The 1,060,182-nt window shown below is 41.0% G+C and overlaps 2 protein-coding genes, 2 non-coding genes and 1 pseudogene across 10 annotated transcripts; 2 read left to right on the top strand and 3 right to left on the bottom strand.

The window, feature by feature from the left end:
- The first annotated feature begins 153,148 nt into the window (after positions 1 to 153,148).
- Positions 153,149 to 746,241, top strand: LOC126162871 (pumilio homolog 2). 6 transcript variants are annotated; one of them, XM_049919652.1, is made up of 22 exons: positions 153,149 to 153,405; positions 153,611 to 153,710; positions 190,841 to 190,996; positions 214,070 to 214,207; positions 394,367 to 394,481; positions 438,450 to 438,640; positions 451,351 to 451,493; positions 455,034 to 455,063; positions 479,428 to 479,737; positions 673,087 to 673,183; positions 674,118 to 674,204; positions 681,335 to 681,495; positions 692,189 to 692,327; positions 697,351 to 697,479; positions 702,921 to 703,037; positions 710,069 to 710,188; positions 721,742 to 722,063; positions 727,987 to 728,236; positions 728,519 to 728,746; positions 729,163 to 729,325; positions 737,826 to 737,994; positions 740,077 to 746,241. In XM_049919652.1, exons 2-22 carry the CDS (start codon positions 153,624 to 153,626, stop codon positions 740,342 to 740,344), a joined length of 3,420 nt encoding a protein of 1,139 aa, XP_049775609.1. In that variant the 5' UTR covers positions 153,149 to 153,405; positions 153,611 to 153,623; the 3' UTR covers positions 740,345 to 746,241. The 6 variants fall into 6 exon arrangements, with proteins under 6 accessions (XP_049775609.1, XP_049775608.1, XP_049775610.1 ...); XM_049919651.1 differs by having other exon boundaries at positions 692,186 to 692,327; XM_049919653.1 differs by lacking the exon at positions 702,921 to 703,037 and having other exon boundaries at positions 692,186 to 692,327.
- LOC126163829 (5S ribosomal RNA) lies at positions 207,153 to 207,264 on the bottom strand (annotated as a pseudogene).
- Positions 746,242 to 774,033: 27,792 nt separating the features above from the next.
- On the bottom strand, positions 774,034 to 774,108 carry Trnal-caa (transfer RNA leucine (anticodon CAA)). The gene has a single exon. It is a non-coding gene; the product is annotated as a tRNA-Leu (tRNA).
- A 235,474-nt stretch (positions 774,109 to 1,009,582) lies between these two features.
- On the bottom strand, positions 1,009,583 to 1,012,804 carry LOC126162870 (elongation factor 1-alpha). 2 transcript variants are annotated; one of them, XM_049919650.1, is made up of 9 exons: positions 1,012,666 to 1,012,804; positions 1,011,837 to 1,012,015; positions 1,011,567 to 1,011,746; positions 1,011,323 to 1,011,490; positions 1,010,964 to 1,011,224; positions 1,010,589 to 1,010,864; positions 1,010,370 to 1,010,490; positions 1,010,117 to 1,010,283; positions 1,009,583 to 1,010,033 (listed from the first exon to the last, which is right to left on the bottom strand). In XM_049919650.1, the coding sequence occupies exons 2-9, from the start codon at positions 1,011,978 to 1,011,980 to the stop codon at positions 1,009,962 to 1,009,964; spliced, it is 1,389 nt and encodes a 462-aa protein (XP_049775607.1). In that variant the 5' UTR covers positions 1,011,981 to 1,012,015; positions 1,012,666 to 1,012,804; the 3' UTR covers positions 1,009,583 to 1,009,961. The 2 variants fall into 2 exon arrangements, with proteins under 2 accessions (XP_049775607.1, XP_049775606.1); XM_049919649.1 differs by having other exon boundaries at positions 1,012,613 to 1,012,723.
- A 33,910-nt stretch (positions 1,012,805 to 1,046,714) lies between these two features.
- Trnas-cga (transfer RNA serine (anticodon CGA)) lies at positions 1,046,715 to 1,046,789 on the top strand. The gene has a single exon. It is a non-coding gene; the product is annotated as a tRNA-Ser (tRNA).
- The last annotated feature ends 13,393 nt before the right edge of the window (positions 1,046,790 to 1,060,182 follow it).

The raw sequence follows: 1,060,182 nt of genomic DNA, 5'->3' as shown, positions 1-1,060,182 counted from the left end.
CATCAATGTGTTTCTTCCAATTTAATCTCTCATCAATGGACACACCTAAAAATTTGGAATATTCTACCTTAGCTATATGCTTCTGATTAAGGTCTATATTTATTAATGGCGTCATACCATTCACTGTACGGAACTGTATGTAATGTGTCTTATCAAAATTCAGTGAGAGTCCGTTTACAAGGAACCACTTAGTAATTTTCTGAAAGACAGTATTGACAATTTCATCAGTTAATTCTTGTTTGTCAGGTGTGATTACTATACTTGTATCATCAGCAAAGAGAACTAACTTTGCCTCTTCATGAATATAGAATGGCAAGTCATTAAAAGAACAACAAAGGACCCAAGACTGACCCTTGTGGAACCCCATTCTTGATAGTTCCCCAGTTTGAGGAATGTGCTAATCTTTGCATATTATGAGAACTACTTATTTCAACTTTCTGCACTCTTCCAGTTAGGTACGAATTAAACCATTTGTGCACTGTCCCACTCATGCCACAATACTTGAGCTTGTCTAGCAGAATTTCATGATTTACACAATCAAAAGCCTTTGAGAGATCACAAAAAATCCCAATGGGTGGTGTTCGGTTATTCAGATCATTCAAAATTTGATTGGTGAAAGCATATATGGCATTTTCTGTTGAAAAACCTTTCTGGAAACCAAATTGACATTTTGTTAGTACTTCATTGTTACAGATATGTGAAGCTACTCTTGAATACATTACTTTCTCAAAATTTTTGGATAAAGCTGTTAGAAGGGAGATTGGACGGTAATTGTTGACATCAGATCTATCCCCCTTTTTATGCAAAGGTATAACAATAGCATATTTCAGTCTATCAGGGAAAATGCCCTGTTCCAGAGAGCTATTACACAGGTGGCTGAGAATCTTACTTATCTGTTGAGAGCAAGCTTTTCGTATTTTGCTGGAAATGCCATCAATTCCATGTGAGTTTTTGCTTTTAAGCAAGTTTATTATTTTCCTAATTTCAGAGGGAGAAGTGGGTGATATTTCAATTGTATCAAATTGCATAGGTATGGCCTCTTCCATTAACAGCCTAGCATCTTCTAATGAACACCTGGATCCTACTATATCCACAACATTTAGAAAATGATTATTAAAAATATTTTGAACTTCTGACTTTTTGTTCGTAAAGTTTTCATTCAATTTGATGGTAATACTGTCTTCCTGTGCTCTTGGTTGAACTGTTTCTCTTTTAATAATATTCCAAATTGTTTTAATTTTAGTATCAGAGTTGCTGATTTCAGACATGATACACATACTTCTGGATTTTTTAATAACTTTTCTTAATATAACACAGTAGTTTTTATAATGTTTGATAGTTTCTGGGTCACTACTCTTTCTTGCTGTCAGATACAGTTCCCTTTTCCGGTTACAAGATATTTTTATACCCTTAGTAAGCCATGGTTTGTTACAAGGTTTCTTACGAGTATATTTAACTATTTTCTTGGGGAAGCAGTTTTCAAATGCATTTACAAAAATGTCATGAAATAAATTATATTTTAAATTGGCATCAGGTTCATGGTACACCTCATCCCAGTCTAACTGCTCTAGGCTTTCCCTGAAATTTGCAATTGTTAAATCGTTGACTGAACGTACTACTTTGGAGGACTGTTTAGTATTGCTGAATGGAGCTATGTCATATACTGTAACTAGCTGTGCACCATGATCAGAGAGACCATTCTCAACAGGCTGAGCATTTATCTGGTTAAACTTATCTTGGTCTATAAAGAAGTTATCTATCAGTGAGCTGCTATCCTTTACCACCCGAGTAGGAAAATCAATAACGGGTGTCAAATTGAAAGAACCGAGTAATACTTCAAGGTCATTTTTCCTATTACCCTCTTTCAGAGAATCTACATTGAAGTCCCCACAAATAATAATTTGCTTCCCCCTGTCTGACAGATAGCACAAAAAGGAGTCCAAATTTTTCAGAAACAGATGAAAGTTTCCTGATGGGGACCTATATACAGTTACAATTATAAATGTGCCTTTATTTAATTTAAGCTCACAGGCACATGCTTCTATATATTTCTCTACACAAAACTTTTTTGTTTCTATACTTTTTGCACAATGATAACTTTTGACATATATGGCAACTCCTCCTTTCTCCATATTTTCTCTCATTACATGTGCAGAGAGCTTATATCCACTTACATTTACCTTATCCATATCAGTAACAATGTGATGCTCAGACAGCCATAGTATATCTATTTCATCCTCAGCTTCTAAATCTTCTAAACAAACCAGAAGCTCATCTATTTTATTCTTTAAACTCCCAATATTTTGATGAAATATACTTACATTATTTTTAATTATACTTTTATGAGAACCTTTCCTTATTCTAACATTTGCAGTACTCTCCTGTCTGAGTTTCTCATTGTGCTTAGGCCTAGTTGCTATACCAGTGGTCACATGGTGTTCAGAGAGGCAGATTATGTCAACTGCGTTGGGTGACTTTAATTCATCAATGCAATTACCTAGGACTGAGATACAACTTGGTGGAGACAAAATTTCTGGTGATTGGTGAAAATTTATTATTGACAGCTGTGATTGGTGATCCAATGTGCTAGAATTGTGCTGTTTAATTTCTTTCCTAAACTGAAGATTTGTTTCAATCCTGACCTCTCGTAGAACTTGACATCTTTCTGTCTTACCTATCCTAAAAAAGGTGCTGCTCCAACACCTGTAACCACTGGTATTTTACCATTCATGGCAGTGCCTCCCCCCCTTAAATTTCCTGCTATTACCCCAGCCAGTTTCCCCTTCCCTTTCCTGTTGAGATGTAGGCCGTGCCTGGTATAGTCCCACCTACTGAGAGAATCAACAGGAACCACACCAATATGAGCCCCCGCACTCGAACCAAGCAGCCGTTCCAACTCCAAATTAACTCTCCCAACAGGAGAGTACAAATGAGGCCGGTCATGGCGTCTCAGGACAGATACAAATTCAACATTGGTGTGTCTCGATGCCGATGCAATCATTACCAGGTCACACTCTATACTGTACCCAGGATCTCTGTCGATGCTGTTCCCTGGCCCTCCCACAATAACCACGGTGTCTTCCCTGGTAAATCCTTTACAGAGTGAACCTAAATCCTCTGTCACCTGATCCAGACTAGCACTTGGTTTGAAAAAATTTGCGACCTGGTATTCTGGTCCTAATTCCTCCTGCAGAAGTTGGCCTACACCTCTGGCATGAGAACTGCCTAACAACAAAACTTTCTTCCTTTTCGATGGCTTTCCTACATTCTTTTTCAATTTCCTATTGAAAGTTTGTTGTGTCCTGTCTACACCTACCTCTGCTTGAGGCTCATCAGTTTCTAACTGAAGCAACAGGTCAAACTTATTTTTGACATTCACCACAAAACTGTCAGACTTAGTTCTAGGCCTGTTCCTTCTGCTACCTGTTGCCACTTCCCACCTCTCTTTGCCCTTCTCCCTCCTTAACCTGTCCAGATCTTCCCTAGCCTGATCTAGCTCAGCCTGAAGGGCAGCAATTTTCCCCTCCTGTTCCACTATCTTCCTATCTCTGCTGCAAATCCTACATAACCACTGATGAGCCTGATCCACTTTCCCGACACCCACGCCACTGCAGTCCCCCCAGTGAAAAAAACTACTGCATCCATCACACCAAACCCCGGAACTAACAATTCTACGGCAAGTCAGGCACTTCTCACTCATGGCAAAAATAATACTTTAGCTAGAATAAATCAATTAAATTACCAAAAATCAAAAAAGACGTTACAAGAATTAAGCCTATTCACAAATGTATATAAGCAAGTTTCTGATTTAAAATTCCGCTGTTTATTTGAGATCTGTATTAAAACAATGAAGGTATACGCTATTTATTTTATATTTCGCTCGATGGAATGAAAAAAAGGACAATTAAACGAGCTACTTTAACTTTGATTCTCTAAAAACGTTACGAGAATTAGGCCTATAAACAAATGTATATAAGCAAGTTTCTGATATAAAGTTACGCTGTTTTTCTGAAATCTGTATTAAAACAATGAAGTTATACGCTATTTACGGTAGTTTACTTATTTGTTACCGAGAAATTAGTTAAATTACCGTGAAACAAGAAACAAACACGTTTACAAAATTTAAGCCTAAGCGCGACTTCGCGAAGTTACGATCTTTTCGTGTTTTCTGAAAAAATACGCAAAGAAAACTCAAACCTTTAACGGCAAGACTAAATGATACACTAATGCATGTATTTAATTTGTTGTCGGCGTTAAACTAAATTATATTCCTGTCTAAATCACTTAACTTTCTGGAAATGGTTTCTGGCGTCACTTACTCGGCGGCCATCTTGGACTCAAATGTTTGACATTCCGTCTAACGCTGTAAAACACTCATATGGAGATTTGAACTGGCTGCTTCTGTGCCATAGATCAGTGCCAGAGTCATCTGAACCGTCAACACAGACCTGCTTCTGGTTTTGCTATATGTGAAGACCGCCTTAAACTGACTTCCCTTGTTTAATCTTCTTCCTCAATTTGATTCTCAGGTATCACATCAGCTTCCTCTATTCTCGACTTCCTCAGTTTCAGTTTCCATCTCTGTTTCAGCACTATCAACATCACGCTTGGGTACATTACTGTATCATTTTGACTACTTTCCTTTATTTAGGTCCATAAACCTCTAAAAATACTACGCCTCTACTACTTATTATCTTCTTATTAACAGGATTATAAAATCTGTAGCCTTTTGAACCCTCACAGTAGCCAACAAAACTATATTTTTCAGATTTTGCATCCCATTTTCCTCTTAATGGATTTGGAATCAGAACCGTGGCTTCAAATCCAAAGACTATTAAGTGCGTTAGATCTGGTTTCTTCCCAGTCCATATTTCATAAGGTGTCTTGTGTCTCACAGCTTTGCTAGGTGATCTTTAATTAAATACACTGCTGTTGACACGGCCTCTGCCCAAAAACACTTTGGCAGCTCAGCATCGCTTAACATACTTCTTGCCTTTTCTACAATAGTTCTGTTGGCTCATTCTGCAACTCCGTTATGAGAAGGACTGTAGTGTACAGTAATCTGATGCCTAATACCCATTCCATTCAACTTTTCCTTAAACTGTCTGTTTACATATTCTGATCCATTGTTTGATCTAATAACTTTAATTTTCTTCCCAGTCTGTCTTCCGACTATTTTGCAATAAACAACAAATGCATCATTCACTTGATCCTAACTATTTATAAAATAAACATACATGTATCTAGAAAAATCATCTATGAATGTAAGGAAATAGAAGCTTCCTCTTTAGGATTTATTCTCCATAGGTCCACAGAGATCTGAGTGTATGAGTTGCAAGACTTTGGTGGATCTGCTCTGACTCGATTTAAATGGCAATCTAGCCTGCTTCCCTTGCAAACACACCTCACATTGGACATTATTCATCCTATAATTTTCCATCCCAGTTGCCACATTCTTCAGTAAAGTCATACATTTCCTATTCAAATGTCCAAGTCTCCTATGCCACAAGAAACCTTTTGGAGCATAAACAGAGTAATTTCGTTCTTTGGTAGTATTTTGAATTGTATTCACTTTGTACAGGGTGTTTCAAAAATGACCGGTATATTTGAAACGGCAATAAAAACTAAACGAGCAGTGATAGAAATACACCGTTTGTTGCAATATGCTTGGGACAACAGTACATTTTCAGGCGGACAAACTTTCGAAATGACAGTAGCTACAATTTTCAACAACAGATGGCGCTGCAAGTGATGTGAAAGATATAGAAGACAACGCAGTCAGTGGGTGCGCCATTCTGTATGTCGTCTTTCTGCTGTAAGCGTGTGCTGTTCACAACGTGCAAGTGTGCTGTGGACAACATTGTTTATTCCTTAGAACAGAGGATTTTTCTGGTGTTGGAATTCCACCGCCTAGAACACAGTGTTGTTGCAACAAGACGAAGTTTTCAACGGAGGTTTAATGTAACCAAAGGACCGAAAAGCGATACAATAAAGGATCTGTTTGAAAAATTTCAACGGACTGGGAACGTGACGGATGAACGTGCTGGAAAGGTAGGGCGACCGCGTACGGCAACCACAGAGGGCAACGCGCAGCTAGTGCAGCAGGTGATCCAACAGCGGCCTCAGGTTTCCGTTCGCCGTGTTGCAGCTGCGGTCCAAATGACGCCAACGTCCACGTATCGTCTCATGCGCCAGAGTTTACACCTCTATCCATACAAAATTCAAACGCGGCAACCCCTCAGTGCCGCTACCATTGCTGCACGAGAGACATTCGCTAACGATATAGTGCACAGGATTGATGATGGCGATATGCATGTGGGCAGCATTTGGTTTACTGACGAAGCTTATTTTTACCTGGACAGCTTCGTCAATAAACAGAACTGGTGCATATGGGGAACCGAAAAGCCCCATGTTGCAGTCCCATCGTCCCTGCATCCTCAAAAAGTACTGGTCTGGGCCGCCATTTCTTCCAAAGGAATCATTGGCCCATTTTTCAGATCCGAAACGATTACTGCATCACGCTATCTGGACATTCTTCGTGAATTTGTGGCAGTACAAACTGCCTTAGACGACACTGCGAACACCTTGTGGTTTATGCAAGATGGTGCCCGGCCACATCGCACGGCCGACGTCTTTAATTTCTTGAATGAATATTTCAATGATCGTGTGATTGCTTTGGGCTATCCGAAACATACAGGAGGCGGCGTGGATTGGCCTCCCTATTCGCCAGACATGAACCCCTGTGACTTCTTTCTGTGGGGACACTTGAAAGACCAGGTGTACCGCCAGAATCCAGAAACAATTGAACAGCTGAAGCAGTACATTTCGTCTGCATGTGAAGCCATTCCGCCAGACACGTTGTCAAAGGTTTCGGGTAATTTCATTCAGAGACTACGCCATATTATTGCTACGCATGGTGGATATGTGGAAAATATCGTACTATAGAGTTTCCCAGACCGCAGCGCCATCTGTTGTTGAAAATTGTAACTACTGTAATTTCGAAAGTTTGTCTGCCTGAAAATGTACTGTTGTCCCAAGCATATTGCAACAAACGGTGTATTTCTATCGCTGCTCGTTTAGTTTTTATTACCGTTTCAAATATACCGGTAATTTTTGAAACACCCTGTAAATACCTCTTACATTACTTCCAGTAGCTACAGTATGATCACAAGAGTCTATCACTTTGGCTCCCTCTATATCTAAGATAACTTTATTACCCTTCTTTACTATTTCGCTTACTGACAACAAATTAGTTGCAATATTCTTTACGTAATTTACATCAGTGTAGTCTTTCTCTCAGGACTACTAGAATTAACATGCTTCTTTTCTTTTATACTTAACTTTTCCTTACATTGTGAAGCAATATGTCCAGTTTTCTCGCATCTGAAATATCTTATTGGCTTCTTCTTCTTGTACTTAGAGTATAAAGCGGACGCTGTTACTTTTTCTGAAGCATTAGAATCTGGTTCATTCTTCACATACTGTATAATCCTTACTTTAACACTATCCACTGTAATGGGTATTCCCAAACTTTCCAAACCCATAATCATTGGCGAATATTTCTCTGGTAGTCTACCTAACGATAATGTTCTAATCCATTCATGTCCAATTTAAAAACCAATATTCCTCAGACGATTGGAGATTGAAATTATTTTATTCACATATTCATCCACGCTTTTACACCTATTCAATCTTGTGGTTATAGGCTCATGAAGTAATCCTACTTTTCTGGTTGAAATACCATCTTCAAATGCGTTTTTCAGTTTGTCCCATGGCTCTTTTGCTGACACAGCCTTTTCTGTGTGAACATAATTCAGTGAATCAATCAGAAGGATTAGTTTTGATTACGCCTTCTGATCCTTAATCACAAAACTTGATTCCGTAGGTTACAATTTACCGTTTGTGGTGCCCCTTAAGTCGTCCAAGTGCAGAGATGCCTCAACGGCAAATTTCCAGGTCGCGTAATTTTCGCCCCCTACAAGCCACTCTATTTGCGGTATCTGTGTTGTACTCATTTTACAGTTATTTTTCTTCTTCATATAGCGTACACAATCCAACTTTATACGAACTTCCGCGAACTTTTTGCGCAAATACACGTCACCTTAAAGCTTATTATTTCGCTTTAATCCAGTAGCTGGGCCCATAACCTGTTGTAGTTTAGGAGCAGATTAACGCAGCTAAGTGACAAGTAACAACTAATTAAGGGACAAAATAAACTTTTGCTTTATTTGCACAACACATATTAATGCATTTGGCTATGCAAGTATATTATGTTGCCCATCAACACGTCTTGCCGCAGTGGATACACCAGTTACCGTAAGAGCACCGAAGTTAAGGCTGTTGGGCGTGGCTGGCACTTGGATGGGTGACCATCCAGCTGCCATGCGCTGTTGCCATTTTTAGGGGTACACTCAGCCTCGTGATGACAATTGAGGGGCTACTCGACCGAATACTATCATAACGACCAGGAGAGCGGTGTGTTGACCCCACGCCCTTCCTATCTGCATCATCCTTGGAGGATGACATGGCGGTCGGATGGTCCCAGTAGGCCACTCGTGGCCTGACGATGGAGTGCTATCAACAATCACAGAACATGTGTATTCCACAGAGTCTAATGCACTCTGTGCATCATATCTTGTGCACCACTATGCGTGATGGAAAATGTTTGTTCACATATCCCCAACAGTTATCTGTCTCTAGAAAAAGCGTATGGAGTATCAGAACATGCAGATCGCTAGACTTCGTGCAAAACTGTTACAGGAAAAGGAAAGTGCCTATCATTTTAAATACAGACAGCAACGGAAACTTTATCAGAAGGATCAAGTGAAGAATAAACAAATTTTGAAGACTATAGGATCCCAATATTTAAAAGAAGATGCCCCTGACTTCTTGTTATGCCAAATTGGCATGCCATCTGCAAAATGGAAAGACAAAAATAAGCTGTTTGCTTTAAATTTATTATATTACAGCACTCAGGCATACAGGTTTTGTCAGAATACTTTATGCTTCCATCAGTGCATACATTACAGAGGTATGTAGAAGGCGTGCAAATAAAATGTGAGGTAAGTGACAATATGTTCTACCTTTTGAAGCAGAAGGTACAGCATTTCTCCAATACTGGATGAAAAGTCTCTAATGGCAAATTTAACATACAACATCACTTCTGACAGTGAGACCTCAAAGCCAATAACACAATATATTTTCCCTCTATTTGACAGTTGCTAGTCCCACTTACAATAATATAAAGATGAAGGTCGTACTTGTGGCAACAGGTGACAATGACTAAAACACAGTAGGCCTATTGAACGACAAATTGAGCGTCAATCCCTTCTGCAAGTAGAGGTACATGTCTGTGCTTCTTATGTGTGAATCTGTGTGTTTATATTCCATTGATATCAACGTGATAAGCTGCAGTTCTATCCAATGTCACAAGTGTTTCTTCACGAATGTGTTGTAACTTGCCACTGGTTTCATGATTTTTATCCCTACTTGCGCTTAGTTTAGGATTATTTTTAGAAACATCTATGTCTTCTGATATTACACACAGTCTTGGAGGCAAAAAACTAATTCAAACGTAGGAAAGGGACGCAAAACAAATATTATGCTTATGACGCGTCTGAAGTTCTCCTTTCTCGGCGCTTGGAGCACTAGTGTCATTCCAGCTGTCAGACAGTAACAACTTTTACAGCAGTGAGTGTCGCGACTGTTATGTTAGACTGTGTAGGAGGGATCATAGCCTGCTGCACATGTTCTCAACACCAAACCAGGCAAGTCACGTGATTTTTGGACGACACTTCTTATCTATAATTTGCGGCAATAGCGAAGCTGAAATATTACACTTATTTGTCTTGTTTTTTTATACGTTTCTGCATAGTAACAATTATGGTGCAGTATTGTCATTGCTACGGAAGCAGAGAGAAGTATGTCAAAGGAGGACGAGAATTTATGTACAAGTGTATTATGGTACATGTCATATCGACATCACGCACTTTATATGTCGAAAAATAGCGAGACACTGTGTTATAAAGGCTTGTACTGTAGAGATAATTAGGCCATGGCCGTGTTTTTATGAGACAAATGCTACGTAAATTTGCAAGTGGGTTTGGGTAATCTGTCAGTTAGTGTGTACATAGTGTTGCTATGGTGCAGATAAAATGTATACATGACAGTCTCATTAATTTCCTCCAATCTGTGGTGGTTCTCAAACCATTGTATCTATCTAAGCATGTCTGTATGAGACTGTTTCCTATATAGTGTTATAGTAACGCAATTAATTAGAACAGATTCGACTATATGAACCAGTGCACTAGAAAACCTAAAAAAGATATTTTATTGGTTGCCTGTTCTTTTCTTACTCCAAAATACTAGCGTTGACCATGTATTTTTTATTTATTTGTGCATAGTGTATGGTTTTATGTTTCTGATGAGATGGCGAAAAAATGTTATAGATATTTTACTTGTCAGTAAAAAGCAGGAAGGTAGGCTATGTAAAACTGAAAATAATAATGGACAATCTAAAACAGAAATTCGACAATATCAGTAAGGAAAGTAGAAAATGTCGAAAATATTGTTGGCTGTCAATTCTTATCCCATTAAGGAAAAAAGTAAATGAAGTGGAATCTGAGCTATGGTACTATGGCAAAAATGTAAATGCATGTACGAAGTTTCATAGTATTTCTGAAGGTGATCTGTACATAGCAGTGAAGTGATAACCTCAAAATAAGCCAAGCGCTATACAGTCTAAAAAGTGCCATCCCAAAATAACGTGACTTGAACTGAAGGAGATTTATTAAACAAATTCACGTTTTGTGGATTTGGATGCTTACTCCATTAATATTTGTACTGTGTAATTTCCACAAGAAGGTTAATATAAGGGGAGATGGCATTACCTACCGCTCCATACAAGCATTGGCTGAAGCCAGGAGGGGGTAGGAGGGTGCCAGAGCAACATGTTTTTGTGTCCAAAATAAGTTTCTCCCTTGAAATTCTCTGTGAAAGTTGCCCTCCTTACTTAAAGCCACTGAATTGACAGTTATGCCTGAGAATTTACTTAAATATGGCACACTTTCATGGACAAATACTCCTGATCAGAGAGTTGAGAATGTATCAGTTGATGCAGAAATTCATTCGTTAAGCATACCTACATAGCAGCAAAACAGCAGATCGTTTTGATTCAACTCTCATTATTAGTTGCATTTGTTCACAGAAGATATTGCCAATCATTTTACTACACATACCTACCAAAATGAACGATTTCCATATTGTCATCACAGGAAAGGCGCTTTTAGTCAACTCAAAACATGGTATGAAAATTGTTTCAGGTTAGACCATTTATGTATACTCACTAGAACGAAAATTGTTCACTTAATTACAGGAAAAGCCTCACATAATATTATCTTCACGAAATATGTAGGTCAGTTTCAATGCTGTCTATTTCGTTTTTCATTTTTGCATATTCTAGAATAGATATCTCTAATGATTTTTAAGTAACCATTATACTCAACAGTGGAGATTTATTCAGTTATCACGTCTGTCAAAGGAATATTCAACAATGGCTATCGCAATTCAATGATAGTGTTATTTACAGCTCCAGTACTCTGTCTCTCAAATTCTTTATTTATCAAAATTATTAAAAAACATAGTTTAGTGTAATTCCTTAAATAGTGAAACCAAAATGTAAATTTTTAAATGTAATAGATTTTGTCTTCCTGTATAACTAAAAAGTCAGAATGTTTAATTTATGAACCAGTTCAATACCTCACTCCACAATTTCTATAGATGATATTCTTAAAGAAAAAGAAGTGATGAAGATTTACTCAAAGTGGATGAAAATGAATACTTTTTTGTACAAAACGTATTACTTGGCTACATCACTGTTTTCAGTGAATAATTTAGAGATCTGCAAACAATTTAGAGTCACTTTTTACATTTTAGAAGCATAAGATGAAAATAGTTCAGGGAACACATTCACTACTACATCCATAAAAAATTAAATGGAAATGTTTGCTCTAAATCTACAATTTCTTATTTAGTGAAACAAAAGCTATTATGCTCTTTTAATTGCCTATTGTAGAGTTCCTGTGAAAAATCATTTTAAAACACCAGGGCTGTAAGAAACGCTATTACAGATGTAGTACTTGATCTTCCTCTTATGTTTGCACTAATAATAATAATGAAAAAAGGTAAAAAGTAATAATGGAAGTGCACTGGATGAAGTCACAAAGTGTATGTCAATATGTTTAAGAAAGAAGTTGATACATCACATTAGTCCCATACTAGAAAACATGGTAGACGCCTCATTATATTATTCAGATTAGTATTTCGTTTCTTGAGGTGACAGTTTTTTTTTGCTGAAGAAGCTTTATTTTCTTACGGTACTGCTTATTTTCTTTACACACTGCATTCAATTTGCTCTTCATATGAGAAATAGGGTCACCATGTGGGGTGTCTGTATTGAATGGACAGATTCAAGAAATTTCAAAAGTATCAACACATGTTACAAGATTTTTAATTCCATAAATTACCATTTCTGGAACAGTGGTGCCCATTCTCTTCTCTGTACTTCATAGATTGTCTGGTTGTTGAAATTAAAAGAGACCAATCTTCGAGTTTGTCAATCCCTTTGCTTCATAGATCACTAAGTATTCTGCATACACCCTCCCCTTCGCCCACACCATCCAATGATCACTACTGCCACTGTAATAACATAAAATAAAAACTGCATCCCATCTACCACCCTCCCTTATCACAAATCTTATACATGGGTAGCAGATAAGGTGTAAGGCAGGCTCAAGTGGTTCTACAACATAAATTTATTCAGCCACAGACGTCCACAGGAAAAAATGTATTGTTTCATAGCCACTGAAAACATGCTCTCTTGAGAACTTATTGACTGTTCATTCACTTGTTCATCATGTTTTACTGATAGGATGATCTCCTGTGATGGTTTCTGCAAAACGTCTCTGTTTTGGAACCTGCAACATTACATTTGCTGGAGTATACAGCATGTAATCAGTAGGCTATGCTCGAGTTCTATTGCCTGAAAATGTAATAATTTTGGCATTTAGTAGTGTTACGTTATTTATAAGGCTAATGGCAGATATCAGTGTGATAACAAAAATAGTACACTGTCAGTCTGGAGGACTATCAATATCTATAGCGACTGGTTGGCAGTTGTATAGTTATTATAAATCGCTTTTTGTAACCTATAACATAGCAATAACACACAGAACTGTTTTGTACAGCCATTTTAAGCAGTAAATCTCAGACTAGAACCATCCAATACAGCTGACAGTATGTTAGTAGAAATTTGAACTGGCACACAGTTTTCTGTGTATATATATATATATATATATATATATATATATATATACGAAGCACAAAAGCTTCCTAACAGAATAATTGGAACAGAGCACAGCAATAATGTGCACAAAAAAAGAAAATAAATTTGCAGGCTATGTTATAGATTTTAAGTAAGTGGTCACTTCTTGGTCACAATGTTCACTCAATAGGTTATTTCAAACATAAACAAAGAAGTAAAATAAACATCACACACGAATACCACATGGAACCACACTGTCAGGAAATTGTCATATAGATATGTACCATCACTTAAAAATTACAATCATGCATCAAACATCTAGTGCAACTTACACTTTGCAGGTATGAGGGAAAATGAGAAAATGCATGGCCAGCACGGACTCTTCAAGTATTTGCTGCACTAAATAATTGCTGCACTAAATAAGAATAAAAAGCGTTGTTATTAAGCTATTTTTAAACGTGTACAGGCATTGTAAATATAATATAAGTGTTGTTAAATTAGTGGAAGTGTTAGTGAAGTACAAAATAAGATTGAACGGGGTAAGAAGCGTATTTTTCTTCTCGCGCATGTAGCACGAATCCTAGGCCTAATGTCACACACGCGAATCGTAAGTAAGCAGTGAATTAAACTTGTAGGTGAACGTTTCCAATTGGTATAAATATAATATAAGTGTTGTTACATTAGTGAAGTGTTAGAGAAGATTAAACGGGGTAAGAAGTTTATTTTCCTTCTGGCGCCTATAGCACGGATTTTAGGCTTAATTTCACGCGCGTATCGTAAGTAAACGGTGACTTAAACTTATATGTAATCACCAGTTTTTTTGTTAATATCTGCCTGAATAGTTTCTAGGGTCCTTTGTTTACGTTTTCGTCACTACTTAAATCAGTTTATACGAATTCTGTTTTGTCCATGAGTGAGAAGTGTGTGGCATGCCATAGGATCGTTAGTTCCAGGGTATGGTGTGATGGGCGCTGTAGTTTCTTTCATTGGGGCGAATGTGGTGGCGTGGGAAATGGGGACATAAATGAGGCTCGCCAGTGGTATTGTAGGATCTGCAGTAGAGACAGGAAAATACTGGAACAGGAAGGGAAAATTGCAGCTCTTCAAGCTGACCTAGACAAGGCAAGGGAGGATCTGGACAGGTTAAAGAGGGAGAAGGGTGAACAGAGGTGGGAAGTGGCAGCAGGTAATAGGGGAACAGGCAAAGGTGAGCATCAGGCAAGATTTGTCATAAATCTTGAAAACAGATTTGACCTGTTGCCTCAGTCAGAATCGGACGAGCCTCATGTAGCTGAAGCTGTAGAAAGGGCACAACAAGCTTTCAAGTACTTGAAAAAGGTAGGGAAATTTGTAAGGAGAAACAATGTTCTGTTGTTAGGTAGTTCCCATGGTGGAGGTGTTGGTCAACTACTGCAGGAAAATCTAGGTCAAGAGTTCCAGGTCACAAACTTGTTCAAGCCTAGTGCAGATCTGAGTCAGGTAACAGAGGATGTAAGTTCTTTGTGCAAGGATTTCACAAACGAGGATGCCGTGGTTATAGTGGGTGGTCTGGGAAATAGTATTGACAGAGACTCTGAATATTCCATAGAGAGTGACATGGTGAAGACAGCATCAGCAACGAAGCATACGAGTGTGGGATTTGTGTCTGTGTTGAGACACCATGATCGGCCTCATTTGAACTCTTCCATAGGGAGGGTGAACTTGGAGTTGGAATGGCTGCTTAGGACAGATATAGGGTCCTATATTGCTTTGATCCCTGTAGATGCTATCTATAGGTGGGACTACACTAGGCATGGCCTTCACCTCAATAGGAAAGGAAAGGGAAAACTGTCTGGGTTGATTGCAGAAAACTTAAGGGGGGACACTGTCACAAGTGGTAAAATACCAGTGGTCACAGGTGTCAGAGGGATGCCTTTTTTAAGATAGGGAAGGGGGAAAAAACGAGTTTTAAGAGAGATTGTCAGACACACTCAGTTTGAGAAAACAGATGAACAGGAGTCAGATTTTAGCATACAGCCTCCATTTAAACAATATTTAACAGAAAGTAATCAGAAACAGCCAGTTCATCTTCGCCAAAGCAGCTATAATCCCATTAGTATGCAGTATCAGTTATCTTTATTACAACAGAACATTCCAGGACTCAGAAATAAAGTTGATGAACTACTCATTTGTATCGATGAAATGAATTCATCTAACCAAGTCGACATCATCTGCCTCTCTGAACATCAAGTGACCACTGGTATAGATATGTTAGACATTTCAGGATTTACGCTAGCTTCCTACTTCTGCAGAGTAGATAAGGATGGAGGAGGAGTTGCCACATTTATTAAAAACTGCCATGAATTCAGGAACATTAACATTAATAAATTCTGTTTAGAGCAGCATCTAGAAGCACATGTAACAGAAGTAGAGTTCCATAACAGATCCTATATAATAGTAACTATTTACTTAGCAACTGCAGGAAATTATAATCTATTCATAAATCATCTATAAGCTCTTTTGGGTTATTTGACAGGAAGAAACAAAGAAATTTTGATTGCTGGTGACTTTAATACAGATTTTCTAATCCAATCTTCCAGTAAACATTCACTGCAGCTGGTATGTTGTCTTTCAATCTAACTCACACTGTAAACTTTCCAACTAGGATCACTAAATCCTCAAGGACAGGCACTGATAACATTTTATAGACAAATCAAAGGAACAAAATCATATCATAAAACCTGTTATAAATGGACTATCAGATCATGACATGCAGCTCCTTGTTTTAGATGTAAATTCTAAGCATATTATCAAGACTGCTAAATCTGAGTACAGGAGAGCAGTCAATCAACCAAAAATTGAGTGTTTTAGAAAACTGCTCAAAGATATGAACTGAAAAGATGTTATAATGCTCATGACATGAATGAAAAATATAACACATTCATGAACAATGTGAGTACCATGTTTGAAAACTGTTTTCCTCTAAAAGTTACTCAAATTAAACAGAAGTCTATAATAAAACCACGGATTCCACAAGGAATAAAGATTTCCTGTAAGACAAAAAGGAAAATGTATCTGTCTACCAAGAATAGCTCCAATGCTGATGATTTAGCAAAGTACAAAGCTAATTTAGCTAATTACCAGAAAGGAACAGGAGCAAATAGCACTAAGGGTAGATGACACATTAGTAACCGATGGGCATAGTGTGGCGAATCTATTTAACAAGAACTTTATATCCTTTACTGATAGAATGGGACTGTCAGGATCAGTAAATAATGCACTTGAATATCTGAAACTAGCCTTTATAAATAGCTTCAGGTACATGAATATGTCACTCCACCAAAAGAAATAACATCGGTAATAAAATCTTTAAAAACAAAGCATTCTAGTAGTTATGATGAAATATCAACAAAGTTAATTAAGGCATGTTCTTGTGAGTTTAGTACAATTCTAAGTTACTTGTGTAACCAGTCAATTATAACTGGGACATTTCCTGACTGGCTAAAATATGCAGATGTTAAGCCTCTATTCAAGAAAGGGGATAAAGAGATACCATCAAATTACAAACCGATTTCACTTTTGCCAGCATTCTCAAAAATTTTAGAAAAAGTAATGTACAGGTAGCTGCTCAACCATCTGACCACAAATAACATACTATCAAGAACACAGTTTGGATTTCTGAAGGGTTCTGATATCGAGAAGGCTATTTACACTGACAGTAAAAATGTACTTAATTCATTAAATAACAAATTACAAGCAGCAGGTATTTTCTGTGATTTGTCCAAGGCATTTGATTGTGTGAACCACAACATCCTTTTAAATAAATTAGAATTCTATGGTATCATGGGCAGTGCTGCAAAATGGTTCAAGTCATACCTTGCTAACAGGAACCAAAGGGTGTCAGTGCAAGGGACTAGTGAATTAAGTCATCAGTCATCATCAGAATGGGAAGAAATTACATGTGGTATCCCACAAGGATCCATCTTAGGGCCATTGCTTTTTCTTGTGTACATTAATGATCTCTCATCAGTTACAGTGCCAGAAGCAGAGTTCGTTTTGTTTGCAGATGACACAAGTATGTCGAGTGTAGCTCTAGAAAGATCTGCTAATGATATTTTCATGGATATTAATAAATGGTTTAAAGCCAACTCACTGACATTAAACTTCAAAAAGACTCACTATATGCAATTCAGGACCTGTAAGAGGTTTCCACCCAGCATATGCATAAAGTATGAAGAAGAGCAGATGGAAGAGGTTGACAGTCTTAAATTAATAGGATTACAACTTGATAATAAAATTAGTTGGGAGGAGCACACCACAGAACTGCAGAAACGACTTAACAAATCTGTATTTGCAATTCGAGTGTTAGCAGACATAGGTGACATAAAAATGAAAAAGTTTGCATACTTTGCCTACTTTCATTCCATAATGTCATATGGTATAATATTTTGGGGTAACACTTCAAGTCAAACAAAAGTTTTCAGAGTCCAAAAGCGTGTAATACATATTATTTGTGGAGTAAATTCACGGATGTCCTGTGGAAACCTCTTCAAAGAACTGGGTATACTAACTACTGCCTCTCAGTATATTTACTCCTTAATGGAATTTGTCCTAAATAATATATCTCTCTTTTCCAAAAACAGCTCAGTTCATACATACAGTACCAGGAACAAAAATGATCTGCACACAGACTTAAAAGCACTGACTTTAGTTCAAAAATGGGTCCACTACTCAGGAACACTCATCTTCAATAATTTGCCAGTAAACATAAAAAATTTAGTTACAAATAAAGATCAGTTTTAAAGGAGCCTGAAAGATTTACTAGTGGCCAACTCCTTCTACTCCACTGACGAATTTTTTAATCGAAACAAATGATGTATTGTATATATTCATACTATTAGTATTGTTATTTCAGCTTAAAAGAAAGACATGTTCTACATCCACGAGGATCTCCTCAGCATGGATCTATGGAACGAAAAATTAATCTAATCTAATCTAATCTGTAATCTAATCTAGAGCGCCGTCTCTGAGGCGAACATGTTAGTGATGTCTGGTCAATGTCAGCTTCTTGGGAATACTCTGAACGTATTCTATTATACTATGTTGGTTCCCAGTCATTTTCTCAAAGTGCCTTGATCCACAAACTTTTCCTTGCAGTGCCTTTTGGGAAACTATTTATCGTAAACATAAAAGTTTGAAGGCAATGAGTGAAACCACTGAAGCACACATCTCCATAGATTTTAACCTCTTTGCGTTTCCATCAAGGACCATGGAGGTAGAATAAGGGGAGATGGCGCTACAGACTTACGCTGTACGTTGTTTTGAAGCCAGCGGGCGAGGCCTGCCGCCATCTTGGATCCCCCAAAACATTAGCAGACGAGTGTTTACAATTGCTTCTTGTTCGTTATTTCTGTCGTATGCACGCGATATTCGTGTTGTATAGAAAATGTTAACACTCTTTGAGTGAACAACAAAGCATAAGGAACGCAACTTCAAACGTTTTTCTGGTCTTAAATGCGCATTCGATACAGTAATACGACACGAAAATATGACGCTTCTGGCCTCAGTACTGTAATTCCTTTTTGTTTATACACTTCGAATACCGAGAAGAGAAGTATGTGCTATGAAGCGTCCTTTCGTAATCCATTTCTACTCACTTTCATTGTGTTTGTGTCGATAATTGATAAAGCCAGAACTCCAAAAGCAATGACTAATAGTTTAGAGGCACCGATTTGTATTCGTTGTATTTTCAAGTCAAATGCAAATTTTAAATGTTCCAGTTTGCAAGAAACTTACCTCGTTTCTTTTGGGGTCCCATAGATGTATGCAGGGATGATATAAACAAGCCAGCTGTCATGTCAACAAACTGAAAGATTCGTTAAATTACAAAGGAAAAGAACTGAGTTTAAGATTGTCAGGCCCATTGTAGTTTACACATCTGCTTTGTTTTTAACTTGTACCTACCAAATGACATTCAGTGTGGCAAATAACAGCAATTTACATGGTAACACGACAACACAGTGATGAATGTAATGATCTAAGCCTGGTCTTAGATAGGGAACTTTGTTTTAACAAATATGTAACGTGTTAAGTACTTATAATTTAACCACTGTAACAGGCTTTCTGCACATTTTACTGAAGATTTAATTAACTAAATGTAGTTACATTACTTTTAAATTAAATTCTTGCATTTTAAAACATTAGTCCCCATTTCCAGGATATTTCTTGCCAGACTTCTCGGTTACTTGGGAATAACCAAACAATGAAAACAAAGTGTATTGCTCACTTCCAGAGAGCTCTTCGCGTTGGATTGATACGAAATCTAAAGTCAAATCACAGAAATAAGACCATACCGTAAAACTTTACAGTGCATCAGACTCTCAAGTATATATAAGAAAATAGCGCTTAAATAAGCCCATTTACGAATGAAATGTGACTTGTTTAAAGAACTGCTAATGTTTTGGGGGATCCAAGATGGCGGCAGGCCTCGCCCACTGGCTTCAAAACAACGTACAGCGTAAGTCTGTAGCGCCATCTCCCCTTATTCTACCGTCATGGTCCTTGATGGACACGCAAAGCGGTTAAAATCTATGGAGATGTGTGCTTCAGTGGTTTCACTCATTGCCTTCAAACTTTCATGTTTACGATAAATCAGAACGATTAGTACACCTGTAAGCGACGCAAGTCGGCATTTTTTATCAGAACACTTCACGACTACACGGAATCAAACCACCATAAGCGAATGTTTTGGGGTAGCTAACATGGCGGATCTTCACTTGGGTCGGCTTCAAGTTTGTGACGTCTTGACAACTCCTGTTATTTTTACCTCAATGTCAAGGACGCACATTCCAATTTCATTTATCTTTGGTTGGTAACCAATACTTTTGTAGTAAGTGTATACTTCAACTGTGAAAAAAGTAGGGAACAAATTAATTTCTTTTGAAATAACCATTTAAAGGAGAATCTCTGCAATGTATAGCGGAGATAACGGTGAGGTAGGTCAGTATGCCTGAAAACCTGAAAACTTCAGCAAATATTGCCATCGCAGTTCATGGCATATCAGAAGATCTCCATATTGAGACGCAAGATTTAATAACATCTCGCAAAAGACAAATACATTACCAGATACATAATCGGCATCTAAGGCTTTTACAACTTAGGTACATCAAGTTCACCTAAAGCCAGCAAGAACCAAGATTTGGAGCATTGAAGACTTTTAACAACTTAGTTACATTGAGATCACCTAAGGATAGCAAGAACCAAGATTTGGACCACCTGATGGAGTTTGTACTTGATCAAAATTGGATTCCTGACGAGAAAAAGAAAATGGCTCCATTAGAACAAGCATTGGATGTAGAGGAATTTTCGATACGAGTCGATGGTTTTTAGCAGTGCCACAGGAACATGCGACAAACACCGTAAATAATATTGCGATTATAAGATGATGTTGATGGCGATTTTTTCGAATGGGTTAAGGTACTGATCAGTCTTTCACCACAATGAGCCCTTTTAATATCACATTCGTTAGCTTCCCCAATTCACAACCAAACTGTCACATTCCAACCTAACCTATACTAAGCTACAGATCAGTCTGTCACCAGAATGCGGTTTTCTTTCTTTTCCTTTCTTTTTTTCAAACTCGTTGACTTCGCCAACTAATAACAAAACTATTCATATATGCACCCAAAGCTGGCATGACACCGTCTATTAACATTGCGTCACTGACCAAAAGCAGACGACTCATATCTAACATCCCTCTTGATCCCAAGACCCTTCCAGTCTCTCAAGTAGGAGCAATAAGAGTCATGATAAGATTAATCAGTTTATCAGAAACACAAAACAAACAGTCATGGAAAATCTCCAGGTAAACGTTGAGGATAACTCTATGCAAATAGATAACAGCATGTAATGGTTCATACAGATGTTACTCCTATTCCAAAAATTTCCAGCAATATATCTCTGGAGAATTGCAGACGTTTTCAGAGTCATCCTAATTTTTATGAACTTACTGACACCTGGCCACTTGTGGTCTATATAGAAAGTTGGAAAAAACGTAGATCGTTTGCACCCTATGGGTTTAGAGAAATTTTTACATCTCTCCCTACCAGAAATCTCTTCTGTTGACGCCACACGGGATTAGCCAAGTGGTCTCAGGCGCTGCAGTCATGGACTGTGCGGCTGGTCCCGGCGGAGGTTGAGTCCTCCCTCGGCATGAGTGTGTGTGTTTGTCCTTAGGATAATTTAGGTTAAGTAGTGTGTTAGCTTAGGGACTGATGACCTTAGCAGTTAAGTCCCATAAGATTTCACACACATCATGGATCTTCTGTTGATGAAAATAAAGTAAAAATAGCACTAAAATCTTCTGATAAGCCAATTTTTTAGTTGATAGCAAAGTAATAAGAACAAAAATTTACAATCCTACACATCCTTGTTTATTATTTATAAGGTGGAAATAATCAGAAAATCCAACACAGTCATTCAAGAAACAAAGATTTTAGACATTGTACAAGTTGTTTTTCCAGTGATTGGTGTTTGCATATTTACCAATAAATATGGTTCAGATCAAGTAGTGAAATTACAGACCTGCATATTAACTTTTGATTGACAAAGCTTACTGGAGTCAGCATCAGTACATGTAACAAGATGCCTTGTTGACCAATGTATTGCATCTGTCTGTCTGTTCTATAACTGTCTTTGATATGGACACATTAGCAAACAATATTGTTCACAGTTGAGATGTGTCAAGTCTAATGAACTACATCAAGAAGAAGCCTGCTCTTCTCCCAGTGTTCTATGAGCTTACTGTGGGGGCCATTGTATATCTAAAGGTAGGTCATGTCCATAAAACCAAGTAAGATGATGAGCTCAAGAACTCATCGCACATAATAAAATAGATGTCAAAGCTGCACTGAGTGATGATTACTCACCTACATATACATCCGTCACTGGGAAAGATCGGCTATTTTTGGCTATATCGGGTATTTCTCTTTCACCAGCTACAGCATTCTGGATGTCCAACATTCTTTTCCCACCACACCCAGAATCAAAAATGCTGGATTCTCAAAATGGCTATAGAATGACCTTTGACAGTTGGATACAGCACAACAGAGTAACAAAACTCATGAGGCTCTGAGGAATCAGACAGAAATTTCAAAATGTAATGAGATCCAGGAGTGGCCAAATACAGAACATGCTCTGTCACACTGAACATTCTGTTATTAGTATACATTGAAATCCATATTACCCTAGCTTCCAGAATTTAACAGCACATCAAGTATCTAATCATCGAACTACTCCTAATTCTACAGAAATGACTGAGGCAATAACAAATGTTATTGATATGCTAATAAAAAACAAGATATAATAGCAACATGAATGAAAATGATATCAGCCAATTAATAACAAACATATTCAAACCTCATTCACTTTAAATTATGAAACCTTTGAAAGTGCTACAATGGAACACAAGGTCAATAAACTCTAACAGAGAAGGCTTACAAAGTGAATTATATATTAATCAGATTGATTTAGTCGCTCCATGTGAAACATGATTCAAGTCATGATGTCCTGTTGGAATAATAAACTGCACTGTCATAAGCAAAAACTGTCTAGATGGGAAGGGAGGTGTCATCATTTTAATAATAAATACTATTCCCCACACTATGGTCTCTTCTTCATTCTGCCGACATTCTGCTATTGATATTACACTCTGCTCACTGTGTTTTATTGATATTTCAAAGTGGCATGTCCAAACAGATTCCATGGGTTCCAATCATTTGCCAATAGAGTTTCATATAAACATAGAGTTAGATACTATGCACTTACATTATACTAACAGCATATGGAAAATGAAAGAAGCTAACTGGAACACTTATAGGTGCACAATTAAATGGTCTATTGAAAACTTACACAGTGACGTATGGAAGCTACACGACTATTAAGCATTAACTGACTCTATAGAAACATTAGCTTGAGTCATTATTCAACAGACAAAAGCTATCATGGTCATGAAACAACGTTCCTCTTCTTGGTGGGATCTAGCATATTCACAGAATCTGGCAAAATGCAGACTATAGCTCTGTGACATTATCACCAGTATCTAACTATAGAGAATTTTTTGGAAGTACAAAGAATTATTGTGCAAGTTACAGACTTCTAAAAAAGACTAAAAAGGAAAATTGGATCAAATTCTGCTCTTCACTCCATAGGACGACTATTAAGGCGAATATATAGAATAAGGCTAAGGCCTTTCGTCACAACAGACTGGCCTCACTAATAACCCCTGCTAAGGCATGGTTAGGAAACGATATCACTGTACTTATTCCTCCTTCAGATCCTTACTTGAATTTCCTACCTCCAGATGAAATAGATCTCAACCATATAATATTTTGTCCTTTCTCCTTAGATCAACTGAGTAAAGACAGTAAATCTTCAAGAGACACATATCCAGGTATAGATCATATTCATACTGGATGTTAGAGAACTTGCACGCTGTCAGCAAAGAATTGCTTCTGAATATTTACAATTGTTACTGGATGACACAGAATCTACCACTATCCTGGAAGACGCAAATAGTTTTACTAATATTAAAAACAGGAAAATACCCTAATTTGTACTGATAGCATTATCATCATGTGTCACAAAAACTCTGAAGCGCTTATCTGAAAGGAGACTAGAATAGTGGATGGAAAGCTTTCAGTTAATGGTCAATAGTCAATGCGGATTCAGAAAAGGGAAGGAAACCAAAGACAATTTGTACACACTCACTACTGATATAAAAACTGCATTATGAGAGAAACAAACCGTGCTTTCAGTGCTTCACGATGTGAAAGGAGCAAATGTCCATGTACATATTCCCCTTCTCTTAGATAAATTAGGGGAGCTTGGTGTACAAGGTAGACTGATATACAGCATTAGCACACCGATCTCTCAAAGAAAAATTAACTTAAATTCAAAGGAATTATACATGGTCCCTTTCTAGGTTTACCACTAGGAGCAGTTGTAAGTCCCTTAGTATATACACTTTTTGCACACAATTTAGAAAATTCAATTCATCTACCTTCCAATATTTTACAATGTGTGGATGATATATGTACATATTCCACCACAGACTCCTATTTTCAAGCTAAATCGAATCAGCTCACGTCTATAACTCACACAGATAAGTGGATGTCTATTAAAGGCCTCCTGATCTCCATAGAGAAATCGGTGATCATCCTATTTTCTAAATTGACTGATGTTAAGGGAGATGACGAAGTTCTGTTTGGGAGCTACACCTTCAAGATTCAATCTCAGCTTAGATTCCCAGGTATGATTCTTTATTCCAAGCTAAGCTGGGCACATCATATTCAAACTTTGATTATTAAATGTGAAGAATGTTTGAATGTAATTCATTCACTCACCCATGTCTGGTAGAGTGCACATCAGAGTCTAGTTCTCAATATGTACTGAGGCATTGATAGATCCTGCCTCGATTATGGCTGTGTACTAGTATGTACCACACTGCAGTGCAGGTACTCTTTAAAGGCACATTTGCATGTTGAGATTTTCTTAGCAGAAAACGTAACAATAAGTAATGAAAAAATAATTTGAACCATAGATGTAGTCTACAGATGTATAAATATTGTATGCAGCCGCTGGAAACATTTGAAGATTTTTGATCGTTATATTATTGGCGAAAGAGGAAGAGTCACCTTTTGTTTTCTAGATCTTGTCCAGATTGGACATATGTGGCTCACCGCCATTAATACTACATTATTTCATTATTTCATTCACGAGTTGCAACCAAACAGCACTAGTAATTGCATGACGTAAGTGTACTTTTAATTGTGTTTTTATTTCAGAATACATCGTAATTACTTCATCATGAATGTTTTATTTTGTGTCTTTAGTCATTATAAGATTGTTGGGTGACTTGGCATGGCAAAAAGTTCCGTACTTTTAAGCAAAAAGTCGTCCAGCTCGATCCACCATCGTCTTCGGGTGCTGTTTCATGATGAAGTCCTCTTTAGAGAAAACACAGAGAGAAGAAACATGGTTGAAATACATGACATACCTTTAACGAAAATGCCATGCTCAACAGCCGAGAGTTTGTATAATTTTTTAAACATTCATTACTATAATTGACTGTATGGTCTCGATCCAGTTAGGAATGAGCCAAAATAAATTAATTAAAACTCCTTGCTAAATTGGACACTCTACAATACAGAGCTATTCATACCTGCCTTGGAGCTACACCTACAAACGTACTCTCAGTGGAACCAGGGAAGATGCTACTTGACATTCAACGACAAATTCTTGCTGATAAATTTTCTATTCAAGGCATGGTGTATATGGGCAGTTCAGTCTGCAGAAATAAGGACAGCATTCATTGTATTAGATTAGCTTCTAACAGATCTAGTTTCAATGTATGGCACCCTATCTCTTCAGGCATCAGATGTTCCAATCTACTACCAGTATTCAAGCATGGTCTAGATATACTCAGTTCTCAAGTACCAGTATATTATTTTGAATGAATCGCTTGGGAAAATACATTTAACAAACTTGACACTCACTCCTATGTTACAGAAAAGTGACCACACTTCACTTACCTTTACACTGACGGATCAAGAAGTTCTCTAAAGGAATATACTGGATGCATTTATATTAGTCAGCACCATCAAGTACAGAAGATGGCCAAATTACCCAAAACAGCTTCTTCATTCATAGCATTTTAGAGGTCCTTAATTTTATATTTTCGAGTTCATTCTCTTGGATTTTAGTTATGTGAACTCCCCAGAGTGTCCTTAAAACATCAAGTATCACTGTTGGAATAAATAAACTGACAGATATATCTCAATGTGATTAAGGGAATTAATCACTGTTAATCTTCTGTGGGTATATCTCAATTGGGTATAAAATACAGTGATAAAGTGTGCATCTTAACTGAACAAGTAATGTCAACATGCAATATTCTTGAATATAAAACACTGTACACAAATTATACGCATGATGTCAGGGCATCTTGCTCTATTCCAATGGCAAGAAAAGTGGAATGAATGTAAACAACAGAAAGGTAGTTATTGAACCATGCTACAGTCTGAAATCTTCTCCATACTGTTGTTCAGAGGGCTCAGGTAATCCATTTCATGACATCAACCACAAACCGTCTTCAATCCAACCATGCTTTCTTCCCACTTCATTTCTATCAAATTAACATTCACCATTCTCCTGCATATGAGTACATCTCTGAGGCAATCGTTCGAGTAAATCACTTCCTGTTTTCTTGTGTGAAACTTGAAAACGAATACAAGGATTTTATTAAAGTGATACAGTCATTGGATTATCAACTTCAACTAGCAACTACTCCTCTATTATCCTGTAAATACATTAATCTATATAAAATAATGATAATTTCATCAAGAAGTTGTAGGTTGAATTGAAATTTACTTCAACTATATCTTATGACATGCTCAATGTTGCAATATTTTTTGATAAAAATTATATATTTGATGGCTATATAAAAAGGGTTCTATCAAGGGCAAATAAATAATTTAAAAATTCTAACTTCTTGGTTTATATATATATATTGATAGAACCCTTTATATATATATATATATATACCATATGGTAGAAGTATTTCTACCAAGGTTTGTATCTGTGATGGTTTCTCATTCTGATCATAGATATCATGGCAGTACTATACCTCCATTGACAATATTATTTCTTTTATGTTGTTTGTTTAATTGACCACAGTATTACACCATTTAGCTATTCCTCAGTAATAACAGATATATTACAAGAAGAAGAATCGTTTCTCTAGATATAAATTAAACTTTAATGCCCATCATTGAGTAGTGCCAACCTTTAAATCTTGATATTTCTGGAACATAAAAATTCGATGTTGTAAGTTATTTTAATAATAATAATAATTTTTATTCAACATCAAATAATGTAGTGGATCATATTATTTTTTTCTTTTTTTCTTCGTTCTTTTCTTTTTATACATGTAAACCATAAGTAACCAACAGTAAAGTAACATGTTATTTTGTACCAGTTATAATGTTGCGATACAAAAAAAGGGGAGAAAAATACTCTCTTCAATTGAATAATTTCTGTATCTTCACCTGTTTGTTGCTATAAGTGGTAGCAGACACACATATGACTAGCTCTGCCATGCCAGTATTGTTTAAAAATGTGTATTCCAATTGTACATTAAAAAGTGATATAAAGGTTATTATGAAGACTAAGTTTATTTATGTATAGTTATGACAATAACACCCGTTTGTTCATCATTTCTCCTTTGCCAAGAATCCTGCATCAACAGGATCGAAGCAGACATGATGAACTTGTATGAGCTGTAGAAGGGTGATCTGGTAACAGCATTGTCATAATCAGCTCTATGCTTAGTGGATCTAATGAGAAGAAGTACATAAATTTAAATGATGAATGTTGATCTTAAATGTATTGACTTTTAAGGTCTGTTGACCTTAGTGCCAGTTAAAGTTCACCCAGGATATGTGTATCTACCAACTTATTTGAGTTATTGTTTCCAGTAAAGTTTTTTTAATTTTTCAAACAGTTTCCATTATATTGTTTTGCTCCCACCCCCGATGTTCTGCCACTACTCAATGGCATCCGTTTAAAGGACAGTGCTGAGCGGAATATGAACAAACCTTTCAATTCTCCTGAAAATAAAATTTTTTGAGGTAAATGGTTCATTTTATTGTCACAAGAAACTAGTGAGACTTAGGTTGTATTTGTTACATGTCCGTGAAATTTGGTACAAGAAAAACATAGAAGGAGTAAGTTAAAATTGCATTCTGCCTACAAACGAGAGGCGCCAGGAATGCTGATTTCAGCAGTGAAGGCAGAAAGCTGCTATGCCCAATGCTTGTCACGGTCTCTCTTGCATTAGATAAGCTTTTAACCTTCCAATTAATATACTTTACGGAAAGTGCATTTCTAAAGAAAAGACGAAATTTTGTATAAAGCCAGCGTTAAAGTGCGAGATAACTCATCAAGTTCTGTAAGACTGTATCAGAGAATAATTAGGTTCATTAGTGAATATGCAGGTATATCTAATTTAATTGAAAAGTACCAATACAGTCAAAATTTCATTTTTGAAATTTTTTTCATAATTTTGTTAAACACTATTCACACTGGAGTCAAAGGAAATGGCCATGTTGAAAACTCATTACAAAATGCAATATGTCAGAAATCCGAGCTTGGCAATAGTTGAAAGTAATGTGCCAAATGGCGATGGTTACCAAAACAACGAGTAGACATGCCATTATGAAAAAATGATGACACTGGTACTACAACTAATCCTGTTGTCACTTTTATGACACGCGATGAGACGATTTCCCTGTTCTTATAGAGAAATATTTTTTTTCAAATAATGAAACTGAAATCTGCTACAGCGAAACTTTGTCTATTTGCTCACGACGTCGCGAACGCCAGAACAGGAAACGGTTTGTAAAAGCAATGTAAATACTAGTGAGACTCACAATTTGACACAACTCATGGAACTAATAACACAATAGTTAACAAAACAACATTAATTTTAGCGAAGTGTAACACAATACCTTAAGGGGTAACACAACAGTTTACAAAACAACATGAATTTCAGCAAATTGTAGCAAAGCAACTGAAAGGTACAGTTTATACACCAAAATCAGGATTTTAACGATTTCAAGAATAGTATTAGTCAACAGTCCAGTGAGGTGAGCAATACTATATGCACTGAATTATCAGACGAACTACCTGGGAAGTTGACAGAACCAGGTAAAAAACTAAAACAATAAATAATTACAGACATATTCCTTAATACAAATATGTTAACAAGAATAATATCATTCATAGACGACAAACAGGAACAAGTTGCATTTGAGTTACAAAACCTTAGTTTAGCATATTCTCAAAATCGAGAGACGCAATTCGAAGTGGATGCATCGGTAAAAAATGTGACGACGCAGTCAGCGAGCAGCAAGTTGTACGCAATAACTTAACTACAGAAATACACAAGTTGAGTCTAAGAGTAGCCCAGATAAGCTTATAGTAAGAATTTGCCAAAGAACATAGATATAAGTTATGTGGGGTTGTAAAGGAAACAACTGAAAAAGCTGAAGCTGGGATACTGGATAGGAGCAGCATCCTTGCTGAAAAGATAGTGTCAGAGTGCAACATTTATGCAGATACCACAGAAAAAGCTCTAAAAGAGAAGGAAAGTCAACTTTTATGTAAAATAGATTCAGGTTTAAACGAAGTAGAGGAAAGGTTACGAGGCAGTGTTGCTAAAGCTACTAACACTCCAAAACAACATTTGACAGAAACCAAACCCATGCATTTAGAGAAGTTAGATACTTCTACTGGTTACACAAAGTACGGGGCTAGCCCGACGAAGGAAAATAGTGAAGGTTGTAGAATGCAGCACCACTTGCTGGCAGCTGCAACTGTTGCGCAAGTGCAGTTGCCATGCGCTATGCCACAAGCGAACATAAACTCACCGCTCACGGACAGCGCAGCATGTTTGTTAACATTACTTGCAGGTGACTGGTTACTTAGGCATCGACAATTTCCAATACTTACCTCTGAAGGGAAAAGAACACACACATTTCAAAATGTTTTACCTCGTATCTGGACCAAAGCCCAGAAAATTAGATTTGTTGCTGGATATACGTAGTGTGCGTTCTGCTATGAGCTACGGACGTGGCGGAATGTTGCCGCTACTATGAACAGTTTGAGAGAGCCTTTCTGGATAAATATTGGTCTGAGGCCATACAAGAGGGGCTCAGACGTGCAGTATTCAACACAGCTCCGTTAAACAGGAAACATAGAACCTTAAGGGACTATGTCGAAAAATATTTGAGTAAAACCAGATACTGGACGAACCTAGTATCTGAAGTAGACGTGCTTAAAATTTTAAAGAGCTGTCTTCCCGCCCACATTAGGGAAAATCTCATTACCATTCCAGAGTACGACCCCAAATACTTTCTATCTCTGTTGTTGTTGTTGTGGTCTTCACTCCAGAGACTGCTATGATACAAATCTCCAAGCTACTCTATCCTGTGCAAGGTTCTTCATTTCTCAGTACCTACTGCAACCTACATCCTACTGAATCTGTTTAGTGTATTCATCTATTGGTCTCCCTCCACGATTTTTACCCTCCATGCTGCCCTCCAATACTAAATTGGTGATCCTTTGTTGCCTCAGAATATTCCCTACCAACCGATCCCTTCTTCTAGTCAAGTTGTGCCACAAATTTCTCTTCTCTCCAATTCTATTCAGTAAACCCTCATTAGTCATGTGATCTACCAATCTAATATTGAGCATTCTTCTGTAGCACCATATTTGGAAAGCTTCTATTCTCTTCTTGTCTAAACTGTTTATCGTCCACGTTTCACTTCTATACATGTTACACTCCATACAAATACTTTCAGAAACGACTTCCTGACACTTAAACCTATACTCGATGTTAACAAATTTCTCTTCTTCGGAAACGCTTTCCTTGCCATTGCCAGTCTACATTTTATATCCTCTCTACTTCGACCATCATCAGTTATTTTGCTCCCCAAATAGCAAAACTCATTGACTACTTTAAGCGTCTCATTTCCTAATGTAATTCCCGCAGCATCACCCGATTTAATTCGACTACATTCCATTATCCTCGTTTCGCTTTTGTTGATGTTCATCTTATATCCTCCTTTCAAGACACTGTCCATTCCGTTCAACTGCTCTTCCAGGTCCTTTGCTGTCTCTGACAGAATTACGTCATCGGCAAACCTCAATGTTTTTCTTTCTTCTCCATGGATTTTAATTCCTATTCCGAATTTTTCTTTTATTGCCTTTACTGCTTCCTCAGTATACAGATTGAATAACATCGGGGAGAGGCTACAACCCTGTGTCACTCCCTTCCCAACCACTGCTTCCCTTTCATGCCCCTCGACTCTTGTAACTGCCATCTGGTTTCTGCACAAATTGTAAATAGCCTTTCGTTCACTGTACTTTACCCCTGCCACTTTCAGTATTTGAAATAGAGTATTCCAGCCAACATTGTGTCCGCAGCTCGTGGTCGTGCGGTAGCGTTCTCGCTTCCCGCTCCCGGGTTCCCGGGTTCGATTCCCAGTGGGGTCAGGGATTTTGTATGCCTCGTGATGACTGGGTGTTGTGTGATGTCCTTAGGTTAGTTAGGTTTAAGTAGTTGTAAGATCAAGGGGACTGATGACCATAGATGTTAAGTCCCATAGTGCTCAGAGTTATAGTGCTCAGAGCCAACATTGTCAAAAGCTTTCTCTAAGTCTACAAATACTAGAAACTTAGGTTTGGCTTCCCGTAATCTATTTTATAAGATAAGTCGCAAGGTCAGCATTGCCTCACATGTTCCAACATTTCTACGGAATCCAAACTGATCTTCCCCGCGGTCGGCTTCTACCAGTTTTTCCATTCATCTGTAAAGAATTCGTGATAGTATTTTTCAGATGTGGCTTATTAAACTGACAGTTCGGTAGTTTTCACATCTGTCAACACCTGCTTTCTTTGGGATTGGAATTATTATATTCTTCTTGAAGTCTGAGGGTATTTCTCCTGTCTCATACATCTTTCTCACTAGATGGTACAGTTATGTTAACCTGGCTCCCCCAAGGCTGTCAGTAGTCTAATGGACTGCTGTCTACCCCCGGGGCCTTGTTTCAACTGAGGTCTTTTAGTGCTCTGTCAAACTCTTCAAGCAGTATCATATCTCCTATTTCATCGTCATCTACATTCTCTTCCATTTCTATAATATTATCCTCAAGAACATCGCCCTTACATAGACCCTCTAAATACTCCTTACACCTTTCTGCTTTTCCTTCTTGGCTTAGAACTGGGTTTCCATCTGAGCTCTTGATATTCATGCAAGTGGTTCTCTTTTCTCCAAAGGTCTCTTTAATTTTCCTGTAGGCCGTATCTGTCTTACACCTAGTGCTATGCCCCTCTACATCCTTGCATTTGTCCTCTAGCCATCCCTGATAAGCCATTTTGCACTTCCTGTCGATATCATTTTTGAGACGTTTGTATTCCTTTTTGCCTGCTTCATTTCCTGCATTTTTGTATTTTCTCCTTTCATCAATTAAATTCAGTATCTATTCTGTTATCCAAGGATTTCTATTAGCCCTCGTCTTTTTACCTACTTGATCCTCTGCTACCTTCACTATTTCATCTCTCAAAGCTTCTTCTTCTACTGTACTTTTTTCCCCCATTCTTGTCAATCGTTCCCTAATGCTCTCCCTGAAGCTCTCTACAACCTCTGGTTCTTTCAGTTCATCCAGGTCCCATCTCTTCAAATTCCCACCTTTTTGCAGTTCCTTCAGTGTTAATCTACAGTTCATAACCAATAGATGGTGGTCAGAGTCAACATCTGTCCCTGGAAGTGTCTTATAATTTAAAACCTGGTTCCTGAATCTCTGTCTTACCATTATATAATCTATCTGAGACCTTCCAATATCTTCAGGCTTCTTCCATGTATACAACCTTCTTGCATGATTCTTGAAACAAGTATTAACTATGATTAAGTTATGCTCTGTGCAAAATTCTACCAGGTAGCTTCCTCTTTCATTCCTTGCTCCCATTCCATATTCACCTACTACGTTTCCTACTCTTCCTTTTCCTACTATCGAATTCCAGTCACCCATGACTATTAAATTTTCGTCTCCCTTCGCTATCTGAATAACTTCTTTTATCTCGTCTTATATTCCATCAGTCTCTTTGTCATCTGTGGAGCTAGTTGGCATATAAACTTATACTACTGTGGTAGTCGTAGGCTTCGTATCTATCTTGGCCACAATAATGCATTCACTATGCCGTTTGTAGTAGCTTACCCACATTCCTATTTTCCTGTTCATTATTAAACCTACTCCTGCATTGCCCCTATTTAATTTTGTAGTTATAACGCTGCATTTATCTAACCAGAAGTGTTGTTCCTCCCACCACCAAACTTCACTAATTCCCACTATATCGAACTTTAACCTATCCATTTCCCTTTTCAAATTTTCTTCCCTACCTGACGATTAAGGGAGCTGACATTCTACGCTCCGATCCATGGAACACCAGTTTTCTTTCTCCTGATAACTACATCCTCCTGAGTAGTCCCCGCCTGGAGATCCGAATGGGGGACTATTTTACCTCCGAAATATTTTACCCAAGAGGATGCCATCATCATTTAAACATACAGTAAAGCTGCATGCCCTCGGGAAAAATTATGGCCGTATTTTCTCCTTGCTTTCAGCTGTTCACAGTACCAGCACAGCCAGCCGTTTTGGTTAGTGTTACAAGGCCCGATCAGTCAATCATCCAGACTGTTGCCCCTGCAACTACTGAAAAGGCTGCTGCCCCTCTTCAGGAACCACACGTTTGTCTTGCCTCTCAACAGATAACCCTCTGTTGTGGTTGCACCTACGGTACGGCTATGTGTAACACTGAGGCACACAAGCCTTCCTATCAATGTCAAGGTCCATGGTTAATGGGGGGGGGGACTTTCTATCTCTACTGGACTCAATAAATTTCATATAAGAAGAGAGACCAGTGCAAACCAAGCCTGTTAATATGCAGATAGTGGCACAAAGATTTACAGACCAATAAGTGAACAACGGAGTCGTAGTATGACATGGATGGGAACCTTGCCCCACACAGACCTATGGTAGTGGTGATCACAATGGCAATGGAGACAGCAGTAAATTCAAAGGCGGGTGTAAAATAAATGGGCAAAAATTTACCAAAGACAATTACAACTGGCGGGTAGCGTATGGCCAGCCCTTACAATATGTACAGACACAATCTACCAGCAATAACCAGCCAATCGCTTGGAAATGCAAAATAAAAAACAGATAGCCAAATAACTCACAGACAGGGATTCGGACAGTAAAATAACGCACTTATGCCGAATAACTTTCAGAAGCAAAGAGAATGTCAGTCGAGAGCCTCCCAGGACACTAACAGGCGTATCAAACACCAACAGTCCATATATAGTAGAATTTACGCCTAACCCAGAGACTGATGACATCGCAACGCCATGAAATTTGAACCAGTCATGGTAGGCTCCTGTTCTGTGACCTTGGAGGAGAGTGGGGGCACAAGCTTGATCGACACTTGTTTTATTAGATACGACCAAAGCAGGAACACCTCTAAGTTGTATACTTGTATAATAATATTAGACTTAGGATGCTGGAAGATCACATTCCAGAATTTATGTTGTTAGTTGATAAGGAAATTTTTTTTTGTGTTTTTTATTATATGTGAAATGTGGAAATAATGAGTAGATGCAATAGGGAAGAATTTTACTTTTGTGTGTCTAGAGACGAAGATACTCTATATACAATGCTTCACCTTGCACATGGACCAGTTGTAAACAAATAAACAAACTTGTGAGATGCACGGTAAAGCGCAAGTATCAGAGCGACACAGTGGATGTGCATTGGGGAGCAAGCTAGTCAATGAACTGCAAGCACGTGTGGGCCAGACAGACAGAGCTGGGAATGTTGTAGCTCCCAAAACAAACAAACACTATGATCTACAGCCTGCAATAGCATTTGTGAAGCTTATTGCGTAAAGAGGGACATAGATAGTTAAGGGAGAGTCTATGCAACAGTTACGACTATCTACACAATACACACATACAAAGTAAGGTAAGCAATTATATACATGGAAAGGGTTCCTAAACTACGAGATATTTACTGAAGTTACGCTACTATAAACATGGTATCTATATAATTACAAATTTAAGTATTGAAACTAGACACACTAATTATATTTGATGGACCAGAAATCTTTTGCTGTAGGTAAACAAGCGTGTACAATGAAAGTGGCAAACAGAATAAGCGGTCGCACCAAGCCTATAATACACTTTATCTTAAGGTAAGCAGAGATGCACACATGACATTAAATAAGTTTTGTGATAGCACGACTGCACACTGAAGTGAATGAATACATGGTTTAATATATGAGAAAGGTATTAGCAGCCATTGAGCCGCTATACACTTATCTAAGAAGATTTAGTTTTAAGTTTTCCTTCCACAAAACGATGTATCGACACATCCTAAAGGGAAGAAAGATAAATGTTGTAGATTGTTAGGTATCATATAAAAATAAGAAAGGACCACACTGCAAGATAAATATAGTTATTAGTTTATGGTATGTATGAATGTGATAGTGAGAAAGCATGTGAAGATGAAAACAGTTGCAGTACATCACATATCACAATGCTGAACTAAGGCTGAGCACTACCAAATAATCAAGGGATCAAAACCAAACTATCATGCGTGTCAACTACCCATGAATGTGCCAAGCAGGTGATTTACATTTAAATTTTTATGCATGCTTGTTACTCTTGTAAACACTGTGTTACGCTCATTGTACATAAGATGTTGTATTGATGATACTACTCTGTATACCTCAGCAAATGAAATTGTTATCTTTATACAATGAACACAACAAGGAAATATTGAGCTGCACTTTTAAACACTGAATAAATATTTGATACGATTGATATTGTCAGATATGAGTTGTGTTGATGACCAACAAACAATGTTGTGAATATTTTTAGTATGGTGCAGCAGAGTCAGCAACTGTAAAATGTAATTATATTAAATTTCAGCCTCCAGTTGCATGAGCAAAGAAACTTTACCTAGACTTCAGCTATAATAATGTAGCCTTCTTCAGAAATAACACAATATGAAATTAAATTAAATCATGCCAGACTGGCCTTGTCAAACTTAAAATGCTAGTAGTACAGTACACAGTCATCAGGCTGCGTCACTTCTAATAATGTTTTGCTGAAAGGTCACACCAAAGAGCCAGACAGATGAGCCATGGGCGCTGAGTCATAACTGGGAGCCTTGGGCAGCAAGGCAGCGAGCTCAGCTGGTGGTCATGCACATGTGTGGATTAATACAGACTTTAACAGTAAATGTTAACTGAGATTATTGTGGAAATTAGTTTATTACAATAGTTTGGACTATTAATGGCATTAAAACCATAAGTCACTGAAGTTACCATTCCACAAAAGGCAAAAGACATATAAAAGGTGTACTGTACATAAGTATGAATAAATATTAATTAATAATATTACTTGTTACCACAGCTAGAAATGTTACTGGCAAAGAAATCATAATAACTGAGGTTTTTTTATTTATTTTATTTATTTATTTATCCATCTTTAAGCATTTAAATGCAATCGATGTCGTCATGAGTAATGTACAATTTACATATTAAGAAATATAACTATTGTGAGGTATCACACAAAGCTAAAGTATACATTTTAAAAGAACATACATAATAGAGGAATACATTTGATACGTAAAGATATCCCACACAACTAAAGTGTGCATTTTAAATAATGTGCATAATAAAAGGATACATTTCATACATAAGGATTTCTCCACATGTTTAACAGTTAAATGTGGAACTACAGAGACGAAAAAGGCTTAGGAAGAGGTAGAAACAGAGTTGCAAGTTGTTTCGCAAGTCAGGTCCATTTTTGAAGAGTTTTCAAATTCTTTAACACTGTAAAAATCTTTGTCTTTCAGCCATTTTTAGTCTTACTTTTAAATATATTAAGAGAGACACAATGTGCCTGCACAGGTAATGTGTTGAAAGGCCTTATTCCCATGTATTCATAACTGTCTTGTGTTTTCTTGAGTCGAGTTGTTGGTATGTCTATCTTAAATGTTTGATGAGTGTTATGATTATGAACGGACTGCGTAAGGTTGTAAAGTTTTCTTTAATGTACAAAAGGCAGCTGTATATAAAAAGAGAAGGGACTGTCATTATCTGTAATTCTTTGAAGTATGACCTACATGATATGTTATTTTTGGTAATCCCAGAGATGCTCCTGATGGCTTTCTTCTGCCAAATAAAAATTTTCCTGGACCTTGGAGAATTACCCCACAGAAGAGTACCATAGCTAATATGACAATGAAAGAATGCATAATAGGAATTAATCAGCAGGGTTTCAGAAACACAGGCGCGTAATTTTTTCAGTAGATAGATAACTCGCGAAAGCTTTCGAGATATGTTGTCTATGTGACTCTCCCAGGTTAATTTCGTATCTAAGTGTATGCCAAGAAGTTTGGTAGAAGTGTACTCAATATCAGCACTGGATAAGCTCAAGGATATATTTAGAGTCTTTTCATAGTTAATAGCTAACTCATTGGCTTCAAACCACATATTGGATAATCTGAGAAAATCTTTACTTTGCTCCTTCAGTTTATTTATGTCCTTCCCTGAATTGATGAAAGTTGTATCATCTGCATAAAGCACAGATTTGCATGGCATATTGCTGGACAAGTCATTTATAAATATTATAAACAGTGATGGTTACAATTCTATGAGAGACAAATGACATTATATAGCGTGAAGGAAGCTTTTAATAAGACAAGGCCATTATTTAAGGTTAATAGTGTCTGAAAAGTGTGGAATTTAGCTAAGAATTAACGCCTGTGAATGATAATAAGGACAATTGTCTCATACAGGTTAGTGGTTAGATATACAGTATTTAAACAGCAATTAATACATAAGAAAACCAGTAGGCTGTATGTCATAGCCAGCTACTGACAGAGGAAGAAGACCACATAAAGTAATGGATTTATCGAATATTAGGTGCGCGCAACACTACAAAACATGAAGACAGTATAGCCAGTGGAGTTATATGCAAACTTTATGACGAGTATGTGAAATGCGTATGTAAGCATAACGATAAGAGGGTAATGGCATCAGGCGACATAGAAAGTCCTGCATCATCATGATAGACGAAGCCAAGGCTGAAATCTTTCGAAGAAGCTCTTATTTTTCAACTGCAATTGGTCATTAAGCAAGTTGTCTTTATCGTAAAGAAGGTGTTCGAAAATTTGCATTTCTTCAAGTGTATCTAGCGTGCATCCTTTAGCTTCTTGGTTTAAGAGCTCTGTGTTTATAAGTGGGTTGGGGGAATGGGCCATTTGGATTAGATGTTCTGCAAATGTCGAGCCACAGGTACCATCTCCACTTCTTGTGGGTAAATGCTCTTTGTATCTAGCCAATAAATCTCTACCTGTCTGACCTATGTAATAACTAGGGCAATCGCAACAGGTAATTCTGTAAACACCTGATCATGAGAATTTATCGTTATTGTTACTTAGAGAGTGGATTAAGTTCTTTTAAGGTTATTGTTAGTGTTACAGGCGACTTTAAAGCCCTGACTCTCTAAGATGCACCCTATTTTGTAAGATGCTTTGCCTATAAGCGGGATAGAAATGAAATATAAACAGGACACAAATGAATGTCCTTTGGAACAAAGTTAAGACCAGAAACGAGACGTAACTGATCACATAAATGTCTTTCCATGGAATTTCCTCAACCCTGTGGTGTGTAGATCCTTCCTGGACAATGCTAGAGAGGTGAGGACATGCACAGTTATCTGAGCGGCGTGTAGTATCTATTGTAGCAACTATCTCTTACTTCTTTAATTTTTTGGAATTAATAAATATGCTCCTACAAGATGTCACTGTGAATTGAAATGAAATGTATGTCAATTTATACCATGAAGGATAACACAATCTATTACTGTATGAATGTTGTATAAAGAACATATAACCAAACGAGAGTAAAAACTGTACTCAAATAATTGGAAATGAACAATGTAATGGAATTGTAATTAAAAAAAATGTACTAAAACAAAACGACAAACAGACTATAATGTATATAAGCGACGATAATGGCATGTCAGCAAATGAATAGGATAAGAGTATTTTGTAATCCTATTTGGATTTTTTCCTTATGTGTATAGTATGTGAAAAGTACACTACAGAATCTCTCTGGGGGCACCACCTTCATGAAGCACTGTCCATGCAGGTGGAGAGGCTTGCATACCCGCTTGAAGCTGAGGGCTATGCCGAAGGTGGAGGACCTACTGCCGGAAAGGCCTCAGCTGATGGATCAGACTAAGAGTGGCCCACAACATCCGCTCTTCCCTATCCACTTCTAGTCCTACCCAACTCCCTGACCCAACCCAAGGTGTGATGCAATCTGTGCCAAGGGGTGCATGGAACATGGGAGGATGTGTGGCAAACAGTGCCTCGGGGATAACGGGCGACCTCCCTGAGTAAGTAGCCTTACACTGTGCAGGGTATTCGTAGTGTGGACCTTGTAGATCCCCATATCTCATGGGACTAACATAGACACGAATAAAGAAAACAAAGAAAACCAAACTGAGGGGCAAATTGAACCCTCAGATATCCAAACATCGGGGTCAGTACCGATGGAAGGCATTCTCACTACTGAAACAGGGTCTAGACCTGAGCCAGAAGTGGGAACTGTAACTGAGAAGTTAGAACAGATTAAGATCAAAGGCTTGTCTGGGGACCAGAGGAGGAAACTACTCCAGGAACAGAGGAAAAAGGAAGGGAAAGAATGACTTCCTAAAGACAAGTGGAGAATTAAAAGGACTTGAACCTAGGACCCCCAGGAAGAAACTGTCTTAGGTTGAAGGGGATATGCAGACCTCTATTACATCAAAGACAGGTAGCAAGCGGATAAGGGAGGAATCAAAGACTCCCTCCTCCCTAAATAATCGACTCCAGAAAAAAACAGGGCAAGAAATAGGGAAACAGACCTATAGTACTGCAGTCTCGGTTTTTAGGATGGGAGTTATCCTGGAAGGCTATCCACTGGTGGCCAGCACCTCGCATCAGGAGGAATTGGTACAGATGGCCCTCTTTGAAAAGATAGGGGGGGGGGGGTGGGGATGCTGGCCCAAGACCCAACTCCCAGAGGATCTATCTAGATCGTGGTGCCCTCATTTTTGACTGTGAGGGAATGCTCACGGTGGAATGGCTCAAGGACAAGGTGCCCGTGCTATCCCCATGGGAATACGCGAAGCTGCTAGTTAAGATGGCAGCAGAGCTTCTTAAGACCGCAAAGATATCAATAGTGGTACCAAAGGCCCTTCAGGAAGTCTCTCCTAAGACTCTGTTTGGGAAAATAGGTGCCCAGAACCCAAAAGTCTCGACAGAAGATTGAAGAGTGACCAAATTCCATCTGGGTCAGGTGACTTGAACTGTTGGAATGTTCCCACCGCCCATTGGATTTTATTAACGTTCACACACTCTTTGGCCGATTCCCAGTCCTCTCTTCGAGTGCCTGAGAACCATTGTCTCTCTGGGATCACATTCTGGCCTGTGTTGTCTGGCAGAGCATATTGAGGAAAGTGAGTTTTGAGGAGTAGTTCCGGCGTTTCATGTGCTGTCTTTGTATATTCCCCATCCTCCTTCCTCAACGTACCTCCTGGATTGGTTGGTACTCTAGTGAGAATATTGTGAAGTCTGGCTTGTGCAGCCGTACTCTCCACTTCCTCACAGAACGCCTTCCAGGATGCCTTCTTTGCTTGTCAGGTTGCAAAATTGTAGTTGACAAGGGCCTCACGATATTTAGCCCATTGTCCTTTACATCTCACAATATTAAACAGTCTCTGTACCTGTTTCCTTTGCATTTCCAAGTTGTTATTCCACAAAGGCACACTCCTATTTGTGCACTTTTGATGACTGTGCAATTGTCCTGATATGAGGTCACTATGGCAGAAGTAACAGCCTCTGCTACTTCCTCCAATTCTACTGGATTCCTTATCAAGGTTTTAATTTCCGACAAGCCTAAATCAAGGTCCCTCCTATATGTCGCCCAGTCTGTTTTCCTGGGATTCCTATAGTCATGGTCCATCTGATTCCCATTTCAACCTTGAATTTAATATACATGTGGTCCGATGAGGAAGGCTCCAACACCACATGCCATTGTTTGACATAGCTGCCCATCATCATGGAACCAAAGGTTACGTCAATTGCATCTTCCCTTCTGCTATTCCTGAATGTAGGTTCATTGCCCCTATTGGGGACCTCCAATTTGTTAGCTAAAAGAAATTCAAGAAAGTACTCACCTCTACCATTGGTGTCCTTGCTGCCCTACACTAGATTGTGGGTATTGGCGTCGCATTCCATCAACAGTTCGTCACCTTGCCAATGGCAAGTCTCTACCAGTCTCCTCACCTCCATGGGAGGAGGAGAGCTGTCTTCGTAAGGAAGGTATGCTGAGGCCAAGATAATTTCCCTCATGATACCTTCCTCACATTGCTGCATTTTAATGGTCACTAAGTCCCTGGAGCAGAAATCCATCATCGACATGAAAGAAATTCCATTTCTTACATAGATGCATGTTCTGGAGTTTCTTAGATTTCTAGCGTAAATCAGCTTACCTCCAGTGCCACTGAGGCCCGGTACACCCCCTTTATATAAACAGGGTTCTTGTATCAAGGCCACGTCCACTTCTTGCCTCCCCAGGCAGTGCCTCAGGGCAGCAGAGGCCACTTTACTATGCTGCAGATTAATCTGCAGCACCTCCAATCTCCGTCTTGCTGCCATCTTTGAGGTCTTTGAGAACCCTGACGGTGACCTGCGAGAACCCTCAAAACAATTTCAGGTCCTGCTCCTGTGTTGCCTTCAGGGACTTCTCTCCGACCTCCACTACACCTTTGGGTCACGGTGGAGGTAGCAGCTCGGTCACACAGACTTAAAACTGGCAAAAACAGTGTTTCATTTGGATATCCACTATCACATACTAAGATAGTGAGTGAGGTAAATATACGAATGGCTGGGTAACTGCCTGCTGACTTTATAATAACTCCCAACTGCTTCGACATGCCTTACAAGAAAGCAGGGAGCAGTGTGGAAAAACAGTTCGACACCGTACGGGGTTCATAGTTTCGTTCACTGATGGGTCGCAAATAGACCAAGGCATTGGGTCAGGGGTGTACGGGGTTCAGCCAAGACTGGAGGGCATAATCTCTCCAGGAAAACTCCATATTCCAAGCTGAAATTACTGCAATCAGGGCATATGTGGAGGAGAATATGTGTAGGTGCTACAAGGATCGTAGCATCTACATCTATTCAGACAGCCAGGCAGCCCTGAAATCATTGGCAGCTCCTGCAACAAGATCTAAGATTGTTGCAGAATGCCACAGGGCTCTGGTGGAGCTAGGGGGAAGCAATAGGGTAAACCTAGTGTGGGTCCCTGGCCACTCAGGGATCTGTGGCAACGAATAAGCCGACAGATTGGCTAGGATGGGGGCAACAACTCCATTTATTGGACCGGACCTGTCCTGACAACCACCAAGAATATGATCAAATTAGAACTACGGAACTGGCTTAGGAAACAGCACGTGGGATATTTGACCAAGGTCCATAAACAAAAACATGGTAAGGTAATGATGCCCAAGCCATGTTTTAAAAGAGGCTCTGTAATCCTGGGATTGAACAGGAAAGAGATCAACCTCATGACTGTACTGATGATTGGCCATGAGAATTTCAAAAAACACCTACACACAATGAGTATAACGGAAGAGGACCCTAAATGTAGGATCGGTGATGAGCGTGAAGAAACTGCATCACACCTAATCTTCGAATGCATGGCATTGGAAAGTAAAAGATACAGAATCTTCGGGACAACTAGACCTGAGGAAATTGTGTCTAACACTGGTAGAAGAACTCCTTGCACTATTTAAGGGCACTGGTTGGCTTTACTAGATATACAGGGAGCGATAATAAACTTCGTTTTGGTGTGGGCATTGGCGGGTTAGACCTATGGTGTTTTAGCTTTCCTGTTAAAATCAAATCAAATCAAATCGATCACTGCAGAAACTTTATGTAATGCAACTGTAACAAAGACGCTCAAAAACCAGGCTGCAAAGTATTAAGTGTACATGTGTTGAAACAATATGTGGGTGTACACGTGGTAAACTAAAAATGGCAATAGTTCGTGTAACATGAACTTTCTGTACGCGACAACGTCGTAAAAACATGAATTTTCTGTGCTCAACAATGTCGTAAAAGCGGCAAGAAACTTACCTTGTCGACGGATGTCGGATGCACAGGTGGTGTCCCCACTGAATAAGTGAGAGCGACGAAGTGAAATAAATTCCTTGGGCTGATGATATGGAAACCGGTTGTCACAACATCGAAGATTTCACGAAGTATCACGCCACTGAACACGAGCTGCACGAATTTGTGCAGTGAAAGCTACTGTAAACGCACATCGACATTGGCGTTGTACGGAACATGTGAGTGCCAGCTGGGACGATAACGGACATAGCTCAGCACGCACATGCTTTGCAAGCTAAACACTGTGCAGACACTGACTGACAGCAATAGGAGTATGAAGTTACAGCAAGCACTTTGTTAGGAAAGATATCTTATGTATGTATGTGTTAACCTCTAGAGACCTGAAATCAGAGTTATACAGTAAATCACTGATTGTAAAATATTCATGAATAATTTTTTATATTTACACACTTTCAGGCCATGTATCATATATGATACATCGGATTGTTCACAAGACAATCTGCCAAACAGTGAAGAAGTAAATGTTACTTTATTTTTGCTTATTTGCATCACATACATTCCTCCTCACGCACGAAAATGCACAGAATTGTTAAAAAATTTTCATTAAATGTTCTCATAGAAATATAAATTGCTAAAAATAGAATAAATAAATAATTACAAAAACTTTTTACAAATTTTTAAAGATGTTGAAGGATATTCTTATGAAGTATGAAACTTTTTGAAACAGTTTCTATCTGAAGTAAAGCACAAAAACACCATACATTTAGAACATCTCACATTCATTAGCTTTGTACAACCCATTCCTCTGCATCTTTATCTGTTCTTTTCTTTGGTACCCATTTCTGGCATGTGGAAAGCACATTTGTATATTTTGGCCTTTGGGGGTATTGGCTGAATCAATCTTCTCTTCTTTTCATTGCCCTCTTTCTTTTCTTCGCTTTCCTCTTCATCACCTTTCTTTTCATATCTATCTGGGCTGTTTGTGATTCTTTCAGTTGTGATGAACGTCTGATTTTCAGCAATATTTATCTTGAAGGAGAAATATGATATTTGTTTCCTTTGCCATTTCTCTTCAACTGCTGCATTGAATGTATGATCCAGCAACAGAAAAATCAAAGTAATGGTGCAGTACCCTTGTTGTCCACTTCTTCATTCTACCTCTCATGGATTATTTTCTAATGACCTGTCCATAAGATCCATACCACCCATGTGAAAGTTATACATCTTTACAGCAAAAGGACGAGGAATCTCTATGTACTGACCTTGCTGCTTGCTCCACCTTCGACAAGTTTCCACAAGATTTACGCCACACTGTGTAGAAACCAAATGAATGGCATGATTATTGTGGTGTTATATGATTGCAATTGCATCATCTATCTCCATTTGGTCGAAACTACCTCTTCCCACAATTCTGAGAAGTCCATCTTTTTCAAGCCAATGCTTTTTGGTAACCTGGAGGTCATCATTGTTCCATACCCTCTAAATGCTCTGTGATTGACGAGAGAACTCAGAAGAGGCAAAGAAGTGAAATATCGCTCCATGAAAATCGGTGTCTGCACATACAAAATGTAAGGGGAGTCCACTTGATGAAACCATTACCAAGTTTTTCAGGCCCACAGGCTGAGATTTTCCTTTGACATTGTTTCATGCGGACTTGCTGCTGGAATGGCACCATTTGTTGGTTGATAGAAACCATTTTTGAATGAAGATGTTGCAGAGACGCTTTTCTAATCATTGACTACATGGGTCTTATTTTCCAGCATCTGTCATTGCTTTTTCAGTCACTGAAAGCATTGTCAACAACAGCCTTGAGAGATGCTCAAAGGCAGTAGAAACGATCTCTGCTGATGGTTTCTGCAACCATTGGATATCTAGTATGTTGTTCCCAACACATCCTAATAAGTGAAATCACAATACTTGCAGCCCAATATTTCTTGATCTCATCTGGGGTGGTGTAGACAGATTTTCCATCTGATGAAACATGCTTCATGTTTTTTCTGCCATATTCCTGAAGAAATCTTCATTTAAATACTTATTAAAGTATTCAGATGGTTTCCTAATTCCTTTACTGACAGATTCTACATCAGAACTAGATGATGTTGACATTGTGGCAGTTGAGATACTGGGCGAAAATCTAAAATAGGAAGAACAATGTTGCTGAAAAATATTGTTTTACAATAATTAACATTCATGCCTATTAAAACTACTAAAAACATTATGTATTTTGTTCTGAGGTACCAGCTTTGAATCTCTAGATGATGGAGTTTCACGAGCTTGTGTTGGCACTACTGAACTTTCACTTTCTGAGACTTCATCTTCTTCAGATGCTGTTAGTTGTGATCCCTAAATGTGAACTTCAGCATCATCACCATCATTATCATCATTGTCATCAATTTCAATGTCAGAGCAATTAGCATCAAAGACCTCATCCACAAGATAAGTTATTTCTGAACCAGACAGAGACCTGTCAATAATATTTAGATTTTCAGTTTTAAATCATGTTCATGAAGTTTTATTTGTATAGAAGGCATTAGAAATACTATTATTAAATTTGTGAAATGAGCACTAAAAATAATAAAATAACGTTGAAACAACGAATGGAAAATATAAAATGCAGCCAACCGCCATTTACTCACAGGCATATGAAACATAGTCAGAGACCCAATGTATCAGATACGATACATTTACTAAAATACGATTTATCCGAAGTAAAATCGTCTTTAATGTCACTTTCTTTGATAGGATTATTTTTGGAGAGATGTTAACAATATTTTAGTACGGTACTGCTTTAGAAGCAAATAAACGATGAATTAACAATACTAACCTTTCTTTCTTGAAGCTGTGCTTACTCATCCAAAACACATTTGTTAATGACTGCTCCTGACACCTAATGGTCATTCTGAGAACTACGAGTAGGCTGCCTGCATGTTCTGCAAATTGTATTGATTACGATACAGTCAGTGCTTTTACAAGAAATAGCACACATTATGTAGGAACGTCATTTGAACAGATGAATCATATATTATACAAGGGATTGCTAGAGGTTAAAAGAAGCTGACATGCCCACATAAATTGATAACCATACGGGATAACTTCAGTGGCTTAAAATAAAGACCATGCCCATACCGGGGTTATCAAATCTCAAAAAGAGAAATAAGCTCAGACACTGTGCACTTCCGTATGACTTCAGTGCACAATGGGGGCAATTGTGATGGATCATATTACTTTTTCTTTTCTTCCTTCATTCTTTTCTTTTTATACATGTAAGCCATATATAACCAATGGTTAAGTAGCAAGTTATTTTGTGCCAGCGATAATATTGTGATACAAAAAAGAAGAAGAGAGAAGAGATACACTCTTAATTTGATTAATTTCCGTATCTTAACCTGTTTGTTCCTGTAAGTGATACCACTCAGACATATGACTAGCTCCGCTGTGCCAGTATTGTTCAAAAATGTGTATTCCAACTGTACATTAAAAAGTGTTATAAAAGTTATTAGGAAGACCAAGTTTATTTATATAGCTACGACAATAACACCCGTTTGTTCATCATTTCTCCCATGCCGAGAATCCTGCACCAAGAGGATTCAAGCAGACAAGAAGAATTTCTGTGAGTAGCAGAGGGGCGATCTGGTAACAGCACTGCATAATCAGTTCTAGGCACATTGGAACTAATGAGAAGAAGTAGGTAAATTTAAATGATGAATGTTGATCTTAAATGTATTGACATTGAAGGTGTGTTGATATTAGCACAAGTTAATGTTCATCCAGGATATGTGTACCTTCCAATTTATTTCAGTTATTTCAGTTACGTTTTTTAATTATTCAAACAGCAGTTATTTCCATTATACTATTTTGCCTGCCCCCTATACATGCCACTATTCAATAATCAGATACAATCCTTAGAAGTAATACAATTTCAGGACATCATACAATTATACAGACTATTCTTCTGAATATGTGAGTTTATAAGTTACAAAGTAAGGATTTGTTTGTATTAATAAATTTTACATTTTGATGCATTTTACATTTGGTAATATACAAAGAAACATGTTACAAACATTGTTGTTGTCAACGTTAGATCAGTTGTGAATTACTTAAAACTATGAGCTGTACACACACTCACAAAGCACTTTTCATAAAGATAAAGTAATCATCAAGGGAATAAAAAGGGTTTGTAATTAGAGTTCGTTTTAACAGGTATTTTAATTTGTTAGTAGAGAGGGTTGTGAGACTTTTTGGTAGGGCATTGGCTAGCTTCAGCCCAGCATGAAGTGCATTTCTCTCATACAAAGCTGTTCTGTGGGTATTTATATGGTATCTGAATTTTTGTTTTGTGTCATGGTGGTGCAGATCACAGTTCAAATTTAGATTTATTGTTTCCACAAGCAATATAACTTTCAATATGCTTACACCTATAATGGTAACCATGCCTAATTTTGGAAACAGGTTCTGACATTATTCTCTAGGCATAGCACTGCAAATAATTCTGATAACCTTTTTCTGTAGTATTAATAATGTGCTTAGGTTAACTTGAGTTTCGCACCCCATATCTCTACAGCGTAGTTTAAATTTGATGAGAATACTGTATGATAAGCAGTTTTTAGCACACACATATCCATACAATATTTGCTAATTAAGTTTGTGGCAAATACATTTTTTGATAGCTTATGGGCTAATGAAACTCCATGCATGTCACATTTGAGGTTGTCCTGGATTGTAATTCTCAAGAAGTTCATCCATTTTTCCTTTTTAACAATGTCATTTTCTATGGGTATTTTCATGCCAGATTCTATTTGTTTCCTTGTGTTAAATTCCATTATTGCAATCTTTGAAGCCTTACATGTAGATGGCTTTCAGTGAAATACTTGACTATTTCCTTAGTTACACTGTTGCATAGCACCTCCAAACTGTCAAAAGCTTTGTGTTGTCTGCATACATTAATTTTTTACAGTTAGGAGAACAATACTGTATATCATTAACGTAAATCAAGAAAAAATGGGGTCCCAAGACAGAACCTTGAGGCACTCCATATCCGATATCAGTAATTTTGGATATGAAGTTTGTTTTAAACAAGACAAATTGTTTTCTATTGCTGGCATATCATTTTATTAACTCGTAGCCAGTTCCTCTAACACTCAGGCTCCACAGTTTGTCAAGTAATAAGGTGATGTTGAGAAAGTCGAAAGCGTTTTTCTAGACTCCTTGTTCTCTATGGAAGTTATAATTTCGTCTATCAATTGTGCTGTAGCTACTGAAGTTGTCTTTGATTTTCAAATATTAAGTTATGTTGACTCAGGAATGTCATTAGTCTAGTATAAATAACTTTCTCAAATACCTAAGAAATGCAAGTAAGATTGAGATGGGGCAGTAGTTTTCGATTTTATATTTATCACCTTTCTTGTAAATTGTGGTTATTTGTGCTACCTTTAGACTGTCTGGGAAACTACATGATGCAATTACATCATTTACTGCTGTGGCCATGGCATCAGATACTTTGTCTATGCACTTTTTCAGTGTGTTGATAAACAATCCATCATAGCCTGCTGATTTTGTATTTTTAATGGCCTTACTATATTTCTTATTTCCTTGGTATTAGTTGGGGCCAAGTATATGCTTTGATTTGAATGCCTTTTTATCTATACTCAACACTGTTGAAATGATCATTGACAGATTTTCCAACACAAGAAAAATACTCATTAAAAACATTTGCTATCTGATATTGGCATTTTTGATATGCCCTTTATTGTTTATAGTAAGATCACTAGTTGATTTGTCCTTACAATTCCTAAGGCTGTTAATTACGTTCCAAACAGCTAATCAATGTTAGTAGAGTTTCTTAACATTGTGGCTACATATTCACTTTTAGTTGGATGCGTATAACACATAATTAAGTGGCATTGGTTGCAGTGCTTTATTACTGATGACAGTCTGCCCCAATAGCTGAGTGGTCAGCATGACAGATTGCCGTCCTATGGGACTGGATTCGATTCTCGGCTGGGTCGGATATTTTCTCCGCTCAGGGACTGGGTGTTGTGTTGTCTTCATCATCATTTCATCCCCATCCAGCGCGCAGGTCACCAAATGTGGCGTTGAATGTAATAAGAACTGCACCAAGGCAGCCGAACCTGCCTCGCAAAGGGCCTCCCGGCCAATGACGCCAAACGCTCATTTCCATTTTCCATTATTGATGACAGATGTTAGAAACCTCTTTCTTGTACCGCCACGTAGAAAAATTCTGTCAGAAGTATGTCCCATGAACGATGTGTAAGAATGAAAGAGAAAGGAAACCTCTTTATTATTCTAAAAACACCGATTACTCACAGTTGTGAATAAAAGTGGAAGTGCAGAAAGAGAGAGAATGCTGAAATTTAGTTAACGTAGTGTATGGAAAAATAAATGTAATTATATGTTACCTATGTATGGTATTAGTCCAAGGAAGCCACTTTATAGAAAGTCTTGAATGTGTGAAAGTCATGTAAGTGTCTTCACAATACAGGGTGTTACAAAAAGGTACGGCCAAACTTTCAGGAAACATTCCTCACACACAAATACAGAAAAGATGTTATGTGGACATGTGTCTGGAAACGCTTAATTTCCATGTTAGAGCTCATTTTAGTTTCGTCAGTATGTACTGTACTTCCTCGATTCACCGCCAGTTGGCCCAATTGGAGGAAGGTAATGTTGACTTCGGTGCTTGTGTTGACATGCGACTCATTGCTCTACAGTACTGGCATCAAGCTCATCAGTACGTAACATCAACAGGATAGTGTTCATCACGAACGTGGTTTTGCAGTCACTGCAATGTTTACAAATGCGGAGTTGGCAGATGCCCATTTGATGTATGGATTAGCACGGGGCAATAGCCGTGGCGCGGTACGTTTGTATCGAGACAGATTTCCAGAACGAAGGTGTCCCGAAGGAAGACGTACGAAGCAATTGATCGGCGTTTTAGGGAGCACGGAACATTCCAGCCTATGACTCTCGACTGGGGAAGAACTAGAACGACGAGGACACCTGCAATGGACGAAGCAATTCTTCGTGCAGTTGACGATAACCCTAATGTCAGCGTCAGAGAAGTAGCTGCTGTACAAGGTAACGTTGACCACGTCACTGTATGGAGAGTGCTACGGGAGAACCAGTTGTTTCCGTGCTATGTACAGCATGTGCAAGCACTATCAGCAGCTGATTGGCCTCCACGGGTACACTTCTGCGAATGGTTCATCCAGTAATGTTTCAATCCTCATTTCAGTGCAAATGTTCTCTTTACGGATGAGGCTTCATTCCAACGTGATCAAATTGTACATTTTCACAATCAACATGTGTGGGCTGACGAGAATCCCCACGCAATTGTGCAATCACGTCATCAATACAGATTTTCTGTGAACGTTTGGGCAGGCATTGCTGGTGATGCCTTAATTGAGCCCCATGTTCTTCCACCTACGCTCAATGGAGCACTTTATCATGATTTCATACGGGATAGTCTACCTGTGCTGCTAGAATATGTGCCTTTACAAGTACGACCCAACATGTGGTTCGTGCACGATGGAACTCCTGCACATTTCAGTCGAAGTGTTCGTACGCTTCTCAACAACAGATTCGGTGACCGATGGATTGGTAGAGGCGGACCAATTCCATGGCGTCCACGCTCTCCTGACCTCAACCCTCTTGACTTTCATTTATGGGGGCATTTGAAACCTCTTGTCTACGCAACCCCGGTACCAAATGTAGAGACTCTTTGTGCTCGTATTGTGGACGGCTGTGATACAATACGCCATTCTCCAGGGCTGCATCAGCGAATCTGGGATTCCATGCGACGGAGGTTGGATGCATGTATCCTCGCTAACGGAGGACGTTTTGAACATTTCCTGTAACAAAGTGTTTGAAGTCACGCTGGTACGTTCTGTTGCTGTGTGTTTCCATTCCATGATTAATGTGATTTGAAGAGAAGTAATAAAATGAGCTCTAACATGGAAAGTAAGCGTTTCCAGACACATGTCCACGTAACATATTTTCTTTCTTTGTGTGTGAGGAATGTTTCCTGAAAGTTTGGCCGTACCTTTTTGTAACACCCTGTATATGTGTTAAACGTAATTCTGCATTCCTTCATTTAACATTATGAAAAATAATTCTGTATTATTTTATTTCCTCTCCCTCCACGTGAAAATAATAATACGAGGGTAGGAACTTCAATAGTGGCAACTATTTATGTATTTACAGCTCGTACAAAATAGATAGGTGTTTCAGAGTTTTAGTGACCTTCAAAGTAATCACCAGCATTGTGTATAACCCGTTGCCAGCGATGTGGAAGTCGTATTATACTCTTAGCAGTGCCAATTGTGTTGACAGTTCGAGTTGCACGGTCTATTACCTGACGAATTTGTAGCAGTTCTGAAGCAAATGCCGTGAAGTGTTTCCTTCAGTTTAGAAATCGAATTGAACTCACGAGGGGTTAAGTCAGGGGAGTTCCGTAGGTTGTATAGCACTTGGTAGCCCCATCAGTCAAACAAATCAGTAACAGCTTGCACTGTACATGCTTGAGTATTGTCCTGCAAATTGATGGTCAGGTCCTGCAGAAAGTGCCATCACTTCTGTCTCTAAGCTGGTCTTAGGTTATGTTCCAAAAGTGAACAGCCCCACAAACCAAACATCATCTTCATCTAGCCTGTATCAGTAATAATATCTCAGCTCAATAACGGTGAGATAACAGCTTCCATTAAAAAGTGAAATTAATTTTTACTGAAACAATTAAAAACATTTCACCATAAAAATCAGGTCAGAACAGGGTATTATCATGATGATCATTGCCACAATACAGCTATGTAGGTGGTTTTATCATCTCTCTACATAGCACTGTTTGTGCCGTGCATTATTTATACTATTTTTTAACAAGCTATGCGTATAGTATATCTGGGAGCATATTTGTGTGGGGAAGCCAACTTCAGTAATGAAGTATTTTAATTTGTTTCTGCCTCTGTAGCGCATTACATCGCCACCGGCATATAAAACTAGCCATTCATGCAAATGTGCGAAAACCACCACAGAAAATTATCGACACAATTAAAGGAGACAGGGATAATGTAATTGGTGCCTAATGTTGGACAGATGATATATGTATTAAGTAGCTAATGTATGTTGCGGGCCGAGGAACGTAAAATATTTAAGCAAAATAGAATAAGAAGTGAATGAGTCATTGCAAGAAATCTAGATAAGGGTACCATTGCGTGTTCCTAGATTTTTTCATGTCATTTCTTACGGTGAAGAATCTAGAATCTTACATGCACCAGGATCGCAGTATTGTATGACTTGTGAGTAACGTGTGGCGTTAAACTGAAGTACGACCCACCATAGTATATAGTATCGCTCATAGTCGTATTAGGGTTTGTTAAATAATAGGCTACATTTTCCTATAGGATAGTCGATATAAAAGAATAGTATTACTTTCCATCAGAATGAATCAGGCTATCACTCATGAACGAGTGAGAAGTGAAGCAGAAATTTCTCTGACACAGAGCCTTGAGACAACATTTACGAACTACAAGACGAAGGCAAGGAGTTAGGAGACCCTTCCTTCCAGGACATTAATCTAGAAATTTAGAAACTGAGCCAGTTCGAACCAGGACAAGCGAATCTGAGAATTTTATGTTGGAAGTGAGCAATCTGCAAAACATGGCATCCACTTCCACAGAGATGAGAGTAGAGGCCAGTTTAACTAATACAATGCTGACTACAATGCCTAGTAATGATTTTTTGTGTGGAATTCTTCTGCACATCTGAAGCTAAAGAAAAGTAACAATTGCATCAGTTAACTTTTAAAGAAAAAGAACGTTAGTATTGGTTAGCCCTAAAAGAAAAAGACATGAGGATCAGTTAGCCCCTAAAGACAAGGAATGTGATGAAGTGCTGTTGTTGAAAGTAAGTAAGCAACAGGAGACTTATAACAAGAACGTGAGGAGAGGTTACAATAGAGGGAAAAATTGAGAACTGGAAATCTCATCTGTCAAACAAACGAAGTTTTGATACGGCAAGATGAAGGTATAGTCAAGAAAATCGTTGAGAAGCTCGGTACAAAGTGAAATAGTGAAATAATTCAGATAAAGGACGCTTATAAAAAGCTATGGAATCCAAGAAGTTGATGACTGATGTGCAGAAATGTCAGACATCACAGGATGGCCTGAACTCAAAGGTACAGGAGGCGACTACTAATTGTAAGTTAGACTCATTCACTCTGAGACAGACGGAGCAAGTGGAGGAGTATATGAAAGCTCAGACAGAGAATATTGAAGGCGAGGTGGTTAAAAGGATGGAAAAGAAGCACAAAGAAATAAAGGAATATGTAACTGCTGAAATTCAAACAGTCGTCGAAAGGATGACAATGGAAACAGCATATGGTAAAGGGACTCTGCTTCTGAATTAAGATCAGAATTAATTCACATTTGTCAGAACTTAGGCATTTACCTTCCACAATGAAAGGCGGTGATTAAGTCAAGGATTGCATGGAGAAAAATGGAACTATTGTGCATGACAGTCAGTGAAGTGTGGTGCCAGACAGGTCAAGATATGGTAACGAGTGCTGCTACAAGTCAGCCTCTATACCTGAACCTAGCAGCCACAGTCTTGTTCGTGAGAATACAGCTACAGCTGTTGAGCCTATGCGAATTTGTCAAGCATCAAACTACAAGAAGAAGTTAATTCACCCTATGATATTTATAAAAATTTTAAATATGTTCTGCCGAAAACTTGGCCATAACATTAAAAAAGTAGTTTGTCACATCACACATTGTTGGTGACGCTGCTCTGTGGTCTATAGAAGAAGCAGACTGCTGTCATACACTAGAGCAATTTGCAGAACTGTTTCTGGCCAAGTACTGGATTACATGCATTCAGGAGAGGCTGCACAAACAAGTTTGTAGTCCAGAAATGTACAACCCAAAGCAGCATAGTATGTGTTGTATCGTGCCTATTCATCGAATATGGGGTGCGTAGGGAGCCTGCCTTGTCAGATTGTTAGACAAACAATTCAAGCAAATTGTATGAAATGAATCACTGACAATATTTAACTTTGAGAAATACATAGATGTGTCGCAAGCAAAGGATGTCTGACAATTAAGAAGTATCTGCAGTATATACATTTCGTAATACAAGTGATGTAATACAGTGGATGCTTCTATCTGGGTCGCTGGTCTTAACGCTTGTGTCGAACTTGTAGAACTCGCCGCGACCAGTCAGGTGCAGTGCTTATGTTCTCTTCGCATAGAAGGTGCGTTGTCGTCCTAGAGAGGGGTCCGTCCACGTGCAAATGGCTGACGTCTTCTTCACAGCCCTCTCTGTTCTAACGTTCCCGACCGGGTTTCCGGCGCTTGACTTTACGCCAGAACAGTATACATCGTTACATTGGACGTTATATTGGTAAAACCTGTTACTAGGACGAGCCAATAACCAGACGATATGTAATGCGAATACTTAAACCTAAACTGCCTGTTTCAGTTAGTGAAAATTGATAAACATACCTGATACTTACTTAAGGAATTTGTGGCAACAGTGGATTCCATTGACTACATTCATGAGGATATAAAACGAAATCATGGAAATAGTGACAGTTACAATCTGCAGCACAGGAGAAATAGCAAAAATAATCACAATGAAAATGGAAACAGCAGTAGTAGGAGAGACGAGTACTGGCATAATAATGGAAATGGTGGTTATAAACAACTACATGGCAACAATGCCTACCAAACTCCAAACCAAATCAGTATGACAACAATGTGCAGAAAGGAAATAAGAAGCACTGTGAAGACGCTGTTGGCGGTCCTAATGAGGGCTTACAACAACCAAAAGCAAGTATATATATCTGACAGATGGCAAACCCAACAGGCAGGGCAGTTGAGTCCGAATTGGGGTTCACCTACCACACAAAATCAGCTCCTAAGTAACCAAGATCGAGTTAACTTGCAAGGGCAAGATAGCCACGAAAATTCAGCCTAATCAGGATCAAAAAGTAAGAATAGTGGAGGTCATAGATGAGAGCCGAGTTGGCCTGTATGCACAGTTCAACTAAAACCGATGACACCTTGCCTTCCAGTAGTGGTCCAGGATCAGAGCACAGGCACCTCATTATATGACACAGGCATGCTAAGATAAACGCAATGAAGTATGTGCTGAGCAGAGTTCATGTCAGAAAACTGGCAAATATGTAGTACATGCTGCAGTTCATGCAAGGATACGAGGCATTCCACTTATCATGGTAATTGTTCCTGGAGTATGATCAGAGTGATGAGCTATGCTTATTATAAAGAACTGTGGCAGGTATACAAAAAACTTTTTTCCAGTTAAAGGATGTAGAGTAGTTAGTGCTATTGGTGTCAGATAGCAGGTAGGTAAGCCTGAATGTGGAATGGTAGTTGTAGCTAGACACATGGGGTCATCCATTTCAGAAATCGTCAGGAATTCAATATTCCGTGATCCACAGTGTGAAGAGTGTGCTGAGAACACCAGATTTCAGGCATTACTCCTCACCACAGACAACGCAGGTGGCCGATGGCCCTCATTTTACATAAACACTGCCGTTCTCGTTCATTGAATTGCCAGTGCTAATGGACAAGCAACAGTGCGTTATATAGCCACAGCAATCAATGTAGGACATACAAAGAACATATCCGTTGGAGCAGTGCAGCGAATTTAGCATCAGTGGGTTATAGCAACAGATGCCCAACATGAGTGTTGTTGCTCATGAACATGTCGGTTGCACCCCAGACGACTGAAAATCGTGGCCTGGTCAGATTATAACGGTACAGCCTCCATTAGGACTCATTTGAAATGTCCGGTACCACCTTTTTTATATGCATACAGATATTTATCAGACAATTCAGTGCTTCCTAAGGCCTTGTATATATATCATTCTGTCCTAATTGATAAAAATCTTGATATTCATTGCGAAGGTGTGTGGAATGTTCTAAAAGGATGTGCATTGTCATAATTATCGGTGGACTGTTGTCATTGATAAAATTATGTACATACACTAAATTAAGCAACTAATCAAGAAATTGAAGTAATAAGTCCTTAGAAATAAATAACTAGAGACTGCAGAGAAGTTAGCATGAAAAATCAATGCTTCTAATTAACAAAATTGCAATCTAAAAGTCCAGTAAGCCTAGATCTCACTATCTTGAGAAACAGCTTAAAAGTTATTACCAAGCGATGTATTTTCATTTGTTATTTATTTTTATGTCTTCCTCTGTAATTAATATTCTTTTTAATTACATTTCTAATTAACTCTCCAATTGTTTACACTCACAGTTTTCCAATTTCCAGAATTTGAGGCCTTATTTGTGCATTCTATGTGTTTAATCAGATAAAGCACGAGCTCTGTAATACCATTACATGTTACTAACCAAATCCAAACGGTAATTAATTACAGAACTAAAAATAATAGGAGAGACATTATTATAATTAAAGTTCAGAATGATTTTCTTTATAAAAAACTAAAGATATTACTATAAACGATTGTCTGAATATTGTATTTTATACTTTATTCAGCTGTAACATCATTTTCTTTACGTTTTGTAAATTTTAATTGTAACATCAAAATTGTACAAAATTGATAATGCTTTATTTTGGAAGCTATTCTTAAAATTCTATATGAAGGGATGCAGCGATGCTGCGATGGGTCAGTTTTGAAGTTACTTTTGGAAGTTAAAGAGTGAAGTCTGCCCATGTTTTGTTTACATAACGAGTGTGCAGTTCGGATGTCAATTAATGTGAATAAATTTTGTGAAGCATGAAAATTTCCCATTCATTCATCAGTGGACCAGACAGAAGAAACTTAAGTAACATTCAATATGAATCGTTACAAGATGAGCCCCGATTTCAGTCAGTAAGAGCTGATGGTAGTAGTAGGGCAAAGTTCTTACAAACCCACTCTAATTGTTGTCAAGTATATTCAAGATGGCGGTCATGAATGTGGTAACGTCACAGTGACATCATGGCGGGAAGTTCAAATTTTGGCGAGAAAATAGGTCAATTGGGTTACTTCCACTAGCCTCAGCCCCACTCCCCTCTCCCCCCCCCTAAACTTCCCCACCTGGAAATTGGCAGGAAAAGGACTCAGTCTCTGCTAGGTTGCTGGATGGGCTGAACATAAGTCTTTATTTTGTATGCATTGTTTATTTAAACAAACCCAGTGTGTTCACCATGAAGTCTGGAGTCAAAATGGATCTGAGCACTATGGGACTTAACATCTATGGTCATCAGTCCCCTAGAACTTAGAACTACTTAAACCTAACTAACCTAAGGACATCACACAACACCCAGTTATCACGAGGCAGAGAAAATCCCTGACCCCACCGGGAATCGAACCCGGGAACCCGGGGGCCGGAAGCGAGAACACTACCGCGCGACCACGAGCTGCGGACTAGTCTAGAGTCCAACTCACCTAGTTCACAATACCAGCACCAGAGTGCACTGTTGGCCCTCCCTCTCTTCCCTCCAATGATGTAATCTAAATTCATGGTCTAGGGAAAAATGGCAGGAAAAGGACTCAATCTCTGTCTAGCTACTGGATTGGGAGGATGGATTTAATTGTTTACAGTGTTCAATGGATGAGATGTCTTTCCAGGAAACGAAGGACTGTAATGGGCATATTAGCTGAAACTTTGCTGTAACTTTGCATCTGAGGACAGTGTTGATAGCAATGATATTTGGTGAAGGCTAATACGCTTCATCGAATAATGAAGATGCAGTGGTATAGGGCAAAGTCACACTTCGCATTTCATGCTAATACTGTGTGTGCTGTAACTGTAGATCATTCGATATAAGTCCAGTCAGTCTTCCGAAGGCCAAGAGGCAAGATGTTCACCCCACGGTCTCCACAACCCACTGCATGAGACGCCATGTGCCAGGCTCCCTGACCCAAAAGTCTCTGCGTATGCTAGAAGAGGACATATGGCAACTGAAGGGCAGCCGCACGTGCTAAGCAGGAAATACCCACGGCCTTCCTTCTTCCTATCCCTGGCGCACGGACACATTATATCGTTGAACACGAACTGCTTCAGGAGATATTACATCTGTTGTTTAAGCAATGTGTGGAATGTTGTCACATACATAACTTGAAGATGTTACAAGAACTAAATGTACCATTGCACAAAGAGAGAGAGAGAGAGAGCTTTGCAGATGACACAAGAATATTTAATCAATTTGCGGTGTTATTACAAGTTTCATTCTGAGGAATGCCACCACCATCACACTTGAACACAGACCCTAAAAAGATCGCGGCCCACTTGTGAAACCACCCCCGAAACACTGTTGTGGGAAATACCTCTGTTCTTGAGCATGGACTGCTTCAGCAGTTTCTAAATCGAACTGAATATGTCTGTAAATACACTTTCAAAAAAAGGTCGCTGCACAGTATGCGTCAATTGTGCGATGTGTACCGCCACATTCGAACATGAACTCAAAAAGATCACTGCACACTAGTGGAAACCTCCCTACGACGCTTCACATGCTTTTGTTGGAAGCAGATTCCGAAACCGATATCAGCTGCAATATCTGATTTTACGTGTCAAATTACGAAACAATTGTCTCTGTAACTCTAAACAGGACACTCTCCACTTGTAAGTTTTAGCTGCTTGTTTGATGGCACTGACAGAGAGAGAAAAATTTCCGAGTACTACGATTGCTGTAGTGCTCATCACTTTTCTGAAATGGTGAGTGGGTTTAGTTTCGTGTTTGCTGGTGCTGGCGTCAGGTATGTAATTTCCCTCACTTCTAGAAGGACACATGGGTGTCTAAGCACAGGCGAGAAATCAGAACAATCACACAAACAGAATTCGAAGCGTTGTCTGACGGACGAGAAAAGTTGCTGGAATTTCCGATGAATTTTCGATGTCCTAGAGCTGCTGGTCTGGAGATGCTCTAAAGTTACAATGGAGGGTGATAGAAGGCATCCCGCACGTCCGAGCCAGAGGAGGATGGTCTGCTTCGACTTGTCTCTGAACACTGTCACAAACAAGACATCACATGATCTCAGACATCACAGAACTTTCCGTAGATACGTTGCCCCCGTCTTGTTCGAACCATTCTGTTGCGGCTACTATGCATGGCACAAAAAAGTCTTGTGACTCTCTGATGTCTTGGAACTTCTTTCGAATAGAGCATTCTGTTTGGTTCTTTCTGAATTTACCCACCAAATTGTTGCTGCTGCTAGTATGGAAGCACTGTCCGCCATATTCCGCAAATGGACAAATTACGGGACTTTCAGTGGCAAAACTACTTTTTTGAGATCGAAACAAAACATACAAAAGCCATATTGCACTGACAGTTAAACCCTGAAAAAGTGGTCTACAAATCGTGAAATACGGAAACTACCACCAAAGACATCCTCAATTACACTGCTCTGCTATTGTTGAGGAAAGCTTGAATTTTTCAGCGTGAAACCGATCCCCCACTGGACTATATCACCATATACAATATCGATGTAGCAAACACACAATTCGTATCCTTCACCAGACAGAATCGTCACTTCTGCATCCTGCATATAGCTACCGACCATCAGACACTCGAACATAAACCACGCACAAGATATTTCCTGTGAGGCTGGTTGGTCATTGATCACAGCCAACGGTCATGAGTCAATTGCATGTGCACATGCTTGCCTGATACACGACCATGGCGCCCTCAGCAGACCGTAGTCACTTTCCGAACCTGCATGCAAAGGCTTGGCTGGTTCCCTCTGGCACAAAGGTGTTACTGTTACCGGCCCCGGCCTCCTTGATTGCCTGCTGCCATGCTTTCTATGGCCATCTCCAGACTCTGGGGTTACAAGAAGATATGTATTTTCACTTGGTTTGTCAGAATATCAGATCATTTACGCGATAGTTCACGATATCAAGCCCACAGCAGTTAGCTACCGATCGCTTCCACAGTATAATTCAAAAGATAAACGTGGAAACTATATTTCTAGACATTCCAAACTTCAGCGAGATGCTGGGAGTTGGGACTTGCTCTAAACCACTGAGTAACTGAAAACTTGAAGATCTTTACGTGAAAACTTGAAAATAGAATAAACTAGTTGTTCCGCTCATATTCTTTTAACGAATACCGATGTCAATGATATTAACAGATTCCAAATCATCCTTCTGCTTTACAAAGTCAACTAAGGTGTTTTTCAGCCTGCCCAGTTAGCCGTGCGGTCTAATGCACTGCTTTCCAGGCAAGGAGGCATGCCGCTTCCCGGCACGAATCGGCCCGGCGGATTAGTGTCGAGTCCGGTGTGCCAGCCAGTCTATCGATGGTTTTTAAGTCGGTTTTCCATCTTCCTCGGCGAACGTGGCTGGTTCCCCTTATTCCGCCTCAGTTACACTATATCGGCGATTGATGGCACCACGCAAACATTTGGGTAACACTTATCTGGTGTGATACGTTCCCCCGGGGAAAGGGGGTGGGGGGGTTCGGTGTGAGGCCGCGGTGGGGTAAGTGGTCTGCTGTAGCCTGTTGTGGTGTTGTGAACCACCGGGGCTACAGCGGGGACGAAGCCTTTCTGTCATTTCTAGGCCCCAGTTCAATACAATACTATACAATACAAGATGTATTTCATGTCTAGAGAACCAGCAAATGTCTCCTCCATCTGTCATTCATCATCTACACTCCTGGAAATTGAAATAAGAACACCGTGAATTCATTGTCCCAGGAAGGGGAAACTTTATTGACACATTCCTGGGGTCAGATACATCACATGATCACACTGACAGAACCACAGGCACATAGACACAGGCAACAGAGCATGCACAATGTCGGCACTAGTACAGTGTATATCCACCTTTCGCAGCAATGCAGGCTGCTATTCTCCCATGGAGACGATCGTAGAGATGCTGGATGTAGTCCTGTGGAACGGCTTGCCATGCCATTTCCACCTGGCGCCTCAGTTGGACCAGCGTTCGTGCTGGACGTGCAGACCGCGTGAGACGACGCTTCATCCAGTCCCAAACATGCTCAATGGGGGACAGATCCGAAGATCTTGCTGGCCAGGGTAGTTGACTTACACCTTCTAGAGCACGTTGGGTGGCACGGGATACATGCGGACGTGCATTGTCCTGTTGGAACAGCAAGTTCCCTTGCCGGTCTAGGAATGGTAGAACGATGGGTTCGATGACGGTTTGGATGTACCGTGCACTATTCAGTGTCCCCTCGACGATCACCAGTGGTGTACGGCCAGTGTAGGAGATCGCTCCCCACACCATGATGCCGGGTGTTGGCCCTGTGTGCCTCGGTCGTATGCAGTCCTGATTGTGGCGCTCACCTGCACGGCGCCAAACACGCATACGACCATCATTGGCACCAAGGCAGAAGCGACTCTCATCGCTGAAGACGACACGTCTCCATTCGTTCCTCCATTCACGCCTGTCGCGACACCACTGGAGGCGGGCTGCACGATGTTGGAGCGTGAGCGGAAGACGGCCTAACGGTGTGCGGGACCGTAGCCCAGCTTCATGGAGACGGTTGCGAATGGTCCTCGCCGATACCCCAGGAGCAACAGTGTCCCTAATTTGCTGGGAAGTGGCGGTGCGGTCCCCTACGGCACTGCGTAGGATCCTACGGTCTTGGCGTGCATCCGTGCGTAGCTGCGGTCCGGTCCCAGGTCGACGGGCACGTGCACCTTCCGCCGACCACTGGCGACAACATCGATGTACTGTGGAGACCTCACGCCCACGTGTTGAGCAATTCGGCGGTACGTCCACCCGGCCTCCCGCATGCCCACTATACGCCCTCGGTCAAAGTCCGTCAACTGCACATACGGTTCACGTCCACGCTGTCGCGGCATGCTACCAGTGTTAAAGAGTGCGATGGAGCTCCGTATGCCACGGCAAACTGAATGACACTGACGGCGGCGGTGCACAAATGCTGCGCAGCTAGCGCCATTCGACGGCCAACACCGCGGTTCCTGGTGTGTCCGCTGTGCCGTGCGTGTGATCATTGCTTGTACAGCCCTCTCGCAGTGTCCGGAGCAAGTATGGTGGGTCTGACACACCGGTGTCAATGTGTTCTTTTTTCCATTTCCAGGAGTGTATTAACATACAATAAGTAAGGGAGCATGTCATCAGCGATGTAAGCTCGTAATAAAATCACTGATTGTTGAAAGTGATTCGTCTAAGAAACAGTATTTTCAACTCCCTCATTCCGCCGCTAGTCATTCCTCCAGCATTTGTTACACATTCTATCCCCCTGCCATGTCAGAGGTTCCGCTATATATGCACTGTGTTATAGGTGAGGGAGGGTGATGATTGATTGAGAATGATCACATACAGTAGATGGTGTGCGACGCAATGAATCACTTTTAAAAAATGCAACACTAGACTGAGGTCGTGAGAGATGTGCAAAATCCAATGACCATTACCCTGGCTTTCCTGATGTATAGTGTTACACTTTATGGTAGAAATTCTGTCTGCAACGTGGAATCAAGTCTTTCCATTCAACAACATACCTGTGCTGGATGTCTTTTAATGGTTACAACCACTAGTGAATCATATGCGTGGCACTCGCACATCTCGAAATGAGTCACCTTTTTCGAACCTGTCTGCTACAGTAAAATGTGGTTTCAGACAGGCCCTCTGCATCATGTAACTGTTTCTCAGTCTCTGCCCCACATCACTGCAGCTTTGTGCATGTGATCATTCCAATTTAAGTAGGAACTGAGTGGAAGTCGGAAAGCGCTATATACCACCTTCTGCAACCCGTGTAGAAACAGGGTGAGTTGAGTTAACATGGCAGGACTGTGTTTTGACCACTCAGTGGAAATGGGAACATATTACCGTAGCTCCACTAACTGTATGCAATGTGTAAGGCCAGCGCGAACCTAAGGTTTCTCCCATTATATGAGGTAGTAGTAAAAATGGTTCAAATGGCTCTGAGCACTATGGGACTTAACATCTGAGGTCATCAGTCCCCTAGAACTTAGAACTACTTAAACATAACTAACCTAACGACATCACACACATCCATTCCCGAGGCAGGATTCTAACCTGCGACCGTAGTGGTCGCGCGGTTCCAGACTGTAGCGCCTAGAACCGCCCGGCTACTCCGGCCGCTAGTAGTAAAAAAAGACAGTACAAGTAGTTATGAGAACAGGTACCGCAGTCTGAAGGAGATGTGTGTCTCTCAAGGTGCATTTTGTACCATCCAACAGAATATAAGGAACTACAAACTAAAAAAAACTCCGCTAACATCATCCGGGAGACACATCGATGATATTACCGAGTCCCAGTCTTTAATATATATCGAAAACAAATGCTACAATCGAACATATGCGCTGACCCCATTAAATACACAGGCATTGCTCCACTCAGTGATCAAAGTCCCCTGCACAGACCAGTGTAAAGTATCATAACCTATTCTGTAGGAGGACTATATCTCACAGACTATCAGTCGGAAGAGAGGGTCCCTGTGTTGTTGTTTGACACATTTTTTTCATCTGCTATATGACTACAGCTTTGTTCAAGGCCATACATTTTGTTTTTTCCACCACGACTTCATGGTCTGTGTCATGTTCTACACTCGCATTAACACGTTTCAATCCATTGGCTCTGACTGAAAGCTGGACATCATTCGGTGTAAATTATACTGCTGCTTCCACAACACACACACAGAATGATTTCAAATAGAAGACAGTCACAACATATGGAAACTGCAAGTGTTTTGTGACGTTGTGGAGCGTTTATAAACTGCTCTCCAATGGTGAGAGACGGCCTCTACATTTTTATGTGTCACAGTGACGGGATAAGTGATGGCTCTGTGTTCTGTTTTGATTGATTCCCTATATTGCAGTCACACACGCAATCACTTTTTCGGTGCTAGCCATCCCGGGAAGGTGTTGCCCCTTCAAATGGCTCTGAGCACTATGGGACTTAATTTCTGAGGTCATCAGTCCCCTAGAACTTAGAACTACTTAAACCTAACTAACCTAAGGACATCACACACACCCATGCTCGAGGCAGGATTCGAACCTGCGACCGTAGCGGTCGCGCGGTTCCATACTGTAGCGCCTAGAACCGCTCGGCCGACCCGGCCGGCGTGTTGCCCCTCCACCAAGACTCATTCTCCATCTCAAACAAGCGATGTCAGTCAATCATTATGTGGTAATCAACAGCGTACCAGTGCACAGATGGGATGGAAAAGACACCGCCGATGTACTGTAATAATAAGCATCACAGTTGATAGTGCAAACAATTTTAGCAATTTTACCATAACTTTAACACCGACCAATGACATGGCAGCATGCTTCTCAATTTCAGTATCATCGCTGAACCGCCCCTCCTCTACTTTGCGACTACCATTACAAATTTCTTAGATGAGTGTTCAATACGTCGATTCATTGTTAATTCTCGAACATATACATCGAAGTATACCACATATTTCTAGCACTTCGAGCATAGTGCGTAATTTACGATCTTTCTCTATGCAGTTGGGAGTCACAGAGCATTCTCGCATTCTTAGGATAAAGTTAAAGACTGAAAGATCTCCACGAGCTGTCTTTGATCAGCCTGCCCTGCAGCACTGTTACTAATTTACTCTGCAACTGACTAGAAGTAGGCCACTACATTCCGTGTCTCGTGAAGAAATGGAGAATGACGAGTCCATAACTGCTGTTCCACTCCCATCCGAGTGGGCAAGATTTTTCCAGATGCATGCATATCGAAGAGGTTAGCACCCCTTATCGGTGTATAGTAGTAGATATGACAGTGTTGTGATGTAATAGCAGATGGTTAAGAAGAACAAGAAACGGAAGGTTTTTATGCTTAATGGAGCTCCAGACGGATGGAGTTCGAAGCATTTAACATAAATCAACTACGCTATCAATTCTAAAGTATTGTTCTGGTGTCTGGGATCAATACCAATAAGGTACTGATAAGAGAGAACATAAACACATGCTCTCCTATGGCTACACGGTTCTGCACTAAAACAGATTATAATGTTAGATCGTTGCGCTTATGACCTATTAGTTATGTGGAATGCAATGCTGTTAATATTAAAATGTATGAAATATATTTCCAGCACGTAACATACATCCTTCTTGCAGGTAAACTATGGTGAAAACTGTAAAATGAAAAAACTACTTCCTTAAAACATCGATTCTGTGTGATTCGTGCACAATATAGCTTCCCAGAGGTGTATAGCGTCCACTGTTAACATCCGATCACGGTTCAGAAACTGTACTAAGTTCGCCTCAGGCCCGTATAAAATGATGGTTAGTAACAGAGAATGCCTCTTACAAAGATAGAGAAAAATGCGTAGCAGTGGTGTTTGACATGTGAAATTACACGTCGTTCTGCTACTAACTCTGTAAACAAGACATCTTTCAAGCAGATGTATACATGGGAATTGCAGTACCTCACAAACACCTGTCGATAACTTAGAATCACTGTAGTTATGAAACTGACGACTCGATTTTATGCCCAAGATGGGACAGGAAAATGGCGTACGTCGCATAAATCTTCGTTCATTTAGAGGAATGAGTCAAAACAGGATGGTCATGTTTAAGCACACGTGAGATGGAAGACTTCTGATGGCCGAGGTACACTACTGGCCATTAAAATTACTACACCAAGAAGAAATGAAGATGATAAACGGGTATTCAATGGACAAATGTATTATACTAGAACTGACATGCGATTACATTTTCATGCAATTTGGGTGCATAGATCCTAAGAAATCAGTATCCAGAACATCCACCTCTGGCCGTAATAACGGCCTTGATACGCCTGGGCATTGAGTCAAACAGAGCTTGGATGGCGTGTACAGGCACAGCTGCCCATGCAGCTTCAATACGATACCACAGTTCATCAAGAGTAGTGACTGGCGTATTGTTACGAGCCAGTTGCTCGGCCACCATTGACCAGAGGTTTTCAGTTTGTGAGAGATCTGGAGAATGTTCTGACCAGGGCAGCAGTCGAACATTTTCTGTATCCAGAAAGGCCCGTATAGGACCTGCAACATTCGGTCGTGCATTATCCTGCTGAAATGTAGGGTTTCGCAGGGATCGAATGAAGGGTAGAGCCACGGGTCGTAACACATGTGAAATGTAACGTCCACTCTTAAAGTGCCGTCAATGCGAACAAGAGGTGACAGAGACGTGTAACCAATGGCAGCCCGTACCATCACGCTGGGTGATATGCCAGTATGGCGATGACAAATACACGCTTCCAATGTGCGTTCACCGCGATGTCGCCAAACACGGATGAGACCATCATGATGCAGTAAACAGAACCTGGATTCATCCGAAAAAATGACGTTTTACCATTCGTGCACCCAGGTTCGTCGTTGAGTACACCATCGCAGGCGCTCCTGTCTGTGATGCAGCGTCAAGGGTAACCGCAACCATGGTCTCCGAGCTGATAGTCCATTCTGCAGCAAACGTCGTCGAACTGTTAGTGCAGATGGTTGTTGTCTTGCAAACGTCTCCATCTGTAGACTCAGGGATCGAGACGTGGCTGCACGATCCGTTACAGCCATGTGGATAAGATGACTGTCATCTTGACTGCTAGTGATACGAGGCCGTTGGAATCCAGCGCGGCGTTCCGTATTACCCTCCTGAACCCACAGATTCCATATTCTGCTAACAGTCATCGGATCTCTAGCAACGCGAGCAGCAATGTCGCGATACGATAAACCGCAATCGCGACTGGCTACAATCCGACCTTTATCAAAGTCGGAAACGTGTTGGTACGCATTTCTCCTCCTTACACGAGGCATCACAACAACGTTTCACCAGGCAACGCCGGTCAATTGCTGTTTGTGTATGAGAAATCGGTTGGCAACTTTCCTCATGTCAGCACGTTGTAGGTGTCACCACCGGCGCCAACCTTGTGTGAATGCTCTGAAAAACTAATCATTTGCTTATCACAACATCTTCTTTCTGTCGGTTAAATTTCGTGTCTGTAGGAATTTAATGGCCAGTAGTGTATTTGCTGTTAACGATCGCAAGTAGACAGTGCTCTGAGTCACACACACAACGTGCGGTTATATATCAGTCGAATGCAGACTATATCACACAGCTGATGCATCCTGACAGAACAATGGGAAAAATTGGTCAAAAGACCTGCAGCAACATCCCCCTCTCTCTAGAATGTATCATCAGTCTACCGTTAAATCTTATCTCGTTACAACTCTAGCTCAACCAATCACTCCATCCACTCTCTGTCATCCTTTAACGCAGATGCAAGTAAGTATAGAGGCATATGATTCTCTGTTTTTCCATGAAAGCATCAAAGACGGCAGTCAACTCAAGTGTATCACTATTATCTCAACAGACATACAGTAGAATGTTGCCTCGACGATAAAAATGAGTGTTCCCCTTGTTTCCAATGCTTCCATGTCAACCTTTTCGAATTTTCCTCTTGCTGTCGCATACTCGTTCCCATGTACGAGAATTTTTCTGCACCAACCAGAAGACATGCAAGTACTTCCTCAATTTCCCTGCATTTTGGTGTATTTTTCCCTCAATTTCTACGTATTTCCCCTCATTTTTCGTAATTGTATCGATTATATGTCACTATTACCTGTGTGATCATGACATCACTTCTCGTTCCATGTTCTAAAATTGCTTGTGAATGTAGCACAGCTGCCAACACCTAGAGCAAAAGCACAATATTTCTGGTCTGGCGACACATTCTAGCACTGTACTCGAATGCACCCAGTCACCTCCACACACAAAATCTACTGTTGCAGGGTGTTTGCTCTGTTTTCTCTATGTCTGTGTCCGTGCATGTGTTGTGGATGGCCCCCTATGATCCACAGTATACCCAAGTGAGCATTCAAGTGTGGATCTGCTGCGCATTATATCCAGAGCATGTTGGGATGTGGATCCACAATATGCCACATCTTGGATAAGGTTTGAAGGTGGATGTGCCACGCATATTGTCTGGAGCAATGTTGAGATGCAGTGTGGATCTGCCATACATTGTATCCAGAGCGATGTACAGAGGCAGATCGACCACACATCACATCCGAGATAGGGCTCGAAGGTGGACCAACAAAGCATTATGTCCGAAAATGTGCTCTATGTAGGAAACAGAGTAAACACACTGCAACTGTAAATATGTGGGTGGGGTTGACCAGATGCATTCGACTACAGTGCTATACTATGCCGACCGACCAGAAAAAAATAGTGCATTTGCACTAGCAGTTGGCAGCTGTAGTGCATTTACAAGCATTTTTAGATTTATAAGGCTTGTAAAATTTTTAACATGGATATCGTTAGCGATACTTGTGAGCACCTGTAGAACCAAGACCGAATTTGACAGTAACATAGTCGTTCCGACCGTGATTTTAACATCTGGCGGCTTGTAAGACGATTACGATTCTCTTTCTAAGACACAGTGGTATCACTCGCAAGAAAAACTTATGAGACATGTCCACCCATCGCTGATTATCGCTCAGTAGTGTTTCATATCGCCAACATTCAGTTATTGGTTAAGTATTATATTTAGTAGTAGGCAATGCGTGACAGGTTCACCTTGGACATCAGGCTTATAAAGCATATGTGTGTGTTCCGACATGTGCAAACAATATGGCTACGTCCTGTCTTAAGGGAAGGTATGGATTTGATGTGGAAAAAACTGCGATAACTGGAGAGGAAATAAAAGATTTTTTTTTTACTTGGAAAATTATGTCAAGTCATAAGAATGGTACAGATACTTCTATTTTCAGAGCCACGGTCGTCAGGAGGGGGGTATTTCCAATACTTCGCTTATTGTCGAATGTCGTCTGATTGAGGCTGCAGTCGTAATATTTAATTATAAGTACAGCGATCAAATACACATGCGGCCGGTTTCCTAGGACGATTCTGTCCGGTGGTGAGAGGCATGTGGCGGCAGTGGCCTGTGGCTGGAACGATTCACGTTTCTGGCTTACAGCAGAAGTAGTACTGAGTATGTGTTGGACAGCTTTCGTGACCACGTGTTCTCCGTGGAAATTTGAAAAGATTCAATATGGACGTGTGTTTGTGCTGGACCATTGTTCGCTCCCACGTAAATAGTCCGGTTGACTGCTTCTGCACATTTCCCACCTTTATTTGGTTGAGAGGACATCGATTGTGGTGTATGTTGTGGGCATCTAGCAGGTGAAAGACGGGTGGAAGATACGTTTGCTGGTTCTCTAGACATGGGAAACACCTTAGCTGACTTTGAAAATTTGATGATTTGGAATCTATTACATCATTGACATCAGTATTCACGAGTGGAATTATCAGTTTCCTAAATTTTTTTCGAGCTTTCACGTGCAGGTCTTCGCTGACGAGATAAGCTTCTCATTCTCAGCGGTTTACAGCTCGTTCCCAACTCGCAGCACCTCGCTAAAGTTTCGGTTCTCTAGAGAAATAATTTCCAGTGTATATTTTTGGAATTATAGTATGCAGCACGTTCCAACTCGCTGCACCTCGCTAAAGTTTCGGGTTTCTAGACAAATAATTTCCAAGCAATACTGCTATGCAAGCGATATTGCTATGTGCTTTATATGGAGAAGTATCGCTTATGTGATATAATCTTCTGGTAAACTATGTGAAAATACGTATATTCTTGTAATCCCAGAGTCTGAAATGGGTGTAGAAAGAAAGCAAGCAGGTCGGGTTCAGAAACAGTAACGCCTTTGTGCCGAGGTGAACCGACCCAGCCTTTGTACTACAGTTCAGAGAGTGACCCTGGTCCACTGAGGGTGCTCTGGTCACGCGTTGGGCCATACTGAGTTTGGGGGGTAGATGACTTGTAATTGTCAGCTGCGGTGGACGACTGTCCGACCTCGCGGAAAATATCTGGTGCTGCAAGGAGTATGTACAGTGCATGTGCCTATGCTATCTGTTATCGTGGTAATGTGCGAGCGTCTAGTGGTCGATACCTATATGCAGGATACAGAAGCGGTGATTTTGTATAGCGCAGGATACGAATTGTGTGTTTACTGCATCGATATGGTATGTGGTGATGTAGCTGGGTTGGAGATCGGCTTCATGCTGCAACATTCAAGCTTTCCTCGACAGTAGCAGACCAGAGTAACTCACGAACTGTCTTTCCATATTTCATGATCTGTAGAGCACTCTTCCAAGGTTTAACTGTCAGTGCGATATGACGGTCTGTGCAAAATTGTTTTGCTACTGAAAGTCTGGTCTGCAGAACATGGCGGATAGAGCTACCCCACAAGCTGCAATAGTTTGGCGGATTTCCCACTGAAAAATTCAGGTTTTGCTCGACAATAGCACAGCAGTGTAATTGAGGAAGTGTCTTTGCCGCGTGGGATTAGCCGAGCGGTCTAAGGCGCTGCAGTCATGGACTGTGCGGCTGGTCCCGGCGGAGGTTCGAGTCCTCCCTTGGGCATGGGTGTGTGTGTTTGTCCTTAGGATAATTTAGGTTAAGTAGTGTGTAAGCTTAGGGACTGATGACCTTAGCAGTTAAGTCCCATAAGATTTCACACACATCTGAACATCATCTGAAGTGTCTTTCCGTATTTGACGATCTGTAGATCACTTTTTCAGGTTTTAACTGTCAGTCCAATATGGCGATCTATACAAAATAATCTTGCTTCTGAAAGGCATGTCTGCAAAAATTAGTGGCAGATATTGCTCCCACACCGGCAGCAGCACTAGTTTGGCGGGAAATTCAGTAAGCGTCAATCAGAATGCTCCATTAGTTTACAAGATATCCTTTGTGCTGGGACATAGGAGCCTCTACAGACTGGTTCGAACAAGAAAGGGGAAAGGTATCTATGGAAAGTTCTGAGAGTAACATGATGTCTTCTTTGTTCAAGTGTTCAAAGACAAGTTGAAACACACCATCCATCTCTGGCGGGATGCTGGACCTCATCCACCATTGTGGCATTAAGACATTTCCAGACCAGCAGCTGTAGGATACTGAAAATTCCTGCCATTTTTTTCTCTTCTGTAGGATAGACCTTCGAATTCGGTTTCTGTAATTGTCCTAATTTTCCCATGTGTACTTAGACAGTGATCTCTTTACAAACAACAAGAATACTTTTGTGATTAACAGTGTTTTCGCAAACATGCACAGACATGATGAAGGACTTTAGCAGTGAGAACAGGAGCGAACGTTTACCGTTTCTGAGACATATGTTGAAAGCAGGACGTTATGATTTCCAGGAATGGTAACACATGACGGACGAGCTATCCTGTTAGGATCGCTAGGGAGAATTCATCCTGTATTACTCTGGGATCTTTTTGTAAACAGTTTCTGAAAGCATTGCAACAGATTTCTATAGTGTGTCCAGAGGGAGACTTATGTAGACATCAGTATAACAGTGACAAGCTTTGAGCTGCACCTGTGAGGGTGGTTCGCTAGGCAAACATCTCGCTCTGCAATTAGGCCGATGCTGGACCTGCAGGTATCAAGGAGATGCATCAGCACACCAGTGATGGTGACTAGGTAAACATGTGCACCCAGAGGCATCTCACATGTGGGGGAGAGTGGACCAGCATGTGCACCCATCATATCCGGTCATCATTTCACCTTGGACCTCCATAGGGAACAGATCGCTGATATACTGCAGTCAAATTTCTTAACGACGGTTGATGCGTTTTTATATGGAATGTGTGTTTGTCCACTGCAATTTTTCGACTGTTTAAGCGTTGTGAGCGAGTTTGCAGAGCGTTATACATGCGTTATTTTGCCAGTTTTACGTGTAGTGAACGTGTCTGTACATCAGTGTACTGCATTATTTCGGTCATTTACGAGTAGTCTGCAGGTCTTTAGGCTATTTATTGTGACCCCAAGCACGTCAGGGCGAGTATTTTGTATCGATGTATTAAATAAATTGTTCCAACTTCCAACTAAAAATAAATAAATACACTCCTTTTTCTGCAGCAGCTGGACACAGACTGTGTCCTTTTCCCGCCATTTTTCTCCAGACCGCCATCTTGGATTACGTCATGGGAGGGAAGGGGGAGAGAGACGACAGCGCACTATGCTGGCGGTACTGTGTACTAGGTTGGCTGGCTTCCAGACCTCATGCTGAACACACTGTAGGGAGCTACTGCCTAAGACAACTCAAATTGTTGAATAAACAATGCACGAAAAATAAAGATTTACGTCCATCCTATCCAGCAGCCCAGTATAGATTGAGTCCTTTTACAGCCAATTTCAAGGAAGAGGTGGTGGATTGAATTTGTAAACATACTGACCCTATCCAAAATGTTGTATGTTGCACAGATCGTACCCATTGCCTGAAAACGTATTGCACAAATTAAAAAATGCATTGGCTGGTTTGTTTGCAAAGGTATGTTGTTTCGAGTAGCCAGGGATCAATTGAAACTGAAGGACGAAACCACTTGATGAAGGCGGGCTAGCTTTAACAAATTGTGAGGCAAGATGTTCATCCCCTTTAGTGAAAATACTCATGCATACGCTGAAATTACCAGCCAGTCAGTCGAGGCTAAAGGTGCGCTGGCGTATCGTGACAGAAAATAGAGATGAGAGAAGGATGCCAGCAAATTTAATTCATGCCTTGAAAACTGCAACATACGTTTTAGAGAAGATTCAAAACGTAAGATGTTTTATGATACAGAAAAAATCGAAACTATTGGGAAAAAACTCCACGACCCACCAGCAAACCAGATGAAACACAAAGACTTAAATTGGAAGAAGGTCTAGTCAAATTTTGCCGACAAACCCGTAAGTTTAGGGTTGTGCAGCTTAGGTGTTTATAAATGCTTTGTTTCCGACAGCTGTGCGACACCATAGAATAAAATAACTAGTCATCCATACTGTGATTACTGTGGAATGTTTGACACTGCCACACACTGAATGGTAGGTTGCTCCAGAATTGCAGGTTTATGGAAATGAATTAAGTTTAAACCTGCAGGTTTGTTGTAAACCAATATTAACTAAGTAACCACCAAGAAAATAATGTATATGAATGTAAAAGCATTTCAATACAAGAACACTCACATACTATATCTTCAATGACGGACAAGAGTCTATATATGAACTGAAACAACACTTGAAGAACGAAAAACAAGAAATGCTGAACAATAAATGGAAAAGAGAAAAGTTCTTACCATTTATACATCTAATTTACAGTCAATGTAAAAGTTTTGTGATATCTGTTGATAAATAAAATTATATTAACATAAAAAAGGTAAGTGCATAAATTTTTAATTTTTACATCTATATCATCACGATTTTGATCATTATTTTTATAAAGTTAACTGATTTAAATGTAATTTTTTATTTCCATTCCTTTGTCACATCATTTTAATCATGTATGAATTTTTTATTTGTTTCATTTTTCTTTACATCATTCTCTTTCCAATAAGAATTTTTGTGAATATGAATTTAATTATATTTATCTGTTATAATATTCAGTTGCTTGAAATTCCATTTTATCAGTTAAAAAACAAAATACGAAATAATTCATTTATATGGTATTTGTGCAGTGGTGTGAAAAATTTATTTTTGTTACCAAATGTGCAATTTTTTACACTGTAATCATCAAACAAACATTTAAATCATAATCTAAATACCTATAGCAACATAGACAAAGTATCACAGGTGAATATTTAAATGATAGAAAGGTTTATAAGTAATAATTAAATTCAAGTAACATGTGAAATAGATATTATGAACTCAATAATGTTGATAAAAAAAGAGGGTGATAAAACAATAGAAATTAAATCGAAATTAATACATAAAATAAATTAAAAATGCATGAATAAAGATTTCAAATGGAGAAAGAATAATAGGAAGAAAAATGAGTGCATATGAAGTAGTTGGTATTATGATTAAAATTATATGAAGAAGGAACAGAATTCAAAAATTATGTTTAAAGCAATTAACTGAATAAAAATGATCAAAGTCATTTCGATAAGGATTCAAAAAATAAAAAAAAATTGTAAGCATGACATGATTAGAACCCACAACTTTCTACACAGAAAGTCGTTATCCTGTCCATTACGCCACACAACCAGTCCATCTCATGCAACATTTTTAATGCTACTGTGTGTGACACAAAATCCGAATTCTTTTCGTCTATTACCCATAAGTGAGGGTTCACCAGGGTGAATGACTGCAGCTTGTGATTCATGGGATCTTAACCTACATCACCATATAGATACTTCCAGAAAGTACAGAAAGTAGATCGCATCGCTGGGGACCTCTCCTTGTAAGGGTATTCATGCAGTTCTGGAAACTATCAATGTCTTCATTTTCTTTGAAAATGTGAACCAGCCAACATTTGACAAGAGAGAGAGAGAGAGAGAGAGAGAGAGAGAGAGAGACAGAGAGAGAGAGAGAGAGAGAGAGGGAGGGAGGGAGGGAGGGAGGGAGAGGAGAGAGAGCTCAAAATTCACCTGTAAATGATAAATTTGGAAGCCCCATCATCGACTTCATTGTGTCTTAGACAGTTATATACAGTTTCGTAGTGACAGACGTCCTGTATTTGAAACTACCAAAGGTCTCATTCTTTTTTAACTCTATAATTGCCGCAAGAAGCAGCGTGGTACAGAGTTCACGTTAAACGCGACGCAAGTAGGGAATTACCTTAAGAAATGATATAGTTATTAAAATTACAGACTGAAATATCTAACACCAAAGCATATCCTCCATTTTGGCGACCAGTCAGACATATTGTATCAGTAAAACGCCAAGTTTTGTTAACAGTACTCATCACAATCCTAAAAGCTTAGAGAATGACTAATGGCAAAGTATGTAACAAAGGTAGTCTGCCTTGCCACATGAAACATAGATGTAGAAGGGCATAGCATGTCATAGGTTATTTTTTTCAGATAGTTTAATATCTTCCTCACATTTTACTCGAGAATAGAATCGTCAAGTCAAGTATTCATCATCATTTGGAAAGTGCAATGAAATTACTCCTGCAAATTTCAAAATGTGTTGAAAGTAAGTGTCAAATGACTAATGTTAACAAAACTTTGCGCTCTACTGACATAAAGAACCACTTGCAAATACTGTCAGCTCAGTACATTTACTTGAAACTGGTATTTGAGGAAAAAGGCTCTTTGGTGACCTATTTTCAGCAAAAATGCTGCACCTGTCATGTACACAGAAACGAAATGAGAAGTTGAATTTAGCATTAGATGTGACTAATTATTTCTCTGTTGTATTGTGGCAAGTAAGTCAGATTAACACTGGTTGCTCTCCATGGTGAGATTGAAAATCTCGAAAGTGTGTTTAGAGATGAGTTTCTATAATATTAATACACACATGATACTGGGACAACTTCAGACACAATGACGCAGTCCTTCGATGACATTTGTAGGTGGTTGATAATATGGAGAATGTGATTTGGGGTTAAACATTTCAGACTTCACTTTTAATAACTGAATCATTTCTGGAGATAATTCCCTACATATGTCGATTTTAACGTGGGCTCTGCAGCATGCAGTAACTTGGAGGCAATTTTCCCATCTAAAAAAAAAAAAATGTAAGTTTCGAATAAGGAAATTCTACCACCAGATAGCGGCTTTTAACTGACTGAAACACCGTGATATTTAATTCTGTGGTTTCCAAATTTATTACTCACAAAGCTTATTGCGAGCTCTTTTTTTTCCCAGAGCTGGCATGTTCACATTTTCAAAGAAAATAAATACATCAGTAGTTTCCATAATTGCAGTGACTATAGCGATTGAGGATATAATGATCTGCTTCTTTAAATGTGGATTCACACTTGATGGAAGGTCACTGTCACACCAAAAGATTCTCCTCTGTAGTTCAAATGGTGGCACACACCGTTAGCAGAATGTCATCGACTCATCAAAGTTTCTTGGTAAGAATGTTTCGATGGGCCATTCACGTGGTCAGGTGATATTGTACTGTTGCTGCTGGCAAGTAGCACGTCGATATTTATTTTGTCTAGTTCAGCAATATCGCCCATGTAGACAGATCTTAGACAAACCATCAGCTTCTGCCGTGGTGAGTTGGACGCCTAAATGTTGAATTTCTATTTGTAATTTTTATTTGTATCTTGCTTAACAGATAAGAAACCTGTTGTGTGGACATTCTGAAATATTTATAAAATGATGACGACTCCTCTTCCATCTCCTTGTAAAGAGTGTGAAACTCTCTTTTACAGTCTCGATATTTTAACATTTTTCTAACATAGACTCTTTTTGCTTGCTGTCCCTCATCAAGAGCAAAAGCAAGCTGCTTTATACTAAATTTCGTCATTTTATGATGATATACCATGAACTACGAAATAGCGTCTCTGGGGGGTATGTTAAGAACCAGCTGTAGCACAGTCTAACACAACAGTCGTGATACTCGACTGCTGTAAAAGTTGTTACCCTTTGACTGCTGGAACGACACTAGCGCTCGAAGCGGCGAGAAAGGAGAACTTCAGATGCGTTGTAAGCACAGTGTTTGATTGTATCTCTTTCCAAGGGATTTACGAAATATTTGAATTATTTTTTTGCCTTCAAGTGTTTTTGTAATATCAGAAGACACAGATGTTTCTAGAACTGGTTCTAAAATAAGCGCAAGTAGGGATAAAACTCTGAATCCAGTGACAAGCTACAATACATACTTGTGACGTTGGACAGAACTGTAGCTTACCACTTTAATATCAACGGAATATAAACACATAGATCCACACATAAGGAGCACAGATATGTTCCTCTACATGCAAAAGGGATCGACGCCCTATTTGTCATTCCATAGACCAACTGTGTTTTAATGATTGTTGCTGTTGCCCCAGAAGTACGACCTTCATCTTTATATTATCCTAAGTGGGACAAGAAACCGCCAAATAGTGGGAGAAATACACTGTGAGTGTAAATACCAAGTCCTCAAAGCCAATAATACTGTCAGAAGCGCTGTCATATGTTAAATTTGCCATTAGAGACTTTTCATCCAATAACATACTCCCTAGTTTATCAGTTTCGGAGAAATGGTGTGCCTTCTGCTCTAAAAGGTGGAACATATTGTCACTTATCCCACATTTTATTTGTATGCTTTCCACATACCTCTGTAATGCACACACCGATGGAAACATAAAACATTCTGACAAAACCTGTATTCCTGAGTGCTGTAATATAATAAATTTCGAGGAAACAGTTTATTTTTGTTTTTCCATCTTGCAGATAGCTTGCTAATCTGGTTTAAAAAGCCAAGGATATCTTTTTTTTTTTTTAAATATTGGGATCCTATAGTCTTCAAAATTTGTTTGTCCTTCTTCACTTGATCCTTGTGATACATTTTCTCTTGCTGTCTGTACTTAAAATTAAAGGCACTTTCCTTATCCCATAAGGGATTTGCACGAAGTCTAGTGATCTGCACATTCTGATACTCCACTCGCTTGTTCTAAACACGAATAACTGAACTTAATTTTACCACTTCGTTGTCAAAGCAGGTCTGTGTTGATGGTCCAGACGGATCTGGCACTGATATTTGGAGAGTTGAACTGGTTGCTTCTGTGCCATAGGAATGTTTTACAACTTTAGATGGATTGTCGAAACTTTGTGGCAGTCTACGTTTCATCGTCAGTTGAGTTGGCGTATTTGGAATGTCAAAAATGTGATTTACTGCATTCCACCCGAGTTTATTAATGTCTGCATTCATGAACTGGTTTTGTTCGACGTGTAGTAGACAAAACGTAACATTATTATAAAGGTAAACAGGGTCTTTTTCATAAGATCTTCTCATCTGCTATTCACTTGCCTTTTTCTACTCGTAATAGGAAACATTACATCAATATACATGCAATTTGCAAGCTAATCCTGACGATACAGATACAGACGGTATATACCTCTCAGGGCCCTTAGGAAACCTAAAAAATATACATGCAATTTGCAAGCTAATCCTGACGATACAGATACAGACGGTATATACCTCTCAGGGCCCTTAGGAAACCTAAAAAAAAGACATGTGGTATCTTGTTGTTGTTGTTGTTGTTGCTGCAATTTATTGCGCTACACAACGCTCCATTTGCAAACATCATTGTACAAGCCAAAGTAATGAACTGCTATCCGCTTTCACGATCTTGCAGAACTCAACAGTTTAACTTACTGGCCGCAAGGCGCGCTGCTGGCGGAGTAGGCAACAAAAATCGAGGCGAAGAGTCGCGACTGTTTTGTTAGACTGTGCCTGTAGTGTCAAGACGTTCTTTCGACATTCACATGCCGTGTTGTGTGAATGCTCTGGAATTCTTCTGACTGTCGACGCTCAAAAATAGTGATGGGATAAACTGCGATTTTCCTACATCAGTGATTTCTGTGAATGCTACTTTTCAGTATCTGTTATTCTTAACTGTGATTTGTCGTAGTTAAGGAATCTGGGTCTTGTATCCCTCCTCACTCTACTACTGCTATTTCTGCGATTTTTGCTACTTCTGCGACTTATCACCATATGAAAAAGTTACACTTGTTCACACAGAAAATTGCATCCCAACAGACTGCCATTAGTAAGTATGTTTTACAATTGTTCTACCATTGCCTTTACTTTTGGTTTAAGGAAACAACTGTGAAAATATTAATAGTGTAATTAATATGTAAATATCCATATGTACCGTAATAGTTCGTATTTAGAAAACGAGTTCTAATGCCACGTCCACATGCTTGCCAAACCTCGACAAGCCATCACAAATTCAAACATGTGGATAGGGCGTTTGACTTGTCTTGCATAGGCTTGCTAGCGCTCGTGGCCAATCCAGTCGAGTGTCGGTTTTTTGGCACAAATCAAAGGAGGTCTGCAGCAAGTGCTTGCGATGTGTCCACACGTTTGTTGTGGACTTAGTACTGTTTGTGCACTGACGGCAGACAGAAGTGCATTCCTCTTTGTATAGAAATAGGCCACAGCAGGGAAAATGAATTCCGGTAACTGGTCCAATGAGGAAATTCATCGAACGTTATCAAGCAGAACCCGGCATTTTGGACCCGAGGAATAAAGACCATAAATATAAAAAAAGTGGCTGATGCCTGGAGTCGTCTCAGTGAAGTTTTAAAGAAACCTGTCAAGGAGATTAAAAACAAAAAGGAAATTCTTATGGTCACATTTCGTAAACATTTAAATAAGAAACAAGATTCTACTCGTTCTGGTACAAATTTATTTATTTATTTGTTAATATTTACAGGATATATACAATCAATTTGATAAATAGATGATTGGCACTAAGTGTATATTTTTCAAAGTTCTATATTTATTTTTACTAAAATAATTGTGTTACTAACAAAATATGTATGTATATGACGTAAATAATAAGTAATAATAATTTTCCCTCAGGAGTCAAAGGTATTTACGAACCAGTCTGGTTTGCATACCAGTTCATGGAACTCAGATACGGTAAGTAAAAACACTTCAGTATTTTAGAATCTATCAATTTTGATTTTTACTGTTTCTGTAATAGAAGTACATGCTCTAAAATTAAGAAGTCAGAACTCCTCATGAAGCATTCGTACTCCTACAAAAGTATGAAGTAAATTCGTCCCTAATCATGACAGCATTTAGCAGTGATCTTCGAGGTACAAGTGGTAAATTTTGTATTGCTTTATATTCTTTTATATTCCGCCATGCACCAGGTGTTGTCAGATTCCCATTACTACCCCTTCCATCCAAAGTTCCAGGGGGAATATATCTTTCTGAAGATCTACTTTTTCTGAGAAAGTTATGTAGTGGCACACGGGTCATAGTAATTTCTCTCACAGTTTTGAGATCTAAATTAGTAGGTCTTCGAAAAATTCTGAACACTGTAGTTAATACGCCAAAAGTATTCTCCACTCCAACCCGGGTTCTAGACAATTGTTCGTTAAATATTCTTTTTGGCAATCCAATCTCATGAGGTCCAGTGTAAGGCTTCATAACATGCTTACTGAGTGCAAAGGCACCATCTGCTAAAAATACATATGGCACGTTTACGTTATTATTCGAACCAGGAAGTGGGCATCGTGTGGGGAAGTTCATTTCGTTTCTGCAGATTCTCTACCATAATAATTAATTGTTAAAAACACCACCATCAGTAATCCTCCCTTGACATCCTATGTCAACAAATATAAAGTTATAATTGCTGTCGACTTATGCCAACAGCACTATACTGAAAGTTTTCTTGTAGTTGAAATATTCAGTTCCACTAAGAGGTGGACACTCGATAACTTTATGTTTGCCATCCAACGACCCCACACAATGTGGGAATTTACTACTGTATCCCCTTTCTATATTAATCCAATCTTCAGCTGTAGAGGGCATCTGAAAATATAATGTTAAAATAATAATGAAAATTTGAAATAACTTTTTCGTAACATAGAATTATTAATAAAACCTAATTTTTGCAGCAATCAAGATCATCAGAAACAGCTGGCGAAGAAACGGTGGATGAAATCGAGGAGACAGAAAATTATAACAGCATGGTGGGTTCCTCGACTCCTGCATCCACGGTTTATTCAAAATCTACAAGTAAATCTAAGGAGAAAGCTCGTCGTTGCACTGCTTCGAATATAGCGGAACAGCAAATGGCCACAGAATTTGGTCAATTAACGAATGTACTTAGTCAACGTCCATCATGTGCAAATGCAGAAAATGATGAATGTGATCTGTATGCTAAGCTATTAGCCAAAAAATGCGGGAACTTCCTCAAGACGACAGGAAATTAATGATGTACGAAATAGATGGTTTATTTGTCAAAAGAATTAAACAGAAGTCTTTTTGTGTGAAACACCATCCCCTCATAAATCATTTCAATATTCTAGACCATCATCAGTGCCAAGTGGATATATAGTAGTACCAAACCCCTCAGCACGCTTTCAAACGTCATTTTCTGAACCTTGTACCCCAAATCATGATCCTTTCATTACCAATTCTTTCTCCAATTTTGAAAGATCCTCCACTACATTACCACCACCACATCCTCGAAATAGAGATGACAACATAACTATTTACTCAACCGAATCCAACACTTCAAAGCCCACCTCTACAATTGCAGTAATACCAGTACCGGTATCTGATGAAATAATCATTCCTCAGACACAAAACATTATTAATGAAGCATTCCAGAAAGCTTATGAAGATTTTGAGCAGTATGATACTACTGCATAAGTAATAACAATTGTACAGAGCACTGATTAATATTTTTGTACACCTAGCTCTTCAAACTAATAAAAATATTAAAAACAAAATACCATATCAAACATGTTTCACATTAATCTTTATTTCATATTTCAGAACGTTATTAATAGCTCTGCAGACTTCAGGTATAATTTTTGATATTGCCTGGGTGGATACTTTAAACAAATGGTGTAGACTTTTGTAACTGTCTCCAGATGTTAAATATCTTAGTGTTATTGCCAGATGATATTTAGCTGGTATAGCTTCTCTGAAGTCAGTATTTTTCTTCGAAATCATAGGAGAAATTTCATTCAGCAAATATTCAAAATCAGTGTAGCTCATCCTGCAGAAGTTATCAAACTGTCCAGATGGTTCACGAAGAAGCTCATTACATTTTTCTTCCATAAATTCTCTACAATCACAAATTGTAAATCAATTATTTTTCTCATAGGCCTAATTATATTAAATGAAATACACATAAGAAACTATATAATGATCATAGATACATGAATGAAGCTATAATGTAATAATTTAACTATTACTTGGTACGGTTTCTATGAATTTTTAATATCCACCATTATCTTTGTCGTATTGTTCGTTTTCTTTCTTCATTTTTTTCCCTTTATAATAAAGATAGGTTAAGCCGAAGGTTATGACCGACATAACCTCTATGTCCGTCAGGCTAGCTTCTCCAGAACAAACAGGCGCACTCGTGAGAGTGTGGATGGTTCCCACAAACGCAACCAAACGTTTGTAGAGAATTGGAGTTTGCGGCAAGCGCCAAGCATGTGGATGCGGCATAACGTATTGGTATGTTCACAGGTACCCAAACTACATTTCTGTCACTCATTAAAGCGATAATTCATAATATCATTATCAACAGATCTAGAAAAATCGCCAATGCGTCCTTAGACTGTCTTCGTCAAACGAGAGGTTAGTTTCTAAGTGTTTCGATTAGCTTAATTACTTAAATGAGATCGTTCTTGCAAATGTGAAACATCCCTCATTGAATGGCTTTCATTACAACAAATACTAGTAATACTACTGTGTCAATTACATTGCTTGTAATTAGTGACAGCAGAAATGTTTAATAATCCTTCTGATTTTGGAGGCGTAGTTCCGACTCTGATTACTGGTTACTGTACGTATCTATCCACATCAAGGCTCTTGAGAGAGAATCGTGAAGATTCAAGACAGCTCTTAGAGGATTTGCAGTTTAAAAGTGCCATAATTATGAAATAAGTGTGCAGTATGAGTGATTGAACTGTGTTTAATTGATGTTGTTATGCTATTTTAAAGGAATGATAAATGTTAAATACAGTGAGTGAATAATGAAAATCTCATTTTCACATGTTAAACCATCCTATACCCGTAAATTTTCCGCCATTTAATTATTGGTAGAGACTTGTTGGAGAGTGACATGTCCCCCCCTCCCCCCTCTCCACAATCCTGGTGTGACATTGACCTGTAACATAGGCCAAGGTTTACAGTATGCATTTTGAGGCTGTTGGTATGAAAGTGGGAAGTACAGATCTTCTAGTTAAATCGGGAATCGTTTAAGTGCAGTACTTGATGGTAACCCAGGAAAAGCTTACTTATGTAGGTGGTTGTAGTGTCGGCAAAAAATTCTTGTGCGTGCAGTTGTCATGTATAACACCAGGTGTAAAATTTTTCTCCAGTCTTGAGCTGTGTTGGAATAAAAGTGAGGCATTCATATGACTCAATAATATTGTTGTCATTTCATCACACTTACATAGATGGCTGAGTTCTGATGTTTTAACATTGCCAAGTCATGTAGGCATGCAGAGTATTAACGCACAAATGTCATATTGAAACCAGAATCAAACACAGGTTACTTGTCTCTAAATGATATTTTCTGGAGAAAAAGGCAATATTGCTTCTTATTGATATAATATATTCAGGGTCACAGCTGTGTTTGACCAACCATAACTTGTGCTGAATGTGCATGTCGTCATATTATATGCAGACACAGTACATCGATCTCGTGAAGCACAAGGTTTATATAACGAAGTACGAACGTCGGTCAACAGATGGCACTAGGCAAAGAATGTTAACTGCGCTTTTTAGTTGCTACTTTTAGTCGCGACTTGTCACAGAAGTCGCAGTTGGTCTCGATAGCGAATCGCATAGGAACATAGTACGAACTTTTGCCAACAGAGGGCACTGTTAACTGTGGTTTTTAGTTGCGACTTCTAGCCGAGACTCGTCACTGAAATCGCAGAAAGCAGTACGAAATTCGGCCAACAGATGGCTCACGGCGTTGAATGTGAAATGCTACTTGCGACTGCTAATTGTGACTGAAATCGCAGTTAGATTCTGTACAGTTATTATTGTGATATCTGTGACTTCTCAATCACTGTGATTTCTAACATACGCGATTTCCAGCCCACCACTACTCAAAAACGTGATGGTGGCGTTCCGACAAGTGTGAATCCATGTCAATACGTCAACAACAATGGTTACCACAGTCTCGAAAGACCGCAAAAATTGATACACGGCCTCTGTCGTCTTCTATACAGCACCACAGTCTAACATAACAATCGCGACAGTCATTGCTGTAGAAGTTGTTACCGTTTGACAGATGGAGCGACACTAGCACTCCAAGCGGCGAGTAAGGTGAACGTCATACGCGTTGTGAGCATGTTTGTTTTGCATCCATTCCCTACGTAATTTACGAAATATTTTAGTTATTTTCTTGCCTCAAAGGGTTTGTGTAGTATCAAAAGGCATATATGTTTCTACAAATGATTCTAAAATACGCGCAAGTATGGACAAAAACCATGAATCTAGTGACAAGCTACAACACATTCGTGAAGAAACACTTGCGACACTGGATAGAATTGCAGCTTACCACGTTAATATCAAAAGAATATAAACACACGGATTCACATGTAAGAAGCAGAGACATGTACCTCTACATGCAAAAGCGATCGACAGTTCATTTATCATTCTGTACGCCTACTGTGTTTGTCACTGTCGCCTGTTGCAGCAACTACGACCTTCATCTTTATATTCTAAGTGGTACAAGCAACTGCCAAATAATGGGAGAAATAAGTTGAAAACATTATAGTGAGCTGATTACATTACATTTCACGCAAAACCAAATATCTGAATAATTTTCAAACAATGTCAGTGAACAAGGTGCTATCAAAATAATGTCATGACAAGAAGGAAGCAAGGAAAATTAAGTGACTAATAACAGAAGTGACTGAAATACATACCAAAAATTACGCTTTTGTAAGACACGAATAACTGCACTTAATCTAACCACTTCGTCATCAACGCAGGTCTGTGTTGACGGTTCACACGAATCTGGCACTGATACCTGGAGAGTTGAACTGACTGCTTCTGTGTCATAGGACTGTTTTACAGCTTTAGATGGATTGTCGAACCTTTGTGGCAGTTTCCTCTTCATCGTGTAACACGTCCGTATTTTATGTATCCCGCTCGATCGGGATCTGAATAGCAGCCCAAATAAATTATTAATTAATGTGACCATGTACCTAATGGGGCTGGCAATCGGAATGGACTGCTAAGGAGTTGTTACATTCCATTTTGTCCTTCTCAAATGCTGTAATAATGAAATGTCTGGTGACAAGAAGAACGCCAACACAGCTTCACTAATCAAGACCTATATTCATCTCAAAAACACAAAAAGAAGGAGACAGCCACTGCCTTCGTCATACACTTTTAATAACGGCTAATCTCAGCACAGGTTTCTTCGTTATTCACATTCGTCACACGCTGATACAATCACTGCAATCCAACACTGCAAGTCCAAAATAATGCCGGCGTGGTAGACGCGAAATCAAAATAACGGCACAGAAATATCGCTGATCACTCTTGTAATTATACTTTATCACTTCCCGTATTATTCTAACACAAAGGGGTTAAACCGCGGCGATGGCCACTCCCTTTGTCGGTAAACCTCGCATTACAACAACTGCTGGCTTCCGCAAGCTCGGCCCGCCACACGGGAACTACTGACTCAACTCTACACTCGTTCTCGCCACACGGCACTATCGATTGTTTGCCCTGTTGACCTGTACCGAGTGCTAACTTATAGTAAGGGCCTACAGACCCCTTACATCCCCGCCCTCGAAAACTTCTTTGGAGCCTCCGGCGTAAAAGAATCGGCAAGGGAATTTGACATTACTACATCTGAACTAAACACATAGTGCAAATTAATTAATGAAATTACAATTCACCAAATAATCCCTCGACTCCGGTTGTGGGCTGCCTCCACAATAATATTCTACAAAAAGTTATTACATCTCATAAACATGGCATTGTCCAAATTACGATTTTTTATATCAAACAGCAATAGTCCTCCATAGTCCAATATTGAATGAAACACACAACTTACAATCAAAAATTATTACTTGAACACATGATATATGAATTATTATACTACAAATTAGTTGTTACAGGTTTTGTACCCATTCTCAGATAATCGTCGATATGAAATATGCAATTGTAATTATAATACATCAGAAAACACAATGTAAATAAACATTTCCCTTTTTCAAATGTCAGTTTAACAACTAAATGTTCTAAACATGTTCTACCCAACTACATCAAGGAGCTTGAACACTCTCATTTCAGACATTTGCCCTAATCGAGTTCCCCTTCCTCACCAGGGTTATCCCTGTTCTCGTGTGAGTAGTACCTTTTTATGTTTTCCACATGTTCCTTACCATGCACTCTCTTTGTCCGTGCATATTCCAACTCCACAGTGTTAGGATGACCAATTTTTATAATCCTGTATGGTCCCTTGTAAACGTGGTTGAATTTATGTATTTCAGAGTTTATTTTCTTTGATTTTGCATGAACCTTTACTAGTACCAAGTCTCCCACTCGGTAAGTTATCGGTTTCACTAGCTTGTCGTGTCTTTCCTGTCTTTTCCTAGCTTTCTCCTTCATACTTAATTCCACTAGCTCCAATTTCCTTTCCCAGGTCAATGAACCTCCAGGTGGGTAGACTAGCAATTCACGAAAAATACTGTCGGGTTCTTGATTGAGCAATACTTCACATGGTGCAAACCCTGTAGAATCATGTGGGAGGTGATTCCTGACCCGCTCAAATTCTTCCAGATATTCTTTCCATGAACCATGCTTCCTATGACAGTACGTTCGGCATAAATGGTCAATTCCTTCATTGTTCGTTCTGCTGGGTTAGAAGCTGGCCTATACCTAGAAATGACAATTTGCTCTATTCGGTGCTCATTTAGCATCTCTGTACACTTCTTTGATCTAAATTGTGACCCATTATCACTCAAAATTCGCTTAGGAATACACACCTTTTGAAAATAGTCTTTCTCAAAATGGTTAATGATGGCTCTACTAGTGGCTTTATTCAACGGGTAGAATTTTATGTACTTGGAAACCAGTTCTTCCACTACTAAGATTTGTGTGTAATTCCCTCGTGAGGCAGGAAGTGGCCCAAAGAGATCCACTGCAACTATGTCCTTAATTGCTGTTGGTACAATTGGATGCATATATCCTTTGTGCTGTACTGTAGACGTTTTAGATTTTTGACAGGTGTCACACGTACTCAGTATCTTACGTATACGCCTTCCCATGTTGTTGAATGCACAATCTAACTTCAAATTTTCCAGACACTTCTTCGGTCCATAATGCGCATTACTATAGTGCGTATACCAAACTAATTTTTCTACCACATGCTCAGGCACACAGAGTTTCCAGTTCTCTTCACTCTCCTTGTTTCTTTTATAAAGCATCCCATTATGAATATAATAAAATGTGCGAATTCTTTCCTCTCCTGCACACCTGTACTTGTTTTTAATTGTCTTTAATCTCTCGTCTTCGTTCTGTTCCCTGCGCACATTCTTTAGGAACTTCCTTATGAATTCTTCATACTGTACTCCCCTCATCAGGTTAATTCTAACTCCTTCTCCTTCTGGCCTGTCCACCAACAATCCTCTCGAGTCAGCTGGTAATCTTGATAAAGCATCAGGTATTATATGTGTCGCTCCTGGTTCATACATTATCTCGAAGTCATAGTCCTGTAATGTCAGTGCCCATCGCGTTAGTCTGCTATGCCTCAACTTGCTTTTAGTCAGAAATGTAAGGGCCTTATGGTCAGTCACTACTTTCACATGCCTCCTGGCCAAATAATACCGGAAACGCTTAAATCCCCACACAATTGCCAATGCCTCCCTTTCAGTAATCGAATATTTCCTCTCCCAAGTACTTAAACTTCTGCTACCGAACGCTATCGTTCTTACACTCTCACCATTTCCGCTCCTCTCCATTTGGTACAGATGTATTCCTAGTCCATAGTCAGAGCTGTCTGCTCCTAAATAAAAATCCTTGGAAAAATCCGGGTGGTACAATATGTCTGCACTATATAGTGCTTCCTTGATATTCTCAAACTCGGTTTGGCACTCTGCACTCCAATGCCACGGCATCCTCGCCTTGGTCAATTCCCTCATACTCGGGGCATTAAGTACAGATCCTTTGACAAATTTTCTATAAAACTCACAAACCCCAAAGAATGCTCGCAACTGCTTCTTACTATGGGGGGCCGGAAAATTTCTAATAGCCTCCATTTTACTAGGATCAGGATAGATACCCTCCTTGGATATTATATGGCCCAGGAATTTTATCTTTGATTTGCCAAATTCCGACTTGTCCAGGTTTACAGTTACCCCTACGGTTTCAAAAGCTGCCAAGATTGCATACAATCTATTCAAATGTTCTTCCCATGATTCGCTTGCTATCAAGAGGTCATCCACGTAGACGGTGACCTTTTTAAGTAACTCCTCGCCCAGTATCTTATCCATCGCTCTTATGAATTCAGACACTGACACATTAAGCCCAAATGGCAACACTCTAAATTGATAGCACCTCCCTCCATAAGTAAATGCTGTATACTGGTGGGACTCTGTGGCCAATGGTATTTGCCAGTAACCAGCAGTTAAGTCGATACTACTAAGCACCTTTGCTCCTCCGAATTTTTGAATCAGTTCTTCTATAGTCTCAGGTTTGTCCCGCTCCGGCTCGATGATTTTGTTCACTGTTCGAGCATCCAAAACTATCCTCACCTTTCCATCCTTCTTATCAACAACAAATAGGGGGTTGTTATATTGACTGTTGGCCCTTTCTATAACACCAAGGTCCATCATCCTCTGTATTTCTTCATCTACTGCTCTTCGTTTCGCCTGGGGAATGGAATACTGTTTTATATTGAACAGTTTATGGTTCTTTATCTTTAGTTTACAATCCACCCCTTTCATGATACCTGGCCGTTGAGAAAATACCTTACAACGCCTGTATAATACTGTGGCTAATTTCCTCCTAGTCCCCTCATCTAGGTGTGTCATCTCCTCCAACTTTTTACTGGTCTTATCCTCTTTATGTCTATCCACTCGTGCTAATCCCTCAAGGTATATCAACACTTCTTCTTCTAGTTCCTCTTCCCCATATCCCATGGTGGGTTCCTCTTCATGACACAAATTTATCCTTCTGAATTCCTCCTCTCCTTCGATTGCACTCCCCTCAGCAAACTTTAATCTCTTCTCCCTTTCTTCCTTTGACCTTGATAGTACCTTCATCAAAACTCACTACTGCATCAACTTCATTCAACCAATCCATCCCTAAAATAATTGATGTGTTCAATCCAGCCACCACCAAATTGTTGCTTCGTATTCTTCTCCCTCTATCTCAAAAGTAATCAACACTTGTTCTTTAATAGGTTTACTCCTTGCACCCAATGCATTCACAATTCTCACTCCACTCACCGGTAAACTAGGCAAGCTAATATTTGCTTTTAGTACTTGTTCATATAACCTCTTGGATATTGCACATGCTTCACTTCCTGTATCGACTAATGCCTCGATATTCAGTCCACATAGCTTGATCCCTATCATGGGTAGCATGGGTTCTTTGGGAATCCTACTTCTTTCCTCTAGTAGATCTTCTCTCAGATCTCCACCATTGTCGTGTCTTAGTAGGTTTACTCTGGTCCTTGTAGCTCTCACCCCTGACTGGACCTCATCTGGAGTGTCATTCAGTTTTCCGGTCTCTCCGCCTCTTCTATATGCATTGTGTCATTCATTCGCCTATCCCATCCTCTCTCATGATCTCTTGGTTCTTCACTCCTTCTCCAATCATTTCTCCATTGCCGTTCATCACCATGGTTCCTGTACCTATGGTCACCACCTCTTCCTCTATAAATAGACGAATTACCAAAATGATTCCTTGGGTCATTACTTCCCCCTCGGTTTTGATCATTAGCTTGATTGTGTTCCTGTGATCGAACAGATTCCAACTGTTCCAGTATCTCCATCAAGGCCTCCCTATCTTTAATTAGGCTCCCAGATACAGTTTCTTGCATTCTCCAGCTCATTCTTCTTCTTATCGCTGATATCATTACGTCATCACTCAGGGGTTGTTCCAAAGTCTCGTTCAATTCCCACAAATGTTCGGCAAACTCTCTCAACGTTCCTCTCCATGTACTAAATGACTTGCGGTGGAGCAGGTCCTCAATTGCTGCACACTGATGACTTTTGGACCAGTATTTCTTCAAGAATTCCTCTTCAAACTGATCATAACTAGTAGTCCCTTCCTTTTTCCTGACTCCCCAAGTGAAGGCCTCACCTTCCATTCTATCTATTGCAAATTGAATCTTGTCTGAGTCTTTAAGATGTGCTGGAAAACTCCTTTTAACCATTTCATAAATATCATTGGGTGCAACCCTCCTTTCGGTCTAAATTTCTGCCCTGTATTACTTTGGACGTACCGATTATCACTGCTCATCAAGGTAACGACTTTACCTTCCCCAACGGTTTAAGTGGCATTGCTAATTCGTTTATCAATTTCTTCTGTCTTGCTCTCTAATTGCTGCACTCCCTGTTGTAATTGCCTGACCTCCAATGCAACCCGCTTGTTATCCTCTTCTCGTTGCACAGCTACAGCATTTCTCAGATTGACAGCCAGTTGGTTTTGCCAATCTCCTATCCCCTTAACCGCATCATTGCATTGTTTCTGCATCTGCGTCACCTCGGCGATTCGATGATTGCAATTTGTTTCTACTTCGTTGATTCTTTCTCCCAATTCGGCTTTCGTTTCTTCAATATCGTCTTCTATCTTTTTTGTTAACTTTCCTTCCATCTTCTCCACGTCTCCCTGGACTTGGTCTATGCTCTTCTGTAGCTTCCTCTCTCTCTCGTCGATATCCATTTTCAGTCGTTCTTGTAACTCCTGCATTTCCCTCTTCAGATTACATTCCATCTTCATTTGCGATGTTTTGATCTCTTGTAAACCTTTCTCTAACGATTTGCGGAATATTCTTCCCTCTTCTCTAGTTTCTTGTAAATCTTCCTTTAGTGATTCTCTTGTTTCTTGTAAACAATTCTCTAATGATTCTCGTAAATCTTCCTTTAGTGATGCGTTATTTTCTTGTAAACCTTTCTCTAATGATGCGTGGTACATTTCTCCCCTTTCTCTAGTTTCTTGTAAACCCTTCTCTAATGATTCTCGTAAATTTTCCTTTAGTGATACGTTAGTCTTCTTTATCAAGTCTACCAACATCGACCACTTCATCTGCATCCTCTGAAACTGACTTATTTCTCGTCATTTGTCCCGGTGTCTCGGGATAACTAGTTGAATGTGCTTATGGGCTATCTAATGACACTCCATAATCACCGATTCCCGAATCATCTCTGTCTTCCTGTCCTACCCCTTTCCTTTCAACCACTGCCTCACAAACCTGCTTATCTTCAGTAGACATGTTTGGTTTATTTTTAATGCACAGGCAAGTAATATAAAATAACCTCTAGCAACCCAAAACACTCCTAATTACCATGAAACTAATCAAACAGTACCTGCAGTATTCTCAGTTAATCCCAAAATTGACACAATACGTATGAATACCGAACATAACAACTCTCAACACCTAATAATTTCAAATATCAATTCTCACATACACAGTTCAAGTAAAACATTTTAACTAAGACAAATCACATCATTCATTAAATCTATAAATGTAAAATTCCGAAAAACAATGAGCATATCTGTATAATTACCATTTAGACAACGCAGTATGCATCAATAGGTATGCTACATTTCAGAGTATGTTTCGCAAACTTTTCGGAAATTACTATAATTGGGCACTTTTCCTAATGTAAATATCAGTTAAAAATTGTTTATTTACCGCGAAGACTGCACACTACAATTTAATGTTATGCCAACCAGTCGTCTTCACTCACCAACTGACGTTACCACGAGTCACGATGTTTTGACGTTTGAAGTGGGCGTGGCGCTGTACTGCCACTGGAGCCGCGTGAAGTCGCGCTGAGGATCTGTGGCGAGTCGTCATGGTTCTCCGTCAGCCGCTCCGTGGCGCTGCAGGCGGGCGTAGTTGTAGTTCGGCCGCTATGTGCCGGGTCGGCGCTCGGCGTCTCGAAGTCGCGCTGAAGATCCGTGGCAAGACGTCGTTGTTCTCAGCCGGCCGCTCCGTGGCGCTGCAGGCGGGCGTAGTTTGTAGTTCGGCCGTTAGATGCCGAGTCGGCGCTCGGTGTCTCAAAGTCGCGCTGAAGACCGTCGGTGTAGTGCGTCTGTGCTTGAACTACTCCTTGCACAGGTAGTTTGGGTGACGTGTGAAATCACCTCGCGGATCGAAGCTCTTTGGCGCGGCTGCTGCACAGGTCTGCGTGACGTCACTCAATAATTGCGTCGCCACAATACATTGTCGTCCGCATAACAGTTTATGGGTCCACAAGAAGCTGTCCAATTTTCACTATTCAAAAAGCAATTTCAGTCAAAATATTACCACCAAACACTTCTTTAAAGCTTTCGTGGCGAATTCTTGGCTCGTTTTGCTATCTTAACGTTCACACGTTTCTTTCTTTGGTGTTCACTTTTCACAGTTTTTCGTGCGGATTTACGCGTTTGCACATTCTAACACAGTTTATCGACACTATTACTCTTATCTAATATGGCAAGAAAAAACAGTTTAGTCACAATCGTAAGATGCTATTACTTCGTATTGTTCAATAATGCACTGTTCCTTGTCACGATTTCAAAGTTTATACTCTGTTTCCATCCGAAATTGAAAAAATATTTTCTCGCGTTAAGCAAGATAAAATTACCTATTGTTCTTTACGATTCGTCCGAAAATTGCACTTGTCCTTTCACGGTAAGCCAAGGGTGTAACACGTCCGTATTTTATGTATCCCGCTCGATCGGGATCTGAATAGCAGCCCAAATAAATTATTAATTAATGTGACCGTGTACCTAATGGGGCTGGCAATCAGAATGGACTGCTACGGAGTTGTTACATTCCATTTTGTCCGTCTCAAATGCTGTAATAATGAAATGTCTGGTGACAAGAAGAACCCCAACACAGCTTCACTAATCAAGACCTATATTCGTCTCAAAAACACAAAAAGGAGACAGCCACTGCCTTCATCATACACTTTTAATAACGGCTAATCTCAGCACAGGTTTCTTCGTTATTCACATTCGTCACACGCTGATACAATCACTGCAAACCAACACTGCAATCCAATACTGCAAATCCAAAATAATTCCGGCGCGGTAGACGCGAAATCAAAATAACGGCACAGAAATATCACTGATCACTCTCGTAATTATACACTCCTGGAAATGGAAAAAAGAACACATTGACACCGGTGTGTCAGACCCACCATACTTGCTCCGGACACTGCAAGAGGGCTGTACAAGCAATGATCACACGCACGGCACAGCGGACACACCAGGAACCGCGGTGTTGGCCGTCGAATGGCGCTAGCTGCGCAGCATTTGTGCACCGCCGCCGTCAGTGTCAGCCAGTTTGCCGTGGCATACGGAGCTCCATCGCAGTCTTTAACACTGGTAGCATGCCGTGACAGCGTGGACGTGAACCGTATGTGCAGTTGACGGACTTTGAGCGAGGGCGTATAGTGGGCATGCGGGAGGCCGGGTGGACGTACCGCCGAATTGCTCAACACGTGGGGCGTGAGGTCTCCACAGTACATCGATGTTGTCGCCAGTGGTCGGCGGAAGGTGCACGTGCCCGTCGAACTGGGACCAGACCGCAGCGACGCACGGATGCACGCCAAGACCGTAGGATCCTACGCAGTGCCGTAGGGGACCGCACCGCCACTTCCCAGCAAATTAGGGACACTGTTGCTCCTGGGGTATCGGCGAGGACCATTCGCAACCGTCTCCATGAAGCTGGGCTACGGTCCCGCACACCGTTAGGCCGTCTTCCGCTCACGCCCCAACATCGTGCAGCCCGCCTCCAGTGGTGTCGCGACAGGCGTGAATGGAGGGACGAATGGAGACGTGTCGTCTTGAGCGATGAGAGTCGCTTCTGCCTTGGTGCCAATGATGGTCGTATGCGTGTTTGGCGCCGTGCAGGTGAGCGCCACAATCAGGACTGCATACGACCGAGGCACACAGGGCCAACACCCGGCATCATGGTGTGGGGAGCGATCTCCTACACTGGCCGTACACCACTGGTGATCGTCGAGGGGACACTGAATAGTGCACGGTACATCCAAACCGTCATCGAACCCATCGTTCTACCATTCCTAGACCGGCAAGGGAACTTGCTGTTCCAACAGGACAATGCACGTCCGCATGTATCCCGTGCCACCCAACGTGCTCTAGAAGGTGTAAGTCAACTACCCTGGCCAGCAAGATCTCCGGATCTGTCCCCCATTGAGCATGTTTGGGACTGGATGAAGCGTCGTCTCACGCGGTCTGCACGTCCAGCACGAACGCTGGTCCAACTGAGGCGCCAGGTGGAAATGGCATGGCAAGCCGTTCCACAGGACTACATCCAGCATCTCCACGATCGTCTCCATGGGAGAATAGCAGCCTGCATTGCTGCGAAAGGTGGATATACACTGTACTAGTGCCGACATTGTGCATGCTCTGTTGCCTGTGTCTATGTGCCTGTGGTTCTGTCAGTGTGATCATGTAATGTATCTGACCCTAGGAATGTGCCAATAAAGTTTCCCCTTCCTGGGACAATGAATTCACGGTGTTCTTATTTCAATTTCCAGGAGTGTACTTTATCACTTCCCGTATTATTCTAACACAAAGGGGTTAAACCGCGGCGATGGCCACTCCCTTTGTCGGTAAACCTCGCATTACAACTACTGCTGGCTTCCGCAAGCTCGGCCCGCCACACGGGAACTACTGACTCAACTCTACACTCGTTCTCGCCACACGACACTATCGATTGTTTGCCCTGTTGACCTGTGCCGAGTGCTAACTTATAGTAAGGGCCTACGGACCCCTTACAATCGTCAGTTGAGTTGGATAATTTGGAATGTCAAACAATATGATTTACTGCATTCCACCCGAGTTTATTAATGTCTGCATTCATGAACTGGTTTTGTTCGAAATGTAGCGAACAAAAACTAATATTATTATTCAGGTAAACTGGGTCTTTTTCATACCCAGATAGCACTCAAGCTTATTTCAAGGTGGATATTGAGTTTAGGTTCAGTTGAAAATTCAAGATTGAAAAATCAGCCTGTTACACAGTTTACATCAAGCTGTAAAAATTTAGCTTGAATTAAAATAATTTTCTCAAGCTTAAAATAAACTGTAATTTCCCTGGAAGGCTGTACAGCAAATGCGCGCGCAGCATAGCTTCCATAGACGTCCACGGGAAGCGCCACAAGCGTTTATAAACCTTGCACTGACTCTGCTAGGTTTACGGCCATTTTACCTTTGTGACGCGCGTTAATGATTGTTGACTGTTGTGAAGTTTGTTTTATACTGGAAAATAGTTCGGTAAGTGTGTGGCGTCTCCTGCCTTACTGCTACACTGGGTCTGAAGAGGATATATAGTGTATTACAGGTACGTTGGTGCAGTTTTCTCTGGTGGTACGTTAATATTAGAAATGTTAAATATTATTACGTAATGTAAAGAAATATCATATTCTTTTACGTAGAAAAATTGAGCCTGGGTGAAAGTGAAATGGATTACCAGCTAAGAATACATATTACAAGATGTTCAGCAAAAAGAGGTTATTTTAAACTAGCTCTCTAGTACGTGGCACCAATAAATTAAAACTTAATGTTATTTTACCTTTTTAAAATGTCGCCTTTTTTGTTCTTTTACATTTCAGTTCCACTGAACTGGTAATTTCTGAAATTCATTTCGATTTCATCTTTTATTTCATTTTGATTCCGTTTCACTCGCCAAAAAATAATTGTGGGTAGAATAAAACGTCTACATTTTTCTAAACGGTAGTTTCCTTATAAGCTTACAGTATGAGGTGTATATGACTTCAAGTAATTGTTTCTTTACAATTCAAATTCAGATTAAATGGCCCTGAAACTATTCGAAATAGTGATGTGTGGCTTCTTCATGAAGTCATCGCAAAATTACCCATATGTCATCTTTACTTTAAAAATTTCAAACAAAACGTTATTTCAAATTACTTTAAAACTCTTTGGAATGAAGTCACCAGAAGCAGCTGCTTACTCAGTGACGTTTATACTAGTTAATGATTCTTACTACATCAGTGAGTTTGAAGTTATTTTGCTAATCTGGGGCATAAATTATATTTAGGTTGATCAGTTTCAACTTTTTACATTTTTTATGTTTAGGTATGGCTAACATTTTCTTTTACCTGTTACAGGGCCGTTATACCGGCAGATGTCAGCAATATTTGATCCTGCTCTGGTCTGTGTGCTGGGGCCGGAGGGGCTTCAGAATAATTACATTTTAAAATAAAACAATTTTAAACACTTTGAAAATAAAAAATTTTAAACATACATGTCTTGATAATTTTTTTCACACCATTTCCATTCTGATATTTATTTAATTAATTAGGTTCAATAAATTCAGATTAATAATTGTATAGCTTAAAACAAGCTGTAAATATCAGGCTGTATTCCACGTGTGTAGATACAGCTGGAGCCAAACTTGATAAGTCAAGCTTGAAATATAGCTTGAACTCTGCCAACTTTGATGTTTGTTTCACGCTTGAATCCAACTACCAGGCCTGAATATTCCAGCTTTGATCAAGCTTATATACTTGAACTTTACATCTGGAAACAAGTTTGAAACCGGCTTACTGTGCTATCTGGGTAAGGTCTTCTCGTCTGCTATTAACTAGCCATTTTCTGCTCCTAAAACGAAACATTAATCATTAATACACATGTAGCTTGCAAGTGAATCCTGGCGATACAGTTTAGTAACATGACAGTATATACCTCTCAGGATCCTTAGGAAACCTAAAAAAAGACAGCTGTGGTGTCTTCTTCCTGTTGTCGCTGCAATTTATTGCGCTACAAACGCTCCCGCTTGTAAAAACCATAGTAGAAATCAAAATAAACAACCACTATTCGCTTTCACGATCGCTCCTAACTCACAGTTTAAGTTACTGGCCGCTTGGGGCGCTGTTGGACACAAAATCGAGGCGAAGTGTCACGACTGTTATGTTACACTTGGGACTGTGTACAGCATTTACTCCTCGTAATGACGTCACATGCGAATTTACTAAAGTGCGCGTCATTTATGTTGGCGGCCGAGTTTAGGTTCGTTCTGCGCATCTGACGTCACAAAACACAGTCAGCCAATGAACAGAGAACGACGTTGCCAGATCTCGACTGCAGTGCAGAGCATGGACGAGTGTCTTCTGTTTTAGAAACGTTCAGTCATAAATAAAGTAATAGAACAAAAGCAATGTCTTGATAGCAGACTTTCTTTTATAGAAAGTGTGGAAAAAGCATTCTTTATACCAATTGCTTCATATTCTATTAATTAATTAAATCAAACAAGCAATAAGACTCCTAATTCAGGCGGTAGCAAGGAAAGGTGTTTGTATCAATCTCACGAACCGCTTTTTCGCAATAAAGAACAGCGGTAATTGTTTATTTCCTATTGTACTTCGACGAAGCGTGAGTAATTAATAGTCATACCAACAGTGTTTATCAGTATTTTGCGTTACGTGTTATACTCCTCATGGCTTTATGTAGTCTAATGAGATGCGTTAGCGTAACGGTTAAGGTGTTGGGCTTCTACGCGCAAAGGTTTTGAGTTCAAACCTTGTGCGGTGCTTAATATTTTCATTATTTAAAATCAATATCGAAGTGCCTTACTTCACGAATTATATTCGATTGAATGCAATTTTTTGAAATTTCTAGTGCTTTGTCTCTCATTAAGCCTTTCGCTGCTGCAGACACGTGCTCCCCGCATTCCACGCTGTGCGCGATTTTGTCGTCACTGCACTGCTCGCCTGTGCAGACACATGGTGTTCCCACTGCTTTGACACACTTATCATTCGATTTCACAAAAACTATTTGGCTCAAAAATTAGATTTTTACACATCTTCTTGACTGATACCTTCCCCCCATAAATGACTTAATTTTGTTTCGATGTTCAACGCAGTTATTATGCAGCATTAAATGTAGTAAACCATTGCACGAAATTTTGAAGAGTTTGCAGAGGTAGAAGTCCATAGCGTATACTTTCCGTATGATCGATTTTAGTTGCCACAATGTTGAGAATGAAATGTTGACAAGATACCTAAATTTCATATAAAATTTACTATATAACAATATCTCATTTAATTTAAGTACGACATAGGTGTCGTATGTAATATTGAGAAATATTCCGTCTTTCGCGACTGTAATAAAAGTATTATTTACACCGGACGCGTTTGGCTTTATTTTAAAGCACTGCAATCAATGAAAGGTATGGCACATACACAATGGTACTCATGTTATCTTTCTTGTTTTTGTTCCACAGTCGCAGTTTTACCAATGGTACTGAAATATATTCCTCTTCTGCAACTGTAATAAGTGACTTATTTAGACCAGACGCGTTTCTCTCTTTTGAAGCATCTTCAGTGGGCAGTATTTTGTCTCCTCCATTGCCAAGTCACCTTTCGTAGTTTTGTGCTGCGGTAACACAATATTCAACGTTTGTGTTGGCTGATCAGTGTTTTAGCAAATAAATGATGTCTCTGTGTGCCACACACAAAAATTATATTTGACATAGCTCAGAGCACTTCACTAATAGACGGTATATTCAAGCCCTAATGTTTATGTAAGTCCACAGTTTTGTTTAATGTATTTTGTCTACTTCCTCTTGATTGATTGAAGTGCTTTAAAATAAAGCCAAACGTGCTCAGTGTAAATAAAACTTTTGTTACAGTCGCGACAGACGGAATATTTCTCAATATTACATACGACACCTATGTGGTACTTAAATGAGATATTGTTACACAGTAAATTTTATATGAAATTTAGGTATCTTGTCCACAATTCATTCTCAACATTGTGGCAACTAAAATCGACCATACGGAAAGTATACTCTATGGACTTTTACTTCTGCAAACTCTTCAAAATTTCGTGCAATGGTTTACTATATTTAATGCTGCATAATAACTGCGTTGAACATCGAAACAAAATTAAGTCATTTATGGGGGGAAGGTATCAGTCAAGAAGATGTGTAAAAATCTAATTTTTGGGCGAAATAGTTTTTGTGGAATCGAATGATAAGAGTGTCAAAGCAGTCGGAACACGATGTGTGTGCACTGCTCGTGCAGGGAGCACTTCTTTGTAGCTGCGAAAGGGTTAATGCGGCCGTGGTGGCTTTACTTCATGAACTGCGCGCTCCCTCCTAAACGTAAGCTTGCGAACTATGCTATACTATGGCGCTGCTTCTATTGGCGCGTGCGTCGTGTGCAACTGGCAACGCAGCAATCTCCCGCGTCTGGGCGGGCATGCGCGAGCCGCCAAGATAAAAGAATTGAACTATAGCGTGCACTAAAACTCACCCGTGTGTTAGTTACCGGCATGTGTTTACTGCATCATTTTTGTGCTGAAATGGGACATGTGGAATTACCCTTCTTGATTGTTATAAAAGATTACCACGGCGTTATTAGCAAATAACAAACTCTGGCCACAAGAAAGGAAAAAACACGTGACAAACAGTTTTTTAACTCATTTGTTTCACGAGCTTCTGGAGTAGGGGGTTCCAACTCTGCTAATGTCACTTCCCCAGAGGCTATTTTGGAGTTCACTGATTCCGACTGTAGTTACTGAGCCACAAATTTGCAATACAAGCAAATTATAGCAGATGATGCTCCAGATCTAGTGGATTCAGAAATACAATACCATCACACTAACCTGTAGCGGGCCAGAGAGAGTGCCGAAATGACAGAGATTAAGTATGGCGGCAGATGAAACTATGAATTTGTCTAATGCTGAACTGCAGAGACAAACATTACTATACCAATTGAATGTCCTGAAGAGAAAGTGGTACATTGGTAACAAAAAATGAAGAAAAACAATATACAATTTTATAACGTCACAGAACAACACTTTAATATTAATTAAAATTACTTCTTAAAGTCTTTAACGCAGACGGCATTGCTAATCAAGAGGTCGAGTTCCGAGAACTCATTAAGGAGTTCTCCATCGACATATGCATGATGGGGGAAACCCACATAAAACCGGGAATAAAAGCGACAGTTCCCAACTACGTTAGCTACCGTAAAGACAGGCCAACCCAAGGCGGAGGAGTGGCCATATATGTAAAAAGAGGGATCCCCCACCACCAGGTATTCTTACCAGCTACCAACAAAATCGAAGCAGTGGCGGTGGAAGTAACCACTGCCACTGCCACTGCCCAAAGAGGGGAAAGTAACAGATGAGAGCAGCATCCCCAGAGGCTATTTTGGAGTTCACTGATTCCGACTGTAGTTACTGAGCCACAAATTTGCAATACAAGCAAATTATAGCAGATGATGCTCCAGATCTAGTGGATTCAGAAATACAATACCATCGCACTAACCTGTAGCGGGCCAGAGAGAGTGCCGAAATGACAGAGATTAAGTATGGCGGCAGATGAAACTGAATTTGTCTAATGCTGAACTGCAGAGACAAACATTACTATACCAATTGAATGTCCTGAAGAGAAAGTGGTACATTGGTAACACAAAATGAAGAAAAACAATATACAATTTTATAACGTCACAGAACAACACTTTTTTATTAATTAAATTTACTTCTTAAATTAAATGCTGATTTACATTGTTCAGTTACCTTGTTCCATATCCTCTTAACTGATTCAGCACAAATTTCTTTCCAGTGAAGCAATAAGAGTAACAAGATCCACTTAAGTTATTAAAGGTTGTAAAGGTGCGTGCACTTACTTTAATGTAGTATCTGGCAAATACCCTTACCACATCCTAGAAGCAATTACTGGCAAAGTGGAACAATAAGAGTACCATGTTCCAGTTAGAAATGTTGCTGAATAAACAATTTGTGCATTTGTTTATTGTAGTATCTGGCAGATACCTTCACCGAACCCTTGAAACAATTTTTCATGAAAATAAAATTCATGAGTGAGGAGGAAACATTAAACTGCATTTTCTTATATGACAATAGCGCACTGTTTTTTATTTTCATCAAAATGGTATTTCGTTATAACTGAAGATGTAAAAATTATTTTCACTGCAAAAATTACATGAATTAGTTTTCTTTATAAAATGTTAGGTACAAATTCCCTCACACTGAAGTTGATGTATTACATTAAAAATTTCCTATCTTTTGTGTGTACCACATCCATGTTTGCTGCTTCCTGTTCTGGGAATATTGGAAGATTATTGTCATCATCACTAGGTGCCTTAACCTCATCCTCACACAGTGAAAAACAAATCAGGCTATGAACGCACGGGATTTTGTCTGGATAAGCTTTATTTTGTTTCGAAGAACAGGGAAACAACTCTTCACCATTCCAAAGCACTGTTGAATTATCACCCAATCTTAGCATGAAATTCGTTGTACACCCCATCAGGTGTTTCAAGATTCTGGAACAGTATCATTAACCAAGGTGCTATGTTGTATCCTTCATCTCGTAAAATTGAAGCATTGCACTGGTTTTCTCGTAGTATCTGGTAAACATCTGAGTTCCTCCATATCCTACCATCATGTACAGACCTAGGCTATGAAGCATCAACACTAGTGAACATTTCACTGTAATCACATCACCTGCATATTTATTCTGGGAAAACAGTTTAAATTAATATATTTATCTCCATGTGCAGGAAGTTTTATTACTGGTATGTGAATTGCAATCGAGGGGCTCCACCACACGTGTATACTGATATCTTGATTGTCACTTAACTTTTGCTGTTTCTAATTTGTTTACATTTCATGGAAAAGAGGATCCGGTGCTTTTTTTTTTAAAAAAACCTGCTAAAGAACATATGAAAATGTCAGTGCAACAGTTGTCTTTTGGTGTATTCGTAAGTCTTATTCTACACCACTAACTGGTGCAAAAATGTTTTCATTTTAGATTTATTTAAACGGGCCCCTTCTCCTCTTGTAATTTTTAGGAAGAAATCAATTTACCATCGAAAAATTTTTCGCTGTTAAATGCACTGTATATAAACTTCTTCAATTTCTTTCTTCTGTGATTCTTTGTGCTATGTATGTCTTCCTTCTGCCTTTTGAGCACAGTAAATTCTGCCATTTTAACTAAAAAGCACTCGACAAAACTTAACCGCTACAGAACCTACTTAGTCGAAGTATGCTACAGAGCTCACTTCGAAAAACTGAAAATGTTTACCACTCGTGACAAACTTCACTAATTTTATTCATATAATATCTGAAAAAGTTCTTTGTTTTGAGCTACTTCCCCCATCACTTCACTCATGCTGAGAACATTCTCTGGCAACGTATATTCTCAAACTTGCTTTATTCTTGTGAACCAGAGAATGTTCTCCAAAATTCCTAGTAGAAAATATATTTTCATTTTATTTGTGGCCCCATACATAATAATCTTACTGTAGCTCTTATAAAATTTTATGAGTACAGTTTCTAGCTGAGGAAGGAACTTAGGTATATTTTCTACTAGTGCCCTGTATAGTGTGTTTAAAATAAGTAGTAACTTTTGAAAGTTCATAGAAGAGCGAGTGGAAGGAAGTGTAGTTACCAGCATGAGCTGAGCGCATCAGCTGGCAGTGATAATGCCATGCCTGCCTTAGGCTGTGACCATTAGCCGGCCACCAGGCATTCATTATTTGGCGGTAAAGAAACTACAATACTTAACAGAGAAGTTAAATCAATGAATCTTTTATGCATACTCACAATTATGGTGTAAGTGGAGTGACCCCAAGAGAAGAACCATCTCTGCCCTCTTCCTCATAACTGGTGCTAGCACTATTCAATTTGTTCTTCCAGGAGTCCTCGGTGAATCCAGGTCTCTACAGTTAGCTTCTTGGGATGGCTGACGACTTGAGATCAATTCTGTGGGGTAATATTTGCAATGGCTTCTATTGTCAGCATTTCAGCCTCACTGAGCGTACACATCTTGTTGTTCTTTGCCACATTACCTTTCACCTGAGCCTATGTATTCTCAATCGGATTCAAATGAGTGTGATATCAAGGAAGCCTGATTACATTATGCCCTTTATTGTTAGCCAGTTCGTTGACCTGATGGTGTGAAGTTTTTGGTTTGTAAAGTGCTACACGTTCCATTAAATCTACCTTATTAAGCTAGGTTTAACTTTCTCTAATGGAACATTTCTTTGCCCAGCACAAAATATCCACTTTCCTCCACTGCACTGTCAGAGCTTTATCTATTACTACAGAGTGGTATGGCGCATTGTTCATTGCTATTAGTAGGAATACTTTGCAGCAGAACATTGGAAGACCATTGTATGAAAACTTTGGTGTTCATTTTCTCATGATAGTCGCCTTGCTTCCTGGAACGCAACAGCAATAAACAGTTTGGAATGAAGCTATGAGCGAATCCAGCATGAATGAAGATTATCCTGCTATCCTTGCGTATTGGTGCTTTGTTGTTCCTTGTGCTATGCGATCCTTCTGCCATATCGTCAATGTGTGAAACATTAACCCACATCTCGTCCAGCCACGCAATGTCTACGAATAAAACATTCCTCACTGTCTGCAGATATTGGCTTCTTCAGGCCACTATGTCACTTCTTTTAACAATAAATGTCTGAGACGAAAACTTTTCATACCAGAAACTGTGCTCATTAAGACAATGTGTAAGTGATGACCTACCCCGATTGAGCAGTTCTGCTTCTTTGAGGCTGAAGATAAGTTTATTTAAATTAGGGTAGTCCGTGCGCTGATGATAAACATACATGTCTGCACACTGCATCCTGCTGGAATGCATCCACCTTGATTACTGTCTTTCATAATTTCTTTTCTAGCCTGGAGTTCCTAGTAAAGAATGACCTGGTGTTGCTTCATCACTCACATCTTCCTCTCTTTCCTTCTCTTTCCCAATTCTCAGCATCGTAGAATGTTACTTGCTGCAGCTGTTCCGTTCATCACTATTGTAATGTCTAAACTCGGACCACCACTGTTCCACTAAAATACAAAATAACTGCGCGCAGAGTGAGCAAATTCGCAACCTTGTCCATGGATTGGAATTCCTCTTCCACTGCTCAATCTCTATCTTTGGCGCCAGTGAACATGTTCTTGGACAACCTCTTTCATTGTGAAACTTGTGTTCAGACATACTGCACTGCTATATTAATGCAATGCCAATAAAAAGACACTTGTTTACAATACCTGACCACTGCAGAACATTTCAACAACATACCACTTCACAGAGAAAGCTGATGAACATAGATGCACCTAACATGTACTATGGTACTGTTCATCAACAGCATGGTAACAGGCGTGCTTTATCACTAAACCGCAGGCAGTTTTGTAGGGAAGCCAGCTCACTACTGATGTTATCTTGTCAGCAACATCACGTCCGTTCTGTTAAGCCAGAAGACAAAAGTCACAACTGATTTTAAATGCACTATAGATTGTTATAATTCTGATGGACTGTTTTCCTACTTCTAGTTTGACTGAAAAGCATTCAGTGCAACATTGACTTATGTTCTGAACCTGTGACCTAAGAATACTGAGAATAAAAATTGTGACATCTTTAAGTTTATTCAACAATAGTTAGATGTACTGTTTTACACATATTGACTCAATTTCTGCAGCTCCTAGATGATGATGATCTTTTAAGAAAAGTACAACAGCTGTTTCATTGAAATATCTTGTATCTTGGTGTGAACGCAGCAGCATTTCCTTTTTGTGTAACAGGTATTTTTAAGTAATGATAATTATGACATTCATTATGCTAATTGGGGCATCTGTCAGGCTATTATAAACTAGAGCTACTTCGTAGGTATAATGTTTGTGGTTGCCACTTCAAACTGCTGTTGTAATGCATCAGTACTGTTCTGCACATACAGTATGATGGGTTCTTTTTTGTTTTAGAATAATTTAACCACGTAATGTTTAATTGTTAGTAAAAACAATTATGCTTATGTGATAAATGGATGTTTCATTATGTTTCCTTTCAAATAGTTACATAATAATTGTACTGTGTCACATCTAACTCAATTCCTCAAGCAGAAGTGGACGAGTTAAGCACCTGAACTGAAATAGTCGTAGAACAGAAACGGTGCACTTCTGGATATGGATTCCTATTAAAAATATAGTTTACCTTCTCTCCTCTAAAAGTCCTAGAAGTCTATAACAGGAATTTCCGAACACCCTATATTTATTGTATTCTTGACTTGTACTTTGTTGATAAATTTGTCGTGCTACATCAGGTTATCCTGAATATTGTGTGTACCTTCTTGTTCTCGCTTCTCGCGCACAGGGTCCCGGGTTCGATCCCTGGCGGGGTCAGAGATTTTCCTTGCCTCGAGATGACTGGGTGTTGTTGTTGTTGTTGTCGTCTTCATCATCATCATCATCATCATTCATCCTCATTATAGTCGGAGGAAGGCAATGGTGAACCACCTCCACTAGGACCTTGCCTAGTACGGCGGTGCGGGTTTCCTGCATCGTCCCCTAATGCTCCTCGGAGTATGGGACATCATCATCATCATCATCATCATCATCATCATCATCATCATCATCTTGATGGTCCCGCTCAGTACTGAGTTGTTTAAGAATGTGTTTCTGGAAGGAATTATTACTTTTGGAACGTTTTGTAACATTCTGTTCATTTTTTCACATTGTATACAAGATACCACCCTATTTATTTTTGATCTGATGAATGGTATTGCTAATCCTTTAATATGGTGCAGTACAGTAGGACCTTTGTACTTACAGTCATCACATTTCCATTTCAGAGCGAAGTTCTAGTCATTTTTCACTGGGGGATCTACTTTCCCAAAGTGTTGCATGTAATTATGGATTTCACAGTTATACAGCATTTGTTACAAATTTCGATTACCAAAGCAGTCTTTTTAAGCAACACTATCTCTACTTCCTTTGTTTGTTACACACAGCCATGTTGTTTAAGTAACACTTTATGTTTTGGGAAAATGGCCTCATTTCTTGTCAGAATAACGATGTCTGTAATGTGAACCTACTTTGTCAGTCTCTGGCTTAAAACATTTAGTTTATTTTCATTTTATTAGGCATGATGTGGCATGTCGTTGCCGGTCACTGTATCCAATTTCATACTAGAATTAGGAATTTTTTTTCCTTTCTTATGTTTACTTGTTACTTTCATATGCACCTTAGTATTTATTCAGTGTGTCTTTATGTGTGGCTTAGCCGTAGGAGGGACAATCTGCTACATTAGGGACTATACATGTAGGCATATTTCCATTTTGGGTTGCTTGGCAGTATCTCATCATGTATGGTCCACTCACTCCCACTGCAATTTTACCATCATGATCTGACATGTTGCATCACCCCTTATTTGATTAGTCTCTCAACAAAGTTGCTCCATCGCATTTGTCATCTGTTCAGGTTATGGAGTGGGGAATCTAGTGCGAGGACCACTGCGAGAACTTGTTCCAAGCCTCATCTGAGTGGCAGAACTCTCAGAATCTGGCAGATATGCTGTCATGGTTCATCCGTAATGCAATACATGAAGGGACAGGACCGATGACATTCGGCTATTTCTTGATTGAAGCAATATGGCCACACCACCTGTGGGAGTGCCAATTCGATTCAATTCGATGGAAATATGCTGCTGTTGCCCTCAGCAACTGACTAATTAGGCAGGAGCGCAAATAGCCTCGCTTTGTTTGTGAGCTCTACTGATATTATTGTTTTATTCCTGTTCACACCACAGTTGCACTGGGACATGGGATTCATTTGGGACACTACAATGGCACATTGAGAAAGCTGCATGTGCGAGTGTGGTCGTGACTGTGCAAGTTACATTTTAGACAGAAATTCCCCATGCCATGACCCTTAACTATGACCTGTTCCATGAAACATATTCAACGCAATACTTATTTCATGGTGGGTCCGCTATTTTTACAGCATTTTTGGATCTACACACTGTCTCATTTGGCATCATGAGTTTCAGGTCTGCAGCACAATTTTTGACAGCAGCACAGCTGTAAGTGGACAGCACCATTCCATGTGCTGTGCAAAAACACCTCACGAGAGGGTGGCCTCAACAGTTGCCGCCCTGAAGTTGGCACGGCGAGCTGCTGCTACTTCACTACTAGGGGAACGGGTATAATGTTTCGAGACGGTCATCATCAACGCTTGAGTTAACTGTCTGACACTCTCTACATCCAGTAAGTGCATTTCTGTGTTGCCTAATCAGTTGATCCACACATTTCGGCGATGGCCAAGAGGGAAACAAAAATGATTAACAGCATGTTAGGATAAGTGCACGGTTACATTAACACTTAAGGCATGATGATGCTATTACATTCCATTGTACATCTTTTGGTGGAGGGTTGATGTAGTTTCCATACATAGTAAGTACCAGGATTCTCTCAGGAATGATGGCATGAGCCATATTGACACACTGACCTCGTTCCAGCCTCGCCCTGGGGAGCTTGCTGTTGCCACAGCCCTCCATGAGAGCCTGTCAACCCGGAGGGAGACATGGCATGCAGTGGGGTGCACAACCTTTTTGTGGCTCCGATCTGCAGCCTCTGATGTCTCATCTTTGTTGTAGACCATGAAAAGCAGATGCACAACCCAGGGTAAACTTTCTCCGTTAAACTGTGTGCATGCTACGACAGATGTCAAGTTGAAAGTACCCGAAATGGCCAACAATCCAGCGGCCCCATCCACATCGCTGCACAGGCCAAGCCACACCAAACAAACACACCGTCAGACATCCATGTGCTGTCCAATTGGCTTCTCGTGCTCCCTTAATGAGCTTGATCAAGGAAATCAACTGACCGCACCTCTTCACCATCCTCTCTCTCTCTTGCCATGCCCTGAACCTGCCCCATGCCTGGACACACCACACATCAAAACACATTGTTTGTGTGACTAACCACGTTCGTGTTGAGGCTTGCAAGTGACATGTATCAGTGACACCAAGGTTAGGGAAAATACTTCACTGTTTGCCACAACCCTAATATAACTTATTTGTGTCAAGTTTTTCAATTATTTCATTTGCACATAGCTGTATATGTTATCTTTCAATTTTCCTCTATTTTCACATATTTATTTTTGCCCTATATTGTTCGTCTAAGTTTTATTCGTACATTTTACATCTTTTCCTACATTATTAGTGGTTATATAATTTCATACTTACTACAATACTTTGAATAATTAGAGCCCATGATTTCACATTTATGGGGCACTTTTGTAAATTTTATTTTGCATGTTATTTAAATAATTTCAAAAACACACCATAACTTTGTTACATGTTTATTTAATTGTCCACACACTGCACTTATATTGTAATACACTCTTATTTCTTTCATGTATGTGATACTATAGACAGTACTTCACTGACAGATATTTGATCAACCTAAAATTACATTTTTGTACATTTCTTATGCTCATTTATGAATCTACTGTTTTCACTATACAATGAAGTTCAGCTAGTTACTGGAAAAACTATGATTCATGAAACATAAATTACCTAGAAAAATAACATAATGTAGAATGATATGCACCTTCTTTATCATAAGTCTAGGGACATTTTTGTACGCCGGAATCTGTCATCTCTTGTATTATTACAATTATAATTTTCTCGTGCAGAACATTTGTCAGGACTTTGGTCAACTTTTGCCGACTGGCCAACATTCAGGGACACTTTTGCCTACTTATTAAGACTCATTTCAATTTCAATGTACATGTTTGTGGTTTGACTATGTATGTTCACTCAATAGTGTGACAGTTGGCAGATTTATCTGGATGTTTTACACGACAATTTTAGTATGTTTATCAGTGGTTACATCTAGTCACACTTTAGATTTTTATTTGCTTAGTGACATACCACTTACTAATTTTCAACTGTGCACACACTCACAAAAATCTGGTGTAAAGCAGGGGGTAATGAGAGGTGGCAACCGATTTGGCCCCTCCGCGATGAGTGCAATACCCACATCACTTGCCCACCTTACATTTTTAATACACAACTATCCGCTTTGCATATGTTTTTGCAGAATCATTCTGAATATTTCTATATCTCCATACGGGGGCAACCAAGCAGGGCAACACGAGAGTAAATGTAGTATTTCACACAAATAGTAAATTTTGAAACAGATGAAAATAATTCAGTTAGCTTCAGTTTCTGTGAGCAGACCCACAACACGCCCTGCATGGTGAAACTGGTAAATGGCTGAGTCGGGATGAATTATAGTGGTCTCCACGGGCAGCGCGAGAGAAAGGCAGCAGACATGCGCCCTCGGTGGGCAGCAGCCTTTGTACAGAACGGGGTGGGTAGAGCCCTCATCTCGCGCCTGTGATTTCTCCACTACATAGAAAGCTGACCCACACTCAGTTTTTTGCAGCCAAGGCGCCGATTAACACAAATAATGGTCTGGCGCCACTATAGGCCATGTTGGAGAGATGCACTCGTTGTAAGCCCCCACCCTCCACCCCTGCTCTTGGCATGGGACTCTGCAGAAACATTCCAATGGTCCCATTAGCGATGCAGAAGCCTCGAGAACGTTTTAGCTTAAAATGCCTCCCAGAACCCACCCACTGGCTGAAATTGCGTGACATGGGGCGATGACTGCTGTGCACACAATGTTTAGAGGGAAGACAGAGGATTGGCAGAAATTTTGTTGCAAGAAGGTGACTGGGCAGCTGCCGGTGCAGAATAGGAGTCACTGAGGCTATGCTCGATCCGAGAAGAAATTATGTGTGTTCTGGCTGCTTCAGCGAGCAGTCGTAGTACTCTGTATTATCTGCTACGGAGTACGGAGACAGTAGTTTTACTTAGGAACAGGCTGTTTACCATAATCACGCAATGTTGCAGTTGCAGCTTCATCGGTCATCTACATACCAACCAATCGAGCAATGCAGGCAGTCGACGGCAACACATGGTACAGCTGTAGTTATACTGGTAAATATACGCTGCACAGGCATACTTTGATCAGCCTTGCTCCGTATTGCAAGAGCAACAGAACTCGCGACATTTGATTTCCAGTTCACACCATTTGTGGTCACCTCTTTACGTCATTTTTTTTCCGATAGGCTTGTGATGGGATGCAGACAGAATTTTGTGCAGTACATCTGGATAGGGAGAGTGCCAGCCGTCACAGAAGCTATTTCAAATTTTACTGTGTGTATTTTAACTTTTCCCTTCTTACCACTAAGGGAAAACTTTTGACGACAATCTAATTAATTTGTCTCTGCTGAAGAGAATAAGCTCAATAATTATTTCTGGTACCCACAATACTTATCTGTCCAGAATATCCATTCCTTGGCTCCTACCAATCATTAATTTTAAAAGATAAAGATTTACGTAATGTTATATGAGGAAACTAGTCACACTCAAGTTGTAACTTTCTTGTGACGACTCAGTGGCCAGTTCCCATACCCACTGAGACCAAACTTCTTGTGTGGCACAGTCACTCCACAGATGCGATTAGTCCTTGTGGACTGGCTATTTGATGTACAGCTTCAATTCTTTTTTGCTCTCAGAGACAATGTTTCTGGCAGTAGCTACCACAGACAGATGCTTACAGAAAGTACATGTAATAGGCAAAAAGAAGATACAGTTGCTTGGTACAGCATCAATGTTAACAGCCAGCAAATATGAAGGAACATACCCTCCAGAGATAAATAATCTTGTGTATATTTGTAGTAATCTCTATACAAGTTTTCCTACAATCAAGGCATCAAAAAGCATTGCAAATGCACTTAGCTTTCAGTAATTTGTGTGTTTCATTCACATAACAAACATGACAACTAACAAACTTCTTTACCTCATTCTGCAATTTTCAACACGCATAACTTGTATAAATTCAAAGTTTTAATTTTATTTTTATGAAAACACTTTTGTAACAACACTAAATTACAAATGTAACCGTTAAATTGTTATATAAGCAGCCTGTCTCAGTCTTGTACTAGTTTTTGTAGGTTGATTTTGTTTAATTCACGAATGTACCAGATGATTTCACTGAAACATGTCGAGTTGTTCATTACATAGTTAGTCAGCTTACAAAGTAATACATTTTGAGACGCTAGGATGAAGAGTCTCAGGCACCAACTTTTATTTAACGACTAATGGATTTCAGAATACCTGATGTACACCTTCTATTCCAAATCAACTGCATCCTTGAAGTTAAGTAAATGTGGCAATGTTCACATTTCAAGCTGTCCATACTAGTCTAACCTGGGCAATCCTCTACATCTCTGCATAACTACTGCAGTCTATATCCATTTGAATCTGACAACTGTATTCATATGCCGATTTCCTCCTCGAATTTCTACAGTCATACTTTCTTTCATTACAAAACTGATAATGCCTTGCGACTTCAAGACCTGTCCTATCAACTGATCCTTTCTTTTAGTGGAGCTGTGTCTATATTTTTTAAAGGACATTATATTTGCCATTGATTATAGGAATTATTTATTCCACAACTGCAATTTCGGCCTTTGGGCCATTTTCAAGTCGTACTGCAAAAATTTTTCTTCAGCACATGTCAGACTTTAAAATGCTCTGACATGCATGCATGTCCTCATAAAAAATAGGCCTTTTTATTGTAGAAATACAGTAACATCAGACAAGTGTGAAGCTCTGTACAACATGATATGTTAATTACTTGAAACATTACCAATGTTAACATAATGAGCTGAAGTAAATCTTTTGCAGTACCACTTGAAAATGGCCCAAAGGTCAAAATTGCAGTTGTGAAACAAATAATTTCTACAGTCAATGGTGAGTATGACGTCCTCTAAAAAATTCTACATGACTGTGAACCCCAAACATGAGAAATTAATCAGCTGTGCTGTGTTCCTGTTGTGATCTCCCATCTGAAGATGAATAACTACTGCAACTTACATCCTTCTGAAACTGTTTACTCTTTGTCTCCCTCTACAATTTTTAGCCCCCACACTTCCCTCCAATGCTAAATTGGTGATTCATTGTGGCTCAGAATGTGTCATATCCATGAGTCCCTTCTTCCAGTCATATGGTGCCACAAATTTCTTTTCTCCCCTATTCTATTAAATATTTCCTCATTAGTTATGTGATCTACTCACCTTATCTTCAGCATTCTTCTGTAGTACCACATTTCAAAGGCCTCTATTCTCTTCTTGTCTAAACTGTTTATCGTCCATGTTTCACTTCCATACATAGCTACACTCCATGGAAATACATTCAGAAAAGACTTAAGCCTATATTTGATACTAACAAATTTCTTTTTTTTCAGAAACACCTTTCTTGTCATTGCCAGTCTACATTTTTAATCTTCTCTACTACAGCCATTATCAGTTATTTTGCTGCCCAAATAACAAAACTCATTTACTACCTAACCGTCTTATTTTTTATTTTTATTTACACATCTTGTTCCCGTAGGACCAAATCGAGGAGCAAATCTCCAATGTCATGGAACAAGTCAGTAAGTGATATTACAACATAAAAGTAATAACAGATAAAATAAAATGTTTCTGAACCCAAAAATGTCAAGCCATAAGTTTAAGTAAATGCAATCAACAATATAACGTAAGAATAAGCTTAATTTCCCCCCAATGAACCTTGGATCTTGCCGTTGGTGGGGAGGCTTGCGTGCCTCAGCGATACAGATAGCCGTACCGTAGGTGCAACCACAACGGAGGGGTATCTGTTGAGAGGCCAGACAAACGTGTGGTTCCTGAAGAGGGGCAGCAGCTTTTTCAGTAGTTGCAAGGGCAACAGTCTGGATGATTGACTGATCTGGCCTTGTAACACTAACCAAAACAGCCTAGTTGTGCTGGTACTGCGAATGGCTGAATGCAAGGGGAAACTATGGCCGTAATTTTTCCTGAGGGCATGCAGCTTTACTGTATGGTTAAATGATGACGGCATCCTCTTGGGTAAAATATTCCGGAGGTAAAATAGTCCCCCATTCGGATCTCCGGGTGGGGACTACTCAAGAGGATATCGTTATCAGGAGAAAGAAAACTGGCGTTCTACGGATCAGAGCATGGAATGTCAAATCCCTTAATCAGGCAGGTAGGTTAGAAAATTTAAAAAGGGAAATGGATAGGTTAAAGTTAGATGTAGTGGGAATCAGTGAGGTTCGGTGCCACGAGGAACAAGACCTTTGGTAAGGTGAATACAGGGTTATAAATACAAAATCAAATAGGGGTATGCAGGAGTAGGTTTAATAATGAATAGGAAAATAGGAATGCAGGTAAGCTACTACAAACAGCATAGTGAACGCATTATTGTGGCCAACATAGATACGAAGCCCACGCCTACTACAGTAGTACAAGTTTATATGCCAACTAGCTCTGCAGATGACGAAGAAATTGAAGAAATGTATGATGAAATAAAAGAAATTATTCAGATAGTGAAGGGTGGTGAAAATTTAATAGTCATGGGTGAATGGAATTCGGTAGTAGGAAAAGGGAGAGAAGGAAACGTAGTAGGTGAATATGGATTGGGGCTAAGAAATGAAAGAGAAAGCCGTCTAGTAGAATTTTGCACAGAGCACAACTTAATCATAGCGAACACTTGGTTCAAGAATCATAAAAGAAGGCTGTGTACATGGAGGAAGCCTGGAGATAATGACAGGTTTAAGATAGATTATCTAATGGTAAGACAGAGATTTAGGAACCAGGTTTTAAATTGTAAGACATTTCCAGGGGCAGATGTGGATTCTGACCACAAACTATTGGTTATGACCTGTAGATTAAAACTGAAGAAACTGTAAAAAGGTGGGAATTTAAGGATATGGGACCTGGATAAACTGAAACAACCAGAGGTTGTACAGAGTTTCAGGGAGAGCATAAGGGAACAATCGACAGGAGTGGGGGAAAGAAATACAGTAGAAGACGAATGGGTAGCTTTGAGGGATGAAATAGTGAAGGCAGCAGAGGATCAAGTAGGTAAAAAGACGAGGGCTAGTAGAAATCCTTGGGTAACAGAAGAAATATTGAACTTAATTGATGAAAGGAGAAAATATAAAAAAGCAGTAAATGAAGCAGGCAAAAAGGAATACAAACGTCTCAAAAATGAGATCGACAGGAAGTGCAAAATGGCTAAGCAGACATGGCTAGAGGACAAATGTAAGGATGTAGAGGCTTATCTCACTAGGGATAAGATAGATACTGCCTACAGGAAAATTAAAGAGACCTTTGGAGATAAGAGAACCATTGCATGAACATCAAGAGCTCAGATGGAAACCTAATTCTAAGCGAAGAAGGGAAAGCAGAAAGGTGGAAGGAGTATATAGAAGGTCTATACAAGGGCGATGGACTTGAGGACAATATTATGGACAAGGAAGAGGATGAAGATGAATACGAAATGGGAGATACGATACTTCGTGAAGAGTTTGACACAGCACTGAAAGACCTGAGTCGAAACAAGGCCCCCGGAGTAGACAACATTCCATTGGAACTACTGACAGACTTGGGAGAGCCAGTCCTGACAAAACTCTACCATCTGGTGAGCAAGATGTATGAAACAGGCGAAATACCCTCAGACTTCAAGAAGAATATAATAATTCCAATTCCAAAGAAAGCAGGTGTTGACAGATGTGAAAATTACCGAACTATCAGTTTAATAATTCACAGCTGCAAAATACTAATGCGAATTCTTTACAGAAGAATGGAAAAACTAGTATAAGCCGACCTCGGGGAAGATCAGTTTTGATTCCGTAGAAATGTTGGAACACGTGAAGCAATACCGATCCTATGACTTCCCTTAGAAAATAGATTATGGAAAGGCAAACCTACGTTTCTAGCATTTGTAGACTTAGAGAAAGTTTTTGAAAATGTTGGCTGGAATACTCTCTTTCAAATTCTGAAGGTGATAGGGATAAAATACAGGGAGTGTAAGGCTATTTACAATTTGTACAGAAAGCAGATGGCAGTTATAAGAGTTGCGGGGCATGAAAGGGAAGCAGTGGTTGGGAAGGGAGTGACACAGGGTTTTAGCCTATCCCCGATGTTATTCAATCTGTATATTGAGCAAGCAGTAAAGGAAACAAAAAAAAAAATTCGGAGTAGGTATTAAAATCTATAGAGAAGAAATAAAAACTTTGAGGTTCACCGATGACATTGTTGAACGGAATGGATAGTGTCTTGAAAGGAGGATATCAGATGAACATCAACAAAAGCAAAATGAGGATAATAGAATGTAGTCGAATTAAGTCGGGTGATGCTGAGGGAATTAGATTAGGAAATGAGACACTTAAAGTAGTAAAGGAGTTTTGCTATTTGGGGAGCAAAATAATTGATCATGGTCGAGGTAGAGAGGATATAAAATGTAGACTGGCAATGGCAAGAAAAGCATCGAGTATAGATTTAAGTGTCAGGTAGTCATTTCTGAAAGTATTTGTATGGAGTGTAGACATGTATGGAAGTGAAACGTGGACGATAAATAGTTTGGACAAGAAGAGAATAGAAGCTTTTGAAATGTGGTACTACAGAAGAATGCTGAAGATTAGATGGGTAGATCAAGTAACTAATGAGGAAGTATTGAATAGGATTGGGGAGAAGAGAAGTTTGTGGCACAACTTGACTAGAAGAAGGGATTGGTTGGTAGGACATATTCTGAGGCAGCAAGGGATAACCAATTTAGTATTGGAGGGCAGCGTGGAGGGTAAAAATCATAGAGGGAGACCAAGAGATGAATACACTAAGCAGATTCAGAAGGATGTAGGTTGCGGTAGGTACTGGGAGATGAAAAGGCTTGCACAGGATAGAGTAGCATGGAGAGCTGCATCAAACCAGTCTCAGGACTGAAGACCACCACCACCACAACAACAACAAGCTTAATTTCTCAAGGAACTCCTCAACAGAATAGAAGGAGTGACCTGCAGGGGGGGGGGGGGGGGGGAATCTTCAGTTTCGATTTGAAAGTGCATGGATTACTACTAAGATTTTTGAATTCTTGTGGTAGCTTATTGAAAACGGATTTACACCTTTCTGCACAAGAGATAAGAAAGTGCGATCCAAATGCAAATTGGATTTCTGCCAAGTATTAAGTGAGTGGAAGATGCTAATTCTTGGGAATAAGCTGATGCTATTAACAAGAAATGACAGTAAAGAATATGTATATTGAGAGGCCAATGTCAAAGTACCCAGACTGGTGAACAGGGTTTGACAAGAGGTTCGTGAACTTACACTATTTATTGCCCAAACTGCCCATTTCTGAACCAAAAATATCCATTTAGAATGGGAAGAGTTACCCCAAAACACAATACCATATGACATAAGCGAATGAAAATAAGCAAAGTAGACCAATTTTTGTGTCGAGTGATCAGTTACTTCAGATACCGTTTGAATAGTGAAAATGGCAGCATTAAGTCTTTGAACAAGACCCTGTAAGTGGGCTCTCCACAACAGTTTATTATCTATCTGAACACCTACAAGAGTAGTTTGAAAAGTTCTTGGAATCATCACGAGAGGTCAGTGCTAGTGCAAAGAGTTGTTCACGTGATATTCATTCGACTGCTGCCTGTAAACACGTGCCACATCAGTGCTCTTGGAAGAGAGCTGTGGCGAAGATGTAGCTCTGTTGTTGTTCCCGTGTAGTGATTTGCAAAGATGGAAAAAATCAAGATGTAAGCAGTGATTAAGTATTTCGTAAAGAAAGGTATGAAAGTGGAGGACGCTCATGCTGTTTCCAGAATACACTGGGGGACTCTGCTCCATCATATTCAACTGTTGCCAAGTGCTCAGTGCACAGAATGATAACATCAGTGATAGGCTATAACTCTGCCTCACTCCGTTCTCAATCAACGCTTTCCCTTTCATGCCCCTCGATTCTTATAACTGCCATTTGGTTTCTGTACAAGTTGTAAATAGCCTTTTGCTCCCTATATTTTACCCCTGCTACCTTCAAAATTTCAAAAAGAGTATTCCAGCCAACATGGTCAAAAGCCTTTCTTTAATCTATTTCCAAGACATACTGTACGGTCAGCATTGTCTTGCATGTTGAACATTTCTCTGGAACCCAAACTGATTCTCCCTAAGGTCAGTTTCTACCAGTTTTTCCATTCTTCTGTAAGAAATTTGTGCTAATATTTTGCAAATACAACTTATTAAACTGGCAGTTCAGTAATATTCACAGCTATTGGCACCAGTTTCCTTTGGAACTGGAATTATTATATTCTTTAAGAAGATATTTCGCCTCTCTCATACATCTTGTTCACAAGGTGGAAGAGTTTTGCCATGGCTGGCTCTCCCAAGGCTGTTAGTAGTTCTGATAGAATGTCATCTACACCATGAGCCTTGTTGTGGCTTAGGTCTTTCAGTGCTCTGTCAAATTCTTCTCAGTCTCTTATCTCCCATCTCATCTTCATCTATGCCCTCTTACATTTCTATAATAAGCCTTCAAGTTCATCTCCCTTGTATAGACCCTCTATATACTTCTTACAGCTGTCAGCTTTCCTTTCTTTGCTTAGAACTGGTTTTCCATCTCAGTTCTTGATATTCATACAGCTGCTGCTCTTTTTTCCAAAGGTCCCTTTACTTTACCCTACTGAAATATGCTTCTAAATCCTTACATTTTTCCTACAGTCATTCCTTCTTAGCCATTTTGCACTGACTGTCACACTCATTTTTTAGATGTATGTATTACCTTTTGTCTTCTTCACTTGCTGCATTTTTATATTTCCTCCTTTCATCAATTAAATTGCCTTACATTTCTTTTTTCCTCAATTCAGTTAAGTACTTCACCATTTGTAGCTCGATCTACTCATCTAATATTTAGCACTCGTCTATTGCATCACATTTCAAATATTTCTATTCTCTTCTTCTTCTTCTTCTTTTTTTTTTTTTTTTTTTTTTTTTGGTTGTGGTTTTAGGGCGCAAAACTGCTATGGTCATTAGCGCCCAACTATTCTCTTCTTGTCTACACAGTTGATTGCCTACATTTCACTTCCATACAAGGCTACACACCACACAAATAATTCCAGAAAAAATCTCTTAACACGTTTTTAGATGTTAACAATTTCCTCTTTTTGAGAAATACTTTTCTTGCTGCTGCCAGTCTGGATTTTATATCTTCTCTACTTTGGCCATTATCAGTTATTTTGAAATATTAAAACTCTTCTACTAATTCTAGTGCTGCCCATATTTCTTAATCTAAGTCCCTCAGCATCACCTGATTTAATTCAATAACATTCCATTAAATTTCTTTTTACTTTTGTTGATGTTCATCTTACACTCTCTTTTCACAACTCTCCATCCTGTTCAACTGCTCTTCCAAAATCATTGCCATCTCTGAAAGAATTACTATATCAAAGTTTTTATTTCTTCTTCCTGAACTTCAGTTCCCTTTCCAAATTTCCCTCACAGTTTTCTCAGTCTACAGACTGATTAACATCAAGAACTGGGGACAAACCAATCTTACTCCCTTCTGAACTACAGCTTCCCTTTCACATCTTTGAACTCATAACTGCATTCTGGTTTCTTCCCATGTTATAAATGGCCTTTCGTTTCCTGCATTTTATCCCTGCTAACTCTTAATGTACAAATGCTATAAAAGCATTTTTTTCCTTTTTTAAACTTAAGCATCTGGGATAAGTCATAGGGTTAGTATTGCCTTGCATGTTTCTAAGTTGCTCCTGGACCCAAACTGATCCACAGGGTCAGGTTCTACAAGTTTTTCATTTCTTTTGTAAGTAATTCGTGCCCATATTTTGCAACCATGACTTACTGAACTATTGGTTCAATAACATTCATGCCTGCCCTCTTTGGCATTGGAATTATTACAGTATTCTTGAAATCTGAGGGTATTTCTCCCAACTTACATGTCTTGCACATCAGGTGGAATAATTTTATCTTGGTTGGCTCTCCCAAGGATTCCAATAATCCTGAAGGAATGTTGTCAGCTCCTTGGGCCATGACTTACACCTTTTAGTTCTTAGTTGAATTATTCTCATAATATCATACCTCCCACTTCATCTCCAGATACTTCCTCTTCTCTTTCCATAACACTCTCTCTTCTCTTTCTACAATATTTTCAAATTCATTTCCCCTGTGTAGACCCTCTATATATTCCTCCCATCTTTCTCTTGTTTGCTTAGTATTGGCTCGTCATCTGAGCTCTTGATGTTCATTTCTCTTTCCACAAAAGATCTCTGTAATAGTCATATTAGCAGCATCTACCTTTCCCCTAGTAATCAGTAACATCATGAAAAGGACATATTGCTACTCACCGTAAAGATGACATGTTGAGTTGCAGACAGGCACAATGAAAAGACTGTCACATATTGAACTTTCGGCAAAAAGCCTTCTTCAGAAATGGAAACCCCCCTACCCACACACATCATCATCACATCATTATAGGCATTTACTCGCTGACGAGTATGAAATGTTTTTTGTAGTGTTATCTGTGGATTCTTTGGTGGCTAAATAGTACTATTCTGGAGCCACAGATTCTCCGACAGTAATGGCATACACAGTTGGTGTTGCCTGAATGGAGTAACAGGTTTGTTCCTCTCAAGAGCTCTTGTTCTCTTCTGCAATTTCTCTTCCTATTCTCCTGCAATTGTCTCTGCTTTTCGAAATTAAGCATTCCTTGGTGAACAATCTGTTGGCATTTGGATCTATCTAGAGCTGCAGTTTCCCAATCACTTGTGTTTATTTGACATTTTGTCATATTTGACTTGAGGACATCTTTATATCATTTCGTTTGCCTTCTTTGATTGCGTTGGCCATTTTTCAATTGGGAGAACATGATTTGCTTAGGGAGCAGCGAAGTTGGTGTATGACAATTTTTTGCTTCAATGCTAGCGGAGGTTGTTTCTTTCGAAATACTGTTGTTTGTTCACCGATCCTGCCACTTTACTTTCAATATTCTCCTTAGGCAGCGTTGGTGGTATTTTTCTAAGGACTTTAAGTGACACCTGTAGGTGGCCCAGGTTTCATATCCATAAAGAACTGTAGGCATGATAATGGCATTGTAGACTGTAAGCTTAGTTTTAACTCTCAAATTATGATTATCAAACATTCTTTTCAAAAGACAATCAGATGCACACTTTAGTCAGTGTTGAGTTTCTGCATTTGTGTTTGAATTTGCTGCAAGATGGCTCCCCAGGTATGGAAAATACTCTACAATCTCTAGAGGTGTTCTATCAACTGTGATAACTGGAGCTGCTGCAGTGGAATTTGAGACTGGTCGATAGAGGACTTTCGTTTTGTCTGTGTTAAGCTCTAGATCAACGAATTTTGTATGCCATGCCAGACTGAATGCATTTAGGGTAGTTTGTAGATCAAGCACATGTCATGCATACATGACTGCTACATCTGGCCAAGCAGGCTAGAATGCGATGATATCATGATGAATGGAAGAAGCAATCCAGAGTGAGATGGGGAAGGCAGAGGGATAGCAGGATATGTGTGTGTGTGTGTGTGTGTGTGTGTGGGTGGGGGGGGGGGGGTTGTGCTGCCAGGTGGAGCTGCAGGGAATAGATAGTATCAGGACAAGGGCACCTGATGCAGCACTGGGAGGCAACAGGAGAGGAGTGGGTGGCAAATGGGAAGTGGAAAAGGGGGGAAGCAGAGAATGCCAAAAGACAGTGGGAGCACTGGTAGAGAGTGGCACAAAATGAGGGAACGTGAATTGTGAGGAGTTGTTACGACAGAAGGAGCGGAAACTGTTGGGAGGATGATGTGGGGACAGTTGATTAACGTACGTTGAGGCCAGGAGGATTTCGGGGCAGGGGGATGTGTTGTAAGGATAATTCCCATTTGTGCAGCTCAGAAAAGCTGGCCATGGAGGGGAGGATCCAGATAACCCCGGTTGTGAAGCAGCCACTGAAATCAAACTTACGTTCAGCTGGATGTTGTGTGACAGGGTGATCCACCTTGCTCTTGGCCACAGTTTGGCAATGGTGATTCACTCTGGTGGACGGCTGGTTGATAGTCACACCAATATAAAAAGCTGTGCAAGGACTGCAGCAAAGCTAGTGTATGACATGGCTGCTTTCACATGTGGCCTGGCCTGTGATGGGATAGGACAAACCTGTTACACGAACGGAACAGCTAGTGCTGGGTGTGTGGAGTGGGCAGGTCTTGCACCTGGGTCTTCCACAGGGATATAACCTTGTGGCAGGGAGTTGGTATTGGGAGTGGCACAGGGATGGACTAGGCTGTTGTGGAGGTTGGGCAGGTAACAGACAACCACTTTCGAAGGGGGTGGGAAGGATTTTGGTCAGGATGTTCCTCATTTCAAGGTCTTATGATAGACAACAAAGCTCTGACAAAGGATATTGTTCATTGTTCCAGTCCGAGATGGTATTGGGTGACAAAGGGGGACACTCCTTTGTAGATGGTTCTTGGGGGGTGGTGGGAGTACTGGGGGGGATTAGATCCTTCTGTGAAGGCCTCTGTGAGACATCCAGCATACTGGACAAGGGAGTTCTTTTCACTGCAAATACATCGTCCCTCGGTCGTCAGGTTAATGTGAGGGGTTTTGTTTTAGAGTGAAAGGGATGGCAGCTGACAAAACACAGGTACTGTCGGTGGTTCCATGTGGTCTAAAGTGTTGATGGAGCCATAAGAGAAAAGGAGGTCAATCTCCAGGAAGGTGGCATGTGGGGTTTAGGAGGACCAGGTGAAGCAGATGGGAGAGAACATGTTGAGGTTGTGAAAGAATGGGAACAGGGTGCCTTACCCTGAATCCAGATTAAGAAGATATCATCAATGAACTTGAAGCAGACCAGGGGTTTTGGTTTTGGAAGGCTAGGAAGGCTTCCTCTAAGAGAACACATAAAGAACATTACCATATGAGGGTGCCGTACAGTTGCCCATGGCTGTGCCACAGATTTGTTTGTATATGTTCCCTTCAAAGGAGAAGTAGCCGCCTTGACATGGAGCCACTGAGAAGCGCTTCTCAGGGGCACTTCTGCTGGCAGAGCATTGGTTTAAATGAGCGCCTTAAGACATTCAGCACCACCACACTTGTGTAGTGCTCAGTGGTGGTCTACTGCCACGGATGGCACAGAAGCACCACTGGGCTGCTACTGGTGGAACATTGCTTCCTGCAGTGGCCTTCACACAATGCCACTCGGCACCATTGCTGAGACCCAAACAGCAGGTAATGCCACACGTTAACAGTCAGCTCATGACGGACTGGAATTGCTTTGCACTGTTATTTGATAGTATAGTCATGTATGTGATACTATTGGCTAGAAACAGAACTCAACACTGAAGATTACATCTGTGAAGCTGAAAAACATGCACTGTAATGTAACATGGAGCGTGAGGGATATTCAGATAAACTGCTGCAAACTTAAGTTTTCTCTGCATGCTGGAAGCAAATATTATTCAGAGAAGATGACGACTGGTGCTCATATTCCTTTCCACTTATGTTGGGGCTGTTGACATGTCATGTACCACACAAGTTCTCAATGTCTTCAAATCTGTATCTGTTACGATCACGAACAAAACGTGCAACATACAGCAAGTTCTGCAGACAGATTCAAAGGTCTGTCAAAAATTCTGCATTCTTCAGCAATAGTGCCAAAAATACATTCAATATATCTTCTAGCCCTAAAGAGACTGTATATCTTCTAGCCCTAAAGAGACTGTATCTGAAAATGCTCTGAAAACAAATTATCTCATTATTGACACAGTAAGAAAGATGACATACCGAAACCTTAATCACCAACGATTACAAGAGGAAAGAAATCACAGCCTTCACACAATTGCCTGGTTTGAGGAAATTTAGTTTCATTGTCAAATAACTCATTATGAAGCAATCAATTCTTGACACTGATAATTCTGACAATCTTCTATTTGCCCTAACATCGATGAACATCAGTCTATGGTGGGAACCACACACGGGCAGCAAGATGGAGAAAAAGTTTTTATTATTGTAATGAAGCAACCCACAGTCAACTGCCTTAATGACACATATACACTCCTGGAAATTGAAATAAGAACACCGTGAATTCATTGTCCCAGGAAGGGGAAACTTTATTGACACATTCCTGGGGTCAGATACATCACATGATCACACTGACAGAACCACAGGCACATAGACACAGGCAACAGAGCATGCACAATGTCGGCACTAGTACAGTGTATATCCACCTTTCGCAGCAATGCAGGCTGCTATTCTCCCATGGAGACGATCGTAGAGATGCTGGATGTAGTCCTGTGGAACGGCTTGCCATGCCATTTCCACCTGGCGCCTCAGTTGGACCAGCGTTCGTGCTGGACGTGCAGACCGCATGAGACGACGCTTCATCCAGTCCCAAACATGCTCAATGGGGGACAGATCCGGAGATCTTGCTGGCCAGGGTAGTTGACTTACACCTTCTAGAGCACGTTGGGTGGCACGGGATACATGTGGACGTGCATTGTCCTGTTGGAACAGCAAGTTCCCTTGCCGGTCTAGGAATGGTAGAACGATGGGTTCGATGACGGTTTGGATGTACTGTGCACTATTCAGTGTCCCCTCGACGATCACCAGTGGTGTACGGCCAGTGTAGGAGATCGCTCCCCACACCATGATGCCAGGTGTTGGCCCTGTGTGCCTCGGGCGTATGCAGTCCTGATTGTGGCGCTCACCTGCACGGCGCCAAACACGCATACGACCATCATTGGCACCAAGGCAGAAGCGACTCTCATCGCTGAAGACGACACGTCTCCATTCGTCCCTCCATTCACGCCTGTCGCGACACCACTGGAGGCGGGCTGCACGATGTTGGGGCGTGAGCGGAAGACGGCCTAACGGTGTGCGGGACCGTAGCCCAGCTTCATGGAGACGGTTGCGAATGGTCCTCGCCGATACCCCAGGAGCAACAGTGTCCCTAATTTGCTGGGAAGTGGCGGTGCGGTCCCCTACGGCACTGCGTAGGATCCTACGGTCTTGGCGTGCATCCGTGCGTCGCTGCGGTCCGGTCCCAGGTCGACGGGCACGTGCACCTTCCGCCGACCACTGGCGACAACATCGATGTACTGTGGAGACCTCTCGCCCCACGTGTTGAGCAATTCGGCGGTACGTCCACCCGGCCTCCTGCATGCCCACTATACGCCCTCGCTCAAAGTCCGTCAACTGCACATACGGTTCACGTCCACGCTGTCGCGGCATGCTACCAGTGTTAAAGACTGCGATGGAGCTCCGTATGCCACGGCAAACTGGCTGACACTGACGGCGGCGGTGCACAAATGCTGCGCAGCTAGCGCCATTCGACGGCCAACACCGCGGTTCCTGGAGTGTCCGCTGTGCCGTGCGTGTGATCATTGCTTGTACAGCCCTCTCGCAGTGTCCGGAGCAAGTATGATGGGTCTGACACACCGGTGTCAATGTGTTCTTTTTTCCATTTCCAGGAGTGTATGTTTACCATTTGTAACCACCAAACTGTTGGGTAAATTGATTTTAATTCCTCATCCTTCAAGAAATAGAGGCACCCAGGATTTCCTTTTCAATTACCTCTTTTGATTTTCTTGTTCAGGAAGAGAAGTATCCTGCTCATCAGACGCCATGACAACCGAAGCATGGCAGCACTGGCAGATCAAAGTGAAATCAAAGGAACCGCTTCTCTTTCCAGTAGCACCACCTTGCACAGTGCAGTGTGGAGGCACAGTATGCTGCAGAGAAGCACTTCTCGGGGGCTCATGTGAAGGGGGCTTTAGGATAAAGTTAATAAGGCATAAAAGGAATGAAGTAGAGGGATGGCAATCTGAAAGACCATGGGAGAGGTAGTGTTCAATAGCAGTGAGACAATGGGCATGAGGGACGTAAGTGTATAGGCATGATGCTCTGTAATGAGGGACGTCCAACCCAAGACCCTTCCCACCCCTCCTAAAGAGATGTTCTGTCACCCAACTGACCTCCGCAACATCCTGGTCCATTCCTTTGCCACTCCAAATCAACCACCTTACCACAGAGATCACATGTGTGTGGAGGACCCAGATGCACTATCTTTCAATCCCTTATTTGATCTAACCTCTAAATTCCTTTCATCTTGATATGTGATCGGAGGCTTTACCGGCGTATGTGTATTTATAGTTCTGAACTGCTTTAATTTATTTGCAACAATCCAGAATTATTTGTAGGAAACAATTTTCAACATGTGTGTGACATAAGAAACAAAAATAATTTCATGTTACCATCTCCTAGATTAAAACTCTACTCCCAATATCTTCGTTATGTGCCTATGAAAATTAATAATGAATTAAAAGCGAAAACTTTCACAGTACAGAACTAAGTTTACTGAAAATAAAATTATGTGCCATCCTCATGCAAGAATATCATTATTCAGTCATGGAATTTTTAAATGGTGATACATATTTCTTTCTTGAGTAGTGTGATAAAACTTTTACTGATGGCTGCAAATTAAGATTAATTTTGAGCTTTATTGGCATACTGCAAGACTATGTACCTCAATCATATTATTTAAAATTAAACAACGGAAACTTATGGTTGTAATATCGATATAAGGAAAATCAAACAATGGAAAATCCAAGATTGAATGCAACAATATTAAGAAAAGGATAGTTAAAAAATGGTTCAAATGGCTCTGAGCACTATGCAACTTAACTTCTGAGGTCATCAGTCGCCTAGAACTTAGAACTAATTAAACCTAACTAACCTAAGGACAGCACACACATCCATGCCCAAGGCAGAATTCGAACCTGCAACCGTAGCGGTCGCTCGGTTCCAGACTGTAGCGGCTAGAACCGCATGGCCACTCCGGCCGGCTAAGAAAAGGACAGTTGCTACTCACCATATAGCATAGATGCCGAATCACAGATAGGCACAACAAAAAGACTGTCACACAATAAGCTTTCGGCCAACAAGGTCTTTGTCAAAACACACACAAATGCAACTCACACACACATGATCACAGTTTGTGTTTAAGTGTGTGTGTGTGTGTGTGTGTGTGTGTGTGTGTGTGTGTGTGTGTGTTTGTCTGCGACTCAGGAGCTCTGCTACATGGTGAGTAGCAACTATCCTTTTCTTAATATTGCTGCAATGTAAGGAAACAGTAGATTGTTACTTACCATAAATATGACACATTAAGGCACAACTAAAATACACTTACACATTAGCTTTCACTCAGAGCATTTGTCAGGAAAGGAAACTCACATTCATTGACATAAGCACACACACAACTGCCCTCTCTGGTAGCTCGGACCAGAATACATCTGATGTGTAGAACAGAAGCAGCAATCTGGAAGGAGCAGGGAAAGAGAAGGGACAACACTGTACAGGTGTGGAGGGGAGGGGAGAGGGTGGGGGGAAGAACACTGTCTTGCACACCACACAAGGAATAGGCTGACAACGTGTACAGTGTTGGGAGGCTGTGGAGCAGGTAGGTGGGGAGTGGGGGGCAGGGATGGGAAGAAACTGACAGAGAAAAAGGAGAGAAGCAAGGAAGGAGAAAGAGGGAGGGGTGTGTGTGCTGGCAGTGAGTGGCACACAAAGAGGGTGGTGGGATAACAATAAGGAGGCGGTGATAGGACAGAGTTGGTGGAAACCATTGGCTGGAGGGTATGGGGACAGTATGTTACTGTAGGTAGGTTGGTTGGTTGGTTTAAAAGAGGGGGGGAGGGGGGGAGAAGGGACCAAACTGTGAGGTCATCGGTCTCTTATTCCCGGCAAAATAATTACACAAGGAAAAGAAGAAAAGAAAGGAGACGTACAGCAAAATAACAAGAGAATGGAAGAACCAGAAAAATGACAGAAGGACAACCAACACTAATATGGACAAAACAGGAAAAGAAAACCGCAGAGAGAAGCAAGAAACAGGTAGAAGGGATAAAAACAAGAGAGCAGATGACAGTGGCTGGCCGACCACAAGAATAAAAAGGAAAAGCCAGCCACTCTGAGACACATTAAAACATCCAGCCTAGAAGCATTAGAGTGGAGAACACAAAGGGACAAAGTACATGCGCAGAAACTTATATAGAATGATAAAAGCCACTGCCACGTATAAAACGTAAAACTGAATTAGCTGATGAGGAGTTGTCAGCTCAGCCAAAGGAGGCCAGCTCACCAAGATATGGGCCACAGTCAGCTGGACACCACACCAACACTGAGGTGGGTCATCACAGTGCAGGAGGTAGCTGTGTTTAACCCAAGTGTGGCCAATGCAGAGCCAACAGAGAACCACAGAGTCCCTGCAAGAGGCCTGCATGGAGGTCTCCACACATTCGTAGTCTCCCTAATGGCACGCAGTTTGTTGTGCATACTGAGGTTATGTCATTCTGGCTCCCAAAGCCGCAAAACCTTGCGGCATAGTACTGAACGCGATCTTCATAAGCGGTTTCCGTGTAGCCTGTTTGTTTGGCCAGCCTGTTGGAAAGTTCTTTGTCTGGTATTCCGATGTGACCTGGGGTCCAGGCAAACACCACTGAACGACTGGACCGCTCCAGGGTACAGATGGACTTCTGGATGGTTGCTACTGAAGGATGACAAGGGTAGCACTGGTCGATAGTTTGTAGGCTGCTCAAGGAGTCAGTACACAGAAGAAACGACTCCCCGGGGCACGAACGAATGTGCTCAAGAGCACGAGATATAGACACCAGCTTGGAAGAGAAAACACTGCAGCCATCAGGCAAGGAATGCTGTTCGAAATGTCCTCCATAGACATACGCGAAGCCGACGTGATCATCAGCCATCGAGCCGTCAGTGTAAACCACTTCATGGCCTCGGTACATGTCAAGAATCGAGAGGAAGTGGCAGTGGTGAGCCAGGGGGTTATCTGTGTCCTTAGGACCAAGTGAAAGTTCCAGAAGAATCTGTGGCCTTGGTATACATCATGGAGGTGTACGTGAATGGAACTCAAGTATAGGTTGTAAAGCAAGGACTCCAGTTCGGAAAGAAGGGACGGACACGAACTGCAATTGGAAGCCCTGACCCGGGCCGCCGAAGCGGAAGATGAACCGTCGTGGGTGGGAAAAGGAGACAGTAATTCAGACACGCAGGAGAACTACGAACGTGTGCAATATAGCCAGTTGTGCATGCCTAACCTGCAATGGAGGCACTCTGGCCTCCTCCAGGACGCTGGTCACCTGACTCATCTTAAAAGCTCCTGTCGCTAGGCGAACGCCACAGTGGTGCATTGGGTTGAGTAAATGCAACGCTGATGGCGCTGCCGAACCATACACCAGACTCCCATAGTCAGGGTGGGCTTGAACAAAGGCTCTGTAGAGCTAAAGCAGTGTAGGGCGATCTGCACCCCAGTTGGTGTTGCTCAGGCACAGAGGGCATTGGGGTGCTGCCAGCACTTCCACATAAGCTGATGAAGGTGAGGAAGCCAAGTCAATCGGCCGTTGAAAACCAATGCTAGCAAACGATGGTCTCCACTACAGTGAGTGGATCGTCATTAAGGTAAAGTTCTGGTTCCGGATGAATGGTACGACGGTGGAAACTGAAAACCGTGGGCTAGAGCCCACAACTGTGCCTGGTGGATGGCTCCCTGTAGGTGCCACTTGGCAACACCAGTACTGGTGGAGCAGTAAGAAATGCAGAAGTCATCTGCATACAGAGAAGGTGAGACGGATGGCCCTACAGCTGCTTCTAGACCATTACAGAGCCCTGCAGGACCCCATTCTCCTGGATATGGAGGGAACTACGGGAGGCACCAACTTGGACATGGAAAGTAAGAAGCGACAAGAAATTTTGGATAAAAATCGGGAGTGGGCCATGATGTGGCCAGGGTATGTCACCAGGTCATGTCACATGCTTCTCATAAATCAAAATAGACGGCAACCAGGTGTTGGCGCCTGGAAAAGGCTGTTCGGATGGCAGATTCAAGGAAGACAAGATTATCAGTGGTAGAGCAACCCTCGCGGAAGCCGCCCTGACATGGAGCCAGTAGGACACATGACTCCAGGAACCAACCCGACACGCCATACGTTCCAGCAGCTTACAAAGAACGTTGGTGAGGATGATGGGCCGATAGCTATCCACATCAAGCAGGTTTTGACCAGCTTTGAGCACCGGAATGATGATGTTCTCCCGCCACTGCGATTAGTAATCGCGAAAGCGTTATGGAGATGATAGATAAACTCCAGTGGAAGAGTCTGCAGGAGAGATGCTCAGTAGCTCAGTACGGGCTTTTCTTGAAGTTTCGAGAACATACCTTTACCGAAGAGTCAAGCAGTATATTGCTCCCTCCAACGTATATCTCGCGAAGAGACCATGATGATAAATTCAGAGAGATTAGAGCCCACACAGAAGCGTACCGACAATCCTTCTTTCCATGAACAATACAAGACTGGAATAGAAGGGAGAACCGATAAGAGGTACTCAAGGTACCCTCCGCCACACACCGTCAGCTGGCTTGTGGAGTATGGATGTAGATGTAGATGTAGATCTGGTTGAAGATGATGAGGATACGTAGCTTGTAGTCAGATGAGAGATGATTAATCATCTGGCTGTGGATCCGATCTGGCCCAGGAGCAGTGTCGGGGCAATGTGCAAGGGCACTGAAGGAGCTCCCACTACGTAAATGGGGCATTATAGGATTCACTGTGGCGTGCAGTGAATGAGAGGACTTTCCCTTCCAGCGACCATTTGAGAGTGCAAGAGGAGAGGCTCAAGCATAGTGATCAACAATCACAATTATGTCGGTAGATAACATGCCATTTATGTTAACATTGGGGACACCTGTTGGGGTCTGGTACCCGAAAACACGTTTGATCTTTGCCCAGACTTAGGAAGGTGACATATGGCACCCGATGGTCGAGACATATCTCTCCCAACACTCCTGCTTCCGTCGTCTGATAAGTTGCCGAACACAGGCACAGAGCTGTTTAAAGGCTGTGAGGTGCTCCAGGGAAGGGTGCTGCTTATGCTGCTGTAGAGCTCGCCAACGCTCCTCAATTGCTTCAGCGATTTCCGGCGACCACCAAGGGACTGCCTTTCGCTGGGGGGCACCCTAAAGAGTGAGGGATCGCGTTTTCTGCCACAGAAAGGATTGTAAGGATTGTTGTAGTCACCTGTTCAGCCATCACATCGATGTTCCCGTGTGGGGGAGAGTCAACAGTGACAGCAGAGGTGAATGTTTACCAGTCTGCCTTGTTTAAAGCCCAGCTGGGCAGGTGTCTGTGTGCCTGACGCCTGGGCAGTGACAGGAAGGTGGGTAAATGGTCACTACCACACAGGTCGTCATGTGCTCTCCAGTGGATAGATGGGAGAAGTCCTGGGCTGCAAATTGATAAATCAATGGCCGAGTAACTACCATGAGCCACACTGAAATGTGTGGTGGCCGCAGTATTTAAGAGGCAGAGGTCAAACAGTGGCAGTAAAGTTTCAACATCTCTGCCTCAGCCAGTAAGCATGGTGCCACCCCACAAGGGGTTATGGGCATTAAAATCTCCCAAAGGAGGAAATGTTTAGGGAGTTGATCCCATCACTGCAGCTAATACATTCAGGAGTACTGTACCATCTGGATGAAGATATACATTGCAGACAGTTATTTCCTGTGTCATCCATATTACGACAGCCACAGCTTCAAGAGGGGTTTGAAGGCGCACAGTTTTACTACAGACTCAGTTTAGGACATAAACGCAAACTCCACCTGACACTCGATTATAGTCGCTACAGTTCCTGTAATATCCCTTATAGCCGAGGAGGGCAGGGGTTCGCATTGCCAGGAACCAGGTTTTCTTGGAGGGCAATGTAGGAAGCAGGTGTAAAGCTTAGCAGTTCTCATAGCTCAGCCAGGTGATGGAAAAGGCATGGAAGGCATGGAACATTCAATGAGGCAGTTTATGCCTCAGGGTCACCTTCTGCCACCGGCTTACTGCCTGAGCAGTCTATATCCAATATGTCTGAGGGTCCGGCGAGATCTAAGTCCTCAGCGGACGCCAGAATCTCCACATCATCTGCAGACGCAGAGCTTGTAAGTAGTGGTGGTGTGGGTGCCACTTGGTCTTGGGGATCTTCTTTTGGGTTTCTCTGGCTGGGAGGACTTGGTTGGTTGGTTGGTTGGTGCCAAAGAGGGGGGAGGGGGGGGGGGGAAGGGACCAAATTACGAGGTCATCAGTCCCTTGCTCCTAATAAAACACTGCCACAAGTGTAAGAATAAAACAGACAAGACATATAACAGAAAACAGGAAAGAAAAGAAAAACCAGAAGAACAAAGGAAAGGCAATGAACACTAAAAGGGACAAAAGAGGACAAGAAAACAACAGACAGACGCTAGAAACAGAAGAGAGTAAAGCAAGAAAGCAGATTACAGTGGCTGGCCGACCACAAGAATAAAAAGGAAAAGCCAGCCACTCAGCAACACATTAAAACCTCTACCCTAAAAGCACTATGGTGGAGGACACAGATGGACAAAGGACATGTGCTAAAACTTAGATCAAATGATAAAACCCACCCTCATGAATAAAATTTAAAACTAAATCAGCCAATGGGGTGTTGTCAGACAAAATGAGCGGCAACAAGTCCGGTAACCCAAGATTTTGTCGCTGGGCAATCAAAGTGGGACAGTGCACCAGAATATAGGACACTGTCAACCGGGCGCCGCACCGGCACTGTGGTGGGTCTTCACGGTGCAAGAGGTAACAGTGGGTCGCCCAAGCGTGCCCAATGCAGAGCCGGCAGAGGACAACTGATTCCCTGCAAGAAGCCCACATGGAGGACTTCCACACATTTGTAGTCTCCTTAATGACACGCAGTTTGTTATGCATACTGTTATGCCATTCCGTCTCCCAAAGCCGAAAAACCCTGCGGCGTAAGTCAGAATGCAGGTCAGGTTCAGAGATGCCCATCTCCAGAAGCGGTTTCCATGTAGCCTGCTTGGCCACCCTGTAGGAAAGTTCGTTGCCTGGGATGCCGACAAGTCATGGGGTACACACAAACACCACTGAACGACAGGACTTGTCCAGGGCATAGATGGACTCCACCAAAGGATGGTGAGGGTAGCACTGGTTGACAGCTTGTTGGCTGCTCAAGGAGTCAATACACAGAAGAAACAATTCCTCGGGGCATGATCGGATATACTGAAGTGCTCAAGATATGGCTACCAGCTCTGCAGAGAATGCACTGCAGCCATCGGGCAAGGAATTCTGTTCAATATGGCCTCTGTGGACAAAGGCGAAGCCAACATTACGATCAGCCATTAAGCCGTCAGTGTAAACCACTTCAGAACCCCGGAAAACTTCAAGAATCGAGAGGCAGTGACAGCAGAGAGCCGCAGGGTTAACGGAGTCCTTAGGGCCACACGAAAGGTCCAGGCGAAGCTTCGGCCTACAGTTACACCACGGAGGTGTACGTAAATGGACCTCAAGGAGAGGTGGTGAAGAGAAGGACTCCAGTTCAGACAGAAGCGATCACGCACAAACCGCAATTGTTAGCTCTGACCTGCGCCGCCTATGTGGGAGGTGAACCGCCGTGGTTGGGAAAAGAAGACGGTAATTAGGATGTTCAGGAGAGCTATGAATGTGTGCAACGTAACTGGTAAGCAGTTGTGCACGTCTGATCTTCAATGGAGGGACTCCAGCCTCCACCAGTACGCTTGTCACCAGACTCATTCTGAAAGCTCCTGTCACTAGTCGAACTCCGCATGGTGCAATGGGTCAAGCAAACACAATGCTGAGGGCGCTGCTGAACCATAAATCAATTTCCAATAGCCAAGGTAGGATTGAAAAAGGGCTCTGTAGAGCTGCAGCAGTGTGGAGCAATCTGTTCCCCAGGTGGTTTTGCTCAGGCACGGAGGGCATTGAGGTGCTGCCAACACGTCCATTTAACCTGACGAAGATGAGGAAACCAAGTCAAACGAGCATCAAAAACTGGACCTAAGAATCGATATGTCTCCACTACAGTGACTGGATCATCACTAAGGTGAAGTGCTGGTTCCAGATGAATGGTATGATGCCGACAGAAATGCATAACACACGTCTTCATGGCGGAAAACTGGACACCATGGGCTAGAGCCCATGACTGCACCTTGTGGATGGCTCCCTGAGGCGACACTCAGCAACACCAGTACTGGAGCAGCAGTATGAAATGCAGAAATCATCTGCATACAGAGATGGTAAGACGGAGTGCCCAACAGCTGCTGCTAGACCGTTAATGGCCACTAAAAATAAAGATCACTCAGTACAGTGTTTCCTTTTCCGACAAAGGCTGTGACCAAGAGCTAACGTGTAAGTGTTGTTTAGTTGCGCCTATCTGCAACTTAACATGCCAGTTTTACAGTACGTAGCAATCTATCTTTTCCTTGTATTCTTAATCATACGACTTATATTGACATATCTCTTGTACATTAAATCATAGATTTATGAATATATGTAATGAGATAATAAAATTCTTATCATGATGGCTCAGTAATATCATATGTGATTTAGTGTTTATGGGGAATGATTACGGAAAAAGTACACATTATAATTTTGCATTGTAGCCTTACGTACAGAACTGAGGACACAATCAAGGACACAAGTGAGACTGCTTCTCGTATCAGTGTGAAGATCACGTCATTCTTGCAGCTGTATAATGACTGCTGAATTTGTATTTGTGGTTAGCATCAACTGCCAGTAACTGCCGCCTGCTAAGTGCACAGTAAATTGTCTTTGGACTCGGTGTTCTTTGGATGGTGTGTGCTTTTGACTTTGGTGTTGATGTTTCAGTTGTTATTTTCTGGAATGTTTTTCCTGTGTCTGGTGTTATGATACAAGCCATAATAAAAGTGCCCGATCATAATCAGTTGGAGCTTTCTGTGCACAGTCAGGCACTATAGCTAGAAAAGCCACACATTGTAGGTTTAATTATGCAACTGAGGGTACACTCAAGGACACAAGTGAGACTGTTTCTCATATCAGAGTGATGATCATGTCATTCTTAGAGCTGTATGATGACTGCTGAATGAATCATTCTGCAGAAAGTGTTACTACAAAACTAGGGAAATCACTTATGGGAGGACATTCAAATATAGGCAAAACAGATGTATATAGGAAAAATTAACTGGTTCATATACTTTGTAACATTCACCAAGCCTTTGATTTTGTGAGTCATAACATTTTACTCTTTCCCCACGAACCACGGACCTTGCCGTTGGTGGGGAGGCTTGCGTGCCTCAGCGATACAGATGGCCGTACCGTAGGTGCAACCACAATGGAGGGGTATCTGTTGAGAGGCCAGACAAACGTGTGGTTCCTGAAGAGGAGCAGCAGCCTTTTCAGTAGTCGCAGGGGCAACAGTCTGGATGATTGACTGACCTGGCCTTGCAACATTAACCAAAACGGCCTTGCTGAGCTGGTACTGCGAACGGCTGAAATCAAGGAGAAACTACGGCCGTAATTTTTCCCGAGGGCATGCAGCTTCACTGTATGGATAAATGATGATGGCGTCCTCTTGGGTAAAATATTCCGGAGGTAAAATAGTCCCCCATTCGGATCTCCAGGCGGGGACTACTCAAGAGGATGTCGTTATCAGGAAAAAGAAAACTGGCGTTCTATGGATCGGAGCATGGAATGTCAAATCCCTTAACCGGACAGGTAGATTAGAAAATTTAAAAACAAAAATGGATAGGTTAAAGTTAGATATAGTGGGAATTAGTGAAGTTCGGTGCCAGGAGGAACAAGACTTTTGGTCAGGTGAATACAGGGTTATAAACACAAAATCAAATAGGGGTAACGCAGGAGTAGCTTTAATAATGAATAAAAAAAATAGGAGTGCGGGTAAGCTACTACAAACAGCATAGTGAACGCATTATTGTGGCCAAGATAGATACGAAGCCCACGCCTACTACAGTAGTACAAGTTTATATGCCAACTAGGTATGCAGATGATGAAGAAATTGAAGAAATGTATGATGAGATAAAAGAAATTATTCAGGTAGTGAAGGGAGACGAAAATTTAATAGTCATGGGTGACTGGAATTCGACAGTAGGAAAAGGGAGAGAAGGAAACATAGTAGGTGAATATGGATTGGGGCTAAAAAATGAAAGAGGCAGCCATCTGGTAGAATTTTGCACAGAGCATAACTTAATCATAGCTAACACTTGTTTCAAGAATCATGAAAGAAGGTTGTATACATGGAAGAATCTTGGAGATACTAGAAGGTATCAGATAGATTATATAATGGTAAGATAGAGATTTAAGAACCAGATTTTAAATTGTAAGACATTTCCAGGGGCAGATGTGGACTCCGTTCATAATCTATTGGTTATGAACTGTAGATTAAAACTGAAGAAACTGTAAAAAGGTGGGAATTTAAGGATATGGGACCTGGATAAACTGAAACAACCAGAGGTTGTACAGAGTTTCAGGGAGAGCATAAGGGAACAATTGACAGGAGTGGGGGAAAGAAATACAGTAGAAGACGAATGGGTAGCTTTGAGGGATGAAATAGTGAAGGCAGCAGAGGATCAAGTAGGTAAAAAGACGAGGGCTAGTAGAACCCCTTGGGTCACAGAAGAAATATTGAACTTAACTGACGAAAGGAGAAAATATAGAAACGCAGTAAATGAGGCAGGCAAATAGGAATACAGACGTCTCAAAAATGAGATTGACAGGAAGTGCAAAATGGCTAAGCAGGGATAGCTAGATGACAAATGTAAGGATGTAGAGGCTTATCTCACTAGGGGTAAGATAGATATTGCCTACAGGAAAATTAAAGAGACCTTTGGAGAAAAGAGAACCACTTGAAGGAATATTAAGAGCTCAGATGGAAACCCAGTTCTAAGCAAAGAAGGGAAAGCAGAAAGGTGGAAGGAGTATATAGAGGGTCTATACAAGGGCGGTGTACTTGAGGACAATATTATGGAAACGGAAGATGATGTAGATGAAGATGAAATGGGAGATACGATACTACGTGAAGAGTTTGACAGAGCACTGAAAGACCTGAGTCGAAACAAGGCCCTGGGAGTAGACAACATTCCATTAGAATTACTGATGGCCTTGGGAGAGCCAGTCCTGACAAAACTCTACCATCTGGTGAGCAAGATATATGAGACAGGCGAAATACCCTCATACTTCAAGAAGAATATAATAATTCCAATCCCAAAGAAAGCAGGTGTTGACAGATGTGAAAATTACCAAACTATCAGTTTAATAAGTCACGGCTACAAAATACTAACGCGAATTCTTTACAGACGAATGGAAAAACTAGTATAAGCCGACCTCGGGGAAGATCAGTTTGGATTCCGTAGAAATGTTGGAACATGTGAAGCAATACTGACCCTATGACTTCCCTTAGAAAATAGATTATGGAAAGGCAAACCTACGTTTCTAGCATTTGTAGACTTAGAGAAAGCTTTTGACAATATTGACTGGAATACTCTCTTTCAAATTCTACAGGTGGCAGGGTTAAAATACAGGGAGCGAAAAGCTATTTACAATTTGTACAGAAACCAGATGGCAGTTATAAGAGTCGAGGGGCATGAAAGGGAAGCTGTGGTTGGGAAGGGGGAGAGACAGGGTTGTAGCCTCTCCCCGATGTTATTCAATCTGTATATTGAGCAAGCAATAAAGGAAACAAAAGAAAAATTCGGAGTAGGTATTAAAATCTATGGAGAAGAAATAAAAACTTTGAGGTTTGCTGATGGCATTGTAATTCTATCAGAGACAGCAAAGGACTTGGAAGAGCAGTTGAACGGAATGGACAGTGTCTTGAAAGGAGGATATAAGATGAACATCAACAAAAGCAAAACGAGGATAATGGAATGTAGTCGAATTAAGTCGGGTGATGGTGAGGGAATTAGATTAGGAAATGAGGCACTTAAAGTAGTAAAGGAGTTTAGCTATTTGGGGAGCAAAATAACTGATGATGGTCGAAGTAGAGAAGATATAAAATGTAGACTGGCAATGGCAAGGAAAGTGTTTCTGAAGAAGAGAAATTTGTTAACATCGAGTATAGATTTAAGTGTCAGGAAGTCGTTTCTGAAAGTATTTGTATGGAGTGTAGACATGTATGGAAGTGAATCGTGGACGATAAATAGTTTGGACAAGAAGAGAATAGAAGCTTTCGAAATGTGGTGCTACAGAAGAATGCTGAAGATTAGATGGGTACATAACATAACTAATGATGAAATATTGAATAGAATTGGGGAGAAGAGGAGTATGTGGCACAACTTGACAAAAAGAAGGGACTGGTTAGTAGGACATGTTCTGGGGCATCAAGGGATCACAAATTTAGTATTGGAGGGCAGTGTGGAGGGTAAAAATCATAGAGGGAGACCACGAGATGAATACACTAAGCAGATTCAGAAGGATGTGGGTTGCAGTAAGTACTGGGAGATGAAGAAGCTTGCACAAGATAGGGTAGCATGGAGAGCTGCATCAAACCAGTCTCAGAACTGAAGACAACAACAACAACAACAACAACAACAACAACATTTTACTCAGCAAACTCAAGTCTTATGTAATTAATGGCGACCCTTTCTCATGGATGGCATTCTACCTTCATAAGAAAAAGCAGAGGGTCACATTGATAGACTGTGTCACAGGCATTAAATTACCCTCAGAATGAGGAACATGTGGGGGTTCCAAAGGATCAGTATACGGCCCACTCCTGTTCTTATATTAGATAAATAATCTTCCAATGACTTCTTCAAAGAATAGTTCAAAACTATAATTTTTGCTGATGGTGCAAGCATACTAAACAAGAGTCTGAACTCAGTCATACCAGACACAGTTTTTCAAATGATAGCTGAAACAACTTACAAGTGGTTCACTCCAAACAGTTTAAATCTCTCACAAAAACTCACGTTACTTATTTCAGACAAACAAAGATGATTTATTAGTGCCAGAAGAAGACACAATGAAACACCTTGTGTAAAATTTCCAGTGGTTCAATGGATAGGAAGTTAACATGGAGTCAACACACAGATAAAGTAATCAAGGAGCTGAATCTGGTATTACCCTTCTGAGGCAGTGCACTTAAAAGTAAAGAAAGGAAGATTATAATGTAAAGTAGAACTGCACATCTTGTGGAGTTCATTTTAAGGACCTTCAGTTTCTTATACTCACTTCTCAGTACATTTACTCCTTAATACTTTTTGGTCATAACAACAAAAATCAGTTACTGCTGAACTGTGATCTTCGCAATTGCAACACTACCACCACAGATTTTGAACATACAGATCACATGAAACCCAACTTGCACTTTTCTCGCAAGACATCTTGAAAGCCTTGGATTAAGGCAGTCAGATAGAGGTAGCATTTCTCAATTGCTGAAAAGCATTTGACTCAGAACCACACCCACAGTTATTATAAAAAGTACGATCAAATGGAGTATCAGATGACATAGGTGACTGGATTGAGGATTTCTTGCTAGGGAGGATGCAGCAAGTTATCTTGGAAGGAGAGTCATCAGTAGATGTAGAAATAACTTCAGGTGTACCCCAGGGAAGTGTGTTGAGTCCCTTGCTGTTCATGTTGTATACTAACGATCTTGGGGACAATATTAATAGTAACCTCAGACTTTTTGCAGATGATGCAGTTATTCACAATAAAGTACAAACTGAACAAAGCTGTAATGAATATTCACGCAGACCTTGGTAAGATTTCAAAGCAGTACAATGATCAGCAGCTTGCTTTAAATGTTCAAAAATGTAAAATGTGCAGTTAACAAAACCAAAAAACATAGTATCCTACGAATATAATATTAGTGAGCCAGAGTTGGAGTCTGCAAACTCATACGAGTACTTTGGGGGTAACTCTTAGTAGGGACATGAAGTGGAATGAGCATATAGGCTCAGATGGGGATAAAGTAGGTAGCAGACTTCCGTTTATTGGTAGAATACTAGGAAAATGCAATTAGACTACAAAGGAGACTGCTAAAAAATAACTTGTACAGCCTGTATTAGAATATTACGCAAGTGTGTGGGACCCATACCAAATAAGACTAGCAGGATATATTAAACATATACAGAGAAAGACAGCAAAAATGGTCACATGTTTGTCTGACCCGCAGGGGAATGTCACTGAGACATTGAAATAACTGAACTGGCAGTCTGTTGAAGACAGACAGAAATTATCCTGAAAAAATATACTGACAAAGTTTCAAGAACCTGCTTTAAATGATGACTCAATGAAAATACTACAACCTCCTGCACCGCACACCCAGAGTGATCATGAGGATAAGATTAGATTAATTACAGCGTACACAGAGGCATTTTAACAATTATTTTCCCCATACTTTATATGCGGATGGAATGGGAAACCCCCTAATTACTTTACAGTGCGACATACACTCTGTCATGCACTTCACAGTGGTTCACAGAGTGTAGCTATAAAGGTAGAAAAAATAATGTGCATTTAGATTTTGCCTCTTTACCTATGGTTCAGAGTGGAGTTTCGTACTATGATTTAAAGGTGTCCAACAACCACCTGCCTACTATAAATCACGAAAAGGAGCTCTAGCAAATACAAAAGAAGGTTAAAAACATGCCTCCTTGGCCACTCTTTCTATAAATTACCTGAAAAATTAGATTCAAAGATGAAAAAAACCTGTTGGCTTCACAGAAAGTAACTATGTTCATTGTCAAAGAGCATGACATGTAGTAAAGTATTGTAAGCAGAACTCTGTATTAACAGACGAAAATAATTATTTTCACTAAAAGCTACCAATCTAATAAAGTAAAATTAAGCTCTAATATCTAATTTACTTAATTAATTTAGTGAGCTACGTGTGAATAGCATTAAGGAGCATAGTGATAGTTTATTGGTAACTCAATATATACACCCACTATGTTCAAAGATTAATTTTTCCATTTGGTAGTGTCAGTTTCCCTCCATCCCTAAAAATGACAGATGTTACATCCCTGGTGCTGACTGTACAGTCTCCATGCCAGGTGGGGTAAAAGTTGCTAGTTAGGCCTCTCACTCTTTTGCTGTTGCCTACGCATGTCCTCGCTGAGCACATATGCTTACTTAACACGCTCCCATGACAAAGCTAGAGTCTGGTCATTGTATGCTTTTTAGAGCTTATGTTAATTATGTTTAGTACTTGGAAAGGTCCCAAGTATGGTGGCTGTAACAGCAGGGCACAGCATCTATTTGCAACATCACATATGCAGCATGCCACAATTTCTTTATATTGTTGTCTGAGACTGCAGACATGTGTGCAAGTTGTGTGTGTGTGTGTATTGCTGACAAAGGCCTTAATGGCCGAAAGCTATGCTCTTTTTGTTGTGCCTATCGCGACTCAGCATCTCCGCTATATGGTGAGAGGCAACTTTCCTTCTCTAATATTGTTACATTCAATCCTGGATTTTCCATTGTTTGTTTCTTTATATGTGAACGCTTTTGAAACCCCCGTGATGACATGCCGAGGACAGGATAGCGTGGCTCTCTGGAGCTTCGCCTGTTATTGTGTATATGGCAGTTCCAGTTCCATAGACATCATATTTGCTGAAAAAAAACTCTGATTGCAGACGCAACTCTTCCCTGTAAACCATCTCAGTGGTCGACACCCCAATGAAGTTCTAACAAGACTAGTGGAAGAGCAACTGTCCAGTAACTATGGTGGTCTTTAGTGTCCTATGCCATTGCTCCACCATTCCATTGCTTGAAGGATGGTAATTTAGAGAGCTCAAGCAACAAACTCGAATTATTATCCTTGGTCTGTGGTGACATGGGCGGGATCCATAGTGGGAAATCCATGTGCTCAGGAATGCTGTTGCCATCATCTTCAGAGATATATTCCCAACAGGAGTTGCTTCTGCCCATAGTGTATATCTGTCCATGGGTGCAAAAAACAATATCCCTCCAATGGTGGGAGCTGGCCCACGAGGTCTATACGCACGTGACAGAACCGACTTGTTATCTTGGGGGAGTCTCTCACTGGCTGGCGCATTTGTCTTAATATACATATTTAAACTCAGTAGAGATGTCATAGTTGTTGGAGACTTCCATGCAAATTTCCTAACTAACTCCAGAGACAAAACAAACCTTGAGAACTTTATGTCCTCATATAATATTGCTTCTGTTGTAAATTTTCCTACCAGAATAACTTCACGGACAAAATCATTAACTGATAATGTATTTATTGACATAACCAAGATTGATGACATAGCTGTCAGGCAAGTCCTGAATGGTCTCTCTGACCATGATGGACAAAGACTCACCATTAACAATTCAAGTATTTGTGAGATTAATAGTAGTCTCAACTGGAAAATTACTAGGAAATCTACTGATGAAACTATTGAGATCTTTAAATCATGTCTCCAAAACGTAGACTGGGGTCCAGTATATAATGCAGAAAATGCCAGTTCCAAATACAACCTTTTCAGTAATGAAGTGGCTCTAATATTTGAAAGTACCTTTCCAAAAAGAATATATAAAACCCATACTAAAAAATCCACCAACAAGCCTTGGATTACCACTGGAATTAGGATTTCATGCGAAAGAAAGAACGTTGTACATTGCCTCAAAAATAAATCAGATGACCCTAACCTTTTAAATAACTATAAAAAATACTGTAAAATATTGAACAAAGTCATTTGGAAATCAAAAAGTATGTATCTGTGCTCAAAAATTAATAACTCCACTAATAAAATCAAAACTATATGGGAAGTGATACGAAATGAGACTGGTGCAAATTACCCCAAGACCCAAAATATTGCTTTTAACACTGAAGGTAAGCTAGTTCAAAATCAAGATATTGTAGCTAAAAACTTTAATGAGCACTTTTTAACTGTTGCTGAGAAAACAGCATGCAAAGGCTCTTCAGAAAAGGCAACTCTGAAAGAACTTTTCCCTAACTCTACAGACATGATAGGTATAGCCCCCATAACTGTGCAAGAAGTAAAAAACATAGTTTCTCTAAAAAGTAAAAATACATTGGGTGTAGACAATTTTCCAGCAAACTGCTAAAAGCCAGCTGTAATCAACTCTCTAAAGTTCTAGCTCATATATTCAATGCCTCTCTAAATGAAGGTACCTTCCCTGACAGAATGAAGTGTTACTGTGAAGCCCCTCTACAAAAAAAGGTGATCTCACAGATGTTTCCAACTATCTTCCTATCTCTCTTGTAACAGCATTTTCTAAAGTCTTTGAAAAATTAATATACGTCAGGATTGTCAATCACCTTGAAAAATTAGCACTAATTAGTAAACAAGTGGATGTGTGACTGCTGTTACGGATGCAGGAGGAGCTGGCCACTGCTCGCGAACAGCTGAATGTGTTGATGGCCGTGGTCAGCCGCCTTCAGGCTGCTGCCTCAGAGTGTAGCGGCAGTGGGGAGTCTGGTGCATCGCATGGTACACCCCAGGTGTTACAAGCTTCACCCACTGTCCCTGCTGTCGAGACATCTTCGTAGGTACCGGGCGCAGTTGGGCCACCCTCTCCCCAAGGGGAGGGGCGGGTTCAGCGGCGTTCACGGCGCACGAGGCGGAGGGTCGATGTGGAAGCTGGCCGTGTGGCATCGCCTGCTCTGCCTGTGAATGTACATGTGGCCGCTCCTTCAGCAAGGTCCGAGCAGGCACACGGGGGGAGGGGTTTATTAGTTATTGGGAGCTCCAACGTTAGGCGGGTGATGGAGCCCCTTAGGGAAATAGTGGAAAGGTCGGGGAGAAGGCTAGTGTTCATTCTGTCTGCTTGCCGGGGGGTCTCATCCGAGATGTGGAGGAGGCCCTGCCGGCGGCGATAGAGAGCACTGGGTGCACCCGACTGCAAATTGTTGCTCATGTCGGCACCAATGACTCCTGCCGTCTGGGTTCAGAGGTCATCCTCAGGTCGTACAGGCGGTTGGGGGAATTGGTGAAGGTGGAAAGCCTCGCTCGCGGGGTGGAATCTGAGCTAACTATTTGTAGTATCGTTCCCAGAACCGATCGCGGTCCTCTGGTTTGGAGCTGAGTAGAAGGCTTAAACCAGAGGCTCAGACGATTCTGCGGAGATCTGGGGTGCAAATTTCTCGACCTCCGCTATTGGGTGGAGAAATGTAGGGTCCCCCTGAATAGGTCAGGCGTGCACTACATGCCGGAAGCGGCTACAAGTGTAGCGGAGTACGTGTGGAGTGCACATGTGGGTTTTTAGGTTAGAGAATTCCCTCCCTAGGCCCGACAAGACGCCTCCTGAGACGCGGCAAGGTAGGAGTAGGCAAAATGCAACAGGGAATAACAATATTAATGTGCTAATAGTAAACTGCAGGAGTGTCTATAGAAAAGTCCCAGAACTGCTCTCATTAATAAACGGTCACAATGACCATATTGTACTAGGGACAGAAAGTTGGCTGAAACCAGACGTAAACAGTAATGAAATCGTAAACTCAGATTGGAATATATACCGCAGAGACAGGCTGGACAGTGAAGGGGGAGGCGTGTTTATAGCGATAAGAAGTGCAATAGTATCGAAGGAGACTGACGCAGATCCTAAATGTGAAATAATTTGAGTGAAGGTCACGGTTAAAGCAGGCTCAGACATGGTAATCGGATGTCTCTATAGGCCCCCTGGCTCAGCAGCAGTTGTGGCTGAGCACCTGAAGGATAATTTGGAAAATATTTTGAGTAGATTTCCCCACCATGTTATAGTTCTGGGTGGAGATTTTAATTAGCCGGATATAGACTGGGATACTCAAATGTTCATAACGGGTGGCAGGGACAAAGAATCCAGTGAAATTTTTTTAAGTGCTTTATCTGAAAACTACCTTGAGCAGTTAAACAGAGAACCGACTCGTGGCGATAACATATTAGACCTTCTGGTGACAAACGGACCCAAACTATTTGAAACAGTTAACGCAGAACAGGGAATCAGTGATCATAAAGCGGTTACTGCATCGATGATTACAGCCGTAAATAGAAATATTAAAAAAGGTAGGAACATTTTTCTGTTTAACAAAAGTGACAAAAAGCAGATTACAGAGTACCTGACGGCTCAACACAAAATTTTTGTCTCAAGTACAGATAGTGCTGAGGATCAGTGGACAAAGTTCAAAACCATCGTACAATATGCGTTAGATGAGTATGTGCCAAGCAAGATCGTGAGAGATGGAAAAGAGTCACCGTGGTACAACAACCGAGTTATAAAACTGCTGCAGAAGCAAAGGGAACTTCACAGCAAACATAAACATAGCCAAAGCCGTGCAAACAAACAAAAATTACGCGAAGCGAAATGTAGTGTGAGGAGGGCTATGCGAGAGGCGTTCAATGAATTTGAAAGTAAAGTTCTATGTACTGACTTGGCAGAAAATCCTAAGAAATTTTGGTCTTATGTCAAAGTGGTAGGTGGATCAAAACAAAATGTCCAGACACTCAGTGACCAAAATGGTACTGAAACAGAGGATGACAGACTAAAGGCCGAAATACTAAATGCCTTTTTCCAAAGCTGTTTCACAGAGGGAGACTGCACTGTAGTTCCTTCTCTAGATTGTTGCACAGATGACATAATGGTAGATATCGAAATAGACGACAGAGGGATAGAGAAACAATTAAAATTGCTCAAAAGAGGAAAGGCCGCTGGACCTGATGGGATACCAGTTCGATTTTACACAGAGTACGCGAAGGAACTTGCCCCCCTTCTTGCAGCGGTGTACCGTAGGTATCTAGAAGAGTGTAGCATTCCAAGAAGGGACGTCGAACAGATGTGCAGAACTATAGACCTTTATCTCTAACGTCGATCAGTTGTAGAATTTTGGAACACGTAGTATGTTCGAGTATAATGACTTTTCTGGAGACTAGAAATCTACTCTGTAGGAATCAGCATGGGTTTCGAAAAAGACGGTCGTGTGAAACCCAGCTCGCGCTATTCGTCCATGAGACTCAGAGGGCCATAGACATGGGTTCACAGGTAGATGCCGTGTTTCTTGACTTCCGCAAGGCGTTTGATACAGTTCCCCACAGTCGTTTAATGAACAAAGTAAGAGCATATGGACTATCAGACCAATTGTGCGATTGGATTGAAGAGTTCCTAGATATCAGAACGCAGCATGTCATTCTCAATGGAGAGCAGTCTTCCAAAGTAAGAGTGTTTTCAGGTGTGCCGCAGGGAAGTGTCGTAGGACCGTTGCTATTCACAATATACATAAATGACCTTGTGGATGACATCGGAAGTTCACAGAGGCTTTTTGCGGATGATGCTGTGGTACATGGAGAGGTTGTAACAATGGAAAATTGTACTGAAATGCAGGAGGATCTGCAGCGAATTGACGCATGGTGCAGGGAATGGCAATTGAATCTCAATGTAGACAAGTGTAATGTGCTGCGAATACATAGAAAGATAGATCCCTTATCATTCAGCTACAAAATAGCAGGTCAGCAACTGGAAGCAGTTAATTCCATAAATTATCTGGGAGTACACATTAGGAGTGATTTAAAACGGAATGATCATATAAAGTTGATCGTCGGTAAAGCAGATGCCAGACTGACATTCATTGGAAGAATCCTAAGGAAATGCAATCCGAAAACAAAGGAAGTAGGTTACAGTACGCTTGTTCGCCCACTGCTTGAATACTGCTCAGCAGTGTGGAATCCGTATCAGATAGGGTTGATAGAAGAGATAGAGAAAATCCAATGGAGAGCAGCGCGCTTCGTTACAGGATCATTTAGTAATCGTGAAAGCGTTACGGAGACGATAGATAAACTCCAGTGGAAGACTCTGCAGGAGAGACACTCAGTAGCTCGGTATGGGCTTTTCTTGAAGTTTCGAGAACATACCTTCACCGAAGAGTCAAGCAGTATATTGCTCCCTCCTATGTATATCTCGCGAAGAGACCATGAGGATAAAATCAGAGAGATTAGAGCCCACACAGAAGCATACCGACAATCCTTCTTTCCACGAACAATACGGGACTGGAATAGAAGGGAGAACCGATAGAGGTACTCAAGGTACCCTCCGCCACACACAGTCAGGTGGCTTGCGGAGTATGGATGTAGATGTAGATGTAGAACAATTTGGTTTCAGGTCAGGTATATCTACAACTGAAGCAATTTATGCACTTACAAATAACGTTTTAGAATGCCTTAACAAGAAAAAATTACCCGTTGACATATTCTGTGACCTGACTAAGGCTTTCGACTGCGTCGATCACAGAATACTTTTAGGAAAAGCAGCCCAATATGGAATCCGTGGACCAATGGGTAACTGGCTCAGATCATATCTAGAAGACTGACAACAAAAAATAGTATTAGGTGTTAACACTCTACAAGTAGGAGAGGTAGAGTGTGACTGGAGAACAGTACATCATGGAGTTCCACAAGGGTCAATTCTTGGTCCCCTCCCATTTATTGTATGTATTAATGACCTACTCCTGTCTGCAAAGCTGCTAGCAATATCGCAACGTTTGCAGATGACAAGTATAGTGACAGCCAGCAAAACCTCCACTGACGTAGAGTTAAATGCCAACCAAGCATTTGCAAATGCTCTTAACAGGTTTACAGCAAATTCTCTAGCAATATACCTCAGTAAAACAAATTACATGCAGTTCCCATCCAGTTACATAAGCCCAGAAGAGATTAACACTGCACACGAGAGCCAACAGTTACAGAGCGTTCAGTGCACAAAGTTCCTAGGCATTCACATAGATAGCCAGCTCAACTGGGAATTCCACATACAGCAAATACCAAAAAAGCTTAGCTCAGCAACATTTGCACATCTGAATAACCTCCAAAATTGGAGACATCAACGTATCAAAGTCTGCATATTTTGGCTACTTTCATTCAATGATGTGCTATGGAATAATCTCTTGGGGCAACTCACCATTTCCAAAAAAAATTCTGTATGCCAGAAAAAAAGTAGTCCGAATTTATGTGCCTCCAAAAACATAATGTCGCAATTTTTTTAAACAGTTAGGTATATTAACAACTACCTCACAATATCTCCTTTCACTCATGGCTTTCAAGCTTCTCAATTCCTCTTAATATGAAACAAATGAGGCATACCATCATTATAACACAAGACGGAAAGGTGATTTGCACTGTGAACGGAAAAATCTGTCTCTGGTACAAAAAGGGGTAAAGTACACAAGTACAAAATCTGTAACACACTCCCGAGTAATATAAAGTGTCTAAAAGAAAAGAAAATGCTATTAAAAAAAGCTAAAGGAATTCCTACTGGTAAAATGTTTCTGCTCTTTAGATGAATTCTTCAGCAGAGATAAATAATTTCAGTAGTAATTCAGATTATTTCCTATGTCACTGTATCTGTATTGTTTTTTTATCACTATTGTATTTTTGTATTGTATTGTTTATTATCTCTATTATATTATTGTACTGTACCAGTTTTGAATCATTAATCTACCATGTGTAATATACCAGTATGTATTGTATTGTACGATATCTATATTGTATCTGCTTTGACTCATTCCACATCCATGCATAGTCGCGCAATACTGGATCTATGGAATATGTATCTCAAATAAATAAATAAATGTCTGCAAACTTCACATCTTTGACAGGCCAAACACTCCCTCGTCCAAAGGTGGCAATCTTTCTTCATACCCAGCCATACAAAATTCTCAGTCATCAGCTTGACGATGGGGTTCATGCTGCAACACACAAGGTTGTGAATATGGTGAGAAGATGATTTTCACAGCAATTGAGGCACAGATGGCCTAGGCAGGGTCCTGGACACATCACACAAAATAAGGTCTTTCCTGCCCACTAACTACACTTGCTTGAGTTTAAGATATGCTGGTTTGCTTTGTAGCGACTGTTGTAGCTGCTCATCTGTAGTTTGCTACTCTCAATTGGTTGTAATTTATCACATGGCAGAAATTGCACAGATCCCTGAGGAAAGGGAGAGAATCGGTCAATATGTTCTCTGCCTCTTTAATGTGCCTTATATTGATAGTAAATTGTCTGATAAAATGCAGCTGGCAGAAATACTGAGAACAACCTTCTTTCATGCCTTGGAAAGGGAACATAATCAGTGTATTATTGGTGCACATAATAAACGGCTGAGCTTCAACATATGGTCAGAAGGGTCGTATGGCTTCATAAATGGTCAGTAATTCCAAATCATATGCAGTCCACTTAGTCTGTGCTTCCAATAGCTTTCAGGAGAAAACCCTGAAGACTTCCTGTTGCCCACTGCATTTTGACGGAGTGCTGCAGCAATAGCCAATTGTGTGGCATCTATGACAATCGCCAACAGCACTCTGTGAACTGGGTGAGATAACAGTACTGCTCTTTGTAAACTAGCTCTTACCTTTCTGAAGGATTGCTGTATGATGGGTGTCCACAGTAGGGGCTATTTACACATAGTGTAGTTACCTGCTAGTGCATACATCAGCGGAACCTGCATCTCCACTGCCCCCGGGTCAGCTAAGGAATGATTTGTAAGGTGCTCACAACCTCGTTGAGCGAGTGGATACCATCTGCTGGTAGCACATGACTGTGAAACATCATCTGGTTTTGGCAAAGAACCCATTTTATTTCTTTTACCACAAGCCCAAATTTCTTTAACCCATCAAATACTGCTTTGAGGTGATCTTCATGTAACTTGGCTGCCCACAAAAATATTTAAATGTCATTTGAATAATGGAAACCAGGTAGGAATATCAACAATGTAGGAAAAGATAGATGGCTACTTACCATAAAGAAGATGCATTAAGTTGCAGACAGGCACAATTAAAAGACACTTACATACAGCTTTCGGCCACAGCCTTCATCAGCAAAAGAGAAAAACATACCATTCATACACACAAGCAAGCACATCTCACAGACACACGAACGTGAACTCCAGCAACTCAGGCAATATCACTGAAGTGTGCAATATCTTACACCCTCTACTTAGAACCTCTTGCCTCATTTCAAGTTTAACTGTATCATCAGGTAAAACAACTGTGGTGCTTGCACTTCTGCCTATCATGCCCATTATCATATCACCCCTCCACGTAACTTGTGCTGAGTTCACTTGTAACCCAGCCCAGGGTAGCAGATGAAATTTCACCTACAAATGACTTGTGAACATCAGCCAGTACAAACATGGATTTGAAAACCCTGAAACCTATGTCCACTGTTGCCTCCCATTCACATTAAGTCGTGATGGGCAAGCTGGTAGTGGCACTTGGGTGGAGTGTTCTGCAAACTGCTTCTTTACGACTTTGATTAAATGGAAGTTTGCCAACGTCTGAGCAGTCAACCAGATATCACTGATTTGCCTTTCTGTCAAGTCACGTACAAGCAGTACGACAACATGAGCAGGCATACTTGTTTAGATGTCTCCATGGGCACAGAAGGATTGTATCAAATAACTTGGCTGGTCCCGAGTGTCACACACTGTCTGTCTTCTATTACTCCCCCATCAATGTCTGTGGATGTAATGGCTGTACCTTCGTTCATACTCTGGCGCTCTTGTGAAGCTCATAGCTTGATGCACCTACTGCAGACCACTGTGGCTGTTTGGTAACGTACACAGAAATGTGCATCTCATGGCCTGAATGGTGAACATTTTGTGGTACCAACATACTCGACCATATAACCCAGGGGTGTACAACCTTTAAGTTTACTTGGGCCCATTGGAAGAAGAAGAAGAGTATTTTGGGCTGGACATAACATACTTAACAAAAACAGTATAAGCCAATGAGAGAATAGCATCATGGGGCTGCAATTTCAAATTTGAAATATTCAATTTTTCATAACTTTACATAAAAAGAATTTTACCGATTTCGTGATAGATGCTCACTTCTTGGCCAGACTGGTACTTGATTTGGGCTGGACACCTCTGATCTAGCCCGTTGGGTCTACTTCAGTTGGCTGGATGAATGCTCCTCTACTTTACCTTTTCGCTCATTGTCTTGCTTCTTCGACTCCAGTGCTGATGACTCTTTTTGCATTGTGACCACCTGTAACTTTACAGTATGGAGCTTCTTCTCGAAGGATTGCCTTGGACTCTGTCATATAGGCGCAGCATTCACTGTGTTGCAGTCACTGACTACCTGTGTTATTGCTAAGCATTCCCTTACCCCACTACTGCATGTACCTTGTCAGTGTCAGTGTCAGTGACAAAACTAATGTTGTCTGTCCCACAAGTGACTACAAACATTTTCACTGACAATGGCAGCTGCATGAGCCACACATGCCAAAGCATCTCATCTGAAATTGCTGCCCCCTCCCCAACACTTTGGGGATGCCACCAGAATTTAGAAAGCTCCCTGGCACCAATACACTCAAACTGTAGGACTTGCTGTATCCATCGGTCTAAAGATTTACCCATGTGCTGGAACACCATTACCCATGTGCTGGACCACCATGTCCAGCAAGTGTCTATACTGATCACAAGTAGGAGGTTTAAAATGACATCTGATACTGTATCCACCATTCGAGCGAAAAGGCTGTTAACTACCAATGAAAACTTTGTATCGCTATTTGTGATATTGTTCTGTGTAAACACTAACTCTTAATTTAACAAACCATAGTTCAGGTTTCTCCGGTAGAAGCTCTGGGCCTTGTTTTTCATCATTGGACCGGCGGCTGCATTAGATACTGCAGTTCTTTCATCTGCCATACATACTGTTTGTCAACACAGCTTCCTGTCATTACGTGACACGTTTTGCATTTATTGGTCCCTAATCTGTCGCTCTGGCTCTTCTTGTAAATGTGAAAGTTGTTCTTTCATCCAGTCTTGTCCAGCACCATAACTTTAATTCTTCTCACTGTGCACAGTGATTGAATTTGGTGTTTCCTTTTGTGCTTTCAGCGCCACCATTTATAGGTATTGCCCTTGGCGTGCCCTACAAGTACATATACTCCGCTGCATAATGAGCAATAATTAATTATTTTCTTGATTACACATAAACTGCCACTTAACGTTGGATAAACAGAGAAATGTCAAAAATATTAAAGCAAAGAATAAACATGGAAACACAATTCAGCTGGTCGGCCAAAGAATAATTAAGTCTCTTCATTCACTGACCATAGCTGGCACTTCTCACAATGTAACAGATTTTTGTACAGTTTTTAAGTACATTATTTTGTTCAATTTTTGTGGGTGGCACAGGGTTGTTTAGCTGTTACTGTGCTCTCTACCTCTATATTTTAGGGCAATCAAAGACAGTAAATCTGTATTGGCATGGACCAACTTAAATAGAATTTGTATGTTGTGTTTATGTAGGATAACGATTATTATATTTACTCTGCCAATAGTGCACCATTTCCTGTTTTACCATATGAATTTCTACAGTCTTCAGTTATCAGTAATAATTTATATGAGAACAGTTATTAGCAGACACTTATGTGGTGGCTTGTGAATGGTTTCTTACATAAATATTAATTTATTTTTCTGCATATTCCCCTGCTAATGTTGTTAAACTACACACTTCAACAGACTCATTGATATTCCTACCTCCTTAGTGGAATTTCAACTACATTGCTTGTAGGATTTTAGTTTCTGTATTAATGTATGCAAAGTTTTGGGTTTTGGATTTCTGCCTTTCTCTCGCCTACAGTGAGTCCAGGGTGGTTTTGAACATTTTATTCAATTGTATGAGTTTTCACATTACTGACATAAAATCACAATGCAGCCCACGAGTTTCCCCTGACCTAGGTTCTAGGTGACTTTTCCATAACCCTTCCCACCTCCTAAACCCCACCAACCCTCTTCCTTCATCCCTCTTCCTTTCCTTCAATCCTTCCAGCTGAAGAAACTCTGGCTCCAAACACTGGTGCATTTTCACAACATTTGTGCATTCCCTCCTGTGACCACTTGGTGGGTAGATTTTTTAGCGACTGCATAGGATTGTGCTCGAAGGTGAATAAAGCATTTGTATTTGTATCTATTCAGCTTATGTTACAGAATTCTTGGACTGGTATTAGGTATTCCTCTAAGGCTAATTAAGTCTTGGCTGAATTAAGATATATGTCTGTAACATATTAATAGATATAATAGATTTTGTGTATCTTGATTACATCCTTGCAAGGGAACTGTGTACAGATGAATGAATGAATTAATTAATTAATTAATTAATTAAATAGATGGGTAGGCACCTAAACAAATTTATAAATTAAATTTCTACAATTTTAATGTCATATTAATTTATACCTTGACTTGTTCCATATACCTGATTTGTCTCGTCCTTGATCAGATCTACAGATCACAATGATTGAAAAATGAATGAATTAATTAATTAATTAATTAATTTTCTTGTACATGGCATCTGCAATCTGTTTAATTATCTACAATATGCAGTGTTCTTACTGGTCACTTTTACAGAATACATGTATGTTATTAATGTAAGGCATATTATCCAAGAACACTATCACCAAAACAGTAACAAGAAAGTACATAAAATACACTAGTGTTTTTGCGGCAAGATGAATATGGTGCTGTGGAGGAAGTTCTAGATGCAAAACAGGACAGAATTATCTTCATGGTCTGCTATGCTACCATTTCAGTTTGTTATTCATTTGGACAACAAGGAATTTACAGACTGTTTCAATTAATGAGTAACTTTTTATACCCATAAATGGGACCAACAAAAACTGTTTGAGGTGGTTCAGCAGGGGTTTACTTCATGACTAATTCTTTTTTGTGAAAGAATTACATGCCCATTCAGAAGCCGTCTTTGCCATGTCTGGTGTGCTTTTCAGGGTTTTGATTGTGTTTTTGAAACACATGTTTAAATTTTTGATAGCACATTTCTCTGTGTAAGTACTGTTGGAGATTTCACTGTTCAATTCACACATCTCGTACACTTTATTGCAATTTGTGGCACCTGCCAATCTCTATGTGATGAGGTGAAAACACATCGTATCTGTTAACTACTATCCTTTCTCAAGCTAAAATGTGGGACTATTTATCAAAGCAGGCAAACTATATTAGATGTCTTGACAGTCATTGTGCTGAATTTTCTCCATAACCAAAATAAACAAGTAAAAGGGCTACTTGAACCTTGCACCCATACTCACTTCACTTCTTGGTTGAATCAAAAGCTCTCTTTCAATTACAATCTTTTCTCTAATCTTAGAACCTGATATGATACTGGGAAGTGATTTCATAATGTGGCTTGTGTGACCAACGCTGTTATTTATTAGGATTGTACTCACCAAGAGCAATAGCAGTAACTTATTACCAAACAGGTATCGAAAATGCTAACTTCTCAAAGTAATAATCAGAAACATTAACGCAAATTAAAAATTCCTGGTATAAGAAACAGAAATGGCATGTGCACAATCAAACATATCCTTTACTGCACAAGATAGAAATGAAACTAGTTTTGCCTATTGCTATCACGCAAATTTTTTATAATGTTTTCCCTTACTAGTACTACAAAGCTAGTACACTATATTTATGTATGTTCCTGAACATGATTGAAAAAAAAAGAAAAAAGAAAAGGAAAAAAAGGGGCTACGAACAAATTGCCAGAAAAATATGATGCTTCATCGTTGGCCGACTAGTAATGGCAAGAAGATAAATATTTTTCTCCCATCTTAACTTACAAGAGGATGATAATCACTATTACGAAATTCACAAAAAAGTTTCAAGTATAAAAAAACATAGCTTTTACAGGTCTGCGTTGCCATCTCACTTTTTCTTTCCGTTAGTAGGTTAAATAAACAATGTAAAACCTCCTCCCAGTTCTGTTCCCACATCCCTTGATATTTCCCTTATTCATTCTTACCTCACATTGGAAAAAAGTTGCAGCTACATCCACATAACAACAAATGCACTCATTACTTAATGTTTGTACAAACCGCCTCTTTGGAAATGCGGAATAAGCTTTCCCAGTGTTCAATGGGGCTGAAAATGTCGCGTTCATTCGATGGAGATTATTGACGACACAACATCCGTTCGTTCAAATGTGGCAAAATGTTCTGCTTGCATAGTTTTGCATGTGGCTGATAAAATTTTATTCGCTAAATAATGATTAACGTTTTCTTTTTTCTGCAAGTAGTTTAAGTGGAATAAACCACTAAAGCGCCTTGTGTAGTTCCTGTGCTCCGTCAATCTAAAGGTTGATCGGGTGTTGAATCGAGCAATTTATTTAATCCACATTCACTAACATCTTATACAGGTATAAGTTTTTAATTTTACATATCCGTTATGTTACGTAAAACAGTTAGAGGTACATAATTAATTGTGTAGCTGTCAGATACGTACTGTTGTCCCTCCTATGTGGTCACGAAACGTCAAATCATGTCGGCGCCGCTTAGCAATTAATAATGTTCTCCGTTTTGGCTCATTATAATCACATGTACTGCATATTTTTAATGTTTCAGTTCCCATTTGCAAATGAAGTGGCTCGGTGGAGACAGTGGTAACGGAATGCTGAACCATACCAATGGGCATGCTTCGTCTCCGCATGTAATAAGACAACAGGTTAGACCTCAGTTTGTTGTGATAGAAACTGTTCAACTATGATCCTAAAATGATTGAACTATATTGTAAGTGAATAACAACATGTATCCCCGGAGAACGACCAACATTTGACGATTTCGTAAATAACGCTGCACGTAAATACAGAAAAATTCTCATAACACGTGAAGTTATTTTGCCCTACGGAATTCTTGTGAGGTTTGCAGCAGTGTACCAAATTTTGTTCTTATTGCCGCCATATTTATGTTAAGAAACATATTAAGGCAGTAACTCATCTTAAATGGTTCCTTGGGGAACCTTAGTTCCTGCTTGTGGTTACTTACTGCCCAGTTACTTAAACTGAACATATATTCGCTTAGGGCTACTATTTCATGATAGCTTAATGATCTGTGGTTTTTGAACATCATCAAACAGTATTGCATCCATTATGGATTTTATGTTTTGAATTGTATGAGAAATTCGCCATACTGTTTCAGATTGAAAAGGAGGCTAACAGGAAGCAAATCATATGTTATATGTAAAAATATTGCCTGTTGTAGCCCTTCTCTGACATTGCCTACAAAGGGTTTCAACATATTTGACATTGATCGTAATGTTTGGTGAACGTAATGTTGATACATGTTAACTGCAAGTAAAACTGACTCATCTACTTATTTGTATGTCTGTGAGTTGTTTAAACAGCAGACTGACACATCAGGAATTAGGCCTACATTTTAAAAAAATCGAATAAATGTTAAGGAAAATTTTATGTGATGAAGCACGTGCTACAACTATGTGGAAATGAAGTTTCCTCAAAGAAAATGATCCTTGCATTTGCCTTGGTGATCAGGGAAAACCTCATCAGTACGGTCGGACAGGGATGGAAAGCCTACTCTTAGAAATTACATAATGAAAATTGAGGTATGATATGAGAAATGATGAAAAAGAGAACAGGATATGATTGTGCTTAAACTGGAATTCAGAAGATACCTTCAGTTTGAAATGTGATTGGTTCATTGGGGAATCCGAAATGAGAAAAAAATATTCCTAACACAGCAGATGAAAGGAATTTGTATGTGTCAGTGTTTCATTGCTACAGTGGATGATAAAGAAATTTCCAGAAGGATCTTCTATTCAGCAATAGCAATCATCATGGCATATTAAAATTGTGTGTCAGATTGTTACTTGAACTTGAACCTGGACCTTGCTTTTTCTGGGCAATGCCCTCGCTAATTGAGGTATCCAGTCTCACCTCATGACTGAACACCTTACTGCTGAATATTCTTTGTATATATATAATCACACACACACACACACACACACACACACACACACACACACACACACACACACACACAGAGAGAGAGAGAGAGAGAGAGAGAGAGAGAGAGAGACGGACGTTAATTTTTGCGAAAAAATGTCGAACATTGATAGTTATTCTGTATTTACTTCAGAGGTCTTTGCGGGTGGAAAGAATATTGTGTATCTGAGAATTCCATGGCAGAACCTTTGTAATGTCTCGGTGCACTTTTCTTATCAATGCATATGTAATATTTGTAAGTACAAAAGCTAAAGAAGAATAATTGCTGGAAGTATCACCGAGGTTCATGTCACTGTACATAATACTGTCTATGCAAAGGTGGACATTATTAGTTAGGTAGTAATGTAAATTGAAGGGTTAGTGGGCGCTCCCTCATCCTCCCCCCCCCCCCCCCTCAAAAAAAATATATATAAATTAATAAATAAATATTGTGGTAACACATTGATCTGTAGTGTAGCCCGAAGGCTATGCAAACATCATAGCGTGCATCATATTTGATGCACCTTGCTGTGTTTGATGCATCTTACCGTTTTTGACGCACTTTGCTATATTCAATGCACTTTTCATTAGGAAAACTAGAAGTGCAATGTAAATTCAGGAAATGTATCTTATACGGTGGCTTTGGTGCATATTACGTGTTGTTGCATCCTGCAAGTGGTCCAGACACTGAATAACAATGTACAGGGTGTATCAAAAAGAATCATACAATTTGGCATATATATTAAACATATACAATGAATCTTGTTTTTTTTTTTATGAACAGGAAATGACTCTCTTGAGATGCATGGCATATGTCAGTTCAGTATTCAAGTTGTTCCCACACTGCAGTGAGTATGTCTCAAGTTACAGCTTCCACAGCTGCTGTTATGTGATGTCTCAGTTCATTCATTATTATCAGTAATGGAGGCACATAAACAGAATCTTTTATAACAACCCCGCCCCTCCCAAGAAGTAACCACATACTCCAACTGTGGGGAAAGAAGGTTATCAAGCATATTGAGATATGTGCTTCCTGTAACAGTGTTCACAGCAAAGAAAAATGGACTACACACGTTTTCTCGAGAAACTGCACAAAACACATTAAAATTTGGAGAAAGCCTCTCATGTTGTACGACTTCATGTGATTGTTCCGTACCCCATATTCTCACATTATGTCAGCTCACATTTCCATTTAAATGGAATGTTGCATCACCACCAAACACTAAGCATGGAAGAAAACTTTCATCCTCCATCTTGCCTGGAACAAAATTACAGAACTCCATATGTTGCTGTTTTCACCTTCACAAAAAGCTTACAGTAGCTGAATTTTGTATGGTTTCATGTGTAAACATCGACGCAACACATGTCAGACAGACAATGGGGGCGTGTTGAACTGCATGGCAAACGGATTTATGCAAACTCCTTGTGAAACTATGGTGGATGCATTCTATGTCCGTGTCGGACACTTGGGGGCAGCCTGGCAATTTGCCTTTACACATACAACCTGTTTCTTGGAATTGTTCATTACCAACAGTATGTTGTTCACACACATATTTGAAATAATGTAATAGTTATGATTTTTTTAAGTTGGATGATTCTTTCTGGTACACTCTGTATATCAGAGGAGGTCTGTTCAGTTAGCTTACCATGTGGTGGCTAATTGAATATTTTGAGGAATTGTGTAACTCAGTCAAGGAAGTATAAATACATGAAGACAATATTTGAAGTGACATCCTAAAGTGAAACCATGTGAGTTTCATATTGACACCCGACCAATGCCCTTCCTGTGGTGTATTCTTGGTATTCTCTAGCAAATTAGCAGCTCTGACTTCTGTTCTTTGCATTTTAGGCATTGCATTGTCCAAATGTGCAACACCTCTCCCACCCCCCTCCTTACCAGGGGAAACTTTATGGGTGCTGTCCTCAGCAACTACAAATTTTCACACAAGTTGTATTTGGTTATCTGAAAGAAGTACTTAATGGCTTTACAATGACAAACAAAAGAAATATGTAATTGTTTTATCTTTTTCCTGGAAGAGACACATGTTTACTTTGCAATGAATGAGCACCTCATGCTGTGATTACAAATTTTTTTCCTCAAAGAAATGCACATTTACTTCACAATAAATGGACACTTGCTACTATGACTAAAATCTTTTTTCTGAAAGAGATAGACATTTATGTTACAGTTTTTGACATGTCATTCTATTATTATGAATCTGTTAGCTGAAAGAGATATATATTGACTTTACAATGGTTTGCACTCCACTCCATTCCATTATTATAATTCTGCTTTTAGCATTCATCTGTTCTAGTTATAACAATTGGACTGTGCTTTGTCCTAGTCTCTCAAATATCCTACGACACTTTGTGCATGCTTAGCAGGCCTGTGGGATCTTTGAAGATTGCCACTTTACTTGTTCTTAAAGTGCTTAGAGCAGGGCAGGCAAAGGCCTTGCTGCAGTGGATACACTGGTGTGTGACCGGCACTTGAACGGGTGACGATACGCGCCGCCATGCACTGTTGCCATTTTTCGGGGTGCACTCAGCTTTGTGATGCCAATTGAGGAACTACTTGACCAAATAGTAGCAGCTCCGATCAAAGAAAACCATCATAACGACCAGGAGAGCAGTGTGCTGACCACACGCCCCTCCTATCCACATTCTCAGCTAAGGATGACACGGTGGTCAGATGGCCCCGATGGGCCACTTGTGGCCTGAAGACGGAGTGCTTTTTAGAGCACGGTAATATCTCACTGCATTCCTATCTGGGCACTGATTTACGGTGGTGTTCCGAACGTGCATTTCCCACAGCAGTCTTGACCCAAATCCTTGAACAAAAATTTAAAACATTCCCTAACACACTTACAGTATTTACAAAGACCACATATCATCACTATAGTTACTATGCCAGAGCCCATGTAATGCTAGGAAGAGAAATAGTTTATCCAGAAGTTGTTGAAGGCACTTCTGTCCTGAGAATAGCTTTCACTCTTTGGTGCATGGAGCCTATGTGCTGCAGTTGTTAGGTCATCTAACTGCTTAACCACAATATGTATTGGAAAGTCTAGTTTAAGTTTACTGATATTCTTTCTTTCATTATTTACTAAGCAGTAGTTCATTTCCATGCTCAGTTTTGGCACCAAGTCAGTGCTGGTGATACTTGTTCTCATTATTTACTTAGATTGTACCATCTTTTGTGCAGTGTATCCATAACATTTGCCTAGAAATTTTTACTTTCCTGCGCCTGCAACCACTTTTTTTGTGTTGGTGGTGGGGGAGGGGGCGGAAGGGGGAGACTTACCTTCATCAAAGATGACTGCAATGCCTTCGTCCATTGGGGAAACAACCATCCATTTGTTATTACTTTATGACATCCATTGCCTTTTGTTTAATACTATTGTCTTCTGCACACAGTCCTTTGGAAGTTCTCAGACAGATTGCAGCTTCTTACCCCCACGTGAATCTTCTGGTCTTACCTGTAGAGAAGTATAACTACTTGCTAGCATATTCTGAAATTAGGATCTACTGTTTCAACTTTGCATATTGCCACTTTGTATCACCAATTAGCAGTAGCTCCAATTGGCAGTAGCTCCTTTTCTTGTGGAATGTACATGAATGAATGCGTTGTTCCATCCACTTTTGACAGCAACGATAGTATTCTGTACAGGTTAAACACACCCTATTCTACTACCAGTATCTTCAGCACACTATTTAAAATGTTCCCGGGAATGAAAACATCCAAGTCAATAATGTTGCTCAGTTGGTAGCCACTGTCTGACATAAGGGTGACAAGGAACATCTTGTCCTTGATGTCATCCTTGATCATTTATAAGTACTTTACATTCTGAACTGATTTGATCAGATGTGGTACTAGAATACTCTTCTGAGTGTTTACCATTGCTGATATTAACATATCATATACCCACTCCACTTCATTGAAACTCATAAGCGGTGCTTGATTTGTGATGTTACGCATTGGTATTCCATACCGTTACCTCTAATGTAAAACAAAAAGTGTTAAAATTATGTTTTAAGGTGTGTAATTTAGAAGAAAACACCTCTGGAAGGTCATAGTACCAGAAACTTACTTTTTTTACAACTCAAGCACTGCTCGTAAGCTTTACAAACTGTTCATTAACAGTGATAAAAATTAGAGCTCTCTGCAAAGGTTTGTTGGTGTTCCTTTGATAGTCTGCTACACTTTAGCTCAACTGTTCCATTTTCTGTGTTATAATTTCTTCATTTTTGGGTTCTGTGCCTCAATTGTAAAACCGGAATCCTTTCAGAGTCACTTTATCTGTCTGCGTTCTGTCCAACTATTAAGACTCCTCCCCAGAAATGGTTAGTGGTATCAATTTGAAATTTATGACACATGCTAAGGTCTACGGTCCCTTGGCAGTGTAAAAAGTTCTAAGTCAGTGTAATCAGAAGATATGATCATTTATGTCACATATTTTGATATTCGTAAACTCACTCATCAAAAGTTGTAGGGTACTTCCCGCTGACCTAGAATCATGAAATTTAGCAAGAATCAAACTTTCACAGTAAGGAAAAATCTGAAAATTATTAAATTGTAATTATATTATATGCAAAAAAAATGTTGTTTGTTATCCATCTGTCTGTCAGTCCGTCCGTCATTCTGGTTAGATCTCTTTTTCTCAGGAACAGTTAGACATAGGAAGTTGCAATTTATGTCACATACTGAAGTCAATGGTCTGTTTGTGGTGTAAATCATTTAAGCTTCTGTGTCAGCACAATTAGAAAAGATATGACCATTCATGTCCCATATTTTGATCCCTTGCCAGTATTGATATCAATAACAGGCAAAAATCATCTAAATTCTCAATGCCCAGGATGTTTGAAGTATCTAAATATATAATTAAGTTTGTATGAAATCCTTGATGCTTGAGTCCAACTCACACTTAGTCTGAAATAATAATAATAATTATTATTATTATTATTATTATTATTATTATTCCTATGTGGATTACTATTTGTTTAGAACTAGAAAGTATGACTAGCTTTTTTTCCCATTTTAACACATCTGCTTGCGCCTTAATGTCAGTGGCATCATCTTCATCTAACTTACAAAACTGGATTTCAGACTTTACCCACAAAATTCAAGATTTCCTGCTTCTTCATACACAATTTGTGTTGCGCCAGTTGCCTAATGAGACCTTATGCGTTTTCAGTTTCTCCTACATGCCTATTTAACACATATTTCGCCCTTCAACATCCTATTGCACTCATGTTCACCACTGCCAATCTTCCTTTACAGAATTTGTTAGAGAAACGTTCCCCTTCTTCAACGACTATCAGTGACAGGGATCCTTTCTCCTGTCAGCACCTGGGCTGGAGGCGTAATTCCAAATAATGGCTGAAGGAGCCATGGTCTGTGGGTCCCAGAACCATTCAGTTTTCGTCTGTCCCTGTGCTCAATGCGGATAGTCCCTTGAATGGACCTTGCCCATCAAAGGCTATGAGAAACGGGGCGAGGATTCTCCAGTGTCCCAGGGGTGCCAGATCCCTCCATGTAGTCAGATTCTGAGCTGATGTTTGTGGATGTGGTTCCATCCCCACTAGTGGCATGCAGTGATCCTGCAGCATGGCTGACCCTCCCTGCCCCTTCACGCCTAAGCTGGCGACAAGTCACTGATCATTCAGTGGAATTGTAATGTATACTGCAGCAGTGACAAGTTGAAGACATCCCCCTATATTTCTCTCCACATTAGGCTGAATCCTTTAATGAACTCTTCACTGACTAGGAACTAGTTCAGGCTCTTGCCTCAGCCCATGACACAACCTCAGGCTCTGATTCAATTCGCAATCAGATGATCCAGTATCTGAATGTTCCCCAAAGGCAAAATCTCTTCAAGGTCTTCAGCTGTCTTTGGCTTCAAGGTGCCTTCCCCACACACCATCTGCTTAGGTCGAAAACAGCTATCCGACAGGCTTTTTCTAAACCCCAACACCTTGTCGCAATCTTTTTGACCTGCATAAGGCATATGATACTGCTTGCTGTCCTCTCATTTTACTCACCCTCAATGACGGGGCTTTTGATGCTCCCTACTGATTTTTATTTGTCACTTTTTATCCAGCTGGTTGTTCCGGGTTGGAGTCTGCACTTTGCTCAGTTCTACATGGGTTCAAGAGAACGGCATCCGACAGGACTGTATGTTGAATGTTACTCTTTTCCTCATCATCATAAATCAGATAGTGACCTCTGTTGAGACATTGGTCACCCCTTCGTTGTATGTCAGTGAGTTTTGCATTTGGTACAGCTCCCACTCGGTAGCCTCGGTCAGCTCCAATGTGCTGTCTGGCGGACCCCTGCATGAGCTCTTTCCCATAGTTTCCAATCCTCTTCTACAAGAATGTGAGTCACTTATTTCTGCTGACGTGCCACAGTACATCCTGACTTAGAACTGTACTTAGCTACCCAGCACTTAGATGTTCTTGGGTGCCTTTTTTTTTATAAAAAGCTGATCTGGCTGACCCGTATTCGTCAGATGAAGACTTTAGCTGCATGCAAAAGTTTAATGCCCTCTGCTTTTTTGCCCATATATCTTGGGGTGCAAATTGTGCTACTCTTACCCATGTTTGCTGGGCCCTGGTTTTGCTGCAACTGGACTGTGGTTGGCAGGTTTCTGGCTTGGTGGCTCCTTCAGCTGTAAAACAGTTAGACCCAGCCTACTATCATGGCACATGTTTGGCCACCAGTGCCTTTTGGATTAGTCCCATAGGCAGTCTCCTTGCCGAAGTGAGGATCTTCCCTCTTCTGATTCGGCAGTACCAGCTCTTGATCTCCTGTCCAATTGCCATTTGACAATTCCTTGATCACCCCACATACCCACTCTCTTTACATGCGAGGTGTGTTGTTCTCATGCCCATCCTCGGGTGGGACTACCAGTTGGAATGTCCTTGCTTCCTTCTGGCAAGATATCCATCTCCTCTCCTTGGGTTGTTCTCCTCGTGTTTTCTCATGCACTACCAGTTGGATGGTGCCCAGGCCACAGATTAGGACTGTTCTCTTCAAAAGTCCTAAAGTCTTGATCATCCCCATGGCATTTTGGCATCTGTTAAAGCCAGTTCCTCAAGAGTTTCAGGGTGCTGTCATCTTTTACACTGATTGCTCTAAGACTGTGAATTAAATGGGATGTGCTTTTACATTTTCTGTCAATATGGAACGCCATTCGCTGCTGGGAACATGTAGTGTTTTCATGGCAGAGCTAATAGTTGCTAGCAGAGCCCTCCATTTTATTTAATGACCCTCCCTTGTCTGTATTTTAATAAGTACTGACTCAGTGAGCATTCTCCAGGTTATTGACCAATGCTAGTCTTGCCATCAGTTGGTCTCCACTATTCATGACCTCACTGACCTCCACCATGCTGCCTGCTCAGCTGTCTTTTTCTGGGTCCTAGATCATGTGGATATTGTGGGAAATGAACTGCCAACCCCTTGATTAGAAGAGCACTTACTCCCTATTCACTTTGCTGACCCCAAGAGCAGATTTGCGGGTGGACACGAAATCTCTGCCCACTCGGAAATGGAATGACATCTGTGGGCTACAGCCCCGTCTAATAAACTCTGAGCAGTCAGTGAGACTACTGCAGCATGACGCTCTTCCTTCCGCTTCTCCTAGAAGGAATCCAAAGTCATGTCATCTCCATGTTGGTTGTACCAGGTTAACCCAGTTTTCTTTCGTGTAACAAGCCACCCCCACATGTGGCTGTGGAGCCTCACTGACGGTAGCTCATATTTCAGTGGAGTGTGCCCTGCTGTTGACCCTCCATGGTAAGTGTGGACTTTGGACTCATTGTCTCTAATATTGATGGATGATTTGCGGGTGGTTGAAGGGGTTCTCAGTTTTCTCCGTGAAATGATTTTTATTTTCAATTATAAGGTTTTAATCAACCTCCAAAGCAAGGCAAGGGTGGTTGCAGGTGAGGAGTTTTCCACTTTATGCTTGGTCTGGGGGATCCCTGACCTTACCTTCTTGACCAGACTACTCTTTCATTCCTCTTTTACTCTGCTGTTATCACTTTTAGATTTGGTTTGCCTCCTTTCTTTTGTACCCAGTTTTCTATTCTGGTGTTGCACTATGTTGAATTGAATTGTGACCCCTCTTGACAGTGATGGATTAGGTGTGGGGCAGCTGTGGGTGGAGCGTTTCCTGTTGCATGCAGAGCTCAGGAGACACCCACCTGCAGACTTGCTTATCTGCTTCATCTTGCTTTAATTATTAATGGTACAAAAGATGTTCATTACAACAGAACCTTATTGCCAAAACGGAATTGCTTGGTATTCTTTGTCATAGCGTAATATTCCTTGCTTGTTTTTTATCTTGCATTGCATATTCTGTTCTCTCACATATCAGTGCCTCTCTTGCATATGCTGTTTCAATTCCGCCATATAATCATCGAAATTATACATCAGTCTGACTGGATGCATTTGTAGTATTCCCAGAATGTTATATACTCTTCCTGAGAAAAATTTGTGTGGAGGTGGTGTATTGTACACAAAACCTGCACTGAACCCAACTCTTCCAATCTATTTGCACTTTTACATAATGTCACAGAATGTCTGTTAATGTACAATGTGACCTTTTTAGTGCTCTGTTTGTTTGAAGATGGTAGCTAGCAGACTGTATTTTTTCAGGGCACAGCAATTTGCACACTCTTTCCATGGTTTCACTTACGAAATTGATCCCATGTCACTCAGTAGTACTGATGGTCTGCATCTGAGTATAATCTCTCTACCAGTACTCAAGCTACCTTATCGGTGTCTTGCTGTTCACTGGGCTCCATTATTATAAATTTGGCCAATGCATCCTGAAACATAAGGATACACTTGTTTCCTCAGTCTGTCGGGTTCAAAGAACTTAACAAATCAATGTCACATCACTCAAATGTGTGTTTGGGAGTCTTCGTGACATTCAGAGGCATCTTTATATGCGTGCTAGTGAGTTTGTTCTTCCGATAGCTCTCACATTTCCAGATATTCTCCCCTATATCCTTAGTCATACTGCCTTATAGTCGGTACTTTCTGTTCACTAATGGAGAATTTTGATACTGTTTTAATAACATTGCTTTTTTGCCCTCAGTGAAGCTTCTACCAGTCTCACCTCAGCTGTCTTTTACTGTGTCCTTGGTGGTGGGACCTGCTTTGTTGCTGGTCTGGAATGGCAACTGTTGTGAGAAAATGCAAAAAATGATATGCCAGGGTTAATAAATAATGGTTGCCTGTGGGTAATGTATGAAATGGGCCCAGAGCATCCATCCCCAATGCCTTGAATGGTTTGGCACAGGACTTGGTGACTGAGATTGGCTCAGTCTGCACAAGATATATGGTTCCTGACATATTTTTCTGTGTCCTGTTTCCTTGTCCTTATGGTGTGTTGCAACTTTAAACTCTGCCATACAAGTAACAAAGGAAGTATGTCACCCTGTAAATAATAACAATCATATCCTTATCTGTGATAGAATATTTCTGTTCTACTTTATACTGCTGTCTCATTGTGTACACCACAAAGTTTTCTTTACCAGCCACATCTTGAATAAGAATGCATCCAGTCACTAGATTACTTGCACTGCACAATAAAGTAAATTTGCTACCAAACTCTGGAATTACCAATACTGAACTTGTTGTTAATGCCTATTTCAGATTCTGAAACACAGTTTAACAGTCAGTTGACCGCTGAAAGTTTATTCTTGTTTTCAGCAACCTACTCAGCAGTTCAGCAATATCAGCAAATCCCATCACAAATTTCCTGTAATAATTATAAAGTCTGAGAAATAACTGAAGCTGTTTTATTATCAGTGGTGGTACAAAATCAGACTTCAGAACTCAAACAGGGATCAGTTCTGATACTGTCATGACCAATGACATGACCAACTAATTCACTTGTGTTGCTACGAAGTGACATTTACTGACACAGAGCGTCAATCGTGCTGTGCTTAATCTCTTGAAAACTTTCTCCAGCCTCAGCACATACTTTTCTGTATCTGTTGAAAACTGCAATGATATCGTCGAGATAAACCGTACGCTCTTTTGGCTTCACTCCTGTGAGCATTCCATTTTATAGGCTCTGGAAGGTAGCTGGTGCATTAAGACCAATGGTGTTCTGTCGTTTTGATAATAGCCCCAAGGTACCATAAAAGTGGTCTTCGAATGGTCTTCTGGAACCAATTCCAACTGAGATAGGCTTTTTCCAAATCAATTTTTGAGAAGTATTTGCATTGAATAAATTTGTCGAGTCTTTGTTATATTTGTTATAGGATATGCATCTTTAATAGCCCTGGCACTCAGATAACGGCGATTGCAACAACACCTGTATAGTTTCATGTGCCATCTAATGATTTACTTATTTTTGTTATTTTATTTTATTTTTTTTTTAATTTTATTTTTTAAGCAATGATGATTCTTGCATCCCGTGGACTGTCACTATGCATAATGTTACCATCAGCCAACTGCAGATCAATAAATTCCTCCATTGCTGGTTAAAATTGCCTCGGAATTCTGTACGCTGCAGCTGTACTACCAGTTCGTATTCTACGTTTCACCACTGTCGTTGCAGGCAGTAGTTTTTCTCGATTAAACAGATACGCAAATCTTAACAACAAAACTTCCATAGCAGCTTACATTTCCTCCTGAATGTTTCGCTTTCTCACCCATTGCAGATACATCAACGGCTTAATTGTGGCCTAGGCCTCCTTCCAACCTGACGTGATCATCCTTATTCAGGACATCTAAATTGACAATTAATAACATCTTTGGCAGGATCACCTTGTCGATATCAAAATACTCACTGGAACTATGTTATCCTCATCTAATTGCCTGACGTGTACTACACTCCTAGCACAAAGCAGTGTGATGCATTCAACTCGTCATTGCACTCTTACAGCTCCACAATATACAACATTTCACTCAGGAGATTAGCTCTCACACTAACTCATAGTAACTTTCCTGTGCCTCTTGATCCTTTATTATGTGAATCAATTTTTAGTGCAAGTGCCTGGAGTTTATTTGGTACCACCTTCATGATAGGTGAACCTTGAGGTGATGTAACGTTAATAGGGATTGTTACCAATGTTACAATAACAAGCAGAATGCAGAGCTCAGAACAAGCATTTGTTGAACGCTTATTGGGACTGGTGTTCACCAAATGCTTGTTCTGATGCCCTCCATTCTGCTTTTTTATTGTGACATTCAGGCACTCAATGGCCCACTACCCCACATCTATAACGCTGGGGTTGCAGACACGGTTTCTTAACGTGGCCCATGTGCCCACATCTGTAAAATTTCGCCTTAGGCAAAATGATACCCCCTCTTTGTGTCACAATATTTACTTCCTCAAGTTGTGCAGCCACCATAATAGCAGAAGCCAAGTCCTTCATATTTTCAGTCCTCACACTCCTGGACATACCTGCTGACAATCCTGTTAAAAACAAATCCAATGTCCTATTTTCAGCTTCTTGCAAAATAACTTTATTCATCTCCATGCTCTGCATTAATTCATAGGTATTTGCACTGACTACAGATACTATCTGAAAATGTCTCTGAATTTTTAAAGTTTCTGCTACAGATTATTAAGCTGCTCCCTCAAAAACCTTGCATTGAGTTGCTTAAAATACTGTTGATAAAGTCCTTTCTCAAACTGTTCAGATGTCTGTTCTTTACTCAGACCTTCGTGGCACATGATCTAGGACTTGGCTAAGCCAATTATACCTAGCTTGGCCATATTTAAACATGCCTCATCCAATGAATTCCGTAACTTTGTGACAATGTTTAAATCACTAACAAACACTGAAACATCCTTTGGTGATCTACGAACTAAAGGACTCACCAAGTTAGCTGTAACAGAATGTATTGAGGAAATGGGTACAGGTGATAATGCTTAACCTCTACTGGCTGAGCTTGACTATGCCCATCTATGGTTTGCTGATTGCTTACTTGCCTATGCAATGTGTTGTTATATTTCTGCAATTCAAGTTGCTTCTGCAGAGCTTCAGTTGTCACCTGCATGGTCACTGCCCTTGTTTCCGGCATTTATATAACTTCCACCCAACAATACAATAGCCAAATTACATAATAAACCAAACAATTACGGTTCAAAGTACACTAGTCCTTGCACTGTTATCATAAATCAATGAGATTTAGAACACTGGTACACCTCATGGCTACATACATGGCAACTCATGTCCAGCCAAATAACAATATGACCATTTCAACGGTGTCTAGTAAATGTCTCTGTTTACATTTTAAAGTTCCTATGATGCACACGATGCCCTGCTGTAGCCATAAAATAAAATAAAATAAAAGGCCTAAGAAAAATAGAGCGCCACTCACTAATTTGTGCAGCATACCTGCAGCTGCTGCTGAACCTGTACTGCTGGACTACTGCTGATAACAGCACAACACTGTGATAACAGACACAACACTGCCAGTCAGCAACACTTTTGATGGCAGATGTAACCACTCGGAAACTGAATGTTACATTACTTGATGGTGTTATGTCATTGATGTCAGGATCAGGCCAGACTGTCACCCCTAAGGTACGGATGGCTGTAGCTCGGTGGGAGATTGCCTGTGTGGTGCCCAAAGGCACAAATGAAACATCTTTAACACACAAGCATTTATTGTTCCAACCTACACTGTTTTCTTCATTCATGATTGCCAGCATTAGCAACAGGCAGAAGGGTGCTGGCCCCACTGGAAAGCAGTGACACCCAAATGTGTTGTGCCATCTCCTGCAGCTGTGGAGGCATGTAATCAATGTGCTGCAGTGTCACAGCACATTGGCCATTGATTGCTTGGTCAGTGCTGTGTGTGCCGCCTTTGGTGTTACAGCTCAGAGCAATGGTTACCAAAGTGCTCTCACTGACATCATAGACTACGCCCTGGTAAGCACTCACTGGTGCTCCACACAGTGTGCAATGTCAGGCTGCATTACAATTGCAGTCACTGACAGGAGTAAGGCCCACAGCAGCATTGTATGTTTACAGGAACAGAAGGCAAGCAGTGGCTAAAGCAGACCATTCTGCAAAGATGATTGGTGACTCCTTGCTGGTCCTACAAGTTAGGCTTCCAGAAAACTGGTGGTGGATGTCACCAACAGCTTCCCATCAGTCTAGGTGTGTAGCAGTTAACTCTGTCTGGTAGACACATTACATGTCACATCTGCAGTCCTTCTGCCGTGTGCTGACTAGTTCCGGTCTTTTCTTCTTCATCATCTTCTTCTTCTTCGTCTCCTCCTCCCCTGATCCCTTGCTCTCTCTAGGTCCTGCTGTTGTCCTGTTTACTGACTGTTAAAGTACAAGGGTGACCTATTCCAATAATTTGTAGCATGTGGTACATATTCAAGCCGCAAACAACCGTTGATAATCCATGACCAACCCCACACACCTGACAGCATAAACTATAAACTGTTGGATCCAGCAAATGATTTAGACACTGAATGATGAAGTATCCAGGGAGGTCGATTTATTTAGCCAACAGTGGTGATCGCTAATGGGATGTTTTGAAAATTATGGAACTCTGTCAAGGAAATGTGAGCAGATGAAGACGATACTTGAAAACAATCTTTTACTGCTTATGTGAGCTAAATACTTGAAAGTACACTACTTCCATCTGTACAATCTGCAAAGTCCTCTGGAGGAAGGTACACAACACCAATTACTGAAATGCGTGTCAGAGCTATGTGTGAGTTTCTACCCCAAGCCACAGCCTTCATCAGGTCTCTTTTGACTAACTGTTCGCAGCATACTGACTGAACTTTTAAACCCCACCCCCCATTCATATACCCCACAGTGGCCATGTCAGTCACTGCTTGTTGGCACATGTCTCTGCATCCAGCAGCATTATCTCACGTGATGCAACTTGTGAACATATAAGGCCAGCCCCACACAGCGAATGCACAGCCATGCTCAGTGACTCCTCATGCGAGGCCATGTGAGTTCCACTGATCAATGTCCTACCTGTGGAGTTTTCTTTGTATTCTCAAGCAAGTCTGCCTGTGGCTTCTGTCCTTTGTCTTTTAGATGGTGCAATGTCCACATATGTGTCAGTATGACTATTGCTCATAAACTACAGAATATGCAAAGGGGTCCACTACATAACTTTAACCAGGTTTTTAGGATCTTTGTCAAGGGCACATATGTTATAGATGGCTTTTTTAAGTGTGAATGATGTGGGAAATTTAGGGTTTTGGGTGGCTTGCATGGACCATTTCTAATTTGTAAACAGTATATTGGAGGTTGTTTTGAGATTACACATGATTTCGCTTTATATTTACTAGTAAATGCCAACTTTCAGAGAGAAGTAATTATTGGTAAGGGTGTCAACTGACCTTCTGTAAATGGTTGGATTTTATGGATTTGCAATCAGCAGTTCATTGGAAGTTGCAGAATTCAGTGACATGGATGTGAGCTTGTTACTAAAAAAAATTGGAGAAAATGAGATACTCAGTTCAGTGTCAGGAGAATGTCATCAAGGCTTTTAACTTTTCAGTATACCAACCTTCACAGGTGACTAAAGATATGTCCTTAAAGTTTCTGTAGCTGTCGATTTATCCATCTTGCCAAGCAGTTTGTCGCCGCCGTCCAACTGCACCAGCTGCTTATGAAAAGCTGCACATCCAGACCAAAAAGAGAGAAGCAGAGCCAGGAAAGATTTGTTCTAGAACCCTTTCGATATTCAAGTAGTGTGCTACCAATTGCACTACCATATATTGTGCTGTGGCATCATAGCATGTACTCTGTTAGAGTAAAACATGCTTTCTCAGTATAACAACCCTGAGACAATGGTGAAGTCAGACACTCTGTTATTTCCTTTATCCCAGTTCTGATAGCCTAGCAGCACAGCAGGTGAGCCACTATGGAGCTTGGAACAGGGAGGAAAGGAAGTGACAATTTGGAATTCATGAATCTGACTATCAGGCATGCACATATGGTAAGGTTGCTACATCACATCCATAGAAGGAGGTCCAGCACCCTGTCTTAACTTGTTGCAAAAAATTTGTTTATAGCATATAATTCACAAAGGGTAGAAGTTATCTCAAAATTAGCTTCATTTCCATCTCGAAATGTAACACTTTGTAGTTCAACACTACAGTGCCATCTGGAGGAATTTAGTTGTTGATGGAGAACCTGTAGTTATCACAAATATCATTTAAGTGGTAACAGGTGACTTGGCTCAGTTGAGCTTGTTCACCATCTCTATAGACCTGTTATTGATACGATTTTTTTCTTTTTTCTTTATCTTCTTGGTGACCTCTAAGCATCTTGTGACCATATGAATGGTCGACACAATTGCTCCCACAATCATTACAGGCACTTGTCACAATTTCTTCTCAGTACCAAAGATTATAGTTGTCATTCTATGGGTCTTGAGGTTTCCAGTGACCACATTAGACTCCTATGGATGTTCCTCATAAGACAGTTTGTGGTACATAAAATATTCAGCAGTGTACGAAAATGAGCCAGAGGTCTCAGGTAATTTAGAGCTTTATTCTAAATTTTATGGACATATTTTTAAGTAAGAAAACCGTGTTGTACATAAAGACAACTAACTATAGGCAAATTAAAGACATTCATTGTCTCAAAGATAATAGGTGTAGAATGTAGACATGTTCTGTATGCCAACATTCCCCATCACTTCAGTGTGTTTGGCATGAGCTGTACCACAGCCATATTTTTAACCAGTTGATTGATTTATCTTGGTTGCATTCTACCATGAAGAGATCAGTCTTATGGTTGGGTCCCGTTAAGTACCTGTATCAACTCTTTTGAAGGAGGTGATAAACTTCTTTTTTGCATATGATGACAGCTTCTCCTCTGAGGTGCCTAAGAAGCCCAGTTACTCAGCAGTTTGTGTCTCCAATAACAGGTCATATTTTACTTACAACAAAGGAACACTGAAGTTTGTTACTGTGTATACAAAACAGCATTACTGAATTGTCGTTATGGTTAAGATGATTGCATGAGAGGGAGTAGGTTTCAGGTTCCAGTCCGGTCAACAGATGTAGCTTTTATGTCCATCCTTAAACCAGCTCAGATGAATTCCTGAGCAGTTCATTGAATAATCACATGAATGGATTCCTTTCCTCCTCTTCCACATCCTTGCTAGTGCCAAATCTCAAAATGACTATTTACATCTACACCCATATTCTGCAAACCACCAGGAAGTGCATGGTAGACGGTACTTTCCATCGTACGTTTTACTAGGGCTGCTTCTCATTCCATTCACATGTGGAGTGCAGAAGGAATGATTACTTAAACATGACTGTGCACACTGTAATAAGCCTAAACTGGTCTTCACAAAATTCATGAGAGCAATACAGTATATTCCTAGATTAATCCTTGACAGGTGGTTGTTGAAACTTTATAAGTGGCTTTCAGGGGATAGCTTGCATCTGCCTTAAAGGGTCTGCTGGTTTAGGTTTGCAGAATCTCCATGATACTCTCCCATGGGTCAAACAAATGTATGACAATTCATGCTGCCCTTCTTTGTGTACATTCAGTAACCCCCATTTGGCCTATTTGGTATGGAACCCACACATTTGAGCAATATTCTAGGATACGTCACATGAGTGTTCTGCAAGTCATTTCCTTTGTAGATTATTTGCATTTCCTTTGTATTGTACTAATGAAACAATGTTTGCCACCTGCTTTACTGCGACTGAGTACAAGTGATCATTCCACATCATATCCCTCTAAATTGTTGCACCCAGGTGTTTGTACGAGTTGCCCAATCCCAACTGTGATTCGCCCCATATGATTTTACTTTTGTAATAAGCTTGTGTGTGGTACCAAGTAAGATTCTTGTTGGAAGTATAAAAATCCTGCATCTGCATGTCTGCCTTGATCCATGTATTTCAGAATGTCATGAGAGAAAAGTGTTGATTGGGTTCTCATGACGGATGTTTTCAAAATCTGTGCTGGTTGGCATGGAGGAATTCATTCTGTTTGATAAACCTCATTATGTTTGAGCTCAGAATATGTTCTAAGATTGTACAACAAGTTTTTTGAATCACTTCTGCTACTCTTCTTCTAGAAGTGGGTGACTTGTGCAGTCTTACATCCACCGGGCACAGTTTTTTGTGCAAGGGGTTATGATAGATATAGTTAATGGAAGAGTTAACTTAACCACAAATTTTGTACAAAATTTAATGGGAGGCTGTCGGGTACTGGAAGTTTGATTAATTTTAGTGATTTCACACCATTGACACTAAAATCTATTTCACTCGTCTTTGCAGTGGCACAAGCATTAAATTGGGCCAATAGTCCATTATTTTCCTTTGTAATGAAACATTTGAAAATGGAGCTTAGCATTTCTGCTTTTGCTTTCTATCCTGAATTTCATTCCTGTCTTATCCTGGAGTGTTTTTTGCTAACCGTCCTTGCACATGACAAGAATTTCTTTCAGTTTGTGAGATATTTCGATAATATTCTGCTACAGTAGTCATTGAAGATTCATGCATTGACCTCTCGATAGCTAAATCATTTTATTCAGCATTTCTGTATCAATAGCCCTATGTCTAGTTTTACATCTATTCCACTCAGTGTATTATAAGAAAGTTGACATATGAGGAACAACTTTTCAAAATGCATAATGCCATAGAAGGAGCAAAAAGTATTTTATCAGTCCTTTGAATTTTATGCAAAATACTTGGGGAGGGCTGTTGATAAAAATGTGTTTATTACAAGTTTTTTTTTTTGTTTTTTTTTTTTTTTTCCCCCAAGATGTTAGGACTTTTGTGATGGACTAAATGAGATTTATTGTGTTCTTCTGAACAACATGCCTTTTGATGTAAGGTGTTTTGGACATGCATTTTGATTAGTTTCCAATGACACAGAACTGGTAAATTCATTTTATTTTTGGAAAATTCACTTTTTAATATTCAATAAAGCACTATAATACCAGAAGCAGAAACAAAAGCATAAATCTGCATCATTCCCAGTGATAGTGTTCACATTATTTTTCCAAAACATGCTCCTCTTCTTTGCAATTTGATCAGTATCTTGGTCAGTAAGTTTGTTACATGGAAGGCTGATAATCTTGATGAAAAACTAAGTACTTCATTCTCTCTCCAATTTTTTCCAGATTCAAGGCTTAGTAATTTTTCTACATTGCCTTTCTTTCCTACCTCTACATCTACACTCTGCAAGCCATCATGAGATGCATGGCATAGGGTACCTCACGTTGTACCAATTATTAGGGTATCTTCCTGTTCCATTCATGTATGGAGCGTGGGAGGCATGATTGTTTGAATGTCTGTGTGCGTGCAGTAATTATTCTAATCTTATCCTCATGATTGCTATGTGAGTGATATGCAGGGGATTGTAATACACGGAAGTGCCAAAGAAACTAGTATAAGCATGTGTATTCAAATACAGAGATATGTAAACAGGCAGAATATGACACTGCTGTCGGCAATGCCTATATAAGACAACAAATGTCTGGTGCAGTTTTTAGATCAGTTACTGCTGCTACAATGACAGGTTATCAAGATTTAAGTGAGTTTGTATATAGTGTTATAGTCAGTGCACGAGTGATGGGTCACAGCATGTCCAAGGTAGTGATGAAGTGAGTCTTTTCTCGCACAACAATTTCATGAGTTTACTGTGAATATCAGGAATCCAGTAAAATATCAAATCTCCAACATTGCTGTGGCCAGAAAAAGAACTAACAAGAATGGGACCAATGATGACTGAAGAGAGTAGTTCAACGTGACAAAAGTGCAACACTTCCTCAAATTGCTGCAGATTTCAATGCTGGGCCATCAGCGTGCGAACCAGTCAATGAAACATTATCGATATTGGCTTTCAGAGCTGAAAGCCCTCTCATGTACCGTTGATGACTGCTTGACACAAAGCATCCTGTCTGATCACTTGCATCCATTCGTGTCCATTGTGCATGGTGGAATGATGGATGTGTAGTGCTGAAATGGGAACAGGGGCTGGATGGGTCGAGGCCAGGAGGGTTACAGGAACATAGTATGTATTGCAGGGAAAGTTCCCACCTGCACAATTCAGAAAAACTGGTGTTGGTGGGCAGTGAAGCAGTCATTGAAATGAAGGATGTTGTGTTTGGCAGCGTGTTCAGCAACAGGGTGGTCCACTTGTTTCTTGGCCACAATTTATCAGTGGCCATTCGTGCAGATAGACAGCTTGTTGGTTGTCATGCTCACATAGAATGCAGTACAGTGGTTGCAGCTTAGCTTGTAGATCATATGACTGGTTTCACAGGTAGCCCTGGTGGAGGTCAAACCTCAAAGATGGCAACATCAGTACCTCCATCCATATCAAACCTACTAACCACCAGCAATACCTCCACTTAGCTGCCACCCGTTCCATACGAAGAAGTCCCTTCCCTACAGCCTAGCCACCCATGGTCTGCAGTGATGAGTGGTCCCCCTCAAAATATTCTGAGGGTCTCACTGAAGCCTTCACAGGCCATAATTATCCTCCCAACCTTGTACAAAAACAAATCTCCCTTGCCCCCGCCCCTCAGGGGGCTTGCCAGTCTTTGGTGGGTTCATGCTGGGCTACCACGGGGCCCCAGCCTTTGCAGCACTTTTTCCCTTCCGTGCTGTATGTCTATCCTCTTGCTATTCTTTTTCCCTTTCCTTGGGGAACATGTCTGGGGTATTATTGGGAATGTTCTGCATTCTGTTGCTGACTTGCGAACAGTCTTAACTTTTTTTTGCTTCCATTTCCTTTCTTTGTTTTGCTTCTCATTCCTCCACTTTGGCGTTTGAGGATCCTTGTTTTTCCTTCGTCCTCCTTGTGTGCTCATGAAGGCCAACTTACGTGTCTGACTTGTAAAAGGTGACTGGGTAATGCGTAATTCCTAGCCCCGGATCGACAGGTAGGGTTCGCATGTACCCCCTGGTACAAGCCAGGCCCAGGGAGGGATGATGCCTGAGCTGTAACCTTTCCAAATTGCCCATTGGTCCCTCCGTCTCGGGAGGTGTGACCTGAGGTGTGAACAATCACCTAAGGCAGGTGCGCCCCCTTGTGAAGGGGGGCTCCAGTTGGAAGGAGCATGCCATCGGAGACACTGGCAATCATGGGGGATTTCCTCGCGATGAGTCAATTGTCCTCTCCATCGATGTCGACAAAACGTATACGTAGTGAGGCTACTGATTTGAAGACCCTACCTGCTGCACCGCAGTTCCTTGTGGTATCACGTACTGAAGACAGTCAGTCGTTCGCCACGGTCAATCCATTTATTATTCAGAAATGTGTTGATGCTATTGCTGGCCCTGTGAAATCCTGCTCTCGTTTATGGAATGGCACTTTGCTTTTTGGAGATGGCTTCCGATTCTCAAGCACAACTACTACCTGCTCCCTCGCTTCTCCACAGCCACCCTGTTTGTGTCGAGGCCTACAGAACTTTGAATTCTTCCCGTGGTGTAATTTACACCAGGATGCTTGACAGTCTTACTGAGGCTGAAATACAATGTTACCTCTCTGGTGAGAGTGTCATCGCCGTCCATCATGTAATGAAAAAGGTCGATTCCTCTTTGGTGCCCCACCTTTCATAGAGTGTTGCTGCCGTCCAAGATTAAAGCAGGCTACGAAATCATCACAATCTGGCCGTACATTCTGAATCCGATGTGCTGCTACCAGTGTCATCAGTTCAATCACACTAGAACATCTTGTTGACACCCACCCTAATGTGTAACCTGTGGTAAGGATGCACACAAGGGCGAATGTCCACCTCCTTCTCCCGCTGTATCAACAGCAATGGTGGCCATGCCGCCTCCTCCCGGGATTGTCCCATGTATCTAGATGAGCTGGCTGTTCGAGAGATTCGGGTAAAGGAAAAAGGTCCTTACCCAGTAGCTTGCAAGTTACTGGCTAGTCGCAAACCCTGTGTTCTCCCACCTGGCACTTACAGTTCTTGTTACCCCTTGCTCCATGAAGGACATGGTCACACAGACATGCGACCTCAAATTTGGCTGTGGGGTTGTGAAACCGCCCAGTGTCAAGGTAGCATCGCTGTCTCTCCCCCCTCCCCCCCCCCCCCTCCCCTTTCCGCTGTGCAACGAACTTTCAAACTCTCGCCTAAAGGAGCGAAGCTACCCATTACACAACTGGCAGGCAGGAAAGGACAGAAGGAGTACTCCTGAGAAGACCTCCTCTGTCCATCCAGCCAAACAATACTCAAGTCTTCCTCTAACCAGAAGAGCTCAAAGAAGTCCGCTAAAGACAAACGGTCTTCTCGTTTCCCAACTCGAAGATCGTGCTCGACGGTGTCGCCATGTTGCCACTTAGTCCGGCCGGCCTCTGTCTCGCCTGTGTGCACCACCAACCATTTTTCTGCATTTGACTCCAGAGACCAACTGCACAAGCACGCGGATGCTTTTGTGGACCCCACGGAGTAGGCTCCTCCTGCTTCTGTGCTCTGTAGTAGTGACTCTCCACCTGCTGTCCATTTGTGGCTACTGAGTTGACTCCCTGACATCTCTTCCTCCTCATGACTGTCCTCCAAGGGAATGTTCGCAGCCTTCGGTCCCACAAAGAGGATTTACAGCTGCTTCTAGCACTGCAGCATCCCTTTGTACTCTGTGTTCCGGAAATGAAATTGTGCCCTCAAGACCACTTTGAGCTTCCACATTACTTACTGATTCGTTTTGACCTTCCCCCTGAGGTCGGCATCCCATCTCATGGGGGTATCGTGCTGCTTATATGGGATGACCTTAATAGTCAACCCATTTCCCTGACTACCCATCTTCAGGATTTTGCTGTTCCCCTTTTCCTTCCCCACCTGACTTTCTCCCTTTGTACCACTTTTGTACCTCCGTCCTTCGATGTAACCAGGGTAGCCTTCCTTCAGCTTATTGGGCAGCTACCTCCACCGCTTTTGCTACTCGGTAACTTTAATGCTCATCATCCCCTTCGGGGTACTCCCAGGAATTGCCAGAGAGGTGCCCTCTTGGCTGACATTCTCAACCAACTCGACCTCTTCTGCCTTAACACTGGAGCACCCACTTTCCTTTCTGACACCTTGCACACCTATACCCATTTGGACCTATCCTTTTGCGCTGCCCAACTTGCCCATCGTCTTGAAGAGTCTGTTTTTTCTGACACCTACTCGAGTGACCATTTCCCGTGTGCTCTCCATCTGTTGACTCCTACCCCATCCACATGCATGCTCAAATAGCAGCTTACTAAGGCTGACTGGCAGCTTTACTCCTCCCTGGCGACCTTCGCAGAACAAGATTTCCTCAGTTGTGATGACCAGGTGGACTATCTCACCAACATTGTCCTTACTGCTGCAGAATGTTCCATTCCTCGCACTTCTTCTTTACCACATCGTGTCCCAGTCCCTTGGTCGACAGAAGCATGCCGCGACGCAATTTGCGCACGGAGACGTGCTCTGTGCGTTTTTAACAGCCACCCTACACTGGAAAACTGCATTCATTATAAACAGCTGCGTCGAAAGTGTCATAAAGTTCTTTGGGATAGCAAAATAGCTAGCTGGATTTCATTCACTAGTTCTTTTAACAGTTCCACACCTTCCTCTGTCATGTGGGCCAACCTCCAATGGCTCTCTGGAACCAATATCAATTCCCCCATTTCTGGCCTGACAGTAGGTGCTGATGTCCTGTTGTTCTCTCCAACTCCTTGGGCTGTCATTTTGCGGAACTTTCGAGCTCTTCCCAGTATCACTCTGCCTTCATCCATCAGAAACGAGTTGAGGAGGCTCAGGCGATATCCTTCTCTTCTCCAAATCGTGAGTGCTACAGTGCCACCTTCACTATGAGGGAGCTAGATCAGTCAGGTAGCAGTAGCCGACCAAGATAGATGCAGCAACAGATAAGTAAACTGCGTTTGTGACATTTATGACTTCCTAACCTGGAGCAAATTTTATTGTATCATCTGTGTGCTTTAATAGTGTAGTTTCTCGAGTTTCTGCATGTAAATTTAACATCTAATAGCCACAGTTCTCGTTTGCATCAGAAAGTAAACCGATTTTGTGACATATTAAAAGTTCCAAATCAGGGGCAAATTATTTGGTTTCACCTGAGTGTTTCGGTAGTTAGGTTTTTGAATATCTGCGTATTACTGAACACAGTCAGGGTCTTCAGTAGAGTTGCACAGCACGTGCTGATAGTCCGTTTATCTGAATAGTTTAGTTTTCCACGGTTTTTAGTATGGACAGGGACTGCGATTGTTGTGTGCGGATGTGAGCCGAGTTGGTGACACTTCGCTCTCAGCTTCAGGCTGTGATGGCTTCGGTTATGCAGCTTGAGGCTGCAGTGGATGGGCGCCACTGTTGTGGGCTGGCCGTGGGGATCCAACAGATGTCCAGCATGTCAGAGTCCTCTGATCGGTCCTCGCTGGTGGCAAACCCAGTTACTGCTCGCACTGAGGCCGACCCCTCACCTGTGTTTGTGTGGGAGGTCGCCCCTGGGCGAAGCAGGCGGAGAAAGACTTCCCAGGCGGCCGCACCTAAGGCCTCCCCATTCTGTATGACAGACAGGTTCCAGGTGCTGTCTGTGGCTGACAATGTCACTGAGCCGGATGCTGTCGCCTGTCCTGTTTCAGAGGAAACCACTCAGCCTGCAAGATCTGGGCAATCGCAGAGGGTGGGATTATTGGTAGTTGTGAGCTCCAATGTTAGGCGCGTTATGGGGCCCCTTAGGGATTTGGCTGACAAGGAGGGTAAGAAAACCAATGTGCATACCAGGTGGAGTCATTCCAGATGTGGAAAGGGTCCTCCCTGATGCCATGAAGAACACAGGGTGCAGCCAACTGCAGGTGGTTGCTCATGTCAGTACCAATGATGTGTGTCACTTTGGATCAGAAGAGATTCTCTCTTGTTTCAAGCGGCTAACAGAAGTGGTAAAGGCTGCCAGTCTTGCTTGCAAGATGAAAGCAGAGCTGACATTTGCAGCTTAGCCGACAGGACCGATTGTGGACCACTGGTACAGAGCCGAGTGGAAGGTCTGAATCAGGCTCAGATGGTTCTGCGACCATGTAGGCTGCAGATTCCTCGACTTGCGCCAAAGGGTGGTTGGGTTTCGGGTTCTGCTGAATAGGTCAGGTGTCCACCGTACACAGGAGGCAGCTGCATGGGTAGCAGGGGCTGTGTATCGTGGACTGGGCAGTTTTTTAGGTTAGAGGGTCTCGGGAAAACACAAGAAGGGCCACACTCACAAAGGGTGCAGGTTGAACACAGGAAGAACGTAGATACAGGAACCATTGGTATAACTGTTGTAAATTGTTGTAGCTGTGTTGAGAAAGTACCAGAGCTCCAAGCACTAGTAGAAAGCACTGATAATCAAATTGTTGTACACACTGAAAGCTGGCTAAATCCGGAAATAAGCTCAGCCGAAATAATAGAGAATTGTGAAGATGGTTTGATGAACCTTCTGCCAGGCACTTAAATGTGATTTGCAGAGTATCCATGTAGATGTAGATAAGTGCTCTCAGTTCATCCCGTTCCTCTGCCCCAGGGCCAGACGCTATCCACATTAAGATGTTGCAGCACCTCTCTCTTGCGGGCAAGCACTTTATGCTTAACACATACAACCACGTCTGGGCTGAGGGCACATTTTCTGGATGCTGGCATGAAGCCACTGTCATACCCATACGTAAGCCCAGCAAGTACAAAAACCTTCCTTCTACCTACTGCCCCATCTGTCTTACCAGCTGCATTTGCAAGGTGATGGAATGTATGATTCATGCCCAGCTGGTGTGATGGCTTAAGTCTCGCCATTTACTCATGAATGCACAGTGTGGATTTTGAGCTCGGAGTTCTGCAGTTGACCATCTCGTTACTTTGTCCAACCATGTCATGAATGGTTTTCTGCGGAAATCCCAGACTGTGACCGTGTTTTTCAATTTGGAGAATGCCTACGACACCTGCTGGAGAACTGGTATGCTCCATACTCTTTAAATGCGGGTTTCCATGGGCACCTGCCCTGTTTTTTTCGGGCATTTTTACAAGACTGAGTTTTCAAGGGGTGTGTGTGTGTGTGTGTGTGTGTGTGTGTGTGTGTGTGTGTGTGTGCGCGCGTGCGCGTGCACGTGTGGATTCTGCCCTGTCAAACACCTTTATTCATAAAAATGTTATGCCTCAGGGTTCCATCCTGAGCATCATCCTCTTTCCTATCACCATTAACCCTATAATGGCCTGTCTCCCGGCAGGTGTCTCCGGCTCCCATTTTGTCGATGATTTTGCCATCTATTGCAGTTCCCACAGACCTGACTCACTGAGCGGCGTCTTCAGCGCTGTCTGTATTGTCTTCACTCCTGGAGCATCGCCAATGGCTTTTGCTTTCCCACTGACAAAACCATTTGTATGAATTTCTGGTGGCACAAATGGTTTCTCCCACCATCTTTACATCTTGGACCTGTTGCCCTTCCATTTGTTGACACTACGAAATTCCTGGGGCTCATGCTCGATAGGAAACTGTCTTGGTCCTCCCATGTCTCTTACTTGGCAGCCCACTGTACGCAGTCCCTCAATGTCCTACATGTCCTCAGTTCCTCAATGGTACTTCATGGAGTGCTGATCGAACCACTCCCTTCCGTTTGTAAAGATCCCTTGTCCATTCAGAAATCGACTATGGGTGCTTTTTTTTTATGCATTTGCAGGCCCATCTCTTTTATGCCATCTCAACACTATCCATCATCATGGCATCCATTTGACAATGGACGCCTTTTACACCAGCCCGGTTGCGAGTCTGCATGCTGAAATACGGCTAAGACACAAGTTGAAAATATGATCACTATTTTTTCTTATTTACTTAAATTTGCCATATTTCGTGACAGTACCTTTTCCATTAAACGTTTATACGGCGATATAGTCTTGGCTTCAGTTGTCTGAGAATGATACCACAATGCATCTTTGTTGGTTGCAGAATTGACGTGGTTCAACGTGTTTCTCTCATTTTGGTGTTTCAAATACAGTTTCTTCAAATGTAATTTCTTCTTTTTTTTTTTAGTTCATACAAAAATAATAGTAACATACTTCAAATTGTTCTTCCGTCAACACCATGGTCAACACACACCAAGAGTTAGCTGCCGACTTACTACAGTCAAAGATGACTCCAACGTCAAAGATGTTTTACACCACACACAATCTTCCAGTTGTAATCAGTCTCTCTGGTAATCTTCGATACATTTTCTAATAGTAATCAATATGCTTTTACTCTCAAAAACAGAAGTAAATTAACATATAATAAGACAAATTATAATAAATCCCGACAAAAATATAAGAAAACATTTAAATTCGGTATCGACAAATACGGTAAAGAAAATAACATCTCCCAGATCCATTACAACTGCTCCCCAGGGCTTTTGTTGTTATGGACATATACAACAAAATCCCGACCACACTCAGTAATGGATCTGTATTACACAATTAGTACATTAATGATGCAGTCTGATAACCTCTTCCAAATTTGGACTCTTTGAATCTGTGGACTTGTTACTGGCTGTTGTTGCAATGATACTTCCCCATCAATCTCATACACAAAAATTCAAGTAAAGAAATTATTTGACATGACAAATATACATGGTATAAAACATACATGAGAAATATTCTAACATACAGCATACAGACTGAAAATAATAGAAAGGCAAAACTCATTTCCTACATTAAGATTTAAATTTTTTTTTTATAAATATTAATGTTAGTTTCATTATTCTTACATATTGTACAGTAAAAATGATACTGGACATATATAGTGTAATGTGTTTTTCTCTATATTTGCCTTTTATATATATATTTTTTTTAACTTCTGATTTTTTTATTTTTTATATTTTTTTTATTAGTCATGTTTTTTTTTGTTTTTTGTATATTTTTCTTTTGCTTATGATTTTCTTTTTAATTTTTTTTACTCATGTTTTTTTTTATTTTGTATTTTTTTTTATATGATTTTCTTCTTTTAGTACAGCTAAAGATACATCAGTACTATCTAATTTCTTTTTTGCAATCATTTATGTACACTTGCCTCTCTACTACAATATTACTACAAATCACATTCTTGTGAAGAGTACTTTTGCTCCCCACAACATCAGTATAAACAACAATAAACTGCTCATATATCATGAGGCTTTATCTAAAATTGGTTTTGAAACTTATACCTTTGCATGCATGTCCTCACATGCATGCCTTCACCCACAGGGAAGACTTGGCTTCCAAAAATTAGAAAAATTCAGAAATGCTCACTATGGAGACTTTTTTTTTGTAAAAAAGTAAAAATAAATCTCTATCTCATTTTTTTTTTGTTACAACAGTGTTTTTTCATCAGTTTCAATTAACATGTGACTTCAAATTATTACTTTATACATGCAAATATACATACTTGGTAGTACAGGCAGTTTTGTTCTAACAAGCGTATTCCAGTGGAGGACTTTTGTTTTAGATGATAATAGGCTATTTCAATATTTATTTTTTTTTTTTATTTTTTTTTTTTTTTGAAACCACTACTATAGGATATGCCCTGATAATCCTTTCTATTATATTACATCCTTCCATCTTTTACAGCTCTTTCTCAACAGCAGGTCTTTTTGATATTGCAATACTGTATGGTTTTCTGAAAAATGGTTCATGAGATTTTACCTGAAGCTCACACTGATAACCCTTTACCCTACCAGGTATGTCACTGAAAACATCACTGTATTCCCACAGCAGATTTTCTAACTGTTGTTTTTGCTCCCCAGATAAATTTTGTGTTTCTGAAATTTTCAAATTTACTAAATTCCCAAATTCAACTTCATCAGTATCAAATCTATGAGTTTCAATATTCTCCAATCTATTTTCTTTTAGTAAATTGATACTGTCAAAATTTCCATTACTCTGATCACCAAGTGTGTTCACAAAATTTGTCTGAATGTATTCCCTTTCACTAGTTTCTATCAAAAGTTTTCTTCCAACCCAATCAAATGCTGTATTTACTTTTACTATCCAATTCATACCCAAAAGAAAATCCTCATTAAATTCCTGAATTACAAAACATCCATGTGTGAACAACTTGCCTTCAATTAAAAATATCACTAAAGCCTGGCTTTTTACCAATTTACTGCTCTTCCCAGTAGCACCTTTTATCTTTACCCCAACAACTGGCATTTCAACAAAATCTTTCCCCACCTTCAATTTCTTGCTTAACCTTTCAGATATTCCCGAGATCTCACTTCCTGTATCAATTAAACATTTACCAATCCATGACCCAATTTGAACTTTTATATAAGGACTGCAAAATTGATCACTTTTCTCAGAACCTGTATCCTCATGTAATAAATCACTTTCAATTTCCCCAAACCTATACTTATCAGAATCATATGGTATATCATTACATGTATTATTTGTCACAGTTATAAAATTTGCACAAGACACAAAATTATCATTAGTACTCTCTATTATCTCAAATAGCCAAGAATTTTCATCCAAATCACATTGTATACTATTGAAGTACTTATCCTTCAGCTTTTCAAAAATAAAATATCTCATCTTTTTCCACCACTCAGGACATACAGTTTCACATACATTAATAAGCATCTTTCTAAAGTTATTGTCAAAAGAAATAGTTTCACTGTTCAGCCATATATTCATAAGAAATGTGTGTCATTAGTATCTGTAAAAGTTTCACTTAGGCTACAAGTTATACATGTGGCACCGTTATTTGTGTAGTCAGATTCTTTACCAACAACATCAAAATTCACACTTTCACATACATCCATCTTGTGAGCTTTATTCATCCTGGTAACATCCCTGGGAATTTCTATAATATTCTCACTATTTAATCCATTTTCAACCATGTGTATACCCAACTCCCTATTTAAACTAATGAAATACCTTTCCTCAACATCATCATCAATACCATTACCATCATTATCAACTTTATCAACAACATCATTATCATTATACATATTCAAGTCATACACATTCAAATTATCCCCCAAAATATTATTACCCCTTTCTAAAGTTACCAGATCCCTTTCACCAATATTTTCATTCTCAGAGCATGCATTCTCTCTTTCATTCACACACATCTCTGAACTACTACAAATTACATCATCTGACAAAATGCTGTTCTTTTCTGCCCAAGTGTAAAATTCTGTTAAATTAAATGGATCACAATTACTTTTATCTACTGTATGTTCTTGTGTACTGAAAATTTTATTTTTATCAATATTATTTTCCTCTTGAAATTTTTTCAATAAGTAACAACTAATAACCTCATGTGATAGCTTAGGTTTGGAACTGTCATGTTTGGGTTTATGATAGTCACATCCATTGGTCCTTTCATCATGCTCACCTTCTGCCTCAACCTTGCGGACCTTCAAGGGGGCGTCTACTCGTTTTTTGTTTCCTGAATTACAACTTGTTCCTGTTTGAACTGCTGATTGTGGTTCTGCCAATGCCTCTGATCCACATTTCTGTTCCCATTCCTTTGCCAAACATTACCTGATTGTCGATAGTTTCTATCGTATTGACCTCTATCAAAATTTCTGTGATTTTGATCCCTAAAGTGTTCTCTACTTTGTTGATTATTACCGCGAAAATCATGTTCTTGTTTTGGATAAAAATTATGGTCCTTCTTCTGAAAATTGTTATATCCCCCTGAATTTTGACTAACACCATGATAATTGTTTTGTTCCCTTTTTTGAAAGTTATCATTTCCCCAATTTTGACCGTTACCTTTCTGAGTAAACCCACTGTGTGTTGTTGTTACCCTATCCAACTTTTCAATATAATTGAGAAACTGCTCTACATTACTATCAGGACAATGAACTAAACTCAACTGCATTGCTGATGGCAATCTTCTCTTTAAGGTATCAATTTTGATCAAGTCATCCAAAGGTTTTGTTAAATGAATAAGTTTTTGAAGTTCACTTTTGCAAAATTGTTTCATGCTCCCATCTGATTCTCTATAGTTTCGCCCATTCAAAAATTCACTTTTGATTCTAGTTTGTTTAAGATCATCCCAAAAATTTTCCAGAAATTTTGGTTCAAATTCTGAAAATGTCATCCCCATAGTTACAATCTGGTTTGCCCAAGTCAAAGCTTCCCCTTCCAAGAATTTTTTCACAAATTTAATTTTTATTTCATCTGGTGAGTGAGGTAAAAAGCAATCCTTACAATACTGCATAAAATCAATGGGATGTAAGGGTCCATCTACCGAAAAGTGCTTCACTGGAATATTAGATACAAGATTACATGTGTTGACATTGTAATTTTTGCTTTGAAATTCAATGTTAATTTTTTCGCTAAGTTCTTTGACAGATTTTTTGTTTTCTAAATCATTGCATTCTACTTTTTCTTCTAGAGTAACCAAACGATTGTCAGTTTTTTGTTCTACATTTTTTACTAAAACTTTTGTATTCTCATCCAAATTTTTAATTTCCCCTTTAATGTCATTAAAATCAATTAAATTTATTTCCCTATCTGCCAGTAACTCATTTTTTACAGTATTAATTTCACCGCTCAATTTAGCATCAATTTCATTTACTTTTGCTTCCACAGATTCAATTTTTTCCTCAGCATTGCCAACTCTGTTCGAAAGATCACCCACTTGGGTATTGACTGCTTGGACTTGCAACAAAATGTTATCAATTTTTTCATCCCAGTAAGTCTTATTGTCGTCAAGTGTTTGTTTAATTTCTTTCGTAAAATTTACAAGAAAACTTTTTAAATCAAACTTATCGGTTCTTTCACTTTCATTTGACCTGTCCTGATGTTCGAAGTCTATTAAATTACTACTTTCTACTTTAGGCACAATACTCTCGAAAATCTCATAAGTCATTGTGAAGAACAAAAATTTATACACAACAATACAGAACAAGATAAAAAGATTGTTTTAACAAAATACGATGGTTTCGTGACTTATCTGGAACACTCTTCTACTGTTGCAAAACCACGTTTTCCATCCATGTGATTGTTGACCAAAATTCTTGAAGTATTTTCTTCTGTCGAAAATTATATTTTTTGCCGAAACATTTCTTCATCAAAACTTTCACTTCCCGATGAACACAAACACTGTAACACACATTCTGAAGAAACTGGTATTAACACACAAAAATTTTCTTCCTCGTAGCACTGTTGAAAATCTCGTGAACACGACATCCCGGCTGACGCCCACAATTGAAATGCGGCTAAGACACAAGTTGAAAATATGATCACTATTTTTTCTTATTTACTTAAATTTGCCATATTTCGTGACAGTACCTTTTCCATTAAACGTTTATACGGCGATATAGTCTTGGCTTCAGTTGTCTGAGAATGATACCACAATGCATCTTTGTTGGTTGCAGAATTGACGTGGTTCAACGTGTTTCTCTCATTTTGGTGTTTCAAATACAGTTTCTTCAAATGTAATTTCTTCTTTTTTTTTTAGTTCATACAAAAATAATAGTAACATACTTCAAACTGTTCTTCCGTCAACACCATGGTCAACACACACCAAGAGTTAGCTGCCGACTTACTACAGTCAAAGATGACTCCAACGTCAAAGATGTTTTACACCACACACAATCTTCCAGTTGTAATCAGTCTCTCTGCTAATCTTCGATACATTTTCTAATAGTAATCAATATGCTTTTACTCTCAAAAACAGAAGTAAATTAACATATAATAAAACAAATTATAATAAATCCCGACAAAAATATAAGAAAACATTTAAATTCGGTATCGACAAATACGGTAAAGAAAATAACATCTCCCAGATCCATTACAATGCTGAAGCTGCTGAACTACCACTGTTCTATCACCATGACTTTGTCTTCAGCAAGTATGCATGCCATTTGTCTGCCATGCATGGCCAGCCTTCCTATGCCTCCTTCTTTGATGATTCCTTAGATCGTCAGCATGGGGCTCGTCCCTCTTCTCTGTTTCATCCTGGAGTCCACTTTCGCCACTTGCTACGGCGGCTTAACTTCATGCTACCTGCAACTTTCCCAGTGGGTTGTGAACCCTTCACCACCTTGGCTCTGTGAAGCAGCCCATGTTAATCTTGGCCTTCATTCACTTCCTAAGGATACTACTCCAGTCTCGGTCTATCGCCTTCAGTTTCATGACCTTCGCATGGAACTTAGCACTAGTACTTTTGTATAAACTGATGGCTCTTGGACTTACCGTGGGGTCGGGTGTGCTTTCGTCATTGGCACCTGTGTGTTTCGATATCAGCTTCCGGCACACTCCTCAGTATTTACAGCCGAGCTTTTCGCCTTGTATCAGGCCACAGAGTACATCCAGCGACACAGCCTTCCCAGTTGTGTCCTCTGCTCAGACTCACTCGGCGCCCTCCAAAGTCTCTGTGCGCTGTACACTGCTCATCCCTTAGTGCAGTGGGTCCAGGAAAACTCTCACTTGCTCACTCTTGGTGGAGCCAATGTCATGTTTCTGTGGGTCCCTGGTCATGTCAGTCTGCGAGGAAACGAGGCTGCTGCCAAGGCTGCAGTCCACTCACCTCAGCCCATGAGTACCTCTGTTCCCTCCAATGATCTCTTCATTGCCATCTGTCAGGTGGTGGTGTCTCTTTAGCATTGCCAATGGTCCTCCCTTCACGGGAATAAGCTTCGGCTTATTAAGCCTCTTCCGGCGCCTTGGACAACCAACTCTAACCAAGATTATTTTAACTCGGCTGCATATTGGGCACTGCCTTTTTAGCTATCGTCATTCGCTCAGCAGCGCTACCCCACCAATTTGTACGCATTGTGTCCAGATTTTAACTGTCCACCATTACTTGCTGGGATGCCCTTTTTTTTACCAATTAACGTTCCAGCTTGGGTTTGCCATCTGATTTATCAGCCGGTTTAGTGAATGACGCACGGGCTGTCGACCGCATTTTACTTTTTATCCATCGAAGCAATATGGCGAAGGCCATTTAATTTTTAGTTTTGAATCTCCATTTTTCTACAGAGTTTTTTAGCTCTTTTTCCATGTGCCTTGTTTCGCTGTCTCCTATTCTGTCCATTGGGACTGACATATCGTCATTTACCTCGTCTCTATGTTTGTGTTCTATAGTTTTGACTTGGGTGCGTATGACATCAGTTGTTTTTTGCACCCTAAAACAAAACAAAAAAAAATCTCCCTTGGCTTATCTTTCCAGTCTCCCACCACCTCCCAAAGTCCCACTATCCGGCCACAGAAGAGTATTCCCCTTGTAACTCAGTACCACCTAGGACTGGAGCAGCTGAATTACATTCTCCGCCAGGATTTGGCTATCTCTCTTCGTGCCCTGAAATGAGAAATGTCCTGCCTGCTATCCTTCCCACCCCTTCCACAGTGGTATTCTGCCATCCACTTAACCTATGCCATATACTCGTCCATCCTTACACAACTCCAGCTCCCAATCCTTTACCTCGTGGCTCGTACCCCTGTAATAGACCTAGATGCCAGACCTGTCCCACACATCCTCCCACCACCACCTACCCCAGTCGTCACAAACATCACTTATCCCATTAAAGGCAGGGCTGCCTGTGAAACTAGTCGTGATCTACAATCTAAGCTGCAACCACTGTGGTGCAGTCTATGTGGGCACGACAACCAACAAGCTGTCTGTCTGCCTGAATGGCCACTGTCAAACTGTGGCCAAGAAACAAGTGGATCACCCTGTTGCTGAACACGCTGCCCAACACGACGACATCCTTTATTTCAATGACTGCTTCACAGCCTGTGCCATATGGATCCTTCCCACCAACACCAGCTTTTCTGAATTGTGCAGGTGTGAAATTTCCCTACAATACATCCTAGGTTCTCATAACACTCCTGGCTTCAACCTTCATTAGTCACTGTCCTAACCCATCCAGCCCCTTCCCTGTTCCCATTTTAGCACTACACAGCCATCATTTCACCACCACACCCAGTCTTTTTACTTCTCTCGCCCTCTCTCCACCTCTCCCTTGTTCTCCATCTAACCTACAGCACCTCACTGTCTGCCACCCCTACCATACTATCCCTCCCCCTCCTCCTACCCACCCCAGCCTCCTCTTCATCCCCACCCAGTCGCCATTCCCATCATGCACTGGTGCTACTGCTGCTGTTCACAGTGTGGTTTCAGTTGCGCGAGACTGTAGTTGTGTGTGTGAGTTGCATTTTGTGTGTGTGTGTGTGTGTGTGTGTGTGTGTGTGTGTGTGTGTGTGTGTGGGCGCCCGCGCGCTGTCTAGTTTTGATGGATGAAGGCCATACTGGCCACAAGCTTTATGTGTGACAGTCCTTTTTATTGCGCCTATTTGCGACTCAGCATCTCCGCTATATGGTGAGTAGCAACGTTTCTTTTCATAGTACTGTATTTTCCATTGTTTGATTTCTTCTGAGTTTCAACACCTCCGCTGTCCACCAAACTCCCCAGACATGAACATTATTGAGCATATCTGTGATGCCTCGCAACATGCTGTTCAGAAGAGATCTCCACCCCCTCGTACTAGTACAGAGTCATTGTGTTAATTCCGTCCAGTACTACTACAGACGCTAGCCAAGTCCATGCCACGTATTTTGCGGCACCTCTGTGTGCTTTCGGGGCCCTACACGATATTTGTCAGGCGTACCAGTTTCTTTGGCTTTTCAGCATATATTTCTAGAGTAATCATTTAAAGCTGGTTCGTGAAACTTTGTTAATGGACTTTGTCGCGATAGTTTACATCTGTCTTCAAGTGTCTTTTAGTTCAATTCCTTCAGTGTCTCTGTGACACTCTCCCATGTTACATTCAGTATCCCCAGTTAGTCCTATTGTGTACAGGTCTCACACTTGAGGAATATTCTAGAACCAGTTGCACGAGTGATTTGTAAGCAATCTCCTTTGTAAACTGATTGCACATCCCCAGTATTCTATCAATAAACTGAAGTCTACCACTTGCTTTACCCCTGACTGAATATGTGTAATCATTCCATTTCATATCTCTACAAAGTGTCACACCCAGATATTTGTATGAGTTGGCAGATTCCGACAGTGACTCACTGATATCATAGTCATAGGATACTATGTTCTTTCGCTTTGTGAACAACAAAATTTTAAATTTCTGAACATTTAGAGCAAGTTGCCAATCTCTGTACCACTTTGAAATCTTATCAAGATCTGACTGAATATTTTTGCAGCTTCTTTTAGGTAGTACTTCATTATAGATACTTCTGCAAGAAGCCTGATTTTACTATTAATATGGTCTGCTAGGTCATTAATATACAACATGAACAGTAAGGATCTGAACGCACATTCCTGGAGCACACCTGAAGTTACTCGTACATCTGACAATGACTCAAACATCCAAGATAACATGCTCAATACAAATTTCACTTGATATCCCATGTGATCCTAATTTTGACTATAATCGTAGGTGTGGTACTGAGTCAAATGCTTTTCGGAAATCAAGAAATACTGCAAATCATACTCTTTATGCTAATATTTCCGATTGGATAACATTTATGGGGGAAGATTGTTAAATACTACTTGTGTTGCATGTCAGAGTATTTTTTTATTGAATGGAGACTTTGAATCAGTTATTTTCATTTGAGTAGTGGGTTAACTACACTGCTGTTGGCTGCTGTGTTGTATGCTGTCTCGTGTTGAATCTTATTTATAATGAATTTGTCATTAATCGAATATTAAACACTATTGTCTTTGTGCATTGTCTTTAACACCATTACCCCTCCCATAAAGAGAGACACGGTGGGAGAAGAAAAAACCTTGGAATGTCCAGAGGGAAACATCAGAATAAAGAATCGTGATTTTGGTATTGTTTTTATCTCACCGCAGTGGCCGAAGTATAGGTATATGTAAAGGAAACATTGTTATGTGCTTATAAATAATATGTACTCCTGCAAATGATTTCACTTAACTGTTAATAGCTTTTATTTATAACCATTACTGACTATCTACTGTCAAATTTCAGGCTCCAGAGACTGGTAGACCACAGTTGGCAAGATCCCAGGATGATGCAATGGTCGGTTACATGTTCCAGCGACCACATTCAGATCCAGATTTTCCCTTACCGCCACCTTTCACAAAACAGCATCCTCGCTGGGCACTGGGAGATGAAAGTATTGACGTGAGTGGAATTTTGTGCAATGTGTTGTGTAAAATACACATGGAAGGACAACCTTGACTGCCTCTCTCTCTCTCTCTCTCTCTCTCTCTCTCTCTTCCTCTCCCCTTTCCCTCCCCCTCCCTCCTCTCTCCCCCCTCTCCCTGTCTCCCCTCTCTCCTGCCCCCCTCCCTCTCTCCTGCCCCCCTCCCTCTCTCCTGCCCCCTCCCTCTCTCCCCCCTCCCTCTCTCCCACCCTCCCTCTCCCCCCTCCCTCTCTCCCACCCCTCCCTCTCCCCCCTCCCTCTCTCCCACCCCCTCTCCCTCTCTCCACCTCCCTCCTCTATGTCTCTCTGCCTCCCCTCCCCCCTCTCCCCCTCCCCCCTCCCTCCTTCCTTTCATCCCACTCCCCCCCCCCCCAGTTGTGTTTGTAGAACTGTCATTTTGCAGTACCATGGCCATACCAATTGATCCCACGGACACACCAATTTCTTTGAAGCAAACAATTGTGAAGAAAGTTATATGCGCTTCGTCTCCCTCCACTCAGCTTACAGGTGTTGTGTTTCATGTCCCAACCGGTCTCTCATGATGGAGTGATAGTTAATAGCTGAATTAGGATAATTATCTTCTTCATATCGTTTTTTGAAAATCTTGTATCGAGGACTTTTCAATAATCATGTTAAAATATGTATATTTCTTACTCAGAAGTATAAATGAAAATTAATTTATGTATCATTTTAACTGCATTAGAACATTTTTCTGATGCCTTTAGTCTTTGCTTTGCTGCTTGACATTTGTCTTGTTCCTAGGCCAGGAGTTCATCTAGTGTCTTAAGTATTGTGTGCTTTTCTTAGGCAGGATTTTGCATGGTGTACCTTATCTGCCACATTTTTCTTCTTTTGTGTGTCATTGGTGTTTCTTCACTTCCCCCTAGTAGTGCTCACACTTAGGAATTCGTCGTAATATAATAAATATGTAGCAGTACATCTATGGTGGTTTCCTATTAACAAGACTCATGTTTGGAGCTCAAGATGATCAAGATTACATAAAATCTTTACACTGAGGAAGCAATAGACTCAGTATCAACTTTTTATTGGTGCTGCAGAGAGAGTGTATTTCATTAAGATCAATAGTTTTATTGAGAGACAGCTGTCAGACTTACAAGTGTTCAAGTTTAAACAACACGTTATTCCTACTAACATACATAGTAAGTACTTCAATTAAATATTCTTGCTTGCATATCATATATATGAGAGTAGTATGAAAAGGATAGATTACCACTTATCATATAGCAGCGATGCTGAGTCGCAGATAAACAAAACAAAAGCCTGTCAAACAAGTAAGCTTTCTATCAATCTGATATAATTAAATTTCCCTTGACATATATGAGTCTCAACTGTAACCATGATAATGATGAAAGCTGAAGAAATGAATTAAAATTCGTGCCACCGCCAGGACACTCTATTATGTCCAAAGCTAGGGTGCTATTCCAATACCAGAGAGTTTCGGCAATAGAAGAAGGGGAAAATAAGCTGAAGATAGGAACTGAAGTTCATGTTGGGGAGGGCATTGGACTAGAGTAGTCCGTGCAGCTGTGTTACCTGTACTGCTGCAGTTAGGTGATGGCTAGCACACCAGAGAGACCCAAGTTCAAGGAGACCCGGGTTCAAGTCCCAGCCGTGGCACAAATTTTAATTCATTTGTTCAGCTTCCATCATTATCATAAGAGAGCTTTCAGCCAAATAGGCCTTCATCAGAATCATACAAGGTGGAATCCATAATTTTTGGGACTGGTGCTGTCATCTGGAAAGCAGGAGTAGTAGATCTTTGTACTGCTAGGTGGCGAGAGCTGCATATCTGATGAGTCAGTCTGCGGAGTGGCATTCAGCTGGGAGGACAGGTTGCGTGTCCACAGTGATTTCCGTAATACTCTGTGTTTGGTGTGTGGCAATTTTACGATGGATCTGCGAACAGAACAGCGTGTGTGTATCAAATTCTGTGCGAATCTCGGGAAAAGTGGTATGTAGACCCTTGCAATGATTCGACAAGTGTTTGAGGGGCAGAGCATGAGCCGTACGCGTGTGTTTGAGTGGCGTGCTCGATTCAGGGCTGGCCATACAGACGTTGAAGACAATGCTCACACTGGAAGGCCCGTTAGCCACACAACGCTAGACATTGTTGCCAAACTTCCACAATTGGTTCGTGCAGATCAGCGTCAAACCATTCAACACCTTGCGGATGAAGTGGGTATTGGGTATGGGACATGTCAATGAATGTTGACTGATGAATTGGGCATGCATTGTGTCACCGCAAAATTTGTGCCAGGAATCTAGACTACCGATCAGAAGGCACAGCATGTTGAAGTGGGCACAGATTCGTCAGACTGAATCTGATGATCTAACCTGCTTGTCACAAGTTATCACCGGCAACGAGAGCTGAATTTACGGTTATGACCCAGAGACAAAACAACAATCGTCCCAGTGGAAGAGCCCAGACTCTCCAAGAACCAAAAATGCGAGAGAGGTGAAGAGCAAAGTGAAGAACATGATCATTGTTTTCTTTGATACCAAGGGAATTGTGCACAAAGAATTCATTCCACCCAACCAATCAGTGAATTCCGCATACTGCTGTGACACTTTGCAATGGCTCCGTGAAAATGTGCAGCGACGACGGCCCAAACTTTGGCATCAAGGGAACTGGCTGCTGCATCATGACAACGCACCCTGTCACACGTCCTTGCTCACCAGGAAACAACATGGCGGTTGTACCCCACCCACCGTACTTGCCAGATTTGGCACCTTATGACTTCACGCTATTCCCAGACCTGAAGCTCAAGTTGAAAGGCCATCAGTTCGACATTCTAAAGAGGATTCAAGAAACCTCGCTGTTGGTGATAAACACCCTCAAAGAACAGGACTTCCAGAAAACGTTTCACCAGTGGCAGAAGCACTGGGATCAGTGTGTATGTGCGGATTAGAACTATTTCGTGGGTGTGGTGACCATTATTTCAAAGGTAAGGTTTTTAACAGGTGGCAGCACCAGTCCCAAAAACGATGGATAGCTCCTCTTACACACACACACACACACACACACACACACACACACACACACAAACACACACACACACACACACACACAAGCACATGTAAGTGCAACTCTCACACATGACCACAATCTCTTTCTGCCAGGACCAGACACAGTCTGGCCTCGACAGCCAAGACTGTAGTGTTGTGTGTGTGTGTGTGTGTGTGTGTGTGTGTGTGTGTGTGTGTGTGTGTGTGTGTGAGAGAGAGAGAGAGAGAGGGGGGGGGGACTGATTCTGATTCAGGCATTTTTGCCAGTTTGTTCCCACTGTGGATGCCCTGGATTCATTGCACATTCCAGCAAAGAAAGAAGACAACTATTTGACGACTACTAAGCTGCTACATGCCAATCATCACAACAGTTCTACTTGTGCCAGTCAATTGGTGACGAATATGGTTGACCTGTGATACGAAGCCCCTTTAGCCACCAAATTCAGAAACCTAAGGAAGGTGACCATCCATGGAGGTGAGACCACTGTTGCTGAAAATTCTCTGTGGATGACAGTTACCAAGATATCAGGAAATGTCATTGACATCATCGTCAGTGGCCAACTTATCTGTCATTAGCAGACTAAGACTCCTTTATCTCTAATGTCGAAAGCTTATCCTAATTGGAAGTGTGCATTCTGTGATACAAAAGAGGTGGTGCTGTTGTCGTAAATGTGAAATGTGTCATGCCAACAGGAACATGTAACGGAAGAAAAATTATCAGTGAGAGAACACAAACTTTATAACAGAATTTACTCATACTGCTGTCCTCAGGTGGGTCTTCTTGTAGGCGTCATTAATAGTCATAGTCTGTGGAAGATCAGAGGTCCAGATTGACAAAGCTATTTCAGCAAGTACACATAATAACAAATATTGCTCTGGACAAGTGTTTGCTGTTGAAGACCTTCTTATCTCACCATCATCAAGACAAGTTCTAGTGGTTGACCTAGATGTTCAGTTAAACTGTGAAGATTTTGTTGATTGCAAAAGACTACTCAGGCTCGCAAACAGTGTAGTGGAGGACGCTACTATCGAGTCACTATTGGCATCTGGCGTGAGGGAGGAACACTGACAAATCTGTGTTGCGACAACATTTGAATGCTTTCAAATCAGGAATGGAGAAAAGACCATATAGTGAATGGGAAAGTTCTGTATCAACACTGAGGATCATCCACCAATTAGCCAGCAATTGTGTAGGGTGTCATCGGTTGAACTATGGGTAATCGGGGAGGAAGTGGAGGTGAGGCTGCCAGATGACATCATAGAACCTTTAGAGTCCTTGCTTCTCTTCTGTGGTCTGTTTGAAGAAGAAAGATGGCAGTTGTCATTTCTGTGTTGACTACTGATGGATGAACAAAATAATGAAAAAACATGTCAACCAAAGGCCACGTGTTGGATGACATACTGGATTGCCTGAAATGAGCATTAAGTATTTCTCAGCTATGGTCATGCAGCCAGGTTACTGACAAATTGAGGGTCATGAAGCTGACCAGAAGAAGACTGTCTTCATAACATCTGACAAAGTTATGCTGTTTTGACTCTGTAAATCTCCAGCCACCTTCAAAAGTGTCAAGGACAACTTGCTTCAACGCTATATCACAGTGTGTCTTTGCTATTTGGATGACATTGTTAAGTGTGTTCAGACTGCAGGCCCTTTGCCAGAGTCTGAAAAAGTGCCTCTTTGTTTGGAAGGAGACAGCAAATTTCTCTGAGACAATGTGTAAGAAAGGTTTTTCTTGCGTCCTTAGGCACTAACATCTTCTCCAGACCAAGCATGGTTTGAGAATAATGCCAAGGCAGGAATTCACATGGACACTAGCAGTTAAGGGATAGATGCGGCTGTAGTACAAATTCAGGAAGGTGCCAAAAAAGTAATTGCTAATGGTTTCAGAATACTCTCAAAGTCAGAGGAGAACTACTCTGCAACCAAGGAATAGTGCCTTGCAGTTGTTTGAGCCATGAATAAGTTCCATCTGTATGTATTTGGCTAACCATTCACTGTTGTGACCACCATTCTCAATTCTGGCTTATTAGCCTGAAGTTTCTGTCAGATTGACTGGCTAGATGGGCATGAGGCAATTATCTCCGGGGCATCTCTATTACCAATTCCACAGCACCATTCCACCAATTTGACATCAACCTTATTCAGGATATTTCCAAAGTCAACAGATGGGAATCAATGGATGACAGTTTGTAATGACTACCTTACCAGTTATGCTGTCACCAATGTCGTGCCAACTGCTGTAGCTTCAGAAATTGCAATATTCCATGTAGAAGACATTTTGAAGCTAGGAGAACCCTGTATGATGGTGTCTGATGGTGGAAAAAATTATCGCGGTGGCCGAGTGGTTCTAGACACTTCAGTCCGGAACCGCGCGACTGCTACGCTCGCAGGTTCGAATCCTGCCTCGGGCATGGATGTGTGTGATGTCCTTAGGTTAGTTAGGTTTAAGTAGTTCAAAGTTCTAGGGGACTGATGACCTCAGATGTTAAGTCCCATAGTGCTGAGACATTTGAACCATTTTGAAAAACCTTCCACTCGAGACTAATACCAGAGATAATTTCATGTTTTGACATCACCCACAGGATGGCATCTGCCCACCAGTCATAGATGAATAGCCTCCCAGAATGATTAAATAATGTATTGCCAGACATGTTATCGATGTACGGTGGTTTTGAATAGAGATTGGTATACAGTACTCCTCTTTGTGGCATGCACAGAGTAGCTAGAGACTAAAGACTTCACACCATTCTTTTTCCTCCACAGTTGTGAGGCCAGTATGGCAATGGATTCATGTCCTCTTTCAGCTGGATGATATCCAGTATTATTAAGTGAAATGCCTGATCACCAGGACCGAAGAAGCAAGACAGCTGGTGTACGGACTCTGGATACCCAGGGGAAGGACCAATAATACTATAATCCCAAGCACAGTCCAGTGAGATGCATCCTGGGATCCTTGGTATGTGTTTTTACACCTGTGTGGAAAGTGGCACTGCTGGAAAAGTTGCTAAAACTCTACTTTGGGTCACATCATATCCTTTGTTACTTATTGGATGCCACATACGAAGTTGATGATTATAAACCATCATCAAGAAGAGTGCAGAGATGTCATTCATGGCCTTCATATGAAACCCTACTGCAGTCCTGAGGCACAGATTGATGATGGAGACTTCTAATTCAAGGAAACTGAAGGCATGCTTGACAACAGTGAAACTTCAATGGCAGGAGCTACGTTTGACGTTCATCATAATGCAGCAGATGTGACAATGTGACCAGAACATGATCATCCTTTGATGTTGCTATAAAGAGGATCCTTGTCAAGATCTAGTTCCTGGGTGCTGTAATCATCTCTTGTGAGAACTTCTAAAAGAAAAGGTCACTTTTTCTCCAGGGGATGGAGAAATGCCATGAGCCATGCTGCTTGCTTGTAGAGTAGCTCGCCCTGTGCATATAGCCAGACTAAATTAATCCAATATTTGAGAATGAGAGTACTTAGTAACTTGCAACAAATTCTACACATAATTTCAAATCTTTACGAGACTTTTTCTTGCCCACACCCCCCACAAAATGAGGAATGGAAAACAGTTTATTGCTCATTACATTCTCACTGTTCATGCAATTCAACTGCCCCATCTGGCATGATGTTTTAATTGCTTCTTTACTGCTAACTGGATTAGCAACACACTTTGCAGACAGTATTCCCATATACTACAGCATGTATCTGCAAAAATATATCATTGTATGACACATAGTTCAGGAGGTATGACATCATAAACATTGAGCTGTCTGAGAAGGAAACTGCAGGATAAAATTTGCTAGAAATTCGGGTGAAATATGTCAAATATATGTGATATGTGTACTCAGGCAAAGATGCAGTTAAAAAGCTCCTCTTAAACCCCTGGACTGATTCCAGATAACTTTGTATGTACATTAATTACTATCTGGGAAGAAATATTGTGGGCTAAGAACCAGGAACCTCCTAGTGGGATCAGGGTAAAAATGTGTGGAGAGAATGCAGGAGGAGATGGACAGAGAAAGGGAAGAGAAGAAGATGGACAGAGAGGGAGGGCAGGGAGATGGACTAATAAAATTGGAATAAATATATACCAAGGCAACTCAGCTTCTGTAATATTTGATGTTTGTATAAATAGTGGCACTCTTCATCTAGGAGCTGAGTTCTGTTATGTCTGTATGTTGATATCAGTAATAAATGTGCTTTCAGTGATAAATACTGCTCTTCACTCATGATCTTGCTTTCGGATTTGGACAGAATTGTGGTTAGAATGTGACGGTACTTCAAAGTTCTTCTTTTCCTTTTTCCATTGGGTCATCTAAGGAGCACTTGCCAATTTCATTGCTTCCTCCTAAGTTCCTTCTTTCTTCTTCCTCCAGTATTATTTCATCTTCTCACTATGTATCCTTTTTCTCTCCTCAGACCATTTTGACCCTGTCTTCTTCTGCCATGGAACCCTTCCATTTTTAATACTTTCTTCTTAAAAATCTATGTCTCTGTTGCATCTCTTTCACACGTTGTTTGTTTCCAAATCTTTCCTAACTTCTTGAACCCAGGCTATAGTTGACTTCTTGTCCCAAAATATTTAAAAAGTCTGTTTGGTCAACTTGTTACCATTCATTCTGTATAAATGTTGAAAATATAGCAGTTGCCTCTTCTGTAACATCTCATTTATGCTTTCCCTATGTTGCAATCTACTTCTTCATTACTTCTTAGTTTCAATACCTCTGTGTTTCTTAGTGGTCTGAGTGTTTTTAAAATGATTCTTCCTTCTAGGACTTCAGGTGTGTGTAATTTGTAATTCAGTACTATCTGTTCACTTGCATAGAGACATTGTGGTTGCTGTGTTGTGGTGCTATAATTTTGGGTTTCTTTCACGTACAGCAAATTTTTCTAAGCTATTTTCTTGAATCATACCTCCCAAATATTTAAATTTATTAATCGTCTCTTTCTGTCTAGTATCTGTTACTAGGATTTCTGGTGAACTCTTTATGTACTTCAAAATTCTGTTATTACAGTTACTTTCAATTTCACATGCAACTGTTCCATTAATGTAAATATCCTACTCTACAATGATTTTATGAAAATCACATTTGGGGGGGGGGGGGGGTCAGCTTGATGGCCACCATACAAAACTCATAAATAGAAAACTTCCACTGTAAAAGACATGCATCAAGACACAGTGGACACAATTATAGGATACAAATCAAGAAAATTAAAAATGGTAATAACAAGCAGCAATTGGCCACAGGAGGAGATTAATACCTGAAGTCTTCCGACAGTGCTATGAGCAACTGAGGAAAGAAGTTTTATTTTGAATCCAGAATCTATAGCTGCTGCACATTATTTCAAATGTTACCTTTGATGAAATAAGTAGAGGAATTTACCATAATGATCAGAAACTTGACCAGTGTAGCAGAAGAAGGATTGAAGGCGATGACATAATTGGGGTTCAATATATTTTCAAAAAGTGCAAGCCCTGGAAAGTCCAGGATGGAATAACAATAATATGAAAGGAATAGAGTTCTACTCACCCCATAGAGGAGTTGTTGAGTTGTAGACAGGCACAATGCAAAAGACTAATAAACATTTAAGTGTTCGGAAAAAAGTCCTCTTTCCAAAAATATAAAACACACACACACACACACACACACACACACACACACACACACACACACATTCCCACAGCTGCTGGGGCCTGACTGCAGACTGTGCTATGTCTGACCTGAGCGGTAATCGGCTGTGGTAGAAGGAAGCAGTTTGGGGCAGAGGGGAGGAGGGATAGCAGGGTAAGAGTGGAGCAGTATGCTCTGCTGCCTGTGAGTGTTTGCAGTGACATGCCCATGGGAGTAAGTGGCAGACCCACAGGAAAGCTGGTCTCTTTGCTACGTGGGCGCCATGAAACTGGAAGCATAGGTAATTGGTGTTCGCTGTCAGTGCTCCTGGGTGTTGAAGTGTACAATTCTGGAACAAAAAATTGTGGGAGTTTTCCGGTCCGAATGTTGATGCCTTGTGAGGGCACATCTGAATATGTTTTCTGCATCAGGAACCATCCTGGAGTTGACCTTCAACCATTGCTCTGCATAAATGGTGCATTATGGGAGTTGCTATCCAGTGTTGGCAACTCTTGGAAAACATTAATGACAAGATTTCATCCTGGAGGGAACATCAGTAACAGCTTGAACGCTGGAGACAGGAGTGGAGAGTGGTAGGATGGATTAGAGACAATTGTGAGTGATGCAACTGCTGTTCAATTCTTTTGGTTGGAGTAGATCCTTCCTGTGGGAAGGAGCAGTAGGAGGCCAAAACCAAAATGAGCACTTTGTCAAAAGTGTAGTGATGATGCAACTTTTTCATTTTTGTCCTGAATGTGTGGACAAAACCTCTCTGCTAGACCATTGGAAGCATGGTGGAATGATGCCTATGATTCAGTGACGTACCATTCTCTGAACAAAACCTGCCATATTCTGCTGTTGTGAACTGTGGGCTCTTCTGTATCATGATAGCTTCTGGAGTCCTTCAGTTGCAAAAATATGAGATAAATCCTGGATTGTTTTTGTGGATAATGTAGAGGTCATCTGTGAAACAAACAGAAAACCACTGCCTACATTGATGATAGCCGACCAGGAGTAGCCCAAAATAGGGGTTGGCAATGTCTAGATAACTGCAAGACTGGTGAAGCAAATTACTGACTGACTGGTGCTTCTTGCATGCTTGATAAATCGCGTGTGCCACTACCATTTGGGCAGTACCTTTGTTGACATCTCTCCAAGTAGAAATGTTAGCAAATCAGGTGTTTGGTGAGGGCCATTCCCCAAAGATCTTCGTGAGGGAGAGTCAAAATGCAGTGTCAGAGAGCTTGTGGAATGATCGCTCTGGTGTAACGATTGTCCCCTTGAAGCACAAGGATGCTGTTGAGAGTAGACAGCTCATACCAATGACACCAATGTGCTTGCATGTCTGGGTGGCCTAGGTTCTTGCAGTCTGCTGGCCAACCATATTTTGATAATTGCCTCACTTAACGGAGAATGGGCTCTTCTGATGACCAACAGGTAGTGACTGCTGCATCCAAGAGCAGACTCACTACCACCTACTTTGCTTCAGCAGCCATGTGAAAACAGACTTCTGGGGCAGTGTCAAACTCAGGGTAATGCCTCAGTAAAAGTCTTGATAGGATATCTGTATTCTCATGTTGAGCCATGGGCCGGTACTGGATATTTTAATGATACCCTGAAAGGAACACCACCCATCATTCAAGGCAGTGTGCTGGCTTGGTTGGAACCAAAATATACTGGCCAATCTGCTGAGGGCATCGACATTTGAGTCACCAAAAACCACATGGAATGACAACAACAGTGATGGGTGAACAATGAAGAAAACATAAAAGTATGAAAAGTCCAAAGAGTAAACCGAAGTGAGATCCTAGATTTTACAGTATCAAGAATCAAGCTACAACGCTGCATATAATGAAAAATATGAGAGTGCACCCAGAACATGAGTCAGATCTGGGCCCCTGTGCTGTTAGCTTTATAGCATGGCCACAGGTGCCGATAGACTGCTGCATGGGGCATGGCCCACACTGAGCACTGAGGCAGCGACAGCAGTGCTCTCAGATATTAGGAGCGCAGCCTAGCAGCTGTTGTCCAGGTCTGTGTGTTCTGGCGGGCTTTTGAAATGAGCAGGCCATGATACAACAGAGGCCCCTGTTGCATCTACTATGAGTATGCCGTTTGTCAAGGAAGCTGCCTGATACTGTACCTGGGTGCTGAACTGGTCCTTGACTTTAATGGTGTCATTACATTAGCTTCTTAGCTGTTTGCCAAACATTTGTAGAAGAGGGTAGTGCTTGCGGCAGTATGTTTCTCAATCGACAGTGGTTGTTAAGGTTCTGGTATTGATTTGGAACAGCAATGGGACCTCATTGTTAACCACTGTTAAAGTTAATAGTCAATCAGAGATAGGGAGAATGGTGGGATACGTAGGATATCAAGACAATAAACACCTGCAGTATCTTCCAAGATACATGTGCTGTGCTGTGGGGCAATTGGTATGCTTGGAAATGTGGTCTACATTTCCATGTGCAATACCATCTGAGCTGGAATTTGAGGGTTCGGTGGATGACTGGGAGATTTCAGTTTTGTATCTTATTTTCTGGCAGGCTGTGCATTTGAATTAACAAATGTAGCATTGCTTATGGAGTTACAGAACAATTGCTGCAGGAGGGCAATAGCTGGGACCTTTGTCTGCCCATAATGTCTTCGCTGGTGGTCAGACACTCAGACTGGTGCAGAGGCTGGGGCTGAGGGTGTGTTTGTCAAGTTAGGCAGGTGGCAAATGCCTGCGAGTGGTCCCACAATGCTGCTGGAGACCAGATTGACTGTTCAAAGGCCTTAATGAGGTCTTGAGGAGGTCATTCTAGAGGCCTTCATCTGGAGAGTGGAAGAGAATCATATCCTTAACCAATTATGCTGTGTAAGACTGCTTGCACTGATGGTTTGCCCATTGAAAATGGCAGTCTCTCAAAAGGCCTTGTAGCCTTGGTATCCATTTCACTTCTGACAGCCAAAAAACTTGACACCTGACTGTGATGTGCACAAGTCAGAGTAGTCTGTTTAGCGTGACTACACATTCATAAGCAGGGTGTGAGGTTAGACATCTAGGTTGAGCTAATGCTGTAGTTGGTACACTTCAGGGCATTTGTGGGCCAAAAAGAATGCACATTGTTGAACATCTAGTACGGTGTGCCAGGAAGTGTTTGTGCAACATGGTTCACACAGTTGGTCCATTGCTTGATTTTCTTGTTAGACGCTTGGAATGGCAGGGGTGCAGCTTGGAATCCTTTCACTGAGTCAGAACATGATGGGTGGTTGGAAAGTTTTAGCAATGTCCTGTTGATGACAGCCATCTTCTCAAACACCAGTCGTAAGCCTGTTGCATGTTCTGTAGAAGCAGTAAAACATTCATAAGACAAGTAGTGCTTGAATGAAGAACAAATGTCAGTTCACTCAAAACTTAAAAAACACACGAAAACATGCCGTCCACCTGGGGCAAGCGCACACGTGGAAATGGAGGCCACAAAAACCAAATGCCTCATTGCCAAATGTTGTATCCGACACTGATGGAGGTGCCCAGATGTTACAGCCCATGAAGTATACATAAACTCAAGTCTCCTTCTTGGAGCTTGATTTAAGCCACAAAATTGGGAGTTCACTATGTAGTCTGGGTCACAGCAAACAGATACACAATGTATGCTTAATTGACAGAAGGCCAAACTGAATAACAAAATACAAATTATATATTCATTAGGAACTGAAAATTTAATAACATGACACGACGATGGCCCAAAAATCAGAGTCCACAATTGGCCACGCTGCAGAGGCCTGGTCTTGGCGAGCTTTAAGTTGGCTGTTCCACACAGCGAAGAGTCCCAGTGGGGAAAGCGGACATTGGAGATCTGGTTGCACGATTCCAAGTGGGCCTCCAAATTTAAGAACCGCAGCAGCAGTTGTCACATTGGCTCAGAGAGTTCATCCAGAAGAACTGGTTCGGCACCACTGGGCTCTGCCCTAAATATACACCGAGTGAGGTGGTGCAATGTGTTGCTCACTGGAGTCGCATTCGGGAGGACAACGGTTCAAACCTGCGTTTGGCCACTCTGACTGAGGTTTCCCGTGATCTCTTCAGGCAAGTGCTAGGATGGTTCCTTAGAAAGAGCATCGCTGACTTCCTCCCCAGCCTTCCCTAACTCAGTGGGACTGATGATCTCACTGTTTGGGCCCCTCCCACCAAATCAACCAACCAACCTAAATACAGTGGAGTGCCAGGATACTTGTGGACCTACCTGCACACATGTGACTGTGCGGAAACAAGCAGGTCCAAGAGGATGGTGGCCGCATGTGGCGAACCTGTTGACCAGGCATGCACTTGAAGTTTCTGTGCTGGTACTTGTTGACGTGGTCCCAGCAGCTGGCAGTGTAGGCCGTCCATGATACCTGACATTGCACAAAGTCTAACAAATTTTTACTTACTTCTTTGTTTCTCTTGCAGGATTTTTCAGTATATTCATCTAACATATTGGTTTGATGATCTTTTTTCTCATCAATTGTGTACTTTGGCAGTCAATTTTCCTAATATAACACTGAAATCATCTGTCTTTGCTCTTTTTGACTCTTTTACATCAGTACTGTATTTGTCTGTACTTGTATGTATCTCATCACTTTGAGATTTCAGGCTTGCTTTAGTAGTTTCTAGCCAAGCATTTCACTGCCCCAGAGCATCTGTTGAGAGGCCAGACAAACCTGTGGTTCCTGAAGAGGGGCAGCAGCTTTTCAGTAGTTGCAGGGGCAACAGTCTGGATGATTGACTGATCTGGCCTTGTAACACTAACCAAAACGGCCTTGCTGTTGTGGTACTGTGAATGGCTGAAAGCAAGGGGAAACTACAGCCGTAATTTTTCCCGAGGGCATGCAGCTTTACTGTATGGTTAAATGATGATGGCGTCCTCTTGGGTAAAATATTCCGGAGGTAAAATAGTCCCCCATTCGGATAGCCAGGCGGGGACTACTCAGGAGGACGTCGTTATCAGGAGAAAGAAAACTGGCATTCTACGGATCAGAGCATGGAATGTCAGATCCCTTAATCGGGCAGGTAGGTTAGAAAATTTAAAAAGAGAAATGGATAGGTTAAAATTAGATATAGTGGGAATTAGTGAAGTTCGGTGGCAGGAGGAACAAGACTTCTGGTCAGGTGAATACAGGGTTATAAATACAAAATCAGATAGGGGTAATGCAGGAGTAGGTTTAATAATGAATAAAAAAAATAGGAGTGCGGGTAAGCTACTACAAACAGCACAGTGAACGTTTTATAGTGGCCAAGATAGACATGAAGCCCATGCCTACTACAGTAGTACAAGTTTATATGCCAACTAGCTCTGCAGATGACGAAGAAATTGAAGAAATGTATGATGAGATAAAAGAAATTATTCAGGTAGTGAAGGGAGACGAAAATTTAATAGTCATGGGTGACTGGAATTTGACAATAGGAAAAGGGAGAGAAGGAAACATAGTAGGTGAATATGGATTGGGGCTAAGGAATGAAAAAGGAAGCTGCCTGGTGGAATTTTGCACGGAGCACAACTTAATCATAGCTAACACTTGGTTCAAGAATCCTAAAATAAGGTTGTATACATGGAAGAAGCCTGGAGATACTAAAACGTATCAGATAGATTATATAATGGTAAGACAGAGATTCAGGAACCAGGTTTTAAATTGTAGGACATTTCCAGGGGCAGATGTGGACTCTGACCACAATCTATTGGTTATGAACTGTAGATCAAAACTGAAGAAATTGCAAAACGGTGGGAATTTAAGGAGATGGGACCTGGGTAAACTGACTAAACCATAGGTTGTACAGAGTTTCAGGGACAGCATAAGGGAACAACTGACAGGAATGGGGGAAAGAAATACAGTAGAAGAAGAATGGGTAGCTTTGAGGGATGAAGTAGTGAAGGCAGCAGAGGATCAAGTAGGTAAAAAGACGAGGGCTAGTAGAAATCCTTGGGTAACAGAAGAAATATTGAATTTAATTGATGAAAGGAGAAAATATAAAAATGCAGTAAATGAAGCAGGCAAAAAGGAATACAAACGTCTCAAAAATGAGATCGACAGGAAGTGCAAAATGGCTAAGCAGGCATGGCTAGAGGACAGATGTAAGGATGTAGAGGCTTATCTCACTAGGGGTAAGATAAATACAGCCTACAGGAAAAATAAGAGACCTTTCGAGAAAAGAGAGCCACTTGTATAAATATCAAGAGCTCAGATGGAAACCCAGTTCTAAGCAAAGAGGGGAAAGCAGAAAGGTGGAAGGAGTATATAGAGAGTCTATACAAGGGCGATGAACTTGAGGACAATATTATGGAAATGGAAGAGGATGTAGATGAAGATGAAATGGGAGATACGATACTGCGTGAAGAGTTTGACAGAGCACTGAAAGACCTGAGTCAAAACAAGGCCCCGGGAGTAGACAACATTCCATTAGAACTACTGATGGCCTTGGGAGAGCCAGTCCTGACAAAACTCTACCATCTGGTGAGCAAGATGTATGAGACAGGCGAAATACCCTCATACTTCAAGAAGAATATAATAATTCCAATCCCTAAGAAAGCAGGTGTTGACAGATGTGAAAATTACCGAACTATCAGTTTAATAAGCCACAGCTGTAAAATACTAACACGAATTATTGACAGACGAATGGAAAAACTAGTATAAGCCGACCTCGGGGAAGATCAGTTTGGATTCCGTAGAAATGTTGGAACACGTGAGGCAATACTGACCTTACGACTTATCTTAGAAGAAAGATTAAGGAAAGGCAAACCTACATTTCTAGCATTTGTAGACTTAGAGAAAGCTTTTGACAATGTTGACTGGAATACTGTCTTTCAAATTCTAAAGGTGGCAGGAGTAAAATACAGGGAGCGAAAGGCTATTTACAATTTGTACAGATATCAGATGGCAGTTATAAGAGTTGACGGACATGAAAGGGAAGCAGTGGTTGGGAAGGGAGTGAGACAGGGTTGTAGCCTCTCCCCGATGCTATTCAATGTGTATATTGAGCAAGCAGTAAAGGAAACAAAAGAAAAATTTGGAGTAGGTATTAAAATCCAGGGAGAAGAAATAAAAACTTTAAGGTTCGTCGATGACACTGTAATTCTGTCAGAGACAGCAGGGGACTTGGAAGAGAAGTTGAATGGAATGGACAGTGTCTTGAAAGGAGGATATAAGATGAACATCAACAAAAGCAAAACGAGGATAATGGAATGTAGTCAAATTAAGTCGGGTGATGCTGAGGGAATTAGATTAGGAAATGAGACACTTTTAAAAAAAAAAAAAAAAAAAAGCACTCCGTCTTCAGGCCACAAGTGGCCCATTGGGACCATCCGACCGCCGTGTCATCCTGAGTTGAGGATGCGGATAGGAGGGGCGTGTGGTCAGCACATCGCTCTCCCGGTCATTATGATGGTTTTCTTTGACCGGAGCCGCTGCTATTTGGTTAAGTAGCTCCTCAATTGGCATCACGAGGCTGAGTGCACCCCGAAAAATGGCAACAGCGCGTGGCGGCCTAGATGGTCACCCATCCAAGCCACACCCGACAGTGCTTAACTTCGGTGATCTCACGGGAACCGGTGTATCCACTGCGGCAAGGCCGTTGCCCCCAAAGTAGTAAAGGAGTTTTGCTATTTGGGGAGCAAAATAACTGATGATGGTCGAAGTAGAGTGGATATAAACTGTAGACTGGCAATGACAAGGAAAGCGTTTCTGAAGAAGAGAAATTTGTTAACATCAAGTATAGATTTAAGTGTCAGGAAGTCATTTATGAAAGTATTTGTATGGAGTGTAGCCATGTATGGAAGTGAAACATGGACAATAAATAGTGTGGACAAGAAGAGAATAGAAGCTTTCGAAATGTGGTGCTACAGAAGAATGTTTAAGATTAGGTGGGTAGATCACGTAACTAATGAGGAGGTATTGAGCAGGATTGGGGAGAAGATAAGTTTGTGGCCCAACTTGAATAGAATAAGGGATCGGTTGGTAGGACATGCCCTGAGGTATCAAGGGATCACAAATTTAGCATTCGAGGACAGCGTGGAGGGTAAAAATCATAGAGGGACACCAAGAGATGAATACACTAAGCAAATTTAGAAGGATGTAGGTTGCAGTAGGTACTGGGAGATGAAGAAGCTTGCACAGGATAGATTAGCATGGAGAGCTGCATCAAACCAGTCTCAGGACTGAAGACCACAACAACAACAACTCTGTTCCTTGTTCGTTTTATTTCTTTATGGAAGAATATCGATGTGAAAAGCCATCCAGAACAAAATGGTTGTTAGAATAAAATTATTCGGATTTGTGGATTACTGCAAACTTTAATCCTTTATTATCTCCGAACTCTTATTTTCACATTTACAGTTTTGTGCCCCTAAGCTGCACCAATCTTCTGTGTGACAATTGTTGTCAGCCTATATATTAGTAATTCATCAACACATTAATTCTTTAAACTCAGTTATTTCTTTTTAGACACTATTACTAACGCTTGCAACTGCCCCTTTATTGTGCTTTTTGAGGCTATCCTGTTGCTTGATAGGTTCCCGGGAATTACGCCGGATAATATTGTAAAAATCGCACAATATTTCAGCTAGACAACTGCCTGTCATCTTCAGGTGCTACTGTCGCGTCGCTGAGAAGCTCCCAGTCGCATTTTCCCGCACCGCGGCGCGCTTCCGCAGACCATGACCCGTTTCTCCAGCAGAGGGCTCTGGTATTTGATGCCTTCTACAATTGGTCTTCGATGATGTTATGCCCCCGCTGGCGCCTCCGCTGTTCTAGACAACCAACATATAAATTGGCGAGCTTCTCAGCGACGCGACAATAGCACCTGAAGATGGCGGGCAGTTGTCTCGCTGAAATATTGTGCGGTTTTCACAATATTATCCGGCATAGTTCCTGGGAACCTATCAAGCTGCCCCTTTGTTATTTAACAGCTCTCTTAGATATCAAAGAAATGAGGAAAGAGGGTTGGTGATTACATGTATTGAAGTCTACCATGTGTCCTGAGACCTACGTATACACTGCTTCCTAAGTTCATAGGGATCTGTTTTCAGCGATATTTGTGGAATAATAAAAGTCGCTCTATTTAAATACAGTTCATTAATTCCTGAGACAAGTAAATGGTCCCTAATCTGACTTTTACGCAGTTTCACAGCACTAGCTCCTTCTGACCACAAGGTAAAATTTGACTTGAAAATTACATTCTGAATGATTAAAGTGACACACTGGCTCTCAGTATAATTTCTTCCAATATCCTGTAATACCAACGGTCACCTTATTTATTTTAAAATTCCCATATGGCATTAAGGGCAGCGACACATGTAATAATCTGTGATCTCTATTCCACATATAACTTTTGATACCTTGCTGAAATGTTGGCAAAACTTATTACATCATTTTAGAATAACTTCCTCTATTCACCAGCTCATTAAAGTATTAATAATGCAGATATTTCCTATAACTAACATGAACTGTTCTGACTGTGGGGCCACGCCCCAACTATCATCATCGGCTGCTCATTCCAGATTGAACTGTTTGTCCTGCTTCTGCCGAAGAGTGTGCAATCTAATGCACCCACCTCCTCCTGATAGTGCTAACTGTTCCTTATTATTATTGATTATTTAGTGAGGGTATTGATAATGGTACCCTTATGAGTTTTGTCTTACATTTGTGCTATTGGCTATATTGTGAAGATCAACAGCAATATTTGGCAGTGAAATTTCTTTCCAAAATTCTCAATTGCTTCTTGATTTATATTTAATATAATCTTCTTAATCAAAGTTAGTTGATTTTTCCAGTACAGAATTAATGTGGGTCCTGCACATGGGGTGAGAATGAAGTGTTCACTTTGTCTGAAATAGTATATATGTTCAGATTGTGAATCCTGTTACTCTGAACTGTTGCGTCTTGAAATATCGTTCAGATAAACCGTGTAGTTTCTGTTGATGTGGACTACTTCACCATTGCTAGTGCACCTCTGCTGGAAACTCAAATCAATCCTCAGTTCTACCAAAATAATAGACAGCTCTTCCGTTCAGTACAATTACATTATATCTTTATTTATAATATCATAAATAAGATAACACTTCATTTACAATTTGAGATCATACATTGATCCGACATTAACCCTGTATAATGTTCATGAACAATAGTTCTATACAATCAGATAGACAGAATAGAATTTCTCTGTTTTTCTTCCATTATGTAAGTGCCACTGTCGTGCATCCCTGTTTTCTCAGTGGCATGCACTGCTTCTCTGAGCTGGGATGTCATAGTGCAGAATAACTGCTCAACCAGCACACTTAGCGAAACTGGTATCATAGTCCCGTTTTGGAGAAGCACAGTGTCCTTGAGGGCCACTGTACTTGCATGAACAATGTAACTTCCCTATGGTTTACAATTGTAAACATATTAACTAATAACAAATACTTTCGTTTTGGCAATCATCGTTTGTGGGTCAGCTAGACAGGGATAACGCACCACTTTACTAAAAAGTGATGTGTCACCCCATGGCATGAACGCAAGCTAACCTAACAGTGTATGCGTGCCACTTACTCCTGCTTGTGAATATGTTAACATATCATTAGCAGTGCCAGTTAATACTAGCACATAGATAACTATGGCCATGGATCTGAGATAATCTCTTATTTGTTTCTAAATACAGCGAGAAGTAGCTGTTACCTGAAGTGTAAACTTTGATTGTGAGCATAATCATATAAAGAAGAACATGAGAAATACACCAATATATTAATTACTATGAACTAAGGTGCAGCACAATATGATACACTTAAACTAAAAAAAATTATTTACTGCAGCTTCATGAATGATGGGTCTCTTTCCAACTTAAAAAATAATTTTGATGTACTACCCACATTTTGTATTCAGAAGTGCATCAAACATAAAGTACATATTAAATATGTTTTTCACTGCTGTGTCTATAAATAAAATATTATTGGTTGTGTAATTTCAAAGCATTATAATATGTATGATGAGCAAAACAGTAGTCAATATATTATCAAGCTGTGCTGTGGAACCGTATGATGACGATGAAGAATCATTGTCCAAAATATGTCAAAAAGAACTGATTATGGAATTATAGGCTTGTTGATGGACATAAACAGTAACACCTCTTAGCTTTTTCAGAGTATTACCTGATAATTTTCTTCCCAGTGGCAGTCATGAGTAGTGAACCTCCCGGTTTGTGTTCCATATCTTCATACCTTCCTGAAAGATAAAGCATTGACCCAATATCCTAAATAATCTGGCCTGCCCTTTTATTCATGAAATAATTCCCACTCATCTCCAGCATGAAATCTGTATTACTATAGGAGAAATCAATCAATGGTTCAAAGTCGGATGCACAAAAACGCATAGGTTCTCTTTTTTCACCGGCTGAAGGTAGTAAGGGGAGTACTGAACTGTTGAACTTAAAAAGTTGAAATGTGTTTGTCTTTGGAAACAGCAATAAATGTTTTTTTAGTTCTTATTGGTTGTTGATTACTGCATCAGCATGGGAATATACACTGCAGCTTAACTCATAATTTGATTACTTAATGTAACACAGTACTCTTTAGTGAGTCAGCCGGAAGAAAAATTATGTTGTCATATTTACCCATTCTGCTGTCAATATGATGTTTCTATGGAAATACATCATGTACTCACCAAGCATCTGCAAGAGAAAACACACACAAAAATCAAGGGAAAGTGCAAGCTTTTGGAGCCAGTGGGTTGTCCTTTTGGCAGAAGGATTGAAGGGGTGGGGGGGGAGGACAAATGAAGGAATAGGACTAGTGAGGTTTAGGAAATGAGGAGAGTTAACAGAAAAGTCACCCAAAACTCCAGATTGGGAGATTTAATGGACAGAATGAGAAGGGAAGGTTGATTGTTGGGGACTGCAACAGATGAGATTTGAAAACCTGAGAGCTTGAATGTGCAAGGCAGAGTTACTGACAAAACATTGTGCATGGGTTGATAAGGGGGAAAGCTAAGGGCATTGTATGTGGTAGAGGTGGGGGCCTGGGGAAAAGTAGACGGGTCAGGAAGTAAGAGATACAGAAAGCTAAAAGAAAATGAAGAAAAAAGTAGTTACTGAACAGAAATGCTGAGGCCGGAGAAATTAATATAAATTAAGGCCAAGTGGATGGTGAGAACCAAGGACATGTAATGTGAGTTCCCACCTACATACTGCTGAGAAACTAGTGAGAGTGTGTTCTGCAACAGGATATTGTGTGTTTCCAGTATACACACTCTGTCTACGGCCATTTGTCCTCGCTGATAAACTGATTATACCATAGGTACACTATAATGCGGGAGTAAAGCTTGTCCCCCGACAACCACATTATATTTTGGGCTTCCGCAGCATTTGTTATGGGTGATGGAAAAGGAAAGTACCATGTGTTACACAAACAAGTTTAAGCTATAGTGTTTTGTACGTATTCTTTCTTCAAAAGAGATTCAGCAGATTACACTTCCACACATAGTGCACATTCTATGATTGCCATCTGCCAGGCAATAGAAGCCAAATTATGTGGTGTGGGATTGATGTGAGAACTGTGAAGTGGAAATAAATGGAAGCTAATGTGTCTGATAAAGTTAGCAAATACATAACTTCTAAGTTGCTAGGGAAGCAACACCATCCTTAGAAAGAAATAGGTAAGCTAGAAGACTTCACTGAAAATGTTTTCTGCTGCACAATATTAGATGTGTATGCTTCCTGACTACACAGTACATACTAGCGAATGAACGAAGCTGTGAATTTAGTGACAGTCAACGGACAATATTAAAGGACAATTGCTTGAAATGTCCATTAGCATCAAATTACTTATGGAGAGAAGTAATACTGTGACTGCAGTGAAGTATGCAAAAGGTCAGAGACCATGGCACAGCATCTGTTTCATTGATAAAACATCTGTAAAACAGAACCACACTAGATCAGTGTGAAAGAAAATAACTGGTGTGCATGGCGGCCTGAAAATTCTGATGTGTAACAGATGTTGCCTTATTGTCATTCACAAAGGATCAGTTGACACTGCCGTTATTCCTCAGAGCAACTTAATGTTTGAGGTGTCAAATTTAAAAATTGCCATTGTGAAATGATGTACCATGACTTACAAGCCATTTATTGTGATACCTCCCCCAAATTTGCTTATTGTGATGGACAGTGCCAACATTCACTATGTGAAAGCCAACAAAGCCCCTCTGAGACTACCATGTAATCTGATACTATCACTTGAACAATGGGATGCTCACAACTCGTAAGAAACTGGAGTGAAATTGCAGCTGCTTCCTAAGGCCCACAAGCATGCAAACTGTTCTGGTGAAGTAGGGGAGATCACAAAACAACTTCAGTAACAAGTTACTGGACTGCCACCATAATCTTGTCATTACAGTTGTACCAAGATTACACGGGCTCATGTAAATTTGTATGTTACAGAAAAAAAACATCATGCTTCAAGTTGCACACATTAAGAGTTTCATGCACTTAACAATCTAAAGCATCATAAATTTTGCATGGGCTGACTGGTAAGACATGCATCTCAAAGACTAAAAGCAAGAAATTGGCATGGTTTTTTTTATGGAGCCTAACGTCATAAAACTTCACAACTTAGATTCATCTGGGTGGAAGAACGAAGATGAAGAGACAAATTTATTGACTTGAATCAGATAAATACTAAACTAACTATAATCTTGTCTATGTGGTTATTAGGTCTGTGGTTGTATTGCAGGTTATTAGCATGTACGGATCTGTGTTTAGAACAGTGATTACGTAATTGCAGGTCAGATTTATGTAGAGGCAAATAGTGTTCTCCAGTAGCTGTTATGTGAGTGCACATTTAAGTAATTTTTTGCATTTCATGAATTTCATAATTTCTCATTTCATAAATTCATTAAGTACAACTACACCAGACTGATTACCGATGTAAAGCTCACTACCCCAACCAACAACCAGTTTATTGTTTTTAGTTGAACCCAGTCATATTTGACATGCCAATCACTGAGTTTTTTATTACTTAGTTCTCATTTGTTATTTACTTGTGTGTCTGTGTTGGTTGGTACGGGTGTACTTCTCTGGACTTTATCATTTGCATCTTTCGTTCAGCCATGCTGCTGCAGAAATATTTTTATCACTTCTGTAATTTTTGGTTGTCAACCACTTTCTTAGTTTCCATGATTGATAGTTCTTTTGCTGCACACCACTAATAATAGATGAGTTTGACTTTTAATGTGCTGTCTGTGGTGTCATAAATCGTAATAAGATCAACACAAAATGACAGTTTTATGAAGAGCTTACATCTGACTTTAAAATGCTACCTAGTATTTGCAATTTATCAATAAAATGCGTTTCTGTAAAATCTCAAGACATCTTACTTGTAACATTATTTGATTGCAGAGGAGTCTTGTTTGTTTTCAGCCGGCTGCAGAACATATGGTTTTTGTAAATAACCACATGGCAACACAACGGCTTGCAGCAGCTGTTGCAGCCTCTTCACACATGCAAACTACAGTACATCATCTCCAGCAGCAGCATGCACAAGTTGGCAATGGGCAGGTAAATACCCTACCAGTTATTGGCATTGTTTTTCAGTCTTTTCATTTATAAATTCATTAATTTGTGGAAGTGAAGGTGTCTTGTTTTGTAATCGTTCATCACATAGCCTTACAATGTACTTAAGAAAACTTAGTTCCACTGTTCATGTGAAGATGATTTATGTGGGGCTGGAATATGTTGATATGAATATGTAAAAGAAAAATGGGGGGAGGGGGGGGGACCTGATAATTTGCACACTCATTAAGCCAAAATCCATTTCCTTTATTCTCTTTATTTCAACATTTCATCAGTAATGTAAATTCAGAAACTCGTAGAGGGTAATGTTACTGATCATTTATCGTGAAGTAATAGTGATGCGGAGCTGCAGATACGCACACAGAAAGGATAATAAATTCCTTAGATTTCAATCAGGTACTTTTATCGTGAGAAACTTGATACTTGCAGCTTTGAGATTCTACTTAGAAGACGACCACACAGCAACTTTGTTTTTGTAGTTCTTTATTTTTATGCGACATGAAGTTCTGAACTCAGTTATCAGTATTCAATGCAACTAAAAAAAAAATTTTATCAGAGTGACTTTAATTCATGAGAGGTATGGCTGCTTGGTTCTATTGGCAGTGCTTGAGACTCTTAGTTGCTTAATCACCAGTTGGAGTCTTGTTTCAGCATTATTATTATTATTATTATTATTATTATTATTATTATCCATTTGATTCAAATACCTAAGTCAGTTTATGTTTAAATGCATCTGTTGCAGAATAATTAGAAAGTGAATTTGAAATTTGAAATGTCGCACAGAAGAAACTTTATTAGCATGGAGTGCATATATGACAGAGATTACATAATATGTCATTAACAGTTCACAGATATAATGCAATGCAGAAACATCGTTTCAACAATTCTCTGGGTCCTTCCTGCCCTGGTCTACCTGCAAAGGTATGACAAGTTGGACAGATTATGTGACATGCCTTCCATCCACTGTCACAAGGCTGGCCATGTGAAACTTCCATCTCTGCCTTCTTTCGGTTCATGTACTCATGCCCTTTTCCACAGGTGCCGTGGAAGAACTTCTTGGAGGAGTAAAAAATCACCAACTTGGATTCTTACAGATACTCCATTTGGACATTTAACTTGGTGAAAGTTATACAGGAGCATAATGTATTTCTAAGGCCAGTGCTTCTAGAAATCTACTCTGCTGTTTTTTGACAGAGTTTGAATGCTCTCATCTAGTCTGCGCAGTCAGTGCCTCATGTCCATTTGACAATACTTAAAGTCTCTCCCCCTTGAGGAAGTGTGCTGGAGTGACTATTTCATCCTCAGTTTGAGAAATAGTCCTTGAGTGCAGAGTGGCTTCAATATTCAAGAACACAGTTTGTAACCCTTCGTCTATAGCCGAGCATCCGAGTACTTTTCTGAGACATCTTTTCATTGAGCTCACCCTTTCTCCTTAATTCTCCCCACCACAGTTCCAGTATATCTTTGTTCAATGCTTGGATTTTTTTAGCATTGTCACTGCAGTTGGTGCGTGGAATACCACGTCAACCAATAAATCTTTGTATTGAATCAAAGGACAGATAAATAGTGCAACATAGCATTTACCACCACTGGTATTTCCTACTTCTGTGTTTAATGGTCCTGCAAAATAACACTGGTTATTGGGAATTGTCTGTGCTGTGCTACTTGGTTGGCTGGCAATGCAACTTCTATTTCTTGACCAGTGACACCGCACGCTCTTTTACATGGAAGGCGGGGATGAATGATCTTCTTTATCATGTGTAAGGCATGTAATATCCAAAAGGAGGTGCAAATCTCTGAAAAATACAATTCTAACAGAAATATGCATGTATGTGTGCAAGATTAAAAGCTTTATGAAATGACAGTTCCCATTTAGAGTAAGTGAGAGTCACTCTTCTGTGGTTTACCTGGCATACGGTAAATGACCATTGAGCTGTAACAAATCTTCATCCAAAAATCGATTGAGACCTTAAAAAAAATAAAAAGTGTTTTGTAGTCTTAACCTAATAGCGCTTTGTAATTTCTTCCACAGTAAATTCTCCGTGCAAATTTCCTCTAGTCAGTCAGTTTCCTTTTAAAATGAAAAATCTGGGCTTTGAGTTGTAGTACTGTCCAGTAAGAATTAAACATTTCAGCATCTATTAGTGGTGTTGGGAGGGGGAGACCAAGAGATGAATACACTAAGCAGATTCAGAAGGATGTAGGTTGCAGTAGGTACTGGGAGATGAAGCAGCTTGCACAGGATATAGTAGCATGAAGAGCTGCATCAAACCAGTCTCAGGACTGAAGACCAAAACAAACAACAAACATAGTGGTGTGGATCTGGTTGCATGTTTTTAGTTTTGGCTAAGAGACAGCTTTAAGATACTTATTTGGCAGCATTGTTGTTGTACCCAACGTATGTAGGGTCTGAAGTGTGTTTTCTATGGGCAGATGATTGCAGAATTGTCACCACAGAGGCCATCCAAAGAACTGTCGTGCTCATATCTGTGTTGCTAGCCTTGCAATAGGAATGCAGAAGTCTGGTTCCTATTGATGCTTAATCATTTACTAAATATTCATTGAACGGGGGCATACCATTAGCTCCCTCTCAAGACCTCTCCTTCCAGTGTCTCCCAGACTGCAGGCTTGCTGCCACACATTGGCCATGGGACCCATTGTCCAGGTACCCTAAGGTTGCCCACTCTCTCTCTCTCTCTCTCTCTCTCTCTCTCTCTCTCTCTCTCTCTCTCTCTCTCTCTCTCTCGGGGCCCTGTCCTCATCGACCTACAAAAGAGAAAAAAAGAGACATACAAGTCCCAGGACAAGGCCCCTTTGGTGGCTCTGGAGGTAGTGAATTCTCCATCATAACCTGTTTCTGACAAGTTGTTGGTGATGGGTGGTGATCCGGTGGTGTGACCAGCTTCAGCCTGTTCGCCTCCGATTTGGATCCCCATTCTATGCTTATTGAATGGAATTGTAGCAGTTACTATGTCACCCTCTGGAGTTGCAGCCTTTTATTTCCTTTTAGTCCACAGCTTGTGGTTGTTCTACAGGAATGATGCTCACTCTCTGACCCTTCATGGGTTACAGGCTTTCTTTTGGGACAGGGCCAGCATTTTAGGACTTCTAGTTATGTTTGCACATTCAACCATACGGGCATTGTTAATTGTAAATCCCACTTCATACTACAATGGAAGTGGCTGCCGTCCAGGTCCACTTGGACTGTGCAGCCATGCTTTGCAGTCTCTATATTCCTCTTGACAGGCCATCTACACTCACTGCTGTACCTGTCCTTCAGTGACTTCCTTCTCTCTTCTTCCTCCTCCTTGAGAATTTTAATGCCCTATCACCCCTTGTGGGTCAGTGCTTTTTAGTCTATTTGGGGTCTCTTCATAGAACAGTTCCTTGAGGACCATGAGCTGTGCCTTCTAAATGATGGTTTCCATACCCATTTTTGAGCCATTTACAGCACATTCTCTGCCATTGATCTTTCACTCACTTCCCATCCCCTTCTCGCTTCATTACACTGGTCACAGCACAATGACCTCTGCAATAGTGGCTACTTCCCATTGATTCTCTAATTCTCTTCCGGCCTCCTGATGGCCAAGTTATCCTCCTGGGCTTTCCATTCTGCTGATTGGCTCTATATACCTCTCAGATTATGTTCACCCTTTTTTTTGTCAGCTTGTATTGATTATATAATAAATTCCCACAGTCAGCATTGACACCTCACATGTGGCAGGCCTCTTTTGCTGCTGGATATGTCCTTGGTGGAGCACAGCCATTGCCATCCCCATCTGTGATCACGGGTGAACCTTGCAACACAGTAAGTGGCACCTTCCACTGGTCTTGTTACCTTTGAACACATTCATGCTAAAGCCTGTTACTTAAAACAGAGCTAGCTAGTGTGTTGAGGATGCTCTGTCTTCTCCCTAAGTTCTTCTGTCCCTCCGTCATGGGTATGGGCTATGCTCCGCACCCTCCCATGTTGCCAACAAGTGTCTTCCATCCTGGGCGTTGCCCTCCCAAATCACCTTCGTACATATCCATCGGTTCTTGTGGAACACCTTGCAACACATTTTGCACCAGCATCTTATCTGGCTGCCTTCCTCCCCCAGAAACAGCAGGTTGTAGCTTCTCAATTGTGTTTTACCCATTGTCAGGAGAAATTCTCCAGTGAACCTTTCACTGAATGGGAACTACTTCTGGCCCTCTCCTCTTCCCATGGTTCAGCCCCTGGTCCCGATTCCATCCATAACCAATTGCTTCAACGCCTAAGTCCTCCACAAAGACGATATCTCTACTGGGTGTTTTTGACTACTCAGAGGTCTCTTCCCTTCTCAATGGAGTTACAGCCCTTCTTCGTCTATAGTTGAGCATCCGAGCGCTTTTCTGAGACATCTTTTCATTGAGCTGACCATTTCTCCCTGAATTCTCCCCACCACAGTTCCGGTGCATGGAATTTTTGAGCATTGTCACTGCAGTTGGTGCGTGGAATACCATGTCAACCAATAAATCTTTGTATGGAATCAAAGGACAGATAAATAGTGCAACATAGCATTTACCATTAGTATTTCCCACTTCTGTGTTTAATGGTCCTGCAAAATCAACACTGGTTACTGGGAATTGTCTGTGCTGTGTTACTTGGGTGGCTGGCAATGCAGCTTCTATTTCTTGACCAGTGAAACCACATATTCTTTTACAAGGAAGGCAGCGATGAATGATCTTTTTTATCATGTGGCAGGCATGTAATATACAAAAGGAGGTGCAAAGCTCTGAAAAATACAATTCTAACAGAAAGGTGCATGTGTGTATGTAAGATTAAAAGCTTTATGAAACAGTGGTTTCCATCTAGAATAAGTGAGTGTCATTCTTCTGTGGTTTACCTGGCATACTGTAAATTACCAGTGAGCACCCAGAAATGGGTTGAGACTTTCTCTCTCTCTCTCTCTTCTTCTTCTTTTTTTTTTTTAGTCTTAATGTAACAGAGCTTTGTAATTTCTTCCACAGTAAATTCTCCCACAGTAAATTCTCTGTGCAAGTTCACATTGTCAATCAGTTTCCTTTTAAAACGAAAAATCTGGGCTTTGAGTTGTAGTACTGTCCAGTAAGAACTAAACCTTTCAGCATCTATTACTGACTTTCTGGAGGGACAGTCTCTGATCGATCATATGCATCTGTTGGAAACCACAATTTGGGAGGCCTTTTCTCAGTGCTACCATTTTGCCACAGTTTCCTTTGATCTTCATAAGGCCTATGAAATGGCTTGGTGCACTGACATCTTAATTACACACCATGAACTGGAGTCTCGGGGCACCCTCCTGATTTTTATTCACCAGTTTCTGTTGTTGTTAAGAGTTCGGGTTGGCACCATGGACACAGGAGAATGGTGTTCCACAGAGTTCCGTATTAAGTGTCCTTCTTTTGCTCATCACTATTAATGGGCTCATGGCCTCTTGTCACGCTGTTGGACACCTCTGCTCTACATATGGAATCTTATCTGGGCTAGTTCCTACACAGAGGCCTCTGCGGAGAAACAGCTCCAGGATGCCATCCAGCATGCGTCTATGAGGACTTTCTTCCACAGTTTTCAATTCTCACCCCTTAAATCTCGGGTGGCACATTTCTTACCATACTACAGGCCATCCTGATCAAGAGCTCTGCCTTGCTGCCCAGTGCCTGACTGTGGTCCCCCAATTCCGTTTCTTGGGTCTTTTTCCTGACAAAAAGCTCACTTGGTTGCCCAAATCCACCTTCTGAATATTGACTGTTTCAGTAAACTCTAAGCCCTTTGCTTTCTTGCCCACACTTCTTGGAGTGCAGATTGTTAGAACCTTTTGTACCTTTATCGGACCTTAGTTCTGTCCTGTCTGAACTATGGCTGTCTGTCCTGTCTGGACTGTGATTGTTAAGTGTAATGCTCAGCTCCTCTTTCACACTACCTGTCTTGCTCCCAGTCCAATATCAATAGTCTTCTGGATCACGCTGGGATCCCAAACCCCCTTTGGTTCAGCAGTCCCAGCTTCTGGTTTCCTACTCCATTGCTATCCACTATTTCCCTGCTCATCCCCCCTGTTCTATTCTTTTCATGACTCCAGATGGATTTCCTGATTGGGCTCTGCCTCACTTCTCTTTGTCGCAGTTTCTATCTCCTCTCTGTGTTCTGTTTCCCACATATTCTCCCAAACCTTCCCCCCCCCCCCCCCCCACACACACACACACACTCCCCCCCCCCCCCAGGGGGTCCACAACTCTTTTGTGGATACGTGCGTAGCGAGCACGGGACCCCGAGCTAATGTGGCCCTCCTTCCTTTCCGGGCTGCATAACTTCCTTTTCCACATCCTTCCATATCCCCCGTCTTCGCCCCCCCCCCCCCCCCCCCCCCTCACCTCTGGCTCTTTCCTTCCCTTTCTCCCGCTCTGGGAGTATGGTTTGTGCCTACGTCCGGAGACGGACGCTCGTAAATGTAACGCATTCATCGCCTTCTCTGCTTGTATGTCTTCATCCTTCCTTTGTCCTTCTTTTTTCCTTACCTTTTCTCTTTCCCCTTTTCTCCGCTGCGGCATTTGAGACCTCTCTTCTTTCCTTTCCCATTCTTTCCTTTCCCATTCTTTGTTTTTCCCTTTCTCTTTCTTCCTCCCTGTGCGTGTCTGAAGGCTGACCCATGCATTTTTGTGCGTAGCCAGTGACGGGGTAACGCATAATTCCCCGCCCCGGGTAGACAGGTAGGACACGTACGTACCCCCTGGTAACGGCCAGGCCCAGGGATGGGTGATTACCCAAGCTGATACCTTCCAAAAGTGCTGATTGGTCCCTCCGTCCGTTTGTCGGGAGGTGTGACCTGAGGTGTGAAAAATCACCTAAGGCGGGAGTGCCCTCAGAGAGGGCCCCCACAAGGGAGGAGCGCGCCATCGGAGACGCCGGTAATCATGGGGGATTCTTCCGCAATTGTTTCCTCACCTTCCACTATGTCTGCTCACAAGCGTAAGTTCACTGAATCTCAGCCACAGACAGTTCTTCCATCGTTGCCACAGTTCCTTGTTGTTTCTCGGTCTGATGAAGGTCACGACTTCTCCACGGTCAACCCTTTCATTATTCAGAAAGGTGTCGATGCAATTGCAGGTCCTGTAAAGTCTTGTTCCAGATTACAGAATGGCACCTTGTTGTTAGAAACAGTCAGTGCCCTCCAGCCACAAAAATTGCTGCGTACTTCACTGCTCCACACCTTCCCTGTCCGGGTTGAAGCGCACCGCACTTTAAATTCCTCGCGTGGAGTCGTTTATACACGCTCCCTCGATGGATTGTCTGACGAAGAAATTCAGCACTACCTGTCTGACCAGGGCGTAACGGCTGTTCATAGAGTTATGAAAAGGGTTGATACAAACATCATTCCAACCCGCACTGTCTTCTTGACATTTGAGAAAGTTATAGAAGGTTGTATACATGGAAGAACCCTGGAGATACTAAAAGGTATCAGATAGATTATATAATGGTAAGACAGAGATTTAGGAACCAGGTTTTAAATTGTAAGACATTTCCAGGGGCAGATGTGGACTCTGACCACAATTTATTGGTTATGAACTGTAGATTAAAACTGAAGAAACTGCAAAAAGGTGGGAATTTAAGGAGATGGGACCTGGATAAACTGAAAGAACCAGAGGTTGTACAGAGTTTCAGGGAGAGCATAAGGGAACAATTGACAGGAATGGGGGAAAGAAATACAGTAGAAGAAGAATGGGTAGCTTTGAGGGATGAAGTAGTGAAGGCAGCAGAGGATCAAGTAGGTAAAAAGAAGATGGTTAGTAGAAATCCTTGGGTAACAGAAGAAATATTGAATTTAATTGATGAAAGGAGAAAATATAAAAATGCAGTAAGTGAAGCAGGCAAAAAGGAATACAAACGTCTCAAAAATGAGATCGACAGGAAGTGCAAAATGGCTAAGCAGGCATGGCTAGAGGACAAATGTAAGGATGTGGAGGCTTATCTCACTAGGGGTAAGATAGATACTGCCTACAGGAAAATTAAAGAGACCTTTGGAGATAAGAGAACCACTTGTATGAACATCAAGAGCTCAGATGGAAACCCAGTTCTAAGCAAAGAAGGGAAAGCAGAAAGGTGGAAGGAGTATATAGAGGGTCTATACAAGGGCGATGCACTTGAGGACAATATTATGGAAATGGAAGAGGATGTAGATGAAGATGAAATGGGAGATACGATATTGCGTGAAGAGTTTGACAGAGCACTGAAAGACCTGAGTCGAAACAAGGCCCCCGGAGTAGACAACATTCCATTGGAACTACTGACGGCCTTGGGAGAGCCAGTCCTGACAAAACTCTACCATCTGGTGAGCAAGATGTATGAAACAGGCGAAATACCCTCAGACTTCAAGAATTCCAAAGAAAGCAGGTGTGGACAGATGTGAAGATTACCGAACAATCAGTTTAATAAGCCACAGCTGCAAAATACTAACACGAATTCTTTACAGACGAATGGAAAAACTAGTAGAAGCCGACCTCGGGGAAGATCAGTTTGGATTCCGTAGAAATACTGGAACACGTGAGGCAATACTGACCTTACAACTTATCTTAGAAGAAAGATTAAGGAAAGGCAAACGTACGTTTCTAGCATTTGTAGACTTAGAGAAAGCTTTTGACAATGTTGACTGGAATACTCTCTTTCAAATTCTAAAGGTGGCAGGGGTAAAATACAGGGAGCGAAAGGCTATTTACAATTTGTATAGAAACCAGATGGCAGTTATAAGAGTCGAGGGGCATGAAAGAGAAGCAGTGGTTGGGAAGGGAGTAAGACAGGGTTGTAGCCTCTCCCCGATGCTATTCAATCTGTATATTGAGCAAGCAGTAATGGAAACAAAAGAAAAATTCGGAGTAGGAATTAAAATCCATGGAGAAGAAATAAAAACGTTGAGGTTCGCCGATGACATTGTAATTCTGTCAGAGACAGCAAAGGACTTGGAAGAGCAGTTGAACGGAATGGATAGTGTCTTGAAAGGAGGATATAAGATGAACATCAACAAAACCAAAACGAGGATAATGGAATGGAGTCGAATTAAGTCGGGTGATGTTTATGGTATTAGATTAGGAAATGAGACACTTAAAGTAGTAAAGGAGTTTTGCTATTTGGGGAGCAAAATAACTGATGATGGTCGAAGTAGAGAGGATATAAAATGTAGACTGGCAATGGCAAGGAAAGCGTTTCTGAAGAAGAGAAATTTGTTAACATCGAGTATAGATTTAAGTGTCAGGAAGTCATTTCTGAAAGTATTTGTATGGAAGCGAAACATGGACGATAAATAGTTTGGACAAGAAGAGAATAGAAGCTTTCGAAATGTGGTGCTACAGAAGAATGCTGAAGATTAGATGGGTAGATCACATAACGAATGAGGAGGTATTGAATAGAATTGGGGAGGAGTTTGTGGCACAGCTTGACAAGAAGAAGGGACCGGTTGGTAGGACATGTTCTGAGGCATCAAGGGATCACAAATTTAGCATTGGTGGGCAGCGTAGAGGGTAAAAACCATAGAGGGAGACCAAGAGATGAATACACTAAGCAGATTCAGAAGGATGTAGGTTGCAGTAAGTATTGGGAGATGAAGAAGCTTGTACAGGATAGAGTAGCGTGGAGAGCTGCATCAAACCAGTCTCAGGACTGAAGACCACAACAACAACAACAACAACAACAACAACAACAACCACTTGTGTACTGCATCACATGCTGGCAGTGCCACCATTAAATCACATGGTGTGCAGTGGTCGTAATGTGTAGGGTAATCTGTGTATATTTGAAAATTTTAGCTTTATTGGTCACAGTCCTCATTCTTGTTGAAGACCTGTTGAAAATGGGACCTGTAGAATGTCCTTTGCCATTAGTACAGTAGTTAAAAAAAATATGATGAGAGAACAAATTGTTTATTTCGTGTGATCACTGAATTAGGGCTGCAATCCCTTAGAATGAGTATACATTACATATCGCAAAATTCCATGCAGAGGAGTATCAGTGTTGCCCAAATGAGGAGATAGTTTCAGTAACATAACTGTACCTCAGAAAGTGTTAACCCTCAGTCAAGGAAGGATTACACTGATCACAAGAACTGTTATGTATTTTAATTTGCATGTTATTACCCAGTAGTTCGTGTGCTAGTAGAAAGACCTATTATGTAAATTGTTTTGTCATACTGTGTTCCTATCTTTGAATTCGAGCAAACATTTAATATGCAATATCTTAAAATACACTCATGCAGAATAGTACTTTCTTCCACCAACCCTTTCATACAGAATGTTGCCTTTTCCATTATGGTATAAGCAGTGAACAGACTTTCCTATGTTTCCAGGTTCTTAGTTGTGCACAGCCAGATGGGTAACTGGTTCCTTCAGATCTTCTCAAAGCATTCCTTTTTTTCACAGCATAAGCAGGTGCATACAAAGGGTAATAATAGATGTTTAACTATCACCTGAGAAAAATAAAGGTACATGATTCATTTTTTGTTGATTTGCAGGTACATGCCTACAGTCATGGTACGCATTAAAATCCTTGTGCCGCAGTACATTAACACACCATTAGGGAAGCCAAAACAAAATCTCACAGCATATTGATAAAGTGGGGATGGATTTTACCATTTTATTTTTTCTCTTACATTACTGAGAGAGGGGGATTTTAACATGCACAAGGACTGCAGGTCTACACCCACAATGAAACAAAAAACCAGTTATGTAACTTAATTATTTTTTAGGTAGTAATTAAATCCCAGTCCCTATCACAATCCCATGTAATGTTGCCAAGCACATCACACTCTCAGCTATGAATGATGATTCTCATATTATCACTTAGCATGGAAGTGTTGAAGTTTCTTTAAGCATAACCCATTTGAAATTAGATTGTGCAGAGGTCATGCACATATATGGTGCTGAAGAATTGAGAAAATCATTAGGTGGGACGAGTTAGAGTTTACTTGATTTGTCTGTTGCAGTTTCATTGCCAGTATTATAGTATCTGATGAGACTTGGTATCACCAAATGACATTGCTTTCAAACATTTGAGCATCATGTATCCATCATTTTTTTTTTTAAGATACCTTTGTTCCTGGAGGCTAGAAAATACTGACATCCCCTTCAGACAGAGGTGGTCCTCTGCTTACCTACTGGTTGGCACAGAGTGGAACAATTATGGTACTGCAACACATCACTGAGGCTTAAACAGACTATCAAGAATCGGACTCTCAATAGGGATAATGCTTCTTCAAGACAGTTTCAGAACACATGTGGTTGAGACCACCCCTGATCTGCTGAGAAAACAATTAGGAAGGCATTAAACAACCTACATACAGCACTGATATCTACCCATTTCACTTGCATATCTTTGACCCCTTTATCAATCACTGAATGGTACATGGGTGACATGCAACAAGGTAGTGCAAGATACTATAGTAGTCTGCAAAATGAGATCCCTGATGGCTTGCAGCACTATTGCCAGCTTTCAGTGGTGAAGCACAGATGGCTGCAGGTGGAAACAGTACCAGTCAATAGAACTGTGACGACATTGTAACATTGTCATAGAAGGAATTCAGATTGCATTACACAATTGAGGTAAGATGCATGAAGCACCTGTACCAAGCTCGGTTACTGTGCAGTAACTGTCAGGGATTTTCTTTCACTGACTATATTATAGGATAGCTGGATCTGTCAAGTACTAATGAATTCCTGTGCTGAAGACATAAACTGCCATCCTGTGCACTGGCATTGTTCATCAATGCCAGTGAAAATCATATGTAGTTCTAATGATACACAAAACTGTAGTTACAATATTGTGTACTTAAAATATTCTTTACAAAAAAAAGTAATTTTTATTTTGACATGTACTAATAAGTTAATGTCAAAATTTGTGCATGCTTGATATGCGACCAGCATACTGTTTATGAACTAACACTACTGGCTGTTCCAATAAAACTTCTGTTGGTGGAGAGATAATTATCCTTAAACATGATGCTAAAGGAAATAATGAAGTTAAAATAAGTGAACAAGCTTTTTTATTTCGTTATATGTGAAAACTGAAATTATTCTGACTATAAAGACATAAACTCCCAGCTTCTACACAGTATCTTGAATGTGATACTTCCGACTCCTAGTCTGTCTTTAACCAGAAGAATTTAAAATGTTGCATTTCATGCATTATTGTATCATTTTTTTGATAAAAAAAGACTTTTGCTTGAAACAGTATGCACTGTCATTTATCTCTAAGCTGTTACAAAACTTAATACCTACCAGTATAAAGGTTAGCCATAAAATTTCGATAATCACTTGTTAGTTCTTCTCTACATTTATCTCAGTGATGAATGACTTGACAGAGACATTTACTCCAGAAGTCTACATTTTGGTTGTTTGGAAAAAATTCCGGCTCGAAAATCATCTCATAGTGGTTTTGGAAATGCCTGCTACACACAGTAGTTTCTTCATTGGAAGAAATGGAAAAAGTAATTGAATGCTCTGTCAGAAGAAGCTCTTTGATAGCCCAAAGAAGGAGCACACATACTGTGTCCTGTGCAGAATGAACTGGAGCATTGCCCTGGATCAAAAACACCCCCTCGGACAGCTTCACATGATGATACATGTTGACAGTCTTCAGTAGCCTTGCCAGTAGGTTTCCGTAATATGTCTCATTGATGGTATGCCCCTCTTAGAAGTAAAATCTGTTATCATCACAGCATGTAAGTCCTGAAAACCACTCAACACCATCATGTCTGACAATTGTTGGGACATTGACTTTTCAGCAGTGTTGAGTCATTATGTTTCCGCTGTTTGTTTTGCTCCTTTGTCTTGGTGTAATTTCCAACTGTGGGCTATGCAGAAATTTTCAGAAGAGAGGGCAAGATTATGAAATTACCACTTTTTGTATAACTGATTTATTATTTTGAAAATGTCTTGTCCCTCAAGAACTAAATCTGAGATGAAGTATAAAACCTTATTCATCAAAAACGATTGATAGTTATACCCTTGGCATGTTGTGCTAGGAATCTTTGTGACAGTGTGTTGAATCAGTCTCTGTGTACAGCTCAGTAAGTGCTCTCTAAGGGAGTGACAGAAAATATTGGACAGTAGACATGTTAAGTAACTGAAATCATAGAAATATCAGATGAGAGACCAAGGTTCATTTTATTTGGAGAATTAACTATGAATAAGTGCTGTGCAAAATGGTTGTTGTATTTATTGAATGTTGACCAAAGATAAATGCAAATTAGAATATCTGACAAGGGAACCTTCCCATCGCACCCCCCTCAGATTTAGTTATAAGTTGGCACAGTGGATAGGCCTTGAAAAACTGAACATGGATCAACCGAGAAAACAGGAAGAAGTTGTGTGGAACTATGAAAAAAAAAAGCAAAATATACACACTTAGTAGTCCATGCGCAAGATAGGCAACATCAAGGATAGAGTGAGCTCAGGAGCGCCGTGGTCCCGTGGTTAGCGTGAGCAGCTGCGGAACTAGAGGTCCTTGCTTCAAGTCTTCCCTCCAGTGAAAAGTTTACATTCTTTATTTCGCAAAGTTATGATCTGTCCGTTCGTTCATTGACCTCTCTGTTCACTGTAATAAGTTTAGTGTCTGTGTTTTGCGACTGCACCGCAAAACCGTGCGATTAGTAGACGAAATGAAGTGCCTCTTCAATGGGAACCGAAAGCATTTGATCGCAAGGTCATAGGTCAACCGATTCCTCCACAGGAAACCACGTCTGATGTATTCAGTACGACACTGGTGATGGCATGTGCGTCACATGACAGGAATATATTGTCGACCCACCTAACTTGTGCACTTGGCGAATGGGTAAAAAGATTCTTCTACCTTGCCCGATTTAGGTTTTCTTGTGGATGTGATAATCACTCCCAAAAAAGTGATGAAAGCATAAGTGTTTTTGACATAAACTCCAACAAATGAATGGAACAGTTTCACAGTCGCACAGTTTTCCCTGTGCTCTGTCAAAACATGTTTTTAACGTTTTCAAATTTTTCCGTGTGTAGACCGTCAAATCCTGCGTATGTGCAAGCAAATCTGAACATGTCCTGGAATTTTGGAGAGTGAAGTTTTTGTGTCAGTGCCTAAACTTTGATAATTGTCTGAAAATAAAAAATTAAACTTTTCACTCGAGGGAAGACTTGAACTAAGGACCTCTCGTTCCGCAGCTCCTCACGCTCAGCTCCTCACGCTAACCACGGGACCACGGCGTTCTTGAGCTCACTCTATCCTTCATGTTGCTTATCTTGCAGATGGACTACTCAGTTTGTATATATTGCTTATTTTTTCATAGTTCCACACAACTTCTTCCTGTTTTCTCAATTGATCTGCGATCAGTTTTTCAAGGCCTATCCACTGTGCCAGCTTATAACTAAATCTGAGGGGGGTGCGATGGGGAGGTTCCCTTGTGAGCAGTGATACCTCCTGCTGGTCAGGAACAACATTCATTACTGAGAACATACAGTGTTTGTATATATCAGGACTAGTCATCATCCCTTGGATGCACATTTTAATTTGTAGTGACTCGAGGAGCAGTTCTGAGGCAGTTGATTGATGTTACTCTTGTTGTCCTGTGATACCTGCTTTTCACAATCTTTTCTCTGCCATACACTCTCTTTCTGATGCCCGAGACATACGGATTTCCCAGGGAATGAACCGACAGATATTTGGATACAAAAGACTACTTGACCCCTCTAATAAACCCTTCGCTATCATAGTGACTAGGGCTGTGTAGCACTCCTTCTTCCATTCCTTCCAGAAGGAATCCACTACCTTATGACAGCTTTGCATCGGTCATACCAGATTAACTCATGGTTTTATCGTGTGTAATGTGACACCTGCCACAATGTGATTGTGGAGCCTTACTGACAGTAGCTCACATTTAGGTGAATTCTCCATCCTTCTGGCACTCTACGCTGAACATGGTCTCCTGATTGTTTGTATCTAATATTGTCAGGTGGTTTTTGGCCAGTTGAACTGGCTCTTAGTTTCCTCTAAGAAAGTGGTTTTATTCTCAGATATAACGTTTCAAACTAATTCAGGCATGGGGGGGGGGAGGGGGAGGGGGGTTATGGTTGGGTTAGGGTGTCACCTGCTGCATGCTGAGGCTGGAGGTTTCTCACCCTCCCTTCTCCACCACCCATCATGTTCATCCCTCTTTTACTCTGTTTTAATTACTTTTAGATGCAGTTCTCTTTTTTTCTGCCACAACACCCTTTACATTTTTAGGAGTGCCCCTTCAAACAGTGCTCTGATCAAAGCAAGACTGTAAGGTTTTGTTGGACAGGTTTTTATGCTTCCTCCGATTGAATTGATTCTATTCCTATCTTTAACACTGTGACTGTTAAGTATGGGGGAGGGAACCCACCTGCTATTTCCCTCCCCCCTCCCAACTGCAAGCTAAACCATCACCTCCAATGACTGCACTCACCTACATACTGACCTGATTGTTTGTCTCTTGTCAGATATGTGCCCTGATGGAGAGTGTGTCTGCTATCTATCCTAAAAATTGGCAAAACCCATATACTTTCATCTCTTTAAATTATTTCCCAACTCTTGTATTGATATTGCTTTCAATGCCTGTCACAATTCAGTCAGATTTCTGGCTGACATTACTAACTACAGATAAACTATACCTGATCGAGGAGCTGATGACCTTGATGTTTAGTACCTAACTCTCCACCCCCCCTTTCCCCCCCTCCAAACAACCAACCAATTTAGTAATGTTGCATCCATGATAAAAAGAATTCATTTGACTTTGTGTGCTGATATGTTTCTGTGTTTGGTATGTGAGTCCACAACATAAAGCCATGAAACAGCTATCAAAGCAGTTGGCAGAAATTGCTAACCTTATATAAAAAGAAAGCTCATCTGTCAGAAAAAATATGATAAGGGTTATTAGGAATGCAAAAGGGACTCTTTGTATTGCCATAAAAAGAGCAAATTGAATACCATCGAAATCTTCTACCTAAACTGAATGGAAAAATACAACAAAAGAGGCACTGACAGAGGAATAATCATTGTGTCAGCGTAAAGAATGGTTCTTTTCATTGGGGAAACATGTCAAATTCTGTGACAGACAATTCATTAATAGCATCTCTTGACGCCAACCTGTTCTCACATACAAAGAAGTTTGTGGTTAAAAAACTTTCTGTGAACAAAATGCATTTGGCTGTTGAGAGGGCAATGTGTGAACCATTTAATGACTGCTGTAGCAGGATATTGTCAAAAGAGCTCTCATGGAACTCATAGAAATTCTGATTAATCTATAGGCTATTAGCGGTACCTAACTTAGTGTCCAAACACACACGAACGAGACAGGACTTTAAATTGACAGTAGCAAGACAAAATCAGAAATGCTGTACTCAGTTTTCTGTTGTTCATTTACAAACAAAAGTCGGCCCAATTTAATTCTCATACCACTGCAGAGACCATGAAATAGATACTAGTGTCATCAATTTCAAGAAAAAGCAGAAATACTAAAATTGATCAAAGCTTCAGGGCATGGAGGAATCCTTACCAGATTGTAGACTACATTTGTGGCTGAGTTAACCACTCTACTAATCATAATATCCCATACAGACATCTAATAAATAACTGTGCCTGCTAGTTTGAAGAAACTTAAGTCACACTTGCCCTATATCCTTGACATCCATTTGTTGTAGAACCTTGGAACATATTCTGAGCTCAAATTTAATGAGGGCTATCAAACATAACATCCATGCCATCAAAAATGGATTATGAAAAACATCAGTCATGTGAAACCCAACTCACAGTTCTCTCAGACAACATCCTGAAATCTATGGACCAAGGCAGACAAGTAAATGTAGTATTTCTTGACTTCCAAAAAGCATTGGACTCAGTACCACACCAATGCTTACTATTAAAAGTATGACATATCAAGTGAAATTTCTGACTGGATTTAGGATTTCTTGGTAGAGAGGGTGCAGCTACTTCCACTTAATGTCAGATCATTGACTGATGTAGAAGTAACTTAAGGTATGCACCAATGAGGCATGTTGAGACCATTGCAGATAATGTTACTGGTTACATCAGACTTTTTTTACAGGTAATGTAAATATCTGTAGTGAAGTACTGTCTGAGAAAAAACTGTACAGATAAAAGTAAGATAAGTGTTCAAAGACAGGCAACTTAGTTTAAATGTCCAGCAATGTAAAATTTTGTTTTTCACAAAATGAATAAAAAAACATAGAACCCTATCACTACAATAACAGTGAGTCATAATTTTAATTTGTCAATTCATACAAACAACTGAATATAATAATTTGTTGGAATACAAGAAGGAGCAATCACTGGGCTAAGTTGTAGGTGAAGTAGGTAGCAGACATCAGTTAACTAGTAGAATAAAAGGGAAATCAGGCAGTCTATAAATAAGATTGCTTACAAAATACTTGTGCGACTCATCTTAGAATGTTGCTCAAAGTGTCAGCCTGTACCAAATGGGACTATTTGAATGTACAGAGAAAAGGGCAGCACAATTGATGACAGGTTTTTTTGCCCTGTGGGAAGCAACATGGGGTTCCTGCAAAAACTGAAATGATGGACACTAGCAAATAGAGGAAAACTGTCCCAAGAAGACCAACTTACAAATTTGAAGAACCACCTTTAAGTGGTGATTCTAGGAATATACAACCCTCTACATATTGCCCCTGTAGGGATCAGACAGACAAGGTTAGGCTGATTATAGCACTCTCAGAGGTGTTTGATATAATTGGTACAATGGGAAGTATCCTCTGCCATCACACTTCACAATGGTGTGCACAGTATGGATATAGAAATGGAGAGACCAAAGCAGTCATAGATGAATAGTTTACATAATTCCCAGAACAACATTTTGAGGATGGTACATTGGAAAATAAGTAATAACTTAAAAATGGACTACGTCAAAAATACTTTCATTTTTAGGTAAAACACAGGCTTTACTGTCAGACTGTACAGAGTGGCATTAATTTTAGCCATATGAATTATTCTATCGCCATTTGTCATTCTTACGATTGTCAGCTGCCAAAATCATGCATTTAAAATGAAGAATGTGTGTATTAAAGCTGATTGTTGCTATTTCCTGAACGCAATTAGTCCACTGTACGTAATAATAAATCCTACTAATCAGTATAACGCCTGTTTTTGTGCTGCATACAAATTAGGTTTAACAAAACGAATGAAATTATTACGACTAATTAGTTGGTGGAGCCTTCCTCAGGTTGCCATGAACACACATTTCCAACGTTGAAGTCAGTTGTGACGCGGATTGTAAAAAAAAATATTGCGTACATATTTTCCCCTTAAGTAATTTTTCAAGGTAAATAGTAGAATACACCTGACAGTTTGGGATAATATTACATTTACTTCATGAACATTATGACGTCTTTGTGTGTTTAATGCATCTCGTGGCTACGTCCATCGCTTGTTGTAGTTGGCTAGCCTGAACACTCGGCGCCTTTGGAAGCCAATGACCTTCGCTGGTGACGGCCAACTTGGTCACCTTGGAACGTCTTTGCCAAAGAGGCAACTCCGATGCTTTCCCTTGACTGTTTTAGTGTGAAATCAAAGACGATTAGCTCTTCCTACGTTATTATGGACATGAAATACCATCAATATCTCTAACTTCAGTAGCTTTTGGAACATACGGTAGCACACTATTTGGGTACCATTTCTGTGACAATAGGATGAAAAATACGGTACAATAATTTAACTTACAAGACAGTTACTAGGTTCATATATGACAGTATGCCAGGTCTGTATTACAGAATGGTTAGCGCTGTTTGTGAACATCTCCCGAGTCCGCCAGTTGCTTATTACGACCAAATAGTCCGAACCATTGAGAAGAACGTTATATGTTGCGAAGTTTGAACAGTCCTGTGAGCCATTTATTATCTGTAAGACTCATAATTGCTTTTTTTGTATTCGTAAATAGTAGACTTCCCTTATACGAAATCGCTTTAATTTCGACAGCAGCATTATCAGTAATGTGCGGAATCATGAATAGCCTTTCTAGACTGCAGGGTCAGTATCCCATCCGCAAACAAAAATCGGAAAAAAACATACATGAGGTTTCGGAAGGTGACCACCTTCTTTGCGAAAAGTTCGGGAAGTACTAGGCTACCGTTCGGATTCCTTTCTGTGGAAGACGAATTAGGCTGAAGCGAACGAATCGGGCAGTAGAGTGTAAGAAGTTCGAATGTTTGGGAAAAGTATAGAAAAACTGGAAAGGAGGATAAAATTAGACCATCTATTGTTTCATGTGTTAATTTTTATTACATTTCTCTCTCATGACCCTTTACTGATTTTTACCCAGTGATTATTCGATGAATTATAAGAACCGTTTATTCTTTTACAGCAAACATGTTTTCGCTTCAAGAGAACTTTCTGAGGTGTATATGAACTACGGCATAAAAATTCCTTTCACGACTGAGAAATGCAATTGCTTGTAAATCTCCACTCCTTCCATATTAACAATGTAAGTGTAGACCAAATGTGGCTTCAATCCAAAGAAATTATATCGACAGCAATTGAGAGATTTATACCAAATAAATGAACGAACGACGGAGCTGATCCCCTTGGCACCCAAAACTGGTCAGAACATTGTTGCAGAAACAAAGAAAAAAGCATGCCAAAGGTAAACGAACGCAAAGTCTCCAGGATTGGCGATCTTTTATAGAAACTCAAAATTCAGCACTGTATTCAGTTGAGCGCGTATGGCCATAGTTGTTTTTGCGCCCTAAAACAAAACAAACAAAAATGGTCTTAATGCGAGATACTTATAATAGTTTGTATGACGAAACGTTGTCTCAAAACTTGGCAGAAAATCCAAAGAGATTCTGGTCGTATGTAAAATATGCTAAAGACAAGATACAATCAGTGCCTTCTCAGCACGACAGCAATAAAATACCGTCAATGACAGTGCTGCTGAAGCAAGTTACTAAACACAGCTTTCCGAAATTCCTTCACTAAAGAAGACGAAGTAAATATTCCAGAAATCAAATCAAGAACAGCTACCAACATGAGTAACTTAGAAATAGATATCCTCGAAATAGTGAATCCACATAAATCACTTGATAAAGCAAGTATTCTAGTCGAGGCTGTACACCAATTGGGTTCCACTCAGAGTATACTTCACTATTATATATAACCGCTCGCTCGACGAAAGATCTGTACTCAAAGACTGGAAAGTTGTACAGGTCACACCAATATTCAAGAAAGGTAGTAGGAGTAATCCACTAAATTACAGGTCCATATCATTAACGTCGATATGCAGCGGGATTTTGGAACGTATTTTGTGTTTGAACATTATGAATTACCTCGAAGAGAACGGTCTATTGACACAAAGTCAACACGGATTTAGAAAACATCGTTCTCGTGAAACACAAGTATCCCTTTACTCACGAATTGTTGAGTGCTATTAGCAAGGAATTTCAAATTGATTGTGTATTTCTAGATTTCCAGAAGGCTTTTGATAATTGTACCACACAAGCGACTTGTAGTGAAATTGCGTGCACATGGAATATCGTCTCAATTCTGCGACTGGATTCGTGATTTCTTGTCAGAGGCCACTGTTCGTAGTAATTGCCGGTAAAGTCATAGAATAAAGCACAAGTGATTTCTGGCGTTCCCCAAGATAGTGTTATAGGCCTTCTGCTGTTTCTTATCTCTACAAACGATTTAGGAGACAATCTGAGCAGCCGTCTTTGGTTGTTTGCAGATGATGATGTCGTTTATCGTCTAGTAAAGTCATCAGAAGATCAAAGCAAATCGCAAAACGATGTAGGAAAGATATCTGTATGGTGCGGAAATTGGCAATTGACCCTAAATAAAGAAAAGTGTGAGGTCATCCACGTGGGTGCTAAAAGAAATCCGTCAAACTCCGGTTACACGATAAATCAGTCAAATCTGAAGGCCGTAAATTCAGCTAAATACCGAGGAATTACAGTCACGCACAACTTAAGTTGGAAAGAACACGCAGAAAATGTTGTTGGAAAGGCAAACCAAAGACTGCGTTTTATTGACAGAACACTTAAAAATGTAACAGATCTACCAAAGAGACGGCGTACACAACGCTTTCCGTCCTCTTTTGGAGTACTGCTGCGCGGTCTGGGATACTTACTAGATATCATTAACGGAGTACATCCAGTATGTTCAAAGAAAAGCAGCATGTTTTGTATTGTTGCGAAATAGGAGAGAGAGTGTCACTGACATGATACAGGATTTGGAGTGGATATCGTTAAAACAAGGCGTTTTTCGTTGCGGCAGGATCTTCTCACGAAATTTCATTCATCAACTTTCCCCTCCGATGCGAAAATATTTAGTTGGGGCCGACATAGGAAGAAACATAATCGCAATAAAATAAGGGAAATCAGAGCTCGCACGGAAAGATATAGTTGCTCGTTTTTTCTGCACGCTGTTAAAGATTGGAATAATAGAACATTATTGTGATGGTGCCTCTGCAGCACTTAAGTGTAATTTGCAGAGTATCGATGTAGATGTAAATTCATTTATTTTCTTGTGTTCACCTAGTACTGAATATTATTCAGAGTCGACCACTGTCTTCGTTGCAATACCTTATGCTAAATCTTTCACGTTTTGATTTGGTAGGAATTTAAATTGTCCATGTTTAGTGGAATTATTGGTTGTAGTTTTTGACTCTGTTCAGAAATTCCATTCATCTTTTCTTTTCCTATAATTATTGGCACGTTGCGGCAGCATGCTGATACCACCAAGAGCGTAACTGTTCTATACACATCAGTTGTTAAGTATAGATTCTCGAGAAGCACGAAATGATACTTTCGGAACACTATCTCGTGCCCACGTAGTGGGAATAATACAGTCTGTGGCACACACAGGGCAAGAAGACACACGGCACCATGATTTTTCATAAAATTATATGCCATGAAATGTACTTCATAATTAACAACTATGGTTAATTTCATTGTTGCGGACGTAATGTTTGTACAGTTGACGAAAAGTATTAATATTAAAATAATAATTAAAAAAATGGACGTGAATATGAACAATACACGACGAAGATTGGATGATGTAAGCTGTATTGAATTGTCGTTAAACAAAGTAACGGGAAGCCTTCACTTTTCATGGAATGACCCTTATGTATCAATAACAGTTAGGCACTTAATGATAGCAGCATACTGTCGAGACACGTAGTGTTAATAATTGGAAGAAAAACATGAATGCGCGGGTCCCTCCCTCGGAGGTTCGAGTCCTCCCTCGGGCTTGTGTGTGTGTGTGTGTGTGTGTGTGTGTGTGTGTGTGTTGTACTTAGTGTAAGTTAGTTTAAGTTGTGTGTGTGCTTAGGGGCCGATGACCTCAGCATTTTGGTCCCATAAGATATTACCACACATTTACACACACACACACACACACACACACACACACACACACACGAATGAAGCTGGAAAAGCGTTATTTTTTATAAAAATGTGTTACGAATCTCGGACACGCTCAAAGAACTATTCCCTACCAGCGAATTGGGGATCAGTTGGCTGTTGATGTTAGTGACAGGAATTATACGCTCATCCAGATCAACATGTGGACGTATTTTAAAGAATGCGCCTGTGTGTATTGTCTTACCCAACGCCGGGAAATTGAAAATACTTGTATACGTATTCGAATTGTCTCAAAATCTTTGTGTAATTTTATAAATGTTCTTTTATCACCCCATGAAACGGCTACGTCTGTTCAAGCACACCGATATTGTCTTCGGTAGCTGCTTTCCCTGCTCGCTCATGGCAATACAATTACTGTACCAGCATCACCTCATATCACCTTCTCTCCGAGCTTACACGCATATTCATGTTATTATAGATGGCTTTATTAGTACTTCGCGTTTTCAGTTGTTATTAGCCGACTAATGCATCCGCATGATGATAATACAAATTTCGTTTGCCATGTTCGAACAATGTTACAAGCAGTGAGAATTTTGTTTTTCTCCCTCTGGAAATATTGTTAAACCTTTGACAGCTGTGTCACACAGGAGATGTTCTGCATAATCCCACGAGAACAAATCAAGCGGGGTAAGATCAGTTGAACAAGCTAATTCCGTGATAGGCTGCATCGCCATTTGACTAAGAACAGAGTTCGCAGTTTCTGAGACCTTTATGTCAGGACTGACCATATCAGTGTACAGATTACTCTATTTGCGTCTCTTAAGAGTTTCTTTCACGCACTCATAATGAAAACCGACATGTTGGGCGTGTTATCCTACCATATGGTACTGTAGCTAGGTACATTATAAATTAATATATTACATCTTTCAAAGAATAATTCGTAGATTCTCGTATTCCCCTGGCAGGATCACCACAAGACACGTTTGTTTTCGTAACTTTCGACTGAGTCGTTTCCGAACTAGACTCCTTATCTGAAATAAATACATTTCCTCGGCGTTAGCATCTATGAAAGTTTGTGTTATTATATAGTTACGGATATGCGCATGGAAGGATAATTATCTGTGTAAGAAAGGGGAGATCATTTTTCGTAGTAACACATGCAGACATATTCAATACAGATTTATTATTATTTGTGCATTGTCTGTTCTTTCTGAGACGGCCGCAGTGTTCTAGGCGCTTCAGTCCCGAACGGCGCGACTGCTACGGTCGCAGGTTCGAATCCTGCCTCGGGTGTGGATGTGTGTGATGTCCTTAGGTTAGTTAGGTTTAAGTAGTTCTAAATTCTAGGGGACTGATGGCCTTGTATGTTATGTCCCATAGTGCTCAGAGCCATTTGAACCATTTGTTTTTTCTGGCATGTTACAACCAGGAAACGTGGTGATGTAAAAAACGTCATGATTGCGCTTTAAATTTATGGAACGGCGTCGCTTTTCAGTTTCTCTCTGTTACGCAGTTAGGACGCAGTTTGGCTTAATATGAATCTGCTTATATATAAATTTTGTGTTCACGCGCGTTCTCTCTGTACAGAGAACCCGTAAAAATATTAGGGGAAAGTAATTGGTAATTAACTACGAATCATTCGAAATCTGATCACTATGTCTATTTGTGACGTTAAACTTCAAACCAAATTGTATGCTCTGGAAGAGAGCAGTGTCGCGGAGAGAGGGGAAGGTACTGTGATTTTTGGCTGTTAGGTGCGAGCTGTAAGTGAGGCGCAATCAATTCAGGTGAGTCGAGGTACACATTTTGTCCGAAAATTCAACACTAAATGTGCCAGAAGTACGAGCAACCGCGCGTGCTCGTGTGTGATTCGCGTTCGAAAGAGGTAAGAAGAGTTGGGGGTGGGGGCACCTAGAAAATATGACTGTCATCAAAAGTATTAAAGTATTTGATATACTGTATGTTATTAAATGTCGTCATCGTCATCAGATTGAATCTTGCAGCAGGCATTTCAGTTTGTAGACTAATGTTACTAAATCGCGTATTGACGCTTTAGTAGACACAGTAGCAAAGTTGGTAGACCTGCGCGCCTCATGTCCCCCTCGCGGGAGAGTGATGAACTCGTCCGGGTCTCGGCGTTGGTTCTTTGTCCGAGTCGCTGCAGTAGGAGTTTCAGTTGTCCGGAAAGCGCGTGGATGTAAAACAATGGAGTGAGGAGACGCTAGGTTACGGAGAGTCGGAGTGTATTGTAAATAGTTTTTATCTTCCTCGTGTGTTTGTGTTAGTGCGTACATCTTTGCATTTAATAACATTTTACGGCTGCTGTGGACGGGGTTTGGGAAAGAAGCAACTAAGTGAGAATTTTGTGCTGCGTTTTCTGGTTTTCCAACATCGTGCGTCTGTGGAATACATCTTTTTTCTTGGATGATACCGGCATCAAGATTGCTGATATATCGGGATATGAAAGATATGGGACCAGATATGGTAAGTTAGTGGCACGTTGATATTGTGTATTATGAGCGGAGCGAAGTTATCGATCTGGCGACCTGAGAGCAACAAGTTGTGGCTATGGCGGACTAACGATATCCAAACTAAGAAACTTGCTTTGTGTTGTTGGCACAAGAATATGCTACTCCAATTTAATTTGCCGAACCGTGTTTGTTGCTTATTAAAGTAAGCGTTAGAATATTTGCTTCAGAAGGGTGTCGGATTTAACTAAATATGTAGATCAAAGGAGCGATAAATTGAGTTGCTTAAAAGATTCTGAAACTAATTTCGGCATGAATACGTTGTTTGCACCGTTCATGGAAGAACGTAGGTGGCGGAAATTGATTTTAAAGGTTGCTGTTTATGTATAGCAACATAAGCTTCTTACTAACGTGACGTCGCTGATAGTAGTTCACAGTATATGAGGAATGAATCCAGCTGTAATAAAATAGCTATGGAAACATCTGCCGGAAATACGGAATATTTTGATTTTGCGCGCGTATGCAGCGAGCACGTGTTTACAACTGCCTGACGAGTCTGTTGATAACAGCGCTGTGAAAGATAATACCGCACGTTGTCTTAAGATGTTCAGAATTCGTTCAAGGGCGCAGTTCCTTGTGACATTTTAAAGGAGTTGGGCCTCATTTTCCTGGATAATAGTGCAGCAAAGAAGTGAACACAGTATCTCTCTCTCTCTCTCTCTCTCTCTCTCTGTCTGTCTGCTTTGTGTGTGTGTGTGTGTGTGTGTTTTCGTTCGTTCCGAGCCCTATATGCGTTGTTTGTTTTCTTTCTGTGGGCAATTAACCAATTTTATTATAGTATTCTTAACTTTGAGTTGTTCTTAAATTTCTTACGCTTTGGTTTATGATCAGATTAGTGTAGGGTACTAGCTTATGGTTTGATTGCTTGGCGATCACGTAACTGTTGGCCTCCGCGGTGCCAGAAATGAAATGTTCAATGTACTACAGTGATCCGATAAATAATTTGTTGATCGACAGGCAGGCTCCGAAATTCGAAGATATAAGCTGAGTGCTAACTCGATAAATTTAATTACTCATTGCACTCATCAGTCAGCGTTAATTAGGCAGTAGACGAAACATTGTGAAGTTTTTTAATTTTTTTTTCCTTTCCAGCGTTAAGATTGCCTTAAACCATTTGTGTGGACTAAATCTTGGACCATCCGCTTTTCCTTTTGTCATACGTTTATGTTTGACTGCATTTGAAAAAGCTAACATTGAGCATCATAACGATAATTATAGATGGATGCTGTATTTTGTTTTGAGGTGTTTCGTTGCGATACACACGACTGCAGTCTTTCTGAGTAAGTGCATAACACCTCTCATATGATGAAAACTGAGTATTGTTGTTACGAAGAGTGGAGGAAGCACTGCAGAGTATCTGAAAACCATATATTACAGACCATTTTACTTAGGATTGGACATCCAATGTTACTTGCAATGGTAAGAATGCTATAGTCAATATGGATGTGGTGTGTCTTCCGTAAGAAAACTTTTGAACTTACAGTGATGCAATAACTGAATGATGATCTGCACCGGTCAAACTTGGAGACAACAGATATGTTCCAATATTTTCTTATCCGCTAACGGTAGTGGTCTGATACTGGTGCTACTTGGTAGATAGTGAACTGAATCTTAAACGTCATAATGAACTTCGCGAAAGAACATGTAAATAGTGTGTCCTCGACACAAATGGCTACTTCTGTTCCACACACTCCGAAACAAGCTGGACATGTGTTAATCATCTCTGTCGAATATTTATTTGTCGATCGGAAACCAACTTCTTTACTGACAGGCATAGGATAGGGAGATTACGGCTACCAAACCGGCGACTCATTCGAATGTTGCTACGTGTGAGGGCAAATTTCACTCTAAAATGCTAGGTATCTTACATCAAATCTGTGCAGGTTTTGCAGGTGCACTGTCATTAAGAAAAGTGTAGCGGAATAATTCAGAGGTGGGCCGTTGTATCTTTTGCAAGATGACCTGAAAATATGGTGCTCCATTCAGAAAATGAAATTTGCATTGTTTTATTTACGTTGCTCCCGTACATGATTATTTACATTCATTTCCTCTTCGCTTTGTGTGGATGTATGTTCCGCCAAATGATTGTGACCCGCCCTCGTATCTTAATAGAGGAGAAACTTTAGTAAAGTAATAGTTCGGATTTTGCCCAACAATATAACCCCAGGTTCAATGTAAAGGTATTAAACGCGAAACTGAGTTTTTATAAAGATTGGTTATGACATCTGTGCTACTGAGCGAAGAGCTGGTCAAAATACAGTTGGATATGTCGCGGGATTTTGTAATAACTGTTGACCACAATTTGGGGAGCTCTGTATCCGAGAGGGAAAGACGATCAGTAATTATTTTCATACCTCTGCCGATCCAATGTCAGCCTCCATAGGTTTCTCTGTGCAGTGCTGCATGTGGTTTTCCTGTTAGAACTCGCTGTCAACTATATTGCTCTCCAAATCCCATCTTGGGAAGTATGACGTAAAAAGCTTCCATGTAAAAACGTTAAAATTAGTTGATAAGCTACACTGTCACAGTGGCCAAAAAGTCTAGCGAACTGGTGGTAAGATACTAAACTACTTTAATGTGTTGATTTCTGTTCTACCGAGCATATTTCGTGGATTACACTGTCAGCATTTTCAAGTGGAAGCGAAATACATTAGGGCCTACGTAAATAAAAATTTCAAATTTTTTGCCCGTCATGGCGAAGAAATGCACTTGCTGCGAGCTGTAAGCGTTTCACATTGCAAAACATTACACACTACGCAGGCCAAATTCTAACGGTAGCGATCATGTAATGCTCGTTAGTTAGCCTAAAGAATTTCGGAAATCAGTTTATTATATGTGGTTTTCCTCGTCTTTATAAGTTTGACTCCTGGGTTTCATGTCTGATACAAAATTCATATCGTGTTAGTTCTTGCTACCACAGTAGTAAACATATGCATAAATTTCATGTGAAAGGATGCGAAGGCACGGTCTTAAGAATCTGGCAGCATTCCTCATTGTGTATATATACCACAATGCGTTAAATAAATTCAGAAACGTTTTGACCGCGTGTGTTCAAAAATGAATATTTTGTGCTAACAGGTCATATTGCGCATGATGAATGAATTGTTGTGTATTTTCTCACAAGAATTTTTTGGTTTCCAAGCTTTGGAATACATGTGCCATGGACTGAAACCAATCACAGGTCGTCACCGCACGATGTGACGCAGTGCTGAGGGCACTGGACTCGCATTCTGCAGGACGACGGGTCAAACCCGCGTCCGGCCACCCTGATGTAGGTGTTCCGTGATTTCCCTAAATCGCTTCTGGAAAATGCCGGAATGGTTCCTTTGAAAGGGCACGGGCGATTTCCTTCCCCATCCTACCCTTGTGCTCCGCCCCTAAAGACCTCCTCGTCGTCAGGACGTCAAACATTAATGCCCCCTCCGCAAGTCGTCATTGTAGTACAGATTTGGAATGTGCTCGTAGAAAAGTCGAGCGAAGGGAGGAGTAGATTTTATGTTTGTTTCAGATTCTTTATCCCTTTTGTTCGTCATATCGCTTAACCGTCGTAAAGCAAACTGTTAATTCAAACGGAAGAATCTCATTAACGACCGTCAGGCGTCCAATATTTACACAATATGTGCAGAGGGGCGCGACCGAGTAGGCACAATTATTACTGAGCAATATTTATTGCAGGGACGCTTGTTAGAACTAGTTTTGTAGCGATCGCGCTCGGCGTTGTGGAACTCTCATGTAATGTGATTGAGCTACCTGCTTTGCAAACATAAGTGGAAATCGTACGGAACGGGCGAACAAAGTCCTAATAGCTACCTGTGAATATTTCAGGTAACCATGGAATCTTTCATGGCAGCATGGATTACTAATTAAACGAGTGAACTTAGGCCTATAATTAATAGTGTACATGTGCTTCTTTCTATTTATTTCTTTGCTGCAGTAACATTTGCAAACAAAACAGTTACGCAGGTTGTAAGCTTACATGATCTAGGGCGTGTTGCAGTAACATATGAAAGAAAGTTAAACATATTGCGTCGTTGGACAATAAACATTTCTGCTTAAAGCCATGACACCATGATACTTATTTTCTTCTGATTTTGTGAACAAGGCATATGGCGTTTTCTTATCAGTCAAGAACTTCATGTCTTCATAGTACCAAATGGTGTTTTCATTACGCCTTCCAGTCCACATTCTGATCTGTTATTGTGTATTGAAAAAGATAGCGATTTGTGATTGAAGGCAGGTTTTATTATTATTTTTTACGAAAGTAATAGTCACGGAAGCAACACGGACAGCAGTGGATAAATTTAAGTTTTACAGTTTACGTTCTTCAGTTCTTTGCGGAAATTCGTTGTGAGTGAATAGAATCTTTCTAGATTGCGCCAGGAATCTCAAAACGAACCAAAGAGGCTGACAAAGAAAACGATGAGTTGGTGGACAAGAGAAGAAAAATGACAGTAGAAACAAAGATACAGTATATAGAACTGCAGGAGGAAAGAGTTTGAAAGAAGACAGAGAAGTATAAAGAAGATATGCTAAAAGCCAGTTTTGAAAATAAATCTAGTTCAAAGATGACCAAGCAGAAGCTTATGATTGGAAAGAATGAGATTTAGACACAGATCAGGCCTTAATTACAGAAAAGAAAGAAATATTACAATATTTTGAGTTTTTGTAGTAACCTATGCAGTAAAGTCAGTGATACCTTAATCCTAGACGAATTGGATGCTTCAGTTTCCCAAACCCCAGAAATATTCCCCTGAAGTCATGATTAAAAAAGATGCTACACTAGTTAGTGATGACCTGTCGATATTTTAAAAGTGATGAATGAGGAATCTATAAAGCATTTAGCTAAAATATTTAAAAGTTGTTAGTTCGGTGGAAAATTACCAAGAGTTTGGAATAAACTAAAATAATCGTTATACATAACAAAGATAGTATTGAAGAATTAAAGACCTATCGCCCTATCAGTTTTTTGACAATGTGCAAAGGTTTTACTAGAAATTTGATTAACAGATTAAGCACGACACTTGATCTGGCCCAACCCACTAAGCAAGCTGCGTTCTGAAAAGATTTAGCACAGTTGATTATATCCTCACTACCTGAAACTTAGAATGGGGTTATAATACAGTCTTATATAACGTATACAAAACCTCTGCAGCGTTTGTGTTTTTGAAGAAACCAATGCATTTCCTACTGAACAAGAAGTAAAACAAAGTTACTGTCTCCAGAATTAAATTCTGGGAAAGAGGTTAATAATGAGATTTGCTGGTGATATTGTTCTGTTTGAAAATAGTATAGAACAATTTCAAATATTGGTTAGCGAATTTGCGTTAGTCTGCTCTGGAATAGGTCTAAAAATGAACTATGATATAACCAAGAGCATGATGAATGTGCACTGGAGGGGATTACACCTGTTGGAAGTACACATCTGCAGGGGTCACAGAATATTTCTATGTGGGGCAATGTGTAAATATGGAGGGAGATCTAAACCAGAAATATTTCGATGTATTAAATTACGCTGACAAGTTCGTGAAACGTATTTTTCAGTTTTGAAGTCTAAGGTGTCGGCTGACCTGAAAAGTTTTGATCAATATTTACTGACACTAATATTTTACAGCTGCGAGGTGTGGACATTAAATGAATTTATTGTTAGAAAACTAATAGTAACCCAAAGAGGAATTGAAAGATTTATGTTAAACTATACAAAGAAGACAAAGCAGTTAACATCAGGTGGAAAATAAAGGTTATTGACCTAATGATGAAAAGAGTGAATACTGGTAAGTGCCAGGGGGATCGTCATGTCGCCCGAAGAAACAAATGGTAGGTGGTCGAGACAAGTGCCAGACTGGAGAGCAGTTCACCAGAAAAGGCCCCGGGGAAGACCGCCAGACAGATGGTACTGAGACTAGAGAAAGACAGCCCGAGTGAAGCGGCAACAGGAAGCTCAAGATGGGCGGGAATGGAAGTATCTGCAGGGACATCATGTTACACACCAAATCAAAAGCCACATCACAGTGATCAAACTGGATGATGATACCAGTAATTGGCGTGCGTGCGCGCTGCCCAATGCCAGACTTGCACAATAAAATGTATTGAACAAGCATCAGTATTTTGAAAGCGATGCAATCTTAAATATATTGCGCAAACTATTAAGACCGGTATTAGGCAGTAAATTTTATGGCACAATACTCCATTACTGTGCAGCAAATATCTAGCGTGTTAGTGCCTATCCGCGGAAACGAAGTTCACACTCGGCGCGGCGGCTGATGAGAGCTACCGTCAATGGGAATGCCTTTATGGTCGCTTCCATCAGCCACGGCGTGTAGTATAAATCTGGTTTTGCGTGGACAGTTGCAAGTAGTGAATTTCCGCTGACAAAAGTTGCCGTAATAGTTAATTGGTTGTTTACTTACGGTGTGATGGTTAAGTTCGTGTATGTGACCGTTACTTGGTCAGCGTACGGTGGACTAACTTCTGCTCTGCAAAATGCGCTCCGTTATGACCTCAGTTTACTGTAGAACTGAATAGCACCTGTTGGACCAGCGGCCTATTTTCATGCCCAGTTGGGACAGGTGCAGAGAGCTGCTGTGCTAGTCATGGGAGCTGCAGCGTTAGGCGGGTAATGGAGCACCTCTCAGGGAAAGAATGCCAGTGGATACCCGTTATATGCCGGTACGAATGACGACTGCTGCTTGGGTCCTGGGGCTATCTTTAGTTCCTCTCGGCGTATGGCTGATGTGGTGAAGACAACTAGCATCGTAACCAGGGTCGATCGCGGTGCACTGATTTAGAGCAGATTGGAAGGTTTAAACCAGAGGCTTAGATGACTCTGCGAAGGTACCGGATGCGTATTTCTCGACCTCCGCTATCGCGTACAGAATGGTAGGATTCCCCTTATAGGTGAGGCGTGCACTACATGTGTGAAACGGCTGTAAGGATAGCGGAGTACGTGTGGCTTGCACATACGGGGTTTTTGTGTTAGAGAACCTTCCTTCCCGTTGTGCACATGTGTTTATGTTAGAGAACCACCTCCCCTGCCCATGAGATCAGATACGAATTGCCTTCCAAAATTGAAGTTATGCCAGCCACATTGTTCTCAGAGAATTCTCGTCCTCGCAGATCGAATATAGAAAAGTGTAATATGATATTAGTAAAGTGCAGGATCATCCATGGGAAGATCCCAGACTTGCCATCGCCTGTTGAAGGTTACAATGCCCAGATAGTATTAGGTACAGGAAGTTAGTTGGAACCGTTAGTGATTAGCAACGAAATGGGAAGTTTAGGCTGGAATATTTATCGAAAGGATAAGTTAGTGACGACATTTTTATTGCGGTAAAGAATTTAATAATATCTAACGATGTTATCACGCATTCAGAATGTGAATTAATCTGGTTGAAGTTAAGCATCATAAAGGTCGGTCAAAAATTGTAAGGGGATGCTTTTATAGACCGCCTGGGTCAGGAACTGTAATGGTAGAGCACTTCAGAGAGAACGTGTAGAATATATATACTAATATCAAATAAATCCGTAAAACTGGCATTTCTGTCTGTCTTTGAACACACTAACCTCCAAGACTACTGGACGGATTTTTTTGTGGTTTTCATTGGGAACTTACTGATCTAGGCTTTCCTCAGTTTCCCTAAATCGCTCCAGGCAAATGCCGGGATGGTTGCTCTGAAAGGGCAGGGCCGACTACCTTCCCTAATCCGATGAGACCGGTCACCTCGCTGTTTGGTCTCTTCCCCCGAACAACCCAACCCAATATTTCAGAACAAGAGCACTTGGTGACTTGCAACAAACTTCACACATAATTTCAAACCTTTACGAAACTTTTTCTTGTGGACAACCCCCACAAAATGGTGAAAGGGAAACAATTTATGCTTACTACATTTTCGTTGTTCATGCAGTAAAACTGTCATCACGCATGACGTCATTTTATTTACATTTATTGCTTCCGTGCTACTCTATTTGCAACACGTGTAGCATGACAGTATCCACATATGATGCTGAATGTACCTACAAAATTATATAGGTTTACGACACACAGTTCAGAAGATACGGAATCTGTTATTGTAGAGGAAGGTATCAGTGATCATAAGGCTGTGATAGCAACTACAGGTTTTACAAGGATTGTTAAGTAAGGAAGAGTGAAAGGATACAAATTGCAGAGTACCTGAGTTGTACCGTTAGCATCAAATATTCAACGCCGAGGAGGAAGACTTGGAGCAGCCAAAAAAAAAAAAAAAAAAATAATAATAATAATAATAATAATAATAATAATTCAAAAGCTTTACTCAGTGTATGCCTTACCCAGATATGTCCCAAGCAAGGTCTTAATAGATGGGAAAGACTCATTGTTTTAATAGCCGAGTTAGAAAATCGCTATGTTATAAAAGAAAAAAAAAGCACAGATTCAAGAGAAGTTAGAACTTAGATTCAAACAAGAGCTGAACGCAGCAAAAATGAGCATAAGGGGAGCATTGAGGGAGCCATTCAGTGATTTGGGACATTAAAATGTTGTCAACCGACCTGATAATAACCTAAGCATTACGTAAAATTTGTAAGCAATTCGAAATCCTCTACTTACTCGCTCAGTGACTATACTGGCACCAAACGGGAGAAAACATCGAGAAGCCCGAAATACTGTATACGATCTTCCGAAATTGTTTCATCGTGGAAGATTAGAAATCGCCCCCTTCTTTAAATCATCGTAAGAATGCCGAAATGGCAAATATTGAGATAACCTGTTGTGGAATAGAAAATCATCTTCCATTGGAAAGTATCAGGACAAGAGGAGATACCTTTAAGATTCTAGAAGGATGATGCGAAAGAACTCACTGCCCTTCTAGCAGCAGTTTATAAAAGATCGCTGCAGTAACGAAAGGCATCTAGCGGCTGGATAAAAGAGCAGGTCATTCCCGTTTTCAAGAAGTGTCGTAGGGCAGATGTGTATAAATATAAGTCTATGTTGATGACGTCAGTTTATTGTAGAAATATGGAACATGTTTTATGCTCAAGAATTATGACGTTTTTGGAGAACGAAAATGCCCTCAATAAATCACCATGGATATAGCAGACAGAGATTTTTCGAAACTCAGCTGTTTCTGTTTCTTCATGAGAGCCGTTGTGCTGTAGACTATGGCTCTAAGGTTGATGCCGCGTTCCTTGACTTCAGGAAAGCATTTGGCACCGTTTCGAACTGCCGTTTAGTGGAAAATATATATATAAATACGAGCTTACCGAGTATTGGGGCAGATTTGCGGCTGGATTCAAGACCACCTCGCAGACAGAACTCAGCACCTCTCTCTTACCAGAACAGAATCGACAGGTGTAGTTTAATTTCCGGAGTATGCCGACGAAATGTGATAGGGCCGTTACTGTTTACACTGTACATAACTGATATAGTAGGAAGTGTCGGAAGCTCTTTCAGGCTGTTCGCATATTACACCGATGTCTATAAGAAGGTAGCTAAGCCAGAAAGACAGTATCAATTTGCAGAATGACCTGCAGAGGGTTGATGTATGGTGGGTGCATGCTCTGGCAGTTAACCCTAGACGTGAATGAATGTAACATGTTGCGCAGGCATAGGGAAAGAAATCCACTACTGTACAACTATTGATAACAAATCTTTTTGTCTAACGATAATTTACATATAAATCTGTAATATTTCAGGTAACATATGTAGGCCTAATGTAAAATTTTTCTTCAGTTCAGGTTCGTTAAATTTCACATAAGATTTGTAAAACATCAAAAATAGATTAATCTTAAAATAAGAGCACTGAATTTAGAGTAACTTGAATCAGGGATTATTGTTTTCACTTACATACAATTCCTCTCACTAGCCTTACATGCACCACTGAATAAATAAAGTGAAGCACCCAGAAGGGGAGGAGGAAATGACATGCAACGTAATGGGTTGAAGAGGTGTGTGTTACTGCAGTGATTACAAAATAATCCAGTGATCAAACAACTTAAGTATGAGTCCACAGAACAGTATGATGTTGGACGTTCCCCCATCCGACCTCCCCCTGGCCAAGATGCATGCACCTATTTGGTTGAGAAGGTTGTCTTGTCCTGAGGCAAACAGACCACAGCCGTTGTAACTGGTCTATGATATCGTGGATACTGGTACTAGGACGGATTTAAGGTCCAGCAGGTCTCTCACTTGTTTCATAGGGCATTGGTTTGGGATTTGGCTGGTCTCGGAGAACTTGCGAAGGTTACGCAGGCAGTTCGTAGAGAAGAGCATTACCCTCTTGAAATTCGGCACCGCGATACTGCCGCGTGAGAGGTAACACTTCAGGATGCAGGCTTTCTGTGACTTAAAGTGTTACACAATCAGATATCTCTGTCACTACCAGCTGTGAATTGATGTCATACCCGATGCTCCCCACACCGTGACACGAAGTGTAACGCTGCTGTGATCTTCCAAAACATTGCAAGAATGGGGCATCTCTCAAAGTTGCCCTCATACTCGCCGACGATGCTCATCTGGGGTAGCGCGGGAACGCTATTCGTCGCTGAACACAGTTCAGCACTGTTCATCGGCAGAGCATGGAACCTCGTCGCAGCCCCATTTCAAACGCAGCCGTGTTATGGTGTTAACGGCGGCGTACGCATGGGACGGCAATTCCCTAATCGGGAACGATTATGTTCTCATGCAGGCCACCATCGAGTCACAGTCACCCGAATGCCCCACAAATCCGGATAGTGCAAGGTTCGGATAGCTGACCTATTTAAAACACAGTGAGGTCCTTTTCAAATTCTTGTCAGGTGCTGATAACGCTATCTCAAAAGTACGCGGCATCTCCGTGTCCGTCCGTGTTCATTCAATATATGACGCTTTACACAACCCTTCTATATCCAACCATGCACGGTAACAACACTACATCAATGCTCCGCAAGCCACCTGACACTCTATGGCGGAGGTTACCTCTGGCACCACTAACTGTTCCACCCTTTCCTGTTCTGCTTGCGAATGACGCATGGGACGAATGGTTATAGGTAAGCCTCTGTACTTGTTCTAATTTCCCGTATTTTCTCGTTGCCATTTCTCGAGATGTATTTGGAAGTAATATATTATCAGACTCTTCCTGGAAAGTGCTCAGTCAAATTTTCGATAGTAAACATATCTGTGATGGACAACACTTCTTCTATACCGTCTGCCACACTAGATTTTTGAGCCTCACCGTAACACTCTCACACTAAACGATCCCGTGTCTTCTATCAGTACTTCTGTTTAAGAATCCCAAATTGATTAACAGTACTAACTAATCGGCCGAAGAAGCGCGTTGTAAGCCACATTTTTCGTGGATGAGTTGCATTTTCTTAAGATTCTTCCTACTAAAATCTGTGGAATCTGATTTTCCTAAGATTACTTTATGTGGTCAATCCACTTAAGGTCGCTCTGAATAGTTACTCCTAGATATTTTATGGTAGATGCTGTTTCCAGCAATTTGTTGTCGATAGTGTAGATGTTTGGTAATTGATTTCTTTTTCTATGTATATGCAGTATGGGGGACGTATCATTAATTTTGCTTTGCTTTTGATAAGGTGTTAGGTAGTTTATAACGAATATGTAATGGTTGCTACAAGGAACGAAGTAGCAGATAGCGAGGGCCGTGCAGTACATTGGATCTGTGGATTCTAGTTGCTCAAATTTCACTTTGAACTTTAATGTGGTAGAAGTTAAACATGTAGTGAACGTTCATTGGATGATTGGATGCAAAATACGGTTAATAAGTAAAATAGCCTCTTGTGTTTTTAGAGTTATAACAGATTTGAAATTACCATTATTTGATCAGCAGCAAGCATAGAAGAAAGCAGCGTGCTCCCGGTTTCGTGCCTGGTGACCTCACTGTTTGGTCCCCCTGCCCCAAATCAATCAATCCGCCGTTTTCAGTTGCCACATGTTTGCCTATGCATATTTGTATTAGTCTGCTTTTTGAAGTCTCCGATTTGGCTTTTAATGCTGTATATTTTCACTTTCGTTCTTTTTCATGTGTCCCTCAAACTGTTACATAATCCGTCGACAAATAGTGTTAATTGCCAGTAAGTTAAATGTGCCACTTCTTTTTTTTTTGTCATGCATATTCAATACATGTCACTACATTTATTTTTAGGATATCCTTAATGGCGTGCTTCCATGTTTTTTGCCAAGTTTTCCATTTTATGCAGAATATTTCGACGACTACACACACACACACACACACACACACACACACACACACAGTCTGATTGGGGGTCAGGGATTTTCACCTTCCTCGAGATGACTGGGTGTTTGTGTTGTCCTCATCATTTCATCATCATCCAGGAAAGTGGCGAAATTGGACTGAGCAAAGATTGGGTAATTGTACGGGCGCTGATAACCACGCAGTTGAGCGCCCCACAAACCAAACATCATCACCACCACAGTCTGATTGGAGTTCAAGTTGTGAGACTACGTCACAGAAAAACTAGAAGCAGCGGAAGAAAGCGGCTGGGTCGGCCGTGGAAATATTGCACATAAAATGGAAAAAAACTCTGCAGAACACTCGGAAGCACATAATTAAACATGTAGGACGTAACTTCGAATGTACAGTCGTCAAAATAAATGTTTGACATTGCCAATACTTTAATATTGAACTTTGTGAACCAGAAATAATTTATGTAAATACATGTTTGCAGTGTAACTCTAGTGGAAACAGCCCTTGTTCCCACCGTGATGTAGTATATGCCGTCTATGGCAACCGTGTCACATGTAAACATGATAGCACTTGTGCAGTGTGTCATTAGGAAAGGTGTGTGGCTTCCGTATGATTTGGACAGCACTAACGTACGACCAGAGGTCTCTAGAATCTAGCACAAGTTTCTAGCGACAGGACCAGTTGAGAATTCTCGCAGAAGTGGCCGCGGAAGAAAAACAGCAGGTGTGCAGGACCGATATCTGCAGATAACGGCAAGTGGAAACCCTCAGCAAAGTGCTATATGTCTACGGCTGCTGTTCCAGACAGCTACATGAGTGAAGGTGTCAACACAAACGATACGAAATAAGATCCATGAGCAGATATTACGTTCCGCAAGAATTCTCACGACTCCTCCTTTAAACTGGGTTCGGAGAGAGGCTCGTGTCGCATGAGTACGTAAGCACTCCTTGTGGAATAGGCAGCAATGGAACGCAACGCTCTTTCCTTATGAGACCCGCATCAGTCTCCGTCCTGACAATATTGACATTTGTGTTTCGAGGCAACGAGGCCAACGTTTGCACCATGATTGTGTTGTAAGCCGACCACCCTTATCAAGGCGTTTCGGTCATAAATCTTGGTATAATAATATATGGCCACAGGACACTCCTTGTGCCAGTAAGTGGATGACTGGTATGAAGTTCTGTACGACAGCCTTCCACGCATTGTCTCCATTTGCTGAAAATAGTGAAGCAGTATGCACTCTGATGTACAGCAATGCACGCTCCCGTCGCCACAATCGCACTGAATCAGTTGGATAGTAGGCCTTCATATACTCCAGATCTCAGCTGCATTAAGGATCTGTGGGCCTCGCTAACACGAGCAGTTTTTGTTTTGATAATCCTGCCCCACCAGAGACATTACGAACGGAACCTTGAAAAGACGAGGATGCCTTCCCTCACTTTCCCACGCAGTCCAGCATTGGGCCTTTGTCACATGTGATCCCCCCCCCCCCCCCCCCCAATCGAAATATTGGACGATTAGACCAGACGGCCAAATGGTGACCTGCAATGAGACTCCTATCGAACTGTCAGGCGCTAATAACGCTGTCTCAGATGTGTACGCGGCATCTCCATGTCCTTTACATGGACCACTCAAATTCCGACCCTGTTCACCATCCCTTCACCAGGTCCGGTAACAACACTGGTGCTACTTGTCACAGGAAGTTGCAGCTGGAAACATTTACAGACCCTCCAATGTGATGAAATATACGTGCATGAATTACATTGGACATTAGACTGTCTTATGAACTTTTTTAAAAAGACGTACTTTATATAAAATTACTAAATCGCTGGGTCCACTTAGTCCAGCTGCAGGTTGCCCATGTAAGGGCTTTAAGGACCAAAGAAAATTATCGCTTTAACTCATTTGTTAAATTATTAGATGTTTGAAGCTGTTTTATACTCAGGTATTCGACTCACGACTCGTAAACACATCGGATGTGTGTGGGGATTACAGGGCATTATTATAAATTAAACTATAACGTCGGTAGCTCCTTATTTCACGTGCTTCTAGGTTCTCCTTGTGCTATTTACCTACCAACCATTTTTCACTTTCGCGCAATGCTATGTTTCAAACGTCCACTCGCAGTAAATTCTTCCCCACTGCGTGTCAGCATTTGAGCTGAAGACCACTTCCGTTGGAAATTCTCGTCGTCATTGTCTATCTGCTGCTGCTGTTTGCACTAACACACACACACACACACACACACACACACACACACACACACACACACACACACAGCAGAGCACAACTGTTAAATTTATAGTTGCTGGTTTAATCAATGATCAAAGTGACTACATACCGGAGTGTGCTTCTGTTTGATTGGGTATATCATAAACTTTATAGGGTCGAAGGGACCTGTGAGGTTTTGGCCAGTATGCGTTCAGAAGTTCCTGTATAATGAAATTTTACCCAAAATACCGAGGCGTAACGCGTTGATCATTATACACAGCTGGTGGATCGCATAAACTAGAGGGGTGGTCAGTTATAGATACTCGCGCAAAATTTAGGCCTATCGCGTAATCCCTTGGTAGAATTGCACAAGAGAACATGGCGGGCTTTAGTTACGATAAATATAACACTACGACTGTTCAGCAGGTGTATGCGTCATCGATGAGCTTCAAAAGCTCATCGAAGTTACTAAAGAACCAATTTAGACTGGAGCTTGTTTGTTCATTGATAAATGCATGAGGTTTACTCGTATTCGACGATGGACAAGGCTCAAAATTCTATTACCCATATGATCCCTATAACTGGTCGCAAAATCTCTGGCCGGTATAGACGCCGATGCAAGAGCTACAGTGAACTCAGTAAACTACCAACTTCTTAAATTTTTATCGACAAGGCTATGCCACAGGAACATCTAGAATTTTTTCTGGGTGTGAACACCTACTCGTACGCTAGCCCTCTTAAATGCGTACGAAATTTTATCGCAACACGGGTCATAGACGACATGGATATTTGTTTAAACTTCGTGCTTACTATCGAGGCCTGACACTGCTGTTTGTTAAAGACTTTCGTTCCTATCTTTCGGATATGTTTTCCTTTGTGTCCATTGAACACACACATCTTGAAAGACTGTCGGTTTCTTTGTTCATTTTTTTCACAATTCAGCTAATTGATTACACTTAACCATGCTTCTTGAACGTTTGGAAAGTTGTTCAATGCAGGTGTAACGAAAGTTCGTAACATCTCCACCTAACGATCGGCAGTGACAGTTATTGTGTTTCCCTGTTCATTTGCGAAAAAAATATGGTTCGATAATCCTTTGTGATGAAACACACCACCACACCACACTGCCACTTTACTAGCGTGTAAAGAGCGCTCATGAACGTCATTAGGATTTGTGTTTGCCCGTTAGTGGTAGTTCTATTTATTCATATAATTTATGAGGTGAAAATGCACCTCATCTGACATCCACTACTTGTTTATAAATTCATCCTTATTGTTTATTTTTGTTATCGTTTGTTGACACTCCCAATCGTAACAGGAAATCGTTGTCCTTCAATTGTTGCACCATCTGTAGTTTGTACATATGAAATATTAAATCAGGATGAAGAATACTGCGAACACTCTCCCGGGACATTCCACCCACTGCTGCTTGCTTACGAATTGAACGCCGTGGGCTTCGTAAGACAGACTCGCGTACACCATCAATGTTGGCTGGAGAACGCACACTTCTTGGTCGTCCTGTTGGTTTCTTCTGGAGGACAGATCCAGTCTCTTCAAAGTTATGAATCCAACATTTTATGGCTTGTTTCGACGGAACGGCATCACGATGTCCTAAATTGTAAAGACCTCGAAACTCGCTCTGTGCCGCTACTGTTTTTATAAATCATTTTTATGGCTAATGCACGCTGTTATCCGTTCCACTGATCCATGATTACTGAAATGGCGGACTGTTTAGTCGCTGTCACGAACTTGGTGTGCTGCCACCTGCCCATGGCTGCCAATACTCTTTGCAAACATGCCCGTTATTCTGTGTCACCCTGTTTTATTAATTTGTATGTCTACTTTTAATGTACGCTTTTAACACATTTACAAATATGATTGACGTTGCTTCACAACAACACAGTTTCGGATTTTAATATGGCAGCAGCTGGAGTGCCGTTTCGTTAATTGAATGTACAGTTGCAGAAAAACATCTCCCCAGAACAAGGAGAAACTAATATTAATTTTGATTGTTTTAAAATACTCTTACGTTAGTGCTTGTAATTTCTTTAATTTGGCAGATGTTTCGGTTATGTGCTACTGACAGACCCCAGAAAATACCATTTTTCACAATTGCTCTGTTGATTTTACATTATATATGTTCAAAGAAAATTAAAAATATCGAAAAGAGGGAAGTGTCAAATGCATGAAAATACTGACATGTTACAACAGTATTGCGGAATACATATGATCAACTTTTTCTTGTAATGTGGTGGTAAGTTTTAGTTACGTCAAAAGTTCGCTTGTAACGGACGCATGAATTATACCGAACACTGGGCATACCGTGCCCTTTTATAGCGGCTACACTTTCGTACGCTCATTGAGTTCTCGAACAATAACAGGGGCACGTAATCATGATATGGGACTTTGTATTGACCAATCAACATTGCCAAGCGGACGAATTATACATTTGTTCCTCGCTTTGGTACAAAGTCACATCCCGGAAATATTAATAATTTTAGCGCCCCGAGAAGGTAGAGACTTCTGTCTGTGAAGCAGGACTCGAGGAGAAAGGACCAGAGCAGAAGCGGACGCGGCTCGGTCCGGAACGGCGCGCTGCATGCGGGCTGGCGCGGCGGGATGGGACGTTGTCCGCGCTCACGACACTTGGCAACGCCGGAGCGTGGCCTGCCATCGGCTCCAGGCCTCCCCATGGCGCGGCGCCGCGCCGGCCTCGCTCTGCCCGCATCGTGCTGCGCTCCCTGCCGCCGCTCATTAGTGTGTAGGGAGACCGAGTGGTCGCCCCGCGTTCGTGATGACCTTGATAGTTCGGAGCAACGCCACCTCTATCCGCTTAAACGAGGAAGTTCCCCACCAGTTTTGAAAGTGGAGAATGATTGTTCGTCACCTTGACGTGACCACCGTACACTCTGAAAACGATTGCATGTGTTTGCGGGGACACGGTTTCGAGAGTTGTGACAGGGTAGTACAGATAAAAGTAGCCCGTGTAAGTATAAAGGAAATGCAATGAAATTACTGAAACGAAGAGTTGAAATGGGCTTCCCATTTATTTACAATGAAAAGTAACCGAAAATGCATTTATAGACGTTGAAAATGATCGCTTGCAATATCAATACACAACTGTGAACGTATAAGCATACGTAGGTACACCCGGCATGAGGTTCAGATATCGATGGTGCGGTAACTTAAGGGCTGTGACCTCTTTCAATTCCTGTATTGTGTGTGGACTTATTTCATAGACCTTGCTCTTCAAGTGTCCCCACAGGAAAAAAGTCACATGTTGTCAGATCCGGCGAAAGCGTGGCCATAAATGTTTGCTGTCAGTTAGTTACTCAGAGAAGACATCATGGACTCGTTCCTGGGATTCTTTAGACGTAAGGCATGTTGCCCCACCTTGCTCGAAGAAGCAGTGTTGTGAAATTCAGCGAGTTGAGCACAAAATGTATAAAAAATTTCCATATATGCAACGGTGTTGAGGGTAGTGACAAAAAATATCAGTCTAATGATGTGCTTTCATGATATATCGCATCAGACACCAATTTTTTCATCATTGTGTGGTTGGTTGCCTACACACACTGTTAGGGTTCTCCGTTGCCCAGTAGCTCGTGTTTTGTGAATTCGCATGACTGCATATACGAAACCATGCTTCATAACTCATGATGTAAGGGGAATGGTCTAACAAACCATCGTTGATGTTATTCGAAATCCACGTGCTATTACCTGCAAGTTTCTGTCACAGCACAACAGTCACACATTGCTTCAGCTGAAGTCTCCCCTGGCAACTTCTCCTGCTTACATGCGCCTGTTGGCCTGTTTGCGTGTAGACTTGTTTAGGCTCCTGAGTTATTCATCGGCCAATGTCGGCAATAACTTCTGGTGTTTTACGTTTTGCACAGATCCGTACCTACGCCAATTTTATACAGATTCTATATTGTTCTCTTTGCTGTTAGTCCTCTGTTCAGTTACTGGACTCCGAAAATTTCGCGAGTATCATTAATCGAACTTGTTTTCACATATGCTTCCACAATTTCAATTCTTTCTTCTATCAAGAAAGTAATTTTGCAGACCGCAAAAAGAAACGTCGAATTTCAATGATGCAATAAACTGAAATGCTGACAAAACAATGCTAACAACCGATTATAAAACTCAATTGTTGTAGTTGCCTACTCTATTTCAGAAGCAGAAATATTGCATTCTCATTCAGAGGGAGGCGGGCTACCTTCAGCCGCGACACCCTGTACTGCGCCCCGATTATTCGTGGATATGTTTTTTATGGTCTCAGTCCGAATATCAGTTTGATTCAGCCCTTTGCGCTACACTCTGTTCATCGTAAGAATAAACCTGATGTAAACAAACACAAACGCGATAATTGGTCAGAAGCCGTAGCACACGTACAATGTTGTTACACTCCTGGAAGTAGGTCTAATCACGCTTTAGCGTAGTAGATTTTATTTCAAAAATAGTGTACAGTGACAGTCTCTATACTCTTGTGCTCTTGATATTCGCTTTTTTAATACGCATTATGAAAATGATTAAGGCTGGTTTCGGCTCAGTAGTGAAACATGCATTTACAACACGGCTAAAAAGTGCCGAGAAATTGGTTGTTCTTGAGATTTTTCATAAATTTACAGAAACAAATCGGCTTTGAAGTTTTCCAAGGTGCTGTATTTGATACAGTTAAGATAGAAATAACCCTGGATGTGTAGAGGAATTGGTGGCGTGGTAGATTGATAATCGTGTGCAATCCATGGATCGCCGGTTGAGATCTTCCATTTTTCGTCCTTTTTTTCGTTCTGTTTGAAATACCAACACTCTAATTGTAAAATTCATAATTTTTTTTTTTTTGGTCAATAATGCACGTCGTCTTGTTTCTGATTACATATTGCACGCGATGTTTTGTGGAAGATTGTTAATAGAAGTTGCTTGAATTGAGAAAACAGAACAGTTTAATTTTTAGGACAAAAATTAAAATCGGATACTATCTATGTGAGCTGTGTCCATTGTTTTATACCACAGATCTAGTCTCATACGAATCAGAGTGATGCGTGTTACAGAAACATGAAAAACATTTTCACAGCATCGAGTACACCATAAAAATGCTGCATTTTTACATTTGACACTGTACTATTACAATACGAACCCAACAGAACTGATCTGGACAAGTTAAGGGATTTGTCGCGGGAAATAACAAGATTGTTAAGCTGCCAGACATACTGGAACTAACGCGCGTAGCTTTTTCACATGTCACTGCCGAACGCTGGCGGAATATACAACGGCACATGACAAAAGAACAGGAGAAAATGCGGCTCCTGTGTGGCTTCGTGGATTCTGTTGTTGATCGACTCGTTATTCTACGTAGCAGATGACAGTTCCAGAACTGAAATGCATTTCTCGGATTCGGATAAGGAAGAAGCTAACAGATCACCAGACAACTGACTAATACCTCAGTAGCTTCAGTATTGAACAATACGGTGAAATCCCTGCAGTATGCATTTGCACCACACACACAGCTCGTTCAAAAAAAATTCCCTGTGTTTAAGTTAGGAATTTTCGTCACTTTTGTGTATAATTAGAATACTATGTTAAGTGAGAACGATAGCTTTTTACACTTTCCGTCTGGTCACCCAAGAAGCGTGCTAGATTTCACGTCGGAAGTGCAACTGTTCAAATCATTGCATGTTAGTTGGGCCAGCTGGCTGTACAGTGCTATCAAAGTTAAATGCGCCGGTGAAGCTGTTGTCCCGTATTAGAGCTCAGTCTGTGTGCGTATTACATAATCAGATTTATTCTTATGATTAACGGAGTATAGTCTGTCCTACGCAAAACTCATTTGTGCATAATTGCAGCCCCCCCTGAATACTGCAGTCAGGCTTTGGTCGCCCTCTACTCTTTTTTTAACCCCTGTTACCAACGTAGATTCCTTTTTGCTTCAGGGGTGTACCCAGTCAGCCGATCCCGTCTTTTAGTAAAGTTGTGCTGTAAATTTTGCTCCCCCATTTGGTTCAGTTTCTCATCGGATCTCATCATCCTTATGTTGCAACACATTTCAAAAGCATCTGTTCTTCCTTGTTTTGTCGTCTAGACTTCAGTACAATGCTATGTATGTTCCGGACAGATACCTTCAAAAATGATAAATTTATGATCGCTCGTAACAGCTTCCTCTCTTTCACACTGTTTTTTTGGTGTTGTCAGTCTGCGTTTTATCTCTCTACTTCAGCCTCGTCGGTATTTTATTACCCAAGTAGCAAAACTCATCTACCGCCTTTAGGGTCTCATTTCGTAGTCACTAATTTAATTCGACAAATCTCAATTACCCTTGTTTCACTTTCGATAATACACATTTTACAAGTTACCATTTTTATTCGGTTCCTTTTTTGGCAGACCGCCGTTACTAATCCATGCATTCATCATTTCTTTTTGCAAACTTGGCATGAGCTCCTACCAAATTAGCGTAATTACTTCGGAAGCATAAGTTTGATTCTGTTGGTCTTCGGAGACTCTACTTTGTCCTATATTGGCTCTCTGCCATCAATGGCTGCCCATTTTGCTCTTAAAAGGACGACTTGAAGTCTATAGTCAGAACCGAAATATCGGGTGGAGGAAGTATTCAAAATGATCGTCAATCTACACGGCAATACCGTTGATAAGATTTGGGCGTAAATATGGAGAAGTTGCAGAAATAGCAAGTCCAGGTGTTTCAGTTAACACGATTAAAAAAAAAAACTGGCAGGACACGATGCATCTTACAGGAAAGTGGTTCCTCATCCTTCGTACTTCTTACCGAAGTAATACAACGCTTTGAGCATACATGTTTGTAAAAAAATTATTTTCGAAGTATATATTACGCAAGTTGAGTCTTGGGTTGGGATTGTGTAATTGTGTTTCTCATCCCATGGCACAGTTGTTTTTATTGGGATGCGCAACAGTTCGTCAAAGTGGTTAGCTTCGTTCAATTATGTGGAACTTATTCCAATTAAAATGGAGTGTATATAGCCAACTTGTTGGTACTCAGGGTGTGTGAATTTTCTGTGTAATCATGTGTAAAACTGTGCATCCTAACCAAACTAATTTCGACTTATTGATTATTAGTTGCATTAACTCAGTTGTGTAGGAATGGGACAGGAATCTCTTCGTCTTCCTGAAGGAATTTTTTCTTCATTTGTCAGATATCAGTCCAGAAAACCACGGACAGCTCAAGGTGCCAGACCACGAACATTACGCTTTACCCCGCCGCCGAAAGTTCATTGTTTTAACTATTGAGTCGCCGTACGCAGTTCGACAATGTGTTTTTTGATAGAACACATTTACGTATGTTGACTGACGATCGTTTTTTATGTGATATTCATAAAGTTCTACCTGCTGAGCACTTGTATCGAAGTTGCTCCCTGAGTCCTGCAGTCAAGGCCGTTGGTAGTGCCGTCTTGGGTGGTAAGTGAAAGATGGTGCTGAGGTGCATTTCGATGATGGACATAAAAATGGTTCATCGGCGCAGTCACTAGGTTGTTGAAATCTAGTACTTTTGTCACTAAGTGGACTAGGATCAATTTATCTGCGAAAACTGCTTGTAAGGATGTGTAGCGAGTTGCATAGATACTGTATTACCGTATGTGAGCAAAAGTATCCGAACATCTGGCTGAAAATGACTTAAAAGTTTGTGGGGCCCTCCACCTGTTATGCTGCAGTTCCATATGGTGTTGGCCCACCCCGTAGCCTTGACGACAGCTTCCGCTCTCGCAGGCATACGTTGAATCAGGCGCGGGAAGGTTTCTTGGGGAACTGCAGCCCATTCTTCACGGAGTGTTGCACTGAGGAGAGGTTCGATGTCGGTCGGTGAGGTCTGGCACGAAGTCGGCATTCCAAAACACCCCAAAGGTACTCTATAGTCAGGTCAGGACTGTGCAGGCCAGTCCATTACAGGGATGTTATTGTGTCCGCCACAGGTTGTGCATTATGAACAGGTGCTCGATCCTGTTGGATGCAATCGCGATCCCCGAATGCTCTTCAACTATGGGAAGCAAGAACGTCCTTAAAACATCAATGTAGGCCTGTGCTGCGATAGTGCCACGCAAAGCAACAAGGGGTGCAGGCCCCCTCCATGAGAAACATGACCACGCCGTGACACCACCGCCTCCGAATTTTACTGTTGGCACTACACACGCTGGCAGATCACGTTTACCGGGCATTCGCCATATCCACACCCTGCCATCGGATCGCCACATTCTGTACCGTGATTCGTCACACCACACAACTTTTTTCCACTGTTCAATCGTCCAATGTTTGCTCTCCTTACTCCGAGTGATGCGTCGCTTGGCATTTACCGGCGTGATGTGTGGCTTATGAGCAGCCGCTCGAACGTGAAATCCAAGTTTCCTCACCTCCCGCCTAACTGTGCTAGTACTTGCAGTGGATCCGGATGCAGTTTGGAATTCCTGTGTGACAGTCTGCATAGATGTCTGACTATTAGGCATTACGGCCCTCTTCAACTGTCCGCGGTCTTTGTCAGTCAAAAGACTAGGTCGGCCTGTACGCTTTTGTGCTGTACGTGTCCCTTCATGTTTCCACATCGGAAATAGTGGACCTAGGGATGTCTAGGAGTGTGGAAATCTTGCGTGCAGACGTATGACAGGTGACACCGAATCACATGACCACGTTCGAAATCTTGAGTTTCGTGGAGCGCACCATTTTTAACGATGTCTAATGACTATTGAGGTCGCTGATACGGAGTACCCGGCAGTAGGTGGCAGCACAATGCACCTGATATGAAAAACGTGTTTTTGGGGGTGTCCGCATACTTCTGATTACATAGTGTATCACAAGATAGAATATGACATGACTTACAGAGGAAAGTAAACGGTGCTGCACTGCCCATAACATTTGGTCAGGGTTCTACACACACTGAGCAGTGATAAAGCCACTAGAATCGCAATTCGGAAGGAAGGGTTCAAAACCCCCATCCTGCCTCCTGTTTTGGGATTTTCTGTTGTTCCCTGATCAGTTACAATGAATGACGGAATTGTTCATTTGTTCCGTTTGCAAAATCTACTTCGTCAATGGAATGTTAAACATCGCCCTTTCCTAGTCCGACACCGTTTTGTCACGCAAGAAGGCCATGCTGATCATAGCGGCCTAATTCGAAGCGGGACTAATCACTGAAGACAATTTTACTCTAGTCAATTAGATTCCAGGCTGAAGACATGTCTGGAGACGCGTGCGATACCATCTTGACTGGCGCCTGCCTTATGGCCCAATGGTCTGGGGGTGCCATTTCATTTCATAGGAGAGCCCATTCTGTTGCCATCCGCGCCACCCATAAAGTGGTACATCGAAGATATTACACACCCTTTTTATTATCCTTCTTAGTAAGGCATTCTGAGCTTACATTTCAGCAAGATAATACCCGCACTTACGCTGCGCGGGATTCCGCTACTTGCCTTTATGTTTGCCAAACCCTATCTTGGCCAACAATGTCTCCGGGGGGCGTTATGGACAGGGCTCTCCAACCAGCTCGGTATTTTGACGATCTAACGCGTCCGTTGGACGGAATTTGGCGTGATATCCCTCAAGAGGACATCCAACACCTTATCATTGCCAAGCTGACCAACTGTTTGCATAATAATATTTTAATGAATAAAACGCTTTGTTGGCTTCCTCAATTTGTGAAGCGCTTTCCCTGGAATAAATCATCGAATTCTTCTGAAATTGTAATCAACTGTTTGTCGCAACATGCATATTACATCGATTTCCGCCCCATTTGGATATTTCTTTGTGAGGCATAGTTGTTGGATTTTTCAAAGAGTATATAGAGTGTTAATTATGTTACTGCTCAGAAATCAAAGATTAGTGGACACATTATAATGAGGTAGTCTACGATCATCGGACAAAATATCAGTCATGTTCGTAGTAGAGCACACTTGTCACTTTGGAGAGCTTTAGATGGTGTGGAACTGGTACCAGTCGCTCATGGGAACCTCCACTGCCGACATGTTATGACACGGACGTGGTGCTCAGTTGCCTGGAATGACTACATTAAGGCTGTTACGAGTGAAAACGTGGCAGAAGGGCAGAAAAGAGCTATTGTGTTTCGACGTGGCCATGACCACACCGTGAGTGAAGTTGTCGGATTTTTTCTCCAACACTTAATATACAATGTGTCTGCAATGAATAGTTACCACTCGCAGTCACCTAACACGAAGTATCAGTGGCGGTGAAAACATTGGGAAGGAAATGTCTCCAACGGGCATTTGGAGTAAGATACCTCGGAAAAGGCCGTTACTCCCAGCACCTAAAGCTGCAGGTTTTCAACGGCAAAAACTCACAATTGCCAGTAAGTGACTGAAGGCGTGTAGTGTGGTCCGACGACTTCGAAAGACGTCTTCCCAGAATGCGAAACGAAGTCAAAGTTCTTCAGTTCCCTTTGTCGTCAGCGCAGGCGCTTATCTCCCGGTCTCCGGTGACTAGCGAGTCGTGCTTCCGTCGAGAGCACTCATAACATGAACAGATACCCGTTACTGTGACGTTTCCAATAAGAGTTGCAGATGGCGGATTCCTCAAACTATAATGATTCTGTCATCTAACTTGTAACATTTTAGTGTAATCGTGACCTTTTTCTCGCTTTGTTTCGTGCGACGAAAACGGCTACGGCCGAGGGCGATGACGTAAACACTATCACTGTTATTGCCATTACTACGGTGACTTCATAGGATAAGCTAGTACGTATGCACACAGTAGTCACTTCTTATGTGTAGGCATATTGTGAATCCGAATCGGACGGCACTTGAAGAAAAATATAGAGGTACAATCGATATCGGGAGACAACCTGTTACGAAATAAAGTTGGCGTCTGATCAGTAGCAAATGAACTATGGTTGATATATCCTGAAGAGACCAGAGAATACTTGTAGTTATGTTAGCAGCATTATTATTGGCTCCAGTTACTGCGCTAATTCGGGTTTATTTCACCTGTAAAGCAGTGCATCAAATAGCTGTTCGGAATACTGTTGGCAGTGCGCGAAGCTGGTGTGGACGAAAGCTGAGTCACGGATGCGTGCGTGGCGGTTCGCCGAGCTCTCGTGATGCCGAACCTCTGTGGCCTCGGCACAATTTGCTTCGTCGATATCACAGCTTGGAGGGTATATTCACGGACGCGTGGTTCGAGCAGACTTTCCAGCCATGATTTGGTCTGCATTTTAACTGTAGAGTTAGTTGCAAGCCTGTTTTATTACTTTCGTATTGAATACCACGTTGTCGAGGATCCTGCAATCTTTTCTTCTTCCCAGATAGGCTTCAGGTTATTAATGAGTATCATCTCTTATTAATTTATTTGGTGTGTCTGTCTTAATTGCCGTAGATACTACTACTTTGAATTTAGACCACATTTGGTCTGTTAGTAGATTCAGAGTGTATACGACCCGGACAACCGGGAAAAACCCGGGAATTTTTCATTGTTTTAGCTTTCAGTTAAATTTTTGTAATTTTGACTGCAGAATTGATTCTCTAGCAAAGAATGTTATTGTATCCTGCTACTGGAGAATGATACTGCAGCAATAAAATATAAACGAGAGGGAAAAAAATAAAACTTTAGTGGCATAGGAAATGTGCAATTTTCGACAACAAAACACCGTGCACGCACAAGCGTCAGCAGATAGCAAAAATATTTCGAAGGCCGTAGGGCGCAGACTAATTCTTCGTAACAATAAACTGCTTGCTATGAGCATGACGTCACAACTGTTCACCTTAGCTTCGTTTCGGTCTGTTGCGCAAGCGCATTTGACTCGCGTATAAGCAGTACCTTCTCCCGCTTCCCGCTACTTGAAGTTTGGCTATAAGCTGTATCGGTAGCAGCAGCAAGCAGCCAGATGCAAACGAGAAACATTTTTATCACGCGCCCTAGCTGCCAGTTTCGCGCTTGCACAGAGTTGCCTGAGTTGTAGTGGGGATGGGGCTAGTCTCCACGTGACCCGTCTTAACGTTAAAGTGATTTCGCTGCTTCTCTTCGTGTACAGCTCCCACGTCAAATGAAAACAAAAACGGATTTCTGTGGCCGGGAGCTATCAAGTGAATTAAAATACATTCACATAATTACGGAGGGCAAAATACATTATTAATTTCAGTTTTCTGATTTTATTTTCTTTCCACGTTAGTAGCAGTCAAGCATTAATCGCCTTGCAGAAGAATGAAGTTATTTTTGCAAGTTTGCTAAAGAAATTCCGCTGAGGCAATAATTTTATTTGTAACGAAGTGTTTTATTCTACAGTATTGGCTAGTTCCAACTGTTCGCTGAATTTCAAGTGCACGTTATCATCTTCTGCCATGTATGGCATTATGCCATAATAAAGAACCAATCGATTCCCGGCGGGGTCAGGGATTTTATCTGCCTCGTGATGACTGGGTGTTGTGTGATGTCCTTAGGTTAGTTAGGTGTAAGTAGTTCTAAGTTCTAGGGGACTGATAACCATAGATGTTAAGTCCCATAGTGCTCAGAGCTATTTGAACCATTTTTTTAAAGAACCAAACATGAGATCGTAGAGTACTAGTACTCCAAGAAAATTTAAATCCAAAAAAAAGCCAATTTGCACTTCAAGCCGAATTATGCATTTTAGTATGGTTTACGAAATTTCGATACTCTTTGGAGTATCCTCTGATGCCCTGTTTCTTTTATTGCTCTCTTAGTGCTTCATACACACGAACGTGCGGGCTTCCTACACCACTGCAGTTGCACACGCACAATAATGAGTTTTCTGGCGCTCTCTGGCAACTGGTAAATCGAACCTATTTCTAACAGTATTGCGAACGGTGGTTAGAAAAGTGTTACTTTCAAAGTAAATTTCTTTTTACGCAAGATGAATTATGTTACGTGTGAGAAAGTGGGATGGATATCTAAATCACAGAGCGTTCGAAACTGAACAGTTTGAGGACCAGCCAAGTACAAGAATTTCGAGCCGAGGCATTTATGTCATAATTTTAAATTTTCTGGCACATGTGTGTGATGTATCTTAAAGTATAACACACGCAAAAAAAGATCAATATTACATGTGAAAGCTTGGCTTCTATTGTGGCGTGTTAATCTTAGAGACCAATATTATATGTGAAAGCTTAGCTTTTCTTGTAGATATACGGTACTGTGTACATTAATGTAAACCGTTAACTTTTCCTCTTGTGTGTTCGCGCTATGTAACCAGTGATCTTGCTGACTATAACTCGTGTCCTATGCTCTGAATAGCTGCTGTCATCGGCTGGCGAGTTCTCGTGGCTTGGGATATGACTCGCTTACAAAAGGACATCGCAACCTCGGTTGCAACGCTCCGGAAACTAACGCGCTGTTTGGTGCAATTCGAATTTATACTTTCGTAATGCGAAAATATGCAGCGTATATGTTGCTGCAAATGAAAGGTCTTTCCAAAACTTCTTTCCTTTTTTTTTTATTAAAAGTCTCTCCAAAACTTCTCTGATACGTCTTTTTTTTTTTTTTTTTCCGGGAAGTTGTACGCGATTATGTAAAACGTTAACCATTCAAAGGATTGATAAGTTTTACAGTTCCGAGGGAAAATCTACGGAAAACCTAGTCACTTAGCACAGAAAAATATTTTAGTCCGGGAAAAAGCATATTTTTTAAACGGGATATCCGGGAGAAATCGGGGAATAATCCGGGAATTTTTTTCCCTTGTCCCCGTATACACCCTGAGATTGGAAGGAGAGGAGACAGCCTTTTAGGAAGACATCAAACGAATTTTTATCTGATTTTAAAACAGATATATTTTGCATTGTTTTGGGTGGATTTGAATGTTGCGGTATTTAGTCTTGTTACAACGACCTTGTGATGACCGAGCCCTGTATCCGTCATGGTGCTCCTTATTTCCACAGGTTTATTTGTTGCTAAGAGGTAATGTATGTTTTCGCAACGATTTGATCTTCGAGTGGGCTCCTGAACTAGTTGTTCAACATAATTTTCAGAGAAGGCATTCTGTACGATTCCGGACGACATTTTATGCTACCACCGACTTTAAACGTGTATTTTCGCCAAGATGTCGAAGATGGATTGTGAAATCACCACCAACTATAATTGTATGAGTGGGGTATCTATTTGAGATGATACTCAAGTTTTCTTTGGGTCTTTCAGCAACGGTATCATCTAAATTCTGAATTGGGGGCTCAGTAGATGGAACTAGTTATTAATTTATTCAGGTTGTCAAGTACAACTTCTACCCATACTAACTCACAGGAACTGTCTAGTTCAATTTCACTACGAGGTAAACTACTTCTGACAGCACTGAACACTCCACCACCACAAACTGTGTTCATTCTAGCCATTCTGAACTAGATTAGGTCCTTCGTAAAAATGTCGGCTGAACTGATCTCCGGCATTAGACAGTATTCCGTACCTGTAAGGATTTAAGCTTCAGCGTTTGGTGCTCTGGTTCTTTCCCAACACAGCTACAGCAATTTACAACTACAGTACGGATTGTTGCTGTCTCTGCCCTCGTCCTGCACCCTTTTAGACTGACACCGTTTCTGTAATTTGCCAAGACCCTCTAACGAAAGAGACTGCCCTCTACTCAATCCCTACCACATGTGTAGCTGCTTCCTGTGTGTAGTGGACTCCTGACTTATGAATCGGAACGTGATGGCCCACCATTTTATGGCGCAAATCCAGGAATCTGCAGCTTACACGGTCACAGAATCGCCTGAGCGTCTGATTCAGACCCTCAACTTGGCTCTGTACCAAAGATTCACAGTCGGTCTTGTAAACGATGCTACAGATAGTGAACTCGACCTTCATCTCGCAAAGAAGACTGGCAGTTTCTGCCACTTGAGGTAGCTGCCCGAAGCCAGAGAAAATATCTTCTGATCCAAAGCGACAAACACCGTTAATACAGACATGAACCATCACCTGGAGTTGGCTGCACCCTGTGCTCTTCATGGCACCTGCAAGCACCTGTTCCACACCTGGAATGACTGCTCCCAGTATGCACACGGAGTAAACCTCGATTTCTGCTCCTCTTTGGCAGCCATGGCACACAAAATACGCCTGGACATTGTTTAAATGCAACTGAGAAAGAACGCAAAATCCCTAAGACTGGCGAAGTTTTATAGAAGCTCGAAATTTAGCGCAATCTTCAATGCGAGATGGTTTTAATAGTTTCCACAACTAAACTCCGTCTCGAAATCCGACAGAAAACCCAGATAGATTCTGGTCGTATGTAAAAACATCTGGTAGCGGCAAGGCACATTAAACGCCTCTACCGCGCAATAGCAATGGTAATATTACTGGTGAGCGTCCCGCTAAAGCAGAGTTACTAAACACCGTTTTTCAGAAATTCGTTCTGCAACTAAGACAAAGTAAATAGTTCGCGAATCGAATCAAGAACTGCCAACACGAGTAGCATAGAAGTAGATATCCTCAGAGTAATTAGGCAGCCTAAATTACTTGCCTCAAGTCCAGAGTGTATACCAGTTGTTTTCAGAGAATGCTGTACAATAGCTCCATACTTCGCAATCATACACAACCGCTCGCTCGTAGGAAGATCCATATTATGAATTACCTCGAAGAAAACGATTTATTGACAGTCACCACAGACTCAGAAAATATCTTTCTTGTGAAACATAACTAGCTCTTCATTCTCAGGAAGTAATGAGTGCTGTCAACACAAGATGTCAAGATTGACCCCATATTTTTAGATTTCCCGAAGCCTTTTGAAACCGTTCCTCACAAGCGACATGTAATCAAATTGCATGTCTGTGGAGTTATCGTCTTAAGTTAGTGACTAGATTAGTGATTTCCTGTCAGAGTTCATAGTGCCTCGTAACTGACGGAAAATCATCGAGTAAACCAGAAGTAACATTTGTCGTTCCCCGAGGAAGTGTTACATGTCCTCTGCTATTCCTGATCTACATAAACGACTTGAGAGAGAATGTGAGCAACCCTATTAGATTTTTTGCACATGACGCTTTCATTTACCGTCTTGTAAAATCATGAGATGGTCAAAACCAATTACAAAAATGACGTAACGAAGATATCTGCATGGTGCGAAAAGTGGCAGTTGACTCTAAATAATGAAGAGTGTGAAGTCATCCAGACTAGAAGAAATCCGCTATATTTCGGTTACTTGATAAATCACACAAATCTAAAGGCTGTAGCTTCATATAAATACTTCGGGATTACAGTTACTAATAATTTAAATAGGAACGATTACATCGATATTGTTGTGGGGAAAGCGAGCGAAAGACTGCGATTTTTTTAGCAGAATACCCGAAAACGCAACAGGTCTACTTAAGAGACTGCATACACTACGCTTCTCCTTTTGCATTGTTGCGAAATTAGGGTGGTAGTGCCACGAATATCATACGGGAATTGGGGTGGCGTTTTTCATTGCGGCAAGATCTTCTTATGAAATTTGTCACCAACTTTCTCCTCGGAATGCGAAAATATTTTGTTGGTACCCACTCATGAGAGAAGTAATTATAGTAAGGAAATAAATCAGAGCTTGCACAGAAAGATTTAAGTGTTAGTTTTTCCCGGGTGCTGTTTGAGAGTGGAACAGTAGAGGTATAGCTTGAAGGTGATTCGAAGAACCCTTTGCGAGGCACTTTATTGTGAAGCTGTAAATATAAATGTGGATGTAGAATCCATGTCACCCTTACATCTCTTCGAAACATTGACCGATGCATGCTGTGTGTGAAACGTAAAACAACGTGTACCAGGCCTGGTAGGGTATCTGAGGTGTGTGAACAGCATCAGTTTTTGTTTGACCCATGTAAAGGACACAGAGACGCCGCACACTCGTGAGAAAGTCTTTTACCAGCCCCTGACAATTTGATAGGAGTCCCATTTGTGGGTCTCCATTTGGCCGGCCATATCCAAATTAGTTGGGCATTCTGATGGCACAGTGGCCCAGTGTTGGACTGCATGGGGACACGAGGGAAGGTATACTTGTCGTTTCGAAGTTCCGTTAGACATCCACGAGGGAGGAATGACCTATTGTGCACAATCATCATAATCCGTTCACACCTGCATCTGACATCCAGGAGCAAGTAATTGACACTCTGCAAAATTCTGTGTCATCCCACACCATTTGTCGAAGACTAGCAGCATTTGTTCCAGGGAAACAGTCACCCACATGTAAGCTGCTGTTAACTCCACAACAGAAATGGTTGTATTTGGAGTGGTCCTGCGCTGTTCCAAATGACCATTGTCAGCAAGTAAGGCGACGACCTAGGTAAGGTCTCATCTTCCAATGTTTTGGAGAGGCACGGTGGTGTTACTCTTGCCGTCATGGTAAGGGAAGCTATCGATGTGACTTCAAGTCACTGTTGGCAATGATTGAGGGAACTAACGGCACAACGAGACGTCACAGACATCCTTCATCTTTGTGTTACCTCTCATGCAACATTGTGGCAGCACCATTTTTCAGCAGGAAACTGATCGGCCACACACAGCACAGGTCGCTGCGAACTGTCTACCTGATGTTGAGGTACTCCTCTGGCCAGTAAGACCCCCTTATGTGTCCCCGACAAAACGTGTGTGGGACCAGCTTGGACATCTACTCCGTCCCTGTGACAATGTGCAAGATATTGAGGACCAGTTAAACAGTTTTGGGCTAGCTTGTCCCAGTAGAGAATACAATCTCTTTGACACTACTAGAGACGAATCCGTGCATACATCTAGGCCAGTGGATGTGTAACGTGACACTGATAAATAGGTTCATATGCCAAGTTCTTTGTAAATTTTGACTCGATTTTGTAATCACTGAAAACATCACATACCCACTTATCTGCTGACGCTTCGCTTCCTCCCTCCCTTCAGAGTGCATCACCTATCTTGTCAGGCATAAAATTGCTCCCAGTTGATCTGTAAAGACTAAGGGGAAGTCAGAACCGAAATACGAAAAGAGAAAATAATATTTGTATAGAACTTCCGTGTAGGGTATGACTCAGTGCGTACGGTTAACAGTTTAATTTCAGAACGCCACTAATGGTCAGATGTTTCATAACTATCCAAATGTTTCGTGTTTCACATAACTAAATGAAGTGGGTCGCGAGGCAATGAAATTAGCAGAATGCCTGTGTGTCAGATAATTGTGTGTGTAGTATGACAGCCAGTTGCACAGATAGCAGTTTATGGGTTCGTAAAGAAATACTAGGAAAACTTTGGGCTGTGCTAATAATATTAGAGTTTGCATAACACCCACACATGACTGATCGCTGGTGGGACCGTTACCCCAAGGTACCAGGGCCCGCCACTTCATGTGTGTGGCTTTGAGAAGACGACGACGAATTCCTGATCAATTATTACCCTTCGAATTCGGCGATAATATGTTAACAAATTGACATCATGCCCCTCGTCTGAAACCGTTAATAATTTTTTTAATAGGCTAGCATAAAGTTATGTGGCCTATGCATTTAATTGTGGTGCTTTCTGCCACTGTTTACTGGCAGAGAACTTAGTAATCCATCCCATGGCAATTTGCATCTCTTTATTGTGTTCAAAAGATAGGCCACTATGCTCTTGGATGTATGTTCGTATTTTTAGTTGGTTAATGTGGTGTCACCGCCAGACACCACACTTGCTAGGTGGTAGCCTTTAAATCGGCCGCGGTCCGTTACTATACGTCGGACCCGCGTGTAGCCACTGTCAGTGATTGCAGACCGAGCGCCGCCACAGGGCAGGTCTAGAGCGTATTCCTAGCACTCGCCCCAGTTGTACAGCCGACTTTGCTAGCGATGGTTCACTGACAAATTACGCTCTCATTTGCCGAGACGATAGTTAGCATAGACTTCAGCTACGTCATTTGCTACGACCTAGCAAGGCGCCATTATCATTTGCTATTTATTTTGTGATGCATGTACCGTCAGACCGATGTTCACCAATTATGGATTAAAGTTAAGTATTCCAACAGCTACGACCTCTTTTTGCTACTATAAATTCCCTTAACTGTTCCAGACCTCACGCCAGCCTGCATGAGCTTAAACGCGTGCCTTTCGGCTACCAATCATAGTGGCTTGGCTGTCTTGCCAAGTCACAAAAGTTAATGTATTGTTTTTGTTACATCTTTGTCTGAAATGGGATCGAAAACATTTGGAGGCTGTGGTAATTATATTCACCTGAGATCTGCTTTTTCACTTTCTTCAATGTGAGATCTACAGATGTGTTCAAATTATTAAAGACATTTTTTCCAGAACTTTACTTTTATTACACATTTAAATCAACATACAGATAATGTTTGTACAGTCAATACTTTGTATGCATGCCATTGTTCTTAATCAACATTTTTCTCTGTTTGGCATACTTTTTATTAACTTTTCACATGACGTTTTAATAGCATTGTCAAGGTACCAGATTTCCTCTACTTTTTCCATGAGATTTTGTTGGGTGGTTATTGTAAATTTCCTTATCCTCTGTTTCACAGTAGCTCATAAATTTTCATTTGGGTTCATATCAGGGCTTTTCCCTGGCCAGGGCAACACTTTCAGTTGCTTTTCTTCCAAGTACTTAAAACACTTTTTGCTCTGTGGCAAGGTGACCCAACATGCATACAAATGGCATCTTTACTAGGGAACTACTCACTTATTTGGGAAAAAGTTCCGTTTCAAGGATTTCTTTATATTGTTCTTGCCTCATTGTCCCTTCAACAATGTGTAATCTGCCAGGACCTTTCATGGACATCACACTCCAGACCATAATGGAAGTTTGATGCTTTACACATTGCTGCACACACTCAGATTAGAGCTGTTCTCCGGGTCTGTGGCGAACATACTGACTGCTTTTTTCCATCACAGTGAAAACAAATTCATCACTCAAGCATGTGCACAAAATTGTAAGTTAGTATCCTAAGTTGGGGATAGTAGCATAGGAGACATCAATAGCCCCAAAATTAAAATGTGCATTTGTTCAGTATCAGTAAAACATCACGATTTCAAGCCTAAGCTCCAAACTTTAGCGATCAGACACATTTAATTGACTATATAATTGCGTATATGTTAGCCCAGTCCTCACTTGTCCACTCCTGAAGTTGTTTGGCCCACTGCAATCCTTTTGTTTTCATGTCAGGTGCGATTTTCCGTTTTTTTTTTCCCCTCCGTGGTCGGCATACCTTAAAACCACATTCAAACAGCCTCCTCCTCACTGTCACAGGTGAAACTTTAACACCAAACCTTTCAGTTGATGGCACATGTCTGCAGAAAAAAAGTTTACTGTTTATTGTTGCCATGTTTGTAAGGTTTCTCATTGTTCTAGGACTGATTTTTTTTCTACACCCACATTCTCTTTTTCTGTTTGGCTTTTATTCGCCGCCTTTCTGCACGGGAAGTTTGATTCTGCTGTCAGTTTTCTGTGATTTTCTCATTCTGTCAGCAATTTCTTGCTGTGTATAACGATTTTCAGCAAGAAGTGCCAGCCACAGCCGAAACTTTCCGAGGTGAAACGTTTTTGTCTTCCCCATAACCTCGCTTTCTTTAGAAACTCCACATTCATTTCTATAGCGAAAAACACGTAAATTCGCAAGCTATATAATGTCTTGTTAATGTAGCAAGATGTTGATAGGATAAATAAACAGAAGTACACCATAGAAACATAAAACATTACTGTAAACACAGTCTTAAAGCATGTACATAGACAACTAACACAAATACGATTTGGAAGGAAAATGACAAATGTTACCAGCTGCAAAAAATTAAATGATCTGTGAGTTTCTTGGAAGATAAATTTCGTGACGTCAATGAAACCATTAAAAAAATCAACTATTACACTTTTCTCTATTTTTACACCAGAAAACTTGTTGTTGTGGTCTTCAGTCCTGAGACTGGTTTGATGCAGCTCTCCATGCAACTCTATCCTGTGCAAGCTTCTTCATCTCCCAGTACCTACTGCAACCTACATCCTTCTGAATCTGCTTAGTGTATTCATCTCTTGGTCTCCCTCTACGATTTTTACCCTCTACGCTGCCCTCCAATGCTAAATTTGTGATCCCTGGATGCCTCAGAACATGTCCTACCAGCCGATCCCTTCTTCTAGTCACGTTGTGCCACAAACTTCTCTTCTCCCCAATCCTATTCAATACCTCATTAGTTATGTGATCTACCCATCTAATCTTCAGCATTCTTCTGTAGCACCACATTTCGAAAGCTTCTATTCTCTTCTCGTCCAAACTATTTACCGTCCATGTTTCGCTTCCATACATGGCTACACTCCATACAAATACTTTCAGAAATGACTTCCTGACACTTAAATCTATACTCGATGTTAACAAATTTCTCTTCTTCAGAAACGCTTTCCTTGCCATTGCCAGTCTACATTTTATATCTTCTCTACTTCGACCATCATCAGTTATTTTGCTCCCCAAATAACAAAACTACTTTAAGTGCCTCATTTCCTAATCTAATTCCCTCAGCATCACCCGATTTAATACGACTACATTCCATTATCCTCGTTTTCCTTTTGTTGATGTTCATCTTAAATCCTCCTTTCAAGACACTGCCCATTCCGTTCAACTGCTCTTCCAAGTCCTTTGCTGTCTTTGACAGAATTACAATGTCATCGGCGAACCTCAAAGTTTTTATTTCTTCTCCATGGATTTTAATACCTACTCCCAATTTTTCTTTTGTTTCCTTCACTGCTTGCTCAATATACAGATAGAATAACATCGGGGAGAGGCTACAACCCTGTCTCACTCCCTTACCAACCACTGCTTCCCTTTCATGCCCATCAACTCTTATAACTGCCATTTGGTTTCTATACAAATTGTAAATAGCCTTTCGCTCCCTGTATTTTACCCGTGCCACCTTCAGAATTTGAAAGAGAGTATTCCAGTCAGTATAAAAAATAATCGTTAGTCTAATAATTCGAACACATCTGTAAAATTGGGACGCTGGGTTTTCCACTGTTGGTCGTGATTCATATTGCCAGCAATTGACATGAAATTTTAGACCCTGCCAGTTGGTTTCCTACAGCATAATAGTATCATTCTTAGAGAGTTTGTCAGCTTTTTGTGTAGGCCGAATAATTGCTGTGTTGTGTTTGGCCAACCACAGCCGAAGATTAAGCACTCCAGAAATTGTACGACAGATGGATATGGTGTTGGCGAATATCATCGAAGTAGAGGTAGAAGTAGCTTTGGCTAAAATATTAAAAATGAGAAATCTTTCTTCTATAGAAGTGCTGCTGCAGTCACTTCCGACTAGCAGCACAAATAGGCAATTTCGAGGCAGTATTTGTAGCAGATTGCTCGTTACAGTGTATATTTTGAGCAGATTCCATTGTACAGAGGTCGATCAGTAAATAATAGCCTTCCATCAGGCGTTATACGTCTATTTACGTGCACTTGTTTCACGGTTCTTCTGCACATGTGTTTAGTTTGGAAAAACACCGAACGATGGCAGAGCCCCATCAAAATGGCGTCTACGCAAAATTTTCTTTACAAACAACGTGTTGTAATTGAATTATTCGTACCGGAAAAAGAAACAGTGGGGGACACCCTTACACGCGTGTGTGCAGTGAATGTTAATAGTGCAGTTCATATGATTACTGAACCCTGTGATCGGCCACGTTCGTGACGTTCCGTCGCAGCCACTGCTTCCGACATACGCATCGCACGGATACCAGCGCGTCACTACTCGTTATTTGACTCTAGCTGTATGTGAGTATTGGAAGAAAGTATGTCATCTGAACTGATCGAGCAGTCAGAGGGCATACGCTTGGAAACACGATGAGCGTAATTTATGCTGCTAAAGGCCATAGAACGTGATGAATACTGTGTAGAAAATTAGTTTATTTAAGAAAAAAAGTTGACTCATATTATCACCGAATTCTAACTCTTAAGAATAAATTTATTATGAGAAAAAAATTATGGGGCATTGTTTATTGAACGACCCTCGTTTGTAGAGGAAGCGTTGCTTTGTTTTATTGTGGCACCACTCGAAGAATTTGAGCTGATGCAGAATATAGGTTAATGTTCGTGAGAATCAGACAATGCTACTAATAATGTAATAATTTGATAACTACCGAAGTCACACATTTGAGGAAAAGTACTTTGACAGGAATTAATGAATGAATGAATGAATGTGTGAAACGCCAAATAGCACAAACTGCAGATATGTTTCATTGGAAGCAGAACGCTATGTAGCTCATGTTCCTCCGAATCCCGAACGTGGAACGAGTCACGTCACGATTGACGATGTCGTGGAAACATTACGTGGGTTACTCTAAGAACGACTGAGGCTGCGTCACTGCCAGCTAGGAGACGGTCAGTAACATCATCGTTTTATTGGCGGCTGACTGTACCAGTAAGACTCACTTTTATGCAGTGGGAAAAAGAGTGCTACCATATCTGATAAAAACTCTTAACACATGCAAGCTTTGGTTTGAACACTGAGGATTCTACGCTACGGCATCTCTAAACGTATCGAATACGAGGAGCCAACACTGTATCTGTACGTTATAACGACTCAAATTAGCAACGCGGAATTTTCCCACACTGCAATATTAATGTGCTAAAGAGAACTCAATTTTGAGCGCCACAACACAGCAGTGGAGTGAGGTAGAAGAGAATAAATACGCATTAGCGATGGCACTCTAGTATTTGCAGAAGGCTAATTCTCAGTTGAAAGAAAGCAATCAATACAATGCATATTGAAAAGGAATGCTACGAGACCAATAAACGAGTGGAGAGTTAATAAATTCCAGAAACATTTGCAGTTATTTAGTTACGAAAGGTCCTCAACTGTTCATGTAACAGAGTGCAACTAAGTCTCTCTCCAGGCAACGCTGATATTTCCAATCCTGTTCAGTTGATCAGTAAGAATGAACTAACATTAACTGACTTGTTACCGATTTTCTTCCGTCGCCTTTATGTTCTGTTTAAAGTTTCGTCCATGTTCCTTTTTTATATACAAGGTTTAGTATTTCATAATAAAAATTTTTTAATTTCATTCTGCTTACCTCCTGCGGGTCTCCTTCAGTTTTGAGGAGATGCTTATGTAAAACCAATATAAAATACTTTCGGTCAATCCAGAACATTCCATTTTCGTAATGAGACAGTAATACGTCAATCGACGCTTCCTGACTATCAAGATTATCTCAAATGTTGACATAATTCTTAAGAAATCGCTGTCTGTCAACCAACTGAAAACTGAGGATTATATAGACGATTTATCTTTCGCCGTTTCTCGGACAAAACTTTTTTCAAAAAACTTGTTTTTACCACGGAAGAATGTTCACTTTGGCCTCGGATACACCCAACGCTTGTCCGTAGATTACAAAACGAACTATTACAATTAAATGTATAAAAAGGAGCGAAAGGACATAATTTCAGTACGAGGAATAAAACAATCAAATAAAAATTTATCAGGAATGAAACACAGTCAAAAATTTATCACGTTAGAATTCTCTACCACTTTCACGGAAATAAATAGCTGAGCGCTTCATTCGCCAATGAGAACAAGTCGGTCTACAATAGTGCTAGAGCCTTCAGCGTAGTTTGGGAAGAACACGAGCACAGTTTCTCGTTACTGCTACGCATGCCAACTGGAGTACAGACCAATTAAGATGTTTTTTATGGGTAACATGCAGGAAGGAGAAACGATCGCTTCATACGGTATTTCTGTATTTCCCGAATCACATTTCAGGTACCGGAGATCTGTTCCGGCTGCATTGTCAGAGAACGACACTTGTGCCAATAATAGGATATTGTGAAAAAACGCAGACGAAATGTTCAATCGGAATCGTATATATCCAGCTGCAGTGAATCTTAGCTGAACTGAGTGAAAGAAACATTATAGGATGGGACTATATTAGAATGAGAGTCCAGTAACTTGAGCAACTGTACTGCAATTTGTGTGTGTGTGTGTGTGTGTGTGTGTGTGTGTGTGTGTGTTTGGGGGGGGGGGCAGTTCGCCGGTTTGGTCGTAAGGTCATTCTCAAGCGAAACATTAAATTATACATAGCAGTAATGAGTTATGCAACAATACTGTACAACACCCAAAACAATGAAAGTGAAAATTCACATCAAGAGCTCGAAACAGTACTCTTGTACATGACTAATATTAACTGAAGCACACAGCGACGTTTAGCATATTGTGCAATATGGTTACGTATAATGTGTTGCTGCCGTGCATATAAATAAATTAAAACCAAAAGCGGAAAATATCCTTCAGAAATTAAATGTGCGAGTGATACTAAGAACGTTCAGTTCAATCAAAGTGGATGCAGACTTCGAGATTTGGCGGGATATTTCCTTGAATGCGATCAGTGAAAGATAAACTAAGGCGTTCTACGCACCACAGTTCTATGAGTGCAAATTCCTCCTGTAGGAGGTGGTTGTTCCAAGTATTAGTAACTGTAACTCTTAAAACTACAGCAGATAAAAAATCCATTTCACAACCACAAAAAATAATAATAATAATAACGTGTACTAGCGTGGGGAGTGGTACTTTATGCCCACCCTGAAAAGTAACAAAATTGTTAGTTGTTGACTTTCGCACAACATACTTCTCAAAAGGATAGGGTCCTGAACCTGGTAGGGTAAGGGTCCTGAAGGAGGGTCCTAAAACTGAAAATACTGAATGTCGTTCATTTTGAAAAGTCACTTCTACTACTAACAGTTAAATTTTTTGTTAAGTTTAACTGAAAAATTTAATATTTGACAGAAGACTTCATTAAAAACACATCTTTTTTTCAGTACACAGTATGTGATTAGATAACAATATTTTCAAAAGGTGTGTATTAAGTCCCACCCCCACTCTTCCCCCCCCCTCCCTCCCACCCCCAACCGTTAGTGTAGCCAGAGTTAAGACTAAAGTGTTCCATTACATTTATCTTGTACATCTTCAGATATGGCTCATCAGATAGCAGGAGAGCCAAGTTCTTCATACGCATTGGTTTAAGGTCACCTATCCACTTCGATGTAACCTAACCAGAGCAGAAACTGATAGTCTTTTCGTTTTAATGACATGACATGTGAGTCGTGAGCTTTAATCATCCCTATGTATATGCTCACCTCATCGTGTCATGTAGTCATGTACTGTGCAAAATACCAGACAGCATTTGAATTTCTACCAAGATATATTTGTCATTGCAAATTTAATATAGCCACAAAGAAGGTACAAGGCTTTCTTAATTTGCGTAAGTATTGCACGATAGAGTTAAAGGTTGCTCTGTGCTTGGTGTCTCCTCCATTATATTCGCCCAACTCCTGCAACTTTCGTGTGCAATGGCTTGTTAGTAAAAGTACATAGTTGTTTCTTCCATCACACCGAACAATATTGTGGCCACAATAGGTTTTAGGTCCATATACATCCCTCATGAATGTGAATAAACACTCCCATAGACCTTGAATATGGCAGCGGCAGTGTAAGCTTATTTACTGTTTGCCAACACATCCGTCTGACAAGCTCAGGAGGCCGTCTGAGAGACTTTGAAGCGTACATGCACTTCAAAATTGTTATGTTAAATATTAGGTAGTGTCGACAGTGTTTGTACGTACTGCCATATTGAAGCCATTTTTGGATCTAACAGTCGTCTGGATGGATGTATCTGTGCTCTGCAGAAATCGAAAAGTTTCGCTGGCCCTGAAGCCGTATAGATACACGGTACACCGTCCGGACGCCAGCAGGTGGGCGGTAGCTTCGCTTTCCGAAACCCGATGATTTACTGCACCTGACACTAGTTGATGGCGCTATTAGACAAACTGTCGTTCGGAGAGAATTAAACTTACAACATCGTCAGTATATATTCTTTCTGACATGCTATGTGAATGCTCGTAAGTTGTGTGTTTCGTAGGTATTTCCTTTGTAATAATCAGCAAAGTAATTTGTTACAAAATACAGTTAATATAAAGTTGATGTAAGGTTAGATTTACGACAGATAGAATGTTGGCACTGGCTACTAATGAGTCTGCATTCAGTATTTTAAACGTTAGTAAGAATATGTGCAAAATACTACCGCATTTTATAAGCTTTTAGTAGTAGGTGACACGGACCGCATTCGGTTAGGTAGACTTATCTTACGCCAAACTTAGTTTTAACGCGTTATCGAACTTGTTTTAAAACTTTTGAAGTGGTTCTTAAGAATTCAGTGAACACCCATTTCCGATAAGAGACAGGCGCGTAAATGACAAGTACAACTGTGTGCATCTTATCGATTTGTTTACGTCATCAGTTGCTGATGCAAATTGTCGCATAATGAAAGATAAATGTCGCGTGACAGTTTAGATTACAGTGGGATTATTGTTATAAGTCAATGCATTTTTAATCGTTCGACCAAAATAATACTGTATCTTACGAATATATAAATTTCTGTTCGCTATAAGAGGCATTAAATGCCAGTTTTAGCCTGAGGTAGTGCAGTAGCAGATTCTACAGTCCTACAACATGACCTGGGAGAGGGCTGTTGTCAAAAAATATTTTATATCCATCTTTCGCCGTTCGGGAGCGCACTGTGCGTAGAAGCAGTACATATTTTTTACTACTAAGAGCGAAGCTTTCATGAAACTTTAGCGATCGGTGGTTTCTTTCGTTAGAAACACTGTTTCTGTTTTTTTTTTTTTTTTTAAGGAATAAATGTGATACACAAGGGCACAACATTCCGCGGAACCTGATTTCCACTTTCTTTGGTAAAGTAGCATTGTAACTGTAATCGACTTAGCATTCCTCTTTGGTAATCGGGGTGGCCGTAAGCTATATGTAACATTCCGAAAGCCAAAATTTTGCTGCTAATCATTTTCAGAGTGTACCTTAATTGTATTTTTCCGGAGTTGTTACACGCTGTTATGTGTAACTGCAGCACTTAAAATACTAGGTCGGTCGTCGAAATAATGCGCAGAAAATGGAAACAGCACGGCTATACAGCCTTTTATCAGTCACGCCAAGAAAACCTGAAAGGTCACAGAATGTACCTGCTCGGTTGATTGTTTTGTGTATCACGTCAGCTTGCAACAGAGCTGTTGCAACATAATCAAATAAGTGTATCAAAGTTTAGGAACAGATTAGTAGAGGAAAAATTTCGTTAGTAGCCTCGCAAATTTCTTCACAAACGCTCTAATAATTTATCAGTTGATGCGTGGATTGGAAATCCAGTTAAGGTGCCTTAATTGCTTGCTATAACAGAAACAACGTTTCGAAGTACATATGAACAAGAAATACGCATATTCTTCTTCACGAGTTGTACTCTGATCTTGAAATAGGTATGTCTTGAATGTGTAAATTGCCTCTGTGAATCACATGCAATTACTAGTGTTCCAGATCTACGAAACGATATTCCGACCGTTGTTAACTCCAAAAATTTTCGATTGTCATCTTACTGTTTGTGGGGAAGTGGTATTCATAAATATGAAGCTTCTGAAGCGGACACACGGACCTTCTTGTCGAGCTTCGTCCACGTTTGTCTCAACATTTCAGAAAGAACCATCACTGAGTCAAAATACTTCCACAAAACTGATTCTATATATATTTATTCTGGTTTTCTCCTTGTGTCTATTTTTTATGCAACGCTTTTGATACGAATAAATAAATAACTCTGAGAAATACGATGACTACGAGAGACACGCAACAGGTCACAAACATTTTTTTTAAAAATTTGTATTGACATTAGTCAAGCCGTGGTGCTTTCGGTTGTATCAAACCAAAATGCATAAATTTTTGACAGTACTCCACGTTTCTATTGTTTGGTAAACAGCGACGCTTTCTTTTCTTTTGGAGGAGTAGCGTTTTCAGAGACTATCAATCATTCATTGTCTATTTGTGTCGCTTGAGTGTGTGTGTGTGTGTGTGTGTGTGTGTGTGTGTGTGTGTGTGTGTGTTCGCAAGGATGAGTAATCGGTAGTTGTTCATTATTAAGCATTAGGGAATTCTTTCTGTACCAGCACATACACATAACGGGAAAAGTGCGTGTAGAGCCGATTTCATTCTTTTTTCGTTTTGAACAGTAGCGATTTGGCAACGTAGGTGAACCCCTCATACGAAAAAGATTGGGTTTGGTGAGTCAGCAATTGCTACAGTTTACTCCCGTGTCCATGAGCGAGTTGTTGCGGTATAAGCATGTCTCGGTGTTGTAAGTTAATAATTTGAAGCGTAAAACAGTTCATAGGAAGAGAGTTTGTTTATTCTCGAATTTTGAAAAGTTAATAATTTGAAGCGTAAAACAGTTCATAGGAAGAGAGTTTGTTTATTCTCGAATTTTGGATCACACCGATCCCGAACAAGAGATCGGTGTAATGTTTACCTGTTTGGAGTTTGCACATAAGACTGTGTTTTGACGACGAGTAATTCGTATTCAACGAACAATGCAAATAGCACTGGTCGTTTAAGGAATTAGAAAAACCATCTGTAATTCACATTGCTTCTCCACGACAGTCCACGTATCTTGGGGACAGTTCCTCCTCACAGTAAGTTTTGGGCCACTGTACTACAGTCTATTTGATGTAGAACGAATACGCGAACTTTCCACAGCCCGTGCTCGGGTCTCCAAAGAGTCTGCGTTTACACGTCTAGGCTTTCTCAGTGGTCTCGGTGTATCCCAGTTGTAGATCCGACGGGAACCCAAGAATTAAGCTAGTTCCATAGGAGAAGAGTAAATACAATAAGCGAATTCCTCGACCGAAGTGTTTACATCCCGCTTTTCCGAGACCACCTGGAATATATTCAAAAAGAAACAAATTACACCGCAAACAATGCAACTGGGAAGTGATTTGTACTCGGTAGTGGTCAGTGTTTGAAATGAACTGTAAAACTTGTTGCTGTGCTCAGTTAATACAGGGTGTCAAGCGAAGGAGTCGCCGATTTCAAAATTAAGTAGCTCGAAAATTAAGATGTCTGCTAACAGCTGGCGCTGTACAATGTACAGCTCGTACAGTGTCAGCGCGCATAATTAAACTCGTCCTCTGCAAGCGATCTTCGTAATCACAATACATTGTTTTCGAAAGGTCCACCCCTCGCGGAATGGAGGTAGTGCAAACTAACAATGAAATTTACCATCGCATCCTGTAGTGCCCCCACGAAAATGAATTCAGATGCCACTCAGATCGGCAGTTCGAACTCTTGCAGCGTGGTGGTATGGTAAGCTACACCCCACAGACAGTGGGCATTAGGAGTCAGATCCGGCGAAGATGGAGGCCAATCCTTCCCTGCACCAGTAAATTTGCAAAAATCCGACGCAATGACTGTTCTCGAAGTATTCTTAAATAAAAATTAAAAAAGCGAAACGCTTGTTCGATGCGATGTGGTCTTGGTCGACCCTTCAGCGCTAGCTGTGTGGCGACAAATTGTTTCAAAATTACAACGTAACGTTCGCTAGTGATGAAAAAAGGGCCAATAATGACCCTGCTACAAACCGCAGCCCAAACAGTAAGTTTGGCAGAATCCATTGGTTTCACTTCATACAAATAGAGATTGTCGGAACCCCAAAATCGCCATTTTTGTTTATTAATAACTCGTTCTGTTGGAATTGTGCTTCATCTCTGAACCAGGTCCACCCAACACCACATCGTTTATCACCAACCATTGTGAGGATCTGGTTGGCAAACTCAGCCCTCTGTCGCACAGCTCGTAAAGGTATGACCTGTTGGATTTGGGGTTTGAATGGAAACCTGAGTAGGCTCGTGTCGGTATTTTCTGAGTGCTGGAACGACGCTTCATACTAGTCTCTGGTGCAATTCTTCGGGCGGATTTCATTGAATTTTGTTGAATAATTCCAGAAACCGTGGTGGCATTGTCAAGAGTAACTACAGTTTGCCCGGGGCCAACATTCCCTGCCAGATCAGCAGCCACGCTGCCTGTCCGTTCAAATTTGGCGAAGAGCTTTAGAATGGTTTTCGCGTCGGGTCCGTTTGAACCATTAAATCGTATTCGAAAATAGATCGCTGTTGCCGTAGACTGGTGTAACGTGCGGTATTCCAGTACCAGCAAAACACGTTGTTCAATAGAACACGTAGTTTCAACCTCTTCCTCCAGTACGCTATGCTCCTTTCACGTTTCAACTGTGGAAATGACTGCTCGGAGCTGCGGAGCACTATTTATAAGACACTACGTATTGCGATTACAGCGCCATCTGTTATCAGGTTTTCTAACTAATTCGAAACTTCTGTAAAAGTAAAATTCTTATAGACTTCACGGTAAACGTACAGTTCGTCGCTCTCGTCTATCGACCTTAGTTTTAGAGAAATTTAAAAGACAGGGACTCCTTCGCTGCACAAGTACATTATATTAATTGAGTTTCTTCATTCAAAACTGTAATAACATTTTCGTAGAGTGCGACCCTATACTGGATTTAAACGAGGACGATAAACGGCACGGAAAAAACAAGACTGTCTTTCGAAATGTGGTGCAACAGCAGAAAGTTGATGAGGGATCAGAAAACGAATAGTGGTACTGACTTGGATTGTGGGGAGAGGGAATGTATCGCACAGTCGGACGGAAAGAAGTTATTGATGTAAGACACATACTGCGCCATCGTTAATTTGGTAATTAAAGCAAGTGTGGGGCTAAAATTGTAGAGGCAAACCCTGATTTGACTGCAGTAAGCTGGTTCAAATGGATTTAGGTTGCAGTAGTTATGATAGAGACTTGCCTTGAAGAACTGCGTCAAACCATTCTTAAGACCGAAGACAACACTATCACTTACTTCTTGATTCCTGCAACACTCCCTGTATTGAGCCAAAGCTTTTATCTGGTATAGATTGTGCCGGTGACGCTCGAGGAGTTACCTTCACATTTCCTATATCTTCCATTAATGCAACTTGGCAAGCGTTGAAGATAACATATAATATGTCTTCTTCCACGGACTAGGCCAACAGCCTGTTCTGCATAAGAGTCAACATATTTCTGGACGTCCCACGGTGCGCCTTCCCTAGGAGGAATAAATTGAAGCTAATTTTCATTCGCGATTTTCATCCATTTTCAGCATATTTGATTTTTTAAGTTGGTTTGGTATCAACAGATTAGTTGTCTAGATACATTCCTATATCCACATTTCTTGTGCTACCCACCAGGTTAGCCGAGAGCTGCTAATGCGCTGCTCCTGGACTCTGATAGGCGCGCCAGCCCCGATCGAATCCGCCGGGCGAATTAACGACGTGTGCCGACCAGCCTGGACGTTGTTTTTAGGCGGTTTCCCACTTCGCACTAGGTGAATGCCTGGCTGGTCCCCACACCCCGCCTCAGTTACACGACTCGCAGATATTTGAAACACGTTCGCACTATTTCATGGTTTACGCTAGGCTCAGACAGCTATGATTCACAGGAAGGACATCTGGCCACCCCTTTCAATTAACCTTGCCAAATCCGATTGTAACAATACCGACCCTGCGAAAACTGCGGGATAAAGGCACAAGCAAAAGCAAAAAGCATCCACATTTCTTATGGTGGAGCAACACCATATGCAATAGGAACCTCTTTTCTGGTTCTTGGATTTCAATCTTTTCCGGTCCTTAGATCCGGGCTTCATCTGTATTTTGTCACTCACGTGTCAGTCCCATATATCCGAAAGGTCAAGTATGATTTCACAGAATTTCTTTTTGCAATGCTTTTCCGGTATCTACCGCATCACACGTCATCGATAATTTCTTGTTATTACATTCAAGGTATATGGAGAGTGTGTGTGGGGAGGGGAGGGGCTCATCCAGTCTCACTTTATCCACAGGTTTTTCCATCGAGATGTGTTTGTATCGGAATGTCGTGATCCTATTTTCTGCCGTCGCGATTTTACAACTACAGATTCTCTTTCAGGAATTTTGAGTAGCAGGACATATACGAATATGTATATGCGCAACTTTCGCCTGATTTTTTGCTAAATCCCAGCAGGTACATAGCTTTCAATGGTGAGCCACACCGTCATCGTGGAAAACCCGTGGGGTTGTTATTGGCGGATTTATATCATCGTCAGTAGACGAAGACCAAAATCGTTTCCGGAAATATAAAACATATTCTTGCAGTATCCGACGTGCTACAAGTAATCGAGAATACAATTTCGAAACACATTGCGTTCATTGATTAGGATAAAGACGGAAGCTATGCAAAATATGTTCTGTCAAGTGCTGGAAAAGCCGTAATTGTAAAAAAAATATGAAAGTCTTTCTGATTTTCGTTTTTTAAAATTTTTGTCTCTAGATTTCAAGAGCGGCCTCCTTTCGCTATGCTTCAGTGACTGTTTCACATTAATCGCTCTGAATTCCCATCGTGGTCGATTCCAGTAATGTGCCAGCTATTGTGCAATCGAACGAGACCTGGCTTCATCGCCTATTTACATGCATTTCATTAAGTTCAACTTGTAATCAGTTTCCATATTGGCAGTATTGCCTTTCGTGACTGTGTTATGACGATTATATTCCCATACAGCAACGAGTCACAGAGTTTACGGATTATTAATGTGACAACATTGTCCGTTGTTTTACCTTTCTTATATACTGGAGACACATGCGCCTTTTTACAGTCGCTTGGGACTAGGTGCTGGGCGAGATTCACGATAAATGCTAGCTAGGCAAGGGGCCATTGCCGTAGAGTAATCGAACTGGAATTCCATCCGGACCTGGTAATTTGTTTTCATTTCAAATCTTCTCATGTTCCTCTACGCCATGTATGCTTTATTTCTATGTAGTCCCTACGGGAGTCTGTCCGATGGTGAGATGACGGTATGTTTGTACGGTTCTCCTGTGTGGACTATTTCTTGAACGTGAAATTCAAAACTTCGGCTTTGAATTTACAAGGTCGTGTAATAGGGCTTCGAGACACCGGACGTTCCTTCTGCGACATTGCAGAAAGACTCGGCAGGAATGTAGCCACTGTACGTGATTTTTTACAGCGGTGGTTATGACAGCGTACGGTCGAAAGAACACTTGGCTCCGGATGGCCACGTGGCACTACTGAGAGGAAAGACCATCTTGTTCGGTGTTTGGCTTCGGCGCATCATAGTGCATCTGCAGCAATTTGAGCAGTGACACTAAGAGCTGTTACAAATCGATTACTTCAAGGACAGCCCCTAGCCAGCGTGCATTCCACTGACCCCAGACAGCCGCCATTTAAGACTTCACTGATGACGCGAGAGCTCATTGGCGGGCAGGGTGGAGGTCTGTTGTGTTCACTGATGAAAGCTGGTTCTACCCCTGTGCCGGTGATTGCCGTGTTTTGTTTAGGAGCAGGCCATTTGAGCACCTGCAACCAACCTGTCTGCGTGCGACACACACGAGACTACACCTGGAGTTACGGTCAGGGATGCGATTTCGTACGCCAGTAGGAGCACAATCGTGGTTATCGCACTCGCCCTGACTGCAAATTTGTACGTCATTCTGGTGATTCGATCTGTTGTGCTGCCGTTGATGAATAGCATTCCATGGGGTGTTTTCTAACGGGATGATGCTCCCCCACATATCGCTGTTGTAACCAAATTTGCTCTACAGAGTGTCGGCATGTTGCTTTGGCCTGCTCGATCACCAGATCTGCCAACCGAGCACATATGGGACATCATCCACAAAACACCGTCATCCACAAACAGGGTTATTTGACCTGTATTGACCAACGAAGTGCAACAAAAATGAACTCCATCCCACAAACTGACATCCGTCACCTGTAGAACATGTCTGTACTTTTGCATGCTTGTATTCAACATTCTGGCGGTTACACCGGTTATTCATGTACCATCATTTCACCTTTGCAATGGCTTACCTCGCGCTTATATTAACCACTGATCTTGCAGTGTTAAACAATCACACATGTCACCTAGACAAATACATTTCCCAAATGTTTTTACTTCCTTGTTTTCTCACCGTTAATAGCTAGAAATGAAGTTGTAAAACTGTTATGTGCTTTTACTTGACCGCTTCTGTGTGGTTCCACGGGCGTCTTCAACTGTTACAGAGACTTATCGCCGTGCGCGCGAGTATTGCTACCGTTGACGCTCTCAGGTGACTAGGCAAAAGTGGCGAGCGAATTCCGAGCGCAGAGCTGCGTCAGCCGACAGGACTACGGAATGCAAGCCAGCATTGCGTGACTGTTTGCTGACAGAGAACGCATACGCGGCGCACGCAGCAGCGTGGCACGGTGTGCTGTGGCGTGGACAAGACAGACGAGGCGCTCCCGCTCCCCCTCGCGGGTAAATTTAGCAACACCGGTCCGGCGTGGCGGCCAGCCGGCCGACAGGGCCGCGTTGTGCGCAGCGTTGCCAAGCAGCGGCAGCCGGCGACGGCGTCTCGCCGCGGGCCGGAACTGCCGCGCCGAGCCGAGCCGGGAGGCGCAGGCGGGCGGCCGGCCGCCCCAGAGCCGAGGCGTGCTATTGATTCCACTCGCCAGTGACTCACCCTCACCTCACCCCGTGGAAATCCGCTCACGCTACTATCGATTTGAAAGTTCCCGCGCAATTCCCCCGCTGGCATTATCTTGCAGAGGACTTCATGATCAAAACGCATGCTGATTAGCAGTCCGCGCCTGTTTCTACATCGTGGAAGTGACGACGCGGCCGGAAGGGACAGCCGCGTGACCACAGTAGCGAAATCCACAAACCGCTAACGGCCACGGGAGGCAAAGTGCAGTAATATCGTGGTCAGGTAGTAATACGCGACAACGAAGAAAATATCCACTTGTCACTCAAAAGTTTAACTTCCACTGTAGCGCTAGCTTACGAGCGTGTATTCGAATCATTTTTGTATTAATTCCAGTGCCATTTTGACGATGTTCCTGAATGCATTTCAATTTGTCATCTTCATGTTTTGGCCATTTTGGATTCAACCCTCTGTTTGCACATTTAGTCTTCATTTATTTTAGTTCTTCTTTACTATCCTGCCAATCGCGATTTTTTTAAATTTTTTTCCCTCTATTTGTGGGGAGGGCGGAAATGTTACTCAGCTGCTCTCTTTCCTCGTTGTCCTGCATGTGCTATTACTTTCAATTTGTAGTCATCATTTGAATACCTTATATTTTTGTTCATTACGAAATTAGCTGCTAACATAAACATTGTACTGTTACCGACAACACACATCACTTTCGGTTAAAGTTTAGGGGCGCCGTTTTCTGCAGTGACGCATCATAGGCTAGACAATGTTCTGGGTTTGTGACGGTGGGGCGGGAGGGACACTTTTCATGTTCGTCGCATCGGTGCACTGTTACTGCTAGTTGAATCCAATGTTCCCAGATAGATTAGCCGTGCTATCGAATATATGGCCAATTTCTAAGACTGTCGAGAATTTTAAATCAAACACTGGATGTGTTGTTGTGTGTTTCAGTCCCGGGACTGGTTTGATGCAGCTCTCCATGCTACTCTATCCTGCACAAGCTTCATCTCCTCCCAGTACCTACTGCAGCCTACATCCTTCCGAATCTGCTTAGTGTATTCATCTCTTGGTCTCCCTCTACGATTTTTACCCTCCACGCTGCCCTCCAATGCTGAATTTGTGATCCCTTGATGCCTGAGAACATGCCCTACCAACCGGTTCCTCCTCCTTGTCAAGTTGTGCCACAAACTCCTCCCCTATTCTATTCAATACCTCCTCATTAGTTATGTGATCTACCTATCTAATCTTCAGCATTCTTCTGTAGCACCACATTTCGAAAGCTTCTATTCTCTTGTTGTCCAAACTATTTATCGTCCATGTTTCACTTCCATACATGGCTACACTCCATACAAATACTTTCAGAAACAACTTCCTGACACTTAAATCTATACTCGATATTAACAAATTCCTCTTCTTCAGATATCGTTATATTAATTTCGAGTACAAGACGCACCTGAATTTTTGAGGCAATATTTCGAAGATAAAATACGGTAGCAGTTTCAACTAGACACCTTAATATCTGGCACGAAACATTTTAACAAGACGTATCGGAGACGGTTTTTTTTTTTTCTTTTGGGGGGGGGGGGGGGGAAATCGATTGACACTGTGAGAAGCAATTGATGTTCCCATATAACTTTATTACATTCAGTATTCATCGCTATCAACACGTTTCGTGTCAGCCAGGAGAAACAAGTTTTTAATGCACCTTACATCATTGAGATTAACATAGAAGCATTCCACAATATTTGCAGACACACACGACAACTTGTGTTACTGTGGCATACTGCTCTGTATTGATGTTAGCTATTATACTCCAATCAATACCAAAGTGGGGAGGATGCCCCAGAACTAGAGCAGAAATACCAATAGAACTCTCACGTATTGATTCCAGTTTTTGCCATTGTGTAAATTTACATGCATTTAAAATACCAGCAGTTATTTTTAAAAGATAGAAAGAAATTCTCTCTCTCTCTCTCTTTCTCTCTCTCTCTCTCTCTCTCTCTCTCTCTTCCCCATCTCTCCCTCCCCCCTCTTGCCCCTCTGTCCCCCCCTCTCCCAACAGAACACACACTTGGTATCTTTTCATCGACAATTACTATATTGCTAAGAAAAGATGTTGCGAAGTGTTTCACTTGAACTGAAAAGCAAACATTATGTAGTATAAACTATTTTCTGTACGGGTAACATCACCACTAAGTAAATTAACAAAAGATGGAATATACGTTTACGCACATGGTTGACTGAACCGTGTCATTTGTTAAGCTGAAGACTAAGTCTGACATGACCTTGTATAACTGAGGAAATGTCTGAACAAAGCTGTTTTCAGGCGTTGTTTGTGTAGTGATAACGAGGGGATGCGTCATAGATGATGCAATTTGTCTACCTCACGGTCGACTCGACGCACAGACAGCAATTCAGATCCTTGTTCCGTACTGAGAGGGAATTTCTGGGTACTTTGTAAAGCAAAATTCGATCTGATTCAATCACTACCTTCGTTAACGAAATAATACTTTTCGCGTGTGGGTACAATGTCGCCCTTAAATTGAATGAAAATGCCGTAAATAAAATTACATTAAATCTTGTTAGAATCGTGTGTGTCGTTAAAAATCCACCGTGCAGCGAGTGATTGGTGGAATGCAGGCTCGGTGGTGATGTTTCGGTAACACGTGTGCATGCGTACTCTGAACACATTGTGAAGTGGGATAACAGGGTGAGCGGCCACTGCAGAAATGTTCACATTATTACGAATTTTGTTCTAGCAATGCGGCTGCAGTTGATCCCAGTGGTTTTGTGTGTGTGTGTGTGTGTGTGTGTGTGTGTGTGTGTGTGTGTGTGTGTGTGTGTGCGCTTTACATTGTAAAGACTACACCGACAGGAATGAATAAAGGCTGTTCATTGTTTAATTAAGAAAAAAATTCCGTCGTGATATCGATGGCCTTGTTTTTTTCCCTAAACAATGTGATGGAATCATATTTGGTATCCTTTCGCAGTAAGGAGCAATAGGTAGTCTCGTGGTTCTCTGTAGTGTCATGGATTCTTGTTAACAAACGGCCATGGTTCCTTTCATATCGTTGTCTTGAAGAGTAATATAATTGGATAACACCTATATACTTGATGACAGTGCGTATAGTCGCCCGACAGCAAATCATTCTCGTCATTCTCCGTACGAAGTTCAATGGTTATCGATACTTTTTCTCGTTGAATAATGAAGTGTACTCATGGCTGTATTTGTTTCTGCAGTGCCACGGACCTCTTCCGAATTGAAATGTATCGCTAGTGTAATTACAGTTTTCCCAGGCTTGTAGAGCAGGGTTCAGTCAGTTGGTACCAACGGATGAGTTACTGTGCCATTTTAAAAGTATTAGCTCCATCACTTACAAGGAAATGCTCTTTTAGACGCATTTTTTAAGGGACAATACTGTATTTCTGAAAGGGCGAATGAAGGAGATAAAATAGGTATAGCAAAGTTATAGGTTATAAATTTTAGAAAATTCACAAGCAACTACCACTTTGAGGCAGTATTACACAGTAATAAACTTGCATCAGTGTTAGATTTCCAGCAAACAACTTTATTTATATCTTCAGAGGTGTCTTCATTTTAACACTGTTTGGTTATTTATTTCATGCTCTCTTCTGCTGCTGCCCAGTCGCATTCAGGGATATCGATGATTCCAGTTTGTGTGGCCCTGACTGGAAACCTCAGGTGCACCAAATATTCTTGGATAGTTCAGCCTCTGGAACTAGTGTAATGTCGTCTTCGTAGCCATTATAATGACAGCCTTGCCGGCCTTCCCTTTTTCTCCTCTCGTGCTTTCATCTGAAGAGTGCTTTGGTATGTAATAGTACGTGATCTTCCCACACACATCTCGGGGAGCGGGAACGTATTGTGCGTATTGAAAGTGTGCTGGGAAGTATGGGAGTATGAATGTTGTTAGTCTCTGCAAGTGGTCTCATGTTATCTAAGGTCTGGTGGGGCGATGTCTTAAATTGCTTGGAACCAAATGTTTTCAAGTACGGGTCCAATGTGCATTGACATTGCTGTAGTTCCTCAAGCTGTTCCTGTCAGTTTCCTTATTTCTGGTCTTGAGTATTTGTCCAGTAAGCGTTTTGTCAGATAACAATCAACAATGTTGCAAAATGGAGTTTTAAATTTTGTGTCTGCTAGGTGATTATTAAGATGGAATATGCAACTTTGTTTCGGTTGGATTTGAACTATCTAGACTTCTCACAATTAAATTAACTTTTCCAGATCTTCAGTCGCAAAGTGTTCTCCTTAATCTATATGTTTTGCTTGGATAGCTCTTGCCGTGCTGTCAACGACCACAGCGCCGGAAATACCTATGGCAAGTTCTATCACAATTAGGTTCTCTCAACTGAAATTAAATTAGTGAGTGGCAGAAGTGGATGAAATCAGTGAAGATGAAATGTCGTTAAATAAGAATGAAAACGGTTCAGAAACTCTCGGTCCTCAGTGTAATAAATATACGTGACTAATGTAAATGTGTACAGGACTGGAAGTCGAACACGGTTATTATTGCTTCGTCGTGATAAAATTAATTTCGTTTTTACCATTACGGACAGTTTTTGCAGATACTTCATGTCATTGCACCTTAATTGATTTAATTCCCGTAATCCATTCATTTAGCGAATGTCGATTGAGAAATTTCATTTTCTTTAGAATCAGTGATGAAATTAGGTGCTCTGAAAAGCACATTCATTGGAACCTGCTTAGTTCATTCGTACCTTGGTCTCTTCCTACAGTTCTACCCCCGCCTCCCCTCCTCCACCTCGACGCTTCCACCCATTACCAAACTGATGATTCCTATATGCTGCAGGACATATCCTATTAACCAATTCCTACCTTTTGTTGTTGTGCTATATATTTCTTTTTTCACCTGTTAGATTCGATGCTGTTACTTATCTGATCTACCCGTCTCTGTAGTATTACGCTCCAAAAGCTTCAATTCTCTTCATGTCTGAACTGTGTATCATCCTCGTTTCAAGTCGGTACAAGGTACACTACAGATACCTTCGGAAACGACTGTCGTAACACATTGTGTTAACGATTTTTTTCCTTTCTCCAAAAACCGTTTTCCTACTTTTACTAGTCTGCGTTTGCTGTCCTGCCTACACTATGTGACCAAAAGTATCCGAACACCCCAAAAACATGTTTTTCATATCAGGTGCATTGTGCTGCCACCTACTGCCAGGTACTCCCTATCAGCGACCTCAGTAGTCACTAGACGTCGTGAGAGCAGAATGGGGCGCTCCACGGAATTCTCAGATTTCGAACGTGGTCAATTCGGTATCACTTGTGTCAGACGTCTGTACGCGAGATTTCCACCCTCTAGGTCCACTGGTTCCGATGTGATAGAGAAGTGGAAACGTGAAGGGACACGTACAGCAAAAAAGCGTACAGGCCGACCTCGTCTGTTGATTCGACAGTTGAAGAGGGTCGTAATGTGTAATAGGCAGACATCTACTAGACCATCACACAGGAATCCCAAACTGCATCAGGATCCACTGCGAGTACTGACATTTAGGCGGGAGGTGAGAAAACTTGGATTTCATGGTCGAGCCACGCATCACGCCGGTAAGTGCCAAACCACGCATCGCTCGGAGTAAGGAGCGTAGGCATTGGACAATTGAACAGTGGAGAAACATTGTGTGGAGTGACGAATCACGGTACACAATATGGCGATCCGATGGCAGGGTGTGGGTATGGCGAATGCCCGGTGAACGTCATGTGCCAGCGTATATAGTGCCGACAGTACAGTTCGGAGGCGGTGGTGTTATGATGTGGTCTTGTTTTTCAAAATGGCTCTGAGCACTATGGGACTTAACATCTGAGGTCATCAGTCACCTAGAACTTAGAACTACTTAAACCTAACTAACTTAAAGACATCACACACATCCATACCCAAGGCAGGATTCGAACCTGCGACCATAGCGGTCGCGCGGTTCCAGACTGAAGCGCCTAGAACCGTTCGGCCACAGCGGCCGGCTCATGTTTTTCATGGAGGATGCTTGCACCCCTTGTTGTTTTGCGTGGCACTATCACAGCACAGGCCTACATTGATGTTTTAAGCACCTTCCTGCTTTCTACTGTTGAAGAGCATTTCGGGGATGGCGACTGCATCTCTGAAACCGATCGAGCACCTGTTCGTAATGCACGGCCTGTGGCGGATTGGTTACACGACAATAACATCCCTGTAATGGACTGGCCTGCACAGAGTCCTGACCTAAATGGGATGTTTTGGCACGCCGATTTCGTGCCAGGCCTCACCGACCGACATCGATGCCTCTCCTCAGTGCAGCACTCCGTGAAGAATGGGCTGCCATTCCCCAAGAAACCTTCCAGCACCTGATTGAACGTATACCTGCGAGAGTGGACGATGTCATCGAGGCTAAGGGTGGGCCAACACCATATGGAATTCCAGCGTTACAGATGGAGGGCGCCACGAACTTGCAAGTCATTTTCAGTCAGGTGTCCGGATACTTTTGATCACATAGTGCATATTGGCCATCGTCAATTATGTTGCTGTCTAAATAGCAAAACTCATGTACTAGTGTGAAAGAAAAGGAGACAATTCTCTCAGCATAGCCTGATTCAATTTGACAATACCTTTTCTTACTTCTGTTGTTCGTCTTACAACTACCCCCGCCCCCCCCCCCTCTAAATTCACTATACGTTCAACTGCTCTTCCTAGTGATTTGCCGTCTCCTACGTAATCACAATGTCATCGGCAAACCTTAGTTTTTTTTATTTTCTTCCGTCTTTAATTCCCTTTCAAAATTTCTCCCTGGTTTCCATCACTGCTTACTCAATGTACAGATTGAATAATATCAGGGATAGGCTAGTACCCGGTCTCCATTTTCTATTGTTCCTCTTCTCTGACTCTTGTAACTGCAGTCTGATATCCTTAAAAGTTGTATATAACATCTTAAATTGTTTAATTAGTCTTGGCTGTTTGCTGGAGGAATTATACAGCAACGTGTTTCGGATACTGTTAAAAGTATGACTAGTTATTTCAGGTAAATGTAGTCCCTTTTCTGTTCAGACTGATTGCCGTTCGATTGTTGTATCAGCATCTCACATTTTTATGGCTGTAAGATTCTAGTTTGGGTAGAGGGTTCATGGACAAAATTCAGTAATTTATTTTCGTTTGTCTTGATTCTGTTGTCTTCGAAGTTTCGTATATTTCCTATCAGTCTGCCTTTTGTCATTAAAGAACTTCCTTTTTAGTTTTGAGATCCTATAATTTTCAGGTAGAGCATTTTATGAATATAATTATGTATTCACAATGGTTACCAGTTCGCCAAAGGGGAGTCTCAAATAATGTTTCAGACGTAGAGGAATGTGTAATCTAGACATAAAAGATTGGCATGAATGTCACAAAAATCATCCTTCGCTTCAGAATTCACAACTACAACATAAGAAAGGGTAATAAAAATTATGGGGCATTTATGAGGTTATATTTTAACAGAGTTGAATAGTTCTTACCATTATATCAAATATCGATGAATTATGTATTTTATTTCATCGTAGTCACTCAGTCCTTCATGTGTGATTTGACATACATTCATTGGAAACCTGTTTGTTACGGTCTTCCGCAGTACTTTTTTGGAGTGGTGATACAGCGTCGTATGCTAACGAATCTTTGTAGTTACGGCAATGTCGCTGGAAGTAATGGGAAGTAAATCGGAACACACAGTCCGTGATATTTGGGTTGATTGCTTCAATCTTGTTAGTTTGTGTTTCAATTAGGGAATAGCTTCCAGATAAGGACAAAGTTAACTCTGGCCAGAAATAGCTCTAACATTTCTGATTGGGCACATTTTGCTGATGTTCTAGATCAGGTGGTGAGTCATTGCGCAGGGATTCTACGTGATAAATGTGAAGAATGTGTAACGTATGTATTGTTGGCAGTTGAGCTTAAGTGTTTATTTTCAGTTGGCTTTGTTTTTCTGTTGGTATGCCTTTTTTATATGGTTAATTACCGATTTCACTTCCTCGCCACCCAACCGATCACACAGTTTTGTCGATTTGTTTACAAAGAACTATCACAAGTTAGTTTGTGCTTATAAGCATTTTCCTTGATTATTGTGAATAAAATCTCTACATATAGTCCTGCATTTGAAGTTCTCCCCCCCCCCCCCCCTACAGACCTCTGTCACCCTATTTACCCAAGGATAGATTGTAATGGATGCACTTCATCAATTCCAAAAAAATACGGCGGCGATGGTAAGATCGCGCTGTTGTTGGGTAAACGTTTGACGTCTACATTACGAAGTGCCTGATTTGGTCTTTCATTCCCTGTCTGCTGTGTTCATCTGGCAGGTTGAAAAGTAATAAAGTTGGGCAGTGGTTTCGTTCGTCTGTATGTTCTAAAGTTGTCATGACATTTCACTAAAAGAAATTGCTTGATGAGAGAGAATTTGTAGACGGCTTTTAAACTCACGGCATTGTAGTGTAAAAGTCTGCTGCTTCAACTGGACATGGTGCGTCACGGAGATGTTAACACCTAAAATACAGTTGACGAATGTTCTATGAAGAAGACTGACTGACAGTATATTTCCTACTACGTGTATCACCCTAAATGGGCAATGATCAGAAACGGAAAATTTGAGAAATTAGGTCTCAAATGAAACAGGCAAAATGAATAGACATTTAGAAATGTGATTGGCAGAAAAAAATGTAAGGCTGAGCCGGAATGGCTAGAATACAAACGCAAGTGTAGATACATACACAACTAGACGGCAACCTTTACTCAAAGGAGGGAAAGTTGAAATGTTGACCTTATATGTAGTGTGTCTGCTAGAAGGAAACAAATTTGAGGACAATGTAGAAGAGAGAGGGGTAGGTGAAGACGAGGCGGGAGGTACAACACTGTGAGAGTAATTGGACAGAGCACTGAAAGACCTAAGCAGAAACAAGCCCACTGCAACAGACATTCCCATTGAGATCCTTGGGAGGTCCAGCCATGGCTAAACTATTCCGTCTGGTGTGCAAGATATGAGGCTAGTGATTTACCTTTAACGAAGAATCCAGTAATTTCAGTTACAAAGCAACCAGGTGCCGATAAATGTGAATAATACCGACTCTCAGTTTAATAAAACTTGGTAGCAAAATATTGACACGGTTTATTTAAGTACAGAAAAGCTGGTAGAAGCCGATAGTGGGGAACATCAGTTTGGGTTCCGGAAAAATTTAGGAGCGCGCGAGGTAATACAGGCAAACATACATTTATAGCATTTGTAGATTTAGGTAAAGCTTGTAAATATGTTAATTAGAATACCCTAGGTTTTGGAGGTAGCAGTGGTAAAAAGACAGACTGCCGTTGAGAGTCGAAGGTCGTGAAGGAGAATTTGTGGTTGAGAAGAGAGTGTAACCTATCCCATTAGTATTCAGTCTGTACATTGAACAAGCAATACCAGAAATCAAGGAGGGATTTAGAAAGGTAATTAAATGTCATGGAAATGAAAAAAAATAGGTTTGTTAATAACATTGTATTCCTTTCGCAGGCGGCAACGGACTTCGAAGAGCAGTGGAATGGCATGTATAATGTCGTGAAAATAGATTACAAGATGAATATCAATAAAAGTAAAAGAATACTGGATGTAACTGACTGAAATTTGGCGATTCTCTTTGAATAGGATTAGGAAAGGCACCCTAAAAGTAGCAGATGAGTTTCGGTATTTGGGCAGCAAAATAATTGATGATAGCCAAAGTGGAATAGATGTAAAATACAGACGCAAGAAAATAATTTCTGAAAAGATGAATTTGTTAACATATGTAGAAGGATGCTAGAGATTAGGTGCGTAGAACGAGTAACTATTGAGGTGGTACTATGTCTGTCAAAGACATTTTGATAGTGGGAGATTTGTCGGCATATCCAACATCGGCATGTTGTATTCTTACAAGCAGTCTGGGAGCATCATAACGAGTTGGAAATTTGATTTCCATGGAACAGGAGTCTGTAAGGAAACGCCAGATAGTGTAATCTCTCCAACTTTTAGTCGTCTGTTATACACGCGACCACCATATCAGTTATCAGCACAACGTTTCCAGAGTACATTCCACCAACTGGGAAGAAATCCAACGCCCGCAGACAGGGCTTTTGAATGTTTAGGAGCAGCTGTCGGGAAACTTACAGAGGAACACAGTTCAGAACGCAGGTGTTAATTTTCTTCTACACACTACATTTCAGAAAATTGTACGTATACCGACATTTAGTTTTCAATTACTTCAAAATAGAATTAAAGAACAATCGTTAAAAATCTCATTGATTCCGAAGTCTACATAAAATTTTTAGATAGCATTGAACAATATTGTGCTGAATTTGGTAGTTTTAAGGGATTAAACTAGAACTACAGATTTTCCTCATTGCTGAGGTAATCATTGTATAGCTGACAACAGCTTTCAATAATAATAATAATAATAATAATAATAGGAAAATGCCATTCATACGATTATTGTTGCGTAAGATATTCGCCGCTCAAACGGCAAGGCGATCGCGACGCTGTCTAACAAAAATGTTGTTATAGCAAAAAAACTGTAGATTTACAAGATTGAAACTTATTTATTTCATGTGGGTTCCTTCGCTGCCATAGCAGCTTTTTGATCCAACAGCTGATGTGACGATATATGTACTTTATTTTGGGGTATACTATATGAAAGACTGACAGGGCACCTAAAAATTAGTGTCAATAGACATAGCATTAAACCAACACACGTGCTCGGAATGGACAACAATTAAGAGGAAAGTCAACCACGATCTTTCGAAGGAACCATCCTACTATTCCCTGATGACTCAGGGAAACGACCGAAAATCTAATTCAAAAAGGGAAGACGGAATTTTTAACCCCTTGCATCAGAAAGCTCGTGTGATGTCTGAACCATTCAGTTAGGACCTGCTAGCCCGTTATCTTGGCCGCTAGGAAATTGGAAAAAAATCAACTCCTATGTGAATACGTTGAGATTAGTTTCAAGCATTGTCATTTTGTTCGGAATTTATTTTAACATTCATCTGGTACTAGTACATCCTCCTCTACTTTTCGTCTTACTCTTTTTGTGAAATGTCGACGTAACAGAGTACGAAACAAGGATATAACTGGTTTCTGGTGTTCTACACATTTCACCTGGCGTATACTACTTATTCGAATGTAAAACTTTTGTTTGTACCTGGTGTGTCGAAACCACGTTAGGTGAAACAGAGCATTCGTATGAAAGATCTATCATAAAGTGCATGGTAAGAACAGGACCGAGCCCTCATTGACTCGCGCCAGATGTTGCACGTAGTCGTACTCACAACTCGGAACTGTGCGAGTGACAATAAATCTTAAGACGACTGTAGTTTTTCGCGCTCATTATTTACATTTAACTGAAGTTGTGTTCTACCAGGAGTACCTCCGTGGAAACGGTATGCAGTCAATCTTAAGCGTTTTCACAAGCATGCTTAAGAATAGTGTTGTCCACAGTCGGAAAATGTAGTGATTTTTATTCTGAAAAAGTTACCCCCGTGGACTATGTTGAGACTTAAAATTTCAAACTTCCTGTAAATAAGTTTTGCATAAAGTTTTATATTTTCTGAAACTATTCGCTTTGGTTTGGGTTAGTTTTGTGTGAAATACAAGGTACTATCTTAAAACAAAAAACACTTTGATAATCATTATACACGAATTTTAGATTAATATAAGCCTATATTATCGCTACGTGATCATTACCACTCATAAAATTATGTAATTCTATTTGTATTTCTGATTTTTAGGCATTAATGCACTCTGCATTAAGGACGCAAGCACGCGTTAATTTGACTTCATTACCTTCAGTTCATCATGTTCTATCCCTGTTCCCCATACTTTAACAATATGTATACACACTTTTAAGGTTGTTTCTTTCAGGGTACTTCTACTTAGATTCTCTGATAAAATGGGTGTATGGAATGCCATTTTTGGTATTTTGTTAATAAGTACCATTACTGTTATCAGTGAACAAATTTCGCTCGCACAGCAGTAATTCTGTGATGTTGTTGGCTGCCACGATATTTCCTTTTTCTTAGAATCTAGAGGAGCAATTAGTATGCGGTATTCGGTCTGTAATGTTTTTTTGGCCTAATGGATATTCTTCAATCGGTGGTGGACATATCTCGGCGGTTTTTAAGTTTTTGAAGACTAGAGTGTCTGTAAGACTTGGAATGGCAAAAGCTGGGTAATGAGTAAACAAACAAATGTCTTACACAGCAAATATTTGTACACCGTGGCACCTTTTTTTTCTATCTCCTGCTGTCATTGCAGAGATTTCTTTGGACATTCCTGGCGCCTACCTCATTCATCACTTAGTGTTTACAGACAGATTATCGGATTTGTACGAGTAGTATGCCGTCTGTTTAGATACTGCTGACCCTCTCGGTGCTTAAGGTTTGTTTTTAAAGCACTGGTGTGACGAGGTGTATGCCGCGTGCAGCGTTTTAGAGTTTTCCCTCTTCTAACCGCGATTGACTGCTAAAGTTTTTAATCTATGTGCAATACTTTCGTTTGTTCAAAAGTCTTTTGTACGTCTCGTTATTGTGATGATTGTCAGTCGGGACTTCGGAGGAATTATGCAGAGCTTTTCACATTTCATTTCAGAAATTTTAGTCCATTATGTACAGCAGTGCAGGCATATGTGCTCTAAACTCCGATCAGCGTTTATGGTGATTGCGTCCCATTATTGATTATGGCTATTCGACAACTCGGAACTGAATGAATAGCGGAACTAAACTGTTTGCTTGCTAACGGGTCATTCTGATCTTATCATCCAGCGCCCATCGCATCTTACCTGTTTGTGAAGATATGAGAAGCAGGAACCCTCAAGAAGGGAGGACATTGTGAACTACTGTACTGCTTCACGTGATATAGGAAATGGAAGTCTTAAATAATGTGACATACCATGAATAAAACTGTAGGTATCTAATGGAGTACCATACACTGACTATAGTTAACTAGTTTCTTCTCCATTACACATTTCGTCGATTGCATGTTAACCATTAGCATATAAACAAATTCCAGAAATAAAATATTACCTCTCCCTCTCCCCCTTCCCCCCTCCCCCTCTCGTCTCTCTCTTCCAAAAAATAAAAACTCTAATGGCAGCCTATTACTGAAGCTGTTACAGTAAAATGTCTTCAGCATACATTTCGAATATCATTGCATACAGTCGGGTTTTTGAGTGCTCACCTCCTCGTCCACGTATTAACAGTTTTATTTGCGATGACAATGTATATGATTCCGACGTGTTTTATGTTAGGGTAACACAGTGTAGCGTAATCTGTGGTACATACTTCCAGGAGAACTGGTCGTGGAACACAGACGTTACATCATTATTTCCCTATGGTTCCCCAGTGACTGCAATTACCTAAAGTCGTTAGAGTTGGAAAGCAGTGATTTCGTTATTAATTGCCGTAGCTGAGATGGTGGTTCTGTGATATGTTGTCACTACTGCACTTCAGCAAGTACGTTTAGTAGCTGTTGATCAGCAGTCGCGAATAGTGTAATGTACGGCATTTAAATTTAAATAATGTGATGTGGAATTCTTTCGTGGATGTAACTGTGTGGGCTTCATGTAATTCATCTTCGAAAGGAAAAGAGATGATCGTGCAATATTAATCGGCGCGAAACTGCTCTTGTCTCCGATGCGAGGCATGTCTTCTGTGGTAAGAGTGCTGTGGTAAGAGAACTGTTGGATTGCATTTCACTTCATCGTCCGTTGTGTGAAACCTTTGCTTGTGCCCTACATAGGAGAAAGTGTTGTGATGTTCATCTACATGCATTTCATAAACGGAGCTGACTTGCTTGGTAGCATTGTTTATGATCGAAGATATTTTTTCTTTAATGTGAGCAGCGTTTTGTTATCCCGTCTCTAGCCTTTTTTAAATCTGATCATAATTTTTGAATTGCTGTTGCATAAGTTCTCGCATGCTAAAGTTCGTAGGTTTTATTTTCAGTATTGGGAACCCTTCTTAAAGTAAACAGTTGTTAGTGAGATTTCGCTTTCATGATATCCAACTGTAATGTTGTAACTGGGGTATTAAGTTAGAATTGCGCTACTACTCGTGTTTTGCTCAATTTTCCTCAGGGATTTCATAATGTTTTGAGGCAATAGGCATATGGATGCAGCCGTTGGTGTGCCCAAAGGAAAATGTAGTGCTTTTGCATGAAGTCAGCCTGCCCTATAGTGACTGGTTCATTACTAATACTTGCTAGATGCTACTGTCATCACCTGCATTGTTAACTGTCTCGACTATAATGTATTGAGGAAAGTCCGAGGTACTTATTCCTCTCTGTTTTACAACTACCTTTTCTCTCAGGTAAACCCATAATCATGTTCCGTTAAAACAGTATGGAGAGGGATGTAGAAACTTTTCCTCTAATAAAAATGGTGTACTACTGACATGTGCCTATTGGACGTGTAGATTGATTCATCGACTATTTGTTTGTCACACCCCCGATTAACCAATTTGAATGAATGGGGGACTTACATATAAACAGCTGGAAAAAGATTCTTCACAAAAAACTTGCTTGCTTTTGGTTCCATATCCCACGACGTTCGGAGTGTGATTGTAACACTTGGAGCTTTTCATCATTCTGAATTCTGTCACACCGTTTACAGCTTGTGATGCCAATAATTCACGTAAATTTGTCTTAATTTGTCATATGTAGCCTTTCTTGCGTTGCTGTAATAATTATCAGTAGCATAGACATTCCAGGATATGAAAGAAAAGCATTATTTCGCTACGTCGTGTTGCTTGGCAACAAAATAAGTGTGCAATGTGGTTGCACGTTAGCTGTCCTTAGCTGCTGCGCCTGTGGCGGCGTACGCGCCAGTGTACAAGCAGATCGATGGCGGCTGCAATACCAACAGGTCGCAGTACACCACGCGACACCATGCCAAAACATCAAGGCCACGTTGCTCACGTGCATTTCGCCTAGCCTTCGTTAGATGTTTCTTCCGCGGATGTTGCGCTGCTGTGCACGTGCAACGGCGGAGGAGGGGGGGGGGGGGCTAACTGCAGCTTAAATCTCTAAATGTGCGACTTTGCACGACGGTGATGGCCAAAGTACGGCGTGAAGGTATAATGAGACCTTCATAAAAATTGGTTAATTCATGCCCAGTACGTTTGTGTCTTCAGAGTTCCAGCGGCAGTGCACTACGACATCTTTATGGAAAATGTGGTTCAAACGATCAGTCCAGCCATCAAGAATTTGGCTTTCCGTAGTTTCCCCAAATAATGCAATACGAGTGCCTAATTGTCTCATTGATATTGACACTGCTGATTTTCATATGCTTCGTGTAAGATGAACTTATCGTTGACGAGCATTAAACTGGAGTTAGCTGTATTCAGAGATGATATGTGAAATTGGTTTAGACGCGAATTAGTGCTGGTTTAATCATCGCAGTAATTGCACTAGATCTTTGTGACAGGAAATATTGTGTTCCTTCACTCTTCTTTGAACGCATTCTTACGTATGTTCCAAGTAAGATTTTCCGCTCTGAGAGGTTCCCTCCTAGCACCTATTACTACTTGCTGTTTCAGAATTTTTTGCCCTCTAACGCTGACTAATGGCGCACAGAATAATTCGCATAGCTTTTCTATGAGTCTCCAGTTAATCCGACTTGTAAGGATTCCACACTTCTAGAATTGCGGTAGTTCTGTGAACCATTTAGTTGATAAATTGCACTTCGTAAGGAAGTCTTGAATCAGTCCAGCATCTGCCTTTCCACAATATGTGGTCATTCAATAGATTTCGATGGTAATTTGCGACTGTTAAGAAGCGATTGTGCAGGCAAACTAAATACACTTTTTGTATTTACGTACGTTACATTGCATTTCATTCGGCTGGTCGCTGCACCAAGCGTTGTTTGTCTACAGTTCTGGTTCATGTTGTGTAAGAATTTTATGCTGAATGCGACATGCAGTTACGCTCAGTTGCGTTTTCTGGGAAGTGCCTGAGAAGCTACGGACGTTATCTACTAAACGATAACTGCTTACCTTCTCGGAAACAGTCCATCTCTGTTAAAATTAGAACGTAAAATTCTTTCTAGTGTTCTGTTGCAGGCCTTGGCAACGAATTCCAGAAAAAAATACATTCCGTAATCAAATTTTGTTATTTTATGGTTTAAAAATCTTCAGATTGGTGTGCTACATTGCGTTCTCATTCCCCGATGCTAATTTCATCAAAAGCTATTCTGCTTTTTGATAATAATATTCTTTATTATCGAATGAAAACAATGAATTTACAGAATTGGAAGAGTTTTGTGTTCCAAAATTGCCCTTGTACTTATTTCTCTAATCACTCATTATGGTCCATGTCACTTTCCGAAACCCATTGTTTACATCGTACAAAACTTTCACTCTTATTGACAAACATCTGTGGAATACTGTTGCATGAGTAATAATCGTAGATTATGATGATGATGATAGCGATTTTATTAAGTCGCCAAAGAGATTTTCTAATAAAAAGTCTCTTTGATATAAGTAGGCTTCATTGAAATTCTTTCTACATTTTGTTGTATCAAGTGGCGCACAATCATCTGATAGGTACTTTTGCTTCATTTCCTAAATAAATCTTCCTTGGGATTTGCAGGTGCAAATAAACCTATACTCACTCACAGATAGAACATCTGGTGGGCTAATGCACTTCTAATAAACTCCGCACTATCAAGGAGACTATTGTTGCATGGCGTTCTTCCTTCAGTTGCTCCCGGAAGAAATCCACCGTCGTATGTCGCCTCTGCGTCGGTCATACCGGGCTAAGCCATCATTTCAGTTCGTGTAACGAAGTTATTATTTACGATCCAACTGATGTCCGGAAGGACTGCCACTCCCGAAATCTTCAATAGTAGTCCAAATATCAGCTGTTTTACCTTCCAGGTGAAAGCTGTAGGTAACTTGTTAACCGATTGAGTCCTTTTAAATGAGCGAAATGTCCGGCGGATGGACAAACCAAGGCACCAGTCTTCTACATTTATTGTAACGTGGGCGAGCATTGTTGTATTGAAACACGGCACCAGGAAAATGTAGAAATAAAGGTGCATATTGTGATCGAAGTATTTATTGATATGCCGGTCGCTGAGCCTATACAATCCTAGCCACATAGGATTGTTCACAATACCAGTTAACACTCCAGTTAATGATAGCAACTGTTAGACCACGTAAGCATAGCGAAAATAATTTAGGAGATGGAGTTTTCATCTTTACTCCAAGCGGTGCCTTGGTCGAAATTAATCATTTGCAGCCAATCAGTGAGCCTTTGTCATGCCGATTCAATAGCCTACGGGCGTCTCACATTTGGCGGCAGCTTTATCTTGTGACATTGATTTGCGAACATTTATATGATATTAATGGAAGTAAGCTGTAATTTCTAATGGTAGCGGAATACGGTTTTTCTAACGCGACATCGATTAACGCCAAAATTACGAGAATCTGCGTGTAAGGATTCTAAATATTTGCTATTTTTATTACATTCGCTCATTGGCTTTATCACTTATGAATAAATTATCTGATTAATTTTCTGATCAATATCTTATCAACTAACAATTTATTTTCTTTTTTATAGGTAAGTGCATCATCTGTCACGTTTCGCTGCTGTAATTGTGAGTACAAGTACATAGTTTGTAGTTATTTAGTGATCTCTTTGGAAACAATCTTCACTAAACTCTATCTACAGTGTGCGTGATTTGCCTCATGACAATTACGTTAGAGAAATCTTGATTTTTCCTTGCTTGAAGTCATACATACTGGAATGCGGGCAAGATACAAATTACTTGAAATCTGTATGATGAAACAGGGCGGCTAGGGGATGGAATACAGGATGGAAGTAGCCGTGTGTGTTATATATACGTGACGAAACATTTATACCAGCTTACCAGTATTTGGAAAGAAATGTTAGCAGCACAGATTGACTATGCACGTGGTCCTGGCAAAGGAGATTGTGTTACATTTATATTTGCTTTCCTTCTCGCCAGAGGCCGCGAGTGTGTTGACACAGTAGTCTTATCGTTGCCCCTCTTGTGAGTCAGACATCATAGCGCTTAGGACTTTACGTACAACAGCTCATCCATTTTCGACTATCAGGTTTGACTCGTCTGGCTCGTAATGAAGCACTCTTTCAGTAGACCTGAAGGATCTGATCCACATCGCAAAATAATATATATATATATATATATATATATATATATATATATATATATATATATATATATATATATATATATACTGATAAGCCAATGACCACAGAAGTGCATTTTTAACTTTTAGGGGCGTAATAAATAGTCCATTAAATTTCGGGCATTCAGCCGCTTAAATAAAATATTTTCTACTGATATTTCGGCCGCGTATCGTTCGCCCATCCTCCGAGTAAGTCGCAAGACTGAAATTTAATGGACTATTATGTCCACAGACCTACTAGCGATATAAACCCGTCCAGGCGATAATAGTCACCTGGCGAGGAATGACGGGTAGATACACGCACGGGTGCATGCTGTTCAGGCCCGCGATATGTCAGAGTTTGACTGAGGGCAGATTGGGATGGTCCTGAGGGTCGCACGAACGTTTCGAAAACTGCACGACTTGTCGGGTGTTCCAGGACTGCTGTGGTGTCTTCAACATGTGGAGAAACCAAGATGAAACCACGTCTAGACGGCCACGCCTTATGACAGACGTCGTACGTCATAGGCTGGGTAAACTGGTAAAACAGAACATGCACCCAACTGTAATGGAACTGACATCAGACTTTAATGCTGCGCAGAGTACAAGTGTGTCTGTAAACACAGGACACCGAACATTCAACCATGGGCATCCGCAGCCGACGACACATGCACGTGCAAATGTTATCACGACGTCGGCAACTACAACTGTGATGGGCACGTGACCATCGGCACTGTACGTTGACGCAGTGATAGAGCGGTGCATGGTCTGATGAATCCCGATACCTTCATCATGTTTTCTTTATCTCCTGAGAACGTCTATTAACAAAGTTTCAACAACCAGCTTTAAATGACTCTTCACTCTACGAATCGCTCTCACAGGTATCGTGAGGATAAGATTAGAATAATTGCTGCACGCACGGAGGCATTTAATCATTCTTCCCGCGCTCCATGACGAATGGAACAGGAAAAAAAAACCTTAATAACTAGTCCAGTGGGACGTACCCTCCGACATGCACCTCATGGTGGCTTGCAGGATGTAGATGCAGATGCTGGTGGGAGGGCGGGAATCCGTCGCTTCCAGGGGAACAGCTCCTTGACACCTCTGTTGGCGGCCCTGTTATGCTCTGGGGAACATTCACGTGGGCATCCATGGGTCCAGTGGAGCCCGTGCAATGCACCATGACGACCAAGGAGTACCGTGCACTGGTTGTAGACTTCCAGACCACGTAAACCCCTCCATGAGGATCATGTTTCCTGATGGCAGTGGCATTTTCCAACAAGATCATGCACCATGTCACAAGGCTACGACTGCAATGGCGTGGTTCGACAAACACAGTGCCGAGTTACAGTTGATATGATGGTCCCCCAACTCGCCAGATCTGAACCCTATCGAACACATCTGGGATGTGGTTGAATGTAGCCTCAGGACCCATCTGGGAATCTCCGGAAATCAGATGACCCGTGTGTGTGTGTGTGTGTGTGTGTGTGTGTGTGTGTGTGTGTGTGTGTGTGTGTGTGTGTGCGCGCGCGCGCGCGCAGATGTGGTGTTGACTCCATCCACCTACGCACCAAGGCCTCATTGCTTCTTTGCCACGAGGCGTGGCCGCTGTTATCCATGCCAAAGGTGGACATACGGATTAATTTATTTAATACACGTACCGAATTGTAGCTAAAATTTCGCCAGAAGCACTGAGGAAATTTAATGTTTGTCAGTATTTAAGCATTTGTTTAGCACTATGTCTTTGTCTTTACCTCTCTTCTGGTCACTTTGGGATTTCTAGCACTTGGGCTTTAATCAGAATCAGCAAGGCGAAAAGAAAAGGTGTGGTTTTAAGGGTAGGGATAAAGTTCATTCAGTCTCTGAATTGGAAAGCATTTAGTTCTGATTATTTTCAAATCGTTTTATGTAAACTGAGTGAACATGCACTAAGAAAGAAAAAACAATACATACTACATAATGCGTGAAATTGTCACATTTTGCTTGAAAAGATTCCTGAGCTGGTTGCCTTTGTGTTCAGACCGTAGTAGGGTTGCCACATCTAGGTGGGACCTTATCAGGACACTCTGAGATGGAGATTTAGAAATGAAGAATAAAATTTATTTAATATTGTTAGTTTTTATTTAGAACTCAATTGCATGGAACTTGTTGCGGCAGTAGTAGTTGGTACACCATATTTTTCGGAAGATTTCACCTTTTTCAGCATGTGTGCGTTTTTTTTTTTTTTTTTTTTTTTTTTTTTTTTTTTTTTTTTTTGAGTTGTACGATTTGTTCTACAATCCCTGGCAACAGTCGATTTCTTTCATTAGTCAACTGAACCGACATCAGCGAAAATATTCGTTCCACACTGGCGTTGTGTGCGGGAATAGAAAACAAATAGTCGCATAGTTGTAGCAGTTGGTATTTGTGTTTAGGATTTTCGGTTCCTCGTGAAAGTAAACTCACCTTTCTTCCACGGAATGTTTAGACTTGCATTCTGCCGAATCAAGTTTAGTTTCTAAAAAGCTCTTCAGATACATAAATCCCTAAAAGCAATTGTCGCCCGAAATGGTCACACCACTTTTAGTTAGGTGTATAACAGCGTCTTCAATCCCCACACAATCTGGCGTTTCAGATAGCGTCAACCGAACAAATACATGATATTTACTAAAAGGAATAGCCCATTTCGCTAAGTAATGAAATGCTGTGGTATAGAAAGCCATTGCTCCCAAATTTCGAAATCAAATTATTATTACTTAGAGTTCTCATTCGTTAATTTGCTCTAACTCGCCTTGGTTTGGATGCCAATAAAATTGCCAGTATTTCTTTCATTAAGACATCTTTGAGTGTCTATTAATATATTTCTTATTTCAGTTATCCAGACATCATTCTTTTCCACGTTTTTTACATTTTTTCCAAACAGAGCCAAGTTTGACTGTAGAAAAATGAAGTAAATTTAACTTATCTGACTACTGAAAAAATCCGAAATCTTTTTACGTGGCCTGTTTTCGGTGTCAAAAAATTGTTGTAATGGAATACAAAACTTAAGAATTCTCTCAACTGCGAGCATTAACGACAGCCGTCTTCTTTTTGCGTGAGAAGGAATAGTCTGTCTGATTATTGACATCAATGTATAAACAGAACTTTTTCAGCTTCTCTGCCCTTACTATGAATACTGAAAAATAATTTAAATATTTTAATGCCGATTATTTCAAAGTCGGCAGTTAAGACCCCAGCAGCGCTTGACATAATACTGTAAAGAATGTGGGTAGGGCATCCAATTCCTTGTACATTTTTTTGTAGTTCTTTTTTAATTTGGTGAAACGCATTCTGCTGGCGGCGTCGATGAAGCGCTCCGAAGTTGATATTGGTATTGCCTCCACAAAAAGCGATTACTGTATTATATGATGGAATTTTCTGTTGTCTTAAAGTGCCTAGACAAAATTTTGAAAGTGTCTCCGATGTTTTGTTATTCAGCGAATCAAACTTCAGCAGCTTCTGTTGGATTCCATCAGCATCAGTGAAATATCGATCAACAAAAGGAAACCTCTTTTAAGTTCTATACTTCGATGCCCCAGTGCCTATGCTGTAAAATGAAACGTCTCGCAATTGTTTTATGCATTCGGACACGGAGTGTGGTGCTAGATTTTTAACAATCGCTGTAGCTTTGGTCCTGGCTGTAGACTGCTTTGCGGCGACTTTGGATACAAGATACATTGCGGCATTCGGTATTAGGATACAGCCAAAACTGAAGGATTGATGAGGCTTGAAACTTCGTAAGCTGCTGTTAGTTCTGCAGCAAATAGTCTTGATATCTATGCTACCGCGAATCTATTTGTATTATTCTTGGGAGAAATGTGATGCCTCACATCTGTCTTACCTCTGTGAATTATTAAGATGAAACTTCTACAAGTCCCTGATCCGTACGTCCTTTCTTGACCAAAGACCACTCTTTCGTGTAATCATCCGAAGAGTAACACTTCGCTTTTCCATCCTTAGGCATTTTCGTAAGCTGTAAGTTTATTAGACGGTAAACACTCGACAATAACATTTTCGTCATCGAAGTACGCGTAACTGTACACTTTGCGCCATATATACCGTAGTAAACGTTTCAAACTTTGCGAACTTGCACTCGTTGTTCATATTGCTTTTGGAAAGAATCGTCTTATCTGATCACTATTCAAATGGTGACTGCCAGATTCTTCCACGTTGCGATGCTTGAATAGATCCATCCCAGTATTACTGGAGAAGTCTGGTATTTTCTCAAATGATGGCGCAGGATCTAGAAGGTGCTTGCATCGTCGATACAGGATACGCAACATGCAAAGCCATCTGTGACACGATCTTGTCAACATAAACTTGTTGACATAAATAAAACTGAGGCTGCATGTCATGTTGCGAAAACGGAGGGTTTTACTTCAGTGATTGAGACAAGCTCGTAACGGCATTTTTCAAAATCGGGACAAGAAGACCCATAACGGTGGCCGTCGCGATTTATTGGCACGGATGGCAACCCTATCCCGTAGTCACATCAGTCGCGCTTCAGTCTATCCTGACAAGAGTACAGCCAGCATAAAACACCGTAGTGTGAGTTAGAAAATTGACATAATTAACAGCAACGCTTATAGCAATCGATAGCATCGATTCTTAGCGAAGAGTTGATAGTTCGTGTGATGTAAAGTGGCCGGTTGCACTGTATTGAAGATGATGAAAACGGGAATGTATTAGTATTTCTCTGTGCAAGTAGATACAGATTACAATACTTACAGTCTGCTCTGCGGAATACGTGTGACGCTGCACTTTCTCTGCGCAAACAGTGTTTGCTTGTGAGAGGTCTGACGCAGAGTGCGAAAGAAACATCTTAGCTGTGAGGTGCTAGCTCGCGCCGTTGAGTGCTTAGCCGGGTCTTTGACTCTTACGTGGTACCTTTCCAGGGTTACCGGTACGCCTTCAGCATATCAAGCAATAATTGCCAGGTCAATAGCGCGGAAATGAACAGACGTCAGTCATAGAGGCACTGCCTACGCCGACGTGGAGTCAAGCGAATGCAGTTTTATTGCGCAGGACGTCGTACTTCCGTAGTGGCACGAAGTGAAAGTATCCGTGAGGTAGATGAACATCTTGACTGTACTGCCCCTTGCTTTACTCATTGGATGCGTCTTGCGAGAAAGTTCCGTCCTTTGCACTAAATCATGCGGTTATTACTGTCGAATGTAATCTTGAAGGCGCAGAAGCTGCAAATAATAATAATAATAATAATAATAATAATAATAATAATAATAATAATAAACCCCGTGGAGGCCCGGGAAAAGAATAGGCCTCCGGTATGTTCTGCCAGTCGTAAAAGGCGACGAAAAGAACAAACAACTAGAAGGGCTAACCTCCCTTTTAGTGTGATTACTTGGTTCAGGACAGAACTAAAGAAGCCTCGGACAAGCGCCGTCATGGTCGGGGACGATGCTTGAACCCTATGCCCGCCCACAATGGTAACGACACTGCTAGCCAACTGGAAAACGATTTAAATCCAAATAGAGGTGTTTTGCAGGATATGCTTCCTGCAACCACCCTAGAAGGAAAACAAGGACAGAGGATGAGATGGTCAGATGAAGTTAATAGACACCTCATGTTCTGCTATTACCAAGCAACAAACCTAGGAACCAACACAACTGGATACAGATCACAAGTATACACAACATTTATTACCAGATACCCGGAATTAAAATTTTTAACAGAACAACGACTAGCTGATCAGATCCGTGTAATAATAAAAAATAACAGGATACCCCAGTCTGAATTAGAAAACATCAAACAACAAGTACAACAAATACTGGAACAAAATAATGTGCAATCAGAAGAAGAAGAAAATACAGTAATGGACTCAAACATCCCAGAGCAAACAAACAAAGACCAACACGCATCAATTAAACAATCAGAGGAAAACGAAATCTTAACACAGCCACCAGAACAAGCACAAATAGAACACGAAGAGAGACGTGTTAGATATAGAAGAGAAATTTCAGCTGACATATATAGAATACAAAGACACAAATACAGACATTAGACCATTCTTGCATAGACCGCCAAATAACCCACAAGTCGAAACAACAACAAAAACTATCAACACAATCATACACAACAAAATAAATGAAAACACAACTACTGGTTTATATAGGAGCACTCACTACACTAAATATACACACTAGGCAGAGATCAGAACAAACCAACACACAGAAGAAACCCACGAAACCAGCATGGCAACACAGGCTACAGATCAGAATAGAAAAACTGAGAAAAGACATCGGACAGCTAACACAATTTATAAGAAATAAAATATCAGACAAAAAACGAAAAAGGTTAGGTAAAATCTCACAACAAGAAGCAATAGAGCAATTAGATGAAAAAAAGCAGAAATTGCAAGCATTGGCCAAACGACTTAGAAGATACAAAAAAGTGAAAATAGAAGGAAACAAAACCAAACATTCAACACAAACCAAAAGAGATTTTACCAAACAATGGATAACACACACATTAAAATAGACAATCCACCAAACATAACAGACATGGAACACTTCTGGAGCAGCATATGGTCAAACCCGGTACAACATAACAGGCATGCACGGTGGATACAAGCAGAAACAGACACATACAAGATGATACCACGAATGCCTGAAGTGATAATTTTGCAACATGAAGTCACCCGAGCAATTAATTCTACACACAATTGGAAAGCCCCTGGAAATGATAAAATAGCAAATTACTGGCTAAAGAAGTTCACCTCAACACATTCACATCTAACTAAATTATTTAACAGTTACATTGCAGACCCATACACATTCCCTGATACACTTACAAAAGGAATAACTTATCTGAAACCTAAAGATCAAGCAGACACATCAAACCCAGCAAAATATCGCCCCATAACATGCCTACCAACAATATACAAAATATTAACTTCAGTCATTACACACAAATTAATGACACATACAACACAGAACAAAATTATAAATGAAGAACAAAAAGGCTGCTGCAAAGGAGCACGAGGATGTAAAGAGCAACTGATAATACAGAGGTGACATATCAAGCTAAAACTAAACAAAGGTCCCTACACTACGCATACATTGATTACCAAAAAGCCTTTGATAGTGTACCCCACTCATGGTTACTACAGATATTGGAAATCTACAAAGTAGATCCTAAATTGATACAGTTTCTAAACACAGTAATGAAAAACTGGAAAACCACACTTAATATCCAAACAAATTCAGATAACATCACATCACAGCCAATACAGATTAAGCGTGGAATATACCAAGGAGACTCATTAAGTCCTTCAGGTTCTGTATTGCTCTGAACCCACTATCCAACATGCTAAATAATGCAAATTATGGATACAATATTACTGGAACATACCCACACAAAATCACACATTTGCTATACATGGATGATCTAAAACTACTGGCAGCAACAAATCAACAACTCAACCAATTACTAAAGATAACAGATGTATTCAGCAATGATATAAATATGGCTTTTGGAACAGACAAATGTAAGAAAAATAGCATAGTCAAGGGCAAACACACTAAACAAGAAGATTACATATTGGATAACCACAGCGACTGCATAGAAGCGATGGAAAAAACAGATGCCTATAAATACCTAGGATACAGACAAAAAATAGGAATAGATAATACAAATATTAAAGAAGAACTAAAAGAAAAATATAGACAAAGACTAACAAAAATACTGAAAACAGAATTGACAGCAAGAAACAAGACAAAAGCTATAAATACTTATGCTATACCAGTATTGACCTACTCATTTGGAGTAATGAAATGGAGTGACACAGACCTAGAAGCACTCAATACACTTACACGATCACAATGCCACAAATATAGAATACATCACATACATTCAGCAACAGAAAGATTCACATTAAGCAGAAAGGAAGGTGGAAGGGGATTTATAGATATAAAAAACCTATATTATGGACAGGTAGACAATTTAAGAAAATTCTTTCTAGAACGAGCAGAAACTAGCAAAATACACAAAGCAATCACTCATATAAATACATCAGCTACACCATTGCAATTTCATAACCACTTCTACAACCCTTTAGATCACATAACATCAACAGATACGAAGAAAGTAAATTGGAAAAAGAAAACACTACACGGCAAGCACCCGTATCATCTAACACAGCCACACATAGATCAAGACGCATCCAACACATGGCTAAGAAACGGCAATATATACAGTGAGACGGAAGGATTCATGATCGCAATACAGAATCAAACAATAAACACCAGATATTACAGCAAGCATATTATTAAAGATCCCAATACCACAACAGATAAATGCAGACTTTGCAAACAACAAATAGAAACAGTAGATCACATCACAAGCGGATGTACAATACTAGCAAATACAGAATACCCCAGAAGACATGACAATGTAGCAAAAATAATACATCAACAACTTGCCATAAAACATAAACTAATAAAACACGTTTCCACATACAAGTACACACCACAAAATGTACTGGAGAATGATGAATACAAATTATACTGGAACAGAACGATTATAACAGATAAAACAACACCACATAACAAACCTGACATCATACTCACCAATAAAAAGAAGAAATTAACACAACTAATTGAAATATCCATACCCAACACAACAAATATACAGAAGAAAACAGGAGAAAAAATTGAAAAATACATCCAACTGGCTGAGGAAGTCAAGGACATGTGGCATCAGGATAAAGTCGACATCCCAATTATACTATCAACTACAGGAGTCATACCTCACAATATCCACCAGTACATCAATGCAATACAGCTACATCCAAACATATATATACAACTACAAAAATCTGTAATTATTGATAAATGTTCAATTACCCGAAAGTTCCTAAATGCAATATAACATATACCATACAGTTACAAGGAAGTCACGCTTGATCAAGATCCGCGTCACGTTCCATTTTTAACCAGACTTAACATTCTGAGAAAAAAATGTCAATAGTAGTAGTAGTAGTAGTAGTAGTAGTTACGCAAAACACTCAGAGCATGTATTTTAGAGAAGTGTGACTACCCAGAAGTGTACAGATGATTGAAAGAGGCAGAATTTTCCAATTACCGTTACAGCACTAACAATAAAACAACTTAAGCTTCTTAAGAACGTGAATGGAAATGTTAAGATTACTTTGCTATAACACATTATACCATGTTGTTGTTTCTTTATACGAAAAACTATTTCAATTGTTGAGTATATTTCTCAGTATTGTCATGAATAATCCAGAATTAAGTACCAGTTGTGTTGGATGGGTTGTTAATTCAAATATTCCATAAATAAGACAGGAATTAGGTATCTCAAACAAATCATGTGCAGAGGCAAGTGTCAAACCAGTGACGCACCCGTTGCGAACTAGTATGAACGCTACGCCACGGTGGGAGACGTACGGTAGACGGTCATATTATCGACAATGGTCTATTTGCGGTATTGTAAGACGAGGGGTTTAAATTTTGTGGCGCACGATGTTCGACGCAACAGGACGCTCAGTTGTACACAATTTTAGCGGCAGCACAACGTAACAAACCAGTGAAGGCCATAAAATGATTTATGGAGAAAAACGAGACTTAGTGTCACCGGTTGTTACTCTACATCTCCGATCCGTACCAGATAGGATTGATAGAGCAAATAAAGAAGATCCAATGAAGAGCATCATGTTCCGTTCGTTAGAGGTTCATTTACAGGGCTATTACAAATGATTGAAGCGATTTCATAAATTCACTGTAGCTCCATTCATTGACATATGGTCACGACACACTACAGATACGTAGAAAAACTCATAAAGTTTTGTTCGGCTGAAGCCGCACTTCAGGTTTCTGCCGCCAGAGCGCTCGAGAGCGCAGTGAGACAAAATGGCGACAGGAGCCGAGAAAGCGTATGTCGTGCTTGAAATGCACTCACATCAGTCAGTCATAACAGTGCAACGACACTTCAGGAAAGATCCACCAACTGCTAACTCCATTCGGCGATTGTATGCGCAGTTTAAAGCTTCTGGATGCCTCTGTAAGGGGAAATCAACGGGTCGGCCTGCAGTGAGCGAAGAAACGGTTGAACACGTGTATCTGGACATGCTGGAAAATTGGCTCATGCCACAACTGGAGACCGACAGCGCCGACTTCATCTTTCAACAGGATGGTGCTCCACCGCACTTCCATCATGATGTTCCGCATTTCTTAAACAGGAGATTGGAAAACCGATGGATCGGTCGTGGTGGAGATCATGATCTGCAATTCATGTTATGGCCTCCACGCTCTCCCGACTTAACCCCATGCGATTTCTTTCTGTGGGCTTATGTGAAAGATTCAGTGTTTAAACCTCCTCTACCAAGAAACGTGCCAGAACTGCGAGCTCGCATCAACGATGCTTTCGAACTCATTGATGGGGACATGCTGTGCCGAGTGTGGGAGGAACTTGATTATCGGCTTGATGTCTGCCGAATCACTAAAGGAGCACATATCGAACATTTGTGAATGCCTAAAAAAACTTTTTGAGTTTTTGTATGTGTGTGCAAAGCATTGTGAAAATATCTCAAATAATAAAGTTATTGTAGAGCTGTGAAATCGCTTCAATCATTTGTAATAACCCTGTAGTAAGCGCGAAAGCTTCACGGGAGATCCGGAGCCTACTCCAGTGGCACACGTTGCTGGAGCGGTGTTCTGCGTCTCGGTATGGTCTGCAGTTGCGAGAGCGTACGTTCCTAGAAGAGTCAGTCAATATATTGCTTCCTCGCGAAAAGACCATTAAGATAAAATTAGAGGGATTCGAAGCCACACGGGTTTACCACCAGCCGTTCTTCCCGCTAACCGTACGCGACCGGAACAGGAAAAGGGCAAGTGACACTAGTACACAAAGTACCCTCCGCCATACAACCTAGGGCGGCCTACGTAGTATCGATGTAGATGTAAACTTGATCGGAACAGCTTCTACAGTGTCTTGTCGGATGCACAATCGCTGATCCCATGTGGCCTGCATTGACTCTGACCATTTACTTGACTGAAACATTTGTTCTTGGATTTTTGCAAGGATACGCGTAAGACACAATCCTCGATTTACATTAGGGTCTTGTGGTTTCATATGTTATGTACCGAGTGTTCATAGTTTATCTTCACAACTTAGGGCTGTGATATCTTTAAAACTACACTGGATGTTAGCGCATCGTTTTCAGCTTGTGATAACTTAAGTTTTGTTTCCTCATTTATACACATCAGTGTGTGCAACCATAGTAGCACGGATAATGTCTAGTCGGAATTTAGTTGCTTTCCAGGTACGATTCAAAATCTCCACCGTTTGTCTTTAGGCTTTAATGTCTGCAGCAGCCGCATCTTGTAGGGTAACCCCTCATGCAAGACATTGTGCACTATTGTTCGTCTCACTTCCCATCTCTGTGGTCACCTTACGCCCAGATTTTGCCAGACTCCTTGCAAACTTCTGCCATACCTTTTCCAAGTTGCGTCTATAACAGATGGGCGACCTGCCCCCTTTATATAGACAACAATACCTGTTACCGTAAATAACGTATGCCAAGCCCGAATAGTTGGTCTGGACGGTGGTTGCCTCTCGTTCCGTTTTCGAAAGTTTCGTCGCACTTGGGTATCGGACGTCGTATGTGTGAACCAGGTTACACACTGAGCTTTCTCCTGTCGCATCCCCATTTATCAGGTTTTCGTGTTCAACTTTGCGTCAAAATTGCGTCATCACGAAGGTACAAAAAATCTGAATTACCTTTATCACATGTCAAAAACCATTTGTTGGTATCCAGTATAAAGTTGTTAAAGTCTTAAATTATAACTATAATTTGTGGACACGCTGTATATTAACACATCACATCGTTTTTAGTAACTCTCTAAAACACCTGAAGTTACTTTATCATGGTATGTTAGACCGCTAGTGTTAAACGATTTTGGTTATGCTGAAGAAAGAAAGTTAACTGAAGTGCCTCACCAAGAGGTGTATTCTCATACGTACGCGATCCTGTTGATCGAGGGCAATGATTATCATTCGCGTGGTTTTGAAACACTGTATATTACTGCTCTGCGTATTTCACTTTCTATTGTAGCATTATTAAGTTTTGTAGCCGTCGCATTCACACATGTAGCAAGGCAAGAACGACTATTTATTCGCCCCTGTGCCAGCCTAAACGCGTGTAACACCACGGAATCAGTAAGCAGGGGCTGAGGAAAATCTGCAGTCCGCGTCCTTTGAGTTTCGGAAGCAAATTTTCGAAGTATACAGCATACTTCTGAGAGTGCCTACCAGTTAATTTGTGAATTTCCTTGAATGAACAAAGAACAGAACAATGACACAAAGAAACGGAAGTTCCTTGACTTCACACATTCCTGCAGAAAAGCTTTGGACTGTCATCCGGAAGCTGGGAGAAGACCCTTCCCGCAACAAAAAGTAAACGGTGTCATGCGACGCCGCCAGTCACTCAGTTTCCAAGGTTCTAGGAGGTAAAACAAATACTCGGCAATGTCAAGAAGTCTGCATAACATGAGCCGAATTCTCTTCTCCATTTACGAACACTGTACTGGAGGCAGAAATGTAGAAAGATGCAGATGGGCTCTACCCTGCATTTTTGGTGTCCAGTGGAAATACAAACCGAAAGTGTCTAGTTAGCTTTTCTAACGAAGTTCTTCGCATAGGAACATAACCAGCAAAATGGAAGCTAGCTAAAATTGCTGTAATAGACTACTTCTGGTCTTGAATTCGATTTAGTATTATTCTTTACAAGAGTTCGTAAGCACAGCAAAGTGGGCGAATGTGTTCTGTAGCTGTTCCTTCTTTCCCTAGGATTTATGAATAAAGGCACGTCTGGCGACAGGTGACGTTTGTTTTTAGCGACGCGAGCGCGCATTTCGACAGAGGGCGGACTTGTAGTTTCAACTTGACACACGCGTTTACGCGCCACAGATGGAGCAGTATTTGCAGAGCGCGCGAATTTCGATAGAGGACGCTCCGGTGACGGCCGCCAAAGCGCATTCATTTCCCCGCCAATTTTTACTATAAAGATGACGCCGTGAACTAGCAGTCTCCAGTGGCGGACAGTAGCCTGAAGTTGGCTGGACGTTTGCCAGCGAAAATATTGTGGCAAGAAATCAACAAGATCCGGCTGCAATCCCGAGACTGTTTCCGACATCTAGCGATGAGAATCAGGATGGAAGGGCATTTAAAAGATGATACAGATTGTTTCGTTATTACACTGGTCATAAATGTACAGATTTCCCACCCTCTGTCTGCTGTCACTAATCGGAGACAGGAGATTTCAGATAGTTACGCTTACCAATCGCAAATAATCAGGTGAAAACGCGTTGAATATCACTAGAATCTTGCCGTAATCCGATAAGGATAATAATATACGCAAATACGACACACTATTGATCAACAACATAAACAACATCTAGAGGATAAGAATTTCATTTATTTACTTCAATTTCTGCTAAAACTACTGCTCAGATACGGTTGTTGCGAATCATACGCAAAACCAAAAATTATATTACGCGCACCATGATTTCCAACATTAAAAACAAAATCACTCGCTGTTTCATGTAACCCCATTTTGCGGTAATGTTTCTTACATCGAATTCAAAGGAAGAAAAAACGTGTCTGATAGGATATGATGCTGTTACAAAGTCTAACGTCAACTGCGAGTGCAATCTTCATTCTATATCCTCTGTAAGACGGCCATCATTAGTTATTTTGCTGCCTAAATACCAGAACTCATCTACTACTTCGTGTCGTTTCCAAATGTAGTTCCTTCAGCATCACCTGTTTTAATTCGACTACATTCCATTATTCTTGTTTTGCTTTTGTTGATGTTCATCTTGGATCCTTCTTTCAAGAAACTGTCAATTCCATTCAATTGCTCTTGAAGATCCTTTGCTGTCTCTGACAGAATTTCAATGTCATAGGCAAACCTCAAAGATTTTATTTATTTTTCCTGACCTTTACGCCCCCCCCCCCTCACTTTTCTTTGGTTTCCTTTATTGCTTGCCCAATGTACAAATTGAATGACATTGGCGATAGGAATAACCCTGCCTCACTTCTTCTGAACCACTGCTTCCCGTTCCTGCCCCTCGACTCTCAGGACTGCTGTCTGGTTTCTGTACTAGTCGGAAACAGCCTTTCGCTCCCTGTATTTTATCTCTGCTACCTTCAGAATTTCAGAGAGGGTACTCCTGCAAGCACTATTAAAAGCTTTCTCTGTTACCACAAATACTATAAAAGTGAGTTCGTCTCTCCTTACCTATCTTCCAAGATTAGTCGTAGGATCAGTATTGCCTCGCGTCTCCGTAAATTTCTCCGGAATTCGCCGAGGTAGGCTTCAACAAGTTTTTCCTTTCTACTGTAAAGAATTCGTGTTAATGTTTTGCAACAATGACTCATTAAATCGATAGTTTGGTAATATTCGCAGTTGTCAGCACGAGCTTTCTTTGGAATTGGAATTATTGCATTCTTTATGCAGTCCGATGGTATTTTGACTGTCGACATCTTGCACACCAAATGGAATCAGTAGTTCTGACGGAAAATCGTCTACTCCAGGGGCGTTGTTTCACCATGGGTCTTTCAGTGCTCTGTCAAATTCTTTTCGCAGTCTCGTATCTCCCATCTCATGTTCATCTAAGTCCTCTTACCTTTTTACAATATTGCCTTCAAGTTAATTTCCCTTATATGGACCATCTATATACTCGTTGCACCATTCAGTTTTCCCTTCTGTACTGGCTTTCCATCCGAGCTCTTGATGTCATACAGCCGCTTCTCTTTCCTCCAAAGGTCTCTTGAATTTTCCCCTAGGCGGTATCTATCTTTCCCCAAGTGAAATATGCTTCTCAATCCTTTTGGCATCTCTTATAAAGATTTGGTGTGAGTGCTCAGAGTATTTGCTCACAAGGAGACAATCATCTACGTTAAAGTTGATGCGAAGATTACCTGGCTGCATCGAATATTTAAATTTGCTTCTATTCAAGACCTGGAATTGTACGGATGTCCATCTATCCACTGACTCAAGAACATTTACGAAAAAAGTGCTTTTATATCTGCATACAAGAATGTAAAATTACTTTTCCCCAACTTGGATTACAAATAAATAATCATTTATAAAATTTGTTATTTTTCTTTCTTTCTAAGACACCCAATGTCCTTAGAATGTAAGTTTATTGGAGGATATTGTATATGAAGCGAATTCCAATGGAACTCTCCGAGACGCATACCATAGTTGTGACGTGCTGAGTAACGTTACCTGTGTCAAATGGAAAGCATTATGCAGGAAAGCGCCGTGTGAATTCCATTGGTAAACCGAGAGAATTACCAGACACTTACAGGGTGTATACGACCCGGGAGATCCGGGAAAAACCCGGGAATCTTTTCATCCGGGAGAAAACCGGGAAAAACCCGGGAATTGTTTAGAATTCCGGGAATTTTTCTTTGTTTCAGATTTCAGTTAAATTTTTGTGATTTTGACTGGTAAGAACCAATATTCTAACAAAGGACATTACTGCATCCTGCTACTGCAGAATAATGGTGCAGCAGCAAAACATGAACGCGAGAAAGAAAAAAAAAAAAAAAAACGAAAATAAAGTTACAAAGGAAATGAGCCGTATACAACAAAACAGTGCTCATACAAGCGTCTACCAACAGCAAAGTCTATCAAACGCTTTAGGAAGACTATGCAATGCTTTATAACAACAAATTGCCTCCGATAAGCGTGACGTGATAACTGTTTAAATTAGATTCGTTTGAGCAGTTACAGAAGTGTGGCTGGGCGCCACTTCTTAATATTGCCCCGATTCGAAAATATAGTGAATCTGGGGCTGATGCACAGAGCAGTCTGAGTTGTGGTGGGGACGTGGGTCGTCGCGACGTGACCTGTGTTCACGTTCAGTGATTTTGTTGTTTCCTCTTCGTTTATTGCTCTCACGCTAAACAATAACAAAACGGATTTTTGTGGCAGTGAGCTATCAAATTAATTAAAATAGTTCACATAATTATGGAAAGAAAATTTGGGCAACGGCCTTGCCGCAGTGGATACACCGGTTCCCGTGCGATCACCGAACTTAAGCGCTGTTGAGCGTGGCCGGCACTTGGATGGGTGACCATCCGGCCGCTATATGCTGTTGCCATTTTTCGGGGTGCACTCAGCCCCGTGATGCCAATTGAGGAGCTACTCGACCGAATAGTAGCGGCTCCGGTCAAAGAAAACCATCATAACGACCGGGAGAGCGGTGTGCTGACCACACGCAACTCCTGTCCGCATCCTCACCTGAGGATGACACGGCGGTCGGATGGTCCCGATGAACCACTTGTGGCCTGAAGACTGAGTGCTTACTCTAAGAAAATTTACATACGATTGTGCATTTGAAGCCGAATTATGCATTTTAGTATGGTTCATGAAATTCCGACGCTTTTGAAGTATCCTTTTGCCTTGTTCCTTTTATGACACAATGTAAGATCTTTTAATGTTTTACATGTACGAACATATGAGCTTCCTGCGTCATCGTAGCTGCGCAAGCGCGATGACGCCTATTATCTGGCGCTCTGTTGCAACTGCTGAACCGAACCTGTGTCTAACAGGTCGCGGAAAAATATTGTGAATGGTGTTTTGAAAAGCGCTACATTCAAAGCAGATTTACTTACACGCAAGATGAACTATATGCGAGAATGTACGATGAATTTCTTACATCACAAAGCGTTTCACTCTCATTAAAAGTCAACTCTTTCAGGACGACCATTTAGAAAAATTTAGAGTCCAGAAGATCAGACATTTACGTCGTTATTAAAAATTTTACTGGTACATTTGTGTGATGTATCTTTAAGTGTAACAGGCGCAAAAAAGATCAACATTATATGTGGAAACTTAGCTTCTCTTCCAGCTTAGAGACCAATACTATATGTGAGTGCTATGTATGTTTATTTAAACCATTAACTTTCGTTGTTTGTGTGTTCGCGATACTTAAGAGTGATATTGCTATTGGCTGATTAGATCACGTGTCCTATGCTGTCATCAGCTGGCGAGATAACGCTTACAAAAGCGTATCGCAATCTCGATTTCCGTGCTTCGGGAAGTGCCATGCGGTGTTTGTTGGAATTCAAATTTATACCTTCGTAATACGAAAATATGCAGCGTACATGTTGCTGCATATCAAAGGTGTTTTTCCCCCCTGAGATTCATTTTCGAAAGTGCTGGGAAATTCTACGTCGGTATATAAAACAATAAACATTCAAAGGATTGATGAGTTTTACAGTGCTGAGGAAGAGTATACTGTCACTTAACATAGAAAAAGTGTACTTTCGCCCGGGAGAAAGTGTATTTTTAACCGGGAAATCCGGGAAAAATCCGGGAATTTTTTTTCCTTGTCCACGTATACACCCTGACTTAGAAACTGGATGTCGGTTAACTATGGAGAACAAGATTTAGAGACAACTGGGAAGAGGTTGATAGTTGGCGGGCTGACTAATGAGGACGATGAATGTGACTGTTCGCAAGAGGAAACAGTACTAACAAGGGAACCTCCCCATCGCACCCCCCTCAGATTTAATTATAAGTTGGCACAGTGGATAGGCCTTGAAAAACTGAACACAGATCAATGTAGAAAACAGGAAGAAGTTGTGTGGAACTATGAAAAAAATAAGCAAACCCATGCGCAACATAGGCAATATCAAGGATATAGTAAGAGCAGGAGCTCAGTGGTCCCGTGGTTAGCGTGATCAGCTGCGAAACAAGAGGCCCTTAGTTCAAGTCTTCTCTCAACTGAAAAGTTTAATTTTTCATTTTGAGACAGTTATTATCTGTCCGTCCGTCCGTCCGTCCGTCCGATGCGAGGTAACTGCGCCGTAGTACGGGGACGCTACACCTAAACAAACCTTGAAACACACGTCAGTCGACTACAGCGCACGGAAGAGAGAGTATTCCTGCTAACGAGGCTCCCTGGCTGGCAGTTGACTGTTCACTACTTTGGACGAGAGTGCATTAAATACGTGAAATGTATTCCGTGGGCAATATGAATCCAGCAAATATAGCTCGCGACTTCAATAACAAGGTCAATGAATATTTTTTGAACTGTAAGGAATCGGAAAGTTCCTTAAGGGATCGAACGTATAGAATGTATCAGACGTGTTTTCCTGTGGAAGAATCGGTTGACCTATGACCTTGCGATCAAATGTTTTCCGTTCCCATTGGAGAGGCACATCCTTTCGTCTACTAATTGCACGGTTTTACGGTGCGGTCACAAAACAGGCACTAAACTTATTACAGTGAACAAAGACGTCAATGAACGAACGGACAGATCATAACTTTGCGAAAATAAAAAAGTATACTTTTTACTCGAGGGAGGACTTGAACGAAGGACCTATTGTTCCGAACTGCTCACGCTAACCACGGGACCACAGCGCTCCTGAACTCATACCTCCCTTCATGTTGCCTATCTTGCACATGGACTACTCAGTTTGTAGATTTTGCTTATTTTTTTCATAGTTCCACACCACTTCTTCCTGTTTTATCGATTGATCTGTGTTCAGTTTTTCAAGGTCTATCCACTGTGCCAACTTATAACTAAATCTGAGGGGGATGCGATGGGGAGGTTCCCTTGTAAGTACAAGATTGTAAAACACAGATACCTACGATCAGCAACGTGTTAATATCATTATTTTCTTTCGTGATGAGCGGTGGCCAACAATAAAATCAAGAACAAATTGAATTGAAATGAACGTTTCAGATCATATTATGTGAAAACATGATAAGATAATAAAGTGTTTTGCTAAGTGAATTGGTTCAAAACGTATTAAGTAGAATCAAAAAATTAAAATGGCGCTTTCATGCAATAGGAAGTGATTTAAGTCATGACTGATTCTGGAATATTATATAAATATAAATACGCATGTCATGCCGACGAGAATATTAATATATTTCTTTTGATTAGGAAGAGAAACTCTCTCTCTCTCTCTCTCTCTCTCTCTCTCTCTCTCTCTCTCTCTCACTCACTCACTCACTCACGCTCTCTCTCTCACTCACTCACTCTCCTGTGGAATCATGATGTGTGCACTTCATGCGATTTGAAACGATGCTCCTCGAGTGACCTGTGAATTTATATAACAGACAAAATACGTGCCATTGGCGTAGATAGTGAACAGATGGATATTATCTACAGCACCTAAAAAATCAGTCACTTCAGAAACAGTCTGTTGCGAATGTATTCGCAACGAGACTCTTTTTGTTTCGTAACACTTTTAAACCGTTTGCTGTAACAGCTTGCTACAATGGAACGGGAAAGATCAGTCACCTTACACGCAACCAGGAATTGACCTAAGAGGGGGACATAAGCGTCACCAAAATTTCTATTTCGTGTTCTTGACCTTTATTCTGAAGTTGTGTGTGCAGTGCAGGTTTTTTTTGCCTTATAACAGTATCCGGAATTTTACGAGAAATCCCCATAAGATTCGTGCACGATGTGCCCTTCGCCATGCGCTGTGCAATTGCATGCGGGATGTACACTTGGATGTATTGCAGCTAGTTATTTTTCGGACGTTACCGCGATACTGAACCACTGTTGGTTCTGTTGTCGAGCGGCTGCAAGTCTGTAGGACGCGTCTCGCACAGCCTATGGCGTGGTGCTGCTACGCGGAAGCGCGGATGCTGAGGCCGGCTGCTCACCTCACCTCACCTCACCTCCGCAGCTCTCTGGCTTGGCGGCTCTGCGCGAGTGCACTGACCTGCTGCAGCGGGCCGCGAAAAAAGCGGCTAGTGCAGCGCCGGGCTGTGCACCTGGCCCGATACTAGGCGGCAACGCGCGGCGCGGCCTGAGGCAGCTTCAGTTCGTTAAGGTTTCTTCTCCAGACCAGGGACAGTGTAATGTGGACCGTAGCAGGTATATTAACCAGCAGTCATCTCTTTCCGTTCTGTAGCTGTGCTGTTAGGTTGTTCGCTGGCGCGTGGCCTGTATATAGTTCCCGGAAATGCAGCGAGATCTGGATGCAAGGGATGAGTGAGTCCTAAAAGATGGCTCTCGATCGGAACTGGGCACTGCTCGAACACTGAAGCCTACAAGTAGAAATTGCAGATCTAGGGAATATCTGTTCCAGTTACCTCTGGAGCCCTGTATAAAACGCTAAACTGCACGTTCAGATTTGCAGCTCACAGAATAATTTTTGCCTTTTGAGACTTCACTCCTCCAAACATTGAACGAAACTGACGAGCTGGATGACATCGCATCGCTTGGGAAGTGGTATTTGGAAACCTAATGACAATTTCAAGAAATGGGGTTATTTGTAGCGCCAATTCAACCGTTTTTAATGTGCTTCGTGTAAACTACACTCATGAATAGGGTACGCGACCCCTCAGATTTGGCCAATGCACCATTCAAGATTTGCCCAAAATCGTCAGAATCTGGAATTAATCGTGCTAGTGTTTTGTCGATCTCTGGTAACCTTTATGTGGGGGCCGCAAGATTGATTTGGAAATCTATATCTCAGTATGTACAGCAATCCGATACTATTATTATTATTATTATTATTATTATTATTATTATTATTATTATTATTAATCATCCGCTGGCATTGGAACGTTGCAGCCATAAACATCAATATATTTCGATTCCAACTTTATTCCAAAAGGTTGTAATTTTTCCTCCTATCTACGTGATTATGTAGCTCTCAATTCGTTCGAGCAATCAATCATTCATGATAGGAAACACAGTCATAGCTCAGTCACTCAAAATGATTCTGAAATTTTACTTGTTAGAATGAAATCAGGCGATGATTCTTATTCTCTGCAGGCTCGTGCTTTGCGGCCGTCTGCTAATCTGTACAAATAAAATGCCTCGTAATTTTGGGAGCGTTGTATAATCAGTCGGGAAACCTCAGATCAAGCGGATATTTGGCTTTGATGAAGTTTAACCTTCCGAAGAAATAATGGAGCTCTTGGATTATTAAATGCAGGTTCGTATCCAGTCTTTCGGAAGTCCCTTCTGATTAACAACTACGCAATATATCGATAAATATCATTAATTCTCAAATTTCAAATACACACCTTTTATTTGAAGGAGCCATCTATATATATTTCCCTTCAATCGTACAGTTCGTATCAGTTATCTTCTGTGATAAATCTCAATAATCAGATTACAGTTCTTCCAAACCAAGCTCAGGCTAATCGGCACGAAGACAATCTCGGAAGCCCCCTTTCTTTTTTTTTTTTTTTAACAACCACCAGAGAGAGTACTACAAAGAATACTTATGCGCTCATGGCATAGTATTGTATGAAACTATTTTGCGCATGGATTGTGCGAGTATGAAGATAGAAAATTTGTAAACGTCATTCAAGGGTAGAATTGTATCAGAATAATTCATCGACTATAAAGAGATATTACAAGGTATGTTGTAAACTTTCCAAAAGGTATGTTGTAAACTTGTAATTTGGCGGAAAAATAATTTTCTCGCCGTCTATCATAATTGACGCTAGCACTTAGAAACACAAATTTCTCAATGTGTTCGGCGGTTCGGTTCGTTTAGCAGTGACTGGCCGCGATATCATGCGTACATCTGCCAGAAACTTTTAGCAGTGTCCTTGGAGTCTAGACATAACGAAGATAATCGTCTTGAAGGCACTAACGGCAGTTAGTTTAGAAGAAAGCCTTTGTATTTTCCAAAACTAAGTTTATAGTTCAAATCGAATTTAAAACAAAACTATATTCGCGATCTGATGGCCAACAAATACCGTAACTTTTACATTTCGAGAAGTCGATGATTTAGTAACTGTGAGGTCTTACATACGATGCATAAAAGCATTATTCTGCTTTGAACAATCCAGAATATATTAGGTTATGTAGGGAATTAAGAAAACAAGTTAACACGTCGTCCATATGTTCCACTTGTCTCATGCTAAGACCATTGGGCAACAAGAATTGGCTCACTGTCAGAAGAGAGTACATGTTACGGGCTTCTTGCAGACCCAGATCTGCCGCGTTAAGAGTAACAGGTGGATCACAGTGTACTTTTGAAATGACGCAGCAATTAGAAACAAGTACGTGGGTAGTACGATTCTTGTAGGAAAAATGTCAGATTGTATACAGATTCATTGTGAAACTCCGGCGGTATATGGATCAAGTGCAACGTCACATCCAACTGTAGTGAAATAGTGTAAATAATTTGGCCATAGCTACACTGACGTGGGTTAAATTGATCAGGAAATTCGGGTCTTGCAGCATGTATTTCCTGTCTTTACGGCAAGATGAAAGAACATCTAGGAGAAAGATTCTCCAATGATGAGGACGTACATACAGCGGTATTTCGCCGTGTCCGAGGAGCGGATTTTTGTAGACGAGGAGCTGAACGATTGTTAGAACGTACTGACCGTTGTTTGCAAAGACTTGGTGACAATGTTGGAAAATAGTGCCATGTATCTGTTCACTTTGATTCGTAGTGGAATATTTAATAAAAGTTACTGTTCCTGCCACAATAATGTGTAGTTTACATTTTGGACTCCCGTCGTGTACGGCTTCATTTTTTTCGCAAAAATTAAAAGCGAAATATAACTACACGTTTGTAATGATTAAGCCGTTCTTCACAAGTACGTACATCATTTAATCTGATCACACGTTTGTAGCCACTGGTAAGTCCTATACTTGTATTTATAACTGTGACCTACTGGCGATGATTGGAGTTTATGAGTGTTAATTACTGCAGAGTTTAATTTTGTTAAAATATAAACACAATACTCGATACAGAAATTGTTTTCATTGACACTTAGCTCTACTGTGATAACACGTCTCTTACTAATAGTTATCATCCGCAACTTATACTATACTGGCTGCTGCAGAATTATTCTTCTAACGTAATTCATAACAAGTTTGACATCATAATCTAGTTATGGTTGCGCTGACATCAGTGCTGAGAGGGTCAGATAAACCATGCTTGGAACAGTGAAGCACTCACGCGAATAGTTCAGTTGTGAAAGTAGGCTATTTTAAAAGGAATTTCAAACATGCTGTCACAATAAAAAGTACGTGTTTCGATTAAAATGATTTTACCCATATTGTCATATTTTTCACAGCCTATGATGATTGTTTTACGTACGTTTCATGTTCCCTTGGAGCTGAGATGACATTATAGCACAGAGGCTATGCAAAGTTTGCCGAGAACATTGCACTCATCGTATCTCATAAAACACAGTGCTGAGTTACTCGCGATTACGATGCCAAATTTACATGAGAACAAAGTAAGGCGGTTAAACACAGCTACTTTTGTTGGTTTCGACGCTAAGCGGCTCTTCAACTGCAGGAGAAAAATTAAGTCATCTGTGCGAATTCGCTCACCTTTGACCAGGAGGGTGTTAAGTCCAGAAATACGAATAGAGAGACCTATGACACTCGTAAGGGGTTAATTATAATTTTTATTCGAGCAAAATTTTGTTTTCTTTTTGTTAACGTGTAATAAATAGAGCAAATTATAGATATGATTTTGCCTTTGTAAAGGTATTGACGAATTATAAACTTTTAGTTCAAAGCCCAGAGAAAGATTTTTAAAGGTAAGGAGTGCATGAAAAGTCGTACTTTGGGATAAGGAGGTATCCTCAAACGAATAATGGGAATTGAAAACAGTCTTTCATAATATTCTTCTTTTACATGTGATACGCTCTCTAGTCTCTGTGGGGAGGTGTGGAGTGGAGATTCTTCTATGAATAATTGGCACAATCTTCAAAATCAAAAATGAAATTTTATGACGTTTTCAGTGATCCAAATAATATTATAGGTGTCCCAGGTACTTCAATGTGGGTTCCTTTTATCGTCCGCACTGTAAGTAACCCCGAGCTGTCATGAGTTAAGTAGGATGCCTTTACGCTTGTAATGCATAACACTTAATAAAATAGTGTTTTAGAACAAGTTTCCTTCGTTGAATGCGTTATCAGACGTTTCAGTAATTTTTGAGGCTGTGTTTATACTGCCCCTTGACCTTAATCGGTGAATCTATGAAACTGCTTTCCTGGTCGACCTTGGAGAGGTAATTGGACTTAAATTACCCGGTTCATATTTCGAAGGAAGCCCAAATTTTCGTTCGACCATCCCCATTTACATTCCCATGGGTTTCAAGAAATGTCAGTTAAATCGATAAAGCTTCAGATGTTGCTCTAACGACGACGATACCGACGGAATCCTAAGCTGTGAACCTACATTAAATCCATAACGGTCGACAGCTGATTTTGTTTCCGGCGAATCTAGTCTCATTCACTTCATGCGCCTCACGTTTGCTCCTCACTCATGCAGTCAAAAGAGCAACTTTCCAACATCCAGATTTAGGTTTTCAAGAATTTCCCAAACTAGGATACTGAATGGTTACGTGCCAATTTTTGCTGTCGTATGTTCGTCCACCTCGATCGTTTGCTCCGTATCTGATTACACCACTCAACTTTCACTCTTTTCAAGAGTTTTAACTGCCGCGTGTGGGTTTCAGGGCAAGTAGAGGGGTGATGAATTTTCGTAATGTGTGCTCACCCTGCCGTCTGTTATTATTGTAGAACAGTTTTTTGTCACAAGTTGCCATTGTTGTATTGAAAGGTGGGAAAGGTGGTGGTTTCATTTTCTAAATCCCTGGCTGGTACTGAAGTGTTGCAATACTAATTCCCAGAGAAGCCGAAAGAATCACGTCCAGGAAAACATCACGTCGGAGCCCGCCCGCTGACGTGACGACTGCGTGAATCACCGCCTATGTTTCGGCGCGGCGCCTGGCGTCTGCACGTCGCGGTCAGCGTCGCATGCCGGCTCGCGATTCTGATGTAGAACTGAATATAGCTTGTACGCCAAATAAAAGGAGTTGTCGGTGATTCGCGGCTAAAATCTGTCTCTAATTATTAAGTCCGTCTTACGGCCTCCGTAATCGGGGTATACGAATTCGATTTTACCTTTAACCGTCAGAGCATTACATGATACACGCGGTGTACGCCACACATTAGAATCAGATGGGGGACTTAATTTTTACTCACACCTATACAGTTAAACACTTCTAACGATGCGACAAGCGTTTGTCCAATGTAAAACAAATACGAGGGAAAATTACACACATTATTTTCAAGTTACGGGACGTTATTCATCATAATTATATTGGGAGACAATTAAAAGCCAACAGGCTCTATTTTCAAGCCATAACCTATTTCAGACATATATACTACATGATCAAAACTATCCGGACACCGCTATGTAATGTGAAATTGTTCACAAGATTTGAAGAGAAGCGGACCCACCAGTATATACGGAGCCGAGGAGTATTGTGTTGCCGGTAGAGAAGCAGGAACAGCAGAATAGGTGAGTCAGAATCGCTCAGTGACTCCGAAAGTAGACGAGTCATCGGATGTCTAGGACATTTCAATCGTTCTAAAGCTGGCCAAGTGATTATGGACACGCGAAGGACAACCGTAGTTAAATCATCACCAGGCAGACCTTACGTATTGACTGGCAGATGCCGTAAAACATTGCAGAGGATGGTCGTAAAAAGTCGCATGAAATCAGCGGAAGGAATCTCTCGGCGTTCCCGAGTGCTGCCAGCAGGCCAGCGACTGTGCGTAGGGTACGAGAGTCGAGCAAGTCCTCACACGCATCACGTTTATGTGGTCAGTGCTAAGTGGCGTTTGAGGTGGAGTGAAAAGAGCTACATCAGCGGACAGTGGATGACTGGACACGTGTGATTTGGAGTGAAAAATCACGCTATGCTTGTGATAATACGATAGAAGGGTTTGGCGATTGCCTGGAGAACGTTATCTGCCACCATATATAGTGCCAAAGTAAAGTACGTAGGAGGTGGTGTTAAAGTGTGTAGGACTGTTTTTCGTGTGTTAGGGTGTAGTCCTCTAAGTGCATTTAAGAAAAATACTAAACGCGGAGGGATATGTTCACAATTTACAGCATGTGTACTGCTTACGGTAGAGGAACGGTTTGGAGACGGTGATTGTATAAGCATGACAGTGCGGCCTGTAATAAGTGCGACAATGACTTGTGAACAAAAACTTTCCAAAAATGGTCTAGCCCGCCCACAGTCTCGACCCAACCCAATGGAACATTTCCGGGACGGGGAGTTAAAACATTCGCTCCAGCCCGCAGCGTTCATCAGTAACTTCTCTGCGCTTCAGTCTGGAACAGCGTGACCGCTACGGTCGCAGGTTCTAATCCTGCCTCGGGCATGGATGTGTGTGATGTCCTTAGGTTAGTTAGGTTTAATTAGTTCTAAGTTCTAGGCGACTGATGACCTCAGAAGTTAAGTCGCATAGTGCTCAGAGCCATTTTGAGTAACTTCTCTGGCTTCCGCTCTATAGGGAGAATGGGCTGCCAATCCTGAAAGTGTCCCCAGATGAGTACAAGCCGTCATAAATGTGAAGAGTTGACACACTCCGTATTAACGTCCACTATTAGGAATGCAGACACTTTTTGATGATTATTTGGTGTACGCTCACGTCTGCTGTAGCACAGTGTGTGAGACAATTATTTCGTTGTTAACGTGCTATTTGTTAAATTTGAATCAGTCTATTGATATAGAAATTCCAAATGTATGTGAATTGATCATGATAGGCTCAGTATTCACCTCTGTGTGAAGTAGAGGTGTATGATCTTCCTGATATTACTTACATAGTGAATATCAGACTCGTAGACTTACCCTTCAGGAAGTAAATAAGAAACGTAAGTATAAAGGCTATGGTGGCCATAGCCTTTACTTGTACAGTAGCGATAGGCACGGAAGGGGAGTTGAGCGACTAACACAGTACTGGGAGTTTATCCATAATGTAAATACACTGTGAAACTGTATTGTATGGATATTTCTGCTGTTTATTGACATCCCGCCACAGGTTTACTTGTTTTCGTACATCTTAAAACTGTAGAGCCGTATCGTTATGCATTTATGTCACAAATACTGGCTATTGTTCATGTCGGGTGACTATTAGGTAGATATTTGGCAATATCTTAGATACACCTGAATGTAATACTAAAATATTGATGTTTTGGAAGACTTTGTCGGGTTAAGGAACAATACATGTAGCAGACAATTAGTTGCTTGTCTTAAAGTACCAGTTGATCGTTAGTGTAATTCACATCAGGAATGCTAAACTATTACCTTTGCGGACGTTTCTGGTTCATTACTGTTCAGACAGTAAACTCGAGCTCTTCCTGCAAATAAACTGAACGTCTCGTCAGCCCTCATGAAGTTCAGACAGCCAACCACAGATGGTCGGACTCGTAACAACGTAGTTCTGCAAATCAGTGAGGGTATTCTTCGCTGTGCTGACGTCTTTTGTATCACTTAGTGTACGTTTCTCCGTGACAATTGTCTTCAGTATTTGACCACACTAGTCGTAAAACATTCCTCTGCACTCGCCAGCATTTTTCGCTGATTTTTTAAATTATTTTTTTAGTCGACGAGTCATAAACGCCGTTTACAGTAGACACCGCTGTTAGATAAATTGAGCATATAGTTTTCGGTACATTTAACCAGAAAACTCCCGCTTTGGTTCTCTATCAGTCAGCTGCACGGACGAATAGGCACACATCTTCCACAACCATGACAATCAATAGTTACTGCATAGAAAGATTGGTCTTACATGTAAAGATGCAGAGCTTCAACACAGGTGTCTCCGTTATGTCTGTAGCAGTACTTGACAACACACTAATTAGTCGCGGAAATCGAAGCCAGAGTTAAAGGCCAGTACAGCACTGGCGTGAATGACGTGGAAGGTGCCACATTTTTCTGTTTACCTTGGGAACTGCAGACGAGGAAATGTTACTTCTACAATTTCAAGGAACTAATCTTTGTCAGTGTTTCAGATTTGTTCTAAGAAGACAAATCTTTCCTGCAAACAGAATGTGTTGGTGTTATCTGCAGATGTCGTGCATGTTAACTGGATGGTCTCTGTAGGCGAATAAACAATGTGATGGTTTTACATGTAAGGTGTGCCATGTTCGAATCCATAAAGTTTCTTCTTTTTGTTCAGACACAAATTCTTCTGGTAAAACAATTTGTTCTGTGTTCTCCGTTGTTTTATATGAAACACATTTCTGTGTTCGATGATGCGCAGCTAATTTCCCACTGAAGATGCGACGGAATTTTGGCTATAAGTCAGTGAGACACTTTTGGTGGAGAATAACCTCCTTGGAGTCGGAAACTTAAATTTACTACTTCTGTTCGATGTCATACATGAGAATCACATAGTATCATCAATATAAGAAACCAACAGTTTGTCGCGTCTAGTTAGGTGTGCAAGTGCACCATTCGTTCTATAATAGCCGATGACCGCATACGAGTAAGGTCAAGTACATGCACCACATCGTTTTCGGTCTAGTCAACATTATTCATGGCCCATGCCTCATCGTCACCAGACTGTTCGTGAGCGCGTCATTGTTCTTAGGGGAGAAGGGAATTTGACGGTGACGGAGACTGGGGCGCCATGTGGGGCTCCTGAGCCTACTGCGCGACGATGGACAGAACATAGATACTGGAGAACCCAGTAGGCGTGTGAGAACTGGACGTTGGCGTGTAACAAAGCCTCACGAGACGCCCCCTTAGGGAAGCTGGACAACGTAGCAAACTTGCGGCCGTCAAGGAGAGGCTCCGTTATGATCATAGACTCCACTGAATAACGTATGCCGAAGAGAATGTCAATCACGAGTTTTGGAACGTGATACTGTCGAACGAATGTGTATTGCCCTGAGCGAATGATAATCCAGTAGGGGTATACAGGCCGCAAATACATCTGTGAGTCATCTCGCAGTGGTTGTGTGTCTGTTGCAGTTTGGGACTGGTCATGTTTCCGTGGACTTGGGATGCGTCACAGCGTAGAGAGTCGGCTTGATGCTGGCCACTATACCCATGTTATGAGTAATTTTATGGTCCCATCAGTAAGGCTATCCTGCCAGCAGGACCAGTCCCCTATCCACATGTCAGTGGATGAGGCAGTTGTTCGCAAAACAGAGTGAGTTTTCTCGACTGGATTCCTCCTGCACGAGACCGAAACTCTATGGAATACATATGGGCAGAGAGGATTTGGTGGCTTTCGGATCGTCACCCTACCGGCCTGGGAAGAGTTAGCAACACGAGGGATTCGTTTCGTACTTCATGGATTCCGTTCCTTGCAAACTGCAGTCATTGACTTTCGAAAGAATACGAGGTCTGTTAATTCTGCATCATTTGTAATTTCACACCAATAGTTTGATTGAGTGAAATGCGGTTGGCATCCCTGCACATGCCTGTATTTAGTAGTTAACTGCCGGAAGTTTGTGTGTTAATTATTGTTCAGTGCTGTATGGAGTAGAACGTTATGTCTCTGTCGCACAGTTTGCGAATTTGGAGATGGCGTAGTTAAAGGAGGAACGCATCTGCATTAAATTCTTTGTGAAACTCAAGACAACCTTTACAGAGACAGACCAAATGATGCAGGAAGCCTACGGTGACGAGTGCTCAAGGTGTTCCCGGTGTTAACGAATGGTTCACGCGGTTTAAAAATGGGCGGGTGGAAGTTAAAGATAGCCCTCATTCAGGACGCCCTTCCACGTTTACCGACGATGCTCATGTCAGAAACGCCAACGAAAATGTGCGTGCCAATCAAAGACTGACTATCCGAGGGATTGGAGAAGAATGTAACATTTCAGTCGGATCGTCTCATGAAATCCTGACACAGCAACTTGGAATGCATCGTGTTGCTGCCAAGTTCGTCCTACGGCTCATGACCAAAGAGCAGAAAGACCTTCGCCTCGCATTGTGTGGAGGGCTTTTGGATCGCATATTCCGTAAGCTAATCATAATTGGTGTTGAGACATGGATCTACAGTTATGATGTTGAGACCAAGCTTCAGTCTTGGCAGTGGGTCGGGAAAGGTTTTCAGAGAGAGAGAAAAAGAAAAACTTGTCAGGTCAAATGTTAAAGCAATGCTGATTTTGAAGTTCATCATGAATTCGTGCCGCAGGGACAAGCTGTTAATCTATGGTAATATCGGGAGTATGCTTTAGCTGCCGACTTTTAGATACTTCTTACCGCCCCTGACTCCACATCATGAAATGAAGTGGCTTTATTAGATCTGCAGTGTTACTAATGACGCTGCAAAGTTTTCTTATGTGTTTTAGAGGGTACGTCCTTATGCTCTGTGTCAATTAAAACTATTTTTTACGTTTGTGAAAAGATTTGGACCGCGTAATGTGGTTGGCTCCTACGTAACATGGCGGGGAATTCAACTTTCAGCCACAGGTATTTTCTGTGCTGGAAAAAGTAGACTGTGAAAAGCCGTTTAATGATCAGTTGTGCTTATTCCATTTATATTGACGCAGTTAACGGCGTGCCGTGAAAGCCAGCTCAGTCAACACTTACCGTTGAGACCACGCAACCGGCACAAATCCGGGTACCATTGGGATGGTTACTGATGCTCATCTTTCCACAAGTGCGCGTGATAAAAGGTTCATCCGCCTACTCGAAAATTCAGACTTCACACGCTAACTGTTCTTGTATCGTGGACTTCAGAGATGCTATCATTTTAACCACGCAAATTCCGTGTTACGCTGGTTGTAAGTTTTGCTGAAGTTTACATTACAGTGGCATGACGTTTGTGTAACAGGCACGGGGGACGGCAGGGGCGCCTACCAAAGCTGTCATAGGGTGCAAAGTATGCTGCAAATTGTTTGGTGGCTAAATATCTGTCTCAAATGGAGGTTATTGTTACAATTAGATTTCTCGGCATATAAGAAAGATCTTTCTTATATGCATAAAGTAATACAGTAACGCTCTCTTTGCTTCATTGTGGAGACGTGCGCGACGTATAGAGGCTTGCACCGGGACTCTGGTTGGCAGATTGCGATGTCAGACGGCGGTGGGACTCCTGACTGGCCAACGCAGGTAGCATTCACAGACTCTCACTAGGAATATAGCACCGGAGCAATCACCCGAAAACACTCGGAGCACCCGGTGGAGAAACAGACAGCTGTGCCTGCTTGGGAGCCGTCGCGCGTTCCGTCAGGTAAACTTTCAGCAAATCTTACTCAGTGTGACACTTTCTTAAGGCTAACAACCCGAAAGAAAGGGCCTAAGAACAGTTTTCGTTTAAAATGACGTCAGCACAGCTGTAAGGTGGCTCCAGAGTTGACAGTTTCCCTACGACAATTTCCGCGCAAAGAGCACACACTTCTTTCCAGAGGCTCGTCAAAGCGGCGAGAGTCGCGAGGTGCGTTGTTGTGACGGTCCTGCAACATTCGGCTCAGAGTTGGGCCTCAGTGGTTTTCTCGGCCTGGGGATCAATGCGCCTGCGTCGGCGGAGGTAAGCGCGGCGGCGATGGCGGCAGCAGCACCGGCACCAGCTCGGCTCCTGACCTGGTGCGCGTGCCGCGGCGCGGCCTGAAGGGCAGGGTCGTTGGCCGGCGGCAGCGACACAGCGCCGCGCCGCTCCGGTCGATATGCCCGCAGCCGAGGCGGGCGGGCGGCACGCCGCTACACGTGCTCGGCCCGTCACATCGCTTCCGGGAACCTGGCGCCGAAATTCCCCGACAGCACCTACCTGCTGTCCTCGAGGTTCCACAACTGTTCAGTTCTAGGGGCGAATATCTTCCGCATGGACGCTTACAACAGCTGTTTGGAGATAAGAAAAACAATCGGGGGCCCAATATGGTACCGTACGCAGCAGTGCATCTTGCATCTCTTGAACCCTTCATGAGTATTGACGAAAGACTGGCGTTCTCGCGCAAGGGACATCTTCAAACAGTCAAGGTTTTATTCACGTCAAATCTTGAGTAACATCAAGCTTTCGACATAAATCCTATTGTCTTGTCAGGTGTCAAGACAGTCATTTGCTTACGACGAAGTGAGTGTGAAAAACGTGAGGTTTTACCCATATTTGATGCAACAAATTCCAGATTGTCTCACACAAGAAGGCCGTCTTATATACGATGAATAAGGGCTGATTACTTATATTTAAACGTTGGCAGTGCAGGATAAAGTTGCACAAGTGTAGCGGTATCTAGTGATTGATTATGAAGCCACAGAACATAGTTTTGATTCATGAATAATGACTGTGGGCTAAAGCAAACAACAAGCAACCGCATGATGTCGCTTGGAGTAATGCAGTGGCCAGGCCTAGTATCAAGACCCATCTATGAAATTTTGCACCATAGTTTAATCATCAATGATTTGTGCTCTGGCTTTTAAATTTACTGTTACTGGACGCTTCAGTATTTAAAAGTTTGCCGAAGGAAAGCTCGGGTATTGCAAATTGTGTGCAACGTGGGTACCGAAAGTGCTTACCGACCAACACAGAGCAAATAATGTTAAGCTAACTAGTGTTTTTCTCACATGAAACGTGAATAAATTACACCAATGCTGTGGTCCCATTCAAATTGGCTAAAGTTGGGAACATTCAAGCAATCTCCATAGCCGAACAGTTAGGCTTCCGTTTTGTGGGACAAAAATCGCATTCTGTTGATTTCATCCTCAGTGGGTTAACTGTGACAGTTGAAAAGTTTGACGAAACGCAGGGGAACCTGCTGTCGGGGATAGGCATCTACGATAACGATCGTCCACACATCGCTGGTCGTACCAACAGTAAGACTTTGGTTGATGGCTTCTCGACCGCCACCCTTCAATCCCGATCTCGCACACAACGTCTGCTACGTCTTCCAGCTTTGAAACAGTGCAATGGTGGACAACTATTTGAAGATGACGCGGAACTCAACGATAGCAGTTGTCAACGAGTTAAGTTCTCAGGTTGAGAACTTCTTTGCGGAGCGGTTGAAGAACTTTCTGCGACGATACGGAAAGTACAGTATCTGGCATCTAGGACATTCGCAACTGAGAGGCATGGTTAATTTATTTAAAGAGCTCTGCTTCAGTTGTAGTAATGATTATATAAACCACGACCGGTTTCGGGATGTTAAAAATCTATCATCAAATGTATAAACTTATTGTATTTGGTAACGCATAACATCCGGTCGGGCCAGTCAGTGCAAGGGCTCCAAAATCACAGTGTCTTGGCGAAAACTGTCCGTCGTCCGGGTTGCCTTAAGGTTCCCACCGTGCGGCTGCCCGGAGGGCCGACAGTTTCCGCCCAGACGCAGGGATTTGGAGCCCTTGCATTGAGTGGCTCGACCGAATGTTATGCGTTGCCAAATACAAAAAGTTTATACAATTGAAGACAAGAGTTTTAACATAATGAAACTGGTCGCGATTTGTATAATCATTCCAACTGAAGCGGATCTCTTTATTTAAATTAATGATACGAAAAGTGCATGGACATGAACTAGGCGACTAATTGTAGACGTGGATGTATGCATGTACGAAAATAATCGGCCTTTTTTCTGTTTTAGAGACTAAACTGCTGATACTTTTCGAATACACCTCATATAACAGTTAATATTATGAAAGGGGATTCGGACCTACGTCTTAGACTTTTTCGACCGAATGCCCATTCAGTTAAGATGTGCGCCGATAACTCATTCCCTTTCTCAGAGCTTTACAGTCTTTCAGGTTTTTTACCTCTTCTAAATACAAGTTTTCTCGAAGAGTAAAATTAATCAACAATGAGATCCTAACGATGGAAGGGAATGCTGCGGAGAGACTTTCCCGTTACGACAGTGGGGCGAAATTTAGCGTTAATGGGCTATGGCAGTAGACGACCGACGCGAGTGTCTTTGCTAACAGCACGACAGAGGCTGCAGTGCCTGTCCTGGGCTCGTGACCATGTCGGTTGGACCCTACACGACTGGAAAATCGTGGACTTGTCAGATTAGCCCGGATTTCATTTTGTTAGAGATCATGGTAGGGTTCGAATGTGGCACAGACTCCACGAAGCTGTCTACAAGGGCACTGTGCAAGGTGGTGGTGGTGGTGGTGGTGGTGGTGGTGGTGGTGGTTCCATAATGGTGTGGGCTGTTTTTACGTGGAATGGAATATCTAGGCCAACTGAACCGATCATTGACTAGTAATGGTTGTGTTTGGGTACTTGGAGATTATTTGCATCCATTCATGCACTTGATCTTCCCAAGTAACGATAGAATTTTTAGGGATGACAATGCGCCACGTCACCGGACCACAATTGTTCACGATTGATTTTAAGAACATTCTGGACAATTGGAGCGAATTATCTGGCCATCCCGATCGCCTGACATGAATCCTATCAAACATTTGTTGGACATAATCGAGAGGCACGGCAACACTTTTGCAATTACGGATGGCTATAGAGGCAGCATGGCACGTCGAGTTGCGGCACTACATCTGGCAAAAGGAGATTCGTCACAATATTAGGAGCTATCCCATGACTCAGTGTATGTTTTTTACGTTCATGTGTTCTTGCTTGCAACTACCATCGATCACCATTAAAATAGAGCAGTGTGTGCCAGAATGACAATATACACAGGACAATGCACAATATTGCGTCATGAGCTCAGCAGTGCGTTCTAGCGGCAATTTTTTTCATTTACCTTCATTAAGCAATTTTGCCGTGGAAGACAGTTTCCGGTTTTAAACTTGAAGGACAACGGTGGACAGAGAATTGAAACTTTGGGTTCTACATTTCCGAAGCAGTGCCGTGAAGGGGGAACCCTTTACTGTCGATTAACAGTGAAGATAGCGCGCGAATACCACGTTCCTATCCTAGTGGAGATGATTTGCTTCTGCCAGCTTCCAATCAGTTACGCAGTGTCACGAGTGTTTGATGTGGGCGACTATGATTGACTTGTGCAGTATAAAGCTGTTTGCACTAAGAGATGTGGATATAGAACAAGACAGAGAAGAGTATGTTCTAGATAATCGCCAAGAGGACAGCTGGCTGATCCTAGCATGCCCATTTGGCAGAGTAATACTTCAGTCAGTAGTATAAAATGCCGTTTCTCCCGGCCACACAGAGGAGAATTTCGGATTTCATTGGCGCGCAGTTTGATCAATAAATTGACGCCACCACATCTCCACTTGCGAGTGGAATACTGGGAACGCAAATTCACCTCACAAATCCGAAGTCTCTACCTCCGAATAAAGCGCACCGGCGATGTCAGTGGCACTAAACTGGGCGTATCAGTTGTTTAACTTGTTTCCCTGTATATTCCATGATTTTAAACATGGCTGCGGCAGCAACTGTTAAAATTCTTCACAATAAAGGATGACAGCCAAAAACAGTTGCAGGATAAAATTTTTTATTAAAATTCTTGACCAAGGTTTCGGTATATATAAATATACCTTCATCAGAAGTAAAACTTCCTGAACAGAAAGACACATTCATTAGAAAAGCCATATCAACGAAAGTGAGAAACAGAAGCTTAAGTAATGGTGAAATTACTACAGTAATGTAGGCACAAAATCATTAGTACTTACTAAAATTACATCATGCAATGGAGAATAATAAAAACAATTATGCCAAAGGCGTCGTCAATAATTAAAACATCATCTCCATTTGTACAACATGTGTAATGGGCACAAGGTCAAATTCATTATTGCATGATTTGTTTTCAAGTACACGATTGGCACTGATTGTTTGCAGGTCAGTACCTTAAATGGTGGATGCTATTTTTTATCTCCCACAAAGGATAACTTTTTGTCGAGAATATCGTGGTTACTCGTATTTTACAGGACTTGGATTTGGTCAACAGTGAATTTTGTGTGTAGCCTTCGCCCGGATGATTCAAGAATCCTGCATAAACGTAATTGAAAGTGGACGACAAGACAGTAGGGCTTACGAGTTCCGTTGCTTTTTCATTGATCTGTACGAGTGAGGCGAATGACAATCCAGCCATTCGTGGCTAGTTCAGTTTGCTTCGCGTGCCCCAAGAATACGAATATCGTTACTAGTTGACCTTTCTCTTAGCACGTGTCGGTGAATGGACGCTGACTGCGTAAAAAGTGATTGGAAGAAATCGGAAGTATTCAGTGTACGTCTTCAGTGGAAGTACCAGATATCCATTATCAGTACGAGAAAGGATGGTGGCCACTACCCTGGATACCCTCTCGAGCTAGGATACCTCAACCACCTTACACCTGGCTACTCCCGTATGCTACGCTGCAGATCGACGTTGATACTGCACTCGTCATCAAATATGGTGTACCACTGCTCATGAAAGTTGGGGACCTTTCACGCCATCCGAGAATATACACACCCATCGCACAGTGCTTTCCAAAATTGTCAGTCTCTAATTCTCCAGATGAAGAGATCTGAGCGCTGCAGTTTGTAAATATGCAAATATATAATCATGTTACTAGCCAAATATCTGGGCAGCGAGAGGGAATAAATATAAAAAGTAGCTTTGGTGTTCCACATCGCTGTATCGAGCGAGGAGACGCTGTGGAAAAGCTGATTTCAGGCTGAACAGTAGTGATAGCATATATCACGGGTAACAGCAGTGTGTAACAGATATATACTTAGGGAATGAATGAGGCATTTTTTCCACTAAGGGTGTCATTTATTAAACTTTTCTTTCCTTTTACAACTGGTTCAGACTTCCTTGGGCATTGTCCAGTGATTATTATAGAAAAATTGCTACATGTATGCAAATAGCAGCGTCTATGTATGTTGTTTCCATTTTTTTTTGGATTACAAAAATTAAACTTTATTTGATGTTTGGATAGTTTGTGCACAATTTCCCTTGTAATGTGCCTAAACTTTCAAAGCAGCGTTTGTAGGTAATAAATGGACAAGGTCTTAAAAAGCCGAAACCGGTTGTAAAACAAAAGTTAAATAACGGGCTCAGTAGGGGATCATACCTCACTCGTCCACTACCAACTTTGGGTCTGTTTTGGTAGGTGCTGTTTTAGTTGCTGTTGAAGCTACTGTGACCATTGTAAGTTCAGCTATTTCAATCGTCTTATTTGCTATTCAGAGACATTACGGCATGCTAAGGGAAAGCTTGGGAGACGTGTACTTTACAGTAGTTTGTACAGGTTGCGTGCTCATAGTTTCCATAATAGGTGTCTGAGGGTAATAACGGAAGTTTCACTATTTTGCAAAACAGTACTGCCGTGTCAGCGCATCACACGCGTCATAAATAAATTCATATCTGTTCACGAATTTGCATTTACTACCATGGGATTATGGCATATCATGTCAGCATTGAAGACTGATTTTCTGTTGAACAATAGTGTATGAGTCACTTCGGTGTGTCAAAACCTTATCGCAGAATGTTTTCTAAAGACTGCACTAGTATCTGTGTTATCGCCCCGATGTAATTCGTGTGTCAGACGTGAGCACACAATAAAGATGCGAACGAGCGGCAGGGAAGACCTCAGCTGGTTATCGCTGAGCCCACTGGACACATCCGCTGCAGAATATTGTCTGGCGTCTTCTCATTCACCAGGTTTAGCAGCTCATCGGAGTTCAGATGCTGGTTTACACTATCGCGCATCGTTCGGCTGTCACTTTAGTCGACAGCATCTCAGCGACATTTTGTGGTGGCAGTGTGCGACACACGAAAACCGTAGCTCGTAAACGTTTGCATTTTATTATCCGACGTCCACAAATAACCATGCGTGTCATGCCCAAAATGAAAATTCCCTCGCTTGTTGCCGTAAACAACGCATCTTACAAGACAGCCTCACGAAGTGCCATGCAGTGATAGAAAGGTAGTTCTCGGAAGAATGAGTGATACAGGCGTAGAATATATCGTATTATTTGAGTTGGTTACTAGTTAGCGAATGCTTCTGTTACGGGGTTTCCATTCCACTCTCCAGAAGAACAGTACCGGTTTCTACAGATGTAATTAGTTCTGGTTACAAAACCGCTGTGTTTTCGCGTTATACTGGGAGGAAAACGGCTGATGTGTAGAAAACTACGAAAAACAATATTGATTGCCTTCATTGCGTATCAAAGCTTTCCCTCCTTTTTCCTCTTTGGCATTACCTCAGGTTGTTCAGCTCGAAATTCTTCGTATAGCATCTGATTCAATATTTGTAAACACGCGCCGTTTGTCATTTTCACGCTGAACGTAATGAATTTATCGCAGATTCGGTTCGAGAGTCAAGCCAGTTTTGTTTTTGAAGTAGAGGACAATCCAGCATTGACCCTATAAATTTGATATCTTTTTTAATTATTATTGCATATCGATTTCAATCACAAAGTGATCATTTTCAGAGCAAGACTACGTCCAGTCGACTCACATTATCATGTACAAAATATGACTTCAGACGTAGGTGTTTATAGTGAAGAAGATGTCAACTGCTAGTTACACACCTGTTAGATTGCATGTTCTTCACTATAAATACCTATGTTTGAGATTGTTTTGTGCATGATTATATGAGTCCACTGGACTTAGTCTTGCACTGAAGACGATCACTCCGTGGTTCAAATCGATATTCAGTAATTTTTAAAAAAGGTTCCATATTTATACGACCAATGCCGGAGTTTCCCTTGTTTGCAATACTTGTGTGGACGTGGTGCACAAACTTCCTAATGAAATCCAACCTCCAGGGAATTTTGTTTTTCGTCAGTTCGATAAAAAAAACTCCCGAAGACCCCCACTTTCACGAATAAACAGTGCAAATTTGTCTATGCTACAAATTTCTTGTTGGTTCTACTCTCATTAAAGCTTGAAATATTGGATAACCGCATGTATTGTTCGTATCTTCTTGCCATATTTTTATTTTTTATCATGGTTCGTGGTAAATTAGCCTCAAGCTGCATCACACCATTTTTCCCTGTAGACTTGACTGCGGGAGACAAGGGCTTTGGCGACATCAATTAGAACGAAGGAGCGTCAACCAAGATAGAGAAATACTTCCACACAAATGACTGTTCCACTCACATTTATCATAAAGCCGTTTATGGGTACTCAGTATTTGAAATTCATAACATGAAAGGCCGTACGTGTTTGCCACAGAGCTTACAATCTTTGATTTTCATACAATATCTGAGCGAAAACGGGTCATTGTGGTCGAACACTTTAATTAAAGTAAGTGACGTAGCTGCACGACGGTGAAAAGTGTGTTCACGACTTTTCGATTATCCTTTGTTGGTTGCTCTAGCTCCCTCCGGCGCTGTCCGCTGTCTTCCGAGTTTGAAATTCGTCAAAGAGGAGGAGGAGGAGGAGGAGGGGGTGGGATTATTTGAATTATTTGTATTCCTTCTAGTAGTCTCAGGCTCGCTTTCACTATCTGCAGATTTCAGGAATCTCCAAAATCTAAGCCGTCTTTACCGTCAGACGGACATTCTAGAGTTAAGATTTCCTTAAAAGACATCACTTTACGTCCTCGAAAGGAAGAATTGTTTAACTTCAGTTGTAGGTTGACTTCATTATAGTTGCATATGATTTGGTATAAATTTTCACGTGAAAATGTTGTTTAAACCCTTCTTGTACTTGGGATTTGCTGCTTACGTGTTCCATGTACTGAATTTATTGTAAGTCAGCCGCCCAGGGATATCGTACTACAAACTAATTCAGTTATCTAACCTCCCTACCAGATTCCGCATCTTTGTAGTTTCTACTGCACGAATCGGATTGTTAGAGACATTTTTTGGCGCTTGTTTCATTCAAAGAACCAAAAACGACACACAGCCAGTGGCTCGTCTGAAGAAAGTATTAGGCAATTGTAGTAATCCCACTTACTTATAATCCAGACTATTTTGTTTTTGTAACTATTTATGTTTAGGGCTTATCGTCCACGCAGCGATTTTATGAAGAAATCTCGCGGTGTCAAAACTGTTGTAGGGCGTGTAGTTGAATAGACCTTTCGTAACGTTTTGCTCGTGATGTGTCAACGGTACTTTCGCATACGCTATCATGCACCTTACTTTGTATGCAAATGAAGCAGGTGTTGGCGAACGTCCGTTGTGCATACATCGTCTCGAAGTTGACATACGATCCGGTCACTCTGAAACTTCCCTCTTTCTGGCGACGGTTGGAGCAAGCTCCGCCCTCAGCGCCACATTATATATATTTGCAAATTTACTGAAATATGGTTATGATTCATTAGTTTTCAGAACCCTACATTTTCCACAGTATTGCATGTACAAATGTGATTGGTAGAAGAAATAGAATCGTAAACTCAGAAAGTTTCCATTTTGCAGTCTCCAAAAGTTGTATGGGTGCCCCTCTGTTCACACGATACACTTCCAAACTGTGGTAAAGTTCGTTCCATACCCTGTGTAATAACGTGCCGTCAGTTGTCATCGCAACAGCATTGATGCATTGGCCGAGACTTCCAACTGTTCTTGCGGTCGTTAATGAATCACAAAGGAAAAAGTCATAAGGTGATATCAGTGGGTGCACCCCGTCTTGGTGGAAGATGAAATCCTCGGAATGAATAGTCAGTTGTGGAAACAACTGCGGCAAGGTAAGAGGTAACCGTCACATCCTATTCACAGAAAACGTCCCCTGCAGCTTCGTCTGTGATACTGCGCAGAAAACATTAACCTTCGGCGAATCTCGTTCATACACCAAAATTTCATGTAGTTCAGTGCTACACTAGGACATTTGGTAATTTACCCTGCCGAGTAAATGGAAGTTTGTTTTATCACTGAATATAATCTTGGGGTCGAAATGTTTATCCTGAAGTGGTTCTTGCATTGTGATTCAAAATTGAAGGCGCCGTCCATAATCTTCCACACTGTTTGCTGCGGTATTCAAAATTTTCGCTTGCGCGTACCGTTTTTTAATTGCTTACGAAACTTTCACCCGTAACGCGGTTGCACCAGGCACACTTCGCAGACGGTACTTCTTTGTTTACAGACCCAACCAGTGTCCTTATGTAGTCAATACCAACGCACAATGCTCTATTTACATGGCGGTCCTTTTTCAGAATTCCTTCCGAATGCGTGCTGTAGTGTTGCAACAGATTCCAACATACAAAAACTTTTTTTTGGTTGCCATTTTGTCAAGGCACGCCAACTGGTGGGACACAATGCTTACTCGATATCTACATGTTTAATAAAATCATTTATAGTAGCCTTGTATTACTTTTTTTCCATCTTAAGTATTAAATACCGCAGCCCCGCTTCGTCCCCTGTGCTGAGAGACTGTTGTGATAGATTTATATCAACCAGATTTATATCAGAAGGTATCACTACTTTTGATCATGCGCTTGAATTAGTATTTCATTTTGTCTTTCTCGGATGTTAGCCAATAGAATAAAAAATCCATAGACGTAAGTAAAGATAATTTCGAAGAGTGCTCCAAAGCATTACTCAAAGGGATTGCCACAGGGCTGTCACTGCTCACATAATAATTTTAAATGATGTAGATAATGTCGAAGGCTCCATGGGCTCCTCGCAGACCACACTGTTGTCCTATAGGAACGCTACAGCGCCAAAAGGCTACCGAAATGCAGGAAGACCTTCGGAGGATCCACGTGTGGCGCATGGACTGGCAGTTGACCCTGAATGTAAAAATATGTATAGTATTTTCACCTAAACAGGCAAAGACATTCATCACTATTGGATGACAGTAGTGCCGATAAATCACTGGAAACAGTAACAGCCGCGAAATGTCTAGGAGTAACTGACCCGAGGTTCTAAATTGTGATGACCACATAAAACTACTTCTAAGGGAAAAAAAAAACGATAGAATTTTAATATAGCACAACAAAAGTACACCACCTTCAGATAGTCGAAATGCAGACTTCAGTCGCTCCATTATTGCTTGGAATTAAAATTTGCCCCCTACATCTACATAAAGAGCATTTGGGAGGAAATAAAACTGCTGTCGTCGTTCGAGAGTTGAACACAACGGCCATTAAAAGAAGTCCGTTTCAGAAAGAACTTGATCTTCATCTTGAGAAATTTATATCATAGTTACGGTTTGGATTAGTGAGGACGTATTGTTGTAGCGTTAACTAAGGCAAAGTGCGTGTAAGATGATATAGCAATATTTCAACTCAATCTTCTAATCTTATCTTTATCTGCTTCAGTATTATGGATATGAGTTGAGATATAAAAAAATACTTTCGAACAGAAATTTATTTGCTGACATTTATGAAATAAGATTTTACAAATGGTCGTAAATTTGGAAGCGAAAAGGTAACAAGTAGGCGTTCACTTGAAGACAGTAGAATTGGGTAACAAACCCAAGTGCTGAGAGTAACGAGGGATGTCCGACGAAAGGTTGCACAAATGGAGATGGCTCAGAAATAGTTTGTGATTAAGAGGAAACAAAAGAATTGTTGGGTATAATTTACGGAGAGAGTCATTAGTTTCCATGGGAGATTAGTTTCCTTATTCTGCATAGATACTAAGTAAATTATCGATTCTGAAGCTTACATTAGATGAACGTTTAATTACTGATCCCAATTATACCGTAGATCTCTGCCGTCAGTTAAATTTGTATTGTTGTACGTAAGTCATGGATCAGCATGGGTTTAAGTGAAACGAAATTTAATATTTTCCACCTGTGTTTTGACATCATCCAACGTCGCACTTCGTTCTGCTATTGGTCCAGTGACTGCTACAGTTGAACCAGCAGTCGACTCCAATTCTGTGAAACTCAGCTGTTGGAAACGCTTGGATAACAGCCAGTGATATACGACGCATTCTTCTTTACGTTAGTTTCACATTGAAAGATTTCTAGAGGTCGGCGATAACGGCGTCGCGGTAAAGCGTAGGACGTCCAGTAGGGTGTACACCACACCATAATACACACAGTGTCCTTCCAGTGTACATTGCCCTAAAGGCAGTAACCCCATCACGGAATAAGATTGGCCACATCAAATGTGGACGGTTGTTCATTCAACAAAACCTGCCTTTGCGGTAAGAACGGCGTGGGCCATGGAGCCTTGTGCGTTGTGGTGCGGTCGGCCATATTCGGGCTGCGGGCCACGACCTGCTAGTGGCCTTGGCTGGCTGGCCCTGCAGCTGCTTTTTGTGGCTCGTCTCTGCCCCGCCAGCTGCAGACCGACTCTTTGTTGTCTCGTACCCTCCAGTCGCTTCCGCCCAGTCGTGTAGGCAGCGTGGCCAGCGCGCCTTCCTGCACACACACCTACGTGCTCTTCCCCCCCCCCCTCTCCCTCTCTCTCTCATTGCGGTGGTACTGTGATCGCAAAGCATTTTTATTTTCTTTTTAATTTCCTCCACTGTTGCTTGCAGTCGGCACTCTTAAGTGCAGCATATTTCTTTTAGTGCTGTATCGCGGTTGTTCCTATTGTGATAAGCTTGACTTATGACGTCGTAAAGACACGTCTTCAGTTTGTATTATTCAATTAAGACACGCGTTCTTTGCACCATGTCACCGTATTCTACCTTCGAAATCACTTTGCCGGGGTCATGTGCACAGCTGCAGATGTCTTTCCCGCTTGAAAACACACCTGAGAGTGGACGCTTCGGCTTCTGTCGGCAATATTCGTGTCTCATCGGATGCACTTTCATGCCCAAATATGGCACGATTCTCACTGGGCATACACGACACGTTGTAATAAAGGTCGTGCGACGCGACACAGATGGGTGCAACAGTCGTGTTCCCACTGCCATGACACGATATGCGATAGGATGAGCGATGCGACTCGCCGTATGACAAGCAAGCAGACGACACGAATTACGACACTAACTGTAGCGACGGATGTAGCTTTGCTTCAACTACATAGCTATTACTTTTTTTATTTTTAGACCCATCGGATGACTAGTTAAGTCGCTTCCAGTATGTTTCTATGCGCGTCGCATCGCGTATCGTATCGCATCGCATATTACCTTACCGCCTCAGTGTGAACTGAGCCTATAAAGCCGCGTACGTCAAGCGCCGCTCACAAACGCTAGGAGCAGAACCACGCAGAATGGAGCAGTGTTCATTGGTGCGCAGCAATGTTCCTGTGTGAGCGCGCGCGTCAGCAAAAATGGAAAACTAGAAATGCAGTCGAAATAGAGCACACACAAACTAATTATTTCCTTTGATGTAACGGCACGGCGCGGAACGTGTTCGTCGTCCACGCTGCGTCGAATCTTTTTCGTTGGTTTTGCACGGCGCAGCTTTAAAGCCGCGTCCACACTGGGCGAGAAAAGATGTTCGGCGCGGCGCTGTCGGTGTGGTTGCCAAACTGCGCCGCTCTGCGCAACCACGAACAAGTTGCATAGCTGCGCCGTACAACATTCTGTCTTGTTCTGCTTCGCGCGTTTGTGCGGCGCGCATCCAGTGTGGGCGCAGCTTAATGTTTCCTCGAATAACGATCAGGACCGTCATGATCACGCCAATGCGTTTTGTCGAAAGTTCTCCCATTTCTGACTGACCGTAAACTGTTACTGCTGGTTAGTGGATGATCAGGACTACTCAAGAAATTCTAATGCATATTCCAAAGAGCAAAGCCACAAGAGTTACTCGTCAGTGTAAAATTCCGAGAGGCAGCTCTCCTATCGAACAAAAAGAAACTAGACTTAGATGACTAGGAGGTGTCGAGTGAATGTAAATATTCATGTCGCGTTAGGCTTAAGTAATATTATTTCTTATAGTAACATATTCATATTTGATTTTAACGTTATTAGCACGTCAGACACAAATCGTCTTGCAGTACATTGAAGTTTCTTGACATGAAATGTGTGTACAATTTTTTTATTCCCTGCGTGGGTTCGTTGATAAACTAAAATGGCCCATTCTTCTTCGCTGAGGATGCAAATTTGAAAAAAAAAAGTTTTTCTTCGCCATTGCTTAGTTTTAACTTCAGCTTCGAGCAGCCATTTTCTATTCCTCGTACGGATAGCATCAACTTATCATATAACGTTGGCGTAATGAATCACGATAAAATAATCCAGGAAAACTGGCATCCTGAAAACCATCAGAAAAGCCTAATACCATGGAGGCCTATTTACTAGTGAATCTGGTTGTATGTATGCATACAGCAAAAGTCCGGTGTTCTTGATGTATTTGTCTCGTACTTTGTTTCTCGTATAACATAATGTACGATGTGTGACGGCTATGTCTACATATGTACTTGAATTTGGTCAGTAATGTAGAATAAATCATTGGGCGCACAAGATGTATTTCGACACCTGTGGACTCACATAGAAGACCTCTCCTCCAACCTCCACGTATTTCACATCTTGGTAGTGCGCACATGTTGAGAACAAAGAATGCCCGTAATAAAGTAAAAAAACATAACACCAATCTCATTGTTCCTACAACAGAAACCCATATAAAATATCCCTTTTCAACAAGGAATTCGGATGTTAAACATAAACGAAGTACATTGTCTTCTCTTCGTTTAGCAAAAATCTTAAAGCCCGTTTGGTTGATAATTGTTTTTAAAATGTACTTTTGTACACGCGTAAGTTGAAAGAAATATGAAATTAGCAAATACAATAATGAAAAATACAAGCAATTTTTCAAAATCTATGTGAATGCTCGTTTTTTGTGTACTGAAGTCTAGCTATGCTAATGTTTTTGTTACTCGTGCGTGAGGGGGACGGCGGAAGAGGGAAATGTAAAATTATAAGTTCTCTTTTACGTAATTACGTTAAACCCGGTTCGTCCGTGTATATATGAATTTACCACCACACCAAGTCATAGTCATGTAGCTTGACATCTGTTATATCTTAATACACCTATTGGTTACGTCAAGATTTTCATACCTTTTCGAAAAGCGGTTGGGAAAACAAACAAATAACAATACAGGGAAAATGTGTTTTTCAGCAGTGTTCCAGCCTGTTAAAACTGTGCTGTAGTTGTATGTGCTTTCTGCAGCTATTTTATGACAATTTATACATCCAAGCATCGGATTCGTTTCTTACAACTTTAAAATTAGATTAATTTGGAACTGTAAACACGATAATGTTAACATGTTTATATATCAACTATTTCAAAACACGATAGTGTTAACATGTTAAAATATGTATCAACTATTTCCTGTTGCACAAAAAACACGTTTTTGATTGTCAATATATGTGTTAAGACAATAAATGAAAAGCACCAGTTTGCTTTTGTTCTACAATATTATTTTTATTGCTAACCGGTTTTCGGATTACAGGGCCATCTTCAGGCATTTACTGAGTATTATCACCAAAGAAGTTAAATGTTAGCAGACAACATTGGAAGAGAAGTAACACATCTAGAGTGAAGTAGAAACATACAGTGAGTAACATCTTTGCAATGAAATAGTAAAAACTGAACAGTACATAAATAACAATGGAGTTGACAGGAAAACCTTCAGTACAAAATAAGAATAGCATGCCTACATAACAGTTTCTATTGGTAAACAAAACTATTGAAATAAGATAAAATTAGTACTAGGCAAGGCTGCATCAAGAGGTATGAAACATGGAGAGTAATACACAACCAATTAAAAAAGAAGAGACAGTTGTCAATGTAAATACAGAATAAACGAGGAACTTAAGCCATATCAATACAATAAACAGAAATTAATAAATGCAGGAAAATTGAGGTGTTTGAGGGTACCTACAGTTTGAGAGTGTGGTGGTACTGCATTTTAACATTAACATTATCAAAGCTGTGGCTGTATACCAGTTTACATTAAATAAATGAGCAAAGTAAAAATATGAACAGTATTTGATAAGACAACTACAAGGGGAGTTAAACATGGACAGTAATACAAGTACGTTAAAAGCAAACCCTTAACTATTGAAACTACAGCATATGTGGAATACAAAGACAACTGCAACAAATAAAACAACTTAATGACTACAGGAAAATGGGAATATGTAGGAAGAGAGAGTGTGGGAAGTAATGAACAACAAAGATGTATTTACATTGACAACTGTCTCTTCTTTTTTAATTGGTTGTGTATTACTCTCCATGTTTCATACCTCTTGATGCAGCCTTGCCTAGTACTAATTTTATCTTATTTCAATAGTTTTGTTTACCAATAGAAACTGTTATGTAGGCATGCTATTCTTATTTTGTACTAAAGGTTTTCCTGTCAACTCCATTGTTATTTATGTACTGTTCAGTTTTTACTATTTCATTGCAAAGATGTTACTCACTGTATGTTTCTACTTCACTCTAGATGTGTTACTTCTCTTCCAATGTTGTCTGCTAACATTTAACTTCTTTGGTGAAGATGGCCTTGTAAGCCGAAAACCGGTTAGCAATAAAAATAATATTGTAGAACAAAAGCAAACTGGTGCTTTTCATTTATTGTTATAATGTTGTTCTACCAAGAACCGACGGAATATTCTGTTAATGTATGTGTTAAGGCAACAAAGCGTGGTATTTTCCTATTTCGAAAATTATAATAAGGTAACTACCAAAAAGCCAGTTCAGCTTCTAAACGATAAAATCTAACATGGCGTTGAAGGAAGTCTTGCGTTGTCAACTAGCGGTACGGATAACAAGAGGACGAGACACACATAATATATTATCGCAAAGAGAGCAAGATGTCTAGACTACCAGGACAAATTGCAAACGGTTATGATCGGTCATGAACACCCTCTACTGGAACGAACCTATAGGCTAGTCGCCGGTTCCATGCAGCTTTTTTCCATTATATTAGCTTTGCGCTGTACTCATCCAACCATCGCAATCGTAATGTTAATAATGAGGATACGAAGGTAAAGACAACACAACACCACCAGTCCCCGGGTGGAAAAAATCATGTTGACGGAATTCTCCAGGAAGGCCGCACGCTGAGATTTGCGACCGGAACTATTCAGGCGTTACGTTTACTGTGACTTGAATTGCATTTGGTCAACCACCACACTCTATCCTCTTTCGCGAAACTGGCCCTGTTACCGTCGGGTTGCCTTCATTATGACGACTGTGCTAAAACTGCTCTCCAAAAGCATTTCCAATCGCAACAGCACACTTGCACGCTCGTTTATAAAATTAGCTATTGACTTCAAAGAAAATTACTTTCGGGCTGTTAAAAAACCATGGTCAAATATGTGCAACTGATCATGTAGTCACCACTTCTTCAGTGGTCGCACCGTTTCTCTGCCAAGACGACCACAGCTCAGAACTGCTGCGTCCAGATCACGGTGTCCCGGCTTCGATTCCCGACCGATTGGGAGATTTTCTTTGCTTGAGGAATGGGTACTTGTGTCTGAATCATTTCATCTCATCGTCATTAACCCACAGTTGTAGTAATATGCGTTTGTCTTCAGTTTTTGGGTAATAAAATACTCTCTTGAAATCTTTCTATTATTTTTAATAACTCGGGATGACTGCTGGTTTGAACGAAAAGCAATGGAAAATCTTTCATGTGTTGATAGTGAATGTTAGGATTATATCCTGAGGATTGTTTTTAACACCAGGTACCCTCAATTTTCTTCAGATTTTCTGACCCAGCTGAACATCATTCAATGGGAAGCATGAAGTTCAACGTAGAATACGGACCACGGTGCAAATCGATATCCCTTTCCCTCTCCCTCTGCCCCTACCCCACTCTCTCCATCTTACCCCCTCCCCCCCTTCCTCCCACCCCTCTCCACTTTATCACTCTCACGACAATATGAGGTTGCTGCTTCTTAACCTCTACACTATTACTTTCCAGATAGTAATTTGTGTACAAAGTTTAGATGATATTGATCCAGGGCTTTAGGGAGAGTTTCGTACCCGCTTGTTGTATCTTGATACACACGTCACATATATTTAATATATTTCACACGTTTCACCGACATGTCGAGCGAATCTGGCCTCGCAGTTTCGTTTTCACGCAGCTGTATGTTAATGGCTAATAACTCTTCAACTAAATTGATACAGTGATATAATTTTACAGGTACATTAATCGTCATATGTGGATACTGAGAACGGAATGTGTTGCGATTAGAGTTAGTAGCAAAGAAGTAATAAATTTAAACGTCATGCCTTATGCGGCAGATTTACTGCATGAACAGGGAAAATGTAGTAAGAGAGAAACCTTGGTCCCAATCATTTTGCGAGGATTGTCAGTGAGTAGTGGCTTCCAAAAAGTTTAAAATTATGTGTAAAGTTGGTTGGAAGTCACTAATGCTCTCATTCTCAAGTACTGGATGAATAATGGCTGGATATTTGTGCGAGGTGGGCTATATGGTAAATTACCAACATAATGTTATTTCCCATCATAGCATGATTAAATTTTATTTACGCTGGAATGTCGTCCTCTGCATTGGACAGTCCTCTTATTTCCATCAGGTATGGCAGTGGCAATAAGGCGCCTAAATGTGAGATGATCAGTTGGCTCCTCATTACGCCTGTACAGATTTCAAGCATTTTGAACAAGCAACATCGATTAGATGTGCTATTACAGGAAAAGGCCACGTTTTTCCTCTTATGGATGTTGGAACAGTCTAGATTGAGACACTGACACTTTCTGTTTCTTGGCGCTGGAGAATCGGCCTACCTGTCTCACTGGCAGAGCGTGGTCGTAATTGGTAGCCAGAGTAACGACACTGATATCATTCCACATGACAGTTGATATTCCTGAAACAAATGAAAGTTAATTAATATGCTGATTTGTTTCGAAGCATAACGTTTTAACGTATACGTTTAGACATTTACAAGAATTTTTATCTGAACAGGACTCTTTTCTCCTTCTTGAATTTTTCTGGTGGAGACAAAATGCAGCTTTTAGGTATTATATTCCGGCGGATTGTCCCAGTAGCTTCAATGCCTCTTTTCTTGAGATCTTGCAAAAATCGGTATGGAATATTTTGCAGCAACTGATCAGCATGTGGACATATAACTCCATACCCCAGATCCTTGCCCTCATATTTTTCGCTGCAAGTTCCAGCTCCCTGATAAGGTTCCAGCCATATTAAATATCCATCGCTGGTACCTACACACCAGAACTTATATCCATATTGAATTGATTTTCCTGAAACATATACCATTATGAAAACACTTGAAATTATTTGGACATAATGTAATTTTTTTTAAAATGAGTATTCTAAAGAACTGTACCTTTTTTGTTGGATACAGTATTCATTAGAGGCCATTCTACAGTTGATTCAGGAATGCTGTCTTCAGTCCAGTTAAAATTTTCTTCTTTCCTAGAATTGCGTTTTGAAATAGAATCCTGCTTATATTTTTTTTGAGGAAGCAGTAGTAGCTGACATATTTCTGATGCTTATTACCAGCATCATTTCCGTTGTTGCTACACACTGAAGATGTGCCAGGTATTTGTTCTTTCTGAAAAGAATTTATTTCCATTGGTGAATCTAGAGTCAAAGTCCGAATATGTGGGTCAGTAATCAAAACATTTGCATTTAGCTGACTTGCAGGTAAGTTACCCATACAAGTATTATCCTCAGTACCTGATTCTTCGTCAGTAATGTCACCTGTGGCATTCAGAGGAGTAGTTAGGAACACATCTACACCATTATTTGGTAAGTAATCATTGCTGTACAGAATTTCGTATAGTTCATTTAGTGTAATCGTTTCTCTGCAAGTAAATCGGAAAGATGTCACACATGTATGTAAGATTAAACATTTAAGATTTTATTAACATAAAAGTAATACAAATAATAAATATTCATACTAAAGTTTACTTACCCATGCTAAACTATGTCGGTCAGTTCATGCATTGCTGCAAGAGTTGCTGCAGAAGAATGATTTTCAAAGCACAACGCAGACGACTGTGCCACCAGTAATGGCACTGTTTGGCTACACTGTGTCAACAATGGACTTGTTTGAAAAATGTTCCACAGCTCCAACAGTGTTATTTTAATTATTGTACTTCTATGCAGACAATCCTTCTGAAAGAATCATATGGTCATCTGGGTTTATATCAAATGATATTATTTTCACTTGAACGCCATTTTTTCACATCGAACATCTCCATGTGATGAAAATCACAAGAACAATTCAGAACATCAATGAGAGGACCACAATTGTTCTTCCTTTATTAGCTCCCGAATGTTTGGTTTCAAGTTAGTCAAAGCACTTCTAAGGTCATGCTGTCTCCGTACAGGCGACTGCATTGTTTTTATGATGGCTAGTGTCGAGAATCCGGTCTTACATGTGATTTAGATGAGAACTACTTCCTTCGCCCAAGCCCCATTTATTGAAACTCTTCTTTAGCACTCCAGTCACATTTCAATTCAATCTTATCCCCTTGTATTTCATCAGGAAGTGCAGGCACATAAATTGTGAAGGGTGAACTTTCTAGTTACATTGCCAGTCTTCTGAAGATATTAGAGAAAAATTAAGTTTGAACTTTCCTTGAAGACTTCCCAGGTGTTCACTAGTTACAACTACTCATTCGTTGATACCACAGTGTTACTTGACACGAAGTTCATTGCATCTAGGTAATGGCGAAAACTTAGTTGTGGGAGTTATCTAGGCGACGCTTTCATAGTTGTCTTTTCCAAGAACGCATTATGGCATCATTGGAATTCATTGATGTTGCTACATTGTCGTTTCAAATTCAGATTATTCAGGGTTTCTGTGAAGACTGCACGGTATGCTAAGGAAAATATAAAGCTGTCGTAGTGAATGAATAATGACGCTCAGCTTTCCCTTGGGTGAAAAGAAATATTTGTACCTCTGGTTTCAGTTCATTCTGCCTGTTAAGTATATTGCTCTTAGAAAAACCACCGGACGTGCGTAATGAGGATTATACGTGGGTATGAAATAGTAAAGATCGGTGTTCAGCATTGAGATCATTACATAGGACTGGGAAAATGATTATTCACAGCACTTGACGTAATTTGTTGACTACACTGATAGCCACTTTCAGTACAGTGTTCAGTTCCTCAGGTAAAGTTTTAGAAGCTATGGCTTGACCAATAAGATCAGGATTTTTTTCTTTGGCAATGCTGTGGAATTCAGTACAAATTCCCATAAGTCTCTCCTAGTACAAACCACTTTCAGCCAATTATTCAGTAACTGCAGAAAATACATCAGAAACTTTGGATGTTTCCAAATTTTTAGAAAACAATAGTTCTTTCATAATTTTTTCTCCTCCATAAATCGGCTGTGTACTGTTAAGTGATATTCTTGAGCTATAGCAGTAGAATCATCACACTTCATGGCAAAAGAGGAGACATTTTCAGTCTTCTAACGAGCTGTCCTTTCACATTCAGGGCCATTTCTTCGATACTATGCAGCACACTGTTGTTTGAAAAAGGTATTTTGTTATGCTTATCCATTACGGATATTTTAGAACCGTGACTGTATATTAATGTGAATAAGTTATACACAACTGCAACCAGTCACTGGTTGCAGTTGTGTATAACTTATTTACATAAAGGTATTTTGTTCATTTTTCGCCGACTGTCTTGTCCTAAAACAATTCGGTTTGCTTTAAGAATGTTAACTCTCAACATCCCACCAGTAGTATGAGATTTTGTGTTGTTTGCTATGTAGAGAGAAGTTTCATGTCATGCTTCAGTAAATTTCTCATTTTCCTGTCCCCCTGCGGGTTTGGGGGTTAGAATAGGCCCGCGGTATTCCTGCCTGTCGTAAGAGGCGACTAAAAGGAGTCTCAAATGTTTCGGCTTTATGTGATTGTCCCCTCTCGGGTTTGACCTCCATCTTTCTACATTATTCCGAAGAGCGAGCCAATTGGGGAAGGGCGCCGTACATGGTGCACTGTATCCGTCGTGCATCGAGACCTCTAGCCGGCTTTTTCGTCGTTGCAATGGTGTCCCGCTCGTTTTCCATCTCTTGGGCGAGGATACGTCCGTGGGTGCGATTACCACGCTGCACTCTGCAGTGATGCTTTCACCTGCGACGATGACCTTGGACATTTTTGCACCTAACATCCAGCACGGTAGCCAGTCCGTTGTGGTGGGGCCGCCATGTACCCTGTTGGTTGTAGCCCCCTGACAACACAGGGATCGCTCTACTGATGCCTGCGCCGTTAACACCCCACGTATGCCAAGGAGTAGATGCCCATCTCCCTGGGGCATCGGGACTCCCGGCAATGGCCATCCTGCCAGGTGGCCTTTGCTGTGGCTGGGTGGCGCCCGTGGGGAGGGCCCTTGGTCGGAGTAGGTGGCATCAGGGTGGATGACACGCAATGAAGCGTGGCACATCTTCTCTTGCTGGTGGCCAGCCACCAGCAGTCTCTAAGCGTTCGAGGGCCCATTTTAAAGGTAACGTTTATGACCCCAAATCGTTCCCCTCCCTCGCCACACCATGGGAGGAACGAAAGGCATTGAATGACAGTGAGACGTATTCGCCCAGATATCTTGTCTGTACCAGAGCTGATGGGGAATCTTTTATATCCGTGAAGCCTCAGTTCTTTGTAGAGCATTTAGAGGACAAGTATGGGGAGGTGGAGGGCTTGTCCAAGATGCGGTCGGGATCGGTGTTGATAAAAACGGCATCCTCCGCCCAGTCGCGGGCCTTGCTCGCTTGTACTAAGCTGGGGGATGTCTCCGTCACTATCACGCCCCATAAAAGTCTGAATATGGTCCAGGGCATTATCTTCCACAGGGATCTCATTTTACAGTCCGATGACGAGCTGCGCGCCAACTTGGAGCGCCGAGGTGTCCATTTCGTCCGGCGCGTCCACCGGGGTCCGAGGGATCGCCAAGTTGCCACCGGTGCCTTCATCTTGGCCTTCGAGGGTGACACGTTACCTGAGAAGGTCAAGGTGATTGTGTACCGTTGTGATGTCAAGCCATATATCCCTCCCCCGATGCGGTGCTTCAAGTGTTGGAAGTTTGGCCATATGTCTTCACGCTGTGCTTCTGACCTCGTCTGTCGCGATTGCGGTCGACCATCCCATCCTGATCATCCCTGTGCCCCGCCTCCAATCTGTGTGAACTGTGGTGCGCACCATCCGCCTTGCTCGCCAGACTGTCCGATTCTGCAGAAGGAACGGAAGATCATGGAAATCAAGACTCTCGACCGCCTGACGTACACTGAGGCGAAGCGGAAATATGATCGGCTTCATCCAGTGCGCATGACAGCTTCTTATGCCGCAACTGTCACTCCTGCTACAGTTCCATCCGCTCCAGTCAGCTCTCAGAGTCGAAGTCCCACACCTGCCCCCTTGATGGTGGGGGGCACTAAACCCACTGTTGCTCCTGCTCCATCTACTTCAGGAGCAACACCCCCCCCCCCCCCCCAACCATCGGGGACATCAGTTCCCCCTTCCCAGCCGGAGAAGCGTAAGACTTCTTCGGCTACTCTCGTAAGGAAGGGGTCCCTTGGGGACCTCCCTTCTCAAGTTCCGACTGGTACCAAGGCCGACAGCCGCAAGTGGCTTAAACAACCGCCGGTCCCTGGTCGTCGGGACACACGGTCGTCGTCTGTCCCTGAGACTGACCCAGTGCCGCCCTCCCAGCCTTAACCACCAAAGGCACAGCGCGAGAAGCAGAAGAAGAAGAAGAAGAAGAAGAAACTCCCCAAGGCTACCGACATTGCGGTGGCACCCATTCCACCGCTTCCTACAAGCTCTGCGTCTGAGGATGAGGTGGAGATCCTGGCGTCCGCTGAGGACATGGATCTCGCCAGTCCCTCGGCCGCAATAGATGGCTGTTGTCCAGGTGGTGACTCAGTAGCTGCAGGGGCCCAGGAGGCGTAATCTGCCTCCCCAGTCCCTTCACGCCTTTCCCATCCATGGCCAATACCATCCTCCAGTGGAACTGCAGCGGTTTCTTCCACCATCTAGCTGAGCTTCGCCCACTTATCAGCCTTCATCCTTTCCTTTGCATTGCTCTGCAGGAAACTTGGTTTCCAGCAATGCGAACCCCCGCCCTCCGTGGCTATCGGGGTTATTTTAAGAACCGGGCAGCTTATGAAAGGGTGTCTGGTGGCGTCTGCATCTGTGTCCTTAACTCACTTCACAGCGAGTTTGTACCTCTACAAACAGCTTTAGAGGCTGTCGCCGTTCGGGTGTGGACGCCACAGGCTATTACCGTCTGCAGTATTTACCTTCCACCGGATGGTGCTGTCGCGCAGCATGTCCTGGCTGCTCTGATAGCCGAACTGCCGCCACCTTTCTTGTTGCTGAGCGATTTCAATGCCCACAACCCTCTATGGGGTGGGATGTCTCCGATGACCGCGGTCGTGCCGTGGAGCATTTGTTGGCTCAGCTCGACCTTAGCCTCTTGAACACCGGTGCTCCCACGCATTTCAGTGTGGCCCATGGCTCGTTCTCGGCCATCGATCTCTCTCTTTGCACCCCCGGACTTGTCCCATCCCTCCACTGGAGAGTGCATTCTGACCTGTGTGGTAGTGACCATTTTCCCATCTATTTGTCACTGCCCCAGTGTCATTCTTCTGGGCGCCTGCCCCGCTGGGCTCTCCACAGGGCTGACTGGCCGAGTTTTACTTCCGCGGCAACCGTTGTCTCTTCCCCAGAGGGTGACATTGACGAGGTGGTCCGTGTCTTCACCACGTCAATCATTTCGGCGGCCGAGGCTGCCATCCCCCGCTCTTCTGGACTCCCTCGGAGGAAGGCTGTACCCTGGTGGTCGCCGGGGATTGCTGAGGCTATTCGCGACTGTAGGCGGGCCCTCCAGAGTCATAGGCGGCACCCGTCTCTCGAGACCCTCATCGCCTTTAAGAGGCTCCGTGCCTTCGCCCGTCGTCTTATTACACGGCGTAAGCAGGAATGCTGGGAGCGGTATGTCTCATCCTTGGGCTCCCGTGTCTCCCCCTCGCTCGTGTGGTCCCGGATACGGCGGATTTATGGACACCAGACCCCTATGGGTGTCCCTGGGATCTCCTTGGACGGCGCTGTCTGCACGGACGCTGCCGCCATTGCTGAACACCTTACTGCGCACTTTGCTAAGAGCTCTGCGACTGCAACTTACCCCCCGCCTTTCGCTCTATCAAGGAGCGAGCCGAGCAGACGCCGTTATCGTTCCGCACGCGTCGTTCTGAAACATACAATGCTCCTTTCAGCGAGAGGGAATTCCTCGCTGCCATCGCCAATTGCCCTGATACAGCACCAGGACCGGACTGCATCCACGCACAGATGCTGAAGCATCTCTCCAGGGACTGCCAGAGACACATCCTCACCATCTTTAACCGCATTTGGAGCGAGGGCGTGTTCCCGTCGCAATGGTGAGAGGGTGTTATTGTCCCCATCTTGAAGCCCGGTGCGGACCCACTGGCGGTGGACAGCTATCGTCCCATTACCCTCACCAACGTTTTGTGCAAATTGCTCGAACGTATGGTGGGGCGGCGTTTGTGATGGGTCCTTGAGTCGCGCGGTCTCCTCGCTCCATCCCAGGGTGGCTACCGTCGGGGCCGGTCTGCCACGGACAATTTGGTGCGGCTGGAATCTGCTATCCGTACGGCCTTTGCCCGACGTCAGCATCTCGTTGCTGTATTTTTCGATCTGCGGAAGGCGTATGACACCACATGGAGGCATCACATCCTCGCCACGTTGTATGAGTGGGGTCTTCGTGGTCGGCTCCCGGCTTTTCTTCAAACCTTTTTATTGCGCCGCTCTTTCCGGGTGCAAGTCGGTGCCGCCTCTAGTTCATCTTATATACAGGAAAATGGGGTCCCGCAGGGCTCGGTGTTGAGCGTCTCCTTATTTCTGGTGGCCATTAATGGTCTGGCTGCAGCCGTGGGGTCGTCGGTGTCTCCTTCTTTGTATGCCGACGACTTCTGCATCTCATTTAGCTCCACGACTACGGGAGTCGCCGAACGCAGGCTGCAAGTCGCCGTTCGCAAGGCAGCATCGTGGGCTCTGAGTCATGGTTTTCAGTTCTCTGCAGCCAAGACTCGAGTTATGCACTTCTGCAGGCGTCGGACGGTCCACCCTCATCCTGAACTTTACCTCGATGGCCACCTGCTTGAAGTGGTGGACACTTGCCGCTTCTTGGGACTCGTGTTTGATGCCCAGCTCACATGGGTTCCTCATATTACTCAGCTGAAGAAAAAATGCTGGCGGCACCTCAACGCCCTCCGCTGCCTTAGCAACACGTCTTGGGGTGCAGATCGCTGCACGCTGCTGCGATTGTACAGAGCCCTTGTGCAGTCCCGGCTTGATTATGGGAGCCTGGCCTATGGGTCTGCATCACCCTCAGTGTTGAAGTTGTTAGACCCCATACACCACTGTGGGGTTCGGCTTGCAACTGGCGCTTTTCGTACCAGCCCAGTGGATAGTCTCCTGGTGGAGACCGGGGTTCCCCCGCTGCGGATTCGCCGCTATCGACTGCTCGCCGACTATGCTGTCCACGTGCATTGCTCGCCAGGCCATCCCACTCGTCGCCTGCTTTTCCCTGCCATGGTCCTCCATCTGCCCGAACGGCGACCTAGGTCTGGGCTTTCCGCAGCTGTCCGCGTCCAGTCCCTGCTGTCGGAACTTGGGTCATTCCCTCTTCTGCCTCCCTTCCGGGTCCGTGCACCTACGCCTCCCTGGTGTTTGTCCCGGCCGTCCGTCCGTCTGGACTTGGCACAGGGACCCAAGGACTCGGTTCCGCCTGTCGCCCTCCGTCGCCGTTTTCTTGCGCTCCTCGCCTCATTTTCGGACTGTGAGACTGTCTACACTGATGGTTCCATGGTTGATGGTCGCACTGCCTACGCTTTTACTCACGCTGCCCATGTTGAGCAGCGCTCCTTGCCGGCTGGCTGCAGTATTTTTGCTGCAGAGCTGGTGGCCATATTGCGCGCTCTTGAGCATATGCGTTTCTGCTCCGGTAGGTCCATCGTCATCTGCAGTGACTCCCTAAGCAGCCTTCAGGCCATCGACTGCTGCTATCCCTCCTCTCCGCTGGTGTCCTCTATTCAGGAGTCTGTTTCCGCCATTGCCCGTTCTGGTCGTTCGGTGGTCTTGGTTTGGACGCCAGGTCATGTTGGCATCCCGGGGAACGAACGTGTTGACAGGCTGGCCAAAGGGGCGATCGACGCCCCAGCTTTGGAAATCGGCCTCACGGCTCGCGATCAGCAGCTGGTGTTGCGCCGTAAGGTGCTTGGGATGTGGTCTGCTGAGTGGCGAGGCATGGCAGCGCCTAATAAACTGCGGGCTGTCAAGGAGACGACCGATGTGTAGCGCTCCTCCCTGCGGGCTTCTCGCAGGGACTCTGTAATCCTGTGTCGGCTGCGCATCGGCCATACATACCTGACGCACGGCCATCTTTTGCGTCAGGAGGATCCCCCCCTGTGTCGGTGTGGGTCCCGGCTGACGGTCGCCCACATTTTATTGGAGTGTCCCCGACTGCGCACCCTCCGGCAGTCTTTTAATCTCCCGGGCACTTTGCCTTTGATTTTATGTGACGATGCCTCCATGGCTGACAATGTTTTACATTTTATCCGTGGTAGTCCTTTTTATGGTTCCATTTAGGGAGGTCCTGCTCCTTTCCCTTAGTGTTTCTCTTGTCCTCCAGTCTCTCGTATTTGGTTGCAGATTTTAGTGTGTAGTCGGTTGGTTGACTCTTTCCCTTTTTTGTAGTCGTGGTCAGTCAACCAGTCTCCGGCCGTCTTCTTTTCTTCTGTTTCTCTTTGTCTGGTGTTCATCTGTACTCTTCGTGTCTGTAGTGTTCGTTACCGCATTTGTGTTCTTTTAGGGCCTGGGGGGAGTCTCCTTCCCCTTGGGGTTTTACCTGTTTCGTGCATTTATGTCTCGCCTGTTTTTGGAATGGGGGACTGATGACCTTAGCTGTTTAGTCCCCCTTAAACATCCCAACAACAACCACCACCATCATTTTCCTGCCGAAAGTTCCCTGTGGAGTCCAGTTTCATAAACTCCTTTTGGTTCGTTTTTGACGCCAGGTGAGTTGTAAGATGACGTTCGAGGCGCACGGGCTGCAGTGAGTTGTTACTGATGGCATTTATGATAACCCAACACACTGTGACAGTTCAATAAACTTCCATTCAGTAAACATGAATACATATTTAATATATTCTTCCTTATACAATCTTGTTTAGCAGTCATTTTTCACCCAACGTAAAAAACCGATGAATGTGCTATTTGCTTGTACAGAGCACGACAGGCGTAGTAATAAGTTAGGGCGCATGCTGAAGAATGTGTTGTCAGCAATCTGTTACTGACGCGCGATGCAAAGCTGATGCTGCAAACTCTGCAAAAAAAAATGCACCCGCCAATTAGTAAGAATGTGAACTTTTCCACTTGTCTGACCGTAAGTTTCTGCTTTGTTCTGAACAGTATGCACCCTCTACCCCCTAAATCCCTCTCCCCAACTCCAGGTGGAATCGGTGATTTACAGCCCAGAAGATTGCTTAAAATGACAGTGTGCGGTGCAGAAACAACGAGCCTCATGCGAGCCAGTCTCCATGTAATCGAAGTAACTTCGAGGATATGTTCACTAAATTGCGGTCGGGAGTGCATTAACAGTCAGCACTTACTGCCATGGTAGCGATATTGTACACACAAGGGTTGAGTATACGCGTTCCTCTTGTAGGTACAACTTCTCTTCAGGGTTTTTCATCTTATTGTGATGGCACAGCACGGTAACCGAGGGGGGGGGGGGTTAACTGAATAAATTGCATGTTAGAATAACTTACTGCCCTTCTGGTATGTTCTAGCAGTGGTTCACATTCATATTTATCAGCAACCTATATGTTATTTTTTTTCTATTCCTCCCCCAACCCCCCTCCCCCCACTTGGTGGCTCACCATTCCTTGGGGAGTTCGTGCTTGACTACCACGGGGCCCCAGCCTTTGCATCACCTCTTACTTTTCCGTTGCATCTCTGTCCTTCTGCTACTCTTTTTCCCCAAGGGGATCATGTCTGGGATATTTCCGGGGATGCGCGTTGTTGCTGTTTCGATAGCCCGGCATCAGAACAGTTCCTTATCTGTTTTTTTCTTTCTTTCTTTGTTCTCCATCTCCACCAATTCCTCCGCTTCGGCGTTTGAGGTTTCTTTGTTTTTTCACCTTTCCTGTGGGCAGCTGAAGGCCGCACCACGCTTTTGACGCGTAACAGATAACCGCGTAACGCATAATTCCCTGGCCCGGGTCGTCACGTAGGGTTAGCACGTACCTCCTGGAATGGGCCAGGCCTGGGGGTAGGTCATTGCCTGGGCTGTTACCTTCCCAGTTGCCAATTGGTCCCTCTGTCAGAAGTTCGGGAGGTGTGGCATTCGGTGTGAACAGTGGCGAGTGAGCCCGCCTCTGAGCAGGGCCTCCAGTTACAAGGAGCGCGCTATCGGAGATGGCGGCAATTATGGAGTATTTTTTCGCAGTGACCCAATGTCCATCTCAGTCTACGCCTACTAAACGTAAACGGAATGACGCTAAAGATTCACAGACTCTCCCAGCTGCACCTCGATTCCTCGAGTTATCACGTATCGGAGGAGGTCAGGCCTTCGCTATCGTTAATCCGTTTGTTATCGAGAAAGGTGTTGATACAATTGCAGGCCTTGTGAAATCCTACTCTCACTTACATGTGGGACTTCGCTACTGGAGACCAATGGTGATTTTCAAGCCGATGAAGTGCTTACAGCTCCGCTCCTCGACGGCTATCCTGTTGGTGTTGAGGCCCATAGAACACTGAATTCTTCATATGGCGTTTTTTATACTCAGCTGCTTGATTGTATGACCTAGGGAGAAATCCAAACTTACTCTCTGATCAGGACGTCACTGTGGTCCATCGGGTAATGAAAAAAGTTGATGCAACCATCGTCCCTGCACGCACTGTTTTCTCACATTTGATTGAGTAGTGCGTCCATCAGAGATCAAGGCAGACTATAAAGTCATCACGGTACGACCGTGCATTCCAAACCCGATGCGTTGCTACCAGTGTCAACATTACAGACACACTTGGGTGTCCTGTCAAAACACAGTCAAATGTGTTTCTTCGGGGAGGGATGCTCACGAGGCCGATTGCCTGCCTGCCTCCTCCTCCCCGGCGTATCAGTTGTAATGGCGACCATGCCGACTCATCCCGTGAGTGTCCCCTGTATCTCGATGTGCGAGACATCCAGGAGATGCAGGTGAAGGAAAAAGTACCTTACCTTGTTGTTGGCTTGTCGAAACCCCTGCATTTTACCATCCGGCACTTCTGATCCGTTCTTGATACGACTGGTTCCACTAAAGACATGACGACGCAGACTTCCAGTTGTGAAATCACTAATTATCACGGTAGCATCCCCGTGTCCTTCTCCTACAGCTGCGCAACAAGCCACCAGATCTTCGCACCCGGTGACGAAATCACATGCTACACAAACGGCAGGTCGGAAAGGACAAAAGAGATACCCACGCGAGGACTTCTGCGTCCTTCCAGCCAATAAACCTCTGAGTCTTCGTCTGCCAACCGTAAAGGGTCTAAGAAATCGAATAAAGACCAACGGTCTGTCTCGTTCACCTACTCCCAGATACTCTTAAACGGTGTCGCCATGTGATACCCTCACCCAGCCGAACCCATTTCGCTGTTTTTCCGCACCGACTACCGTGTGTCTGCCTTTGAATCAGTAGGCCTACCCAGGGAGAACGTCGACGCTTGTGGATTTGAAGGAACAGGATACTCCAGCCTCTGCGCCCTGTAGCAGTGAGTCTTGGAGGGGCTGGCACTCGGTAGCCGTCGAGGTAACCCTATATTTGTTCCCTCTTCCCCATTCCCGTTATGATCCTTCTCCAGTGAAACGTTCGTGGCATTACACCCATTAAGGAGAAATTACGGCTGTTCTTGGAATCGCAGCGTCCACAGTGACGCCCTGATCAGAGTGTAAGTTTGGATTTCTCCCTACCATCAAGCAGCCGAATGTCAATAACACCATATGAACTGCGTCCTTGCGACCGCTTTGATTCCCTCCTCTCCCACTCCCCCGAGGATGGTATTCCATCTCATGGGGCAATTATGCTGCTCGTTCGGAATTACTTTCGTAGCCAAACCGTATCATTGAACACCTGGCTGCAAGCTGTTGCAGTTCGCATTTTCCTTCCTCGTTTCCTCGTTTCACCTTTTCTCTTTGTAACGTCTGCATCCCTCCGTCATTCGCTGTCACGAGGGCAGACTTCCTCCAGCTTATTGGTCAGCTCCCTCACCCACTTTTTGCTTCTCGGCGACTTTAACGCCCACCATCCCCTTTGTTACTCCTCAGGAACATGTCCGAGGGATTCCATCTTGGTTGACATTCTTTCCGAGGGCTTACCTCTTGGATGACATCAATAAATTCAACCTCATCTGTCTTAACATTGGAGCGCACACGTTCATTTCAGACTCAAGCATACCTATTCCCATATAGACCTCTCGTTCTGCTCGGCCCAACTTGCCCTTCGCCTAACATTTCTGCAGTTGTGATGAGCTGACAGAGTGCCTTGGAACGCTATTCTTAATGCTTCAGAACGTTCCATACCTCGCACAATGCACATCATCTTTACCGCGCCGTGCCCCGTCCCGCCGTCTCGGGTGGACTGAGGCGTGCCGCGTCGCGATTCGCGCGCCAGGACGTGTTTTTAACCATATCCTACGATGGTGAACTGTATTCTTTGTAAACAGTTGTGTGATCAGAGTCGTCGCGTTCTTCGGGGTAGGGAGGAAAAAAACTAGCTGGTTTTCGTTTACTAGTTCTTCCACAACCTTTCCGTCGGCTCTCTAGGACCAAAGTCCATTCACAGATTTCCGGCCTGACCGTAGTAGATGATGTCATTGTGGACCCTATTGCTATGTCCAACACCATGGGCCGCTATTTTGCGGAGGTTTCGAGCTCCCGCTATCACCCCGCCTTCCTCCCTCGGAAAAGAGTGGAGGTGGCTCGGGTGATAATCTCCTCCTCTCGAAATAGTTAATGCTACAATGCCGCCTTTATTATGAGGAAGCTAAACCATGCTCTCTCTTCTTCTCGATCTTCCGCTCTAGGGCTGGACTATATTCACATTCAGATGTTGGAGCACCTTTCTCCTGCGAGCAAGCACTTTCTCCATCATACGTACAATCGCGTTTGGGCAGATGGAATGCTTCCCAGACAGTGACGCTCACGCGAAGCCGCTGTCATACCAATTCCTAGGCCCGGTAAGGACAAACTTCTAGCTACCGACCCATTTCTCTCAACAGCTGTGTTTGCTAGTTGATAGAACGTATGCCTCAAGCCCGCCTGGTATGTTGGCTCGAGCCTCGCAATTTACTAACCACTGTACAGTGTGGATTTCGACCACGCCGTTCCGCAGCTGACCATCTCGTCACTTTTCGGTTTGTACCGCTTCATTGTCCGTTCGAAACTATAGAGTACGGCTGTTGCATTTATTAATGTGCATGCCCGCCATCTTAACACAGGCCGCCACCGTGAGATACGTTTGGCCACTGGCGCCTTTTACACTTGCCCGTTTGAGAGTGTGTCTGCCAAAGCTGGCAAACTACCACTGTGATACTGGCGTGATGTCCTCCTCGGCGGATACGCATTCCGTTTGTCTGCCATGCCTGGCTACCCGTCCTATGCCCTCTTTTTCGGTGACTCCCTTGACCACCAGTATGGGGCGTACCCTTCTTTTTACCTCCAGGAGTTCGCTTTCGTCTATTGCTCCAGATGCTTAACTTCACGCAACTTGCCATTTTCCCCATTGGTGTGACCCTTCACCGTCTTGGCTTCGTGCGGCAGCACCTGTTCATCTTGGACCTCATTCACTTGCCAAGGAAACTTCTCCGTATTCGATCTGTCGCTGTAAGTTTCACGACTTTCGCACGCAACTTACCAATAGCCGTTCGTGTACACCGATGGCTCTAAGACTTGTGGCGTCGGGTGTGCCGTCGCCATTAGCATCGAGCATTTTCAGTGTCGGCTTCCAGAACGCTGTTCAGTATTGACAGCAGAACTCTTCGCCCTGCATCAGGCTATCCACTACAACCGGCGACACAGCCTTGTTAATTGTGTCATATACTCCGATTCTCTGTGCCCTTCAGAGCCTCTTTGTGCTGTGCGCAGTCCATCCCGTAGTGCAGAGGTTGGCAAACACGTTAGTCAGCAGAGCCAAATATCAACACAACAACGAGTGAATTTTTTTTCGAGAGCCAAATTTTTTTAACTTGAACTATATTGTTGTTAATTATGGTACTCGTAAGCGGATCTTTGCTAAAAACTATTTAGGTAGATACATTGTTATTAACTTAATTGGGGTACTCCTAAGTTACCATTTGCCAATAACGTCCTCAGCCTGATGCAGGTACGTTCGCGGAGGTCAGCCTCTTCCATTCTCATCATGCATACTTGTTTCGTCTGCATCCTTTAGTTCATCGCCGTTGTGTGAGCAAACCGTCTCAAAATCTTTCACAGTGCTCGATGCTACATCTCCTTTCACTTGACAACACTCCTTAATTTTATCTTAATAAACTTCAAGTTTTGAGTTTGATATTAACTGTAAATACGTGGAATAAAATTTGATATATTTCGTAATGATATTGTTTATCGATAAAATGAAATTTTAAGTCATCCATAGCATTAAATTGTGAGAAATACTGACAAACACTGATGTCAACAGTGTCGCCTTCTTGGAAAGTTCCAGTAATTCACGTTTGTATATTTTTGTTTTTAATTTTAGGCGCGATTCCATGTTCTTATGGTTAACATGACTTTCTCATTTACTGTTAATAAGATTCATGATTGAAAATGATTGTTCAAATGAATATCTAGACCCGAATGAGGAAAGAAAAGCAATCTCTACTTTTATCTTTTTTCGTCGGATAGTACGCTTTTTTCCACACATCACGAGAACCGGTTCCACACTCTTAAACGGAAATCATATTCCTACCGCTGCATCATTTTGGATGACTTCCATGCATTGCCCATCTCCACTTTTGAAGACACTGTCTCAAGCAGCAAAATCGGTATGGGTGGCAGAAAGTATATGAGCTCAGAGTTGCAAGAGGAAATAGCAGTTTCGCGTACAACCCAGTCTAACACCTTTTCTTTAAATTAGCTCTCTCAGGCCGAAAACGAACATCTGCGCATTAACCACGCAGTTTCAATCGAACTGTACGTGCGCGCCCGTATTGCGTGGAAGACCCCATATTCAGTTGGCAAAGAGCCGCACGTGGCTCGCGAGCTGTGCTTTGCCGATCACTGCCTTGGTGTAACGCCTCCAAGAAAGCTTGTACTTGCTCCCTGTTGAGGGAAACACCCTGATGTTCATTTGGGTTCTTGGTCACGTGTCTCCCTGACGGGAAATTAGGCTGCTGCCAAGGGTACAGTCCCTCTACATGGGCCCGCTAGCCCTTCCATTTCTTGGGATGATCTACGCGTTGCAGTGTATCGGCAGATGGCATAACTTTGGCATCACCATTAGTCTTCTCTTCACGGGACCAAGCTCCGGGGAATTAAACCTCTCCCAGCGACGTGGCCAACCTCCTCCTCGGCAGTCCCGCCACCAGATCATTGCGTATTGGGAACTGCCTTTTTAGCGATCGCCATTTTCTAGGTGATGATCCTCCACCAATTTCTGCTCGTTGCCGTCAACCTTTGACGGGTTACCATTTCCTGATTGAATGCTCTTTTTTTGAACTTGTTACGTTTCAGTGTGTGCCGTCTGAGTTACCGGCCGGTTTAGCGAACGACGCACGGGATGTCGACCATATTTTACTTTTTATGCGTCGTAGCAATATGGCGAAAGACGTTTAACCTATGGTTCGAGACCACTGCTGTCTTGGCAACGTATTTTGTGGATCTTTCTCCAAGGGGAAAGGTGTGGGTTTTTTAAGCTCTCTTCCCTTCCGCGGATTGGGCTTAACGCCTAGTCGCTTTTAATTTTTTCTTTTTAGTGTTCCAAGGACGCTTATAATCTCAGCTGAAAAGAAAACCACCTTGACGATTTAGATGTTCTGCTAGGTAGTTTCGAAACTTTGTTAACCGGTACGCCAAATTTTCCTAACAAGATCTTTTTTCGCGAGTTTGATTCTATTTATTCCTAGATTTAGTCACAATCGTCCGTCAATTTCTTATCCATTTCGATCTGTGATGGCAGTCTTCAGATCTGACTGTCATTGTGTGAAAAAGACAACGGAATAAGAACTGTGCTAATACAGCGTTTATTTTCTTCAATTATATGCGTTACAAACTCACATGTAGATATGACGCTGGTAATCACAGAACTAAAAAAGATAAATTGACGTACGTTGGCTACCATGCACTGGAATTTCTCTTTATTGCTACCATATTTCAGCTCATTGAATTTTTTCGTATATCAGTGAGTGGTATACGGAACATTGTTATGTGGGAACGCACATCCAGGAAATTTAATTCATCTTGCATTCTTAGACCGTTCACTTAAATCTGTGAAGGCAGTATTTCCGGCGGATGGATGAGGATGTTCAATGTTGGTTTTGGACTTAAAAATAGTCGATTATTTGCAGTCAGTAGTGTAGAGTTGGCGATTAAAGGTGGTTCGTTTACATTAGAAACTGATCTTTAGCACCACGTACACTGTATTTGAAAAGTAAGACTATATCGCGTTATGTGATTTCAATTAAGATTCGTGAGTGATAAATACGTTGTTGGCAGGTTCTCTTGGTAAGTATTACTGAAGAAAGCATTTCTCAGTGAACGTGACGTTGAATCCTTGAAAACAATATGCAGCCTGCGTATAACTATTTAGAAGTATAGGGTAATTTGATTTGTCTTTTTGCTTAATTAAAAGGCAACCTTTTTTCTCAAGAGGTCACGCGGTCTGCAGGAAATTGCTTGACGATAAGGAAATACACATATGGCAGACTTCCAGCTTCGTAATTATTGGAGAATTTCAGATACAGGTGAAATGCAATCAGTAGCATATGATTACTGGAGTCGTCCAAAAGATACTACTAAATCTGGCCATTTTGTCTCGCCTGTAGTCATTTATTTCAGGGCACATTCCAGAAAATTCAGTGTGTAGCATCCTTTATCGCGTGAAGAAGAGTGGTAATAAAGTCATTTTCAGTTGTACTTGAGAGCTATAAGAAAAAAAACTGTAAGAGTTGCTCAAATTACTGCAAGCATCTGCATAAACTACTTTCGACGGTGAGATGGTGTTTTTATTGTGGTGACACGGTGTTTTTATTGTTCTTCGCCTTCTTCCTTCTTGGCAGTAGAATATAGCTTTTAAAGCAGTGCTTCTCAACCGCATAATCATCAACTTTTCTTGTGAAATAATTCCCAGAACTTAGGTCGTAGACATCCATAACACCTCTTAGTTCCAGTGATGTGAGTGGTGCTTTACTACCGCACGTAATCTTATGCGAGTAATAGTGCTGTGTTGCGAGTAACTAGTATGGCTGTGGAAATTAGCCTGAAGATATTTCAGGCACTAAAGTCATCGAACGACAACTACATTTAATGTATCTACATTAGTTGCAACTGCGTTCTTTATAGGAAAGTAGACTCATTTCATTCATTCACATTAGAGATAGAGCACTCAAGCAAATTGGCTGGGTTTTTCGCAAAGGAGTGCTCATTTTACGCATTCATCTAAGCGCATATCGAGAATCCGTGAAGTTGCGCAGACTGCCTAATATTGTTATCCCACCCTGCTGCTGAATGTTGCGTGGAACTGAAGGCTGGAAGGCTAGTCCATAGGTTCGTTCATGTGAAGGTGTCATGACGGTTTGCAAATTGCCCTGATCAAGACACCTTTGCCCTCTTACATGGATGCGGTTGAAATTATACATTTTGTTGATTCACTGAAATTTGGAACTGTGCATTTAAATACGACTTAGGAACCTTTATGCTATGTGTAACCTCCGACCAACTTGTGGCACAGTAATTACGATGGGTCCTGATACTGATATTCCGCGTTGACATTTCGTTCCGTGTATCAGTATGTCAGACCGTCTGTCATTTTTCTCCAACGTAAATAACTGCTAAAGGCTTGGCTCTAGGGCTTAAAATTAAATCTCGTACACCCAAAACGCGAAAACATCTGGTCAGTCTCTGTACTAACTTCAGCACAGCAGTAAACGCAAGAAAGCGTGACGTTGGAAATTCAGTTATTATTTCTGGAAACCAACACGCGGATCGCGCCTACTCGTCATCATTGATTTCGTCCAAATATATAGTATATGCAGGGCTTGGTCAGTAATGAGTGTGACAGAAGTGGGAGATCCAGATGGCCAAGCGTTAAGAAAAAAACATATGTGCTGGGGGGGGGGGGGGGGAGGAGGAGCCATGAGCGATGAGCCATTCTGTTAGCGTCGCTATCAGACAGCGGTTGGAGCAGCGGAAGGAATACAGAACGGTAGGCAGAGGGTCGTGGGGTCGAGTCCGTATATGGATTTTTTGTATTTTCAGTTTCTACGTTACACTGCAAATAAACCGAAATCATGCGCATCGTATTTATTGTTTTGATATGGAACATGCATGAAAAGGAAAGACGAAGGAAAATTTGCGATTATTTATAAATTTCCTGCAACGAACTGTAAGGCATAAACAAGAACTTCAGACGTAAAAATTATTTTATTACTTTACAGTTGATAATTTACAGGTGCTGGGATGGTATTCATCATTAAATCCGAGGAAACAGTAATCTTCTCGGCGTCTCGCGCACCTTATAAACACCGCATTTTTACAATTAGACGGTTGTTTTAAAGTTCCAAGAGAAAAACAAACGTACTTTACATTAATAAAAGATTCTCTCACATAGAACAATTTGACAGAACCACGCGTAAGGTCTCATTTGTCGAAATACCGGCGAGGAGAGATGGTGATGTAGACTGGAGAGTATTTTGATGCAGTCTCCTCTGGATGTGATTTCTTTTTCTATCTCGATAAGAGCATTGTTGAAGTTCCTTTGATCAAGTTCTTCACTTGATGATAAAAATAGTCCCTTTAGATACCACGGTGACACCTTCAAATTTCACTGTAGTGCACAGGTCTCGGTATACACGTTTACTAACATCAGAACTATTGAAAGCCGGAGGAGCTGAGTTAAATCGCAGGGTATACAAGATTTTGTGCCTTGCCTGGAAAAAGGAAGAGTTGCCAGAAGAATGGAATGTAGGGATAGTGTGTTTGATGCACAAGAAAGGAGATATATTCAAATGCGCCAACTACAGAGGCATAATACTCCTAAACATTGCATATCAAGTATTGTCAAATATATTGTTTAGTAGACTGTCACCCATAGTAGAAAACATTATTGGAATTATCGATGTGGATTCAGACGAGGAAAGTCAGCTGTGAACAAGATATATATCCGGCAAATAGTAGAAAAATCTAACGAACTTAATGTCGGTGTGCACCATCTTATTGATTTCAAGTGTGCATATGACACAGTAAATCGAGCTAAACTTTGAGATAATGCGGGAATTTCGGGTGCCTGAGAAGTTGGTGCTTTTGATAGAGAGCACCCTAAGGTACCCCCAGTGTACTATGCGAGTGTGCAGTCGAGGCTGTCACCAAAGTTTCCCACACGAACTGGGCTAAGGCAAGGAGATGGTTTTCCTTCCTACTCTTCAATTTGGTGCTCGAAAAACTGGAGCGTGGATAGGTTACCCGGACAAGAGGTACTACTTATTATACGTCTGTTCAACTGTTGGGCTATGCACATGATTTGGACCTAATGAGTAGAAAATTTAGAGATCTACAAAGTATCTTCTCAGCTCTAAAACTGAGGGCAGAGAAGATGGGCTTGAAAATTAATGAAGGAAAGACCAAGTATATGGATGATGGTACAAATCAACCTTTACAGCTCGTAGTAACCATTGACGAAATGGCGTTTAAACGAATAGAATGTTTCCCTTATATGGGCGCAAAGATAGAAGCAAATGGCAGCTCTTCTACTGAAATTATAGCTCGCATAAGCGCTTCTAATCGATGTTGTTTTAGAATGCTCCTACATTATAAATCTAAGCTTCTGTCACGAGAGATTAAGTGCAGACTCTATTAAACGCCGATACTTACGTAAGATTAAAATACATGAACGATTACAAAGCATGGCGAAAGACAGATCACACGAAAGAAGTGTGTTGAATAGACTCTTTGGACCTGTGTATGAAAATGGGAGTTGGAGAAGGCGAAGGAATGACGAGCTTTATGCCTGCTATAAGAAGGATGATGAGGTAAAATTCGTAAAGCTCTGTAGATTGAGATGGACTGGTCATGCAATACGACTCGATGAGACATATTCTGCAAGGAATGTCTGCTGCATGGAACCTGGAGGAAGAAGAGCAAGAGGTCGACCGAGTTTGAGATGGAGTGGTGAGGTTGGAGAAGACGCTGCCCGAGTTGGTTGCCATAACAGGTCTACACCGAAGTCGAGAGAGCAATGGTGGAAAATCATCGGGGAGGCTAATGGGACGTAGCGCCAATGGGAGAAGAAGAATAGGAAGACAATAGAATTTTTGAGCAGAATTGACAAGGAAGCTGCCGAAGTGGCGTCAAATCGAATGGGGTGTTCAGTGACAGGGTGTTCTCGCTTCAGGCGGGAGGAAAGATGCAGCGATTTCAGTTAAAAATCTGGAAAATACAGTATTTCGCACCATCTTAGTCTTTTGTCAATGTCCTCTCAATAATTCATATATCTTTTCACTTTCAGGTGTTCCGATTGAAGGTCTTCTTCTTCTCTCTCTCTCTCTCTCTCTCTTTTTTTTTTTTTTTTTTTTTTTTTTTTTTTTTTTTTTTTTTTTTTTTTTCGGATTGATTCCCGAGTAATAAACAGATCTGAATGTTAGCACCTGCTTTTGGTGTTCGTTATTCAGTCCGTCGGACGCATTTCCAAAATCTCACGAAAGAACAGCTAATGCTATTTTCCTACATTCTACATAAGTTGTGCAGTGTCCAAGTACACCAATAAAGATGAACTCATAAGTATGACATAGAGTTTAATTTTGTTAATTGCTCTGCTCATCACTTTTTTTTTTACGCGTGCGGCAATCGGTTGGCGGTAATATTATAATCTGTATTCGGCGGAGTTATATACCTGAAACGGCGGATATGTTGTCACTTTCCGGTACAGGGGCAGAAATCCTAAGCAAGTTGTTGGTATATCTGTGCTGTTTATTTCATTTTTCAACTTTGAGTAATTTGCCCCGTCGGATGTCCCGAAATGGATGGTAAAATTTTTCAGGGAATGTCAGTTTCTGGGGCTTATCTTCTTAAATACAACTTCGTGCTAAATACTCCTGTTTATTAAGATCTATGATCTCTGCTGAGGATTCGTATACGCCCTCCTGGCGGTTGTTGAGTATCAAGAACGTTGTTTCTGAATACTTGGATAAAGTGTCATGTCTTCCGTGTTGATTGCCGTCATATGTCATTATCGACTATCCACTTGCTCTGCGTCGTTAATTCATTGTTTCCTGTGGGATTCTGTTGTTTTTTACGTGATTTCTATCCTTGGATTATACCGATGTGATGGTTTCTTGATCATAGCCCCTTGCTTCCAACTTTTTGACATAGATAATTGTGCTTTTGGGTTTTATCGTCGAAGGAAGTAAACTGTGTGAACAAAAATATCGGGATACCTGGCTGAAAATAACTTAAAAGTTCGTGTCGCCCTCCATCGGTAATGCTGGAATTCAATATGGTGTTGGCCCACCCTTAGCCTTGATCACAGCTTCCACTCTCGCAGGCATACATTCAGTCAGGTTCTGCAAAGTTTCTTGGGGACTGGCAGACCACTCTTCACGTAGTGCTGCACTGAGGAAAGGTATCGATATCGGTCGGTGTGGCCTGACACGAATTCGGCGTTCCAAAACATCCCAAAGTTGTTCTTTAGGATTAAGGTCAGGACCGTGTGCAGGCCAGTCCATTACAGAGATATTGTCGTGTAACGACTCCGCCATAGGCCGTGCATTATGAAAAAGTGCTTGAGCGTGTTGAAAGATGGATTCACCATCCCCGAATTGCTCGTCAACGGTGGAAAGCAACACTGTGGTAAGAACATCAATGTAGGCCTATGCTGCGATAGTGCCACGCAAAACAACAAGGGGTGTAAGCCCCTCCATGAAAAACATGTCCACACCATGACACCATCGCCTCCGAATTTCACTGTTGGCACACACACGCTGGCAGATGACGTTCACCGGGCATTCGTCATACCCACACCCTGCCATCGGATCGCCACACTGTGTACCGTGATTCGTCACTCCACACAACGTTTTAGCACTGGCCAATCGTCCAGTGTTTACGGCCCTTACACCAAGCGAGCCGTAGTTTGGCATTTACCGGAGTGCTGTGTGGCTTATGAGCAGCCGCTCGACCATGAAATCAAAGTTTTCTCACCTCCCGCCTATCTGTCATAGTACTTGCAGTGGACCCTGATGCAGTTTGGAATTCCTGTGTGATGGTTTGGATACATGTCTGCCTATTACACATTACGACCCTCTGCACTGTGGGCGGTCTGTGTCAGTCAACAGACGAGGTCGGCCTGCACGCTTTTGTGGTGTACGTGTCCCTTCACGTTTCCACTTCACTATCGCATCGGAAATGGTGGACCTAGGGATGTTTAGGAGTGTGAAAATCTCGCGTACAGACATATGAAACAAGTGACACCCAATCTCCCGACCACGCTCGAAATCCGTGAGTTCCGTGGAGCGCCCCATTCTGCTATCTCACGATGTCTAAAGACTATTGAGGTCGCTGATACGGAGTACCTGGCAGTAGGTGGCAGCACAATGCACCTAAAATGAAAAATGCATGTTTTTGGGGGTGTCCAGATACTTTTGATCACATACTGTTTTTCCTCACGGCATATTTTACAATCTGTGAGTGATTGTTTTTTGAAAAACTCTCCACACTTTGAATTCATCGTTCCTACTGGCGTTTTCCGGCTGCTGCTTCACAACACGTTGGAATTCTCGAAACAGGAAGTTATTTTTACTTTGACTAGAGACGTGTATGCGACCATTTCTGCTTTGTGTAATTCCATAGTAGTGTGTGAATATTCAGTACTGATAGTGTCAGCGTCACTAATGAGCTATTGCATTTTTCATTCTGGAGAAGTGCTTGGATGGTCTATTTTCGTATGGAATCAAATAACCTTTACGCCATGTAGCTTGACACTAAAATTTCGGACTGTTTTGGAATGTTATGTGCATAGTGATTTCGTAAAATTTTGTGCACTATATTTCTTTGCAACAAATAGAAATTACCGATCCGTAGGTATACCTTGAACTGCGGCAGAGGTCATTTTGACCACTTAAACGAATAATAGTGAGTAAACTGGGAAATGTGAGAAATGAAAAGATATACAATAATATATTAGGACTAACAATAAGTGCAGTGGGAAGGGGAATATGAATGTAACGAACATAAAGTAAAGCCGTCTGCAGAACGATTATACTGCCGCCAACGTAAATTTATCGTAAGGAGCACGAAGATAAGAGAAATTATAGCTCGCATTATTTGCGAGCGGAAAAGGAAAGAAAATCACTAATAGTTGTACTAGATATCCCTCTCACGCACCATACTGTGGCTTCTCGGAGTGTAAATAGATACAGATAAATGAACGAACTTACAAAATTTCAATTCCACGTTTTTTTAAAGCTATAATACGACTTTCGAAGTATAATTTTGTTTTGTAACCTTTCAATGATTTTGAATTTTTTGTTGCTGGAGATTTATCCTTTTAATTGGTATTTGGGGCTCTGTTAACTACCATTGTACAAATTCATTTTCTTTTCGCACGCTTTGACCTTGAAACAGCAATTCTGTGTTCGTTATTATGTGAGGAATATCATTACTGAATTGTGCTAGATGAATTTGACGTTAAAGGCTTGAATGATTTTGAATATTCGTAATTAACGTGACAACGAGGTAAAGTTAATATGATGTAACAGAGTGCAAGACATGCTATCTGAAATTCGCATGATTGATTTCTATTCACAAACTAGCTGTCTTTGCATAAAGATCGGAAGTGATTAAATTCTCAAGCATTTCATTTAACAAAATTTTCATTAATTTTCTGGTTGGAAAGTGTGTGTGTGTCCTACGGACCGGCGACCAAATTTGTGCTATGTAATATAGAAGCATACAGAGTAAGTTTTCACGATATTCTATTTTATTACACTGCGCCTTATACTTGTGCGAGTAATAACACTACAGATACCTTATCCATTTCATTAGGAAAAAACACAATCAAGATCATTCCCAACTAAGGTAGATGCGTTATTCATTAGTGTGGAAAGTAGATAATGTACGTATCAAGTGAAAGCCGCTTCACGAAGACGGCCAGTACAAATTTTTCACAATATGTCGGGATCGGTGTTTGGCGTCGTAGCAGATGAGATACGGGGAAAGTTGTCAGCCGTAAGCAATTTCTACAGTGTACCAGGGAAAAAGGAAAATAACGAGAAGTGATAAATGATACCGAAGTATATCCTGTATTAATCAGTTGGTCAAATCATGAAGAGGAACCATTGAGTAAAAAAGTAGACGGTAGCGCAGTGTATCAAGATTTAACAAGGCGATTAACATGAGCGTCTCCAGCGTGAGGAAAACATACGAAAGTGATCCCAAGTCAATGAATCCATTCACATACATATAAAAATATAGTACAAATAAAAATATTGCAAGACTTTAGCAGAATGTTCTTTTAATAAACGAAGGTTTCATTGCAGTTAGCAGTGTGTCAAAATAGAAACGAGTAATTCTGGCATTCTGGTCAGTTTGACCGCTGCTGAGACTTTAGGTACGTAAAAGCCTCGCCGTCTGGTGTTCAGCGACACCGCCATACTAGCCTACGGCGGATGGAAAGTGCAGCTGCGAGGAAGCTGCCAACCGCCGCGTCACACCAACTCTGACTGAGGCGCGGGTAGTCGACGGTTGGTCGATGGGTTGGCAAGCGTGCTGCGTGCGCGCTCTCGCGCGGCTAGCCGGCGCGACAGGCGCGCTAGTCCGCGCCAGCCCAGCCCAGGCCGTTGCCCGAACACTGAACCACTGGTGCCAAGGCCATGCGCTTGCCCTTGAACATTCTTGCACGGGTCGCCCAGACGTTAGCTGTCACGTGCACAGGTACATTAGTCACACCTGCCACTAAATGCATAGTCCTTTCGTCGAGCGAGATGAGAACCGAACCGACAGAAGGATCCGTAGCGTTTTTGGTATTTGACTCACTCAACTTGGCCCGCTCTGATCAGCGTATTTTACCCATCACGAACACAGAGTCCCATCGAATAGGATGTTTAGAGCATTATGATAAGAGGGTAGAGTATGTATCTCTTTAAATGTTAGCTAGCTCCGTAGAAAAAATTGTACGCACAAGTACAACAAACGGTATCAGTTGGAACGGAATTCCACATAGATGGAATACACCTTTGTAGTTTTCACTCAGAGATGTTGCAGCACTTTTTGTGCTATATTCAGTAGGTTTATGAGCTTATTTTCATTCACACATGAAGCTATTTGATCTTTATGCTAGTAGCTTATCTACTACACAATCTACAACTTGTCATAGTTTTCGATTTTGAGGTTTTTTACTTTGTTTTTGTCGAGATTATTAAACGGTATGAAGTTACACAGTCAATTGTGACATTACAGTACCGTATCCTCTGTATCATCCGACCTGTACTTGAGGGTACGAAAGTGTAGTGGTTTTCGGGACTTACATTACTGCTAACATAATTGGGTGTACGGCGTACGAGAACATATTAACACCATTCCAGTGTATTCACAACCGTTTACATTATTTTAAGAACACATTTACGACACATAACGAGCGAGGCTACTTCGCCCATAGACATCCAAAGTCAGATATAGGAGGAAGAAGGAACGAGAGAATCCGTTGCAAGTTCTGGGTAGACTGAAACTGATGTTTGCTTGTAGCGTATGTGAGGTGCACTAAACTGCTTTTGCGCTTCCTGCACCGCTGACAGTTTCGTCAATGACCCAAGTTTTCTGCGTCTCTTCCAGTTGTGGCACGCAGGCAGATCGTTGTGGAATAATAAATTTACTTTAGTGTTGAACACATGGGAATGATTTAGGCATTATTGACGGGGTGACGTTGGGCTATTTTTTTTTTTTTTTAATCTTGTTTAATAACGCTGTATTTAGCTTTGGCCTGGCTGCATAGTTAGAAGGTATACCATTCCCTCTGTTGTGTAGTAAATACATATTGTTTCTTTAGGGGTAGAGATTTTCTGCCGAATATCGATTGCTGAGTTAAGTAGGAAGTAAATTGTAAGCAATTTTCCTTATGGCGTGAACTTTTCTGCTCGTTACTTGGAATATTTTTTAAATATGCTCTTTTGTTTTGCACGGTCGATGTTTCAGTTGCGCGTTCTTGCATTTTTCATTCTGCGTATTTACATTTAGAAACAGCTGTTTGAGAATTTCTGCGATTTTATTTACATTACGTGATAGCGTGCAATTTCATTTAACGTTCGGCTGCATTTTAACTCTTCTGTGCGACTGCGAAGGCACTCGATGAGTTACAATAACCCTCATTGATCACAATGGACATTCTGTCAACTGTTTATGTAACTTAAGGGTGGCCCATGTTTTTTAAACGAAAGTTGCGAAGACATGGATAGCACTGGAGGTCAGCCCGAGCCTTCCGCAATCTGCTTGAGCTGTGGCCAAGCGATCGCTACTCAGAACTTCCTTTTCGGCGAGACGTTCATTAACGTTGGTTGGCCGCGGAACAAGCCTGCGTGATAGTACCGCATGCTCTGCAACCCACACACCGGGGAGGAATTAGAAATCAGGCGATTTTGAGGGAGGATCTGTGCTGTATCAAAAGTTGCAGGCAGCGTCAGTGATGATTCAAACAGATTCACACGTCTACCTATGGCGCATTGCTCATCATTTTTCGTGCAGTGATAAAGCCTTGGGCTCTCAGTAATTTTCTTATATTTCATTACGTTAATGCTAGTGTAACACAGTGTTGCATACTTTTGCAGTGTTGTAGTGCTGACAGCAGCTCTATGGCTTTCGATGGTGTGTGTAAATATCCTTGGTTTTCCGTCATTCTTACTACGTTCTTGTCTGTGATTAGTGGTTATAGATCAATGGTCCGCTTCTTTAAAGTGATTTGCCCTGTATGTCATCTGTCGAGTGACCAGGGCGATAAAGCTGAGAATGGAAAAGAAGCTTTTCCCCTGGCTGGTAATCCGAGAAGATTTCATCAATAAAATTCGACGAGAAAGCCTCCGTTCCCAGAATTTGACATAATTACAACTCAACTGATTCACTGTCGATATATGCACTGTGTAGAAGCCACAGGGGAATGAATAATAGGAAAACTGGCGAAAAGGCCATACTCTGAATAGCAGGTTGATCAGTGTTCATTGAAATTTCTCGGTGCGTCACTTAGTTTTTATAGCAAATAGAGAAGTTGACTTTGCAACACTTGCCATTGCAGAGTGAAAACAATATATGTAGCAAGAGACATACATCGATTTAACATTTCAAGTACAACGGCATTGTGTTTGTTTTCTACAACTACATATTATGCTGTTTGTGATTTATTGTGATGAAAATATTCTTACCGCTTCTCTCCCAATCATTTCTTAATTTGAAAAATGCCATGTAACAGTGTTTAGAAGTCCAGGGCCTCTGTTTGGTTAGGTGTATCAAGTCAGTTCATAGGTCGGAGGCAAGGATATATCGCTGCCCCTGCCCTCCCTTAATGTAGCATCGGTGTTGCCGACGCCCGACTGAAGTTTCGTCTGAGGACACGAACAGTAATATTTATTGAATTGTGACAGAATTCCACCACACTATGTTGGAATGGCAGCCATTTCGAAAGCTGCAGTAGATTATCCTAGGAAGCTTTTTGCAAAGTTTATGCAGATATCGTTACGTAACTGTGGACGAAACATGGGTCATAAGGACCCTTTCCACGCTCAGGTTTGTCTGAACAACGTTCGCAGCGCTCCACTGTACATTGGTCGACAGTAACAGTTCACATTTGCACCTTCTAACCACAGTGTAGCTTTCTAGCAGTCCAGACTCAGTAGTCGGAGCGCGTAGAGAAATTTCTGGCCATGACAAAGTTAAGTAAATTTGCTTATGAGATAATTGTCTAGTGCTATTATTTCGGAAGATATAAAAAGAAAAATATCAATGTGGGGGGAAAATGGACAAAAGGTTGGCTTCTGAAACGTGTAACGCTTTCACAGGTCAATCTTTCGAAGGAGCTTAAAATTGAAAAATAGGATTGAACTGCCTAAGAATGGGCAAAGATAATTTTTTTGTTGCTTTATGCTAATCCGTATATAAGGAGAAATATCACTGACGAGAAAATCCGTAAGTACTTATGAAAGACATGAAGTAACACGGAGGTTTTCAGCAACTGACAGAAGCTATACTAATGCGAAATTTTCTGCTACGATATCATGATCGTTGAGAGACATCTTTACGGAAACGTGTCGTGCCACAATAAGTACTAAGGCACGAATTCCTAAAGGTGACAATTGGAGTTTATTGTTTTATTTCTTAGGCTATGCTTTATACATCCTTTCAATATAAATATGCTTTTTTGATCTTGTCTAACGAAGTATTCATTTATAGAAGATATACGACATAGAATGCTAGCATTTTTGTTCATCATGAAAAAGCATAATTGACGAATGTGACGTTGTGCCAATCTCGTTAATACGTGCTGCTTTCGTTTCAGTCCAAACTTTAAAAAAACTTAGTAACTGAACAGTTGTTTTCAGATTCCAAAACCGCTAATTCTTCGTAACTTGACATCTTCAATCTCAGTAGTCCCTCCAGATGGCAGCATGTGCGGCGTAGACTGTCGAGAATTAATCTGTTCTTTCAAGGCTGTTAGTCTGTCTACTGAGATTCTTAAGCTGGGCCTCGAACAAAATTTCACCTGTAATCTTCTGTACAAAAATTCTTAGCGCTGAATGTAAATGTCTCAGCTTTCCAGCAGACACGGTACCAGCTGCATCAGTAGTATCTTCTTCCATTTCATGTTGTTTAAGCGTCACTGCCGACAGTGCTACTTTCATCGGCCTCTTTGCTGACTTCCTGATAGACACACACTTCGACGTCGGTGAAGTGCTAATGAACGAGGAAGATGATGGTGGTGTAGGAATACCTTCAAACATACTACAGTCTCCCGAGTCTAATTTCAACTTATCCATTTCATCCTCATTTGTGTTTACATTCTGTGGAGGCAGGAGGTCTTGTGGGCCCTGCAAAAAGAGAAGTAATTAGAGTGTAGGCCTACTCGTAAATAAAGTAATATAAAGTGAAATTAAAGAACAGTAAAACAAAATAGTTGCAAACCTACCATAAAATCCTGTTGTGGATTTCAGGCTAGTTTTCACTGCAACCATTTCTGTTTTATTTTTATTTTCCAAAGCCCGAAGCCGACAGGAGGCAAATTGCAAAGGAATTTGAAGTAAGATGAAAATTCCCACTTGCACTGGGTGCCGTCGATGGAGAGCATGTACGTGGCCACTCCTCCAGCAATATTGGATCATTATATATGAAGTACAAAGATTATCAGAGTATAGTTTTAGCGAGTATAGTTAATGTCAGCTATGAATTTATTATGGTTAGTTTTGGAGTCAACGGCTGCGTTTCTGACGGTGGTGTCCTTGAATATCTGAGTTTAACGGAAGGCTGAAGGATAATACGCTCAATATTCCGAACCGTAAAACATGTAGGGATCTACTTTTTGTTTCCATTGAGGACGAAGTATTTGCGCTACTAGAGGACTTCATGAAACCATGCAGTTAGAAGAATTTGGCGGAGGATATTCGCCATCACTACATCTTGTCAAGGGCTCGAAGAGTTTTGGAAATTTAGACTTTTATTCGCCAGGTTCAGAATTTTCAGTACTTCGATTGAAACAACAAACCATAATGGCATTCTGCGTATTGCATAATTTCTTGTTACTTAAAATGTGCTTCTGCATACATTACTCTCTCAGATCTGGAAGTTTCTGTTACAGAGGAAACTTCTATAGCAGGGTTAAGAATAACGCACCGTAAGAAGTACTGTATTCTTCAGAACGCTTTGACTGCTGAACTTCCTTTAAATCCCTTCTGTATGCGCTACGGAGGTTGTTAATTTTGTTTTCAACCCTTTCATGCTTCGCGTTAGGCTAGAGTTCTCCAAGTTAGGAAACTAATTTCTCGTGCCCTTATTTTTTTTATTACGATCCACTATATTATGTGCTCTTGATTTTGGTTTACACGGTTCTATAAATTCAGTCGTAAATTCACATACGTAACTATGTGAATCCTTTGGAGAATTACTGATAGCTGTGCTTGCAGAGAGAACCGCAGCAGAAGACAACGACTGTGCATTCTGTCTGCAGCTCGCTCCTCGTAGTATTTGCATGTGCAGACTTGTACACGGACGTGTCTGAACATGGCCTGCGTCAATTGAAGCGTCGCCTGACTGCGCGCGTACCGAAAACACGAATATTTCAGTCGAAGATTCATTAATAAGCAACAATTTGTCTGACAAACACTGTCGGTACAGACGTAGTCAGTTATTGTAATGAGCTGAGGAAGACAAAAGCCGCTGAAAAACGTATGGGGTCTGGTTGGCTTTCTTTTTTCGTCAGGATCTCTGCAGAATTCAGTATTTGGGAAAGGTCACTTATTAAGCATCGTTATTAGAGATCCATTTCGTAATGAATTAAATAAATAGCGAAGATTAGCGCGTCAAAAAGGTCATCATCCAGCAGAATCGCCCCGATGACGTAAGTAAAGCATCAAGGTTTTGAAGTTCTTCCGTTACCCACCATGTTTATTAGATTTCGCATTGTGTTACAAAGAAAAAAAAATGGGTTGAGCATTTTTCAATCATCGATGGGTTGAGCATTTTTCAATCATCGATGGGTTGAGCATTTTTCAATCATCGAAGATACTATGCTTTAGACATCTACAATACGCCGTAGAACCAAAAACCGTGTAATGGGTAAATTATGACCTAGCAGAATCAAATGTATTGATTCCAGTAGAGTTAATGTTTTCGGTGAGAGGAGGATTACATCTCTGAACTTTTCTGTTTGCCCTAATACTCAGTTCTCCCACAAGTATGAAAATGTGTGTGCTCGTGGCCTCTACGAAAATTCTAATCGATGCCGACCTAGCCGTAATCGATGCCGACCTAGCCGTTCAGCGCGTTAATCTAAATCCACCCATCCATCTACTCACTAAATTCCTAGCACGTAATAACTTCGTTTGTTGAAGTTTCGCAAGTGAACATTTTACGACCTTCCGTAAATAAAAAAATAAAAAATGAGCTGCTTAGTGAACTCGCGCATCAAAACAGTTTGCCATTGCTTCAGTTGTAAGTCTCCGTGTTTGCCTTTAGGGGCTCCATAGTGCAGCTAGCTCGATCGCTGATTTGTTACGTAGTGTGCGTCGAGTCGAGATGGCATTAACACACTAACAGCAATAAAAGGCGTTCCACAGGTGCAATTCAGTTAAAACTACGCGGTGTGATCTTCGTAGCGCATACGGTACTGCCGTGGTAAGGAGGCGTACGGATCCCTCGTTGTAGTATTGGCCTCCCAAGTTCGTTCGATATCAGTGTTTTGAACACATGTGAACGATAATTGAAACATTTTGATCCTAAACCTAATTATAAAAAGTACCCCATGTTTGCATATACATGTATATAAAAGATATACCCTTGTAAACTCGGACGTTTCTTTTGTAAATAAAAGCTTCGGTGTACTACTTGTACATTAAAACCAAGCCCAAGGGTTGGTTGGCATTGGATGTTCGTTTTGAGACACCCTGTGTAACAGGTAAACAGTAGCTAACTGGCTCACGCATTGTAATGGGGAAAGAAGTAGTTTGCTAAGTAACTGTCACTGAAGGGCTAACAGAAGAGAGAAGAAGGAAAGGTAGAAGATAGGGAATGCTAACAGCAGATGGAATATCGTACCAGGAACTAAAGGTAACGTTGAAGAGAGTGATGTCATGGAGGACGAAATTCTGGTGAAACCCATCTCCTGACATATTTGAATTTGATGTGGGTTCTGCGTATAAAAATGGAAACATAATAGTCGTTTCATTTGCAATACTCGGTCTTCTTTTTTGTAGCCCATCCCCACATTCTCTTCTGGCGGTAGGTACCACAGTTCTCTTACTGCGCCATTTTATTTAATGAATGCATTCCGCAACAAAGGAAATGACGTATTTGTCGGTTTTCGTGTGTCACATTTTCATAAATATTGAATTTGTACGTATATTATTGTTACATACGCTTTAGACTCTTTTTGTCCATAATGTTCGGTATTTTTGCAGCTGCTGTAAGGCCAAATTATTGTATACTGTTTTGAAAACATACTATTGGAGAATGGGTTCTTAAACTTCGGTGGACAGCAGTAAGTGAAATGAGAGCAAATAGATAAACTTTCTGCCTTCGAAATTCATTATGTTGAATGTTGCGCTGAACTTTTCGCTTGTCACGCGCCGTAGTTAAAAGTATATCCAGTTGTAGTGATTCGTAGTACCTAAAATAATGCTTGAAAGAGTTTTGTATTGCAAAGTGGTAAAGTGTTTTAAGATTCCAGAAGTGTTGACTATTGAGTGTTCAAGATAAGTGTATATGACATCCCAAGTCCGTGCTGGGCGTACCTAGTCGACACCAAAACTTTGCGCGTTGTTTCTGCTCAGTTGACCGCCACTGGAAAATTAAAACCGAATGTAATTTTCAGGGATGTTAGGCAAATCTTGCCTTCGTATACTCCACCGCCGCAGCATTCTATCCATCCTTGCCACGTATCAGGGCTCTGGCGTTGTTTACACTGCCGGTTCGATGGTTGCTGGTCGTGTCGGTTATGCTCTGACTCTAGGGGACCACTACGAACAACATTCATTGCCGGCTGGCTGCAGCGTTTTCAATGCTGAGCTGGTCGCCATCTTTCGTGCCCTAGAGTATATCCGCTCCTGCTCAGGTGAGTCCTTCGTTATCTGTAGCGACTCCCTGAGCAGTTTACGAGCTATCGACCAGTGCTTCCCTCGCTCTCGTCTGGTGCTGGCGGTCCAGGAGTCCCTCCATACTCTTGCCCGTTGCGGCCGCTCTGTGGTCTTCGTGTGGACCCCTGGTCATGTCGGAATCCCGGGAATTGAACATGTTGACCGCCTGGCCAAACAGGCCACCAGTGGACCGACACTGGACATTGGCCTCCCGGAGACTGATTTGCGAGCTGTCTTACGCCGCAAAGTTTTCGAACTTTGGGACACTGAATGGCGCGCCCTGCCTTCACCAAACAAACTTCGGGCCATCAAGGAGGATACCGGTGTGTGGCCCTCCTCCTTGCGGGTCTCTCGCAAGGAGTCTGTTGTCCTCTGCCGGCTGCGCATCGGGCATACATGACGCACGGCCACTTATTGCGACGTGAGGACCCACCTTTATGTCGCTGCGGATCCGTTTTGACGGTGGTCCACATTTTGTTGGAGTGTCCACATTTAGCTGTGCTCAGGCAGACGTTCGCACTGCCTGACACGCTCCCTGCCCTTTTAATAAATGACACTGCCATGGCAGGCTTAGTTTTGCGTTTTATTCGGATAGGGTTTTTTTAATCACTTAATCTGAGTGTTTGTTATGTTTCTTTTATGTTGAGTGTGGCCTTTGGCCTACGATTTCAGATTGGGTTTTTAATGTGTTTCTCGGTGGATGGTTTTTCCTTTTTTTGTCCCTATGATCGGCCAACCACTGTCGCAAGCTGTGTGATTTTAATTCCTTTTGTCTGGTCTCTGTCTGTCTTTCTTGTCCTGTGTCGTCTGTCGTCTTTTTCCGTTGTTCGTTTTTATTGTATGTGGATGTTTTTAAGTTTTGGAAAAAGGGACCGATGACCGTAGCAGTCTGGTCCCTTTAATCCCACAAACCAACCAACCTGTACTCCACCGTACATTTCTCTTCACTGTCCTGATGTTCTCAAGGTGCCGGGTAACATAATTTTGGATCTTAATATGCGCGAGGTGTAATTTTCTTCCAGTTCAAAGAACATAAACGTAGAAGGGCTGCTACAGCTCTGGTCTCTTCCATGTATAACTTTGTGATCTCCGTCATTAAAAACAAGTAATCGCTCTGCGGGTGTCTTATGAATATACACATTGACGTTTGTGCGTTAATTCAGCCAATTATATATGTTCTTTGCAGACTGTATGTGCAGCAGATATATTTCATGTGAACATGCAAATGAAAAGTGTTGGTGAAGCAGAAGACTTTTTCAATGGTCGTTCAACAAGCACACAGAATTTCTACACGTATCAGTGTTCTACATATAGAAATATGGCGGATATTACGTATATACTAATTGCACACTGTAATGTGGCCATTTATGATATGTGTAAATCGGCGGACTTCCGGCTGCCACGGAATGTTTACACTCGTTGTCAGCCTCACGTACTAACAATATAGTGTGTCATAATAATAAGTAGGAATTGCAAAAACAGTGTAGATTCGTGTGCAGTGTCCTTGCGTAAGGGCGGTGGTCGAAAGGAAGAGGTTACGAAGAAAACACAAGAGACGAAATGGCTGTGTGGAATAAGATAGTGCTGCCTACATACACGCCAAGGTGACCCCAGATGTGATTGAGACCTCTCTTCGTATATCAGCATTTCATTAAATTTACGTTCTTAGATTCCATTCATTTCGTGTCGGTGAAATTAACTTAATTGGTATATATTCCATGTGGCAGAATGAGCCGCAGTGCTTTGTTATATCCGTCAGTCTGGGGGCCAACTAAAATTGCTAGTGAGGAATATGAGGAAACACGTATGATGGTGAAAGTTTGGGTCAGACCTAGAGTCGTAGTCAGCTAACCTAATGGGTAAGGCTACAGCTCACGGTAAACATAAAATCCAAGCTCGAGCTCCTGGCAGTTGGAAGTTGTTTCAGTTACCACAACCTATTCATATTTTGCAGTATGTCGTAATTTTGCTGATTTTACGCCCTCCCCCATAAGAACAATTTTTTCCAGCTTTACACACACATCAGAAAGTTTCAGTGTTAATATCATTATTATGGTGTTGCGTAGTAAGTGCCTTATGATTATGAACTTATAAAAAAGTTTTCGACTGCAGTGTTCACGTTTTTTAGTAATACTCTTGCAACTTCCAATTCTAAGTAGTAAAAGTCGCCGTAAATAGACCATTACCTGCGGGTTAAGGAGCGCGACAGATGTACCTCAAGGACATCCTTTCCCTTTGTACTGTAATCGACTAAGAATCCCTCGATTCCATGCGCCCCCCCCCCACACACACACACACACACAAACAACAACAACAACAACAACAATAATAATGTGCGCTTGAGTCTTAAAATCAGGTAACCCTTGCAATTTAACCAATAAAGTTCTTAGGAAATGCGTGTGTTACGCGAATGTAGCCTAGCATACAGCTTTGTTCTAAATTTAGCGTTTTTATCTGGTGAAATAACTTTGCCGAGTCTGAGTGCTATATATAATCGGTTGATAAAAAGGTACAGTTCTAATCAACCGTTGCGTTGTTCATTCCACCAGATGTAACTCATGTCCCAAAAGCTTTGCGATGGTTTTTACACCATTAGTATAAACATTTTGGAAGATTTCACCCAAAGGAGTTTCGCTACGCAGGTCTACCTGTTCGCAAACACATGAAGTGACTTACCAGAGTAGTAATAATTCTGGTCACCGTATGTGCAACGTATTATTGTGACTTACAGTTAGTATGAGCGTAGTTTGCTGTAAGTTATTCCGATGCACCCTTTGTGTCATTTAACTGTAAGAATGAAATTTTCACTCTGCAGCGGAGTGTGCGCTGATATGAAACTTACTGGCAGATTAAAACTGTGTGCCGGACCGAGACTCGAACTCGGGACCTTTGCCTTTCGCGGGCAAGTGTTCTAGGCGAGATACTGGCAGAAGTAAAGCTGTGAGGACGGGGCATAAGTCGTGCTTGGGTAGCTCAGATGGTAGAGCACTTGCCCGCGAGAGGCAAATGTCCCGAGTTCGAGTCTCGGTCCGGCACACAGTTTTAATCTGCCAGGAAGTTTCAACCGTAAGAATGATTTATACATTAAAAGTGGTCGAAGCCAAAGACTCAACTAAATTGAAGCACATCGGTAATGTATAACAACGTAAGTACAATCCTCTAATTCAGCGTGTGTTGAATATACCAGTGAATGGAGCGCTGGGCTGATGAAACCTTTTCTAGTACAGCTTTCCAAGGAAACTAGGAGAGGACTGGGGTTTACTTCAGCAGGTTGAATAAAATTTGAATTACCCTGGGGTGTATTCGTCCAGCCTATCTCAAACTGCGTATTCAGTGTAACAGCAGCAGACACAAATATTCTGTTAAATACTATTGGCATTCTCTTGAACGGAGAATAAATGAACGTTGAAAATTAAAAAGTTTAGAAGAATATGCAACTTTTTTGTGACTTGCTGCTGACGAAAATTTTGTGCTGTGATTTAACCGTCATTGCTCCCTTCTTTAGGTACCTTTTATATATCTCAGCGGCAGCGGCAAAAACGCCATTCCCGAAGCAAAATGCCAAGGACGAAAAGCAGCGCGGAAAGACCTGGGTAGGCGGAGTTACCGCAGTCCGGCTAAATAGTTCGCTGCTGCCGGGGTCAGCTTAACCCGCGTTCCGTCGAACGAGCGAATGAGAGATAGTGTAGTGTGCCTAGACTATTTAGTTTGTATGCTGGCCAGTATATAACTCTCTTAAGAATATGCATTCTTGTGTGGCCACCGTACACTCAGGGTATACGACTGAAATGCGTCTAGACGATCATTCAGTTGTTTCTTCGTCATGTTAGGCGGGTTTTTGTGTAATGTAAAATTGTACACTGCAGAAGCAACCAAAATAAATTGTTTCCCTGGCTGTTCCAAACTATAATGCCATCGGTCCCATTTTTGTTTATTTTATTTTACTTGCGCTAAAACGGCCGACCCTATGCAACTGCAGTTCAGCATATTGCTCCGCCAAAACTTCACGTTGCACGGTTTCAGTTCGGTACTTCCCGCTATTACTTCAAATTTGAGAGCTGATAGCTCTTTTTTTTTTGTGGTTGCATTCCCTGCGTTAGCGGCATCGAAGAGATATACGTCACACAGTTAAATCAGACTTGTCGCATAGGAAAGTGACTGCCTTGCATTGAAACACTTGCATTCTTCATAAGTTGAAGGCACATAGAGATCGGGCATTTCTAAAGGACAGCACGAAAATATTCTAAAGTAATCGAATGTAGAAATAATAAAGAAGTAACAGGAAAGAGCACGCTGCAAATCTTCCAGGAATAAAATATCTTCAGAAGTAGTTTCGATGAAGGTGTAGTGCAAATCATTTTCTTAACGAAAATGATAGACGTAAAGAGAGGGCACAATTACTATATTCATTATGTAATTTTGTTAAGAAGTGATAATGGTCCATAATTTTATGTTGATAGTAAATGATTCTGACTGACTCCAGATGCGGTTAAGATAAGGCCCATTTTTGGAAGCTTCTGGTAATTTCGAAATCAATAAACGTGCATGCTTGTCCGTAAAGAGCTGAGATGCTATTGACTATTCGTAGAAAGTATCCTTTTTTAAAAAACTGATTCCAAATCTTCTATCGTGCTAGCCACATAAATCACACGTCACGGAAATACCAGTTATTGAGCTACTTGCGGGTATCAGTTTTTTCCTCGAGTAGATGTAGTGTACACATAGTGTCAACCTTACTCCACTGTAGGTTACCAGCCACTACTGCCGGAGCCGTCGCGGACTTATATATTTGCACGATATTTTTGTGGCGTAGATAGCTCTGAAATTGACAAGGTCAGTGGAATGTTTAGCTGAGAACTGTATAAAATAGTGGAGTAATTGTTATCGTGAAAGGTCATTACGCACGAAGCTTTCCGTGATTTGGGGGATACAGGATTACTGAGTAAATGTTTACTTTTCTGTTTCAGATAGCGCCTTCGGCTAAAAAACTATGGGGAGTAGAAGAACAAAAGGACGACAGTAAAGGCATTCTGACGCTAAACGACCATCAAATGTGGCGCGACCCTACATGGAGTACTTCGGGTAAGTTCAACAAGGGATTTTTTCACGATCTGATCATAGCCAGTTTACGTAGTGTATGAAATTAATGTATTTCTGGTTAAACTGACCTGCCTGGTTGAGATTTTAGACAACTATGTAAAATTTGCTACACTGATCTGTCAGTGAAGTTAATGCTCCATTTTATGATCACGTACCCGTCTCTCCAAAGTAGACCACAAAGGATCAGTAATATTGAGATCTGATGACTGTGGTGGTCAGCCCAGATGCGACAATTCATCTTCGTGCGCACGAAGCCAGTCCTGGACGATGCGAACTGCACTATACAATGGGATGGACGTGAACAGCCGGAATTGGCGTATAATCCCTGTGAGTAATGCGTCTTTTCAGAGTCCATGGAATACCACGGTATGTCTGCCAAAATCATCACTGAACCCCAGCCATGTTTCACGCAAACTCTGACTGGAAATTGGAAAAGTGTGAAACGAGACTCATCTGACCAAATGACATCTTCCATTGCCCAACAGACCAGGTATTATGGCTTCGGCACCGAGTGTTTTTGGAATACCAACTTTCTCAGCTTTTGGGCTCTTTTCGTGGTTTGGTGCTGAGAGCGTTCGCAATTGTGCGACATTCAATTCTGCATTTACTTTTACAGCTGTTCTCCGTATTTTTCTTCACAATCCTCTTCAGTGATTGCGCTTCACAATAACTTATCACACACTTGAATCTGGTGTAGCGACTTAGCAGGTGACGTTTTTCTTACCGCTTTTCCCGCATGTGGTATATATCTTTTGAAATACCAAATACTTCGGCTACCTTGGTTACGGAAGCACATACCAGACGAGCACCAAAAATTTGTCCACGCTCCAATTCGCGTAACTCCGATATAATGCACTCATAACAGCACAGAACACGGCTCTGACAACGACTTACGCTAGAATCGTATGCAGGACTTTGCACAGATGCCTTCCGTGGTCAAACACAACAGCGCAAGCTGCGGGCTTGGTTGGCGTCGGCGTTAGTGTTAAAGCACACATTTCTCCCGGTGTTTCCATATTTTTGTTCAACTCCTGACGTACGTTCTTAATTTATACATTAGACAAGTACTTCACATTATTCCAACGACCGGGTTGTTTCCATCAGGTTACTTCAGCGATGTGGACGTTTTAGCAGTACAAAGTTTAATAAATCCATGTATCTGCGTCTTTTAAGTATTCCGCTACAAAATTGTTCCTAATAACATCTGCAACTACCCGATTTCTTGTACTTCGTACATGCCAATGTTATACGATTCGTATCAGTGTCGTCAGTTTGACCGTGATCATAACTTCTACTAGAATTTTTATTTTATGTAAATATGCTGATCAATATCCGAAAGGTATGCTTAGTAATACTAGTAAACCTTTTCCGCCAGTTTAGTATATATAGTAAATCCCGTCCGCCAGTAGTGAAAGTGGACCAACTATTTTTCATACATAGTGTTGCCTGGTCGAACAATTGACGATATGTCAACAGTCTGTAATTTTGTTCGAAGAGGTTTCGAGATTGCAGCTGGTCGTCATAAACTTCATTCCACGATATTTCAATTGGACACTTGCCAGACATCTCCAGGTGAGCCATCGAAGACTGCTAGCGCGCTTATATACTGCCTCGCATGCGTCAGAGTCACAGTGACCGAAGGACCACACGGCCCGGCGGCTGCCTCCTCACTGGTGGAACTGCAAGAATCAGCTGCCTTCGACGTTGCCGCTTGCCGCTGTCATCGGTATATTCTGGCGTCTTCGTCTGGAGCAAATCTCGGAGACGACGGGATTTCACCCATTCTCCAGCATGTAGCCGCTGTCACGCGGTGGGTATTTCAGCGGATTCTTTTATAATGGAGTCCCAAAAACAATTTGCTGTGGGCAGAATTAATGTTTTGTCATACCCCGTTGAATGACCATTGGAGATATAAAGTTCCGCAACTGCAGACTTGTGCAACGTTCTTTCACTGTACGTGTTGTTTGTCCTACATAGACTATACCACACTGGCAAGGTACTTTGTAAATTCCCGCCTTCCGCAATAACAAGTTATCCTTCACTGATTCCAGCAAGTCTGAAATCTTAGATGGTAGGCGGAAAATCTCTTTCAACTGAAAATTACTATTTATCTTGTTGTTTTGAAGGAAATATTTCGAACGAAGAGAAGAAAAGTTAGGGACTCTGCTGCCGTGTTCTTCTCGTAATCGAATACCGCGTTCTTGGTTTTAGCTGAGAATGCCCTGTTAATTTGTCGGGTCGAGTATGCATTGTCTGTGAAAACTGTCCTTAAATGTGCAAGCTCTGTAGCCAAACTGTCTGCATCCTGTACTGTATAGGCCCTGTCTACAAGTGTTTTAAGCACACTCATGGTTTGGGATGGTCGATGACAACTTGAAGAATGCAGGTACAAATCACTGTGAATGGGCTTACGGTAAACTGAATGTCGCAGAGAGCCACCAGTGTTCTGTCTATCAAAAACATCCAGGAATGGGAGAAAACCATCTTTCTCTAATTCCAAAGCAGTGATGTCCGACTGTAACTGTTTACCAGTTAGTGCCGAGGAATCAGCAAGAGGTACCTGTGTTGGTTGAATTCTACTTTTGCGCCTACAGCAAGTGCGATTCCTCTCTACGTTTTTTGAGTGGAGCTGAATAAGCTGTATGGCATCTTCCTATGGATGCTGCCGAAGAAATAAGTAGGGTAACTTGGCGCTCTCTTTTTAATCCCCTCCTCACCCCAGTAATATAATCTCTGAAGGAAAGGGCTATACTACGAAATCTCAGAGAGTATCCGGACATAGTGGTGCTGCAGGCTGATAAAGGCATCTCAACTGTTATGTTACCTCATAGTTTATATTTGGAGAAGATGTATGGCCTACTTAGTTATACTATGTACATGAAGATGGATCACGACCCTACAGCCCGTGTGCAACGGAAGACGTGTACACTCCTGAATTGGGTTGGGTTGTTTTGGGAGGAAGAGACCAAAAGCGAGGTCATCGGTCTCATCGGATTAGGGAAGGACGGGAAAGGAAGTCGGCCGTGCCCTTTCAAAGGAACCACCCCAGCATTTTCCTGGAGCGGATGAAGGGAATCACGGAAAACCTAAATCAGGATGGCTGGACGCGGATTGAACCGTTGTTCCTCCCGAATGCGAGTCCTGTATGCTAACCTCTGCGACGCCTCGCTCGGTACTCTTGAATTCTTCCTCGTAACCTCCAGAGACCATCAAGAACTTAAGACCACATGGCAGCGCACCATCACGACTATATGGTTTTTCTAAACTGCACAAAGAAGGCCTTTCTTAATCACCTATAGTGAGTAATACTGACACCCCCCACATACGATTTAGCCAAACATCTTGCTCTCTTGCTGAGACCAATGGTTATCAGATGTTGAGATCATACACGAAACTCTGCTGATTTTATCAACAGACTGGGGGCTCTCCACCTGAGTAGTTCGGATCTTCTAGTGAGTTTTGATGTACTATGTCTTTTTACAAGGCACCTCTTGCTGATTCCTGGGCACTAATTGGTAAACAGTTTCAGTCGGACATCACTGATTTGTTTCGGCACGCTCTTCCGCCACCCTGTTTTAAGTTTAACACAGAATAATCTGAACAGAGTGACGGCGTCGTCATGGGCAGCCCCTTGTCTCCCTTGGTGGCTAACTATTTTGTGGAGGATTTTGAGGAAAGATCACGTGAATCAGCGGTTCTTAAACCAACTGTTTTTTTGGCGGTACTTGATGATACTTTCATAGTGTGGCCCGCCCCACGGAGAAGGTAAGTTAATGGAGTTTCTAAATCATCTTAACTCCATTCATGAGAACATCCGATTTACTATGGAATTAGAGAAAGATGGTTGTCTCCCATACCTGAATATTTTGTTTAGACGGAACAGTGATGGCTCTCTGGGACATTCAGTTTACCGTTAAGCCCATTCACAGTGATTTGTACCTGCACTCTTCAAGTTGCCGTCAACAATCCCAAACCATGAGTGTGCTTAAAAAACACTTGTACACAGGGACCATACAGTACAGGGTGCAGTTAGTTTACCAAAAGAGCTTGCACACTAAAGGACAGTTTTCACAGACAATGCATACTCGACCCGACAAATTAACAGGGCATTCTCAGCTAAAACCAAGAACGCGGTATTCGATTACGAGAAGAACACGGCAGCAGAGTCCCTAACTTTTCTTCTCTTCGTTCGAAATATTTCCTTCAAAACAGCAAGATACATAGTAATTTTCAGTTGAAAGAGATTTTCCGGCTACCATCTAAGATTTCGGACTTGCTGGAATCAGTGAAGGATAACTTGTTATTGTGGAAGGCGGGAATTTACAAAGTACCTTGCCAGTGTGGTATAGTCTATGTAGGACAAACAACACGCACAGTGAAAGAACGTTGCACAAGTCTGCAGTTGCGGCACATTGTATCTCCAGTGGACATTCAACGGGGTATGGCAAAACATTAATTCTGCCCACAGCAAATTGTTTTTGGGATTCCATTATAAAAGAATCCGTCGAAATACGCATCGCGTGATAGCGGCCATCTGCTGGATAATGGGTGCAATCCCGTCATTTCAGAGATTTTCTCCAGACGAAGACGCCAGAATGCTCAGATGTCTGCGGCGAGCGGCAACGCCGTAGACAGCTGATTCTTGCAGTTCCACCAGTTAGAAGGCTGCCACTGGGCCGTGTGGTCCTTCAGTCACTGTGACTCCGACGCATGCGCGGCAATACTACCAGCGCGCTCCGTAAGGCGGAGTGGAAGATATTGTCGTCAGTCTTCGATGACTCACCTGCAGATATCTGGCAGGAGTCCAATTGAAATATCGTGGAGTTAAGTTTACGATGACCGACTGCAATCCCGAAATATCGTAGAACATATACTTCCCCGTGAAAACTTTGAAGTTTACAATCTGTAAATTCCCTGAAACCCTCAAACCTTTTTGGAAAAGAGAAATCAATGACATATGTCAAAATTGGTGCTGTTTATCCAGCAACAATACACTTAGTGAAACCTTGATATTTATTTAAAAATTTTATTGCAGGCTTCTTGGAACTACAAAGTAGTATTTTTCAAAGCTGTGTGAATCTCATACACACAATTTTACACCCATCTCACGATTAAATTTTCAATATAGTTAAGAGCAGAAGTAGAATGCAAACAACATCAGTGTTGGCATGTAATATTTAGGATTTACTGTTCATTAAGTATAGACTATTTCTGCTACTGTGAACTCAGTTAACTGTAGTAGAGTCGCCGTGGTACGCTATACAAATCATATTCTCGCGTAACGTAGATGACTAAGAAATATAGTAGCTTAGAAAAGCCATCAACTTTAGTACTTAAAATTTGACTAAACATAGGCAGTTAGTGCCTACATATCAGACGATGCGTAGTAAAGAAATTTGGATTTTCGCTTCTGGCGAAAAGCAGGATCTATGGAAACTTACACTAGCGGTTAAAATGTTGAGCTAACTATCTATAAATGTTCTATGAAACATAGGGAAAAAGTAGAAATTCTCACCGTTTAATGTAATTAAACCTATAGGAGATACAAAGACTGTAACGTTATATAATTGTACCGATCTAGTAGCGATATGTAACAGCCGATGAATTATACGGATTGCACCACATGAATGGAGAATTATGTAAAACATAACTGCCAATGGAGAACTTGCAATCAGTTTTCAAATTATTTACGAGATTTTTTCCAAGCAAGATTCCCTGATTATGCAGATCCTCTGGTAAAATCAAATATGGGGCAGATAGCGTAAACGTTGAAGCTTTATATAAAGACAGTAGTTTGAGGGAAAAGTTAGAAATCAGTCAAGAGCCGCCGAAAGCATACGAAACAGAGTGGGTGACAGTTACAGAGGTTTATGTGACGAGTGTTTCATGAATGCTACCTGTTAGTGGTTAGGAGGAATGAGGATGATAGCATATCCGTTTCTCGTGACGCGCTCTGAACAGAACAGAGGGCTGCGCGCGCGAATCGATTTCCGATTGCCGTCTGTTATTAGCTATCGCGGCGCGTTTCCGTAATCTTCTTCGGCGACAGGTACCGCCGGCTCGGCTCGATATCCGTCCAGATGGGACGCGCCGGGTGCATGCTGCCAGCCGCCTCAGCACAGAGGACTCTCCACTCGTCCGTTGGCGTCGGAGCTGTTTGTCTAGCGCGTTTTGCTCTGGGGCCGGAATATAAGAGATGATTGCAGTATTGTCTCCTGCCTTTCGCCGTTTCGTTGAGAAATATGGAAGTTCTCGTTCAGTATGTGAGCGTGGAGTTTTAGACTTAAAATTTAATACTTTAAGAAATGTCGTTTCCGAAGGTGAGACATGGAGTTGTTTCCTGGGGCAAATTCCGTTCTGCTTTTTTGCCACAAAGTGGAATGAATAAACTTTCGGTGACACATGTGACTGGAGTTACGTGCGCGATGCTATTGTAGAACTATTTTAACGTTCTCAGTACGTAGCGAATCGCTTAATAATTTTCAGGTAGAAATACAGGAAATCTCTGTGCACTTGCACATTACCTTTGTCGGTTCGTTTTACGTAACTAATATGGTTTAATTAATTGTTAAGGACAGTCGGTAGCAATGCTAGGTTGTTCCGCTGTCGGCTGTAGCGATAATCGTTGTGGAGGTGGCCTCACTACCCTAATGTTTAATATTTCCAAGGAATGAAGAAAGACACGAACAGTGGGACGATAATCGTGAGGTCGACGTCTGAAAATGTAAAAATAATTCCTTTCTGTGTGACGTGCGTGTTTTGTAATGTTTAACCAGTGACGTTTCGATGTATCAGTTGGTGATTAAAGACTTGTGTTGTTGTGTACAATTTGTATGTTGCTAGCGCAAGAACAAAAGGGAAATAAATCATTTTCAAAACCAAACGTTTGTTACGATATCTGCAGTAGACCCACATAAATAGTTAGATTCATTTAGTAGATAAAAACACTGTACCTTATGGCTAACAAATACAATGTTTTATCATGACTTTGTGCCAGACTACCAATCCATACATCTCTCGGGTGGAAGAAAGTCTTCCATATAACCATCGTTGTTGTTTCTTAAGGTGGCAGTAGTGCAACTGGAATCGAATGCGTGCGGCGAAGACGTAGCATAAGCAAAGTGACTGTTTATTCCAGGGTTTTCGGGTGAATTGCTTTGGCCGTAGCCGAGACAACAACCAGTTCTTCCCAACGTCAGTGGGTTTCAGGACGAGACTCGAAGGAGCCTATCATAACAAATCGATTGCTTTCTGTGTATCAAAGTAAAATTGTACGTGCTGCTTTGCGGACAGGGTTTCATCTTGCAGCTGTTTATTTATTCAGCATTTAGTGACCTATTAATCTCGAACTGCTGAAAGGGTTCCCTTGTATACATTTCATGACAAAAATTACCTGACTAACTTTGCTTCATTATGTCAGACATTGTCAGGTAGTGAACAGAAGTATATAACAGCGTGGTTCAGATTCAAAGTTCAACTGAATATGCCAGACCCTTAGTAACAGGAAGTAAGACCATACCTTCAATAACAGTATAATGCCTAAGTACTTCAGTGTTGAAATTAGCTCCATAGTTAAGAAAAACTTCACGTTATTTGCAATTTTACGTGGAAAGTGCCATGTCGGTACTTGTATACCATACATGTAATCGTTCCTTTGCGCCTGATTGTCTTTCTTGTCTTTCCTCATTAATTTATACCTCCCACAGTCTTCTTTCGGATCTCGACATCCACCTACGTTTTGTTCTTTATTGCGAAATGCATTTAATGATAATACTGCCAGCATCTGTTTTTGCAAATTATTTGCCGAGTGTAATAGTTGTGAACAATAGAAGTTCAATTAGAGACATAACGAAACGTGAATAGATGCTTCAAGGAGTTCTTGCCCCGTCGGAATTCTGTGAAATCTCAAGCTTGGGATTCGTACAAATTTGACGCGATAGGAACTCCGTAAAGTATTTATTAAAGACTGTTCAACGCAAAAAATTACGTTATCGATGAAGTGATCCAAAAAAGTAACACTAAAACCGTGGTCACCAATGATATTATAACTTCTGATTTAGATGTTCCAGAAATGTCTGTTTCACGAGATTGAAAGGTATGTCACGTTGGGTGAGCCCTCTCGTTCTTTAAAACATAGCACATGCGTGGCTTAATTATGTGGAGAAACAACAAAGAAAGAAATGTAGCAGCATCGTATAGAAGGTGGGCTGATTAGAAGTAATGTAAACCTCCACCTAATATGAATTAGTGTCATATTTGCCATAGAAACCAGTTTTATTCAACGTATATACCGATGTCTGTAAAATTTCGTCAGTCGAATTTTATATCATTTATCGCAGACACAGCAGCATTTCCTTGAACGTAAAAGGGAATATCGTGCCTGCGGTTGCTTTAATTACTACGGGTAGCTTGGCAGTAATAAGATGAGAGGAATTTGGTTGCCAGAAGAGATGTTAGTCCATTCTATTTCACATGTTACCAATAGTGGAAACTGTGAGAGATAACACATCATCATCTTCATTGATCTGATTTGTTGATTGCAATACTAGTTTAGATGATACCTGAAACTTGGCCAGTTACGTATCCTGTGTACGAGATAATCTTTCATGTACTAGATTTCCTCCATGCTTCTGAAATTGACAGTGTGGATTACACAGTTCCTCTGGTGTTACTTTGTACGTAAACACGTCCTTGTTTACAAGAATTTTGCACGTAGCAATCATGCTGATGTAACAAGTGCGCAGCCTAGAATACAGCCCGTTTGTTGCTGTAGATTTATAATGAGAGAAAAGTGTCCCTCATATTTCTAACTTTGTCGGTCCGTCCTCGCCGTTGTTATCTGCTCGTTCGATCTGAAATGTTGGGATACATTTCCGAAGTGTTTAAGTATAAGATCGTATGCCAGCTCTTTCGAAAACAAAAAGCAGTTCCCCATTGTCCTGCTAATAATTTGAATTATTCTGCTTACAGTGAGGTGACAAATGTTATGAGAATACGACCTTATACTATGTCGATCCTCCTTTCCTCGGCATAGCGCAGCAACTCTACGAGGCATATACTAAAAAAGTCCTCTGCAGAAGTATTGAGCCCTGCTGCTTCTATAGCCATCCATAATTGCGAAAGTGTTGTCGGTGCATGATTATGTGCACGAACTGATCTCTCGATTATGTCCCATAAATGTTCAGTGGGATTCAGTCGGGCAAACTGGTAGGCCAAATCATTCGCTATAATTGTCTGGAATGTTCCTCAAACGAATCGCAAACAGTTTTGGCCCTGTGACATGACATCGTTGTTTGGGAGCATGAAGTCTATGAATGGCTGCAAATGGCCTCCAAGTAGCAGAGCATAACTATTTACCGTCAATGATCGGTTCAGTTGGACCAGCGGTCCCATTCCATTCCTTATAAGCACAGCGCACACCATTATGGATCCACTACCAGCTTGCACAATGCTTTGTTGCCAAGTTGGATCCATGGCTTCATGGAGTCTGCACCATGCTCGAACCTTTTAGCATTGAAAGTACGACTCATCTGTTTTCCAGCCGTCCATAGTCCAACCAATATGGCACGAGCCCAGGAGAGGCGCAGTAGGCGAAGCAAAGCACTCGCGTCAGTTGTCTGCTACCATAGCCCATTAACGCCAAATTTCGCCGCACTATTTCGCACGTACGTCCCACATCGATTTTTACATGTATTTTACACAGTGTTGCTTGTCTGTTAGAATTGACAACCCTACGTATCGGCCGTTAAGTGAAGGTCGTCGGCCACTGCGTTGTCCGTGGTCAAAGGTAATGCCTCAAATTTAATATTATCGGTAGCCACATCTCTCTGTAGGTGGCAGCTTTTACATATGATGAAAAGTATTTAAGGCTTTGGAAAAGATTTTCCTGTAATACTGCACAATTCAAAATGAGTATAACGACTACAAACAGTTGTACCATTATAATGCGTAGCGATCGAGATTGAATAAGAAAGGGAAAATTTTCGACAGAGCGACTGCCCCTTTACTCGCACTCGACCGCTCACACATGGAGGTTCACACATTTTAAAACCGTCGTCTTCCCCTTTGTAGCGGTAGTACTATAGACGTGCCCTGTAGACGTCTGGAAATGGCACCCATGTATTCTTTTTATGAGGTTATTTGAAAGATCTTATGCATGTCTCCTATGCCGGAAACAGTTCCAGAACTCCAGTGGCACGTTTTTATTGCTGTCGCGTCGGTGACGCCATATACACTTTAGAATGTATGCCGAGGAATGTATAATCACTTCGATGTACTCCTTGTAGCCATGGGTAGCCATAGAGAACACATGTATTATGCAAGTAAAATTTGAACCTCCTTTTACATTCTCTATGCTTCTTATCATGTATCGCTATGCATAGTAAGTATAGACGTTTGTAGTCGCCATATTCATTTTCAAATGCTCTGTGTATATTTACGATGTTTGTCTGCTGGTAGCGTGGAACCTTTCAAGTAACTCACGGCTGTCTGCAAATGTATGTTGATATCGAAGAAGTAAATAGTAGGAATAGAATAGTTAGCTATAGTCTGGCGGCTACAGCTCGGTTATAGGTGACTTTCAAACACGACGGATCGCTTCACAGATACTGTTAATGTGTACGGCGGAGCAAAATTGCAATCGGCTGCCGCGAGATACGACAGAAATGAGAGATGTTGTGCCGACAGCTGATTTTAAGTGACCAATGACCTAACTGCGGCAGGCGAGGGGTTTTGTACCCCTGAATTGAAACTTACGTCCTGACCTAAGCACAACCTAGTGATCTGAAATGTATCAGAGATAACGGTGATCACAATCGCTTTCTTCACGGCGCTTAAAGCTAACCTCTACGAGTGAACTCAAAACAGAAAAATAGTAATAATATATTTGTTTGCAAAGCCATCTGTCGCAGCAAAATTTTAGTTTAAACAGTAAAAGTGAACGGAAATGCTCGCTGTCATTAGTTACCTGAAACAATCTCAGTGTGGTTGCAGGTTATAGGCGACACAAGCAGATTCCAAATGAGAAGATAAATATAAGAAGAAAAATTATAAGGAAATAAAGTCAACTCGATGGTGAAAATGAGGCGGTAAAGTATTAGAAATAAAAAATTACATTTAATCCAATTAAATGACTAAATATAAGTGTTTCGATTGGATTTAGAAAAACTAAAAGCTTCGCTGCATATGACAACATTCGAACCTTCGACATTCCACACGTCAGGTTTATACGCTAACCGCTACGTTATGCCATGCCATTGCACTTCAAAACGTTGTTGTGTTTATGACATTGCATTCAAAGTCGCAACGATTAATTGACAGCCTTCAAAAATTCAGCTTTACGCAATGCCATTCGAAATTTATCTAATGTAAGTCGATCGCTCTGATTTTAATAACTGTATTAAATCACGCTGATCGCATCGTTTGCGGAAGGATCCAGTAGTGTTTGATTAATGCTGCGTACCTGCTTATGAAACGTACGTGTGTGTTTGTGTGTGTGTGTGTGTGTGTGTGTGTGTGTGTGTGTGTGTTGTGGTTATCGTGTGTGATAGAGGGCTAGACCCAGGATTCGCGATGTAAACACATCAAGAAAGAAAAATCCGTACAAGGAATTGGAAGTGAACAAACTGTTGTGGCAGTTTGGCAACGGCGAACGATTCGGGCGTGACGTTGAGCGCTCTGATGGAGGAAAGCAGCTCCAACGCGTGGTGTGTCCACTGTAAAGTAATTTTAATGGGACTATAGTACAGTTTGTATTGAAGGAGGATTTGAAATAGCAGTTCGTTCTAAACTCTTGTGCCGTACGCTAAAACATTTGGTGCCCGAATTAAATGATTGCAGCTCCTGTTCTAGAAATGAGGTGCTTTTTAGTGAAGACACAGTCTTTAAAGCTCCTCATGTAGTACTCACTACGTCTGCTTCTTTGATTAGTGATCCGGGGAGATAACGTAACGAGCGATGACTGATTCGGCGCGTGCCCTGTGGCCTGGTTCGCGTGCTACGAGGCGCAGCGGCGCGCGGCATTTCATCGCCCAGCATCCTCCATCCTTTCTGCCCGAGGGGTCGGCGCGGTGCGGTGCGGTGCGGTGCGGCGCAGCGCGGGCTAACGGTACACGCCCGCACGCTGCGCTGCGCTGACTCAGCCGAGCAGCTCCCGCCTAGCCTGCCGCAGCACAGCGCGGCCAAGCCACTAAAAACACTGCTCCACGACCCCTTTGCCGTTGGTACTTCCGTTTGTGCTGCTGCACAAAACTTTTCGTAATCGAGACATCTTTCAGAGATTTTGCTCTCTTAGAGGATGGCATGTATGTGTTCCAGTTCAGTGGTTCCAGACACAGAAAACAATGACCTTAAACAACGTAAAATTTATTCGTATAGAGAGTACATTTGCTCCAATTATTGGGAATAAAAAATAAACTGAAATACATATGGCTTGTAGGTTAAACATTTTAACCACTTTAACAGAGGACTTCCTAAAAGTATTGATCAGTTTCAAGATAATAATCATTTTTGTTAAAAATGGACATTCACTAAAAACTGCTTACACTTTTCTGTGTTTGTTAGGGTCTAACTTTTAGATTTATGCAATAAGAAAACACCTGTGTTAAAATAGGCACAATACGCCAATTAATGTATCCTGTAACTATGAACAAATTCTAGCTATAGTTGAATCGGCTTGAAGTCGCTTTTACACGATAGACTTTCTTGTCTCGATTGAGTACTCGAGACAAGTGACCACTGCAGCGCCCCTGCCTTTTTATTTCTGTGCTGAGTCTGGTCTGTTTCGTGTGGTTACACACTAGCGCAAAAATTTGATTTGTTATGAGAGCTGTCTGCTGTGTGGTTTGGCATCTTAACGGTGAAGGTGACGTTATGAGGGACTATCATTCGTACGAAAAAATAGAAATATAGTAGCAAAATATTGGCACAAGCAATGACAAGAGTTTATCACTTTCAGCAGCAGAATTCGTTGTGGAAGTTCTTATCAAAGGTCGGGAAATAAATTCTTTACACTCCTAATAACTGAAAGAATAGGAAAAGTATCAACCAAACATTTCAGAACATACCAGTATATATTTGATTGCTCGAGAAAATATATATTTGCAAAGTGCACACACATCAAGCGATATCCGCAACGCAGTAAATAGCGTCTTTTTACTTTACCCTTTATATCTTGTTTTCTTGCTGAGTGCCAAGTAACACAGAAAATTATTCTTCTCGTCAGATAACACTAATCTTTTCACGGTTGAAATAATTTTCATTAAAACACTTCATCTATTTACGTTCTATTTTCTGCATAGTGTAGACTTTTTCTCTGTAGTACATAAATATATCTTTGGTGTCAGATGTTTCGTCTTACTTGTAAGAGAACACCATTAGGAAAAAACATCAGTACCTTTTGTAACTTTTTAAAGTGCCACGAGAACTAAGCAAACAACGAAGTAGATATTAAGGAAATACCAAAGAACAAAATCCATTTCATATAATAGGGATGAGCTCGACCAGAATATAATTGTAGGTTTTAGCAGACACCGCCAAAGTCCCTTGTTTGTGCACATGCGCTGTACGCAGCATACAATCAGAAATTGAAGTCCCTACTAGGCACAATCTCTATATCATTGACGTCATAGACACACGTCGTAGTTGGTTTCTGATGTACATGCAGGCACGAAAAGCACACGTAATTTTGCGTTGCCGATTTTGACCAGAAAGTCGCTCGTGTTAAACGGGCGTAAGTTGATCTCACCGATGCAGCGGGCTGGTCGCGGCCCTGCTTCAACCAGCAACGTAAAGCGGTGTATAGCAACGTCTCAGGATTGTTACAGTACCGCAGACGGCTACTGTTTCTGCAGCCTTTGGCGCTTCCTGGTTAAAAGCTGGCAACAGCGCTGCTAGCTGGTTTCGACTATAGAAGAAGCTAAGAGAAAGTACGCTTTATTCTTAATAAGTACAACTTATGGGAAACACCATTGAAATTTCAGTGCATCCCAGTTACATAAGATGGGTTGTCTGCATCCTTAGCCATCTCATTCTGCAATGATTTTTTTCCTGCTTGTCTGCGTTGTCTTGCCCTTGATTCAGGGTCTCTAGTAGTTATCTCTGAGACAATAAGTCTTCCCTTCTTTATCTAAATTTAACATTGGTTTTGCTCTGAAATGACAACAGTTTGAAGCAGTTTTTTCAGGGCTTCACACCTTGCAATATACCCCTCATTGACCGTTGTCACTGCATCACACACACCAAAAGGCCGTGTGCTATTTGCCACAAACATTATCTTGGGAATTTTGACCCAGATTACACCGTTGATGATGGGGTCTTCAGGATTTGTGGTGCGGCCATGAAGACATTTCTTCAGTAGATTTACGTCTAACAAATCTTTGAAAGTTGCTTTCAGGATCTCCACTTGCGAAATGAATAGCCGGTTTGTTAATTAATTTCTCACCATTTTGCAGTGCCCTGATGTATTTTAACCATGAATCACACTCTGGAGGGCATAGGTACTGAGTGGGTTTATTGTCCGCCGTAGAGAGATGTTCATATAGCTTTTCTCATATCTTCTACGCTACTATCGTTTTGCCTGATGGCGATTCCATAATTATTTTAAATTCTTTCTATGAAAGATTCTGGGAGTCTGTTCTTCCCATCTGATCGTCTGCCACCTCCCAATTCCTTTCCCTGTTATGCAGTTTTCAGTCGTCTCAACCTCGCACACATTTGATTGTGTACATGTTCTATGCACTCGTGCTTAGTGATAGTTACATTTTCTCCATATGGCTTCTCTTCATCAACTGCTTTGAAAGCTTTAGAATCCCTATCTCCTGAATAGTTGCCCTCAGAGGGGCATTCTGAGAATTGTCAGTTGTACATGATCACACCCACACCCACACAGTGTTTTGTCTAAATGTATGAACAAACCAGAAAAATAGGGCAATAATGTATATTGTTTTATTCATAGCTGTCGTTTTCAGCAAATGTAGTATGTATTTTTCCGAATGGAATTCAGTCAAATTAATTTGCCGAAACCGGTAAGGTATAATAAAAATATATTAGCAACTGACGACTGAATTTAATTCAGAAAAATAATTTGTACGTATTGTATATCATTGGAAAGGGAAAATTCCATAGATAATGATCAGTGGAAAAACATAGAAAATTTCGACATTTCGAGCTGTCCAGAGCCTCTTAAGCTGCCTTGCTGCCGAAAGTGCAGCAATTTTCCAGAGCATTGTGGCAGATCTAGAAACCAAGCTAGCCACCCGATGGTGAAGCAGAGTCCCAAACGAGTCGCTGTTAAGTAATAAAATTACTACATATATACTCTGCAAGTCGCTATACAGTAAATAATGGAGAACACATCGTACCCAACGGAGAAATGACAGTCCAGTGGCAATATAGTGGTCGAACAGTTTTCTTTGAATACAGGTTCGCTGAATTTACCTAACAAGGTTTCTCGAGAACTACGCCATCATTTCTACCAACTATTCCAGTTGAAGGTCCCCCAACGTTACTGTTACATTTTCGTATGGACCATACCAGCAGCTAGTCTTTGAATTCGTGCCACGTCTGTCAGGAACACTGGAACAATACTCTAAAATTGGTCACACTATCGACTTACATGACCTTTCCTTTATAGATGCGTTGCATGTTCCTAGAACCCTTTCAACAAATCTAAGTCTTTAATTCGTCTACCCTAATAATATTTTGTGTGATCCTCCCCAGCGCTTGTGATAGGCATTATCATATGCTTATCCTCACTTAATGAGAGGTGCCGTACATTTCACCAAGTGGAAATTTTGTCCAAAGTTTTCTGCTGTTTGTTAGTATGGTGACTGTTTCGGATATAGGTTAAACATGTTGTGGCGTATACAACCATTATAAACAGGTTTTTGTATTAGAGCAGCATTAGGTTTAATACTTGCATCCATTAGAGAAGGGCACTCTTAGTGTAGACGGCATTAGTGAAATCACCCGAGTTTGAGATCTTGTTGAAAGCTTTTAACTGTTTCGTCTTATCTAACGGAAGGTAAATTCCTTCGTAGTTAGGTCACTCTCCCTTCCTCATTCTATTTCCTGACGGGAATAACTGAAATGAAGTTGCGGAAAACAGTGGCAATAGAACCCCTTGTATATGCTATTATAGTACTGAAATCTACTCACGGCCTGAATCGTTATTTGAATAAACCAGATGTTTAATTTTCATATCTCAAACGATAAGCTTTCACGCGAACGTTTAAGTACATTTGAAGGAGAGGAGCGTACATTATACGAGTGCGATATTTCTTTTTTTAATTCTTGAATATTAACGAAGGAATGAGACGTGAAAAAATGTTCGCCTCTTTACCATATTAAAGAGGTACGGATTGCCGAAAAACAACTGTAGTAATCGCCTGAACTCCCTTTCACATTTCATCTTCATTTTGAGTGTCATTTCTGAATCAATGGTACGTGAATAGCAATTTGACAAAGACTATTAGCAATTCCCGCCCTCGAGTGCTGTAAACGGGGCAGGTATGCGTTGTCGCCAACGTCGTCGAACGTACGCGAGGAAATAAATTTACCTTTTGTGCAAGCTAGGGCGCTACGATATCTCGATGCACCTGCTGGCTCTTGTCATTTGAGCTTAGTCTACGGAAGAGCTATATAGCCTATATAGCGTGTTTTATATGGCCGTAAAATGGCGCTGAAGTGGCTATAGTTCACTTGTGGTTGTTAGAGTAAAAGTTGTACCACAGCTGCGAAAATTCCAGAGAAGACTGTGTGGTTTATGATGAAAGCACTTTTCTTTAATACTATACTGTACTATTGTCCAACATTGCCACGTGTCGTATACTTGCTCAGATAAGTAAGCGCAGTCTGTCCTGTGACCATTATATCCTTTAACATGCAACTCGACACGAAGGGCTGGGGTCTACAATGACCTGCTAAAGAGAATTTGTTTTGCTCATATCCCATTGCAACCTTGGGTTATTCACAAGTATTTTGTAGTTTGTGACTCAAAGTAAACAAATTTATATTAACCGCAACTGTATTATTCTAATAGCTTTTGACAGCGTGAATAATTTGTTTCACAATAATGCATATTCTTTTTGTAGTCCGTGGAAAATGAAAAAGTCTCATGACTCTTCCAAAATGTTCACTCGTTTTTCCAGTGTAATAATTAGTCCAAAATAAATATTAAGTAAAAAGTTTACGATAGTCGTGGTGAAGATTTTTCCAAAATTACATAATATGAACTATTGCACCACAAAGTTACGTTTTGGTATTAGTGAAATAATAAACACAATTTTTATAATAGAGGGAACTTCTTCACCCGTGCTTACTGAAAACATCAGGTTTGTGATTGACTGCTCATATAATTATGATCTTAATATAATTGTTAATATGGAACAGTCAGATGCTTACTTCGTTAATTTTAGTCCAACACGCAGGTTTCTCCAAATAAATTGCCTGCAGTTACTCCAACAATTTTATTGAATTCCCAGCGTTGGTCGTTTTTGTTAATTGTGACTGCAGAATTGTGATTATTACGTAGCATACTTTTGGGTTAGTGACTGGTAGAAAACATTAGGAATGATGGCGCCTGTTGCTGATTTGTTCCGAATTTTGGAGGTGTGCTTAGTGCTGTTTTTGGTGATCATGCAGAGAATTAATTAGGTAATTAACAATGTAAGTATTGGCACTCAGTATGTGTATAATTTATTGCTACTAAATTACAGAATTTACAGTATTTTTCCACATGCTCAGTATGGTTTTCAGCTTAATTAAACCATCGTTATAAAACAGTTGCAGTGCCCTGAGAGAAAAAAGTTAAAGCAGCATGCCATGTATACCCAGCTTCCTCTACCTCTTTCTCGGAGGGGATTCAACGGCCAAGAACCCAACTTGGAAGTGACCAAACAAATGATAACCTGAGGGAACGAGGGGGAGCCTATATGCGAGATGCTAAAACACCTCGATAAAACAAATTCTGAGAACTATGAACAGTCTAGTAGGTGATACAGAAGCACGTTCACTTGCAAAAGAAGAACTGTCATACAGTCAACCAACTTGCTACGAAGCATATCAAAATTAATGAAATGCACACTTTTTACCCTTGACCTTTGAAGTGTATCTGCCCATTTCGATGATCAATAAATGGTACGTAATGTTTCTGAGGTCGCATGTGTCGTGAAATAATTACGATTTAGACTTGCACTTCTTTTTCTTTGCAGTGTTTCCAGTGCTAAAGACTCAAACAGCTGTAATCGTAGCCAAATATACGTACTCACCAAGAAAATTTCCTCTTTTAATACCAATTAAATCTTCATACATCGACAGGTAATAACTCCCATCAGATATGTATAACACAATCGTATTACAATTGCGTGATTGCTTTCAAGTGCCTTGGCTCATTCGAATGTGCAACGTGAATACATTTTGACGTATCAAATGTCAGAGAATGAATGTCAGAATGACAGTTTAAAAACTTTTTTTTTTTTGTTTCGGTTCGGTGTCGTCACCGCTGTTGAGAGCGCCGTTCTTCCATGGCGACAATACACCTCCAAGCGGCGTCGTCGGGAGCCTAGAGTAAATAGAGACGCTAAACTCGTCGCTTCTTGCAAATATGCTGTGCCCATGTACCTTGTATCACCTGCACATAATAGACCATTTCTTTTACAGCACAGTGTCCCAAACTTCACTATTAATAAAAGAAATTTATTAAATGTCACGATTGTCTTCTATCGTTTAGGAGGATAGAGTGTAACCTATCACTTTCCCTAAAATGTTGTGTTACACCTCACTTTTGTCCAGCTAATTTTCTATAACGAGCCCTTGCGAATCCCGAAAACTGTTTTAACGTAACTTCCTGCGGTGTTGACTGAATTTCTTGGTGGCTGGAGTTTCAGGGTTTTTCCAATCCGTGCTCTGACGTTTATTTTCTTTATTTGTAGTGTTTACTCGATGTCTCTGCGCCATTGATGATTTATTTCAGAAAAATTCCACTGTCGTGAGCTTGAGGTTCCAGTACCATCGTCCAGATTCTAAATCTATTTCTTTTATTCTTGTGATCTTTGTCGAGGTGTTTTGGGATCCATCTCGCACACAATTTATGGAAGTTGAACATATTTATGCTTCATTTCATGTTTAGGAAGTGACGAATAAGCATGTCTTTTTTCCCCCCTCATAAATAACCGCTCACCGTTTATTCAGCATGGGGACACGAGATTGCTCATATTGGCAGGAGTGGATGTTGGTTGAGTCCTATTCTTTCCTCCTCATTCACTCCTCTCCGACTAATTTTTGGTCATTGTGCTATGTGCTGCATGTTTCGCGGACAGTCTACTGATATCCGCTCCAGGTACATCTTTCAGAAACACCAAAGCGGATTACGAACGTTGTTCTTCAGTGGTGCAAATTGTGTGTGGGGCAGCCATGTTTAATTCGCAACTGCGTAAAGCGACTTGATGTGATATTTCTCCAACTTGCCATATGAGAGGATGACGGAGCCACCTAACGGCTGGCGAGTGTACAAAACCATACATCCGACGTACGGACGATTACAGCGAAAGTGAACTGTCTAATCTTGTTACAATTTTTTTTCTTTTTTCGGTTCATTCATTTATTTAATGAACAGTAAGTTTTAATTCCATCCGAAAAAGCAAAGTGTGAATTTTTTTTTTAACTTAAGTGCTGAGCTTCAACATACAACTTCGATGTTCATTGCAGTAAAGTTTAGGGCAGTATTAGATTACCCGTGCCGTCAATAAAACAGTGAAATAAGTTTTGTCCGTTCAAGTTTTCAGTGTCGTCTAACATCATAATGACCGTATTTTTTTCTTTTCTCTCTCTCTCTCTCTCTCTCTCTCTCTCTCTCTCTCTAGTGACCTCCGAACGAGAATCATCTAAACGAAAAATTTCATTACAAAACTGAAATGCCCTTCAGAATCGACGTGAAACGCAGAGACGAAATGATAGCCGCTACCTGTTGCTGGAAAGGCGTCAGATAAATACGTTTCCATGGTGACTGGTAGCCAAGTGTTGCCCTAACAACCTGTAGCTGTCTGTTTCTCGCTAGATGTCGGTGTATTTGCGCTGTTTGTTTGCTCTTAAATGGTTTTGCTTTTTGCTTCGTCTCGCATACGTTTTTATTTGTAGCTTACTTTCTGAAACCGCCAATAGCGGCTTCAACAACAACAACCTATTGCTGCTAATAAAAGACGATACTGTTATCCTGTAGAAACGTGGAACTATTAATTCAGGTATACCACATTTTTCCCCACTTTATTAAGTAGTGTGCAATTGAAAATGGTAACCGTCAAATTCTTACCATCTACTCCTTATGAGTAGATGGAAGCTAATAATTCAACTGCTCCCTAAGCATTTCACACAGTCGATGGCTCTGTCTTTCTCGGTGGTAAAGATATATGTCAACGACGTCTGTTGAATGGAGTTCGAGGGAGACGCAATGGCTGAGATTATCCTAGTCACACTTCGAACAAAGATGAATCAGTTCCATTTGGTTGAGAGTAGCTTAGAATATCGCCAGTGTTTTGTACTAAACACCAAACAAAGTCCGTGCAGTCTGGTTCTTTTGCATTCCAAGAGGTGGCCTCTTTGCCTTTGTTACACGACCATTTCTAGCGCATTGATTATTGTTTTCCCCACGTGTATCGCAAAAACACCTGTGCTGGCCTTCTGTAGTCTGATTTAATTACTTAAAGGAAGCCTTGTTGTGCCGTGATTATTAGAAGTGTGAAGCGACAGGAAGCAAAAAACTGTTTCGCAGCTGAGTTTTGATATATATTACACCGTGTGTAGTGATGAAAGTTGGCGGATTCAGGTGACGACTCAGTATCTTTACGCCTTTGAGGGTGGTATGGCAGCACGTAAAAAAAAATATATATGCAATTAAAATTAATATTGGTTTCGGTGCTTTACGGAAAACAGTAACGTACCTACGTATGTCTGTCTGTGGACATACAAAGAATTAACTCATTTAGATAATTGACAGGCGAAAATTTCTGAGTGAAAGGGTGCCACGATTACGGCGGTCAGAGCGCGTCCGCCTGTGCAAACAGCGCTTGTGTCGTATCCAGAGTTCGTTTCTTTTTCTTTTCTTTATTTTTTTCGTGCGTGACAGGGATGAGAATTTGTGGAAAACTTTGAAGTGGACACTTCACACTTTTTGTCAAGGTAATATATTGCGTCACAAAACACAGTAAATAGTGCCCAAGAGGTGCAAAATATTTCTTCGCATTTTGAAGTATTTCACTGGTGGCTGAAACGTGAACTAGTAGGTTAAGTAGTTAAATTCACAAGTCTCCATACGTGATTTATTTACTGTTTACCTTTCAATCTGGTGTTTATCCACTATTGTCGGAATCCAAATATCATAATGTATGGCTTCCTCCCACCTATTTCTCGCCCAGATACATTTGAAATTCGTAATCTGTATTTTGTCTGACAGCATGCTAAGACGGTATCATAGATCGTCATTGCTTGTTCTGCTGTAGACTTCCATTACCAAAAGTTCATGTCGTCTGTAACACCTTATCTGTTGGTACACAGTCATAAAATCTGGTCCAGGTTGATTATTTCTCCATATTCATAAATATCCGTGAAGTGACGGCGAAAAGTACACTCCTGGAAATTGAAATAAGAACACCGTGAATTCATTGTCCCAGGAAGGGGAAACTTTATTGACACATTCCTGGGGTCAGATACATCACATGATCACACTGACAGAACCACAGGCACATAGACACAGGCAACAGAGCATGCACAATGTCGGCACTAGTACAGTGTATATCCACCTTTCGCAGCAATGCAGGCTGCTATTCTCCCATGGAGACGATCGTAGAGATGCTGGATGTAGTCCTGTGGAACGGCTTGCCATGCCATTTCCACCTGGCGCCTCAGTTGGACCAGCGTTCGTGCTGGACGTGCAGACCGCGTGAGACGACGCTTCATCCAGTCCCAAACATGCTCAATGGGGGACAGATCCGGAGATCTTGCTGGCCAGGGTAGTTGACTTACACCTTCTAGAGCACGTTGGGTGGCACGGGATACATGCGGACGTGCATTGTCCTGTTGGAACAGCAAGTTCCCTTGCCGGTCTAGGAATGGTAGAACGATGGGTTCGATGACGGTTTGGATGTACCGTGCACTATTCAGTGTCCCCTCGACGATCACCAGTGGTGTACGGCCAGTGTAGGAGATCGCTCCCCACACCATGATGCCGGGTGTTGGCCCTGTGTGCCTCGGTCGTATGCAGTCCTGATTGTGGCGCTCACCTGCACGGCGCCAAACACGCATACGACCATCATTGGCACCAAGGCAGAAGCGACTCTCATCGCTGAAGACAACACGTCTCCATTCGTCCCTCCATTCACGCCTGTCGCGACACCACTGGAGGCGGGCTGCACGATGTTGGGGCGTGAGCGGAAGACGGCCTAACGGTGTGCGGGACCGTAGCCCAGCTTCATGGAGACGGTTGCGAATGGTCCTCGCCGATACCCCAGGAGCAACAGTGTCCCTAATTTGCTGGGAAGTGGCGGTGCGGTCCCCTACGGCACTGCATAGGATCCTACGGTCTTGGCGTGCATCCGTGCGTCGCTGCGGTCCGGTCCCAGGTCGACGGGCACGTGCACCTTCCGCCGACCACTGGCGACAACATCGATGTACTGTGGAGACCTCACGCCCCACGTGTTGAGCAATTCGGCGGTACGTCCACCCGGCCTCCCGCATGCCCACTATACGCCCTCGCTCAAAGTCCGTCAACTGCACATACGGTTCACGTCCACGCTGTCGCGGCATGCTACCAGTGTTAAAGACTGCGATGGAGCTCCGTATGCCACGGCAAACTGGCTGACACTGACGGCAGCGGTGCACAAATGCTGCGCAGCTAGCGCCATTCGACGGCCAACACCGCGGTTCCTGGTGTGTCCGCTGTGCCGTGCGTGTGATCATTGCTTGTACAGCCCTCTCGCAGTGTCCGGAGCAAGTATGGTGGGTCTGACACACCGGTGTCAATGTGTTCTTTTTTCCATTTCCAGGAGTGTATATCGTTGCTTTGTATTGAGGAGGAACTCGTTAATTTTGCTCCCTGCCAGATTTCTTGCGTTTCTTTATCGATTAACTAACTACGCTATCACGCCATACGGACCGTGCGATGCTGTGACCGTCTATTTTGACGTGACACTCTTGTCAGTGGCGTCATTTATATGGTGTATGGAACGGCATGTGGTCATCCGCTGCCCTGCTAACCGTTGTGAGCTTTCCGAGCAGTGGATATGCTACTCATCGTTCAGGTAGCTCTTCAGCAGGCTCAGCGCATCTTTTTCCAGTCCTCCCACCAAAGAAAATTCTGACAGTGCCTGGAATTGAACCCCGGATTTATTCCCAGGTCAGTTAACACGCTGACCGCTGATCTACGGAGGCAGACATTTTATATGCGTAGGTAACTCTCCTCCTCCTCTATCCCCCCGCCCTTCATGTCGCCCTTGTACTCAGTATATTATCTGAATTTTCATATTCGCTCTCTTTGAGCCAATACTGTAGGCGTTGCCCTCGTATCTTGCGGTCCTATGTTTAGTGTCACCATGAGTACCTCATCGCTTGTTCTACGTGTGCTGGCCTTCAAAGCCCACAATAACAATGAGAATTCCGTTACGGTATGTTCGCATTACACTTCAGAGGCAGCTGAAAGCTTCTTTTTGCCAACGAATGCTATTCAGTGTATTATCGTGTTTATGGTAAGCGATGCTATTCAGTATATTATCGTCTCTATGGTAAGCGATCTCCACGTCTGTATAAAAGCTGTTTGTCGGCGATGTTTACGCTAAGGTACCCATGAACTCTTCTTCACCGGATGATCACTACTTACCGATTGTGGGATGTTACGGATTTCACAATGTACCTTTTGGCTTGCGTTAATTTATTAACTACATATTAGTAGAGCGTCGGTGGTACCTAGGAGGGCAGACAACGTTTTTATCTCAAAGTCACTTTCAATGTCTGTTTACATCTGAGGCATTTTGTCATATCGTAAGGATCACAGAGAACCCCCAGCCCCGTTCATCTCCACTCGGGGAATCCCAACATCTCCGTCAAATTCATGTGGTGCATGTAAGATTGCTGAACCCCTGTGAGATTCTCGCTCAGATCAGCATCTAGATCATTTAAGTGTGTTAAAAGTGGCGGGGAATACCCCAACTCTCCCGTTTTACGCTCTAGGCCAACAAGAATACATCTCTCCCCTCCCTCTTTTAATAATAGAGCAATTGCGTGAGCCTTGGCAGTTTTGCTCTGTGCACCATAGTTAAAGGATCATCAGGAGCAGAGTTATCCTGCTTGAAAAATGGCGGTGAGAGGTAATGCATTGACATTGCAGTGTGTGGCTGAATTATTCTAATTCAGTGAATTCATAGCATACCCCACAAAAAGACTGTAGATATTAACATAATTTGTGATGTAAGACACTTTACGCTGTCCCTGCATTATTGGTGTATTACACCACTTTAAGAATGTGCATAGTAGACTTGGAAACAACGACGAAAAAATCCACACATCTGACATGGATAAGACTACTCACAGTAGACCTGTAAATAATGTAGAAAAAAATTCACTCGCAACACACTGCGAAATTTACTCCTTAAACCATCTCAACGCCGAAGGCTTAGGATGGGAATAAGATGACTTGTTAATTAATTGCTTACCTAACTACAAATGCACGTCATTGCCCAGATGCGATCTACCTGGTTGCTCGGTGAGAAGACAAGGCCGCGAACTCAGAACACTTCTCCAGGGCCTCCCATCTACGAGAAACTCCGGCCGCGATTTGGGCTGCAACGTCCATAAGAGAGCGAGCTAGAGAACAGTTGCTGTATGACCTTTAAAATGAGACATTGACTGGGGAACGCCAGCAACGCCCGTGTATCGGCAACGCCTGTGATGGCGTATGTCCCTAACCGGCGGAAGCAGAAGTGTATTGTTTACACATGCAATGTTGTGTCAGATATCATCGTGCAAGATACGTCGTGCACGTTGGCTGCTACAAGGTATTGCCGAATTTTATTACCTACGAAAGCTCAAATAGAAAATGTGGTTCTTCAATAGTACAGAGACTAATTGCCACTCTTTTCCCATTTTTCATTTCCTGTGCACGTGGATAGGGCGCTATAGTGAAACACACTCACTACGGACAATTCTTGACGAGTTGGTTAAAGATGGTTTTCAGTAGGAGTCGGAAAAAACTGATGGTTTTGTAAGCTTACAGCCAATTGCTAGGTATTACTTACCGATAATTTTTTTGAGTGCTCTTACTTTCTCATAAATTCTGATAACCTGCAGTATTCCCGCGTAACGAGTATGCAAGAATATATGCTTTTCGAATTGCATCTATAAATTAATGGTACGTTACAAAGGACTCCGGCGTATGGTGTAGATAGCGCCTAACATGGAGAAAATGTACTTGAAAATGGAAATAATCTCCCGAAATGTCATTCAGGTAATGAATAAATTCAGTTTAGCAATTTTTGTGACTGCTGCCGTTATCAGCAGCTGATTAGGAACAGTGTTATGTGACTGAAAACATATTGACAATGCTGCTATGTGCTTATGTTGCTAGAAGAGTGGTTGGTATGGGCTGTCTTCATCAGCATGTTACACTCAGTCAGGTAACGCGATGTATCAGTTGTGTAAATATGTGTGCTTAATTTAGCACTCATAACCGGAGGTAGCATCATCATTACCGCATCTGATGACTACTCGGCGATTCGTAATTAAGTACTTCGGAGAGGACTCATTGAATCACCTCCAGATTTTCTCTACTCCACCACTCTCGAATAGCGAAAGGGGAAAAAAACACTTAAATCTTGCCGTACGAGCTCTGATTTCTCTTATTTTAATTTTATTACGATTAACTTGAAAGCATATAGCCATCTAGTTTCCGGACCAGTGCGATATTCATAATCAATTCCTCATGTGACATTAATTAACGCCTTATGAAAAGGAGAGCAATTTCACGCGAACAGTAAAGTAGGAATAATGCATGCGTTACTCTTTGTATGTGATTCAAGGGTATAGGAGACAGACTTAAAAGAATATAATCTATGTTTAGTTTAGTCTCGTTAAGGCACGCAAGTTCGATATAAATCTCACGTAGAGTTCAAGCAACGTACCTTAACTGGAAATCAAACTATGGAAAATCCAGGATGTTAACTGGGAATTGCTATACCTCACATAAAACTTCGTTGGGCGGACTCTCTTTAACGTAACGAGGGAATTCAACATGAGTTTCTTACATTTGTATCTAAAAGCAAATTGCAGGTGAAGCAAGATTGTCGGGATTTCGACGTAGGTAATTGTAACATAAATAAACGGAGAAACCAACTATCGTTTTACTACACCATTGGTGATAAACAGCTGGATATTTGCTACACGGGTTGCACATGCCTAGTAGTAGTGTCAAAATGTGATCCAAATGTATAACTTCTTACATTTCGTTTAGTGGAATCATTCAATTTCAGATTGCTTCCAAATGTTATGACTCACAACTAACAGGTATTGAGAAAGAATGCCACAACATCCATAATTTAATTAAAGAGTATCTGGCAAATTACTTTCCACTAATCTAACACCAATAATAACGCGACTCCAGGGAGGAAGACGTAGCATATGTCTGCAACAGTTCTACCTATATTCATATCAATAGAACTACAGTTTTTAGCAAACTAATAAATGCTTACCAGTTTACAGCAGAAACATCTAGCAGGAGCAGGTTGTAAATATTGTTAGGTAATGGCTTTTGTGGCAACAGTGCTCTTATAACACTGAGTCTGAATTCTTGGGGGGGGCGACATTTTTGTGCCAGAATATTTATTGTGTAGGGCATGTGCACTTGTCAGCATCATTTCCATGTAGTGGATAAAAAGTTTCTTGTGCCAGCGTATGGATTTTCGTTCCGATCAACTCCCGACATAAATTTATTGTAGTTTACAATGGCCAAGGGCGTAGATTTCGTCTCCTTTCTTTTGTTTTCAACGTTAACCATTTCCTTTGTAAATGCATTAGAAATGTAGCAAACCTCCCTTTTATCACGCCACTTACCTATCGTAACTCCTTCCGCAATCTAGCAACGGCTTCACCTTTTCGTAATTTTGCCTTGGGCGTATCCTTCCTATTCGTCCTCAGAGTTCCTGTGCAGTGAGTCGTCTTATCCACGAGCAACTTAGCCAGTGCGAAGCTATTAGAGTAATTGTCCATGTACACGTGGTGACAGCATTCAACTTTTCATCCAGTAAATGAAGAACAATTTTTTTGCGCATGGCCTCTTCCTCTTAAATCTTTCAGCATGCCAGTGTATACAGCGAATTTTAGGACCATTCCAGTGTGAGTTGTCAAAATATATAGCTTTATGCCATATTTGTGCTTTTTATTTTTGATGTATTGGCGGAAAAGTAATCTTCCACGCCAAAGGATCATTGATTCGCCCAGTGACAGCTCCCGTCCAGGGTAGTGCACTTGGCACATCCTTCCATTGCAAAAATTGATGACTGGACGTATTTTATACAACCTGTCGGATGGTTTTGGTTCGCCATGTATTGGATTTTCAGAAAAATGCAATGCACGTAGTATTAGAAGAAAAAGATTTCGTGAAATACTATCGGCAATTCCTTTCACGTGAAATAAAGGGTCCTTTATCCAATAGTCTTGGAACTTCCTCTCTTTACACTTCCAATGTGCAGGAAGACTTCCAAGAACACTAAGAATTCGCCAACCGTCACATTTTTCCAAGAATTTATTCGTGATTGTTCTTTGGTTCCCACAGAAAGGAATCATTCAATTGCGTTTCGATTTGTTCCTTCTACAGCTTTCAGTAGAAATTCGTCCGTCAGCAAAAGACGAAAATAATCTAAGGGAGTGTTTCCCGTTGGTTGAATTAGCAGTCCCTCATTTTTTATAAACGGGCAGTTTACCTTTCCAACTGGCTTGCTTTTCCATGCAACACTTGTATCAGCTACATTACCACTCCTTCTGCCCTTTCCCTGTCTCTTGGATTCACAGCCATTTATACAGTCTCAACTAAAGCAAACTCGCCTCCGTCAGACTCTTCACTGGATTCCCACCTGCCCTCCCCACTGGGCAATTCCGTTTCCAAATCGCTTTCTTCTAATATTCGTAATAATTCCGCGTCCGTTAGTTTTTGTACGTTTATTGTGTCCCGATTTTACGTTTCTTAGGTTCTGAAGGGCTCGCCTTGTCAAGATTGTTTTCCATTTTCAGTCCCACAACAGAGAAACGCTGTAGGAAAAAACGCGAACTGCACCTGTAAAAATTGAAAACAATACGTTCTTAGAGTTCCTGCGCAATAAACCACACCGAATGTCTGTGCCTAACTAAACCGTGGTGCCTCGCAACAGCTCTCTCTCTCGCCGCGCAGGCGTGTCCACCAGTATCGGCCGGGCGAGCTGGTGCGCCGATGGCAGCGAATTTGTTAACTCTATCAACTCTACATGGGACAGATATCAACTTCTCTCCTCCAGGAAAGAGTCTTTGATTAATAATAGATGAATATCTAAATTGGACTGAGCACATCACTGCCATGGTGCAAGACGGCATTAGCATCTCTCTTTGCCGTACGAAAATACACTCCTGGAAATGGAAAAAAGAACACATTGACACCGGTGTGTCAGACCCACCATACTTGCTCCGGACACTGCGAGAGGGCTGTACAAGCAATGATCACACGCACGGCACAGCGGACACACCAGGAACCGCGGTGTTGGCCGTCGAATGGCGCTAGCTGCGCAGCATTTGTGCACCGCTGCCGTCAGTGTCAGCCAGTTTGCCGTGGCATACGGAGCTCCATCGCAGTCTTTAACACTGGTAGCATGCCGCGACAGCGTGGACGTGAACCGTATGTGCAGTTGACGGACTTTGAGCGAGGGCGTATAGTGGGCATGCGGGAGGCCGGGTGGACGTACCGCCGAATTGCTCAACACGTGGGGCGTGAGGTCTCCACAGTACATCGATGTTGTCGCCAGTGGTCGGCGGAAGGTGCACGTGCCCGTCGACCTGGGACCGGACCGCAGCGACGCACGGATGCACGCCAAGACCGTAGGATCCTATGCAGTGCCGTAGGGGACCGCACCGCCACTTCCCAGCAAATTAGGGACACTGTTGCTCCTGGGGTATCGGCGAGGACCATTCGCAACCGTCTCCATGAAGCTGGGCTACGGTCCCGCACACCGTTAGGCCGTCTTCCGCTCACGCCCCAACATCGTGCAGCCCGCCTCCAGTGGTGTCGCGACAGGCGTGAATGGAGGGACGAATGGAGACGTGTTGTCTTCAGCGATGAGAGTCGCTTCTGCCTTGGTGCCAATGATGGTCGTATGCGTGTTTGGCGCCGTGCAGGTGAGCGCCACAATCAGGACTGCATACGACCGAGGCACACAGGGCCAACACCCGGCATCATGGTGTGGGGAGCGATCTCCTACACTGGCCGTACACCACTGGTGATCGTCGAGGGGACACTGAATAGTGCACGGTACATCCAAACCGTCATCGAACCCATCGTTCTACCATTCCTAGACCGGCAAGGGAACTTGCTGTTCCAACAGGACAATGCACGTCCGCATGTATCCCGTGCCACCCAACGTGCTCTAGAAGGTGTAAGTCAACTACCCTGGCCAGCAAGATCTCCGGATCTGTCCCCCATTGAGCATGTTTGGGACTGGATGAAGCGTCGTCTCACGCGGTCTGCACGTCCAGCACGAACGCTGGTCCAACTGAGGCGCCAGGTGGAAATGGCATGGCAAGCCGTTCCACAGGACTACATCCAGCATCTCTACGATCGTCTCCATGGGAGAATAGCAGCCTGCATTGCTGCGAAAGGTGGATATACACTGTACTAGTGCCGACATTGTGCATGCTCTGTTGCCTGTGTCTATGTGCCTGTGGTTCTGTCAGTGTGATCATGTGATGTATCTGACCCCAGGAATGTGTCAATAAAGTTTCCCCTTCCTGGGACAATGAATTCACGGTGTTCTTATTTCAATTTCCAGGAGTGTATAAAAACTTCTTCCCTCTTGACCCGGAGAGTAAAATTGTGCAAACACTTATACTACCAATTATTGATTACAGCGAATTTATCCTGCGAGGCCTATCTCAGGAAAGCTTACGGCGCCTGGAAATGGTTTTGAATGCCTGTGTTCATTATGTCTATGTTGTTCGACTCTTGATCATATTTCACCATCATGTGCACAGTTTCGTGGCTGCAAGCAGATAAGCGCAGAGATTTCCATGTCCTCTATCTTTGTCTTATAGACACACATTTTCCCCTCGTATCTCTCCTCGCCCTTAACACTGTTGTCTTGAACAACGTGGCAGAAGAAATACACGTTCCCATCACAGCAAAATTCCTTCTGTCCCACTCCATCGTTCAGCCAATTTGTCGGAGTACTCCTTAGTAGCAGAAACCCAAACTCTGGAATAAACTTTCGCATTATGTTAGAGAACTGAGTAACATCACCAGCTTCAGTAGACAGTTAGTGACAGATCTACTAAAACAACAATACGGATTACCATTGTCCCTGTACGCACTCGTTATCCTTGTACATCCTTCTTTCCAAACAGATCTCTCTCATTTCCCAGTATTCTTAGCTGACACTGTCTCCAAATTGTCGTCGTCGTCGTCGTCGTCGTCGTCGTCGTCGTCGTCGTCGTCAGCAGCAGCAGCATTAGTGCAAGCACTCTTTATTTGTCATATTGAAATTTGTATTTCGTAGGTAACTATGATGTATGTGTGAAATCCTGGTCCGTTGTAAGAGAGGGACTGATGGCCCTAATCAGATCAGTTTAATAAATAAATAAAAACCAATGGCGTCTATTCGCAGTAGGATTTTGTAACATATGCTATTTTCGAACGCCATGAATTACCTCGAAGAAAACTATCGATTGACTTACTGTCAACTCGAATTCAGAAAATATCCTTCTTGTAAAACACAACTGGCCCTTTGTTCACACGAAGCATTGGGTGCTGTCTGCAGGCATCTCAAGTTGATTCCATGTTTCTAGATGTCCAGAAGGCTTCTTTTGACACAGCGCTTGTCTGGTTACTTAAGGAGTACTCCTGTGAGATACGGGATCCGTACCAGGTAGGATTCACGGAGTGCATCGAAAAAGTTCAAAGAAGAGCAGTCCGCTTTTATTATCATGAAATAGGGGGGATAGTGTCACGGATATGACAAATGAGTTGAGGTGGCAATCATTAAAACGTTGTGGCGACATCTTTTCACGAAATTTTAATCATCAACTGTCTCCTTCGAATGCGAAAATATTTTGTTGACGCCTATGTACATAGGGAGAGATGATCATCGTATTAAAATAATAAATAAAAGCTCTCACGGAGAGATTTGAGATTTCGATTTCCCTGCGCGCCATTCGGAACTGGAGCAGTAGAGAGATTTTCTGGTAGTTCTTCAATGAAGCTTCTGCCGCGCATTTAATTAAGTTGAATTTCATAGTAGTCATGTAGATGTAGGTAAACAATGTCCCCTCTGACTTTTTATCTTCCAGCAGCCAAGTGAAAGAGCACGCAGTATTTCTGAAGCAAGGTAAAGGTTTCTTGTAAAATAGTACGGTGGAGACTTCATACCTACCTAAAAGTACAGGTGTGGATGGGTAACGGGAATAGATGCCACTAGTTTGAGACTGGACACAGACAAAAAATGGAAGATTCCCTTAAGAACGAAAAATGCAAATTCAGACTGGTTACTGCAAGTAATTTCTTTCAAATATACGAAAGGCTGTAGCGCAGAGGACAGCAGCAGTTTCAAAAGCAGGACTCCAGTGCACTGTCATTTGCAAACTCTGATGTAACCATGCATGCGATACTGCAGCCGAGCCAGACCTCAACGAGGATGATGCTGAGGAGGCAACACGATGACGGAGAAGCACTGCCCGACAGTATCATCGCTGAGGAGGGAAAACTGATGCCAAACTCGTTGCCGTGTGGACAAAAGAAGTCAAGGCGTTAACATCTGACTGTACAAAGTCTCATAAAAATGTTGTCTCATTCGTAAAAGTTTGCTCTTAAACGTACGTTTAGCTGGTAAGCAGTGACATTGTATTGGATATCACACATTTTTAAATAAAATACACATCGTATAAATATCTTATTTCTCTGTGTAGTTTTATACCTTTACTGAAGGATGTCCCATTGAAGGCAGGGAAGGGGGCGGATGTTGGTGGTGTTAAAGGTTGGTAATTAGAAGAACTTAAGATTTTTACACGACATTAGCAGAAATGAGCATCCTCTTGATGGTAGGGGTCTGAGAGGATGCTCTTGATATTAAGCGTTGAGCGTTAGAAGCATCTATCATTATCCTTTTTAAAAGTTGTATGATTAAAATTGTAAAATGTGTTATTTTTATTATTTCTTGATAACTTTGGAATTTTGCCGTTTTTTAAAGCTCTGTATCTTGGTAAGTAGATAGTGCAAAAACACGTTGTATTAGTGCTCTACAAGAAAAAGTCTTAAGTGCTGTTTATCGTTGGATTCAAGGAAAAACCATCATAGAGAAAAAAAACTGAAAGCATACCAATTTCGCTCACTCCATGTTAGTACATTGTCCTCGAGGTCGAAAAGTTGGAATTGCAACATACTAAGTGTGTATAAAATGTGGACCTTCTGCAAAACCCAATGTTACTGCCGACTGGACTATTCGTTGTTCTTGTTTGATTTCTGATGTAAGATGTTTCCAACTTCAGACCAGTTGTGTGAACACTAGAAGGCCATAAAAGAATGAACCTCACAGCATTTTTGCCGTTTCGGTCAAACCTGACTTTGTATTAAAAATTTTTTTTAAAAAATCACGTGATAAGTTATCAAGGCTCTCGTGAAGCCCTTCAGCTCTAGGTTACCATAACCAAATTTCGTAAAGCTATACAAAAGTTAGTCTTGTGAACTCATACGACTGATGTGAGAAGCAAAGTTTTGAGAGAGAAAAGCTTGTCGGTGTTGTAGTTTTCGTTGCCTCTGTCTTTATAACAAGAGAGTGCCTTAATTATTTTAAACTGTCTATGTAAACTATATGTTTTTTAAACCAAACTCCTCCCGAACAGGCCACGAAGGCCCAACGGTACCAGCCGGCCGCCGTGTCGTCGTCAGACCGCTGGTGTCACTGGAAGTGGATATTGAGGGGCATGTGGGCAGCACACCGCTCTCCCGGCCGTATGTCAGTTTCGAGACCGGAGCTGCTACTTCTCAATCAAGGAGATACTCAATTTGCCTCCCAAGTGCTGAGTGCACCCCGCTTGCCAACAGCGCTCGGCAGACCGGATGGTAACCCATCGCAGTGCTAGCCCAGCTCGACAGAGCTTAACTTCGGTGATCTGAGGGGAACCGATGTTACCACTGCGGCAAGGCCGTTGGCATGCAAACTATATTAGTCAAGTAAATATTGGTTGTACATTGTACTGGCTAAATTGCGTCACACAAGATAAGAAAGAGGCCTTCTTATGGATCAGCACGTTACCATAAATCATTACCGCTAAAATTGTTAATTAAATTGTTGCACGTTAGATTACGCTAATACACAGGGTGATTAAACTTTCAAGCCTCTGTAGAAATAACGCCACTGGCCAGAATGACGTCAAATTACAACGGAATATTATCGGTGAAGGGGGAAAACGTATGGCAGAAAAAAAATAGTTACAAAATGTAGCAATAGATGGGGCTGTAAGCATCAAACGTAATCGTGATCGACCACAGATGATAAATGAATCATACAACAATGTCTAAGGTGTACGTCTGAAGTTAAACAAACTGCACTATTCAGTGTGCATGGGTGTACAGGTGTGATACTGTTAGTTACGTAAACCCATCCACCACGGCAAGGTCATATATCGGATGAGTAAAATCTGTTTTTAATTTTCCTGAGGCCGAAAACTGCATAAAAAGCATCACTCACATCGGTTTTTAATTGTCCTCAAGCCGAAACCGCTTAAAAAGCATCAATCAAAATCAAATTGGATTATTAATTTCCCTGTGACTGGCGCAAAACATTTTCAATATGCTGTCCACCTTTTTCTGCAACAAGTTGAAATCGAGAAACAGTACGTTCCATAACTGATCGAAGTGTTTCCGGGGTCACGTTCAGAATGTATTGGGCAATGCAGTTAAGTTTTCAATCGGAACACCGAACAAAACCTCTTTCAGATAGCCCCACACCACAAGTCATACGGATTAAGATCAGGTGATCGGGACGGCCAGGCTATAGGGAAATGGTGGCTGATAAATCTAGCATTTCCGAGATGGCGCTTCAGCAGCTGCCTAACGGGATTTCCAATGTTCTTAGGTGCGCCATCTTCCATAAAAATGATCCCGCCCACGCTGTTGGAGAGCTGGAATGACGTGGTTGCGCAAAAGACACTCATAGAGCTTAACAGTGACGGTACAGGTAACATGACCGGAAGCACCTTTCTCTTCAATAAATATGCCCCTATGATAAATGGTGCCGTAAACCCGCACTACACAGTGACCTTTTCACGATGAAGTGGTACTGGTTAATTTCCGTGTGGAATTTTCGTTGCCCTTATTCGACAATTCTGTGTATTGACGTATCGTGTCATATGGAAGTGGGCTTCGTCTGCCCACAAAATCTTCCACGGCCAGTCATTGTTCACTTCCATGCGAGCAAGAAATTGTAAAGCAAAGGTCTCTCTTGCTGGCAGGTCAACAGGAAGCAACTCGTGCATATGGGTAATTTTGAATGGATAGCAAAAAAGGATGTTTCGTAGGATTTTAAGCACCGTGCTCATGGGTATGTCCAATGTTCGGGCAATTCTCCGTTGCACTACACGTTTGCACACCACCCCTCGTCTCCTCCTGCATTGCTGTGGCCACTGCTTCCACTGACGTCGAATCCATTTGTTTCCTCCCTCTACCAGGTTGCAAACCAAAAGAACACGTCTTTTCGAATCATTTTCTCCAGGCGCACGGCAGTCACTTTCACAGCCCGGAATTTCGCGGAGTGATGTGTGCTGTCATCATTCTTGTAATACAGCTCTACAAGCAGAGTGCGATCCTGCATTGAGACAGTCATGGCGAATGTTGTAGACGCGAGAGGAGGAAAAGCTGGGTACCCGGAGTGTTTATACCAACCTGAGTGGGTCGTGCGCATGATAGTTATTTTCATTTACGTGTTGTCATATACAGCGCCGTCTATTGATCAATTTTCACACTATTTTTCTTCTTCTGCCATACGTTTTCGCCGTTCTCCGATAATATTCCGTTGCAATTTGACATTCTATCCAATGGTGTTATTTCTACAGCGTTTTTAAAGTTTATCTTTAATTATAGAGCCAGAGAATAGAAACTTGAAATTTGTAGAGGGCGTTGATGTTATGCTGTAGGCGTCGTTTAACAAGAGACTCTAAGAAATTCCACCCGTGAGAGTGAAATAACGGATGAAATGTTTATTTGGAAATATATCGCTATTAAAGCAGTTTCGATGCTACACCTACGAAACTTTGTATTTGTTTTCTCGGCCAAAAACAAAGAAATGCGTGTTTCAGTATTTTTGCAAATTTAAGCCGAATGGGAGTGAAATAGGGGATGAAAGTTATTATGGAAATATTTCATTATATAATCATTTTGAAAATTTGTATTTGGTTTCACTGTTTTAGGAAACTCAACCCCTAAGGGGTAATAGGGTGTGAAACATTTTGTGAAAATATTTAATTCTGGAAGCATTTTTAAGCTAAATCATTAAAACTTCGAAATTCATTCCCTAAGGTTGTGAAATATGGTCAGTGATTCACTGACTCATCCTGGCCTACCGCGAACTGCAAAGGATAAAAACTTTGAGGAGGGTGTGTGTACCCCAAGGGGATGAAATACGAGATGAAATTTTAAGAAAATATTTCGTTATAATAATATAAAAAAATTTAAACATAAATATACGAAAATTTGCATTTCATTTTTCGGTGAGATACAAAGATGGGTGTGTTAGGATACAAAGGTTTCAATGGAAAAATCACCACCAAAACTCAGCAGACGTGAAACGATTAGGTGTTTCAGTTTGTGAACAACTAAAAATTTGATTAAAGAAAAGAAAAAGTGCAGACTATACACTCCACGCGAGCGACGTAGCAGGCGCTAAGCTAGCCTTTTTCTATTGATAACAATGAAACATCCTGTACCTTTCGCGATGTTGATGACAAAGTTGTAGTTAAAGTTTAAGACAAGTTACGAAATATTATAGTGTCCCCAAACCAAACAATGTACATTATGTGATCAAAAGTATCCGAACACCTGGCTGAAAATGATGTAAAAGTTCGTGGCGCCCTCCATCGGTAATGCTGGAATTCAATATGATGTTGGCTCACACTTAGCCTTGATGACAGCTTCCACTCTGGCAGGCATACGTTCAGGAAGGTTTCTTGGGGAATGGCAGCCCATTCTTCATGGAGTGCTGCACTGAGGAGAGGACGATCAGTGAGGCCTGGCACGAAGTCGGCGTTCCAAAACATCCGAAAGGTGTACTATAGGGTTAAGGTCAGGACCGTGTGCAGGCCAGTCCATTACAGAGATGTTATTGTCGTGTAACCACTCCGCCACAGGCCGTGGATTATGAACAGGTGCTCGATAGAGTTCAGAGATGTAGGCGCCATCAATGTAGGCCTGTGCTGTGATAGTGCCACGTAAAACAACAAGGGGTGCAAACCCCCTCCATGAAAACATGGCCTTACCATAACACCACCGCCTCCAAATTTTACTGTTGGCACTGCACACGCTGGCAGATGACGTTCACCGGGCATTCGACACATACCCTCACCCTGCCATCGGATCGCCACATTGTGTACCGTGATTCGTCACTCCACACAACGTTTTTCCACTGTTGAATCGCCCAATGTTCACGCTCCTTACACCAAGCGAGGCGTCGCTTGGCATTTACCGTCGTGATGTGTGGCTTATGAGCAGCCGCTCGACCATGAAATCAGAGTTTTCTCACCTCCCGCCTAACTTTGATAGTACTTGAAGTGGATCCTGATGCAGTTTGGAATTCCTATGTGATGGTCTGGATACATGTCTGCCTATTACACGTTACGACCTTCAACTGTTGGCGGTCTCTGTCAGTCAACAGACGAGGTCGGCCTGTACGCTTTTGTGCTGTAAGTGTCCCTTCACGTTTCCACTTTACTATCACATCGGAAACAGTGGACCTAGGGATGTTTAGGAGTGTGGAAATCTGGCGTACAGACGTATGACACAAGTGACACCCAATCACCTCACCGCGTTCGAAATCCGTGGAGCGCCGCATTCTGCTGTCACGATGTCTAATGACTACTGAGATCGCCGATATGGAGTACCTGGCGGTAGGTGGCAGCACAATGCACATAATACGAAAAACGTATGTTTTATGGGGTGTTCGGATACTTTTGATCACATAGTGTAACTAATGGAAAATTGGTTTCGTATTAGTTTTAAGAATCGTTGTAAAAATATTTCTTAAAACTGTCCACTATACATCGTCCGTCTGCCGCGCGGGTAGCAGTGCGATATAAGGCGCATTGCCACAGTTCGCGCGCGCACGCGTGCTTGTGTGTGTGTGTGTGTGTGTGTGTGTGTGTGTGTGTGTGTGTGTCGGTTAGTTTAAATTAGATTAAGTAGTGTGTAGGGACCGATGATCTTTTCAGTTTGGTCCCATAGAACGTATCACAAATTTCCAAATTTTTCATCTTCCGTCCAAGAAGTTCTGAAGACTGATTTTATTCCTAGTATACAAGCGACGTCAGCGCGATAACTACGGTGGCAGCGTTGAATTAACAGCTGTTAATGACGTATGTGAATTCGAACAGTCTGTTGTGAACAGGCAGTGTTACTAGTGGAATCTCGCTAGTAACAAACTTTTTACTTGTTTATTTTATCGACAAACAAAAATAATTAACAAATATTGAATCACACTTTTAAATAAAAGTAACATTTTTAATCATTATTCGCATGGGAAGTCAAGTATTTACAATAAATGAAAATTTGGTACAAATTTCCCCCCTTAGGATGATCCAGTACTCCAAATTTGAGTTTCTGGAGCGTTTCAGCAGTGTGGGCAGCAGTATGCGGACGGGCATTGTCGTGCAGCAACACAGCACCTTTTGACAGCAATCCTCGGCGTTTGCTTCGAATTACAGGTTTTAGCCTGGCAGTAAGCATCTCACTGTTTATTGTTGTGCTCCTTTCCCCATAATGTTCCAGTACTGGACCTAGTGCGTCGGAAAAAACCGTATGCAACAGTTTCCCTGCAGAAGGTTGGGTCTTGAAATTTTTCTTGCGCGGCGAATTTGGATGTTTCCATTCCATACTCTGCCGTTTACTCTCCGGCTCTTAATGATGGATCTATGTTTCGTCACCAGTAATGATCCTGTCTAAGTTGTTGTCCCGTTCTTTACCGTAGCGATCCAAATGTTTTTGACAGATGTCCAAGCGCGTTTGTTTATGCAACTGTGTGAGTTGTTTTGGGACCTATCTTGCACAGACTCCATGAAACCCAAGTCTGTTGTGGAAGATTTCGTAGGCAAAACCGTGACTAATTGGCAGACGATGTGCCACTTCGCCAATAGTTACTCGTCTGTCTATGAGAATCATTTCACGTGAACACTCCAAATTCGCCGTGCAAGAAAAATTTCAAGACCCAACCTTCTGCAGGGAAACTGTTGCATACGGTTTTTTCCGACGCACTAGGTCCAGTACTGGAACATTATGGGGAAAGGGGCACAACAATAAACAGTGAGATGCTTACTGCCAGGCTAAAACCTGTAATTCGAAGCAAACACCGAGGTTTCTTCATTCGTGGCGACAAACGGTCGTCCGGCTCCTTCATCGTGCGTAACACTTGTGCGACCATTTCGGAATTTTTCAATCCATTCGTAGATACTCCGTTGTGGAAAACACTGTTCCCGTACTGTACCGAAAGTCTGCGATGAATTTCGGCCCCTGATACGCCTTCCGACCACAATAAAACTGATCACTGAACGTTGCTCTTCTTTGGTGGAAATAGCGGAGCAGCCATGATTAACAGCATGGCAGCGATAGCGAAACTAACCTAGCAGCTTGAAAATTGCAGAGATATAACAACAAATAACAAAGCATGCGTCACCAGCGTAAAATGACAGTACTGCCAAAATAAATAAAAATATAAATAAATTGCGGATAATATTTGACTTAGCCACGTACAAATGTGTCGTATTTAACAGCACTAGAAACTTTTCTAATCTTCGAAGACGGTGTTTTTAAATTTACGCAGTGAAGAAAATTGCGTCGTACTGCTTTATGAAACTGATGTCGGGGTATTGACCTTCAAATTATAGAAGTACGAAGAAAAACTGAGGGGCCCACACCGTAAGGTCCTCTCGTTCGATATGGCAGTGATGATGTCCTGACCGGATGCGCTATCTGCTTACGGCCTACAACGGCATTGAATTGTGCTGCGGCGGCTGTTGCGGAGACGGTGCGGCGCGCGCGGCGTGCTGTGACAGGAACCGGCTGGCGGTCAGGCCTGGCTGGCGCTGTCAACGGCCCCGCTCGCGGCTTTGTTCTCACCGCGCACCTGCACGCCGCCTCCGCTGCTGACCTCTGATGCCCGGCTGCCAGAGACGCGTCATCCCTGCTGTATCAAGTCATAGCCACATTAATGTCTCTAATTTTCGTTCAGATTTCTCTACAATTTTTCCATTCCTTTTGGTGAATTTAATATGTAACTACTTTCGCGTTATGCGGTGTGTGTGTGTGTGTGTGTGTGTGTGTGTGTGTGTGTGTACCGCGGCTTTGTCTCCCCCGCCCCCAACTTTCACCATACCTTACTATCTCATGATGATGCGTTATGTCTGTCAGTTATAAATGTCGTACGTAGTTTTGTAATTTGTAACTGTCGTAAAGAAATTTGTTGCACTTCCATAATGTCGACAAAAAATTTTTGTAATGTGTAACTAGCCACATTGCGCATATAATTCAAGAATTATTCTAATGAAAGAAAACAGATGAAACGAAACTATCTCCCACCACCCATTTAATAGTGTAACACCAACAGACATAACATAAAGTATTAACAAGTTAGGAGGCAGTCTGAGTAGACTTCTCACATGGAAAGTACTTACAATCGAGCGAACATACCTATATTAAATTTTGTTTGCGGGACCATTACATGCCTCTCAGTGTGCTAGTGATAGTCACTTTCCTGCACGACTCTGCAAATGTCTCCAGACGTCAAACCAGATATCTTAATTATAAATGCAAGTGAGAATTCACAGCAATATCAGTGACTACGAAAGGCACAGTGAAGAAAAGCAAGTTGATCACGTCATAACTGCACGTTCTGTATCATCAGTGTTGAACGCCATGTCAGTGACACTTAGAGGTTGTCCACAGGTTTTTGAATATTATAACCAGAGTCCTGAATATCATAACCAGAGTCCTGCCATGCAGAATGAAATATTGGTCTGTATACTTCCACAGATAATTGAGTTTAAATAAGAGTGCATTTTCTTGATGAAGAATCTGCCATGGCTGCATGTTCCTGGAATGCAGTTTAAGTAAGTCTGTTTTTCTCTTGTTCCCCCCTGCCCCCCCCCCCCCCCACATACACCGATTATCCAGAACATTATGACCACCTACCTAATTGCCGGTATGTCCACCTGTGGCATGGATAACTGCGGCGAAGCGTTGTGGCATGGAAACGATGAGGCCTTCATCGTTTGCTGGAGGTAGTTGGCACCATATCTCTCCCCCCCCCCCCCCTCCCCGACAGACACACGTGTCACCTAATTCAGGGGAGGGAGCCATGAGCTCTGAGGTCACCATGTTCAATCAGATCCCAGATGTATTCAATCGGGTTCAGGTCTGGCGACTTGGGAACCAGCACATCAGTTGTAACTCGCCACTGTGTTGCTCAAACCACTCCATCACACTCCTGGCCTTGTGACACGGCGCATTGCCTTGTTGAAAAATGCTACTGACATCAGGAAACATAATCATCATCAAGGGGTGTATGTGGTCTGCAACCTGTGTACAATACTCCTTGGCCGTCGTGGTGCTCTGCACGAGTTCCACCGGACCCATGGATGTCCACATGAATGTTCCCCAGAGCATAATGGAGCCACTGCCATCTTGTCTCCGCCCACAGTACAGTTTCAAGGAGCTGTTCCCATGGAAGAGGAGGGATTCACACCCATCGACATGTTGAAGAAGATATTGGGATTTATCAGACCATGCAACCCTGTGCCACTGTGCCAACATCTGGTGTCACTGGTCGCATGCCCATTTCAGTGGTAGTTCCCAATTTTGTGGTGTCAACATTGGCGCAGGCTTGGGCTATCAGATGCAGAGGCCCATCATTAGGAGTGTTTGGTGCACTTTGTGTTCAGGCACACTTGTACTCTGCTCAGCATGAAAGTCTGGTGCTAATTCTGCCACAGTTTGCCGCCTGTCCTGTTGTGCCAGTCTGCCCATCCTATGACATCTGACATGCAGAATTACGGATGGCTGTCGAAACACACGGCATCTGAATGTGGTTTCACCACTTGTTGAAGACGCTTACCACAGCACTCTTCAAACACCCGACAACTTCTACAGTTTCCGAAATGCTTGTGCCAAATCTCCAAGCCATCACAATCTGCCGCCAGTCAAACTTATACACGAACAGCACACTCAGTGATACTACACATGCACTGTGTGTTTGTCTGACTAGCAGTCATTCCTTGCCAGTTGATGCTGCTATCGCATGGATGAGTTTATATTGATAGTAGATTGGTGGTCATAATCTTCTGACTGATCAGTGTATTTTATATTGCCTTAATAAATGCACATTCAGAGATTGTGCATATTTTGTAGCTTTAGGTGGAATATTTTTAAAACTATGCCTTTTCCTCCAGAGGCTTCCTATAGTACTTGTTCATCCTTATGTCCAGTCGAGAAGTCACAAAATACTAAGACATTTGTTGCAAATGTTTATTCAGAACTGAGAGAAAACCGTCTTCAGATGTAATATTGTCTTCCTTCTTCTCACACTTGCATCTATGAAGATATTTGGAGGGCACTGTTTTTCTATTTCCCTTGACATACAGGATCCAAGTTTTCTTCATCTCTAAACTGGTGGGGAAGGACAGCAGCCTTTAGTACATTATAAACTGCTCTACATGTGGGGACAGCCATCATCCCCACCCTTGAGATTTCATGTTGACTTTTCGTCAGGGCGCTGATGACCGTGATGTCGAGCACCCCCTCATCCCAACTCCTCATCACCAAGTTTTCTATTTGGTTCTTAGGAGCATGTATACAATTTGTCTGCCAATAGTTCATCTATTGATGTAGGCAGCAAACACAAAAAAATTCAAAAGAGGTCTGTTTGTTTTGCATTATTGTGAAATAAGGGAGCAAGTTTCACAGTTGTGATGAATGAGTTGAGGTGGCAGTCATTAAACAAAAGGCGTTTTTAATTCCAGAGAGATTTTCACTCCAAATTTCAGCCACTATCTTCCTCCTCTGAATGCCAAACCATTTTGTTGACACTCTTTACACAGGGAGAAATAAGCATCATAATGAAGTAAGAGAAATTAGAGCTCATATGGAAAGAATTAGGTGCTGGTTTTTCCCCAGTTGTTATTTTACACTGGAATACTCGAGTAATAGCCAGAAAGTGGTTCTATGAACCCTCTGTCAAACATTCAAATGTGAATTGCAACGTTGACTCGGTGCCAGTTCGACAACAAACAATTTATTCCCTCATACACATTCGCCTGTGGCTTTTCTGTTACCGATTGTCTTATACACAGTATATGAATCTTGGACTTGGGTGCCTCTCTCAGTTTAATGCCCCAGGGTGACTTGTGTCTTGGTTGATTGGAATGCTAATAAAAACTGAAAAACAGTATGAAAATGCTGCCGTTTCATTGAAAACATTTTTGTATGTCAAGAGTGTCTAACAAGTAACTTTTTCTTTGTTATTAAAGTTCAGCAGTTGGCAGATATGTAAGCTGCCATCTCAGTTAATTTACTTTCATTTTGGGAAAGTATAAAGTTGATAAGAAAATTTCAGTGGTTAATTGAAAATTGACGTAGACAAGCTCACTGTTCCTCCATCAAACATTGGCTATCTTCATAGTGTGCAGCTGAAGGTAAGGTTAAGAAGACTGAAGATCATTTTCCTGTGTGTCAGCGAATCTAGGGGAGAGGTTTTAGGGTGGTGGTGGTCTTTAAAAATACAGAGAAGTCTGAAAAGATTTTATTCTATGGATCCTCTTTCAAAGTATGTATCTGAAGCACATGGGCAGATTTTTTTTTTAATGAAGAAAAGTGAAAATGAATAAAAGGGTAACATTATCGTCAAATAGATCAATTTGCTTAGGGCTAGTTTCTTAAAGTAGGCTGCTTGTCTTACTTATTATCATTGTATTGCGCTTTAGTTCCTTTTGGATGTACAATTCACAAAAGTAACAAGTTTACAAGTGTTTCCATTTTGTATGATCTGGAAGATGAGAGAATAGGCATAAAAAATCCACTGCTTTGATTCCAAGAGGTAATCATTTTCATAAACATTCCAAAGAGACTTTAATGGTAAAAACGACATCAAGTTTTGTTCAGTTGAAGGAGCTATTAAATTTTCAACTGAGCCAGTTTTAGTCATTACAAAAATTTTCACACAGTGCTTTAATATGACGACTTAACTGATCAATCAGCAGAGTGCACTCACAATTTAAGTTTGTATTTTATAGGTTTTAACACTGCATTGCCTCCAGTGACATTTGTGCTTATGAATGACCCTGTTGAACAGATACAAAGCAAGTAATTTGTTGTTGTGTATTTCATTATACAGCTTACACTGAACTTAACAAACTATTCTGTTTTAATATGTCATCATTGTATTTTTATGTCATTCTTTTCATTAATTCAGCCTGTCCTTGTTCACATTGCAGATCATGCTGTTTCCCAACCCATCACTATGGTACCTAGGAGATCAGGAAGCTTTCCTGGTAGTGAAGCAGCAAATATTCTCTCCCCCCGCTCCTCAGAAACTGGTGGTTTAGGAGTCAAAATGGTAGAATACGTCCTCGGTTCTTCACCAACTGGCAAAGACCTTGAACCTCGTATGAGAGGGCTTGTGCTGGTATGTTTATGACATTACATAAACTAGATTTCAGACACAATCCTATTATATACATATATTATGTACAGTGTGGTTGTAACTAGTTATTTCATGAAATTGTTTAACATAACTAGCTTTTAGTAATAATATGTCTCTGATGTAAGCATGCTTGCTAATCCAATTACTAGCAGGGTCAACATTAACTTTTGTTTCATAATTGTTGCTTGTTAGATATTGTATTCAGAACACAAGGACAAAAGTAATTCACTAACTGAGCAGATAGATGTATTTATTAGCAGCTTGCACGAAAATGGGAATAATCATTTTGGTTTCAGTGTTGTATGTAAGAATCACAATTATGCAGTTTCATAAGTGCAGTTATTTCTTTTACAGACTGATTATAAATATTCTGAGCAAAGCGGTAAATAGTGTTGAGGAGAGACATATACACAGTCGACCCTTCCAACTTAGCATAAACACCTTAACATAGGATGATCAAATTGTTTTTACGTTCTGTGAATTGTTATATACTCATTTGAGGAACTTACTATTTCTGTAAATCAACTATGAAAGTTATTCTGTAGACATTATCCTTGAGAATACTGAGACTAGAGTTACATAATGAGGAACATAAGCCTAACTTACGTGTGGTGACTCGGTATGAACAGGTCAGTTGGGTCTGGAGGCCTCTGACAATCAGACAAAAATTAATTTACGTTAGCTGAATACTCAATTTCAGAATCCTTTTGAGAAGAAAGTCATCTTATGGTTCAGTATTGCTGGCCTTCTAAGTGCAAATGTGGTCATTCCAGTGCCTTGTTATTAAACTTGGAGAAAGGTTGAAAAACTGGACTTGTTGCTTAGAATGATGATGAGACATGAATTGTATGTATTGTTTTCATTCCTTGTTTACAATCACCACGTTTTTCTTGGCCATGTATTGACAGTGAAGTACCTTTAATTCCAAAACGTAGTAAACATGGTATTTTGTTCTTAGTGCACATGTGTTAATTCTCTAAGACATTAGTGTGTTCAACAAGATACAGTACATCATCATGTTTTACAGGAAAGCAAATGGGTTTCGAAGATGTAATGGAACTGCAGAAATACAAATGATGAAACAGTGCCCACTGCGCCCAGAGATCACAGTTAATGATGACAATAATACGTCATCCACAACAACTTGTTTCCGTTACAATGTAGAATGCGAAAGATACTCCAGTGCAGTGTTTCTGTATCAAGTGCCCTCTTCCACTGATTGATGAATGTATAGCCTACACATCTATTAAAGTTGAGACAGATCGGTGTAAATTAACTATATATCTAGGTACCAGCTGCACACACTCAGCAGTGCATGGAAGTGGGCACTTGTTAATTGAGGTGCTGAAAAGGAGTGTGTTCTGTGTTATACATCATGATGCAAAGGTGCCCATGAGCTGTGGAATTTGGCTGGTTGAGAAGTAAGTCTGCTAACTGCAGTCTTGTCATGCCACTAGTGCATCCACACTCTGCGATCTTGTCTGGCTGAGGTGTTTGTGTTCGCTGCAGATTCTCCCAGGTAACTGCCATGTCTGCTCACTGTGGCCCCTCCACAATACATGCCTACCCTAAACAAAAGGACTGGTAGACGCTCACAAACACAGTTACATAAGGGCATTTGCTAGACTCGGCACTGGATGCCTCCAGGAATGGCAAGAGCAAGTGACAGAACTCGACAAACAATGATTGATAATGTTGAAAGCTCAAATTTTTGAAAGGTATTAACTCAAGTCCATCATTAGCGTTTAACCCTAGAGCAGACATGCTCTTAAATGTTAAAGAGCAGGTGCATGGTGTATTATGTACATGCTGACAAGTAGCTATTTATTGTTATTTCTTCATCATTTAGTGCAGTTAATTTACATCCAATCATAGAGTGGTTACAAGTAACATTTAAGTTCATGCTTGACAATAGTTTCATACGTTATAAATGCTAATTGATTACATTGGAATTATTTAGTTGGAGCATAATTGTCGTCAACCTCGGTTGAATGCAAACTGCTATTTGAGAATTGTTTTTGCAAACGAAATCATTATATCTTCATATTATTGTTGCGGTGTTATTCGCTCCCTTTCCACAAATTCCGCGTCTACCTTTTTTCTTCATTGGTTGCTCTTGCATGCACATATCTTGAGTTTTGTAATGACACAGATTCATACTAACATTAGCTGGTTAGCTTGGTGTCCCTTATCTTTTGAAAATATGGTGTTTCATGAGTTGAAAATAAAGGCTCTTTAGAAAAATTTAATGTGGATGGATGTTTTTCGTTCTTTTCATTTGCTATCAACATCACCTGTCCATTGCTACCAGCCATGTTCAACAATGTGTACTATACAGACATACATTTTCTTGTCCATTATAATTATCCGGGCAGTTATGCCGTGGTCGGTTGATGAATTCTGTGGTGATTCCCAACGTTTCGTCTCCGACTGCGGGAGACATCTTCAAGGGGGTCCGTAGCTTGATGGAAGGTCCAACACACACACTGGCTCGCTACTGACTGCTGCTAAATTCCGTGTCCGCGGCAATTAGTAGCGAACCAGTGTGTGTGTGTGTGTGTGTGTGTGTGTGTGTGTGTGTGTGTGTGTGTTGGACCTTCCATCAAGCTACGGACCCCCTTGAAGATGTCTCCCGCAGTCGGAGACGAAACGTTGGGAATCACCACAGAATTCATCAACCGACAACGGCATAACAGCCCGGATAATTATAATGAACATGATATTTCTGGCCGTGAAAGTTTACATTTTAGTATACATTTTCTTGTCATTTGGTGTTTTTGTTGCTGTTGTTGTTGTGGTTGTGGTCCAAGAGACTGGTTTGCTGCAGCTCTCCATACTACACTACACTACACTGTGCAAGCCTCTTCATTTCCTAATAACTATTGCAACCTACATTCTTCTGAATCTGCTTAGTTTATTCATCTCTTGGTCTTCCTCTACGATTCTTACTCTCCACGCTTCCCTCCAGAACTAAATTGGTGATCCCTTGATGCCTCAGAACATGTCCTACCAACTGATCCCTTCTTGTAGTCAAGTTGTGCCACAGATTCCTCTTCTCCCCAATCCTATTCAGTACCTCTTCATTAGTTATGTGATCCACCCATTTAATCTTCGGCATTCTTCTGTAGGACCACATTTCGAAAGCATTTTTTCTCTTCTTGTCTAAACTACACTCCTGGAAATTGAAATAAGAACACCGTGAATTCATTGTCCCAGGAAGGGGAAACTTTATTGACACATTCCTGGGGTCAGATACATCACATGATCACACTGACAGAACCACAGGCACATAGACACAGGCAACAGAGCATGCACATTGTCGGCACTAGTACAGTGTATATCCACCTTTCGCAGCAATGCAGGCTGCTATTCTCCCATGGAGACGATCGTAGAGATGCTGGATGTAGTCCTGTGGAACGGCTTGCCATGCCATTTCCACCTGGCGCCTCAGTTGGACCAGCGTTCGTGCTGGACGTGCAGACCGCGTGAGACGACGCTTCATCCAGTCCCAAACATGCTCAATGGGGGACAGATCCGGAGATCTTGCTGGCCAGGGTAGTTGACTTACACCTTCTAGAGCACGTTGGGTGGCACGGGATACATGCGGACGTGCATTGTCCTGTTGGAACAGCAAGTTCCCTTGCCGGTCGAGGAATGGTAGAACGATGGGTTCGATGACGGTTTGGATGTACCGTGCACTATTCAGTGTCCCCTCGACGATCACCAGTGGTGTACGGCCAGTGTAGGAGATCGCTCCCCACACCATGATGCCGGGTGTTGGCCCTGTGTGCCTCGGTCGTATGCAGTCCTGATTGTGGCGCTCACCTGCACGGCGCCAAACACGCATACGACCATCATTGGCACCAAGGCAGAAGCGACTCTCATCGCTCAAGACGACACGTCTCCATTCGTCCCTCCATTCACGCCTGTCGCGACACCACTGGAGGCGGGCTGCACGATGTTGGGGCGTGAGCGGAAGACGGCCTAACGGTGTGCGGGACCGTAGCCCAGCTTCATGGAGACGGTTGCGAATGGTCCTCGCCGATACCCCAGGAGCAACAGTGTCCCTAATTTGCTGGGAAGTGGCGGTGCGGTCCCCTACGGCACTGCATAGGATCCTACGGTCTTGGCGTGCATCCGTGCGTCGCTGCGGTCTGGTCCCAGGTCGACGGGCACATGCACCTTCCGCCGACCACTGGCGACAACATCGATGTACTGTGGAGACCTCACGCCCCACGTGTTGAGCAATTCGGCGGTACGTCCACCCGGCCTCCCGCATGCCCACTATACGCCCTCGCTCAAAGTCCGTCAACTGCACATACGGTTCACGTCCACGCTGTCGCGGCATGCTACCAGTGTTAAAGACTGCGATGGAGCTCCGTATGCCACGGCAAACTGGCTGACACTGACGGCAGCGGTGCACAAATGCTGCGCAGCTAGCGCCATTCGACGGCCAACACCGCGGTTCCTGGTGTGTCCGCTGTGCCGTGCGTGTGATCATTGCTTGTACAGCCCTCTCGCAGTGTCCGGAGCAAGTATGGTGGGTCTGACACACCGGTGTCAATGTGTTCTTTTTTCCATTTCCAGGAGTGTATTTATCATCCATGTTTCACTTCCATATATGGCTACACTCCATACAAATACTTTCAGATAAGACTTCCTGACACTTAAATCTATATTCAGTGTAAACAAATTTCTCTTCTTCAGAAACACTTTCCTTGCCGTACTCAGTCTACATTTTATATCCTTTCAACATTTTACGATCATCAGTTATTTTGCTTCCCAAATAGCAAAACTCATCTGCTACTTTAAGTGTCTCATTTCCTAATCTAATTCACTGAGCTCATTTAATTCGACTACGTTTCATTATCCTCGTTTCGCTTCTGTTGATGTTCATCTTGTATCCTCCTTTCAAGATTCTGTTCATTCCATTCAGCTGCTTTTCCAGGCCCTTTACTGTCTCTGACAGAATTACAGTGTTGTCGACAAACCTCAGTTCTTGTTTCTTCTCCGTGGATTCTAATTTCTACTCCAAATTCATCTTTTGTTTCCTTTACTGCTTGTTCAATATACAGATTGAATAACATCAGGAATAAGCTACAACCCTGTCTCACTCCTTTCTCAGCCTCTGCTTCCCTGTCATGCCTCTAGACTCTGCATGACTGCCAACTGGTTTCTGTACAAATTGTAAATAGCTTTTTGCTCCCTGTATTTTAGCCCTGCCACCTTCAGATTTTCAAAGAGAGTGTTCCAGTCAACATTGTCAAAAGATTTCTCTAAGTCTACAAATGATAGAAACATAGGTTTGCCTTTTCTGAACCTATCACCTAAGATAAGCCGTAGGGTCAGTATTGCCTCTCGTCTTCCAACGTTTCTATGGAATCCAAACTGATCCTTCCCGAGGTCGGCCTCTACCAGTTTTCCATCCGTCTGTAAAGAATTTGTATTAGTATTTTGCAACCGTGCTTTATTAAACCCCCCCCATGAACCATGGACCTTGCCGTTGGTGGGGAGGCTTGCGTGCCTCAGCGATACAGATAGCCGTACCGTAGGTACAACCACAACGGAGGGGTATCTGTTGAGAGGCCAGACAAACATGTGGTTCCTGAAGAGGGGCAGCAGCCTTTTCAGTAGTTGCAAGGGCAACAGTCCGGATGATTGACTGATCTGGCCTTGTAACGATAACCAAAACGGCCTTGCTGTGCTGGTACTGCGAACGGCTGAAAGCAAGGGGAAACTACGGCCGTAATTTTTCCCGAGGGCATGCAGCTTTACTGTATGATTAAATGATGATGGCGTCCTCTTGGGTAAAATATTCCGGAGGTAAAATAGTCCCCCATTCGGATCTCCGGGCGGGGACTACTCAAGAGGATGTCGTTATCAGGAGAAAGAAAATTGGCGTTCTACGGATCGGAGCGTGGAATGTCAGATCCCTTAATCGGGCAGGTAGGTTAGAAAATTTAAAAAGGGAAATGGATAGGTTAAAGTTAGATATAGTGGGAATTAGTGAAGTTCGGTGGCAGGAGGAACAAGACTTCTGGTCAGGTGACTACAGGGTTATAAACACAAAGTCAAATAGGGGTAATGCAGGAGTAGGTTTAATAATGAATAGGAAAATAGGAATGCGGGTAAGCTACTACAAACAGCATAGTGAACGCATTATTGTGGCCAAGATAGGTACGAAGCCCACACCTACTACAGTAGTACAAGTTTATATGCCAACTAGCTCTGCAGATGACGAAGAAATTGAAGAAATGTATGATGAAATAAAAGAAATTATTCAGATAGTGAAGGGAGACGAAAATTTAATAGTCATGGGTGACTGGAATTCGAGTGTAGGAAAAGGGAGAGACGGAAACGTAGTAGGTGAATATGGATTGGGGCTAAGAAATGAAAGAGGAAGCCGCCTGGTAGAATTTTGCACAGAGCACAACTTAATCATAGCTAACACTTGGTTTAAGAATCATGATAGAAGGTTGTATACATGGAAGAACCCTGGAGATACTAAAAGGTATCAGATAGATTATATAATGGTAAGACAGAGATTTAGGAACCAGGTTTTAAATTGTAAGACATTTCCAGGGGCAGATGTGGACTCTGACCACAATCTATTGGTTATGACCTGTAGATTAAAACTGAAGAAACTGCAAAAAGGTGGGAAGTTAAGGAGATGGGACCTGGATAAACTGAAAGAACCAGAGGTTGTACAGAGTTTCAGGGAGAGCATAAGGGAACAATTGACAGGAATGGGGGAAAGAAATACAGTAGAAGAGGAATGGGTAGCTTTGAGGGATGAAGTAGTGAAGGCAGCAGAGGATCAAGTAGGTAAAAAGACGAGGGCCAGTAGAAATCCTTGGGTAACAGAAGAAATATTGAATTTAATTGATGAAAGGAGAAAATATAAAAATGCAGTAAATGAAGCAGGCAAAAAGGAATACAAACGTCTCAAAAATGAGATCAACAGGAAGTGCAAAATGGCTAAGCAGGCATGGCTAGAGGACAAATGTAAGGAAGTAGAGGCTTGTCTCACTAGGGGTAAGATAGATACTGCCTACAGGAAAATTAAAGAGACCTTTGGAGATAAGAGAACCACTTGTATGAACATCAAGAGCTCAGATGGAAACCCAGTTCTAAGCAAAGAAGGGAAAGCAGAAAGGTGGAAGGAGTATATAGAGGGTTTATACAAGGGCGATGTACTTGAGGACAGTATTATGGAAATGGAAGAGGATGTAGATGAAGATGAAATGGGAGATACGATACTGCGTCAAGAGTTTGACAGAGCACTGAAAGACCTGAGTCGAAACAAGGCTCCCGGAGTAGACAACATTCCATTGGAACTACTGACGGCCTTGGGAGAGCCAGTCATGACAAAACTCTACCATCTGGTGAGCAAGATGTATGAAACCGGTGAAATACCCTCAGACTTCAAGAAGAATATAATAATTCCAATCCCAAAGAAAGCAGGTGCTGACAGATGTGAAAATTACCGAACAATCAGTTTAATAAGCCACAGCTGCAAAATACTAACACGAATTCTTTACAGACGAATGGAAAAACTAGTAGAAGCCGACCTCGGGGAAGATCAGTTTGGATTCCGTAGAAATACTGGAACACGTGAGGCAATACTGACCTTACGACTTATCTTAGAAGAAAGATTAAGGAAAGGCAAACCTACGTTTCTAGCATTTGTAGACTTAGAGAAAGCTTTTGACAATGTTGACTGGAATACTCTCTTTCAAATTCTAAAGGTGGCAGGGGTAAAATACAGGGAGCGAAAGGCTATTTACAATTTGTACAGAAACCAGATGGCAGTTATAAGAGTCGAGGGACATGAAAGGGAAGCAGCGGTTGGGAAGGGAGTAAGACAGGGTTGTAGCCTCTCCCCGATGTTATTCAATCTGTATATTGAGCAAGCAGTAAAGGAAACAAAAGAAAAATTTGGAGTAGGTATTAAAATCCATGGAGAAGAAATAAAAACTTTGAGGTTCGCCGATGACATTGTAATTCTGTCAGAGACAGCAAAGGACTTGGAAGAGCAGTTGAACGGAATGGATGGTATCTTGAAGGGAGGATATAAGATGAACATCAACAAAAGCAAAACGAGGATAATGGAATGTAGTCGAATTAAGTCGGGTGATGCTGAGGGAATTAGATTAGGAAATGAGACACTTAAAGTAGTAAAGGTGTTTTGCTATTTGGGGAGCAAAATAACTGATGATGGTCGAAGTAGAGAGGATATAAAATGTAGACTGGCAATGGCAAGGAAAGCGTTTCTGAAGAAGAGAAATTTGTTAACATCGACTATAGATTTAAGTGTCAGGAAGTCATTTCTGAAAGTATTTGTATGGAGTGTAGCCATGTATGGAAGTGAAACATGGACGGTAAATAGTTTGGACAAGAAGAGAATAGAAGCTTTTGAAATGTGGTGCTACAGAAGAATGCTGAAGATTAGATGGGTAGATCACATAACTAATGAGGAAGTATTGAATAGGATTGGGGAGAAGAGAAGTTTGTGGCACAACTTGACCAGAAGAAGGGATCGGTTGGTAGGACATGTTCTGAGGCATCAAGGGATCACCAATTTAGTATTGGAGGGCAGCGTGGAGGGTAAAAATCGTAGGGGGAGACCAAGAGATGAATACACTAAGCAGATTCTGAAGGATGTAGGTTGCAGTAGGTACTGGGAGGTGAAGAAGCTTGCACAGGATAGAGTAGCATGGAGAGCTGCATCAAACCAGTCTCAGGACTGAAGACCACAACAACACAACAACAACAAACTTTATTAAACTGATGGTTCAATAATTTTCACACTTACCAATGCCTGCTTTCTTTGGCATTGGAATCATTATATTCTTCTTGAAGTCTGAGGGTATTTTGCCTGGCTCGTACATCTTGCTCACCAGCTGGAAGAGTTTTGCCATGGTTGGCTCTCCCAAGGCTATCACTGTTTCTAATGGAATGTTGTCTTCTCCCGGTTCCTTGTTTCGACTTAATGTCTTTCAGTGCTGTGTCAGGTTCTTCTTGCAGTATCATTTCTCCCATTTCCTCTTCATCTATGTCCTCTTCCATTTCCATAATATTGCCCTCAAGTACGTTGCACTTGTATAGACACCCCCCCCCCCCCCCCTCCCCCGTATATTCTTTCCACCTTTCTGCTTTCCCTTCTTTGATTAGGATGGGTCTTCATCTGAGCTTTTGATATTCATACAGTTGTTTCTCTTTTCTCCTAAGGTCTCTTTAATTTTCCTGTAGGCAGTATCGATCTTACCCTAGTGACATATGCTTCTACATCCTTACATTTGTTCTCTAGCAATCCCTGCTTAGCCATTTTGCACTTGTTGATCTCATTTTTGAGACATTTGTATTACTTTTTCGCTGCTTCATTTACTGCATTTTTGTATTTTCTCCTGTCATTAATTAAATGCAATATATCTTCATTGCCTAAGGGTTTCTACTAGACCTTGTCTTTTTACCTATTTATTTCTCTGCTGCCTTCAGTATGCCATCTCTCAAAGCAATATACAATCTTCTTTCATGATTCTTAAACCAAGTGTTAGCTATGATAAAGTTATGCTCTGTGCAAAATTCTACCAGTCGGCTTCCCACTTCATTCCTTACCCGCGGTCCACATTCACCTACTACTTTTACTTCTCTTCCTCTTCCTTCTTTTTCTCTTCCTTTTCCTTCAGTCATGTTCCAGTCCCCCATGACTATTAAATTTTTATCTTTCTTAACTATCTGAATAATTTATTTTATCGCATCATACATTCTTCAATCTCTTCATCATCTGCAGAGTTAGTTGTCATATAAACTTGGACTACTGTGGTAGGCGTGGGCTTAGTGTCTCTCTTGGCTGCAATAATGCGTTCACTATGCTGTTCGTAGTAGCTTATCCGCATTCCTATTTTTTTAAATACATTATTAAACCCACTCCTGCTTTACCCTGTACTCACCTGACCAGAAGCCTTGTTCTTCCTGCAACCGTACTTCACTGATTCCCACTATATCTAACTAACCTATCCATTTCCCTTTTTAAATTTTCTAACCTACATGCCCGATTAAGGGATCTGACATTCTACGCTTAGATCTATAGAATGCCAGTTTTGTTTCTCTTGATAATGATGTCCCCCAGAGTAGTCCCCACCCAGAGATCTGAATGGGGGGACTATTTTACCTCTGGAATACTTTACCCAAGAGGGTACAGTAAAGCTGCATGCCTGTGGGATAAATTTCAGCTGTAGTTTCCCCTTGCTTTCAGCCGTTCGCAGTACCAGCACAACAAGGCCGTTTTGGTTGATGTTACAAGGCCAAATCAGTCACTCATAAAGTCTGTTGCCCCTGCAGGTACTGAAAACACTGCTGCCACTCTTCAGGAACCACACATTTGTCTGGCCTCTCAACAGATTCCTCTCCATCATGGTTTTACCTACGATATGGCTATCTGTGTTGCTGAGGCATGCAAGCCTCCTCACCAATGACATGGTCCACGGTTCATGGGGTACTGAATATTTATTTCACATTGGGTCAACAGTATAAAACCCACCCTTTGTCTTATTATAATCTAATATATAATGTAAGGTTTCTTTGTATCCTCCTGTACTGTTCCTTCATTGTGCATTGTCGAAATGAGTACAATACATTTGTTACATTTAGGTACATACTGTACTATAGTAATTTCTTTCTGGTATCTGAAAACTTCTGAACTGGTTTCTCTGTTCTTTCCTGTTGGGCAGCAACTCGGATGGAATTTATTTTTCATCCTTTCTAAGAGTTCATACATAAAAGATTTTGCTTTGCTGCAGAGAGAGAGAGAGAGAGAGAGAGAGAGAGAGAGAGAGAGAGAGAGAGAGCAAGAGCGCTAGTATACCAGTTATCTGTTGTCACATTCATATTTATGCCTGTTAATCAGCTCTGTTAGTCTACACACAATGTCAAATGGTTCATTAGAAACACAAAATAGTTCTATTGGCTCTTTGCCACAATACACTTCCAACTAACCAGTGTTTAACATGACACAAAGCGAATATTTTGATGACATATTCAGCTGATTTGTTGCCAGTGTTTTTTATGGAGCTGCAACCACCTCAGAATGCTTCTAGTTTCTTGTCAGTAGTAACATTCTCAAAGATTTTAACTGATCATGCAGTTTTTCACAGATGCATACAGAATGCTCCCAATAGCTACTAACCTATGTTTTGTCTCTCATATCCTTAGTTTCTTTAGTACCAAACCTAATACTCTCAGAAGGAAAAAAAAATCTTGTAACTCATGCAGGATCTCAAAACAGTCGTTCCTGATCCATCATTTCACCAAAATTACAATGAATTTCTGTGGTTTTCAGCCTTGAGGTCAGTCAAATAAAGTATGACTAATACTCTTGAAACATCAATTTGATCTGTCATCTTAGCATCCCTATCTGTAGAATAATATTCTTCTTGCCTATTTCTGTGACTGAATACATTCATAAAATACTAAACTTCATCTTTAATATCTATGCTTACAATTAAATTTTTTCACACTATTGTATGCTACCATTTTAGCAACTGGAAAGATATTGAATAACCCCCCCGTACACAAGATGTCTTTCTATGCATATCTATTTCATTTGTTGTCCCTACCAAAAAATTTACTATCTTTAGTATCAAAGAAAGAAAATTTCTCATCACGCTCCATTTCAGTCACTATTGTGGTCACCTGGTAATATCACTTGATCCTCTCCACTAGAAAACAAATCATCAATATCTCCTCAGTTGTCATCTTCCCTAAACATCTCTAAGAGAATCCGTTCTAATTCCTCCTCTGTCAAGTATTTTGTGGCACGAAAATTAGAAACATGAACTACTGTTATCGTGTAATGCAATATAATAACAGAAGTCTGTAGAATATACTGCTCTTCTTCTTCTTTTTCACCACGTGGCTTCATGTAAATGTAAAATACATAATGCTGACAATTCGAAATGACTTACCTTTATCCTTGGCTTGTTAATGCTGTTGCGTGTGACCTGTTGATTCATTTGCCTTGCTTAACTAAACATAAGCTAAACAATGACCAGAAAGGTGTCAGCAATCACAAGGCTTTTGGCATTTTTCGAGTAGAGGACAGATGATTACTGTGGTTTATAAAATACACCTGTGTGCCCCCTCTATGGTTAATACAACAAACCAATAGTGAAAAACTCAATGATCATGCTGTTTTGTTTGGAAAAGTTCTGGTTAGTCTTCAGGTGTAGGCTTATTTTAGTGTACAGTAGTTAACAGTACCCGTTTCAGCTCCAATAGACACAACATAAACTGTCTTACACACACACACACACACACACACACACACACACACACACACACAGTTTGTGTATGCCTCTTTGTGTTTAGCAGAGAACAGATATGGCTGTAGTGCTGATGTCTGTGTACCCTTTCATTGTTGAGTAGTGAATCTTGAAATAGTTCATGACCCTTCTACAAACACTACTGCTCCTATGCCTGCGTTGAATGATTGAATTACATAACCAAGCAAGGTGGCTCTTTTATTAAGGCATTAGGATCTTCACAAGTTGTCAGATAAAGTGGACTTGTTTTGATGGAAGTAGTGTCATTTTTGATCTTGTATTAAGTTCTAATTCTAGAAATTTAACTTTTATTTCTAGAATGATAAGGATTGTTTAGTTTGGTCACAAGGATATTCAATTTCTTTTTAGAATCCAAATGACAGTGAAAAGAAAGAAAAAGATAAAGCCCCGTCTCCATTTGAAGCAGGCAAGAAGGACGTTGAAAATGGGAACAACCCACAGCCTAATGGAATCGTACAGAATGGACTTGGAGACGATGACAAAGGATTTAAGTAAGTATCATAATATTGGCTGGGGAAGAAGAGTATGTGTAAAAAGGCATTTTTCTATTGTCACACACATAGGATTGTGTCCTCTTATGTTTTTACTATTTCTGTGTTCAGTTTTGTTTTTTTGGTCCTCATATTAATGATATCAGTTTTTTAATAATTTTGTGATCTTCAAGTTCTTATGGAACAGACAATTTTTCTCAAAAGCTTCATTCATATCTGGTTCAGATTTCGACATTGTAGGAGGGATCAACTGCAAAGATGTATGTAAGTAAAAAATGTTTTGCAGATACACAGCATAATTTTTGGTAACTGTTTTCATGATTAGTACATGCAGTGCAATCTTTGTGTATTCTTCTTTCTTCCAGTGCTACTATGAAAATTTCGTTTGTATTTGAAATTTCTGCTGCTTTCATACGAGCTTATTTTTACTGATCGTTGCATAATGTTAAATCAAGGCCACACAGTGTACATCTGCTTGTTCTAAAGAATGCTTTGTTAATAATAATAATAAAAAAAATTTCCACAATGGCAAATGTTTTCTGCTTCAGACACAGTCTAATGTGAAATACTCTGCTGTGTTTACAGCTTCCATATTACGTCACTACACATGTATTACTATAGATACCCTTTCATCTGCTGGACTCAGAACCCATTGATCCATATTATATTGAAGACTTCACATTGTCTCCATTAAGTTTCTTCTTTTTGCTGTTGTTTTTTCTATGATGATCATCTTTCTGGCTGTAACGTGAAAATGGCGAGCCATCCAGTATTTTAGTGAATTTTGAAGTGTATATTTTGAAGAATGTAAGCATAAATATCGGGTTCAGTAACAAAACAGCTTTACTGCAGTACTCTACATCAGTCCTAATAGAGCTTGGAGTCCATCAAAAGGCTCCCACGTATGGACTCAGTCAACTACAGCCTTTTTGTTCCCCATTCAGCTGCACTTAGTTCCATTTGCCATTGTTCCATTTGCATTAAAGTATGTGCATTATATCCAAGAAACGATTTTTGACTAATTTGTAAATGCTATAAACTTTTTCATGTGTTGTGTGAAGTGAAAAACATGTTGCATTGACAAGCTAATATGGTACGGAATGTAACTCTTGCTACAGATATTGCCTGCCAGCTTTTTTATGTATTTACTATGACATTTATTAGATTCCTTAGCTCTTACTAAACTGAATGTACAGCTTGAAAGAGAGAATCCTGAGAGTCCATCAGATTTCTGTACATGTATTAACCACTCGTTTCTGCCTTCTTCACTAAGACTTTCATACCACAATTTGTTTTATTGTTATTCTTCTTCCTTATCAGTGAGATAATCTTTACCATTAACAGGGTTAAATACATTGCATTATTAATTTCTTTGTGTAATCATGATAGCAATCAACATAATATAATTCAGACTAAGGCTGGTATTACACTATCAAATTTCTTTGATCAAAGATTTGATCAAAGATGTGATCAAATATTTGTCAAATATATTTGACAAAGATCTTTGATGTGGTGCTAAAAAGGGATATTTTACACTGTCGTCATATTTTTGTCAAAGTTCAAGATGGCTGACAACAACTACTTGCTATTAACTGCAGCAGTTGCATGTACCACAATTGCACTATGTGCACATGCAGAAGAGAAGGGGGGGGGGGGGGGGGAGGAGGAAGGTAATGTACCTGTGTGAAGCCGTGGGTTTTATGACGACACGATAAAAGCATTCAACAAAACTTGTTATGTGAGCTTATAGTGGAGGGAGTCAAGTTGTACATCAATTACTTAAGAATGGATGAGTCTACATTTCTGTATGTGCTCAGTGAAGTGTATCCTCATATCACAAAGCACTATACTCACTTACGAACTGCTATATCTTACTCACTTACGAACTGCTATATCTGCAGAAGACAGGGCTCACTTTAACACTCCAATTCCTATCTACAGGAGATAGGTTAGGTTAGGTCAGGTCTCCAAACTTCTTAATCTGTTTTTGTATTCACGTTGTAAAGTGCCTCATCAGCTTCATACATCTCTATTAATTTTGTAGTTGTTGCTACACACCAATTATATTTACTGGCAATGTTTATAAAAACACTACAGATGACACAACGCTGCAGCAATGCTAGCGCTCCACGTGGTAACATGTCACATTGCAGTGAACAGAAGACAAGTGACTTCTATGATCAAATCCACAGTGAGGCCCCAGATTTGATCAAATATTTGATGACATTTGACAAAGTTCCCTATTACGCCATCAGATTTCTTTGACAAAGAAATTTGATAGTGTAATACCTGCCTAAGAAACACTCGTCCACTTTCTTATGTTAATCGACTGATGAGGCGAAGCATTATGACCACAGCCAGCCAGTGTGAAATTGAATGGCACTTGGTGGCTTTGCAGGCATATGATACAGTAAGGAAAGTACTGGCATATAAACAGAAGAGATGTATGGGGAATCTTTCTAATCATCATGGGCCACAAATAGTGGAAATCACTGACTTGCAAAGAGTAGATTGTTATGGACTGGTACTTGCGAACAAGCATCCCAGATATGACTGAACTATTTGACTGTTTGCGGGCTACTGTCATGAGAATCTGTGGAAAGTAATTGAAGGATCGTGAAACGACAAATAGGCAACAAAGCGTTGGACATTCACACCACTTCAGTAATGTGGAGGTCAGAGGTTTGCTTAATCTGTAAATTAGGCTAGACAGGCATCTAATAACAGAGTATTATGCTCTGAGTGTCAGATCACACCATTTAGCTCAAATTATTGAATTTGGAGCTGTGCAGCTCCCCTACATGTTCCAATGTTCACCCAATGATGATGTCAATTAAGACTGAAATGGGTATAGCGTAATTGAAATTAAACTTTGAACTGACAGAAATTTTTCATGTAGTCATATTTTTTGATATACCTGGGCTATCATGGTCTCCAGATAAGTCATCATCCAGGTGTGGCTGATTGAAACATGCGCCACACCACAAGTATAGGCCAATGGGAACAGAATTATGTAGTATTCACCTGGGTTTGAATAAGACCTGTGGGGGCAACAGAAGGCACCATGGCGACAGTGGAATATGTGAAAGCTATTACAGATCTGCATTACTTCATGCTTGATGTCAGTACTGCCTATGACAGCACCTTTGAGCACAATAACTGCAGTGTCAAAGGCCCAGAATTGTGAGTGTTAAAGACGAGCACGATAGTGGAATCAGTTTGATGTCGTGGCCATCGTGTTCACCTGATCTGAATCTAGCGGCACACATCTGGGATGACAAGGGTTACTAGCTTGGTGCACACAAACTCCTATCCCATAATTTATGGAAATTATGTGACCTCTGCATAGATGTCCAATGCCACATACCTTCGGAAACCTACCAAAGACTTGTTGAGTCAATGCCTTGCAGGGTCACTGTGGTTTTGTGTTCTACAGTTGAATCAGTGTATATTAAGCAGCAAGTGATAATGTTTTGCCTCATCAGTGTATGTATGTAGTAAGTATGTACTTTTCCTTAACTGTTGCTCTTTCTTTTACAGGTACAACAAGGACCAGTACTCATTAGCAAGGTGAGATGAAATTTCCAAAATGGAAAATACAATGAAAATACTGTGGTATGAAGATAATCTTAATTTTTATCGAAAATATCAGTAATATTTATGTATTGATTTATATAGTTCTCACTTGAGAGTGTGTAGTAACATGAAATGTGTTGCATTTTCTTGTTGGAGACTATTAGTTCTCTTTTGTTCCAAGCATAAGGCTTGTAAGAAAATGTCATATTTTCTCTAGATGTAAACTGCATTGCAACATTGTCCAGAAACAGTCATAATTAGCTCCTTTTTCTTTTTAATTAATCATGCACCTGATTTCTTTCAAAGAAAATTCTGTAGTGTAAGATTCACTACAGTGTAATGATTAAGCAGGCGATGCTTGTAAGATTTTCTTCACAGTAGGCACCACAGTAAAAAAGTTATTAAAAGAAGTGGAGAAATGTCACCACTTTACTACTTGTGATGGTGTAACTTGCCAACTAGAAGATCCAGCATGCCTATTTAATTGGAGCGCATTACTAATGTTATTCTAAACCACTGGTTGTCCACAACAGTTGTTAATCTTCTTTTTGTATCACCCATGCAGCCAGTTACTTTCTTAAACAGTATTCATCCAGTATTCAAATTAATTTGCATACTTAAAGTTAATTCAATTGCATAGATAAATAGTTGAGTCTGGGACACCATTTTAATCTGCCAGGAAGTTTCACACATAAAAGACATATAATTTTGCAGGTTTTTATAGCCAGCAGCTCGTTCTTGTGGCAGCAAGTTTTAAGCATGAGGAAGAGGGACGAAGGAAAAGGACTGCTGAAGTTTAGGAAATGGAAAGAATTCCATTACCCTGCCTATTTCCTAAACCTCGATATTACTTTTCCTTCAACCCTTTCTTTTCATCCCTTTCTGTCAGGAGTAGAAGCCACTGGCTCCAAAAATTTGTGCATTTCCATATCTGTTTTCTCCTGTCACTGCTTGGTGAATAGTCCTCTTTTCTTTTCTGTTCTCCCCCCCCCCCCCCAATTACATTATATTTTTCAGACATAGATTATTTTTGTGTGGGCATGCTCGAAAGTAATGCCTCTGAATCATATATGTAAAAACTTGAAGTATTTTAAATGAAACAAATGTTATTAACATTAGACATCTGTCTTCTTCGTGTCTACGTAATTATTTTCAGTGAACACAGCAGCTGCTTCTTCATTTATTCTAAAGTAAAAGTTTTGTCAAATTACAGTCTTTCTGTGGTTGACTGTGCGTTTGTTGATATCATTATGGTAGAAAGTTTGCCTTTGTTCATGGAGCCACAATCTCACCTCTGCTTATACCACTTCATCACAAGCAAAGTGAAGTCTCTGAAAGTGTTCTTTAAGTTTCGGGAACGGGTGAATATTGGATGGAGCCAAGTCAGGAGGATGATCGAAGTCAGTGAACCCAAGGTGTCGGATTGTTTCAGATGCCACAGCACTCGTTTGTAGTGTGGCATTGTCATGCTGAAGGAGAGGGTACTCCATGTGTGGATGAACTCTTTGAATTCGAAACACTATTGCAGCATGCCCTCATATTAAAATTAATTCAGTTACTTAATAAACTTTTTATGTAACAATCTATACAATATTGTGCATTGTATGACAGCAGTTGCTTCTCCATTTATTCTAAAGTACAAGATTTTTCAAATTATGGTCTTCCTGTGGTTGACAGTACTTTGTACTTCGGTTCAGAGCTATGAGTGGTTAAACTTCCTTCACCGTGGTTTAATGGAGTATTGTAGCCTTGTGATTAGACATCAGCTGTTTGCATTAATTATTCATTGTGCATTTTTTATTACTGTACACCATTGAGTGTCTGTGCTTAAACAGGTGTTAAAGTATAGACATTGCTGTGCCAGAGCATTAATGTTTACACCCATCCCCTTTTATGTTGCAACACATAAGCAGAAATTGTTTACTTTCTTCATGTTTGGTTCATCTGGATTACCATTGCAAAATCTAATGTTGCTGTATAAAGATAACAGTTTGCTCCTGAGTTTGTCATCAAATGACAGTTTTTGTAGAGGAGTTAGAGGAGCTATCATTAATGTAATCAAACTACTTGGTGAATTTTTTCACCTCCAAGGGCATTTTGTTGTTGATTATGTACTGAATAGCTTTCTGCATTGGTGCTTTAAATGATCATAAACAATGTTATTTAAACAGAATGCAGTTAGTGCATTTTGATCTTTGTGTGTATTATTAACATTCGCCTGTGTTGGTGTGTGACAGAATACATAATGTAGTAGGATTTAGTTAACGCGAGGGAAACATACACGCTTAGGTTCTACTCCATTGGGATATTTTGCAATAAAATGATTGTGCAATAATGAAATGGTTACTCTGGTAAGGTAATGAACTTGCCTCTCGAGAACGTACTATTAACACACTACTTACCCTTCCTCCTTGCTTCCTCTACATTTTGTACAGGGGTTGTACTGATAATTAGAGAAATTATATCATGCTCAGTAGTATAGGGATAACAGTTTCCCTTCTAGCATCTGTAGATGAATGTTATGTTAGTGCGCCAAGTGTTGTATAAAGTATTCTCCATTCACAATTCTGTGACTTCCATATATCCGTCTGCATTTAGATGACATGTCCACCTCAAAGTCTTTGAAACAGATGAAATCTAGTCATTACTTCAGTTTACATTGGTCAATAATTGGAAATAGCCATTCTCACTTCAGCATTTACAAAGAAATCTTCGAACATTTGAAAAAGAATCCGGTTACCGGTAGTGATAAAGAGGATCAGGCAGTGATTAAACTTCTGGCCTCATGTTTGGGAAACTAAGATTGAAATTGCTGCCCTACTTCAGATTTATTGTGTTACCTATATTGCTTAACACTATAGTTGATTTCCTGTTTGTCCTCTTTCAATATGTGTTCATGCTCCATTTCGAGTGACCTCAATGGTGTTTGGTAATGTTATAGTTTTCCTTACTTTCTCCAAATAGTAATTAAAGAAGAAGGAAAGCAGGGTAGCAAGCGTTTCTACATTTAATTAATTCTTTAACTTCTTCCGTAACAGTGTATGCCACAGTTAGGAGGAACTAGAGAAAAGATGAGCTCATTGTGCTGCATAGTGAAGCACTTTTAAATTCTTATCAGTTTAGCTTAGAGGCATTATTTGCCTGACACCTTATTTCATCATCAAATGCAAACCATGTTTTATATGCAGCTGACACTTCTTAACATCACCAACTTGACATGATAAATATAAGGCAACAAAAACACACATGCTAGGTACCAGCCCCACCAATCAGCCCCGCATGAAAATTTGAGGCATAATTCTGGTAGTATGCAGTTATGGGCTTCTGAAAGTACAGCTTTTAAACTCTTGTGTGCACAGTTTGTCACTTGCTCTGCCCCAGTACAGCCTCCTAATGACCAAGTGCAATGTTTTGTAGATTGGCATGACAATGAGAGCTCTGTTCTTTGAAGAATGTTGGGAGCCGTGGAAGAGGCGGGGGAAGATGGACACACTCGTCCAGTTTTTTTTGAAATTTTGTTCAAGAACACATTACTTCATGTGAAGAATAGTAAGTAATATGAATAAGTGGTGTGTAAACCTCACTCATACTTACATTTAATGTGAACCCTTAAATAGTAACCCCTATTTTTTATTGTATATTTGGATTCCCCGTGAAAAAGTATGTAACTTTTGTATGAAACATTTCTTTGTTTAAATATAGACGACGCTGTAATATGCACACATGAATATGGGGTGACACTTGTTGCAAAACAGTAATATATCTCTCAAAAATACACATCTGGTTAGGAAAATCAAAGTACATTATTTGATATTTGGGAAAATGCTATCATGTGACACCATCTACCTCTTGAAATACATTCTTAGACTACATTTTGCATTATCCAGGTACAACAACATGGACGTAGTAGTAACGTGTTCCCTTCGGGGTGCTTAATTTTGGTGAGTCCTCTTTTACTATCTCGCGGTGCTTGTTTACTTAGAGTCCCCTTGCCTCTCACTGTCTCGGGGTGCTTAATTACTGAGAGTCTCCTTGCCTGTCACAAGTGTTGCAGTGCACAAATGTTCGAAATGTTGTCCGTTGTTTCTAATGCATATTGCAACTCTGTGTCTGAATGACAATCCAACATGTATTAGTGCCGCTGCACTGTCATTTGCACATTCATTGCGAATTTTCTGCTGCCTATCTTCAAGGGTTGTTGGTACATAGATGTAAACTCTCTTTTAGCCAGCCCCACAGGAAAAAAATTGGCAGAAGTCAAATCGGGTGAACGTGACGATCTTGTTTGAGGACCTCCTTATCCATTCTATTGACCTGGATAATTCAGATTCAGAACTTATCGAGCTAGTCGTTAATAATGCGCTGGGCCTCCATCGTGTGGAAACCATACATCCAGTCTCGTTTGAAGTGGAACATCATCCATTACTATGGGTAAAACATTATCCACAACTTAGCTGTACATTTGACCAGTCAGATTACTTTCTATGAAGTGTGGGCCAATTACCAGTGTACATAAAACACCGCACCAAACGTTAACACGTCATGGATGTTGATGTTCAACTTTTCATACCCAATGGGGATTCTCCACTGACCAATCATGCATATTATGTCAATTCTCTTTAACACAATTTGTCAAATTTGATTCATTGGAGAAAAGTATATATGAAATGAAGTAGTCATTGACTGCCAGTTGTTCCTGTATCCAGTTACAGAAGTTGAGGCGATTGTGCAGTTCTTGATGCAGCGCTAAATGAAATAGATGTCGTTCGTGTGCATGCAGTGTGCGTAGAACACTTCTTTGGAAAATTCCTGAACCTCGTTTGCTAAGACCTAGTATGAGGATTTGCAGCAACCGCAGCTGAAACATTCACTGTGTTCTTTCGTTTGTCGCAGGCCGTGGTCAGACTCTTTCTCTAGGTTTAACACTTTCCGTTGCAGACAGAACATGCCTGCAGGGGAATAGCGTAGGATACCTTTGACAGTCTTCGCAGTGATATCAACCTTCTCTGCAATTGTTAAAATCGCGGAACAATTGCGACAAGATGTTTACAGTCCATATCATCGACATAACATGCACAGCCTGTCTGCTGACAGAGCACATGATCATAGTGTGTGCTTCATTTGATTGTGAGAGGTGTGTCACATGATAGCATTATCAAAAATATCAAAAAAGCGCTTTGATTCTCTTAATTGGATGTGTATGTGTGAGAGTACCGTTTTGCAACAATTGTCATCTCATTTCCATGTTTGCCAATTACAGCGCTATCTATCATGAAAAGAAAGAAATTTTTCATACAGTAGCTAAATTTTTTTTTTCTGGAGAATCTAAATCTGCAATAAAAAAAATAGGGGTTACTATTTAAGTTTTCAAAGTCGGTGCCACTCTGGCTTCTGGGGTGGTGCAGGCGGTCAAGCGTTATGTTAATGGACGTCTCTCTTCGAGGTGAACAATGTTTATTACCACTTCTTTTGATCTGATGGGTATTTCCCTAAATATTCCAACAGCTTTAAATGCCTCACCCTGTGTGTGTGTGTGTGTGTGTGTGTGTGTGTGTGTGTGTGTGTGTGTGTCCCTCCCTCCCTCCCTCCCTCCCTCCCTCTCGCCTCCCCCCTCGCTTTCGCTCTCTCTCTCTCTCTCTCTCTCTCTCTCTCTCTCTCTCTCTCTCTCTCTCCCCGAGGTGAACAATGTTTATTACCACTTTTTTTTAATCTGATGTTTATTTTGCCAAATATTCCAACAAACAGTTTTAAATGCCTCACCCTTGTGAATCAAAATGAATAAACTGAAGAATAATTATGAAATTAAATTAATGATTTTTATTTATAATTTAATCATGCCAGTCACTTTGTAAGAATAGCACATCTCCTGCAAATGTACCTCACTTTAAGTGTCAGTTTTAAAACCCAAAGCAGATAAGGCACAACTGTGGTGTTTGTTAAATAGTACTATGCTAGTTCTTTAATAATACTCTCATTCATTTGATTCATTTACACTATAATTTTGAATAAAAAGATTAAGTTTGAAGCTAAGAAATTTCTGGTACTAACTGCAGTGAGAAACCACAGACTTAAACACTATGAACAAAGCATGGTACCACTGTCAAAATAGTATTTCACATACCTCTTAGTCACTCCACTGTACAGCACTTCACACTCAAGCGTTAAGTGGCTGAAATGGAGTGGAACGAGTGACAAACAATACACGTGAAATTTTAAAAGCTAGATTCCTACTTACTCTAAACCTAACACATTAAGTTGCAGACAGGCACAATTAAAACACGTTCACATTGGCCACAGCTTTCGTCAGGAAAAGAAAGAGAAACACACGCCATTTATTCAAACATGCGAGCATAATTTATTCACCCATGACCACCAATTTTTGCTGCTTGGACGAGAAATTTGGGTTCATGGTCCGAAGGCCAGAGTTTGCAGTCGTGTGCTTGCTTGTGTGAATGAATAGTGTGTGCTTCTCTTTCTTTTTCTGACAAAGGATGTGGCTGAAAGGTAACGTGTAAGTGTCTTAAAATTGTACCTGTCCGCAACTTAATGTGTCCTCTTTATGGTATGTAGCACTCTGCATACACTGTTGATATTCCAACCTGTAGTTTCCATTGTTTGAAAGCTGTACTTTCAGGGCATACCTGTGTACTATCAGAATTATGGTCCAAATTTTCATGCATTATTGATTGCTGGGGCTGTTGCCTTTCTAGTGTGCTTTTGTCTACTTAAATTATGAGGTCAAGTTCATAATGTTGCCGTATCAGTGCAGGCGTTAGAAGCTGGTACGTCAGATCCTCATTATACGAGGGTTGTTTAATAAAGAATGATCATTATTTTTTTATGGTCATAATCTTATGATATTCTGTTAGCTTAATGTGCAACAAACCTGCTGTAGTAGTTTCATTCTTGGGACTCTTGGTTCCTGCCTGGGAGAGGCGGGCAAGGTCAGACATCTTCAGTATCGCCTACCGCTGCAATGGATGTAACACCCAAGGAACAATATTTAGCTTTGAAATTCTGCTTTCGTCTCAACAAATCTTCAGCTGAAGCCTATATAATGTTACAGGAGGCCTATGGAGAGTGTGTTATTCCCTAAAGCACACCTTGAAGGTGTTTAAAGAGGTGAGACAATCAATTTCAAAGGAAAGTAGGCCCGGTGCTCCAGTTACTGCTCTTACAGGAGAAAACATAAACACTGCTGCAGTCATTGTGAGAGAGAATCGACGAGTGACCTTAAGATCATTTTATGAAATCCTGAACACTTCATTCGGTGCCACCCACATGTTGGCAACAGAAAAAATACACGACACGAGTTTGTGCGTGATGGGTTCCAAGACTGTTGATTCCCAAACAGAAGGACATTCGCATGCAGGTCTACATGCAGTTAAAGTTGATGTTGGAGGAATATCTGGAGTTTCTTTCAACCCCCAAAAAAGCAAAAGTGGTTGCTTCTGCTGGGAAAGTTATGGTCATCTAATTCTTTAATATTCATGGAATGGTTTGTCAGCATATTGTACCTGCACACACATTAGTAACTGGACAATACTACAGGGATGTCCTGAAAAAGTTGCAAGTCCATATCAGGCGCAAAAGACCAAATTTCCTTGAAGCAGGCTGGATGCTGCACCATGATAAAGCGCGGCTGTATATTGCCAATGTCATTGCTGAATATCTTGCAAAAATCAGTGTGGAGTGCATACCTCACTCTCCCTATAGTCCAGATTTAGCCCCATGTGATGTTTTCTATTCCTTAACATGAAGAAACGCCTTCATGGGAGGCATTATCAATCATCAGAAGCAATGGTGAAGGCTACTGAGGTGATTCTGAAGGTCCTCTCAAAAAATGGTTTGCAGCATGTAAGACTGGCAGAAACACTATGACAAGTGCGTCAGATTCATGGGAGACTTCTTTGAGAAGGACCATCAAAATTATGAGGATGAGTAAAAGCATGTTGGAAAAAAAAAAAAAAAAAAAAAAAAAAAAAAAAAAAAAAAAAAAAAAAAAAAAACACATGATCATTCTTTATTGAACAGCTCTCGTATGTGTCTAGGTCCAGAGTAATTTAAATTCAAATGCTTAAATTATGTAGTGACAGGTGATAATCTTGTCTCTCTTTATGGCATTTGGTCATAGTGTGTGTTGCAGTCCTCTATTCCTGTGCAGTCTGTTTCACAATCCTGTTTCTGGAAGTTAGAAGTGCAAATTATACTGAGTAAATTTGACAGAAGTGCAGTAACATTCTTCCTCTCTACATCTCATTTGGCACCATCCAGTTGTCTGGTTAACATTTTGAAACTATGGTTTCTAAAGGTTGTGTGAATTCAAGGAATGACATTTTCTTTAAAAGAACACCTCTCACCTGTTTTAGGATAAGTGCTGGTGAAAAGTTTTCCTTGATACGAGTGTTCATTCCTTTCACTTTCCATTGCTTTTCTATTTTGCTATCTTTTATGATGTTTATTCCGTGTGCTGCGTGTAGCTTACCTTGTATATTGCGTTTACACACACTGAAATCTTACACACACTTTTACTATGTTGCTAATGCTAATGTACAGATGATTGGTCAAATCCTTCCTTTGTAACTTTGAATTTTGACCATTCAACTGTTCGGCATTGTTACCGTGTCTCTTATAAAATTACCTCTCTCATTTTATCGTTTGACATGCCTTACAGTTATTGATGCAAGATTTTCAACATCCCTTGCTGGATTTGGAACAATTTCTTCACTTTTTTATGAAATATGCCACAATTTTCTTCACTGTTTGCATACTTCTAGATTTTGGTTGTAATGAACTTCCTTCTGTTCTGATAGAAATGTAAACTGTACACTTCTAGGTCTGTAAGATGGGATATTTATTATAACAAATTAGTGTGGTAAAACATCCTAGAATGTGGACCAATTAGGTCATGCTGACTTCTATTGTTGTATAAAGGCATTGTTATTATGAATATCTGATGGGATATTACACAGTGTCAATTATTGAACTATATGAAAAAAAAATCATCATAACTTCTGAACAGTTTGCGTTAGGATGTTCAAACTGCATCATTGGGCTCGGGGCATTATGGGAATTGGTACGCGCATGCGCAGATGCCTTGTTGTTGTTGGCCATTTGCACGTGAAAATGTCACCGTACTGCATGCCTGAGCACATAGCGCTTGTGAAGGCCTTCTATGTGAGCAATAACAGCCCAATTGCGGATCAAAGGAATTTGGAACCGAATTAAAGGTGAAGACAAATGCTCAAGTGTGCTAACAATCAAGAATTTTATTTGCAAGTTTGAGAGAACGGGTAGTGTTCGTGATGGCAGTGTTGGCAGTGTTGGCAATGTCAGTTGTCCAAAAAACGATGAAAAACGCCTGAAAACATTGACAAGACATGTGCTGTGTTTCAATCCGGCCCCAGGAAACCGATCACACGAGCTGCACGTCATTTGGGAATCAACCGGGAGAACTGCGACAAATTATTGTTGAAGACCTGCACCTCTTCTCATACAAAATTCAAACCTATCTGCCATTATAAGCCCCAGGGCTATAGAATAGCAGGTTTATTCTGCCAGCACTGTTGTCCACAGAATTGACGAACAGGACTTTGATGTGAATGTGGTTTGGTTTAGCAATGGAGCCCACATTCATTTAGATAGGTTCATCAATAAGCAAAATTGGCACACTTGGGGGCTGAGAATCTACATTTCGTGATTGAGAAGTCTCTTCACCATCAACAGGTGACTGTGGTGTGCAGTGTCCAGTCACGGAATAATCGGTGCAATATTGGCATGGTGACTACTGAACGGTACATGAAGGTTTTGGTAAATGATTTCATCCCCATTATCCAAAGTGACCCTGATTTTGCCAAGATGTAGCTCCTGCAAGATGTAGCTCCTGCAAGATGTAGCTCCTGCAAGATGTAGCTCCTGCAAGATGTAGCTCCTGCAAGATGTAGCTCCTGCAAGATGTAGCTCCTGCAAGATGTAGCTCAACCCCATCGAAGTAGGAAAGTTATTTCATGGAGGAGCACTATGGGGACCGCATTCTGTCTGTGGGGTACCCAGAGGCCACTGGCACGGGCTTCGATTGGCTGCTGTATTCTGAGGATCTGAACACACCGGACTCGTTTTTGTGGGACAATATTAAAGACATGGTGTACAGCAATAACCCCAAAACCATTGCTGAACTGGAAAGAGGCATTCAGGCAGTCATCAACAGCATCGACGTTCTGAGACTTCAGTGGCTCATGCAGAATTTTGCTATTCGTCTGCGCCACATTATCGCCAATGATGACAGGCATATCGAACATTTCATAACCTAAATCCAAATATCTGTAGTGATATTTACATGTTGAAACAAGTGCACACATGCTGTAGTTTGTAACTATTTTATGTTTTTTTTTTTTTTCCTTATGTGTTGGTTCATTCACTGGACATTTTACACAATACTATAGTTAATCACTGTCTAGCATTTGAAAATGTATATAGTCAGTTGTGGAGTTTACAGTGTGTTACTGTCACCTTAAGAAAACACTAATAATTATCAAGTAAGTAACATGTCAGTCACTGAATATATCTGTCATTGATTTTGATCTGGAATTTCATGAAATTTCAGTCACCTACTTTCTCCTCAGAGTGTGAAAATATTTTGTTGGTAGCAGTCTGCATTGGGAGGAATGATCATTGACATAAAATAGGAGGAATCAGAGCTTGCATAGGAAAATTTCAGTATTCTTTTCCCAGCACACTGTTCTCTGTTCTTGGTACGTTTAAAATATACAACCATTTTTGTTGTTTGGTATATTTTTGTAATTTTACAGTTAGTTATTTTGTTATAATAGTGACAGAAGTATATTGTTGGGACTAAAGTTAATGTGAAACATGAAAGTTACAAAAAGTAGAAATTTGAGCTCTTCTGTTGCTTGTTAAAACTATTACATTTTCGTGAACACGATGCTGAACATACTCCTTATCAAATTTTAATATATGTTTTTCTTGTGTCCATTGTTCTGTTACATTACCAAACATCTGTGATGCAGTTATTTATTTCTCAGTTACAGATGTGAAGAGTGTGTGTGTGTGTGTGTGTGTGTGTGTGTGTGTGTGTGTGTGTCTTCTTCATCTAATTCAGCCGAATCAGTAAGCAACTGAAATGTTCGCTGAATTCATCTTGGTCTTATTTTACTATCTTCCTACAATTCTGCTTCACTTTCGTTTTTTGTTTTATATCCAATGTCTTCTTCCCAATAGAGCAAGTTGTCCGGAACGTCAGACAAGACGTCCGCACAATCATCGTAAATAATCCTATTGTCTCTTCCCTCCACCATGACCAAAGGGCACAAGTACTTATAAAAACAAAAAACTTTTAGTGTGTAACTTATTGTTACCTAAACAAAACACCAACAGAATGCAAAAGATACTAACGTGCTGTCGCCAGCCACTACGCGATATTATGCAGACGACACCACTGTGGTGTCGCCGGCCATCGACCACCATTTTGCGCACGACACCACTGTGGTGTTGCCGGATGGCATAGTGTTAATTCAATGAATTCATAAAGCAACTGTTTACAGACAGTAATCTATGACAGGCTATTAATTCAGTGTTGTTGCCAAACAATGTGTTCTAGGTAATTGATGTATGGTATACGGGTACACCACCTGCACAGCACAGACACTCCCGTTACCAAGTATCTTTCCAGGCCACCAAACACATGTAGCTTATACAATTAATTTCCTCCCACTGCGTGCGCACACACGCGCCCACACGCACACGCACATGCACGCGCGGGCAGCAAAAGCCCCAGCCGTTATTTTTTCAAGTTAGCTGTATTACGTCCAGCACCTAACACACTATGATTCTTACTCTTCACAGTATTCCTGGCCAGTTCTGTAGGATTTAGGTCTTCATGGTTTGGCATCCGTAGGTAGGGAAAATTTTGTTGTTCGTAGAATAAAGAGGAAAAGGGTAGGTACTTTTTAATTAAAGAAACAGTTTGACTTTCCTTGTTTCTACATATTTTTAATTGTTTTCTGTCCATTTCTACGTGGTAGTTGAAAGTATTTTTTTGTAATAAAAGAAATAACCAAAAAATGAAATACTTCATTCACAATAATAAAATGATGCCAGGCCCTGTTGTTTGGCAAGGTGGATAGTATCACTTTCCAGTATATATTCATGGTGTCGCATGTATGAAAAATAAGTGACGACTTATTTACTCAGGCACCTTGTAAAATCAAATCCCATAGACAAAAAGTTTTTTCTCAGAATTGCTTTGCTAGCCTTATGTCCAATTCCCTGCGATAAAATTTGTAAATTTTTTGCAGGGACTGTTTTATTTGTATTTGATGTAGTATCACAGAAATAACTGTGTAATAATACATGTATCTATGTCCTTAGTGAAAAATTTATTGTGTACTTCTTACTTGTTCTGCTTCAGGGCAGATACTTGAATCCAGCTCCATTCGGCGAACACTTTTGCTGCTAATAAATGTATGTTGTGTGTCACGTTGTCTCGTGCAAGCCTTTAGATGTAACACTACTTCGGTGACTTGCCCATCTATTTCACTACTTTTATATATAAATGGCTTTTCTTTTGCCTTCACGGAGGTGAGTGAGTGGAGTTCATTCCAGACTTTTCCACCAGAAAAATGTTTGAAGTGGTCACTAGGAGTTGAATTGGAGACCTCATCATTATTAACCAAACAAGCTAAAAACTAAATAACGGTTTCCTTGCTTTCTCTTCAGTAATATTAGTTTTTATTATTGTGACATTAGAAGACTCGAAAGACCATGTATCACAGCAATAATGTGTGCACTGACTATTGGAGAGCATATACTCGGGCAGACAAGGGAACTGAAAATATAATAAAATCTGTCAGTGTTAATGTCCCTCCTTTGCTAATATGCACACAATTGACTTGCTTAACTTTTGCTTGCCAACATTTGCTTGCACTTCCCGCTGACTGTTGCGCCTTGCTCGTTTCTGTCATCAGTTAAAATTAATGATTTCAACAGTAAGATGTTGCAGCTTTCGATGAAGGTATTTTCAGCTATAAGTTTTCACATGCACACAGAGAGATAAGGAATCATAGCAATTCGAATTGTAATGTGACTACCTAGCCATCTGACCAAGCTAGTTTCTGTTACAGCTAGGTTTCAACTTCACTTTGCTGAGTAATACATTGTCAGTGTGAGGGGAAAAGAAAAGAATACATTGCTCAGAACTGAAGTGGAGGAAGGTCCCTCTTTCGCTGCTTAGGCAGTAGCAGTCGCCAGTGATACACTAATGGGTGATTCACTCTAATTTTGGAATAAGTTCCCATGACAATCATGGATTTTGCTGAAATTTTCACACATTCCCAATAAACATTGGTAAAGTTTACTTTCGCCAATTTAGTACTTAGCCTCGTGATGCCAATTGAGGAGCTACTCGACCAAATAGTAGCGGCTTCGGTCAAGAATACAATCGTATGGCGGGGAGAGCAGTGTGCTGACCCCACGCCCTTCCTATCTGCATCCTCCTCCGAGGATGGCACAGCGGTCGGATGGTCCCGGTAGGCCACTCGTGGCCTGAAGACGGAGTGAGTGAGTGAAATATAGTCATTTGATGACCCCATATTGCAGCTATCAACTGTGCAGCCCTGAATTTTCATCAAATTTGGGAGATAATATCTCTGGAAATATTGTCTTGAAATAAGCAAAACTGGGCCATTGTGTGCAACATTTTGCAGTCTCTGGAGCGAAATAATAAAATAGGACTTCCTGACCAATTTTTGCGTGGATAATTTGAAAATGAAATTGGCAGAAAAAGACACTCAGAAAAAATGCGAAGTTCAGATTTTTATACCTCTGAAAGTAAGTGCAGGATAAATCTGAGACTTTGCACTTAGCAACTTACCAATACAAGGCCTTAGGAATAAAATTTCATTCTCCTGCTGCTCTCCAATAGTTTACAGATTGATGGCAAAGTTGATGACTTTTTCTAGAAATGCCAAAAATGACTCTCTTTAGCCCACTTTTACAATATATATGTTAAACTGTTTTAATTAGAAAGACCACCTGAAAACTGGATTTGGTTTTGGAATGCTAGCATATAAGGACCTTCTGTTGGTATTCAAATCAAATCTGACATCTTTTATTACATTCTACAATTGTTTAGTACTCTCTGTGGAATATAATATCAAAAGTTCTGATGATTAGTGAATGAGTTTGAGTCAGACGAAATGCAAATAAAGTAGTCTTTTTTTGTTTATTGTAGATGTCTAAAGCATTCAGCTATACAAAATAATTTATTTAAAAAAGAATCCAATTAAAAGCATAGTTTTCTTTTTTGAATTTCTTCTGAAAAAGTTCCATCAGTGACATCTGACTGGCAGATAGTTTTCTTTATGACTTTCTATAGGTAATTAATGAAACCTGTAAAAAAAATAATAATCAAAAAACTTGAAATAAACATAAGATCAGGAACCTAAAAGACACCACTTCTAGCTTTGGTCTACGACACTTATGGACATGTATCATCTGGCTTGGGATGCAGTGTAAAGAAACTTTTATCAGGTTTGGGGACCTGTGATAGAAAAACCACCCTTGGCTGCTGTTGTACAGCTATCGGACGTGCCCCCTATGTTGATGGCGATGCTGGTTTTATCACTTACGAAAGATCAGCAGTGATTAAGCAACCATGGACCATAGCAACACAGTTATTCTAAGTATGCTATACTTTAAAATGGAATTAAATTAGCACGTCAGTTGCATTACACAATAAAAAGACATATTAATAATTCTCTACAACATGAATCCATTCCAAAACGTGTCAGGAAGACTGCTATGAACTTCACCAAAATTTGAACTGTGTGACAATGGTGTAAAATATGAAGGCTGATAATAAGATGTATGCTACAGCTGTAATGAAACCATAATCTCCACTGCATTGATAATGCACAATTAAACTGCGAAGTTTACAATAAGTTTGATTCTGTAGTTTCAGGAGAAAAACAGACTGAAATACGTCACCCAAAGGATACCCATTTAATGAGTTTTTCATACTTGATCTCGCTTCCTAGTCATCAAAACTTTGATATTTCCTTCCCTAGAGAGTAGTAAACAACTGTAGAATATAATAAAATATGTCATATTTGGGTACCAGCGGAAGATGGATCCATTTTCAATGCACCTCCACACAGAGGTTTTTTTTTTTTTTTTTTTTTTTTTTGGAGGGGGCGGGGGGCATTATATACTTGCATTGCAAAACCAAATCCAGTTTTTAGGTGGCTTGGATCATGGTCTTTCAAATTAAAATGATTTAAGAGAATCTGCAGAAGTCTTTTTGTAAAAGAGGCCCAAAAATAGTCATTTTTGGCAGTTTTTTTATTTAGAATAAAAAAGTCAACTTTGCCCTCACTTCATAAATTACTGGAAACAGGTGGAAAAAAGAAATTTAATAGTCTAAGACCTTGTATTGGTAAGTTGTTACGTGCAAAGTTTCAAGTATATCTCGTAATTACTTTCGGATATATAAAAAGCTAAATGTCAAATTTTTTCAAGCGTCTGTTTTTTGGCCAACTTCACTTCAAATTACCAATATGAAAATTGGACAGGAAATTCTATTTTATTATTTTACTTAAGAGACTGCAAAATATTGTACAAGATGGCCTAGATTTGTTTCTTCCAAGAAAATATTGTGGGAGATATTGTCTCCCAAATTTGCCAAAAATTCACGGGTGGACTGTTGATAGCTGCGGTATTGGGTCAAACAAATGACTATATCTCCAAAAATACTGAAACTTTTCCAATTTTTATTGGGAACATGTGTGTGTGTGTGTGTGTGTGTGTGTGTGTGTGTGTGTGTGTGTGTGTGTGTGTGTGTGTGTGTTTTGAGGAGGGGGCAGGACCTGTAGACCACTTACAATGGAATGACCTTAATATTTATGCAACATGTCAGTGAGCATGCCAACAGTACTCGATTTTTAATAGACGGCACCTAAAGGCCATTAGTGCAAGCCTTTCCACTGCAGAAATGTGGTAACTGTAGATTTATAAGATCGTTTGTAGTACATGTTAATAGAGAATTTCATTGATATTTCTAACCTGTTGAGGAACTTCATTGATTGAAATGAATTACATGACAGGCTGTTTTGACTTCAGGAAGTCTGTCTTCAGACAAGTAGATTTGCTTGTTGGGTGTAATAACTTTATATTCTCTAAGAGCTTAGTTTTTCCTGCTTTTCAAGTATTAGGTACTCTTGCGGACAGTACAGACAGTAAGGCAAGGATATTATCATCTTGAAAAGAAAGGCAATGAATTTAGAAATTCAGTTGCCCATGATGAGCGGATAATCAACATGTGAGGAAGTATTCATTACAGGTAGTATACTGGGAAATTAAATGTAGCAAATTCAGAAACTACTGTTTAATGAAAAGTGCTTTGATGCTGATCAATGGTAAGAAATAACAGATACTCAAGGGATTAACAGTTCTCAACTTTTGAATCGGCAACTCTCAATGAAGGGGTGTGCTAGGCATAAGAATCTTAATTTACAATGTCTCATCTAGATATTATTGAATGCCTAACACTGCGGTTGTCTTCTCTTTAGTGCTTATTATTTCTTGGTAGTGGTTTTCTCTGGGAACCTCCCTAATAATCTACTCATCTGCCTTCTTTCACTGAACCCTTTTGGCAACACTTGAGCTTGCCTGCGCAGACTAGCTGAAAAAATCTGGCACTACAAAATGTGAAGCAATTTGCAATTTCTTCAAAACATCTTGCACCATCGTAAATAGCATAATGACTTTTCATTACTGTGATAGTGGTTAGGTGTTATATCTCAATATACAGGGTGTATCAAAAAAATCATCAGATTTTTAAAAAATCGTAAGTATTATGTTATGTGAGATATGTGCATAAACAACGTACTGTTTCCCGCTAGGTAGCAGCAGTGTGCGCCCACTTCCATTCTAGTAAAAATGGTGTCAGGACAACATACAGTGTTTTGTTGTCTTGTTTTGTGCAGTGTGGGTCAGTAATAACTGTTCAGCGTGACTTTTGTACTAGGTATGGTGTGGATCCTCCTACAAAACAGAGGATTAGATGACAGCATAAACAATTCCAAGAAACAGGTTGTTTGTGTAAAGGCAAATCGTTGGCCCATACCCGAGTGTTTGACACAGACATAGAACACATCTGCCTTAGTTTTACAAAGAGTCCGCAAAAATCCATTTGCCGTTAAGCTCGACACCTCAACATGCCCCCACTGTCCGTATGGTGTGTGTTGCGTTGACGATTACACATGAAACTGTACCAAATTCAGCTACTGCAAGCTCTTTGTGAAGGTGACAAACATCATGTGGAGATCTGTAATTTCGTTCCGGGCAAGTTGGAGGATGACAGTTTTCTTCCTCACTTAGTGTTTAGTGACGAGGCAACATTCCATTTAAATGGAAGGGTGAACTGTCATAATGTTAGAATATGGGGTACCTGAACAACCACATGAAGTTGTACAACATGAGGGGGACTCTCCAAAATTTAATGTGTTTCGTGCTGTTCCATAGGGAAAAGTGTACGGTCCATTTTTCTTTGCTTAGAATACTGTTACAGGAAGCACATATCTTGAGGTGCTTGAGAACTTTCTTTACCCACAGTTGGAGACTGATTCGAATGACTTCATTTACCAACAGGATAGTGCACCACCACACTGGCATCTGGAAGTGCGGGAATTTTTAAAACAAAGGATTACTGAACGATGGATTGGTTACACTCAACCAAATGATTCAGCCTTACATTACTGGCCTCCAAGGTCACCAGATCTGACTATGTGATTATTTCTTGTGGGGGTTTATAAAAGACTCTGTTTATGTGCTCCATTACCAACAACAATGAATGAACTGAGGCATTGCATAACAGCAGCTGTGGAAGCTGTGACTCAAGACGTGCTTACTGCAGTGTGGGAACAATTTGAATACCGTATTGACATACGTCATGCATCTTAAGAGGGGCATGGTGAACACCTGTGAAAAGGCATAAAAAACTTTTTTAGTTTCCTGTTCATCAAAAAACAAATTTCATTGTATATGTTTATTGGTTTTAGAAACATAGACGTGCCAAATCAGATGGGTCTTTTTGATACACCCTTATACATAGCTGACAGTGTTTGTGATGCAGCACTGATGATTCACATCTTTCCTAAGTTATCAGGAACAGGGCATTGAACATGTCACTGAGCAAATTGATTGGTAGTTATGACATTTAACTCTGACATGAATGTCTTCACCTTCATTTAGTTTCCCTAAATGTGTGTAGTAAATGTGAAACGTGACACATGGGTTGGCAGGTCTCCACCCCACCCCACCTGTTTGCATCTTCATTATACCACCAACAAGCAGATGTGGCAGGCACAAGAGGAATGACAATTCTCCCATTCCTCGAGTTCTTCAGTTGCTGACAGAAAGGTTTTATCTTGACCATTGACTGTAAATAAACATGGCTTTCACATTTTCATTACTACTGCAGTGATCTAAACAGTATCATAAAGACACACTAGTGACCAAAAGACACATTTGTCACTGGCATCATTTGGTTATTTCACCCAATGCTCAATCGACTTGTTAGTACATCCACTTTTTACCATAGCACTTTGATTTTCTTTACATAGTTTCCTATTTAAGTGTGTGCAGTTTTTTAAGTTTGGAACATGTCAAACAAAGGAAATCATACACAAGGGTTACAAATTACTTTACAACCTTAAAGAGATATGCAGAAGAGAAGAAGAAGAAGAAAATGACTGATTCAGAGGCTGTGTATCAGTGAAGGTGTGTGGTATTTATCTTGAAACAGTCCACAGAATATGTGTAGAAGCATGTGAGGAAGAAAATTGTGTTTGAGGTAAAACTTACTGTCTTTGAAAATTTCAAGTAGAATGAGGTGAGGATTCGTGCATTGTTTTAGAATTCTGCTATCATTTTTCTCACTGCTGAAAATTGAAACATGTCTCAAATGTGCAGATGACCTTTCAAGGTGGAAAATGCTCATAAACAAATCTTGTCGACAATTGTATTGGTTAATATAATGCTATGAAGCCATTTGGCAGGATTCAAAGTAGAACAACGGTCAAAAGTGCCAACAGATCCAAAAAAGAAATTTATTGTAACATACCGTATTTACTCGAATCTAAGCCGCACCTGAAAAATGAGACTCGAAATCAAGGAAAAAAAATTTTCCCGAATCTAAGCCGCACCTGAAATTTGAGACTCGAAATTCAAGGGGAGAGAAAAGTTTTAGGCCGCATCTCCAAATCAAAACGAAGTTGGTCCATTGTAATATGTGACATAATTTAGGTCAAATGAATGACGATACAGCTACAGTAGTTTGGTTCGAGTCGTAAGCTTAGCAGTTAAGCTTTACCAGGTAGCCACTGCTATGCGTCAGGTGCCCCGTCCGTATTTATACGGGTACCCTTCCTTTTTCACGTGCTTCGTCTGGTTTGAATTGATTGCTTATTTTTCTTTGCTCAGATAAGTGCCGTTCTCTTTGTTACAAGTGTTTACGTCACTCTAAGCTGAAAATGCATTGCTGTACTGTGTCATGCATTGTTTGTCGCATTCTGATAATGAGTGTTTACGACCTGTCGCCGCTCACGACATGGCTTGCTTTTGTGCGCGCTACCGCCGCTTACAATTAAAAAAAAAAGAGGAATAAGTCTTATTAGCGAAACAGTCGCAAGAGACTGCTATTTGTTGTTACTCACACTGCTGCTTTCTTTGATAATGATCAACAAGAACCAAATAATAGATTGCGTATGATAGATGTTCTGAATGAGAGTTAAGCGAAAATTTTTCTCCGTTTGAAAATCCTTGCAGACGCCTCTTTACTACATTACATTCTGCATAGAAATTAGAGTCATCTTAGATTTAAAAATCTAGTGAATTGCCGTGCTTCATTTCTGACTGTATCACTATTAGGCATAAGAATAATACGAATATAAACATGACATGATATGTATATTCTTCCGCGTTTGCTGTTGTCTCACTCTAGTTTCGTAGTTTATTTGGCAGGCAGGATTTAAATGAGATAGCAGCAAACACGAAAGATTACATGGCAAAATGTTTATATTCATATTATTCTTATGGTGAAGAGAATACTGCATGTGATTCACAATTCATAAAAGTTTTTACTAGCAACCATCTCTTCTCACAGCTACGAAAAAATTAAGAACGTAGAGTTGGCCATATTAACAAACATCCCAAACAGTCTTGCCAGTCGGATTTTCGTAGTACATTGAAATGCTGCTACATTTTGAAGATGAACAATACGAAATTTGTATTTACTTCGTTGGATAATGTATGAAAATGCAGTGGTCGAAAATCGGGGCGGAGAAAAAAGCTCGTCTTACACCTTTTTTTTTTTTAAATTTATTTACTGAAGCAGAGGTTTTGGCGCCAGTATTTATCTTTGTGCCTGCAAAGCATGCCTGCGTAGCGCTACATATATTCGATGGCAGAAGTTAGTTGTGGCGGCACCTACCAACATTTTTCAGAACTTCAGATTACTTTGCACTCGATTCTAAGCCGCAGGTGGTATTTTGGATTACAAAAACCGGAAAAATAGTGCGGCTTAGATTCGAGTAAATACGGTAGGATCATAAGTAAGACTTAAACCAAAAGGACAGTGTTTTGCCAAACAATCTCAAAGATTCAGGGGAAAATTGTCACTCCAATAATAATACCTAATGTCAGTAGTTATCCCCCCCCACCCACCCAAGCCCCCCCCCCCTCCCAAAAAAAGAGAGAGAATTCAGTGTCTTGGAAGAACAGAGTATTTTTTAATTACAGTGCTGCTGCACAAAATCAAATATTTCAGGGGAAATAAAGGGCTACAAATGTCTTAGGAATCTACTGAAGCTGACTTCTTAATAGGAGAAATAGTTCATTGTTGGTGAGGATAGCCTTTCATCACTGTCAAACAACCCTTTTGAGTAAGAAACATGAAAGTGAGAAATTATGCATTCAGATTCAAATATTTGCAAATTTACGTACGGAAGCTATTTATCATGTCACTGTAGGAGGCTGGTTTAAGTAGCTACATCAAACTGAAAATGTGCGAGATATTGTGGTCGAAAGTAAGTCATTGGAGAGAAATCCTTAGATAGCAGTATTATTACTTTGAATGACTGCTCAGATATCTTTTTTTTTTTTTTTTTTCTGATAAATTTTCTTCAGCAGGAGTCGTGCCAGAAAATAATGTCTGCTTTACTGCAGTGAAATAACTGTACTTCAAACCAATGTGAAAAATAACATGCACAGCAAACAGTTCACTTAATCAAAGTTTTAATTGACTTATTGATTGTAAATATCCAACAATGAAACTTAAGAGTGACAAATAATGGCATGTGCTGATGCAAAATTCCTGTGAATGACTAATCATAACATATTTGAAAAGACAAGCACTTACAGAGGTAGGTGTGTGTGTGTGTGTGTGTGTGTGTGTGTGTGTGTGTGTGTGTGTGTGTGTGTGTTACTTATGGGGTAACATCAAGAGTAGCATGTTACATTTCATTTCTACCACAGAACCTTGAAGGCTTATGATGCCATTGCAGCAGCTGTTCATACCCTCAGTCCTGACAGCTAGATCGAGTACGAGCAGAATTGGACTACTGATGAGATATGTGCCGTGTGATGAGACATTAAACTCTAACTTACATTCACGTCTTCAGTTCTATAAAAATCAATAATTGTGTTTCTTCCAAGCAGTTTAAGGCTTTCTTTCAGTTGATTCACATGAAAATGGGGTTCTATGTAGCTGAAAATGGTGTCCTATGTAGCATACTGCTTAGATTAAATAAAATAACAGTGAAAAGCAACAGAACAAAAAGGTTCTTGGGTAAGACACTGAGTTCTTTTTATCCTTGCCTGACAATCACAATTTACGTTTTCTTTTGTTTCACGGAGTCCGGTATGTGAGAGTTGCATTTGCATGAATGCGCGTGTGTGTGTGTGTGCTGTCTATTTTGGAAGGAGGCCTGGCCGAAAGCTTACCCATTTAGTAGTCTGTTTGTTGTACCTGTCTGTGACTCAACATCTCTGCTAAATGGTGAGCGGCATTACATCCTTTTCATAATGCTGTCATTGTTCCATCCTGGATTTTCCATTGTTAAATCAGAAAATCAATAATTTAATAAGAATTTTGCGAGTGCCAAATTTTGCTCAAAGTGACATTAATACAGAGGCACTACATTTTGTGATAATGTAAGTACAGAAATACAGCAGTAGTGTTTTAATTAGTAGTCAACAAAACCATTTCTTTTTTCTTTTACATATTTCCTTACAAGAGAATAATAAAATCAGTGGGAAAAAATATACTTCAGAGTTGACTTCCGTTTCTTGTAAAAATCCATTCTTTGGATCAGATGTTCCAAAGTTCACTGTAAAACTCCCTTTGCTGTTGAGGAAGGAATGACAACATTGTCAACAGGTCTTTCTATTTTGCAACTGATAAACACAACTAGTTTTCCAGATGTAGTATGGCCTGACATACATTTGCCGTGATCATTCCTCTTTTGAATACATTGACGTTTTTTCAGTCTGTTGTTTCAGAGCAAGAATTTTTAATAGCTATTTGAGATGCATGAGTACGAGACACTTTGATCCTACTGTATTTGGAGACCTTCGCGCCTGCATTGCCAACATCGTTTCAGCAGCATGTTTAAAATCAAAGAAGTCAGTTACATGTGTTAGAATTGCATGGAAAGGGTTCATAGCTTTAGCTGGCAGATTTCCTAAAGAAAGCAGAGCTTGGCATAAAGACCATGCACCATCTTGTAATGTAATGAATGTCAAACATTGTATCCTCAATTTGATTCGTGGAAAATGCAGTAGAGTTCCAACAACACAGTAGCACTGAACTTGCATTTTTGAAAGAAAATGGCACTTAAAAAGTTCCCAGTTCCAATCTTCAAATGACAAGTATCACTTTGCATAACAGGTAGAAATTAATATTACCAAAGCAGTGATAGAGATGAGTTAAGATACCTTAATCTAACCACACTCAGTGAGGATCTTTTCAATAGTGATGCTGGTTCAAACTGACATAATTGATGTCCAGAGATGGCTTCAGTTAACTTTAATATCTCTGTCTAGCGTTGCCGAGATGTTGGAATTACATTCTCTTTGCAGTTTTAATTGCAATAGGGATTTTTGTTATTTATTTCTCTAGATTACTTACTCACTGATTTACAGTCATCAGAAACTTTTTGAAGCTTGTATATGCTGTTGTTGAAAAAAAATGAAGGTATCGTTACAGAATTTTGCTGCTTTAATTCAAAGCCTGTGTGTGTGTGTGTGTGTGTGTGTGTGGTTCCCCCCCCCCCCCCCCCCCCCCCCCCCCCCCCCCCCCTCCAGTGTAGACTTGGTGGTGGTGGGTGGTAATGGTTCCAAGGGTACCATTTAAATGTGCAGTTGTTCCAAGTTATGGGTGCAAAATGCTACACACTGAATTTGAGATTTTCCATTGCAGATCGGTAATATCTGCATTTTAACTAGCCAAAGCAGTGTTTAAACACTCCTTGCTTGTATCGCACGTCTTCAAACAATGTTAGTCAATGTTCAACTACTTCTATTGATGTAGTATATTTAACATTTGAAGAGGGCCCGTACTGTAATTTGCAACTACTGTTACTTCTGCAAAGAAATATGTAAGTTACGTTCAGACTAAATAATAATGATGGTAATAATCGTCATGAAATACGCAGTTTTCTTTAATGTAGTTGGTTGGTTGGTTTGGGGAAGGAGACCAGACAGCGTGGTCATCGGTCTCATCGGATTAGGGAAGGATTGGGAAGGAAGTCGGCCGTGCCCTTTCAGAGGAACCATCCCGGCATTTGCCTGGAGTGATCTAGGGAAATCACGGAAAACCTAAATCAGGACGGCCGGACGCGGGATTGAACCGTCGTCCTCCCGAATGCGAGTCCAGTGTCTAACCACTGCGCCACCCCGCTCGGTTAATGTAGTTGAATGGATAAAAATTTTCTCACTGTCCGGTAGAAACACTGATGGTTGGGGTCTTTCCTTTGTGTCCTGTCTGGTAAGTCTCCCTAGACTTTCTGTTCTGGGTGTACCCCTTTTCCTAGACCTCTCCAGTCCTTTTCCTTCACTCCTCATCATTGCCCTTCAACCCTTCTGCTGGAAGGAGGAGCCAGTCGCTCTGAAAGCTTGCATGATTATAACCTTCTTTTGTGTGTGTGTGTGTGTGTGTGTGTGTGTGTGTGTGTGTGTGTGTGTGTGTAAATTCTTTAAGAAAAAATTCTGGTGTGCAGGTTATGCTTTCTTGGTCTGTTAATCACCTGCTTTTGACTCAAGATGTATTTTTCGATGTTTTCAGCCGGACACCAGGCAGTAGGCAACCGTCACCAGCAGAAGAGGACATTAACAAAAATAGTGGTAGTGGAGCAGGTGGGAAACCTCCCTCAGAAGGTGTTGAAGGACCTCACCATCATCACCATATGAATCACATGCCACATCCTCCTCACACTTTACATCTGGACAGTGTAAATCAACAGTTTGAACATGTCATGACAATGGACCCAAGCACTGCCAGTGCCATGGCACCTTTTGACCAAGGTGGCTATGTTCCACCACAGCAACAGCAAGCTGATTCTCCAGGCGTGTTACCTCCAAGCTTCGATGTCCAGGTATTGTAATAATTATACTATGAATTTCTTGGGTAATAAATAATTTAACTTTGCTTTAGTAAGTGTTCAGAATTATGTCAGTAATTAAGTTGCAAAAGAAATATACAGTTGAAATAAAGGTAACAGATTTGTAATAACTGTTATTGATTATTGTAATTACTCTGTAGTTAGAAGTTTGTGTGGATACGAATATCTGCAGTTATACTCTCGAATCTCTGCAGTTCATTGTGGATAAAAGTTTGTGAATATCTGTGGGTATATCTGAGAGTATTCACAGTGATAATTACTTTGTGGTTAAAATGTTAAAGAACAATGCCAGTATTATTATACAATTTTTGTCAAATGGTCTTCCTTATGATAACTGAACACTGTTGTGTGAAGCAATCCCTTATGTTTGTTGTAAGGGTAGATAAAAATTTGGAGCCTGCAGACATTCTTGGAATGTTTTCAAGGCCTGAGGTCAGTTTAAGTCTGTTTCCATCCTTACTTACTGGCTATGAGTGCCTTATGTGCACCTGTTGACTCTGTGTTACTACTGTCTTACCTTCTGAGCAATCTTTGTAGCTCAGTTTCAAAAGGTTATGACATGACACTTTGCAGTCCTCAAGTGACCAACTAAAGAACATATCAGAGTAGACTCACTCACTGAGTGTGTGTTCATCAAATTATGACTGCAGACATAATTTTATGTCGGATACAGCAAGCTGGCTGCACTTTAATGCAGAAAACCAAATTGAAAATATGGATTTGTTAGAAATTTTGTTACGGTTTTGATGGCAAGGAAAAATTCAAAGATACAGTGGCTTGTTGTGTGTATCAAAAAGTGTATTTTCACTCTAAGTCAAAACTGTAACACCAAATTTGTTAAAACATTAAAGTGAGGTTGGAAATAATAGTGTAATTAGTTCTTCTTAATATCAGGTTGGATTCCATTGAAGCCGTTGTGTACAATGACGGTGATTTAATTCAGACAGAAAGGAAGTCTGCAGTCGGTTACAATTCACTGTTCTTCACTGCAGATCTAGGTTTCAACTACAGTACAGCTGTCATCTGTACATTTCTAGTGTGTCACATAGACTGAACAGGCTTGCGTATGAAATTTATTGTGCGACCTTAATATGTACATAGCTTAAATGAAACTGAGGCAGCTATTTTAAAGTCTGTATGAACTCAGCTGTCTGATTTTCATCAAATTTCGTTATAGTACACAGCAAGAGAATGAAAAATGCCAAATTACGGAATTGCAACTCAAATACAAGAAAAGTATTGGCCACTTGAAATTCTCAAAAAGTGCATGAAATTAAACACACTGCTTGTGAAAACAGCTGTAACTGCAGTTACAGTGGAGATAGAACATTGAAAGAGTTAATTTTGGACTTGACTCTCACTTTAACTCTCTAAACATGTTATCTTCAAAACTGATGTAAAAAATAAATTTGCCTTTTCATAATTTGCTTAGTAAAAAAATCAAGTTGGGGATGACATTTCAGTTAAGAGAGAAATTAATATGTATGGCTATGTGATGCAACATATTGACGCAAATTGTATGCAGACTACAGCGAAATTGTGAAAAACCGTTTAAATGTGGGATGTAACCAATGCACAGTAATGTAGTAATGTGAACAGGCGAGTAAAAAAACATTTGCAATATTCAAGGTAACAGACTATGACCATTCCAAATAACACAGCTGTGGAAGGCATTACAAATGGGTTCAGATTTACACTGACAGACATGGTGTTCAAGGAATGGCTGAATGAGAACTGCCTCGAGACATCAACTTGTAAATCTGTTGTTTGTGTATATATGAGGCATAGACTTAAAGAAATAAGAAGCATAGGATTATGTCATTTCAAGTATGTAAAGGAAACTGCCAATTTTTTACATAAAATTATTTGTGTAAAGGTTGGTAATGATTTCCAAGATGTAGAAGGGTCACTAACCGTCACTCTCTTATGTAATTCCTATGATAAAACACACTTAATGGGAGTGACTGTGCATTATGTTAACAAAGAAAATGGAAATCATGAGGATCAAGTGTCGTACATCAAAGTGTTTGATAATAATAATAAAAAAACTTGAAGAAAATATTAAATTTGAATTGCACTGATGAAGTTATTACAGTCATTAGATTTCTTCAGTACTGTGCAGAACATAATGTTTTTTTCCAACAGTGGTTCAAATATGGCTGCAGTTCATCTTAATTTTGTCTCTCATGTGGTGCGCATATCCTCAAGTATGCAGTTACGGAGACCATGTAGATATGAGAAGGTAGTGACTAATAAATTACTGTCAAGCTGTTACAGTTCACTTAGAAGAGAAAGCTTTTCTTAACTGCCTTCAGAAATCATTGAAAGAAGATGTGGGCAGATCGTGGAACAGCAAACTCAACATGCCCATAAACTCACCAGCAACACAGTATCTGTTTCTTGTGGAAGTTGAGACTGCCCTCCTTTTCTTAGAAAATAAGGAGGGCAAAACCACATTTGTAATTGATTTACAGATTATAGCAAAAGCAGTTCTGATTAATAAAGTGGAAGTAACACCACCACACAAACTCACTAAGTTGTTAAATCCTAAATCCAAAAGAATGAAATTTTTGGTAGCCTCAAGAAAGATTAAGTGACATAATGGAGCTAGAAGTTATATAGCAAGTTACCATCCACCATTTGAAGACAATATCTGAAGTTCTCATAAAGAAACCTAATTTTTCAACAAATTTTAGGATTTATCGGAGGGTGACTCTGTGTTGCTGCAGATGAAATTATGAAGTATATCAACAAAAAACTTAGTTCTTGTAAGGAAGTGACCATGTGATGTGGTGACGCGCATTTTAAAACATATATTCACATCTACCCAATCTGGCATACTTGATATGCTGCTTTCTAGAAATGAGGACACCATCTGAGAAGAGCTTTTTTATTGACAGATGCATAATGCAAGACTAGCACACACCTAGGAAGTCATGGTTAATTGTCAGTTTATTTTCCTGAATGGGTATCTCATTTTAATTTTTAAAATCTAATTTCTAATCATTTTTGACAATATTGAAGCAGGATTAAATGGAAGAAGGAAAGAATTAATCTAAAATAAGTGTTTTTTTCCTTATAATTTTTATATTAAATATTTCTTCCAAAATTTTGTAGTATTTTCCCGCATTATTAACATCATTCAATTTCAAAGTCAGGCTTGACAACTTGTAATATGCCTACATAAACGTCTAACATTTGTGGCAGTAATGTTACCGTAGAGCATCTAACACTTCGAAACTTGAGTTTCTCCTAGTATATATAAAATGATTAAACAACTTACGGGAGTGTAGCTGGGTGACATCTGAAAAATTGGCCAATGTTTCAACAGTTGAATACCCCATTATTTTCAAGGCACGGACACAATGATAGCTTCTGCAGGCACACTACACCAGTGAATAACCATAATATGTTTTTCTGCGCAAGAACACACTTCACAAATATTTAGCACCACAACACAACTCAAGATGACAAGCATAAATTTTTTTTGATAGTATATGTTGTCAGCCAATGTGCATGCAGTGTTTGTTTGATTAGGAAGAGAGCGGGATTCTAAGCATAATTTAAGCAGAAACCTTTGTCTCTCAATATGAGATCACTTGCTAATTTAATCTCAATTTCTTTATTAACCGTACTACCCCAATAGCTGGAAGTGTATGCTAAAATCTCACCTTGTTATTTTCACCACTCATACAATTCTTATTAGGTTGATAGTGCAATACACATCTAATCTTTCACTATAATAATTCTGTTGTGTTGTTTTTGTATGAACAACTGAAACAGTGGAAATTGCAGGTTGGAATAACAACGGTATAAGGAAAGGATAGATTGCTACGTACCATAAAGATGTCATGTTAAGTTGTAAACAGGCACGGTTAAGACACTTATACATTAGTTTCTGGCCACAGCCTTCACCAGAAAAAGAAACAGAAATATGTACTACACATTCATTCACACAAGACAGTTAGGTCTGGCAGCTCAAACCAAATTATAACATACAGAAGGAGGCAGTCTTATCAATTTGTAAGAGACTTAACAATAGTGATCATTATCATTATAAATTCTGTTGTCTGCTGCTTTCCAGAGAACTGAATTCATTTCTTTAATGCATATCATACTATGGGCCAGTTGCGTTAGTATTATACAAATTTGCCTTTAGTGTTCGTAAAAATTTTATGTTATATGGCCTGCGGAGTTTTAGGAAAAAGGAATGGATGCTACCTCCATTCAGTTATTCTGTATCAACCTTTAGACACATTTCTTCACCCCATACATTGTTACTGTATTTTGTTCTTTGTTGGGGACATTATTATACTGGGATTTAGGTATTCAAGCTCGCATCCAAGTGGTGGATTGCTTATTGCCCCATTCCCATAACTTTTGCATGTATGGTAAATGACAATTGCTCTCATTTGCCCCGCATTAAAAACATATTTAAAAAATCAGAGCCAGAATATCAGATTTGATAGTCATTCCAATTTTTGCATAAGCTCTACCCATGTTTAAAATCTATCCAAGGCCCCACAGTCATGTAAGTGGTCTACTGTGAACAGTTGGCAGATTAAATAGGGCCTCGGCAGCCATTGCGATGTAAAACTTGCATGCAAATTCTGAATTTATTTACAACACCTTTAGTTATAACACATCTTTCTTGGAATTAAGTAACAAACATAATATGAATTTTGTAACGTGCAGCACATTTCAATCTGTACCTGACTATATGATGTTCTCATCAATATCTGAGCTTTTTACAGCATGTTTAGAGCATGGTGTCCACCAGCTGTTGTTAAAAAAATGAAAAATGTGAAGTCACTGATGCATCCCTTCTGAAACATGTAATTGCTATGACTTTGGCCCTAATACAGTCTTGACTTACAGCATGTTAAGCAATCTGCCCTTTCCATTATACATAAACACAGTGACTATTTGTCTCCATCTGAAAGCTGTAAAACATCAGCTGTTGAATCAATATTTTAATTCTTAACTTCAGGATTATGTCACACACACCTAGGTGAAAGAAAGGTCGTCTACAATGACAGTTAAGCAGTAGTTAATGGTATTAAAAATGGTGACAATTCTTTGATAATGTATAGAAAGGCATTTTTATTTGCCATCAGCTGTATAAATTATATTTATTTGTGACCGGTTTTGGTCATTTCAACCATTGTCATCTGGAAGACTGAACAAACAGAAAAAACCGTATGTAATATACACAGACCAAAAAACCAAAATATATTGGGTCTATTGTGCTTAACTTCAGATTTTCATCATTTCTGTTTGCACATAGTTTTAGTCTTGAGGTGGTTTCGTTTTTATAATGAATGATGTAAAAGTGATATTTCTTTATATATTATCAATTAGATGATTCTGGTTTTGTCACTAATGCCATGTAAATATTGCTGTTGTGATTTATAATTGGTTACACCCAATGTATATTACAGCAATAGCCTGATGTTTAACTTCCATTGTTTTTACCTAAAAGCTCATTTTTCTACTTAATATATGAGTTGCCAAAAATTCACTGTCGTTATCTGTTATGGTTGTTGACCAGACATTTTATTGGTTATAAAAATGGAACTTTGACATTGTAATGAAAATTTGTGATGTTGATTCTTCTTTGTTGAATGATTAGCTCAGTTACCACAATTACTATTTACAGTTCGCATTTATTAATGCTGTTATATGGCTCTTACAAGACATTATTTTCATATTTATTTTCTACTTGATTGATATGTTTGACAAGTTAGCATCGTTTACCTTCGTTTTCCTAGTGCTACACTTGTAGATGTTGTTTGTTGACAGTAATCACTTGGTGCTAACATTGAAATTGTTCTTGTTAACTAGCGTTCCCTCCAACTTCATGAACAGTTGTATTATAGATCTTGTTTTTACTCTGGGACATTAGACTCCTTAGTCCTCTAAGGTTACGTAGCCTGAGATGGTAGTCACATGTTACCTGTCAGGAGTGTACGCGCAACTTACTTAAGCTTTTCAAGGTGTGTCAGAATCTGGTTTACTTAAGCTTTTCAAGGTGTGTCAGAATCTGGTTATGTTCCATTCCACAATCTGTCACTGTTACATTTGGTACATGGAAGTGTCTTCTGTGAGAAATGTGCATTTTAAAACCAACATGAGGTACAATTTTTATATATCAATATATCAATTTTTTGTCTGTGTACGTTAACAGTCTTTTCCGCTTGTTCAACCTTCCAGTTGATGGTTGAAATAACTGAAACTAGTCAAGAATTAATACAATTTATTGAACTTAAAGAAAATAAAAATGCTTTTGCATAAATATCTCACACGTGTAGCAATTATCTACACAAATACTTGATAATGATTCAGAATTCACGTAACTTCAAAGTTAGGAATGTTAGTATTAATCTGCAAATAAGTTGTACTAGAAAAGTTTTATACAGGTTTGCAATCAGAAATAGGTAATAAAATCAAGTGAAATCATGCAGAATATTTGGTACGACATATGGACTTACAGGAGAACATTTTATCCTTTTTTAATATTATGTTTAGAAATAAAACACATTCTGTTCTAAACTAAATTATAATTGATTAAGGAACTGATTTATGAATGGTGAAATTGTAATTAGTTGCTATGTGATGTGATCTAATCTTCATGTAAAGTGAAACTATAGCTCTTACAAGTAACACTGTGTGACTTTCTCAGAGGAAATTGTCTCCAGCATGAATATTCAATTCCTCAAATAAATTTAGGTGCTGTAGTTTCTCCATAACTTCAATTTCCACTAAAAGTTTAATGTTGCCTCTTGGTGGGCTTTCCCCAATTTACAGCTTGAATTCACTTAAAACAACATACTATTGTAATACTTTGTTAAGGTACTGTCAAATTTCCATTATTTTTTCTTAGAATTGTTATCATCATCATCAGTCCAATGACTGGTTTGGTGCTGATGTTCATGCTAGTTTGTTGTGTGTGAGCCTCTTCATCTCTTGTTTTCCCCGTACAGTTTCAACACCCATCTCCATACTGCCATACACCCCACTTCCTCCAGTTTCTTGATGTCTCAGAATGTATCCTGTCAACTGATTCATTCTTTTAGTCAAGTTCTGCCACAAATTTCTTCTCTCCTCAATCTTGTTCAGTATCTCCTCATTAGTTTTACTCGATCTACCCATCTAATCTTCAGCACTCTTCTGTAGCACCACATCTCAAAAGCTTCTATTTTCTTCTTGTCTGAACTGCTTATCATCCCTGTTTCACATCCATAGAAGCATACACTCCAAACGAATACCTTCAGAGAAGACTTTGTAATACTTAAATTTATGTTACACAATCTTCTTTTTCAGAAACGGCTTTTTTGCTGTAGCCAGTGTACATTCTGCACCCTATCTACTAAGACCATCATTAGTTTATTTTGCTGCCTCAGTTGCAAAACTAATCTACTACTTTTATTGTCTCATTTCCTAATAACAGTTCCACATCACCACCTGACTTAAGTCAACTACATTTCATTAGCCTTCTTTTGCTTTTGTTGATGTTCTTCTTATCTCCTTTATTCAGGACTCTATCCATTCTTTGCAACTGCACTTCAAAAGACCTTTGCTGTCCCTGCCAGAATTATAGTGATATCTGCAGATCTCAGTGTTTTTACTACTTCTCCATGAACTTCGATTCTTTCTCCAAATTTTTCTGTGGTCTCCTTTATAGCATTCTCAGTGTATAGATTGAACAATGATGATACCAGGCTGCAACCCTGTCTCACTCCCTTCTCAATTACTGCTTCCATTTTGTGCACTTCAACTCTTATAACTGCCGTCTGTTTTCTGTACAAGTTGTATATAACCATTCAGTCTCTGTGTTTTACTCCTGTTATGCTCAGAATTTTGAAAAATGTATTTCAGTTTGCATCGTCAAAAGTTTTCTCTAAGTATACAAATGCTATAACTTACGTTTAACTTTCTGTAACCCATCTTCTATAAAAAGTCATAGAATCAGTATTTTCTTGTGTGCACCTACGTTTGTCTGGAACCCAAACTGATCTTTAAGAAACCAGCTTCAACATTTGAATTATTACATTCTTCTTGATGTATGAGGGTATTTGGTTGTCTCACACGTCTTCCACAGCAGTTGGAATAGTTTTGTCATCACTGGCTCTCCAAGGTTATTGTTCCTTCTTAGGTCTTTCAGTGGTCTTGTCAAATTCTCCTCACAGTGTCATATCTTCCATCTCATCTTCATCTGCTTCATCTTCTCTTTCAATAATATTGCCTTCAAGTTTCTGTCCTTTGTATTGCCCATCTATATATTATTTCCACATTTTAACTTTCCTGCTTCACTTTACATTGGTTTTCCATTTGACATATTGATGTTTGTACACAAGCTTCATTTTTCTCCAAAGATTTCTCTATTCCTAATGGCAGTTTAATCTTTGCCCTAGCTGTATATCCTTACATTTGTCCTTTGCCATTTTACCCTTCATGCCAAACTAGTGTTTTAGACATTTGTATTTCCTTTCACCTGCTGCTTAGCTGCATTTTTATGGTTTTCTCCTTTCATCGATTAAATTTAATATTTCCTGTGATATCCGAAGATTTGTACTAGACCTTATCTTGTCACCTATTTGATCATCTACTGCCTACACTATATCGTCTGTCAGATCTACCCATTCACTTCCTGTGATGTATTCCTTTCTCTTGTTGCAGTCAATTGTTGTCTAATGCTCCCTGTCAGGGTGTATACGACCCGGGACAACCGGGAAATCCGGGAAAAACCCGGGAATTTTTTCATCCGGGAGAAAACCGGGAAAAACCCGGGAATTTTTCGGAATTCCGGGAATTTTTCATTGTTTTAGCTTTCGGTTAAATTTTTGTAATTTTGACTGCAGAATTGATTTTCTAGCAAAGATCGTTATTGCATCCTGCTACTGGAGAATGATACTGCAGCAATAAAATATAAACGAGAGGGAAAAAAACTTTAGTGGCAAAGGAAATGTGCAATTTACAACGAAACCCCGTGCACGCACAAGCGTCTGCAAATAGCAAAAATATGAAAAAGGCCGTAGGGCGCAGACTGTAATTCTTCGTAACAATGATCTGCTTGCTATGAGCATGACGTCACAACTGTTCACATTAGGTTCGTTTGACCAATTGCCAGCGGTGTGTTGCGCATGCGCATTTGACTCGCGTATAAGCAGTACCTTCTGCCGCTCCCCGCTACGGCGCTACTTATAGTTGGCTGTTTGAGTTGTAGTGGGGAGGGGGTTAACCTGCACGTGACCCATGTTTACGTTAAGTGATTTCGCTGCTTCTCTTACAGCTCCCACGTCACATGAAAACAAAACGGATTTCTGTGGCCGTGAGCTATCAAGTGAATTAAAATACATTCACATGATTACGGAGGGCAAAAATATATTATTATTTTATTTCCAAGTTAGTAGCAGTCAAGCATTAATCGCCTTGCAGAACAATATTTTTGCAAGTTTGCTAAAGAAATTTGGCTTGATTAATCTTTCCGCTGAGGCGATCATTTTATTTGAAACGAAGTGTTTCATTCTACAGTATTGGCTAGTTCCAACTGTTCGCTGAATTTCAAGTGCACGTTATCATCTTTTGCCATGTATGGCATTATGCCATAATAAAGAACCAAAAATGAGATCGCATAGTACTGGTACTCCAAGAAAATTTGAATCCCAAAAACCACACTGAAAAGCTTAATATCAGATGGGACCTGTTTCATCGTGAATCTGGAAAAAGCCAATTTGCACTTCAAGCTGAATTATGCATTTTAGTATGGTTTACAAAATTCCGATGCTCTATAGAGTATCGTCTGATGCCCTGTTTCTTTGATGGTGTAATCTAAGCTCTTAGTGCTTTATACACACGAACATGCGGGCTTCCTACACCACTGCAGTTGCACACGCACAATAATGTCTGTTTTCTGGCGCTCTCTGGCAACTGGTAAATCGAACCTATTTCTAACAGTTTCCGGGTAATATTGCGAACGATGGTTAGAAAAGCGTTACTTTCAAAGTAAATTTCTTTTAACGCAAGATGAATTATGTTACGTGTGAGAAACAGGGATGGATGTCTAAATCACAGAGCGTTCGAAACTGAACAGTTTGAGGACCAGCCACTTACAAAAATTTCGAGCCGCGAGACATTTATGTCATAATTTTAAATTTACTGGCATATTTGTGTGATGTATCTTAAAGTATAACACATGGAAAAAAGATCAATATTACATGTGAAAGCTTAGCTTCTGTTGTAGCGTGTTAATCTTAGAGACCAATATTATATGTGAAAGCTTAGCTTTTCTTGTAGATATACGGTACTGTGTACATTAATGTAAACCGTTAACTTTTCCTCTTGTGTGTTCGCGCTATGTAACAAGTGATGGTGCTATTGGCTGACTAACACACGTGTCCTATGCTCTGAATAGCTGCTGTCGTCGTCTGGCGACATCTCGTGGCTTGAGATATGACTCTCTTAAAAAAGGACATATCAACCTCGGTTTCAACGCTCCGGAAACTAACGCGTTGTGTTTGGTGCAATTCGAATTTATACTTTCGTAATACGAAAATATGCAGCGTATATGTTGCTGCAAAACAAAGGTCTTTCCAAAACTTCTCTGCCCCGTCTTTTCTTTTTTTTCCGGGAAGATCTGCGCGATTGTATAAAACATTAACCATTCCAAGGATTGATAAGTTTTACAGTTGCGAGGGAAAATCTACGGAAAACGTACTGTCATTTAGCACGGAAAAGGTGTATTTTCGCCCGGGAAAAAGCATATTTTTCTAAACGGGATATCCGGGAGAAATCCGGGAATAATCCGGGAATTTTTTTTCCTTGTCCCCGTATACACCCTGCCTGTGAAACATTCGACAATCTTTGCTTCTTTCAAATTATTTGGGTCTCATATCCTTAGTTTCATACCTCTTTGCAATTTCTTCTAGTTTATCTACAATTAATAATCAATAAAACAATGGAAAATCCATAATAACAAATTATGATGTATATACCTGCTCCCGGAAATGTCTGTTAAAAATCTTGCTCTCCCTTAACTGTCTGACTAATTTCTTATGTTCCATAGGACCTGCAGTGTGATGTAAGTCAGCTTATCACATATATTTAATTAGTATGCAGACTTGTTGCTGTGCAATATTAATTTGTATTTCTTTCACTTTCACTACAGATGTGTTTTGGCTAACATTGGCATTATAGAGTGACCTACAGTACAATTTGGGCAACATTATTTTCATTATACGTGATTATATTATGGTAGAACATCGAGCATGGATTGCTACTTCCATATATATTGTGTGGATGTGTCGGCATACATATAACTTGATTGGCAACCGTATTTTGGCTATTTTTCTACATATGTTGAATCAAGCTAACCGTTCATTTGTTAGTACAGTAATTTGACAGTTACGGAGCTACATTGTTATGTGTTTACAAAGTATACAGCTATACAGATGATATATACTTCATTTGGTTAAGCATATGCCTATGGTTGCTGTATATTGTAATAGCCTATTTTTATAGTTATAATAGGTGCTGTTAATTCTGTAAGTGTTTATTGGGTAGCAGTCTTTTATTTGACGCATTAGCTTTTATTAACTTCTATTTTCGTTAATTTTTTGTTAATTAGGACTTTTCATATGTATTGTGCCAGCGGCCGTACCAGAGGGGGTAACACTGGTTCCTGTCAATCACCGAAGTTAAAGCACTGGCTGGGCTAGCAGTTGTATGGGTGGCCATCCTGTTTGCCAAGTGCAATTGGCAAGTGGGGTGTACTCAGTCCTTGTGAAGCAAACAGAGGAGCTACTTGGTTGAGAAGTAGTGGCTCCAGTCTCGTAAACTGACATATGGCGAGTACAGTGGTGTGCTGATCACATGCCCCTCCATATCCACATCCAGTGTCACCTGTGGGCTGAGGATGGTCAGTACCATTGGGCCTTCATGGCCTGTTGGGGCGGAGTTCTTGTTCCACACCCCCCCCCCCCCCCCCCCCATGTGTATTGTATTGACACATTGTTTACAGATCTCAGACGTGTTCTTTAAAACTGCAGGAGGAAATTTCTTCCAGTCTGGCCTATGTAGAAATTATTACAGCTGTTACACGTTATTTTCTATATAATAGGCCTAGCATAGATTGGTGATTTTGTGTTACCTCATCATAATTTCAATTGGAGGTTGTTAGTGGTCTGGAAAGCTAGTTTTATATTTGTAGTTCAGTGCATTAACGTTGTCAAAGATTGGGCCTCTATGAGCAGTTGGTATGTATTTTGTTTTCTTTCTAGGTATTGTTTCTTTGATTAGTTGTATTTCACTGTGTACTATGTTAGGCTTGCGTGTCATGTATTTATATTGTACAGTGTGGTGACAATGTTTGGCTAGAAATTGTTCTATGTATTGGAAAGCTAAGTCCTACCTTGTGCCTTGGGCGAATCAAGAAATGAAAGACAAACTGCATCAAAAAGAAATCATCAATCAAGAACTCTATGTAGTCCACTGATGTTTAAGCAAAAATGCAACACCACTTTTTTCGATTGCATTACCAAATTAATTGGAGGTATGCGATCTGAAGTTTTCATGGCGTATTTCCAATTCGAACAGTTCTCGGGTATCTGACCGGGTAGCGTCGTAGTTCCTCCACAATATTTCGGCAGACGTACACACTGCCATCAGGTGGTTCCTGACAAATGCTGTGCTGTTCCTCTTGGCGCCCTATATATACTAGCCATTACCCCCTCCGTGGCTGACCATTGTATAAAGACTGGCCATACTATGGACTATGAAAAAACTAAAATATTCTTGTCAATCCTCCTACTTTTGGGACTGCGTTACTAAAGAGGCCATCTAAATCCGACTACAGGACGATCTAATTAATAAAGACAGCGGCCTTCAACTTAGTCAGGCTTGGAACCCTGCCACTCGGCCTGGAGAGCAATATGCGGTCCCAGAGATCAAGGACCGCCCCAGATGACGGCAGCAGGCAGACTGCAGACTCCAGTTCAGACCCAGGCGCCGCTTTCCCCACCACCTCCAGTAACCGCCACGCCGGCCGCACCGAAGACACCAGGAGAGGAACGGTGGAGGGGGTAACAGCTAGTATATATAGGGCCCCAAGAGGAGCAGCACAGCTTTCGTCAGGAACCACCTGAAGATGGCAGCATGTACATCTGCCGAAATATTGTTAAGAAATTGCAACGCTATCCGTTCGGATACGCGAGAACTGTCCTAATTGGAGCTTACACTTCACAAGTATACAATACATACACTTGCAACAAAAAATTTAATAAGCTCAAACTTCGACTTCTATCGAAGTATAAAGAATCTTGCAGATATTGTGTTTATAGAACACAAAGCTGACCTGCCTAACAAAGGACTTAGATATTAAATGCAACTTGGCACCGAATTCACATGATTCGGCCATAAAACACTTGGTATCTGCTACGAAAGTTGTGCTGTATCCAGCCTCACATTCAGGAAAAAAATAGGCTCACAGTGAACTTAACAACAGAATTGAGAGAGAATTAAATAACAAAAACTACAAATATGTCAGCTTTAGAATGTAGAGCTATCATAAACATAAACCACAAATTATCAACAAGTATTGCTTTAGATGTGAAACCTTCCACAGGGAACATTATTGTTGTTATGCATTGCACTGATTACATATGTAAAGTAATGTCTTTCTTGATACAAACAGTATCATTGAACTTAAATGTAACCTAATTAATAGACTTTTTGCAAAGACAAAAAAGGCCATAAATTCCTGTACAGTCATTTTAACTTAGTCTGGGAAAAACACTTCTGTGATTATGAACCCATGTACACCTAGGTTACATGCACAGCCTAAGACACACAAGTCTTTGATTACTATACATCCGATAGTAAATTACATTAGTAGCTAGACTTGCCTACAAAACAAAAAGCTCTGTATAAATGGACATAATTATTTACATACACTTAATGTACAATAAGAAACTCATGAACTTTATCAAAAGACATAAGACATCCAAATACCGCCCAGTGCTATGCTTGTCTGTTTTTGATATCACCAATTTATATACGAATATGCTAGTACATGAAACAATACAGATAATTTAATTAATTTGCTGCAGTTTAGAAAAACATGAATTTATATCTCTCTTGGAAGTCCTGTTATCTCAGAGTTACTTCAAATTTAGTAATAAAATCTGTACCCAGGTTGATAGGGTGGCGATGGGTAATAGTAAAGCGCGTACAATTGCAGATATTTTCCTCAACAAACTGGAACAAAAATTCTTTACTTCTAACTGTCCTAAATTAAAAACATTGTGTATTACTAGAGATAATTAGATAATATCCTTATGCTAATTAATGGGAACGTCAGTAAGCCTTTAAACACTCTATATGTAAAAGTCAAATTCATGTTGGAAATTGAGACCAACAATGCTATAAATTATTTGGACCGTACTATCAGCAGAATGGATGACTGTAACAAATTTGACATTTATAGAAAGCCTATCTCCATGGTCGGGGTCATAAATGCAGTCTCCTGTCACTCCATGTTACAAAAACTCACATATTTCTGCTCTGTGCTTAACAGATTCCAAAATCTAGCGCACAAATACAATTTTGACCCTAAATTGTAACTATATTACACAATAAGTACATGACACCCCTGCCCAACACAATACACATCTAATACGACTAATTAAAGAAGTAGTATCCAAAAAGAAAAGAAAAAAATACACACAAACTTCCCAGTCTTAAACAAAATTAAAGCATTATTCAGACTTACAAATACACAGCTAGGTTTCCGGACCAGCAACAACCTCAATCTGAAATTGTGATCAGTTAACACGAAACCACCAATCTACGTATACACAAAATCACATGTAACAGCTTTAATTATTTCTACATAGGCTAGACAGGAATGAACTTTCTCATGTGGTTTAAAGAACACATTTGAGATAGTAATAACAATGTATCAAAAAGTTTTCTCCACCCGCAAGATGGTCAGCACACGGTAGATAAAATTCAACACACATTGCAGGTGCTTCATAAAATTTCAAAAGCCCTACCATGAACATTCTAGAGGAAATAGAAATTTACATACATATGAGAAATAAACTGCAAGACTTATTTGAATGCACAGACAGATTTTAAACATCAGTAGTGTTTAGAGAAAATTTATTGAAATAATAAAAAAAGAACTGATAAATTCAGAGTGCCTACCGGCGAAAGATGATGCACTCCGAAGAAAAAAAAAAAAAAAAACCTCAACATTGTTCCTCATAAGCATACTCCAGAAACACACATCTGAGCATCGTTGCAATACATATGAGAATGTCACAAGTTAGGAAAAAATATTGAAAATAGAAATTAATGAAAGCATACATTTCAGATAAAAACCCTTATGCAGTAAACGACTACGATTTAATAATAACTTTGATTGCTATAAACATAGACTATTACAAATATACAGCAACAATAGATACATGTACAACCAAATATTATATGTATCACCTGTGTAACAGTGCTTATGCTGTATAGAAGAATGATATTGCAGCTCCAAAACTGATGAACTACAAACTTAATTCAGCAAATTTAGAACAGTCAAAATGCAGTTGCCAATAATTTTAAATGTTTGTTGATCCATTTAGATTGTATATTCATAAGTAGCAACCTGTGCTTAATGCCCTACCTTGACATAAATATGTATAATGAAAATGTCACCCACATTGTACCCGGAGTCACTCGATAATGACATTGTTGGCCGAAATGGACCTGAAGTGAAAGTGAGGAAATAAAATCAACCCTACCCAACCCAATGATATGGCAATATCTTTGATGCACTCTAGCCAACCCATCCATTATTTCATGGGAGGCTATGAAACTTATATTTATAAACACAGTAAGGAAAGTTCTGTCAGGAGTAAAGTAGACCAGTCACTGAATAGCAGAAGCTTTTAGTCGATGACAAGCATACAAAAAGACAACATCTTTCAGATGTTTCACAACTTAGTTAGCTATGTACATTGCAATTTATTCAGAGTATTTTGTCTGAGCAGAGAGAGAATTAATCTAGTTGTGATCCAATATGTCTAGAGTTTCATTACATTCTGGCACTAGGCCTATATCAACATCATTAACTCAACTTCTAGAAAATATCACCAGACCAAACCACATTTCAGTAAACATATCCTTTCTCCATGACAATAATGGGGTCAGATTCTAGTGAACAATTCATGGTGCCTTTAGATTTCACTTCATTCATCATTAATGACTGCTTGCAAGCAGAATGGAATTGCAAAGCAGGATGATTATTATTCCAGCCAAACTTGCCTTCCATCATGTAGAAAAACATCTCTGCATGATCCTGACTGAATTTATAAATTAACAAGTACTTCAGGTAACGAGTCTCAATAAGATCAACAGATAGTCACTTAATACTGTGAATGATGCAAATTAGTGGAGATTTATGCTGTGTCCTTTGGATTTATTTACCAGTAATATTTTTCAAACTCAACAAATAAGATTCTGCCTTTGCTAGAAAAGGGTTTCCAGAAGGCTTTGTCCGAGACCCATGAAACAGATTTGTAACTGAATCAAATGAACTTTAGCAATTGCAGATGTCAAATAGCTAATCAGACATATCACAGAAATCTGCTGTATATTTGTTGTTGTTGTTGTTGTTGTTGTTGTTGTTGTTGTCTTCAGTCCTGAGACTGGTTTGATGCAGCTCTCCATGCTACTCTATCCTGTCCGAGCTTCTTCATCTCCCAGTACTTACTGCAACCTACATCCTTCTGAATCTGCTTAATGTATTCGTCTCTTGGTCTCCCTCTACAATTTTTACCCTCCACACTGCCCTCCAATGCTAAATTTGTGATCCCTTGATGTCTCAGAACATGTCCTACCAATTGGTCCCTTCTTCTTGTCAAGTTGTGCCACAAACTCCTCCCCAATTCTAATCAATACCTCCTCATTAGTTATGTGATCTACCCATCTAATCTTCAGCATTCTTCTGTAGCACCACATTTCGAAAGCTTCTATTCTCTTCTTGTCCAAGCTATTTATCGTCCATGTTTCACTTCCATACATGGCTACACTCCACACAAACACTTTCAGAAACGACTTCCTGACACTTAAATCTATACTAAATGTTAACAAATTTATCGTCTTCAGAAGCGCTTTCCTTGCCATTGCCAGTCTACATTTTATATCCTCTCTACTTCGACCATCATCAGTTATTTTGCTCCCCAGGTAGCAAAACTCCTTTACTACTTTAAGTACTTAATTTGACTACATTCCATTATCCTTGTTTTGCTTTTGTTGATGTTCATTTTATATCCTCCTTTCAAGACACTGTCCATTCCGTTCAACTGCTCTTCCAAGTCCTTTGCTGTCTCTGACAGAATTACAATGTCATCGGCGAACCTCAAAGTTTTTATTTCTTCTCCATGATCTTTGATACCTACTCAGAATTTTTTTTTTTTGTTTCCTTTACTGCTTGCTCAATATACAGATAGAATAACATCGGGGACAGGCTAAAACCCTGCCTCACTCCCTTCCCAACCACTGCTTCCCTTTCATGCCTCTCGACTCTTATAACTGCCATCTGGTTTCTGTACAAATTGTAAACAGCCTTTCACTCCCTGTATTTTACCCCTGCCACCTTTAGAATTTGAAAGAGAGTATTCCAGTCAACATTGTCAAAATCGTTTTCTAAGTCTACAAATGCTAGAGATGTAGGTTTGCCTTTCCTTAATCTATTTTCTAAGATAAGTCGTAGGGTCAGTATTGCCTCACGTGTTCCAACATTTCTGCAGAATCCAAACTGAATTTCGCCGAGGTCAGCTTTTACCAGTTTTTCCATTTGTCTGTAAAGAATTCGCGTTAGTATTTTGCAGCTGTGACTTATTAAACTGATAGTTTGGTAATTTTCACATCTGTCAACACCTGCTTTCTTTGGGATTGGAATTATTATATTCTTCTTGAAATCTGAGGGTATTTCAACTGTCTCATACATCTTGCTCACCAGATGATAGAGTTTTGTCAGGACTGGCTCTCCCAAGACCGTCAGTAGTTCCAATGGAATGTTGTCTATTCCCGGGGCCTTGTTTCGACTCAGGTCTTTCGGTGCTCTGTCAAACTCTTCACGCAGTATCGTATCTCCCATTTCATCTTCATCTACATCCTCTTTCATTTCCATAATATTGTCCTCAAGTACATCGCCCTTGTATAGACCCTCTATATACTCCTTCCACCTTTCTGCTTGCCCTTCTTTGCTTAGAACTGGGTTTCCGTCTGAGCTTTTGTTATTCATACAAGTGGTTCTCTTTTCTCCAAAGGTCTCTTTAATTTTCCTGTAGGCAGTATCTATCTTACCACTCGTGAGATAAGCCTCTACATCCTTACATTTGTCCTCTAGCCATCCCTGCTTAGCTATTTTGCACTTCCTGTCGATCTCATATTTGAGAAGTTTGTATTCCTTTTTGCCTGCTTCATTTACTGCATTTTTATATTTTCTCCTTACATCAATTAAATTCAGTATTTCTTCTGTCACCCAAGGATTTCTACTAGCCCTCGTCTTTTTACCTACTTGATCCTCTGCTGCCTTCACTACTTCATCCCTCAGAGCTGCCCATTCGTCTTCTTCTGTATTTCTTTCCCCTCTCCTGTCAATTGTTCCATTATGCTCTCCCTGAAACTTTGTACAACCTCTGGTTTAGTCAGTTTATCCAGGTCCCATCTCCTTAAATTCCCACCTTTTTGCAGTTTCTTCAGTTTTAGTCTACAGGTAATAACCAATAGATTGTGGTCAGAGTCCACATCTGCCCCTGGAAATGTCTTACAATTTAAAACCTGGTTCCTAAATCTCTGCCGTACCATTATATAATCTATCTGATACCTTCTAGTATCTCCAGGATTCTTCCATGTATACAACCTTCTTTCATGATTCTTGAACCAAGTGTTAGCTATGATTAAGTTATGCTCTGTGCAAAATTCTACCAGACGACTTCCTCTTTCATTTCTCTCCCCCAATCCCTATTCACCCACTATGTTTCCCTCTCTCCCTTTTCCTACTCTCGAATTCCAGTCACCCATGACTATTAAATTTTCGTCTCCCTTCACTACCTGAATAATTTCTTGTATCTCATCATACATTTCATCAATTTCTTCATCATCTGCAGAGCTAGTTGGCATATAAACTTGTACTACTGGGGTAGGCATGGGCTTCGTATCTATCTTGGCCACAATAATGCGTTCACTATGCTGTTTGTAGTAGCTTACCCGCACTCCTATTTTTTAATTCATTATTAAACCTATTCCTGCATACCCCTATTTGATTTTGTATTTATAACCCTGTATTCACCTGACCAAAACTCTTGTTCCTCCTGCCACCGAACTTCACTAATTCCCACTATATCTAACTTTAACATATCCATTTCCCTTTTTAAATTTTCTAACCTGCCTGCCCGATTAAGGGATCTGACATTCCACGCTCCGATCCGTAGAATGCCAGTTTTCTTTCTCCTGATAACAACATCCTCTTGACTAGTCCCTGCCCGGAGATCCGAATGGGGGACTATTTTACTTCCGGAATATTTTACCCAAGAGGACGCCATCATTATTTAATCATACAGTAAAGCTGCGTGCTCTCGGGAAAAATTACGGCCGTGGTTTCCCCTTGCTTTCAGCCGTTCGCAGTACCAGCACAGCAAGGCCGTTTTGGTTATTGTTACAAGGCCAGATCAGTCAATCATCCACCCTGTTGCCATGCAACTACTGAAAAGGCTGCTGCCCCTCTTCAGGAACCACACGTTTGTCTGGCCTCTCAACAGATACCCCTCCGTTTTGGTTGTACCTATGGTACGGCCATCTGTATCGCTGAGGCATGCAAGCCTCCCCACCAACGGCAAGGTCCGTGGTTCATGGTGGTAGGGCTGTATGTTTAGCATCTTCAAATGTTTAATGTTGTTGGACTTCAGTTAAGTGCATTAGACTTGTGCACAGGCCAAACAGCAAATATTTTTTAATTTTTTGTCTTTTTTTTTCCTGACCAGAGTGCAAAACTCTATGCCCTCAATTTTTCAAATGCAACTATGTGTTGCCTCTTAATCACACTTCCAAGCTGACCTCACACCACCTTTGCTTCAGAAAGTAAATTTCTCACTAATTTCAACATATGACATGCACCATGCAGTATGAAGACTTTATTAGTAATATTAGAATGTAAAAAGTAAGATCGCAAATGTATAAATTTATAATTGCACCTAGTTTCGTGCCAAGTATTAAGTTAATGTTTAGACCATCAAATGTGAGGTGCACATGCTTTACATTAATTTATGTAGGCGTCTGAGAGTGTTCTGTGCGACACCAAACTTGTCATCAGAAGACATGCTTTCAATAAACAAAAAGTATGCAGCTGGTATTTTCCAGTGTGTTCATGCTGATGGCAAGAAGCACTAAAGCTTCCTTGGCTTCATCTGACTCTTCCTTCTATCCTCCAAAACCTCTTTCAACATAAGCAACAAATTGTTTCAGATTCCAGTCCAATCAGCACTTTATTGACAATCATTAAAAAGACATATGTGTGTCAGTGAAATTGTGTTTTTATTGTGTGTTAGAAAAAGGAATAGCGAAATTCAGAACAATGTTATGCTGTCACAGTTCGTGTTAAGTTTGGGAAATCCACAAGTGTATCATTCTCAGAAGGCCGAGAACACGTTGTATACGAACTTCGCTCTGGGAGGTCTTCTGCTTCAAAAACTTACAAAAACACGTCAGTGCTCTTGTGAGGTCAGGCTGATGTTTAACAATAAGGAGGATCCTGGATTTTTGTGTATGGTTCATAGACAAGGCTGCAAGGTGAGATGTGGCACACTGAGACACCTTTTAGAATGAAAAAAAAAAAGCTCGAATGAACAAATCGGAGATGAAAACAATGCTGATAATATTTTTTGACAGAAGCTGTATCGTTCATAGAGAATTTGTTCCACCGGGGCAAACTGCCAACCCGAGCGTTCACGGAAGATTTCGTTGAAAGGCTCAGGAAAAGGGTGGATCGAGTGGGACCGGACATTGTAGACAAGTGGATGTAAAATCGTCACGACACCCCGTGCCACGCGGCCACTTCCATCACAGCCCCCCCCCCCCCCCCCCCCCCCCCCTTCCTTTCACCCAATCTGAGACCTTGTGACTTTTGGATTGTGGAGATTATCAAAAGCATGTGACCAACATGTTGAAGCCCTATCAGATGGAGACCGATGACATCACTGTCTGGTCTCCCCCCAACTACGCAACCCCTATCAGATGAACCCTTTCAGCATTGTTACCAAGACTGGGAATGATGACTCTACCAGTGTACAACTGTCAAAAGGGGACAATATTGTTGTTTAAAAAAATGAAAACTTTTGTTGTTGTTGTTGTTGTTGTTGTTGTTGTTGTTGTGCTCTTCAGTCCTGAGACTGGTTTGATGCAGCTCTCCATGCTACTCTATCCTGTGCAAGCTTGCATCATCTCCCAGTACCTACTTTGGTAGATAAAAAAATCAGTCTCATTACTTTCTCACATGCCATGCAAACATCACCATGTACCTGATTTGACCTTGCTGAACTGTTCAAAATGGTTTAGCAGTAAATTCTGGCTTTCCATGTACAGATTTGTACTAGCAGTTCATGATATTGGGATGTGACAAATGTGAATCTAACAAATGAAGCACATATTCACAGATATATGGAGAATAAGAATAAAATCTTAATGAAAATTATTTCAGGATGTCAGAGTATTCACTGTTCTTGCCAGTCAGATTTCTCTTAAATAATTCTGAAGACATATCTGCAAAAGGTCTTCTCACTGAAGCCTGTAGTTCTCTCTCTCTCTCTCATTAAGTTTTTGGCTTGTAAACCTGTCACAAGCTCCTTTAAACATTTTTGTTTTCTCTTCTTGTCTTACGCGCTTCACGTTATTTGCATGCAATTAGTTTTGCATGCTCCTAGTTGCACAACCCAGTTCTTTAATTCATTACACTATCTTTTGCATGCTCTTGGACTTTTTACAATGCATAAATTTGGTCATTAGTAACATTATCACTACAAGCACTTGTTGTGGGTTGTGCTTCCATTTCCTGTTCAGCCACGGTAATGGAACTAGTTACTTCATACGATATTCTTTAGGATTCTACAAGGGGGAGTCAAATGAAAACCTTTAAAATGCAATTGAAAACTGACATTTCTTGCCATTGTTTTGTAAGTTGGTAATACTGTTAACAATGATGTAAGAAATGCCTTACAGGCGGCAGCATACTACGGACAAGTGAAACACAGTCTCAATACCAGTTCAGAGTGACTGCCCCACTTGTAACATGCACAAAGGAAGACCAGCGGTCTGTCGTAAGTTTTGCGAGCAATTGTAATGGGAAAATCACCACCTGATGGAATAGCTGCAGATCTGAATATTAGTCACGGCTTGCTTACATCATTCTTGAAGTGCTTAAGTTTCACAAAGTGTCTGCAAGATGGGTGCTATGGCAGTCCCGTCGATGATCTGCACTTCAGACCCTTGCCACATCTACGGTACTCGTCGGAACTCGTACTGGTGGGCCACTCGGAGAGGGAACGGAGGCAAAGAAATTCCGTTCCTATAAAGAGGTGCAGCAGGCGATCCACGAGTGGCTGCGCACGTGACCAAAAGGATATTTTGTCAGTGGAATCTGTGCACTTTCTACACTGGTGAGGAAGTGTGTTGAACATCACGTGTGTCACATGTTCTGCTGTTATTCAATAAAAATTAATTCAGGTTACCATTTGACTCCCTCTCGTACATTAACAAAAGTAGACATGCACTGACAATTATACGTAAGTAATGTGTACATTATTTTAGAATGCGAATAATATACTTAAACCGTCGTTAATGTATACATCAATTAAAAATGAAACTTGTGATAGATCTGTGATTCCGATCTTTACTGATTTCTCCTATCATTGTTATATTGTTTTAATAATAAAGTTACTTGAGATTAGATCTAGTAGATGTGTAGACATTAAAGGCGTGATGAAATTGGTGTTGTTTGTCATTTGAGTGCACATACCTCCAGTATATCTCGTAGTAAAACTTGCAAGAAATTCATTCATAAAATGTGAAACCTGACATGTAATTACAGCCTGTAAAAGCAAAGCAGCAATGCACAAAGTAAGAAATATGCCTACTTTGATATTATTGTTTTGTCAGGTAAGTGTTGCATATATGTTTACAGATCGTAAATATAATAAAGGAAGTTCTGTTAAAATCTAAATAGTCCAGGAGCAATGAAGACAATGCTCTGAATAGTAGAAGTGTTGTCAACGACAGGATTAGTCTGAAGTTCGCAAGTCGTCTTTGTTCCTTGTGTGCCCTCTGATGACTTGACACTTCTGCTACTCAGGGAGTGGTCTCCTTTACTCCTATGTTAATCAAGTGAAACTTCACACCAACTGAGTTTGTGACATATCATTGGTTTACAAGTAAACGTTCCTGGTGAACATGTTTTTCTCTCTGTGTTTAATTAAAATGAAAGTAGTTTCAAAATCTGCTGGGCATTGAATGTGCCAATGTAGAAGCTAAATTTTAACTCCTGTCATATGAAGAAAGTATTTGAACCAGTTTTCTTAAGTGGCTATTTTCTCCGGTGTCTAATTACTTCAGGTAAATGCTGTTCGCACATCCTATTAATGAAGGGTTACTTCTGTATGTCTGTGACTGTCAGTATTTTGTTAAATGATGGAGTGTATTCAAAGAACACTAAAAGACACTTCAATAAACCTTAATGTTACCTAGTTTTGTATAAATGTAGGAAAGCAAATTTGTACATTAGGGAAGATTGTTCTATTATAATGGAGACCTCGGACAGTTGTAAGCCACTTTTGATTCCTCCTCCTGTAAGTAGTAGTACAAATATGCTTTTATACAAAATGATTTCAGAAAGTATAGAAAGAAGTATATGCAGTAGTATAATTGAAATTTAATTAAATTTGTGCGGTTAAATACAAATTGCTTTTTTCTGAAGCACAGACTTTTCCATTTGATCACCCCTACAGTTAACATCAGATGATTTAACGTTACATCCAACAGACTTATCTAGAAATCGGACAATCTTTTCGAGGATTTTGTGAAGAAACGTACTCTGGTCCACATTCCATCTATGCTTCATTTTCAACATTTTATCTTCTATGTCATTATTATTATCATCTCTTCTATGTCATATCATCATCATCATCATCATCATCATCATCATCATCATCATCATCATAAGAAACAATGTGTTGATGCCTTACAATCTTCATGGCCACTATCTTTTAATATTAACATTTACCTCTATGTTTACCGTAGTACCAGAGTTTATACAGTAACTGGAATACACTACGAAAACAATTATCCAGAAATTCCCAAAGACTGGTAAAACTCGCTACAATACCTGTACCCTTCCAGAAACTATTTGTTAATCTAGGTACCGAAGTGTGCTAGTCATATTGAGGAGGAGGAAATATGCTGAACATTTTGCAGTGAAACATCTTTAAAGTGGGTAGTACAGTTATATACAAGAATCAAAATCCTTTGGCTTTTCTCTGATAATTTTCCGATTAAATAGTTTTAGCCATATGACATTTCTACTCCTGCCATTCAGGATAAATCAGATACTAGTTTACTTACATAAGAGTTAACACAAGTTTTTGAAGGAAGAGCGATAAGTAGTTTTATCAGTGATTAACGACTTCAGTTTCTCCTTCCCATCAGCATTGGCACAAGGACTATTACTTTCTTGGCTGAGCTTAATTACATGACATTACATTAATACTTGTTACGTAAATCATTAATACGACATTTCATAATGACATGGAACATATCAGTTTAACATAATATGTGGGTCGTCCCCCCCCCCCCCCACCCTGTTACTCCTTCATCTAAAAATTCATCTTTTTAGTAGGAGTAGTTGCCCTAAAATTTGCAATTGTTAATTGCTGTGGCAGTTTCAATTTGTGTGGTTCAATACTTGCCAGACTCGAATTGAAGATACAGTCCGATTTGATCTGCATTGTTAAGTGTGCTTCTAGGTCTCCTGCTGAGATGTTGTTTTTCATTTAATGAACACTATTAATCTGTTGCACTTGGAGAATCTGAGACATGTGTCCTGCTTATCATACCATGCTGTCAGGCATGGTATGACACCATTTTATGGTTTGCAATATATTGACATCTTTGTGTTAGGAATGTGGTTGGCAGCTGGATGTCAGAAAAGTAGCTAGTAGAGGGGGTTCTTCATGTGTGGTTGTTAGTAACAGCCCACATTGCACTACCTATAAAGTAGGTCAGCAAATGATGAGCCATCTTAGAAAGTGTCTTGGATCTTCACAGAAAGACACCCCTGACAAAGGGACGGCACTTATCTTTTGTGGGTGTGGGGAAGTAATGAGACTTGACGTAGATGCTTATGGACGTTCTTGCATTACTGAAGCATGGAGTGCCTTCCACAGGAAATAGTGTTCAATGTAACGTTTTTTATGAGGTTTTACTATAGTATTTTCTATATTCTTAGAGAAACAGTAAAAGGTTCATTGCTACGATTCCACGCCTGTTGCATTAATGTCGCAAGACGTTATAAGACTTGGTTTCATTACACTGACATCCCTAAACTGTGTAAAATTTTTGTTTTTTGGTTGGCGATAGTAATTGCAGAAGTAGTTCACATTTTGGCTGTAGAGACAACGAACCAGCAGTGACTGCACATTCTCAGCCATCAATATGGGTTCCAACTCTTACGGATTGTCGCCCTTGTTATAGATTATCATCTTAGTTACAGAGTTACAGGAAGTTACTAAAAATTATCGAAATAGACATCTCACAATTAAGTGTTTTAAAAAATACATTTAACTAATCATATTCTACTAAAATGTTTTATAGATGGTAATGATTTCTTTCCCGAGTACGTAGTAAACCTATCTACAAATGATTTTGTACCGTGACCAACTAAGATAGATTATGCCAAGGTGAGATATGTGTGTGTTTATTTTGCAGTATTTGAAAACTGCAGAAATGTTTGTAAAGCATCCTTGACAAAAGTAAGTTTCAGTCTTTTCTGCTTAAACTGATTTTTTCATTTACAATTGTTTTTCTTCCTGGAGATTCTTTAGTTACGGTCGGAAAGTTTTTTAAATGCAGCATTCAGAGGCCTAAATCACATTCCTAATATTTAAAATTTTGTGTGGGGGCTGCCATATTTGCCACGTGATCACTGAAAGCCTCTTCTCAAGGTTGTCATCAGATTCCCTTCCAACCATTGTCATATATTCTTATTCGTAGATACTGTCTGCAGTTTTCCACATCTTCTGTTATGGCATTTATTGTCAGCCAAGAAGTACTGTGGGATGGGGGTGAAAACAGGGTAACATAGGAAATGGGCGGAGAGGGAGGAGGAGGGCACTGACAGAGAGAGAAAGGGTAAGGAAGTAGAATATTGACAGAGAGAGTGGAGCAGGAACAAGGAAATTGATGGGGGAGGGAGGAAGTGATGGACTGAAGGGAGGAGGAAATGGACGGGAGGGGGGGGGGGTTTCAGGAAGATGCATGCAATGTACATGATATGTGTATATATGTGAAACCACAGGTAAAAAGCTGGTGTCTGTGTAATATTTGTTAGGGGAGAATTAGTTTCCATCAGAGGTATGTCACCGTTTGTACTCAGCTGCTGTGTTGTGTGTAGGAAAAGATATCTAGTGCAAGTATTATTAGATCTACCAAGGAATAATTGTCCGTATGTCATTGTATGAACTTAATGTCCTTTAGTTTAAGATCAACATTCTTTGGTGCAGAGTGGCACAACAGCTGCTCACACATTTCATTGTATTTCACCATATCACCTTCTGATCTTCTCCTAGAACACTGATAGTCTGAAACGTTTATTATTGCATTTCACAACAATTTTCAGTGGGTGCCATCTCTCTGTATATAAAGCATGGTCATGAGAAGTTCCTATGGGCTACCACACAATTTATATATTACAGTGCATGTAAACAGTTCTATTATACTTCCATGAGAGACAACTGCTACCCCCTCCCTCCACCGGCACTTCCTATTGGGTAGTTTTTGATCGTACGACATAGCTGGTTTGATGATGTTACCAGAAGCATGTAATTTACTAAGATAGAATTCCGCCATTTGTTAGATGCTTTGTAGAATCATAGCATCTGGGTTCTTTTGGAATTTCTAAAAGTCAGTATCTTCTGCACACACGTTTTATACCATCTTCAAGAAAAAAAAAAAAGTTCATTTATTCTCAACATTAGAAACTGTTTAGTTGTTAATGAACTCGGCAGTTAGTTATGTCTACCGTTTTTTGATCTGTGTAACAATTAATGAGCAATAATGTGATGCCGAAGTTTGATGTTGTACTTGGAATATGAAAGATGCTCATTTTTGCACTCACTACTTCAATTTCTTACTGCTCATGAGGTCAACACATTTTAGGCGTGAGTCATATGTTACAAATAATACCACATGACGGGGGGAAGGGGGCTGCATATGCCCGTGCATATTAACTTGCCATGAATTCTCAGTGCATTAACACAAGCTTCAAAATGCAGGCAGTGGTCAGATGAAGGAATCTCAATGTTTTTGTATCCTTTCTTAATGTGATAGAAACTCCTTATTCCTATATTTCTGATTTGTAATTATAAGTTGTAACAATCCCTGTTCAGCATTCCTGTTGCAGTGGTCAAACGATGGTCTGAAATAAATGTTACGTTTACGTGATTTGTAGGCTGCTGGTCATGTGAACAGATTGAAAGTTTTTGACTTTATTTTCAAACCATATATTTTGAGGAAAGAAATTTTGCTTAATCTTACCTTTTTCACTTTGCGAGCTCTTAGTGCTCAGCTATATTACCTACTTTGAATACTGACAACTTGAAGCGGAGTCCGCTGTTACCACAACAATGACTGGAGAGAGACTCCTATTAGTGTGGAATCCCCATCCCCACTGTTTCTTCGATCGAACCACCCATCCCCCCCCCCCTTTTTACCTTTCCCTTTCCTGTGAAGATGAAGGCCATTCACTCTTTGAATCTTCCATCTGCAAATACCACCATCAGGAACCCAGACCCTGTTAAATCATGGAACTGGTGGAAGTACTAATTTTGACTCCATATTAGAATGACTATAATCGCTCAAAACAGGAATGAATTCAAAATATTTATGCAGCCTAGTGCTATTAAGCTATCTTTACTAGTTCACTATGATACTGTACCCTACCAGTACTACTCTCTGTAACACCTTCCAATCATTCTTGGAAACTTCTTAGCACAAAGTCCTGTAACACTTGGCTTGAAATTTTTGACTTGGTTGTTAACATCTAAGCCCTCCTGAAACAAATGAACCATACTTCTTTCCATGATGTGATCCAGCAAGGCTTTCCTCATTCTGTTGCACTTCACTCAAAACAGTTTCCTACTGAAAGTCTGCTCTGCCTTGGATACACATACTTCTGTCTGAGTCTTCCATGTTTGACTACGAGGACAGGGCAGATACATTTATTGTACCAAAGGCGAAACTGTCCTATACTATTCTCTTTGTGTGGGAGTTACATGGGCCTGTCACATTAATGTGACCCAACACGCATGTTTTATGTAAACACATGGTAACCACTCAGACCACAGATGGAAGCACAGGCATTGGAGGGTACATGAAGCATGTCGGGGGAATGTGGAAAACGGTGCAGTTGTCGCCGTAATCCGCAAAAAAGAGTGATTCGTGTGACGTACAAAAGGATTCGATCATTGGCTTTCGCGACAAGATGGCGGCATTTCCGAAACGACGAAGTTAGCTGCTGCTGTGGTTAAAGTATAACTGAGCCACTGAGAGCCCAGTGAACCGAGGGGTGCCTTACCGCACGAGTAATTTGTTTCCACATGTAGCCAAAAGTACACGGTTGTGGCCGTGGCCGCAAATGTGATTTCGCGCAGTGCCACGGAAGTTTCAGAGCCCAGATGAATGGAAGTTTCAAGTGGCCCTTCATACTGCGAGTCAGGTATAAGTGAACTCATTGCTGTTTGGACAAGATGGCTTGTATTGTTATATGTCTGCAATGTATAGGCAACACAGCCAGATTATACCACTGCATTTGTGCATGAGGTAGTATGAAGCAGCATTGGTGTGGCATGAGCCATTTTTCATTTTTATTTCCTCTGTTTTTCATTTTTATTTCCTGTCTTTCATTTTTATTTCCTCTGTTTTTCATTTTTGCAGCTACTTTTTTTTTATTTTCTTGAATGTATGGAAATTGATTTTTCATTCCACATTAATAACCCAAAGACGGTTGGTTGATTTATTTGGAGGAGGGGACCAAACAGTGAGGTGGTCTGTCCCATCTGATTAGGGAAGGGTGGGGAAGGAAGTCGGCCGTGCCCTTTCATAGGAACCATCCCGGCATTTGCCTGAAGCAATTTCGGTAATCATGGAAAACCTAAATCGTGATGGCCGGACGTGGGTTTGAACCGTCGTCCTCGCGAATGCGAATCCAATATGCTAACTACCTTGTTCCACTAAGAAAGCTAGTAAGTAGTTAAAGACACGTGGGAGTTATAATTCCAAATGTTAGAACCAGAATATTCAGTATTTGTGAGCCAGTTGTGGAAATGAGGTAGTATAGTTTTGGACGCTAAGCATTGACAGTACTTCGTCCAAAACTCGTGCAGTACCGGTTGCTGCCGTGCACATTCGTTCCTAGTTTGTTTCAGTTTTGCTGCGAGTCTCGGCACGATGATGATACCAGATGTTGTGTTCGTTTGCCGCCAGCAAACGCAAACATGAGGTGTCGCCGCGACTCTCACTCGTGGCTGCAATTTATCGCTATCGCCAAGTTGGCGGGAGATAACACTGTTGACACTGAGTTTATCGATTGCAGCCTGGGCGCAGCCCTTGAGGGCCCGTCCAGTGTAGGAAGAAGGGGCAGATGGCGGAAGAGGGCGCGCTGTAGTACGGCCAGTGGTGATAGCGTGCGCTGAATACAACCCATCTGAGCTTCTACGAGTCAAATAATTCAGAACTGGTTTTTCGTGCCTTTCGTAAATAAAGTCAGGCTAATTCCTGGAAGCTTCGCTTCCAGAGGTTATACGTCACCCATTTCTCCCTTCTACTTTTCCACCTAAGTAAGTGATCCGGCTTTGCGGACGTCGCACGAGACGCCAAATTACGTGTCCCCCCCCCCTTCTCTCCCCCCCTCTACCCCCCTCTCTCCTCCCCTCTCTCCCCCCTCCCTCTCTCCCCCTCTCCACCCCCTCCCTCCTATCTGTTTTACAAAAACTGCTGAAGAAAAAGATACTGAACCTACTGCGAAATTGTCGTGAGAAAAAGAATCATACACATCTCAAAAATTTTATTTTTTATTTCTGCGTATTCTTTGTTTTATGTGGTTGTTCGACAAGTGACCCGTAACTTCGGCCAACGCGATCGGCTACTTTTTGCACCTTTTATGTTTTTTAGGCGTCCACTAGATGCCACATTTCTCTTTCGAGAGTTGCATTGTTGTTAAAAAATCCAACGTAGACATTGGGCAAATAACACGTTCTCATTGGATGTTTAAGGAAACAGCGTTTTGAAAAACTAGAAATTCATCTTGATGGTTTTCGATGAATCATTTGCGATTGTTCAAAGGCCTAACTCAACAAAATTGCCTCGAATATTTCCGTTCAAATTTTGGTGATCATTCACCTTCAGAAGAGAATGTGTACATTTGGTTTTCCGAATTTCATCGTGGCGGTTCTTCCGTCTACGATGAATATCATCAACGTCGACAAAAATAGATTGTTGTAGAAAATGAAGATGCTGTGTGCAGTGTGCTTGAAGAGTGCGCTGTGATGTACCACGAGATGCGCACTTTCAGGCGCGTTGAAGGTTTCAGTACATTCGATTTTGCATTAACAATTATTGTACAAATCTTTCCCCTGTGGATTATGCACAGTTTGAGCAAATCCCAAATACACTCTCCTGCCAACTGACACAAGGAAATCCTCATAAAAGTCGATGAAGGAAATGCAAAGTACGTGTACAATAATCATAACTAGAGACGATACTTCCATATTCATTCATCTGGGACGAAGTTCAAAGATGAACGGAAATCAACAAAGTGGTCCGTGTCAAGAGAATAATTTCAAAGAGAATAATCGCTAGTTTCTTTGTTTACAGTGATAACGACGATTGCTTCAGAAGACCGAAGTAAAGTTAATGCAGAGTGACATACAATGGTATGTTTGTTAATAGTTTTTGATAAAATCACGATGAGCGACAGAAAACGTCGGATCGTTCTTCATATCATTGCCAGCTGTCACACGTTACGTCAAACAATTCTTTTTAGTCCCTTAAGCCAAATAAGAAGTAGTTGGACAGCTACTTTCACCACCTGAAGACACTGTCGAGTCTTTCTAAGACTACACTTTTTCGTACCATGAGGATGGGAAAAAATTTGCAAAATTGCTTCGAACACATGCAAAAGGTGAATATTCAATAATAAAACGGCTGCTAACTCAAAATGTTTTCTCCTGCGTCGGTTTTATATAACCTCGAAAGACAACACTCGCATTGCTATATTAACACAGCTCTGATATAAAGAAGTTACGCATTACCATCATTGTCGTACTTGTCTCGATTGCAGTTGTCCTTTCTTTCTCCGAGATATACACTTTATTTATTAGCAGTCTCATTTACGAGGCAGAACGTGGCGTATTCTTCTACCGTTTCTAGTCGCCTCTCGTAGCGACTTCAGTGAGTGTAAACAGTTTTCGCGCTTTCGTCATAGTTCTTGTCCTCAGACTATTTATCTTAAACTGAATCACCGATAATGAGATCTTTATGATGATCAACGCCACGAGAACTGAAGTGATTGCGGAAAATGTGATTTGCGGGGGGGAACTCTTACATCATATAGCGAGACGAAATTGCAATTTCGAGTGTTGCCGTTAAATTAAAAAGGTACGCAGCATAAGGCGCATGCCTCGATAGACTGATTGAAACTGTAAGGGTGCAATGGAAAGAATTCTAATAACATAACTGGAAGAACTGTTCGCAAGAGAAGGTCCGGAAACCGTCATTTGTCGCGAACAAGAAATGTTACAACAAATTTTGGGATTGAGGCTGCAAATATTTTGATTGAGGCCGTTAATAAGTACTCTTAAATGGATGTGTGTCAATCGGTAATAGTGTTGGTCCCAGTTTTGTAACAGTGGAAAATTATTGAAGATAAGTAAGATTTTTGGAATATGTTCATCAAACACATCGTTATACATCAGACTGGCCGTATCAGAGCTAAAATTGTGTAGCCTTTTCGGGGCGAACGTGGATTCGCAGCGACGTAAACTGGTTACGTCCAAGACAAGCCACACTACCACGTGGAGTTGGAAGACGGGTGGCGCCCGTTAGCGGTCGATTTTATTTTTTCGTGGCGGCGTTGCGGCAAACTCGGGGCGGCATCAGCGCGGCAGGTCGGCCGAGAAGCGAGCGCGTCCCGCGTAACGGTGCGGAGACAGCCGGGTCCTCCGGCCATTCACCCCGGCCTATGGCCGGCCGGCGGCGCATCGGCTTCCAACACACTTCTGGGCCGCAGCGGCAGCGGGCCACGGAATTCTGGCGCCCCACAACTCCCGCCAATGCTGCTTCATCTTGTTCTCTGTTGCCCCCACAGCGACGATGTTTTCTGTCGGCGTCCGTGGAGAGATGTTGGAAACCCCGAGTACAGCCCTGTGAATGCTAGGATGATTACACTATAGGAAGAAACCCATGGGTTTCAAACACTTACATAAGATGTTTAACAATTCATGTTGCAAATTTTAGAGATCTTAGAGTAGACGTAGTAGATCGAGTTTTACGTGGGAATACACGTCCGGAAACATCATCCAACGACACTGCAGAGCGTCAAAGATACAGGCGTCGGCGCCTGTAAATGTGTGTATATACAGGATCATTCCGTGATGATGTTACCAACTTCCAAGAATGATAGAGACGGACAAATGTATCAATTTGAGGTAAGTGTCCCTGGTTCGGGAACGAACGAGTCGAAAGTTGCAAGCGAAAATCATTCTGACACCTCTGACAGCGGAATACACGAAAGCTACTGGTACTGTTCTTGCTAAGATTGTTGGATAGGAAACCTTAAGAGATCTTGTTTGGACAAAAAAAAGCCAGCAAACATGGGCCCTAGAATGCTTACCTGAAGAGCTACGAGCACTTGTTCATCATCGATAGTGTGAAACCGATGTCCTCTATTGAAAAAGTTCTCACAACTCTTTAAGTTATGCATTTTAGTGCGTATGCTTACTAGACATTTTTCTAGTCTTGCTCCATACTAACACACCTGAAAATCGCCTACACTATAGTCTTTGCAACAACACTACCAGTAATGTATTCCACTGTCAGGTGTATCAGACGGTCTCAACGTATAACTGTCGACTCGTTCGTTTCCGGTACGGGGATCCTTGATACATTTATCCTTCTCCATCATCCTTGAAAGTTCGTAACCTCATCGCTGAATCACCCTATAGCGTTGACGCTCCGTAGCGTCGTTGAATGACATATCCTACAAAGTCCCCTCTACAACATCTTGAAGTGTGTAACGTGAATTGTGAAAAACCCGGTATTATGCCTAAGCTATAAATAATTTACTTAAACATTTGGATAAGTTGCCGTTTGATTCGTAATTAGAAAAGAATCAGATTGACGATGCATTTCGTCTTATTTATTAAGTCAAGAATTTTACTGACTCTTTTGTCAATACACACATCACTCTAAAGACTACCAGGCTCCTTTCGGCCCTTGGGACTGTTTTGAGTGACAAGTGCCCTGCTGGCGACGAGATTTAAAACTATACTCTACGTCGTACATGTTCCTACAACTAACTATACTTGGTCTTCCAGTTTTATTCGACAGCGGAAAGATGCTTGCATCGTATGAAGGCTTAATATTGTGCCTCAAATACCGATTTTACCGTGGCATGTGGGTCACCCATAATTGTAGGAAAAATTGAGACCGAGTGCATGATAACTTTGATCTTCGTTAACTTAAAAATCTTGGGACTATTAGAACTGCTTCCGCGAGTACATCAGCGTTTTCATGACGATTAGTGCAAGTCAAACACCCCAAGTTGCCTTTTGTCTCAAATCATTTCGAAATTATAGCTGGCTGGGTGTAAAGTTCTCAGAGTGAACCTACCTATGGCATATCTGTTCCAACAGGATAATGTCCTGTAAAATACTGTCTTTTAGGCTGATGCAACTTGACTCCCAAGCCACAGAGCATTTTCCCCTTTCCAACTTCTCTCTCTCTCTCTCTCTCTCTCTCTCTCTCCCTCCCTCCCTCCCCTAGCCGTTAATTCCCCTTAACAAAGGAAGACATAATTACTTCAGTCTATGTAAAATGATGTGTAAATGTAATGGCTGGAAAAACACGCAAATTGACGGCCTCGAGTTTGAAAATACATGCGCAACAAGAAGTCTTTGTTGGAATACCATTATCTGCACTTGGATGTTGTTGCCACGTGTAATACACAGTTACTGCTAATAATAACTGATGAGCATCATTTTAAGTCACTCCAGTTACCTAGAAAACGAGTCGCGTGCGAAATCGATTAGTGATGGTAAGCACTTTTGAACACATTGTTCTTTATGGCTTCTTCATAAACTTCCTGTCGACGCCACAAAGTAATAATAATGTACGATTACAAGATTGAAAGAATCACAGGTAGATAATGCACCAAACATGAGCATTGCTCATAACTGTCGGGCTCTTATCGGGTAGGACTAATGGAAGAGAGAGAGGAAATCCATCGAAGAGCATTGCGTTTTGTCACAGGGTCGTTTAGTCGACGCGAGAGCGTTACAGTGATGCTGAACGAACTCCAGTCGCAGGCTTTGTGTATCACGGAGTAGTTTAGTATTAAAGTTCAGAGAGAGTACGTTCAGGGCAGAGTCAGACTGTGTATGTTACTTCATCCCACATACGTATCGCGAAATGACCACAACGAGAAGATTCGAAGCTCGCCCATATTTTATGTAAGTGGCCAGCCAATAACAATTTCCTGTGACATTCTTGTTGCTATGTTTCCCCTTTTCTTTAGGTTTTACTTTCTTATGTAGCAGTTCCCTTCTTTTCCTGCTTTCTTTGAGTGTGTGCTTTAGTTTTCTTAGGTCTGTCCACATTCGTTCCTTTTAATGTGTGCCAGGCCGCTGATGACCGCGATGTTGAGCGCCCATAAACCCCAACACACCACCACCATCGAGAAATTGGAGCTTACGCAGACGTGTAGCGACAGTCATTTTTCTCACATGCCTTTTGCGAGTGGAAAGAGGAAGGGGAAGATCAGATAGTGGTACCAGCAGTACCCTCCGCCACTCACCGTCAGGTGGTTTAAAAAGTGTTGATGTAAATGCAAGTTGCTGAAAGGTGGCGCCGTGGTTGACATACTGTACTACCATTCTGGATGAGTGGGGTTCAGATCTTCATCCGTCCCTACAAATAGTTTTCCGTGGGTCCCCTAAATCACTTAATGCCAGTGTCGCTTTGAAGAAGACTTTTTCAGTGTCGTCGTACCCGTCACCCAACCCACCCATCCACCATCTTTGTTCAGTCCCTGGTCCGAGTCTAGTAACCTCGTCATCGTACCTCCGCTTTGCTCTCAGATATATGGCGTAGTTCGAAAGTGTGTGTCGCGGTAATATTTCAAGTAAATTGCATAAAATCTGCTTTTCCATTGCCGTTGAAATCTGAAAACCAGATACACTTCCATACTTCAAATCTTATTAGGACAGCCCTAATTAACAATATTCAGATACAGTTAGCGGGGGAGGGAATACCGCAGATCTCTAAAATGGTATCAGTCCTGTAGCGATGACCGCTCTTAGAAACGTCAGTTATAGGGACGACGCCAAGTTTGTGTGTCGAAAAAGAGGCTGACGTTGGCTACTTCGATTTTCTGTTGCCACTGAGTTTACATACGTCGAGCCGAGACCCTGGTAGAGTTAAGTTGCCACGTAAGATCGTCGCTGCGAGAACTGGCGCGACAATTAAAATCTTGCTTTCCTGTGAGATACGGAGGTTATTATTCCAGTTGTAAAGTGAGTCGCTTCCGACTCCAATTTGAAGACGCATTATGAGCTAAGCGTGGCGGTGAGTCGTTGCCCCCAGTGTTCTTGAGGCTGCGGCGTGTCCGTCAAGCTCCTTGCACCGAAAGCAGAGCAGCAACAACTTCCTTCGCTCTCCACCTTCCCACCATCGTGCCGCCTTGTGCTACGGGCAGAGAAATTGCTCTGCTCTCCCTGAGCAACGTCTTTGGGTTGCTGCGTCATTACACAAGGGTGGTTGGGTAGGTAGGTAGGTAGGTAGGTAGGTAGGTAGGTAGGTACGTACGTACGTACGTCGTACGTAATGTAGCACCGACTGGGCTTGGACAGGGTGGGCAAGGAAATAGACCGTCTTGTTTTAGAAACAGTCTTTGCATTCGCCTAAAGTGCAATGATTTAGCGAAAATTGACCCAGTGCCAGAACTAGCGGCGCGACATCTTGTTCGGAGTGGTTGGGAAAGTGGGAGGGGTAGTAATCGAAATGGTGCCTCATATATGTTTGACTCGCATCACTCTTTTTATGGCGTTCGCGTTTAGTAGTAACGCGTTCCAAAAAATTAGGCGGTGTGGGGTCTAAAAATTGCCGGTTTGAGGTAACAAAATTACACATCTACATCGTCATACATTTCATTGCCAGGTTACGAACCTTTCTACAGGAATCTGTTGAAGGGCCGTATTTAACAAAAATGGTTTAACAAAACATGTTTCACAACACTTGGTGGAAGATCAAAACTGTGTGCAGGACCGGGACTAGAATCTTTAACCCTGCTTATCCAGGCATGACCCACAGTCCACCCTCACAGCTTTGCTTCTCTCTTACTTCACAGAAGTTGTCCTTCATGCTTAATAGGACGAGCACTCCAGGAAGAAAGGATATTGGGAAGGAGAAACGTTTCAGCACAACTAGGGGATGTGCGTCGTGTGTTGATAGCTCACTCAGTAAGAGCATTGCCGCGAAGGGCAAGATTCCGAATTAGAGTCAAAATCCGACATGCAGTCCTACCCTGCTACCAAGTTTCAAAACAGTGCCCACTCCGCTGTAGAGTGAAGGATTGATTCTGAAAGAACTACGGCGTTTTTCTTGCGGGACACCTGCATATGGCAAAGTTTGTGATGGACAGCTGGTAACTTTTTTGGTTCGTTGGCATGTCTCGCAAGTATGGATACTACCAAACAATGGATATGTTGACAACATTCTGGAGAGGAGTCGTACTAAATTTTGCGCATAATAATTGGCAAAATTAGTTTTTTCCCCGAAATTTAACGTGAAGACAATTCTCTTTATTACTATTGCATTTTCTCCTAGATGGTGTGTAACAACCAACTCAGAATTTCTTGCTAGAATCGAGTCTTGCACCTGCACTAAATAGTTGCAAGACTTTTTCTGACACACGATAGATATTTCATCGGCGGCTAAAATGGTTTGTCAGCCCTTATTTTGATTTGTAGTTACGTAATAGTTCTATTTCAAAGCTGGTTCGTAATCTTCTGTATGGTTTCAAGGTTACAGCACGTTCTGCAGACCATGTAGTAAAACACCATACACCATGCTGTAGGAACCTCAATTTTTAAGTCAAACAGTGTGACTGTACTTCAGTATATGACCTCCCGTTTGTTTTCGATGCACCAACGTCATCTCACCAGTCCTGTTGCTGGCACACACGTATACCCACTGAATCATCAATATGCTGGGAGACGCGCGTACGTACTTCATTCGTCTTGTTAATGTGTGTTCTGCCTGGTTAACAACAGAACTGTGCCGAGTCGTCACCGCTGGGCTGCGAGTTAATGCAGAAGCGAGCGCTACCTGGAAACAGTGTATTAAGGCCACGCAGAGAGCTGCAGCCCTGGTTCGCGTGCGTGCTTTGTCACGCGCTCGCGTGCCGCGGAGCCGTGCGTCCCGCAGGCCTTGTTGCACGTAGGGGCCGTGCCCTGCGGCCTGGCATCTCTATACCCTGCTCGAGAAATGCTGGCTAGCTTGTTCTCGTATTGGGTCTCTCTCTCTCTCTCTCTCTCTCTCTCTCTCTCTCTCTCTCTCACACACACACACACACACACACACACACACACACACACAAAACTGTGTCATCTAACACAGTCGAATGCACTCATTGACCTTCCTCACAAATTCTATTTCTTTACATACGCCAGCCTTCCCATTATCAGGATTAGTGTGGACCCGACACTGTGGATAACTGTAAAGCACAGATACACCAGAATACACGCTCTAGTTTTTATTTATTTATTTATTTTACCGGAAACTGCCATTACTCCACGTCACATTTACATTTGGTGGCTCAATTATTTATGCGTTACTTGGCGAAAACAGAGATCTTATTTACGAAGTGATACTTACAGCACACTGTATTTCGTATCATTTGCTTTCAGTTCACATTCGGGAAGTAATTGTCCTTTTTTTCTGTTTTCATTCACTCCGACGTTATTCATTTTCCGGAGAGTCAGTACATCGGTCTAAGTATGGTGGATTATGTACCTTTAGCTCTCAGGGAAAGGGATAAGTATATATATATATAGACAGGAAATCTACCGCGGACATACAATATAATATAGTACCGCGGATGTTTGACGAGAGCATTCTCGACGTGACAGGAGCAGCAAACTTTGTTTCCCAGCTTTGAAAAATACGCTTTTAGGTATTTAGTTTTGTGTTGCGGTATTTTCAACTATTAGTTACGTGTTTTCTAAACTGTATGAACTTTACGGTAAGCAGTGGTGCGCCAGCTATGTCCTCTCACTGATAGCAGTCCTGGAATTGTTTTATGACCGAGGCTGTGGTTTGTGTTACCACGCGACCGTAAATACTGTAGTGCGTCCATACATGTTCAGAGAGAACACCAGCTACTGAGAGCGCTTGAGTTGTAATCGACTTTATTAGTCCACCACCCAAAGAGCGGAAAGATTTATAGAGAAGTAACAATTTTTCCGTACTATTTGTTGTAAAAGGGTAGGAACAAGACTTGAAGTCTTTGTACAGTTTAGAGAATATCTTAAGGTAATGGATTAATATGGCAAGTTCGTTTTAGAAGTGTCGCAGGTGGGACTCAGCTGTGGAAGATTTAAAAAATAAATGCCTTACGTTGGTGTTGACATTAATATTGCCTCATTACTTCCAAATTGAACATTTTAAGTAAAATATTTGTAGTTCAACCGTTACCGGGATCTAGCCTTTAATTTTGATAAACATCCTGCTAATTCTTGACGAGATCTTCGGGATGGTTTCAAATATCTAAAATTGTAAATGAATTTTCTCGCTTATTTTCATGGTAAGTAAAACTTCATGTCTAAAATACGGTCTTTTATTTGCGAATATGTTCATTGCTTGATGTTTCAAATATAAAAATTGCTACGATTTGTTCCGTTCAAAATTACCTTCACATCTGAAAAAAAACTAGTGTTAGTGGTAGTGCCAGACTGTGAATCTGAAGGTATCGGGTTGGATCCCCAGTATATATTTGTCTTAGCTCTTCTTCCGAAATCGACGTTAAATTGTAGGTGCTCCAATAACTAGATGGGGAAATTGGTTGAAAGCATCAGAAGGGGCTTCCTGAAATGTGCAGTACCATAACCAAAAAAGTATCTCATTTGCAGGTCGTATTCTTAGAGAACTTTGTTTCAGTCACATGAAGTCTGTGTACTGGCATTCAATTTCCGTCCAAGATAATTCATTCTCTCTCTCTTTGTTCACCAAGTAACACAGTGCACATCTCGATGCATAGTCGATTCTCGGCAGTATTGGAAACAGTCTCTTGCTCCACAAAAACAGTTGTTCACATGATTCACAGTAATAATATAGAGTGTGATACCAAGAAGATTCGCATTCAGCGCCCGTGTGTTGCTAGTTGGATTGTAGGAACCGGCATTAGGTAAAAGACTGCATCCCAGCTGCGGGGCTCGGCCGGAAGGCGGTGCGGCGTGGGAGACGCTTGGCTGGAGCCCGCAGACGTCCGGTTGTTCAACCCTGCTCCGCTTCATACACGGCCAGCCAAGCCGATCCACCGCGGACGCTGCTTCTTGCGCCCAGGCCCACGGAGAGCGCGCCGCGGCGCCGATAGCTGGCCAAAACGACTCGATTTCTAGCCGTTCCGCCTATTGAGGACAGGCGGGACATCCCCAGCCGTTCACCGCAGTGGTCCAAATACCCACTCACCCAGAGCGCTTCCTTGTCGAAACGCTTTCAACGACATTCCTGCTCTCATCTTAAGTTTTGGATGATAGGTTATGTTTAGAACTCTTTGACAACCATTTTATTTCTCTATCAGCGTAATTCATGATGCGTTTTTCATACTTACGACAGAAGGCTGGTTTACAGGCTGCCGCTGTCCAGTTGAGATTGTCGAATGCCTGATGAAGCATCGTTGTTCAAAATTTTAGCTCTCATTGTAGTAATACTGTGTCCCACGTAAAACCGATACGCCTTACGCCCGATAGTCAAGTAACAATCAGCTAACTAAAAAAGAATGGTTACTAGTAACGTTAAAACACATGCAGTTGCCTGTTTATAAGAGATGCTGGAAATGGTGGCCATGGGTATCCAGGCATCGCTGACTTTGTGTGATCATGTTACCAGCAATGTGCTGTAATTATGCAGCCGTGATGTTCTTAATTTCTCTAGTCAAGTTCCGTTTAAGATCGTGTACTATGCGAGGATTGTCAGCATACACTTTAATTTTTAGTGTACCCCACAAATAAAAATCACACGAAGCCAAGTCCAGGTGCTTCAGTGGGCCATAGGCCTTCATTGACTAGCGTGTCTCCAGGGACCACGCTGTTATGCAGGCCATATTTCGGTTGGATGTGTGTGAGGGTTGCTCCATCTTGTTGGAGTACTGCGTACAGCTTCTTTTCTTCTGTTAATTGTGCATAAAAAGAGTCAGAGATTTCTAGATATCAAGCACATTTTTAAGGTGTAATTGAAAAATTTGGGGCCACACACCTGTCTTCTCTGAATGGAGAGGTTCTTCATGGAGAACTTGTGGGTTGTCCTGCGACCAGTATCTGCAGTTCTGGGATTTAACATAACCTAACAAATGAAACCAGGCATCATCTGACATGAAGCAAAGCAAGTGGTCTGAGTAACCGTAAGCAATTAATGTTAAGAGCCATAAAACAGTGAACACACACACACTCTCTCTCTCTCTCTCTCTCTCTCTCTCTCTCTCTCTCTCTCTCTCTCTCTGTGTGTGTGTGTGTGTGTGTGTGTGTGTGTGTGTGTGTGTGTGTGTGTGTGTGTGTGTGAGAGAGAGAGAGAGATTGTAATTGTGTGTGTGTCTTCCCCTCTCTTAACTTTTAGCTCTAGTACCACACCCACACAATAGGCTTTTAATTTCATATCTTTTAGTACACGATGACGTGATGTAAGAGGTACACCAGCTTGCTGCGATAACCTTGCCTATCTGCGGGGAATTTTCGTAATGTCCCCGCGAATTCTGTCTATAGTTTCATGGGTCCTCAGTGTCGGTCGCCTATTACTGCGCACATTCCGAAGGATCTTAAAGCAATTCAGCAATTTGAGCTTCTCACAACAAAAGGCGCACGAACACACAGTTGCATCAACTTTTCAATGAAATGCAGTGGAGACACTGTTGCCACTTCGCAAGCACGTCGACTAGCGATGATTCACCGGTGCGTGAGGCGTATCGCTTTTATATGGGACACCCTTTATAACAATCGAAGAATTCCCGTTGTGTGTTCCAGACTAATAGAGAAGACACTATCGAAAATATTTTTTCAGTAGTTTGTCACGATGATATTTGATGTTCTATTATTGTATAGGCTTCTGTAATTCCCAAAAGAAGTGTGTTTATATTTTACAAAGAGAGATAGGAAGATAAATCAGGGGACAGATTGGGTTGGACGACTTAATTACGTCTATAACGATAGTGAAATAGAGATCGGCGGGACTGCTAGCCAGAAAGATAAGAAAAGACTGTCATTAAGAAACAGGGCCAACATGTATGCTTATACCTGAAGACCCTAATAATTTAAAAAGGTTGGCGGAGATTGCTATTCTCCAATGTCAATTACAGTAGTACTACTTCCTATTAGACTCTGTAAAACTTTTCTTCCGCTTCCGATTGCTAACAGTCGCTCGAAATATTTTCTATACGAAATCAAGATCAAAATTTTCCAGTCGTTTGGGTCCGCTACTGCTGGAGTATGCAAATATCGAAATAGGCCGGCAGGACACTGCAATAAAGATTTTACCGCTAGACTTGGGTAGTGACTTCTATTTAGTATAATTAAGTGGTTTTAGACCTTGAACAAGCATCAGGAAAGGCGTTGACAAAATTTAGCTCAAGCGGACATTTTGTAAAATTATAGCTGTGCCTGTTTTATCATTGTATTCGGGAAATTGGTATTATGTACGCTCCATTTAACATTTTTTCCCCGTAGATACTACAGAACCAGCTGTCAAGTGAGGCTTAAGCAGTCAACAGATACACTAGCCGTTTTTACGCGTGTGTAGAGAAGGGGTTGCAGGATGATCAGTAGTATATGATGCCCACAAACGTCACGATTTCTCTCGGAATATCGCGTTGCAACAGAAGTGCCATAGCTGTACATACTAAAACCGGTGCTCGGAAGTTCGTGCGACGTAATTCATGCACAGACCTGTGCGGAGGAGTACCCTGGAGGAGCGCACGCGCTGGTCGTCGACCTTCTCGTTTGTGCTTCCTTCCTGGCTTTGTCGCGGACTGGTCGTTCAACCTACCAGCATGAATTTCGCACCGAGGCATTCTCTCTCTCTCTCTCTCTCTCTCTCTCTCTCTCCCTCCCTCTCCCTCCCCCCAATCATTTCAGTCGTGGAGCACCAGAGGGGAAAATGTGATCTCCAGATGAGTGTACTGATGTGTGAGACAAAAACAGTGTGTCGCCTTACGTTGCGTGCTGTGAAGTGTCATCTAGTTGAGTTTCTCGGCCTAAAATTATTGCTTCAAATCCGCGTTGCCGCAACGTACTCTCACCTTTTTCCGTTCTGATAGCAGCTAGTGTGTTAGCTGTTATGGTGATATGATACAAAAATAAGTCTTTGCATCACTGAGCTTGCAAATCCTTTTATAATAATGCCGTGTTGCGTGGAATCGTCAATGTCAAAGATTTATTGTTTGGTGGCGTTTCAGCTTACATGAGCGTACAAACATGCCAATATAATAAAATTTAGCAGAGTATTGACATGTCACATAATTTAATTATACATTCCGTTTTCTTTTAATATGTTTAGCGATTGAACTTTAACCCGACCCTTATTTTAAATTTTGCGACAGGATAGTGAACAAAAATTATGACCCAGTTTTGATCAAAACTTATTCCGTAGGTATTGAGATACTTACCTCTTAATAAAACTCTGTAAGACGCAATATAATGCGTTTAAAATAGATAGACGAGTGCCTGCTTCAAATTTCGCTTGCAAATGAAGTATTGTAATGATAGTGGAAGTATTCCTTTGTGGTTCGTGGTCCAGAATTTGACGCTGACTAGAGAATTAACGTTTTGTGTGTGTGTGTGTGTGTGTGTGTGTGTGTGTGTGTGTTTCTATAACTTTTTGTACAGCTTCCAGAGCGTCTCTTTAAGAGTATTAAACACTTTTCGCATGCAGACATCACACCGAAACAAATATAAGCTGCTGTCAGCAGGCAGTTGCAGAGACGCTTCACTACCGTCGTGTGCTTGACGCATTTAAATACGTAAAATAGTGTTTGTTTCCATTCAACGAGTCTGAGGATTCACCAGTTGCCCGCGCAGCAGGTTGAGATGCTGTCTTGTATCTCGGGCCAAGAAGGCTGGGGCTGAGTCCCGAAGGGCGTCTGCGTTCATTATTGAGCAACACTGCCGTCGCTCACACGCACGTAGCACGCCACGAAGAATCGATCTCGCGACCGCGGCATCCACTACGTCGCCATTTTTACAGCTGTTGCTACGGAGCTTAAAATGGTCAGCTTAGTTTCACGCGCCGCAAACGCGAGTAATCAATACGAAACTGTGAGTTCTTTTGCAGCGGGAAATCCTTTAGGAAAATGCATTGCTTCACTTTAGTGGATTACACAAGCTTTATTTCACCTTGAGTATTCCTTGCTTTCTCCCTTGTTTGCCGTGTTATTAGAGAATCTCGCCGTTTCTTAATAGGAATAAATTTCTGTGTGTATTGAAAGCTTTTGTGATACAAACATTTCATTGCCACAACGCATTTATCAATAATTGTTCTTTGCTGCGTGTCCGATGATATATGAATTTACAAGTGATCTTCTTTGCTGCTGCTGCAAATGTAAGAGTATTTCTGTTCGTCAGAATGCTCCATCACGAAAAGGATTTCGTCCGGAGTACTGAGTCCAACGAACGCACGTTTTTACAGCAAGCCTTACACGAAACTAAGTTGTAATGGAACGGTTTTAGTTTTCATGATATCACCTGGGTGCGAGCACATTTCAGTAGTATGGACAGCAAATTTATAATTAGTCGTGCGTTATTGCACACAGTTAATGCGGTACGTTGAAACCCTTGATACACAATTTTAGTGCAGCCGTCATTGGCGAATGTTTGGTGGCTGTTGCCGAGAATGTGGACACGCTCTGGTCATTTCCTGCGTGGAAACACATCATTGCTCCTAATGCTGTTTGAGGAACTGGAACTTCATGTTTATCAATATTGAGTTTCCAAAAACTGTCACGCCTTCTCGCTTCCTCATTAAATTTCAATCCCATTGTTAAATTTTGAAATAAATACTTTGTAGCCTTTGGCTACTTGGTTTCTACAAGGTAGACCACTTACGAGAAACTGAACCATTAGAGACAACTGCCAGAATGTGGATCTCCAAAAATTATTCTTGAATTAGTCATCATAAAGCTTATAGACAAGAACGTCTCGTTAAGGCTATGTTCAGTTTTAGAGCGGGAGTGTGAGCAATTCATTTGTACAGTATATAAATTTCTTTGCCGAAATGCATTGCATGTCAGGTTAAAATGGTGAGGATAACTTCCATGTACCCTGTGCAGACGTTTCTCGTTATGAAATTGTTTACAAGGTAGTGGAAAAGACTGTTCAGTTAAGGCGCATGAAGCCTAGTTTTGGTTCGCTTTAGAGAGTATTGACGCTCTGCCCGGCAGCAAGCAGCGTGCCCGGGGGAACAGCGCCCGAGACGTCTTGCCTTTGCATCTGTAAAAGAGAAGCGGCTGCGTACCAAACAAAAACTCGGTCGTCTAGCGCGCGGCGTCGGAGCTGTATATACCAGCAGGCCTTGTGTCTCCGGAACAAAACAGCAGACGTACTGCGATCGATAGCCTCGCATGCCTTATTGCGAGCGCTCGCAGCGCTCCTTTTGCTTTGGCTCGCGCAGACACTGAAAATATGAAAATACATCTCAGTACTTGTGCCTAATTGTTTACACAAAACGCCATGTGTTGGATGGCAACCGTCCGAAAAAAGCAAATAATAACCAGAAATTCCCCGTTCCGTTCAGCTCTTAAATAAGCCTGTTCGTTTTATGTGAATAATCATCATCATTGAGAAATAAAAGTTTGTCCCGTAAAACACTGTAGATTTCTTTAAATAACACGTTACACGTAGTTCGCAGTTGGCAGAAATTGTATTTTTAATTAAGATTTTTGGTAATTACTTCCCAGCAGTCGCTGAAACTCTTGTACTTGAATAGCTGGCGTAGAGTTAATTTCGCTGAGATTAGACATATACACGGTGTTTCAGAACTAGACGACAAAATATCGGGTATGGATTCTTCATATAACAAAGAAGAAAGAAAGGCTTTGTCAACAAGGGTGCGTAAATGAATAGTTATTCGAGCCTGTTACTGTTACACATTGCACGTTAGCGAGTTTTGTTAGCCGGAGGAAATGTACAACGCCAGTTACAAGAGTTGCACAAGTAATCAGATTGTGAATCAATGTGGCTGGTAACAGTGGTGTGCAGTATGTACCGAAGTAATACGTAGGTACTAGGAACATTAAATGTGTCCGTAGCCATTAGCAAATATGTGTAAGGGTGGTTTGTAATTTCCCATGCCAGTGGTTAGCAGTCGGGAGATGTACACCAGCCAAGAGCCGATGACCAAGCATTACATTTACGGTTTGGAGGATGACAATGCATTGCAGCCACGTCGCGTGTGCCAGGAACACAACCTACTGCGCAGCTTACGAGATCGAAAGACATTTGAAGGAATGCATCGCCACTTCTGTCAGTACGGTAGTTTAACACGACGACCGGCAGCGGTGGTCGGCCAAGACGTACAGCACCAGCGGATTAGGAAGGTTTATACAACGCTGTGGATGAAAGTCCAGGGATCAGTACAAGCCGGTTAGGTTTGCAGAGGAATGGAAACGTTTTCGTGAAGACGTTCTGTATCCATACCATCTGCAGCGTGTAAAAGCCGTGTCTCCCACGGATTAACTTCAAAGAGTAACCTTTCTGCCACTGGTTCCTGCAACAACGTGTTGTGACGCTAAATTTTGCAGCTGTTGTTACATTCACGAGTGACAAACATTCGCAAGGAACGGAATCGAGAATTTGCCTAACCAGCTCGATGCAGCAATGCAGTCGCCTTGCCAATAGAGAATCTCCATTAACATCTGTTCAGCCATTGTTGGCGGTTGCTTGTTGGGACCCTACGTTCTTTCAGGGAGGTGTACTGGACAGAAATACTGAAATTTCTTGCGCAGTGCATTGCCATAGTATTTCGACGACATGCCGCTTGCATCCTGTCGGCAACGTATTTTATCCGCGACGGTGCTCCCGCACATTGCAGTGTTTCTGCCCGGACGCACCTGGGTGCACGTTTTCCGGTGTAGGTGGACCGATTGCTTAGACACCCCATTCGTCTGACGTGAACCGACTGGACTTTCACGTATCGGAACACCTAAAGTCTCTGGTGTATTTGAACTCATTTTGTATGCACGCAATTGTGGCAGTCTTTCAGATGTTAGGAACTGCAACAGTCATTTTTAATCGTGTGCAGAATCAATGAGAACTCGCACGGAGGCCTGTATTCACACAGGAGGAAGTCACTTCGGACATTTCCACTGATAAATAACCAAAGTGTACTATCTGGCGTTACAGAAGTACAGTGCATTTGGAGGAAATGAAGATTGAATTAATCTGTAATGATGCATTTCCGGACCCGCGCGCGCGCGCGTGTGTGTGTGTGTGTGTGTGTGTGTGTGTGTGTGTGTGTGTGTGTGTGTGTGTGCGAGAGAGAGAGAGAGAGAGAGAGATTGCTGAAGCTTTGTCTTAGAGGTTTGAAACACCCTGTAGGCGATCAGTTTATAGCAATTATTTGACCTATTCAGTGTTCGTTCCGTACCATGGAGTATACTTGAGGACGAATACGTGTGAGAATGTGTCTGAGATGGTAGGATTTTTGTGCCTTTGCATTCAGTGTAGCCTGTAGATGTTTCACTGTAAGCATGTCGGCCATACACGTTTCATGATTTATTTAGGACGTAAACAATGAATTTACTAATCTCGTTGTTGCCATTATTTTCCTTATTTTAGGTGGACGGCGTTTGAATTGTTGAACTATCTGTGGGCCTTCTTCTTTTAAATAATTCCCTTAGGCGGAAGTTGTGGAAAACAGGGTTTGAAAGATTGACTTGTGTGAAATATAATTCCTACCTCCCTGATGAGAAGGCTAAAGCCAGTAATAGACTGCTGGCAATTAAAGTTGCAACCTTATAAAGGCGATATGCAACAAACGTCAGCTTGGTATGAAGTGTATTACATCTCTGGATAGTAACTAGGACTAATCAATCTGTATTATTTATACGAGGGAAGATTATGCAGCCTATTATTACATAGTTTGTTATTCAATCTGGGTCTGAGTGTTTGTTTGTGAGAAGATGGTGTTATGCCTCGTGTATTAGTAGATCGCTTGTCCCTGCAGAATTGTAATGTCTCCTCAAATACCTTAATTTAGGAAATGGGCCGGTTTGCAACAAGACCAGTATCCAGACGAACAGTTAACACGTCGAACACGTCGTCTGTCGTTGCGGCTTCCTGGTGCTCCCATTTTAATGGCCAGCAAGTAGTGTAGATGTCGTCGAGCCTCAGGAATTTCACCCTGTGGGTACGTTAGTGCCCTGATATAAGTATTTAGGAATCTCATTTAGTTTCCGTGTCAGTGCGCGCAAGAAAGCTGCTAGCGTTGGTAGCAGCGCGCCACTGCTAGCGACGCCGACCCGGTTTCCCGAGAAAGCGTTCTTCCTTTCCCGCTGCGCTGCCGCGGCTGCAGCCGGCCGGCGTGCTTTCTACACTTGTTTTTGTCGCGCAGCCGCATCTCCTGCCACCTCCGCCGATAGATAACCAGCCGACGCGCCGGGAGCGAAAGTGGCTTGTGGCGCCGCAAAAATTCACTCGCAACTCCGAAATTCTGAGCCACGTACAAACCAAAAAGTCGAGCTGTTTCGTTTGTTATTTGCTGGCATATTTGGAATTTATGGAATGTCCTCACTGCCTACGGATGCTTGCTGTGTGGTGAAGAGTCAAAGGTACGGTTGTACACGGCAGAAGTTAAGTTGTTGAAGCGACAGCAGGAAAGAAACCTTCGACAGGAACAAATGGTCACAGCGGAACGGCGTAAGACCTCCGCACCTTCTAGATCAGTGGTTCCCAATCGTTTCCACCTGGTGCTCCCATTTGCAACCCCAAAACATCTCATGCCCTCCTATGTTTGTTTATTTTATGTCTGTATTAATGTTTTGCTTCATTCGTTAAAAAAACTATAATCTGTTGTTAATGACTTTCCATACGCACACACCGCAGTGAGCTGTTATTGAAGTATTGACACGCAACACACTACGGCAGTTGGGGCGCTTTCTTTTTCAATAAACGTGAATCCATATGTAATGTATTCTTCATTATACAATTTCTTTTAGCAGACGTTTTCACACAACGAACAAAACCAATAAAAATACCATTTGTTTCTAGCGGCCACTACAGGTGAAATACTACATTAAGAATACAGTGCGCAGACTGAAGAATAGGATGTCAGCAGTAACTTGGTGACGCACGAGGCAAAGCTAATGTTGTCAGCTTTACAAAAAACACACTTGCCAACTGTAATAAGAACGTAACAATTTTTGAAATTACTCACTTCGTGGTTTGCTTTCTTCTGAACTTTCTGCTCCCCCACCCACAAATCTCTCACGTCCCCTAGAGGGGAGGGGGAGGTGCACCGTCACTCGCCAAATTGGGAATCACTGCTCTAGATATATTGCCAGTTCACACCTATCAATACTTGTAATTTTCTTCCATATTTTTTGTCCCAACTACAAAAAATACACACTAGTTTGTTGGTGCACCCATTTGCTCAGGAAGTAATAATTGCATTTCGTTTGATTTATTACCTCTTTTACCTCTATATACTGCACTGAGCAGTGCAGATGTCGACTGTATGCACTGTGTATCTTGTTCGGAATCAAACTTGTCACAGTACTTGTTGTCGGCAACAGTAATGGACGTCCGCTTTACTCTATATCCTCAAGCATGCATTCAGTACCATTTGGTTCTGTCTAGGGTTTGTTTTTCCGACTGTATTAGTTGTATGTTAATAGTGATACAGAGCAGTATGAGTATGTTCACAGATGAACAATTGACGGACGTGTATGCGGTGTACAAATTCACAGAATGCACTGGGAAAGTGGTAGGACGACAAAACTTTTGCATCTGTACACAAACACATACGATATACCGAATTTCGCTATTATTAAGATATTTTCGCAAAAGCTAAGATAACTGAAGTAAACGGAATAAGTAGTTGCATTATTGCTCTGTAACGGGCCAACGGATACGACGGACCACATACGCTAAAAGTCCGAAAATATCTCTGAAAACCCTCTGAAATTTTTTAAATCATAGATTAGTAGAGTTCATGTCCTAATTTGTTTCGCGTAAGTAAATTGTACTTTATTACATTTTCCTGTCCTGACTATTTCTGCGTTAATATTGCAGCAAAAAAAGTGTTTAGCTTATAAGCGAATGAAAAATATATTATTATAGTCAGTTGAAGGCTTGAGACTCGACAATCAAAATTGGGACCAAAGAGAAATGAAAGTAGCTGCGCATCGATGGTTCGGAGCATCGTCAGGGAAAAGAGAAAGTTATTGTGATTAGTGACTTCTTTAAACCTTTGAGCGATAACAATGATTTCTAATATTGTAACGATGTTTAGAGTCGTCCTCTGCTGCATCACGGTGTGGCTGCATGTGTGACGGAGGCGGGCGGCAGGCGCGTCCCTTGGGGGAGCATTACCTGCGCAGGTCTGCACTTGTAATGCATCTGATTGCGCGGGGGATGTCGGCGTGGCGGCCCCTCGTCGCGCCGCAAATCGCGTTAGCCGTCTAATCAAATCACCGCGCCGCCGAGAGTACTAATTTATTTAGGCGTCGGACCGGCCGTTGTTTGCTGTGTCAACCGTGTCGTTTTAATCCATCAGGCGCGCCGCGGGCAGTCGCAGCTGCCGGGGTTCCCACGGCGGCCGCGGGGGCGCCAGAAAAAGAGCGCCCGTTTTTCGCCCTCCTCACAGTTTCTCCGCGAGCCGGAAGCTCGGGGAACCCGTCACCGATGCAGAGTGGGAGCGTACGGCTGCCAGCAGAACAGCTGGAAAACCTCTCACGACCTGTGTGTATACGATGCTCGGGTCAGAAATTCCTCTGAAATTGTATTGTAAAACCGCGGAGACACTAGGTATAAAATTCTTGGATTCCGGAGGAATTGAGATGGTTTTGGAAAGGAACCTTTTAAGACGGTCTTCTCCGTGCATCACCTTCTCAGTTAGTGTTCTGGGAACAGTATGTGATCAGAGAGAATATTGAACGTCACGATGTAGGTTCAGTTGTGTAGGAACAGTGATGATACGTAAAATAAGTTACACTGACGGAAATAGCAAGTAAGAGGATGATTGACCGTGGAAGTTGCATACGCACTTCTCATGAAAGGTTTGATGATGCTTACAACACTTATTCTACCGCATAGTGATCAGATTTTTAAACAAGATAACAGCATGGAAGAGCTTTAGTTGCAAGATATCGTTCCTTTATTGTAATAAGAAACACACATTTCAATTACGCCACTAAATTAAGGTTAATGATTCTAATAATCGAAACGACTTGTAAGCACTATTTTGCCACAGGCAAATCTGTGCCGCCGATTTCTCCACTTTTGCGTAGGAAGTGTAACAGGAGGTGAATTGTAGCTTCCCTTTCCCGAACTGATTTTTGAGGTGCGCCGCGCGGGATTAGCCGAGCGGTTTAAGGCGCTGCAGTCATGGACTGTGCGGCTGGTCCCGGCGGAGGTTCGAGTCCTCCCTCGGGCACGGGGGTGTGTGTTTGTCCTTAGGATAATTTAGGTTAAGTAGTGTGTAAGCTTAGGGGCTGATGACCTCAGCAGTTAAGTCCCATACGATTTCACACACATTTGAACATATTTGAGGTGCGTAATTAATTGGGATTTTTTGTAGGTGAGTGATGTTTGTTTTGTTGTTCTGGAGAAATATCACAGGTGCTGCCAGCAAGAACCACTAAGCCGAAGATGATGGCAGTGACCGCAAGGTTTAACGTCCTCGTCCAGCGGCGGGTGGATTATCTTTATTGTATTGTTACCACACAATACGAGGGGCATGCGTGTGGGTTCGCGGGGTGAAGGAACGGGTGGTTGCTTTGACTGTAGCAGGTTGAGTTGGATGAAGGATGCAGTAGCAATTTAGACTGAGGTTGGAAATCGAGCGTTTGACCGAGGACGTCGACAACTACAATAATGAACAGTTCCCAGGAAACCAAGACGAACAGAACCCTTCAGTTTTATCCAACTTAAAACATGTTTTTTGCCCTGCAGAGTGTGCATTCGTTAAAGAGCTGACGTTTTGCTGTTGAGACCAAACCTGAATTGGCGAAGATTTGGCTGAGCATATGAAACAAGTCAAGATTAACCAACATTTAGTGTGTTCACAGCTTACAGTGTGTTCTGGTTGTTTTGACAGTTTCTAGATTCCAGAAGGAAATTTTCACCCTGCTGTGGAATGTGTGCTGACACGAATCTTCCTGGCAGATTAAAACTGTTCTTCGATTCTGTCGCGAACAAATCCTGTACGAATGTGGTTCTTTGTAAGGTTGTAAGTTAACAAAATTTCAACTTCAACTGGTCACGTTACTGCAAAAAACATGTTCTGACGCGCACTGAATTCTTAATTACGGCGTGTTACCATAATACACCGTCCAGAAACTTGGCTGACGAGAGGGATGGCTGGCAGCACCTACTCACTGTCAATCGAGAACGACTTTTCACGCTATCGGTCGACAGCGTCGCGAGAGCAGAGCGCGGCGGCTGTGGCGGCGGCGGCTCCCGCTCGTGCGTCACGGCTGTCGCCCCTCCCCTGGCGTCCGTTATTAGTGTTGCGGCTCGGCCCGCTGAGCCGGCAGATATTAAACGAAGTTTGCCGCCGGGATTACGTGGCCCGCTCGGCTCGTCTCGGAGGGACGAGCGCTGCGCTGCGGCCGGGCGCGGACGCCGCCGCCTTCTAAATATTTGCGATGCGTGGCGTCTTGCGGCAGCCCTCTGGCCTGCGTCACGCACGCGAGGCGTGGGACCAGCGCGCCGCCGCGGGGGACCGGCGCAACCCCCTCGCAACTGCCCGTCTCTAATTGCTGTGCCTCTAATTAAATTTAATTGAAGGAACGGCGTTAAGAACTCGATAGCCTCACCGAGCGGACCCTCCCCCCCCCCCGTCTGTCAGTCTGTCTGTGTGTGTGTGTGTGTGTGTGTGTGTGTGTGTGTGACGCCTTCCATTAACGCCCCCTCCTCTGATCGTCGGAGGTTTCACTTTCGCTGTCGCGAGGGCAGTCAGCTGGCCCCAAATAGAATGTTGACCGAGATAAATGCCCGGACCTACGTGTCAGCTTAATGTGAGTAGCAGCTAGACAAATGAGATACCTTACCGACACTTAAAGGGACTGCTTGTGTTCCGTGCGTCGCCGAAGGGTGGCGTGGCATGGCGCGGTGGGTGGCGAAGACACAAGACCGCCAGGCAGGAGGCGCGATTCTCATTCCCGTCGGAGCAAATTAAGTCAGGATTTCCATGGGTTCCCCGAATCACTTCGTACGAATGTGGTGGCGATTGCTTGAATAGGTATGGCTGCTTCCTTCCCGAACTTTCTCCGGTTGAACAAGCGATTAGTCTCCAATTACCTCGTTATTGAGGCGTCATAAAACCCTTAATGTTAGTAGTTTATCTTCAGTTGCTCACCAGTGTCGAGACCACAAACATTTTCTATTTTGTGACAGTTGCCACGAAAGATAACCGAAAAGTATGATGCCCGAGTAGTTCACACCTAGTGTCATGTCTCATGGACAGCAGCTCTCATAGCTGTTTATCCTTCATCGCGTAGGTAATGATTCACGGTTGTTCAGGAGAAACGGATATTTAAAAACATAAATTGTGTGCACAAGGATAAGGGCCAGTAATTTTTCTCACTTGATATTCGGTAACAATTGAATTCAGAGGTCTCGTAGAATTCATAGGTTGCTACACTGGGTCTGGGCGTTACAGACGAAGGGGAAAAAGTAGGACTAACGTCGAAGAACAAAAAAATCTTAATAATAACGCCTCCAACAAAAGAGTGGAAAGTTCGTAGAGCATTAAACAGCTCTACGAAGCAGCATACCAGTTTGAATTTAGACAATCGAACGAATAAGAGAAGCAGTTAGATCCTTCCTTGTGATGTTGAAGACTAGAAATCTCACTTTTACTGAACTGAAAAAGGAAATTCAATGTTAACTGCTAGGTGCTTTTACCACTATACAGTTAAGCTTCATTGGAAGGAAACAAGAATAAATTATGAATTGTAAACGGGGTGCTAAGGTAATATAAATGTGACGAGAGGAGCAGCCTAAGCCAGGAAAGGAATAATTAAGGCCTATGTTTGGTATCGGTAGACTTCTTGTGACCAGGAATGCCGTTTTTGCTTGCGCTAGTCTGCTTTTAATGTGCTTTGTCTGTCGTTTTATTATTTTACTTTTAAGATAGCGCAATTCATTCACTTCATCTATTCCGTTGTCACCACTTTTAGGTCAGCGATAATCTCACTTCTGCTACTCCTAGTTGCTTTCCTCTTTATTCAGTTTATCCTCAGTCCATAATTTGTATTCATTGCCCCCATATCTGTTTAAAATACAGTAAACTGTAAAAGCCACAAAAACCGCTAGAGAACAAATGAATAAAATTCACCAATGAAAATACAAAACTCATTGGATTAGGTGACAGTCATAGTTATACATTCAGTAAAGAAAACAAGCGAAATGTTGCTTGTGCTTTGTTGTTGTTGTTGTTCTTGTCGTCTTCAGTCCTGAGACTGGTTTGATGCAGCTCTCCATGCTACCCTATCCTGTGCGAGCTTCTTCATCTCCCAGTACTTACTGCAACCTACATCCTTCTGAATCTGTTTAGTGTGTTCATCTCTTGGCGCCCTCTACGATTTTCACCCTCCACGCTGCCCTCCAATGCTAAATTTGTGATCCCTTGATGCCTCAGAACATGTCCTACAACCGGTCCCTTCTTCTTGTCAAGCTGTGCCACAAACTCCTCTCCTCCCCAATCCTATTCAGTATCTCCTCATTAGTTATGTGATCTACCCATCTAATCTTCAGCATTCTTCTGTAGCACCACATGTCGAAAGCTTCTATTCTCTTCTTGTCCAAACTATTTATCGTCCAATGTTTCACTTCCATACATGGCTACACTCCATAAAAATACTTTCAGAAACGACTTCCTGACACTTAAATCTATACTCGATGTTAACAAATTTCTCTTCTTCAGAAACTCTTTCCTTGCCATTGTCAGTCTACATTTTATATCCTCTCTACTTCGACCATCATCAGTTATTTTGCTCCCCAGGTAGCAAAACTCCTTTACTACTTTAAGTGTCTCATTTCCTAATCTAATTCCCTCAGCATCACCCGACTTAATTTGACCACATTCCATTATCCTCGTTTTGCTTTTGTTGATGTTCATCTTATATCCTCCTTTCAAGACACTGTCCATTCCGTTCAACTGCTCTTTCAAGTCCTTTGCTGTCTCTGACCGAATTACAATGTCATCGGTGAACCTCAAAGTTTTTATTTCTTCTCCATGGATTTTAATACCTACTCCGAATTTTTCTTTTGTTTCCTTTAATGCTTGCTCAATATACAGATTAAATAACATCGGGGACAGGCTACAACCCTGTCTCACTCCCTTCCCAACTGCTGCTTCTCTTTCATGCCCCTCGACTCTTGTAACTGCCATCTGGTTTTTGTACAAATTGTAAATAGCCTTTCGCTCCCTGTATTTTACCCGTTCCACCTTCAGAATTTGAAAGAGAGTATTCCAGTCAAGATTGTCAAAAGCTTTCTCTAAGTCTACAAATGCTAGAAACGTAGGTTTGCCTTTCCTTAATCGTTCTTCTAAGATAAGTCGTAGGGTCAGTATTGCCTCACGTGTTCCGACATTTCTACGGAATCCAAACTGATCTTCCCCGAGGTCGGCTTCTACCAGTTTTTCCATTCGTCTGTAAAGAATTCGCGTTAGTATTTTGCAGCTGTGACTTATTAAACTGATAGTTAGGTAATTTTCACATCTGTCAACACCTGCTTTCTTTGGGATTGTAATTATTATATTCTTCTTGAAGTCTGAGGGTATTTCGCCTGTTTCATACATCTTGCTCACCAGATGATAGAGTTTTGTCAGGACTGGCTCTCCCAGGGCCGTGAGTAGTTCCAATGAAATGTTGTCTACTCCGGGGGCCTTGTTTCGACTCAGGTCTTTCAGTGCTCTGTCAAACTCTTCACGCAGTATCGTATCTCCCATTTCATCTTCATCTACATCCTCTTCCATTTCCACAATATTGTCCTCAAGTACATCGCCCTTGTATAGACCCTCTATATACTCCTTCCACCTTTCTGCTTTCCCTTCTTTGCTAAGAACTGGGTTTCCATCTGAGCTCTTGATATTCATACAAGTGGCTCTCTTTTCTGCAAAGGTCTCTTTAATTTTCCTGTAGGCAGTATCTATCTTACCCTTAGTGAGATAAGCCTCTACATCCTTACATTTGTCCTCTAGCCATCCCTGCTTAGCCATTTTGCACTTCCTGTCGATCTCATTTTTGAGAAGTTTGTATTCCTTTTTGCCTGCTTCATTTACTGCATTTTTGTATTTTCTCCTTTCATCAATTAAATTCAATATTCCTTCCGTTACTCAAGGATTTCTACCAGCCCTCGTCTTTTTACCTACTTGATCCGCTGCTGCCTTCACTACTTCATCCCTCAGAGCAACCCATTCTTCTTCTACTGTGTTTCTTTCCCCCATTCCCATCAATTGTTTCCTTATGCTCTCCCTGTAACTCTGTACAACCTCTGGTTTAGTCAGTTTATCCAGGTCCCATCTCCTTAAATTCCCACCTTTTTGCAGTACCTTGAGTTTTAATCTACAGTTCATAACCAATAGATTGTGGTCAGAGTCCACATCTGCCCCTGGAAATGTCTTACAATGTAAAACCTGGTTCCTAAATCTCTGTCTTACCATTATATAATCTATTTGATACCTTCTAGTATCTCCAGGATTCTTCCATGTATACAACCTTGTTTCATGATTCTTGAACCAAGTGTTAGTTATGATTAAGTTATGCTTTGTGCAAAATTCTACCAGACGACTTCCTCTTTCATTTTTCTCCCCCAATCCCTATTCACCCACTATGTTTCCCTCTCTCCCTTTTCCTACTCTCGAATTCCAGTCACCCATGACTATTAAATTTTCGTCTCCCTTCACTACCTGAATAATTTCTTTTATCTCATCATACATTTCATCAATTTCTTCATCATCTGCAGAGCTAGTTGGCATATAAAGTTGTACTACTGGGGTAGGCATGGGCTTCGTATCTATCTTGGCCACAATAATGCGTTCACTATGCTGTTTGTAGTAGCTTACCCGCACTCCTATTTTTTAATTCATTATTAAACCTACTCCTGCATACCCCTATTTGATTTTGTATTTATAACCCTGTATTCACCTTACCAAAGGTCTTGTTCCTCGTGGCACCGAACCTCACTGATTCCCACTATATCTAACTTTAACCTATCCATTTCCCTTTTTAAATTTTCTAACCTACCTGCCTGATTAAGGGATTTGACATTCCATGCTCTGATCCTTAGAACGCCAGTTTTCTTTCTCCTGATAACGATATACTCTAGTCCCCGCCCGGAGATCCGAATGGGGGACTATTTTACCTCCGGAATATTTTACCCAAGAGGACGCCATCATCATTTAACCATACAGTAAAGCTGCATGCCCTCGGGAAAAATTACGGCCGTGGTTTCCCATTGCTTTCAGCCGTTCGCAGTACCAGCACAGCAAGGCTGTTTTGGTTAGTGTTACAAGGCCAGATCAGTCAATCATCCAGACTGTTGCCCCTGCAACTACTGAAAAGGCTGCTGCCCCGCTTCAGAAACCACATGTTTGTCTGGCCTCTCAACAGATACCCCTCCGTTGTGGTTGCACCTACGGTACGGCCATCTGTATCGCTGAGGCACGCTAGCCCCCCCACTAACGACAAGGTCCATGGTTCATGGGGGGTTGTGCTATGTACAAAACAAGAAAGACAAAATTGAAAACAAGTCAGAAGAAGAGTAATGTAGTGGCGAATATAAATCAGCATGATACTAAGATTTACCAACTGAAGAAAATTAAGTAGCTGACCAGTGTAATTTCAGGGATAATAGATGGTCAGTATAAGTGAAGAATGAACGATCAAAACAGATTTAAGCTAACACATTTATCCGTACAAATACACACACTATTGTATAAATATACAATATACAATAAATATGTCGAAAAATCACTTGTGTCAGAGTACCCATCTCTGTAGATGTGAAAGCAGGTCAGTGTGGAAATCTTAAAAGACTGAAGAGAGGCGACAGAAATACGGTTGTCATGGAAAACTGCGACAGACAAGACAGAAAGAGGAAAATATCCAGAAGTAATAAAACAGTTCAGAAAGAGGGAATAGCGAACTTTCGAGACATGTCCTCAGACACTACGAATTTTTACAACAATTATATTTGAAGACATAACGCTGAAAGTGAACTGAAAGAGGCAAAATGTGCTTTACTTACTTACTACATGATAAAATCATGGGGAGGTTAAGAGAGAAGCAAATGATCGGTTGAATGATTGCTTTGATGATAAGGTCTAATTGAATCTCTTCTCTGTCCCGTGTGATAGATCATCTCAGATATTTTCTGGTCTGTTTAAGACTACGCGTTTATTGACATTTTTGTATGCATTTTATAACAGTTTGATTATTACTGTTATAACTGAGACTGACGGCAATCTTTACGAGAACCTTCTAGATTTTCATTTCGGCTGCACCGCCGGGAACTGTCCAGCATCGACAGATATTATTGTTGTATTAGCTTTCGAAGAATCAGTATCTTATGAAGATAATTCAAAGAATTGACAGTCCCTGTTGACAAAGTAAATAATTTTAGTAGGATAGAGAGAAAGTGTGTCATGTACAGTACGTTTTGATTCCATGTTACACTTATCACTATCATTGTGCTTAGGTGTAGTCCTCAGATGGTCAACTTTACAATTGTAGTGTTTACGTTTCCAGCGAAACTAATATTACCAAAGAAAGGGGACTTACTTCCACGGATTGAAAAACTGCACTATATATCTGAAGTTGCGAGTGTAGGTTTTTAAATATATTGTCTAGGTGCCCATGAACACGATTTCTATAGCAAATCGATTACAGCAAAAAAAGGGACATGGTGGTGTTTCGAAAAAGATTGTTACAGGAACTGTGTCAGGTACTTGTACACGTGAGGTTTACGCAGCATTGGAACGTTATATTCTCCAGGCTACTCCATCAGCTGCAGGTCATCACTCTCACGTGCCATCTGATTTTCGTTTTGGAAATTAGCTTTGCTGCGGAGGCAACAGCACTAAATGTCATTATGCCGCGGCATATGGAAAAACAACAAGCGTAGCCAGCAGTAACGTAAGTTAAGCACAGGTGCTTGCTGTTACCGCTGTTGTAAGCGGAATGGGGATTTCCAAATTAACGTTAAATCAGATAGTGAAATATATCTTGTGTGACAAAATACCCATATGCTAGACCATTCAGTTAGGATGCTGTTCGTTCGTGACTGAACTTCCTAAAATTTTAAAGGCAGTTACGTTAGTATAGGGGCATTACTATCTCTTCCACATTCATTTTATGGCAAATAGATAATTACATGACAATGAAGAATGCAATTTTTCTGTAACAAATTGGAGCATGGAAAACTTTTTGTAGTTTAGGAGCTCCAGACAAATCACTGAGACTTAAACTTGTGTAAAGATGAAACTGCCAATCTTTGCGGCATCGTTGCCCTTCCGTCGAGCATACTAGGAGCATTCGTGAGACACGATGAAATGATATACTTTGACTGGAGATGACTTTACAGAAATAATCAGCAGAATAAAATACAATTGACTACCATTTACATTGAAGACTGTTGGTAACTAAATTCAGTCGCGAATAACAGGCGGCCGCATGGAATGTGACAGCCCCTTTTCTATTCATCATCGAGTCGTCCTTCGTACCTGGACTGAAAATTTCTTTCGACGGTGCCTTGTTAGGTGAGTATTCGTCCTCCCGGTGATAAAATTCGTAAATAAAACACTGGCATCTCACCATTGCAAGTTCTAAATTAGCACGTCTTAAAAGCATAGCTTCAACTGTTGGACCAGACATCCACTGCAGTTATTTATTTATCCTGGCAAGACCAGGGCCATCAGGGTGGCTATATGGTGCGACATACGGGTAGTGTTACATTTTATTCGTACTGTCATTGCTAACACATACATCACAGTAGCTTGATGTGAACTGCAACGCAATTTCACGATTCGTATATTGGTATAGTGGATTCATACATTCTCGAAAAATTCTGCTGTGCTATTTCATTTCCGCGTAATACATCGTGCAGAAACCAGTGTACAATTTTTCTAACATGAAAGGTTGCAGATTTGTAGTAGTTCCTTCCCTGATGTGCATGTCAGTTGTAAATGAAGCGATTGTTTGTGATGGAGCAAATGTGGAATGTTGAATATTCCGAGAGCGTCGCGATTCTTTGCAGTGAGTTACTCCAGCAATTTTAGCACGTCTTTACATGCTGCGTTGTGAACTAAATACCACCAGAAGCTATATTCGCATCCAAGCTTCAAGTACGGTAGCTTACGATTTTTTAACGGTATCGTTTTGCTTGGAATATTAGCGAATAGACGGGTAGATATCGGGAATCAACTTCCACGATTTCAGAATTGCATGGTAGTGTTTCAGTGAAATGAATTGTCAGTTGTATGTGCCCCACGGATGCGGAAAACTCATTTATCCCTACTACGTAACACACATCCATAAAAGTGAGTAACTTTCTTGATCGTTAGCATTCTGTCTTTCAGAAATTGACACTAGATAGAACTTGCCATCGCTATGATGTACGGTTTTCCTTCGTCGCACTTTGTTGTTTGATGTATGCCTAGTAGTTCCCATTACATGTTTCTTCAAAACTAGTTACAAGTCATAGTACCTTATAAAGTACATTCCACGCGCAAGCTTGCTGTTTTATATCGAAAATGTTAGCAGCGTTAAATTAAACGACGACCGGATAAAAAACATTCTTTGAGCTTTCTGAGCGGCAGTTTTTATTAAAGCGAGCCGATGCGGCGGAAGCTCGATTGAAGGGACACCGAACGCACGAAACCATTTTGAGATAACATTCTCCCGTTGACTGGGAGTTTCCAAGGCTTTTGTAACACAAGAAGGGAAAAGTAGTATTTACATAACCAACTAGAGTAGAAGTCAACCTTGTTGCTACACATAATATTTTTGTTCTTGTAAAATTGATTTCTTGTATGTAATAACAGCTATACGCAGTTAAAGAATCAAACACGGTTACCGACGGTAAAAATGTAACGTACATTTTCATTATTGCAGATAACTGCGCTTACGGAATGTGAAACATGAACTTGTCGTGAAGTTATTTATTTGGAGTCTATGTGAGATATTACATATTTATACATGTGAAAACTAGAAAAAATTATTCGAACAATTATTATTTTGTTTCGTGCAAATGGCACGACGATGTGCCACAAACGTAATCAGTGTACATGTATTTCCGAGTATCATAAGAGCCTCAGTAAACGGTAACAGATTATTATATACACTGCGGCAGACTTAAGAATTGGCCTGGAACTTACTGAAAAGTATGAAAGGTTATCACTATGTGGCGATTGACAGGTTCATGCTGCGCAGCCTTGCGTCCTTTTTCGCGCAAAATGTACACCGCCTCGCTGGGCACACACTAGCTTTCAAAAAACTGCAAGCCGTACGCGGAATGTGCTGTCGTAATTTCCTGGCAGTGCTCGTCAGCACGCGGTCCCACCCTACGGAGCTTCCTCCGTCCACCTGCCGTCCCGTCCAGCGGTAAGAGTGCCCCGTGTTTCGAGGCGTAGGCAGTCGTCAGTGTTGGCATTAAATTTAAAAATGACGCCCTGTGAGGGAACTGGCGCTTCGCTCGCAGAGTTAATGTGGCGATGCGACCGCATTACGTTTTCGCGTCGCCGAGGGAGCGTCGCCACTGACGTCAGTGTGAGGGCTTGTCCTCAGCTGTACGACGCCTCTGAGATTCAGAGTGCGCCTCGTTTGTCTTACAGTGTGTGGAAGACCCAGGCATGTGTACACTGTTCCGTGGAGGACATTAGAACGGAACATTAGGTTATTTGCCCGTTAACATTAAACGTATTCCACAGCTATTGGTGACATATTTTCCTTAATCACTGCAGCAGATTTCTTTTACTAGACTGGCGTCGTTACATATGCCTTGCGACTTAAGACTTCACCTTCGCTTCCCGATAGTTTTACATGTTCCTTTACTCTTATCGCTCTAGGAACTCGGCATACATAACCAACAAAATATGCATTGCTTTAGTGTGAGGTATCGTACACGAGCGATTGCTAAAGATGCTGCTGTAAAATTGATGTGCATGTTCCTTTACTCTTATCGCTCTAGGAACTCGGCATACATAACCAACAAAATATGCATTGCTTTAGTGTGAGGTATCGTACACAAGCGAGCGCTAAAGATGCTGCTGTAAAATTGATGTGCATGTAACCTCGTCAAAGAAAAATCGGATGGCCGGCTCCGTTCTCTCTTGTCCAGGTCAAACAAAAAATGAATGAGAGAGAGAGAGAGAGAGAGAGAGAGAGAGAGAGAGAGAGAGAGAGAGAGAGACCTACTGTCAAGCAGTTGAGTGTGAGAGCATTGTTCATTGTTTTAGATTCTCTCTCAGACTGGGTGAATCACCTAAAACTTGCACCGCAGATATTGCGGAAATGGAAAGTGCTATTGATGTGCGGTTTTCACAGAATGGCTTGGTAGTCATGGGCTCGTATTGTTAGTCAATCAACGGATTTTGTATTTTTTGTGCAAACGACACTTTTTAAATAGGATGATGCCTGTTGACATCAATAAACTAAAAGGAGGTTAAATTGGAATGTCAGCGGTGTTTGTTGCAGAATTCTAGTGCGAGTTGTTTACCAAATGATATATATTGAAAAGGTCCCCTCCGACACTTGTGCAATACCTGCGGTACCACCCGCCAAAGAACAACACAGTTGAATACATAAGTTCCGTGGATTCTGACAAGTAGTGAGATAATTGACCATCACAGGTTGTGTTCAAAATGTCCACCGGCAGAGGCAATACCTCTTCCATTCCGGTATGGAACGACTACTTCACACGTGCTTGCATTTCAGTGGAGATGTCCGAACAGGCTGCAGTAATACGTTGTCGCATATCATCGGTTGCAGTTACCGCCTTTTTAGACAGCGTCTTTCAACTTTTCCGTACAGAAAAAAATTCTGCAGACGTCAAATATGGCGAACAAACGGCCCTAGGTACAGGTCCTCTGTGTCCAGCTCAACGATTTGGAAGTAAGTCGCGAAGAAATGCTATAGGGCTTCGTAAACTATCCACGGAAGATGATCTGTTAGGAAGGTGCGATACTTACGCGCATTCAGTGGTCCGTCTGTGGAACAAGGACCTGTGAGCTGATGGTTCAGTATCCCAGACCATGTGTTTGCACTCTATGAACGCTGACGTTCCACTTGACGAAGCCATCGGGGATTGTTAATGGACAAATAGTGCGTGTTTCGGCCGTGTACCTGGCCATGTTTGGTAAATGTGGCTTCAGCACTGAACAAGATACATGATAAATCTGAAGTACCGTGTTTTAATACCCATGCACAGATGTTAACACGATTCTTGTAATCGTTTCCATGCAGTTATTGATGGAGAGAGATGTGATAGGTGTGGAACCTATGGTGCTGGAGAATATGTAAGACACTTGCCCGACTCGTGTCAGTTCGTCATGCGATTTGGCGGAAGTTAACATGCGGATCAACCACTGCTGCTGCTGCTGCAGCAGCAGCGAGAACATTAATTTCCCCCTTATCTGTCATCACTTGGTTTCTTATGTGCGTTGTCTAGGTATTACCCACCACTTTCACGTAACTGGCTGAAGAGATTGATAATTAATTGCCGAGATGGCTGCCGTTCATTGGGATATCTTGCCACACACACCGCACAAGAAAGAATTGCATTCGTCCTTCGCTGTCCATACACCACGAGCATATCGGCTTTTTCTGCATTGGTAAATGCCAACGTCCAATCGCGACTTAATGCTTGGATTGTTACGAACTAACAAACTTGAAAGTCGCAATGTACTAAAGGGAAGCACACTGTTTGCAAACACAACATCGTACGTAGCAACTATGCAGATTGAATGGCACAAACAAGTGTCGGTGTGGAAACTTTGCACAGTACGGTATCTCGTAAACGACTCGCGCTGAACTCGTGAAACAAACACCGCTTATATTCTGATTGATCCTACTTTTAATTTGTTAATGTCAATAGCCATCGTTCCATTTAGAAAAGTGTGTGTTTGCACAAAAAGTACACTTTCTCAGTATTTTTACCATCTGTTTATTGGCTAACAATAAGAGCCCCTGACTACCAATCCATTCTGTGAAAACAGCACAATAAAATGGCTCTGAGCACTATGGGACTTAACATCTGAGGCCATCAGTCCCCTAGAACTTAGAACTACTTAAACCTAACTAACCTAAGGACATCACACACACCCATGCCCGAGGAAGGATTCGAACCTGCGACCGTAGCGGTCGCGCGGTTCCAGACTGAAGCGCCTAGAACCGCTCGGCCACACCGATCGGCTAAAACAGCACATCAGTAGCGCTTTCCAATTCCGCGGTATTTGCGCTGCAAGTTTTAGGTGAATCACCCTGTATACACTTCGTAATTTGCCTTCTTTATTTTTACTAAATGACAGTCGACGATTATTACAATGATATAGCCGGTGGTAGGTGTCATTTAGCTGTTGGATTTTCATTCCCGTTTGAGATACACGCGCTGATTAATGTGTGCGTGTTGTTTGTTTAAAAAAAAAATTCTCCATATAATTCCCGCAGGTGAACTGCTTGTTTTGTCTTGGCACCGTCACAATATTAAACTACAATTAATTCGATTTCGTTTTCTCTATCACGTACAGGATATTGATACCAGGTTTTTCAGTCCTCACCTTTGAAAGCGCCATAAACTTCCATTGGCGAATTTTACATTCAGGTACGCGAAACATAGTGAAGTATTAGAGTTACATGATGGCCGAGACAGACATTTTAACATGATTTACCTGTTAATGATACTGGGGTTGTTAATGTTCCTCACTCAGTTGGTGCTGATTCAGCCGGCACGTGTTGTGCTCCCGTGAGGCGTCCTAACGGGAGTTACTGTTCGTGCAGAACGGCATTAAAGAGGCTGTGCCCTCCGCAGCTGCCGTCAATTGTCTGCCTGTTGCTCAGTACGATTCTATTTCAGGCTCGCCTCCTGCTACGGCGCGCCATGTGCCGTAAGGCGTGCATGTCTTGCTGGATATTCTGTTTTAGATAATACCGAGCATCGTCGTTGCCCAAAGATAAAGAGAGACTGCACACGAGATTAGTAATACCAAATTTTATTCTATCATTTGATTTCAATTGCATAGTCTTTAACTTTTCTCCCTTTAGTAAACAGGCATAGCTTGTTTTCTTCATTAACTGTTTTTGTAACACAGCTACATAAAATCGTGCTATTTTCATTACTAAAGTGAGAAAACATTCGTGATGTAGGACCATGCGTACACGAGGCTACTAATGGAACCTAATTTTTAAACAAGGGAGGTACGGCAGCAGTTCTAATGTAAAAGCAGTTCCCTGTACCAATTTCATAAAGATTGAAAACAGAACGCGGCGCGTTTTTTATCTTTTTAGCAAGCTTTGTTCAGGGAAAGGTAAAGTATCTCTGAGGGATGACCCAAGTGATATAAGGCAGACGGATTTTGAGCACGATTTACGTACGCGGATTACTATTTTGGATCTCTGATCCTGATTAAACCTCTATCGCTTATCAACATGTGACATGATATAAATAATTTTGACAATAAATGTGGTTAGTGTGCGTACTCCTGAAGCTGGGAAGACAGAGTATGCCCGGAAACATCTTCCACTAAATTGCTCTCGAAATCATAATTTTTTACAGCAAATACTTTCTAAACGATTTCTTAACTTTATATGGTAATCCATATGTGAAACGTGCATGCTTTTAATCTTGGACACTAAACATTGCGAGTCGTAAATATGCGCTGATTATACTGCCTCAGACAGGAATTAATATGGTTCAAGATTTCGTACAGTTGTGTAATTCTTTTAAATTTAAAAATTTTAATGAAAGGGAGGGAAACGGGTAAGTTTAAATTGGCATTACTTTGTTTGCCGTCGATATTTGCCTTGTTTCTTTGAGAAGACCCTTTGTCAGTTCCGTCGATATCTAAACCCTTGAGTGGAACTAATAGGTCTGGCGTGACTCAGAAATAGTGTGCGTTTGACGCTTATATGTGACATTGTTTGGGATCGACAGGCGATTTGGTGGTACTGTACGCTTGGTAATAGTTAAAAAAACTTATTGCCCAAGCGCAAAAATTGTAACTGTTGGTGATTTGTAAATGAACCGTGTGTGTTGTAACAAGGCTAGAATTAATGGCAATATGCAGGGAGTTTTAAAATTCCTATCACAGGCTTGTAGGTGTAAGGTAGGCGTGTCAGGAAACGTGCCGTTCGAATGTAAACTGAAGATAGAATCACTATCAAATGTCCCGCATCATGGTACGCACACAGAGAGAATGGTCGCCGTGGTTAATATCCCAGTACGGTTTTCGTGAGACGACAGCGGCTGCGAGAAACGGCTGCTTTCGCTACTGGCAGGGTTAACAGTGCCTGTCCACAGATGTGCCTTAAGAGGACGTCCTTCGTCACGTATTACAACCGACGACGAGTATTCGAAATTTTGTCCATGCCATGGGCGCCTGCAGAGGGCACAGGTCAGATCACATTTTCTCGGCTGTGAAAGTGATCTGATCGTAAAACTTTTTTACGTCCTGTTCATACATTTCGGACATGCCTTCCTCATTAAAACTGTCATCTACCATGCCCCCTCTACAACCTCTAGAACATGTGGTAGGAATTGTGTAACTCGTATATAAAATAACGGCGAACTGTCAAGCCTGTATGTAGATGGTGGACAATGAGCTAACACGGCCACCTAGGTAGCACGTCGGCTTCTAGCGGGTTGCTGGTGGCCTGCCCAGGTGATTTCAAGTAGCGCGTGCCAGAGACGTGAGTGTGCGGAACGGCGGAGGCGGCGGCGGCGCCGTAGAGGTTGCGGTCTCGAAATAGAGGCCGCTGGGCAGTCATCCGTCTGTCCGTCAACGCCGCGAGCCCCGCTGTCTCTGCCGCCGACGTGGCCGCGATGGAATTAACCTCAAATTTATTTTAGGGTTGTGGGGACGACTACCTCATTGTAATTCGCAGATTTGCACTTTTAAAAAGCATTATAGTAATACGCAAAATTTGCGTTCGTTTCACTCAGTTAACAAATGACATTTTCGCTAGACGTCGGCAGGGGACATCACATCCAAATTATTCCAGTATCGAATTCGGCATGGAGGTCATTTTCAAATGGCTCGGAAACGCCTTAGCCACCGTGAAGTTCATGACTGTGCACAGGATGTTAAAACCGGAGTTCGTTGTACAAACTCAGTATTGTATCATGATCTTTTGTATCCTTTGGCCGCCTGCTCTTCTTTAATGCTGACGATTACAGTACACAGTTTCAGAAACAAATATCATTGAGACGTATCGCGCCATACCTTAGCAAACTAGGAAACTCAACAAAAGTAGCACATAATTTATACATGATTAATACGGATCTGACAGAACAGGTTGGCGCCCGTGTGTTTGACACTGGGTTTGCATCAAGTAAGATCACCATTCCAATAGTTGTCTTTCCATCCACATGTAGATTTTCTGTGGCTTTCCTAGATCGTGTAATGTTGTTGTTAAGAGTCCCTCACACTAAGTTATTACACAATAAGAGTTTTCTCAGTATTTTACGCCTAAAGTGCTGGGATAAGAACGGCGCATAATAGCCCAAATATTCATGTCCGGAGGTGTAACTTACAACTCAGTCGACGTAGGGAACATGACGGCGCTCGACGATGTGAAACTTACATATATTGTAAATGAGTTGTTTGCGTTGGAGAACGCTACCAGAAAATATGCATAACGGGTGAAATTGGTTCGAGAAGCTTTCTGTGAATATATCAGTGGACCAGTTTCTCTTTCATGGTTGTATACATAGTAAACAAGAACAAGTAATTACAAATTGAACATGTGAATTGTACGGTTTATCGTGTTCATGTGTTTTTCTATGTATTTCTCTGTTGTAGCTACTGTAGCAAACGAAATAAAATAATTATGCCGATTGAAAACTTAAATTATCTTATGTACTGTGACAACATTTGCGACAAAATGAAACGTTACTCTTCCCTGTACAGTTGACATCTTATTTTGCTTTCATATACATCTTCCAGCCCATTTACTTTTTTTGTCATTTACTTTTTTCAGTTCTGTGCGAAAATTCGTTCGGGGTATTTGAGTTTCTATCGGTCTCGGCAGGAAAGCTGATTTGCATTGTGAATACCACACGTAGCACAACAGTTTATTGAACGAACCAACGTCAACATTTCCAAAGCTCTGCAGTCCTTAACAAATTGCGCAAACCGTCAACACGGGATCTCAGATAGTCTATATTACTGCGTAATAATCGTTATTGTGCAGCCGCTTACAATGATTTTCTTCATTCAGCATATCTTGTGAATGTCATACATATGAGGGACACACTGAAAATTTTTAGGCAGTCTTGGTTCTAAAAATAAATGAAATTTGTTTATATTTGGCAGCTACTTGTAATGTTACACGAGTTGATAGCCGTGTACTTTATCTGATTCTCTTAATTGTCCCGTTGACTATCATGTAAATATTTTGTGTGCACACGAAAATGAATCTGAGTAGCGAACGTTTCCGGGCTACGATTTTAAATCGTCATTAACGCCAAAACAATTTGAAGATCATCCTAGAAATGCATTTGGCGAAGAAGATGCCCAAGAACTGCTGTTTCTGATGAAAGTGTTGCCGCTGGTCTAGCGATGCTGGAAGAAGACTGACAGACATCTTATGAATTCATTCTAGCGACATGGATTATTTTTGTGAGCTACATGGTTCAAATGGCTCTGAGCACTATGGGACTTAACTACTGTGGTCATCAGTCCCCTAGAACTTAGAACTACTTAAACCTAACTAACCTAAGGACATCACACACATCCATGCCCGAGGCAGGATTCGAACCTGCGACCGTAGCGGTCACGCGGTTCCAGACTGTAGCGCCTACAACCGCACGGCCACTCCGGCCGGCTGTGAGCTAAATCCAAACCATTTTACTTCAACATTTAGACAAGAGAAAATTTAATTTTCGATGGGCTCCTCATAACTGACTCCCCGATCAAAAATAACAACGCATTGATTGACGCAGAAAAACTGGAAAAATTCAATGGTAATTTGGGGAAATTAGTTACTGGTGATCAGTCTTGGGTTAATTATTATAATCGTGAAAAGCAAAAAATTAAACAGTCGAGTCAATGAGTCTTTCAAACAGAACCTAAGCCTACAAAAATGCAGGTTACGAAGATGTTTCCTGGTTTTTTGCTCTGTGAAACGTGCGCTATTGTTGATACAGTAGTGCAAGATAGACTTCTTTTACTATCGATGAGTACACAAATGTCTGTACACTGCAAATTTTTGAAAAGTTATTGTCAAAAATGATTTTCCATCACGACAGTGCGTAGTGTAAGTAAAATTAGGAACTGATTATCCGAACGCTCTATAGGTCAGTATCGTGGACTGTGTACCACACCTCCCTGCCCTACCACCTTGTAATTCCGTTGTTTCCAAAAAGTAAAGAGAATCGCCATTTCATCGTCAGATGAAGCGGTGGAACATAAAAATCTAACAGGTTTTCGAAGTTTCTCAGAGTGGGCATTATTACTTCGACTGATTTAGATGCAAAAATGCATTGACGTAAAGGGGAATATTTTGAAAAACTATAAGAAGCGTTTATATTTTTAAAAAGCAATCCATTTTCGATTTTCTAAAGATTTTCAGTGTCGCCCTAATAGGAATCTCCGCGAAGGAAAAGTAGGCTAGGTGGCCGTGGCTCCCTTTCACATGTAAAGTATGGTGTGTGTCTGTTCCCATACATTCCGACATGGAAGCATTCAGTTCCATGACCTGGGGCCCTAATTTGTATCTTTCCGCCATCTAGCCGATCGGCTCGGTATCCGAGCGCAACGAACGGTCTTGTTTTCGAAAGAGAGTCCCAACATTATTCTGTAGCATTTCGAATGCGATGCCGAACGGTCCTAGCGAACCGAAACGCTGTTGTCAATTCTCCTCGCGCCAACAAATGAAAAGCAATCTGCCTCAGATCCGCGCATGCGCATTGCGGCGCCACAGCGGCAGAACTCGAAGCGGTTAGCAGCCGATACAGGCATGTCATTCTTCACAGTACCGAGAAGTGTGGTTAGAGTTCGTAATACTTACATGAATGCGAGATAACGATATAATATTTGATTGTGTTTTGGAAACTGTCGTAAGACGTCTTGTTCTGGATTTTACGTTTCGGAATATTAGTTAGGTATGGAGTGCAGTACCACATCGTACAAATACTTCTATAGAAACACCCGAAAAATTCTTCATTCTTTTGTTTTCCGTCGTTCTTTATTTGCTTCAAAATTCATTGAAGTACGTTCCGTCTGCAAGTAATTGAAGGCAGTTTGTTTATTGCCATACGCGTTACGCTTCCTTTATTTGTGATGATGCTTCACAGTTAAAATAAGCGAAACGCGTATTGGAATAAACTGCCTTCAATTAGTTGCGTAGACGGAACACATCTCCACGAACCCGAAAAATTGTTTAAGAGTGTATCAAAGAATAAGATTATGTATAGAATGTGGTTGTAACTTGCTCCTATGATCCAAATGATGAAGTAGCCAACTTCCCTATATGATACATCAACGATTTGGTTCATAAAAACAGTTTTATCGCCTTTTCGAGAGCGTGTGGCGAGTGCAGCTATAGAAGTTCGTTGTAATTTACAACATGCATTTGATGAATCAAAATGTTTCATATATGTTGGTACAGTCTGAAAATGTGATGGGACCCTTTCATCCCTGTATACTGTTGTTAAGGATTCGATCGCAGATAAATGCTTGTGACACGCTAGAGTATATAGATGATTACTGCTAGTTTCATTCGCAGTAGTTTACGTTGTGCTCTTAGATTCCTGTATAACCAAACTCTCTAAAATCGCTACGTATTCCGAAAAAAAAAAGGTTAATTATTTATGACAAGTAGTAGTATAAATGTCACTGTCAGTTGTTTAAAGCACATGAATTCCATCTTTCGTTTCTTAAACACATGAAAGTCGCGAAATCGGAGATACTCGTTACTGAGAAAGCGCGCTCTTACGTGTAGATTACAATGAGTATTTCAGAAAAATGCGTAACTCTCTCGATTAACGAAGTCTTAGAATGTGTTGCAAACACGAAGAGGAAAAAATATCATTTTCGTATCCAGAGATATACGAACCTGCGCTCTTTGCCACGACAGTTGGTGGTCTTGAACAACTTCGCTACTACAACTTGATGTTGTCGACTCTTAATTTTGTATAATTCCATTGGAGATTCGCAGCTTACTTCGTTGCCGAATGATGCGGGCGTAACCCGTAAATGCATGACATTTTGGGAGGTTTCCGCTATCAGACTTCACAAAGCTCCTTCGCGTTGTTACTTAAAAGTTTTAAACGCGTTTCGATAGTTAATAAGTAAACCATTTGCGGAAAAGAGTACGCGAAGAGTAATTTCAGCTAACACTCATGTGATATATGTAAGCAGAGTCGACCTTTTGAAATTTAATGATTTTTTAAACTCTTAATTACGTAAAAATAACAGGCATTTTGGGAGAATATTGACCAAAACTGTTTTTTTTTATGTTATAACCATTCACAGTAACAATAATACAAACCATATTTCTAACAAAGGAAAATAGTTTATTATGAACTCACTTTCCACCCGCACGCATCCTGGTGGTTCTTCAGTAACACAATCACTAAATCCGAAGCTAAAACCGCTCAACACGTTTAAAAAAACAAATTCTAGTTATAAGTAAACCACACCGAACAGAGTCCGCAGCTCATTGTCTAGTGGTGAGCACTGCTGCCTCTGGATCGTAGGGTCCCGGGTTCGATTCCCGGTCGGGTCGGAGATTTTCTCTGTCCGGGGACTAGGTGTTTGTGTTGTTCTCATCATTTCATAATCATCATGTGTAACAGTAGCTAGATTGGATTGGGTAAAAAGTTTGGACTATGTAAAAATTGGAACTGATGACTGCGCAGTTGAGCGCCCCACAAACACATCAACACCGATTCGAACGAGAGGGCCATACTGAAATTCAAAACCTCTCGGTACAATCGGTATCAGGCCTTAGAAGCTTACTGAGTAGGAACTTCGGATAAAAAACCGAAACTGGCGTCACTACCGAGGCTAACCTAGTGCACCGATCAGTATGAAGGATATAGAATAGGGCCGCTGTTATAGATCATTCCGTTGGCTTAAATACAAAAAATATACTCCACAGTAAGACATTTAATTACTGGACGACGAGTGGGGTGGCTTTGAAGGGGAGAACGGAGAGCCCACCGGCTGTTTGTTTGCCTGAGGGCGGGGCGGACCCGGCCGGTAATCACACGCTCGTTTGGCGTCAGCTGGCGCTGCTCCAGCCGGCCGGCCGCAGGTGCGCATCCTGCCCACGCGTCCCGGACCGGGCCAGCACAGGCGTTTCTGATTGTTTACTTGCTGTAGGAGAGTATGCCCCTTCAGTGGACACTGCCTTTAGGTGCGTGGATCCCTCCTCTAGGGTGAGGACCCATCAGTTGTAGGTGCCACATTTTGGAAATTTGTGTCCAGTTCGCTAATGAGAGGGCAGCACACGATTGACACGAGACCCCCTTTCTGTGTTGGACGCACAGGATGCCATAAATTTACTAAAATCTTCAGTTTCCGTACAGTGTTAGGTACTTATGCTTGTTAATCGTAATGATGTGAACCAGTGAAAACCTTAATTTTCGAACTATTTAAGCACTTTGCCTTGTACAATGTTTTCCTTTATTTCAGTACTATTCTCCAGTATAAATACCAGCGCACCTACCAATGATTCACAATTGATATATGTGTTTGACAATTGCAAATATCGGGCCGGCCGCGGTGGTCTAGCGGTTCTGGCGCTGCAGTCCGGAACCGCGGGACTGCTACGGTCGCAGGTTCGAATCCTGCCTCGGGCATGGGTGTGTGTGATGTCCTTAGGTTAGTTAGGTTTAAGTAGTTCTAAGTTCTAGGGGACTTATGACCTAAGATGTTGAGTCCCATAGTGCTCAGAGCCAATTGCAAATATCATAAATTCCTTGCCCACCTCACTCTTCCCATCTTCTCATCCCCCCCACCCCCCCCCCTCTCTCTCTCTCTCTCTCTCTCTCTCTCTCTCTCTCTCTCTCTCTCTCTCTCTCTCTCTCTCTCTCTCTCTCCCTCTCTCTCCCCCCCCTCCCTCCCTCCCCTCCCGTACTGTCCATTTCCGTCTGAATGTTCAGTAGAGTATCGTGAAAAAAATTGAACTGGATTCGTCAAGATCTTTTCGAGATTTGTAGTAACAACGCTCTCCCAATTCTACATCACATACACATGTATATATTACAGGAATATATACACTGCCTGCATACTTGTATCCGAATGTTTCTTAAGGTATCGTGTAAAAATTTGATACTGTCAAACTGATCAAAATATTCTTTTTTATTTTTCATACAAAAAAATGCCATTACCACGCGCGCGCACGCGCACGCACACACCCACACATACACATACATACACATACACACGCGCACACACGCTGCTTTGTTCGGTTATATTGTTTATTGCCTACTTTGGGGTTATTGCCATCTTCAGATTATATCCGGTGCTCTTGATATCCGTATGACATCAACGTCTCAGTTGCTGTCACACTACGCCTTTGATGTTGGTGGAGCTATAGTACATGTTAAACTATTGCTAGAGCAGTTACAACTGGAGGCGGTTAGACGTGAGGCTTTTTGCTGTAGAGGAAGGTGTGTATGCAGCAGAACCGATTAACTTAAAAAGACGCGTTTTACTGTTAAGTAATTCTGTCTGTGGGGTATTTGCATTATTTTCTTCAGTTGCTGCGTCTTGTCGTCCCTTTCGGAAACGGTATACGCATAGTATTAAATTTCAGCGCCGGAAATCTTGGGGTAATCGAGATAAGACAAACCTAAACTAGTCGTAGATTTTGCTGCGAAGTCTTTGCGTGGCTGTAGTTACCTCAGCGACGGCTAAGTCGATAGCACAAACTTGAATATAATTCTTTTATTGTAAAATCGACCCAACTTTTTTTTATATTATTTTAGCGAATTGATTTTGGCTTAGGAAAGGCCATACTATTTCATTCCTCAGTCTTTCACCCGGTTTAGGTACTGCCTCTTGTCTAAAACGTTATAAACTGAAGAAACTGTTCGCTCACTATTCATCGTAAAAGTTGTTTATAGAACTATTGTATCATTTGTTCAGCATGTTGCTTAAAACTATCATATATTTTAATTGTACCTTCATGCATATTGAAAGATACCTCATTTTCCGAACATTCATCTTATCACCTCTCCTCTGTAGTTGTAGCGACAACACACATTCGATGTTTCCGAGAATATTTCACGTGTAATTGTGTAAAGACTGCAACTCTCAAAAGGCGAAAAGATAAACACACACACACACACACACACACACACACACACACAAAGGTAGCTCGTGATCGCCTTTTCCTGACAGTTGTTAGGGTTGCTAGGGTATGAATGTCTTTGTATTCTTCTAAACCATTCATCAGTTGATGAGTTACTATAAAAATTGTATTTTCGTCAAATTGTACATTAACTTTCACCTACCCACGTTCAGCTGTTTTCAATTAGCACTCCACTTACCATGTATGAAAATCGCTAAGTCAGAATCGGAAATTTGAGATGGCCTAGCGGGCGAAGTTACTTCTCGTGGAAATCACATAAGGACTTTGTCAGTGTTTCTTGCAGTAAAATGTACGTCGCAACACTTGTTGAAGATACATTCAGGTATTTTTCGCTTATCGGAAAATGCATTTTTTTTAACTTGACAAGTTTGTGCACCGTATGAGTATTGGAAACATTCAAATTGATACAGCTATTACAAAGTACAAAATCGTGTGCAGCATTCAGAGTTGACATGTAGTAACTGCGATATCCGACATTCACGTAGTTCTTCTGGCTATCAGTTGCTATCAGGTTATCCAAGACGTTGTCTTACATGGGTGTAGCAACGTCGCCCAGTGAACTGCCAATGTGGCCGTAGGAATCTGAATCTGTTCAGCGTAAAGTAACCCTTACCGCAGCGCTGCAAGGCGTTTCAGCCTTTTTGAGTAATGTTGAAGTCATTTGAGTGAATGTATGTTGTTTGTAGCACCGTATTTCCCGAATCATACAAAGTTCGCACTTCTTAAATGTCTCTCCATGTAGTTGCTTTTATTAATTCAACAGTGTATGTAACGTATTTATCACCGACCAAGATAAGTTCCCAGGTAACTATGATAATATGAAATTTGCAAAATAACACTTCCTTTGCTTCAGTAAAATCCATTTCCCAATATTTATTGGCTCGACCGTGTAAGCGTCAGTTGCCTAACAGTTACAGATTCCTGTGAAATTCTAAAAGATTCGTTACTGTGTGTGACACTGAGGTTGTTCCGAATTATCGTTCTCCCTTTCCAGATAAATTAATTTTAAAGCAGGTTTCGAAGTTCATCAACAATATCTCGAAACATAACTTCACTGGCACACCCAATAAAGAGTGTTACCGCACTCCACAGGAATCTCTGAGTAACATGTGATGTATAAATAACACTTGGGCACCTGATGATGGTAGCATGCTGCCGAAACCCATCGTGCCAATAAATATTGCAAAATGTGTTATTTTATAAATATCGTAATACAATCTCAGACTTCATCCAGTTCCATGCAATGGGCGTTATGCACTTGTGTTGCTGCCGTGGTGAAACGTCCGGTGAGAAGGGAAGTCCTTAGTGTGTGCCTGCTCTTGATTTTTTTTTCTCCCCTCCGCTGCTTCATCTACGGACATGCTCATTCGGTGCATTCTTGAGCCGAGTCGGCACGGCAGCGGCCTCTTGTGGAGTACATGCAATTAGGGGTGGCAGCGCGCAGCTCCTAATGAGGCGCGTGCTCGAGCACCGTCAGCCCCTCCCAGCGCCACGCAGTCACAGTCTGACTGGGCCGCACCGCACTGAGCCGAGCTGCGCTAATAACGAGCCCGCCGTGGCTTTCTTGCGGCCGCCTTTTAATACAGGCGACCGCCCTCCCCGATCGCTGACGCCTCCTACAGCCCTTAATTCTTGTCTGCGAATCCGTAATGAGCGATCGTTTATTCCTCGCGCTGGTTAGACATCCGTTCTTGACTGCCACGCTTCCAGATTTCGTTAGAATTAAAGCAGTCCGTTCCTTTTGCTATTTGATTACACCCGTCTCACTGATGTCTTCTCCTATAGAAGACGGTGGAGTTTTATATATTGGCATTTAATACTTAGCGCGCCACGCAGCAAAACTTTGGCTGGCGGTGCAGTAGTGAAACGTCCTTTTCGTCCATGCCTCGGAGCTTCGGTAGCGTCGCTCGAAATCACACACACGTCCGGCTCGCCATGAGGTTGAGGGCGGTGGGGGGAGGGGACATTGTGACTGCGGAACTGGCTCGTTCGCTTCCCGCTACAGAGCGCTGCACTGTACCCCCCTACACACACACACACACACAGGTGCGCGCGCGCCACTATGCTATCTGGTGTGAACTGTAGATTGTGAAAATCTTGCCATTTCGTTCAAATTCGCGCTTCGCATGTCAGAGCTGTAGAGAGCTGCTGTGTTTTCGCTCTTGATGTCTGTAGAATAATAACTTTGTCTGATAGACGCTATCGTATTCCGTTCTTCCCTCCTAAGCTTACATAGTTCAGCGACATCAGACAGCTCCGCAAGACTGTTCTGACGCGATAATAACCCGAGGGGCGCGAAGTGGGCCTCCATCAAGAGTTTGCGAAACAGCTTTACGCCCCTGATACCTGCGGCTGTTAATATGTAACGGAGTAATGCATTTCTGTTTAACTCCATTAACCTGAAACTCGATAGTTGATAAAAATCGTTTCATTCGCGTTTTTTAACGATCACGCTTTATCCAATAAATACCACAATTTCTGTAATTTTGTGCGATATATTTCTACAGACAGGTTGACGATATTTTAAAAGTGGGTTTTCTCTTGGTAAAGACACCAGTATTACCACTCGTTTAGTTTTCTGATACCCTGTTTCATATCGGCCACATACCATTCGTGAACTACACAATTGTTTTTATACGATGACGTTAGTAAACAGATAAGCAGTACAATGGGTTATTGGGTTATGTCGCACGAATGTGACTTTCTGGATTGACCTGTAGGTCCATAGGAAGCTGTAGGTGTAGCACACGTTCCCATTTCAACATTCTCGCGGTCGTCTTTTCATATATTGCGTCTACTGGATACGCAGTGTTGTTTCGCCGATTGCTGTGCCCAAGCGAAGTTTTGCTTTTAGTGTACTGTTGTGTATTAACGTTGGTTTTCTAATGTTTCGTTTACGATAGCTATTATTATACGAGTTACAGGTAGTATGTTAGTCCTATTTAACTTAAAATTTACACGGAAGAATACCTGTCCTGTATGCGCACAATTCTGGAACTTCATATAGATTCAGAACCAATCCCGTGGACACGCTGCGAACATCACATCGACTTCGATGAGACCTATTGATCCACCGATCAACGTAGCGCAGTGGAATCGTATCGAGAAGAGCGGAGTTCGAATCACACAATCCGCGATTTGAGATTTGCGTTTACCCGAATAACAATCCGCGCTTTGTGATTTGCGGTTACTATCTTTCTTTCGAAGTGATTTCAGGTGAATAGTGTACTTTTTCTGTGAACAGACGTCGCTCGTTTCGTTCCATGGTAACTTCTCCGATCAAACTAGGGTCCCGTTTCTAATGACTTCCATGTCGACGGTACGTCCTGCCTTGCTGCCTTCCTTGCGAAACAACGTAACGCTATGAAAATTTCCTGCAAAATTGTATGCTGGTTCGGGACTAGAACCGAAAGCGTTGCCTTTCGCGAGCATTGTTCTCACTGACGGAATTGAAGCAGTGAGGACTGGTCGTGAATAGTGCTTGGGTAACTTAGTCGGTAAGAGTATTGCTCGCCAAAGACAAGGTTCCGGGCTGAAGTGACGGCCCAGCACACAGTTTCAATTTATCAGAAAGTTACAAAACAAGCGACCACTGTGCTGCAGAGCGAAATGTTCATTCAGGAAACGTAGGCTTTGTAGCCATAGCGCGAAACAGTATCCGAACATTTCAGCAAACTGAGAAATCAAGTTTCATTTGATAGTGGTTACGAGCGGAGCGCTACACTAAATTAATATCGTTGCATAATTGTCCCGATTTTGCGCTAAAATGATCACTGAGCTAAGAAGTGGGCTATAGAAATTGTGTATGCAGACTTAAGCGACGGAAGAAAATTTGTACCAAGGCCGGGCTTCGAACCCGTGTTTAGCAAGTGTTACGACAGCTGGTTCTTGTTACCAACAAGCTGGGTAGGTCGCTCTGAAGTTAGTAGAGCAGTAGCCGTACTCGCAGCAAGCGTCGTGCTTCGGCTGGCGATAGCGCAGTACTAGCAAGCAGCGGAGAGCGCCTCGCGCGCGCTCTACAGGTGGCAGGCCAGTCGCTCCGCGGCGGAGCGCGTCCGCCGCGCGCCTCAGTTGCGGTGCGGCTGCGGCGGTGGTCGTCTGGTTTGTGCGGCCGTGTGGCGTGTTGCGTCTCGCGAGCGGTGTGGCATGACGTGTGAATAGTGGCCGCGGCCGGCGATCCCTGCTCCGCCGCAATGGTGGTGCTCGAGGAATCCGCGGAAACTGTACTGCCCCAGCCGGTTGGCGACGTGTTCGCCGCTCGCCACAACTCTCTTAAACTGCTGCCCAAGAGATTCATCAACGTACACTCCTGGCTGGGACCCATCTGCGCCAAGCAGCTGAAGGAGTCACTGGTACTGACGCGTTTCCTGTTGCACGCACCTAGCGCATAAGGAATGAGGAGGATATAGCACCGCTTTGTCGGAAATGCACCCGCTGTTCTACCCAGGCTGCATCACGGTGCCTTTCCTCTTCTTCGCTTCCCTTCACTGCTGCGCGGACGACGCCAAAAAGAGAAAATTTAACTTCCCATTGCGGCTTCGCCTAAGAACACACACATGTAGATATCAGCTGCACACTTGACAATATTGCTGCACAAAGAATTTAGTTCCGTGGCATTTTTTCTTAGCGAATACTTGTTAACGCCGTTAAGCCAAAATTTCTTCAACGTTTTCCTAGGATGAAGTGTGTGTCGGTGTTAGTTACTGAAAATCGCAATCCAATAGCGCTGCTGTAGGTGATACCTCATTTACAAGTTCAAAAAATTGTTATACGGTGAGAGTTTAGTTGTCATCTTGTTCATCGCAATGGGCGTTATTTAGGAAATAAAATTTTAAATTCAGGGATCGGGGCAGGCTGATATGACTTTCTCTTAGTGCACTTTTTAAAATTTTTTTGTTAATATCTGCATTGATACGGAAGCTGTAGTGTTCGCCTGCGTGCATTGATGAAGACATCTCAGCATGAGATCTGCCGTTCCTTTTCATACACAAAAAGTGTGAAGTGGATGCGTGCGAACGATGGTGACGGAATGGAAAAAATTCTATCAAGTTTCTTTCTTCAGTTGACTCAACTGTGACTCGCAGATTGTAATTTTTATCCTTGTAACAGCCTAGAGATTTGAAATCGTGCTTGCTTAAAACAGATGTTATCAATTTATCAAGTGCATGGCACATTAACAGTGCTGCGCGTTCCTTCTTTATCGCAAAGATGTGTTCTCGTATTTTTACGCTGTACAGACAGACTAGTTTGTTATAGATTTGGCAGCACTGTGACATTTACAATGCACTTAGATGAAGGTTCAGGCATGGTCACCTTCATTGTATGTTCGTGTGCGATCTTAGATACCGAGGTACGTACGAACGCTTCAACGCAGCTAGAATGTATAGGTTTGCTGAAATTGTCGGAAGTTCCGTAGAGAAAGAGCCAAGGCTTGTTTGTCCTTCGAGACGGAGGCGTACAACAGTTGCCTTGGGTGCTGTGCTGCTTACGTGGGGCGTTTTCCGAGTGAGCTACGTACGTACTGGAATTGCTGTTGCGATATTCATTTTCCGACGTACCATGAGATTACTATTGGCTGGCCGTGAAAATATTTATAATCCTGCATTGCTACTGTCTGCTTGTGCACCTCGATAACTGTAGCGAACAGCACGGATTGTGACTGACTGTACCGAGTAACATTTGAGGCGCACGACCCGCACAAAGCACGGCTGGGAATGTAGGGCGCGCTCGATCCGGCATCGCGAAGTGTGCTTCGTTTACTGCTAAGCGCCTTGCGAACACACGGTACCCCGACTTCAGAAGTTACGTTGTCGGAAGCAGTAGTGATGCATTACAATCGATGGTTTATCAGGCAGGTGGACAGGCGTTGCAGCATACTTCGTGTTATCGATCCGTGCGATCTGAAACGTCCAGCATAGATACACTGACTTGCAAAAGCTGTATTTCAGGGTAAATGTTCTAAGGTATTAGGCCACGTTATTTTCGTCTTCAAATTCGTCAGCTAACCATGGACACCGCAAGATCCCGAAGAAAATTATAGCAGAGGGGTCGAAACGTAGATGGAGTAGGATAATTTGAAGAGGAAAATGACGCGGTCTGATACCCTAGAAGGTTTTACCTTCAGTGGCATCGATTTGTAGACTTAAATGCAGACTGCCTTGTCTGGGAACTTACACAAAACGGGCATGTACAACGATACTATTACCACACATTTTGAACTATCTGTAAAACTTCTACATTATTAGTGATAAGAACATTTCAGAAAACATTTAGAAGACCTTGAATTGTTCCTTTGGTGTGATGGGTTATGCGTAAAAAAATATTTTATGCGAACTGCTGTAGAGTTGCCTAAGAACAGGACACACTGATCCAAAAGCAGACCGACGATGAACTTCTTGAAGTAATTAGTGAAACAGAACTTCTTGTCTAAGAAGTTCCTATTTTAGTATATTCTTTGCTTCCACTGGACAAGCTCTGTTCATTCGTCCTATACGAAAGCGGAATGTGGAAGTGTACGTATTCTTATGACATGACTTTGATCTTTGAAAATGCATTCTGCCGAACTGCACAGCTTCAGTTTTCACATTGAAATATACGTACGTTCTCCAACTGGTCTGGTACGCCTGTGTGAACAAACAAGGTAGCACGCCGAGAAAAGCAACGGCTCAACCACATCAAATTCTGTATTCGTCGGTTCCTTAAATACTAGTGTTCCTTCCTTTCATATTAGTGAAGCTACTTGTACTAGAGAATTTCCTATCTCTTAACACTATGAAAATACCTATAATTGAACCGTTGAATAAACCTGTCATGCACCTCAACTCCAGTATATGAGTTAAAGGTCAGTTTTGTTTACTGTACTTGGAAACGAAGAATTGTCCAATAAGTTCAAACAGCTACTTCGTCCTGGTTTTGCAGTTCAAAAAATGGCTCTGAGCACTGTGGGACTTAACATCTGTGGTCATCAGTCCCCTAGAACTTAGAACTACTTAAACCTAACTAACCTAAGGACATCACACAACACCCAGTCATCACGAGGCAGAGAAAATCCCTGACCCCGCCGGGAATCGAACCCGGGCGCGGGTAGCGAGAACGCTACCGCACGACCACGAGCGGTTTTGCAGTTCTTTGGCCAGGGTGGAAGAGACCGAAGTGGTGGTGGTGGTGGTGGTGGTGGTGGTGGTGGTGGTGGTTGATGAGGAGGATGATGATTCGTTGGAGGGGACTAAACAGTGAGGTCATGAACCATTAAGGAAGAATGGGGAAGGAAGTCGGCCATGCCCTTTCAAAGGAACCATTACGGCATTTGCCTGAAGCAATTTAGTAAATACCTAAATCAGGATGATCCGGACGCTGGTTTGAACCGTCGTCATCCCGGATGGGAGTCCAGAGTGCTAAACACTGCACCACCTCGCACGGTAGAGAGAGCGTCGAGAGTGTACCAGTCCTGAGTAAGCAGGGCAGATGCTCTTCTCAGATACCAGGCTACATCTGTTGGAACTGAAGCATAGCTATTTGTGCCTGTCCACGGCGTGGTGTATTCACCACCAACACCAACAACAACAACAACAGCAACAACAACAACAACACTTTCACGTGTATTGCGACGCGCAGGTGACACCTCATTCTGGTAATGTGTTTATTTCCAGCGACCCTCGCTGTTGACCCAGCGGCTGGGTTTGATGTGATGTGGCGGGAAGGCGTACGCACGGGAAGCCGCTCCTCACGGCGCAGCGCAGATATTGCTGCTGTTCCTTTGTGTTCCCAGCTGGCGCAACGCGGGAGCTCGCTTGCGTGCATCTCCTTTCCTTCCTTTTCCTTTCTTTTCGCATTTACGTGGAATGGCGCAGTTTGGTTCACTTCGAAATTGATGTTCTTTTCGGGATCGTTCCAGGACAGTGGACACCAATCTACAGTATTCTCAGCGACACATTGTGCGTCGCGGAGTTGAGTAAAGTAACAAACATTTTCCGATTGTACAGAAGTTTCATTCATACTACACAGATCTTTAAAGTAACCATCGCGCGTGCCTCGCAATATTCTATTCCCTCTGAAACTCTTTGCTTTCGACTCGTTCACATCGAGAAAGATCTGCTTGCATCGTATCATAAATTTCTCTTTCCAAGATTCCCAAACTGAAATTATTTGTGATTTATATTGTTTTGGGACGCCAATCATTCTGATACTTTGTATCTTCAATGAATCCGTCTGTTACTTTGTTCTCCATCTCCTCTTATCTATATAAATATTTATTTTTTGCTGTATTCACTTCCTTCTCGTTGAGTTCTGTTTAGCATGAACCAGTTTCAATTCAGTTTCGTCAGCTAGGTCTTCTTACTTAATCATTTGCAGTAAAAGTTCAGTCACTGGTACTTTTACATGTCTTTGATTTTTATTTAATATTCTATGTTTCTCACTCAGCAAGTCTTGGTTTACGTACTGTACGGGGTAAGTAATACTGGAAGTCATAACCCTGAGTTGTCTGCAACTACGGTAGATAATTTTTCCCTCTTCTGCAGACTTACGTTTTTCATCGTACATAGTCATATGCTCGCGTTTTTGAGTAAAATATAAATTGCAATCTGTACAGTTTTCTTTATATTTCCGGTTTGTTCTGTTTCTCAACAGGCAATACGCAGATCCGTTTATATAGATTTTTGATTTGCCAATGACAGGTCGAGCATTCACTCACGTGTATGCTTGGCTTTTTCCGATTATTCACAGTGGTGAACCTCAGATTATAAAGTAAATAATATCCCATTGGCGCAGAGTAACTCGTGTGAGAATCTATCGTCTTCCGAGAAACTTCCCGGTGTATTACGTAGTTCTAAACTTCGAGAATGTCAAGCATTCTGTTTAACAACATTCTTGCTCTTGTAATGTGTTGTATCGTGCTTTTGTCGACGTGCTCCGATATAGCTCGACTTGTTAATTCTGAGTACCCATTCTTACATATCTAACAGAATGTGTGTGAGTAAGGGGGGGGGGGGGGTTTGAGTATTCTCACACCACACTTTTAACTTTCGTTACTGACAGAAATCCTATTTCCGCAACAAAACCGTTCCTATCCGTTAACAGAACTAGTCAGTAACAAGTAGAGGCATAGGCTGGAAGTTATCCACAAACCGAAGTATTTACACAGTCTGCCTGAGAAAGCTGACAAGTTTATTGTTGTCGATGCCTTCAGTCGGAATACTGGTTTGATACAGATCTACACACTACTGGTATAAACCTGTTACTTTTCTAAAGTACATGCTGCAAAATTATATTTATTTAGTAAAGAACATTAGGAGGTGTTTTGTATGTAGTATTGTGTTCTGCTAAGTACCGACGAAAATTTGAGTTAATTTTAGTAAAAAAGATATGAATCTCTTAATTATTTACAGTGACCGTCTGTTAACGGTAAAAGAACTACGTAGTTGGAGAATTACGCGGGACTTCAAAAACTGAGTTAAAAATGTGCCATCCCGTACTAAGACAATTTAGAACAAGAGTAGCGCGTTTTCAGAAAATAGTACGTGTTCTGGATTTCCCACAGAGACCGTTCTGCTGCGGTACGGATAACAAGTGCGCTCGTAGAATACTTAGGTGTTTCACGGGCAGTCTTCTTTCAAGTTGGAAGTTACACTACGTTTTTCAGTTTTCCGTGCTGCCCTTACGTGAAATTTAATTCGCAGTTTCGTCCAGTCAGCTGGAGATAGCGGCACAGTAAATTGCCCAAATACTGTGTGATTTTTATACAACTCCCTGGCAAAGACCAGATACCTTTGTGTACCTAATAAACTAAGACATTCTTCCTTTACTGTTATTGCACTTCGTAATTGGTAATTGGTTCCGTTTGTAGCATATCGGAAGTCTACACGGCTCCACGGAGCGTAGAAGGTTTAAGTTGTGGCGTTCGTGATGATAGGATCAGGTAGTGCCTGATGTTGCGAAGAAATAGCGTGGGTAATATTTGTAGCGTGTTAGCGCAGTAACTCAAGTGTGTTGAACAAAAGGGTGTACGTTTGTGGAGACTGCAGTACGAAAGATTTTGTGTAGGAGTGAAATGCAAAAGCACGAGGATGAGGTAGTGGCGGGGCCTGGAAAGCAGCCATACTCGACGAAATACAGAGTGCAGCGAGAAGAGAGCTGGACGAATGAGAGTTAGTGTGTGGAGACGTCGCTACGCGGAGGGCTGAGGGTCGCGTCCACTTGAGGCGGCGGTACGCAGCGCCCGGCGCGTCGCCGCCAGCGCCGGCGCTGTGATTGCCGCGGATAATTCCGGGGTTTCTTTGTCTCGCCGCCCTCGACACAATGGGGGAAACACCGGCGGACGGCCATTGTTGCTGCGTCGAGGGGCAGCGGGGCTCTTGTCGTCTGCTGCTGCCGCCGCGCCGCGTAACGAGCGAGCGCGCCTCGCCACACCACGTCACGACTCGTTGGTCTGCTGCTCCTTGTAACCGCGCTCGTGTGTCTTTGCGGTGCGCATTTCGTGTCAATGACTTCCATTCCTTCTCCTCCCACACCAGTTTACGGAAAGGTGGTGGATCATAGTGCACGAGAGGGGGAGGGAGAGAGAATTAGAGGATGCACATATTTATTGTACTTTATATAGACGTTGATCCTCGTTGATCCTCCTCCTGTCACGAAGCCAAGCAAACAAGGAAGAAAGATACTGTAAGGCCCACAGATACAGCGCATATGGAAAAAAGAAACTGTGTTCAACTGACCGCATATAGCTATAGTATCTCTTTCATGTTCTGGCCGACTCTTGATTCAGATGATGACGGATTAATGAAATTGTCCTCAAATTTTTGGAACAAAAATCTGTTAACTGTCTACATGTCGGTTTTTTCGGTCTTCTATTTGTGATATCTACAGGATGTTTATAAATGAATATAGGGGTTTTAACGCTTTGTAATATTTATTATATTAAACTTACAGTTATAAATGATATGTAAAGTGAAAGAGCAACTCAAACAGTTTTACAAAGAACCTTATAACTGTTCAGTGTGAGTACCATTTGTCACACGGCACATAAACCTATAGCCGAGTTCTTCCCAAATGTTGATAAGAGTGTCTCCAGTGATTGTAGCAACAGCTGCTTCAATCCGGTTTCTTAATTCAGGGAGGTCTGCTGGTAGCGGAGGCACGTACACACGATCCTTGATGAAGCCCCAACGGAAAAAAAATCGCATGGCGTTAGGTCCGGTGAACGTGAGGGCCATGCAAAGCAAGCCCTGTCATTGGGCCCCTTTGCGGCCTATCCATCGCTTGGGTACAGTGAAGTTCAACCAATTCAGCGGATTGCGACGGAAACATTGCGCGCTGCGCATGCGCACAGGTGCCAAACACAACTGTTTGAGTTGCTCTTTCATTTGACATACCATTTATAACTAAGTTTAATGTAATAAGTACTATAAAGCGTTAAAACTCCGATATTCATTTATAAACACCCTGTATTTCGTGGCGAAAGATCCTACGTAAAAAGTCTCCAAGATTGACATTTCGCTTTCCGTCATTACCTGGTAAAACAGTAGCTCCTACATACGCCAGAATCGCCCGTGGGGAAATTCCTCTTAGTTGTTTGGTTTTCATTGCTCATACGTTGTCAGCAAACATAAGAGTGAAAACATGGGAAATAAACGTGGCTGTTAAGTCGTTCAGCAGGCTTCACTGTTTCCTCTGATCACTACGGAAAGCGTCTTATGAATCTTGGAAACACTGACGTTTGAAGTTTCGCTCTGAAATGTGTATCGTAAATAAAAACCTAAAATACGCTCGACAGACTTCTACTCATAAAGTATATTGCTCTGAAAAGCTTAAGGACGAGATAGACAAAGTATTATAACAAATTTAAAACTCGGTGGAATTGAATAAAGTGCGGGAGCACGTTGCCAGAGGTCTTCCGAATGTGCACAGAAAGCTGGACGTCACATGCCGTGAGGCCCAGCGTGTCGATAGCGCCTGATATGGCTGGCCCCGGTACATGAGACGGTTGAAAGAACGGGAAAAAGACAGTGTGTGTCAATCAGCGAGCAGTTGCAGTGCACTTTAACGGTGTTCTTCATTACAACGTGACCCAGAGACAACTTGTGGATGACATCACGCGGGGAAGAATCATGGCAAACTGGAAGAAAGACGAAGTGTAAAGAGTATAGCCCAGGAGTTTGGGGCTGCTGACTGCCTTGTTTCGCGTGCAGTTGGAACGTCCGAACCGGAGTCACTGCTGCCCAAAGGAGAGGAGGTGGTCAACCACGGCCAGCTACAGCAGCAGATGAACCCCACACTGTGTAAGAGGCAAGAACGGATCCACGTCAGACAGCGGGTGCAGTTGCAACCACATCTGACAGGACTGCAAGGCGTGCACTCGCACGCTCGACAGGCGCACGGCGACTGCGTGACTCATTCCCGGCGACCAGTACATTGTCTTCCACTGACAGTGTTACATCGGCGATTCCGTTTGCTGCTGCCGCCAAGTGTTAAGGACTGAACCAAGAGGAGTGGGGTCGCGTGCTGCTCTTCCCGGATAAGAGCATATTCAGGCTGAGTAATGTTCCTGGACGTACCCTCATATAGCGAGAGATTGGGAGCACATAAGACCCAAACTCATTTAGTCGAAAATGGTTCTTTCGGTGTTACAGTGTGGGGAGGCGTAATGTTGGGTAAGCGTAGCGACCTACAAATCTTTTCAACACAGTACAGTCACCGACAACATTGCGACAGTGTACTGTTTCCCCATCTGCGACTTTTCAGGGATACATTCGTCGCTGCCTTCATTTTTATGGATGACAATGCGCGACCGCATCGAACAGTGGAGATGGAGGAGCTTTTGGAGCCTGAGGATATTCGGCAGATGGACTGGCGTGCCCGTTCGCCCATGTTAAATCCCATCGAGCACGTGTAGGATGCGTTGGGAAGCCGTATTGCAGCTCGTCCACGCACACCAATGGTCATAAAGCAGTTGTCAATCGCGCTGGTGAAGGAATGGAACGCCCTACCACAAAAACCTCTTAACAGTCTTTTGACCCGCATGGATGCACGTTGCATAGCAGCATGCATTAGCATCTGTAATGATCACGCACCCTGTTAAAAACCATGTCCCGTCTTCTGTAATGTCCAGGGGACCACCATAAATCTCGGTGGTTTCAATGTAATGATTCTTCGAATAAAAGTGTAATTCCTGTTCATGCCATTGCTTGTTTCATCCAGTTACCTTCTTTATAAACTGTAACAGTTCTATGTATGGTCCACATTTTTAGACCTAAATCACTTGGCAGTGACACATCATTCGGAAGTGACTTTTGTCTTTGAATTTAGCACACCAGTGTGTATCTCTTTGCGTCTCTCTGTATGCCACGTGGGACCATTACTGATTTCTTAAAATACAGCGTGTACGTAAAGTCCGTGGACACTTTCAATTACTTATTGCACAAGAACTAAACTATGTACAGATGTCACATGCAATGCATTTTGGAGAGAAACTCTGAAAGATTTTTTACAAACATTCGATATGCGAACCACGAGTGATCCGGCAGACGTCAGTACGGTAATCGAATTCTTATCATACCCGTCCCAGCATGGCATCGTCGACTGTGGCAGTCGCTTCCCGTATTCTCTCCCGAAGAGGCGGCACATACACCAGATCTTTGTGTCCACACAAAAAAAAGTCACACGGAGTGAGATCTGGTGATCGGGGAGGCCACTTCATGAAACATGTCACCTTCCGACCCGACGTACAGAAAACTCGCTCCGCACCTGAACTCGCCATGTTTGCGACTAGCGTTGACTATAGGCAAGTTACCATACTACGCTGTTGCGGTATACAGGGAGGGGGAAAAAAACACTTTCAAGGTTTCTCTTCAAAATGACATATGTTTGATACCTGTACAGTGTTTGGTTCTTGTGCAATATGTAACTGAAAGTGTTCCCGGACTTCGTGTACACGCTGTATATCGCTACAGTTGGCAGTTTGTGGAAGACCGCGGCTCGAACCAGATGACGAATCCGGGCCTGACACAGAGTTTAAAACATCTCGACGTACTGCGCTAGGAACTGCCAGTACAATATTTATCAAATTTTGTGTAAATGTTCATTACATGTTGCTGTTGTGGTATTCAGTCCAGAGACTGGTTTGATGCAGCTCTCGTTCATCACATACCAGTTATTAAATGTTATAATCCTCATTTCATTCAACGTTCATATTGATCATCATTAGAATGAGAGACGACCCCATGGATTTGAATATACTCCAGCACTCATTGTAATAGTAAAACAAGAAGTCCCTGAATGTCATCTTGAAGAATTTCTTGATAAGACGAGTCAATCTACGAAGCTTGCTGGCTGAGGATTGGAATGAAAATATTCATCTTCCTACTGCATCCCAGACATATTCAAATCAGTATAGTGGGTAGGCCAGTCAAAGCATCTGTGCATTGCCCAAGGCGCTTGTGGTGAGAACTCCATTTGTCGGGTCGCCCATAATCCTGCCATTTTTTAACGGGGTCATGAATGGTTTACCATTCTTGCTACATACTGCCGAGTATTCAGCGTCCCTTTGACAGTTCCCAAATCAGTCCCATTGTTGTATTCAATAACTCTCCACACCTTGATTCCAGGAGTTGGATAGATATACGTCTCGAGAATCCTCTTCGTGTGTAGCCACTTTGGTGTCGATCTGATCGCCACCAATAGAAGCGAGATGCATCACTGAATCCTACAGAATGGCATTCAGTGGCCAAACTGAACATGGCTCTATACCAGGAAACTCGCTGTTGTGCGATACGTTGCCAGCCGTAAACATCGCATGGCAAGTCGGGATCTCAGTCTAGCTTCCAGTAAAACTTTTCGCGGCGATTCGTGGTGACAACGCTTCTAACTTCAGCCCAGATTTCAGCTCTTACCATCCGTCTGTTCGTCAGAGGCAGTCGTACAGTCATCGTATGCCCAGGAAGAATCGTCTCTTCTCTTCGTATAGTACTATTGTTCTTCCCCATTCGTTCTGCAGTTACTTCACACCATCAAGTGTTCGTGCGATCTCTCGGTATGGTGCTCCTATATCCTTCATGCCAATCATTCGACATTTCTTAAAATGTGGAAGATTGCGATAAGCTGAATATGGTCATCCCCTGGGGATTATGTGTTGCGATCAAGTTCGAAGAACGTTATGCACACCCAATACCGATCATGTATTCACACCATTCTTCATTTGCAGAAATGGCTCTAGTGTGTACTGAAAATGAGCTCGCGTAAGGATGACATTTCAATCACCTTGTCCTACAGGCGTGTAATTACTTCAGTATTGGTAGCTTTCGGTCAAGATGTTCATGATGTAATGTTTTCCTTTCCATCAGTCTAGCACCGGCCTTGGTAAGAGCTTCAGATATAGTTGTGACTTTAGACAAGATGAGAATTCATTGGGCCTGCTCACCTGAGACTTGTGAAGCAAACTCTTGCCAGCTATCTAGGCTTAAACTAATGCCTCTGCTGACAACAACTTTCTTTCACGTGGAGGCTGAACTGTCGCCGGTTCGTACCGTGGTGTCCGTTGGTATTTAGAGTTTACGGCTGATTATGAACTGCAATTAATTATTAAGTGTTGAGCAGTCTGTTGGTAAATAATCTCGTTGGCACACTACTTATACGAGGTGCATTCAAGTTCTAAGGCCTCCGATTTTTTTTTCTAATTAACTACTCACCCGAAATCGGTGGAACTGGCGTTACTTCTCGACGTAATCGCCCTGCAGACGTACACATTTTTCACAACGCTGACGCCATGGTTCCATGGCAGCGGCGAAGGCTTCTTTAGGAGTCTGCTTTGACCAGTGGAAAATCGCTGAGGCAATAGCAGCACGGCTGGTGAATGTGCGGCCACGGAGAGTTGGAAAAAGTCACTAGGCGCCAGGTCAGGTGAGTAGGGAGCATGAGGAATCACTTCAAAGTTGTTATCACGAAGAAACTGTTGCGTAACGTTAGCTCGATGTGCGGGTGCGTTGTCTTGGTGAAACAGCACACGCGCAGCCCTTCCCGGACGTTTTTGTTGCAGTGCAGGAAGGAATTTGTTCTTCAAAACATTTTCGTAGGATGCACCTGTTACCGTAGTGCCCTTTGGAACGCAATGGGTAAGGATTACGCCCTCGCTGTCCCAGAACATGGACACCATCATTTTTTCAGCACTGGCGGTTACCCGAAATTTTTTTGGTGGCGGTGAATCTGTGTGCTTCCATTGAGCTGATTGGCGCTTTGTTTCTGGATTGAAAAATGGCATCCACGTCTCATCCATTGTCACAACCGACGAAAATAAAGTCCCATTCATGCTGTCGTTGCGCGTCAACATTGCTCTGCAACATGCGACACGGGCAGCCGTGTGGTCGTCCGTCAGCATTCGTGGCACCCACCTGGATGACACTTTTCGCATTTTCAGGTCGTCATGCAGGATTGTGTGCACAGAACCCACAGAAATGCCAACTCTGGAGGCGATCTGTTCAACAGTCATTCGGCGATCCCCCAAACCAATTCTCTCCACTTTCTCGATCATGTCGTCAGACAGGCTTGTGTGAGCCCGAGGTTGTTTCGGTTTGTTGTCACACGATGTCCTGCCTTCATTAAACTGTCGCACCCACGAACACACTTTCGACACATCCATAACTCCATCACCACATGTCTCCTTCAACTGTCGATGAATTTCAGTTGGTTTCACACCACGCAAATTCAGTAAACGAATGATTGCACGCTGTTCAAGTAAGGAAAATGTCGCCATTTTAAGTATTTAAAACAGTTCTCATTCTCGCCGCTGGCGGTAAAATTCCATCTGCCGTACGGTGCTGCCATCTCTGGGACGTATTGACAATGAACGCTGCCTCATTTTTAAAACAATGCGCATGTTTCTATCTCTTTCCAGTCCGGAGGAAAAAAATCGGAGGCCTTAGAGCTTGAATGCACCTCGTATTTTCACCATACTTCCATCGGGAATGTGTTCACAATATTTTTACAAGAATCTTCAGCCACCAGTACACTTGTAAATGAAACATCGAAACTTCGTTTGCTAGCATGTTACTTGTATTCAACGCATGCATTCGCACCATAAATAGCACTTCACCATTATGAATTATTTACCTCTTGACTAGACGTGCTTGCGTTACTTAGTTACAAGAGGGTTTATTATGGCTGTTTATATTTTAGTGGCGTTATCAGTAAACCTTAACTATAACACGTTTCGTGGGGCAGTGTATCTAGAATAACACTCGAGGACTAAGTAGAGTGATCATAACGTGTATCCAGTGGGTATGAAAGTTGCCGAAGCCTAAATTAAGAAATGACGTATGGACGGTGCAGTATAGTAGATATGCATACCTGTCATTCGCTCAAAAATTAAATCACACAGCAACAGTTGCAGCTGCATTTAAGAGAACTTATATCCGCTTCTCTACAGTTTATTAGGTTCGCTGATATTTAGATCAGCCGCAACTACACGTTCATACTATTGCTTTCACTTACTTATTTACTGTTAACATCTACAGAGATCTTAGGTTGCCAAATTAAAACTGTTTGGCGGTGTCTCGACCCCATCTTTACGTTCTGCTGCCCAATGTCCACGCAGTCTCCAACTTATACTGCTGGCTACCGCTTCTAGGGGAGATGATATAACGGAGACGGGCTTAGCCGCAGTCTAGGGTTGGTCGCTGAATGAAACTCGGGACGGAGCGTACGCCGTTATGAAACTTTGGGGCATATTAAAACTGTGCACCAGACTGGGACTGTGGCAGAGCCACTGGCCTTCGTTCAGCCGTAGGCCGACCTCAGATACCTCAGTGGATGTAGAGATTTGCGTGTGAAGACGCAGAAACTGATTATCCGTGTTTGTATCATAGTACATGACTGCAAAGCGTACGTTGTCGGAAGAATAACGAGCTGGCTTGATGCAATAGTGTTAGACGTTTAAAATTCATGCATCACATTTATACGAAACCTACTTTTCTGCTTGTTTGTAACATTTGTGTCCTTGCAGTCGTTGAAAAAGTTACGGATGATTTCTCTTCGTTCCGGGTACATCATACATTAATAAACGTGCTGGTAAACTTATTATTTACAGTAACATATCCGCCGGGGCCGAAAGGCGATGTGGATAGTAGTTTCCATATGGTATCGAATTAAGCGAGGAATCACTTCGTTGCCAACGCCACAGGCTTCGCACTAGCTTACGTTGAGAATAACTTAATTCTGCATAGAAAGAAGATAGTAACGCCATAACGACATATCCAAATTTGTCAACGTGTATCTCGAATCATTGCTATGGTATGCAATACGGATTGCACAAGCACGAAATACATTATAATTTTGGAATGGAAAATGAAATCTTGATCATTGTACTTCATTACAGTTACATCATCTATCGCTTATGTGGCTTGTTAATAATGAGCAGCTGATGGTTTAGTCGGCATAAGGTTCATTGTAATTGCGAAATAAATTCTGTGCTAAAATATCAGTGTGATTGGAATGTAATGAAACTTGTAAATTTTAGTTAGCGCGAGGAATATTGTTGTCTTGAAGTGGTGCTATGTAATTTTACTGCTTCACGACCGACTAATGAAGCAGTATCTGCTGTTGGCAACCATTTTCTGCGAAGTCAGTTTTCTTCGTCGTAATCACTCTCTGATAAGCTTGATGGAAAGCGCTCCACTCCTCTCTGCTCTGATTAGATTTATGCTGTACAGTTTTGACACTACCATTAGATAAGTGACAGGTGTAGTTCTCGCGACGTTCATAATCTCACGAGTAAGAGCTTACGGCTGTAGCATCAAACGGTAGCGTTTCAAGCTAGACCTAATGCGATCTCTCCGACACAACACTATAGTCCTCTCTCTCTCGCGTATGAAGTAATTCGTGCACTCTAAAATTCTCTGTTAATAGAGTTCTGTTTTTGTATCATGTTAGTCATAGCTTCAGATGAAAATTGTTAAGATTAACGTAATTGAAAGGGAAAACAGAAAGAAAGAAAGAAAGCCATTCAAGAGTGATTTTGATCTTGTCAGTCTTTGGCTGAGTAATGCCGCTTGACAAGTTCGTTGTTGTAGTTTCAAATTTTCACTGTGACGCCACGTATTTCGCAATATTGACTTGTTACTGTCCATCTTTTATGTAAATGAGTTCAGGCTATTGATATTAACATTTTAGTTCATGTTTTATGACTAAGGTATGTGCTATGAATATTCACTAATTTACTGGTAATGAATTCGGTGTTACAGAAATGTTCTAATTGTATATTGTTTGCAGGGTGTATGTGACACCTCTCTCTCTCTCTCTCTCTCTCTCTCTCTCTCTCTCTCTCTCTCTCTCTCTCTCGTGTGTGTTTGGGGGGGAGTCTCTTTGAAAATTCTGTTCTCTGAGGATAAGTATCTTCACTCAGACGTATAATCAAATGACACTTTTATATCAATCGTATCATTGTTCCTCATCATTTACGGATGCCTCGCAAATTTCCAACAAGTGGTTCACTTGTTGTGCTTGTTCCCCTTCCCTCGCTCTCTCCTTCCCTCGCTCTCTCCTAACACTTTCCCCCTTTCGTCTTTTCCCCTCCTTTTTTCTGCGTGTTCCTATAGATGCCAATTGATGCCGGGTCAATATGTGATCAGTACAGCTGGGGCCAATTACTGAGGTTAACACTGACATGTGACGAGCCGTCTCGGGGCGTAGTTCAATATACGGTGCTTCTTTGATGCCAGGGCGCAGCTTTTATTGGCCAGCAATTTGAAGTCTGAGTGCGGTGCGCGGAGCGAGAGGTTGCCGTCGACCGGAAACGTTCAATTTTTGTCTAAGGTACTGCAGCGGCTGCGTTGATACATGTGTGCTCGGTCGGCATATGGTTACCATATGCTCGTGGAGATTGTTTTTGGGTCGGGCCGTCGGTGTCGTTAGCATGTGGAACCGTTTATGTAAGGCATGTGTTTGCGCTCTGGATGGGCGGGGTAAACGGTAGCCGATGTTTTATGAACAATGACGGCGGTCGCCCTCCCGGAGTCGCCGGCTGGCTGCTGCCTCCGCACAGCGAGATGCAGGCTCGGCTCGCCCACTTAGCGGCAAAAAAGGGGCTCGCTTGTTCAGTAGGCCGGTGTGGCGCGGCGCGCTTATATATGCGCTCGCAGACGGCCCTTTGTCTGGCTAGAAGCGCGTAGGAGCTGCTTTCCCTCTTGTTCTCGCGTACGCCCGTTTGTTGTGTCCGCGCTCGAGTGGGGCTGCGGACCGCCCACTCGCCGTCGGCAACTGCCGCGGCTGGCAGGGATGCTGGCGCGTGCCACGTCATGGGGTACCTCGGCCTTGTCTCGCGTGTTGCACCCTCGTCGATTGTTCCGCGTCAGCTTTCAGCTCAGGAAACACAATAAACTCCGCATTGCATTTCGTGGTCATCTACGCTTCCTGTCCTTTATACGTGAACAGTGTAGGTCGTTATTGGAACAAAAATGTTACTATACTAATAAAGCACACAGTCCCAAGACTGTGTGTGTGTGTGTGTGTGTGTGTGTGTGTGTGTGTGTGTGTGTGTGTGTGTCGGGGAGACGGCAAGGTAGATAGTGAGAGCGCGCTCCATCTTAAATCGCTCCGTGCGCAGAGATTCCCACATAGTTAATGGATGAGATTGGTCGACAATCGTGTAGTCAAACAGTAGGAGGTCGTTCTGCCATTTTATCCGCAATACTCTACATTCATTTATGTTTAAGTAACAATTGATGATGAATTTGAGTAATGCCGAAATTTCACAGACGGCTTCGTATTTTTTCACTTATTCACTGCCGGAGGCAGTGAATAAGTGAGTAGGGCTTCCTGCGGAAAGAACCCTGAAACCGTGGATTTGTTGTCTGTAAGAGTACGAATACGTACACTGGTAATTTGGCAACTGCCGTTCAGTTGCGATAGATGCTCAAAATATAGCAGTATTGGAACTGCCCAATATATCTTAAATATTTCTCTTAATTCTTTCCAAAATAAGTCAAGGCAATGTGGCGTATGTCATTCATTTTGGTTGGAGAACAACACAGCTGTTTTCGTAAATTACACTGTAGGAAATTCTGCACCCAGCCACAAGTTTTCTTGAAATTATTTTATTATGCCATTACTAGTTTCTGACCTGAGCCTTTCGTTAGATGAAAGCGTTGACTGCTTTGGTAGTTTTACATTTGTGTCTCGCTGAAAAGCCCTCCTTAACGCTTTGTAGGACAGTGGTTTGATTTTCTTTTACAATCCATACTAATCAATGAACTGAGCTAAAAAGTCATCGCTACCATCTGCCGATGGTCTAAGGCTCGGAACTAATACTGGTATAATAAAATCATTTCGAGAAAATTTGTGGCTGTTTGCCGTCTTTCCAACACTGTAATATTGAATATATTCACATGCATCTTCTCATCCAGCTGTGTGATACTCAAAAGCTAATATGCTATATCATTAATAACTGGACACACGGTAAATGATTAATTTTTATTCTTCCACGTAGCCATCATGTAACATTCTTATGCTTGATACGTGCTGATTCAGCATTGTGTCTTGTTTTTAATTGCTGTTTTGGGCTTTAGGTATGTGGGAACACTGTGTTAGAAGAAACTGAGGAATCCGAGCGCAGTTGTCTGCTTTTAGTTTTCGGGGCAGGCTTGGGGTGATGCACGTAATATGCGTTGGCGGGAGTGAATCGATGCCACAGGCGTGTTTGCACGTGGCCCTGTGGGTATCACGTTGCGCACCGCCCCGCCCTCCTTAACAGGACGCGACAGCAGGGCCACGCCTTCCAGCGCGTCCGCCCAGTAATGGCGTATCCAGTGCCACCTGTGCGGCCTTAGTTGATCGTCTCCGCCCAGGGCACTTGCAGTTGCCACGTATGTCTCATCCGTTCGTACGCTGCTGCAGATTTGAACCCTAGTATGAACGGGTTTGGGGAAAGCAGATACAGCGTTAACGGTTCTAATAACCCTACCATAACAAAGGTCAAAAATTAATTATGATTGTGGTGTTGCTCACGCTGCATTTTCGGGCAACAACAAAGTTATATTATGTGGCAGGTGTCATTAGAGCACAGTTAATAAAGTCATTTCATGAAATAATGGATAAACTAGGCACTCATCTTTTCCTGTTTCCCACGCTGGTCTCGTTGTGAACTCATGGCTCAATCGTCGAAAATCTAGTTAGTGATGATTCCAAGCTCGGATGCAAAGAGGCCTAGGTGTTATTCTGCGATATTCAAAAGTTTTATAGATGTATTTCATAAACCATGCTTGAAGGCTAAACTTTTGCAAGTTAGCACAATGGTGATGTAAAAAAGTAATCAACACTACAAATTTAAGTTACACTTCTTTTTTATTACTTTTGTTGCAATATCACGTAAGTCATTCCAAAACATCTCTTCACAATACAAAACATACTTGAAAATATCTTCCTCACTGATAAAGTTCACATTTTATAAACCGACTACAATTTGCGTCTTTTCAACATGACGACCAAGACTTGACTCTCCAATAACCGCTTACGTGCCCAAAAATCAGAATTACAAGTACGTCAAAGATCATAGTGACAAAAGAAAGAATTCACGTAAGAATAATATCATTGCAATATAAACATATCGATGTATCAAAGTACCTCTACATTAATGAAATCAAATCTGAATGCTGTCTCAGAAATATGTTAACTACTTTACAGAAACACAGAAGATTATTGCTGGTATCGAGAGGTTGAGGTGAGCTGCCTTAATGGTTACGTAATTCAAGTACCATTACACGGTGTATAAGGACACTAAGAAGTGAATTCACTGAATTCACATTCGCAGCTGTAGCCGACAGCTTGATACCACAGCTGCCATAGTCATACGATGTTACTGTAAACACGAAATTCTTTCTCAACAACTTCTGTACGTCGGCATCAAGGATTTTAGAACTGAGCTGTTTTGCGGAGGGGACAATATTTACAGAAAGGACTGATCCTACAACTTCATTCAGCGGAAGCAGATTACTGACGTTAGAGCGCTGTTGACAGATTTCCAGCGCGAAGTGCCGAGAGCCGCTGAACAGTGACTGTTAGTCACAGTTGCCAACACTGAGGTGTTGTCAGAGAAATGTAAAAAGAAAAGAAAGTCTCGTTGCAGGATTAGTTGTGACAGATGCGCAGTGCAGTTGCACCAAGCCCTCTGTCAGGGATCTCATCTAGTTGAATGGTCTATAACCTGCCGCTACGGTGCAGTCCTGGACGGAAGAGTGGACGCAGAAAGACTGGAAAAATCGCGATGCTAATATTCAGATAATAGATTGATGGTATAAATTCTAGTTTTCAACATACACATTTCGATTTACGGAGCACGCGTACGATCCGTCACAGAACTACTACCAATCGTATTTTAATCTCACTGTTATACTTTTTTCTTTCGTCTTTTTATCTGTGCGTACCCCGTAATTCACGTATAGATGAGTAATGCAATATCCTTACATTGAAACTCAGTTTACCATTAACATTCCACAGAAGTGGCTGATTTCTAATGATTGAAAGTCTACTGGTCGACTGTAAGTCCGGCCTTCCTCGACCCGCATCACCGGTTTGTTGTTGCAACAGGCGTTCTTGATTCTGCACAACAGCAGCAGTAATAGCTGGGCACAAAACTTTTGTTGTTAAATTCACATTGTGGAGGTACCGTTTCCTGTTGAGAAGTGAGACGATAGACTGTGTGTTCACCCACGTTACAGACGTTGAGGCTAATAACTGACGACATATGCACTACATCTGTTGCTTGGTTCACTGTCGGTTCAAATAACTTTGCTGATCAGATCATGTCCAGCGAGAGAGATCTTTTTTCTGTCAGAAGAGGAATCGCCGCTTAGAGAGAGAGAGAGAGAGAGAGAGAGAGAGAGAGAATTTGATGTTAACGAGTATAGCCACTGGACATCTTTCGAATTAACTTTGGCGTCGGTGGACGGAACAATGTGTATAATTCATGAAAAGTGATGTTACCGGCCGCTACTTGTGCGTGGTAAATTTGCTACTTCAATTTTATGCATTGTATTCAAAGGACATGTGGAAGCTTTTTCTGCTAAATTTCTGCTACTGTCAGTTCACAAGCCTAGCAGTGAATATTGATTCGCACAGCCTGGGGACGCACGTCTCAGCGTTGGAAGGGACAGGCTGTCCAGTGTCTGGGAGCGGGCAGTACAGTACAAGGCGGGAAGTGGCGCTGCCATCCTGCGGATGTTTTCGGCCGGCGGCAGCCGCTGCGGCTGTGGGCAGCCGCGGGCTATCAGCCTTCCTTTCCTGCATCCTGCTCTGCCATGCCCTGCCCTTTACGCACTCTCCGAAATGTCAGCTAGATGAGCTGTACATCGAGCGCTAAATTTGCAGCTCTCCACGCTAGTCTGTCCCGTGTAAACATCTTCAACTAAGAATAACTACTTCAGCCTGCGTCTCTACCTATCTAATCTTCAGCTTTATCTTGTAACACCACGTTTCAAAAGATTCTAGCCTCTTCTTATCTGAAATACTTACCGTTCACGTTTCGCTTCTATACAGAGCTACACACCAGACTACTATCTCCAGAAGAGACTTACATAAACTTAACTATCTTTTACAAATTTCATTTCTACAAATTATTGTCTTCCTGTTCCCAGTCTGGATTTTATAACCTCTCTATTCCGGCCATCGTCAGTTACTTTGCATAATAAGCAATTAAAAAAAAAGACATCTTCAGCATAGCCTGACTTAATTCGACTAAATTTCATGACTCGTGTTTTATTTTGGTGTGTTGATGTTCATCATCTAATTTCATTTCAAGATATCCACTGAGATCAACTCCAAGTCCTTCGCCGTCTCATACAAACTTGGCAATAAACTTATTTTGTCAGTCTTTTCCCAGAACTGAAATTCCATTTCTAAATTTTCCATCTCATCTTTGTTTGCTCAGATTAGGTAACATACTGAGGATAGGCTAAAAATCCTGTATCGCTCCCTCCTCAACTACTGCTTTCCTTCATGCCGTTAGACTCTTATGGGCAGTGTGCTTTCTTTACAAGTTGTACGTAGCCTCTCTGACCCTGTAATCTATACGTGTTACCTTCTGAACTGCAAAGAACGTATTTCAGTCACCGTTGTCTAAAGTGTTCGCTTCACCTACAAATGCTATAGATGTAGATTTGCTGTTCTCCTGTCGAGCTTCTAAGATAAGTAGTAGGGTCAGTGTTGCATTTAGTGTTCGTACATTTCTCCAGAACCCAAGCTAGCCTTCACCAAGGTGATTGTTACCTGAAGCAAATCTGAATGGATGCGCAGTCTGTGCTGACTACGTGACCTGTTCACATTGGGTCTGTACCAACAGTCCAGCAATTTATTCGCGAGCACATCTCGTCGGAAGTAAGGAATTTTCACTGACACCACGAAATTGAAATTTGCGTCACTCTGAGTCAAAAGTAATGAAAAAAGTAATGAATAGTAATTATTGTTACTTGCTAACTTTTTGACGCACTAAACTATCTTTAGTCCAGCGCCACCTCAACACTGGTTATAGAAATCAGCAAGCACGGTACCCGTTTCACCTGCACACGACACGTCGATGTTTCACGAAGCAATAAAATATTTGCAAGTTGTTGTACCGTTTTCTTAATAACAGAGAAATTACTGCGGTTTATTGGGCACTGTGATACGTAAAATTCCTATCAGACCAGCCTCTGTTTAAGCCTGAATTTATCTGTTTTTAAGTTACGGTATACTTCATCTGTAAGTAAGAGAATAACTTGCTTCTTCTTTGGTTTTGGAACGTGATTCCACCAAATTTTAAAAGAAAGCCTTTGTGCAAGATGCAAACTTCCCTGCAGCCTAGAGTAGTCATGACGTCTTTGCACAAAATGAAATTACATTTTTTCATCAATTCAACTTTTAGATTTCAGGGCTAGCGACCATTTCTCAGGACTGACTCTGACGATAATTTGGCGAAAGGTCTGCATCGTGACTCAGATTTTCTTCAGGATTTTTCAAAAGCAGAGGCCAGCATCTGGTTTTCCCAGAAAGAGATTGGGCAGTCATTACACAGGATTCGCAACTGTTTTTACTGATTGGGATTTAACTTAACGATGTCGTGTGGTTCCACGTATTTACCTACATTACTTCGCAGTTGCTTACGCTGTGTTTTCCGAGAATAGAGCACGCGGCTTCAGAGCAGAGATCTTCAATTTAGCCCAGCTATCTACGATTGTGATAATTGGTGACATTGTAATTCCTGTCATAACATCAGCCCTCTTGAAATGCCACTATTTGATTCTTGATGGCCCGCTTTTGCCAGAATACCCAGATCTTGATGGGTTCATTCGAAGCTTACAGATGAGTGTTTGTGATAATATCATCGTGAGTTTCCGCGCTATCAGGGATTGGCTCGCCGCCATCGCTCTTCTCTCCATATCCATGTCCACTACGGGCGGCATGCACTTTTCCTTGTCAGATGCGTCCACTCAAGTCGCTGGTGACGATGAGGTAGTCTTCTCAGAAGGAATATTTGATTTCTGTGCTGCAATCAGTTTGTGAGACATAGGTACTGAAGATGTGGATTTATCGTCTGTCTGTAATGTAGACAATTGTCTTATGCGAGTGCCGTAAAGTTGCACGTCAGAGACAGAACCAATGTATTTCGCTGATGTGACAGAGCCGAAGACGTTAATTATTCCGCACGTTCCGTTGTACATCAGTTTTTAACCACAAAAAATGTCATACGACTTTTGCCCAGGCGATCGTGTTTCTCACACTGTGCAGATGTCGATGCGCCTGTTTTATGAGCGCTTTAGCTAATTCGCTACATCGCTCAGTCATACGTAATGACGCGAGACAGTATGTGAGGGCTCGCTTATTTAGCCTCGCCGCCCTCGCCATGCATACTTGCAGACGCTGACTGGACCCTGCCAACTAGCGTCACTTTCGCGGGACGTTCTAACCGTGGTGCCGAATTCTTGGGACAGTATTTCCATAATAAGGGCTATTTACATGTTAAATACCCATATGTCTCCTGTGTATTTACTTCAGCTCTAAAAAATTTGTTGCTCAAACTCTGTATCACCTGTCTGCTGTGCCTACTGGTACCTGGGAAAACACATTATGGGATCTTCACTATCTCACTTGGATTAAACGCAGCTTCTTAAACAGACCTGCGCAAGCGTTTAATCCGCGTACACTGTAGTAGTGGCACGCAGCGGACCGTTCACACTATCGTCACTTGTCATGCAACGAACCACAGTCGCGTAGCATCGACGGTCAATATTTGGTTTGCAGCTCTCGCCCCACACACAGCGTGGTAAAGCATATTAATCCTTTTACTGGAAGCTACATACAAAGTGAATAAATTGCAGGAATGGCGGGATTCAGGCATGAACGTCTGAGCGTCGTAGACGAATTCAGTCATTTCGCTTGATGGTGGTTTTAATTATGTCATTCTACATGTCGTTGAAGCGGACACAAGACTTTCAATCGATTTATCCAGGCTGAAGTTTCTATTTTGAAACGGCAGATTGTATTCATATAGATACCTGTTCGAAATTTGACCCAAGAGATTTGTTGCAAAGAAAAGCTGCCATGTGAATTATATTGTTCCTTCCATGTACAAGTGCGTGCGCCACCGAAAACGAGTCAGGTGCAGTTACTCTTACGTGCGAGTACGCTGAGCAGGCTTCTCGTGTCGTTTGGGAGCCCTCTGAATCGCACGGAACTGGGAATCATCCTCCAGCAGTTTCAGTGGGCTAACAACCTCTGCTGCAAGAGCAACAAGCATTCGTGCTTAGCCACGCAGTGTTCTCCAAATAAATATCGTCCTTCTCAGTAGGCCATTAGTCCCTACGACACGTCGCGAAAACAGCGAGCAGCGGAAATAGGGTCACTGCAAGCGCAAGATCTGTATAGTCATCGTAAACTGTAGATTGCAATATTTATGGCGTTTTTAAAAAACGATGAGGAACCATTACTTACTGTCTGCTTCTTTCCGCGTATATCTTTTAATGAGACAGTTACGGACTGGGTTGGTGCCCTGAACTTGTACGGCATTTTGATCTACGTGTTTACGTTCTATGTTTTCATCCGGTGGCTGTCATTTAACGTGGCGATAGAAACCGTCAGTCAAATGTCTTAAAACCTAGAGCACGCAGAACTTTGTATGGAAGTGTGTGATTCGTTCCTGTAGACATTTTTAAATGTGTGCTGTCGTAAAGTAGCGAACCAGTAGTACTTGCTGCCTCAACTGTGAAGAGGACCCACAGACATATCTCGGGGTCTATGATCTGTTTCACTGACTATGTTCAGTACAGACTAAAAATGTACCAAAGAATTTTAGGATACGTCCAAACTTTTAAAAAAGGGAAAAAAATGAACATCGATAATTGCGAAAAGATCGGATTATATATAGCTTAACGATATCGTTACCTACTCCCATTTGACTGTGGCCTGAGGTAAAGGGAGTCACTTGCCGGAGGTAAGGGGACTCACTGAACCTTGTCATGCGTGCCCTAAACCCTTCAGCTATTGTTGCCTCATTAAAGTGGCTCGGAGAACTGCTGTGATCCTCGAACTTGAAATAATGTGTCCGCTTTACGGCGACTGCCCGTAGTGACTGGTGAGGTGCGCGCCGCTGCCTCCAACCAGTCGCGAGGCGGTCACGCATACCTAAGGCCATGTTAGCCAAAGAATAGGTCACTGCTGTAACTGACGCACCGCCCGCTGTCACTTGTATTTTGTTCGTATCTTTATTCTGTGTATTATTCTACCCCGCCAGCCCACCACGCCATAGATTAAACACCGGGTCTGTCTCGAATGATTTGTATTTTAACATTTATTGCAAGATTCAAGGGTAACTTGGGATATGCTGTGTTGTCGGTTATTGGCCGCCTTGCTCTAAGGACATTAAACACCCATAACAACACAAAAGTCTAAATTTGGACCTACATATTTGTCACGCCAAGGACAGACGAAACGCAAAACGAACCAGTCGTGAATGTTGTGTGGGCTTTCCTACGACGAAGTTAACTACCAGACGGACTCTTGTCGAGATTGTTTTTGTGCCCCAACTTTGGAGGTTAATCGTTAGGTAGTTAGGTAGTTCAAATGGCTCTGACCACTATGGACTTAACATCTTAGGTCATCAGTCCCCTAGAACTTAGAACTACTTAAACCTAACTAACCTAAGGACATCACACACAGGCAGGATTCGAACCTGCGACCGTAGCAGTTCCGCGGTTCCGGACTGCAGCGCCTAGAACCGCACGACCACCGCGGCCGGCATTAGGTAGTACATGCACCATTTTGCTATCCGTATTTGGTTACTGGCAGGTGGAAGAAGGATCTCAGGTCTTCAGTAGCAAAAGAAATATACGAGTGTTACCTTTTTTTACCTTAGTAAAGAACTACCGACATCCGGTATGATATTAACTACTTGCGGAGTTAGCTACAATCTCAGTGAGCCGTGTTGATTACGTCGTGCTGTTTGAGGACAACTACAAAAGAAACCCTCAGCTAATTTGGGATCTATTTGTTGTCGAATTTCAGAATAGGGAACTGCGTTGTTTGTTTTTGGCAGAGTGGTCATTTCCCTCAATTTGTTAACGTTTTACATTATTTCACTCGTGTACATTGATTTTTATTAATTTATTGTGGTAATAACTTCGACAAAAATTAATCTTTATTGGAATTTCAATCTTCTGTACCAGTAAGATTTCATGAAAGGTTGAAGAACGCCAATTACAAAGGAGGGAGATGATCATGAAACAGGAAAACTGCCGCAGCAATGCCAGTTTATGGACAGCAGCGCTAACCTTGAAGTACTTCTGTACCGAAAGGCGCTGCCACCATTGAAGTTGACAGATTGCTACAGGTATTACCAGAATCACAGCACTTAGTCTCTTGCGTTACTAGTGCATTTTTAGCGGAATTTTTGTGTGTGTTCCAGACGCTAATCACAGAATGAGGTTGGGCGACAGGGAATCGTGTTGTCCTATAGCAACCGTAATGCAAGTAAACGGACGTATTTTTACACACTACGTTGACTGGCCAAGTGGTGGCAGTGACCGAGATGCGTGTGGGCAGGTTAGTGCTCTCAGCGCGAGAATGTGCAGCGGGAGTCGAAAGGGGGGGGGGGGGGGGGCGAGGACGGCGACCATAGTCACCTTGAGAGCGGCCAGCTCGCGCGTCGCCTCGCCTTATATAGCGGCCCTCTGGGCAGAGTCGCCCACCGCCACTAGGTCGTGTACTGCAACAGCTGACTGGCCGGCCAGGGCTAGCGGCTGCTCGAGCCGTCGCGTCGCTCACGCGTGTTATCGTATTCCGTCTGCGATCGATGAACGATTGGGTCTTAAAAACTTAACCACAGACTCGTTAGTTTCGTAGGTCATCTTCGGTAAATAACATCACCAGCGACAAAAGCACTTCAGATGTATTAGACAACACTGTTATCGGTTGCGTAATTGTGTTCAGGTTGGTTTTCACAGTTATTCCAAACGATTAGTTCAAATGAAGCTCTTCTGGCTTGTTTCTGTAACAGTCGTTTTAAACTTCGTGTTATGTTGTCGATTAGTACATGTTCATTGTTCACTTGGTAAATATTTTACTTTCCCTGGACCATAAATCCTTACTCTGTTTGTCACTAAGGTAAACAGCAGAATACCAGAAGGTTGCAAGAGGGTTCTGGAAATATTTTAGCTTTATTTTTCTGTGAGGCAGTGAGAACTCGGGGAGTTCCTGTCGTTCGTTCAGTCAGTCAGTAATGTAAAGGACAGTGGGGCACTGATGGTCTGCAAGATGTAGGGGGATTGGGGGACGGGCGGTACGCTGTGTTTGTAAATTCTTCGCTTCCAAGGGTGCATTTGGCCCCGACTTCATTTTTATGGATGACAATGCGTGGCAGTATCGGAACACACAGGTGGGGGAGCTTTTGGATCGAGAGGATAATCAGAGAATGCACTGTCTTGACATTTCCCCCGGCATAAATCCTATCGAGAATGTTTGGGGTGCAGATGAGGGCGTATTGCAGCGTGTCCAAATGCACCAACAACCATCCAAAATCAAACGTCCTACCACAAGAGTTCCCCAACCACGTGGCCAGCTTGGGTGCAAGTTGCACAACGCGGCATTGCCGTCTGTGTCATCACACACCCTATTCAGAACCATGTCCCGTCTCCTGTAATGTCCAGGGGGCTATCATAAATCGCTGCGCACGCGAATAAAAGTTTCATTTCTGTTTGTATCATTGGGTATTTCTTTGTTACCATTTTTACTTTGCTGTATGATCATATTTTCATGGAACTTTATTATTTAGCAGTGACAAATCATGCGAAAGTTACTTTCGTCCTAAGTTTTACTCGCCCGTTTTGGTTCTTTCCTGCTCCATATTTGAGGCTACACGCAAACGCGATTTGTCTTTCCCTAGTCGTTAGGTGAGAGACGATTGTCTCTCTTATATCCTTGCCATCTCTTTCTAGGAGAATTTCATTGGCAGAAAGCATGCAGTGGACTACAGTGCGGATATCGCGAACTCGACAATGAATAAGGTTAAAACGTTGTCAGTTGGCATGTGGTGTTGCGGTTGGAGGAACTCCTAACTGCCTGTTTGTCTCTTAGCTGTCGTCTCGTAGCTGTCGTCTCGGTGAAAATCATACCGACCAGCAATGAAAATAATGGAACCATCTGTGGTAGGTGGTTTGTGTGATGTTCTTCTGATCCCGTGGCGTGAATGTTGTGGTCGAAGCTCATTGGTAAAAAACTTCGTCCAATTTTAAGTGATGAAAAATCTTTCTGCGACGCACGGTAGTATTCGTTAATCTGATGTTCCAGTATTCGTGTTTATTGTTTATGTTTTTGTAAGAGTAAACATCGCATCGATCAGAAATCCCCCAAATCTCGATTAGTACCTGTGTGATCGATTTAGATCGGTACAGCGGAGTTCGGTATTTACACGCGGCTGTCCCGTGAATATTCGCTCTCCCAAAGCCGTTTATAGTGGCGGTATAGTCTTTGCAGGAGATAGGTAACACTATAACAGACGAAAAGTATGTATCGCGCTTTTTTTCCCTTGAGAAACTTTGGACAGATTGGTGCTAAAACAGTAACTACGATCTTGTACAGATACGTTTTGGAGAAGGTCTCTGTGTCCTACAGTGCTGTTAATCTTCGTTCAAGCGATGTTACTTATGTTTTACTATATAAATTAACAGGAATCGTAGTGCTCTTCGCCTGTAATGCTACACAGTTTACCATACACTGATTGTTGAACACGAAAACTTTAATGCTTAAGAACATTTTCCTTTTTGTGAAAAATAATTAGGTAAAAAATTTTCACTAAAACCTACCATTAGGTCACAGCTCGTAATTCTTTTAGACTTATTCGTCTTCGCAGTCGCCCTTGGGAAGTGATATTTTCATAATGAATAAACCTTCAGATAAATCTACCGAGAGAGAGAGAGCCGACGCCTCGGTTAACGAAGTCTCAGTAAGGCAGGCATAGTAGGCTTAAAGTCGAGGTCGTTGACTCTGTTCCGAAGAGAAAGTAGCTATCTCACCAGGCTAGGTGCTCAGGTTTCTTCTGGTTTCGCTTCACTCCTCGTCAGTCGGTTCACCCGTCTCCCTTCTGGTCGCTTAAGTTCTCACCCCGCATTGTCTCGTTTTAAATAGCTACGTGTGCACCGGACTGACAGGTTAAGAATAGTGCAGTGACGTGCGCGTAAAGCGGCGTTTAAAACGACTAGCCTCTGGGTGACGCAGTTCACCGTTCTACCGATACTCTTTTAGGCCGTTGTTCTTTTCCCCTAAATGGCCCTGCTGTTTATGGAGAGGTATTGAAATATTTGCTGTCGGCATCGCTGTGCGTCTGAAGTGCGTTCAATATATCTAGTAGGCATATGTCGTGGAAGTGGTTGGAATGTTTGTGGCTGTTAACGTTCCGCCGTTTTCTTGGGTGTCGGGAGCTGGCCACTCTAAACGAGTTATAAGTTCGATTTCAAGGCTTGCAGGATTAGTTTTCTGCCTTCAGTGTGTGGGTGTTAGTGGAGGCGCAAAAGTTGCCCGACTGGTTGTTTTGTTGGTTGCTGCGTGATCAGTTGCCAGCACTCAAAGGGTTTCATCAGATCGATCTCTTCACCGAGTCGCAGGCCTCCCAAGGCCGCAATGCGGAGCACACGATGCATCACAAGTACACGACTATTCAGCAGTCTTCCGATGACTCAAAACTATCGTGGATTGACTGGCGTTTGAGATACGGGCTTTGAGCCCAGAAAAGGGAGAACGCTGAAATGGATGTTTTATTTTTAATGAAATATTAACGGCTGCAGAAAACTAAGTAGATTCATCGTTGCAAAGAAACCGACCTGCTGCTGTTAGTAATGTAATTGCAGTTGGTCAGTTTATCATCACAAGAAGATGTAATCCTAGGAGTTGTGTAGAAGCTCAATTCCATAAATGTGTCAAATCGGGACTACGACCTTAACAGTATTACGTTTAATTTCTGCTACGACTTTACGGCATGATTTAGACGTTAATAACTGTCTCAGCTTAACGATAGTTTACATGTGTACTAATTCCTTTAAATGATTTTCTTAAGTTCTCTGTGTCGCTTTTGCACTCAAATTTGTGCCACACTTGTACTATACTCGTATAGCGAGTATTGAACTCTTCTATTATTTGTCAGTGCTCTCTTTTTCGTTCAGGTACGGAGCGACTGTAGCGTCACGACGGGACAGGAAATAGACTGATAAGCCAAAACATGGCATGTTCCCCACCGAGAAGTTGAATGCCGCTTGGTGGTGGTAGGTGCTAGGAAAGTATTGAGACAAGACTGAGGAATGATTCTAACAAGGATTTGTGTGTCCCGGTGCCTGTAAACGAGCGTATCGGAAATAGCGAAGCTGTAGTGGAAGTCACGAACGATACGCACCTACGTCACACGTTCTCAGAGAACCAGTAAGCGTTGAGTAGTGTTCTGAGTGCTCGCCTTGTGAATGCCGCAGGTAATGCAAACATTAAACGTGATCGTGGAAAGTTGTTTAGTGACTTTCTATTCCATTTGTTGCGAGTTGTCATCGCTGATGCTTATTTGCAGGATATACGCTTTGTTCAAGCGGAAAGCACGCGCAAGGGCGTACCTCAACCTCACTTGGAACCGTCAACAATGAAATCTCTATCCATGTCTTGACATTCGCGAACCGCCATCGTTCGTGGATCGGATTAAAGTAGGCTTGCCTATGAACTGAACTGTCGTGAGCATCCATCGAAAGTGATTGAAGGACGTTGTAACCACGAATAGGCGTGAAGGGCTTGAAGGAGTTGGTAGTCCACTCATAACACAACGTGCGTGATCTGGGACTTGGCAGTTTTGTATAGCAACAGAGGCGGTAGTATGAGACAGATCTGACGACAGGGCACGTTGCTGTTGCGGGCTTAAGTGTTTCGGAGCCCATTGTTGAACAGAGAGCCTCGCAGCATACAGTCCCTACGTGTTCCCAAGTTGACTCAAGTACACATTCAATTACGATTGCAGTGGACGTGGCGTCTTCGAGATTGGTCCGTGGATCAGCGTAAAGTTTTACGTGGTCAGATGTCTTTGCATGGTCGAACGAATCATGTTTCTTCTTTTACCGTTCGATGGTTGTCTGGGTACGCTGTCATCCAGACAGCGGCTGTTCGAAACACGCATTGCGCCACGGGCACAGATCGGTGGGCCGGTATTATGCTATGGGGGACACTCACACGGGCTTCCATGGAATCTGATAGTAATCGAAGACACCATGACAACTGAGGACTAGAACATCGAGGACTCTTCGTGTCCCTTCATGTTTGATGTCTTCTCTGAAGGGGATGGCATATTTCAGCAGTATAACTGTTTCTGTCACAAGGGCAGAATCAGGCTGCACTGATGTGAGGTGAGGAGCGTGGCAGTAAACTAACGTTGATATGGCCACCAAATTCGCCTGATCTGAATCCGATGGAACACATCTAGAACATTGTGGAACGCCAACTCCGCGCGCACATCTAAATGTACATGATTACTCTGCATTTCACAATTAAGTGCCTGGCTTATATAGTTTACGTGACCTACATGACTTGTGCGTAGGCATTGGGTGCTATATACCACCGGCAACATGCCAAGGGTTTGCCGAATCAATCCTACGCGGAATGGTGTTGTATTCCGTTCCAGAGGTGCACAAACACGCTATTATTAGCAGGTGCTCTTAATGTCTTGGCTCATCAGTGTATATTGCGTACTAGCGGTGGACCAAGATGACCTGTGAGTAACTTTCTGCCTTCTACTATCTCTTAGACTCTGGCTCTCTCCGACGGAATTTCTTGATTTCCAGTAACTGCTGAAGCTGATTTTGTGGTTTATTTTTACTGAAACCTATAAGCACGTGTTGTGCATCATTGGAAATCATCTATAGTGACACAAGTATCGCACACCCTCATCAGTAACAGAGCGAAAACTGACCTGCCGCCCCGTATAGGTGAGACCCGACTTACCGAGGGTGGGAAAGACAATTCTGGAGGCCAAGGCGCTCCATTACACGTCGTGCACGGCTAATTGACAGTACTTAAATACAGAATCACAACCGTTCATAATTTAATCGCAGTTGAATTCGCCCAACACAATTCTGCGAAAGAACTCTCGAAATTGTTCTTAATAATGTGTTGCCCGGAAGATGAGCGACGAATCCAACTTTTGTTTTGTTTATACGGTGAATAAACAAAACCCAATTAAGGTCATCGGAAGAAGTCAGACGACTCCACAGCGCTAGCGCTAAAATTCGTTAAGACGATTTTTTTAGGCGTGCTATTGGAAGTTACTAGGCAGAAAGAGGGAGCTGCAGTAATATTATGTTCTGTGCATTGTTATAGCGTATTGCTTTTTTAATTTTTAATGTCCATTACTTTTAAACCAGTGATTCAACACTGTGGAAATACATTTACAAATATATGAAATCACCGCTGCAGCGATGCAAGTGGATCGAAAAATGTTCTTCAGCTCTATCGTACGAGTTTTGATTATTTTAATGTGCCCTTTCCCTCATCACACTTGATTCTGGCTGCTTTGGGGTGAAACCCTAAATTTAAAAGTGGTACGTTAGAACAACTAAGAGGTGCAATCATTGAAACCGTTCTGAAATGTCACGTTTAAAATAGGTGCTCGGGAAGAAGCTCCTGAAGCGTTGTATAGCAATTGAAATTAAAGAAATGAATATACGTAACATTACAAAAATGACCGGTATATTTGAAACGGCAATAAAAACTAAACGAGCAGCGATAGAAATACACCGTTTGTTGCAATATGCTTGGGACAACAGTACATTTTCAGGCGGACAAACTTTCGAAATTACAGTAGTTACAATTTTCAACAACAGATGGCGCTGCAAGTGATGTGAAAGATACAGACGACAACGCAGTCTGTGGGTGCGCCATTCTGTACGTCGTATTTCTGCTGTAAGCGTGTGCTGTTCACAACGTGCAAGTGTGCTGTAGACAACATGGTTTATTCCTTAGAACAGAGGATTTTTCTGGTGTTGGAATTCCACCGCCTAGAACACAATGTTGTTGCAACAAGACGAAGTTTTTCAACGGAGGTTTAATGTAACCAAAGGACCGAAAAGCGATGCAATAAAGGATCTGTTTGAAAAATTTCAACGGACTGGGAACGTGACGGATGAACGTACTGGAAAGGTAGGGCGCGTACGGCAACCACAGAGGGCAATGCGCAGCTAGTGCAGCAGGTGATCCAACAGCGGCCTCGGGTTTCCGTTCGCCGTGTTGCAGCTGCGGTCCAAATGACGCCAACGTCCACGTATCGTCTCATGCGCCAGAGTTTACACCTCTATCCATACAAAATTCAAACGCGGCAACCCCTCAGCGCCGCTACCATTGCTGCACGAGAGACATTCGCTAACGATATAGTGCACAGGATTGATGACGGCGATATGCATGTGGGCAGCATTTGGTTTACCGACGAAGCTTATTTTTACCTGGACGGCTTCGTCAATAAACAGAACTGGCGCATATGGGGAACCGAAAAGCCCCATGTTGCAGTCTCATCGTCCCTGCATTCTCAAAAAGTACTGGTCTGGGCCGCCATTTCTTCCAAAGGAATCATTGGCCCATTTTTCAGATCCGAAACGATTACTGCATCACGCTATCTGGACATTCTTCGTGAATTTGTGGCGGCACAAACTGCCTTAGACGACACTGCGAACACCTCGTGGTTTATGCAAGATGGTGCCCGGCCACATCGCACGGCCGACGTCTTTAATTTCCTGAATGAATATTTCGATGATCGTGTGATTGCTTTGGGCTATCCGAAACATACAGGAGGCGGCGTGGATTGGCCTCCCTATTCGCCAGACATGAACCCCTGTGACTTCTTTCTGTGGGGACACTTGAAAGACCAGGTGTACCGCCAGAATCCAGAAACAATTGAACAGCTGAAGCAGTACATCTCATCTGCATGTGAAGCCATTCCGCCAGACACGTTGTCAAAGGTTTCGGGTAATTTCATTCAGAGACTACGCCATATTATTGCTACGCATGGTGGATATGTGGAAAATATCGTACTATAGAGTTTCCCAGACCGCAGCGCCATCTGTTGTTGAAAATTGTAACTACTGTAATTTCGAAAGTTTGTCTGCCTGAAAATGTACTGTTGTCCCAAGCATATTGCAACAAACGGTGTATTTCTATCGCTGCTCTTTTAGTTTTTATTGCCGTTTCAAATATACCGGTCATTTTTGAAACACCCTGTAACACATCACCTTTGTTACAATTAATACTTAACTTTAAGGTAAATACTACATTCAAAGCTTTGCGCTCTTCTTCGCCAACCTGTACTTTCGTACATGAACGCCACTCGAACATGGAACTATCTATGGGGTTTCTCATGTTAGATGAAAGTCTATTAATTTTCGGTTAAGGTCAGAGTGTATTTGCAGATTTCATTATGCACACTGTTGGGTGTTAACCATGTACGAGTTGATTTGTTGTCCATTGGTGTTAACATTTTAGTTTTATATTTTACATTCATAATAAAGGCGAGAGTTTTTCATGAGAAGTAATGGTAAATATATTTATCAACAAATACAGTTCATTTGCTAGCAAGCTAGTCATAGTAGTTCCGTGGAACTGAATAGTCTCTTCTCCGCCCGGCCCCCTCCTCCGCCTTTCCCTAAAACTATATTTCGGTAAAATGACAATATTCATTGGTCTCCACAGTGATGCGTTATAAATAGGAACGCAGAGAATGCGTTATTTCAAGTAAATGGCCGCCGTACGTTGAGGCAAATACTGCCAGCACCACACATCGTCGATCAGTCAAAATCAATAACGAATATTTAATTATAAGATCGGTAGCTTGGCTGTTCAGCAGTTCGAAGGAAGTCCGGAAGTGTGTGTGTGTGTGTGTGTGTGTGTGTGTGTGTGTGTGTGTGTGTGTGTTTTGAAATACGGATGCCGAGGCGTTCCAACACCACGTACGCGCGCGTGACTATGGACGTCAGCAGGTACTGACCTGGCGAAAACGGGAAATGTCCTTTGTGCGTCGCTGCTGCCGCTCTTACTGTCTGTCCCACCCGGAAGGCTTGCTACCTAGTGGTATCGAAATAAACAGCACTCTGGAAACTTAGTGCAATCGCACAGAACGCTCCCCACCTCCCAGCTTTATCGTGTTTAGGAAGGATGTGCAGTGTTTCGTTGACATTCAAGTCCCTGAATTACCTTTACTGTACTCCGGTAAATTGTTATTACTGCTGTTTCTTCCTCATTTGTCAACGTTGACGGTACCGTCTTCTTTGAGCCAGCTTTGCTTTGAATGAAATTTTTCGCCGAGTCCTTCATACGCGAGACACAACTTCGGCATATTTAAGTGTAAGGTAGATAAGAGGAGACAGTCCAGTGACTGATAGTGAAATGGTTCAAATGGCTCTGAGCACTATGCGATTTAACTTCTGAGGTCGTCAGTCGCCTAGAACTTAGAACTAATTAAACCTAACTAACCTAAGGACATCACACACATCCATACCCGAGGCAGGATTCGAACCTGCGACCGTAGCGGTCGCTCGGTTCCAGACTGCAGCGGCTAGAACCGCACGGTCACTCAGGCCGGCGATAGTGAAATGGATTGGCGTTTTAATAAAATGATTGGGATCAGTCGACAATAAGAATATTAATTTATAGAGAAACTTCTTATACACATGCCTTGCGTGTAAAATAATAACCAGCGATGATGGCTAGAAGACCTGGAAGAACAGGCAGTACCCTTAATCTGGAAGATTCGATGAGTAAAACAGAAAGTAACAATAAGAAAGATGTTGGCATAACAGTATCATCTACTTGTACTTAGACATCATCTCCATTGACATCATTATAGCACTTACGCATCGATAAGAATTATCACCACAGTTCCTTGAACAACACTTTTCTGTTTTGGACATTTTGCTTTATGCTACAAGCAAACAAGGCCAAGGTACCGTGAGATCGAGGAAGCATAGGACGCCCGGGTTGGTATCTTCAGTTCGAGAAAAGTCAAAAACTATATGACTGTTTCTTACATATTTGTTACGAAACGACCTTCATGGACGAATAAAACGTAAAAAAAAAACCACAGAATTTACACTTACATAGTATCATGGCAGTCTTCGTTCCCTCACTGAGAGTGCTGGCGTAGTGGTTTGCACACTAGATTCGCATTCGGAGGACGGCGGTTCAAACCCGCGTACGCCCATCCCCTATTTCGATTTTCCGTGATTTCCTTAAATCGCTTCAGGCAAATGTCGGGATGGCTCCTTCGAAAGGACACGGCCGACCTCCTTTCCTAAGCCGATGGGGCAATGACCGTGCTGTTTGGTCCCTCCCCCAAATCGCCTAACGAACTTCGTTCCCGCACGTCATTCACGAGTGGATGTCCATTTTTTGGGGGAAGGGGGGGGGGGAGGCAGCGTTCAGCGCATTCGATATACCTTTAGCCAAAAACCGGAATGGTGCTTGCGAAATATTCTAGTATGTGTAGATCGCACTACCTTTGTGTAACAAGCCCGCAAGTTGTTGCGACATAGCCTGGACTAAATTTTTTTTTTTTCGTCTTGCATCGAGTAATCTTCTGTCTTCTTTGTGTATTATTATATCTGTTACATCATTGTTTTCACAATTTCGTTTTAATGTCTCTTATAGTGGCGTCAACGTTGTATTTACGTACTCTTTCTGTTTTGAAGTACTGTTTACGTTAATTTTGACAGCAAAGCAACAGTTCTTCGTCGAGGCGTTGTCGGTTGTACCACTGGCGTAAAATAATGTTCACGCAACGTAATACATGAAAGACGGCGCTGGAGTCGCTCTTGCTCTGGCATTGCAAGTATCCGAGTGAGACTCGCACGCCGTCTCGAAAGGATTAATTTTATGACAATTCTAATCATTCACAAGAACAGAATCACCTTCATCGTTCTTTTCGGAATTACTTAAAGACCCAACCACCTTGTGTTTCTTCACAGGTCTAATGGTAACACTGTTGCTGGAATCAGGAGGAACTTGGAAACAAACGTAGTAACTATATGAAATGTCAAAATACACTCAAAATACTAAATATGCAAAAAGTACAAGAGCTACCTCGAAATCCAGCCGCAACGAATGTTAGCGCGAAACACGAGCAAATTCAGCATCCGTCTGCAGTCTGTTAATTCAAGTAGGAGCTCATCTGTCATGCGTTCTTCCCCTATCAAAATTTCTGAGTTCACTTCAGTTGTTACTGTGCATACTAGCTTTGACATAGGTGTTGATGTTCTACAGGCAACTGTTTAGGTAAGATGTTTCTTTCGAATTCAGTTACCCTTCTCGTATAGCTGTCATTCTGCTTGTTTTAATTTCTTTCACCTTTTTGCTTAGTTAAGATTTAGGAATCGTTGGAATCTACTCTGCAGCTCCCTCTATTTTTCAGTACCTTCGTAATACTATTTTTAAACCATGGCATGCCCTTCGAATTCTCCAATTTTATTTTACTTTATTTTATTTGTTTTTTGTGAGGTGGAAATAAAGTTAATGCATCAATTGCCTTGGAGCGGGAACAAAATGTTTCATTGAAGGAAAACGAAGACTACATTTGTTTCTTTGATAAGCTACATCGAAGGAAAAAATTCCAAGCTTTCTTGCTACTGTGCCGCGATATCTTGGAACATTTCAAATACACCGCTCCAGTGGTGATGAAGGTAGATGTGCGTTCCTCATTTTTCCTGAGTGTGGATGAAATAACTAACTTCGGTCCGCAACGTGCCGCATCGAAATAGAAACACTGGAGAAAGCATAGTGCCGGAACTCTTTTTCTCTTAATAAAGCTAAACACTGTGCTACCTGACTTGGCTGCCGCGCTGGTCCTGCCAATGGGAAGCCGTTGTCCAAGAAAAACGGGGAACCGGCAAGGTTTCTTGCGCATGGCAGCTAATTCGCAGGCAACGACGACCCCGTGTACAGCGGCGGGCCGCGACGGGCCGGCCATTGTTCTCGCTCATCCGCCTCCAGCGACCGCAGGCGGGGCTCGCAGCCCGGCCGATGAGTTTTAATCTCCCGCCGGCTCTTGGCTGCCCGCCTCCTGCCGCCGACGTCAAAGATTTGTCAGGCGCGGGCGCGCGCGGCTGCCAGGGAACCATCGCAAACTGTTCGACAATGCCGAGCACGTACAGGGGCGCTCCGACGGCGAAAGGCGTCAGAGACTATAGCGGACAAGGATTGTGGGGGACACATGTACATTGCTCAAAGGAGAAAAAACCTGGCGTCATTTCACTTTAAATAATTTTTTTCCCAATTCCTACTCACCAATGAACGTCATGCCTTCTTCGTTTACTTACATGTTTCTAGTTTATCAGAACCGTCCTTAAAGGTAAGTTCAAAAATGGCTCTGAGCACTATGGGACTTAACATCTGAGGTGATAAGTCCCCTAGAACTTAGAACTACTTAAACCTAACTAACCTAAGGACATCACACACATCCATGCTCCAGGCGGGATTCGAACCTGCGACCGTAGCAGCAGCGCGGTTTCTGAGTGAAGCGCCCAGAACCACTCGGACACCATGGCCAGCTATCTTAGGTCCACTGTATAATTTATTTGCACTGACGTCTGGTGTAAAAAGGAGTCTGCATTGTTCATAATTTTACGTAAGAATCATTAGAGGATTTCATCTGCCACCGCGTTCGAGTTTTTATGTCATTAATATACCACCCTTCACCATTACACTATCATAGTCATTGTGTATTCGCATGTGCTCTCTCAACAGGTACAATACAAAGTCTGCTGAGGCCTCAATCCAGGCTGAAAGCTTGTTAAATTGTAGGTATACAAACGACATCATTAAAGGCCAGTGATTCAAATGTTAACGTCGTGTGACTAGGGCCTCCCGTCGGGTAGACCTTTCACCAGGTGCAAGTCTTTCGATTTGACGCCACTTCGGCGACTGGCGCGTCGATGGGAGTGAAATTATGATAATAAGGATAAGACAGCACCCAGTCCCTGAGCGGAGAAAACCTCCGACCCAGGGAATCGAACCCGGGCTCTTCGGATTGACATTCTGTCGCGCTGACCACTCAGCTACCGGGGCCGGACAGTGATTCAAATGAATTAGACAAATAGGTAACAAGGTCTGCACAGTAAATATTTAGTTCTGCGAAGCAAGTTTCACTTCCGTGGAGAGTGCTCTAATACTTGGATGACAGTGTTTTCTTGGTTTAATAGTTAGCAAGTAATTTACAATAGAACGGTTTGCTTACAGTCTTGGAATGTAGATCAGCATCCGTAAACACTTGCCCCAGCTGACTAATGAACACGCTCAATCTGAAAGTTGAAATTTCGAGGTTACCTCTTGTCAATCTGTGGTTCGTAAACAAGAAGTTTGCTTGTTGCCCCAGGGGTTAACCACGAAAAAAACGCTGCACATGTACTGTGGCAACTCGTGTTGTTGTTGCTGCTGGATGTGCTGCCTAGTGTAGGTAGAATTTCCACGACATTAATTTGGTTTCCCAGTGAGCATAGCGTCATGTCGGCTGCTGTGTGCTTGCCTCGTGCAACACTTATTTCTTCGCGTCGATCTTGAATTTATCTATCTTCACTCCTCTTGAATGGCTAATCTGTCCCGCTTCGCCATAAATTAATTCTGAAGTTACTTTAAGCTTTATACAGGAAACAACGTATCATGGAATGAGTTTGCAGAAATTTAAAATCATTACATCGCATTCGGGAGGAGCGGGAGATCGAAATTTAAGTTTTCCATGATTTCTCAAATTCGTTGAAGGTAAACGCCTATATGGTTCTTTTGAAAAGACACGAACAATTTTCTTCTGCCACCCTGTCAGAGGGGTGTGTGTGTGTGTGTGTGTGTGTGTGTGTGTGTGTGTGTGTGTGTGTGTGTGTGTGTGTGCGTGCGTGCGTGTGCGCATGTGTGTTCCCAAATAATGTAACTCTACGTGCAGAATATGGGATTTCTGTGTATGGATGTAATCACGGTGCCTTGTAAAAATATCGAAACCAAGACAAAACTGCAGCTCATCATTAACTACTGCTTAACTTCTACATAAAAGAACCTATGGACAAAGTAATTAAGTAAATCAGAACTAGAGAACATGTACTACGCTTGTACTAAGCTTCAGCACGAAATAATCCTGGTAGAAAGCAAATCAAGCTGTAAAGAAATACATGGTATTGATTGGGTTTGTAATGGACTGTTTTCGAAATGAAGAAAACAAAATAAGTCTTAAATTTCGAGATTACTTTCCGGGAAGAATCGGACAACATATTAGTATCTCCCACATACGTCTCCCGAAATGACCACGACGAGAAAGTTCGAGAAATTAGATACAGAGGCTTACCGACAGTCATTCTTCATAAGTGCCATTCGCGAGTGGAACAGGGAGGTGGGAAAGTTGGTGGTAGCGCCTTTTTGCCGATATGTCATTATTTGCAGCGTACTTTGAAATGTAATCTAGTGTATTACCAGCCAACCCCACACCATCTTCTTTAAAGAAACGATCGCAAATGTATAAAGCAACTTCAAACGTATGATTACAAATGAGTTAGTCCTAAATATTAGCCATTAATCATGTAAGCGAGAAAAGGTTTGAAATTATGTTTAAAGTTTGTTGTAAGTCGCCAAGCGCTCTCGTTATCAAATACTGGATGAGTATAGTCTGGATAATTTGCGCTCCGTTTAATAAGTTGTTAACGACTTAACATAAACTTGACAATGTGTCCTCCAGTGATACTGTATAATTTTGTTGGTGCACTCTGTAGTATATGTGGATACTGCCTTCAAAATGTACTGTGATTGGAGTTAGCAGTAAAGAAGTCACAAGTTAAAACGTCATGCTAATGCCCAAGTTTTACTGCATGAACAGCGAGAATGTAAGAAAATTTTAAAATGCGGTCAGTAATTTTGTGAAATACTGAAGATGAAATTTTTGTTGCCACGAGGAACGTAGATATGCAATCTGCAGCTGAGACTTTTCCTAGATTAGCCGTTTAGTTACATAGTTGTGAACATGGGTTTATTGGCACTGAGCTGTTCGTTATGAGAAACGTTATAATATTGTCATTTATTTTAAACCATATTGTACGCTTACAAGACTTTCTTTTGTTACAGGTAAGGAATCAAGATTCTCCCCATACTTAAATCGTAAGTACACTGCCACCTACAACTTACAAATTAATACAGCAAAGTATCTTAATATGTGTGGTCTGGGAGCCCACACTGTATCTCGTAATGTCGTACCAGTGTTATTTTTTGGAGACGGTCAGGCACACTCGATTTTAAATTTTCTCAAAGTTTCTAAGAATGTTACTATTCATTTCATAAATTCAGTATTGCAGTAAGAAAAAGCATTTGAACTTACGAAACAAATAGTTATTACCTGCTACGGAAAATGACCACACCAATACACTTGTTCAAGAAGATTGGTTTTGTGTAGGGAAACAGTGGCGAACTGCTGCAGCCTCTGATGTTGTAAAATTTGACCAATCTGGTCACAGTTGGAGACCACACACTAGACGCTTTTGTGTTTAAAGGAAGTCAAGGGCTTGCAATTAAGACGTGTGTAGCTGTAACAGTTATTTATGCCTCGAGGAGTCTTGTCTTCGATGTTGACAAATCTGTTTGCTGCATAAACCTCACTGTTTCTTATCTGTTACGAATAGTGTCTGTAGTATTGTAATACGCCATAAACAATTAAGGACATGGTGAGTTATTCAAATTGATGCAGTGAGACAACTGTAAAAGAGGCAACGTGTTTGAGAATCCTCCTCTTCCTCATCCCAAAGACGTGCACACGACACTGGGCACGAGTGCTGCAGAAACAAGACTTGCCTCAGAATTTTTATGCCGCGCGGCCCATTTGCAACCCGTTTCATTTTTAATTTTGCCTCATTGCATCAATTTTTTAACTGTTACTAGTAACTGCAAAGTGTTCGTCTACATCTGTGACACTCTACAAAAACTGGCACCACCACCTGTTCACGCATTGTCACATTACTTGACTACAGTTGATAGGCACAGTCCCTTTCGATGATAGTATCGAACTTCGGGTTCAGTCGCGTTCTTTGTCACTTACCATCAGGTTGTCAACTATTAACCCAGAAAATAGTAGAGAAGTCAGATGGAGCCTACAAGATTGTGTAACAAGAAAATCAACGCATTGTTCGCTTAATGTATGCGAGACATTTTGAGATGATGAGTTTACATTTGAAAACGGTTTGCGGTGCAGTGTTCAGACGACGAAACCTACGAAGCTAATCTGGCCCCCTTTCGTTTGTTTCACTGTACTGACTACTGTGCTAAGTTGTGTTTAAGGACAGTTCGTTGGCACGGTTGCCGGAGTTTTGGGTAGTGCGTTCCATGCGACGAGATGGAAAGAAGTGGTCGAAGGACAGCCGTGAGCGCTGGTAGTACGACCTACGCAGTGTCAGCGGCAAGCAGACCCGTGCGAGTTGCGTGCGTATTCAGGCGAGGCACGCTTGGGTGCCACACCCAAGGCGGCGCGTCGCCCGTCCGTGGGCGACGGCAGACGTGGGCCGACTGCTCGGCCGGTTCGCAGTAGGCGGCCCGTGGCAGCGCCCAGCGTCCAACAGCGCTGGTGTGAATGCACTGCAGAATCCTAGAGTACAGCGAGGACAACATTTAGTCGTTGTAAAGCATACCACCGAATTCAGGAGGATTCATTAAGCAAGTCCGCAGCACATTGGTTCCACAGAAGGTCAAGACGAAGTTCCAGGATTAGGCAATTTAAATAACTCAGTTGTCCAATTACACTGAGCTGACAAAAGTCAAGGGACACTCCGGATACTTTTGTATGCAGATGCATTACTTCAAATTTGATGATTAATTTCGTGTACGATTTGTTAAATTTGGCTGGATACAACGTTTTTAGCAGATTGGAAACCGTTGGTCAGTTAAAAAGGAATATCTCTAGAATCATAAGTGTAGAACGTGTGGTTCGATTTATATTTTAGTGGAAACCGTGCTGCATAAGTTGGTAACTCTGTCATAACAGTTGCGATTCTTGTTTACGCTGTGGATACGATGTTATCTGTGTAATGTGTGTTAAATACTTCATTCTTTGTGCTTTTGTGCTATTGATATTTATATCGTTTTATTTGAGCATCATAACAGCAAAAGGAGTGTTCAAGTAGTGTACTGTGTGTTCTAGAGCTTGCTAGTGGGGTTAGGAATGAAACGTTAGCCCAATACTCCAGCACCTCGAACTGCTACCCCAAGTTCCTCCTGCAAAAAGAAACTTGCGAAGTATGATAAACTGTGTTCAAATAATAGAAATGAGAATGATAAAGACATTAACATCGTTACATATTTGAGATATTCTCAGTTTCGTGCTCATTGAATTTACTTGTTGTGCACTACTTGGACGGGAAATAAAGGTCACTGAAGATGCCTGTAAAAGATGGGTTAGTCTGTAGCTTGACAGTTTCATGTGAAAAAAGTAAAACCTAGAATCAGTTTTTTACCTCAGAAAAGCGCAAATATAATCAATTATGTGAGACAACCGTAAGGTATTTTTATGGAGTGAGGTGAATTAGGAAAGGACCTGCTGCTGGGAAAATATTATTTTGTATAATGTAGCGGACGTGGCAGTTTCAAGCATATAGAAACATAGATATTTTGCTAGACAAAGTGGAAAAAGTAGCAGAAGAATAATTGAGAACTACACCACAGGAGGCGGTTGAGGAAAATGACTGTGAGACATCTACAGACATAGATATTGCCTTCGGTGGTACTTGGTAGAGGGGATACATGAGACCTGAACATTTCTGTGCAGCTGCCGCGAGCATTGACACAGGTAAGGACCTGAATGTAGAAGTGTCATGCAAACATCGCCATGGATGAGTGAAATTGCTACATTGAATGCACACAAAAAGACGCAGTGTGAACCAAAGTGCTCCAACGATTCTATAGAATCTGGAGCTCATGCATGTCCGTTGCTGTCAGCAGACCTCAGGGCAACTATATACCAGAAAGGCTGGAGTGTGACACCCACGTGCAGAATAGAACGAGCACCCGACTTCGACGGAGGAAGTAGAAGCTGTTGAAGAAACCGCTGTCTAATGGCAAGACTATTAGGCATCGTCTGACAGTACCATCAACCAACTGCCAGAGTATTATGACCAAGCGATATAAGCAACTAATATAATCTAGACGGCTTAAAGAAGGCTGTGTAGGCAACCATTTACCTTAAAATATCAACAGATAAGACGATCCTCAAGTTTTGTTCAGATGAGTGGTGTAAATATATAAAAAAAACTATCTGGCTGACCTTTAGAGAAGTTTGCCCACAAGAACTCTTTACCTATGCCTGTTATGTTGGCTGTAAAGCCACTGTATAGAGATTTGGCAGATCCATATCTTTTGAAAAAATGACTGACAGGAAAAACAAAAAACGTGAACAGTTCATTCAGCAGTGAAGTGTGGGAAAGAGTACATAAATCTGTATTTGTGAGGTAGCATGCATTGAAGCTTGGTATGTGGTGCTGTCATCACGTTTAATGTCAATGCTAGTACACTGAAGCTCTTGGAGGAGCTAGTAGTGAAGACTGGTCGGAATATGCGAGTCATACTTCAGGAACTGGACAAGGCTGAGCTACAAGTACAAAAGGCGTTCAAGGAGGCAGCGTCTTTGAAGGGGAGGAAGATGATGCATTCAGACGACGACGAGTTACGCTGGCGCTTTTTACCGGTTGTTTCTATTAAAAAGTTAGTTTAATTTAAAATTAATATTAAATGATATTTCTGAAAAAATTCCCGAGTGACCCATTTTCTCAGGAACGATAGAAGATAGTCGTGTCTTTTTCCAGTTAGAATGGTACAGTATTCTCAGGTAATTGCTGGTCAGTATTTTTAATTGTTGTACTATGCAAGGTATTGACTTTTCAGTTAACTTTACCGAAGGAAGTCCCTAACATACTAATATACAATTGTAATGTCGAGACAAAATTTTCCATGATTGACAGCGCGCAAAGGGACAACTATTTTTCTAATCACTCATTGTTCCTAATTTCAAAGCCGGCCGCAGTGGCCGAGCGGTTCTAGGCGCTACAGTCAGGAACCGCGCGACCGCTACGGTCGCAGGTTCGAATCCTGCCTCGGGCATGGATGTGTGTGATGTCCTTAGGTTAGTTAGGTGTAAGTAGTTCCAAGTTCTAGGGGACTGATGACCTCAGATGCTAAGTCCCATAGTGCTCAGAGCCATTTGAACCAACCTAATTTCAACTACCTAGATACGGAAGCAGCTGTGCAGTCGCACACACTGGGGTGCTGAGATGCTTATTGTGGTTTGCATTGAAAATTCCGCGAAATATTAGGTATTTAGCAGACTTTAAGGCGGAATCAATGTAACTTAATTGTGTCGATTTTCACCCCTCGCACAACGATTTTTGAGAATTTCTCTAATAAGGTGGGAGACTACCCAACTTGAGTCGCCCTGTTCAAGTACAGCGTTTATTCGCACTATCAACGCAAAGTTCTGAAATTGGTTTTCAATGACCTTCAGAGTGTGCGTGGTTTTTTCACCCCTTCGTAGTTTTCATTCCAGGTGCACTGGGTTAAATTCCCAGCGTTCAGGCTTTTTATCTCTCACTTGGAATATTCTTCTGATACGTTGTTCCTGGGACAGATCGCAACGTTATTTTTATCAACTGTTGGCTGAATTGTTACTTGTGATCACATGCTTGGATGATTCCTGGCAGTTAGCACCGCCAATTCAATTATTTTGAAGTGTGGTAGATAATTTTGATTGTTGACAGAGGTATGTATTCCTTTATTCCCCAATTTATGCTGGTAGAAACGCTCAGACTTAAGCTAGTTCTGTTTGGCTTTGCTGAGGCTGCTCGCCTGTAATACACCGTGAATTCCGTGCTTACTGTAGTGGCAATATGTTCTCCCAGACAGCTCTCAAAGATCACGTTACATGAGGCTAATTTTTCTTTTATCAAAGCAGTTTGAGCGGCCGTATTGCTTGTCATGCAACGAACCTCCCCACGCCGCAGCGCACTGTCGTAAACATCTTTTGTTCTCCGGCTTCGGCTGAATTGCAGTTCGTTTGCCATTGTGTGCAGCCTCTTCGCGCCTCCCAGAGGCGGGGAACTATCTTCACTGACTCCCGTCTCATGTGAGAACAGTTTCTTTCTGCTCATATTGTTCTTACGTACTGAATAGGAGTATTTTAATCACAAATCTTTTGTATTCTCTCTCTCTCCAGTATTTTTATTCATTACCCCATAGCAATGAGAAACCGACAGTGGTTATTTCGCAAGTAACATACCTCTTCATATTTGCATCTACTCTGATTTTAGTGCCCTACATGACAGTAAAAACTTTCATCTTCAACTGCAAGGATGACAGAGTATTTCACTTCTTTTTGTGTTCGATGAAATCAATTTCTGTGGGCAAATGTTTCCAGTGTAGACGTGTTGGTAGCATTATTGAAGCAGGGTTGTGGCTAGAAGAAGACTGACAGAGTTTACCAATATCAGATGTATCCATGCTCACGAATTTCTTTTACCATATTTGGTGACAGCAATATGACTAATGTGGCTTAGAGGTTTCGACAATTCTGCTATTTACTTTGCCGAAAACTGTAGGATATTTTATTTCTTTGATAAGATATATGGGCTAAAGTACCACGTTTAGTATAATGCTCGATTTACGAAGTGCCTGGAAATATCAGCTTCTGTGTAATTGCAACTAATTTCAATACTTATGTGAGCAATGGAAGTGTGCTGCAATGTCGCAAAGGCTCTCTTGAGGGCGGCCTTGCGGAAGTGGCTCGAAGTTGCCTTTCCTAGTCTTTCTGTGTCACTTAGATGAGTTGTGAGTGCATGTTGCTGTGTACGTTGCAGGAAAGCAGTTGAAGATGTAATTAAGTAAATTTAGAGGCTGTCTTGTCTCAGAAACCTATAGTTTGTCGACGAGCATATATTCTCATCCAACGTCCTAATCAGTCAGCAAGTCTGTGACCTCTGAACGTCTCTGGGTTTAAACGAGTACCTCGATCCAGTTAAGTGAGCAGAAAATTCACGAGCCTCGTCGTCCTCATCTTGGCGGTCAGTTACTGGCAAATCTGGGCAACGGTAATCAGAAAGTTAACTTCGTTAAACGTTAAAGCGTTAATTTAATGGAAATTTATTGGAAGCTAGAGCTAATCGATAACTCGTTTACTGTGCATTGGCCCACAATACCTTGAGAAACGCCGCTGCCAATTGCTGAAATGCCGAAAGACACTCCAACGCCAGATTATTTCTACTGCCTCTGTTGTCGATATCTGAATGCTCATGATTCATTTTTCTTCTTGGCGTTCCTCGACATGACCCTGCCTTCATTCTTTTTGCAAACTGTACGTAGCGTGGTTCGTGTGTTCTCCTTATTTGTAGTTTCAAATTGTTAAGGCTCGAAAGATGATCCCTAACTATTGACTTTTTTTCAGAAGCACAGTTTACAATCGAAAAGTATCCCGATGTGGTTACAAAATTAACGCAGTCACTTCAATGCGGCCACGGATTTTCGTCAGTTGCAGAGCTAGAATCCCATTTCATGGTTAGTTCCCCAGTCAATCCACTAAGAAAAACTAGTGGTTTACATGAATTCAGTTACCAATAATAATAGACAGCCAACACGTAGTTATTCTTTGTCGCACAGCCGCGCGGAGTGGTCGCGCTGTTTGAGGCGCCATGTCTTGAATTGCGCGGGCCCTCCGGCGGGAGGTTAGAATCCTTCCTCGGGCATGTGTGTGTGTTGTTCATAGCATAAGTTGAAGTAGTGTGTAAGTCTAGGGACCGATGACCTCCGCAGTTTGGTCCCTTAGGAATTCGCACACATTTGAACATTTTTTTCTCTCACTCGATTATTTACATCAGTCGCAGTCACTCCAGCGTATCCACACTCTTGGTTGACCCGAACCTGGCGGCGCGGAGTCATTTTTGTCATAAGCAGTAGATACCTAATTAACGATTAACAGACTCATAAAAAGTTAACACTAAAACGGCACGGCGGTTGAGACTAAATAGACAGTAAAATCCGGTCGGATCCGATCTGCTCCCTCTTCGATGAGGTTTTGTGTGGATATAGGTGTACAATAAGTATTATCATTGTATAATAAGGTTTATTGACAGTACGTTAAATGACAAAATTCTTTTTGTAGGCACAACATATAATCGTTAGCCCTTACTGCCCGTTGAGTCCAGTCAAAGCACCTACACAAAATAAAACACAATTTTTCTTTTTTTGTAAAGAAAATGAAATGTTTCCAGGAATAGAAAGAAATATCAAATATCAACAGAATCATCAGTCACGCAACTAATACACAATACTGTTTTATGCTCCCCACAAACGCATGAATTGCATATGACACAAATTTCATTTATCTCTCTGCCTTTCGAATGATCACACAAGCTACATCATCTTCGTTTCATCTGCAAATTTTGGTTGTGTAGGAGAGTGAATTGTTCCTTTTTTCCCCCTAACACATTGACAGTTGTCAAACGAAGAGCTCTCGAAGTATGTGAGTTGGACATACTTTTTACCATCACGGCTTTGGTCAAACCCAAGGCAAGATTTTTTAGGAACGTGGCCCGAGCACTTACCCGGAATGAATCTTGGTTCTTATTAAGTTTGAATAAAAAGAAACTGTTCGCAGCTGCGGTGTTTAACATTAGGAAGACACCTGGCTGAAAATGACTTGAAAGTTCGTGGCACCCTCCATCGGTAATGCTGGAATTCAATATGGTGTTGCCCCACACTTAACCTTCCACTCCGGCGGGCATACGTTCAGTCAGGTGCTGGAACGTTTCTTGGGGAATGGCAGCCCAATCTTCACGTAGTGCTGCTCTGAGGAGAGGTATCCATGTCGGTCGGTGATGCCTGGGAAGTCGGCGTTCCAAGACATTCCAAAGGTGTTCTATAGGATTCAGGTTAGGACTCTGTGCAGGCCAGCCCATTACAGGGATGTTACTGTCGTGTAACCATTCCGCCACAGGTCGTACATTATGAACAGGTGCGCGATCGTGTTGAAAGATGCAATCGCCATCTCTGAATTCCTCTTCAACAGTGGGAAGCAAGAAGGTGCTTCAAACATCGATGTAACGTCATGTAACTGTCATAGTACTCGCAGTGGATCCTGATGCAGTTTGCAATTTCTGTATGATGGTCTGGATAAATGTCTGCCTATTACACATTACAACTCTCTTCAACCATCGGCGGTCTCTTGTCAGTCAGCAGACGAGGTCGACCTGTACGCTTTTGTGCTGGTTGTGTCCCTACACCTTTCCACTTCACTATCACATCGGAAATAGTGCGTCTAGGTATGTTCAGGAGTGTGGAAATCTCGCGTACAGATGTATGACACAAGTGACACCCAATCACATGACTACGATCGAAGTCCGCGAGTTCTGCGGAGCGCCCCATTTTGCTGTCTCACGATGTCTAGTGATTACTGAGGTCGCTGATATGGAATCCCTGGCAGTAGGTGGCAAGACAATGCATCTAATATGAAAAACGTATGTTTTGGGGGGGGGGGGGTATCTGTATACATTTGATCACATAGTGTATGTCAGTGGCCACCTTCGGGTCTTCCGTTTGGTAGTCTTTGTCTTTGCAGAATTTGTCCAACACGTCCACTCCATAGAATTCAACAATATTAGACTTTCTTGGCTCATCGCTTATTCTTCCACTGTGATGGATTGTTAAAATTAGGATAACATTTTTATTCTTTCTAGGGGTTAAAGAAACCATTTTGATTTCTTGCTGGACGAACTTTGTCGTACCATCTGGGGCCATTAACATGAATAGTGGTAACTCACGCTTGTTTTTACGTAGTGTACAGACCAACTTAAGCTTTTCGTGAGACAGTTTGTCTGCCAACTCTTAAGAAGGGAACCAGGTATCAGTTCTCACATCTCGATTGACCCCTGTCTGTGAGTCAGTAAGTCTAAGATCATACAGAGTCGGTATGAATTAATCGTACTTCTGGTTTCTTTGATCTTTTCCAATATATGGGATGCCTAAAATGAAATTGAACGTTCTGATGATTTTTATATCATACTTACTAGGTGTTGATGGTATAAACAAAAATGGTTCAAATGGCTCTGAGCACTATGGGACTTAACATCTGTGGTCATCAGTCCCCTAGAACTTAGAACTACTTAAACCTAACTAACCTAAGGACATCACACACATCCATGCCCGAGGCAGGATTCGAACCTGCGACCGTAGCAGTCGCGCGATTCCGGACTGAGCGCCTAGAACCGCTAGACCACCGCGGCCGGCTGATGGTATAAACATTCTGAAGGGACACCGTAGTATTTCATCCAACGTCAGATACTCTGATGAGCTATAATACTCCAAACAATGAGTTACAAAAGTAAGTGCAGTAAATTTGTCCTAAGTCTTTGTCGACTCCCTGGTACTATTTATCATCGAATTTTGTGGAATGAATGCAAATCTCTTCTGCGACATAACACAGCGAAAGACCGGTGGTCCATCCTTCACGGAAAACATATCCTGTTGGCATAAGCCAGAATCTTTCAAGACAACCACTCAGGAACTAGAGACCTGTGAAAGCTTTTATCTCAGTTATATCTGCGGGTGTAAAAAATGAATTGCTGAGGTCAATGTACCTGAGCTTTGAGTGTTTATTTCGTTATTAGTATGACCAACAATGATTTTTATCTATACTCGCTCGAGCCTTCCCTTTAGGTCCAGGCATGCGAATAAACACATTTGAAGAAGAGATTCGTCAACAGCTTATCGGTCCAGATTATTCGCTCGTCCATACGTAACTCAAAATTCCTTTTTTCTGTTCCTTCGTCTTCTCTCCTGTACCACTCATCCGCATCATCACAGTTGAAAATAACTTTTTATTTATATCACTGTTCGTTCATAAGACTTCCATCGTCAGATTCTTAGACTTTTCCATGTCAGGATCGCCGTCCTCTTGGTCTGAAGGATCCTCCTGGCGGCGTAACACAGCTAGAACTGCCAGAGGTGTGTGTAACATTTGTTTCCAAGCCATTTTCGTATCAAAACTGTGAAACAGATTTATAGTAAAATTAGTAATGTTGGCTACGGTCGGGTCGGATACGACCAAGAATTGACGTAGCAAGCCAAGGTCACTTACACGATAACTACAGTCACTCCAACAGCCATCACACGATTGACTTGTAGGGTTCCTGGCCGGATCGACTTCCTGCACTGAGCGATTAGAGTGATGCAACCGTAAACTGAACCGTTGCTTCGAATCCGACCCGCACCGCACCGTATGAGGGTTAATAGTATTAAAGAGACCGTTAACTTTAAAAAAAAAAAATGAGCCTTAAAGCTAAGCCGTTACTCGAAAGGTTGACTCCGTTAATTAACCATTAACGGTCTTTTGTACAGCTGTGAGTACTGATAACGGAAATTTTTTTTAACAAAAGGATTTGAAACGATTGCCATTGGTTTAAGCGCCACCAAAGTAACTTCAGTTAGTGACCTGTGCTGCAATTACGTATCATTGAATTTTGGGTATTCTTAACGTACGCTCGTATTACGCAGAGATATGTATTAATGTCGTAGAATACAGTCGATAATGTGTGTTAATTCTTCTTACGTGGTTACGCTGTGAAACTCTTTTTTAATAAAACTTAGGCATATTTTTATGGCTGTCCCTTAGTTTTTCGAGATTAAAAATGCTGCGTTCTCATTAAATTCTCTCGCTTGGCAAAACTTCTCGCAGAGACGTCCGTCCCATTATTTTTACAGAATGTGTCCTTTACCGTCTGCTGGCAGTCGATTCAGCGCCGCGCGTTCCATTTCGGTCGTCGGGTTTCGGTCTGAAAGACGCTGGTGTGGCTGTAGAGGGTCGCGCCTGAAAAGATACGCCACCGGGAGAGGCGGCGAGAACGCGAGCCCATTGAGAGAGCGGCGCCGGCGCCTGGCCGCCGTTCAAGGCGCGCAGTGGCAGGGGCTGCCTGCCGCCGGCATTTGATTAGCGAACCACCTGCGGCGCAGCGGGCCGCACTTGGCACAGCCGCCGCCCATCCGCCTCTCCGTCACGGCGCGCGCCCCGTGCTCTGCCAGCTCGTGCAATTAATATTCTCGCCACTGTGTGTTACTGCGCTGCTGTGAGCGCGTCCAACCCCTTGGCATGTGTGTCACAGTTAACGCAGCGTCTTGACGTTTATTTCACATAACGTGAAACGTTAACTCGCTGAATGCACTTCAAAACTTCACAACCAAATAATCTGACCCATAACTCATCCTGAAGAGAGAACATAAAACTTTTCTTCATGTTAACTTCACTGTTTGTGTGTCTTTAAACACACACAGAAACCTTCATTGTTCATTCCACGATTAGATTTTTACCCTATTCTGGCTGCATGAGTAACTCCATCGCTTTCGTGGGCCGATTTCCCCGTTCTCAGAGGGTGACATTGACTTGTCTGGCACAAGAGATGTGCATCAGTTGAATTAGATTCGCAGACATGAGATACAGGGCGAGTCAGAAAGTACTGTACAACTTTGGAACGATATGGAAATTTATTGACGTAACGTACAGAATCGGTAGATGTGTCACGTTGTAGCAGACCACCTCAGGTTTCACATAAAAGTGTCAAGTGTCATTTTGATTTGATGTGACTATCATTTGTGACGAGGCAAACGTCCCAACGGCAATCCTTTTCTCCTCACACTCGTTGCAGCAAGTCGGGCGGAACTAAATCGTTTGGTAGTGGAAGAAACATACATACGGTTTTTAATAAAAATCCAGAGATAGAATCCAGTGGCGTCGAGTCTGGGGAGCGAGGTTGCCCTCCGATTGGCTCTTCATGGCGAATCCATCGACCTGGGAAGCGATTATCGAGTTAATCTAGAACTTACGTTAGGAAGTGTGGTGGTGCACCGTCTTGTTGGTAGTAAACCATCCCGTCTCTGTCCTCTTCATCGATCTGTGGAACTAAAAAAGTTTTCAAGCATATCCAGAAGCACAATGCGTGTGACAATTTTCTCCACGAAGAAGAACGGGTCGTAACGCTTTCAGTTTACCAAGGGCACAAAACACATTAACTTCGGGGCTGTCACGAACGTGTTCCGGGGTTGCATGTGGATTTTTGCTGTCCCATATTCCGCAGTTGTGGATGGTCACTATGCCACTGATACGAAACGTTGACTCATCGCTGACGATTGTGTTCAGGAATATCTCGTCGTCCTCCATCCTATGTAACATTTCCCCGCGAGCAGCCGTATCTGCATCACTAATGTGCTGTGTCCTTGTGAATCTGTATGGGTTCAAGTGTAAACGTCTACGCAGTACTCGCCAAAGTCTTCTCTAGAATGCTGGTCTCGCGAGACGCGCGTCTCGTTGATTTTTGTGGTCTGCGGACAGATATCTCTAACCTGTTCGACATAATCATCACCGCACGGGCGACCCGATAATTTTTACGTGTCCAGTGCCAACTCGTCTCAACAGAGCTCTTGGGCCAGTAGTAAATCATAGGTCTGCTTTGAGGTTCTTTAGCAATTCTGTGCGAAATTTAGGCCAAACAGTTGTTGCAGAGTTCGTTTCATGAAACCAAAACACATGTACGGCTTTTAAATGGGACTCCAAAACCGGATTTCGAAAACCGATTTCCCAATATTGCTTCTGGGTGGTCATGTAAACACTTCAAAATCGATTACGGAGATCCGCTTCTACTTGCCGGTTTTCCAATTCCACAACCAATTTTTGTTTCCATGTAAACGCACAACACGGTTTTGTAACGTGTTTGAATTGTCAGGTTATGTCTTGTTTTCAAAATGTTCGCCTAATGTGAATGGGGTGATTCATTGTCCTGTAAAGGAAAAATAGAAATACTAGACTGAGTATGAAGCTGTCTACCTCTATAACAATTAAGAGTAACGGCGATTGTGGTGACTAAATCTGAAACTGAAACAGCTGTTTTCCAGACACCATGTTTAACTGGGATACCAAATCCGTTTCAGACCGTAACATGTAAACATGACAGCGAAAAAAGGTTTCCGAAATTCGGTTTTAGTCTTTCGGAAGATGTGTCGCATGTAAATACGGTGATAGCGAGCACGCTCCACACCAGCGAAAGTAGCCATTTTAAGTGTTCACTGAGCTGGTGCTCCTGATGGTGGAATGTGCTACGTGAATCGAACGAACTTCAGTTTGTTTGCTACAAAATGACACATCCCCCGATTCTGTAAATTATCCCAATAAAGTTCTAGATCATTCCAAAGCTGTTAAGTCCGTTTTGACCCGTTCTGTACATTAAATGGATGATATGTAAGCGGCAGCCGGTCAACAGAAATTCTGAAGCCGCATATATGAATATGCCGGGACTAATGAAACGTGTGCTATAGAGGGACTACATACCGCTCGTTACATTTCAGGTTTAGCACTATGGACCAGTTTTCACTGATACCGTTTCATGTCATCGCATCTTCATTGATTCAATGCCCATCATCTATTCGTTTCGATTTAGCCAACCTGTTTCCAGTGAAAAAATGTCATTTCCGTCGGAGTTACTCGTAAAGTCGGGTACATATTATCTTTTATCGACGACCTGTGTGTGTGTGTGTGTGTGTGTGTGTGTGTGTGTGTGTGTGTGTGTGTGTGTGTGAGAGAGAGAGAGAGAGAGAGAGAGAGAGAGAGAGAGAATCACGCAGTAGTGTTGAAATAGTTGTAAATTTTTATTGTTCAGGAGCTCGTTTTCAGCCCACTTACTTCTTGGCTCTCACTTCTGTAACATTGATAGAATCGCAAATATGTTAGCTGCTTCGTGCATGTGTAGTCCACTGGGATGTTGCCTACTGTAGGTGTGCTTGGCTCACCACAAAGAAGTAATTTCCTGAGATGAAGGGTATTCCGTATTATATTGTCGTTTGTTCTCTGTACAGTGTGTCATTACCGATAGAGACGGATTCTGAATCACATTATCTTCTTCATTTGTGACCACCGAAATGCCCAATGCCTCGAATTAGGACATAACTAATAAAAACATAGTTTTGTTGTGAACTGCCAGTCCTGCGTCTGGGCGCGTTCGAGACGAAATAATTTCAGAGGAATACGCCTGGAGTGAGAGATCAGGAGACGTAGGAATTGGCCCACCTGTACCCCTCCGAAGTAAAGTAAATATTACTCCTGTTTCACAACTGCTCGATCTTGTTGAAGCATTACGTAGTGAAAGATTGTGCCTTCGGAAAATAGCACTTCCTGTAGAAATCGTACATCGCCCTTCAAACGCTAAAGTATCTGATAAATTTAGTCTTTTATCTGGTTTACAATGCTTATGGTAATGAACGTATTACTGGCTCGGTTGAAGACGTTTTAAATCATAGTAGTATTGTGTACGAGAGATAAGCAGTTCGTGTGAGATACTTTTGAACACTTTTGTTTTATGTATTAGAATTCAACATCTTTGGTTCTAGTTCAGGGAGAGTCACATTCTGTCTCCATAAAATTGCAAAACAATCGTGTTTACGGCTGCATGATGGTTCTTGGCCTCATCATATTCTTAGTTTCTTTTTACACATGATTCCGAGGTCGTTACTGTATATGTCTTCAGATAGTGTGCAATTGCTTGTGGGGGTTTCATTATACACAGCCTGTAGAAAATAAATAAATACATATTTATTTAAAGCTTTATTTAAGGCACCTAAACGGGGAGGAAATGAAATGAAACGAAACTTCATGAGTGGAGAGGGTATGTGATGTTATTTCGGTGATTTCAAAATCGCAAAGAACTTGACAGTGTGAGTCCACTTTTAGGTATGATGATGCACCCTCTGTGGTGTGTATGCATGCACTGATACGTTTGGGAAGGGTCTCACGAAGCCGACGTAGCCTCCTCTGATGGAAGTTGGCCCACAGTTGTCGTAACAGCCCCTCCATACTCTGGATACTGGCACTGGGACGGAGTTGACATCCTAGCTGGTCACATACCTCTTCTGTCTGGGAAGGATGTGGTGATCTTGATGGTCGTGGGAGCACCTCAACATCACACAGACAATTCATTGACGTGAGTCGCGCGGACGAGCATGGCACTGACGAAAAATGGCACCAGAAGACTACCGCATGAGAAGTAACACATAAGAACACAGCACGTCCGTGACATTGGCTCCATCACTACTACCCGCCACCTGTAGTCATAACAGATGGCTCTTCACACCACGACACCTGGAGGAACACCGCTGTACCTCTCCAAAACGATTCGAAGAGTGGATACTCTCCCCAAATAGCTGTCATACTTACTGACGGTGGTGATCCGGGGTAGTGCAGAACAGCACTGACGGTGGGGATCCGGGGCAGTGCAGAAAAGCGATTCATCACTGAACACAGTGCGACGCCTGTCCCGATTAGGGCACCATTCCAAATCGGCAATTTGTGTTGAGGTGTAATGAGAGCTCATACGTGGGAGGGAATTCCCTAGCCTAGCTGCTGCTAGTCTGCGACCAGTGGTGCGGTATGGCACAGAGTCCTTTACTTTACGATATGCTTGGTGCACAAGACTGCGATCAAACGTGGTCGACTGGGACTCTGACGACAATTATGCGTGCCCTCACGTTCCCACGCATTCCAGCATTATGCCACTGTCACCTGTGACCGACCAACAGATCTGGATATTGCACAATTCGACCAAAAGATCTGGATATTGCACAATTCGACCAAACGGCCAAATGGAGATCCACAATGACGGCTCCTACCAAACTCTGGTACCGATAACTCTGTACGAAGTTACATTGACATCCAAGATGCTTCATTTTTCCTTTTTTTTTTTTTTTTTTTTTTCATGCAATGTTAAAACCTCCAGTTACCTCAAAAATACAGTATTACGCCACATGACGCTCTCGTACATTTACTGTGTTGTTACGAAGTGTAAAATACATTTTGAGGACAATCTGTACCTTACATCAGACATTCTGCGACTAGACATGAGAACAATACACTACTCCGTGCTCATTGTGTCCTCCAACGTCTTCTTCAGTAAACGTTGTCGTCGCCAAGCAGTCCTCCCGTGGCAATTTTAAGAGTTACAACCTAAAGCACATGCCTCGTTGGAGGATGAGAGAGGCTACGGCGATACGATGCAGACAAAGACTCTCATAAAATTTGCAACTGAATATGACGTCGGCCAGAGTCCAGTGCAAAATGCCCTTCGCGCATTCCCTCTCCTGCAGGACGTATGAGGGCCTATTTGTGTTTTACCGTATCAAAGCTGAACACTGAAATTCTAATGTCGCCCATCCACCTGGCATCTTTTGCAGATGATCTTGTCCGTTGCACAGAATAGCCCAATCAACGAAGGAAAATTGGGAAAAAATAGAGTGGCCGAAAATTTTTGTATTAGATAGGAGGGGGCGTCATGAAGAACAACTTATAAAGTCCCCACTGGTAGGGTGTGTGAGTCACTTTGAGTGTTACTTGAATAACTTAAAAACCACAGTTTCTAGCGAATGTTTCCCGTTACAAAATTTATACTACATTTCCCACAAAAACGGTCATATTCATTTTTTATCTCTAGGTCTAATGCTTTATCCATCCCGCCCCGATAAAAGAAGCAACTACACGGTCCTTCATAAAACTTTACCTACGGTACCGTCCACAGCGCTCCTTATGGGTCACTGGTGACAGTGCGCAGACGTGCCCGGGGAGTATTTATTTCCCACAGAGTACATGAACACGACGCGGAATACAGATACAAGTTACCAATAATACTAATTCAAGAAACTTATATGACAATCTACATATATCTCTGCCACTGTTCTACACTGCCAGAAGGGATATTGAATCATAGTTATCCTGTAGCGCAGCTGTAGCGTTCTTCCGGGAAAGGCAACTTCCCCTATAACAATCGCTTCTTGCTTTTCATTTTACAGACTGACTGTACTTCTACAGAATTTCCTTCCAGTTCTCTGATGCGAGGCCACAAAATAACTTTGTGTACTTGTGTTGCAGCCACTAGGTGGTGAATTCATGAATCACCAGAAGTTTACTGCACTTCTCTCACCGTTGTCAACGATTCGGTATCTGCTGACACTTGCAGAATGGGCTGTTCTGATTGGAGCCACAGTTTATCTTCCAAGATGGATTTGAATATGTGTGATGGAATGCTTCTGATCATGTTCAAGTCTGGAACAGTAATCTGCTGTAACGCAGTGCTAGTCTTTGTCTGAAGTTCCATAACACCTAGGTGACCTGTTGTAGATGGACACAAGCTAAGCTTATTGGCCTCATCAGTTGTTATCAGAGCTGAGGCTGTGGTCATGTATTAGATACCCAGCATGTTGTGAAAAATGTTCTAGCCAGTAATGGTGGAGACAACAAAATTTACATTCTCGGGTGTATATATAACTCAGCAACTGAGGTTTTTTTTTTTTTTTTTTTTTTTTTTTTTTTTTTTTTTTTTTTTTTTTTTTTTTTTTACATATAATAGCTCACTTCATAACCGCGAAGAAGTTCCGTCTATTTAAGAGAACTGGTGGGCAGCAACAGTCTGCCTGCAAAATGAAAAGGAACCAGTGCTCATAGAGGGAAGAGTCACTTCTGAAAGAGCGCTACAGCTGTCATACAGGATGACTATCACTTTTCTCACTACCAGGGTAGAACAATGTGTACACATTTACGAGTAAGAACCAAATGAAAAAACTTCAAAGTGTAATTTTTTAAAAAATTGGTAGTTCCCGCCATTGTTTTGTAAGTTAGCAATACTGATGTGAGGAATGCCCTACAGGCGACAGCATACTACAGACAAGTGAAACGCGGCCAGAACACCAGTTCGAAATGGCTGCCCCGCTTGTGATTTTGCGCCTAGGAAAAACAGCGTTATGTCCTACGTTTTCTGAGCAGTAAAGGTGCGAAGTTTATTGAAATGAAATGCGTCGGCGAATGAAGGTCCAGTGGGGTGATCCATGTCTGTCACTGCAGCAAGCGTAGCAGCAAGTTCCGGAACGGCTGACTTCTTTGCAGACGCTGAGCGTCCAGGGTTAGGCATAGTAACGTTGTGAGGACACCAGAGTCTACCTAAGCAGTTGAAGCCACTATGATAGAAAATCGCCGTGTGACGGTGGATAAAATAGCCTCTCAGCACAGCACATCACAGCATGCATCATGAAGTGTTTTATTTTCACAAAGTTTCTGCGAGATGGTTGCCACGGCAGCTAACTCCACAACTGAAAGGGCGACACATTGATTCCGCGGCGCATGGAGGCAGAAGGTGATAGGTTCTTCGCGAGAATAGTTACTGGAGACTAAACATGGAGACACTACCACCAACCAGAAACAAAGAGAGCGAGCAAGGAATGCCGCCATTCATCACCACCGGAATCCAAGAATTTCCGAGCACATTCATCATTTACAGGCAACGTTTTGCTGACACACTTAAGGAATAAGCGACGCGTTCTCCTGGAACACGGTAAGTTAGGGGAAACACCAGCACCAGTGCATCATATTCCAATATGTTAAAAACTCAGCCTCCGTTTGTAGAAAGATCAAAGTGTTGTGGACTTCTGACTTTTTGCGACATGATAATGCTCAGCCTCATACAGCCCGTGCAACACTTGCAACCATCGATGAGATGCACTTCGATACTCGGCAACATCCTCCGTATCCACAAGATCTCTCGCCAAGTGGCTACCACGTGTTTCGAATATTCACAGAGGCGTTGGGAGGAAAGAAATTTCGTTCCAATGAAGAGATGCAGCAGCCGGTACACGAGTGACGACTGCGCACACGACCAGCTTCCTACGCGCTGGATGAAGTGTGTTGAACGACAGGGAGACTATGTTGGAAAATTATACTCATGTTCCACATTTGTTCGATAAAAAAATTTAAGGTTTTCATTTGACTCCCCCTCGCATATAGATTCTGTCCATATTGTTAGTAAATCATACTGTATTTCATCTAGTGGTAATGCACTTTGTTTAAAATAATCCCCTCCTCCCTCCCCCCTTCGGGACAGGTCTGCGCACTGTGTTATCAGCGATTTATAAGACTTGAAGTGGGAGGGTCGCCATAAATTTCTGAAACACTCTGTAATTGCTTCCTTGACGTAATAAGGTAGAGACAGTGCGGAATCACTTGCTCCCGCTCCTGTGTGCACACGTTTGAAGCAGAGAGGTGCATGGTCACTGCGCCGATTATCCACCTTCCCTCGCGCTTCTACTACCCTCCATCCCCGCCCCGAACTCTGTTACACCCCCAGAACACAATTTATCTCTTAATACGGCTTACTGCACTTCCACACGATACATGCATTTAATATTTGTTCGTAACTCTTTTAATTTAAAGGTAAACATTAATTTTATGCAATTTAATAACTTTTTAACAATGATTTTTCCATCCGCTGCAACGCGAAAACTACGTCCTAGGAAAAAAATGAATAGGGCGTTCTCTCTCTCTCTCTCTCTCTCTCTCTCTCTCTCTCTCGCTCTCTCTCTAACTCTAACTCTCTAAAGGAAATTTGTGTGTGTGGAAACGTGTTTGAACATGAAAGTCTCTATGGTGTGCTTTCACCAAACCTTGTTATTTCCGTCGTAATTTATACCATAACTGCTGATCGGTTCCGTGCGTTGTCAGCACTGCCCGTAAATAAGGAAACGTTCCTCCTTTCACGTCCCCACAACACATGCCGGCAATGTGATTCTTCCGTTGCTCCATGCCCGCGTAAGAGCCAGTCGGACGGCCATCCGTAACCAAGCCTTACAGTTGCGTCCAGTTTCCAAGTTCTTGTGTTGGAACCAAAGTGTGATGGTGGAAGTATTTTGACAATGGTGACAAAGGTCAATGTAACCTTTCAAAAATGTGAAACTTTTGGAAATGTGTACAACAATTACGATGAATCACTTCAAAATTTAACCATCGGTCTCTAAAAGAGAATTTTCCATTACGTTGTAAAGTTCAATAAACAACATTTAGCGGAAAAAATAATTACCTAGTCGACTATGTTTTACTGAAATAGAAGAGAAATATAAGTATGATGGAATCACTTTATTTTTTTGTAAATCATACGTCTTCATCATTAATAATTTTAGGAGAATGTCGTATAGACCTATAAACAAAGATGTAACAGTTAATCGAATATTCGATTGTTAGGATACTATTAATTGGTATGGTTATCTTATTAATTTAGATAACCGAAAAGGTAAATTGATTTAATTACTATTATACTATTAAAATGAAATCTGCATTGATAGGATGACAGCTTGCTATTGGAAAGGGTAGATCCTATTATTGTCAGTAAAATCTGAATTTTACTTTAACAAAGATTGTTAAATGAAAATGTGAGATTCGATTCGCTGGGCGGAGAGTGACTCCATTCTGTCGTTGTAGCCTATCAGGTTATACGACTACTAAGTTGGCACAGTTTCTCATAGAATTTGTACTCGTACCATCCGTTATCTGTATCTCACTTCCCACTTCTCACAATAGGTCTGCTAATGCATTCTCAACTAAACGACGAGGTGAAGCTTGGGGTTGAACATTACGGTTTCTAAAGTCATAAATATTACAAGGTAGCACGATCTACGCTTGATTTTTGCTGTTACATCGTTGCGTGGATAAGAGACAAAGTGCTACAGGCCTAAGTAAACAACACTACTGTCAGCATTTGTGTTTGATTTTGTTGGTTACGTAAAGATCCATTATTATGAATGGAAGATTGTTGAAGATAGACGTAAACAACCCCAGAAAGTCTGTTAACACGGTCTCAAGAACCGGCTTTTAAGTGACGAATCTAGTAATATATTACAACCCCCTGCGTATCACTTAAATAACGATCGTGAGGATAAGATAAGAATAATTGCTGCACGTACAGAGGCATTCAATCAGTCATTCTTCCCACGCTCAATATTGAATGGAACAGGAAGAAATCCTGATAACCGATACAATGGGACGTACCCCCTGTCTTGAAACTTACTGTGGTTTGTAGAGTATAGATGTAGCTTCCTTAAATCATACAGCTTTCAAACACAGTTGAAAAGAGCTTGCCAGCTATTAATAGTACAATCGTCATCGTCACGAGTAAACCGTACTATTCTTACATGAAACGCATTGCTGACAACATGCAAATACTGGGATATTGAAGCTGCTGCATTTTTAAAATGTTTTGTGGGCGATCAATACGCAGCAATATGTATCCGTTAGGTTCGGCTATCGAAACACATTTTGTACAAAGAAATAACATCGGAAGCGTATTCATATTCCGGCTTTCCGCAAAGTGATCCTTCGTGTCAGGATGACGCAGAAGGTTAGTAGAATGAAATATTTCTCGGTAGATGGTGGTATTTCGCCGTGTCGCTTGGCAAATGTCAGCAGGCGGACAAGGAAAGGCCATTGGCGCCGAATTGTCGGCGTGGCATTTGTCGTCACATCTACCAAATTGTGCGTTACCTGGGAGAGCCCGCGGCAAGAAATGTTAGCGTCCTACTGGTGCCGTAGGAGCAGTGAAAAGCTACAAAAAACAGTTTGCGTTCCTGAACTTAAAAAGTTTTGGGAAGAGCGCTTAAATCTGTTTCTCCTTCTAAACGTCTCTGAAACATGTCAGAGCTAAGAATATCCTGAATACAACCCTAATTTCGAGAGAACTATGCAGACTGTGGTCTGACTACTTTTGTTTTGCGACGGGTGCCAAGTGATCCACATTGTTTTCGGAGTTGAGCACCTTTGTTCTGGCGAATGCAATTTCCGAGGACGTGTTTACTCAGTATAGTCGTCCTTCACAGGTCTGGGCATCGCACTTGCCCCATATAGTTTCTACCCCCTTTTCTTGCCATGTTTTGGTATCTTCGCATAAAATTTATCTTCGTAACTACCTGGGTCCGGGGATTCGGCGGGACCCGCTTCAAGGCTACTGCTCCGCTTATGGTGGTGGAGCTGTCGCCTTTTGCAGCCACCGGGTTCAGAAAGAATGGCCGGGGAAGGAAACGCCCGCAGTCCGGTTTCCAGGTCGCCCCACTTCCAGTCACAAGCTCTGTAGCGCATAAAAGGACCTACTTGGCCTGACCCAGCTTTCTCGAATAGGCAGTAGGGATCCGAGCATCTCTGGGAAACGCAGAGCTTTCTCCCGTGGAGAACGGTAATTCCTTCGCGGAAGCCGACGCCTTCTGCATAATTACTGTTGTTCGGTCGCTGTTCGTCCGCTTGGTATGTTTTAACTGATCTGTATTGCTCGATTGTTTTGCATAAAGATTCCGTCACTACAGGTGAACTAAAGTTTTCGCTTTAGAGTCACTATGCAACAAATTGAAGGAAATAAAAGTTATGAATGTTAAACGAAGAGCCTAATTATAAACAAAGACGTTCTAGAAGCCATTGTACACTACACGGCGGAATCTACTAAGAGTAGCTGAATGCAGTTAAGTTTTAAGACCACGCCAGGTATTAAATACTTTTGTATTACTCAGCAACAAGTCATCAAATTTTTTATGTTTTTTCTTTTTTTTTTTAATTGTACATTGCAACGCATTTCGAGGATGACTCGAAACGGAATACACAGGGTGTCCCAAAATAATGTATACACTATTTGAAACTGAACATCTCTTTAATTAAAGGGTTAGAAATACAATTTTAGTGGTGTTAGGTGCCTTATGGTCCGACTGAAAATGGTAGATGTTCAAACAGGTATCGACAACGACTTAAGACTAAGCGGCATGCCAACTTTGTTTCCAACGGAATAGCCTCACAGGCTTGCTCAATTTGTTCTCTAAGATCATGCAGTGTGTGTGGTCTCGCAGCGTAAACTGTGTTTTTGAGAGCGCCGCACAGAATGAGGAGTTAAATCTGGAGATAGAGCGGGATACTCCACACTCCGCCTTTGTCCTATCCGTCCGGCAGGAAATGTACGATAGAGAAATGCTCTCACATCCAGGTGAAAGTGAGGTGGCGCTCTATACTGTTGAAAGTAATAAGCTTCATTTCCAAACACAACGCTAAGACCAGGAGTTATCATTTCCAACATTTCCAAGTAGGAGTCGCCCGTGACAGTGGAGGCAAAAGTTGCTGTTCGACATAGCAACGCTATTTAGAGCCTATGGAAGCCAGCTAACAATTTCAAATCTTAAAATAATGCGTGACGGTATGAGTGATTCACCGCGGACATTGACGTATGGAACTAGTTCCAAGAAACAGAGGCGGGATATGGTAAATACAAGGTGGTTATAATTAAACTTTCGCTACTTCAGCCAGTGTAGACGGATATCTTTTTATTGTATGGGTTCTCAACTTTATGGTAATAATGATCCGACTGTGCGCTGAAGAATTGCGTTGTCAGTAGTATCAGTGTCACATTTTGCATTTAGGCTCCGATCCTGCTACGGCGACGTAGAATCCAAATAAAAGCATCAGTGTGAATTAAGTTGCAGTCAGTCAACTTGGGTCAGAAGGTGAGCGGGGCTGTTGCTCTTAGTATCAGTGCGTTGAAGGAATACGGAGAAGGCCCTCTTTCCGCACAGAGTTGAAGATGGTGGTTTGGGAGTTCGAATAACTGGTGATCGTGGGAATTGCTCCTGGGAGAGGCCGACGGCCAATTGCACCACAAATTGTTGAGGTTACTGATGCCGTGGCTTAGAATGCTGGACGCAGTGTGCTGTCTTGAAGCAGTGCACGAGCTGTGCCACGACAGCTTAACATTCTATGGTCCACAGTTCAAACAGTGCTGCCAACAAGTGTGAAATGGTATCCGTGTACACATCCCGGCCGTCGTGGATGCAGATTGTCGTCACAGTGAAGAACATGGTACGCAAATGACAAATGTTACCCTCTCGTGTGGAAATCAGAAGTGTTCGTTTCAAAGGTTTATTCGTTATTTCGCTTCCGTATGACCTTACAAATGAGTCCACAAAGTTTCATTGTCCTGCGTTCGCTAGGGTTTCATGTGTGCCCTCTCAAGTAGCGAAAATTTTATTATGACCACCGTTTAGAAAAGCAATTAGACATATGCGATAAGTTAAAAATCTTACTGAGAAAATACACTTTAGACCATTACCACCACAAGCACCACCACGAGCCATTTTATATCCATGTTTGATCGTACCTCTTGTTATCTAATGTTGGTCCTGATTATCGACAAAGAAAATATAATGCACACGAGTACGTCAACGATAAAGGCCACTCACCAAAAACCTTGTTGTGGCTGTTCAGTGGGACGGAGAGAGGAACGACGACTTCAATGTTGTAATGATTGCCTTTCGATTTCTTGTGAGACAAACGTTACCGAAATGTTTGTCTGCAGGGGAAACCCATGATTGAAAAGATAGAAGTTAGAACAAAAGCTGCCCGTTTAGAGAGTAGTTGTTTGATACGGCGTCACAGTCTATTGTTTCAAACGGAAAGTGTCTCGAGACTCCTTTCCAGAGGTTTCCAAGAAGGTGGATTCGCGTTCTAGGGAGTAAGAAAGCGGTGTGGTGGCTTGCTTAACGCAGTAGTACATGTGGGGAGCATAAGGGCGTCCTCGTCCTCTGCTGAACGGCCGAGTAGCGCCAGCGCCCAGTGCGGTAATTGGGCCATGCGTCCGCGTCGTTTTACGACGTCCTAGCAGGCAGGCATCCGGCGCAGCTTCTCAGGCTGAGCGGTGGACGGCGAAACCGGCCTGGCCGCGCGGCGGCTGCTCTCCGTGACCTTGGCTGTGCGCGCATCTGCCACAAAAAAGGGCCGGCCCGGAGCGCGGTGCGTACGTGGCTCGGCCCGCCTGGCCGATGCTCCTGTGCGGTACTGCACTATTACCACGGCTCCACGTTGCACGGCTAGTTGGGCTTCCAGGAAAATATCGGCCAGCATCCTATTACATCCCTACTTCTCTCGGAAGTCATTGAGTTAGTGAAGATTTTTTAAATGTAGACATAAGAACTTGGCTCCAGGCAGGTTTCTATGACCAAAATTTCGACTTCTAACGCAGGAGACGCATTTTCAGAGGCTATTAAGACGCAGTTTACATTTTCAAACTCAAACCAGCTTAATAAGTTTCAGAAGTCTGTATAGGCTCCGATGATATCGCTAGCATTAGGTGTCCGGATAACCACGCGGTACTACTGAGTGGGAAGACCATAGTGTTCGACGTATGGCTCTAGCGCATCGTACAGCAGCTGCAGCAGCAGTTGGCACCACAGTGACACAACGAACTGTTACAAATCAGTTACTTCAAGGGCAGCTCCTAGCCAGCACCCTGTAGTGTGCATTCCACTCAGCCGAAACAACCGCCGTTTGGAACTTCAGTGGTGTCAAGCTAGACTTTATTGGATTCATGGAGGATCGGGTGGAGGCCTGCTGTGTTTTCTGATGAAAACTGATTCTGCCACGGTGCCAGTGACGGCCCATGGTTAGGAGGAGTCAGTTGAGGGCCTGCAAAAAACCTATGTGCTACACACACTGGACCTACATTTGCAGGTGTGGTGTGGCGTGAGATGCCGTCTGACAGCAAGAGCACTCTCGTGGTTGTCCCACGCACCCTAATTGCAAATTTGGTGATTAGGCCTGTAGTGTCGCCATTCATAAACTGCATTCCAGGGCATGTTTTACAACGAGATAACGCTTGCGCACATTCCTACGGACTGTCGACATGTTGCCTTGGCCTGCCCGATCACCAGATCTGGGTCCAGTGGAGCACATGTGGGACATCATTCGACAACAACTCAGCGTCATCCACATACAGCATTAACTGTCCCTTTACTGACCGACGAAGTGCAGCAGGCATGTACCAGCATTCCATATTTGCAGTGGCTTTTGTCGCTCTTCCGTTAACCTGTGATTTTGGTCGATTTTTTCTGTCAGTATCTTTTAAATTGTTACTGTTGATTAAATTTGAACGCGCAGATGAATGGGGGCTCTCGCCAGGCAGCAAAATGTTGCTAGTTAGGGTTATTTCAAGTTTTAAATGGTCATATTCCAACAAAAACGCCACCACCGGAACGTACACGCAATATAGTTTAGCAGTAATATTTGCCTCTATCATTTCTCTGCTTCACTGTTTTCGTAGCAAAACCCTTGCTATTCTTTCCGAACGCTTGAAACTACGCGGCTCTCTTCTTAATTTTGTCATGGTACGCGAGATGTGTCCTTCAGGTCTTCCACTTAACAATTCAGCGTCGACGACTGCATCCATGACAGCCTGACGGCACCTGCTGCTAGGGTTGCGAACACGTGTACACTGCCCAGTTCTCCCGCGACTGCAGCTTCGCTGCGCTCGGCGAGATCTACTGCCATGTGTGTGGCTCCATCACGTCACACGTACTGCTAAAACGTGCGAGGAAATAGCGCTGCGAAGTCGGGACGGTACATCGCTCGTGTGCATCGAGCCTGAGAGTGATCGAGAAAGACGGCAGATGTCCCCACAGCATGGCGGCCAGATGAAGCGCAGACGAGCGACGCGTCCTTGTGGTAACGGCGCCGCCGGGCGCGTTCCAGTGTCGTCACCACGGCAAGGCCGCCGCAGCATCTGCTGACGAGCGCTCCACGGCGGGTCATCAGCGGCTGCCAAGTGCAGGCCCAGGTGCAACGCCGTCTCAGGCGGCCAGCGTGCCTGTCCTTGGCGCCAATATCTTTGCTTGATATTGTTATGTTGCGCATATTTTCCGATCGTATTTTAGAAACTGTTTTCCCTCTTCCATTCATATCCCTCTTTTCTGGTTGGGCTTCAGTGACCCACGGCGATTGAACACCTCGTGGAAGACGGTGCTAAAAAATTTGCAAAAATCACGTTTCTTATAGGTGGATTGGGATTTGAATCTGGTCCTTCTTACTACAACATAAGGGTCACAAATAGTGCACATATATAATCAGTTTTCGTCGACTTCTACACAAATTTTAAGGCCCAAGTAGAGCAGCAGTCAGTTTAATATGGTGGGTTTTTCCGGAGTTTCGTTCTGTATCATCATTTCGCCCCGCGGTAAAATGCTGATGGATACAATATAATGTTACAACGATACACACCTCGAATGTCTGGCACATGTTGCCATTGTGTGCTAAATGTTTTGGCATTAAAAGAAACCCTTAATCGCTGCGCAAGATTGCGATGTATAAACCTACTTCGTAACGCATATTATCTTTAAGGCCACACGGTTTGTAGAATTAAATTAAGGTGATTGATTTAATGGTGTTCGTAAACACATCTTTTCTCCGATACCAGGTCTCCTGCACCGACCAGGGATCAATCGTGCTCATTTCTATATGTTGTTATAACTTCGGTTCATGTAAATAGCGTATAGTGATGAGGTCCAGTACGCCCAAATGTGTCCAACTTCATTGTAGCTAGCCAATTGCGCTATTAGTATTACGTCCAAGATAGTAAGTCCGCAGCTCGTGGTCGTGCGGTAGCGTTGTCGATTCCCGGCGGTGTCAGGGATTTTCTCTGCCTCGTGATGACTGGGTTTTGTGTGATGTCCTTAGGTAAGTTAGGTTTAAGTAGTTCTAAGTTCTAGGGGACTCATGACCATAGCTGTTAATTCCCATAGTGCTCAGAGCCATTTCCAAGATAGTAACTGAAACACTGTCTTTGTGCTTGACATTGCATACTTCTCGTTTCTTTATCATTTCATTCACGTAGCTGGCATAGGCTACTGAATACAAGACAGTCCCAACATGTATGTATAAAGCAACGGCGGGCGTTAGCAACAGGGGCCATCACATATTAACCAGCTACCGCTATCGACTACTCTGTTATGAACCAGATTGCTCCGGTCGAGTGTCTCTCACGTCCAGGCCGCACTTGGTCTCCAGCGCTGGTTGCGGGAGGTCAACGGCAGGAAACAAAGCTATGAAAAACATAATAAAAGGCGTGAGGCGAGTTTGTGCAGCGGAGCGCGCCAAGCGGGTTACAGCGGTCACCAGCAGCCCAGCAGGCGGCTCAGCTAGTCCAAGGTTGCGTCGACCGCTCTGACTCACGGCCGCGCCCTCTCGCGAGCGCAGGGTTTGCACAACGATGAAGCCGTGACCAGCACGCCGACCTCTTCTCAGTGACAGTGCGTTATGCAGAAATAAGAAGTCCTGTAACGGCAACTGTACCTCAACAGGAACGTACACTTCTGAACAGCTGCTAAATAAATACTGTAATGTAAACTGAAGTGGTTTTACAGCTTTCATGTGAAATTATGCCTTAAATTGTGAATTTGTGAAACACTTGGTTGTATATCTTGTGTGACGCGCAATAGATATGCACAAAGTAACAATTGTGTTTAAAAATTAACACTTACTAATTCACCATAAAAGCGAACGATAAAGTTCAGTAATTTTCTAACGACAGTTAACAGCATTAATGCGAAATTAATACGCTATTCATTCGATTTTATCTCCCAAACGAGCCTGAGGTTAACAATGAGAACTAGAATGATTCTTTCATTTATGCACTCGTGATTGCCTCTTGGTCCTGTACGTTACAAGGACCTGATTTACAACAGTTCGACAAAACACCCTTAGTGAAATTTATCCCCCCCTCCCTTGCAGTACTCGGACCTTACAGACTTTAAAGGAGGGCAAATTACCTGTTCACGCTTACTTGTTTCATCCGGTATGACAGTCTGTCATTTAATAGGTGTAGCTGCTATAGCGATTGCTTCGACTGTATACTCCTGACGCTGTTCACAACAGTGAGAAAAAAATTTTACTGATGGAGAGTAGCGCGCATCAAGTAGAATTGTTACCTCTGGGAAACTCCGCGACCACGAAAGTGACTCCTGAGCAAAGTGTGGCTCTCGAGAATACGGAAACACGAGTAACGAAAACTGCAGAAACAAAACTTTCATCATCGACTTGCAGTTGTCAAATGACTATTATATCAGGAGACAACAAATCAAAAGTTTCAGTGGTACAGTGAGAACGTAACATTGATTTCCGACCAAAGTAGAAATTTAATGTCGCCCCCTGTTCTCTTACGCTGGACTTACGTACGGGGAACAAGCGTTAGGGTGTAAGCCACTGTCTCTTCACAGCTGTAAGGAATGGAGGGCCTGCAAGGTCTACGAAATATTTTGCGTGACTTGCCCCAATAATACCGGCATTGTTTTCATCAGGGAACTGCACCTTTCAAATTGCAAATACTCCCACTAATATAATTTGAATTAATAAATGGTAAGGATCCCATTGCGCACCACTTAGGATTTGTATGCAGGCGATGCCGAGGAAAATAAAATTAGGAAATTAGACACGCAAGGTAACAGATAATGTTCCTTGCAGAAAAAACATTAAATGCAGGCTGCAAGCCAGAGAGAGAGAGAGAGAGAGAGAGAGAGAGAGAGAGAGAGAGAGAGAGAGAGAGAGAGAGATTTGTTAACATCGATACAAATCTGTTGGGAACTCTGTTTTGAAGGTATCTGTGTGGATTGCAGCCTTCCACGGATCTAAAATACAGAGGATGAAAGAATTCCAAAGCACAAGTCTTTGAAATACGATTTTACAGAAAAATGCTAGGGCTGATTAAGTACTGAATCAAATTTGGGAGAAAAGAACTTTTGGCAAAACTAGACTAAAAGAAAGGACCGGTTGACAGGAGAAACCCTAACGCACAAGTAATCGTCAGTTTAATAATGGTAGGAAGTTTCTTTTTTTGGGGGGGGGGGGTGTAAAAATTGTAGTGGGACGCCAATACTTGAATATAAGCAAGTTCATATGAGTGTAGGTTGCGCGGTAGTTAGGCAGAGATGAAGAGGCTTGCATGGGATAGATTTTCCATGGAGTGCTGCATCAAACCAGTTTTCCGACTGACGACGACGACGTTCATTCAGCCCATATTCTGTACCTATTTACCTTTAAAAGATTCAGTTCCCCCGAGGAGCGTTAAGTATTGCCCTCTTACTCACAGGGTGTCTACGACCCGGGACAACCGGGAAATCCGGGAAAAACCCGGGAATTTTTTCATCCGGGAGAAAACCGGGAAAAACCCGGGAATTTTTCGGAATTCCAGGAATTTTTCATTGTTTTAGCTTTCAGTTAAATTTTTGTAATTTTGACTGCAGAAATGATTCTCTAGCAAAGAGTGTTATTGTATCCTGCTACTGGAGAATGATACTGCAGCAAGAAAATATAAACGAGAGGGAAAAAAATAAAACTTTAGTGGCAAAGGAAATGTGCAATTTACAACAACAAAACACCGTGCACGCACAAGCGTCTGCATATAGCAAAAATATGTCAAAGGCCGTAGGGCGCAGACTGTAATTCTTCGTAACAATAAACTGCTTGCTGTGAGCATGACGTCACAACTGTTCACATTAGGTTCGTTTGACCAATTGCCAGCGGTCTGTTGCGCATGCGCATTTGACTCGCGTATGAGCAGTACCTTCTCCGGCTTCCCGCTACTTGAAGTTTGGCTGTTAGCTGTATCGGTAGTAGCAGCAAGCAGCCAGATGCAAACGAGAAAAAATTTTCTCCCGCGCCCTAGCTGCCAGATTCACTCTTGCACAGAGTTGTAGTGGGGAGGGGGTTAACCTCCACGTGACCCATGTTTATGTTAAGTGATTTCGCTGCTTCTCTTCGTGTACAGCTCCCACATCAAATGAAAATAAAATAGATATCAGGTGAATTAAAATACATTCACATAATTACGGAGGGCAAAAATATATTATTAATTTCAGTTTTCTGATTTTATTTTATTTCCAAGTTTGTAGCAGTCAAACATTAATCGCCTTGCAGAACAGGGAAGTTAATTTTGCAAGCTTGCTAAAGAAATTTGGCTTTATTAATCTTTCCGCTGAGGCAGTCATTTTATTTGAAACGAAGTGTTTCATTCTACAGTATTGCCTAGTTCCAACTGTTCGCTGAATTTCAAGCGCACGTTATCATCTTCTACCATACATGGCATTATGCCATAATAAAGAACCAAAAATGAGATCGCAGAGTACTGGTACTCCAAGAAAATTTACATCCCAAAAACCACATTGAAAAGCTTAATATCAGATGGGATCTACTTCATTGTGAATCTGGAAAAAGCCAATTTGCACTGAAGCCGAATTATGCTTTTTAGTATAGTTTACGAAATTCCGATGCTCTTTGGAGTACTCTCTGATGACCTGTTTCTTTTATGGTGCAATGTAAGCTCTCTTAGTGCTTTATACACACGAACTTGCGGGCTTCCTACACCAATACAGTTGCACACGCACAATAATGCCTGTTTTTCTGGCGCTCTCTGGCAACTGGTTAATCGAACCTATTTCTACCAGTCTCTGGATAGTATTGCGAAAGGTGGTTAGAAAAGCGTTACTTTCAAAGTAAATTTCTGAATTATGTCACGTGTGAGATAGTGGGATGGATATCTAAATCACAGAGCGTTCGTAACTGAACAGTTTGAGGACCAGCCACTTACAAGAATTTCGAGCCGAGACATTTATGTCAGAATTTTAAATTTACTGGCACATTTGTGTGATGTATCTTAAAGTGTAACACACGCAAAAAAAAAAAAAATCAATATTACATGTGAAAACTTAGCTTTTGTTGTAGCATGTTAATCTTAGAGACCAAAATTATATGTGAAAGCTTAGCTTTTCTTGTAGATATACGGTACTGTGTACATTAATGTAAACCGGTAACTTTTCCTCTTGCGTGTTCGCGCTATGTAACCAGTGATCTTGCTATTGGCTGACTATAGCACGTGTCCTATGCTCTGAATAGCTGCTGTCATCGGCTGGCGAGATCTCGTGGCTTGAGATATGACTCGCTTACGAAAGGACATCGCAACCTCGGTTTCAACGCTCCAGAAACTAACGCGCTGTGTTTGGTGCAATTCGAATTTATACTTTCGTAATACGAAAATATGCAGCGTATATGTTGCTGCAAATCAAAGGTATTTCCAAAACTTCTCTGCCCCGACTTTTCTTTTTTTTTTTCCGGGAAGTTCTGCACGATTGTATAAAACGTTAACCATTCAAAGGATTGATAAGTTTTACAGTTCCGAGGGAAAATCTACGGAAAACCTACTGTCACTTAAGCACAGAAAAAGTGTATTTTCGCCCGGGAAAAAGCATATTTTTTAAACGGAATATCCGGGAGAAATCCGGGAATAATCCGGGAATTTTTTTTCCTTGTCCCCGTATACACCCTGACTCAGTGCCCACAAAATGCTTTTTGTTGTTTCTAATGCTTTTAAGTATGAACGGACGCTTGGATCCTTCGTAATTCGGCATGAATTCAGTAAGCAGGCTCAAATGGATGAAGAGTGCAATAGGTATGGAGAGATGGTGAGGCTTGCACAGGATAGACCTGCATAGAGAGCTGCATCAAACCCGCCTTCGAACTGAAGATCGATGTGGCGATTATGCTATGCAGGCTTTCACGGCCGGCATTTATATCTTTGCTGGTTTTTGTTATATGGGAAGTGGTCCAAAGGGATGTTACTTGTTTATCCATATGTCATTGTTGGCTAGACAGGTTTTGACATTTTTATGTCTTTGTCAACAACCCATATTATTCCTTAGCTCATGGTTGAGTCATAATTTAGTAGGAGCGCTTAACTCCTCGGGTCTCATAGTGGACTGACGTATACTGATTACTATACCGACGCATCCATCCGGGCTGTGGGCTACTGAAAACGACGTAATCGTCTAAATAATTCTAGCCAGTAACATATTGTGAGTATTGACTTCAACTTCTGACCAATGCTGCCAGCAAACAAGAAAATCACGTACAGTGACTACATTCCCGCCAAGTCTTTCCGCAATGTCGCCGAAGGAACATCCAGCTTTTCGTAGCCCTAATACACGACCTCGTTCAAACCCAGTGACGTGTTCTTGATGGCGTCATTGTCGCCTTTAGGCGTTCTTGACTAACATCAACTCACCACGTCCAATCTCAAAGGTAACCAACGCGCATGGCCGTTACAGGGTGTATTTAAAGCAAACTTGATGGTGCATCCTCACGGTAGCGCTACTAGGGCCAATCGCATGCGACTGGCGTGAAACTGGGATAGACATCTTCCAGACGTAGAAACACACCTACCAACTTCTGTTTATATCGCATAACTCCGTGTTTTTTTCCGTCAGGGTATATTTTCTAGTTTCAGCCGGTTCCGTATTAATCACTGCTTTATGGAATAGTAGGGACACATGCCTCTGCCTACGTCCCTACTGGTTGTCTTCTAATTCAGTACTCCTGCGTGATAATCGCTGCGCGTATACTGAAACGATTGCTCAAGGTAAGAGCAAGCGCCGCTGTTACTCGCTCGTGAGCATCGAGCCGTAGCCATTGCGTTGGTGAGTCTTTCGCCTCGTACACTGTCATCAGTTGATATCTGGAACGTGTCTTTATTCAAACTACGTCAAAGAGTCTATCCATGTAGTGATGATGCCTCTTCACTATACTTTTCAATCTGTGTAATATCAGACAGTTATAAATTAACGCCTGAAGTTCTCGAGGCGGCGTTAACTTAGCAGTGATCTTAATAGTCGCAGTTATTAGTGATATTTAAATTGTCGGGAGTGCAGCGGAGTCAGACGATCAGCTAGTTTGGGGAAAAAAAAGAAAAAACTTGGTTCAAGGCAGAAGATTAAGTTTTGTCGTCTTCAGATTTTGACAACTGTCGTGAAGCTTTAGAGGGAAAATATATTCCTATATTTTTATTTCGTATTCGAGTTGGCTGACTTTCAAATTCTGGAACCGGGGTATAGCATTATATTAGGGACGACGACATTTTAAAGAAAGGCTTAATATTAAACTGTACGAAATGAATGTTTTCCTAGTCCCACCGTGTATTCCACCAGCACGACACGCGAACTGTATGAAGTTCGAGAAATTGGAATGTTAACCAATGTCCCGAGCATTCATAGCTGCAGCAGGAACATTACATACAGGAATAAAATGTTGACACTTCAGAAATTACTATTTATAAATACAAAAATGATATTCTGTATTCACAGAACGTGAGGTCATAATTTCACCTGCACAAAGAAGAACATAAAATGGAAAATTGTTACTGAACACTACACTACATTAAGATGTAACAAATACATACGTTAGTAAACGGTACAGTGCTCTTCAGATCTGGAAGCGCTAATGGGAAGACGAATATCAGAAATCGATGTGCATTAAAAGGAAATATTACGGAAAAATATTGTCAAACATTCCCTCGTAGCCTTGGTTCCACACAAGTAAGCCAAATAAAAAGTGTAAAAGTTCCATAATTCGCAAGAGATTTTATCATGGTTCATTCCCCAGCCATCTTCACCTAACACACGTTCGAAATTACCGTTACTGTGACTGGTGAAGCAGCATTCGGAGATATCATTCACACTGTTGAATGTAAACTGTTTGCAAACCAGCAAACTGATTTCATACTACAGTTCTCAGATCTCATCAACCATTATCAGCTAATTATGAAATTTTTAGATGATTTTAACCAACCACAACCTGTAAAATTCCAAAACACTGAGTGCTGACTGTATGGCTTTCAGGACAGAAATCACAAATTTTAAAATATATATATAAAAAAAGCCATACAGTGATAGCTGGGCAACTGCAGTACAGGAAACACAGCCACACACGTGCAATTCTCAATTTAATAACATTAGCAAACAAACTTTTTCACATGTTAATATTTCACTCACTGAAAAAGCATTTAATACCAAGCGTTCCGTATGGACCACCATTCTTGCATGTAGTTGTCGTACCTCACTATTGCGTTTTTTCCGTGGTTTATCAATAGAAGCAAAGTTCAGACAGCAAAATTGTCATACAAATATAAATGAAAATTCTACGTTGCGGTGGACAAGGCGACGTCGAAGCCTTCACCCGTAAACGCTAATATGCACTATGTGATCAAAAGTATCCGGACACCTGACTGAAATCACTTTCAAGTTTGTAGCGCCCTCCATCGATAATGCTGGAATTCAATATGGTGTTGGACCACCCTTAGCCTAGATGACAGTTCCACTCTCGCAGGCATAAGTTCAATCAGGTGCTGGAAGGTTTCTTGGAGAATGGCAGCCCATTCTTCACGGAGTGCTGCCCTGAGGAGAGTTATCGATGTCGGCCGGTGAAGCCTACCACGAAGTCGGCGTACCAGAACACCCCAAAGGATTTAGGCCAGGACTCCGTGCAGCCAGTCCATTACAGTGATTGTATTGTCGTAGAACCACTCCGCCAAAGACCGTCCATTATGAACAGGTGTTTGATTGTGTTGAAAGATGCAATCGCCATCTCCGAACTGCTCTTAGACAGTGGGAAGCAAGAAGGTACTTAGAACATCAATGTAGGCCTGTGCTGCGATAGTGCCACGCAAAACAACAAGGGGTGCAAGCCCCCTCCATGAAAAACATAACCACACCATAACACCACCGCCTCCGAATTTTACTGTTGGCACACACACGCTGGCGGGCATTCCGCCGTACCCACATCCTGCCATAGGATCGCCACATTGTGTACCGTGATACGTCACTCCACGCAGCGTTTTTGCACTGTTCAATCGTCTGGTGTTACGCTTCGTACACCAAGCGAGGCGTGATTTGGCATTTACCGGCGTCATGTGTGCCTTATGAGCCGCCGCTCGACCCTGAAAACCAAGCTTTCTCACCCCCCATCTAACTGCCATAGTACTTGCAGTGGATCCTGATGTAGTCTGGAATTTCGGTATGATGGTCTGGATAGATGTCTGCCTATTACACTTTACGACGCTCTTCAATTGTCAGCGGTCTCTGTCAGTCAACAGAAGAGGTTAGCCCATATGCTTTTGTGTTGTACGTGTCCCTTCACGTTTCCACTTCACTATCACATCGGAAACAGTGGACCGAGGTATTTTTAGGAATGTGAAAATCTCGCGTACAGGCTTATGCCACAAGTGACACCCAATCACCTGACCGCGTTCGAAGTGCGTGAGTTTCGCGGAGCACCCCATTCTGCTCTCTCATGATGTCTAATGGGGTCGCTGATATGGAGTACCTGGCAGTAGGTGGCAGCACAATGCACCTAATACAAAAAACTTACGTTTTTGGGGTTGTCCGGATACCTTTGCTCACATAGTGTAGTTAGGAAATTGAAGAGAAAAAGAGCAGTGGTCTTAACATAGTTTCTATAAGAAACTTGTCGCATTTAATTTAAGAGAACTCGTAGAGCGAGCTGTTCGTTCCGTTGTTGATTCAAAGCAGTTGTCGCGTTTCCCGTTCCGTCCACACAAACTTGGTGAATTTTTCGGATAACATCTATGTAGCTGCAGCGAAACGCGATGAGGCGGACCACATGCGCCTTGATGGAAATATTATAGCCTCATTGCGAAGCAAAATTACTTCGTTCTTATTTCAGCAGTGAGCCAACAAAGCTTGGTACGTCAAAGCAAGATCGGCGCCATGTCTACGCAGCGAAGTAGAGGAAGTCAGGCATCTCGGCAGGCGTGGAAGCTGACTTGTTATAAGGTGAATCCTCATTTGCAGAGAACACGGCAGTTGCGAGACGAGCAGAGTGTTACAAGCAGTTGTGCTCATTTCTGGAAGCAGCACAAGTCTCATGCGACGGTAAAACAGAGCCAGGAGTGATGCTACGTTCTCAGAGAGCGGGGTGGGGAATACGCCTAGATCATTCACATAAGTCATCTGCTAATAGGAGAGACTATATAGGGCGTGCCTCTGTATCAGCATTTTTAAAACTGAAGTTTCCTAATGTCAGGCAGAGAATCCTTAATATTAACATACAGTCTAATGCTCGATGTAAGTAACGCACGTCGACACAAAGACAATCGCAGACGGAGCAATATATTAGTTTGAAGACGGTGGAAGGAGGAAATTCCCCGTAACCTCGTTGCAAGATCGTCAGCACGGGTTAGCACGCCTGGAAATGATTGGAAATTTATTTCCAAAAATATTGTACACCCTCGCTCGTATTATTTGCCAAGTACGGCGTTGTTTTCACATGTAACTTAGAACCTAGTTAAAAGCAGGTGGACTTGTGGTGAAGGTGTAACAGGAAAATATTCAGAGAAACGTGTGACGGTTTCTGTAACGAAGAGGATTCTGGTTGTGAACAGGTTCTAGGTGGCTATAATGTAGCTGATCGAAGGGAATGGGTATCACTTTCATTCTGTCCAGTTGTAATTAGCTCATGCGCCTCATGGTCAGTTTGTTGTTGTTTTAGTAACTTTAAACGGCTCGTCCATCTTCAGCTGTTTCCGGCTATCCCATTTCGAAGAAAAGTTAAACAGATTTCGGACTCAGGCTTTTGGTTTTATTTGTTTTTTTTTTGTTACAGAAAAGTGATTGTTATAGAAAAATGTTGTGTCAGAGTCGACAGTTCATTTTGTATACGTTATTCCCAGTAGTGCTGAAGAACCAGTATTTTGATATTTTCAGTTCTAGCTTTGTAGTCGTGCCCTGTGTAGATATACGCAGTAATTTACGGGATATATCAAAACGCTACCGACAAACACGAAGGAGCTATAGAGGATCTCTTAACAAAAAATTGACTAATGAAGCCATGACAGCAAATATCATCCTGCGCCACTACAAAGCGTTGAAATTATGGGAGTATCCTACTTCCGCAAGGCCACTCCTTCGGCCTAACCGAACTTGTTGCAGTTGGCCTGACAACAAATACGTTAACTGGCGCCGAACACAATCTACACCTTCACAACACCGCTTTCGTTATCATTTCGTTAAGCAGTCATCAATTGGAAGATTGTTTCGAGCACCACAGTGGTTTACAATGATCATGTTACAGATTGTATGCCGTTGCCTCCATACTGCCTTTGAAATGACTCACCCAGCCAGTTATGGGGGGAGCTACAGGTTAAAGTGGATTCTGAACAATGGTGCAACTCGGCATTTTTCACATCAATAAACGTTGCCAGAGTTGACATGGACTGGGGATCGAACCCAAGATTTTTGGATTTGTTGTCTGGCACTTTACCACCTAGTCACATATTGTTTTGTTACATGCTATGTATAACGACCAGGTCAATTTTTCAAGTGTCATTATTGAAGAGAAAAGTTTTGGCCGCGGTCAAAAAGTTTGTACTTAGGCAGTAATGGCATTCTAGGTCATAACATTCGTGAAAGCTACCCCTTAAAGCAATGTTGACATAGTAAAGTGGACAATTTTCAATAGACTTTTTCTCCTCTTATTGCATTCGTTCGGTTATTAGTCTATACCATTTAAAAGCCGAAATATATGTTCGTCAGTTTTATTCCGTCATGTCAGTTTTATTCCGTCATGTCAGTTTTATTCCGTCATGTCAGTTTTATTCCGTCACTGTTCAGAAAGTTGATAACTTCATCATCTCGTGATGGGTAACCGGAAGAGTACATTGAACAGAGAAATAACAGGACTATATACGATAGCTGAAGGCGCATTTTTTGTCATCTTCGAAGAACAGCTTATTTTTAATCGATTATTTACAGAACATTCCGTAAGCTAATGTCCATTTTCATGCAAAGCTATGTTTTTAGCGTCTTCAAGCATTTTCTTTACACGTGGAAGCATAGAAGTATGTTCTTGGAAGTAATGATGTAAGGAGTGGTCTCGTTGACTTCCAAAGCAGGCGGAGAAGCATTTATTTTTCTAACTCCATTGGTACAGTTAGAGCAGTAGGAGTGCACATTTGTTTTTTGGCGCGCGCGGTTTGTTCCAGGCCGGCAACGAAGCACGCTTCGTTATCGCCACTACCTGAAAGCAAACAGCAGTATATCATCATCTCTGTTGGTTTAGCTTATCTCTCGACTCCACGGTTGCTGTGTTGGCAGGGGCATTAGTTTTATTTGTGTGTACTGACTGTTTAACTTTAAAATACGCTTTGTGTTTAAAAAACTTAACACATACTCAAAAAGAAACTTTCAGAGATGCGCTCGAGGACGCTTTCCAGAACGGATTGTTGTGACCCTATACGCGTTGCATCAGGGCGCTACTCGTTTTGACTGACACATGAGACACCTCAGGAGCTGTGTAACGACGCCTCTTTGTGTTTTAAGAGAGAAATAATTTTCTGGGCGCTGTAAAGGTTGTTTCCACGTTTTAGAAGGTACGGTCACTAGCTGTAACGCTGGAAGTGAAACTCGTCTAATATTCGCATCTTTCACACGAGACATAAAAAAGGCGAAATGGATTACGTTCATAGTTCTCAAACTAAGTCTTAGCTCTGCCAGCGAGCTTAATATTCGTAATTAACATCTCGTTAAACTTTGCGTGTGTTGCTGAAAACTTACGAAATATTCTTGGCTGGATGTTTTACACATTTTCTGTTGTTGTTTCGGTTTCATGTGCTAATCTCTTTCTATCTTACACTTAGAAATGTTTTCCTTCCTTATTCTCCTAACAGTTATTTCAGATGGTAATCCCGGCATTGCCTGTATTAAATAATTAAGCGAATGTAATGCTTCCGTCGTAATTTAATATCTTTATTATCCTTTGTTTTATTTATAAATTTCGTCCTACGTCTGAAATAGTCACCGATGATACCTTCGCAAATGGAGTTCATGATCGAGCCTAATGTACGATATAGGCCACCTCCCTGTGCCACTGTTCTGGAGGAGACGCCGAGATCGGAGAGTGCGCGCATTGGCGAGCCTTGCTGCACGCGGAGCTATGTGGGTCGCAGAAGCGCGCGGCGCGGTACTGTTAGCCGGCCACGTAACGGCCCGGCGAACGGTCCCACAGCGCCGACGTAAGCTGTGCAAGAAGACGCCGCTCCGTCCAGTCGTCAGGTTTCCCTTCCTGCCGCCGCTCTTCTCCACACAGCGCGCTGCACCTCGTCGTTCTGTTCCTTTGTTCAGCAACTTCTTACCTTTCTCGTTATTACTACGTCGTTTGTTCGGCAGAGTGCTCTATTAGTATAATGCTCAACTTGGTATTGCTGGAGATGTTGTCTTGATAAGACGAGTTGCAACGCATCTCTGGATAAATTGATCATCAGTGGTCCGTTAAATTCATAGCATTTTCTTGAAAGTACCTTTGCGTTTGTCCGCTGATGCGTTCTGTCAGTAATGTAAATTCTCGCATCTCAGTTCAGATACCAACAGCTCTACCGCATCACTACTAAGAGGTAAAATATGAAAACATTAAAAACAGTATGCAGCTCCGAAAGATGGATAATTTTTGCATATTATTGTGTGTAAGATGTATGTGTGTAATAGATAATTTAAAGTGTGTTTTTTGTCTATAAACAGGCAAGTTTGTACTGTAAAGAAGTCAATAAGGAGAGTTTTCGGCCTCTGTTCCCAATAGCTACCATGATTTTTTTCATGACGGGGACGACGGGAAGAGTCCTATCCGCTCGTGACGATGCCATGTGCGAAGCTTCTCCAGTAAATAAGCAGTTACATCGACGCGAAAGCCACATAAGTGGTGGCAACTCCAAATACTAGCACCAAGCTAGGAGCAGCACAACGTTTATTTCTCTAACGAGCTGTAGTCCGATTATTTCACTTTCTAGAATACTAATACGCTTCACTTATACGTAGAAGCCGTACGTAGTACTGAAATTAACCAAAACCTGTCGCGAAGTCGAGCAACACCATGCAGACGTGGTAGATAGTTGTAATTAATTTCTACGTTTGATAGAAATTGTTCTGAGCTTGCAGGTGTGTACCTTTCTCATACAAAGGCAGGGAGGGAAAATATTAAGTACAACGGACATTCGACTGATAATTCACAATGTCCTCCATCTACATCAACCGGTGCCAGAAACCAGTCAAACCAGCAGAAAAACTGTACCAACTTGAAAATGGCCCTCAAGTATCACTGTGAATCTGGAGAACGTATTTTCGCTATTTGTCTCTCTCCAGAAAAGGGTACTGACGTTTTTTCACGCTAGCAACGAAGCGGTGCCGGGATTATCCAGCCTACATTTTCATAAAGCAAGGTAATAAGCAGACTCAGAGCCAAACATAACACCGTAAACAGGTTGAGCAGAGACTTTTAAAACAGGTTTACCGGGCGGGAATGTTGGTTGACTGTGCGGAACCCATTGACCAGAGCGGCAGGGTGACGTCAGTGGCTCCTAACAGCTCCCCGCAGACGGAAGTCTTGCCCCGCGCCGTCGCTCGTAATCTGCCGCTCGATACGGCGTCAAGTGTGCCGCGGCTGCTCGCTGCCGCCTCACCCACTCTGCCACCTCCATATTTATGAAGAGCTGAAAATAAGGCTTACGTCTATCTCTGATAATAAAATCGTCGCAGTTTTCACAACAAAATCTAACTGGCTGGAAACACAAAACTCCTCCCGAACTTCAGTCCCTGCGAGACAATGGTCAAAGCATAGACTGTCCGCTGCCAATCACGCATGTGTACTACTTTACTTTCATTAAGGATGCGCAAGGATGGAAAGGCCTTCCAGTCAGGCAGATGAACAACTTCTTGTGGGCTTGCAGCAACAGTGCCATATGTCTCTCTCTACCTTCTGTCCGAACAGAATGAGTTAATATGTTAGTGCCCGCATCTCGTGGTCATGCGGTAGCGTTCTCGCTTCCCACGCCCGGGTTCCCGGGTTCGATTCCCGGCGGGGTCAGGGATTTTCTCTGCCTCGTGATGGCTGGGTGTTGTGTGCTGTCCTTAGGTTAGTTAGGTTTAAGTAGTTCTAAGTTCTAGGGGACTGATGACCATAGATGTTAAGTCCCATCGTGCTCAGAGCCATTTGAACCATTTTTAATATGTTAGTAAGCGTATCCCCTCTTCTTACAGTTACACCTTCTGCGGTGCCTGTTACATTGGAACCACACGAAGACTGCAACGAGTTAGGAATAATAGTACGAGGTGCATTCAAGTTCTAAGGCCTCCGATTTTTTTTCTAATTAACTACTCACCCGAAATCGATGAAACTGGCGTTACTTCTCGACGTAATCGCCCTGCAGACGTACATATTTTTCACAACGCTGACGCCATGATTCCATGGCAGCGGCGAAGGCTTCTTTAGGAGTCTGTTTTGACCACTGGAAAATCGCTGAGGCAATAGCAGCACGGCTGGTGAATGTGCGGCCACGGAGGGTGTCTTTCATTGTTGGAAAAAGTCACTAGGCGCCAGGTCAGGTGAGTAGGGAGCATGAGGAATCACTTCAAAGTTGTTATCACGAAGAAACTGTTGCGTAACGTTAGCTCGATGTGCGGGTGCGTTGTCTTAGTGAAACAGCACACGCGCAGCCCTTCCCGGACGTTTTTGTTGCAGTGCAGGAAGGAATTTGTTCTTCAAAACATTTTCGTAGGATGCACCTGTTACCGTAGTGCCCTTTGGAACGCAATGGGTAAGGATTACGCCCTCGCTGTCCCAGAACATGGACACCATCATTTTTTCAGCACTGGCGGTTACCCGAAATTTTTTTGGTAGCGATGAATCTGTGTGCTTCCATTGAGCTGATTGGCGCTTTGTTTCTGGATTGAAAAATGGCATCCACGTCTCATCCATTGTCACAACCGACGAAAATAAAGTCCCATTCATGCTGTCGTTGCGCGTCAACATTGCTCTGCAACATGCGACACGGGCAGCCGTGTGGTCGTCCGTCAGCATTCGTGGCACCCACCTGGATGACACTTTTCGCATTTTCAGGTCGTCATGCAGGATTGTGTGCACAGAACCCACAGAAATGCCAACTCTGGAGGCGATCTGTTCAACAGTCATTCGGCGATCCCCCAAAACAATTCTCTCCACTTTATCGATCATGTCGTCAGACAGGCTTGTGCGAGCCCGAGGTTGTTTCGGTTTGTTGTCACACGATGTTCTGCCTTCATTAAACTGTCGCACCCACGAACGGACTTTCGACACATCCATAACTCCATCACCACATGTCTCCTTCAACTGTCGATGAATTTCAGTTGGTTTCACACCACGCAAATTCAGAAAGCGAATGATTGCACGCTGTTCAAGTAAGGAAAACGTTGCCATTTTAAGTATTTAAAACAGTTCTCATTCTCGCCGCTGGCGGTAAAATTCCATCTGCCGTACGGTGCTGCCATCTCTGGGACGTATTGACAATGAACGCGGCCTCATTTTAAAACAATGCGCATGTTTCTATCTCTTTGCAGTCCGGAGAAAAAAAATCGGAGCCTTAGAACTTGAATGCACCTCGTACATCCGAAAATATTAAGTTCATATACACTTTAAAAATAAATACCCATTACAATGTAACTAATGTGAAGTATAGCTCGTTATTACTTTGTGTCGTCTAGTTACGACAGCGAAGAATGTGTTTTTTTTTTTTCTACAGTAATCGTCCTTAAGATGATAAAATCACGCGAACTTCGATGTCTTCATTAGGTTTCATCGTATGATAGGTTAATATTATATACTGCTTATATAATAATTTAAGTAGAATTTCTTATTGTAACAACTTGACAGTTCTTGAGCGTTGACTTTAACTGTGTCCACTCGGCTGTTTCTCGTGTTTAAAGGCTTAATGTCCTATATTAATGACTTCGTTCCCAGAATGTCGGAGTAGTAACCAGGATGACTCTAACCTAACATGCCGCCCCCCCCCCCCCTTCATATGGGTTTTAACCGCAAGTTTATCAGTTTTCTGTGTGAATGAAGTCTTCAACAGCTACTGTGATTACTATGAATGTTCTGTCCTTGTCTTCGTGTATTTTGGTCATAGGATGAGACCGCTGTTCGTTGATCCTACGAAGTGACGGAGTTCATAGGACACTTGGACTCAATATGAGTTACCGGGCTCCAAATCCCGGTGCGGATATTATAAGTTTTGCTTCCTGTTGTCTCATACCGCTTACGGAGTTTGGAAGAATATCTTTGACAAGCCATGGTCACATCAATCACTTATTAGTCTCCATCTGTACAGTCTGTAATTATGATGACTTTCTCTTACATATATTATTGTGAAACGACATAACACAGTGTCTAAGGAAAGACAAGCACCTTCAACTTTTCAATCCTGATTAATGTTTGAATGCTTTCAGAGCATAGGGGTTGTTCAAGCGAGAAACAATACGAAACAGCATACCCAAAGATTCGCTGTTGCGTGCTCGGTGCTCTTGGATTTGAAAGTTTATATGTGTTAGATGATCCACTGTAACCTGCCTAACTTGTATTTCTTTTCGCACTATACATTGTTCGGCACTAACAGTGACTGTATGACAAATGGTATTTAGTTTCACTACACGTTATACGGTTACCGAATATCTCTCTCTCTCTCTCTCTCTCTCTCTCTCTCTCTCGTGTAGGTTCGCCCACGCTGCTCATGGCACGCCGTATTGTGTCCTCGGAACGATTGTCGTGTAGGGCGACGGCAGCGTACACTGTGTGTGTGTGTGTGTGTGTGTGTGTGTGTGTGTGTGTGTGTGTCGTAAAACAGGGCGCCTGTAGACTGCCTTCTGCAGCGTCCCACGCTCGCAACCTTCATTGACAGCTACGCCTCCCAGACTCTGAAGAAACGACGCCTTTGTGTTCAGGATAGAGGCACTGTGCTGCTTAATCGGCTCAGAGATTTACTGACACGATTTCGCCTTCACAGTACGTCGCTTTCCGTAAATTTATTACCAACCTCCATGTTTCCTAACGTTTCCAGTCTAATGACGCAAGTTAAAAAGTACTTCTACTCAAGGTGGCAATGAATATAGTAGACGAAGCGAGTAGACGCTACTGTCGGGAGTGCGTTACCCATGGCTATGCGTTACAAAGTACTGCTTAACCATGACTTCTTTGTATGTGACTCGGTAGCTTTGTTCGCTGTAGGTGGATGTTACGATCATAAATTTGAATCTCACTGTTGTATCAAGGTCATTGCCTTTCTTTTCTCGCTTCCCGACCTCTGGGTCCCCGGTTCGATTCCCGGCGGGTCAGGGATTTTCACCTGCCAGAGATGACTGTATGTTGTTGATGCAAAATACTTACGTTAAATTTCTTCCCCAAATTAGTTACAGCGAAAACGTCGCCATGTACATTGGGTATTATTTGTTCTTTTTATTTTGGAGTCACTGCACGGTATCTATGTATGTCGCCGTTTTTCAGCATAAAACCTGTCACGTTTATTGGTCGGCTTTTAGTTGTCCTATAAACACAAAGAAACTCATCATCTTGATGTCCGTCTCCGTAGCGCAGCGGTAGCGTTACCGCATACCACGCAAGGGGACCCGGCTTCGATTCCCGACAGTGGACTGGATGCTGTGTGTCCTTCATCATTTTTTTCATTATCATTGACACGCAAGTCGCCGAAATGATGTCAACTAAAAAGATGGCGGCCGAACCCCGAAGTGATGCATTTAATATTGCCGTCTTTCGTTGACCTTACATCTCCGACACGTGTGTATTGACGGCACTCGTTTTCGTTTGCACGTCCGAAGACTCTTCGCTTTAATTTCTCATAATAAGCATTCGGTGATTGCTGTCGTTCATTGTATATGCATGTTATAAGTATCTGTAGTATAATTAGTTACATGCTGTGAAATGTGATTGTCTACTGAGCTACATTTAACAAATATAAATAAATTGTACTATTCACGAAGTTGTCAGACATCGTTTAATAATATCTTAAACTGCCGCTTGCAGAGACCAGCCGGATCTTAACTTGCGGTACCAGGAAAAATGGAAAAAAACACGTAAGATACAGACGTAATGAGGGAAGTCAAGAAAAAACCGAGTGTCATTAATGACATAGTAACAAGTTTTACGAGTATCGTGGTGATGGAACTTAATAAATTCTTTCCTAAGTTTTGTTTTCGGACGTCGTATAAAATTTCCATTTTGGAGGAGCTACACGCAAGAGTAGCACTTACTATGCCGTTCTCCTGAATCTAAGCAACCATATGTTGTCGGCATATGACAAACAGCAGCTGTCAGTCTTGCCCCATAGAATATAACTGTCTGCACAAATCCACGTTGTAACACTCGGAATCCCGTTACTATATTCACATAAGTGTACGCCCAAATAAGCGATTTACGAGAGTATTAGCATAGAAATTCGAAAGGCTGGTTTCAGAGCAAATCTTGGAATTATACTTAATGCGATCGGTGATAGCGTCTGGTATTGTGGTTTGAAGACTCACTGCTTGGGATTGTTACATACCAGACTGAAGAAATGGGATAGGCGCCTTATAGACGTCGAGGTCAAACAGAAACACACCTCTAATTCAGTTGGAAAAGATCTCGGGGAAGGAACTGACCGTCACCTTGACTAACTATTGTATTGCTGCGTTTATTAAACCGATTACTTCTTATTTATTAAACCGGTTACTTCTTATAGTGGAATGGGTTGTCATGCACACTGATACTTTCGAAATTACGTTATCGAATTTCTTTCCTTATCTCCACCTTCAGTTAATTGTAGGCGACACTCTTCCATTATGGAAACTTAACAAAAATCATGATAGACACACAAACACAAAATTCGTGAACTATATCATGTACATAGATATAGTGAGAAATTAAGCTGTTCCATAATTTATTGTGAACGTGAAACACATTTTTAACAGGGCGTTATCTCTACGGCAGCATCGTCTTCTTGTGGCCTGGTGACATTTTCCGATAGTTGTAGGCGTGGTCATCACGATGCCAGACTTACCCCTATTAGATTTCCTTCTGGTTTTTCAGGCACGTCTGTCGTAGACATTTGATGGATTTGGTGTTTTCCGACGGCGATGTGGATCGGTCGGACTAGCAGTGTTTCCCAAAAGAGGCAAAAGATCAGCTTACTCAGAGACAGGAGCCATTTCCATTAGTTAATTCACAGACTCCCCGTGTTAAACATTTTTTTATTCCGCTTAGACTGCAAAAGGTTATTCGTTGTTGAGTTGCTGGATGTAGCAATTACCAGAATGACGCCCTGCACATTTTCGTTATTACGCTCTACTCCGAACGAAATTATCCACGCAAGTAGCGCACCTGGCGTAAATATAAAGGCTTGCCTCAGATTGGTAGCCGGATAAATATATTTATTTATATACGTGCTGCGTTGACGAAGATACTGTCACCGCGTGTACCACATCTGCCACTGCGACGTGGTAAAGCGTCGGAGACGCGCCCTATCCTGGTAGCGCTGCCGCTGCGTTGCGTCGCGTCGTGTTGTGCGTGTGGCGTGAGCGCGGTGCGCTCCGCTCGGCTGGGCTGAGCGCGGCGCGGTGAGGCGGTGGATGCGCCGCCTCCAGCAGTGCTTCACCGGCGTGTGAAGTTTTGTTCCGCACGCTGCGCCCGCAATCGATCCGCTTTGCCTGCCAACGAGTATGGAAAACGCGCCTCAGCGCCACGCGCCACACGGCACACGGCACACTGACGTGCTCAGCGGTAGCTTGCACACCGTCTAGTGTAATGACTGCGCCTGCCCCTACCGTCGGCCGCTGCCGACCGCGTTTCTCTTTCTACGTTTACTGCTTGTGTAACATGTACATCGAAAATGGTGTAAAAACAGCTCATATAATCGTAAATTAAATTGCAGCTCTTAATTTGTTACAGTCATTCATATCTGTGCCCAAATGATTTTGCGTGAGTTCGTTACAAGCATTGACATGAAGTAACGTGATACACCGTTACGAGACGAATGCAAATGCGAAGTGATCTATTTTGGTGTCGTTAAACGGTATTGCTTAAAGCTCAGTATTGAATTCCTTACTAACTGAACGCACATGAAAAACTTACATTTATTCTGATAAACATTTCACGTTGATTAATTTTTAACAGCCTGTTGTACAGTATTGTCTTCTAGTGAACTTGAATTTCGTCGTCTCAGTTTGTATCAAAGACTTCTCTCTTGACGACGTACTTCATACAACAGAAACTATTTTCAGCATTTCTGGTGACCTCCATAGCGTCACCAAAATCTAGAAAATCAGTATTCATTTCATAGATAATGCTGAAATTGCACTTTTCCCGCCAAGACACCCAAGGGCGTGCAGGGACCGTTCCCAGCAAGAAACTCCAAGGTTCCAAGGTAGACGACAAAGTCACTAATGGTAGATAGTTTAAGAGACCATGACTCCTGTTTTTGTGCCCTGAAGTGTTACCCCTTTATATTAAGGATGTCCCATATGTGAATAAATGCAATCTTACTTAAATTACTTAAGTTTCGGGATGGTAAGGACTTTTCACAAAATGCGTCGGAATAATAAGAGGTGGTTAACAAAGACAAATTGCAATCCTCGTTGCAGACCTCATGCAGATACTTACAGATGAAATTCGTGCAGGTTGAGTGAACTCACGTGGATGTATGGAACACATGGAAGATTAACTTAAAGACTGGGGAAGATGATGATAAGCTCCTAAAAATCTCGCATGCGCCCAACATAATGTAATGGCCAACATCTGAGTACCAGATATACTTCATGTGCAAATACAGTCCAGGGGACCATGAATTTTTACAATACGTACTACAAAAAATAAAATCACCTCATAACTGATTAAAAACTGGGGAGTGATCGCCATGTGTTCTAAAGAAGTTGCAAGCGCAAACAGAGGCCTAACGTTTCCCATGCTAAACACGTCTGTATAACAGATCACGGAAAGAAGGTTTGTAAAACCACGTCCCGCATAATGAAAAATCACATAAATCTATCGGAAATGTGCAAAGCCAGCAACAGTCTCACCACAACACAGAACGGAGTCGGTTGAATGTTTCCATTTCACTATCATAACAAAAAGACTCTATACTACTAATCAGACCGGCACATTGTCGTCACAGCAGCAGGAAGAAGACTGTCATTGTGTATCAGTCATGAGGCCTCGAGAAAACGTTCAAAAATGGCTCTGAGTACTATGGGACTTAACATCCGAGGTCATCAGTCCCCAAGAACTTACTTGTTAGATCTACTTAAACCTAACTAACCTAAGGACATCACACACATCCATGCCCGAGGCAGGATTAGAACCTGTGACCGTAGCGGTCACGCAGTTCCAGACTGAAGCGCCTAGAACCGCTCGCGTGAAAACGATTCTGCCACCTAGCATCCCTATTAGTTGGATCGCGTCAAAGATCACACGACCCGTCAAGCCAAAACTCGCGGTTACTATTAGACCTACCTCAGCAGACAGGTAGGTGACACTATATCTTTGAAGCAGACAAGTGCCTGTCGTCGCGCACTCGAGTAAATAACAGATCACTGATTACACATGTTAATTATGTGAGGATGATGATGATGTTTGGTTTGTGGGGCGCTCAACTGCGTGGTTATCAGCGCCCGTACAATTACCCAGTCTTTGCTCAGTCCAATTTCGCCACTTTCCTGGATGATGATGAAATGATGACAACACAAACACCCAGTCATCTCGAGGCAGGTGAAAATCCCTGACCCCGCCGGGAATCGAACCCGGGACCCCGTGCTCGGGAAGCGAGAACGCTACCGCGAGACCACGACCGGCGGACCATGTTAATTACAATTGCTTAAAGTTACAGTACTTTTAGAACCCAAATAAAAACCAAACAAAACCTAATTTTTTGACGAGCATTTGGCAACGCAGTTCTCCCCTCGAGTCAGCTCGCCACCAAGGAACAGTGGCTCCTCACGCGTTGCTGTCGCGGTGCCGCATTTAAAACCGCGGCAGTGTGTTGCTCATCTCTGGAGGCTGCGAGCCCTGCGATGGGATGTCCGGTGTGAGATTGCTGATCACATAAAAGAGAACAAGATTTGTTTTTCACCGACAGACCCGCTATTCGATCAGAATGGGCTTTCGAAGGGCCATCGAAGGTGGTATTAAAGACTTTTATTTTCGTAAAGACGGATTTCATGTTCTCGTGCAGTGAACGACAGTCAGCTTTGGCAGCGAAGGTCTCGCTTTCCTGCCGAAAGTAGTCCTCCTTAGCTACAGAGGCTGATGACTTGGCAAAGGCAGTCGCCGCGTTCCAGGACGGCAGTGCCCACTGCACTGGACCATTAGAAATTTGCAGCCACGGGTGCCAGGTTGAAGAATGCCTCGTTAACCTTTTGAGAAGCGGCTGCCGCGTCCCGGAGGACGGCCATTTGCGCCCGCTGAACTTTGCGCCAAGAAAGGTCCCCCGCGCTCCCGCTGACAAGCCATCATCAAAAATTCACTGCCTCGTTGTCTTCCTGCGCCCCACCCAGTTCTGGTGCCTCGCTGCGATGACGGCGAACTTGCTTAACAAACAGTTACTATGCAAAATGGCAACTCACTCCTTCAGGGAATAAATTTAAAATATAAGTTATAACAAACTACAGTTCACTGTCATTACACCGTTACAAATCTAAGCGCATCATTTCTCAGACAATGACTTCTTTTAAAATGCCTTACGTCCGTTTGCTACTACCCAATATGTCGCAAATTCTGTTGCTGTCAAGATTGCTTTACTTACAACACTACTTACAATATTTTATTAATAGCTGTACAAAACAATTAAGATGAGGAGTAGTTTATGCCCCTGTGATCAATGACTTCAGAATTCCGGAAGGACTACGATGGTTGATTTTGACGCACTAGAGAGAGATGTACATCGAGTCGATTTAAATTGGGCACAACAGTTTGGTTCTATTCTTCATCCGGCCACCATGAGTTTGATTTGCAGTACCTCTAAGGCATTCAAGATAAATGACAGGATTGTTCCCTCAACTAATGTTGCGGCATATATTCTAATCGCATCCTGTCCAACGGAGCTTCTACTCTATATCCAGTTAATCGCCTCAACTCTTCTCTTTCCTTCAATTTTATTGGTGTCCATTTAACCCGCTGTAGCATATCCAGGCAACTTGTCCTGTAGGCCCAGCAACTTCGATTCACTGAATCTAAAAGTATACACGTCGTTTGACGGAAGTGTCACAATTTGGTGGTGCCGAACCATAGTTAATGACCACACTTACTAGCAAGGCAAACCTAATTTCCGTGTCAGGTGATACGGTTGTTAGTTCTGTCATTAGGTGGAGCTCTGAGCCTCAGGCGAGTGTGACGGAGTATATTGGCAGTAAAAGTGACACCGGGGGATGCGGCTAAATTGCTGTCTAGCCGCTACGTGGGCGTAAGAGACGTTAAATCGTATCCCCGAGATAGCGTCTCGTTCTCTCTCTCTGGGAAATTATACGGTCACCTAAAGCTCATCTTAGTGTGTTTCGATTTGTAGGATGTTTGTTTTCACTGTATGACGTGAGTGAAGTACACAGTTTATACCCTGGAAAAAAAAGAAAGAAATGCTATTAGCACCTACTGCTTACAGAAGATCAACCGATTTACACGAAGTTGCTATATTTGTAATTCTTTTCATACGCATTGTAAAATGACTTGGCACTGTGGCAACTAAGCACGTTGTAATATACATTGCTGCTCGTTTTATAAAACTTGACAGTCCATGAATGCTGTCGATGTCATACGAAGTAGTGATACCCATTTTTCCCCGGTGATGAATTTGGAGTCCCGAAAATCATGGTGCCGATGTTCGGTACCAGTTCACACATACGGATAGTTAAATAAAATTTTATTGCCTTCGTTGCTGCTGTTCGGCGTATCTTGTCGTCAGTATGTCTGTACTTTTCGTATTACTCAAGTCTGTTTCAGACTATCGGTAGACGCTTGTTCGCATGATTTTTGATACGTTGTGTAATTCAGTTCACTTTCAAACGTGCGTAAGTAACGCGACAAATTACGATATTGCTGCACAGCCTTTCGCATATTTTTTCATACCCTGAATCGATTAAAGTAAATGTCGAGGATGTTCCCTTCAAACGGACTCGTCCGAACTCCTTGTTTGTCGTTGTCTTATCAGAACATGGGTTCCACCTTTAATGACCGCATCATCGAAGGAACGTTTACATCCGAAATTTCATGTCTTCTAACGAGAGAACTACTGTACTAGAGTCAGCGAAAGAAGGTCCCTGACAGCTGGTAGCACAAATGGCTGGAGACGAACAGTGATCGTCTGTAGAGCCGCGACAGTACTGAAACGTTCCTATAGAGACGTATACATAATCGGGTGACGTGGTAGGTTGAGGTGGGTGCGGAAGCAGCCGCGCGAAGCTCACTGGAACTGTCAGGGATCATCTTTGGCCGACTGCCGTAAGTAGTATGCTGTACTTGTAGCACCAAAGTTTTGGAGACCCCAATCAGTTTTAGCTTGAGAGGACACCTTGTCCTCTACATTTAGAGACGATGCATCGTTCCTTTGTCAGGCACTTGAATGAGATTCGCAGAGTATTCATGTAGGTGTAGAATATTTGTTCATTATGACAGCATTGTCACTGTTGGAAGAAAGCACCTAGCACCTGAGTTCGGCTTCTTGCCTTTGTAACCATCCGACTCTTTTCGGTCGATACATCTTTAAACTGTATAGCAGCGTCGGTGCACTTTTTATTGTATTTGCTCTTGCTTATTGTTTTGTTACTGTCTTGACGAATACTTATTTCATAGGAAAGAGCACTGATGACCACGATGTTCTCTAACCCACTAAGAATTACAGCTAATTGTACTATGTAGAGGTGATACTTTCGACGTGAACTGCCAAAAAATGACGTTGGTTCAGTATGTTGTCATGCAGCCGAGGATGAACAGGGTGTTTGCTTATAGGGTGCCGAAAAGTCGAGAACCCGTTTTGGGAACCGCGGCGACCATACCCTTCTCTGGACTGTGGCGCTTACGCCCCTGCGCCCCGGTTATTATGGAGCGAAACCTCGGATGTCTGCCCTCCGCCCTTGGAGGGTTTTGGCCGCGCTCTGCCATCGCTCTTGGAAAAATGTATTAAACTCTTGGGCGTTCGTTTATTGCACTGGCAAGCCCCGTCAAAATTTTATTCAATGTATAGGAAAATGTAGCTCGTTTTCTTCAGCATCACACTGTGTCTTTAGTTCTCTCTCGTCTCACATAGAATAGTTGCATCAAGGCAGAAAAATTTGGTGCCCGTTAAGGTATTTACGAACTAGGAAGACAATAAAGGTAATTATTTATGTCAAGAACAAACTTAGTGTTCACAGAAGAGGATGGTCTCGTCTGTGACAGACGGCGTTGCGTAGTAAATAGATCATCGATGCTAACTCTCAACTCTTCAAAAGAAATCTTTGTCGACTTGTGCATGTCAATGAATTCTTTCTTTTGGGCCCAAATATTACTACGCTCCGAACTTGCGTACGTCGTTAACTATGCCTTTCCTGAGTTAATAGTGTATTAAGTACGTAACCCAGACATTAACCGGGACTTAAGGTTGCTGAAATAGTCGCAGTATGTAAACATTTTACTCGCTTGGCGCATGTCGGTCCCCGCACTACAGGATTGTAGGTGATCTTCCATAATAGAAATACTTACAGGCACGTTCTTATCACTCCTTCCAAGACGATGGAAGAAAGTAGCTTAGATTTTTTTCCCCTACAGATTTGTTTCGGGGAAGACGACGTAGGGCGTGAGACCGGGGGCGGTGTCACGGTACCACGATATTTACAGCGATTAGAAGCCCCACCCACTACCCAGCAAAATGGGATCTATAGACGCTGCTCGCGTGAGACACGAAGCTTGACGTCAGTTGGTACACAGACGTCAGGTGCTGTTACGTTGTACGTATTCCGCTAGCGGACGCTTGCCCATAGGGTGTGTGGCTGTGTGGTATGCCAATTTTCGTTTATGCTGTTCGTCCTGTGCAGGTGAACTGATGTGTTAGACTGCCATATGTCTTTCACATTTCTGTCCACCTCCGTCGCCTGTTATCGACTACACATCTTTCTTTTTCATGTGAATCAACATTCTATCGTCTATGATGGAACGTAAATCTTCAGAAACTGACTGATTTATAGAGGGATCCCTGCTCAGATCTGCAGGTAGCAACTTAGCACTGACTGGATTGGTCAGATCGCTCTGGTAGTCGTTTCATTACGTTTGGAACGGAACCCTCGGCCAAAAGTAATCGGTTCCCAATCATATCTTGCGTTGAACTTCATAAACACTTCGCGATTTCTTCTATGTAATGTACACTACCAATGCAGCATTGAGTCTTGGTTGTTAATCACTGTAGTCCTATGAACTCTGTTGGATTGATAGGTTGACGAATGGATGAATGGATGGAGGGGTGGGTGGGCGGGTGATTGCGACGGGGAGCTGTTAGGGAATAGGTTCTTAGTTTACAATGCAGTTTGTTCTGAAACGTACCATAGTCCGACTAGAAAGTGGGCGGTAGAATGAAATGTTCCAGTGCACTCTGCTTTTAGTACTGTTTTGGAGCATGATGGGGGTGCAAAATCGAAGTAGTATTTTCCTTGTATGTAATTCTGTTAGAGGGTTAGTCGTACCGAAAAAAATATTTTTTAGGTACATGACTGCGGTGCTCGTACACATTAAAGATTTCCGCTCCACAGTACCGTAACACGGCGCTAGAGGGGCCAAAACAAAATGACAGAGTCCCTTGATAAGCGAAATATCGTGCGGTAATTCTTTTTTGGCAGCAGCGGAAATGTTGAAGCTATGTCGTATCAATCTGCACGACTAAAGAAATCATCTGGACTGGCCTGCTGCAACATTTCCTGTGCAGCCGAGAAAGAATACCGCACGATATTTCGCTTCATCAACTGGCTTGTGCCACTTTGTTTTGTCTCCTCTATCGGCCGGCTACAGTACTGTGGCATGGGAATTTCAATGTGTACCAGCAATGCAGACGTGTACGTGCAAAATAAATAAATAAAATAATTACGTAACTTAATTTTTCTAGGTGGTAATTAAGTTTGACAACCTAACCTTTCGTAGGTAGGTATGCTATATGTTTTACTCTTTTTATTTTCGGAAAGATATTTTATATACTTCGCTATTTGTGGTTGTGTATACAGGGCATATCAAACTTTTTGGTTCAGATTGAAAGAGGTGGCAGTGGGTCCACAACCGATTATATTGAGATAGGGAACTAACGATCGGAAATTCATATTTATTGTGTTATGGACACACACAGCATACACAGCCTAACAATTTAGCTCATAGTACTTGTTGAAAGTGACGACCGACAGTCTCAATGCATGCATGGAAACGGCACATGAAGTTAGGGGGGCAGTCTTTCAAAGACCTTTGATGTCTTTTGTACCAGAAGACAGGCAGCTTGGACCCAAGCAATCAGGTCTTCATCCGTTTCTACGGAGTGTTTCACACACTTAACCTCTTGACGTAACCCCCGAGGGAAAAGTCCGGAGGTGTGACTCCACAGATCCTGCTGGCCACAAGACGTCACTTCCCGTTCGAATCCTACTGTTGAGGACATGTGTTGTTCAGGTGCTCGCGGACATTGGCATCGAAGCGGGCTGGTGCACCATCGTGTTGAAACAACGCCCTTTCGCGGTCAACAAAGGGGCACAGTCCCTCCCGCAGGAGGTTAGAGTTCTCCCGCGGGCATGGGTGTGTGTATTGTTCTTAGCATAAATTGGTTTAAGTAGTGTGTAAGTCTAGGGACCGATGACCTCAGCAGTTTGGTCCCATAGGAAGTCACACACAATAGAAAGGGGTACAGTCCTAAAGAACTGGTCAGTCCATCTCGCAGGAAGACCAGCTAACGTGGAGTAGTGGGGAGGCAGCGGATAAGATCCTATTGTTATGCGGTGTACGCTATGTATGCCCATAACACAATAAATATGCATTTCGACCATTGGTTCCCTATCAATATAATCGTATGTGGGCCCTCTATCACCTCATTCAGATTTACCCAAAAGGTTAGAGACACCCTGTAAAGTATGCGACAGATACTGAACAGTTAGACGATTCTTACTGACCTGCCTCGATGGGCTCAACTCTTCAAATTTTCTCTTTGCAGGAGTCAGAAAATTGTGAAATACTGATATCTATAGTTACGATTACTCTTTTTAATTAAATGCAATTGAATCTTGAGTAATTTGCGCCGTGAATAGCTGCTCTCGTCTAGGAAGAGGAAATTCACTGAGGGTAAAGTGACTGGCTTGAGATCCGCCTGCTGACGTGGAAATGGACTTGGCGGCGGCGGCAACGGCGGGGTGGTTATTTGTCTTTGGTGGTGGTGTGAGTTGGGCGGGGCGTGGCCGACGCTAATCAGCCGAGTGGGCCCCGCCCTGCGGAAATGAGCCGCCGCGGCCGTATCAGATCGCCCGCTACCGGCGCCAACGCCCTCCCCACCTGCCGCTTCTCCTCTGCCGCCCTCTTACCCTAAAGCGCTTAACGGCAGCCGAGACAAAAAATAAAGATAATCGTAAATTCGGCAAATTATAAATTAATACATCCGTGGGTGGTCACGGTTACTCTAGTTTTGACTACCTCTACATTTCTCTCTCGATGTATACTGACGGGGAAAAAATGTCGCTATACTAAGGAGGAGTTGTGCGACATACAGGAAAGTTGGTACACACATTTCTGCTTCTGAAAGATGTCTGTTCAAATTTCGTGCCAGTCACATAAATGGTTCAAATGGCTCTGAGCACTATGGGACTTAACATCTATGGTCATCAGTCCCCTAGAACTTAGAACTACTTAAACCCAACAAACCTAAGGACATCACACAACACCCAGTCATCACGAGGCAGAGAAAATCCCTGACCCCGCCGGGAATCGAACCCGGGAACCCGGGCGTGGGAAGCGAGAACGCTACCGCACGACCACGAGCTGCGGACGCCAGTCGCATAGAAGCGGAGCTAGTAGCGGCACTGTAAGATTGCAAATCAGTTTTGCTTTAAAAACGCTGTAATGTTCATTAGCGTTACTTACCTTTGAGATTGGACGTGGTGAGTTGACGTTAGTAAAGAATGCTTTTAAAGCGGCAAAGACGCCATTATCAGAAACTCACGGAGCTTGAACGAGGTCGTGTAATAGGCCTGCGAGAAGTTGGATGTTCCTTCACGGATTTTGCAGTAAGACTTTACAGGAATGCAGCAGCTGTACATGACTGCAGGCAGCGATGGTCACGGGAATGTACGGCCGCAAGGAAACCGAGCCCTGGACGGCCACGTGGCACTACGAAGAAGGAAGACCATCGTGTTCGGCGTGCAGGTCTGGTGCATCGTATTGCTTCTGCAGCAGCAATTTGACCAGCAGTAGGCAACACGGTGACAACGAGCTGTTACAGATCGGTTACTTCGAGGACATCTTGGAACCAGGCGGCCTGTAGCGTGCATTCCACTGACACCTAACCACCGCCATTTACGATTTCAGTGGTGCAAGCGAGAGCTCGAGTTCAAGGTGGAGGCCTGTTGTGTTTCCTGATGGAAGTTGGTTCTGCCTCGGTGCCAGTGGTGCAGTTGGCTAGGAGGGCGGCCTGCAACCAGCATGTCTGCGTGCTAGATACACGTCACCTACACCTGGAGTTATGGTGTGCGATGACATTTCGTATGACAGCAGGAGCGCCGTCGTAGTTATCCCACGCACCTTCACAGCAAGTTCGTACGTCAGTCTCGTGACCCGACCTGTTGTGCTGCCGTTCATGAACAGCAGCATTCCAGGGTGTGTTTTCCAACTGGATAACGCTCGCACAAATACAACAGCTGTAAACCAACATGCTCCACGGAGTGTCGACATGTTGGCTTGGCCTGCTTGGTCGCCAGACATGTCCCCAGTCCGGCAAATATGGGGCTTCGTCAGAAAACATCTCCAGAGTCATCCATATACAGCATTAACTGTCCCTCTGTTGACCGACCAAGTGCAGCAGGCATGGAACTCCATCCCACAAAGTGACATCGCACCTGTACAACTCAGTGCACGCACGTTTGCGTTCAATAGTCTGGCGGTTACGCAGATAATTAATGTACCAGCATTTCACATCTCGCACCTACAGTGACTTGTGATCTTGCTGTGTTAATCACTTAAATATTTTACCTAGACAAATGTAGTCCCGAATTTTCAACACTCTACATTAATAGTTCCCGTTCCATGTTTTTATCGATGCTCAGTCGGCAACATGTACCAGGAAATAGCGTGTAACACCTTTTCAGCTACTTGTCATTTTATTTAGCATTTTACTCTCGCGAATAAATTAGTGTTATTTCAGCGTGGTGAAGATGTGCAAAAAAATTTATAGAAGTGCACGCTCCAGTGTGTAATTATTATTATCGATTTTAATATATTTATAAGCAGCCAGTGTCTTTTGCTGCTATTGCCAGACAGTGTTTGTGGCCATCTGTTGCAAAAAGATTGTCTACGATGAAAGACATTATTCTCTCTAAGAGTTTAGTCTATATTCTGCAAGGGCGTTGATAACCTTGCCCTTCAACGTCCTGAAACCAAGAACATCCGCTAAAACGGTACATTCTAGCGAAGCAATTGAACAGTGATTGTGTAAGGTAGAACCTCCAAAATCCATCATATTCCATAGTCTCTCTCTCTCCCCCTCTCCCTCTCCCTGCCCAGGCCATATAAACGTAAAATTTATTTTGTTTCCTGATTATTTCACGCAGCTTTATCCGTGTGAAAGCAAGAAACATTACACAATGATAACGGAACGTAAGGCATTAGTTCGTGTATGTACTTCATATTTTATGAATTTTACCAACGCCACATCAACCACAACATCTTCATAATGTCAAACTTTCATTTGAATGAAAGAATTTCGATACAAGATTAAAGTTTAATTAAGAGATGAAAAGAGAACCGATAATTTAAACGAAAGTGTTTTGCACTGTAAATGAAGTCAGTCGGATATTATACTGTTAGAGAATGGGCAATTACATGGCTGACGCAGCGGTGCATGCGTATTTACCAACCACCTTATACAATAGGCGTCATATGAAACTGACATTTCTTGAAGTAGATGCAAGGATAGTTCTCAGATTCCAAAGTGACGTAGTTATGCGTATTCGTCATTATTATTGTTTCAGTAGTCGTCGCGTGAAGTCTAACGGATAAGAGAAATTCGGCGTACTGATATTGAGAAATTGCACTTGATCGGCATGTTTTAAATGTAAATAAATGACTCTCAGTAAAGATTTTAATTTTGCATTCGGTTAGTAGAAACATGAACTAGGGACTGCTCGGTTTTAGTTTCCATTGTGAATTTTTCGCACAATTCCGATGCTTGTTTTGGACGCACTTAATGTGTGCGCATTAGTCTCAGTCAGGCTTCGTCGGGTGAAGAGGGTACAACTTGAGGGCGTTATCCTTCACAGGCGTGACCCTCTTTCAGGAGACGGGTAGATGTCGAGCCAGGCTAATGAGGGGCCGGTGAGAGTGGCCATTGTGCTGCACCTGTTGTTACCCGAGCACAATGCCGGCCGCCCTTTTACTAAGCACTAGTCCGCAGCTTCCGAAACTTGCAACGAGATCATCACTGTCGACGCAGAGCGGAGTAGAGACAGGTCGCAAGTGAAACCTGCGACTTGCGAGACAAAGCACTGGTTTCTTGTGTATAGTAACATTCTGTTAGACTCACTGAGATTTTTGTTGGTCAGAAACATGTAGATATTTTTAAAACGTTAACCTTTCTTTACTTTCGGTTTTTTACGTGTCTTCAAAAGTGACTGGTTACTAAATTTCTGCAAAGAGTTTAATTCCCACCCATGGAGCTCAATCACAAGTAATGATTAGTAATGATAAATTAATCTGCCTTTCTTGGAAAATAAAATGTTGACACAAAGTAATAGGGTATTACGATTTTAGAGAAATGCCAAAAACGCTTGACTTTGTAAATATTGTAGCAGTTTTACGTGTTCCCGCATTTGACTACTTCGAAGAGCATCGGTAATAGTTTCAAAGTAACCTAAAATTGTAGCTGAGGCAGTGGCTTAGCGAACAGGCGTCCTTGTCACGACGCTTTACTACACCCCCAACCGGCGCCCGGCGTACGATACTGCCGAGGCGCCAGTCCCCCCCCCCCCCCCCTTTCCAGAAACACATACGGTAATATAATAGAATTTACTGTAATAATAATAAAAATATATATCCTGGAAAATCTTGTCTGTCTTTGATACCATTTGGCGCTCCTCTGCAGGTGGCGCTGGGGGCCTGCCTCCCCCCCCCCCTCTCTCTCTCTCTCTCTCTCTCTCTCTCACACACACACACACACACACACACACACACACACACACACACACACATTCGCTTCCCTACTGAGCCGAAGTTGTTGAAGGACGCTAGTGCGGCGCTTGAACGCAAAGTAACTAGTCCATATCGTGGCGCTGGAACAAACGTTCGCTACGTATGCGGTGCAGGAAGCTTAGGCTATTAACGATACCATCTGCCACATAGCACTCAACAGTTTTTCTTTAGTTACTAACTCTCTTCTTACTTCCTGCAGTTCTTAGTGGTACAAAGAGCGGCCATATTCCTTAGCCACCTCCTACCCTCGTTTACTGATACTAATCAGGTTGTGTTCTGATTTTTTTTTTTTACTTCGTCATTGAAAACCTGTCGCTGTATTTTGCTAACTTTGCGAAACAATTAATATCGTTTTTTTTTTAATGATAGGGCGTGAATTATGTCTTTTCTTCGATTCCCTGTGCTCAGTGTATCTGACCCGTAGCTCTTAGAGCCTTCGAAAATGGGTCTACTGTAACCTATTTGCCGGCCGTTGTGGCCGAGCGGCTCTAGGCGCTACAGTCTGGAACCGCGCGACCGCTACGGTCGCAGGTTCGAATCCTGCCTCGGGCATGGATGTGTATGATGTCCTTAGGCTAGTTAGGTTTCAGTAGTTCTAAGTTCTAGGGGACTGATGACCTCAGAAGTTAAGTCGCATAGTGCTCAGAGCCATTTGAACCATTTTTGAAACCTATTTTTTGTGAATTTTAGTTTTATGACTTTTGTATTCAGTTAAAATACGTTCGCTTCCTTAATTGCTGTTCTCTTTTTGCAAACTGAATACTGTCGCGCAGTGGTATACCAATGCGAGATATTTATTTTCATTTGTTTTTCGTGCCGTCATTCACGAGGTGCATTGAATATAAATCTCATTTACGGAATAAAACTTCAAGTCGACGACGTAATAAGAGTTTGTGATCAAAGCGTAGACGGGAACAAGGACGCTTGCAAATCCTGCCACAACATAGACTGAAAGGCACAGTTGCCTAGAATTGCGGCAGCAGTGAAGTATTGTCATAGAAACGTAAGCAAAATCGCTTTACGTGACTGATGATAGTAGACGCTCGAAGCAGTCACTCCAAGCACCCTTCATCTGTCACGGATTATCTCATGCCAATCAAGCCGTAATGCTCTGCTCAGAGATAGGTGAAACTTCAAGCTCTAACCATCTTTGTTCTCATGTGCAAGAAGTCTCCAAGTGTCTTCTTTACTTACATGTCTTTAATCTGCTATATTAGGAGGGTTAAACATTACCTTTGGCGTAGTTGGCAGGTAGTAAATAGCAGAGAGGCTCTTCTTGAAATTTTTTTCTTGTACATGAGAGTACGACATGTGTAGTTTGAAAAACTTTTTTTTACATGAATTTACCTGTTTTGTTGAATACATTTGCTAAATTACGTTACATTGTATACTGATAGCATATCGGACGTCTGGTTTTAGTCTTACATTTTTTACTGCTGTCTCATTTAGTAGACGCACAAATAGGTGTCTTTGAAGTGGGACAAGCTGCTTTTCTCAGTTATTTCCCAAGGATACTGTTCCGGCATGAAACAACCCGTGAGTTTAGGCAGGAAACCTAGAAGTAGATCATATTTGCCCTGAAAGCCAATTTTATGAGTAGGTTAATGTCATTTATATTATAAATTCGATAACAACACTAATTCTCACAAGATACCCTTTAGTGTATATTTCTGTAGTCGTTTTAGAAGAGGTTACTCCTCCCTCCCAATTTTTCACGATACTTTCTCGTCAAGAACTGGTGGGCTAATTCCACGCAACGTCCGGAAAGCGTCTATAGGCGATCAGATTACCTGTAAAAAAGGGACAGAATTTTTCTTGGCGTTCTGAGCGCCCTCGCAGAGTACAGGAACTGCCCCTCTAGTAATTAAAATGTTTGCAGTCAGGCACAGGCTTCTTCCGGAAGCAGCTTTCTGACAAGTGAACGGTCCCCTTGGCGTGCGTAGGCGTTTCCTCGCCCATCCACTTTGCGCCGAGCCGCTTCAGTCATCAGTCTTTCCAAGTACTCTCGACTGCTGTGGGGCTCTATGTTCGGTGTAGTAACTCGTCGTGCGCTGCGCGTTGTGAGTTACACGATGTAGCCCAAGGCGTGTCATCGTTACAACCAGAAAACACCGGTTACCTGCAAAGTGCCGAAGTCACGCGAGAACAAGGCGTGGTCACAGTAGCGGTCGCTCGATACACGACCCGAGTATCACCACCATACATTTTTTTGGCTATCTAGGCGAGTCTGAAATTATTTTGCCTCGTCTTTCCTAAGATTGATTTTAAATAACAAACCCTGCAATTCATCTGGATATTATTTGCAGCGATGTCAGTATCTAGTCGACACACTAAGAAAGATAACATATGTACAGTGTTACTATAAGTAACAAAGGAACACCTGCCTCGGTTTAAAATATGAACAAACTTTTTCGATCACATGAAGATGATATAGTTACAAATTGTTGTCAAGTTGTTTGATGCTTGCGTTCGCCCTAAGTGAGAGCAGTAGCCTCCTGTGGTACGTGAGTATTCTTAAACCTACAACCCTTATGTAAAGCTCCCTACATAAAAACATTTGCTGCTTCTTCGAGGAAGCATTGGTTTCGAGGTCTTTTCAGCCATTAAAAACCACGTGCTTGATTCTGTTATGTATGAAGTCTGAAATGCAATTGTACACTTGTACAAATGTAAACAAATATTCAGCTACGAAACGTCACCACAGAACTGCGTCGAAGGCTATCCGGAAGTCAAGAAACACACAAGTCTAAGCTCCACTGCCTCCAGCCTTCTGGATCTCTTGATAGAACAAAGCAGGCTGTTTCTCATGATCGGTCCTCGATGAGATTATGTTGATTTCTTCAGAGAGGTTATTTCAGATCCTTGGAAAATCGCTATATGCGAGTGCAAGATACTTTTATTCTGCAGCAGATCTGTATTGATAAGATAGATTAGTGGTCTGCGCATCTGTCTTGTCAACCTTGCTTAAAGAGTAGAGCGACCTACGAATTTTTCTAATCACCTGAGAACCGCTGTTGCTCAAAGTACCTACGGTGGACTGTTACGTGCAGAAGTATCAGTTCTTCCATATGCTCCGTAAGAATCTAACGGATACCTCATCAGATCCACCGATCTCCCCTATATCAAGCTTCTTTGTTTTTCAAATTCCAACCGCAGCACAGGGATCGACTGTAGATACTGTCTTATGATCTTCGCTGAAGCAATTCCTAAAGACAATTATTTTAGCTTCCTCTTATCCTCTGTTATGATTAACGACCATGTGTATAGACAACACTGTTTCATTATTTGTTTAACATTCTATCAGAACACTGTTTTTTTCTGGCAACCCGACAGGCAGTACATTTCTTTCGAATTCATTGAAATGTTTTTGCGTAGATACTTTCAAGTTTGTTTAGGCTTGATTCAGTTTTCTTTGTCATAAATGATTCGGTTTCTTTGAACATGTTGTAGGTAACTTTTAAATATTATTGAACCATGTTTGGTGGTACCATAGTTAACTATCTTCCTCGGCACAAATTTATTTAGCAAGTGGGCTACCTGCCTCAGAATTTGCGCCATGTACTCGTATTTACGTTTCCCTCTCTAGATCTAAATGTTACCTATTGAATGCTCAACTTGTTTCTCATCATCTTGCTATCGCCCACCTTACATTTCGTAACTTTTTGCAACACTCTTCACTATTGACGCTATAATAGCCTTGTCACAGATTCCTTTGTTTACACTTACTGAAACGAAAAGTTCGGCACTTTCGCCACTAGATGTAATACGTTTCACTCGCGGCTGGGTTATTGAATAACGCGAACATGGTAGGTTTCATGATACGCATTTTGTACATCATATGAATTTTTGTCCCTGCAACCCGTCCTAAACTCACGACTGAAGGTCTAGAAATCCAGATTTGGAAGTGTTCTCGGACATAGAGCGTGGGGCACAGCTGCCCCGATGTAGCCTTGCCCCACCCGTTCCGCAAAACCCACGTGCGCGGCTGGCTGTCTTTATATGGCGATCACATCCGGCCCGCTCGTCTGCCGCCCACAGCTTCTGTGCGCCTTCCACGGGACTTAAGTGTCCCAGTCGGTGCTCCTAAAACTTCACTACTCTGTGCTGATAGGTGAGAAATTAGACAACGTATTTGTTACGCTTTACTAGCCTCTGGAACACCGACACAGTCAGTTCACAATTATAGGACTGCCGTTCAATTGAGGACATCTTCTGTGTATTTGCTACCGGTCGGTAGCAGTTGTGGTTGAATTTCGTATGGCAGTGCCTATTACACACTGCCTCCAGTTCCCGTTGCCAGCAAAGTTTCGTTTTGTATCCCGTGTTTAAAGCAGTACCGTTGCGGCTTCGGTATGTATTAGGTTGATGCGTAAGTTCGTAGGGTTTCTCCAGTAGTTTAATAAACACAACATATACACATACATACTTTAGTCATCGATAATATACATCGAAGCGCCAAAGAAAGTGATATAGGCATGTGTATTCAAATACAGAGATATGTAAACAGGTAAAATAGGGCGCTGCGGTCGGCAACGCCGATTCAAGACGACAACTGTCTGTCGCAGTTGTTAGATCGGTTACTCCTGCTACAGTGGCAGGTTATCAAGATTTAAGTGAGTTTTGAATGTCGTGGCATAGTCGGCGCACGAGCGATGGGGCACAGCATCTCCGAGGTAGCGATGAAGTCGGGGATATTCCCGTACGACTATTTCACGAGTGCACGGTGAATATCAACAAAATCAAAACGAGGATAATGGAATGTGGAAAGGTGTTTTGCTGTTTGGGGAGCAAAATAACTGATGATGGTCGAAGTAGGGAGGATATAAAATGTAGACTGGCAATGGCAAGGAAAGCGCTTCTGAAGAAGAGAAATTTGTTAACATTTAGTATAGATTTAAGTGTCAGGAAGTCGTTTCTGAAAGTATTTGTATGGAGTGTAGCCATGTATGGAAGTGAAACATGGAAGATAAATAGTTTGGACAAGAATAGAATAGAAGCTTTCGAAATGTCATGCTACAGAAGAATGCTGAAGATTAGATGGGTAGATCACATAACTAATGAGGAGGTATTGAATAGAATTGGGGAGAAAGGAGTTTGTGGCACAACTTGACTAGAAGAAGGGACCGGTTGGTAGTACATGTTCTGAGGCGTCAAGGGATCACAAATTTAGCATTGGAGGGCAGCGTGGAGGGTAAAAATCGTAGAGGGAGACCAAGAGATGAATACAGAAAGCAGATTCAGAAGGATTTAGGCTGCAGTAGGTACTGGGAGATGAAGCTTGGCACAGGCTAGAGTAGCATGGAGAGATGCATCAAACCAGTCTCAGGACTGAAGACCACCACAACAACAGCAACAACCTTGAATATCAGGAATCTGGTAAAACATCAAATCTCCGACATCTCTGCGGCTGGAAAAAGATCCTGCAAGAACGGGACGACGACGACTGAAGAGAAACGTACAAAGTGGCAGAAGCGCAGCCCTTCCGCAAATTGCTGCAAGTTTCAGTGCTGGGCCATCAACAAGTGTCAGCGCGCGAACCATTCAACGAAACATCATCGATATGGGCTTTCGGAGCCGAAGGTCCACTCGTGTACTCTTGATGACTGCACGACAAAAAGCCTTACGTCTCGCCTGGGCCCGTCAACACCGACATTGGACTGTTAATGACTGGAAACATGTTGCCTGGCCGGACGATTCTCTTTTCAAATTGTATCGAGCGGATGGACGTGTATAGGTATGGAGACAACCTTATGAATCCATGGACCTTGCATGTCACTAGGGGACTGTTCAAGCTGATGGAGGCACTGTGAACGCATGGCACGTGCGCAGTCGGAATGATATGGGACCCCTGATACGTCTAGATACCACTCTCGACAGGTGACACGTACGTAAGCATCCTCTCTGATCACTTGCATCCATTCTCGTCCATTGTCCATTCCAGCGGACGCTAACGCTGGGATATCTTTTCGATTCTGCGACAGTAAAATCACGTAGTTTTGAGGCGAAGAACTCGTCGAGCCATGTTCGGAGCGCATTTTCATCTGGAAAGAATGTTCCTTGAAGGTTGTTCGATAGAGGGGGAAAAAGGCGAAAATCTGAGGACGCAAGGTCAGGCAAATAAGGTGAGTGCGGAATGACTTCCCAACCCAACTCTGTTTTTTGTCACTTCAGCTTATTGCGGACGGAAGTTATCACTACAAGCAGTCTTTCTGGTCGTTGTTCTTGGACTGCGACTGCAAGACATCTTATTTGTTAACGGTAAACGTCAGCAGTGATTGTTACAGCTCGGAGAAGCAATTCGTGATATACCACTACGTCGCTGTTCCACCAGATGCATAGAATTATCATCAGTGGATGCTAGCTGGTTTCCTTGTGTTAGAATAAAGACACTATTACTCGTCACCATAATATGATACAGGATAGGAATGGTTGGTGCTGTTGAGCCAATTGATGGCGAGCAAGCAGGACGTGCATACGGTACGGCCACCCGCTGATTTTTGTGATTTTGACGTAGGGGATGCCGTACGTATACACACGATTTTGAAACTATCACATTTGCCAGTTCTCGAGTACACCGATATGTAGCATTGTGGATTAATGCGTTTAAACCATTTTCATCAAATCCCGAAGATCTTCTTGAATGTTTTTCTATTTTCTTGCCGTGCTCTGTCCAATGGCACAAATGTTTCCGGCTGCCTCCGGTGCTATTGAACTGAAGCAGAACAACATGTCGGAAATGTTCCGATTTCTCCATTTGGCACTCCATTTTCTATCGTCCACAGTTTCATTCACTATCTCCACATGTTGTTGTTGTGGTCTTCAGTCCTGAGACTGGTTTGATGCAGCTCTCCATGCTACTATATCCTGTGCAAGCTTCTTCATCTCCCAGTACCTACTGCAACCTACATCTTTCTGAATCTGCTTAGTGTATTCATCTCTTGGTCTCCCCCTACGATTTTTACCCTCCACGCTGCCCTCCAATACTAAATTGGTGATCCCTTGATTCCTCAGAACATGTCCTACCAACCGATCCCTTCTTCTGGTCAAGTTGTGCCACAAACTTCTCTTTTCCCCAATCCTATTCAATACTTCCTCATTAGTTATGTGATCTACCCATCTAATCTTCAGCATTCTTCTGTAGCACCACATTTCGAAAGCTTCTATTCTCTTCTTGTCCAAACTATTTACCGTCCATGTTTCGCTTCCATACATGGCTACACTCCATACAAATACTTTCAGAAATGACTTCCTGACACTTAAATCTATACTCGATGTTAACAAATTTCTCTTCTTCAGAAACGCTTTCCTTGCCATTGCCAGTCTACATTTTATATCCTCTCTACTTCGACCATCATCAGTTATTTTGCTCCCCAAATAGCAAAACTCCTTTACTACTTTAAGTGTCTCATTTCCTAATCTAATACCCTCAACATCAGCCGACTTAATTCGACTACATTCCATTATCCTCGTTTTGCTTTTGTTGATGTTCATCTTATATCCTCCCTTCAAGACACCATCCATTCCGTTCAACTGCTCTTCCAAGTCCTTTGCTGTCTCTGACAGAATTACAATGTCATCGGCGAACCTCAACGTTTTTATTTCTTCTCCATGGATTTTAATACCTACTCCGAATTTTTCTTTTGTTTCCTTTACTGCTTGCTCAATATACAGATTGAATAGCATCGGGGAGAGGCTACAACCCTGTCTTACTCCCTTCCCAACCACTGATTCTCTTTCATGCCCCTCGACTCTTATAACTGCCATCTGGTTTCTATACAAATTGTAAATAGCCTTTCGCTCCCTGTATTTTACCCCTGCCACCTTTAGAATTTGAAAGAGAGTATTCCAGTCAACATTGTCAAAAGCTTTCTCTAAGTCTACAAATGCTAGGAACGTAGGTTTGCCTTTCCTTAATCTTTCTTCTAAGATAAGTCGTAAGGTCAGTATTGCCTCACGTGTTCCAGTATTTCTACGGAATCCAAACTGATCTTCCCCGAGGTCGGCTTCTACTAGTTTTTCCATTCGTCTGTAAAGAATTCGTGTTAGTATTTTGCAGCTGTGGCTTATTAAACTGATTGTTCGGTAATTTTCACATCTGTCCACACCTGCTTTCTTTGGGATTGGAATTATTATATTCTTCTTGAAGTCTGAGGGTATTTCGCCTGTTTCATACATCTTGCTCACCAGATGGTAGAGTTTTGTCAGGACTGGCTCCCCAAGGCCGTCAGTAGTTCCAATGGAATGTTGTCTACTCCGGGGGCCTTGTTTCGACTCAGGTCTTTCAGTGCTCTGTCAAACTCTTCACGCAGTATCGTATCTCCCATTTCATCTTCATCTACATCCTCTTCCATTTCCATAATATTGTCCTCAAGTGCATCGCCCTTGTATAGACCCTCTATATACTCCTTCCACCTTTCTGCTTTCCCTTCTTTGCTTAGAACTGGGTTTCCATCTGAGCTCTTGATGTTCATACAAGTGGTTCTCTTATCTCCAAAGGTCTCTTTAATTTTCCTGTAGGCAGTATGTATCTTACTCCTAGTGAGATAAGCCTCCACATCCCTACATTTGTCCTCTAGCCATGCCTGCTTAGCCATTTTGCACTTCCTGTCGATCTCATTTTTGAGACGTTTGTATTCCTTTTTGCCTGCTTCACTTACTGCATTTTTATATTTTCTCCTTTCATCAATTAAATTCAATATTTCTTCTGTTACCCAAGGATTTCTACTAGCCCTCTTCTTTTTACCTACTTGATCCTCTGCTGCCTTTACTACTTCATCCCTCAAAGCTACCCATTCTTCTTCTACTGTATTTCTTTCCCCCATTCCTGTCAATTGTTCCCTTACGCTCTCCCTGAAACTCTGTACAACCTCTTGTTCTTTCAGTTTATTCAGGTCCCATCTCCTTAAATTCCCACCTTTTTGCAGTTTCTTCAGTTTTAATCTACAGGTCATAACCAATAAATTGTGGTCAGAGTCCACATCTGCCCCTGGAAATGTCTTACAATTTAAAACCTGGTTCCTAAATCTCTGTCTTACCATTATATAATCTATCTGATACCTTTTAGTATCTCCACATGACAATATAAAAACTCAAATAGCGACAGTGAACTACAAATAAAAGATGACAATCGATGAATAAACCTTTAGCAACCGGTATACCAACATGTAAAACAAAAACTTGCGCACCAACCTAAAATTAGTGAATTTTTCTGTAACAAATTCTCTTGTGCAGGTCTTGGGTTTCCCGCTCTTTACTTCATTGTCATCTGGCCGTGCCTGTGACTACAATAATTAAATCCCCCCAACGGGAATGGTTCGCTCTTGTATTCCATTCTTTGCTGCACTCGCTGCAAGTAGGTCGGCCTTCTCATTCCTCAGAATCCTGGCAGTAGCAGCTATTTGTATGGGAAATACTATCTCGTATAGCCCTTACCATTGAATGTTGCCAACGCGAATAGCGACTCAGTTATTATTGCAATATGGTCACCATGGATCATCATACTGCATCTTAGCGCTCTTTCAATGCCAGAGTGTTAACGCCGTGTAAACTTAACGCTGCTTCTTTCGTTGGGTGGGATCCACGTAGGCGCAACCAATGGAATCATATTTTGAGGCGGCATTTCATTGTTGGATTCAGTAGTTTCCTTTTTGCTGTTAAGTTGAATTTTATGTATAACTCGGAGAATTTAAAAAAAAAAATTACAAGCAAAAAATGGTTCAAATGGTTCTGAGCACTATGGGACTTAACATCTAAGGTCATCAGTCCCCTATAACTTAGAACTACTTAAACCTAACAACCTAAGGACAACACACACACACCCATGCCCGAGGCAGCATTCGAACCTGCGACCGTAGCGGTCGCCCGGTTCCAGACTGTAGCGCCTAGAACCGCTCGGCCACTCCAGCCGGCAAAATAACAAGCATTTTCGTTACTCCGCGAAACAAAGAAAGAAAGAAAGAAAGGAATTTACAGTGAGGATTTTGGAAGAGAACAACAGAACGTGCGTGAAAAATTAATATGGCATCACTGACGCAGAATAATCGGTAGTCAAGGTGTTGAATTGAAGGTGAAATAACGTAACCATCAATTAATACACGCTAATGCTAAAATCGAAGTCAGTGTGCCAGAACGATAACTTCGCTAAAAAATTTTATTTCCTTCGGGCTGTAGTGGCATAGAGGATTCCCGAGGTGTAAAATATCTCATTTTGTGTAGGAGGAGGATAGGAGATCGGATGCAAGTGCCAAGTATGGTAAGAGTACTATCGCAGCAGACGAAGACTCGTTGTTGATTTAAATTAGTGTTTGTGTGAACGAATAAATCCAATAGTGATGAATATAATCGAAAGAAAAAACATCCGTTTCGTATGTCATTTCCTGCTGGATGTTCATAAATTTCATGACAGAGACAGATGTTTTTAACTAAAAATTGCCGACTCACTGCCGTATCGAAGGGCGTAGTTTTTGGATCGGAAATCAAATAACAGATAGCTTAGGGTAAAAAATTAGCCCATCTAACTGAGGGGTTAGTCTACAACGGTGCAGCTGTTTTCTTTGTCCCTCGGTAACTCAGAGAACAACTACATCCAGTTCCAGAATTTTTATATCGAGAAAATAGTTCAATTGTCAACGGTGCAAAAGGAACGTTTGACCACATTAATTGAAAACTGATGAGTGTCGGTGAATACAGTCGCTCAGAGTCCTAGTTCGGACGAATTGATCACTTTACTGTGGCGTCTTAATTATTATTTGGTCATTCCCCATCACATCAGAAAATTATATTATGTAGTTGCTGTCTTCTCACTATTGCTTGCAGGAGATGGCAGTGTTAAAACGTCCGTGAAGAGAAGTTTCATGACCCCCGCAGTTTGTTCTACTGTTCATGTTTTTTCTTATGTAGAGTCATATTCGTGAGAAATTGTTTAAGGAAACTATGTGTTGCCTAAAAATCCAGGAATACTATTAACGTGTTTCTTCGCTTCGTACGATGCAGTGAACGTCTGTGACCCGCGAAAGTGGACCATTTCCTGTTGTGGAAACTTGCGCATTCTTATAAGCTGGGGACGATATTTCACAAATTGAGTTGAGTAGAGGTGCGACACGAAGGCTGAGGAACTCACGACTCCTCTGCGAGGCAACCGTGAGCGCGAGAGTCGTGGAGCCCGCAGCTTTGTGCTAGGCCGTCGACCCACGCGAAGGCCTGCTCGTCAGCGGGCGACCATCTCCGTAGCTGGCGGCGTCGTAATCGCGTGCGGAAGCGCAACAGTAAAACAGCACGTAATGTGATACCTGTTGTAACGTTATTGGGGAACTACAGTGAGTCACAGTTTTGTGCAACAGAAACTGTAAAATTTGTTGAAAATACACGGGGAAAATATTCAATTGCATCTCATCTTCTCATTCTAGAGTACGAACCAGATGGCTTATCAGATATATTCGCGCACTGCGTTCTTTATCATTTACATTATGTCACTTCTTCATTTACATTTCACATATTTTATGGGCATCAGTGGCTGACAGATTCTGCACATTCAGAAACTGCACGAGTGGGCGACTGTACCTTGAATTCTTGGCATATTCATTATCTTGTGTATTAACCACAGCCATATTGCATATGAACATTGTTGTTGTCTCTAGCATTGATGTCTGTCTTTCACAGATAAATCACGAGTCAGTGTACCTGTCAACCATCTGTTCCTTCAAGAATGTTAATGCACTCGCTCTGTGAAGGCTATATATATATCCTCACACTTGCTCTGAAAGTGGGGCATTACTTTTTTAGTTGACAAGGATAGCACGCACGTTAGAGAATGGGGTTTGGTGAAAGAACTGAGTGATGGCGTCGTTAGAGACGACAGTCATCAGAGAGTTTACGAGATGAATTTAGCATGCATTAAAATAGCATCAAATTTTTGTAGTGGCTTGGTAACTGAGAGTGTACTTTGCAATATAGGTACAATTAAATCTTGAGTTCAGTAAGAGTACTATAACATATTTCTGTAAACATCAAAAAATGGTTGCTTGTACAACCGCAAATAAAGAAAAAGACTGCTGAAGTTCGTTAGATGCTAGTTTATGGACATACATGTTAAACTGCTTCCTGCTGTTCTAAGTGACAATTGACCTTCTGTTTATTCTCCCTAATCACTCACAAAGATGTGAGAAGGCTACGGATTTGTTTTTAGGGACACACATTCTCTGCTGATAAGCATTTGCCCTGTCGGTGTGCCGAATTTTCCAAATGCAGTGTTTAATGAGCAATTTAGGAGCTAATTTAAATTGTGCTTGAATTGTTATAGAACAATCACGCAATTTCAAAACTCGAGGACACAGTTAAAATCCATTTCCTCGGTCATTGGATTTTCATCTTGCCTATTTTCTAACATGGTAAACTGTGCTCGATGTGGATCACAGCTAAGAAGAAAAACCGATATTTGATATGAGATGAGATACTAGTGTAAGTGAAGCTGTGAGGATGGGTTGCGAGTCATGCGTGGGTAGCTCAGTCGATAGAGGTGAAGGTCCCGTGTATGAGTCCTGTTCCAGAGCACACTTTTAATCTGCCGGGAAGTTTCAGTATTTGAGGATGTTACAGGAATAAGTTTCCTTCAATTGATTGGAAACTAAATTTCACTTTGGTAAGGCTTTGCAATGTTCATGATTCAAGAACAATTTTTTACTAATGTTTCGATGATATCACTCTTAAGAATTGTAAATCATATAAATAAATTTGTATGTGTCTAAAGCATTATAAGTCCATTGTTTTTTATCTATTTGTCTTCTGTTTTGTGGTTAAACTTAATTAAGCCGGTACTCAGCTTTTGTCAGAAGTAAAAATAGAAAAAGCATAAGGAAAAAGAGAGGAGGACTGGGACTGAACTCTCAAGAGTATTAACTTGGGCCAGTATGCACTTGGCTATCTTATGACTATGACAACCGATTCCATTGAAAATGAAGTGAAATGATTACATGGCATTTTTGAGGTGCTAAACTAATTTTTTCCACTTTTTGAGGATATCTGTTGGATAGGGACCCATCATGGTAAATGGCTTAAGGGTGAAATACCTGACATTGTACACTACTGGGTGGTTGCTATTAAACTTTCCCTACTTGAGAGGGCCTCCATGAAAAACAAGTGACTGTAGTACAGTGAAACTTTGTGGCAACATTTGTAAGGACACGCAGAAGAGAGATATTGAATAAACAGTTAAAAGAAACACATTTTAATTTCCACATAACAGGGTAACATCTGTTATTTGCGTACCATGTTCATGTTCCAGGTAACAAATGATGCTCAACGTGATGACCATCTGCATCCATGACATCTTAGTATCATACTGGAGATAGCTCTGCTGCTGGCCGAAACATTCTCATTTGAGATTTTGGCTACATCCCTCACTATGCTCATCTTCAACCTCCAACATGTGTTAGTGTCCTATTTGTAAAACCCATCGTTCAGGTAACCCCACAGCCAGAAATCACACGGGTTCAAATCTGGTGATATTGGTGGCCATGCAGTTTGAAATGATGAGCCAATGATTTGCTTTTCTCCAAATGTGTTATGGAGTAACAGAGTGACCTCACGACCATTGTGAAATGGAGCTTTATTGTGCATCAAAACAGTTGAGTGCAAAGCATTTCTCTTCCATATGTGGCAGGAATCAGTGTTGGTGAAGCAGATCACAGTAATGTGTGCCGTTCACACTGCATGTCATTGGTCCTGGGAATCAGAATTCCTCCCTGTGTTACCACCGTACCAGTACCAGTGCCTAATGTCAAGTCATGAAACCAACACTACTAAGAGTGCAAGTCCTGCTGTGCGCAGTCTAAACATCATTCTTATGAAGTTGGGTACTTGTGCAGTACGGTAAATAGTTTTTTTATCTACACTGGCTCAGGTAGTTAAAGTTCCATTATAATCGCCCTGTTCATCACAGTTCAGTACATTGATTGATCACCATCCCAGCCTTGAGCCCTCCTCTCTCTCTCTCTCTCTCTCTCTCTCTCTTTCTCTCTCTCTCTCTCTCTCTCTCTCTCTCTCTCTGTAAGCCTGATAGTATTCTAGGGTGCATTTATATTTAAAACAAGGTGGTTTGCAGTTAGTGTATATTTATAAAAAAAAATTGTAAAGTTGTTGTAATATGTTACACTGCCAAAGTTACTCAAATACAGTACACAGCCGGGAAAACATTCCGTAGTTGGTTTCATATTGTGCTGCATTTTTAGACAATCTGTTCTAGACCATGACCATTGTGAGTACATAATTTTGGTGTCCACAAAAGTGTTAGCGCATCTGATTCAATTGTGTCAACATATCTTAGCAAATATGTTCTATAAAATGCTTTCATCAGTCACTCTGAGCATAATTGCTTAATGTCATATATAAGGTGGCATCTAGAACAGGAACACACAATAATAATAATATGGGTAGCACCTAAAATATTACAGTATAAATTACCGGATGTTGAAGAACAGTGCGTGGTCTTCAAGCTATTAACAGTAATTTATTTATTCACAGCAACTGTTCCGCAGTCAGCAGCAGCAACAAGCTACGCCTCAACAGTTGCTCTTGCAGCAACAACAGTACCTAGCAACACAACAGCAGCAGCAACTTGGTGAGTTTACAGTTTAATTTAATGTTACTCTGCACTAAACTTTCAGGGTCCTTATTAAAAAGCGTTTAGAAAAATCTTTTCATCTTTTAAAACCAGTTCATAGGAATGAAGTGTACAGCATTCATAGAAAAATGTAAGATCTACTGCCTCCTTTTTTAAGGTCTATTTGTCATTGGAAAGCTGTTGACTTGTACATATTGTAAACAATTAATTGATTTACTCAGAAACTTTAAGACCAGAAATGCTAACATTTTCACATTTTCATTTTCCTCATATATTCTTATATTGTACATATTTTGTGTACCGGTGAAATTGTACATATCCATTTTCAAATTATTTGTTTAGTTACATTTACTTGAAGTAGCATGTTGACTCCATAACAATTGTGCGCACCAGTAACAATAAGTGTAGAATGTCTTAGCAGTTGCATTACTGATATTTCACAGATGGTGCTACAGAGTAGTACATGTGAAAGTTCAGTATATATATTATTTATTTCTGCTTAATCTTCATAAAGTGAGAAATGAGACACAACTGAGACTGTACCTGGACTGCATAGTTATTAAAAAAAATTAATTAGATGATAAAATGTAACTCATATACTACGTTACCCTTAAACCACTCATTTAAGACCTAAATATTCTATGCTGGTCTGTAATACACTCCATGCAGGATCACATGACTGCCATAAGAAATCAATTTTTCAAGACATTTAAATGACTACCTAAGTTTCAGCCCATGATATTATCAGCCATTTCAGATTTATCAAAGCTCTTTCACTGGTTCAGCTGCCCATATTTTATTTCTGTTTTAAATTTTCAGTTATGGAGCAGTTATTTTTCAGAACACATGTAACAGACTTTGGATCTGAATGCAGAGAGACCTAATGAAAGTGAATGCTATCTTGTAGATCATTTTAAGTGTTTCTTTGCAGGGCTGGCTGCCCCTGCTGCAGCATTTACGAGTGCACCTTATGTGATAAATGCACCCCAAGAGCCTTATGTTGGAACACTTATTGCAGGTGAGGTTTTATTTTCCATGTTGTTTGTTTCCTTGTGTTTTAATATTGGAATCTTCATACAATTCATAAATTTCATCATATTAAATAGAAGAGTGAGGGTATACTCATACATTGTATCATGATACTTGGTGTCATTTTCATTTTTAGTTTGCTTTAAGAGAGAATTTTAATATCCCCCAATGGCAATCACATTTTTGTCAGTATTTTGTATATTATTCAGTTTTTGGTGTTTATGCTTTACACTACAAAAATATCAGTGCCCCTTACTTGTTTTCGTTGTATCCTAGAAGGCTTCTTAACAAAAGAAATGTGGCCTAAAATAATATCAGAATGCGTGCTTCTAACAAGTAGTGAATTTTGTTAGAGGACATTCCTTCCTCTTACACAGAAATATTAATACTTCAAATCTATATTCTTACAATGAAACTCGTCAATGAAGTTGCCAGTTACGAAGTTTGTGGAAAAAAGATTTATATTACCAGTTACAGAAGCTTCGTAATACATAATTATTCAAATGGGATTTTAAAAAAGTGTTTTTTTTTTTTCTAAACCAAGCCTAAAGAAACCAATGTTTCAAAAAACTAAATCCTCGCAGATTAAGAAGATAAAAGTACGTGGATGTTGGGACTGTTCAAATGTAATACATGTTAAGGAACAGATACGAAACAAAAAAAATTTTGTTTCGATAGAAAAAACAAAGTAGACGTCAACTTTCTTTGTTTACATGAAAACTGTGATGAAGGCTACAGCGGTTGTTCTGTTTTTGTAGTATTCAAAGACTTTTTTTCCTTTTTATTAAGTATAGTGTCTATACATCCACATGCATTCTGGATTGTAATATTAACTACAAATGAATGGAATTGTTCAGCTATATTATCTGAAGAAGAAACATTGCTGCCAGAACCACCACCACCACCACCACCACCACCACCACCACCACCCTTAAGCAGGAGTAAGACATGAAATGGTGGGAAAGATGATGTAACTTACCAAACGAAAGTGTTGGTACGTTGATAGAGACAATAACAAACAAAAACACACGCAAAATTCAAGCTTTCGCAACCCACGGTTGCTTCATCAGGAAAGAGGGAAGGAGAGGGAAAGACAAAAGATGTGGGTTTTAAGGGAGAGGGTAAGGAGTCATTCCAATCCCGGGAGCAGAAAGACTTACACGCGCGCACACACACACACACACACACACACACACACACACACACACACACACACACATCCATCCGCACATACACAGACACAAGCAGACATTTGTAAAGGCAAAGAGTTTGGGCAGAGATGTCAGTCGAGGTGGAAGTAAAGAGGCAAAGATGTTGTTGAAAGACAGGTGAGGTATGAGTGGCGGCAACTTGAAACTAGCGGAGGTTGAGGCCTGGCGGATAACGAGAAGAGAGGATATACTGAAGGGCAAGTTCCCATCTCCGGAGTTCTGACAGGTTGGTGTTAGTGGGAAGTATCCAGATAACCCGGACGGTGTAACACTGTGCCAAGATGTGCTGGCCGTGCACCAAGGCATGTTTAGCCACAGGGTGATCCTCATTACCAACAAACACTGTCTGCCTGTGTCCATTCAAGCGAATGGACAGTTAGTTGCTGGTCATTCCCACATAGAAAGCTTCACAGTGTAGGTAGGTCAGTTGGTAAATCAGACATGCAGACATGCAATGTCTGCTTGTGTGTGTGTGTGTGTGTGTGTGTGTGTGTGTGTGTGTGCGTGCGTGCGAGTGTATACCTGTCCTTTTTTCCCCCTAAGGTAGTCTTACCGCTCCTGGGATTGGAATGACTCCTTACCCTCTCCCTTAAAACCCACATCCTTTCGTCTTTCCCTCTCCTTCCCTCTTTCCTGATGAAGCAACGGTTTGTTGCGAATGTTTGAATTTTGTGTGTATGTTTGTGTTTGTTTGTGTGTCTATCGACCTGCCAGCGCTTTTTTTTGGTAAGTCCCATCATCTTTGTTTTTAGATATATTTTTCCCACGTGGAATGTTTCGCTCTATCTTAAACTGTTACATTGAACCACAATACATTTACTTTGGGGACAGTTTGTTATACTTCTTAACTAATTGATTTTGCTTGGAAGTGATAGGGATACACGCTCGATATGCATTGAACGGTGCATACCACAATTAAGCAACCATGAGTATCGTTGTGTGGACTGTAAAACTTCAGTTAAAATGAGAATTAATTTTTTTATGTTCATACAGCTCACAATAAAAATGTAGTAAATTACTTTGTTTATTTACTTAAGATTGCTGTAGTCAGTGCTGTAACCATACATATCTAATAATACCTTGTACAAAGGAAGCAGTTGTGTCCTGATAATAGGTTATAGTTCATTTGGTGATCGGATGAGGCTGCCGTATTCCTGCCAGATTCCACTAAAATCTGTTGAATTAATGTAGTCCTGGATCTGGTCTCATTCTGCAATATAAGCTGTGTGCCAAACTGGGACTCAAGCGTAGATCATCTGTCCTTCTCAGGCAAATGCTATATTGATGAACTGTCCAGGCATGACTCGCTCTTATTGCTTTACCTCCAACAGTACCTGTTTCCTACTTTTGTTGGTTTGCATGTAAATTTTAATCTTGTGCTATTTGTAATTTGACGTGTACACTTTGGAAGAGGCAATTATGTCCTTGTTCACCTTCAGTTATGCTTCAAATACTCTCATTATGTACAAATACTGCTTGTACTTAGCCTTGCTAAATAATTAATATTTTTTAGTCTCTTCCCCAGTTTTGAACCTGATACGTAATTTACATCTTGTGTGATAGTGTTGGCACTACTGTCTGTGAGTAACTTCATGAATTTTTCATCATCACACTTCCTTTTGTAGATACTGTTCTTCTGAATGATCCAGATGAATTGTTCATTCTGCTTTGTCGTTTTTTAAATGTGTTTTTACATTCTTATGTGCACAAAACAATATCAGATGGTTTCTGTTACTGGCTTATGACTATAAATTTTGTGGTAATGGTGGAGGTGTTAAACAGTGTAATTTTTTGTTGAAATGTATTAGAGAAGACATTTAATTTTCTTTTTTAGTGATTTGTTTTTAATCTTGACATTTTCTTTAATATATTAATTTTAATTTTTCAAGGGATGCCAAAAATCTATGTTCAGGAGAAGGTTTTTGTAACCAATTTTCATACGACAAGAAATCTTAAAACAATGATAAAGATACAAAACAACAAAATTTTGGTTTAAGGGACATGTGGTCTCTGGTGCCTTGTTACAGAGTTATAATTAAATTAAGATTTATTTCATTTGTTACCACTTTCGTGAAAATAACCTTCACATTAGTGATAAAGCCTGTAATATGCAATCTCCAAAGCGAACAACACATGTACCGAAGCAAAAGTACTGTGATGTGGCTGGTGGCACAATGGGGACAGCCCAGATGTGTGGTTGTGCCACTCATTCATTGCATTCAGTGAACTCAAACAAAAAAGTTGCACATAAGCCAAGTTACCGTCAGTAAACATATCAGTAGTGCTGTATATCAGTGTTAATATAATAATAATGCTACTGGGAAAAATAAACCTGAGATGGAACCAAGCAATATTGAATGCCAGCTTGAGGGCATAGAGTAAAGTAGGCATTACTGTTGTCAACAGCAAGTTCCATAAGTAACTGGAACAAGTTTGTTCCCATACAAGACGCATAGTGTATACTGTTACCATTCACACTGTTTGACAGATATTTTCAGTGCAGCATAGATAAAAAGATAATTGGAAGTACTAAAGTAAAAGAAATGCAATTACTCTGTAATGAGCCACTGGAGGCCAAGGGTCCCTGATATCAAGATGCTCAGAAAATATCCTGGAAAAAGTTAGAAAATTTTGTCTGTAGATTCTGGGTTCACCCTGCACACTGACGAAAAAATCTTAACATTTGAAGGCAAACAAAGTGTCTTTTTATGTTCCTCATAAATGCCCATGTAACTTTAATCAAACTGAAAAGTGACACATATAACCAAAATATAAATACGGATTAGTAGTAGTAGTAGTAGTAGTAGTAGTAGTAATAATGATATGTGCCCGTAGCAACGTAAAATGGTTGTGGTCACATTGGACCAACATTAGACAGTTAGCATACCGTTAGCACACAGGAGTAATTTACTGGTAACTCAGAAATACTGTGGTTAGAACTCTCCTCTGTGACAAAGTAAATCTCAACAAAACCACCACCTGTCATCATTGTGGAAGCACAATTGCATCCCAAATGGGAAATGTGCACCTTTTCTTTTAGTATGTACATTCTGTTTGGTCCAGAAGTTGTCAGTAGTATCCAGAATTCACAGTATGGCATTTGTGGAGAAAATCTATGAGGAAAAACTACTTTAAAAAATAAAAAAAGACTGTTGCAAGAATCTCCTGCATGGAAGGACAGTTTTTTGCTTCGACAGGTGCATATTTGTCCCTTTTTGTGCCATTTCATGGTGCCCCCCCCCCCCCCCCCCCCTTACCTTGTGGTATAATGGTGCTGCACCCATGTTTCATTGCAGATCACAGTGCCTAGTGAAAAAAAAAATTTCTCCTTCTGTTTCGTAGTCTGTCAGTAGTCATTTGCACACCCCTAGACAGTGAAATTTGTGCTTTGTGGTGAAAAAACGAGGCACCTACAGAGACTCTTTATCTAAATCTAAGGTCGTCAGCAGTGACCACCATAGCATTACCATGTCTTATTGTGACCTCAGTAGCAATTTTCACAACAGTTATTCAGTGATCATCTGTAATAAGCTGGCTAGCAGTGTGAATCTTCTCTTCAGGCATGTTGGTCCTTGGTCGATGTTGGTGAGCCGCAGTCTCAACTACTTCTTGCCCCCTAAAAAACTGTTTGTGCCATGTGTACACTTCAGTCCTTTTTTGGAATGTTGTCCTTGACCTGTGCCGCAAGTTGTCTTAAAATCTTACACAGTCGTATGCCCTCTGTTACGAGAAACTTGATTATAATGTATTGCACAACACATTGCGGTACCTCTTGCTCTGACATTGTTATTATGACTGGAGAAATGGTACAGCAACATTCTAGTTGTAGAGAACAATCACTGGAAATGAAAACAACAATGAGCAGAGATCACTTCACACTAGTTTACAAAAGTTCATGAAACAAAAATTCCGGTATGTTCTATTCACCCTCATATAATGTGACTATTTAGAGAAATTTGCCTGTAACATTATATGTTGGTAATGTAAAGTCCCTTTTTTTATTTATGCTCATGCATTTAAAGAATGCTAATATTCAATAGTGCAGGCTTAAAGTGTTTTGAGGATTGGATTCTTATTAGCTTAGCTTCATAAAAGAGGGAAATGTAAATTGATTTTTGATTACTAAGAACAGTGTACTGTAAGTCTAAACCTTTCTAAAGAGTAAGTCTTATTTTGTAAATGTCTTCACATAAAATGTTGGCTTTGATATCTCGACTTCTGCAATGAAGTTTCAAGAGTTTGAACCACTTTTAAAGACCAATGGAGCTCACGTAATAATATATACTGAAAGTTGGCTAAAACCCCAAATCAATAGCACTGAGAATTTTGGAGCAAATCTGAGTGTGTATAAAAAGTGTAGGTTAACGGAAAATGGAGATGGTTTTTTTGCCACAAAAAACAAGTAGCTCAGATCTGTCAGGATAAAAATTGAAGCTACATGCAACATTGTGTGAGCAAGACTCAGTATTAAGGGTGGGCATAAACTTATAATTGAATATTTCTGTTGACCACCTCTGGTTGTAACTGAAAAATTCTGTCACTAGTACAGATATTCTCCTATTAAACTGTCGCCGGAGGAGGAGATATTAAACACCCAATGAGTGCCTCAGATAGTTACAGTTTTGTAAATGGTAGGTTTGACGAAGACACATTGCAAAACAATAATACATGTTTTCTTTGAAAATTACTTTGGATAAATAGTTCAAAAGCTCACTGGCAGTGGAAATATATATAATGGCAACAAATAAATCTGAGCTCTTAGACAATGTTCTCATTGAAACTGGTATCAGTGACTGTGAAACAGTTGTACCAACAATGTTGTAAAAGTGCATAGGGCAACTAAAACAAGTAAAAAGATTAATTACATTTTCAGTAACCTAGATAGATGTGTCGTATCTCAAAGAGAAACTCCAGACGTTTACTTCTGAGCAGAAGCTTGTAGAAGAACTGTATCTTAAGTTTAGTAGAATAATTGACAATGCGCTGGGTGAATAAAAGGTATGCCCTGGGTAAATACAAGATATATACTTAGTAGAACAGATCATGACGTGACGAGTGTTACCCTCTATATAGTCATTGTAAAGAAACTTCTGAAGAAACAGTGAATACTGTCCAACAGGTTTAAAACAGGGTGGGGCTGTAGATGGAGAGGTACTAAATGAAACAAGATTATGTAAAAAGGGCGATGTGTGAAGCCTTCAACAGCTACTGTAGCAGGATCTTATAAAAAGACCACCAACAAGGCCCAAAGAGATTACGGTTATATACATATATCTTATCAGATGTATCGGGAAACTCGTGGGTGATATGGGAACTGAAATTGAAGGTAGTAAAGCAGAAGCAGGAATGCTGGATTCTGCTTTCAAAAGTTTGTTTGCAAAGAAAAAAATCTAGGAGTAGAGCAACACTTTAATTCTCACACCATTGCATAGATGAATGCTATAGATGTTCCTGTTGGTGGCATTGTGAAACAGCTGAAATCACTAAAATGGAACAAAGCCTGTTTAGTTGTGTTAAATTCAACTCTCTTGGTGGCATCTCGTATCGTCTTGTACCTGGTCAGGTCAACCTGTCCAGCATAAACTAAACTTTGTTGGTAACTGTATTTATGTGCACCTACCTGGAACACGATGACCTTGTTGTTCAGATAACTTAGAAACTAAGCATTTGACTGCAGGAGCCAGAAAGAAGTGGGTAAATAATTGTGCACATTTTTAGTGTTCTGTGAGTGTGACCAGTTGCTTAGTAATTTTCCATCGATTTTCTGCTATTTAATGCAAATTTCTGTTATATATGCTCTATTCTGGAAGATTGGTGATTGTTAATAATGGTGAAGCCATTATGACACATGGTAATGTTCTTCATATATCTGTTTATATGTTGAGTCCTATTGTATTTTATTTAACAGGGCCAACAGTTGTGCCCCAATATTATGGGGTTGCTCCTTGGGGCGTCTACCCTGCAAACTTAATCCAGCAAGGTGCAGCAGCTGCAGCAGCTCAACAGAGGCGTCCACTCACCCCTTCGTCCGCAGGAGAGCTGCCCTCCACAACGACAAATCTCACACAGGTATTTTGTTTGAGCAGCTGCTGCCACATTCAGCAAGTTAAGGTCTCAATATAGAAAGTTATTACAGATATAATTTAAAGTAGAATGAATTTTAGATACAGAAGAAACTCCATGTGGTGGTTTTATGACCGGAAAGAATTTTTAAATACAGGATTTGTTGTGCTTACTGTAGTTACATCATGTTTCATGAATAAACTGAAGACCCAATAAGTAAGACTAGCTATTTTCTTGCAGTTTGTGCCTTAATCACTTTTTGTGAGAGTGGTGGGTTAAATTCAGCAGCGTCTTGAATAAATGTTTGTGAACAGTCACCTCTGCCATTGCTGAAATATCTTTATCTAAAAAAAAAAATAAAAAAAAATAAAAAAACAACAGGCTTATGTGAAAGTAGCATGTAATATGAGACAAACGTCACCGTAACAAGCAGTCTCCACAGGGCTGAGGGTAATTTCCGATGAGGAAATGTGTGTGAGTACATGGTTGCTTCAACAATTTCAGTAAAACCTCCTCCCCCCCCCCCCCCCCCCCCCAAGAAAATTTTGCAGTTCTATGTTACATACATAGAAAACAGTACATTCTAGAAGGGCTTTATAATTCAGTAATTCAGTGACTGACACCAGCAACAGTAAGATAATTACTTGAATAGTTAATTGGAATAAAGCAAATTTGAATGACAGTATGAAGGAAGGTAACTGGGAATAAATTTTTATGAGAAATGAGCAAACTCGAGTTTTTTACGTACTGGATCCCTGTATGTATAAAGTTTGTCTGGAATAGGTTTTACAGGAATGAACCATCAGTGCTACCTCAGATGACTCAGAAGTACTATCCCATATATCTTGCTGAGAGAAACCATTATTTTCCCTAGCTGTTTGGAGTCTCTTGTGAAGAACAAAAGATGTTTCTTATTGTTTATGCACACCATGTCCTTTACTGTTGGAGAATGAACATGAGTGTGGCAATTGGGTTTTTCTCCAAATGTTGAAAACAATAATAGAAATATTCGAAATGATGAAGGTTGATGTTGACACCTATTTGATATGCAAACAATTGTGTAAGAACAGTACATAGCGATTTTAAGAGATAAGATAGTCATTAGACAGTTAATCAGGGAGGGGGTATTGTTGCACAAGCAACACAGACAAGCATATGCAGAACCAATGTTTAACACGTTGAAGCATAATAAATTAGTTTTAGTGCAGATTATATTGTCTCTCTTCATGAATGAGATATTTGAAAAATTTATTTTCCATTTTCTCAGTCTGTACATAAAATTTCGTGGAAAGATCAGCGGTTGCTCCCAGTTTCCTATTATACATCAACAGTGGTGTTGAGACATGATGCTTAAAGTACAGTCCAGACAAAAAAGCTAAATCATTGAACAGACAAGGAAAGCCAATAAAGGTCAGAAATTTTATGTAACAAAAAGGCTCATTGCAATCTTCACTTGGCAAAGCATCATTTACAGGGAACCTTTCTCAGAATGATCTGTTACTGGCAACTTCTACAAATATGTGGTGCACTTCCTTCTTGGTGTGTTAGAACCTTGTGATCCAATAAGCAGTGAAGCAAGGTGACATGCTGCATGTCAGTATCACTGCAAACTGCCCATGTGCCCCCCCCCCCCCCCCTAATCCCCTCCCCATCCCCCTTCTTCCCAGGATAATAATTCAAATTCATTGGAAGACCCCAGCCAACTTCCTTCTCTGTTTACATATACATCTAGATCTATACTCCAAAAACCTGTGTGAGGTGCATGGAAGCGGATATGTCCGATTGTACCAGTTATTAAGCTTTCTTCCTGTTCCATTCACTTATGGAGCATGGGAAGAATTATTGTTTGAATGCCTCTGTGTGTGAAGCAGTTATTCTAATCTCATCCTCACGATCCCTATGTGAGCAAAGCATAGGGGGTTCTTGTATATTCCTAGAGTAATCATTTAAAGCCTTTTCTTGAAACTTTATTAACAGGCTTTCTCGGGACCATTCATGTGTATCTTAGAGTCCTCCAGTTCAGTTCCTTCAGTATCTCCGTGACAGTCTCCCATGGATTAAACCAAACTGCAACCATTTGTGATGCCCTTCTCCATATACGTTCAGTATCCCCTGTTGTTAGTCCTATCTGGTATGGGTCCCACACACTAGAGCAATATTCTAGAACCGGTTGCACAAGTGATTTTTAAGCAGTCTTCTCTGTAGGCTGATCGACATTCTGCTACATGGAGGATATTGGTCTTGCTTGTAGAACCAAAGATCTCGGACAAGCAGAGACAATTTTCACAGAAGATATAGCCGTTATGAGCTCCTATTTTAGAAATTGGAGACTTAAACCCAGTACAAGTAAAACTGAAGTATGTACATTCGATCTGAACAACCAAAAAAAACTAACACAGAGCTCAGATTTAAACTTAATGGAAACACTGTTTGCCACAACACGTACCCTAAGTACCTTGGTGTCACCATATACTGCACCCTTTCACATAAAAACATCGTGAAAATACTGTTGCCAAGATAAAAGCTCATAACAATATTATGATGTGGGGAGCTTCAGCAGATACCTTGCCCACATCATCCATTGTGCTGGTCTTCTCAGTAGCTAAATGTTGTGCCTAGGTGTAGCTAAACAGCTGTCACACCAACTTGATTGATGTCCAGTTGCACTACACTATGCGGTTAATAAGTGGGACAATCCGACGAACACCCAGAAACATCTATCTGCTCACAGTCCGTAGAAGTGAAGTCTTAGAGAGTAACGCAAACTAAGAACCTGGAATGGAAGATATACCAAGTCTAGACTCAATTAAAGAAACCCACCGTTCAGCAGATGGAACAGTTAGATGCCAGAAATATCTAGGTAAGAAACCTATGGGATCAGAATTGTCATCTTATTGAAAATCCTGAAGAGCGTGAGTGGTTCCGAAACAATAACTGTGATACTCTGGCACAGACCTCGACAGGAAGCTGTCGGTCCAATTGAACAGAGCTCACACTGGGCATGGTCAATGCGCAGACTCACTTCACAATTGGGGTGCTTCAAAGTCTCTGGTTTGTGACTGTGGAACTCCGAAGAAGTGAGTCAAGTACATTAGAGATGAATGCCCATTGCATTCCTATCAGGGTTGTTGGCGACCTCATTAAAGCTGACGATATTGCTCTTACATGGATTAGGAACTTGGATATTGATGTTCAGTTAGTTTTGTGTAGTTTTATCTTTCTGTGTTCTGTTACATACATATACTAAAGTTATATTCCTGTATTTTACTCTGCATGTGAGCCACACAAATAAAAACATCCCCATTATTCTACCAATAAAATGAAGTTTACCACCTGCTTTACCCATAAGCTACAGCCAGTTATCTGTAAAAGTTGGTCAATTCCAACAGTGACTCGCTGATATTATAGTCATAGATAATACATTTTTCTGTTTTGTGAAGTGCACAGTTTTACATTTCTGAACATTTAAAGCCCACTGCCAATCTTTGCACCACTTTGAAATCTTGTCAACATCTGACTGAATATTTATACAACTTCTTTCAGATGGAACTTCATTATAGATAACTGCATCATCTGCAAAAAGCTTGATTTTACTATTAGTATTGTGTACAAGGTAATTAATATACAACATGAACACCAAGGGTCCTAACACACTCCCCTGGTGTACACCTGAAGTTATTTCTACATCTGAAGATGACTCTCCATCCGAGATAACATGCTGTGTCCTCCCTACCAAAAAGTCCTCAATCCAGTCACAAATTTCACTTGATACTCCACAAGATCATACTTTCGATAATAAGCATAGGTGTGGTACTGAGTCAAATGCTTTTCGGAAATCGAGAAATACAGCACCCACCTAATCGCCTTTATCCAAAGCTTTCAGTATATCACATGAGAAAAGTGTGAATCGAGTTTTATATTATAGCTGTTTTCGAGATCCATGCCGGTTGACATTGAGGTGGTCACTCTGTTAAAGATACCTCACGTTTGATGTCAAGGATATTGGATAATAGTTTTTTGGTTCACTTCTACTACACTTCTTATAGACAGGTGTGACCTGTGCCTTTTTCCCAGAACCAGACAATGTTTTCTGTTAGAGGGATTTACAATAGATTATAGTGAGAAGAGGGGCTTAACTCAGCCCTAAATTCAGTATAGAATCCGACAGGGATTCCATCGGGCCCTGGTGCTTTGTTCAATTTTAACGATTTCAGCTGTTCCTCAACAGTACTGACACTAACACTTATTTCATTCATTTTTTCAGTGGTATGATGATTAAATTGGGGCAGTTTTCCTGAGTTTTCCTTCATAAAGGAAAATTTTAAACTGGAGTTAATCAATTCAGCTTTTGCTTTGATACCCTCAATTTTACATACAACCAGAATTTCTTTGGGTTCTGTGAAATATCACTTGACAATGTTCTGCCGTGGTAGTCATCAACTGCATCACGCATTGCTCTCTTGACAGCGAAATGTTTTTCATTCAGCATCTTTCTATCTACACTCTGTTTTACTCCTGTTATGTTGTAATATCTGTTTCTTTAGAAGTTTCTTTACAGTAAGTGTATACCATGGAGGTTCCCTCCAATTATGATCTGTTCTACTGGGTACATATCTATCCAGTACATGGTCAATTACTCTTTTAAACTTGTGCCAGAGTTCCTCTACATGCTCCTGCCCTGTGTTGAAAGTTTCAAGTTTCTCATTGAGACATGACATTAATGATTTTTTATCTAATTTACTGAATATAGATATCTTTCTGCTTGTTTTAGTTGTCCTTTCTAGTTTGGTAATAATTGTTGCTGGTAGTTTTCAGAGAAAGCGTTTACTGAAAGTTTCACAGGACATTTTATTATGCCCACTACTAACAAAACTGTAATTTTCCCAGTTTATTGTTGGATGGTTAAGTTTCTACTGGTGATCACAGCATGATTGGGGAACTGAGGTTTTCTCTAAAGTTTTTGATTACATCAGGAGATATATCCTAGTTTGTACACATTTCATCTATGTATTTATTGTTTCTGTAATGTAGCTGACATTTCTGATGGTGTTGAACACCATCGGGGAAACATTCCACGTGGGAAAAATATATCTAAAAACAAAGATGATGAGAATTACCAAACAAAGGCGCTGGCAGGTCGATAGACACACAAAATTCTAGGGACACAAAATAACTTAACCAAAAAATTCTTTTTTTCCGTGTATATTGTTTATCTACGAATACGCAAAAGTAAGTCAAGCATTTAGCTTCTCTGGCGTGCCACCAGTCTTATTGGCAGGGAACCCATTTAAATCCCCCATCCGAATCCCACATTCGGTCTTCGTGACAATCGTATAACTTGGATGATGAGTAGTCACTTGGCCACAGACGTGTAATCTCGGCACAGGTTGTTGTCGTCCTGGGACCTATGTGCTTATCACCTTCTCAGCACACACCATGATCCTCGTTTTGCTTTTGTTGATGTTATCTTATACCTCTCATCTCATCTCATCTCGTACACTATCCATTCCATTCAACTGCTCTTCCAAGTCCTTTGCTGTCTCTGAGAGAATTACAATGTCATCGGCGAACCTCAGAGTTTTTATTTCTTCTCCATGGATTTTAATACCTACTCGAAATTTTTCTTTTGTTTCCTTCACTGCTTGCTCAATATACAGATAGAATAACATCGGGGATAGGCTACCACCCTGTCTCACTCCCTTCCCAACACTGCTTCCCTTTCATGTCCCTCAACCCTTATAACTGCCATCTGGTTTCTGTACAAATTGTAAATAGCCTTTCACTCCCTGTATTTTACCCCTGCCACCTTCAGAATTTGAAAGAGCGTATTCCAGTCAACATTGTCAAAAGCTTTCTCTAAGTCTACAAATGCTAGAAACGTAGGTTTTGCCTTTCCTTAATCTATCTTCTAAGATAAGTCGTAGGGTCAGTATTGCCTGACGTGTTCCAACATTTCTACGGAATCCAAACTGATCTTCCCCAAGGTTGGCTTCTACCAGTATTTCCATTCATCTGTAAAGAATCCGCGTTAGTATTTTGCAGCCGTGACTTATTAAACTGATATACTTTTTAAAGTATCCTTTTGTATATATTGCTGCAATAGATTTAGGTTCTAGAAAGTTTTGAGCAGCTATTGTCTTCTGCGTAGGAGGTTAGATTTGTTCACACTGTGTAACACAGCCAAGAAACAGCCCTCAGGAACTGCCATTTTGCAAATTAATTTCCAAGTTATATTCTGCTGCAGGTTTTAACACTAAAGCAATTTGTTGAAGTGCCTCATCACTATGTTGGTATTGTAATATCATCCATATTAATAAATATTATATTCTCTTGAGCCAGTGCCCAAAAAAACAGTGTTAACAAAATGTTGGAACATAACAGGTGAATTTTATAATCCAAATGGAACTTTCCTGAATTGAAACTGCCTTGAATGTGTCAGAGATGAGGTATATTTATGACTTTCCTGTTCAACATCAAGTAGGAAGGGGGGGGGGGGGGAGACATTCTTGGTGTCTAGTGTGGAAAACACAAATGCATCTTGTAGTTTATCTGGAAGACATAGTATTACTGTTTTTGCGAATTATTAACACTAAATAACTCTTGTACTTTTGTGAATGGTGTAGTAATACAACTTTAAAATGTACGTACAACACATAGCAGACGCAGGGGAATATCTAAAATACATTGGCGTATTGTTTTTTATAAACTATAAATAAAACATAAAATAGATCGATGATAAGTTGTTAGAGTGCAGAACATATGAAAAGCAAAAGATAATGTAAAAGAATAATAAATGAATAACATAAAAAGAGGCGTAACACAGCTTTTTAAAAAAACATAATACCCACAATCTGGCATGGGAAGTCAGAAGTACAACGTTCGTAATTTATGTAACAAACGTTAATACCAAGGAGTCAAATATATAAAAAATAATAACGTTAATACCAAGGAGCAATTAGCAATTCATAGTCAGCTGCTTGTTATCCCTTATATACAACGCCTCAGTCATAGTCGCTACGAGAACACGTATAATGACCGCTATTTCAACCATCTCAACACATTGACACACGTTTTCAGTTTGTTTTAATAACATTACTAATTTCGGTTTTTTAAAAGATGCTTCTTCCTTCTTTGTTCTGTAATTTGCAGAACTTATGGACGCCTACTGAACATAATTTTACTACAGTCGACATCTCGTAGGTGTTGACACAAAGTAATACAAACCGGTTATCACTTTACGTAATTATTTTTAATGTATGTTAACAATTCCTTTGCTATTTGAATAAGTGCTGGATATCGTGCATAGTCTATGTTTAATTTCTCTAAAGTACGATGTATATTTTGGTTTAAGTGACACTATTACTTGTCCTTCCTCATGATGGTTTCTCAATGATTGATGTATACTACTTGTTCGCACCTTATATTTGCACGGCATTTTAATTATTAAGTAACGGCAGTTTCGTACTGTTATTATTTTTTATATTTGACTCCTTGGTATTAACGTTATTATTTTTTATATATTTGACTCCTTGGTATTAACGTTTGTTACATAAATTACGAACGTTGTACTTCTGACTTCCCACGCCAGATGGTGGGTATTATGTTTTTTAAAAAACCTGTGTTACGCCTCTTTTTATGTTATTCATTTATTATTCTTTTGCATTATCTTTTGCTTTTCATATGTTCTGCACTCTAACAACTTATCATCGATCTATTTTATGTTTTATAGTTTATAAAAAACAATACGCCAATGTATTTTAGATATTCCCCTGCGTCTGCTATGTGTTGTACGTACATTTTAAATTTGTATTACTACACCATTCACAAAAGTACAAGAGTTATTTAGTGTTAATAATTCGCAAAAACAGTAATACTATGTCTTCACGTGACACATGTCACATAGAGGGCGTGTCAAGCCCCGTCACACCGAGGTCTGCTGAACAAGTGCAGGTAAACAGCGACCTCAGTCTATGTGATTGCCGTAAGCTTAGTGACAACAGTGCATCCTAATTTAAGTTATACAATATAGGTTTGTTTCTAACAAGTGTTATGTTCATATGCAGATGTAATTGTGATTTTCTATGTTGTACTCTTTGATCGTAATGTGAAAAATTTTTTAACTTCTAGCACTGAAGATGGTCACTCAGTGACAGAAAATCGATTTTGCGATAGTAAAAAATATACGACCAATGATGTATCTTTTTTTTTAAAGTATAACAATATATTTCTCAGTTGTTCTCTCACAACAGTCTGAATCAGTGGACTTTGCCTTTGTTGGGGTGTAACTAGTCACTAAATCTTCCATATGTTCCTTTGTTTCATCACTAACAGGGCTTTCAGTATCCAATCCTGGTTTGTCTGCTGTATGGGTACACCCTCTTCTGGCGTCCCAAAAGTAACTGTACCCTTGTTTATTGATATTCCAATTTGATGTAGAAGATAGTTTTCAACTACCATTTCTAAATTCATAGTGTGTCTAGAAACATATAAATTTGTTTCAATTTTCAAATCATAAATCCCAACAGTACCTGTACGACACCCTGTGGAGAACCAAAGTTTTCCCAAATCCCGTCAAAACTTTTGCAAACTTCGAAGATCCATAATTTCAAAAACATCCTGTTTTAATAAATAAAGTTGACTGCCCCAGTCAGTTATCAGTTACTTATTTGTACATTTTAAAATTTACAGTTGTTAATACTCTGTTAACAGTGTTGGCATTCATTGTCACTTTTCAGTTATTCTTCTTCTTCTTCGTGCATTCAGTTGAGATATGGCCAAAATTGTTGCAGCTGAAGTGTCGCTTGCCTTTGCGCTTGACCTATGACCACAGGCACCACAATTGAAACACTTTTTGTTTGGATTCCAAGCTGCACTTTCAGTATTTCTGTTACTTAGAGTCTTTAGCATATTTATTAGTGGAGTTTAAATTTTCATTGCTGTAACTTTTATTATTTCTTTTTGGCAATGACTTCACAGCTCTTTCGTAATGCCTCATTTTTTCCGTAGACTCTTTCCTCTTTTACACTTCCAGCACTATGAAGTAGAAGTGTGCTCGAGTTGTCTTCTGTCCTGTCAGTTACGTACTTAAATAGCGAGTTGTTATCGATATCAGCATGGCTGGCAATTTCCTCCATTCAGAGAAAATATTCTTGGAGAGACTGTTCCGATGTAGTCCTATGGTGAATAAGCAGTTGGCGGATCTTGTTTTCACATCAAATTCCTCCTACAAAACACTCTAGAAATGACAGAGAAAATTTACATATATCTCGTGAACACGGTGAGAATAGTTTTTTGCTTTGTCACCCATTTATTCTGCGTTATCATTTTTCACCTCAAGTTTGTCAATGTTGAATAAATTACTACAAATATCGGTAGTCATTTCTGTTTTCATCCTTCTAGCTAGACATACTATTTTGCGTATTGCCCCTAACTCCGCTTCTGAAAATGATGCTTCAGTAAATGACTTCTTAGCATCAAGTTCAGTTGCTATTGATTAAAAAGTAAAACAAGTAAATTCTCTGAAATATTTTGACTTTCTTCTGTCATCTTGAACTGTTCTGAAAATTAATGTGTGTAGAGATTCACACACACACACACACACACACACACACACACACACACACCACGCCGGCTATTTCTCCTTTAGTCGCGTTTTACTCGCAATACTCTGATACCACCAATCGTAGTAAAAATGTGAATCCTTACCATAGATTAAAAATCAACACCATTGCACATTGCTACATCACAGGCAAAACTGTATTGTCACTTGTTCAGTTTATTTCAGGTAGAGCCCCCAAAATTTGTAGGTTCTGACTTTCATGAAGACGTGTTTATTAATCTCCCAGTTACTAATTTTAATGCTGAAGTGTCAGAAAGAAACAAAAGAACTTACTCCCACATCTGTGTGGGTAGTGTTGGCATGCTTTTCAGGGGCTGAAAGTTTGGATGGGCATAGTTGAGCAGAGAGAGGTGGTAGGAAGAGATTTGACAGATACTGAGAGGGAGTAGGATGAGATGGGGAGAAAAAGGTAGACAGAAGGAGTGTTAGGAGTAAGAGAGAGAGAGAGAGAGAGAGAGAGAGAGAGAGAGAGAGAGAGAGAGAGAGAGAGATAGGGGTTGGGGAATGAAGTGATGGGGAGATGGAGAGACATAGAGGGGCATGGGATGGGATTGTCAGAGAAGGGTGAGGAGGAGATGTGTGTCTAACTTGTATGCAGTTGAAGCTAGGGGGGACAAGGTTAGAAAATGAAGAAGACTGAAGAAAAGATAGGTGATGCAAAAGAGGAAAATGTAAAATTCTTACACACTGTTTGGCAAGAGACAGTCCAAGAAAAGGTCAAAACTAATATGTGCTGAATGTATCATTATTGTTTTTTTTCTTTCTTTCTTCTTCTCTCTCCCCCCCCCCCCCCCCCCTTTTTTTTTTTTTTTTTTTTTACTCTGACATTTTGTATGTTGTAGCCATTAATTTGGTCAGCATGTATCAATTGTATAAAACTGCTGCAATATGGGGTGCATTTAGATTATTAAGATTGCAGCTCTAGCTGAGTATTAATACCAGTACTAAAATTATTAGTCGCCCAGTAACCCTGAAATTGCAAGGTATAACAATGAAAATAGTGGTATATATGTTAAGTTCATTGAATTGTTCTGTATAATTTTATATTGTTATCTTTTAATAATCTTTCTTAACAAGCAGGTGCAAGGACAGTATCAAGTAATACCTGCCTACTACGATCAAGGATCAATAGTTATGGGCAATGTACGAGGTATTGGAAGTGCCACTCCAATGCGGCTAGTCTCACCTGCACCTGTTATAGTAAACACAGGCACCCCTGGTAAGTGCCCCAGCCTTTTAGATTGAAACATTTATACAGTGCTGTTTGTGACACATGCAGTAGAAAACTAAATTAGGTATACATCATATGAAGTACAGGGGGTTTCAAAAAGAATATATGTATTGCAAAGTATCATTTTGTCCAAATTATCGATCGCTGCGCCTCGGCTTGTCTATTGGAGAAACGAGTACGTAGTATAGTTTATATTAATAGCTGCTTGATGTCAGTTGTCCTCTGTTTTGCTTGGTAACCATCATATGTTTAAAATGGCTACTATGTAGAAGAAATCATTTTGTGTTCTTGAGTTTGTGAAGTGCAATTCTGTGATTACAGTGAAAAGACATTTCAGGTTGAGGTACCAAATTGATCCTCTGAATGGGTGGAACATTCACAGATGATTTCGACAGTTTCTAGTTACAGGATGTGTGTGTAAAGGAAAGAGTCCCGGCCACCCTCTTGTTCCTGAAAAAAATGTTGCACGAATTCAAACTGCTTTCCAACGTAGTCCTTCAAAATCAACTCGTCATGCCAGTTGGGAGTTTAAAATGCCTACAACAATAATTTTGCGTGTTTTGAGATGCCAGTTCGTTATGAAGCCATAAAAGTTAAAGCTGTTACAAGCTCTGCATCCTGATGACATATGCAAACGTGTGGCATTTTGTAACGAGATTCTTGATGCTATTGACAATGATAACACTTTCGCACAATGCATTATGTTCAGTGATGAGGTAACTTTCCATGTTAGTGGTCAGTTAAACAAACACAGTGTTCAAATTTGGGGCCTACAGAACTCACATGCAGCCATTGAACATGTACGAGATTTGCCCAGAGTCAATGTGTTTTTTTGCGATATCCTGATCATGTGTTTATGGCCCATTCTTCTTTGAGGGAAACACGGTTAATGGTCAACAGTATCTCGCTACGTAACAAAACTGGTTGTTTCCGAGGTTGCACGAAGACAACTTCATTTTTCAACAAGGCAGGGCACCACCTCACTGGAGTTGTCAAGTGCGTGAATATCTAAATGAAACTCTACTGGACCGTTGGATTGGTCATCAAAGGGCTGTTGATGTAGCATGTCTCAGCTGGGCTCCATGGTCACTGGATTTGATACCCTTTGACTTCTTCCTGTGGGGTATTGTTAAAGACAACGTTTGTGTACCACGACTCTCTCAGAACCTGGAAGAGTTGAAGAACCGGATCCATACTGTCACATCATCAGTGACGAAGGACATGTTTGCCCGAGTATTGGAGGAATTTATATTGTTGTATCATGTCGCTGATGGAGGACATATTGAACATCAGTAATCTGAACTTGCGAGGTTCGTAAATATGTGTGTAAAGTTTCGTATTCGTATGTCTTAAAGTTTAATAAATATATGCATTCGAAATATGTATATTCTTTTTGGAACACCCTGTACTAAGTGTAATAACTGCAAAATATATCTGCAGTCATCTGCAAGTTCTAGTAGTACAAGTATGCTTTGATTATGGAACTTCCTGGCAGGTGAAACTGTGTGCCAGACATGGACACAGCCCATTGATCTTGCTGGATGAGAAATCCATACATAACTCACAACCCACCCACACAGCTTTCTGCCAGTAGCTCATCTCCTACCTTGCAAACTTACTTTTTTCTTCTGAGAGGCTGGTCCCGCAAGGTATGCAAGAGAACTTCTGTGTAGTTTGGAAGGTAGGAGATTGAAGTGTTGGCAGAAAGCTGCGAGGGCAAGTCTTATGTCGTATGGATAGTGCAGTCGGTAGAGCACTTGCCCACAAAAGGCAGAGGTTCCAGCTTTTAAGACAACTGCCCACACTCTGCCGTAGGAAAACATTTTGAATATGATTGAACTAACAATGAGACTGTTGTCTTCATACTTGGGGGAAGCAGTGTGTTTTGATACACTAATTCACTTAAAGATATTCAGCATAAGCATAGGAAGTGCAAATATGGCATGTAATAAAGAATGTTAAGATTTGGCAAGCTATTACAAATAAGAAAAATTAAGTGCAGGATTTCTCAAAATGAATAATAATAATAATAATAATAATAATAATAACTTTCATGTGGCATAGTACAATCATGTTACAGTACATAAGGTAAATGTTAGTTTTAGTGTTGACATTTCTGAACGACATTTAGTAAGAAGTGTATCCAAGAATTTGTGATAAGTCATGTTACATGAGCAACGAGACATTAATGATGTATTTCTTCACCAAATAATCATCCACGTGCACATCTACATCATACATCATACTCTGCAAGCCACCTAACAGTGTGTAGTGGAGGGTATTTACGGTACCACTAACTGATCGTCTACCTTCCCTCATTTCCCTGTTCCACTCACTACTGGCATTTGAGAAGAATGATTGTTGGTAAGCCTCTGTATTAGCTCTAATTTCTTGAATTTCCTTGTGTTGGTCATTTTGTAAGATGTATGTGGAAAAATTAACATGTTGTCCAATTCTTCACAGAAAGTGCTTGCTCAGAACTTCAGTACCAAACTTCTCCATGATGCATTGTGCCACTCTTATAACATCTGCCAAAGGAATTTGTTGAGCATCTCTGTAACAGTCTCGCGCCAACTAAACAATCCCTTTTTGAAAAGTGCCACTCTTTGGATCTTCCCTCTCTGTTGTACCAGTTGTACCTGGTAAGGATCCCTGATAGATGAACAGTACGCGGGAATCTGTGAAACAAGTGCCTCATATGCCACTTCCTACGTGAATGGATTACTTTTCCTTAAGATTCTTCCTGTAAATCTGTTTGGCATCTGCTTTTCATACTATCAGCTTTATGTGGTCATTCCATTTAAGGTTGCTGTAGATAATTACTCCTAGATATTTTATGATAGATAAGGTTCCCAGAAGTTTGTTAATTGTACAGTAGTGGTTTTCTTTTCCTATGTTTGCACAATATGTTACATTTATTTATGTTGAGGGTCAACTGCTGGAGACCACACCATTCATTAATCCTCTGTTGGTCATTCCGCAAATCGATATTATCTTTTGGTGTTGCTTCTTTCTTGTAGGCAACCGTATTGTCTGCAAACAATCTTAAAGAACTTGGGATGTTTCCTACTACATCATTTACTTACAATGTAAACAGTAATGGTCTATCACACTTCTTGGGGTGATGCGTTCTATGTCATGACAGTATAATCGACCAATTGCCTTTACATCTTTGACCTGCCATGTAAGAGAGGGCATTGTCACAAAGAAGGAGACGTAAGGTTTCATGCTGTGTCCTCCCCCCTCCTCCCCTTCCCTCTATGAAAGTGTAGATATTGCAGACATAAAGCTGGATGTGACATTTGTAGCTTTGTTGAAGAAAATGTAGATTTGTCTTTTATTATTATTATTATTATTATTATTATTAGTTTGTGTGCCTACTGGTGGAGCACCAGTCATGGGGAAAAACAAACTCTGGATTTGTAAGGCAACAAATGGGAAAATGATAAAGCGTCCGGTACCCTGTTCGCACAGATTTGAAGCTCGAAGAAATTTACCTGTGATATGACAGAGAATAAAAAGACAGTATGAATTTCTCCAAGCATTTACATACGGATCAATTTTCTCATGTACACAAGTACCTATCAGCTTCCTCCCCTATTCTTTGGGATGATGGAGGTGGTACAGTACTTGCTGCTCACAGTCCAGCTCTCACCATTTGCTCACAGAGCATGTTTTCTGTGTAGTTCTGCTCTAAAGCAGTGGTTACAAAACAGCCAGTGTAACTGAAGAAAGTCTCTCTTTGCTTTTGCTTTTTGTTGACGCACCCAGAGATTTTATTGCTACATTGTGTGTGCTTTATATGAATATGTCGAAGTTTCTTTTCTTGTGAAAATGTTGTATAAGGATTTTGCATTTATCAAGTTGAATTTTTTTACCATGTCTTAGGCAATCACAGCTATGAATAGTCATCTTGGGTATTAGTCCTTTATTAGTCCTTTTTTATTGGATCACTAAAAGTTTTATTGCACTAAAAACCACATCTTCAGATGAACGTTGACTAAAACACCAGAGCGGGAAAGCTCAAGACCTTTTTACCCCATAATAAAAGACTAATTACAACTCAAGTGGTTACTAATACCCAAGATAACAAGTCAGGTTTGAGCTTTGGTCAAATAGTGAAAAATCCACTAGGAACACACATTTTTTGTAGCTAAATGTTCTTGCAAAATTGCTTATACTGTGTGTGAATTCCTAATGGACCAAACTGCTGAGGTCATTGGTCGACTATACTGTCATGACAAAGAACGTGTCACCCACAAGAAGTCATATGATCCTCTTCAATCATTTGTGCAATGCAGCAGTGTTTCATGGAACAACAATCTATTTCAGTCAACCTTAATGAAATCCATTGTTTACAGAAGCACAAAAATGACAAAAGTCTGCAAACAAATTTAAAAAAAATTTCCTGAGTGTGATTGGCTCTCAGAAGCTAATCAAAGTTATTTGAGGTATAGGTATTGAGTTGTGACATTAGGTAAATCATAAAGCATAATCCTAGGAAAACTTTAAAATGAAATTTCCGTTGGGATCACAACACTGCATCAAATGTTCGATCTAAACTAACTACTCGGGCAGGTGCTGGGCTGCAATTGTTTCAGCTGTAAGAAATGGCAAATTCTAAAAGTTATGTCACATCTCAGGAGCTCCATCCAGTGGTAATGTATAAAAAGATAGACAGACATATCCAACTGTTATTAAGTAAACTGATCATTAGCAGTTTTTACTCTTGAGTAAGGAACATCTTCAAACATTCTTGAAAGGTCCTGGGAAAAACAATATGGTTGTATTCTTTCTCAATTTGTGGAGGAAGATCAGCAGCTGTAGTGCATCTTGTAAGTGTTCTTGTATAAAATAGATTGTATTTGTATAAAATAGTTTTGCCACCATGGTAGGATGGTATTTCACCATGTTTGCAATTTGGAATTCCACAATAATCAGTTTCTTCCAGTAGATGGCTCTATTTGTTCTGCATTTGATATATACCATATACACTCATGTCATATTTCAGGAAGTAATATGAGGTTACTGGGCAGTCAACCTCAGCAGATTGCAACACCACCCTCAGCCTCAATCTACAACAGCAATCAGCAGCCTTCTCTCTACAACTCATCTGCATCAAATGGAACTACTATTGGAGGTCAGTACAGACTGGTCAAGTGTAAGCTCAATCAGTGCATTAAGGTGCAAATAAAAATGGAGGAAGGAGATACTTGCTTCTCTTCTGCAGCATCTGCGTGTGAAATCCAAGCTCACATTTCTTCAGCAGTTGGAAGTGAACCTGTTTAATTTCATCCAAAGTGTTTTAATATATTACAAAGCCCGACAACAACAGCTCTACGATAGATATACACAGCAAGCTCAGCGTTCACCATTCTTTTTTTCTCATCCTTTTAATTATGTTGTACAGGCTTAGCCTAAATGATTCATAGGATTTTAAAATATTGTTTATTTAAATATATATCCTACAAAAGATGGGTGGTACATAAAAAGACAGGTACACTCCAAGTTTCAAATACATTTTACAAATGTTCAATGTGTGTACACCTGGTACTTGGCACACATCAGGTGGTAATCCAATTCATCCCTGTATGTTTCAATCTATGTCCATAACAGCAACAGTGATGTGTTCTTGCGGTTCTTGCAGAGTTGTTGGCATTGGCACCACATAAACTTTTCCCTTTACATAATCCGACAGGAAGAAATCACACAATGTTTTATCTGGTGACCTGGAGGGGCGTGACAACAGAGGAACATAACTCAAACCATCGTGCCCCACCAGCAGTTCCCTTTTGAGAAAGGTACAGACAATTGTGCTCCAGTGTGGTCAAGCCTCATCCTGTTGAAGGATGAAAGTCAAAGAGTGAGCAGTCAGTCGTGTCAACAACCACAACTGCAGCATGTCCAAGTACATGAAATTTGTCACCGTCTGCTCGGTGAAGCAAAAGATGTCATACACGTTTGTCTTGGATGTGGTACAGAGGAAATTCACTTTTGATGAATGCCTTTCCAGCTCCTCACAAACATGCGGCACTTCAGTACCCTGCACTCTTACTATGTATTCACGTTTCCCTATGGATGGAAAGCTGCCTCCTCACTGAAAATCAGTGTTTCTGCAAAGTCATCATCTTCCATAGCATGCTGCATTCAGGTACAAAAGTTGGCGGCCGTAGTCATCTGGAGTCAAGTGGTGTAACATTTGTAGATGGCAGAGTTTGAAATGCAAATGCAAATGCCTCGAAACATCCCACACTATTTTGTGCAGAATGCCCAGTTCATGGAATAAAATGTTCTCGGATTTCCAATTGCGTCAATTGCTTAAAACTACACAGCTTTCAGCCAAGCAGTTATTCAATGTTATCGCCGCGAGACTCTGCATTCATACACACCCAGTTCATGGCTTGCACAAGTGGTTGATTTCTGTGGGCTGTGCACAGAGATCTTTTTCACGCATTCCCCAATTTCCTCTTGAGACTCACAGTTGCCCTGTGCTTTTCCCTTTATACTGACCGCCAGTACCCCTGATCTGCTAAGACCAGTGCAAAATGTTCTGATGACCAGATGCAGCTTTCCTGTATTTGCATACAAATACACACTGAACTCTCATACCGATGAACACTGTTCATATTATGACAAACTAAAACTCTACTCCTGCATTGGCTCCATCTTGTAAAGTGCTGCCACAGGCCTGCCATTTAGCATAAATGCGAGCCAAGAGGCTGTTTTTTTAAACTGGGTGAGTGTATTTGTCCATGCATCACCCATCTTTGTACATTGTATACTCATCAGCAAGCATTGCTTTGAAACCCAATGAATTGTGTAGGCTAACCGTGTCTTTTATTTATGAACTAATGTCGGTTGTTCACTTACATCTTCATTATCCTTCCACCTTTAATCAGTTTAATTCCTTCTACTGCAACATTATCCAGCCAGTCATCACCAGATGCCCTGACTAATTAATTTTCTTTTACTAGTCACTCAACCCAGTTTCAGTACCTCTTCATTTCTCATTTTGTATTTCACTTCACTATATCTATCTACCTCAGAATTCACATTTAACAATCTTCTAAAGGGGCAGAAATCAGTAGATGTGATGTACATGCACAGACAAACAAATGATTACAATTTCAGAAAAAATTGATGATTTATTCAATGGAAAGAGCTTCATGAATTAAGCAAGTCAGTAATGCATTGGTCCACATCTGGCTCTTACGCAAGCAATTATTCAGCTTGGCATTGATTGATAGAGCTATTGGATGTTTTCCTGATTGATATCATGCCAAATTCTGTCCTTTTGGCACATTAGACCATTAAAATTCCAAGGTAGTTGGAGAGCCCTGCCCATAATGCTCCAAACATTTTCAATTGGTGAGAGATATGACGACCTTGCTGGATGAAGTAGGCTTTGGCAAACACGTAGACAGTCAGTAGAAACTCTTGCAGTGTATGGGTGGGCGTTATCTTACTGAAATGAAATGTAAGCCCAGGACGCCTTACCATAAAGTGCAACAAAACCAGTTGTAGAATATCATCGAGGTACCACTGTGCTGTAAGGGTACAATGTGTGACAACCAAAGAAGTCCTCTTATGAAAAGAAATGGCCTGGTTGTCGAGCTGTGTGGTGTGTGACAGTCAGGCTGGTATCCCACCACTGTCTGGGATGTATCTTCACTGGTCGTCGGGGCTCAGTTTGAAGTGGGACTCATCACTGAACAGTCTACTCCAGTCAGTGAGATTCCAGCCCAAAGATGTGAAAACTTAGCTAACTTTCAGTGGACAGGATAATGTTCGAAACATCTCTTGGGGATATGCGAGATGTAGATGAAATTAAAAACTTGTTTTGAAATGCTGTTCTTTGAAAACTGTAGGCTGTCCACTGAGGAAATGTTAATTATCTACTACTGAAATACCAGGTGTAGAAATATGAAACCGGTATTTGGTTGCAATAACTACAAATCATTTGAAACTAATAAAAAATGTTTTATTCAAAATAAACTCCATTGCTATTTATATATTTCTTCTATCTCTCCAGCAAACTATGAATGCTCGCAAAATTAAAAAAAAATAAGCCGCGTGCCCTAGTATTTCCCAAGTGAGCGTGCCTCGATCATTTCCGTGACTCGTTTTGCTGTGTATGATGGAGCGTTATCATGGAGAGATATTACTTTGTGTTGCCTTTTTCCATGTTCTGACCATTTTTCACGTATGCTCAATTTAAATTGATCATTTGCCATTGGTAGTGGTCAATGTTAACGGTTTCACCAGGTTTTAGCAACTCATAATAGATGACACCATTCTGATCCCTCCAAACATAGAGCATTGTCTTCTTTCCTAATTGATTTGGACTTGCAGTGGCTGGCGATGGTTTACCTGGATTCACCCTTGATTTATGATGCTTAGGATTCTCAAAATATATCCATTTTTCATCACCTGTCACTATTCAACGGAGAAACAACTCTCTTGTATCTGGCGAGCAACATTTTATAAGTGGTCTTTAAATTTGCTTGCAGTGTTTCATTCAGTTCATGCAGAACCCATTTTTCTCACTAGTTGTCGGGGTGGGGGGGAGGGGGGGGTGACAGTCGGGCTGGTATACCACCACTGTCTGTTGGGAAGTCTCCAGACAAATCTTCACTGGTCATTGGGGCCACTGCTGTATTCACAATATCCGTGTTTCATACTAAATCAACAGTGGTTAAAACACTGAACTTGCATTTCACATAGTAAATGTCCAAGTCCTGTTTTAGGCTGGTCGTGGTGGCCGAACGGTTCTAGGCGCTTCAGTCTGGAACCGCGCTGCTGCTACGGCTGTGGGTTCGAATCCTGCCTCGGGCATGGATGTGTGTGATGTCCTGATGACTTCAGATGTTAAGTCCCATAGTGCTCAGAGCCATTTGAGTCCTGTTTTAGTTTTCCTATGTTTTAATGTAATGCAAGTGCTTGGATTTCTTGTTTTCTTCCACATTGATACCTAATCAGAGCTTATGGACACACACCACCACCACCACCACCACCACCACCTCCTCCTCGTCCTCCTCCTCCTCTTCCTCCTCCTCCTCCTCCTCCTCCTTCTGTCTGTGTGTCTTTTGGCACAGTAGATGTTGTCATTTGTTATACTGGTTAATTTTTTGAAATAAGTGCTCAAAGTAGTCTGTAACTTTGTTGGAAAATACATTGTACTTTTAATTTATGTCTGGATATTGTATGTGTTTTTGATTGGTTTCCCATAGCTTTCTGCATAAAATTAAATTGTTCTGTGAGTTCCTGTTGGGTTTGAGTATAATCTTCATCCAATAAGGCCTGCAATTCGTGACCTTCGAACTATTTCAGTGGTTTCCCGTGCTTGTCGTTTCTTATGTCTAAATCACCACTTTTGAATTTTTTGAACCGATAGCATGTTCGCCGAAAGCATCGACAAGCATTTGATGCGATTCTGCAGCAGTTTTCTTCAAATGATAACAGGAAACCAATACAGTGCACAAATCATAGTTCCTAGGCACAAAACTAGACATGTTTACGCATTTGAAACAGATACTGATGTGTGGAACTTCGGTTATTGTGTGTTGACATTCATCGTCAGCCATTACAGGAAGCAGGTGGCACTGCAGGCGCGATCTCACGGGCCCTACACTGACGGCTAGCACCAGCTATAGGGAAATTCTGGTTTCATACTTCTACACCTGGTAAATGAGTTACTAAAAAGTTTCTGTAATTTCAAGCTCTTTGATGAACTCGTTCTTCACCTAAAAATTTATTTATTAATTCTTCTTATTTTCTCTTTATTTCATGACAAGTAGTTCTATCTTCTTGCTGGAAGGAATAAGTTTTTTCCTTTGAAACACTGATTTTGATGTTCTGAAGTCGTCGTTTAGAATTCTACAGTACAATTTCTAATGTAATTCAATTAATTGTCAACACACTCCTGTGATGTTAAATAAAAACATATGTTGGTTTTGCACAGTAGTATGTTGTCATTTGTAACCCACAATTTAGTTTCATTTAATCAATTAATACCGGTTAATTTTTTGAAACAAGCGCTCAAAGTGGTCTGTAACTTTGTTGGAAAATACATTGTATTTTTAATGTATGTCAGGATATTGTTTATGTTTTTGATTGGTATTTCATAAGAGCTCCTAAAGTTCCCTAATTCCTCATTGGTGTATTACCTTTGTGGTTTTCTACTTGTTACTTACGTGATGCACTATAGTACTAAACTTTCTTTCAAAATTACTACCACACCCGTGTAGTATCAATCACAACTAACTGAATGGTGCTGATTCTTAAAGTAAATTTATACATATTAAAAGAACATCGGATGTCTAACTCATAATTCACACTTGCAAACTTACAGTGCAAAATTACCTAAGGATTATATGATTTTGAGGTATGCCTTGTTCAGTAGTTGTGTGGCTTCAGTTAAAAGGCCACTGTGAGACTTTGAAACTGTTGTTGAATTTCAGTGCAGTTCTGTTGTGTTGATGAAACTCTTTAATTTGTAAGTGGTTTTACTATCACAGGGAGTGATATTTTAGAGAGATCAGTGTGTGTACAAACTAACATGGTGGTTGGCTGCTTGTACAGGGCTGCAGTCAGGGTCAGGTGTAGGTGGTGGGTTTGCATCACTGGCCAACTCGTTGGGATACAGCAACAGCAGCTGCAGCCTTGGGACCATAGGCTCACCAGCTGCCTTAGGATCAGGTACTTACTTATGTTAACGTGTGTGTGTGTGTGTGTGTGTGTGTGTGTGTGTGTGTGTGTGTGTGTATTTTGGACAGTAGAGATTTAGGTTTAGACTAAATTCATTGTTCTTTTCATAGAACAAGGAAAGATATAATGCTGCTGAATTAGTGAAAATGTCGTAACTGTAAACTGAGTAATTCTGTTTGAGCCTGTGTCTCGTTTCATAACCTGTTATATCATTCTTGTTTGGTGATAAACAAACTAAATTGGGCTGGTTTTAAAAGTTTTCCCATGCTCTCTTATTCCTTTGGTGTAAAAAGAACGGCTGCAGTATAAGTTTTTGGTATCTGTAATTCACACACGTGGTTTTGTGAGATGTTTTAGTGCTGTAGCTTCCATTGTATAAATGTTTGGCATCTCTAAAACTACTTCTGTAAATACATTCTTCTACTCTTTAACAAAGTTGCTTTAGAATTGCAATAACAACTAACGTCCTCCTGAATATGTGTAATAAATGTACAGATGATTTTTGTGTTGTTCATATTTTATGCATAATCTGTATCCTGCTTATGTGTCTTCAAGCAACTGTGATAGTTTCGGAGAATGTTTTTAATAGGGTAGTAGAGCTTGAGACCTTGAATGGCTTACTTTGAATACTACCATAGTGTAAAGAAAAGAAATAAGTGTGGAATGATGGCATATTCATGAATTTGCAAGAGTCAATGTGTGGGTATGTGTGCACTTCTCTGCTGCAGAAGATCTGATAACACATTGAAGGAAAAGTATTTGTGTGATATTCAGGCAGTTAAGTTTTCAAAACTGAAAATTTCCCACAATTCCTGTTTGAGAATTGGAGATGATGGAGGGCATTTAGGATTGCTTTCACATGTTTCTAAACTTCTGCTCCAGCCTCATATGTCCGCTCATATTGTATTGCATTCATCAGCCTTCAGTTTCATCATCATATTCATTCAAACAAGGGTAATGAAGGAGTAGGCTTGATTATAAAAAGGAAAATAGGAATGTGGGTAAGCCACTATAAACAGCATAGTAAGTACATAATTGTAGCCAAGATAGGCATGAAGCAGACAGCCCCCATAATAGTAAAAATTTTGTATGCCAGCTAGGCTTTCAGGTGCTGAAGAAATTAAAATAATGTATGATGAGTTAAAGGAATTTACTGAGTTTGTAATGGAGACAAAACTATAATAGCATGTGCTGAAAAGTAATGCCTCTCAATTTTTTATGTGAAAACTCTCAAAGCTTTACTGGAATATCTTTATTCTTATGAAACATTGCAGTGTGTAACAGCGCATGAGAAACAGCATGCTGTAAACAAGTTTTGAATTTGAAGAGTTCATCCACACTCGGAGCACTGTGACATGTACAACAGTCAGAGACCTTTGTTGATTGTTAACAATCATCTTCCATACAGTCCCGACTTGGCTTCATCTTGATTTTCATCTGTTTCCGAAATCTAAAAAACGCCTTCGTGCATTTCACTGTGGTGGTGGTGAAGCGATGCAAGTAGAAGTGAGATTGGGGCTCTGGCAACAAAGTCAAACATTCTACAGTGATGCTATCAACAAACTGCTCTCTCATTGGGAGAAGTGTGTGCATTGCCAGGGTGACTATGTTGAGAAAGAAATATGTAGACACGAATAATAAAGACATATGTTTTATTTAAAAAAGCTTGAAGAGTTTTCTTGTAAAAAACTTTTCAGTGTGCCCTCATGATTGTGATGGGTGCCTGGGATTTGGTAGTAGAAAAAGGAAGAGAAGGAAAAATAATAGAACATGGCCTGGGGGAAAGGAATGAAAGAGGAAGCTGCCTCATACAATTTTGCACAGAGAATACGTTAATAACCATGGAAACTTAGAAAGAAGATTGTGTACGTGGAAATAGTTCAGGACATGGGAAGGTTTCAGATTGATTGTATAATGTTAAGACAGAGGTTTTGTAACCAGAGTTAAACTGTAATGTATTTCCAGGGACAGTTGTAGTCTGACCATAATTTATTGGTTATGAGCAGTAGATTAAAACTGAAGAAACTTCAAAAAGGTAGCAAACTAAGGGAATGGGACCTAGATAAACTGAAGGTAGCAGAGTTTATTGGGAGTTTCAGAGGATGCTTTTGGCAACATTGGATTAAAACAGAGAAGGAATACAATGGAAGGTAAATGGTTAGCTTTGAGAGATGAAATATGGAAAGCAGTAGAGGACCACAAATGTAGAAAGACAAGGTTGAGTAAAAATCTCTAAATAACACATGAGATACTGAATTTAAGTGATGAAAGGAGAAACTATAAAAATGCAGCAAATGAAAGCGAACAGGAATATAAATGTAAAAAAAAATTGACAGAAAATACAAACTGCCTAGGCCGGCATGGGTAGAGGAAAGGTGCTAGGCTGTTGAAGCATGCATAACTAGGGGCAAGATAGCTACCACCCCATAGGAAAATTAACCCTTTCACTGCTACAAGCATTCTCTCTGCATTCCATGCTGAGGATGGTGTTTGTTATAGCTGTACTGCTTACCAAATGCTTGTGCATGTGCTGAGAGACTGCATTCTGGCTGACAATGAAATGCTAATCATCCGATTTTTGGAAACCTATTAGGTGAAAAAAATTTGATTCCTGCACATCTTACAGTCTGATATCTTTACTCAATAAAGAACTGCATTCCTTTTCATTATCCATCATACATACAGCACTGCGTCAAATTAAACGAGACATTCATAAAATATGAAAGGTTTTGCTGTGGTAAAAATGCATTGTGTAAACTTTGCGTTTGGTTGATTTGTAACTCATACTCTGCAATGTATGAAACGTAGATAAGATATTTAGAATTGAGAGCAGAGCAATACCTAGTCCGCAGCGCGTGGTCTCGCGGGCAGATTCTCGCTTCCTGAGCACAGGGTCCTGGGTTTGATTCCCGGTGGGGTCAGGAATTTTCACCCGCCTTGAGATGACTGGGTGTTTGTGTTGTCCTCATCATTCGTGAAAGTGGCGAGATTGGACTGAGCAAAGGTTGGGAATTTGTATGGGCGTTGATAACTGCACAATTGAGCACCCCACAAACCAGTCGTTGTCGTCGTCATCATTATCATCATCATCATAACGATACCTCATTTTATTCTCAAGTTATTAGATTTTACATCATGATTGATAGTCGTGAGTAACATGCCCATTCACGTTCTTGCGAATCACAAATTGTGGTCGTAACAATCGTCATATCTCGTAAATGATTTGAGATAACAAAACAAGTTTTTCTTTTTCTTTGCAAATGATAGCAAGCTGTGAGACACACATGTTACATGATAAATACACAAAACATGTTTTATTCACCGTGATGTGAAAGTAACTTGCACTATACAAAAACCAAGTGGCATTGATATACATGTCCTCACCACCTAGTGAACAGTGCAGCAGGACATGTATACACATCCACACCAGTGAAAGGGTTAAAGACACCTTCAGTGAACTGTGAAGCTGCTGTATGAAGAATAGGACCTCAGATGGTGAACTAGTACTGAGCAAAGAAGGGAAAGTTGAGAGGAGGAAGGAGTATATAGAGGGTCTATAATGGAAACCAACTTGAGGGCAGTATTATAGAAGGAGAAGAGGAAGTAAATGAAGATGAGATGGGAGATACAGCACTGTGAAGAATTTGACAGAGCACCGAAAGACATAAGTGGAAACAAGGTCCCTGGCCTGAATGATGCATTCTCATAGTTACTGAGACACCTGTAGGAGCCAGAGATGACAAAATTATTTGAACTGGTGTGCAGGATACGAGACAGGTGAAATATCCTCAGATTTCAGGAAATATTGTAATAATTCCTATGCTAAAGGAGGTAGTCATTGGAAGATTTAAATATTATCAAAATGTTAAGTCATTGTTGGAAAATATTGATACGAAATATTGAAGAAATGCATACGTACCTGTGTTCATAGCGTTTGTGTATGTAGTGAAAGCTTTTGACAATGTTAATGGGACTAAAAGATATTTTGAGGGTACTGGACTGCATTTATAAGAGTCGAAGAAAATGAAAAAAGTAGTTGAAAGAGAAAATAAAGAAGGTTATAGCTTACCTCCATATTACTTAGCCTGTACATTGAGCAAGCTTTGAAGAAATCCAAGGTGAAATTTGGAAAGGGAATTAATGTTCGGGGAGAAGAAACGAAAACTTTGACGCTCGTCGATGACACTGTAATTCTCTCGGAGATAACAAAGGACTTTAAAGATCTGTTGAATGGAATAGGAATGTCTTGAAAAAAATTCATAAGATAAACATCAGAAGAAGTAAAACAAGGTTAATGGAATATAATTGAATTAAATCAGGTCATGCTGATAGTTAGTTTAGGGAATGGAGACACCATCTGTAGTAGGTGAGTTTTGTTATTTGAGCATCAAAATAAACTGATGATGGTGGTGATAGAGGGGATATAAATGCTGACTGGTAATAGCAATAAATGGCGTTTTTTTTTTTTAAAGTTTAATTTGTTAACATCAAACATGAATATCAATGTTAGGAATTCTTTTCTGGAGGTATTTGTATGTTATGCAGAAGAGAAATGTGGAAGACAGACAGCACAGACAAGATGAGAGTAGAAGCATTTGAAATGTGGTTCTAGAAGAATGCTGAAGATTTGATGGGTATATTGAATAAGTAATGAGGAAGCGCCGAATCAGATTGGGAAAAAAGAAATTTATGGAACACTTTGGTTAAAACAAGGGCTCAGTTGATATGACACATACTGAGGTACCAAGGAATTTGGTAGTGGAAGTAATTGTATGTGTGGGGGTAGTAAAAATTGTAGAGGGAGACCAATCCACAACTACAGTAAACAGGTCAAACAGTAGGGTGTAGGTTGCGTGGTAGTTATGCATAGGTGAAGAGGTGGGGTGTACTAGTGTGGAGTGTTGCATCCATCAGTCTTCAGACTCAAGACCACAATATCTTCATTCATGCATCATTCATATTCCATACCCATTTGCCCCCAAGAGATCAGTTTGCCCATTGAAGCTATACTTTGTTCTAAGAATAAGTCTGATGTAAACGCAATGATTGGTCAGCAGCTGTAGCTCTCGTACATTAGTGATGTTCCGCTCTTGGAAGTAGGTCCAACTTACATAGTAGACATCTAATTACTGTGTCACGGTAAATGCAACTTTAAGACATTTTGATGTATTAACAGCCATCAATGTTTTTTTAATCATACTTGAGCTACATAATATTTATTTCAAAAATCTTGTACAGCAATGGACTCCGTAAACGCCATTTGCACTCTGATTTTCTCGCTGTTAATATGAATGTGAAAATGGATGACACTGCTTCCTGCTTCATAGTGAAACATTCACATGGAACACCATTAATGGCAAGAAACAAGTTATTCTTAATCTTTTTCACAAGATCACAGAGAAGAATCAATGTTGACATTTTTCGAGAAACACTAGATAGTAAATATAATGATAAATTCCAATTGTGTGCAGGGCGTAATTGGTAGCATTGTAGAATGAAAATGGTATGCATTCTGGGGTAGTAGTTCAAATCTCATTCTTGTGTGTAATTTTTTTGTTCAGTTTGAATACATAAATCATTTAAATATGAAGTTCATCAAGTATATGTTAATTAACTCATACTTAACTATCATTTTCAAGAAAAATGCACGTCTTCTAGTTTCTAATTACATATTGCATGCAAAATTTTGGATTTCATTGCACATATAAATTCTTAGTTACCATTATTTTATAAGATCATTGAAGCTAAGAAAACATTAAACAATTACGCTCTTTTTTGAGAAAAATCAGATACTCTTTATTTGAATATGCTCGTTGTTTTGTAGGACACGTGGGTTTTTTGCCGATTGCCTTGCTATCATTGAAGCAGTACTGTAGAGTCTGATATAGAAGGGGTCCAGAGATTACCAGAAGACTGACTATAATACCTTCAGTGGCTTCAATATTTAACTACGCGGGAAATCAGCAGTGCACTTTTATGCCCCACATAGCTCCTGCAGAAAATTTGCTCTTGTTAAAGTCAGAAATTTTCAACGCTCATGTTTTTAATTACAGTACTATGTTAGCTAAGATCGAGAGCATGGTATGTTTTCCGTTCGGTAATCTCAGAAGTGTATCGCGTGAGTTTTGCCATAAATTATTTCCTTCTGTTTAAAAATTAAATGACATTCAAAGCTATTTTGTTCTCTGCTCATCTCATCTTTACTGCAACTGTTCACATCACAGCAGGGTAGTTGGATCACTCACAAGTTAAAAAGCGCCAGTAAAGCTGTTGCCCTGTATCATCACTGAGCCTGTGTACGCATAACGTATCCTCATTATCGTACTTGACTGTACTTCTGATAGCTTGGCTTCAGTTTCATGTGAAACGAAATCCAATGAGGTTCCAGCAAATGTGGTAGAATATGTAGTGTAATGTTTACATGAGGCTTCTCTCTCTCTCTCTCTCTCTCTCTCTCTCTCTCTCTCTCTCTCTCTCTCCTCCCCATTGAAGATGCTATACAGGCAAAGGTTAAATTAAGTATTGTCTTCATAGGCTCAGTGGCCATGAAGGCCTTCGAACGTTGCTGTATATTCCCCCCCCCCCCCCCCCTCTCCCCCCCCAATTGCTTTTTTTAATAATTGTTGTTTCTATTGCCTTTAAGTATCAGTGGAAGCTGTTCAGTACCATATGCTGCAATTTTCATAAAACTGTTATCTTTCCACTTTTTATCCACATCCAGCAGATTATTTACATACATTTCCTTAAATATCTGAAGTACTTTCGATTTCCTGTGAAACCACACTCCCCACCCCCACCCCCATTTTTATTTTATTTTATTTTTTTTTATACATGTAATAAGTACACATTATAACGATAAAATAGTGTTATGTTGTTCACTTGCTCATGCACTGAATGTATAAAGGCCTCCTCTTCTGTAATTTTTAGCTCTCATTCCATATCCTTGCTTAAATAAATGTCACTTGTATGTCAGTATATGTTAACTGTTTTGTTGTACAGTTTTGTGATTGTGGCAATTCCAGGTCTTGGTTTGGGAACCAACAGCTCTGGACGCAGAGATTCCTTCGACAGAAGTACCTCTGCTTTCTCCCCTTCGCTTGATTATGGGCGTGGGAAATGGCCACAAAACTACGGAGCGCTAGGTGGATAAGAAGTGTTTTGTTATCTGTAATGCATGTTACTTACATTAATGTCAGTAGTTTAGGATACTATTTCTAACTTTGCTCTTTTGGAGAATTCCAGAATGTCAGCAATGTTGAAATTTGTTTTTCTGTGATGCTATGTTAGAGAGAAACAGTAAATCTTGACAAGCATTTTATTTATTGCAGCAAAGCAGAATTTTTGGGAGAGCAGCTTACAATTTGATGGGAAGAGAAACTCTTGTTATTTTACTAATTGCTTAATCGAAATGAAGATTTTTAAACAGGAGCTTTATTTTCATACTTCCTTCACTCAAGTTTTCACAATAGAAAATTAGTCTTTAATTGCATATGCATCCGTATTATTGCCCTGTTTCCATACTTCTGCAGATTCTGTGTGTAAATTGGCAAATTGTGATGGTGATTCTGAAAAGCAGATTTTTCAAAGCTTTTTTTTATGTTGTACATCATAAAACATTTTCTGCAACTTTTCAAGTCCAACATAAGTTCAAAATTGTATGAAGCAGAAATCCCCGCCCCCATTATGAGACACAGGCAGTTTTGTTGCATAAAGTTTAGCAGTGAGAGAACTTAGTATAATCTGAACTGTGCAGTTGTGTTAACAGTTCGTATGTGTTATAATCACATCCAAAGTTTGTACAACATTTCAACTAGGAATTGTATAAAGAAATTGGCATGTAGCAGGATGCAAATCTGCTTCCTTAAAATCTGTAATTGCATGCCCCTAACCATAAGCCCACGGTGAACAGATATGACTGAGCATTATCATCATCATTTATCTTATGATATTTTAAAAGCTTTTAGTCCTGATGTGTAATTGAAATTTAGTTATAAGGAATCACAAATCCAATAAGGTGCCTCCAAAGCAGTGACTGGTGGATGTCACATGAATGATTTCAGATTTCAGGCCAAATGCCATCGTAGGCTCCTTATTTTAGTCACTCGTGCTTTAATAAAATGCTAAATAAAATGTCTCAGGTCATAAATCAAAAGATAAAACTAAAAATAAATACCAGTAAGACTAAGGTCATAGTTATAGACAAGAAAGAAGGTGGAGGCAAGACTGACTTAAGAATAGATAATGAGCAACTTGAAGAAATAATTGAATTTCACTATCTCTATAGCATTGCGAAGAAAAACAATAGATGCCTCAAGGAAATCAAGAGAACAACCAACACTGGCCAAGAGTCTTTCCAAAATACGAACAAGTGTATCAACTTCGATACTAAGAAAAGTTTTGTAAAAATCTTTGTGGAGTGTCCTGACATGTGGATGTAAAACCTGAATGTTAAAGGCTCACCTCAAACCTGTGGGTATGTGATCCTGGAGGAGAATACAATAAATACAATAGAAAAGCAAACAAGATGGTTCTACAGGAAATAGGAGAGAAGAAAGAATTATTGAAAATTATAGGCCAGCACAAAGCATAACTTGTTGAACACTTAATTACCTGTGATATTCTGGTAAAAAAAATTTCAAGGGGATATCATAGGTGGAAAACTGAGGAGATGGGCAAGAAAATGTTGCTAAGGGACAGGGCATGGCCTTTTGGAAGAAGGACAAAGAATAAAAAGAAGAAGAAGTAGTGCTTTGATAGTTTTGGTGATACAGAAGTAAGATAATGTTAGCTGTGTTTTGATTTGCTTTGTAGTCATGTTGAGCATCAGTAGTGTTAGTGTTTGTATTTGGCAGATCCTGCGCTCATTTTGATGAGAGATATTCAAAAGAAAGCTAAAAGATTACAGAGTAACTTCTAGTGCTATGCCAGCATTTAATGTTCAGACCCTTGGTCCTCCAGTGGTTCTACCACCAGTGATGTCCCTACTGTCCCACTGGAAGACTTTTAGGTCACACGTCTGCCAAATTTAGCTGGTTGGGTGTTCCATTATTACATTCTCGAGGTTATCTAGACTATAATCTGCTTTTATGTTCCTGGAATTTACGTTTCCTCGCTGTTTAAGCACTTCCATCAAATTTCCTATGTTAAGTAACACCTGATTTTGCGTTAACTTATTTATAACTTTTCTGCGATTTATGCTTTATGAAAAAAAATAGTTTGATGAAAAAAAATAGTTTGAGGAGAAAAAACTGACGTAAAATGACTTTGGCGTGATGCTGGCCGTTGAGCATTGTTTACACTGAACAAGTAAACGGATGAAAGTTAGAACAATTCATGCCATTTCTTGCGCCGCTTCCAAGGTCTGCTCGGCTTGGTGGCTGATGGGAGTAACTAAGTTCGTTCAAATAAAGATATAATGACCAAACGCAACCATTTCATAACTGTCTCTACTGCACATGCATAGCTTCATGATTATTGTGATTGCCATGACATCTTTGTCGAACCATATTTACCGTGTTTTGTCATTTTACCACTTGTAGAGCTAGAGGACAGCTTCACTGACTTTGCATTACTCAGATATTTTTGGTTTTAACACAGCACCAGTTACGTATATTTTCATGCTTAGCAAGACTTATTTCAAGAATTTATTCTCATTGCCAAGTGCAACATTTACGTATGTATTTTTTGTCATGTTTCACAAACAAACAGTGTGAGAGAGTTTGCGTATGTTTGTTTTTCTAAATAATTTAGGAGGCACAGTACCAATAACCTGAAAACGACAACCACAGGCAAGAGATGCAGAACAACAAATATGCAAAGCACCACATACAATACTTACGTAAATATTTGTGCTTGACAACGAGAAAAAATTCTCAAAGTGTCATGGTAAGCAAAAAACATGTAACTGGTGCAGTGTTTGATTATGTAAATAATGAATGACAGCTGCAGGCTTTCCAAAAACATCAATTATGAAGTATGAAATTAAGTCAAACATTTCTTCTTCCCAGACAATTACCAGTTCCAGTTACACCAAGTGGTTTTTATTAGATAATATACAAGTCCTTGACAAAGATTTTGATGCCTAATATGTACATACATCATACATAAAAGTGGGAAAATGCAAGAGGGGATCCTGTGTGCAACTTTTACCACTTAAAACATTATTTCCCCCATTTTATACCGTTTATTTAAAGTTCCTTGAAAAGTGTAAAAGACACTGTGAACCCTGCCATATCATGTCTCCACATAGGATTTTAGTTTACCATTGTAGCTCAAGAGTTTCACCTTTTTCTTCCCCTTCACAAAAAAAAAAAAAAAAACACTGGGTTCAAGAAACATGTTGCTATATGTATAGAGTTAGATTTGAGCTACATTAGGATTTTTCTCCCATCATTAATCACTTCAGTGATGCTTCCTTTCTTCAATAACTTCTATCCTAATTTTGGAGGTTTCATGTAATCCCATGTTTAATTATATTCGTATAATGTTGCATGGACATGATCATGTGTTATTGGGTAATAGATCATTGGTTGTGTGGCAAACCCCAGATACATTACAGTGTCTGTAGTTAAATTTTATTTTTAATATGAGTTGATTATTTTCTGCCACTTCTGCTTGAGCATATTATTTACAACTGAGTAGAATGATGCACCAATATTACTAAATCCTGGAAAATCTCAGATTTATTAATTATTTCATGTGCATTCACTTTGTGAAGTAGCTTTAGAATTGGTTAATTACTTTCAAATTTCCAGAAAGCCCACCAATTTTTTATGTTCTTCTTTAATATGGTTGCCGGTGTCAGTTGGGGAGAGAGTCCACTTCAACAGGATTCTAGAATTGAGTAATCTTTTAACCCACAAAGGCGAGAATTTTTACATGGAATTTCTGTATGTTGTTACTTTCCTGTTCACTTTAATTTCTTTGGATCACTGGTCTGAATTCCATTATCAGCATTTTCTTAAATCTTCAAAATAAATCCCCAGAAACTCAAAATTATGCTTCATTACATATAGCAACTGTTAGTGTAGTAATTATCTATAGTAAAAATAATGATTCAATGAAAGTTCCACCTTCCCAATTACAGCCTCGGGCTTAACTCAGGAATTATTTCTTTTGAAAGTTGTTGGCAGTTCCTTCCTTTGAGACATTTTATTTCGGACTCATGATTAGTATAAACCTTGGAACATAGATAGACAAACTTTTGTAGCAGTTATTCGTATACCATGTTGAGGATTAAGAGCTTCGGACAAAATAAGTACATAATATTGCAGGGCACCATAGAAGCAACTGCACCATACAGAGCCGCTTTAAAGTCAACATTGACTATTGTGGACTGTATGTCTACACTCTTCTTTGATAAAGCAAGCAAAGAATTTTACAAATAAGTATCATAATGTACTTGTTTGTGACAAATTGGCTTCCTTTCTAGGCTTATTAGTAGCAGCAAGGCTTAACTTCCACAATACAGATTTCTAGCAGTGAGAGGAAATACTCCATTACAGACAAAACTGTGATGGTTGAGATGAGGAAGGGTAAAAGAAAACGTTATCATGTCTCATTCCATATTTCAGTTTGGGACAGGATTGTTTACTTACTTGATCATGTAGAGAATTGTGCGGAAAACCGCCATACCACTTGACCCTTTCAGCCCCAGTGGATTATGCCTCAAATCACCATTTTATTCATTTTGTTTTGAAGTACCAGTGCCTTTAGTGTGAAAATATCATTGCTGCAGAAGTGCTGAAACAGGTATTTACTGGTGGTGGCTGTTTCATGGTAAATGCACTCATTCTTAAAAACAAAATGAATGAAATTGTAGTTTGCAGTAGAAATGACTGGAGCTCAAAGGGTTAAGCATTTGTAAAATTGTCTTGAAACTTCATTAAGATGAAGTGTGTCCCATGGCAGAGTATCAATTGTTTTCTGTAATTAAGGCCAGAGGCATGTCTTGATGTTGGTTCAAATGCCAGCCATCCACAAAGAACCTCGCAGGCCATGACATCGTGCAGTCACAGTTTTAGAGAGCAAGAAAGGGAACGACAAAATACTATTAGACTGCTTAAACTGCAGCTTCCAGAAAGTACGGGAAGCCGTCAAAAACATTTCAGGCCAGTATTACAGGTCACCTGTAGCAGACTGTGATGATGTCAAACACTAAGCCACTAAATTTAATAATGACTCTCAAAGTACCAAGCATTTACCAAATTTCTTTTCATTTCTCACATCACTGGTGGAAGGAACGAATGGAATGGGCATTTAGTTGGTTTAATAAACCGTTTCACACATTAGTGTGAACTTCAGAGTAATTGTGTAGCTATAGGTGGTGTGATTGTTCTCTCTCTCTCTCTCTCTCTCTCTCTCTCTCTCTCTCTCTCTCTCTCTCTCTCTCCCCCCCCCCCCCCCCCCCACTTGTGTGGGTGGGTGTGGGGGGGGGGGGCCTCACATGCGCTTGTGCGCGCGTGCGTGTGCCCCCTCAAGTGGGTGATCAGTGAGGCATAGTGATAATGTTGTAATTCTGCTGTAATCAGGACCTAACTACAGAAATGTTTGAGTATATAACGATCAGTGTTACAGTTTTTCCGACAACCTTCAAATGTTTGCATGTAACAAACAGCTGCGTATACCAACTTAGTGGCATACGTTATTTATGGTGGTTCTTGCATCCTATAAACAATTATTTCTTCTGGCTTATTCTGTCTTGTTATATACATATTTTCTTTGCATTGTTTCATCTTATGTGGGGCTCTCCACTCACTAGCTCTCCAGGTTTATTATTCATGGTTTTACGTACAAGGGATATGGCACTGTCAGTGATCCATGATTTGTAATTTCAAGATCATCACAGACATCATATGCTTGTTAAGATTGACAGGTCCACTCAAAGCATGTTCAGTGTTGGTTTCCTTGACTTTTTGTTTGTTGGATAATGCAAGTAACTGTTGACGTTGTACTTAGTTTATCACTGATGAAAGTATTAGTGAAACAGTAGTTGGTGAAAACCTCTGTTCTGGGGCTAGTGCTGATTTATTTATTGTTCCGTGGGACCAAATTAAGGAGAAGTCTCCATGGTCATGGAACGAGTCTATACATGAAATTATAACACGATATTAGAAACAGATAAAATGAAATATATAAAAAAAAAACATATTCAGGTGACAAGTCGTAAATTTAAATAAAGAAAATCAACAATGTAACACTGGAATTTGCTTAATTTTTTAGCTCTTCTAGGAGCTCCTCGACAGAATAGAAGGAGTGAGCCATGAGGAAACTCTTCAGTTTAAACTTAAAAGTGTTTGGGGTACTGCTAAGATTTTTGAGTTCTTGTGGTAGCTTATTGAAAATGGATGCAGCAGAATACTGTACTCCTTTCTGCACAAGAGTCAAGGAAGTGCATTCCACATGTAGATTGGATTTCTGCCTAGTATTAACTGAGTGAAAGCTGCTAACTCTTGGGAATAGGCTAATATTGCTAACAACAAACGACATTAAAGAAAATATATACTGTGAGAGCAATGTCAGAATTCCCAGACTATTGAATAGGGGTCGACAAGAGGTTCTCGAACTTACACCACATACAGCTCGAACAGCCCGTTTTTGAGCCAAAAATACCCTTTTTGAATCAGAAGAATTACCCCAAAAAATAATACCATACGACATAAGCGTATGAAAATATGCGAAGTAGACTACTTTTAGTGTTGAAGTGTCACTTATTTCAGATACTGTTCTAATGGTAAATAAAGCAGCATTTAATTTCTGAACAAGATCCTGAACATGGGCTTTCCACAACAGCTTACTATCTATCCGAACTCCTAGGAACTTGAACTGTTCCGTCTCGCTTATAATATGCCCATTCTGTCTGATCAAAATATCGGTTCTTGTTGAATTGTGTGTTAGAAACTGTAAAAACTGAGTCTTACTGTGATTTAGCATCAAATTATTTTCCACAAGCCATGAACTTATTTCATGAACTATGTTATTTGATACTGTTTCAATATTACACACAAGATCCTTCACTATCAAGCTGGCGTCATCAGCAAACAGAAGTATTTTTGAATCACCTGTAATACTAGAAGGCATATCATTTATATAAATAAGAAACAGCAGTGGCCCCAGCACCGACCCTTGGGGAACGCCTCACTTAACAGTGCCCCATTGGGACTGAACATCACTACCACTCTCAATATTGCGGAGAATTACCTTCTGCTTTCTGTTCTTAAGGTAAGAGGCGAAGCAATTGTAAGCTACTCCCCTTACTCCATAATGGTCCAACTTCTGCAGTAACATTTTCTGGTCAACACAGTCAAAAGCCTTCGTTAAATCAAAGAAAACACCTAGCGTTTGCAACCTTTTATTTAATCCGTCCAAAACCTCACAGAGAAAAGAGAATATAGCATTTTCAGTTGTTAAACTATTTCTAAAACCAAACTGAACATTTGACAGCAAATTATGTGAATTTAAATGCTCCAGTAACCTTGCATATACAACCTTCTCGATAACTTTAGCAAACACCGATGGCATAGAAATAGGTCTATAATTGTCAACATTATCCCTGTCTCTCTTTTTATAAAGTGGCTTCACTACCGAGTACTTTAATTGATCAGGAAACTGACCACTCCTAAAGGAAAAGTTACGTATATGGCTAAGTACTGGGCTAACATAGATAGAACAATACTTCAGTATTCTGCTAGATACCCAGTCATATCCATGAGAGTTCTTGGTCTTTAGTGATTTAATTATTAACTCAATCTCCCTCTTGTCAGTATCATGGAGGAGCATTTCAGGTAACAGTCTCGGAACACTTTTTTCTAAGAGCACTATATGATTCCCTGTTGGGACTAGGTTTCTATTTAGTTCACCTGCTATATTCAGAAAGTGATTATTAAATACTGTACATATATGCAACTTATCAGTAACACGGACATTCCCACTACACACTGATTCTATATCCTCGACCAGTCTCTGCAGACCAGCCACTTCCTTTACGACTGACCATACGGTTTTAATTTTATCCTGAGACTTAGCTATTCTATCTGCATACCACATACTTTTTGCCTTCCTAATAACATTTTTAAGCACCTTACAATACTGTTTGTAATGGGCTGCTGCATTTAGATTTTGACTGTTTCTAACGTTTTGATATAATTGCCACTTTGTTCTAAAAGATATTCTTATCCCTCTAGTCAGCCACCCAGGCTGCCTGTTTGTGCTAGTACCCTGTTTTGAACGTTCTAACGGAAGGCAACTTTCAAAGAGGACGAGAAAAGTCTTGAGAAAAGCATTATATTTATCGTCTACTGTATCCGCGCTATAAACATCTTGCCACTCTTGTTCCTTAATAAGGTTTACAAAGGTTTCTACAGCAACTGGATCAGCTTTCCTAAACAGCTGATGACTATATTTAACACTTGTTGCAGCACAAAAATCTTTCAGAGTTAAAATTTGTGCATCATTATCTGAAAGGCCATTCACCTTTTTGCTAACAGAATGCCCTTCTAGTAATGAGGAATGAACAAAAATGTTGTCTATGGTTGTTCTACTGTTCCCTTGCACTCTCGTTGGAAAGAATACAGTTTGCATAAGATTATATGAATTAAGGAGGTCTACCAGCATCCTCTTCCTTGCACAATCACTTATACAATTAATATTGAAGTTACCACATATAACTAACTTTTTGTATTTCCTATAAAGTGAACCAAGAACCTCCTCTAGCTTTAGCAAAAATGTTGTGAAATCGGAGTCTGTGGATCTATAAATAACAACAGTTAGAAGTTTAGCTCCATTAAATTTAACCACACCTGCACAACATTCAAACACCTTTTCAGTGCAGTTCTTTGAAACATCAATTGACTCAAATGGGATGCCGTTTTTCACATACATGGCTACTCCCCCACAACGCAGAGAGCTCCTCGAAAAGCTGCCAGCCAGGATGCTTCAGTTCTCTGTGAGAGCCAGCATTGGGGAACAGGTTCATACATCGGTGTCAGATTTCCTGAATTATTGTTTCGTTGTAACATACAGATAAAAACAAATTCCGAGTCAAAAATCTACTCACCAAGGGGGCATGGGAGAACACACATAAAAGTTTTGTTAATGGATAAAAATGAACTGTTATTCCAGTCTGTACTGCTCACATTCTTGTTATTCACTTGAATAATATTTCATTTAAGAAGGTAAAGCATGGAGTGGAGAAGAGGTGCTTAAAGAAATGAACTAAGTGATATTGATAAAACCACATGACAACTCACTCTGTTAATAATAAATGTATAAGAGGTGACCAGAAAGTTTCCATTTGAGGGAATTGCTGTTGCATACATTCAGCATAGTGTGACTCCAATATGGGTGTACGAGTACCAACATTTAGGCAACGGGATTAGTGTGGCATTTGTGTCTTCCCGAATGTGAGCAGTAAATGCAGAAATTTGAACTATAGTAATGTTATTATCAAATATATCCAAAAAGGAACAACATGCTGCTATTCTTTTCTTGGCTGCAGAAGGCCAAACACCAGTAGACACCTATCAGAGAATGAAGAATGTGTATGGGGGCAGCATGTCTGCGAAAACCACTGTTGTTGAAAATTGTGACAAGAGGCGCTGCTGCTTCACGATAAAGCATGTCCCTGTATTGCAAATTTCATAAAACAGAAGTTATGCCATCTCAAGTGGGAGACACTTGAGCATCCAACGTGTAGACTTGACCTCTCCCCATACAGTTATCATGTCTTTGGGCACTTAAAAAAAAAAAGGCCTTGAAGGATTGACAATTCCTGTTGGTCGAATTTGTGCCGCAGGCAGTTATGGATTTTCTTGCAGCAGTATGTGGTGTTTTACCAAATGTGTATTTTCAACCTGGTGCATCAGTGGTACTTACTACTAGGTGGTCACTGTGATTTTGCCAAATATGCATACTGATGCTGCACTGTACGGCCTTGGAAGAGAAACTTTTTGGTCACCTTGTTTAATATGCTTGTATATGGGCTTCTGTTATTAATTTCAAAACTTGACTTTCCTAAGCTCTTACTGATAATATCTTCTATTAATGCTACTGTTCTAATGTATGTAATATATGGTGCATGTTACAAGTAGCTCGAAGTTGTGCAGCATGTAATCTTCTTTTCAATCAGTTTGATGTAATATTTTGTTGGCATGCTTTGAATAATGTATCATAAAAGTTATTGTAAGCATTTCTGTGGGCTTGTGTTTTGTGTCATTTATTGCTGTTTTCCTACATTTGTGGTCTAACAACAAGCTCTAGTTCAAAAGTTTTACAACTTTAACAATATTGTTATGGACTCATTGGCACTTACATAAAAAATTACTATTTTATATTTCTGACTTGGTAGTGGGGGAATAAACTGGGGAAATAAATTTATGGGAACTCAATGGTTTTCTTTGTATGATCTCCAGGCATATATGGAAGATCACATTCCATAAAAATACACACTTGAGTGTGTGTGTGTGATATGAATTGTAATTTTCACAGTGATGGAAATTGGAAGTAACTGACCCTTGTCTTGTAGCAACTACTGCATTGGGCAATACATATTACTCCATGTCTCCATTCTAAACACAAGAACACACATAATCCAAATCATATAACACTGGTTATTATAAGAGCAAATGTCATTGAGTTTAGATACTTTGAAATTTTTACTGATGCTGATAATTATGTAGACGTACAGCAAACACATTTGTAAAAGGAATCGGGTAAACTATCAAACAATAGAAAATACAGGATGGAATGTAACAGTATAATGAAAAGGATAGTTACCACTCACCATATAGCGTAGATGCTGAGTTGCAGAAAGACACAACAAAAAGACTGTCAGGAAGTTAGCTTCCAGCCGACAAGGCCTTTGTCAAAAATAGACACACACACACACACACACACACACACACACACACACACACACAGAGAGAGAGAGAGAGAGAGAGAGAGAGAGAGAGAGAGAGAGAGAGAGAGAGACTTGTCTGGCTCCAGCTGTCAGAGACGTTACGTTTTTGCGTGTGTGTGTGTGTGTGTGTGTGTGTGTGTGTGTGTGTGTGTGTGTGTGTGTTTTTGACAAAGGCCTTGTCGGCTGGAAGCTAACTTCCTGACAGTCTTTTTGTTGTGTCTTTCTGTGACTCAGCATCTACGCTATCAGGTAAATTATGTTTTTTAAATGAATTTTGCCTACAGAAAGTAAAGTATAATGTGACATTATTATGTGAATTGTTTTCCAGTAAAATTATAGCTTAACTATCATAGATATGTCGTAAATTTATATGTAGAATATTGTACTTGGGTGGTCTGTTGAAGCATATAAAACAGCCACATTGTTCAAAGAACTATGAAGCACAGGCATTAATGTATGAGCAGGAGAAAACATTGAAGAAGACACAGATTTGACAGGGCAGACTAAGATCAAGAACTCCTTCTATCCCCCCCTCCACACACACACCTTTCTTTCCAACTCCCTCACAGCCCTCTCACAAATCCTCTGCCATCTCTTCCCCCCCCCCCCCTCCCCCCTTTCTTCCTTACTCCTTGTTGTCGCTCTTTCCACCTGAAACCCTCCATCTTTAATTTACTATAAATGGAATTTTGGTGTCTCTTCACACTGTTATTGTATTTGTTAGTAACTTCTTATTCTGTAATAACTAATACTTTTCTAATTACTTAAAATCTGCATTAATGATTTTTATCTGTCTCAGGTACAGTGACTGCCTCTCCAAGTCCTCTTGGTCTTACATCGGGATCTTTGACACCCCCACCTACTCTTGGAGGAAGTTCTGGAAGCCTCCAGTTGGGAACACTAGGTGTAGGAACTGGCCGTGGTGTGTTGTCTGCAGCACCAGGAGCAGAAGCTGCCAAGTTCCGCAATGGTGTTGGTGTTGCTGGGTTAGCTGCTAATGGAGTATTTGGATCAACAAATTCGCTCTTCACAAAATTGGGTTCAAGTAACAGGGGAGCAGCAGGTGTCACCCCTGGTGTTGACAAACCACCTGGTCGCAGTCGTCTCCTGGAAGATTTTAGGTATTATTTTGAAAACTTCTTAAAATTTAATCACTTCTAATGTTCAGAATGTGTCCTATATTCTTGGATGCAGTCTCTATAGGGTTAAAGGGAAACTATGTGAATAGGACTTGAGAATGCAGTACATTTTAACAACTCATTCAACTAGCAACTTTTTAACACTTTCGTGGGTGCAACTCGGCGAAGATAACTTTTTTGCTATCCTATTAGAAATGTAATCAACAATAAATATAATTATTTTGTGATACCTATATTTTTGTGATTTAGGACCGAAAACTATCACCACAGCACCTTCGTGAGGTATTAAAAAAAAAAATGGTGGTAAATGGATTTCTCACTTCCCTTCTGTTTGCTGTTAACGTCTTGCCATTATGCATAGAAAAGAATATTTGTTCCTGGTATTAAAGTTTACTTACAGAAGTGTGAAAACAGTCCTGAAACTTCATCGTGCAATGAAAGTATAAGCTGATACAGGTCGCCATAATGTATATTGCAGAAGCGATGCAATGTGTTCCGACAACTGTAGTGATCCTATGACAAACCGAAACTAATTGTTGTAGTACTTTTCATACACCTGGTGCAGTGTACTACCACATGATGTCAGTATAGACAGAGGTTGTAAAACATATTCCCGCAAGCTTCGGGATACCTTAAGTTGGTGGTAAGTATGCTTCCCAAGAACCACAAATGATGGGTTAATTTTGTGGTAAGTATACTTCCCAAGCTACTTCCAGAAACTACACTGGTGGTAACCATACTTCCCAATAACCATTAAAACACTGTTGTTTGGTGGATTATATACTTCCCACAGTCCTGAAGGCTATATTTTACAACAAACAGAAACTACAGCTGGTGCAGCAGACTGCTACTAGATGTCAGGAGCGTACAGAAATGGGAACACATTTTTTTAAATGCTGTAAAGAAATACGTTTAGTGGGAAGTATATCCCCCATGGCCTGCGAAAGGGTTAAACCTTGAGATGCAAATAACTCATGAGATTTGTCATGTGTGTCTGACATTTCTTTCGGGAGAGAAACTAATTCTTGGAACATTACAACAATTATATTTTCTAATTTTGATACTTGTTAAAAGATTCTCGTATATGGAGAGTAAAATGTTGTGAGTTAAATTGTTTACTACTTTTCCACAAATTGTATTACAGCATATACCGAACGTTATACCATATAAAAAGTAACATGTGAGAGATGTGTATCTATTAAAAGGTACATAATTCGAAGAGTTATGAAGATTGATTGAGACTTTGTTATGGAAAACAAATGAGAATACATTGTGTGCAATAGAAATGCCAGAGGATTCTTCATGAGAATTGCATTCCCACTGTGATGCTGATCATCACCTACTAACAGCATAATGCAAAAGCTGGCAAAAAGTATTTCATAATTATAATGCTGTGCAATAAAATTAAAAATTTTTATATTTGAAAGGGATTGTCAAGTACAGTGAAAAGAAGAAACTCTGTTTAAGGGTGTGTGTGTGTGTGTGTGTGTGTGTGTGTGTGTCAGTGACGTAAAAAATTTGCAGAAGGTTGTAAGATTCAATAATTAACTTCATGGGCATGTTTGTGTAGCTGCTGTGGGTAGAGCAGACAACAGTGTATCAATATCTTCTGGAAATAATGTCGATATTCGTAAATTGACATTGTACTATTGGTATATTGATAATATAAATATATTTCCCTGATATATCAGACTTCAGTACTTGTATTTGCTATATACTGGTATTGGGCAGTATAAGTTATTACAGTTTTTCACTCAGCCTGCCAAATAAACTTAACAAAATATTAATTAATTATTTGTATTATCACATTGATATGATACCTTATGATGATCTGTTGGTAAGTACTTAATTATTTTTAATGTTTATTTTGACTTACTTGCAGTCCAGTCTCTCTCTCTCTCTCTCTCTCTCTCTCTCTCTCTCTCTCTCTCTCTCTCGCTCTCTGTCTGTCTGCGTGTGTTTGTGTTTGTGTGTGTGTGTGTGTGTGTGTGTGTGTGTGTGTGTGTGTGGGTGTTCTTGAGTATTTCCCAGTGTATTTGAAGTAGCTAAATCCAGTAGATCAGTTAACATCCCTACTATGTTGAAGCCAATTGTGTGTCTCCATCTGTTCATTTGATGTAGTGTTGAGTCATGTTTGTGAACTGTTGCAGTTGATAATGTGACATTGCATCTTCTGCAGAGTTGTTAACTGAGTTTGTTGTATGTTACCAAGCTAATCTGGCGAGACATGGCTCCTAAAAGTTTTATATGGGGACATTTCACAGAAAAAAATAGAACAGACACGAAATGTGAAAATTGCATTTAAAGTTTGAGCACTTTTGAGAACAGATCCTTAAGATTTTGGATCATATCATAAGACACTGGAGACTACTAAGGAAATGAGAGCACTTTTGTCCTATACTGCGAACCTTGCTGCAGCGGTAATACCATTCTACAAGTCAGCATCAGTTCTTCATCACAAAACAATCTCCTTCAAAGATGTGACAAGACCAGGCACAGGACACTGTTTCATCAATACAGGACTTTAGAGTCGTTGCTGCTTCTATTACAGCTGAGAGGCTATTGTTGCTGCTTCTGTCCTAACTGAGACACTGTTGTCAAAGGCAAGCAGCATTGTCAATGAAAACAATAAACTACTGTCACAAGCTCATATCAAAGTTCTTCTTCTATATAAAAAAAAAAAAAAAAAAACAAAGATGATGAGACTCGCCAAACAAAAGCGCTGGCAGGTCGATAGACACACAAACATATGTTTGTGTGTGTTTGTTTGTGTGTCTATCGACCTGCCAGCACTTTTGTTTGGTAAGTCTCATCATCTTTGTTTGTAGACATATTTTTCCCACGTGGGAAAAATATATCTAAAAAGAAAGATGATGAGACTTACCAAACAAAACCGCTGGCAGGTCGATAGACAAACAAACAAACACAAACATACACACAAAATTCAACCTTTCGCAACCAACGGTTGCCTCATCAGGAAAGAGGGAAGGAGAGGGAAAGACGAAAGGATTTGGGTTTTAAGGGAGAGGGTAAGGAGTCATTCCAATCCCGGGAGCGGAAAGACTTACCTTAGGGGGAAAAAAGGACAGGTATACACTCGCGCACACACACACATCCATCCGCATATACACAGACACAAGCACAAGCCGCACTTCAGGTTTCTGCCGCCAGAGCACTCGAGAGCACAGTGAGACAAAATGGCGACAGGAGCCGAGAAAGCGTATGTTGTGCTTGAAATGCACTCACATCAGTCAGTCATAACAGTGCAACGGCACTTCAGGACGAAGTTCAACAAAGTTCCACCTACTGCTAACTCCATTTGGCGATGGTATGCGCAGTGTAAAGCTTCTGGATGCATCTGTAAGGGGAAATCAACGGGTCGGCCTGCAGTCAGTGAAGAAACGGTTGAACGCGTGCGGGCAAGTTTCACGCCTAGCCCGCGGAAGTCGACGAATAAAGCAAGCAGGGAGCTAAACGTACCACAGCCGACGGTTTGGAAAATTGTACGGAAAAAGCTAAAGCAGAAGCCTTACCGTTTACAATTGCTACAAGCCTTGACACCCGATGACAAAGTCAAACGCTTTGAATTTTCGGCGCGGTTGCAACAGCTCATGGAAGAGGATGCGTTCAGTGCGAAACTTGTTTTCAGTGATGAAGCAACATTTTTTTCTTAATGGTGAAGTGAACAGACACAATGTGCGAATCTGGGCGGTGGAGAATCCTCACGCATTCATGCAGCAAATTCGCAATTCACCAAAAGTTAACGTGTTTTGTACAATCTCACGGTTTAAAGTTTACGGCCCCTTTTTCTTCTGTGAAAAAAACGTTACAGGACATGTGTATCTGGACATGCTGGAAAATTGGCTCATGCCACAACTAGAGACCGACAGCGCCGACTTCATCTTTCAACAGGATGGTGCTCCACCGCACTTCCATCATGATGTTCAGCATTTCTTAAACAGGAGATTGGAAAACCGATGGATCGGTCGTGGTGGAGATCATGATCAGCAATTCATGTCATGGCCTCCACGCTCTCCCGACTTAACCCCATGCGATTTCTTTCTGTGGGGTTATGTGAAAGATTCAGTGTTTAAACCTCCTCTACCAAGAAACGTGCCAGAACTGCGAGCTCGCATCAACGATGCTTTCGAACTCATTGATGGGGACATGCTGCGCCGAGTGTGGGAGGAACTTGATTATCGGCTTGATGTCTGCCGAATCACTAAAGGGGCACATATCGAACATTTGTGAATGCCTAAAAAAACTTTTTGAGTTTTTGTATGTGTGTGCAAAGCATTGTGAAAATATCTCAAATAATAAAGTTATTGTAGAGCTGTGAAATCACTTCAATCATTTGTAGTAACCCTGTATGTAGCTGTACTAGATAATTAATAATTGTGAACTGCATAGAATCACTGTGGAGGCCATAGTAAGTATTGGTGATAGAGAGACAATCTATTCTTCAGACAATCTATTCTTCAACAAATTTGTTGTCAAGTAAGTTCACTCTGGGCTCATATTTCATCAAATGTGGATGCCAAAAACATATTGTGAAAAGCTTCTGAAACAGTTTCAAGCTAAGGTGATTCTTTTCTACATTTGTCAAAGTTGATAGAAAATATTTGTATTGTTTCACAAAAAGCCGAAACAAATATACTCATTGTGTACTCGTACAACAAAAAAGGATTACTAACATCTGTTGGGGAAGTATTGTGCACAGTGTTCAACATCATTAGAGATGGTACTACATTTGTGGACAATCTTATACCTGGGGACACATTTAATACTAAATGTTATGTTACCAGAGAAGGAAAGTTGCTACTCACCATATAGCGGAGATGCTGAGCTGCGAGAGGCACAACAAAAAGATTTACACGATTATAGCTTTCGGCCGTTAAGGACAGCGCGTGCCCCCCCCCCCCTCCCCCCCCCCCCCCCCCCCCCCACACACACACACACACACACACACACACACTTACGCAAACGCAACTTGCACACACATCTGCAGTCTCAGAGAACTGAAACGTGATGTGTGTGCAAGTTGTGTTTGCGTAAGTGTGTGTGTGTGTGTGTGTGTGTGTGTGTGTGTGTGTGTGTGTGTGTGCGCGCGCGTCTACTGCTGACAAAGGCCTTAATGGCCGAAAGCTATAGTTGTGTGAATCTTTTTGTTGTGCCTAGCGCGACTCAGCATCTCTGCTACATGGTGAGTAGTAACTTTCCTTCTCTGATATTGTTATATTCCATCCTGAATTTTCCATTGTTTAAATGTTATGTTACGTTACTTCTATCTTGCGTGCTAAATGAGGTTCAGAAGAAACTACATAGAATGTAGTTGCAAACCAACATTTCCTTCCATCCTTATTTAGTACTTAAAATTACAACATGGTAGTCCTGCAGTGAACATGTTTTCTGTGCTGTGTTGCAGTTGATACCTGGTATTGAATGAGTATCACTAATTTTAACTTAACAGGGATTGAAAGGATGGGAGGAGTTATATATGTGTGAACTGCTCCAAGCCACTGTCCTTTAGTAATTACAACAGGAGTCTATATGTCTCTGCACTACAGGAATTGTGGAACTCATATGGGTTGGTGTATGTCATCCCATATTAGATTTACAAAGACGACTTATGGCCAGTCTTTAATGGCCCACATAAAATCTAAGTCAAAAATCATGAAGCATAGTGTACACAATGAAAAAAACTGAGGGAGAATAAAAAAGGCTCAGATGGCCCATCTTCCAATTCCTCCTCTCCCCTTGCTGTGTGAATATGATTGAAATCAGTGCTGTTCAACTGATTCTTTAATTTTTCTGAATGTCCTGAATGTGTGCGTAATGCTTTCAATGAGTACTGCTTTCTATTGCACTGTAAATACTCTGGTAACCCTGTTCGTGTGATTTTCAGAAATAACCGGTTTCCAAGCCTTCAGCTGCGTGATTTGGTGAATCACATTGTAGAGTTCTCTCAAGATCAACATGGTTCAAGATTCATTCAACAGAAACTTGAGAGAGCAACAGTAGCAGAAAAACAAATGGTATTTTCAGAAATTCTTGCTGCTGCCTATAATCTCATGACGGATGTATTTGGCAATTATGTCATTCAAAAGTTTTTTGAGTTTGGAACACCAGAACAAAAAACCACCTTAGCACAAAAGGTAAGTATTTGACATTTTAGATAGGTTGTAGATACTCCCAACACTCTCCATTCTTGTTATTGCTAATGTAATTGTTATCTTAAAGTTTAATGATGTCGTGTTTTGCTATGTGTTGTAAAAAGAACTCAAGTGTAATTGTTGCTTCCCCAGTTTCACTGGAAAATGTAGTGTACAATTTTCAGTATTAAATGTAAGGGGCACTACTTTTGAGATTTATTTGACCTTGTTCATGTGCTTATTACCATAATTATAAAAAAATTAAATTTCAGTATTTTTGTTTAGGTACGGGGACATGTTTTGCCCCTTGCCCTGCAGATGTACGGCTGTCGCGTAATCCAGAAAGCTTTAGAATCGATTTCTCCTGAACAACAGGAAGAAATTGTTCGTGAATTAGATGGACATGTGTTGAAGTGTGTCAAAGACCAAAATGGCAATCATGTTGTACAGAAATGTATTGAATGTGTGGATCCCCATGCTCTTCAGTTCATTATTAATGCATTTTCAGGACAGGTATGTTTACACATGGTCTTTGATGCTGCTTTGTTACTACATTCACAATTTTTTTATTAAAATAAATTAATGAAGGTAAATTACTTCATGTATTTTATTTAGCAATTTCAATTGTCTAGCTAGTTCACTGTCACAGACATTTGTGTAGCACTTCACTGGAATGCCATGCTTTCATCTCTCTCCTTCAGAGCTATTTGTCACTTTCACAATTACATGTAAACTAAAAAGCCGTTACTTAATATTTCATAGGTACTGTTAAGTATCAAAAGTCTTATAATGACTGAGATTTCCCTTCCCCCTCCCACCCCCCCACCTTGTAGAAAAGACCCACACTTGAATCATTTGAAGCATATAAAATATACTGTAATTGATTCAAGTTCAAAAATAATGTTAAGCTGTGTTCCTCTTTCGTATAGGTGTTTGCACTATCAACACATCCCTATGGTTGTCGTGTCATACAGCGCATTCTAGAGCATTGTACTCCAGAGCAAACAGCACCAATTTTAGAAGAGCTTCATCGGCACACAGAGCAGTTAATTCAAGATCAGTATGGGAATTACGTCATACAACATGTTCTAGGTGAGTAAAATTTTAGTGTTTGTATTTAATGCTCTTGCATCTTTCATTACATTTTGTTCCTTCCCACTGCTCATGACAGTGGGGAGATATATTTTGAAGTCAGGATCTTCCTTCTAAATTAGTGTGGTTTTTCAGAATCAAAATGCTGATATCAGTTGTGTTGTAAGTTCAGATTAAACATGTTAATGAAAGTCAGGTCTGTTTACTACATGAAGTATGCTTATACAAAAAGTGACAGAGAAATAGGTGTCTGAAACTACTTGCAGATTAAATCCGAAGCTGGATTGGGACTCGAACCTGCAAGCTTTGCTTTTTGCTAGCAATTGCTTTACCAACTAAGCCGCCTAGGCACAACTTGCAACACCTTCTCAGCTCAACTTCCACCATACCTTTCGTAGTTTTCCACACAGTTTTAATCTGTTGGGGGCTGGCACACATACCTGTAGAGTGAAAATAGTAATTCTGGAATTTTCAACTGATTTAACATTTCTCTGAAAATTTGTGATATATACATAATTTCTTAAGGGAAGATTATGGTAGAATTTCAGTGTCACTATTGTGAAACAAATGGGGTGGGGTGAAAACGTGGAGATTTTATTACCAGAAATTGTGCCCAATATTCTTAAGTCGTTCAGTGTCTTTTATAAACATCTCAAACAAGATCATTGTTACAGAATGTGGGCTTTCACAGCTGGTATTAACACCCTTGCTGACACAAAGTGATTGACAATGAAGTGTAGTTGAGGGTGGAAAGGTGCAATGTTGTCGGTTTGCTGGTGCGTGTGCACACATTATGGCTGTAGGAATAACAGCTGTCTGTGAACTACCCTCTCGCACCACTTTTTAAATATGCGATACTGAGTTCGCTTTATGGGATTATTGTATCCTTGTGTCTTAACGAACACACTCCCGTGTATAAAATGACAACAGTGTTCCTATTATTTGTATATCTCGACAAAAGCAACAGGAAGTGCACTGGTTTTACAATGATTAGAATGAATCGTGTTCAGATGTTGTATTCGGTACGTAAGAAATTTTAAAATGGATCTGAATTTTTCATATAAATACAATAACGAACAACACTAAAGTAATATAAACTGCTTGAGTACTTAACCAGTCACTGTAGCATGCAAGCAGTGTGTCATACTTGAGCAGAAAAGTATCCCTTAATAATGAGATGAGATTTATTGTGCAGTTGCTGTACACACCATTCAGTCAAAAATACAAAATACAAACACAATAATAAAAACAAAGTAAGGCAAAGGGTAAATGCCAGTTCGCTCAGAATCAATTTCTCCCTTGGCACTGTTGTTATCTGTTTTCTGGTCCATGTAAGAGCCACCGGACTTGTCCAAGGATATAATTATATTTTCTATATTACTCTCGGCGCTCACTTCACTTTTCCATGCTTCTTTAACAACACATTTCTGTGTGGCATATGTTTCTCCATTTCTCTGACTTTATTTGTGCCAGTGCTTCCTCTAACAATCGTTGAATTTTTACCACAGCGAAGTTTTTTTTTTTTAATTAACTTCTCATTTTTTTATTTGTTGCCATGTAATTTTTAATTTGTGCCCAAATCATTTCGATGGTGTTAAAGTGGCACTGGTATGGTAGAAGCCTAAGAACCCCGTGACCATGTTCTTTACCTACCTGTGCCTGCCTTATTTTTCTTCACTGTTTCCATGAGCTCTGCCTTACATAAATTGTCCTGAATTTTCACATTGTGGCATTTCAATCAATCAACAATGTCAGCGTTTTTCATTGCCATCTTTGGAACTTTACCTTTGTAACTGAATGGTCTGGGGCATTATTCATTACAGTGACAAACAGCCGATTTAAGTTTTCCGGTAGCTGCGCCTTCAACAACTTTAGAAAACTATCATGGTTCATCTGCTCGTGGTAGTTGTTTGTTTTTGTTGATTTGTAAAGGAGGAGACAGTTCGGTAAGAAACAATATGCAGTTCCAGCATGCAAGAATGCACCCTTTTCCACTGGAACAGCAGGACTTCCACGTATGATATCATCTGTCCACTCTTTACTGACAGAATGACCAGTGCTTACCTAGGTTTTGTTGAGCCACACACTGTCTTAAAATGGCGCTTTAATGATAGTTCTTAAATAGACAATGCCATGCTACAATGTCACCTCTCTCCATTATAGCCTTTCTCCATTATAATTTCCCATCCATTAATTTTTGTGCACAGAAAACTGAGGGCTCTGACAACCATTCAAAGACACTTTGCTGCATCTGAATAACTCTGCTTTGCGAAGAATAACACACAGCTTTTTTTATATTTGTATGTTTTTTTTTCTCTAGTAATATCCATATATGTGGTGATGAACAGCATCTTGCTGAAAATAGTCCAAGTTTGTTACGTGTGGTTCTGTCCTCCTATTTCAGGGTGTCCACTGTTTGGATGAACCAGGCTCTTCCCTTCTGCACAGTATTTCTCCTTACAACTTTTGATGACAGTATTTTTGTGGATCTTCAAGGTATCTGCAGTTCTTTTGACTACCTTCCTTAGAGGCAGTGGAGTTGCACCATTGTCTCTCTGTTTCTCGAAATATTCCCACACTGAGCACACAAACTCGTGTGTTTGACCATGCAAAACATGAAGAGGTCACTGAACTTTCCATTCAGCAGCCACAGTATTTTGCAGACTTCCACGACAAACTTGAGATATTCTGTAGCACCAGATAAACTCACCACATGGAGAAACAAAGCACACAACAAAACGGACCACAACTGTTTACGTTACCGGTCACGAGCGTCGTCTACAACAGGCTACAGTAGACACTACCTGCAGTAGCAGAAAGATTGGACAGCAGTGAACGGAACAATTCTCTGATTGGCTGTTGCCATGGTGGTTGCACTGTGAACAGGTAGACATCAGTCTCTTTCTTATTCTGATCCGGATGTTGGCCTTGATCTGAGGTGTACTGTTTTACTTAACTTTATCTCCTACTATAGGAGATACCCTCAGACTTAATGAAGATTTAGCTAGTTTATTATTTTCAGACTAAATGTGCTCAGCTTACCAAAATTGCTAAACTGTTTGTTAGTAACTGTGCAGCAATTGAGTCTGTACATCATCCAACCCTTACCAAAGATCGTAGATAATAATTTTTGAAGTAATACCGGAACAACCGCAATTGTATTTAACAGTTTATTATAAAAACACTCAGTCCAGATGAGAACAAATATTTATTTACAAGCAAGTTTCAACTGATTCCTTTTGGTACATACAGCAGTCCCACGAGTTGGTTTAGTTTCCAGAATTTATAAATATTCGTTGCAATATGGACTGATTGTCTTTGTTATAAAGGTATCACTGTATAGCACTCAAGTGTTAGGGAGCTTGTGCAGCATAAGATGTGGTGCTATTTGCTTTATATCGCTTTTAAAGCACACAACTTGTGTAGGTCCCTTCCAGTATTCAAATACTCCTGCACCTTTCTTGTCAGTTTAAACACTATGTCAGTTCTGTATCCTCATAGTACTCTGCTGCTGCAATCTATCAGCATTTTTAGGGTCCCGTACCTCAATCAGTAAAAATAGAAACCTTATAGGATTGCTTTGTTTTCCATCTGTTCGTCCGACAGTTAACAAACCTTTTTCTCAGGAGCAGATAGATGGATCAAATTGAAATTCGTCACATAGTAAGGTATACGGTCCCTAGGTGGTGTAAAACATTTAAGCTTCTAAGTTAGTGCAATCAAAAGATACAGCCATTCATCGTCCATCAAAAGCGTAACAGAAAAATATTACTGTGGACAAAGACTGTGTAAGTTGTACTCAAGTTTTCGTAAGTCAATAAGAAAAATATTTCATTCAATCTTCTCTCCCTACATGTACAAACTGAAGTCCCTTGCTTTCTTGTTTTTGTATGCTAGTTTCGGAAACTGCTGTAGAGATTTTGATATGGTCTTGGAGTATCTGGGACCGATGTCTTGCCAGTATCGATATCAATGACAAAAATCAGAAAAATTCTCAATTCCCAAAATGGATGAATTATCTATGTACGTCATTAAGTTTGTATGGAACCCTCAGTGTGAGTTTCCTACTCGCACTTGGCCAATTTTTTTTATAAATCATGAGAAAACTTTCTTACTAGCTGTTTGTTTTTCCGCTGCAGCTCCAGATCTTTGAAGATGTTCTCCCTGTTCATTTCTTTGACATGGTAGCCATTTCTTATGAACGAAATTCTCCAGTGATTTTCCATTCTTCTTCCAAGTATTGTGACCCACAGCTTGTTTTTAGTCCAGTCTATTAATGTTGAAATTATTCTTTTGTTACACTTGGGATGATAATCGGAATTTTTTAAAGCTTTCTTTCTGTATGGGTAGACTTTTTGGATATAAACAAACTTGACCAAAAAGTTTTGAGATAAGATTGGTGTGAAAAAATTTGAAGAGTGTGTAATAAAATATTGGAAGAGACATTAGATATGGAGAGAAAGTGAATGGGGGAAACAGAGAAAGGGAGGTAATTGAAAAGAAATCTGAAGCAAAGGGAAAGAAACTGTGGTGAAGCAAATTCATTTTACAAAAGCAAAGTGCAGGGTGACAGTTATTGAACTACATGAAGTAAAATAATCCAAACTTCTGAATGGTTTGGGTTAGGATGTTCAGACTGCATGGTTGGCTGTGGGGCATGATGGGAATTGGTATGCACCCTATGGTTTGTTTTAGCGGTGAAGCCTATTTTCATTTGGATGGGTTTGTCAATAAGAAAAATTGGTGCATTTGGGGGACTGAGAATCCGCATTTCGCGATCAAGAAGTCTTCATTCCTAACAGGTGTCTGCGTGGTGTCCATTGTCTAGTCACGAAATAATTGGTGTGATATTCCGTGATGACACGGTGACTACTGAACGGTATTTGAAGCTTCTTGAAGATTATTTCATCCTCATTCCATTATCCAAAGTGACCCTGAGTTCGACAAGTTCATGCAAGGTGGAGCTCGATTCGATCGAAACAGGAGAGTGTTTGATGTCCTGGGGGAGCACTTTGGGGACCACATTCTGGCTCTGGGGTACCCAGAGGCCACTGACATGCACCTTTATAGGATGCCATATTCTCCAGATCTGAACACATGCGTCTCCTTTTTATGGGTCTCTATTAAAGACAAGGTGTACAGCAATAACCCCAAAACCATTGCTGAGCTGAAAACAGACTTTCAGGAGGTCATTGACAGAATCGATGTTCCGACACTGCACCTGGTCATGCAGAATTTCGCTATTTGTCTGCACCACATCATCGCCAGTGATGGCAGGCATATTGAAGATGTCACAATCTAAATCTGAATATCTGGACTTCAGTATTCAGTTTATTCACCATTGACCACTTACAGCAGAATAGGTCTGAACATTAAATATAAATTAACAATAACTTTACAGTAAAGTTTTTACAATTTAATTCCAATTCTTTTAGGAATATTCTTATATACTAATGTCAGTGACTATTTCAAAATATTCTGTTATCTTATGAAATGGGTGTTTGAGTAACCAGTCATAAATCTTAGGTTTGAAAATATGACTGGTCAGTGATCGAGCAGATGCTGGAAGTTTATTGAAGAGTTTTAAACTCATTATTTTGTGTGAGTTTGCAGTCTTTGTGAGTCTGTGTCTTGGTATGTCGAAGTCCAGTTTGCCTCTGGTGTTGTGAGGATGTATGTTCTCTCTGGTCTCGAACTCATTTAAGTTGCTTTTGACATAAAGCAGTGCTGTGTAGATGTATAGATTCATAACAGTTAATATCATGTGCTTGATAAAGAGGGGAGGCAGTGTTCCTTAGGCTTAACTTTGCTCATTATTCTGATTACTTTTTTCTTTGAATTTTCAGAATTTCACTGACAAAGCAAGAATGTCCCCATAACACTATACCATAGGAAATGTGTGATTCAAACAGGCCAAAATATACCACCTTTAGATACTCATTAGTAACTACATCTGTCAGTCTCCAGATGACATACAAGGGACCCAGAAATAGCCGGAATTTCTTTCTAGATAGCATATACTTTATTATTTTCAAATACAACCTTAATCTCCTGCGAAGTACTCTCCATTAGCATTAATACACTTGTCCAAATGTTCATTCCAGTGTTCGAAGCACCTTTTTAATTCGTCCTCTTTGATACCTGCTAGCACTTTCATGACTTTGCGTTTTACATCCTTCACATCCACAAAACGCTCAACTTTCAAGTCTCTTTTCATGCTTGGGAATAGGAAGAAGTCCGAGGGTGCTAAATCCGGCGAATAGGGCACGTGGGTCAAGGTAGTCACCTTCGTTAAGGGCAAAAACTGGAGAACGCTGAGAGCCATGTGCGCGGGAGCGTTGTCGTGACGCAGGAACCACACACCCCCACAAAGCCGGACGTTTTCGCGATAAACTTCTGCGAAGCCGTTTCATGACCTCCAAATAGAATTGTTGGTTTACTATCTGGTTTTCAGGGACAAATTCAGTGTCAAAAAAATAGATCAACATCGTTTTCACATTAGATTTCACTGGTCGAGGTGAGCCAGGTGACTTCCATTGTGATGACTGTTGTTTACTTTCTGGATCTTACCCGTAGCACCATGACTCATCACCTGTAATGATTTTGTTGAAAAAATGTGCATCATCTTTGAATGTGTCGTTCATTTCGAGGCAGGCTTGAACGCGATGATCCCTTTGATCTCTGGTAAGAAGCTTTGGCACGAATTTTGCTGCCACTCTTCGCATCCCGAAATTGATGGTCAAGGTGCGCTGAATTGAGCTCCAGGACAACCCGGACAAGTTCTCAAGTTGGTCGATTGTCCTGCGTTGATCTTCACTGATGAGATCAGGGATTTTGTCGATGTTGTCTTTGCTTCGAGCAGTTGAAGGTCGATCGGAATGGGGCTGATCTTCAACCACGATTTCTCCCTTTTTAAACCGAGAAAACCATTCGTACACTTGCGTTTTACTAAGAGCATGATCTTTGTAGGCTGTCTGAATCATCCCAACAGTTTCTGCTGTGTTCTTGCCGAGCAAGAAACAAAACTTCACTGCCACACGTTGTTTATAAGAACTAGCCATTTCCTCGTGTCATGTCTGCACTGTACGCACACTCAAATAACTGACAAAGAAACCACACTTCTCACTGTTGGGTGACGCCACGTGGCAGAATGACTCAGCAGAGCTCCTCCTACAACCCTCTGGCGGCACAACCTGCAACTACAACTGCACGATTTGCAGCATTACGATTCCAGTTACTTTGGGGTGCCCCCTTGTATAATGACTTTGCATGCTGAATAAAGTGTGTGCATGCTGTAGTTTGTAACCAATTTATGTTTTATTTTTTATTTATTTATTTTATTTTTCGTATAGTTCACTAATTGTCCCCCTGTATGTGTTACTGCTTTTTTCCCCTTTATCTGGGCAGTTATGCTTGTGTCTTGTTTTGAGATCTGCTGTGTGTTAAGAAAGAAAAGAAAAAAAAGAGCAATGCTCTCAGTTCCCTCCATAACCACAACCTCAGAAATCGCAACATACTTAGAAGAAATAGCCAAATATTTGTGAAAACACAGCTGTGCTATTAGGATGATGATGATTGATGATGATGTTGGAAAATAATGATACCACAGATGACATAAACAAAAAAGACCGTGAAGATAAAAATTCATGTAAACCATCTCTTTTTGTTTATTTTATTTCTCCTTGTATTACCAAAATGTAGACAATGAGTAAATGACATAATTTTAGAACAGATGCATTGTTAACTTTTTAGGCATATACTTTACGTCCATAAAAGTTTGTAATTTTGATTAGTCAGAACATATTTTTCTCAAGGAGCCCCTGTAAAAAAGAGGGGGAGGGTTGGCTTATAATCAGGCAAATACGATATATTTAATACTGCAGCATTGTTGAGGTTTGCTTCCTCAGCAGTCTACATCCAAATGTCTTCGCTGTGTGTTTACTTTCTAATATTGGATTTGGATTCCCGTCTTATTTATGGCTATGAGTGTGTTACATGTCTTTTGTTCGCCCAGGCTGACCTTGCGTTACAGTGAAATATTATCATCAAACAATGGAAAATCCAGGATGGAATGATGACAGTATTATGAAAAGGATAGCTTGCTACTCACCATAGCTAGTGGAGACTGTTAAGTCTTTCTGTCCTTTACATAATACTGAAAAATTATCTGCCTTTCATTATTCTTTTAAGCACTTACTTTACTTACTTTGTGCTAAATAACCACTATTTGTCTGGATATGCATGTAAAGATCTTTTTAAAATGTATTGATGTCTTCTGTCGACTGTCTCTCGTACAGTACACAATCTGAAATCTGTTGACACAAAAAAGTTACACAGTAAAATAATCATACACAGCAGGTAACAGTTTCCCTATTGTAATTTTTGGCAGTTAGTGTAGGTAATTAATCTTTGACAGTACTACGTCTGTGGGTTCCATTGATGGAGATTCTTTCATAATTTTTGAAACCATAACTTTAATGAGCATTTCTTCAAATTCCAGAACATGGGAAGCCAGAAGACAAGTCTCAGATTATCCTGTCTGTCAGGGGAAAGGTGCTGGTGCTTTCACAACACAAGTTTGCTTCCAACGTTGTAGAAAAGTGTGTCACTCATGCTACAAGAGCTGAGCGTGCAGTTCTGATAGAGGAAGTCTGCAGCTTCAATGAAAAGTGAGTTATAATCTTATTGTTACAGTTAAATGTGTGTGTGTGTGTGTGTGTGTGTGTGTGTGTGTGTTTCTCAGGCACCATAGTTGCAGTACTAAAAGTGTGATTTGATTGCTTTGTGCATTTACTACTGCCAACCACCATAAAAAGAAACTTGTGTTTATTATGGTGTACAGGTACAGTAAATTGTGTAGAGGACAAAGCCATCCTCCTTACTGTCAAGACATATATATAGATATATATAATAGAGGGAAACATTCCAGGTGGGAAAAATATATCTAAAAAGAAAGATGATGAGACTTAACAAAAGCGCTGGCAGGTCGATAGACACACAAACATACACACAAAATTCAAGCTTTCGCAACCAACGGTTGCCTCATCAGGAAAGAGGGAAGGAGAGGGAAAGACGAAAGGATTTGGGTTTTAAGGGAGAGGGTAAGGAGTCATTTCAATCCCGGGAGCGGAAAGACTTACCTTTGGGGGAAGAAAGGACAGGTAAACACTCGCGCGCACACACACACATATCCATCCGCATATACACAGACACAAGCAGACATTTTTCAAACGGTATACACTGCTTGTGTCTGTGTATATGCGGATGGATATGTGTGTGTGTGCGAGTGTTTACCTGTCCTTTTTTCCCCCTAAGGTAAGTCTTTCCGCTCCCGGGATTGGAATGACTCCTTACCCTCTCCCTTAAAACCCAAATCCTTTCGTCTTTCCCTCTCCTTCCCTCTTTCCTGACGAGGCAACCGTTGGTTGCGAAAGCTTGAATTTTGTGTGTATGTTTGTGTTTGTTTGTGTGTTTATCGACGTGCCAGCGCTTTCGTTTGGTAAGTCTCATCATCTTTCTTTTTAGATATATTTTTCCCACGTGGAATAAAGAATGAATATTTTAATTATCAGACATTTTATCAGTAAGAGCACATTTTCTGTAATATTATACTGTTTATGTTTATTTTTGGCCGGCCGCGGTGGTCTAGCGGTTCTAGGCGCTCAGTCTGGAACCGCGGGACTGCTACGGTTGCAGGTTCGAATCCTGCCTCGGGCATGGATGTGTGTGATGTCCTTAGGTTAGTTAGGCTTAAGTAGTTCTAAGTTCTAGGGGACTGATGACCACAGATGTTAAGTCCCATAGTGCTCAGAGCCATTTGAACCATGTTTATTTTGGTTGGTGTGAAGTGAAGTGTTTCCATCCTTCTATTAATAAACATTTCCATTGATTCTTCTTCATTTAGAAGTGTATGATTTTTTTCATTGAGTTGTACTGGGACTCCACACTATTTCCAGAATATCATCAGCAATTTGTAGTACCATAGTACAATGTAACTTATTCTCCCCCTTGCCTTCAGTTGCCAGCCTTCTTAATTTTCTTTGTACATGCAGAAAAATTTTAAAAATTGGAAACCAGTGTCATGCACTCCTTGTAAATTATTCTTCTCCAAAATGTCAAATGTATAATAATGCATGTAACATATTCATGATTAAAAACCAGACTCCCCTTCTCTCCTAACATTAGTTTTAAAAAAAAGTTGGGACAACATTCATATTGACCTGCTCCAATAAAAGTGTGAACAGAAAGGGAATATGGATAGTTATAATGGTGATAAGATATAATCAAAAGCTGGTGGATTGCCTTTCATAGTCTAAAAATCGAGCATGATATCACTGGCTGAACTGGACTTTCTTTGCTCTACTGTAGTAAACTGTAAACAGTGTGATTAAAAACACAGTCAAGTCATTATAAAGTGTGCGCTGGTAAATGAGTTTGAATGGAAGATTTTGTTGATGTGGGAAGACTGTGATTTGTAATAGTGTGTGCTTGCATTTTATTACCACAATTATTACTTAATTTTCTGCAAATGTCAGTATGGGTTTCATATTTCAGTGAGAGTTGTTGCATATTTTTCTCATTTATCAGTTTAACATTTACTATTAGGATACATATAACTACACATGTAGGTTTGTTAGATATCAGCAATAGATAATATAGTCTGTATATTTCAGAGATTGACGTATTATATAAAGACAATAGATATGTACAATAGACTGTTAAATACTGTATTTTCTTTTCTTTTCTGCCAGTGCTTTGCATGTTATGATGAAGGACCAATATGCAAACTATGTTGTACAGAAGATGATTGACGTATCGGAACCTGCACAGCGCAAGGTTCTTATGCACAAAATTCGACCACATCTGAACTCGCTTCGCAAATACACGTATGGCAAGCATATAATTGCAAAACTTGAGAAATTTTTTATGAAGACAGCATCAGCAATGGGAGTTGGCGGCCCCGTCGTTGTGAGTACTGATCTCGGCCCCATAGGCCCACCGAGCAATGGTGGTCTATAGGGATACACATCGGGCAGCTTACTGCCAGAGCATCTGCCTTGTATGTACTTTTAGTATAAGGTTTGACCTTACACTTTTAACGCAAGTTTTGGAAGAAACTGATCAGCACATATGAATTTTCAGTGAAACGCATTTATTTTAATTTTTTTCTAAGTTGTGACATTCTCACAAAAACTGCTCTGGAAGTAATGCATTTGGATTTTGTATGTAATGTATCATCATCTTGGTGATGATCTGTGTGCAGATGTGGATATTTGCAAGCATGAGATAAGTCTCGCCGAAGAATGTGAATAAGATAAGAATCAAAGATAGGCACAATTTTATTGGTGTAAATACTGTTTTGCTGACGTTAAAATTAACAGTCATTCAGTTAACCTGTGAAAATATTACAAAATGAAAGTTATGCAGCTTATATGGCATATCTCATAAGATACAATCTGGTTTATAGACAACTGATTGCTGATAACTGAAGTAAACTAGGTGAGCAGTGTGACGGGAGTATTCAAATATTTTCATATGCAGTGAGTATTGTGTCAGCAAACAATCAATTTACAATAAATAAAAATTCCTGTATACTGTTGCTTGAAACAGCATGCACTAGTAGGCATGTTTCAGTCTAGGAATACAGTTATTTTGTTTTAGACTTTCTTTTTTTAGGAGCCATTTAACTATGTAATTTCTTTCTGTTACAATCAAAACTAAATGACTGTATGTAAACATTTAGTGGATAAACACAATGAAATTAGTACTGGAAGGCATTGGAAATAATAACTGGAACGTGACATGTCTTTTGCAGGAGAGAATGGAGTTCACATTCGCAAACACTGTTTTCACATGGGGAAATCATTATTTTAACATAAATAATTTTCATTAAATGGAACATCAAATTGTGATAAACCCCTCAGGTAATAGTTGCTAAGGGATTTTAAAGAAAACTAAGAAAACATTTGTAGTTATTGAAATTTAAGAGAAGATGGCAACAGTAAACATTAAATCTTTTTTAAAGTTTTTGTCATATATTTACTGATCTTGAGGCAAAACACACACACACACACACACACACACACACACACACACACACTGCTAACATGCAGAGGGAATAATTGATGAAAGTGGTTATGACATCAGTCTTAAAAATTGATGTATTTAACACAAGACATGAGGTTGTAGTATTGAAAACAGTAAACTCCATGCTACCTTGCTGGTTATTTCTCTGTCTGTCTTATATATTTGCTGTGGATGCTTAATATCATTGTTAAATTAATGATTTTGAATTTTACTGTAGTATTAGAGCCAAGGTAAAAGGGCTACATGCCTTTACTGAACTGGTGTAACTTTCAAAGCTCACAGTTCTGAAATTAATTCCTTTTTGGGTATTATTCTTATTTTGATGTACATACAGATATGCTACCGCTGTGGATGTTTGAAATTGGTGTTTTTAATGCATTTGTTTTTATGAAATGAAGTAAATGCATAGAATATATATAAAGAGCCATTATATTGATATATTTTGGATGAGTGTTTACAGTGGCTCAGCTTCCATTGCAGGAAGTTCTTCAGTCTGTGTCACTCGATACTTTCCCAGAGTGATTGTATGTAGAAACCAAATCCCAGTTTTTTAACAGTGAATTGTAATAATATGATATGTACAGTTGATAAAATATTTGTACCAAGATTATACATACATATATATATATAAATAACTTGTTATTAGTTTCTTTGTAAGTAATATCTGTTTAACAAAAATCATGTCAAATAATGAACATATGCCATATTCAGAATGTAAAGTGTACAGGCAAAAGACAAAAGTACCTATTTTTCATAATCAGATTAACAATAAAAAATAAAAGAGAACAAAAAATTCTTATTCAAAGAAAAATTATGAAATGGAAATGTAGAACTGAACATGTAGCATAACAGGAGCTGCGTTCATACCTATATAAAGCTACATGGTTGAGCACTTGTGACTGCAGACAGTTTTTATTTGTGACACAAGTCCCTCTGAGGACTTGCTATCCATTTCATATATTTGAGTTTTTAAAAAGATACATGTTAATAAAAACAACTTCTTCGTGTAAAGGATTCTTCCTGGATATTTTCAACTATTCTGCTGAGCACAACCTGGATTAACTGTCAGATATATTTATTTCTACTGTTCCTTAAATGTGCAACTAAAGATAATTAATTCTTTTGTCTACAGGTCCCTCTCTAAGAACATTTTTACTGTATATTTCACAGTGGAGTCATAAACCCTTAGAAGTTATTTTGTAATTTGCACAACATTATTTGTGTGTAATGCATCCATTTACAGCGTTCGATAATTTACCTCGTTAACATTTGGTCATCCAAATTACACAAATGAAAAGAAAATTTAGTTACTTATGTAGTTTCATTTTGTGTAGTTGCTCTTAATTTCTGTTTATATATTCTTGGAATTTTCTTTCTTGGGTTTCTTTGGAGATGGTAAACTGTCTTGACATCCAGCTTACTTTTTGTTGTAGTGTATTTATGTAATTATTAATGTCATAAAATTACCGTTATTGATACATCTCTTAAGAGTAATAGGTGCAGTACCTAATTTACTCTTTGTGGGGGCTTCAGGACAAGAGTTCTATCAGCTCTTGGTTACATTCACTTGTTGTAATTTTCTGTTCTTAAACTGAAGTTAATTAGTCATTATTTGAAAGAGGGATCTTGCTTGGTTTGGTACAAGAGAGATTTTTTCAAAAAATATTTTGATAACCAGACAACAATGCTTGCAGAGTCTTGCTGGATGGTTTCGGATTTACCTAAGTGTTGAATAATACAGTGATAGCTAATTCATTTACCTCATGGAATTTCTTTGATTGGAAAATCTGATAAGTTCTGGAACTAAATATAAACATTTTTTGAAATTAAAGAATCCGTGCACGTACTTGAATGTTATTTTTTTCTTTGCATAAGGAATGTTATTTCGATGTTGGGAAATTGCAAGACAGTGTCTTTATTTTCTAAATGACTAAATGTTCTGCAGTCATGACCTTGCTGATAAAGGAGCACACAAATGGAAAGTAAGATCTTTTGCCAAACATTTGTGTGCTCTGTGTGACAAGTTGGAGCTCGGATGGAAAATTTGAAGTAGTAAACATAGGTAGTTCCCAGTTTTTATAACGGGATTTGTTTACAGAAGGAATAAAATCTCTTCATATGCTAAATTGAGCCCTCTTTTCAAAAGATAATATATTTCAAAAATCCTGTGTATCACTGTGGAACAGGTCGAGGTATTACTGATCAATTCATAAAGTAGTGTCTGGAAGCAATCATTATTGACAAAATTATAGCTATTTTGTGTGTTCACATTCCATAAATTTTGTCACAGCTGTTGAAGAGTGGTACCCTTTCAATTAAGGTCTGTCACATGATATGTGAACTGTAGTTCACAAGTACTCCTGTTCTCTGAATGCTCGTACTCCATGGCATCATGTCACACCTTATTTGTTTTTTTAACTGTGCTTGTACCCAAGGTACGTTACTCAACATCTTTATTCATAAATCCAGTAGGTGAGGAGACAGTGCACATAAAAGTATTACTACATATTTAGGTTTTTCTGTGGTTTTTTTTTTTTTTTTTAAATGCTCTTGCTGTTCCTCTTTCAAATCACTAGATGGAGCCTGTGTTCTGCAGCTCATAAGAGCAGTTTTCACATTCATTTCAGCCGTTGTGCAGCAGAAAAAATTCCTTTAATCTACCTGATGTTTTAAAACATATTATCTGTTTGTATTACGGCTTGAATTTTGTAGATTTGCGGCATGCTGGTTGCTAAATTTTTTCCTGTCTGTCATTATTACTGTATATTTTTAAGGAAAAATGCATGTCAGTCTGAATTTTAAATGTTTGTGTAAGTAGTCACATAATCCCAGTCGGTCACTTTCATGTAAATAATTCATTATTTCATCCATTTTGCCTCAGTCTGTGAATGTTTTCATGAATGTAAGCATGATGTCTATGTAATTGATAGTTAATCATTATAAATAAATATATATTTAAAGTTTCATCAAGACTGATGTAAAGGATTAAAAAGTATAAAAATAATGTGAAATGAAATCTATTGATCAAATATTCGCATTTGTATAATGTATGTAATGAATGGTTTGCACAGTTTTGGTGTTTATATATTGTAAAAAAAATATAAATCAGCTAATGCAAATGCTTGTATGAAAACAATTTAGGCTGTTTTGTACGTAAATATAAATAAATATATACATATATTCTGTCATCCATTCCTATGGAAACTTTTCCATGTGTTTTAAATGTAGAAAAGAAATGTTTAGTTTTTATATCATTTGTGAAGCACATCCATTACTTAGTGCACATAACATATATATAAACTGAATGTAAATTGTGTGTAAATCTATACATAAGAGTTTTAAGTGCATCTTTTTCTATTGTTAACATGGAAGCAGGGTTTGACAAAGATATTGCTTTTTGTTCAAAACATGATGGATCCAGTCAGTTGTTTCCTTCACTTGATGTTGAATTCAGTAGCCAGTGTCCTAATATTATTTATTTATTTTTTTGCATTCACTGGTTCCATTTAAAATAAAATGACAACTATTTCATGGTTTGTCCCCAAACACATAAATCACACACAATTCCAGTGATGTACACTGTTGGGTTTACACCTGTGTCTAGTAGCTGTTTTCTTTTATACACATTTTACATAATTTCCAAATTGCTATAAATGTGCTTACACTTTCGGCCTTGAAACTGCTGTCAAAAACTGTTTTTACTGCTTAGTTAGTGCTGATAATCACAAAAGTGGAGATGATCAATTATTTTCCAGAAATAAGATAAATTACATAATGTTTTTATCAGTATTCATTTGTATTTTTTAAGAAACTGTCCCTACAGGTGTTACTTTACAGGTCTTTCATTATCTTCAAACAAAAGTGGTCATTCATTGTCATTTGCAACACATATTAGCACTCTTGATACAGATTGGGAAAAGTAAGTAATGCAGTAGTTTTTCTATTAGCATTCAACACTGCTATCAGCATTCTTACCATTTTTTTAAGACAGTGAAGGCAATTCATTATCTTCATGTGGTTAAAAATAGTGTTTGTTTACATTATTTATGGATACTCTGTATCCCTTTTTTTAAATATGAAATAGTTTTAGTTGTATGTAGATTTTTGTCAAGTCCCTATTGGGTGTATCATTATATATAAAAGCTTTTTTTTATAATTTTGTTATATTGTATAAATGTCATGGAACCCACTACATGACCAGCAAACTCTTAGTTGTAATCCACTGGATCCTACATGGAGAAGGTGTAAATAGATCTGTATGGTAAACAGGATTGATTTTTTTCTGTATCTAAATTCCTAAGTTTTTCAAATGTGTTTGTGGATTAATCTCTGTAGAAAACTTATTCAAGTGACATGTATATTGTTGTACAAATGTAACAATTTACTTGTGAGTAAAATAAACTTTCTGTAATGATCATTTAATTCAAGGCAATAGGCTCTTTCAGTTTGAAATCTTTTTAAACATGTGAAGTAATGGTGTAATTCAATTCTTAATAATACTGCGCTGTTATATTTCTCCATGCTCTTCCATTTCCATGCCAGTTTTTGCATTTGTGTATAGTTCATCCATTTAATAGCATTTCTTTCTCGTCACTTACAGTAAAAATTGTGGTTACAGTTATTACTGCATTGCTTTGGAGTGAAAAATAAGTGGAAAACTGATTTCCTGACATTTGAATGTGGGTTAGTGGAGGAGTTCCAACATGTTATCATATTCAATATTATTGGGAAATACATTATTGATCAGTGTTTCATGGAAAACTTCACACAAGTATTTTTATATGTAACAACATTAAACAACTGAAAATAAACTAGTAAAATAATTTGTACTTATGTTGTCAGAGCACAGGAAGAAGTCATATGTATCCAGTTTTTTGCGTGTATGCCATTCATTCATTCTTTCGTATGTTCTGTTCCATAGTTCCTAGTGTAAAGTAGAATCTCCAGGAATGTGGATCAAGCCAAGGTGCACATTAACAAAAGGAAGAAACAAACATGAAAGCTGCATTAACAATTAACACTGAAGACGTATGAAACTCATTACTAATTATATGAAAAACAGTTACTTCGAGAAAGAAAGACTGCTGCATTACACCCTATACTATGTAGTTGCAATTCATCCACTTTCATTTCTTTAGGCTTTTACTGTTTGAAAAACTGACAGAACTTCTAAGATCATTCTGGAATTTGTTTCATTTATTCTTAATTTACATAAGAATATCTTAAATTCAGAAATAAAAACCTCATATATTGTGGTTCTAAAGGAGTGAGTGACATTTTTGGTATACTGCTGTGTGAATGCAGATCCTTGATATCATACCTATTGGTGTATGGAAACAGACTTCTCACAGTGCAGGCAGGGAGTAGTAGAAAATGGATCAGGCCTAGTAACTAAGCCTTTTATTTCTCCTTCAAAAATGAAATGAAATAAACCTTATCAGTTTGTAGGATCGTCAGATTTACTACTGCTATGTGGGCTCCTGTAGAAAGGTGATAGTGGTGGTGGTAGTAGTTGTAGTCTCTCTTTCTCTCTCTCTCTCTCCCTCTCTCTCTCTCTCTCTCTCACTCACACACACACACACACACACACACACACACACACACACACACACACACTTTATTACAACACATTTTGTGATAACCTGTTAAAATAGGTGGGAAGGGGAGTGAAGGATTCTTATACAAAAGCTATTTCATCTCTCTTTGTGTGTGCGAATTTGTTCATTTTTAACTACAGTGTTAAGCATTGGAAATCAGTAGATAATTTTTTTTACGGCCAAGGCCATATATATAATTATGAATCATTTGCACTATTTCAGATATTTTGTTTTTCATATTGGATCATTATTTACTTTGCTGTTATTTAATAAGACTAATTACTGTAGTGTTTATTGATGAAATCAGTGTTACCAAGTTTCTTGCCCAACTTTGTGTGAAATAAGTGCAGCAGGCTGTGAAGTTGAGATGAGGGAGGACAAATAGTTTGTGTTGGTATAAGTTGAATGCTTGTAATAGATTTTGTCTCAGAATTACTAACTTTGATATTGTAACAGAAATCAGAACCAATGAATACACACAGTGGTATATTAAGACAGGTCATAATACATTGAGACATGAATGCATAGAAAAACTAAAGAATACAACAAGTCACAAAATTACCATTCCAATCCATAGACACAGACTATTGAGGGGGAATGCTTTAATGATGAAACAGTATGGTGCCCTCCCCCTCCCCTTTGTGTTTGTGTGTTGGGGTGGGGGAGTGTAAAAGCATGGCAGTATATGAAAGTGTGTTGTCGTTGTTGGTCCTGGTCCTGTTCCCAATTTTTTTCCCCTCTGTATTACGATCATTCTACACACGTGAACAATGGAAGTAGAGAGATTGTTGGCGATGTAGGACGGAGACCCATCACCATAGCAGATGTAGTTTTTTGGTGGATCCTTGATGGGAATGTCATCAGAACTTGTAGTGACATTTGGCTGGATCGTCAAGTACAGGGTGTGTGTATGTGGGGCATTTGGAAATGATTTATAATTTTGTTGTTTTGCAAATACACTCCGAGCACATCCTCTAGTAGGGCGATGAAGTACACAATGGAAATGCTAGATGGCAGTTGTGAACAGTGTGTACAGTCAGAGGACAGCACTTGTTTGTTGGCGAGTAGAGAAAGCTGTGGACAAGTGCAGTATTTTCCTTTCTTGTGTGTGTATAGGCAAGCATGTGCATGCGTGGACTTTACTGCAACACCATGAGTAGGAAGCACTGTGTGGCATATTTGTTAAGTACGATGCGGTTTAAGTTGGTGTGGCTGCTCATTACCACGGCTGTGCATGAACTTGACTTCGTCTGCAGGCAGGGTGATGCTGTACGAGTGTGTCTCACTACTTCCAACTACAGAATGATGAACACTTCTTCAGCAATAGTCTTCTGTATTATTACAGCTGTGTACATCAATTGTGAAGCCAGCGAATATTAGTAAGACATAAATGCAGATACATCAGTTGATACATCGTACCACATCAAACTTGAGATCTAATCGAACAATGGAGAATCCAGGATGGAATGTAACAATATTATGAAAAGGAAAGTTATTACTCACCATACAGCAGAAATGCTAAGTCACAGATAGGCACAACAAAAAGACTGTCACAAATAAAGCTTCTGGCCAGTAAGGTCTTCAACAACATTAGACCACACACACAAACACATGACACTTAAGATCTAAGATTTGTGATCTTCATTTGTATTGAGCATTTACTTTCTAGTATGTCTGTTTTCTCTGAGGTGTTCATGACCCCTTCAAGGTGCACCACCAAGGCATAAATGTCCACGTCCAAGTGCTACTGCACTCGGCATAACATGCCTTGCTGTCACTGTGTTACATGACTGTATATGCCCCATCTGCACAGATCACAGGTTGGAGCACATACAGTTTATTTTTCACACTGCATGAAATATTTATAAGAGAGATGACCTCTTTTGCCAGTGTAAGTGTCCTCAGTGGAACATAGGTCATTTTCATAAATAACCCATGTTACACTACACGGGATGTAAGGTGACTATTATGGATACAGGTGGAGTACATGGTATTTGTGGAAAGGAGGCGTCAAAACAATGGAAATTCATAAACTTTTAACTTCAGTGTGTGATCAAGAAGCTCCTGCACAAAATACTGTTTACAACTGGATCACTGGGTTTGCTGGTGGAAGAGAATCTGCACTCAAGAATGTGAGTACTGGTCGTTTGTCAACATCATGGTCTCTGGGGAGCACAGGTTGTGTCTCAGTTGATTAGAGCTGGTAGGTGCATAACCTTTTTGATGAACTGGGATGGCAAATAGGCCTCGGCGACACACATCCTGACTCAGTTATTCACGACAGTTTGTGTTCCATGGTACTTGACACAGGCTCGTAAGGAGAACAGTTGACAGTCCTCAGTTATTGGAAACAAAGAATGAGGATCTGGATATTTGGGAGAAACTGGTGACTGGTGATGAATCGTGGTTTCACTATGATACACCTGAAAAGAAAATCAAAGCCATGCATTGGAAACATCGTGGGAGTCCCTCGCCCAAGAAATTTCATTGCTTCGTCTACAGGCCTTACATGACTTTGATGCAGGATTCAGCTACGGCGACAGAGAAAGTAGTGGACAGGAGTGCTCCTCCACCACACTAACCTGTGACCCCACACCATTACTGCTATGACTGAAAAGTTGACATTGCTGGTGTTCACCATGTCTCTCCATCTGATTATGCTTTATTCAGTAACATGAAGGATGGGCAATGAGGTAAACAGTTTAGCAACAAACAATAATTACAGGCAGCTGTCCACAAGTGGCTGCATAATACTACCAAACAGTGGTTCAGTGACACAATAATGAAGTCACCATGAAGGTGGTAGCAGCGTATTGACACTGTTGGTGAGTGGATTGAGGGATCCCATATACAATGGCTCATATTGACTAATAAATAAAGAACATAAAACTACTATTGGAGATAATTTCTGAATGCTCCTCGTAATATCAGCTCAATAGATGGATAGTAAGATTCCTGCACAACAAAATTTTGTTGGTAGAGATCACCACAGAGCAGCTTACCATTCCCTAGTTCAGTTGTGGATGACAACAATTGGTGAACACGCCTACCACCAACAACTACTGCCTTACACGATTTTAGTGCAGGTGCAGAAATTCCACAGTTGAGTGCTCAAAGTGTGGAAGGAGGTCACCCATACTGATGTCACAAATGTTGATAAACACTGGTATCAGGATACAAGTATATCAGAAGCCATATTTGGTGATGTGACTCACTTGTCTACATAAGACACTGAATTCTGCACACCAACAGGCCCCTGTTAAAAAGATGGTGTGCGAGGTGTTCACAGGGCGAAATGATATGTCAGAAGTGTTGACAACACCTCAATCATGGACGTGAGGTTGCTTGTGTGTGGTCCTCCCTACCACCTGGTCTCAGGGTTACCTGATCTCAGCGTTATCGAATAAGACAGAAAATCTAGGGAAGAAATGGTAAGAAAATTAAAAAACACCCACACAGGCTGATCAGTACTTACCTCTAGATGTCACAACTCCAGTATTGCTGATACGAAGTAATACTTCTACCTTTCAGAAGTGTGTGATCCTCCTTCGGGGAAGAAAGGTGAACTGTTTGATAGGTACACTCCTATTGTGAGGAGGCAGATGGGCAAAAATGGAGCACTGTCAGAGGTTGTAGATTTTAAATTAAGGGGTCCTCACACATTCAATAATATTCTCAAACTGTCAATATACTAACCGTCTGAGGGCACTTATTGATATATTGTCAATCATAGAAATACTGTATTGATGGATCACAAAATATTCTGTTAGTATTGTCAATACATACTGAACGTCTGAGGTCAGGTGTTGACTGTTTTGACAGATGTTGACAGAGCTTCATGAGCCTGGCACACAGCGATAGTTTGCACTGTTTTTTTGTTTTTTCAATTCGCCATTGTGTATATCGTACTTCACATTCATTTTTTAAGAAATCTTTTGAATTTTAAGAGGTGTGTGCAAGGGTAATCGTATACGCCACTTTAGGATTGTTAACGGAAGGTTCTCTATGACATTGCTTACTTCATTAATTTAAAAATATATCATAAATTGTATTATACATGGCAGTTTTGAAAAATACTCGCATTTCAAAAAATATGCCATATATCTGCAGAAACTTGTAAGAGGTCTGTCAGTTTCACCAAATCATTACTAGGTGCAAAAAGTTTGACATTTATTTCCTGAACAGGTCCTTGCCAAGCCGATATAATTGCTACTTAGGTTTCCATAGAATTTTACTAATTGTGCTTGCTGACAGTACATAACTAAACTTTGAGCATTAGAATGACCTCTCTGTTGCCTGATTAAAAAGTTACTTCTAATCACTTGTCGAATGCAATTGCCTCTCTTGTTGACGTATTCTGCTTCTCCTTTCTATCATTAATAAAGTGTCATATGATGCAGGACTCGTCGGAAAACAATGTATAAAATCTTTCAGGTCTGTTATTCCTATTTCTGTCAGTAAATTAACATGTGACCAGTGGCTCCTTTTTTCAACCAATCTTGGACCCATTTCCTGTTTTTTGTTGTTTTCTGAGGCTTGCAAGCTATAGCTTTTTTAATTACAGCACACACTTTCTTTTGGGTCTTTGTCAACTTAACCTTGTAAAATTGCGTTGTCGACTGACGATTTGGGCAATATTATTGAAGCCGTAAGGTTGCTTCAATATATTGAAGGTTGGACAAACTACTAGCATCAATAAATATTGAACGTATGCAGGCCCATTTAGTTTGCCTTATGCCAGCTGCAGGTCATAGATTATACAAGAGACAGAGGGTAGAAGTAACTGGATTGAAAGAGGAAGAGTAAGTGAGACGTACAGAGAAAGAAAAGGAGGAACATTGCATTATTCTTATTAACAATACATGCACTGTGATATAAAATTTATCCACCGATACCAGGCAGTGACTTCCTATTAAAATGTTCTTCCCTGTACGGTAATTACACAATGTGTGTACAAGTGCAGATTGTGACACAGGAACAACGGCATATCAAAGTTTGGGCATGGCCGTGAGTCTTGTATGGATAGCCAAAGCAGTTAAGCCAAACGATCGCGTAAAGTGGGAAATCTTGATTTTAGCCCCAGTCTGGCACATATTTTTATTGTCATCATTTCCTTACGTAGTTGGTTGGTTGTAATCTTAACTGCAAATATATTTCATAACGAGTGTAATTGCCGCAGTGCTTGTTCCTCCGGATATGCATACATGTCTGAAGGAACATTGTATCATTCTTCTTAACAACACAGGAACTGCAATACTGTATTTATCTGCCAATATAGGACAACTTCTTTCAATTAAAATGTCCTCCCCTCTACAGGAATTACACAATATGTGTAAGCATACAGATTGTGATGCAAGAATGATGACATATGGAAATTTGGGCTTGGCTGTGAGTAGTGCACAGATAGCCAAAGCCATTAAGGTGACTGCTCGTAAAGTGGGAAATCTGGAGTCTAGTTCCAGTGCGGCACAAATTTTCATTGTTTTCAGTCTTGTATATAGCTGATGGTTGTTCATAATTGCAACTGCAAATAAATTTCATGTAATTCCAAACAGGGTCCATGACTGATAAGTCATACTTCCAAACACCGACAGCTGCTGTCGAAATAAATCAGCAGTTCCTGACAGTTGAGAAATATGACTGACTCTCTCTCTCTCTCTCTCTCTTTCTCTCTCTCTCTCTCTCCCTCTCCCTCTCTCCCCCTCTCCCCCTCTCCCTCTCTCCCCCCTCTCTCCCCCCTCTCTCTCTCCCCCTCTCCCTCTCTCCCCCCTCTCTCCCCCCTCTCTCTCTCCCCCCCTCTCTTTCTCTCTCCCCCTCTCCCTATCCCTCTCCCCCTCCCCAAACATGTAGGGACTCTGGGACGCTATCTGCACATAAGAGCTCCGCGAGCTGTAGTGTTAGTTAAACAGTTGTGGAGGTGGCTCATCTATGTTTTCAGTGTCCTGTGGAGGCCCTGACACTTGCTCACTGGGATTGTCAAGCAAAAGGAGGATACTAAGCTCTGAGGTAGGTGTCCTTAATTTAGTTGAAGATTACTGTACATCATAATTCTCTAGGTGCTCATTCACAAGTTTGATTAGTACAATGCAACTAGTTTGATTATCTATGGCACAATACCAAGCAGTCTTAGCCACGAGTAAAAGCTCAGCTTTTGTTAATGCAGTGGTTAAGTTTTCATTATTCTTCGTTGAGTCTGGCTGATTTTATTTTTAATGTGACAGACATTATAGGACAATATTTAATGTAAAAATGAGTCAGAAATTCTTTAGTGGTTAATGTATAGACACTTCAAAGCTCTTCTGATTATGGAATTGCCAATATTTCACTGCAGTTGAACTAGGAGGTAGTGGATCTGTCATGAGTGAAGCAGGAAATCTCTTATCAGATCCTCCTGTGACAAGTTTCATAAAAAAGTGAGTACAGAGAAACCATACTGATTCACTTAATAATTAAGTGAAGAAGAGCAAATTTTACAGTGTTGGTTTTAGCATAACCATGTTGACTAATTACCATGTGGAGGAGTGAGCAATGAAGTACCATCTCCCCCCCCCCCCCCCCCCCCCCCCCAAGTAGTGCTGGCAACAAAATCTACTCTGTTTTATTCTTAAGTTACGGCAACAAACATTTTAAAATTGGCCTGTATATGCAATGTAAACTGAAATCTCAGAATACTATATGCAAAGCTAGAAAGCGATACAGACAAAACCCAAAACACTTACTAATTTTCCAAACCTAAAGGATTCATATGTATGAAGCTGTGAGCTACTGATAAATAAAATGAACAAATAGTACTCTGAGGAAGTTGTACCTTTTTCTTAAGTTACTGTTTGTAAAGCAGGAAAGTTTTATATGCAGTTACAGGAATACTGATTGTCTGACATTCTATTGTGACATTATAGAAATTTTAATTCCCAATAATCGATTATCAACTTAGTATTTGCATTCTGAATTTAATAACATGGAAAAATTCAGATGGTCTTATTAAATCAGAATGTGTTTTATTATGTGGCTCTGAAAATATAGACAGTGGAGGCATGTAATATCTTCACACTCCACAGACTTTGTAGAAATATTTCATTGCTTGAGCACCTATGTGACTGTGCAGATTATAGTTGAAATTATTTCTTTGAATATATATGTTGTGACTGTGTAGGTAAATATACAGTGGTCTTTGAATTAAAGAAAAAAATCTAAATTTCTTTTGACAGTGGTTGCAAAATGTAGAAATATTTTTTCTTTGTTTCTGCTATGTACCTGCGACTATTAAACTCTTCACGTTGCATGCAATGTGACATTGTTATATTTATTCTGTGATGAGTATTTGATTACTCAATTTAGCATGCCCTTTGTGTGACACCAAATAAAGTGGAGTAATTGCTTGGCACCAGGGGAAGAAAGAGGGAGGAAACATTACCACCTGGATCCTTGCTTATGACAGTTGACACTACTTCCATTTACACAACCATCCCCTGTGCCCATTGCCTACCCACTATCAAACACAGCTTCTCCCTGCCTCTCACAATTCCAAACCTTTCTCTTCATTCCTTAAGTACTTGACCAGCTGTAAACAGTATTTAGTTCTCCCTCAAGGAGAAAGATAAACAAAGCAGCACAGCCATTGGTACCTCCATGTGCCAACCTGTTTATGGGCCATCTAGAGGAACTTGACTAACTGTGCAGAATCCTAAACCCCCTGACTGGTCAAGTTTTATTGACACTGTTTTCATGATCTGAAAGCAGGGTGAAGATGATTATCTTCATTCCTTTGCAGCCTCAACTCTCTCTCTCTCTCTCTCTCTCTCTCTCTCTCTCTCTCTCTCTCTCTCTCGTACACTTCAACTAGGCCAGTGAGCCACACGTCTGGATGTAGACCTCCACCTCTCCATAAAAACCTCTGTCCACATCAAGCCCTTCTTGATAGCTCCTTCTCTTCCACACTAAAAATTCTATTCTCTCCCATACAGTCTGACCATCTTTGGATGGCACATCTGCAGTGATTAGCAGCCTCTTTTTTCAGTATGCTGAAAGTCTTGCCAAGGGCTTCACTGGCAAGCACTACCATCCAAATGTAGTTCACTAGTAGATTTCACAAACTATGTCAAAACATGTCCCCACAGACCAGTTGCAGTGAAGTACCTTCTGTTTCCCTAATTACATCCCTCCTATCCCACCCCCCTTTTCCTCCTGTATGGAACAACTTAAATTTATCTATCGGCAGGCCTACCTATCATTGCGCCCATAAATAAAGACATCCTACCCACTTCTCCCAGAGTGGTATTCTACCACCCATTCAGTCTAAGAAATAACCTAGCCTGTGTGTGTGTGTGTGTACTGATATACAACCACTGTGTGGCTGTGTAAGGCTGTGTAATTGTGATCATCTGTCTGTATTTGGAAAGGCTCTCTATGACAGAATTATCTTGATTAATTATGTTGTAAGTGGTGTAGACATTTAAACAATGGAAACTCCAGGTTGTAATATCAACAGTGTATGAAAAGACATAGCTACTTGCTGTAAAGCTGCAGATAGGCACAAGTAAAAGACACTTGCATAAAGGTTTCGGCCATAGCCTTAATCAGTAAAAGAGAGACACACACCATTCACACATACAAGCAGGCACATCTCATGCGCACATGGCTGGAATGCAACTATGCATTGCGGCCGGAGCTGGCATTCGTCTGTGCATGAGGTGCACTTGCTTGTGTGTGTGTGAATGGTGTATGTCATTGATGAAGGCAGTGGCTGAAAGCTTTATGTAAGTGTCTTTTAATTTTGCCTGCCTGCAGCTTGATGTGTCTTCTTTATGGTAAGTAGCAATTTGTGTTTTTGTACATTGTTGGTGTATACGTTTGTTGTGTCCTATCCACACACTCACAAAAGTACAATCACACAGTCAAAGTCTGCTTGATCTAAATTGATACTTCAGATTTCTCAAGAAAATAAGTTTATGAATTTCGTTAATTCCTGTTGTGGATGTTAAATCAGCAATGTAAATAACCTTCCGTTGGTGAATGTAAACTGATTCAATCACTCGTTACACACCAGTAATTGCATATTCACTTGCAATGTCTGATAAAAAAAAAAAAATCAATCTGAATAAGTACTCTGATCATCACACTTTCATATACATGAACCAACAACCACTTGTGGTAGATCAATCAGCTTACTTCTCCTCTCTGAAGCTTTGGTGATTCCTCTACTGTTCTATTAATCATATGGCATGCTTGAAACTGCGGGGAACGTTGTAGTGCTTTGACAAAATGCTGTGTTGGCATCGTCTGCTGCGGAGTCAAGTTAACAGAAAATTTTCGAACTGAACATTTAAGTTCAGACAGTTTAATTATTCACAGACTCTTCTACCTAACCAAAGGATACACACCCTTGTTTCTGCCATAAAATCACAGTATCTAATACAATAAGGTGAACTGGAAAAAATAATTATTTTCACAAATTTTTTTTGACAGCGTATAATTTCAGTCTTCATTTAATGATCTATAAACAGCATACGCATGACTTCACATTTACTATGTCTTAGCAGTTCCATCAACTTAGCAATTCATTCCCAATGACACCAAAAAATGCAGTTAAATCTCCCAACATCCAATCTTTCTGTTACAAAGCTTATTAAATTTTAATCATGGTGGTGATTAAAGCTGAATAACTCAGTCCACGTATTACATTTAATTCAAAAGAATACTTATCCCAGAGAATTCATTGCGCTGATGAGCATCTGTCTCATCATATCTATGACTGAAGGGCATTGCAATTTCATCTGTTTGTTGTGCTCGCTCATTGGCTATATGAGCTCTGATGAGTCACTTCCATTCCCTACTTTTCAACTTAAGAATATACAATTCATGTTGTTGTTGTTGTGGTCTTCAGTCCTGAGACTGGTTTGATGCAGCTCTCCATGCTACTCTATCCTGTGCAAGCTTCTTCATCTCCCAGTATCTACTGCAACCTACATCCTTCTGAATCTGCTTAGTGTATTCATCTCTTGGCCTCCCTCTACGATTTTTACCCTCCACACTGCCCTCCAATGCTAAATTTGTGATCCCTTGATGCCTCAAAACATGTCCTACCAACCGATCCCTTCTTCTAGTCAAGTTGTGCCACAAACTTCTCTTCTCCCCAATCCTATTCAATACCTCCTCATTAGTTATGTGATCTACCCACCTTATCTTCAGCATTCTTCTGTAGCACCACATTTCGAAAGCTTCTATTCTCTTCTTGTCCAAACTAGTTATCGTCCATGTTTCACTTCCATACAATTCATAAACATCCATAAAGTTAGTAAATAACTGTATGTGACACAGTACACCATGTACTAGATTTGCTGTAACTTCTGTACAGTCTTTTATTTAGGTGTAACATGAAGCAACTACTCACCTGAATGACTGGCCAATGCCAAACTGTGGCCAAAGAGGTATTTACCATCCATGAGCTAAACCCGTGGCTTCTGGATGTCCAGCCCACAGCCTGTCTCAACTTTGTATCAATTGAATTACATACATCGGGAATTGTCCTTAAAGTCACCCTTTGGTCTTGCAACCTACTTCCCTCAGTCACCATAATCTTCTGTTTTGCAGCCACTCTTATCCCTTCCCCTTGCATACCCATCACATTTTCTGTACTTCCCAATGAAGTTAAAACTCATCATGTGTCACACACGACTCCCCCTGCCTGCACCAGATCAAGCTCACCAGTCCCTTATTTCTATCCAGTGCTTTTCCCCTTGCTGTCTTTTACTTCCAGCCATTGACAACCATTCTGCCCCACCTCTCCTGTATGTAGCCAGGTGTGTGTGTGTGTGTGTGTGTGTGTGTGTGTGTGTGAGAGAGAGAGAGAGAGAGAGAGAGAGAGAGAGAGAGAGAGAGAGAGAGAGAGAGGAGAGGGAAGGGGGTGTTAGTAGTTTTGGAGAATGACTGTGTCTAAAAGCTCAGCAACTTATCTGTTTGTCTGTTGACTGCTCATGACCTCAACTGTACAGGGAGTTGTCATTTTTACTGCTGACATTAAAAGTACATAGCTAAACTTCCACATAAATTTTATGGCATATTACAAGGCTGATTAGCTCTTCATTAAGGTTATAATGAGCTAGGGAATCCAGTAAAATATCTATTGTGAAATAAATTTAGTTTTCTTAATAAAGCTGTACTCAGAAAATCTTCTTAAATAACTCACTTGAAACTCTCATTGTTCCCCCGTAAAAAAAAAAAAATTTCAAACCACACAAGAAAACTCCAGAACTTCAGGCATCATCTCTATCCTGTCGAACAAATCCACTAATAACTTTTTGATAAATTACTGACAGTAGATCCAGAGTCTATCCATTCTCTAGTTCAGTGGTAAAGAGAGTTTATTTAAGAATACCACTGTGAAAAGCATGGTAAGGATACTTGGCATTACACCATATGTTGAATTTCTCCGTGTTCCAATGATGTTTGGAGTGTGAGAACACCACCACTGTGCCTGTTGTAATTTGTCTAATCTTTGCTTGCAGTCTCTACAGGAGCGATATGTATGGGCTGAAGTATGTTTCTAGAGTCTTGACTAAATGTTGGTTCTTGAACTTTATGTGTAGGGTTTTGTGGGTAACTGGTATCTATATTCAAACATCTGCCAATTCATGTTTTTCAGATTTTTCATAATGCCCTTCTAATGCATCAGACAGATCTTTGCTCATTTGTGTTGCCCTTTCAATACCCCCATTGGTCCTACTTAGTACTGATCCCACACACTTTAGCAGTATTCTAAGGTGGGATACACAAATGCTTTGTGAGCAGTCTTCTTTGTAGACTGACTCCATTTACCCAATATTCTCCCAATGAACTTAAGTCTACCACCTGCTTTACCTATGACTGAGCCTATGATCATTCCATTCTAATTCATGTTCATCCAAATTGCAACACACAGGTATTTGTATGAGTTGACCGATTTCAACTGGCTGTCTGGCTAAACCACTGACACTAATATCTAGATCACTCGTGTTTGCAGTGGTGTCAGGATTAAAATGGGACAGTACATAAGTATCTCCTTTTTTAAAGGAACATTCAAAAATGGAATTCAGCATTTCTACTTTTGCTTTGCTTCCCTTGATTTTGGTTCTTGTGTTATCCATGAGCGCATGGGCACAAACTTCAGTGCCACTGAAAGCCTTTACATATGAGTACAGTTTCTTAGGATTTTGTAAGAGATCTTTCAATAAAATAGTGCTAAAGTAGTCATCAAGGACTTCACACATTGTAAATCTAATAGCCAAATATGTTTCATTCAGTATCTACGGTAACTACTGTGTCATTAGAACGTTGACAGGAACAGAATAACATGGATGGTCTCTCCCTTCAAGATCTATTCTACAACGTACATCTCTGTCCAGTGCTTGGTTAATTATTCTTTTAAACTTCAGCCACAGTGCCTGTACATGGGTCTTGAATAGTGATGTGGTAAAGGAAGTAGATTAATAATTGCTTGAATAATTGGAAAAATTGATTGTAAAGAATAGTTGAAAGAAATTTGAAGGTAATTTATGAATCTGTGCACAATCCAGGGTGAACTTTTAACTGATACCAATACCAACAGACCTTTAATATCAATATGTTCAATGTCAATAAACATAATTTGCATTATGTACTGCTTCACATTAATTCCATTGTGTTTAGTCTTGATGGTGACAATGTTGATGCAGGAACACTCCTCCGGCTACTGCGTAAATTCTTATTGTCTGCACCAAATCCCCTGATGCAGGATCTTGGTGGTGAGTGAAATGATGAAGAGATAGGAGCTGACCTCTTAACTGTGCGAATAAATATTGCTTTTCCAGTAACTTTTTATGACACTTCTAATGAACTGTTGAAGTACACATTTTTAACCATGTTGGTACAATGGATCAAAGCATGCATCCATACACTACTACTTCTTGAAACTAAACTGTGAAGATACGTGAATTAATAAATTGAAGAGTGTATTTCTTACTTTGTTTCATATAGATATTTAATGATGCATCAAAACATTATCCTTGCCACAAAACAATTCATTAATTTACCTTTGGTGGTGCCTATAACCCATTCAGTTTACATATAGTTTATATATAAGAAAAGGAAAGAACGAAAAAAAAGAAGTGATTCAATGCATTCTGCTAGAGTTAAATGTTTGAAGTCAGTCCTTGAGCTGTGACATTTATTGCCTCATTATCTCATTTACTGAATGTGTAAGTCTTTCTAATTGTTTTAATTGACACTAGTATTTTAGTAGTCATTGTTGCTATATGTGGCTCATGGTACCTGATACTAGTTTCAATACGGTCATACTAAAAGAGGTTTGGTTTATTTGTTCCATTAGCTCTAATATGTTTCCATCATATGTGGGCTTCTGAACTGTTTGTTTCAAGTAATTTTCAGAGCGAACCTTACATTATTTCACAGGATGTCTTGTGAAGCCCACTACTTAGAATACTGTAATTTTTCCATTATGCTGTGCAAGGATTAAAGTCTCTTGCAATAATTAGCAGTATAACTGGAGAAGATGTTAACTGTAACATTTTTTCTTACACCTGTCAGAGTGTGTTGATGGTTGACAGAAAGATCCAATAATAAATTTATGCCCATCGTGATAGTGAGTCTTGCTCAAACAGTCTTGCTTGCAGCTTCAATTTCTATCTTGGGGGATTTGAGTTTCTCGTCTAGCATGAAAACTTTATCACCTCCATTACACTATCCTTTTGATATACAATTAGCTTTACACTAGCAACATCACAGACATCAATATTAAGCTTTAGCCAGCTTTATGTATCTAATAATACAATTTCTGCTGATTTTTAGGAATGCTTCGGAATCTGGGACTTCATTTTGAATGCTTCAACAACTAACCTAGGATTTTAATTGTTTCATCAGTGGGGAGCATTTTTAGGCTGCGATCAGTGTCCATTGATAATCATTGAAATGAATCAAATGCAATGAGCTCAAGCAGGCAGGTACTAAAAGATGTTCAAATATTGCAATATTCTTATAAAACTACAGTGAAAAGTAATGTTACTGTTAATATAGTGCATCAGAACATTCGTAATTTCACACTAATGGTATGGTGGAGCGAAATTTGGTTGGCGTCCCTGCACACGCCTGTGTTTAATGTGTAATTGCCAGGAGTTTTATTACTGTATATGTCTATTAGTTATTGCTTAGTGCTCTACTGAGTAGAAAGTTGTATTACCACACCAAATGATGCAGGAAGCCTATGGTGATGAGTGCTTAAGTTGTACTCGGTGTTAACAAATGGTTCACATGGTTTAAAAATGGCTGGATGCAAGTTAATGATGTCCTCGTTCAGGGCACTGATTGATGTCTATTGAAGACACTCATGTCAGGAATGTCAATGAAATTGTGCATGTCAATCGAAGACTGACTATCCAAGAGATTGAAGAACAATGTAACATTTCAGTTGGATCATGTCATGAAGTCTCGACACAGCATCTCTGAAAGCATTGCCATTGCTGCCAGGTTTGTCCCACAGCTCATAAGTCAAGACCAGGAAGATCTTTGCCTCACAGTCTATGAAGAGCTTTTGGATCATGCAAATGAGAATGAGACATTTCTTGGGTCTACAATTATGTTGTTGAGACCAAGATTCAGTCTTGACAATGAGTTGGGAAAGGTTCCCCAACACCAAAAAAAGCTCATCAGGTTAGGTCAAATGTCAAAGCCATGCTGATAGTTTTCTTTGCCTTTGAAGGATTAGTTCATCATTAATTCGTGCCACAGGGACAAACTGTTAATCGATGGTACTATTGAGATATGTTGCGATCCCTGCAAGAAAATATGAGAAGGAAATGGCCTGAAATCCAGTGAGACAATTCACGGCTCTTTCATCATGATAACACACCCCCACATTCATCGCTATTGGTGCATGACTATTGCATAAAAAATGAAATTGCTGTGCTGCCTCACCCTCCATATTCTCCAGACCTAGCCCCCTAAGGACATTATTTTTTTCCCCCTTATTTGCAAGCTGACAACACCACTGAAAGGGTGAAGATTTGCAACGACAGACAAGAAAAGAAAATTGGCAGGTGGCACTTTGGGAGCACTATGAAAATTGTAGATCAGAGCATTTCAAAGGACACCATGCACAATAAGTAAAAGGTAAGCATAGAAAAATTTTGTGGACAAAGTTTCATAATTTTTTGAACAGACCTCATACCAGGGGATTAAAAACCAAAGTAGAAGGACTTCTTATATGTTTGGAAGAGTTAGAGACAGAGAATGCAATAGATATACTAAATCTGTGTGAACATCATATAGTCATAGACCTGGAAGAGGTAAATGTAAGTGGATATAAGCTTTCAGCCCATGTAAGTCTACATCTGCTACTTCTACATAAACACTCTGCAAACCACCATGAGGTGCATGGCAGAGGGCATGCCCCATTGTACCAGTTATTAGGGTTTCATCCTGTTCCATTCATGTATGGAGCATGGAAAGAATGACTCTCTGAATGCCACGGTGGGTGCAGTAATCATTTTAATCTTATTCTCACAATCCCTTTGTGAGCAACACATCAGAAGTTGTAGAATATCCCTTGAATAATCATTTACAGCCAGTTCGTGAAACTTTGTTAACAGGCTTTCTCAGGATAGTTTACGTCTCTCTCTTCAAGAGTCTGCCATTTCAGTTCCTTCAGTATCTCTGTGACAATCTCCCATGGAGTAAACAAACCTGTGATCATTTGTGCTGCCTTTCTCTGTATACATTCAATATCCCCTGTTAGTCCTATCTGGTATTGGTCCCACACACTTGAGCAATATTCTAGGACAGGTTGCAAGAGTGATTTGTAAGCAATCTCATTTGTAGACTGTTTCAACTTCCCCAGTATTCTACCAATAAACCGAAGTATGCCACCTGTTTTACCCAAGACTGAACCTATGTGATCATTCCATTTCATATCTCTACAGATTGTTACACCCAGGTATTTGTACAAGTTGGCCAATTCCAACAGTGACTAACTGATATTATAGTCATAGCATATTACAGTTTTTCGTTTTGCGAAGTGCAAAATTTTACATTTCTGAACATTTAGAGCAAGTTGCCAATCTCTGCGATGTTGTAATCTTATCAAGATCTGACCAAATATTTATGCAGCTTCTCTCAAATAGTACTTCATTATAAATAACTGCATCATCTGCGAGAACCCTGATTGTACTATTAATATTGTCTGCAAGGTCTTTAATATACAATATGAACTGTAAAGGTCCCAACATGCTTCCCTGGGGCACAATTGAAGTTACTGCTACATCTGACAATGACTCTCCATCCAAGATAACGTGCTATGTCCTCCCTGCCAAAAAGTCCTCAATCCAGTCACAAATTTAACTTGATACCCCATATGATCGTACTTTTGACAATAGGCGTAGGTGTGGTACTGAATCAAATTCTTTTCAGAAATCAAGAAGTGCTGCATCTACCTCATTGCCTTGATCCAAAGCTTTCAGTATGTCACGTGAAAAGAGAGCAAGTTGGGTTTCTCATGATTGATGTTTTCGAAATCCATGCTGGATGGCATTTAGAAGGTCATTCTGTTCAAGATGCCCCATTATGTTTGAGCTCAGAATATGTTCTGAGATTCTATAACAAATCAATGTCAAGGATATGGGATGATGTAGATCACTTCTACTGCCCTTCTTGGAGACAGGTGTGTTTTGTTCCAGGGATCTTTAATAGATTATAATGAGAAGAGGGGCTAACTCAGCCGCAAATTCAGTATAGAATCTGATAGGGAATCCATTGGCGCCTGAAGCCTGGAGCTTTGTTCAGTTTTAATGATTTCAGCTGTTTCTCAACACCACTAACACTAATACTCATTTCATTCATCATTTCAGTGGTAAAAGAATTAAACTGGGGCAATTCTCCTGGGTCTTCCTCTGTAAAGGAACATTTGAAAATCGAGTTAAACATTTGTTTTGCTACCCTCAATTTCAGTTCCTATCTCATTTGCTAGGGACAGGCAATACGGAAAAAGGAGGAGTCGCTGCATATGTTAAAAGTTATCAGAGTCTGAAAAATTTAGAAACTAAAAAAATGTTTGTGGAGCCTGCAGCTTAAACTAAATAATGGTAATTTTATAATTGTAACTGTGCGTAGGTTCTGATTGGGACATTTTTGAGTGTTTCTGGAAAACATGGATTCCTTGTTGTGCTGTCAGACAGAGGGGAGCAAATTATTATTTGTGGAGCTTTCAATGTATATTTTCTGAAAGAGTCTGATAGGACGAATCATCTTGAAGTATTACTCAGTTATTTCAATATGACATCAGTTATTGATTTTCCTACTTGGGCACTACAGTAAAGCTGCACACTGATTAATATTTTCATACATCAAGATACATGTAATCAAATTAAAATTTATCTAGTTAAGAATGGTCTTTCTGCTCATGATGCACAGCTAGTTACACTGTACATCATAGCTCCATACAGTAATACAAACATACCTCCAAAACGGTGCATTCAATTAATGATTTAATGACTGCAAATTTTACAGAATGCTTGTAGCAGTTAGGCTGAGATGAGGTGTACCGGGAACCTGATGCTAATTTAAAATATAACTTATTCTATGATACGTTTGTAGTATTTTTGAAAACATTATTCATTAAAAAAAAAAAACCATTGAAATGTAATTGTAAGAAACCAAGGCTTACTAAAGGGATAAAAATATTTTGTAACTGGAAAAGGGAAATGTATCTAACGGCAAGAAAGAGTTATAATTTCAGAGCATGCCTGGGTGTTGACTACCTCTCGTCGTGCCCTGAAATGAGAAATGTCCTGCGCACTATCCTTCCCACCCCTCCCATAGTGGTATTCTGCCGTCCACCGAACCTACATGATATACTCGTCCACCCCTACACAACCCCTGATCTCAACCGTTTACCTCATGGCTCATACCCTTGTAATAGACCTAGATGCCAGACCTGTCCCACCACCACCTACTCCAGCTCATTCACAAATATCACCTATCCCATCAAAGGCAGGGCTACCTGTCACATGATCTACAAGCTAAGCTGCAACCACTGTGCTGCATTCTATGTGGGCATGACAGCCAACAAGCTGTGTGTCTACATGAATGGCAACTGACAAACTGTAGCCAAGAAACAAGCGGACTACCTGGCTGCTGAGCATGCTACCAAACATGACATCCTTAATTTCAATGACTGCTTCACAGTCTGTGCCATACTGATCCTTACCACCAACACCAGCTTTTCTGAATTGCACAGGTGGGAACTTTTCCTACAATATATCCTACGTTCCTGTAACCCTCCTGGCCTCAACCTTCGTTAGTCATTGTCCTCACCCACCCAGTCTCCCTGATCCCATTCCAGCAATATTTACCCCTCATTCCACCATCACACCCAGTCTTTTTACTTCTATCTTTTCCTGCTATCCCCCTATCCCCACCTCTCCCCCCTTCCCTCCGTCTAACCTCCCGACTGCACTTAGCTGCCCTACCCTCTCCGCCTCCTCCTTGCGTGCTCCCTAGCATCAGTGCACTATCTGCCACCCCTATCCTACTGTCCCTCCCTCTCTTCCCCCAGCCTCCTCCTCAACCTCGCCCAGTCTCCACTCTCATCATGCACTCGTGCTGCTGCTCGCAGCGTGGCTACAGTTGCCTTAGACTGCAGTCGTGTGTGTGTGTGAGTTGCACGCATGTGCGTGCGTGCGCGTGTGTTTGTGTGTGTGTGTGTGTGTGTGTCATCTATTTTTTGATGAAGGCCTTATGGGCCGAAGCTTTATTTGGAACAGTCTTTTTGTTGCGCCTATCTGCAACTCAGCATTTCCGCTATATGGTGAGCAGCAACTTCCGTTTTCATAATACTGTACATTCCATTCTGGATTTTCCATTGTTTGATTCATATTTAACTGAAGAGAGTGCAGAAGGTTGCAATAAAAAGATCACATAAATCAGCTTACTGAATCTGAGGAGGTATCAAGGATGGGATTTCACAAGTTTCACTCTTGAGTCTCTCATAGTTCTTAATACATGGTAATGGCTTGCCACTCTATATTCACAAAGATGCGAAGCACCCAACAAACAAGAATTAGTTGAGTAAATTGTAAATAATGTCTTTCAGAAAATTATTAAGTGGTTCTCTGCAAATGGCTCTCATTAAATTTTGATAGCACAGTATAAACAGCTCTGTACTGTAAATGGCACAACACCATTCATAAATATAGTTTGAACAGAAGTCTGTAACCGAGGCAGAATATTCCAAATTTCTGAGTGTGTGCACTGATGAGAGATTGAATTGGAAGAAACACATGGACCATCAAATGAAACATTTGAGTTCAGCTACTTATGCTGTTAGGGTTGTTGCAGATTTTGGCAACCATGAATATTTTCATTCACTGCTTTTGTGTGGCATCATATTTTGGGGTAATTCATCATTAAGGAAAAAAATATTCATTGCACAAGTGCATGTAATCACAATAATAGCTGGAGCCCAGCCAAGATCATCTTGCAAAGATTTATTTAAGGACCAAGGGATATTCACAGTAGCTTTTTGATGTTCAAAATCAATAACCAAGTGTGTAGCTACAGCACCTGGAGAAAGGTTTGGTTAAATCTAACTATGACATAGAAAGGAGTGAATTATGCTGCCACAAAACTCTTCGTTGGCTTACCAAATAGTGACAAAAGTTTGACAGATAGCCAACCAACATTTAAAAACATATTAAAAGAATTTCTGAATGACAGTTCCTTCTACTCAATAGATGAATTTTTAGATATAAATTGGTAATCTTACAACTAAAAAACCTTGCATTATGGCATGTAAAGAAACGTTTTGTTAAACTGACACATTCCACAGCGTTACAGTGCCATATTCATGATCTACGTAATAAGCATTAATCTAATCTAATCTAATCTAATCTTTCTTTGAGTCTAGCACTAATACATTGGCATCTCCTACAGTTATCATTGTCAGAATTGGTGGGAAAGTCACCTAAGCTAAAACATCCTTGTGTGCACATCACTTAAGTGAGCTACCTGGCTAGCAGCCTCTGAAGTGTATTGCACCTCTGATTCATTTAGGAGCACCCAGCAATTCTTAGCTCTATTGTATGGATCCCAAAAGTCACATTCCAGATTGTTGTACAACCTTCAAAATCTGTGGTTCAAGCCTTCTACCTTGGTCAGAACCAGAGGCTTTTGATCAGTTCTGTGGACAATATTCTACACTGTGAGCTTCATTGGAACTCCACGGGGGAAAGCTGTTCTCAACTCTCTCTGCCATTTGCTGGGCCGAACCAAATATGATCTCGGAGTCTACAAAACAGGCATCATGTGTTTCAATCTGCAGTTGGTTACAGCTTGTTTCCTAAAGTTAGCTATGTGTTGGGTGTAATATCCTGAGTTGTTGTGGTTCCTGCCTCCCCTGTGCTGTGACCCTAGGTATATCATTGAAATTTCAATCATGTCAAGTGGACTAATGGTGACAGAGCCTTTTCTTCCTGTAGACTAGACATCCATGGAAGAGGATAGTATTTCATGCACCTTCGTCATCTCTGTACACAACTTTTGGAAGTTCGCAAAACACACCCACTCACAGCAGCTTCCAATGACTCGATAGCAGTCAGGTCGATTTCCAGCTCGTTACAAACAGCTTTTACAGTGGAGACTGCATTGTGACTTATGCAGCATTTGTCACAACACTAAATAAGTAATTTTAAATTAGTCTGACTGATTCTGTATTAATTTTTTGAACTTATGTTTTGTCAGTCATATGCTCACCAATAGACATGTGTAACAAGATCAGTAATAGTGATATTTTAAGACATAAGTTAACAATATACACTACTGTTGAAGGGAGAGGGGGGGGGGGGACTAATTGGAACATACTACAATAGTTATAATGTGCACAAAACACAATATTGCACTACAATGGCTGACTTCTTAACAGTAAGTTTACATTGAGATCATAAAGTTTCAAACACTGACTCAGAAGAACAGGTCAGTGAATGGAAAAGTGGAAATATTGCCCTAATCACATAAATACCTACCATTCAGTATTGGGAAACAAGTTTTTGGGTGTCTGTAAGTTCCCAGAAATATGCTTATAAATATATTCTGAAATTAGGGGAGAACAACTGAATGTGAGTACAGTTGCCAAAATTTCGAATAAGCACAAATCTAGTTTACAGTTCACTATGCAGTATGAATCTTTCATGACACCTGTGAATGGTTTAAAATACTTTCTTACTGACTAGGTTAGCCACACAATCCACAATCAGTCTTTGGTCTCAGCAATCAGCCACTTCCAACTTCTTTGGTCCATCTCTTTTTCTCTAGTTCACCCCATTGTACTCGTTTCCTCTCTGAGCCCAGCAATTCATCTCAGCTATGGTCTTCTCCTTTGTATGTTACCTTTGATGTCTTCTTCCATCACCTGCCTGGTAATCTGGCCTTCTCCATGCATTAGATATCCATACTATTTCAGTCTCATTTCATTAATCATTGCTTATGGTGTCCAGCATTTTTATGACTCCTGCAATTCACAGTTTTTCCTTTTTTTTTCGGCTGTCTCCATCCTTCATTGGGCAAAAAGTATGTTTGAGATTAACATTCTCAGATGTCATGAGTTTTTGTGAGCAACTTTCTGAGTACAGATATTGACTTCTTTCCTGCTTGAATTCTCGCCATTATTTTCTGGTCCATCTCATTTCTTTCACTGAGTTGCCCCAAGATGTTTGAAACGTTTTACCCATTCAAAAGTTTTCCTTCTACATCTAAAGATTTGCCGTCATTCTCTCTGCTTGCTTCACTTTCGAGCCTGCTCTGTTGCTTCTTCCATTAACTCCAACACTCTTGTCTTCTGAACTAAACGCTCTTGTCATCTGAACTAAATCTTGTTCTTTTTGTGCTATTAAAACTAAATAATCTGCGTAGGCCAGGGTATTGATCCTTCTACCCAGTTGAATTTCTGTCTCTAGGCTTGTTATTTTTCTCAGTGTTCTTTCTAGTACCAGATTAAAACAGAAAGGGAAAGTGGCAGTCTCCCTACTCCAGTCCTCACATGCAACTTCTCTGACATCTTTCCAGTCACTTTTGCCATGCTTGTTGTCTCTTGTGTACGTGCTTTTATTAGCTGTATTGGTTTAGGGGGAAAATGCAGCCTTTCCAGTTTCTGCCATATTGCTTGCCTGTTCGTGGTATCGTACACTTCTTGGAAGTCCACAAAAAGATAGTGAATATCTCTGCGAAATTCCCAGCTCTTTGCTTGCCTCATTATATGTAGCTGGTTTACAGTTGATTTTTCCTTTCAAAATCCTGCTTTTTGGAATGCAGGTACCTCCTCAATATATGGTGTTAGCCACTTCAGCAACAGCATGCTCATGTTCTTATAAGGTGTACACAGTTAGGTAATTCATCTGTAGTTGCTGCATCTCATTGGGTCTCCTTTCTTAAGTATTGGGCACATGACAGATTCCTTCCATTCTGTCGGCACCCTTTCTCTCCTCCAAATGAAACAGATCAGGTGGTACATTCTCTCTCGTAGGATCTCTCTTATCTCTTTCAGCATGTCTGAAAGTGTTCCATCTATTGGTGGTGCCTTCCCTCTCTTCAGCATTTTTATGATTTCACCTACCTCTTCCATGCTCAGCACTTTATTCTCCCCTGCTCATACTGTTACTCTATTTTTCTCTGTACAGTTCTTCTTCTTACGCTGTTGTAACACAGTTGATGGTTTCATCCACATTCAAGAGATTTTTCACAGTAGTTTTTCCATCCCTCCATAGCTTTTGTTTCACCTATTATCTTCATCCTGCTTGGTTGTTAATCATGTCAATCCTTATGTTATATCCTTTCTTGAAGAACCTGACTGTCCTGTAGAAATCTCTTGTATTGCCTTCTGTTCAGAGGACTTTTCTTACTTCTCTAGTTACTTTCATGTTTCCCAACCTTGTCCTTTCCTCTTGCTCATTTGTCAGCCATAACAGCATTAAAATATCAGAAACTAAAATTTTGAGTTGGTCCTATCTGGCATGAGCTTGTCACACAGAGGAAAATATTGGAGATCAGCTTTTATATTTAAATAAATTGTGCAAAATGAACAAATTTTTAATGCAGCTGAATTTCTAACACCTTATACACTAACGTTACAAAGATGAATACTACCATAAATTTATCCCACAAAAAATAACAAAACTAGAGGAACATCAACACTGCACATCTTGCACTTGGTGTGGCTAACAATCCTTGCATTTACCTCTCTGCATATTAACTTGAGTAGCACACATGCCTTCTCCACTGCATCCACTCTGGACAAGGACTCAACTGCAAATGAATTTAAATTTTGTGTTTTTGCTCTGAAAATGTTATGTCTGATTTCCTACCCCAATCTTGCCCATTCTGAGCATGTGCTCTGCCTCTAATACCCTCATCTTCAACAGAGTCTTAAAATTCTAATCTTCATGTTTTAGAAATTAAATTACAAGTAATGTCAAAACAAATATTCTGGACTATATGGTAACTTTACCATATAAGTGTCACGATTTGTGGCAGGGGAAAATGTTGCTTATGGTGACATTGTTTTTGTTGTATGCAAAAATGGGATTTTACAATACGCTGAATTTTTTATTCACCTCTTGCTATGTGTAGGATGGAGCAACTATTAACTTAAATCAGCTCTTCATCTTGTATGACTACACAACTTGCTCCCTTCTTCTGTCTTAGACTATACTGTTATACTGCATAAATGGTATACAGTGTGAAACTCACTGTGAGACACCCTGGTCTGGACATGTCTGATGATGTCAAATATCAGAGTCCATAATGAATGAAATTTTCACTCTGCAGCATAGTGTGTGCTGATATGAAACTTCCTGGCAGATTAAAACTGTGTGCTGGACTGAGACACAAACTCAGGACCTTTGCCTTTTGTGGGCAAGTGCTCTACCAACTGAGCTACCCAAGCACGACTCATGACCAGTCCTCACAGCTTCAGTTCTGCCAGTACCTCATCTCCTCATATCAGTGCACACACTGCTGCAGAGTGAAAATTTCATTCTGGAAACATCACCCAGGCTGTGGCTATGTTAGGTCTCCGCAATATCCTTTCTTACAGGAGTGCTAGTTTTTCAAGGTTATATGACAGCTTCTGTGAAGTTTGGAAGGTGGAGACGAGGTAGTGGCAGAACTGGAGCTGTGAGGGTGGGTCGTGAGTCATAATGGGTAGCTCAGTTGGTAGAGCACTTGCCAGCAAAAGGCAAAGGTCCTGAGTTTGAGTCTCAGTCTGGCACACAGTTTTAATCTACCAGGAAGTTTGATCAGGGTCCATATCATTGAAATATCACAGTTTACCTCAATTATTAGGTTGGTGCATACGTTCAAAGTATTTTAGTTTTGCATGTTGGTATTCTATGTGCTATGCGTTTATTTATCAATTGTCATTTTTTATTTCTAGTGGACTGTTGCTATTTGAGTTTATGCTTTGTCATTTGGAGATAGTGAATGGAGCTGTGGATGCTACAAAATGGACTGACAAGTGGAGAAATTGGAACATTTCCAACATATTCTTCTGTTTGAGTTCAATACAGGGGTGACAACAGCCAGAAACATTTGTTCTGTGTACGGGGATAGTGTCGTTGGACAGGGCACAACAAAAAAATGGTTTTCTTGTTTTAAGGAGGCTCACTTGGACATTAGTGATTCTCCACTTTCAAGGAGACATTTGCGCTTTGACACAGATCATCTAAACACATTATTATACGATGTACTCAAGAACTTGCAAATGTAATGAACTGTGATAGTTCCATTGGGCGACATTTTCATACAATGGGGAATGTTTCATTCTGACAGGGGTATTAATTCTGTAATTATTAGCAGTTCCACTTCACTGTAATGTATTCACATATGTTGACAATCTCCTGATAAAAGATCGGGGTAGTGAGTATTACATTCAGATGTTTTATATATATATATATATATATATATATATATATATATATATATATATATATATATTAAGATTTTCTGACTTGGTCCACATCCATGAGAATCATCTCATTTTTGGGTCTACAAAAACTGAATTTAATCTAATCTAATCAAAAATTGGGTGTTTGGGTACCACATGCTCTAAGCCACAATCACAAAAATGAACAGGTGACCATACCTCTCTCGTCATCAATTGGCTCGTGAACAACACCAACCATTCCTACCCTGTATTGTTACTGGTGACTAGAAACGGTATGTTTATGCTAACATAATGAAACAAAAGGAGTGGTTGCGCCCAAAGAAAGCAGCAACCCCCCCCCCCCCCCCCCATACAATGATCTGTGCACATCCACAACAGATAATGTTATGCATCTGGCGGAACAGTGACGGTATGGTGTACTACGAATTGCTTCCCAAGATGTAACCATCATTGCTGACATTTATTGTCAACAACAGAGATGTCTTGCAGATACAGTCCAAGAACTATGACCAGGAGGACTGCGTGAAGTGATGCTACACCACAATAACGGCTGCACGCGTTCTGCTAGACTTACAAAAAGCACTATGCAGGTGGTGGGTTGGGAAGTCATTCCACAACAACCTTATTCAACTGATCTTGTGTCCTCAGATTTTCACATTTTCCTCTGCTCTCTGTCGAACAATCTTCAAGGAACTTCCTCTCCGGATGAAAATGCACTTTGAACACGGCTCAATGAGTTTTTTGCCTCAAAATCACGTGGTGTCTACAGCTGCAGAATCAAAAAGTTACCCCAGCATCAGCAGACTGTTGTAAATAGTGATGGAGAACATGTTATTGATGGCTAAAGTCTCTGCTGTGTTTGTTAAACTTGTGGAAAAACCCTATGAACTCAATAGTTTAGAATCTAAATCTGCAAAACCTGAAATACCGGGAATTTGATTGTTTTTGTAATTGAGAGATGCATTTGGTTGTATGATACAATGAAAGGGGGGGGGGGGGGGGAGAGGAAAGAAAAGATGGGACAGGTTCTATGTACCAGTGGGTGTTTGTGATGGGATATTTGCTTCTAAATTTTGAAAACATAAAAAATGGTGAATTTTAACTTCATTTATTGAGTGGATATGGCTTTTAGCTCAGCATGTGCCATGAGGTCAATAGACAAGAAACTGATTGTATTTTGCATGCACTTGCGCATGAGAGTCGCCCCCCCCCCCCCCCCCCCCCCCCCCCCCCCACACACACACACACACACAGACACACACTTGTTTATCATGTGACCAAATAATATCCATGATAGAATTACATTGTAATCATATTAATTTGTGGTGTAGAATGGAGAGAATCATGAGCAGACCCCTCACAAGGAAATAGATCCCAATTTCACGTCTCCAGCCACAAGCAGGTGATGCATACACTCTTCAGAATAAATGTTAACACTTACCTCCGCATCTCAGTCTTCAGAAATGGCTGTTCTCACTCTCACTCTCGCTATTTGATTTTCAGCCTTCTCATTCACTTGTGATCTGTGTAATCTCTACTTGAGCATCATGTCCTCAGGTGTCTTTGCCAAATGGTATGTTCCACTTAAATCTAGACAAAAGTTTTTTGTTTATACTCTCCCTTCCATATTCCTAATATATGAGGCACTTCCAGAAAAATAAGACCGTTTTGGGAAAATATTCATAAAAACATTTTTTCAAATCAAAATTTATTTTAACAAGAAAGAGCATTTCTTAAACTATTTTTCTACATAGTTTCCACCATTGTTCACACATTTGTCATAGTGTAAAACCAATTTCTCTATGCCCTTGTCAAAGATACGTGCCAACAGTCTGGACAGCCACTTCTGAACACCATTTTTTGCATCATCATTGCTGTTTTGAGTGGCACCAGCAGAAAGGAGACATGATGACACGAAGCAGGACAGTGCCTTGACTGAGCATTCCACGTCTTTTGAATTGTGTTCTGTAGTTTTCTCAGTGTTTGACAGTATTGTATTGCAATGATTGTTTCACCTCTGGGAAGTAAAATAACAAGCAGAATGAAACTTCCTGGCAGATTAAAACTGTGTGCCGGACCGAGACTCGAACTCGGGACCTTTGCCTTTTGCGGACAATTGCTCTACCAACTGAGCTACCCAAGCATGACTCACGCCCTGTCCTCAGAGCTTTACTTCTGCCAGTATCTTGTCTCCTACCTTCCAAACTTTACAGAAGCTCTCCTGCAAGCCTTGCAGAACTAGCACTCCTGAAAGAAAGGATATTGCGGAGACATGACTTAGCCACAGCCTGGGGGATGTTTCCAGAATGAGATTTTCACTCTGCAGTGGAGTGTGCGCTGATATGAAATTTCCTGGCAGATTAAAACTGTGCGCCAGACCGAGACTCGAACTCGGGACCTATGCCTTTCGCGGGCAAGTGCTCTACCCGCTTTCCGAGCGGCTAGCAGCGAGTTACAGAGAATCTCGCTCCTACATACTGCACTGTTGCCATACTTCATGACAACTGAATTATTAATTAAACTGTCAGTTTTCTTTTGTTTCTTTGTTTTTTCTTGTAGCTGTATAGGTGTGAATGTATATCTGTAAATGTTTAGGTGCGATTAAAAAAAAAAAAAACCCTGGTAACAGCAATAAATGTGAAATACTTCACAAGCAGGCAAGGGGGATTATTTACCACATTTATAACTTTTTCAAACGCAGGTCTCCTACTGTTGACAGTTGAAGACACCACGTGGTGTCAGCGAGAGAAATGTAAAGAGAATTGTAAACGAAAGTGTCAGAACTGTAGGGACTGGTTTCATGTCACCTGGAAAGCACTGAATTTGCAAGGTTGCTGTAACACAAATGGATGGTTTTAGCAACGATGTTTTAAGGTCTCAATGTGAATGAGAGTGTGTTACAGTTATGCAGGAGAAAAATAGCTTCAATGGTAAACGCTTCCAGGAAGATTGGCTGGAAAATGAGTGATGGTACTGGTGGTTTTAAAGTTTTTATAGGAATAGGTTCACGGTTAATTATTCTGCATGCTGACTCTTCTTCTGGTTTTGTTTCTGAGAGTAAACTTGTATTTATGTGTAAGAAAAACAGAATGACTACCATTCGGAAATGAACACTGTCAGTTTCGTGATGTGGTTCACAATTCTTGTCACACCTTGCTTCAAAATCTGTCATTGCTAGTTATAATTCAACTGTTACAGAGAAAACACCAGAAAAGTGGATAAATCTTCCTAGCTTAAAAATAAAAATATTAAGCACAGTATAAACCAGACTCGTGCCGATCTCCTGCAGCTTGTTAATTTATACAAGTCTCGTGACAGAACGTACAAACTTGACTTCCTTGCACATGAAGGGAGCCACACAGTTTTACATTTACCCACCTGTCACTGTCAGTGTAGACCTATGGAATTAATTTGGGCAAATGATAAGGCTATATGGGAGAACAAGAAAACATTCACGATAACATTCACTGAATCACTTATGCATGAGGCAATAGACAATATCCCACCTGAAGTGTGGGCACATCTGTGTGGCATACTGAAAAGCTTCAGAAAGAATAATCTGACACAGGAGTGATGATGGGTATAAGCCTCAAACCTGTCATCATAAATTTACAATCAGATTATTCAGAAACAGACTCAAAAAGAAATGATGGTGGTATTATGATGTATAATTTGGACAAAGTAATAATATTTCTTAGTTTTAAAGCCTTGTAGTTTAAAAAATGTTTTTGTCAACATATCAATTGCATACATAATAATGAGAACTAGCCTTTTTGATTAGGACTTTGTATCCTTTGAATTATACAGGCTATAAGGTTCAACATATTGTTTAAGGAGAAGTTAAGCTTCTCCCACCATTTGTATACTCTAATAACATGCAAGAATGCAGCTGGAGGAATTTGTCAAAACTCCAATATTTCCACATGTAAACCCATCATTTTCAAGGAACGAACTGGATAAGGCCTAAAATGGCACTAACTGTTACTGTTTGAGATATCAGTGGTTTTCTATGTTATCTGTCATTAATCCCTGCAGTTTTTTGCAGATGATGGTTAACTGTTTGCTTGTTCAATGGATTATAAATATGTTCTCTCACTATAATGTCAAACAAGTTAGCTTACGCTCATAATGCCCATTAACAGCGAAAAATATGACAACTTAATGACCATTTTTATGCTAGTCTTTTCATTAGTCTTTCCTACCACTAATTCTTTTTTTTATGCACAGTGATTACACCTGACTACAGTCTAACACATCAACACACACATTATACACATTTTTAAATATTCTATTGAGTAGAAGTAGTTGTCAAGCAAATATAATGATTTCGTTGGTGCTTGAAGTTAATTTTATTGTGTATTAAATTTTTACTTATAATACAGTTCAATCCATGGAGCAGTGTTCGCAATGTCGTCAAGACATAAATTAATATTTCTCTCATGGTGACTGATCAAAATTGATTTTAATATTTACTATTCCCCTCGTAGATTTGAATGTATAATACGATGTACCATAGGCAAATGAGCCTGACTGTTGTCCGCAGCAATCCAGTTCCGTAGCACGGACTTTGTTTGCGCACTCTCTGCTGCTGCGCATGCGCAGTTCTACTCCCTCCACTGCTCTGCCTCAATGCACGGAAGCATCATCTTATGTGACATGAGCTATACATAGTTTCATGTTCCATGCATCATTTGCATGATAAATCATAATGATGTGTAATGGGTCATTATATGTTGACATCGATTTTTTTTTTTTTTTTTTTTTTTTTTTTTTTTTTTTTTTTTTGTGAATATGCCTCCACGCTTATCGTTTATTAGTCTTTTTTTTTTTAATTAAAGACAGACAGGTGTTAGTAATTACTACCCATTACTATTTACACTTTACAGTAACAGATACTGGTGTTTCGTTTCAAATTTTACTTTGCTATATCTGTCAGGAATTTTATATCAGTGTTAAAAACTTTTGTTTGCAGCATTGTGAAACCCTCTTTGTGATACAGACAACCTTATTGTGACACAATTAATATCATTTTTTCTTCTGGTGTTGTAATTATGTACATCATTGTTCCTGTTTAAGTGCTGTAAATTATATATAACAAATTTCATTGGGGAATAATAATGAATAATTATCACCAAGAGGAATTTAGGGCATGAGATTCTGCCCCAGCAATCAAATTGGTTACATAGCCATGTGTTGTGTGGAGACGAATTTTGTTATCAACAAGACTTCAATGACAGCGAAATATGGGAAGTGACGTGGTCCACAGACGTCTCATCCAGTGATCTCCATAGAACATCAATTAGAAAGCTTGTAGTGGGACATCCTCCTCTAACACTACATTTTTTTATGTATAAATAATCGATACCATGTATACTATTGATTCTTATATAGCTGAACATTCTCAGCTGTTTCACTGAAAGAATTTCATCTGATTTTGTATGCGATATATTATATTTCGGGCTAAAATGTATAAAAACAAATTAATATTCTAGTACTCTGTATGTATAGTTAAAATTACTCTTCTTTTGAAAATATTTGAAATTAGGTAATATGTGGCATACTTAAAATTCATATTATTAACTGCGGCAATCTAACACTAATTATTAAATTTATTTCTGGATTCATTCATAAAATAATGTTATAACTTGGTGGTGAATCTTCTTTTGTCAAGAAAGTATGTAAATAAACTCCTTCACTTTGTAAACTCTTTGGAATATTGTGAGTACGGCAGAATGTGAGTGGTAATGGGCATGCCTCTGATGGACGTATTTATATGATCAACACTAACAATGTAATTTGGAATATTAAGTGGAAATTGTAAAAATGGTGTGATATTTAATAATGTGAAAAAGAATAAAATTTAATAAATATACAGGCAAATTTTCAAATCCTCAAAAACCCACAACGTCAAATCAAAATTTCAGCCACAAGAATGTAACCCTAGATGCAATAACTGGAGCCAACAACAAGAGAAAATGAAGATTAGTAAAAAGTTTTTCTTTTGTTTATCACATGCCTCATGAAGTTTTCAAACTTGTGCAGACACAGAGAATTGTAATTGTGATGTGTGGGAGGGTAAGGTTACAAACTCCAAGGAAAGAAAATGGCTTGTAGTGGTACAAGATACTCTCTGCCACACACCACATGGTGGCTTGCATGGTATGTGTGCAGATGTAAAACTGTATACAGTTTTCCTCTCAATTTTTCTTTCTCAAGTGCATGTTTCCATGCATTGCTTTAGTTATACTACCTAATTCGAAATTGTTTTAAAATTTTATGTTTTATATTAATATATATTAACTTAGTGTAACATTTGATCTGTTCTTGTATCTAGCTAAGACCAAAAACGATAGCAAATAAATAAATAAATTGTTAAGTGTCTCTTGAAGTTGTGACCATACAGTCTAATTCTACTGCTTCCCTAATCACAGACACCCAATAGTTGGAATTGTGGGCCTGAATTGTCATCTGTACAAACAATCTTGAGTTTATTCATTAGACTGTTCTGGAAACTGCTGTTTTTATTATTTCTGTACTTAAGGTGGCAATGTTAAACACAATAATTGATAAAAGTCTATATAGAGTGCCTTTCATTACAGATGCCGCACTTACATCAAATATTATAAATACCTGATACTCTGAGGCTGAGAGTATTTTTGACAGATCACATTTCTTTAATTTTCCTGGTTGGCCAGAAGATCGGTCTGATATCACGGCCAGTTTGGACTCTACTTATCTTACTCACTGTTGCACCACAGAATGGGAAGTGTTCTATGTGTCGGACCACATGGCTCAGTTGAATGGTATCATGTCTTGGTTCCTTTAACAGATTTGACCTAATTACACAGGCAGAATATGCACTGGGTTGGGGTGGAGACGGGTTAGATTTTGCATGAGTAATGGAAAGGTGAGCAGGCATTGGCAAGGGAAGAACTAAGCTAAATAAGAAATAAAGAGGTGAGGGTGAGGGCTTGCGGTGATGAGGTGTTCAAAGCCATAAGGTGTTAATGGCCATTAAGATAAGTCTGTGGACCACATGTCCTAATGCATAAATGCAATTTTTATAGCACTGTACTATATGAATTAATAGCAACCCCACTTTCATCTGGTTTTCTGGTTGGCCAGAAGATCGGTCTGATTTCATGGCCAGTTTGGACTCTACTTATCTTACTCGCTGTTGCACCACAGAATGGGAAGTGTTCTTCAATTTTTATAGCACTGTACTATATGAATTAATAGCAACCCCACTTTCATCTGGTAATTTGTAAGCCAATACCTATATTACATAATATCTCAATGAATGCAAACATTATAAACAATCTCGTACTTGGATGAAGACGCTAACACACACAACATTTCAGTAATACTCCATGAAGATAAAAAAGAAGTCATTAATTATACAAAACAATAAATGACATCTAAACATGGAGAGAAAAAAGAAAGTCTTCACCTGAGTGCAAAATCATACTCCAGACCAGTTGCACAAAGACTGTATTACTGCACCCAGAACGTAATGTCTGTCAATACCAGTCATTATAAGATGACATTTACATTTACTGTTAGTGTTTGCATTCGCAGTTATCAGTACCAGGAACTGTAAAATGGTGTTTGTCTGGCCTGTGGTTTCACAATCACATGAAGGCACCTTTCCCATCTACCCTTGTTTTATATGCTTCGCTGCCCCAACTCCCCCACCCCCTTCCTCCTACAACTTTTGTCTATTTTCTGTTTACATCTTCCTTTGATTATACAGGGTCACTTTCCATTTAATCATGCAGAATCAACTCCACCTTTTTTCTTGCTCCCCTCCCCTCACTTGTGCATCCCAAAAGTAATCATTGTAAAAGTAAACAGATGTGGTGTTTTAACCAGCGTGAATGATTTTTGTTTAACTGATAGAATAGATGATTTCATATAAGATATGAAAACAGTACTGTAATTTTAATGCTATTTGTGGTGTATTCAAATGTATGTCATTTTCTTATATTTAATGTTGGAGTACATGATCTCCTCTAAGGCCTGGTGAGCACTATTGCTGCTCTTCATTGCATTTTTGATGTTAGTAAATTTTAAGATATTTTATTGTACTGTGACTTTGTAAGTGCAGTGGCATTATAAGTCAATAAAAATAAATTTGCTGAGTGCCCTATGATCCTCCACAATCCTCCTACCCATTCTGGTGCATATTCACCCAAGCTTCTTCCTATCCCAACTTACTCAACGTTTGTAAATAATATTACGTGGAATAAATATGTATAAACGGTTGTGATAATTTAATATGTTTATGCACTGTAAAGAAATTTCCCTTTCACCTTATTGTGTGTTTTTGCAACACCTAATAGATTAAGTCTCCCTTCCATATTTTAAATTTGTCAATGCTAGAGATTGCTGGCTATCATTTATATAAGCTGAGATTATTTTGTGCTCCTCCAACTGTGTCCCTCTTGCCCTCCTTTCCTTCCCTTTCCCATCTCATCATCCCTTACTCGTACTACATGTAATAATGATGAACTTTTGTTTGAATGTGATCTTTTGCACTTTTATGATTCTTAGTTTTCACAAGAATCGCACTGGAATCTTAGAAATTCCCAGAGAAAGCATGTGTTGACAGATATGAAAATTACTGAACTATCAGTCTAATAAGTCATGGCTGCAAAATACTAACACGTATTCTTTACAGACAAATGGAAAAACTGGTAGAAGCCGACCTTGGGAAAGATCAGTTTGGATTCCATAGGAATGTTGGAACACATGAGGCAGTACTGACCCTACGACTTACCTTAGAAGATAGATTAAGAAAGGCAAACATACGTTTCTAGCATTTGTAGATGTAGAGAAAGCTTTTGACAATGTTGTCTGGAATACTCTCTTTCTAATTCTGAAGGTGGTCAAACACAGGGAGCAAAAGGCTATTTACAATTTCTACAGAAACCAGATGGCAGTTATGAGTTGAGGGGCATGGAAGGGAGTGAGACAGGGTTGTAGCCTATTCCCGATGGTATTCAATCGATATATTGAGCAAGCAGTAAAGGAAACAAAAGAAAAATTTGGAGTAGGAATTAAAGTCCATGGGGTAGAATTAAAAAGTTTGAGGTTTGTTGATGACATTGTAATTCTGTCAGAGACAGCAAAGGACTTGGAAGAACAGTTGAACGGAATGGATAGTGTCTTGAAAGGAGGATATAAGAAGAAAATCAACAAAAGCAAAACGATGATAATGGAATGTAGTCGAATTAAATCGGGTGATGCTGAGGGAATTAGATTAAGAAATGAGACACTTAAAGTAGTAAAGGAGTTTTGCTATTTGGGGAGCAAACTAACTAATGATGGTCAAAGTAGAGAGGATATAAAATGTAGACTGGCAATGGCAAGGAAAGCATTTCTGATGAAGAGAAATTTGTTAATATCAAGTATAGAATTAAGTGTCATGAAGTCTATTCTGAAAGTGTTTGTATGGAGTGTAGCCATGTATGGAAGTGAAACATGGACAATAAATAGTTTAGACAAGAAGATAAATGAAGCTTTTGAAATGTGGTGCTACAGAAGAATGCTGAAGATTAGATGGGTAGATCATGTATCTAATGATGGGGTACTGAACAGAATTGGGGAGAAGAGGAATCTGTGGCACAACTTGACTAGAAGAAGGGATTGGTTGATAAGACATGTACTGGAGGACAGTGTGGAGGGTAAAAATTGTAAAGGGACATCAAGAGATGAATACACTAAGCAGATTCAGAAGGATGTAGGTTGCAGTAGGTACTTGGAGATGAAGGAGCTTGCATGGGATACTTACACCTTTGGGGCACTAATTATTACCACTTTTTGCATATACTGAAATGTCACCTTAAGGCTTGATCTCTCTACTGAAAGATGAGCAGAGATGCTTTGTTAATACGTGCAAAATGTGATTCTTCTTTGGTATACCAGTGTTCAGCATAACTGAAACATCTGGTTTATTAACACGTGCTATGATGTCAAAATCACTGTGCTTGTTTCCTAGGCTTGTATGGTTTTGGTGGATAATCTTGAAACTGTATTTGGATTGGTGGATTGTATCTGCAGATTTAACTCCAACCTAAGTCTGCAGGGCCCATTGTCACCACATCTTTTTTTTCTTTGTTTGAAGCCATAAATATCCTCATTAAGCAAAACAGATGTACAAAAATGCCACACATGTAAAACAATAATAAAAAGAAAGATTCCAAGGGAGTTCCTGACAGATAAATGAAAAGCTTATTTCTTTTTGGGTATATTACTTATGTATATCTTTCATTCAAAACCTTAAGAAGACTGTTAGTTTACCATCTTCAAGGTATAATGCTGCTTCACTGAGCATTCCAACAAACAAGCCTGAGATAGTAGAGTACTGTAATGTTACCTAAGACGAAACCGATGCACTGGATGTGAAGTGCACCATTTACTCTACCCAGCAGGTGTTCCAGATGATGGCCTCACACTGTTCTATACCATCATGTATATTTCTGTGGTAAATACATGAGTGATATATTCATCACTGACAGAAAATTGAAGAATCACATTTTTGCTTCGAGTTTGTAAAGTGACAGTTGATGAGACCATATCTGAAGAGACAGCTATCAACCCACACTTTCTGCAGAAGGTAGGACTACCAATTACCAATTCTGAAATGTGGATCTTGTAAACATAGATTTGATCTAGCAAAACAAGTAAGACACGATATGTGTCCCAGATCAAAGATGAGAAAACGAAAGGTTACTGTATTAGTTACAGCATACAAATGTGCAATGACTAAGAAGTGTGTGTAATGACTGTGTTCAAAGCTATGTACATTTGTTTAATTCATGGTTTAAGTAATGTGCATAATTTCATTAATATCAGAATGTCAACAACTACTTTGTTACTTTGAAATCTTCAACATGTTCACTGTCGTCAACACTTATAAATGTCAACAAGAGCCACTAACCCTGTGTTTTCAAGTGTCAGCTGCAGTGAATGTGTAACACAAGAAAATTTTTGCAATTTATTTGAAAGTCTTAATTCAGCTTTCTTTTTCAGATGTGTTTACTTTGAAATATTAAAACTGATGATGGCCCCTAATTTTGAAATCTGGATATCATCATCCCAGTACTGCAACAAAAAGTGCACCATATACAACAGGATCAACACATTCTCTCCTCTCCACAAATTTACACCTCAGACATGTTGAAATCACTGGAAACTGCCCCAAATATTCAATATAATACTACGGTTCATTTTCCATATTTCAAGCTTGATGCATTACTTGTTTTTTTACATGGTGAGTTTCCTCAGTAGGCCTATAAACGATGAAACACACAAAAAGCTAATTCTTGCAGTCTTCTCTTCTTTGGACTTCCACTACCACTTAAGAAACTCTGAAACATCCATTACAAAAACAGATTACACCCCTCACAAATATGGATTCTGTTACTGTAATTCATAGCTATTTTACTGTAAAAAGTACTGACTGTGGTCACTGATGTAATTTTGAACATTCAAAAGTTTTCAAATGTGCAGAAACATGTTACTGAAACCAAATATTTGAGTGGTTCTGAAGTTAGAATACAGTTACTATACAATTTCAGACTCACAAAAAGTTATGATGATTGCAACTTAAATACTGAAGCCATTTCTTATGAGAATACGCCGTTTCCACATATAATCCACATAGATGCATTGAAAGAATCTTTACAGTGTAACATCAGAATACTGTAGGTACAAAGAATGAAATTCTGTAGTTTTACCAGGCACTTGACTTTTCTTGTGCATCATAAAATTATTATACGAAGTTACTTACCATCCATTGTCTGGTGTTGTACTTATGAAAGTTATAAATGGCAGATTTAGATTAGATTAGATTAGATTAGATTTACTTTCATTCCTATTGATCTGTAGTGAGGAGGTCCTCCAGGATGTGGAACATGTCAGAAAAACAACAATACACGACAAATATTTACAACGAAAACAAGTAAGCTAATGTACCATTCCACAGATCCCAAGTGGAATGATCGTCATTTTTTAATGAACACTAAGAGTCATTTTACAAATATTAATGCACTGAATTTAAAATAAAAAAGCTTTTTATTTATTTATAAGGTGATAAACATGTAATACAACTACTGTAATACTTATAATAGAGGGAAACATTCCACGTGGGAAAAATATATCTAAAAACAAAGATGATGAGACTTACCAAACAAAAGCGCTGGCAGGTCGATAGACACACAAACAAACACAAACATACACACAAAATTCTAGCTTTCGCAACAAACGGTTGCTTCATCAGGAAAGAGGGAAGGAGAGGGAAAGATGAAAGGATGTGGGTTTTAAGGGAGAGGGTAAGGAGTCATTCCAATCCCGGGAGCGGAAAGACTTACCTTAGGGGGAAAAAAGGACAGGTATACACTCGCACACACACACACATATACATCCGCACATACACAGACACAAGCAGACATTTGTAAAGGCAAAGAGTTTGGGCAGAGATGTCAGTCGAGGCGGAAGTAAAGAGGCAAAGTTGTTGTTGAAAGACAGGTGACATATGAGTGGCGGCAACTTGAAATTAGCGGAGGTTGAGGCCTGGCGGATAACGAGAAGAGAGGATATACTGAAGGGCAAGTTCCCATCTCCGGAGTTCTGACAGGTTGGTGTTAGTGGGAAGTATCCAGATAACCCGGACGGTGTAACACTGTGCCAAGATGTGCTGGCCGTGCACCAAGGCGTGTTTAGCCACCGGGTGATCCTCATTACCAACAAACACTGTCTGCCTGTGTCCATTCATGCGAATGGACAGTTTGTTGCTGGTCATTCCCACATAGAAAGCTTCACAGTGTAGGCAGGTCAGTTGGTAAATCACATGGGTGCTTTCACACGTGGCTCTGCCTTTGATTGTGTACACCTTCCGGGTTACAGGACTGGAGTAGGTGGTGGTGGGAGGGTGCATGGGACAGGTTTTACACCGGGGGCGGTTACAAGTGTAGGAGCCAGAGGGTAGGGAAAGTGGTTTGGGGATTTCATAGGGATGAACTAAGAGGTTATGAAGGTTAGGTGGACGGCGGAAAGACACTCTTGGTGGAGTGGGGAGGATTTCATGAAGGATGGATCTCATTTCAGGGCAGGATTTGAGGAAGTCGTATCCCTGCTGGAGAGCCACATTCAGAGTCTGATCCAGTCCCGGAAAGTATCCTGTCACAAGTGGGACACTTTTGGGGTTCTTCTGTGGGAGGTTTTGGGTTTGAAGGGATGAGGAAGTGGCTCTGGTTATTTGCTTCTGTACCAGGTCGGGAGGGTAGTTGCGGGATGCGAAAGCTGTTTTCAGGTTGTTGGTGTAATGGTTCAGGGATTCCGGACTGGAACAGATTCGTTTGCCACGAAGACCTAGGCTGTAGGGAAGGGACTGTTTGATGTGGAATGGGTGGCAGCTGTCATAATGGAGGTACTGTTGCTTGTTGGTGGGTTTGATGTGGACGGACGTGTGAAGCTGGCCATTGGACAGATGGAGGTCAACGTCAAGGAAAGTGGCATGGGATTTAGAGTAGGACCAGGTGAATCTGATGGAACCAAAGGAGTTGAGGTTGGAGAGGAAATTCTGGAGTTCTTCTTCACTGTGAGTCCAGATCATGAAGATGTCATCAATAAATCTGTACCAAACCTTGGGTTTGCAGGCCCGGGTAACCAAGAAGGCTTCCTCTAAGCGACCCATGAATAGGTTGGCGTACGAGTGGGCCATCCTGGTACCCATGGCTGTTCCCTTTAATTGTTGGTAGGTCTGGCCTTCAAAAGTGAAGAAGTTGTGGGTCAGGATGAAGCTGGCTAAGGTAATGAGGAAAGAGGTTTTAGGTAGGGTGGCAGGTGATCGGTGTGAAAGGAAGTGCTCCATTGCAGCGAGGCCCTGGATGTGTGGAATATTTGTGTATAAGGAAGTGGCATCAATGGTTACAAGGATGGTTTCTGGGGGTAACAGACTGGGTAAGGATTCCAGGTGTTCGAGAAAGTGGTTGGTGTCTTTGATGAAGGATGGGAGACTGCATGTAATGGGTTGAAGGTGTTGATCTACGTAGGCAGAAATACATTCTGTGGGAGCTTGGTAACCAGCTACAATGGGGCGGCTGGGATGATTGGGTTTGCGAATTTTAGGAAGAAGGTAGAAGGTAGGGGTGCGGGGTGTCGGTGGAGTCAGGAGGTTGATGGAGTCAGGTGAAAGGTTTTGTAGGGGGCCTAAGGTTCTGAGGATTCCCTCCAAACCTTCCAGGAATTTCTGACTTCCAGCCTTGCCTCTTAATCCTTCATAAAAAACCTTAATCCTACTCCCAACATCACCACTACTGAAGCCCAAGCTATCCGTGGTCTGAAGGCTGACCGTTCCATCGTCATTCTTCCGGCAGACAAGGGTTCCACGACAGTGGTACTTGATCATCGGGAGTATGTGGCTGAGGGACTGCGTTAGCTTTCAGACGACACCACATACAAAGTTTGCCAAGGTAATCCCATTCCTGATGTCCAGGCAGAGCTTCAAGGAATCCTCAGAACCTTAGGCCCCCTACAAAACCTTTCACCTGACTCCATCAACCTCCTGAACCGACCAACATCCCGCACCCCTACCTTCTACCTTCTTCCTAAAATTCACAAACCCAATCATCCCGGCCGCCCCATTGTAGCTGGTAACCAAGCCCCCACAGAACGTATCTCTGCGTACGTAGATCAACATGCAGTCTCCCATCCTTCATCAAAGACACCAACCACTTTCTCGAATGCCTGGAATCCCTACCCAGTCTGTTACCCCCGGAAACCATCCTTGTAACCATTGATGCCACTTCATTATACACAAATATTCCGCACGTCCAGGGCCTCGCTGCGATGGAGCACTTCCTTTCACGCCGATCACCTGCCACCCTACCTAAAACCTCTTTCCTCATTACCTTAGCCAGCTTCATCCTGACCCACAACTTCTTCACTTTTGAAGGCCAGACCTACCAACAATTAAAGGGAACAGCCATGAATACCAGGATGGCCCACTCGTACGCCAACCTATTCATGGGTCACTTAGAGGAAGCCTTCTTGGTTACTCGGGCCTGCAGACCCAAAGTTTGGTACAGATTTATTGATGACATCTTCATGATCTGGACTCACAGTGAAGAAGAACTCCAGAATTTCCTCTCCAACCTCAACTCCTTTGGTTCCATCGGATTCACCTGGTCCTACTCTAAATCCCATGCCACTTTCCTTGACGTTGACCTCCATCTGTCCAATGGCCAGCTTCACACGTCCATCCACATCAAACCCACCAACAAGCAACAGTACCTCCATTATGACAGCTGCCACCCATTCCACATCAAACAGTCCCTTCCCTACAGCCTAGGTCTTCGTGGCAAACAAATCTGCTCCAGTCCGGAATCCCTGAACATATTACACCAACAACCTGAAAACAGCTTTCGCATCCCGCAACTACCCTCCCGACCTGGTACAGAAGCAAATAACCAGAGCCACTTCCTCACCCCTTCAAACCCAGAACCTCCCACAGAAGAACCCCAAAAGTGCCCCACTTGTGACAGGATACTTTCTGGGACTGGATCAGACTCTGAATGTGGCTCTCCAGCAGGGATACGACTTCCTCAAATCCTGCCCTGAAATGAGATCCATCCTTCATGAAATCCTCCCCACTCCACCAAGAGTGTCTTTCCGCTGTCCACCTAACCTTCGTAACCTCTTAGTTCATCCCTATGAAATCCCCAAACCACTTTCCCTACCCTCTGGCTCCTACACTTGTAACCGCCCCCGGTGTAAAACCTGTCCCATGCACCCTCCCACCACCACCTACTCCAGTCCTGTAACCCGGAAGGTGTACACAATCAAAGGCAGAGCCACGTGTGAAAGCACCCATGTGATTTACCAACTGACCTGCCTACACTGTGAAGCTTTCTATGTGGGAATGACCAGCAACAAACTGTCCATTCGCATGAATGGACACAGGCAGACAGTGTTTGTTGGTAATGAGGATCACCCGGTGGCTAAACACGCCTTGGTGCACGGCCAGCACATCTTGGCACAATGTTACACCGTCTGGGTTATCTGGATACTTCCCACTAACACCAACCTGTCAGAACTCCGGAGATGGGAACTTGCCCTTCAGTATATCCTCTCTTCTCGTTATCCGCCAGGCCTAAACCTCCGCTAATTTCAAGTTGCCGCCACTCATACCTCACCTGTCTTTCAACAACATCTTTCCCTCTTTACTTACGCCTTGACTGACATCTCTGCCCAAACTTTTTGCCTTTACAAATGTCTGCTTGTGTCTGTGTATGTGCGGATGTATATGTGTGTGTGTGCGAGTGTATACCTGTCCTTTTTTCCCCTAAGGTAAGTCTTTCCGCTCCCGGGATTGGAATGACTCCTTACCCTCTCCCTTAAAACCCACATCCTGTCATCTTTCCCTCTCCTTCCCTCTTTCCTGATGAAGCAACCGTTTGTTGCGAAAGCTAGAATTTTGTGTGTATGTTTGTGTTTGTCTGTGTGTCTATCGACCTGCCAGCGCTTTTGTTTGGTAAGTTTCATCATCTTTGTTTTTATATATACTGTAATACTTATTTACAATGAACACATTACTGCACTGAAATGGTGCAGAAGTTATGTTGTACTTATATACAAATCAGTTGGTTTTAGTAAGAAATTCATCAATGGAGTAGAAGGAGTTGGCCACCAATAAATCCTTTAGGCTTCTCTTAAACTGAATTTCATTGGTTGTTAAGCTTTTTATGGCTGCTGGCAAGTTATTGAAAATGTGTGTTCCTGTATAATGCACACCTTTTTGTACAAGACTAAGTGACTTTAAATCCTTGTGAAGATTATTCTTATTTCTAATATTGATTCCATGAATTGAGCTGTTGGTTTGAAAAAGTGATATATCTTTAATGACAAATTTCATTATGGAATAAATATATTGGGAAGCAGTAGTTAGTATCCCTAGTTCCCTAAACAGGCTTCTGCAGGATGTTCTTGAGTTCACACCACATATAACTCTTACTGCACGTTTTTGTGCCCGGAAAACTTTAGCTTGGCTTGATGAATTACCCCAAAAAATAATCCCATATGACATTATGGAATGAAAGTAAGCATAGTATGCCAGCTTTTTCATTTTTATATCCCCTATGTCTGACAAAATTCGCATTCCAAACAGAGATTTGTTAAGATGCTTCAGCAGTTCTGTGGTGTGCTCCTCCCAGTTGAATTTATTATCAAGCTGTAATCCCAAGAATTTAACACTGTCCACTTCTTCTATCTTCTTGTCATCATATGTTAGACATATACTCTTGGGACACCCCTTACAAGTTCTGAACTGCATGTAGTGTGTTTTTTCAAAGTTTAGTGACGAAGAATTGGCTAGGAACCAGTGATTAATGTCCACAAATATTTTATTGGCTGATCTTTCTAAGACTACACTTGATTTGCTATTTATTGCAATGTTTGTATCATCGACAAACAAAACAAACTTAGTTTCATAGTTGTATTGTATGCAACTTAGTACTGTTGTAGAGGCTGTTGGAACGCTTGTTCAAAGCTAACTCTTGTTTAAACATGTTGAGATGTTAAGTAATGGAATTGTTGAACCTTTTTTTTTGTCACTGAAGTATATAGTGATGAAACTCGCTAAAAACAGGAAGAGAAATGCAGCAAAACTGGAGATACTATGGGAAATTTGCATTTGCAGAACAAGATGCTGAAATAGCAGGTAAGAATTCATATGAATGTCTCGCTTGCAATTCATAAAATTCGTACATCAAATCAGTGTCTTGTAAATGCACTCTTCATTATTAATCATAAGTACCATTAGGGAGGAAATGGTCTAGGATGTAAGTATTAGAATGTTAATGTTAGAATGGACAATGTTTAGATCTTAGCTGCGCTGCTTGGAAAGAAAATGCTGTAGGACAGATAGAATAAAACTGTGCTGTCAGTGTTGTTTGTGGGCCAGTACAGTGAGAAAGATCTCCTAAGTGCAAAGCAGGCAGTACTGGCCTTTTTGGGTTGTACCAAAAAGATGCAAACTCTGAACAAATGTTCCAACAGTAATTAAGTTTCATTCTTGATAATTTAGTCCTGTTTTCTTGCCAATTGGCAGTCATTGCCTCATTACTATTTCCTGCCTGATGCCAACATGACATTATTCGCACTGGGTCAGGTGCTGATGCTACACCCATCTGTTTTGACCTGTAATGTCATGGTGAGCCTTGATGTTTTTGAGTGTTTGTGTTTGTAGATTGTGTGTTGTAGTAAGTGGACCTCTGTTGTGCTGGATGTTTGTTAGCGAGTTGTTTGACATGAACTGAATGTTTCAGGTTGCTATTGAAAAAATTTGTGCTGGCTTTCTGCTGAGTTACTTTGAATTTGCGTATTTTGGCTGATGGGTTCATATTTACGTTTGGATATATTAGTGCCATGTGTTTCCTGTGGTTGGAAATTTAATATTTTTCTCTTTTCTTCAGTTGTGAAGACGATACAGATATTTATGAGTAGCTCATTGCTTGTTGCAATGGGCAAAGTTATTTGTGTATATTGAAATTGGTGGTGATGAAAGTTTTCATGAATTTTCGGGATTTCCTTGTTAGTGTTCAGTAATTGTCTGATTGTTATTGGTAGGTATCATGGGTACTGATGTACGATCCTTGGTTAGGATAGATTTCTGATATTAGTCGTGTGAGCATGGTTTGGTTTGTTGTACTGAGAACTTTGGTTTAAATAGAGTAAGAGAAAGTGTGGTATCTAGGGGTTTGCTTGAACTATGTGGGTGAAGTGAAATTTGCAACACCATATTTTAGAGTGGTTGGTTCCTGGTATCGAGGCTTTGTTGGAGCTATGTAGATCAAGTGGAATTTGTGTTGAGTTTCTGAGTTCTGTATGGGTTACTGGTATTGAGGTCTTCATTTGAGACATATAGGTCACACAAAATTTACAGCACCACTAGTTTTAATTTTTGTAATTTTTGTGTGCTTGATTTTTGGGCGAATATTTGTTTTGCAGTGATGTCATTATTGCCAGAGAGTGGAAGAAATCGCTATTCTTTTGAAATTGTGATTGTTTATTTATGTCTTGTCACATTAGTAAATGTATTTAAAAAGAAAGATGATGAGACTTACCAAACAAAAGCGCTGGCAGGTCGATAGACACACAAACAAACACAAACATACACACAAAATCTAGCTTTCGCAACCAACGGTTGCCTCGTCAGGAAAGAGGGAAGGAGAAGGAAAGACAAAAGGATATGGGTTTTAAGGGAGAGGGTAAGGAGTCATTCCAATCCCGGGAGCGGAAAGACTTACCTTAGGGGGAAAAAAGGACAGGTGTACACTCGCACACACACACATATCCATCCATACATACAAGACACAAGCAGACATTTTCATAATGTCTGCTTGTGTCTTGTATGTATGGATGGATATGTGTGTGTGTGCGAGTGTACACCTGTCCTTTTTTCCCCCTAAGGTAAGTCTTTCCGCTCCCGGGATTGGAATGACTCCTTACCCTCTCCCTTAAAACCCATATCCTTTTGTCTTTCCTTCTCCTTCCCTCTTTCCTGACGAGGCAACCGTTGGTTGCGAAAGCTAGATTTTGTATGTATGTTTGTGTTTGTTTGTGTGTCTATCGACCTGCCAGCGCTTTTGTTTGGTAAGTCTCATCATCTTTCTTTTTAAATATATTTTTCCCACGTGGAATGTTTCCCTCTATTATATTCACATTAGTAAATGTATATACTGTGAAAGTGCAGTGAGAATGCTTAATGCCTTGAAGATGCACCTACAAAATGACTGTTGTTAAACACTAGCGTCTCTACCTGCAGCTTCTTACTTACAATGTGATGCAGTATGTGATCAGATTAGCTGGATATGTGCTTCAGCATTTGACAACTTAATATTTGTTCAGATGCAGGAGTTTTTACTCATAGGTACTTCATTTGATGTTGATTTGTATCTCATTGGCGATGGAGTGGTGTACTCTGCATACAAAATTCATGTTTCTAAACAGTATGTACTTAATTCTTTTCTAATTTGACATTTAGTGATGATATTCTACTTATGTTTGTTCTTTTCATTACTGCCAGGTTCTATCAAAAAGTATTCAATAATTCATTCAGTATACCTTTGATTTATTTTCAGAAACACATCACAAATCCAGTACCACACCAGGACTACAGGATTGAACAACCAAACGTTCTCTGCCACCATCCTATATTTTCTGGGATGTTTACTAAGGATAGGCCATGGCTAATACCCAAGATCATTATTTTATATTTTACCATCTGTGCCAAATTAATGTGTCCAGTAATATATTAATGTTATGGCACTGCCAATAGTATTATCATAGATACACTTTAAGAAAATGAAATGGTTTATATTCTACTGTGATAAACCACTTCCATAAAATGTTTGTTGAACTGAATGACTCCTGTATCTCTTGTGTTGCAGTGAGTGTTGCAAAGAATTTGATTTTTTAGTATATCTAAACACAAAGATGATGTGACTTACAAAACGAAAGCGCTGGCACGTCGATAGACACACAAACAAACACAAACATACACACAAAATTCTAGCTTTCGCAACCAACGGTTGCCTCATCAGGAAAGAGGGAAGGAGAGGGAAAGACAAATGGATTTGGGTTTTAAGGAAGAGGGTAAGGAGTCATTCCAATCCCGGAAGCGGAAAGACTTACCTTAAGGGGAAAAAAGGACGGGTATACACTCGCACACACACACACACATATCCATCCACACATATACAGACACAAGCAGACATATACAGAGGCAAAGAGTTTGGGCAGAGATGTCAGTCGAGGCGGAAGTGCAGAGGCAAAGATGTTGTTGAATGACAGGTGAGGTATGAGTGGCGGCAACTTGAAATTAGCGGAGATTGAGTCCTGGAGGATAACAGGAAGAGAGGATATATTGAAGAGCAAGTTCCCATCTCCGGAGTTCAGATAGGTTGGTGTTAGTGGGAAGTATCCAGATAACCCGGACAGTGTATCACTGTGCCAAGATGTGCTGGCCGTGCACCAAGGCATGTTTAGCCACAGGGTGATCCTCATTACCAACAAACACTGTCTGCCTGTGTCCAGTCATGCGAATGGACAGTTTTTTGCTGGTCATTCCCACATAGAATGCGTCACAGTGTAGGCGAGTCAGTTGGTAGATCACGTGGGTGCTTTCACACGTGGCTCTGCCTTTGATTGTGTACACCCTCCGGGTTAGAGGACTGGAGTAGGTGGTGGTGGGAGGGTGCACGGGACAGGTTTTACACCGGGGGCAGTTACAAGGGTAGGAGCCAGAGGGTAGGGAAGGTGGTTTGGGGACTTCATAGGGATGAACTAAGAGGTTACGAAGGTTAGGTGGATGGCGGAAAGACACTCTTGGTGGAGTGGGGAGGATTTCATGAAGGATGGATCTCATTTCAGGGCAGGATTTGAGGAAGTCGTATCCCTGCTGGAGAGCCACCTACTCCAGTCCTGTAACCCGGAGAGTGTACACGATTAAAGGCAGAGCCACGTGTGGAAGCACCCACGTGATCTACCAACTGACTTGCCTACACTGTGATGCATTCTATGTGGGAGTGACCAGCAACAAACTGTCCATTCACATGAATGGACACAGGCAGACAGTGTTTGTTGGTAATGAGGATCACCCATATCTTTGCCTCTGCACTTCCGCCTCGACTGACATCTCTGCCCAAACTCTTTGCCTCTGTATATGTCTGCTTGTGTCTGTATATGTGTGGATGGATATGTGTGTGTGTGCGAGTGTATACCTGTCCTTTTTTCCCTTTAAGGTAAGTCTTTCCGCTCCCGGGATTGGAATGACTCCTTACCCTCTCCCTTAAAACCCAAATCCTTTCGTCTTTCCCTCTCCTTCCCTCTTTCCTGACGAGGCAACCGTTGGTTGCGAAAGCTAGAATTTTGTGTGTACGTTTGTGTTTGTTTGTGTGTCTATCGACGTGCCAGCGCTTTCGTTTGGTAAGTCACATCATCTTTGTTTTTGGATATATTTTTTCCCACGTGGAATGTTTCCCTCTATTATATTCATATCATTGATTTTTTAGTATGATATGTTAAAAACAACTGCAGTAAAATAAATTTGTTTATTGCAAAAGTGGTTATGTCTCTTACATATGTTATATCATCTCATTTTATATGTGTGTTGTTCTGTCCATCCACGACTAATGCTTATAGGTCCATATTTTTTGGCTGAGTTGCTTACATTTCTTCAAAAGTAAAGCTGTGAAAAATATGAAATCAAAATATTTTGTGATTGACTCTCCATGGAATATTGAATGTTTTGTTATAATATATTCACTTACTGTTAGACATCAGCAGTATTAGGTATACATGTAATACCTATTAGGACATGAAAATTTCTGCCAGACTGCGACTTGAACCTACCTTTCTCTCTTGTTGCGAGGAAATATTCCATGAAGTTCTGGGTTTGCAATCAGATGTTACTGAACCAGTCTTTTGACTGCATAACTTCCAGCAATGCGAATGGGATGAAGAAATACTAAATATTCATCTTTCCTAGAAACCTCAGCAAAGATTCACTGTGTATGTGTTTAGAATAAGTTGTAATGAGCCAATTGTAACACATTCAGCCAACAATATACTGCTTCTTATTTGTCATGTTTTCAGCTCTTTTTCTTTCATTTTTTTTCCACACATCACCTCTCCTCTGCTTGTAACTTTGGATTGATCAGTCTGTGAGAGTACATCATGGGCTCTGAAAATGAACACTAATATACAACATTTTACAGCAGTTCACATAATATGCAAAAAACTGGTGATTTCTCAAACTGGGAAACAATCAAGAATGGGGTGCCGCAAGGTTTGGTCTTGGGTCCTCTGCTGTTCTTAATATATGACTTACCATTCTATATTCATGAAGATGCAAAGCTGGTACTTTTTGCCAATGATACAAATATAGCTATCACAGCCAACAGACAAGAATTAACTGATGAAATTGTAAATGATGTTTTCAGAAAATCATTAAGTGGTTCTCTGTAAATGGGCTCTCATTAAACTTTGACAACACAGTATATACAGTTCCACACAGTAAATGGAATGACACCATTAATAAATATAGACTTCAGCCAGATATCGGTAGTTAAGGTAGAATATTCAAAATTTCTAGGTGTATGCATTGACGAGGGGTTGAACAGAAAAAATCACACTGAAGATCTGCTGAAACATTTGAGTTCAGCTACTTATGCTATTAGGGTCATTGCAAATTTTGGCGATATACATCTCAGTAAAGTAGCTTACCACACCTATTTTCATTCTCTGCTCTCATATGGCATCATATTCTGGGGTAACTCATCATTGAGTAAAAGAGTGTTCATTGCACAAAAGTGTGTAATCAGAATAATTACTGGAGCTCATCCAAGATCATTCTGCAGACACTTATTTAAAGAGCTAAGGATCTTCACTGTAGCCTCACAATATATATATTCACTTATGAAATTTGTTATTAACAATCCGAACAAATTCAAAAGTAATAGCAGTGTACATGGATACAACACTAGGAGAAAGGATGATCTTCACTACTTGGTCACTTACCTAATAGCATCAAAAGTCTGACAGATAGCCAAATAGCATTTAAAAGGAAATTAAAAGAATTTCTGAATACCAACTCCTTCTACTCATTAGATGAATTTTTGGATATAGTAAGTGGGTAATTTCCCCCCCCCCCCTCGCCCACAAAAAAATTAAAAATATTAAGTGTCATGTAATATTTTGTGTAATATAATATCTTGAATGGACACCTTTTATTAACTTAACACGCTCCACATCATTACAAAGTGTCGTATTCATGATGTATGGAACAAGTACTAATCTAATCAGTTTCTTCTAGATTTGTTCTGTTTGGTTTGACCTTTTGGGTATGACATGATCTTGAAGAAATAGAACAAGCAGAAGTAGCAACTGTTATGATGAGTGCTTGATTTGTAAAAAAAAAAGCAGTAATACCAGTACAGTGACCTACCAGGAACTGCTTTTTTTTAAACTAATGTCTTAAAACCTTATTTTAATGGTTTTTTATCAGAGGTATCGATATGGTATACCATCACAAATCGAGTACTGGTTATAGCAACAAAAGCAGTCATCTGGTTTAAAATAGTGACACTAACTGTACCTGGAGTGCTTTGTCATCTCACAGCAATAAAAAAAAGGAAGATTAATGTTTGACAATATTATAAAAAGGATAGTTGCTACTCACCATATAGTGGAGATGCTGATTCACACGAGCAGCGATAGAAATACACTGTTTGTTGCAATATGCTTGGGACAACAGTACATTTTCAGGCGGACAAACTTTCGAAATTACAGTAGTTACAATTTTCAACAACAGATGGCGCTGCAAGTGATGTGAAAGATATAGAAGACAACGCAGTCTGTGGGTACGCCATTCTGTACGTCGTCTTTCTGCTGTAAGCGTGTGCTGTTCACAACGTGCAAGTGTGCTGTAGACAACATGGTTTATTCCTTAGAACAGAGGATTTTTCTGGTGTTGGAATTCCACCGCCTAGAACACAGTGTTGTTGCAACAAGACGAAGTTTTCAACGGAGGTTTAATGTAACCAAAGGACCGAAAAGCGAAACAATAAAGGATTTCAATGGACTGGGAACGTGACGGCGGATGAACGTGCTGGAAAGGTAGGGCGACCGCGTACGGCAACCACAGAGGGCAACGCGCAGCTAGTGCAGCAGGTGATCCAACAGCGGCCTCGGGTTTCCGTTCGCCGTGTTGCAGCTGCGGTCCAAATGACGCCAACGTCCACGTATCGTCTCATGCGCCAGAGTTTACACCTCTATCCATACAAAATTCAAACGCGGCAACCCCTCAGCGCCGCTACCATTGCTGCACGAGAGACATTTACTAACGATATAGTGCACAGGATTGATGACGGCGATATGTATGTGGGCAGCATTTGGTTTACTGACGAAGCTTATTTTTACCTGGACGGCTTCGTCAATAAACAGAACTGGTACATATGGGGAACCGAAAAGCCCCATGTTGCAGTCCCATCGTCCCTGCATCCTCAAAAAGTACTGGTCTGGGCCGCCATTTCTTCCAAAGGAATCATTGGCCCATTTTTCAGATCCGAAACGATTACTGCATCACGCTATCTGGACATTCTTCGTGAATTTGTGGCGGTACAAACTGCCTTCGATGACACTGCGAACACCTCGTGGTTTATGCAAGATGGTGCCCGGCCACATCGCACGGCCGACGTCTTTAATTTCCTGAATGAATATTTCGATGATCGTGTGATTGCTTTGGGCTATCTGAAACATACAGGAGGCGGCGTGGATTGGCCTCCCTATTCGCCAGACATGAACCCCTGTGACTTCTTTCTGTGGGGACACTTGAAAGACCAGGTGTACCGCCAGAATCCAGAAACAATTGAACAGCTGAAGCAGTACATCTCATCTGCATCTGAAGCCATTCCGCCAGACACGTTGTCAAAGGTTTCGAGTAATTTCATTCAGAGACTATGCCATATTATTGCTACGCATGGTGGATATGTGGAAAATATCATACTATAGAGTTTCCCAGACCGCAGCGCCATCTGTTGTTGAAAATTGTAACTACTGTAATTTCGAAAGTTTGTCTGCCTGAAAATGTACTATTGTCCCAAGCATATTGCAACAAACGGTATATTTCTATCGCTGCTCGTTTAGTTTTTATTGCCGTTTCAAATATACCGGTCATTTTTGAAACACCCTGTATATTCAGTATCTCTACTTTATGGTGAGTAGCAACTACCCTTTTCATAACATTGTCATTATTACACAATGGATTTTCCATTGTGTGAAGATTATTAGTGTTTAATGTCCCATTGACCACAGTAGTAAGGTCAAGCTATCAGGTTTCTTCCAACAGACAGAGCTTATCTCTTACTATGTGCTCTCCATCAAGATGGACAAAATTTTCCCTCAAGGCTTTTTGCATCAGATCTGTGGCTGAGTAGCAGCCAACTGAATGTGGCCTCCAACTGAATTAGTGATAAGTAAAGAAAATAAACAGAAAGGAAATTTGTTCAGGGCATAAACTTGAAACTGATATTAAATTGACAGATTCTTTGACCAAAAGTTGGCTTACACTACACAAAGTGTTTTCGCAGTAGAAGTTTTCTTCTTAATTGAAATTCATTACAGTTTCTGCTCATCAGTGTGTTTGAGAATTATTCCCAAACTAAAAATATATGTAAAAAAGATTTTAGTGGCAACTGAAGTATAGTAAGTTTGTTTTCATGGCTATTATTTATTTCCGTTTATCTGCTTTCCTTTCCTGATTTTCTCCAGCTGGTATGCATGGCACAGCTGTTTCTGCCAGAATGATGGATTTTCATTTCCTTACAATGCAAATGAAGGTGAAAAAAATACTGCTTAAACCAAACAAGGTAAAAAATAGGGAAATTCCATGTAACTGCAAAAGAATGAAATAATGTTTAACTGGAGCTTCAGTAGTTATGTGAGGCTATTTGTCTGTATGGAGGCTGAGAAGCTGGAAGACTGCAGGAAGGCTGAAGTCTTGGTACAAGAACTGCTCCCCACACAACAATGACCTGTGCCTGTGCACATTTTTGCATTTATGCAAAAGCAAAGTCAGTTACGTGGTATTTGTTCTTCATGTATGTCTATAGGTAATAAGTTTCCAATAACATTACAGTGAGAGAGATACAGAAGATGAAATGGGTTGTGGCTAAGACTGTGAATTCGTTTGTTTCTCAGGTGCATGGTACGATGATGTAAATTCTTTATCAGATGTAAATTCTTTATCAGAGGCCATCAACTGATTTGGACATAAACCTACAAGACTGAAGTCACTTCTTTTGTCCTGGGTGAATACAATTTAAAATAATATAACATATCATACTGCTATTTACTTACCTGGTTTATGCTTCAGGAGCAAAGTTTGTGAGACTTTCAGGTCTTCTGATGCAATAAATCCATCGTTTTAGGATGATCTCGGCAATAATTTACTTATTTCTGCAAAAAGTGTTTGGGAAAAATAACTTCTTAATAGAGACTCTGCTTCTGTGTATCTAAGAAGAATGACAAAATTTTTGTGATTGAAATGGAAATGTCTAGTTGGGTGCACTGAATTGATTGTGTAACTTAAGCCATAGCTATTGTAAATGTAAATGACATGATTGAGAGATGGTTATGACAGTTCACTTCATGGTGTAATGGCTGGTGAGTGCCATATCTAGATTTCTGAGGGGGGGATTTTTTTTTTTTTTTTTTTTTTTTTTTTTTTTTTTTTTTTTTTTTTTTTTTTTTTTTTTTTTTTTGAGGGGGGGGTGGCTCATGTGAAAGTTTACAGTGTCATCTCATATCTGTAACTGAGTAGGCTGATGACCAAACAAAAAGATAGCACCACTGTAGTTTATTTGTTGCAATAAACATGATGCTGCCACAGGTTTTTGATGTCTGCCTGATGGCTCTCCTGCTATGCAGTGCTGTGACGGGAGACATCAGCAACATCTTTTGACATGCATCTGGCTGGTGTTAGGCATTTTTCCAGATCTGAACCCTATTCACAAAAGTTTCACTATGATATTGATGACAATGATACAATTAACTCTGAAACACACACTGCCTGAGAAAGCAGAGAAATGTGATTATGATTTTTGCAGTAAAGTTGCTGAACATATCAACATTGTTTTGTGTTCAGTAGCTGCAGAAGACTGTTATCATCAAGACTGCTATGCTGAATTAGTGTCAAACCCCTCCTCTGTTTGAAACGGGAGCCACACTCTTGGTACCAAGTTTGATGCCGCTTTGTAAGAAGTATGCAATTTTCTGGATTCTTCAGATAAATCCCAATATTCACTGTAGGATTTATTGCAGAAAGTCAATGAATGACTCCCAGACTGAGATACAATTACTATAAAAATGCTTAGAATACAAATTGACTGAACATTACAGTTATGGAGTCATTCCACAAATATTCAATGAGCCATCTCCCAGTCCCCAGTCTGGTTAAGGTTCATTGATGATATATCTTCATGATCTGGACTCGGGGCCAAGGCAACCTATCCAGATTCCTTCAGAACCTCAACACCCTTTCTCCTGTCTGCTTCACCTGATCCTCCTCTACATAGTGTGCCACCTTCCTGGAAGTTGACCTCCACCTCTCTGATAGCTCCATCCACACCTCAGTCAACATCAAACTCACTAACCACCAACAACATTTCAGCAGCTGCCATCCCTTCCACACACACACACACACACACACACACACACACACACACACACACACACACACACAGAAATTTAGCCACCTGTGGATAACATATCTGCTCTGAGGAAAACTCTTGCCCTGTACGCTGAAGGGCTCACAAAGGCCTTCACAGACAGCAACATCCCCCAATCTAACCCACAAACAAATTTCCAATGCCGTATCCTCACACATCCACAATCCTTCCACCATCCCCAAGAATCAACTAAAAGGAGCCTCCCCCCCCCCTCACCCCCCCCCCCCCCCCCGCCCCTCATCACCCAATATCACTCTGGACTGGAACAAGTGAACCACATTGTTCACCAGGGCTTTATCTCTCTTCCTGCCCTGAAAGCGGGACAGCCTACCCAACATCCCTCGCACCCCTCCTAAAGTGGTGTTTCATTGCCCACCCAACCTACACATCATCCTAGTGTATCTCTGTGCCACTCCCACTCTCATACGCTTATCACAGAGATCATATACATGTGGCAGACCAAAGTACAAGATCTGCTTAATCCACACACCCAGCACTTAATACTCTAGTCATGTCACTGACTTGTCCTACCCCATCAGAGGCTGGGCCACCTGTGAAAACAGCCATCATATACCAGCTCTGGTGCAATAATTGTACAGCTTTCTGTATTGTATGACTACCAACCAGCTGTCCACCAGGATGAATGGCCACCCCCAAACTATGGCCAAAAGCAAAGTAGACCATACTTGGGGCACAATGTGCAGCTTAACATAAATTGATTGATTTTCATGGCTGGTTCACAATCCAGATTGTATAGATCGTCCCCTCCTCCACTAGCTTGTCTGAATCCCACAGACTGGAGTTATCCTTGTAACCTGTTCTCTGTTTCTGAAATTATCCCGGCCTCAATATACAGTAACCTGCTGTCCCCAAATCCGCAGCCCAACAATTTGTGTCCTCTCCATCCTGTCACCCCTCCCAGGTTAAATTGCTTTCAGCATGTGCCCCTTCCCGTTGGCTGCTACAATTGTGCTAGCCCATATACCTGCCACCCCTCTCTCCCACATTCCTAGCTGGCAAACTGGCCATCTCCTTCCGAGCTACTAGCTACCCATTACCAGCTCATCTCCCTGCCTCCCACCTCCTTTCCCTTTACCCATCCTGCTTGACACTACCCCACCACAATCAGCCCACCTGCCACAAAATCAAAATAGCACTGACACTGTCAGCCTAGCTGGCAGCATGGAGAGAGAGAGAGAGAGAGAGAGAGAGAGAGAGAGAGAGAGAGAGAGAGAGAAAGAGAAAGAGAGAGTTTGATTTTGTTAGTCTAGCTCATCAAAGGATAAATCCTAAAGCTAGCAAGTTTCTTTCTTTTGTTTGTTCCTATCGACAACTCAGTACTTCTGTTTTTCAGTGTGTGGTCTCCTGTAATCCTAACGTGCTTATCTTGGTTAAAACATGCATATCAACTTCTTTGAGCAGAATTTCACTAGAAATATTTTTTGTCATAATAGATGTCTTCAAAAGATGAACTGTTTTTCATAAAAACAGAAATATAAAGTTCAAAAAATTGAATTAAGGGGTGGTGGAGGCAGACGCTCACCCCCTAGGTGAGGGAACTTTTCTGTTTCTCACTACTACATCCAGTATGAGTACTTTCCTAAAGTTTCGAAAGCTTATAAATTATTTCCCCTTATTTTCTTAATTTGCTTGGGGTATAAGAAAGGTGTCAAGGCAAAGGTTGTCCATTGATTATTCTTAACTGTTAAAAAAAGTTATGCCAAAGAAATAACAGAGATAAATAACTATCAACTACATTTCCTGAGGAACACATATTTAGAACCATGGGCATGGCATGTCATTAACAACATGGCTTAACACTGTATCTTACTTTTATTAATATTAGTAGCAAATGCAAATCGCTCCATTGTTATCCTAGCACCCCCCCCCCCCAAAACATAAAAAATAAAGTAAAATTCAAGGTAAGGACATTATCATCCTTCTCCTCCGCCCCCCCCCCCCTTCCCTCCCCTCTCCGCCATCAGGGGGAGGAGCAGGATGTTTGAGAGCATGCTAACTACCCTTTCCAGCCATATGTTTTAACAACTTTTATTTTTATTGCATTTATATCCCTTTTCTTGCAAAAAGTGGGCAATTTATTTTGTTCAGTCTTACCATTTTAAGTTATTTCTTTAGATTGCTGTTACAAATTTTACATATAGATAATACATATAGCTAAAGAAAAAACAAGAACAATGAATTTATATGTGGTACATGTATAGCTAAAGAAAATATTATAAGAAAATGGCAAATAAATAATGTTATGCCTTGGGTTTTTTTCTCAGGTTCCAGCCTTAGCTGGGACTAATCTTTTCCTTTCCAGTATGGTAGCCAAAATGGTCTGCCGTGGTGTCTCTCAGATGACTCAGTTTTTGGTGTCTTTTATCTTCTTCAAAGTGGCTAATATTGTGATTCAGTTCTTCCTGCTGTGCCAGCCACCCTTTGTAGTGCATTACTTCATCAGTTATCACTGTTTGGTCAATCTTCGCTGTTCAAGTTGATCTAACTCTATCCTCTCAGGTAGCCTCCATTACTTGTGTTGTGCAGTTGACCAACATCACCTTTTTGCCTTTCATCTCAGGGTGATCATTGTGGATGTCCACCTGGGGTGTCAGTGTCTCTTGTGTTGTTGAGAGTGATCTTTAATTTGGGAGGCTGTTGTGACACCCATTTGCACACTGACTTGCATCAATCATGACTCTGCTTGTGCTTTCCGGTGGTGGGCTGATCAGTAGGTGGCAAGCCTCATTCAGTAGGGGTCAGGCTGCTTCCAACTCAGCAGATTGTATGCTCCTCTCAATGAAATTATGTAGAATTCCTAATGAAGTATGTCGACGAGTGTGATGATTCTTGTTGAAAATAGGTTGAATCCATGTTCACCTATAGTAATTTCATTAACAAACTAGAAATATGTAATTTAAAAGAGGTGTCTTATTTTAACTATGATCTGACTTTATAAAATCAACACAAGACTGTTCCCACACCAAAACATGGGAAGTAACATTGTTCACAGAAGTTACCCCATCCACTTCAACTACTGTGTATTGTCTCAATGCTGTCAGATTGTGTCCAAATACTGATGCTGCATGCTTGAGGAATGTGCATAAAATACAGCAGAAGACACCGTTAAGTGCTGCAAGAATGACTACAGATTTTTGGCTTATTTAAGATAAATGGGCAGGAAGAGTATGTTATGGCAGTGCTCAAAAAATGACTGTATTCCAATCGTGGGAGGGTAAGTAATGTTGTAAAATAAATATCTTACGATGTGTGCATTTGAGGTAGTTTTACTTTTCCTATCAACAAGTGAAAAACAGTTCTCGGTACATTTCTTGAATTTCATCCTTTGTGTCCATTATTCTGATGCAGTTTTAAACTCTTATTTTGATGTGTATATAAAGACATTTCTTTGTATTAATGCCCCATTCTCTGAAGAATTTGTTTCTATTCTGCATTAAAGTCATAAACATGCTAATCAACAATGGTTAATGTAGTGTCTGTTCTTGTTAACTAATACCAGTACTCACTGTAATTTGTACAGTATTGATAGTATATCTATACACTGTACTGTGATCTTTACAATTACATTTTTACAGATTTATTATTCAGTTGTGGCAAAGGAAATACACTGAGAGTAAAGATGAGCAAAATGTGGAATTGTAATTGTATTAAACATTACAGTATTAATTGAGATTTTATTGCACTGGCATTCATTGTCTAATATTCCAGCTTCAACTTGGTTTGCAGGGACCAAGGGCATAAGGTATATTGTATTTGTAACACCACTGCCAAAGAACTGCCAAAGGATGTGAATTTTGCCTTGAGGGAGTATCCTGTACGGCTTGCTTCCTGTGTTGAAATATGTATCTAATACTCTTTATTCATGGGAACGCAGTTTCTAAGTAGCCAATTTTTTAATCAGTGATTTTGTAACACTGAAATAAAAAATATCGCAAACATATAAATCTGCTAGGAGATACACAGAAAACCTAAATATTTGGAGCCCATAATGATTAAAAATTATTTTGTATTTAATGTTTTTTGCGTAAACATGCTGAAGTCTGTGAGTTATGTAATACACCAAGGAACATGTACAAGACAATTGCACCCTAGTTTCCTTTGTTCAGAACACAATAAAAAATGAAACCAATATTTTTTTTTTGGACAATGGCCTTGCCACAGTGGTAACACCAGTTCCTGTCAGATCACCAATGCTAAGAGCTGTTGGGCTCAGCTAGCATTTGGATGGGTCACTATCCAGGTCTGCCAAGTGCTGTTGGCAAGCGAGGTGCACTCAGCCCTTGTGAGGCCTATTGAGAACCTGCTGGACTGAGAAGTAGCGACACTGGTCACGGAAGCTAACAATGGCTGGGAGCTGACCACATGCCCCTCGGTATCCATACCTGGTGATGCCCAAGAGCTGAGGACGACACAACAGCCAGTCAGTACCATTGGGCCTTCAAGGGTTGTTCGAATGGTGTGTTTTTTTTAATACTTTCTTGAACATGCTAGAACCATGTTATAAATGGGTCTACATCCACTGACTATTACATCAAATGTTTGTTGATAGTAAATATTTGAACTGAGAATAGTTAATTGAAAATAGTAATGATACAGATGTATATTTAATACTATTTAAATGCAATTCTGACAATTTGTACTGACGCACAAATCCATGAGGATATCACACTTAACAGCATTGGCTGTAACTGTAATTAATTTACTCAGGAAACTTGGATACATTTTGTTATAAGGCACAGCTTCCACTACATTTTGTTATAAGGCACAACTTCCATCCATTTGAACCTGCTTACAGTAGTCATAGCTAGGTGCACCTCTGTAATTTTTATCCCATCCACTTCCCTCTAGTATCAAATTGACTTGACGATTCCTCGATGCCTCGAGATGTGTCCTAACAGTCAGTCCCATTTTTTAGTTGTGCTATTAATTTCTCTTCTTACCAGATTTATTCAGTACCAACTACTTAGTTATCCGGTATACCCATATAATCTTCACCATTCCTTTGTAACACTACATTTCAGACACAATATTCTTATGCAAATTAATTTTCAGGTTGTGTAAACATGTACTTTATTGCCCTAAATGAACACTGACATAACAAGATTGAAGAGGCATTTTGTTCTGATGACTGTACTGTAGTGTAACCAGAGGATTAGGTTAGGGTGGCTAGGTGACAGTTCAGTTACGTGTGGCCAAGCTGAATGTGGAAGCAGAATGTTAAGAGTAAAGTATTGTCCCATACCTGTGCAGGTAGTATTGTACGGGTGGGAACAGTGGAAGTGGTGGGGGTTTCATCATGTGCAAGCACTATCTGGTAGCGAGGATTCAGTTCAATGAATGAGGACTACTCAAAAATAGAACTCTTAAGCTACAGTTAGCGAGTCTGCAAAAGATCATATGGACAACTCATCCCAGTATGACTAATAATATAACTGACTGGAGTGCCTAATAAGAAAATCACCCCATTAACAATTACTGCAGACTAAAATGGTCACTGTTTTGTAACAAAAAGGTACACACCTAGGGCCACGGACGTATATAAGGGGCGTCCAGAGGGTCTGGACCCCGCCCCTTCCTTAGTTTACACAAAAAACGCAAATATTAGAAGAATACCCAGTTTTGAAACCCCGTGCTACAAAATAGTCGCGCACTGCACTTGGTCGACATAATGACAAGTCATGGGAGGAATGAGGCTGCAAAAAATAGCTGTGCCCTGTGGCGGGGTGTCTACCCCCACCCTCACCATGTGTGCAACAGAAGTGAGTGCAATCTTGCCAAATATTCGGAATGAAAGTGAGTTCTCAGTCCTTTTCGAGCAGGCAAAGCAGATGAGCTCAAGTGACTTAACTGTTCCAAGAACGACTGGATGGCAAACCCAGTGCAGCAATGTACCAGGAGAAACTGCTGAAATATATTATCGTCGAATTGTATTTTACCCTTTTATTGAACATGTGATCACACAACTTGATGCTCGTTTTAAACCACATGAGGAAATAATCGAAGGAATTCTGATGCTTCTGCCTGAGAAAACCAATAATGACTCCAGGACAAAAGAAAATCTTAAGAAGATAGCGCAAATATTTATTGGTGAGTATGTAGGCACAACAATTCGGAGTGAATACGAGGTATGGCACAATCACTGGAAATCTGTAGAGGAAAAACCTGTCACTGCAATAGAAGTTATTGATCAGTGTGATGAACCGTTTTTTCCCTTAGATAAAAAAGCTTCTTATCATATTAGCCACACTCCCAGTGTCAACGGCGACCCCTGCAAGATGTTGCTCGACTATGAAGAGGCTATAAACTTACATAAGGAATAAAATGGGAGGTGAAAGACTTACTGGTCTTGCTCTAATGAGTGTTCATCGTGATCTGGTGGTGCAACTAGATTGTGAAGAAATTATTAGTAATTTAGCAGCAAGACGTAAAAGGCTAAATATAATACTTTAAATTAAAGTAATTAATGTTTATTTTTAAATTAACTTACGACCTGAAGTTACAGCAAAATATCAAAGTGTCACAATTTAAATACAAAGACTAATATAATAATATTGTTACTTAATATAAATGATTAATAATGATATTAAAAATATATAATTACCTCCAATGTTACCTTACAATTAGTCACTTTTTCATAAATATATACCTCAACAGCTACAATACATATGTTTTATTTAAAGACACTTGGATCAATTAGTGTTTCTCCACAGTTTTACTCGCATTTAATATGGATGCTAACATATTTGTGGGCTTTTTAATTCCTGCTTGATTGACTCTACTGGCGTTAACAGCAAAACCTTTTTATGTGGTGGGTGAAGACAGGTTTACCTTCCTAAATGATAGTGTTGGACACCCCCCATGCAAAAGCTGTAGGTACGTTCCTGTCTAGGGCTGTGTGGGTGCCAAGCTATTTGGAGCTAGATGTCACATATTGATTTGTAGAGCAGCATGATGTCTATATTCATGCCATATTTAATGCACTTTTTGTTATAAAAATGAACTGCAAGGTAAATTGAGAAAGCACATACAGGATAAGAAACAAGTATCTCATGAGTGCATGACATACATTGTATGTAATTTACAAAAAATGCAGTGGGGGAATGTCATGCTGTCTTTTAACCACATACAATAAATAGTTCTAGTTTATTTTCATGATAAATAGTTGAGAAGATCTAACTGGTATTATTACATGGCTTCAGTATATCACTATGTGATCATCTTTTCATATTTACTGTTGCAGCTACAAATGCATAGACAAATCCACGAAAAAGGAAACAATTACATTTCTTTCATAGGACAGTATTGTAAGGCTCTACGGTTTGCACGCAGCTGTACGGTGCATTAATATGCGTTCGCCACCCGACCTATCTGGAATGCTGACAATTTGCTTGGTCAGTAGACGCGCGTACGGCGGCACTGCGACGGAGGGTAGGCTATGCGACTGGCCGCCGTCCGCAGCGGGCAGTATTAACTAGCGTGGCCTCGGGTGCGAATATGTCTCTTTTCTTAGCTCACCATGCAGCCTCTCGATATGACCGTAGGGCTGGTGTTAGGATGTCAGACACAGTGATGATGGGTGTGCGTAGCGTGTGTGTTTTATAATCCACCTTTGTTAATAAAACTGTTTAAACTTACTTATCGTGTTCACGTATTGCCATACCTCAAGGACCCACCACTTACAAATCCTGACAAAATATTCGTGTAATCATCATCCGGGGCAACAACACAGACTAAATCCTGTACAGAAGTGGTGTCAGAAGTGGGAACTGGAAAATCTAAAGTCCTGAAGAGGCGCAGTACAAAGTGAACTTCCAGCAGCAGCAGCAGCATGAACATCTTTTGACGAAGCGGGGACATCCAATGCTGGAATCCAGGTTGGTCTACTCCAGTTTCGCTAGAATACAAAAGGCAGTGATGGATTTTTATTTTACATTTGAGTGACTCATTGGCGTTAAATTAGACGAAACGTAGCAATCCAGTAAGAGTAATGTTGTCGATCTACAAACTGTAATTAATGAACTGCAAGAAGTGATTCGGTAGTTAAAAGCAGAAAGAAGTGAGCGTAACATTTTGAGAGACTTGTCAAATAATAATTCATGCAGTACAAGTACCACTACAATAAAGAATTTTTCATTATTGCCATTAGTATCAGTGTTTAGCAGGAAACCTGAAGATGTTGTGAAAGTGTTTTTTCATAATCTTGAAGGTGCCGCCCTGTTAGGATCATGGACAGATTCCGATAAGCTAGTGGTTGCCAAATTAAGAATTTAGGGAGCACCACAAGATTTCATTAGCGCTGAGCCTACTTGCGTGAAAACAGAAGATTACAATGAGTTTACAACGATTGTTGTTCAGAGATTTAAACATAAAAACGTGATCAGATTTTACAGAGTGCAGCTTCACATTTTTTGAATGCAACGAGATTAATGTATCGAGCAGTTTGCCAACAAAATTCAAGACATCAACGCTCAAACGTACGAGTTAGTAGAAAATGAGAATGAAAATCGAATTCAGCTGTTCGAAGCCAACCAGAGAGCCTTGGACACATTCATTCATGGGTTGCATGGAGAGGAAGTAAGCAAAGCTGTTAGACTGGCGCGATGTAAAACGTTTCAGGAAGCGGTAGAATCAGCTCTTGGTTTCGTTGAAGCAGCCCCCAGGGGCTCAGCATTCATTTGCTGGGTACGGGCTTGATGATCCCAGGGTTCCTGAGCTTGGAACTAGTAAGCGCCGCCAGTCCCCTGTCACCGTAATCTCTGAGCATACTTCAGCGACCACTGTGCGGTGCGGCGGTGGAATGTTGTGTGTCTCAGGGAATGGGGATCTTGGCTTGACCGCCTGGATCACGAGGATGGAATAAACCTCTATAAACAACCCCTCAATCTCAAGGTGTGCTGCGTGCTGATGAGATGCATGGCTGTTAAGGTGGAACAGCCGTTAGCGGGCAACCTCTGGGGAACCTGCCGCACCTCAGTTGTATAAGGCTTACCTAGGCATGTGGGGCTCTGTCTAGGTGGACTTCTAGTTCCCTAGCTGCTCGTGGGACCGAGATGGAAACCTCGAACTTTTCTTCTTCTCCTCTCAGCGGAAAGGGTGGGCCGCTGGTAGGCTCTAACACCCAATCTAACAAGAGGGCTTGTGTAGCCAGTCCTCCTGATTCAGTTAGTAGTAACAGAATGCATGCTGCTTCGCAGAATGTGTTTCTTGTAATTAAAAGAAAAGATGGGAGTTTCGATAAAGTTTCACCATTTTATATACAGAAGGGCTTAGAAGGTATTGCTGGCACATTAAAATCTGTAAAGCGCTTGCAAAATGGCACCTTGTTGGTTGAAACATTTAGCTTCCAGTAAGTCCAGAACCTTCAGAATGCACAATTTCTTGGGGAGTTTGCGATAGAGACTGAATTTCACAACACCTTGAACTACAGCAAGGGTGTTGTGACTTGCAGAGATCTCGTTGACATTCCCCAAGACAAACTGAAGGCTGAATGGTCCCAGGAAGGAATTGTCAACGTGCAACACGTTATGAAATGGGTGGATGGTGCTCTCATGAAGTCTGACTCATTATCCTTACGTTTAACAGCACCAAATTGCCAGAGCATGTGAAGGCAGGTTTCCTCCGTCTCAGTGTACGGCCTTATTACCCCAACCCCATGCGGTGTTTTAAACGCCAACACTTTGGACACACTACTCTCGGCTGTAAAGGGGAAGCCACTTGTGGGAAATATGGTAAAGCCGTCCATGAGGGAGTTGGTTGCTCCTCTCCTCGCAAGTGTGTCAACTGCTCTGGGGATCACCTTGTGTGGAGTAGGGAATGCAGAGTTTCCCTTGAGGAATGGAATGTCCAGGAACTTAAAACCAACAAACGCATCCCGTATGGTGAGGCAAAGAAAATCTACAAGTCCATGCAGCCGCCCACGTTCGCTGCTTCCTTTTCTTCCGTTCTGAAACAGCCAGTCTTGAAAACCGATGCCTCTACACAAACACGGAGGTTGCTACTGTCAGCACTAGCACCTGTATTTATTTGTCAATGTACGTGTGCTGGTGACGTTCCTGTGAAGCCTGCTGCTCCCCCCCCCCTCCCCCCCCCAGCCTTCTGACCAGGCCGTGGTAGCTGACATCATGGAACTTCCTGCCCCTTCCCGGGTCCAGTCTTGTGCACTGCCCAGCGCTGCTACACCCCCTACTGCTTCTGAGGTTTTGGCTCCAATGCCACCTCAGGCCAGAAAATCTAAACCAAAGCCAAAGGTAAAGACTCGCCCACTGAAGGAGACTGAAGTTATACAGTCTGCTGATGTTGATGTCATTCTCTCTGACGTCTCTCTCAACTCCTCTTCAGAGGTGATGGAGGTTGATGTCAGACTGGGGCAATCATCTCGCCCCAAAACTGAGCCTCCACCTGTTGTGGGCTCTCCTCCCCGACAGAAAGTGAGAATGAAGGTACTCCCACCCTGATAGATGGCTCCCATTATACAGTGGAACATGAATGGATTCCAGGCACATGTGGAGGAACTGAACCTCCTAGCACGGCAACGCCCCCTGTGCTTGTGTTTACAGGAAACGCATTTAAAACCATCTGATGCTCCTGTACTAAGGGGCTATATGTTATATCGCAAAGATGACCTGACTGGAGAAAGGGCCAAAGGTGGAGTCGCCGTGTTTGTCAATAATGACTACCACTCCTCTGCTCTCCCCCTGGATACTGACCTGCAAGCAGTTGCAGTTGAAATTCATTCACGTTGGAGGCTTACCGTTTGCTCCCTTTATTTACCCCCTCTAGATGCAGTGACCTTAGACGCTCTCACAGATCTTATCAAACAACTCCCCCGCCCATTTCTCCTCCTGGGAGACTTCAATGCCCATCATGTCCTGTGGGGCTCCACTTCTCTTTGCACTCGAGGTCGAATTTTGGAGAGCCTCCTAACATCTCAAGTGTTGTGCATCCTCAACACAGGTACTCCGACTCATTTCTCTACTGCTACTGGGTCATTCTCAGCCATTAACCCATCTTTCTTCTCTCCAACCCTCACTGACTCTGTTCACTGGGAGGTCATTGACGACCTTCATTCCAGCGATCACTTCCCCATCCGCCTTCATCTCCTGGATGGTGTATTGCTGGAGCAGAGGCCGCCATCATGGATGATTGGCAGGGCTAACTGACCACTGTTCACTCGGTTGGCTGTCTTCGAACACCCCAACAGCGTCCAGGAATGGGTGGATCACATCACCCTTGTGATCCATCATGCTGCTGACATGTCCATAGCAAAGTCTTTTGGCTCTCGTAAGCGCCTTTTGCATTGGTGGACAGAAGAGTGAAGTTCAGCCATCCGGGACAGGCGTGCGGCTCTTCGCCGATTTAAATGCCGCCCAACAGCGGTCAATCTTACCGCCTTTCGAATTGCGAGAGCCAGGGCACACCGTGTCATTAAAGAGAGCAAGAAAAGGTCATGGCAGGAGTTCCTGGACTCCATCAACCGTTCCACTTGTTCCACAAAGGTATGGGAAGCCATTCGGAGGATTTCCGGTAAACGCAGCCGTTTAGCAATAGCTGCAGTCCTGAACCAGGGATGCCTCCAAACGACACCCAGAGCCATTGCTCAGGCGCTGGCAGAGCATTTTGCACAAAGTACTGCCACTGTAACCCAGGATCCAGTGTTTCGTCGCTACCGTGCGACTGTCCAAAGAGCCAACTTGGACTTTCAGTTAAACAGTTCTGAGGCCTACAACTCCCCTTTCTCCATGTGGGAACTTGAATCGGCACTTACTGAGACTTCTGACACTGCACCAGGTTACGACCGCATCCAGTACTCCATGCTTCGACATCTGCCAGCGGCATCAAAGGAAATCCTCCTCGAATGTTTTAATCTCATATGGCAGACAGGAGTGTTCCCCATCTCGTGGAGGGAGGCAATCCTCATCGCTCTCCTCAAACCAGGAAAGGACCGCACATGTCCCAGTACTTATCGTAGTATCGCCTTGACAAGCTGTGTCGGAAAGACGCTGGAACGGATGGTTAACCATTGTCTGGTCTGGCTGTTAGAGACCAGACAGCTCCTTAGTCGCTTTCAGTGTGGATTCCGAAAATTTCGGTCCACAGTCGACAACTTGACCCTCCTAGAGGCGGCTATTCAGCAGGCTTTCCTTTGTCAGCATCACTGTATCGGTATCTTCTTTGATATCAGTAAGGCATATGATACTACTTGGAGACACTGTATTCTTGCACAACTGAATCAATGGGGCTTTCGTGGCCGCCTCCCCATTTTCATTCGGTCTTTCCTGTCTCAGCGGTTTTTTCGGACCCGCGTTGGTAACACACTGTCTGATCACTTTTAGCAAGAGAACGGTGTCCCCCAGGGCAATGTTTTAAGCGTTACTCTCTTTGCCATAGTCATCAACAGTATAACGTCTACAGTGAGGAGTCCAGTACAGTGCTCCTTATTTGTGGACACTTTGGTGTTTTTTGTTCCTCCTCCAGTGTTGCAACCGTGAGCCATCAGTTGCAGCTAACAGTGTGGCGGTTAGAGGAGTGGGCTGCAAAGACGGGTTTTCAGTTTTCTGGCGATAAGTGTGTTTGTGTTCATTTTAATCGTTCTCGTCATCTTTTTACTTTGCCTGCCTTGCATATGGGGGATACTGTTCTTCATTTTAGAGACACAGTGCGGTTTCTAGGCCTAATTTTTGACTCCAGGTTGTCATGGCTGCCACACCTACGTGACTTGAAAGCCAGAATGCTGAAGGCACTGAACATCCTCAAGTGCCTCAGCCACAGGTCTTGGGGAGTGGACAGGTCACGTCTCCTTCAGTTTTATTGAGCTTTTGTGCATTCACGGCTGGACTATGGGTGCAGAGTGTATGGATCAGCGAGGCCATCTTATTTGCAGATCCTTGATGCTTTTCACCATGCTGGGATTCGACTGGCCACGGGTGCTTATCGGACAAGTCCCGTACCCAGCCTCTGTGCTGAGGCTGGCGAACCGCCACTTACCATCCGTCGCCAGCTCCTGCTGGTGCGCCAGGCTTGTAAGTTTCTTGCAGCTCCCACCTTGCCTGCTCACCATCTTGTTGCTCATCCACCTCTAGACCGCCTTTTTTCCCACCGTCGCCGGGCTATGTTGCCATTTGGGATCTGCCACCCTGGTTACTGAAGAGGCCCAGAGTGATTTTAGATTTATTGCAGTACAAGAGAGATTGCACTCCTGCCACCGTTTTTAATGCAGCGTTTTCTGCCATTTTATCTGAGCACCACGACTATGTAGCTGTTTTTACGGATGGGTCAAAGCGAGGGGATTCCGTTGCTCAGTTGTTTTTCCGGATCATGTCCTCAAGGTCCGACTGCCTCAGACTTTTACTGTCTTTGATGCGATCTTGCGGGCACTGGAGAGATGAGACATTCTTCCTCTCCTAAATTTCTTGTCTGTTCCAATTCACTCAGTGCCCTTCACTCATTGCAACGTTTGTATCCGGCAGATAAAATAGTCCAGAGCATCCAGGATGCCCTCCTCCGACTACAGTGACTGGGGAAGGTTGTTGCTTTCTGCTGGGTTCCGGGGCATGTCGGCATTGCTGGGAATGAAAGGGCAGATCTCGCAGCCAAGGAGGCGTGTCTCGATCCACAAGTATCTCAGTGTGCTATCCCCCTGCATGCACTCACCTCGCTGTTGAGTTCACGAGTCATGTGTTGGTGGAAGGATGAGTGGTTGGAAGTGACTGACAATAAGCTCTGTATAGTCAAGCCCACAACGCATGTGTGATGTACTTCCTTTCAGCCCCATCGACGGGACGAGGTTCTCCTCACTCGGCTTCGAATAGGCCACAGCCCTATGACACATGGCTTCCTGCTCTGGTGAGAGGACCCTCCAAATTGTGGTGATTGTGGCATCCAGGTCACTGTGTGCCACATTTTATTGGATTGTGTTTTATTTTCTGACCAGCGGGCCGCGGCTGACTTGCCAGCGGACCTGCCATCTCTTTTAGGCAACACTCGGACGAATGTGGTTAAAGTTTTAAACTTCTGTGCCATGTCAAATGTTTTTACAAAGATTTTAGGGAGACGATTTTAATTTGCTCACTGTGTGACAAGCTCGCCCATATTTTATGTAAGTGGCAAGCCAATGTCAATTTCCTGGGGCATTCTTGTTTCTATGTTATCCCTTTCCTTACGTTTTACTTTCTTATGTAGCATTTCCCTTCTTTTCCTGCTTTCTTTGCGTGTGTGCTTCAGTTTTATTAGGTCTGTCCACATTCGTTACTTTTAATGTGTGTCAGGGCGCTGATGACCTCGATGTTGAGCGCCCATAAGCCCCAACACACACACACACACTCTCGTTGAAGCACTTAGACGACCGAATGAGATGCAGAAACAAGAGCGTAGAGTTTTCAACCCAACAGTACAATGCTACAGATGTAATAAGCTGGGTCAAAAGCATAAGGATTGCAAATAGAATCGAAACTGCTATCATTGCGGGATGCAGGGTCATGTTTAGATAGATTGTCGCAACAAGAAGAAAGGTAATGCGAACAACAGACAATTTGCCAGATCTTTAAACGAGTACAGGGACGTACGGGCCACCACTCCGTCTGCCCCTTGCCAGAGACAGTGCTTTCTGTTAGTTCCAGCGAAAATCAGACCGAAAATGACTTTGTGATAGGTGCTGTATATCGTGGGAGAAACATCAAACTACTTATAGACACAGGAGCAAAGACCTCATTAAAGTGGTGTTGCATAGATAAACGGGATAAATTGAAACTGCCGCTGTTAAAACTGTGAGGGTTAAACGGAGGAAAGTTACGTAACTATGGAGTAGCTGATGTAGAATTAATTTTTGGCCAAGGCCAAGATGAAAGTGAAAATAAAGATATATACACAACAAGGGCGCAAGTAGTTTCAAATAAAGAAATGCGTTATGACAGTGTACTTGGATTTGATTTCTTGTCTGCTAGCGAAGCAGAGATATTTGTCACAGAAAGAAAGATCAGACTACGCCATAGTAATTACAACCCAGGAATTCGTTCTTCAGAATGTACTCAAAGGAGCAGCAATACTGACGTCATGGGAATGGACCACCCAAACGATGCAACAGTTCAAACCGTCCGAGTCGATGTTCAAATTGATCAGCCTCAGCAAATTCCCAAGGGAGCAGGAAAGACAATCTACATTGAAGTTAAGTCACCCTGATGCAAGGAAGGAACTTTGTTATTAATTGAGCGGTCCAAGAAAAGTGAGTTATTGGATACTATGCATTGTTATGTTGCTAGAAGCGTAGGTGTCGCTACAATGGGGAGACAGAATGTCGCCCAAGTCCCGGTTACAGATATGAGCAATGAGGATGTTGTTTTGCCACGAGGAACGAAAGTTGATGAAGTGTTGAGCGTAAGTAAAAGTGACGTAATATAGTTCCAGATGAGGCAACAAATGCTGTAGTTATAAACACAGATTTTCGTAACAGTACCGCAAAATTGCAACGAGGAGACGAAGTTAATAGTGAACTGAAGCGCAAGATTTGGAAGAAGATAGAACATTTGACAGCTGATGAAGAGAAGATTTTAGCACCTGTTTTGTTGGAGTATGCAGATTTATTCCAAGAACATGCAAATCTACCTGTGACTCATTTAGATCAGAATTGTATTCATACAGGGAATGCAGCCCCAATCACACAGAAACCTTACCTAATACCATTTAGTCAAAGAGAGTTGGTAGAAGATATGGTTAAAGAACAATTAGAAGCCGGAATTATAAAACCAAGAGATCCTTCAGACTCATTGTAGTGTTCGCCTGTTGTAAAGAAGAAATCAATTGCAGGAGAACCACAGTTCCGTTTTTGTGTTGATTGCCGATCTTTGAATGCTGTGATCACACCCGAAATGAATGCTGTGATCACACCCGAAATTTAACCCTAACCGAATTTAGTGGAAACCTTGGATTACTTGGGCAGATGTTGAATTTTGTCAGTATGTGATTTAACAAGTGGTTATCCCAGTTGACAGTGCATCCAGATGATCAAGCTAAAACTTCATGCCGTTTGGACTTCGTAATGCTCCAGCTACATTTCAGCGCCTGATGGATTCAGTTTTACGAGGGCTCACCCCAACACAAGCACTTCTTTACCTTGATGATGTAATAATTTTTGGTGAAAACATGAAGCAGCATACTGAGAGACTGCAAGCTGTTTTTGAGCGTTTAAGAAATGCAAACCTGTCTTTGTGAATGGATAAATGTCATTTTGTACAAAGTAAAGTTAACTACCTTGGTCATGTTATAACCAGTGAAGGTGTTCGACCTGATCCAAAATTAATTGAAGATGTAAAGAATTTTCCTGAACCACAGAATTTGAAAGAACTACAATCATTCTTGGGATTGTCAAATCTCTACAGACGATTTATAGCCGGTTATGTGAATATAGCACATCCAGTGACACAGCTGCTGATGAAAGGAGCCACATTTAATTGGTCAACAGAATGCAAAAAGGCAATGGAAGAGCTTAAAACTGCTCTAACCACAGCCCCAAGCCTATCCAGATTTCAGTAAACCTTTTATTCTTTCAACTGATGCATCCAATTTTGCCATAGGTGCAAATCTTGTCTCAGGAAGTTGATGGTCATGAACATCCAATCTCATTTGCTTCCAGACAATTAAACAAAGCAGTATGTAATTATATTACTAGTGAGAAGGAGCTTTGTGCTTTGAATTTTGGTATAGCACATCAAAGATGTTTCTTAACACTAAGAGAATATACAGTTATTACAGATCATACCGCACTTAAATGGTTATTGAGCTTAAAGGATCCAAGTTCCAGATTAACCAGATGGACATTAAGACTGAGTGGGCACTAACTTAAGATTATTCACCGACCTAGTAAACAAAATGTGAATGCTGATGCAATGAGTCGAAAAGTCAATGTTTGTGTTACAATAAGTCGAGAAGGAGAGTTAAAGGCAGCTCAAGAAGAAGATCCAAGATGCAAATTATGGAAAAATGATCAACGTTTTGTCAAAATAGATGGAATATTGCACAAAATCACTAGTAAAGGAAACTGCCTAGTTATTTCAGAAAGCATGAAAGAGCAAATTATGAGAGAGCAACACGGTTCTTGATTATCAGGACATTGCAATAAAAAAGAAACAAATATTAGAATAGCTCAAATGTTTTGGTGGCCGAGTCGCAAAGCTGACGTTTTCGAGTTTCTTTAACAATGTGATTCCTGTACAGATGGAACAATGTAGGAAAAAGTAGAGCGCCATTGCAAGAACTGCCAGAAACAAGTGAACCATTTGAAAGAGTAGGACTAGATGTTGTAGGACCGTTGCCTAAGACTAAAGATGGAAACAAATACATATTGACAATGTTATATCATTTCTCTAGATACCTTCTCATGATACCAATACCTGATCAGAGCGCCGAGAATATAGCTAAAGTTTTTGTAAAAGAATGGATTCTTAAGTTTGGATGACCATTAGGTATAATTAGTGATCAAGGAACGAATTTAATGAGTGAATTACTTAAACAGATTTGTAAGTTCATGCAAATAACTCAGTTAAGTACTACGCCAGCACACCCTGAAGGAAATGGAAGAGTCGAGTGAGTCCACAGAACAATTATTAAAATAGTTAGCCATTATGTAAGCAGCAAACACGACAATCGGGATGTCTGTTTACCGTACTTGGTAAGTTGTTACAATGCCAAAATGCACAGCTCAACTGGTCTAAGTCCATATGAGATCGTCTACAGAAGAACAATGCATTCACCCTTGGACTTTGCACAATCGGCTGCCGGAATCAGCAGTGAACACGTAAGGGATCTAGCACGCAAGCTAAAGGAAGCATGGAGGGGAGTGAAACAGTGAAATCATCAATCCTTTCTTCAGCAAGCAAGACAACATGACCACCAAGCAGCAGTGCCACAGTATTGAGTTGGAGATCTTGTGTATCTGAGCAATGTGGTGGTAAAGAAGAGTCAAGTCAAAAAGTTTAAGAAGTTTTGGAAAGGACCATATCCAATCTTGGAGGTGTTGTCGCCAGTCACTGTTTAGCTCCAACTGCCCTTTGGTTCGATTGTCATTCATGTCAATCGTGTAAAGCCATTTCTGGGTAGATTTCCTGTAGCATAGCAAGACGACGAGGACCGACTGAGAGGCAGACCTGATGTTCTCCATCCCAGGAAGCGAGAATCGCGAGGTCGCTGTGCAGTCTTTGAGGCCGAGGCATCGTCTCATTCCGAGCAATCCTATTCCAGACACCCTTACAATATGTGTAAACGTGTGTTGTGTGTGAGAGCACAATGCATGTGTTTATTTCAGCCATGTTCTTATGTGAATGTGTTGTGATAATTTAGCATTCAAGCTATTGCACAAGTGAAAAAGTGAAATTAAACCTTTTATTCCACAGGTTACCCCAAGAAACTCATTTATTTTATGTTGATTGTTATCATCAGTATTTAGAACTAATTAACCATGTTCATTTTTATTCTAATGCTTGCTATGATAGCGTATTCTACTAATGCTGTAGTAATAGTACCACAGACTACAGGTGTTCTGTTTGAACCACGATGAGACATGGTAGTTTCAACAAGTAATACAAAACTTGTGCTCAAGTACAATCTGAGTGAAACCCAGCAACAGTTCAATTCTGTAAAGAAGCAAATTGACCTAATTCGTTCTGTTAAGGGTAATGATACAATATTGGAAATGGGTACATGTTGGTATAATAACTGGATCACAGCCAAAATGCAGGTAGAGACTACATTTGCTAATTATGAATAAGAGATTTACTGTTTTACCACATAAAACTTTAATTAGGCATAAACAAGCCTGGTCTGATTTTGGAGGGAGTATCCTTCGTACTGTATTTGGTACTTTAACTAGTCGAGATCTACTGAAAGTTAAAGGCAAAATATTAGCTCTTTAACAACAATTCAGTACAGATTCAACTAACCTCTCTAATTAAATTATCGTATTAAAGAATATGCAAAGAACCTTTACTAACCACACAGTTTTCATTGAACAGATTGTAAAGCAATTCATCTCACATTTCCACGTACTTCATAATGAAACAAATGCAAATATCCAAGAACTATTCCAAGGATTAAATGCTGTGAGTGCACACTTACTGATAGTTTATCAAATGCTAGAATTGATGCCCTTAACTTAAGAACAGCCTTAGAAAGTAGTTCAAATGATTGTTTGAGCAGCGTACTACTACATCCAGAACAATTTTTACAGATCCTACTACCAATTGAATGAAAGCTAGATACAACATATACCATGATTTACCCTGTTAACTCTTACAATTTATATGCTTACTATAAGTTGACCAACATGCACTCCTTAATGATTGAAGATGAATTAACTGTTATTGTTTCTATTCCCATTGCTAGATCAAAGCATAATTTTGAAATGTATAAGATTTATACTTACCCTGTGAAATGGAGACAGGCAGTTATTCATGTAAAGTACAAGTATATACTGAATGATTATCTATTGATAAGCAAGGATCAAAGATATTTTGTGTCCCTAAATGAAAATGATTTCCATATGTGTAAACATAGTCATAAGTTAATTTGCACTGAATCGGCAGTATTCTTAGACAGTAGAGGTTCCAGCTGTGAGAAAGAATTGTTTATGAATCATCCCCAAGAGGTGACTGCCCCAGAATTTTAATGCTTCTTTATCATCCATTTCTTAAACGATGTTCTGAAGATAAAATTTTCTCATTTAACTTCACCCTTGATGTCACATTTACATGTAAAAACTATGCTACACATGAGCTACCCTTTAAACTAAAATTGAATAATAGTGGATTAATCTTGAATGCCACACATTGTGATTTATCATGTGAACTATTTGATATGCCTAGTGTGTTGCCAACTACATTTCATGCAACTGGACATTTGCCGTTAACTAGAATACTATCTGTTTATTACAATGATTCATATATATTAACACATGGAAAGCATTCCTTATCAAGTTTTTCTGAAGACAATAATTTGATTAAGGACATCCATGAAAATGTAATCTCTTCAAATAATGAGTTAAATTTCATTGAAGCAGCAAATAGAATTAAGTCCTTCGATTCATCCAGTAATATTAATTTTTACTTGATTCTCAGTAATGTTTTTATTGCTTTTATTAATTTGTCTTTTGTCAACAGCATTTGTTATGTATGAAATAGTCATCTTGAAGGCACACTTCTCTGTACCAAACGTTACTGTGTCTGCATATCAAATACATGTTGCAATGCCTTCTGATACCTCACATGGCGAAATAGATTCATAATGCCCAGGAGGTCATTTTGAGCCATCTATGGTTGCTCTTTCTCTCTGGGGAGAGTGATGTAAGACTCTACGGATTGCGTGCAGCTGTACGGTGCATTAATACGTGCTCGCCAGCCGACCTGTCTGGAATGCTGACGATTCGCTTGGTCAGTAGATGCGCTGCATTGTGTCGGAGAGTAGGCTACGCGACTGGCCGCCATCTGTAGTGGGCAGTATTAACTAGCACAGCCTCGGGCGCGAATATGTCTTTTTTCTTAGCTCACCATGGAGCCTTTCGATACAACCGTAATTAGCTGGTGTTAGGATGTCAGACACAGTGATGATGGGTGAGCATAGCATAGGTGTATTATAATCCACCTTTGTTAATAAAACTGTTTAAACTTACTTCTCGTGTTTGCGTATTGCCGTACCTCAAGGACCCACCGGTTACAAATCCTGACAAAATATTCGTGTAATCATCATCTGGGGCAACAACACAGACTAACCACCTTATAGTATTATAAATATTCAGTTATATTAGTAGGACATTGCAAAAACAAATACACAGAATTTGGATGAAAAAAAAAAGAAGTCCATGTATGAGTCTGCCAGAAAAAGAAAGGAACAATGATTTTTTTGTGGGTGGTTCTGAGAAAATTACTTTGCTGGGAGCATCTGGATTCTATGCAATCTAGGAGGCAGCTGCTGTTGTACGTATGCAATCCCCCTTATTTCAGAAGACTATGTATAAAGTGAAAACAATGATGTGCTGCTGCCTAAGAATCCGCCTTTACCCCTTTGTGGTGATGACTCATGATTATTTTTATATATAAATGTCAGGTCATTAAAAAATAAAATTCGTAAAATTGGTATTCTGTTAGGTGTAAACAAGAAGTCTACATTATGTGTCAATAAACACTGGCTCAGTGAAGATAAACTACAACTGTACATATCATGGGGGATGGTCCTGGTAGATTGAGCCACCTGCTCTAATTACGCCACAACTACTACCAATAATTTTTTCTCTCTTTTCTGTCTCTGGGTGTCTTTTGGTTCTGATTTTCAGTAATATTTGTATGTGATGTAGGCATAAATCTGCCCATTTGTTATTTAGGTCAGATTTCATTGTTACAGTTGTAGTCTCAGTGTCTGACAGCAAAAATACTATTAGTTTTGTTTAAAACTGTGTTAATTAAAAGTTAGGTCTGATTAAAAATTTTACTATAGTAAACAGCAGTGAAAATATTTTGGGCTAATAAATAGATTTGGTAAGGCAGATACCACTCATTGTAAAGACTAGCATTCCAACTTTTCATCAACCTAGTTAAAATTTTGTGGAAAAAATTAACTTACAAGTTAATTCATTAAAGTTCAAAAGTAAACACATTTTACATTGCACATTTTGACTCTGTGCTTATTAGATTTCATCTTTGACTGCTGTACTTCCGTTACTCCAATTCTTATATCAGTATTGCACTTGTACCCATAAACGGATTAGTGCCAATGCAGATGCATAAAATGATTCCATATACTTTTCCAAAGTCCTAGGTCACTACACTTTTTATTAAGCAAATTATTGTTAATAATTATAGTCTATCCTGAAGTTAAGAAATTGGTTATCATCCAACAATGGGACCTTGAAGACAATATATGAAAAAGTGAAACCAAAATTGTGGTGGTGTGTACATTTTTGAGCAAACACCATCCTGAACTCATTAAGATTTTTAGCTTTATGACTTCAGACTGATGTGCTACTGAAGAGGCATCATAGAAGAGACTACATAAATGAGGTTGGTGGGCTTACAGTACTTGTGAAATACAGTGTCCTTAGTGTAGATGATACAAGCCTAGAAAATGCAATGGAAGCAGCTGCACTGTTATAGCCCATGTTAAATATCATAACTATATTTTTGTACTGTATGCCAGACACTAATGTTGAAGCATTCAGGCAGTCCTTGGAGAAAATTAACTTATTTTTTTGCAAAATGGTTTAAGGAAATGATATATATTCTTGGTGACATAAATACTGATTTAAGACTAAGGCAACCTCAGTTTTCTTAAAATGCTAAGACTGGACGACCTGCATTGTATTAATGATAGTTCATAAAGAATTTCTGTCATCATCAGGGTTCATTAATGATACTTCAGAGAATGGCAGGGTTTCGACTACCTCTTATCGTGTCCTGAAATGAAAAATATAAAATATCTCCCCCCCCCCCCAACCACACACATTCATAGAGGTATTCCGCTGCCTACCCAACTCTCGTGATATCCTTGTCTGCCCCTGTTCCGCCCCTGCTCTGAACCAATTTGCCCATGGGCTTATCTTGTAATAGATGCAAAACCTGACCCGTACTACAACACACTCCAGTCCTGTCCCTGCCACCTCCCATCCCATCAAAGGCAGGGACAAATGTGAAAGCAGTCGTGTGATCTACCTTGTTATCTGCAACCACTTTCTATCATACTACATGGTCAAGACCACTGCCAAGTTGTGTGTCCACATAAATGGCCAGTGCCAAACTGGCCAAGAGACAGCTGGATCACCCATTTGCTGAGCATGCCACCTAACATGATATGCTTGAATTCAATGACTGCTTCATTGACTGGATTCTTTCCACCCACACCACCACCCTGATCTCAACCTTCCCTGCTCCCACTCAGCCCTACACAACCTTCTAACCCACCGGTGCACTGGCAGAATCCTTTTCCCATCTCTATTTTACTTCACTTCCCCCACAGTCACAGCATAGCTTGCAGATGCTACAACTAGCAGCTCATTATGCTGTCTCTACTATTTCCCATGTCCCAGCATGCTCCCACTCTCTCTCTCTCTTGCCTGCTCAGTTTACTTTCTCCATTTCCTAGATTCGCTAATGACTCTAAAATATCGTCGTTCACATTTCACAAGTCGGGTTTTAAAATGTTTACACAAACAATTTTTGTCAGTTCAGTTTGTAAGTGTCAATCACTCATAATGATATCTGAAACTGAAATCATGATTAAATGTATAGTTTACTGCAATAGCTGGGCAACTGGTGCCACTTGCAAAATTGCAAGATTCTGTTTTTGGATTTTGCTATCTCTCAATTGTAAAATCACAGTTCTTTTATTTTGGACTGTCATACAGTACTGATAAGTTCACAATCTATGTTGCTTATTCACTAGCTGTATAAATTTCAGTTACTGCTCTTAAAATATCTTGGCAGGCTGTTGTACCACTTGTGTCTATTCATAAATTTTTGTTTGTCTGAAGTAATGGCATTGTGATCAAGAATCTTATTACACACAGTTGATTAATCTTAATGGTATACTGAAAATAAAAAGTAACTGCAAAAGTAAATATCTTTTTTTATTTTTTCTTGTATCATGTCCTGACATGAGGTCCTTCCTACACAAGATTATACCTACTTAACCCAGAGTCCTTTTTTGTAGCTCTTTGTCTAAGGTACATATCACAAAATATTTACGCTGGATAGCACCTTCGTGGATGTGTTATCTGGTGCAAATGTTACTACTCTCTTTTACAACAACAGTGTACTGTTACTGTGTATACTAACCCCAGGAAATACTGTTATTAGATTACGCTACCACTTTGTCAAAAGGTGGGAATTATATTTGATCCAAGAGCTATAATGCTTATCCCTGAATTAATTAAAAATTTGGCGATTAACACAAACTGAATTCAATATTATCCACCTGTCAAAGATAATTTTAATCCAGAAAGTTACGCATATGCAGTGAAAGGTTTCATGTACTTCTTTATTTATTCTATTTGGCCTTCAGCAGTAAAAACACTATTTAGCCAAGGTTTCCTGTACTTGAAATGTGTTTATTGTTTATGGATTCATCACCTCGACAAACTCATTGCATTAGTTTGCAGACTACTCCATAATTTCATTGTAAGATGTGCATATTAACACTTTGTATAGATATCCAGCCCCCATTTGTAATTTTAGCTTTCCTAAATTTGCCTGATGAACTTATAATTGATTTATCAGTAACTCTTACAGGCACATCTTGTAAAAGGTGTACAACTTTGCTTCCGCCGTTTTTTTCCCAACATCTGAGACTTTAATGAAACAACTTGGCCGGCCGCGGTGGCCAAGCGGTTCTAGACACTACAGTCCGGAACTGCGCGACTGCTACGATCGCAGGTTCGAATCCTGCCTCGGGCGTGGATGTGTGTGCTATCCTTTGGTTAGTTAGGTTTAAGTAGTTCTAAGTTCTAGGGGACTGATGACCTCAGATGTTAAGACCCATAGTGCTCAGAGCCATTTTTTTTTTGAAGCAACTTGGTTACACATGTATCATTCAAAGTACACTCCTCGAAATTGAAATAAGAACACCGTGAATTCATTGTCCCAGGAAGGGGCAACTTTATTGACACATTCCTGGGGTCAGATACATCACATGATCACACTGACAGAACCACAGGCACATAGACACAGGCAACAGAGCATGCACAATGTCGGCACTAGTACAGTGTATATCCACCTTTCGCAGCAATGCAGGCTGCTATTCTCCCATGGAGACGATCGTAGAGATGCTGGATGTAGTCCTGTGGAACGGCTTGCCATGCCATTTCCACCTGGCGCCTCAGTTGGACCAGTGTTCGTGCTGGACGTGCAGACCGCGTGAGACGACGCTTCATCCAGTCCCAAACATGCTCAATGGGGGACAGATCCGGAGATCTTGCTGGCCAGGGTAGTTGACTTACACCTTCTAGAGCACGTTGGGTGGCACGGGATACATGCGGACGTGCATTGTCCTGTTGGAACAGCAAGTTCCCTTGCCGGTCTAGGAATGGTAGAATGATGGGTTTGATGACGGTTTGGATGTACCGTGCACTATTCAGTGTCCCCTCGACGATCACCAGTGGTGTACGGCCAGTGTAGGAGATCGCTCCCCACACCATGATGCCGGGTGTTGGCCCTGTGTGCCTCGGTGCCCACTATACGCCCTCGCTCAAAGTCCGTCAACTGCACATACGGTTCACGTCCACGCTGTCGCGGCATGCTACCAGTGTTAAAGACTGCGATGGAGCTCCGTATGCCAGTGCAAACTGGCTGACACTGACGGCAGCGGTGCACAAATGCTGCGCAGCTAGCGCCATTCGACGGCCAACACCGCGGTTCCTGGTGTGTCCGCTGTGCCGTGCGTGTGATCATTGCTTGTACAGCCTTCTCGCAGTGTCCAGAGCAAGTATGGTGGGTCTGACACACCGGTGTCAATGTGTTCTTTTTTCCATTTCCAGGAGTGTATTTTCCATCGCTGGCCACTACTTTCTCCCATGTTTCTGGCAGTGTATGAATCCTGCGTCGATAAAACTGTTCATGTTTGAAATGATCCAATTTGTGACTTCTTCATGCGATTGGAGGTGTTGGTCAGCCAGGCCATGCGCCATTGATCTAAACAGGTGATTGAGGGAGCAATGTCTGGAGAATACGGCGGGTGGGGTAGGACTTCCCATTTTAACGTTTCCAAGTACATTTTGACCTCTTTTGCAACGTGGGGTTGAGCATTGTCATGCTGCAAAATCACTTTATCGTGCTTCTCACTGTAATGCGGCTGTTTGTCTTTTGATGCTCTGCTTAGATGCATTAAAACGAGCACCTGTGATTGTTTCACTTGGTTTTAACACCTCATAGTACATGACACCGAGCTGGTCCCAACAAATGCAGAGCATGATCTTGGAGCTGTGATTATTCGGTTTGGTCGTTGACATGCAAGCATTGCTGGGATATCCCCACGATTTTTTGCCTTTAGGGTTATCTTAATGAACCCATTTTTCGTCCCCAGTCACAATGCGATGTAGAAATCCCTTTTTTTCCTTGAAAAAACTGTTCACAAACACACAAAAGCCTTTCAGCGTCTCTCAGTTTCAGCCCACACGAGACCCGAATTCCTTCTTTCTGAATCATGCTCATAGCCTTGAGTAGCATTGAGACATTTGGAAATGGCTTGCTGTGTCACTCCCACTAATAATCATGCCAATTCTTCTTGAGTTTGACGTGAGTCTTCACTCAGCAATGTCTCCAATTCTGCATCTTCAAAAACACTCTCTCTTCCATGCCGGTCTATGACGTTAAAATCACCGTTCTTGAAGCGTTGAAACCACTCATGACACGTTCTTTCACTAATAACGTCCTTACCATACATACTTGAAAGCAATCTATGAGACTGTTTTCTTCATATTGAAACAGAGTCAAGATGGCGGCTATAGTAAAAGTTAAGCAAGTGTCCTTCCAGAAAAACAAATTTTGCCGTAAAAAAGAAATCGTGTGAAAATTGTAAGGACGAAATTGCGAAACTGAATGAAAGCATAAAGAGCTTATAGTTCATAATCGGCAGTTTAAAAACGGATATTTTGAATAAACAACAAGAAAATATTGATCTGAACACGCTAAAACTTGCGCGAGATACTTCGCCCGTTACGAAAAAGTGGTCAAATGTGAAGTGTAATAACAGCAAGACCAAAGCGCAAATTCGGAAAACCTGCGAAAGCTACTCAAGCTTAGTGCACGAAAGCACATTTCAAGTACTTTCAAACGCCGATAGTGAAAATGCAACTTAAAGTTCGCATGAACGATGGGAAAAGCAGTGAGTAACAGTAAGGTAAGGGAAGAAAATTTATTGACGCAAACAAGCGTGAATGAGGTCAATGTAAATGTGCCGACCAAAAATTGTGCCGAAGTGTTTAGTAAAACAATACAAAACGATTCGCAAATTGTGAACTCCAATAACAGCAAACTGTTCGTGTTTTCAGACAGCCATGGTCATGGTCTTGCGAGTAAAATAAAAGAAAAAAACTAAAACATATTCGTATGGTATATTGAAAGCCCCACTTAGCGAAATTAAAAAAATGACTGCATCTGCAGAGGCAAAAAAACCTGCGCGATAAAGACTTCGTTGTACTTCTGGGAGGCGCAAACAACATCTACAAAAATGAAACAGCGAGTGCAACGCGTGATCTTAAACAGTGTCTGAGGAACCTCACTCACACTAACGTAATAATGGTCAATATTCTGCATCGCTATGACTTTGTAAGATGGTCATGTGTTAACAGGGAAATAAAAAGTGCCAACATTCAGATTGGAAATATCTGCAGACATTTTAAAAATGTGAAATGCGTTGATATAAGCAATATTGGACGTAGATTCCTCACGCAACACGGACTTCACCTGAATGGCTTGGGGAAAGAATATCTGACAAACCTGATAATCAAGATAATAAAAAGCCACAAAAATAAATTCAAAACCAAAACGATAACTGCATCGCCATCGCCTGACTTCATAACGAAAACATTTCAAAAAAAGGTAAAAGCATTAGAACCATCATCAGCACCAGCAAAGCATGTAAAAAAAGACGAAATGTTAACAGAAAGAACAGTGGACAGCGATTTTAACGACAAAAGTATTACAGTTTCTTATCATCCAAATATTATTTCAGACGAAAACGAGGAAAACGAGAAGAGTGCAAGTTCACAAGAAAACACAGCAGCAGTGGCAAAACCAACATTTGAAGTGTCAGAAACAGCATCACTATCGACAACAACAAATAGAAGGCCGTTGAGCAGAAGAAATGCTGTGCCTCCTTCTCAACTCAACGATTTTTTATTTGTGGGCCTGAAGAAAAAGAAGGGACAACAGTAGGGCCTCCTCCCTCCTGTCTCAAGACAGACTACAGTGAATTTGCAGTCAGGTAACAGCACTAACAGAATGAAAAAGCAAGAGGAAGGAATATCTTTCTTTCATCAAAATATAAGGGGACTCTTAAACAAAACAGATCAACTTCATATTAACATTAAAGAAAAGGATAGTGTAAATAATGCTCAAGTTTTGTGCTTAACTGAGCACCATGTTACTGATAAATGTGCCTTGCCATATATAGTAAGTTATTGTTTAGTAACATACTACTGTAGGGAAAGTAAAGACAAAGGTGGAGTAGCAATTATGTTAAGGATAGTGTAGCATACAAAGCTATAGATATTAAGAAATATTGTGTGGAACAACAATTTGAGGCTACAGAAATAATAACTAAGTTCTACACAATAATAGTGTTGGCTGTCTACAGGGCTCCATCAGGTGACATAAAGACTTTTCTACATTTAATGGAACTCCTTCTGTCAGGGTTACTTTGAAAAGCAAAGGATGTTGTAGTTTTAGGTGATTTCAATACAAACTTTATGACATAAAATAAGAATAAAATTGACTTTGAGATTGTGATGACTTTACATAATCTGATATCAGTAATAAACTTCTCAACAAGAATTACATCTGAGTCCCAAACTGTGACTAATAACACTTTTTTAGATGTAAGTAGACATCAGAATTATACTGTCAGGCAGGTTATAAGTGGCCTTTCAGATAATGATACACAAATTCTCACTCTTTATGATGTTAATCTGTTCAAAAAAATTTCCTCATTGGAAATTCATAAGAGTAATGAATGAAGAGGCAAAAGAAACTTTCAATCATAGGTTGCAGCAAATGGATTGGTCTTTAGTATATAGCCATGATAATGTTGATACTAAATTTAACTGTTTTATAAATCAATTCTGTGCTCTTTTTGAAGAAATATTTCCCAAAAAATGGGTCAGAAACAGTGCTTCCAATTCTGTAAGTAAGCCTTGGATTACAAAAGGTATAAAACAGTCATGTAAAACCAAAAGGGAAACTTATGCTGCAATAAGATTCTGTAAAGATGTAGAAAAATGGGAACACTATAGATTATACTGTAAAATTTTGGAGAAACTAATATGGAAATCAAAAGCAATTTATTATGAGAAGAAAATAGATAATTCTCATAATAAAATAAAAAACAATTTGTAATATTGTAAAAAAAGAAACAGAAAGAAATACAACAAGCAAAGAAAATGTAGATAAAACTAGATATGAAGGTATCCTAGTAGATAACCCAAAAACGGTGGTTGAGATTTTTAATAAACACTTCCTAACAGTAACTCAGCAGATTGGTTGCAAGCCTAATGTTGATGAAGCTGTAACTCTTTGTCAAGCAGTATATTCAAACACAATTTCAGAAATGCACCTTAATCCTGTCACTGTAGAAGAAATTCAAAAAATCATCATGTCTCTAAAAAGTAAGAACTCTGCAGGGGTTCATAATAAATCTAGTAATTTACTGAGATATTCTTGTGTGTGGATAAGGGACATTCTCTGTCATATTTTCAATGCTTCCCTTCAGAATGTTGTTGTTCCGAGTAGACTTAAGTATGCCATTGTGAAGCCCCTGTACAAAAAGGGTGATAAAGCTGAACTAACTATCAACCTATCTCTTTGCTGACAGCTTTCTCCAAATTTCTAGAAAAACTAATACATGTAAGAATTGCTGATCATCTCAAGAAGAATGGAGTTTTCAGCAAGAGCCAATTTGGCTTTCAAAAGGACCATTCAACAGAAGATGCAGTCTATGGATTTGCAAATGAAGTCTTAGAAACCCTTAATGAAAAACTGCTAACACTTGGTGTCTTCTGTGTTTTATGCAAAGCGTTTGACTGTGTTGATCACCAGATTCTCTTGCAAAAAGCAAAATTAGTAGGAATAAGTGGTGTTGCAAGCAACTGGCTACAGTTGTACCTCCAAGACAGGAAACAAAAAGTTGTCTTGAATAGCTCGGATGTAGTATGTGACATTTCCTCACATACGAATGGAGTTCCATTGCATGTGGAGTGCCTCAGGGCTCAATTCTTGGGCCACTATTATTCCTGATTTTTATAAATGATCTACCATCATGTACAAGCCTGCCGTGTTAATTTACATTATTTGATGATGATACCACAATTTTTATGAGGAGAAGAACAGACAGCAAACTTGAGGAACTCATTAATCACATACTCTCTTATGTGGTTAATTGGTTCAAGGTGAATGGTCTCTCATTAAATTCCAGTAACACCAGCTTTATTCATTTCTGTACAAAAACAGGAAAAGAGAGACATATAAGTGTGACATGTGGTAATCAGCCAATAGAAATATTGGAAACAACAAAATTTCTTGGAGTGCACATTGATAAGAAAATGAACTGCTCTTCACATATTATGGATCTCTGTAAGAGGCTCAGCTCTGCTACATATGCTTTACAGGTTGTCACTACATGTGTTGAATCTAACACGGCAAAAGTGGCATACTGTGGCTGTTTTCACTCACTCATTGAATACGGCATTATTTTTTGGGGCAACCAGCCATTAGCAAGGAAAGTGTTCATTGCACCAAAGTGAGCTTTAAGAATTATAGGTGGATTGCACCCAAGAGACTCGTGTAGAAATAGCATTCGAAAACTTAAAATATACACAACTACATGCCAATATATTTTTTCTCTCATGTGTTTTGTTTGTAACTGGAACAAAACTGTTCAATGCTCTTCCTTCTGAAACAAAGACAGAGATTAATAACAAGAGTAAGTTTAAGAAGGCACTAAAAATATTTCTGCTAGAAAAAGCTTTTTACAGTGTAGATGAATTTTTAACTAAATAAATTGTGAAATTTTAATTTACAACACAAGTTGACATAATGCCACTAAGGATGTTATTTAAATTGAGGTCTGTATCTGTGTGTGCTCTGTATCTGTTTTCTGTAGTGCTTTAATGAATTTTCTTTTTACTGTATTGCTGCTCAAAGAATTCACTGTATAAATTTTTATATAACTCTGTTCTCAAATGTCTTTATATACTGTAAGATCATCATATTGTATTTGTAAAAAAACTGACTCGTTCCACGTCCTTGTGAACCCAACACAGTTCGACCTATGGAACATGAAATAAATCAAATCAAATCAAACAGTGAAACCTCCAGGAAATGACGAGAATTAGGCTCGTAAACTGACATTTTCAATCAAGAACAACTTTATGATGCATACAGAAATCGACTAATGTTTGAATGAGGTTATGTTGACTGAGGTCCAAGCTAACTGCCTGATGTCTGCGATCTGTTTCTTCCAACCTCTACTTACCGTTGTCGCCACCTATTGGCAAATGGCGGAAGCAAGTACACCTTGTATATGAAGAACAGAAATCTTTATAAAATGAACTAATTCCTCATATGACTTGTTTACTTCACGAAATAGAAACAAACACTTCAAGTGTCAATGAATGCATTGTACAGTATAGCATTTAGTATTACAGTTTTTGGCAACGTGTTTTTCCAGTTGGAAGGGAAGTTGCTTACAAAATGCTTTTTTTGATGTGCACTCCTCTCATACATAGTTGTATGGGTAGTCACATTTTATGTTTAGTGCGTCATTAGGAAGCTTTTCATCTTCATTAGGGAGTCTACAGTTGCCCAGCGAAAAGCTAAACACTCTATGTAACATTACTGACCTGGTTATATTGCTGGTTTTCTTTCATAATGCTAAACTTTTGAAGTCTCAGTCTCTGAAATTGGTGATGGACATGACATCATTGATTTAAACTAGATATTACTTCACATTTCTTAGCGCCAAAACACAATGATGAAGATTAACTTCTGCTATAACTATTTTTATAGTTCAAATAAACCAAGTCAGCTATTACACTTGATGAACTCTAAAACAGTGGCAGGTCCTTTCCAATGAGAAGTCGTCATCCAAGTCCACAAAAAAGTAAATCTTCAGAAAATAGCATTTGAAAGAACTTTGTCACTGGAGTTTTACTAACACTAACACAGAGAAGTTATATGAAAGACTACGGACAGATTTTCCAAACATGTTCTTTAAATAATCACACTCCAAGATGGCGGCGCATATGGATGTAGTGGCAAATCGCTCCGTGAATATCGGTAAATTACCATCAGTGAATTGTATGCTATGTGCAAAAAAAGTGATAAAAGGTGTTAAAATATGTGTAGTGGCACATAAATGGTATCATTCTTGTTGTTTCGTGGAAGCAAATCTCGGTCAACATAGGCCTACATGTGACTGTGGAACTGAGTGCAACGGTCTTGAAACTGCATTTGAAATGTGCAACGCTGGACTCGAAATAAGTGTGAGGGAAGAACTGCAAAGTGACTTAAATAAAGCTAGACAATATGCAGAAATGCTGAAAAGTTTGATCGACTATATGGACCTTCCCACAGATACGCAAACAGACAAACGAGAGTGTGTATATACTAGGCCTAAGAAAATCTCTCGACCTGTCTTAAATACCAATGTTTTTCGTGTTCCACTAATGAATAAATACGATGTTCTAAGTGCAGACAGCTCAGAATCACGGACAAAAAATCTCATTGTAACAGGTAACTGCTCGGAAAGGTCTGTTGAACAAAAAACTGCCAGCAGAAACACGTTACCATCAAATACGATTAAACGAAAAAATCGTGTGAGACCAACTTGTAATAAAACTGAACACGAGACAGAAAAGGAAACAGAGAAGAAGAAGGAAGAAATATACATATTATCGACGAGTCATGGCAAGGGACTGGCTACAATCATTTCTGATATGCAGTCCGAATATAAAGTGATTGGAATTTCGAAACCTGGTGCTCCTCTACGAGAAGTGCTGAAAAACTGTGAAAGTTCCGTGAAAAGCGACGTCAACTGTGTCATAATCGGAGGGGGAAACGATGTCTATAAAAATGAAAGCAGCCTTGCTGTAAGAACACTGAAAGAATCGCTAGGAAAAATTTCACAGGCGAAGGTATTTGTTGTAAACATTCCCTACAGACACGACTTAACGGAAGACTCGTGTGTAAACAAAGAAATTATCGCGACAAATCGGAAATTCAGGAAGATTTGTAGCGGTTTTGTGCACACAACTTTCATTGAAGCAACGAGTTCAGTAAGAGAGCATTTTACTAGACATGGACTGCACAGAAACAACCTAGGCAAGAAAGTGCTGGCCAAAGAAATTCTCCAGGTGATAAAGACAGCAGGAGTGGATGCCTATGTAAAAATAGCACTACCTGCAACAGGTTTTGTGCCAATGACAACAGAAAAGAAAAGTGCACCAACAGCATATGAGGAAGAAACATCTGCAGATACACCCTACGATGAAAAAATTACAACTGTGCAAACATGTAAAGCGTCACAGTCACCAGTGGCATTATCAGTAGCAGCAGTGGAAAAGGAAGTACGTAACAGTAGCATCAACAGCAGAAGTTTCACCAGCAACAGTAACTATAGTGCCTCTAAAAGGAGAAATGAGAATTGCAGCAGGAGAAGCAGCATCAAGTGTTACAGGTAGACGGAAAACAGCACCTCCTGTCCGTCTAAATGATTTTTTAGTGGAAGGCAGCAAGATGAAGAAGCCCACGAGATAAGTAGTGTAACAAATTTCATAACACCTCACCAAAACGTTCAATCTAAAATAAACAACAATTATGATCTTAAAATTTGCTATCTGAATGTTCAAGGACTAATAGATAAAGAATTTATTGTAAACAGTTTTGGACTAGATAACAAATTTGATATTTTCTGTCTGAGTGAACATTGGGTTACTGAGAGTGTACTTCCAGTTGTCAAACTAGATAACTATAGTGTAGCAAATAGTTACTGTAGAAAACTGCATATAAGAGGTGGTGTGGCAATATATATTAATCAGTCATTCAGCTGCTCCTTTTTTAAGTTGGACCTAGATTATTTATGTGAGGAACAGAACTTTGAAGCCACTGGTATAGTTATGGACAGTCTTAAGTTAGTAATAGTATCCCTTTACAGGTCACCTAAGGGTATCATCAATGTATTTCTGGAAAAATTGGACATGCTATTAGATGTACTAAGAGGGACCAGATGGTTGTATTATGACATAGTAATTGGTGGAGATCTGAATGCAGATTTTGATATAACAACGCATAAATGTACTGTGACTGAGTTGAAAAACCTTCTAAGACAGTGCAATTTGCACTCAATCAATAACAGGCCCACAAGAGATAAAGCATGTCTTGACAATATTTTTGTCAACTTTAAAACTACAGAAGAAACATGTGCTGTTACAGCGTTTCCATTTTCAGACCATGACTCTGTATCTTTAAACTATACAAGTAGGTTCTGTATTGATAATAGTAATATTCCTAAGCCTGTCCCAAAAGTTATAATCACCAGGCCTGTCACAGATGACAAAATTGTTCAGCTCTGTAAGTCCCTTGCTGAGAGAGACTGGTTCAACCAATGTCATGGTGACACAAGTTATAGTCTTAGTGCTGATTTGTCAGGGAAACTATTATTTGAGAGATTTTTTAAAACATTTCTGACACAATTTAATGACAACATCCCCATAAAGAAATACAAATTAACTGACAAAGGCTTAACAAACAGGGCTACAAACAGACAAAATTCATGGTTCACTAAACAATTATCAAATATGAAAAACCAAGTTATGGTGTTGCACAACATATGTAGCAATCAGAAAACAGAACATGCCAGATTAGCCTATACAAAATGCAGGAATGAGTATAAAAAAGCCATCGTGGAAGCCAAAAAAGCACATAATTTCAATACCATTGATAATTCCACAAATAAGTGCAAAGCTGCATGGAAATTAATAAATGGTGCTGCTAAAGATGTGAGAAGCAAAAAAATTAATATAAGTCCCCAAAAATTCAATGATTTCTTTATTAAATCTGTTGAAAATGTAGGAAATACTATAATCAAACCTGATATCAGTTCATCAGAGTTACTTTCTAAAAATGTTTGCAGAATACCAACAGACACAGGTACGTTTATGTTCTCCGAGGTCTCACCTAGTCATGTCCTAAGCATTGTAAAACGGATGAAATCTTCAGACAGTGTAGATATTTATGACATATCCTGTAATTTACTAAAGAAAGTAATAGACTATATTGTGTACCCCTTAACATTCTGTATAAATAAATGCATATCTGAAGGATATTTTCCCGAAGAACTCAAAGTGGCTAGGGTAATTCCAATATATAAAAAGGGAGATATGGACTCACCTTCCAGTTACAGACCAATCTCCATAGTCCCAGCTTTTTCTAAAATACTGGAATGTGTAATTTACCAACAGCTATCTGTCTATTTTGAAAAATTAGGAATAATTAGTGAATCTCAGTATGGTTTTAGGAAAAAGTTGTCTACTGTGGATGCTATAGACTTTGTAGTCAAATACTTACATCATGTGTTTGAGGATAAGGGCTATGCTCAACTCACATTTTGTGATCTAAGCAAAGCTTTTGACTGTGTAAAGCATAAGCCACTCCTAGAAAAACTGGAATTCTATGGCATTAGACACAACAGCCTTAAATTAATGAAATCATATCTCCAGAATCGTAAGCAAGTTGTTTGTGTAGGGAGAGAAATGTCGAGTATAGAGCAAGTCAAGGTAAGTGTTCCGCAGGGATCTGTGCTGGGCCCCTTTTTGTTCCTGATAATGATAAATGATCTGCCGTCATTTATCAAGTCCACCACTGTGTTGTATGCAGATGATACAACATTTCTTCATGCTAGTGAGGATTTCAATAGCCTTAAAACTTGTGCAGAAAAGACAATTGACCAAGCATCCTATTGGTTCAAGGCAAATGGATTCCTGTTGAATGAAAACAAAACACAGCAGATGGTCTGTAGTCTTAGAGACAAGCTTCTGTCAGATGATCCAAGTTATGTCAAATTTTTGGGGGTATACATTGATGATAAATTATCTTGGGGTCAACATGTACAATATATTAGTGGTAAATTGTCAAGAGTTATTTACCTGTTAAGGCGACTTATGGATTGTGTTCCTGAAAAATATGTTAGAACATCCTATTTTTCATTCTTTCAAAGTATAATAACATATGGAATTATTTTGTGGGGGAACTCTAGCTGTGTACATGACATATTAATACTGCAAAAAAAAGCTATTAGGATAATTACTGGTTCTGCATATAAGGCACACTGTAAACCATTGTTCTGTGAACAGAAAATCATGACTGTTATAAACTTGTACATATACTATGTTCTAATTTATACGAAGAAGAAATTACCAGAAACAAAAACCAGAGAAAATGTACACAACCACAATACAAGAAGGAATAGGTGCCTCTATATTCCTTACCACAGATTGTCAAAGTCACTCAACAGCTACGAAATCATGGGGTACAAATTATTTAATAATCTTCCTCAATCTGTTCAAGAATTACCTGAACAATTATTCAAACAAACAATTCATGACTGGCTAGTCCTCCACCCATTCTACGACATAAGAGAATTTATCAACTGTAATATAATACTATAATGTTAACAAGGAACCTGTTGTTTCTTTCAAACTATTAATTGTATTTTAGTATGTATATGACGTTGTCTATTGCTGTAATGGCCGAATGACAATAAAATTATTATTATTATTATTATTATTATTGTAACAGTAAGATCTGCTCATATTAGTGACTTTGACGTTGAAATGTGGAATGGATGAGTGCACTCTATGAATTTTTACATTGAGATATTAAGATGAAAGTAGTAATCATGACTCTGCCGTGGAGAAGTTACTGTGACAATTACTAGGACCTAAATTCCTATTGCTATATAAGGTGAACAAGTTCGAAATTAGTGGCAATAACATTATGGGGAAGCAAGTAATAATTTGGTTTATCTATGTGATTATTTTATTCATATCATGTACACAGCCAAGGGAATTTACCAAGCCTCTTGTAAATTTAACAGGATAGTAGTTAATTAATTGTTAAATTACTCTGATTAGCAAAGCTATTTTCTAGCTCAGAAAAATTACAGCAAGAAAATTATAACTACAGCTATCATTTTATAGACATACTTAAAGGTCCAAATAATAATATTTTTTTCTGTCTGTAACATTTTAGTTAATGACTTTTCATAATAATAAAATGTTTACTGAAAGACTAAAATGAGGGATTTCAAATAATTTATGTCATTCTGGAAATAAACAATTGCTAGCTCACAATACGTTCCTGAGCATATGGCTTCTGAATAAAGCAAATTACAGATTTCTCTTAAAAGAACACGTACAGTGTTGGCATTAGCAGAACTCAGGTAAACTGATGAATAATGAATTTTACTGAAACATCACCTAAATACGAATTTTGGTGCTTTATGTAAATGTGGTACACCTACTACCAGCATAATAGAAAAAAGAAATAAAAAAGGAGTAGATTTACTTGCTAAGTTTCAAGTTCCTCATCTATACAATAGAAGCATGTCTTCTGTGCCCCCACCTCAAAAAAGTGAGTCTACAGTTCTCAAACCCAAACTGGTGCATGTCAGTCATTGTTTATGAAGCTACTGTTGATTGCTTTAGCACAGCAGATAATATAGCTGGATTATGAAAACCTAGGAAATTTGGGATATGTTTAACCCAGCACACAGCTGCATGTTTCTGAGGGGAACACATAATAAAAACTAAATAAAATGCTGTAAAATAATAATAAAGCATTTGCATAAATAGTACAGACAGAGTTACAAAAGAAAACTTCATTAGTGACATACAAGGGCAATCAAATTAATACGAAAAAGATGGAAAAAAAGTAAGCAAACTGTTCATTAATGCAGAAGTACTTGCCATAGTTGTTAACATATTTATTCCACTGTAATTGCCTTACAAAAACAATGCCTTCGTGGAAAAATGTTTGCAGTTGCCAGACACACACCTCTTTATCTGAAGCAAAGGGACAGCCATGAATGTCTTTCTTCAGGGCTCTAAAAAAACAGAAATCACATGGTGAGAGATTGGGACTTTATGGAGAATATGTGTTTCCCAGCGAAACTTCTACAACTATTTCAGAGGATGATTCTCAGCCTTCAAGGTCGGGGAAATCGCAGAGGGTGGGCTTATTGTTAGTTGGGAGCTCCAATGTTAGGCGTGTAATCGGGCTCCTTAGGGATATGGCGGCTAAGGAGGGGAAGAAATCCAGTGTGCACTCCGTGTGCATTCCAGGTGGAGTCATTCCTGATGTGGAAAGGGTCCTTCCGGATGCCGTGAAGAGCACAGAGTGCAGCCAGCTGCAGGTGGTGGCACATGTCGGCTCTAATGACGTGTATCGCTTTGGATCTGAGGAAATTCTCTCTGGATTCCAGCGGCTATCTGATTTGGTGAAGGCTGCCGGTCTTGCTTACGAGATGAAGGCAGAGCTCATCATCTGCAGCATCGTTGACAGAACCGACTGTGGACCTTTGGTGCAGAGCCGGGTGGAGGATCTGAATCAGAGGCTCAGACGGTTTTGCGACCGTGTTGACTGCAGATTCCTTGACTTGCGCCATAGCGTGGTGGGGTTTCGGGTTCCGCTGAATAGGTCAGGAGTTCACTACACTCACCTGGCGGCTACACGGGTAGCGGAGGCTGTGTGGCGTGGACTCGGCGGTTTTTTTAGGTTAGGAGGCCTCGGGAAAGTACGGGGTGGGCTGCACTCTCAAAGGGTGCATGGCAAATACAGGACGTGCTTGGATCAAGGAACACTAGAATTGTAGTTGTAAATTGTTGTAGTTGTGCTGGGAAAGTCCCTGTGCTTCAAGTGCTAATAGAAAGCACAGAAGATGAAATAGTTATAGGTACACAAAGCTGGCTGAAGCCTGAAATAAGTTCTGCAGAAATTTTTACGAAGTCTCAAACGGTGTTCAGGAAAGATAGATTAGGCAGAATTGGTGGTGGAGTGTTTGTGTCCGTCAGTAGTGGTTTATCTTGTAGTGGAGTCAAAGTAGATACTCCATGTGAACTGGTATGGGCGGAGGTTATACTTAACAGCCGAACTAAGTTAATAATTAGCTCCTTCTACCGACCCCCAGACTCCGATGATATAGTTGCTGAACTGTTCAGAGAAAATTTGAGTCTCGTAACAAGTAAATACCCCACTCATACGGTTATAGTTGGTGGGGACTTCAACCTTCCCTCGATATGTTGGCAAAAATACTTGTTCAAAACCGGTGGTAGGCAGAAAACATGTTACGAGATTATCCTAAATGCTTTCTCCGAAAATTATTTCGAGCAGTTAGTCCACGAACCCACGCGAATTGTAAATGGTTGCGAAAACACGCTTGACCTCTTAGCCACAAACAATCCAGAACTAATAGAGAGCATCATGACTGATACAGGGATTAGTGATCACAAGGTCGTTGCAGCTAGGCTCAATACCGTTTCTTCCAAATCCACCAGAAACAAACGTAAAATAATTTTATTGAAAAAAGCGGATAAAGTGTCACTAGAAGCCTTCCTAAGAGACAATCTCCATTCCTTCCGAACTGACAATGCAAATGTAGATGAGATGTGGCTCAAATTCAAAGATATAGTAGCAACAGAAATTGAGAGATTCATACCTCATAAATTGGTAAGAGATGGAACTGATCCCCCATGGTACACAAAACAGGTCCGAACGCTGTTGCAGAAGCAACGGAAAAGGCATGCGAAGTTCAGAAGAACGCGAAATCCCGAAGATTGGCTAAAATTTACAGACGCGCGAAATTTGGCACGGACTTCAATGCGAGATGCCTTTAATAGGTTTCACAACGAAACATTGTCTCGAAATTTGGTAGAAAATCCGAAGAAATTCTGGTCGTATGTAAAGTATACAAGCGGCAAGACGCAGTCAATACCTTCGCAGCGCAGTGCCGATGGTACAGTTACCGACGACTGTGCCGCTAAAGCGGAGTTATTGAACGCAGTTTTCCGAAATTCCTTCACCAGGGAAGACGAATGGAATATTCCAGAATTTGAAACACGAACATCTGCTAGCATGAGTTTCTTAGAAGTAGATACCTTAGGGGTTGCGAAGCAACTCAAATTGCTTGATACGGGCAAGTCTTCAGGTCCAGATTGTATACCGATTAGGTTCCTTTCAGATTACGCTGATACAATAGCTCCCTACTTAGCAATCATATACAACCGCTCGCTCACCGATAGATCTGTACCTACAGATTGGAAAATTGCGCAGGTCGCACCAGTGTTTAAGAAGGGTAGTAGGAGTAATCCATTGAACTACAGACCTATATCATTGACGTTTGTCTGCAGTAGGGTTTTAGAGCATATACTGTATTCAAACATTATGAATCACCTCGAAGGGAACGATCTATTGATACGCAATCAGCATGGTTTCAGAAAACATCGTTCTTGTGCAACACAGCTAGCTCTTTATTCGCACGAAGTAATGGCCGCTATCGACAGGGGATCTCAAGTTGATTCCGTATTTCTAGATTTCTGGAAAGCTTTTGACACCGTTCCTCACAAGAGACTTCTAATCAAGCTGCGGGCCTATGGGGTATCGTCTCAGTTGTGCGACTGGATTCGTGATTTCCTGTCAGGAAGGTCGCAGTTAGTAGTAATAGACGGCAAATCATCGAGTAAAACTGAAGTGATATCAGGTGTTCCCCAGGGAAGCGTCCTGGGACCTCTGCTGTTCCTGATCTATATAAATGACCTGGGTGACAATCTGAGCAGTTCTCTTAGGTTGTTCGCAGATGATGCTGTAATTTACCGTCTAGTAAGGTCATCCGAAGACCGGTATCAGTTGCAAAGCAACTTAGAAAAGATTGCTGTGTGGTGTGGCAGGTGGCAGTTGACGCTAAATAACGAAAAGTGTGAGGTGATCCACATGAGTTCCAAAAGAAATCCGTTGGAATTCGATTACTCGATAAATAGTACAATTCTCAAGACTGTCAATTCAACTAAGTACCTGGGTGTAAAAATTACGAACAACTTCAGTTGGAAAGATCACATAGATAATATTGTGGGGAAGGTGAGCCAAAGGTTGCGTTTGATTGGCAGGACACTTAGAAGATGCAACAAGTCCACTAAAGAGACAGCTTACACTACACTCAATCGTCCTCTGTTAGAATATTGCTGCACAGTATGGGATCCTTACCAGATGGGATTGACGGAGGACATCGAAAGGCCGCAAAAAAGGGCAGCTCGTTTTGTATTATCACGTAATAGGGGAGAGAGAGTGGCAGATGTGATACGCGAGTTGGGATGGAAGTCATTAAAGCAAAGACGTTTTTCGTCACGGCGAGATCTATTTACGAAATTTCAGTCGCCAACTTTCTCTTCCGAATGCGAAATCATTTTATTGAGCCCAAACTACAGAGGCAGGAAAGATTATCAAAATAAAATAAGAGAAATCAAAGCTCGAACAGAAAGGTTAGGTGTTCGTTTTTCCCGCGCGCTTTTCGGGAGTGGAATGGTAGAGAGATAGTATGATTGTGGTTCGATGAACCCTCTGCCAAGCACTTAAATGTGAATTGCAGAGTAATAATGTTGATGTAGATGTAGATGTACTCTATACAGCCTTGGCAGGCGTTTTATTGGCAGGGTGCTTAAACTACACCGCAGCATTTTGTCTGTGTAGCCTTCACAAAACCTCCATACAGTCCCAATCTCTCCTCATGTGGTTTCCATATATTTGGAGCCCTAAAGAAACATTCTTGGCCATTCGTTTGGTTCACACCAAGAGGTGCACACACTGGTACAATCATGGTTTCGTAGACAACCGCAAACATTTTTCCATGAAGTGGCTGACCATCTTCTCTCTCAGGGGCATAAATGTATTCACAGTTATGGTGATTACTTTTGAAATACTAAACAGTTTACTTGCTTTTTTCTCTCAGTCTTGTTTTCATTTGACTGCTCCTTATATACGGAGCTTTCATCTCATGACTCTTTCTGAAGTTTTGCATTAGTGTAATTACATTTTGCATTAGTGTAATTACAACAAAAAAAGATGAATGTGACAGGGTTCAGTTCCCATGCAGAGCCAATGACAAAATATTTTGATTTCTTTCATCACTTTCAAATTACTTTTTGATTCTGCTATGTTGACTCAATGATAAATTTATAATGGCAGATCCATGATTAGGTTGGGATTTCTTAATTAACACATACTAAGATAGGTTTTTCCATGTGAGCAGTGCAAACATTGCCCTCTTCCTCCATCCCCCCCCCTCCCCCACCCATACAAAAATTCACAAGACCAATTTCGCTTATCAGTTTCTTTGGGTGGCAGTGCAGGGTGCATAAACGCAACTCAAACACACATAACTGACCACAGTCTCTGGCTGCCAAGGTCAGAATGTGAGCAGCAGTGCAAGATGCTCAAAGTCTTGCCTTTGCAGCCAGAGACTGTGGCCACATCTGCACATGTTGCGTTTGTGTGTTGTGTGCTGTCTAAATCTAATGAAGTCCTGTTTAGCAGAAAGCCATGTTTGACAGTCTTTTTGTTGTGCCTATCTGCGAATGTGTGACTTCACTATATGGTGAGTAGCAACTGTCCTTTTCATAATACTGTCAAAAATAAATATTCCTTTTTTTATTGCTGTGAGATGACAAAGAAGTCCAGGTACAGTTACTGGTGTCACTATTTTAAACCAAACAACTGCTTTTGTTGTTATAACCAGTGCTTGATTTGTGATGGTATGCCATACCGATACCTCTGGTAAGTCACAGTACTGGTACTACTACCTTTTTACAAATCAAGCACTGGTCATAACTGTTACTACTTGTACTTGTATCATTTCTTCAAGATCATGTCACATCCAAAAGGTCAAACCAAACTGAACATATCTAAAAGAAACTGTTGTAAATAAGTGTTCATTTTCATAGCCCATTATGTAACCTCACAGACTGATCAATTCGAAGTTACAAGCAGAGGTGATGTGTGGAAAGAATCAAAGAAAAAGAACCGAACACATGAAAAATAAGAAACTGTGTATCACTGGCTGAATGTGTTAAAATTGGCTCATTATACCTTATTCTAACCATATAGACAGTGAATCTTTGATGAAATTCAAGTTGCAGTTCAGCAGAAATTTTCATATGTCACTAATAGATATTACATTTATACCTAATATAGCTGATGTCTAATAGTTCTCAGTAAGTGAATAAATTTTGAATAATTGAATATATTATAACAAAACAGTCAACATTCCAAGCAGAACCTAAAAAAAAAAACACACACACACACACACACACACACACACACACACAAACACACACACACACACACACACACACACACACACACACACACACACACACACAATGTAACATTTCACAATAACTCTGTAATTACTTTCTCTGGGCAGGGATGGGAGCAGGGATTGTGAACAACATACGTATAAAATGGGACAATACAACATATGTAACAGACACAACTCCTTTTGTAATAAACAAATTTATTTTACTGCAGTTGTTTTTAACATGTCATACTACAAATCACATTCATTGCAACACTGACTCAAACACAAGAGATACAAGTGTCATCCACTTCAATAAACATTTTATGACAGTGGGTTTTCACAGTGGAATGTAAACCATTTCATTTTCTTAAAGTGTATCTATGTTACTACTGTGGGAGTGACAAGTCGATAGTCGACAGGACACTGAAACATCCTCTTTGTGAGTGAGGTTCTTTGGAGGAAACAATCAGTGTTCGTTTCCCGCGTTACCGTATGTATCTATTGTGTTTGTGCGGTACAATAAAAGTGGTTAGTCGCAGTATAAAGTCCACGCAAGTATTTTCCTTTATGTAGTGAAGTTACCCCTACATAAGTTGTGGCCCAGTAATTAAGCGGTGTGACAGTAGACAAGTTTCTTTAGATATTTTCCGTGACGTCTCGTATCGACATGTCGTCTGCACAGAACCTCTTCCGCGACATCGACGGCGTCATCCAGAATATCAAGAAGGAGCTAGACACGAAGCAGCAAACCCCTCAGTTCACAGTGCCACGGATTCCTACCTCTCATACCGACTTCGTCCACGACGTTACGTTTCCAACCGCGGCTCGAGTGCCGGAGGTTCCCGCGCCGCCGCCACAGGATATTGCCTCGCACAACCAGCCCGAAGGACACTCGGAGATCAGACCAAATGTGCTCGCGTTTTTATCACCCGCATCGGTGCCGCTCCCACGAGTTTCACACTATCCGTTCGCCGGTTGTCGTGGCCCACCCGCGTCGCGGTTACAAATTCGGCCCCCACCTTTCGTTCGCGACCGTCCGGAAATTTGGTTCGCTATATTGGAGAACATTTTCGTGCAGCAACAAATAGTCGATGATTTTGAACAGTTCACACTAGCAACCTGGACCAACGTGCGTCGTCAGTGGTATCGGATATAATTATGAAACCCCCACCACAAGAAGCCTACGCCACCCTCAAAACTGCGTTAATTTCGCGTTGCACGAAACCTGTGGACCAGCGGATTACACAGCTGCTGTACCACGAGAAACACAGTGACTGGTCACCTTCAGACTTTTACCGGCATTTACGTGCTATGGTGGACACTTCCGTGTTCTCAAATACCCTGTGCCACATATACGGGATTTCACCCATTCACTGGCTGGGGCGACCGTATTCAGTGTGTTAGATTGCCGTGAGGCTTACAATCAGATCCCAATGGCAGAGCAAGACGTACCAAAGACTGCAGTGACAACCTCATTCTGGCTGTTTGAATTTTTTGTGATGCCATTCTGGCTGAAAAATGCTGCCCAAACATGGCAACGGTTTCTAGACAGCGTGCTAAGAGGGCTACCATATTGTTTCGCCTCTATGGACGATATTCAGTGTTTTTGGGGAATGTTTCTGAGCATCAGAAACACGTAAACGAGGTGCAAAGCAGGCTTAGTGCTCATGAAATAGAACTTAACAAGGTCAAGTGCGTGTTTGGGGAACCCGTGGTGACCTTCCTTTGTTATAAAGCGTCAGCCCAGGGCATTTTCCCACTGCCAGAGAATCTGGAGTTGTTGCGTACCCTACCACAGCCTAAAAACTACCATGATCTCCGACGATTCCTAAGAATGATAAATTTCTATCATCGCCACCTCCCCGGAACAGCAGCAATCCAGACGCCACTGAACAATGCCTTGGTCGGACACAACAAAATTGGCAAGCGCCCACTCCCATGGACACCCGAGATGGACTCTGCTTTCAAGGCACTGCAAAACAGCCTTCACAACGCAGTGGGGCTTGCACACCCTGCACCAGGAGCTCAGCTCGCGCTAGTAGTGGACGCAAGCCAAGTTGCTATCGGTGCAGCACTGCACCAAAGAGTGAAGGGTCATTGACAGCCACTAAGTTTTTTTCACAAAAACTACAGATGAGTCAAACTCGTTGGAGTGCATATGACAGGGAACTCCTTGCAATGTATGAAAGTGTCAGGCACTTACGCCCTTTCGTTGAGAGCAGGCAATTCACCATATACACCGACCATAAACCTCTGTTGGCGGCTTTCTACAAAATCACCGTTTCATGTTCCCCCTGCCAGGCCCGCCATATCGAGTTAATATGCCAGTTTTCGACAGATGTGGATCACATCCATGGTGCCTACAACATTGTGGCAGACGGGATAAGTCCAATGTTGGATTATTCTGAATTGGCAAGGGCACAGGCTTCACATGCGCAACTGCAGTCCTTGTTGGTGGACCCGTCCACTGGCCTACGTTTACAACTTGTGGACGCCCCCTGCAGCCCAGTTAAGGTATGGTGCGACACCTCCATGGCTAGACCACGCCCATACATCACCCCCCAGTTCTGACAAAAGGTATTCGACAGCATTCACAACCTGGCACACCCAGGAACCAATGCCTCAGTGAAGTTAGTGTCTGTGTGGCCTTCAATCAAGAAAGATACACAGGAGTGGGCCCGCAGCTGCTATCATTGTCAACGTAGCAAAGTGGGACGCCATGTTCACGCTCCAGTACGACAATTCCCATCCCCAACAGCACGTTTTGGGCATGTACTCATTGACTTGGTTGGACCGCTCCCCCCTTCGGAAGGTTACGGGTACTTGTTTATGGCAGTAGGTCGTTGCACATGGTGGACAGAGGCTACACCAATCAGGGACATTTCCGCAGAGACTACGGCACAGGCATTCTTGGAAACTTGGGTAGCTCATTTTGGGTGCCCATTTTTCGTTACCACCGACCAAGGACGCCAATTCGAGTCGACACTGTTCCAACAACTGTCGAAACTCTGTGGCTTCCAACGAAACCGGACAACTAGCTACCACACGGCCAGCAACGGTTTGGTGGAAAGGTGGCACCAGACCTTAAAGGCTGCCCTGATGTGCCACAAGGACTCATGGACTCAAGCGTTGCCATTGGTATTGCTGGGGTTACGGATCACATTAAAAACAGACATCAGTTGTTCCTCGGCAGAGTTGGTATATGGAGAACCAATACGTGTTCTGGCAGAATTCCTTGCAGCAGTTCCTCTCCCAAATGAGACACAACTACGCCACCTCATGCAACAAATGAGGAAGCAGGCATAGATGCTACGTGCAGCCCCAGTGTCTCAGCATGGCACGCACCCAGTGTTCATACACAAGTCCCTCGATACTTGTTCCCACATCATGCTCCACACAGACCTAGTACATCACTCGTTACAGCCACCGTACACTGGACCATACCAAGTGCTAGGACGGAGCACACACACAATGGATATCCTCTACCAGGGATAGTCGACCAAGGTTTCCATTGAGCGGGTGAAACTTGGACAATGACAGCACTGACTGCAGTCTCACAGACAACTTCAGACACAACTCACAACGAACCCACACTTTCCGCAGAGACAGACAGCTGTGACCCACCGGAGTTCCACACCAGGGGACCTAACGCAGCAGCGGAATCATCAAGCAGCACCCACACCTGCACTATCCGCTCTCGGGCAGACCAAGAGGTGAAGTTTAAGTACCCCACCATACTGGGTGCTCCGCACTTTAGGGAGGGGGGGGGCTGTGTGGGAGTGACAAGTCGATAGTCGACAGGACACTGAAACATTCTCTTTGTGAGTTAGGTCTACTATAGACAGTGACATAACATTAATATATTACCAGACACATTAATTTGCCACAGATGGTAAAATAAAAATAATGATCTTGGGCACTGGCTGTGGCCTATCCCTAGTAACCATCTCAGAAAAAATAGGGTGGTGGAAGGGAACATTTGGTTGTGCAATCCTGTAGTCATTCTGTTGTGGTACTGGATTTGCAATGCCCTTCTGAAAATAAATCAAAGATATATTGAATGAATTATTGAATATTTTTGATAGAATCTGGCAGCATTGGAAAGAACAAACGTAAGTAGAATAACATCACTACATGTCAAATTAGAAAGGGATTAAGTATGTACTGACCAGGAACATGAATTTTGTATGTAGAATACACCACTCTGTCGCCTATGAGGTGCAAATCAATCTCAAATGAAGTATCTAGGAGTACAAACTTCTACATTTGAGCACATATTAAGTTGCCAAATGGTGGAACATATAATCAGCTAATTGGATCATGTATTGCATTCACATTGCAACTGGGCAGCTGAAGATAGTGATGCTACAGATTTACTGACAGTCATTATGTAGGTGCATGTTTAAGGCATTAAGCATTCTAATAGCACTTTAACATTATATACATTTACTAATGTGGGTTGATATAAATAAACCATCACAGTTTCAAAAGAATAGAAATTTCTTCTACTCATTCATCATATTCTGTATATCCCCCCAAGAAGGTGAACCTACAGGGCTAAGAAATGAATGAAGGTAAACATTAACAAAAGGCAACCAAACATTGCATAAGTTGTACACTATATTAACAAGAAACTATCACAATACTGCTTAATACTAGTTCTGTTTATGCCAGTTAAAGTGTTCTAGTGAATTCGAAAGAAAGCTGCTGCTACTTCAGTTATATTAGGCAGCTGCAGGCTGTCTTACCAGAAACTAATATTTACTTCATTAATCAAGTATTTTTTCAAAGAAAACAGTAGCTTAAATATGTAATTACATAGGACAGTTTACAACACACTACTTGCAATCCATCTAAAGAAGGAATCAAATCCTTGTACTAAGATGATCAGTGGAAGGAGTCACTAATGAGACATGTTTAAAATTTTCCTTTGAATTGGCTGAGATAACTAATTACTTGTATGTTAGATAGGAGCTTCTCAAATAACTTCATACCGTAGTACATAACTTTGTTAAATCCTAGTTAAGGATGCAAAGTTTACACAAAAGTTATATTTCTGTCTTGTACTGATAGTGCAGATCAAAGTTCAACTTGAACTGATTTTTCACAATCACACTACAACTTGACTAAAATAACTCTGTGATTGTGGCAGTGGCTAGGAGTCAGCCAACTGATGACTGACTTTTTAGGCACCACACAGGTTTCTCAGGCACAGTTCGATGCACAGGAAGGCGACAGCCAACTGTTGCCCTATCCACCATCCCCACTGATGTACTTCCCGCTGTTGCTGACAATGACAATGACAAGTAATCTGAACGTATGTTTTGCTCTATTTGCATTGCATGTGCAGCTCTTTCTCGTTCTAAGTATGTGGAATGATGTACATAAGAAACAACCCTGCGCCACCATAGCTGTCTGTCAACCAAGAGGTTATTTTAATAAAAATTTAGAAGAAAACATAATAATCGTTTATCACTAAGTCTGCTAAAGGTTCACAAAAGCGTTTAACAATAGTCACATAAGTTTTCTATTTTATACCACTAATATAATCTGAGAGCTGCCAAAAAATTTTAAAACTTTCCAGATATTACTGTCAGCCACCTTTTGTATTATTTTTCGATCTTTATTTACCAAGGCCAGTTTTGAATCGCTATCATCAGATAGTGCATATTTATTGCATGTTTTCAGCATTGTTGGAGTTGTGCAGCAGTGGCCAGGCGTGAACTGTACATACTGCTCACCACATTCGGTGTGTATATGTTTCGTCCTCTTGCCATAACAACAAGAGTCACAAGAATGCTGCAAATATGCAATAAATATATACCAATTGATGATAAATCGCTTGTCAATTTAAAACAAGTCATGGTAAATAGAAACTGAAGAATAAAACCAAATCTGAATTGAAATTGCTTCTTCTGGCAACTTCTGCTCTAAAAATGGATATTTAACAAAAACATAGTGGTATATAAAAGACTACAATGATTGCTTGTGCTATTTAGAAGAAGATGTAAACATTCTGTAACAGTAACATGAGCAGTGACAGAGACCAATATGTTCATTATTTTTACTTTTCAGCCAATAAGCTGGCTGATAATCTGTAAATCGCCAGTATGTAGCCATAAACACAAAAGAGATACAGAGTGTAAAACCAATGTAATCTACACCATTTTGTTAGAAACAGACCAATGGTCCTTGGAAAACAGCATTATTTTTAACTAATCAAAACACACACAAGCTATATCCAAAGAACAAAATCATTTTATATAAAGTGATCTACTTCTCAGTTATAAACATCTACATCTACATGGTTACTCTGTGATTCACACTGAAGTGTAGGGCAGAGAGTTCATCGAACCATTTTCATACTACTTCTCCACCATTCCACTCTCGAATGGCGCGTGGGAAAAAGGAACACCTAAATCTTTCTGTTCGAGCTCTGATTTCTCTTATTTTATTATGATGATCATTTCTTCCAACATAGGTGGGTGTCAACAAAATATTTTCGCATTCGGAAGAGAAAGTTGGTGATTGAAATTTCGCAAATAGATCTCACTGCAAAGAAAACCGCCTTTGTTTCAGTGACTGCCACCCCAACTCGCGTATTATATCAGTGACACTCACCCCTGTTGCGCGATAATACGAAACGAGTTGCCCTTCTTTGCACTTTTTCGATGTGCTCCACCAATCCTATCTGGTAAGGACCCCACACCGCGCAGCAATATTCCAGCAGAGGACAGACAAGTGTAATGTAGACTGTCTCTTTAGTTGGTGTGTCGCATCTTTTAGGTGTTCTGCCAACAGAGTGCAATCTTTGTTTCGCCTTCCCCACAATATTATCTATGTGGTCTTTCCAATTTAAGTTACTCGTAATTGTAATTCCTAGGTATTTAGTGGAATTGACAGCCCTTAGATTTGTGCAATTTATCATATACCCAAAATTTATAAGATTTCTTTTAGTACCCATGTGGATGACGTCGCACTTTTCTTTGTTTACTGCCAATTGCCACTTTTCACACCTTACAGAAATTTTTCTCTAGATCATTTTGTAATTGGAATTGATCGTCTGATCATTTTACTAAATGGTAAACTACAGCGTCATCGGCAAACAATCTAAGGGGGCTGCTCATATTATCACCTGCATCATTTATGTAAATCAGGAACAGCAGAGGGCCTTTGACACTACCTTGCAGAACGCCAGATATCACTTCTGTTCTACTCGATGATTTACCGTCTATCACTACGAACTGTGACCTCTCTGAGAGGAAATCACGAATCCAGGCACACAACTGAGACGATACTCCATATACATGCAATTTGATTAATAATCGCTTGTGAGGAACAGTATCAAAAGCCTTCTGGAAATCTAGGAATATGGAATCGATCTGAGATCCCTTGTCGACAGCACTCATTACTTCATGGGAATAAAAAGCTAGCTGTGTTGCACAAAAACGATATTTTCTGAATCCGTGTTGGTTATGTATCAGTAAGTCATTTTCTTCAAGGTGATTCATAATGTTCGAGTATAGTATATGCTCCAAAATCCTACTGCAAATTGAGCTCCGTGATGCAGGTCTGTGATTCAATGGATTACTCCTATTTCCTTTGTTGAATATTGGTGTGACCTGTGCTACTTTCCAGCCTTTAGGAACAGACCTTTCATCAAGTGAGCGGTTGTATTAAGTGATTTGAGTTGTTTCGCAAAACCTAAGATATCTACTTTTATGTCACTCATGCTAACAGCTGTTCTGGTTTCGAATTCTGGAATATTTACTTCGTCTTCTTTCGTGAAGGAATTACGGAAAACTGTACTTAGTAACTCCACTTCAGTGGCCCCATCATCGCTAACATTTCCATTGCTCTCGCGCAGCAATGGTATTGACTGTTTTTTGCCACTGGTATACTTTACATATAGCCAGAATCTCTTTGGTTTTTCTACCATATTTTGAGACAAAAGCTCAAAAGGAAAAAAACTATTAAAAGCATCTCGCATTGGCGTCCGCACTAAATTTCGAGCTTCCGTGAAACTTAGCCAGTTTTGAGGGTTTTGCGTTCTTTTGAATTTGGCATGCTTTTTTCGTAACAGTATTCTGACATGTTTTGTGTACCATGGTGGATCAATCCCGTCTCTTATTAACCTATGCAGTATGAATTTATCTACTGCTGCCAATACTGTATCTTTGAATTTGAGCCATATCTGGTCTGCACTCACATAATTGGCTTGGAAGGGATGGAGACTCTTTCTCAGGAAGGCATCAAGCGAATTTTTATCTGCTGTTTTAAATACATATATCTTGCGTTTATTTTTAGTGGTTTTGGTTGATATGGTTTTGAGCCTCGCTACAATGACCTTGTGTTCACTAATTCCTGTATCTGTCATGAAGCGCTCTATTAGATCAGGATTATTTGTGGCTAAGACGTCAAGTGTGTTTTCGCAAACATTTACAATTCGTGTGGGCTCATGAACTAATTGTTCAAAGTAATTCTCAGGGAAAGCATATAGTACAAATTCGGAAGATGTTTCCTGTCTACCACCGGCTTTGAACATGTATTTTCACCAACAAATCGAGGGTAGATTGAAGTCTCCACCAATTATAGCTGTATGAGTGGGGTACTTATTTGTAATGAGATTCAAGTTTTCTTTCAGCCGTTCAGCTATTATATCATCTGAGTCGGTGATCGGTAGAAGAAGCCAATTATTATTTTGGTACGGCTGTTGAGTATAACCTCTACCCATAGTAATTCGCAGGAACTATCTATTTCAACTTCACCACAAGATAAACTACTACCAACAGACACAAACACACCACCACCTACTTTTTTTAATCTATCCTTTCCGAATACGGTTTGTCCTCTGTAAAAATTTCAGCAGAATTTATCTCCGGCTTTAGCCAGATTTCTGTTCCTATAACGTTTTCAGCTTCAGTGCTTTCTATCAGTGCTTGAAGCTCTGGTACTTTTCCAACACAGCTACGACAATTTACAACTACAATACCGACTTTGAGACTGGAGCCCTTTTTGATCTTTCCCGAGACTGTCCTGTCCTGTATTTGCCATGCACCCTTTGAGAGTGCAGCCCACCCCGTACTTTCCCGAGGCCTCCTAACCTGAAAAAAAAACCGCCCAGTCCACGCCACACAGCCCCTGCTACCCGTGTAGCCGCCTCCTGTGTGTAGTGGACACCTGACGTATTTAGCGGAACCCGAAACCCCACCACCCTATGTCGCAAGTCGAGGAATCTGCAGCCTACATGGTCGCAGAACCGTCTGAGCCTCTGATTCGGACCCTCCATTTGGCTCTGTACCAAAGGTCTGCAATCGATCCTGTCGACGATGCTGAGGATGGTGAGCTCTGCCTTCATCTCGCTAGCAATACTGGCAGTCTTCACTATTTCCGATAGCCGCCAGAAACCAGAGAGAATCTCTTCCAATCCATAGCAACACACATCATTAGTGCCGACATGAGCCACCACCTGCAGTTGGCTGCACCCTGTATCCTTCATGGCATCCGGAATGACCCATTCCACGTCTTGGATGACTCCCCCCAGTATGCAAATGGAGTGCACATTGGGTTTCTTCCCGTCCTTAGCTGCCATATCCATCACCCGCCTAACAAACCTCTCAGGAAGCCGCAACAGGCGAGGCCACCCTTGCTGGCTCAGAAGTATTTTCAGCAGTGGGCAGTGCCTCAAACCTGTTTCGGAGGCATAAGGTTACAGCCTTGCGGCTAGGACCAACTTTCGACTTCTGCCCAGGTATTTGCGACCCCGCCACAGTTCGCCAACAGTTCAGAAATCTATCCTAAGCAAGGATCGTACATGAGTACCCATGATACCTACCAATAACAATCAGGCAATTACTGAACACTAACAAGGAAATCCCAAAAATTCATGAGAACTTTCATCAACACCAATTTCAATATACACAAATAACTTTGCCCATTGCAACAAGCAATGAGCTACTCTTAAATATCTGTATCTTCTTCACAACTGAAGAAAAGAGAAAAATATTAAATTTCCGACCACAAGAAACACATGGCACTAATATATGCAAATGTAAATATGAACCCATCAACTAAAATATGCAAATTCTAAGTAACTCACCAGAAAGCCAGCACAAATTATTTCAATAGCAACCTGAAACATTCAATTCATGTTAAACAACTCACTAACAAACATCCAGCACAACAGAGGGCCACCAATTACTACAACACACAATCTACAAACACAAACACTCAAAAACATCAAGGCTCACCATGACATTACAGGTCAAAACAGATGGGTGTAGCATCAGCATCTGATCCTGTGCGAATAATGTCATGTTGGCATCAGGCAGGAAATAGTGATGAGGCAATGACTGCCAATTGGCAAGAAAACAGGACTAAATTATCAAGAATGAAACTTAATTACTGTTGGAACATTTGTTCAGAGTTTGCATCTTTTTGGTACAACCCAAAAAGGCCAGTACTGCCTGCTTTGCACTTAGGAGATCTTTCTCACTGTACTGACCCACAAACAACACTGACAGCACAGTTTTATTCAATCTGTCCTACAGCATTTTCTTTCCAAGCTGCGCAGCTAAGATCTAAACATTGTCCATTCTAACATTGAAATTCTAATATTTACATCTTAAACCATTTACTCCCTAATGGTACTTATGATTAATAATGAAATGTGCATTTACTAGACACTGATTTGATTAACGAATTTTCTGAATGTCAGGCGAGACAGTCATATGAATCCTTACCTGCTATTTTATCACCTTGTTTTGCAGATGCACCTTTCCACAGTATCTCCTTTTTTGCTGCATTTCTCTTCCTGTTTTTAGCGAGTTTCATCGCTATATACTTCAATGACTAAAAATAATGCTCAACAACTCCATTACTTAACATATCAACATGTTTAAACAAGAGTTACCTTTGAAGAAGCCTTCCAGAAGCCACTACAACAATACTGCGTTGCATACAACGCAGCTATGAAACTAAATCTTCCGTTTATAACGTTCACGAGTACAACACTACATGTGGAGAATGAGTACATACGTCACAATATTAAATAAATACTAAAACTTTATATTCTATGGAAAAATACGATATTCTAACCACAATCATTTTAACCGATCAGCTTACTTGCATACCAGAATGCGAATGATTATTACGTTTCCTGTTTCCTCTCTGGCAATTTTGAGTTCCGCTTTTCGTCTCTTAGAAATCACAATAGCACAAAGCTTATTACTGAGTCACTACAACAGTTCCATGTATCACCTACCACCTCGACGAAAAGAATAAGAAACACAGATCTTTCTGCCCGCCAAAAATTTCGTCTTCAAAGATAATACTCGCAACACCTTCAACGCATGGAGGTAAGAATAAGAGGTGTTGTCATGGCGTCACAAACTTGAAGCCGACCCAAGTGAAGATCCGCCATGTTAGCTATCCCAAAAGATTAGCTTCTGGTAGTTTGGTTCTGTGCAGTCGTGAAGTGTTTTGATAAAAAAATGCCGGCTTGCGTCGCTTACTGCTGTACTAATCGTTCTGAATGTAGTCTAAAGTTTAAACAAATCACATTTCATTCGTAAGCGCTATTTTCTCATATATACTTGAAATTCTGATGCACTGTAAAGTTTTACAGTATGGTTTTGTTTCTGTGATATTACTTTAGATTTCCTATCAATCCAACGCGAAGAGCTCTCTGGAGGTGAGCAATACACTTCGTCTTCATTGTTTGGTTATTCCCAAATAACTGAAAAGTCCTGGCAAGAAATATCCTGGAAATGGGGGCTAATGTTTTAAAATGCGATAATTTAATATAAAAGTAATGTAACTACATGTAGTTAATTAAATCTTAAGAAAAATTTGCGGAACACCTGTTACAGTGGTTAAATTATAAGTACATAAAGGGTTACATATTTGTTAAAGCAAAGTTACCTATATACACTCCTGGAAATGGAAAAAAGAACACATTGACACCGGTGTGTCAGACCCACCATACTTGCTCCGGACACTGCGAGAGGGCTGTACAAGCAATGATCACACGCACGGCACAGCGGACACACCAGGAACCGCGGTGTTGGCCGTCGAATGGCGCTAGCTGCGCAGCATTTGTGCACCGCCGCCGTCAGTGTCAGCCAGTTTGCCGTGGCATACGGAGCTCCATCGCAGTCTTTAACACTGGTAGCATGCCGCGACAGCGTGGACGTGAACCGTATGTGCAGTTGACGGACTTTGAGCGTGGGCGTATAGTGAACATGCGGGAGGCCGGGTGGACGTACCGCCGAATTGCTCAACACGTGGGGCGTGAGGTCTCCACAGTACATCGATGTTGTGGCCAGTGGTCGGCGGAAGGTGCACGTGCCCGTCGACCTGGGACCGGACCGCAGCGACGCACGGATGCACGCCAAGACCGTAGGATCCTACGCAGTGCCGTAGGGGACCGCACCGCCACGTCCCAGCAAATTAGGGACACTGTTGCTCCTGGGGTATCGGCGAGGACCATTCCCAACCGTCTCCATGAAGCTGGGCTACGGTCCCGCACACCGTTAGGCCGTCTTCCGCTCACGCCCCAACATCGTGCAGCCCGCCTCCAGTGGTGTCGCGACAGGCGTGAATGGAGGGACGAATGGAGACGTGTCGTCTTCAGCGATGAGAGTCGCTTCTGCCTTGGTGCCAATGATGGTCGTATGCGTGTTTGGCGCCGTGCAGGTGAGCGCCACAATCAGGACTGCATAGGGCCGAGACACACAGGGCCAACACCCGGCATCATGGTGTGGGGAGCGATCTCCTACACTGGCCGTACACCACTGGTGATCGTCGAGGGGACACTGAATAGTGCACGGTACATCCAAACCGTCATCGAACCCATCGTTCTACCATTCCTAGACCGGCAAGGGAACTTGCTGTTCCAACAGGACAATGCACGTCCGCATGTATCCCGTGCCACCCAACGTGTTCTAGAAGGTGTAAGTCAACTACGCTGGCCAGCAAGATCTCCGGATCTGTCCCCCATTGAGCATGTTTGGGACTGGATGAAGCGTCGTCTCACGCGGTCTGCACGTCCAGCACGAACGCTGGTCCAACTTAGGCGCCAGGTGGAAATGGCATGGCAAGCCGTTCCACAGGACTACATCCAGCATCTCTACGATCGTCTCCATGGGAGAATAGCAGCCTGCATTGCTGCGAAAGGTGGATATACACTGTACTAGTGCCGACATTGTGCATGCTCTGTTGCCTGTGTCTATGTGCCTGTGGTTCTGTCAGTGTGATCATGTGATGTATCTGACCCCAGGAATGTGTCAATAAAGTTTCCCCTTCCTGGGACAATGAATTCACGGTGTTCTTATTTCAATTTCCAGGAGTGTATGTCCAGGCTATTTAGATCATTACATTAATCACTGTGTTGTCGTGTTACCCTGTAAATTGCTGTTATTTGCCACAATGAATGTCACTTGGTAGGTACAATTTAAAAGCAAAGCAGATGTGTAAACTACAATGGGCCTCACAATCTTAAATTCTGTTCTTTTCCGTCGTAATTTAACGAATCTTTCACTTTCTTGACATGACAGCTGACTTGTTTATATCACCCCTGCATACATCTATGGGACACCAAAGGAAATAAGGCAAGTTTCTTGCAAACGTGATCATTTAAAATTTGCCTTTGACTTGAAAATGCAACGAATACAAATCGGTGCCTCTAAACTATCAATCATTGCTTTTGGAGTTCTGGCTTTATCAATTATCGACACAAACTCATTGAAAGTGAATAGAAATGGATTACGAAAGCACGCTTTTCATAGCACATAGTTCTCTTCTCGGTTATTCGGCCAGCCGTCGTGGCCGAGCGGTTCTAGGCGCTTCAGTCTGGAACCGCGCGATCGCTACGGTCGCAGGTTCGAATCCTTCCTCGAGCACGGATGTGTGTGATGTTCTCAGATTAGTTAGGTTTAAGTTGTTCTAAGTTGTAGGGGACTGATGAGCTCAGATGTTTACCCCATGGTGCTCAGAGCCATTCGAACCATTCAGTTATTCGAAGTGTATAAACAAAATGGAATTACAGTACTGACGCCAGAAGCGTCATATTTTCGTGTCGTATTACTGTATCGATTACGCATTTAAGACCAGAAAAACGTTTGAACTTGCGTTCCTTATGCTGTATTGTTCACTAAAACAGTGTAACATTTACAATATAAAATAAATATCGCGTGCACACGACAAAAATAACGAACGAGAAGGAATTGTAAACACTCGTCTGCTAATGTTTTTTTGGGGATCCAAGATGGCGGCAGGCGCCGCCCACTGACTTCAAAGCAACGTACAGCGTAAGTCTGTAGCGCCACTCCCCCTTATACCTCCATGCTTCAACTGGATATGGTAACTTCTGTGAACTATGTCACTTCCCGTGTTTTGCTGTCGCTAGAGACTTGTATCTACTTGCCTTCGTATAAGCCCTAATTTCTCTTATCTGATCTGTGTGGTCCTGACGTGAAATGTACAGTCTTAGACATAAAAACTGACTGACACTAAAACCGACCGTCCATGACAACGCTAAGTTCGGCCATCTGCACAATCTGGTAACACTGTAAGACGCGGAAGTGTATGGAGGTATTGTTGTGTGGTGTGAGCCCGTGGTCTATCTATCCGGCACGATAACTCAACTCTGCGTGTTCGGTCAGAGGGTTAGTTGCCCTCTGTAATAAAAAAACTGAGTGAATGGACCAATAACGAACTGAAACGGGTGTCTTGCGACGTCCGCACCGAGCAGCTGTAACGAACAAACAAAATGAGACTAAAAAAAAAATCAGTAATCGTCCTGCCTTCTGATCTTTCAGTCGCATGTACGCGTCCAACCACATCTCTTTTTTTTCCATATTTCAGCCCTCGTCTAAAGTTATGACTCTGACTGAACATCGAAGATAATTCGTTTCGCATTCTACCCACCACAAATACTTCCAGAAACAATTTCGCAGGACAGCTCGTGGCTGTGTAGCGATCAGAGCAGCTTACACTCGAGGGTTTCCTTGTGCTGCAGCGGCTACCGGCCACTGGCCAGACGCCACCCGCCGCTTGAAATCGGGTGCCGTCCAGGTGAAAGCGGCGCGACGCTGTCAGTGTATGTATCAACTGTCATTTCCAATTTGAAGTTATAGTTATCATCTTGCAGTTAAGCATTGGATTTTACATACTTGAAAATCATGAACTATGGTTAAGCGTTGTAAAATTGGGTCGCAAGTGGAAAAATGTGTAACATTTGCAACACAATATTTACTTTTGGTATAACAGAGGGATGAATGCAGAGGAGGCAGCTCGAAAGATTTGAACTGTGTGTAGAGCGAGTGCTTTTGTGAAAAATATGCCAGAAAAAGATATTCTTGTTTCAACAAAGATGATTCTGGCAGGAATGATTTTCCACCTTAAGGAAGTCTCATCTACTGACATAAGTGATGGATTACCATTTAACCATCATGCGATATTTGCATTCAACTGGCATTGTTAAAAAATATTGTGTAGGACTACTGCAAGCTCTAATTCGAAACAACAAAAATCAACGCAGTGACTATTATTGCAGTTTTGCTTGAACATCATCAGGTCGCTCATTGAGCATTTCTATGCAATACTGTTACTGGTGACGAGTTATGATGCCTTTATCATTAACTTCCTAAGAAGAAATGAAAGGCTGAGTCCTACCAATAGACATAAACTCGAGCAAAGAGTAGTGTGAACATAATATTTTCCATCTGGTAGCTCCAAAAGCGTGTTTTGCACTACAAATTCTTCCCCAAGGGTGTGTCCATCACAGCTGGAATTTTCTGTCAACAACTGAGACACCTTTTGCTCACAGTGTGTCTGTGTAATTGATGGGTGCATTTGTTGTTCAACAGATAGCAGTAGTCACTCTCACTGGAATCAATAACTGTGTGTGTGTGTGTTTTCGTGTTCACGCATAATCGGAATCAATACTATCAACATTAGAGAGACTAGCAACAGTAAATATTGCACCAAGTATTTTAACGCAATGGCTAGTTACTACAAACTGAAGTTTTGCCCAGCCCAAGTAACACATATTACGTTAAGTAAGTGAGATGTACTGACTCCATAATATCGTTAGCTGAGGCAGTGCGTTCTTTTGTGCCACCGCGATTTGTTTATGTTGGCTGAGCATGGACACTGTAATAGACACTTCGCCGTAAACAACAAGAAATCACCTTGGCCCTGGCTACAGTGAGCGGATATCACTGCCTGCATGTTCTTATGGTAACCAACGTGGCGTTCTACTCACAGGTGCAATGGAGCAATTGGAACGAGTCTCATGTCATTATTCATCAGAATATTAACCAGTGATGAAATATCTCCACTCTATTTGAATCCCAACAAAACAGGAACCTTTTCACAAAGTAATGTGAGGTGATATCAAAATTTATCCAACACACAAAAATTAACTGCAGAGCTTTCATGCTTGCAGTAAAAGCACACAAGGAAATATTATGTCTTGGAAGTGTAACTTGGTTTCCTCCTCTTATATTAACAGACTTGTTTTAGTATGAAATAACAAAGTAAACACAAAAAACTAAAGTTTCTGAGAAGCATGTAAGTCATTTTCTCTTCTCATATCATAGCTTTTGTTTTAGTATGTTTAAAAAATAAACAGTTTAGGGTTTTGAAGCATAATATGACACCAGATTCTTATCGTAGGCCCTATCACAAAAGCAAACGTATTACATTAATTCTGCAGTGAATTGCTTGACAAATATTACTGTCAGCTATACAGCTTAAATGATTCACTACGCAGGTACTTTGTTTACTCTTTTTATGTGGATGTCATTGCACTTTCTTATATTGTACGAGTGAAGATTTGAGTTGCTTTTATAATTATCAATGGGCATTTTTATATTAACAACACTTTTTTATATAGAGACATGGAAAGGGTAGAATATTTAGGTGTTGAAATAACTGTATGGAAGGTGTTAGCCTTTTACTGTTTGAAACTGTTTTAACAGCCGATTTTTGTAGGTGAAGATGGTTTTCATGTTTGTCTTATTATGAACCCAGAGGTTAGGCCATAGGTGATAGCAGAATGGGTGTAAGCAAAGTAGACAGTTCTGCTACACTCTCTACTACACACAATACTAATTATGCATAATACAAAACAAGCAGAGCTTAACTTGTTAGTCAGGTAGAGAATGTGGGCTTTCCAGTCAAAATTTTCATCAATTTGCACACCTAAGAATTTTGTGGCACCTACCCTTTCAATTTTTTTATTTTGAATTTTGAGGTTCACATCATGATAAAACTTAGTTTTCCTGTGATGTATATAATTAGTTTTTGAAATATTTAAGTTTAACCTGTTCTGTTCAAACCAGGTTTGTATGTATTCCAAAACTCTTTTTGCAGATGTTGGCAATGCCCTATTTATGTCTGTTACAACAATATTTGTGTCATCAGCAAACAAAGTTATGTGCGTAACACTGATTGGGATCTTGATATCATTTATATATATAAGAAGTAAGAGAGGTCATTGAATGCTGCCCTGAGGTACTCTGATTGGTACACTCTGCATGTCCGATCTGTACACAATGCTTTGGTTTTTATTGTTTGCTGAGGTAATTTCTGCTACCTGTTTTCTATTGTGGAGATATGACTGAAACCATTTTAATGCAACTCCTTGTATACCTATAGCTTCTAGTTTGTCTAGCAAGATATCATGATCAACAGTATCGAATGCCTCGATAAGCCCAAGTTTATTCCTTCTGTGCTGTTATTTCTGTCTAGTCTTATTATAATGTTTTCGACGAATTGGGTAATTGCTGTTTCTGTACTCCTCCCTTTGTGAAAACCATGTTGGTTTACAGACAATAGATAGAATTTTTCGAGCTAATTTATAATAATATTTTTCATGAGAGTCTCTATTATTTTTGAAAATATAGATAACAAAGCTATTGGTCTATAGTTTCCCACTTCGTATATCGTACCCTTTTTATATAGTGGTTTTATTTTTGACATTTTTAATCTTTGTGGGAACGCCCCTTCTGTCAATGATATGTTTATGATATGTGAGAGTGGTTCTGCTATGACACTAGCACATTTAATTATGACTGAACCTGGTACCTTGTCAATTCCAGAGGGCATTTTATTCTTCATTGTTTTTATTATCTTAAGAACTTCTAATTTATTTGTGGGACATTGCAATATTGAATTACCACTTTTCTCTCTTTGAACTGTAGTACTACTATTACTAGCAAAATTTTTACTCAGATTGACTAGTGTGTTTATGAAATAGTCATTTATCTAATTTGCTAGAGTACCATTTCTGAGTAACACACCATAATTATCTACATTTTTTCCAAAACTCTCCCAATAAACCCAAGTTGATCATTAATATCTTATGTACTGTAATCCTTACATGAATGTTCCATTTCATATGGGTTTGCTACATTATGGCGAGATATTTAAACAACATAACTGTATTGCTGTATTTCGAACATTGCACAACTGGTTTTCCTACTCATGGGCATTACATTCATTTTTCTTCATTAGAGCTAGCTGCCATTCATCACACCAACTTGAAACTTTGTTTAAGTCGTCTTTTATCCTCCTACAGTCGCTCAATGAAGACGCCTTTCCACACACACGGCATCGCCAACAAACTGCTGCAGATAGCTGCTCATCCTGTCTGCCAGATCATTTACATAAACAGAGAATAATAGCAGTCTTATCACATTTCCCTGGGGCACTCCTTATGATACCCCTGCCTCTAATGAATACTCGTCATTGTTGACAATATACTGGATTCTATTACTTAAGAAGTCTTTGAACCACTCATATATCTGAGTACCTATCCTGTATGATATTCATTATCCAATACGAGTGATGGTGCTGCGAGCCATGCTAGCCAGTCAGGTGCCATCCACTGAGCATGAAAACGTGAGCCTGATCAATTTTGTGACAGCCAGACTTAGTCCCTGCTGATGCCGATGGAGGCTGGGATTTTATACAAATTTCACGTGGCCTGTTAACAGAACTTTTTAGCCATGAGAGTAAAATTATTGTGTAAAATCGAAAGCTCAGCATCTTACAAAAATCTCTTCAGGCTCCTTGGGAGTCTTGCACTTACATATCAATATATTTAATCCTTAATTGTATTTCTTGTTAATTTTACTATGTTCAGTGAAATGAACTTGCAAAATACTGGAAGTAAAAATAATGTCCATGTAGACTATGCATCCCTGTCTACAAGTCAGAATGGAATTCTACATTCTGATACCAAAGATGTTACCAGGTTGCTGCTAGACATCATGCAGAAAACTGGAAATCCTATGATATTAAAAAAACACAAAGTAAAAAAAAATTATTAGCTTCTCCTATAATTATTATAATTAAGCATAATGTTTTGACTCAAGTATGGTCAACACTAAGGTTCATATTAAGCACAATTTAAATGTTACCATTTTGTGTAATACTGACATTACACTTTGTATAATTATGAAATGCTTCAATTAAGTATGAGAGATAAGGAGGTTGTTTGTGTTGCTACTCCTGGACTTTAATTACACGAAATGTTTCTCAGGATTTGTAAGCAGTGGGTCCCTGAGGTACAGAATACACGAACACTGAGAAGTAAATTTAAACAGTTAATTAACAAATGAGTGATTATAAAACACGCACGCTACGTGCACCCAACATCACTGTGTCTGACATCCTAACACCGGCTAATTACGGTCGTATCGAGAGGCTGTATGGGGAGCCAAGAAAAGAGACAGATTCGTGCCCGAGGCCGCGCTAGTCATACGGCGTGCTGCAGGTGGCGGTCAGTGGCTTACTCTCGTTTGGCGCACTGTGGCCGGACGCATGTCTACTGTCCACTCAAGTTGTCAGCATTTCAAGATAGGTCGGCTGGCGAGCGCATGTTACATGCTATACCGCTGTGCAAACCTGTAGCCCTTACATTACTCTCCCCAGAGAAAAAGAGGAACCATATGTGGCACAAACGAACTCCTGGGCGTTGTGAATTTATTTTGCCGTTCGTGGCATCAGAAGGCATTGCAATATGTGTTTCATTTGCAGACACAGTAACGTTTGGTACAGGGAAGCGAGCTTTCAGGATGACAGTTTCATGCATGACAAATGCTGTTGACAAAAGACAAATTAAAAAAGCAATAAAACACATTACTGACAATAAAGTATGCGTTAATATTACTGGATGAATCGAAGGACTTAATTCTATTTGCTACTTCAATGAAGTTTAACTCACTGTTGGAAGAAATTATATTTTCATGGCATTCAAGATTAATCCACCATTATGCAATTTTAGTGTAAAGGGTAGCTAAGGTGTATCAAAATTTTCACATGTAAATGTGACATCAATGGTGGAGTTAAATGAGAAAATTATACCTGTAGAACACCGTTTAAGAAACAGATGATAAAGATGTGTTAAAATTCTAGGGCAATCATCTCCTGGGGATGATTCATAATCAATTCTTTCTCACAGCTTACACTCTACTGTCTAAAAATACTGTCGATTCAGGGCAAATTAACTTATGACTACGTTTACACATATGCAAATCATTTTCATTTAGGGACATAAAATATCTGCGATCTTTTCTGATCAGTAGATAATCATTTAGTATGTACTTTACATGAATACCAGCCTGTCTCCATTTCATCGGGTTAGTATAAAACTTAATTCATTTGAAAATTATGCTTTGATCTAGCAGTGGGTATAGAAACAATAAAAGCTAATTCATCTTCAATCATTAAAGAGTGTAAGAGTTAACAGGGTAAATCATAGCAAATGTTGCATCTAGCTTTCGTTCAGTTGACAGTAGGATCTGTAAAAATTGTTCTGCATGTAGCAGTACACTGTTCAATCATTTTAACTGCTTTCTAAAGCTGTTCTTAAGTTAAGGGCATCAATTCTAACATTTGATAAACTATCAGTAAGCCTTAACAAAAGAGTATTTAAATCTGAGTGTGTGCTCACAGCATTTAATCCTTGGAATAATTCTTGGAGATTTGCATTCGTTTCATTACGAATCACTTGGAAATGTGAGATAAATTGCTTTAAAATATGTTCAATGAAAACTGTGAGGTTAGTAATGGTCCTTTGCACATTCTTTAATACGATATTTTCATTAGAGAGGTTATTTGAATTTGTACTGGACTGTTGTTCAAGAGCTAATATTTTGCCTTTAACTTCCAGAAGATCCAGACTAGTTAAAGTACCAAATACAGTACGAAGGATACTCCCTCCAAAATCAAACCAGGCATGTTTAAACCTAATTAAACTTTTATGCGGCAAAAGCTTTAAAAAAGAGTAAATCTCTTGTTCATAATTAGCAAATGTAGACTCTACCTGCATTTTGGCTGTAATCCAGTTATTATACCAAGATGTACCCATTTCCAATATTGTAACATTACCCTTAACAGAACAAATTAGATCAATTTGCTTCTTTGCAGAATTTAACTGTTGCTGGATTTCACTGAGGTTGTACTTGAGTACAAGTTTTGCAATAGCTTGTTGATACTACTATTTCTGATCGTGGTTCAAACAAAACTCATGTACTTTGTGGTAATATTACTACAGCATTAGTAGAATATGCTATCATAGCAAACATTAGAATAAAAATGAACATGGTTAATTAGTTCTAAATATTAGAGTTGACAATGAATACAAAATAAATGAATTGCTTGTGGTAACCTGTGGAATAAAAGTTTTAGCACTTGTGTAATTGCTTCTACTAAATTTTCACAACACATTCACATAAGTACATGGCTGAAATAAACACAAGCATTGCAATCTCACGCACGGTACACGTTTACGCAGATTGTAGGGGTGTCTGGAACAGGATGGCTTGGAACGTGGCGATGCCTCGGCCTCGAAGTCTGAACTGTGATGCGGCGATTCTCGCTTATTGGGTTTGAGAACAGCAGGTCTGCCTCTCGGTCGGTCCTCGTCGTCTTGCTATGCTACAGGAAATCTACCCAGAAATGGCTTTACACGATTGACATGAACGACAGTCGAACGAAAGGGCAGTTGGAGCTTAAGAGTGACTGGCAACAACACCTCTGAGACTGGATATAGTCCTTTCCAAAGCTTCTTAAACTTTTTAACTAGACTCTTCTTTAACACCACATTGCTCACATACACAAGATCTCCAACTCGATACTGTGGCACTGCTGCTTGGCGGTCGTATTGTCTTGCTTGCTGATGAAAGGATTGATGATTCCGCTGTTTTTCTCCCCTCCATGCTTCCTTTAGCTTGTGTGCTAGATCCCTTACGTGTTCATTGCTAATTCGGGCAGTCGATCGTGCAAAGTCCAAGGGTGAATGCATTCTTCTTCCGTAGACGATCTCACATGGCCTTAGGCCAGTTGAGCTGCGCATTTTGGCGTTTTAACAACTTACCAAGTATGGTAAACAGACATCCCAATTGTCGTGTTTGCTGCCCACATAATGGCTAACCATTTTAAGAATCGTTCTGTGGACTCGCTCGACTCCTCCATTTCCTTCCGGGTGTGCTAGTGTAGCGCTTAACTGAGTTATTTGCATGAACTTACAAATCTGTTTAAGTAATTCACTCATAAAATTCGTTCCTTGATCACTAATTATACTTAATGGTGATCCAGATCTAAGAATTCATTCTTTTACAAAAACTTTAGCTATAGTCTCAGCGCTCTGATCAGGTATTGGTATCATGAGAAGGTATCTAGAGAAATGATCTAACATTGTCAATATGTATTTCTTTCCATCTTTAGTCTTAAGCAACGCATCTACATCTAGTCCTACTCTTTCAAATGGTTCACTTGTATCTGGCAGTTCTTGCAAAACGTCAGGTTTGCGGCTCGGCCACCAAAACTCTTGAGCTTTTTTTAATGTTTGTTGCTTTTTACCACAGTACCCTGATAATAAAGAATATTGTGGTTGTCTCATGATTTGCTCTTTCATGCTTTCTGGAATAACTAGGTGGTTTCCTTTACTAGAGATTTTGTACTCTAATCCATCTATTTCGACAAAACGTTGATAATTTTTTCATCATTTGCGTCGTGGATCTTCTTTTTGGGCTACCTTTAACTCTTCTTCTTGACTTATTATAACACAAACATTGACTTTTCGACTCATTGCATCAGCATTCACATGTTGTTTACCAGGTCGGTGAATAACCTTAAATTGGTACTCACTCAGTCTTAATGCCCATCTTGTTCATCTGGAACTTGGATCCTCTAAGCTCAATAACCATTTAAGTGCGGCATGATCTGTAATAACTGTAAATTCTCTTCCTGTTAAGAAACATCTGTTATGTGTTATACCAAAAATCAAAGCACAAAGCTCCCTCTCAGTAGTAGTATAATTACATTCTGCTTTTTTTAGTTGTCTGGATGCAAATGAGATTGGATGTTTATGACCATCAACTTCTTGAGACAAGACTGCTCCTATCGCTAAATTGGATGCATCTGTTGAAAGAATAAAAGGTTTACTGGAATCCGGATAGGCTAACACTGGGGCTGTGGTTAGAGCAGTTTTAAGTTCTTCCATCGCCCCTTTGCAACCTGTCGACTAATTAAGTGTGGCTTGTTTCTTCAGTAGCTGTGTCATTGGAGATGCTATATTCGCATAACCAACTATAAATCTTCTATAGAAATTTGACAATCCCAAGACTGATTAGAGTTCTCTCAAATTATTGTGGTTCAGGAAAATTCCTTACATCTTCAATTAATTTTGGATCAGGTCGTACACCTTCACTGGTTATAACTTGACCAACGTTGTTAGCCTTACTTTGTGCAAAATGACATTTACATCTACATCCATACTCCGCAAGCCACCTGACGGTGTGTGGCGGAGGGTACCTTGAGTACCTCTATCGGTTCTCCCTTCTATTCCAGTCTCGTATTCTTCATGGAAAGAAGGATTGTCGGTATGCCTGTGTGTGGGCCCTAATCTCTCTGATTTTATCCTCATGATCTCTTCGCGAGATATACGTAGGAGGGAGCAATATACTGCTTGACTCTTCGGTGAAGGTATGTTCTCGAAACTTTAAGAAAAGCCCGTAGCGAGCTACTGAGCGTCTCTCCTGCAGAGTCTTCCACTGGAGTTTGTCTATCATCTCCGTAACGCTTTCGCGATTACTAAATCATCCTGTAACGAAGCGCGCTGCTCTCCATTGGATCTTCTCTATCTCTTCTATCAACCCTATCTGGTACGGATCACACACTGCTGAGCAGTATTCAAGCAGTGGGCGAACAAGCGTACTGTAACCTACTTCCTTTGTTTTCGGGTTGCATTTCCTTAGGATTCTTCCAATGAATCTCAGTCTGGCATCTGCTTTACTGACGATCAACTTTATATGATCATTCCATTTTATATCACTCCTAATGTGTACTCCCAGATAATTTATGGAATTAACTGCTTCCAGTTGCTGACCTGCTATTCTGTAGCTAAATGATAAGGGATCTATCTTTCTGTGTATTCACAGCACATTACACTTGTCTACATTGAGATTCAATTGCCATTCCCCGCACCATGCGTCAATTCGGTGCAGATCCTCCGGCATTTCAGTACAATTGTCCATTGTCGCAACCTCTCGATACACCACAGCATCATCTGCAAAAAGCCTCAGTGAACTTCCGATGTCATCCACAAGGTCATTTATGTATATTGTGAATAGCAACGGTCCTATGACACTCCCCTGCGACACACCTGAAATCACTCTTACTTCGGAAGACTTCTCTCCATTGAGAATGACATGCCGCATTCTGTTATCTAGGAGCTCTTCACTCCAATCACACAATTGGTCTGATAGTCCATATGCTCTTACTTTGTTCGGAGTAAATCTGCATACTTCAACAAACATTTATCTATTGACAAAAACAGGTTTGCACTTCTTATACGCTCAAAAACAGCTTGTAGTCTCTCAGTACGCTGCTTCATGTTTTCACCAAAAATTATCACATCGTCATGGTAAACAAGTACTTGTGTTGGGGTGAGCCCTCATAAAACTGAATCCATCAGGCACTGAAATGTAGTTGGAGCATTACGAAGTCCAAAAGCCATACAAAGATGCTTGTATGCGCCTGTTGCAGTTACAGATGAAACTTTTGCTTTATCATCTGGATACACTGTTAACTGGTGATAACTACTTGTTAAATCACATACTGAAAAAATTCGACATCTGCCCAAGTAATCCAAAGTTTTCACTAAATTTGGTAAGGGGTATATGTCAATTGTGGTCACGCCATTCAAAGATCGGTAATCAACACAAAAATGGAACTGTGGTTGTCCAGAAACTGATTTCTTCGTTACAGTTACAACAGGCGAACACCACGGATTGGGGGGGGGAGGGGGGGGGTGTCTGAAGGATCTCTTGGTTTAATAATTCCGGCTTCTGATTGTTCTTTAACCATGTCTTCTACAAACTCTCTTTCACTAAACCGTATTCGATAAGGTTTCAGTGTGATTGGGGCTGCATTCCCTGTATGAATACGACGCTGAACTACTCGTAAATGAATGACAGATAAATTTGCACGTTCTCGGAGTAAATCTGCATACTTCAACAAAACAGGCGCTAAAATCTTCTGTTCATCAGCTGTTAAATGTTCTATCTTCTTCCAAATCTGGCGCTTCAGTTCATTATTAACTTCGACTCCTCGTTGCAATTTTGCAGTACTGTTACAAAAATCTGTGCATATAACTGCAACGTTTGTTACCTCATCTGGAGTCTGTATTACGTCACTTTTACTTATGCTCGACAGTTCCGCAACCTTCGTTCCTCGTGGCAAAACAACATCGTCATTGCTCATATTCGTTATTGTAACCGGGACTTAAGCGACATTCTGTCTCAACATTGTAGCGAGACCTACACTTCTAGCAACATAACAATGCATAGTATCCAGTAACTCACTTTTCTCGGATAGCTCAATTAATAATAAAGTTCCTTCCTTGCATCGGGGTGACTTAAATTCAACGTAGATTGTCTTTCCTCCTCCCTTTGGAATTTGCTGAGGCTCATCGACTCGGACGGTTTGAACTGTTGCATCGTTTGGGCGTTCCACGACGTCAGTATTGTTGCTCCTTTGAGTACGATCTGAAGAACGATTGCCTAGGTTGTAATTGCTACGGCCTAGTCTGATCTTTCTTTCTGCGACAACAATCTCTGCCTCGTTAGCGGACAAGAAATCAAATCCATGTACACCGACATAACGCGTTTCGTTATTTGAAAATACTTGCACCCTTGCTGTGTACTTAACTTTATTTTCACCTTCATCTTGGCCTTGGCCAAGAATTAATTGTACGTCAACTTCACCATAGTTACGTAGTTTTCCTCTGTTTAACTCTCGCACTTTTAATAGCGTCGATTTCAGTTTATCCCGTTTATCTATGTAACACGACATTAATGAGGTCTTTGCTCCTGTTTGATGTTTCTCTCACGATATACAGCACCTATCACGAAGTCATTTTCTGTCTGATTTTCGCTGGAACTAACAGAAATCACTGTCTCTGGCAAGGGGCAGACGGAGTGGTGGCCGGTACGTCCCCATACTCGTTTAAAGATTTGGCAGATTGTTGTTCGCATTACCTTTCTTCATGTTACGACAATCTCTCGAAACATTACCCTGCATCCCACAATGATAGCATATTCGATCCTCTTCACAATCCTTACGCTTGTGACCCAGCTTATTGCATCTGTAGCATTGTACTGCTGTGTTGAAAACTTTTCATTCTTGTTTCTGCATCTCATTCGATCGTCTTAGTGCTTCAACGAAGCCAACAGCTGGTTCTATTGCTTTCTGAAACGTTTTACATCGTGCCAATCTAACAGCTTTGCTTACTTCCTCTCCGTAGAACCCATGAATAAATGTGTCCGAGGCTCCCTGGTCGTCTTCGAACAACGGAATGCGATTTTAATTTTCATCTTCGACTAACTCGTATGCTTGAGCGTTGATGTTTCGGATTCTGTCGGCAAACTGCTCGATAGATTCGTCTCGTCGCATTCGCAATCTGTAAAGCTGCTCTCTGTAAAATCTGATCGCGTTTTTACGTTTAAATCTCTGAACAACAATCGTTCTAAACTCATAGTAATATTCTGTTTCCACGCAAGTAGGCTCTGCGCTAATGAAATCTTGTGCTGCTCGCCGAGTTCTTAATTTGGCAACCACTAGCTTAGTGGAACCTGTCCAGGATCCTAACAGGGCGGCACCTTCAAATACACGTAAAAACACTTTCACATTATCTTCGGGTTTCCTGCTAAACACTGGTACTGATGGCAATAATGAAAAATTCTTTATTGTAGTTGTACTGCGTGAACTATCATTTGACAAGTCTCGGAATGTTACTCTCGCTTCTTTCTGCTTTTAACTGCCGAATCTCTTCTTGCAGTTTGTAGATCGACAACGTTACTCTGACTACATTGCGGCATTTCGTCTCATTTAACACCAATGAGTCACTCAAGTGTAAAAAATAAATCCATCATCACTGCCTTTCATATTCCAGCCAAACTGGGGTAGACCAACCTGAATTCCAGCGTTGGATGTCCCCACGTAGTCGGGAGAATGTTCATGCTGCTGCTGCTCGAAGTTCACGTTGTGCTGCACCTCTTCAGGACTGTAGGTTCTTCATAATTATCTCATTTCTGACACCACTTCTATAAGGAGGTTATTTGTGTTGTTGCTCCCGGACGATAATTACACGAAATATTTGTCAGGATCCTTAAGCAGTACGTCCCTGAGGTACAGAATACGCGAACACTGAGAAGTAAGTTTAAACAGTTTATTAACAAATGACTGATTATAAACACGCACGCTACGCGCGCCCATCATCACTGTTTCTGACATCCTAACACCGGCTAATTACGGTCGTATCGAAAGGATCCATGGTGAGCTAAGAAAAGAGACATACTGGCGCAGGTCGGCTGCCGAGCGCGTGTTACGTACCGTACGGCTACGTGCAGACCCGTAGACCCTTACAAGAGAAAAACAGCACTTGATTAAAAACTATTTCTAGCTTTCAGGACCATTAGTTCCTTCCTCTGGGAAGATGTAGAACACTTGTGTGACCCATTCATGAGTACTGCTCCAGTGTTTAAGATCCCCACCAGGTCATATTAAACCAACACATTGAAGTGACTCAGAGATGGGGTGCTAGATAGATTACCAGTAGGTTCCAACAATGTGCGATTATTATGAAGATGCTCGGAAAACTCACATGGGAATCCTTGCAGGGAAGACAACGTTCTTTTTGTGGAACACTATTGAGAAAATATAGAAGATGTGAGCAATTAGGGCTCGTATGGAGGCATATAGTGGCCAACAGGTTATGACTTAAGTCGACAGAGCTGCTTACAGGTCTAGTTATCAGGCACCGGTCACACTTCCAGCCTTTCTGATGACGTCATGAAGCGATTTCTCGGGGCTCGTGAGATGAACGTAGCCACAGTCTCTCTCATGATGTACACTACTAGCCATTAAAATTGCTGCACCAAGAAGAAATGCAGATGATAAACGGGTATTCATTGGACAAATATATTATACTAGAACTGACATGTGATTACATTTTCACGCAATTTGGGTGCATAGATCCTGAGAAATCAGTACCCGCAACAACCACCTCCAGCCGTAATAACGGCCTTGATACGCCTGGGCATTGATTCAGACAGAGCTTGGATGGCGTATAGAGGTACAGCTGCCCATGCAGCTTCAACACGATACCACAGTTCATCAACAGTGGTGACTGGCGTATTGTGACGAGTCAGTTGCTCGGCCACCATTGGCCAGACGTTTTCATTTGGTGAGAGATCTGTAGAATGTGCTGCCCAGGGCAGCAGTCGAACATTTTCTACATCCAGAAAGGCCCGTACATGACCTTCAACATGCAGTCGTGCACTATCCTGCGGAATTGCAGGGTTTCGCAGGGATCGAATGAAGGCTAGAGCCACGGATCGTAACACACCTGAAATGTAACGTCCACTGTTCAAAGCGCCGTCAATGCGAACAAGAGGTGACCGAAACGTGTAACCAATGGCACCCCATACCATCACGCCAGTTGATGCGCCAGTATGGCGATGACGAATACACGTTTCCAATTTGCGTTCACCGCGATGTCGCCAAACACGGATGCGACCATCATGATGCTTTAAACAGAACCTGGATTCAATCGAAAAAATTACGTTTTGCCATTCGAGCACCCAGGTTCGTCGTTGAGTACACCATCGCAGGCGCTCCTGTCTGTGATGCAGCGTCAAGGGTAACCGCAGCCATGGTCTCCGAGATGATAGTCCATGCTGCTGCAAACGTCGTCGAACTGTTCGTGCGGATGGTTGTTGTCTTGCAAACGTCTCCATCTGTTGACTCAGGGATCGAGACGTGGTTGCACGATCCGTTACAGCCATGCGGATAAGATGCCTGTCATCACGACTGCTAGTGATGCAGCAATGTCGCGATACGATAAACCGCAATCGTGATAAGCTACAATCCGACCTTTATCAAAGTCGGAAACGTGATGGTACGCATTTCTCCTCCTTACACGAGGCATCACAACAACGTTTTACCAGGCAACGCCTGTCAACTTCTGTTTGTGTATGAGAAATCGGTTGGAGACTTTCCTCATGTCTGCACGTTGTAGGTGTGAATGCTCTGAAAAACTTATCATTTGCATATCTCAGCATCTTCTTCCTGTCTGTTAAATTTCGCGTCTGTAGCACGTCATCTTCGTGGTGTAGCAATTTTAATGGCCAGTAGTGTATATACAAATAAAGGCTCGTCCAGTTTTCGTCCAAGGAGCAGGGAAAGTTCCATTCATTTGTTCAGAAGGGGAGGCCGACAAGCGTTTGCCATCTTTCAGCCGGTCAGGGATGGCAAAAGGGACGAGCACGACCTGCAGCCTTTCTCAAACCATTTTACAAAAACTATTCAGTAAAAAAAGTCATTCTTGCTTTACATGTTATTTTATATGCCAGTTTCATTAAGATATGCCATCATTTCTCTAATGCTCATAGTTATTGGGATATTTACGTGTAAGTAAAACACTTCGCATATTTCGAAAAAGTTTGGAATGTAAAATAGTAGTAGGTATGATTTTGCGTGCAGTGCGTGTTACATAATATGTTGCTGCGTATGAAATTCAGCTAACATATTGAATTTTTCTTTGACTTGGTTGGGGGCCTCGAGAAAATTGATCTGACGTTGCGCACTAATTTGCGGTCACGCTGCTCCAGCGTGACATACCCACAACATTCTGATATTTCATAACGCATTTGAGATATCGAAATGAGATTTTGGCAAATGAGAGCACACAAAGAGTAGAGTATTTCGCTGTATGGTTATTGCGCAAAACTACATTATTTACCGTGCTATTCCACTAACTACAGACTTTTCCTATGAAATAATGTAATTTTTAAGAGCCATCCATAGCTGATGAAATGAGGAACTGGTATGGGTTTTGAAACAACATAAGTGAAATTATTACACGTTTGTTTTGTAACAAGGATGTGCTTTTTCATAGGATGCTTATTTTTCCTCAGTTCGCCACTTACTAAACTTAGTAAACCACTATTTCAGAATTCTCTTGCAATTGCGTCTGCACAACTTATTAGTGAAGTGAGACCGTGTAAACTCCTCTGAGTTTTGGCAAAGGAAGCGAATATTAACATGGCAACAAGACAAAGTGTAGATTTTATTGAAAATTCCCCACTTTTGACTCTTCTCTGAAAGTTGCAGATGGTTAACAAACCAGGCGAAAAAAAATCGCTGCATTTTCGGCGGAATTCTTTTTAGATACTAGCCAAAGAGGCGACAAATCTTTTCCAATGGTCACCTTGCGAGTGTGACCGTGGAGGGGCCCTGCTTAATATTTACCAAAAATGCGAATGTAGGTTTCAATTTAGACTGGCATTTCCCCTACAGCGCTCTGAGCGCCCCCCACCGCAGTCGCTCTCTCCCTGTACTTCCCCAGGGGCCCTATTCTGTATCGTTCATACCGATCGGTGTAGTAGGCTTGTCTCGGTAGTGACGTCATTTTCTCTTCTTTATCGAAATATCCTATTCAGTAAGCTTCTGAGACCTGTTACTGAATGGTCCTTCCACCGATTTTACGACAGTTGTACCGAGAGGGTTTCGGATTTCTGTGTGGCCCTGTCGATCGGTGAGCTGTGGTTTATGTACACCTATAATTTGTTATTTTAAACATATTTATGGTTTTAGCTTTGGATTTAGTGATTGTGTTACTAAAAAATCACCAGAGGGCGCACCTGGTTGGAAAGTGAGTTCATAATAGACTATTTTCCTTTGTTAGAAATATGGTTAGGTTAGGTTGTTACTGTGAATGATTACATAAAAAAAAGTTTTCGGCAAATATTCTCTCAAAATACGTGTTATTTTTACGCAAATAAGAGTTTAAAGATCATTAAAGATCAAGACATCGGCTCTGCTTATGTATATTACATGAGTGTGAACTGACATTACTAGTGACTTTGTGTACTTTTTCCCAAAAATGGTTTAGTTGGTAATTATCGAAACGTGTTTACAACTTTCAAGTAACAACAGAAAGCAATTATGTGCAGCCTGATATTAGAAACCTTCCAAACTATCACACGTTTATGACTTACACAACGCCGTTTGGCAATGAAGTCAGCCTACGTTCCTCTGCCCAATAGTACCAGAATTGAGCACTGAGTTTCTGTTATTTGGCGTGGCCAAGTGATTAGCGCACGGGAATGCCATTCAAAAGTACATGAGTTGGCGCATGGATAGGTGAAAGAAATTTTGTTTCCTCTTCATATATGCAACACATTCTGAGACGTTGTTATTCATGTAAGTTAAGATTTTTCAGCAATATTCATTATTACTCATATGTAAAAGTGCATTCCTCAGTAATGATTTCGTCATTTCTGGTTGTTTAAAGAACGAAACCTGAAATTGCTGGAGATGAAATTGCTGTGAGTGAAACAATCGACAGTGACCTTTATATTTTTTCTTGTCAGAAATAATTCACCATTTTTTCCGAATATGTAGCGATTTCCGAGTAGCGGTTAGACAGGAATCTAAGAGCATAACTTAACTTACTGGGAATGTAACTAGCAGCGGTCATCTTCATAATCTTGCTTGTCACAACTGTTTATGTGTGATCGAATCCTCAATAACAGTAGACAGAGATGAAAGATCTCCGCCATAATATTTTCACACTGTAGCACCATATACGAAATATTTTCATTCATGAGATGCATGTTATAAGCCTCGACGAACTGCAGGACCTCTCGAAAATGCGTTTCTTCAATTTTGTTTTTAAGACCCAAAACGTTGACTATCATATATGGAAGTGGGCTAATTAATCACTTGGATCTCTAGGAGCGAGTTATAACCACATTCCATTTATCTTCTTATTCTTTGAAACTCTCAGAATCAAGTTTTAGGGTGTTTTTAGATGTATTAGTACAATTTGGCACTACACACTATTCCTAACTCATTTTCCGAAACGTAAAATCCAAAACACGATGTCAGTGTGTATGAGAATAAGATGACATAATGCGGCAATTACGACAATCTGCAGAATACAGTCAAATACGCTATCGTTATTATGCATGCATGGAAACATGCGGTCAGGGAAACTGTAAAAATTTCTATGAATTTCAGCTGAGAATCATGGAAATGGATGTACTGAACCTGATACTGTTCAGGAGAAGGCAAGAGCCATCAACATGGCCACATCAGCTCGATGGAATGCGGCGTCATGCGTTATGGCAACGTAAACGCAATTTTCGGTACTTGGAAGAATAACGCGCCTGTGTCGTCTGCTAGCCGCTTTGTGTTCGTGGCACTGTGCACGCTGCAGTGCGCATGCGCGGATCTGCAGCTGTTTGCTTTTGATTGGCTTAAGCGACGCGAAACGACAACAACGCGTCGGTTCTCTAGACCCAAACGGTATCGCTATCGAAATGCGTACTGAATAATGCAGGAGCTCTAATTCGAGTACTCGACCGTTCAGTGCTCTTGAGCACCGAAACGATCGGGGCAATGCGGGAAAGATACAGAATAGGCTCCCAGGCGACTGCACATGAAGCGGCCATGGTATTTTGCATGCACAGTATTATCCTACCACTGCCTTCGAGAAAACCAAAGTATATCTTCGAAAGGAGTACAACCATGGTGCCTCTCGTGATGTATATACCAATAAAGGGACATCGGAAACTGTTCACTGTGCATCGGCCTTCCCATCCTGTGCGACCTATACAGCGTGGTTAGGGTGTCGGAGCATTTGCGGTTTGCAAGTCAATGAAAAACACAGGAAAGATTATAAAGAAGGGACACTGAGTAAAGTAAGGCAAAGCTAATATTAAATGACAGAAATAAAACAACAAAAATAAAAGTAAAGTCCAATTCACATTTTTTGTCAACTCAAGACAAGTGACCTCAACTTGCATAGCTGTGCTCGACTGTTCTTGTCGCAGAAATTATGATCTTTGCCAGATGATTTCCAACTGTTTTTACGCCTGAAGTACATATAAGCCCTATTTACACCGAAGCAAACACGAACGTGCACAGGCAAACGCGCTTTCGTGAATACGAATAGACTTTTACTCTGGCATGAACAAAAGCGAAGGCACGTTGTGTGTCTTTTTTGTTCGAGCTAAATCTTTGTCGCGTTAACATCAGTATTTAATACAGCGAGATGAAGAACAGAACCACACAACTTGTTTAATTTGTTTTATCGAGCACGCTGTTGGTCATGAAATCCAAACGGCGCACACGGAGAAAAATATGGATCTCTGACTTTTTGCGTCGGCGTGAATGAAGTAGCGGTTCGGCTCTGATCGTATTGGAAAACTTCACCCATATTTCGATGGATGATTTTTGCCTTCTTCTAGCACAATTGAACCGAAAATTTCAAACCAAGACACAAATTATCGAAGAGCCATATCAGCAGGCTAGCACTAATGTCGCGCGTCTTAGCAACAGTTTTACAGTTATGCCAGCCTCAAATATCTATTTCGTATATCAACAGCATTTGTTTTCCAAATAATTCCTGAAGTATGCAGTGCCATATGTCAAATACTCGTGGATTTTATAAAGGTAAAAGCGTGGCCGAGCGGTTCTAGGCACCTCAGTCTGAAACCGCGCTGCTGCTACGGTGGCAGGTCGAATCCTGCTTCGGGAATGGATTTGTGTGCTGTCCTTAGGTTAGTTAGGTTTAAGTAGTTCTAAATCTAGAGGACTGATGACCTCAGATGTTAAGTCCTATAGTGCTAAGAGCCAAATGAGTGGAAGATAAGAGTCAATGAAAATGGGTAATTTAATATAAAAATATACAAAAGACCAGTATGAGAGGCTACTTCATAACCTAAGCTCCGCAGTTTGTAGAATAAAACATGTCATTATCAGAGTGAAAAAATTTTCCACTTGTTTTGCTTCTGTTTTTAGATGTACTAAATCAGTAGCTAAACTGTGACATTAACACAGATACCTCGAATGTAAGTCATGTGAATGATTATGTCCTTTGTATATTTCTATTTCACATTAATCAACATTATTTGTTTTTGTTTATTTTAATGGGATTTATTTCTCTTGCACTAATTACAACAGAGAGATCAAATGAAATATGACTTAAATATAAAATTTATGCATCACATATTCACTATGTTGTGTCTGTTGATGTTTTGGGGAATGATGTACAGGCAATGCCAACTGGTACTACTTCCTCTGGAGGATTGAAATTATCCATGTCTGCCTGGAAAAGTACCTCCTGCATTTTGCGCTGTACAGTGTTTTGTACATAAGCATCGCAACTTTTTAGTTTGGACGCAACCTGATAGAGACTTTTCTCTGGCTTACTTCCTTCTTTTATATTTGATACTTAAAAATTTTAAGTGCATTCCTAAATTCACTGCCTCCTTTAGGCCTACTGCCTTTTTTCTCATTTTTGGTGGCTCGCTTCCATCCATAGTCTCCTCTGAAGCACTTTGGAGGACAAATGTCGCCTCTGTTAAGCCTTCATGTTCTATAGGTGCAGGTGCTGTTGTGTCTTCCAGCACATCCTCTTCTGTTTGACTAAGTTCCTGAAAGATAATAATTTTTTTTATTATGTGAATCATTTTAAGATAATATTTGTTTCTTGTAATGCTGCAAGAATCGTTTTTCAGATTATTACATTAAGACATAATGTGAAAGTAGCAGTATTTTGATTGGTGCTACCCTGACATCAGTTAATTTCTTACTTCGATGCAGGCACTTTAGTTTTAGGTTACAACAGAATTTATGTAGTAACTAATTCACTGGCAGCACATAATCACCCTAAGACATAACATGATAGCAACATACTAGTAACATAACGCTTACGTTAATTATTTTATTGCTTTTATACAGCCTGTTTAGGTTGTACGAGGGTAAGTCAATCATTATCCTCAATTTAGTTATAATTTTGTTTATTTTGGTAGTACTGTCGTTTTACGTTGAAGACTTATGCTTTGTTTATTTGTTGTTATATCTTTGCAATTTTCAAGCTGCTGGGTTAGTTTCGTTATCGCTGCTGTGCTGTTAATCATGGATGCTTCGCTGTCTATTTGCACCAAAGGAGAGCAAAGTTCAGTGATCCGTTTTTTGTGGTCGGAAGGCATATCAGGGGTCGAAGTGCATCGAAGACTTTCGGTACAGTACGGCAACAGTGTTTTGTCACAGCGGAGTGTCTATCAAATGGATTGAAAATTTCCGAAATGGTCGCACAAGTGTTAGGCACGATGAAGGAACCGGACGACCGTTTACCGCCACAAATGAAGAAACCATTGAGCATCCACATGAAATGATTCTCTTAGACAGACGATTAACTATTGACGAAGTGGCACATCGTCTGCAAATTAGTCACGGTTCTCCCTACAAAATCATCCAAAACAGCGTTTGTGCAAGAAGGGTCCCAAAACAACTCACACAGTTACATAAACGCGCTTGCACATCTGCAAAAAAACATTTGAATCGCTATGGTAATGAAGGGGACAACTTCTTAGACAGGATCATTACTGGTGACGAAACATGCCTCCTTCATTACGAGCCGGAGGGTTAACGGCAGGGTTTGGAATGGAGACATCTGAATTCGCCGTGCAAGAAAAAGTTCAAGACCCAACCTTCCGCAGGAAAACTGATGCATACAGATTTTTGGGACGGACATGGTCCAGTATTGGAACATTATGGGGAAAGGGGCACAACAATAAACAGTGTACGTTGCAGTGAGATGCTTACTGTCAGGCTAAAGCCTGCAATTCGAAGCAAACGCCGAGGATTCATGTCAAAAGGTGTTGTGTTGTTGCACGATAATGCCCGTCCGCATACTGCTGCCCACACTGTTGAAACGCTCCCGAAAATTCAAATTTGAGGTACTGGATCATCCTCCATGTAGTCCCGATTTTGTCCCTTCTGACTATCACTTGTTTGGTCCACTCAAACAGGCATTAAGGGGCCGTCGAAGCAGTGAAAGAAGCGGTGCATTCCTGGTTCGCAGCTCAACCGAGAACCTTCTTTTATGAGGGCATCAGGAAGCTTGTACAACGATGGACCAAGTGCATTGAAAAGCAAGGAGACTGTCGAAAAATGATGTTCTTGTAAGTTTCTATTAGATTACAATAAAATTTTATAACTACTTTGCGGGTAATAATTGACTTGCCCTCATATATTGTTACTACGTATTTTATTGGCAGCAGCCTTAATATTAATTAATATTAATTTCTTTTGTTACAGCTTCCTCAGGATAAAAATGAGGAGTCAGAAATTGCCCAGGGCTCTGAGAACCAATGAAACTTCCCACAATGCTTTGGACCTATTGATGGGAAACATTGTGAGATAATTGCACCTGCAAATAGCGGAACATAGTTTTATAATTATGAAGGATACTTAAGCATTGTGCGTTTAGGGGTAGCTGACGTTGATTACTGCTTTATATACAAATATATGTATACAAATATGTATACAAATATTGGTTCACAAGGACATATTTCAGATGATGGGGTGCTGAAAAACACTTTCTTCTGAAAGCAAATGGAGAATAATAGCCTTGGTATTCCAGAGGAGGCACCACTTGTGGGAAGGAGCAAGAGCATACCTTACATATTTCGTTGGTGACAAGGCATTTTCTCCCCATGAACATTTATTAAAGCCACATCCAGGCAAACATGCTCAAGGAAGTGACGAATGTGTGTTCAATTATAGACTGTGCAGAGCAAGGAGGGTGGTGGAGAATAAATTTGGAGTTCTTTCATCTGTGTTCCCGGTGCTGCAAAGCCAATGTTATTGGACATTGAAAACAGTATTCTATGCTCTTATCTGGACAATTTTTTGTGGTGAAGCAAGACCTCAAGGAGTGCTTACACGCCTCCAGGGACAATTGACGAAGAAACTGAGGATGGAACTGTGGTTCTGCGTAGCTGGTGGCAAGGAACACAAAATGGCCGGTCTTTTTTGCCTCTGAGATCTGTCCCATGCAGTTTTTTTTAAAGAAGCAGACGTAAGAAATGAATTTGCAAAATATTTGAAATCAGGAAAAGGCCAGGTCGAATACTAATATAATTGTGGTTAAAACTGGTTAAATACTGTTTATACTGCTCTCATTAAAGTAAAACATAAACGAATGAAAACTACTATTACCATGTGCGTATCACTTTGCTTACCTCTAAACACCTGCTTCTCCTGAGTTCCTATTCATCCAGGAAGAATGGCATCAGTCTAAAAGCAAACCACTCAAATATATATTTTTCTACTGCACCCATCCCTGAGGTTGTATGTTCTTTCGATCTCTCTCTCGCCGGAATGAGGCCACTGGAGAGTTCATCTTCTTCTTTACTTCGTCTGCTGGTATTTTGAGACCTTTGGCAATTTCAGGCACCATTCTTCTTGTTTAGAATTTTGTTGTGAGAATCTTTAGTGTCCCACAAACACCTATCGGATCTGTACTCTTCAGTTAAAAGGAGAAGAGTACCATCTAGCCACTCCATCGCTCCAAAATCAATCCACAAAATATTATACACAACAGTTTGCACGAAAAAACAGCACAATGTGGCAAATCAAGTACCTGTTACAGAAGCTGGCGCCAAAGTGGCGAGGATGCAAACTTCCTTTGATTGTTTGCCCAGAAACCGAGAATCAGCGGATCACAAGCAAACGCCTATGAATGCAACCCCCACACGACCAAACAACGTGCGCATAGCGTTCGCACCGGAGAGAATGTGATTTTGCTTATGTTCACTTTAGTGCAGACAGAACTATACACAATGCGATAGCTTATATGCTTGGATGCTGGAGTCCATATTTGTACGAAAATGAGCTATTGGACTCAAATGGTTTGCACCTTGCAGGGATAGGTTGTATATTAGAGAAGGGATACAGAAGTGGATAACAACACAAAGAATATGTGTGGGTACGAAAAATGTCATTACATTTTACAGAAAGGGTTGGGGGTGTTTGGGGGAGATCAGACAGCGAGGTCATCGATCAACAGAAAGGGAATTTCACACATTATACAAGGAGGGAGCTTGAGGAAGAGGAATCCGAATTTTATATTTAGAAAGTGGAAGCATCAGTTTTTTCATTTGTTACATCAAATTGCAACCAGAATTACTAAAAGGAACACAGTGTTACGAGCTGCCATCACATCCTGTGAAAATTTGGTTTAAGGTTAGCCTAAGTTTCTAGTGCAATGCAAATTTTTGTGCATCAGTCATACCTCTCTCACTACCCTTCCCTTCAAGAAATACAGGTTTTCTTTACATGATGTATCTGGCTTTTAGTAGTTCAAGTGCCTTGTTTATACTGGGGTTAGCTAGTGAAACCACATACTGACCACTGAAGATTGCAAAACTTTTTCACACCCAATTTAAAGAACTGCTTAACAATAAATAGGTCTGTCACAAATACATATTTAAAGAAACAGCTTGCAGTGTCTGAAGGTTTCAGAACATTTCTTTATGCAACACTAAAAATTCCTAATAACATACAAATAAATTCCACCTACTAATCAATCTGATTCTACACACAGTATTTTTTTTCACTTCAAGTTGTAGCTAAGTAGCAACCCCTTTTATTATAAAATATTAAATTCAGTATAGGTATTTATAAAAATCCACTTTATAAATATAGTAGAGGGCAAGCAATTTAGTACCCTCATGTTATACAATTCAGACTGCTGTCTCACTGCTTCAATTAATCTGTGGTCATTTATTGTAATTTTGACAAAAGAAATAACGAAACGTAACAATTTATAGCAAATAACAAACATCAAACACGAAAATCATGACGAAATGAAATATGGAGGCCTGCCCATGGCCGTGTATCGTGAGGAAATGAGCTTGTGGGTCACATGCTCAGCAACGGACAGAAAGACGTCAGCTGTAGAAAAACTTTTCTCCAGAGAAACCAGGGCGCTAAGGACCATGCCGTTGAGCGCCCCACAAACCAAACATAATCATCATCCAGATAAACCTTGAAGGCCAATTCACACTGTCCATCACGGCATCATGACGTCATGGCATCATCATGTCAAGGTGTATTCACACGGTACTTCATGTTACGGCACGTCAAGGCAATTCTAGTCACGTTATCGCAACTCACATTGCTGTCCTCAACTGATCTTTCTGCAGGCGTGCTCATACACAATGCGGTAGCTTATATGTGTTGATGCTGGATTCCACATTTGTACGAAAATTACATTTATTGGACTCAGTGGTTTGGAGCTTGCAGGGATAGCTTATATATTAGAAAAGGAGACAGAAGTGCAAAACAGCACACAGATAATTCATGGGTCAGTAAAAACGTCATTATGTGTTACAGAAGGGGGAATTTCACACATTACACAAGGAGCCTGAGGAAGAGGAATCTGCATTTTGTATTTTGGAAAGTGGAAGCTTCAGTTTTTTTGTTTGTTTAAGTCAAGTTGCATCCAGAATTACTAAAAGGAACACAGTGTTACGAACTGCCATCACATCCTCTGAAAATTTATTTTAAGGTTAACTTTAGTTTCTAGTCCAGTGGAAATTTTAGTGAATTAGTCGTATCTCCTTCAATACCTTTCCCTTCAAGATATATGTAAGTTTTCTTTACATGCTGTAATTGGCTTTTAGTGGTTCAGTACCTTACTTGGAACCACATAAATACTGACCACTGAAGCTTGAAAACTGTTTCACACAAAATTCAGATAGCCGTTTAACAACAAATAGGCCTGCCGCAAATACATACTTAAACACACAACATGCAGTGACCGAAGGTTTCAGTGCATTTCCTTACGTAACAATAAAAATTCCTAACTACATACAATTAAACTCCACCAGCTAATCAATTTTTGTCTCTCCACAGTACTTTTTTCACTCCAAGTTGCAGCTATGTTGCAGTCCATTTAATCATAAAATCTTAATTATGGTACCAGTATTGATAAAATTCTACTTCGTAAATGTAGTAGAGAGCAAGCAATTTCGTATGTTCATGTCATATAATTCAGTCTGCTGTCCAACTGCTTCAATTAATCTGTTGCCATTAAATAAAGAACTAACTAAACAAAACAATTTATAGCAAATAAACAAAAACCAAATGATATCAATTATGAAAACCAAAATGAAACTAAATTTGGAGATCTAAACATGGCTGTAAATTGGGAGGAAATAGGTTTGTCAGTCATTTGATCAGCAATGGACGGATGACATCAGTCATCAAAACTTGCCACCACAGTAACCTTGATGGGGATGGGACGGGACATGATGTGACAGCCAGTGTGAATTGACCTTTAATGTTTTGGACTACTTAAGATGGTCGACATCGGCTTCTAGTTTGTGAGATGACATCTCCCTTTTCTTTTTACCACCATGTTGAAAAGACAATGAAGTGGAGAGATGAGTGTAAATGTGCAGGACAGCACACTGGTGGTCAAGTGATGGTAGAATGAAACAGTACTTACTTTTCAGACGCGCATCATACTTTCTCTTGGAATTCTGTCACAGCAATAAAATAATGATCATGTAACCTCAAAAGGGTAGTCTGTACCCCACTAAATCACATGTTTAAGTCTTATTTATCTTATCTGTGCCCCAGTGCTATTTACACAACTGGAAAGTACTAAATTGCTTTTTTTACCTTTCTGCTTTGATTGTCTAAGGTTTTTCTTCTTTTTGTCAATTGTATGAGACACAACCATATTAACAATTTCTTATTGCAACCAGCTCCACTGTTGTACCATACTCTTGACATGAAACTACAATACCAGAACTAGTTGCGCTAAAAGATAATTAATGCTGTTGTATCTAATGCAGTTAAAAAAACCTTCCTTCTGTTGGAAATCACCTGCAAAATATGTCTTAAATTTTGTTTTATGCCTGTTGCCTATGTAGAGCAAAGTTCATTTTACCACTCCATTTGTTCTGTAGTCAACATCATTTTCTATGACATGTTACCCCCACTATTTACATTTAGGTAGTTTGAAAAGTTCACAGATCAGCACCGAATGTCAGTGCTAGTGCAATGAGGTTCCCGTGTAATAATAGGTCACATGAGTAAACACATGATGCATTGGCAGTCCAGGTACAGATCTGTGGTGCGGACATCTCTATGTTGTGAAGATACAAAAAAATCATCGAGATTTGAGCACTGATTAAGTACATTTTAGAGTTTGCTAACAACTATAATTAACCTCAAAATGTATTACGAAACTAGCAGTTTTTACCACAGCTTTTTGTGTTGTGTTAATAGAAGTCTCGTTTTGGGTATTTGCTTCGATTCTTAAGCTCAGCAGATTAAAAGATAATCAGAGGGCTTGATTTAAAGTTATTTGTTCACTGTCTTATAGTCTTATAATACATTGCACCAGCTGAAATGTAGCCCCATTGTGAATGCTGTTTTCGATCATGGGATTAGTTGGTAGACGTTTGTAAGAAGCTGGAAATCACCCTGACTACTGTCCAACGATTGGCAGCTGTTACAAATAGGCGTGTTGGATGAACTAAGACTCATGTACCTGTGATACCTTCACCAGAGGTGTCTTTCACTGAAACTAAGCTAGTGGGATTCAATTCAACTGTTACTCACTTCAACTGTTTTAGGGAAACCTGTTTTATTCGGTTTGAGGTGGAGCGAAACGCAAAAGGGCAGGGGTCTATTAATCGGCAGCAGTTCAAACATACGCAGAATGATGGTACCCCTTAGGAAAATGACAGCAAGGGACTGGAAAGGATACCCAGATGCACTCAGTGTGTATGCCTGGGGGCGTCATTCAACCTGTTGAAGAGACCATTCCAGCAGCCACTGAGAGAACAGAATAGAACCAATTGCAGATTGTGACATATGTTGGAACAAATGATGCCTATCACCTGGGCTCTGCGGTTATTCTTGGAACATTCCAGCGATTGGCAGAGAATGTTGAGAAAACCAGCCTTGCGCACAGAGTTTCAACAAAGCTCACAATTTGCAGCATTGTCCGCAGAACTGATCATGGCCCTTTGGTTCCAGCAGGTAGCTGGTGTGATGTACACAATGTTTTTTCCTTTTTTTTTTTTAAGAATAGGTGACTCTTGTGCTGCGCCACTCTTTAGATACGACAAACTGTTTGAACAGGCTATACGTCGGTGAAAAGCAATGTCAGACAATGTAGCTCATTCTCATAATATTAAAATAGGTTGTACTGACAAGATCTTGCCCACACTCAATGACGTGACTAGAAATAATCGTCTGTACTAACACTACAAGGCCATTTAAGATCGGATATCCAGCTTTCCACACTATACATCATACTCACTACATCATTATGTACAAAGGACTTTGGTTGGTATAATGGGACCATTGGTAGCTATCTTAATATTAATTACAGCAACGCATCTGATTGTCAAGGTCCACTAGGTTCGAAATATAAACTAACACCAAAGCAAGTATCAGTCATCACAAGCCGGCCGCTGTGACGGAGTGGTTCTAGATGCTTCAGTCCGGAACTGTGTTGCTGCTACAGTTGCAGGCTCGAATCCTGCCTCGGGCATGGATGTGTGTGACGCCCTTAGGTTAGTTAGGTTTAAGTAGTTCTAAGTCTAGGGGACTGATGACCTCAGATGTTAAGTCTCATAGTGCTTAGAGCCATTTGAACCTTTTTGAGTCACCACAAAAATTCTAAACGCGAGAGTCTACAGGAATCATGTATTTACTTTATCAATAACAGCAGTCTATAGTGAAACTTACTCTGTGTACTCTGACAACACAACTAAATACTTTCTCAACAATGTAGGTACGAGACACGGTACCTTTCATGTTTAGCTGATGAATGCGTCATATAGATCCGTTGCCTCTTGTAGTTGCTCTTTTAAAGCTTCAACGAATAATCGCAAATCCACCGAATCAGTGTGAAAGTTATTAATTATTATGCGAATTTGAGGGTAATTTCCGAGAATGGTTGCCTATCGAAGCCACGGGGTCCAAACGATATAGGCCTATATCGAACGTGCGATCGTAAATCGATTATGCGACTCTTGTGGCGGAAGTTATGAATATCTTTACGTTGATCGCTACAGCAACGACAAAAGAAGAGAATTACATAATTACTTGTATTTGCAAAGGAGACGACTTACCTTACTCGTCGTCGAATGGATAATTTGGAAGAGTCGAACCATGTAATCTTCCTGATACTCGTTCGTTTTCCACACTGTCCGCATTGAAATTGTAACGGTATTTCAGCATCGAAACTGTTCTTATGAAGTTTTACACACTTCGCACCACCACAGTCTACACAGTCCCTTATTTCCTCGACCAGTAGTAATCCATACTTGCGACAAAAAGTCGAACAACTTTCTACGTTGCACAACATGGAATTAGATTTTTCCATGTGAGAGAATCCACCGAAGAAATGTGAAGAACACCAGACATCCCACTCACTAACGACATAAATAGTCTGGGATTCCCTAGCAACTCACAAATAATTCGCAGAGGTATGTAATTTACAGCAACTAAGGGAACGACGGAAAACATAAAAATGACGATCACAAATAATTCACCACAATGCCCACAACAAGAGTCGTACGATCGATTTCCGATCGCACTTTCGATATATATCGTTTGGACCCCGTGACTTCGATAGGCAATCATTCTTGGAAATTACCAATTTGTGAATACGTTCACAAGGCAAAGTTATACTTTAATATTGTTTATCTCTCGTTGTCGATCAACGGTACCCTCTATAAATAGCCCTTGCTACAACAATATCCTCGACTATATTGAAATTTTAACGTAATGAACTGTTTAGTTAATCTCAACATTTCAGAATTAAATGGAGTAGGTTTTCATTTGTAATTACTCACTTTTCAGTAAAACATAAATTAGCCTTTTCTGTCTAAGTAAAGATTAATTATCTTTCTTTCTACTGCAAGTTGTTGCTTGAAAGATATTATTTGTTCTCTTTAAGTTCTTTGAACTTTGCTGTTATCCAGTATTCCAGTATTTTACTTTATTGGCGTTTCGATTTGCTTTATTCCGAAAAGATACATGCATGACATTAGTCTGCTTTCAAATAACTCTTTGATATTATTGTAGGGAATTTCCAAGAATATTTGCCTATCGAAGCCGTGGTCTCCAAACGATAGATATTGAACGTGGGATTCTAAATCGATCGCGCGACTGTGGTGGCGGGCCTTATGAGCATGTTTATAGTGGTCACAACATCAACGACAAAAGAAGACCGTTACTGAAAAAGTTGTAATTACAAAGGAAACGACTTACCTCACTCGTCGTCGACGTTGTTGCCGTTAGAAAATCCATTTGATTTGCATGCTATGGGAAGCATTCCCTTTTTGCCGGAACCTGCGTAGACACTCCCATTGTCACGCAAATGTATGGGTAGTGTGTCACATTTCTGACAAAAATTCAAAAAAATTTCTACATTGCATAAGCATGGAATTAGGTTCTTCCAAGTGAGTCAATCGGCCGAATAAACGTTTACAATACCAGACATCCTACTCACTACCGTCAAAAATCGTTTGTGTTTTCCTAGCATTTCACAAATAATTTATCATATCGCACGCCACCACAGTCGAGTGATCGATTTAGAATCCCACGTTCGATATCTATCGTTTGGAACCCGCGGCTTCTATAGGCAAACATTCTTGGAAATTACCTTTTTCTAATAATTTGGGAATAAAGGAGATGTCGGGTACTCACTTTTTCAGTTTACACCCGAAAGGAGAACCACTTGTATGAATACCAAGAGCTCAGATGGAAACCCAGTTCTAAGCAAAGAAGGGAAAGCAGAAAGGTGGAAGGAGTATATAGAGGGTCTATACAAGGGCGATGTACTTGAGGACGATATTATGGAAGTGGAAGAGGGTGTAGATGAAGATGAAATGGGAGATACGATACTGTGTGAAGAGTTTGACAGAGCACTGAAAGACCTAAGTCGAAACAAGGCCACGGGACTAGACAACATTCCATTAGAACTACTGATAGCCTTGGGAGAGCCAGCCCTGACAAAACTCTAGCATCTGGAGAGCAAGATGTATGAGATAGGCGAAATACCCTCAGACTTCTTGAAGAATATAATGATTCCAATCCCAAAGAAAGTAGGGGTTGACAGATGTGAAAATTACCGAACTATCAGTTTAATAAGTCATGGCTGCAAAATACTAATGCGAATTCTTTACAGACGAATGGAAAAACTGGTAGAAGCCGACCATGGGCAAGATCAATTTCGATTCCGTAGAAATGTTGGAATACGCGAGGCAATACTGACCCTACAACTTATCTTAGAAGAAAGATTAAGGAAAGGCAAACCTACGTTTTTAGCACTTGTAGACTTAAAGATTTGACAATGTTCACTGGAATACTCTCTTTCAAATTTTGAAGGTGTCAGGGGTAAAATACAGGGAGCAAAAGTCTATTTACAATCTGTACAGAAACCAGATGGCAGTTATAAGAGTAGAAGGGCATGAAAGGGAAGCAGCGGTGGAGGATACTAAGTTCACCAGACTTGGATACGATGTGACGTCATTATGACGTATACACGCTACATCGAAAACGATAGTAACCGTATATCGACTATTCGACTTTTGTGAACTTTCGAGAGGTTGTGACAGGGTAGCGCTGTGCTCTGCACCATTCGTTGAAATGTGTTTTGCGTTCCTTGCGTTTAAATCGTGTATTGTACTGTGTTTGTGTCCTGTGCGTTGTTTTTCGTTTGCTCGTCTCTAATTATGTGTTCAGCATTCGAGAGACTAATGAGAGAAAATCTGAAAGAGTTCAGCATCGATGACGACGGGCAATTGCGTGGTTATTGTGAATCTCAAGCAGAAATTGATGTACTTCTGACCCAGCTGAAGTGCGTCGGTTATTTGTACTCGATGAGAAGAAGCACTCAGCAGCCAAAATCTTTAGATGCGTCAAGACACTAACCTTTCGTTAAGATTACATTGAGAAATCCACTTCCTCTCGTATTTCATCTCCGGTCGACGATTTTTCTTCAACAATGCCTCATATTTTTCTTTTAAAGTTCGAAATTCACTCATTCTACACACCAGTCATTACTGGACACTAAGGTACCTGTCTCTGTGGTCCGAGTGTAAAATTACTTGGAATTATGGTTGATAAAAGACTACCTTGGGATGGACATATAAATTACTTAGCTAACAAACTTACACGAGTTCTCTTTCAGCTATATAAATTAAGAAAAAAAGTCAGCAAGAGTATGCTGCTACAATCTAATATGTACTGACAAGACCAATTGTATGAAACCATACTAAAATATTGATAATAAATAAATATTATTTTCGGCGTAAGCGTTCAATACAACAACACACAATCTAATCTGGTCAGGACATAAGAAGACTTCACTTTTTTTTACGAAACGTGTTGACCGTGGTGTTTTCAAGGCCACGGTCAGGAATTTTTCTATTAATATCCAGCTCTTTTACTTTTATTTTGGCGAAATACATATACGCTGCCACACTGAGCTGTTATCAGAATCGCACGTGTCAAAACAAAACACTAGCTGACGACAGTTTAGAATCTCGAATGTTCGTAAAAGTCGATAGGTGTGTTAATCGACTAAAGCGTGTTACGTCATAATGACGTCACATCATCTCCAGGTTGGGTGAACTTAGCATCCTCCAGCAGCGGTTGGGAAGGAAGTGAGACAAGATTGTAACCTATCCTCGACGTTATTCAATCTGTATATTGAGCAAGCAGTGAAGGAAACAAAATAAAAATTCGGAGTAGGTATTAAAATCCATGGAGAAGAAATGAAAACTTTGAGGTTCGCCGATGACATTATAATTCTGTGAGAGACAGCAAAGGATGTGGAAGAGCAGTTGAATGGAATGGACAGTGTCTTGAAAGGAGGATATAAAGTGAACATCAACAAAAGCAAAACGAGGATAATGGATTGTAGTCGAATTAAATCGGATGATGGTGAGGGAATTAGATTAGGAAATGAGACACTTAAAGTAGGAAATGAGTTTTGCTATTTGGGGGCAAAATAACTGATAATGGTCTAAGTAGAGATGATATAAAATGTAGACTGGCAATGGCAAGGAAAGCGTTTCTGATGAAGAGAATTTGTTAACATCGAGTATAGATTTAAGTGTCAGGAAGTCATTTCTGAAAGTATTTGTATGGAGCGTAGCCATGTATGGAAATGAAACGTGGAGGATAAATAGTTTAGACAAGAAGAGAATAGAAGCTTTCGAAGTGTGGTGCTATAGAAGAATGCTGAAGATTAGATGGGTAGATCACATAACTAATGAGGAGGAACTGAATAGAATTGGGCAGGAGAGAAATTTGTGGCACCATTTGACTAGAAGAAGGGATTGGTTGGTAGGACATATTCTGAGGCATCAAGGGATCACCAATTTAGTATTGGAGGATAGCGTGGAGGGTAGAAATCGTACAGGGAGACCAAGAGATGAATACAGTAAGCTGATTCAGAAGGATGTAGGTTGCAATAGGTACTGGGAGATGAAGAAGCTTGCACAGGATAGAAGTGCATGGAGAGCTGCATCAGACCAGTCTCTCGACTGAAGACCACAACAGCATTAACAACAACAAGTCCTGCAATTGATTCTATGCAGGTACAAGTTAGCGTGTTACTTTACGAGAGCTGGTTCTCTATTCCAAACCCCATCAAGCGGAAATTATAAAGTACGTAAATAAAACAAAAAACCTAGACGTCACTGTCACTTTTCAAACAAAGCTCAACCACTTCAGGCATTTGCCTCCGTGTCCCACTAATATTAAAACTCAAAACCCAGGACTCGATGATCTCTCTGTGAGATAGCTTGTTCTATAATGAATGGTTCTTGACTTGTCGTTTAGGGACAAGCGGGTAAACTTCCGATTGTTTTTCGATCAACAGCTTTCACGTAGGACAACTGTTCCCTTTAATGTGGACTACACATTCCGTGCATCCAACGAGATTTACTGTATTACAACGCTCATACCTGTACAGACACCTGTCTATATGCAGCACGACGCATCATCAATCACAAACAGGAGAAACTAATCTCACACTTCAATAAATCGGAACTTTTCCTATATCTAGCGGGTCTGCACTCTACCAAAATCAGAGAAATAATCATTTTCCACACAAGCCGATAATATACTCAAATTATCTTTCCAAACTATTTAGAAATGCTTTGAACACACTTGAGTTCTATCCCCATTGCAGACTAATTCACATATTGTACGTGTGAGCCGATCCCATCACATTCTTGAGATAATCTCTCCCGAGGCTCACTACTTGAACAATATTTCGACAGTACTACTGAAACTATAAAAGGAAAAGCCAAGACCCGTTCTTTGCGAACAAACATATCACGCTAATTATCTCTTTAACAGTAAATGTTTCTTCTTTGCAGACGCCAGCAAAAATTCGTGGTGGCCAGCTGCAACGTAGTTGTTAAACTTTGCTGCACGCTGCGATACAGCCATGCATCACTTATTCTCTTGGCTGCATGTTTTTGCCGTGTCAGGAGGTATCGTGTGGCAATTGGTTTAATCAGCAGTATCATATGATTGTCCAAGGGATGCTGATTTTTCATGTGGTCTGCTAACTCCTTAAACACTGGCTTGAATATGAATTCACTAAGCACCTCAGACACACATTTGGAAAACTTATTTTTCAAAGGAACTTTTGAATTACCTGTAGTATAGCACCTGAACACTTTTTCTGCACACACACAGATGTCAACAACATCATTCGATGGTAAAACCAACCATCCCCTACTCTTTCTATGAATGAGAGAATAAGCAACATGGCTACCATCCCCTCTTAAGACGGATAAACATGGTTCACATTTTAAGGTTTTTTCTAAGTGACGCACCACAAATCCAGCTACAATATGGACTGCCACTTCAGATAGATAAGTTCCAGTAGCAAAGTAATCGTGATCGTTGTCAGTTGTCGCTGCACTATTTTCCGTGCTTAGTAACTGCCACCGTTCCAATGTGTTATTTATGTGATCTTCAACATTGGAACTGCTGAAAGTAAGAATGGGAATGTCTTCCAAAGTTATACAATTCCCTCTTTCTGATCCACGGATCTCACTATGAATTAGTAGCCTCTTGTATGCTGCAACAAACTGGCGAGCAGTGGGGTTGTTATTCCAATCACCACGACTTCGGATGGCACTAAAAAACATTTCCAAGTGGTCCTGAGAACATTTGTAAAGAGGTAGAAACTTCAGTAGAGGAGCAGGAGTTTGTGTCCCCACTACTTTTTTATACATGTGTAAAAAACTGGGAATCCAATAAACCCTGTCTTTCTATTTGAGTCAACAACTCTCATTGGTTGAGAATTTGGACCAACAGTGAGTTCCTTGATGTACCTCTGTGCCTTTAAAAGAAATCCCTCTACAGCACTAAAATTTGCTGTATTTAATGCCTGCTTGAAACCACTTTGTAAAAGTGTTCTGGAATTGCAGACATCAAAGAGACAGTTGAAAATGCATATAAATTTTACTGTTGCAGATGCCTGTTCAAAACCTGGGAGTTTCATATCACAACAGTACTGTATGGCATCTGCCTTTCCTTGACCTGCAATTTATGTAACAATTCCAAAAAGTGCCAAGAAATGACACCACCTTGCTCATCCCAAAGAAATTTTTTATCTCCTAAAGCATTGCGCACAAGTTTCAACATATGTGGAGGGTCTAGGAAAAATGACATTTCATGATCATTCCCTTCAACTGAAAAAGTACTTTTCAAAGTTTCACAATTGAGATTGCAGCCTAAACATCTAGCCATTGACAAATTGCTAGCTGAACCATCACATGTGAGTGAAACAACTTTCATACCACTTGAATTGGCAAGATCAATGCACTGTTTCACTATCTCGGCTTTTTGCTCACCAGTTATACCAGCAGTCAGGAAATACCCAACTGGGAGCTTCCAAGAAGCATTAATAGCCACAAGCATGAGCACAAATGCTTCTTTGGCAATGGGCAAATTATCTGTGTCTACAGATGACCCCATGTCAACATAACCGTAATAGCATGTACCATCAAATTCTACATGTTGCCTGATGGCAATTTCATCAACTACGAAGCTACATAGAGTTGGAAACTTTGTTTCATGGTGACAAGCTTCTGCCGTAATTACTTTAAACGCCTCTGATGTGAAGCCAGGTGCTCCACCCACACACTGGTACCACTTTGTTAATGTTCTGGGGTGTGGCAAACATGTATTAAAACAGCACCTAACATAATTATATGCCCTGTGGGAATAAAAATGCAGTGTTAAGGCAAAGGAGCACAGTTCTGGGCTGTATGACCTAAGTACAGCCTGTGCCCCAGCTTTCGCAGTTTGTCGCTGCAGCAAGTCTCTCTGCATTCCAGGTATGCTTTCTAGTATATTTAGTGAACTTTCATCCACAAGATGCATGTCTTTCAGTTACTTAATGACAGCACTCAAAGAAGCCACTTTCTTCTTAAGTCATCGCTTAGACTGCTGAAGAGTTTTAATTTGTTTTTTTGTACTGATCAGTTTTTCTTATGAGGTGTTCACACTTCGTCTTCAGTTCATCACTTTCAGAGGATATCTGACTACGTTCTGGTGGTCCTGCAGTGTACTCAGGAACAAGAGCAGGAACTACTTCATCCTGCACTCTGCTGACTGCAGCCAAAACTGAAGATGGAAAGGAAGAGCTCTCCTTCTGCAATGGTGGCTTTCTCTTCTTGTCTCCCTAAATGAAATAAATGGATGGAAAACATTAAGAACTGTTTTTAACAGATGGTTGAAGGTGTTACAGTCTTTGTCATGAACAGCATGTTACAGCCCACTAATTATGCCTATTCTTAGTCCTTTCCAGAAATATAAATTCTATTTTTCCAGCAACTATTTATCTTGTTCATGAAATACTCATTACTCTAACAAAAACCATTGTTATGTTCAGCAGACAACCTGAAATGGCTCCCATGTGCGAAGCTACAATTAATACACACTTATTGAAAAAATATAAACTCTGAACATGTAAAATATTTATGCTGGGGTGTCTTGTTTAACTATCACACTGTATTGCTATGGGTGCTGTCAGTTAACAAGTTCTCAATACAACTGATCCAACAGTTAATGATATAAAATTGTGTGTTATATCTAATTTTGCATTAGTTGTTGGTGCATATTCGATGTTCCGCAGTAGTGGATAATATTAACAAGAAGGTAGTGCCACAGCTTTTTAATCAATAATGATATCTTTCAATGGAGAATGTCAATGAATAGTGCATCAAACAAAAAAAAATGTTCATTTGCTGTGCTTAACCCAAATACAGAGTTATATTTAACACAGCCCAAGTGTTAATTTCTGTGACTTCACTAAATAATTATACCAGACAAACTTGTTAGCTTCAGTAGTCTCATAATCTAAACAGTGAACCTGCATTTTCTTCTCAAATATTCTTTTGTGTGCAGAGGCTGATGCTCATCAAAAAGGAGCTTCATAAATTTGTTTCTACATGACAATGTGGAGAGCCTGTGACTTCACTAAATAATTATACCAGACAAACTTGTTAGCTTCAGTAGTCTCATAATCTAAACAGTGAACCTGAATTTTCTTCTCAAATATTCTTTTGTGTGCAGAGGCTGATGCTCATCAAAAAGGAGCTTCATAAATTTGTTTCTACATGACAATGTGGAGAGCCAGATTATCTCTTTATAACATACTGTGTAGCTGCAGAAACACTTCAGTGTTCCAGCACCTCCCCTCTTAAATTATATATACAGCATGGAATCATTCCTAGGCAAAAGCTATATGTAAGGACCTAATGAGGTGGAAAGTGAAATTAATGTATTCAAATGACCTGAAGGAAGCCTCCCAAAATCAACATATATAATTAAAACTAGAGCTGTATCAATTACTCCTAAAACATAACTGCCATTAACTAGCAAAGACAGTGCAATAAAAATGTTGTACAACACAGTAGACCAGACAAAGTGAGATGTTCACAAACTACTGCCTTAAATATTCACATAACTGATAATATTTACTTCACATGTGTATTCAATTACTTTCGGAGTTAGAGCTAAATAATAGCAACTGAAAACTAAGTTAGCTATACCCTCCCTCCAAAGCCCTATAAATACATTTTGTTTGTAATACGTACTGGAACATTTCAGTTACGTTACACTACTGGGAAACACTGTTCATTACCACCAATATTTACTGAAATATGGTACATAGAATGGCAAATCTACACAGTGTCCTGTTTAAGCCTATACTTTACACCAGTTAATGTAGCGTTAGCTTTTAATTTGGTACATGATGAAGACAAAGTGAGTTACTCAACACTTCGATTATCGACGATACATATGTATTATACTGAAATGTGAACTTGAAAACTAAGAATTTAATTCTTTGAATTAACATACCTTTTGCAAATGTTTTGGGTGTGTAGGGAAAACTGATGATACAGCATTTTCACGCAACCTTACTGTTGAAAGGGAAGTTTGGTCTATGTCCCCTTCTCAAAAATGCTCAGAACATATAGTGCTCCATTTAGACACACGCCAATTCTTCCTCCTCACGGCATTATCCCACAGAGCTTTCCGTCTTTCATTTTTAGGAAATCTAAAATCATACAGGAGAAAAATACGCTATAGTACAAGTACAGATGTAGCACACGTTCGTTCACAATGAAGTTGTAAAATCACACTTAACGAGACAACTTACACATGAAATGTTATTCCCTTCAATTTCGCATCACAATCAGAACGATTCGTACATCCGAACACCACACAAGTCACCATAATAGTGCAAAATCCTTCCAAAAGTGAGCGACAAGCCTATGCACACAAGCTTACAGCAGCAATGTTTTGGTCAGATTGAGATGGCTACCCTCGGCTTCACATAGCTTCGCAGCTGTGACGTCACGGCGTCTCCCACTATTCTTACCTCCATGGATACAGCAGTTGGATAGGCATTGCAAACTCGCTGACTTGACAGGACACAGCTTTTCTGGACCATAAGGTGTCACATATCTATGACATTTCAACGCGAACCTATACAAACAAACTCTTCATTTGCCTAGCACCTAAAAATGGTAATACATTGAGGTGATACAAATAAGTGATGCGCTTTTTCTTGGGCTGAAGATGGTTTGGTGCATTACACTCTCTGTCCAGTCCAGATAACTATAGCTGTAGGGAACCCAGAAGTATCGCCGTGAGATCGAAAGAAATGGCTCCCGCAGGTGAGAGTATTAAAATTCTAATGGTAAACTGCCAAAGCATTCGCAATAAGGCACCAGAGTTTGAAGCACTCATGGAAAGCAGTGAAGCTCTCACATAATCCTAGGTACAGAAAGCTGGTTGAAACAGCAGTGAGATTTTTGGGGAAAATTGAAGTGTACGTTGAAAGAATAGGTAAATGGGAAATGGAGCTGGTGTATTTGTCAGAGTAGACAAGAAACTCAAATCCACAGAGGTAGATTGTTTGGGCAAGACTCAGTACCAGGAGTGGGCATAAAATGATAATTGGATCTTTCTATACCCAATCAGTCTCACCTCCTGGTGTAACTGAAACTTTAGAGAAAACCCCGGTTCAATCATACATAAGTTCCGCAAACATACTCCAATAATCAGTGCGCATCATCCAACATTAACTGGGAAAAATTACAATTGTGTTAGTGGTTGGTCGCGATAAGACATCCTGTGAAACTTACTAAATACTTTCTCTGAAAACTACCGAGAATAGATAGTTAGGAACCCCACTCATGATGGAAACATATTGGATCTAATGGCAACAAATAGGCCTCACCTCTTTGAGGATGTTCACATCGAAACTGGTATCAGTGACCATGACTCAGTTGTGGCAACAACGATTACCAAAGTACAACTAAAACAAGCAGAAAGATATATATGTTCAGTAAACTACATAAAAAAAAGCACAGAGCAGGAGCATGTAGAGGAACTCTGTCTCAAGTTGAAAAGATCGTATACTGGATAGATATGTACCCAGTAAAACAGTTCATAGGGGGGGGGGGGGGGGGGGGTACTCAATGGTATGCAGTCACTGTAAAGAAACTTTGGAGAAACAAGGATTACTGCACAATAGGTGTAAAACAAAGTATAGGACTGTAGACAGGGAGATACTGAATTAAATGTATTTGGCTCTCAAGACAGCAATACCATAGCAGAATACTGTCAAGTGATCTTTCACAGAGCCCAAAGAAATTCTGGCTGTATGTAAAGGCTGTTAGTGGCACCAAAGTTAGTGTCCAGTCCCCAGCGAATGTGACAAGAACTGAAATTGAGGATAACAAAGCAAAATTGGAAATGCTTAACTCCATCTTCAAATGTTCCTTTACAAAGGAAAACCCAGGAGCATTGCCCCAATTTAATCCCTGCACCATTGAAAAGATAAGTAAAATAAGTATTAACATCAAAGGTGTTGAGAAACAGCTGAAGCTGTTAAAATTGAACAAAGCTCCAGGGCCCGATGGAATCCCTGTCAGATTCTGTACTGAATACTGTATGACAGCATACACTGTTGTGCAGTCAACTTAAGCTCTAATGCTGGTGATGTAAAAAGCCAGCTACTGTGTTTTAAACTGTAATTTCCAGAGATTCTGACACTTCTCCTGTAAAATTAAAGAGCAAAACTGGTAAATAAAACATACTGAGTGTGACTTGTGGCTGTAGTTGAAAACTTGATTTTCAATGTGTTTTCACAGCAACCACCGAAGATTTTTTATGCCAGTTTGTGATGACAGATGAAACTTGGGTCCACTGCTCTAGCCTGAGGCAAAACAACAGTCAAAGTAGCGGAAACATGTTGATTCACCACCACCAGAGGGGAACGGCAATATGGTCGGCCAGAAAGGTCATGGTGTCAGTTTTCTGGAATGCAAAAGGAATTCTGCTGATAGACTGTCTTCCCAGGGTCAACACTATGCTAACTTACTGGACTAAATGCAGCAAAAGATACGTGAAAAAAGACCAAGTTTGGTAAGAAAGAAAGCCTTCTTTCATTAAGGCAGTTTTCGCCATGTCAAAAAGACATGAGCTATGATACGAACTGTTGCTACATCCACCCTATTCCCACATTTGGCTTCATCAGACTTCCATCTCTTCCCAAGCTCAAAATTTCTCCAGTGGATGGAGATTCTCTTCAACAAAGAACTGACAGCCAAAGTTGATGGGTATTCTGCAGGCCTGGAGGAATGTAATTTTTGAGATGCTATCAAGGCACTGGAACACTGCTGGACCAAGTACATTAATGTACAGGAAGAAGTTTTACTGATATGTTTTTTTCTGTCTCTTCCATTCTGAGAAATTTTCAAACCATCATCATATGTTCAGTTTGTTCTAACACTCTTCTTCCCTCCCTTGTTCTACCTCCCCCTCCCCACCCCCACCATCTCCCTCTCCTTATTCCAGGTTTCAACAACAGATTACTACAATACTGTCAAAGAAAGATAAAAGAAATTTACTCCTCCACCCCCCACCTCCCACCCTTTCCCTCCTTCCCTAGAAACCAGACTCAATGGTGCCATGACGGAATAGCTGTATATGCAGCTCATACTGCATACTGGTGTCAGGCCCCAACAAGTGACAGAAGTGACAAAATTACTCAAAAGGCCAACAACAATAGAAAAAAAACTGGAATGTTGACTAAGCAAGTGGAGGATAACATCTAACCCCACAAAAAGCCAGTTAATATTGTTCTGACAGCAACAAATCACGGATTTGCAAGCACAGAAACCACACAAACTAAAATTTGTCTCTGGTACCCAGAAATCACCCCACAATCACACATAAAATACATTAGAATTCACTTAGATGAATTATTAAAGTGACAAAAACCACAATAGAAAAAAAGAAAAGCAGAAAATGGACTAAACCTATTATAATTCATGAAATAAAAAATGTGTGGTGTGGACACATGACTTTACTACTGCCTCATTACATTGACCTCTCAGTACAAAGAAAATAGAGGACAGACTTGGAGAGCAATGTGCTAGATACAGACTCAACAGATTAAAGTGTGCTGGGTCCATGAAATATCTAAATATCTCCTTCAGCACAAACCTTAAATTGTCCACATTTCACGTACATATCCCCCCTCCCCCCCCCCCCCCCACACACACACACACTCACACATCATTCTAGAAGCTACATCAGGTGTATTCCATCAGTCACTCATAAACAATGAAGAAATAAATAAGATTCTTCTTAGATCAACCACACCTACTAGAACATGTGATGCCATAGCATAAAAAAAATGACTCCATGACAACAGGCATTATTAATGATGCAGTAGGTTATAGAAAGTAATGAATATTTTCCTCCCTTCATCCTGCATTTCAAACTTCATACTAACCAAATAAATATCCACATTCATAACACAAAAGATTGCCAAATCAGCATTAACAACAACTGCTGGAAAGAGCTTCACATGACCGCAACCCCACCCTCTTCTTAAGAGATGAAGTGAAAGACTGTGGCAAAAATAAAAGGACCTTTCTGAGATGGAATGGCTTGCATGCCTTAGTGATTCATAGTGCACCTGCAATGGTTCTGGTGTCTGTGGAGAGGCCAGATTAATTTATGGTTTCTGTAGAAGAGCAGAAGCCTTTTCAATAGTTGCAGGGGCGACAGTCTACATGATTGACTGATCTGACCTTGTAACATTAGTCCAGATGGCTTTGTTGAGCTGATGCTGCAAATGGATGAAAATTGTTAAACCTTTTTCTGGGGTCATGCAGCAGTATTGTATGGTTAAATGATGATGACATCTCCTTGGGTAAAATAGTTCCCCATTCAGATCCCCAGTGGGGAATCTTCAGGAGGATGTAGTTACCAAGGGGGGTGGGGGGGAGGGGGAATGCTGGTTTTTCTATGGGTGGCAGAGTGTGAAATGTGAAACCCCTTAATTGAATAGGGAGGTCATAGAATTTAAAAATAGGAAATGGAAAGGTGCTGGTTAGAAAGAAGGAAGGAAGATTAGAGTTTAACATTGAGGTCATTAGACATGGAGCACTGCTTTGAATGTTTCAAGGATGGGGAAGGAAGTTCAAAGGAACCATTCTGTCATTTTCCTGGAGAGATTTAGGGAAATCATAGAAAACCTAAAAGTGGGTGGCCAGACACCAACACAAATCATTGTTCTCCCTAATGCAAGTCCAGTATGTTAACTATTGCCCACCTCACTTGGTTGGAAGTTAGGTATAGTGGGAGTTAGTGAAATGTGGTTGCAGGAAGAGCAGGACTTCAGTCTGCCTGGGATCTCTGCTGTATTCAGGACTGGATACACATCCATCATTTTACAACTATTTAGTACATTTAGTTGCATAATAATCAATACCTGGACATCTTTATTCTGTCCAAGCACTTTTTCAGCACTATCACAATAGGTACTTTCTTCATTGACACCAATGCATAATTGCTGATTAATGGACTCCTCCATCACCAGTTGTAGGTGATGGGGTACCCAGTATACACTACACAGGTGATTTACTCCCACTTGCAGTTCTGTGTTGTGTCACTGGTGTTGCTGGTAAAGACCAACAAGGATTAAACACGTTCTCAAACTCTGACAATAGTTCCTCCATCACAACTTTTTCCATTCCTGTTAGATGTTCCACCTTCTCATGTAATGCAGTTACATTGGCAGATTACTTATGGCTATAGTTTGAATTTATCCTGTCTAGATCATCTTCATCTAGAACATCTGAATTCATAACCAACAATCCCTTAGACAAATCCATGTCTTCAGTCCCAAAAGCATCAGCTCTCGTATGTTCAACCAAGGCAATTTCCCTGTAACCTTTAGTACTTCACCATGCAAACTGATCCTCAGTGCTCTTGAATGCAGCTTAATCAGTTCATCTTTTACAAGAAATCAGTCCTGTCACAAGACTAAGCCAAATAAGATGTTTTGTACTGTTACCTTATGTTGTTGTGCACTTGAAGTATGATGTGTCACCCAGACTATGAGTATGTCAGTTTTGAGGTGTGCACGGCTCATGTTCATCTCGTTTATTGTTCGTCACCTCTTACCATACTACCGCCTTGTTTTCTTATTCCATTTACTGGCATCACTAACTTACTGCCTTACCCGCCCATGAGTGGCAGCAGCAGCACTTATCGACAAGTGCACTGTCATAACATCTCTGGAGTGACTGATAGTATTTCCGGGTCACCGTGTGTCTGGTGTTGTGTTGGAAGCTCACTCAGGGCGCAGCAGAGAGCCAGTGAGGTACAGAGAGCCAGTGCTTGCTGACTGCTGGTGACACACACGAACTGTCCAATGGAAGGCATTTGGAGTGGGATGACTGTTGGTCAGTTGTTCGGTTGGTTGTCTCATTGGGTGACATGTATTTGGTCTTTTGACCATTTCTGGGCCTCGTCACTTGGTCATCGTGCCAAACGTGGGTCAGTTCCTTCCTGTGCAGAGATGTCGTGGCCAATGGGCAAGAGTTACCTCTGCATGGATGGGTCTGAGCCAGTGTGCCCGGGTCGTCGTGTCTCCGAGTTCCGAACAGACATGGAGTTGAGTCAGGCTGGAACTGCAGCCAGCTTCGGATAGCCAAGACTCACCCAACTGTTGCCGACACACATAACTTGAGTGGGAAAAACCTGGGTTGGTTGTTCAGTCGGTCATCGGATGACATGTATTTGGTTGCCGACTGCTTGTGAAAAACCCCTGTGTGTCGAATTGATTCATCCTTGTTATTCCACAATGATTGCTTTTACTATTTTTTGGGTTCTTGTGCAAGTGTGTTTATGTGGAAACGTGTGTAGCTTCTGTGATTGCCACTGAGCAGATGAATGCTGTCTGCGTACTGGAGTAGTCAGTCTGTCGGTTTAAATAGAGCAGCGAGTGTGTCGGGTGAAAGGGAATTGATTAGGCTGTTGCTTGGTTCCTCAGCCATCCCTAGGTCATGTTGCCACCCGATTGTTCAGTGTTACAGTTGGCTGCGTGTCTCAACTAAACTGTGGTTAGAGTTTCCTCCCCTGGCCGACCCTTGGAACACTTCTGAGTACCACGGTTTGTTGTTTGTGATTGTCATTTTATTTGGTTGCAGGAACTGTGCCAGGCTTTCAGCCATGTATTAATATTGTCTGTTTATGTTTAGTATGTGGCCTTCAGCCAAACTTCATTACAACTATTTTAAGATTAGTCCTTCAGCCGTGTTTCATTTAAAATTCTTGTTGCTCTGTTTTTAGGCATTCAGCCACATTTGTTTCAGAATCTGTGGCTTAAATATATAAATCCTTGTCTGTAAGGTTTCTCTTTAATTATCTGGAATTCTTCGAATGGCCTTCAGCCTTGTTCTGTAAATGTTTATTTTAAGGTTGTCTTTAATTAATCTTGAGTAATTCTTTGGGACTTCTGCCGACAAGATATTTCAAGTTTTCTACATCTACATCTACATCCATACTCCGCAAGCCACCTGACGGTGTGTGGCGGAGGGTACCCTGAGTACCTCTATCAGTTCTCCCTTCTATTCCAGTCTCATATTGTTCATGGGAAGAAGGATTGTCGGTATGCTTCTGTGTGGGCTCTAATCTCTCTGATTTTATCCTCATGGTCTCTTCGCAAGATATACATAGGAGGGAGCAATATACTGCTTGACTCTTTGGTGAAGGTATGTTCTCGAAACTTCAACAAAAGCTCGTACCGAGCTACTGAGCGTCTCTCCTGCAGAGTCTTCCACTGGAGTTTATCTATCATCTCTGTAACGCTTTCGCGATTACTAAATGATCCTGTAACAAAGCACGCTGCTCTCTGTTGGATCTTCTCTATCTCTTCTATCAACCCTATCTAGTATGGATCCCACACTGCTGAGCAGTATTCAAGCAGTGGGCCAACAAGCGTACTGTAACCTACTTCCTTTGTTTTCGGATTGCATTTCCTTAGAATTCTTCCAATGAATCTCAGTCTGGCATCTGCTTTACCGACGATCAACTTTGTATGATCATTCCATTTTAAATCACTCCTAATGTGTAGTCTCAGATAATTTATGGAATTAACTGCTTCCAGTTGCTGACCTGCTATTTTGTAGCTAAATGATAAGGGATCTATCTTTCTATGTATTTGCAGCACATTACACTTGTCTACATTGAGATTGAATTGCCATTCCCTGCACCATGCGTCAATTCACTGCAGATCCTCCTGCATTTCAGTACAATTTTCCATTGTCGCAACCTCTCGATACATCACAGCATCATCTGCAAAAAGCCTCAGTGAACTTCCGATGTCATCCACAAGGTCGTTTATGTATATTGTGAATAGCAATGGTCCTATGACACTCCCCTGTGGCACACCTGAAATCACTCTTACTTTGGAAGACTTCTCTCCGTTGAGAATGACATGCTGCGTTCTGTTATCTAGGAGCTCTTCACTCCAATCACACAATTGGTCTGATAGTCCATATGCTCTTACTTTGTCCATTAAACGACTGTGGGGAACTGCATCGAATGCCTTGCGGAAGTCAAGAAACACGGCATCTACCTGTGAACCCATGTCTATGGCCCTCTGAGTCTCGTGGACGAATAGCGCAAACTGGGTTTCACACGACCGTCTTTTTTGAAACCCATGCTGATTCCTACAGAGTAGATTTCTAGTCTCCAGAAAAGTCATTATACTCGAACATAATACGTGTTCCAAAATTCTACAACTGATCGACATTAGAGATATAGGTCTATAGTTCTGCACATCTGTTCGACGTCCCTTCTTGGAACTTACACTCTTCTAGAGACCTACGGTACACCGCTGCAAGAAGGGGGCCAAGTTCCTTCACATACTCTGTGTAAAATCAAAGTGGTATCCCATCAGATCCAGAGGCCTTTCCTCTTTTGAGCGATTTTAATTGTTTCTCTATCCCTCTGTCGTCTATTTCGATATCTACCATTTTGTCATCTGTGCGACAATCTAGAGAAGGAACTACAGTGCAGTCTTCCTCTGTGAAACAGCTTTGGAAAAAGACATTTAGTATTTCGGCCTTTAGTCTGTCATCCTCTGTTTCAGTACCATTTTGGTCACAGAGTGTCTGGACATTTTGTTTTGATCCCCCTACTGCTTTGACATAAGACCAAAATTTCTTAGGATTTTCTGCCAAGTCAGTACATGGAACTTTACTTTCAAATTCATTGAATGCCTCTCGCATAGCCCTCCTCACACTACATTTCGCTTCGCGTAATTTTTGTTTGTCTGCAAGGCTTTGGCTATGTTTATGTTTGCTGTGAAGTTCCCTTTGCTTCTGCAGCAGTTTTCTAACTCGGCTGTTGTACCACGGTGGCTCTTTTCCATCTCTTATGATCTTGCTTGGCACATACTCATCTAACGCATATTGTACGATGGTTTTGAACTTTGTCCACTGATCCTCAACACTATCTGTACTTGAGACAAAACTTTTGTGTTGAGCCATCAGGTACTCTGTAATCTGCTTTTTGTCACTTTTGCTAAACAGAAAAATCTTCCTACCTTTTTTAATATTTCTATTTACGGCTATTCTTAAGATGTTTGTCTGTTGTACTGTGTAAAAGCTTATCTTTAAAGCCTCTCTCTTATTATGTATAGAAAAATTTTTTATTGGGCCTTCAGCCAAAGAATTAACTTGAATTTTCCTTAATATGGCCTTTAGCTGGAATTTGTAAATGCTTGGTTTTTAAGCAATTTCCTTAGCTGATCTGAAATATTATTTCAGCCATTAGCTGAGAAGATATTGTCATTTTGCTTAAGTAAGGCCTTCAGCCGTTACTCTGAATCCTGGTGTTTTAAGGGCAATCATTCAAACTTATTCTGGAGAAGTTACTTGGGCCCTCAGCCATGAATTGGTCTTTGTTGTTTTAAAGAGGAAACTGTGCATTGGTTTGAGCAATAAAGTTGTGTGCGTTATTGCATAACTAACAGTTGGCCCCTTTTCACAACCTGATCTGCTCTGTGGTGCGAAGCCAAATTTCAAGTTTACCTCATAAGCAATTTTCATTCAAAGCTCTCGAAGTTAATTATCTGTGTGGTCCTGCTACACAGTCCATATGAATGTTCTCTCAGACTTCTCCACTTTGTTGTGATGTGTTGGTGCTGGAGGAGAGCTGTAATCTGTCCAAGCTACTAAATGATGTAAACAGCTTAACGAAAACTATTCTCTATTTTACAGCCAATGGTTTTGATACACAGCTTCAATTACAGAAACAGCTGAACACATCCGCAGCTCATGACAGCTGATTTAAAACAACCGTGTGTCTTACCATGACATTAGCAATTGAGAGTGATTAAGTAAGTGGTAGTTCTTAAAAATATATTTCATTTGTTTGTACTTGTTTACATTACTGAGCACATCTCTCTGTTCCTTGACCTCCAAGGCACTGCCACATTGTGATGTCCAAATAACAAGCCCTCTGCCACAGATAAGTGGAGAAGTTTATTCGCTGCCGCGTCTTGCCGATGTCCGGAGCTGATGTGACTTACACTTTATCTGAACAGCATACATCAAGAGTGTGCAGAGTGGAATGTTATCCCTTACTTTATACCTAAACAACATTTTCAGCTCTCATGACCATCTTTCATTGGCCTAAGATAATATGAGTGGAGCATATTATTCCAGAGACTCTCATGTTATAGTACAGATTCTCCCACTTAGGCGAAAGACGTTGTGAAACTCAGTATGCTTAAGTAATTATAGCACAGCATAAAAGCAAAATATTCTCTAAACAATGATAGGTTTATTTTTTTGCTTCTGTATTTGTTATATCCCATGCTTAAAATATTTTAAAGCAAAATCCATTTTTTATTTCTGAAAATCAACCTCCCTCAGTTAATCCAGTTTGATCCAACAAAGAATCGAGTCAAGCCTAATATACTTTGGCAGCAATTGCCATCCATGTTCCACCAACCATAGCTCCATTAATCATATCCTATATTCTGGCAAATAATTTCTCCCATTTGCATGTTTTTGTCTTCTTGTATGGGATTTTCATGTGCATTATTTTCCATTTTGTAGTGAAGAATATTAAAAAATAGTAGGTCCACTTGTTGTTGTGGTCTTCAGTCCTGAGACTGGTTTGATGCAGCTCTCCATGCTACTCTATCCTGTGCAAGCTTCTTCATCTCCCAGTACCTACTGCAACCTACATCCTTCTGAATCTGCTTAGTGTATTGATCTCTTGGTCTCCCTCTACGACTTTTACCCTCCACGCTGCCCTCCAATGCTAAATTTGTGATCCCTCGATGCCTCAGAACATGTCCTACCAACCGATCCCTTCTTCTAGTCAAGTTGTGCCACAAACTTCTCTTCTCCCCAATCCTATTCAATACCTCCTCATTAGTTACGTGATCTACCCACCTTATCTTCAGCATTCTTCTGTAGCACCACATTTCGAAAGCTTCTATTCCCTTCTTGTCCAAACTAGTTATCGTCCATGTCTCACTTCCATACATGGCTACACTCCATACAAATACTTTCAGAAACGACTTCCTGACACCTAAATCTATATTCGATGTTAACAAATTTCTCTTCTTGAGAAACGCTTTCCTTGCCATTGCCAGTCTACATTTTATATCCTCTCTACTTCGACCATCATCGGTTATTTTACTCCCTAAATAGCAAAACTCCTTTACTACTTTAAGTGTCTCATTTCCTAATCTAATTCCCTCAGCATCACCCGACTTAATTTGACTACATTCCATTATCCTCGTTTTGCTTTTGTTGATGTTCATCTTATATCCTCCTTTCAAGACACTGTCCATTCCGTTCAACTGCTCTTCCAAGTCCTTTGCTGTCTCTGACAGGATTACAATGTCATCGGCGAACCTCAAAGTTTTTACTTCTTCTCCATGAATTTTAATACCTACTCCGAATGTTTCTTTTGCTTCCTTTACTGCTTGCTCAATATACAGATTGAATAACATCGGGGAGAGGCTACAACCCTGTCTCACTCCTTTCCCAACCACTGCTTCCCTTTCATGCCCCTCGACTCTTATAACTGCCCTCTGGTTTCTGTACAAATTGTAAATAGCCTTTCGCTCCCTGTATTTTACCCCTGCCACCTTCAGAATTTGAAAGAGAGTATTCCAGTCAACATTGTCAAAAGCTTTCTCTAAGTCTACAAATGCAAGAAACGTAGGTTTGCCTTTTCTTAATCTTTCTTCCAAGATAAGTCGTAAGGTCAGTATTGCCTCACGTGTTCCAACATTTCTACGGAATCCAAACTGATCTTCCCCGAGGTCGGCTTCTACCAGTTTTTCCATTCGTCTGTAAAGAATTCGCGTTAGTATTTTGCAGCTGTGACTTATTAAACTGATAGTTCGGTAACTTTCACATCTGTCAACACCTGCTTTCTTTGGGATTGGAATTATTATATTCTTCTTAAAATCTGAGGGTATTTCGCCTGTCTCATACATCGTGCTCACCAGATGGTAGAGTTTTGTCATGACTGGCTCTCCTGAGGCCATCAGTAGTTCTAATGGAATGTTGTCTACTCCCGGGGCCTTGTTTTGACTCAGGTCTCTCAGTGCTCTGTCAAACTCTTCACGCAGTATCTTATCTCCCATTTCATCTTCATCTACATCCTCTTCCATTTCCATAATATTGTCCTCAAGTACATTGCCCTTGTATAAACCCTCTATATACTCCTTCCACCTTTCTGCTTTCCCTTCTTTGCTTAGAACTGGGTTGCCATCTGAGCTCTTGATATTCATACAAGTGGTTCTCTTCTCTCCAAAGGTCTCTCTAATTTTCCTGTAGGCAGTATCTATCTTACCCCTAGTGAGACAAGCCTCTACATCCTTACATATGTCCTCTAGCCATCCCTGCTTAGCCATTTTGCACTTCCTGTCGATTTCATTTTTGAGACGTTTGTATTCCTTTTTGCCTGCTTCATTTACTGCATTTTTATATTTTCTCCTTTCATCAATTAAATTCAATATTTCTTTTGTTACCCAAGGATTTCTATTAGCCCGCGTCTTTTTACCTACTTGATCGTCTGCTGCCTTCACCACTTCATCCCTCAGAGCTACCCATTCTTCTTCTACTGTATTTCTTTCTCCCATTCCTGTCAATTGTTCCCTAATGCTCTCCCTGAAACTCTCTACAACCTCTGGTTCTTTCAGTTTATCCAGGTCCCATCTCCTTAAATTCCCACCTTTTTGCAGTTTCTTCAGTTTCAATCTGCAGTTCATAACCAATAGATTGTGGTCAGAATCTACATCTGCCCCTGGAAATGTCTTACAATTTAAAACCTGGTTCCTAAATCTCTGTCTTACCATTATATAATCTATCTGAAACCTGTCAGTATCTCCAGGCTTCTTCCATGTATACAGCCTCCTTTCATGATTCTTGAACCAAGTGTTAGCAATGATTAAGTTATGCTCTGTGCAAAATTCTACAAGGCGACTTCCTCTTTCGTTCCTTCCCCCCAATCCATATTCACCTACTATGTTTCCTTCTCTCCCTTTTCCTACTGACGAATTCCAGTCACCCATCACTATTAAATTTTCGTCTCCCTTCACTACCTGAATAATTTCTTTTATCTCGTCATACATTTCATCTATTTCTTCATCATCTGCAGAGCTAGTTGGCATATAAACTTGTACTACTGTAGTAGGCATGGGCTTTGTGTCTATCTTGGCCACAATAATGCGTTCACTATGCTGTTTGTAGTAGCTAACCCGCACTCCTATTTTTTTATTCATTATTAAACCTACTCCTGCATTACCCCTATTTGATTTTGTATTTATAACCCTGTAATCACCTGACCAAAAGTCTTGTTCCTCCTGCCACCGAACTTCACTAATTCCCACTATATCTAAATTTAACCTATCCATATCCCTTTTTAAATTTTCTAACCTACCTGCCCGATTAAGTGATCTGACATTCCACGCTCCGATCCGTAGAACGCCAGTTTTCTTTCTCCTGATAACGACGTCCTCTTGAGTAGTCCCCGCCCAGAGATCCGAATGGGGGACTATTTTACCTCCGGAATATTTTACCCAAGAGGACGCCATCATCATTTAATCATACAGTAGAGCTGCATGTCCACGGGAAAAATTACGGCTGTAGTTTCCCCTTGCTTTCAGCCGTTCGCAGTACCAGCACAGCAAGGCCATTTTGGTTAATGTTACAAGGCCAGATCAGTCAATCATCCAGACTGTTGCCCCTGCAACTACTGAAAAGGCTGCTGCCCCTCTTCAGGAACCACATGTTTGTCTGGCCTCTCAACAGATACCCCTCCGTTGTGGTTGCACCTACGGTACGGCCATCTGTATCGCTGAGGCACGCAAGCCTCCCCACCAACGGCAAGGTCCATGGTTCATGGGGGGGCACTTATCAAGAGTATATCCTGGTTGCTCAGGTGTAACAATCCTTATTGTGCCTTTACATCATTAATCACAAGAGCATAAGTTTCTGAAATTTATTGAGACAAAAGAAAGACTGATTTTTTCTTTACCATAACGAGTTACATGCTAACATTTTAAAAAACAATTCTTTTTACAACTTCAAATCTCAGATTCGTTATAAGTCAGCTTGTGAGGAGAAGTGAATACAAGTGCCCAGGTAAGTCCATTATACTTCAACTATTATGGAGAATACTGTACAGCATCATATCTGTGTAGGAGCTGTGCTTACACATTATTCTAAGGCAAATACTGTGCAAATACTTTTTTAATCTCCTCAATGGATGTGTCCTTCACCTCACCTCTCTAGACAAAAGAAATGATACAGGTCATTCTCTCCATAGATTCACCTGACCTAAGCATAGGCCATTCATTCCATGGGTCCACATACCATTTCATCTCCAATACCAACCCAAAATTGAGCACACTCCATCTCAAATCTTTAACAATATGCACAGCCTTTAACCTTTCTCCTTCTTCATTCTACAATAAAGTTGCTCCTTAGTATATCAATTCTACCTTAGCTATCTTATACCAAACATGTGCTTCCTAACTCCTTCTTTTGTAGCTTTGACCTACTTTTCCTTGCAAAGTTATGAGTTTCACATATGAAAATAATAAAAGCCTGCTCTTATGGTACTCTTCCTATGTTTCTTACTTTATTTGTTATTGATAATATTCATGCTCAGTTACAGCTGCTGGACAATTGTCTCTCTGAACTACTGCTTTTTGTTAGTCTGTCACATCTGTCTATACTAAGGGAATGATTTTTGTCCCCATTCTTCCCCCTGTTTTCGTGATGTGGCTAACATATTAATTTATTATGAAATGGATAGATTGCTACTTGCCTTATAGTGGAGATGTTGAGTCACAGACAGGCACAACAAAAAGTCTGTTAAACAAGTAAGCTTTCAACCAAAAAGGTCTTCATTGGATTGGACTACACGCACACACACACACACACACACACACACACACACACACACACACATTTATATAAATGCAACTCACTCTCACCTGACTAGTCTCTGACTGCTGAGGCCAGACTGGATCACATTCTTCAACAGGGTTTTGACTACCTCTCATTGTGCCCTGAAATGAGGAATGTGCCACCCACTTTCCTTCCCATACCTCTCACAATGGTATTCCACCCCCCCCCCCCACCCCCCACTGAACCTATACAACATGCTCATCCATCCCTGCACCACTGCTGCTTCCAACCCCTTACCTCATGGTTCATATCCCTGTAATAGACTCAGATGCACGACCTCTCCTATACATCCTCCCACCACCACCACGTATTCCAGTTCAGTCACAGACATCATCCATCTCATCAGAGGAAGGGCTACCTGTGAAACCAGTCATGTGAGCTACAATCTAAGCTGCATTCTGTGCGGGCATGACAACCAATAAGCTGTCTGTCCACATGAATGGCCACCAAGAAACTGTGGCCAAGAAACAGCTGGACCACTCCATTGCTGAGCAGGCTACCCAGCACAAAATTCTTCAGTTTAATGACCGCTTCACAGTCTTCACCATCTGGATCCTTCCTACCAACACTACCTTTTCTGAATTGCGCACGTGGTAATGCTTCCTGCAGTATATCCTATGTTCCCATTACCCTCCTGACTTCACCTTCATTAGTCACTGTCCTACACCCACCTATCCTCTTTCTTATTCCCACTCTGGCACTATACTCTATTCTTCCAAAACATCCACAGTCTGTTTTGTTTACTCTTTCCTTTTCCACTGCCCCCCCCCCCCCCTGCCCATCATTTAACCTCCTGACTGAACCTTGCTGCCCTACCCTCTCTCCACCTTGTCCCTGTATGCTCCCACAAGCAGCACTTTACCATTTCCCACCCCTGCCTTGCCATTCCTCCCCCTCCCCACCCTAGCCTCCTCCTTACTCCCACAACCCAGATTGTAAATCCCATCACGTGCTGCTACTCTCAGTCTGGCCTAGGCAGCCAGAGACTGTGGTCATGAGCACATGTGTGTGTGTGTGTGTGTGTGTGTGTGTGTGTGTGTGTGTGTGTGTGTATGTTTGTATTAAAGGCCATTTTGGCCAAAAGCTTACTTGTTTGACAGTGTTTTTGTTGTGCCTATCTGCTGCTCCGCATCCCGGCTATATGATGAGTAGCAATTTATCCTTTTCGTAATATTGCCATTGATCCAGCCTGCATTTTCCATTGTTTATGTATTTATCACAAGTATATCCTATGTGTCAGTTAACTGTATGTGTTTCTTGTTGCCATTCTTGTGTTACTGCCTTATGCCCTACCTTGGTAGGTTCTAAGTACCACGATATGGTCTGCAGGAAAGAAGGATTTCTGCAATAGAAATTTATGAATGTGGAAAGAGGGATGATAGTCATAGATGTAACAAAAAGAAAATTAAGAATTATTGTGTTAGGATCAAAGGAGGAACGAAGACAGAAACCACAAAGACAGAATCCCATACCATCCCTGTCCCCACCCCCACGGCTGGATCCCTTCCCTGATGGGTTCTCTGCCAAGACACTGCCTGATGAAGTGTGTTCAGAATACCCCACAGAACAGATGTGTTTCTGTTTCATCCTTATGGGCCCCAAAGCATATCCTAACGTGCCCCTATTGCAAGCATAACACTTTTGGAGTAACAACACATTCGTAATTTGTCAAACAGTCATCACTGCAAATAAATCAGTTTATTGTCATCTTCTCCACATGCTACTACTGGCTTATGGTATATAAACTCCCATATAAAAATTGATAAAAAACCCAACCATAATATGTCATGCTATAGAAGAAGTACAAAATTCTCATTATTTGTCTGTTATGTAATACATGATGTTCATTCTACAACATCATATACTATAATTATTGGATTATGTTTATACAGGGTGGTCCATTGATAGTGACCAGGCCAAATATCTCACAAAATAAGCATCTAACGAAAAAACTACAAAGAACGAAACTTGTCTAGCTTGAAGGGGGAAACCAGATGATGCTATGGTTGGCCCACTAGATGGCACTGCCATAGGTCAAACAGATATCAACTGTGTTTTTTAAAATAGGAACCCCCATTTTTTATTACATATTCGAGTAGTACATAAAGAAATATGAATGTTTTAGTTGGACCACTTTTTTCGCTTTGTAATAGATGGCACTGTAATAGTCACAAATGTATAAGTACGTGGTACCACGTAACATTCCATCAGTGCGGATGATATTTGCTTCGTGACACATTACTCATGTTAAAATGGACCATTTACCAATTGCGGAAAAGGTTGATATCATGTTGATGTATGGCTATTGTGATCAAAATGCCCAACGGGCGTGTGCTATGTATGCTGCTCGGTATCCCAGATGACATCATCCAAGTGTCCGGACCATTCACCAGATAGTTACGTTATTTAAGGAAACCGGAAGTGTTCAGCCACATATGAAATGTCAACCACTACCTGCAACAAATGATGATGCCCAAGTAGGTGTTTTAGCTGCTATCACAGCTAATCCACACATCAGTAGCAGACAAATTGAGCGAGAATCAGGAATCTCAAAAACGACGGTGCTGAGGATGGTACATCAACATTGATTGCACCTGTACCATATTTCTGTGCACCAGAAATTGCATGGCAATGACTTTGAATGTTGTGTACACTTCTTCCACTGGGCACAAGAGAAATTATGGGATAATGACAGATTTTTTGCACGCGTTCTATTTAGCGATGAAGCGTCATTCACCAACAGCGGTAATGTAAACTGGCATAATATGCACTATTTGGCAACGGAAAATCCGTGATGGCTGTGACAAGTGGAACATCAGCGACCTTGGTGGGTTAAAGTATGATGCAGCATTATGGGAGGAAGGATAATTGGCCCCCATTTTATCGATGGTGCAATGTATGCTGATTTTCTACGTAATGTTCTACCGATGTTACTACAAGATGTTTCACTTCATCACAGAATGGCGATGTACTTCCAACATGATGGATGTCCGGCACATAGCTCGCGTGCGGTTGAAGCAGTATTGAATAGCACATTTCATGACAGGTGGATTGGTCATCGAAGCACCATACCATGGCTCGCACGTTTACCGGATCTGACATCCCAGATTTCTTTCTGTGGGGAATTTTGAAGGATATTTGTTATTGCGATCCACCGACAATGCCTGACAATGTGTGTCAGCACATTGTCAATGCATGTGCGAACATTATGGAAGGCGAACAACTCGCTGTTGAGAGGAATGTCATTACATGTATTGCCAAATGCATTGAGGTTGACGGACATCATTTAGAGCATTTATTGCATTTATGTGGGATTTACAGGTAATCACACTGTAACAGCATGCATTCTCTAAAAAGATAGGTTTACAAAGGTAAATGTATCACATTGGAACAACCGAAATAAAATGTTCAAATGTACCTATGTTCTGTATTTTAATTTAAAAAACCTACCTGTTACCAACTGATAGTCTAAAATTGTGAGCCATATGTTTGTGACTATTACAGCACCATCTATCACAAAGCGAAAAAAGTGGTCCAACTAAAACATTCATATTTATTCATGTACTACACGAATATGTAATAAAAATGGGGGTTCCTATTTAAAAAAAACATAGTTGATATCCATTTGACCTATGGCAGCGCCATCTAGCGGGCCAACCATAGCACCATCTGGTTTCCCCCTTCAATCTAGACAAGTTTTGTTCTTTGTAATCTTTTTGTTTGACGCTTATTTCATGAGGTATTTGGCCCGGTAATGATCAGTGGACCACCCTGTATACTATTGTCATTTCTTTCATTATGTAGGAGTCTGGTCCCAGACTCCTATAGTCATCATGAGGGAGAAGGGCAGGATGTTGGGGTGAGGGGCTAGTTATGCTCGAGAGCACCGAGAAAACATCAGTGACAGTAACACATTTGATAGGTGGTAATACAGTGCTGCACCACAGCAGTGCCTTATCAGCCGTGGAAGGCTGTCATGCATTCGACTTGCAGTACTGCTAGTTCAGCAAAGCATCAGGTGGCAGCTGTTACATCACAGGCCAGCTGCTGACCTGTGGACGCTGGCAGCTTTCAGCCCTACGTATCAATTATCAAACTCAAAAAGTGCACTCATTGACGTCAAAGATTTTCACTCAGGAGTCAGGCTCCAGGCCCACCTGAAGTGCTCACAGCAGTTGACTCTCAGGTCCCAATTAGGAGATAGGAGATAGGAGCTGGCAGCATTGGTGTCTGCCACAGGAATGGGGTGGGTAGCAGCAGTGATACCCCCCCCCCCCCCACCTCAAATGTGGATGGTGGACAGTGTCCAGGTCACACAGGTAAAGCCTCCAGCAGACCTGCAGGGTGATTGCGGCCACCACGACACATCAACATTGCCTTGGAAGTTGGCAATGCAGCTGGCAACAGCAGCATCCTTCCAGCTGGACTCGTGGTTCCATAGATGATTGAAGATGGCTAGGCATGCCAAGGATTGATCTCTACAGCCTCCCCTCTCGCTGGAGAGCTGCAGCTGACATAAGGCAGAACTGCGCACTGGGCAGTTGGCTGTCAGCGCTCAGCAATGGCTGTGACACCATGTGTCCTGGCTTTATCTCACTGTCAGGTCTCCTAGTGACTTCAGACTTTTGCACCTTCACCTTTCAGAGGCTATTTTCTGCAGGTTGCATTGTGCCTAGCCTTTCTTACAACACTCTACCTTGTCACTAGTATGATGGTACCTCTCAGCTTCCTCGATGTCATTATGCTTTGCTTGCAGACTTGATCACTTGGTCATTCCCCCATGCTGCAATAGCTTCTGTGTTTGTCCAACTCACGCAGGATTTCCTCCTAGCTGGCAATCTACTGGTCACAGACACAGGCGGTTTGGCTTCTGGGAGCTGCCAAGGTAGAAATTGGTTGGATTTTTAATGTTCACTAGGGATATTACTCTTTGACACAACAATTAAGTAAAGAATCACTTTAAATCCCTCTGTAATAGGACAGTGGTAATTTTAATATCATTCTATTACTAAAATGAGAATAGGATAATGAGAGATACATTCAAGAAAAAGATCATAGAATATAAGAGTGGAAGAAACTGCTCCAGGGAAAAAGAGATATGGAAGTTTGAAGCAGCTAATTCAGACCTGGCAGTCATCAATCCACCTAATCTCATGTGTTGACAATTATTTCAACATGTAACTATTTATTGTTGTTGATCTGGTTGCTATGCAACTAAACTTGCTTATTTCTTCTGCTGTGACAAATTACACTTACATGGAATTTACCAAATCACAGAGCTACTTTTCCCTAAATCCTGCAACCAACTTTGGTGCCATTACTACGTGTACTTGCCTATATCTTCTTCATTACTGACTTCTGTTACTCGGGGCAATATTGTATCTTTTCCCTTGTTTCCTTCAAAATTTATTGTAAAATCCCAAATTTTCTCTCCATTTTGCACTTCCAGTTCACGTCTTGCACAAGGGAGCCAAATGGGCTGTGACGACCAGTCCTGTCAGTCACCAAACAAAGTGTGGCAACCAGCCCTGTCACAAATTTAAGGTAAAGGAGGTATTTCATGGTGTTACCTCATATTGTTGTGTGCTTCAAACAATATCCGTCACTGGCAATATGTGTATGTCAGTTTATCTCATAAGTAATTTCCAGTCACTGTTCTTGAAGTTAATTTACCTGTGTGGTCCATCTGGGCAGGGCCACATGACTGTTCTCTTGGTTGGATTTCTTCACTTTGCTGTGATGTACTGGTGCTGGAAGAGAGCTGTAATCTGTCCAAACCACTAAATGATGTAAACAGCTTAGCAGTAATTCTTCTGTATTTTACACCCACTGGTTTCGATACACAGCTTCAATCACAATGATGGGTGAACAGATCTCGTAGTTGAAATGAAATGTCGTGTGACTAGGGCCTCCTGTCGGGTAGGCGGTTAGTCGGGTGCAAGTCTTACTATTTGACGCCACTTCAGCAACTTGCACATTGATGATGATTAGGATAACACAACACCCAGTCCCTGAGCAGAGAAAATCTCCGACCCAGCCGGGAATCGAACCCAGGCCCTTAGGATTGACATTCTGTCGCACTGACCACTCAGCTATCTTGTAGTTGATAACAGACTATTTAAAACAGTCAAGTGTGTTACTATGACATTAGCTATAAAAAGATATGATCTTAAAAAAGATATCTCATTTGCTTCTGCATGTTTACATTCTTGGGCATGTCTCTCTGTTCCTTGACATCGAGAGATAACGTGAATTACACTTTATCTACACAGATATAATGAGAGCATGCAGCGTGAGACATATTTCCCTCATCAGCTACCTAATCTATGTTTTCTGGTCTTACAAACATCTTTCATCAGTCTGATAGGATAAAAGTGTGACATGTTATTTCAAAGAAAAAACCCTATAGCAGTATGTCACTGCTAACAGTTTTCACCAGTTGGAACAATGTTTTACTGAGTTCTGCTATGAGTTGTCCAAGGTCAATTTTAGCATTATGCTTATACAAGAAACCTAACCCTAGTATCATGCAGTAACCATCACCTACACAGGGCTGTACTTCCTGGAAATATTTTGCTCCCATCTGAAAACTTAGTATTGCTGAATCCAGAGAATGCACGTCATTACTCCCTGCTCTATAAAATATATACTGTGGAGGGTTTAATTGCCTCTTTCTCATGAGGTCTGAACTTCCCACAGATGCATGCAGAACTGCATCCAATAAAAACTTGGATTGAAAATCCTTAACAAGGAATGCAACATTCATCACAGTAATTATGATTAGACTTTAAAAATGCTATAAGGTTACTAAGAAGTATTCACTGTTTTTTTGTGAATTTCTTTATTGTTTCTTGTAATGATGTTCAGGATTATCCCATCATCTGATGACCACAGAGTATATATGTGCAAGATGACACTGACATACCAGCTATGTATCATGAATTTGAAGCTTAAGCTTCATCAATTAAAAAGTTAATGCCAATAAGAAACCTAATAGGCATGAGGCTAGATTTGACAATACTTGACCAGTATGTCCATGTCATATTGCACCTATGTACTCTATGGTCATCAGATGATTAGGTAATCCCAAAATACAACACAACAAGAAAAAATAAGGGAATTCACAAAAAAAACAGTGAATATTTTTGAGCAACTTTACAGCATTTTTAAAGTCTATTACACAGTAAAAACTTCTGTTCCTTATCATCCACCATGCCAATGAAGCAAAATTCCACCTCTCATAGTGTCAAAATTTACCTGACACTTCCATTATCGTTTAATGAATGGTAATTCCAATCTCGCCTGTTCCTGTTATGCCCTTTAGCTTGCCTACAATCCCATTCTTGATGCACAACTTTCCCATGTTCCCTACATTGTGGCTGATGGCAATCACATCATTTATGGCCCGAACAACCACAATGGTAACATTTGACGTCAGTGGGAAAAATATTCGTCCTATCACAGATTCGTTCCTACATCTATTTCTCCTAAAATTATTTCTGTGCCTATGGTGCCATTTAAATCCTGTGAAATTCTGCATGTATTTTTCTCAACAAATTGGGTGACAGTCCCCATAGAAAGACTTCTAAAGCTTTCTGCAGGAGGACACTATTCATGTTGTCACTGTCTATTATTCTATCTATGAAACTTTTGGTGGATTCACCTTGCTTCTATGACACACCACTTGGGATAATACCTACTATTGTACCAAACCTCTCCTCAGCATATCCTGAGCATTTTTTGGGTCCTCATGGTTCATTGCATAAGTTTTTGCATCCCCTGTTAAACAATATTTGGAAATTTGCAACAAATGTTTATTTGCGCAACAAACCAGAATTGCATCTCTCACCTGGTTATCCATGAATGCTAGTACATTGCCTGAAAAAGAAGCAACTAATCCAGTGGTAGTAGCACCTAGGATGGGTACTGCTAAACTGGACAAGGCTCTGTCCTTCAAAGGATCTAACTGCCTATGCAGATCTGTATTATCTGCTCTCATTTGAGCCACCTGATCTAATGAAGACCAAACCACTTCCAGAGTGTTAACCACCAGTGCCTTTAGCTAGTTAGTTAGCTATTACATTTTTTGTAGATCATTTGAGCAATTCCTTTATCAAAATGTTGTGGAACAAGTCAGTCTATAGGACATGTATGCATGAATAGTGTTAAGGTTAATGAACATATTATTTTGTAGTACCACCCATCCTTTGATCCAGTCATTTTAATGCCTTTATCTGACACACTAGGACAAACACAATAGGATTAATACAGGGACACTCTGTCTTAACACTGCCATAACAACTCTTTATATAACTCAGTTCATCTTCATGAGTGCTAATTGTGTGTACTCATTGCACTTCCTGGCAGAATGTCCATATTTTCTACAAGTGTAACACTTACAGGTGATGACTAAGTACGGGGGCAATTAGCCCCAGTGAATTACACTTCCTGCACCTAACAGGAAGCGCGCTGGTGCAAGATTACCTTTTATTCTCACTGTACTCACTCAAATCTATGCCCTTGTCAAACTTTGCGAATTTCACCTTAAACCCAGTCCTTCTCTCCGATTTACGCACCATTGCACAATATTTGTTGAGAGAACAGTAAAAGAAAAACAGATTATTTCCATTCTCCCAATATTAACATGACAAACCACAGGGTTTCCACAACTTAGACTTATTTTATTTTGAAATAGGAACAATGCGCTTACAGAAAGCATTTTTTTTTAAGATTTTGACATGAGATGGAATTTTCATTCTGTTCTGTCTTATCCTGCAATCCTATACCTGTTTTCCAAGAGCAATCATATTGTGGTGCATCCAGCCAAATTTAAATATTATGTGTGAATTAAAGGGAGATCACTTCTGTCAGCTGCAGTGGGACATTAAGCGGAATCAGTGGTGACGGACGAAAATGTGTATCAGACCGGGATTTGAACCCGAGAGCTCCTCCTTACTAGGTAGGTACAGTAACCACTGCACCATCCAGGATGCAGCATTATTGCAACTGTATGGACTATCTCAGCACACCTCATGGCTGGGTTTGAAGCGTGGTCCGGTAAACATTTTCGTCCGTCGCCACTGATTCTACGTAATGTCCCATTGCAGTTAACAGCAGTGATCTCCCTTTAATTTACATATAATGTTTTGCAGCTGCAGATTCTGCATGATATCTGTTCTTTCAGACAGACACTATGCAGTCATACAAATGTAAACATGTTTAATTACAACTCATTCATAAGACATGGATATGCATTGTGTGCCGTTTTTAATGTAATAATATTCACGAAGAGTTATAGAGTGCCAAAACAACAGGGAAACAAAATATGCAGCAGAGATTGGGAATGCACCTACATTATTGGAAATATTTATCAGTATTGGTCATCCATAATGAATAATCATTGAGTGTATTTTTATTTCAGATACTAGATCTCGCTAAAGGCACTAGGCCGATACCTAACTTTTAAGAATATAGAAATGAAAGTAAAATCATAATATAAAGATCAAAGAGATCATTATTGCCATACATTTTTAAAAAGCTAGTCATACAACACTAACATAACTGCTTTAATTATTTAAAAAAATCCAACTTTGAAGTCTATATTTGGAAAATGGTAGGTTACATCATCCACAGTTTTCATCAACAGCAGCAGTTGTGGTGGATCAGTGCCACATGGCTCCATGTGGCAGGCCCTGGTAGTAATTAGTGGCAACAACTACTGCATGTTCCCATCCATTACCAACTGCAAGAATGTATTTATTTCGTTTTCTTAAATGCCCTTTTACTCTTTATGTAACTGCCTAGACAGGCACGTTGCAACTTGCTAGTGTAATTTATTCTGGTCTTCTGTCTTCACCCTTGGCAGCTGTAACATTAACACTCTCCACTGTCTTATTCTCCAGTGAAAGCTGATATCTATTAGATTTTATCTCAAGCACTTAACCAATGAGATTACAAACTGTATCTCTTCATGGACTGCTGTCAACTATACAATAGGGTAATTACAGTAGGAGATATTTCAGAAAGACTCATCCAATTTGGTCACAAGACCATATGAAGATATGAACTTCCAAAGAATTTTAACTTATGCATATGACTAAAAAGTGTTTATTTTCAAAAGGAGGATCCAATTTAACAAGGTTGTCTCTTTATACAAGCATGTGCTACATAAAACTTTGGGGTACTTTTTACAATTATGTTTAGTAGCAAAGTTTTTATTTACATTTCATAAATGTTCAATGTGCTCTCCACCAGGTGCATGACAAACATCCAGACAAGAGTGATTCCTATCCTGTATTTTTTTGAGCATGACTGAAGCTAATACATTCACTGCTGTCACCAAGCAACATTGCAGTTCACCCACAATAGCTGGAATGAAAGAAATCACACAGTGTGAGATAGGGCAATCTAGGAGACTAATGGTGCAATGTGACATCCATTCAAACTTATGGTTGATCCATCAATAAGGTAGCTCATAATTACCAAAATCATGCCACACAGTTGTAACTGAAGCACCTGTTGACATGGAGATTGCAAACTGTCTTTTGTTGCTGTGTTATCTCCATCTCAACCTAATGCAGGTTGGGTTATGGAAGAGCAAGTGAGTGAGCTAGCTACACAGGCAGCCACAACTGGTACCAAAGAAAACTTTTACTTTCTATACAAAAGTTAAAAATCACCCCATGTTTCTGTCTTTATTCACGTAGATGATGAAGTCTTACGAAATCAGATGAATAGAATGGGCAGTGAACAATGATGTTCATATTATTCTCCTGCTTCTGTTCCTGTTGTGGATACTGTGAGAGCTGCTTTGCTTTAGCTAATTTTATCACTGTAGTTGCACTTTGTGTACACGGTGAATCACCTAAAACTTGTACCACAAATATTGCAGAAGTAGAAAGTGCTATAGATGTGTGGTTTTCACAGTATGGATTGATCTTGTATTGTTAGCCAACAAAGTGACTAGAATAATGCTTATAAAGTGTATTTGTTGTGCAAAAATAAACTTTTTTAAATGGAACAATGCCCATTGACATTAACAAACCAAAAGTAGAGTAAATTAGAATGTCAGTCATGTTTGTTGCACAATTCTAGTGCAAGTCATCTACAAGATATTGGATATTGAAAAGTTTCCACACTGATACTTGTTTGTGTCTTTCAACCTGCATGGTTGCTAGGTACAATGCTGTTATGTTTGCTTATAGTGTGCTTATGTGTTCCTTGAGCGCAATACGACTTGCTAGTCAGTTATTGTGTGACCATCCAAGCAGTAGGTCATGAATGGACGATGGAATTTACCAATACCCATGGTGTATGGAGAGTGTAGGAAGAATGCAGTTCATTTTTGCAATATGTGTATGCAGCAAGATATCCTAATAGGCATCAACCATCTTGGCAACTTCTTCAACCAGTTACATGAAGGTGGTAGTGCAACAGCTAGTCAATTTGCTAAAAGGAAACAAGTGATGACAGAAGAGGGGAAAGTTAATGTTCTTGCTCCTGTTCCAATTGATCAATATGTTAGCTCCTGCACAATCACCTGGGGAAGGGGCATGAGTCAGGTAAGTGTCCTATACATTCTCCATCAACCCAGGTATTGTCCCTATCACATGTCTCTCCATCAAGAACTGCACGAAATGATTATGGGAATCATGTTAACTTCTGTACATTGGCATTAAGACAGGACACTCCAGATGTATCTTGTTTAGTGATGAAGCCACATTTACCAATCATGGTCAGATAAACTGCCGAAACATGCACTATTGGTCTGTTGATAGTCCTCATTGCCTTTGTCAGGTGGAAAATCAGAATGCAAATGTGTGGTGTGGGTTAGTGAACCATCAGCTCATAGGCCCATTTTTCATAGACAGAACACTGAACATGCACAAGTATCACTGCCTCTTAACAGACCATCTTCCACAGTGCTAGAGATGTTCTGCTGCAGACTAGGAGGAACCTGTGGTACCAACATGATGACTGTCCAGCCCATAGTGCACATAGTACTACAGAATGTCATCACAATTTGTTTTCAGATCACTAAATTGGCTGCAGAGGACCTGTACCTTGGCCAGCCTTTTCCCCAGATTTGATGCCTGTAGACTTTTTTTTGTGGGGAAAGCTGAAAGACACTGTCTACAAGGACATACCAGCTACACTTGATGATACACAACAGCATATTACTGCAGCCTGATCGGACATCTCTGCTGAAAGGCTTGCACATGTGCAGCAGTTGTTCTTTACCAGACTGGATGCATGTATTGCTGCTGGCTGTCGTCATTTTGAACACAACCTGTGATAGTCAGTTGTCTTGTTACTGGTCAGAATTCACATAACTAGTGTATACACTTGCATTGCTCTTTAGTATCTCCTACCATATGTATTTTACAAGTGTCGGTGTGTGAATCTTTCAAAATACAATATCTCGTAAACAGCTCGCAATAGAATCCCGCAACAAACAGAACTGACATTCTAATTTACCCCATTTTTAGTTTGTTAATGTCAATAGATATTTTGAAAAGTGTATGTCTGCACAAAAATACGCTTACTAAGTATTACTAAAATCTGTTGACAGACTAAGGATATGAGCCCCTGACTACCAATCCATTATACGTAAACTGCACATCAATAGCAGTTTCCATTTCTGCAACATTTGCAGTGCAAGTTTTAGGTGATTCACCCTGTATACAGGATGTTTCGGGAGTAATGATAAATATCATAGGAGGTTGCAGTATAGATGAATTGCAATAAAGAAGGCCATACAACAAGTGTCCAATTTTTATTGAGTACAGAGATACAGCTTAGCTCAATGCATTTTCATTTGTATGTTGGTACACTGGTTGCTATGGGCATATTTATCAAATGTCAGCAGTAGGGTGTTGATCATGCTGTGAAGCGGTGTTTTGGTTTACATTGAAGTTTTCACTGTGATTTGTTGGCCAAGTGTACTGTACTGTCACATGTAAACATGTCACATGTATTTACATATGCTGAGTTTGCCAATATGGTATTTGTGTATGGATTTTGTAATGGAAATGCAGCTGCTGCTAGGAGGGAATACAGCATATTATTTCCTAATGGCAGACTACCATATTCAAGAGTGTTTATTCACGTGTTCATTACACTGTGTGACACTGGTACAGAGCCCAGCAGTCACATCACATCTGAATCTTGTAATCTACCCCTCCCTCACATCATTTATTGATTGTCACAGTCTTTAAGGTTAACTCTTTTAATAAGTTCTGAGAGGAGTAAGATTTACAATAAACTTTTCACTTCTCTTCTTTTCTCATAGTTGGCTCCAGTTCTTCATGTCTAGGGGCTGATTCTTGAAGCTGAAATTTTTGACATTGTTCTCATGGTTCCAATTGACATAATTAATTTCAAAGTAAGCCTGTTCAGATTTTTTGTTTTCCTCACAATAATTTATTCTCTCACATTTTTCTATATCACATAGTCTTTTGAATTTTCACATTAACAAAGCTGAAATGACATTGTTATTCCAAATCACAAAAACATGTCCGATCACATCAGAGGCATGCCCACTACTATCTCACTCTGTGGTAATAACAATATTCCAAAGGGTTTGCAAATTTTCTTGACAAATGAATTTTTATTAACTTATATTACTATTTTATAAATAAATCCAGAAATGAACATAATAAACAGTACTAAATTGTGTAATTAATAATAGAAATTTTAAATGTGCCAAATATTTCATAGCTTAAAATGTTTCCAAAAGAGAAGAATTTCAATTGTTCATTCAGAGCTAGTACATGTTGATTGTAACAAAGAAAATAAAGTAATTTCCTTTTACAGATTTTAGCTTGTAATATAATACATTATGTACAAAATCATATGAAATTCTTTTAGAAAAACAGGTGAGATAATATTAACCTATTCAAAATTTGAAGATATTTCTGGTATCTACTGCTCCTGTTGAGGGAAAGTAATGCTAAAGGAGGGTGTCCCTTTACAATGTGTAAATGAACAGACTGTGGTTGAAGTAGAAGACATTATTCAGTCAGCAGAACACAGTCCTTCAGCAAGCACATGTAGAATTGGGCCTGTTGTGTTATTGCAGCATCTTACAGAACTCTGTTATCTACACTTTCTTGAAAATGAGCTTCCAGCATTATTGGAAGAGATTCCTTTGGCTACAAGACTGCATATGTTCATCCAGCATGACAGGACTCCTGCACATTGTAGTTATCAGTTGACACATCATCTACACCTAACACTCCATGGAAGATATATTGGTAGATATGGGCACGTTTCTTGACAACCAAGGTCCCCGGACCTTACCCCATTTGTATTTTTGCCTGCTGGGATGGCTGAAAGGTCTACAAAGTTTACAAAGAAAAAGTAACCACAAGAGCTGATTTGATCTTTTGGATTATGAGTAGTGCAGCCCTCATAAAAGAATGCAAAGATGACCTCAGAAGAGCTATGTGTGGTGTCATCAGGAGAAGTCAAAAGAGCATTGAAGTTGGCAGTGAAATTTTTGAAAATCAACTGTGAACATCCTCATTTGCCTTTGCTTTAAGTTTGATTGGATTACATACTAACAGCTTTAACTCTGTGCTCAATAAAACTTGGACAAATGTTATATGGCATTTTTATTGCAATTTGTCTATACTACCACCTCCTAAAATATTTACTACTCCTCCTGAAACATCCTGTATACAAAGAAAAAGAAGAGATTATGTATTTATACTGGTCAACATATCTCTTAATTTGGGGCACTTTCATGATCCTGGTGTCCTTTATTTCACCTAAGTCATGTGTTATCAGAGTTGTTGATATTTATACTCATGTAAAATGATAGAGTACCATTTTCCTTCATTGAGAATGAGTGTTATGATGATAAATGCATCTACACTTATAGTTTCTGTTTTCTTTTTATTCATTAATAAACTTGTAAGCATGTACACTTGTCAGTTTCAGATAAAAACTAAAATTTACAGCTTGTACTTTACAGATGTATTTCACAGTGTATATTCTAAATATGCCCTCAGCTTTATGTTGATTCCTAACTTAACTTTTACCTGACAGCAGCTGACCACATATTTTTGTGCCATACTATCCAACTCATTTCTAAATGTGTATCTTTATGTGATCTCTCACATTTTCACAGTGTGACTGATTAATAGTGAATACCATTACCATATCTTCATGCTTTCATGGGATATTTGTAGATCCATGAAGTTGCAAGAACGCTTATAGCTTGCTAAGAAGGTGGCTGGATGTTTCACAGCTGAAATATCTTAAGAAAAGAAGAGTAGTTTATAGTCACTTCTGAATGTTGGATGGTTATACATGAGCTACAAAAAACATCATATTATATTTTCTGCAAAATGGGACTGAGATCTATTTTCTTAACTTCTTTTTACTTTATAGTGACAACAGGCAATTTTTGGAAGATGACTGTTAGAATACTTCAGGATCATTTTGATCATAAGTCCAAAAAGTCTTCCTCCTGTAATCCTGTATATAAGGCAGTGATATTCATGGCAATTTTTTGTACTTGCAACCAAAACTGGGTTTATGAGTACGGTCCAGAAACACTCAAGCAGTCGTTTTACTGAAAATGACTACTGTCAATCAAAAAACAAAAATCAACAAATGAATAGTGCTGTGAAATTGTGGGTCAACATGAGGGGAAAACCTGTTCAGAATTGACAACCAAACAAGGTGTCCGCAGTACAGTAATGAACAGTTGGACATGATTCACACTGTACAATAATTTCTGGCAAAACAATACATTAGTTATTTCACAGCAAGCACTATCATCTGATATAGATGCAGTAGAGAGTTACGATGATTTAAGGTCAATATGGGATGGGGAAACAATATTCAGGTAGAGCTGGCACTGTAATTAGTCTAATCTTGTCTCTGTGGTCCATAAGAGGATTATATCTAGGGTTTATACTATATATCTAGATTACCAACTTGGTTCTTGCAACTTTGTATCTAGGTTTTCTTGGAATAACTGGAGTCTACTTTCAAGTGTCTGCCAGTTCAGGCGTTGCAGCATCTCTATGATGCTCTCTCATCATTCAGACAAACCTAAGACAAATCGTGCTCCTGTTATTTCTATTTGGTATGAATCCCATACACTAACCAATATTCTATCACGGGTCGCATGAGTGGTTTGTAAGTACCCTTCTGAACTGATTGCTTTCATTTTAGTGTCCTATGAATGAATCAAAGTTTGCCCCTCTTTTACCTATGACTGAGCCTACATGATTTTTCCAGTTCATATACCTACAGATTGTTACACCCACTTATTTGAATGAGTTGGCTGATTCCAGTTGTGACTTATTGGTAGTGTAGTCAGAAGATCCCTTTTTTGTGAAGGGCACAACTTTATATTTCTAAACATTAAAGTGAATTGTCAATTTTTGCACCACTTTTAAAATTTATCAAGGTGTGACTAAATATCTGCTCAACATTTTTTTAGATAGTACTTCATTATAGACAACTGTATCATCTGCTAAAACCGTGAGGTTACTATTAACATACTCTATTAGATCAATATACAGCATGAATAGCAAGTGTCCCAACAAGCATCCCTGAGGTACTAAGAAGTCACTTTGACATCTGTAGGAAAAACCACCAGAGAAAATATGCTTTTTCCTCTGCACCAATAAACCAATAAATCTCAATACAGTCATAAATTTCATTTGATACCACATAGATTTTACTTTCAGTAATAAGCATTTGTGTGCTACTGGGAAAAATGTCTTTCAAAAGTCAAGAAATACTGCAGCTACCTGACAGCCCTGATCCATGCCTTTCAGTATGTCATGTGAGAAAAGTGGAAATTGGGTTTCACGTGATTATTTTTTTTGGAATCCTGCTGGTTGGAATGGAGTGAGTCATTCTGTTTGAGATTGATCATGATATTTGAGCCCAATTTATATTCCAGAGTCTACAACATATGGATGTCAAAGATATTGGAAATTAGTTTTGTGGATCATTTCCAGCACCCTTCTTGGAGACAAGTATGTCCTGTGCCTTCTTCCAACCACTGATCACAGTTTGTTGTTCAAGGCATATATTGTATTTAATTGTTAAAAGATCTGGAACTCAAACATAATCTTGCATGGAGAGACAAATATAAACACAAATATCATCATTGATGAAACCAACAGCTGTCTCATAAACATATTGGCATATCACAGTTGGTTAACAGTACAATGATAGTAATAAAACCTCAGCATCAGTAATCAGTCATGTTGTTACAAATATAGACAGTGATCATTGTGTTGTATATGTAAAAGATCTTGGACTCTCTGATCATTTCTGCCTAATATTAACAGTAAAATCTGTGTTGGATAAGTCCACCACATTGTACACCTATAAAAGACCTCTTTCAGAATCCTAAATTCAAGGTTTTTAAAAGGGTATTGTTAAACCAAAGCTGGAATGAAGTACATGAAGAGACCTTGCAAAATTCTCTAAGTCCTGTACAATATTTACACTAAACTTGGAGCAGTCTTTTCCAAGAGTATCCATATCAATAGCAACACCCATTAAAATCAAGTAGATTACAGTAGATATAAGAAAGTTCTTCCATACCATGAAATATCATGGTTCCATAAGAGAAACTCATAGTGAGGGAGAGTTCCTAAACAGTTATCAAAAATACAGAGAGATCCACAGGAAGGTGTTTGCATCACAAAAAGTCAACAAGTGACATAGCAGTAGCTAAGGATGAACAAAAAAGCAAAGCAGCCTGGGAGGTTGCAAAACAAGAAAATAGAGACTGAATCACAATAACGTACAGATAAAAGATAGGGATGGTTCGATAAAGAATCCACAGAAACTATCAAATTTTATGAATGAATATTTTTCAGAAACAGTAGAGAAACTACAACAAAAATCCCCAGAACAAAATGATGTACCAATAAAAAAAAATGCAGAAAATAACAATTATGTTGCTACACTCCACAGCATATGAAGTCAGGAAAACAGTACAAAAATAAAACATAATATCTTATTCATAGCTGCAGCAACTGTAGTATACACACTTCAGAATGATATTCAGACATCAGTTGGACAGATATTTTTATTTTATTTACCGGTTTCAATACTAAGTAAGTTTTTGTAGTACACTTCTTGTACTTTATTCAGAGGCCACCCACTATGATATACATTGCTGACAGTTGTGCATGCAATGCCTGTGACTTGATCAGAGACTTCAGTTCAATCTTAGCATCCATGTTGTACAGTTGTATGTCTTTACCTGTGTGTGCATTTGTACAGTAAAGTGTAAGTCTACAGCACCTTACTTATATTGTGTCTGCACCATACTCGACTTCCACACTTTACGTAAATGTATGGCAAAGGTCTAATGATTTATAATGTCCTTATTTTTGTGGGGTTCTGATGATGAAAGATTACCCTCTTAAAAATGGTAAAGTGAAATAAAAATATCTTGCCAACTGATGACTGAATTTTATTCTGAAATAAAAATTAAGAAGTCAGCATGTGTAAATGAAGTGCAAATCTGCATACTCAAAGGGACATAGGCATTGCATTAACCGACATATCAAACGAATCTTTCAGGACAAGTAACTTTCTGGAGTGCCTGACACAGGCAAGAGTGGTATCTCTACTAAAGAAAGATGAAGTAGAAGATAAAGAAAACTACAGTCTCATTTTTCTGCGGTCATCATTCTCAAACATAACAGAATCTATTATAAGTTACATAACTAAAAGGAATCTCATCAATGAAACCGTTCAGTTTGTGGAGTAATAGAAGTGCAGAATCAATCAGCCATAGGAGAGTTTACAGCAGTGGTACTTGATGCACTAGACAAGGATGAACATGTCAAAGGTATATTTTTAGATCAATCAAAGTCCTTTGCAACTATTGACAAGATTTTACTAACAAAAACCAGAATCATTAGGGTTAAGATGAATAGTTAATCACTGGATACAGCCGTATCTAAAGAAAATAAAATACAATAAAAATAAATAAATAAATGAATAATGGGGTACAAATGGTAGAGGCAAATCTGTAGTACACTAATAGTGCTGCATCTTAGGATGTTTATTGTTTATGCTTATTATGGCAACATCTAAATCACAGATAAGACACTGGTCAATGGCCATGAATTCTTTCTGTAGGGCTCAAAAAATAGGGAAATCACATGGGGAGTGATCAGAACTGTATGAAGGATGTTAAGGGCTTCCCAGCAAAACTTCTGAGGTGTACTTGAATCAACTTCAGCTTGCCTGTCCTGCATACAGTCCCTATCTCTCCTCATGCGATGTCCACATTTTTTGGACCCTGGAGAAAGTCATTTGTAGCTGTTGATTTGCTTCAGATGAAGACATGCATGCCTGTGTACAATCATGGTTCCATAGGCAATTGGAAACATTTTTCGACGAAGGCACTGACCGTCTCATCTCATAGTGGGATAATTGCGTTAACAGTCATGGTTATTACTTTTGAAGTAATAAACAGTTTACTTACTTTTTTCATCTACCTCATCTTCATTTGACTGTCACTTATAAATCTGTAAAATTAAATATGGATGGAAGCTTCAAAGATTGCAAAGAAAACACAAAATTTTTAGAAATTAATGTTGACATTCAGCTAATGTGAGAAGAACACACAAACACACTAGCAAAGAAAATGTCATCAGCATGTGACACCTTCAGTCCTGTAATCAGTGTATAACAGACAGTGCCATATAGTTCAACATTATTGCTATACCACTCCATCTTTAGCGATGGAATCATTCTTGGCATCTCACACAAGTAATACAAACACAGTCTAAAAACTACAGAAAAAGACCAGTAGAATAATAACTAAAATTAATAACCAGTCTCCCTGTAAGGATCTGTTTAAACAACTGGGGATCCTAACTGCACCACGTGGGTAAACCTACCAATCTGTTAGGCACATCAAGGAGGATGTGAACTATTATCTCATAAACAACAGCTTTCATGATCCCAGAATGAGATTTTCACTATGCAGTGGAGTGTGCGCTGATATGAAACTTCCTGGCAGATTAAAACTGTGTGTCGGACCGAGACTCGAACTCGGGACCTTTGCCTTTCGCGGGCAAGTGTTCTACCAACTGAGCTACCCAAGCACGACTCACGCCCCATCCTCACAGCTTTACTTCTGCCAGTATCTCGTCTCCTACCTGAGACGAGATACTGACAGAAGTAAAGCTGTGAGGATGGGGCGTGAGTCGTGCTTGGGTAGCTCAGTTGGTAGAACACTTGCCCGCGAAAGGCAAAGGTCCCGAGTTCGAGTCTTGGTCCGACACACAGTTTTAATCTGCCAGGAAGTTTCAGCTTTCATGATCATGGACCATGAGCCAGACTAAAGTTACATATACCAAGAGTAACCAAACAGGAAACACAGAACAGCATTTTCCACAGGGGAATACAATTGTACAATAAATTGCCAAAGAAGATCAAGCAGACACCTGAATCCAAATACTTAAAAAGTCAGTTAAAGCAGACTTCTTAAATAATTCATGCTGAAACTCAAAAATTATTTTGATAAAACAGAGTAAGAAATGTTAAAAATGAACATTGTTTAGTAATAAAAAAATCATAGTTTAAGGAATGTTTAAATTAAAGAATGTGTGACACACACACACACACACACACACACACACACACACACACACAGAGAGAGAGAGAGAGAGAGAGAGAGAGAGAGAGAGAGAGAGAGAGAGAAAGAGAGGAGGGGAGAGGGACCAGTGACAATAAACTAAGGTGATAAAAGTCATGGTATAGCGATAAGTACATATATAGATGGCGGTGGTACCACATTAACAGGGTATAAAGAGCAGTGCATTGGTGGAGTTATCATTTGTACTCAGGTGATTCATTTGAAAAAGTTTCTGATGTGTTTATGGCTGCACGACAGGAATTAAAAGACTTTTGAATGTGGAATGGTAGTGGAGCTAGAAGCATGGGACATTCCATTTTGGAAATCATTTGGGAATTCAGTATTTCGTGATCAACTGTGTCAAGAGTGTGTTGAGAATACCAGATTTCAGGTGTTACCTCTGACCATGAACAACACAGTGGCCAATGACTTTCACTTAGGGACTGAGAGCAGCGGCATTTGCATAGAGTTGTCAGTGCTAACAGAGAAGCAGCACTACATGAAATACCCACCGAAATCAATGTGGGACATTCAATGAATATATCCATTAGGACAGTGCAGCAAAATTTCGTGTTAATGGGCTATGGCAACAGAAGACCAGAGTGAGTGCATTTGCTAACAGCACAACATCGCCTGCAGAGCCTGTCTTGGGCTTGTGTCCATATCAGTTGGACCCTAGACCACTGGAAAACCATGGTTTGGTGAGATGAGTCATGATTATGTTGGTAAGAGCTGATGATAGGGTTCAAGTGTGGGGCAGAGCCCACAAAGCCGTGGATCCAAGTTGCGAGCAAGGCACTTTGCAGGCTGGTGTTGGCTTCATAATGGTATGCACTGTGTTTAAATGGAATGGAATAGGTCCCCTGGTCAAAATAAAACAATCATTGACTGGAAAGGGTTATGATCGGCTACTTGGAGAGCATTTTCAGCCATTCATGGACATCATGTTCCCAAATAACGATGAAACCTTTATGGATGACAATGCGCCACATAACTGGGCCACAATTGTCTGTGATTGGTTTGAAGAACATGCAGGACAGTTCAAGCAAATGGTCTGGCCATCCAGATCACCTGACATGAATCCCATCTAACATTTATGGAACATACTTGAGAGGTACGTTCGAGCACAGAATCCCACACTGGTAACACTTGTGCAATTTTGCACGGCTATAAAGGCAGCATGCCCCACCATTTCTGCAGGGGACTTCCAACGACTTGTTGAGTCCATGGCGTATCAAGTTGCTGCACTATAGCAGGCTGTATTTGAAACTGTAAAAGAGCCTTGCTCTTAGCTGGCTAATCTGTAACCTATATGCCTCATCAGCCAATTTCCACTCCACCAGACCTCTCTTCTTCTACAAAATCCTGCAGCTATCTGCCCCTCATATTTCCTTGGAAGGTATCATCCAGCAAGCCAACTTCAAACATCAACAACATGCCAGACTTCACCTCAAAAAGTTATCCCACATTCTCCTAAACGACCTGAACAATGGTGTTTCTCTACCTGTCCCTTTGTAGCTCCCTAAATTGCCACACCAGCAACCATCAATCCTCTCCTACAAACCAAGCTTGGCCAACCTCCTTAACATCCCACAGCCTTTACCACTGCCTCCCAGACTGAGAATAACCCATAAACACAAGAACCAGTTGCAACAGTACAATGTTCTTAAACTCTCACCTAAAGCACTCTGCCCTCCTGAATTATCTGCATTATCTAAGGGTCTCACTTTCAGCCCTAAACCTGCATTTGATCATGCTCCTTTGGTGAAGGACCTACTTTCCTTCAAACATAATATCAATTGGAAATATCGCATTGCAACCCAATCTCAAACCTTTCCAACAGCAAACTGTACATTAAACCCTGCCTTGAACAGTTCAGACCACGATCCCAACTTGGTCCACCACCACTACCTCAAAATCAACTCTTACAAGCTGTCCAAGAATTCTTCACATCCACCATTACTTTACAAGCCTTCCTCAGGTGACTACAGCATGACCCTAACCTGTCCTCTGCAGAACTCCAGGCTCTACATTCCACAAAAGCTGATGACTCCAACAACATCCATCAGAGAAAGGATCTACCATTGTAGTACTTAACCAAAAGAAGTATGTTAGTGAAGGTCTACACAAGCTATCTGACACCTCTACAGACAGTGTCTGAGATCAAGATCCCATACCTGTGATTCAAACTGACCTGAAGTCCCTCCTTAAAACCTCAGGTCCCTCACAAGGACTAACATCTCAATCCATAGAACTTCTCACCCCAGCCAAACCATGCACCCTGTAACGGAACATATTAAAGGCTTTACTTTACCGAAGTATGCGATACGCTCCAAATTCAACCAGTTTAACGAGTATTTATGATTATAGAAAAGTTATTGTGTATGTTAACAATGATTGCATAACATGTCTCCATAAACAGTCAACCCATTAAATTATACTGAGTAACTGACCCACACAAAAGTTTATATCACTTGATCACTGATACAGCAAATGTCATCATGTAAAAACACTGAGTTCATCTTAAATAATTAATATGAAGTACGAAAAATAGTGGACAACTTAGGTATTTTGGATCTCCTTAAATAAAAATCACCCAGTGAAAACTATTTGTTCACTAGGAGCGTTTTCACTCAGTATTCATGTAATCAATCCTATTTTAGACGAAAACCAATGTAATTCTTAATAATTCATGTTATTTACTTATTTATGCAAATTAGAGAAGTCAATTGACAAACTTCTAAAAAACGGCCTTTTTGTAACAAAGAATTATTCTGTCAAGTCAACAAATCTGTCTGTCATTTTAATAACATGTTAAATTATGTCACTCGATGCAAATTAATAACTTTTCTGCACAAATTATGATAACAGATGTACATGTGACTTGTAAACTATATCTCTTTTTAGTAGTTCTTTGACAATGTTATAAATACAAGCAGCAAGAACGGTTGAGAGGCAGTCGGAATGTCACTTTGGTAAAGTGTGTTTGTGTGTTATTGTTTGAGGTGGATAAACAATGCAAAGAACATGTAACAGAAGTACTACTTTGTGTTGAGTCATGGTCTTTGGTGGACAGTGGAATTAAGATGGCCACCAGAATAATAAATATTTGAAGTTTACATATTTGTTGGTTTCGCTCGTTCTTTATCATCAAAAGCACATAAAAAACACGGGACCTCATGTTTTTAACCCTAGACAACCAGATTTAGAGCCAGCATCAGCATCGAGACACAGCAGCGATCCAGCAAGTAGCAGCGATTACCACAACACAATGCATTTTAATGGCACCAACCTAACATTAAGTGCTAACAAGCTCCGTAAATGGGAGTGAAATAGTGTGATTATAGCAATTAGCAATATCTACGACCAGGCGACCATTACAAAAGTGGGGGCTCGTCCGGGATCTTTAAGTGCATCGGTGATAATAGTGCAGCGATAAATTTCGTATGTGCTTAGCACTCCAAAAAAGTTTATTTGTGCAGTGTGGCAACAGTGAAAATATGTCAAAATTAAATAAATAAACAAAGTGTGTTTGTGCGACTACAAAAAACCATCATCACACCGCTCGGAAGATTAACGTCTGAATTATGTCAATGGAATTCATCAATCAAGACTTCAGCTTCGATAAAACCGAATATAAGTGAAGAAAGCCAGCAAAAACACCGATCACGACATCATAGTATAGCTACATAAAGCAAGGTATTTTGTTGTTGTCATTTAAAATAATTAATAGTTAACATGTCTCTACCTGAGAGTGATGAGATCGTAGGAAATGTAAAAATTGAACCAGGGGATGGTGAACAATTAAACTTAACAGAGTGGCTAGCAGAGTTTGCAACTCAAATAAGCTTGCAACTTAAACAATCAAGCGAACAAGTACGTTTGGATTTTAAACAATCAAGTGAACAAGTAAGTTTGAAACTCACAGATAGACTGGATAAGTTAAGTTTGGATTTTGATCTATTAAGTACTCATCTCAATGAGAAGTGTGAGGAAATTAAAACTACCCTCAGTAAGGACACTAGAGAACAGTTGATACACTTCAGAAAAGAATTTCAAGTTAAAGTTGAAAGTTTAAATGAAAACATACAAGCCAACACAGACAGCATTGCTGTCATCTACAACAGAGTAGATACTGAAGTTGAAAGATTAGATCAGAGAATAGACAAAACATCAGAAAACCTTAAACATGAATACAACCTGTATACCACTAATGTAGATACAAAAGTAGAAAATATACACACTAAATATACACAATTGGAAGATACATTGATGTCAAAACAAATGTTTTACAATCAAAATACAATGTATGGGCACATCCAAGTGAAATGCTTTCCTGGTGAAAATCTGCACCCTATTGACTTTATTCAGCAATGTAAGGATATGTTTGTTGTAGGAATGTCAGATAACATAAAAATTAAGTTAGTAAAACGGTTTCTAGAAGGGGAGGCCCTATCCTGGGCAAATGAGAATAATGATTCTTGGAATACTTTTGAAGAGTTTGAAGTTAAGTTTATTTGCAAATTTTGGTCACAATCCATACAAGCCAGATTAAAGTCAGAATTTCTAAATGGACCAGTGTATAGAGGGAAAGTAGGGGGAATGCAAAAATTTTGCAGAGATCAATTGAAAAAACTTGCTCACTTGAATAACTCTTTTGATATTATGACACAAATTGATGTTTTAAAAAGGTTACCAGAGAGACTGCAGTGGGAATTGGTCCATGGACCAGACGATTCAATGGAAGAGTTCCTGAAATTTGTAGATAGATTAGATAGGGCCTTGGAAAGAGAAAATAACCAAAGTTTTGGCTCTGGCAACAACCAGTATGGGGGGTGGAACAGGAATGTAAATAGAGATTATTATGGGAGGAGAGACTTTGAAAATTCTGGAAATAATGCTCCAAATAGGGGAATTAGGAGATATGAAAATGATTTCAGAAACTATACACAGGAGGAAGGATGGAGGAGAGATAACAGGAATGATAGAAATAGGTATTGGGGAAGAGAACAAGATAGAAGGGGGTTTGTTGAAACTAGTGAACAAAACGATAACTACAAATGGACAGACCAGGGGAACCAGCCGGGAAACGGTGGACAGTCCCACTAGATGTCCGTAGTTTTGGGGCTAGACAATATTATGACAGGACAACACATAACCGAAACTGGAAAAGGAGAGGATACAATGTAAAGGGTAAGTACCATGAAAATACGGATGTTGTTAGAATGAATAAATTAGAATTTAATAAAAGGTTTTGGGATACTATGAGTAAAAGTGATACAGTTAATAAAAACAGTGTTCAAGCACAGGTAGTTAGTGAAAGTGCAGAAGTTGAAGGTATTGCAGAGTTCCATAGTTGGGCTGAAAAAGATACTGGTGTTAATAACAAGTCAGACACACCACAAATAGAATCTATTTTGGGGGGTTTATTTGATAAGAAGGGGGATGACGAAGTGTTTAATGGAGCCAAAGACTCAATTGCTGCGATTCAGATACATAGGGGGGAAACAGAAGATGGGGTTGTTGTGGAGGAGGAGGAAGAAGTAATAGAGGGACATTTAAATAATGATCCTAAATCAAGTGATGTTATTGATGAGAGTGTGGAGGAAGAAATAAAAGTATTTGTAGAATTGAAAAGTGATTATGTGGTAAAGGTAAGTGATGTGACAAACATGGGTAATAATGAGGTTAATTTAAGTGAAATTCAGACTAGGGAATGTGTATCTGAGGACAAGCTATTGCCGATTGGGAACTATGAAACACTAATCTATGAGAATGGTAATAATAATATTAAAGAAAATATAAAGGGATGGAATGTAAATGTGTGTTTTCAAGAAAAAGGGGAAAAGTTTTTAGAAGTTTTGTGGAACAACTATGGAAACTGTATAAACAAAGATGCCTTTTGGAAAGAATTAGCAAAGGTAAGTGCAACCTTGTATCCTACATGGTGGACAAGAATCCGTAGTGGACTTTATAAAAAAGGGGGTGAAAACAGTAGTTTGTTAAGTGACAACACAGTGTTACAAGGAACAGATGAAAACAAAGGTTTATGTTTAATTGTCAATGCTTTGCAAACAGAGAGGGATGTGTCTTAAGTGTAGGAAAGAGACATTAGACTTAGGAACTAAAGAAATTGAAAATGATCTATTGTTTGAAAATACTGAAATAGACAAAGATGTTGAGCTAGGTTGTTCATATGTTAAAGTAAACATTGACATTTGTCCATTTGAAATAAAAGAAAGCCCACATCCAAATGCGTATAGACTTATCTTTCCCAGATCAAGAAGGTTATTTGTATTAAGAAACATCACTGAATTGAAACCATATAAACATGATTAAGCCCATTTCCCTGTTTGAATACAGTTACTTACCCATTTTCCATAAAGCATGTTATCAGCAAAGATTTTTACTGGGTGTGTCAAATAGCAACTACCACTCATCCTACAGACCCTGGAAAAGTTCCAGATCTCTGAGAGAATGTTTTTATATTTTTATTGTCACTATTGAATATTAAATTTTGAGACATCTTCTTTACTTGCAACGGGCAAGAAGGTGACAAACATTTATTACTTTCCTTTTTTATTGTTGAATATGGGACATACTTGCACCAAATAAAAGACAATGAAAAAATTGTTGTGCAAGACCCAACATTTTGTTACTATTGTGTTCTTAGGCATAAGATTTGTGTACAGTTTTCTACAGCTAATCAGATGTTCACCAAGTTTGATGTTTGTGTTATGTTGTGACCAATTTAAGTGTCCAATTTTAGTATTAATATGTTCTTGTACTGTCTTGACTATGTGTCTCAATGGGAGACAAGTTTTTTTAAATATTTCCTTCAAATGCATATTATACTCATACATGTGATTTCTCTAGTGTTTGTGTTTATATATCATGTCCATACTTATAATTATGTTCTTTGTTTTCATTTCTTTTATGTGTCTCAAAAAGAGCAGACAGTTGCAATATTTTCCTATGGACATATGACCTGTCCATCTATGTAATATATTTATGTTCCTTCTATTATCTTGATTAATCTGTCTCAATGAGAACTGACTTTGAAATAATTTACATATATTTTTTTATATCTTAAAATCGCATGTGATATATTTGTGTCTGTTTTTGATCATTTTCCATGGGAGCAAAGATTAACATTTTTTTTTTACTTTCATATATTACTAAATATTTTTATTATGCTGTCATACTGAGAGCCATAACAGAAAGTGCATTTGAAACAACACAATTAAAATATTTGCAGGAAAAAGTCATTTTGAAACAGTGTAACGGTCCTTGTATACATACACATTATGCATAGTAAAACAAAAAAATTATTAAAGTAGTACTTTTCCAAATTTTAACCATTTGACACATTTGTCCTAGTCGGCTAATATCATTAACGTTCTGTAAATGATATTACCCGAGGGGGGTATTGTAACAGAACATATTAAAGGCTTTACTTTACCGAAGTATGCGATACCCTCCAAATTCAACCAGTTTAACGAGTATTTATGATTATAGAAAAGTTATTGTGTATGTTAACAATGATTGCATAACATGTCTCCATAAACAGTCAACCCATTAAATTATACTGAGTAACTGACCCACATAAAAGTTTATATCACTTGATCACTGATACAGCAAATGTCATCATGTAAAAACACTGAGTTCATCTTAAATAATTAATATGAAGTACGAAAAATAGTGGACAACTTAGGTATTTTGGATCTCCTTAAATAAAAATCACCCAGTGAAACCTATTTGTTCACTAGGAGCGTTTTCACTCGGTATTCATGTAATCAATCCTATTTTAGACGAAAACCAATGTAATTTTTAATAATTCATGTTATTTACTTATTTATGCAAATTAGAGAAGTCAATTGACAAACTTCTAAAAAACGGCCTTTTTGTAACAAAGAATTATTCTGTCAAGTCAACAAATCTGTCTGTCATTTTAATAACATGTTAAATTATGTCACTCGATGCAAATTAATAACTTTTCTGCACAAATTATGATAACAGATGTACATGTGACTTGTAAACTATATCTCTTTTTAGTAGTTCTTTGACAATGTTATAAATACAAGCAGCAAGAACGGTTGAGAGGCAGTCGGAATGTCACTTTGGTAAAGTGTGTTTGTGTGTTATTGTTTGAGGTGGATAAACAATGCAAAGAACATGTAACAGAAGTACTACTTTGTGTTGAGTCATGGTCTTTGGTGGACAGTGGAATTAAGATGGCCACCAGAATAATAAATATTTGAAGTTTACATATTTGTTGGTTTCGCTCGTTCTTTATCATCAAAAGCACATAAAAAACACGGGACCTCATGTTTTTAACCCTAGACAACCAGATTTAGAGCCAGCATCAGCATCGAGACACAGAAGCGATCCAGCAAGTAGCAGCGATTACCACAACACAATGCATTTTAATGGTGCCAACCTAACATCAAGTGCTAACAAGCTCCATAAATGGGAGTGAAATAGTGCGATTATAGCAATTAGCAATATCTATGACCAGGCGACCATTACAACCCCCACCTTATACCTTCTTCCTAAGATCCACAAACCCAATCATCCTGGTCGTCTTATAGTTGTTGGGTTCAAACCACCCACGGAATTTGTATCTGCCTTAGTTGATCAGCACCTGCAACCTGTAGTAGAAAGACTCTCCTCCTGTATCAAAGATACCATTCATTTCCTAGATTGTTGGAAATCCATGCCCATCTCAATCCCACCACACACCTTGTTTGTCACCATTGATGCCATTCACTCCACGTCAAAATTCCCCACATACATGATATGTCTGCTGCTGAACATTTCCTCAGTCAGCACCCAACTGATTGCAAAGTTGTGACATCCTTCCTACTCACCTTAATCGACTTTATGCTTACCAAAAACTTCTTCACCTTTGAGGGGCAGAGTTACAAACAGATCAAGGGTATGGCCACGGGAACCAGGACAGCTTCTTCCTATGCCAACCTTTTTGTAGGTCACTTGGAAGGGGCTTTCCGGGGTCCATTAGTCTTCAGCTATCCTGGCCTGTAACGCATTAATCAGCTACTTCGATAGGGCCATGACTTCCTAAAATCATGCCTTGAAATGAGATCCATTCCATTTGAAATCTTGCCCAGCACACCTAGAATAGCTTTTCATTACCCTCCCAATCCCCGCAAAGACCCTATGCTACTTCTGCACCCATCTCCCTACCCTATGGCTCCTACCCCTATGACTGTCCCTGCTGTAAGACTTGCCCTATGCAACCTCCTACCTCCACCTATAGCAGCCCTGTAACTGGTAAAACATATAGTATCAAAGGGAGAGCCACCTGTGAAACAACACATCATATACCAGCTGTTTTGTAAACACTGTTCGGCCTTTTACACTTGGTGAGTAGATTTTTTTATCTAGCCAATGAAATTCTTTTGTCAAAAATAAATTGTTTTAATGTAACAATCAAAAGTGCTATGCATACACCTTGGCAGCACACTACAGATAAAAGCTATAACAATAAAAATGAAACCATAGCCAAGAAACACTTCAACATATTAGAACAATACAGTGACAAATTAATTAGGCAATGTAGTGAGAGTATAGGTTGTTGACACAACTTACAAAAGTCACAGTTTGGCACAGAAGCATTCATCAAAATTCAAACATCAAGTATCTATCAATTAAACTGCCAGAACTACACTGTCCAGTTACATTAAAACCACAGTGTCAAAAGCCTAAATAACCACTTTTTGCAGTGTGGATAACTGCAACACATGCAGCAAGAGAGCCAATGATGTTGTCAAAGGTATTGACTGGAATGTGGAGTTACGCCATATCCAGTGGTGTGGCCAGCAGTGCTAGATTTCTCAGCTGAGGATCCATGTCACAAGTAGCCTGATCAACATGGTCTCCAGAGAGTTTGGTGGTCAGGGGACTATGGTAAACACAGCTTGGTGGTTTTTGAACTATGCATATACACTGTGAGGGGTGTGACATGTTGCTTTGTCCTGCTCATGGATGCCATCACGCCAAAGAAAAATACATACTGCATGTAGGGGTGGACATGGTCTCCAATTACAGATGCATACTTGTGTTGATCCATGTGCCTTCCAGAATGATGAGATCACCTGGGGAATATCACGAAAACATTCCCCAACCATAATGGTCTCTCCTCCAGCATGGACCCTTCTGATGATTGTTGCAGGGTGTTTGTTTTCAGACATTTTATGCTGTGCTGGCCAACAGCCATCTGTCCAATGGAGCATAACATGTGATCCATCTGAAAAGGCCACCTCAGTGTGTGTCCAATTGTGGTATCAGCATGCAAATTTCAGCATTCATCACAGATGAACAGCAGTCAGCATGGGTGCATGAACCAGGTGCATGCTGCTGAGGCCCATTTATAGCAACGTTCACTGACTGGTTATTGAGGAGACACTGTTGATAGCCGCTTTGTTAGTTGCTCATCAGTTGCATGTCTGTTCGTTCATATATATCTTCGCACCCATCATTCACCCTTGTCATCAATAGCTCCTGCTGTGCCACAGTTTCCTTGACACCAGTTTTGTATTGTGCCATTTTGCCATGCTTGGTATACTTTAACACTTTAAGCATGGTGCCATATGGACACGGTCAGCCGAGCATTGCCGACGGTGCCCATATCCCATACTGGCCACCTGAATGTCATTTAGTGTCTCATGGAAGCCATTTCCTTGCTCAGTGAGGAGGTAGTTCATTGTTCTGGTGCCAGAGGTCAGCACTTACTGACTATCTTAACATAGTGGCAACTGAGAGAAGCACAAGGTCCAAGTGTTTTGTAGTTCATTTGTGCACGTTTATTAAGGTAAAATGTGGCACATACCAAGCTGACAGAGTCTGGTATTTTGGATACTTTATATGGGGATCTGGGATCAGAAACTGAAGATACTGACAGAGAGGATTCATACTCTCCAGAAGAATGTACAAGTGATGATTCGGATATGTCTCCCTTCCAGTTTTCTGTAAAGTGAGTAGTTTATTCCCACATTTTGTACTGTAAGCATTGCTCACTACTTCTTTTCCATTTCTGATGTTTGACTATTAATGTATGCATATATTTGATGTAGACAATGGTACAGATGATCAGTCACCTTCTGTGGTACCAGTACCCAGTTGCGTGCCTATCAATAAGGAAAGAGAGCAAGAATAATCGGAAGTAGACAATCAACCACAACTGCCTGTGTTCCAGGAAGAAGTTGGTGTAGCCTCACATTTTCATGATGTCACTGATGTGATTCAGTATATTAGTTATTTCTTTGATGACTGCATGATTCGACAGATCGAAAGTGAAATGAACCGGTGTGCTGAAAATATTATTGCAACAATGAAGCATAAAGGCAGTCTAAAAATAAACTCTGTGCAGCATAAATGGTCTGTAGTAAAGTTACACAAAATGTATCCATTTGGCCAAAAGATTGTGAAATGATGGGAAAAACTGTTTTTCCACCTTCTTATTATGTCAACAGCCAACAGCATCATTCTATACAAAAAGGACAGGAAGAACATATCCCCAGTAGACTTTATGAGCATAGTGGGGAAGAAAGTGGCTAGAAGGGTAGGAGACATTTCTGTGCAACAACCAACTTTATCCTCACAAACTGAAAGGACATTTGCTCACCATTTTCCAGAGAAAGTTCCACATAGTGCAGATAAGGTAAATACAACTCGATACTGCAAGATCTGTTCAGACAGAGGGAAAAATGAGACTGGTAAGTGCATCAGGAAGGAAAGTAGATGGTGTGCAAGATCTGCAATGTTGGCCCTTGCATCCCACAATGCTACCAGGATTACCACACCAAAATTAATTAAATGTGTTACAGATATCTACTTTTAGACCTTGTTATACTATTTTTGTGAACATAGAGTGAGTAGTAATTGTATCACTTGACAGAAAGAACATGTAAACCTTTCCTTTTTCATGATACTTATAGGTTTTTTTTTTCTATTTATGCCATTTTTTGTATTGTATATTCAAAAATAAAACCATATTGATCTAACATACTTCTTTTTTCCTTTTAAACAATGTAAGAATCATATTCCTAACACAGTTCTGCATTTTGCAATTTGATTTCATAGATCCCATAAATATGCCAGTTCACAGCCAAGTACTGGGTGGGAAGAGGGCGGCGTTGAAAGTGTTAACAATGGCAGCACACAAACAGTTTACAGACTTGCTGGTTTTGTAAATGCTTCCATCCTTGGTCCAAAAGCCAATGATTGTGCCCTTACAGACATCAGACAAATTTCTCCATTTCCACATTATGACAATGACTGCACTGTTTTCTGCACCCTCCAACATGCTGTATATACCCTGCACTGCTAGCACTTGCACCTGCCGTCACAATGACATTGAAAATAGGTGGTGGCCACAATAAAATGACTGGGTCTTTTGTAAGGTGTGTAGCTGGGAATGAGCAGCAAAACTTTTTATGTATATGGGTCACTCAAATGAAAATTAGACAGATGGTCATCTGTTTCTGATGAAGGCCTTACTGGCAGATAGCTTATTTATGACAGTCTTTTTGTTGTGCCTATCTGTGACTCAGCATCTCCACTATATGGTGAGAAGCAACTTTCCTTTTCATAATCATTGACTGAAAATGGTTATGTTTGGCTACTTGGATACCATTTTCAGCCATTCATGGATTTCATGTTCCCAAAAAATGATGAAATTTTTATGGATGACAATGCACCTTGTAACTGAGCCACAATTGTTTGTGATTGGTTTGAAGAACATTCAGGACAATTCAAGCAAATGGTCTGGCCACCCAGGTCACCCAACATGAATCCCACCTAACATTTATGGGACATAATTGAGAGGTCAGTTCGAGCACAAAATCCCGCACTGGTAACATGTTCAAAATTAGGGATGGCTATAGAGGTGGCTGTTGTGACAGTGCCACGACATTTAACAGTGCCGCCACGACAGTACGCGCAAACGGCGATAGAGGTGCTCCGCAACTCGGCTGAGCGCGGGAGCGCGACCTAGCTATGAACGGCGCCGGCCGCATGTCACGGCACGGCAGTCGAATAAGAGATACTGAGTTGTTAACATGTAACCAGCTATTGTTTCTAAGTGAGTGTGTTTGAATATCCACGCAATTATTAGTGATTACAGGTTATAACACTTTTTGGCAACGAGGTCAGATATTTTCACTGCGTTGTGGATTTGTGTGTTCGTGATGGGGCAGACATGGAACAGCTTATGCAAGCGCTCATTGAACAACAAACACAGTTGATGGCTGCTATTCAGGTGTTGTCAACGTCGCTTACTCATTGTCTGTCTTCCTCTTCTCCACCTCCATTCCCTCCTTACGACGAGGCCACTGAAGACTGGGAGGATTATGAGAAGCGTTTGCGGCAACACTTCTTGGCTTTCGGCGTTGTTGACGCTCCTATGTGTAAGTCATTATTTCTATCTTGGATTTCCCCATGGATCTATCAGCTGCTATCTCAGATAGCCCCTCTGTGGGAACCTGCCTCTCTGTCCTTCCAAGAAATGTGTGACTTATTGTCTAACTATTACCGAAAAAACACCCACGTCATTGCCACCCGCGTGGCATTCTACCGGTGTCGTAAACAGCCCCATCAATCTTACCGGGCTTGGGCGGTGGAACTACATGGTCTGAGTAGGAAATGTCAGTTTGTCATGGACACTCATCATGAGTCTTATGCTGATTCAATGGTTAGGGATGCTATTCTACGGCTTGCTCCTGATAAACGCGTGGTGTGATGTAGTCGCTGTACAGTCAACATTCGACATGGACAATTTGCCTGTTTCACAGGAGAACGAAGATGTGGCGGCGGTTCACTCGCGTAAACAGTCCGCCGCTCGTGGTCTCGCGGTAGCGTTCTCGCTTCCCGAGCACGGGGTCCCGGGTTCGATTCCCGGCGGGGTCAGGGATTTTCACCTGCCTCGAGATGACTGGGTGTTTGTGTTGTACTCATCATTTCATCATCATCCAGGAAAGTGGCGCAATTGGACTGAGCAAAGATTGGATAATTGTACGGGCGCTGATAACCACGCTGTTGAGCGCCCCACAAACCAAACATCATCATCGTCATCACTCGCGTAAACAACGTCGCGTTTTGCCGCAACGCTCGCAGCGACAACAGCAACCACAGAAGCAGGTTCGTTCCGCACTTCCTTCTTGTCCATGTTGTTTCATACAGCATGACAGGGCCGCGTGTCCAAAACGTTGGGCCACGTGTAATTCATGTAGGAAAAAAGGCCACATTGTTTCTGTGTGTCAGTCCCCTAAAGTTCCTGTCGATGAGGACAGGGCATCAGACATGGATGTTAACTGCGTGCTTTCTCAAAAAAATAAGTTGTTTGTTACTGTTCGTGTTCTGGATAAAGACATTCGCATGCAAGTGGACACTGGCTCTGCAGTAACTCTCATTAATTCTCGCACGTATTTGGAGTTGGGCTCCCCTCCCTTGTCTCCAGTTACGCGAAATCAGAGAACTTATAATAAACAGAAAATTCCTATCATTGGCCAGTTTGATGCTTCCACTGCCTACAAGTCTGTTGTTAGGCCCCTCACGTTTTATGTGGTGGATCATGCGGGCACTGAAAACCTGTTCAGGTTTGATGCTTTCCAGTTGTTCGGGTTCTCCGTTGATGATGATGTGCACCTCATATCTGAGGATATTCCATATCAACAGCTGGATGGAATCTGAATTTTTGTCCATGTTCTCTGCTGGTCTGGGTTGTGCCAAGGATTTTGAAGCCCACATTACTCTTAAACCTACAGCTCGCCCTAAGTTTTTCTGGGCACGCCCTATTCCAGTAGTGTTGCGTGCACCTGTCAAGGCTGAGATAGACAGGTTAACAGCTTCAGGGATTCTCCTTCCTGTTACCTCCAGCGAATGGGCATTGCCAATCGTGGTGGTTTCTAAACCAAATGGGAGTCTGCGATTGTGTGGTGATTTTAAAGCCACTGTCAATACTCAGAACCTCATTGACACTTATCCTCTTCCCCGTCCTGAGGAGTTATTTACCAAGCTCGCTGGGGGCCAGTTCTTTTCCAAACTTGACTTATCGGAGGTGTACCATCAGTTGCTGTTGGATGCTTCTTCCAAGGAATTTCTCATCATCAACACTCCTTGTGGGTTGTATCAGTACCAGCGGTTACCATTTGGCGTTGCTAGCGTGCCGGCCATTTTTCAGCGGTTTTTGGAACAGCTCACGGCTTCTGTTCCCAGCTGCATAAACTATCTGGATGACATTTTTGTCATGGGGGCCTCCACTGAGGAGCACCTTCGCAATTTGCGTTCACTGTTTCGAGTTTTGCATTTGGCTGGGTTGAGATGCAATCTGGACAAGTCACAGTTGTTTCAACCCTCCATTGTGTATCTTGGTTTCCACTTGCCCCGTGAGGGTATACGTCCTCTATGCCTCTATGTCAGCACGTTGCGGCCATTAATGCTCTACCCCGGCTGTCTACGTTCAAAGAACTTCAGGCGTTTCTAGGCAAGATTGATTATTATCACAAATTCATTCCATCCGCGGCGGCGGTAGCTCATCCTCTGTATCAGCTGTTACGGAAAAACCTCCTTTTCTGTTGGTCCGTCGAGTGTGAGCAGGCTTCTGTCCGCCTGAAGGCTCATTTGCAGTCGGTGCCTTGTCTTGCCACATTCCGTCTGGGTCAGCACTTGGTTCTGGTGACTGACGCGTCACAGTATGGCCTAGGGGCTGTTCTCGCCCATCGGTATGAGGATGGGTCGGAACGACCCATCGCCTATGCTTCCAAGACCCTCAACGATGCGCAACGGCGTTATCTCAAGTCGAAAAGGAGGCGCTCGCTATCATTTATGCTCTAAAAAAGTTCAGCGTTTTTTTGTATGGTTCTAAGTTTCACCTCATCACCGACCACAAGCCGCTGGTCTCTCTGTTCAGCCCATCGGCGTCGCTTCCGGATAAGGCAGCTCACCGCCTGCAACGTTGGGCCTTATACTTGTCTCGTTTTCACTATGAGATTCACTATCGCCCCACGGCCCAGCATGCCAAAGCTGACGCATTGTCGCGATTGCCGATGGGCCCTGACCCGGTTTTCGATCGTGATGAACTACTCTGTTTCCACATTGATGAGGAAGAATGTCGTGTGGTCGAGGGTTTTCCACTTACAGGTTTGCAGGTCGCGTTGGCTACTGCGCAGGACCCGGTCCTGCGTCAGGTTGTTCAACGTGGTTGGCCAGACAGGACCCAGGGCCGGGCATCGGATCCCCTTCGCAACTACCATGCCTTGCGCCTTCGTCTGTCTGTTTGTGATGGTGTTGTTCTGGCCACGGATGGCGCATCTCCATGGGTCGTGGTGCCAGCCTCTCTTCGCAAAGATGTTCTCAAACTGTTGCGTGAAGGCCATTGGGGTATTTCTCGGACTAAGTCCCTGGTCCGCAGGCACGTTTATTGGCCCGGTATTGATTCGGACATCGTCCACATGGTTGCTGCGTGTGGTCAGTGCGCTCAACAACTGGCTGCATCTCGTACAATGCCCTCTCCATGGCTTGATCTGGCGCAGCCATGGGAACGGGTGCTCGCTGACTTTGCCGGCCCCTTCCTTGGTACTTATTGGCTACTGTCGATTGACGCCTTCTCAAAGTTTCCGTTTGTTGTTCAATGTCCGTCGCCCACCACTGCGGTGACGACACTGGCTTTGTCCAAAATCTTTGTGCTAGAAGGTCTTCCATCCACAATCGTCACGGACAATGGTCCTCAGTTCTCTTTGCAGGCCTTCCGTGATTTTTGTACTGGACAAGGGATTCATCATGTTACAGCACCGCCCTTCCATTCGCAATCGAATGGGGAGGTTGAGCGCCTTGTCCGCACTTTCAAAAGCCAGATGAAAAAATTCCTTAGTGATTTTTCCACAGATGATGCTCTGCTGCAATTTCTGAGTTCTTATCGCTTCACGCCTCTCGGTGATCGCAGCCCTGCTGAACTCTTGCAGGGCTGCCAACCGCGCACTCTACTGTACCTGCTTCACCCAGTCAGGCCTTGTGCTGTGTCCCCTAGTGCGAGAAAATACTCAGTGGGCACCGACATGTGGGCATGAGGGTATGGATCTCACCCTAAATGGATTCCAGAGGTGGTCAAGGCTCTTCGCGGCCGCCGGCTTTGTGAAATACGTACGGACGACGGCACGGTTGTTCGCCATTACAACCAGATGCGCCCACAAGTGGTGGCCACGCCAGTGCCACCACCCCTTCCTTTGCCTCCACCAGCCCGAGAAGCCAGTCCTGTTGCTGCTGCCGATCTAACTTACGTGTTGATGCAGCCGCCGTCGCTACCGTTTCCGAGTACGCCGGAACCGGCCCCAGTCGTGACGCCGCCTTCTCCGGGACCCATCTCACTGGAACACACCCCCAGGTCCACGACACCTATGGATGCTGCTCCGGAGTTTTCACCCATCCTCTCATCCAGGAGGCACGTTCCATGCACGAGCTTCCGTCCTGGACATTTTCGACCATACTCTCGTGTCTCTCTGCGGGATCTTCTCGGGGCCTCACAAGAGGCTATGGATGTCTCCGCACTGTCCGTGTCTCCAAGGAAGTGAGTGTTTTTTTTTTTTTCAAGGGGGGAAAAGTGTTGTGACAGTGCCATGACATTTAACAGTGCCGCCATGACAGTATGCGCAAATGGCGATAGAGGCGCTCCGCAACTCGGCTGAGCGTGGGAGCGCCACTTAGCTACGAACGGCGCCGGCCGCATGTCACAGCATGGCAGTCGAATGAGAGATACTGAGTTGTTGTCATGTAACCAGCTATTGTTTCTAAGTGAGTGTGTTTGAATATCCACGCAATTATTGGTGATTAAAGGTTATAACAGTGGCATGGCCCAATATTTTTGCAGGGGTTTCCAACGACTTGTTCAATACGCCTGACATCATATTGGGAGGTACCCCATGACTTTTGTCTCCTCAGGGCAATGTATGACAAATGAATAGTGTAAGTGTAAATGTGTGCTTTTAAGTAGTATTACTGCCTTGTATGTAAGCATTAGGGTTTTTTTTTAAGTCGTTTCAATTTTCCAGTTAAGATGACCTGTCTCATATCATTACATAAATGATCTGTGGATAAAGAAACAACTAACTAATTAACTAACAAGTTACAAGTATTACAAAAGAATCATATACTCAGCGATATTACTAACATTTCCTATCGACAGCAAATACTGTTTACAAGAGCATACAATTTTTGAAACACAACTCAATACCATACAGCTAGTTGACGAGGAAACACTAACAGCAAATGGTATCCATATCAAAGGTAATAAAGAAACAATTTTCTTGAATTCTGTTCAGCACACTACAGATAGAAGCTATAACAATAAAACTGAAACCATGAATGAGAAACACTTCAACAAATTAGAACAATACACAAACAAATTAATTAGGCAATGTAGTGAGAGTGCAGGTTGTTGACACTGCTTACAAAACTCACAGTTTGGTCCAGAAGCATACATCAATATCCAGACATCAGTTATCTATCAATTAAATTACCAGAACTACATTGTCCAGTTGCATTAATGTGACCACCTCTCAAAAACCTGAATAACCACCATTTGCAGTGTGGATCACTGCAAGACATGCAGGAGAGAGCCAATGAGGTCGTGAAAGGTATTGACTGGGATGTAGGGCCATGCCTACTCCTGTGGCATGACCAGCTGTGCTAGGTTTCGTGGTTGAGGATCCATGGTACAAATAACCTGATCAAGTTGGCCCTACAGATTCTTGACTGGGTTTAAATCCAGGGAGTTTGGTGGTTAGGGGAGTATGGTAAACTCATTCTGGTGCTTTTCACACTGAGCATGTACACTGTGAGCAATATGACTTGTTGCATTGTACGGCTTGTAGATGCCATCGTGCTGGGGAAAAAAAATTGCATGTCGGGGTGGACATGGCCCCCAATGATACATGCACACTTGTGTTGATCTACTGTGCTTTCCAGAATGACGAGACCACCTGGGGAATGCCATGAAAACATTCCTCAGACCATAACACTCTCTCCTCTAGCCTGGACCCTTCTGATGATTGTTGCAGGTTGTTTGTTTTCAGACATTTTATGCCATACACACCATCAGCCATCTGTCCAATGGAGCATGACATGCGATTAATCTGAAATGGCCAGCTCATTGGATGTAGTGGATGTCCAGTTGTGGCATCAGTACGCAAATTTCAGCATTCGTCGCAGATGAACAGCAGTCAGAATGGGTGCACGAACCAGGTGCCTGCTGCAGAGACCCATTTGCAGTAACATTCACTGAATGTTCATTGAAGAGACACTGTTGATAGCCCCTTGGTTAGTCGTTCATCAGTTGCATGTCTATTTGCCCATACATATCTCCACAGCCATCATTGACTCCTCTCATCTATGGCTCCTGATGCACCACAGTAGCCTGATGCTGGTTTTTTATAGGGCCATTTTGCCATGCATGGTATACTTTAACCACGGCAGCACACAAACAGATCACAAACCTATTTACTTTGTAAATTTGTCCATCACTGGCCCAAAAGCCAATGATGTTGTCCTTTTAGACATCAGATAAATTATTCCATTTTCACATTAAGACAATGACTGCACTGTTTTCCATCTCCCCCATCATGGTTTATATACCCTCCACTGCTAGTGCTGGTACCTGCCATCATTGACATAGAACGTAGGTCGTGGTCACATTAACGTGACTGGACCATGTACAAGGTATGTAACTGGGAATAGTAGCAAAACTTTTGATGTATATGGGTCAGTCAAATGAAAATTAGGCAGTTGGTGAAAGAGTAAGCAAACTTTTCATTAATTCAAAAGTTATTGCCATAACTATTAATACATTTATCGCACTGTGAGACAAGACATCAATGCCTTCATGGAAAAATGTTTGCAGTTGCCTACAGAGCTGTGATTGTACCCAGACAGGCATGTCTTTATCCAAAGCAAATTGATGGCCACGAATGTCTTTCTTCAAGGTTTCAAAAATATGGAAATCACATGGGGATAGATCAAAACTGTATGGAGGATGAGTAAGGGCTTCCCTGCAAAACTTCTCCAATGTAGGTGAAACAACCTTGACTTGCCCACATGTTTTCAAGGTTGTTTTGAGTAACTGCAGAAGTTTTGCTGGGAGGCCCTTACATGTCCTCCCCACTCAGTTTCCATACTTTGAGAATTTGAACTTTTATGTTCTTGTGACTACTCGCACAGCTTGAATAACATTCTTATTCACCATGTTAAATATTAATGCTCAACTTCTGCAAATAGTTTACAACTTCACAGGCTACCATAAAGCAAAAAAGAACATTTAACAAATGGTGTAAAGCACGAATGAATGCTGCTGTCTAACTATAATTTATATAGTACTAACCATATGCCTGAATTGGGGACCACAGTAATATTTCATCAGCTACAAATTGATGTACATGATGCTTCCTACTTATGAGAGAGGTAATATGTATTCTATGAACCTGCTTGAGCATTCTTGGGAGCAGCGGAAAGTCTCAGTGTACCTTTGCAGTAACCTCCATCACACAGTCGATATGCTCAGGAGGTCTGTTGTCGATAAGTTGAACAAACTTAAGCAGCAATGCCTCATGGATAGTGTGCGAAGGAGGATACAAGCATTTTACAGTGTACAAGGTGAAGCAGCATTGTACTGAATGTTACCCAACAACAGATTTTCATTTCATAAATGTGCACCTTTAAACTGATATCCTGTATTTTGTTTATTGTTTTATCTCTATTTAACAGTAACAGTCTTTTTTAAAAAAAATTCATAAGGCTAATTTTTTTATTCCTCATTCTCCTTGAACTTAATCTCAAACATGTTCATAGATATTCAAGTGGTGCAAAACTATTTTGAAATGTTTAGATCAATGATACATGAAGGATGCAAATTGGGACATATGTTCATTTAGACTTTTCTATATGTTTTGGTATTTCTTATCCCCTGGTGACAGAGAGCACATACAAGTCAATCGACTCCATCTATTTAGAGGTGTGCTCACTCTTCCGATAAATTAAATTTGTATTCAAAGAGAAAGGTCTAGTCAAATCAGAACCATTACAACCAAGATTATATTTGTCAAAAATTCACAAACCTGAGATTCCATTAAGACTTATTGCCAGCACTATAGGTTGCTCAACTCATGGGATTTCCAAACAGTTGGCCACATTTCTACAGCCATTTATGGCAAAAACTGACACTTATATTAAAGATTCTGGTCATTTTATTAAAAAAAAAAATCTTACATGTTGAAGCCCAGTGATCATACAGTGAGTTTTGACATTGTATCTCGTTTTACTGTGGTTCCTCTTAATGAGGTTATGTCACAGTTAGGAAGTATTTTCACAATGGACATGGCAGATCTTTTTAAACATTCTCTCACATCAACTGGTTTTCAGTGGGACAACAAATTCTATGAGTAAACTGGTGGTGTGACTATGGGCAGTTGTACTGAATTTTTTTATAGAAAAATTTTAAAAAAGCAGCCTTTCAAGTGATGAAGAAGAAACTCTCATGTTGGTTTCAGTATGTTGATGATACTTTTGTTATATGGCCTCACTGAGAAAATGAACTCAGAATTTATAAATTTTCTGAATGATATGAATTCTAATATAAAAATAACTATCGAAAAAGAGAATAGAGGTAAAATTTCACTTTTGTCTGTACAAATATTTAGAAAACCCAATGGAACTTTAGTGCAAAAATCTACAGAAAGCCCTCTCACATGGATACACCTTTCCAGAAATGTGAATCATTATACCAAACAGAAAAGAGGAGTTATCAAAATTCGGTGGTCCAGGCTAAAAGAACCAGAGAAAAGATAAATAGGTCACTACAGCCTACTAGATGTGGAGCTTCTGATGGAAAAGAACCAATTAAAGGGAAAGATTTCCTCCCATTTATGAAATCGGTCATAGATGGCATCAGCAGAGCTCTAGGAAGATACAGTATTGGCGCAATGTTTAAACCATCAAGAAAATTTTATGATAATTTGAACATTACAAATGACCTCCACCCACTGCCTGCCACAGCTGGAGTGTATAAAATCTCTCTCACATGTGGTTAAATATACATTAGAATTACAAAAAGAAGCATCAACACCCACCTTAAGTAACATGAGCAATTGTCACCTGGGTGAGGCAGGTAAATCAGCAATAACAGAACACACACAGGGGTCAGGGAGCCACCAAATTTCTTTCTCTGATAACATAGTTTTATCAAGGTCGAATCATTATTATGCAAGGATATACAAAGGGGTCATCAAAATTTAAAAAAACACAACAGCTTTAACAGAAAAGAAGAAGGACTGAAATTAGACATTAAAATTTTGAACATGACTGGATGCAGCAACTGTGTACTCTTCATCTAGGAAAAGGTGGGGGGAAAAGGCCAAATCAGCTGCAATAGTACAAAGTTTATTAAAAACCTCCTTGACCTAGGTTTTGACGTCTTTAATGTGTATTCTTCAGAAAGATTATGATTAACACCTCAAATGGTTAACATTATAAACATATTAAAATATCTATATAAGGCAAAAGTCTAGTGACATGCTTATTTTTTCAACAACACTGTTTACTGCGGCTACAGTGCTTCTTCCCTTACTGAATATCAAACTGAATGTTTAGAATGACAGAATATTTTGTGATGAAGTTTTAGATTTGGGTAACAGCAACTTCTTCAGATTTTTTAGATATACAGAGAAAATTAAGATAGGATGATATTTTCCCATGATATATCTTGATCCCTCTTTGAAAACTGGTGTAACTTCATATAAGGGAGAGTTTGTGTTGTTGCCTCAGATGATAATCAGGCAAAATATTTGTAAGGTTTGTAAGCAGTGGGTCCTTGAGGTACGGCAATAAGCGAACACCGAGAAGTAAGTTTAAGCAGTTTTATTAACAAGGGCTGATTATACATCACACACACTATGTGCACCCATCAGCATTGTGTCTGACATCCTAATTATGGAGGAGGAGGAGGAGGAGGAGGAGGATATTAGTGTTTAACGTCCCGTCGACAACGAGGTCATTAGAGACGGAGCGCAAGCTCGGGTGAGGGAAGGATGGGGAAGGAAATCGGCCGTGCCCTTTCAAAGGAACCATCCCGGCATTTGCCTGAAGCGATTTAGGGAAATCACGTCCTAATTATGGTCATATCAAAAGGCTCCATGATGAGCTAAGAAAAGAGACATATTCGCGCCTGAGGCTGCGCTAGTTAATATGGCGCGCTGCAGACGGCGGCCAGTGGCGTACTCGCTCTGCATCACACTGCAGCTGGACACACGTGTACTGACCAAGCAAATTGTTAGCATTCCAGATAGGCCAGCTGGTGAGTGTGTGTTACGTACCATACGGCTGTGTACAACTCGTAGACCGTTACATCACTCTCCCCAGAGAAAAAGAGCAACCATAGGTGGCTCAAAATGACCTCCTTGGCGTTATGAATCTGTTTCACCATTTGTGGCATCAGAAGGCATTGCAACATGTATTTCATTTGCAGACACAGTAACATTCGGTACAGAGAAGTGTGCCTTCAGGATGACAATTTCATACATGACAAATACTGTTGACAAAAGACAAATTAATAAAAGCAATAAAAACACAATACTGACAATCAAGTGTGCATTAACATTACTGGATGAATCAAAGGACTTAATTCTATTTTCTGCTTCAATGAAGTTTAACTCATTATTGGAAGAGATTACAGTGTCATGGATGTCCTTAATTAAATTGTCTTCAGAAAAACTCGATAAGGAATGCTTTCCATATGTTAATATGTATGAATCATTGTAATAAACAGATAACATTCTTGTTAATGGCAAATGTCCAGTTGCATGAAATGTAGTTGGCAATACACTAGGCATATCAAATAGCTCACATGATAAATCACAATGTGTGACATTCAAGGGTAGCTCAGGTGTATCATAATTTTTACATGTAAATGTGACATCAAGGGTGGAGTTAAATGAGAAAAATATACAGATTATCATTTAAGAAATGGATGATAAAGATGTGTTAAAATTCTAAGGCAATCATCTCTTGGGGGATGATTCATAAACAATTCTTTCTCACAGCTGTACATTCTACTATCTAAGAATACTGCCAATTCAGGGTGAATTAACATTTGACTACGTTTACACATATGCAAATCATTTTCGCTGGCTAGAGTGGCCGAGCGGTTCTAGGTGCTGCGACCGCTACGGTTGCAGGTTTGGGCATGGATGCGTGTGATGTCCTTAGGTTAGTTAGGTTTAAGTAGTTCTAAGTTCTAGGGGACTGATGACCTCTGCTGTTAATTCCCGTAGTGCTCAGAGCCATTTGAACCATTTTTGAAATCATTTTCATTTAGGGGCACAAAATATCTTGCTGATCAGTAGACAATCATTCAGTACGTACTTTACATGAATACGTGCCTGTCGTCATTTCACAGGGTAAGTATAAATCTTATACATTTCAAAATTATTGTTTGATCTAGCAATGGGTATAGAAACTGCTGTGGCACACACTGACACACAAACGCAATGGTCAGCTAAGTGGCAGAGTTAAGCAGCGTCTGCAACTTAGTGCTGACGCGTTCCCCCACCAGGTGCTAGAGGCGTTCCTGCCAAACATTCAATCAGCCATGAACTACACATGTGCATGAGCCTTTTCCAGGTGTGGATGATCACACTATGATATCACCATCCACCAATCAGGGATCGCCAACAGCAGCCAATCATCACTCCAGAATCAGTGGAGGAAGACTGGAGTCACCATGTTAAATAGCTGGAAGAAAGGGAAACAGCTGTCTTTCAGCCCACTGTGGAATGCCGCCCAGAAGATACTTCGACACAGCCGGAACGTCCAGGTGCCATGTCTCGCTACACCAGCCATCGACCCCGGACTCTGTGCCCATCTACTTCCTTGGCATCTGCCGGGAAGCATCAAGAGAAAACCCGACAAAGGAATGTAAATTCAGTTCAGTTGCTAATATTTCAATACAATAAGGTGGCATATTCTTTATCTTGTTATAAAATTTTGATAGGAGAAGAAGTTTTTTATTTTTGAAGAAAGTTTATCTTCTTGTAAAATTACGCAGTGGCCTTGCTCCAGCTAATAAAAATTTTTTGTTCGCACATGAGTGTTAATCTGTGGATATAACAGAAACAATAACAGTTAATTCATCTTCAATCATTAAAGAGTGTGTGGTGGTTAACTTGTAGTAAGCATATAAATTGTAAGAGTTAACAGGGTAAAGCATAGTATATGTTGCATCTAGCTTTCGCTCAATTGATAGTAGGATCTGTAAAAATTGTTCTGGATGTAGTAGTACACTGCTCAAACAATCATTTGAACTACTTTCTAAGACTGTTCTTAAGTTAAGGGCATCAATTCTAGCAGCTGATAAACTATCAATAATTCTTAACAAAAGAGTGTTTAAATCTAAGTGTACACCAACAGCATTTAATCCTTGGAATAGTCCTTGGATATTTGTGTTAGTCCCATTATGAATTACGTGGAAATGTGAGATAAATTGCTTTACAATCTGTTCAATGAAAACTGTGTGGTTAGTAGTAATGGTTCTTTGTATATTCTTTAATACAATAATTTCATTACAGAGGTTAGTTGAATCTGTACTGGACTGTTGTTGAAGAGCTAATATTTTGCCTTTAACTTCCAGTAGATCTTGACTACTTGAAGTACCAAATACAATATGAAGGATACTCCCTCCAAAATCAAACCAGACACGTTTACGCCTAATGAAAGTTTTGTCTGGCAAAAGCTTTAAAAACAGTAAATCTCTTGCTCATAATTAGCAAACGTAGACTCTACCTGCATTTTGGCCGTGATACAGTTATTATACCAAGATGTACCCATTTCCAAAACTGAATCATTACCCTTAACAGAACGAATTAGATCAATTTGCTTCTTTGCAGAACTGAACTGTTGCTGGATTTCACTCAGATTGTACTTGAGTACAAGTTTTGCATTACTTGTTGAAACTACCATGTCTGATTGTGGTTCAAACAAAACACCCGTACTCTGTGGACTACAGCATTAGTAGAATATGCTATTACAGCAAACATTAGAATAAAAATGAACATGGTTAATTAGTTCTAAATACTAGAGTTAACAATGAATACAAAATAAATGAATTGCTTGTGGTAACCTGTGGAATAAAAGGTTTAGCACTCATGTAATAGCTTCTACTAAATTTTCACAACACATTCACATAAGCACATGGCTGAAATAAACACACACATTGCCCTCTCACACACTACACATGTTTACACAGATTGTAGGGGTGTCTGGAACATGATCTCTTGGAATGTGGTGATGCCTCGGCCTCAAAGACTGGACTGTGAGCTCGCGATTCTTCCTTCCTGGTTTGAGAAGAGCATGTCTGCCTCTCGGTCAGTCCTCATCATCTTGCGATACTACAGGAAATCTACCCAAAAATGGCTTTACACGATTGACATGAACGACAATTGAACGAAAGGGCAGTTGAAGCTTAAGAGTGACTGGTGACAACACCTCCAAGATTGGATATGGTCCTTTCCAAAACTTCAACTTTTTGACTTGACTCTTCTTTAACACCACATTGCTCAGATACACAAGATCTCCAACTCGATACTGTGGCACTGTTGCTTGGCAGTCATGTTGTCTTGCTTACCGAAGAAAGGATTTATGATTTCCCTGTTTCACTCCCCTCCCTGCTTCCTTTAGATCCCTTATGTGTTCACTGCTGATTCTGGCAGTCGATTGTGCAAAGTCCAAGGGTGAATGCATTCTTCTTCTGTAGACATTCTCATATGGACTTAGGCCAGTTGAGCTGTGCATTTAGGCATTGTAACAGCTTACCAAGCAAGGTAAACAGACATCCCAATTGTCGTGTTTGCTGCTCACATAATGGCTAACCATTTTAATAATTGTTCTGTGGACTCGCTCAACTCTTCCATTTCCTTCAGGGTGTGCTGGTGTAGTCCTTAACTGAGTTTTTTGCATGAGCTTACAAGTCTGTTTAAGTAATTCACTCATAAAATTCGTTCCTTGATCACTAATTATACTTAATGGTCATCCAAACTTAAGAATCCATACTTTTACAAAAACTTTAGCTATAATCTCAGCGCTATGATCAGGTATTGGTATCATGAGAAGGTATTTAGAGAAATGATCTAATATTGTCAATATGTATTTGTTTCCATCTTCAGTCTTAGGCAATGGTCCTATGGCATCTAGTCCTACTCATTCAAATGGTTCACTTGTCTCTGGCAGTTCTTGCAATGGTGCTCTACTTTTTCATACATTATTCTGTCTGTTACAGGAATCAGATAGTGAAACAAACTAGAAAATGTCAGCTTTGCGTCTCAGCCACCAAAACATTTGAGCTATTCTAATTTTTGTTGCTTTTTTACTGCAAAGTCTTGATAGTAAAGAATTGTGTTGCTCTCTCGTGATTTGCTCTTTCATACTTTCTGGAATAACTATGCAGTTTATTTTCCTAGTGAATTTGTACAATAATCCATCTATTTTGATAAAACGTTGGTCATTTTTCCACAATTTTCATTGCGGATCTTCTTCTTGAGCTGCCTTTAACTCTTTTTCTTGACTTATTGTAACACAAACATTGACTTTTCGACTCATTGCATCAGAATTCACATGTTTACCAGGTCGGTGAATAACCATAAACTGGTACTCACTCAGTCTTAATGTCCATCTCTTTAATCTGGAACTTGGATCCTTTAAACTCAATAGCCATTTAAGTGCGGCATAACCTGTAATAACTGTAAATTCTCTTCCTGTTAAGAAACATTTGTTATGTGTTATACCAAAAACCAAACCACAGAGCTCCTTCTCAGTAGTATTATATTTACATTCTGCTTTGTTTAATAGTCTGGAAGCAAATGAGATTGGATATTCATGACCATCAACTTCTTGAGACAAGATTGCACCTATGGCAAAATTGGATGCATCTGTTGAAAGAATAAAAGGTTTACTGAAATCCAGATAGGCAAACACTGGGGCTGTAGTTAGTGCAGTTTTAAGTTCTTCCATTGCCGTTTGCGTTCTGTTGACCAATTAAATATGGCCCTTTCTTCGGTAGCTGTATCATTGGACATGCTATATTCGCATAACTGGCAATAAATCCACTGCAGAAATTTGACAATCCCAAGAATGACTGTAGTTCTTTCAAATTCTGTGGTTCAGGAAAATTCTTTAAATCTTCAATTAATTTTGGATCAGGTTGAATACTGGGCTATAATATGACCAAGATCTTAACTTTGCTTTGTGCAAAATAACATTTATCTATTGATAAAGACTTTGCTTTGTGCAAAATAACATTTATCTATTGATAAAGACAGGTTTGCACTTCTTATATGCTCAAAAAAAGCTTTTAGTCTCTCAGTATGCTGCTTCATGTTTTCAGCAAAAATTATTACATCATCAAGGTAAACAAGTACTTCTGTTGGGGTGAGCCCTCCTAAAACTGAATCCATCAGGCATTGAAATGTAGCTGGAGCATTATGAAGTCCAAATGACATATGAAGATACTTGTATACTCCTGTTGCTGCTACAAATGAAATTTTTGCTTGATCATCTGGATGCACTGTTAACTGGTGATAACCACTTGCTAAATCACATACTGTAAAAATTCGACATCTGCCCAAGTAATCCAAAGTTTCCACTAAATTTGGTAAGGGGTAAATGTTGGGTGTGGTCACAGCATTCAAAGATTGGCAATCAACACAAAAATAGAACTGTGGTTCTACAGAAATTTATTTCTTCTTTACCGTTACAACAGACAAACACCACAGTGGGTCTGAAGGATCTCTTGGTTTTATAATTCTGGCTTCTACTTGTTTTTTAACCATGTCTTCTACCAACTCTCTTTGACTGAATGGTATTCAGTATGGTTCCTGTGTGATTGGGGCTGCATTTCCTGTATGAATACGATGCTGAACTAAATGAGTGACAGGTAAATTTGCATGTTTTCAGAATAAATCTGCATACTCCAACAAAGAGGCGCTAAAATCTTCTGTTCATCAGCTGTTAAATGTTCTACCTTTTTCCAGATCTTGCACTTCAGTTCATTATTAACTTCATCTCCTCGTTGTAATTTTGCGGTACTGTTACAAAAATCTGTGTTTACAACTGCAGCAATTGTTATCTTATCTGGAATCTGTATTACATCACTTTTCTTACGTTCGACACATCAGCAACTTTTGTTCCTCGTGGCAAAACAACATCCTCATTGCTCATATTTGTTATTGTAACTGGAACTTTTGCGACATTCTGTCTCACCACTGCAGCGACACCTACACTTCTAGCAACATAACAATGCCTTGTATACAGTAACCCACTTTTCTCGAATCCCTCAATTAATAGCAAAGTTCCTTCCTTGCATTGGGTTGACTTAACTTCAGTGTAGATTGTCTTTCCTGCTGCCTTTGGAATTTGCTGAGGCTGATCAATTTGAACATACACTCAGACAGTTTGAACTGATGCATCGTTTGGGCGGTCAATTCCTTCAATGTCAGTGTTGCTGCTCCTTTGAGTACGATCTGAAGAATGATTTCCCAGGTTGTAGTTGCTAGAGCCTAGTCTGATCTTTCTTTCTGTGACAAATATCTCTGCCTCATTAGCGGACGAGAAATCGAATCCAAGTACACCGTCATAACACATTTTGTTATTTGAAACTACTTGCACCCTTGTCGTGTATTTATCTTTATTTTCACCTTCATCTTTGCCTTGGCCAAGAATTATTTCTACATCAACTTCTCCATAGTTATGTAGCTTCCCTATGTTTAACCCTCACACTTTTAATAGCGGCGGTTTCAATTTATCCCATTTATCTATGTAACACCACTGAGGTCTGTGCTCCTGTGTCAACAAAAAGTTTGATGTTTCTCCCATGATATACGGCACCTATCATGAAGTCATTTTCGGTCTGATTTTTGCTGGAACTCCAGGAATCACTGTCTCTGGCAAGGGGCAGTCGGAGTGGTGTCCCATACATCCCCATACTCGTTTAAAGATCTGGCAGATTGTCTGTTGTTCGCATTACCTTTCTTCATGTTGTGACAAGCTCTATAAACATGACCCTGCATCCCACAATGATAGCAGATTCGATTCTCTTTACAATCCTTACACTTGTGACCTAGCTTATTGCATCTGTAGCATTGTACTGTTGTGTTGAAAACTCTTTGTTCTTGTTTCTGCATCTAATTCGGTCATCTTAGTGCTTCAACAAAACCAACAGCTGATTCTACTGCTTCCTGAAACATTTTACATCATGCCAATCTAACAGCTTTACTTACTTCCTCTCCATGCAACCCATCAATGAATGTATCCAAGGCTCTCTGGTTGGCCTCGAACAACTGAATGCGATTTTTATTTTCATCTTCTACTAACTCGTACATTGGAGCATTGATGTTTTGAATTTTGTCAGAAAACTGCTCAATAGATCCGTCTGATCACATTCACAAACTGTGAAGCTGCTCTCTGTAAAATCTGTTCTCGTTTTTACATTTAAATCTCTGAACAACAATCATTATAAACTCATTGTAATCATCTGTTTTCATGCAAGTAGGTTCTGTACTAATGAAATCTTGTGCTGCTCCCTGAATTCTTAATTTGGCAACCACTAGCTTAGCGTAATCTGTCCATGATCCTAACAGGGTGGCACCTTCAAGTTTACGAAAAACACGTTCGCATCATCTTCGGGTTTCCCGCTAAACACTGGTACTGATGGCAATAATGAACAATTCTTTATTGTAGTTGTACCTGTACTGCATGAACTATCATTTGACAAGTCTTTCAGAATGTTATGCTTGCTTCTTTCTGCTTTTAACTGCTGAATCTCTTCTTGCAGTTCATTAATAACAGTTTGTAGATTGACAATGTTACTCTGACTGGATTGCGACATTTTGTCTAATTTAATGCCAATGAGTCACTCAAATGTAAAATAAAAATCCATCACTGCCTTTTGTACTCTGGCCAAACTGGAGTAGACCAACCTGAATACCAGCATTGGATATCCATGCACAGTCAAAAGATGTTCATGGTGCTGCTGCTCGAAGTTCATGTTGTGCTGCACCTCTTTGGAACTGTAGATTTTCCATAATTACCCCACTTCTGACACCACTTCTATAAGGGGGTAGTTTGTGTTGTTGCCCCAAATGATAATTAGGTGAAATATTTGTCAGTATTTGTAAGCAGTGGGTCCTTGAGATACGGCAGTACGCGAACACCGAGAAGTAAGTTTAAACAGTCTTATTAACAAAGGCTGATTATAAATCATGCACGCTATGCACACCCATCATCACTGTGTCTGACATCCTAATTACGGTTGTATTGAAAGGCTCCATGATGAGCTAAGAAAAAGAGATATATTCGCGCCCGAGGCTGCACTAATTAATACGACATGCTGCAGATGGCAGCCAATGGTGTACTCGCTCTATGGCCAGACACACGTGTACTGATCAAGCAAATTGTCACCATTCCAGATAGGCTGGCTGGTGAGCACATATTACATAGCTTACAATTGCGCAGGCCCTTACATTCAGCATATTTCAGTATCTCTGGAAGATCTCTTCAAAACATTGACTAACTGCTTCAGCTAGTGTGTGTGCCAGTATGTTATATACTTCTTTAACATGTTCACACTGACATGTATCACCAGTGGCCCATGTTAGATTCTCCCACTGCACAGCATGGATCACCTATGGCTCATGCGTATCAGCCAGGTGCAACGAACAGCTATGAATACAATTTTGTGTGATCCTTCAATGAGACAGCTTTCTGAATAAATGAGATATCTCATAATCTGTGATTAATTTAGTATAAAATTATTTTGTGTGATCTCTCAATGTCTTGAAAGAATGGACTTACACCATTTTCAAAATAAAATGTCAACATACTAAAATAGTAGCCTAGGCCATTTGAATTATGACCACTGCCCCACATTGAGAAAAAGGAAAAGCAGCACCGCCAGATGAAGGAAAGCTTGAATACGTGTACTGGCCAATAGCAAGAAACACAGTTCTCAGCACCAGCATAAGCACACATAAGATCTTTAGTGTGTATTTCATCCCAACTTGCAAAATTTTCGTTTTTTAATTTTAAGATTGCATTTTTTATGTCCTTTATAAAAACTTTTAAAAGTCTTTAAGAGTTTTCATCAAGGGCAAAAGGATTTATGTTGTTGCGGTAATCTGTTACATGACATCAGACTTTGCTACATTTATAGAGAATTCACCGAAGAATTCTGGTATTTGAAATAGAATTAGTGTTTCCTTTTTTTCTCCAACATTAATTTCTGAAATTTCTTGATTATAGGATTTGACACTGTTGTGACTCGCCGATCATTCAAAGCACCACCGCGCAATTACACGCATCCTCTACGTGTGGCGCTGTCTGCCAGCCATGCAGCAGCTGCGCCACCTAAGTGGCCAGCCTAGCAGCGGCCGCTAGACTGGGACTCAGTGCTCATTCGAATGCTAACGTGTACACATGTCTTGCTTGTCAACTTACTCTGTGACTTATATGTGTTGTGTCGTTCTGAAATATATGTGTTAAACCTGACGTTATAACAATTGGCGACGAGGTAGTGGATTTTTCCTTTTCACCGTTGACCCACAGAGTTCCATGGCTACTGTCGAGCAACTATTGCAAAATCTCCTTGAACAGCAAACGCTTCTAACAGCGGCGATTCGCGATTTCGTAGCGGCATCAAATGCAGGGCGTTTCTCGTCGTTGGCTATACCTCCTTTTCCTCCTTATGACGAGACGGTGGAAGACTGGTCTGATTATGAAAAACGTCTTCGACAGCACTTCTTGGCATTTCATGTCACGGACGAACAACCATGTAAGTCTCAGTTCCTTTCCTGGATTTCACCTCAAATGTATCGGTTGTTGTCGCAATTGGCTCCTTTGAAGGATCCTGCGCCTTTGTCCTTTGCTGAAATGTGCTCACTTCTGTCTGTCTATTTTCAAAAGCAAATGCAAGTGGTAGCCTCTCATGTTGCCTTTTATTGTCTGATTATGAAAAACGTCTTCGACAGCACTTCTTGGCATTTCATGTCACGGACGAACAACCATGTAAGTCTCAGTTCCTTTCCTGGATTTCACCTCAAATGTATCGGTTGTTGTCGCAATTGGCTCCTTTGAAGGATCCTGCGCCTTTGTCCTTTGCTGAAATGTGCTCACTTCTGTCTGTCTATTTTCAAAAGCAAATGCAAGTGGTAGCCTCTCATGTTGCCTTTTATTGTTGTCAAAAACAGCCACATCAATCCTATCGCGCTTGGGTTGCTGAACTTCACGGCCTCAGTCGAAAGTGTAAATTTGTTACTAACGTTCACAAAGAATCCTATGCCGATTCCATGGTACGGGATCTACATCTACATCTACATCTACATCCATACTCCGCAAGCCACCTGACGGTGTGTGGCGGAGGGTACCTTCAGTACCTCTATCGGTTCTCCCTTCTATTCCAGTCTCGTATTGTTCGTGGAAAGAAGGATTGTCGGTATGCCTCTGTGTGGGCTCTAATCTCTCTGATTTTATCCTCATGGTCTCTTCGCGAGATATACGTAGGAGGGAGCAATATACTGCTTGACTCTTCGGTGAAGGTATGTTCTCGAAACTTTGACAAAAGCCCGTACCAAGCTACTGAGCGTCTCTCCTGCAGAGTCTTCCACTGGAGTTTATCTATCATCTCCGTAACGCTTTCGCGATTACTAAATGATCCTGTAACGAAGCGCGCTGCTCTCCGTTGGATCTTCTCTATGTCTTGTATCAACCCTATCTGGTACGGATCCCACACTGCTGAGCAGTGTTCAAGCAGTGGGCGAACAAGCGTACTGTAACCTACTTCCCTTGTTTTCGGATTGCATTTCCTTAGGATTCGTCCAATGAATCTCAGTCTGGCATCTGCTTTACCGACAATCAACATTATATGATCATTCCATTTTAAATCACTCCTAATGCGTACTCCCAGATAATTTATGGTATTAACTGCTTCCAGTTGCTGACCTGCTATTTTGTAGATAAATGATAAAGGATCTATCTTTCTGTGTATTCGCAGCACATTACACTTGTCTACATTGAGATTCAGTTGCCATTCCCTGCACCATGCGTCAATTCGCTGCAGATCCTCCTGCATTTCAGTACAATTTTCCATTGTTACAACCTCTCGATACACCACAGCATCATCTGCAAAAAGCCTCAGTGAACTTCCGATGTCATCCACCAGGTCATTTATGTATATTGTGAATAGCAACGGTCCTATGACACTCCCCTGCGGCACACCTGAAATTACTCTTACTTCGGAAGACTTCTCTCCATTGAGAATAACATGCTGCGTCCTGTTATCTAGGAACTCCTCAATCCAATCACACAATTGGTCTGATAGTCCATATGCTCTTACTTTGTTCAATAAACGACTGTGGGGAACTGTATCAAACGCCTTGCGGAAGTCAAGAAACACGGCATCTACCTGTGAACCCGTGTCTATGGCCCTCTGAGTCTCGTGGACGAATAGCGCGAGCTGGGTTTCACATGACCGTCTTTTTCGAAACCCATGCTGATTCCTACAGAGTAGATTTCTAGTCTCCAGAAAAGTCATTATACTCAAACACAATACGTGTTCCAAAATTCTACAACTGATCGACGTTAGAGATATAGGTCTATAGTTCTGCACATCTGTTCGACGTCCCTTCTTGAAAACGGAGATGACCTGTGCCCTTTTCCAATCCTTTGGAACGCTACGCTCTTCTAGAGACCTACGGTACACCGCTGCAAGAAGGGGGGCAAGTTCCTTCGCGTACTCTGTGTAAAATTGAACTGGTATCCCATCAGGTCCAGAGGCCTTTCCTCTTTTGAGCGATTTTAATTGTTTCTCTATCCCTCTGTCGTCTATTTCGATATCTACCATTTTGTCATCTGAGCGACAATCTAGAGAAGGAACTACAGTGCAATCTTCCTCTGTGAAACAACTTTGGAAAAAGACATTTAGTATTTCGGCCTTTAGTCTGTCACCCTCTGTTTCAGTACCATTTTGGTCACAGAGTGTCTGGACATTTTGTTTTGATCCACCTACCGCTTTGACATAAGACTAAAATTTCTTAGGATTTTCTGCCAAGTCAGTACATAGAACTTTACTTTCGAATTCATTGAACGCCTCTCGCATAGCTCTCTTCACACTACATTTCGCTTCGCGTAATTTTTGTTTGTCTGCAAGGCTTTGGCTATGTTTATGTTTGCTGTGAAGTTCCCTTTGCTTCCGCAGCAGTTTTCTAACTCGGTTGTTGAACCACGGTGGCTCTTTTCCATCTCTTACGATCTTGCTTGGCACATACTCATCTAACGCATATTGTACGATGGTTTTGAACTTTGTCCACTGATCCTCAACACTATCAGTACTTGAGACAAAACTTTTGTGTTGAGCCAACAGGTATTCTGAAATCTGCTTTTTGTCACTTTTTCTAAACAGAAAAATCTTCCTACCCTTTTTAATATTCCTATTTACGGCTGAAATCATCGATGCGTTAACTTTTTCAAATAGTTCGGGTCTGTTTGTCACCAGAAGGTCTAATATGTTATCGCCACGAGTCGGTTCTCTGTTTAACTGCTCAAGGTAGTTTTCAGATAAAGCACTTAAAAAAATTTCACTGGATTCTTTGTCCCTGCCACCCGTTATGAACGTCTGAGTCTCCCAGTCTATATCCGGCAAATTAAAATCTCCACCCAGAACTATAACATGGTGGGGAAATCTACTCGAAATATTTTCCAAATTATCCTTCAGGTGCTCAGCCACAACAGCTGCTGAGCCAGGGGGCCTATACAGACATCCAATTACCATGTCTGAGCCTGCTTTAACCACGACCTTCACCCAAATCATTTCACATTTCGGATCTCCGTCAATTTCCTTCGATACTATTGCACTTCTTACCGCTATAAACACGCCTCCCCCTTCACTGTTCAGCCTGTCTCTGCGGTATACATTCCAATCTGAGTTTAGGATTTCGTTACTGTTTACGTCTGGTTTCAGCCAACTTTCTGTCCCAAGTACTATATGGGATGCTATTATCCGGTCAGTGCCCGACAAAGAAGTTCGGCAATGTGCCCTTCAGTTGGCGAATCTGACTCTAGATGAAGTTCTCTCCATTGTGCAGTCTTTTGAAATTTCTCACTCCGCTGGGGCGCAAATAGAGGCGTGGGGTGATGTTGGGGAAATACAACCTCTGTGCGCTGTTGACGACGCGTGCAGCGTGTCCCCGCCGGCCGACGTGGCCACAGTGCGCTCCCACGCGCAACCTCGGCCTAGCCGTAAACAACCTGCTAAGATACTGCAGCAAAACCCCCGGCAACTTCCTTCATGTCCGCGGTGTTTTACGAAACATTCACGCGAGGATTGTCCCCAACATTGGGCTGTGTGTCACAATTGCAAAAAGAAAGGTCATGTGTCTTCCGTTTGCAAATCTGACCGCATATATGATGTTCATGAACATGACGCTGATTCTGATTCCGTGTTGTCTGTCAATTGCACTTCTTCCCTTTCAGGGAAGTTATTCCTCACTGTCTGAGATGGAAAAACAACAGCCACTTAAAGAAGTCAAGAAAAATCCAAAAAGTAAGTGCTCCATAACTTTCTACTGCAGTTCAAATGCATATGGGTTGAACAGCCCATAGAAAAGCATACATCAGTAAAATCAACAGAGGGAAGCAGGTTGCATTTGCAAGAGAAATAAATCAGATGGGTTTGATTCTGGAAGAGGGTTGTATTTACTGATGAGCGTAAATGAGTGAGTAACAGTATGGAGGAAAAAGAATTGTGAACTAGAAGACAGAAACATAAGAGCTCAGGTAAATATGGAGAAGATTCAGTACTTATCTGGGGCCGTTTGAGTGCAAATGATGGGGGGATTTTTGTTTTTATCAATGGAATTATGGACCACAAGGTTTACATAAACATCCTAAAAAACACACATCTTATACAGAAGTTTGAATAATGTGGATTATATTTTCACACAAGATAATAATTCATAACATGTAGCTCTAGATGCAAGGCTGTGGCTGTTGTATAACACTCCCCATAGGATGCTGACACCACCACAATCCCCAGAAATTAATTCAATAAAGAATTTGTAAAATGTACTCAACAAAAATATGACAGATCATCAGATATCCAATAGAACTGATCTAAAGAATGCTCCACTAAAGGAATGGCATAAAATCAGAATCTCCAATGAAATCGATGTCAATGAGAATGCAAGTACTAACTGTAATGTTATATGTTCAGATTGTCATTTACAGTATTGCAGATGAATACTCATTTCATACCCTAAACTGCCCATCTTTACTTTTAAAAGTTTCTGTTTAAATGTTTGTGTAAATGGAAATCTGTATTTCTTTATTGTATTCTCATTATCACTGATTAATAAAACACTTCCATGTCCTTGCTGTGCCTCATTCTCAATTTTCCATTATTTGTACATTCTTAAACATAAGCTCATGTATTAGACAAATACTTTTTGGAGTATACAGGGTGTTACAAAAAGGTATGGCCTAACTTTCAGGAAACATTCCTCACACACAAAGAAAGAAAATATGTTATGTGGACATGTGTCCGGAAACGCTTACTTTCCATGTTAGAGCTCATTTTATTACTTCTCTTCAAATCACATTAATCATGGAATGGAAACACACAGCAACAGAACGTTCCAGTGTGACTTCAAACACTTTGTTACAGGAAATGTTCAAAATGTGCTCCGTTAGCGAGGATACATGCATCCACCCTCCGTCGCATGGAATCCCTGATGCGCTGATGCAGCCCTGGAGAATGGCGTATTGTATCACAGCCGTCCACAATATGAGCATGAAGAGTCTCTACATTTGGTACCGGGGTTGCGTAGACAAGAGCTTTCAAATGCCCCCATAAATGAAAGTCAAGAGGGTTGAGGTCAGGAGAGCGTGGAGACCATGGAATTGGTCCGCCTCTACCAATCCATCGGTCACCGAATCTGTTGTTGAGAAGCGTACGAACACTTCGACTGAAATGTGCAGGAGCTCCATCGTGCATGAACCACATGTTGTGTCGTACTTGTAAAGGCACATATTCTAGCAGCACAGGTAGAGTATCCCGTATGAAATCATGATAACGTGCTCCATTGAGCGTAGGTGGAAGAACATGAGGCCCAATCAAGACATCACCAACAATGCTTGCTCAAACGTTCACAGAAAATCTGTGTTGATGACGTGATTGCACAATTGCGTGCGGATTCTCGTCAGCCCACACATGTTGATTGTGAAAATTTACAATTTGATCATGTTGGAATGAAGCCTCATCCATAAAGAGAACATTTGCACTGAAATGAGGATTGACACATTGTTGGATGAACCATTTGTGGTGGCCAATCAGCTGCTGATAGTGCCTGTACACGCTGTACATGGTACGGAAACAACTGGTTCTCCCGTAGCACTCTCCATACAGTGACGTGGTCAACGTTACCTTGTACAGCAGCAACTTCTCTGACGCTGACATTAGGGTTATCGTCAACTGCATGAAGAATTGCCTCGTCCATTGTAGGTGTCCTCATCATTCTAGGTCTTCCCCAGTCGTGAGTCATAGGCTGGAATGTTCCATGCTCCCTAAGATGCTGATCAATTGCTTCAAACGTCTTCCTGTCGGGACACCTTCATTCTGGAAATCTGTCTCGATACAAACGTACCGCGCCATGGCTATTGCCCCGTGCTAATCCATACATCAAATGCGCATCTGCCAACTCTGCATTTGTAAACATTGCACTGACTGCAAAACCACGTTCATGATGAACACTAATCTGTTGATGCTACGTACTGATGTGCTTGATGCTAGTACTGTAGAGCAATGAGTCGCATGTCAACACAAGCACCGAAGTCAACAATACCTTCCTTCAATTGGGCCAACTGGTGGTGAATCGAGGAAGTACAGTACATACTGACGAAACTAAAATGAGCTCTAACACGGAAATTAAGCATTTCCGGATACATGTGCACATAACATCTTTTCTTTATTTGTGTGTGAGGAATGTTTCCTGAAAGTTTGGCTGTACCTTTTTGTAACACCCTGTATGTACGTGTAAATGTAGGTGCAGTGAGCCATATAATCCTCATTTGTATTCCTTTCTCTCTACTTTCTCACAAAGCAAAATGCAGACACATCATAAATGGTACTGAGAAAATCAGTTTAAATGTATTCAAGGATATTCACGTGCAACTGGAGAACAATAGGATATCATGGAGCTTTCCCAATAGCCCGTAGCATTAAGCATACAGAGACAAGTAACTTTCATTATATATAATTTAATTCTCTCAGATCAATGGTTACTATGATTCAGGTGGTTTGGTCATGGAAATGAATAATATTTTGCTGATAGAAATAGTGATGATTACATTTTCTGAACTTCTGGTTACAGACACTTGGCAGAAAAACTGGCTTACAACTGGTATAAAAATTCATAGTCCAAGGAAAAACTTTTTGCTTCCTATAAAAATCACAATTCTGTATCATTTTTAGCTTCCTATAAAAATCAAAATATCCATCACTATCTACCACAAAGTTATTAATAATTCAGAGAAACATAAATGATGAATACATCTCCTTATCATAATGTAAGACATAGTGAAACAAAGTAAAGTGGATTTATTCAATTTGTTATCAGTCTGCTCCTCTTAAATAACTAATCTTTTTGTTGTTGTTTTCTGTGTCACTCATTTTCTGATACGTAGTATATATGCAGCATGCACTAAAACTGTTGAAATTGTGTATGTTGTCCAATTCAGAAGAATGCCTTTTGGCTGAAAGCTTACTTGTTTAGCAGTCATTTTGTTAACCTGTCTGTGACTCAACATCTCCACTGTGTTGTGAGCAGTAACCCATCCTATTCATACTATTGTCTTCATTATCTATGTTGTAGTTCACAGTCTGCTGATTATAATAGTATATTTATTTATTTTGGAATCCATGAGACTTCCATTTGCCACCACTGTTAGATATAAAATGGAAGACTGCAGCAATCAGTTACAAAAATCTGAATTTATTGTAGATGGATTCTGACAGCCATCATCAGTTATAGAAGTAACAGAAGCAAATAAGATAAAAAACATATACAAGATAGTGTAATGCAGTAAAATTGCAAATGAGAAAAATATGTACATTACATCACCCAATGTGGTCACACCAAACTTATGCTCAAACACATGTATCTTTGAAATTTTAGTAAGTAGCCACACACACAAATATATTGAGGAAAAGCATATCTGACAGAATATGAACTGGAGTTATTGTTTCCAGACTACAGCAGAACCAATGGTTTGACCACTTGACCAAGAGCACCTTCTATGTGGGTAAATAGTCAAGCTAAAGTTTATTTTTGTAAAAATATCAAGACAGGTGTATGTCATTACATCACAATGGTACATTAGACATAACATACAGAGTGTCCATAATTAAAGTTCTAGTTTCAAAATACTGTAGGAAGAGAACCACAGATCAAAATGACATCAAATCTGAACAGCAAATTATTGACATGACACATGGCAAAGCATCATGGAAATAAAATAAATTTAATGAAAATTTGACCAGCAGATGGAGCTGTAAGTATCTTAATATAAGCTGAGTCCATTACCAGTGACAGATGAATCACAATATGATGGCTATCGTTGCACATTACACCATCCATACTGTTCAGTGTGCATAACTGCACAAGTTCAGCAATCAATAGTTGTGGCACTAATAGCTAGGTGAGCCCATCCACCATGGCAAGGACACAACACTGTATGGGCAAAATTGGTTTTTAATTGTCCTGAGGCCAAAAGCCACACAAAAAAACAAAATGCACCAGTTTTTAATTGTCCTGCAGCCAAAAACCACAGAAAAAGCAAACTGACATCTGTTTCTAACTGCCAAGAGACTTGCAATGTTCAATGTTCAGTATGCTGTCAACATTGTGCCATATTTTGAAATCGAAAAACAGCATGTTCCACAACAGATCACAGTGTCTCGAGGATCACATTCAGCATGCACTGCACAATGCATGCCTTCAATTCAGCTACATTCATAACTGGAGCATTGAACACAACACCTTTCCAGATGAACTCACAGCCAGAGGTCACACAGATTAAGATCAGCTGATCTGGATGGCCACACTGTAGGGAAATGATGGCTGATAATTCTAGCATTTCTGAAATGCCTCTACTGCAGCTGCTTCACTGGCTGTGTAATGTGTGGAGGAGTGTCATCTTTCATAAAAATGATACTACCCACATATCCACCTGTTGAAGGGTTAGAATGATGTTGGTGCACAAAAGACTCTCATAGCATTTACCAGTGACACTACAGGTAACAGGGTCTGCAGGACTCATCTCCTCAAAAAACTAGGCCCTATGAGAAACAATGCCATCAACCAGCACCACACAGTCACCTTAGCGAAATGAAGTGGTACCGGTTGATATTCTGCAAGCTGCATATTGACATGTACTTGGAGAGGGAATTGGGCTTCATCTGTACACAGAATATTCTGTGACCAGTATTTATCCACTTCCTCACAAGCAAGAAATTCCAGAAAAAAATGTTTGTTTTGCTGGCATGTCAGCAGGAAGCAACTCATGAACATGGATGATTTTGTATGAATAGCAACACAGGATGTTTCATACGATTTTATGCAGCGTACGTGCAGGTATGTCCAACATTTGGGCAATTCTCTGTGCCCTGCATGTTTGTGCACCACTGCTTGCCCCTCCTGCAATACTGTGGCCACATCTTCAACAAACATTGGATCAACTGTTTTCCTCCTTCTGCTACATTCACTTTGAAAGAACCTGTACTTTCAACTTTTATTAGTGTTTTCTCCAGACCCTTAGAAAACATTGGACCAATACCTTTTTTCACATCCTTGAGTGCCTGGCACTTCTGCAGGGCTACTGGTGCAGTCACCATTTTTGTAAAAAAGCTTTACCAGTAGCATATGACCCTTCTTTGAGGCAGTCATGTTGGGTGTCTCAGACACAAACTGAGGAACAGCTGTGTGCCGTGCATGCATCTGCTGGTGTGCATGTTCTGATGCTTACAGTGCCATCTATTGGTCAAATTTTTATTAATTATTTTATTATTTTCTTCCACGACATTTCCCTCTGCATCAATAATAGTCTGTCCAAATTTAACATCATCCTGAGCAGTGGTTCTCTTTCTACAACATTTTGAAACTGGACCTCTAATTAAGAACACCCTGTACACTGTTGATATTAGAAGCTACCAAATAATTAAGTAAACTAGCAGTTTTAATACAAATATAAACATAAGTGTGTGAATACCTCAAAAAACCAGTTACAAAAATGTGTGAAGTGCCATTTATGAATGGCAAGAGGATACGCTTGCATATAAAAGCACAAAATTTAAAAAACCATAGACATAATCTTGTACAAATATAAGGTTATGTGAAATTTAATAAAACACAATTTTATTTAAAATATAAAACAGTGACACAGAAAAGGACAAGGATGTGGGAAACTTGGCTATCGATAGAGGACTCTGGAAAATGAATATATATGGGAATAATGAATCCATTCACAAAAATTAACAGCCTGCGCTGACAGATAAGCTCACTTAGAAAGTGACAAACTCCAACTAAGATTTTTACAAAATTAAAAGGAGTGGTTAAAAGTAAAAATGTTTGCCACCCTATCTTAATACAAATCTAATGAGACATAAGACCATGTCTTAGTTTTCATGAATAGATTCATAATCACATGTAGTCGTTTTCTGGAGTCCTCTGTAGATGGGCATGTTTCCCACACCTTTGTCAGTTTCTGTGTCACTGTTTTATTGTTAAATAAAATTATTAAATTTTACATGATCTTACATTTGTACAAGATTGTGTCTGTGGGTTTTTTTTTTTTTTTTTTTTAATTTATGCTTTTCTATGCTAACATACACTCTTGCAATTCACATATGGCACTTTCTACATACTTATATCTATATTTGTATTAACACTGTTAATTTACTTTTTACAAATTACAAATGAAATGACACAATTTCAGAGACTTTCCTGATCTCATACATAGACTGAAGTGCTGATTAACAATTTGTACCCAAAGCGGGGAATCAAACCTGGGTCTCCTGTTTACTTGGCAGGTTTGTTAGCCACTAAGCCACCTTGGCACAACAGTGCACACAACTCTACGAATTACCCTGGCATGCCTACCTCCTCAATCCAAATTCTCACTGCTACCCCACAGTCTATTTTAAATTCCCCCTTACCCATGAACAGAATTGCCAAGGCTCTCCACGTTCTGGAATAGTACATCAGCATCGAACATAAAAGGGGGTCCAGACTGAAACCCAGGTATAGCTAATTATACAAATGAAATGACACAATTTCAGAAACTTTACTGGTCTCGTACAGATATGATTTTATTTATACAGACTGAAGAGGTGAATGAAAATTTGTACCAATGCTGGGAATCGAGCCTGAGTCTCCTGGTTACTAGGCAGGTGTATTAGCCACTAAGCCACTTTGGCACAGCAGTTCACACAACTGCACACATTACCCTGACACGCATCCTGCCTCTGTCTACTTGAAATTCCCCCTAACATACGAGCAGAAGGTACACTGGGGTGGCAGTAAGAATTTGGATTGAAGAGGAAGGCATACCAGGGTGATCTGAGCAGTTGTGTGAACCACTGTGCCAAGGTGGCTTACTTTCTAACGCACCTGCCAATTAAGCAGGAGACCTGGGTTCAATTCCCAGCCTTGGTACAACTTTTCTCTTGCCGTTTCAGTCTATATACTTTTTTATAAATTATTTGGTAGCTTCTAATATTAGCAGTGTATGTTACATCTATATGTACCAGTTTTGATGTAATAACCTGTACCTATGTTGATATTTTTACAAGAATAAACTTCAGGTCGACTGTTTTTCCACATAGAAGGTTCCCTTGGTTAAAGTGGACAAACTGTTGGTGCTGTTGTAGTCTGTAAACAATAACTTCAGGTCATGTTCATATTCTGTGAGATGTACTTTTCATCAGTGTATTTCTATAAGTGACTGTATATTCAAACTTCAAAAACACATGTGTTTGAGCACAAGTTTCATGACCACATTGAGTCATATATAGCACATACTTTTCTCATTTATATTTTTACTGTATTACGCAGTCTTGTATGTGCTTGTATCTTATTTGTTTCTCTTACCTCTAGGACTGATGGCTAGTCAAAATCAATATGCAGGTTACTCATCACTGATCATTGCATTCTCCATTTGTATAGTATATTTAGTTTCAATTAAAAGCTTTTTGATTGGGAAAAAATGGTAATTGAAGTTGTTACAATGGTGCGTAACACTGAAATCAGCATGAGTTAATCAGTAATTTTGAGAGGATTGACAGCACTCATTAGAAAGTCCTGATTTCATTCCTTCCTGTGACTATTTTACTTTTTCCAATAATTCATTGACTTAGAAGATACTTGTAATTAAAGACTGGCAACATCCAAAATTACTTTTGCTGTTTGGACCATTATGCTTGTTAAATTTTGGGGGTCTAACATTATACTTTTGTTAAACTAATTTTAAAAAATCTGATAATGCCCATGGTTATAATTAAGCTACTAATTAATAATCTGAATAAATCAACAAAATTTCGAACATGGCAATCTTGCTTGAAAATAGGGAATGCGCTGTGGAGGCATAAAGTGTATTAATACTTTCTTAACCAACTATCATTTAGTTAAACCAGATGATTGTTGGATTCAATAGATCTGCTCTAATGCTAATTCTGACTTGTATCATTTTATAAACTAAAGGTAATTATCACTACAAAATCACAAAATACCATTACACCAGTCTATAGATACCTCACCCCATCCAAATATCCACAGTCCAGGCTTAACATTCAGCACAATAACATCATGTAGTAACTTGTGTTGTAATTTCGTAATTTCTATGTGTGAATTTGAATGTGGTAATCACACAATCCACAGATTTGTGTTTAAGAAACTGTGTGAACAATGTTTATGTGATAAAAGTCCATGAGTTACAATCATTCTGTTACGTCTTAATGAAAGTACATGACTAGCTAGCTCACTGCTTACGTATTTGTCAGTACTCACTAATAATCATCAAAAGTGCTGAATTCTTTACGTATAATTTAACAGATATGAGTGCAACTCTTTACTATGTTTTTTCTTCCTTGTGAACTGTTGACTGAAATACAATGATGCTTATAAACTTTGCCGAACTGACAATGTAGTGTACGAATTCCTTGGACATGCATTGAGTTATATGTGAAAGTGACATCTTGAGAAATATTTGTTGTGAACTTATCTAAAACCACCACTGAGTTATTGTGTTGTTTTCTAACACTGATAAGTAGGGTTTCTTTTTTGGTTGAATCAAATAAGCTACGAACTCATAGTTGTCTGAGTAATACATAAAGAAGTGCTCATTGCTTGATTAGGTTAATGATAAGAATAAACCTGACAATAAATGAAACTAAAGTATATATGAATCTTGAAGTAGAAATCTTTCAGTGAAACAATGTTTCTCAAACAAATTACACAAAATAAACTAATGTTGACAATGAGCTCACAAAGTTTTTCCTGTTTCAGTGACATTCTTCATTGTAGTATAAAATGAACAGCACAATTAATTATAGAACCTCTCATCCATATCATTACTCAGTCCTGCCCACAGTTACTTTCTCTAATCTTGTAGAGATTGCTAAGCTACTACTCTGAGGGTCACAGACAACATGAATAGTTACAAGTCTCTTGTGTAGCTTACCGTATGGTTTTGTGAAAATCATTGAGATGTTTTTTTCTAAGCTGCTGGAGTTTATAAATTACTAATTGCAATCAAATCATCAATAAGGTTTTTGGTAGTCTATGTCCACAAGAAATGTCTGTGACTAATTGCATGTCATACTAAAATCTATAGGGGAAAAGACAATGGCTATTGGAACACTTGTGGATTTGTCTATGCAGCTTAGTGTTATTGATCATGATACATCACTAAATACATTGGAAGTGAAAGAAATTTGAGGTTTTCCAAATGAGTATGTTAGATCCTGATAACCAATCCAGCAATAAATAGGTGCACGTAAACAAGTCATACTCACTGTAAACACAAACAAAACCCTAATCGGATATAGAAGCAACAAATATTTTCACTTGGCCCACTACGTTTTCGTTTGTATACTTGACAGCAGAAAAAATGCCCATAACTGAAATCTGAGATTCCCACTGAGTAAGTCAGCAGTTATTCACATAACATGATGTACAGCACTGTCAAGACAGTTTTCCCATACCACTCCACTTCTTTTCTGCTTATATGTTGTTGGTGGGGCCGAAGTCTAATGCAGAAGGTGGTCAGTACTGAAGAGTAATCTTCTTCTGTTCTGCAAACCATCCCTACACTATCAAAAAATGGAAACTCCAGGTTGTAATATCAAGATGACTCATTGAGTTGCAGACAGGCGCAACGATAAAATTGTCACACATTGCAGCTTTCAGCCAAAGCCTTCTTCAGCAAAGAAAGTACTCACACATTCACACAAGTAAGCATCATACCTCATATACATATGACTGCTACCACCAGCAGCTCTGACCATGATTGTATGTATACTGTAGTATCAGTTATATACAGGGTGTACCAGATACAAATTACAAAATGTTTCAAGCAAATGTTCTTTAGCCATCAGGGGGACATCAATCAGCATGATTGCCTTCGTAGTAGCTTTGTTTTTTACAAAGACATGAACAGCAGTTTTATTCGGTAATTCATTTCCTCTCCTAAAGACCTATTCAAAAATGTATCACAGTGTCCCATTCACTGAAACACAATGTTATTAATTACATAACACAACTTCGATTTTGAGCGCAGGATCACAAACTCATCCACTTGCTGGAGTTGTTAGAAAACAAATGTAAACCAAGTAAAAACATAACACAAAATTGACTTTGACTCTCCTATACCATTGCCCAGGAGTAGAACATTCAAAGGTGTTCAAAGTGGTGACCCTGGACACTAGTACACTGATGCACTCATTGCATGAAAGAATTATTTACTGCTTCCAGTGTTGCCTGCTGAAGAGAATTACAAGCAAGCATGATATATTCCTGCATGTCCTCCGGAGTTGTTGGAATTTCGCAATAGATAACGTCTTTAATGCATCCCAAAAGAAAAAAGTCCAGAGGATTTAAATCAGGAGTCCTAGCAGGCCAAGTAACTGTTCCTCTTCGACCAATCCACCTGGCAGGATACCTTCGGTTCAGAACACGATGTGCATGCAAGACATTATGTGCTGGGCATCCATCGTGTTGATACCACATAAGCATTCTGGTTCTTAGCAGCACTCCATCCAGAAGAGGAGGAAGAATTCGTCTGAGGAAGTTGGCATATGCTGTGCCATTTAGACTATCACTGATGAAATAAGGACCAATAATTGTAGTTCCAAGCATTCCACACCAAACGTTAATTCTACATTGACACTGATGTTCCACCTGTCTAAGCCATCGTGGGTTGTCGCTGGACCAATAGTGCATGTTACTTGTATTTACCTGTCCTTTATTTGAGAAGGAACATTCATCGATAAACAGAACATTGTAGAAGAAGTTCGGGTTGGTGAGAATTTGCTGCTGTGCCCACTTACAGAACTGTACATGATTCTGGAAGTCATTCCCATGCAATTCTTGATTTAGGTGTACATGGTAAGGATACAATGTAGACTGGTTTTAGGAATACCAATCTCGTGTTCAAGCTGTCATCTGCTCACATGTGGATTCATAGCAATGGAAGTGAGAACAGCAACTTCGGCAGCTTCATCTGTGCAAGTGCTACGATGATTGCGTTGTCGTGGGTTGAAACTTCCCATTTCCTGAAGTGTTGCAACAAGGTGAGAAAATGTCAGTCAGGAAGGTGGGTGTCAAGATATCACTCTCTGTACAGTTCCGCTGCTTGCATAGCATTTCACCTACCTTCAACAGCAACAATAAAAGAAATGTTATGTTGATGCAGTTTGTAGGGATGACGGCCTTTATTGTATGCCTACTCTACACAATAGTATTTAAAAGGACTAAACTACTGTACAAAATATACATAAGAAGCAATTACTGTTCTGCTAACTTACATTCCCCATAGATGAGTAGCATTTCTACCTTCTCTTCATTCGTGTACATTCTACTCACACAACTCTTCAACTGACGATGATTGATGGAATGATGGGTGTACATTCTACTTATGTTAACGTTTGTCCTCTGTCAATGCCAGCACGTGGATGTGTTCCATTACCCCCATTACCTGCACTAAGTGATGGGAGCGTCAACGTCAATGTTGTGTTATGTAATTAATAATCTTGTGTTTCAGTGAATCGTACACTGTGATACATTTTTGAATAGGTCTTTAGGAGAGGAAATGAATTACCCAATAAAAAATACAGGGTGCCATTTAAAAAAGTCATACCACTGTTCATATCTTTGTAAAAAACAAAGCTACAATGAAGGCAATCAAGCTGATTGATATCCCCCCGACAGCTAAAGTACTTTTGCTTGAAACATTTTGTAATTTGCATCTGGACAGTTATTTAGGGTGGTCAAGATAAATGTGACACCCTGTATAAAGGCTATTCTTTCCACCATGTACAAACTCTAGGGATTGATTGATGAGAGGATATGGGACAAAAAAGGTCTAATGAGCTTATGTCCAGAAATGCATGGTTTCCATGCTAGAGACCATTTATTCAGTCATACATTGTTACAGAGACTGAGGTCTAATACACACTGTACCATGCAGGCACCGTGACAGTATGTGTTGAAAATGGTTTCCATGTGCCTCATCCCACAGATAGCATGTTCTGTCTCATATCGACCAAGCTGCATCTGAACGGTGTCAAAGGCAGCATGAATCTGCTGCTCCAGTGTCTCCACATCTGGAATGGGCTCTACATATGTGATACTTATGAGATGGCCCCAAAAACAGAAATCGCATGGCTTGAGATCCTGTGAACAAGCAGATCATGCAACTGGATCCCCTTGTCCATTCCATTGACCAGGAAAGACATGACTGACTTGTGTCTGGACGTTAATGGGGAAGTGGGCTGGAGCGCCATCACGTAGCAGCTACATAACCGTTCGAATCGTCAATGGCACTTCTTCCAGCAGGGGAGGCAAAGTCACCTGCAGTAAACACAGATAGTTCTAGCCTGTTAGGCAATGAGGAAAGAAGACTGATCCCAAAATACGGTCACCAGTTATCCTGGCCCACACATTCTGGCCGCACCTATGCTAATGATTCACTGTCACCATACCATGGGGGTTCTGTATACTATCCCACAGATGACTGTTATGAAAGTTGAAGATACCATTCTGCATAAAGGTAGCCTCATCTGTGAATAGGATGGATGACACAAATCCAGGAATTGTGGTTGCCTGGTGAAGAAACCAGTGACAAAACTGCTCCCGAATTGGAAAGTCTGTCCCTAGTAAGCCCTGCACATGCTGTAAGTGTAGTAACAATTGTCGTAGAGAATGTTCCACACAGTCATCTGGCTTACCCTGTACTGGTGGATCAACACCTGATAACTGACACGGCAGTCACTTTTCACATCGTTAATCATATTTTCCTCCAAGTCTGGTGTCTGAACATTTTGGGTATGTCCTCCTTGATTTCCTGCTTTCTGAAATGACCCTGTCTCAGACAAACTGTGAAACACTGTTGTAAAAATGGAATGCTGTGGTTTTTATTGGCAGAGACAGGTCTCTTGATACAATGTTGCTGCCCACCACCTGTTGCCATTTGCCTTTCTGTAAGTAAACGCCATGTCAGCAAGCTCTTGGTTCGAATATGGAACCACTGTGTACAACACTGTATCAGATTCACTACAAGATGAGTCAGCAAGAGAAGTGAATCAGACACAACATTACCAACTACTACAATAGGAGAGGGTACTAGGGCATTATGTAAGAGGAACAGTGCCACCTTCTAGGAGGAAACTGTGTACTGTAACTGTGGCCACATGGTACAGCATGTATTAGACCACATTCTCTGTCACACAGTATGACTGATAAATGGAAACCATGCATTCCTGGACATGAGTTCATTAGATCTTTTTTGTGCTGTAACCTCTCATTGATCAATCTCTAGAGTTTGCACACAGTGGAAAAAATCACCCTGTATATACTCTACTATCAGTTACACATACATTTTTTTTCTGCCCATATGTTTTCCATGAGGCTGAAATCTAGTTCAGCAGCAAGTCATTCTGTAACACAAACTGTCCATTCACTGCTGCTGATGTGTACTGTGGAGCTTGGTCCTGCTTGAAAAAAAAAAAAAAAAAAATGAACCACTCTTTCAGGATTTAGTCATAGAACTGACTGAATTCTCCTGTTCCCAACACCTTGTATTATAGACTAGTGTACTCAGGAATGCAGTACCGTGTCTTGGCATCCATTACTGTCAAACTCTCTTCCTTCACAATAGTAATGACATAACGATGAATAGCTTGTGAACTATATGGATAACTCATAAATAAAGTGCCTGAAGCAAAGTGAGCTGGTTCAGGTATCTGATTTTGAATGCTGCACTATCATTCACTACAGTAGAAAAAATGCTGTGCTTACAGACATACACAGATGAGACATAACATTACGACCATTGCCAACTGTGAGACTGAATGCTGTCTGGTGATGCTGCAGGCACATGATGTGGTAATGAAAGCACATAAATGGAGCAGAGTGGAATGCGGAATCATTCTAGTAACAATACGAGCGGTAAATGCGGAAATCCACTGACATAAACAACTTTGACGAAGGTCAGACTGTTATATCCCAGAACCTGGGAACAAGCATCTTGGAGGTGGCAAAACTGATTGACTAACTGGTTCTGTCATGAATATCTGTGGAAAGAGGTTGAAGGAAATCACAAGTAGGCAACAAGGGGTTGGACATCCATACCTCAATCACAAAATATGGAGGTCAGAGGCTTTCCAACCCTGTGAAACATGTTAAGCAGTGATCTGTGACAGATACGATGACAGAGTACAAGTATTTCACAGCACACGGTTCAGTGCAGATTGTTGAACATGGGGTTCCACAGCAGGCGATCCCTACACGATGCTATGTTGAACTATCACCATCTTCAGTTACTATTGCAGTGGGCACAGGATCATCAAGATTGGACTGTGGCTCAATGGAAAGGTGTCACCTGGTCATATGAATCACATTTCTTGTAACACACAAGTCGATGGTACTGTCCACACATGACATCATCCAGATGAATGGGTGCTTCTAAGATACACTGTGCCACAGACACGGGACATTCATACAGGATTCCATGGGGCCTTTGGTAATAATCAAAAGCTCCATTACAGCTGTGGATTATGTGAGCATTATTGTGGACCTTTTATACTTCACATTTACCCCAGTGACAATGACATCTTTGAACAACATAATTGTCCATGTCACAAGCCTAGGACTATGCTACAATGGGCTGAGGAACATGACAGGGAATTCACAATGATTGCTGGCCACCAAATTCACCTAATCTGAACCAAGTGGAACACATCTTGGACAGTATTTAAGTGGCAGCACTGCACCCACAAGCCACTGGCCCATAACTTACAAGAACTGCACAACCTACGCATAGATATCTGCTGCCACATTAGCAAGCTCCTCGTCCAGGCCCCGAAAGCCTAAAGGATGTCAGCGGGCCACTGTGTCACCCTCCACCTTGCGGTGTAATACGGATGCAGCACTGAGGGGCAAGCAGTCAGCACACTGCTCTCCCGGCTGTGTTGTCAACTTACCAGACATGGGAGCTGCTACTTCTCATTCAAGTAGCTCCTCAATTGGCATTATGAAGCTGATAGCACCCCATCCATTCCTCCCACCAAGGAAAAAATTCTCACTGGCTACAGATGTGGACATTTAGTGTAAGGACGTGCTGAACCCATGATGTGCAGAATCCCTACTATATTGCATCCAGAGGTGGTTATTAAGCAGGTGATCACATGATTTTGTTCCATTATTGTATACAACTTACCACATTAGACTGTCAAAGTAAAGGCAGTAAATGTAGGATCCAATACACTGACCAGTGTGTCTAGTACGCAGACAGGTTGATTGCAGGCCCTCACCTGGCCTCTTAACCGACACGTGGCCATCACTCACACCAGGGCAGAACCAGCTTTCATCAGAAAATAAAACTGCCCTCCACCCTGCCCTCCAATGAGCTCTCACTCGACATCACGGAAGTCGCAAATGGCACTGTTTTGTCGTCTGTAGAATGTGTGCAACAGGCTTGAAGCTATCCTCAAAGTAACTAAATTGTAACAGTTTGTTGTGTCACTGTGGTACCAACTGCTGCTCAGTTTGCTGCTGCAGATGCCGTATGGTGCACAAATCATACATCAAACATGGTGGTCTTCCCTCCCGGTAGTGTCACAAGGCAGTCTTCTTGTGACCAACACTGCCAGCAATCCTGTATAGTGGCTACATTCCTGTCAAATCTTTTGGCAATATCAGAAGGAACATCCAGCTTTCCACAGTGCTATTACACATCCTCATTCGAACTCAGTGAGGTGTTGATAATAGTCATTGTCTCCTTAAAGTCATTCTTGACTAACATCAACTCACCGTGTCCAGTCTCACTCACAATCTTTACAGCATGTATTTAAAGCAAACTTGATTTGCATCCTCATAGTGGAGCTACTAGTGCCACTCTTACATAACTGGCATGCAAAATGAATAGACACCATCTTCCAGGTGTAGAAATATGCCGGCCAACATTTATTTCTATTGCAAATAATTGCTTCTTGGTGTTGCACACTTCTTTTACTTATTGTCAGTGTATAATATACTCCTGTAGTCTACAATAAAACCACTACAGAATAAGCTTTAAGTGCAGCTGAAGTTTACAAGGAGGACACATTTGTCACTATATATTCTTCTGCTGCAAGAGCAAAAGCATTGAATGCAGTATATCAGCATACACTGCATCTCATGTTATACAGTGAGGAAAGTTTGGAACCTAGCATGTATGGCTGCTGGGAATGTTTTGAACATAAATTATTAGACGCTGCTGCACTATGTCGTGCTGCTAATGTTTGGAATGTTTTTAATGTGGCAGCCCAGGAAAATATATTATGAATTTCCCGTCTAATGGTCATCCCGATACAGCGCGTATGTATAAAAAACAGATTCTGTAGGAACTCCTAACATGTTCAATCTTGTTTCCACTTAGATAGGAGTTCATAATTACTTTATGGTCAAGTAGGCATGTTTTGGCTTTCAACACATAAATTTACTTTTGTAGTAAATTCCAGAAAAAATTGTTGTGTCATCAATTTCTGAAGACACTATCAGTTTACCCTAGAAATGAGAAATAAATAATATTAAAAAATAAACTAACACTCAGAATAAAAATTAGCTAGAAAATCAAGTTTTGTGATTAACAATAAAATTAATGTTTTTTTGAAACTAAATGTTAACATTATGCAGTGAATTAAGAATTTTTCTACAGAAAAATATATTCAGCTGCAGTTTAAAGCACATAAACAAAATTTTCATTTGGTGGAAATCACTTTCAAATACTTGACATTAATGTACAAACATACAATTTTCACCTGAAATTTTAATCATGTTTAAGAACCAACCATGTATTTCAGTTATTGCATAATAGCAGCAGAGGCCACCATAGTGCAGTTCAGTTTTAGTGTATGTCTTCTTGCAGCCTTTGTATTGTTCAGCATGTTTCATTCAGTACCAGTCTCTGTGAAAATTTTTGCAGAACTACATTTTGTATTGCTCGAGAAATAAAAAAATAAAAAACAACATTAAATGATAATACCCATCAACTTCTCTTCTTCTTCTTCTCATGGCATTACAACCCCATGTGGGTTTTAGCCTCATTAACAAGTTTCCTCCATTCTGCCCTATCCAGCACAGTTCTCCGCCATCCTTGGACTAATACTCATCATCTGGTTATTACACTCCATTACAGAAATATGTCCCACGAAGAAATGAGCTACACTTCCCAAAGATAAGTTTTCAGTCAGTTATTGATTTAGTTGGGGTGTTGATGATGTACATTGGAAATGAATTATTTATTTCTGAACCAACACTTCTCCAATCAGTGACATATCTCAGGAAATGAAAAAAACTATCTGTAAGAGATAATCTAGTGAAGAGAGCTATGATCGATACGAAGCCCAACAGGTTTTTTAAACAGTGATGGAGTAGTGCTGTTCCTGAATAATTTAGAAAGAAGGAACAGTAAATCTGTTTTAATACTCTGTAATGAATTGACAAACTTTACTTCTTACCACAGAAAAGTTTTAAACTCACAACAGATTGTAGCATGCATTCTTCCTAGCCTATGCTAGGTGTTCTTAGTAACAAAAAAATTTGTTGTTTATGACTCACAAATGTCGACACAGAACGTGCTTTCTTTTTAAAATACAAAATAATAATTTTAAAACATTTCCAATACATTATAAAGTTACACTGTTAGAAATTCAACAAACAATGAAAGCATAAAAAATAATATACCTGTGTATGGAGTTTTATCAGCATAATTTGTCACTGGCTGTTGCGGTGGTTCTAGCTAGTAGCTGATTATTAAGGGTTATGACTTTTTGTTGATATGTTTGGTTGAAGTTTCCTTATGTCAGCTAGTTTCTTCTCATTTACTTCCATATAGGTAGGTGGATACACAGGAGCCCATGGCAACAACGGACAGCTGACTGTAGAGAGTAACAGTTTATGACACAATCCTCTTCCTATTGAAACTCCATAAATTTACTTACATGGGATGTTGCTTTTTCACTCTGCTTGCAATAGACTTCACTGGAAATACTGATTTCCTGAAGTACTGGGCCAACAATTATGAAAATCAAAAATTTCTGCTGTCTGTACCATTTTAAAAGTAAATTTGGTTGTTCTTGTTCTGTCTACTCGGTGAATACATTCTGTCTGAAGTAGCAATCTTTCTCTTTATGACCCAAAATCACAATCATGGTGTGAAAGAATGACCATGTACTTGAAAATAGCAGTACATGTTGTCTTCTTCCAGTAATAATGAGAGTTTGGAGAAATCTATGAGCTATGATCGATGCGAAGCCCTACAGGTTTTTTAAACAGTGATGGAGTAGTGCTGTTCCTGAATAACTTAGAAAGAAGGAGCAGTAAATTGGTTTTAATACTCTGTAATGAATTGACAAACTTTACTTCTTACCACAGAAAAGTTTTAAACTCACAACAGATTGTAGCATGCATTCTTCCTAGCCTATGCTAGGTGTTCTTAGTAACAAAAAAATTTGTTGTTTATGACTCACAAATGTCGACACAGAACGTGCTTTCTTTTTAAAATACAAAATAATAATTTTAAAACATTTCCAATACATTATAAAGTTACACTGTTAGAAATTCAACAAACAATGAAAGCATAAAAAATAATATACCTGTGTATGGAGTTTTATCAGCATAATTTGTCACTGGCTGTTGCGGTGGTTCTAGCTAGTAGCTGATTATTAAGGGTTATGACTTTCTGTTGATATGTTTGGTTGAAGTTTCCTTATGTCAGCTAGTTTCTTCTCATTTACTTCCATATAGGTAGGTGGATACACAGGAGCCCATGGCAACAACGGACAGCTGACTGTAGAGAGTAACAGTTTATGACACAATCCTCTTCCTATTGAAACTCCATAAATTTACTTACATGGGATGTTGCTTTTTCACTCTGCTTGCAATAGACTTCACTGGAAATACTGATTTCCTGAAGTACTGGGCCAACAATTATGAAAATCAAAAATTTCTGCTGTCTGTACCATTTTAAAAGTAAATTTGGTTGTTCTTGTTCTGTCTACTCGGTGAATACATTCTGTCTGAAGTAGCAATCTTTCTCTTTATGACCCAAAATCACAATCATGGTGTGAAAGAATGACCATGTACTTGAAAATAGCAGTACATGTTGTCTTCTTCCAGTAATAATGAGAGTTTGGAGAAATCTATGAGCTATGATCGATGCGAAGCCCTACAGGTTTTTTAAACAGTGATGGAGTAGTGCTGTTCCTGAATAACTAAGAAAGAAGGAGCAGTAAATTGGTTTTAATACTCTGTAATGAATTGACAAACTTTACTTCTTACCACAGAAAAGTTTTAAACTCACAACAGATTGTAGCATGTAGCATGTCTGACTGGGACATGCATCAGAAAATATGTGTAGGTACCTGGTAGAATTTGGTAACTTACTATTAATGTCATCTAAGATAGAAGAGCAAACGTCATCTGAACTTTTCTTAGTCTCTCCTGTGTAATATATATATAATTTTGCAGTACTGCCTCTCATGATTTGAATATTAACTGTATTATTGGTGAGATGTCTGCAGTAGATAGCTTCCTGTGCTGATACCTCATGCACACACTTAGAGCAGAAACAGCACCTCTCCGAAAATGTTGTTTCTGCACTAAACTGAAATTTTACATCCTGTCTGTAGGCCAGGGATATATGTATGTACTGCCTCTATAATCACTATATAGATACAGTAGCAACCTAAAGCATGGATGCAATAGCCACAGAACTCATCAAACCACAGTGAAACATAAGCCAAGCAACTCAATGTTCCTGAAACCAGTATCTAAAGAGGAACTGACAAAGGTTAAATAAAAAGCTTCAAAGGTTAAATAAAAAGCTTAGGGGGGAAAAAGTCTGCTGGACATTATGAAGTGTCAAACTACATAATCAAGCACATGGCAGCAAATGATAATTACACCATTGTTGGATATTGTCAACTGCTCATTCCAAGAAGAAGTATTTCCCGATCAACTGAAATTAATTAAAGTAGTACCTGTATACAAAAAGGGAAAAGATAATGATCCTAATAATTGCAGACTATTATCCCTATTAGTATCAGGCTTATCCAAAATATTAGAAATGTTCTTGCTCAACACACTAACTGCTTACCTAGAAAAGTATAATACACTAACTCCAGCACAGCACAGATACCAGAAAGGGAAATCAACACAAACACCAATTGAAAATTAACAGAATCGATTGTGCAAGCCTTGGACAACCGAATGGTACTGTCTGTGGCTTTTCTTGACTTATCCACAGCGTTTGACACAGTTAATCGTGCAGGCATGGTAAAGAAACTACAGAATACTGGCAGTCATGGACAAGCGACAGACTGGATAACACTGTATCACAATAACAGGAGGCAATGTGCACCCATAACAACTTACACAAATCAGAAGTTAGAAGTATTAAGTACCTCAAGGGTCCGTTATGCAACCTATCCTCTTCAGTTTATTTGTACAAAATGTACAAACATTTGAAAATGAAAATATGATACTGTATGCAGATGATATGAAGTGCTAAATCTTTCCAACATTTTCGAAGCACTTGAGAAAAACACTTTCATATCATTCAATGAAATGAAATGATCATATGGCATTGTTGGTTGGGAGTCCCTGTCTGAGTGCAAGTCTTATTTCAGGTGACACCACAATGGGAAACTTGCACATTGGTGATTATGAGAGGGTGATGATGACAAAACAACAGCCAGTCCACAGGCAGAGAAAATCTCCAAACCGGCCGGGAATAGAACTCGGGCCCACTGCATGGTAGGCAAGCATGTTACCATCTGGCTAAGCAGGTGGACATATCAGTCAATAATATGGACAATAAATTAATTATTAATCAGAAAAAAACTATTTACATGGTTTTCAGTACTAAAGGCAAAACATACAGATGTTTAACTAGGTGAAAAAGAACTGGAAGAAGTAACTTATTAAGCAAAACAACAGACAGTGAGCTAAATTGGAAGCAGCAGATAAAAATTGCATCCAACAAGCCAAGCTTAGAGATATTTGTAACGAAAAAAATGGCTCACACACATCGAGACCTCTTGTGCATTGTCTATCATGGAGTTTTTGATCCATACATGCAATATGTAATCACAGTATGGGAGAACTCAACCATCAAATGAATGGAAAGAATATTCATACTAAAGAAGAAAGCCATTTGAACTATATTGAAAAAGAAGCAAAAAGGAATCTTGTACAAATTGTTTCAAAGATCTTAACATTTTGATGTTCCCAACACTGTATATATTCAAGAGCATTCTGACAAACTAGAGCTTGAAAGCTAGTGTGAATGCTGTTTTCTGTTATCAAACAATGGAAAATCCAGGATGGAATGTAACAATATTGTTTTCACAATACTGTTTTCTGTTACGTGTTTCTACACTCCATGCTTTGGCACACTGTAGGTGAGTTGTTGCCTTCAACTTATCTTATTTATTGCTTCATCCGGGAATCTGCATTCATATTTATAATACTAGAAAGCAAAATGATTCACATTATCTATCTGTAATGTTTGAATACTCCATTAGTAGTGTAGCGCTTGACACAGTCACGTCAATTAAATATTTGGGTGTAACATTGCAGAGTGATATGAAGTGGGACAAGCATGTAATGGCAGTTGTGGGGAAGGCGGATAGTCATCTTCGGTTCATTGGTAGAATTTTGGGAAGATGTGGTTCATCTGTAAAGGAGACTGCTTATAAAACACTCATACAACCTATTCTTGAGTACTGCTCGAGCATTTGGGATCCCTATCAGGTCGGATTGAGGGAGGACATAGACGCAATTCAGAGGCGGGCTGCTAGATTTGTTACTGGTAGGTTTGATCATCACGCGAGTGTTACGGAAATGCTTCAGGAACTCGGGTGGAAGTCTCTAGAGGAAAGGAGGCGTTCTTTCCGTGAATCGCTACTGAGGAAATTTAGAGAACCAGCATTTGAGGCTGACTGCAGTACAATTTTACTGCTGCCAACTTACATTTCGCAGAAAGACCACAAAGATAAGATAAGAGAGATTAGGGCTCGTACAGAGGCCTATAGACAGTCATTTTTCCCTCGTTCTGTTTGGGAGTGGAACAGGTAGAGAAGATGCTAGTTGTGGTATGAGGTACCCTCCGCCACACACCGTATGGTGGATTGCAGAGTATGTATGTAGATGTAGATCTATCACTCATCCTTACTGTGACACAAAAAAGTGTGTGTGAAGAATCTTAATAGTTTAGAAGTTATGTCATCTACACCAAATGTTTTGACTGATGTCTTTAAGTGCTTTGTCAGATTCTCCTCGCAGTATCACACCACCCCTTTCATCTTCTAATTTACACACAAAATGTTCGTCAAATTCTTTCCTGTATACAGCTCTCCCACATATTCCTTTCACCTTCCAGCCTTCTATTGTTTACATTATTTTATGGTGGTATTGACTCCCAGCTTCTAAGTATTTAAAAAAAATCCTGATTTGGTGCAATAATGCACATCACTTAATTATAACTACAAAATTTCAGTCAAACAACAGACACTCCTCACCTATAATAAAACAACATTAGTTACAGAACACGCGTCCAATTGTGATCATTTGCATCAAGGCCAACATTATACAAAACAGCAGAAAAATAAACACAGGAGAATACCCTATGTATTAAGTTTGAATTTCTGCTTTGTTTTGTTAACATATTATCCACTTGTAATTTGGGTACTCTCCTGCCTTCTATAATTTTGATGCAGATATTGTGTAATGTTCCACATCTAATACACATTCTGCAAGTCACCATACAGTGCATGGTGGAGGGTATCTTGTACAACTATTAGTCATCTTACACAAATTGTGCATTGGTGGCAGTATAATTATTTTGCAGTCAGCTGCAAATGCAGGTTCTCTAAATTATCTCAATGTCATTTCTAAAATAATAACAATAATAATAATTTTTAACAGAACAATGACTAGCTGATCAGATCCGTGTAATAATACAAAATAACAGGATACTCCAGTCAGAATTAGAAAACATCAAACAACAAGTACAACAAATACTGGAACAAAATAATGTGCAATCAGAAGAAGAAGAAGAAAATACAGTAATGACTCAAACATCCCAGAGCAAACAAACAAAGAACAACACGCATCAATTAAACAATCAGAGGAAAATGAAATCTTAAGACAGCCACCAGAACAAGCACAAATAGAACACGAAGTGACACACATGTTAGACATAGAAGAAAAACTTCAGCTGACATATATAGAATACAAAGACACAAATACAGACATTAGACCATTCTTGCATAGACCACCAAATAACCCTCAAGTCGAAACCACAATAACAACTATCAACACAATCATACACAATAAAATAAATGAAAATACAACTATGGAAGAGTTACAACTACTGGTTTATATAGGAGCACTCACTACACTAAATATACACACTAGGCAGAGATCATAACCAACCAACACACAGAAGAAACCCACAAAACCAGCAGGGCAACACAAGTTACAGATCAGAATAGAAAAATTGAGGAAAGACATCCGACAGCTAACACAATTTATAAGAAATGAAATATCAGACAAAAAATGAAAAAGGTTAGGTAAAATCTCACAACAAGAAGTGATACAGCAATTAGATGAAAAGAAGCAGAAATTACAAGCATTGGCCAAATGACTTAGAAGATACAAAAAAAGTGAAAATAGAAGGAAACAAAATCAAACATTCAACACAAACCAAAAGAAATTTTACCAGATAACAGATGAACACACACATTAAAATAGATAATCCACCAAACATAACAGACATGAAACACTTCTGGAGCAACATATGGTCAAACCCAGTACAACACAACAGACATGCACGGTGGATACAAGCAGAAACAAACACATACAAGATGATACCACAAATGCCTGAAGTGATAATTTTACAACACGAAGTCACCCGAGCAATTAATTCTACGCACAATTGGAAAGCCCCTGGAAAAGATAAAATAGCAAATTTATGGCTAAAGAAGCTCACCTCAACACATTCACATCTAACTAAATTATTTAACAGTTTCATTGCAGACCCATACACAGTCCCTGATACACTTACACAAGGAATAACTTATCTGCAACCTAAAGATCAAGCAGACACAGCAAACCCAGCAAAATATTGCCCAATAACATGCCTACCAACAATATACAAAATATTACCTTCAGTCATTACACAGAAATTAATGACACATACAACACAGAACAAAATTATAAATGAAGAACAAAAAGGCTGCTGCAAAGGAGCACGAGGATGTAAAGAGCAGCTGATAATAGATGCAGAGGTGACATATTAAGCTAAAACTAAACAAAGGTCGCTACACTATGCATGCATTGATTACCAAAAAGCTTTTGATAGTGTACCCCACTCATGGTTACTACAAATATTGGAAATATAAAAGGTAGATCCTAAATTGATACAGTTCCTAAACATAGTAATGAAAAATTGGAAAACCACACTTAATATCTAAACAAATTCAAATAATATCACATCACAGCCAATACAGATTAAGCGTGGAATATACCAAGGAGACTCATTAAGTCCTTTCTGGTTCTGCCTTGCTCTGAACCCACTATCCAACATGCTACATAATAAAAATTATGGATATAATATTACACAAAATCACACATTTGCTATACATGGATGATCTAAAACTACTGGCATCAACAAGTCAACAACTCAGCCAATTACTAAAGATAACAGAAGTATTCAGCAATGATATAAATATGGCTTTTGGAACAGACAAATGTAAGAAAAATAGCATAGTCAAGGGAAAACACACTAAACAAGAAGATTACATATTGGATAACCACAGCGACTGCATAGAAACGATGGAAAAAACAGATGCCTACAAATATCTAGGATACAGACAAAAAATAGAAATAGATAATACAAATATTAAAGAAGAACTAAAAGAAAAATATAGACAAAGACTAACAAAAATACTGAAAACAGAACTGACAGCAAGAAACATGACAAAAGCTGTAAATACTTATGCTATACCAATATTGACCTACTCATTTGGAGTAGTGAAATGGAGTAACACAGACCTAGAAGCACTCAATACACTTACACGATCACAATGCCACAAATATAGAATACATCACATACATTCAGCAACAGAAAGATTCACATTAAGCAGAAAGGAAGGAGGAAGGGGATTTATCGACATAAAAAACCTACATTATGGACAGGTAGACAATTTAAGAAAATTCTTTATAGAACGAGCAGAAACTAGGAAAATACACAAAGCAATCACTGATATAAATACATTGGCTACACCACTGCAATTTCATAACCACTTCTACAACCCTTTAGATCACATAACATCAACAGATACGAAGAAAGTAAATTTGAAAAAGAAAACACTACATGGCAAGCACCCGTATCATCTAACACAGCCACACATCGAGCAAGACGCATCAAACACATGGCTAAGAAAAGGCAATATATACAGTGAGACGAAAGGATTCATGATTGCAATACAGGATCAAACAATAAACACCAGATATTACAACAAGCATATTATTAAAGATCCCAATACCACAACAGATAAATGCAGTCTTTGCAAACAACAAATAGAAACAGTAGATCACATCACAAGCGGATGTACAACACTAGCAAATACAGAACACACCAGAAGACTTGACAATGTAGCAAAATTTATACATCAACAACTTGCCATACAACTAAACAAATACATCCAACTGGCTGAGAAAGTCAAGGACATGTGGCATCAGGATCAAGTTGACATTATACCAATTATACTATCAACTACAGGAATCATACCACACACTATCCACCAGTACATCAACGCAATACAGCTACATCCAAACGTATATATACAACTACAGAAATCTGTAATTATTGATACACGTTCAATTACCCGACAGTCCCTAAATGCAATGTAACAGATACCGTACAGTTAAAAGGAAGTCATGTTTGATCAAGGTCCGTGTCACTTTCCATTTTTAACCAGACATAATGTCTGGGAAAGGAAAGAAATAATAATAATAAAAGTCTTCCATCCTAGGATTCCTATCTGAGTTCAAAAGCACATCCAAAAATAAACATGTGTTAATCAAAGCTACCATTAAAACAAATAACAGATTGCCTCTGAATTGCTTTGATACCTTCCTTTAATCCAACATAATGGGCATCCCAAATACTTCAGCAAAACTCAATAATGGGTAACAGTGTCCTATACATGGTCTCCTTTATAGATCAGCTACACTTCCCTAAAAATTTTCCCAGTAAACTGAATTCAGCCATTCACCTTCTCTACTGTCATCCTTTCATGCTCATTCCACTTCATACTACTTTGCAATGTTAGGACTAGATGTTTAACCGACAGTACTGTGACAAGCAGCAGTCACTACTTTGTAATACTGTACTCAAATGTTGTAGGATTGTGTTTTCTGTTCACCTCCATTGGTTTACATTTTTCCATATTTAGCAAAGCTACCATTTGTAACACTGAATAGAAATTATGTCTAAGTCATTCTGTACCATCCTAGTGATGACACTTTCCGATACATATTGTGCCATCAGCTAAATCACAGATTGGCAATCACATATATGTACAGGGAGAACATGAGCAGTCCTATCATACTTTCCTTGCATATGTCCGATGATTCCCTTGTTTCTGATGAGCACTTACCATCCAGAGCGTCACACTTGGATCCATTACTTATGCACCCTTAGCCAATCATATCTGGGAACCTGTTCCATACCCTTGGACATTCATTAACAATCTACAATGGGACACTATATATTACAGTTTCTGGAAATCTAGGAACATGTAATCTGCCTGTTGCACTTCATCCATGGTTCGCAGGATAAGCAAGTTTCATATGAGTGAAGATTTCTAAATTTCTTTTGACTTATGGACAGAGGTAAATCTGTCTCAAGAAAATTTATCATATTCAAACTTAGAACAGGCTCATGACTTTTGCAGGAAACGGATGTTACAGATATTGGTCCATAATTTTGAGGGTAAATTTTTTTTTTATCCTTCTTATATTCTGGAGTCATCTGTACTTTCTTTCAGTCACTTAGGACTTTGCACTGGGCAAGAGATTTGTGACAAATGCAAGCGAATAAGCAAGGGGCCTATGTCAACGACTATTGTCTGTGAAATCGAATTGGAATTTCGTCTGGACCTGGTAACTTAATTGTTTTCAACTCTTTCATTGCCACAACAGATTGATTGAGGAGTGAGTGGATAAAAGCCATTAACCCACTAATTCATTTCACGTAGGACTCTGTAGGTTGAAGTCGTCTCCAACTAAAATATTATGATTGTAGTACTTCCACACTACTGCGTGTAGATTTACTTTGAATAATCCTAAATCTGTTACAGCAGAATCGGGTGGCCGGTAAAAACATCTGGTCATTACCCTGAGTTCACCTAGGCCAATTACGTCCAGATAACTTTATTTATTTTATTTATTTATTGTTCCGTGGGACCACATTAAGGAGAAGTCTCCATGGTCATGGAACGAGTCAATACATGAAATTATAACACGATTGTAGAAACAGATAAAATGAAATATAAGAAACGTATTCAGGCGACACGTCATTAGTTTAAATAAAGAAAATCAAGAATGTAACACTGGAATTTGCTTAATTTTTTAGCTCTTCCAGGAGCCCCTCGACAGAATAGAAGAAGTGAGCCATGAGGAAACTCTTCAGTTTAGACTTAAAAGCGTTTGGGCTACTGCTAAGATTTTTGAGTTCTTGTGGTAGCTTATTGAAAATGGATGCAGCAGAATACTGCACTCCTTTCTGCACAAGAGTCAAGGAAGTGCATTCCACATGCAGATTTGATTTCTGCCTAGTATTAACTGAGTGAAAGCTGCTAACTCTTGGGAATAAACTAATATTGCTAACAGCAAACGACATTAAAGAAAATATATACTGTGAGGGCAATGTCAGAATTCCCAGACTATTGAATAGGGGTCGACAAGAGGTTCTAGAACTTACACCACACATAGCTCGAACAGCCCGTTTTTGAGCCAAAAATACCCTTTTTGAATCAGAAGAATTATCCCAAAAAATAATACCATATGACATAAGCGTATGAAAATATGCTAAGTAGACTACTTTTTGTGTTGAAATGTCACTTATTTCAGATACTGTTCTAATGGTAAATAAAGCGGCATTTAGTTTCTGAACAAGATCCTGAACATGGGCTTTCCACAACAGCTTACTAACTATCCGTACGCCTAGGAACTTGAACTGTTCCGTCTCGTTTATAATATGCCCATTCTGTCTGATTAAAATATCAGTTTTCGTTGAATTGTGAGTTAGAAACTGTAAAAACTGAGTCTTACTATGATTTAGCATCAAATTATTTTCCACAAGCCACGAACTTATTTCATGAACTACATTATTTGATAATGTTTCAGTATTACACACAAGATCCTTCACTACCAAGCTGGTGTAATCAGCAAATATTTTTGAATCACCTGGAATACTAGAAGGCATATCATTTATATAAATAAGAAACAGCAGTGGCCCCAGCACCGACCCTTGGGGAACGCCCCACTTAACAGTGCCCCATTGGGACTGAACATCACTACCACTCTCAATATTGCGGAGAATTACCTTCTGCTTTCTGTTCTTAAAGTAAGAGGAGAACCAATTGTGAGCTACTCCCCTTACTCCATAATGTTCCAACTTCTGCAGTAATATTTTGTGGTCGACACAGTCAAAAGCCTTCGTTAAATCAAAGAAAACACCTAACGTTCGCAACCTTTTATTTAATCCGTCCAAAACCTCACAGAGAAAAGAGACTATAGCATTTTCAGTTGTTAAGCCATTTCTAAAACCGACTGTACATTTGACAGCAAATTATGTGAATTTAAATGCTGCAGTAACCTTGTATATACAACCCTCTCGATAACTTTAGCAAACACCGATGGCATAGAAATAGGTCTATAATTATCAACATTATCCCTGTCTCCCTTTTTATAAAGTGGCTTCACTACCGAGTACTTTAATTGATCAGGAAACCGACCACTCCTAAAGGAAAAGTTACAGATATGGCTAAGTAGTGGGCTAACATACATGGAACAGTACTTCAGTATTCTGCTAGATACCCCATCATATCCATGAGAGTTCTTGGTCTTTAGTGATTTAATTATTAACTCAATCTCCCTCTTGTCAGTAACATGGAGGAGCATTTCAGGTAACAGTCTCGGAACACTTTTTTCTAAGAGCACTATATGATTCCCTGTTGGGACTAGGTTTCTATTTAGTTCACCTGCTATATTCAGAAAGTGATTATTAAATACTGTACATATATGTGACTTATCAGTAACATGGACATTCCCACTACGCACTGATTCTATATCCTCGACCTGTCTCTGCAGACCAGCCACTTCCTTTACGACTGACCATATGGTTTTAATTTTATCCTGAGACTTAGCTATTCTATCTGCATACCACATACTTTTTGCCTTCCTAATAACTTTTTTAAGCACCTTACAATACTGTTTGTAATGGGCTACTGCATTTAGATTGTGACTGTTTCTAACATTTTGATATAATTGCCACTTTGTTCTACAAGATATTCTTATACCTGTAGTCAGCCACCCAGGGTGCCTGTTTGCGCTAGTACCCTGTTTTGAACGTTCTAACGGAAAGCAACTTTCAAAGAGCACGAGAAAAGTCTTGAGGAAAGCATTATATTTATCGTCTACTGTATCAGCACTATAAACATCTTGCCACTCTTGTTCCCTGATAAGGTTTACAAAAGTCTCTACAGCAACTGGATCAGCTTTCCTAAAAAGTTGGTAACTATATTTAACCTGTGTTGCAGCACAAAAAACTTTTAGACTTAAAATTTGTGCATCATGATCTGAAAGGCCATTCACCATTCTGCTAACAGAATGCCCTTCTAGTAATGATGAATGAACAAAAATATTGTCTATGGTTGTTCTACTGTTCCCTTGCACTCTCGTTGGAAAGAATACGGTTTGCATAAGATTATATGAATTAAGGAGGTCTACCTTTTCCTTGCACAATCACTTATACAATTTATATTGAAGTCACCACATATAACTAACTTTTTGTATTTCCTATAAAGTGAACCAAGAACCTCCTCTAGCTTTAGCAAAAACGTTGTGAAATCGGAGTCTGGGGATCTATAAATAACAACAGTAAGAAGTTTAGCTCCACTAAATTTAACCACGCCTGCACAACATTCAAACACCTTTTCAGTGCAGTACTTTGAAACATCAATTGACTCAAATGGGATACCGTTTTTCACATACATGGCTACTCCCCCACACCGCAAAGAGCTCCTAGAAAAGCTGCCAGCCAACCTGTATCCTGGTAAAGGAAGCCTCTGAATTATCTCCTTATTTAAGAAGTGTTCAGATATACCAATAATTTCAGAGTCAACATCTATAAGTAGTTCACTAACTTTATCTCTAATGCCTTGTATGTTTTGATGAAATATACTAATTCCCTCATTAATCGGATACCTAAGCTTTGTCGAAAGTGGTTTCTTTGTTAGAGAGACTTCCCTTAAGCAGGAATACCTGTCAGCTGACTTCAATCTAAAAAAGGTACAGCTCTAACACCCACAACTACTGGAATTTTCCCATGAGTGATCCCACCACCCCCCCTATGCTGTCACCTATAAGCTTTGCCAACCTCCCCTTTCCATACCTGTTGAGGTGCAGGCCATGTCTAGTGAAACCCGTCCTGCTGATAGACTCCACCGACACCACTGAAATGTGACTCATGCCTTCTGTCATTAGCGCACCCCCAAGTCTCATGTTATTACGCCTGACGGCTGTATTAAGATGAGGCCGATCGTGATGCTGAAACAGTTCCACGAAATGCACATTCGTGTTGCCAGTCTGAGTGGCTATCTTTTCCAGGTCACCATCTATGTCATACTCCCCATCCCTATCAATACTATTACCAGCCCCACCCACAATCACTACCTGATCCTCTTTTGTAAAATCCCTACATAACCCCCCTATGTTAAAAGTTACCTGAGCCAATCCTGCATTAGGCTTCACAATGCTGGTGACCTGGTACTCACTCCCCAAAACTTTCTGCAACTGCTGGCCTACACCTCTACCATGAGAACTACCTAACAGCAGAACCTTCTTCTTTCTCTTAGACTTTGCAACTGTCCTAGCCACCGTAACTGCTGAGGTCTGCTGCATACTTCCTACATCTACAGCTACTAGAGATTCCTCTCCACTAGACTCTGACAGTTGGTCAAATCTATTACAAACACCAATAGTAAAACTATCTGAAAATCTCCTTCTCCTAGCAGATCTCTTGCCAACAGCCAGCTCCCATTCCCCAACCCCCTTCTCCCTCCTCATCCTATCTAACTCCTCCTTTGAAGTCGGACTCAATTTTGATATCGAGAAATACTATACTTTCTTTTATTGCAATGAACATTGAATTCCTACGGCATTTAACCTGTCTTTTCAGTGTACTTCCATGCTTTCGAGCTTCCTTTCAGATTTTATCCATTTCTCTGTTACAACTGTAATATGAGTGTGCCAGCTTTCCTGGAGGGTAATAAATTCAGAAGCTTTGTTACAAATGTTTTGGAAATTTACAGCTAAAATTTTGACGTTTGAAATATCTTTGCTTTGTATGTGATAAGATTTTGATCACTGTGCATTGATTGGGTAGTGTTATAAAAGCACCTTAAACTAGCACCTGACCTAAAAAGCCCAATGTCCACTCTACAAATACTCTGCTAACCAAGTAGCTGCTTCTTCTGTGTAGTGCACCCCTGACCTATCCAGGGAAGTCTTACAGTTGTCCACCCTTAACTCAGGTCCAAACCTCAGCCAAGAGAATCACAGAATCAACAGAGCCTCTGGTTGTAAGACCCTCCAGCTGGCTCCTATACAAAGGACCCCGATCAATTCTGGGTATTGTTAGCTTTGCTCGCATCCTATGGGTGAGACCAGCAGTCCTCATCACTGCACTTAGGATGACCTCTTAACCTAAGCGACAGACATCATTGGTGCTGCCGAAGCCAGAAACCCTAAGGTGACTGCACCCTGTGCCCTCAATAGCAGAAGGCAGGGATCTCCACGTCTTGGACGAGGCCCACAGCAGACATATTGAGGGCAAGTTGGACTTCTTTCCAGTCCTGGATATTATTTTGTTAAAGAGCTCCACAACATGCCTAACACTGAAGCTCTAGGTAACTAGCAGACCCCTCTCCCTATGTACCTGCTTGGACCCTGTGAAGGAGCAATCATTTGGCCATTCACAGGGTGAATGGGAAAGGCTAGTTCCCACAATGACACTCTGCCTCGGGCAGTGCTTATGTGTTACAATATACCACTCACTCTGCAGTGAGAGCAGTTCCACTTCTTCAGATATGCTGAAAGGTTCCTCAGCAGCCGCACCTGTGGGTGAAACAAGTGACACCTGAGGTGTCCCATCTGACAGGCCAGTTTCTCTGCTGCCACTATCCCCGAGGCAGCAGCCTGTAGACAGCAGTCAGTGATGCCTTCAGCTGTTCGGGAGCTCCAGCCAGCTCCTCTTGCTTTCACACACATCCTACTAAGATTCTAATGAAAACAACAGGTAAGAAATCCTTGTCTTTTAGACAAGGATTTACACTACCAAACATGTTAAAAACACGTATGCAAGCTACTGGAAAACAATGAGCTTGTCATTCTCTCATTTACTGTATGCTGGCAGACACAAACGACCTACTCTCCTGGTGGTTCATGAAAGGAGGCCGGTGCCTGATTGGGATGTGTACAATGGTCTTTGGCTGTTCAACATAAATGACAGTGATGCTACACATGGTGTAAATCAAAAGTACACAGTTACTAAAATGTGAGACTATGCTTCTAAAATATGTACATTCAACAAATTTAAGAACTGAATACCAAATGCACACAGAAGAAGCTAAGTAACTCCCTTCTTCTTAGAAGCTTTTAATGTAATATACAAACAAATTATCTACCCTCTTGGTAGTTCAAGAGATGGTGGCTGGCACTTGACATTAAACAAGGTGCAAATAATCATGACTGGACACATATTCTGTCATCAATGTCAATTTTTTTAATACTTGAAGATGGCTTGTTTAAACTGATCGTTTTAAAAACGTGACATGCAGCTATTGACTCAAATCATAATTTGTTACAATTTTCATTGTTCAGTACTCGTTACCATGTAAGGTTATGTTCACACAGCTATTTCTCTTATTCCCCAAGGCATTCTTTAATTTTCCTTTTTACTGTAGTAATACATGCTTCTTTGTTTTTGTATTTCTTTAGTTGTGTCTGCTCTGCCACTGTGCACTTCCTGCCAATCTCATTTTTAATAAAAACTTCACCAGTTTCTTGCTGGATAAGGCTGTTGTGCAAGTGATGTTTCAGAAAGGCCACTTTTTCCGTCTTTCAGCAAAGTGCTGGCCAATCACAGTCCATAGCCTCTGTCTTTGTACACCTGGGTCTATCACATCAATTAAACATTTTGGAAAAAGTCTTACACCATACAAATGCAGCACTGCCTCCTCAAACTACATGGATTATAAACACAATGAAGACTTGAGCAGGAAAATAAATCTGCACTGTCTCGGGCACAGCTTAATAGAAAAGTACATGCTTGATTTCAAAAGGACGTGTCTCATCTGCCAAGGCCAATGGTTTCTGGGCACAGCGTTATTAAGGAGGGAATTAAGATACGAGTGTCAATGTATCTTGTTAATTGAGATAAGGGATTTGCCCTCTGTGCAGCTTGGTAATCATTTTTTGCAGCAATAAGATGGGAGACCCAGCTGTCAGCACTGCATAGGGCAACAGTGGACATAAATTGCCAGCTACATATACAATCAGCTACGGCACTATCAAACTGTGGTGGAAAAGCCAGTGTGAGATTTAAATACTCACTGCCAATACCTATATAAGATGTTACATTAGCACTTCACCAGCAGATGGGAACAGCAATTTTCCCCAAATGTGCTGCTGTGATCTTATGCAGTGAAGATTTTGTTGCACCAAAATGCCACAAAATTCTTCAAAGGCATATAAATCTCATTTTTAGTTACCTATATTCAATCTGATCTCTTTCATTTGATACACATTTATCTTCTCTCCCTTCATTAGATTAATTACATTCCGTGTTATCAAAGTATTTCTGTTAGGCCTTGTTCTTTTGCCTAGTTATTCTTCATTGTTTCATCACTCAAAGCTACCTATTCATCTCCTGTCGAATTCTTTTCCCTGTTTCAGTTAATTGTTGCCTAAAGGTACCATTTAAATCTTTCATAATTTTAATTTTCTTACATTCCTGCTATTCCATTGGATTTAGAATGCAATTCTCTGCTAACAATTGCAACTGAACCACCAACAAAAAAACAAATTTACTGATAATTTCATGAGGGTATAGGATGGTATCTGCAATAAATTCTGATTTTATTATACTGCTGGTAATATCATGAAAAAATTCATCATGACTATTAGATCAGTATCTACTGACCACGAGCATCAGAGCCCCAGTGACCAAGATTATTCTAACTCCACTACTGCCCACAATAGCAGATATCTTCAATCACTCCTTGACCCCAAGTTATTTCCCTATGCACCGGAAACAAATGACAAGACACTACGCAAAAGGAATGCTACCACAGTGTAATTTGACTGCTGCCCCATTTGTATTCTTCCAGCAGTGTCCAAAGCCTTAGACTATGTAGTCCAGAGCCAGATTACCAACTACTGAACTACAAAACTAGTTAGAGGAATACCAACCAGGGTCCACACCAATTATAGTGTATATCATCTACTTTAATAAAAGAAAAGACAACCTGAAGCTAGCCATGGATAGACAAGAGGTAATTATAATGTGCTTTTTAGATTTTAGCAAAGCTTTTGACAATGTCAACTGATATTTTACTTGCCAAATTGAGCAGCCTAAATTTCTCTCGGAGGGCAGTACAATTATTTTGTTCATACTTAACATCTCACCAACTGTGTGTCATGTCTTGACAACATGGCCACACTGGAGATGGGGTATCAAGCAATCCACAATTAGATAACAAAATTTCTCATTGTATGACAACATCTCATCATTTCTATCCCACTGTAAATACCACATGTGTGCTGATTATCTCCAGTGCAAAAAACAACCAGCTTAAAGACCTCTATTGAGTGTGTCAAAGGTGGCTCTTGTGCATTATTAAAATGGGCAGAAAATGTAGAGTTAAAACTCAATCCAACTAAAACCCCAATGTCCTGGCTCATCATTCTAGGCTTATCAGCCCAAAATATTGGGAATCCCTCCCATCATTAATACTAAGTGGGACAAATGTAAATTTCTCTTCCTCAGCAGAGTGTCCACTAAACTGTGCTGGGCACGTAGCTACAATGCTCAAGAAGGCATCAGCATCCCTCCACACCTTACAGAAATATAAAATGCCCTTTCTCTTGGCCTAAAAAGGAAATTGTACAAACCCATCGACTTCCAATTGTCAATTTTGTATTGTATTGTATGGAACTGGGGACCTAGAAACAACAGAGGCTTCGTCCTTGCCGCAGCCCTCAGTGGTTCGCAACCCCACAACAGGCTACAGCAGTCCACTCACCCTACTGCCGCCCCACACCAAATCCAGGGCTATTGTGCGGTTTGGCCCCCAGTGGAATCCCCCTTCCCGGGAATCTCTCATACCAGGCGAGTGTAGCCCCAATGTTTGCGAGGTAGAGTAATTATGGTGTACACATACATGGAGATAAGTGTTTGCACAGCAATCGCCAATGTAGTGTAACTGAGGCGGAATAAGGGGAACCAGCCTACATTCACCAAGACAGATGGAAAACTGCCCTAAAACCACCCACAGACTCGCCGGCACACCGGACCTCTACACTAATCCACCACATGGATTCACGCCGGGGACTGACAAGCCTTCCCACCCGGAAAGCAGTGCGTTAGACCACACAGCTAACCAGGCAGGCTAATTGTTGATTACAACAAATCCTTTCCTTGGCACTGGTAATGAAAGCCTGCATATTATATATCCTATAGATATTGTCCTTTCTTTCAAGTTTCTCCATTTTAGGGCCAGTAACTATAGGTAGTGAAACAGGCTTACAACCTGTTCACAGCATACAGCTTAATTTCTCAATTTTATAAAAACCAACACTATACTATTCCAAAGAACTAAAATGATTTAGATGAACCAAAAGGAGAGATCAGTGAGTACTCACCAAATGAAGTTGCATGTGTGAAATTCCTAGGTATCCTGATGGATGCTCCAAATGCGGGAAAACTTAAGCTAATGCAGACAAGTGGGAAAAACAATTTTTTAATGTTTGAATGCATTACTTTTAGTGTGCTGCTTGGCACAATCACATTGATTAAATATCTAGGCACAAATGTTGCAAAGTGAAATGGGACCAGCACATAAGGCTAGTCATAGGGAAGGTAAATGGTCAGCTTCTGTTTATTGGAAGAATCCTACAGAAGTGTATATCTTTAAAGGAGACCACGTGCAACCCATTTCAGTAAGACATGGATGGCTGTTGCTTTCTTGCACGGCAGCTTAGGTTTTCATATTTCTCCCAAGTTCTTTGAGGAGGGAGAGAAACAGTTAAATGGTGATCTGGAAATCTGGTCAGAGGAATGGATGATACATGGGCAAATAAAGTTCTTTGCTGCATTCCAAGAGATAAGAAAAGGGCAAGACAATGGTTGTGTATAGATTAAATGGATATGCATAGCTGAAGACTCGTGTACAGAAAAGTTTAGAGCCTACCTTTGTCCAGCAGCAATGGTTTCAAATAGCTAGTAATGGTTATGGTGAATGCATACTCCAGAATGGAACAACTATATTATGAAAAAGAATGATGTACAGCAGCCTTTTCATTGTGTGTCTACAACTCAGTGTCTCTTCTGTATGATGAGTATCAATCTTACACTTTCCATAATATTGTTAATTATTATGATCTAGTTATATTGAGAGTTAATAGTCAATGAGGCAGAAAATAGTTATACAAAAATAATTTAATACTATTGTGTAGTCTACTGATCATTTGTAAATGTATATTATATTCTGAACGCAATGTAGAGTGGTACAGCAAACAATTGGTAACTTTTCTAAAATTAGGTATCTTAAGGTAGAATAGAACAGTACATAAACAGCAAAGAATGTAATTGCCAGTCTCTCCTTGATGAAGGAATTTTTAGTTCAAAAAGCTAGTTGGTATGTCTGTCATACGTGACTCTGCAGTATGCAGATTTTCTCTTAAGTGCTGGCCACACACAGATTCCATTTCTTTAATTTATACAGTGTTTCCTTTGATACATGTACAGGCCAAGTAAACATGATAATATATTCCAAACACTTGTTAATTGACGTACCATTTTTCTTATTTAAAATGGGCATTTCATACCTTAGATTAGTATCTGTTAGTACACTTACAGACATGGCTGCTTCACCCTATTTTGTAACTTGAATCCGCACAAATACAAGACTTTCACAGAGCATGTGTGCCAATGACTCAAGTGGCTGTTTGAAGACAGCATGATTATTTTACTTTTGTTTCTTTCCTTACATCTGACTCCTGAGACCCATGTTTCTCTGTTACTAAGTTATCACTTCATGGCAACGTGTCTACAAAAATCAAATTCCACCATTCAATAAAACTACACTTCTTGAAAATTTCCTGTTTTGAATAAAATCTCCTCTGTCAGGTAAGGGTGCAACTGAACATATGAAGAAGAGAAAGGACACCAGAGATATTTTGTGCCACTAAGAACTCTACTCAAGTGTGCCATCAAATAGTGTTCCATTCCCAGAATTCAATATTTCTATGTGTAACAAATTATAGGCACTTAAAATATGCAAATGACTATTACATCAGACAATGCATAAACCACAAACACTTAGAACAGGCAGATTAGGGTGTAAAGCTCTAACAATGCCATCAGTGACAGCAGAAGAGGCAACTTCACACTGAAATATCCAAGTATTGTGGAAATATCCTGGACCACTATGAAGTGAGAACTGTTATGACTAATGGTGTTACTGAATATTAAACTGTAGTGCTGCATCAATATCAACACACCTCCAATGACATTGTCAACACAGACTAAAGGAATATAAGCTGAAAACTTCTGCAAACCACCAAACAGCATGACAAGAGGGTACTTATTGTACCAGTTATGGAGGCAGTCCAACACCTGTGACTATTCGTGCTGCCTTTGTGGATGTTCAACATCCCCAGTTAATTCTATCTGGTACGAGTCACAAATTTAAGCAATAGTCCAAGACTATCCACAAATGTGTCATCACTAGTCTTTGTAGACCACTTTCACCCAGTATCCTGTCAAAGGAACTGGAGTCTGCCACCATTGTACTTACAACTGAGCCTACTTGATTTTCTTTTATGAACTGATAATAGGCATTTTACCAACTTTTTCAAGTTGACAATTTTGCTATTTGTGTATCTAAATAAAGCTGCCAATCTTCGCAGCAAAACATACCCAGAGGCCTGAATGGATATTTATGCAGCTTTTCTCCAATACTACTTTATTACAGGTCACTGGATCATCTACAAAAATCTGAAATGTCATTCACATACAACATGAACAACAAGACTTCCAACACATGAAATTTAACTACCTGCATCAGGGAGGCAAGAAAACTACTTCCAAAATTTGTCCTTCAACACAGTAAAATCACTTGTGAAACTCGTTTGGACAGCACAGTATTTTTGATTGCCTGACAAGTGGCAATGTCAGAACCACCACAATACAGTATCAGGATGTGTAATTCATAACATCAGAAATTTGCTTCACATTTCAGTAGCCTTCTGAGAAAATTCACAAATGCCTAGGGTTTCCAAATTCTGACCAGACAATGAAAATACAGGTACCCAATTTCATATTTGTACAATGGGTACTTAAATGTCCTGTAACCGTCTTCCCACCAATGCCGTGCAAAGATTTTGTTACATACTAGTTCTTTATACAGTGCAATGTGTAGGGTGAATGGCTGAAATATCACAAGCTTTGTACAAGTACAATCCTATTTCTCTCGACTATGCCCCAATTTTTGTCCACAATTAAAATACTTTTTGGAGTGCTAACTACTTTATAAATTACATTTGCTCAGATAAACAAGTTTCTTCCAAAACTGGCCTGTACCTAAAAATACCAATGCAACAGATTATACCCTATTTCAAAGATAGCAACACACAATGGAAGGGTCCTTTCCTCGCCAATAACCTTACAAAATGTTTATTAATTTTTACTTATAACAGTGCACCAATTTAAATTCTTTTAAATATGTACAATGTTGACAAACACTATTCCAGGCATGCTTCCATCATTTTAAAATATGTGCACATCTTTCTGAAAGCCTGTGTGCCTCCCTTGTGATTGAGCAAATTTGGGTGTGTGAACTTACCTGCTCACTTTACTGGGAAACAGCAATCCAATCCACTGCAACTGCTGTCAACTGTGCTAAATGACTACACTAACCTAATTAGGCCTAGTGCAAAAATACTGAAACTTTGAAACCTGTAGTGTAATCACTATTGTTCAAGACAGGTAAGTATAAAATACTGTTCAGCAATTATGTTCCACCCAACAAACAGCAGATCATGTGCAACCTTTGACACACATAGTTTGTGGCAGATATGTGACTATTTAGGAGACAACTTATCCTCTTGAGCAATATACATTTAAGTTGCTGTGGAATTTTAAACTGTAATAAAGTGATTTTATCACGAGTCCCAGAATTAAGATAAATTTAAAATTAATGAGACTACTGTGCTTCTGGAAGGTTCAATAGATACTCTACTCCAACCATACCTCAATCCAGCCTAAAAATCATTGATAAATTCACACCACAGCTTACACCTTGTTTGACTTTGCACATCCACCCATGGAAAGCCCAACAGAAAGTTGGGTTACTACAAAGAAAAATACATCCAGATAACTATGCCTTCAATTTTTACCTTAAATCATGTGTAAAATTCTAATATTAAACTTTCATTCAGAACACTGAACTTTATACAACCAAGTTTGGCCTTGTGAATGGATTAAACTCAAGTAACTTTGCCCACAAAATAAGACATTTTAAGTTATGTAGGGCAAGACTATTATGCCCACACATTCAATGGCACAAAGATATCCTACCTGTGCAAACTAAAGCTTGAATTTACATTACTTTGCACAACCAACAGCTATGGTGATGCTTTACATGTGAAATACAATTTCCTCAAAAATCAGGAAACTGGTCTACTTCATAAGTTTAAAAAATGTTCTATTGGCATAGAGGTTTTTACAGGACTTTACTACAAGCAGCCTTCAAATCTTACTGTAGTTTAACTTAACCACTAAAGTGTGAATAATTTGGATCAAAATTTCATTTCAACTGCATCAAGAAGCTTTTGTCCACTTCATCATAAACAAACTTTGTATTAACTTATACAAAATTAATTGAAAATGGGTGGACTACATTACAAGGGATAAAATTCCTCTAAAATAAAAAGTGGCCCAAAGTATTAGCTCCTGCCACATCCTCTAGCTGTCAAACAACTACCAGCAGTTAAAGCACACTACTGCACCCTCAAAGGCCCACCCAAAATGTGGAATTCCAACATCCTGACTTACCAAAATACCATGGAGCTACTGCATTCTCTTTGACATATTTAACACAAAATTAGAGCCAATAGACACCACCTTGCACAACTAACAATGCATGAGAAACAGCACAAAGACAAAGTTAAGAAACATGGTCTGTCATACAATAGTGGTAACCTGGGTTTGCACATCAAAATTAATATTTTACAGTGCAGTGTCAAACCCAACATGACTTATTTATCAACACTAAATATCTAGCCCCTCTTACATTTAAATGGAGCAGGTAACAGCAAAACATTCTGAATCATGGTTCAAAGCTTCTTTATTGGCCCTTGTGTTTAACCATTAAGTTATGTACAGAAGCTGTTACACTGTAATACAACATATTCAAAATGTGAAAACAAAAAAGGAATGGAAAAGAAAGTCTCTCTCTCCCGTAACTGAAAACAAAAAGTATCCGCTTTTACACTCCTCGTAATATCGACAAATTACAAAATTAATACAGCCGGGCTAAAAGGAGATAACCGGCCTTTCCTTCTGAACTCTTTTCGATGGAAACAATGTTTTAATAGCCACTTGGAAAGAAAGAGAAGGCAGCTCATGTTGAATAAGCGAAGATGGACAATGGGCGGTGCAGGGAGCTGCGAGGAAACCGCCACTGATGGACCAATCAGCACATCTAGTTATTTCTTCTTCTGGGCCTTCTCAGCTGCCTTCGTTACCTTACCACTGGTGACATCCTTGAATGTCACATTCTGTATGGAAGAACGTGTGTTTTAATATTGATCTATATGGAACCTTGCATAATATAAGATGGACAATTCACAAAATTACATACCTTAATGACACCAACAGCAACCGTCTGCCTCATGTCACGCACAGCAAATCTACCCAATGGAGGGAACTCCTGGAATGATTCCACACACATTGGCTTGCTAGGTACCAAGTTTACAATAGCAGCATCACCAGATTTGATTGATTTAGGATTCTCCTCAGTTGTCTTGCCTAAGAAAAACATTTTCACTTTGCATTAATAGTTCACATTAAGATACATTTAAAGAACCTTTCAAATTTAAGTGCAGTTCACTCACCAGTACGACGGTCACACTTCTCTTTGATTTCAGCAAACTTGCATGCAATATGTGCTGTATGACAGTCAAGTACTGGTGTATAACCATTTGCAATTTGTCCTGGATGATTCAGAACAATAACCTGAAATTTTCACAAATGTTGTACTCACAGGTCAAAGTACAAGTGACAGTCTAGGATAAATGCAGCTGTCAATATTAACACAAACACAATGAACTCACCTGTGCTGTGAAGTCAGCAGCACCCTTGGGTGGGTTGTTCTTAGAGTCACCAGCAACATAACCACGACGAAGTTCTTTAACAGAAACGTTTTTAACATTGAAACCAACATTATCACCCGGAACAGCTTCCTGCAGAGCTTCATGGTGCATCTCCACAGATTTCACCTCAGTCGTCAAATTAGCAGGAGCAAATGTCACAACCATACCAGGCTTCAGAATACCTGTTTCTACTCTACCCACAGGCACTGTTCCAATACCACCAATTTTGTACACATCCTGAAAATTACATGCAATTAGTAGTTTTTTCTTAAATTTAGTACTGAGCAACTATTCACTTAATCCCAAGTTCTGTAATGTACACTAATTTTATCTTACCTGAAGAGGAAGTCTCAGAGGCTTCTCAGTTGGTCTGCTAGGAGGAAGGATAGCATCAAGAGCTTCAATTAAGGTCTTCCCCTCAGCCTTCCCTTCCTTACGCTCAATAGACCATCCCTTGAACCAGCTCATCTTGTCAGAATGCTCAAGCATGTTGTCGCCATGCCATCCAGAAATTGGGACAAAGGCAACAGCTGCAGGATTGTAACCAATCTTCTTAATGTAATTGCTTACTTCCTTCTTAATTTCCTCAAACCTAGCCTGAAAGGAACGCAAACCTTACTATTTTACACACACGCTACCCCAATAATTAGGCACGTTCAGCAGCAAGTTGAGATTTTCAATCATTTCTCACTTACCTCACTGTACGGTGGCTCAGTCGAGTCCATTTTGTTCACACCCACAATCAGTTGTTTCACACCCAAAGTGAATGCCAACAAAGCGTGCTCACGAGTCTGACCGTTCTTCGAAATACCGGCTTCAAATTCACCTGTACCAGCTGCTACAATTAACACTGCACAGTCGGCCTGAAAATATTTGTGAGTTATGTATGTCACTTGCTATTAATCAAAGCACACTATACCACATGGTTAAGCAATGTACCTGTGATGTTCCTGTAATCATGTTCTTAATGAAATCTCTGTGGCCTGGAGCATCGATGATGGTCACGTAGTACTTGCTAGTTTCGAACTTCCATAAAGCAATGTCAATCGTGATACCACGTTCACGTTCTGCCTTCAGCTTATCCAACACCCAGGCATACTTGAACGAACCCTTGCCCATCTACAATAAATTGCATAGTGAACATTTTACAAGTTACATCAATATCGACGAATATCACTAATGTCTCTGTAAGCAATATTTTGCACTTACCTCCTGGGCTTCCTTTTCGAATTTTTCGATGGTTCTCTTGTCTATTCCACCACATTTGTAGATCAAGTGTCCGGTCGTGGTCGATTTGCCGGAATCTACGTGACCAATGACGACGATGTTAATGTGAATCTTTTCCTTACCCATCTTGGTAGTTTACAGGGAGTTCTTCAGTCAAATAACTGAAACCAAAATTGCTAATTAGTTTCAACATACGCCACGTGGTACTAATATAATGAATGCATTTTAACACGTAAGATAACTGGAACACTATTGCTGTTGCACTAATCACGTAACCAGCAAAATAGTTAAATTCTACGAGTCTCTATAGAACGAAATAATCCACACTACCTAGCTACCGAGACAACACTTTCTCACACAAATCAGAATTACGACTAAGAAGAAAGCATCTTCACTCTTGCTCAATTCAACACCTAACGAAACTACTAAGGTAGTCAAATCCTAACATGGCAGACATCTTTGTAACTCTACAGCGTGGGCACAAAAATCTCTTACTTTATCAAATTACGAATTTTAAGCTTCTCGTAAAAAACCACGAATTATACTCTATGCGTAACAGAACAAAGCAACATCATATAGGAACAAACCGATCACGATGGTTTAACTACCACGCGGCCATAACGACCGGCATGATCACTTGCAAATCTATCACTACGTTACCGAGGAAAGTATCAAAAATACATATAAATATTAATACTATCAGAAACACAAGAGTTCTAACATTTAAAAAATCAAGCAAATGCTTTCGGATGGCAAACCTTTACTGTGATATCCACCCGATACGCAGAACACTGCAGACAGTCCTACTCACCTCCAGATGCCACGGCAGAAAGAGAACGACAGAGCCAATAGACATGCGCACTTGGTGGGCAGGCAAGTAATCTCGTAGAGGGGGAACTTCCGTAAAGGAAGGTAAAGGAAAGTTGACAGTTTTGAATATGAAATTTGCTTTTGAACAAATTGAATTAATATTTAACAAATACTTTTTGTTTAATTTTATGTATATTATTCTTTTAAAACATTTTCAGGAAAAATCAATAGCGTACAGCGCTTTGGGGACGTCTGCTAGATGGAACAGCCAATGGGCATCGTGCAGCCATTACTTGCGCGGGGTTTTCAACTTCCTATAGTACTGAAAGCGTAAGCAGCTGCCTGCATTACTAAAATGAGGCGGTGAAAATGCTGTAGGAAGCAGCTGTTTATAAATACTCCATGAAAGTGCAAGTGAAAAGCAACTCATGTGTTGGTTGTTGTTGAGACTTTAACGGGGTTATTACACTGATCCGCATCTACTGAACTATCAAACTACGATCAGAAAAACATTGTGTGTGGTCCTGCTTCTGGATTGCAATTGAGGTCATTCATTCATGAAAATTATTTCATTTCTCACTTAATGCAATCTTACGATAATTAAAAGGTTGTTCTACTGGTATGCTGTTCGAAAGTAAATAACCACTATATTTCTCTAGTAATGTTTTACTACAATGTTTAACATTGTTATTTGTATTTTTTTAATTGTTGAAAATTATTTTCTAAGATTATTTGATGTTCAAATCACAGGTGAGATACAAACTAAAACGGTAATCAACGCGCATTTTCTAACAGTGCGTTTGACGTCCACACATACAACCATTACTCGGCAGCCTGTTTTTTTCATTTCGTTTGAAAGCGACACTAAACAATTCTGATTAATATCTTATTTCACTGCTCTCATTTCTTGGGGTTCAACCCCTTATATTTTCAAAATATATTCGCCAGAATAACTTTCTGTACAGGAACTCATATCATTGTAAGAGGCTAGTCTGAACTCTCTAAATCTGTTTTGCCCATTTAATTCATAACCAGTCTCCGTCATACTGTTTACCAATGCGTTAGTTTCTAAGTACAATAATGCCATAAATCCGAAAGCGGAACAACGCCAAGTCTCCCCATAAGAATTACTTGCATAAGCTTTCGCATGTTCTCGTTAACTGTAATGAAAGAATGAAGCTGTGACCCACCAGCTACGAAGGAGGCTAAACGCTAGTATATTGAATACAAAATGTAGGCAGTGATTGGCAGCTTTCGGGTATTTAAGGAACTTCATTGCCGATAGCAGACGCCGCTTATAAGGAAATTAAAGAAGCCTTTGGAGAAAACGGAAGCATTTGTCAGATTACCAAGAGCTCACACTGCAAGCAGTGCAAATCAAGGAATGGATGGATGAAAGGTGGAATGAATATATAGTTGGGCTATAAAAAAGAAACGAACTTCGAAACAAAATTATAGGAAGGGAGAAGAAGCATATGAAGATGAGATAGGAGATGTGATAGTGCACTGAAAGACATAGGTCGAAACAAGACTCGTGCAGTAGACGGTATTCGTACAGAATTATTGAGCCCTTGGGAGAACACATCCCGATAAAACTATTCCACCGTGTATACAAAATATACGAGACGGGAAAAATATCCTGAAACTACAAGAAGAATGTAATAATGCCAGTTCGAAAGAAGGCAGATGGTTGAAGCTGCGAATATTACAGAACCATCAGTTTAATAAGTCATGATTGCAGAACACTGACGCGAACACAAACAGTGTATAAAAAAATGAAAAGGGTGTTATATGCTGACCTCAGGGAAGACCAGTTTGGGTTCAGGAATAATGTAGAATACACAATACAAGACGGAAATTGTAACCTGAATTTGTAGATTTAGAGAAGGCTTTTGACAAGTTTGATTGGAATACGTTCCTTCCAATTCTGAATGTAGTAGGAAGAAAATACAGGGAGCAAAAGGTCATCAACAAATTGTACAGAAACCATACTACAATTACAAGAGTCGGCGACATGTAGGTGTTTCAGATAGTGGTTGAGAAGAGATTATGACAGGATGTAGCCAATCCCCAAAGATATTCAATATGCAAATTAACTAAGAGGTAAAGGAAACCAACGAAATATTTCGAAACGGAATAAAAGTTCTCGGAGAAGGAACAAAAACGTTTTGGTTTGCCTGTGACCTTTTAGTTCTATCAGAGACATCAAAGAAATTGGAAGATGAGTTGAACGGAATCAGTTGCGTGCGCAAGTAAGATTATGAGATGAATATCAACAGAAAGTACAGACGAAGTAATTTATTCTATATTACTGTATAAAGGCAAGACGTTGTTAGCAAATCTCGAAAATTACTAAACCGAGTTACTTCAGATTTTTACACGATGCCCTAATAAACGTTAGGATGGACATATACAATGAAGCGCCAAAGAAACTGGTATAGCCATGCGTATTCAAATAGAGAGATATGCAAACATGCAGAATACGGCGCCTTGCTCGGCAACGCCTATATAAGACAAGCGTCTGGCGCAGTTGTTAGATCAGTAGCTGTTGCTACAACGGCAGCTATCAAGATTTAAGTGAGTTTGAACGTGGTGTTGCCGGCCAATGTGGCCGAGCGGTTCTAGGCGCTTCAGTCTGGAACCGCGCGACCGCTACGGTCACAGGTTCGAATCCTCCCTCGGGCATGGGTGTGTGTGATGTCCTTAGGTTAGTTAGGTTTAAGTAGTTCTAAGTTCTAGGGGATTGATGACCTCAGATGTTAAGTCTCATAGTGCTCAGAGCTATTTGAACCATTTTTGAACATGGTGTTACAGTCGGCGCACGAGCGATGTGACGCAGCATTTCCGAGGTAGTGCTGAAGTGGTGATTTTCTCGCACGAAAGGGACCTACGACGACTGAAGAGAATCGTTCATCGTGACAGAAGTGCAACCCCTACGAAAATTTTTGGAGATTTCAATGATGAGCCATCAATAACTGTCAGCGTGCGAACCATTTAACGAAACATCATCGATATGGGCTTTCGGAGCCGAAGGCCCACTCGTGTACCCTTGGTAACTGCAGGACGCAGAGCTTTATGCCTCGTCTGGGCCCGTCAACACCGACAATGGACTATTGACGACTGGAAACATGTTGCTTGGTCGTACGAGTATCGTTTCAAGTTGAATCGATCGAATGGACGTGTACACGTATGGAGACAATCTCATGAATCCATGGACCCTGTAGGTCAGCAGGGGACTGTTCAAGCTGGTGAAGGGCCTGTAATGGTGTGGGACATGTGCAGTTGGAGTGATATGAGACCCCTGATACGTCTCGATACGACTCTGACAGGTGACATGTAAGTAAGCATCCTATCTGATCACCTGCATCCATTCAAGTCTTTTGTGCCTTCCGACGGACTTGGGTAATTACAGCAGGACAAAGCGACGCCCCACACATCCTGAATTGCGAAAGAGTGGCTCTAGGCACACTCTTCTGAGTTTAAACACTTCCGCTGGCCACCAGACTCCCCAGACATGAACATTATTGAGCATATCTGGGATGCCTTGCAACGTGTTATTCAGAAGAGATCTCCACCCCCTCGCACTCTTACGGATTTATGGACAACTCGGCAGGATTCATGGTGTCAATTCCCTCCAGCACTACTCCAGACATTAGTCGAGTCCGTGCAACGTCGTCTTGCAGCACTTCTGCGTGCTCTCATGGGCCCTATACGGTATTAGGCAGGTGTACCAGTTTCCTTGGCTCTTTAGTGTTTTTTAGTAAATATACATTGTGGATCTCTTAAGTGATGTCAGGCGCATTTCCTCTGCTGCTTCAGCAGATATTTGCAATTTCGTTTCAGCATTGTGTACCAGGTGTCAGCTCAGACAAATTGTGCTCATCACGTCTTTCAAGCGATGCCCGCCAGCAAAACTAATGTACAAAAATTTGAAGTGAAGAGTTTCGCTAACAACGTTTCCCCTTTACCGCGGGACGCCCAGTGTCGATGGAAAGCGTTGGTTTGTTTCCCGTTACAATCAAAATTATTTCGAAAGCGGAATTTTACGTGCCCATTCGACAGAGCGTTGCCAAGTTATTCTAGTCCGATATTCGATTTATCGATGTGTATAAACAGGGGCAGTAAAACACGAAGAATAACTCGCAGATCTTCAGCGACAGCAACGCACTGGCCCAAGCTGACTGCTACCGCCAAGCATGCAGCAATGCTGACTGTGTCGTTGCTGGATTGCAGTGCTGATTCTTCATGCTTGCTGCTCCTGTTAATACATGCCGATAAAACGAATATCGGAATAGACTAATTTGGGAGCGCTCTATTGAATAGGCACGTAAAATTCCGATTTAAAAATCATTTTGTTTCTAATGGGAAGCAAACCGACGCTTTCCGTCGACAATTAGCATCGGATGAAAGACGTGACGTGCAGTAAAGGGGAAACATCGTTAGCAAAACTCTTGAAAAGTTCTTGATCGATTTGCTTCAGATTTTTAAACGATACTCTACTAAACATTCAGACGGACATATGCTACATATTTTTTAATGTCTCTGGTTAGAATATTATCGGAGAAGGGGGAAAACATATGACAAAAGAAAAAAAATAGTTACAAACTGTAGCAATAGATGGCGCTGTAAGCATCATAATTTAATAGTGGTCGACTACAAATGACAAATGAATCATACAACAATGCCTAAGGTGTACGTTTGACGTTAAACAAACTGTACTACTCAATGTGCATGGGTGTACAGGTGTGATACTGTTAGTTACGTAAGCCCATCCACCACGGAACGTCACATCATAGCGGATGGGAAAAATCGGTTTTTAATTGTCCTGAGGACAAAAACCGCATAAAAAAGCATCAGTCACATCGGTTTTTAATTGTCCTGAGGCAAAAAATCGCATAAAAGCATCAATCAAAACCAAATAGGATTATTAATTTCCGTGTGACTGGCGCAAAACGGTGTTCAATATGCTGTCCACCGTTTTCTGCAACAAGTTGAAATCGAGAAACAGCATGTTCCACAACTGATCGAAGTGTTTCTGGGGTAACATTCAAAATGTGTTGCGCTATGCGTGCCTTCAATACAACTAAGTTTGGAATCGGAACACTGAACACAACATCTTTCAAACAGCCCCACAGCCAGAAGTCACACAGATTAAGATCAGATGATTGGGACGGTCAGACTGTAGGGAAATGGCGGCTGATAATTCCAGCATTTCCGAAATGGCGCTTCAGCAGCTGCTTAACTGGATTTGCAATGTGCGGAGGTGCGCCATCTTGCATAAAGATGATCCCATCCACACATCCACGCTGTTGAAGAGCTGGAATGACGTGGTTGTGCACAAGACACTCATAACGCTTACCAGTGATAGTACTGTTAACAGGACAGGAAGCACCTGTCTCTTCAAAAAATATGACCCTCTGACAGATGATGCTGTAAACCCACACCACACAGTGACCTTTTCAGCATGAAGCGGTACTGGTTCATTTGCGTGTGGATTTTCCATTGCTCATATTCGACAATTTTGTGCATTGACATATCCTGTCAGATGGAATTGGGCTTCGTCTGTCTACAAAATCTTCCACAGCCAGTCATTGTCCTCTTCCATGTGAGCAAGAAATTCTAAAGCAAAGGTCTCTCTTGTTGACAGATCAACAGGAAGCAACTCGTGGACATGGGAGTAGTAAACAAAGTTTGTTCTGCCCCACTCTCCATTGTTGCCAAATATATTCAAGATGGCGGATCCAAGATGGCAGCGATAGATATGGCAATGTCGCAATGACGTCATGGTGCGAAGTTCAAATTCTGGCGGGAAGATAGGTCAATTGAGCTACCTCCACTAATCTAACCTCCCCTCCCTAAGAAAATGACAAGAAGTTCAAATTGCAGCAGGACAATGCAACACACCGTGGCTACCTCCATTAACCTAAGAAAATGGGGAGAAAATAGGTCACTTGGGGTACCTCCACTAACCTACGTCATCTGACTGCCACCTCTTCCTATGAATTGGCAGGAAAAGGACTCAGCCTGCACTGGACAGGATGGACACATGTCTTTATTTTCAGTCTTTATTTAAACAATTTGAGGCATTACTGGCATCAAGTGTGTTCACCGTGAGGTCCAGAACCCCACTGACTTAGTACACAGTACCACCACCAGAGGGCGCCGTCGCCCCTTCTGTGATGTAATCCAAGTTGGCGGTCTGGAGGGGAAAAATGGCAGGAACTAATAGGAACCCTTAATCCAGTCATGTGTTAGACTGCAGCCAGTAAGATGGCGGTATCTGGTAACGTCATTGGAGGGGATACAGAGCAGGCTTAGCAGCTCTGGGACCCTGGTCTTGCTCAGTCAGCCAGCAGCAGCAGAAGAGGAAGAACCATGAAGTGTTAACAGCAGACGCAATCCAACACAGCCATGCAGAACAGGAGGAAATGGAAAAGTAAGTATCCCATGTCACATATTTCTCTGTGGTTAGCATTATTATTATTATATTATTGTAATTATAATTATTATTATTATTATTTGTTTCCGCATCTTGGTCCATATGTAATCCTTCCTCATCCTTGTTCACCAGTAGCCCTTGACGTGTCCAAGGCCACAGGGTCAAGCACCAACATGCTGATCTCTGCCACATCTGGACCTATAGCAACCTCATCTGCCATCTTGTCGAGACCTGCACCGATCTCTGGACCTGTGGCAGCAACAACCTCCAGCATGTATGAACCTGTAGCGACCGCATGGGATCCTGTAGCACACATAGCCCACTTGCTGGAGCAGGACAAGGAGCTGTTGTTGTCTGTTCCACTTATCGATTTGTGTGATGTTGAGATGCGATCTGCTCCCAACACATCGAACGCTGCTGGTGGTCCTAAACAACAGCAAGATGGAGGACAGTACTGGTCACCAACATATGACCCATCCTAGGAGAACATCCCTGTGCTAGTGCAACCACAGAGTGCAGATGCTGTGGATAAGAAGGCATCGAGTGTATCCATACAATTTAACTCCCAGTGGAACGAAACATGTAAACTTTAATATAGAAGCACATCATCTCTGGGTCTTGCATGCGAGAATGGAAATTGAAAATGCATCGAAGGGTGTTAAAGTTCGACTGGGACGAAATATGTTGTGCAGAGCACTACATCAGTCAACAGATGACTACAGAGTTTTATCCAACTCGTTCTCCCCCAACATTCGCCTTACTGTTGTGACACTATCTATTACAACAGTGTATGATGACTGTGCACTATGTGTGAAATTGGGTGATAACTGTGTTTATCTAAGGCACACCTCAGTTATGAAGTTACTTGTGTATGATCTGGATACTGCACTACATCTTGCTTTGGAGAGATTGAACCGCTGGTTGCCGAGCATGGACTCCACATGTAAAATGTAAATTTCCTATATGTGCACCGAAGTTAATTTGTCGGTAAAGAGGGAAGAAAGGGTTACATCTAAATGAAAGGAAAAATGCAAATGAAACTGGTGGAAATTAATTTTGAAAAGGGGTGAAGTTAATAAAGAAAGTAAATGTGCGGCCGTTACGTTAAAAATTAACTAGCGGTAATTAGATATTTGAGATTTGGGGGAAATTATGGTCGCCAGTCCTAAGGAAAATTACTTTAGTAACTGAAAAAGAAAGGTTATTACACATATAATTGGCACTAGAAGCGTGGCAACTGAAGGTTGACACGTGTAGTGTGAAAACTGAAAGTTTGTCAGAAGTAATAAATTTCGCTACACTCTGACTTAATTTAGCAAAAGAATTAATAAAACCGGAAAATCGAAAGTTAATTTAGTGACTGAAGTTAATAGTGAGCTTTCTTTCTAAAGCACATCGAAATTCAGTAAAATACGGTTAGTCTTGGACTACCTCAACAATCATTTCAAAAGCTACTTGAATCTACGCAATTTAGAAATAAGAGATTTAACTTTGAACTTGAATTAAATGATTCTGAACAATTAACAATAGTAAAATTTAGTACATACCAAGCTGAGCTGCAGTCACAGGTAAGCTAAAATACGGTAACAAAACTCACACTCTTAATTTGTGCTTGTGTAATCTAAATATTGTAGCCAGCTATGAATACCTTAACTGAACTTTGAAATTAAAGCAGTGAAATCGAATGACACTGGCGTTTGAATTTCAACAACACTCGGGTTCATTCCGGAAAAGGAAAGGACCCTGCTTGGTAATGCAATTTGGACAATACGTTGCTGTATTTTTGTGATGAAAAGCTGAGGTCTGCCATACAGTTCTAAAACTTTACGCGCTTCCAGTCTTCCTTGTTGGTTGATTGAAGGTTTGAAGCCGTCGATCGAGGAGGTGGCGACAGTCACTCATTGTCGGCCGTCGCTGTTGCAGAAGCTGGATGTTGGCGCGCCTTCTTCTCGACACGGTCACCAGGCAAAACGGGCTCTTGATGTGCGCCAGCTAATGCTTCCCGTCCGTGACACCGTGTCAGAAACTAACATAGCAAGTCAAGCGCAATTACATGCTGCCAAACCCCGAAAGCGCGGCAACTCGCAACAGCGTCACACAACACACCTGCTCCACTGCACTACTCCAGCCAGACTCTCTCTGCTCTGCCCGCGCTCCACGCGGCAGAGTTAACCCTACCAAAGGTCGTAAACACTTTGGTTCTCCACATGACCTATCGATGTAATCGTTCGATAGCATAGTTTTCCCTAGGCAAGACCCAGCGTAAAAATACAAATAATATTTACAAAACAACCAATTATACATCGACATAAATGCATAAATATATAATATATATATATATATATATACAAATAGTAAAACAATTACAATATATAAAGACACAGAAATGTCATATCTTGAGGTAACAAAACAAGGAAAAAAAAATTCTAGTGCAATAGATGGAAATAGGAGGATATGCATTTCCGGCGTTACAAACGGCCTACCCGATGGGAGGCCTTAGTCACACGACATTTTTTATTTACCTGGCTGAAAATGACTTACAAGTTCGTGGCGCCCTCCATCGGTAATGCTGTAATTCAGTATGGTGTTGGCCCACCCTTAGCAGGCTTACATTCAATCAGATGCTGGAAGCTTTCTTCGGGAATGGCAGCCAATCCTTCACGGAATGCTGCACTGAGAAGAGGTATCGATGTCGGTAGGTGAGGCCTGGCACGAAGTCGGTGTTCCAAAACATCCCAAAGGTGTTCTATAGGATTTAGGCCAGGACTCTGTGCAGGCCATTCCATTACAGGAATGTTATTGTCGTGTAACCATGCATTACGAACATGTGTTCGATCGTGTTGAAATATGCAATCGCCATCCCCTGATTGCTCTTCAACAGTGGGAAGCAAGAATGTGCTTAAAACATCAGTGTAGGTCTGTGCTGTGATAGTGTCACGTAAAGCAACAAGGGGTGCAAGCCCCCTCTAGGAAAAAGACGACCACACCGTAACACCGCCGTATCCGAATTTTAGTGTTGGCACTACACACGCTGGCAGATGAAGTTCACCAGGCATTCGCCATACCCACACCCTTCCATCGGATCTCCAAATTGTGTACCGTGATTCATCACTCCACACAACGTTTTTCCACTGTTCAGTCGTTTAATGTTTACGCTCCTTACACCAAGCGAGGCGTCGTTTAGCATTTACCAGCGTATTGTGTGGCTTATGAGCAGCCGCTCGACCATGAAATGCAAGTTTTCTCACCTCTCCCCTAACTGTGATAGTACTTTCAGTGGATCCTGATGCAGTTTGGAATTCTTGTGTGATGGTCTGGATAGATGTCTGCCTATTACACATTACTGCCCTCTTCAACTGTCAGCGGTCTCTGTCAGTCAACAGACGAGGTCGGCCTGTACGATTTTGTGCTGTACGTGTCCCTTCGAGTTTCCATTTCACTATCATATCGGAAACAGTGGACCTAGGGATGTTTAGGAGTGTGTAAATATAGCGTACAGACGTATGACACAAGTGACACCCAGTTAGCTGACCACGTTCGAAATCCGTGAGTTCCGCGGAGTGCCCCATTCTGCTCTCTCACGATGTCCAGTGACTACTGAAGACGCTGATATGGAGTACCTGGCAGTACGTGGCAGCACAATGCACCTAATATGAAAATGTATGTTTTGGGGGTGTCCGGATACTTTTGATCTCATAGTGTAAGATTACTGAATAATAAAATAACAAGTATTTCTGTCGTCAGGTACACAGTGACATCTGATCAGACCATAACAGACGGAAAAACTGAGAGGAGACATTTTATTGCTATGATTTCTCTATATAATTCCAAATTTATCAGATGACCTGGCAGCTGACTGATATTTGGACTTTCCAATTTCCCTTGTGGTAGCCGCCAGAAGTGATCTAGTGAAACCAAGGATAAGCCAGATCAATATTGTCAAGATGGAGTTTTAGTGAAGGTGATACCGAAAGTTTGTCCAGTTCTTAAATCGCTACGTAGCATTGCTCGGTTTCCTAAAACAATCTGGCACAGTAAGTTGAATACATGGTATTACGAGCAGCAGCGAAATCGAGGATGGAAATGTATTCCGAAAGCCCAAATGATATACTCTTGCAGCTGACAGGATCGGATGACAGATTACTCAATTGGAAGTAACATTAACGTAAAATGTTCGTTAAAGACACTATAAGATGTAGACTATAAGCATCACGTGCAACTGACGAACCACGAGAAAATAAAGTTTGGAAAACGTGCAAATAAGGCAGATGACACCCTTCAGTTTTTAAATAGAATAGTGGGTAAACACGGTTTGCCTACAAAGCAGACCGCTTATAACACACCTGTGCGACCCATACTAGAGCACTGCTCAAGAGTGTGGGTTCTATAATAAACATAACTAACAGGGGATATTGAACGTCTAGAGGTAACCTGCACAGGGGCGCAAACGGGTTTTTATGTCAGTGAGGGAAAAACGTTTTCTGCATACATCTGATTTAGAAACTTCGAGGCCAGTGTCATCTGCTCATCATTTAGTCCTATTGGCTACCTAATCAATGTTAGGGACGCAAAAAAAAAAAAAAAAAAAAAGCGCGGGAGCGCTATTATAATTATGAAGCAACGTCTGAACGACGAGAAGCTGGCACCCGGCAGCTTGTGCGAATCGACTAATTCCTTTTACACAAGATGTTAATCGGGATTATATTAATGCTCAGCTAATGGCACCGTCTGTACGTGCACCATAGGTATGTGCGCCGTTCGGATTTTAAGAGAAAAAACAGCGAGCCCTAAATAACTTAAATAATGATAATAATAATAAATAATAACTTAAATTAATAATAATAATAATAATTGGAGCGAGACTGATGGTTCAAATTTGATCCACCTGCTTATCGGACCTTTGTCTTAGATGAATTTTAACAGTTTGAAAAAAATCTTGCTTCGTTTCGATTTTACGTGCAGAAAACACATTTTTCTGGGGGGTTATTGGAGCGCGCCACCTCTATTCTTTTAAACTTGTACGAATCGGTTCCACTTTAGCACGAAGGTAGATGAATGGAAAAGCCAAAATGATTTTTTTTATCCAATTATCTTAGTTCGTTGCCGAGATACGATGGTTTAAAATCGAGCTAAATGTAGGACGTAAAATTCGTTCTTACATGATTTGAATGCGTGGAAACGGTTTAAAGTGAATCAAATAAATAAAAAAATTCATTCTTACGTTAAAATAAAAAACCTGCTTTCCAAAATCTAGCTTCAGTAGAATTTTATATGCAAAAAACATGTTTCTTGAGTTTTTACGTGTGCCACTTCTATGTTTCAAATTTGTGCGAATCGGTTCAAATCCTTTGGTAAAACATTCTCGGGTTTCAAACCGCGAAAAGTCGTTTACTGCCCACGAGCTTTCGGCAGAGATCTCCTCTGCCGTTGTCAAGTGGATGACTGTCGTGTGGTTGTCTTTGCCGTGCATATAGCCTCGTCGTCGCTCGTGACGTCACAGGTGCTCGGTCCCGTACCATATATGGTAATTTGATGACCGCGCTACTGCCGGGCCCGCTTTAACTCCCTCAACACCGGATCCCACGCTGTACTCAGCTGCAGTCCACCGTCTCTATTGAAGGTGTTGTCAGAAATTAGATTTCTATGGCCTCGTTTATCACGCTATCCCAGAAGCCACTAGTCAGTTTAATAATAGACGTCTCATCGAATGCAATTCGGTGTCTGTTTTCCAAAGCATGTTCTGCTACAGCTGACTTTTCGGGATAGCGCAGACGGTAACACCTTTCATGTTCTATGCGGCGCTGTTCAATAGTGCGAACAGTCTGGCCGACATAGAACTGCCCGCATCGACAAGGTATCTTGTAAATTCCTGGCGTTCTGAGGCCTACATCGTCTTTCACAGATTTTATTAGTTGCCGGATCTTTGCCAGAGGCCTGAAGATTGTGTCTATTTTATGTCTCTTCAGGAACCGACTGATCTTCCCTGTTGTCTTACCGTTTTGTGATAAGCTCGCCAATGACAACAACACGACAGTCATCCACTTGACAATGGCAGAGAAGATCGCTGCCGATAGCTCGTGGGCAGTAAACCACTTGACGCGGCTTGAAACCCAAGAATGTTTTATTAACAGTTCAAATGTTGTAAGAATGTAGGCAAATACATTTAATTAATGGTCATCCTATTGTTTTGTGAAAGCTTTATCCGTTGCCACGATATTGCGGTCTAATGTTGCACATAAAATGCATGTAAAATTAAGTTTTACGCGAATCGCAAGTGCTGAGACTGTTTAAAGTGATACTGGTGATAATGAAGAGTGTATTTTTTTTTTTTTTTTTGGTCATCAGTCTTGTGACTGGTTTGATGCGGCCCCTCCGAATTCCTCTCCTGTGCCACCCTTTTCATCTCAGAGTAGCAACTGCAACCTACGTCCTCACTTATTTGCTGGATGTATTCTAATCTCTGTCTTCCTCTACAGTTTGTACCCTCTACAACTCCCTCTAGTGCCAAGGACATTATTCCCCGATGTCTTAACACATGTCCTACCACACTATTTTTCTCCTTGGCAGGGTATACTCCTTTCTTTGCTGATTCTGCGGAGAGCCTCTTCATTCCTTACCTTAACCAGTCCACCTAATTTTCAACATTCTTCTGTAGCACCACATCTCAAATGCTTCGATTCTCCCACAAAAAGATGTTTCACTACCAAATGTTCAAATGTGTGTGAATTTCTAAGGGACCAAACTGCTGAGGTCATCGGTCCCTAGACTTACACACTACTTAAACTAACCTATGCTAAGAACAGCACACACACTCATGCCCGAGGGAGGACTCGAACCTCTGGTGGGAGGGGCCGCGCTGTCAGTGACACGGCGCCTCTAACCGCGCGGCCACTCCGCGCGGCGCTTCACTGCCACAGAATACTGTGCTCCAAACCTGCATTCTCAGAAATTTCTTCCTCAAATTAAGCCCTACGTTTGATACTAGCAGACATTCCTTGGCCAGAAATGCCCTCTTTGCCTGTGCCAGGCTGATTTTTATGTTGTCCTTGCTCTCTCAGCATGTTATTTTGCTGCCTATGTAGCAGAATTCCTTAACCTCATCTAATTGGTGTTCAATCCCGATGTTAAGTTTCGTGCTTTTCTCATTTCTGCTGCTTCTCATTACTTTCGCCTTTCTCCGATCCACTCGCAATACGTATTCTGTACTCATTAGACTGCTCATTTCAATCATCAGATCCTGTTATTCTTCTCTCACTATCACTGAGGATGGTAACGTCATCAGCGAATCTGAATAATGAAATCCTTTCATTCTGAATTTTAATTTCACTCCTGAACCTTTCTTTTATTTCCTTCGTTGCTTCTTCGCTGTATAGATTGAACAGTAAGGGCGAAACACCACATCCCTGTCCTACACCTGTTTTAATCCGAGCACTTCGTTCTTGATCTTCCACTCTTATATTTCGCTCTTGGCTCTTGTACATGTTGCCGCCTTTCCCCTTTTTCTCAGAATTTCGAACATTTTGCACCATTTGACACTGTCGAACGCTTTTCGAGGTCGACAAATCCTTTGAAAGGGTCTTGATTTTTCTTCAGTCTTGCTTCCATCATTAGCCGCAACGCCAGAATAGCATCTCTGATGCCTTTACCTTTCCTAAAGCCAAGCTGATCGTCATGTAATACACTTTCAATTTCCTTTTGCGTTCTTCTGCATATTGTTCTTGTCAGCAACTTGGATGCATTAGCTGTTATGCTGATTGTGCGATAATTGTCGCACTTGTCGACTTTTGCAATCTTGGGAATTGTGTGGATGATGATTTCCGACAGTCTGATGGTATATCGCCACACTCATACATTCTACACACCAATATTCTTACGGTAATTATAAGAAGCGTTTGCAAAAATCTTTGAACTTTCGGGTTTTACATGCGAAAAATCACGCGTCTGAGCATGAAATATATGGTTATAATTAAAAACTGGTTATTAAGTTCATAGTAGGGAAAGGAGGAGAAGGAAAAGTAGTAGGTCAATGTGGAATGAAAGAGGAAGCCGCCTGGTAGAAATTTTGCACAGAGCATAACTTAATCATAGCTAACACTTAGTTATACGTGGAAGGTTGTATACGTGGAAGAGGCCTGGAGACACTGGAAGATTTCAGATAGATTATATAATGGTAAGACAGAGATTTCGGAACCAGATTTTAAACTGTAAGATATTTCCAGTAGCAGATATGAACCCTGGTCACAATTTATTGGTTATGAACTGCAGATTAAAACTGAAGAAGCTGAAAAAACGTAGGAATTTAAGGAGATGGGACTTGGATAAATTGACAGAACTAGAGGTTGTAGAGAGTTTCAGAAAGAGCATTAGGGAACGTTTGATAAGAATGGGGGAAAGAAATACAATAGAAGAAGAATGGGTAGCTTTGAGAGATGAAATAGTGAAGGTAGCAGAGGATAAAGTAGGTAAAAAGACGAGGGCTAGTATTAAAATCCTTAGGTAACGGAAGAGATATTGAATTTAACTGATGAAAGGAGAAAATATAAAAATGCAGTAAATGAAGCAGGCAAAAAACAATACAAACGTCTCAAAAATGAGATCGACAGGAAGTGCAAAATGGCTAAGCAGGGATGGCTAGAGGACAAATGTAAGGATGTAGAGGCATTTATCCCTAGGGGTAAGATACATACTTCCTACAGGAAAATTAAAGAGACCTTTGGAGAACAGAGAACCACTTGTATGAATATCAAAAGGTAAGACGAAAAACCAGTTCTCAGCAAAGAAGAAAAGGCAGAAAGGTGGAAGGAATATATACAGCATATATACAAGGGCGATGTACTTGAGGGCAATATTATGGAAGCAGAAGAGGACGTAGATGAACATGAAATGGGAGATATGATACTGCGTGAAGAATTTGACAGAGCAGTGAAAGACCTAAGTCGAAACAACGCCCCAGGAGTATACAACAATCCATTAGAGCTACTGACAGCCTTGGGAGAGCCAGTCCTGACAAAACTCTGCATCTGCTGAGCAAGATGTACAGGGTGGCGCAGATGAATCGGGTGGTTTTGAAGTGGACTGTACGTCTGGAGGGGGGGAGCCAGGTGTTCGGCGACTTCGTCCTGTGGTGGGGGGGGGGGGGGGGACGGGAAATTTCAGTTGCAGGCTGGCAGTCAGTCGCGATGGCTACGTGGTCCGTTGAGCATCGTGTTTTCGCAGTGGAAGAGTTCATACGCAATAACGAGTCAATTGTTGCTGTGACGCGTGCCTTTCGCCGGCGTTTCAACATCCCACCTCGCGGTAGTGTTCCTAAGCGAGATACGATATTGAGTTGGGTGCATAATTTCCGCACTACTGGTTCATGTGCTCCAAAATGGACGCCTAGACCGCCAACAATAACAACGCCTGAGAACGTGGAGCGTGTGAGACGCGATGTCACTGCGAGCCCACGTCGATCAACGAGACGTCGTGCTCAAGCTCTTGGAATGTCACGTCGGAGCCTTCAAAGGATTCTTAACGAAGAACTGAAATTCCACCCCTATAAAATCCTGTTGGTACAGAAGATTCTCCCAACAGACCATCTTCAAAGGCTTCAGTTTAGCCAACAGATGTTGGAGTTATTGGAAGATGTAAACCTGATTATCACGATGTCTGACGAGGCTCACTTTCACATTAACGGATACGTAAACAAGCAAAATTGCCGTTACTGGGCCGACACTAACCCAAGAGATCTACACCAACGGCCTCTCCATAGTGACAAAGTGACGGTTTGGTGTGGGGTTTCTAAGGTAGGGATAATTGGTCCTTACTTTTTTGAAAATGAAAGGGAGCAGGCGGTTACTGTTAATTCGCAGCGTTATGTGAACATGATTGAAGATTTTCTTCTCCCACAACTTGAAGAGAACAATTACGACATGGGCAATATGTGGTTCCAACAAGACGGGGCAACTGCACATACCGCTAGGATATCAATGCAAGCTGTACGCGCTCTGTTCCCTGGCCGTTTGATTTCCCGTAATGGAGATGTCCATTGGCCCCCTCGCTCACCGGACCTCACGGTATGTGACTTTTTCTTATGGGGCTATTTAAAAGCAAGGGTCTACATGAACAAACCCCGGACCATTCAGGAGTTGAAGGCAGCAATTCACACCGAAATCACATCAATTCCTGGTGATGTGCTTGAGCGGGCAATGCGGAACGTTAAGGACCGACTCCAAGAATGCGTCGCTCGAGAAGGAGGGCATTTGATGGATGTAATTTTTAAAAACTAACATTACTATTTTTTTGTTAATAAACTTCCATTGTAACTACACGTTTTGCACTTTATTTCAATCCAATACCTTTACAATTGACAGTTTGACAAGTATTTTAAAACCACCCGATCCATCTGCGCCACCCTGTATGAGACAGGCGAAATACCCTCAGACTTCAAGAAGAATATAATTATTCCAATCCCAAAGAAAGCAGGTGTGACAGGTGTGAAAATTACCAAACTATCAGTTTAATAAGTCACGGCTGCAAAATACTAACACGAATTCCTTACAGACGAATGGAAAAACTGGTAGAAGCCGACCTCGGGGAAAATCAGTTTGGATTCCGTAGAAATGTTGGAACACGTGAGGCAATACTGAACCTACAAATTATCTTAGAAGATAAAGGCCGGTGGCGACAGCTACATCGTGCTGACATGAGGGAAGTTTCCAACCGATTTCTCATACACAAACAGCAGTTGACCGGCGTTGCCTGGTGAAACGTTGTTGTGATGCCTCGTGTAAGGAGGAGAAATGCGTACCATCACGTTTCCGACTTCGATAAAGGTCGGTTTGTAGCCTATCGCGATTGCGGTTTATCGTATCGCGACATTGCTGCTCGCGTTGGTCGAGATCCAATGACTGTTAGCACAATATGGAATCGGTGGGTTCAGGAGGGTAATACGGAACGCCGTGCTGGATCCCAACGGCCTCGTATCACTAGCAGTCGAAATGACAGTTATCTTATCCGCATGGCTGTAACGGATAGTGCAGCCACGTCTCGATCCCTGCGTCTACAAATAGGGACGTTTGCAAGACAACAACCATCTGCACGAACAGTTCGACGACGTTTGCAGCAGCATGGACTATCAGCTCGGAGACCATGGCCGCGGTTACCCTTGACGCTGCATCACAGACAGGAGCGCCTGCGATGGTGTACTCAATGACGAACCTGGGTGCAAGAATGGCAAAACGTCATTTTTTCGGATGAATCCAGTTTCTGTTTACAGCATCATGATGGTCGAATCCGTGTTTGGCGACATTGCGGTGAACGCACATTGGAAGCGTGTATTCGTCATCTCCATACTGGCGTATCACCCGGCGTGATGGTATGGGGTGCCGTTGGTTACACGTCTCGGTCACCTCTTGTTCGCATTGACGGCACTTTGAACAGTGGACGTTACATTTCAGATGTGTTACGATCCGTGGCTCTACCCTTCATTCGATCCCTGCGAAACCCTACATTTCAGCAGGATAATGCACGACCACATGTTGCAGGTCCTGTACGGGCCTTTCTGGATACAGAAAATGTTCGACTGTTGCCCTGGCCAGCACATTCTCCAGATCTCTCACCAATCGAAAACGTCTGGTCAATGGTGGCTGAGCAACTGGCTCGTCACAATACGCCAGTCACTACTCTTGATGAACTGTGGTATCGTGTTGAAGCTGCATGGGCAGCTGTACCTGTTTGACTCAATGCCCATGTGTATCAAGGCCGTTATTACGGCCAGAGGTGGTTGTTCTGGGTACTGATTTCTCAGGATCTATGCACCCAAATTGCGTGAAAATGTAATCACATGTCAGTTCTAGTATAATATATTTGTCCAATGAGTACCCTTTTATCACGTACATTTCTTCTTGGTGTAGCAATTTTAATGTCCAGAAATGTATTACGTATGACAGAAGGAGCATTTCGCGGTTATCCCACGCATCCTGACTGCAAATCTGTACGTCCATCTGGTGGTTCGACCTGCTGTGCTGCCATTCATGAACAGTATTCCCAGGGGCGTTTTCAAACATGCTAACGCTCGCCCACGTACCGCTGCTGTAATCCGACGTACTCTACAGGATGTCAACATGTTGCCTTGGCTGCTCGATCACAAGATTTGTCTCCAATCGAGCGCATATAGCACATCATCGGACGACACTCCAGTATCAATCACGAACAGTATTAACTGTCTCTGTATTGACCAACCAAGTGCAGCAGGCATGGAACTCCACCCCAAAAACTGACATCCGGCACCTGTGCAACACAATGCGAGCACGTTTGGATGTGTACATTCAACATCCAGGCAGTTACACGAGTTATTAACGTATCAGTAGTCCACTCTTGCATCGGCTTATCTCACACTTACAATAATATCTGATGTTCCAATGTCCATCGCATAAATATGATACCAAGACAAATGTATTCTCAAAATTTCATCGCTCTACATTAATTATATTTTGGTGTTGCGATTTTTTCCTGTCAGTGCGTGTGCTACTACAGATGGGAATACGAGGGTAATCCCAAATGTAAGGTCTCCTAGTTTTTTCTAAGTACAGAACTCTGTTTGTGTGACAGTTGGCCACACTGTTATGAAGAGTGCTTCACGCGCTGTGTGTAAACATGCGCAAGCCGCGCTGAGGCGCTCAGTCTTGGTTTGGCAGCCGTTGAGAATGGAGCTCCCGTTGGATGGTACCGCCAACTGCGAATTGCGCGCAGTTATAGAATTGGGGAGAAGAGGAGTTTGTGGCACAACTTGACAAGAAGAAAGGACCGGTTGGTAGGACATGTTCTGGGGCATCAAGGGATCACAAATTTAGCATTGGAAGGCAGTGTGCAGGGTAAAGATCGTAGAGGGAGATATGGTTCAAATGGCTCTGAGCACTATGGGACTTAACATCTGTGGTCACCAGTCCCCAAGAACTTAGAACTACTTAAACCTAACTAACCCAAGGACATCACACACATCCATGCCCGAGGCAGGATTCGAACCTGCGACCGTAGCAGTCACGCGGTTCCGGACCGAGCGCCTAGAACCGCTAGACCACCGCGGCCGGCGTAGAGGGAGACCAAGAGATGAATACACTAAGCAGATTCAGAAGGATGTAGGTTGCAGTAAGTACTGGGAGATGAAGAAGCTTGCACAGGATAGAGTAGCATGGAGAGCTGCATCAAACCAGTCTCAGGACTGAAGACAACAACAACAACATCATTCGGTTCTTGAATGCAAAGGGCACTACGCCGATTGAAATCCATCACCAATCGACGGAAGTGTTTGGTGAGTCGATGCATGGATGTCAAAAATGTTCGTAAGTGGTGTGGAGTGTTTGCAGATGGTTGGACCGAAATTCACGACGAACAAAGGAGCGGGAGACCGTCAATATCTGATGATCTCTGCACGTTGGTTCCTGAGGTTTGCCGAAGCACCGCTCACAGAATATTAACGGAAACATTGAACTACCGGAAGGTGTGGGCAAGATGGGTGCCACGCAAGCTGACTTTTGAACCACATGCGGCAACGAGTTGATGCTTCCCGCACATTTCTTCACCGTCTTACAGCCCAACAGGACAACTTTCTGGACTCAATTGTTACGGGTGACGAAACTTGCGCATACCACTTTACACCTGAGACCAAGTAACTTTATGAACAGCATGGCGGCGAGCTGGTATGACGTGGGCATACAAAAACTGCCACAGCGTCTACAAAAATGCATCGACAGAAATGGTGATTTATGTCGAAAAATAGCTAAATGTTCAAGCTGTAAACTGAAGTAAACCACCGCAGAAATAAACAGGTCTATGTGCTTATAAAAAAAATAGGAGACCTTACTTTTGGGATTACCCTCGTACGTCAGACATAAGGTCGGAGTGGAAGGCAACAGTTCATGGCGTTAAAATGCAAGTCTTCAGAGTGAAACCTGAAGTGTAATTTAAAATAACTTTAATGGTCCTACACATTGCCTCTCAATTGCGGCTCTGTCACACAGCAATACCCCATGTTGTGCTAAAGTGGCTGTGGAACCATTCATTGGCGGAACCAACGACCCTCATCAACAGCTAAGCTGAGATTAGCCCAAAAATCTTCCAAGTCCCTAATGCGTCAGCTCAGGCAGAGCTCAGCGTACAAGTCTGGCGTGGAAGTTCCCAAAGATCGTCATGAAGGTTGCATCTGAAGGCGAGGTCTGACTTCTGATCAAGGACATCTTGCATTGCAGCATCTTGTGTGTCCCTTTGACTTTTGATTGTCTTGGCTCCAGGTCTTCCGAGCTCCGACCGATCAGACTACTGCTACAAACCATCAGTATCTTGCGTCCTGCCATCCTCTAAAGAAAAAAAGTCGTGTCACTCTCTTCCTCTGTCTCTTCCTTCGACCAATGAGGCGCTCTGTATTGTCACCATCTGTGGTCTCTTTCTAACTTATATTTCATTTATGTGAACCAACGTTGGTGGGTTTTACATAGCATAAACATTTGTATTTTGCAGAGTCAAAACATTCTCCAGTGTTTCACGTTTTCAAAGGCCCCCTACCCGTCCTCGAGATGTTTATCTCTGGCGTTCAGTGCCTTCTCGGGAAATCGCCAGGTTTCTACATTTCGAGTACAATAGCACCTTCTGCTAAAAAGAGCGATACTTCTCATTCTATTTACAGATCATAAAAGTTTTCGGCAGGTCTTCGTTCCACATGAGATGCTATCTTTGTTTCTTCACAAAAGCTGACATCCTGTGGTTGTGCTCCACGGCAATAACCATTGGCCGGTGAGCCACTGACCCTTGGCCCTACCCCTTTGGCCTTTCGAGAACTGGCGCCGAGGGGCAGCTGACTTCGCTGCTCTTGGCGATTCACGTGCTTCTCACAACTTGGCTGCCTTCAACGTTTTCTCACTTCTACAGGGCAGCAAAATACTAATTAAAAGTATGGTAAGGGTTAGTTATTTACTGGCAATCGCTAGTACTGCTGTTTGTCATACACTTCAGCATCAATAGCATTCCGATCAAATGCAGTTCCCCTTATGAATTTGCATACGTTGGAGTCCAGTAACAAGAAGCACCTGAAAAGTCGAGTAATTTTGTTTACTAAGAGTTCAGAAGAACTCGTCAGTCAGAATCTTGCAAAATCAGTACAAACTAATCGTGATAAGTTGAAATCAGTTATTTTGTGCGTCACATAACTTGCCTTTAAGAGAAAAAAACAAGTTCAACTGCTGTTTTTGATTATTTATTTCAGTTCAGTGAAGAGTAATGTGATGAAAGATTGCGGATGCATTCACGAACTTCTTTTCGAACCCAATATTACGTAGATTTTGAAAAAAGATTTACTGTTTTACGTTATGCATTATTCTAAACGTTGTGCATGAGCAGGAACATTATGTGGTGTCCACGTAAATCGATTTGAAAATCGATGTTGAAACTTGTGCTAGTGGTTCAAACGAGCAGAATGTGGGAAATGTTATACATATAAAATTTCTAAAAGCTGAAGAACATTTATTTGAACAGATCACACCACAGTACCAACCAAAAATGATATAAATGGGGGTGACATGTAAAGTCTGGGAACGTAAAAAAAGGTTTTACTGTAATTGCACTCATAATGAGTACAATCGTGATTTTTATTTTTCCCATAAATTACCTTGTATGCAGTTACGCATTTCTAACGTAGGATACATCATTGTGGTTACGTATCAGAACGAAAAATGCTACCATAATTACACGAAAATGGCGAATACAACCTGAGCAGAGTTAGGGATGTAAAAGACGGGAACTACCTTTTCGACTTATCTCGCTCCTTCAAAGACATTTAAGTCAAAACATCTTGACATATTTCTGGTTCTTTATTTGTTACTTTCAGTACCCATACCATGTAATACAACGCATGATATCAAATAATATTATACATGATGTCGTGTCGTATAACATGATACATACCATCATGTCACCCAATATGGTATCAATCAGGTCGTGCAATCTGACGCAACATGTCATTTAAGTTTAGGAGACACGCATCCCCACTCTGTGGCACTTGCTATTTTAGATGCACCCCCACTCTTAAATACTTCCTATTATAAAAGCGTCCCACACCCTGGAAGTAAATCCAGCTCTGTCTATCAGTTCTTAAATTGCTCACCATACATGTAACAGGGGTGGGTTCGGGTGATAAATGGTCCCCTCGGGGAAATAATTAACTCCCACCGCTCGTTAGTTTAATTTTCTGCGTGCTTATCAGTAAAGCTTAAATGCTCGATCAAACAATATATCATTCTGTACCGGGCTGGGCATATTTCGGGTTTGGTAGATGTGTCGTTTTGTACGTCCAAAGATTTTCCGACGATTTTAAACCACTGGTGAATAAAATCTTCAACGTATAAACAATGAAACGGTAATCAATGTGTTGTTGTTGTTCTGGTCTTCAGTCCAGAGACTGGTTTGATGCTGCTCTCCACGCTACTCTATCCTGTGCAAGCTTCTTCATCTCCAAGTACCTACTGCAACCTACATCCTTCTGAATCTGTTTGGTGCATTCATCTCTTGGTCATCCTCTACGATTTATGTCCTCCACGCCGCCTTTCAAAACTAAATTGGTAATCCCTTGATGCTTCAGAACGTGTCCTACCAACCGATCCCTTATTCTAGTCAAGTTGACCCACAAATTCCTCTTCTCCCCAATTCTATTCGTTAGGTCCTCATTAGTTACGCGGTCTACCCATCTAATCTTCAGCATTCTTCTGTGGCGCCACATTTCGAACGCTTCTATTCTTTTCTTGTCTAAACTATTTATCGTCCATATTCCACTTCCATATATGGCTACACTCCATACAAATACTTTGAGAAAAGACTTCCTGATACTTAAATCTATACTCGATATTAACAAATTTCTCTTCTTCAGAAACGCTTTCCTTGCCACTGCCAGTCTACATTTTGTATCCTCTCTACTTCGACCATCATCAGTTATTTTGCTCCCCAAATAGCAAAACTCCTTTACTACTTTAAGTGTCTCATTTCTTAATCTAATTCCCTCAGCATCACCCGATTTAATTCGACTACATTCCATTATCCTCGTTTTGCTTTTGTTGATGTTCATCTTATATCCTCCTTTCAAGACACTATCCATTCCGTTCAACTATTCTTCCAAGTCCTTTGCTGTCTCTGACAGAATTACAATGTCATCGGCGAACCTCGAAGTTTTTATTTCTTCTCCGTGGATTTTAATACCTACTCCAAATTTTTCTTTTGTTTCCTTCCTGCTTGCTCAATATACAGACTGAATAACATCGGGGAGAGGCTACAACCCTGTCTCACTCCCTTTCCAACCACTGCTTCCCTTTCATGCCCCTCGACTCTTACAACTGACATATGCTTTCTGAACGAATTGTAGATAGGCTTTTGCTCCCTGTATTTGCCCACTGCCACCTTCAGAATTTGAAAGAGTGTATTCCAGTCAACATTGTCAAAAGCTTTCTCTAAGTCTACAAATGCTAGAAACGTAGGTTTGCCTTTTCTTAATCTATCTTTTAAGATTGCCTCACGTGTTCCCATATTTTTATGGAATCGAAACTGATCTTCCCCGAGGTCGGCTTCTACCCGTTTCTCCATTCATCTATAAAGAATTCGCGTTAGTATTTTGCAGCCGTGACTTATTAAACTGATAGTTCGGTAATTTTCACAGCTGTCAACACCTGCCTTCTTTGGGATTGGAATTATTATATTCTTCTTGAAGTATGAGGGTATTTAATTTATTCTAATAAAATTATTGTTAAACAAATGACAACCTGTGGCAACATTACTCTAATAATACCTTGGAGTATCTGACGTAGGGGTTCGGGAGGAAAGATGCTAATAATCGTACGAGAAATTAATTACAATTGAGAGGTGCCTAGTGATTGTTGTAATATTAATTGAAAATACACTGAAGGAAAAGAACTACAACATCAAGAAGAAGCTGTGCAACGTAAACGAAAGTTGATCGGCGTTTTCTGCATCTCAAAAATGGTGTCTGTTCCAGTTTCGCGCCACTCACATAAGAGTGACGCCAGTAGCGCCACTTTGAGGATTCAAATCAGGTTTGCTTTAAATACGCGCTGTAACGGTCGTGAGTGTTAGTTACATTTGAGATTGGACGTGGTGAGTTGATGATGGCTATGAATGCCTTCCAGTTGACAAAGACGCCGTTATCAACACCGCACTGAGTTTGAACGAGGTAGTGTACGGTACTGAGGAAAGACTTGATAGGAATGCAGCCACTGTTTATGAATGCTGGTCACGAGAATGTACGACCGTAAGAAGACCGGACTGCGGACGGCCACGTGGCACCACCGAGTGGGAAGACAATCGTGTTCGGTGTACGGCTCTGGCGCACCGTACTGCGTCTGCAGCAGCAATTTGAGAAGCAGTTGGCACGACGCTGACACGACGAACTGTTACAAATCGGTTACTTCAAGGACAGCTCTGAGCCACACGCCCTGTAGCGTGCGTTCCACTGACTTCAAACCACCACCATTTGCGACTTCAGTGGTGTCCAGCGAGAGCTCGTTGGAGGGCAGTGTGGAGGTCTGTTGTGTTTTCTGATGAAAGCTTGTTCTACCTCGGTGTCAGTGATGCCCGCGTGTTGGTTAGAAAGAGACCTGTTTAGGGCCTGCAACCAACCTGTTTGCGTGCTAAGCACACTGGACCTAGACCTGGAGTTATTACATTACTGGCCATTAAAATTGCTACACCACGAAGATGACGTGCTCTAGACGCGAAATTTAACCGACAGGAAGAGACGCTGTGATATGCAACTGATTAGCTTTTCAGAGCATTCACACATGTTATTCAATCTGTATATTGAGCAAGCAATAAAGGAAATAAAAGAAAAATTCGGAGTAGGTATTAAAATCCATGGAGAGGAAATAAAAACTTTAAGGTTCGCCGATGACATTGTAATTCTGTCAGAGACAGCAAAGGACTTGGAAGAACAGTTGCACGGAATGGATAGTGTCTTGAAAGGAGGGTATAAGATGAACATCAACAAAAGCAAATGAGGATAATGGAATGTAGTCGAATTAAGTCGGATATTAGATTAGATTAGGAAATGAGACACTTAAAGTAGTAAATGGGTTTTGCTATTTGGGGAGCAAAATAACTGATGATGGTCGAAGTAGAGAGGATATAAAATGTAGACTCGCAATGACAAGGAAATCGTTTCTGAAGAAGAGAAATTTGTTAACATCGAGTATAGATTTAAGTGTCAGGAAGTCGTTTCTGAAAGTATTTGTGTGCAGTGTAGCCATGTATGGAAGTGAAACATAGACGATAAATAGTTTGGACAGGAATAGAATAGAAGGTTTTGAAATGTGGTGCTACAGAAGAATGCTGAAGATTAGATGGGTAGATCACATAACTAATGATGAGGTATTGAATAGAATTGGGGAGAAGAGGAGTTTGTGGCACAACTTGACTAGAAGAAGGGATCGGTTGGTAAAACATGTACTGAGGCATCAAGGGATCACCAATTTAGTATTGGAGAGCAGCGTGGAGGGTAAAAATCGTAGAGGGAGACCAAGAGATGAATATACTAAGCAGATTCAGAAGGATGTAGGCTGCAGTACGTACTGGGAGATGAAGAAGCTTGCACAGGATAAGTAGCATGGAGAACTGCATCAAACCAGTCTCAGGACTGAAGACCACAACAACAAATTAAAGTAATTATAATTCGTGGCTCATTTAACAGGTATAACTTTCGACGTTCATTATTTTGAAGGGTAACCTTGTATATGTAATCGACGCCACCCAGAATTCAATTCAATAACCGGGTGCGACAACCTACGATCTATATAAAATAACAAGCAACATCCAGCAATCTTTAAGTATTCAGAAATTCGGAAGCATTTTTGGAGATGCATGAAACTTTTTACGAATTTATGGCGGATGATGTCATTTTTAAGATCTCATTCGTTTCCTGCATTTTTATGTTTAACGTTCAGAAATGTTCAGATGTGTGTGAATTCTTAAGGGACCAAACTGCTGAGGTCATCAGTCCCTAAGCCTAATTTACTAAGGGCAACTATCTAAGGACAACACACACAACCATGACCGAGGGAGGACTCGAACCTCCGACGGGGGCAGCCGCCCGGACCGTGGCAAGGCGCCTGAGATCACGCGGGTTTAACGTTCATTTATGATACAAACATTCATTGTTTTAATGCTGGCAGAACATGTGGCTCTAGGCATCATGTTGAAAATAAATTCATGGCTTATTTGCTTATGGTCATTAACGCGCCGCTTACTGTTGTTAGCTTGTACCAAGTGCGGCTATTGAGAAAAATGTCGATATTGTGCCAAAAAATAATGTGCACTTGCGAAATATCGACATTCGTGTGTCGATTTTTTAGCTTAGTTTCCGAAGCTACAGGAAAATACACTCCTGGAAATTGAAATAAGAACACCGTGAATTCATTGTCCCAGGAAGGGGAAACTTTATTGACACATTCCTGGCGTCAGATACATCACATGATCACACTGACAAAACCACAGGCACATAGACACAGGCAACAGAGCATGCACAATGTCGGCACTAGTACAGTGTATATCCACCTTTCGCAGCAATGCAGGCTGCTATTCTTCCATGGAGACGATCGTAGAGATGCTGGATGTAGTCCTGTGGAACGGCTTGCCATGTCATTTCCACCTGGCGCCTCAGTTGGACCAGCGTTCGTGCTGGACGTGCAGACCGCGTGAGACGACGCTTCATCCAGTCCCAAACATGCTCAATGGGGGACAGATCCGGAGATCTTGCTGGCCAGGGTAGTTGACTTACACCTTCTAGAGCACGTTGGGTGGCACGGGATACATGCGGACGTGCATTGTCCAGTTGGAACAGCAAGTTCCCGTGCCGGTCTAGGAATGGTAGAACGATGGGTTCGATGACGGTTTGGATGTACCGTGCACTATTCAGTGTCCCCTCGACGATCACCAGTGGTGTACGGCCAGTGTAGGAGATCGCTCCCCACACCATGATGCCGGGTGTTGGCCCTGTGTGCCTCGGTCGTATGCAGTCCTGATTGTGGCGCTCACCTGCACGGCGCCAAACACGCATACGACCATCATTGGCACCAAGGCAGAAGCGACTCTCATCGCTGAAGACGACACGTCTCCATTCGTCCCTCCATTCACGCCTGTCGCGACACCACTGGAGGCGGGCTGCACGATGTTGGGGCGTGAGCGGAAGACGGCCTATCGGTGTGCGGGACCGTAGCCCAGCTTCATGGAGACGGTTGCGAATGGTCCTCGCCGATACCCCAGGAGCAACAGTGTCCCTAATTTGCTGGGAAGTGGCGGTGCGGTCCCCTACGGCACTGCGTAGGATCCTACGGTCTTGGCGTGCATCCGTGCGTCGCTGCGGTCCGGTCCCAGGTCGACGGGCACGTGCGCCTTCCGCCGACCACTGGCGACAACATCGATGTACTGTGGAGACCTCACGCCCCACGTGTTGAGCAATTCGGCGGTACGTCCACCCGGCCTCCCGCATGCCCACTATACGCCCTCGCTCAAAGTCCGTCAACTGCACATACGGTTCACGTCCACGCTGTCGCGGCATGCTACCAGTGTTAAAGACTGCAATGGAGCTCCTTATGCCACGGCAAACTGGCTGACACTGACGGCGGCGGTGCACAAATGCTGCGCAGCTAGCGCCATTCGACGGCCAACACCGCGGTTCCTGGTGTGTCCGCTGTGCCGTGCGTGTGATCATTGCTTGTACAGCCCTCTCGCAGTGTCCGGAGCAAGTATGGTGGGTCTGACACACCGGTGTCAATGTGTTCTTTTTTCCAATTCCAGGAGTGTATGAAATTTTCCTATCCTGCTGTTTCCACAAATGTTGAAAGTTTTTCTAACTACAAGGACGTATTGTGCGTTAACAGACGTTTCCTCCCCTTTGAAAATCTGTTCATGCTGTCGCACACCGCCGGCCGGAGTGGCCGAGCGGTTAAAGGCGCTACAGTCTGGAACCGCACGACCGCTACGGTCGCAGGTTCGAATCCTGCCTCGGGCATGGATGTGTGTGATGTCCTTAGGTTAGTTAGGTTTAAGTAGTTCTAAGTTCTAGGGGACTTATGACCACAGCAGTTGAGTCCCATAGTGCTCAGAGCCATTTGAACCATTTTTTGTCACACACTGCAGTGATTCTGAGACGGTTATACAACAATTTTCTTGCACCTTCAAATAATGCGATTTCTTACAGAAAAACACAGCGATTTTAAATTAATTATCCTTTTTATAATTTCAGTTCCAACATCCATAAAGTCTTTCATTACTCCAGACCATTTTTAACTCATTTCACATGTGTTTTATATCATTTTTACATCATTTCGTCGATATTTTGAGACAATTTTCTAGATGTTTTAGATAAAAAAATCTGATCCCTGCCGTTACAGGTCCTTTTTGGGATGAGAACGAAGTCTTCAGCGACGGCACTGATACGTAAAGCATTCTCGGTTTTCTTGCCGCATTAGGTCGGTATAAAATCTCGAGCTTTCGACGATAGCCTCCATCGTCTTCGTCACGAGCAACTGAGTGTCTTCACTGCTTTTTTTTCTTTCTTTATTGTAATTTTATCACCTCATACAGGCGGGCTGTCAGCAGCATAGTACGCCGCTCTTCAGCCTTAAGTGGTACAATCATGTGACAAAGAGGCGACATATACAATACAATGAAAATGGCGGGCAAAAAAAGTAGAGACAAAAGTCAATAGACATGAAGCCGTTCACGCTGGACGATAAAAACACTAACACTTGGCGACGCGGCGCACAGAACACGGAGGACGGCGACGGCACATGCGAACAGTGGAGTTGTAACTGCGAAAGACCGCGAAACACAAAACGAAGCACACACACGAGACACTGATGGCGATGATCTCCGGCGCGCGAATGTTCACTATGCGTGTGCGAGTCCGGGGACCTGCCAAGAGAGGAGGAGGAGGAAGGGGAGTGGGAGAGCGAGAGGGGAGAGCAGAGATGCCAAGGGCAGGGGAGATAGGGGGGAGGGAGGAAGGGGGAGGGGAAGCCCGGGGGAAGAGGGGTGGATGGAGGGGACGGGGGAAAAGGAAAGATAAGGGAAGGGAAGAGAAGGGAGGGAGGGTGCCTAAAGGAAAGGACACCGGAAGTGTGGGTTGGGGCAGGGTCAAAGTTGATAGGAGGGGTAGATGGAGGGGAGGAGGACATCATCAGGGAGGGGGAGCTGGCGGAAGCCACCTTGGGAGAGGGTAAGGAGGGTGGAGAGATGGAGACCGGGTGGGACGTGGGAATACAGGCGCGGCAGTGGGCGGGGGTGGGAGAGGATCGGGGAGATGAGCGGGTGAGGAGGATCGAGTTTACGGGAGGTGTACAGGATCCGTATCCTTTCAAGGAAAAGGAGGAGGTGGGGAAAGGGGAGGAGATCGTACAGGATCCGCGTAGGGGAGGGGAGGCGGATGCGATAGGCAAGGCGGAGAGCATGGCGTTCAAGGATTTGGAGGGATTTGTAAAAGGTAGGGGGGGCGGAGATCCAAGCCGGATGGGCAGAACAAAGGATAGGGCGGATGAGGGACTTATAGGTGTGGAGGATGGTGGAGGGGTCCAGACCCCACGTACGGCCGGAGAGGAGCTTGAGGAGACTGAGTCGGGCTTGTGCCTTGGCTTGGATTGTCCGGAGGTGGGGAGTCCAGGAGAGGCGACGGTCGAGGGTGACGCCAAGGTACTTAAGGGTGGGAGTGAGGGCGATAGGACGGCCATAGATGGTGAGATAGAAATCAAGGAGGCGGAAGGAGGGGGTGGTTTTGCCTACAATGATCGCCTGGGTTTTGGAGGGTCTTCACTGCTGCCGTGGTGGCCTTATATAGTCCGTGGATGGCTTCTGATAGGTCGGCGATTACGTACTGCTGTCGCAGACGGTGTGAATGTCTGAGTTGTGGCGCCACTGCTTCTGTGGGAATGTAAACACTGCAAGGAATGTCTCTACTGCTTCTCTGCATCGAGCGCTCGTTTCCGCGAACCGCTCAGATAATATCCGCTCTCATGATTAAAGTTCTTCTCGCTCACTCTTATTTCAACAGCCTCCTTAATAACAGAATCCCAGTATGTGGAGGCTCCTATGTTACCATCCATAATGCCAGTTCCCACACCTTCTATCCCTCTGCAGTTGTGCCCCAGGGCTCTGTCCTCTCCCCTCTCCTCTACCTCCTGTACACGGCAGATTTGCCCCAACCCCCCCTCCCCCCTCCAGTCCACCTCTTGCAATATGCTGATGACACCGCATTCCTCGCCCTCGCTCCTACCCTCCAACGGTCCCAACGCCTTCTCCAGAATCACCTTGACCTTTTTGCTGCATGGTGTAACCAGTGGCTCCTGAAACTCAATCCTTCCAAGACCCAGGCAATCATCGTAGGTCGTACTACTCGCTCCTTCCGGCTCCTGGATTTCTCCCTTACCATCTGCGCCCGTCCTGTCCGCCTCTCCCCCACCCTCACCTACCTTGGCCTCACCATTGACCGTCACCTCACCTGGATCCCTCATCTCCGCTCCATCCAATCCAAAGCCGACAACCGCCTCCGACTCCTGAAACTCCTCTCTGACTGGTCATGGGGGTTGCACCATCCTCCACACCTACAGATCCTTAATCCGTCCCATCCTCTGTTATGCCAGTCCCGCCTGGATATCTGCGCCCCCCCCCCCCCCCAAATTCCCAAATTCTATATGTCCCTCCAGATCCTTGAGTGTCATGCACTCTGCCTCGCCTTCCGTATACGGTTCCTGTCCCCCACCTGGATCCTCTACAACCTCATTCCTTTCCCCCATCTGCTCCTATTCCTCGATCATATCTGCAAACTCTACACCTCCCGCCGCCTTGATTGCCCTCACCCCCTGGTTGCTCCCCTCCTCTCCCATCCCCACCCCCTGCCACGCCTTCACTGTTGTGTCCCCCCTATCCTCCATCTCTACACCCTTCATCTCCTTTCCCAAGATGGCTTCCGTCAACTCCCCCTCCAGGATGATGCCCTCTCTCCCTCCATTTATCCCTCCTATCAACTCTGATCCTCACCCCCCTCCTTTCCTCCGTCCTTTCCCTGGGCTCCCTCTTCCCCCCCCCCCTTCTATCCTGTTTTATTCCCACCTAACCTCTCCCTACCTCAGTTCTCCCCCCGAGTCCTTATGTATTCCCCTCCTCTCCCTTCCTCACTCCCTGTCGCGTCTGCCCAGCACCCCCCCCCCTCTTATGGGTCTCCCCCCCCCTTCGTTTTTCCTCTCCTTCCCTTCTTTTTATTTTCCCATCATCTGTCCAGTTTCCCCCCACCTGCTCTCGGCTGTGGTATGTCGTATTTGCCAACTTTTTAGTGCAGTGTTCAAGTGAATGTTCATTGTTGTTTGTGTTTCCAAAGTGTTGCAAACAGAAATCCTGCTGTCGCTGGGTGTGAATTTGATGTCTCTTGCGAACAGAAACCAGAATGTCACTGTGTTTTTTAATTGTCTGTCTATTATTTTACCTGTCTGCCTCACATGTATTTTATTAGCATCATCATCCCTCTGTTTTAAGTTTCACGATTTTTTTTCCGCCATGTTACCATTTAAGTCTCCGATTTTATCGCCTGTTTTTATTATTTATTATCTTCCTCTTTTTAAAACAAATTCTGTAGGCTGTAGAGCAGCGTACTAAGCTGCTGCCAGCCCGCCCCCTTCGGGGGGAATCGAAACTCAATAAAGAAAAAAAAAGTGGAGGCATGGGACGAAATTTTTGTTTCGTCAAACTATATTTTATGTTTGTTGGCGAGACTGTACTCCGCAACTGCCGATTTCTCTGGTTCTCTATTTTTAATATGCCGTTGGTGTGCAGCGCAGCGCTCTAAAACGGTACGAATGGTCTGACCTATATAAATGCTTCCCCACTCACTGGGGATATTATAAATTCCAGGGACCTTGAGGCCGAGACTGTCCTTAACAGGGCGCATCGTCTCCTTAATTTTTTTTAGGAGGACTCTCCCTATTTTACTGTATATAGCGCCACAGAAAGAAGAACCACAATCGGAGGTTCATCCTGTGAGTGTGCAGCACTTTCACATTTACTTCACTTGAGAACACTGTCTTTATATCGCGTGCGCCATAGCCATTCTTTCGGAACACTTACTTCAGACGGTTAATTTCGGACTTCAGGTGGTCCTCGTCAGAAACATATATTTATATGGATATGGTGTCTGTTCTTCCGGACATGTCCGAAAGAACAGACACCATATCCATGTAAGTACATAGTGCTGAAATACCGGCCATGAACATCTTCTTCTGTGCAGATGCACACATATTCCCCGAACTCTTACGGGACTTGATGAGAATGTCTTCCACGAATAATGAGTGTGTTTGGGTGGGACACTACATATGTAGTGTGTGGACATACAAGGTGAGAATGTGGCTCTCGCGGGAGGGTGCGAGAGATAGTCCCTGCAGTCGCGCTATCCTCTGTGCCCTCAGTGGCTTAGATGAATGCCGACACGGTAGCTCAGCGTGTTCGTTCAGAGGGTTAGCTGTCCAGAATGAGATTTTCACTCTGCAGCGGAGTGTGCGCTGATATGAAACTTCCTGGCAGATTAAAACTGTGTGCCCGACCGAGACTCGAACTTGGGACCTTGCCTTTCGCGGGCAAGTGCTCTACCATCTGAGCTACCGAAGCACGACTCACGCCCGGTACTCACAGCTTTACTTCTGCCAGTACCTCGTCTCCTACCTTCCAAACTTTACAGAAGCTCTCCTGCGAACCTTGCAGAACTAGCACTCCTGAAAGAAAGGATATTGCGGAGACATGGCTTAGCCACAGCCTGGGGGATGTTTCCAGAATGAGATTTTCACTCTGCAGCGGAGTGTGCGCTGATATGAAACTTCCTGGCAGATTAAAACTGTGTGTCCGACCGACACTCGAACTCGGGACCTTTGCCTTTCGCGGGCAAGTGCTCTACCATCTGATCTACCGAAGCACGACTCACGCCCGGTACTCACAGCTTTACTTCTGCCAGTACCTCGTCTCCTACCTTCCAAACTTTACAGAAGCTCTCCTGCGAACCTTGCAGAACTAGCACTCCTGAAAGAAAGGATATTGCGGAGACATGGCTTAGCTACAGCCTGGGGGATGTTTCCAGAATGAGATTTTCACTCTGCAGCGGAGTGTGCGCTGATATGAAACTTCCTGGCAGATTAAAACTGTGTGCCCGACCGAGACTCGAACTCGGGACCTTTGCCTTTCGCGGGCAAGTGCTCTACCATCTGAGCTACCGAAGCACGACTCACGCCCGGTACTCACAGCTTTACTTCTGCCAGTACCTCGTCTCCTACCTTCCAAACTTTACAGAAGCTCTCCTGCGAACCTTGCAGAACTAGCACTCCTGAAAGAAAGGATATTGCGGAGACAAGTTTCATATCAGCGCACACTCCGCTGCAGAGTAATCTCATTCTGGAAACATCCCCCAAGCTGTGGCTAAGCCATGTCTCCGCAATATCCTTTCTTTCAGGAGTGCTAGTTCTGCAAGGTTCGCAGGAGAGCTTCTGTAAAGTTTGGAAGGTAGGAGACGAGGTACTGGCAGAAGTAAAGCTGTGAGTACCGGGCGTGAGTCGTGCTTCGATAGCTCAGTTGGTAGAGCACTTGCCCGCGAAAGGCAAAGGTCCCGAGTTCGAGTCTCGGTCGGGCACACAGTTTTAATCTGCCAGGAAGTTTCATATCAGCGCACACTCCGCTGCAGAGTGAAAATCTCATTCTGGAAACATCCCCCAGGCTGTGGCTAAGCCATGTCTCCGCAATATCCTTTCTTTCAGGAGTGCTAGTTCTGCAAGGTTCGCAGGAGAGCTTCTGTAAAGTTTGGAAGGTAGGAGACGAGGTACTGGCAGAAGTAAAGCTGTGAATACCGGGCGTGAGTCGTGCTTCGGTTGCTCAGATGGTAGAGCACTTGCCCGCGAAAGGCAAAGGTCCCGAGTTCGAGTCTCGGTCGGGCACACAGTTTTAATCTGCCAGGTTAGCTGTCCTCTGTAATAAAAAAAAAAACTGAGTTCATAGATCAACGACGAACTTCAACAGGTGTCTTACGACGCCCGCCCCGAGCCGATGCAACGAACAAAAGCGATCAAAATGAGATTTAAAAAAAAAAAAAATGGATAGAGCGTCTGTCATGTGTAAGTAGGCTGTTTAGGTTTTTATATTGGTAATGCCACGTAGTGCACTGTATGAAAATCACTGGCTGCGCTGTGTGCAGTCTGTGGCTGGGTGGTATTGTTTTAATATTCGCTATTGTAGTGTTGGGCTGTTGGCTGTTAACAGCGCGTAGCGTTGCGCAGTTGAGGTGAGCCGCCAGCAGTGGTGCATGTGGGGAGAGAGATGACGGAATTTTGAGAGCCGACGATCTGGACGTGTGTCCATCAGAGAGTAAATTTGTAATACTGGATATCATGGACTGATATATATATTATCACTTTTGAACACTATTGAGGTAAATACATTGTTTGTTCTCTATCAAAATCTTTCATTTGCTAACTATGCCTATCAGTAGTTAGTGCCTTCAGTAGTTTGAATCTTTTATTTAGCTGGTAGTAGTGGCGCTCGCTGTATGGCAGTAGTTTGTGAAACGTATAGGTTAATGTTAGCCAGGGCTATTCTTTTGTAGGGATTTTTGAGTCAGATTGCGTTGCGCTAAAAATATTGTGTGTCACTTTAGTGAATTCAGTTTTGCTCAGCTGTTTGAAAATCAAATAACATAAGATGTTTATCAGCACAGTAATTCAATAATTTTTCTAAGGGGACGTTTCACATGTAAGCAGGAGATCCCATGTTCGAGTCCCGGCCGGGGCACACATTTTAACCTGTCTCCGTTGAAATATATCAACGCCCGTCAGCAGCTGAAGGTATTAATATAATTCTAATTTCGTCAGAAACAGTTTTAGCTCTGGTCAAAACGGCTCTCTTCTGAACAGGATGATGGAAACTCTGTGCATTAAGATATCAGTCGGTATGCGTCGTCTTGCTCAAAATTCTCCATAGAAAAATTAGCCAATGATAGAGACAACGAAGAGCCCATCGCCACACCGTCCGTCTCTTCATAAAATGTACTACCATACAAGAAGTAGGTGGTCGTCATCGGATGCCGGAACAACTTTATAGTTTGAGGAGGAAAAAGATCCGCCAGCATTTTCAAAGTATCCTCCACAGCAATTTTTGTGAATAGCGATAAGACATCCAGGCTGACTAAAATGTCAGGTGGACCAAGTCTAATATGTTTGATTTTCTCAATGAAATGAACATCTGGGAGTTTTTGATGTGATGTTCACAACGGCCGACTATAGGAATCATCAACTTTGTAGGTATTTGGCCAGCTTGTAGGTAGGAGAACCAATCACACTGACAATAGGTCTCAAGGGAACATTATCCTTGTGGATCTTAGGTAGTCCGTACAACCTGGAAGGTCTAGGAGCTCGAACACTGAGATTTTTCGTAACGTCGTCAGGTAGACCGGAATTCTTCAGTAGCTCCGTAGTTTTTCTGCGGTACGTCAAAGTTGGGTCTCGTTTAAGACATTTGTACGTACTGTCCTCCAATAGTGATGTCATTTTGCTATGACATTCGATAGTACTAAGAACGACGGTGGCATTTCCTTTGTCAGCTGGTAATACGACAAGATCTTCATCTCTCCGAAGTAAACGGAGCCCCTATCTCCTCTCTACTGATATTAGATTTGGGAGGCTTAGCTGGGGCCAAAAATATGACCGTGATGCAGCTATGCAAAGATCGGAGTCATCGTATGAAAGAGCACGCATTGTCGTCAACCCGACGGACAAGAACCTGGACGAAGGAGACATCTCGGCCCTTAATAAAGGTTTGAACTGTGCTCCTACACCACATACTGTACCCATCGTGAATCTTATGAGTGGTGTAGAACAGGCTGTGCGGCATCTTGCACAGGAAGACGCCGACGAAATGAGACTTATTACCAGTCGCTTTTTGAGCCGTCGAGATTTTATCCCGAATTGACCCGGCAAGAAAAGAGAGAATTTTTTACGTATCTTTTTTGGTTTTGTAAAGTAAAAGAAATCTCACTACGGCAGCTGCCTGCAGTGCACCTCCCCCCCTTCCCATGGGTCCCCCCTCCCCCTTCCCGCCTCCCTCCCTCACCCAGCCATCCCATCTACGGGCACCGCACAACCTGCGGAAGTCTACTTACGAAGTTTCAAGAACCAGTACTGATTAGTGTGTTTAGTAAATACTACAAATAAATAGTTCAAATGGCTCTGAGCACTATGGGACTTAACATCTGTGGTCATCAGTCCCCTAGAACTTAGAACTACTTAAACCTAACTAACCTAAGGACATCACACACATCCATGCCCGAAGCAGGATTCGAACCTGCGACCGTAGCGGTCGCGCGGTTCCGGACTGAGCGCCTAGAACCGCTAGACCACCGCGGCCGGCAATATACTACAGATCCACACGAATCACTCCCCTAGGGACGTGGAAACAAGAGTAGATTAATTACGATGCGCACAGATCCTATTAAACTGTCACTTTTCCTGAGCTTTCTGCGTGAATGGAATGGCAACAAACCCTAATATGCAGTACGATGTGAAGTATCCTTTGCCAAGTACTTCACAGTGGTCTTCAGAATATGGTGTGGATGAGGACGTAGACAGGGACGACAGCTTGTGTATACTGAAGAAAATGGCTGATTATACGAGAACTGTCTTAGATTCCGAAAAAGAAACTCACCCCGAGCTTTTCATAAGTGATCTCCAGATCGAGGTAATGACTCGGAATCTTTGTTTGATGACAGTGAAAAAGGAACTACGTTCGTATTGAATATTTAGCCAAATTTGCTTCTGATTAGAGACAAAATATTCCGGATGGACAGGCGTCTTCAGACAATAAGGTGAATTCAGTACTGCTCCAAGAAAGTATAACTGAACCATTGTTGACCCCATTACACATTGACGGAAAAAAATAGCAGCACCAAAACATTATTAACGTAGAGAAATGAAATTTTGTGAATACGTTTGTCTAGGTAACATAATTAAGTGATTAATGTTGCAAAATCACAGGTTAATGTAAGCGCGAGACAAGCCATCGCAAATGTGAAATGCTGGTACATTACTAACTGCTGTAACAGCCAGAATGTTGAATGCAAGCACGAAAACGTGCAAGTGCGGGTGACAGATGTCAGTTCATGGGATGGCAGTTCCATTCCTGTTGTACGTGGTTGGTCAATACTGGGACGATTAATGCTGTTTGCTGATATCGTCCGATGATATCACATAGGAGCTCGACTGGAGACAGATTTGGCGATCGAGCAGACTAAGGCAACACGTCTACACTCTGTAGAACATGCTGGGTCTCAACAGCGGTATGTGGGTGAACGTTGTCCTGTTGGAAAACGTCCCTGGGAATGCTGTTCATGAATGGCAGCGCAACAGGTCGAATCACTGGACTGACGTACAATTTACATTTAGGGTGGGTGGGATAACCACGTCATACGAAATTGCACTTCAGACCATACATCCAGGTGTAGGTCCAGGGCCGGCCGGAGTGCCCGAGCGGTTCTAGGCGCTACCGTTTGGAACCGCGCGACCGCTACGGTCGCAGGTTCGAATCCTGCCTCGGGCATGAATGTGTGTGATGTCCTTAGGCTAGTTAGGTTTAAGTAGTTCTAAGTTCTAGGGGACTGATGACCTCAGCAGTTAAGTCCCATAGTGCTCAGAGCCATTCGAACCATTTTGTAGGTCCAGTGTGTCTACCTCGCAGACAGATTGGTTACAGGCCCTCGACTGGCAATCTTCTAATCAACACGCTGCCATCACTGGCACAGAGTCAGAACCAGCGCTCATCTGAAAACACAAGAGACCTTCACCCTGCCCTCTAGTGAGCTCTCGCTTGACACCACTGAAGTCGCAAATGGTGGTGGTTTGGGGCGAGTGGGATGCACACCACAGGACGTCTGGCTTCGAACTGTCCTTGAGGTAACAGATTCGTAACAGTTCGTTGTGTCGCTGACGTTCCAGCCACTGTTCAAATTACTTCTGCAGATGTAGTACGATGCGCCGAACACGACGGTCTTCCCTCTCGGCAGTGCCAACTGGTCGTCCGGAGCCCGGTCTTGTTGCGACCGTACAATCTCATGACCACCGCTGCCAGCAATCAGGTACAGTGGCTACATTCCTGTCAAGTATTTCTACAGTATCGCAGAAGGAACATCCAGCTTTTCGTACGCCTATTACACGGCCTCGTTCAAACTCAGTTAATAATGGTGACTTTCTCGCCTTAAAAGCATTCTTGACTAACATCAACTCACCGCGTCCAATCTCAAAACTAACGCTCACGACCGTTACATCGTTCATTTAAAGTAAATCCGATTTGCATCTTCATAGTGGCGCTACTAGTGCCACTCCTATGCGACTGGTGTGAAACTTGTATGACGTCATCTTTCTGATGCAGAAAAACCCCTACAACTTTCCTTTATGTTGCACAACTCGTTCTTCGTGATACGATTTTTTTCTATTTTACTGACTTGGGTGGTACTTTTAGTTATGATTTCTGACAATTCGTAAACGATATGACAGATAAGATGAGGTGTCGTCCCAAAGAAGTTGCAGTTAGATCTGTAGATAGCCCTATGCATTAGGTACATAGAAAGGACAGCATAATGATTCCAAACTAGTTCAATCATAGCAGGCTCTTACAAAAAAGCTGAACATTTTCTATTGGTAGACACCGAAAGAATTTAGAAAATTTCTGGAATGGGAAATTGGAAGATCGTATAGTCTACAGAGGATCGTGAAGATTGTTTTCCACTAACGAAAGTTAAAAGGAGGCATGCAAGGAATGTTTCTCATCACTTTTCACCCGTGAATAGACGGTGGTAGCTTACATGCACAGTACAATAAAAACACCGCCTGGCTACTGTCTGCACCATACTCTTAGGTACTTACGTAGACGAATGCATAAAATGAACATGTTATGAGCTATTGTTTGTACTAGAAATCCCTCCTCTCCCCAAACATTCGCAGTTGAGGTTCCTTCAGTCCCACTCAAACCCCACCGGTATATTTGGTTGAAAAGAACGAAGTTCTACAGCAGCCTTTCCAGCTCTCATGATTGGGTAACGTGAGACAAAAAAAAAAAAAAAGTTTAATGCAACTGTAACACACGAAGTACGAGGTTTCAGAAGAACGAAAACAAAATGCTCACACAAGCGAAAGGATTTATGTAACTTATCACTTCATATCTCTAAAACTATTGAACTCACTGAAGCTCTTTTGTTTTCATTGATTACGAAAATATATAACTCAGCAACGAATCTTCCAAAAGCTGCGTATCGCGTTGCGTTTAGTACATATAAGTTTTGGAAAACATCGCATTTTCAGCAATCGTGTAAAATTTAACTCGTAACAAGTATGAATTTTAAAGGCAATATGTCCTACAGAAATAGCCTAAAAAGTCTGAAATTCATGTACAGCATGCGTCTGCAAGTATCTCAAAAATCTATTCGTTTTAGGCAAGGCCGGAGTCAAGGTTTTTCTCCAAACAGACAAAGTTTTCGTCTCCGGAAAAGTTTGTTAGGCCCGTACAATAGACTGTCAAAGACCTTCGACAAACCTTTTATAAAAGCTAGGATCACACTCTAACTTTCATAAAAGATATAATAACACTACAGTAGTGCATCGTCAAAGATTTTTCAAAACGTTTTTAAAAAAATATATTTGACAAAATTCTTTTAGATTATGGGCCTTACTGGCAAGCACCATGCTTTGCGTAGCGGAAGTGGCAACATTGTCGACACCCATAACGCCAGCCTCCCACTGATCTACTGCTGGCGGGGGAAGTCCGGCCCGCTAGCTATCAAGTTCCGACTGTTTTTGCTCTGTCTGATTACGGGATTTCTGTACACGCTGTTATTGATCTAATATTCTCTACATCTACACCTACATCTATACTCTGCAAACCACTTTAAAGTGCATGGCAGAAGGTACGGTACGTCCTATTATATAGTTGTTAGGGTTCTTTCCGTTCCATTCACGTATGGAGCGAGGGAAGAATGATTGCTTAAATGTCTCCGTGCGCGTTATAATTTACTTAGTCTTGCATTCGCGATCCCTATGGGAACGATATGTATGGGATCGTAATACGCTGGTGTCCAAGATTAAAGCAACAAACGGAAATTTCGCAATGCTGCGTTTATTTTGCCACAAAACAGTATAAACACGTGATAGTAAAGTAGAAACAATGTACAGAATACAGAACCTAAACAACTACACCTTGCATAACAATAAAGGCCTTCTGCCGAATCCTGTACTTCTGCCTCGATGCAGCACCATACTGTTGGGTGCAGTACTAAGGCAGTACCGTCGTGCCCTTACAACCAAATAACAGTCCTCTCATTTTGATGCTATTCATGGTCGGGCCTGCCCTTGTATTCGGGATACAGTTTCGGTTTCTATAAACTGTCTCCACATCCGAGAAACAACAAAATGATTCACATTACGCCAACGGGCCACATCTATTTGCGACTGTCCTCCTTCCATCCTTGCTATTCTCCTCCACCGTAGATAATCTGGTAGGTGTCTTCTTTGCGCCATAATGCACCACCTGCGACTGTGTACACAGTGATTGTGGATGTGGCACTACCTGGCAAACACTACCTGTTTTGATAGGTGCAATGACGTCATCGTTGGCATGGTTGTCCGTTGACCGGAATGCCATCTTCCACGCAGAACACGATCGTACGGAAATTGTTGACAGTTTGTATGATTATATCGTGAATTAGACACAAGACGGGGAAATAGCAGTTTATTGCTTTTATTTTGGACGCCAAGTGTAATATTCCTAGAGTCATCACTTAAATTTGGTTCTAAAAACTTTCTAAGTACGTTTACACGGGATAGTTTGCATTTATCTTCAGGCGTCTGACAGTTCAATTCTTTCACCATCTTCGAGACTGTCTCCCAGGGGTCAAATAAACCTGTGAATATTCGCGATATCCTTCTATTTAGTACGGGTCGCACACCTGTGAGTAACGTTCTAGGACGGGTCGCACGAGCGTTTTGTATGCAGTCTCCTTTGTAGACTGATTGTATTTCTCAAGTATTCTATCAAGGAACTGCATTTTGCCTTCTGCTTTACCTACGACTGAACCTACGTGATCGTTCCGTTTCGTATCTCTACAAATTGCTAGACTCTGGTTGACTGATTCCAGCTCTGAATTACTGATGCTATTGACATACGACATCACGTTTCTTTCGCTTTGTGAAGTGCGCAATTTTTACGTTTCTGAACATTTAAAGCAAGCTGTCAGTTTCTGCACAACTTTGAAATTTCATCAACATCTGACAGAATATTTGTTTAGCTTCTTTTAGAGCGCTTCATCATACAGGGTGTTTCTAAAATACTTTTACAGACTCTGGGGACAGGTTCCCTGCGCCAAAGCAAGAAAAATAGTTCATATAAAAATATGTCCGAAAATCCTTTGAGATATTAATGAAAATTTACAATTTAGTTGCTTGGAGCTCATCAACATATAAACTCATAAAAAAGCTGGAAATGTCCTCCTCTTGCTTCTGAATACGCGTGCACTCGTAGAATCATGGACTGTCACACACTTCCTGCCAGTTTCGAACGGTTCCACAGGCTTCCAAGGTACATTGATGAAGAGTTTCTGCATCCAGGTGGTTTGCTGTATAGACGAATTGTGTAAGTTACCCCCAGAGGTAATAATCCAAAAGACTGGGGTCGGGGGAACATGCAGGCCATGGAACTGGTCCTTCTGTATCCATCCATCTGTCACCGCGAACACTAGCCAGTGCATCTCGAACACTGACACTGAAATGTGTTGGAGGCCTACCATGCATAAACCACATGTTTCTGCTTATTTGCCGCGCGTGATTGCCGTGCGGTCTAGGACGTCTTGTCACGGTCTGCGCGGCTCCCTTCGTCGGAGGTTCGAGTCGTCTCTCGGGCATGGGTGAGTGTGTGTTGTCCTTAGCGGAACTTGGTTTAAGTCAGATTAAGTAGTGCGTAAGCTTAGGGGCCGATGACCTCAGCAGTTTGGTCCCATAAGACCTTTCCAAAAAAAATTTTCTGCTTATTTGTAGGGACACATCTTCCGTTAGGTCTTGGAGGGCGTTCTGAATAAAATTCCTGTAGACAGCACCTGTAAGAACTCACGCCCTTCCAGAGAGTTGCCTACAATTTCGGACGAGGGAGGAGGAGATAAGTGTTTAACGTGCCGTTGACAAAGGGGTCATGAGAGACGCAACGCAAGCGTTCGTACCCTTTCGAAGGAGTCATCGCTGCAATTACCTTAAGCAATTTAGGGAAATCATGGAAAACCTAAATCTGGATGGCCGGTCGCGGGATTGAACTGTCGTCCTCCCGAATGCGAGTCCAGTGTGCTAAGATGCTCATGTCTAGCCTGTACCGTAGCAAGAGGATTTCGAAAAGTCCATGTCTTTGTTGTGGAAGTTTGTTACTCCATCACTTCCAAAGGTTGCCTTGCCTGTAAACAAAACTGAAGGGACAAACAACGGAATAAATCATCGGCAAACGTTCTCCCGTGGAAGGAATTGGCAGGTGCAAGGTCCTACATACGTTGAGGATGATACGAATACATGAGCTGCTCGTGAAGTATCCTTCATGCTGAATATGTAGATGTACCGCGTGCCAGGTCCACTTCCCTTGCGCTGATACCTGGCTCTTCTTCGACAGTCCGTAGAACGTGCTCCAGATGTTGCCTCACTGCCCGTATGGATACACTCGTCTTGGTGCAAACAAAGCCCATTTCCAAACTCAAGGTACGTGACGTGCCTGTACGACAGTGCACGACTAACTGAACAGTATGTGTCTCACTCTCAGGCGCTAGTCACGTGGGGTCGCTGAGAGCCTGCTTGGCGTTGAGTACTGCCCTCCTGAGGCCATTGATTCCATGTTCAAGTGGCAGTTCTGGGATTCTCATCAACATAATAACGCAGAACTATGAACTGAAGCCTTAACACGATCTTTTCACAAACAAACAACATCCAAATTTAATTTGTGAGTGAGAAATACAGTGTAGAATCTTCCTTTACACACACAACGCAGATGCTATTACTTCTACTTTGCGTGATTTAGCTGAAACGCTAACTACTACATATTCAAGCACGGAGTGGCCTTCATTTCAATTTGAGTATTATTGCATGTCGCATTAATGGTGTTTCAATTTTGGTGGACAACAGAGCAGATTTTTCGCTATGTCTATAAATCACATAAGTCGAAAGACGTTGGGCAAGTGCGTTCATGCTTTACAAATTTCCATTTAGACGACGCATTAAGCTCTAAATTTGCCTCAGTTTTCTTTTTACGGCGAAGGAAATGGCATCTATTGCCAGTGTCCAAGGTTTACCGCCTTGTATAGCAGTCTTGAGTGCGCGGAAGTATGTTCTCTTATGGAACGATAGTCTGTCATTAACTACCCACGCCGTCTGGAGGAGTACCATCTACCATCCGTGTCGGAATTGGTGTCCGCACTGGTCCCAAACAAAGGGTGCAGACCTTCGACGTCACGTTACTTACGACTCAGATAGGAATCATACTTATTTCACATTCAGTGTAATGAGTATAAATTTGTGACATGTGAACTAGATTACGGCAGCATTTAGGGATTTTGACTTTTGCATTTGTCCGTAATTCTCTTCCGGCATCATATACAAATAAATTGCTTGCTTGCAGTTCCCTCTAGAACATCTGTCTGACGCATTCTGAATTGAATCGAATTCGTTCAGAAGCACCAAAATGAAAATATACTGTCTTCTAAAACTACAGAGTTAGAGAATCGATATACATGCCACAATTAGCCGTATCAGTTTAGTCTGATGAACATGAGGTAGGAGACTCACAGCTGATTACTGGAAAAGACAACGCATGACAAGCGACGGACACCACTTTAATTCACGCCACACTTGGAGAAAAGTACGACTACAATGTTACCGACGCATTTCTGTTTATATCGAGCGAGGTGGTGCATCGGTTGGTACACTGAACTCGCATTCGGGATGACGACGATTCAAACCGGCGTCCGGCCATCCAGATTTAAGTTTCCCGTGATTTCCCTAAATCCAGACGTTAAACCATATCTTCCTTCTTTCCTTAATTTTTGTTTATGGAAGAAATAAATTGCACAAAGGGGTGTATCATATTTTTTTGCTGGTGCTATTGGAAAATAATCAGTAACTTTTCGGTTTCACAGTGGCCGTAGTCGTTGAACATTTCGTTAGTTACGTGTATCTTATTCAGATTTAGAACTTTTCGTGGAAGAGAAGACGTGGAGACTTTGCGTCCTGTGCTGAAAAATGAAAGCGTGTAGGTGAGAGGACAAAGAGTGTGTTTTTAATATCAAGTAGTCTATAATTTTGCAATTTTGCTACCGCAGCGAAAGTATTCAAATTTTGAAACAAGTCAGATTTACTTTGTACAAACTGTGTAGCCCTTTTAAGAAATTAGTTATTTTATGTTCCTTCCGTTTGACTAGACTTCCCTTATTTTCTTTCGGTACTCGCGAAAACTCAGCACGGTAGGTTGCGTTTATTGATCGTGGCGTATTAGGCAAGGGAATGGATTAATCTGTCAACAGTCTCTTCAGTTGCCATGTAGAGCTAAGCCATCGTTCTCAGAAATCTCATTTTTTATAAATGTATAATTATTGCATCGTTGGCCATTAAATGAGAAACTTTTATTTGACCAACGTTTACAAAACTACTGTAAGCCCGCACAGCAAACTCGAATAACCTAAAAGAAAAAGAAACAGTATGAGATGACGAGCATGATGACAGGAAATATTGACAAATGGCAGGCGCATTCTTAAATATAGTAAAGTTCAGATCTATGAATGGTTCAAATGGCTCTGAGCACTATGGGACTTAACATCTGAGGTCATCAGTCCCCTAGAACTTAGAACTACTTAAACCTAGCTAACCTAAGGACATCACACACATCCATGCCCGAGGCAGGATTCGAACCTGCGACCGTAGCAGTCGCGCGGCTCCGGACTGAGCGCCTAGAACCGCGAGACCACCGCGGCCGGCTCAGATCTATGATTCGCCTTTTTCTGGGCGAAAAACAGTCTTCCTTAGAACCGTGGAAAACAATAGGCAAGATAAGAAAGGCAGCTGCTAACACAGAAGTCGGAAAATTGTGAGCTAGCGTTGCGTGATAGTCGACAATCATTAGAGCACACGAGCTGTACGGCATTTCTTCGTGGTGAACATGAGGTTGAAACTTCACTGGCTCATTTTATGGAATCTCAACGTCAACTAATTGCGTCGTACTTCTCAACGATAACAGGGAGATTAATTTACAATGAGAAGTTATTGTAATGTCACTACCCTAAACCAAGAACAGACTAATAGTCCCTGTTGATCCATCGTGGATACGGCATAGTGGTCGGTCAGATGTTTACCAAAGAAAAATCACCAAACAGACGTATGTTTTCAGAAGTTGTTATTTTGTTTACACGACCAGTTTCGGCGTCTCTACATTCTCCGTATGTAGAGAATCAGGTACATCGATGAATTGTGAAGTGTGTACCTCGAAAGACTTGACAGGAGTTGTCAACTCCTTCGAAGGACACGCTCAGCAAAAAATTCACGGAATCCAGGTATTGATAGCTCCGATTATGCATTCTTCGGTGTATCTAATACTCTATACGTGGTGTTCATAGGAGCCTGTAGAGGCGTTAATGAGATGTCGAACTGGTTCTGTAAATAAAATAACAGCTTCTGAAAATATATGCCTCTTTTGTGTTTTTTCTTTGGTAAATGGGCTAAAGGTGATTGTAACCTGTGATTCATAAAACATTAGCATCTAAAATTAAATGTAATTGCGTTTAGCTATCGAATAATGAAAGCAGTTGTATAAATATTAATGATAGAGCGTAGGATCGCTATATGCATGTAGTACAAATGCGATTTGTTTTCTTTGCAGCTTGTATTTGCATTATTCGCTATTTCGTGCATCGCTTAGTTCCATCAGCGATACGAGAAAGAAAATTCAGACCAGTTTGTGTGGTTCAAGACCAGACACAGGTGTTGGATAGAGCTGTTTAAGTTCATGAACATTTCAGGTGTTCGTTAAGCCACTTATAAAACGGATAGAAATTTTAGTTTGGTTACTGTCTTCGTAAGGTGAGAGAGACATCCTTGTCAGAAAGAAACAGCTTGACCATAGAATGGTGTTGTTCATCTAATACATAGTTGTTATTTGTACTCGAAGAATAACAATAGGACCAGTGGAATACCACGAAACTTGCGCCTAAGTCATTATTGCGCTATATTTATGTTTTACGGTAGTGAGTAGCCAGTCAGATGCGTTGGCATGATCAGACCTGTGTGCCTCGCGAGGTAATTGATGAAACGTCTCAATTGGCAGACACCAGCAGGGAAACTGATACTATTATACAGTCTCTTAATTTAACGTATCACTACCTGGAAGACAAAATTAGGCTAAAACGAGATCAGAAGCATGTAACGAGACATATACTGTGTCATATAAAAGTATCCGGACACCCCTAACAACATACGCTTTACATGTTCTGCCACCTACTGCCAGGTACTCCATATCAGCGACCTCACTAGTCATTAGACTTCGTGAGAGAGCAGAATGGGGCATTCCGCGGAACTCACGGACTCCGAACGTGGTCGGGTGATTAGGTATCACATGTGTCATACGTCTGTACGCGAGATTTCCACACTCCTAAACATCCCTAGGTCCACTGTTTCCGATGTGATAGTGAAGTGGAAACGTGAACGGACACGTACAGCACAAAAGCGTACAGGCCGACCTCGTCTCTTGACTGACACAGACCGCCGACAATTGAAGAGCGTCGTAATGTGTAATACGCAGACATCTATCCAGACCATCACACAGGAATTCCGAACTGCATCAGAATCCACTGCAAGTATTATGACAGTTAGGCGGGAGGTGAGAAAACTTGGATTTCGTGGTCGAGCGGCTGCTCGTAAGCCACACATCACGCCGGTAAATGCCAAACTACGCCTCGCTTGGTGTAAGGAGAGTAAACATTGG

Source organism: Schistocerca cancellata, chromosome 2, assembly GCF_023864275.1.
Source record: "Schistocerca cancellata isolate TAMUIC-IGC-003103 chromosome 2, iqSchCanc2.1, whole genome shotgun sequence".
Taxonomy (NCBI): domain Eukaryota; kingdom Metazoa; phylum Arthropoda; class Insecta; order Orthoptera; family Acrididae; genus Schistocerca; species Schistocerca cancellata.
The sequence above is the reverse complement of the archived record's forward strand: the minus strand, read 5'-3'. Positions and strand labels throughout refer to the sequence as shown.

Coding starts and splice junctions, on each gene's coding strand:
- LOC126162871 (XM_049919651.1), top strand. CDS start 153,624: ATGAAGTGGCTCGGTGGAGACAGTGGTAACGGAATGCTGAACCATACC. Junction 729,326..737,825: donor CGTCATACAACATGTTCTAG/GTGAGTAAAATT, acceptor TTCAAATTCCAG/AACATGGGAAGCCAGAAGAC. Junction 737,995..740,076: donor GTCTGCAGCTTCAATGAAAA/GTGAGTTATAAT, acceptor CTTTTCTGCCAG/TGCTTTGCATGTTATGATGA.
- LOC126162870 (XM_049919650.1), bottom strand. CDS start 1,011,980: ATGGGTAAGGAAAAGATTCACATTAACATCGTCGTCATTGGTCACGTA. Junction 1,011,225..1,011,322: donor CTGAGCCACCGTACAGTGAG/GTAAGTGAGAAA, acceptor CGTTCCTTTCAG/GCTAGGTTTGAGGAAATTAA. Junction 1,010,865..1,010,963: donor CTCTGAGACTTCCTCTTCAG/GTAAGATAAAAT, acceptor TGTAATTTTCAG/GATGTGTACAAAATTGGTGG.